Source organism: Halichoeres trimaculatus, unplaced genomic scaffold (genome assembly GCF_033239565.1).
Source record: "Halichoeres trimaculatus isolate MK-OKI-2021-1 unplaced genomic scaffold, fHalTri1.1 fHalTri1_scaffold_1, whole genome shotgun sequence".
In the NCBI taxonomy this organism is placed as follows: Eukaryota; Metazoa; Chordata; class Actinopteri; order Labriformes; family Labridae; genus Halichoeres; species Halichoeres trimaculatus.
The window spans coordinates 36,616,496-37,758,626 of NW_027437179.1; the positions used below are offsets into that span (position 1 = coordinate 36,616,496).

General features: G+C 39.7%; 27 protein-coding genes, 1 long non-coding RNA gene, 1 other non-coding gene and 1 pseudogene across 38 annotated transcripts; 20 read left to right on the forward strand and 10 right to left on the reverse strand.

The window, feature by feature from the left end:
- The first annotated feature begins 8,932 nt into the window (after positions 1-8,932).
- On the forward strand, positions 8,933-10,600 carry LOC141791099 (adenosine receptor A1-like). The gene is made up of 2 exons (XM_074671323.1): positions 8,933-9,406; positions 9,656-10,600. The coding sequence occupies exons 1-2, from the start codon at positions 9,078-9,080 to the stop codon at positions 10,317-10,319; spliced, it is 993 nt and encodes a 330-aa protein (XP_074527424.1). The 5' UTR covers positions 8,933-9,077; the 3' UTR covers positions 10,320-10,600.
- Positions 10,601-15,460: 4,860 nt separating this feature from the next.
- LOC141796708 (putative N-acetyltransferase camello) lies at positions 15,461-16,132 on the forward strand. Its single transcript, XM_074677995.1, has one exon. The coding sequence runs from the start codon at positions 15,461-15,463 to the stop codon at positions 16,130-16,132; it is 672 nt and encodes a 223-aa protein (XP_074534096.1).
- Positions 16,133-21,134: 5,002 nt separating this feature from the next.
- LOC141789487 (adenosine receptor A1-like) lies at positions 21,135-22,627 on the forward strand (annotated as a pseudogene).
- Positions 22,628-25,094: 2,467 nt separating this feature from the next.
- On the forward strand, positions 25,095-27,987 carry LOC141789495 (adenosine receptor A1-like; the record flags this gene model as incomplete). Its single annotated transcript, XM_074668917.1, has 3 exons — positions 25,095-25,122; positions 26,859-27,159; positions 27,324-27,987. Coding segments are annotated over 3 exons (993 nt in total), but the record flags the coding sequence as incomplete, so codon positions are not given.
- Positions 27,988-36,511: 8,524 nt separating this feature from the next.
- LOC141789502 (adenosine receptor A1-like) lies at positions 36,512-38,751 on the forward strand. Its single transcript, XM_074668930.1, has 3 exons — positions 36,512-36,840; positions 37,027-37,661; positions 38,747-38,751. The coding sequence occupies exons 1-3, from the start codon at positions 36,512-36,514 to the stop codon at positions 38,749-38,751; spliced, it is 969 nt and encodes a 322-aa protein (XP_074525031.1).
- Positions 38,752-39,821: 1,070 nt separating this feature from the next.
- LOC141789513 (adenosine receptor A1-like) lies at positions 39,822-41,004 on the forward strand. Its single transcript, XM_074668941.1, has 2 exons — positions 39,822-40,150; positions 40,341-41,004. Exons 1-2 carry the CDS (start codon positions 39,822-39,824, stop codon positions 41,002-41,004), a joined length of 993 nt encoding a protein of 330 aa, XP_074525042.1.
- Positions 41,005-46,293: 5,289 nt separating this feature from the next.
- Positions 46,294-54,152, forward strand: LOC141794836 (putative N-acetyltransferase family 8 member 5). Its single transcript, XM_074675386.1, has 2 exons — positions 46,294-46,376; positions 51,580-54,152. The coding sequence occupies exon 2, from the start codon at positions 51,593-51,595 to the stop codon at positions 52,262-52,264; it is 672 nt and encodes a 223-aa protein (XP_074531487.1). The 5' UTR covers positions 46,294-46,376; positions 51,580-51,592; the 3' UTR covers positions 52,265-54,152.
- Positions 54,153-93,085: 38,933 nt separating this feature from the next.
- Positions 93,086-111,216, reverse strand: LOC141791177 (uncharacterized). 2 transcript variants are annotated; one of them, XR_012598307.1, is made up of 5 exons: positions 111,159-111,216; positions 110,159-110,258; positions 106,332-106,431; positions 104,671-104,791; positions 93,086-93,157 (listed from the first exon to the last, which is right to left on the reverse strand). It is a non-coding gene; the product is annotated as an uncharacterized LOC141791177 (long non-coding RNA). The 2 variants fall into 2 exon arrangements; XR_012598303.1 differs by lacking the exon at positions 93,086-93,157 and adding an exon at positions 100,547-100,743.
- On the forward strand, positions 98,535-106,563 carry cyp24a1 (cytochrome P450, family 24, subfamily A, polypeptide 1). Its single transcript, XM_074671312.1, has 12 exons — positions 98,535-98,792; positions 98,943-99,133; positions 99,265-99,358; positions 99,441-99,534; positions 99,909-100,000; positions 100,295-100,406; positions 101,861-102,006; positions 102,682-102,848; positions 104,265-104,343; positions 104,598-104,795; positions 105,127-105,238; positions 106,353-106,563. The coding sequence occupies exons 1-11, from the start codon at positions 98,535-98,537 to the stop codon at positions 105,235-105,237; spliced, it is 1,542 nt and encodes a 513-aa protein (XP_074527413.1). The 3' UTR covers position 105,238; positions 106,353-106,563.
- A 1,072-nt stretch (positions 111,217-112,288) lies between the features above and the next one.
- On the forward strand, positions 112,289-131,203 carry LOC141796670 (nuclear factor of activated T-cells, cytoplasmic 2-like). Its single transcript, XM_074677911.1, has 10 exons — positions 112,289-112,585; positions 115,240-116,224; positions 117,711-117,882; positions 120,355-120,557; positions 120,939-121,111; positions 121,368-121,508; positions 123,905-123,960; positions 126,506-126,638; positions 127,449-128,075; positions 130,963-131,203. The coding sequence occupies exons 1-10, from the start codon at positions 112,474-112,476 to the stop codon at positions 131,007-131,009; spliced, it is 2,649 nt and encodes an 882-aa protein (XP_074534012.1). The 5' UTR covers positions 112,289-112,473; the 3' UTR covers positions 131,010-131,203.
- Positions 131,204-132,269: 1,066 nt separating this feature from the next.
- Positions 132,270-134,801, forward strand: manbal (mannosidase beta like). The gene is made up of 3 exons (XM_074677954.1): positions 132,270-132,433; positions 133,403-133,583; positions 134,431-134,801. Exons 2-3 carry the CDS (start codon positions 133,434-133,436, stop codon positions 134,539-134,541), a joined length of 261 nt encoding a protein of 86 aa, XP_074534055.1. The 5' UTR covers positions 132,270-132,433; positions 133,403-133,433; the 3' UTR covers positions 134,542-134,801.
- Positions 134,802-135,579: 778 nt separating this feature from the next.
- Positions 135,580-173,844, forward strand: LOC141796679 (proto-oncogene tyrosine-protein kinase Src-like). Of its 2 annotated transcripts, XM_074677922.1 has the most exons (13): positions 135,582-136,005; positions 151,238-151,519; positions 153,577-153,676; positions 156,290-156,307; positions 160,047-160,145; positions 160,369-160,472; positions 166,577-166,726; positions 166,813-166,968; positions 167,169-167,348; positions 169,099-169,175; positions 169,269-169,422; positions 169,572-169,703; positions 171,102-173,844. In XM_074677922.1, the coding sequence occupies exons 2-13, from the start codon at positions 151,246-151,248 to the stop codon at positions 171,308-171,310; spliced, it is 1,653 nt and encodes a 550-aa protein (XP_074534023.1). In that variant the 5' UTR covers positions 135,582-136,005; positions 151,238-151,245; the 3' UTR covers positions 171,311-173,844. The 2 variants fall into 2 exon arrangements, with proteins under 2 accessions (XP_074534031.1, XP_074534023.1); XM_074677930.1 differs by lacking the exon at positions 156,290-156,307 and having other exon boundaries at positions 135,580-136,005.
- A 49,634-nt stretch (positions 173,845-223,478) lies between these two features.
- Positions 223,479-246,352, forward strand: apcdd1l (adenomatosis polyposis coli down-regulated 1-like). The gene is made up of 4 exons (XM_074677942.1): positions 223,479-223,954; positions 239,767-239,950; positions 242,263-242,782; positions 244,989-246,352. The coding sequence occupies exons 1-4, from the start codon at positions 223,870-223,872 to the stop codon at positions 245,745-245,747; spliced, it is 1,548 nt and encodes a 515-aa protein (XP_074534043.1). The 5' UTR covers positions 223,479-223,869; the 3' UTR covers positions 245,748-246,352.
- A 20,581-nt stretch (positions 246,353-266,933) lies between these two features.
- vapb (VAMP (vesicle-associated membrane protein)-associated protein B and C) lies at positions 266,934-299,954 on the reverse strand. The gene is made up of 6 exons (XM_074674955.1): positions 299,690-299,954; positions 287,911-288,063; positions 276,273-276,376; positions 273,808-273,888; positions 273,081-273,260; positions 266,934-269,528 (listed from the first exon to the last, which is right to left on the reverse strand). Exons 1-6 carry the CDS (start codon positions 299,745-299,747, stop codon positions 269,373-269,375), a joined length of 732 nt encoding a protein of 243 aa, XP_074531056.1. The 5' UTR covers positions 299,748-299,954; the 3' UTR covers positions 266,934-269,372.
- A 1,721-nt stretch (positions 299,955-301,675) lies between these two features.
- rab22a (RAB22A, member RAS oncogene family) lies at positions 301,676-320,535 on the reverse strand. Its single transcript, XM_074676090.1, has 7 exons — positions 320,175-320,535; positions 318,869-318,948; positions 316,455-316,536; positions 311,312-311,383; positions 308,953-309,059; positions 308,295-308,404; positions 301,676-305,193 (listed from the first exon to the last, which is right to left on the reverse strand). The coding sequence occupies exons 1-7, from the start codon at positions 320,208-320,210 to the stop codon at positions 305,099-305,101; spliced, it is 582 nt and encodes a 193-aa protein (XP_074532191.1). The 5' UTR covers positions 320,211-320,535; the 3' UTR covers positions 301,676-305,098.
- A 737-nt stretch (positions 320,536-321,272) lies between these two features.
- Positions 321,273-347,712, forward strand: ppp4r1l (protein phosphatase 4, regulatory subunit 1-like). The gene is made up of 20 exons (XM_074676645.1): positions 321,273-321,518; positions 324,223-324,267; positions 324,752-324,881; positions 327,567-327,673; positions 327,855-327,997; positions 329,630-329,776; positions 330,166-330,273; positions 332,919-332,984; positions 333,328-333,486; positions 335,511-335,635; positions 336,113-336,651; positions 336,745-337,070; positions 338,095-338,181; positions 338,317-338,502; positions 341,874-342,035; positions 342,142-342,242; positions 342,355-342,475; positions 343,200-343,334; positions 343,652-343,793; positions 345,748-347,712. The coding sequence occupies exons 1-20, from the start codon at positions 321,512-321,514 to the stop codon at positions 345,891-345,893; spliced, it is 2,982 nt and encodes a 993-aa protein (XP_074532746.1). The 5' UTR covers positions 321,273-321,511; the 3' UTR covers positions 345,894-347,712.
- Positions 347,713-349,485: 1,773 nt separating this feature from the next.
- Positions 349,486-351,262, reverse strand: bcdin3d (BCDIN3 domain containing). Its single transcript, XM_074674895.1, has 2 exons — positions 351,016-351,262; positions 349,486-350,826 (listed from the first exon to the last, which is right to left on the reverse strand). The coding sequence occupies exons 1-2, from the start codon at positions 351,223-351,225 to the stop codon at positions 350,293-350,295; spliced, it is 744 nt and encodes a 247-aa protein (XP_074530996.1). The 5' UTR covers positions 351,226-351,262; the 3' UTR covers positions 349,486-350,292.
- Positions 351,263-351,666: 404 nt separating this feature from the next.
- On the forward strand, positions 351,667-353,770 carry cox14 (cytochrome c oxidase assembly factor COX14). The gene is made up of 2 exons (XM_074679779.1): positions 351,667-351,816; positions 353,305-353,770. Exon 2 carries the CDS (start codon positions 353,315-353,317, stop codon positions 353,489-353,491), a length of 177 nt encoding a protein of 58 aa, XP_074535880.1. The 5' UTR covers positions 351,667-351,816; positions 353,305-353,314; the 3' UTR covers positions 353,492-353,770.
- Positions 353,771-353,906: 136 nt separating this feature from the next.
- Positions 353,907-399,119, reverse strand: cers5 (ceramide synthase 5). Of its 2 annotated transcripts, XR_012599120.1 has the most exons (11): positions 398,795-399,119; positions 375,697-375,802; positions 374,930-375,060; positions 374,780-374,837; positions 374,616-374,666; positions 370,560-370,652; positions 362,806-362,934; positions 362,313-362,419; positions 361,523-361,679; positions 357,690-357,855; positions 354,619-354,750 (listed from the first exon to the last, which is right to left on the reverse strand). XR_012599120.1 is itself a non-coding variant. In XM_074679763.1 (10 exons), the coding sequence occupies exons 1-10, from the start codon at positions 398,965-398,967 to the stop codon at positions 354,580-354,582; spliced, it is 1,176 nt and encodes a 391-aa protein (XP_074535864.1). In that variant the 5' UTR covers positions 398,968-399,119; the 3' UTR covers positions 353,907-354,579. The 2 variants fall into 2 exon arrangements, 1 of the variants encoding a protein (XP_074535864.1); XM_074679763.1 differs by lacking the exon at positions 357,690-357,855 and having other exon boundaries at positions 353,907-354,750.
- A 2,138-nt stretch (positions 399,120-401,257) lies between these two features.
- On the reverse strand, positions 401,258-410,741 carry LOC141791362 (glycerol-3-phosphate dehydrogenase [NAD(+)], cytoplasmic-like). The gene is made up of 8 exons (XM_074671760.1): positions 410,656-410,741; positions 407,771-407,948; positions 407,542-407,682; positions 407,300-407,438; positions 404,850-404,962; positions 404,444-404,680; positions 404,236-404,342; positions 401,258-401,794 (listed from the first exon to the last, which is right to left on the reverse strand). Exons 1-8 carry the CDS (start codon positions 410,697-410,699, stop codon positions 401,698-401,700), a joined length of 1,056 nt encoding a protein of 351 aa, XP_074527861.1. The 5' UTR covers positions 410,700-410,741; the 3' UTR covers positions 401,258-401,697.
- Positions 410,742-413,168: 2,427 nt separating this feature from the next.
- smarcd1 (SWI/SNF related BAF chromatin remodeling complex subunit D1) lies at positions 413,169-434,399 on the reverse strand. The gene is made up of 13 exons (XM_074677560.1): positions 434,168-434,399; positions 427,915-428,090; positions 427,477-427,519; positions 426,253-426,375; positions 425,716-425,838; positions 425,420-425,536; positions 424,706-424,807; positions 424,427-424,588; positions 422,326-422,423; positions 422,090-422,225; positions 418,180-418,302; positions 416,892-416,993; positions 413,169-414,488 (listed from the first exon to the last, which is right to left on the reverse strand). The coding sequence occupies exons 1-13, from the start codon at positions 434,351-434,353 to the stop codon at positions 414,435-414,437; spliced, it is 1,545 nt and encodes a 514-aa protein (XP_074533661.1). The 5' UTR covers positions 434,354-434,399; the 3' UTR covers positions 413,169-414,434.
- An 11,087-nt stretch (positions 434,400-445,486) lies between these two features.
- On the reverse strand, positions 445,487-819,716 carry asic1b (acid-sensing (proton-gated) ion channel 1b). 2 transcript variants are annotated; one of them, XM_074676109.1, is made up of 11 exons: positions 819,195-819,716; positions 798,110-798,305; positions 489,111-489,261; positions 480,376-480,503; positions 469,871-470,021; positions 468,943-468,999; positions 465,517-465,670; positions 453,802-453,893; positions 451,711-451,790; positions 451,030-451,131; positions 445,487-446,962 (listed from the first exon to the last, which is right to left on the reverse strand). In XM_074676109.1, the coding sequence occupies exons 1-11, from the start codon at positions 819,554-819,556 to the stop codon at positions 446,867-446,869; spliced, it is 1,569 nt and encodes a 522-aa protein (XP_074532210.1). In that variant the 5' UTR covers positions 819,557-819,716; the 3' UTR covers positions 445,487-446,866. The 2 variants fall into 2 exon arrangements, with proteins under 2 accessions (XP_074532210.1, XP_074532205.1); XM_074676104.1 differs by lacking the exons at positions 798,110-798,305; positions 819,195-819,716 and adding an exon at positions 510,896-511,687.
- Positions 819,717-819,792: 76 nt separating this feature from the next.
- LOC141795288 (elastase-1-like) lies at positions 819,793-861,102 on the forward strand. Of its 4 annotated transcripts, XM_074676135.1 has the most exons (9): positions 832,987-833,220; positions 843,219-843,503; positions 857,369-857,466; positions 857,568-857,668; positions 857,946-858,071; positions 859,479-859,615; positions 859,698-859,840; positions 860,747-860,896; positions 861,001-861,102. In XM_074676135.1, the coding sequence occupies exons 2-9, from the start codon at positions 843,431-843,433 to the stop codon at positions 861,010-861,012; spliced, it is 840 nt and encodes a 279-aa protein (XP_074532236.1). In that variant the 5' UTR covers positions 832,987-833,220; positions 843,219-843,430; the 3' UTR covers positions 861,013-861,102. The 4 variants fall into 4 exon arrangements, with proteins under 4 accessions (XP_074532227.1, XP_074532236.1, XP_074532221.1 ...); XM_074676126.1 differs by lacking the exons at positions 832,987-833,220; positions 861,001-861,102 and adding an exon at positions 819,793-821,592 and having other exon boundaries at positions 860,747-860,914; XM_074676120.1 differs by lacking the exon at positions 861,001-861,102 and having other exon boundaries at positions 860,747-860,914.
- Positions 861,103-869,349: 8,247 nt separating this feature from the next.
- LOC141789520 (elastase-1-like) lies at positions 869,350-878,043 on the forward strand. The gene is made up of 7 exons (XM_074668953.1): positions 869,350-869,401; positions 869,515-869,618; positions 871,961-872,061; positions 872,380-872,505; positions 874,886-875,022; positions 875,113-875,255; positions 877,852-878,043. The coding sequence occupies exons 1-7, from the start codon at positions 869,362-869,364 to the stop codon at positions 878,041-878,043; spliced, it is 843 nt and encodes a 280-aa protein (XP_074525054.1). The 5' UTR covers positions 869,350-869,361.
- Positions 878,044-881,263: 3,220 nt separating this feature from the next.
- lactbl1b (lactamase, beta-like 1b) lies at positions 881,264-973,394 on the forward strand. Its single transcript, XM_074677170.1, has 8 exons — positions 881,264-881,319; positions 920,152-920,227; positions 931,124-931,289; positions 940,642-940,748; positions 952,813-952,970; positions 966,604-966,851; positions 969,102-969,207; positions 971,444-973,394. The coding sequence occupies exons 1-8, from the start codon at positions 881,273-881,275 to the stop codon at positions 972,420-972,422; spliced, it is 1,887 nt and encodes a 628-aa protein (XP_074533271.1). The 5' UTR covers positions 881,264-881,272; the 3' UTR covers positions 972,423-973,394.
- A 6,245-nt stretch (positions 973,395-979,639) lies between these two features.
- nmur3 (neuromedin U receptor 3) lies at positions 979,640-1,001,690 on the reverse strand. Of its 2 annotated transcripts, XM_074678451.1 has the most exons (3): positions 1,001,499-1,001,690; positions 992,082-993,005; positions 979,640-980,456 (listed from the first exon to the last, which is right to left on the reverse strand). In XM_074678451.1, exons 2-3 carry the CDS (start codon positions 992,923-992,925, stop codon positions 980,026-980,028), a joined length of 1,275 nt encoding a protein of 424 aa, XP_074534552.1. In that variant the 5' UTR covers positions 992,926-993,005; positions 1,001,499-1,001,690; the 3' UTR covers positions 979,640-980,025. The 2 variants fall into 2 exon arrangements, with proteins under 2 accessions (XP_074534552.1, XP_074534544.1); XM_074678443.1 differs by lacking the exon at positions 1,001,499-1,001,690 and having other exon boundaries at positions 992,082-993,082.
- On the forward strand, positions 993,187-1,059,059 carry LOC141797070 (guanylin-like). Of its 2 annotated transcripts, XM_074678477.1 has the most exons (5): positions 993,187-993,257; positions 1,008,615-1,008,695; positions 1,058,010-1,058,235; positions 1,058,441-1,058,633; positions 1,058,759-1,059,059. In XM_074678477.1, exons 3-5 carry the CDS (start codon positions 1,058,161-1,058,163, stop codon positions 1,058,815-1,058,817), a joined length of 327 nt encoding a protein of 108 aa, XP_074534578.1. In that variant the 5' UTR covers positions 993,187-993,257; positions 1,008,615-1,008,695; positions 1,058,010-1,058,160; the 3' UTR covers positions 1,058,818-1,059,059. The 2 variants fall into 2 exon arrangements, with proteins under 2 accessions (XP_074534578.1, XP_074534586.1); XM_074678485.1 differs by lacking the exon at positions 1,008,615-1,008,695 and having other exon boundaries at positions 993,206-993,257.
- Positions 1,059,060-1,068,514: 9,455 nt separating this feature from the next.
- On the forward strand, positions 1,068,515-1,075,172 carry LOC141797062 (guanylin-like). Its single transcript, XM_074678464.1, has 3 exons — positions 1,068,515-1,068,646; positions 1,071,724-1,071,913; positions 1,074,842-1,075,172. Exons 1-3 carry the CDS (start codon positions 1,068,575-1,068,577, stop codon positions 1,074,910-1,074,912), a joined length of 333 nt encoding a protein of 110 aa, XP_074534565.1. The 5' UTR covers positions 1,068,515-1,068,574; the 3' UTR covers positions 1,074,913-1,075,172.
- A 1,476-nt stretch (positions 1,075,173-1,076,648) lies between these two features.
- trnap-agg (transfer RNA proline (anticodon AGG)) lies at positions 1,076,649-1,076,720 on the forward strand. The gene has a single exon. It is a non-coding gene; the product is annotated as a tRNA-Pro (tRNA).
- Positions 1,076,721-1,105,535: 28,815 nt separating this feature from the next.
- On the reverse strand, positions 1,105,536-1,134,742 carry alpl (alkaline phosphatase, biomineralization associated). Its single transcript, XM_074675886.1, has 12 exons — positions 1,134,569-1,134,742; positions 1,126,561-1,126,710; positions 1,123,934-1,124,053; positions 1,122,043-1,122,158; positions 1,117,192-1,117,366; positions 1,115,831-1,116,006; positions 1,113,739-1,113,879; positions 1,113,526-1,113,595; positions 1,113,260-1,113,394; positions 1,107,123-1,107,314; positions 1,106,903-1,107,022; positions 1,105,536-1,106,387 (listed from the first exon to the last, which is right to left on the reverse strand). The coding sequence occupies exons 2-12, from the start codon at positions 1,126,631-1,126,633 to the stop codon at positions 1,106,104-1,106,106; spliced, it is 1,602 nt and encodes a 533-aa protein (XP_074531987.1). The 5' UTR covers positions 1,126,634-1,126,710; positions 1,134,569-1,134,742; the 3' UTR covers positions 1,105,536-1,106,103.
- Positions 1,134,743-1,142,131: the final 7,389 nt, after the last annotated feature.

Sequence of the window (1,142,131 nt, forward strand, 5' to 3'; positions counted from 1 at the left end):
TTGACACTGACTGTTTTGCATCATTACAACAAAACATACTCAGATTTACTTTCTTCTTTAACTATGGTGGCCGGTGGGTGTCAAAGCTAAGTAAAAACACAAATGTAAAAAGCGACTTTCACATAAATGCAAACGCTACAGCGCAAATATAGCCACAACCAAGGATGGGTACCTTTCACTTTTGAAACAATATGATGCCCAGCTGTTAGTAGCCTGTAGCATGTCAATGCTAAGTGGTGCAAGGCCTGATGTTTCCCCACAAGGTGAGGAGAAGAAGGTGAAGAAGACGTGCTGGTTCTCAGGTGTGAGCTAAGAAGTGATGACATGGACCTGTCCTTCCATCCATCGTTATTGGGAACATAAGATCTATCTCCAGTAAGATAGACAAGCTAGCTGTGCTAACCCAGCAACAGAGAGAATACCAGAAGGTGGGGTAGCATCATGCTTTATATATATATATATAAATATGTATATATGGTTCAGTAAAATAAATAAACCAGATAAATAAATGAACACACAATAAATCACAATAAAAACCTAAAAAAGTTAACTATACAAACATAAAAGTAATAAAAGTAATGATAAAGGATAGAGCAGATAAATAGGATAAAATGAGATAATTAAATAAAGTGCTATGTTACCGTATCCTATTGAGCTGTTTTTATAACACTGTGTCCTGCACCTTAGGACTAAAAACCTCCGTCCAGAGGAAAGGAGCAGAATTCACCCCATAGAGGTTGGGAATCATTGTTAAGGATTGCCAAAGCCATCCTCTGTACTTGTTTAGTAGACAGGAAGGTGAGACAAGACTGGGGTTCACCTATCAGGCAACTGGACCATTTCACTAGGTGATTCAATTAATTTTTCTCTGCCACTTGAGGTCCCTTCATAATACTTATATGTTATTATTCACCAGAAAAATATGTGATCTTATTTTTAGCTTTATGACTATTTTATGCTTTATGATTAATGGTATTAGCATTAGAGCTATAGGTGTCATAGAAGGTAAAAAAGAATACAATTATTTACTTATTTTCACAATTTTTCTGTTCCCTTTACTTCCGTCATGGCGGCACTTCTGTTGTGTTGTGGCTTATACATTCCTGTTATGGCGTTTGCATTTGTGTTGTAGCTTTTGCATTGGTGTTGTTGCTTTTGAAAATCCTCTGACACCTACAGGCCACCATATTTAAAGAAGAAAGTAAATCTGAGTATGTTCTGTTGTAATGACGCAAAACAGTCAGTGTCAAAAGTCACAGATCTGGCTCCAAAGACTGAATTTCACTAAGTCAAAAGTCTGTTTCCTTTTCCACAGAATTATAACTTAAAGTTATAGAAATTCTGAGTTCTTCTATGAGCTCAGTGAAATAAGTGCGAATTGTAACTTCAGTGAGATTTCTGCTGTTTTGGTAATTTCTCGACACGACAAACTATCCAGGTCTTTGTCTCGTCTTTATTTACTTGCAAGATGGAGCATGCAAAACAGAGTGATACACAGCCTGCAACAAAGGTCAACGAAGGTTAACCCTTTGCTTGCTTGTAATTATAAAACAAAATACAAGAAGATGTCCTACAGTTCCTTTGAAGGTCAACAGTAAAGCAAGTTTTACTGTTATATGTCTCAACTTCTAGCCAAGTGCAGTTGAGCACTTCCTCTTTTAAATCAGTGTTATGAGTCAGATGTGAGGAGATGTCTGCTAGCCACTTCCTCTGTGATACAAAGTATTAACAGAATGAATGTTTAAGTTTCCATTACACCATTTTTCTATGACTTCTTTTTTCTTTGAATTCATGCTTTGAACCCAGGATTCTGAGAAAAATTACAAAATTTCACTTTGGTCTCTTAATGCTGACTAAAAAGACTGCCAAGTTGCACCAAAGCATCAAATCTTGGGTTGGCAAGGGTTTGAAAAATATAAGACATAAATCAGCCAAAATAAGACGTATCTTTCTTAATTCTATTATTTCCTTACTCAAAAACATGTAGATGATGTGAATTACAGAGCTGATGTGTAAGAACATCTAGAAAAGTGGTGCCCTGGTGCTATGCTCTCATTGAAAACATAAAAACATGAATCCAGTCAAAGGTGTCCTCCGAAAAATATGGGAGTCTCCCTCGAGCACACTCTGTGAATGTGTTTTTTAATGTTTCAATATTCGAGGGTGATAATCCCAGAGTTGTGATGTCGGGCCAAGGCTCATGCTGTGTGCAATTTTCAAAGTCTGTAAAGGGGGTAAAAATGAAAGTATTAGAGGAGAAACTGACTTTAACTGATTAGTATGAGGTAAACAGGTAGTAAATTAGAATCCTTTATGTTGTAGTGACTTTAATTTAGACAGTGGCACAGTGTAAGTGTGGGCCTACTGAATGTGAAGTGATCCCTCTACACAGACAAGATATTTTGTGGAAGTCTCACCATAATCTGAGTCCATGGCATGATGGGGAGACGCTGCCTGTGTACCAAACTCCTCAAGCTGAGCAGAAGTGATGTTCTTACTCTTACCTGGGAAGAAGTAACACATTTGAGCCGACAAATATGCAACAGTTTTCAATCCTGCGGAGACATTTCCAAGGGTTGCATTTAAATATGCTTTTTGAGACAATTAACCCTATTAAACCCTGGTTATTAACTCTACTACCACTCAATTTTTCCAGCTCTTTTTAAATGGTAAATAGACCTGTACTTACGGCACTTTTCTGTTCTTGTTGACCACTCAAAGTGTTCCACCATCAGTTATAAACTAACAAATCCACAAACTTTTGACCAACAGTGGGAGCAATTGGGATTCAGTGTCTTGCTCAAGGACACTACCACTGAGCCACATCCACCCCAAGCTGCACCAACTTTTATTCATCTTGATCTTTTCTGTTAAACTTTTCTGATTATCACAACTGTTTGGGTTTAATTTGTTTCTTTATTTTCGTAGTAAGTTCTTAAAGATGCTGAGAAAGATTGTACTTCATCGCCACCTTGTGGCCCAGAGCCTCATGCACACTGTCGTAAAAATGTGACTTTTAACCAGGCGTGCTTTGTTCAAGTCAACTTTTTACTGAATACAACGTGACAAGGTAAGGTATTTATCAGTACCGTTACGTAGCGCTTTTGTTTGAAGCGTAACAACAAGCAAACGTTGCAAGTGTGTACTGTAACTTGAACTTTATTTAATTTATATGGCACTTTTCATGCATTCTGCAACACAAAGTGCCTCACAGAGGATAAAAACAAAAACAAAACAAAAACAAAAACAAGACAAAAAAGAAACAAAGGAAAAGCATAAAAACCCCAAACCTCCTACCCCCACAAATATATCCATGGCTACACAGTTACATACACACCCACGCATAAACATAGACATTCGCACAAACATACATACCCACACACAAAAACATACACACACACAGGCTGTTGCTGAGGAGACATGGCTGGGCACCAAGATCTGAGGTGAGGAAAAAGCCACCTTTGGGGGCCGCGCAGACCGGCATGAGCCATGGCCCATGGCTGAAGAGGGCGCCACCACAGGGACCACCCCAGCCCAGGCAGACAGGAGGCTCCACACCAAGGTGTAGAGCTCTCTAGCCAGCAGGGCTGGAGCCATCCACGGGACAGCGCCCCAATCAGTGGACCAGAACCAGCTTCCGGTGTGGCAGGCCCCCCAGGGGGAAACACTGGAAAACCGAGGGACTAAAATAGCAGAATGTGATGATAGGTATAGACGCTTAAACTGAGGAAAATAAAACAGTATTCTTTAGATGGATTAAATAGATACTGTGAAATAAAATAATTCTGTCTCCTGACTAAAACATCAAAATAAAACATTGAAATAAAACAATAACATAATAAAACAGGATAGACTAAGGTAAATAAATAAATAAATAAAATAATAATGATAATAGTATAGAATAGAGTAATGATAATAAAGTGTAAAAATAGGGATAAGCATAAAAATGATAGGAAGGAGTTAAACTAGTCAGTTAAAAGCCTGAATAAAGCAGTCGTGAGTAGCCAGCTATATGCAGGGCTACTAGCAGCCTGGTGCTACGACGTATCTGTAGGTTAACATGACAACAAGTAAACACTGTCAGTTTGTAAGTAGTTTGGTAGCTGTCTATATTTAGCGCAGCTGACAGCACGGTGCTCTAAGACATGTCTGTAATGTGTAACGTTAGTGAATCCTGGTCATATCCTGCCAGTCATCTACCAAGCAGAGCTAACATAACCTCACTCTTCATTTTATTGATAGACTCTCAAGTTTGAACAGACCACTGCAGAATAACTGCTGACTGTGGGTTGGAATGGACATTTTCACAAACAGTTTAGCCCTTTTAGCCTTTAGCTTGGGCTGTATCACTCTCCTGTTTATCTTTCTTCTGCTCTTCTGTCCTTTGTCTGTCCTTCTAAACTTTGTCAGCTGGTGTGGTGTTGTCATAGAGACTTCAATCAATCCTGTCATGCTCGACCTGATGGGAAAGCTATGAAGTAGCATTTCGAAACAACCTCTATTAGCACTGTTACCATCAAGATAGCATTCAACCTAAAGTATTGCTGCTCATAAATCAGACCTGAAAGAGATGACCCCTGCTAATTTTGGATTGTGGATAGCTGTCACCAGACGAAAACTTCAAACTGTAAAAGTTAGCATAAATTTCAGAGGACATGCAATGACAACTAGAACACAGTTTGCAGTGAGGAGGAATAAAAACATTAAAGGATCTTTAATAAACTCAGTTTTTCTTACTGAGGAGAAAGAAATCTTTAGTGAGGAGGCCTTCCCTCTCTAGAATGATGCAGTCAGGGCAGCCACTTTGCAACAGGATGGATGATCTAGGCCATCTAGATGGGACATCTGTTGGAAAAATACAGTATTATACGTGGTCAAAAGAGCAGTTGTATAGGTAAAAGTGAAAAATTAATTTTACAAATTCACTTAAGATTCATTGATATCCAAGCGCTACAAAAAGAGAGCATCGTAACTTTCACATCCGATGGAGCTATTTAGGGAAACAGGTAGTGGAAGCTAAGGAAATGAAACACAAAAGCTTAACTCAAAGAAACTCTTACTGTTGCTGTCTACTTCAAAAGTTTTGTTGTTTCTGTAAAAAAAGGTTCCTGAAATGTTGAGGCAATGTCCGTTCCTGGAGAGAACATAAAACAATGTTAAAATGATTGTGATGGTTGCAAATGAGCCTCAACAGGCACAAACTTACACTTTAAGCTTGAAGTTGCCGTCATAGAGGCGTGGTGAGTCTTTCGAAGTGATGTCCAGTTTAGCACTTGATAAAGAAAAAACACTCGTGTATGCTGTAAACCAGCAGGCCTCTGTAGAAATAGCAACAACGTGCCAACTGCCAGACACCTAAAATCACCAAAAGTAACGATTTTTTTGATTTGTTTACTTTGGTTGGGAAATTTGTTGAGAACATCTATTTTTTTCTTGCCGAAGAAACATTTCAGTAACAAGAAAAAAAAAACAGGATTGACTAAGTTTGTCGATCAAAACACTTCATGTGTGTTAATGTGGAAAGACTTACATTTGGACTTTTGTACTTTGGCTTCTTGCCTGCTAACGGTGCAGACTGCCACACTGCGAACAGGCTCAGCCCAACAAATGTAGCAAACAGAGTCTTCATCATGGTTTGAATGCTTCTTTCCACTTCTCTGGTCTAACTTATATTACTCCTCCAGTTGCTTACGTGGCTCATCCTCCCACCCACTCTGCGTTGGTATGATGTCAGCTAAACTCACTGCTAAACCCAGATTTTAATCATTTCTGGTCAGCATTAGTGTTTACTCATTAAACAAAGTTGAGGGTTTCGTAAGAGTTCAGTGTCTGTGTTGTCCAAATTTTATTGAGAGCAAAGTTTATCCTACACATTGTTTTAAATGTGAGTTTGTGTTCATACTGAGTGAGTGCTGAAGTGGAGTACATTTATATCACAAAGAGTAAATGCTAAAAACAGCTCACTTCTAAGAGTTGCTGCTGCAACACAACACTAAAGGAAGAAGGAAGGAAATCAGCTCACACCAATTTCTAAAACATTTAGTTGGAAACAGTCATACGAGTTAAGATTGACGTGAGCAAGTAAGACATTTAAGGGAAATGGTTCCTGTTTTGGAGGTTTATACAGCTATGATACCAGATGGCAGCAAGTTTTGGGCTGTGTACAAGAGTTCAAATAAATTTAGTCTGAAATAAGCCGATGGTTTCAGCATTAAAGCCTACAGTTGTACAGGTCTGGTGTGACATAGAGAGCAGCTGCAGTTTGAATAATAGCCTGACACAGTCTCACCGGCTACTTTATCAGGCACGCCTATTCAGTTGCTAGTTAACACAACTATCTCATCAGCGAATCATATACCAGAAGTGGATTGAAGCATGTAGACAGGGTTGAAAACAAGCTGCTAGATTTCAAAACTGAGCATCAGAATGGAGAAGAAAGCTGATAAATATGAATAAATTAAAGATTTTATATATTTTTCCACTTTTTGCTCCTGTGTTTGTCTGGAGATCCTACATGTAACCATGGCCCCATTTTTTACATGTAAATATCAGCTGCTAGCAGCCTGTAGCATGTCAATGCTAACTGGTGCAAGGCCTGATGTTCCCCACAAGATGAAGAGACCGAGGTGAGGACAATGTGCTGGTTCTCAGGTGTGAGTTAAGAAGTGACGACATGGACCTGTCCTTCCATCCATCGTTATTGGGAACGTGAGATCTATATCCAATAAGATGGACAAGCTAGCCGTGCTAACCCAGCAACAGAGGGAATACCAGAAGGCAGAGTAGCATCATGCTACTCACAGACATGGCTAATGGAGCTAACACTAGACACCAACACCACATTGGAATAACTTCACCTGCTGTTAGCAGACAGGATCTAGGAGACAGAGACTGAACAGACTGCCGAAGAAGCTCAGTCCTGGACCCTGTGGAGGTGGAGGCTGGCTGACTGGAGAATGATGGACAAGCTGTCAGCATCTATGTTCTTATGGACCTTTTTTGCAATTTTCTGTACACTTTCTTTCTTTTGTTTTCTTGATTGCTGCTGTGACTCTTCCCGAACTTTCCCTCAGGGAGTAATAAAGTATTTTTTTACTCTATTCTATTTTGATTGTATTTTTTGTGACAGTGGCTGAAACTGATCAAAATAATCAATGTCACGCAGCCTATCTGGTCTGTTATGCTTAGAGGTTAGCTACATGGTGCAAGGGGAAGCTGTGGCTCAGAAAAGTGGGTCGTCTCTCACTCAGTCATTTTACCATCTGCGAGACCGGCTGAAGTAAACCCTGTGGTCCTGATGTCTTTGCTATCATATCGGAGACATACAGCAGGTGACCGAGCAGATGAGTCCCATGACTGGCCGTGTCTGGTAACATACATAATTTAATAAGCTACCAGTGCTAAAAATTAATGAGACATTTGTAACGGTCTGTGAAGCAACCCATTAGGAGTTCAGACTTTAATGTCAGATGGGTTTTAATCATAAAAACGTTTTTCAGAAAATAAAGTTTTCAAACTACCAACTTTTGAGGACTTCCTGTTGATTTCAAGGCCTGACAAAGAAGACAAAACAAGGGCTGATATTTTCAATCAATCAAACAAACTTTATTTTTGTAGCACTTTTCATATAGGACTTTGTAATACAAAGTCCTTTATATGGGGAAAAAATCAATAAAATTAATAAACAAGAAGTGTAATAAAAAGCAGAAAACTGCATAATTGCATAAAATAAAAACACAAGACCCCACAATCCCCCCTCCCCCAAACCATATTCAATATACACACTCGATTATTCAAACACAAAAAGACATATAAAGGAAATTCTGACAGAAAACAGAATTAGAGGGCTGAGGAAACACCATCTTGAATTAAAATGAGGAAACACGGGAGCTAAAAATAATATAATAATCAATTAGTTAAAATAAATAAATATATGTATAAATAAATAAATGAATAGAAAGATTAATAAATAAATAAAAAGATAAATAAATAAATAAAAATAAAAAATACTCAAAAATACTGGAGGGTAAGATAAGTAAATGTGTACATAAAACACATAAATAAATGAAATAATTTAACAATATGAAATAAAAGTTGGATAAATAATTTGGTAAATTGAGAAAGTGTAACAACAAGTGCATAATAAAATCAGCTAAAATAGGATAGTAAAAGGTAAAGCATTAAAAAAAGAATAAAATCCCAATTAAAGAATCTGAACTAAAATGTAGAAATAAAACAAATAAGGGTTAAAATAAGTTAAAATTTAACATAAAATAGAAATAAATAAAATCATGTAAAAGCCAGATTAAAAAAGTAGGTCTTGAGTTTTCTTTTAAAAATATGAACAGTAGGTGCTGCTTTCAGGTCTTCAGGTAGACTGTTTTTACAGCTCTGAAAAAAAAGTTATACTGTATGTATCTTGGGTTTGTAATGATTTGATTACCCCTTTTGACATAGTTGTAAGCACTCGCTCTGCATTCTTTCTCATGAGAACTGTTCACATATGTGTGAAATGCTCTTCCTGACACTGACCTGATGAAGCTTTGACACATTTTAATGAATAAACACAAAGAGTCGGGCTCAATCCTGCTGGAAACATTTGGTGTTATATGTTTTATAGATGCATCTTAAGTAGTTTCAGACAGAGTACTGAACCTGAACAGCTCAAAAAGACAATACCACAGGTTTTACCTAAGAGTAGTTCACAGACCTGAACTGTCCAACATTATACCACGACACAGGGCACCAACCACCTTCACCATAATAAGTTTAATTTAGAGTAGAAGCACTATGTTTTTGAGGATGTGGCTTTGAGGTTTCCTCTGTACTGACCAGCTCTCAGCTTTTGTATTAGGCCTGTTGAGGTGTGTGCGTGTGTGTGTGTGTGTGTGTGTGTGTGTGTGTGTGTGTGTGTGTGTGTGTGTGTGTGTGTGTGTGTGTGTGTGTGTGTGTGTGTGTGAGACAGATGTAGTCTAAAAAGTGTTGCAAGGCAGAGGACTTCCTCAAAGTTTTCATACTCAAGCTGAGAGTACCTAAAAGGCACACAACAGAAGTGATCTGTCTGAATTAGAGGCACGATGGACCCAGCAGTATTGGCAGGTGTGGTGGTGGAGGTGTTCATAGCTGTTTGCTGCTGTTTTGGTAACATGTTTGTGATTGTGGCTCTGTGGATGAGCAAGAGCTTCAGGCAGCCTACCTTCTGCCTGATTGGGTCTCTGGCTGTAGCCGACTTCATGGTGGGCTGCGTGACCATACCAGTGGCTTTGTTGGTGGACGGACGAGTGAAGACTTCTTTCTACGGCTGTCTCTTCCTCAGCTGTTTGGACATCCTGTTTACTGTGGTGTCAACTCTGTCTTTGGTGGCCATAGCAGTGGATCGATTCCTCCGGGTGTACATCCCTCTCAGGTAAAGTTGTTCTGATCCGTCTCGACTCCTGATTTTACAAAGACAAATGGATGGAAGCAAAGCCAGGGTCAAGATTTTGTGTAAATTCATTATGATGATCATGAAACAAACTTTTTGTTACACCTGCAACCAATAAATGTCAGTTACATTAGTTTTTTTAAAGTTTCCCCAGCTGACTTTATTTTATTTTTGTCATCAAACCATGTAAATACATAAACCTTTGTAACAATAATTACCTCTTCTCTTTAGGTACAAAACATCAGTGACTCACAGACACACTCGAGTTGTGGTTGCAGCGTGTTGGCTTGTTGCTGTACCGCTGACTTTTGCTCCCATGCTTGGATGGCACAACCCGAAACCCCCACCAAGCCCAGACAACTCCCCGTTTGTTTGTCATTTCATAGGAGTGGTCCCTGTGCCCTATCTGTTTTACTGCTACTGCATCTTCTGCACCGTGATACCACTGTTGATCATGATTATTCTCTACGGCTACATCTTTTATGCAACTCGAAGAAACCTCAGAGAGAAACCAGGCAACTGTACCCAACGACAGTCCCAGAATGACCAGAAGAAAGAGAAAGAGCTGGCTGGATCTTTGTCCCTGGTCCTGGCTCTGTACGCCCTGTCCTGGCTCCCTCTCCAAATCATGAATTTCGTCGACCACTTCAGTGGGGCGAGCGTTGTACCAGTCATAGCTGTTGATATCGGCATCTTGCTCACTCATTTAAACTCAGCAGTGAATCCTATTGTGTATGCCTTCAAAATCCAAAAGATTAGGTTGGCGTACTTAAAGATCTGGAGACGGTTTACTGAACGCAGAAAGGAGGATCAAGGACTTCAGACAAACCAGACAAACCAGACATCGGAGATTAATCTGAGCAGTAATGTTAACAGTGTGGCCAAAATTGAATGAAAGAGAAATGTCAAAACCTGTTCATATGTGTGTCTAAAAAACAAAGGTTCATGTAATATCTCTGACCCAGTGACATGTATGTTTGAGACATGTTTTTGAAAAGTTTGTGGGTTTGATGAGTCACTTGCAAAACGGATGTCAAGTTTCGATTTTGTTCTCTTTGTATATATCGTGACCACTGACCGCCTGTTTGTCATCAACACCCATGCCTGCACTTTGCACTGCTGTTTGTTTACTTGAAATATGTTTCGTAGAAACCTTTTGCACTCTGTTGTGAAACATCATCAATCCCTTTTCTGTAAAATTGCAAAAAAAAAAAAAAAGTACTTCCCTTAATGTGCGATTAAAGATAAAATGCTGAAGCTTGAAGGAAGTGAGAACTGAACTTTTTTTGCTTGACACTTACAGGTGACAGATAAGATAAGGTACTCCTTCAGTCGTCCCACATTGGGGAAATTTACAGAGTTACAGCAGCAAACAAGGGAGTGTCTAGTTGAAAACATTATGATAAGAATATATCAAATGGAAAAAAAGACTAACTTTAACCTAAAAAAATACATGTCAATATTTAGCACAACATGCTAGAGGTAGGTAAAAGGTAAAAAGTCTTCTGAAAGGGGTGAGACATGTCTATCAGAGGCAACAGCTTGGCCATTCTTCTTTCAACCACCACCTATAGCAAGAAGGCCTGTTAGTCAGAAAATCTGTGTGGACCAGTATCTCAAAGAAATTTGCATCCCTTTAAATTTGTACAAATCTGTGCTGTCTTAAAGCATCAGCAAAAAAAAAGTTTCTTTTTTTTATATCTATTTTTGGGGTGTTGATAAAAGTCAGCATGAAAGGAGCCCCAATGTACTGATTGGCCCAGGGGCCCATGATGTTTTTTAAGACAGCCCTGGTACATGTAACATGAATGTTCAAATAATAATGTCATCTTATTATAGTGGAAAAAAACTCAGAATAATAGCTATAGAAATTGATATCTTTAACTTTATTTAAATAAAATATCATAAATCAATAGCATAATAATAATAAAGAATATAGACTAAATCAAAACAAATTTTCTGACTAACAGGCCTTCTGAGGACAGGGCAAGCCCAAGTGTTGGAGTGGCAAGAATTGATGGTGCTGGAAAAATACTATTTATTTAGAAGAATGTGGGAAACATAGACAGCTCTTTAACTTTTTGTTAGGGAAGGGAGGGAAAAAGAAATCCAACATGATCTGAACTTCTTATTTTTTCATATATTTATTGAAATGAGGTCTTCCAAAGTAAGCTAGTATATTGCTCCTGGTAAAAGAAAAAAAAATGCTGCTGGTGAATATTTAAAATGTTCTTTTAAACCTTTAAAGAGTCAGGATAGGAGCAGAAATTTCCAAAAAGGAGTATTGTGGGTTAATGTGGGAAATTGCAAAGTAAGTATGTTTTTAAGAATATAGTGAAATAAAGTAATTTTTGCATATGAATATTTCAGTTGAATGTCTGTTTCATTCAGTAAATTCTTTTAATTGTATAACTTCGTTGAAATTGGCTGAAAAACTGGTTCCAATCATTTTAATGCACTCTGGGGGAGAGCAGGGTTGGTTGTCAAACTCATTATTTCTTGCCACCAGAGGGCACTGTCTCTCAAATTATGGTATGGTAGTACTTCAGAAACAACATACGATCCTTTATTGTGCCAGGGACATGTCAACGCATTTTGACTCATCTGAGTCTTCATCAGAACATGAGTAGTAACACCAAACAGGTGTTTAAAATATCCAGGAAATATTATATGATTGTGTCATGGGACGCTGTCACATGACATCAGATGTTCAGAAAAAAACTATTAAGAAAACACACTCATGGAAAAAGCACAAGAGGCCTAGCTGCACAGTTATAAACAGCCTGCACCAAACACTGTTAGGCAAAATACATGATAAAAACAGGGAATAGTCCTTTTCTTCATTTAGACCTGGGAAGGAGGTGGCTTTTAGAGTATAGATCCAAGATGTTTGAGTCTGTCCCCTCCCTACAAAGATCTGGGAATTACTTCAATATCCATGGTTTTGAGAGAATTCGGATTAGTATGTACTGCAGAACTGTAATGTTGTGCCCTTGGGTAGTTCGGGCTAAGAGTTTTTATGGCATAGGCCTACTTGTGTTCTCATGTGACACCGTCCCATGACACAATCACACGACATTTCCTTGGTATTTTAACACCTGTTTCGTGCTGCTAATTATGTCCTGATGAAGACTTGGATAAGTTGAAACGACACAATAAAGGATTTTAACTACATCAGAGTGCCTTGGATTGTTTGTATTTTATAAGTACTGCAGTCCTTGGATCTTTGAAGGGCACCCGATCTTACCTTTGTTTCATATGTTTTGACACAGTACAGCACTCACTCCTACCTTATCTTCAGTTTTTGTGGTATGGTAATTTATGGCATCGAATCCTTCTAGGCTTGTTGGCTATGGCTGCCTTTTGCAGCAGCTCTCTCTTCTTTGTCAATTTTTTGTAATTTTTTTCGTCTCTTTTTCGTAATTTTTGTATTTGGAGTGGATCATTACTTTGTATGGCTCATTTGTTGGTCATGGACACCAAACTTTTTGTGGCTTCAGTGATATTTTTACTACTTTTTCTCCTGTGTTTGTCTGGAGATCCTACATGTAACCGTGGCTGCATTGTTTACATGTGAACTCTGCTGTTAGCAGCCTGTAGAATGTGAATGCTAAATGGTGTGAGGCCTGATGTGAGGTGGGGACGGCGTGCTGGTTCTCAGGTGTGAGCTAAGAAGTGATGACATCGACCTGTCCTTTTATCTATCGTTACTGGGAACGTAAGATCTATATCCAGTAAGATGGACAAGCTAGCTATGCTAACCCAGCAACAGAGGGAATACCAGAGGGCAGTGTAGCATCACGCTATTCACAGACATGGCTAACGGAGCTAACACTAGACACCAACGCCACATTGGAAGAGTTTCACCTGTTGTGAGCAGACAGGATCCAGGAGACAGAGACTGAACAGATCGAAGAAGAAGAAGCTTAGTCCTGGACCTTGTGGAGGTGGAGGCTGGCTGACTGGACAATGATGGACAAGCTGTCATCATCTATTTTCTTATGGACCTTTAAGCACTTTCTCTACACTTTCTTACTTTTGTGTTCTTGATTGCTGCTGTTACTTCAATTTTGTTGTACTTGTTACAATGACAATAAAGTTCTATCTTATATATATTTGGCAGGTTGGTCTATAGATGTGTTTCCTGTTTATGGTCCTTGTTCATTTTGTGTTAAGATATATTAAGTTTTGCATTTGCCAAAGTTTCAGTGCAATTAAACTTTTAAATTTCATTCTGCTTTCTTACATTTTTTAAAAGACTTTTCCACTTAAGATAACATTGTGACCAACAACATCAAACTGTGTGACAACCATCCCCAGAATGGGGATCCTTACAATGTGTAAGAGTGTCCTTGATAGTTAATACCTCTTTGTTAACATGGTTTGGAAAATGAGAGGAATACACATTTCAAGCCATTCCTTAATCTTTGATTTAATATAGGAATGACTATTAAAAGTTGTTTTGGATGATGAGTAATTCACACTTGAGTAAAAAGTGTGACAACTAACCCGGTTCTCACCTATACACAAAAAGCTGTTTCATAGTTTGTGTCACAGCATAATGACTCACAATTTAACCTGCACTAACACACCATCGCTTTAGAGTTTTATACTTACTTTTTAATAGAAGTCATAAATTATAACTGTTCTAAGACCAGGATGTAATGAGAATGTCTGGTTCATCAAGCTGGAGCATATTTAAAAAACCAGCAGGGGGTTCTGGTTATTTTCTGATCAGTGCAGCTACTATCTTCCCTTACATCAGCGTTGGAGGGAGAGACACTAAGATGAACCCAGTCCAAAACAGGGGGGTTGACTCAGATAAAGACTTTTTAGGTCAAAGAACTGTAATTCCACATAGCTGCATGCTTTCATCTGACTTTTTAAATCTCTTTAGAGTAGGTGTCAGGCTTAACAAGAAGAATATTTATAGTTAAGTGCTTGACACATTTGACTTCCTTCTTCTTGCAAGGAAATGACATTCAGCTGTGGTTGGCATAGTAACTAGGTTAGAGTGTTCTTACATTTTTTTAATATTCAACAGATATGCAAACAAGTTTAAAGAAGTATGTTTACCTTATCTTTTACAAGCACCTATAATACCCTCACCGCCCATATCTATAGTAAGACAAAGGTGATTGTGGTTTTACTGGTTGATTCTGATTGTTGAGCAACCTGAATATATAGAACAACTCTGAAGTTTCCATCTTACTCGATGCTTCCCATTCAGCAGTAAGAAGGGAGGTTGTGAAATGAAACATGGTCCTGATCTGAAACCGCTAAACACAGACATGTCAAAGTTTAAAAACACAACCTAAGAAACTTCTATTCACAAAATGCAAAATGCAAGAAAAAAAAATAGTCACAATGAAGTCTCTCTTTCCATTTTCAGCAATGAAATAAGGCTTTCACAAATCTTTGTTAAAGAGAGACAAAATAACAATTTCTTCTCTTTCTAAGAATGAATAAGGTCAGATCTGGGAAGTCTAGGACTTGAGGCTCTGGATCAGAACTTGGTCTAAACACAAAAAAGCCCTAAAATTGCCAATTTTTCACATTATTCCTTATTTAACAATAATTTCACTGATCTTAAACTGTGTTTAAGCTGTCTGTAGAATTTTATTCAAATCTGGCCTGTAAAGAACGTTTTTTCAATCAGGAACCGGTTTTGAATCTTGACTAACTGCCAAAGTTAGAGGCATGGAATAAGAAACTAACTTCAGTGCATCATGCTTTGCCTGATTCAGCTCCAGGTGACAGCCATTCAGGGAGGTGTCTGAGTAGCGAAAAGGTAAGAGACTGTCAGTTTCTACAAAATGTGGTGATAAAATCTACATTTACATAAATTAGACACCTAATAATTCAATAGAAGCGTTCAGATGTATTAGTGTCTTCACTGAGTAATGCAAATAGTGTGTAAAGTTTCTTGTTAACATAACTATCAGCAGGTGGTAACCTGTGGTGAACACTAAGTTAACTAAGTTAAGACAATGAAGGTTAACGCTGATTTTTTTTTCTTCCAGTTCTTTGTAGACCATGCAGCTGGTGATTCGTCCGTTCCGTCCCTCAGACAAGGACGCGGCTCATAGTCTGTTCAGCTTTGGCAATAACGAGTTCATTATTCCAGCCTTCAACAATGCCATGACCAGCCCCCTCTACCTCGCCATCACCCTGGCTCTGTGCATCACAGGCTTCCTCCTGGGCTCTGTGCTGGGGGCTCTGGTGTTAACTGGTGTCTGGGTGGGCCTCGTCTACTACAGCTGTCATGATCTTTTTGCGGGCTACGTGAAGGAAAAACTCAAGACGGACATGCAGGACATCCCTGGGTATTACCAGAGCAGACTGGACGACTCTTTCTGGGTGGCTGAAGCTGAAGTTGATGGGAGACCTCAAATCCTGGGTACTGTGGCTGTAGTGACCAAGGACAGTGGGAAGGAAAAGTATGGGGAACTCTGCAGATTGAATGTGTCTCCTTCTTGTAGACGGATGGGCCTGGGCACTAAACTGGCTTGGACTGTGATCAACTTTTGTAAAGAACGGGGCTTCTCCAAGGTGGTGCTGGAGACAAGTTCCATTCAGACTTCAGCTGTGGCTCTGTACCTGAGACTGGGCTTTAGAGAGTTCCTCAGACACACTGAATTAACTTGTTACTGCTGGGTTTTAACACTGTCTAAGGTCAAGATTGTGAACTTGGAAAAACACCTGTAAATAGTAGTAGTTATCCCTGATCACACAATGTGACAGGTCTTCAGTTGTCAGAGCTGTATCATCAATAATCTTTATCTGATACCAAGCTTTGTTCAAGTTCTATCAATATTTGAGCTTTAAATAAATAATTAAAAAAAAACATATAAAACAGGTGGCCATAGCTATTGGATTCTCAATTCAAAGTCAGAGCAACACAAGAACACTCAACAAGGTCAAGGTATGTTTTCAATCTGCTGTACTGAGGTGAGAAATAATGTATTCAGAGGTAGCTGTTCTATTCTTACAACAAATTTTAACACATTTTTTGAAGCTATAGACCATAGCTTTTGATATTACCAGTGTGACAAACGTATACCATGCCTTCTGTCATGTTTGTACTTGACCCTTGATCATTTATTGTGCTGTTTGCAGTGTTTTTAAGTATCTTTCACTTATTGTTGGCATGGAAGGGAGCTTTTATAATCAGGGCATTGCGACTGAGATTCACTCTATCACATGGGGAGCGTTTTTGTTCACCACTGAGTGGTGCCAAATGTCTAAAATCCTTCCTTACTGAAGTCAGTGCCAGGTTGTAAATGACGCTATCAGTAGGTGTTGACTGCACATGAGGCTCTCCTGTAATTCCTGTTTCTTTTTTTCTTCTTTTTTTTTCTAATTTACTGTGATAGATTCCTCCAGGGACTTTCTTCTTTTAAATCTGTCAAAATAAATCTTTCAAAGCTCAGCTCACCTGCTCCGACTTGCCTTAATTCTTTTTACTTTCTGATTATGAGGCTACAGCCTGCTGTGCAGTGCTTCAGAAAGAGATGTGTTCATTATCATTATTATTATTATTATTATTATTATTATTATTATTATTATTATGTCTCATCTGAAAAGCTTATATTTATGTATAAAATACATTTATGTAGTATAGTGCTTTTCAAAGTACTCAAAGACATTAATAGAATGCAAAACAAACATTAAAAGACACATTTAATGCTCCTTTTTTGCAGTTTAATTTGGATCATTGATGTCTTCATGAAACGGTAGTAACATGTTTTGGTCTAAAAAGCCAATAAATCAAGAACAGCAGCATTGTTTCCAGGCTCTCATAGCCCCTCTGTTCAGAACGCTCTGATTTAGTGGGCGTGACCTTCATATGTAAATGAGCCACCGCTGATACCACCCCGCTCTTCTACGTCACTGAGAGCGGTGCCACGAGCTCCAAGTGCACAATGTTAAGAAAACAGTGAAGCTTGTTTACCGTATCATTACAGGCTAAAATAACAGGCTGACCGCAGCTAAAGTTAGCATCCTGAAGCTAACACAGAGGCAGGGGGGACACTGAGGAAAAAGCTCTTACATCTGCTTCACAGCACACAGCATTTAAAATACTCACATTTCCAGGGTCTGAAGCTTGTTAGCGGATGGTTGGTAAAGCGCCTGGATTCAGGACCTGTCTATTAGCTAGCCCTCTGTTGTACTGTCCAAAGTTGGACAAGCAGTCGGCCGTGAAGTGACTAGCACACACATGCATGGTTTTACTGAGTGTAGCTGGAACATTTCCTTGATAAATGAACTTGAGCCACTTAGTCTTGTCTTCTTCAGAGATTGGAATGAAGTAGAGCCAAAGGACATGGGGTTGGGCGTGCCCATCACTGTGGCTAAAGTCACTGAGGCAGTTAAACAACTCTGCAGCAGCAAAGCCCAGGGGTGGGCAAGAGCTGTCCTGAGTTCTTCAAAGCTCTGGATGTTGAAGGAGTGTTCTGGCTGACATGTTTTTGCAAAATTGCTTGGACATCGGCAGACTGGGGTGGTGGTTTCCCTTTTTAAGAAGGGAGATAAGAGGGTGTGCTCCAACAACTACTAGCTCAGCCCTCTTCGGTAAGGTGTACTCCAGGGTGCTGGAGACCTCAGGTTAAGGAGGAACAATGCGTTTTTAGTCCTGATCGTGGAATATGGGACCAGCTCTACACCCTTGCAAGGCTGCTAGAGGGTGTATGTGAGTATGCTGATCAGTCCACATGTGTTCTGTGGACCTGGGAAAGGCTTTTAACAGTGTCCCCCAAGGTATCTTGTGGGGGGATTTCCGGGAATATGGATTTAATGGCACCTTGTTGTGTAGTTGTTTATTGGGTTTGCTTTGTGCCTGTATGATCCCTGATTCTCTTCCAACTCTCCACAACGAGAAACAAAGGCAACATGTTTTTAAGTTTCACTCTCATTTTTCTGTGCACTTTGCCCCCCCTGCACTGCTCGAAACATGACAGCAGATGAGTTTGATGCTATTTTACAGCTGAATACCAAAATACTGCACACTGGGATATCTTCAGAAGACAAACCCAAATGCAATACAATTCAGCCAGACCCCAGGCTCAAAGACAGAAGTCACTAGAGTCCTTATCCAGGTAGCTGATTTATGGAATATTTTAAAGTGTAATATAATACAGTATAATATCATATCATAAAATCAGCAAGTTGAATAAATCTGAATTATTTATTTTACTGGAACTAAAAATATGTAACTACATAAAGTTTGGTTTAAATTAAAAGTTTGCTAAACTTCACCTGATTGAGATTTCCCCGTTTTACATTCAAATTTTAAAAACCCAAATAAAACGTCTGCTCAGATCATTATACTGATGTCATTTTATGCTTGAAAGGGTTTGATTTAACATTAATGTCGTGACTTAGAGGAGAAATCAGAATATCGAGATATATATCGTGTATCGAGATATAGTCTACAAATATCGAGATACTGGATTTGGGCCATATCCTGCAACCCTTCTCCATTATAGTAAATCTTTAACCAATTGGGCTTCTGAGTTCACCTTTGGTTTTTAATGTGTAAAATGCTCTGACATTGACCTGACGGAATCAAGACACACTTCAATGAATAAACAAAGAGCCTGGCTTGATCCTGCTGGAAACATTTGGTCTTATTTGTTTTATAGATGCACCAGGCAATGCTTAAGTCAGAGAATCAAAGGTTTTATATCATTTAGTATTTCATGGACTTTTCATGCTTCATGAAACAAGATATTTACCACATTCACCACAGATAGTTCTGTATAGAGTAGATTCACTATGTGCCTTCTTTGATGTGGCTTTGACATTTCCTCTATCACGACCAGTTGACCTGTGTGTTCACAGCCATTGCTCACCACTGTAGCTCCACATTTAGTTTTCACTGTGAAAGTGCTGCAAGCCTGAGGAGTTCCTTTAAAGTTTTACACTCAAACTCAGAATAATTCACCTGTTAACATACACAGGACGTTAACTTAGAGTTATGGTCTACGATCTGAAACCCAGTTTGGCTGGTCGTACATTTCTCCAATATTCAGTCTCTGTTGGCACTTGTATCACTCATAATTCTTCCTTGCTTCAGCCTTTTCCTTGAAACTTTTCTTCCTTTCCCTGTGGAGGGTAACAGTAACAGCTTCCTGGTTTCGGTCTTCTCTGGCTTCATGACGCTTCGGTAGCTGAACAGCTAGCTGACATGAGAGGGGTAGTGGGGAAGGATGAGGTGGGACCATGGGCATGATGGTGCGAAGCGAGGGAGACAGGGGATTGGATGGACTCACGTACCAGTCCGAACCGCGCATGCAAAGTACGGTTTGGATTGGTCAACTAGTATGCAGCTTTGCAGCGGATATACTGAGTGGATTTTTTTCATTCTTTTTGGTCTTTATATTGTGTAGATTGGACGATAGGACCATAACAGCCCTATAAATGGTGTTTTTAAGATGTACAAAGCTTCAAATCGTAGAACATAGCTTTAATGCATGGCAAATGCATGTGAATCTTGGAGTAATCCTGGAGTCCTTGATTTAGGGCAAACCTACTCATGCCTTATTTGTCATCACAGATAGAATAGAAGAATAGAAAATACTTTATATATCGCCGAGGGAAAATTCAGGAGTCACAGCAGCAATCAAGAAAACAAAAGTAAGAAAGTGTTTAGAAAGTGCAAAAAGGTCCACAAGAAAATAGATGACAACAGCCCGTCCACCACTCTCAAGCCCAGCCAGTCTTCACCTCCACAGGGTCCAGGACTGAGCTTCTTCAGCAGTCTGTTCAGTCTCTGTCTCCTGGATCCTGTCTACTCACAGCAGGCGAAGCTCCTCCAATGTGGCGCCGGCGTCAGATGTCAGCTCCGTCAGCCACGTCCGTGAACAGCACGATGCCACTCTGCCCTCCGGCAGCCCCTCTGCTGCTGGGCTAGCATAGCTAGCTCATCCATCCCACCGGAGATAGATCCCGCGTTCCCAACAACGATGGATGGAAGAACAGGTCCACGTCGTCACCTCCCAGCTCACACCCAAGAACCAGCACGTCATCCTCACCTCCTCCTCTTCACCTTGAGGGAAATCATCAAGCCCTACACTAGTTAGCACTGACCTGCTACTGGCTGCTAACAGCTAATTTCACATGTAAACAATCCAGCCATGGTTACATGCAGGATCTCCAGACAAACACAGGAGAAAAATTAATAAAAATATTGCTGAAGCCACAAAAAGATTGGTGTCCACGACCAACAAATGAACCATACAAAGTGATGATCCACTCCAAATACAAAGATGGCGGAAAAGAGTCGAAAAAAATTACAAGAAACGAACAAAGAAGAGAGAGCTGCTGCAACAGGCAGCTGCTTGGGCAGTGCCTAGCAACGTATACTGAAATTTTTGTAAGATTTTGTATCATTAAGCATTTCACAGACTTCTCATGCAGCTGAACTGTATTAAGACACCATAACACAAGATATAGACCAAATTCACCATATAAAGCTCTTTTTGGAGCAGACACGCTATGTTCTTTTGAGGGTGGGATTTTGAGGTTTCCTCTGTCCCAACCAGTCAGCTCAACTGTTCATCTGTTCACGGCCACTGCTATAATGCGAGATTCCACACCAGATTTCATAAGGCTGAGTACTTCCTCAAAGTCTTTACACGCAACTTAAGAGTGCCTTAAAGACATGCAACAGGGGTGATCATCAAAGACTTTCAGAATTAGAGGCACGATGGAAGAAACAGCAGTGATAGTGGTGGAGGTGTTCACAGCTGTTTGCTGCTGTTTTGGTAATATGTTGGTGATTGTGGCTCTGTGGATCACCAAGAGCTTTAAGCAGCCTACCTTCTGCCTGATTGCATCTCTGGCTGTGGCTGACTTCATGGTGGGCTGCGTGACCATACCAGTGGCTTTTTTATTGGCCGGACGAGTGAAGACTTCTTTCTACGGCTGTCTCTTCCTCAGCTGTTTGGACATCCTGTTTACTGTGGTGTCAACTCTGTCTTTCGTGGCTATAGCAGTGGACCGATTCCTCCGGGTGTACATCCCTTTCGGGTGAGGTTATTTTTATCTTTCTTCTTGACTCCTGTTTTGACAAAGACAAATGGACAGAAGCAAAGCCAGGGTCAAGATTCAGTGTAAATTCATTATGATGGTCATGAAAGAAACTTTGTTACACCTGCAGTTAATGAATGTCAGTTAAATTAGTTTTTCTAAAATTTTTTAGGCGGCTTTGATATTTTTTTTTGTCATCAGACCATGTTAATTCATAAACCTTTGTACCAATCATTACCTCTCATCTTCAGGTACAAAACATTGGTGACTCACAGACACACTAGGCTTGTGGTTGCAGCATGTTGGCTTGTTGCAGTACTGCTGACTTTTGCTCCCATGCTTGGATGGCACAACCCAAAACCCCCACCAAACACAGAATTTTTCTGACAAATTTTTCTGATTGTTTTCTTGATCTTTTTTTTTTTGGCTTCTTTGAATTTTTATTTTGACATGAAACCATGTGAATACATAAACCTAATTATCAATCATTACCTCTTGTCTTTAGGTACAAAACATCAGTAGCACAGAGACACACTCGGCTTGTGGTTGCAGCATGTTGGCTTGTTGCAGTACTGCTGACTTTTGCTCCCATGCTTGGATGGCACAACCCAAAACCCCCACCAAACACAGACAACTCTTCTTCTTTTTGCGAGTTCATAGCTGTGATCCCCTTGTCTTATCTGTTTTACTGCTCCTGCATCGTCTGCACCGTGATACCGCTGTTGGTCATGACTGTGCTCTATGTCTTCATCTTTTGTAAAACTCGAAAAAAACCTCAGAGAGAAACCAGGTTGTGGTGCCCATCGACAGTCCCAGAGCGATCTGAAGAAAGAGAAAGAGCTGGCTGGATCTCTGTCTCTGGTCGTGGCTTTGTACGCCCTGTCCTGGCTCCCTCTCCAAATCATGAATTTCATCTACCATTTCAGTGGGGCAGGTGTGGTACCAGTCCTAGCTGTCGATATCAGTATCATTCTCACTCATGTAAACTCAGCTGTGAATCCTGTTGTGTATGCCTTCAAAATCCAAAAGATTAGGTTGGCGTACCTAAAAATCTGGAGACGGTTAACTGCATGCAGAGGAGAGAATCAAGGGCCTCAGACAGACCAGACAAATGAGACATCAGAGATCAATCTCAGCAGTAACATTAACAGTGTGACCAAAACTGAATAAAAGAGAAATCTGGAAACTTGTTTATATGAGTATTTACTTGAGGCAGTCTTAATAACAATAGTTAATCTAATATTTTTGACTTAGTGAGATATATTTAGAAAAATGTAATGTTTTCAAGTATATCTTTAAAGGTCTGTGGTTTGAATTTGTGGAACAGATCTAAGTCTTCTATTGTGATCACTGACGGCCTGTTGGCCATTAGCATCATCCCTGCACTCCCCTGCTGTTTGTCTTTGAGCTATGTTTGTTCAAAAAAAACAAAAAACAAAAAATGTTTTTCCTCTTTCTGTCATCTATCCCTCCCTGTAAAACTGCAGAAAAAAGTATTCTAGTAATGTGTATGATTAAAGATAAAGTGTTGAAACTTGGAGGAAGTGGGGACTGAACTTTTGCAGGCAAAGCATTGGCAAGAATTCACAGTACTGAAAAAATACAGTAAAGAGGAATGTGAGAATCATACACAGCTCTTTATGGGTTTGTGGTCTGACAAGTCATAGTTCACTTGCAAAACAGATGTGAAGTTTAGTTTTGTTCTGTGTGTATAGTGTTATCACTAACTGTTTGCCATCAACATCTAAGCCTACACTTTCCTTTTGTTTTTGAGCTGCTTTGAGAAATGTCTTTGCTCTGACTGTTGTGAAACATTTTCTGTAAAACTGCAAAAAAGTACCTCGCTTAATACTTCCAATTAAAGAAAGTGTTGAAGCTTGAATTTGAGTGAGAATTTAATTTTTGCAGCTTGACACATGCAGGTGCCAATGCATGTACAATAGGAATCACAATACTTGGGTTACATCACAATATGATTGTACCATGATGTATCACAATATCACCATGTTGTGATATATTGCAATATTCCACACAGTTAAGTAAGAAAAAATAAAGATGATATGTAAATCAAAATATTACTAAAATTCAAAAGGACCAAGAAAATATTGATGTCCATGGCATACTGACTTGCTCAGTACAACAAAAACCCAAATTATCAAGTTTAGAAATTAGATATTTTAAATATACTTTGCAATTTTATTTATTATACAATCTATTGGCAACATATGGGCTAGTAGCTTTTTGGCGCCCTCTACCGTAGTGGAAGTGCAGAAGTCAATTTTATCTCCAACTCAGCTAAAATGTGAGTTTACATTTTTTTTTAAATATCAATATTAAGAGTCAAAATATGGATATTGAATCAGAGGTTAAAGTGTCACATTATATTGCTGTATCAATTTTTTTTCACATCTAAAATAGCGCACCCACCAGTCATGTGAGCTGAGCTGTGCCTCTGATTGGGTGAATTTGTGGCTAAGGAGAGGGAAGTCTGGGCTTCCCTTCGTAGGCTGCTGCCCCCGCGACCCGACCTCGGATAAGCGGAAGAAGATGGATGGATGGATGGAAATCTTCTAAACTACCAAGTTAGAAGAAATTCCCCTGTACCTCTGTACAGTGAAAATGGCTTTTTTTGGCTTGGTGTGTATGTGATTTCCGTTACTTCTGGAGTCAGCCTCAAGCAGACACTTTTAGCACTCTTGCATTGTCTCATATTTTTAGACCAGGAGTTGCAGCTTGGCTTTGACCCAACATCCAGTCGTGTCACATAACCTTTGACCTTAGATGACCTTACATTGTCCAAATTAACACATTTTTATGGCAGCACATTTTTTTATACATGTTAAAGCTTATTTATGCTTTTTCTTACATTTTAATGTTCCCAATAACCCTTTGGTCAATATAAAACAGTGTTAAACAATATTTTTCCAAACTAATTTATAATAGCCTTATTTTATCCCAGAGACAGTTAAAGCTCTTTTATGCTGGTCTTCTATCAGCTCCTGATGTGGTTGCATGCTTTTGTCTTGCCTTTTAACATTTCTAAAAGTTGCAAGTGTCAGGCATAACAAGAAACTAATTTATAGTAAAGGGCATGACACATTTGACTTCCTTCTCGCAAGGAAATGACATACTTAACAAGCTGCTGTTGGCATAGTAGCTGGCTTTGAGTGTTTCTAACTTTTTCGATTTTCAACATACTTGCAAAGAAATTTGTAGAAGTATTTGTAACGTTTTCTTTATCTTTGGCAAGCAAATATAAGTATCCTCACCACTCACATCTGTAGTGCAGCAAAGGTGATAGTGATTTTACCGGTTGATTTAGATTGTTGAACAATCTGAATATACAGAACAGCTCTACTTGATGCTTCCCGTTCAGCTGTAAGGGGAGAGATTATGAAACATGGTCTTGACAAAAAACCACTAAACCCAGACATGTCAGAGCTCAAACCACGAACCTAAAAAACCTTTTGTCTATTTGTAGAACGCAAAAAACATCAAAATGTAGACACAATGATCACCATTTACTGAGAGAAGGCAGGGCACTGAAATCTGTCTTAACATTTTCAAATATGAACTAAGGCTTTCACAAATCTGTGATATCATTGTTATAATAATAATAATAATAATAATAATAATAATAATAATAATAATAATAATAATAATATGTCTTCTTTGAGAAACAAACAAACTAAAAAACACCATACATATGTGCAGCTAAAGTGAACAACAACTTAACACTGAATTATGGGCAGATAACTGTAATATATCTGTGTATACCATGAATGAGTTTTTGTTTCCAGAACATTGGAAATAATTGGAACGATGCTTCAAACAAACGTTTTGCAGGGTTTCCAATGCAAACGGATATAAAAGTACTACAGCTGTTCCCACTATTTCAAAAACTTACTTCAACTACTGCTGCTGCTTTTTCTAACAGTGAAATCAACAACAGCAACATTATTTGCACAGCAGTAGTAATACTTTTAGTGATCATAGATAAAATTTCTGGTATTGTGTTTGTTCTCACCTTTAAAAAACAAATGTTTTCAAAGACTGTTTACAAAGCAAATGCAAATGCACTCAAGAGAATAAGCAGTTTTAACCACATGAATCAAAAGATGAGAAGAGTATAGTATGCCAAAAGTCAAATGGTCAAAATAACTGGAACTGCAACTAAAAGGGAAAGTTATAAAACAGACTGAATTACAAATAAATTTCTGAGATACAACCGATTAATTAATTATGTTATTAATTAATTAATTAATTAATTAGAAGAAGAGATAAAGGAATAAATCTAAAGACAAAATCAGTTAATATGCCATTCACTGTAAAAAGTTATGGCTGTGATTGCATTTTTGGAACAGAAGTTCTGCAGTGTACAATCTTTTGTCAAGCTATGTGAAGGGGCAAACAGTTTTTTTAATTACTGTAACTTCCCAATCATTTGATTCCTAACCCCAAAAATTTAGTGCGTTTCTTGAACCTTTTAAGTACATACATAAGTTTGGTCTCTCTGTAAAAGAAACACTCTTACTTAACCTCAGCAGTCAGAACTATTGTAACTCAAAACCAATTTGTATTGACTGATGTAAGAACAAACAGTTTGTCTGACCAGAGTATGTTGCCGTCGCTGTTATTATTTGTTGCTGCATTTGTGAAAATGAAGGTATGGACTGGAAACTCAAAAGAGAAATTACATTTTATCTATTCCAGGCGAAATGTGATAACAATAGTACAAAAATTACTATTCTGAAGGTTTTTTTTCTGTGATTTTGTGTTTGTGTTATCCAATGCAATTTTAAAAAATTGATAAACTGCTTATTTCCTTACTTTTTCAAACACGTTTACATTCAAACAATGTATACACCATCTGAAGCTGTACGTAAAAGTTTCTCCTGAACTGCCAATGAGAACATTCTCGCTTTTTCAGAAACAGATCTTCTTCCACTGAGGCAACACTACTCTATTGGTCAGACTGAACCCTGGAGTATTCCTGGAGTCCTTGATTTAGGGCAAACCTAATCATGCCTTATATGTCATCACAGATTTTGTATCATTTAGCATTTCATATACTTCCCATGCAGCTGAACTGTATTAAGATGCCATTACACAAGATATAGACCACATCATTCACCATATATTGCTCTCTTTAGAGTAGACAAACTGTCTTCTTTTGAGGATGTGGTTTTGAGGTTTCCTCTGTCCCAACCAGTCAGCTCATCTTTTCATCTGTTCACGGCCACTGCTATAACGTGAGATTCCATATCAGATTTCATAAGGCTGAGTACTTCCTCAAAGTCTTTACACTCAAGCTAAGAGTGCCTTAAAGACATGCAACAGGGGTGATCATCAGACATTTACTCAATCAAAAGCAAGATGGAAGCAGCCGCAGTGATAGCAGTGGAGGTGTTAATAGCTGTTTGCTGCTGTTTCGGTAACATGTCAGTGATTGTGGCTCTGTGGATCAGCAAGTGCTTCAAGCAGCCTACCTTCTGCCTGATTGCGTCTCTGGCTGTGGCCGACTTCATGGTGGGCTGCGTGACCATACCATTAGCTTTGGTGGTGGAAGGACAACGAATGAAGACTTCTTTCGACAGCTGTCTTTTCTTCAGCTGTGTGGTCATCCTGTTCACCGTGGTGTCAACTTTGTCTCTGGTGGTTATCGCAGTGGATCGATTCCTCCGGGTCTACATCCCTCTCAGGTAAGGTTATTCTACGGAGCAAAGCCAGGGTCAACATTGAGTTTATTCACTATAATCCTCAGGAAAAAAAAAACTGTTTTAGTTTCACCAGCTTTTAATTTTTTTTGTCATCAAACCATATGAATACATAAACCTTTTTACCAATCATTGTCTCTTCTCTTTAGGTACAAAACTTCACTGATTCACAGACACACTCGGCTTGTGGTTGCAGCGTGTTGGCTTGTTGCTGTACCGCTGAGCTTCACACCCATGCTTGGATGGCACAACCCGAAACCCCCACCAAACACAGACAACTCTTCTTCTTTCTGTGATTTTATGGTAGTTATCCCCATGTCCTATCTGGTTTACTTCAACTGCTTCGTCTGCACCGTGATACCTCTGTTGATCATGGCTGTTCTCTACGGCTACATCTTTTGTACATTTCGAGTAAACCTCAGAGAGAAACCAGGCTGTGGTGCCCATCGCCAGTCCCAGAGCGATCTGAAGAAAGAGAAAGAGCTGGCTGGATCTTTGTCCCTGGTCGTGGCTCTGTACGCCCTGACCTGGCTTCCTCTGCAAATCATGAACTGCATCGATTACTTCATTGGGTCAAGTGTTGTACCACTCCCAGCTGTCTGTATCGGCGTCTTTCTCACTCATGCAAACTCAGCTGTGAATCCTATTGTGTATGCCTTCAAAATCCAAAAGATTAGGTCAGCATACGTAAAGATCTGGAGACGGTTTACTGAACGCAGAGGGGAGAATCGAGGGCTTCAGACAAACCAGACAAACCAGACATCAAGGATCAATCTCAGCAGTAACATTAACAGTGTGACCAAAACTGAATGAGAGAGATGTTGAAACTTTTTTATGAGTGCTGACTTGAAGCACAGTCCAAAAAACAACGGTTCATCTAACATCTTTGACTTGGTGAGATGTATTTTGGAGAAATGTAATGTTTCTATCTTTATCTTTAAAGGTTGTGGTTTGATTAGTTACGTTTAGTTTTTTTAGATCCTTATCAACATGACAGCAGCTTTTCTTCCTATAGGTGCTACTCAATTTAAATGTGACAAGACATAAATAAACAGAAAACAAACACAAAGAAGTCCATGGCATGATTAATCCCATCATCATAATTAGTTTGATTAAAAATTTTTACACAATGAACTAGTTTGCTGCACAGAATGACTCAATATCCCTGAAATGTCAGTAGCAATGTTTTTTGAGCAGTTTGTCCAAGAAGATTTGAGATGGAAAAAAAGCAGAAGAGTCAACCAACATGAAGTATTATGCATAATCTGCAAAAAAAGTTTTTATTGTCTGCTTGCACTTGGCTAATGTGTCACCCTCTTTGCAACAAACCACTGTCATGGAACACTGGGGCCTCAATAGGTCTACCTTGGACTTTGCAAGTTGAACAATAATCTATATGTTAAAGATCCAAAGCTTTGATTACTTGTTTCACCACTTTTTGTGTTATATATTGTGCATCTCTTTTGACCACAAATAAAGTATTTCCAATTTTAGTTACCACTCTCTGTATGTGCTTATCCCATGATAATGTTTTATCTATTGTAACTTTAAAAAGTTTGACTTCCTCCACTTGTTCTCTTATTGTGCTTCTCATATTAGGGTCAAGCCTGGGAGTCAACCATAGTGTACAACTTATTATCTCACAACATAACTCAAATGCTAATGGACGGATCTTGATGATATTTTCAGGAAATCTTCAAAATAGAATATGGAAGAAGTGATTGAATTTTGGAGGTGATCTGGCTCACCGTCTGGATCAAGAACTTTTTTAAAGGATTCTTTATCATTGTGAGATAGGGCCGTTTTCACCATATGTGTATACAACTCCACCATAAATGGTCGGACTGCTTTGCAATTAAGGTCACCATAATTTCTGACAGATGTAAAAGTACAATCCAGATCCTGGCAATATTCTGGATACAAAGATCCAGAACATGAAATATGTACTGGGTCATCATAATTTTCAACACTGTCAGGTAACAAATGATCCTACAAACCTGCAACTAACACCAAAATGTAGCAGGCAGTCTGCTGAAAGGGAGTATAACATTAAAGTAGGACTAAAGTGTTGTGTGACAATCACAATATGCTTGGCAGAAATTTGCGCACTCTGAGTGCTTTTCTAGTTCCAAATACCATACTTGTAGTTTTTGATACATTCAATATAAAGTTATTACTGCACATCCAGCCATTAACTGGTTTCATTTCTGAAGCCAAGTGGCCATTGAAAGCTTCATTTGATGATTCAGCCAGATAAATAGTGAAATCATCAGCATACATTGCATTACAAGCATTTGTTTTTTAGTACGAAAGAAAAATCATGGGTAAAAACTAAATATAGAAGTGGCCCAAGGCAGGCTCCTTGAGGCACCTTGGTTTTACCCTGTGTCATGAATATGCATGGAAACAGATTAGTCAGACCGAGATTGAACTAAGCATATCTTAAAAGACACACCTAGATACTGTGATTGCTATCAGACTATGTTTGGGTTCAGCAGGACTCGGCAGGTCTCGGTACATCTTGGCATTTAGTCATAAGAGGAAGTAGATCATTACGATGAATAGGGTCACTTCGCACTTACAGTCCCTATACAACAAACAACACTTACTTAAAATCAGAGAGAACTTCAGCTGCAACCATCTCAGCAATTGTAGTTGGAATGTTGCTTCCTCTTCGGGTGAACCAAAACAAGTTCAACACGCCAGCAACTTCACTTATCAAAAAAAGACACAGCGCCGCCTATAAAAACAAAGTGAGATGTTCTCAACCAGATGTCCGATTGTCTTTTCTGCATGTATGTATGTGCCGACAAGACTAGACCCACCGCTGTAACTTCTCGATTGGGCCATGACCTTAGTCAGACCGCTGCGTGCATGTAAATGTACCGACTGCCTGCTTGCCATCAACACCTATGCCTATTCTACTGCTGTTTGTTTTTAAGCTATGTTGGGGGAAAACGCTTTGCTCTCTCTGTTATGAAACATTATGAACCGTCTTTCTGTAAAACTTCAAATGATGGACTTCCCTTGCAGCTTGACGCTTGGAGGTGAATATGCAGCTTGACACTTGGAGGTGTAAGATAAGATACGCCTTTGATCGTCCCACAGTGGGGAAATTCATAGAGCTACAGCAGCAAACATTTAGTGTCTAGTTGGAAACATTACGATAAGGATATATCAAATAGAATCACATAGAGAAACCAAGAAAAAATCTGTCATCTAACATAAAGGTAAAAAGTCTTCTGAAAGGGATGGGACATGTTGTTCATTAGAGACAATAGATAGACCATCGTCTTTCTGTCAACCACCACCATATTGCCATAAAGTCTGTTAGTCAGAAAATCAGTTTGGATACAACAAGATGAGGTAAGGTATTTATCAGTGCAGCTACATAGCGTTGTTGTTTGAAACGTGACAACAAGTAGATGTTGTAAGTTTGTACCATACATCTGTAGCCGGCTAAATATAGTGCAAATAGCAGCCCGGTGCTACGTTGTATCCGTAGGCTAACGTCACAACAAGCAAACTGTTAGTTTGAACAGTAGTTTAGTGGCTGTCCATATGTAGCGCTACTGACAGCCGATGCTGGCAATGTGTAACATCAGTGAATCCTGGTTTTGTCCTGCTAGTCATCTACCAAGCAGAGCTAACGTAACCTCACTCTTCATTTTATTGATAGACTCTCAAGTTTGAACAGACCACTGCAGAATAACTGCTGCATGTGGGTTGGAATAAACATTAACATTAATGCTTAGCTCAGTCCTTTTAGCTATTAGCTTGTGCTGTATCACTGTCCTGTTTATCTTTCCTCTGCTCTTCTGTCCTTTTTCTGTCAGACAGTTAGGCTCCAGTGTCCACTATCACTACAAAATCAATCACAGAAATCGTTTTCAGCAGAGAAAAACGCAGATCTGTCTTCTCACTTCTAACCTTGTCAGCTGTCGTGATGTTGTCTTAGAGACTTTGACGAAATAACCTGTAATATTGGCACAGATGGGACTCAGTGTTTGGGGAAATAACTGAAAAAATGTTAGTAGTGAAAATTACTTTCCCCAAAAAAAGTACATAAAGTAGTAAGAGTTATAACTTTGTTAATGTGATAACAATGAAAGTAATTGTTGGGTTTACTAAGAAGTGCTGGTGCCTTCAACAGCATTATCTATGTTTTTGGCCACAAGCTTTGTAGTGATGTGTGTTTTTGAGAAATGTTTCTTCTTCACTTGTCTGGCTGGTTGCAGCACGTCCAGGTATGTAACACTAACAGCCGCCTACCTGAACTCTGGCTCTGATTGGCTTTCCAAGAAATGGTACTCCACCTCTACCTCTGTTGTGGGTTATGTTTGTGTTAGACTTTGAATAACATCATTGTTGCTGTTAAGTTATTGGTTTAGCTCACTCAAAGAACCAGTGTGGATATTTTTTAAAACAGTTTTTGGCACTTGTACACTCACTGGTTCAGTGTACTTAAAGACCACGCTTCATACAAACCTCTTTTGGTAGATTTAATCTATCACCCTTCCTTGAACATTGTAAAAAGCTGCAAATACAGAACATAAAATGACTCAAGTGCTCTGCCCTTCACTTATGAAGTATTAAAAAAATACTATACAATAGAAGACGAAACACAACTTCCATGTGCGGCTGTCAAACAATGTGTTGAACCAGAGTCCTGTTCTGAAGCTGTCATGCTTTGACCCGACATCCAGTCAGTTAACAAAACCTTAGATGACTTCACATTGTCCACATTAACAATTTTTTATGGCAGCACATTTTCTTTAAAAATGTAACAACTATTTATACTTTTCTCTGCATTTAATGTTTTTAATAACCTCTTAATGTATATGAGCCATTTTAAAATAAAACATTTGTAAACTCGTATACAACAACTGTAACTTGACTGTAAGACAGTGATAGCACTTCTGTGCCTTCTGTGGTTGGCACAAGATTTTTTTTTCAGTTCTTTAAGGTGTAGGTGTTGGGCATTAGAAGAAAAATATTTATAGTAGAGTACATGACACATTTTTACTTCCTTATCTTGCAAGGAAATGGCAAATTTAACAAGTCTCTGTTGGTGTGATCGCTATCGTGGTTCCAGTTTTTCTAACTTTTTAAAATATTTAACAGATGTGCAAATAAATTTGTTCAAGTATTTGTTGTTTACTTTATCTCTGGCAACCAAATACCAGGACCCTCACCACTCATACAAGTAGTGAGGCAAAGGCGATGATGGTGTCACTGGTTGATTCAGACTGTTGAGCAACCTGAATTTATAGAACAACTCTTAAGTTTGCCTTCTGTTCTGTCCTTCCTACAGACTTCAGCTGAGGTACTGTACCAGAAACTGGGCTCTCACTTCTGGGGCCAGTTGTTCAGAGAATTTAATCCGGATCAAAAAGAGACAGATTTGGAAATCCCATTTCTTGCCATCCAGGATCAGGTAATCTGTCTCAGTTTTGTGCTTGTTTTTCAAGGCAACATTGGATTGGCTCACCATGATCTGGATACACAGGTTTTAAGATGACTAAATCAGGATTATAGTGCTCTAAATGGGACAATATATCATAGTGTGGGCTACCAGCTTTGTAAAGAACAACAGGTAGAAAAGCCAAAATGGGGTCATTGTAGATGTTTGTTTTTTTTATTTTAAGAGACAAACAAAAATAACATAAACATCTACTTACATGTTTGATTTCTTTTATGACCCCTCATCTGAGCCACAACAAATAACAAATATACATAAAAATACAAAGTGGATATTTTAAGAATGTGTGCAATTTAAAAGAGGCAACATGTCCAATAATTAGCAAAAAGAAATAAAGGTTAAGGGTTCCTCTTCATCTGTGAAGGAGAGTCCAGCATTTCTAAGCTCTGCTTTAGAAAGTTTTAGAAGTTTTTCTCTGTTTTTTTTTTTTGCAGTTTGGTCAGCTTGATTTGTTCCTCTGCCAGGAGTATCTGTACTTCTACTCATTCAGTTTCTCTTTGTTTTTACCTCACCATACTGAAAGGCTCCATTGGTAGCCTAAGTTTACTGTATCTACTTTATCAGTCTAAAGGTTAAATAATTCAAGTTCAAATTAAAATCAAAGTATGGAAACTAAAATTGGTCAAATAAAACAAAATTTGCACAATTTAAAGTTTAACTACATTTTCTTCCTGAAATCCACCTTAAAATCCTACCCCCTGTTAGGATCAGGATAATCCTGTTTTTTGGATCGAAGTGATCCAAATTCTACTGAAAAGTTCTGAACAACACAAACTGAATGTTAGATCCAGATTAAAACTAGGATTAGATTACAGGATCTAATCCAATTTTGAAATTCTTCTTTCCCTTTGAAAGAACCCATTTATCAGAATTTACCCTAATTCAATGACCAAAATCCGATTGGATTACTTTTGAACAACTGGCCTCTGGGTTTTTACACTGTCTGAGGTCAAGATTGCAAACATTGAAAAACACTTGTAGCCCTGACTTATCATTGATCACACAATATGATACTTGTTGGAGCTCTGTCAAAAATATTTTTTATGTGATACCAATTTTTGTTGAACCACAATCACTGTTTTAACTTTAAAGCAAAAGAAAAAACAAGTGGCAAGAACTATTAGGTTCTCAATTCAAAGTTGGAGAAAATAAAAGCACTCAACAAGGTCAAGGTGTGTTTTCTATCTACTGTACTGAGGAGGGAAATACTGCATTCAGAGGTACAGGGTTTCTTGTTGTAAAAAAGTATATTAACACAGTTTATTTTTCAAGCCGCAGACCTCTCCTAGCTTTTTATATTACCAGGGTGATATATGGTTTCTGTCATGTTTGCACTTTGTGTATCATTTATTCTGCTGCTTCCAGTGTCTTAGATCGTCTTTCACTGATTGTTGGCAGGTAAAGAAGATTGTATAATCAGGACATCGTGATAACTAAACCCAGGTTACATGTGAAACAATTACACTCAATCACATAGAGTGTGTTTCTTTTTCTTCACCACTGGATGGCGCCAAATGTCTACAATCCCTCTTCACTGAAGTCGGTGTCAGGTTGTTACTTTACCAGTAGGAGGTGACTGCATATGAGGCTCTCCGTTTCTGTTCCTGTTCCTTTCTATTTTTTTTTTTTTTTACTTCATTAGATCTCTCCAGGTGCTTTCTGCTTTTATATCTGCTCTCAACACCAACCTGTTCAGACTTGCTATACCTGGCTAGTTCATTTTTCTCTCTGATTCCCAAGCTTTAGTCTGCTTTACTGCCTCTTTGAGTATTTAGAAAAGCACTTAAATAAAAATGTTCATCCATACATACAGCGAAGGTGAATATCAGCCTGACAGTGAATCATGTAGATGAGGGAGTTTATGGGAAGACTTCTGAAATATAAGTGGCTGCGTTTGGCATAAAACCTTTTTTTTATGGTACTGCATGTTACAAATACTTTCATTGTGTTTGTTGGATGCCAAAATAAACAGATCAATCATCCTCATGTGACTGAAATTCAGTGAATTTTGCATTTTTCCAAGTGAAATAAAAGCTTGCCTGTTCTGAAACTGTGTTAAAGAGACAGTATAGGCTCTCTAAAACAATTCAGTTTAGATCTGGGAAACTGGATCAGGGCCTGATCCAAAGTGGTCTACATGTAAAACAAAACTGTGTATTAGTTATTCTTTGGATTTTCAGAACTAGAATTAATGTTCCAAAAATATCCACACCAGTTCTGACTGGCCTCAGCATTGTGGTTGTGGAGCAAAACCTGGTCCAAAGTGATCTGGGCAGGTTGAACCAGTATGCCGTTTTCACCATCACTCATTTAACATAAAGTTGTCTCCTGGGAGTTGTCTCCTGGGAGGCATGAAAGCATTTTAGACCAGCTCCATCCTTCAGTGTCTTACCATACCTCCCAAAAAAAATCTACAAATGATACGGAGAAGACCCTACTTGCCTGCTCTGCCCATCTCCAGCAAACCTGACAAGCCTGACACAAGGCCGTTTCACCTGGCACTACAATCAGGCGCTCAAGTGTCCAGCAGCCTCCCCAGAAACCAAATGGTTAAACATCAATGCCCTTCCTGCAAGGGGGCCAAGGTCAGGGTAAGGTCCGACTATGGCCAGCGGGGAGGGGTACAAGACTAGGGGTTGGCGACAGATCTAAACCAAAGGCTCTGCTTCTCTGCAGAGATAGCCATTATGAACCTCAAACCAGACCTTGAGCCCTGGTCCATATTACTCCACACTGCATTCATCATAGAGCTCACAATGTTTTGACAGGATGCAATGAGGAGGCCTATGAATGCAAGAGCCTTAGATACACTGAGCTGGCAGCTGATGCTCTGCTGCACGACTGGAAAGCTAAAAGATGCCCGGTGGAAGTTGGCTGCAGAGGCTTTGTAGACAGGTCAACCACCACACTGCTAAAGGACCTGGGAATTCAGAGCCAAGGCTCAAGGCCAGCCATCAAAGCTCTCTCAGGTGCAGCTGAACAGGTCAGTGGCTCTGGGTGAAGAGGAGAGACACTTCCTTACACAGGCCTGAAATAGCCTCCAGACCAGCAGGGAGGTCAGCCCCCACCTCCAAAACCTCAGAATTCCCCCAAACACCACACTCACTACCCACTGGTCTGTCGAAGAGTATATCTAGACGTCAGAGCAACATGCAAAATGGATACCAATTTTGACATCTAAATCTGACCATTTTTGGACATTGCATTCGGACATCATTTTCAGACCAAATCTAGATGTCATTGAGATGATCAAAATGGATCCAAACATTCAGACGTCCTTAGTAGACCTTTTTAGACATTAATCTGACCTCCATACAACGTCTGAAAACGATGTTATATAAACTTTCATTCTGCACCTTCAGGAGACCTGATTTGGACGTCAAAAATTACATTGAATATATGTCATTTCAATGTCACATGGCGCAGTGGAAGGGGGCTTCACCTACATGGCACCACAGTCACTACTGTACTACCGGTACTTGAATTACAGGTAAACATACTAACCAAGGGATTTATCACCCAGTCCTAGACTGAACCATTCACTTGAACTGCATTAACAAGACAACACCTTCACCATGGATAATTCTGTTTAGAAGTAAAGCATTGTGTTCTTTTAAGGATGTGGTTTTGAGGTTTCCTCTGTCCCATCCAATTAACTCATCTGTTCACAGCCATTGCTAACCACCGCAGCTATACGGTTTGATTTTATATGATGCCTGCAGAGGTGTTGGTGTACTCTTGTCTAAAAAGTGCTGTCAGGCTGAGGACTTCCTGATAATTGTACACTTGAGCTCAGAGTTATTTAAGGACACACAACAAGAGTGATCTCCGAACATTCACTGGATTAAAAGAACGATGGAAGCAGCAGCAGTGACGTACACCGTGCTCGAGGTGTTCATAGCTATTTGCTGCTGTTTTGGTAATGTGTTGGTGATTGTGGCACTGTGGATCAGCAAGAGCTTCAGGCAGCCTACCTTCTGCCTGATTGGATCTCTGGCTGTGGCTGACTTCATGGTGGGCTGCGTGGCCATACCAGTGGCTTTGTTGGTGGACAGACGAGTGAAGACTTCTTTCTACGGCTGTCTCTTCCTCAGCTGTTTGGACATCCTGTTCACTGTGGTGTCAACTCTGTCTTTGGTGGCCATAGCAGTGGATCGATTCCTCCGGGTCTACATCCCTCTCAGGTGAGGTTATTCTTTCTCTATTCCTATTTTTGCAGAAAAAATGAAGCAAATCCAGGGTGAAATTTTTCTGATTGTTTTCTTTTCTTCTTCTTCTTCTTTTTTTTTTTGGCTTTTTTGTATTTCATTTTGGCATGAAACCATGTGAATACATAAACCTAGTTATCAGTCATTACCTCTTGTCTTTAGGTTCAAAACATCAGTAGCACAGAGACACACTCGGCTTGTGGTTGCAGCATGTTGGCTTGTTGCAGTTCCCCTCAGTTTTGCTCCCATGCTTGGATGGCACAACCCAAAACCCTCATCAGACAAAGACAACTTCTCTGCTGTTTGCGAGTTTATAGCAGTGATCCCCATGTCCTATCTGGTTTACTTCAACTTCTTTGTCTGCACCCTGATACCTCTGCTGATCATGTCTGTTCTCTACGGCTTCATCTTTTGTAAAACTCGAAGAAACCTCAGAGAAAAACCAGGTTGTGGTGCCCATCGACAGTCCCGGAGCCATCTGAAGAAAGAGAAAGAGCTGGCTAGATCTCTGTCTCTGGTCGTGGCTCTGTACGCCCTGTCCTGGCTGCCTCTCCACATCATGAACTGCATTGACCACTTCAGTGGGTCGAGTGGTGTACCACTCATAGCTGTCTATATCGGCATCATGCTAACTCATGTAAGCTCAGCTGTGAACCCTGTTGTGTATGCCTTCAAAATCCAAAAGATTAGGTCGGCCTACCTAAAGATCTGGAGACGGTTTTCTGCACACAAGGGAGAGAATCAAGGATCTCAGACAAACCAGACAAACCAGACAACAGAGATCAATTTGAGATCAAGCAACATGCTATTCACAGACATGGCTAATGGAGCTAACACTGGACACCAACGCCACATTGGAAGAACTTCGCCTGCTGTGAGCAGACAGGATCCAGGAGACAGAGACTGAACAGACTGCTGAAGAAACTCAGTCCTGGACCCTGTGGAGGTGGAGACTGGCTGACTGGACAATGATGGACAAGCTGTCATCATCTATTTTCTCATGGACCTTTAAGCACTTTCTTTACACTTTCTTACTTTTGTTTTCTTGATTGCTGCTGTTACTTCAATTTCGTTGTACTTGTTACAATGACAATAAAGTTCTATTCTATATATATTTAGTCGGTTGGTCTATAGATGTGTTTCCTGTTAATGGTCCTTGTTCATTTTGTGTTAAGATGTATTAAGTTTTGCAATTGTCAACATTTCAGTGCAATTAAACTTTCTAATTTCATTCTGCTTGCCTACCTTTTTCATAAAATTTTCCAATTAAGATAACACTGTGACCAACAACCTCAAACTCTGTGACAACCATCCCCACATTCAATGTATAAGAGTGTATTTGATAGTTTATTACCTTCTTGTTAACATGGGTTGGAAAATGAGAGGAATATACATTTCAAGCCAATTCCTTAATCTTTGATTAAATGTAGGAATGACTATTAGTTGTTTTGGATGATAAGTAATTCCCACCCAAGTAAAAAGTGTGACAGCTAACCCGGTTCTCACCTATACACAAAAAGCTGTTTCATAGTTTGTGTCACAGCTTAATGACTCACAATTTAACCTGCACTAACACACCATCACTTTAGAGTTTTATACTTTCTTTTTAATAGAAGTCATAAATTATAACTGTTCTAAGACCAGGATGTAATGAGAATGTCTGGTTCATCAAGCTGGAGCATATTTAAAAAACCAGCAGGGGGTTCTGGTTATTTTCTGATCAAATGCATCTACTATCTTCCCTTACATCAGCGTTGGAGGGAGAGACACTAAGATGAACCCAGTCCAAAACAGGGGGGTTGACTCAGTTCTTTGACTCAGGTCAAAGAACTGTAGTTCCACATAGCTGCATGCTTTCATCTGTCTTTTTTCATCTCTTTAGAGTAGGTGTCAGGCTTAACAAGAAGAATATTTATAGTTGAGTGCTTGACACATTTGACTTCCTTCTTCTTGCAAGGAAATGACATACAGCTGTGGTTGGCATAGTAACTAGGTTAAAGTGTTCTTACATTTTTTTAATACTCAACAGACGTGTAAACAAGTTTGAAGAAGTATGTTTACCTTATCTTTGACAAGCACCTATCAATACCCTCACCGCTCATATCATACATCAGTAGCCGGCTAAATATAAAGCTAATAGCAGCCCGGTGCTACAATGTATCCGTAGGCTAACGTCACAACAAGCAAACTGTCAGTTCGTACAGTAGTTCAGTGGCCGTCCATATGTAGCACTACTGACAGCCCGATGCTGGCAATATATAACATCAGTGAATCCTGGTTATGTCCTGCAAGTCATCTACCAAGCAGAGCTAACGTAAGAGCTAACTCAGGGTAGACATCAATCAGACGTTCAAAATAGATCCAAACATTCAAATGTCATTAGTAGACCTTTTTAGACGTTAATCTGACCTCCATACAACATCCGAAAAAGATGTATTAAAAACTTTCATTCTGCACCTTCAGGAGACCTGATTTGGATGTAAAAAATTATATTAAAAATATTTCATTTCAATGTCACATTGCGCAGTGGAAGGGGGCTTCACCTACATGGCACCACAGTCACTACTGTACTACTGGTACTTGAATTACAGGTAAACATACTAGCCAAGGGATTGTATCACCCAGTCCTAGACTGAACCATTCACTTGAACTTCATTAACAAGACAACACCTTCACCATGGATAATTCTGTTTAGAAGTAAGGCAGTGTGTTCTTTTAAGGATGTGGTTTTGAGGTTTCCTCTGTCCCATCCAATTAACTCATCTGTTCACAGCCATTGCTAACCACCGCAGCTATACGGTTAGATTGTATATGATGCCTGCAGAGGTGTTGGTGTACTCTTGTCTAAAAAGTGCTGTCAGGCTGAGGACTTCCTGATAATTGTACACTTGAGCTCAGAGTTATTTAAGGACATACAACAAGAGCGATCTCCGAACATTTACTGGATTAAAAGAACGATGGAAGCAGCAGCAGTGACGTACACCGTGCTCGAGGTGTTCATAGCTGTTTGCTGCTGTTTTGGTAATGTTTTGGTGATTGTGGCTCTGTGGATCAGCAAGATCTTCAGGCAGCCTACTTTCTGCCTGATTGGATCTCTGGCTGTGGCTGACTTCATGGTGGGCTGCGTGACCATACCAGTGGCTTTGTTGGTGGACAGACGAGTGAAGACTTCTTTCTACGGCTGTCTCTTCCTCAGCTGTTTGGTCATCCTGTTCACTGTGGTGTCAGCTTTGTCTCTAGTGGCCATAGCAGTGGATCGATTCCTCCGGGTCTACATCCCTCTCAGGTGAGGATATTCTTTCTCTACTCCTATTTTTGCAAAAAAAAAAAAGAAAAAAAAAAAAGGAGGAAATCCAAGGTCAAATTTTTCTGATTGTTTTCTTGGTCTTTTTTTTGGGCTTCTTTGAATTTTTATTTTGACATGAAACCATGTGAATACATAAACCTTATTATAAATCATTACCTCTTGTCTTTAGGTACAAAACATCAGTAGCACAGAGACACACTCGGCTTGTGGTTGCAGCATGTTGGCTTGTTGCAGTTCCCCTCAGTTTTGCTCCCATGCTTGGATGGCACAACCCAAAACCTTCAACAGACAAAGGCAACTTTTCTGCTCTTTGCGAGTTCATAGCAGTGATCCCCATGTCCTATCTGGTTTACTTCAGCTTCTTTGTCTGCACCCTGATACCTCTGCTGATCATGTCTGTTCTCTACGGCTTCATCTTTTGTAAAACTCAAAGAAACCTCAGAGAAAAACCAGGCAAAAGTCTCAAACGACAGTCCCAGAATGACCAGAAGAAAGAGAAAGAGCTGGCTGGATCTTTGTCTCTGGTCGTGGCTCTGTACGCCCTGTCCTGGCTTCCTCTCCACATCATGAACTGCATCGACCACTTCAGTGGGTCGAGTGTTGTACCAGCCATAGCTGTCTATATCGGCATTATGTTAACTCATGTAAACTCAGCTGTGAACCCTGTTGTGTATGCCTTCAAAATCCAAAAGATTAGGTTGGCGTACCTTAAGATCTGGAGCCGGTTTACTACACGCACAGGAGAGAATCAAGGATCTCAGACAAATCAGACAAACCAGACATCAGAGATCAATTTGAGCAGCAACATTAACAGTGTGATCAAAACCGAATGAGAGAGAAATGTCGAAACTTGTTTATATGAATGCTGAATTGAAGCACAGTCTAAAAATCAAAGGTTCATCTAATATATTTCACTCAGTGAGATGTATTTGGGAGAAATTTAATGTTTCTATCTGCATCTTAAAAGGTTTGTGGTTTGATGAGTCAGTTGCAAACGGTTGTTAAGTTTCGATTTTGTTTTCTTTGTGTATATTGTAATCCCTGACTGTTTGCCACAAACACCTATGCCTACACTTTCCATTGCTGTTTGTTTTTGAGCTATGTTGGGTAGAAATGCTTTGTACTCTCTGCTATGACACATTATCAATCCCTTTTCTGTAAAATTGCAAAACTATTGTGTCCAATCAAAAATAAAGTGCCTTTTTCTTATTTTCTGTATTGATTCAAATGAGGTCTGAAAAAGTAAGCTGGTACGCAACAACCCACTGTGATTATTTCTGAAACAGCCGCTCTCCTGTGCAGGTCTTCTGTCAGCTCCTGTGGTTGCTTCATGCTGTCATCTGGCCTTTTTTCCCCCGTACTTTGCTCTTTAATAAGGTTTTAGTGTCACGCATAACAAGAAAAAGTTGTTTAACCACAGAAAACAGGAACTCTCAAACCAAGTTATCGTGCCCACCACAGCTGGTATTAGCAAGAACAAGGAAGCCTAGATGTGACATGCACTAACTTTTTTTTTTCAATCTTTAACAGACATGCAAACAAGTTTCTATTTCTTTGGCACGCAAATATCAGTATCCTCACCACTCACATGTGTAGTGAAGCAAAGGTGTCACTGGTTATACATGTTGATAGAGCAACACCTAAGTTTGTATCCTATTTGATGCTTTCCCATTCAGCTGTAAGGGAGAAGTTTGGTGACAAAGTCCAGGTCACAAACCAAGAAACCCAGACATGTCAGAATTCAAATCTACAATCGGAGACACTTTTTTTCTGTAAAACGAAAAAAAAAAAAAAAAAAAGACGGTCGCCATCAAAACTGCTCCCCCTGGTGACTGGTTGTGGAATAGGTCAAAAAAATCCTCCAAATCTGAAAACTTTCCTTTTCCTTAGTTATAAGAGGTTAAAAATGAGGCTGAACATCTAGTTTAACGATGAGTAATAGTTGATATTCTTGTGTATTTTTTTTCTGGTGATTGTAAAATATGTTGGGAGGAAGAGCTAAGATGAGATAACACTCTGGAAAAAAAATAAAAATAATTTTGTCACTGATCTCTACCAAGATTCTCTCTTACCCCTTTTCCACCAAGCTGGTTCCAGGGCTGGTTCGGAGCTGGAGCCAGACTTAGCACCGGTTCTTTTGTTTTCGGCAGACTAAGCACTGATTGCTGGCTCTCAAAACTGGTGCTTGGCAAGCACCAACTCTGTGCTGGGCCAGCAGAAAGAACCAAGTTCCCATCGGGGGCTATGGGCTTATGTCAGGGGGTGGGGGCGGGATTATTGACCAACCAAAGCAGAGTGAAAACATGGAAGAGCGTCATTTTTAAAAAGATGAGTTAGGGGTAAGCAAAACAACAGAAGAAAAGTTTATAAGCCAGCACCCGTTTGTGGAAAAGCAAACGGTTCTTAACTGGTTCGCACTTGAACCAACTGCGAACCGGCTCTAGCACCAGCACTAGCACCAGCCCTGAAACCAGCTTGGTAGAAAAGGGGTATCTGAGTCCCTCACAGTCTCTACTGTTGGCACCTCTGACGGGGTAGTTTGGCTTTAAAACTGTACAATGGTAAAAGGCAGAGCCATGCTGCCCACTCTATATACAGTCTATGGTCGGATCTGGGAAGTCTAGACATTGTGGTTACAGATCAGAACTCAGTCCAAACACAAAAAAAAACAGTATAATTAACGACTTTTTCCACATTATCACCAATTTAATGATAGTTTCACAGACCTGAAACTGTGTTTCAAGAGGTCTGTGAAGATAATTTAATCCAAATCTGGCCTGTCAAGAAAGTGTTTTTAATCAGGAACCTGTTGTCTCACTCTTGACCGGCTGCCCAAGTTAGAAGCATCAAGTGAGAAACTAACTTCAGTGCATCATGGTTTGCCTGATTCAGCTCCAGGTGACAGCCATTCAGGGAGGTGTCTGACCAACGAAACGGTAAGAGACTGTCAGTTTCTACGAAATTTTAAGATAAAATCTACATCTAGATGAATTAGACACAAAGTATTTCAATAGAAGTGTTCAAATGTATCAATATTGTCAATTAGTAATGCAAGTTGTGAGTAAAGTTTCTTATCAACATAACTATCAGCAGGTGGTAGCCTAGACAATGAAGGTTAATTCTGAATTTTATTTTCTTTCAGTTCTTTGTAGACCATGCAGCTGGTGATTCTTCTGTTCTGTCCCTCAGACAAGGGCGCGGCTCAAACTCTGTTCAGCTTTGGCATCAACGAGCACATTGGCTCATGCTTTGGGAACGCCATGACCAACCCTCGCCATCACCCTGGCTCTGTGCATCATAAGCTTCTTCCTGGGCTCTGTGCTGGGGGCTGTGGTGTTAACCGGTGTCTGGGTGTGCCTCGTCTACTACTACTGTCATGATCTTTTTGCGGGCTATTTGAAAGAAAAACTCAAGACGGACATGCAGGACCAAGGTTAAAATAGTTTTGGATTTGTCATTATAGTTAACTTTTAGTTAGTTTTGACTTTTTTCCCCCCCATTATAGTTTAGTTTTAGTTAGTTTTTACATTTTTTTCCATTACAGTTTAGTTTTAATTCGTTTTGGAGCAGGCATTCTAGTTTTTATTTAATTTTATTTTTTGCAACAAGGCTTAGTTTTGGTTTAGTTTTAGTTTAGTTCAAGTTTAGTTCAAGTTTAGTTTAGTTTTAGTTTTTTCATACCTTATTAACCAGGTGCAGGATTCAAAAAGGTCAGAGTAAATATTTTGTAATACAGTTTATTTTCCAGTTCAACATAGTGCTCACTGCTCAGTCACTGCTGATACTGAACTGTTGGCTGCCGCCTTAAACACAAGAAAATAATATAAACTTAATATAAAAATATAAACATAAATTATATAAAAGTAATGTTAACATCAATTAAATAAAAATAATAAAAACATAAATTATATAAAATAATATGATGGTGCTGTATGGCACTGACAACTGCCAAAAACTGTCGCAAAATTGGTTGGGAAAATGTGTCGGATTAATTTAAATCCTAAAGGCTATTAATATTGTCAAAAACGATAACTAAGGACATTTTGTCTTTAATTTTGGTTAGTTTCAGTTAGTTTTGTGAACACAAGATACAGTTTTTGTTTTCTTTTCTAGTTTTTATTAGTTTGAGTTAACTGCAATGTATTTTAAATATTAGTTTTCCTTTTTAGTTTCGTTTTAGTTAATTATTATAACCTTGTGCAGGACATCCCTGGGTTTTACCAGAGCAGACCGGACGACTCTTTCTGGGTGGCTGAAGCTGAGGTTGATGGGATACCTCAGATCCTGGGTACAGTGGCTGTAGTGGCCAAAGACAATAGGAAGGAAAAGTATGGAGAACGGTCCAATTTTTTGAGGCTGCAGACCTCTTCTTGTTTTCGATATTACCAGTGTGATATATGCATACAATGCTTTGTCATGTTTGCACTTCAGGCATCGTTGGTTATTTGTTGTGCTGCTTGCATTGTCTTAATTTGCTGATTGTTGGCAGGTAAAGGAGGATGTACAATCAGGGCATTGTGTTGACTTAACCCAGGTTACATACAGTTATGTAAGTAAGTTTCCCTCAATCATAAGGGGTGTGTTTCTTTTTGTTTACCACTGGATGGCGCCAAATGTCTAAAATCCCTCTTCACTGAAGTCAGTGTCATCTTGTTACTTACTCTAGCAGTAGGTGTTAATGCATACAAGTCCCTCCTGTTGTTCCTGTTTTTTTTTTCCCATAATTACTGGATTACATTTCTCCGAGTGCTTTTGTCTTTTAAATCTGCCCTCAAAGCCCACCTGTTTAGACTCGCCTTCCCCAACCAGTTCTTTTTGCTCTCTGATTACCAGGCTTTGGCCTGCTGTTCAGTCTCTTTGAGTATTTGGAAAAGCTCTTTATAAACATGAAAAATGTAACTATTTTGTCACAGTAATCCCCATCTGTCTGAAATCAATGGCTTTTGCAATTTTGCAAGTGGAATTAACGCTTCACTATTCTGAACTAATGTTTAAAAGACACTATAGCCTTTCTCAAACAATCCAGTTCAGACCTGAAAAGCTTGGGTATCATGGTTAGAGATCAAGACCAGATCCAAAGTGGTCTACTAGTTAAAAAAAAAAAAGAAGAAGAAGAAGAAGAAGAAAGACAGTGAGAGTTTTCAGAACCAGAATGAATGTTTTGTAGTTTTAAAACTGCATTGTAAACATTTCACTAAAATGGTCAATCAATCTTTGTTTATATCATAACAAACATTATCTGAAGATACTTTCTGCAAACCTTTTCACCTTAATAAAATTTTATTAGCAGAAACCTAACATGAAGACAAGATAAGAAGCCTTATCTCATCTCGAAAAAAACAACAAAAAGAACTACGAAATAGCCAGATTTGTGTTGTTAATTTACATTTTCACCATTCAGCATTATGACAGTTTTTACAAAATTGAAACAGGTTTTTAAGATATCTGTGTTGAGAATGTAGTCTGGTTTAGACATACATAAAATGTTTATAATGTTTCATCATAAGCTTCCCTGTCATTCCCAAGATGGAATCATCGAATAAGATACCAACTTCAGCACCAGTTTTATAGGCCACAATCATGGGAAGTTAGACTCCTTTTAGAGAGCTGGTTCTTTTTGCACAGCTCCCAAGCATCTCTCAATCTGGTATCATTTGTAGCATCATATTTAAGCCTGACCCAGCAAATATTAATGAATTAAGTATTGATAGTGATATTAATAAACCCTTTTCATTCAGTATTCTTATGAGAATCCTCTTTTTTGTGCATTTGTTCTTATATAGAAGCAGACATTTTTGCTTTTGTTTAATATTAACCAAACTTTTTTTTTGCATGAATATAAAGTAATTAATAAATCAATTAATAAAAATTATGTTGATCCAGATGCTGCTTCATTTGAGGTTGTCATGTTTTTGTTGCGGCACTCTTCTCACAATGAAAGAGTGGCCCTCTCCCTGTTATCACATAATGATATGATTTAATATCCTCGCATGTGATTGGCTGCACGTCTGTCAGCAGAGCTGGGCGACTGAGACAGAAAAACGTTGAGAGCCGATTCAATGGGAGTCTGCTCTTCTGATTCACTACGAAGCATCGGCTCTTAGAGCCGCATCTTCTGCACATGCCACATCACCACGGACCACAGGTTTTTAGATCACGATTCATTTCCAGCCAAAATCAGATCAGGAGAAAAACTTTGGTAAAGGTAAGGAAAACTAGAAGTTAAGTCAGCAATAACGCTACACTGCAAATAGCGATGCCTTAGTAAAACATTAATGCAGGTTCGTAAGATAAGTTATCCGCAAAGGTTGCTTCTTCTTGTTTGAACGGCATGGTTATGTCACTTTACACTGGTTAACATTTAAACAGAAGAGGCTGTATACAGCACTATACTATAGTAGTTACAGTGCACAGTTCATTTACGCCGTTTTTGTAGCTGACTTCCTACAGGACCATTACTGCTGAGTGCCGGAGACGACGACGTAAGAAACAGCCTTTTATTACTTGACATGTGTCGATAAATCGTACATTATGATAAGTTTGACGACAAATCTGTTTTATAGTAACGCTAAGGCTTTGGTAAGACATCGAGGACAGGGAAACACTTGGCAACAACACACAACGATTCCTATCATTCAGCTAATAACCTGCATTTAACACAAGAGTTAACTTTCGATAACATTCAGCTTATGAAATAGACGTTTCTAGATAGGCGGAAATGACGTAGAACGACTATTGAACGAACGTGCTATTTGGTTACCGATGGAATCAGATATAGCCTACATCTGCTATAACTGTAACCACTATGTCAGGTGGCCATACTACTTCTACTGTTGATGCTGTTTTTCACTACCACTGATAATACTAATAAAGCTATTTAACAGCAACATCATGAGCAGTAGTAATATTGTATTTACAATGCAATAACAGATAGATAGATAGATAGATAGATAGATAGATAGATAGATAGATAGATAGATAGATAGATAGACAAAATACTTTATTAATCCTCGAAGGGAAATTCATGTAGTTATAGGTTACTGCTATTCTCTGTTTTCACCTTTGAAACAAATTTTCACTGAAACACTCGATGGACAAAGCAAATTCAGGGACTCAGGAAGCAGTTTTAATGAAATGAATTTAAAGATGACAACAGTATGGTTTACAAATGAAGTCAATGACAAGACAAAGAAATTAAATAAAAGACTAAAACTTAAGACAATAAAAGATTACTCAGTTTACAGGACTTTCACTGTGTTTAAAATGTTATGGTGGCATTCCACCAAAAAATTCAGTCTGTACCAAGGTTATAATAGTTAACTAAAACGAAACTAAAAAGGAAAACTAAAATTTAAAATACATTGCAGTTAACTCAAAGTAATAAAAACTAGAAAAGAAAACAAAAATGATAAGTAAACTAAAACTGTATCTTGTGTTCACAAAACTAACTGAAACTAACTAAAATTAAAGACAAAATTTCCTTAGTTATAGTTTTTGACAATATTAATAGCCTTTAGAATTTAAATTAATCTGACACGTTTTCCCAACCAATTTTACGACAGTTTTCAGCAGTTGTCAGCGCCGTACGGCACCATCATTGTGACTTACTGGGACGCTCTTGTTTACTGCACTGACTGGCTGTGCTCTGTGCTGCGACAAAACGTAGAGGAGCAATGAATCAGAGCTTCTGTAATAGTTTAATTTCATGTGTGTCTGACTTTATTGTTACAGAGTCCAAGTTTCTAATTATTAAAGCTCATATTGTTTTATATAATTTATGTTTTTATTATTTTTATTTAATTCATGTTAACGTTATTTTTATATAATTCATTTTTATATAATTCATTTTTATATTTTTATATAAGTTTATATTATTTTCTTGTGTTTAAGGCAGCAGCCAACAGTTCAGTATCAGCATTGACTGAGCAGTGAGCTCTATGTTGGACTGGAAAATAAACTGTTTTACAAAATATTTACTCTGACCTTTTTGAATCCTGCACCTGGTTAATAAGGTATGAAAAAACTAAAACTAAACTAAAACTAAGCCTTGTTGCAAAAATTAAAACTAAATAAAAACTAGAATGCCCGCTCCAAAACTAATTAAAACTAAACTGTAATGAAAAAAATGTCAAAACTAAACTATAATGGAAAAAAAAAGTCAAAACTAACTAAAACTAAACTATACTGACAAATCCAAAACTATTTTAACCTTGGTCTGTACCTGGACAACATCACCTTGACAGCAAAAACTCCTAGCTTCAGCAAGAGGACAGTCATTCTGTGGATTTATATACACAAGTCACCCAAAGCTCATGTCTGCATTATCTGTTGACATTTACTGACTGTCATGTATTACTGTTTTTCTCATTTGGTTTGGCTCATTTCTTGACACAGAAATTACATTCCTCAAAATAACATGGACAAACCTCCAAACTGCTTGGCAGTTGTTCACAATATAATTGAATTTCTCACTAATTTCATCAAATTGCAAATTCTTTTGTTTAGTTTTGCAAAATACTAAGTACAGGTAGCCCATAGTTAGCACAGTTAGCTTAGATTTAGCTCAATTTTCAAGTGAATACATCTCGTTGATCCAAACGGATTGTTGATTCTCAGTTCAATGGTCAGTCTCTACAAAATACATCAGCATCATTTCGTTGTATGAGTCACCTCAAAGTACAATGGTCGGTTTAATTGTCAAAATTAGTCAGCAACACACAATACCATGAATACCATGTATGAATCTCTTGGAACATTTGATAAATTGATAAATCAAAAGTCAGGTTAAACTAAAACTTGAAGGAGTTGTTTTTTGTTCATGTGTTTATATTACAGTATTTTTTGGCTTTTTACATTTTGTTTATCTAATGCAGGGAAGTTACTTTATGTGTGTGAATAATAAAGGTCAAAATTTCCTTAGCAGTTTGAGTGCAATGTGTGATGTCAAACCTTGGAGGCTGCTCTTACTGCAAAATTTCTTTTCTTTTTCTTTTTTTTTTTTTAAATCCAGCTTTATGTATAATTGTATTCTGTTAGCTAGACAAAAAATTAGTCCAGTAACAGAAATGAAGGACCAGGCTCAGATTGAGAGGTGGAAATGAGGGATATTTCAATGGTCCTCTGTCATAGTGACAAAACATCTTAACGTCTCGACAAAGGGACAATGTGTTTTGGAGACACTGACTATTTGTATGAGACAGATATTTGGTTTTGACACATAACTGAACTGATTTGGGAGAGATATGAGCTTTTTGCAGGTGATCCATGGTGTTACGCTGATCAATCCAGGTTTTTTTTTAACAAAATCACCAAGAGTGTTAAGAAGGTCCGGTCCGTTTCAGGAAATGAGCCAACAATTGAGAAGGATCATTGCATTTTTGATGGCTGACTTTTTGTATGGGGAAAGGAACTTAGTTTTGAAGCATGAGTGAATAGTTTTGGGAGAGATATGCGCTTTTGCAGGTGAACCATGGTGTTGTGCTGAACTGTAAGACTGTTTTGCCAAATCATTTTAGAGTTTTAAGAATATAATTTCTGTTTCAAGAAATGAGCCAAACTAATGGAAAAAAAACTGTAAGAGAAATACTTGTGTCACAAAAAGAAAGAAAGAAAGAAAGAAACAGAAAACCTCCAAAGTCAAAGTGGAGTGCACAAGAGACCTGAGTCCTGTTAAATGAGCCTGAAAAATACATCCAGACAGAGAACTGCGCTTAACATGTCATAATAATGATAACAATTTTGTATTCAAGAACTGCTTTTTGGAAAAGTTATTGGTCTAATAATATACCATTGTTTTAATTTGAACATGTAGTCTGTTTCCGTTAATAAGAACTGAAGTGTTCACTTATTATTTACTCTCCATGTTGAGTCCTAAGTGTCATATTTGGTCATAACCTCAGTCCAAAAACAACTTTTTTGATAACTAGATGAAGTAAAATCTACTCCAAATGTCAACAGTTATTGTTAGTCATTTGTGATGCAGAAAATGCATCTTTTGACTTGCAGCCACCGACATCCTTGGCGTTTCAGTGTGAAGTGTGACCCTGTTAATTGGTAACTGTCAGCTGGCAATCACTGACAGGTTTTGCTGAAGTTGCCAGTTACCATGCTCACTCTTTACTCCAAAACACCGGTTGCTCTGTATCAGTTGTGACCCTGTAAGAACGCGACTTCACTGTAAAGTGTTTTTTCAAAGCTAAACCGTGCATCTGTTTACAAAATGCATGGGAATCTTTATGATGACAAAGGTTGTAAAGGGGTCTATAGGAAGATGATTTTACATCAGATAAAGTAACGTGATTTTCAAGAATTAAAAGATGCAGGCATCTATAGCCACGTTTACATGGACCTAAATATTCTGCTTGCATTCGGTTTATTTGCTCAAATGGAAAGAATTGAACCTTTGTATACACCTCATTCCGAAAGAAAAGTGCCAGACCGAATGGACATTTAACCAGTTTCACAGGGGTGGAATATTCCTTTCCCCAAACCGATTGAGGTATCATGTATCCACTCAAATGGAGTGCGTTCTTTCAGCGCATGCTCAGAAAAAATGTAAGACGCAAATAGAGACGTTCCTCAATTTTAAAAATGGCTGCGAGCCGTCAGCACTGGACTGCTGTGGAAAGTTTGTTTTTGATCCAAACTTTGAAAGAAATGAACATAATTTCAAGACTGGATGGACGACAAACTCGCAATACAGAGTATTGCAACACCGTGATAAATAAACTGTCGTCCTCCAGCTTTGATAAATCGCGTATCCCATTGACTATTCTGTTTGATTACAGTGGCGCATGTAGACCAGTGATTGGAATATTCCTTTCCATGTATACTATTGTTTTTGGAAAAGTCATTCGGAAAGATTCTATTCAGAAAAGACAAAAAATGTAACCGTGGCTATTGTTATGCAAATATCTTGGAGACAGGTCAAATAAATCAAGTTCTGTGAATTAGGAAGGGCATATTTATTAACTCTCTAGCTGTCATAGCATATGCAACTAGGGATGGGTACCTTATTAGGTACTTTTATAGGTGCCAACCGAATTCTATCAAAAGCACCGGGTACCGATTCACTTAAAATCAAAAGGTACCATGTTTTGGTACCTAAATACATCCTTGTGACAGTCGGGGAGTGGAAGAATAGGCGATTTTCCATTCTGGACTTGAACACAGCATTGCAAGGTTATATATTGAAGTATTAATATGTTAAATTGAAAAAAAAGTTATATTTTAATATTAAACAAATTGATATTTTTTACCACATTAACACAGAAAAGTACCGAAAATTAGTACCGTTGAGTACTGGAACCGATTGCCAGGTACCGCGTATCGGTACCATATCGTTTCAAATGTGAAAGGTACCCATCCCTATATGCAACATGTTAATTCTTCATTTCTTCTTCCTCTAGTTTGTTGGAGACCATGCAGCTGGTGATTCGCTCGTTCCGTCCCTCAGATAAGGACATTGTTTGTACTCTGTTCAGCATCGGCATCAACGAACACATCGGCCCATGCTTCAGGAATGCTATGATCAACCCTCCCCACGTCGCTGCCACCCTGGCTCTGTGCATCACAGGCTTCCTCCTGGGCTCTGTGCTGGGGGCTCTGGTGTTTACTGGTGTCTGGGTGGGCCTCGTCTACTACTGCTGTCATGAGCTTTATGACAGCTATGTTAAGGAAAAACTCAAGACGGACATGCAGGACATCCCTGGGTATTACCAGAGCAAACCGGACGACTCTTTCTGGGTGGCTGAAGCTGAGGTTGATGGGAGACCTCAAATCCTGGGTACGGTGGCTGTCGTGGCCAAAGGCAGTGGGAAGGAAAAGCATGGGGAGCTGTTCAGAATGATAATCTCTCAGTCATGTAGACGGATGGGCCTGGGCACTAGATTGACTCAGACTGTGATCGACTTTTGTAAAGAACGGGGCTTCTCCAAGGTGGTCCTAGAGACAAGTTCCACTCAGGCTTCAGCTGTGGCGCTGTACGAGAAACTGGGCTTCAGAGAAACCCACAGACACACTGAAACACATGCTCCCTTCTGGCTGTTACCACTGACCAACGTCAAGATTTTAAGGATGGAAAAACACCTTTAACCCTGACTTGTCCCTGATCTAACACTGAGAAAATAGAGTGTTTCTAACCTGTTTGCAGTAAATGTGTTTATAGTGTTAAACTTCGTCCACTGGGTCATAGCGTTTTGTACCCTAAGATGAAAAAATAATGAAGGCTTTGAATACATGAAGGTTAAAAAGTATTTTAATTATCAGTCATGAGGAGCAATTTATAGGTTGGCAAAAAAGCAAAAAAAAAACAAAACAAGAAATAACATATCATGGATCCCTAGTGATCATGTAGTTTGATAACAGTGGTGGCTGCTGGTCAGTCAAGGAGGGGAAGCTCATTTTTTTCTGGCCCGCATCATAATTTTGTTTATTTAATTAGACGTAAATTCTACCCTCCGTACCTTTTCAAGAAAATCATCTGTGACCCTGTCGTACCAATCAGGTGTTTTTTTTTCAGGGAGTTACCGGTGTTCTCTCAATGGCCAGCAGAGGTAGACTGCTTTAACGGCCTTGGCCCATTGTGTTGCGGGCGTAAGACTTGAGCCACTTTAAACAGGAGAAGCTCCTCTCTACACCTGCAGGCTGTAAGTGTGAGTGACAGGGGGAGGAGCTCAGCAGCTGTAGCTGCTTATTGGTGAAAAGAGAGAGAATCTTTAAATACAACGCTTGTCGTTTTTAAGAAAAGTAAACTTGCTGGGGATCAATAAAGCCTCCGGATCAGTCCAGAACAACTAACTGTAAAACTCAGAAGATGCTCTGGTGGAGGATTATACTTCAAGATCCCTGACTGGCTCATTTCACTGTCAATCAAAAAGGGATTCAGCCTCAGACAGATCATCATGCAGAAGCCCAGCGTCCAGGCCAGCCCACTGCCTCATAGACCCCCAGAGACGCTGAGCGTCCGATGGGCGGGACAAAGCCCAGCGTTTATCCAATGACCATCCAGTTTCCACAGTGGAACAACCCACTCTATGCCTCTCTGCTGAAGTCAGAAGACGCTCAGCGTCCGACTGTGTTAAAGCGCTGAGACGCTGCGTGGATGAATAAGAAGGAGGTGGAGCCAGTTACCTGTGATAGGAGCTGATTCTGAACAAAAGATGAACGAATTCTAGCGCATATTTTGTCAATGAAATGTACACACAGCAGTACATAACACCACTTTTTTTGGGGAACAATTTAGGGAAAGCTGAGCTTCCTTTGCAGTCTTTGAGCAATCGCCACTGTTAGATAACTAGTTCAATTTTTTTTACCAGGGCATGGTGGTAAAAACAGCACTCTGCTATTTTAGTCAGTTCAGTTTGTTCTAACTTTTAATTTCTGAATCAGGACCAAGACTAAAAATCATTAACAAAGTTGTCTTAAATAATCAATCTCTTAATGATTGACTTGTTTTATAAACGCTCATTCGGGGTCACATTTCTACCTGCACCGGCCCTTTTTAACGGTCATAAAACCAGAAAGCCAAAATCAAAGACTCCCTACCTCAGTTAAAGAACCTCATCCCTCAAATGTAGAAAATATATTCACTGCCATTCACTACTTTTAATATCAGATCATTATACAACATTTTGTTAAACGTATGCACAAAACTGCTCTGTAACTGTCATCAGTCTTATTTTAAGCTAGCTTTCTTTTTTGTTTGTCCTGACTTTGATTTTAATCATTCTCAATAATTTTGCTTTTTTAATGTGATTGTGTTGACCATTGTACTCACTCCTCTACTGTCTTTGAATTGCCTTGTTGACAAAATGTGCTTTATTGATTAACTTTTCTTAAGTAACACATGACAAAGTACATGAAAGCAGCCAGAGATTACTAAACTGATGACTCACTGTTGCTCTTAAACTGAGATTCCCTGATTTTTTATTGTACTTTAAGCTGTGATTTATTCATGAAGGGTTGATGTTTTAATCTTAAATGCACCAAATAAAACCAATCTTAGATGTGATGGCTCACTTATTCTGCTGTATCACATCCTCTTCTTTCAAACACTTCGGTGCACATCAAACAGGAGTGTCCACAAACTGATTGTCACACAGGAGATCATTAAACTTAGAACAAGGCTAATGACAGATAGGTAACAGATTCTGTCCTAACAGGTACAATAAACTCTTTCACCTATCTAATTCCTTCAGAATTCTCACAAATTAAAACACATTTGACAAAGATTTCTGACAATAATCACCCTGCACTGCAACACGAAGCCAACACTGAGTCAAAGAATTGCCTGTGATGTCTATAGAAGATGGTCAGTTTATTGTTTTATTGTGAGCAGCAACACATGAAAAAAATAAGTTAGACACTACTTTAATGAAAAATGGCTTTGGGGTGTAGAGAAATATAGAGTTAACAGTTTTAAACATTCCCATGGTCCTAAGATTGACAGGAGGTGTCTTAGTAGCTTAAAAGGTTGGGTAAACATTTGTTTGTGGCCTAACCTTTTTTTTTATTTCATTAAAAGTCCCCATTTACAAGATGATGGGTGAAGAATATCTGTAGTGTCTTAAAGGCAAACCTTTTTTTTGTAATTTGACACAGGGGGAAGCAAAAGCTAAATTTATAGGTCAGAGTTCAGGGAACTTTGTGATCATGGAGCAATTTAGTGTCACAACATTCAACACTCAACATGTCAGTGACAACAGATTTGTAGTAAAATAAATAGATTTACTCAACTGAAAAGAACAAATATGTAAAAGTTCTTAAAAGAGCTGCTTCAGCATTTTGTAGTCTGATAGCAGAGGGGAAACAAGAAGCAACATGTCTGTTTGTTCAGCTGGAGTGGTACAGTAGCGCCACCCTCAGGGTGTTCAAGAGATTTCTTAGATAAAAAGTGCTGAAGTCAACCTAAAACCCGTTTGGGGTCTTTTTTGTCAGTGTGGTTCCTCTGCTGGGCTCCAATTATTGTGGAGAAGGTACAATTTACAATTACTGGACATGAGTATGCTGATCATGATAATAGGTGGCAAAAAAAAAAGTATTTTTGCAATTTTCATATTGTGCTTGGGAAAACCGTATCTGTTCAGTAGTTCAAAATCAATCCTGAAAAATTCCTATTTGTCAGTACAACAGTGGTCAGGGCTGCAGACAGTGGATATTCATTATGAATAATAAACACCAGGGGGCATCAATTGACAACAACTGCACAGCGTAAGAAAATAATAAATATTTCACATTATTATTATTATTATTATTATTATTATTATTATTATTATTATTATTATTTATTTATTTATTTATTTTATTCAATTTTTATTTATTTATTTATTTATTTTTTCAAAAATTATTTGACATACTGTGATGGCCAAAGTTATTAGAACACCTGACAGATCATTTTATGTTATTTTATTTTATTTCATTTATTCTTTTTTTTTTTTTAGCCTTTATTTAAGCAGGAGATAAAACCTCATTGAGATTGAAAAACATCTTTTTCAAGAGTGTCCTGGCCAAGACAGCAAGCAGCAGCAAGCAGAGTTTCAGACACACGCTAAAACATTCATACAACACAAAACAAGGTAGTCCTTTACAGACATCCATGACTTAAAGCAGCAGCTATTTGCAAGAAACAGGAAATTTAATTAAAATATGTCGCCAAAAGTGTCAGTTCATTGAGGTTCAACTTTTGTTGTAAAGTATTGCAGACAGAGGGAACAGCAAATTTGAATGCCTTTTCCCAGTTCCGACCTTTGGGACGGACAGCAAATAAAAATCCTGGGAACAAAGACTGTAAGTTCCTGTAGGATCTGAAAGTACTGACCTTTTTGTGCCTCCAAGTCCTGATCATGAAACATGATGGTCGCTCTGAGCTCAACAAATATCAGATGAAGTGAGTTCTTCTGTTTTTATCTACTTTGAACTTTAATATTTGGTTTGTCCACCTTTTGCAACGGCTACAGCAGAACATGTCTCTGGCATAGTGTCAGTACTTTTCATAAGAACTTCATCACTCATGATCTGATCTGGAGTTGAGGGGGCCAGTCCATCATTTTTATATGTACATATATATATATATATATATATATATATATATATATATATATATATATATATATATATATATATATATATATATATATATATATATATATAAAAACTTCTTCCGTATTAATCATTTTTGAAAGGTAATGTTCCAGATTATATGATGCATTGTTTACTTTGCAGATGTAGTATTTCCACTTTCACTTTCACAGATGGATCACTTTGGAAACTTTTACTTGTTAAACTTTAAGTATGTTTCAATAAAGATTCTTTGGTTTTTATTGGTGCGGATTACCTTTTTTGCTTTTCAAACTTTATTTACAGCCACAGACCTCTTCTAGTTTTCAACACTGACACCATGATGAGCAGCGTTTTGTTAAAGGAGCGTTCAGCTTCTTGTGAACAAAACGTTGAGTCTTTTTTTTTCGCCACTAGGTGGTGCCACATGTCTTCTAAAATTCATTTTCAGGTGGCACCCTCTATTTCTTTTATTACTTTATGATAGGTTTTGACTAAAGATAAAGCTTTCTTGTTTTTCCTGTTTATTCATTGCAGAAAATTCCCCTAGTTGCCTCAGGTCTACTCCGGAAAGAACATAATGTACATGTGAGCGGCTAAGGTGAAAAAATGTGGGAGGAAGCATGGGTTTAAAATCTCCACCACTGTATCCAGTATGGGTGAAAGAATGTATGACCAGGGCAGTGGGGTTTTTTTATAATTCATCTTAAGATATCTAGACGAAGCTTTAATACTTGTATTAATGGATGTCTACATTCACTTATGTTTAATTTATTTTCTATGCTCTGTCTCATCTGAGGCAAACAGGAAGAAATTTTCCCCCTGATAAAGTTTTGTTGATTCTCTTAATGTCATTTTCTTTCAGTGCATCTAAAGTTCATCTCTCTGATCTCCAAAAGCCCCCAGCTTCACAACCCTGTACCCACAAAACCAACACCACTCTTGTTTTGAGTTCATCTTTACACACATTTCAGGTGAATGACACCTGGCAGCTCTCCAAAGCAAAGAGTGCGATTGAGAAACCCGAGGTGAAGTTACTCCTGCTGGTGTTATAACACTTGGCAGTGTTTTTGTGTGCTCTCCCTCTCTCTGCCTGTCAGTGGCTCTGAGTTCAACCCTCGTGAAAAAAGCCAAACAGGATGGCAATGTTGAATGTGTGTCAGTTGTTTGAGAGGCTGAGGGGACAAACATGAGGGTTTGTTCTTTTAAAGGCTCCGGGGAAGTCGACGCATGGCTGGTGTTCATAGTGAGATTATAACACAAGCAGAGAAAACTGTTTTCATAACAAATACTCAGACACAGGCTTGAGTGGCATCTCTGAAAACTAAAAAAGGTAGCTGCATGATTGAAAATAGAAACAAAAAGTGTCTGAAAAACTAAGAGCAGTGAGCAGGGGCAGGTCCAGAGGGGTGGTCAAGGGTGGCACTGCCCCAGGTGCAACCCCTGAATTCTGAACTGTGATTGGCTTTTTTATAGTTATATTGACTTAAACGTTCTTTAAATTTTAGTGCAGCACACTTATCTCACCTTTAATAATTTCACTGTGAAAAAAATATCTGCTTTACTTCTAAAAGAATTTAGCTGTGAAGCTACATGTGTCATCACAATTTTCCTTTCTTTCTTTCTTTCTTTCTTTCTTTCTTTTTTTTTTTTTTTTTTGAAGTTAAAATTCTAAAATGCTCAAAAATATACAGCAGAATTCCCAGAGGGGTGAACAAGTAAATATTAATACTGTAGAGGGCATTTTACCCATGTTGTTTTTGTTTTTTTGTCATCTGAACAATCACCACAAGGGGCGCTTTAAGTAAACAGGCAGGTGAAGGCCACAAAAGGGCACACATGACGCAGGGGTCTTGGCAACAGGAAGGACACAGGGGTTTTATCAGTTATCATAAACACCACTTTTATTTTTTACCACATCACCCTTTTTTAATTTAGATAAATGAATAAATAAATAAATAAATAAATAAATAAATAAATAAATAAATAAATAAATAAATACAAAACAGGCTAAGAAAGTTGGTACCAAAACAAACACTGAAAAAAAAATGAAATGTTAGAGTGTTTTTGTCTTATTTTCATTAGATATTGTATTGTTTTACTCAATAAGAGCCACATTTAACTGGTCAGTCCAGAAAAATACTTGTTCTAAGTTATTTAAAGACAAAAATGAGGTCTGAGTTGCTTTTAACAAGTAAAAAAAAAAAATCTACCAATGGAACAAGAAAAAGTTACTTGTATCAAGAATTTTTTCTATTTCCAAGCAAATTTTTCTTGTTCCATCGGTAGATTTTTTTACTCATTGCAAGCAATTTGTACCTAGTTTTTGTCTTTAGATAACTGAAAAAAAAACATCTTTTTTTTCTGGACTGACCAGTTATATGCTGCTCATATCGAGTAAAAAATACATTTTTTACTTAAAATAGGACAAACAAAAACTTGCTAAGATTTAAGTTTTTTGCAGTGAAAATACTATTTTTTTCCCTTGTTTGTGTCATGGCAAGTTATCAACATTTTTCTTCTTCTTGTTAAGACCAAAGTCACAAAATAACATCATGAAACACAGCCTTTTGTGAAATTAATAATATATCCAGAGCTAAATATCCAGACGACACAGAGTTATACATTACAGTGTCACCATGGGATCATGGGTAATTGAACATCTCAATGAGTGGGTGCGCCTGAACAAAGATCAAACTGAGGTTCTTGTTTTTGGAGCCAAAGCAGAGAGATTTAAAAGTTAAAGCTAAGTTAAAACCACGAACCATACTAAAAATCTGGGTGTGATCATGAACTCAAATCTGAATTTTAACAAACATATTAAGACAGTTAAAAAGTCTGTCTACTAGAACGCTGCTGCTCAAGTCCTGGCAACCAAGAAAGTGGTCTTTACAACTCTGAATGGTTTATAACAAAATACATTAGGGATCTTCCAGTCCATCAAGACTACTCAGATCATCCAGACTAGGTCTGCTTTCACTTTCAAGAGGCAGCATTCAGCTTCTATGCTCCAAATATCTGCAACAAACTTCCAGAAAATATCAGTTCTACTAAAATTCTCAGTTGCTTTAAAACGGGGTCGTAGACTCACCTTTTAAAAGCTTCTTTTTGTCAGAATATTTTAACAAATCACTTTAATATCTATTTTATTGCACAACTCTGCAAAGTGGCTTATGTGCTCATATTTTGAAACCTGTTAAAGAATTAACTTTTTTTTTGCTGTTTTATTTTTTAAAATTTTGTCTTTCAATTTTTATTTTTTATTTTTAATAATTATTTTCATAACTTTGTGAAACATTTTGAGTTGCCTCGTTGCCAAAATGCACTGTATATAATAATATAGATGATAATAATAATAGTAATAGTAATAAAAATAATAATATTAATAATGATAATAATAATAAACAAATTCAATCAAATAAACTTGCTTTGCCTCGTGTAAAACCCACAAAACATTTTGTGACATGATAGAGGAATCATAGAGTTGGCATGTGTTTCAAAAACACTTCAGAACAGCTAAAGACCCATGAAGATGAAGTTAGAAAAAAAGACCCAATAATATTAAAATAAACAAAACAGATGCTTTAATTTCAATAACTCTTACTGAAAATGTTCCCTCTCCATTTGGTCGAAAACATAGCGACTCAATCACCAACATGAGTTTAATCCTGCTTGATAATTCTTGGAGTTTTGTCAAACAACATCCTAAAAAGGTGGAATAAGAGGTGAATTAATCCTTTAATTCTGAGGAAGTGGTTGAGACAATTTTCAGTTGAAACGCTACGTCAAGGCCTCTGACATTACAGAAAAATAAAAACAGTTGAAAGGATGACCCCTGATGTGGTAAGAAGCACTTTAAATGAAAAAGAAGCAGAAACTCTAACTCCAGGGTCCTTGTTGGATTGGGTGTGGATCAATGACAATGACCTCGCTCATGTCCTTACATCAGAAAGGATGTTTTATCAGTCTCAGAGGTTCATCAGAGGTTTTGTGTTTGGAGGAAGTGCTGTAACATACCGCCGCGTCTTTGAGATATTTGTGAAAAATCTTTAGAGCCCTCTCACTGCGGATCTATTTGCAGACACTGTCAGATATTGACGCTTGATGACCTAAAAAGATGCAGACACCAAAGACAAACGTGAAGAACAGACAAATATTTTCTTTCAGTCTCTGTCTGAGATTATATAACATACACTGATGGTTGCTTTGCCCCCCATTTTCCTTTTCATCAAGTTTGACCACAAACAGCATTTGATATTGCAATCAGACAATTTGAGTTTATGCAGAGGTGATTTTTAGTTGCATTCTGCAGGAATATCAGCAGAGGGCTCCACTTGAGAAAATAATGTAATTTGTTACTTGATAAAGAGGCCTTATTTGTCATTTAACTTTGGTTAAGAGATTCCTGTCTTCAGGGACTTGTGCTGCTTGGGCTTTAATGCTTGTGACTCCATAATGGTGCCTTGAGGGACTCCTAAAGGTTTAGGTCATGTAGTTTAGTTTAATTTAGTTTAGTTTAAAAAATGAGCAAATATGATAATATGAGAACCAAAAATGGTGAAAAAAGATGTGGTTCAGCTAATCAATTTCTTGCCATTTCACGTGTTGAGACCCAGTGATCATGCACAAACATGCGTGCACGTGTCCATGCAATGGAACAGCACGTATGGTTTCACAACAAGACAACCATCTGCCCGGGCACAAATCCTCCTGTTGCACAAAATGAGCAGACAAATGCCCATTTCAACACACACCCACACACACATCTCACAGCTGCCAATATGTGTAAGAGTGATTTGATCGGGTCATGTTGACAGACTGACCCTCTGACGGTAAACAGACTCACATCTCTGCGCTCCACAGGAGGCCGCCAGCCGCAGGGCCTCGGCTTCCTCTGCCGGCCGTTAACAGAGAACACGGCTCGGGTCAAACAAATAAACACTCTGCCGACAACACACAGAGGCCTGCCATCATCAAGTTTACCGCTTGTGTTTTTACCGTAAATGGTCACAAGAACAAAATGTTTTTCTGACCCTGTGACCCTCTGAACCAAAAACTTGATAAGGGATGAGTCAGCTGAAAAAAAGGGACAGTCCGTAAAATTGACTCTTCTGCAGAGATGAGTAACACCAATATACTGTAAATATTTATTCATATTTATGACACTCTAAGTAAAGCATGTAAACCTGAATAAAAAATGATTAAAAAATGGATAAATTTAAGGATGCAGTTTTAATACTTTGGCAAAAAATGGTTAAAATGTGTTTACATGTCTTTTGAAGATTCAGGATAATTAATCATTTTATGATAAATTTTAAAACATTAACATCGCAACTGATTTTTATTGATTGACTGTTTTTATATTAATATTTTGTGCTTTTTTGTGTTGTATCTTGTATTTGTCGTAGATCACTTTTGGTCAACAAAGGTTGTATTTTAAATGGATAACATGAACAATATTGACCTGAAATTTTATCTGAAAAAGTCTGAATTTTTTTTTAAAACCACTACCTTCTTGATCCAAATACCACCTTTAATAGCTCTAAATATAAGGGAGAAAAACAAATGCCAAAAGTCAGAGTTAAAGAAAGAAAAGTTTATTTATTCGCACTTTGAAGGGCATCTCAAGATTGCTTGGTTGCAAGTTGCCATCCTGTTGGCTATGGCTGCCTTTTGCAGCAGCGCTCTCTTTTTTGTCTGTTTCTTGTAAAAAAAAAATTGTGTCTTTTTCCTAATCTTTGTATTTGGAGTGGATCATTACTTTGTATGATGCATTTGTTGGTCATAGACAGCAAACTTTTTGTGTCTTCAGCGATATTTTTACCACTTTTTCTCCTGTGTTTGTCTGGAGATCCTACATGTAACCATGGCTGCATTGTTTACATGTGAACTCAGCTGTTAGCAGTCTGTAGCATGTCAATGCTAACTGGTGCAAGGCCTGATGTCTTCCCACAAAGTGAGGAGAAGGAGGTGAGGACGACGTGCTGGTTCTCAGGTGTGAGCTAAGAAGTGACAACATCGACCTGTCGGACGAGCTAGCTGTGCTAACCCAGCAACAGAGGGAATACCAGAAGGCAGAGTAGCATCATGCTATTCACAGACATGGCTAACATCAAACACCAATGCCACATTGGAAGAGCTTCACCTGCTGTGAGCAGACAGGATCCAGGAGACAGAGACTGAACAGACTGTTGAAGAAGCTCAGTCCTGGACCCTGTGGAGGTGGAGGCTGGCTGAACTGGAGAATGATGGACAAGCTGTCATCATCTATTTTCTTATGGACATTTTTGCACTTTCTCCACACTTTCTTACTTTTGTTTTCTTGATTGCTGCTGTGACTTCAATTTCATTGTACTTGTTACAATGACAATAAAGTTCTATGCTATTCTATTCTATTCTATTCTATTCTATTCTATTCTATTCTATTCAAGTTCCCCTTTTCACATTGACCATTTTTGCTCTATGTGCTTTGTTTTGTGATGACGCCATGCAGCTTTCAGATTCATGCGGCAACGTAAATTAAAAATGAGAAACTAAACCCTTGGATCTCGCTCATTTTTCTTCCAGCCTATCTGGCAAACATCTCTCTTCTTCTTAGCCACTTGGTGACTGTTCGGGTTCAAAGTGTCGCCTTATATACTTCAAGAATATCGTGTTTTACTAGTTTGCTTTTTATTCTATGTTATTGTAAAAACATTATGTTTATATGTCTTTTTGTCTCTATTGTTTACACATGTATGTGTTCCTGTTGGCACCTCTTGGCCAGGTCAAGTTTATAAATGAGAACTGGTTCTCCAACATTTTCACCAGGTAAAATAAAGGTCAAATAAATAGATAAATCAATAGTGTCAGTTTATTGGCGTCTGTAGTAAAAAAGAAAAGAAGCTGGCATTCTTTCTTAAACCTTATCAAGTGTTTTTGTCTTATTTTCAGTAAAAAAATGTCTTATTAGACTCAATATGAGCCACACTAGTCCAGAAAAATGTCATACTTAAAGTTAAATAAAGACAAAAATGAGGTCTGAAATGCTGAAAACAAATACAAGAATTTGCCAATGGAACAAGAAAAGTGGGATCAAAATTTTGCTTGAAACTAGAGTAATGTCTTAATACAAGTATCATTTTTTCTTGTTCCATTGGCAGATTTTTTTTTTACTTATTGCAAGCAATTCAGACCTCATTTGTGTCTTTAGAGAACTTGAAACAAGACATTCAAGACTGGTCAGGTGAATGTGGCTCATATTTAGTCTTAAAAGTCATTTTCTTCTGAAAATAAGACAAAAAAAAACACTTGATAAGATTTCTTTTTTTTTTTTTGATTATATTTTTACAAGGTACTATACAGGAGAGTGTATAGTGAGCAGGCAGCTATACGGATTAGAACTCATTGGTAACTCTGTCAACAAATCACTATGGGTTATCAGTTCCTCACTTAGCATTGCATTGCTCATAGCCATGTTTATGTTGCTAAACATAGGCATGTTTACTCTACACACAACACATTAAAGTGGACAAAGACATAGGGAAGAGGTCTATTAGTATAAAAAGTTTGTTTTTCAAGCCAGGATGGAGGTTGTTGGTCAGAAATAAAACCGGAGGATGGTAAGAAGTAGAAGAAGTTAAAAAAGGCCCTGCAGGCCTGGACTCATTCATAAACTGGTGGATTAGATGGTTAAACCCAGTGTTTTCCTCTAAACGTGATGCCGTGTGTGGTGGTAGCTAACCAGAGTAGTTTAAATCTAAAAAGCAGAAAAACAACCTGAAGTTCTGGACACATCTCGTGTGAATGCAGGCGAACAAAACAAACCCTGTAGCTCAGAATTGCTAATTTCTCTTCATCAACACAGCCGAATGTTTTTTCTGAGCAAGACGTAAACAACAATCCAGACTCTGGTTCACAACCCCACAAAAATGTAATCTTCTAACCGAGTTTTTAACTCGACTTCCTTCTGCCTGCCACATATGGTGACCGAAGAAGAATGACTGAAGGGGCAGCAGGCCCCATCGAGGCTTAACATAATGCTGAACAGAGGCAGTTTGAGTTTTACTGCACTCTCTTTTAGAGAAAATGACTTCCGCTCCAGTGAAATGATATTTACCACCCAATAAAGTCTCACTGATTTATTATTAAGAGTAACTACGCCACACAACTTTTACGAGAAACCATTACCAGCAGTTAAACCCCTTTAAATATTCTCCTTATTCCTGAAATCTAGGCCACAGAGACGTGAAACGCCTCCCTCACACTAACAACTTGTTCTGTACACAGTCTGAAAGTGAACACAACAAGTTTACAGCGACACAGAGCAGATCAGAGTCCTCCACATGGACCTTGAGGAGGTGGTTCACAGAGAAATCGATGCGGTAAAATGAAATACAGTAGCAGAAAAACAGAGTTTGGATGGAGGGGGGGCATGGAGACAGAGAGAGGGTCGTTTAAACACACACACACACACGCACGCAGATATGTCCGTGTGATTACACACCAAGGGGTTAATGATCAGATGGACAGTCTCATCGACATGTAATAACATCTGCTTAGAGGTCAGTCACTCTGTGGCCCTGCTGGCCCCCACTAATCATCAGACATGGACACAGAGTGCCTGAACACACACTCTCTCAAACACACACTGTTCACATGTCTTTTTTAATCAATATTTTTTTAGTTTATTTATCATCAAACAATTTTGATAATAAAAATCTATTTGTAACTGAGGTCCATCACATCAGATTTGTTGATAAAAAGTACTCACAGGTTAACCAACTGCAAAACCATATCAAAAGCATTAAGGCTGGGATGGTATGCTTTTCTCCCAATTCAATTCTTTTATGATTTTTTTGGGTGCTGATTCAATTTAAATTGCGATTCTTTGATATTTCTGATATTTTTATGATTTTTTTTTAGTTTACTTTTATGACACCAGACCACCTTTTAAAATCCATAAATAAAAAATCCAAAACCTATGATGCTATGTTTTTTTTTTTTTTATCCCACCTAGGGATGGGTACCAAATTAGGTACTTTAACAGATTCTGTAGAATTTGACAGAATTTTACAAATTCTGTTTAAAGTGCCGGGTTGATTCACGTAAAATCAAAAGGTACCATGTTCAGGTACCTGAATGCATCCTTGTGACTGTGAGGTAGTGAAAGAGTAGGCAATTTTACATGCTGGACATGAACACAGCATTGCAAGGTTTTAAATTAATAATAGATATGTTATATGGAAAAAATATATTATCCTTATTATTATTATTAAACAAACTGATATTTTTTATCACATAAACACAAAAAAGTGCCAAAAATTGGTACCATTGAGTACCAGTACTGATTGCTAGGTACCGAAAATTAGTACCGAATTGTGAAATGTGAAAGGTACCCATCCCTACTCCCACCTCTAAAAAATATCCAAGATGTCTCAACAGCCCCCTCACTACAATCTGTTCGTTGTCATTGAGAAGATTGTTTACGATTTCACTTTGAATGCATCGCAGTGTTTTCAATAGCAGCCCAAACACATGCAACACATGCTCTTTTTAGGAAACAAGGTTTAAGGTTGGTAATTTTTTTCAGAGTGTTGACATACTACCCATACTAATACTACTCCATAATTACTAAAAATGTTCAACAAGTCTGCTGCAACTTTCAAGAAACAAAAAAAATCACTGAGAGGCTGAGGTTGAGCCTGGTAAAATGTTCAACTCATTGATGTAAAAAAAAGTCACTCAAATCCAAAGATAAACACAGGATCTTTTATTGCTTAAGATAATCAAATTATAACCAAATGATTGTAAGGGGGAAAAAAGGGTATTAACAATGGTTTAAAGGAAACAATGGTCAACAAAAAATACGACGACCCAGCTCACCCCCTCTCCCTAATCCACGCCACCTAAACCATGACAGGTGACTTGAAAAAAAAGGAAAATCACCTCATATCTCTGCCTCGTACCAACAAGTAACCACACACTAATTAACATGCTTTCCTTCACAAATCAACAAATTATCACAAAACAAACTCACACCAAAAACAAACTATAAATGTATTCATGGCTCCTACAAAGTCAGTCCTCAGCTTAAGAGATGTGGGCAGTAGGATGTCAAAGAAATTGTTATTTGGATGCAATAAGATCATTTTTGCGGACTGGTTCTGTTCTTGGAACTCTTTAATCCAGAGCCTGAGGAGGGTAGAACACACCTCCTTTCTCTCATGTGCAAACAAGAAATGCTAAGGCGGGAAGAGCAGCAGCAAAGATCCCCCTGGAGTACAGAATAGAGTGTACATCTTGAACAAGAATACATATGACACTGATAAAATCAGACACAGCGTTAAATCATACACCACTTTGCTATTGATGAATAGTTATGATCAGCTGGGCTGTGAACTTATAACAGCTATTATTAGGCACGGCTGATGTTCTGTTGGCCTACCTGTATTGTAAACCCCATTATCTACTTTTCCCTCAATTTTGTTGATTTCATCTGTTAAATTTCCTTTAATTTTCAATTAAGTTAGTAAATACTCTCATGACCTACTCTTAATATCTTGCATGAGTTGTTGCTCATTATATCAGATACAAGATTCCTACAGGAGGGGTGGTAGGAACTATGAAAACTGCACATTTGCAGGTTCTTAATGAAATATTCTTGTGGTTACGACAGCATGGTTATATGACTTTTTATTGTCAGATATTGTAGATGTACATCATCAAGTAGTTTCTGTCAAAATTAAATGAAAATTTAGTCACTGTAAAGGAAATATTCCATCCTCTCAGTGGTGGTCTCATTTGTTTTATAGGTTCCATTCTGGGAGCCTTCACCCTTCACTGGGCCTATAAATAATGCCAAAACCTGAGAAGGGAAGGAAACACCACCCTTGTCTCTCATACATAAAAAGTCAAGGCAGGGGGAGCAGCAGCAAAGATCATCAGAGGTAGAGAACAGAGTGAGAATCAGTGACAATATGTATGACACTGATAAAATCGGACACAGCTCTAAATAAAGCCTGTTTTGCTATTTGTTTGCCAGTTAGATGAGTAGAAATAATATGAGCTGACTGAGCTGATGTTCTGTTGGCCAAAAACTGCCTAAATGTTTACACATTATTTAAAGTCTAAGATGCCTAAGGGACAAGCAGTAGGAACCAGAAAAAACTGAGCATTTGCAGGTTTATAATGTAATACTTTGACTTATTATAAAAGCACAACTTTATTTTTTTACTGACAGAATTTATTGGCTGATGTGCACTTACAAATGTTTCAAAATTAAATAAAAAGTTGGTCACTGTAAAATAAATAGTCTGTCCTCTCAGTGGTGGTCTCATTTATTTTTATAGCTCATAAAGAGGCATCAAGATTAGCTTCAGTCTGCTTCATAAAAAGCTATAAACTTCTCACAGGAGCTCCAACACGATGTTGTTATTTCGGCTTAGCTTTGGTCGTATGTTTTGTGTTTCACTGCCAGAAACGGGCCTCCATACATACCAAACCTTTTCCAGTAAAGGTAAAAACATCGAGGATCATTAACGGCCTGACTGGGTTTCCACCGAACTAGAAAACAGCAACACGTCTGAGAATGACTCATTTATGTGTTCAAGGGAAACAGGAGATAAAAGTGAGTTTAAAAAGGTCTGTTAAGAGGAACTCTGTCTGAACCTGAAAACACTATTTAAAAGATCAGATTGATGGATTTAAAAAAACATCATTACAGGTGTGAAGTGATGGTAGGTGTCCAAACCAAACCATTACTCTGTGTGATTTACAACCAGCTGTAGCACTTAGGCTAATCCTTTTTTATAGCTCAGTTTTAATGATGGAATAAAGAACATTTTTTAGAGCCTGTAATCCACCAAGTTCTGCAAGAAGTAATATATAAGGTCTCATGTAAGCTTTTCACTTCCTGCACTTAAAGACGGCTTTCTGACCTCTGATCCCTCATCACAGCTTGAAGTGTAGTCAGCGAACTGATGTTGTGGAGAGGATTGTGATTTCATTGTGTTGCATGTTTTGAATTTAAGAGAAGTGGTGAGCAGGGTTTAGTGGCATCTGGTGGTTTGCATGCAGACTGCAATAATCACAAAACGGCTCCCCTCTCCCACCCAAACTAGTGTTGGCTTCAAACTTACTTAAAATGCAGGGAGTCCGCATTTTGTTTGTCCTTTTCAGGCTTCTGTAGGAAGATGACTGTGCAACACGGGGTAGAAACTGCTTGTTAAAAGCTTCATGAAGGCAATTCTTAGGAAATGATAGCAGCTGCTAGTTGCTTGTATGTGTGGGGTGTAGACAGCTTCATCCCAGAGTTATTATTATAAAATAACTGTGTCATCAAGTAATATTAAAAGACTTTATGTTCTTGTTTAAAAAATATTTTGCTGTGGTTAAAGTACCAGCAACTCTCCTGCTTCAGATTATTTCAAAATAACTTGTTTAATGTATGCAGGCATCACTGGTGTAAAGCAACATTATTTATCTGCAGTCTGTGGAGCATTTAACCCAGGAGCGGCATCATGGGTGGGCCTTAAGGTCCCTGGCCCACCTTAAACTTTTCTTTTGGTTTATATATCTATATTTAAATCTGTTTTAATAAGTTACTATTTAATAATCTGTTTTGTAAAATTTTGTCACTTCATGTTCGTTTTGTTGTTTTAGTGTTACATGCTCTAAATTATTATTATTATTATTATTATTATTATTATTATTATTATTATTATTATTATTATTATTATTATTATTATTATCAATAATAATAATAACTATAATAATAATAATAATAATGATAAAAATAATAATAATAATAATAATAATAATAATAATAATAATAATAATAATAATAATAATAATTATTATTATTATTATATAATAATAATAATAATAATAATAATAATAATAATAATAATAATAATAATAATTATTATTATTATTATTATTATTATTATTATTATTATTATTATAAAAAAAGATACTCTGTTTTTGTAAATAAGCCATTTTTTTAAAATCTATTTGGGAAAAAAAGCAGTTATGAAACATTCATCTTCAAGACTATAGATTTGTATTTATTTCATCTAACTGTGGTCAATGTTCTTGCTCTTACAGCTTATAATAAACCATAGCAGTGCAGCCTACTGGTGCATCAGAGGGCCACTCTTTGGTCAGTACCATGGAAAGCAATTGCAGTTAGATCTGTCTGATGCAGAAAGGGGTTATAGAAATTTATTTAAAGGTGAGTAAAGGTGAAAAATGCAACCAAATCTGTTTTAGAACCACACATAGTAGCGTCATTGTCAGTGGTTTTTTATTGATTGGATTAATGATCTACAAACTTTTGTAACTTAAGGCACAGCCAAAAGTTGTCTGTCCCGCCATAAACTGAAATCCTGGCTCCGTCCCTGATTCAACCCTCTGCTTGTTGAAATGTTTTTGGATTATAATCAAAATCAGATTTATCACTATTTACAATACAAGGGATTTGTTTTGTTCTGTTTGTGCAAACAGTAAAAAGCAGATATAGAATTTCTGTTTGTGCCAGATGCTGGAGCAACAACACATCAAAATGGACTGAGCAGATGGGACAGGGCAGGAAGTAGAGGACTAAAAAACATTAAAACTTCCCATGGTTTTTTAAAACTGTTAACTCCTGGCTTGGCTGTGCTCATTATGTTGGTTTGTTGTTGTAGTCAAGCTAAATAAGATCTGGTTTTAACACACTTTGTCTTATTTTGAAAGTCTTTGGCTGTTTCTAGGTGGTTTCATGCATGACTTCCTGTCTCAATTAATCTGCTTTTTGTAAAATGACATGTCACAGCTCTGACATCCAGGAAAATTAGGAAGCTTGCGTATCTGATGCATCCAGCTCTGACTTGCTCTGACTTGGACTATAATGCAACAGATGGTGTGTGAGTTGACGCAGTCAGCACGTTTAAATGCATGCAGCGGTCTGACTTGATCGTATAGTCCCAGTGGGGAATCGAGTCATGTCTGTGTATATAGGCAGAAAAGAGAGTTGGACTTCTGGCTGAAGCGTCTTACTCCACTTCAACAGGCAGCACTGTGTCCTTTAAGCAAAGCTGTATGAGTATCGAACTAGTTGTAATTCACCTGAAGAGGAAGCAACATGCAACACTGCCAAAAAAACTGAAATCCTATCAAGTGCTTTTGGCTTATTTTAAGTAAAATTGTCTTACTATACTTGATATGAGCCACATCAAACTGGTCAGTCCAGAAAAATGTCTTGTTTTAAGTTATTAAAAGACAAAAATGAGGTCTGAATTGATGTAGCAAGTAAAATAAATCTGCCTGAGGAACAAGAAAAATTTGCTTGAAATTTGCTTAAAACTGGAATAATGTCTTAATACAAGTATTTTTCTGGACTGGTCAGATGACTGTGGCTCATATTAAGTCTAAAAAGACATTTTCTTCTGAAAATGGGACAAAAACACTTGATAAGGTTTCAGTTTTTTTTTCAGTGTACAGACGATGGCCGGGATGGATACAGCTTTAGCTCTTTATGTTAGTATACATGTATGTGCCATGGTGTTTGTTGTGTTAGTGTACAGTAACCCATTTGTCATGGTCAAATACCTCCTCTTCCAGTTGGAACGTGCTCAGGCTAAACGCCAAGGCATATCGAGTCCTGCCAAATCTGACCACGGTCCAATCGTAATTCCAATACCTAGGTGCGCATTCGAGTCATGTTCAGTCTGATCTTAAGCAGACTAAGCTCATAGTCTGAATTCTGAGACTGTGTAAAGGCATACTAATTGACTTCACCCCGCCGGACTATTGCGTTAATAACAATTGCTGTTGATCCACCACAAAGACTGACTTTATGATACTAGACATGAAGTATACAGCTAGAACCAGTCTGTTGAGTCATTTTCAGACTGATCTTAAGCAGACTAAGCTCATAGTCTGATTTCTAAAGCTGTGTGAAAGCATACTAATTGACTTTACCCCACCAGACTACTGTGTTAATGATTGCTGTCGATCCACCACAAAGACTGACATTATGGCACAAGACATAAAGTATACTGCTCAAACCAGTCGATTGAGTCATGTTCAGACTGATGTTGAGCTCACTAAGCTCATAGTCTGATTTCTGAAGCTGTGTGAAAGCATACTGATTGACTTCACACCACCAGATTACTGCGTTAATAATGATCGCCGTTGATCCACCACAAAGATTGACTTTATGATACTAGACATGAAGTATACTGCTAAAACTACCATACATCAGACATTTCGACAAAAAGATCTTAACATTCACTGTTTTATCACTCCAAACAGATGCTTTCAGGAGTTTTGTAAAAAAAAATATTTGATTCCTTTTTTTAGGTCGAGTGAAAGACACTTAGGGTTTCCATGGTTCACAGTTCCAGTGTGAGCAATAAAAACATCAGAAATAAGCTCTTTGAAGTATGAAACTCCACCTGTGTGATCATGTAACACACAGACAAGATGCTGCTGCCGTCACACCTCAGAGACTTCTCCAGAAAACAGGATAACTCCCTCATACAGGATGTGCTCACTGCTGCTGCTGGGTTGACTGAGGGTAAGAGGTGATTCAAAGTGGGAGGTACTGCATGTTATCACTGTCACATCCATGCAAATACATGTTGAGGCCACCATGGGCAAAGTGTGTACATGTGTGTGTATGTGTGTGTGTGTTTGTGTGTGTGTGTGTGTGTGTGTGTGTGTGTGTGTGTGTGTGCGTGGGTGGGGATCACTTTCCACCCTGTTGGCACAGGCGAGGTCGACCGGTGCATGTTTTTTAGCTCATTCACTCATTTACTTACCACCACCCCTTTCACCCTTCACACACACACATATATAGACACACACACGCTGAGGTTGTAAGAGTTCAGAGCAGGCTACACAAGGACCCCTCTGAACCCAGCAAGTCGACTCCTTTCCAACGAATATCTCACCTCAGTTGCACAGCTCATAACACAGCAGAGTCTCCGTGCCCTCCTTATCCTGATCACACACACTCACACACACACACATAAAAACACATGTTAATGTACTTCCCTTCTTTCCAAAACAACCGTGTAAGCCCAGCCCAGGCGTACTAAAAAAGTGTTTTAAAACCCTCTTTTGATCAGGCTGGATGACCTCAGGGCTCCGTTTCTCTGCGACATCAACACGCGGCGTCAGCTCGGCCTGCGTCCTGGCACCAAAGCCAGACAGATGTTGTAACAGCCAGGGTGAGTGATGAGCTGGTTGAAACCACATCAGACTTTGTAAACACGGACGAAGATGATTGAAAAATGGGGACATGGAAAAAACAAGAGGAGGAAGTCAGGGAATGGTGCATAATCACATAAACCGTCACGCACGGATGATCTGCACACGTTAACATGAACATGTGTGGTACAAGTTTCCATACACACCTTTAGCTGGCTGCAGAACACATAAATATATACTGTCAGACTTTGATCCTATGTAACTCTCAAACAAGATGCTATATGATGTTGAAAGGCACCAGATTTTGAAGTTCAGATGCAAAAAGTTTTTTTTTCTCAGCACCTTTTGGGCCACATTTGATTTTGAGACAATGACCAAGGTCCTGCAGCTCTTACTGATACATTTATCTACCTTTTTTTTTTTTTTCGTTGCTAGGCGCTGCCCAAGTAGCTGCCTGTTGCAGTAGCTCTCTCTTCTTTGTCCGTTTCTTGTAATTTTTTTCGTTTCTTTTTCGTAATCTTTGTATTTGGAGTGGATCATTACTTTGTATGGTTCATTGTTGGTCATGGACACCAAACTTTTTGTGGCTTCAGTGATATTTATACTACTTTTCTCCTGTGTTTGTCTGGAGATCCTACATGTAACCATGGCTGCATTATTTGCATGTGAAATTAGCTGTTAGCAGTCTGTAGCATGTCCATGCTAACTGGTGCAAGGCCTGATGTTTCCCACAAGGTGAGGAGGAGGTGGTGAGGACGACATGGTTTCTCAGGTGTGAGCTAAGAAGTGACGACATGGACCTGTCCTTCCATCCATCTTTATTGGGAACGTAAGATCTATCTCCAGTAAGATGGACAAGCTAGCTGTGCTAACCCAGCAACAGAGGGAATACCAGAAAGCAGAGACTGAACAGACTGCTGAAGAAGCTCAGTCCTGGACCCTGTGGAGGTGGAGGCTGGTTGACTGGAGAATGATGGACAAGCTGTCATCATCATTTTTTATGGACCTTTTCACACTTTCTATACACTTTGTTACTTTTGTTTTCTCAATTGCTGCTGCGACTCCTCCCGACCCCTTGGGGATATCTAAAGTTTTTTTTTTTATTCCATTTTACCCTATTTAACTTTTTCTATATTCTATCTTGCATTTTCATTATTTTCTTGTTAACTGTTAGCACCAACACACCATGAAAAAATCCTTGTATGTGCAAATGTTCTTGGCAATTAAACTTGATTCTGATTCTGATTTCATGAATTTAATGAGGTCTGATGAGTCTAGATTTCTGCTCCACATTCAGATGGTAGGGTCAGAATTTGGCCTCAACAACATGAAAGCATGGATCCATCCTGCCTTGTATCAACGGTTCAGGCTGCTGCTGCTGGTGGTGTAATGGTGTGGGAGATATTTTCTTGGCTCACTTTGGGCCCCTTGGTACCAACTGAGCATGGTTTAAAGTCCACAGCCTACCTGAGTATTGTTGCTGACCATGTCCATCCCTTTATGAGCACAGTGTACCCATCTTCTGATGGCTACTTCCAGCAGGATAACGCTCCATGTCATAAAGCTGGAATCATCTCAGACTGCTTTCTTCAACATGACAATGAGTTCCCTGTACTCAAATGTCCTCCACAGTCCCCAGATCTCAATCCAATAGAGCACCTTTGGGATGTGGTGGAACGGGAGATTCTCATCATGGATGTTCAGACGACAAATCTGCAGCAACTGTGTGATGCTATCATGTCAATATGGACCAAACTCTCTGAGGGATGTTTCCAGTACCTTGTTGAATCTATGCCACAAAGGATTAAGGCAGTTCTGAAGGAAAAAGGGGGTCCAACCCGGTACTAGCAAAGTGTACTACCGAATAAAGTGGCCGGTGAGTATAATTTACAACATGTTTAACTTCAGTTTAAGCAATTTATTAACATTTAAATCAATAGGATTCCAGATCCTGCTAGTCTACATCTATAAACCTAAATGAAATGAGTTGAACACTGCTGTGGACTGATAATGAGCTCTCTGAATGCAGGCCCTTTGTTTGTTGTTGTGTTTATCTCACCGAACAGGTGTTCTGCAGAAGCACACAAAAACATCTGCTTAATGAACTGTGAGCACGTTATACGCTCCACATTGTCAACGCCCGGATGATAAAAAGCTTGTTTTTGAGGATTAAAGCCGATTTGTTACAACAGAAAGGTTTCTGTTTAGTGTTTGTAACGTTTCTGTTCCTAGCTGGAGGGTAAAACGTTTTTCAAAGGATGCAGCTTTTCACATCACAGACTCTTTCATTCTCAAGACTCTCTCTGAAATTAGAGGAAGTTGAGGATTACATGATTGGTTTTATGAATTATTGGAGTCATGGTAATGATTATGAAGCGAAAAAATGAGTATGCAACACATGATTGGGAAATAGTGTGGTTAAACTTCCCACAAACACTCATGGCCAAGTGAGCAGTACAAAAGTTACACAACAAGATTTTTTTCCTTCAAACCTGACCTGGACACAAATCCACGATCTGATCCGAACTTTAATATTTACGATCTGTTACACCCCGACTAGAGTCAATAGAGCTCCTTTTCCAGATGAACTGAGAGCGAAAAGAGAACAACACCGGTTAAAAAAAAAATTGATGGCTTCAGCACACTTACCCAGAGAAACAAAAATTTAAGGTCTGACCCGCAGAAAAACACAGCAGAGAACATAAAACACTCTGAAAGCTCTCTTTAATGTGTTGTATTAAGAGGATATTAAGGAACATTGAGGAACATTGGACCCTGGGTAGTAATGCTTCCATTATGGTCAGAATAATAGAGGAGCTCTCCAACATCTGGAAATGTAGATCAAACACACTCACTCACACACACATTCCTGCTGCTGAGGGTTACAAGAGTTCAAGTTCTTCTCGTAAACTGTTGTTTCTGATATCATATAACAGAATCAGGTCTTCAGAGGTGATGCAGCAATCATGATGCAATTAAGATATAAATTTGGTGTCAGTTTTATGATTGAATGTTATTATTTTTCCTTTTGGCTCAGTGTCTGGGTCTTTCTGCTCTTCCTGGGGCTGTTAAGCAACACTGTCATTTTTTTGAATGCCGCATTCATTTCTCAACTGTTCCATATGGCACAGCTGAGAAGTGAACAGAAACATGTTTTTTGTGTCATGCAGAACTGACCTTAAACATATTTAAGTCTGAGCTTTTACACAAGAGTGAAGCATGCAGGCGCAGGTAGTCAGACTGATGTTAGTAAACAACTGCATCACAAAAACCCAGCCAAGCACTATTTCAGAGAGCTATTCTCCAAAGATCTGAGGATGAAACTCAGTCAAAGAAGTTCATTACAGGGACACATTAATGAAACCTGCATGTAACAGAGACAGAAAGCAAAGTGAAACTCCTGAAAAGTGCAAATGCTTTCACATTAACTGGGTATCACTGGATGTCACTCAGTAATCATTATCATTTTGGAATTAGATTGGATATGTAGTGCTTGGACTCCTGCATATTTACCTCCGCCAAACGGATCTTGATGACATTTTCTGGAAATGTTCAAAATGGGATAAGAAAGAAGTGATTAAATTTTGGAGGTGATCCGGACCACCATCTGGATCCAGGATTTTTTTAAAGGATTGTTTATCATTGTGAGATAGGGCCGTTTTCACCATATGTGTATATAACTCCACGATACCAAATGGTCCGATTGCTTTGCAAAACAATACAAGACAAGGTCACCATAATTTCTGACAGATGTTAAAGTACGATCCAGATCCTGGCAATATTCTGGATACTAAGATCTGGAATATGAAATATGTACTGGGTCATTATAATTTTCAACACTGTCAGGAAACAAATAATTGTACAAACCTGCAACTAACACCAAATTGTAGCAGACAGTCTGCTGAAAGGGAGTATAACATTAAAGTTGGACTAAAGTCTACCTAGTAACGTCTCACTAAACTACATTTGGACTGTGCATAGGCTGCTTGTATGAGGCTAAAGCTCTGTTCATTCTGCAGAAACTCAACAACTCTGACAGTTGACGTCTTTAAAGGCCGCATATAATGCTCCTTTTCTGCAGTTAAATATGGATCATTGATGTTTTCATGAAATGGTAGTAACAATAAATCAAGTACAACAGCATTGTTTCCAGGCTCTCAAAGCCTCTCTGTTCAGAACGTTCTGATTTAGTGGGCGTGACCTTCATATGTAAATGAGCCACCGCTGATACCGCCCCGCTCTTCCACGTCACTGAGAGCGGAGCCACGAGCTCCGAGTGCACAATGTTTAGAAAACAGCGAAGCTCATTTACTGTAACATTGCAAGCTAAAACAACAGGCTAACTGCAGCTAAAGTAAGCATCCTGAAGCTAACACAGAGACAGGGGGGACACTGAGGAGAAGCTCTTACATCTGCTCCACAGCGCACAGCATTTAAAATACTCACATTTCCAGGGTCTGAGGTTTGTTGGTGGATGGTTGGTAATGCGCCTGAATTCAGGACCAGTCTATTCGCTAGCCCTCTGTTGTACTGTCCAAAGTTGGAAAAGCAGTCGGCCATGAAGTGGCTAGCACACACATGCGCAGTTTTACTGAGTGTAGTTGGCACATTTTCTTGATAAATGAACTCTAGCCACTTCGTCTTGTCTCCTTCTGTGCTGGGAAGCTTGAGCATGGAACCATGTGGCTGTTTACAGCCAAAAAAAAGAGCAGTGATGGCTTTTAAACTTTGGCATTTTCCTCCCTGCTGCTGGAGAGATTTCTCTCCAGCAGCAGGGAGGGGGCTCAGGGGTATCTGCTTCGGTGGACCAATAAGGTCAGACTTGCTCCTGATCGGTCAAAAAAGGGAATTGCTGACATCGGCAAATCCCCAAATTCCAAACAGCTCATTTTAGGTCAGGATTTTACATTCACAAGCACTACTAAGTACAGGTTTTGTCATTAAATATCACATTTTGTGGGCTGGGAGGAAAGACAAAGACCCACAAATTTAACTAAAAGACTTAATAAAGTGATTTTTGCACAGTACGGGACCTTTAAATGAATGGATTTATCATGGTGTGAAAAGGTGAGAGTTCAAAAAACACATCAGAGGACACAAGACAAGATTGAATTTATGAAATGTAGCGGAAGTTACAATAATTTGTGCATAAAAGTAGTTTCTAAAAAATATCGGTGGTTAAAAATGTTGTTTGAGGTCAGAGTAGTGTGGGTATGCAAAAATAATCTGATCAAACCCAGATCCTGATCCTGGCATAAAAACATCCTGACATATTATCCCCATATCGCCCCCTAATGGTGAACATTCCCCTTGGTCAGAAGCAGAGTTTTCTGATGTTTTGCAGCACGTAACACTGCAGTTCCCAGAAAATCAAGTGTGGCCCTCTTTGAAAAAAGTTTTTAAATGAAAATATGGGTCTGAGTTACGGTAAAAAGTGTGATTAACCTTCATGAAAGAATGAATCACTTGATTGCTCAGAGGGGACTAAACAGGGAAATGTGTTTTTCGTCTGTGATTTAGATAACAGAGAACCGACCTGGGAACACAGAGTGTTCTTTAAAGTCGCTCACTGGGTGTTCTCAGCAGCGGAAACACACACGCACAAAACAATCGTCTGTCCACAACCCAGAGGGCTCGTTTGCCTACATAACCAGAAAGTTCGGCGGGGCTGATTTATTTTCTTATCCCTCCGTCTCTGTTTCAAACCATTTGCTCTAATGGGTCCAATAACTGAGATGTAACGTCCCCTCAGGGATCAATAAAGTATTTACTGATTCTGATTCTGATAAATCTGTCGGAACAGAGATCAAAACACAACCTTGCACAACTCTTCCTTTTTACTACCAAAGTTAAAGTATTTGCAATAACATGTTCTGCCTTTATCTCTGTCCACAAGTGAACTCCCACACCCAGAAAACAAAACACGACACACTTTCCCACTAAGAGGAGGGTTAGTGTGAGCTTCTGCACTGTCTCAACACGCTTGTTTTGATGGTTTTTATCCTCATTTCCGAGCCCCTCTCCTTGTGTTTACTACGTCACTGACGATGTGGTTCTCTTCCCCGTGAAACTGGATATTGTTACTGTACGCTCAGGAATGTTTTTCAGCCAGTGAGCGGCAGGGTGTGTTCACATCTCTCTGCTTTGCTCTTTGCGTGTTCCTGAAAAGACTCCTTTTGGGGCCCTGCTGTTTTTACTCACTCTCTCTTTCTGAATGAGACGTAACACAGGCCGTAAGTCATGCAAGAGTGGGGGGCATTGCTTTTCCTGGAAATGTGCTTTAGAGCTTTTTCTGTGCAGCCAGGGGTCTCTGGTTGTTATTGACGCAGATGTTAAACGAGTTCAGAAGTTTCCGTCATTCTGTAGTAAACAACACTTTACTCCAAAAAGACGGTGTTATGCTCGTCTCTCTGACACTATTTCATCTCCTCCCTCCCACTCTCACACACACACACGTACTCTATATAGAGAAACGAATCCAGAGAGGTTATATGGAGGTGAGTCAGAGCTGAAGTGTTCCCATCAGTTTATCCAGTCCCAGAGTGTACAGACCCATATATATATACGAACACTATGTACAGACAAGTCGTTTGGCATACACTGACGCTGTAAACATGCAGTGGGAAGAGATTGGGAAGTGATGACATTCCTCTAAACCAAAATTACATCAGTTACAGGACTGGATGTGTCAGAGTTTGTTCTTTTCCTTTTACCTTGATTCAACCCCGATCAGACACTCAAACTCAAATGTTAAAGGTGGAGATGGGAACAGCTGGCAGTGAGGAACATTTGGTGGCATTCTTCCAAAGCAGAGTTGTTAAAGCCAAAAGAAATGTAAAAAGTTTTCTGACTTGCTGGGACGCTGTCTGAATGAAGGAGATACAATACCTCGGATGCACTGTATGGAAGGAAATCATATATTTCGAACACGTTTGGAACGTTGTTTCTTAAAGGTAGGGTCCGCAGGAATTTGTTGTTAGTACAGACAACATTCAAACCGGCCTCCTCCTGGATCAGTGCCAGCGGCAGCACACTCCTACCTCTCACACTACCTCTGACCACGACTACGAGAACACATTCACTAGCCCAGTAACCATCTGTAGTGTCCCGTTTCTACATGGGACAGACTCGAGAGCCATGCGCCTGACTTGGCATGTTAGCATAAGCTAATCACGAGTCTTTGACACATACCCAGTTAACATAAGGCCAAATTGCGTTGCTTTATGTCCCATTCTGCCCTCCGAGTCGAACCAGTCCGTACCCTTACTTAGGAAAAAGCTTCATCTGTTTGGTGTTTCCTTGACCTTTGTTTTTCTTCCAGCGTGCTACGTCAACTACCGTAGCTGCTCTGAATAGTTACTCCCACTATCGCTATCGTCAACACGCAAAGTCACTTGCACACATGGCACCCTGTGACAGAGATGAATAGAGTTTGGGACTCTAACTTGAGTGGCACTTAAGTCATGCACACCAAGACTTTAGATTTGACTTGGACTCGTGCTCGAAAGATTTCAGTCTTGACTCTGATCCATGGTGGTGGTAACCATGGTAACCACTTTACACATCGGGTGTATGAGCGATATAAATACAGTAAATGCTTCAAATGCTTTTTATAGATATAGCTGGGCAGTATTCTCAGTAGATCGGATAGCAGCAGATAACAAAACTTCATAATATTTATTTTTAAGAGACTTGACTTAGACTCATGATTTAAGACTTGGGACTTTACTTGCACTTGCAAAAAAAGACTTGTGAATAGCTCTGCCTTGTGATTGGCTGATTTAACCACGTTCACTCTCCACCCTGAAACATCCAGAAACAACCAAAACATCAACATACAGGTAGAGGAAGGGGTTGAGGCTGACACAGACACTAACACGCATGTATAGAAGCCCAGAAGTGACAACTGAGAATTATTCCCACAAAAGCAGACATTCTATTTTTCTAGGAAAATTCTGCAGACTGTACCTTTAAGCCACCTTGAATGTGTTTTGGAGGCATCATCTTAAAGTCACAAAGCAGGCCACATCAGATGAACCTAGTGAGAAAGATTGAAACATCTTGTGGATCAAAAGAAGTTTTTAGATAAAAATCTGGAGAGACCTGATGCTCCATAGCAACTTTCACTAATTCAAACCTGCTCTGGCAGCTGTGTGAAGTCAGTCGTCTCTCAAAGTCAAAATCAGATGGCTAGTGAGTTGATCCGAGCTCTTGCAGTCACACGGCAAAGTGTCCTAAAGCAAGACAATGAACCCTGTAACACTCCTGCTGTTGTTCAGCAGTGTGTGAACGTGAATAAAGGAGATTAGCTGGTAGTGATGGTTCCTTAAGCCTGGTTCATTCTTCTGTGTCCAACCAACAACTTGGCCTACGTGGTAGGTCTACATATCCCCTGTACCTATGCAGAGGTCTATGTATGCAGCTGATGTGCAACTCCTCCAAAATGTCACATCGCATTAGGCATGCATTTCACCTCCTCTCTAAACCTCCTTGTAATAGTTGCTGTAATATGAACAGCAACATGTTTCCTCTTCAGTACAACAAAAACGAGCTCAAGATCAAAGAAGTATCAGGTAAACTGATGATTACACTGTACAGGTTGGATGGGTGCAGCAGAACGACGCAGACATGCTGATGCTGAAGTTTGTCCTGCTCATGACAACATCATCCAATACCATGAGGCAGCTTTAAAAATAAACAGTTGTGCTCAAGCATGCATTTGTACTTCCTGTAGTGGCCCAAGTGAGAGCATCCATGGGAAGAAGAGTGTGTGGGTTGTGCCAATAAAAGGACTTTTTCTCACGCGAATGCAACCCTCTTCTGTGTGTTTCATCTGGCATTTTGATGCCTCACTTTGCGATTAGAGCAAAATCTTTACATCTGAAATCTCAAATGATCCAGTCCTGCTACAAAATCAAATGCACAATCTTTTGAGCTATGCATTGTTTTTACATGAGTCATCTGTAGACACTTGCCACGACAAATTGTATTTTAGCATCAGATCTACAGTTTCATTTAGCAGATTCTTTTGTCCAAAGCGACGTACAACACAAGCAATAATTTTGAGAGGAAGGAGAACCTTAGTGCGACAAAAGCTGCATTTTCTCCAAGCAGACTGGTTCAGTTCATCTCGGTACAGCGCGCATTTTGTGGCATTTCCATTGACTTATCCCGGGACAGATCCCCATATAACCGAGACGAGCCGTCCCACTTTTTGGGACCCTTAAGCATCCGGCTTACACGCTGCCAACCACAAGAGGGCACAGTTTTGCTGTGGAAACGCAAACAGCATCAGGCTTAACTGTACCAAACCACGCCAAACCGCACTGAACCAAACCGTACTGCTTGGTGGACACGCAGCTAAAGTGCTACAAGTAATTTGGCTGCAGGTGCTGCCATTAAGTGCAAGAAGATTTTTTTCTTTCCATGTAGAATAATGTAGCCATAACTAACCGCAATTAATTGCTGCAACAATATAGTTCAACTTTCAACATTCAATGATCAGTGCAAATTATTGACTAAGAGCTGGGTCTGTGACCTTCTGACTCATTCTACTCCACCATTTGGAAACAACAGGGGAGAAGAGTCTGGCTAGAGATTCAGAGCCGCGCTGGGCTGGGAGCACCAGGCGTCTTTCAAAAGCAGAGCGTAGTGGGCTAGAAGGAGTGTGGACCTGGATGAAGGACCCCAGGTAGGAGGGAGCTGTTCTTGTCAATGTTTTGTAAGCCAGAAGAAGATCTTTGGATTTGGTTGGAGCTGCCACTGGAAGCCAGTGAAGAAAGATTACCAGTGCTGTTTTGGATTCGTTAAAGACCAGACGTGCTGTTGCATTCTGGATCATCTGCAGGGGTCTGCTAGTAGGGAGTTGCAGTAGTCGATGCGTGAAATCACAAGGGCGTGAACCAGAAGCTGTGTGGCCTGTTGAGTCAGGTAGGGTCTGATCCTCCTGATGTTACAGAGGGCAAATCGACAAGATCGAGCAATCAAGGTCACATGAACCTTAAAGGTTTGATGGGCTTCAATTCTGACACCCAGATTTCTGGCACAGTTTGTGGTGCATGTCGATTGAAATCAAGCAGGACATTGATCTGTAGTTGAACCAAGGGACACACTTAAAGGACCATGAGCTCAGTTTTGTGCAGATTTAGCTGAAGAAGGCGTTCCTTCATCATATCTAAGTCATGCACACCAAGACTTTAGATTTGACTTGGACTTGTACTCGAAAGACTTCAGACTTGACTCTGATCCATGGTGGTGGTAACCATGGTAACCACTTTACACATCAGGTGTATGAGTGATATAAATACAGTAAATGCTTTGAATGCTTTTTATAGATATAGCTGTGCAGTATTCCTAGAAGATCAGATAGCAGCAGATAACAAAAGCTTATAAGACTTATTTTTCAGAGACTTGACTTAGACTTGTGACCCAAGACTTGTGACTTTACTTGCACTTGCAAAAAAAGACTTGTGAACATCTCTGCCCTGTGATTGGCAGATGTAACCATGCTAACTCTCCGCCCAGTAACTTCCTGAAACAACCAAAACATCAACATACAGGTAGAGGACGGGGTTGAGTCTGACACAGACACGAACACACATGTATAGAAGCCCAGAGGTGACAATTGAGAATTATTCAAAGGTGGACATTCCATTTTTTTAGGAAAATTCTGCAGACTCTACCTTTAAGCCACCTTAAATGTGTTTTGGAGGCATCAACTTAAAGTCACAAAGCAGGCCACATCAGATGAACCTAGTGAGAAAGATTGAAACATCTTGTGGATCAAAAGAAGTTTTTAGATAAAAGACAATCTCTGCCCTGTGATTGGCAGATTTAGCTGAAGAAGGTGTTCCTTCATCATATTTTTCAATGTGATCACCTCATTCAGATCAAAGATTAAGAGTGCGTTGGCCAAGATTAGCTTCAACTTGCTCCAACACGATATAAACATACAGTATATCACACAATCTAAAAAGCATGTCAACATAATCTGGATTACATAACAGAGTGATCAATCAAAGCGTCTTCCTTCAATGCCCTTGATCTATTTTACAGAGCATGCAGAGAGACCGGGAGACCCCCACAGCAAATTCCAGACTGACAGATTCATGATCAACGTCTTACAGTAACAACAAGCAGTGTGGGAGAAGCCCCCGGACAGCCGCTGTGGAAGCTCAACAGGAACACACTGTGTGTCAGAACTGGAGGAGAGACTTGTTGAGTGTTTTCACCAGTGTGTGTGTTCTGTGTGAGCGACATTGCAGATCTCCTCCTGAAGGATGTTTTTCTCTGAAGCTCAAACTCGATGTCACTTTTGTTGAGCAAACCCTCTCTGTGTACCTTCCCGCTCGGCCTCCTTTGAATGCCCACCAGCAGGCGGGCTGACAGAACGCCGGTGCATGATGACATCCGCACTGAGCTTCTGTTTATAATGATAAGATAACAGAGGTAGGGCGATGAGTTTGTGGGGCCGTGGGGGTATACTGTATCAGAGGGTCAAAACTTTGGCAAATTTACCTCTGAGGCTCAGGTCAGCGGGGAGGTCAAAGTGTGCCCGAGTGTGCCAACGATGTAATCAACGAGTTGATGTGGGGCCATGAAGAGCACGGTGACATAACGCCTGAAGAATCTCACATCTTGACAACTGATATCCATTTCGATCACTTTGATGTAATGTACATAAGGTGCTAATTTCTACAACTTTTATTTCAATAACATTACACAAACCCAGATTAAGATGACATTACATCATCCTCATGGCCTCTCTCTTTGCTGGATTTGTTTACAGAACAAACAGAAACAAATAAGAAACAACACACCAAAGAGCTCCACTGCCCCCGCCGACCTCGTCAAATACAGCTGCACTGGATGCACTCTTCCACTACCCGGCCCTTAAATTCTACAGACGGACATACCTGTTAACTTATTGGCTCAGAGCGTGCAGAAAGTAGGGCAGCAAATACAGTAAGACTGTTTTTTTTTAGATTCACCTTTGGTCAGATATTCTCTGTTCTTACAAGACGTTGATGCAACCTGCAGAGTTTGAGACCATGAGCTAATCCCAGCTCCTCTTAAAAACTACACAGCACAAAAAGTAAGGCAGGCCGTTATAATTATAATGTTTTTAATTGACTTGATTTTCTTGTGAATTTTTAAGTTTGTAAACATGCTGCTCCCAGTCATAGTGGTGTCCACGTTGAGAGGATAGTGGTCCATAAACTTGGTGCAGATTTTGGGAGAGGTCCACTCCAAATGTCACCAAATGACTTCAAACCTGCTGCTCCAAGCGTTAAGAATATTGTTAAAGGTGAGGTTCTGGGTGCTGGTCGACCACCTGGACCCAGTTTGCCCACAGGTCTGGCAGGGTGTGTTTTTAAGTGTGAGATTATCTCACCGTTAGAATCTGTGGTGCAAAAACTGAAATTTTATGAAGTGTTTTTGTCTTATTTTAAGTAAAAATTGTCTTGTTATACCCAATATGAGCCACATTCAGGGGTTCATTTAAAACCTGCAGCTTTCTTTATGCGCATGTCATCCTCCATATCCTCCGAGTTTCCTGCTCCATCCTCTGCCAGCTTTTAGGGGCCGTTTACACAACAATGGTTTTCGGGTGAAACGCAACAGTTTTGTTGCGTTTCAGCCTTGCATTTACACCGAAACAGCGTTTCAGTCAACCTAAAACACAAACTTTTGACACACAAACTCCTGAGTGAGATTTTTCTGAAACGCTGCCGACACCGTTGCCGTGTAAACAGTAAGCTGGCGTTTTGAGTGGAAACGCTGACGTCACACTCCACTTCGCTCGAGGGCATTTAACTGTACAACAGTACCAATGTTACAATCGTCGCAAACTATCATGTTGTACTTGTGCTGCTCACTGAAGCAATGAATCTGCTGACTGTCTTTCAACAAAATGTGCATCTGTTGCTCCACTTCTGCTCTTAGCATTCACCAATACACCAGATGATCGGCTCAACTCTACATCAGCAGGGATCTCCCAAAAGCTGCTTCTGGACAAGACAGTTATAGCGCCAACTACAGGCCTGACATGCTTACTACAGCATTGTAAGTCCCTCTGCATTTCCGTGTAAACGCAGATTTTTTTCACTGTGATGAAACGATGTATAAACAGGGCCTTAGGCTAAGGCAGATAAAACCTAAAACTAGCATTTTTACCCCTTATTTGAAAGAATGTCAGCAAAAATGGGTATACAATTGCATTTGTCAACATTTGTCATACATATAATCAAATTGTATTGATGACTAACCCACCTATCTGGTTATCAAGGTATAACTTTCAAGGATGTGCAACTTATAACTAGTATACAATCATATTACAGATGTATATTTACAAAATAAAATGATATTTATCTAAAGAAGAAAAAATAAAAATAAAAAATGCAACATTATGATATATTTTATTATATAATATATATTTAAAAAAAGAATAATACTAGGCAATTAAAAGTATATATTAAAATTATAAAATAGATCAAATTAAAAAAGTGAAGATGCACAAACATAAAATCAGTTGTGTTTAGCATTCCTCTCATCCATACTGCAAGAAACTGAAATCTTATCAAGTGTTTTTGTCTTATTTTCAGTAGAATTGTCTTTTTAGACGAGAAATGACTCACACTCACCTGACAAGTCCAGAGAAAAGTCTTGTTGTAAGACATTTAATGACAAAAATGAGGTCTGAATTGCTTGTAACAAGTAAATAAAATCTGCCAACTGAACAAGAGGAAAGTTTCTTGTATTAAGACATTATTCTAGTTTTAAGCAATTTTTTGCAATTTTTTTTGTTCCATTGGCAGATTTTTTTTACTTGTTACAAGCAATTCAGACCTCATATTTGTCATTAAATAACTTGAAACAAGACATTTTTCTGGACAGATCAGGTAAATGTAGCTTATATCAGGTATAACAGGGCAATTTTCACTTTAAAAAAAATCAAAAACACTTGAGATTTTTTTTTTTTTTTTCCAGCGCAGAGATGTTTGTAAATACTCAAAATGGCTTAGAAAAGGGTCAAATGTTTCAAAGAATTCTAAACTAGTATTTTTATTGGTTATTATTACCACAACAATGCAAAAAGGGGTTCTACAATTACTGCAGGTTTCTGCTTGAATTAACTGGACTGCTAAATAGCCACACATCCACCGCAAAAAAAATGAAATCTTATCAAGTGTTTTTGTCTTATTTTCAGTAGAATTGTCTTTTTAGGCTTAAAATGAGCCATGTTCAACCAGTCTAGGAATAATGTCTTGTTTTAAGACATTTAAAGACAAAAATGAGGTCTGAATTGCTTGTTACAAGTTAATAAAAAAATCTGCCAGTGGAACAAGAGAAAAGTTACTTGTATTAAGGTGTAATTCTACTACTAGCAATTCAGTCCTCTTTTTTTGCCTTTAAATAACTGAAAATGAGACATTTATCTTAAGTGGTAAGTTGAATGTAGCTCATATAAAGTATAAATATTCAACTTTTGCTCAAAAAAAGACAAAAACTTGATAAGATTTCAGTTTTTTTTACAGTGTATGACAAATTTCAGCTTCAGAGGTGTTAAAAATCTGCACTTTAGAGGTGATTTCTCTTTGGCACACATATATTGAAACTCACGTCCTAATAACCTGTCGTTTACCCTGGTTGCACTTGGAAATTTGCAAATAAAACAACATCTGATTTCCTGCCAAGGCCCAGTTTGCTCTCTGTGAATGCCCTTACATTAACTATAGAGAGCTGCCATGAGTTTAGAGGACATGAGGTTCATTCAGCTCACAGAGCTTTAACTGTACTCTCTGAATGAACTCTGCATCAGGACCTCAACTTACAACACTTCACCTCAATCACCTCAGCCTCTGATAACCGGGCCTTTCAAAATAAAATCACAACTTTCTCAAAGAGTTTGAGCCATGATGCTGATTAATAAGAGGATTTTTTTAGATATCTGGTTTGATTTGCTGATTTGATGTCTGACATTTCACCCATTCCCAGTAAGAATCCTATGACCCTTCTTTTATCATGAGCGCTCCATTTCTTCAGCCTGTTGCTGTCAAAGAGGAGGGAGGAGGGCCCTTCTCCATCCAGGGAATCCTGACCCAGATACTGAGCCTCGGCCAGGAGGCAACAGCAACCGCAGTGTGTGTGAGGAGGTCATCAGGTTCACGGAGATCTCCTTCTCTGCAGCTCCAGCCCTTCCCCATCATATCTATCAATAGGAATGACCTACTTTCTGGCTCCAGTCAATAATGTATGGACTATTGTGAGAGCCATCAAATAAATTCATCCCTTGTTAGTTTAGCGTCACATATCTGGATGTTTAATGACATTTACATTGGCTCGGCATCAAGAATTTTAATCAAGGCCACAAAGGAATGTGTGCAACGAATCGAGACGCATTCAAGGACCATGAATGAGTGTAAAAAAGTTGTTCGACAGAAAGGCTGGATTTCTTTTGCTGGCACTGTCGGGACTGTTTAGGAACATCTCTGTCTGCTCTGTGAGAGCCGTGCTGCTGCACAGAGAGTCAGTGTGATGAAGAGCCAAAAACACTGCCAGGAGGCAGAGGAGGCGGAGGAAGTGGGGTGCTCCCTGCATTGCTTCACTCCTGGTCTGTTGTAAATATTTTCATTCTTAGTGTAAGGCCAGGCTTTGAGGAAAGGGGCACCACACATTCCAGGTCAGCGACGTTACATGACTGCTCAAGCTGATGTGACTGTACGAAGCATTTCAGTCTCAAGCATGCACGGACCCCAACTAATCTCCTCCTATGTGGCCTCTACATTATTTTTCCAGGCGCTTGGTGGTCCAGCTCCGTGCTTTCATGTATGAATGTGCATCTTTGTGCCGTCCCATGTGCCTGCAGCCCAGCTCACGGAGTCTAACCTCGGCTCCAAACCCTGATCACCGAACTCGCTGACCTGTCAGTCAATTTGGACAGTCATCAGGTTTGCCTGCCCTGTGCTGATGACTCCTGCTGCCCCTCTCCCCCCCTGCTATCTCAGTTCATCACTTATCAATTTGTCCTGACTGCAGAGCCCCTGCTGAGTGGAAGAAACAGAAAAGATTGAGTTGTAGGGTGATTAAAGTGAGATGTAAAAGAGGAGATGAGGAGACGACAGATGAAGGTTCAGTGGGTCAAAAATCAGGATTTCAATCAGAGGTGTTCAGTCAAATCAGGACGCTGCAGATTCATCCTCAACAAATAAACAAGGAGGGAAAGTGAGCATTTGAAACTTAAACAGAGAAAAGCAGGGCGACAGTCTTCTTATTTATTCTCACTTTTTTTTTTGTAAAATCAAAATCCATTTTCATTATGTCATATTTACAGGCTGGTTTGTCATATCACCACTGGAGGTGTTCTTTAGTGGCCTGAGTCACAGCATTCAGTGTCCTATGGGTGTTTTGCCCTGAATGCTTATCAAACTTAAAATAAAAAAAAATAAACATATGTTTAAAGCTCCAGTGAGGATTTTTTTTAACCTTATAATGAAAGATGCTGACTTTAATATTCTTGCCTCTATATGATCCAAAAAAAATGTAACAATCAATAAGTAGAATAAGGGATGATGTCTTTCTTTGATTTAAAAAAAAAAACTGTCAGGGATAGAAACAGAAACAACTTTCTTTCATTTTTCCATAGCAGCAATTCTTAATTAATGAGTGAGATTGTTGACCGTTAAAAGACAATTAAGTGACTTATATTTACATACTAAACACTACTTAAAGGTGCTGAATTGTCTACAGGGGGCGCCCAAACCAACTCAAACCCAAGTTCCTTACAGGAGCTTGAAAAAGTTATTATTACATGGATAAATTAAAATTCCAGGAGAAGAGATGTTTCCAAGTGACTTCTTTCCAAGTCATAAACAAATATTAAAATTGCGAATCACTGACTAGCCTAAAGATAAGGAAACACTCCTGTACTGTTTCTCGAGTGTCTGTTTGAGGCTGGCTCCAGAAGTACAGGAAGTCACATACACACCAAGCCAAAAAAAGCCGTTTCCAAAGCGAAGATTAACCTATTTACAGCCTGGTTCAAAATATTTCTCCTGTCTGAGTCGCTAATTTTACTATCAGCACACCCTGTATTGAGGTGAATTTTTTTTCTAACTCGGTCGCTCAGAGGATATTAAGAGTGCGAGCTCACCCAAGTAGAGGCACAACTCAGGGTCACGTGACCAACAGGCGCCCTGTAGCTGAACGCAAAGCCCTTGGCGCTACCAATTTGGCTGCTATAGCCGATATGCTTCATTTTATGTTTCAGAAAAAGACGAATAACGGGTGACTATGTCCATGTTTTATGCAGTCTATGGGAGCAACACAAAAGTATATTTTTGTTGTTTGTTTCAGCCTTTTGTTTTTATGGAAACTGCTTTAGATAACCCAAAACACAAACTTTTAAAAACAGCCTCCAGTGTGGAATTTTTCTGAAACGCTGCCAACACCGTTGCCGTATGAACAGTAAGCTGGCATTTTTTAGTGGAAACGCTGAGATCGCGCTCTGCTTTGCACAAGCGCGTACGACAGTACAACAGTACCGTTGTTACAGACTACCGTGTTGTGCTTGCGCTGCTGAATCTGCTGAATCTGCTGACTGTCTTTCAACAAAATGTGCATCTTTTGCTCCACTTCTGCTCTTAACATTCACCAATACACCAGATGATCGGCCCAACTCTACTTCGGTGGAGCTCTACCAAAAGATGCTTCTGGACAAGCCAGTTATAGTGCCAACTACAGGCCTGGCATGCTTACTACAGCATTGTAAGTCCCTCAGTGTTTTCGTGTAAATGCAGATTTTTTTTTTCACTGTGTTGTAGTGTTTCAGATGAAATGTTGTCGTGTAAACTGAGCCGGAGTGTGGCTAACATTAGCAGAGCTAGCACTATTAACCTTTGATTGTTTACAGGTTAATGTCCACAAGTCTTTGCTGGTTACACACTGCTGTGGTCAAGTTACAAACAGCTTACACACACCTTTGTCTTTTATCCCTAGATCAAAATACTTCCAAAGTATGTTTTATAAGATCTACCATCTGTGCTTGTTTACATCCAGGTAGTAGAGCATCATAGCATTACAGCAGCAACGGCCCCAGTTAGAGGAGAGTAGCTGTTAAGACTGCTCTGACAGAACATATGACTGACACTTCAGGTTTTCAGTTGTATAAGAAAAAACGTAACCAATTCATTACTGCGGTGCCAACTTTTGCAACCAGCTAAAACCCCATTACAGGAGCTTTAATCTCCTTAAAAACTGGATCTATACCTCACTCTGAGACAAGCAAGAGCGGAGCCGGTCCACTGGGGCTGATATTTCACTCAGGATTACAAAAAGCATCAAGTCACACACAAACTCAGTACCCTGACTGGGCAAACAGCTCCAACACACACGCTCTGTAACATATTTATTACGGTAAAAACACATGGCAGTCAAATATCCTACACAAGGCCACAGAGGAGAGTGTTGCGTCGCTCTGTTTGCCCACCGAGAACATCACGCGAAAACATGTTTTTTCATGACTTGCACTGTGCGTAGTGCCAGCTGTCAGTGACACTGCCAGTGTTACTGCGTTCAATATGGCAGCGCACAGCAAGACACCCAGAGGTGAAAGTCCTCAGGTAGAAACTTGCTCAATAACCCGTTCCTCTAACCTTTATGCTGTTTACACGGAGAGGATCTAAGTTTACTCGTCACAATATGACCTTCCCTGTTTGTCAATAACAGACCTTTAAAGTTTAAAACTTGCTCTAAATAAGCTTTACTCATTTTAAATACTTTGTTTGTCCTCGATTCCTCTGATTTGTAAGTGGTTTACTAACTTCTTAACATTCTCTCATCATTGTCTGTTCATTTTTTTCTCAAAATTAATCTCAAATTCAACCAACATTGTTTCTTTTCAGTCTGGCAATGAATGAATAGGTTTGTTTACACCAGTGTTAAAAAAATCAACTCAAAGCAACAAAAAAAAAAGATGCTGCACCCTTTATATAACAAGATTCATGTAAAAAAAAAAAAAAACCTCTTATATTTTTATCACCTTTGGTTTCTTTAAGTCAAATTTTATGTGCTTGAATAGTTTTAGAATTTTCTGCTTCTATTGTATATTTGAGGTTAAGATACTTTTTGTACATTTTGTACAAAATAAGCTGCAATATTTGTCATGTAAAGAATCCACCTATAAAAAAGAGGTATTCAGGTTACAGGGTTCTTGCAACATTTGAAAAGTCAAATTAAATGCTTTTTAAGACCAAAAAAAATAATTTAAGACCCCTAAATTTCATTCTGTTGACAAAAAAAAGTCAATTTATTTGCTGTTAACAATCACAATTCAAATTTGGTGTTTTTTTCCACCATTTTTTTCCATTGGGATGCAGAAAATAGCCAGCACATAATTCATAGCTATTATGCAGTTTTATTTTCACCACAAGTAAATGACTTGAAAGGCTGGGAGTGGGGTAACATGGCAGCAAAGACGTTACAGATGACTTCATTAGATTTGAAAGAGTTATGCCTCACAACCATATGGAGAACCCACATTACCTCTGCTTTTTGGGTCTCCGGCAGTGAAACAAAACTTTTTAGAGCCAACCGAGAGGTGGCGTCGGAGCCAACGTAAATTGTGTTGCTGGAATCAACCCAGGGATTAGCCTTGTCCCGCGAGCTACTGCCACATACCACTGGTGTTTTTCTGCCTTCAAGTGTGACACGACGGTTTTGACATCCATAGTCCCCAGGGAAAACAGGGTTTTTTTGCATAATTTGCACATGGCGTTGTTGCCATTTTCAGCAGGAGCCAACCAAATAAATAAATAAATCCTCGTCCATCCATTTTGGGTTGAATTTACATTTCCCTATGTCAGCATCCTTCCCTTTGACAACCGCAAATGGCATTACTCACGCAGACCGATGCTGACGGTATGTCGCTTATATCACTGATGTCGGCGTCATACCGTATAACATGTATTAATCACTAACTCTCCTATTTACTGAAATTTAATTGGTGAATCAAATTGCAACAAACACACACCACACATGTCATCGGCATTAAATGCACCATCCAGAAATGTAATACTGACAGCAAAATTACCGTAAATAAGACAATTTAGGACCTTTATTACCCGGATTTTAATTTAAGACATTTTAAGACTTTTTAAGGACCCACGGGAACCCTGGCTTATAAATGACTATATATAATGCTATCTGGAAAGAGTTTATAAGTTAAAGAGTTCAGATGTGTCTGAAATGTTTCCTCTAAATTTAAAGAATTTTCACTGATGTGATCAGTTGTGCAAACAATCATCCCACACTCAACATGTTTTACCGTTTTGAGAGCACCAACAAATCAGATGTGCTCTTTGTTTTTCCATTCTTTCAGTGTGAACACACTTAAACACAGAAGCATGCACTGTTGAAAGTGTTGCACAGGCTGCATCACACCTCACTGTGCAATGTTTAGTAATTAACAGCATGTAGAAAAACAGTCTTGGTAAAAATGGAATCTAATATTTATGTTTAAAATCAGAGAAAATCACCTCGATATGAACTCCCTTTCAATTTCAAAGAAATTCATTTTCTTACACTAAAAAGAAGAAATGTATGGTTACTGTGCACAAAATAAAATAAAGATAAATAAGTAAAAATGATTTATTGGATATTTTGATGGTTAAAAAAAAGACAAATTGTGGATCCTACTCATGCATCGCAGAAGCTTCTTGTCCTCAAACGCCATCGCCACTTTCCAGCCAGGAGATCCTAGAATATATAATTTATGTTAAGCTTCTCAAGCCCTTGACTTAAAATGCTAACAAGTTCTAATAATGGTAAGTCCATTCTTTTTAAACATAAACACCATTTATTTTTCTCTTCTTCATCAGTGTTTGCAGTATACACACCACATGAAAGCCAACACTCAATATAACAAAACGAGGCCATCTTTTTAGATTGACTGGATTGATTTTTCATTTATAAAGCTCCTGATTAACCTACTTTTTGTTGCGTAACTCTCTCAGTATGACGTTACCTAATGGGTTTATATCTCTAATCAGAGACTATCTGCAGGTCCACTCAACATTCTATCAGCTTTCAAAGCTGTTGAAGATATAATCAATTACCAAAAGACCAGTCAGAGTTTCTACGTGTCATCTTGATTTTTCACTCTGTAAAAATCCTTGTAAATCGAGGAGTTCTCCCAGATCAGCATTTCTCTGTTGTCTAATAAAAGTCAATGTCTTTGTTACCCCTAGGTTGGATTTCTGCAAACCCTGCTATAAGGCTATTCCAGTAATCCCCTAAGGAGTCTTTATTTATCTAAGAATAATCCAGAAAGCTCTAAATGGCCAGGCACCATCAGATCTTCTAGAGTAATGGTAATCAGCTTCAATCCCACCATTATTATTGGTATCACCTTCGAGTTTCATGATCTGTTTAATTTTTTCAACTTTTCCATCCCTGCTGGGTTGGTTTTGGTTGTATCAGTCCGTCTCTTTCTTTCCTTTTGTCACACCCACTTTCACACTCTAATGCAGCAGCAGCAGCAAGAGTTGATTCAACAACCAGTGTAACAGGGGCTGAAGCCTCTGTACATGAGGGGCCTGGTCCTAAAACTGGAGGTACCAAACAGTCAACAGAAATCAGAATGGTACTTTTTCAGTCTTGGGCAAAAAGGACAGAAACCTGGAAGCTTCTTTTTGGTCCATCTGTGAACTTGCAAGCAAAACCACTGAGGGGATGTTTTGGGTGCTTGTTGAAAGACCCTTTGGCATCTTGTAAACTTTGCACAAAAAGTAAGGAAATCTGTGAATGGAAGATTACTTCTTATTATTGTAACAATGCTTCATGGCAGTTAATCTTTTACTTCTGCAAAGTCTGTTTAAATGGAGCCACATTTGTGATGAACATGCATTTACAGGATGAGCAGCAGAGTTGGGTATGTGGGTTGCGCCCATAAAAGATTTGCCGAATCTTCTCTGCTGATGCCAAACAGCTTATTCTGTTTCCCTAACCCAGCACCACTGCTGCCAACTCCTTCCACTGATGGTAAAGCATCTTTAAAATACGTAAGCCTGCTGCCACCGGGGAAGGGCTGAATGCTGCTGATGCTGCTTGAATGACTAGAGGTGGGAATCTAAAACTGGTTCCAGCTAAGAAAAGATTAAAAATAGCTCAATCTGTCAATATCATTACCTTTTATACAACAAAGAAAACATAGCACTGGCTTGATGCTAACATAGGAAATCACATTTATATGCTAGTAGTTAGCATACATTGATATAGCTTGGGTTTTAAAACAGAATTTCAACCATCATCACAGAAACATATCAAAAATTCTCTTTGTTCACAATACTGGAAACTCCAAATGTCAAAATAGTCACAGGAAAATAAAAGATACGTTACTGCATGCTTGTGGCTGATTTCATAACTATGGAAAGGTTCCAAACAGCTTAAAGCATTGCTATAACCACCTGAGACATTAGAGCCGCGTTTCCACCAATCAGTCCAGGTCGGTTCAGTACGGTTTGGTACAGCTAAGCCTGATCCCATTTGCGTTTCCACAGCAAATCTGTGCCCTCTCATGGTAGGCGGCATGTAAGCCGGATGCCTAAAGCCGCAGCTGTTAAACAATAGTGTGACGCCGTAGCAGCGCGACACAGTTTACCCCGCTAATAAATCCAACAAAGAAGAAAAACGCAATACAGTAAACAAAAAGCATGGATGAAGACATGCAGCATTTCGTCCTCTCTGTGATTGGCATGTAGCTCTTTGATACAAAGATCAATCAAGCTTTGTTTCAGAGAAGTCTGTGTGCCGCCAGGAGAAATGCAGCCACTGTAGCTGTAAGTGACGATTCTTTTGACCAATCAACGGTCTGCAGTGTTGTCGCTCCACCTTCCGAGAGCTGATTGGTTCAGTCTGGCACCCATACCAAAGGGTCCCAAAAAGTGGGACGGCTTGTCTCGGTTATTTGGGGATCTGATCACAGAAAACCTGTTAAGCTACATTTTCTACAGGGAAAATTCGCAGGAGCTGAAGAGGGAATCAATTCGGATCAGTGAACAGTATCGACAAGGGCATTGGTATCAGTAAAATCTTATCAATACCCATCCCAATAAATGAACATTTGAATGTTCTTTTTTGTTTTCTTAAAAGTCAGAACAATATTTTTCTTAGATAAATCATGACAGAGATTTGTGATCTCAATTCTGAGCATTAAAAAACTACCACCAGTGCTGACAGTCAGATGCTTGATGTTTGTTGAATGGATAAATTATTGATATGTCTTGTTTCTTCTGACATCAATCATCTAATCCAGAGGTTTTCAAACTTTTTCAAACCATGGACCTCTTTCCAAGTTGGACCCCCTCGCTATCATAACAATGATTTGCTTCATATCAATACTTTGTATCCATGTACTATGTGGTATTTTGCAATGACAGAATTAGGCTACATTTATACTGGACAGAGTACGTGGAAAAGATAGCTGATTTTAAAAGTGCAAGAGATCCCAGTTTGTTAATACGCTTTTTTAATGATAAAGTACACTTTAACGATTGTTTTGACCCCCTAGCTGTGGTTTGCAGACCCCTCTGGGTCCTGGAACCCAACTTTGAGAAACACTCTAATCCACCAATCAAGAGGTAATGGCAGAATGAGATGTTTGGCACTGGCAGGGAAGATTCGGCAAAATTTCATGGGTTGCAACACACAAATTCAGCTCTGCTGTTCCTGAAAAAGTGGCTCCATTTAAAAGAGAAATAAAAGACTGTCCCAATGATACACAATTCATTGTGAAACACAAATTCCCTTATTTTTCTCCCTGAGATTACCGTAGTTTACAGATGAGAGTGGAAAATGGCTCGTAAATCTCTTAGAGGGGAAATGAAGGTAGCTGTTTCGGTCCTAGACTGTATAGCTGCGTTTACACCAAGCAGTCCGGGTCGGTTCGTCTCGGTACGGTGCGCTTTTAGCGGTGTTTCCACAGACTCATCCCAGGACGGATCCCTAAAAACCGAGACAAGCCGTCCCACTTTTTTGGGACCCTTTCGTATGGGTGCCAGACTGAACCGATCCGCTCTCGGGAGGTGGAGCAACACACTGCAGACGGTTGATTAGTCAAAAGAATCGTCACTCACAGCGGCTGCATTTCTCCTGGCGGCTCACAGACTTCTCTGAAACGAAGCTTGATTGCACTTTGTAACAGAGAGTTACATGAAAATCACAGAGAGGACGAAATGCTGCATGTCTTCCATCCGTGCTCTTTGTTTACTGTGTCGCGTTTTCTTCTTTGTTGGATTTAATCGCGGGGTAAGCTGCTACGGCGTCGCGCTATTGTTTACCAGCTGTGGCTTCCGGCACGCGGCTTACACGCCGCCCACCACAGTTTGCTGTGGAAACGCAAACGGGATGAGACTCTACTGTCCCAAACCGTCCCAAACCGTACTGAACCGACCCGTACTGCTTGGTGGAAACGCAGCTTATGTTGGAAGAGGTATTTATTCTATCATTGAACTCACCTAGGTACAAAAAAAAAAGTGTTTAAAGTAGGGATGTCCCGATCCGATCACGTGATCGGGATCAGATCGGGGCATTTTTTAAACGATCGGAGATGGGGGGAGACAGAATCGGAAAAAGCCTGGGGCCTTAGTTCTTGTTTTTAATGTTAAAAATTTGTTTAAAATGTGTATAATAGATCATCATTCATTTTAGAATGTAACTTTATTTGTCATTATAACAAGTACAACGATATTGCAAACAAGAAATTGCAACCTTATTGTCACGCACATACAAGGTTATCTTGTGGTGCACCACTGAGGAGCTTTATTTTTAATTTGTTGATCCAATGCTGCACTAAGTGGAGAAAAAAAGCTATATCCATGTTGGCTAGAATGATACCTTCATTTAAATCACATAAAAAAACTCGAAGGACAACTTTTAGGAGTTTTTTTCTTTTCTTTTTTCCTAATGCATTGCTGAAAGATCAGATCGGGAAATACCGGGATCGGCAGATACTCAAAATTTAAAAAATCGGAATCGGATCGGGATAAAAAAAAAGGTGATCGGGACATCCCTAGTTTAAAGGAAATATAGACAGCCTTTTCTAAGTGATACAAGATGAGTGACTGTACTAGCTACCAACTTTAACTGTCTAAAAATCAATAAATGTGATGCTTGTGTTGAGTTTTTACTGCGTTGTTTCCTTGGAGGTAAGCAGAGACGTTGCTGTAGGTGTGTGTTACACCTGAGGAAGCTCTTACTCCTCAATATGCTGCACACATGAGTCACAGTTGTTCTGATGCCACCTGAGAGTGTGTGAATGAACAGTTTTACTGGGTAACAACATGGGGGCCCCTGTGCTGGTTATTTGAGTCACGGGCTAGGGTGGGAGGTGTGTGTGTGTGTGTGTGCAGTTGGAAGCATGAGAGGAGGGAGAGTGAAATCCATGCAGGATTTCTCTGCAGGTAAACCCAACAAGTCATCTCAAGAAAAGTCTTACTGAAAACAGATACATTAAGATAATTAAATGGTAGATTTTAGTGATTGAGGTTTTTAAATAATCATTTTCATGGACTAAAAGAAAATGTTGATTTGGACTGAAATTGAGCATTAATGTGACAAATATTAAACCGGAGAACTACCAGTTACCCCCCTTCACCCCTCTAAAGAGAACACACACTCCAAAACACGAACAAAGCAAACACACACACGCAACCTGCAATCGGTCAAATATTTGCCCACGGTGCAGAAGTGTGACAGTAGTATTTGCTTTGCCAAAGTTTCGGTTCTTCTCGTCGCGGGTCACTCTGAAACGAACCGCGTCACCTCCGATGTGGCCCATGTTTATTTATAAAGCGGAGGGGGGGGGGAGTGGGGGCACTTCCTCCGACTTGCTGGGGTCATGCGATCCTCCCAACGTGCATCCGTAAATGAATAGTAGGCTCGACGGCCACACCATACGGGACCGGCCCCTGATTGGTTCGGTGCAGGCAGGAATAAACACTCTCAGGGTATATATAATGGCGTGAAGGTGTGACACTTCCAAGAAACTCCCAAGATAATAAAGAGGAGCAGCTGGGTGACACAACATCAATCCGTGTTTTTTTTTTTAATAATAAAATAATATTCAGATTTGAGGATGAGGGCGCAGATCCAAAAAGTTCCTCAGATCGTGGAGCTGCTGAAAAAAAAGACTGTGGGGCTGCAGCACTTCAAACCCACATCCTCAGTGTGCGTCCTGGAGGAGAAGGATGCTGTGGAGGCTGTGCGCTGCCCGCACGCTGCCTTCAGAGCGCACAGCCTGGACTCGATCCCGGGACCTACCAACTGGCCCCTGGTGGGCAGTCTGGTTGACATTCTGCGGAAAGGAGGTCTGACGAGGCAGCATGAGGCTCTGGTATGGAAAAACCACCAACACAAGTCGTTTTATTTCTGCATTAAGAATGTTTTTAATGCAAAATCCTGCAACTTAAGTGCGGTTTTTAACATTTTTTGATGTTTTTAATATTTTCTATTTTCCTATTTTTATGTGTCTGTGTTTTTCCAGGTTGATTATCATAAAAAATTCGGTAAGATTTTCCGCCTGAAGCTGGGCTCCTTTAAATCAGTGCACATTGGCGCACCTTGCTTGCTGGAGGCGCTCTACAGAGAGGAGGGAACCTACCCTCAGAGGCTGGAGATCAAACCCTGGACAGCGTACAGAGACATGAGAGACGAGGCGTACGGACTCCTCATCCTGTAAGCACGCTAGCTGTCCCATTCCTCCTGTGTTTTGACGGAAAATGCGCAAAACTCGCCAAGACTGAAATCCGAGGCTGTAAAAGTTTTCATTGAGCGCGCTCTGATCCAGCCTGTGTGTGTGTTTGCAGGGAGGGAGAGGACTGGCAGAGGGTGAGGAGCGCTTTTCAGCATAAACTCATGAAGCCCACAGAGGTTGTGAAGCTGGATCGCAAAATAAACCAGGTAAGCCTCATTTCACAGTCTTTAAATCAGCATTTTCTCCCATTTATGATGGATTTCTCACTGAGTTTTTCTGTGGATGTAGGTTTTGGTGGACTTTATTGACAGAGTTGGAAAAATAACCCTTGATGGAAAGATTGAGGACTTGTACTTCGAGTTGAATAAATGGTCGTTTGAGAGTAAGTTCAACTGCTTTCCTTCTCCTTCAGCATGCTTATACTCCATTTATTCATTAGATATCATGCAGTGATCATGCAGAAATCATCTTAATCTTTAAGTTTGGGTCTTAAATCTGTGTAATAAAAGAAAATGTTTCAGTATTTTTACTTGTGAGAAGACTCAAATTTGCTTTAAATGCATCAACCAGCTTATTTCCTCTATGTGTGACCCTAAATTAAGTCCGAATTGGACAGTCTGGTGTCAAAAGCCATGTCATTTGTGTGCCAGTTTTGTTTAAAACATATCATTGTATTAACTTTGAAATATCTACAAGTGGAAAATACAAAGATGACTCGAACTGAACTTTTATTCTGTGACTTTCTGTATCGTTCAGCCATCTGTCTCATCCTCTACGACAAGCGATTTGGTCTGCTGCAGGAAAAAGTCAACGAGGAAGCCATGAACTTCATCACAGCCGTGAAGACAGTGAGTCCCTCCTGTTATTCTGCTCAGATCTGCCCCGAGAAAGTGTGAGAGTTTTCAGAAAGTGATCACAGTTCATGGGGTTCATCAGTGTCACTCTGACACTCTCACTGTATTTACTAGGCCAAACCAATATCATCCACACACAGTCAGGACAAGATAAGTGGAGACCTCACAAAGGTCTCACAGGGCAGCGGGTGCAAGAAGAAAACTGTGACGAAGATTGCATCAAAGATGTTCAACAAAGAGGTGATAACGATGAGTTTTTGATCATCCCTCTTTGTCTTTCCTCTGCAGATGATGAGCACGTTTGGCATGATGATGGTCACACCGGTGAAGATGCACAAGAACTTCAACACCAAAACATGGCGGGACCACACTGCAGCATGGGACCGCATTTTCAGCACAGGTACAAAGACAAACACACATTTATTCTACGGTACACAAAGCTCTGGTTCAGTGTGTCTCCTCCTCTGCGTGACGTTTGGACCAGTTTGAGCTCAGTTCCAGTCAGAGAGGAGATAGAGGAGATAAAGAGGGAGGGTGGGTTTGAACTGGGTGCCTCTGTTTTTTCTCTGAGTGTGTGTGTGTGTGTGTACTTGGCACTCGGGGCAAGTGGCGCCAGAGTTGTAGTAAACCGCATGACCTAAGAGTGAGAACTCTGCCAAATATTTGTAGTAGGCTGGAGGTTGAGGGGAGGAAGACGATGATGCTGGTTGGGTTGTTTGAATACTACCCGTTACAACCTGTCGACAAACACACAAATCAACACAGTATTCAAGCCGCACGAGGATAGGTGATTGAGGATGCTTTTTGATAAGTTCATTTGTTGCTTTAAATGCGTATCACATCAACACTCCTCAGGTCACAACTCGTATCAACAGTCAGGGATCAAACGAGTGCATCTGGAGAAGCTGTACGGAAATAGTCTCACACTCTTATATAGACTCATGACTATCATATAGATGTCAAGTGAGGGCATTTGGGCATCAGACCAACAAATTTAGAAACACAAACTTACTTTAACATATTGTATCACCAGCATCTAGTGCTAATGGCCTGCTACATAAATGGCACAGGAGGTATTTGAAATACAAACACAAGTGCATACTGCAGGGAATATAAAAACAAAAAGTGCCCTCAAAATGATTCCTACCTGCTTCAGAACACTAAAAAAACGGACATTAATCGAAGCATATCGGCGGAAATTGAGCAAATTTCTTAACGGTTGACTGAAATTATTCATGTAACATCCAAAACAATGTAATATGACACTGAAAGTCAACAATAAACTTATTTATAAGGAATTTACCGTCAAATCTTTTCAAAACTTCATTTTGATGCCATGGGAAACTATGGTTTGATTTTGGCACCCCCTGTGGACAGATCAGGATGGTGCACTTGTTTGTGGACCTTTTTCTGAATATATTTATGTTTTTTTTTTAGTTTAATAGATAGGAAAGGTGAGACGGACAGAAATGTTGAGAGGGATTTGAGGAGTCAATCATCAAATGTTGTCGAGGACTGTAGCAGCCGTACATGGGGCGCCTGTTTTACCACCTAATATCCCAGATTACATCTGACTTTATTTTAAATGTCTAATCTAAAATTTAAACTTAGTTGTTGGAGATTCAAAAAAGAAACCTCTGAATTGAATACTTGCTGTTACTCCATAAACAGCTTACCAGCTGCAAAATCATATGTAATACGATATGACCAACCTTACCCCTGACGGTCTTGCTAGTTGTTGAGGCGTTCATGTAACTCTTGGTCTTAACCAGCCAAAAGACACAGACACCTAACAGAAACATGCTGACTCCATTGGCATTCCTTGTACACATACTCTGCCTTGTGTTTACACAGCCAAAGTCTACATCGACAAGAAGCTGAAGAGGAACGCCGTCACAGCCCCTGATGACTTAATCGGCGACATCTTACGCAACAGCTGTCTCTCCAAGAAGGAGCTGTACGCTGCCATCACGGAGCTGCAGATCGGAGGAGTGGAGACGGTATGAGACACTGCAGAGATATCTGCTCCTTAAAAACCAAAACAGGAAATTTTACAGTAACAGATTTTAGGTTTTGTTCGGACTAGTTTTTGGTCAGAAGGTTGAGTTGACGCTTGTTGTTAGAATATCTCTGGGTGATGATGTAGCTGCAACCTCGGCCTAATATTTTATTATTTATTCCTTCAGTGGTTTTGTAGAGAAGCAATAAAGCACATGATGTTTCAAGTCTGAGAGTAAGGCTAGCTGTTTTCCTAAGTGTTTATGCTAACAAATGATGTGTCTATTGATTATCACTTGTTCTATCACAGTTAAAACTATAAATAAGATATGAAATCATCCATATCTGAACAGCGCCAACACATGGCTAAAAGCACATGCTAACTTTTAAATGTTTTACCTCTGGCCCATTTCCCCTCGAGTAGTGAACAGGGAAGACAGCCTCTAGTGCAAACAGCTGCTGTAGTTACAGTGCTTCAAAGCAGAACATGAATGTGGTGTAGATGTAACTGAGGAGCCTTTCAGGAACCTCAAACATTCCTTAGCTCCTTTCAGGACCCCACTGAGGAATGCACTTAAAGTAGCTGCCCGAGTAAGTGACATCCCCTCTCTGACTCCTTTCTCCCCTCCTTCTCCCCCCTCTTTCGCTCTCTGGCGCGCTGTGTTTATGTTTCTCAGACTGCCAACAGTATGCTGTGGGCTATTTTCAACCTGTCACGTAACCCTGGAGCCCAGAGGAAGTTACTGCAGGAGATTAAAGAGGTGGTGCCTGCCGGCCAGGACCCGTGTGGAGAGCACATCAAGAGCATGCCCTACCTCAAAGCCTGCCTCAAGGAGTCTATGAGGTACAGTAACACAAGGTCATGGACGATGAATGAGCTACACAAAAACAGGCTGTAAACAGACTTTTATACCCTGAGTCCCCTGGTAAAAGCTGGTGACATGTTAAATTCCTTTTGGTTCCAGTAGTAACCAATTCGCTGGAATTTTGCTAATGCTAAGCTATCAGACTTTTACTGTTGCTACATTGATGCTTGAGGCCTTAAAAAACATAGCTGACCTATTTACAAGCTCATGGGAAAGTGTATTACAGGTCAATTTTCCAATGCAGTTGAAAGCAGCTTGCAGTTGAAATATCTGACCTGAGAGTCTAAGATCGTTAGCGATATGCAGCTAGCTTACCGATAAAGACCATTTTAAAAGAAAACAGCTTTATTTATACATGTCAGGCCATACTATAATATGCAATGCTGAATCTCATATAAAATTTAGTTAAAATAATATATGACAAAAATTGAACAAGCTAGCAATAATGAGGGCAAATGCCACAATGACGCGGCTAGCTAACAACTTAACAATCTTGACGTTTATCACACGGAAAAACTATCAGTCCCAATTTCCATGAAAGAATATAATATTTGTAGGCAACATACAAAGTTAAGCAACTGGAATTAACTGATGTGAAAGCAAACAAATAGACAGTAAGCTGCTAGCATGAGCTAAGCCCCCTTACTGTGATGAATATTAGCCTAAATGAAATTTCAGCCAGGTGAATTATGATTAAAACTTATCCTTAGTACTGTTGTCATGACTTTAGGAAGGAGGTTTTTTAATATCAGCCTGTAGATAACTTTATTTAAGATGTTGGTTGTTGGGAATTTAACATGGGAGTCTATGGTGATTGACTCACTATTGGAATCAGCCTCAAGTGGCCACCCAAAGAACTGCAGCTTTTGGCACTAAATCCACCTGGAATGCATTGACATGTAATGTTACATGATATAATACCACAAAGTCTACCAACAAAGACCAGTTAATTTTATAACAAACCCCCAGTTATGAAACAAAACCAACGGCCTCAGTTATTTCCCAGTTACCACAGTGATTAAGAGCCAAAACTCCCACACTCGACTGGCTTGAAAATAAGCTCCATGAGATAAAGAGGTATGACCAGTAACAACCAGTGATCCCAGCTTAAAATTACCTCCTGGTCACGTTCAGATTACTTCCTGACCCATATATGGTCCACTCTCCCCTGTCTTCTCATGTAGTCACAAGTTTTCTAACTTGTTATTTGAGGCTTTTGCCATAACTACCTCACCCAGGGAATGTAAATGACTGGAGATTATATCTCTCCTTATCTCAGACTGGGAAAAACACAGGAGTTTGGTTAGCTACAGTTAAAGAGCTTAGACATGTGTGTCATGCTACACTATAGCTTCTTTGAGACCGCAGTCGCATAACTATCTTATTTCTTACAGGGTATCACCGTCAGTCCCATTCACCAGCAGGACCCTGGACAAAGACACTGTGTTGGGAGATTATGCCATTCCCAAAGGAGTAAGTGGCTTAGTTCTCATTGCTATTTATCTGACATGAGCAGATTACTGTATTCATTTACATTTGACGAACGTCTGAAAGACGCATGTTAGAAAACAGGTTCATGTAACCTGCAGTCTAAATGGAGCAACTGTTGAACGCATGTAGAGCAACGCAAACTGCATTGAGGGATGAGACTTAGAAAAGTCAAGCAGTATTTGGCCCTTCTCTGAACTGAAAAACTCATAAATATTATTGTTTTCACCCTTTTACAGACAGTTCTGATGATAAACAGCCACGCACTGGGCTCAAATGAGGAGTACTTTGACGATGGAAAGCAGTTCAAACCTGAGCGCTGGCTGCGGGAGAACCTCACCATCAACCCCTTCGCCCATCTTCCGTTCGGTATCGGAAAGCGAATGTGCATCGGGCGGCGGCTGGCGGAGCTACAGCTGCAGTTGGCGATGTGCTGGGTAAGAGTGGACAAGAGCAAATCATCATCATCACTCATATACTATCATTGTTTTTTTGAGAAGAATAGAATACAATAGAATATTTTTTATTGATCCCTCATGGGGGAAATTTTCTTGTCACAGCAGCTCACAAAGTGCAAAAATTCAATAATAGCAATAAAAATGAATAATAAGAAAAGTAGAATAATGTTACAATTTACACAAGGAACAAAATAAGTATCAGGATCAGCTGAACAATGAACCATGAGCACTGAGATGATGTGTTGTATTATTTTTTCTGCCTTGTGTCCCTCTTGGCTGTTTTATTAATCTCTGCTTTCATCTGTTACAGTTGGTCAGAGACTATGAGATTGTGGCGACAGACAATGAGCCTCTCGACGTGATCCACTCAGGTCTTTTGGTCCCCAAACGAGAACTTCCTGTTGCTTTCATCAAGAGATAAGGTGAGAAGAACATTTGATCTCTTGCTCATGTTTTCTTTTTTCAGAAACAAAAGCCTGAGGAGAAGGTTGAGTTGCATGTTGTTTGGGTTTATACAATATAACACTTAAGCTAGGAAATTAGTTCAGAAAAAAGCCTGAAAAGGGTTTAAGAAAAATTCAAATGGTAAAAAAAAAATCCCCCAGCATCTTAAAAAGCCAAGTCATTTTTGCTCGGCTAGTTTTAACTCAAGCCAAACAGAGTTGTAGAAACAACTTCTTTGCCCTCAGGAGAATCAAGAGACTGATCACAGCACTCTGGAAGTCTTGACTATTATACTCATTTTAGTTTTCAGTCATAACGTTTATCAGTGACAAGAGAACTAGAAAGCAGCCTAACTTTTTACTAACTTTTGAGTAGGGATGGGTGAGTACCGACACCAGCCTTATTTCATGGTATGGGTACTCGTAAAGGCTGCCGATGCAGCAGCTGATATTCAAAGTGAAAAAAATCTTGCGCTGAGAAAGTCCTCCTCACCAGTAGTTGGCGCTTCATTGCCATGGTTTGACAACAGCAAATGTGTGCAAGGTCCTGCTCAGAAAATATGAATGAACCAGAATATAGAACAGTTAAACTGTTTTATTTTGCACTTCGATTTATTTGAATAGATACTAAAACTCTGAAAATTTTTAGATTTTTTCTTCTATTTTTTGGCACTTTTTAATTCATTAAAAAATATCTATAAATTCAAAGAATTTTTTGTGTTTTATTTCAAACTTAACAGCAGAGTGACTGTTCCGTCTTTGTTAGAAATTATCTGTCATGGTTAATTGAAATTATATGTATCAAAAGACCAAATGATATCGGTACCCGGTATCAGTGAGTACTCAAGAGGGAGTACTCATTCTAGTATCCGTCTGAAAAAAAAAAAAAAAGTGATATCATCCATCCCTACTTTTGAGAATTATTTTCGATAACCTTCACCTTGAATCATTGTTTACTAACAAAGACACTGACTTCTATCATCTTAAGCTACTTTAAGATGTCATAGTGAGTCAACAAAGCCTTAACTGTTACTAATAATAATATTAGGCGGTAGTATTCACTTTCTCATACCTTTCTCCTTCTCTCTTTCAGACACCGGTTTCAACTCTTCTGGATGTAGACCCAGAAGACGATGGCCCTGACGGGTCTTGTGACTCCTCATTTTGCTGCTCTGTAAATAGAAATAAGATACACCAATTAGTCCACATGTAATCATGCCATGAATACCTCAGACTTATTGTGAAAGTATGACTTTGGACTGTTGACGTCTGACTGAAATGCAGTCTGTATGTACAAAGTGAATGATGGACCAAGGCAGCTGTCCTCTGATCTTAATCTTACCTATTTGTCATATAGGTTGTGAGATATGTATGTCACGTATGTTTTTGTCATTGTGTATATAAAATGCAGTTAAAATATTTTAATATTGTATTGTTGTACATGTTTTTGTGTAGAGACATATTTTATTCACTGAAATAAACTCAGTCAAACATGTAAAGATGCTGTTTCAGCGTTATTCTTTCAAACTGGAGCACAGCCAAGACTCGGTATTAAAGTCTTAGGGAGCTTTAGAGGTTATACAGTTTAAGTTTTCCTTAGTATTATAAAGCTTATTTAACTAAACTCCGAGTGTATGTCTGTTTCTGTTTCTGTAATCAGATGAATAGAATACAGGATTTTTGTCATTAAAGGCTAATTCTAGATAAGCCGTGCATTTTTACATCAAATAAATTCCAATCCTCTTCAGATGATTTCATTTTGATTGAATGCTTTCAAACAAAGCCGAGCGCTCACACACTTGAGGTTAGCATAATGTATTTCTGTGCAGGAGCTCTCGACCGTGTCGGCTTGTGACCGCTTAAAATAAAGACACAACCACTTGTGACTTGTCACAGGATCTGGCACCTGAAGAAGGCGTTTCCTTCCTCAAAGGGCATTAGCCGTAAAGGGTCTATGTTTTTAAAGGGTCAGATTTTTTTCTTTTCATTCATTCAAACACTTTTTTTCTGCCCCAAATTCAGTAATTTCTGTCCCTCTCTGTTTACTTAAAAACCTGCTTCACTTAAAACATGGTAACTCTGCAAGACGAGCTGAGAATGGTATGGATATTAAATTGTTTACACTGCGAGAAAATGAAACTTATCAAGTGTTTTTGTCTTATTTTTTTAGTTGAAAATGTTTTTTAGACTTAATATGAGCCACATTCACCTGACCAGTCCATGAAAATGTCTTGTTTTAAGTTATTAAAGGACCACAATGAGGTTGGAATCATAAACTTTATATAGAGTGGACACAGTGGCTTCGCCATTTACTATTGTACGGTTTTGAAGCCAAAATACCCCCATCACAGGGGCCGCCATTGCAGCAGTTGTGCAGCCGGAGTCTGCACAGTAGAGGCTGTGAGAGAATCTGGGAGAATCTGAGTGGAGACGGGTGACAAAAATCATAGTTATTTTTTTCTTTCGAGAGTCTAATCACTTCTTGACTCTACCTCCCAACATGTTTTACCATCCCCGAAAAAAAAAACATGAGAACAGCAGCTGTCAATCATCGTTAAACGTGACGTAAAACATTGTACAACTAATGAAAATGAAACTTTTCCGAAAAAAGAGGACTTGAATACAAGTCAGCCAAATGATATCTTCAAATCACCACAACAATCAGATGTGAGAAACATTTCTACGAGATCTATTTTTTTTGTCTAAAGTTTGACCACAGCCTATCAGGAATAACTGGAGCTGGATTTTTTTGACCTATACTGCAGCCAGCCACCGGGGGGAGCAGTTTCTGATGCCCAGCAAGATGACATCCTTTTTTTTTTTTTCACAGTCTATGGTCTGAATTACTTGTAACCATATACTGTAAAAAAAAAAAAATGGATGTCTGCTTGCTTGGCTCGAAGTGGGGTCTCCACAAAAACTGCTCCCCCTGGTGGCTGGCTGCAGTATAGGTTAAAATATTCCGGCTTTCCAGCCATTCCAGATGGACTGTGGTCAAACTTTAAAAAATAAATGCTCCTCGTAGAAATGTTTCTCACGTCCGATTGTTGTGGTGACTTGAAAATACCATTTGGCCACCTTGTATTCAAGTCCTCTTTTTTCAGAGAATTTTCGTTTTTATTAGTTATAGGAGATTAAAAACTAATGGAGGATTGTAAAATATGTCGGGAGGTAGAGTCCGGAAGTGATTAGACTCCCGAAAGAAAAAAAATACATTTTTATTTTTGTCACCAAGCCTCACTCATATTCTCCCAGAATCCCTCATCATCTCTACTGCTCAGACTCTGGCTGCAATTGCTACCAATGGCTGCGTCTATGACGGGGTAATTTTGCTTCAAAATCGTTAAATGATAAATGGCGGGGCCACACTGTCCACTCTATATACACTCTATGGTTGTTACAAGTAAAAAAAAATCTGCCAATAGAACAATTGAATGTGGCACATATCAAGTATAACAAGACATTTTTTTTCTTAGAATAAGACAAAAACACTTCATAAGATTTCAGTTTTTCCCAGTGTATTAACCTACAAGTGAAAACTCATTAACTTTATTGATCATTTTATCTGTAAAAACGAGAAATAAGCAATCAATAAAAGAAGCTGAAGTGTGCCATCAGTAAAACAACAACTCAACTGGCCATACACTGATTTTTCTCAAACCAAAATACTAAGTTTAATCCAAATTTAATCCTTGATTCATAAGCGTTGATGCTTGTGTCTTTCATGATGCATTGCCAACTCATTCATATCATTTGGATACCATGTTATGTAGCTTTAATGTGAATTATCATAGTATACTGAATTAGAAGAGGTCTTTTATTAGTTCCACAGGTTTATATTTAGACAGAAAAAGTAACTGGATGATCAAAATGAAACAGACTCTCAGCAATTGGGGATGAGTCATTTTTTTTCAAAATATTCAAATGTCTAATAACAAATCATCAAATACTCAAATAGTGTTTTTTTTTTTTTTTTTTTTTTGGGGGGGGGGGGGGGGGGGGGGGGGTTGTTGGCCCCTTGGTTGTTGTGGGATATAACTGCCAGATGGTGGTTGCATCATAAAAATATTCTAAATAACTTGAGAAAGTTTCACTGTTAGTGTGTAAAAACAGAGACTTTAGTAGTGCCGAAGAGGTCTTAGTGGAAAGACAAAAAAAATGAACAAAAATGAGGTTAAGTGTAAATATTTCTTGGTAAAGTAGAAGATATCAGTCATATATAATACATAACTAGCCTAAAACAATTTTGCACAGTCATTTAATGGATCTTTTCACCCATTATCTCTGCATCTAAGGTTGGGAAATAATCAATTAACAGGTGAATATTTAGCAGTGACTATAACATATCTCAATGCAACATGGTGCATTTAGACTTCTATCCTGACACCCGCACCATCATGTTCCCTGACACAGAGAGATCAAAATCAAGCACAGCAAGCAGCCGACTTGTCTGTGACTCACTGAAGAGTTTAGGTAGATGTAGCTCAGATGTGTTTATTCCAGCCAAAGTGTTCAACTCTAGTTACTCGCTTTCAGTTTTTTCCAGTGCGCTATGACACTGAGGTCCCAGCTTTACAAGTACAAGAACTTTGCTGTCTTGGTTGATCAAGCAGACAATAAGAAGTTGATTTTTTCACTTGGCTACACTGACTCTCATCCTTCACTGGATACACTGAAAGTAGGCAACAGGTTGCTCTTTTGAAAACAAAGGTGTGCCAATGTGAGAGACGTGAGGCCTAATAGTTTTAAAGTGGCGACAAGCGATAAGTGACGCCCTCAATCAGCTTATCACGCTGCTTGTTCTGACAACGTCTCCTCGACAGTTTCACACCGATTAACACCTTGATTCATGCGACTTTGATGACTCTCACATGACTGCTGTTTGGCCTTAAGACTCACATGTGACCTCAGGTGACATCAGCACGTGAAGCAGTCAGAAGAGGTTAGAAAGGCCCTACAAAGGTCTCCAAGCTTCGGCGGTCAGCTGGAATGATGCAGCCTGTAGGGAAAGAAGAGAAAATCAATGTTGAGATGATTTTTTTTTTCTTTTTTTTCTTTCCTCTCCTTTTTATTATTTGTAAACACTTAACAACAGTCTAATCCAATCAAATCCACTTTATGTACAGAGCAAATCTTTAAAAAGAAGTTCACCAAAGCACTGCACATTGAAATAAAATGAGTGAGAATGAACAGAGCAGCAAATAACTAAAAATAACAACTGGAAAACCATAGAGTAACATACAGTTGGAAAAAAGTAGAAATGCTTCTCAAATTAAAGTAACTGAAATAGCACAAAGAAAGAGACCAAACAGCATCAAAATAGATAAAGGAAAACAGAAAAATGTTCAAAATTTTGATAATGTTCTAAAAAGAAATCTGTTGAGTCCCCTGAGCCAAAATAGTGTGGGATACAAATTCTGAAACCCAGATTTTTGTTGATGAAACCAATTAGGAGAATGGATTGATGCAAAAATAAAAAATAAAATAAATAAATAAAAAGTAACAGTAACAGAGCAGATCAGATGAGGAGTTGTACAATTCTGCCACCTAGTGATCAAGGGGTGCTGGTAAATGTAAGCCAGCTGCAGGCCATTTATATTTATATATATACATATACATATATATATATATATATATATATATATATATATATATATATATATATATATATATATATATATATATATATATATATTCCTTGCAACTGAAAAGGAAAAAAAATTTTTTAAACATTTTGTGAATGAAGGGGCAGATACAATAACACTATTGCCAGGAATCCCAGGAAAACAAAGGAGAGGAGGACCCAGTTGCAGATGAAACAAAATCTTTTATTTTAACTAAACTTAACATTCAAAAACTCAAATAAAAGGAAAAAAGATCAAAGTACTACGAAACTCACAGAAAGAAACCAAGGGGCACAGGAGACACAGGACATGACATACGGAGACAGCTACAATGAACCAACACAGAACAAAGGAAACACAGAGACTTTATACACAGGTGAGTGATCAACACAGGTGTGAAACAAGACACAGGTGAAACACATGAGGAGCAATCAACAAGGAGGGAAACACAAGGAGAACCAAACCAAACACAGGGAAACTGAAGACAGAGACACAGTACATTAAAGACACCAAAACACTGAAGACAACCACAAAAAGACATACACATGACAAGAACCAAATCAAAACCACAAGGAACACAAACTAAGGACAAAAGCAGAAAACACTCAAGAATAACTAAGATTAACACAAGACAATAATCACTAATATAAATACACAACTACAGAATGAGACAAAACCCAACTGAAAATCCAAACCATGACAACTATTTCTTTTTTCTGCTCATTTTCATTCATTTGAGATTTTTTTGAAAATTTTATATCATACTAAAATTTAGTAGGGTTTATGTTTTATTGGTTGATATAAATTTTAAGGAGACACATGAATCATCTGGTTTGGAGCTCTGAGAGTTGAAATGGTTAAGGAACATGGAAGTGATGTCAGTAAAACGCTGACTGTAGCCCCAATCAGATTCAAATACAGATTTGGAGATACAGTGGTAGGGCAGCTTCTTTAACCACTGCCAAAAGTTGCATAACTGTTAGGGTTATGTCATACTTTTATTCAAAACAGGTATTTTCTTTGGTATTTGTTTTTGTTTGTTTTGGTCTAAATGACTGAGGGGAGGAGATGTCGCTTAATGTGAATTTAAACACCCTGACTGTCTGTGAGCTTGACTTTTCATTACAGGTCTTTACACAACAGAAGGAAATGAGGCCTGTGTGTTCGGAGGTGGTGTGAAGTTGAGCTGCACTTTCATCACACACACACACACACACACACACACACACACACACACACACACACACACACACACACACACACACACACACACACACACACACACACACACACACACACACACTCACAAAGGCTGGGACACACCTCCTGTCGGCTCATGAGCAGCAGTGACAGGAAGCGTCTGTCGCCTCTCATTTTCTCATGTCGTGCTGTTGGATGTCATATTTGAGCAGCTGCACATGTTTAAAACAGAGAAAGAGAAGACGAACTACTGATTCCTGTGTTTGGATTTTTATTTATGTAATTTTTGCCGACAGACTAACTAACTTGGTGGGCTTGAAAGTTCTTCTACTTTTTTCTCTATTTTTTTTTTCTTGTGCGACATATCATTTGAGAAACTAAAAGCTGGAGATGACTTCTGGAGGTCTGGGTCTGGGTCAGGACATCAGTCAGGAGGAGCTGGACTTTTCAGACCTGTTCCTGTATAACACAGCTGGAGGAGACTTTCCTGGCAGTGACAATGGTGTGTATTCAGCAGCTTTTTTGATTCATATGTAACATAAAGATCCCTTCCTTGTATTATATAATCACTGAGAGATGTTGACCATGTGGTGTGTTTGTGTTGGACAGCAGTTAAGTGGCTTTGGGATTTCCATCAGGAAGCACTTAGCTGTCAGGTACTGATGTTCACTGGTTATCCTCCTCTTCAGAGTCAAAGAGTCAAAAGGGAAAGCAAGCACAGTCTGAGTTCATTCAGAAAATTAAAGCTGTGCTTTCATAAAGAAGAGTTTTCCCTCAAAACTCTGTTTTCATCAACTTTTACTGTTCAGAAAATTGATCTCTGAGCAAACCCAGTCACCAGTGGGTAGTTTTCACTTTCATCTGTTGAAGAAGTGAAGTTTTCTGTTCTCACACTATACTAGATGTTTGATGTTAACACGTGGGTGAACAAGATTGTAAGAACAGCCAGAATCAGATTTGTTTCTATGTTAAATGTATTTTCAGCTTTCATTTTTACTAATAATATGTTTGATGTGTGTTTGGGGAAATAAGAGGTAAGTGCAGAGATTGGAATATTTAAACTAATGAACGATGCTGCATGTGTTTTAGATATAAAGTGAGGAGAACTGCTCTCGAACAGACAGAACCAAAGAACCTAAAAAGGCGCCTTGATGCAGCACTGATGTGCAGAGCGTCACCAAACCCAACTTTGCGGTGTGCAGCCATGCAAATGCATCAAAGAGTCTCACTCTCTGCTCCCACGAGAACTGTGCACTGTTTTACATTTTGTTGCATGAAAAGTTACAAATTAGACGGAGTGATATGAATATTGGTAACGTCTATTGTAGGGCAGGACACCCAGACATTATCAAGAACAAACCAGCTCTAGAGGTCAGATGATTTGTACTTTAGAGAGCTTGTTTCCTTGCCCGGTACCTGGCCATCAGTATCTGTAGTCAATGGTACCAGCATTTTTGAGTGTGTTTATGTGGTAATAGATTTGAATTTGTTTACTAATTAAATCTCAAAGATTTTTTTAAGTCAACATATTTATTTTTCAATAACCTTGCAATTCTGTGTTCATATCCAGCATGAAGAATCACCTACTCTTTCTCTCCCTCACAGTCACAAGGATGCATTTAGGTACCTAAACGTGGTACCTTTTGGTTTTACGTGAATTAATACTCGGTACTACAGATGGGACTCTGTTGGGACCTATAAAAGTACCTTATTCGGTGCCCATCCCTAGCCTCACCTAGAGATGCACCAACCTGAATCCTGGCATCGGGTACCGACCCTATCCAGTACCTCATAACTGGATCAGGCATCAGTGGTAACGGGCTGTTTAATGGTGCCAATCTTGGTAACCAGCTCTATTCCTTTTTACCTGTGTTTTCTTTGAGTTTGTACCAGAATTTTTGTTGTCATTTAAAAGAACTTGACACAACAGCTAGGGGTGGGTACCGAATTAGGTACTTTTATAGGTACCGACCAAAAGTACCGAGTACCGATTCACGTAAAACCAAAAGGTACCATGTTTAGGTACCTAAATGTATCCTTGTGACTGTGAGGGAGAGGAAGAGTAGGCGATTTTCCGTGCTGGACATTAACACAGCACTGCAAGGTTAAATATTGAAAAATAAATATCTTAGATTGTGAAAAAAAATTCCAACAAATTGATATTTTTTACTACATTGACATGAAAAAAGTAACCAAAAAATTGGTACCGTTGAGTACCGGTACCAGGTACCAAGCATTAGTACTGTGTTGTTTCAAATGTGGAGGGTACCCAATCCCTAACTACAGCTAAGTTATAGTACAATCAAACAAGGCGTTTTGCGCTATTTTATCACAAAATTTTCACTTTGTTTACCGTATGTGGTTACAAACACTTGTGTAATACAATTTTGTACTTGAATGTTACTTCCAATGCACTGTCCTCGTGTTTTTGTCATATAACTAGTCTACAGGGTATACAAGTTTGAAATCCAATGGTAATTTCTAGAAGTTCTGAAGCATTGTTTTACCAAACTGCTTGTAGACATTTAAACACTTAACAGCTTCAATAAATAAATGTCAGCTGCAGTTATTCCATCTATACTCAGTCTTATCCTACAGCAGGGCATGCAGGTTTATATTTCAACACTAGTAACAGATCGGTATTGGTCAATACTCAACGCCCAGAAACGTTAGATTGATGAATCCCAAGCCTCAACGCTTCAGATGTAGAGAAAGCAAACCAAGAGAGTTCTCAAGTCTACTTGTTCAGTTTGTTCAAATTATGTTTGAGTGTTTGGCAACTGAAGTACTTCAAGGTGTGTGTACCCTTTACCCACCTATCGATGTCACATGGGGCTGTTGTCTCCAAAATTATCTAAGTGTATGTTAAAGTAGACTTGATACTTGCAGGTAACACAATAACCTCAAAGGAAATGGTTTACGTGAAAAAAACAAGAGGTGAGAAGTCTTTTTTTTGCCCGGTTTCAGAGACAAGAACTCTTGCAGCAAGCACAGGACTAGATCTTATCTTCTAAGAAGTATCCTGAGATAATATGACAGTGAATTTCAAAGAATTATAAGCATGAAAGGGGGTGTCTCCAGCTATCTAAGGGTAATTCAGGGGAAAAATAGTAAATGAGGGCATGGTTGCACTAAATATCTGCTTGTTTTTATCAGATGACACAGGCGCTCTCCTGCAGAATGAGCAGCAGCCTCCTCTGCTGGTGGTCGACCATCACGCCTCCTTCAACCAACCATCCTGCAGTTTCAACCCCTCTTCCTCCTCCCATGACCCCACCACAGAGCACCTGTCAGGGACAGTGCTGGACTCTCTTGGTCTGACATCAAGACCTGGGAACATTCCTGCTCCCAGCCCCAGGATTGAGATCACTCCATCAGGGGACTCCATCAGCTCTCAGACCCTGGAGCCAAGTCCTGGCAGCAAAGCTCTGGGGGCCTACAGAGAGTGTGTGAGCCCTGCCAGCAGTAACTCCTCCACAGGTTGGCCCGCTGATGCGTACTCGCCTGTGGTTTCACCCTGCCATTCTCCTTCTAATGGAGGCAACGGTGGTGGCATGACGTTATCTGCTTTAGACCTCCTTCCAGGCCTCCAGAGCATCAACACCTCCTCTGCTCACTCCTCTCCCGGAGCTTCGCCTAGAAATAGCATCACAGACGAGACCTATCTTCTGCCACAGCATCAACGCTCTGCCTCACCCCTTCCCCACCAGCGCTCCCGCTCCGCCTCCCCACATGGGAAACGCTCTTACGACCCAGCCGGCTCCTGTCAAGGAGGAACTCCAATCAAGCAGCGTTCCCGAAGCCCCAGCCCCATCCCATCGCCCCATGAGCAACAGGGCTCCTACTACGTCCACCAGTACCAGGCTCAAGCTGAGTTCCAGCCTCCAGCTCAGACTCTGACTCCAGGCTTGGAGGAGATGCTGAGCAGCCTCAGCTCCAGTCTACCTAGAGTGATGACGTCTGCAGGGGTGAGGGACACGTACGGACAGGTCCAGAGACAGGACTGTGCGTATGGGGATGGGCTAGAGTGGGCGTATGAGCAGGAGAGAGCAAGTCGGGCTCCAGAAGTCAAGTCTGAACCCTTGTATGTGATTCCTGCTGTGTGGCCTACTCCTCATCCAGTCCACCATGGAGCATACAGGTGTGCTATTACTCCTCAAAGAGGGTAAACCAAACATTTTACCACTGAACTTAACACAGGAAGTGAGAAAATTTGTGTTTGGTAGATTATTTCTTTGAGCTAACAACGCTTCTTGACAGAATATTTCAAGAAGCATTAGGCCATCAATTCACAAATGTACTGATTGTGTAGTTTGATTTTACAGTGTTGTAGCCTATGGTATTGATGCTAAGACTGGTGCTCTCTTGGTTAAGATGCTATAGGATGCAACACTCCCAGTATTCATATTGGAACAGCTTAAAGGTCCCATATTCTGCTCCTTTCTGCAGTTTAATACGGATCATTGATGTCTTCATGAAATGGTGGTAACATGTTTTGGTCCAAAAAGCCAATAAATCAAGCACAGCAGCATTGTTTCCAGGCTCTCATAGCCCCTCTGTTCAGAACACTCTGATTTAGTGGGCGTGACCTTCATATGTAAATGATCCACCGCCCCGCTCTTCAGCGTTACTGAGAGCGGCACCACGAGCTCTGAGTGCACAATGTTTAGAAAACAGCGAAGCATGTTTACCGTACCATTACAGGCTAAAACAACAGGCTAACTGCAGCTAAAGCTAGCATCCTGAAGCTAACACAGAGACAGGGGGGGACGCTGAGGAAAAGCTTTTACATCTGCTCCACAGCTCACAGCATTGAAAATACTCACATTTCCAGGGTTCGAGGTTTGTTGGTGGATGGTTGGTAATGCGCCTGGATTCAGGACCAGTCTATTCGCTAGCCCTCTGTTGTACTGTCCAAAGCTGGAAAAGCAGTCGGCCGTGAAGTGACTAGCACATACATGCACAGTTTTACTGAGTGTAGCTGGCACATTTCCCTCATAAATGAACTCTAGCCATTTAGTCTTGTCTTCTTCCGAGATGGAAAGCTTGAGCATGGAACTATGTGGCTGTTTACAGACAAAAACAGAGCAGTGATGGCTTTTAAACTTTGGCATTCTCCTCCCCGCTGCTTGAAGGATTTCCCTTCGACAGCGGGGAGAGGAGTGGGCAGGGAAGGGGTTCTGGGTATCTGCTCTGGTGGACCGATCAGATCAGACTTGCTCTTGATTGGTCAAAAAAGGGAATCGCTGATGTCGGCAAATCCCCAAAATCCAAACAGCTCCTTTTAGGTCAGGATTTTACATTCACAAGCACTACTAAGTACAGGTTTTGTCATTAAATATCACATTTTGTGGGCTGGGAGGAAAGCCAAAGACCCACAAATTTAACTAAAAGACTTAATAAAGTGATTTTTGCACAATATGGGACCTTTAAGTACATTTCAGCATCAAGAACCACATCACACTGCAAAAACTGAAATCTTATCAAGTGTTTTTGTCGTGTTTTGAGTAAAAAGTGTCTTATAATACTTGAAGTGAGCCAGATTCACCTGATCGGTCAAGAAAAAATTCCTGCTGTCTGACTTTACATTGTCCTGAATTTGCTCTCTGCCCTGTTTTTCCCCACAGTGGTCTCCCTTTGGCTCCACTTCCATCTTTAGAGTGGCCGCTCCCCAGCCAGTCTGGTCAGTACGAACTTCTCATCCAACAGCATCCCAAATCTTACCACAGAGCTCACTATGAGACTGAGGGCAGCCGTGGAGCCGTGAAGACCCCAAATGGAGGCCATCCACAAATTCAGGTGCTTTTACACTTTACTTTTTGACTTTCAACAAATAATCAATCCTCCCACCAGCACCACGAGGACTGAACATTTTTTGTCACTTTACGCTCGTTTTGTTACCGTTGGATGCCCTGTCTTTATAAAATAAGCCAAGTTTGGCCATTTTTAGCCTGTTGGGAAAGAAGTTATGAATCATTCAGCCTCATGTTATACCGGTAGGACTAGAGAATGACTTTGGGGTATACCGTAGATTTTTGTCTTTTATTTAACTGTGGTTATTGTTGCTGCTCTTACAGCCTATAACACTGGAGAGCACAATTTTCGTTGATTTAGGTCTGACAGCTGCTTTAAACTAATTTTTGGGTGCGGAATCCAAAACTGATCTCAGTTTTTCTCCATCACATCAAGTTTTTGAACTATTGGATCCTGTTTTCTTAAAACATATGAAAAACACTTTACTTAACATAAACACGCTTGTTTTATAAAAAATCTTCAAACATCTACATACAGTGAAATATGAAAGAAACCAAAATGACTGCAATGTTTATTTAATACTATTATGTTTTTACAAAGGATATGGCTATGGAAATAGTTACAAGCTTTGAAAGCTAAAAAAAAATCTGTGGAATTTTGCTGTGGAGAAAAAACTTGACGTGCTAGAAAAAAACTGACTGCAATTTTGGAGTCAGCACGCCAATTTTATTTCTAATCAGCATTAAAAACTAACTCAACAGAATTCAAATTAACAAAACAATAGTGTCCTTGGCCTGTGGCCAAGGACACCTTCTTGCTCTGCTAGAAGGTGTCCTCAGCTCAGGCCTCAGACCCTAATTACTGTAATGTAACAACTTTTTTGGGTAAAAAGCAGTGAAATATGTCACTACTGAAAATATGGTAACGAAGTGTAGTTCCTTTTTCAGTTGGGCACAACATTACTTTTCCCAGGGACTGATTTGACAGCCTTTACGTAGGCCTATACACGTTTAGGAATTGAGATTGGGTTCTGCCCAAAGTCGAGCACCATAAAAGTAAAAGTTAATCAATCAATCAATCAAAACCATGTTTATGAAGTGATTTTCAAACAAAAGAGGTAACGCAAAGTGCTTTATAGTGCAGTTAAAAACAATTAAAAACATGCCCACCCAACCTTGAAACCCAGGGTAAACAGTCGCACACAGTCACCTAGTGCAACATACACACACACACACACACACACACACACACACACACACACACACACACACACACACACACACACACACACACACACATATATAGATAAAGCTGATAAAGTTGAGTTGAGTACAGATGAACCGAAGGGGGAAGCACCATTAGAGGAGCCGTCTGCACCAGGAGCAGAGAGCCGGCCACAGCCACAGGAGCCCCAGCCCAGGCCCCAGAGGAGGGGGAGTAGTATGACAGGCCCCTGCAACCACAGCCGACCACCACTCCCAGTGGAGAGGGCTCCCCAGAGGAAACACTGGGGGTAGTTAAAAATACTTAAGGGATAAAAACATGTAAAAAAAAAACTAAGGTATGAATAAGACAAGACTAAAAAATAGTGAAGGTACTTGTAGATAAACATAAAATGAGAAACCTAGGCAACTTAAAAATAAATAAATGAATAAAATAAACAAATTCTAACCAAAGGCTAATCTAAAAAGGTGGGTCTTGAGCTTGTTCTTAAAAAACATGAATGCTCTCTATGGCCCTAAGATCCTATGTAACAAGTAATGAGTAACATAAAAAGTTTCTTTGCATAGACGGTAACTAAGTAAGGTAAGGGACTGCTTTTTGCAGAAGTAACGTGTAAAAAGCTAACACTACTTTTTAAAAGTAACTTCCCCAACACTGGTGCCCATTGAGGGCCGTTGCTGTATGATGCACTAAAATGTTATATTATTTTATCAAACATTTAAGGATCAAAGCAACAAATCTGCTTCAAAACATACACAGTAACAGTAATACATCTGTATATAGTAAAGGTTGTTTACTAAATTTTGCAATTTAAGGCCCACTCAGAGTTGAAATCCTGGCTTGGTCCCTGGTGTGGTGTATCACTCTCTCTTTACATCTGTGTCGATGCTAATTTTTCAGAACGGAAATGAAGCAGCAGGATAGAAAACACATGATTGTATCTCTTGGATGGTGTTGTCTTTATGTAAAGCAGACAGTCATGCAAATGAAGATGGAGCCTCGTGTCACTTCTCCCACAACACAAGGGCGTTTATTTGGATGTGTGTTTTAAACACTCCTGATGAAGACAGTTAGTTTTAATGCCATCCCATGAATGGTTTTACTCCTGTCGAGTCAATAAACCATGAGAGTGAGTTGTATGCCAAGCAGTGTTCTTGTTACACCACTTAGATAGTGACCTGTGAAATTACCCCCACAGGAGAATAGATTTAACACGCTGTTGTAAACATTAATTGTATTATAGTCAGTTTAATTCAGTGTGAAGCATTTAATCCCCTCTTTTGCCGTCACCAGCTTCAGGGATACCAAGGCACAGCTCCCCTGGCGCTGCAGGTCTTCATAGGGACAGCCGATGAGAGGCTCCTGAAGCCGCACGCCTTCTACCAAGTCCACCGCATCACAGGGAAGACGGTCACCACGCCCAGCATTGAGAGGATGATCAACGGGACCAAAGTGTTGGAGATACCTCTGGAGCCAAAGAACCACATGAGAGTGACGTGAGTAGCAGAAAACTACAAAAAAATTTTTTTTTTGATATCTACTGTTATTCTTGGCATTGTCGTCTTTTTGCTCATGAACAGTTGCTGTTGGTTGAAACAAAAACTAACACTTTGCCTGCCAAGACTTTTTAAGAAACTCCCGCTTACAGTAGCAAATAAACTTGGCGCAAGATGACTCACCAAATGAATATAGAAAGAAACAGATCTTCATAAAAAATGTCAAAGGTTTACAGTAAACCTTACGAACCAACGTCACAAATGAACAACAAGAGTAAAGAAAAAAAACAGTGCAAAAGCGAAAGATGAGGAAAATGTTAAGACACTTTTTGGACTAGTTTCATAAACTCAGAATCTTTACTGTCATTTTTATAACCGCAGGATCGACTGTGTGGGAATCCTGAAGCTGAGAAACGCTGACATTGAGCTGAGGAATGGCGAGACCGACATAGGGCGGAAAAACACACGAGTGCGTCTGGTGTTTCGTGTCCACGTTCCTCAACCTGGAGGCCAGCTCGTCTCTCTTCAAGTTGCATCTGATCCCATTGAATGCTGTAAGAAGAGTTTAATCCTGACCGTCTACATTTTCTTCCCTCTTATTATATCATACACTGTTTAAAATAACATTTCATCTATCTTAATTTGACTTTATTTGAACTTGAATCTGAGAGTGACTCCCTGATTTAACGACACTTATTCAGGTAGAACAATGAATATTAATTCTGCTTCATTACACGTTGACTTTATACCAGTTTTAGATTATTACTTGTGTGCAGTCTTTCAAACAGCTGTGTCTCCCTGTCTTCTCAGCCCAGCGCTCAGCTCAGGAGCTCCCTGCAGTTGAGAGGCAGGACCTGGACCGGTGCTCTGTACTTGGTGGTCAACAAATGGTCCTTACTGGGCAGAATTTTACCTCAGACTCCAAAGTGATTTTCTCAGAGAAGACACAAGGTGAGCACCCCAAGACTGATCACCTGTTACTTTCTGGTGATGGTCTGGTGTAACATTTCTTCAACAATCAGATGCCAACAGTTGGCAATGGTAAAACACAGCTATTTATTAACTTAACAAGACAGAAAAAAAAATATATATATATATATGTATATATATATATATATATATATATATATATATATATATATATATATATATATATATATAGATATATAGATATATAGATATTTGTCTGTTATTTAATTTGGCTTATTATTGTATTCTATGGAAGCCCGGTTGTGACAAGTGAAAAAAAAGACAAAACTTGGCCCAATTGAAGACAAATCCCATGCATCAAGTCATAAAAGTAGAAAAATAGAAAAAAAATGTTAGTCAGGCGATTAAAAAAATAATCTAATTAACTACAGGATTTGTAATTAATTAATCTAATTAATCACATTTTAATATCATATCTGCTTAAGGTCCCTAAATAAAGAATTTGAATTCTAGGACATTACAAAATTGTAGTGCATGACTAATCAAATAATACACGAAGAAGAGGAGATTTATAAATTCACATTTTTTAAACTAGCTGATGTTAAAATGTTCACTGCCATTGACGTCTAAAAACGTCAATTCGATTGCAACCATTAACTGCGTCTAAACAAGTAAATTATGTTTTTCAGTGAGGGGAGGCAGGGTCAAGTGGCGCTTATCAATCAAAATCGTGCTCATAAACTACTGTGGGTGAGAGCGGTGTGCTCTTGGGACGAGAGCTCAGCTTGGATATGAGGAGAAGATGTGAAATGACAGAGACATAGCGAGACGCTGCAAGTCAGAAGAGTTCAGGCAGCTCACGCTCCAACCGAGGATGTGTCCCGGTAGTTCAGAGAGAAAAAGCGGCGTGGTTGTGAGATCATGGAGAGGATCAAAGGATGGAGCGTCGAGATGAACATGATCAAAAAAAGAACATTCTGTCTGTTTTTTGGCTCGAAAACAGGAAGAGAGACATGAAAGAAGAGAGTCCACTCTTCTTAGGTAGTTTTGGTGTTTACATAGTCATAGAAAGCAATATTATTTGGATCTTAAACGATTGTGCAAGATACTCTGAAAATGGCTGGCAGCCACTGAGTTAAAGTCGAAATCATGACATATAAAGTCACAGTTAAGGGGAAAAAAAGTTGCAATTGTGAGTAATGAAGTCAAAGTCAAAAGATTAAAGTCATATCTATGAGGTAAATGCCAAAAATGTCAGATATGATTTATACAGAAAGTTGAAATAAAGAAAAAATGAGGTCAAATTTCGGGACTTTTTATCTCATACTCATCAAGGCCAAATCTTCCTCTTTTCTGTTAAGCCAAGCGGCTTCCAGATTAAGTTATCTTCTACTTGGAATCTGAATGCTGTTTAGATCACCTGATCAAAGCACCTTCATCAGCAGCTGTCTCACATCTTGATAATCACACTCTTTATGCTGCTGTCACAGTCAGCAGGCTACAGGAATGGCACATACTGTATGAGCTCAATACTGAATACACAAATGTCCACTGCATGTTTCAGTGTGTGTGTTTATGAGAAAGATATTGTTGTGTTTTGTCAAGGCGTGGTTGTTGCGTTTGTATATTTACTTTCTGTGATTAAAATAGACTCATATATAGTAGATCATCAGTGTGGCTGAGGCCCACATATATCCTGCTCTTGTGTATCCACCTGCTTGAACTGTGTGTTTCAGATTATTTGCATGTCGCCCAGGCAGCTTTTAGTGACGCACATCTTCCTCCAGCCCACACGTTTTACTTTGATTAACCAGCACATTAGATCAAATCTGCACAGTTTAACTGGAGGTGACAACTTTTATTTATTTCAGTATGGAAATGTCTCACCTTGTTACTGCTCCCTCTGCCCACACAGTGTCGTCGGGTTGTTTGGTTTGAGAGCAGGATGGGTACAGTCAAATGCATGTAAGGCCGCTCTGTTGCTTGGCGTGGGGTTTTCATGCAACAGGATGTGGTTAGACAGACTGATAAAGACTCAGACCCAGAACACCGGCTTTGTTTTTTTTTTTTTTTTTTTCAAAGCGTGGGTGGAAAAAAGGCGCAGCAGGTAAAAAAACGAGGTGGGAGTTATCGCTTCAAAAATAACGGGGAAACCTGTTTCCATTGTCTGTTAATCTTCTTAAACTTGCACTTGAAGTAAAGTTTTAACATTTTTGATATTTCAAGATTAATCTTTCTGGGTCTAAACTAGTACACACATATGCATCTTGTGCTTACACACCAACACCCACTGGGTGAAGTTCAAGGCCAATGATGTATCTGCATGACAAATGTAGCATTTAAGATTAAAAACAGCCTGTAAAAGTGACAAAATGTGTATCTCAAACACCTTCAAACTTTCATTTTTCTGATTCTAGATGGAAAGCAGCTCTGGGAGGTGGAGGCCACTGTCGACAGAGACAAGACACAAGCTGTGAGTTGATTTTAAGCTTCCTTTGCTGTCCCGTGACTACAGGAGGTTGACCTTTGTACCTTCTCTACCACTGTTTGAAATTCACAGGTGCAAACTGAAAACAAAAATGCAAAACCTCAGGCTGCACTTCCATTTTACAACCAGAGGTGTTAAGTAACAAAGTAAAAGTCCTTTGTTACGTTGCTTAAAGGGGCTGTGAGGAGTTTAAAGTGATCTTGATCTCCCTTCAAGATATATGCCTGATCATAATCCACACTTTGAAAAAGATTATCAGCACCAATATTGCAGGTTACAGGCTATTTTAAATAGCTATTTCTTAGCTTCCCGATCGTGTCGTCCAAGACCAGATTTATTCACGGCACGTCTAGGTCTCTATGACAACACCACACCGGCTGACGAAGTTTAGTAGTGAGAAGAGAGAAAACACATAGATCTGTGTTTTTCCCTGCTGAAAATGATTTCTATGATTAATTTTGTAGTCATGGTGGAAACTGGAGCCTAACTGTCAGACAGAAAAAGGACAAAAGAGCAGAAGAAAGATAAACAGGAGAGAGATAGAGCACGAGCTAAAGGCTAGTTAGCCTTTAGCTTGGGCTGTATCATTCTATAACACAGGAGCTAAACTGTTTGTGCTAATGTTCATTCCAACCCACAGTCAGCAGTTATTCTGCAGTGGTCTGTTCAAACTTGAGAGCCTATCAATAAAATGAAGAGTGAGGTTATGTTAGCTCTGATTGGTAGATGATTAGCAGGACATAGCTAACCAGGATTTGCTGACGTTGCACATTACAGACATGTCTTAAAGCACCTGGCTGCCAGCTGTGCTGAACATAAAAGGTTACTAAACTGCTTACAAACTGACAGTGTTAGCTTGTTGTCATATTAGCCTACAGATACGTCAGAGCACTGGGCTGCCAATGTTGCGTACATATAGGTGGCTACTAAAACATTTGTTTGATGTCATGTTTCAAACTGAAGCACTACGTAACTGTACTGATAAACTTGAACAAAGAAAATTTGTTACGATCTGATCTCCATTTAATTCCAAAACAAACACATGCTTCACTTAAAGTAATTTACTACAGTGTGTGTGAGACTCTGGGCCAGAAGGTGGCGAGGGAGTGCAATTAAAACAGATCATCCTCATAGCATCTTTAAGTTGAAATTTGGGGTATTTATGCTTTGCTGGAGCAGTTATTTTTTAGCTGACTTTTTACTTGTACTGTTTACATTTTCAGACTAATATCTGTTCTTTCTACTCCTTACATTTTAAAAATTGCCTTGTTACTCCTGATTCATTTTGGCTTTTTTATTCCAGCCTGTCATCCAAAAGAAAAAAACAACAACACAAACACACACAAAAAAAAAAGAACTTATCTAGATAAATTGCACCATTCGGATAGGGTAGACTGGATTGTGGTTGGATCAGAGGTATAAATGTAACACTGTCTAAGCATGAGCCAGAATAATAAGGCCGTTTAGGTTCTCACTCAAACCACCTACTGAGTACAGCGGCTCCCTTTAGGAAAAACATAACAATTATTCAGAAAATGATCTACAGAAACCTTAAATTACGTATACTTTGGTCTGACACTAAGTAGAAAATTATTTTGACTTACACGGTGGCAGTGCGCTCCCTCAGTAAAATCATAGGGGAAACACTGCAGGTGTTGTGTCTAAATAAAGTAATAAACATTTTTGCTAGCCTCGTTTACTTTAAAGCCACCCAGCCCATGTTTCACAAGACCCTATTGGTCAATATCCACATTTTAACACTTTATAGTCATTATGGCCTTTAAGAGTGCACTTTAACCCCCCTTCTACTTTTATACTTTAAGTAGTTTTGAAACCAGTACTTTTACACTTTTACTTATCATCCTGAGACCCAAGCTTTAGTCTGGAGTGCATTTTTTATTTCTCCTTGCTATTTGGGACAAGTAAGATCTAATAAATATAATAACTAAACTTAGGCTTTGTACAGCAAGTTTATTTAATTGTGTTATGAGTTTCCTATTAGTTATGTGTTATGTGTGTTATTGTACTTTGTGTCTGTTTTAACTGTGTGTGATATGTTGTATTGTAGGCCTTTTATAACCATACATGTAATGTTTTTTAAGTATTTTATTGTATTTGAAAACTTAATGTTTACATTTTAGGCTGCCTTTCTGACAACTAGCCAGGGACTAGAGCTAGAAACTAGCTGAAAAGGTAGTTTCTAAAGGCTAATGCTGCCTCTTGTACTGTATAGTAAATTAAAGGGACTGTCCACGAAACAATAAACAAATAAACTAAACTACTTAAATATGCTGTTATTTTCACTGAAGTGGGTGTGAGGTTGTGATGTCACCAAAAGATGACTCTAAATCTGGCTGATAAGGTCAAAGTTTAGGAGGGGAGGCAGAAATATTAAGTCCACATATGTGGACACAGGGTCTTAGGAGGTTAAGTAAAAAGCTCTGACTAACTGACTAGTTAATGACTTTTAGTTGCCTACTCTTCTGGTTGCCTTTTGATCTTTTTCTAATCTTTTACTATCCCTCTCCAGAACATGCTTTTTGTTGAGGTCCCACCTTATCATCAGCAGACCATCGCCCACCCCGCCAAAGTCAACTTCTACGTCGTCAACGGGAAGAAGAAACGCAGTCAGCCACAGCACTTCATCTACACACCTCTAATAGGTAAACACAGACACTTGCACGCTACAACTGAGAGCTACTTTACACTCATGCCAGTTGATCAAGACAGGGATAAACATAGATTAGAAACATAATGATGCTAGAGTGATGAATGTATTCAAAATCATCTTAATACAGGAAATAAGAACACTATTCATCTTCCACTCTTATTGCCGTACTCCATTCATCCTGACAACAAGTTTCAGTCTCTGTTCTCCGTTTACTGTTTCAGTTTTACAAGAAATGAGCCTGAAGCTCTTAGCAGTGAAATGCAGCCACACTGAGGGAAAGTACTTTCACCAGCTCTTATAATGGGAAATTTGTGATACTTTCACTAAATCTCTTAACTCCTACATGTAGTTCTCACAGTTCATAAGCAAACGTATTCTTTCATTCAAAATGAGTCATAATGTTTCATATTTCAGGAAAGAGACATGGTTAACTGGGTAAAACTAAACTGTGTTAGCTGAGGAGGGATAGAAAAACATAAATTACACTCTTATTTTACAACTTATGGCAATATTTTCCTTTAAATGACCCAATAAGACTATGCTTTATCGGTATTATTATAGTAAGGAATTGGTAAACTGGTAATTGATGAGAGCAAGTTAGGAGTGCAAATTAGCTCAAACCAGCGCTGCTAACTTTAGGACAACAACGTCTTCACATGGGGCACGCAACTTAACCACTTGACTGAACCAACACCCAAAAGTCCTTCTGTTTTGATAAAGTAGCACAGCTGTTTTCGACGGCATAAACGCCTACATTAATCTCTCACTTCCTGATCATCTCTGTGTGTTTTTTAAATTCCAGCAATCAAAACTGAACCTCTCGATGACTTCACTTTGAATTCATACGCCTATTCCGACAACCAGACCCTGTCCAGCCTCTCCGTGAAGTCCCTCTACCATCCCCTGGAACAGGACAGCAACCTGCAGACTCTGAATGTCTCGCCAACACTGTACCATCTAACCACTGTGGACCCCAGAGCTCACGTGTTGATCCCTGACCCACTGGACGACCATCCAGTCTACTACCAGTCCAGAGCTGGCACTCTGATCAACAGCTCCATGATGTACCAAACTCCAAACCAGCAACGTTACAGCAACTGTGGGACCCCCATGGCCCCTCACTCTTCCCCCACTTCCAGCCAGTGTGTCGCAGCCAGAGCTCCTGTGGGGAAACTGGGAGATCATCATCTGGCTGGTGATCTGTTTGAGGTCGGTTTGGTGTCGAGACATCAGTCAGTGCTACCGCTAGGAAAGTCCCCACCTTTAGGATACATCCAAAGCCAAGCTCCAGTGAAGGCTGGAAGCAGGGTGGATGCAGGGGGCCTCGGTCTGACCCAGATCAGCTCCAGTGGAGGAAACCATGAGGATCAAGGTCCAGAGAGGGTCACCATCAAACAAGAAATCAACCGCTATGCTTACCTAGAGGATGGTGAGAATAAATGACTTACTGTCTTTTTCTTCCTTTTTTTTTAAATACTTTATAGCTTTCCAAATATAATCACGTAAAATAGACAAACAAGACAACAAAAGAAACTGCCAACACCAACCATAGACTGTCAAAAAAATGGACGCCATCTTGCTCAGCTCGAAGTGAGGGCACCACGAACCAACTGCTCCCCCTGGTGACTGGCTGCAGTGTAGGTCAAAAAATATGACTCTCCAGTCATTCCAGATGGGCTGTGGTCAAACTTTTAAAAATTAATACACCTCGTAGAAAAGTTTCTCACGTCCAATTGCTGTGATGATTTGAAAATATCATTTGGCTACTTTGTATTCAAGTCCTCTTTTTCCTGAAGAGTTTTGCTTTTATTAGTTATAAGAGGTTAAAAACAAGGTTTTACGTCACGTTTAACAACGATTGACAGATGGGAGGTAGAGTCAAGAAGTGATAAAACTTTTGAAAGAAAAAAATACATAATATTTTTGTCACCTGGCTCCACTCAGATTCTCCTAGAATCCCTCACAGTCTCTACTGCACAGACTCTGGCTGCACAACTGCTACAATGGCTGCGCCTGTGACAGGGGAATTTTGGCTTCAAAACCATACAATAGGAAATGGCAGAGCCATGCTGTCCACTCTATATACAGTCTATGAAACCAACAAATGAAAGAATGTATACAGAAATATAAATAGGCATGTCAGTCCACACATTAACACAAGAGTCCAGAAAAGGGCCATGTAGTCAAAGATCGAGTCCATAAGGCCGAGATCAAGAGAGGTTGAAGCTTCACTGTTCAAAGCACCAGGTGTTGAGTATAACACAAGTTCAACACAGTTCAATGCAGTTAGTCCTGAGTTTGCTACCTGTCCCTCTGGATATAGTAAATAAAAGGGCCCCAAGTGTCCAGGCACCTGTAGCGAGTGTCCGACAGAGTTTACCAAATCTCGTCCAAATATATAGAAGAAACCATGTCATTCAACCATTGTTTCAAATATGGAGGAGAAACCGATTCCTAATCCCTTATAATAATCCGTTTTGCAACAACCATAGCAAACGTGAGGGCTTGTTTAAGTGTCGAGAGAAGGGTAAGAGAAACTTTGAACAGCCAATTTTTATTATAAGACTGTCAGGAATCATCTGCATAGCATATAAATCACTGTTCAGATGAAAAATGTCATCCCAACAATTCCTATGCTTAGGGCGGAACCAAAAAAGGTCAGCAGATCTATAATTATCACACATCTGAGAGACAGAGGGAAAAATCTTGTTCAGTTTGGTCTTTGAGAAGTGTAGCCTTTTTATTTGTTCTTTAACAGAGTGAGGATGCTTTTATTAAAGTGCTTGTCTGCATAAAAGATCAGCCTAACATCCATCTGTCTCTATAAATCTGATAACCAAGCCTATTGGGGATTTTTACAGATACTTTTGCTTGTGAATTACAGAATTTTTTTTTTTTTTTTTTTTTTTTTTTTTTTAATGGAATGAGTTTGGCAAATGGCTTTAGCCAGCAGCCACAGAACTATGTCTGATCCAAATACTTGCTCTAAAGGTTTTGGGGTGTTTTTTAAGGCATCAGTCAGGCAAAGAGTCTTTTTTGAGGGTGTGACAAGCTGTGCTGCACATCCTGCAACCAAAAATAACAATACTGTCCTCATGTAAAAAATATTTCTTTGGAAATTCTGAAAATTGTATCCCTATGGTCAAAGGAAAAAGGTTTTCTAAGCTTTAAACAAAAAGATAAATTTCTGTGGAGTTGAAAGCGGCAAGGCCTGAGCATTTTGCAAAGGTGTTGCTATCTCTCTTGCAGGGATATTCCTGTCTCTTTTTAAAAATGCTTATCTCATGCTTTATTTATTTTCTGACCATCTTAATAGTTTGGCTGATTGGGTGTTGTTATAGTTGATAAAACAACAAAATTGAAAGTTATTGTACAAATTGTACTTTCAGCATGCATGATAAAGCCAGGGAGTTGGGTAATTGTGGTCCAGTTTGCAAATGCATACAAGCATGCAGCAACTGTAGTTTGCAAATCCTGCCTTGTGGTTTTTTGATGGGCTTGTGGATTCACCTTCTTTTCTCTCTCAAAAATGCAAGCAAGCACAAAATGACTTTGAGGTTTTACAACTTTTTTTTTTTTTTCTCTTTATGAAGTTATATAAATTGCTAAACAACCTGAATGACAAAGTTCAAAAAGGCAACACTACAAACATTTGTTACACCCTGACCAAGTCTGTTACGAGGGCAGAGTTTCTAACACCTCTGACATCAAAGCTAGAAGCAGGAAGTGTACTGTATCGAAAAAGACACATTTCAGGGCTTCTGTGGTTTTAAAAGTGTCAGATACAAACAGGAGTAACAATGCCAGTTTAGGTAAATGAAGCAAAATGTTAGACTAAGCATCACAAGAAACCTAATTATAATAGTTTCACTTTGATGCAACTCCAAAGAACACATTCCTTTAGCCTAAAACACATGATTGTATGTAAAAGAAGAAGAAGAAAATAATCAATAACTTTAAAATTTCTTTTTGTTTTCAAATGTTTCATCCTGCAGCTTTTTGTAAGACAAAGAAATATTACATCAGCTCAGAAAACAAACTCAATGTGCATCTGTGTTCAGTAAAACGGTGACATCTAGAGGAAGATGAAAGGACTGCAATTTCTTAAAACCATAGTAGATATTTCAGGTCAGTCAAGTCATTTCAACTTTATATTTGTGTGTGGTGGGGTGAAATTTGTTTCTCCAGGATTGTAATACTAAAGTAGAATACAAGTTTTCTGAAACATTTTGTCGGTATGAATCCTCTTTGCCTCATTTTGCCTGTTACTTTTGTTCTTGATAACAAATTTGCTTACACCTGCTATTCTTTTTCAGTGAACGACATCATAAGAAGAGACCTCAAAGGACATAATGGAGATTGATACTGGACATCTACAGCTGCAATATTGTCCAAAAGTTTTTATCGACAATAAATGCAGAGGCTGTGTGCAGATGTTTGCAGAACGACATAAAAATATGTCTCTTGTAAAATTAGAATAATATTCATTTTGACCTTGTTTCTGTGGAACTATGTAGAGGATCTATTCACCCGGCAATATCCAGCTTTTAAATTCAGCTACAGCACTGTACATTTAAACCAGGTCAGCAGTGTAAGCCTTATTTTATATGTACTATAGCTTTGGCATCAGCTACTGTTTTACCTATGCTATGTGCCTCTTCTTTGTTTACAAATTTGTACCATTGCTCCTTGAAAACATGTATAATATATTTTATACTGAATAAACCTTTTTGTATGAATCAGTGTGAACACCTGACTGAAAATAATCAACCTCTGTAACTAGTTAAGTTAAGTGTTCAGTGACTTAATGGATACTGGCAGTTTTCTCTGAATGATGAATAACTCTGTAGAAAACATAATTTTAACCACTCAGTCAGATTTTAGGAAACTCCACAAAGCACTTCCCAACCAATTTAGGTTCCTAACAAAAATTAAAATGACACACCAAGGAAAAGCATCACAATTACACTAACTTTCCATTTGAGAACTGCCAGAAAATGCAGTAATAAATTGATAAGGAACATTATCAATGAAATATTATTCCCAGGTAGACAGAATAGGAATTATATTTTACACAAATTTGAGTTCAAATAAGATAAACAAAATTTAAAGGAATGCATAGAACATAACCTATGCTAACAATAACAAACAAGTAACACACTAACCTATAAATGGGGATGCTTTGTGCATATTTTAAATTTTAAGGCACTTACATGCTCCCTTTGCAAAATGAATCTGGGTCCATGGGTCATGTTTTTTTTCTCTCAAGACAGATTTTGAAACATTCTGGACTGATTTCCATGAATGCTTAAAAAAAAGAAAAAAACATTCCAGATTTATGTACAGTTAGCAAAATGACTTTAGGCATAATATTGAAGACATATTGGCATAACATTATTTTACACCTTGCATTTTTTTTAATGAAAACTAGACCATGAGATTCCATCCCAATTTTGTTGTTTTTCTAATTTTTTTTTTTATTATTATTTTAATCTACAATCATTGAAAATTGATCAAAGGTCAAAAAAGAATAAAAAAAGAATAAAAAAAAGCAACATTCATACAGTTAAAAAAATAAACACCAGAGGGCGTCATTATCAAACCAATCGTGTATCGTACCGGAAGTGAAAATGTTTCTGTGACGCCAGTTCCGCTAGACGGGAACAATTTTTTTTCCTCTGCTCTGCAGCTAAACAAGCCTTTTAATATATTGTCCTCCACATTTTGTTTTTTGATAAAATATTTATAATCTATAACAGGAAGAAGAGCGGAGTTTCCCCTCAGCTGGTAAGCTCTCTATTCAGTTATTTATTTATCTCAAGTCGATGCTTTGAAAAATGAAGCTAACCTCAGCGCTGCGCGTGCATACGTTGAATGTTTTCTCGCTGTGATGGAAAGGTGTATTAGCTTCATGTATTCTGCGTAAAATTATAACGGTACATTTACAGTAGGTAAAGTTAATTTATTTAGTAGTGAAAGGGGATCCTAGCATTTTACCCTCATCCATGGTGATGTCTTGTGTAGAAAGTAAATCTGTATAATATTCAAACCGCAGCTTTATGGAGTCAGACATGTTAATCTTCCAGCTATAGGCATTCCTGTTGTTTACACATACAGCTATGCTATTTCACTAATATTAAACCTGGTCATGATCTAATAATCGACCCGACTGTGCAATGTTCTGTGGTAAATCTAAACATTAATCTTTGTTTATCTTACTGTTCGTCGTACTGGTGTGTAAATATTGTGTATACGACTAAACTCTTATTTTCTTCTATTTTTATTTTGTGAATTAAGTCTTTTCTATTCCAAGCTACTCTATATTCTAATTCAACTTTATTTTGTTTTGTTTTTTTTCTATTTTTTTTTTTTTTGTTTAATTGTGCTCTTTTCTCTATTGTGTTCTTTTTTTATATATGCCTTTTGTACCGTAGCAAATCAAATTTCCCCCACGTGGAGATCAATAAAGTGTTCTCTAACCTTTATGTTTCCTGAAAATTACTTTTCTCCAGATATAATCTTTCTTGCATGTACTATTTATTAATTTATTTACATACTGGTACTTAATACATTTCATTTTTTTTCCTCAGCTTTCTCTTTTACCTCTTAACCTTCATGGAGTGTATTGTATATTTGTAACGTGACATACCTTACATTTCTGACTCATATCTTCCTCCAATTTTTCTCTGCTTATATTCTGTACAACAGCAGTTTCAATTTCCTCCAAATAACTATTGCTGGTTCTCATTCTGACAGGACGTAAAGTTTGGAATCACTAAGCAGCATAATGTCTGCAGAACTGGACCTGTCCACGCCAGAGGTCCCCGAGCCCACCTTTCTTGAGAGCCTGCTGCGCTATGGTCTGTTTCTGGGTGCCATCTTTCAGCTCATCTGTATCCTGGCTGTCATCATTCCAACATCTAAAGGACATGAACAGGTAAGGAGACACCAAAGGTTTAGGTTTAAATGAAGTCTTCACAAACTGTTGAAAGCATCCACTTGAAGATTTGTTCTGTGTAGAAATAAGTGAAGCAGAAACTGAACAATTAAACCAAGTAAAAGTAGGCCTATGTGAGCTGAAGGTCAAAGTTGATGATGTTATTTCCGTTTTTTCATCAGATTATGAACATCACTCCTTAAAAGACAATAAGATCTTGCTGAGAATAGCCCCTAATTGCTAACACTGAGTTATGAAACTGCACAATATTTCAAGAAACAATTCCAATAGCTGATAAAACTGGTGTAACCAAACACTTTAAACTCCATGAATGGATTTTTCCAGTAGTTGAAGCGCAGCAGAAATGTGTCTTGGCCTGCTGACCTATTTTGAGCTATTTATTTTCAGCTGGGAGTGAAATATACCATCTCAAGAAAGGAGGCCACTTCTTAATCTTTTCCACTGTCCATAAAGACAGAGCCACCAAAGGGCTACTCTCACAATCTCCATGCTAACAGTTCAATCAGGAGAGCATATTTATAGAGAAGAGAAATTATAATCACTGTCTAATTATTCTATTTTTAGACGTTGTCATCGAATGCACTAACTGCTCTCCATTCTTTATATAAGTCTACCATCTTTATTCCTGGCTGGTAAATGGTAACCCCCAGTTCCATGCCCAGCAGATTATATAAAACACTTTTGTTTTGACTTTGTTGCAAAGCAGTATCCAAACACATCCTCATAAAAAACTTGTGTCCTTCAAGCCAGTCATAAAATTAAAATGACTCAGAGTATTGGTTTCAAAATCACATGACACTGTATATTCCCTTTTTGTGCATTACAGGAGGAAACTGAGTCAACCGATGGAAAAGCTACTGAACAGATGAAGAAACCTAAAGGACCAGCACCACAGATCCGACAGAAACCAAAGAAAGAGAGCAAAAAGAAGCGATAGATTGTCCTAAGTGTCAGTGTGTTTGTGGGTGTGTGTGTGGTTGCTACCTGCTTGTCTGAAAACTTGTGTAGTCATCTGTGAGTCAGCATTGACATTTTCCAAAACTGTTATCACTACAGGTAGTTATAACACTAAAGTCATGGGAAGAACTTTGATAATTGTGTGCATTCGATTTGAGACGTGAGAATGAGGATGAACTGTATCCATACACGTTTAGTATCACACAGTATCACAAAGAATAAACTGTCATGGCTCTTATTTATACACAGGCACACTGTTTTGTATCTGTTTTTTTAATAAAATGAATTTAATTTGGGGTACAACAAACGAAAAAAGCACATTGAGTGGTCATTCACTCAGGAGTTTTCATTTATTTCTACATTTTTTGTTGATTTTAGGTGATTCAGGATGAGATCACTTCCTGTCCGTGCTTCTCCTTTCAAATTAAGGCAGGAAACATCATGTCCTTGTAAAGCTACACTTTTATGGAGCAAGCACAACCTGTTCCAGGGTCGTTTATTTTATCAGGATGATTTGCATTTAAATCATTTACGACTATAGATATCAATTCATATCACATTTTGTTCAGAAATAAATTTAATAAATCTTTTTTAAAACTACTTTTGCACCAAAAGGTGTTATACCAAGTATAAAAACAAGCCAACTTGAAGTCAGGATGAGTCATAGTCAAGACTGGAAATACTGTCAAAGATTTGTCTAAGGGATGAGGAGCAGTCTAGCAGTTGTGTTACATAAGTTTAGCAGAAAACGTCCGTATCTTTGCACCTTTGAGACATATAAAGTGATTTTGACCTATTCCTGGTTGAACTTGGCTATCTAAGCTAACAGAAACGTATAATTAATATGAAAGGTTATACTTCCTCTGTCTAGTCGCCCAATTTTAAAGAATACACTGAATCCTTCCAAGGTTAGCGTGAAATAGGCAAACGGGTATGTAGTCGTGATTGCTGCCAACGCCTCGGTGATTTCTCCCGTTACGGCGTCGAATTACGCAACGCAACGTGAATCCTCTCGACTCCGCCGCCGCTACGCAAAGGACGTAAAGTCCAGGCTCATCATATTTGCGCTCTCGTGTTTCGTCAGTGATGCACTATCCCGTGCCTTCCCCCCTACGAGGCATGTCTTCTCCACACCACACCACTCCTGCTTCCTCAGCGCCGTCGTCTCTCCCTAGCTGAGCTCAACGAGGCTCCTTCGCCGCACGTCTTGCGGTCCGGCCCCGGCAGCTGTGCCCTCTGCTCCTGAAGGCAGTCCTCGCCATGACCTCCCCTTCCTCTAGAGCAGCCCAAATTCGCTAAATGGGATTCGTGGCTGGCCCGAGGTTTCCACAGCAACTGGCCATCCGCTTCCATTATTCCTCTAATGAGGACAGCCATACGGATTTAACACGGTTCCTTTCTGCGCGTCTCTGATTTTTGGGCTGAATCTCCAGACGCGTCAAAGGTGAGTTAATCACGAAAATTCTGTTTATCTCGATTATAGCCTGCGAAAGCTTCTTGTTTGTTGTTATGTATTTTCCTCCCTCCTCACGTTGACTTGTATTTCATTGTTGCACAGGCCATTCAGTCAGTGTTGCTCCCACATTTCATTCGCTCAGTGCCACTCAGTGTGCGCCAGGGCTGCGTTTGTTGACGATTTACTACACCCCGCACAAAATGGGGAGCGCGTGTACAAATCTGATATTTTTCACTTTCCCATGACTAAAAATCCTCCGGGAAGGCACAGTTAATCGACTGCGCCTGGAAATTAGAGCCAACAATCCATCGAAATTCAAAATGGAGCTGTAACAGCACCTGTTTTGATTCATCAGGCCGCATATGCGCTGTATGGGAGCCGCTGCCAAAGAAAGCCACAGCAGCATTGTCGCCTTTTATCCCTTTTCCCATTCACAAATCCCTGTTTACGAGCCTAATGTGGACGAGTTTGGCTAACACGGACTGTGGATGTTTTTTGGGCTGCTGTGTTTTTTTTTTTTTATTCCCTCTCGTAGCAAAGACGTTATCATCTTGACAGCTGCTACTCCTGTAAGCAGCGACTACCCCACCCCTTGTTTCTTTGAAAGCAGCTTTACTGACAACTGGTGTTTAATCCCGTGGAAATAGAATTTTAATTATGTGGTTAATCTATTTACAGTCGGTTTTGGGATTTGGGCAAGATCCAGCTAATTTCCATAAGGAAGTGGATTCAGGTTTGCTTAAAATGAGAGAGATGAATCATGGGAAAGCTGGATATTGGATTCTAAACATGGGAACTGATATGTTGGCTTCATCTGATAAACATGCTGGCTTAACATGGGAAAAATGCACTATTGGCTGAGTTTAGCTTCAGTAACATCATATTTAGTTCAGGCCAGATCAGAAAATGTGAGTTTTTAATAGATAAACCTTTGAAGTTAGTTATTTTAGATGTTTTTTCCCATGCATTTTTATGATTGCTATTAGTCAGATTGGATCTACTTGTGTCATTTTGTGTCTTTAGGTTTTGAAATGCAAATCTAATCAAGATATTGTAATAAGAGACAAAGAAAATTGATTATTCCTATTTAGATAGCTGCTTTTATTGATTCATTAAATGAACTTGAACATATATGATCATTTTAAAGCAAAACTTAAAGCTTTATATGCATTTTCTTGTCTGTTAGACTTTTTTATTTATGTTTTTGTTCAGAAACATAAAAGATGTAGCTGTGTTTGTTTAGTTTAGTATCTTGTTAATACATAAAAAAAAAGCTGTCTGACCTTTAACCACAGATTACCAGCATAACCCTTTGATTTTTGTGGAGCAGTTAATAATTTACAGACGATTTCACACTCTATGGCCTCCTTTCCCCACCTTCATGTGCGTCTTCCAGTCACTCTTTCTGTGGCAGCTTCTCCCTGTAGCCTGATCACTGGCTGCAGCTGGAGCTGCCAGTTAAAGATGGACAGAAAACGGAAGTGGGTTTTATCAGCCAAATGCCACATGCCTCCTCTTGTTCCCTTATTTTCACGTTCTTCGTTTTCTTCTTCTTTTATGCACGTGTTTGAGGGGAGATGAGAAGGCAGGTGCAGAGTTTTGGAAAAGAGGGTGAGGTCATGAGCAGATTTTGGTTGAGATAGCAGAATATCTGATTGAAGGAGTGAAATGTTGATTGCGTTGTCATGTTTGTCTTTTTTTTAATCAACTAGCTGCTCTTTTTTATATAAAACAAGTAAAAACGCAGATACATGCATGTGTTATCACCCAGCACATTAAAGCAGGAGAGGACAGTGACACTAATGTGCACATTTCCTCTTGTTTTGATCTTCAGGAACCATCACTGCTCCCCCTCCTCCTCCTCCTCCTCCTCCTCTTCCTCCTCCTCTGCTTTCTTCCCCTCCCCAGGGCAAACTGTAATTTTCCCATTCGGCTGAAACATTGGCTGAAGCTCTTTTCTTTCTCTGCAGCACAGTGGCAACTGTTACCGTCTGTTGTGACTCAGTGAGGTTTGTCATGGCCAAATGTGCTTATGTGCCTGACCAGAAATGTACAGCGTGTGTGCTCAGCTTCAGATGGAGGATTACAAACGCTGATTAGACAGGAGAGAGTCTCAGTCTTTGTGAAGCTACTTTTTAGTGCTGGGAAGCAATTTGAAACGTAATCCTCTGTAGCAAATTGCTGAATTTACAGTGTGTAACTTTATTATCTAGCCTGATTGTTCATCCAATTAGTATTAAGTGATGAAATTAGATACAAGAAATTTAATTTTCACAACAAGACTACTGCATGCTGACAAATCAGCAGTTGGTCCATTATTTAGGTGCTGGGTTCTTTGTGCTGATGTGTAATGATCCTTGGTACCATGATCTTGATGTCAATAAGGAGTCCTCCTCCTGTGCAAAAGTGCATTTTTGAGTTCACTTTAAGCTAATTTAACCAATTTAAGTTTACTCAGTTATGTTGGCATCTTTAAAATTAGTCGTTTTAGTTCCATAATCTCTTTTAGGATCATTAAAGTTTTATTTTTTGCTGAGCTGTAATGGACTACTTTGAGGCTGTTTTTGTTTTGAACACATTTCCTACAGCAATAGCTGCAAACAGTTTCACAGTAAGAATGCTAACACCCTGTTTTTTAAAAATTATAACCTGCGCACCATCATAGTTCAGTGTCTTAGCATGCTATCATTTCAAAATTAGTTGGAGAGCTACGGGTCACGTTAAATTATCCATCACTTTAAATGTAATGTACTATTTTCACTTTGACTTGGGTTGTCATGAAACAAACAAAGGTAGGAGGATGTATATCTTTCTCCAAAACCTCAGTTGCCTGGATCTGGTTTTGTTAAGTCACAACAATTCGGAAACCTACAAGCGTCCGATGTGAAGTTCGTCTAACTCTTATTTGTCTTATTTGTCTGTGAAAGTCAACTAAAAAACTTAAACTCTTGTAGATTTCAGAGAGACTACATGACAGTTTGCTTGCTAAGCTAACACGGCGCTAACTAGCTCACAACCTTATCCTGCTACTCAGTTCTAGTGTTAATTGCAAATGAGTTTGTATGATTGACAAAGAACTTGTCTTTCAAGATTTAACACATTTGAATCTAAGTAATATTTTTCTGCAAAACTCATATTCATAATTAGGGATGTCCCGATCCACTACACTGATTGGTATCTGTGCTCGTTATGGCTATTTTTGGAGGATTCGATAGCATGGTATTTCGTTACGTGATCGGGACCGATCAGCACGGTCACTCTTTACGGCTGCTGTAAATCATCACGTTGCAAACACACCCACTGTGTGGGACTACTTCTCTTGGAGGTACCAACAGGGCTCACTTTAATACAACAAATATGATTCATAATTTACAACGGAATCACCCAACAGAGTACGGGATTTATCAGAGAAAGGTATCGGATCTGCAAAAGACATCATGAAAAAATCACATTGGATCAGAAGTCTAAAAATCTGTACCAGGACATCCCTATTTCTAATATGTGTACATGTCATTAACAGATTGTTTTGTCAGTTCCCATAGGCCTCTTCCCCATGACACAAGGCATCTGTAAAGAAACACAGTGTCATGCATTGGGTAATTTATTAATGTAGTTAAATTTCCTATAATTGGGTGTCATCATTGCTGGCGGACACCCATTTGAAACTGTGAAGTGGATCTGGTGTGAAACTTGTTGAGCTGCATACAAACATCTGTTTCTGCAAAGTTTGGTTGCTGTAAGAAAAAATGTTGATTGTAAGGGGAATGATACTCTAAAATAGAAAAGTGATGATAGCCAAAAGGTTTGAAGTTCATCCTCAGAGGAACATGAATGTCAGGGCCAAACGTTTGACAACAAGTCTTTTTTTTTTTCTTTGACAAATATCAGTCAAAGCTGCATATGCAGACTTGGTATGGCTAGAAAAGTAAGGGGATAACAGGTTAGATGCATCCTCTGGGGACCAGAAATGTGTAGACTGAATGACAAGGACATAAAAATGAAAGCTTTTTAGATATTGTTTTGTCTAAAGGCGGTGTAGTGGAGCCCCCCAACCATCTTACCAGCCAATATTCTCAAGTCATCCTCTGTAAAACTGTCAAACTAAGTGCTATTATTTATTAATAACACCCAAGGCATCAAAGTTAAACCTAAATCCTCTTAAACAAAATAAAAACTAATAAATGACTTTGAAACAGATCCAACTTGCAGGTTTGGACAGAAGCAACATTTCTGCCAACTGGGTCGGTTTGACAGCACATGTAGGTGTGGTATGCGATTGTTGCTTTGACTGGAATCAGTGAGAGCTTTTCCTTTAATCAATAAGTCAGATTTAAAATGACAGTGTGGGTTTCTGCACAAGCCCACATGACACATTATGCAAATACTGGTCCTGTCAGCTCTGGTTTGATGCAAGTGAAGAACCCAGCAGGTGCTCTGACTCACCTGCTTTTTAAACCTACATCCCTTTAAGTCATATGAACTCTATTTTCTTTATCATTCTCATACTGTTCCCTCTACCTCCCAATATTCACTTCATGTACACAGATGGTTTTATAGATACTGTGGGACTCGTTTGGCTTTGACACTGTGAGAAAAAAAAGAAAAAGGTTAGTGATAAATGTGCTGCGGAAATTGAAGTACTCTTGAACTCCAACAAGGCTCTGAGGTAAACACCACTCAGAGAGCAGTCATTGAACAAAACCTCTATTTGCAATGATTCATATCTAAGCCCTTAAATCACCTTTCCTGCAAAACAATCTGGCACATCTTATTTCACCCAGTCAGCATGGCGTTGCATTTCAGAAGTCAAGTTGTTCATTTTATCAGCATATGTCCTGCCAGAAATACAGCAGTATTTTTCTACACCGGGAGAAAAGGAAGCCATCTGCAGGTTATTGTCAGACTCAAGGCTCAAAAAAGTCTGAAAATAAAGTTTGTAAATCTGTTTTGAGTCAAGAAAAGTAATTATAGATGCCTGCAAAGATCCTGTTAAGCTGTTTGCAAGAACGAAAGCTTTCCTTAGGAATTACATTTTGATTTGTGTCCCAGGAAAGCAGGAAAATAAAGCTTCTTTTGTTATATTCCCTCTCCCCTCCAACCGCATCTCCCTCCTCACTTCCTTCCTCCCATCCTTCCCATCCCGGCCTCCCACTGCTCAGGTGCCTGTTCTTGTTGAAGTAGTTGGCAACGGTTGCGGTGCGTTACAATCTGGTTCCTACACATTCCTCTGTGCTCCTCTTAGAAAAGCCCAGGAGGGACTCTCCTCATCTCTACGTACTCTCAGTTTTTTTTAATTTTCACACCTCCTTCATCCATTTCTTTTTAAGACTTGTTTCCTTACTGGTCCCTGCTTTTATTCATCCATTTTTTTTGTTTTGCCCTCCATAATTCTGTTTTAAATCACAATGTTGGAAGAAGTCACCAGTTCCTCCACTCTGACACCATATTAGGGAAAGGCGTGAGGCTCAGTGCATGCTGTTGTTTACATGCACGGGCTCTGAAGGCTTTCAGGGGTACTCTGGTGTTTGCAGCATCCTGCAGAGAGTCTCTCAGAGGACATGTCTCTGTAATCAGCGTATCTGGATATCATTGCAGTATTGGTCGAGGATCATTACCCTCCATTATCTGTGCGCGCTTAAACCTGATGATTAGTCACTTTTCTGAATCGACTTGACTTTCCTTCAGGCAAGGATCGGGGTTAAAATATCCCTTTATTGTTACACTCTTGCTCTTGCTGAATCGTCCATGAGAGAAACTCCCCAGGCTTTAGTAATTAGATGGAAGTTTTCAGACATGTGACTATATTTTTAGTTCAAATTACATGTGGACTCAGTGAACCCTGCACAATCAAGACTGTACCAAATTACTCTCTATCTTTTTTTCCAGCATAAGCCGAAGAAGGAGACTTTTTAAAGGGATAAATGACACTTTGTAGGTACAATATCTGATATCAAATACAGCTGTTACATCATAAAAAAGTCAGCTCATCTAAAGACACATGACGAGAACAATTGAAACTGTCAGAGCTCCAAAATCTGTCACTTGAAGTAATATTACTGTATGAAAAAATACAATTTTACCAGATCAGTGACTCTCAAAACGTTAGTTGTTTTAGCTTTTTGGTGTCAGGACGTAATAATATATGTCAGAGCATCCAAACAAGGAGTTTATTGCAAGAGCAGAATTGGTGATACTTGTTGAATAAGGCTACATTGGAAAAAAACTGAAATCTTATCAAGTGTTTTTGTCTTATTTTCAGTAGAAAACGTCTTTTTAGACTTTAGAGTTATTTAAAGACAAAAATGAGGTCTGAATTGCTTGCAACAAGTTTTTTGTTCCATTGGCAGATTTTTTTTTACTTGTTACAAGCAATTCAGACCTTATTTTTGTCTTTAAATAACCTGGAAAAAAAGACATTTTTCTGGACTGGACTGGCAAATATGGCTCATATGAATATATGGCTATGAAGTCTAAAAATACATTTTCTTGTGAAAATTAGGTAAAAACACTTGATGAGATTCCATTTTTTTGCAGTGTAATAAGCAGGGTTAGGATATAACATGATTTCAAGATATCATGAGATACGGTATGATAGCATACGATACGATACAGTGTGATACAATAGGATGAGACACATGTGGTACAAAAAGAAAGGACATTAGTCACGCACTGATCAATAGGTGCCAATTTCCTTAATTTTGGGGGATCGGTGATCAGAGATCGTGATCGGCCCATCCTTACATATGAAACTGATCTTATATACCTCAGGAGGGTCTGACAGCCAGCCATTGTTGCCTTTTTTCTCTGAGACCTAAAACTCAGGATGCTTTATTGGTTGTTAAGGTTAAAACATAAAGATTTTATTGTTTCACAGGTATTGTTCAATGATTTTTAATAAATGAGATTGGAACAGTGAAGGTATATGCTGTCAGTTATAAAAAATAAAAAGTAAAAACCAGTATCAGCAGGTCAGGCCTTTTAAAGATCAGTGATCGACCAGAAAATTGTGATCGGTGCACCCCCAAAGGATAGGGTACAATATGATGTCATGTGATCAAGAAATCTTTTTCTAAGCCCTGTATCTTAAAATTAAAATATCTCTTTTGCTTTTATGAATGACAAAACGCAATATGTTTTTTTGTCTCATCCTTATTGTACCATGCATTATCTTTATCTTTCCTTTTGGGGTCACAGGTGGCTGGAGCTCGTCTCAGCTGCCATTAGGCAAGAGGTGGGCTACACCCTTGACAGATAACCAGCCTATCACAGGGTTAAAGTTTAGACTAGGGATGAGTATTAAGATTTAATTGGTATAAATGCCCTCATCAGTTCTGCTTATCGATCCAGTTCTTTACAGATTCCCTCATCAAACAAAAAGTAAAATAACAGGTTTTCTGTGTCAACAACATTTGATTGAGTTATGAGTGAATAAATATAAAATTGGTCACCTCTGGACTTAAATGTATAAGTACAAATTGCATGTCATGTGACCTTGATGTGCTGTTTTGTAATACTCTAATGACTCAAATAGGCCATAATGTTTCAGAGTGGTTACAGTAATATTTTAAGTTGTTTGGAACCTTGTCGTAGTTATGAAGCTAGCCACGAGCCTACACGTAACTTTACTTTTTGCCTGTTTCTGTGATGAAAGTTGAACTTCTATTCAGAAGCTGAAGTTTTACTGATGTATGAGAGCAGCTAGCATATCAGTGCAATTTCCCATATATGTTAGCATCCAGCTAGATCTGTTTTGGATGGTAAATGGACCAGTACTCATAAAGCGTTTCTCTAGTTTCTCAGACCACCCAAAGCACATAGAGGTTTTTCTATTACAGGAACCATCAGCCTATCTACCATATTCACACACCATTGACCAAAAGTGGGAGCAACTCGAGGTTCAGTGTCCTGTTCAAGAGCACCGAGTTTATATTGTACTTGGTAAATAAGGAGATGAATAACACGTTGAATGTCTTGAACAGGAACCTTTGGTGAAAGAGTAATATACATTTCTTTTTGTTCAGTTCTTCAGTAAAACTTTAAGCTGAAAATCCTGAATCAGAGTTTTCCTGAGAAATTGTCATCCATCTGCTAAGCCAAGATAGCTGCCGCAGACTAGTTGAGGTAAGGTCTGGCAGCTCTAGCATTGTGTAAAGAATCAACAAAGGAATCATTGAACACAAAGGCTAATGATTTGATGGATTGAAACATTTGTTATCGATCCGCAACAAAAAATGGTTTTCGATTCCCATCCTGAATGTAGACAGATCACCAAAGCATGTTTTTCAGTGTGAGAGGAGTAAGGAGTCCCCTGAGGGAACCCATCAAAGCATCAGAAAATGCAAACTTCACACAGAAAGACTCCAGCCAGGATTTGAAGCAGGTGTACACCGTCTTGCACCATCATGCACCATGCCGTGTTACAAAGAGGTAAAGGTGGTCAGAAATTTGAGAGCATTCAGTGCTGCGTCAGAGTACCCAGGAGGTCTTATGCAAATATATTCCATTAAATTCAGACAGGAGATCCTCCCCACCTTCTGTCAGTGTCTCCTGTCTCTTATTCCTGGAACGGTTCACTGGTGAAGAGGAGGTGTCACCTCTAATAAACTGAGGAAACACTAACTACATTTTGTCGCAAGAGAATGGTGGTGATAACAGTGGATGTGTTGGCAGCTTCCTCAGACACTGAGAAAAAACATACAGTAGACTATGGAACACAGCTATAAATGATCTATTAGCAGGTTTCAGTTTTAGCAGTCGTGTTTGTCGGCACTGGGACCGAGCTGTTACCAAAGTGTTCAGATTTGTTTTTTAATAGAGTACGCCTCATAAAGAGGGACACGAAAAATTACTAGTATAATAAAATCCAGCAGAGCACTACCCTAAAATATGAGCTTCGTCATAAATATGGTACAAAAACAGAACTAAAAATATGTTTGACCTCAGGTATCACATCTTACCTGCTCATTTAATGTTTAACGTGTGGCTGTATTTTATATCAATTTCAAACATGGTGACACATGTGGAAGTAGCTTCTTCTCTAACTGCATGGAAAGTTCCTTCTTATATCAGGTTATTGCAGATGTTCTGCTTTCAAGGCAAAATTTTCATGGGTGCGACCCTCATACTCAGCTCTGATGATCATCCCGAGGTTTGTTACAGATGTGACGCCATTTGGAAGGGATATAAACAGGTTTTACATAGGGATGCGTGATAATATCGGTAAGATATCGGTATCAGCCAGCATTGGCTTAAAAATAAAACAGCAGATATTGGCCAACACATCAAATTCTGCCTATATAACAAACTTATAAAATAATGGTCTGAAGCTGCAGATATTTTTTTAACTCATGTGAATTATGTGTATTTCTCGTATGTTTCCTGTAAACAGAGGTAACCTTAACTGACTGGCAATTTTGAAATTGCCCAAATTTTCCCTGGTTGTGGTTAATGTTCTGATTCTTTCAGGAATGGCACGATTCTGCTTTCAAGTAGGATTTATCTTTTGGAAATCTTTGAGTAATCATCATCAATAAACAGTTGAAAGCATATTTTTTTTCTTATTTTACACAAGAAATTAATATTACATAACAAATGTGATAAGAGTATGCACCTTAATACAGTATGCTACTTCCAATACAGACGAGACTTGATGATCTCTGCAATTAAGTGCATAACATCGGCAAAAAAATCCAATATCTTGCATTCCTAGTTTTACATTGCTTTACGATTTATTGACAAGAAATAGCGTTACAATCAAGAAATAATCAACCAAATAAGATTTTGATTACTTTTGTGCAAACAGTGCTATTTTTATAGATGCACTGAATTTTTGGTTTCTTCCCCACTATTTTTCCAGTACACACCAGCAGCTAATTTCATCCACATAGCCTCAAGTTTGGTTGCTTCCTTGTAACAGTTAAGGAAAGAATGGGTGAACCAAAGTGTATTTGCGGTCAGTATTAAGCTGCGTTTCCACCAAGCAGTCCGGTTCGGTTCAGTACGGTTTGGCACGGTTTGGTACAGTTAAGCCTGATCCCGTTTGTGTTTCCACAGCAAAACTGTGCCCTCTCATGGTAGGCGGTGTGTAAGCTGGATGCCAAAGGCGGCAGCTTTTAAACAATAGCATGACTTTGTAGCAGCGCGACACAGTTTACCCCGCTAATAAATCCAACAAAGAAGAAAAACGCAACACAGTAAAAAAAAGAGCATAGATGGAAGACATGCAGCATTTCGTCCTCTCTGTGATTGGCATGTAGCTCTTTGATACAAAGTGTAATCAAGCTTTGTTTCAGAGAAGTCTGTGTGCCCCCAGGAGAAATGCAGCCACTGTCGCGTGGTAAGTGACGATTCTTTCGACCTATCAACGGTCTGCAGTGTTGTAGCTCCCTCTTCCGGGAGCAGATCGGTCCAGTCTGGCACCCATACAAAAGGGTCCCAAAAAGTGGGATGGCCCTTGGTTATTAGGGGATCTGTCCCAGGATAAGTCAGTGGAAACACCACAAAATGCGCGCTGTACCGAGACGAACCGAACTGGTCTGCTTGGTGGAAACGCCACTTTAGATAGTCATAATATGATAATATCACGATATTGTGATATTCTAAACAGTTAACTATTTGATTGAAAACAACATTTCTATTTGACTGTGTTTGAAATAATAAAAGTCAGATGCAGTGTTTCATACACTTAACTTGAAAACATAAAGTGCGTCAAGTTTGACACTGCAAAAAAATTATTGGGGGAAAGCCGTGGTTAGTTGGTGAAACTGATACATGTCACTTGGTGTAACCAGTGTTACTCATAAAAAATCTAATATAGCATAGAACATGACTATGTTTATTATTTTATCAGTCTACTACACTGTGAAAATTAAACTTAAAATGATTTTAAACCAATTGACCCAAGAATAGAGAGAAAACACTGATGTTTATGGCATCAAAACCCACATCATCAAGTCTAGGAATAAAAAACATTTTGACTTTACTTTGAGATTATGTTTATTATGCAGTTTATGGGCAACATACAGCGGAGTCGCTCTTCAGCGCCATCTACCTTAAGACATATTGTGCTTCCAACTCATATCTAGAAATATTGATATTTAATCACAATATATTGCAATCAATCAATATTTATTTTCACACCTCTATTGCTAACCCTCAGTTTTGCTGCTCTGTTTTGCGATGTTAAGAAAAACCAATCACAGCTGCAGTGTTTTCCTCTCTTGTGTTAAACATCATCTGGTGGATTTTGAAGATTTCCCCATGTTTGCCCTCGTCAGCTGTATCGAACACTTCTCTTCATGCATCTCACACAGTGCAGCTTTCACATGGGTCTATCTCTGTGTGACTCAGTGTTGCACCATGGGATACGTTAACCCCCCCCAAGCGAGCCAGATTACATCCTGGCAGGAGTTGAATCAAAGCTTGCAAGACCGTACACGTGTGCCTCACTGTGCACGCTCTCATGCACATTCATGCTGCTCACATGCCCACACATCTCCCCAGTGGGAACCCACCACTTCTTTCAGATTTTCCCATACCTGCGTAATTATATTATGTTGCCACATTATATTTAAAAAACACCCACTAAGCCTCAGCTGTCCGTACAGTACACAACGACCACCTACGCGATCTTTTTACAGCTACAGCCAGTTCCTTCCTCCTCGCTGCTAATAACCCTCTCCGGCCTGTCTGTCACACTCACACGGATGCATGCATGTGTTGGAAAAAGGATGTGAAACGACACTGTGGCGGGGTGTTAGTGTGCGATATAGCCTTGTTTCCAGGAGACCCACGAACAGCTGCTCACGCACACACACACATGCACACACACACATACACCTACATACTTTGTCTGGAACTGAGAGTGCCTGTATCCACCAAGGAACGAGGCTGTTTCATGTGTGTATGACTGTCTCTGTTTCAGCTGGACTGAAATAGCCGGTCTCACTGTGAGTCACTCAGAAATGACTCGAGGGATGGTCGGACTCGATGTGTGAGCAGCTCTCAAACTTTCTGTTGGTGCTCTTCACTGTCTCAACATGTCTGTCCTTGTTTGATGACGACGTGCTTTTGTTGAAATTTCCAGCTCTTAATAGACGTATCCTCCACAAAGATGGAGAGAGGAGTGTGATTTCCTGCCTAAGGTGAAACCATCTCTGTCCTTGTCATCTTACCAGTGTTAGCACTCGGTTTCATTACACCGGCGTTCTGTTTGAAGCTGTGTTTTCCTTGTATATGTGTATTGATTCAGCGCAGATTGAATCAACAGATAGGGATGACCTTGAACGTGTGTGTTGACGGTTTGAAGGTGTCCTCTTTGCAGAGTATTTGCATGCTAAACGGTTCTAACTGAACTTGGAAGAGCTCCAAGGATGCTCTGTGGTGGATTAGGAGAGACAAGATGAATGCTCGCAGCGCGCACTGCGGAGAGGATTTAGTTGGAGAAAGGTGAATGAACAGAAAGTAAAACAGGGTCAGTTCCTGTTTCTGAATGAACAGCTTCTGTCTCCCGTCAGGATGGATTAAACCATTCGCACATTTACAGGATTTTTCAGTTTTCTTTGAGCTCAGTCGCACTGAAAAGACACTTACATTACATGTGCTGCTGTAAATTTAACTCCACTGCTGTAAATTTCCGTCTTATTTCCCTCTGAAATGGCATGAAGATATTCTTAAAAATACGGGTGGGTAAAAATATTGGTGAGTCGATGCATCTAAATAATTCCACGCCCAGTTCAATATCGATTCAGCAGATCCTCTGAATCGATTAATCTCCTGGCAAGTGAGGGGGACAGTGCATGTTATTTGCGTTTTATGGACGAGGGCCACCAGAGACCAAACAACAAAAAAATGGCAGCCAAAGCAGCAGCATAAAGCCAGATCCTTCAGCTTTAAAGTCTGACATTTGGGTGGTTTTATTGCTCCAAAACATGTGGTGACATACCACAAATGTTCACATGAGGGCATGAAAATCGATATTCGAAGCGTTTAAATCAATATTGAATCAAAATCAAAATCAAATCGCAACCTGAAGAATCAAAATCGACATCGAATCTTGAGGTTTTTGGCAACACCCAGCCCTACTTTAAAATCTGATCGATTGGGAAGTTAGGTGTCAGAACTAATAAACAAGATCACTTTTATCTCATTGGCAGAAATAAGACAAGATTTTTTACCTTGTTTCAGTTAAAGAAATTCTTATGAGACACATTATTTCAAGAAATTTGATCTAAATGGAAGCTATGATTACGCTACAACAGTTTTCCAAGAAATGAAATTACAACAGTTTGAAGTATTTGGTATTAAAGCTAACGTCTGTGACTCAGGAAATACAATTTGATACACTATGCAGTACTCATTTGGCCCATGACATAGCCATAATATAAGAAGATGGTGAAACTGTGATAATTAATATACATTTCAAGATGGTTAACGATATGAAATGGCTGTAAGATTAAGTGTTGGATTAGTGTATGTTCACTACACTTTGTTTTAGCTCTGAGATGAAGCAGTATTCATGTTTTTAGTCTGAAAATAAAATTTAAAGGGGCAGTGAGGAGTTTCTAAGTGATCTTGAAAAAGTCTTCATTTTAGATATATGCCTGATCAAAATCCACACTTTAACATGAGATTATCAGCACCAATATTGCTGGTTACAGGTTTTTTTTTAAATTGCTACTTCTTAGCTTCCTGATTGGGTCAAGCAGGACTGGACTGATTTACACAGAAGCCTAACTGTCAGACAGAAAAAGGACAGAAGAGCAGAAGAAAGCTGAACAGGGGAGTGATACAGCCCAAACTAAAGGCTAACACAGAAGCTAAACTGTTTGTGATAATGTCCATTCCAACCCACAGTCAGCAGTTATTCTGCAGTGGTCTGATCAAACCTGAGAGTATCAATAAAATGAAGAGTGTGGTTACGTGAGCTCTGCTTGGTAGATGACTGGCAGGACATAACCAGGATTTACTAACCTTACACATTGCAGACATGTCTTAGAGCACCAAGCTGTCAGCTACGCTAAATATAAACAGCTACTAAACTACTTACAAACTGACGGTGTTTTCTTGTTGTCACATTAGCCTACAGATACGTCGGAGCACCAGGCTGCCGATGACGCTAACACGTGGCCAGCTACTACAACGTTTGCTTGTCGTCATGTTTAAAACTGTATCGCTACGTAACTGTACTGATAATAACCTTACCTTATCGTGTTGTATCTAGTAAGTATCTCCCTTTAATTTCCCTTTAATTCCAAAACAAACACACACCTTGCTGAAGGTAGCTCCAGGCCAGAAGGTGGCGAGAGAGTGCAATTAAAACAGGTCCTCCTCATAGCATCTTTACACAGCAACAGAAAAGCTGTAAAAGTAAAGACACACATTTCATAAAAACAGATAAAAATACGGACACATTTCAGTGTGGGTGTAACCAACTTGTAAAACCTGTCAATATGTGTGTTTAAACTTTTGAACATAAACTTCTATGTTGACCTGTTTTCCGTGAAACTTCTGCTATAAGTGCGAGTCTTATGCATCATGCTAGTTTATGACATAACTGAATGTATTTTCCACCTTTTTTTGAGTCAGTAAGAGTCTTGTAAGCTTATGTGTGTCTTGAAAACCTCTTGTCGCAAAGTGGAGGGCATCCTTCACCTTCCTCTCATCTCAGGGTAAAGAGCTCCAGCAGCTGCTTCTCTTTCCTTTTGCCTTTCGGTTTAATAAGTGTTGAGTGCATCTCTTAACTATTTTCTCTGCAGCCTGACAGCCACGTTTTCTTCTGGTTTAATGCTGCTCTGTCAACCTCTACTCAATCCAGTTAGCTACCATGCACCTTGCACTGATTTGTGTCATTGAGGCCGCCACAAGGAGTCAAAATGGCAGGAAAATCTATTTTAGGGCGCCACATTTGTTCAATTAATTTCTTTTGTTTTGTCTGACCAACAGTCGTGGATGCAAAGATATCTCAAACACAGTAACATAAACTAGAGAGGGATAAAATCCTCTCATGATGTTATCCCTTTCTAAAAACAGAAGGACATTTAAGTGTTTCATCTTTAAATCTGTGTTTTAAGCACCTGTTATTATTTTTTCTGAGGTCAGCCTGACTGACAAACCCCTTCAGTCCCATTTTACTTAAAACAAGAAACACAGATTACAACCCGGAAATCCCTCTTGGGACATGAAGTGCTGCACTCTTACTCATCACTGGCTCTTTTCCCAGGTCTGCACATGGGGGCGGGAAAGAGCAAGCCCAAGGAGCCGGGCCAGCGCTCCATGAGCCTGGACGGCACCATCGGCACAGGCTCGGACAGCGGGCACTTCCACCACTTGGGCCCTGCACAGCAGACCCAAACCCCCAACAGGAGCCCTGCGGTGGGGACGGGCAGGAGTAGGCACCAAGGGCAGCACCAGCACGCCCCCACAAACACTCCTGAGCTGGCTCTGTTTGGAGGAGTGGACCACACAGGAACCATCACCTCACCTCAACGTGGACCTCTGTCAGGTCAGGACGAGTTATTGTGGTTTTCTTTACAGGAAACTAAAGGCTGGTACACATCACAGGATTCTTCAAACCTTCACACATTTAGAGAGCACACACTTGTTGATGACAAAAGACAAATCGCACAAGATCTCTCTCTTCTGATCTTAAAATGTGTGGTGTGCGCCCCCGAGGACACCACACACTAACAGATTCGTCAGCAGAGTATCAGCTTCTCCACGCTCAATATTCGAAATCTCACGAAATAAAACGTGACTTCGGTGTAGACAGACGTGACATACCAACCAGCTTTTATGCTTTTAAACACCCCGTGCATCGTCCATTGGTGTCTCTATTCCCAAACTGCAGGAGGCGGTGTGTCACAGCTACCACAGTACTAAACAAGAGTCGAAGAAGTTTTCCTGTGCTTGCAACATGACATTATCTGTCTTGGAGATTTTTCCAAGTTCTATTCTTAACTGATTTCTCTTCTCTGCCAAGAGTGACTGCAATTTTACACCATAAATTATATACCACTCAGTTACCATGGTGATCTCTGTGTGAAGAGTCATACAGGTGCCTGTTTTTCTGCACTTCGACCACTTCCGCCATCTTGTCCATGTGTCTCCGTCCGGCAGGTTAGAAATTTTCAATTGTACGAGGAAATTTTTCGCATCAAAAATTTGCGGTAGAAAGAAAACTTTGCCGTTTTAAGTTTGCTTTTTAACACCAGACCATGTGGAAAAGTTAAATGATGATGACTACGTCTTCAGGCTATATCAGGAGCCATATTTTCCCATAAAATGCACATCATGGGAGAAAAGTGGTAACTTTTTTTTTAATCTAGTTTATAAACAAAGACTGAAATGAAAAGTTTGAATTTGAAAAAAAAAAAATTTTTTTGACAAAGAATCCCTATTTTGGTATTGACAAGCAAAATATCTTGATTTATCGTACAGCGATTTTTTGTCTCACCCCTACTGCTTAGCAAAAGAAAAGGACAGCTTGGCTCTTAGAAAGTTAAAAAAAAAATCCACTTAGGAGTATGTGTGAAACTTATTTGTTACTGTTTAACTACTACTTGACTAACTACTGAATAGTTTCTGGGAGTAAAGCTGTTTCCTGCAGCCTTGTAGTCACAATACCTGGAAAACATCGCCCTGTACTCATTGTAACGATGATTTTAACGGTGCTGAGGAGAAGGTTGTGTTGTTGAACCTTGTTGTCAGTTTTTCTCATAAGCTAGGCAAAAACTATCCTGGCTTCTCATGTGTATTGGTCAGTAAGACACCAGACTAAGAATACTTCCCCTTATTTCCCAACGGTTGCTTTAAGTCACAAATAAAGCCACAGTCACCTTGCACGCTACTTACCAAAAGATTGCATTGACAAACTGAAAGCTCGGTGGTTATGGTTTTGTGGAAATAAAATTCTGAAGCTGAGAACCCCTCTACCGATCAGATTAAAGATCTGATGAGAGCTTTGACCTCAGTTTGAGGACAGGAAGAATCTGAAATACAAAAACTGATTCACAATGAGTCATGTTGTTCTGAAACAGTTTCCTAGCATCTTCGACTTCGCAGCCCGTCCCTCCTCACTGTCCAGATTTCACTTCACATCAAGCTGTAATGTGTCTAGACCGTCCAGATGGTTCAGTTAATGTTGCTCCATCCACAAAGCGGAGAGCCGGCGTGCCTACCGGCCGCCTCCACCCATGCATCTAACGAGCCGATCGATGATTGGCTGCAGAGTTCCCAGGTGTAGATTGCAGGTTCATTAAAAGGAAGGAGGAGAAAGCGACACAGAAAAAAGAAAGAGCTCAGTGTGACGGCTTTGTCCTTCACAGACGACCGGTCATGAGCAGCCGGGAAGTCGATATTTCTCATTAAGGCCGTGATAAATTGTTTTATTTGGATATGGAGCAGAGGTATCATAATAAGATTTATAGCTGCACAGAGGATGGAGCAAATTATCATCAAGGGAAGAATCATGATGGGGGTAAATGTGAATACGGCTTAAGAGGAAGTTTAATCACGTTGTTCCCTAAATGTGTGTATTTCTGTGTGTGACGTTTCTTGCAGGAGGTGTCACCACATTCGTAGCGCTGTATGACTATGAGTCACGAACAGCGTCTGATCTGACCTTTAGGAAAGGCGACAGGCTGCAGATTGTCAACAACACGTAAGAACCCACAGTCATCTTCCTCTCTTTCTCCCTCTAACCTCACCAAACACCCAGCTGAACAGATTTGTAGTCGCACCAACGTGTACATGAATGAACACAGACAGGGCTGGTAAGTGTGGAGCGAAGCAGACAACAGAGTCTGATCTGCTCCATCTGTTCTCTAAAACAGGGCAGAGCGGCTCTTTACCAAGGCAGTCTGCTCCTGTTGGGCGACTGTCATCTTCATCCTCTTTACAGCAGGACTGTCAGCAATGTCTTTGTTTAAATTTCCATATAACACCTTTAAAAAATCTGGTTGCAGTTTGACATTAGTGTTGTAGTGCAACTTTAAAAAGAAACAACCCAGAGTCTGATTCATTTTTGCACTCACGAAACTTCTGCAAATGAGCTGAAATGAAATTCACAAAGCATGCACTAAGAGTTAAGTTCTCCATACAAGGAGCAGGAAAGCTGCTTTTTGCAAACTTGCTCCTCAAAGTAAGCTGGTAAAACTGGGTGCTGAACAGGAGATTTTTGTCTGTGTTTTTGCACTTGAGTATCATCAGAGCAGTCTGCTTAGGGAATCAGACCTTTGGATGAAGCTAAAAAAAGGGAGCAAATGTTGCTACAGCAGTCACAATACATTCTTTACGGAAGACGATTTGGGCCCCTGAAAAAAAAAAAAAAAAAAAAACATCCAAAATTTTTTTTTTAGGGTCCTCACCCTAAGAGAGAGGACCCTCTTCTAGCAGACCTAGAAGAGGGTCCCCCCAAAATGTGCCCAAAAACACACCAAAATCGGCACGTACCTCACATGCGTCAAAATTTTTTATTTGATACCAAACTTGTCCCGCAACATCCTATAATGTTCTCTCTAGCCCTACTTAAGCACTTAAAAAAACACTAAAACGTCTCTAATGGGCAGTAGGAATGTCGTATAGAGATAAAACTTAAGTAACAAATTACCCAAAAGCCCTGTCCTGCACAGGAAGCGAGCAATTTGCCTTTCAAAATAAGGCTTCTCCACATTTTTGCCCTTTCTAAAAGGAATGATCTCCTTCAGAACCATAAGTGGTATCAGCTTGAAAATTTCTGTGACGAAAGATGTGACCCTGCTCTACAAAAAGTTGTTATGGGTTCTGACGTTTTGGACTTGGTTTTCGAATGACGAGCCCTCAAAGTTGGTGAACCCCAAAGGAGCCCTCTCAGTTCCCTCCATTAGAATGGATGGGAGTACAGCCTGCAGCTTCATGCAAGCTGCCACATTTGGGCCTCTAGATAAAAAAGTAAAAGTCGCACAGCTTTAAAAATGACATGGATAGATTCCTGATAAAATTTCCTTCAAATATATATTTATATTTACACAAATTTGGGTGAAATTGTAGCATGTATGAGGTGTTGTTTCCAAAACTTTTGTGAATGAATTTTTGCTCTGCAGCAGTTGATGATGTCACACACTCATTAAGAGTTCCGTGCAACTGGTCATGTGACTGAGCAGGGGAAATAATACATTGCATCAACTGTGATACCTTTAAGAGGGCAAGAAAGGGATGAAACCTTGACAGTGGAGGGAAAACAGGTATGACAGACCAGCAGAAGGGACGGGCAACGGTGCGAGAACCCGTTTTTTCTCAGAAAAACTGTGCTAAAACAGTTTTTGGAGGTATTATTTGTCTTTGTTTTCAGTGGCCCTAATCCTCTTCTGTAAAACTTATTGATTTTAACCATGTAATGTAAAATTGCTGTGAAAATTGGTACATTAATTTTGCATTTGTTGTGATAGAGTTAAAGGCTACACTGCAAAAAACTGAAGTCTGATTGAGTGATTTTGTCTCATTTTCAGAAGAAAATTACTTTTTAGACAAGAGAAAAGTTACCTGTATCAAGACATAATTCTAGTTTTAAGCAAATTTTTCTTGTTCCATTGGCAGATTTTTTTTACTGGTTACATGAAATTCAGGCCTCATTTTATTCTTAAATAACTTAAAACAAAACATTTTTCTGGACTGACCAGTTGAATGTGACTCATATCAAGTTTTAGATAACAATTTTTACTTAAAATAAGACAAAACCACTTGATAAGACTTCAGTTTTTTGCAGCGTATGCTACATTTAATTCAGCTGGAGGTGTTTTGTTTTTTCCTTTCCACATGAGCTCTTTTCATAACTTTATCTATAGTCAGGGGCTACACAGTTGGGCTGATGTTCATATTCTACTACTGTTACACAGGAAAATGCTCCCATTCAGTATCAAGACAGATTTCTGCAGTTAATTCAACATTTTGAAGCACATTCTGACTGAAAAGTAGTGAGATTAATCGAGAGTGAGTCCCTCTTTGCTGCTCTGATCATTCATCGATTTTATCTCCACGATCTTCTATCTCAGGGTTATAAAAACTCCAGCAAACTGCAGCTGGGTAGAAAGTGGAGCTTCAAACTTTAAAAACACAGCAGTTCATGCCAACCCTCCTGTGTAGTCCCTCAGCATTACCAGCTCCTCTGCTGTCTGACTGTCTGTCTGTGTTTCTTGCCTTGCTGCGTCTCCTCGCTGTGTTTTTGATGTGTCTGCTGTGTCTGTTATCTCTCCCCCTCTTTCTCTCTTTCCTCCTCATGCTTCATGGTTTCTCCTAGGAAAAAGTACAGCTTCAGGTCAGTAATACTTAATGCAATAAGAACCTCGCGCAACCTTTTGTTCGCAGTCCCTCAGCCGCCGCTCGGATTTGTTTGATCACGGTCGTAGTGTGAGCGTAATGAATTAGTTATTACTGGAGATGGAGCGATTTGGCGCTCTAATATGCTCTGAAGGCAACATAATGAATTTATCTGCGTACGGAGCAAAAGTTTGAGATGTAAAGCGAGGGTTCAAAAGTGGAACAAAAGGTTGCCTGTGTTTGCCTGTTTCCTTTCTTAACCGTGATTTTTTCCTCACTTTACCCTGAACTCTGGTGTGGGTGTGATGTGTATTTTTAAACCTCAACCTTTGGGCTTCCTCTTTGCTTCGTAAAGATAATCATAAGTCACATAATGGGGAAGTTTAACCTGCAAATGGGGAAGATTATTTAACCATGACACAATCTGTAGCTTCCTGTGGTGGAGATATTTTTCTATTTAAAGCGTAACTTAACCCCCAGAAAACTCCCACAGTGCTTTCAGAGGTGAGAGCTTATTTATGTGTGTAGTCGAACTGTTTATCAATTGCAGTGTGGATCCAGACAGGTGAGTATTAGGTATTAAAATATGCATATAGACTGCCCTCTAAAGGTAACTGCATTATTCCACTGGCTGATTTGGTGTTATGTGAAGTTTTTGGTTCACTCTCATCACCTAATCCTACGAAATGCATTTCATCCAGCTTCACAAACTGTAGGAAATAAAGTGGGCTTTGAGAATCACATGAACTGATGTTATCTGTGACTTTTGGTGATTACAAAATTGGATTTTTCTGTTACCAAAGGTTGTTCTAGTGCAGACTTTGGAGTTGCAGCATTTAGGAAGTTAGTCAGCAGTTTCTGGCAGCAGCTGTCAAGTGTTTTTCAAGACACATTCACCTGACCAGTCCAAAAAAATTTCTTGTTTCAAGTTATTAAAGACAAAAAATGGTTTCTGAATTGCTTGAAACAAGTAAAAAAATCTACCAATGAAACAAGAGAAATATTCTTTGTATTAAGAGATTATTAAAGTTTCAAGCAAATTTTCTTGTAAATTTTTCTAATTCCACTGGCAGATTCTTTTACTTGTTACAGCAATTCAGACCCCATTTTTGTCTTTAAATAAACTGTCACAAGACGTTTTTCTGGACTGATCAATTAAATGTGGCTCATATTAAGTATAACAAGACAATTTTTACTCAAAATAAGACAAACCCACTTGATAAGATTTCAGTTTTTTGCAGTGTAAGCAAGCTGGTCACTCTAATTGCAGGTTAGTTGTGCAATTAAAGCTCTTAGTGTATCCAGTGTGGGTCGGCACTGTTACTCTCCTGGCTTCAGGAGCACTTCCTTTGAAAGAGAAACACTGGGTGAAAGGAGCAAAGTATTGAAAAAATACATCGTACAGCATCATGGGGTGCTCTGATGAAGGTTTTCAACCCAGTAACCATCCCCTAAAAAAGACCAAAAATTAATTTTAGCTACAAGTTTTGTCTCTTTGGACTCCAAATGCTGTCAAAGGGCCATACTTAAACAAATATTTTGCATAATTATGTACAAAAGTACTTATTCTAATTTATGAAATTGTAGTACATAGGAATGTTGGCAGTGAAATGAAACCATCCACACAGATTTGAAATCTTAATTTTCTTTCAGATTTGTCTTTTAATAGATTCACATATTCTATCAGGGGTGTAAAACTTGAGGTTAGCCACATGTGCATGCAAAGTTGTCAGGCTGTTGATGTTGTAGGTGGTGAAGTAGAGCAGTGACAGGCTTTGTTGCAAGATGTGATGCAAATTTAGTTTAACAAAATGTCTAATAATGATTTTATTGAGTGGCAATGTCATTAATTGTCAATACCCTCTCTAAGAAAATTAAAAAAATGTTTATTTTATCATGTTTTTAAAGCTACAGGCAACCACTGCAGAGCCTCAGGTTGCAGACAAACAAAATGTATTCCTCCGCCTCTTTTAATAGTTCCTAAAAATTTTCAGGTGCTACCTTTGCTGTAAACTGCTGCACATCAAGGCTTAGCTAGACCTAACGGTTTAGGTCAGATCCTATAAAACAAGCCCTGGAGTGGATGGTTTGAGTTGATTCATTCCAAGCTTTCAAGCTGTTTTGCTCCACCCTAATGCAGCCCTGACATATGGTGACCGGTGGCTGTCAGACAATTTGCAAAAGCCACAACACGAATGGAAGAGTAAAAACACGAATTGCAAACTCCAAAGTACAAGGAACGTACAGCCAAAACAGAAGTTAAGAGGTTAGTTATCCCAACAGACACAGAAAAGTTGTGAAAGTAAGTCAATTATCATCTTTTTTCTTAACTTCATCTATGATAAATAAAGCTTTGTAGGGCCCAACCTTGTAATATCCTTCATAGCAGGGCTGGACGATTAGTTGAATTTTAATCTCGATTTCGATTTTGGTTACTCACGATCATAAAAACATTATACTCAACGAATGCACCTGTGTTGTGTGCAGCAGCAAGCGTTTGTCTATCAGCAACACGTAAAGAAAGCGGTTTACAAATATGTCAGAAAAGAAGCCTTTAGCTGATAAGAAAGGTAGGTCTATTTCAGTCATCTGGGAGCATTTTGGCTTCAAGTCATCGGACATCCACATGAAGGGCGTTACTTGCAAAATTCGTCACGCTGTCCTGTCCGCACCCCAAGGTAACACGACCAAATTATTTAACCACTTAAAGTTCAGCCACAAAGTGACCTATGACCAAGTTTTGAAGGACCAAAAAACTGAAAAAGTGCTAGCTTGTCAGCTTCAGCCAGCGCCACAATGACAGCACTGTCCTCCATTAAGGACACTCTTTACAGTGCTGCTCCACATCCCACCAACTTCTTCAAGAGACTACTTTATTTTGTTTTTTCTTTCAAGTTGTAGTTCAATAAATACTCAAGTTTTGAAATTATGAAAAATCGTGTTTATTAATCTTGATTTCAATATCTATCAAAATAATAGTGATTATTATTTTTGACATGACTTTCCAGCCCTACTTCATGGTACTTACATTTTTGTATTTACCTGGACAAATACATCATCTTCTATTTATCTTATGAATCAATGATGTTAGGATTAGACCTATATTTATCATAGCTGAAGGTAAAAAAGAAAACAATCATTTACTTAGAGGATAACTGTCCTCTTAACTTATGTTGTGTTGTTGCGTTTGCAAATCGTCTGACACCAACCGGCCACCGTACTGATGGAATCACAACAATCCACAATATGACCAATAAGAAATCACCTTATACACCTAACAACAGGGTTTATCCTTAAAGACACAAACAATGGAGCAATTAGGCAAGAGTCAATCAGATCTTAAGTGGAAAAAAACCCAAAAGCTTAAAACACCCTTGAAGACGAGGCAGAAACCCAGACTCCAAATGACTGTTTTAATAGTGTTAGGGTCAGGTGAATCTCAGCGTCTTAGCACTTTGATTATCCTGCAGCAAAAACAAGAGAAACATAGAGCTTTAACACTGGAGCTATATCCCTGAGACTTGTTTTTCAGATTTACATTTATATTACTTTACAGAGTAGATCTAAGCAATTCGAATTTGGTCTTTTTACTACTTTAGCCATGATTAGAGAAGTGTAGATCCACCACATCAAATATCATGATAATAAATAGAGACTATGCTGCTTGCCTCAGTCAGTTTTGGGTTTTGGTTGACTCCTCTGTCTCTGTCTCTTTCTGTCTCTGTTTCTGTCCACAGAGAAGGGGACTGGTGGCTCGCGCGCTCACTAACGACAGGAGAGAGCGGATACATCCCAAGCAACTACGTGGCTCCTTCTGACTCCATCCAAGCAGAAGAGTACATTAATCCTCTCTTTGTTTCACTCCAGTTTTCCTCAGTGCACTGTACTCAGTGCTGTTTCTATTTCTACCAGCTAACATAAAAAAGAGCAGAGACGGTATATTCTCATATACCTCCCAGTGCAGCTGTCTGTATTTCCAGTGAAAAAGTCTTCCTGTCTGCTCCAGACGCTCAGTTGGAGCTTCACACTGATCTCATTCTCCCTGGCCCACTTTGGCAGGTGGTATTTTGGGAAGATCACTCGGCGCGACTCAGAGAGGCTCCTTTTGAACTTGCAGAACAGACGAGGAACCTTCCTGGTGAGAGAAAGCGAGACCACGAAAGGTGAGAGCGAGCAGACGTCTGCGCCGCTTCAGAGGCTACGGTTGTTATCACCACAGGCCAATTAATGCTCCCTGTCTGCTCATAACGATGCTTTAAATCTGGGTCCCTCGGGTTATTCTGAGGTTATTCTCTCTCAGATACTTTTCTAACTTTGATTTCAACCTAGAAATATGTTGTCATGACAACATTTTTTTAGGTGACCTTGAATAAGTCTAAAGGTCTGTATGTTGTAGCTCATGTGAAATACTTTTTATTTTTGTCATTTCTTGGTGCCCCTAGTGGACAAAAGGGTCCACACGTGAGTACTGGTTCTTCACTGCAAAAAAAACCCCCTGAAATCTTATGAAGTCTTTTGTCTTATTTTGAGTAAAATTTGTCTTTTTATACTTAATATGAGCCACATTCAACTTATCAGTCTGGAAAAATGTCTTTTTTTAAGTTATTTAAAGACAAAACGAGGTCTGAACATGTACCAAGCTGAAAAATTTGCCAATGGAACAAGAGGAATTTGCTAGAAATTCTTCTTAAAACTAGAATAATGTCTTAATACAAGTAACATTTCTCTTGTTCCATTGGCAGATTGTTTTACTTGTTACAAGCTAGTAACAAGTAAAAAGTTTTGAGTCCAGCCCGCGGCCTGTTCCCCACATGACATTCTCTTCTCTCATCCTCTTTCTGTCTCTATCCACTGTCCTATACTTTCCGAATACAGGCATGAAAACCCCTTTTAAATAATAACTAAAAAAAACCTTGAAAAAGACATTTTTTCTGGCCTGATCAGGTGAATGCAGCTCATATTAAGTCTAAAAAGACATTTTTCTACTGAAAACAAGACAAAAACACTTGATAAGATTTCAGGTTTTTTTTCAGTGTTTCAAAAAGTCTTAACCAGCTTTCTTCAGATATTACAACCGACCAAAGGTTTTAGGTTTAAAGAGGCAAAATGAAATATTAAATACATTTTATTTAATCACCATATCCTGTATAAAACATGGATGTAGCCTCCGTCACGTCACCCGTCTGTTTCTGAAACCGTGAAATGAAGCTAATCCACGGACGCAGCCACATTCGCTATGTCACCAGCTGTGAGTTTTTCTGCGAGCAGCTACAGGGAGCCCGGCAGTCATGTGACCTGAGCTGTGCCTCTGATTGGAAAATCAAACGATCTTAAAAACTTCTAAACCGCAGAGATAGGAAAAAAATCACTCACCATACAGTGTGTGCTGGTAGTGAAATCAGCGTTTTAGACCCAAGCTGTTTTTTTAACCAGGCTGTAAATATGTTTTAAAATTCCGTAAAAGTCTGTTTTTACGGCTGGGTGTGTACGTGACTTCTGGTCTTTCTGCAGTCAGCCTCAAGCAGATTGTCAGTGGACAGCGACTTTTAGCACTTCCGCATAGGTTTCATTTTTACTAACCAGATGTTGCCCCTTGTTTATAACCAGGTAAAACTCCTAACAAGAGCCTCAAGCTCAAATTATTTACAGATCAACAGAAATTTGAAACCTTCCTGAAGCCTCTTTACCGTTCAGCGCTCAACCAAGATAGCGTCTCTACTCCACACTCACTCAATGCGCGCTCTAAAAATATGTGCCTGCACATTAAGCTTATCTTTATTGAAGCCTCAGACCCCAAATAGGTGGGAGGTAATAAAATATTTGTACTTGGGTACTGTACTTAAATTGATTTTTTTCCCAGATTTGGGCATTCATCAGACATCGGAAACAAGTTAAAATTGAGTAGGACGGCATCCCACTCTGTCACTCCATTAAGGATGGGTACTGAATTAGGTACTTTAGGTACTTAGGTACAAAAGTACCAAGTACAGATTCACATAAAATCAAAAGGTACCATGTTTAGGTACCTAAACACATCCTTGTGACTGTGAAGAAGTGGATGATTAGGCGATTTTCCATGCTGAACTTGAATGCAGCATTGCAAAGTTTAGTATTGAAGAATAAATATGTTAAATTGAAAAAAATTACATTTTATTATTAAACAAATTGATATTTTTTTAAACCACATAAAGACAAACACCAAAAATTGGTTCTGTTGAGTACTGGTACAGGTTGCCAGGTACCGGGCATTTGATGCAAAGAGCATCACAGAAAAGACTGACCTTTTCTGCAAATCTATATTTAAACTTCTGAATTTCCCAAAGCGTAAAACCACATAAAGTCACATGTCTGTTCAGAAATAGATGTTTTTCATTAGAAAACATTTCCTACAGATGGGACTTTTTCACCTTTATTCAAAAGAGTTCCTGGAAAGAGACAGGAAACAAGCTTGACTGCAAAGCAGAAAAGGTGCTTTATCTCTAGAATATATTTTGAAAATCGTCGGAAATTACTCAAAATATTTAAATCCCAGAGCGCTTGTGTAGGCCCCACATATGGAGGCTGTAGTCCTCAATGCAGGTTCAGCCATAACCTGACGTCCCTCGCTCCCATGTTGCTCCACACTCTTGTACCCTGTTTCTTGTTTTATGTATTGTCTTCTCTTCTACTTGTTAAGGCATAAAAGCACTAGAAAATGTGCATCCCAGTTTCTCAAGTGTAAAAACTTTTTCTGTTTTATCCCTAATGACAAAACAAGCAGTTTGAAATTGTTGGTCGTTAAACAACAACTTCTCATAAGTCAGTAATGTTTTTGTACCTGTTCAAGTGAGACTGAAATCTAGGTTGTGTTTATGACGGTAAATTGAGGAGCGGTAAAAAGAGAAGCTAAAAGTAGCAGAGTTGCATCCAAATATTTTGTACCCACTGCGACAAACAAAGCTCAAAATAAGCCAATATTATAATCTGATAGACAGGGAGTGACAGAGCTGTCGAGCTGCGCCTCCTAAAAGTTCACCGTCATGTCAGGAGCTGCGTGTTTTCTAGTCAGAAGAAATCCTGACAAGAAAACACGATACATAAAAGCTTTTTATTTTTCACTTGCTGGGTTTCTAAAATGTGTGAAAAAAGGAGGTGATGACGCCTCCGACGTGTCCCTGGAGTCTTCTCCGCACAGAAAGTACCAACTTACTTTGAGTTAAGTCGACCTTCAGGGACTGAGGCTGAAAGAGGAAGGAGCTCGTAATTAAGTCATTTGTTAACTTTTACGCAGGCCCATGGCTCTGTATCTAGATCTCTGAAACTCTCCTGTCTGATCTGGTCCCTGTGACGTAGGTGGGCTCTTCAGGGGGTTGTTTTGGAGGAAGTGGGGGGAGAAATGGGAAAAGAGCTCAGTGGAGTGGAGTGGAGCTGGTGAATGGATAGGGGTGAATCACTCTGCCAGAACTAGGTCAACTTAGGAGGGTGCTGGATTTCCCTGTGGCTATAAGTCTCTGTTCTCCACTCACACACACATCCACATCCACACACACACTCTGAGAGAAGCATGAGGAGGGGGAGACTTGTAGGAAAGGGGGAGGATCAGGGAGAGTGGGAGGAGCTCTGGCAGGAGGTGTATAGGCCTCTGGCTGCGTTTGTATTAGATGTCAGAGTTTGACACAGAGGAGCAAAGGCATGCTGCTCATATGATGCAGGGAGAGTAAATCATGTTGGACTGTTCATGATACTTTTAATTATTTTTGCACAGCTTGGAATAGGAGACGACGAATTTCAAACGTCTTTAGATGCATATTTTATCGTATTTATCAACATAATATGCAGAGATCTTAAATCCTGCACTGACTTAGAGATGCACAGGAAAAACAGAAGTTAAAGATGTATTATGTGACATTTAAAAGATGTTTCAAGACTGAATGTTGGGAGAGATTCAAAGTTAGAAACTTCTTCGTCCAGGTCTTCTCAGGTCAATCACTAAAAAGTTTTTTCTTCAAAAGGGCTGTGAGGAGTTTCTAACTGATTTTGAAACAGGCACCCTTCTAGATATATGCCTGATCATAATCCACACTTTGAAATGAGATTAGCAGCACCAATATTACAGGTTTCTGGTTATTTTAAATTGCTACTTCTTAGCTTCCCGATCAGGGTTGAACAGGACCAGATTGATTTACTGCATGTCTAGGTCTTTATGACAACACCACACTGGCTGATGAAGTTTAGAAGTGAGAAGAGAGATCAGTGTTTTTCTCTGCTGAAAATGATTTATGTAATTTATTTTGTAGTGATGGTGGACACAGGAGCTAAACTGTCAGATAGAAAAAGGACAGAAGAGGAGAAGAAAGCAAAGCGGGGGCTAAACTGTTTGTGCTAATGTTGATTCCAACCCACAGTCAGCAGTTATTCTGCAGTGGTCTGTTCAAACTTGAGAGTCTATCAATGAAATGAAGAGTGAGGTTACGTTAGCTCTGATTGGTAGATGACTGACAGGACATAGCTAACCAGGATTTACCACTATTACACATTGCAGACATGTCTTAGAGCACCAGGCTGTACATACACACTGACAGTGTTTACTTGTTGTCACATTAGCCTACAGATACGTTGGAGCATCGGGCTGCCGATAGCACTACATATAGCCGGCAACTACAACGTTGGCTTGACGGCACATTTCAAATTGTACGAAACTGTACCAATAACTCCCTTACCTCCGGGTGTTGTCTTGAACAAAGGAAATTTGTTTTGATCCGATCTCCATTTAATTCCAAAACAAACACGCACCTTACGAAAAGTAATTTACGACAGTGTACGGTTACTCCGGACCAGAAGGTGGCAAGGGTTTGCAATTAAAACAGATCCCCCTCATAGCATCTTTAATAAATACTCTGCAAGAAACTTAAATGTTATCATGTGTTTTTGTCTTATTTCAGCTTAAGTTGTCTTTTTAGACTTAATAATAGCTACATTCACTCGACCAGTCCAGAAAGTGTCTCATTTCAAGTTATTTAAATACAAAAATGAAATCTGAATTACTTGTAAAAAGTAAAAAAAATCTGCCAGTGGTGAATAGGGATGGGTACTTTTATAGGTACTTTTATAGGTACTTTTATAGGTACTGACGAATTCTGTCAAAAGTACCGGGTATCGATTCATGTAAAACCAAAAGTTACCATGTTTAGGTACCTAAATGTGACTGTGAGGGAGTGGAAGAGTAGGTGATTTTCCATACTGGACATGAACACAGCATTGCAAGGTTATATATTGAATAATAAATTTGTTAAATTCAAATTTTTTTATATTTCATTATTAAACAAATTTATATTTTTTACCACATAAACACAAAAAGTACCAAAACTTGGTGCTGTTGAGTACCGGTAACGATTGCCAGGTACCGGGCATCGGTACCATATCGTTTCAAATGTGAAAGGTGGCAGATTTTTTAACACGTTACAAGCAATTCATACCTCATTTTTGTCTTTAAATTATTTAAAACAAGATGTTTTTCTGGACTGATCAAGTGAATGTGGCTCATATCACGTTATTTTTTACTAAAAATAAGACAAAAACACTTGGTAAGATTTCATTTTTTGCAGTGTAATCCTGTTTCAGGGCATGATGGCTTAAAAGTTTAAGTACGCCTTCCATATAGAGAGGCAGAGTCTCTGTGTTTGCTATTTCAACTCCTGACCTCGACCATTTGCCACACGTCTCTCCCTTCTCTTCTTCCTCTCCTTCTTCAGCTGTCCGACCCAATAAAGCCAAAAATGTAACTTTAAAAAGAAAAGGTTTTCTGTCTGAGGAGTGAAGACCGGTCAGCAAAACTCCAGATCAAAGGGATTGATTTTTAATTTTCCTCCTCTGCGTTACATCCTCCCCATGGAGCTAAGGACTGCAGAGTCAGCTCAGTCCTTTGAATCAAACTTTAAGCGTCTTAAATGCGTAATTTCTGTTGTTACTTTCCACCCCGTAATCATTTTCTGTTCCTTATCCTTTGTTTCCTGCCTCACTGTTGTTTTCTCTAAGATAGCTGAAGAAAACCAACCTGAAATGATTCGTGTTTGTCTCAGTAAGATCAAACCGCACTCAGCTGTGGGCCAGAGGCAAGGACAGAAAGGCACAGTTGCATTTCAAGGGCCCTTTGAGGGGCCAACAGGGACTCGCCCGGCACAGCTGCAGTGTTAGGAAACTCCACAGAGCAGCTGTCACACAGGCCCAGATCTGCCTGCTTGTTTTTACTGCTCTAACCTGTCTGTCTGCGGCTCTGTCTCACTCACAGGGGCATACTGCCTGTCAGTGCTGGATTACGACAACACCAAAGGCCTGAATGTGAAACATTACAAGATCAGGAAGCTGGACAGCGGAGGTTTCTACATCACCTCCCGCACCCAGTTCACCAGCCTGCAGCAGCTCGTCTTCCACTACCGCAGTGAGTGCAGCTGCCCTCTAATGGTGGAGAAAACACAGCAGGCGTGATAGAAACGCTGTCCTCAGACTGATCCTCTTGTCTTTCAGAGCACTCGGATGGTCTGTGCCACGCTCTCACAGACGTGTGTCCTGTGGCCAAACCTCAGACCCAGGGACTGGCCAGAGACGCCTGGGAGATTCCCAGAGAGTCCCTTCGCCTCGACCTTAAACTAGGACAGGGCTGCTTTGGAGAAGTCTGGATGGGTAAGAGCTGCACTCTGAAGATTTTTACTTTCCCAACATACCTCAAGACACCTTGAAAAACAGCACGTGAATCAGTTTACCTTCTATAAGTCATATCTTTGATGGGATATCTTGTTTTCTGATTGGGCCAATAGGCTGTTGTCTACCCTTTATCCCACCATAGCATGTTAAGTGACACAATTCTGTTATTTTTCCAACAGGTACGTGGAACGGTACGACACGGGTAGCCATCAAGACCCTGAAGCCAGGGACCATGTCTCCAGAAGCATTTCTACAGGAAGCTCAGGTCATGAAGAAGCTGAGGCACGAGAAGCTGGTGCAGCTGTACGCCGTCGTGTCGGAGGAGCCGATCTACATCGTGACTGAATACATGAGCCAAGGTAACACAGGAAACACTAGAGGTGTAAAAAAAATCTTGACCTGTGATAAAATATCAATATTTCAACTCTTAATATTAATATTTTGTGATAATTAAAAGTCATATTTTAGGTGAGTTGGAATTACAATATGTCTTCCACACCTCCACTGCAGTAGATGGCGCCAAAGAGCAACTCTACTGTATGTCGCCCATAAACTGTATAATAAATATAATCTCAAAGTATACTCAAAATATTTTATTCCTTGATGATGTGAGTTTTGATGCCGCAAACATCAATGTTTTCTTTCTGTTCTTGGGTCAGTTAGTTTGTTTTCTTTCTGTTCTTGGGTCAGTTAGTTTGAAATAATTTTAAGTTAAATCTTGACAGTAGGGCTGAACAATTTATCGAATTTAAACCAACATTGCAATGTAATAAAATGCAATTTTTAAATCCCAAAGGCTGCAATTTGAAAAAAAAAAAGTTTTAAAGTGCATTTAATAAGTAAAATCCACGCGTTTACATATTTCGTTAGTTGAGGCCAGACTTTATTGATATTTCAGAGCTTTAGATTGTGTTTTGTTCCTGATGAGAGATCAGTGAGATTTTTATATGTTTGATGTTTTGTCAGAGATTTGGTCTAATTTAAATTTCTGAACTTTATTTAGTGTGAGATTCATCAAAGAGGGGATTCACATATATTTTTCATATTACTATTGGCCTGTTGTCCTGTAGTGTATCGAAGGTAATTAATGATAATTATATTACATGTCTACAAGACTTAAAGCTAAATCAGTCAGTATTCTACTGTGACTGTAATAGTTAGATAAAGAAACGTTATCCAGATCAATTCATCTTATTTCATCATCACATGTAGGCCTGGCCCATGGGGAAGGAGAGTTTCTATGTTAACAGTACTTTTTGTCACATTGGTCGTACTATAGCACGAGTTTTTGCTTGCGTTTAGTGAATAAGATACCCCCCACCACCACAAAAAAAAATGTATGTTTTATCGCAATTGCAATATTGGTCCCAAAAAATCGCTATAAGATTATTTTCTGAAATCATTGAGCCCTACTTTACAGTGTAGTAGACTGATAAAATAACAATCATAGTCATGTTTTGCAAAATGTTAGATTTTTCATGAGTAACATTGGTTACACCAAGTGACATTTATAAGTTTCACCAACGACCATGTCTTTCACTTAATAATTTTTTTTTGCGATATTAGTTTGTCACAGTAGTTTAAGCTGCAAATTTGACAAACTTTATGTTTTCAAGTTAAGTGTATGTATGAAACACTGCATCTGACTTTCATTATTTCAAACACAACACTAGAAAGGCACTGAGAGCGCAGACCTCTGCCAAATATATTGTGATTGTCACCAACACTTTAGTCCTACTTTAATGTTATACTCCTTTTCAGCAGACTGTCTGCTGCAAGGACAATTTGTTAGCTGACAGTGTTAAAAATTATAATGACCCAGTACATATTTCATATTCCAGATCTTAGTATCCAGAATATTGCCAGGATCTAGATCGTACTTTTACATCTTTCAGAAATTAAGCTGACCTTGTCTTGTATTGTTTTGCAAAGCAATCCAGTTATTTATCATGGAGTTATATACACATATAGTGAAAACGTCCCTATCTTACAATTCTAAAAAGAATCCTTTAAAAAAAACCCTGGATCCAAACAGTGATTCAGATCACCTCCAAAATGTAATCACTTTGCTTTAAATATTGACATATCATGTTAATCTTGCACTCACAGGTAGTCTACTGGACTTCCTCAAAGGAGACGCAGGAAAGATGCTGCGTCTCCCTCAGCTTGTGGACATGGCCGCTCAGGTAACATTACTCACAGCTCACCCACACTCATACTAAATCGCTTGCTGCTGTATTTCTTATAAATCCCTGTCCTCTCTTCCTCCCTCTCTGCAGATTGCAGCAGGCATGGCCTACGTGGAGAGGATGAACTACGTCCACAGAGACCTGCGTGCTGCAAACATCTTGGTGGGAGACAGTCTGGTGTGTAAAGTGGCTGATTTTGGTCTGGCAAGACTCATCGAAGACAACGAGTACACAGCGAGGCAGGGTGAGCCCACACTTCCTCTTTCCACGATGGATTGTTGTTCTTTTATCCTTTTTTGTAACTGACCTCAACATGATGTCAACATTTCCAAACCTTTGTATTATTCTGTTACAAAGTTTGAGTTTATAAACCTTACTTGCTTGTTTTTTTAGGAGCTAAGTTCCCAATCAAGTGGACGGCACCAGAGGCCGCTCTGTATGGTCGATTCACCATCAAGTCTGACGTCTGGTCCTTTGGTGTGCTGCTCACAGAGCTGGCAACTAAAGGCAGAGTCCCCTATCCAGGTAAGACTGAAGGTCAATCTGTGCCTTGGTAGCATGGTCATAATAAAGTCATAGTAACTTCATTCATATAGTGCCAGTCAAATGTGCCAAATTGCCTCACAATCGGAAAAAGAAATGAGGTAATAAATGCCAATACCCAATGATAAACAGTTACAATCAGGGCTGTCACTTTAACGTGTTGATAAGATTAGTTAATTGCAGCGCCAATTAACGCAAGATTAACTCATTGGCTTCCTGTATCTTGAACGATCCTTCAAGACCCAAATAATCTTTTTTTCTATGGCTATATAAACAATAAAACTACCTAAGCAGAGTGGACGCTCTTCTTTCATGTCTCCCTTCCTGTTTTGATCCCAAAAGAAAATCAGAGAAAACTGAAACTGAAAACTGAACTTTTCTGACTTGCAGCGTCTTTCTATGTCTCTGTCATCTCACATCTTCTCCTCATATCCATGCTGAGTTCTCATCCAAAGAGCACACTGCTCTCACCCACAGTAAATCACACGCATGATTTTAATTTACAAGCTCCACCAGACCCCGTCTCCCCCTCACTGAAAAACATGATTTACATCTATAGACGCAGTCAACTTTTGCAACTGAAATGATGTCTATAGACGTGGCACAGCAGTGGCACAGGACAGTCAACAAAAACACAGTTATTTGTAGCTTATAATGTAAAAAAGAATTTTCATATCACTGAAGCTGCTACAGCTTGACGTATCATTATAGAATATAGTATTTTTGGATAAGATGCCCTGACTTTGGTTTTATTCAATTACCAAAAAGATGTGGATTTTCAAATCTTTTCTTCTTCGTGTTTTCATTTGATTAGTCATGCTCTACAATTTTGTAATGTCCTGATATTCATATTCTTTATTTGGGGACCTTAAGCAGGTATTAGACTAAAATGCAATTAATTAGATTGATAAGATTAATTAATTACAATTCCTGTAATTAATACGATTATTTTTTTAATCGCCTGACAACACTAGTTGAAATGTTTAAATGACACAAAAAGGGTTATACTTCAAGATCGCTGACTGGCTCATTTCACTGTCAATCAAAAAGGGATTCGGCCTCAGACAGATCATCCAATCATCACGTCTTCTCATGTCTGTTTTTAGCTTTTTCTGCGGAAAACTTACACTGCTTATCAGACGATCTCGAGCAACAAGCAGGAGAGTTGTGATTTTAAAGCAACAAGTCAGCATTTTATAAATATTAAAACTTTCAGCAACTCTCACAGACATAAACCTGAGCTATGGGTTTGTGACATTTTAGGAAAATAAATAAAAATGTGGCATCAACAGCAACAAGAAGTGATATAAAATCAAATGTTCATCATAAAAATGTTGATTTCTTCTCTGCCCGAATCTAACGTCCTGTGTCTCTTACCAGGTATGGTTAACCGTGAGGTGCTGGACCAGGTGGAGCGCGGCTACAGGATGCCCTGCCCCTCCGAGTGCCCCAGCTCCTTACACGAGCTCATGCTCTCCTGCTGGAGGAAAGACCCAGAGGAGAGGCCAACGTTTGAGTACCTGCAGGGCTTCCTAGAGGACTACTTCACCTCCACAGAACCCCAGTATCAGCCTGGGGAGAACCTATAGAACCACACTGAACCAAACCTGGGGAGGGGGGAACCTCTACACAGAACAATCTGCACTAAATGACCTCAGAGGAGAACCTGTGGGGGGATCTGAGCCTGTGAAACTCTCCTGAGGAGAACTCCAGGTTCTTCTGTAGGAGTAAAACCCTGAACTGTAGAAGCTATCATGTGCCATAAAGAAACTGCTACAGAAGAACTTGGAGGTCCTCCTTTTCTGCAAGCACTCACTGTTTACCCACAGATCCCTGCAGGAGTGAGACTCCAGGCTGTGAAGGGGGACTCCTGCTGGACTGACTCTGGCTCTGACTCGACTGGGGGAATTATACATTTGCGGGTAAATGTTCCTGAGAGGTGTGACTGCTGTGGGAGGAACTCAATCAGGATTTTCAGACGGAGGAAGAGGAAAAGAATAAACCTGCAGATGAAGAGAGAAGGTCAGGGGAGGAGATTTCAGTCAGACATTTATGAAACCCTCCCTCTTTCTCTCTTCTGTCGTGTCTCTTCGCCCTCGTCTGGTACCTTTCTCCGCCCACAGAGGAGCACCGCTAGAAATCATATCTGTCTCCTCTCCAAACGTCCTTTCTGTCCCTTCTGCCTCTCGTCCGACTTTCAGTAAACTCTCCCTCAGTTTTTTCTCAAGTGCTGCTTCTTCAAAGTGTCTCCAAAAACTCAGCTTAGGAACTTTGCATCTTGATTTATGTTGACTTGGACAAAGTGTAATTGAAGGTTTTTGTTTGGTAGCAGAGGCCCCCAGTTTCTCCTAAAGGAACCAGGATCAAGGTAGAGCTGAGGTAAAACAGGTAAATGAATTAAAACTACTTTATTCTTCTCTTTCTGTATTTCTTCACACAATCAGACAAATCCATCCTCGACTATTAGAAATATCGATGCAGGTGACTTGTCGTCGATGACCCTGATTCTAACTGGAAACCGGCACACTAACATCAGAGCGATTTAACGGTTTCCTCCTCAGAGGCATAACGTCCATCAAACATTCATGTGACCCACTAAGAGGCAACCAAACTGATCTCACATCCAAGTCTGCTCAAGACTGGAGCGTGTAAAAGCCTTCGTTGTTGTGTGCCAAATAAATCAGATTCTTCACTGCTGTCCATGTATATAATGTTTTATCGCTAAAGGGGGCTAACTGCAGGGTTTCCAAGCTTAAAAAACCTGCGTCATCTCCCTGGAAACTTCTCATAAGTAGGTAAACAGGACACGTTAACCTGTTGCAGATTTCATCCATGTGTCCGTAAAATTATGCAACCAGGCGGCCCTAACTAAACTGTTCACCTCTGATCAGGTAACCCTTCTAAAACTGTGTTTATGACTGTACTATGAGAGTTCATTTGAGACCAGTTAGCATGCTTTTGTGCCGTTCTTCTCTTGACCATTGGCTGGGTTTGTATTTATGCTGTACTGTACATCTACACGTGTATGTTTACTTTACTCAAGGTTCAGGCAAGTAGAAGGGCATCATAACCGGACTTTTATACCATCAACATATACTGAATTTTTTTAATCTCTATCTCTTACCCACTGCTGTCATACTGTACATACTGTAGCTCTTTAGAGTTGGTTTTTGTATCATGTACGCCACTTTGAAATGGCAGGTTATTTATGTTGGGTGTCACACATATCACGCTGGTTTAGTTTATGAAGTAGTCGATGCAGCAACAGTAGATCTAGATTGTTACCTATGAACACAATAAGACCAGTAATAAAAGGTATGAGCCATGCAGCCGTTAGAGAAATGATCTTTTCCCCGAAAACGCTGAAAAATAAAACCCTAATGTGAACTCTGGTGGCTGATTTAATCACTGATGTGGACGATTCGAAGACCTGAATAAAAAGGAGTTTGGGTTGTGATGTGGAAGGAAAAGTGAGGACAAAGATGTAAATAGTATCAGATGACTGTGACGATCATGTACTTTTGTTTTCGTGTAGCTTTTCTTTTATGGCTCCTCCACGTTGAGGTTTTTTCTAAATGACGCACGCCTGACTCCAAAAAGTTTGATCAAAAAGACGCTCCTGTAAACGGGCTGTGAGTTTTAATTTGAGTATTGGACTCATAAAGAAGTTTGAATCATTTCTGCAGAAGACAATTTTAAAAAATCGGACTCGACGTTTGAATATTTCCAGGAACTTCTTTTGACGCTTTCCTTTTTTTAGAATGAGAATTACCCTGTTTGTGGTGATGCACCGAGCCGTCTGTGACTCACCGGGACAAAGTGGAAGTTTGACGGGCTCATGACAGTCTGAGTAACGCCAAGGTCTGATTGGATTTCCTGTGCCATATAAACAAAGTGTCTCAGTCTTTTTTTTTTTCATGTTATTTTTTTATGAATCTATGCAGTTTGGGTCTGGCATTCCTGCAACTTCACGGCCATTTTGTTCTAAAGTCAGAATCATAAACAGAAGGTGTGAGCGTTTTTTGTAAGGACTTCTTTTATTTCAAATGTAACAGGATTGGAATGGGTATCGTGCCACTTTATGTTGATCTTTAAATGTGCAATAAATTATATTTCAAATGTGTTTTGATAAGAGTGTGTGCTGGTGTGTGCTGTCCTTTGACCTCTGAATGTACTACTGTGTGCCTCGCTAACGTCAAGTGTTCAGTGTTTGGAGGAGTGAGTATTTGATGCAAAAATCATACATAAAGGTCACCAGAATTTCTGGGATATGTCAGCCAAGTGGAGGAAAAAGAGACGATTATTACATAAATAACATTTCTGAATAAGAGTGGGTTTAAGGTAAAGTAGAGTGAAGAGTTGAATTATATAATAGAAGTGCTAAATGAAGGTAGAGGGTCAGCAAAGATCTGTTTATGCTTGAACAAGTATGTACAAGGATAAGGGCCCCTGGGAGAGGACAAAAAAAAACAAAAACTACAAAACATCCAAATTCTTTTCTTTTGATATTATTTTTTCGAAGGAGTTATCTGAATTAAATCTCAAAATTCTGACATAAAAGAAATCTTTGAGTAGAAAAAAAAAACAAATTCATAGCTATTTTTCCAGAATTCTGAGAAAAAAAAATCACAATTCTGCTATTTTAATTAATTTTAATATTAAAGTCAGAATTCTAATTAAATATTGAAATTCTGACAAAAGGTTAAAAATTCGACAACAATAGTCTGAATTCTCACTTTCTTTTCCCAGAGAGAATAAATATATTAAGAATTCTGACATTTTTTAAACTTCAGACTCTATCTCAGAATTCTGAGGAAAAAAAAGTGAGAAAATTGTCTCTTTTTTTTCAGAAATCTGAGACTAAAGTCTGAATTCTGAATTAAATCTTGAAATTCTGACACAAACGTCAAAATTCAACAATAAGAGTCAGAAATCTAACATTTTTTCCCCAGGATTCTGAGGAAAATATCATAATTCTTTGGAAAAAGTCAGAAATTTGACATTTTTTTCTCAGTATTTTGACTTTTTTCTCTGAATTTTAAGAGTCATAACTCTGGGATTAAAATTAGAGTTTTAAGAAAAAGTGAGAATTCTAAGAAAAAAAGTCAAAATATTGATTTTAATCTCAGAATTCTGAGATGGAGGTCAGATGAAGGTTAAGACAGAAACCTTATCTTATCAAAATACAAAAAAAAAAACAGAATTCTGAGATGAAAGTCAGAATTCTGACCCCCCCCCCCCCCCCCCCCCCCCCATTCCAGCTATAATCTTAAAATTTCTAATATATGTTATTACTCTGAGATTGAAATCAGAATTTTAAGAAGAAAAAAAAAGTCAGAATTCTAAGAATAAAGTTAGAATTCTGACTTTTTTCTTCGAAAAGAAAAATTGTAAAAAAAAAAAAAAAAATAGACATAGTTTCTATTGGCACTAGTCCTATGTATGAGTTATGAAAGTGATTCAAAATTTAATGAATTTGCATGCACTGAATCATGGGGAATGAAGTGAAATAGAAGATCAAATCCTTGAAAAAAAATAAGCCTCATGTCAAGTTACAAACTTAGTTTTTTCACCACATTCAAACACTGATGACAGAGACTGCTGAGTGATGAGGTCATCAGTCATCTCATTCACACACTGATGAGCAGTTCAGGTTTAAGTGTGTTCACGAAGGACGCTTCAACATGCAAACAGCTCGGCTAAAGATTGGACCCCCTAAACTTCAAACCCCAGACTTCTAATCAAGAAACAGCCCACTGTGCCCCACGTAGTCCCAAATATCTCCATGTGTTGATGTAAATCATATAAAAGAAGCATTAAGCACATCCCAGTATCATCTATTCATTCATCATCTTTGCTGCTTTCCTATTTCAGGTCATGGGGGGTGGAGCTTATGGGCTCGATGTCCCAATGTGAAGAGTCAAATTACTAAAAGTACCAGGAAAACAGAGCTTCAGACGATGTAAATGCAAATTAGTCAAATTTAAACATCACTGACTAAGACAAGAACCAGCTTTCATACTGGATCCCACCTTGCCTCATCCAGCTGAGGTGTCTCTGTCCACAAGGGGGCAGTATTTATTTGTCCAGAGGATCGAGGACACAGGCTGCAGACTTGAAACAGATGAAGCAGCTGCAGAATCACAGCAGCAGCAGCAGATTGAAACCCACCTGCTGTGTTAGCTTCATTTAAACAACATTAACCTTTAATTCTCATTTATAGACAACAAGATCAACGATGACCCTATGCATATTTCAGGAAATCTCACAGATTCTGAACTGTTGTTGAAATCTCTAACTTTTAATGATCTCTCTTTGGATTTCTGCATTTTTATACTCTCATTAATGAAGACCTCACCCTAAAAGTTTACACCTGAGATCTACAAATGATGAGAGGAAAAAATAAGTGGGATCAAAAGCAAAATATATCAAATCAGAGCATACTTTTTTTTCACAGTATATATATGTGTGTGTGTGTAAGTGTGTGTGTCTGGGTGTTTTTCCCATCTGCTGAGCCGCAGTGCGAGTCATTTATCTCAGTTATCCAGACAGTGTCAGAGCTCCATCTGTGAAAACAGTAAACACACTGACTCACACTCTCTAAGTGACTGCCACTGATAGCAGACAAGAGAGTGCTGCAGATTCACACAAGCTTATAGTTTGTCTGTTCACACAAAGAATCCCTCTTTCTCTTTCTCTCTCTCTCTCTCTCTCACACACACACATACACACACATGGGGATACAGTTACTGTTTGTTTTCTTCTCATTACAGTGACAGCAGCATGGCAACCCCTGAGACGAGTTGGGTAATCGCTGTGTTTTGCTTTTTTCTCTGCTAATAGACGGGGCTGCTCCTCGCCTTTAAGTGCTGCCAGGTTTGTCTGCTTACAGTGAGTATTACTGAAGACATCAGAGACCTTTGGGTTACTGTTACATGATGCATCCATTTGACGTGGTGAAAGCTTTGTTTTTGTTTTTACCTGTCAGTTACTTCACACACACACAGAAATAATCAGGTTTTACTGCTCTATAAATAGTAAATGAATGCAGTTCTTTTCTTTTCCTAGCTCTTTGACACAGATTAAAGATTACAGATAGGTTTCAATAACAACAGTATTAACTTTTTAACCCTCTAACTTTCACTTTTTGAATGCAAGAGATACAAAGTTGATTTATTTTTTATCCTCAGAATAATTATTTCAAGCAACTCGATCAGGTTTTACTCATTTCAACATATTTTCAATGAGATATGGCAACTCAAAAAAAAGACACGCTCCACGACAGAGCAACAAGTTGGGGTTAAAGTTTTCTTGGACTTCTGCACAATATTTGGTTCATATGCAATCTAATTAGTAATTTGAATCCTTTTGTTTAAACATTGGCGTTTGCAACAACTTTTATGTGTTATCTTAAACTTTGGAGAAAACCTTCATGCTAATAAAGCTTATTTTGAATTTGAATTTATTTGATGTGCCTCAAAAGGATGAAAAAAATATTGTTTTTAAAATATGATGTCAAGATTTTTATTTTCAGACTTGTAAGGCATATAGTCTTATCAGTTCAGTCTGAATCATGATAGATTGGGCTGATTGTGATAATGTGTTTGTAGGTGTGGGCATTGGCTATGGTTAGTACTTGTGTGTCAAGAAAATTGCACCCAATAAGTAAATTGCGAGCAACCCTGCAGGCAGTGTTTTCCTTTAGTTTTTGACTAGCCCACCAGCAACGCTGATGAACACAAAAATATTTATCCCAGGCACAATTTTTTGGTGGAGGGTTTCTCTAGAGACTTGAATGATTAGATAATTATAAATATGTTTGGGGGGAAAATCATAAGAATTTTTTATTAAATTTGTCCCTTTTCCGGAGCAGGAAGCAGATGGTGTCATGTGACAGAAACCACTTGGAAACTATTTTAAATAAACCTAAATCTTTGTCTAAGTTGTCTACTAGCATATGAGTGGAAAAAGTTGCATTAGTAATGTTGAGATGTTTTATTGTAAGTAGAAAACGATGTTAATACACTTGGGCAACAGTTGTTGCCGGTGGGGCAAAATGGGTTAATACCCCGTGGTATTAGTGTGTTTTTTCTTAAAACCAGGGGCGATTTAGTTAAATTTGTTAAAAGGAGTTTGGCCTGGGTACTCCGGCTTCCTCCTACAGTCTGAAAACATGCTCACCAGGTTAATTGAGCGCTCTAAATTGTCCGTAGGTGTGAGTGTGAGTGAATGGTTGTCTGTCTCTGTGTCAGCCCTGTGATTGACTGGTGACCAGTCCAGGGTGTACCCCGCCTCTCGCCCAATGACAGCTGGGATAGGCTCCAGACACCTGCAACCCTGAACAGGATAAGCGGTTAAGAAAAGGAATGAGTGAATGAATGAAAAGGAGTTTACCATGTTTCACCTCTGCCTGTTGACACTGTGGCAATAAGACTACAGCTTCTTGTAGCATGCTAAATTAGCATTTTGAGCTGTGTCTTAATCCAGGGCTGCAGTCTTTGAGTGGGTTTTATTCAAGTGGTTTCCATCAACAACAGTTCTTACCTGTACACTAGAGCTGACTCAGTCATTGATAACTGCCTAGCATAGCTAGCATCACAGAAGTAATACCAGAACTCATTAAGAGCTGTCCCAAGCCTCCACGGGGCCCTAAGTGAAATTTGATTTGGGGCCCCCTATCTTTATCTAAAGTGTTACACAAATACAAACAGGTTAGCATATTAAAATATCATTTTCTCTTTTTAACCAGCTGGCTAATTGGCTAATTAATGGCTACACAAATCTCTTTGATACATTCCATCACAAAACATGCAAACATGTCTTTATCTTGGCATTGTTTTCCCCTCTTTCTGCTTCTTCCTCTTTCTTTTTTCTGCCCCTGAAGGATGGGTCCCTTTTTTTGCAACATTGCTTTGTCTCTAACTACCTACACTTTGGATGCACAGTGAAAACTGAACTAAAACTATCACTCATTCCTTCCAAAAAAAAAGAAACTTTAATTTTTATTTTGTTAATTGTTTTTAGGGAGCCTCATAATAGCCGTGGGGCCCTGAGCGGGCACTTGGTTTGCTTATGCCTTGGGCCAGCTGTGTACTTACTGCGCTCACACGTAATATAATCCTAGCTCTGTTTTCTAATCCTGTAATCATTCATTGTTTTATTTCTGTTTTGGTTGCATGTTGCAGAAGTACATTCAGTTTTGTTTTTTTTTTACTGCAAAGGTGTCCATGGTATTTTAAAGTGGAAATAATAAGTTTGCAGTTATTTTGTTTGCTTTTTTTTTTATTTCCCAGTTTGGCTTGCTATTGGGTCGAAATCAAGTAAAACACTTGGACAAAATTCAGCTTTAATTGGGGCACACAAAAAAAGGGTTTAACTGAAACTGTGTTTTTTGCCACATGCCAACAGGAAGAGATGAAGTCACAAAGTTTGAGATCATATCAGACTCTTTCTCTATGACATCAAATGTGTTTTTAGGATGTCCGTTGCTGTGCTCTTGGTATTCAGGAATAATGAATGTTCTTAGAGGTCGGACCAATCAGGTGAAGTGTCAGACCTTAACAGTAAATATAGACATAACACTGATATGATGTTGATGACTTTTGGTACCTTTTTCAGCTCCTTCAAGGGAATTTTTTGAATGGTATTGAAGTAGGTTAAATTTGATACCAAAAGACCAACAGAAGAAAGGGGCATGTAAAACAAAAGAGGTGATATCACTCAGAGTAGACAGTAGACAGTACCAAGAAAGCAGGATATTTTTTTTAGTTTAAGAAAAAGCTGCACCACTTTGTAAAATACTTTGTCTTTTAGTTTGGTAAAGTCTGGTGATAAGTGAGTCCATTGCTGCTGCCTCTAAACCCTAAAAGATGCCATCTATCTTGGCGGTGTGTTAGTGCAGACAGAAGTTATAAAACATTCTTTTTTTTGGATATATTTTTACCTCTGACGTCATCTGTTTTGTTATGATTCCTCCACCTCCTCACTCCAGTGTCTCCTCTTCCTCTCTTGCCTCTTCATCTCCCTCCTTGCTCCTCCTCCTCTGTCTCCCTGCGCCGGCTCACAGATTCTGTTTGAAGGTAAGACTTGAAACTCCAGGAGGTGGAAACTGACCCACATGTTCTCCATCAGCTCACTTCAAACAGCGGGAAAGATCACTCAGCTGTGTGTACGAAGCATCCATTCAGCTTCCTTCTAATGACTCCCACAGACTCTGAAAGACGTCGGGCCTGTGAAAGGAAACAGGAGATTCTTTTTGATATCAGAGCATGAACAGGTGTGCAGACAGCCCACTAACTTTAATCAGTCTTCCTTTGTTGTGCAGTGTTGACAGAGCTGTTTGGAGAGCAACCTGCATGACTGCCTTACAAGTTGCCTGCCAAGTTGCCACAGGTTATGGAGCCCTTTGTGGCATGAAGTTGCACCCTGTAGCTGTTACTGATATCAGTCGTCTTGGCAGCAGACTTTACACCAGCGGCTTAGTTCTGACTTGCCAGCGACGGCTGCATCGGGACGGTTTTGATTCGCATGAAAACGTGTGCACACATCTTCAAGAGACCTGAAAATATGCCCCGTCTCCTCTGGTGTTTTGATGTTGAGACGGGACGAGGATTTAATCTCCCATCAAGAGTTCTTTTCACATTATCATCTCACACTTTTTCATCGCCTTTCATTGATTTGTTTACAATTTGAGTCCCAGAGGAAAGAAAGAAAAATGGTCTTTTTGTGTTTGTGATAATGTGTTTGCAGGGTTGCCAGGTGAGTTTGTCTGCTTTGGTTTGTTATTTTTCTTTGCAGCATGTTTGTGTTACAGTGATACAAGGATTCAAAAACACAATCTTGAATAAAACACACAATGCATCTTCTTTTCAGCTATCCCTCCTTTCTTTTTAGTCCATTTGTTGTTTTCAGTTGAATATGTTGATTCATTCCCTAACAGTTTATTATTTTCACATCTTTTTATAAACTTCAGTCCCTCAGTTTACAACATGAGATGGATTCAGTCCCATAATGTCACCAGAACTATGTCATACAGGTATGTTTTGAACTTATTCACACACCTGATGCAGTTACCTGGAGACTGACTGACATGTATTTGAAAAAACAAAGCTCCACTTTCTATTTTTTAAGTTATTTTATACCCAAACATGTAGCGTGGCCTAATGTTTTCTGCAGAAATAAAATCAAATGTGTCTCGATGTGTTACAAAATGTGATTCAGTAATTTTTGGTCTAAATCCTTGACAGTACCAAGCCTTCATGTGCGTCTAGATAAATGCATTTGTTACTGTTGGCTGTGCTTTTGTTGCACTGTGCTGTGATTGTGTTTACATTCTATCACCTACTCCACAGTTCTGATCTCAAACAGTGTTTGGAGCTGCTGCTGCTCTAGAACGGGAAGCTGTTCAACAAATTCACAAGAGAAGTTGAATTATTGTGACCAGACACACGTTGAATATTTCAATTCATAACGTTCTCAGATTTAGCTATAAATTTCACAATCTTCTCAAGAGTTGTATTCTAGAGGTCAGCTTAGCGCTCTATTTCAGAATTCTACTCTGGTGTTCTATTTTAAACTTCTATTCCAGAGTTTCAATCTGGAGCTCTATTCTTTTGCGCCAGACGATTCTTAAGTTCTTTTCCCTATTTCATTCTGAAATTGTATTCTTGAATTTTCTTCCAAAATTCTAGTCAAGAACTCTTTTCCAGACTTTTATTCTAAAGTTATATTCCAGAGAACTAATCCAGTGTGTTTCTCTGGAGTTCCATGATAGAGTTATGTTACAGACTTTAATTTCAGAATTCCCTCTGGGCTTGTATTCTAAAGTAACTATCTTGAATTGCATTCTATGGTTCATTTTCTGGAGTTCTATTTCAGAGTTCTATTCTAGAGTTCTATTCCAGAACTCTTCTAAAGTTCTATTCCAGAGCTCTTTTAGAGTTCTTTTCTGGAGTTCTCCCCAGTGAACTCTGCTAGAGCTCTCTTTCAAAACTCTTCATGTGATCTATTCTGGAGTTCTATTCTGGAATTCTATTCCAGCATTTTATCCTTAGGTTACATTCCAGAGTACTACTCTCGCATGTTTTTTCCCTGAAGTGTCATCTGGAGTTCTGCTCTTAGGGTAATTTTCTGAATCTCTTTTCCAGTTCTCAAGTTCTATTCCAGAAGTTTTTTAGAGCTCTATTCTGGAGTTCTATTCCAGAACTCATCTGGAACTCTGTCCTGAAGCTTTATCCTGAAATTCTATTCCAGAGCTCTTCTTAAGTTCTTTTCTGGAGTTCTCCCCGGAGAACTCTGCTGGAGCTCTCTTTCAAAACTCTTCAAGTGATGTATTCTGGAGTTATATGCCAGAATTTTTTGGGGGGGGTTCCATTCCAAAGTACGAATCTAGTGTTCTTTTTTTTCCTGAAGTGTCATCTGGAGTTCTGTTCTTGGGGTAATTTTCTGAATCTTTTGTTCCAGTTCTTTCCTTAGATATATTCTAGAATTCTACATCAGAGTTCTACTCTAGAACCCTTTTTTCTAGAGGTTTATTCTAACTGAAGTCACACATGCATGCCCCCTACAGAGTACCTGTTCTTTTGGCTACATACACTCCATATATTTGACACCTCAAGAAGCATCTAAGCTAAATAGCGAGTGTTAGCATACTAACACAGGGAAGCAGACAGTGTAAACATCTTTGCCACCCTCTAGCTTCTCTGTGTGGTTATTCTGAGCCAATATTAGCATTTAGCCCCAACAAGCCCCGCGCTGCAGTTAGCGTAGCTTCAGACAGTTAATCTTCTTTCCTTTATTTTCTTAGCCTCTGTCTTTATTTCTCTCCTCTCTCTGTGTCCACTCTTCCCTAGCCCATAAATCCTCCCTCCCTCTGTCAGCTCTCCTCACCTCTCTAACACTTTGTCACGTTTCTCTCCCCCACTCTCACTCCTTTCCCCCTCACTTATCACTTCACACACTCTCTCTCCACCTGTATCTTCTATCTTTCTCTATCACTCTCTCGTTTTTCCTCCCCTTCTCTCCCTTCATTTTAACATCTTGTTGCTAAATTCATGTTTCGTGCCTCTCTGAGACCGTCCACCTCTCCCCTCTTTCTCCCCCTCTCCCCCCTCTCTTGCTCCCTCTGCTGTTATCCATCATCCTCTATTGGTCCATTCATCACTTAGCCTGGATGCTATTGGTTCATTTATCAACCAGCCAGCAGCCCCACAGCTGCAGACAGCAACCAGCACACAGGCCCAGGAATGTACAGGCTCAGTTTGGTCCCTAATGTTTCACGGTCCTGGAAACTTTGCAGCGAGTATCCGGGGAAATAATCCCAGAGGAGAGACTACTTTAACTGCACTTAGTGTAAAGTACTCTGTATGGAAATATAATAGTCTGGGTGGTGTGACATTTTTGGTATTTCTTCCTTAACTGCCCAGCGAGGATTTGCTACCAGCAATGTTTAGTTGTAAGAGTGGTTCGTTGATGAGCAGACGATCAAAGTGTCATTTATATGGTTAGGGTTAGCAAATCACAACAGGCAGTATTCCTAAACAGATTAAAAACATATACATAAAGACAAATCAAATGGGCTATAAAAATTATTCATAGTACTGTTAACACACTCAATACCACAATGCTCTTCATTTTGATACCAATAAAGGGATCCTTTAGAATGTGCCACTTTTGGCGCCCCCTGTGGACAAAGCGGTCTCTCCTGATTTTGTCCTTTTCAGTGCAATTATTCTTTCTTCCTGAAGGTCAGATGCAATAGTTATTCAAAGATCTTTGAAGGGGGAAACATGATGAAAAATGGCATAATCATCACAAGTTTCAGACCATAACATATCAAAATGTACTTTTCAACCAGAAGTACTTGGAACAAAAAGTTCCTGGAACTACTCTTCAGAGAAATACATGGTCCTTGTAGCAGATTGCAATTTGCCTTTCAGCCTCAACATGAAGTCTCATTAAGATTATAAAAATCAGGCCAGTCATGTATGAAGAAACAATAAAAACAATTGCATTACACTGCCAGACCAGTAGGGGGCACTAGGAAAGAAGCAAAGGCCATATCACAGATGATGCAATAGAAGGCAAAAGAAAGACTGCTATCTTCATCTTATGCTGTATTTTAATATATTTAATGGTATTTCCAGTGGATTTGTTGAATTGAGCCTCGGAAGGGGGAAACACCAGGGACAAAGTGCCTGAGATGCTAAACCTAAAGCAAGAAGATGGAAGTGGAAAGCCTTGGCAGAGATCAACCTGTGGTTTGGTTTAGAGAGTGACTGTTGACCTGTGACTGCCAGCCTTCAAACAGCTGTAGATTATTAATAAATAAACTTATCTGATGAGGATATTTTGACATAATATAACACAAATTAGCATTTAATTACAGGACTCCTTAAAGCTATGGTCTACTATTTGGAAGCTTCGTAATTATTAATTATACCATTTATGAGGCCGTTATGGTCCGATTTACGCAATATTAAAGCAAAAAGAATGAAACTAATACAATCAGTACATCAGCTGCAAAACGGCATAATAATTGACCAATCCAAACCGCCGTCCCCCTCATTTCGGGGTTTGTGCGTAAGTCCGTCCAATGCCCTGCTCCGCAACCCGCCCATGGTCCCGCCTCGTCTTTCCCCACTACCCCTCTCACGTCAGCTGCAGGTACTGAGGTGTCATGGAGCCGGAGAAGACCGAAACCAGGAAGCTGTTACTGTTACCCTCCACAGGGAAGGGAAGAAAACAAAAAGTTTCAAGGAAAAGACTGAAGCAAGGAAGAATTATGGGTGACACAGGTGCCAATGGAGACTGAATATTGGAGAAATGTACGACTGGTGGAAAAAGCTGCAGAGGGATTCAGGAGTGAAGACTGAGACAGACGAATTTCTGTTGAACAGGTTATTACTTTGTTTACTACAGAGGGAGATGTCAGCTGAATAACTCTGGTTAGTCTGTGCCTGTACTGGCTAATGACTGAACGCGGCTGGTCGGAACAGGTCGGCTCTGTCAATAGATTTCAGCATAAGTTAGCCACACATCTTTAGCATTGTAAACTGAGCTGGTGAAGACACGCCAAGAAAGGTAAAGCCTCGCCCACAGTCAGCTCTGCTCTGATCAGCTGGCATTGGCAACGCCAGACCTGCTTCACTGGCTAATTCATGGTTTTGATCGCACCGGTCCAATTGAAAAAGCTACCACTGTGTGTTACAAGGAGGATGACTGTCGTGTTTGTTATATTTTCTGCTGGCCAGCTTCTTGCTCTGTCGGAGGGGGCGTGTTGTTAGGAGGCGAGGTAGGGCGATACGAGCTGGGGGGCCAGACTGTGTTTTTCAAATGTGTCTCATTAGCCAAACTGAGTTTAGATCGTAGACCATGGCTGTAAGCGTTTAAGCAGCCAATTTAAACTTAACAACTACAAATATTCTTAGATATAAGTCAAATCGCCAAGTTTAACTGGTTTAGTCTTGGTGCTTACTTTAACCGACAACTCTTGCTGGTGAAACTGAGACACTGTGGTTTAGCATGACAACATATTTAGTGAATGACCCCCATAGATACTGATCTAGTAACTGTTTCACTGTTGAATCACCACTACACACACACAGAAAGCCATCAACTGACACATGTGAAATTGGCGCACAGAGGGTTTCTATTCCTGACTCAGTTTCACATGCTAAGCACACAGAAACAGAAAGCAAATGACTGCAGCAAATCCATATGATATAAATTAAAGTGTGTACATTTTTTATGCCTCTATTAACACGTCTGCTCTCAAAGGACACGGCTGTCAGAGCCTCTGACGGATCGGCTCATTTACAGGTTTGCTGTCCTCTCCTCGTTCTCACCGGCTCAACCCCCTCAGCCCTGAGAGCCTGAACGACAGACGGATGGAGAAATATACACTCACACATGTGGAGGAAAAGTTTAAGGATCTGTCAGCGGAAAAGTTCACAACCCCATCTCGACCTTGTTCTGAAGATTTTTCATTATTTACCTTCAGTTAAAGCTTGTGCTTAATGATCTTCCACGACTGTTGCCAACTTCTTTTATCCCCTGGTTTGTGTAACATTTTCATACCTAATTAGCTTTTAATAAAATGTGTGGATGTAAAGCAGAGAAACACTTTAAATTTCATCTGTTGAAATTGTTGAGTACAATGACAAAAAGAGGGGCCCCAGAGTACATTTACTGAGTACATTTCAGAGCTAAAAGTGGAATCACTGTCTCTACTTTAGTTTTTACACATGTTTCTTGAGCTTCTTTAAATGAAGACTCTGCTAACACACTCTGCTTATTCTTTGGTTTGCCCTCTAAGTGACCTCACTTGTGCATAAATGAGTAAGTCTGCCACATACGCAGAGGATGTCTAATGCCTCGGTGGTCCTTCATCGTGGGTCATGAAACATTCACGCACAGGATGCTAAAAGAATGTGGACATGTGTGACCCAGACCACATCTGAATGTGGATCTCAGTGTGTCATTGTCTCTTATGAATCTCTAATTTACTGTGGTGCACTCAGACTGTACTCAGAGTTTTCCAGCTGTTAATAAATCACCGGAGACACTCATGAATGCTCGCTGTAAACAGGGAATAAATATGAAAACCTGTGCTGAGATCGTTTTGTTGACTGATGTCTGAAATTAGCAAAGCTCTTTCCTTCTACTGCTTCTCAAACTACAGCGCACCTGACAAGGACAAGTAAACAACAACAAGAACGTGAGGTTGTCACTTCCTCTTTCATTCTCACACTTTGGCAAGTTTTCAGACCCCTCTAGAGACTCTTTATCACAAAAGCGACGAGTGACAAATCTAGATTTTGTTTAGCGTTTGGAGTCTCTGGCATGACAGCACGTATTGCTCTTACTCTTCTCAACGAGCAATGAGTGCTGCCATGGATACCTTTTGCTACATGTTGATAGTACCCAGCTCAAGAAATCAGACTATGAGCTTCGTCAACACAAGATCACACTATTAAGATGCATGTAAACAGCTCAGTCAGACCAGAAATTGACTGAGCATAGCTTGATCAACACTCTGTAGATGATGGAATTACTCTTTTTTTTTTTTCTCAAATTATTAAATGAAAAGTATTTTGTATTAAAGAAAGTAGAGCTGCAACAACAATGTTTTTCCATAATCGATGCACTGTGCTACGCCATTACTATATTAGTTTTTCTACAGTTTATTTGTCTTCTTCTTTTTTGTTGGATCACTTAGCGTTTGCCAACTAGTTGTAGGTACATTACCGCCACCTATTTGACTGGAGTGTAATTACCTGGGCTGTGGGGCTTTATGCGTCACATGTAAACAGATCAGCATGGTGGGGAGAAGCTGGGCCGGCAGGTGAGGGAAACAAGTAAACACACAAATAATGGCAGAGCCAGAAAAGCCGTTCATCCAAAAAATTCCAGAGTTTGGGAGTATTTCACGCTGAGTAAAAGCACATAGCATGCTAATTGACAAAAATGACCATGAATGGCACGGCAGTAGGACTGCAATGATCCAGCACTTAAAACACAGACATGTTGGGCTCATCGATGACGAGCCAGGGAGCTCAACAGGGAGGTGAGGACCTACAAATTCCCACGTTCACTCCTTTCATATGTTGTGAAATGCACAGTATGTCTTTTAAGACTCGTTTTGTCTTTTTAATAAATCATCACCCCGTTTGAAAACCACCAGGAGTTCATTAAACTAACGTTAGCATTAGCATTAGCTGCTACAGACAGTAGTAGGGCAGAGGGGGTGAACTGTTTGACCTGCAGGTGAAAAGATTGAGGACACATTTTTATTTATTTGCCTTTTTGGCCTACTAAGCTCTTAATCTTATGACATAACAATATATTTTCTTCTATTTTGCTCAAACTGTTGATTTTGTAAGTGACAAAACATTCATGACATTTATTATACTTTATAAATTTAGCATCTGGTCAGCTTAAACTATGTTTGAATATGTTTCTTTGTATATATCTTTAAGCAAACAATAGTCATTAACTAAAATAACAATGCATGTTTGGTTTTGCAAATTTTACTGTTATGCATTCTCATCCTTCTTTTCCCTGATTCATCGATTAATCGTAAATATAATCGTCAGAGTAATCGATTACTAAAATAATCTTTAGTTTCAGCCCTAAAAAAAATCAAGCACCGCTACACTGCACCGCAAGCTCTGACAGGTTGGTCCTCCTCAAGAGACGAAGACAATGAGTTTGGGAATAATTGTTTAGTGAGGGGAAGTTCAGCAGTTTTTTCCTGATGCACTTGCATTCAGAAATCTCTTCCTAGCAATAAAAAAGTTGTCAAGTTACTGGTGATAAGAGCCACAATATGGGTGTGACGTATCCTGTTCCACCTGCTTTGGCTCTCAACACTGATTGTTTTTCCCTGCACCATTCAAAGCCTGTAGATACACAGTAGGTTGATATCACTCAGACACTTCTCATACCAACTTCCCTGATTCTGTATCTAAACACAGAATTCAGAAAGCTTAAAGTTTAACATCCATCAAAAACTACTGAACTGGTTTGATATAACTGTGACCCCTGTGCACACTGAACACTGTTTTTGGATATGAAGTGGGTTAAATATTCAGAGCGTGGTGACATATTGAGGTCAGAACTTTCTCCTGACACTTGTACAGAGTACAGAGTGAGTCTGCGCTCACTCTCACACAGTTACGCCGTAATGACTGAATGTGATGGCGTGTCTGTTCCCATACAGCAGCTCATACATCAGCCGGTGACCACACAGCCTCCAGTGGTGCGACAGGGCACAGCTGAGAGCCCGCTGCCAACGATAACAAGGGCCTCCTTCAGTGCCATGCTCCCTCCTGCAGCGTCGCACCTGTCGCCATGTGTGTGTGCATCTGTGAGCGTGTGTATGTGTGTGTGTGTGTGGAAAACATGTAACTGAAAAGACATGTGGTGCTCATACACATTCCTCATGAATCACTCTTCCCCTTCTTCTGCAGCCACGGGCCCGGAGAGGAAGAGGAGGAAGAGGAGGAGGGATGGGAGGGCGAATGAGGAGAAGTGTGAGAGTATGTGGCATGTAACAGCCATGCTTCATGTATGTAAAGCATGTTTACTATCTACACATCTAGCTGGAGGCTTAACTGCTTTGATACTAGGAACACGTGTGATTTTACAGATTGTATTAAAGGATTTATCAGCGAGGAATCGAGGAAGAACAAGCTGTGAAAAAAAAACACACACATACATACCTACAGCATGTTTGAGGCTTTAACTGTGTGTTTCCTGTGGACAGATAAACTCCAGCTGGCTGTTACTCCGCCTCAGAGAGTTATGAAAGCAGATAGCATGTTACAATCTGCCAACAATTTTTACATTTCATAAACCCTTACAATCTACTTTCCTGAGGGAAACACTCAAACACAACATTCTCACAGTTTCCTTTAGCATTGAACGTAAATATTTCACATCAGACAGTCTGCAGCCAAATTTAAAACCTATAAATAAACCAGGGCCTACTTATTCTTACATATTACACTTCAAATTTAACTGGGAAACATCAAGTCATCTTCAATATGTAAATTTAATTTACTCTCAAATAAAACTCATTGGCCTGTGGCAGAGCAGTACTTTAAATGGTGTTTTGCATGTTTTTTGTGATTTATTTTGAAAATATTGCGCCAGAAAAATACCTGGCATGCGCTCTGAATTTTTGGGTTCTCTGGCTGGATCCGATGATTTTTGTGTATCTACAGTGTGGGACTACTTTACCCATAATACAGCTTGCTGCAATGTGTCATGCATGTTGTTCATGAGGTCTCAAAGCAGGACTTGTTACTTCTGACTTGGATGTGCTTGTACTATCCAAAGACGAAAGTGACACCAGTTCAAAGTTTCCAAAAAAAAAAGGGAACATTTTTATTCCTCAAAAAAGGAAGTAAAGCCGTGGGTTACAAATGATATTGCATTGGCTATCTGTCTTGAACTACCCTTAACATCCTAACAGTGTCAGAAAAACGTTGCTCCTCGTCCTGCTTGAACACATTTCTTACTAGAGCTTAACTCCTCCTCTGGCTCAGCTAGCTGTTTACGATATTAGTTGACACTGTACAGTGGCCTAACTTAAAGAGCAAGACACACACAGAGAAATGCCGCCACAAAGACTACTAAAACACAATATTTCAATATTAAACGTAAAAACATGAAAAAAAAACTTTCAAAATTAAGCAAATTATGAAGTTATATTGCATTCTGTCATTACTGGCTTCAACAGCGCTGCTCCATAATTGAAAATATTGAGGCTGATGTACCGAACAATCCTGACTACTAAAGAGGACAAGGGCAGTTAGTAAGATTTTGATGAGTTGCGGCAGTAAAAGAATAATGTTTAAACAAATTCCGTCAGTTCTGACTTTAATGACAGAACTCTTAACCCCAACTTGCTCCCAATGGTGGTCACTGTTTGTATGAATCTGTTTAAGACGCTTTCAGGAGGATCTGTTTTAATTGGACTGCTTCGCCACCTTTTGGCCCAGAGTCTCACGCACACTGTCCTAAAGATGTGACTTTTGATCAAACGAGTTTGTTTTGGAACAAATTTTCTTTGATCAAGACAACTATTTACCTGATATAACAAGATGAGCGAGGTATTTATCAGTTCAATTACATAGCGCTGTTGTTTGAAACATAACCAAAGAGTTTGTACCATACGTCAGTAACTGGCTTTATGTAGCGCTACTAGCAGCCCGGTGCTAGGACGTATCTGTAGGCTAATGTGACAAGAAGTAAACTGTCAGTCCATACAGTGGTTTAGTAGCCATCCATATACAGCCCTACTGACAGCTCGATGTTGGCATTAACAGTATAAAACATGGGTGTAGTCTCCCCGACGTCACCTGTCTGTTTTTGAAATGGAAAATGAAGCACATCAGCTATCGCGGCCATATTGGTAGTGGGAAAGGTTTTGCGTACAGCTATAAGACGCCTGACGGTCATGTGACCTGAGGTGTACCACTGATTGGGCAAGTTCCCGATCTTAAAATCCTCTGAACTACTGAGTTAGAAAAAAATCAACCCCTGTACAGTGTGTGCGGATAGTGAATTAGTGTTTCTGACAGGAGACGTTTTTTGAACCAGGCTGTAAATAGGTTAATTTCTGCATTGTCTCATATTCTTAGACCGGAGGTTGCCGCTTGATTTGATTTCAACAACTGACCCCTGTCAAAAATGTCCCACCCAACTATCTGTCCTTGTTTTCTGCTCATATAACTGTTCTACCTTTTCAAAATTAAGACATAACAGGGCAAAAGTGTAAGAAAGAAAGAAAGAAAAGTTTTCAAATCCAATTTGACAAAAAATACAAAATTCAAAATAAACTTTATTGGAGCAACATCAGGACCTTAAAACGGCCTTCATTATCTCATCACGAGGAAGGCCAGAATTGAGTGTATTTCCAGAACTGCTAATAATAATATTTATATAATTTTATAAATTAATATTTTATTGTTTTATTCACAACGAGCCAACATCGAGACACGATAAGGAGTCTGATCTCAGAGACAGAAATCTTGATCAGAAACCAACTCGTGTTACAGACATCTGCTGAGACTGTGAGAGGGATGGAGGCAGATACACAACGAGATGCAGGGTTTGCTGTAAGTTTTCATTCATATCAATTAACCGCCACGAGAAACAAAAGCAAGAGGTGCATCAATCCCGACTGAATTCTTTATAAAATGGTTTCTTTACGTATTCTTGTTACATGAAACTGGATTTTCTGTCATAGATTACTAAGGGTTGGAATTTGTTCCAAAGATTTAAAGATATTTAAAGGATTTTAACTGTTTTTAATCTTGACTGAAACTTGACAATCAGATCACCTCCTCAGAACCCAGCTCCAAACAATGGGACCTCTATGCTTTAACCTCATACATACTGTGCTCTGAAAAACCCTGACACTGGCTGTCTCCCGTCCTCTCACGCTCTCCCATCGGGGGCCCAACATGCCCTCGGTACATAATGTCAAATTCCACATGGCTGAGCTACCTGGCCGAGCTATTATTGGACCACATGCCTGACAGGAGTGCAGGAGCGAGGGGCCGTCAGGAGACAAAAAGCAACTGTAAAGAAACTGATTAGGAAGGTGCTGGAGACAGACAGGAGGACAGGAAGCATCCTGACAGAGGAGACGGGGAATATTACCCAGAGAGAAAACACAGATAGAGAAACAGAAAAAGAATCTGGAGTAATGAGATGGTGGGTTAGTTTTTCAGGAAAGATTAAAGGAAAGAAGTTTGGTGTCAGGTCTCTGAAGTCTTGACAGACAGTTCTTGAGCCGACCACAAACTGTCAGTGTTTCACCTCAGCAGCGTTTTCATGAAGCTCTACTTCTGCTCCTTAAAGATGTTTTCACTGGACTGACAGTAAATTCTTCTCCGCTCCTCGTGTCCATAAAAACAAGAACCTGAGATGCTGTTTAGGACGAGGGGAAGATAATTTGGTGCCAGAGGAGCATGAGATCATCTCTGAATCAGCAAAGCTCTGACCCATAATAACCACACATTACAGCCAGACGCTGTTGTGTTTGGAGAAAAATGTGACGATCCAGAGCTCCGGTTTCCGCAGGGCAGCAGCTTCTCACAGACAAACTCCAACATTTGTAAAACCTCTTTCTGGTGTTCAGCCTCGGGCCTCCTCTTCACCTCCTCCCAGGTCAAGGATAAAAAGTTGAGATGGATCAAAGTTTTCTTCAGAGAGAGATTCAGAGTGTTTGTCAGGAGGTCGGCTGAGGAGGAGAGGAGGAAAAGAGGAGCAGTGGGAAAGGAGCGGCGTCCAAACACAACAGATGTTCCTCTGCAGAGGTTCAGGGTGTGAAACAGAGATATGAAGAGATTTACATCCAGCACTCCTCTTCACATCTTTTCATGTCCTCCTCTCATCTGTTTTTCCTGTACCTGTCCTGAATTCATCCTTCTCTCCTTCTTCCCTCCCTTTAACACCTTTCCCTCTAATCATCTCTTCATCTCCTTTCCTTATTTTTACATCTCTCCTCTCCTTCCCCTCATATAACCTTTATATCCTTTCTTCCCTTATCATGCTCTTCTCCCCTTGTTTATGTGCTTTCTTTGGTACCTTTTCTGTCTTTTTCTACCCCTTCTGATCCTTTCTTCTCCTTTTTCCTGTGCTTCTTTTCCTCCTCTTCCTCTTCCTTGACTTCCTCAGCTCATATCATCAGTATAGTATATTAATCTCTCTTCCTCCTTTAATCTCTTCTTGTCAACCCCCTGAACCTCTTTCCTTTATATGTCTACTCCTCTTTTCTTTATCTTTCTCCACCTAACTTGTTCAATCTCATCCTCTTCCTGCTCCTTTAAGCTCCTGCTGTCCTCCTCTCATCCCATCCTCCCCACTTTTGTTCATCTCTTCTTTTCTTGTTTTTTACTCCTCTACTTATTTGCTTTTCTCTGTTTTTTTTGTCTTTTATTTCCCATTTCACCCACTTTCCCTTTCTTGTTTGCTTCCTTTCCTTTTTCCTTTCTTCTTCTTGTTTCTTTTCCTTCCTTCTAACCTCTTTCCTACAGTGGCCTGTTGGTGTCAGACAATTTGCAAAAGCAAAAACATGAACGCAAATGTCACTTGAGTTGTATGGTTGTATGTTTTTAACTCCTGTTGCAAATCAAATTGTCCTTAGGAGGCATTAAAGATTTTCAATTCAATTCAACACAAACACAAATGCCACAACACAACAGAAGTTATAAGAGGTTACTGTTTCAAACGAACACAGAAAAGTTGTAAAAGAAGGTAAATGATTAACTTCATCCATGACAGAAAAAAAAAACTTTGTAGGGGTCTCAACTTGTGATTTCCTTCATCGTACTTATATTTCTTCATTTACAGTAGTATTAGAGCTATATTTATCATAGCTTAAGTTATGAAGGAAAACAACTGTTTACTTAGTTTCACAACTTTTCTGTGTCTGTTAGAGAAACTGTCCTCTTAACTTCTGTTGTGTTGTGGCTTTTGCAAATCAACTGACACCTACTGGCCACCGTACTTTCCTTTCCTTTCTCCCTTTTCTTCTTTCGTGTCCTTTTTTTTACAACATCTTTCATCTTTCCTTGTCTTCCCTTTTTACCCATTTCCCTTTTTTGTCTTTACCCATATTTTTTCCTTTAAAGCTCTGTACCTCTTCATATTTCATGTACTTTTATTTGACCTCTTTCCTTGTCTTGGCTCATTCTTTGTTTTTACCTTTTTTGTTGTCTTGTCAAGTTTCTTTCCTGTTTCTCTTTTTCCCCACTCATTTTCTAACCTTCTTTCCCCTTACCTCTTCCTTTGTCTTGTTTTTTTCTTATTCACCTCTACATCTACCCCTTGACCTTTTTCCTCTCCTTTCTCATTCTTCCTGTAACTTCTTTTCTCTTCTTGTTTCTTTCCTTTCTCTTTTCTGTTTTTCCTCTTCTTCTTGTTTATTTTCCTTCCTTCTAACCTCTTTCTCATGGTGGCTGGTGGGTGTCAGACGGTTTGCAAAAGCCACAACACAGCAGAAGTTAAAAGAGGTCACTTATCCAAACAGACACAGAAAAGTTGTGAAAGTAAATAAATGATAAACTTAATCGAGGATAAATATAGTTCCACGGGGTGTCACCTTGTGATATTCTTCATAGTACTTATTTTTTTTTTTATTATGTTAACATGACAGCCCTATCAGCCACCATACTTTCCTTTCTTTTTTACCTTCTCTTGTTTCATGTCCTTTTTTACAACGTCTTTCATCTTTCCTTTATCTTCTCTCTTTCCCATTTTTCTCTTTAAGATTTTTTTTTCCTTTTCAGCTCTTTACCTCTTCATGTTTCGAGGACTTTTTTGACCTCATTCCTATTCTGGACTCATTCTTTCTTTTTTACCTCTTTCATTGTCTTGTCAACTTTTTTCCTGTTTCTCTTTTCCTTTTTTTTCCTTCTTCCCTTTTTCTTGTCTTGTTTCTTTCTTTTTTACCGCTTTCCTTGACCTCTTTCCTCTTCTGTCTCAATCTTGTTGTCTTGTTTAGTTTCTTTTCCTTTCCCTTTTTCCCTCCTCTTCTTGTTTCTTTCCTTTCCTCTGACTTCTTTTTTCTTTGTGGAGTTCTCCTTTACCTCTTGACCATGTTTACTCTTGTTTCTTCCCCTTTAACCTTTTCTTTTTCACATCTCACGTAATTTCTTCGCTACCTTTTTCTTCCTCTTCTTCCACTCTTCCCTTTTGACTTCCCTCTCCTCTTTTTCCCACCTCCTCTGATCTTGCGTCTGTGGCTTCAGAAACCATCAGGCTTCATGTATTTTCTGATCTAGTTTTCACTTTTTAGTAAACCTTCAGTCTGTGCTCTGACAGATTCATGTTTTTATATTCCAGAGATGTAACCGGGCCACAAACTTTTCTTTCCTCTGGCTCGGAGAGGAGCAGCGGAGAGCAGTTATCGCTGAATTTAGGGCTGAAAGGTTTTTTCAGTCTGAGTCTGGGGAGATGATTTGTGTTCAGACGGACAGGAACGCTCCCTCCAATCCGCCTGCAGCTCACAAATGGAAATCATTATGTGTGATTGGAGGGTTTGGCTGACTGTCTGTGGGATGGACACGCTGGACTAAGCAGGAGCTCTCAGATTGAATTTGTGATAAAAGAAATCCTCCAGCGAGAATTTAAAAGCCTCTTTACTCTCTGCATCGAGCTGAATCACTGTTTAGAGTCTTTATTTGAGTCTGTAAGAGATTTATCTGAAACGTAACCCCTCTGACTGAAGATCCCCGTCCAGCAGACGGTGAAGTCCACATGCCAGACGGTGATAAGGTCTTAAACAGGATAATTAGCTCGGAGCGGTTGTTTTCTTGTCATGCTCTGACTGCAGAGCAGCTCCTGACCTGTACTTTCTCTCCTCCTCCTCCATCGCCCTGATCTCTGTCCTCTCCTTACCCTTCCTCCTCCCTCCTCCTCTTCACTTTGATGTTCTTCATCAGCATCACTCCGCTCTGTGGGACACTGACCTCCCCCCTCCTTACCTCCAGACACACTGTTAGTCCAGATTACAGAGTCCAGGAGAGAAGCAGACACAAAAATAAGTCCTTTAACCCAAACTATCAGTCTGATTCAGTTTCCTTTTTTTTTTATTGTTTACATCAGATTTGTTTCCTCTTGCCTTTTGATATTTTGTTTGTTCCTCTGCATTTTTGCAGCTTAGACAAAACATCAGTTTTGGCTCCTGAATTTGCCTTAAACTCTCCTGAAAACATTACTGAGAACAACAGAAGATGTTGACTGTGTCACATTTCCTCCAAACATGTTTCAACAAAGAAACCGTTCTTTCACTAAAGATGATCGATGGGGTTGATGATTTCAGCGGGTGTTTCTGAGCTCTTTACAGAGAGTCATTGGTTCAAGGGTCAAAGGTCACACACAGTGAGCTCGGAGAAACATGTCAGACAGAGCAGAGGAAAGCTGACCCACCTGACGGCCAAAATACACCACATGCGTCTGTGGTCTGCTTCTTTGGGGGATCAAAAGTGCCGGAATTAAAAATAAATAAAAGTGAAAATAAAAACAAAAAATAAAAATAAAAAAATGAAAAATAAATAAATAAATAAATAGATGTTAATAAATAAAAGTTAAAAATAAATAAAATAATAAACAATAAATAATTAAAATTAAAAATAAATACAAAAATAAATTGGGAAAAAGAATCAAATACCATCGATTAAGTTGATAAAAGCGATGTGCTATATTCATTTATTTTATGTTGTTAACACTGCCACCATGAATACAGAAGAAAATAACATTAAAATGAGGGGGCAGTCCTTTGAGTGTAAAATATTTCTATCTACTTATTTATTGATATATATATTTCTATTTCCACATATATTTTTTATCTATTTTTACTTTTATTTATTTATTTACTTATGCATATATTGTTTAATTTTGTTTTATTTTCACTGTCATTTTTTTTTTTGGGGGGGGGGGGGGGGGGGGGGGGGGGGAATTTGGCAGTTTTTGTCCTCCATGTAGTCCATCAGGGGACTGGATCAAATATGTTTCCATTTAAGTCACTCACACTGGATCTGCTCCATTGCGACCCGGCTGCATCCCTGCTCTGGCAGGTTGCAGCAGATGCACAAGCCTCTTAAATTTGCCAGAGTGGAGCTATGATGCAACAACTCTACAAAAAGCGTATCGAGCTGGAAAGATGTCTTGCAAGAAAAATGCACAGTGACTTTCAAGTAAAACAAACCATGTCAAAACCAGATCTTATTTATTTTGACCTAGACAACAAACCCAACAAACTGCAGCTGAGCCCGGAGTCAACAGGTTTGCAATCAACAAGTAACAGATCGGAGACACATCTGTTGTATCCCCAGCGTGAGAGTGTCTGAAGCGATGGGATGGATGTTATTTTTAGATTGACATTAAGTTTAAGTTGTTAAATTATCAACCTAACAGAATACCACCAACAGCTCAAACTAATCAATGACCGATTCCACTCAGATGTTTGTAAAATCTGTTTGAAAGCACAAGCCATCTTCCTTGCACCTAAAAACTACATCACCATAAAACCCCAACAGGAAGAGTTTCCATTAAATTCAGTAGAAGCTCAGCAAAGACAAAGACAAAGACAGCACGTCTCTCCTGCCACAAGGGACTACTTAGACTAATCTTCTAACAAAATGTTAGAAGAATGTGCCTTTACGGTAAAAATTAAAGTATTAATTGTCCGTGGCAGCAAATGCACTTCAAACAGAAGTCAAGTCAACTTTATCGATCAAAAAACTAAAGTTTATCCAAGCACTTTACAAGAAGGAAAAAGTAGAAAAATCAACACAAAACAAAACCATATTGATATAAAACTGTCAGGATATTCATGTTTTCATCAGAAAGAGAAGAGAAGAGAAGAGAAGAGAAGAGAAGAGAAGAGAAGAGAAGAGAAGAGAAGAGAAGAGAAGAGAAGAGAAGAGAAGAGTCGAGTCGAGTCGAGTCTTCTGGTACAATAGAAAGATGCATTTCCTTCGTATTGGTTTCAGTCTTTAACTCCTCTACAAAATTAGGCGATAAGAAGATGTCAAATATTTCCAGTAACAGTCTAACAAACATAAGTTCAGTCATACTCATTAGATATAAAATGGCTTTTCAATCAACACTTTGTGTCCTTGTTGGGAGCATTTTTAGATAAAACATCTGAAGAAAAGACTGAAGGATGTCACGTAGCAACTTCTTCATTTACCTGCCTTCTCCATCTTCTTAGGCCTGCTTTAGTTAAACTGTGAGTTCATCCATGTATTTTTAAATTTTACATGCCTAAATTTTATAGATTTATCTGTCTTTGGTGTGTTGCAATCAAGTATTTCTGCATGACTTTGCTGGATAGTTACACATTTTACTGCTGATCCGTGCGAGCATGTGACAAATACAAATCTTAAAACTCCAACCTTAGAGACGGCTGAGGAGGTTTAATGATGTGTTATCATGTTACAGCTTTAGTTTTTTTTCAAACGGGGGATTTCACAGGGAGTTTCTTGACTGTGAGAAGAAAAAATGGTGTAGGCTCGGCAGCACTTTTCAGACATGAGGTGATTAAGCAATCAGAAGCTTTTTTCTTTTATTGAAATCCAAGAAACATTTAACAGGAGGAAAGTTTCGTTTGTCCATTTTTAAGTCTGAACATTAAAGATCATCTGTGAAAAAGAAGGAAACTGTGTGAAGAGTTTTAATCTTCTTAAACTTTGTGGAGCAGGTGCAGCTAACAGCATTCAGGTGGATAAGGTCTTCATGTTAAAAAATGTAAGCAGTGATGGTGAAGTTACGTAAAGACCTGAAGTGTTAACCTCATTTAGTCTCCTCCTGAATGCCGTTTTGTTAATGAAATTCCTGAAGTGTGGCCCCCTGCATCATCCCCATAAACCCAGCTCCCCTAATCCTCTTGTAATAACGTAAAGACTCGTAAAAGAACAAGTGAGATTTTCTTTAGCTGCTAGACTGCTGCCATGGAGCCTTATCCCCTTAAAACCGCACAAAGATCTGCTTATCTTAAACCCACCTCGTCCCCACCGTCCACTCTGCTCCAACACCCTAATCTTGACCCCAGCCTCACTCGGCCTTACTCTCCTAATCCTGACCTCCCCCCTCCTCCTCCTCCTCCTCCTCCTCAGGTCCCCCCAGGCCGTGTCAGTATAACGAATGCACCCCTCTCCTAAATCCCAGCATGCCGCCGGGCTGTGATGGATGTGCACATCACAGGCGCGGTTTACAAAGCCTGGGTGAATACAGCGCAGCCACCCCAGACGCTGTCAGCTCAAGTCCCTGCGCTCGAACCCTTAACGCTGCACGCAGAGGGGCTCCACGCTTGAAACAACTTCTAAAAAAACCTGAGAGTGGAGACGGTGGAGAGCCTCATCCATAAACGTCAAGTCTTTCCCTCTTTCTGTAACGCCAACAGCAACCACGGAGAGTTTGAGCCCACTCAGGCACTTTATGGGGGTCTTAAACAGGAACGCTGTGGTGTGAAATCGAAGATGAATTGTCGTCACTTAAGAATGCGGTGGAGAGAGTGATGGCTCAGTTTGTTTGCGCTATAAAATCTTTTTTTTTGCCACTTTTTCTTCTATAATGGCGTTTTTTTTCCCCCTGCAGCAATGAGCCGTTAAAGTGTAAATCAAACAGGAATCCTGGTGCAGTCGTTCAAACGCCAAAGCCTCCATCAATAACCCCTCACCTCCACACGAACTGGCAGAATATTACATCGACTATCTATTTCATCCCCATCCTATAACTCTGCACAACCTGGAGCTGTGCGCCCGGGCCGAAACCTGAGCCCCCCGGCCTGATATTGCAACTCCCAGCACAGGAATTGTGTTTGTGTAGCTGTGTGTGTACATGGGAGGAAGTGGTGGAATGAGGGACAGCGTCAGACCCTAAGCCCCTGGAGATCCGCCACCTGTGTGTTATCAAGGGCAGCCTGATAATCCAGCCTGCCCTGTAGCTGCCCTCACACTGAAAACACACCGCCTGCTCTAACACCGCTCCTCCTGCACAGAATATCAGCGTAAAAACACTCTCAGATGATAAATATGATAATCTCATAGTCCGGAGTGCTTCAGTCTGTGTTTGTGATCTATTTTTAATGCAGGGTGTTATTATCAAATTCAATCAAAACACCCCTCGAGTGAATTCAAAGCTCAAAAACCTCCAGGCTGCAGAGAAAATAAACCCCGATGCACTTCTGATGATGACGGGGGAATTTCTGCCACCGCATAATTCAGACTTTCAGCGAAGCAGGTGAAGACGCCGGGATGCAAATTAAGGGAATACGAGTTTGACTCTAGACTATAATTTCCTCATCAAGAAGAAAGACAAACTGTCACAAGAGATGCTTCAATCCAAACCACATCTCAACAGGTAATTAGACATCACCAGGGTCTTTTTGAGCCCAGGGCCAACACATCAGCCGCAGAACAACATCGACACCCAATTTGGAGTTTGCAGCCTTCGACCTGTTTTTGCGATTTACTCCTCTCTTTCCAAACCGGGGGGAAACTCCATCGCAGAAACATGGGTAAACCTATCCAACAAGGGAGCCCATTCTTTTAAAGGATCACTAAATTTCAGGTGTAATTCAATTCCCCACATGCCTCCTGTCCCGTATCGTGGCTGCGTGTCTCTGAGGTACAACACCACAGTAAATAATGTCCAGGTACTTGGTCTCCACTCGTTGGGCTGTTCGTTCTTTACAGTGGAGGAATCATAGAGGGACTGCAGCCATAAATACACATCCTCCAACAGCTCTGTTAAGACTGCAGATGGGAATTCTGGGTGCACAGAGGCGTTTGTACTCATTACATATCACAAAACTTTGAAATAGGACGTCTATTGTTACAAAGAAGGATAGTGTTTTGCTGTGACGGCTGAAACAAAAACCGAAAGAGCAGAGCTGAAGAAAACATTACAGGACAAAAAGTCAACGATGTGATCTCTTCAAAGTGGCACCTGTCAGCGGCTGAAAGATGGACAGGAAGTGAACATTTTGTGCTCAAAGTTAAGAATTGAAAGCAGACAAAAAATGGATGTTTAAGAATGTGAGCAACTTTGACAGGAGACAAACTCTGATGCTCAAACACTTCACTCAGAGCATCTCCAAACAATCCACCAATCCAACAGAAACACAAGAGGAGTCAGATCAGAGATGTTCACAAGTCTTTTTTTGCCAGTCCAAGTCAAGTCTAAAATCTCTGTGTGCGCGACTTAAGTGCAACTTGGGTTCAAGGTGCAAACTTGAGTCCCTATCTCTGGCTTAGATCACTGAAAATGTGAAGCTGGTTCAGAGAGAAAGGTATCAGAAGATACAGCAGACCCTTTTTGTTGTGTACAGGGTGTCAGAGTTCTAGACCAGATGGTGGCCTGAAGGGACACATTAAGTTCAAGGTGTTATAAAAGTGACACAGCATAAAGAGATAGCTGGTCACAGTGTAAGGAAAGTAGCTATTAGCTGTCCTAGGAGTCGCTAAATGGTGTTTCATAACTGGCCATTTGCATGTAATTATCATGGATGCTGTAGGAGAGAGGAATAACATCATAAGAGCAACAAAAAGTGAGTAAAAAACACAGTAAATATGTTTTAAACTACAAACGAACTTTCTACAGTTGAATCTTGTTTTTTGTTGTTTTAGCAAAATAACTCTCCTCCTTATCCAGCTAAAGTCTAAACTAAGGTCAATCATTAAGTCACAGCAGGGGATCTTGTCTTGTCTGCATCTACATGCAGAAAAGAGAATCAGACTTCTTGCAGAGAACATCTCACTCCGCTTCGATAGGAGGCGCTAACCACGATGGCCAAGGTGGATACAGCTGCAGCTCTTTGCTTTAATGAAATATTATGCATGATAATTATATAATAATTATAACACATAACACAGTGTTTGAAGCACAGCTAGGCTATTTATCATCATCATCTACTTCCTCTTCTGGGTGAAATTTTCTTGCCCCGAACGCCAAGGCGTACTGAGATCTGCTGAATCCACCCACAGACTGATAGCAATCACATTTTGTGTTGATAGAGCTATGTTCAGTCCATTCTCAGTCTGACTAAGCTGTTTACATTCATCTTAAAAGTCCAATCTCATGCTAAGCTCATGGTCTGATTTCTTGTAGCATGCATGTAAATGTAATGTAAACACATGTTAAGCATACCAATAGTGTGTGTTGTAGCTTTTGCAATTGTGCTGTAGTTTTTGCATTAGTGTTTTTCGTCCATACTTTCATTCATGTTGTAGCTTTTGCATTCATATTGTGGCTTTTGCATTCATTTGGTAGCTTTTCGATAGGTGTTATTGCTCTGGCATTCGTTTTGTAGCTTTTGCATTGGTGTTAAGGCTCTTGCATTCAAGTTGTGGATTTTGCATTCGTGTTGAAGCTTTTGCATCAGTGTTTTTTGCTCTTGCATGTGTAATGTAGCTTTTGCATTCCTGTGAGAGCTTTGCCATTATTTTTTGGGGTTTTGCATTCCTGTTGTAGCTTTTGCATTGGTGTTTTTGCCCTTGCATTCATTTTGTAGCTTTTGCATTGGTGTTTTTGCCTTGCATTCATTTTGTAACTTTTGCATTGGTTTTTGCTCTTGTGTTGGAGCTTTTGCATCAGTGTTTTTGCTCTTGCATTTGTGTTGTAGCTTTTGCATTAGTGTTTTTGCTCTTGCATTCATGTTGTGTCTTTTGAATTGGTGTAAGAGCTTTTGCATCAGTGTTTTTTGCTCTTGCATGTGTTATGTAGCTTTTGCATTCCTGTGAGAGCTTTGGCATTATTTTTTTGCTTTTGCATTCATGTTGTAGCTTTTGCATTGGTGTTTTTGCCCTTGCTTTTATTTTGTAGCTTTTGCATTGGTGTTGGAGCTCTTGCATGAGCGTTTTTGCTCTCCTGTTGGAGCTTTTGCATCAGTGTTTTTTGCCCTTGCATGTGTTTTGTAGCTTTTGCATTTCTGTGAGAGCTTTGGCATTATTTTTTTGCTTTTGCATCCATGTTGTAGCTTTTGCATTCGTGTTTTTGCCCTTGCATTCATTTTGTAGCTTTTGCATTGGTGTTGGAGCTCTTGCATTCGTGCTGTGGCTTTTGCAAATCGTCATCCACCCACTGGTCACTGTACTTAAAGCTCCCGGTAAACTTTCTTTAACGACATGTTCCTGTGTTCATGACGACGCCCACCTCACCAGCGTGTCTGTGCATGTCGAGATGCAGTATGAAAACGAACAGTAGGGGCAGTGTTGAGAGTTGAGCGCTGCACAAACTCAAAAGCCCACGTGTAAAACTCAATCAACATCATCAGGGTTTAGTGATGAACAGTAAAAAAGTGAGGATGAATCTGTCCTTGCAAATGTGACACAACTCACTTTTCTTCATCATGAAAGTTGTTGTGAGTCCAGACAGGTCCTGCATCTTGGTCTTAGTTCCACATCACGTCCCCCGGCTCCGCCCTGTAACCCGACACCTCTTCTCCTCCTCAGCAGCGAAAGCAGGAATGAAATCTATCGTTTCCAGATCAGTGGAGGAGGAAGAGCATGAAGAGGGGAGGAAGAGCGTGACCTTCTTTGATCCCCTCTGAAGGTCTTCCTCATTCCCACCCTCCCTTCTCCTCCTCCTCCTCCTCTCATGAGCATGTTGTGCCCTGCCAACCACCTGTCTGCAGGTATGAAATTAGAGAGCCGGAGCTTTGGCCTCCACACAATGTCCTCCATGGTCTCACCTGCCTGTCCTCGTCCTCCCCTCTGCTTATCGCTCCATCCTCAGCAGCTCTCAACATGTCTGTCAGCAGCAACATGTCTGAAGAAATTACAGAGTCTGAGCGGCACAAAATGGAAGCAATGATGATTACAATCACAAGACAAGAGGATCTGCCAGTCAGAGGTGCTTTACACTCCTTTTCTCCTCCACTCTGAGGCTTAAAAGACTACGAGGAATGAGAGCATACACGATGGAGAGCGCTCTTTCTGCAGCTCCTTATCACCTGCTGAGTTTGTGGGAAACCCAGAGGAAGCAGAGGCTTAGTTTTGGAGTAACAGTATCATAAGCTGCAGGATACACTCATCAGAGGATGAGTCAGTGAGATCCAAACTGGAGCAGGAGCGTCTGATGGTGTAAAAGAAAACGCCTGAGACATATCAGAAACGTTTCATCAGAGACATTTCATCAAAACAGGCGGAACATCAACGATAAGAATCTCCTGTTCCACCTGTTCCCAAAGATGATCTATTGGATTGAGATCTGGTGACTTTAGAGGCCACTGGCATCTAGGGAACTCATTGTAATCCTTAAGAAACCAGTTTGACATGATTTGAGCTTTGAGACATGGAGCGTTATCCTGCTGGAAGTCTCCATCAGAAGATGGGTACACTGTGCTTATAAAGAGATGGACGTTTTTCCAATCCTCTATTGTCCAGTTTTGGTGAGCCTGTGTGAATTGCAGCCTCAGTTTCCTTTTCTTAGCTGACAGAAGGGTGACCTAGCGTGGCCTTCTGCTGCTGTAGCCCATCTGCCTCAAGGCTGGATGTGTTGGCATCATTCTCTTTAAACCCTAGAAATGGTTGTGGGTTAAAGGTCCCATATTCTGCTCCTTTTCTGCAGTTTAATATGGATCATTGATGTCTTCATGAAATGGTAGTAACATGTTTTGGTCCAAAAAGCCAATAAATCAAGCACAGCAGCATTGTTTCCAGGCTCTCATAGCCCCTCTGTTCAGAACGCTCTGATTTAGTGGGCGTGGCCTTCATATGTAAATGAGCCACCGCTGATACCGCCCTGCTCTTCCACGTCACTGAGAGCAGCGCCACGGGCTCCGAGTGCACAATGTTGAGAAAACAGCGAAGCTTGTTTACCGTAACATTACAGGCTAAAACAACAGGCTAACTGCAGCTAAAGTTAGCATCCTGAAGCTAACACAGAGACAAGGGGGACGCTAAGGAAAAGCTCTTACATCTGCTCCACAGCACACAGCATTTAAAATACTCATATTTCCAGGGTCTGAGGTTTGTTGGCGGATGGTTGGTAATGCGCCTGGATTCAGGACCAGTCTATTCGCTAGCCCTCTGTTGTACTGGCCAAAGTTGGAAAAGCAGTCGGCCATGAAGTGACTAGTACACACATGAACTCTAGCCACTTAGTCTTGTCTTCTTCGGAGATGGGAAGCTTGTGCATGGGACGATGTGGCTGTTTACAGCCAACAACAAAGCAGTGATGGCTGCTGGAGCAGCAGCAGGGAGGGGATTGGGCGAGGAAGGGGGGTGGGGGTATCTGCTCCGGTGGAACAATCAGGACAGACTTGCTCCTGATTGGTCAAAAAGGGAATCACTGACGTCGGCGAATCCCCAAAATCCAAACAGCTCATTTTAGGTCAGGATTTTACATTCACAAGCTCTACTAAGTACAGGTTTTGTCATTAAACATCACATTTTGTGGGCTGGGAGGAAAGCCAAAGACCCACAAATTTCACTACAAGCATAATATGGGACCTTAAAGTGACTGAACCAGTGTTAAGATATTGCTCAAAGGGGCTGTTCACACAACAACAGTTTTAGGGTGAAACACCAAAGTTTTGTTGCGTTTTGGCCTCACATTTACATGGAAATTGCATTTACACCTAAAACACAAACTTTTAAAGACAACCTCCAATGGAAAATTTTTCTGAAACCCTGCCAACACCGTTGCCATGTAAACAGTAAGCCAGCGTTTTCAGCGAGTACATACAAGAGTACAACAGTAACAATGTTACGATCGTCATGGTCTACCATGTTGTGCTTGTGCTGCTCAATCTGCTGAATCTGCTGACTGTCTTTATACAAAATGTTCATCTGTTGCTCCACTTCTGCTCTTAGTATTCACCAATACACCAGATTATCGGCTCAACTCTACTTCAGTAAAGATCTCCCAAAAGCCGCTTCTGGACAAGACAGTTATAGCGGCCTGGCATGCTCACTACAGCATTTTTAGTCCCTCCGTGTTTCTGTGTAAATGTTGATTTTTTTCACTGCATTTCAGCGTTTTCGGATGAAATGTTGTCGTGTAAATGGGGCCAAAGCAAGCGCACAAACTTCAAGTTTCTCTCCATAGAGATGGATATATACCACACAAGCTTATGTGATAGACATAGATGTTTCTGTAATGAAAAACTAAAAGGAAGGTTTATCAGTTAAAGAGACCACCATCGTGGGACATGAAGCTGCCGGCGTCTCCTCAGAGGTGTTATCTGTGGTCAGCATCACGTCTCACCTCTGAAGGCCTCCTTGTGTCTGTCTCTAATCTTTAATTCTGGGACCAGAAGCCTCCTGCAGAAACCTCTGGAGGAATGCGACAAGTCATGAGACCGCCACCGCGATATCACTCCCACCTCCTCCTCCTCCTCCTCCGCTTCTCCCTTTTTCTTTCTTTAATGCACAGACGGCAGAGCTCGGCTATAAACTGGAGGATATGAGACACAAAAGCGGCTGACCTGGGTCACTTGAAATACTGGAGGTGTGTTTGATTTACTGCACAAAGTGTAGCAGCGTCGCTGTAAAACCAGAGAGCCAGGGTGCCAGGTTAGATAAATCAGGCTGTGAGAAGAAACACGGGTTCGTAACAGGGATGAGTATTTTCAATGTTTAGAGATCTTCACGTTACATAATCTGAGATTCCACCGTGAAAAATGTGATGATAACGTGTTACGTCTCTCTTAAATCATGGCAGCAGTGGGTGGGTGGTGCCGACATTTCATCCAGACGCTGTCAAAGGTCTCTCTCGCCCCGTGGATTTAATCCAACATGACTTTTGCATGTCAGGATCCCATTTGCAGCCCGGGGACCAAATCTCCTCTGCCGGCTGAGGTCGAGTAAAATAATACGTGGGCATATTTGGAGAGGCAACTGATACGGATCCAAATGGCAGATGACAGCAGCAGAAGAAGAGAGCGCTAATGTGTGTGTCCAAAAAGAGAGTGTGTTTGTTCAAGTGTTTCCTTTAAGGGATCCATCATCTGGGTCAGATTACAAAGCGGCGGGGATCCTCGCTCAATTCCGGCTGAGGGATGAAAAGAAGAGCAGAGATGGCAGCTATGTCAATAACAGGAGTGGCCTCTGCTGACATCTGCCAGCCTCAGAGCCTCACCCTCTCACCCCATTAGCTCCGTTTCAAACGCCACGGCGACCAGATGTGACGGCTGCCCGCACCTGTCGCTGAAAATGACCCTTCACCTTCTCGATCCTCTATTAGTTCCTCGGTTTAATTTTAAAACAGCGGCGTTTAGCTGCTAAGAGACGGCATCATTCCTCTCTTACACACGCCTCATTTTTCTCCCCGCTAGATTAGCTCCAAAAATAGCAGCAGTGATCGTTTATAATGTCACCATAATTCAGTTACTCTGGCTAAAATGCTCTCTGTAAATTGAAGTCTGGATGATTTTCATGCGCGTGTTTGCACACAACTCAACTTCGTTTTCCATTTCTGGAGACAGTGATATCGCAAAGTGGCATAAATCAAGAAACGCTCACAAACCATAAACTGAAACACATGTCCGATGCAGCCACACGCTCATTTACGCTAACAAGAAACACTTGTCTTCAGTTACAGAGGCTACATGATGATGCATCTGCAGCTTGAGATATGATGATGATGGTGGTGGTGATGATGCATCAACGTGAGAGGCTCTTCAGAGACGCTGAAGAGGAGGGTGGTCAAATATTTCAGGCAGCACATTCCTGCATCAGAGGAGGACTTTGTTATCTGTCAGCTGTCCTCCAACTGAGGAGATACAGGAAGTTAAAGCAGAGATATGTCACATGACACGATATGATCCAGCTCTCGAGGAGAAAGATAGTGATATGACGAGTAAATTTTCCACCTCTTCATCCTCTCTGTAGTGTCACTACATGCTGCCACACATTAACTCCTCTGATAGATACGGTAAGCTGTGAAGTCTGAGTGTCACAGTTAGAGTATATCGGTAAACGTCAAAGTGAAATAGAGCTTTTTAAGGCCAACTCAGGACTTTATGAGGGATCTTAAAATAGTCTGACCGTTTTGTCTGTTTCTTGAAATTGTTTCATCTCTTTTTTGTAATCTTTGTATTTGGAGTGGATTATTACTTTGGTTCATTTGTTGGTCATGGACACCAAACTGGTTGTGTCTTTAGTGATATTTTTACTACTTTTCTCCTGTGTTTGTCTGGAGATCCTAAATGTAACCATGGTCGCATTGTGTACATGTGAAATAAGCTGTTAGCAGCCTTTAGCATGTCAATGCTAACTGGTGCAAGGCCTGATGTTTCCCCACAAGGTGAGGAGAAGGAGGTGAGGATGACATGCTGGTTCTCAGGTGTGAGCTAAGAAGTGTTGACATGGACCTGTCCTTCCATCCATCGTTATTGGGAACGTAAGATCTATCTCCAGAAGATGGACGAGCTAGCCGTGCTAACCCAGCAACAGAGGGAATACCAAAGGGCAGAGCATCATGCTATTCACAGACATGGCTAACAGAGATAACATCAGGCACCAACGCCACATTGGAAGAGCTTCACCTGCTGTGAGCAGACAGGATACAGGAGACAGAGACTGAACAGACTGCTGAAGAAGCTCAGTCCTGGACCCTGTGGAGGTGGAGACTGGCTGACTGGACAATGATGGACAAGCTGTCATCTATTTTGCACTTTCAATACACTTTGTTGATTGCTGCTGGGACACGTCCTGAATTTCCCCTCAGGGATAAATAAAGTATATTCTCTTCTATTCTATATATCTACCTGTTCACAGCCCACAATTTAGAATCAGATTATCAGCACCAAAATCAGTTATTTCTAAATGCAGTTTCTCAGTATCTGTAGTCATATCTGCCCTTTTTCTTAAAGAAAAGGATTTCTTAGATTAATTTTGTAGGAATGGTGAACACTGGAGCTGGACTATGAAAAAGAAAAAGGAAGTCAGAGCAGAAGAAAGCTAAACAGGAGAGTGATAGAGCACGGGCTAAAACATGGGTTTAAACTGTTTGTGCAAATGTTGATTCCAACCCACAGTCAATAGTTATTCTGTCGTGGTCTGTTCAAACTTAAGAGTCTATAAATAAAATGAAGAGTGAGGTTACGTTAGCTCTGCTTGGTGAAGTTGGAGTTGGTAGGTGAGCTCTGGTAGGACATAACCAGGATTCACCAACGTTACAGACATGTAGAGCACCAGCTGTGGTTAACACTTAACAGATAGTCTGCTCACCTTCTGGACACTAAACTACAAACTTAATTTACAAAGTTTGATTGTTTTCACCTTTAAAACGATAGCACTGCGTAACTAAAAAACTACATTACCATGTCTTTTTACATCCTGGGAATAGTTGTCTTGAGCAAAGAAAAGTGTTGATAAAGAAGATTTTGATCTCCAAAGCAAATCCAGACCTTGGTAAGAGTCATGCCTTTGCAACAGTGGGTTCTGGTGCTCATGGGAAATGGAGTCTTTATCCCAGAAAAACACAACTTATTACAGATCCATTTATCCTCTTTATGTACAAAAATGTAAACATCCTTTTTAAACGATGATACCATCACTGCTCACATACTCCAATGCATCCTTTTCTTAGGCATTGCTGTTAACCAATACATCCACCAGGGGGAGCAGCCCAGAGTCCAAAGTTTATGACCACAACAAACTCAACAAATAAACATGGGAACTGTGGAGGAGGTGTTGCTAATGTACCCTTGCATAAAAGACAAAAATGAAGGCAGCGTTGTAGGAGGAGGTTAATGAGGCTGTTATAAAGATTTTCTTCAAAAAGTGCCCTTGTTATTTCTTCTTCGTGTCTCACTAGAGCTACGTATCAGGTAGTAACAGCAACACTTCCCCCATGGTGTCTGGTGGAGCCACTCCATTTTGCCTGTATACGAATGTTTTATGAAAACAGAGCACAGACAGAAGGCTCAATCAGTATCCAGATATAGCGTAAAAGCGCCTTGAGCGGCACATATTGATCATACATGAACTCATACAGCCCAGAAAATCTGATTATACTAATCCTCTCAACAACTTAATCTATTCAGGAGGTGTTTCTTGAAGGTATATTTGGGGATTTCCAGCCTGGTCTCAAGACTCTGATGCATAGTTTATGAAAGCAGGGTTGTTTTTATTCTTTGTAGAGCATAAAAAATGTTTTTTAATTTCTTAAATATTCATTTTTTTCATTGTCCATTGACTATGCATGCCGAAGCATTGGACATAAAACAATCTGAACCTGATGCAAAAATTAATCAAACTGTGTTTTTGTTTTTTTTTTGTTGTTTTTGTTTGTTTGATTTTTTTTGTTTTTGTTTGTTTTTATTTTTTTTATTTTTTTGTTTTTGTTTTTTTGTCTGATTTTTGTTTGTTTGTTTATTTTGTTTTTGTTTTGTTTTTTTCTTATTTTGTTTTTTATTTTGTTATTCCATGAATATATATTTTTAATGCCTTTACAAAACATTCAAACATATTTTCACACATACTTTGTTTAATATATGGAAGACCATTTTCAACCCTCTATATGTCTGAAACTTTATGAAAAAAAAACAAAAACAAACAAAAAATTTTTTGGAGGAAAAAAAAGTGAAACTTTTTAAGTTTAAGAATAATAAGAACACTTAAGGAAAAGGCAAAATATTCTTCCTCAAAAGTCTAAAAAGAGGGATAATTAAGCTTTGTGGTTATATAATTGTCACAGTATACAGTTTAAGGCCGTCAGAGAAGAGTTTTAGAAAATAATCCACCGCCATTGTAGACTAATGAGACTAAATCACCTTGCAGAAAATGTTAAAAACAGTCTGTTGACTTGTGAATCGTGCAGATCCACTCTCACACCTTGCATTTCACTAATGAAGATTGAAACCCTGCAGACTTGAAGTGACAGTTGTGTCAACCTGCAGCCTGGGGGTAAATAATCCCTCAGCTGATGATCATCTGTTAGCTATCAGTGCTTCTGAATATTTGGTCAACTTTTCCCGGGGTGTAAAAGATCTGCCAGAGAGCCTCCATCTGGCTCACACTGTCAGTGTCATGAGACACTTTGCTCCAACATGCAGACACTTAACCTCCCTATCTGTGTCTCAGCTGCCAGCAGGCTCCTCTTTGGATCACTGTGTGTGTGAAGCTGTCCTGTGTTTGGGCTCAGGTCTGAATGCATGCCTGTATGTTTGAGACGCTCACAGTGAGGTATACTGTGGGTAAACCTCTGAGGAAGCTGGCCACTGAGGTTGACAGTGAAACTATTAATCTATGTGATGACAGACAGAGTATAAAACCAACACGCAGCTCAAACTGTAGCTCTAACTGTCGCTCCAGACGCTGCTTCAGGAGCTGCAGTGGTTTGACTGTGTGGGTGAAGAGTGTCTGTTTGGTAAAGCTTATAGTTTGGTTTTAATTCCTATTTATTTAGACTGAAAATGTGAGTAACAGCTCCCTGTGATGTGTGTGAAGGATGGAGGAGTTCTGAATGATTGTTTCTTTAACCAGGACGTGTCTGAGTTCTGCAGAGACGAGCCACTTGACACAAAATACAACCACAGCACAAATCAGTAACAGAGGCTGGCGACTTCTGCTACAAAACCACATTTTATCAACAGATCAGTTGATATTATATCACAACTGCACTGTTAGAGTATGAGGAGTGCAGGGAGGTTGGCAGCACCCAGGTTGGAAGTAACATAGAGAGTTACTGAAAGTATCTAAATCCAACAAGGACAACGGTCAGCGTTGATAGATGAGCTGAAGAATCACAATCACTGTCTGCTTCAAGACTTGTGTGAGTGCTGCTGGGCTGGCATGTGATTTCATAACAGTAGAGCCTGGTTTAAGCTAATGCAGACAAAAAAAACTGTATACTTTCAGGGGTGGCTCAGGTGGCTACCCCTGGAGTCTGGTTGGCCAACCTGCCTGGCCAACCCCAGCAGAGCTGTAAGGCAGTTTGCCAGTGTGAAGTTTCAAAACCTGAACCTGGCACAAGAGGCATGCAGAGAAATATTACAATGAGGCAGGAGAAAAAATAAATAATAATAATAATACTATTGTGTTGTAGTTGATTTAACCCTTTCCAAAAAAAAGAGCACACTACAAATGTTTTTGCATAAAAAATTAACAAATAACATTAAAAAATAAGTTTAAATTATGATGTTACAAGTGTGTCACTGTGTCTTGCAAGTGCGTCACTGAAAATCTCTTAGGAGGTCAGCCTGTCAACTCCCAATTGCATCCATTAAGGGGCGTCATTTAGGAAAACAAACAGAGTTCTGGTCATTCTTTCCAACTCAGCTGAACATGGGAGTATGGATTAATTGCTAGAGATGGCCGTAGATCGAGCGATATGCACCTTCTGAGACCAAACACGAAAACAGTGTCAGCAAAGTATGGGAAACAGAGCAACACATTTATAACTTTCTGTATCGATATCAACAGGCAACAGAGGGAAGTTAGATATCACTTCTCACTGCATAGCTAAACATGGAAAACCATTTAAGAAGAGTTTCCTATTGACCATTGATGATTTTAAGAAAGAAGTAAGTGTTGGCACTTTGGGTATGGATGTATTTTAAAGTGGCGCGAGTCATGTAAAAGATTGCCTACCCCTGTTGTAGACTATTGGAAGATCAACTATTTGGACGATTAAAGAGAAAACAAGCGTGAGTAAACAATAGAGGTGGGAAGAAAAGTCGATGCATTGTAGGTTGGGTTTTTTTTTTTTTTCCAGCTTAAGTCCTTAATTTTAGTCTTTATTTTTAAGCTGGGTTGAAAAAAGTTGAGTTGTCAGATCCCCTAAATAAATCCTAAAAACTGACTCACATGGGATGTGCAGTTTTGGGGAAAATATGGCTCCAGATATAGTCTATAGACATCATCCTAATTCAACTTTTTCACTTGGTCTGGTGTTCAAAAAGCATATTGGTATAAAAGCAGAAAAGCATATTGTCCCTGCCTTAGTAAACAGTAATGTGCATTGTGTAGTATGTAATTAAAGGGGCTGTGAGGACTATCTGGTAAAGCTAGTGTTTTTCTGGAATTAAGACTCCATTTCCCATGAGCACTTGCACCCAGTGTCGTGTACAGTGGTCGGTAGGTGTCAGACGATTTGCAAAAGCAACAACATGAAATCAAATGTAACAACACAACAAAAGTACAGCCACAACTTAAGCTGAGAGGTCAGTTGTCTCAATGGACACAGAAAAATTGCAACAGTAAGTGAATTATTGTTTTGTTGATAAATAATGCTATAATGCTAATGTTTTGACATGCCTGTTTGTAGGCAATTTCAAGTTGATTGTTACAGTTCATATGATTTATTCTAAGGACCAAATTCATTTAAATATATCAACTTTAGGATAATTAAGTAGGTAGTTCAAGTTAATTCATAGATTTATTTAGATCTTTTGAGGGTGCTTGATTGCGGGTGGAGTTTTTATTTATTAGGGCAGTCGGTGCACGTGTGGGGGTCAGTTTTCTTTCACACAGGTTGAGTGGAGCTTGAGCCAAACTTTTATTATGACTGTGATAGACAAAGGTTTTGGGGATTTTTGCGTTGAGTTGGACTAATGAGGTTCCTAAGAAACGAACGATAAAAAATGTAACATGCACCTGTAAAACAAATGTACCATGGACCAGATTTGTGAGTGATTTAATCTTTGAAAAGTTGAAAAGCAGCTAAGGCTCCTCTCATTCAGGTGGCTTTTTAAACACATAAGGATGTGCCACAACAATGCTTCATCAAGCTAATTTTAAGATGACACATTACCGGTAATATATCGAAATATAAGTACCATGAAGGACATCATAAGGTTGAATTTCATAGATGTGTCTACGTTGTTCTACATCTTTATCCAAAACATATGATGATGGTCAGATCTCCCATTTCAGTCCGATTTCCGCTGACTTCTGATATTGGGTTATAGAATTTTTATGTGTTGCCGTTTATCATACAACAACCATAACAAGGAAGGATCAAGGGGAGATAAAATGTACGGCCAATGTTAGGGCAGAACGATTTGGGAAAATAATCTAAAGTGTGATTTTTTGGGACCAATATTGAAATTGCAATTAAGCATACTATTCATTAATCTATCTTTTTAAAATTTATTTATTTATTTATTTTACTATTTTTTATTTATTTTATTTATTTTATTTCATTTATTTATTTATTTATTTTATTTTATTTTGTTTTTTTATTTTATTTATTTTATTTATTTTATTTATTTATTTATTTATTTATTTATTTATTTATTTGGGGGGGGGGGGGTATCTTTTGCATTATTTACTTAACACAACCATTAACAACTCTAAAGTATAACCAACACAACAACGGATAATTTCTACATATAAGCAATTCTGTTGACCAGGCCGACATGTTATGATGAAATGAGATGAATTGATGTGTGAATTTATACAAATGACATATACTTATTTAACTATTACCAGCACAGTAGAATATTAACTGATTTATTTAACTTCAAGCCTTGTAGACGTGCAATATTTTTGCCAGAAAAAACAGCATTTTATTGTTCAGCCTGAGCTGAAGTGTAGGGCATCTTGAAGAGTTGTCATCCATGTGCCTTGGTTTGTGTGTGGCTGTCATATGCCATCAGTTTGACGCAGTAGTATGAACCAGGTTTATAAACTACCACCATATAAAGCAACATAAAGAAGCATTCAGATTTTGTTGCATCACAAAAAGGTGAGGCTATAGATAGATTTCCAACATTTCTTGGAGTAAAACTTCTTTATTACTGATAATTCATTGTCTGTTATTGTGAATAAGACTAGGTTTATTGCCTACTCTCTCTTGTGTTTGTGGGTGTTAAACTTCAGCTTCCTCAGAGTATTTTTGCTCTCTAAAGTCGAGGTTACGATCTCAGTAATGATGGCATTCCTCCTGCGGCTGCACTGTAACATGTTTAGACATCTGCAGCAGGGTGTGATCACAACACTGCACCTATCTTATCATCAGCACATTAGAGAAACATCAAAACATCACAGTATCTCAGACCTCACCTGGGTACACCACCCAGAGCCCCTGAAAGATCTGAGCCCTGTGTGACGGCTGGAGCAAACCCCGACACCAGTGAACTCTGCTTTGCTCTCCTCAGCCGAGTGAAAACGGCAAAGACGATTGTGAAAACCATGAGGGTGTCTTCCCTTTCTCTGGCCGTGTGTTTGGAGTTATGCAGGGTGCAGATAAGACTCAGGGATGTGAATGTGTGATGATTAAAGAGCCGGGCGCTGTCTGAAAGAGGCTTAGCGTGTGTGTGGCTGTGTGTCGGAAAGGCGGGCATATATCCTGTCTGCAAGACCCTGCACACACATACACATATATACACACACACACACACACACACACAGATTTTATTCAACTTGTTTTCTTTTTTTCTGTCTTCTGGATATTGATGCATGTTAACATTCAGCCCACTGGGGGCGCTATCCTCTCATAGTGAGACCTGGAATCACCCTGAAGCCAAACTCGCAGTGACCAGCGTGAATGAACCCAGCTCTGTGTTAATATTCAGTCCATGTGTACATATACATTTGATTTCTTCAAGTTATGAGTGTGTGTGTGTGTCTGTGTGTGCGTGGGATGTGTAGGATACGTGCCCAAGCAAACACGCGCCGCACACGTAGGCCACCGTGGTCGATCGGTGGAGGAGTATTGGTTTCAGGATTGAGAAATTATTTGATTATAAAATAGCGTCGACTGTGTGTTCTCTGGCAGCTCGTACCAGCTCCCGTGTGTGTGTGCCAACAGGCCGGGCCCAGTATGCGTAGGAGTGTGTGTGTGTGTGTGCATGAGTGTGTGCTTACGGTGTGGATGTATGGCTCTGTGTATTAGAAACAGGAAATGGAAAAAAGGTGGTAAAGGTGAGATTAAGAAATTGTGTATGCATACATTTTAAGAACACATCTGAGGGAATTTTAGATGTGTGTGTGTTGGTGTGTGTGTTAGTGTGTGTGTGCATTCCTGAGAGGACCCTGAGTGGATCAAAGCTCCTGACACCCCAGGCAGTGTCGTCCTGAGGGAGCCAGCTGTCAGATCAGGGATCAGAGATCAGCAGCGTCTGTCCTCCCTCCTCTGCGCTCTCTGTGGGGTCTGTCACAGCAAGTTAGCACTTAGCCTGAGGCTAGGATCAACAATTAGATTAGCCTCACCCAGAATAATGGCTGCTGAAGAGGAGTCGGTGTGTCCTAAGAAGGAGACACCGGGACACCGAGACACAGACAGGAGTGTGGCTGATATTCAGCCCAGCATTGCCTTTTCCATCATCAATATCAGCAACATAATTACAGCATCTACACAGCATGTAGTTTATTTATTATTTATTTTTTCATCTATTTATTTATTCAATTTTTTCAATAATTTTTCAAATTTAGACATAATTCTCCAAACCAAGTGCATGTGCCACTAAATTGTGACAATAACTCCGTTCAAAAGGACTCACTGCCAGGTGAAATAGGAGGCCGAACTGTTTCTCTAATCACTGGATCAATGTGAATATCATCTGAGCCAGAACTTCCAGACTTCATGTAACTTCCATTTTATGTAATGGTCTAAGCTGAAAAAGATAATGTCTTTTATCTCCATAATGAGAAACATGTAAAATATAGTCTAAACTCTGACATGAATTTATATGGGAAAACCACACACTTGATTTATATTTATTTGGCTTTTAATAAAAATTGACTGGACATCTGGAATAAATTTTGATTAATATTAATTTATCTTATTCTATTGTATTTTATTTTTATCTGCTCTGTTTTTATGTTTTTATGTATCTTGTTATTTCTGCTGATTTTAATCTGTACAGCACTTCTGTTAACTACGGTTCTTTAAAATTTGCTCAGTAAATAAAGTTCAAGTTGAGTTGAGTTGAACCTTGCATTAAAACCTGTTCACTAACAAAAGACAAGCTGATACCAAGAGTTGATTTAGAGATGAAGCATATAGAAATGGGTATAACTGGTAATATTATCCACTCCTCTAGTCCATATAGCTCCAGTGACTGCCAAAAGCAAATAAAAAAAATAAAAGGGCAAAACAACAATACTATTACCACTTAGATCAAGTAAGAGTTTCTTTTGGTTCTTTTTTTCTTTTGTTGATGTACTTCTGCACTCACGTTGCACTTTTGATTTTACAATTACGGGTTGCCTTGCTTGTCATCATTCTGTACAATAAATATAGAAATTATTATTGTTTTTACTGTTATTTTACTCTATTTTTGGCAAAGCTAAAGGCATGCTGGCCTTATTTTTGGTTGTCTGATCAATTTAATCATTGTGTGAGTGAAGGGGAAGATACTATAAGACTTTATCTTCTTTCTGCTCCTTTTCATTCATTTTGAGACTAATTCTGTTTTGTATTGTACTTATTTTTTCATGTTATCAAAAATGAAATAAAGACAAAGTAAAACTAAACAAAAAGTTTGTACAATTGAAAACAACTTTTAGTGCCAGGTGTTTTGATTACAACAACAATCACTTGCTATTCTTAATCCTTCTCTTATAACTGGTCCCTCCTTGACTTGATAGAGAAAGAAAGAAAGAAAGAAAGAAAGAAAGAAAGAAAGAAAGAAAGAAAGAAAGAAAGAAAGAAAGAAAGAAAGAAAGAAAGAAAGAACTTAAGGCATATAGTTTGTCAGTTCTGCATAAATACAGGTGAAAGCTGAAGGTGTCCATGATAGTAAAACTGATTGCTCGAGTAGAAATAGAAGGCTCATCCTGAGTTAACAAAAAAAAAAATTAATGATTTTAACCAATTTGATGTGTGTAATCAGGTTGTCTTAGAAATCTACAGTTCTCTTCATTTAGCAGACTCTTATGTCCAAAGCAACATACAACACAAGCAAGAATTTAGACAGATGGAAAAACCTAGTTAGTACGACAACAGTGCTACAAGTTATTCAGCAGCAGTTGCTGCCATTAAGTGCAAGATTTTATTTTATTTTTTTCAAATAATGTAGAATAATCTAGCCAACTAACCACAATTAATTGCTGCAATACTATACCTCAACCTTCAACAACGTTCAGTAAAAGTGCTAAAAAATCAACAAAATCTGGGTCCAAGACTTTCTGACTCATTCTACCCCTGAGGACAAAGAGGAGAAGGGTCAGATTAGGTGTTCCCTGAAAAGATGAGTCTTCAGACATCTCTTAAAGTAGAAAGGGACTCTGTGGATCATATAGAGTTGGGCAATTCATTCATTCCACCATTTGGGAACAATAGAGAAGAAGAGTCTGGCTAGAGATTTAGAGCCACGCTGGGCTGGGAGCACCAGGCGTCTTTCACAAGCAGAGCGTAGTGGGCGAGAAGGAGTGTAGACCTGGATGAGGGACCCTAGGTAGGATGGAGCTATTCCTGTCAATGTTTTGTAAGCCAGAAGAAGAGCTTTGAATTTGATTTGAGCCGCGACATTTTGGCAATTTCAAGGTTGATGAATAATATGAAGGGGTTTTGACCAATCAGAATCAAGCTTTTTTGTCCAGTGTTCACACTACTCCAAAGTGAACCAGACTCCAACACGCATGGCCTACCTACGTCATTCTGAAGTGACTGTTTACATGAAGTGTGATCACACTAGAGTCAGCACAATGACACACAGAGAGCACTGCTGCAACTTTGGTGACTTTTTGACTTTTGCTAGGTCGTATTGGTCCCACACAGTCCTCTAACACCTTCACTATTGCTTAAAATGACTGACGAGATGAGGGCAATCATACGTCACGGATCAAACGCACATGCTTGTACTCATGCATGAAGTGACCTCGTGGAAGTGTGCCAAGGCAGAGAAGTGAATCGTGCTTAAGTACGGCACACTTGCAGTCACACTGGCCAATTGAGTATAGTACGGTTTGCCAGTGTGACGCCATCTTTAGAAAGCTGGGTAACAATGGTAATTTATTCCTACATGCTGCAAAAGTTTACAACACATGTATCTTAGACTCATGGCATTGAGTCAGATATGTATGGACTAAATTCATAAAAAGTGCACCATACATCATTAGAGGAAAAAGTCAGTTAAACAGAGTTATATACAAAATGATTATTTGCCCTTATAATTAACCTGAGCAACTTTAACACCCGCTCAGTCTGACACACTTTCCTTTGTCCCTAAAACTCCCAAATAATGTCATGTAAAAACTATTCCCCAGAAAGTTGGCAGTTATATTTGAGAAGCAGTCATTTAAATTAAATCAGTAAAGAAAGAGTGTTAACAGTTTGAAGAGATGTGAACGTTTGATGTGGTGAAATGTGATTGAGAAATCTCAAGTAAAGAATAGATGAACAGCACTGTTTCCCTGACCTTAAAGAAATGGAAGTAGGTCGTTTAACTTTTTTCTCTGAGGCAAACGAACCCAGAGAGTCTGTTAGAATTCCTTTAGCAGGAGGCTCGTCTGTAAACAGTTTCAGTCTCAAAATTGCAACAGCTTCTTCCTCCGAAGAAGTTTAAATCACTCAGGTGCTGTTTTCAGATTTCAACATTTTACTGTAGGCAATGAAACGTTGTTAGTCCAGATGGGAAAACTGCATCAATAAAACAGGATGATCCATCTTGTGTTTCGTGACCTTAAGAACACGGCACAGAGACTGTGAGAAACCGTACGTTTGGTGCTTTGAACATACACAGCTTCGGGCAAACGGACAACTGGCAGAGAAATGTTATTACAAGCAAGATGATGCATGACAGATCGGCCATATAAAACACAACACTGGTGGTAAAATTACTCAGCCCGATTGCTCGGCCATCGGCTGTGAGTAATGGTGTCAGGAGCCTACGCGCCCCTGAGTGCGTGCCAGGCCTCCGGTCAGCCCACCCGACCCGCGTGTGCTGCCAACTCTCACTTGGCAGGAGCTTTGAAACCGTCTCTACCTCTGCAGCGGTCAGCAGTGTCAACAGCTCCGTCAGACCACATGTAGCTGATGAATCAGGGGCCGCAGAGCCTGTGTGTGTACACGGGAGTTTCTAATGGGCTGTGATACAGGTTTGAGCAAACTGTGTGTGTGCAGCTGCTGCAGATATGAGATCAGTCACGTCTTCTGCTAAAACGTCCACTCAAACTATAAAAAACCCACTTTCCCACTAACCTTGAGTAGTATTAGGTCATGTGGATAACTTAAGTCGACTGTGTAAAAGTTTTTATACGTCTAAGTATAATATTCCTGCCTTCTCTCCAATAATTTTGAGGAAAAAGTAGTTTTATTTGCGGCTCTCGCAGCATTTAAAGTCAACGGTGGAATCTTCTCCCTGACAGAGTTTTCCCATTACTCTCAATAAGCCACAGAGCTCACTGTCAACAGTTTTTACTGGGACTATTTCTTTGCTAGAAGCCGCTTCCAATGAAAACTCTGCACAGTGGAGTCTGTGAAACATCCAGAGTTACTGTACGCTGACTTTCAGACATGCTGCGATTGACTTCTTTAAACAATATTCAATCCCAGTGCGTATCCAGCTCAACCAGGCGTATCTCTACACTTTGTTTCAGCTCTGCAGCAAAGCTGGAAAATGTGAGTGAAGCGGTTTGATTCTGCTCGAAAGTTAAGAAAAGTTCCACAATTATCTTTGGCAGCGCAGGATGGAAGTACAGTGCTTTAATAAAGTAGCGTCTGGAGGGATGAAGTCTTGGTGGAACAGATAATGAAGCAAGCCCCAGTTTTTAAGTGGCTTAATGCTTTAAATCAGAGGTTCTCAACTAGACCAGCCTCAAAACCCAAAACCACCATTTTCATGATTATCACCCAAAATCATAAAATGGTCTTTTAATGGCTAATGGAGCCCAGAATTATGGTGTTTGACTCTCACTTTCTGTGATCTACAGTTTCATGTAGCAGCCGCTTTTATCCAAAGCAACATACAACACAAGCAAGATTTCTTTCTTTGTAGCTGTAGAGTAATGTTACCATAACTAACCACAATTAACCGATGCAAAAATATACTTAAACTTTCAACAACATTCAATTATTAGTCCTTAATATTCACTAAGAGCTGGGTCTAAGACCTTCTGACTCATTGTATCCCTGAGGAAAAAGAGGACAAGGGTCAGCTTGAGTGCGTAAGTGTTCCCTGAACAGATGAGTCTTCATTAGTGCTGTCAGGCAATTGAAAAAATAATCTAATACCTTTATTTAACCGGGAAAAATTCTCATTGGGATTAAAAATCTCTTTTACAAGAGAGTTCTGGCCAAGACAGGCAGCAGCACAAACACAGAGTTGCAAAAAACACACAACACAGTCAAAAATAAAGCAGAAAGAACAAGTACACAGTATAGAAACAAAATCAGTGGTCAAAACATCTACAGCCTAATGTACTTGCTCCCAAGTCTTTCAGAAGAGCCTTAAAAGCATCAAGTGACACCAGATCCTGTAACTTTAAGATTTTTTGCAGCTCATTCCACGCAGAAGGGGCAGCATAGCTGAAAGCCCTGCTACCTAGTGCAGTGTGGACCCTCGGTACAGTCAATAGAAACAAGTCCTGGGACCGAAGGTTCCCACTCCCAGTGCTTTTTTGAGTAAGATAGTTCCCCAAGTATGATGGAAGCAGGCCAAGAATGGCCTTATAAACAAAGACATGCCAATAATTAAGTCTACGGGTGGACAGTGCAGACCATCCAACCCTGGCATACAAAGAGCAGTGGTGAGTAAAAGATCTGAGGTTTGTAATAAATCCCAGTGCTCCACGGTAGACAGTATCCAACGCATGAAGACAATGAGCAGATTAATGTAAATAAAGGACATCGCCATAGTCAAGTACAGACATAAAAGTTGATTCAACTAGCCTCATTTTGGAATCAAAGGAAAAACAGGCCTTGTTTCTAAAATAAAACCCAATTTCAGCTTCAACTTTTTGACCAAATGCTGAATATGAGGCTTAAATGACAGTGAATCATTGATTTTAAATCCAAGATACCTAAATTATGAAACTGTCTCAATTTCAGTACCTTGAACAGTTGCAATTGATGGGAGATTCACAGGCTTGGATTTTGCCTTTGTAAATGTCATGAGTTTGGTTTTGGCAGCATTTAGGAGAAGCTTCAGGTTAAAAAGGGTACACTGTACAGTATTAAAAGCAAGCTGTAACTGGCAGAGAGCCTGATTTAGATTAGGTGCAGAACAATAAATTACTGTGTCATCTGCATACGAGTGAAAATTTGCCTCAGCAGCATTTTGGTGAAGACAATCGATGTAGATAATAAAAAGTAAAGGCCCAAGGACTGAGCCCTGAGGCACACCATTTTTAATTTTGTTTTTGTTTATTTTTGTTTGATTTGTAATTAATTGATCTAATTAATCCCATTTTATTCTCATATCTGCCTAAGGTCCCTAAATACAGAATCTGAATTCTAGGACATTACAAAATTGTTGTGTATGACTAACTGATGTTTTTCAGCGAGGGGAAGTTGGGTCTGGCGGAGCTTGTCAATCAAAACCATGCTCGAGAACTACTGTGGGTGAGAGCGGTGTGCTCTTTGGATGAGAGCTCAGCATGGATATTAGGAGAAGATGTGGGATGAAATAGGCATAGCGAGACGCTGCAAGTCAGAAAAGTTCAGGCAGCTCACGCTCCAACTGAGGATGTGTCGTGGTAGTTCAGAGAGATAGAGTGGCGCCATCGTGAGAAAAGACAACGGACATCATGGAGAGGATCAAAGATGAACGCGATCAAAAAAGTATGTTTTCTCATTTTTTTGTTTGTTTTTTAATCAAAAACAGGATGAGAGACATATAAGAAGAGAGTCCACTCTTCTCCGGTAGTTTTGGTGTTTGAATAGTCATAGTAAACAATTTTATTTGGGTCTTGAAAGATCGTCCAAGATGTTTTGAAAATGGCTAGAAGCCAATGGGTTAATTTAATTGACAGGTTAAAGTGACAGCCCTAGTCTTCAGACATCTCTTAAAAGTAGACAAGCACTGCAGATCGGATAGTAAGGTAATTCATTCCAGCATTTGGGCACAACAGAGGAAAAGAGTCTGGCTAGTGATTTGGAGCCGCGCTGGGCTGGGAGCACCAGGCATCTTTCACAAGCAGAGCGTAGTGGGCGAGAAGGAGGGTAGACCTGGTTGAGGGACCCCAGGTAGACAGGAGCTGTTCTTGACAATGTTTTAAGCCAGAAGAAGAGCTTTGAATTTGATTGGAGCTGCCACTGGAAGCTAGTGAAGAGAGATTAAGAGCAGGGTGACATGTGCTGTTTTGGGGCTGGTTAAAGACCAGATGTGCTGCTGCATTCTGGATCAACTGCAGGGGTTTAAATGTACCTGTACAGTGGGAAAAGCCAAGGAATCCCATTAGAATACCAAAATTTACAGTTTGGACTTTTAAACTCTGGATCTACAAAACAAAATGAAGAGCAAAGTTGTCCGTTGGGGTCGTGTAGAGGTTTCCATGTAGATTTGGGGTTTGCTTTAGAACAAAAAACAACATCTACAAAGACGGATACTCTCTTTGTGTTTTAAACTCTTCTTCTCTTCTCTTCTCTTCTACAACCATGAGATGAATGAGGAGTGACTGTTTGTGGCTGAAGAGCTGCCTCCTATTCATCACTGCCCTTTTGCACCTTGCTCTAAAAGCTCCCGAGAGCATTCACTTTCGGAAGTTTGAGGCTCAGGCCCCCTCCTCCACAGTCCACACACACACACTCACACATTCACACACACACACCCAAACTTTCTCTCTCCCTCCTCCTCCTCCTCTCCTTCTCTTACTCCCTCCCCTCAGCTCAAAACTATAAGAGCCAGGCAGGAGTGAGCACACACACACAAAAGCACTTCTCCTCTCATGCACGCACACACTCGCTGCACATGCATGGAGTGGAACTGATCCACAGAGCTGCACAGTAGTCAGGAAACAGTGGGTGAGAAAGCACTGAGTCTCCCTTTTGCAAACTTCAGGAGAGCTGCAGAGTGGAGAAGTTGCATGAAGCGTGCAGGACTTCCTTCTGAGGACTTTCCTGTCAGACCATGGAGACCCAGAAGTGGAGGTAGAGGAAGAAGAAGAAGAAGAGAAGAAAGAAAAACTTCCTCCAGGCTCTTCAGGAGGAGGTTCACTGAAGGATTACTGGACTCTTCATTCACGACATGTTGATCTCCCACATGAGCGTCTCTCGTTGACAGGAGCTCCTCTGTGTTTTGGATTTCTCGGGGATCAAAGTTTGTTTTTCTGAGCAGACTGTGTGAATGAAGCGTGAGGCAGCAGGAAACATGTCAAACGGACGTCTCGGTCACCTGTTGAGGGGAGTTTGGCTGCTGGGGCTGTGGCAAGGTGAGTCTAAAGACTGTCTGCAGGACCACAGGGTCTTCTTTTTACTCTCTCAGCTTTTCAAACAACTTTTTAAAGAAATGAAGCCTGTGCAAATTTTATCCCAGATACTGGAGCAGCTTTAAAAAAATAGTTTTTGAAGGATTCAATTGATGCTTTTTGAGGTCTTTAATTCCAAGAAGTGACCGTAAAATCATGATCTTCTTTCAGATTGTTCCTTCATTTCTCGCATTTGTTTTGCGCTTTTTGATGTGACTGATTTAAAGTTGAACGTATAGAGTGACGGACACGGATCTTTCCACAAAAACCTGCATTTGAAATTGTGTTTTCATGAGCTATACCTCATTAAAACTAAAGTACCAAAAAGATTAAAGCGATCAATCAGAGAAAAACTTCTTGCATTAAAAGTTGTATTTCTAATCCTGAGGATTGCTGCAGATTTGCCTCTTTAATCCTCCGATGTGTTAAAAAAAATGTGAGAAATCAGCTGCAGATTTAGCTCAAAGAACACACAGTGGGACACTAGGACAGGAAAAAAAGAGGAAGGGATTATCAAGGACAAAAAGGCGTAACTACCAGGAAGTTATTAAATCATTTGTCCTGATTTGAACGGTCTGTAAAGTTCAACGTGTGGATCAGCGCTTTTGAAAACAAAAACACAGCCTCTGTCGAGGTCGTATGAATAGCCGGTCTGTGTTCCTCCTCTTCTCCTCTGAGTGTCTTCAAAGCGGGAGTGGGATCTGTAGCCGCTGGAGGAGTCTTGAAAGGAGCTCCGGCTGGTGCCGTCAAACAATGGTTCCCTCGGAGCAGCGGAGCGTGGCCCTGGAACTAATGTTGCCATTATGTTAATGGTTAGAATAACAGGAGACAGTCATTACTGACCTTACCTCGGGCTGCTGCGCTGAGACGGTTGTCCAGCAGCCACAGCCAGGATCGCGGAAGCGCAGCATTTTGGCCTTCAGGGTTTGTTAGTGTGACGCGCGGCCGGAGACAGACAGGAGGAGGCATCTGCCCGGCTCTAATCATCATCCAGAGAGCTCAGCCAAGCCCTCCAAGCCCCCCCTCCACTCCTGGAGCTCCAGCAGCAGACTGGTACGCTGGTATCTGTGAGTCTTCTTTCACAGCTGGAGTCTAGTTAGAAGAGACAGGCGAGGTCGAGCTGTTGGACCTCAGCAGATGCTGCACAAACAGCCCAAAACTCGACGTAATATGAAATTAACCTCGACAATTAAACTCATTTTCCCGTCATTTCTGACAGGTGTACGATAATTTCTCTGTGTTTCACTCTGAAGAGTCTCAATTTCTCACGTCTTGGCCCTTTTTGAACCCAAACCTCGTCTCTGAAGCTACAAACACTCAGCTGCTGGAGTTGTGCCTCTCTTGATGAAGTGTTCGAGGAAGATAAAAGACGCCGCTCAGCTGAACAGAGGAGACGTCAGCGAGCATTTGGTGGATCTTCCTATGAAAGAATTTCCTGTTTTGTCCCAGGTTTCCTGAATTGAACTGGACAGGAATGTTTCGCAATCCAAGACTCAAATCTCTCGACGTTTCACTAAACTGACAAAACCCCCTAATCACATTAAAAACTGATTCTTGGATGCCGTGTCCACGTTCTGGCCTTTGGGAGTCTCAATCCAATTTGAAAACTCTACAATGGTGCGAATCAGGCGCTGACCGGATCTCCTGAAACGTCTCCAGACCAAGATTTTGGATTAAGGTGAAACTGGTGTAATCTCATCTTGACAGCATCAGCGGACCATCAACTCGTCTTGCACATTATCTTCATCTCGACTGCCTTGTCTCTCCATCATGAAGAAACACTACGAAGCACGTCAGGGGCTATTACAATCAGGATCATCTCCAGTGTCTACCAAAGCAGATCCACTGTGGATTCATCACACTGAAACTACAGAGACGAGTGAGAAAATCTGAGACCTGACGCTGCAGTTGGATGTGTTTCCCAGCTCTTTTCTCCAGGTGTGAACAGCAGTCGGTTGCTTGCTTTGAGAACAGAAGCTGAGGTTCCCTAACCACAGCGTCCGCCGGGCAAACCCCAGCAGATCCCCTGTCTAAATAAACGAGGCCTCCAGATTAAGCAGCTTATTCTGTGATGAAAAGACAACAGAAGTCGTGCATGCACTGCCCCGGGGACAGAGGGGGGACCCCTGGTCGTGGGGATCTCTGTGCAACGCTGGGAGAAGAGGAAGGAGGGACTCGGGGTTAGAATAACACAACAAAACCTCATGTTCTTTGAAAAACCTCGAAATCAATCTGACCTCCGCCTGACTTTGGAGACCAGAGCGGAGGGGACGGGAAAGAGCGAGGGGAGTGGAGAGGTGGCCGTGAACTGAAGCTCAAACATGTCACATGATTTCTATGAGCTGCTGTGGGTCCATGAAAGAGAAAGTAGAGGAAAATGATGTGAAAATACAACACAGGATCCTGGCCACGCGGCTAAATATTCTTATTTTATCGAATCAAAAGTGAATCTTGAAGAGGAGTTCAACGTTTGGCACAGAAAACCTTTGTTTTAAGATGAAAACAGATAAAGAAGAAAGACTTCACCTCTATTTTGTCATTCAGGAACATTTAAAGGTTACAAAAATGAAGAAATCCTGGCTGATTATTTAACAGGGGTTTTGGTTTGGGTGTGTCGGCACAAAATGTATTTTTCTCTGACGTCAATTAAGGAGTGGCGCTTAGAAAAATAAAGCACCTTCAGAGGTGAAGTTTATGATCTGTCTGCAGATCTTCTGTACGTAATTTGGATCTGATGAAGAGTCAGAAACGAGAATAAGAACAGAGGAAGATTGAACTCCGTGTTGACCAAGATATAAAACAGGTTTTATCCTCAAAAAGTGCCCAAAAAAGATTAATGGTGACGGAGACCAGCTGCCATTCACAACAGGAACAGACGTGAAGCGACACAGGGAACAAAGTTGCTATTATAGGAAAAGGTATGATGGCTATTTAATGTAGCAGGAACATAAAACAACCCTTAAATAGCAGAGACTATAGCCGCGTTTCCACCAAGCAGACCGGTTTGGTTCGTCTTGGTACGGCGCACATTTTGTGCCGCTTCTAATAACTTGAGACGAGCCCACTTTCTGGGATCCTTTCGTATGGGTGCCAGACTGAACCGATCCGCTCTCGGAAGGTGGAGCTACAACACTGCAGACCGTTGATTGGTCAAAAGAATCGTCACTTACCGTGCGACAGCGGCTGTATTTCTCCTGACGGCATACAGACTTCTCTGAAACAAAGCTTGATTGTACTTTGTATCAAAGAGCTACATGCCAATCACAGAGAGGACGAAATGCTGTTTGTCTTCCATCTATGCTCTTTGTTTACTGTGTCACATTTTTCTTCTTCGTTGGATTTATTAGCGGGGTAAACTGTGTCGTGCTGCTACGGCGTCACACTATTGTTTAACAGCTGCGGTTTTCAGCATCCGGCTAACACGCCGCCTGCCACGAGAGAGCACAGTTTGCTGTGGAAATGCAAACGGGATCAGGCTTTACTCTACCAAACCGAACCAGACTGCTTGGTGGAAACATGGCTACATGATATGAAAGAGTATAATGTATGTACAAAGTGATGGGAAAACCTTTCCTGTACGTCACCAATCTAAATGAAGGTATGTCCTCTCTGAATGAAGGTATAGAAAGACAGAAAAAATAACTACAGCTGTCACTTTAGCACTTTAGATTAATTAATTACGCCGCAAAATTAACTCATTGGCTCCCAGCCGTGTTTAGAGCATCTTGACCAATCTTTCAAGACCCAAATAATATTGTTTTCTCTGACTAGGTAAACACCAAAACTACCTAACCTAACCTAACCTTTTGTCTGTTTTTGATTGCGTTCATCTCGGGCGCCCCATCCTTTGAGCCTCTCCACGATCCCCATCATCTTTTCTCATGCTTGCACTGCTCCTTCTCTCTGAACTTGTGAGCTGCCTGAACTTTTCTGACTTGCAGCGTCTCGCTATGCCTCTGTCACCTCACATCTTCTCCTCAAATCCATGCTGAGCTCTCATCCAAAGAGCACACCGCTCTCACCCACAGTAGTTCTAGGCATGATTTTGATTGAGGAGCTCCCCCTGACCCCGCCTCCCCTGCTGAAAAACACAATTTACTTCTATAGACAAAGTAAACAGCGTCAATGGCAGCGCCTACGGACATTTTAATATTAGCCAGTTGTGTATTGATTTAAGTTTTGTAATGTCCTAGAATTCAAATTCTTTATTTGGGGACCTTAGACAGATATGAGACTAAAATTTGATTAATTAGATTGATTAATTACCAATCCTGCAATTAATTTGATTAAGTTTTGTAATCCCCTAACAGCACTTTAAATAACCTAAAACAAAAATGAAATACAATTAGTATGTGAGACTGTAACTTGGGGGAAATTAACAATTATGGTCTGAAAATACTGACGACATTACACATTTGATCACATTTTATCCCATTTAAATGTGGCAGCTTAATTTTAAAAAGAATGTGTGGATAAATGCTACACCCAATAAAACAGTTTTACTTGAGAAGATTCTTGAAATTTAAAAGTTTTTTTTTCTATTATTAAGTCTTCATCTGAGAGCACTTTTAATCAGAATCAGGGTCATCTTAAGTTAAGACCTATAAAAGGATAATTTTAATATTTGATACAGAGTGCTAGTGTTAGTGTTACAAGAAACAAAATAATTTCTGTTTTGTGAAAGAAAAACCCCAAAAAGTTGTTTCCTGCTGTGGTCAGACTGGTATTTTTATTCTGTGTTTGTGTGAATGACTATCGCTCCAGAGGAAAAAACAAACTGAATCACTAAAACTAAAATCTGCGGGACGCAAGCCCCTCCAACATTACTAAAAAATATGGATAAATCTGATTAAATAAAGATGATTTAAAGGAAATGAGTTCAAGATTTTTCTCTTCATCCTCAGTTCAACCTCAGAGGAAGGAAACTCCAGGGAGAAACAATATAAATGTGAAGAGTTATGACACAATAAAAGAGATAAGAGGGATGAAAAGTTCATTTTTTCAGCAGAAAATCCAAAAATCCACTTTTTTTTCTACCAAATTGTCGTATTATTTTCTATCTTTTGGCTTTTGCAGTGAAAGAAATCACAGAAACATGTACAGATCCTCCAATATCTGATGTTCACTGCACATATGATACGCGTGTTGGGAGGTAAAAGCTGGACAGTCTTTGGATAGAAGAGGTAACAAGCCAAAAAACAAAAGTTGGGAATCATGGACTTATAACACCTTTCCAAGATCTGGAGGACAGCTCAGAGACTCGAGCGTGCCTGAAAAAGCAGCTGTGAACCGTGATTAATGTGCAGCACTCAACTAAATATGTGGAATGAGCAGAATCTCAGAGCTACTGTATCATCGCACACGGACACAAACACGCTCTCACACACATGAACCTCACTAATCTTGTCATGAAGACGCTTTATCCCATCCTCCTCCAAACCCTAAACTTCATTCACCTCATCAACCATCCACAGACACAAAGACGCAGAGAGAAAAGTAACGAGAGGGAGGAATCTGAAATCCATCCACATGAAATGAGCCGTAAACATCGTGGCTTTTTCATCAGGACGGGAGGGAGAAGTAATCAGGAGAGGGGGAAGAGGGGTCAGGAGGGTACAAGCCCTTCAGGGACACTTTGGAAGGGTCTGTCCTGCAGCGCTGAGGCACAGAGGGACGAGAAAGTGGCTTTACGGGGCACTGGGGGTGACCACACTGAGAGAAAAGTAGTAAAAAAGAAAGAAACACATGAGGAAGCAGTTAAAATACTTGAACATGGAGGAATAGGTCCTAGTTTGCCATTTTCAGCACACCAGCAACATCTATTTCAATTTCACTGCCTCCAGTTTGGCAGCTTTAATAAGTCTCGGTTTGAACCCTCAGTAGACGCAGCTACAGAGCGCACCAAGCCGTCCTTCTCTAATGTGAAACTCTGAAAGTCTAGCCGTCTGTTCCCCTCGCAGAGTCTGAATCAAACCTTCCTGGATGCGGTTCTTGTTTTTATGGGACAGCTCCAAATAAAGAAGTACATAAAGCATATTTTGACTCTGGCTCTGTGGATGAGACATGCGAGAGGTGGGCGAAGGCTGCCAAACCGTAATCATAAATGCAAACAAACAAACAGAGAGCAGCCTGGAGGTCTTTGCTAAATGCTGTCCCTCTGTGCTGTAAATCATCAATGTGTGCACTGTGCTTTTGTAGACGTGCGTGCGTGCATGTGTGGGTCGTATAATACTGGAGCTCAAAGACAGGTAGATTACTTTGGCTGTTCATCAGTCGGACGAAGTGAAGGCCGGTGGCAGCGGCGGTGGTGTTAGTGGTGATGACAGAGTGTCAGTGCAGACCACACGCAGGACACAGACTGCTGCACTGACCCCCTGTGGGAGAACAGTGACACTGCAGGAGGAGACATGGAGTGCTGTCCTAAGACAAGATGTGCTGTTCAGGCTGGAGCTAAAGCGCAGGAAGAGAGTCAGAAGTCAGCTTTGGCCCTTAACTTCCAACCCTTAATTTTCTAAAAGTGCCTTTGAACATAGCTGTTGATTTATATAACTCTTAAGATTGAGATAGCCTGAACCTAAACAATTAAAATCGCCTCTTGGCGATTGAGTAACCTTTCATGTTGTATGGGCAAAATAAAAGCTGGTTATGTCTCATTCTGCTCTCATGATTCAGATTTCCAGCCACGTTTCCCTGTGATCACTGAATAGATCTTTTGCCGTCTCTGCCCCAACTCTCTGACCCACTTATCTCTACTAACTCAAAACCTACCATTTCCAAAAAAAAGTTTACAAAACATGACTTTAATTCCCTTGGTTACCTGTCTTGCACTTTATGTGACGTGTTTTAGAATAGTTAGTACGCGAGGAAGTCCTCCTTGCCAGTAACTGGCGCTACACTGACATGACTTGACACTACAGCAAATGTGCATCAGGTCCTGTTCAGACAATATAAATGAACCAGGGAGTGTTACCAGTGAAACTGTTTTTTTTGCACTAAAGTTTTTTTTTTTTAATACTCAAACTCTGACAGCATTCTTATTTTGCACTTTTGTTAATTTATTGAAAACAAACAGTAAATTCAGAAAAAGTTGTTTGTGTTTTATTTTGGACTTAATGGCAGAGTGACTGTGCTGTCTTTGTTCAAAATGGTCTATTAATGTAAACTGAAATCTTGTGAATCAAAGTACTAGTGGTATCAGTATCGGTAGTACTCAAGAGGGAGTACTTGTACTAGTATCCATCTGAAAAAAGTGGTATCAAACATCCCTATTATTTAGAAAGGTGCCAAATAAGTGATTTTCAATTATTATGGTCATTATTATAAATGGAAAAGATAATAATCCAGCCTACCCTTACACCCCATGACAATCCTAAACTAATTTTGCGTCCACTTTAGCTGACCCAAGACCAGATTCATGGTCCCATTTTTGCTCATAAACGTGTGTAAAGGTTCATTCAAAACTAGCGAACAGGGACCGTATGCATGTCCAGCCAACAGCGAGAAAAATTGTACTAATGGCGATTTTCATATTATGGTCACTATTATAAATGGAAAAGGTTTTGTCTGGATAATAATCCAGCCTACCCTTACACCCCATGACAATCCTAAACTAATTTTGCATCCACTTTAGCTGACCCAAGACCAGATTCATGGTCCCATTTTTGCTCATAAACGTGTATAAAGGTTCATTCAAAACTAGCGAACGGGGACTGTATGTATGTCCAGCCAACAGCGAGAAAAATTGTACTAATGGCGATAAACGGTATGCATGACCCAGGTTAACAGGTCAAAAAGCATTAAATTCAATGGAGGCAGACCCCATCATTACAGGCGCTAACAGCAGGATTTCGGCACCTGTTAAGCTGTTTAAAGGCAGACATTGCACAATTCATTATTATTTGAGACAAAATATACAAAGACAATGGATAATCCTTTAAAAAGGTGGTGATGTTTAGCCATACAGCAAATTTAGATTTAGGAGTCACAACATTTTTTTAGTGAAAAGATGAGATAAGGCAGACAATCGAAGTCTCAAACCAACGAGGAAGATGTGTGTGGTAAAATATTGAAAGTTCATAAACTGCTTTAAGTGTTATTCATTGAGGTACTGGGGCGTTGCTGTGGCAGCACTTGTTCCCCACAGCAGCTTTCATATTACTGATTTTATTATTGAGGTTCTGATCAAGGTCACCAAACTTTCTCTTTCTCTTTGTTTACCTGATTGACTAATTGATAACAGCTGTTTCTGTATTCTTGTAAAGAAATCTCCATTTCTTCCTCTGAAAAATGTTTTTCTTGATCTTCTCTCATTCACACTGTTACTACTCGTCAGGTTTGTTGTTTATGAGTGGTAGACATGCACAGTTCGAAGTTGTTTGATGGTTCCAGGAGGTTCCCCTTAATTATGCCGTAATCTGCACCTGCGTCACTTTCATGGTGTAATTAGTTAACTGTCCTATTATTTGCAGTTGTGCATGTGGCTGATGCTGCAGCCGAACAGGCCGTTCCATCGCAGAACGTTAGGACTAATGGTTCCGTTTGTTAAATGACTGAACGTGCATTCAGGCCCTGACATATAAAATAAGTATTGATTAACTTGCAAAATCGACAGCAGATTACACACTTATACACGTTTGTTCAGCTTAAACAGGAACAAAAATTTGGGAACAAATCTTTTAATACTGCAAAAGCAAAAGGTAAAATATCTGAATGGGTACCTGAGTTTTGTTTTGAACGAAGACTTGAAAATTCTCTTTTCCTAACAGTGGGAGAAATCTGTGATCAATCCACCAGATGTTTTCATATTTTCTTCTACGCTTCACTGAAACTTCCACATTCTTCCATATTGATCCTGGATCTCATTACGTTGCTGATTTTCTGACATGAGTCAAAGCTGATTTGAGTAAATGTTTGTTGTTATGTCTGATAAAGTGAGGAGCTGCTGTCAGTTTCGGCCGAACCTCCCAGATGGTCGTGATTGTGCAGATTATTGCTGTGCAACGAGCCCTCACAGTGATATAGATATACGTTCACAGTCGTACAGGTACATCTGCTTTTAAATTCATCCTCGTTTTAGACAAGAAAAGTCAAGTTGTTGTTCTGTTTCTGTCTTTTTACCAACTCTTGTGATTGTTCTTCCTCTACTTTGAATTATCAGCGCAGTGGAAGAACAATCATGCCTTTGGAAACTGAAATAATTCAACATAAACCACAAAAGTTACTAAAGGCATTGAGTCTGAATTAATCTGACAGTGAGTTTTATGATAAAAATACATGATGTCTCTTTCTGAAAGATGCTCTAAACTGTGAGGCTGAGGTGCCGACTGCATCAGGGGGAGTTTCAGGCCTCATGGTGGAAAAATAAATCAGTGAGAACAATTTCAGGGTTAAACTAATCATATCTGACTGCATGTGTAGGAAGTGAGTGAAGTAAAATGGTCCCCCTTCTCCTCATAATTGAGCTGGGGGTTGAATATTTTCATATGTATTACAACATCTCCTCACTTGTGGTTGGAATAGGCTCTTTTGTAGAAGAAAACCACGATGAGCAATTTTGTTTTACTAAGCTCTGCTTTTATGAGCACTGTTTTAGTAAATGCAACCATATGCCCAATTGGAACGAGATCCAAGAGCAGAAGAGGGGGCTAGATGACAAGTGACCTCAAGACACACTATAGAAATAATCTGGCAAAAACAGGAATGGGAATATGGCAGCCCAAATGTCTCCACGACACTCTGACTTTCCCTCATTGTTCATTCATTGTTCTGAGTGGGAGGAACTCTCCACCGACATGTTGCATGCAGATACGATGTTAGATAACAGAAAACAGGCCCACTGGAGGACTCAAAAGATACAGTGGAAATTAATTAATCCTGATTAGTGTTGTGCAGCGAGAGCTCCCGTGGGAGCACAGCTGGTTCCAACTGACCGGGGTTCCTCCGCCAGCTGCGGTGACGTGGAGCATAAACAAACACCGTGTGGAGAAAATTGCAAACATGTTTCATTCGCTGTGACAGGAAGAGGAACGAATCAAATGAAAAGATTGACAGACTCCTGGAAGAAGGAGGAGAAATGTGCCTCAAGCTTCAGTCCGGTTTGGTGGTCTGCGTCCAGTCCAAACCATCAAAGGGAGACACATGCTTGTTTGTGCGTGTGTAAGGTGAATGCTGATGCTTGGAAAAATATCCACATCTGAGGCTGTGGTCAACATACGGGAGGAACTCCAAGAGTCACAGGAACAAAAAACATCCTTTCTCTCTAACACGGACAGAGCTAATAAACACACATCAGTCAGACACCAGATTGGAGCTGTTTACAGAAGAAAAGCATCCAAAAAATACAACCAAACTTTCCTTTTCAAACATCCCTAAATGACATCCAGCCAAACCAGCTAATCTGGACACTCAACAGGTGATGTTCTCCCAGAGTGCAGCTAAACTCAACTGAGAGGAACGTGGAGTGAGAGTCGGCTTGTAAAAGTGTCAAACCACAGATGACGGAGGGAAAGTGAGACCCCTGAGGATGAGGAAGGAATAAGCTGGACACCCTGACGGAGCAGGGTTTCAACATTTTCTGAAACACTCTTGGCAGAAACCTCGATCAGAAGATTTAAGCTCCTCTTGTATTTGTGTTGTAATATAACGCTACAGGAGAGATGATTGGTCGAGATTAGCATAAGAACTCACTCAATCCGAAGGTAACCAAATCCAGCTACCAGTAGAGGTGGAAAAGTGCACACGTTTCTCTTTAAGAAGAGGAAACTTCTGTGAAATAAGATTTTTGGAAGAGTAGAACAGCTGATTGAGCAGTTTTGCTAGGCTGAAAAAGTACAAGCTGAATTGTTCCAATGGTGTTAAAGTTACAAACCAGATTGATCAGAGAGTGTTTTGCTCTAGATCTGGACTGCAACATGAAAAACAACAGTGTGAAGAGCTCCTCTGTAGTGATTTAAAAAAAGGAGAAGGTGTTTTTCAACCACAGGAAGTTTCTGCAATAACTGTGCTTGGGTCTAAATTTAGTTATAATACATACATTTACCCTAGAAAACAGCCCTGGCTTGGGGGGGGGGGGGGGGGGGGGGGGGGTAGTAATTTGAAGGTGTTCAGAGATTTTGGTCATCAATCAAGCCCAGTTTACACCACAATGTTTCATCCGAAAATGCTAAAACACAGTGAAACAAAATCTGCATTTACAAGGAAATGCAGAAGGACTGAAAAAGCTGTAGTAAGCATATCAGGACTGTAGTTGGCGCTATAACTGTCTTGTCCAGAAGCCACTTTTGGTAGATCTCAACCCAAGTAGAGTTGGGCCGATTATCTGGTGTATTGGTGAATGCTAAGAGCAGAAGTGGAGCAACAGATGCTCATTTTGTTGAAAGACAGTCATCAGATTTAGCAGATTGATCAGCACAAGCACAACATGGTAGTCTGCGGTATTGGAACAATGGTACTGTTGTATGTGTGAAGCAGGGAAGGAGTGTGACGTCAAAACACCGGTTTACTGTTTACACAGCTACAATGTCGTCAGGGTTTCAGAAAAACGTAATAAAATTTTTGCGTTTCACCATGAAACCGTAGTCGTGTAAACAGCCCCTCGGATGACACCCAGCTGTAATGGACTTGGTTTAATACCTCTTAAACAATGGGCTTCTTAGAGCCTGATAGTGAAAATGTGTCCCTGTAAGCCCCTGGTGTTCCAGTTTAAAGAGTGACCCTGTAAACTGGCGACCTTAACCTGAAAGTAAACAAATGTGTCAAAATCTCATCTCCTCAGATTGGTATTTAATGATGATCTAAAACTCTTTGAGAAGGATGCATCCCACTGACAGTCATCAACGATTAGGCTGGATTTGTCAGCCAAAACACCAGTCGATGACTCCTGTCTTCATGACTAATGGCTGAAAAACACCTTTATGGTCTGGCTCCGCCCCATTGCAGACTGACTGCATTTGTACACTTACACTGGCTGCGTATTCAATCCAGCAAGCTTGACTGACAGACAGTTGGAGTCACAGACTGGAGGGTTCCTGGACTTCCCACTCCATGGATAAACCTGTTAACTTCTGGTCTGGCTCTGCTTATTACGTCAAATTGTTGTTGTTGTAGTCAAGCTTGATATAATCTAGTTGCTTTATTTTGAAAGGCACTGGACATTTTTAGGTAGTTCCCATGCACAATTTCTAGACCCGCTTGATCTTCTTGTACGATTGATTGACCCATCACAGCTCTGGCATCCAGCAAAAACAGGATGAATGGATGGTAGCTGCAACCTGCCGGACCAGGCACGCAGTCGGACCACGGATCCAGTGTGTTATCGATAGGTTGACTTAAATAGAAACTGATCTGATGTGATGCCGTAACAGTGGAGCCAGACTACAGATGCATCTGGTGTATTTCAGCTGTTAGATGACAGAGATGTTTGGTGTTTCACCAGTCAAAGCACTTTCAAGCTTATTTTAGAGAATCCAACTAGCGATAGCTTTGTCACAAGCCTCAAGTGTCAACAAATCCATCTGCAGTGCCATAAAGCACAATGAAAACCAGCACAGCCTGAATATCCTCCATGCTAACAGGCTAACAATGGCGGTCTGTTTTCTCCTTCTAGGGTATCATTTTTACCGAACAGCCTTTGTTATTGTCTTACTGCCCTCTAGTCGTGTAGTGGTTGTTGCCATTACCTTTATTTTTTCACCTGAGTCACTGTTCTAATTTGTATTTGTCTTCAGCCCCGCGGTGGAAATGCAGACCAATAATGGACACTAGTTCTGGGAATGTCACACTAGGAACTTAAAGCTGAGAAGTGGACCCTTGTTGACAAAAGGAAAAGAGCGAAAACTCATCACCTTTGCTTTTTGACAACACGTCTGTAAAGACGATACTGAAACATCATTTAACCTCTGAAAAAACAGCAAACACTTCCAGGTAGACAGAGTCCATTTCGTTCCCTCACCTTACAACCATTAGGGTGTAATCAGGAAAACATTCTCCTTTCTTTGAACCAAAACCAGGACAAAGCGCTTTGCTTCACTGTATTGACAACACACGCACCTCTGTACAGCAACACGGGACGGAGCAGAGTCCAGTTATGACCATAGACAGGGAGACAGATTGCAGATGTGTACGTGTCAAATCAATAAACATTATGGAGTGAAAAATGCTCTCGCTGAGATTAACTTAAATGCAATAGTTTGGGAAAACCCAAGCGAGAACATTAATCATTATAAGTGTTTTTTAAATATGATCAACAGATGTGCTTGGCTCAGCCGGCCGGCTGCTGTCAGTGACCCGCTGTTTTCCATACCTTGATGATGATGTAGCAGGGCTTTCATACAACATCGGTTCTTTCAGAGCTGGAGCAGTAAGGGGGACGTTGATAAAACAAAAGTTGATGGTTTTCCAATCATTTCAAACCAAAAATCTTATTAAAAAAGTGCTGAGAACAAATCAAATTTTGAAAAAAAAAAGCTTTTCCAATTTAAAAAGATGCTTTTTTTTAATTTGAAGCCAGCAACATGTTCCTAAAAAGTTGGGACAGATACAACTTTTGTTGTGCCAAATAAAAAAATGGCATTACTCTTAAGAGGCTCATTTCTCTTTCAAAGACTCGATCAGGGATCCACAAATCCTACCCTGGAGGGCCGAGAGGCTGCAGGTTTTCTTTCCAACCGAAAATTCCACCAGCTGATTTCACTGATTAGCCCCTGCTCTCTGCTTGAAGGTGATGTAATCAGTGAAATCAGCTGGTGGAGTTTTTGGATGGAAAAAAAACCCTGCAGGCCCTCCAGGGTAGGAGTTGGAGAACCCTGGAATAGATGATGAGTAAATTTGCTATTCCAGAATGGTATTCTTTTACATAAAATGGCAAAGATTCAAGGATTATATCTACTATAGGACTTAAAACCATTAAGAGATTTAAAAAATCTAAAGAAATCTCTTTACAAAACAGACAAGAAAGAGAACTAATACTAGATGGCTGTGATGTTGAAGCACGGCATCAAAAACAGATACAACTCTGTAGTGGAAGTCATGGCATGGACTCCAAAAATCACATCCAAAAACCACCACCGTGTTATAATATCTAAATGGGTATTAATTAGTGATGTTTCGAGATGTGCCAAGGCTTTGAAGCGTGTACCGAGTAATGGAGAGGGCTTTTCCGCAAAGCGTGTATCAAGGCTTGCTTCAGTAGGGGCAGGAGGCAAAAATGATGCTCGACTGCACCACATGACTGCTTTGAAAAGTGGTTCAGAGTTTATCACAAAGTTTGACAGCAACATAAGCCTCTCAGGCTCCATCCAAAATGCAGGCTTTTGATAGAGAGTTGCAGTCACTGATCGTCTGGATACTAGAGTTTGGATAGAATTTATAGTTTGAAAATAGTGTGAAACAGTTGAGGAACTGTTATTTCTGAATGAAAATGAGTAAAATATCCCCTGTACTGTATATTGCCCATATAAGCATACGCAGTGCTAACCTGACACGCCAGATGAACAGTTTCATATATCCACCACAGAAATATTTCACTAGTCCATCTGGGTAGCAGCTCTTCTGATTTGTTTTCAGAGGCGGGACTTTAAAAAAAAATTTCAGATGGTGATTGGACGACCGTTCTGATTAACACACTCACTGCAGACCAATCCACATCAAGCCACGGTATGACATAGCTTATGTGAGCCGATGCTTCTAAGAAACAATAGATGAACAACTACTGAATCACGAGAAACAGTTGTGAAAAAGGAGTTAGACGACAGCTTCTGTTTTTATAAATTTAACTTAAGAATCAAGGAACACTGACAAGTACGAAAGTCTGCTGACGTCACGTCTGCTCCCACAGCTTCCGCCTCTCTTCCCTGATTGGGCGGATTAGAATTTAGCCGAGTGAAATCATTGGTCATTGGAGCCTGACAAGATGGACCTGCAGGAGTTCAGAAACTGAATAAGGCAGGTCCGTCTGCTCTGCAAGGTTAACGCAGTTCCTCCAGCACTTTCACTGTGCTCTGCCTGTTCAAGCTCATGCAATTTTTCTGAAGCAACAGAAAAACATTATGATACAACCTGCCATTTCATTGATACTACCATTTTTGGGAAATTTACACACACACAGAATACTCAAAAATATTGTAATATATCAATATGTGATCAATTATGTAGAAAAATTATTTGGTTGTACATGGTTAAATAAAAGTAATTAACAGTTGCTCCCAAGAACCAAAACAGACACAAAAGTTCAACAAATCACACAGTATGTGGTTAATATATAACTGCCTGCAATTATGCACCTGTCCAGCAGGTGGTTTCATGTGCAAATGAAGCTTCAAGAGATTAAACTTTTTTTTTTAACCACTCGGTTCATGAGGCTTTGTCTCACCATCACTAGTATAAATGTCCTCAAATTATCTAAACCACAAACATGAACTGTATCACCTGATTCAAAGACTGCCGGCTCTGTCACCAACATCCTGATCTACAGCTCTGTATGGTCTCTGTAGCTCCCAAACTCCTCATGATAGAGAACGTATGACAAAATTACAGCCCTGAAACAACTCTTAGACAAACAGAATTATAATGTCTAAAGGTAACCAGAGAAGATGAGGATATATCACAATTGTCTGTTCCTCTTACTTTCTGACAGCAAGGAGATAATCAACTCTGAGCAGTCACATTGGTGTTCCCACTTCCTGAGTCAAGGAAGTCTAAATGAAGTGTGATGTTGTTCTGGTTGGATAACTGTGATAATTTACTCACTGCGTGTTTCCTGACTTTCCTTTCCTCTGTAGCTGTGTTTGTGGCTGGAACTGGAAGTAAACTGTGGGAGATACCCACAACTTCCTTCTCCTCCTCTTCAAACCACAGTGAGAGCCAGCAGTGGGAGCAGGACTGTCAGTACCGCCACCTACAGGACAGAGTGAGAATCACAGCTGACATCCCACCAAGACTGGATGGCACATGGGTGTCCACAAGGTGAGTTTGAAAAGTTTAGATTGTTTTAGAGGAATCTTGAATGTTTGAAGCAGCTTAATTCAATATCATTTATGTGCCTGTGCATACTTAGTTTTTAAAAGAAGCTACATCTAGGAGTCAACATCAAAGATAAGAAATGTTTTGAAATTAGGTCAAAGTAAAGAGAATCTTGGTGCATTTTCCCATCTGAATCTTCAAGAGGAGTTGTTTTCTTACTGGGGGGTGTTTCTCATTGTGCTACATTTGCACTCTGAATCAGGACAACACTAGCAGGCCAAGATTAAAGAGAGGTTTGCTTCCAGTCTCCAGTCCAACTGGATGCTTTGCAGTGAGAATGCAATCAACCAAGTGAGCAGAACTAAAACAGAAATTACTGCCTGACTCATCACGCTCCAGAAACGGGTGAGGTAGTTTGAATAAAAATAGCTGAAGGCTAACATTAATCACTCTCTCCATCTAATTCAGTATTAGGAGAGGAGCTGGTTCCAGGTTTAGCAATATCACAAGACTTAACAACATTTAATGGTTCAACAAATGGTTTAGTGTTGATGATATCGTCCAAACCACGGATAGATTTTGTCCGCATCACTGGAACTACTCTGATTGCCAAGATGGTCTGAGACCAGCACATCGGTAAAATCCCCTGTTATACCTGCTATTAGAATAGAAAATACTTAATTTATCTCTGATGGGAAATTCAGAGGAAGTTACAGCAGTAATCAAGAAAAGAAAAGTAAGAAAGTGTATAGAAAGTGCAAAAAGGTTCATAAGAAAATAGATGATGACAGCTTGTCCATCATTGTCCAGTTCAGCCAGCCTCCACCTCCACAGGGTCAAGGACTGAGCTTTTTCAGTTGTTCAGTCTCAGTCTCCTGGATCCTGTCTGCTCACAGCAGGTGAAGTTCTTCCAATGTGGCGCTAGTGTCTGGTATTAGCTCTGTTAGCCATGTCTGTGAATAGCATGATGCTACTCTGCCTTCTGATATTCCCTCTGTTAATGGGTAAACAAGGCTAGTTTGTCCATCTTATTGGAGATAGATTCTACGTTCCCAATAACCAGGTCAATGTGACTTCACTCACACCTGAGAACCAGCACGTCGTCCTCACCTCCTTCTCCTCACCTTGTGGGGAAACATCAGGCCCTGCACCAGTTAGCATTGAAATGCTACAGGCTGCTAATAGCTGATCTCATATGTAAACAATGCGGCCATGGTTACATGTAAGATCTCCAGACAAACACAGGAGCAAAAACAGTAAAAATGTCACTGAAGACAAAACCAGTTTGGTGTCCACAACCAATAAATGAACCACACAAAGTAATAATCCACTCGGAAAAATCACAAGAAAAGGACAAAGAAGAGAGAGGTGGTACCTAGCAACGATAAGTTGGTGCCTTGAGACCATCTTCCTCGAAAGCAAAGTGCAACCAACACTGGGAATACACCAGATCCGTGTCCGTTCTGCATCCTGTCTCTGCTCCATTGCAATTTGACTGCCTGCATCTTTTAGCTTACACTAGCAGTGTGTTCAGTCTAGGACAGCCAGATAGGTGGAATCATGAGACCAAGGAGTGAGCCTCTCCTCATTCATGTTGGGCTATAAAACCTCAAACCTGTTGACATGATTTTGCTCATTATATCACATATTTTATATAATAATTTTGAAAGTCACCTCATATTTTAATGTGGTTTCGACTTCCTGTCACACACGATCTGCTTTGTGCAAATTGGTTGTTGTCCGGCATCCGACAAAAAGAGAAGCCTTGTGTATCAGATCTAGTGTGAGGTAACACATTGACTTAAATAGAAACAGACTGAGATGCATCTGGTTTAATTTGGCCCTAACAAGCATGAAATTTGTTTATGTTTATGATGGTAAAAGGGGATTTTCTTAATGGAGTAAGGACAAACCTGCAACTGTTTGAGCATTTGCCCAGTTACAGTGAGAACAACAAGAGTGAAAGGGAAAAACACAGCATAACACTGTGTTATTTGGACATCTGAATCGGAGCAAAGCAAACAAGCTCCAAAGCTCCTTAATTATTAACAATAAAAAAGCTCAGTGGTGTCCTGTTTATTCACTGCACCTGACCTGCTCAGTCTGGGGCTGGATTTGAGTATGAATCTTAACAAGAACAGTACATGACACACTGGAGAGCAAATAAATATATTCAGTTGTTGCCAAATGTCTGTTTATGCCGGTTCAGTTATTCAGCCAAAAGCATAAAAAAGGATTTGGATTCAGTTAAGTAAATAATGTTTGAGCTTTGAAAGAAAAAAGACTCAAGGAGCTGAACTTCTTGTCGTTTTCAGATGTGAGGTCCGGCCCGGTCCAGAGTTCCTGACCCGTTCCTACACCTTCCACCCTAGCCGTCACTTCCAGGCCCTGCAGCACTACTACTCAGACAGCAGCTGTGAGGACCCGGCCTACTCCTTGATGATCAAGGGGAAGCTCCGTCTACGCCAGGCCTCCTGGATCACACAGGGGGCCACAGAAGCTGAACACCACCTGAGCAAGGTGGGCATCGTAGTCCACAGTCTCACAGCCAAACAGAGGCTGACCTCCAGGCTGCCTCCGGCCTGCGTGGGTACGACTCTGGGTCGAGCAGTGCCGGGGAAGCTGTACGAGCTGTACAACACGCGGTCAGGGAGAGCGTGTCTGGTGGCGCTGGGTTTCTCCATGCTGGAGATGGAGCTGATTCGGGTGGAGACGCAGTACTACAGCCATGGAGGGAAGGTCCAGGAGTTGTTTTTGGGGGACGTTCACACTGACTGGACCCAGAGGACTCTGTACAGACCTACAGGATATCAGCATCCACTGCAGCACGTCATGGTGAGACATCTAGTTTTTAGCTTTGGTCAAACAAATTAAAAAATTCATAACAACTGCAAAAATTACATTGGCACTTTTGTTGCTTGTACACAAATCTTTTCTCACAAATCTCTTACTTGAATCATTGGGGCCTAAAAGGATGTGAGCTTCCTATGAAGTCAGTGTAAGACAAAAAAATTCAAGGTTTAAACTTCTACTATAGTCCATTAATTTAAAGTCCTATTAATGATTTTTCCTTTAGTTGGGTCAAGATATCAAAGATGTATTAGTGCTGGATGTTGACAGACTTAGACAACTTCATTGACCTCAAGAAGAGCAATTCATTCACAGCTTACCACAGCAACATTTACAACACATCTATGTGCACTGTGTCAAGCACCAGGGTCTCCGCACACATCCATCCATTAGTGATGAAACGGCGGTAAACTCCCCCATTAAAAGCCAAAAGGCAGGATTGCTGCACCTATTTGGCTGTTTTAAAGATGGCAGATGTTGCGCTCATGGGTTACAATTTCAGACAAAATATGTGAAGAGGATGGATATTTAGGGATCCTATGAATTCTTTGGAAAAGTACAATGATGTTGTGACAAACAGCAAATTTAGACATTCTACCCCGCTTGCATGGTGCCATTAGTTAAAGGGTCAGTTTTTGTTTGTCCTGCATGCAGCTAACACAACAGCCAAATGGGCCATTCCCAAGCAATACATTATGACTAATGGCTCTGTTTGTGTAACAACTGGACATGGACACAGGCCCAAATCTGTAGATCAGACTTCAGGGTCAATAAAGGACAGCAAAAGTTGTGTTAGATGAAAATGTAATAAATGGCAGTAAGATAAGCCAGAAACTAAAAGATTAAAGACCTAAAGTAGTCTTCATTTTACTTCAAACAACCCAAGATTTTGGGTCCCAGATGTGCATGTTTTATTTCTCCTTGCAGTTAAGGTATAATAGTCTGAGGTCTTTGTACAGAAAGTTAGGTCATTTATGTCATGAGTTTGCTTTTAGTTGTTAAATATTCGGGTTATTGTACTTAAATACGCAGTTTTTTTTCACTGCTTTGGGAGTAATGTTGTGATATCACCACAAAATGACATGGACAGTATCCTTAAAATGTAGCTAATAGGCCAAAGTTTTACAAAACGAAGTATCATGGGTCTGAGGAATGTAAACATATGTGGGCACTGTGTCTTAGGAGGTCAAAAGTCTGATAGAAGAGGAAATAAAAGATTTGGAGTAATATTTAGTTCTCCCTAAAGGTGCATAGTAGCGGGATGACAAATATTTAACAAACTAGGCGAAGAAAAAAAATGTACGTTTGATTGTTGTGAAGCAGAGGAGCATGGTATCAAACTATTAGGGCTGGGACGATATGCTATTCTCGTGGTTCAATTCTATTACGATTTTTAGTTTAATTTTTAAACAACAGACCATGTGAAAAATTTAAATGATTATATTGCTACAGACTATAACAGGAGCCACATTTTCCCATAAAATGCACATCACATGAGTCAGAGAGAAACATTTCACCCTCTGCTGGAGAAAAGTGGCAACTTCTTTCCAATCAAGTTTATAAACAAAGACTAAAATGAAGAATATGAATGTGAAAAAAAAACTTCTTGACAAAGAATCCTAATGTATTCTATAACGATTTTTCCTCCTGCCCCTACAAACTACAGAGTAAAACTATGAAACATTAAACATTTTTCCTTTTGGAAAAAGAAAGAAATCAGTTGTAAAAGTTATTGCAGATTTTCTAGAGGCGGTAATTTGTAAATATGGAATTGGTAATTTGACTGAAGCCTGGTCTAAATGTATTTGTTGATTCAACTTGGTAGGTCCACAGAGCTCTTTTCTACAAGCAAGCACTCTGATTGGTCTGTTAGACACGTTGTTTTTTGCCGTACATTTCCTCAGACGTCTTCCTACTACTCTACTTTGAAATATTGGTTGATGATCAACAGCAACATGTATTAGCTCCACCTAAACATTATTCACCAGGAGTTGTTGGAAGAGGCAAGAAAGGACCATAAACAATGCAGGAGTATTCAGTGCTCATGACCGTGTCAGCCACTAGGGGTACGGAGTAAACATAGAAGTGTAAACCAGCGTGAACAACTTGACGGTCACACTCTTGTTCAGGTGATTAATTGACTCGCTTTGTTAAAATCCTTCATTACATTGTCTCTACCTTTCCTCCACAGCATCACATCCACCCCTGCCCTGTGTGTGCCCTGGTATACCGCTCCTCAGAGCAGCGCCCCCCAGTGTTGCACCGCAGCCCTGCAGCCCCTCTGTCCCTGTCAGGCCACTGGGTCAGCCAGCGCTGTGAAACCCGTCCCAACATCCTCTTCCTCACCCGAGACTTCACCTTTGACACCGACCATCACGCCTGGGAGGGCGTCTACCGGCATTACTCAGACCCGCTCTGCTCCCAGCCCACATTCACCCTGAGAGCCTCGGGCCACTACGCTCAGGGAAACCCCTCTGCGAAGATCTCAGGGGCCACTGAGTTCGTCTTTAAGGTCACACAGGTGAAAGTCACAGCTGAAGAGGAGTCCACGGCTAAGTTACTGAACGGAACCAGGCCTGGAAAGTGTGGTCGATCAGGAGGCTGGGAGGTCGGGGTGGAGCAGGACGTGACCCCCACAGCTGGGTGCAACCTGCTGGGCATCAAACTGCCGCACAAAGAGTACGAGCTCTTCAAGACTGAGCTGGACCACAGGAAACACCTGCTGCTGTTCACCGGGGAGAGACCAACAGACGGCTCCAGTCCGGACCGACCACAGAAGAGGCAAACGTCTTTTCAGGCTCCCATGATGCTTTGCAGTGTTGGGGAGACACATCCCTCACATGGATTTAACAGGCAGGTTCAGCCAGCAGCCAGCGGGACGGACAGGCTGGTACAGTTTTTTCTACTGATGCTGGGGAGCGTGCTGTTCAGCTGGATGTGCCGTTTTTAGAGACAAAGCCAGTAAAAGGAGTGTGTTAGACAGCTGTCGCCATCGATGGACAAAGTTTTCTGGCAGCGCTCACTCTTCTTTCATAAGATGTTGACCATGTGTGAGGGTCAAACAGAGACAGACAGACCTGGATCACCTCTGAAATCTGCCTGTAGCTTCACTTTAATGACGTCTAACTTCAACTGTATTTCTACCTAAAACGAATTTGTATATAAACCAACAATTTATCCACGTGTCGTCATTTCAGCATGTAAAAATATACAATTTCGAACCACATTTCTTTTGTATGATGATCAGATGTTCTCATTTAACAGAGTGATTGCTTTGGTCTATTCTGGGCTCATTACTTTGTCATCATCAGACTTCAGAGCTCCTTTTTACCCATGATGCAGTATAACTAATGCACTTTGTACAGATTTCTGTCTCCTAATAAACTGGAAAAAGAACAAACTTTAAGTCTTCTAATAGCTGAGATCTTCTCCGGTCTGATGCCACTGTGGTTAAAAGTTGCCTTATCTCTATCCTCTGTGGAAGCTTGTAAGATTTTCTATCAGCAGTCAATCAAATGAATATTTATTTTAATCATTTATAACTCACATTTTTAATAAGAGGAAGTTTTGTTCGAATGTTTTACTTTTTGTTTTCCAGATAAGCAGTGAACTTTTTCTATGTTTATTAAAAATGGCTTTGATAACATCTTGTGTCCTACGAGTTATTACTAACCACTGAGTGCAGAGGGTTGCTAGCAGCTCTCCAGGGCTTATGCCAATAGTCTTAAGCCCTGTTTCCACCAAGCGGTTCAGTTTGGTTCATCTCAGCATGTATTTTTTGGCATTTTCTTTGGCTAAAACCGGGACTGGTCTCCAAATTACCGAGAAGAGCCATCCCGATCTTTGGTACCCTTCTGTTGGGACACCAGAAATACCTATCTGACCCCAGAGGGTGGAGCTAGAAACACTGCAGTCCATTGATTGGTCAAAAGACACGTCACTTACCATCCAACAGCAGCGGCTGTATTTCTCCTGGCGGCAAACAGCCTTCTCTGAAACAAAGCTTGATTGCACTTTGTAACAAAGAGCCACACGAAAATCACAAAGAAGACAAATTACTGAATATCCTCTATGATTGCTGACACAGCAATCGAAATCCAGATTACACGCCAGCTACCAAGGAGGGCACAGTTACCGTGGCAACCAAGCGCCAACTTCTGGTCTAAGAATGTGATACAATGCTGAAGTGCTAAAACCTGCTGTTTCTCAAGTGTTCGCTTGAGGCTGGCTTGGGAAGTACCAGAAGTCTCAAACACACAGCGCCAAAAAAAAAGCCGTTTAGACTGCAGAAATTAATCAATTTACAGCCTGGTACAAAAATCATATCCTGCCTGAATCGTTAATCTCACTATCAGCACACACTGTACGGTGGGTGAATTTGTTTTCACATGACCAAGGGCCACATAATGGCTGTACTCAAAGCCCCCATCACTTCCAATATGGCCGCAATAGCCAATCTGCTTCAAAAATCCATTTCGAAAACAGGCAGCTGACATCAGAGAAACAACGTCCGTGGAAACCCAAACAGGATCAGACTTTACCAACCTAACCCATATCAAACTAGCTCCTCTTCAATCAAGAAGCTCAGTTATTGTTAGTCAACCAAACATGCTTCTATTGAAGCCCAGTTATGCAAAATTATTAGCCAAAATAAAGTCAAAATAGAGACATTTATAGAGAAAATAAAGAAGCCAAAGAGGTATGAGGTGCTTTCCACCAGGTGGTTTAAGTTTTGGTTACCATACTGACAGTGGGACAGCCTATCTGGCCTCTTGGAGACACTGCAAAAATACCTCGAGGTACTCAAAGATGACAAACTTATTTATAAACAATACATTGATTTTATTCCTTTTCTGTCTGAAGTGAAAATTTTCTATAACGTAAACATTAAAATGCTTGTGGAAAAAAAAAAAAAAAAAACTTATCAGTGGCATTTCCAGAACCCTTGTTTGATACAGGCTTAAAGCTGAAAGCTTTGCAGACAGTAAACAGTGCTTCCTAATAGTCACGACCAAAAAAGAAAATATGGGCACACTATTCCCGCAGCTCAAGAGTAAAAGTGCATTTACAGCTTTCTGTCTTTGAGCCCAGCGCAAGCAATCAAAGCATCTTTTTTATTTTGTTATGAGAAAAGGGGTGGCCTGGGTCTTTTGTGTCACAACCAAGGGGCAACATCCGGTTAGTAAAAATGAGACCGATGCAGAAGTGTTAAAAGTTGCTCGAGAATCTGCTTGAGGCTGCCTACAGAAAGACCTGAAGTCAGGTACACACCCAGCCAAAGCCATCGGACTCTAAAAGGATGTTTACAGCCAGGTCCAAAAAACGGCTTGGGTCAAAAACACAGATTTTGCTATCAAACAGGTTTAGAAGTTATTAGGATTGTTTGATCGTCCAATCAGAGACACAACATCTTGACAGGTACGCCACATCAAATTAGTGCTAGTGGCCCAGTGCAGCACTGGTATATAAATTTTAATGGTTTAAAAAACAAGCTGAGCAAATCCCAAAATTTTGGGGACATTTTTGACACAATTTTACAAACAAAATGGACATGTCCAAGCAAAAGAGGAAGTATGGTCACTCTAGTGTGCGCCCCATGTATGGAGACTGTAGTCCCTGTAACAGTGGTCTCTAATTCCTCTCTATGCTCACCCCATTTCCTATTTCTCATCAGCAATCAGATCAGACTGTAAGGGACATTGACTTTGTTCACCATAGTTACTAGCTGACTTGTACAATTTGTTTTGCCATTAAATTTCACAACAACAAGCCACTTTCCAAGCGTTGTTGAGATATTCCAATATAAACATGTCATACTCATGGTGGCGCTAATGGTAAAATCAGATCATCACTTAAGTTGGTCAGATCTGTCTTCTGAGAATCATGAACGTCTTCACAAATTATCACCACATTCTGTTTGATCATTATATTGATATTTCAGTCCAGCTGAAGTGGTTGACCAACTGACCGACCAGATGACAAGAAGAAAAACAGTAACGTTTACATGTGCTGTGTCCCAAAGCTACCATTTCTGTTTGAAGACCCACACAGAAATTTGGGATTGTAGCATCAGCTGGATTTTATCCTCCCCCTGTGCTCACACTGTGGTCTGATCCAAAGCCCAGATAGCGAGGGAGCGAACAGCCGTATGATAAATAACTGTCATATGGCTCGCACATTACACAAGTACACCAACACACCAGAGCACGTCCAACTGCTGAAAGCACACAGAGGGATATCAGATTGAACACACAGAGTACCCCCACCAACAGAAAAAAAAAACAGCTGTCAGCCAATAAATAGATTCTGCAGTTGCTTCGACAATAAATGAGCCGAGTGGAGCAGCAGTTAAGAGACAACAGAGGAATATATTTATATCTTCAGATTCTCAGAGTTATGACTGAAGTTAGTGAAGCATTTTGTTCCACAGGGAGAAACTCTCCATTTGTTAAATCCTGACACCTGTTTCTACACGTCAACAGCAGGCAGTTTAACCTGATTTAGTGCTGGTATCAAAATAAATAAATAAATAAATAAACAAAATCCTAACTTTTTTACTTTTTACTGATGTGAAGATCCGTACCTCACAACACTCAAAGTTACTGTTTGCTGAGCTCAAGTATGGTACCAGGGGAAGAGATTGCTAACATAACGGGCAAAAATAGATGGTAGCAAAGTACACAGCTACATAGGAACTGCTCATTGTTGGAATTGTGATGCTAAAAGTACTAAAAAACAAGATATAACCTCAAAATCCATAATGGAACATGACAGTAAATGTTTAACATTGCCACAATCAAGCAAAGCTGCACCCCAAGCTAGCTAGTTAATTAGCTAATAGCCTATGAGAAATGAAAGAGGATGCCATTAGCTAGTTATTTTTCCTTTTAAAGTCAAATATTTGGGCTTTTTTCCACTATCTGGTTAGAAAATTGGTGAGAGAAAGGAAATGTGGGGAGAAAAGAGTGAAAAATGACATGTCAAACAAGCAGCTACTGCAACAAGGGCCTATGTATGTGGTGCACTGATAACGCTGGGCTAACCAGAGCTACCAAGCTAAAGGAACATGTTAAGTTTGCTGTAGGAGCAGATTGTAAATGTTTGGGTTTTAAAAAAAAAAAAAAAAAAAACATGGTTTCTGTATTAAAGTTTGTACAAGGTATTTATAGGTAAATTGTGTTACTTACATAAGGATGGAGCCTCCTTCACCAGGAAGAGTTTCTGGCTGCTGAAGTAGCATGGTGCTGCCAGAGCTGCTGTTGGTGTTTTGACACAGAAAGCTCCTGTTTCCCTTTCTCCTCTATCTGTTCAACAATAAGTCTCATTAAAATGATCAACCATAGATGTTTTTGGGTGTTTCTAAACTCTTAACTTGTAGGTTCCTCTGTATTTTTGCTGTAGCTAGCCTGCTTCTGTTGTCTACCAGACTCTAACTGCCACAGCTGTTCATCATCATCATCACCACATCCCAGAAGCACCTGCATTTACTCCATTACTCTTTCTAACCCCAACACAGCCTCAGCAGATGTTTGTCCAGCATGAGCCTGGTTCTGTTTAAGGTTTCTGTCTGTTAAAGCAAGTTTTTTCTTACCTATGTAACTTGGAAACTCCCTTAAAGGTTTCTACCATAGACTGTTTAATAAAAAACAGATAAGAGGAGGGCTTTGAGCCTCTCTACTAACAGCTACAGAGCGTCCACCTTTCAGTCACGTGAGCTGGGCTTCTGATTGGACAAACTTGGTTTCTTAATTGGTTGCTTATGTGGGCTGATAGTGAAATTAAAATTAGGGATTCAGACCCGGGCTGTTAATAGTTTTTTTAATGCCGTAAAAAAAAAAATGTTTTCTTTATTTGTTTGGGGTTTTTTTTGCTGGGATTAACAGTGGTTTGTGGTCTTGCTGCAGCCAGCTTTAAAGATGCTATGAGAAGGATCTGTTTGAATTGCACTCCCTCGCCACCTTGTGGCCAGGAGTCTTCACACTCTGTTGTAAATTACTTTCAGTGAGGCATGTGTTTGTTTTGGAATTAAACTGAGATTGGATGGAAAAAAAGTTTTCTTCGTTCGAGACATTTTTTTTACTGGATACAACACCGAGGTAAGGGATTAACAGTACAGTTATATAGCACTACCGTTTGGAACTTGACATCAAGCAAATGTTGTAGCAGCCAGCTATATGTTAGCAACATAGTCAGCCCGGTGCTCCAACATAGGCTAAGGTGACAACAAGTTAACACTGTCAGTTTGTATGTAGTTTAGTAGCGGTCTATATTTAGCACAGCTGGCAGTCTGGTGCTCCAAGGCATATCCTTAATGTGTAACGTTAGTAAATCCTGGTTAGCTATGTCCTGCCAGTCATCTTCCAATCAGAGCTAACATAACCTCAATCTTCATTTTATTGATAGACTCTCAAGTTTGAACAGACCACTGCAGAATAACTGCTGCATGAGTTAAGGGGCTAAAGGCTAATTAGCCTTTAGCTCAGGCTGTATCACCCTCCTGTTTATCTTTCTTCTGCTCTTCTGTCCTTTTTCTGTCTGACAGTTAGGCTCCGGCGTCTACTATTACTACAAAATTTGTCACAGGATTTTTTTTTTAGCAGAGAAAAACACAAATCTCTGTGTTTTATCTCTTCTTAGTACTAAACTTAATGAGCCAGGTCCTGGTCGACCTAAACTGGAAGCTAAGAATTAGCACTTCAAAAAAAAAACCTGTAACCAGCCATATTGGTGCTGATAATCTAATTTTAAAGTGTGGATTATGATCAGGCATATAATTTCAAGGGAGACTTTTTCAAGATCACTGTCAAACAGCTCACAGCCCCTTTAATTGGATGGTTAATGAAATGCAACTTTTAGCACTCCCACATAGTCTTAACTTTTCTCAACTGGATGTTACCCCTTCGTCTCTCCTTATGGGGAGTTTAAGATTACATCAGACTGATTGTCTTGATGTTGGGTCTTTGTTAATAGAATATCATGTTTTGGGGAGCGTCTTGCATTAACAAGTGTGATTTGATGTTATATAAATAAAAACTAATGGACTGAGTGATTGTTTTGTTGTGGAAAAGGTGGTTTCTTGGAGACTTCAAGAGCGTTGTGTGAAAAATAAATGTGTTTAACAGGTGAAAATAACTGTCTTTAATTCATCTAACACAGTGTGAATTAGCTTTCCTTAACATTAGCTTTGGCATGTGATCCCAGTTAACTAAGACAAGAGCTGACTTTTGTTTCTGAGAAATGAAATATTAATGATGGTGAAAGAGTTTCAGTTCTCCATAGTTCTCAAACAGAGGGGACACAAAAAAGGAAAGAGTTAGAAAGAAAGTGGCAGTCCTTTCCAGAGGCTGCATATTGTTCCTATTAACTCCTGCGAGAATGGTGATGGCAGCTGTTAGACCCATGAGGTCATCCTTCAGACGTGGTTTCAGAATATAGGTCTGTTACCCCCTCGAGCCATGCAAAAGGAACACAGCTCGATACAAAGAAGATCCCAGAGTGAATGACTGACATTTATTTGCACATTGATGAGAATAGTCTGGCTAAATTGATCCTGAACCTGGATAAACCCTGGTGTCTACCACAGGATCCAGCAGCAGCCACACAGACCCAAACAGACCCACACTGGTTGTTGTTTGCAGGCTGGGTGTGGATGATTACTGAGTTCAGGGCTCAGGGCAGCACAGTTTTTCATCGTCAATTTGTGGTTTTCTGTTGTGAGCCACAAAATTGGGAAACTGTAAAGCAGAGGGGAGTGCAGGGCCATCCTGTGAGTAATAAGGCCCGGCGGCTGATTGAATGCATCCACTGAACAACAAAAACAAAACAGGACAAAACCAAAACCTCATTTATTTAGGAGAAATAAAAAACTGGCATGGATGCATTATGGAGGGGTTTGTTTCCTCCAGGCTTTAAGGCTGGGATTTTGCACCACCACTAAAAATAAAATGTTTCTCTGCAGAGCACAGCAGAGACAATAATCAGAATTTCTCTTGTTCTTAAATTTTGCTTGATAAATTGAACATTCATAAATAAAATACATCATTGGGGGTATGCTCAAACTTCCTCTGACAAGAGAAAAGTATAAAGTCCAGTGCCACCACCTTTTTTTTTTTTTAACAGGAAAAGCTTTCTCTGCCGATCAGGGATGTACATTTTCAACATTTATACTCATCGATAGCTGTTTCAATAGCTCTTCCTGCTGGATACTCTACTCTCCATGCATTGTTGTCATATGCTTATATCATGTATTAGAATATATAGCCTATGTATGCATGGTTTTCCAACAATTTCCTGCACCTATGTATACATGTTTTTCTAACAATTTCCTGCACCTATGTATACATGTTTTTCTAACAATTTCCTGCACCTATGTATGCATGCTTTACTAACAATTACCTGCACCTATAGTCGTTGTAGCATTAAAAAAACAGTGGAAGGGAAGTTGGAGATAAGAAGTGATTACGGTCTTGAGTAATTATTAACAAAAGTTACCAGTGTAGCCCCAAGAACAAAGGAATAGTTACTTTTTAGAGTCTGGGTGAAGGAGGTAAATGGTCAGAGGAGGGAGAGAGAAGTGTGTCCCCTAACAGTTCCTCCTACAGATAAGCCATCTTGCTGAGAAATGGGGCTCTCAGATTGCAGAGAACCAAGGACGGCTGGCAGCCAATGAGAGGAGAGGCAACACCCGAAGATGACTCAACCTACATTTCCTTAGACTGTTTGTTAGGTATATAAGGGTTCAAGGGACAGGAGAGGGGGTTCAGATTTTGGAACTGATCCCCTCTCTACTTTGTAGTAGTGAGGGCTGTGTAAATCTGAACCCAGAGATCTCTGTGAATCTATATTTTTGACCTATTGTTAATAAACTTGTGTTCAACTGAGAACCGAGACGCCTCCTGATCCTTCCCCATCAACGAACTACGTGGAAAGAGGTGAGAAGAGATTGGAGTCAGATTAACAATTTTAGTGTATTTTGGTCAGATTGATAGAGTCACATTTCCAGCAAAAAGTAGTTTAAGTATTTGTGGAATTTAGAACAAAGACATCATTTGAGAGTGACAAACTATCTGTGAGGTACCCTGTCAGGATCGCAGTATGGGAAACTAACCGAGGTGAACAGTAAAAAGTACCCTGTAAGGCAGCGTAGAAAAAGTAGCTCTGTCAGGATAGCAGTGTGGGAAGATACTGAGCACCCAGTTAGAGGTACCCTGCAAGGCAGTTTGGGAAAGCAGGGTAGGAGTGACACTTAGATGTATGTCATACAACTCACCTCTTTTCCAACACATGCTAGTTTGGCCTCCCAAAGTTAGGCCCTTAGTTGACCTTAGTTTTGTTTATTGTGTCAAAGAAATTCTTTACAGCACTTTTTGAAAACCTGCAGTCATAGATATGTAGACTGCCATCCCACAGAACCACACCAGTATTAATTGAAACTTGGTGTTAACTTGGCAGTTAGCACTTAGCTTTCAGCGAGGTTACAGTCGCAGTCATGATGGTTGTATTGCCAGACCGCTGAAAAAATAAATAAAATATATCCAGAAAGCAGGAAAGTCACATGAAGTATTTATTTATTTATATGACTTTAATGACTATTTGAATGACTGAAAGTGACTCATCCCAACTAAATACTATCCATAAGTTACTTAAAACTATTTGTTAATTGAATTTACTTAACCCTATTTTTGTAAACTATTCCTATGAATTTTCATCAGGGATGCAGTCCTGATAGTAATACCAATACCTGACCTTTGGTATCAGCCAGTACTGATACTGATCCCGTATGATACCATTATCAATTAAACATTTTCTATGTCGTAATCTGAGGTTGAGATTGAGGAACTTGCACAATTATATATTGCACATATTGCAAGTTACCGTCAGAGTTGTTGGTGGAGCATGAGGGTTGTAGCCGCCCTCGTTATCTTCCTTCCTGTTATTTTAACTTTGCCTAAGCACTAACCTACTGGTGTTGATGACACAACACATGCACATGGTTGTTGGAAACATATAAGGGCTAGGGCTAGGGTGATATACTTTTTTCCCGATTCAATTCTTTACGAGTTTTGGAGTGCAGATTCAATTTAAATTGCAGGTCTTTGACATTTCCGATTCTTCCAATTCTTCCGGTTTTAGTTCACTTTTTGAACACAAGACCAAGTAAAGAAGTTGAATAATGATGATGATGTCTACAGAGCCATATTTTCCTGAAAAATTAACATCACATGTGGGTCAGTTTTTATGATTTATTCAGGAGATCTAACATCTCAACTTATGAACATAGACTAAAATGAAGGACTTAAATTTGAAAAAAAAAAAAACAAACGAAAAAAATCACAATTTAAAATTGATAAACAAAAAAATCACAATAATACAATACATCGATTTTTTCTCCCACCCCGAATAAGGGCATAGAGCTGAGTTTAATAGATCTGACATATGGATCCACCCTTCGTTACCAAGCTGTAACCTCCAGTCTAAAACTATCGAGTCCAAGCAGAGGTGCTAAATGCTGCAGTTCATCAAGTGTCTGCTTGAGGCTGACTGCAGAAAGACTGGAAACCACATACACACCAACCCAAAAGAACAGACAACTACAGCTTAAAAAAACATACAAACATTCTGGTTCAAAAAACCATCTTGGTTCTAAATAGCTCATTTATTTCTGTATCAGAACCTAGAGGGGTGAATTTTCTTCTAAGATGTTGAAATCAGGAGTTTGGCAGATCAGAAGCATAGCTCACCTGACTAATGGGTCTGGCCCCTTGGAGATACTAATCAGGATTCTAAGACCCTTCCTCTTGAGAATCCAATATGGCCTCCGCCAACAAAAGGCTTCATTACTCTGTACCAGGAACAGATGGGTGCACAGAGACTACGCACAGAACAATCTGCTGAAGTTCCTGCTGTTTTATCATGTACCAGATCTTACCATGAGATTATTTTGCCTGAAATAATTGATTTTATTTATTTATTTATTTTTTTCAATAAATGAACAACTTTTGAATTAGGAACACTCCTGGAGAAACTTATTTCCTATTTATGTGAATTGTGTCAATGCTGTGAAGTCATGTAACTAGGACCTCAACACTCCAATACTTTTACTCGAGTTATAGCTTGTTTTTTGATCACAACCAAACCTCACCATGGCACAAAATAGAGTTGAACTCCTTCAGTTAAATATGACAAAATAATGGCTAACAAACCAGCAGCCAGTTAACAGCAAGTCATTTTAGCAAGGAAAACAGTAAATTCATCTGAAAAATAATCAGTCTGGCAGCATTTCTGAACCCATTAACACATTTTCTTTGCCTTATCTTCTCAATGCCAAACACAGACAAGATAATCAATAATGGATCCTCTTCTATCTGCCACAGAAGAGGCAGTGTCAAAGATGAAAATGCTTCCCCTGCACATGAAAGCTGCAGTCAGTATCCTATCAGCTCAGCAAAGCATTAGGGCTGGTTCACTTTGAAGCTTGTAGAGATTAACAAAATTTATCTCTGAGACATGTTAGTAGCTGCTGAGAGTTTTATTTTCTGGTGTCCGATTTTTAATGAATGTACAGATCATGGTATCATAGTGAGCAATTGGTCAAAATTATTGTGCTGGGACACCAAGGTTAAACAATGAGACGTTAAGTTTTGTATGAAACAACATTAGTACAGAAACAAAAAAAGCAGAGAACTCTCAGGAAAGAGCCAAAAGTTGACCATGGACCAACCCAACATGTAAAACTTACAGTTTTATTCCCTTGTAATAAATCTCCAGAGTTTGTTCTGTGACTCTCCGTATCCTGCTCTTAAACAGGACCATAAAAAATTCAACTTTGTCATACGACTTTTGGAAAAATGTTCCTGCACACCACGAAAAAAAAGGAAACCAAACAAGCCTTAAGGAGTTTCCTTTCAGCTTAACCAAGTTTCCAAACCACAAACGGTTTGGTGGTTTAGTCTGACAAATGTTCGGGTAAAAAGACAGAAACAGGGCTGCTGTCGGACAGAGGATCTCTTGCTTCACTGTAAAAGCCCTGCATGCAGCTAATGCACACACACACACAAACACTGACATGTTGAGATGACATCACTGCAGTAAGACGGGTAACTTTCAACCTCTCGCTCCTTCAAATTTCAGGCTCTGTTAAGAAATTCCATTATTTCCATGAGAATATGAGCTGCAGCTGCCTCATAAAAGATAACATCAGCCTTCAGCGGGCTGGCCGAGCTGAAACAAATGAGTTTCTATAGAGAAATGTGTCCACTTGGCTCTGGGACAAATGAACAAAGTGCTGTGTTTTGCCCACAGAGCTGCAGCTCGGGGCAGCGGCTGCACTTTCCTGCTTGATCCGAGGCCAAACAGAAAGCGGGCTCCTTTCTGTCATGACCTCATGCTCATATGCTTAACCAACTACTGAACAGATCCCACCACATCCAGAACCACATACCAGCACGTAATTCTTTTTTTATTTAGATCAGCTCTTCATCCATCAAGAGGGGAACAAAACAGGAAGAAGTATACATAAATTTACATGAATAAGTCACATATATAATCAAACTGAAGCAGATTTTAACTTATTATAATCCTTCTTTAACTTCTTCAGGTTTCTTCACAGAACTTACTTTGTATCCTCAGAAGGAAACAACAAACAGCATAGATATGAATGAGCTTATGTTCCTTGTAGGGCTATGATTAAAGACGAGAAATAATGATAACACCAAGCTGCAGCTTCTGGTTTTGAAAACAAAAGGAGTTACAACCAACTGTAGTACCTCAAATGTCCACTAGAGGCTGGCTCCAAAAGCCCAGTAGTCTCCATTAACACTCATGTTACAGTTACCATCTTAACAGCAGCATTAAACATGTTTACAAGCTTGTTCAGTAACTCTTCCAGTGAGTGTCTTATTTAGTCATTCATACTCTGTACGTGGGGTGAAGGTTTTTGTAACTCATCCATTTTAAAGACTCAGTGTTGGGCGTAGATTTGTGTAAACATGATATGGTCGTGTTAACTCAACAGTGGGAGTAATGTTGTTGATGCCAGGTAGTTTACGACCCACCTAAGCGCCAACTCTTCATCTGTTTTAAGGAGGACTGAGAGTGAGGATGAGTCAGCATCTCCAATATGTTGCCCAGTATCGTTTGGCTTTAGGACGCCTCTTCAGAAACTAATGGGCGACATCATCGCTGAGACTATTATGAGGCTTTTACACAGGCTATGGCTCAGTGTGATAGATGTAAAACAGGTGACAGGAGAGAGTGGAAATCAGCTATTCCTCCCTATTTTAAAGTCTGGCTAAATGACTTGGTTTCTTGCTTACACTCAGAGGAGATCTGATGCACTCTGTCAATTTCACAACTCAAGCGCTGAAAGCCTGGGGATCCAACAGTGAAAAAATAAAACGGGAAAATAAACAAACTGTTAACCAAGTAACTGCACCAACTTGTGTGCTGTACATTGTGTAATTCTAATACTGTTTTAAAATTGGTGTTGACTCTTTGTTCCTAACGTGAGGCTATCTATACATGGACCCTGCACTTGGACCTTCAATCCAGTCTTGGACTGGACCAGAATAGAGATAGATAGATAGATAGATAGATAGATAGATAGATAGATAGATAGATAGATAGATAGATAGATAGATAGATAGATAGATAGATAGATAGATAGATAGATAGATAGATAGATAGATAGATAGATAGATAGATAGATAGATTTTTCGGAACTGTCTCTTTACAAAACAATGCTAACTGTAAAGAAGTTGTCAACCTAGATAATTTTGTTAAAGGAACAATGCAACATTTTTTAATAGACCATGATTAAGGGTTATGGAAATGTCACTTAAAACATTATCAAAATGCACTTCAGGATATCAGAGTATTTATGACACTAATATTAATGTTTTTAAAAATAAAGCCTATTATAGAATCTTAAATACACATATATTTATTTATTCAGATATTACAGTTGGCCAAGGTAAACAGTGTCAGAACAGATCTTTTCCCTGTTAATAGGTGTTTTAAATTACAGACATTCTTGCTCTCATTTTGTGCGGTTTATGAACATTTCATTTTTATTTTCATTAAAATATTGAAAATGGACATGTGGGAGGGGAGGAATCAGGCCTTGGGGTTAGATGTAACTATATATTTAATGTCATGTTTGTCTTTGAGCTGCTACACAATGCCTTGAGTTTCCCTTGGGATAAATAAAGTATCTATCTATCTTGGTTAAACATCATAAACTGTGGGTAATTTTACAGAAGTGGCAAAAATCATTTGAACACTTGGCACATTTTAGAGTTTTCAGTTGTGTTTATTGAATTTGCCATTAAAATACTTATAAAAGGGGCTGCACGGTGGCGCAACAGTAAGTGCTGCAGCCTCACAGCAAGAAGGTCGCCGGTTTGATTCCCAGCTTGGCTGGTGGGCCTTTCTGTGTGGAGTTTTCATGTTGTCATGTTGTTCAGTCGTGGGTTCTCTCTATGTTCTCCAGCTTCCTCCCACAGTTTAAAAGCATGCTCATCAGGTTAATTGATCACTCTAAATTGTTGGTAGGTGTGAGTGAATGGTTGTCTGTCTCTGTGTCAGCCCTGTGATCGACTGGCGACCAGTCCAGGGTGTACCCCGCCTCTCGCCCAATGACAGCTGGGATAGGCTACAGCCACCCGTGACCCTGAACAGGATAAGCTGTTCAGAAAATGAATGATGCTTGTAAAAACAATGCTAAGTTATCACTTTGTAATGATGCTGTATATACTGTACGATACAGCATCATAAGGAACACTGAAACTGATGGACTGGGCCCCTCAAGTCCAGACCTTAACCCCATCCAAATTTGGCCAAGTTGTTAGATAAAGTGGACAGGTCCATTGTTCATTCAAAGGAAAACCTTTGTTTTGAGTTGCAGAAGTCATGTGATAACATTAGTGTTGAAGTTCCCTAGAAATATTGAGACTTTGACATAGACAGGGACGGAGCCATGATTTCAATTTTGGGTGGGCTAAACCAGCTTTGGATGGGCCTTTCCAAATAGTTATTTACTGTTCCAATATAGATATAGATATATTTCTGTCACTATGCGTGTTTTAAAGCAGATTTGGTTGCTTTTTGATCCTTTAATGTTGGATAAAATTTCAGTGCATCAGCAGTGGCCCTCAATGATATCAGCCAAAGAGTGGCGCTCTAACTCACTTATGGGCTGCGCCGCCTCAACATTTCATGTATTATAGCTGTAAGAGCAGCAACATTAACCACAGTTAAATAAAAGACAAAATCTACAGTCTTTCCCAAAATCATTGTCTAGTCCTCCTGGTATAACATGAAGCTGAATGATTGATAACTTTTTTACCAACAAACTAAAAATGGCCAAACTTGGCTCATTTTATAAAGACAGGGCATCTAACGAGCATAGAGTGATGAAAATTTATAATTTTTCTCTTTACAACTGTTTAAAAAAAGTTGGACAAACCAAATATTAAAGTTTAAAGTAGATAAAAGCAGGAGGCTCATAGCAGCCATCTGCATGCTCTTGATCAGTATTTATCAGCAAAAACAGGTGTTCTAATAATTTTGGCCACCTCTGTAAATCTAATGAAAGTTGAAGTGTAGTTTGAAATAGTATGACAGTATTTGACGGTACTGTTACCAAGATTTACAGCATGACGCAAAAAAAGCCTTTTTTTATGATTTTAAAATGAGATTTACAGCGAGTAGAGAACAGAGGAGTTCCCTTCTTTAGTTATTAATAATGTACTTCATCAAATTTTACTTCTTTTTAAACAGTTTAATAGATAAGTCTGTAAGCTCTCACTGTAGACACATACAGGTCAAGTCATCCCAATAGAACAATAAAAACGTAACAGATGAACATTGATGTGTATCCTTCAGCACGTGGGACGATCTCTTTCACGTATTTGTTGCCTTTGGGGCTTATTTTGACAGCGTTTATCCCCCGGTGAGTGATCCGTCAGTTGTGGTGGCTTTTAAAATCAGGTCATGTTTCTCTTCCAGGGTTAAGATCACACTAATGATTGAAAAGGTTTTTGCTGGAGCGCTCAGACACAGGTCAGTTCTTCCAGACTGCCTCCGTCGCTGCCAGTTGTCCCGCCTCCAACCCTCTCTGGCAAGCTTTGACGTATTTTTTCAAACGGCTACAGCCCCTGAAGCTCTTACAGGGACCTCTTGTAAGTTGAAAATCTGCAAACAAGTATGCCGTGCAGAGGATTTGGTTTCAGTGTGTGCAACTTTGAGGGGGAAAATTAATCATAAGTATACATAAACATGCCAGATTTGTAAAAACTTGTAGATAAAGCCGGAGATGGATTGTTTACTTAGAGTAATTTAACAATTCTGTAAAATGAGACCCAATATGTTGCCAAAAGTAATTACAGCAGGCCGTTAACACCAAGAGCTGAAGTATGACAGACTGACTCGTAATTAAATATTTTATACTTTTTATGATGTTGAAGCTCCGCCAGACATAAGGTTTATTGTAAAGACCTCATTAAAGAGTGAAATTACAAAAACAGGGAGGGAATGAGGCAGACGGAGAAGACTGAAACAAATTCTGTAAAGGGGTCAGAGGTCGCTGTCTCAAGTGGTTTTCTTGTGGACACTCATACTCCGATTATTAAATTTGATACTTTCCCGATTTGGGATCAATTCATTCAAAAAGTCATCTATTCTCCCAATTATCTTCAGAATCAGAATCAGAAAACTTTATTGATCCCCGGGGGAAATTTCCTCTCAGTTACATCCCTTTCAAGACATATAAGAAAACAAACATGGGGAAACACAGAAATGGGATGAACCTAAGAGCTGCCAGCTACCCCGCACCCCTTTGCAATAGATATAAAAAAAAACAACATTGGGAGAAGAGAGGGGGAAAAAAAGTAGATTCCAGACTATTCCCAACAGGGGGCGCAGTTTGAGATCGAGAAAAAAAACACCTCAGCACATTAGCACATGATAATAACAAAAAAAAACTCGTAGACTTGAACAGCCTTACTCGGGCATGTGCGCCTCAACCCTCTGTAGCTGAACTAACGGAGCCATTGAGTCCAAGGTAGTGTGTGTGCCATGTGACCTCATGTGTGTGTATAGCTGCGTTTCCGCCAAGCAGACCAATTCGGTGCGTCTCGGTACGGCGCGTATTTTGTGGCGTTTCCACTGACTTATCCTGGGACAGATCTCTACAAACTGAGAAGAGCCGACCTACTTTTTTGGGACCCTTCCGTAAGGGTGCCAGACTGAACCGATCTGCTCTCGGAAGATGGAGCAACACACTGCAGACCCTTGATTGGTCTAAATAATCATCACTTACCCCGACAGCGGCTGCATTTCTCCTGGCGGCACACAGACTTTCCTGAAAAAAAGCTTGATTGTTCTTTGTATCAAAGAGCTACATGCCAATCACAGAGAGGACAAAATGCTGCATGTCTTACATCTACGCTCTTTGTTTACTGTGTCGCGTTTTTCTTCTTTGTTGGATTTATTAGCGGGGTAAACGGTGTCGTGCTGCTACGGCGTCACGCTATTGTTTAACACCTGCAGCTTTGTGCATCAGACTTACACGCCCCCTACCATGAGAGAGCACAGTTTGCTGTGGAAACACAAATGGGATCAGGCTTAACTGTACCAAACCGTGCCAAACCGTACTGAACCGTCACTGCTCAGTGGAAACGCAGCTTTTGTGTAAGCCCATTGACTTCATCCTCGCCCAGACTCAACAATGTTCATGCCGTCTGATGGTGATAAGGTTACGGCTTTTGCGGTTGAGACAGTCTTGAAGAGTTCTGACCCAAAGACAAGTTCACAGGAGAAAGGTGGGGGATGGGAGGGGGTAGAGCATCTGTCTACATACCATTCAGGAGAGTAGAGCATTAGCTTACGTGGAGGAGCCGTAAGAGTGATAAAATTGTTTGGGTCAGACACATTAAAATTTTCCATCTGCCTCAAAGTCCCAACTGGTCAACTCTGTGACGTGCCAAATGACCCAATATGGTGGCCCATTACATTAGCCGAACTGAGCTGACAACTTCTCGAAGTTGTTATCAATCCTGCGAAGAAGTCCAGGATCACATCCTGCCAGTGATTAAGTCTGAGTGTTGACAGCCCTGCACAATCCCTCAGTGACTGGCAGCTTATAACCCAAAAGTACTGCCTGCGTCTTCAGAAGTTTGCGATAAATCAAGAAACCACCAGCTCCAAACAGCAGAAAGCCTGTTATCATAAATCCAAATATGTAGAAATCTTCAACATCCTCGAGGGAACGGATCGACAGGCATACGGTCCTCAAGGTATCCCAGGAGTCGATCGTATACCTGGCTGCAACCGTTCCACCCGGGCAGGCGGACTCCCCTTTGCCCAGTTTCCTCATTGAGAAAATTTAAACAATTGCATTTAGAGACCAGCCAATCAAATCCATGGTTTTGGGTTTTGGATAGGATACAATGAGAGGCTCTGATAGTTTAGACAGAGACAGACCAAGAGCAAGCAAGGCAGATAGGGAGGAGGGAGCTAGAAGAAAAGCATCCGCCTTCGTTGAGAGCAGAAAAGAAAAAAAGAATAAAGCTACATTTTCATCAACAGGCAGAATAAAAGTGCATCACACAAGATGACAACGATGACCTTTTCTTCAGGTGAGCAGCAAACCTCAGGACCTCGAGTCATTTTCACCTTTCTCAGTATTTTCAAACATTCCTCCATGATTTACCCTGGAAATGGATTATTTCCCAGCAGAATGTAAAAATGTAAATTAATATTGGTCTGTTTCCACCATTGAGTTCGCAGCTGTCTTTTGCTGTGGCCAACTCAAACAGCGAAGGAGCTACCGAGCCCAGGTGCACAGCGGGGGGTTCCTGACGCCAACGCCGCTCTACCCGCCTGTGACGACGAGGTGCAGACAGAAACATGGACAGGTTGTTTCTGATACAATAACACCAGATTAATCACCAGATTTTTATTGCATTCAGCACCACAAGCGCAGAAACAGAAGCCCAAGGGGCGAGGGTTTTTTCTCGCAGCTATTTATTTCAACACTCTTCTCCCACTGCAAACTCTGCTACTGCCAAATCAAGCAAAGCGGAAGCAATTAAGAGAGCAGCATAAGTTTGGATGTGGGAAGCAGCAGGTCTGGATGTGATGAGAGTAACAGGAGTAGAAAGTGGAGTCTCCAAGTCTGTTTGTGCTTTTCTTACAGTGTTTTTCAAAGTCTTTTTTAAGCCTAACACTTTGAAGAGCTAAGGAAAACAAACCTTGAGTTCATAAAGTTTCACACTGAATAGCAACTTTTCTATGTAAAACAGTAATGTCTATATTCATAGCAGGAAACACAATAACTAGAGGCAGGTGAAAGTTGGTGAGCTTAATTAATACAAAGGATTGATTACGTTAGGTGCCAGTTTCTAATTTTAAGGCCATAATAACAAAAAAAACATCACTTCTAAGAACTCAACTCATCTACCCTGGGTAAATACATGAAATCTAATGCAAGGCATTGATATACAAATACACACTGAAAACTCAGCAAAACATATTAAAAGAAATTAATTACAAAGCAATTAGAAAAGCAAACAATAAAATAAAAAAATGGCAAAAAAGAAGATTAAAACTGATTTTAAGATCTAAGCATGAAAAGGTGAGTCTTTAACCTGGATTTAAAGGAGCGGAGAGTTTCAGCAGACATGATATTCTCTAGGAGTTTGTTCCAGATATTTAGAGCATAGAAGCTGAACGCTGCTTCTTCATGTTTGTGTGTAACTCTAGGGACTGAAAGCAGACCTCTTCCAGATGTCCTGAGTGGTCTTCATGGTTTGTACTGGATTAGAAAATCACTGATATATTTTGGCCGTAATCCATTCAGAGCTTTAAAAACTATTAGGAGTATTTTAAAATCTATCCTCTGACAAACAGGGGGTCCGTGTTAAGACCTCAGAACTGTACTGATCTATACCACTAAATGCAAAGCACACACAGTTTTCACATTATGCCCTATGTCTTTGAGTATTTTGAAAAATGTTATTGAAGTTTATTTAAGTCCAATAACTGTTTTATATATTCACTTAGTGCAAGAATAGTTCATCTTGCCTTGTCTGTTTTTGATGTACTTTTTGCTTATGTGGTACTTACTGATAATTAATGGCTTATTTATTGTTTATCTCACACTTATTTTATTCTATGACCCTGACTACATCTTATTTCCAACTGCTTCATCATGCAAAGAGCAATGTTAAGACCAAATTCCTCCCCTGAGATTAATAAAGTATTCCTGATTCCTGAAGTCCTATCAGTTATATTATAGAATAGAATAGAATAGAATAGAATAGAATAGAATAGAATAGAACAGAATAGAATAGAATAGAAAATACTTTATTTATCCCTGAGGGGAAATTCAGGAGTCACAGCAGCAATCAATAAAACAAAAGTAAGAAAGGTCCACAAGAAAATAGATGACGACATCCCGTCCACCACTCGTCCACCACTCTCTACTCTCCATCATTAATTTAGAGCCAAACAAGGAGGAAGTGGTCAGGAGACCATGAAATACTTGTATTTGGAGGTTGTGCCTGCAAAAAATTAGACTGGGAATTTCTTGATTTCAATAAAAGTTGAAGTTTTAGAATTTAAAGAAAAAAGTTAGCTTTTTCTAACAATTCCTTTTATTTCATTTTCTCCTCCAGCTGTCCTTTCGTCCAACACAGGGATCACCAACCTTTTTGAGGCTCAGGGCTACCTCATATTAAATAAATGGCAAGAAGAGCTACTTGTCTGCTAAAAACTTTCCGAAGAAAATTACACTGATCACTTTTTAATATCATTAATCATAGTAGAAGTGGTAATATTATGTTACCCATTATGACTAGTGCTGTTTTTTGGAACATGCCTTGTGGGCACCTTGAGTGGCTCCTATGGGCACCGGGTGGTGGCCCCTGGTCCAACATTAATATATATATATATATGTACTATATGTTGGATTGTTGGAAGAAAAACATAGAAACAACCACAAAAAAAATTAAAATCCTAATTTAAGTCTCTATAAAGTGTACCTGTTGATTTCCAGGACGCTTCTACAGCTAGAAGCAAAAAATTCTGTAGCTAATATTAACCCGGGTAGAACAGGTCATAAAGTTTACTTACAGAGTTGGTGTGTCTCATTCAGCCTCTTCTTTGTGTTCAGCATCAGTGTGTCCTCCACCACGCTTGCAGTTAGCATCTTCATTGCTAGAAGTGGCAGTGCAGGATCCTTGAAGTAACTTCGTTGAAAATTAACTGGTCAGACAGCGCGCACTAACAAACTGACTGTTACAGTAATTTATTTTTTATTTTTCCATGTCCACGCATTTACACAGGTAGACTCAAGATAGAAGAAACAAACCATCGCAAGTCGCACAGAAGGAAGGCCAAGCAAACTTGGGATGTTAAATTTGCTACTTGAAATATACATATATACATATATATTTTTCTAATTTACATAAACAGTCCAGATATATGTCTCATAACAAAACAATATTTTCTAGTCTGTTAATTTAATTTAAAGACCTTAAGCAGAAGCTGAAGCTCAGTCTTTGGTGAGGTGAACACTTTCACATTGACTAAAATTTTGATTCAAAGCTTTCTAGTTCATTTTTGTTTGCTGTATATACACAGGTTCAAATAAATTACCATCTTCATGTCCATTGGAAGTTTAAATATCAGACAAAATAATCCAGTCCAGCTGCTGAAACTTCACTTTGACCACAAACCAGCGACTTCACAAAAAATAAAAACACAGTAGACTTTCTCATGTTTGATTGTGATAGAAATACCACTGAATGACTCAGCTATGTAATCAATTGTTGGTTGGTGAAATATTTTGTTGTTTTAGAGGCTCTTAAGTGTGTGCCGGGAAAACTCTCGAACCAAACCTCGAAAATACAAGTTCTGAGTGAACTTTCCAGAAGAATTTCCACCAGATTGAAATGTTGGACATCATTTGAAGGCAGAAACAAAGCCGACCTCAGTCTCTGCATCACTGTGTGTAACAGGAAATGACTTGACACAGTTTGGTAGGGGCTTTATTCATTTAATTTATTAAGATGCTACATAGTCCAACCAGGTTGGGTAGTTTTTATACACCAGAGAGACTACTTGACTAGGAATATTAATCTTCTCAGATAGACTTATTTATTTATTTATTTATATACATACAAAACAGTTTCCCGACTGCTTACATTGATCACGGTGATGGTCAGAGACTCCAGAACAGGTCAGTGTAGTGTGATTTTACATCCGTGCCTGGATCAGCTAGTATTTACATGTTATCATGGTTGTTTGGACAGCGGTCAATTCATCGTCACAGAGCGCTTTGCTCTGCTGCTTTTGGGATATTCGCCTCCTCTTACTCTTCTTCATCTTAACAAGATGAGCTTTTTTTTGCAAGTACTATGTGACCCAGGTCTGATAGCTTGATAAGTGAAGCCGGGACTGAAGCTCAGGGTCAGCTCTGCCCTCCCTCTAAGCAGCAAGTCATCCTCAACCCAACAACTTTACAGAGATACAGTTCAAACACAAGCTCATGTTTATTTAAATCTTTAACCCAACACTCAGATCCATTGTGTTCCATTCCACTTTACATGAAAACACAGCGACACTCCGTCATTTTTCTCCGTTGAAGCAAAGGGGAATACACTTTTTACCTTCTGAGGAAAGAACGGGGTAAATATACGAACAGTTGTTTTTTTGTCAAGTATTGCAAAGTAAAATGATGCTCTCCATTTCTTTTTCTCTCATGCAAATCAGAATGAGAAACAGTTTAAAAGTTTGCTTTTTTTCTTGCTTCGTAGGTTTGTTTATTCGGACATGGAAATAACCACTGGCTCTTAAACAGTACAATGTCATAATGTGGTCCCCTCAAGGCTTTAAGCTTTAGGCTGCTGTACGCTTTTTTTTTCTCCTTTCACCCTCCCCTTTTCGCTCTTTCTTGCTTTAAAAAAAAGTGGTATGCAGCAGGAAGATCAAAGAAGTGACGCTCATAATCTTGGTGCATTAAAAATGAACACGACTTTAAATGTAGTGAGGATATAACATTAACAAGCAACGGATAAATGCTGAACAAACACCCAAAAACGGAACCGCAGTGGAGTGGATAAAACAAAAGCTAACTTTGCTGCAGTGGAGAACAGGCGGCTCGAATCACTCAGCTGATGTCTGACATACATTTGCTTCAAACAGAACAGGATGTCAACAAATGTATGGCTCAGTAGGGAACAAAAAAGAGCTGGAAAAGACCAAGGTCCCCTTTAAGTGTACTATAACAGGACCTCGGTGCTGCTGATGCCATAAAGGAAACACAAAACCATTCATCTCAACATGCATCATCCGTCTGTTTGTGGTTTCTCACTATATATGTATGCATGCTTTCTCTGTCTGTGCGTGTGTGTTTATATATTAATGTACTGTGTATATGCAAATGTATCTATAAACCTCCATCTTGGCCTGAGAATAACTTGCCCAAACAGGTCACAAGGCAAGGCTTTCATCTGGAGAACATGAAGAGAAATGATCTAATCCTACAAATCTGGAGCTCATTTCCGGTTAGCTGCGATATTCTTAAATGCTTCAACCCTAAACGACAACAAAAATTTTTTACTTAAATCATAAAAATGCAACAAAACACAAAGAGGAGAGAAAAAAATCAGAAAATGTAGTTGTGCAAACCTACAGCCAAATTACATATTATTATCACCATTGAAAAAAAGCAATTAAATAAGATTCAAAGTCCGGATGCAACGCGCTGTGGTGTGAACGCATGCAATCAAACGCCCCCCCCTCTGAAGACAGGGGGGTGTGGTGAGCACTGAGTGATGTGTGAGCGCGGTAAGGTAGAGTGAAATAAAAACACAAGGAAAAAAAACACCTGTGGTATAGTGTTTCATACACTGATGGAGGTCGCTTTACAATCAAAGACGAGCCGATTTTACAAAGCCTCTGATTGGACGAGTCAGTTTGATAGCCCTGTGTGTAACCCCGACTGCGTGGATCACCTCTCTGGTTAATCCCTTCCTTAAAGGGGGTTTAGCTGGAAGGAACACCTGGATGTACTGTACAGTGGGGGGAGGAAGGGAGTTACTTTTACATGTACACAGGCTCTGGCCTCTGTCTTTTAGAAAAAGAAACAACATTACACTAAAATGACATTCGCACAACTGCAAACTGACTCAATCGCACCAACACTACCTCGCCAGTGTTAGAAAATCCATTGGTCTGAATCACGAGCATTAATCATGTTTCCATCAACCCCCCCGCCCACGTTACCATTCATCTTTGTACAAGAAACTTTGGGAAGAGATCCAGAATGATTATGTGATGATTACGCAGAGGCAAGACCTGTAACAGTAGGTTTTGTTCATAAGATCATAAATCTTTTTTTCTCATACATTACTTTTGAATTTTTTTACATAAATGAGACTGAATCAAAACTAGTACCACCCCCCCCACCCTTTCGGCTCTAATGGCGTTTCTGATCCAAAAATCCCAGATCCCGTGTTTGTTTTTCTTCCCCCGAGAAAGCATGCTGCGGCCGACCAAACTGCGCTGCCGTCTACAAGACCAACTTGCCCACGATGACGCCCACCACGAAGAAGAGCATGATGAGGGCCACCGAGCGGGCGCTCAGGCCCTCCTCTCGCTTCATGCCAACCGAGGAGTGCTGAGATGACATCATGTTGCTCTTCCTCATCCGCAGACCATCATCCTCCTACAGGGAAAAAGACAGTGAGTTAAAAGATAAACTAAGACGTGGTGAAGGTTTTAGAAAGAAGACGCTGAGTGGCGGCGGTTCTGGGAGAGTGAAATCGAGGAAGTGATTGTTGAATAGAAAAGAATCAGTTTGTCAATCGTTAAGATAAGACAGTTTTTATTTACTAGCTCAAAGAAACAGGATCTGGTTAAATCTTCATCTGACCAAATCCCCGGAGGACTGCAGAAGGCGCCAGGCTTTAACACACTTCATTTCCCAGCAGCGGGTGGGGGGGCTCTCTGTTAGTTTAATCTCAGCCGCAGGAGCAGCCAACAGTCGTTCTGCCTCTGGCAAGAGCTGAGAGCGGAGGGGGAGGAGGTGTGTGAGGGGAGACCTGATTTCTCCACGCCGTTGTCGTCGTCTGCGGTGTGTGTGTGTTCACCTAACGTCCAGCCAAACCTTAACAAAACCCTAATTTTAAACCTGACTTCATGGATTGTTGTGATTGATGTCGCCCTCATTGATTTTTCAAACCCTGAGGTCTGCCGCTGATTACAGAAACGAGCACTCGTACTTAATATAAACCTCGGCGTTGACCTACTATCTACTTTCACGTACAGAAAAGGGAGGAGGACGCTGCAAAGTCTTGAACCAAATATTCTCTTTAATTTGCTTATCTTGATTGTTAACATCGCTCAGGATGAAAAATGACCGAGAAACACAACAGCGACTGTGAACGCTCAGTGACGTAATCTGCTCATTTTAAAGATTGAGATTAAGCTTTACTGTTTCAGGGGAGAAGAAGGTTGTTCCTTTTTCTGATTAAACCCTGAAGACGGATGGGTTTCAAACTTTATCAAGCGTTACAAGATTTAAAACACAGAGCGTGGATGAGTTCATGGAAGAGACTCATCAACAACAAGAACACGATTTAAATCCAAGGGGCAGCAGTGTCGGTTAGCATAGTTGCCTCATAGCAAGAAGGTGCTCAGTTTGATTCCAAAAAAACAGAGCAGTACCACCTGAAACTGTGGCGGCAGTGTTGCTGTGACTACCTGATGTGTAGCTTTAGTGACACACAAAGAAGAAACAACAATGGCAGAACTTTAACAATGTATTTCACTGCCTCATTGACTACCTTCTCCTACAACCTTGCCTCCGTCTTTGTATTTTATGCAAGAGGTACATTAGCAAACCCCCACCCCCCCATGTATTGGTTAACAACAATGCCAACATAAAGGATGTACAGAAGTATGTAAATATCGCTCAAAAAGGACAGATACATTTTCGTTCGTAGAGGGAGGATAAATGGGCCTTATGGCTGATTGGGGGCAGAGTCCTGCACTGGGTCGGGTACCCACAAAAACAGCTGATTTGCGGGTGGTTTTTAAAAACTTTTTTTTCCCGGGTTCGGATCTGGGTGGAAAAAATAACATGCGGGTCGGGTTGCGGGTTTTAGTTCGACACATCAAAATTAATATAAAATAATAATAAATACATGAAAACAAAAACGTAATTTGTAAGCTGGTTGTAAGGCTGTGACCATAAAGACTGTAAAAAACCATGGACCTCATCCGTAAATCTGTAACATGGTGGAAGGCTGAGCCCCGCTACCCAGTTGTTATAATACATCCATGGTTGTGACATGATCACGGCTCGTACCTGCCGAGCGTCACTTAAGTCTGGACAGAAAGTAAGTCTACTATTACACATGTAAAGGTCCTTTTAAGAGATTAAAAGTTTAAAAGCATTAAACGTAAAAAAACGAGTGATTTTACAGTTGTATGTGAGAAGATCACAGAGGGTTGATGATGGAGCTGAAGTCAGGCTTTTATTGGAAGAGTTGCTTCATTCAGGCGCGTTGTTTACTCACTGGCATTTGAACTATGGCGATATACCGTTCAATTTTCAGACAATATAACCCAAAATGATTACTTTAAATAAGGTTAAGGGTCGAGCTGCGGGTCGTGTTTCAATGGGTCGGATCGGGTTGCGGTACTAATTGGGCTGATGCGCGGTTTGCGGTTCGGGAGCGGGTTTGTACATCCCGGGGTTGGGGCGGGGCGGATCTTGAAAATTGGACCCGTGCAGGACTCTGATTGGGGGCTCTAAATTGCCCAAAGGTGTACATGTCAGCTCTGTGGTGGGCTGGGGACCTGTACAGGATTTACCCACCTCTCACTAAAAGACAGCCTGGACAGGCTAAACCCCCCACAACAACCCCAAGTGTAACAGATGGAAAGATATAGTTTGAAAATTGTTCACGTTTTTTTTTAACAGCAAAACTTTCAATCTCAATCTTTATTTATTCAATCAATCTTTATTCATATAGAGCCAAATCACAACAAATGTTATCTTATGACTAGAGATAGACCGATATGAATTTTTCAGGAACGATACCAATTGTTTGCAGTCGAGGAGGCCGATATTTGAAGCTGATATTAATTTGCAGTCAAAGTGCAAATATTGAACAATACAAACTCCAACACTTAACTTTATTCAAATACCTTTAAGCATGAGTTTATTAAACAGCTTTCAGGCTTACAGGCATGTTTTATAAAATCAAATGAAAACATAAAAAAATAAATGGTTAAAGTTTCTACAGTAAATAAAGTTTTCCAAAATTTCTATGTAACTACAATAACTGTAATAACTACACTGCTGATTGGCTGTTTCCAAAGCCATGGCTCTGCTTGTAACCAATCAGATGGTGCTGTGGGTGGGACAGTGCTGGGGACTGAGTAGTGACTGCAGACAGCGGAGCAGCTGCATCAGAGCTGCAACAACACAGTTTTAAATTTGTTTCTTGTCCGCAGTCGGATTAAAAAAAAAAGGGTTGATGTCAATATGCCTCAAAATGCCAAATAATAGGCCCAGCCGATAATCGCTCTATCCCTACTCATGACACTTTCCAAAGTGAAATTTTACAGTAACCTTAAAGGCTCAGTGAAGTCAATATGGAATCTGTAGTATTTATCTGCACAAAGACTCTGTTCCCCATGAGCACAATCACACACTGTCATAAAGACATTCGTTTTGGGAGCAAATTAATGTCGGGTAAATCTTATATCACCCTACTTTTCTTTGTTCAGCACAACTTTTCTCAATGCGACAAGGTAACATATTAATTTGCAGTTACGTAGCGCTAATATTAGTGAATCCTGGTCCAACCATTAACCTCACTCTTCATTTTATTGATGGACTCTAAAGTTTGAACAGACCACTGCAGAATAACTGCTGCATGTTTAGCTTTCTTCTGCTCTGTTCTTTTTTCTTTAGAAAGAAATCAGATCCTGTTATTAAACTTCACTGGCCAGCATAGTATCATCAAAGGGTTTTTTGGTTGTTGTAAATACATTTGTGAAATAACCAATATCTGAATAATTATGTCATTTGAAGTGGTGGCTTATGAACAGGCAAATATCTAAAAGTGAGACTATTTCATGATCACTCATAAAGTCCCAGCAGAGCCTTCAAACTTTGTAATCCATAGCTGGAATTAAAAGCGGAATATTTTTGTCAGACATGATTTCTGTCTCTTTTCTTGGAGCAGATTAATAAAATACTCACCCTGATCTGTTTGTTTTCTTCCCTTAGCCTCTGGGCCTCCATCTGCAGCCTCTTGCACTCCTCCATAATCTTCTTCACCTCCCCGTCGTCCAGGGTGGAGCTCAGTGACTTCTGAGGCAGTGAGGAGGACTCGGACTTCAGCAAGCTGGACGACATCATCTTGTTGGACTCCATGTCGTGCTGTAAAAGGAAGTTACAAAGCAGTGTGTTATTTTTAATGCAGGTAGAGTGCTTCCTGTGGCTGGCAGAGGCTTGCTTTATAATATTTACAAACTTTCATATACACAGAGCCTCTATCTGTATGTCGGTAGAGTTCACCCAGGGGTGCCTTTCATAAGTGGAACAAGCTGCTTTCCATCTCCACTGTCACTGTGTAACAAACTCCACGCTGCACAGTCACAACTGGGAGCCATGTGCATGTGTCGTACAGTGCAGAATTGAATAAATTGAAAGCAGCCACCATGGGTCCTTTCCCCGCTCTGTGTGATAATGAAGCCGGCAGAAGCAGCTCGTATCATGAAGAGGCAGTGTTTGTAAAGCTGCAGGGGGTCTGAGATGAATCACAAACATAACAAAGTGCATCTGAGGGCAAGAAGAGAGGCTGTAAAAGGGAGGGTGAGTTCTGTGAGGGATGCTGAGAGACGTGGAAAAACAATGAGAGGAGGAGGTAACGAGCTGGGTAGAAGAAAAGAGTGAGAATTTAAGACACAACAGAATTAAAACTTACCGTTTTCTCATTCTCCACCGGCATCTCAAAAACACACCTCAGCTTCGAGTCCATCAGCTCCTCTGGCTTAGCCTCCTTCCACTGATCAACACAGAGACACAAGAAAACAAGAAGAAAAACATCAAAACATGATAAACTTTTTATCTCACAAAGACTCAGGAGCCAGAGCTACTTTCTGACTGAGTAAAAACTCAACAGAAGAGCATCATTTGTCTGTGCATTTTTCTGTATATTGCACTCAGATTGATTGTTTTTATGTTGCAATCAGTCTTCTACGATATATGCTGAGAGCAAAGACAAAGCAGAAGAAAAGCAGCAAACAGAGCGATGAAGCTGCAGAAAAATGTAGAAAAAAAAAGACCAGACTGCTGAAGGGTCTAAACCTAAAAACTCTGAGCAGAAACACAAGATAAGAGAAAAAAACAGTCTATTATCATTATCTTATTCATATCACAAATCTGTTGTCATGTTCATCTAATTTGCTCATTTTTCTCTGAAAACATTTCTTTGATCCCTAGTTAGGATGATATTAAGAAATGAAAATGTTGGATTAATAATTTGCTTTATCAGATTTATTTTACTCTTGCAGACGTCTTTTCAAAGAGAGGCTGTGTAAGAAGCACTGATAAAGTAAATTTAGAAACAAGTTTCTGCATGTCTGGCTCGAACTAGTTCAAAAGATTATTTCTGTTTATTACCATTAAGAGACCATTCGTCTTTTCTCTCCGTATTAGTACAAGTTAAAAGAATTACGAACCAAGCTCTGATTTTTTGTGTATTTTTTAAAATATCTGTTATCTTTATGTTTACACCAAATTTTTGAAGCCACACTCTTCATTCTGTTGTAAGAAGACCTTAATCAACACTCGGGCTGGGACAATATGCTTTTCTCCTGATATGATTCTTTCACGATTTTGAGGCGCCGATTCAGTTAATATTGCAGTTCTTCAATATTATCGATCATTAGTTGTCTTTTACCACCAGACCAAGTGAAAAAGTTGAATGATGATGATGATGATGTTTAAAGACTATCTCATATTTACCCCAAAATTCACATCACGTGAGTCTGTTTGTTGGGATTTGTTTAGGGGATCTGACATCTCAACTTTTTTCCTACCCAGCTTATAAACAAAGGCTGAGATGAAGGATTGAAATATGAAAAAAAAAAATTTTTTGAACAAAAATCCTGATACTAAGATACATCATTTTTTTTTCTACCACCTTGAATGAACACTGATCTTCAGTTCCATCTTTAGTTTCAGTTTAAGTATGATTTCTGTAAAAGCTTACTCTGACATCTGTATCTTTGGTAGAATTAGAAACACTAAAATCTAAAATATTTTACATCAGAGAGCCTGAAGACTTTCAGACATACTGCATACTGAAGTTTTCCATTACTTAATTTCACACACAGCTTAAAATGGGATTATAGTCCATCTATTATATGTGTATAGCAATCAGGTGTCAGCACAAAGTCGTCTAGAGCAGTGGTTCCCAAGATGGGGGTCTAAACATTTTTTACAACTGCATATGTCATCTATTACTGTATAAATATTAACAAAAATTTGAGTTAAATTTGATAAATCCATGAAAGCAAAAAATGTTTGATCTGTTTTAACATTTCTTCGTTGAAGAACCCTGAAGTGGAGTTAGGCCGATCATCTGGTGTATTGGCGAATGCTAAGTGAAGAAGTGGAGCAACAGATGCACTTTTTTTTGAAAAGTTTGCGTTTTAGGTTGGCTAAAATGCCGTTTCCGTGTAAACGGGAGGCCGAAACGCTACAAAACTCTTGTGTTTCCAACCTTTGTTGTGCAAACAGCCCCTAATACAGCAGGGGATTTCCAGCTTCTGACGCCTCTATTTTGGGGGGGTAAGGGCTGAAAAGTCTGGAGAATTACCCTCAAGGTGCAGTTTGGCTGTACTACTCTCAGCTTGCCTTTAAGTAAACCTTCTATACTTTTTTTTTAACTGTTACAGTTTGTGAGATTGCACACCTCTGAGATCTTTTTAAGATCAAAGAGATTTAATCTCAAGAATTGTTCTTCTTCTTCTGTGCTCTTTTCACAACCCCACCTCAAAAAGCTGCTTTAAATCTGTGACGGTCACAGACACAGATGTGAACAATAACACAGCAGGATTCATGCTCTGCCTCAGAGCCGTGTCTCTTCTGTTATCATCGCTCAGGTTGATTCAGTGCGTGTAAAGGCATTTTAATATCACTGTGAGTCATAACATCAAACCAAATCCTGGAAACATGTGCTGTCAGGTGGAGAATATTTTACTGTAAGTATGCTCGCTGGTGATCTCAAAGAGGAGACCACACATGTTGGTATGATTTAACGCTCTCATCTTTGTTTTTTTTCTTTCTAAGTGTGTCAGGACTGTTACAGGACCTCTCACCCTGACTCATCGACCTCCTCTTTCCTTACAGTCAAAGTAATTAAATCTGATGTGAAACACTCACCACTCCCTCCATGTCGGTCATGTCAGGAGGTGCTAACATGGACTGGACCATGAACTTGTGTTTGCTCTTCTCGTTGGGGTCGTAGTCAAAAGGCTGCAGCATAACTGGAAGAAAAGAGACACAGTCAGTGTCACTTTAAGTAGGAAAACAACACATTGGAAGAAATTACAAGTTAACGCTTTGTACTTTGAATACAGCAACCAGTAATGGGCACACAGACAGGCACACATTTTGATTCGTGGGTAAAAATCTGCCCCAAATAAAAAACTAAACACTCCAGTGATTAAACCGTTACTCCTCTCTGTCAGCATCTTTCCACCACTCTCCCTTTCTCAGCTCTGTGTCCACTCCTCTGGATTAAACTTGAATTAGTGAGTATCAAATACCCATGAATTTGTCAAACACCAAACTAGGGGCCTCCACGTCTTCGAGGCTCCGAGCTGCACGGAAAAAGTGCTGGAGATGATTTATGTCCAAGTTTGTGTTACCATGACGGCGAAACACTGACGGATCTACAAATACCCCAGGGGGTAATCTTTCCAACAGCTTCCAGCTCTGTCGTTTTCTCTCTGAACGTTACATATCGCTCTAACAGAAAGCAGGTGTGGGGCTGGAAGACGACGTTGAGCATCATCACATCAGGCCGCTCAGTCACTGCTGTGTTATTTGATGTCATTCCAATAAGTGGGAAGGTATTTCAAAGCTGTAACGATGATTTACAATGATCACTTTCTTATGTCCGTGTTCAAAGAGGGTGGAAGGGCAGAGAAGATGAAAATAGTAAATGATTGGTCATCTTTTTCCTCCTTTGACTTCACTTTTTAATGAGCGTGTAACTAAAAAGCAGACTCTGACATCAGTGCCACTTTATCTGCTATAGACGTGCGACTCTTTGGCCTTTGCTTGAAACAAATGACCTCCTAATTTCAAAGCTGACCCAGCGATCAGGATGGTTTTCATATATGGCACATGCCAATACTCTCCGGAGTGGAAAAACCTCGGAGACGTAGTGCACCATTATAGCAATCAGAGCGAGTCAATGGACCAAACCAGAAACAGACGGCACGAACAGATTGAGAACGTCCTGTTTGAGTCAGACCCAATTTGCACGGCCATCCACCTTAAGTCCAAGGGGACAATACCAGAGAGCCGAGGCAGGAAAGCGTGTAAGTTCATCGAGAAACAGTGAATAACGTGAAAAAATAAAGATCCCGAGCCAAAGCCTGAGAAGGAAAACACACATCCACAGCTGGGGAGAAATGATTTAAAGCTTCTTTGATCTATGGCCTTTGAACACAAAAAGCTACGTCTGCTAATGGCGTGATTTAGTACTCCTTCTCCACGCAGTGCAATCATTTATAACACTCAAAGAGGCTAATTGTAGTCAACACGCTACAGCAGGATGGTAATCGCCTGCTGGCGTGTTGATGATGAATGGATCCATTACAGGGGTTAGGGCGGGAGGCAAGAAAACTTTCCTTTCCTGTCACTAATTAATTGTGTCCCACGAGAAAAGACGCACAAAACAGTTACTGCTAACTATTTACCTTGAAGTGCTTACAGAGGTCCACCCAGGGTTCACATTACCTCACAGCAACAAACACATGGAGCCGCTCTTATCATAAATCCAACAACAAGGCAGAAAATGAGAAACTAGGAATGTTTTGTTTCCCTAAAAACACCACAGATGTAAATTTTGACAGTCAGTTTTCTCTTTAATAGCGCTGCCACTCCTGCAACACATCATCAAATGAAATACAATTAAACCCAGATTAAAAAGCATTTATTTCACAGGAAAAATGTTTGGGAAAGCAAACTTGGTTGGATCCTTTTAGATCTAAGTGTTAGTTTCTGTGCTGATATAGAGAGCTGCAAAGTCCTATTTCTAAAAGAATAACTCAGTTACTAATCATATGCAGGATTACTGATTATAGTTAGCTGCCACTGCTTAAGAAACCATGATTTTTTAATGTAGATCATCCACAGATCTGTGGTGATTCACCCTCTTAGACAGCGCCCTGTCAGCTTTTGTGTTGCAGTTATTTACTTTTTAGCAGCACCTGTTTAACCTGCTTGGCTCATAAATGGTAGCAAAAACTTTGAAAACATTAGTGATATTTTATTTCTATTCAACATACAAATTACTTTTAACTTGTCGACTGTGCTATCTCAGAATTGTTTTTGAGTGAAATGCACTAATCAAAAGTTCAGCGATGTCTTTATTTTCAAATATAATTGGCTTAAAGAGTAGAAAGAAAGTGGTGGCTTAACCTGGGAATGCCAAGAAGGCAAAATCACACAATTAATAGTTTTAACGTCAATCATGAATTGCATTGCAATTAACACTCGCCAATTATGATCAATAGGAAAGACAATTAAATTTCCAACACTTTTTTTTTTTTGTCACAGTGTAACTTCATTGTCCAGCTTCTAAATGAAATACAAATCCCATGATCCATCAAGGAACACACAACTTTAACGAGACATAAACTAATGCAGCTATTTCATTTATTTACATTTTAAATGTAGATATGAAACTGTTTTGAAATACAGAACTACAAAATCTTCAGAATTCAACCAAAGGTGTTTATGATATAACATAATCATATGAAATGATCAAAAAAGTTACTGACAGCCAGTGTTGGGCAAATTACTTGAAAAAATATTCATAGTTCATAGTTACTCGTAACATTCCCTCCAAAAAATACTTGAATTAGTAACAGAATTACTCATAAATAAATGTAATTAGTTACCAGGGAATGTAATTCTTGGGTAATTTTTTTTAACCATTGATTTTGCAAAAGAAGTCTGTCCAGATTTTAAGAGCTATACGCTTTATAATTTAATAAACTCTCCCTGGAGAGAGCTCAAGACTGGAATGGCGGTGGACACAACTAATTTCTTTTCTTTTCTATGTTTATTTATAATTTATAACGCAATTTTTTTATTTTATTTTATTTTGCCTATTGTGATTTTATTTTATTTGAGCTGTAAAGCACTCTGAATTGCCTTGTGTATGTATTGTGCGCTACAGTATAAACTTGCTTTGCCTTGCCTTATAGATTAATAACAAATGGTGAAAGCCCCGCCCACCTCATGCATGCAGTACGTGATAAATGAATGTTAATTAAATGAATATCCAAGACTTAGGAAAGTTATACAAAGTCAGTTTTTGAGCAGGTTTTACACTGGGACATGTTAACATGTATGTTTTTGCCTTTTACATCTATGACATTGAAGTGGTGTCTTTTCACTTCCATCCTGAAAATGATTTTAATGTAGAGCCTGTATGCACTTGAAAAGCCATGAAAAGCATCCACCCCTCTCCCTGGAGTTGGTTTGATCCAAAGACGCTGCATGAGATCCTCTCTGACTGCAGGTTACACAGACACACACAGGTAGCTGTGTGATATTTGTTGATGAAAAGTTTATCTTAGCATCAGCTCTTTGTTAAAGACATGTCAACATGATTGTTCTCATCATTACTTGTGCGTCTGACGCTTTCCCCACATTTTATTTGCAACTCCTCTCTTGGGCCTGGCTGAACAAGCCAGGTGATACATGACGGTAACCTCATTAAAATGTTTGAAATAGTAATTTATTAGTTTATTCGTTACTGGAAAAGTGACCCTGTTAGTTTTAACGCCGTTATTCCCAACACTGCTGACGGCAAAATAATGGCCAAGCTGTCATCTCTGATGGACAACATGTCCCACCCCTTTCAGAAGACTTTTTACCTTCATGTTGAAAGTCTGTGCACATTTCCTACTTGTTAATTGATTCTTTAAATATTTTGTGTGGAGAAATAGTCCTGTGCATATTCTTTTCTAGCTTACACTTGTTAGATTATTCTTTTTCATATGTTATTGCAGTGGTGTTTGCACGATACACTTCCTTCTGTATTTCCATAATTTATTTCTATAAACTCCCTGCTGTGGGAAGAATTAAGATTATTTTATCTTAATAGAGGATCTATATTCAGGGTTCATTTTGACAGCCCTAATAATCATCAATTCAAATTCACATATGCAAATCAGCATTAGAGTCTCCAATTTTTCCTTCAAAAATGAAGTAAAACCAAGAAAACATCCAAATGCATCTTCGGAAGTCTTGTTTTGTTGAAAAAAAGACCAGGATTCAACTCAGATCCTTCTATTTTTGTGATAAAATTAATAAAAAGCACAAATTCGATTGGTTTGATCAATAATTCCCTTTACAAACTGGTTTATAAATATACAAAAACTGCTGTAGTGTTTCTTCACAGCTTTCAGTGGAATCATGTCATAACTCACAGGTTAGTTTCTCAATTCATGGTGTCATGATGTGTCATTTCCTTGAAACAAGAAAACTTATCAGTATTCTGTCAGCCGGTTTCAATAAACGTCTCGAACTTCAGACTGCAGCACTTCTCTGACCTATTTAAACGGATTCTCAGCAGCACTGCAGAAAAAAAAAAAATCTGTGTTTGACAACTTCACAAAACTAAAGAAACACATGTGCCACAAACGATACATCTCAGTTTAATGACCAGCTGAATGAGATAGGACGTATATTTTCTCTGAGCCTCAAGACGTGATGTGACTGGGGAGGAGATCTGATTTGACACCTGACACCACATGGCTCATTGTGCAACACCCCTATCTATAACAGTAACCTTTTCACACACACTCACACACTCCTCTGTTGTCAAAGGCTTCCCCTCGTCTACTTTGCTTAATACTCTTCAACAGTAACGCTCGGTCGTGGATCAGCAAACCTACAGAGACGGTAAAGCGTGGGAGTGAGAGCGAGAGTGATGTCAACCCGAGCTGTGGAGAAACAGGCCTGGAGGGAAAACTCACCGGGATGTTTGAGCCAAGAATCATGAAACTTTCTCATATTCAGGCCTCTCGGGGTGGCAGAATCTCACACTTCTGACTGTGCTCTGCTGCGGCCGTATAATTCAATATCGTGCAAGAAGGATATACAGCAGATAACCTGTTCAGAGGTTAGAAATGGCAAACAGGTGTCAATCTACCACACTTCAGAGGGATCACCTCCCACCTGGAGGTCAGGTCTTGTTAAAGGAACCTAAAGCGAGTAGGTAGACATTTCAAGAGTGCTTTAGAAATAGTGGAGGCTGTTTGTGCAAAATATCAGAGGGAAAGTACAGCCACAAGGACGATAAATGATGTTGGTACGATGAGTCTGGATGATTTCAGCCTTTTGGCAGACATCAGCAGATAATGTGCCATGCACCAGCAGTATTAGCTGACATTCATCTGTTGTGTGCATCAATTTAGTGCTGGCAAGTTAGTGCACCTGACTGCTTAATGTCAGTGAAGAGGTTTTTAAAAGGCAAAATGAGTCACCTGCTAAAAACACTCAGGGAAGATCAGCAACATTCAGTTTTTAATACACACAATATCCAACATTTCTTTATTTTTGAGTCATATTTTTTAGTCTTTTATGCCTTTATTCAGGACAGTTGATTGGCCAATAAAAACTAGGGATGCTTGATCCAGATTTGTATGTCCTGATACCAACACCTATACCTGGGCTTTTATATTTGCCAATATCGATACTGGTGGTGAACAAATCTGATGAAAGACCACCTTTGTGCTGAAAGCTGTGCTGCTCCTTAAATCAAAACATGCATAATGCACTTCTCACTTCCCCCTTAACCATGACGGAATGCCATTTGCACCCATTACATACCGACCTCTGGCTGACTTCATTTTCTAAACCTTGATGCACTTTACCTCATGCTATTTTGCACCCATCCTGTTGGTCTCCATTACTCAGGTTTTTTAGTATTCAGTTAGAATATTGTTACTAAGTATTTCAGTATTTTTGATGTTTTAGTATCTAAGCATTTTTGATTTATTTATAGGTATTTTAGCATTTTAAACAGTAAACTAGAGATGTTCGATACCGTTTTTTTTTTTTTTTAGAACAAGCACTCCTTCATGAGTCCTCAATGGTATCCTGTACTGATACTACTAGTACTTTTGATACATAAAATCTCAATTCACAATGCCACAACCATGTAGAACAAAAACAACACAGTCTAACAACTGACAAAGTATTTTTAAAAATAAACTGAAGTGCAAAATTTAAAAAAAAGTGGTGTTTAACCGCAACAAGCAGCGGCAACGAGTGGCGAGGAGGACTTGCTCGGCGTAAGAGTTTTTTTTGCCTTGACTTTCGGCTGCTAGTCTCGGCAGCCTTCATGACCTTGATAAAAGGCTGGTATCAGCCCGTTACTAGGGATGGGTACCTTTTACATTTGAAGCGATATGGTACCGATGCCCGGTACCTGGCAATCGGTACAGGTACTCAATGGTACCAATTTTCAGTACTTTTTTGTGTTCATGTGGTAAAAAATATCAATTTCTTTAAAAATAAAACATATATCTTTTTTCAATTTGACACATTTATTCTTCAATATATAGCCTTGCAATGCTATGATTATGTCCAGCATGGAAAATCTCCTTCTCTTCCACTCCCCCATAGTCACAAGGATGTATTTAGGTACCTAAACATGGTACCTTTTGATGTTCCATGAATCAGTACCCAGTATTTTTGACAGAATTCGGTCGGTACCTGTAAAAGTACTAAAATTTGGTCCCCATCCCTACCCGTTACCCGATACCACTACCAGTACTTGCCCTTCCCTACAGTACACTAAATTTAATGTGCAATACTGAAGTCTAGGCTGCTTATTTTCTCCTCTTTGTCTACAGTTGTTTACATCGTTTACTGTTCTATGTGCTTTTATTTACATCTCCGGGATAAATTGAGTACTTTGGATTAAATTGAAGTGAACTGGTGTGTTAATTTAACATTGTCTATTCCTTAATATAAAGATAAGACTGAGAGTTATATTTTGGTAGCTTCAGGCTTTTTTAACTTTGTGAATCAAAATAAAACTAGAAAAGCACCCAGAGAGCACAGACCTCCACCAAGCATATTGTAATTGTTACGCACTTTAGTCCTACTTTAATGTTATACTTCATTCAGCAGACTGTCTGCTACAATTTGGTGTTAGTTGCAGGTTTGTGCGATAATTTGTTACCTGACAGTGTTGAAAATTATGATGACCCAGTACATATTTCATATTCTGGATCTTAGTATCCAGAATATTGCCAGGATCTGGATCGTACTTTTACATCTGTCAGAAATTATGGTGACCTTGTCTTGTATTGTTTTGCAAAGCAATCTGACCATTTATCGTGGAGTTATATACACATATGGTGAAAACGATCCTATCTCACAATGTTAAACAATACTTAAAAAAAAATCCAGGATCCAGACGGTGATCCAGATCACCTCCACAATGTAATCACTTCTTCCTTATCTCATTTTGAACATTTCCTGAAAATTTCATCAAGATCCATTTGTTACTTTTTGAGTTATGTTGTTCACAGACAAACAAACAGACCCTCCTTGGTGGAGGTAATATAAATATATTTCATGTGGTTGTATCATTATTTTATGGGATTATAAATGTGTAAATGGGTGGTGATTAAATCTTCAAATGCAACAGAAATTGCAGATTAACTGTAGAACTCAGCAGTGGATAAATGAGGAATTAAACCTGAGCTTGTTTTAAGCTATCATCAGAGTTACTGGCAAAACAACCGTGGTGAAACACCTCCAGATTGCTGAGCTGCTGTGGTTTTCTTCCTTCATGATATTTTAGCTCTGCCAAGCAAAATACAACCTACCAGTGCTTGTGTCAAGCACATGTTTGTTGTAAACATAGAGGAGCATAGAAATAAGTTGAACAGATCCATCTTATGAATTGTCCTTTTATTACAACATCTGATATAACTTTTTAAGTCTGTATCGGACCAATACTCAAACCCAGGATCGGATTGGTGGATCCCTGGATAAAACATCATTACTGGAGCTTCCTTTGTGAAATCAAAGTAATTGAAATAAACTTGATTTCTTTGTTAAACATATGTGTGTGATAAAACATGTGAAAACATTATTTTACATTATTTCTCCACACCCCCTGGACTTATAATCTTCATTATCTGTGCTGCATATCAGTATATTTGCAGTTGGCTTGCATAGCCTGTGGTATAACCTGATACTGGAATACCCCTTCTAGTTCTAGTCCTGCTGTAAAAAGGGGAACACTGAAACTGATTTAAGGTAAAACTTGTTCCCAAAAGTGCATTTCCATCTCTCTTTGTGGTGTCTTTTTTCGTTTCTTCTTCCCTTCGAGTGATAACATGCCCTGAATGTGTCAGACAAGCTTCTCACAGACTCAGAAAAAGCTCAATATTTGTGGACACAAGGATTTTTGAGACGTTTCACGCCACATATTTTCCCCTGACTGCTGCTACATAACACCAATCAAGCTCAGCAACATTCCTGTGGCCATGGCTACATTATACATATACAGTTACAGCCGGGTTATGCTTCAATAGCACTACGAGTATCCTCGGCTAAGCCACCAAATGACACTTCTCCAGTTTGTAGGTATCCTGTGGCAGAGCGCTCTCTTTCACCGGCGGGTGTTTCTAGAGTTTTTGTGCTGATTTGATTTAAATTACAGGAGGAAATATGAGACAAACTGGACTGCAACGTGTTACAGATCAATATAATCTTCTTTAACAGGGAGCAAAACTTGGTGAAACAGTACATCTGTATTTTTCTGCTTCAGAATATCTTCACACTACGCCCTTTTGGATGTTGGTAAGACGAGCAGGCAGTGTTTATTTCACTTAGCTGGGAGCAGTCTGGTATGTTCAGAGACTTTTATCAGTTCGCTGCAATGTAGGAAGGAAGAGATTTTAAAAGCGCCCGGTCACGTTTTCATGTAAACAAACTGAACTAATGTTTGTTTACATTCAGTGCAACAAAAAACACAATCAGTGTCTGTAGGGTCTCACAGATGTGTTGAAATAAAGAGAACAAGATTGCACAATATACTTTTTTCAACATTTCTGATAATGCACTTTCATGTTGATCTATTTATCTATTGCTGCTCATGTGTTCCTGCTGCTTTACTGCATATTCTGGGATATTTCCACCACTGTCATGTGGGTCACGTAGCATGAATCTGTTGGCAGGACGTGCACACACTCAGACCTCTGCTCAGATTGTAGGTGGTCAGACAAATTTGGCAGTGTGAAGATTTTTCACCCTGCAGCAAGGTTTGGGAAAGTCAGTGGAACAAAGGGCGTGCACACTGCACATTGTTAGACTTTGGATTTTTTCTGCAAAAGCCTTTTACTTCGGAAGATATCAGAAAATGGAAACTGCACACGACCAAAACATGCATCAACATTTAGAAACAGAAGAGTGAAGGTGTGTGGACATTAAAAGAGACCACAGCCACTTGTTAACCGGTTAAGCTCACTCTTCCTGACTTCTCCCTGAGGACCACCAAGCTACATATTTGCTCAAACTAACTACCCTCTCTGAAAAACAATCTCCTTTCAGGGCTCAAACCCCTGACCTTTCAGCCCAACAACTTTGAGAAATGACGGCAACTGACGGAGAGGACTGTGCAGATTTGTCACCCACTTGCTGACTGCGGGGCCCAGTGACACAGTTTGCAGTTGTTGACACCAGATAGCGGAGGTTGTAAGCTGAGTCTGTGGCTGTAAAAGGCAGAGGTGGCACAGAGTGGAAAAAGAAGCCTGTACCTGTCTGGACTGGGAATGAGGTCTGCCAGGAGAGGCTGTGGTGAGAGGACGAGAGGGGGGTACGCAGTAATGGGAGAGTGGGGTGTGAGTGTGTTATGTAAATGTGGAAACAAATTTATGATACTGCAGAGATTATGGTTTGGCTTCTCGAGTTTTACCAGCTGTCAGAGATCGACAGTGGTATATTTGAGTTATGTAATGCACATATACATCTGTACTTTCTTTTTTTTGTTTTAACTTACATAAAAGGTGTATTTTAGTTTCACAGTAAGGAGGATATGATTTTTAACTGCTGAGAAGAATTTCTGGGTGTTAATGTTTCATTATTTAAATATATTGTGAGTTTTTCCATGTCTGTTTATTTCTTTGGTGCTTTCGTGTGCTCCTGAAAAACCACAATCGACCAGTTTATGACAAATAAGACCACACCATCAGTTTTTCAGTCTTTCAATTTATCTGTTTATAAACCAAGGGGTCTTCAGGAAAAAAACAGAATACCCTCATCTTGTAGCAACCAACACATAATTTAAATTTCAGGAACTGAGTTTTAACTTTCCCTTTAGGTAAAAGCAGGGACAGAACCAGGGTTTCAATTTTGGGTGGGCCAAACCATATTTGGGTGGGCCTTCAATTAGAAAAGTTAGTAAATAACTATAACTATTGGGGATGGGTACAAAATTAGGTACTTTTAAAGGTACCGATCAAATTCTGTCAAAAGTACTGGGTAACGATTCATGTGTATCAAAAGGTACCATGTTTAGGTACCTAAAAAAATCCTTGTGACTATGAGTGAGTGGAAGAGTAGCTGATATTCCATGCTGGACATGAACACAGCATTGCAAGGTTATATATTAAAGAATAAATATGTTTAATTGAAAATAATTTTGATTTTCTTATTAAACAAATGAATATTTTTTTGACACATCAACACACAAAAGTACCCAAAATTGGTACCGTTTAGTACCGATACTGATTGCCAGGTACCGGGAATCAGAACCGTATCGTTTCAAATGTGAAAGGTAACCATCCCTAATTATTACATAGATATATATATATTACTGCAACTATGTATGTTTTAAAGCAGATTTGGTTGCTTTTTGATCCTTTAATATTTGATAAAATTTCAGTGCAGCAGAGCAATGGCTCTCAATGGTATCAGCCAAAGAGTAGCGTTCTAATGCACCAATGGGCTGCGCCACCTCAACTTTTCATGTATTACAGGCTGTAAGAGCAGCAACATTAATCACAGTTAAATAAAAGACAAAAATCTATAGTCTTTCCTAAGATTATTCTCTAGTCCTACTGGTATAACATGAAGCTGAACGAGTCATAACTTTTTTTTACCAACAAGCTAAATGGGCAAATTTGGCTTATTTTATAAAGACAGGGCATCTAACAATAACAAACCAAGCATTAAGTGACACAATTTTACAATGTTCTCTTTACAAAAAAAACAATTTAAAAAAAAAAAGAAGAAAAAAAAAGAAAAAAAAAAATTCTCCAAGAAAAGTTGGTGGGCCTGGGACTGTTGGTCCCACCCATGATGCCGCCCCTGGGTAAGAGGAACTTCTTTTTGCAACCCAACTGAACTCGCATCCAATCACTGATAATTGAGGAACATTTATCTTTGTTTTTCTGCCTCCACATTCTGAAATCTTTTTGTAAATTTAAAAGATGATTTTCAGCTGTTTTTTTTCTTACCTATCACATCTCTCTTCTTGTCCCCATAACTCTGCTATGATTGCCAAGTACTCATTTTCTAGAAGCACCCTTTCAAAATGTCAAGTGTCCAGACATCTCTAAAAATGATTCTTTCAGACTAATCAGAGGTCTGCAGCGTTTGACTCCTCTCAGCTAGATTGGATCCTCAACTCGTAGTAAAATCAAAGCACCAGAGACAATCTCCCTCTGTTCAGAAATCATGTTTCAAAGCTTGTAAATGAAAAAGCGCGAACCACTACGGAGTTCAGTCCTGCTTTCTCTATCCTCACCTGAAACGTTGATTGAGGTTCCTGCATCGATGATCCCGCTGTTTGGCCGCACACAGTACCGGCGCGGCGCTGTCGTCTTAACCTTGAAACACACATTCCTGTCTGTAGGGTTGGAGAGCTTAAGATTTGTGGTGACCACGTCTGAGAAGGGACCTGAGGAGAAGATAAGAGGCAGAAAATTAAAAATCCTGTGTATGAGAGGAAGCAGACAACATTAACAGACAACAGACAACATTATATGATATTTTTAAGTGATAGAAGTCAGCTAGGGATGTACTGAAGTGACGACTTCCTTGTTTGTTCAAACAGAAATTAAATTCCCATTAACTGACCCAACTAAAGTTAACACAAGTGTGTGGTTGACAAAAACAGAGATCACACTTTTAGTTCTTTAAGTTTAACCTTCACGTGTTTATGCTGGTTTCATACAGCGCCAGTTCCACCAAAAAAAAGCCTACACACATCTGGATCTCCATTATTGAAATAGAGCATTATAGCATAATTGTAATAAACACCGTAGCTACAGCACCCGCTAGTGGCAGTTGGCTGCATTGCAGCTTGGTTCCAACACATTAGTCATTTATTAGACTTAATGCCTCATTTTAACTGCATCAAAACATGAAGGATCAAAAACAAATGGAAACAAGATAACATCTGATAAATTAAATCTGGACAGAGGTCCTCTTTAATTGGATTTAAGCCGCAGACATTCTCGGGTTGATGATCCCAGTAACCATACAAATCAATTTTAAGATACTGTTTCTAAAATGTTGGATTCAAATGCCACATTGTTGAAGAAAAGGACACAGTAGCACAAACTTGTACTGAAGCTTTAGAAGGTGACATTATCAGAGCGAATAAGTGTCTCTAAATAATCTAATCTTAATAAATCAGGATGCAAATTCATCATCTGCTGCTGGAGGAAATAAAATCAACACATTTAATCTCCCCAAAATAAAGCGCATTAAGTCAATGATGTTCTGGAAAAACTGAGACAAAGTGACTTTACAGTGATTCATTATTGGAAAAGGTGGAGACATTTCAAATAGGGCTGCAACTAACAATTATTTTCATAATCGACTCATCGGGCGATTATTTAAATGATTAATCGATTAATCGGATAATGACACATTTTTGCACTTTCCTTTACAATTTAGCTTGAAATTGTGTTAGGTATTTTCTAAACAGCAATAAAGACAATTAAAGCATTTTTCCTTCATTAATATTTTATTACAGCTTTCTCTTTCTTGGAAGTAGAGCTGAATCTGCAAATATAATTTGCCACTGACTCATTTTCAGTGCGTGCACACCTCTTTCAGTAGCCCATGGCAAGAGAGCAGGCTCATCTCATCCGAACTAACGTACTGTAAGCTACAGTTTCATGCACCAAAACACCCACGATTAGTTGCCGATGAAAATTGATTATTAAATTAGTTGCCAACTAATTTAATAATCGATTTTGATTGATTTTAATCGATTTAATCCAGGGGTGGGCAAACTTTTTGATTCGTGGGCCACAATGGGTTCTAACATTTGACAAAGGGGCCGGACCAGGAGCAGATGGATGGAGTGCTTTGGTAACTATCAGGGTATCATCCGTTCATTCAATATCCGTTTTAGAATCCAAAATCGGAAAACAGATAACGACTTGTTATTCAATTTTTCGTTTTCAAATCAAAAATCAGAAAACAAATAATGGTCTATTCTTTAGCTGTTTTGATTTTGTTTTGAAATTAAAATTAGAATATGAGAGAATGGAATTATAATGGGTTTTTTAATCCGTGTATGGTTCGGTCTTTCGTTATTCTGTTTCAAAACAAAATAAAATAGATTTAAAAAAAACGAAAAAATTGACTTTTTTTTTTTTTTCTGTTTTAAAACAAAAACGGAAAAACGGAATAACAGAAAAACAGAAAAACATGTTTTTTTCTGTCCTGGTTTTGAAAATGGAAAAACGAAAAATAATAACAGATTGTGTCAAAATTGTTTGTGTGATATTTTGGTATTAAATGTGAAAGTCTATATAAAAATTAGACACATAACTCACATTGAAGGTTTATACAGACATGTTCCTGAGCTTTTTTTTTTTATATAAGTAACAGATCGCTGACGATCCACTCCATCTTATCCGCGCGCATGTGCGCACTTCCATTTGTTTCAATGAATTTTGTTTTGTCCACTTTCCTTTTCTTAGGTCCGTTCATCTTTACAGAAGGGCTGATGGTTCAGAGGGTAAAGTGCAAACGTGGAGTAATAGGCCTACACTTCACCTCAACAAAGCCAATGTATCTACAGTGTGCCATCTGGTGGGAAAACATCAGAATTGCAGGGAAAATAAAACATTAACAAGGTTTATTCATTTAATTTTTTCAAGTTCGGCGGGCCAGACTAAAACGCCCCCTGGGCCTTAGTTTGCCCATGCCTGATTTAATCGATTAGTTGTTGCAGCCCTAGTTTCAAACAATTCTGAAGAAGTCTTTGCTTTTGTAACTTTCATCAGTTGTACTTAAAAAGCAGTTTGACAAATATTCAACAGTCTTCTTGGAACATGTGGCAGTAGGAAATCATTGTATGTATGGTCATCAAGCATGGAAACCATGTCTGTGTTTTTATCATTCTCAAGGGACTGATTTTATGAGCAGCAAATACCAGTGATGTCTACTGTGTCTTATTTCATAAAACAGCTTTAGTATTGTTTCAACTTTCAACTGTCTTTAAAGATCTTCATGGAGTTGCACTTCAGTGTGACTGTTTTCTTCGGAGATGATGATGCAGTTTGGCTCCAATTAATAACAGCTGCCATTGTTGATTCAGGCCACATCTCTAGCGGCTTTCTCAAGGCTTGATGCCGAGCTGCAGAGATTTGTCAATAACGCAGAAAATCTTAAAGGTGAGAGAAGGTTAAATAAATTATCCATGCAGACTGCAGAATCAGATTATTTTCATGCTTTTAAAGAACAAGATGTATTATACATTCACTCCCAGCACCAGGCTTGCATCTGTGGACCGGATATGAGAAGACGAAACAATCAATTCAAATGAATTAACTATTTCAAGCTGACTTTACTCTTAATCCTTTCTCTAAGACGTCACCAGCTTGGCTGTATTTTGAGTCTCCACATCAGTCTTGCTGGAAATATTATAATACTTGGCCTGTGAATCAAACATCCAGAGGCACCAGACAGATTAATAAGTACAGTTATTACACTCATATTCAACACCAGCCAGAGAGCAAAGAGCACCTTTGATTCATCCTGAACAGACGAATGAAGTGACTGTATTTCCTCTGCAGAGGAAGGTTTTCTTTTCATGTCAGGAGTAATGACATGAGCAGAAATGTAAAGTCTGCTGGATATTACAGCTCCTAAAAATGTGCTAATCTAATCTGGCAAATGGATGAAGTGTGAAGTAAACCCAGAGTCTAATGAGTCTTATTTGATATTATCTGCATATTACACAGGGCCTGCACTCTCGCTTCTATCCCTTGTTTAATTCCAGCAAATCTTGTTCTATGATTTACTTGAGCGAGCCCTTACAAAACCACAGTGGTACATGTCATTAATCCATTCTCATTATTTCCGGCAACATCTTAATCACTGGCAGAGCTCCAGAAATAACTATGTGAAATGTGTCCAGATAGCTAACTGGCAATATTACTCACTCCTGTGTGTTTTTCCAGTACTTCTTGGGGGAAGCGGAGCTCATTTATAGTCAGCTGAGGGGCAATGACAGATGAAGGTGCGACAACTTCACAGAGCTGGCGCGTACAGAGCCATGTGATACATTTCACACCAATCAGACTTTGACTTCATCTGGGTTTTGAACTTTACAGTGTCGTTAAAAACCATACAAGTTTTTTATAATTCACACATTATTCCAGGAAGTGTGGGTTGTAAAGGTTTCAGGGAGGCTTGACACTGAGAAGACATAAATAGCTGCAGCTACAGAAGAGTACTTTCACAGTCCAGAAGTCTTCTGGTTATTAAATGATGAGTTGTTTGGTCAGTGAGATGTGAGACAACAGGGGAATTGTTTTCCTAAAGCCTAAAGGGGTTGTTTGCATGTCCTGCTCTTTCCACAACCCAAAGATTCTCAAGATACCGGGGTTTAAACTTCAAAACTATAGTGCTAAAATCACAGACCGTATAAAGAGTGGACAGCGTGGCTCCTCCATTAACCATGGTATGGTTTTGAAGCCAAAATACCGCTGTCACAGGCGTTGTGCAGCCGGAGAATGTGTAGTAGAGGCGACAAAAATAATGAGTAACAAAAATAATTGTTTCTTTCAAAACTCGAATCTTGGCACTCCCTCCACATATTTTACTATCCCAAGAAAAAAATACAAGCAGAACAGCAGCTGTCGATCATCATTATATGTGACGTAAAGCCTCATTTTTAACCTCTTATAACTAGAGCCCAACTGATATGGGATTTTTGGGGCTGATGCCGATACTGGGGGCAAAAAGAAGCCGATATCCGATAGATCGGCCAATATCCAATATATCGGCTGGCATATATAATAAATTCATTGATATACACAGTATATACACTGTATATTATCACAAATCATTATAATACCCATATGATTCAAGACAGAGACAGAACACTATTAAATTAAAACAAGGAACTTAAATTATAAAACCGTCAACATGAGAACTGTAGTTTAAACCAATGATAAATGAGAACAAGCTGTAAACACAATAAATAAATAAGTCAAACTTAAAACACAGTAAGTACAAAAAAAAAAAAAAGTGAACACAAAATGAGAAACTTACACGACGTTAAAACACTGTTCTATAGTCTTACATTAGATAATGGTAGATGTGTGAATTAACAGTAGCATTTATTTCTGTTTATCTCACAAAAAAAGCAACTAACAGGATGTTAAAACGTCGTTCTAAAGTCTTAAATTTCATAATGGTGGACGGTGGGGCCGGGCATTCGGGCAGCACAACACACAGACACACAGGAGAAAGAGCGACAGAATCTCCGTGGAGCAAATATTTTTATAACCGGCTACATTTTGGCCGATGTCGATTAATCTACGACAGGCATAATCCGGCCGATTAATCGGTCGGGCCAATTAATCGGTCGGGCCGATTAATTAATCGGTCGGGCCGATTAATCGGTCAGGCTCTACTTATAACTAATGAAAACCAAACTTATCAGAAAAAAAGAGGACTTGAATGCAAGGCAGCTTAATGACATCTTCAAAACATCACAAAAATTGGACGTAAGAAACATTTCTACAAGGTGTATTAATTTTTTAAAGTTTGACCACAGAACATCTGGAATGACTGTGGAGATGGATTTTTTTTTTACCTATACTGCAGCCAGCCACCAGAGGGAGCAGTTTTTGTGGCGACCTCACTTTGAGCCGAGCAAGATGATATCCATTTTCTTCTACAGTCAATGGGTAAAATCAAACAATATCAAATGTTTTGAAACCATGCTTGAAAATGTTTGATGTACAGATATAGGGCACAGATCAAAACACAACATACTGGTAAAAAGAAGGAAATAGAAATAAGATTCTTCTTGAAAGTGATGTGTAAACACTTCAAATATTTACTCTGATTTATCATTTATAATCCAGAGAAGGTGCAAGGTGGTGTTTGTATCTGCAGAGCATGTGCTCTCAGTCTGTATCGGCTAATTTTTTCACTTAATTGGCCATTTCATGGGCGCCAGTCATGGTGCAGCGGTTGGACGCTCCCTGACAACAGACAGCAGGTCAGTAAGAGGTGACATCACTGTCTCTCTCCTCTGCTCTGCGTCTGTCGTTTTCAGACACAAACACAACATGTGTGTCTTAATGAGATGTGAAAGGAGTGAAGAAAGTGTCGTGTTAGCTGACGTGTGGATGAAGAGAGTTAGCGGTGTAGTGGCGGTGATGGAGGGCAAAGCGGGGTCACATTTTCACCTCTTATTTTCCAGTTTTTCTGCTTTTGCACTACCTCTATGTTCTTTATCTCTGTGCTGATCAACTACTACCCTTGTGGTAGCTTCTGAGTAAAAATATGAGTTTGAATCCGCTAAGAGTAGGGCTGCAGCTATAGAATATTTTAGTATTTGAGTACTCGACTGAACACCCCACCGATTAATCGAGTAATCGGATAAAATACATTTTTGTTTAGTTAAAGAGCAGTTATTTTTCAAATGAAAATTTTTCTCTTTAAGAAATAGAATTTTCTGATACAGCATGTCAATAAGAGCACTTGCTTTGGTAGCTCCAAAATTTGTAAACACACTTTGACACATTTTTTGTGCTCCAGAAAAGAAGCTAGATTTGTTGCTAGTTGCTATTTTGTATAAGAGGTAGCTTGAGGGGTCTGAAAACTCTCTTAATATGGCCTTAGCTCTATTTGAAATACCACTCTTTGATCTTTTTTAAAATTAAACGATTCCTCGAGGCGGAGAAAATTACTTGAGTATTTTTTGTAATCGAGTACCTCGAATCATTCGAGGAATCGTTTCAGCTCTAGCTAAGAGCATGAGCTATTGAAAAGTACAGTATCAAACATTTTGACATCTTTACTTCACAGTGATAGAGGGAAAGAAGCCACAACAAACAAGAAAAACATTTTAGGTAACCAGACTTATGAATTGTGACTCTTTTTACTAAAAATTCCATTTAACGAGTTTCACAAACAACCAAAACAGAAAGCACTTTATCAATATTCCTGTATTGTTTCCACAATACAATTCCTGCATGAAGAAGGGCAGACTCCAGTGAGTTTAAAAAGCCCCAAACATAATTTCATTTTAATGTTTGCCAAGAAGCAGTCACAGAAGACATTCTTTCCCCCAGTCCTCTGCATTTAACTGAACCCATTTGTTTATCACTTTGCAGCTGCATATTAAGACATATGCATAATAACATTACTGGGCTGCCAATGTGTCAGCATTAGGCAGACATCTATATTGGTTATGACATTAAAACAGTCTTGTGATGTATTTCAAGCCATTACACAACATCCTAGAATATAAAACTCATGACTTCTAAGTGTTTACTGTGAACCCAGTATTTGATGACCAACTCCCAGTCCATCCAGAGAAGATATAACTTATATTTTGTGCTGAGAAAAACATAAATCTTAGCCCAGCCAAGCTTACCGATGAAGCACTTATTTCAAACAGAATAGCAAACTGGGTCACTACTGTTGCTATTACGGTGAGTAAAGCCTGTGCACTTGAAAGAGTCCCCCTCACTGTGCAAGAAAACATGCTGCTGTTTCAGAATTAGCACATACACCAGATTCAAGATAAAGTTTCAGCCCAGCAAACATCCCGAGCAACTGACACTTTCCTCCGCCTTTGAGCAAAGACAGAGAGGAAATTCAGACCCTCACAGGCTTGGCTCTACTTCTGACGGCCTTTAATGAAAGGGACTCACGCCACTGACTACTGTACACCTGATCTACTACTTCCTGAGAGTTTCTTAGGAGAACATCCAGCTCACGAAAACCACAAACGGCAGTTAAAAACTATTAAGAAGAGCCTGATATTTGGAGCTGTCGTATTTTCAAGGTTATATCTTATAAATAGGGGGTGAAAAGTAGATTGCTGTTAGTTTTTCTGGAGACTTGTTAATAGCACCCCTGACAAGGTTGAAAATAATTACAAAATGAAAAAGCTTGGCCATATTATTTGGCTCACAGAAAGTCTAAGCCTTGGGCTGACAGGTTTCTGCTACGGACCAACTATCTATCTTCTGAAATTTCACACCACATGCCTTCACATTACATGGAGCATGAGTATTAGCATGTGATTTGTGGGACTGTGTAACACACTGAGAAAGCACATACTTGTAGCTTCTCTTTTTGGTTAACAGCTGTGCATTATGAAACACATAGTGTAAGTGAAACACTGGTTTCTCATTGTCAAAACTGTGTCTTCTTAACAATATGAAACATATTTCAGTTACTGGTTTGAAACAGTTACAAAAAATGATTATAGGACATTTCACTAAGGTAAGCATAACCAAGAAAATATATACCAGGAGGTCTTTCTCCAATGCAGTGGTGTCTTGTTCAGTTAAAATGCTTTTAAAATACAGCAAATTAGCTTTCTTTAACACTAAATTATATGCTCCTTTGTTTCTTATCAGATATCTGCTATTTATCAGAATCAGAATACTTAATCGGTGCCCAAGAGGATATTGCCTTTAAGTTACAGTTACTCCCTCAAAAGTGTAAACAAAATGTACAAAATATAAATTAGACATAATAAAGAACAAAATATAAGTCATTTAACATTTTTTGAGTTATTTACCCATCGTCCTGATTAGCAACCACTAAGCACCAACTGTACATTAAAAATAACCCTAGCATCATGCAATGTGTGAGCCACTTTTCCCATTTAAAGTGATACTCCGGGATGGAACAAGTTGGGTCCTATCACATGGTTTAGGGCAGAAATTACCCCTACAGCAGTGTTTTTGTGCAGCAGAAGCCCAGGGCGCACTCACCAAACACCCCCTCCCTGCTCCTCTGCCGGTTTCCTCTGCACTCAGACGGGGCCAATTTTTACTTGATCAAAAACACAAATAAATGGACTCCCACCGAAAAAATCTGATATCAGTCTGCATTCACGCTTTATTTAGAGAATTTTCAGCACATTACTTTCACACAAAAACACCGCTACATAAGGCTCTAGTTCTCATCGTGTCGTAAAATGGCGCTACCTCCGCTGCGGAGCCACAGCTGGCTACGAGGCGCTCGCGGCTTAGTGTATCAGTCCACGCGCGTGGGGTGCCAGATATAAACAAACGCAGGTAGCCTGCCAGGACGAATTATGCAATGACAACGTAAAGATGAGTGATTATGAGAGCGTGGACGACCTGCTGTTCCCTTTGCATTCCATTCCCATATTGTTTATATCTGTTTGTTTATATCTGTCGTGTCTTTTTGGAAAAAAAAATCTGAAAATATAAGCTCAGGTTCTTTCACTCTCCTTGATTCAAGGAAGATGTCTTCTAATGTTTACCTTTGAGTTCTATTTTATTAATGGTCTTTCAACCAATATTTAAAGGAGATATGTCTTTTTATGTTGATGTTGCACTTTAAGTTGATTTTTGGTTCATTGTTAAATTTTAAAGGAAGGAGATATGCCTATATATTGCACTTTAAATTGTTTTTCATTAATAACTATGTTATAAAGAAGATATGCCTTGTGCACTACTTTTGTATATTTAATTTATTAATTAAAGTGTTTAATAAACGGACAAAACTTGTTTGTTTATTTATTTATTTTTATTTATTTGCTTTTTGCTGATCCGAAAAATGATCCGATCCGTGAGTTTACGTGAGTTTTCATGTACAAAATATAAATCATGAGACATAAGAAAGTACAAAATATAAGTCATTTAACATTTGTTTTCTCCTGAGCACCAACTGTACATTAAAAATAACCCTAACATCAAAAATGTGTGTGCCACTTTTCCCATTTAAGGTGGGCTTTCAAGAGGCAACAGAGCCTCAAAGTGAGCAGGAAAAGATGATAAACCAGTGACTTCTTGGGGGTAATTTCATGACAAATGCTATCAATATGAGTACAACAATGCCAAAAACAGTAAGTTGAATAATAGTGTTACATTTTGAGGTGAAATGGCCTTCAATGTGCTCTACACTGTGGGCTCAATGAGATATTTTTGTCCATTTTTCTACAAATCAGGCAACTGTGATGTTTATTACTGCTCATTGGAGTTGTTTACAAGCAAGAATGAAGTGATTCAGGGGTTATGCCCAACATATTTATAATTTATGACTATTAATGAGGAGGTAAATTGTAATTATCTTGTTGCCCTCCAAAGCACATCAACATTTCACACATGAAAATACTGCTATAAACTTCCTACTACTGCTATAGCAGTTTTTACATCATCATGGACTACTGTCAGCACATGTGGGGCTCATGTAGCTACGCCTTAATGTTTTTAACACACACATAAAATGTTGTTGCATGGTTGCCATGTAGGAGACAATATCACAGGTAGTAAACAAAACTCTTAGTGCACTTTGATACTCAGATCGCTAGACCTGATGCCAGCTGAACTTGGCATGAAGATAAAGCAGTGCAACCAACCTGCCATCAGTACTGGGATATATTAAATCAGCTTTGGTGTAAATATCTGCAGTTGGAGGGAAATGAGGTTTCACAGTTTGTAGAGCTGCTTGTTTCTTAAGTGTGATGTTAGTGATGCAAAGAGCATCATTAGCCACTGAAAAAACCCACTGTCCATAGAGTATTTATGAGGATTAGAGCTCAGACATTGCCTCACTAAGAGTCTCCTTGTTACTAATGTTACAACCTGAAATACAAACACACTTTTTGGTCTATTTAATGTTTAATAAACACAAAAGGAGCCCAAGACCCATTTGTTGGATGTCCAGGTTAGCAGACTTTCCATTGGTGTGTTACAAACCAGTAGTGTGTTTTGGTTGTAAGCAGTGTTGAGTTTCATGCTGTATCCATCCTGGATTTAAAAAATCTTACAAACTATTTAGATTACTATAGATTGCCCATTAAATGTGACTGAAAATAAAACCTTGTTTTTCTATGTGTTGTTTTAAAGAGGTAAAAAGTTGTAGCAACTTCATTGAGCAAAAAAGCCACAGAGAGGCTGAAGTTAGTAAAACACCACAGACGCACTAAGTCAGAAATCACTGAATCTGAAAAGGGGAGTTTAACTTTTTGTTTATGAGAATTATGATAAAGCAATGATAATTTGAACTAATAATGACTAATGTCAACAAAAACCCAGCTCATCCAAACCAAACAAAAAGGTAACAGGTGACTTCAAATGAATACTATATCCCCGATAAGCAGCCAATCACACAATCAATGTGTTCCCAATATAAGCCACATCCTCAACAAGCAACAAGAAAATAACTTCCCAAAAATTGCATGCCCAAACCCTTAAATAAAAATAAATTAATTGTTAGTTTTTACACTTGTACTAGGCACTGTGTCCTCACACTTCACTTCTGATTAGTATGAAAGTTTGAATGTGTTTACTGTGTTGAGAGGCAATCCTAAAAATGTTTGAAACAACTAAGCTCCTTGCCCCAGAGTTCAAGGTGCAATATCAAACTCTAGCAGGATCTCTGTAATCTGTTGCAAATCGGATACAATAGCACCATATGTGTTTATGTAACATTATTTGGGCCTAAAGCAACGTGGCATGTTGCAGCTAAATGCAGAGCTTCACTTACACGTCCATTAGTGATAATAAAGCGGTAGAGAGTAGTGGGCATGTTGTTGAGCCGTATATATAACATGAAACAGTAGAGGTTTGGCCGGCTATTTGTCCTGTGAGCTGTCAGGTTATTAAGTGACAGCTGGCTGGCCAACAGAGCGAGACAGCCAATCAGCGAGCGGGCTAATGTTAGCTAGCCAGACCTGCTAAGGATGTTACTCTTCATGTGCAATGCAACTGTTTGAAATTACGGAGTATTTGTGTTATCAAATATTGAAAATGGTTGCCGTTTCCCTGTGGAGATCCTTCACATACCCTGCACCCGCTACGGAGGCTGTGGCTGCAGCACAAATATGTGACAGGGCCCGGCTAGCTTAGCCCCAGAGAGCTAATCCAGCTAGCCGTCATGCTAGGTGACCTGCCGTCCTTTCAGGGCTTTTTATTGCTTATATTAATATTTTTAAACGTGTGCTGCAGCTTCTCCGCGGTTCGATGATCATATCACTTGCCCACTCCCTCCTCACCCCGCTGGCAGACCCAGCTCCCCCCTCCCGTCCTAACCGGGCCCTCCCCTCTTACCTCTGAATTTCAGTTCGTGCTGAGGCTCCAAGAGCAGAACCTGTTCCGGCCTGGCCATATCCCAACAGCTGGAGCGGGGTTATCGCGCTGCTACCAGTTCCTGTCGGTTACCCCCTGTGTACGGATGCTGTCGAGTGTTGAAACGCCAATAGAGATGTTCTATCAATGAATCAGCAGTGTGGATATCCTGTCCCCCCCGGTCACTGCTGCTACTCGAGCTACTAACGCCTGTTGTGATGCAGCAGGAAGGGACTAAGAGACAGCCCGGTGACGTCACTGCCTCTGCATAGCGAGCCGCCCGGCGGGGAGGGTGACACGGAGGGTGAGGATGGGTGATGCCAGGGTGCACACAGGGACGAGGGGGCTTTTACACCGTTTGTAGGAGAGGAAAGGGTTTTGAATCCAGGACACAAAGTTCTGAATCTTAGTTTACAAGCTGTCATCCTTCTGTCTGTGCAGCCTGTAAAAAATGATGGGTGATATCTGTCATGTAAGGTTGCTACGATTTTCTCATCTCTGCTGTTTCTAGGAGGAAAAATCACGGTAACACAAAATAATATTACTCATATTGGTGGTAATAAGTAGAATATGAGTTCTCAATAATATTTCATTTCTAAATGAAGAATTTTCTTGTCTCATTGATGAGATGCAGATTTTAAATATCAACTTTATTAAAATCTGTAATGTTGGATACATTTTACTGTCTTTTTAAAATAACATTGAAATTATACGGGTAGCACACATACTTTTGCATAATTATATCTCAAAGGGATTTTATTTTATTTATTTATTTATATATATATTTTTTAATTTTATCTTCAATTATTTTGTCATCTTTTTAGCTAGTTTTCGTTATTTTTCACCTATTTACTCATGCCAAGCCAGGCACTAATGCAAGGAAATGTCAGCATTTCATAGCTACAACATATTGCTAAAGTCACATTTAAATCAGAAATCATACCACTAATATTATATTATATTATATTATATAACATTATATTATATTATATTATATTATATTATATATTGATATTATAGTTGTTGTTCATGGTTATCATTGTTATGATTACTATTATTATTATTATTATTAATAATAATAATAATAATAATAATAATAATAATAATAATAATAATAATAATATTTCTTTTTATTTTTATTTTGTTTTTTTTTTATTCTTATTTATTTATTTTATTTTTTTTTCTTCTCTCTCTTCTTCTTAACTATTATTATAATTATCCATGTCACAGGAACAATGCAACTTTTTCTTATCATTCAATTAATATTGTCCTCTGTAATAACAAATATCTTCAATCACATTTTTAGCACACACAACCACAGTTTTGTTGTTCACACCTGGTATGTCCCTCTATTGTCTTATTGCACAGAAAAAAAAAATCTATAAATCACATTTCCCAAACATTCTATTTAAATCTGAGAGTCTTGTGTAAAAACAGCAGTGACTTTGAAACAATTTATTTCCCACACTGGACTATTTCATTGTAAACATACTAGAGTTTAGTGCTTACGCCATTGAGAGGTTGTTAAATAAGTGTTCTGCCCTCTCAGCACTATTAAAAGTGCAGTGAAAAGTCTACTGCCGGTCACACACACCTCTCAAGTGTCATATTCATATTTATAGCGGGGGTGGCTGGCTGCCAACTGAACAACACAGCCAATCACCAACAACATTGTCACTGTATCCTCCAGGGACGACTTGATGCACACATCTGTTAACACAAGGGAGCGAGGCACTTAACACATAGAGAAATCCACCTGGTCATTCTTTGTTGTCTTCTTTTAATAACCTCAACTGTTAATTATATTTAAAGTGTTTATGCACCAACACCCAGATTGTTATTGTGATTTGAGCCTGCTGTCCTCACACTGACTTTCACACTCAGTCATCCCCTCTCTTCTACACAAAAACAAGAGAAGCACAAGATTTATTTGTCAATCTTTTATTAGTAAACCAATTGACAGTTCCCTTTTTACACATTCTGGAAATACACTGCAAACAAGTGTTTTCAAGCATTTTTTTAATGATCAATATGAAACATAGTAGAAAAGCTAAATATGGTAACTACAATGCTGATGGAATCACTGCAGATGGCTATGGTGGTCACACAATGGGCTCAAAATAGGATTTAATCACTGATTTGTGTGAAATTTGATGGTACGTATTTACACTGAAAATATACATTATACAGATTAATCACATTCCCAGGGCCAGCCCAAGACTAATGATAGTTTTCAATGCAAAACTGTCCAACTGTTTCTATTCAGCCTGTTTTCAGTAAGGGAAAAAACATGTGTGACTTCAGCAAAGTTAAAATACTTTTTTTCTGTGATTAGAACTTTTAATCATAATGTTACTTCAGCATTAAAAGGTTGATTAAGTGAGGTGTAGTAAAGTGGTTTTGACATTATTTGGCACCATGTCCTTCATAGCACAAGAGTCGGGCAAACAGTCAAAACCTAAAATAACATCAGCGCACATTAAGGAGTCTGACACCTTCCTAAGTACGTTTCATCGAGTGATTTCACAGAGATAATAACAGGCTGCAGACAGAGTGTGAGTTACTAATAAAGGCCAATTAATACAAAGTGCAGCTCTTGAAGTACCAGAGCGATTCCCTTTTAAAGATAATAGCTGGAGCGATATTAAATACTTGCAAGAGTTAGTATCGCATCAAAGAGCAAGACAGCAGCATGGATCACTTAACCAATCTGAAGTTAAAGTTTTTGACCGAGAATGTTTTATAAGGCTTCAATTTGCTACATCACACTGCTCATATGATCTACTTTGTGCATAAAACTGCCATCAAACCAGCAGAAACTGAGGTCAGTACAAACCCATCATTATCACGCATTTCACTGAGGAAAGGCAGTGACATTTTTGCAAGAAAGCTAACTCTCACTCTGTTACTGATTGCTCGAGTTAGGTCACATTTTACAAAGCAAAAATATTGCACTCTTAAAGAAAAGAACAGGGCGGCACAACTGATCCAAAACAGGTCCGTTTAAGACGTTTAAAGGCATATAAAGTGGAGTGTACTGACAGAAGAACACACAATCCAAAATTTATAAACGTGGAAATGCGCAAGTCAAATTGAAGCCACATCTGTGTTTTTTGGCAACTATGTAAAGAGGATTTAGGGGTAAAAGCGACTCTCATGAGATACAGACGAGCACAAAATTACACAAAATTATCAAGTCCGTGGAGAGCTCATGATTCAACTTCAAGTGAAGTTTAATTAGGCCAGTATTAGAGGGAAATGACTCTACTCTAGCACAGCATAAGGATTTCAGAGTAGAAATAGCTTTCATGATTTTAAGAGGATGATAGAGCTCAGTGCACGCTGCCGCTGTAAAAATGCACCACATTTCTCTGAAAGCTGGACTTACAATAAGTGCCTGATATTTAAAGGAACGAGTCAAAAGAAGCTTGAAGGAGGGAAAACCAGAAAGCAGAGACTGGCACAAAGCACACACAGAAAGAAGGTGCATGAAAGGGTCAGCATGTCGACACACAGCTACGTTTAATTTGAAACCTTTAAGGTTATGCAAAAGGGAGATTTAAGCTCTTAAATCGAGTTTTCCTCGAAACCGTCTCAAGTTTCAAAACCTTGCTGCAAAGGTGGTGAGACAACGCTGCATGTGTGAGCCAGAGCTGATTGTGTGAGAAGAGGAAAAAACTGAAAAAAGGAAAAGTTTATGAGACAATTAAAGAATTTGGCGAGGCCTCACAAATGTTAGCCTCGCCTGTTAAATGTTTAAAGCTCAAGTGAAGGATTAAAGACGGGTGGGCTCAGCGGTGAACACATGAGAGCTTAAGTATTGTGAGACAAAAGGTAGTTTGCAGTATGCAATATGGGCAACTTCATATCCAGGATTCAGTTAACACCTTTTCAGTAATTAGAGGAGAATGTGTGGAACACGTGGAGCTGTTTTCATGAAATACTAAACTTTTAAACAGCAGCACAGTCAGCACTTTGCTCTCTAAGTGATGCTCTATTAACTGAAGATTGTGGAGTAAATCTGATTTATTACAGATGAGGTCTCATGATTAAATTTTGCTATTATCGAGGGCAAGTGAGGGTAAAAATGTCCTTAAAAAGCCGCAGACTGAAAGACAACAAGGTTGTTAATCAAAGGAACAGATTGTTTTCTGATAAATATGTGTATGTGTTTTCTGTCAGAGTTGGACGAGAATAAATAGCACTTCATTATTCGTGTGTTAGATGTGTGTAATTTCCTCAGTTTATTAGCCTATTTTTAGATAAAGACTTAAAATCTCATTTTTGTTATTCTATAGATTTGCAAATTTTTTTGCCCCTGAAGGTGTTGATAAAGTTTTCTAACCAGAAACAGACTGTTGCTCAATAAAAATGATCCATATGGCAAAAAGTAAATTGCAATTTCACAAATACTTATGGATCAGAATATTCCTTGACTGTAAAACGTAACCTCCTGAAATTTCGGGGCTCAGAATCAAGAAATAGTTTGGTGAAGTAATCCCTGAAAAATGGCCAATTTGTTTGGTTAATGCCCACACAAATTAACAGATTAGCAGATTTCTTACATTTCAACAGATTTTGCCTCATATTTTCAGTTTATATGCTAAGCTATGCTAACAGACTGAAGGCTCCAGAGCTGTATTTGCTGTAGAAATATGATAATAGTACAACTTTTCCCATGTCACCTTAACAGACGTACTTCCATGTTTCCTAAACCATTCCTTTTATGTAAAGGTGGCAGGCTCCCACATACCTTCCATTTCTGCAGTTTAACCTCATGATCACAGCATTCATTATATTAACACTTAAATCTCTCGTGCACATTCCCCCTGGCTTGACCATAAATCAGTAACATCTCTTGAAATATCCTTTAAAAGAGCAAAAAAAAAAATGAGAGGACAGAACAATGTTGATAAAAATCTTATCCTGTTTCATCAGAGTCTTATGATAAATAAGTGATTATACACATAAACTGTATAGATGAATCCTTCACTAAGCTGACAATAGGAAATAATTTAGGAAATTTCAAAATAATTTGGTGAAATGGAACAATTTTCAGTCCGTGTTTTGGTTTGAAAGACTGATTTGTACAAATTTACAAATACAAATGACCTCTGACCTCTCCAAAATCTCTGATCAGACACCAAACAGAGGTCCAAGTCCATAAAGGGAGCCGGTCTCCATTCGACAGGCTCTAGTATTTTCATATCAATGCTAGTGTCTGTAACCTTCCTGTCTGTTTTTGCTTTTGCATACAGACCATCAGTCTGGAATGCTGTGCCCACTGATGGCGAGGTGTGTGGTCGGACGGTGTGCGGTGCCTGTAATGTGGAGTAACAGGAGAAAGCTAAGATCAGGCTACAGGTGATGTGGGGACAGTCACCGGCATCATCAGCAGCAGGTCCTGCGAGACTCTGAGGCCTGACGTCCCAGTTTGAAAGCTTTTCCTGATGTTCCTGCTGACTCTGCAACCGGGATGCGCTTACCTGTGGAGACACACAGTGAATAAGAAAGTTTCTTTTTGAAAGTCTTCATTCCATCACAAACTCACTTTCCGTGGAACCATTATTTTGTTTTTAAAGCATTTTTGGACTTTTTGCCTTTGATTACTAGGCGCCGCCCTGTTGGCTATGGCTGCCTTTTGCAGCAGCTCTCAACCAGCTAATCATACATCTTATGGATTTCTCAGATCCCCTTTCCCTAACTATAGTTCCAGTCAACAAATTAAAATTGTCCAAGCCATTGCTATACAAAAAGACAGGAAGGCCATAAAACAGATTACATGTATTTATAAGTACTAGAAACAGAAATTGACAGAAGTAATGTTTATGTATTGCTGTCATTGTAGATATATACAATCTGATTACAACAATCCAAAAATGCATCGGTTTTTACTTGTATCAATGGCTCATTATTATCTCATCACAAAGGCATAATATACAGGCCCTTTGTGGTCGTTCAATATTAAAATGAGTAACATTTCATGTGAAATGTTTGTTTTGAATCTAGCATCCAAATTCTTAAAGAAATCATACTTAAAGGATGAATTCTGAACAAATCTTTAAAGGTTCCCTTATATACAAGATATGTATCCTGATTCTACCACAGTAACCCAACCTGTTAATTGAACAACTTAACCAGTCTTAGAATTTGATGATTTTTTTTCCCACTTTGAGAATATATATGTGGCCAAATAATATGTAAGTATTTTAGGTGTACAGCAACTATAAGTTGGTCAGACACATCTCTAAAGAATTGAATTTGTTGAAAAAAATCATGAAAAAAAACCTTTTTTTTCCAGTTAAAATTCAATAACTTCTTTCAATTGTAATACTTAGCTTTACATTTGATTTCAAAAGATGCACCAGACTTCAGTGAAGGTGATTTGACCCAATTTGATGATTTATTATTTGTGTTTGAGTAAGTTTTGGGATAAAGTGTGCACCCTGGCTCACACCTATGGCAATGATCATAAAATAGGTCATAGTACAGGCCCTGGATGACTTTTGGATTTTCTAAAGGTATATTCTTGGGAGTCTCTGGGTGTACTACAAATACCACACAATAAACAAAAAATTGGGCTGTGGGCAAAATTACATGTTTTGTGAAAGAGGTCATTTACAACACATCAATGAACAAAGTTTGCTAACTTCTTGTGTGAAAAGTTTCAAAGGGGCATACTCAGATGATTTAAACGTGACAGAATACTGTGCACACGGCTCTCCCTTAATTCCCAAGCTGTGTCTTGATGATATAAAACACAAGACATAAATTAAATAATTCATACAGTATTGAATTTAATTTAAGTTTATTGAAAATAGGCTGCAGTAAACAATTAACACATGTACGCAACTCCAAGTAACCCCCCCATTTTTGTCCTGTTTTTTCCAGATTTGCTCAGAACTTCCACTTCAGAATACTGTGTTTTTATGACATCATTCTCCTTTCCCATCTTAATTCATGCTTATATTGTTTTCTAGTCGGCAGTTGGGACCAAGCTGTTCAGCTTTATCTCCTTTTCATTCAGTTTATGTGTTGCTACAGAGAGCTGAATCAAGTGCACTCAAAACAAGTTATCAAAGAAAATTCATCATTTTTTAGGTGTCAATAGGTCGTTGTTGTGTGGGTTCTATGGGAATGTGTTCTATAGAACAAGTTAAAACAGAGCAGAAAAATTTGTCGTCATGAAATGTACAAAAAGTGGGAAAAGAAAAACTGTAGCATTGCACCACAGGAGAAAGTGTTTCACAACAAGTTAACTTTGGTTGCACAAAAAGCGTAAAAGGAAGAATATACACTCACCGGCCACTTTTTTTGGCACACCTGTCCAACTGTTCCTTAACCCAAATTTCTAATCAGCCAATCACATGACAGGACCTCACTGCATTGAGGCATGTAGACATGGTCAAGACGATCTGCTGTAGTTCAAATCGAGCATCAGAATGGGGAAGAAAGGTGATTTAAGTGACTTTGAACGTGGCATGGTTGTTGGTGCCAGACGGGCTGGACTGAGTATTTCAGAAACTGCTGATCTACTGGGATTTTAACCCACAACCATCTCTAGGGTTTACAGAGAATGGTCCCAAAAAGAGAAAATATCCAGTGAGCAGCAGTTCTGTGGGACAAAATGCCTTGTTGATGCCAAAGGTCAGAGGAGAATGGACAGACTGGTTGGAGCTGGTAGAAAGGCAACAGTAACTCAAATAACCACTGGTTACAACCGAGGTCTGCAGAAGAGCATCTCTGAACACACAACACGTCCAACCTTGAGGCAGATGGGCTACAGCAGCAGAAGACCACACCGGGTGACCCTCCTGTCAGCTAAGAACAGGAAACTGAGGCTCCAATCACACAGCAACACTAAAACTGGACAATAGAAGATTGGAAAAACGTTGCCTGGTCTGATGAGTCTGGATTTCTGCTCCACATTTGGATGATAGGGTCAGAATTTGGTGTCAACAACATGAAATCATGGATCCATCCTGCCTTGTATCAACGGTTCAGGCTGCTGCTGCTGGTGTAATGGTGTGGGGGATATTTTCTTGGCTCACTTTGGGCCCCTTAGTACCAACTGAGCATGGTTTAAAGTCCACAGCCTACCTGAGTATTGTTGCTGACCATGTCCATCCCTTTATGAGCACAGTGTACCCATCTTCTGATGGCTACTTCCAGCAGGATAACGCTCCATGTCATAAAGCTGGAATCATCTCAGACTGGTTTCTTCAACATGACAATGAGTTCCCTGTACTCAAATGTCCTCCACAGTCCCCAGATCTCAATCCAACATGGATGTTCAGCCAACAAATCTGCAGCAACTGCATAATACTAGCAAGGTGTGCCTAATACATTGGTCAGTGAGCGTATACGAAACAGGTAGAACAGAACTGCAGCTTTTTATCAATCATCTGATCCACACCTGTATAAAACAACTGATGAAACAGATTTCTATAGTTCTGGTCTAAACATTCTCCTCTTGCATGTAAAACACTACAGCAGATGAGATAATTATCTTAATGCGGCACAATAGTTAATTAGTCACAGCTCAATGGGAACCTGAGGATGAGCGGGCAGAGGAAAACACACTCACTTATCTCTATAAACACCTCGTTGATGTTAATGGCGTTCTTGGCGCTGGTTTCTACAAAGACGGCATGGATGGAGTCAGCGTAGTCCTTGGCATCCTTCTCTGGCACTTCCCTGTAAACATCATGTCTCAATAACTCTGCAATATGTAAACCAATTCTTCAATTTCATGCTCCATAGGATAATAATCAAACTGATTTTCAGATATTACATGAGAGATTTCCTGATTTCATGGATGGTCTAATAAATACGAGCATCTGGAGGATTTTTCAATTTGCGAAAGAAAACAACAACAATATCTTTGGCTACTCCTGGAATATCATAACAAGGTGTCTACAACACATCTACATAATCTGAAAATCAGTCATCTCTTAAATCAAAGCAAGGGGAGGTTAGGCTCTGTTTACCTTATATTTCACATCAGACTGTTTACACAGAGAACCAAACAGTAAGGGAGCCAATTATCCTCACTGCAGAGGTACGTGTAAGCCAAACATAAAATATTATTCCATTTTAAAAGGTCAGAACATTTCTGTACAAGAAGTTTTCCATCCAATCTAGTCATGTGAAATCACTCCAAGGCTATAAATAAAAACAAACCCTCACACTGAAAGCAAAAACTGTGTGTGACCTGAACAGTTTTATCTCTTATTCTGGCTCACCTGGCGTCTGAAAGGTCACATTTGTTGCCTGCGATGGCGACCACAATATTAGGAGGGCCGTGCTGTCGCAGCTCCTTCACCCAGTTTTTCAATGTCTGGAAGGATTCCTGATGATGGTACAAGTAAACATGATACGGAGATTAAGTAGACACACAGGCAGCTTTTCCAACCTGATGTAAGTCAAAATGGAGCACATCCAAACTGACAACAAAGTTCCCACAACTGAAAACACAGCAAGACAATGTAAGAATTAATAAAACTTGCATTACCCCAATTAACAAGACAAAATGCAAGAGTCTGGAAAAAACATAAATATACAATAAATGAAACAAAATAAACAAAAACACATTGTAAACTTGTACAAAAAATAAACAAAAAAGCAAAGATGTTCTCTCCTATTATGTCTAAGTTTGTTATTACACTCTTGTTTGTTGGCTTCATTGGTAAAACTAAGGTAATCAGGCAGATACCATTACTCATAGCAGGGGTGGCCAACACGCGGCTTGCGAGCCACATTTGGCTCTTTGCCTTTCAGTGTTCGATCCATTCATAAAAATATATATAAAGCTATGAGTAGCGGTGTGCAGATCAATCTAGAATATTGATATACTGATGCAAGCATTGGGTTCAGCGTTGATCAATGTTTGGGTGTACACATTGATACTTAAGTTTCAGTTTCTCTTCTCTAGTACGAAGTCAAACACACTAACAAACATAGTAAATCTTGTTTTGAAAATTGGAAATGTATTGATTTTCATTTTATGTCATTCCATTTATGTGTGAGAGGAAGAGTGTCTGTAAGACCCTGTGCGTGACGTGGCTCTCCGTAGTACCATGGTCATTTTTGTGGCTCTTGGCCTCTGACTGGTTACCAAGATACCATCTCTTTAAAAAAAATACAAAGCTAGAGTTGGAGTCGGCCAACAAGAAAGACTCAAAAAGGGAAGGAAAAAAATAGCCTGGCTCTGATTTGAGACGAGAAAAAAAGAAAAAATTGATACAAACCGATTACTAAAAATTAGAGGTGTGAGCGTTATGTTGAGAGAATGACTGAACGTCTTTGTCCGTGCTAATCAGCACCAGTGTTATTAGTTATTTAGAGGATTTATTGATATTTTATTATAGAACACTAATAACTAGAAAAGCACTCAGAGAGCACAGACCTCCGCCAAGCTAATGTGATTGTCACCAACACTTTAGTCCTACTTTAATGTTATACTCCCTTTCAGCAGACTATCTGCTACAATTTGGTGTTAGTTGCAGGTTTGTATGATAATTTGGGACCTGACAGTGTTGAAAATGATGATGACCCAGAACATATTTCATAGTCCAGATCTTAGTATCCAGAAAATTGCCAGGATCTGGATCGTACTTTTACATGTCAGAAATTATGGTGAACTTGTCTTGTATTGTTTTCCAAAGCAATCCGACCATTTATGGTGGAGTTATATACACATATGGTGAAAACAGCCCTATCTCACAATGATAACGAATCCTTTAAAAAAGTCCTGGATCCAGATGGTGATCCAGATCACCTCCAAAATGTAATCACTTATTCCTTATCCCATTTTGAACATTTCCTGAAAATTTCATCAAGATCTGTTTGTTAGTTTTTGAGTTATGTTGTATTGCAGCCATCTGCCACTAGCAGGGGCTGTAGCTCTGGCAACCACATCACTATAATGCGCTATACCTGGATGTAGACAAGCAAAGATGAAAAATCTTATCTTGTCATGATTTGTCAGTAAATTGTTCCAGAAAATTGAGATTGAGTGAGATTTAGCTGTATGTAGAAAGACTGAGGGCTGGTGGTGCTTAGTCTGCCAATGGAGGTCATGTCTCAGCTTTGTTGACCTGAAGACTCAGACGGGATCTTGAGTTCAGTCGTGTTCATGAAATTAGCTTAATTTTTTTAACTCTTGTTGCTTTGCCCGCTGATCAGTAGACCATTTGGCTATTCAGAATATGAATTCCATTACAAGCACTGGGAAATTGGACACTTTGGAAACTCCCTATAAAAAATGTGACTTGTACACAGAGACATAAAATCTCTAGACACTCCAGACAGATTAGAAAACAAGATATAAAGTGATGACTGGTTCACTTAAGAGGGTCTAACTTACTTGAACTCAGAGCCATGTGAGCTATTTCTGCCTGTTTCCAGGCTTTATGCTAAGCAGAGTAAACTTCATATTTACTAAACAGACATTTGAACAGTAAGAAAGCAAACAAGCATGTTTGTAAAGTACAGTGGAATTTCTGCAATTCTCATTCATCCAAAATTACATGAAACAAAACAATGAAACTATACAGTAATACTCAGTGGATTATGCTGCAGGAGGATTAAAGTAAATAATACCTCTTTTGTGATGTCATAAACAATGATGGCGGCTGCTGAACCTCTGTAATACATGGGAGCCAGGGCACGAAACTGTAGGAAGACAAAGAGGAGAAAGAAAACTGAGTGAGAAAAGGATGACGCTCCTGATTGTCTGCTCATAATGTGATTACAGAGTTATTTATTATCATATATTTTCACACTGCTAGGCAGCAGTGTTGAGGCTTACATGGACAGAGCTAATCCATTACATAGTCACCACCCATGCTGATTACATGACTGACTCTTATTAGACCGGCTGAGTAGTGCTGACTTTGGCAAACTCAAATTAGAGTTTAAATATAAGGAAGAACAACAACCTGGTATCGTTTCATTAAACTGAAGTTCTGAGTGGTTTTCTTTCAAATGTGAGGATGGCGATTCTTTCCACTCAGTCCTCCTCACACATGTGTTAGCGATCAACAGAAAGATGAGCAGAACGTGTCAAAAGCTGTTAGCGATTTTGTATTTATGAGGACTGTTTCATCTTAACCCAGTAGATCACAAAGCGGGATCAAAACAACATGTGAGATTCTAAAAGTAGCTGCCCGGGACGCTTAGGGTGTTTTGGGGTAAAACTCTTTCCAAAGATGACTGAATCATGGCTTCAGTACTTAGTCTGAGCACTTACTTCAAAAAAAGAAGTGAAGCGTTATTAGCAAATGAATGACAATGTTTCTAAGTCTGTGCATATCCATTCCAGGCTGAATCAATCTGTCAGTACAAATCAGTTATGACAATGATTACACCCAAGTGTATGCAGAACTTTTAGCCTAATTAAAATCTAAGTGGATGGATTGTGGGAAAAAATTCTTCTCCATGTGGTCTTACAATAAAAGGAGCCACAGAGTTCAAACCTCATATTTCTATCAGGCCATAAACAGTTTTACTTAAAATCAGAGTTTATTATGGAGCTCGACTGGTATTACCTCACTTCAAGAGCCAACCTCAAGTGGACACTTGAGGAACTGCATTTTCTGTCAGCAAATTCTAGGCCATGTCCACACATAGCTGGGTATTTGGGAAACCGCATATATTTTTATATGTTTAGGCCTGTCACCCACACGAAACCGCAGCTTTGTGTCACTAAAAACTACGTTTTCTGAAAACCCCAAGGGCTCATTCTGATTGGCTGGCACAGGTTTTACGTCTGGAAAACGCGGACAAATATGGGTTTGGCATGCCTCAAGGATGGGGTATTCGTTTTTGAAAAAAAACCTGGCTACGTGTGGACACGGAGAGGCAGCTTTTAGCTTCTATGCTGCAAATATCTGGAACAAACTACCAAAAAAGAAACAGGTCTGCTGAAACTCTCTGCTCCTTTAAATCCAGGTTAAAGACTCACCTTTTTACAGCTGCCTTATATTAGAGCATTTTAATGATTCATTTAATAACATTTTTTTGTAATCGCACAATTTCGCAACTCTGCACTGTGACTCTTATCTTAAAATCTGTTTTAAAATCAGTTTTCAACTTCTTTTTTCTTTTATTATTGTTGTTCTTTTATTATTATATTTCTTTTATTAATTATTTTATTATTTATTATTTATTGTATCTTACTATTTTTAATCTGCTTTTTAATTTCATTTTAATTGTTTTCTTAAAATATTTTTTCTCTGTAAAGCACTTCGAATTGCCTTTCTGTGCTATATAAATAAACTAGGGGCGCACAAATCACAATTTTCTAGCCATTCACCGATCAATTTGCCGATACCGATTTTTTTATTTTCTATTTTTTATAACTGACAGAATATACCTTCAACGTTCCAATCTTATTTAATAAAAAATCATTAAACAATTCCTGCGAAGCAATAAAATATTTATGTTTTGAGTTAAACAACCAAAAGTTAATTTGATGTACTGTTAAGAAAATTCAGGGGACAAAAACATTTGGCTGCACCCATAAACATCAGAGCAGCTTTTATCCTCAACTTCGACAACTGTTTTTTTTTTCAGCTGTGACTTATTTAACAACCCAATTTCATTTAAATCTACTCTTATTCTTACTTAGCAACACTACTTTTTTAACAGATCTTTTTACAGCTCTTGAAGAGTTCTTTAACTGCAAGGCCTTGCATCAAGCCAGTGGATTTCACTACTCACTTATCTGAGCGTTGACAAATACAAACCTTGAATCACTTTAAACGTGGTCCCTTTGAGATTTCTGACTGTATATAGTCAAAAAAGTTTTTTTGAAAAAAGGCACATAACATATTTAATCTGATCACAGTTGATTACAAGTATTTTCCCCTGTATGCCTGCTTACATTATATAGGCTAGTCTGAGGCATTTTAACATACTAATAAAGCCATGTGTCATGTATTAACTAATGATATTTATTCTAAAAGAAACAACCCATGACTGAAAAAGACCTTCACTTGAAATGACCCGGGCTTTCCCGCCAATTCTATTTTCCTTTTACAGAATGATGGAATAAACTATCCATCTTGGAGTGACAGCGTTACCTCAGGAAAGCACACATTCCACATAATTATAGTTGTTACTGGCCCCAAGTCCGCCAACGGGAATCCAGCTTTGGCAGAGGCAGTGTGCAGAGCGCTGTCTGTTTCATGGCTGGGTTTGCACCACCAACAGTCCTGTGTGGTCTATCTCTGCCTCAACCCAAAGAGTAATCACAGCTAGACCAGACGTCTGACCACACAGCAGCCCAGAAAACAGCCTCAGTGATGCCCTGTGAGTGCTGACTAATTACTCAAACCACAAGCTGGGTGCTTAATGAAAGACGCCCTGCTTTTCCTGCAGGACACGTGGTTCCTCTTGCTTGTTTTTATGTGAGGTATAGTCGGTGAGGACAAATCTGATGGGCTGTTGACAGCTGAGCTTAGATGTACTCATGACGCCTCATCTGGTCTTGAGATATGGATTTCAGAAAAAAAAAAGGAGCATTTTTGCCCCAGTCTCCCCTTCCAAGTGCCCTGGCTGCCTTCATGTTCCCCGGATATCACATCAACAACTTCTGATCGGCCAAGACTCAGCAGAAGTTGAAGAAACAAGCTCAAAAAGACCCCATGATACCACAACGCAAAACCAACTGAGAGGGATTTTATTCCTTCTTCCCATACGATTGAGAACCTCGAGGGCGGCTACAGGCCACACAGGAGTGAGAAAGTGGGTTTGTGGGAATAAAAAGGTGGAGAAGAACAAAAAGCAATGACAGAAAATTGATTCCCGCCAAGAAGAGGAATGAAAAGAAACAGTCCACAGGAGAAAACACAATAGACAGAGAGAAAGAGCAAAGCCTGACGTGGAGCTGCGGCGACTTGCAGATAAGACACAGTAGCAGGCAGCACACGCTGCTGAGCCGAGACGGCTTGGGTTTCATCCTCAGGTCTTATCTTAAACGAGGGCCGCATTGATGTCCCCCTCAAGGGTCTCAAAGAAGCCGAGGCCTCCAGGGAAAAATATTGGATAAAAGACAAACAGCATCTTATCTCACCTCTCTGGAAAGGACAGCAGCAGGGATAAGGCCTTACAGCAGCAGGGGAAGGAGAAGGGCATGCATAGAAAGAGGAAGAGCTCACACAGGGAGTGTGTCATGAGAGAAAGTAGTTCCCTAAGCTACAAATGTCTGGATTTGTTGACGCTGTGCTGAGAGGGACTTGAATGCAACATTTTAGCACAAATACAGAGTTGTAAACGTTTCTTATAACACCTGTGAAGGGTAACAGACCCATACTTTTTAGGAGTAAAAGTAAGGTACATAAAAACATGAATCTTATTGGTAGAAACCTATTTACTTCTGATTGTTACTTATAAACTCCTAATGTAACTTTTCCCTTAGTCATTTTTCAGTACTTTGGTCTGAATTTTTGATCATAGTTTAGAAGAGGTAAATGTGTATTTTTAACTTAAAAATATATATACATATATTTCCCTGGAAAATAGGTGTTAAAAATTAAAACTAAGTTTGAATTAAATATAAAATAAAAAAGTAAATTAAAAAATAAAATAATATAACTAAAAAATAGTTTTAAAAAGTGGAAAAAAAATTAATAATACATAAAATTTTAAATAAATGAAATAAAAAGCATGACCAGAAAATGCTCAGAATACAATAAAATTAAATAAATTTGGTAAATTAATTTCAATATGGTGAATTGAAATGTTAAAAAAAAAAAGCAAAAATGCCAAAAAATATATTATATTTGGGTAAGTAAAATGAAATAATATACTGAAACAGAGTGGAAAAAAAACTGAATTAAATAAAAACACTAGATTGAACTATGATATAATAAATCAAACAATAAGATTAAATAAATTTGGTAAATTAATTCTAATATAGTGAATTGAAATGTAAAAAATAGACCAAAAATGCCATAAAATTAATATATTTGGGTAAGTAAAATGAAATAATATAATGACACAAAGTGGAAAAAAAAGCAACATCAAATAATATACTAGATTGAACTACAATATAATAAATAAAATACAAAAAATAGAATAAAATAAAGTTAGCTAAAATAAAGTTTAATAGAAACAAAATAAGGCATAATAAATTTAAATAAAGTTAAATCAAATACAGTTGAATAAATAATGCATAAATAAGTGATAAAAATAGTATATAATTTAAAAAAGAACTAAATTAGGCCTTGAAAATTAATAGATTTAATCATAATTATTTTAAAAAATAAATGGCAGATAGTCCATGATTCTCCTTAAATCTTGATAATGAGTTTAATGAGGAGGGAGAGTGAGATTGAAGAGAGATGTAGGATGAATAAGAACATGACACATTATTAAATGTCATAACGTATGAAAACACTACATAGTGTAAGTGTGGAAAAAAGATAGACTTCTTTAAAACAAGAGCACTAAAAAGAGGAGCACAGATCACCCACTATGAAGGTAAATGTTGCCCCCTGTCAGACGTCCTGGGTAACTGCACCCTTAGGGAGTGGTATGTGTAACTTTCTCACTTCCCTTTAAAACCACAAGGGAGGAATCAGTAGATTTTCAAATCAGCCAAGTCAAACCGATTGATTACAGAGTCATAACTGTGTGCTGTTGTGGTTTGGCCGCACAGAACTAAAACACTCAGATCTACAACCCGGCAGTCTATTTGAAAACAACATCTAGGGCCAAAACCTCAGTGGATATTACTCACCCGCTCCTGTCCTGCAGTGTCCCAGATCAGGAACTTGTGCAGCTCATTCTGGTATTGCACAGTCTTGGTCATGAAAGAAGCCCTGGATAAAAGAAAAGATAACAGTACAGATATTTATTCTGTCACTTTATAAGAGTGTTGGACTGAATGTTTTACACAACATGGAAAACTTAAAAAGCTGCAGCTTAAGTTAACAACTTTCAAGCCAACATATGTCACAAGTTTGAGATCTTCATCTACATCATCTGGGCTGTTATGTTCTAAAATATGTACCAGCTTTAGTAATCAACAGAGCACCAAGTAAGTCTTTTTTCAATTACAGATCAACAAAAAATAGACTTTTGAGGCTGTAAACAATATAAAACTTCATTTTGAGTCTGAAATAAGCTGCTGATTTGGTTAAAACAAACCCCTGACAGTAACTCTGCAAATATTACATAAAAAAGTTGTGTGTGTGTTTGTGCAATTCTGAGGCTGTTTATATTTACCTCAGGCTCTGCTCAGCAGTTACCTGTTATTGATTAGAGCAACATGCTGACAAGACGTATCCGACTGTGTTGATCAATGCTGGTGTATTGATCCAGCTCTACCTCTTGTGCTTAACGTAGATCGAATGTCTTGAAGTGTATTCTATTATTAGTGCTACTATTTATCTTCAACTTTTATCCTTACTTGTGTTATCTATTGGGATGTTTTGAGTTTTTATTTTGACTTTTTCTTCTTTTTGTTGAATTTCAATCATTGTAAAACACTTATAGTTAAATTTTATACAAATGCACTGAAAATAAAGCTTGATTGGGTGAATGAAAAAACTTTCTGAAGTTGATCCACATCCACAAAATCAAAATTCAAACTGTTACAGGCGCTCAATTTTCTGGTTTTGCTGGTGTTCATAAGTGCTACATTGCGAGACATGCTAACTGCATGTCTGTGCATACTCAGCGCTCCAATCCTGGTCACTATCAGGGACATCATTTATTTGAGGTTTTTAGTGTATTGAGAAATGCTTCACCTGAAATCTGAAATAAAAAGTATCATCTTATGGTGCCATAACATGCTTGTGCTGGTCTTATACAGGGTGTATGCTAAAATCCTGAGGATGATTTCAATACCTTTTCAAGACTTTTAAAAAACCTTTCAAAAAGTTTTAAGAGTTGTTGTTGGCAACCCATCTTTAACAGTTGTAGTCTGCATTTTTACATAAGGAACAAAGCTTGAAAGAATAAATGAAACTAAAAGCAGGTTTATTGACACTCCAACAGCAAGTAACAACAGTTATTCAAGGCCAACTTGCTGAAAAAACAAGAACTTATTTCATTATTACCAAAATTTAGGACATGTGCCTGAGATTGGGTGATTTGCGTCTCATTAGCTTCTCTGTGTCCATCAGCATGTCATTGATGACATGTCAGTGGGTGCCCCAGAGGCGATCAAGATGGACTTGCATGGTTCATTGATGAAATCCTGCATGTCAATTTTGCCAAGCTCCAATAACTTACAACTTTAACTTTTACACAAAGTTAAGTTAATGTTGTATTTAATTTATCTTTTTAAAGCTAGTAGTGTTGTTAATTCATAGCTGGTGTATATACCTCTCACGAGCTTTATTATTGTATTTTATTGTAACTAGAGTCTTTATAGATATATTTTATTTTATTTTTATTTTTTTTGTATTTTTCTACTGACTCCGTCAATTACTGCTGTTAACACAACAATTTTCCAGTTCATGATCAATAAAGTTATTCTATTCAATTCTATTTGATTCTATAACTTCACTGGTCGACTCTTTAACGCCCCACTTTGGGGACAGTCGCAAGGAGGAAAACACATCTTCATGGATATTTTTGGAGTCAAAGCTTGAATACCTCTAAAATGTAATACCTCATAAAACCACAATTAAGACTTTTTAACACTTTTTAAGGGCTTTCATTTTCCCCAAATTGATTTGTCAACTTTTAATACTTTTTAAGACCCTGTTGTAGTATATCCACCTCGTATGAGGTCAGAACTCAAACATGAATAGCACTTATCAATAGGTTTATAGCAGCATTAATAGACCATTTTTAAAACTCAGGAGGACACCAACAGTTTTCAGAAACCCCTTGTTTGTGCCCACCAGGAAGTATTTGAATTATTTTATAGTCTGAAACTGAAAGACTGACACTGTATTATCATGTAGGACTACTTCATATCTAACCAGACTAGAGGTAGAAAACGTTGGGCTTTTTTAGCATGCTACACGAGCGAAACTGTTGATTGAAAATCTAGGTGCTGTCTTTATATCTTTTTTAAGCTCTGGACATGCAGACAGAAACTAACTGACAACATCATAATGCCCCACCACAAACCTAAACACAACCTTCTGAAAGAGAGAAGTAGCACGACTTGTAGCGTGGGAGACAGCAGAAACTCACCCGATCGTTGGGTTAATGTTTGGGTCAAAGCTGTCCTCCACAAATCTCCAAACAATACTCGACTTTCCAACTCCGGTGTCCTGCACAGACAAAATAAAGAGGGCTGCTTACTAAACATGGTCAGAAACTATTAATACAAGAGTAATCACAACAGTAAAAACACTCCTCTGGCTAAGTGCCCAGACGTTATTGCTTTTTCATGGCAGCGTCTTCCTTCCTGCTTCCCGTGTAGGTCTGCTACTTTGTGATAGTGAAACAGGGAAGACGTATTTCAGGTCACATTGTTTGTTTTATGTTTCTGTAGACAAGGAGAGAATGTATCGAGGATATTTTCTTTGACATAAATTGTACAGAAAACGGAGGCTTTGTTTCAGTTTTAATCAGTCCACTCCTGACATGCACAAATGCTGTAGCTGACACTATGATAAAAAGTGAGCAAAGCAAAGACCAGTGATGCTATTTTATCAAGTGAAAATAATTCAGGGCTGTAACATACATGTATTTGCTCTTTTTTGTCCTCCATCTGCCATTTTTCTTGCAAATCATTCAAATAATTTTGACAAGAATGCAGAAAATCAAAATAAATTAACTTAGAAATCCCAGCATATCTCCTGCCATCATATTTTTTTCCTGTTTAGATGTTTTTCCATGTGACAAGCATTACAAAAACCTCACAATACTCTACTCTACTCTACTCTACTCTACTCTACTTAAGAGATATATTAGAATCTGTAAAAATATGACGATGAGATGGATTACAATCTCGCAAAGTATGAGGTGGTTTCTGGAATTAAACAGGAGAGTCTACTTGACAAAGGCTGCCTATTAATAACACATACATGCATGTTCATCCGGTTTTTAATTTCTGAGTAATTAATGCAGCAAAGACCAGTGATGATTAAATAAAAGTAAGACACGTTGTCTTAGTACTCATTTTGCTACTGATTTTTTTACCCCTTAAAATTAAGAAAAATAAATCAAAAGAATTGAAGAAGTGACATTAAAGGACGTTTTAAGAGTTATTTCTGGGGGAAATAACACTTTTTAATTCTGTACTGCTGCAGAAGTGCATAAATGCTGCGTCTGTGGCTACTCAGAAGATTTTAAGGTTGAGAACTGAGAGTAACATTAAGTTAAATTAGTTAAATAACAGTAGCTTAGTGTTTTAGACATATGTAACTCCTGTAAACAGACCTATCCATCATCGTCATCAGTCTGATCATGGAGCATTTGATGCCACAGGTACAGTCAGATGTACAGTCTGGATTATATGTACATGTTTAACCAAAAATCGAAGCACACTCACCCCCAGGAGGCAAACCTTTAACTCTCTCAGTGCCATATCGATCTCCTCTCTTTCAAAACGAGTTTGTGATGACCATTGACAGTTTTCTGTCCTCTGGCTACCTCTGATGTGGAAAAATTCTTCAGGTAGTCTTGTGTCTACAGGAAAAAAAAACTTTACCACATCGTGGTCAAGAGCTGCCAAAAGCACATCTCAGACTATTTGGTTTCACTATTATCGTTACAATGTCTGTTAACCCGCCTTATTTGTCATATTGAGATATTTGTAAACAGCTAGCTAGCTAATAGTAAAGCCATCAAAACGCTCAGGCTCCATCTTGAACTACAGCGTATAGTCACGTGACTTTCCGGTGTTCTGTCGAATTGTGCTACCGTCCGGATTGTGCTACTTGCTTGTTTGCTCATGCGCGTAGCCACTATCCCGAGGGTTTGTCACCTCTGGGAGTATTAACAAGCAATTGAACTGAGATTTATTTATTTTTTTAATGTAAAACTAAAATTTTCTCCCCGTAATTATAATTGGAGATAAAGCCTGGTCTTTTTTAATTTGATTTTTCACAGAGTACATGATAAGAATAATAGAGACTACCAAAGGATACTTGAAAATAAAATGTCATCACAACACAGGAGATGATGATAATGATATAATGATGTGACAGTTGTCGTAAACTCTTCAGTGTACAAACTTAAACCAGTTTCATGTCAAGTAAATTCAAGTTGATACAGCCAAGAAGCAGAAACACATTGCAACAAGAGCAGTGAGATCATAAGAAATTTTTTCCTTAAAGGGGAATGTAGACACATACAACTCAAAGTACACAAGTATCTAACCAAACATTTTTTTAACCCTTCCTTTTTTTTTAATATCACTGGCGAAAATGGGCTTCCATACAACGGCCACAGTTATACCAACTTAAATATAATGAAATCTTAAATTTAAAGTTCAGTAATACTGCACCAAAATATTCTTATAGTATGCATATCAATTTGTGGGAAATTTAAAAACACATAAAGCAAATTGGTGGCAATATCCATCGATACGCACAACGGTAGCATTTTTGACAAAGCAGCACAACTTGTCATAACACCAGCTCTTTTTTTGTTTGGAGATACACAAAGCCCAAAGGCTGTATTTATGCTCAGGTATGTCGAGTTTGAGCCTCAGTCGTGGAGCGCTTATCGGTTAAAGGTCGTAGTATTACATGTTTTATCAACCGGTTTATTCTAGTGTCAGGAAGTAGTCCGAGGAAGTAGTTAGCAGCCTTGTTTGAGTGACAGCTGAGCGGTGGTGACAGCCCACACGGGACGGCAGCCCGCAGAGCCGAGCCGATACTCAAGATGGCAGGTAATGACACTTTTTATTACTATATTTTCCAATACTTTCGGCGCTTGTTTGCATTTTCAAAGCGATATTTGATTTTTCACGCATTCAATACTCGCAATAGCGACTGTAGCTATTCATATTTCGTGGTGTTCTAGTACAAAGTGCCGCTAAGGCGAGCCAAGTCAAGCGAAAGGGCTGGACAAGCCATGTTAGCAAACTTAGCACCACTAGCCAGCTGGCTAACGGAGGCTACTCCGGGGTATCGAAATGTGTGATTGTAGGAAATCATCTAACCGTTCAAACTACCAGTTAATGTTAAAGATTCAAAATAACCACTCTCTATTGAAGTTAGGCACCACAGCGTACCTCCACTCGCCTTTATTATCGAACTGTTGCCATAGCAAAGGCTAGCGAGTTGACCTAGCTAACGTTAGCCGACTTGCTAAAGTCATTTTCAGCCATAAGCTGACCAAATCCTCCTTTATACCATAACAAAGGGGAGATGTTGTTCTTGGTTAACATGCTATTGGGGACATTCTTCGACAACCAGCAGTTACATTTACTCAGCATCTTACACCGCGTTTAACATGCCGTTTTAAAGTGTGCATTGTTTTTTATATATCGTGCACATTCCCTTGCTTGCCCAGCTGTAAACACTGGCTTCTAGCCGTCCCACCACATGCTTCTCCTTCTGGGATCTCCTTCTAGGCTCTTCTTTGGACTACTCAGTTATGCTTTTGTGGTCTTATCCTGTCCGCTTCTTAAGATGTGTCACAAAAACATATGACTCAATACTTTAAAAAGTGTTTAAGAAGATAACAGCTCTCCTTTAGTAGTTTAATACGCGCCTTGTTTATTTATCTTTTAGTACACCGTAGTCCTATGTGATAGTTCTCTTGTCTCCTATTCTGGGAGTTTATCCAGAATCTAGGGTGTCTTTAACAGGTAAGAGGAGCCCTGTGGTCACTCTGACTGAGCACAGAGAAAAAAATCAGACAAATGGGTTTTAGAGTTGGGAAGACATAGTTAAGGCACATTTTAAAAAGATGTGCTTATTTATGTTTATTAAAAATGTGTGTCCAAATGGGACATATTAAGATACACTGGCACGAAAAACACAAAACTAAATGTGCTGCGGGTACTCATTGTTGAGGACTGAATTAGTGTTTACAGCACATTTCAAGTGTGGTTGGCATTGAGAAGTAGTAGTTTTAAAAAATGTGAGTACTTCTCTTTGCAAGATCTCTTTAATGGCCGTGTGTGATGCAGGAACCTTAGATAAAAGATAAAATCAACCAAAACAGAGTGTAAGTTCAGAATCCCACTGTGACTCAACTCAGATTCTTTGTGACCCTTTCCACAATCACTTTGATAAACCTTTAAGCTTTTATCCTTCGAGAGAATGTGTCTGATTTATTTTGTCATTCTGGTTTGAATGTAAGGCTTTCAAAAACTCACCACAGTATTTTGGATTTAGTTATTTCATTGCTTAATCTACGGAAGTCTTTCGGAATAACCCCTGTAAATGTCCAGTTCATGTTTACCACATAAGTCTTGGCGGACATGACATAACACACAGAGGTTAGACAACATGGTACCTGCTTTTGTAATCTCTAAATGTCTTTGTGAAAATATTGGTCATGTTCTAAGTACCTAAGAGAGCTTTAATAGATACATTTTCTTCTAGATATTGGATAAAACCCCAGAGAAGACAGCAGAAATATCACATAGGACTATATCTGTTGAAGAATAAATAAACAAGATGTCCATTAAGTTACTCAAGAGAAATGTGATTTTGCACCTGATTTCTCTGCTACTTTAGTTTTAAACAATTTAAATTATACACGTTTTAGAGTCTTAAGACACATTTCTTTACAATACAACCAAAAAACACACAGGATGAGACTGATTTAAATGTTGAGAAGAGAAATCTAGGTGTCACAAATGCAGAAATGAAAAATAGATGCATACCATGGAATACCGTAGGAGGTATTCTATTCAGATTGGGACAAGAGGCAGAAATTTCAAGTACTTTAAAGCCAGAACACATCATACATACATTTCAGTTACTATAAGAAGCATAGGATCAGAAAAATAAACATAAATCAGAGGTTAGACACAAACATCGTGCCTGAGGGGATGTGTCAGGTGTTGAATAAAGTGTCTTGTGACCAGAAAAAGTGTTTACATGATAGAAAAAAATGCACAGCGGAAACATACCACACTGCTTTGAAATCAGAGCTTCATGATGTTTGAACAGCAGTGTTTCCAATAAATGCCAGTTTCGTCCAGGTGAGTGTCCATAGAGAGAATATAAAAGATGTTTGCTCATCTAATAAAATGACTTCTGGCATCCATGACTCTAGGATCCAGCGCAGCTACCAGGGAGGTTTTGTAAATGTTTTCATGTATTAAAGACCTGAGACTGTTGAATCCAGTGGAAGTGTCAAGTCAAGTTTGTAGTTTTGGCTTGTTTTGATTCCTTCCGTTTATGCGTCACTTCACGGATGATGTCATGTGGGCGCTCTGCGTTTCAGTGTGACCACAGTGATTTATTGTCTGATTGAAGCAGACTTTGTCCTCTCTTAGTAATTGTCAGCCTGTAAACCTGCCAACCCACAGCTCTTTTCATTTTGTTGGGGGAGTGGTCGTGAATAGACTGATGGTATGTTGATGACATGTCTGTCGTAATGGATTCCCCTCTCTAATTGTCTTATCCTTGCAGGTCTATCTTTATACTTTGAAGATGGCCACGACGATTTGGATGACTGTGAGTATTCTGGTTTTTCTTGTTGTGAAGAAACTCATCAAATATGTGAACACAGCATGTGACAATTTAACTTGCTGCAAATATGCGGGGCTATGTTTGCTACGTTCGTGGAAGTGTCATCTTTCTCGGCAACCCTGTTTGCCCATGAGAAATGTAGAGCTGTCAACAGCGTTTCAGGGTTTTACGCTATGCTATTATTAGCATTTATATGGACCAACAGTCCCTGTTGTCTGCATTTGCTGGGGTGATGAAACAGCATTTAGCTCCAACTGCACAGCCAGAGAGTATTTATGGCTGGAAAATTAAATAAAATAAACCATTAGACTGGAGCGTTTCTGCTTTGTTCACACATTTTAGTCTGAGTCAGTATCTTCAGCATGGCACAGTGATTACCGCGCTGCATCTGCCAGTTCCCATTCAAGGAGCATTAGCTGTGTGTTTCCACTTTGAATGCTTGTAAAATAATCTCCTCTCCTTTCTGTAGTTGGATTTGACGACTATGGTTCAGAGTGCGACGGCATCCGCATCACAGCCTTCCTCGATGCGGGACAGGACAACCTCACTCCTCTTGGGAGGCTAGAAAAATATGCCTTCAGTGAGAATGTCTTCAACAGGTAAGAGGAGCCCTGTGGTCACTCTGTTGACTCAGCACTGTGAGAAAAACAGACAAACAAAGGCTTTTTTTTATTAGTAGCAGAAATATAATGAGGGTGTGGAGGTCATGTTTTGAGCTCATTTTACAAATGATGTGCTCGCAGCTCAACGTTGAAGACTAACCCAGTGTTTATCAACACTTCAAGTGTGCTAGACTTAAAATAATGGTAGTCTTGTAGTATTTAAGGTGTATTTTTTAGCTTTTTGGGCAAGCCATTTCTAGGGATTTCTGATCTGATACACTGATCGAATCAGGAGGATCGTTACATGATCGGGACCAATCCAGCTTTCACGTGTTTTCAGCACCGTCACGCTTTACAGCTGCTGTAAATCAAACCATGTTGCATACATGTCCACTGTGTGGGACTACCTTTCTTTGGAAAGCAATGATAGTAAAACATGGGCTTACAACATTTGTGAAGTGAGTGTTCCTCAAGGAGGTACCAACGGGGCTCACTTAGGGGCCGTTTACACAACAACGGTTTCAGGGTGACATGCAAAAGTTTTACACCGCGTTTACACGGAAACAGCGTTTCAGCCGACCTAAAACGCAAACTTTTTAAAACGGCCTCCAGGGTGGGATTTTTCTGAAACGCTCCCAACATTAGCCACGTTTACATGGACCCAAATATTCCGCTTGCATTCGGTTTATTTGCTCAAACGGAAAGAATTTAACCTTCGTATACACCTCATTCCGAAAAAAAAGTGCCAATCCAAATGGAAATTTAATCGGTTTCACAGGGGTGGAATATTCCTTTCCCCAAACTGATTGAGGTATCATGTGTCCACTCAAACGGAAAGTTGTCAGGGTACGTTCTTTCAGCGCATGCTCAGATATGACTTAAGACGCAACTAGAGATGTTCCTCAACTTTAAAAATGGCGGCGAGCCGTCAGCACTGGACTGCCGCGGAAAGATTGTTTTTGATCCAAACTTTGGAAGAACTGAACATGATTTCAAGACTGGACGGACGACAAACTCCTAATACAGAGTATTGCAACACCGCGATAAACAAACTGTCATCCTCCATATTTGATAAATCTGGCGACGTTTACGTTTTTCTGCGCATGCCCCATTGACTATTCTGTTGGATTACAGCGGCACATGTAGACCAGAGATTGGAATATTCCTTTCCATGTTTACTATTGTTTTCGGAAAAGTCATTCGGAAAGTTTCCATTCGGAAAGACGAAAAACTCCTCATGTAACCGTGGCTATTGATAGTAAAACATGGGCTTGCAACATTTGCAAAGTGAGTGTTCCTCAAGGAGGTACCAACAGGGCTCACTTTAATACAACGTAATCACCCAACAGAGTACAGGATTTATCAGAGAAAGGCATCGGATCAGTATCGGCAAACATATTGTGAAAAAATGGATCGGAATTCAAAAACCTGTATCAGGACAACTCTAGCCATTTCTCTTCAATACCTTTCTTGAAAAGATGAATCTAAGTGCTTTTTAAAGTGGACATATTTCTTGAAAAATCAAGCTTTAGAAGCTTCAAACACAGACTTAACAACACTAGCATGAAGCTGTAACTCTACCCCTAAATCTTCAGAACTGTGTCATTGAAAACTCTTAAAGCAGTATTTGTCTTTTAAGGGGATGAATACCTCACCATAACCTTCATTGCTGTGTCAGATCAGCGTTGATTAATACGTCATCTTGATGATTTGTGTTGAAAGCATTTTGCCATCTCTAGTGGATCCTACCATGAAGGAAACATCTGCAACCGAGTGGAAATTAGAATCAAGGAAACATCTGGGAAGCGACACAGAAATGTCACTTCTTGTAGAGAAAGGGGATGAAAAGATGGAGCCATATTCAAACCATGTCTAAACTAAGTTATGTTATTTTGACTTGTGCACACAAAAGAAAGTTTGCACATTTTCCTGTGACTGTAAATTCAGACGGAAAAGCTTGTGTTTGGACTGTTTAGAAAGTTTCCTGATAGCAAAGAAATACTGTGATGCAATATCAAGGTCTCTAAAAAGTTCTGCATTTTCAATTTTTGACTTTTTTGCTTCACATCTATGATGTAAATGGGACTGAATTATATCTTCAGCCTCTGCATGGAAATATTCAGAACACTTTGTTCCATCTCCAGTTGTCGAGATGTGTTTTTGTCATAGTCATCTGGATAACGTCTGCATTCCTGTGTATCTACTAATCACATACCTGCTTTAACTCTCTACTGCAAGAATGCCAAAGTCGACTTAAAGTTGAGCCAGCGGTAGATGCTGTCTGTCTGAACAGAGCATTTATCTAACAATGCAAGTCTGACATATTCAGACATACCTCTTCAATTTTGCACATTTTATCTGAGATTTATGGTGTTATTGTTGATTTGATGCTTCATATACAGCGAGCGGTGAACGAGAGGCAGATAGCCTCTCTAACACCGCTCTGTCGCCCCCACACCAACACATTTCGTGCCTGTCTTCATGCTTTTCATGCTCAGCTTTGCAGGGTTCAAGCCCTCCTGTCATTTCTAAGCACATGCGTGTGTGTGTGTGTTTGTAATCTACTTGACAGCTTTGTCAGTGCTGTGTTATGTTGTGTGTGTGTGTGTGTACATGTGTGCTCTCAGCACTCGTAGGTATTGGCAGGCGTTCTACTAACTTGACGCTTCTGTTGCTTTCTAGGCAGATCGTGGCTCGCGGCCTGCTTGATGTGCTTCGAGAGTTCAGTGACAATGAAAATGACTTTATCAGTGTCATGGAGACAGTTGCCAGAATGTCAGAAGATGGAGGTAGATGCTTTTTTTATTTCATCCAATAGTCATGGTGTCTGGATAAACTTGTGCCTGTTGACCGTGTGATTTTTCTTTTCCATTTAAGATGCTTTTAAACACATTAATGGCATGGAAATAACACCTGAATGCACATATCTCATGTTTGTACAATGACTTCTTCTTTAATGTGTTCACACAGAGCCCACAGTACGAGCTGAACTCATGGAGCAAGTCCCTAACATTGCCATGTTCTTGCACGAAAGTCGGCCCAACTTCCCCGCTGCTTTTTCAAGATACTTGGTTCCCATTGTAGTGCGATATCTCACTGATCCCAATAACCAGGTACGTTCACTCCGATGAGAGCTCAAGCAGAACTTTTTCAACCAACAACTTCTCTCAGAGTAAATAATTGTTACGACTAGGGATGTCCCGATCTGGATCCCTAGCATCGGATTGGGCCGATTTTGGCATTTTTTTAAGTGTCGGGAATCCTAGTTGGTCCTCTCAACTGATCGTTCACGTTACCTGTCATAAAGCCAAAGCGTCAGTAAAACCGCTATGAGTGCGCCCAACCTCACAAAGTTAAAGAGAGAATGATAAAATAAGGTTTGTTACAGTGACGTAGAACAGCAGCTACACTTAGCTTTATTACCGAGCACATGTGCACAACCAGATACGTTACAGCAATAGCATCTGCTTTACAGCACCCTACGGTAACTTGACAGGGACAAACAGCTCAAAGGGCAAAAACAAACAAGGTATAGTCTGTTAGTTTTGCACTGACAACTCCATGGCTTCAGTACCATCAGTGTGGAAATACATCAAAATAGAAAGTGAAGACAGTCCAACAGCCACATCTATGCTCTGCGATCTTTTCAAGAGGTTTTCAGCTCGACCAGAACATCCCAAAACAACACACAAGATAGTTCACTAACAGAGGAAATGCTGCTCTGCTGTCTCTGGACTTTATAAGAGTTGATAAATATCCATGGAGAGGGGACGACAGCGCCCAAAAAGGTCTGAGAAGAAGGTGGGACACGGGTTTATGTCATCTCAGTTACCCACAGTATGTCATTAAACAGCCTGCTTCACTGAAGCTGTACAGCGCAGTCTGTAGTAATATGTGAGGATGTGATGATGGTAAGATCAGTTAGGCAATGGAAGTTTGTCTGGTGTTTCTACTGAGCCTCGCAGCACAAAGCATAGTTCAGGTCAGTTAAAGTTATTATCTAGTTTGTTGCAAAATAAATATTTCCATGAAAGGGGAAAAACACATGATATTCCCGTTGGTGTCTTATGAGTACATTCGAGGTCTCCCACCATCTTCGGAGAATTGCGTTCAGGTCAGCCTCTGAATTAGGCGTGCTATATTACATGCTGAAAGTTTTCCACCATTCAGGGTTTGCTGAAAGCCGTAAGAGGCATAGAATTTTTTTTTCATCTACATTCAGCGAGCACACAGGTTATTTTCTGCAAAATGTTCTGAGGAGACATGAAATTCAAAGCGATGTTGATGAAATTCTCCTGTCTTCTGCGTCATGTTAAGACATGTTTCCAGCTTCGTATGTGATACATTCAGGTACCCTCGGAAACTTGAGAATCTGATGATTACCCCAGTGTTTTCAGTTTTTAGATTGGACCAATGGCTTGTTAATGCCAGTCATTTAAAAATAAGTGGTATTTTGATCCCGCCGGCGGGTTTGGGATCCAGAGGGTTTTAACTTCAAAACTAGCTGGACTAAGTTAATTGGACTTAATAAGCTTCAGCTATTATTTTTTTCAATTCAGTGCTGCTTCACTTTCTCATTTCTTCAGCAAAGTTTATCCCAAAACCCAAAAATCGGATTGGGACTTGTTATCGGCTGATACTTAATATTAAATAATCGGGATCAGGGGCAAAAAATGCTGATTGGGACATCCCTAGTTACAACAGGAGTGTCATCTATTCTTTAAAAACCTGTCTGTCTTCCCCAGGTGAGGAAGACCAGCCAGGCGGCGCTGCTTGTTCTCCTGGAGCAGGGTCTGATCTCTAAAGCTGATATGGAGACCAAAGTTTGTCCAGTTCTTCTTGAACTCACAGAACCCAGCAGTGACGATGACTACAAAATCGAGGCAGTTGCGGTAAGATTTAAGAGAGACCCAATAAAACTTGTTGGTTATTTAATTTGAGGGTGGAAAGCTGCAATTGAATTAGACTGAAAACCACAAAACACAAGACAAGATAAACTTCTGGCACAGCAGGAACCCTTTATTTACTTTAATGTGATTAGTTGATGCCTTTATGTAACCCAGCCAACAGTTAAAATAAGAATTAACAGTGTGATCGATCCAGGGTGAAATGGTGTTTTTATATCTAATTATCTGTAATAAATCATCCCGTCATAGCGTTTTATTAAGATTTATACTCAGCTGCACTTAACTTGTATCTGTGTTAATTGGTCTCATTTGTCTAACTCATCCACGCACACAAACACCTCCTTATCACCCTCTCCATGCTTCCTCTCTGACAGATCATGTGTAAAGTCGTCACCATGTTGAGCAAAGACACAGTGGAGCATCTGTTGCTGCCACGCTTCTGTGACCTGTGCAGTGATGTCAGACTCTTTCAAGTCCGCAAGGTAACGGTCTGAAAACCATTTTTTCACTAAAAGGTGGAGAAAGTGTAAAAGCCTCCCAGGCTGCTGTCACTCATATCGACCTGGAGGTTAACTGAGCCTCATCAGGGACAAACTCAGTAACTCCGTGCAGCAGCTTTAACTCTATTTCACGCGTCACTTCAGCTGAGACGACACCGTTTGTTTTCTGTGAGGAATGTTAATTCTGAACAGTTTTCCTCTGTAATTGTTTGACTCTTTCTTGCTTTCGTGTAATCCTCTAGAGCGGCTCTTTGAAGCTCATTTCTGTTTTTGCTGTTGTCGCCCAGGGCAGCAGCCGCAATGAGCACATAAATCCCTGTTTCATTGAGTGAGTCATCAGAGATAATACGTGTCTGAAAGTTGTACAATAGGATTACAACTTCACATATGAATGCATTTAGACTGTCTATTGTAATTGTTGTACTGAGAAAGTAAGATGAACAATTTTTCTGAAGGGATTGGGATTTTAATTTTCTGAGAAACACAAATGAAAGATGATGGGTTGTTGGATGTTTAGGGTGATCTCAGTTTGGTTAAACCAAATTCTGCCGAAAATGCCAGAAAGTTTTGGGTTTTCCGTTCACGGCCTGTATCCACAAAGCTTCTCAGAGTCCTCTCAAAGAGCTTTTAACTTAACCTAAAAATTCCTAGAAAGGATTTCTAACTAAAGAGTGATTCAGAAAGCTTCTGAGAGCAACTCTGAGCAAGGAGGAGACGGAAACTTTGATCTTAGTGAGAAGGTGTGGTTGACCCTGTTGCGAGGTATGATGCAGTCTTGCAGAGGATAACATAACTTTGATAACTTCTGACTGAATTAAGAAATGTCTAATCATGACATTAATTTTATATCATGCTAATGAAACTCTGCTACATTTAATTAATAGTGACTCCGCTTCAAAATGTTTGAACGTACCACATTCACACACTGATTATATTGATTTGCTTATTGATCTGTTTACTGTCCATGCTGCCCATGTTACTACTCAATGCATTTGATTTTAATGGTGGACGCAGACTCAGCTGTCAGCACTTCCTGTGATTACTTGCGTCTTAAAAGAGGTTTGATTTGGCAGAACGACCAAAACAACAAAGGTATGGATTAAAAAGAATTGGACAGAGGAGCCTGCTGTTGACTCAGCTCATGGAGGAGAATAAAGAGTGTTCAGAGGGAACTTGGGTCTCGAGATCACGGCACAAGGGAAGAGGCAGACTTAGGAGCTCATCAGCCAACAAATGAATGCGTTGCTCCTGCTCCTTGTGCGCACATTGCGCAAGTGTGAGAAGCACTGGAACGTGCTGGGATCCCAAGCTAGAGCAGAGATTACAGCACAAAGTAAAGTTGTTCTTAAACTTTAGGTGCCCGAGTCTGATATTAATATCGGATATTGGTCCGATATCAGCAAAAAAACAAGTATCGGTATCGTATCGGAATGCATCTAAAATCTCCGATATAAGCAGTTTCTGTTACCCATTGGTTAATAATAAATGGGTCAGTTTTTCCTCATAACTTCTGTTGCTGACTACTGTTCTTTGTTTGAATAATATCACTTAATCAAGCCTTTTCTAACATGACAGACATACTACAAAATAAGTAATAAAAGTATGCATGATTAATGCTGATATCATATCAGATTAATATCGGTATCGACCAATACTCAATGCTGCAGTATCGGTATTGTATCGGAAGTGAAAATGTAATATCATCATGTAACATCCCTATCTTAAACAGTTTTGTGGGCTACCACTTAGGGTATAACATTGGTTTCTTGACATAAATAACTGTATGAATGTTTTAGAATTTCATCTGCTTATTAACTGGACTGTTCAGGGGATGGATCAGCAGCTAACAGCTGTCTCAGGTGGCAGATATTGTGTTTAGCGTGTTGGGAAAGTCCGACACCAGTATCAGTGTTCACTCTTATGCCGCGGCCACACCGAACGCAAACTTGCGAATGTATTCACGTGAATCGCCTGAGTCTGGACGCTGGACTATTTTAACGCGGAAACGCCCCAAACGCGCCGCGCCAAACGCCCCAAACGTGCTGTCCAGGGGGAATTGGCGTCTAAACGCGTCTGCATTGACTTTGTATGTAATCTCGCTGCAAATTCGCGTTTGGTATGGCCGTACCATTAGGCTTCTTAAAAGTCTTCCTCCCTCCTCCTAACAGTTTTTCACCTTAGGAGCTCTTTTTAGGCTTAAGACACTTTGTGAATAACTTTTATCTCACCGAGGAAAAATTCTATGAAAAATCGTAGAATCCGAGGAATTCTACGATTTTTCCAAGAATAACGTCACGAAGAGCTACTTTAAGCCTTAGGATGCTTTGTGAATACAGCCCAGAAGTTCATGTAAATCCTGCAGAAAAGATGCAAACTAACCCCATGATGTTAGGCAGATTATATGGTTTTCAAAGAAAGTTAAGATGACAATGAAGCTGGGGGACATTATATAACTTGAAATGTCTTTTTTTTCAACTCTTGCTTCTATTATTGTTGTTGTTTTAAGTTCTCATGAAACTCTGTAACATTTTGTGGTTGTTGCTCGATGGTTAAAAACAAACATCTATTGTTTTTTACGCCTTGAACTTTTGCTTTCTTCATCCTTTTATTTGTCTTGTGTGTTTCAGGTCTGTGCCGCTAACTTCGGAGAGTTTTGTTCGATTGTGGGTCAGGAGGCCACTGAAAAACTACTGGTGAGACGCTTTAAGACTTTTTTTCTTTCTCTGAATTAAACACCACAACTAAATGCTGTGTGTGAGGTTTGAGCTGCTTTTAAAATAGTCCTGGTTAAACCGTTCAGACTATTGAAACAAAGACTCTCATCTACAATGTTACTGTAATTAAACCTGTCACAGCAGCTTTCACACGTGTCAACATCATGATTATGTAACTTTAATGTTCTGCTTCGTGTGGTTAAAGTGCCGTCATGTAACTTCTCATCACATTATGCTTTCCTTTAACAGTTTCCTTGTGCACCTGCTGTTGTCAGAGTTCAGAAGTTCAATGCTTATCTCTGCCCTGTGTCTTTTTCTGTAGATGCCTAAGTTCTTTGACCTGTGCTCAGACAGCCTGTGGGGCATCAGGAAAGCCTGTGCCGAGTGCTTCATGATGGTTTCTAATTCCACCTCTCCAGAGGTGCGACGTGCAAAACTGTCCCCACTGTTTATCAGCCTCATCAGTGACCAGTCCCGCTGGGTACGACACAAACACACACGCTTACTAAAAACACAGAAGGAAATTGTAATTCACTCTGTTGCATAACATTAAGAGCACATTTATGTCTTGTAACTTCCTCTGAACATTGATGATGAGTTTGGTAGCGGTTACTTTTCCTGGACTTCTTATTCTTTGTTCCTAAATTTAAACCTCATCTCTACTAACTGTGAAGCTCTGTTTTTTTTTTACTGATTTTAATTTGGACGTTAAAATAATAAACTTGAACGTGTTCTGTGTACCTAACCAGCTCAAATTCACGTTGAATGAAAATAAACAAAAGAAGATAAGTGCCTATAAGGGGAAAAAATAGAACAAAATTCAAAACAAGAGTCTCAATGTTACAACAATTAAGATTTTTGAGGTTAAATTGTATGAGAAAGACCTTGTAATTTCTATATGAAGGCTGTAATACCTTAAAGGAGGGTTGACGGATGTGAATCGTCTTGTTAAAGGAGCTGTGAAGAGTTTCTAACTGATCTTTCAAAAGTCTCCCTTCTAGATATATTCCTGATTGTAATCCACACTTTAAAATGAGATTATCAGCACCAATATTACAGGTTACAGGCTATTTCTAAATGCTACTTCTTGGCTTCCTGATTGGGTCGAGCAGGACCGGATTGATTTATGGCATGTCTAAGCCTTTATAACAACACCACGCCGGCTGTTGAAGTTTAGTAGTGAGAAGAGAGATTCATGTTTTCTCTGCTGAAAACGATTTCTGTGATGGTGGACACAGGAGCCTAATTGTCAAACAGAAAAAGGACAGAAAAGCAGAAGAAAGCTAAATGAGAGAGAGATAGAGCATGAGCTAAAGGCTAACGCAGGAGCTAATCTGTTTGTGCTAATGTCCATTCAAACTACATACAAACTGACAGTGTTTACTAGTTGTCACGTTAGCTTTTAGATACGTCAGAGCACCGGGCTGCCGATAGCACTACATATAGCCGGCTACTATAATGTTTGCTTGATATCTCGTTTCAAACTGTAGGGCTACGTATCTGTACTGATAAATACCTTACCTCGGCGCGTTGTATCCTGTAAAAAGTTGTCTTGAACAAAGAATTTTTTTTTCGATCCGATCTCCATTTAATTCCAAAACAAACACACGCCTCACTAAAAGTCATTTAAGACAGTGTGCAGACACTCCAGGCCACAAAGTGGTGAGGAAGTCCAATTAAAACAGATCAAAAGAAGAAAAACTAGTGGCTGCAGGAGTCAGCACAATCAGTTTGTTTCCCTAGCTCCATAACAGACTTAGTTTGTTGTACTTTGGATTCAGAATCCTAAAACTTACGACACCATGGTGCTGATCTGCTGAAATAATTCGTATTTAATGAAATTTATATTAAAACAATATATCACAAGATGCTCTACATCCCTTATTTAAGGTCCAGGCTGCAGGCTGCTTTTCCGGTCCCTTCAGTTTAGTGTAGGCCAGCCATAGCATTTTTATTCTTTAATATTATTTTTTTTTCCCTCTGGTATAACTTTATCCATGTGATCTTATATTTTTGTTCTAATTGTAAAACTTTATGATTGTAATTGTCATATTTTGTTATCTTACTGTCTCCCAGATCCTCTATCGTAGCATCAGAGAAAGTGATCCCTCTATTAAACGTCGTACTTTAGAGTAGTGTTCAGATATGAATGTCAGTGTGGCATAAAGCTTGAGGGATATCAGTGTTGGGTCTTAACAGTCTGCAGAGGGAAGTGTGATACATATTTTGGTCCATGTGTTGTACATTTGGCATCTCACCAAGTCCATGAGGGTCCATATTTAGCTTCCCCAATGGCTTGAGACAATGAACAAGTTTGATCATGTCTGCATAAACAGACACTAACACACTATAAACAGAACTGCACTGTCTGTGACTGTGTGGACTGTGTCCTGGTGTCAAATGGCTCCACAAAGCGAATAATTCATCCCTGAAAAACAGATCATTTTTGGTTTTGAGTGATGAAAAATCTTTTAAGTGACAGTTTCCTCTCTGCTCTTCTTTTAGGTTCGACAGGCGGCCTTTCAGTCTCTGGGACGCTTCATCTCCACCTTTGCCAATCCATCCAGCACAGGCCTTCACTTCAGAGAGGACGGGGCGCTATTAGAGGTCCCCAGGTGTACATTAGACAGGTAAGTTCAGTCTCCTCAGTCATATAAAGCTGCTGTTCTCCTTTGTTTGTGTTAAAATATGTTAGTTGTCTGAATCATATTAGGCCTGAAGGTAATGTTGCTCAATAAAGTGAGCTCTTCCAGTAATCACAGCAACGCTCTGTATCAGTGAATGGTTATGAGTAAGTGTTGGCACAAACAGCGGATTATGTGTTGCATCACTGGTCCCAGTTGCCTGGGTGTGATCAGGTCGGACCAGTTTTTCTCTCTGAAAGGGTTCATCTGCAAGTCGGGGATGTGAAAAGACTTGAAGATGACACTGATGTGGTTTTCCTGGAGGTTTTAGACTAGACATGTTGAAGAATTTTTAATTTACTAAATGATGCTTTATCTAAAGAGTATCATTTTCACTCGTCTAAAAAGTTAATTTTTTTATTTTGTTTTTCAAAAAAAGTAAGAGAGTTGATTAATGGATGGTTTTTGTTGCTCTCCTTTCAGCGACTGCTCCCTAAACTCTCTGAACTGCTCCGACATCAGCAGCTGCCACACAGAAAGGACCATCACCCACACACCTCCCAACCAGGACGGTCGCGCCACACCTTCCCCGGAGCACGTGTCGACAGCTGACAACGATGACATGCACAACTATGACGACAACCACGCTTCAGCTCCCAGAGAGATGCACAGCAGCTTCACCCACACAATCTCGAACTGCAACACCAGCCCGATTACGACAAACAACTCAAGGAACACGAAAGAAACAGAGCAGACCGATGAGAACTTTAACTCTTTTCACTACTGGAGATCGCCTTTACCAGACATCAGCGGAGAACTCGAGATGCTCAGCTGTCAAACATCAGCAGAAGTGGTAGAGAAGGAGGAAAAGAAAGAGGAAAAGAAGAAGGAGGAAGAAGAGGAGGAGAGCTATGAAGACAGTTGTTTTGATTCTAAACCCAGCCCAGGTCAAGCTACCAGCGACCAGATCCAGAAAGTCCTGGACTGTCTGCAGCCTCACATGGACGACCCTGATGTGCAAGGTGGGGATGCTGGAGAGAATTTGTGCTCAAGATGTAAAACTTTAAAATTTTAATGTCACAAAGATTGATCTGTGTTTATTCGTCTTCCCTCAGCTCAAGTCCAGGTGTTGTCAGCAGCTCTGAAAGCAGCGCAGCTCGACAGTCCTTCAGACGACAGCCCCACAGAGCCCACAGAGCCCACAGACCAGACCGAACCCCAGCCCAAAGAGCAGCCAGAGAGCGACGAGGAGAGCCCGTCTGTGGAGAGCAAGTCAGTGGAGGTCCAGTCTGAATGTGAGGACAGTCCCACAGAGGAGGAACAGAGGATGGAAACTTCTCTGTCCTCAGAGTCCAGCCCCGTTCAGGAGCAGGGTGACGAAGAGACGCAGACAGAGCCGCTGGAGGACCAGGAAGAGTCTCCTCCTGACTCCCCTGTCCCGGTAAGAGACTGTCACATCCTTTCAGGCTGAGGAGATATATTTAAAAGCTACTGGAGAAAGTCTCCAGCTTGCAGGTTTTGCAGAAATGTGAAGCAAAATAACTGTTCTGCTATAAACCCCAGAAGTTGGTGATCATTCAAGATAATTTGACTGTCAAACTGTAAAATCTCACAATCTCAAGCCTGAGTGGGTGTATTTCAGTCCGATTTGGCTGCGATTGGGTTAGCAACACGAGGAAAAACTCCACAACTGTCATAAGATTTTGATTCTGATCCACAATTTCTGATTTCTGCTTCTTCACAGTTCTTGTTGGCATCTCAAAGAAAATAGTAGCAGCTCTTGTGATTGGGATTTGGCATCCATCTAGATATTTAAAGGCTGCACAAAACTCCTTAAATCAAACATTTTTGCAGAATTGTGTTGGAAAATTGCAGCCTCAAAGCTATAGATGAGCTTTTAATTGATCATAACTAAATTTGTTTTATTCCTCCAGACTATAACCTGAGGCACACTAGAGCTCCTAAGAAATAGTGATAAGAAATGTTTGATGTATTTATTCTCTATCAAGGTGCAATTTTATTGTATCTTACTTTTGCTAAAACTTTGCCACAAGCAGCCGTATTTATTTCCAAGGTTTTATTTATTATATTTTACTATCTGATAATTTTCACTAGATTTTTTAATGTAAAAGATGTATTTTATCTTTTTTTGTCATACTGTTAATGTGAAACAAATTCCAATCGACAGTATTGACATGGCAATAAAGTATTGAATCTTTTTTTTTCTTTTTTTTCTTTTTTTCCTTTTTTGTCTTTTTTTTCTTTAGGAAAAAAAGGGGAAAAAAGGAAAACAAGAAAAGGAAAAGGAAAATAGGGAAAAAAAAGGAGAAAAAAAGGGAAAAAAAGATTTTTAAAAAAGATTTTAAAAAATGGTGTATTGAATCTTGAATCTTCTACTCAGAGCGTCCTTAATTCGCCTTCTCTTTCTTGTTTCCTTATTCTGCGTTTGGTTTGATTTTTCCCAGGAGTCTGAGCTAATTGAGAGTGTGGAGGAGGAAGGAAAAGACGACTCGGCCCACAGCCCGGTCTCCGAGGACAGGCCCAAAATCCAGGTCAGTCAGCAACTTCCCTCAAACATCCTGCAGCTATCGATCACACCCTCTCTGTTTCTCCTGATCAGCTCACACGTGGATTATGAAACGCCTCCTCCCTCTTTGATCATCCATCTTTAATCTCCCCGTCTGCAGAATGTCATCCCCCAGCAGCTTCTGGATCAGTACCTCTCCATGACGGACCCCGCCCGCGCTCAGACCGTGGACACAGAGATAGCCAAACACTGTGCCTTCAGCCTGCCAGGGGTGGCGCTCACTCTGGGACGACAGAACTGGCACTGCCTCAAAGACACGTATGAAACGCTGGCTACTGATGTGCAGGTAGGCTGTGAGTCTGAATCAGAGAGTCGGGGGGATTAAATGTGCTGTTTCACTGAAAAGATGAGCACTAATGCTGTCATAGACGCAGATATTTAAGCAACACTTTGATGTAAAGCCCAGTTTAGTGATATCATTTAGCTTCAGGAGGAGTTGTGTGGATTTTTAAGCTTAAATCAAAGACAAACCTTAAACGGTAAACAGCTGAGGTTGAATAATTTCTGCTGTGAGCTTATCTAATTGAGCTCTTAGGCTTCCTTTGAGTCATGAGAAGTATTTTTCATGACTAATGGGTGAATATTTATTCAGTCCTCTTGGAAAATAATGCATAATGTGAGTGTCAAAGCCAGTTCACTCTAAAATACTTTGATTCTGTTTTACAGAAGTAAATACCACAGATAATGTAAATGTGACAAACTAAAATGTCTAGAACCTGCGAGTTTAAAAACTCTTGATGCTTTGTTGTTGTGGATTCGATTGAATCAGCGTCAGAAAGTCTACTCTGGTTGTTTGTGGAAAATAGGTTTAAATTCAGTTCAGTCTGGAAATAATGGACTCTGCAGATTGATATGAACACCGAGGAAAGAATGCAAAGTGAGCTAAAGAAGTAGTCATGTAAACTGGGCCTGCTGTCCTGCTGTAACGGACGCAAGGCAGGCAGTTAAGAAGAAGGGGTGTCCAAATTCTCCATGATATCAATAGAAAGAGAAGAAGAAGAAAGCGTATCCACAGGGTCCAGGACTGAGCTTCTTCAGTAGTCTGTTCAGTCTCTGTCTCCTGGATCCTGTCTGCTCACAGCAGGTGAAGCTCTTCCAATGTGGTGTTGGTGTCTGGTGTTAGCTCCTTTAGCCATGTCTGTGAATAGCATGATGCTACTCTACCTTCTGGTATCCCCTCTGTTGCTGGGTTAGCATGGCTAGCTTGTCCATCTTATTGGAGATAGATCTTACGTTCCCAATAACGATGGAAGGAAGGACAGGTCCATGTCGTCACTTCTTAGCTCACACCTGAGAAACAGCACGTCATCCTCACCTCCTTCACCTCACCTTGTTGGGAAACATCAGGCCTTGCACCAGTTAGCACTGACATGCTAAAGGCTGGGAACAGCTGATTTCACATGTAAACAATGCGGTCATGGTTACATGTAGGATCTCCAGACAAACAGGAGAAAAAGTAGTAAAAATATCGCCGAAGCCACAAAAAGTTTGGTGTCCATGACCAACAACTGAGCCATACAAAGTAATGGCCCACTCCAAATGCAAAGATTACGAAAAAGAGATAGAAAAAAATTACAAGAAACTGCTACTTTGCTACTTCACGCTAATATTAGACAAGTTTTGAATTGTTGGTTGTATTTTGAAATTGTTTGTCATAACGATGTACCAAAGCTGCTACAGTTTATGATAGCTACACCGACATCAGACCAGGGTGATGGGTTTGCAGTGGACAGACTTCACTGCTGTGGGCTGCGGTTTATGAGTGATTGGACAAATAAGCTGCATTCAGGAGCTGCATCAGCTACACAAGCTATGAAAGGCAAATGTTACGGTATCAGAAGGTACATAATATAGCTTTGAAATACCGTAACGTTTGCTTAACGTTCACTTTTCATGGTTTAGCTGTCTTGCTACACATATGATGCGGTGCATCGCGGTGGTGCCTGTTTGCTGTGAGTTTGTCGCCCTAATCTGACATAAATTTAGCAAGCGTCTAGGGGAGATGACATAGCAGAGATCGAGTGGCGTCTCATTTCTAAGAGATGTTTTTTTGCCCGTTCCCCTTGGCTTTTAACACAGAGGGGGAAGGGGAGGACAAAGGGGTAGGAATTAATACTGCCATCAGGTGGATTAGTATCAATATCTGTCGATACCAAAGCTCAGGAATCTGTTAGGGTGTCTGGACTTAAAGGTCTGATCGTGCATCCCTGGTTGACATCCTTCTGCTCCTCACAGTTAAAGCAGAATGAAGGATTTCTGTGTCCTCTCATTGTGATGCTGCGATTCCTCTGTAACGTCCTCCTCTTGCTTTCAGCAACACTTGTTGTGTTAACGTGTTGCTGGAGGACGTGTGAAAGAGCTGGAAATGTGTGAGGGGAAATGTTTCTTCACTTCACAGCAGCAGAGAGTGTGTGTGTGTGTGTGTGTGTGTGTGTGTGTGTGTGTGTGTGTGTGTGTGTGTGTGTGTGTGTGTGTGTGTGTGTGTGTGTGTGTGTGTGTGTGTGTGTGTGTGTGTGTGTGTGACAGCTCTCAGTCACACTGCTGCTCATTACTTCATCACAGCACTGAGGGTCACTGTGAGCATGACAACGCTGCTCTGTTCAGCTGTTTACTCAGACCACCGATCCCTGAGAGGGTTCAGAGAAATGTCAGGGTGTGTTTGTATCATAACGGCATTTTATTTACTGTTTTCTGTTTTTGTCCTTTTTTCACTGAGAGCTAAAAATGTTTGATGATTTATCAGTTAAATTCCTGATTCTGGGTTTCAATAATAAAAATACTTGTTAGTAGCCGCCAAAAAAATACATCAATGTGTTTTCTTCTTTTAGAAAGTAACATTTTCCTCCAAGTTTTCTTTTCTGTTATGAAGTCTCTAATTTCTTTATGGTCCATAGTGCAATGAGTTTTTTTTTTCTGTTGTGGTTGTTTTACTTATATCATTATTTTATTTTATTTTATTTTATGATTTCGTTTTTTATTTTATTTTATTTTATTTTATATTTTAATTTAATTTAATTTAATTGTATTATTTTATTTTATTTTTTGTTTGATTATTTTATTTTATTTTATTTATTTTATTTATTTTTTATTTTATTTTATTTTACTTTTCCCTACCAAAATTACACTTTAATTCATCAGTTTTCAGTATACTTCATAATAACCACAAACTTGGACTTATGTCTACACAGAAAAATATTTGGTTTGGACTTGTTTGCACTCTCTCATTCTTTCATTTTGTGTGGGAAGGGGCATAGACATGCATGTAAATGTAAATGCAAATTTCTTATTGTTTTACTACCCCTGACTTTCTAATTCTTGATACAAAATTTGTTTTTTAAATTTTTTTTATTTTATTTTATTTTTCTTTTAAATTGTTTAGTTAGTTTAGTTATGTATTTATTTTATTTCTACCACATTTTATAACAATGGTCTGAAAATAACTTGTCATACTTGTTTTACTGTTTTTCTTTATTCCTGAAAAACTAATGTAACTTTGTCTAGCTGCAAAACATATTTTAATTTTGCATTGAATAAAAACTTAAATATATATATTAAAAAAAAGGAAGTGACATTTTCCTCCTGTTAGAACACGTTTATGATTAAAGCTGTTAATTTAATCCTTTTGTGTGTCTTTCCCTCTGTTCTTCACACTCTCAGTGGAAGGTGCGACGCACGCTGGCTTTCTCCATCCACGAGCTGGCAGTCATCCTCGGGGACCAGCTGACAGCAGCAGATCTGGTGCCCATCTTCAACGGTTTTCTCAAAGACTTGGACGAGGTCCGGATCGGGGTGCTCAAACACCTCTACGACTTCCTCAAGGTGGGAAACTGTTCTCCAGGCTGTTTTGAAGCTGTTTGAGTGATAATTGAAGGGATATCTGAGAAGTGGTGCAGGGTAATTGAGCTCATTGCGTTTTCTCTTTCAGCTTCTCCACGCAGACAAGAGGAGAGAATATCTGTACCAGCTGCAGGAGTTCATGGTGACGGACAACAGCCGCAACTGGAGATTCAGATACGAGCTGGCAGAGTGCGTCTCCTCTTCATCTTCCAATCCTGAACCAATAACTTCTCATGTTGACAGAATTACTCCTCTTTACTGACGTCTGATGGATTCTCCCTCCGTCTTTGTCCTCCTGCAGGCAGCTGATCCTGATCATAGAGTTGTACAGCCACTACGACGTGTATGACTACCTCAGACAGATAGCGCTCACTCTGTGCTCCGATAAGGTGTCAGAGGTCAGGTGGATCTCGTACAAACTGGTACGTTAGTGTCGTTGAATTTAAGGTTATTTACTTGTTTTGGGAACATCTGTGAAGGGAGAACTCTGGGCTATGTGTGGCAGATGGTTTGGTCAGCAGAAACACTGGAAAAACTTAGACAAACAGGAAGTGACTCACTCTGATGAATTGTATTCAGTTTGTTTTATATCCCCTTAAAAAAGAAATGCCCTGACAGTTTCTGAAAAACTTTTATTTTCTTTCTTACCAGGAAAAATATTTTACTGCAGTTTTCAGACACCAGCATTTCTGTTTCAATGCAAAATGAGGACATGAGATTTCTAAGCCTTGCTGCAGTTTTAGAAGTGACTTTAGACAATTTATTTTTGTTTGTGTTTCTGAATCTGTTCCTTTTATTATTTGCAACTTGAAGTAGCTTCTCATTTCCTTTTATTTCCTTACTCTTTTATTTAGTTTTTGGTTTTGAATTCTGAGGCGTACATATGTATACATAGATGAATAAAAAGGACATACAAAAAAATAAATAAATGAAATAGATTAGTGAAAAGCTAACGAACTAATATGGAGAAAAACAAGCAAATTATTAACCATTAATAATAATATTAATTATAATTAAAATAATACTAGAAATTAAGATATGTAAATAAATTAAGAATATATATTAAAAAAAAATAGATTCTGGTTTTCACATAAACTACATGTTCAGTCTCATGATTAAGCATGTCCTCTCCTCCTGTGTCCTCAGGTTGTAGAGATCCTCCAGAAGCTGTATGCATCCGGGGCCGATGATCTGGGCCAGAACTTTATCAATGAACTCACTGTCAGGTTCTGCCACTGTCCTAAGTGGGTGGGACGGCAGGCCTTCGCCTTCATCTGCCAGGTCTGTAACCGTTAGCCTGTTTTTTTTAGCTCCAGAGAAAAGGTGAAGGTTGAGGATGAATTCATGTAGAAGTAATACTTGTTGTACCTTCTTGACACTGTTGTGAAAGTATAAAGAGCATTCGTTCATGTTTAGCATGTTTGTCAGAGTGTTAAACTTGTATTTCGTCAGCCTCTCTCTGTGATTACATACCCTGTCTCTGTGGTATGTGTCCGCTGCCTCTGGGAACAAAGCTGTTCCCCTCCTGTTTCCCGTGTTTGACTTGTTGTTGGTGTGAACGAGTGTTTTAATGTTTCCTCGTATTGTCTGCTCTGCAGGCCATCGTGGAGGAGGACTGTATGCCCATGGACCAGTTCAGCCAGCACCTCTTACCCAGCCTGCTCAGCCTCTCCTCAGACCCGGTGGCCAACGTGCGAGTGCTGGTGGCCAAGGCGCTGCGACAGAGCGTCATGGAGAAAGGTGAATACAGACACTCCTCCTTTAATCCATCAGGCTTCTTCGTCTGTAGAATCATTTCTTGTTTAATTTGTTCTTTGGGTTATTTTCTGAGCGATGCATCTGTAAATCTCACCAAAACAGAATTAACCTTTGCTTGTGTTGGGGATGTTTTTCTCTGTTTCTCAGCTTGATGTCAAAACAAACCTCACTAATCAGTTTGTTTACAATGTTTGGCATTAATTAACCTCTCCAGAGGTTGCTCTTAAGTTTTATGCATTATGCTGTCAGTATGTTCTGAAAACAACCACTATTTGGTTTCCAAACAACAATCCTTTATTGTGCCAGTAGTTGAACCCTTTTGAGTGATCTTTAATGTGGGATATTAACTCAAACTCAACTTTAATTATCAAGCACCTTTCAGATTTAGCATGCAGCGCAGAGTGCCTCACAAACAAACACACAGAAATACACACACACAGGTAAAATTTGAAGGACAAAAATCAGGAGGAAAGAAGAGAGAAGTCATTAAATTAAAAAAAAAATCAAAATAAAATTCATACAGGAAACCAATAAAATACAAGCAAAAACAATTAAATAAATGAATATGATTCAAATAGGAAATTTTTATCAGAACAGTAATAATTACAAATAAAATGAAAAAGAAGAGTTAAATAATTATGTGGTAATGTTAGCAAAAAATTCATTTATTGTACGGTTCTCATTTGGTGCAGTGACTGTAGCTGCTGCCCCCTTGTGGCCCTTTAGTGCTACTACAAAATACAGCCATTTACAGTATGAAATTTACAAATTAGGTATTTTTTGCTAAATTTACTCAACCTCACTAAAATATAAAAAGTAGAGTTTGTTTGCCTCCTCCCTCCACATTTGTCCTTAGATTTGACAGTTTTTAATTTTTGAGGAGTTAAAAAACATTCAGCTGTTACTGGAGATCAGCTTCAAATGTTGCTGCATACTAAAGCCCCATTTCCACGAAGCGCTTGAGTTCATGTTATGCGGCGTTTCCAGTGACTAATCCTGAGACAGATCCCCAAATAACCGACACGAGCCATCCCACTTTTTGGGACCCTTCCATAAGGGTGCCAAAATAAACCGATCCAATCCCGGAAAGTGGAGCTACAACACTGCAGACTGTTGATGGGCAAAAGAATCGTCATTTACTGTGCAACAGCATCTGTATTTCTCACATTTTTCTTCTTCGTTGGATTTATTAGTCGGTAGAGTTACGCTACTATGGCGTCGTGCTAATAGACTGTATATGGAGTGGACAGCGTGGCTCCGCCATTTACCATTGTTCGGTTTTGAAGCCAAAATACCCCCATTACAGGCACCGCCAAAAAAAATACACGAGAACAGCAGCTGTCAGTCATCGTTAAATGTGACGTAAAGCCTCGTTTTTAACCTTGTATAACTAATAAAAAAGAAACTTTTCAGAAAAAAAGAGGACTTGAATACAAAGCAGCCAAATGATATCTTCAAATCACCACAACAATCTGACGTGAGAAACATTTCTATGAGGTGCATTAATTTTTTTAAGTTTGGCCCATCCGGATTTTTTGACCTATACTGCAGCCAGTCACCAGGGGAAGCAGTTTTTAAGGAGACCTCACTTCGAGCTGAGCAAGATGACGTCCATTTTTTTTACAGTCTATAGTCGTGCTATTATGTAACTGATGCGGCTATCAGCATCCAGCTTACACGCTGCCTACCACAAGGGGGCATGGTTGGCTGTGGAAATGCAAACAAGAACAGACTTAACTGAGCCAACCCGTACCAAACAGTACTGATTTAAACCAGACTGCTTGGTGGAGACAGGGCTTGATATTAAGGAATCGTTGTGCTTTGAAAAATTCACTTGGTGTTGTGGTTTCTTTACAGGATTATCTCTGAGTAATAACAAATGCTCCCCAGTCCTGTTTTCTTGTAACTAACTGAGTCTGATGTTTTGGTCTCACAGCGTACTTCAAAGAGCCGGGCTGTGCCTACTCAGACGAGCTGGAAGAGACCGTGATGGCCCTGCAGTCCGACAAAGACCGGGACGTCCGCTTCTTCGCCAGCCTGGACCCCAACAAAGGCCTGATGGAGACGGCTCCTCTGATTTAGCCTCAGCTCCACCTGAACCCTGATCCAGCCCGCCTGCCTGTCTACCTACCTGTCTGTCTGACTGACTCACAGTCAGCAAAACCTGCAACACCAGCACCCAACCAGATCCCCCGACCCCCTCGCCTGCTGGGCAGACCTGCACCAAGAATCATGTCCGACGTTCCGATTCCAGCTGAAAGTATGAAAACGCTCAAAACAACACGACCCAGTCTCTGGTTGGGCTCTACGACGCGCACATTCTCAACACAAAATGCAAACTTGTCAGAGTTTCCGAAAATGAGCAGGACTCAGAAATTATTGTTACACCTGAACTGATTCCCTCCTCCTCCGTCATCCTCCTCCACACTAACTCATCACAAACTTGTACAAACCACGACAGGCTCTTTCTCTTTTTCTCCAAAGCTAATTGTAAGCTTGATTATAAAGTTGATTTTTTTCTTAGTGCTTCTTTTTGCGGATTACTTAACGAACAAGCAGGCTCGGCCTGCCTGACTCTGACGTGTGCACTAACTCAGGGGGACTCATCTGAACCTAAACAGCATTACTAGCTAACAGCAGCAGCAGCAGCAGCAGCTCCTCTCCTCTCTGAACTCTCCAGCTGTCTGAGCGACACACCAGCCACACCAAGTAGCTCCGCTGGTCTCCGTCGCCTCCTTTTCCTCCTTAGATAAATGCCTCTGTTGTCTTCTGAGATGTCCTCTGGGTTATCCTCCGTTCCCCTCCTCTCACTCCTTTTCTCTGCTCTTCTCCATCCGGTCTTCATGGGTCAGCGAAACCACTACTGCACAGAAGGAACCGTGATTCTGCCACTCAGCCTGACTCTTAATTCAAACCATATCTGGGACTTTTTTAAAAAAATGAACTGTTAATCCCTTCCCCTCTTGTGTCTGTTTACCAAAAATGTGACACAACACGTCTCCCAAACAGCCGGAGACGACTGAAATACCTCTGTGTGGACCTGACTGGCCAGTGTGTGGAGCACATGGAGGATGGCTGCGGTCCAAACTGGCTCTGTGTGTGTCCTCGATGGGTGAATCTTTGTGGCTTAAACATCTTAACAAGGGCTCGTGGTGACGTGACACAGGGTGAATCTGAGAACGAAGAGGAAGAAAGCAAGCACACTGTTGGAATATGCATGTCTCCCCCTCCTCCTCCTCTTCCTCCTCCTCTTCTTCCTCCTCTCTTGTGTATAGTCTAATTCCTGATGTTGAATTCTGTGACCATGGTAGCTTTCAGTGGATCTGACTGACCAGTTGTACAGTAGGATTTAGGAATGGCTGTGTGATGACACTGAAAGCCGGCTGATCGTTGTTTCCCTGTCTTGGTGGGATGAATTTTAAGTATGAGGTTTCTCAAACTCTTTGTACAGCTTAAACCTGTGGAAAAACAGTGTGTGTTTATGGAACCAAGGCCAGTTTAGTCGAGATGTGTGTGAATATTGGGAGCAGCCACCAAGTCACTTTTTGTAGTCTTTGGAGCTTGTTGGTTTTCTTCCGTTGTAAATCCACCCCTCTTGTTTTTTTCTTTTGTTTATTTTCTTTTTTTTTGAACATTGACATAACTTGAGACCTGAAGCTGATTGTGGTGTGTGCTGTGCATCTCAAGTCTTTCTTCCTTGGAAAGGAGAGCTCACTGCGGTAATGGCGGTGTCCACTCATCTCGTCTGTCTGCGATTTGTGTCCATCTCATTTTTTATGTAGTAGAACAGTTAATATATACATTTTATGAAAATTATTTTTCTTTTCAATTATGCACCACTGTTCAAAGATTTTATATCCTAACTTTACAAAATTTACAACCTTTGTAATATTCAATGGTTTCTTTTAAAAAGACATTTTATGTAATGTTATTTTTAGTATTCTGTAATTAAAATGATGAAAATTAACACGTTCGGCTCAAGTCTTGTTTTTATAGTTTTGCATTGTGGTCATTGAAGTTTTATCCTTCTAATTTTAATAGTGCTCCTTAATTTGAAAATATTTGAAAGATATTATATCAGATTTCACTGCTGTTGACAGACAAACACAGGACTAAAGGGTTTTGAAATTTAGAGCCTCAGGTTCAAACCGTTTCCTTGTTATTACTCTTTTACAAGTATCAGAATTTTACGCTAAGTCATGTCATTTTTATGACTTTTTCTTCAATTTAACCAAAATCCAGGATCTTTACAGCATCAAGATCTCATTAACCCAAAATTTTACTCGACGATGGAGACAGAAATGCCTGAAATCACTACCTTTAGATATTAAAATGTCGAGCAATCAGCATCTTTATGTCAAACCTATTTCTAGCAAATGCAATCTGACTGAAAATTCCCTTCATTTTCAGAAGCTATGAATCAATAATTGCTGTTTCCTTGAATTTATCTCCTTAAAAATACACTGCCTGGCAAAAAAAAAGTCACCACCAAAAAATAAAGGCCACACACTTTAGCTTTGTTTACCACACATTTGCTGTTGCATTAATTTTCACCCAAGATCTTGCCACTGGCCAGACAGTGTATTTCTGTCCATATTTTTCCTAAAATTAAAGGGAACCATACAGCACTTTAGGGAAACTCCAAGATGTTTGAAATTTTGTGAAAAATAAATAAAGGTACAAGATACTGTTAGGCAGACTATAGAAAAGGAGGCCATGAAAGTCAGCTGTTCGTAGAATTTTTTATGAATATGTCGATGTTTGAGTTGATTTTTAAATGAGTGAAGTCAGAACTAACAGTTTGAGTGGAAACCGCTAGGCTCTGTCCTTTGGTAAAAAGTAAATGTACCAGTACTGACATAGTGCTTTTCTAGTCTTTCTCACCTCTCAAAGTACTCTACACTCCTGGTCTTATTCACCCATTCACACACTGATGGCAGAGGTTTCTATTGGGAACCATCAGTTTTTTAACTAACACATTCACACCCATCCACACACCACTGACCAACAGCGGGAGCAATTGTCACGTGAATGCAGGAGCTGGAATCGAGTCCCCAACTTTCTGATTGAGAGGCGACTCTGCCACTGAGCCACAGCCGCACCCTGAAAAATGTGGAAACGCTTCAGGGATTTGAAACTCCGCTAAGGCAGAGTTTCTCAAACTGTGGTCCATGAACCATAGCTAGGGGGTCTGCAAAATAATTTAAAAACAAATGTAAAGTTGTGCTGTATCATTGCAAAAGCATATCAACAAACTGGGATCTTTTGCACCAATAAAATCTGCCATTTTCTTCTGATACACCCACCCAGTTTAGTTTGGTGCCATGATACCCACTCTCATGTAATCGTGACATGTTCATCACTTCATGATGCGAAACAACAACAACAAAAAAAAACTCCCAGGCTTAGTGGTGTGCACATACTTTTTAGAGGGCAGGGGCAAAAAAGGCACAAACAATGTGTATTATTGCACCCCAGGAAGGCAGTTTATCATATTTTAACCATCTAAGAAAGTAGTTAAGAGTGTTTTGCAAACCAGGTGGGCACTTTCACACACATTTTGGCTCCTGAGAGGTCACTTCAGAGGGTGTTTTTCAACAACTGAGCCACAAAGGCCTGTCCCTTTTCTGTGCACACAACTGCAATTGGAAACCCCGGTGTAGTTTGGAAATGATTTACTCTCTGTTCTTTCTTTTGTTTCTTCAAACATCCATCAGCAAATCCTCCTTTTGTTTTTGGTTCAATATTTTATTAGTAACAATCTTTCATTCATAAATACTTTCCCAAAAGATAATTATTTTACATTTTAAATCCTGTATGGAAAACTTTTTCAAAATTTTCAAAAAGTCCAAACTGCTGTGTTAACTTTATCCAACCAAATTTTGATCCAGATTCAGTGAAACCACTTTGAATCCAGTCCAGTGCAGGGCACAGGATACATCACACTCCTTGACAATTTAGCCTCAGATTTTAAGAGTCTGACGATTTCAGATCAAGACATTTTCATCAGTAAAAGTATTTCAAATTGTGAGGAAATGTTTATTTTCTCTTTCATGTTTGAGTAAAATCAACAGCCTGAATGAAACTTTGAGACATTTCACTTTAAAATATGCATGAAATTTCTGCAGCCAAAAGTGCTTTTTTCTTCTGGCACTTGAAAAAAGAATTTTCAGAAAAATTAAACTGATGTTTTAAAACAATTTATTCACAAAACATCTCTGGAATTTGAACTGTGGATGGGTAATACAAAATATGCGAAGACCACTCCTCATGGTCTGGGAGTCTGTGATGAATGGATTTTCCTTTTTAGCAATTTTCACATTCACATCTTAAGTAAAAACAAGACTGAAGAATTGAATTCTCCCCAGGGTAAAGATGAGCACTTATTACTTTAAAAAGCTATGAACATTAAATATTCAGATTTGTATAAAAGGTGACTTCAGTGTTGGTCTGCAGCTCCTCCGCACACTCCTTCAGTCTCTCATCTCTTTTTAAAAAGCATCGGTTTACGGCTCCACGTCGTTTTTCCAAAGATCTGGACCAGCTCCATGCCACAGTTTTTCTCCAGATGCTCCTTAACGTGTGTCTCTACGTCTCCGTGGATCTTTAGAGTCTTAAAATGTTCAAAGTCAGAGCGGCCAGCCTTCCTGAGGCGCCGAGCTGCATTGCGATAACACTTCCACGGCTGAACCTCCAGCAGCAGATGCTGGCTGATGGAGGCCAGACGAGAGAGCAGCTGCAGCAGGCCGGCGTCTCCGTGGTTCAGATGGACCCACATGGTGACAGCAAAGCACGCACACAGGTGGAAGTGGGAGCTGCCACGCTGGGTGAGGTAGTCCTGCAGCTGCTGTGTGTCCTGGGTGATGTCCAGAGGGATGAAGGAGATGTTGTTGGGGAGGGGGTTGGCCTGCTGAGCCCGCTGGATGAGCTTCTCATCGAGGTCGAAGCCCAGGAGATGAACTTTACTTTTCTCTGACTCCTGGACCAGGTGTCTGTATAAAGCCACACTCAGATCCTGGAACAGCAGATGACTCATTATACCACACAAAAAGGGTTGTAACTCAAGCTAGACTGTTGATTTTGAACTAAAAGTAGCAACCAAAATAATTGGCTAGCTTTACTTCATTATTATTTTCCATGCTGTGTTAAATTATCTTAAGAATGGCAGGTTCACATAGAATGTGGATGTATTTTCTTCACATACCCCTGAATTGCAGCCAACGTCCAGTATCAGCGTCTCTCTCTGTCCATCATTGTGACACAAGTCCTGGAGCAGAGTCTCTGGAATCAGACTCAGACGGTTTTCAGGAGGATTAAAGGTGTAATAATTTATAAAGTTTCCATAACGGGCAGTTCCTGGATCATTGTTTAAATCGTCTTCATCAGCTGTGGGATTTATCACGCATGTTGCCATTGTAGAAGAGCAGTAAGCCCGCCTCCTACCATCCACTTCCGGGTTAACGGCTTGCTGTGGTCGTGGTGAACAAAGCGCAAAAGTTTGGTTTAATAGATAATAATATATATTTTAGAGATAGTGTAGCAATTGAAAATAAAAGAGTGAAAGTAAAAAAAAAATTAAAGGAAAAAAAATGTTTCGAAGGTTAATTTTCATATTTGTAAAACTAAAACCAAAACACGTCGTTGGATAAAAAAAAAAAACGTTTCAAATGTTAATCTGAGTTTTGGTTGAAATAAATTAATTAATAAAATCAGGTCAATTTAATAATTTAAACATAAAAATCCACGCGCAGTTACTAAAATAGAATGAACTGTAGTGTAATTTGGAAATACGAACAGTACGTACTCCCATCCAGCAGGGCGCGCGCTATACATTATTTCAGCAGTTTCACTCAGAACAACAGATAATACCCTTACAGGCTGCCGTACCTTACGAAAGCGAAGGTTAGTTAGCTTGTGTGCTAATTTCTCATGTTGGCGTGCTGCTGACATTGAAGAGGAATAACCCATAAGAACCTGTTTTTGTGTACGTCTGGTTAAAATAAAGGTAAGAAAGACAATATAATAGTTATGGTCGGACGCTGTGAGGAAAACGTGAGCTTTAAACTGTACAAATCTGAGTGTAAATGGTTTCCTGGAGTGCAGTACTGACCGACAAGATGACAGATATGAATGGTCCTAAATAAGAGTAATGTGTTGCAGTCATAAAGATCACACACGGCTCTTTCAACCTCTACGTTGAGCCAGTGTCCTATGTCCTTATTCTTTGTTTGAGACTTGACGGAAGGAGGAAAACGTAGTTAACATTGTACATGTTCCTGACAGCATGAGGATTGATCTCTCCTCAACAGAGTAGTCAAATAAATACTTAAAATACTACAACGCATGTATTTTATTTATGCTCATGATTGATGATTATTAATACCGTTAGTGGTCTCTGTGATGAATGCTACATGTAATCAAGGTGTTTACTGCCACTTATGCCATCTTTACAAGTTTGTTCAAAACCAGGTCTTTAAAAGTTAGAATAAAGACAAATATGACATTTCAGCTTTGTTTTTCAGTCTGTATTAAGTTCTACGTTTCAGGAATTTGATTAATTTTTACCATGTAAATTCTGAGTTTAAGTATCAAAAATACTTACTTCTAAAAAGTGGTTAGTCATAGTTTAAAGATAATAAAAAGCTGCAGCAGATCCACAAGGAAAACTTGCAGTGACTGTAAAAGGTTATTCTGCAGATAATCTTTTACTCAGAACCACTTTTGTAAAATCACTTAAGACTTAATGCAAACTCCACCAACTTTGAGAGAGCCACCAACTGCAATAAGACTCCATAACACATCATAACAAACCAAACTCTTACCTTATGCCATCCAGTATTAAAAAACTATACTGGCTTTTTGTTGCACATCATCCCAGTACTGTGATGTATTTGTGTACATTTATATAAAAATGTAAATAATATTTTTCTACTTTCTATATTTCTTCGAATTTGTAATTTCATATTCCTATTCTTTTGCTATTCTATTTTATTGTTGTTGCATTTGTTGCACTTTTTCTGTGAGCTGCTGTGGCAAAAAAAATTCCCATATGGGGAATCAATACAACAATATTCTATTCAATTCAATTCTAAATCCTGGCTGATGAGCAACAGACCTGCACTCATATCTAATTTATTTTTCTGTACTTCACACACCACAATTATGTCCTTAAAGTTTCTTAATTTTAATGGCTGAAAAACCTTAGTAGGGATTAGTGTTGTGAACTGTAGTCCCTGTGGAAAACACTATTTTAAAGCCTTGATCTTCTCAGGAATTACAAGTTGTGTCTCAAACTGCTCTTTTTGTTTGGTGTAAAAACATTGATTGATATTGCTGAGAAACTGTTCAGTGGTAAATTATGACCAAATGCTAGCAGGCAAACCAAGCACAACGTAAAATCCCACGAAAACCTAACTGGTCTTTCTCCATCTGTTCTGCTTGGTATCTATTTCCTGTTAAACCTGCGCTGACTTCTTGTTTTTTCTTCACTCAGGATCGTCATCATGGTCACTGGAAAGCGCCTGGCTGACATCGGCTACAGGGCGTTCTCCGCTTCGATGATGCTGCTGACGGTCTACGGGGGCTACCTCTGCGCAATGCGAGGCTACCGCTACATGCAGAGGCAAAAACAGCTGCAGCTGGCCGCAGAGAACCAGGATCCTGAAGTCATCAAAGACTGACGCTTCACATGGACTGCTCTTCTTTCTTTGCACAAATGTGGACGTTTCCCATTCCTCCCCTCGCTTTTTGTCCACCACTAAATCATGAAGATGTTGAATCTTCTGTGGATATTTGTCCAATTTCTGTAAGGCTCACACAGAAAAGTGTGTCATCATCAGAGCTTTACCGAGCAAATTCACTGAGAACATATTTGCTTCATTCACCTGCTTGAAATCGATGTTGATGTCGGAGACGGCTGTAATTGTTTGTATTATATTAAATTAAATGCCTTTAAATGAGCTGAACTCTGTAATCTTTACAAACTGCACAGAGAAAGATGTGTTTTTACAACAGAATATATTTGGAAATATATCTTTTACAAGGCACTCAAGTGAGAACGTGATACCAAACATTTGGTACGGTCCTCATACCTGGATTCCTCTATAGGCAGTGACATCAAACAGTTCAAACACATTTGGTCTCAGAAGTCGTAAAAAACAGTAAAACAAATAGTCACAAACAAAGCGTCTGAAGGTAAAACCAACCTAAATCAAAAAGGGCAGAAACACTGCTGGTTAAGCTTAAGCGTGTGTACTTTTAACACACACACTCTCACAGCAGGTGCCCTTCTTTAAGAGCTGATAAAACCGCAGCGTTAACATTTATTTTTATGATCAGAACCTGCTGTTTAACAGAAAACGCTTCAATGTTTGAGCCCCTGGAGCAGCACTTTTCTGCCCTTTATGACTCAGTGTGAAATAACCCTCAACACAAAAATAATCAAGTTCATCTGACCAATAAAACTGGGAGAGAACGTTGAAACCAGCAAACATCTGGCAGCAAATAAATCCCATCGTTTGAAAACACAAGGCAAATCACTAGATTTCCATCTCATTTGTTGCCTCCAGGAGCTGTCACTGCTCCTTCAGGCAGACGTCAGCGTCTTTATACACCTTTGGTTCATCACAAAGAGGATCTGTGTGCACTCACTGTCAGTGTATAGCAGGGTGTGTGTGTGAGTGTGTGTGTGTGTGTGTGTTGGGGGAATGTCATAAACAGCATGGTGTGAGGGACGGACTGCAGGGGGCTCCCAGCGTTGGGCTGCGTGTCACCAGCTGCTGTTGTGGTTCTGCACCCGGGCTTTGGCAGCGGTGGCACAGTGGCCGTTGGTGCCGTTCTCTCCTTTGTTGGCGTGAGGCGAGGCTTTAAAGTCGCCAGAGGGCGAGTCGAGCTCTTCCTCTGAGCTGCTCTCTATGTCACTGCGGACGTCGTTACACACCTGGAGAGATGATGAAACAGGAAACATCAGTGAAACCGGCAGGATGTGAGGAGAGCTGCACTAGTGAAACAATAAATGATTAACAGAGGAATCTCAGGCACCAATCACATGATGCAGGTCATTTTAAAAACTTATTTTTATAAGCCGCTATCAAACTTATTGGGTTTTAAGGCCCATGCTGAAGAAATATTAAATATTAAACCAAAAACAGAGAAGTTATTGACCTGAAATTTGAGCAAAAACTGGTCGATTGTTGTATGTATTGTAAATAAATAATTGTAGAAGTCATGAAAGACTTGTCAAAGTTTGCAGAACATTTCTTGAGGCTTATACAAGGGTTCACTAATTTTGTATATTTTGTGGCATTATTGTTTCGTCAGGCCAAAAATCTCTGCATTTTCAGCAGCTTTGGGCTCCATTAAGTTTCTACAAAATACCAAAAATAATGAATTAAGGACAGAATTATATGTTCTTTTTTCACAGAATATCATTTTTTGAAATGACATGTTGAATTTTTTTTTTTTTTTTCAAAATTTCAGACACGTCCAACATCACCTTCAATGTCCTTCCAACATTTACATCCCTGCTCCAAACACCTTTAATCAAAATGGCAGCTTTCAGCTGTTGAGGCTCAGACCTTTGTTTGATTTTGTTTTGTTTTCAATGTATTTTGTATGTTTTTATTTATTTATTTATTTATAAGGTGTCTTAGTATCTTGAAAAGCACTATTTAAATAAAATAAAATATTATCAGTATTGTATCTCAAATGGAAAAAATAGCATCAAACATTTCACTGTTTTAATGCAACAGTTCTGCATTCGTGAAAACATGTCCCCTCAACCTTTCTGAGTAATATTTTAGGGTTCACTATTCTTTGTATATTTTGTGGCGTCATGGTCAGGCCAAAAATCTCAGCATTTCTAGCAGCTTTGGGCTCCATTAAGTTTCTACAAAATACCCCCCCAAAAAACTAAAGACAGGATTGTGATTTCTTTTTTCCCACAAAATGCCATTTTTGATGACATGGTGAAATTTTGTTAGTTTTTTTTTTCTCAAATTTTTAAAGAGAAATCTAACATCATCACCTTCAACGGCTTTCTAACATTACATCCATTTACATGTTTAATCAGAGCAGCAGCTTTCAGCTGTTGAAGCTCAGACCTTTGTTTTATTCTGTTTTGTGTTTTTAAAAAAAATTTTTTTAAAGTGTCTTAGTATCTTGAAAAGCGCTATTTAAATAAAATACCACTTTTATCAGTTTAATCTTAAATAGACAAAATAGCATCAAAAAATTCACTGTTTCAATACAACAGTTCCTTCATTTGTGAAAACACATCCCCTCAACCTATCTGAGTAATATTTTAAAAGGGACTATTAAAGTTTTTTTTATTGCTAGTAAACCTGAATGTAAAAAAATATAAAATTCTTATTTTAAACAGTGTCCAAAATCACTGTGATGTAAAATCCAAGGTTGAAGACTGAATCTATTTGATTTTATCTTTTCTTAGAACTATTTTATTTTGAAATAAAACTGAAAATTATTACGCAGATACAATAAAAAAAAAGGATATAATATTTTTTTCATTAAGCATTTGATGTGATTTAAATTCCCTTTTCTTGAAGGTTTTTCAGCTGAATAGTTTAAAACAAAAAAATTGTGATAGTTGAATACTACGAAAGGGGATTAGGGCAACTGAAAAAAAAATATATATTTTTTTTAAAACATCCAAATTTGTGTTTTTTTAATAACTTTTTTTTCTGAGAAAAGGGTGAGAATTCTGACTGTAATCTCTGAACTCTGACTTTTTTTCTCAGAAAAAATAACAATAAAAAAAAAGAAAAAGAAAATGGGAGTTTTTGTTTTATTTTTTTCCAGTGTCCCCGATTCCCTTCTGCAGAACACAGATACAGAAAATGAAATAAAAAAGTGGAGCACTCCATCAAAATAAAAGTTAATTTTTTTAGCTACTAACAGGGGTAAACAAACTTTTTGAGGTCAAAGCTTTCAAAAAATAAAAATTTCCTTTAATCTGAAATACAAACACACACATGGTGTGACCCAGAATCAGTACAGTTCACATGGAGCTCAGTCGTTTATAGAAACCCTGCTTTCTTTCTGCTTTAATTCCAAAATGATGACGGAGTTTGATTTTATGAGTGTCCAGAGTCCATGGAGCTCCCCCGTGGCTCTTACAGAGACAGAAAAAGGTTCAATAAAGAAATATAAGAGTGAAACTATACGAGCAGGGTCGGCGTAATCGCTGTTTCCTTGACTTATAGTTCAGTTCCCAACACGAGGGTCAGGATGTGCAGAACGGGTCGCAGGAGGAATGTGGAGGTCACAGATGATTTCCCATGTGTGTGAATACAACCAGAAATAACACACTGTGTATTTTCTGAATTCATTCCAATTTCTTTTTTATTTTCCAGGAATTATTTATTATAAATAAACCTATGTTTTTAATCCATCCTCGTTTTCCTCTGCCTTTTCTTTACATGTTAGTCTTTTCTGGTGATTTTATGATTGTTTTTTTGTCAGCGTTGGTTTCAGACCATTTAGGTTGAGAGAAAAGTTAAGGGTTTATTTAGTAAAGATGCATCATTATTCTGAAAAGTTAGACTCTTGTTTGAAAAAGCAGATCTGTAATACTTCTTGAAATGACTGATGTTGTGTGTAGCCACAGGGTGGAGGTGCAGCCCAATCCAAACACACTCCTCTCTAATGAGAAACAGTTCAACATACCTGACATTCATAACACCATTACCTCACTGCTCATCATCTACAGCTCTGACTGCTCTCAGCTCTGTGTCAGCGAGTTAATCTGAGCTCATCAGAGACAGAAACACCAGATTAAACTCTCTGAAACTGCACCGACCATTCACCAGAAGGGAACTCAAACAGGTGACAGTGATTAAATCAAAACCACAGGAAACTTACAGCAGTGACAGAGGAGGTTAGAGGTCTCAGGAGGACAAAGCAAACAGAAAGTGAGAGCGGCAGAGGAGGAAGGAGAAGAGGAGGAGGAGGAGGCTCAGTGGACAAAGATAGACAGAAAGACAGGATCTCCCTGTCTCATTCCAGAGGGAGAGGAAACAAACAGCGTCTGCAGAGAGAAAAGAGAAAGTCAGGGACAGAGTCAGGGATAGAAAAAGTGTGGAAGCAGCAAAAACAGCTGAGAGGTGATAATGTCTGAAGACGTTCAGCTCAGAGACGAACGAGGCGGATACTTCTTAAAAACAACAGTTATTAAATCCGTTGTAGTGGAGTGTAGCTCTGATATGGCATATTTAAATAAAAGTGCAGAAATCAAACCAGAAAATGACTTTAGTAGAAGATAAAGTTTCCTGATTTTACTTAAGCACTTATGGAAACAGTAAAATTAAAAGTTGATGAAGTTTAACACTAATTAGGAACTTTGTTTTTCTCGGGCAAAGACCTTGGTGAGCTAGTGGACAAAAATGTTTTGCGTCGTCTCTTTTAAGTAAACAAAGAAACAGAGCTACAGGACGCAGAGCCTCAGGGGGGATTTTAAATAAACACAAACATTTCAAGCAGCACCTGCTCATCACCTCTCTGAAGAGTGACACCATCACTCAAAGTGACACGCCAGTAAGTTTCACATGTCTCAGGGCTACATGTAACTCAGTAAAACACTCGAAGTAATACACTGTCGCTCGTAAAGTTCAAAGAAAACAGTTTTTACCTCTTCTCATGAAATGATTGACGATGTGATTTATCCTTTATTAAAATAGTTTATCTCAAAACTTTTTTTTAATCACTTCCAAACATATCAGTGGAAATTTAACTATAATAAACCTTTGCAAATCACAATCATCTCATGAGACGAGGGAGGAAAAGTTTATCACAACTTTATGGGTAAATGTTTAGATGTAATCTGATGATGAGTTATTCTTAAAGAAATAAATTAATCAGCAAATAAACAGATCGATCAGTAACAGCCTCTAAAAGCTGGGGAGAGATCTTTAAGTGTTTTGTAATGATTGCCAGAAGTACAAAATTGACTACAAAATCCATGAACCACTTGTGTATTTATTAACTCTTATTGTACATTGTATGTGTCTGTGTGGACATATGTGTGTATATTTACATGTATATGTGTATTATGGGTGGGCGATATGGCCCAAAATTTAAATCACCGTATTTTTCCTTCATATTGCGATAACAGTATTATATTAAACATGTAAAAAAGTAAAGTCTTTCAAAACATGATTCTGACTCTGTTCTGTGTTATAAGTGTACCTAGCAGGTGGAAAATGTCTAATACTGGGTTAGAAAAAGGCGTTTGCCCACAATGTGCTTTTGGAAGAGAAAAACTAAACTGGGTCTGAGTAATGAAGAATACTTGCAGAAAAAAACAACTTTTTGCATTTTAATTAAAAGGGTGAGCAATTAACTAGTAACATTTTGGATGCCAATTTGTAAAAAATTAACATTATTCCTGAATTTCCCTTTGGGACAAATAAAGTATTTTTCATTTCATTTCATTATTAGTTTTTCGTTCCCCAAGTTTTCCCAAACGTATGTTCTGTGTTTTTTCGGAAGCCTGTAAAGGTTTCTGAGCTTTTATTCCAACTTTTACTCAAAGCCTGTGAAAAATGTAGCGGCTCACAGTCCACTTACTACGGTTTCAGTTTGCTTCAAAACGTTTATTTTAATACCATTACTTTTGTTAAAAAATAGTTGTATCACATTTTAGGTTTTGAGGTTTGACCATAGACACTTCCCTATAGTGATGTACAGCCTGTGTCCAAAACAGGGCAGCCGTCATTACACACACATCAGCTGTTTCGCTTTCTGCACGCGGTAATGTTCACTCCGTCACGTCACTGACTCGGTGCTACTGGCCTTAAGGGTGTATTTTCAGAATGCCTGTGGCAGAGAAGTGTCTCACGTCAGGAGAAATAAATCGCCCACATAGATTAACTACTACTTGGACTAAATTATGTGTAACAGTGCTTACTGTGCTAATTATGGTATAGTAAAATTCATTTCTTGACAACTTTTGATACCAGTGACGGTGATGAAACGGGTATACCGCCAACCCCTAATGTGTATGTATGCTTATTCATATATATGTACATGCATATATTTGTCTTTTTTATTTCATTTATGTCATTTTTTGTATTTACTTCAATTTAACAATCTGTTTTCTTGATGTTCCTTTTATTTTTCTTTGTGTAAGGTAAATTAAGGAAAGGGGCTCTGTTGGAGCTTTGTTTTTCAGTTTAAAATGAAACATTATTGATGCATACATGTTGTTTTTTGTATAATTGTTAAAAAAAAAAAAACAATAAAAAAAAGATTTGGCCCTCAAAAAAATATCCATGAATGAGAAATTTAAACTAAAAACAGCAAAGTTTTGTTTTGAAAAGACCAGAATGAGCTCCTATTGAAACTTCTGTCTTTGGAAACTAAGAACTTCTCCACTCTGATGTCTGCATTTCTATTATGAGATGTTTATAAGAGACATTTTAATCTAGAGACTTCTCTGTACTTCATTTGGTTACTTATTTTACCTCAAAATGAACTTTTTGGACTTCTATGCAGTAAAAAACGTACCCATGAGTTTTTGTTTGTCCTAGATTAATAGGACTTATTTGGGTCCTTTTTTTGTGTTTGTGCTCTTCGTGTTGTTTTCTTTGTTCTTACACTGCAAAAAAACAAACTTATCAAATGTTTTTGTCTTGTTTTAAGCAAAAATTGTCTTATTATACTTGTTTTGAGCCATATTCACCTGACCAGTCCAAAAAAATGTCTTGTTTCAAGTAGTTTGTGTTTCCACAGCAAACTGTGCACTCTCATGGTAGGCGGCATGTAAGCCGGATGCTGAAAGCCGCAGCTGTTAAACAAAAACGTGACGACGTAGCAGTTCGACACAGTTTACCTCCGAAATAAATCCAACAAAGAAGAAAAATGTGACACAGTAAACAAAGAGCATAGATGGAAGACATGCAGCATTTTGTCCTCTCTGTGATTGGCATTTAGCTCTTTGATACAAAGTACAATTAAGCTTTGTTCCGGAGAAGTCTGTGTGCCGCCAGAAGAAATACAGCCGCTGTTGGTTTAAGTGACGATTCTTTTGACCAATCAACGGTCTGCAGTGTTGTAGCTCCACCTTCCAAGAACAGATCGGTTCAGTCTGGCACCCATTCGAAAGGGTCCCAAAAAGTGGGACGGCTTTTTCTGTTATTTGGGGATCTGTCCCGGGATAAGTCAGTGGAAACGCCACAAAATGCGCACCGTAACGAGACAAACTGAACCGGTCAGCTTAGTGGAAACACGGCTCAAGTTCGAGACAAAAATGAGCTCTGAATTGCTTGTAACAAGTGAAAAAAAATCTACCTATGGACAAAGAAAAAATTGCTCAAGAATTTGCTTAAAACTAGAATGTCTTTTCTCTCGTTGCATTGGAAGGTTTTATGTAACAAGAAATTCAGACCTCATTATTGTCTTTAAAAACTTGAAATAAGACATTTTTTCTGGACTGGTTAGTTGAATGTGGCTCATATTAAGTCTAAAACAGCATTTCCTACTGAAAATAAGACAAAAACACTTGATAAGATTTCCGTTTTTTGCAGGTATTTGTGCTCTGCTACTTGCTAAAACACTTTTCAAATCCTCATTTTTTAAAGTTGCTACATAAAAAATCATTATGAACTTATTAAAGGCTTGACAAGAGATGTGCACCCTTCCTTCTTTAAACTGGGATTCTACGACTGGGGTGAGCTGTAACTTCTGCTCTGACCCACCTTTCCTCGTAGGACAGCTTTGAGAGCTATTCGAGCTATGAGGTAGGACCAGAAGATGTGCAGCACTTGGAGCACCAGCAGTAAGGAGTTAAAGAGCCACCAGGACGGGTACGGCCCCACTATGGCCCAGCTCTCAAACATAGTGGAGTTCAGGATCCTGGAAAACAAGAGAGAAGGAACATATGTGATCATTTACTTATAATCATGACAAACTCATTCTGATGTGCATAATTTATCCCAGTGAGAGGGAAAAGCAGAGAGGAGCCGTGTTTTCATCTCATTAATCAGCACTCCTCCAATGAGGCCAATTATATCAGACTGTAAGTCCCATCAGGACAATGACAGCCCAGCAGGGGAGTTACATGAACGGCGGAGTGTAGGTGAGGTCACGGCTTCCTTTAAATCCAGCTGAGTGACAGCGGGTTGTCAGCAGACCCACCTCCCCCAGCAGAGGTTTGGATTTCAGTCCAGATCGCTGCAGCGGCAACCCTAGCTTTATCACTCATCCAGACCAAGACACTGAATATAGCTGCTCAGGTTACTTTCACCAATGATCGGCTGCCTTTTGTCTGGCTCTCTGGAGGCTGAGCTTCCACATTCAGGTCCTTGTCGAGGATGAGTCGGTTCCAGATGGATCCCTGGACCCGAAACATGAGCGAGGATCTCCACAGGGTGAAACAATGTGAGGCAGTGAGGGGTGCTGCGAGGTTCCTCTGATTTACAAACTGGTGGCTGAACCAAGATATAACTGATATTTACTCACTGACTGCAGGTCTCTCAGGGAACTCACCATATTGGATATATAACAAGTCGTGTGATGAAGAATGCCACGCTAAACACAATGAAAAGGAAGTCACACAAGCGCTGGTACTTGGCGTAGTTGGCCAGCTTCGCAGCCTGGAAGAAACAAGAAAAACAGATGCAACAGAGCATTTTTTTTTTACCTTGAATCAACACGTCAAATTTGAGAGCAAATAATCCTAAAAAAAAGCTAAACATGCTTTAAAATAATATAGTGAAGAATAATAAAGTTCACAGCACACTCTCAGGACACACATTTCTGCATATAATCCTTCATTTTAACCCAAAAGGTACTTTTTATGTAAAAAGTTTAAGGAGCAGGTGGAAAGGTTTTTGTTATAGTTTGACAGCCTGTCACATCAGATTATGTGTGTTACCCTAAACATAAAAATGGAGTGTAGTATTTTTAATGTATTTTATTGTTTTAAACATTGAACAGTTATTTCAGAATGGTTTGAATAAGATCCACCGTTGGCGCTCACCTCCAGCAGGAAGTCAGAGGCATCGTGCACACACATCACCAGGCTCCCCACTCGCGCCATGTTGTTGACGTACGAGAAGCTGATCAGGCTGACTGTCGCCAGGTGATGGATGAACATGATCAGAAAGTCCTGGGATCAAAACAAAAGAAAAAAGGAGGATATGAAACAGGTTGATATTTTACTTTTTGAAATCTTTGTAGTTTGAAATCCAGAGTTTCAGCGTCACAAAGGAAAATTTAATCTTTTTTCTATTAGGAAAAGCACAGTTTGTTTTCCATTACACATAGATTTCAGTATCAATTAGACAAGTAAATAAAGTCTTAGTGACTTATTCCATAATGCTTTCCCAGATTATTATCATTTTTTCTAGGGATGTCCCGATCCGATCACGTGATCGGAATCAGGGCTGATCACGTCATTTTTTAAAAAGCCTGGGGCCTTAGTTCTTGTTTTTAATTAAAATGTGTATACTAGCACATCATCATTCATTTCAAAACTTTATTTGTAATTATAACAAGTACAACGAAATTGCAAACAAGAAATTGCAACCGTATTGTCACACACATACGAGGTAATCTTGTGGTGCACCACTGAGAAGTTTTATTTTTATTTTGTTGATCCAATGCTGCACTAAGTGGAGAAAAAAGGCTATATCCATGTTGGATAGAATGATACCTTCATTTAAATAAAATAAAATAAAAACTCAAAGGACAACTTATAGGAGTTTTTTTCTTTTCTTTTTTTCTTAATGCATTGCTGAAAGATCAAATCGGGAAATATCAGGGTCGGCAGCTACTCAAAATAAAAAAATCGGAATCGGATCGGGAGCAAAAAAACGTGATCGGGACATCCCTAATTTTTTCCCTTATAAGTCATTTCAGTATTCACTACAACATGAACCACAGAATGGGGCAGCTCACCACTACTAGATCAAAAAATAAAAATAAAAACAATGCATAGGGGGTTTATCTTAACAATTCATGGAAAATTAAATCTTAAGTAAAATTTAATGCTGACATAGGAGCATCCTGGTACAACTGTGGATCACACTAATGCATTTAACCTCACAGCTCTTTCTTTCTACACGTCCATAAGGTAAACAGCCTTTAATAATAATAATGATAATAATAATAATAGTAATAATAAACACTTTAACGTGGAAGAAAACTGTTTTTAAGACAAGAAAATAAACACCGAGCACTCAGCTGAGCTTGAGTCCAGATTAAAATGTAAGTGTATTAAACAACAAATGCAGCAGATTTGACATAACATGAGTCTGGTTCTGTTTGAGGTTTCTGCCCGTTAAAGGGAAGTTTTTCCTTGCCATTGTAACTTGCTAAATGCTGCAAAGTCCTGTACTCATGGTGGATTAAGATGAGATAAAACTCCTTATCTTGTCTTGATGTTGATATTCTGCTAATAAAATTTCATTAACATTTACGGGTCTAGGCCTGTGAATGTTTTTGTAAAGTGTCTTGAGATAACGCTTGTTATGATTTGGCGCTACACAAATAAAGATTGATTGATTGACTGGTCTTAGAGCAGCCCAAAGCTAGCTTGAAGTTAGCAGATGTATTGGGGATACAATTTTATCAAACTCTTAAGACCCGAGCTTTTGTCTGGTGTGCCATTTTTATTTCACCTTGCTATTTGGGATAAGTGAGGAGGTATAACACCTAAACTCGGTCTTTGTACAGGAAGTTTGATTATTTGTGTTATGAGTTCTCCACTAGTTGTTTCTTAGTAGTGTTATTATATTTGGGTGTAATGTTGTGATTTTACCAAAAGATGACGTGGGCAGTGTCCCTAAATGTGGCTAATCAGTCAAAGTTTAAAGAAATGAAGTATCATGGGTCTAAGAAGCAGAAATTTAGTCTCTACATATGTAGACGCTGGGTCTTAAGAGGTTAAAATAAATGTTTAATCAACTAGAAGTGTGAAAGAAGTCAAAGCCGAGGGAAACCAAGTATCTGGGTAAACAGCTCATATTGTTATACATCTTTTATACCCCCGTCATCCACACAAGTTTGCAGCTTTACGTCACAAACAATGTTTTCTGAAAACTCCGGCCAAAATGAAGATTTTGGAAAACTCTGGTTTCATGCTTTCATGTAGACGCTGGTAAACAGAGTTTTCAGATCTCAAACGTCACAACACAACATCATTCTGATTGGATGGCATGGGGTGTAGGTCTGGAAAACACTACCAAATATGGGTTTGGCATACTTTGAGCCACAATTATCAGCGGCTTTGCCCACAGTGTGTGAATGAAAGTATTTATTAACAAATGAGAAGGGTATTCGTCTTTTGCCTCAGTCATTGCTGTCATGGCACAATAAGCTTCATTTATCCAACCAATAAAAGGCAAGACAATACTTAGATTAGACTCATGTTATTTCTTTTTTCTGTATCAAAGGTCTGATATACAACAAGTGTGAGAGGTCATCATTAGCAGCATCATAAAACATATCCTGGGACTATGACTTAAACTTCAGCACAGAATATCAAATACATTTGATTAAACTTTAATCAGACTCGTAACTTTGAATCTCAGTCAGAGAGCAAATTAATGTGAGGTGTTGATGGTGAAGAGCAGCGAGAGACAATCACAGAAAGGGTAAAGACGGTGCTAAAGGTAAAGATAAAGGTAAGAGATGTGTGCAACTGACAGCCGAGTCATCTGGACTGACAGCAGCTGAGTGAAGAGTAGATACAAAGACAGACTGACGGAGGTCTGAAACAAACACACCCAAAGGAAACAAAAATTATTCTAAATAACTCTACCATACCATTTTTCAGCCTTTTACTTGTTAGAGTTAACCATTTATGAACAAAAACTTTTTGCACAAGACTTTTATGCAACTATTACTCAAGAAAAGAGAAACATCATCACTGAAGTGCTTTAGAAAGATCCAGTCAAACTTGCTGCATGTTAGGTCATTTGCATTGTTTTAAAATAAAAATAATGCAAATGACCTGAAAGTTTTTATTTCCCTAAACCTCTTTCATGCAACACTGGTATTTTTTTTAGATAACAATGAGAAGGAACATGAAGTTATTATTCAGACCTTTCTTTATTTTAATTATACTATTATTTTCAAGGTATGAAGCCTCCAAGGACACAACAACTGAAATCAAAAAGATTTTTCATTGAGCTCTTTAGAGACTTTTTAGAAACCTGGTTTGGATTTTGCTTTGTTGGCACATTTGCATGCGCCAAGAGTGAGCCCTGACCTTGAAGATTTAATATGCAAAATAAAAGGCGGAATAGTACGCAGCAAGACGCATGCAAAACAAGGGCAGAAGATGTAAAGCCTGCAGGTTTTCTTCCATGTTTTGAATCACAGAATTAGAAAGAATTAGAAAAACTTTGTTTACCCCAGGAGGACATTTGGTTAGTACATTTCCTCTCAGACATTTTAACAAGAATACTGTAGTAGTATTGCAATATCTTTTTTCATAAACTTTGTTTTTTAAATTGAATGTCCTTTGCCAGGGAAAGCTTGACTTCCTTATATTGAGACATGTTTTTTATTCTGTCATCTTTTGTACAGTTTAAAAGGGGAACCAGAAGTTTTTTGTGATTAAAACAGAACATTAATCATTTACAATCCAAAAGTTAGCTTGTTTACAGTTGTAGCTTGTTTTCCCTCCCCTTTACAGGTGTACACGTCATTAAATCTGGAAACAACATTGAAAACTTAAAACTTAACTTCAATTGAGCTTTGTATCTATGTATGTGTGTGTATATCTGTGTATTTCTGTGTGTGTGTGTGTATAGGTGGGTTATTGAAGGTCAACTTGTGAGAATGTCAATCCTCTGTCACCAGGCGCACCCTGCATTTCATATGAAAAAAGACCTTTTTTTGTTTTATTGGATAAACTCCAACTAATCATATATCAGTGGAAACCCCAGGATGTCCTCTAAAACAGGTGTTCTCAAACTTTTCTAGACCAGGGACCCCTTTCAGGTTGGACATTTTCTCGATGGCTCCCTTGTTTTCTTAATGATTAGCTCAATATTAATATTTTGTCACAATGTAATATGTAGCACTTTGCAATTATAGAATCAGGCTACATTTATACTTCCCAAGTAATTAATTTTGTAAATTTTGAGAAAATGTTACCTCTGAGGCAGTGGGGGATAGTCACTAGCCCTCCTAGACGGTATAACACACTGAACCGCCTTCTTGGGTGGCAAAAACTAGAGATAGACCGATATGGATTTTTCTTGGCCAATACCGATACCGATTATTTGTTGCCAAGGAGACCGATGACGTATATTTGAAGCTGATATTTATTTGCAGTCAAAGTGCAAATATTGGTGTCAAAATTTTGAACAATACAAACTCCAACACTTAGCTTCATTCAAATACCTTTGCAGAGCTGCAAGGGTATTTGCAGCACAGCACAGTTTTAAATTTATTTCTTATTGGCCGTCGGTTTTAAAAAAAAAGCCAATGCCGATTTGACTCAAAATGTGAAATATCAGCCCGATATTCGGCCCGGCTGATAATCGGTCTATCCCTAACAAAAACGCACACTTAATGTGTCTTTTTAAAAATTTTTTTGGTTTGTTTTTTTATCCCTGCCCTCTAAAAAGTGTGTGCATGCTGTTGCACCAAGGTGTTTTCTTTTTTGTTTTGAGGGATTTTTTCCTGATGTTGTTCATTATGAAGTGATAGACATGTCTTGATCAGAGAACTGATCTCATGGCACCAAACTAAATTAGGCAGGAGTACATGGAAAAAAAATGGCTGACTTTACTGGTGCAGGAGAACCCAGTTTGTTAATATGCTTTTCCAATGATACAGCACACTTTTACAATTGTTTTTTAATTATTCCAAAGATCCCCTAGCTATGGTTCACTGACCCCTGGGGGTCCTGGGACTCCACTTTGAGAAACTGTTTTAGGTCATTTGCGTTCTTTTAAGTTGATACAAATGACCTCAAAGTTTTATTCCCCTCAACCTCTTTCATTCAACATTAATTACTTTTTGTAAATAACAATGGAAAGGAACATGGTTATCATTCAGACCTGTTATTATTTCAATCATACGATTACTTTCAAGGTATGAAGCCTCCAAGGACGTAACAACTGAAATCAGAAAGATTTTTCGTTGAGCTTTGCAGCTCGAGGGTTTATCTGACAGAAGTGCTAAGATTTCTCTCATCATGGTGGACTAAGCCTTTTTGGATTTTGCTTTGTTGGCACATTTGCATGCGCCGAGAGTGAGCCCTGACCTTGAAGATTTAATATGCAAAATAAAAGACAGAATAGTACGCTGCAAAGATGCATGCAAAACAAGGACAGAAGATGTAAAGCCTGAAGGCTTTCTTGCATGTTTTGAATCACAGAATTAGAAAGAATTAAAAAAACTTTGTTTACCCCAGGAGGACATTTGGTTAGTACATTTCCTCTCAGACTCGTAAACAAGAGTACTGAAGTGTTAACATAAAACATGATTAAAAATCAATTTTTATCTGGGACCCAGAAGAAGAAAAAGCGCATCACATATTAGTCTTAGTTTAAAGTAGTATGCTGAGATATTTTTTGTCTGAACCTTTTTTTTTATCGGATAAACGTCAACAAATCAGATTTCACTGGAAAGCCCAGGATGCCCAGGCTTTTTATTTGCAGACTATTTTCCTCTCTGGTTGCACTTAAATAAATCAAAAATTTCAGATCCCGGCTCACCCCACTCACCACTGGCGTTCCCCAGGGCTCTTTCCTGGGCCCCCTTCTCTTTATTATTTACCTCCTACCAATTGGTCTCATCTTTCAGAAATTTGGAACTCACTTTTACAGCTATGCCGATGATACCCAGCCTGCCATCTTATCCTTCTCTAACTGCATCACTGGAGTTAAATCCTGGTTCACTCACAACTTTCTAAAACTCAACAGCGCCAAAACCTAAGTCCTCCTTGTTGGCTCCAAACAAATTCTGACAAAGTCCCCCAACTTGTTATTAACCATTGACAACTTAAAAGTCTCTTTCCCCCTTAACAATAAAGAGCCCAGGTATCATCTTTGACAGGACTCAGTCCTTTGAAACTCAAATCAATAACATCCCTCCTCCGGTTAAGACTTCTGCAAGTCTCTTCTTTGTGGTCTACCACTCAAGCTTCTCAATAAACTCCAACTGGTTGTTTTAATGTAATTTATTGTTGTTTTTATATTTTGTTATGTAAGGAGAACTTGAGAATCATGAAAGGCACCCACAAATAAATTATTATTATTATTATTATTATTATTATTATTATTATTATTATTATTATTATTATTATAAGTAATAATATTAATTTAAATATAATTACCAATAATAAAAAAATAAAAAGTAATAATAATAATAATAATAATAATAACAATAACAATAATAATAATAATAATAATAATAATAATAATAATAATAATAATAATAATAATAATAAATTAATTGATACTTTTATTATTATCATTATTATTATTTTGTTTTTTAAATAAAGATCTTAAAGTGATGTCCTCTATAGAGAACAAAATCGCATTGCTGGATTTCAGGAGGTTAGGGATGGGTACCAAATTAGGGATGGGTACCAAATTAGCTACTAGTACCAACCGTCTGTAGTACCACGTACCAATTTACGTAAAATCAAAAAGTACCATATTTAGGTACCTAAACACTTCCTTGTGACTGTGAGAAAGTGGAAGACTAGGTGATTTTCCATGCTGGACATGAACACAGCAGTGCAGGGTTATATGTTAGTATGTTAAGTTGAAAAACTTTGGGAATTTATTATTCAACAAATTGATATTTTTGCCACATAAACACACAAAAGTACCGTTTCATTTCAAATGTGAAAGATACCCATCCCTACAGAAGGGTATAAATACTAAATTGAGATAAAATGAAACTTAAAAATGATAAACCGCTGAATACTCAACAGAGTTAACCAGTTAACAATCACATTACATAACACTGTTGTAATGGAGAAACAAGTTTGTGCCAGACTCTGTTATACTCAGCCAAAACAATCTCAGTCACAGCTTGCAGGATTTAGCAAGCAGGCTGCAAACTCTGAGGTAAACATTGTTTTACTTTCAGAATGTTGTACTTAGATTACATAAATACTCAATTTCCAGCATGAAAATTTAAAAATGAATTAATCAAAGGAGAATCTCCCCAAATCTCATAACTTAATTTATTCCTCAGTGAACAAACGAATGCACTCGATGAAGCCGCATGTAGTGAAACCATCAGCTGATCACACAGAGTTCAGCTCCACGGTCTAGGTGTAGCTCTGGCCTCCTCTCCCGGTGTCACAGTCCAATTATTAGCTGAATTAAACATTAAAGCCTGAGTGTCTGTGGCTGTAACTAACTCCAGCTCCAACAGGCGGCTGCTGTTCACAGGAATTTCTGTAATTGAGTTAGGCCCGCTCCGTCCTGCACTCACATGACACCGGGAGCCCTCGTGCTGAAAATCCAAAGCATTCACAGACTGCGCAGCACCAAGCCCTGCTCCCGCCTTTCCCCAAATAACACATGACCATGTGACTCTCCAAAACGATTACAAACGTAAGGGCTGGTGACAAAGCATGCAGCTGAAAATGCGATGCGTCTGCAATACACACAACACACACACACACACACACACACACAACTCCAACTCTATGCCATCGTTGAATGAGGAACAATGGATGTATTATCAAACGTTTCTCTGGGAGTGGCAGCTGTGGTGTTCACCAACAGAATCAGTCACTGTGGTTCCCCTTACCTTCCTTTTAATGTCTGTGAACTGGGAGAACATGAGCGACCAGTAGAAAGCCAGCTCTGTCACGTAGTAGTGGTAAAGCCCCGGGGTCATGACCTGAAGAGAAAGATGAACAGATCGGTTCAGGGCGGCATCTGATGTTTTTAAATTCAATGATTACATAAAGAAACAAAGATACACACAACCACCACTGGGAATAAAGTAATTCCCAGTCAAGTCAGTAAGGTGTGACATGTTTTGCTTTCTAGTGATTCTTGTAACACCTTTAAATGAGACTGAAGCTACAGAAAGTAAGTTTAACATCCTCAACAGCAAGTCAAAAACAGCACTCTGTCTTTTTTTCTAACATAACCTTTGTCATAAACTTTTAGCTCATGTATAAAGCAAAAAGGGATATATCTCAAAGCCAAAATTAAAAACTGTAACTCAGGTTAAGCAAGCCGTCTGTCACTCTTATATGTTTTCCTTACACCACTAAATGAAATTGTGATGTGTTTTTGTTTGAAAGTAATAACATTGAGACAGATTTGACTGTTCAAAAGATCCAGCAGATCTGTACACTGTGATTAACTCAGTGATACAAAACAGGAATTAAAATCCCACAACATATTCTGTAAAAGTGTAGTACTACCAGAAATATTAAAACAGAAAGGAGGCATGCATGTTGACACTAATAAATGTTTCTGGTGGTCTACGAGAGGTGTGAAAAAATATAGATACAGCATCATATTGCGATACTTTGACCTGTGATAAAATATTGATCTATCAACTCTTATCAACGTCTTCCACCTCCACTGGGGTAGATATCACTGAAGAGCTATTCCGCTGTATGTTACCCATAAACTGTAGAATAAATATAATCTCAAAGTTTATTCAAAATATTTTTTTCTAAACTTGATGATGTGTGTTTTGATGTAAACCTCAATGTTTTCTCTCTTTTCTTGGGTCAGTTAGTTAAAATCATTTGAAGTTTAATTTTGACAGTGTAGTATACTGATAAAATAATAATCATAGTCATGTTTTGTGCAATATTTGATTTTTTATCAGTAACATTGGTTACAACAAGTGACATTTATTAGTGTCATCGACCGACCACGTTTTTCCTAAATAATTTCTTTCCTACATTAGTTTAATGTCACAGTAGTTTAAGTGACAAACCTGACACACTTTATGTTTTCAAGTGAAGTGTTTGTATGAAACACAGCATCTGTTTTGGTTTTTTTTAACCACAATAAAAAAGAAAAAGTTGTTTTCAGTCAAACAGTTGACTGGGTAGAACAAGGGTGGCCAACGAGTCAGGGACCAAGAGCCGCAAAAAACGTGGTCTTGCAAATGCACTTCCTCTCACACATGAACGAAATGACATAAAATTAAAATATAATTATTTTGCAATTTCAAAGCGAGATCTATTGTGTTTGTAAGTGCATTTAAATTTGTACTTGGAGAAGAGACAAAGTTCCATCTATGTATGTATGTATGTATGTATGTATGTATGTATGTATGTATGTATGTATGTATGTATGTATGTATGTATCCATCTATCTATCTATCTATCTATCTATCTATCTATCTATCTATCTATCTATCTATCTATCTATCTATCTATCCATCCATCTATCTATCTATCTATCTATCCATCCATCTACGAGTACATGAACGATTGAGAGGAGCATATGTAGAGAAAAGAAACTGAAACTTAAGTATCAATCACATCACCCAAGTATAGATCAATACTGGTCCCAACTTTTGCAACAATATATCAGTTTTATGTGTGGATCAAAGAGCCACATGCGGCTCGCGAGCCACAGGTTGGCCACCCCTGGGGTAGAATATCGCAATATATCACAATATTGTGATATATTGTGATATTATCGTAAAGTGGTGCGTATAGTGGTGCGTATCGTGATGCGTGTCATATCATGAGGTTCTTTCCAATACTCACCCCATCTACAACCTCCCACTGCCCTATCCTAATAACTGGTCTTAAAGGCGCTGTGATGAGTTTTTATGTTGTGTTGACTTTGGTGACCTGTTTATCATAACGCAACTCTTGCCAAAGCATTTGATGTAAAAATGAATGCAGATCTTCTTTAACACTATTTTTCTTCTTTAGCACTACTTTTTTTCTTGATGTGAAGGAAAGATGCTGCAGGTTGGATTTAAACTATGGCCATCCCTTTGAGAGCCAACCTTATAGGGCGCAACCTAAACTGCTTGGCCATATTTGCATCTGTTACACTACTTTGTTTTGTCCAAAACAACTTTTTTTTTTTTTTGCAACATCCAAATTGATGAGATTTCTTTTTTTATTTGTAGCTACAAATAATTAACTGCAGCACTATGATGACAGAACTTAAGAACTATTAGTTAGCATTCAAAAAGTGTACAGACAAACCAGTCTAACGTCAGCCCCAATGTCAGTATGTGTGCCTTGGTATGCTCTGAAAAACGTCACCTTTGCAAAAAAAATGCACATGATTTAACTTTTCTTTCCACAACAGTTTAAATACTAAGTCCTGGGCCCTGTTCTACGAAGCAAGTTTAGTCTAGCGAGATAGCCTTGGAGCTACCTCGCTGAACTGAGCGCGGTAGCTGGCGGTCTCGCTACACGGTTTTACGACGCTGGTTATCAACCTCACAAGTGGATCCAGCTAGGAAATGAGCGCGTGCACACATATAAGGCGGAGCCCGCTGCATCTGACCAATCGCGAACATGGAGCAGTCTGGAGCGTCAGAGCAGGCGGAGAGAGAAGGACCGCGTACTTCATACAGGAGGAGCAGATGGTGATCATGAGGAAGTATGACGAGGTGAAACATGTTTTTAACGTTAAAAGCAGCACTGTCGCCGCTGCTAAAGCACGGAAGGAGTGCTGGCAGAAAATTGCTGACAGTCTAAATGCGTAAGTGTAGTGGTGTAGTGCAAATAAAATATTTTGTGCCATTATCATCCTGAAATAGCACTGTTCCCCATGCACTTTTACTGTAACATGCAACATATTTGATTTAGTTCTTACGTGAATTTATTCATTTGTTCATTCCTATCGTGTTTACATTTTTTGTGTGATATGTAGCCCACATGAGTCCTACATGAATTCCTGTTACAATTTTAATACGGGCAATAAAATATTGTCATGGAACAGAAGTGTTGGCACTGAAGATCTTATTACGGCAATGAGAGTTCATTCCCTTTAACTACCTGTAGAAAGTGTCATGTACTACCAACCCCTCCCTAGAAAACCGGTAACTTTCATAAAGGTGGTCATCAGAAAAAGAGAGTGGGTTGGGCTCCGATGTCCACGGGATCCTCTAAGAACGGACGAGCCATTTTTTCGTGAGGGCTCATTGGTCAGTGGGCGGGGTTTTTATAGTCCGCGAGTTCAATCTGGAACCTAACCTGCCCCGGAGCAGGTTAGCCGTCCAGTGTACGTTGCCATGGAGACTCGCCTCGCTGAGGAGTGATCCCGTGTCGTAGAACAGGGAATCCGAAACCTATCCTCAAAGCTACCTCGCTAGGCAGTAATCCTGCTTCGTAGAACAGGGCCCTGTGTAAGGTCATTTAGCTATGTTAGCTTGCAGAGCCCTGGCTGAAAAGGAATATCTTTTTGCAAATTTGCTCCAATATCAGCCATGAGGGCAAAACACTATGTCAATCAGAAATAATCTCATTTTACTATGAATTTCCTGAAAAGGCATTAGTATAAGAGTGAGATTAATGTTAGTATCTGTTCAACCAGTCAGACTCAAGGATCAGAGAAGCCCCTTGTTAAAAGCTAAACAAAGTACACCTTCCTCATTTTACCTGTCTAACTGTTTTTGCAACATTCTTTATCTTTATAAGAACAGTAAAAAGGGAGTGAGGTGAAAGTAAACATGTGCTAACAATGTCTCTAATGTTCACTGAAGGTAAGAGGACAGGAAAAGTCAACACGAGCTACTTTTCTGCCTCTCATGGTTTATAAGAGGGTCAAAGTCCTCCAATTAAATCCAGCAGCACTGTGATGCATGTTAACGTCCTGAAACCTGAGGCTACATGTACACAGAGGTTAAACTGCTTCATACCTGATAGGGGTAATTGTACCAGCAATGCCGAGTATCCCACATCCAGGGGCACTAAACACAAACACACATTAGTTTAACAAAGTAGTGATCATGTTTTTGTTTACAGAAAAACTCTCAAACAATCAAACAGTATCAGTCAATGCTATCAGTAAATGTGTGCCCACCTGCCACAGAAATTGGAACCCATACGTAAATATGCACAAATAAAATGTAAACCTCCACCTGAAAGTGAGATATGAAGAATATAAGACAAAGTTGATGACAGAGACACAAAAAACAACCTTACACAATCTAAAGCGTGTGCATTAACCTACATGCTCTCACAGAACTTAGTGTGTGTGCTGGGTTTGTCCTGGTTCCTGCGGTGTCTGAACCAACGCTGGACCTTTCGGACCTCCCAGTCCAGCTGCTTTGAGAGGCCATTCAGGTGGCGGGAGTCTGGATTCTGTGCGGGGAGAGAAAGGAAACAGGAAACGACTCAGGCCGGATCAAAGAGCTTCCCTCAGATGAAAGAAAAGTTTTTTACTACATGGATCATGCATCAGCATACTGCGGTTCTGCTGATGAGACACTATTTGGGCTTTAATCTCTGAAAATCTACAGAGCATGTGAAGTCAGCAGTAAACCGACCAGGGTGAAGTCTGCATTTAAAGTTTCAGTGAAAACTTAAAGTTGCCAAAACTGCAGTAAGACATTTCTGCATGAAAGTTACAATCAGGGAAGAAATGTGCTCTTACGTAACAGTTTCATCACATATTGGCTGAGTTCCTTCCAACAAACAAATCAGTTTCTTCTTCTTTTATGCAGAAAACTGATTTAGTTTTAAGAAATTACCCTTTAACCCTGACTTGAGTTGTTAAAGCCCTTTGTGCTGCTCATTATACCCATGGCTCAACAACAAAGCTCCCTGAAAATGAAGCCGTACTGATCATGTCAGTAAAGAAGTGTTTTAATCCAATCTAATCTGGCGAGAGTTTAAACCTTAAAGGAACTCAAACTTTTCACCATTGTGCAGCTCTGAGTTCATGCTCACTGTGAATAATGTGGCTATAAGAAGGAGCACGTAAGAATGAAAGCAAACCTGTGTGATGGATGTAAACACTTTCTCCAGGACTGCGTTAGGCTGAGCTCGTCGTCCAGTTCCAGGATGAATGTGGAGACTCCGGGCACAGGTACTTGCAATAAATCTGTGTCAAAAGAAAAAAAAGGAAAAATGAAAACTCACATGATGTTTTTAGAACTTACATAAGAACTCTGAAAAAAACCCCACAGAGCTGGTCTGGCCAAGGATTTACATGGTATTTAATCTACAATCAGATAGCAGAGAATCGTTTCTTTGCACCTTTGACACAGTGGAAAGTGTGTCAGATAGTTAAAATTCAAGAAAATAAGTTTTTAGGGACGGTTTGAATTAGTGAGATTTTCAGTATAAATAAAATGAGGCTGAGATATGAGATCCAGATGGGAACTCTGAGAAAGGAGGGGAGTAAACAAACAAAAAGAGCTGCAGCGTGGAGCTTCTGTGCTGTGGCATTAATACTAACCTGTGCAGCTTTGGACTGTTATTTCAATAGATGATTGTTACTTTGTGTTTGGATGCTCATGCTCACACATATGCATGCTAGTTGCCAGTGCTTTTTTAAAGATAGAGCTGTTTGGAGTGCAGATCTTTTTTACACTATGTTCCTTTTTCTCAAAAACTTTTCCCAGGATGCAACGTGATGATGTCATGCATGTACTTGTAGTTATTGTTTGAAACGCAGGGTTGGGAGAGTTACTTTATAAAATTATAAAATGTAATCAGTAACTTACTCTAAGTATCACAATATTTAAGTAATGTACCAGATTACTTTCAGTTACTTTTGGATTACTTCAATACCAAACATGCACATTAAGGCGTGAGAGTATAAAAGATGTGTCATCTGCTCGGTGTATTTTTTAGAGAAACATCCGACTATAAAATCTCCTTTTACACTTTTAATGAATCAGGTGTCCATATACTGAATTTTAAAGTCAGAGCATTCTGAACAGAGGGGCTATGAGAGCCTGGAAACAATGCTGCTGTGCTTGATTTATTGGCTTGTTGGACCAAAACATGTTACTACCATTTCATGAAGACATCAATGATCCATATTTAACTGCAGAAAAGGAGCAGAATATGGGACCTTTAATCCACTATGCTAATAAAGCTTGCTTAACACTGGCTGGGTGGGGCAATAACACACATCCATCACAACCATCCCCTTATAAACTTAATTACTTAATTTGATTAAATTAATTAATTGGATAAAAGTTTTCTGTTGCAATGTCCAAGCATTAAACAAGGGTGCGTGGACATAGTTGACTTTGTTTGAGTGCATAACATCTGCATCTGTTTATAAATAATTGTTTGGTAAAGGGGTGGGAATTAATAAGTTTATACTTCATCCCACTCCTTTTCGAATATGTGATTAGAAAATGTCTGTTTGTTTGTATTTGTTTCTGTCTTTGACAGAAATTTCACTTTGACCTCATGTTCGAAATAAATTGAATAAAAAAAAAAAAATAAAAAAAAATAAATAAATAAATAAATAAATAAACAACTGAGAACATTTTCTTGATTTAAATAATGTTACAGAACGCCTAGGCAGTGAAAGAGAAAGACCGACAGAAGTGTGCCTGCAAATGTTTTTAAAAAGCATCTGTTGAAGTCATAAAGAACGGTACATCAGTCAGAGCATACATACTTCTAAGGATGAATTTTTGAGTCAAACAGGAAGTGAGTTATGGTCAGTCACAGAGAGAGACATTGTTCTGGATAGTTCTGTTTCAATAAACCTCTTCTTGCGGGGCGTAATCTCTGTTTTTTTCCTTTTCTTGTCTAACTGTTACAGCCCTGCAGGTTAACCCCAGCAGGTGTTATAACCTACCCCAGTGGTGGGGATGGTTGTAACAAAGGACCACCGTGTATTTGACATCACCTGGTGAGGTCTGTGATATTCTTGCTGAGGTTTGAATTGGTGAACAGATGTGGGAACTTTGCATCAAAGTTTGAGAACTCTGACTCAAAAATTCAGTGAGCTTAAGGTGCTGAAGCAAAAAATGTTACAACCATAACCTGTCTCCCCTATATCCGGTTTGATTTTAAAATGTAATTCCGCTAAAAAAAATCCCTGTTTTTATCAAATATACCAGTAATCTGATTACATATATTTTTCTGGCATGAGATGTCTAATGTCCTACCAGTGTCCATTGACCAACTCCAACCTCACCAATCAGAGCTAACGTAACCTCACTCTTCATTTTATTGATAGACTCTCAAGTTTGAACAGACCACTGCAGAATAACTGCTGACTGTGGGTTGGAATGAACATTAGCAAAAACAGCTTAGTCCGTGTTTTAGCCTTTAGGCCGTGCTCTATCACCCTCCAGTTTAGCTTTCTTCTGCTCTGACGTCCTTTTTCTTTTCGACAGTCCAGCTCCAGTGTTCATCATTACAACAACAAAAAAATCCAAGAAATCCTTTTCTACAGGAAACAGATGTTGTTTCTCAGCCTGCATAGTGTCATCAAAGGGACTTTCTATCCACGTGCTGTAAATGGATTAGCGTTTTCCACCAACACAGAGAAACAGCATTTAGAAATAACCAGTTTTGACACTAAAAGCCTCATTTTGAATCTTGAATATGTCAAAGTGTGTGACTATTTCAAGATCACTCACAAATTCCTGACTCCCTTATAACTTTTTTTTTTTTTTTTTTAAGTAATCACATAAATATTTAAATCAATATGCACGGTTTTGTTTTTTTCACTGGAACAGAAAAAAAGTCTTGCTAATGACACAATGAACTGCTTTGATACTACAGAGCTATCAACACTCCTACAACTCCATTACTCTAATGTAGTTTCTTATCAGCTGTTTAAAAAGCAAATACCACGCTTCAAATGCAATTAACAAACACAGAGTCTTTCTGTTATCTCTGTCTCCCTGCGCTAATATTTCCGGTAACCCCGCGCTCCTGTTTCCAGGGAGAAAACATCCACACAGGGAGCGGTTAATGTGTCGCATTAGTCTGAGTGAGTGAAGAGTGAATAAAACAAAAGTTTTCTCAAGGGGGGCTTCCTAAAATCCCAAGTGATTCTGAGATTCCTGCTGCATTATGGGAACATTAAGACCTCGTGTGACCTCAGACTGTAGGTCTGTTCTGCATTATGACTCAACCGTCCCAATCAGCTGGGAAACAAAGTCAACACGAGAGAAAGTTTTGATGATGCTGTATCACTGACAGGCAAATGATTTATTGTCATCCAGGTTCTTTAAATTGAGAAAGACGATTAACTATCACATAGGATCCCACGCTCTGACTTATAAAATATAGGTTTCATGTTCCTGAGTGTTATTTTTAAGGGTTTTTCAAAGTCCCAACAGCCATTAATCCTTCTTTGAAAGAAAGGCTCAATGCTCAAATATGAGAGGTTAATTTTCCTCAAAGAACCTGTGAATCAGGTTCAGCCAGGTTGGATCCCACTCATTTGTGTTCGGGTCAGATTTTGTACAGATTGTTTCGCTGCAACAAAGAGTCTTTGTGCGTAGTAGTACCCTGAAAAACAATTTGCTCAAAAGCATTAGAGAGGAATTCAAAAACAGGAGGAAAAACTTAGCAGCTGGAGTTATAGTTTGACTTCTCAAAACTACGATAGCTTTCATTTCAAAGTATCAGGAATGATAACTCTGAATTGTTCTAATAATCTAAAGCCAAAAAAATGAAATCTCAATCAATCATTTACACGGCAGCACAGTGTCACGGGGGTTTCTGCAGAAATGTACACAGAAACTGCTGAAGGAAACATTCCTGTGGTGTCGCTTTTTAAAATAAAGGAAAGCCATAAGTTTCTTTTGTCAGGAAAAATGCGGAGCTGCTGCACTGAGACTGACATCACACACACACACACAAACACACACACACACGGACAGCAGTGCTGCTGAGCGAGTAACCACAGTGACAGTGTAAAGAGCTTGCTCTGTCAGGCTGGAGGAAGCTGCAATAAAAAAAAATATTTAGACTCAACGAGCTCCAAGTTCACAAGGTCAACCCTGCTGCTGTTTCTAAGAGGCTTCTAATGGTTTGGTTTGTTTTTGACTGAAAGAAAGATGTCCAAACTTCATCATTAACAGGAGTTTAATCAGTCAGTCAAAGAATAAAGTCAGAATATATCGGTTAAGGTAACTTTTTTATTATCTCCTGTCATAGAAGAAGTACCATGAAATTTTTTCAAGGGAATCATTTCAACCAAATATTTAAAAACAAATTAAAGACAACGCATGTTAACATTAGCCATGATCAGTCAACACTAAATCTTACAAGAGATTAACCCTTGACCTCAGAAATCAAAATAAAAATCCCACAGCCTCAGTTTTAAGTGGTGATGGAGATTTTTTTTTTTAATCTTAAAGAAAAAAAATGTTATTCTTGGTAGTATTAACATAACAGATACGCAAGATACCAGGCCAGTACCAGCCTTATTTCAAGGTATTAGCACTTGTGAAGGCTGTCGATACCAGTAGCCTATACTCAAGGCAAAAAAAAAAAATCTTACATCCAGTAAGTCCTCCTTGTCAATAGTTGGGGCTACATCGCTGCGGTTTGACACCAGGGCAAATATGTGTCAGCTCCTGGTCAGACAAAATTAATGAACCAGGGAGAGTTAACAGTTAAACTGTTTTATTTTGTACGTCAGTTTATTTTAAAAAGTCCCTTAAAGTCTAAAAAAAATTTTAGACTGAGAGAGTAGTTTGTGTTTCATTTTGGACTTAATGGCAGAGTGACTGTGCTGTCTGTAGCTGTGTTTCCATTACACCTAGAATTGCAAAAAATGCAAAAATCTTGAAAAAAATGGTAATGGAAACGCCACATTTTCGAAAAACCTCTCAAAATTCGAAAAAGAGTTTTTACGCTCTCATGAGGTGGTTTTACAGAAGTTTGATATTGAAGTTTCTCACAAAAGTGCAATGGAAACACCTTTTTCTCAAAACGTCACGTTGTCGCAACAACGCACCTCCCTCACCTCCTTGTACATGTCCACTGCCACACAAACGGACTCTGGCAGGACGGCTGTGAGCGGGTTAGAGAGCAGCAAGAGGGAGGGGTGGAGGTCTGTGTGTGTGAGTGAGAGTATGTGAGCTGGAGATGATGATTGTCATATAGTGTTTTTTTCGTGCATGTTTTGAGTTGGCGTGATCACGTCCGACAGTTTGAGCAATGTAAAAACACTAATGTTCAAGAATCGGCATCATCATGAGTGCAGCGTCTGGACGGACATTATGTTTTACTTTACTCAATTTGTGCGCAAATCTGGTCGTAATGGAAACATCGACACGGCATAATTGTTCTTTATCAAAATTTCAGAAATATCGCTTTTTTTTGTGAAAAAGTGTAAGTGAAACGCAACTTGTGTTCGAAATGATCTGTCACTGTTAATTGCAATTTGATGTATCAAAAGTACTGGTGGTATGGGTACTCAGTATCAGTGAGTGCTCAAAAAGGAGGACCGGTCTGAAAAGAAGAGGTATCAAACATCCCTAGTTACAGTAATGCCATAGCTGTCAGTAGTCATTTACGGATCCATACGTATCAAATTTTAAATGTATCAAACTTGGAATGTTATCAGTAGGGCTCCACAATACTTCTTTAAATCATATTTTATTTTCTTTATTTTGTACAGATTATCTGATCTAGACAATTCAAACTTCATATAGGGATTACACCTATTGCTACATCCCAATTCGTATCCCTGGTAAGGCTTTTAGGACACTAAAAGAGGAAAAGAGGGGACGTTATAATAAAAGAGTGACCATTTGCCGCTTATACTCCTAAAAGCCTGAGATTTAGAATGTGTTTCATGTAAACAAACATTCTCACTTAGCAAACACTCATCTTAACTACTGCAGAGAGGTCTGAGTATAATGGTCACTAAGGATGACTGATGTGAGATGTAACATCATTACGGGTCAATTTTTCCCCTAATGCCCAGACATTTGCCCATCTGCAAGTAATGTGCCATGCACTGATGTCAGACTGTCGCCGGTGTTTACATGTTGTTTTTCATTATTTCAGAGCTCACAGGTCACGCTGTGTAACTGCTGATTCAGTTCAGAGGAGGGTTTTTTTTATTTTGTAGAAGAAGTAACCTGTTGGACAACATCTGATTTGTTTTCATGGTCAAACATAAAGGAATATGTCTGCATTTTTTTCAATACTGATTGTTCAGGGCTGACAACAATATAGTTTTACAGTGAGGATGATAACTGATACTGATAACACCACATATAGCAATCAACAGCTTACTAGTTACACCAGTAGTACAAGTACATCAAAGTCTTGTGACTAGCCAACCAGATAGTGTAGTGGGCGGGACATTGGAGTAGACAAGGTGGTGAGTGAAATAGACCAAAACAGAGAGACACACTAGCAACGAAGCAAAGTAGCACACTCTTTGGTCACAGATACAGATCAGCCATCAGCCTCGTCAGAGCGAGTGTTGCATCTTCACATCTTCACAGAGAAGGCGCTGGAAGATGTTTCTTGTGGTGGTTTTCCCTGCTCTCTGTCCACAATACTGAATGTGCTTGTCTTTGTGTGTAAATGAGCGCACGTGTTTGTGTGTCTGTCAACGCGTTGGAACGGAACCTCACAATGACACAATGTGCTGTCATTTCAATTAGTTAAGCTACGCTAATTTGTTAAAAACAGGGACAATGCATATTCATGCATAATTAAATATCAACAATTGCAATTTTATAATACTGGCGGTACCCATTTATAAGAATATAAAGTTTGTCTTACCGTGATGAATAACATAAGGTTATTAAGTCTTTTAAATTAAAATAACAGTATCCGTAAAAGTGCCTTATTCAGTACCTATCCCTAGTCACTATCTCTGGAAATCTGGGAAGATTTAAGGCATGTGAATTAGGGATGGGAATTGATAAGATTTTGTGAATACCGATGCCCTTATAAATTCTGCTTATTGATCTGATATCGATTCCCTTATCAATTCCTGTTGTGAATTTTCTTTATACAAAAAGTAGCTTTACAGGTTCTCTGTGTCATCAACATGTAACTGAGTTTATACTGTAAGTGGATAAAATGTAATTGGTCCCTGAGTCTGGATATTTCTGGGCATAATTATACAGAAACGGGTAAAAATTGCACACAATGTGACGTTGATGTACTGTGTTGCAATATGTTAATAATTCAAGTAGGCCATGTAGTGTCTCAAAGTGGTTATAGCAATCATTTAAGTTGTTTGGAAGCCTTCCATAGTTATGAAGTCAGCCATGAGCCTTTCAATTGCTTGTTAGCTTTTGACATTTGAAATTCTCAGTATTTTTACAAAGAGTTGATGTGATATGTTTCTGTGATGAAAGTTGAAATTCTATTCTAAAGCTGAAGTTATACTGATGTATGTGAACTGCTAGCATATCAGTGCAGTTTCCCATATACGTTAGCATCAAGCTTGCGCTATTTTGTTATTTTGGTAAATAAGGTGATTTGTACCAATTCAAATGTACTGAATATGAATCTCTTGAAAGAGAGTAATGTACATTTCTTTGTGAGGTCAGTTTAGTTAAACGTCAAGCTGAAAATCCTAAATCATAGTTTTCTTGGGAAACATTATCTAACTGCTAAGCTGATTCCCATCTCTAATGTGAATGCATCGAAGAGGAGAGTCTACTGGTAACACTTCAGATTGATCAAAACTATAAATTAATTTGAAAAACAGGAAGGATGCAAAAAAATTATAAGTTCAGCATCTGTAATCAGCTGACACGCTGGTATCTGTATCAGCCCTGATTTTTACAACCCCTTCATCTCTAATAGCCGTGCTTTCACACCATTAGATGTGGTGAGAAGATGTTGAGGTTATCATCTGAGAAAATGGAATCAAGTCAGAGGTAAAGAAACAGACCATTCATGGATGGATGAACTGTTCCCTAAGGATAACGTCTACTTATTTTCTCCATACATGCCTGGTTATTCTAAATTTGACAGAGTCATACAGGAGAAAAAATAATCAACAGCAGCCAATCTTTAAACTGGTGGCCTACCAGGAAACTATAATTGTCCTGTTGTAATATCAGTCTTCAAACATACACACTCAGGCGTCAAGCTTAACACACACCTCCTGATGCTCCTACATGTCTGTCACCATGTTTAAAATCTGCATAAACACACACATACTTTGGATTCTCTGTAAGTTTCACTCTCCAGTTGTGTGTCTTGCAGACACGTTGGCCTGTCTGAACGGAAAAGTAAAGAAAATGAAGAAAAACAACAACTGTCACCCTGAAGACTGCGTTTAAGATGTTTATCTGCACTGAACTCTCAACCTTTAAACTTGACACCTCTCACTGTACACTTGAGATCTACAGAAGAATCCAGACTATGCTCTTGTCTCAGACTAGAGAGTAAACTCACTGAGGAGAGAACTGTGATGAATGAGTCGGCGAGTGGACAAAAAAAAAAAAACCCACGGGTTAAAATGTCACAGTGTCGCTTGATCATGTGATCGTGCAGCTCTGAGAATGTAGCAGTGCAGCTCAAAGCATTCATGCCCAAAAGCCTAAAAATAAAGTCTTTTACAGATTAAATCATCCTAATTTGATCAATGAGACGGTTTGATATGACCACAAAGTGAAGAGTCATTCAAAGAGTCATGGATTTCAAGCTTACTTTAGTCTGTGTAAAACAGCTTCTTAAACTGTTTCATGTGTTGATGGAATATTTCTGATTCAAAATAAGGGGAGGAGAGTTGATTCTTTGGGGTTGATGACATTTGAAGTACAAGAGTTTCACAAACTGTGTTATGCCGTTTTAAGGATGTCCCAAACCCTGATTGCAGATTGAGTATCAGATTAAGGTGATCTGGGCATTTTTTTTTAGTTTATCATCAACATTATCAGCATCATTCACGTTGGCTGTCACTCAGCTGAACACTAATGCATCAGTGTAACGAAGTTCAGCAAACCTCGTAAAGTTGGTGATAAAATAATAAAATAACAAATGGTTCATTAATGTGGAGCAGCAAACAAACTTTGCTTTATTACAGGACAAACGTGCACAGCCAGACGTATCACAACAATAACATCTGCAGCATCCAGGGACATATGGTTAACATATGTGAAAACAAACACTAGAGATAGCTTTATGCTAGCGCTTGTACATCTGTATTCAACACTGAAAATTTGGATCATGAACAGAGGAAAAAAATGCTGATCTGTACTACCCCCATTGTGTTTACACCAAATGCAAATACATTTTCATGGCCAAAATACAGGAGTTCCTGTTATATGATGCAAATGGTGCAAATTTAGCCCCCCAAATTATGCAAAATCTGCATGCTACATGTACAAACTGCAGCATATGAATAGCAGCATGGGGATGACAGCATTTGTTTGCATGAGGACATTCAAATAACATGTTCAACACCTTACTTGCCTTAAACTGTGTTGATGTGACACATGGAAATGGGCAGGATCAGCATGAGGAACTTGTGTGGTTTTTGTACTTTTTAACACTCTACGCAGTGTCTGTTCCCAAACTGCAGGGGGCAGTGTATCGGAAATACACGTCTACCACAGTCCCGAACTTGAGTAGAAGAAGTTTCTTACACTGTTTTCAACATTTATTCTGCCAGTTTCTCATTTCTACCGAGTTTGGCTGCAATTACACACCAGGAATTGTTCATCACACTGGTATCATGGTGATCTCTGTTTGCTGTGACACTCAGAGCTCCATTTCGTCTACCTGTCTGCACAGAATTTAAAAAGTTACAGAGGTGCGCAACCATAGACTGTATGATTAATGGACGTAGTCTCCCTGACGTCACCTGTCTTGTTTCTGAAACGGATTTGAAGCAGATCAGCCATCGTGGCCATATTGGAAGTGGTGGGAGCTTTGAGTACAGCCATAGGCTGCCTGTCAGTCACATGAGCTGAGCTGTGCCTCTGATTGCCAAGTTAGAAAAAAATTAACCCCTGTACAGTGTGTGCCCATAGTGAAATTAGCGATTCAGACAGGAAACGTTTTTTGAACCAGGCTGTAAATCTGGTAATTTCTGCTTTAAAAACAGCTTTTTTTGGCTTGGTGTGTATGTGACTACAGGTACTTTTGGAGCCAGCCTCAAGCGGACACTCAAGAAACAGCAGATTTTAGCACTTTGGCATCGTCGCTTGTGCGCAACGCAGAAATTTTCCATTTGTAAAGGACTGCGCAAGAGGGCAAGGCTGCTAATATAACGTCAACTGTCCACACGTAGCCGTGCGGATCTCAAAGATGCGTCAGGCACAAACCAAGCTTTGCTGAGAAGAGTTCAAAATTGTAATCTTAAGACATGCACCGATCAATCGGTTAACCCATCCGTATATATGAAACTGTTTATACCTCTGGGAAGGTCCGACTGACAGCCATTGTTGCTTTTTGCTCTGAGACCTAAAACTCGGGACACTTTATTGGTTGTTTTAGTTTAAACATAAAGATTTTGTTGTTTTGAAGGTTTTGTTCAATGATTTTCAATAACATAAGATTGGAACATTGAAGGTATATGCTGTCAGTTGTCACAAACAAGAAATAAAAATTGGTATCCACAGGTCAGGCTTGGTGATCGGCCAGAAAATTGTGATCCGTGCACCCCTAGTGATCTTTAGCTACTTATTTTTACGATGGCCAAACAGCATTTAGACCCTAGGTGAGGTATGACTTTTCATTTACCATGAAAATATGGGACAAATTGATTGTATCAATCCGTGGCTTCCCCAAAGACTTTGACTGTACCTGTTCATTTACGAGAACAGGGATTAAAAAGAAACGTTCTTTGAGGAAAGTGACTCAGGAGGTAGCCTTATCTGGTAAATTTTGAAAACCTCCGTCTGCCACTTGATTCATGAAGTAAAAGATGACAGAGATGTGATTTTGGAGAGTCAAGCCCCAGTCGTAGTGCTCACATTCTGGTCTTTTGACTCTTTTTATAAACATCAAGAGTCCTTTGATGCAGAAGCAGTCGGGGAAGCAGATAAAAGTCGCTGAACACTCATTTAAGTCTCAACCAGGCAGGGCAGCTTTGCTTATTCATTTAAATAGTCTCATAGGGGCCAGAGGTGTGGCACTCACAGCCCGATCTCATCAGGTTCTCTGAATGTTTGCCCAACATCCCTGAACCAGAGTGAAATCCTCCAAATGATGAAACTTTAATTGTCTAAACAGAGGAGAAGGAGAGTCGAGGAATCTGACACTCACCACAAACAGCTGAGACTATTGAACCCCTTTACGTGGACGGACCTCTTCCCCTCCTTGTTTTTTATCGTCTCCCTGTTTAACTCAGGTCTCTAGCTCTTTGTTCTCCCTGTCCTGAAGTGACATTTAGCTCGGAGTAATGACAGGTATGTGGATCAAAGAGGCTGTGTTCGACAACCCTCGCTCCAGAGAGTTGTATGACAGAAACAGGTTCTTGAAATGGTTTTTTAAATAATGGATAATGATTTAGTTGGTTCAGCAACCAGGGGGAGAAGACGAAGATGCCCTTTACATGTCACATACATGTCCAGACAGTGATGAATAACAGGGCCAAGAAATGTTTCGCAGGGGAGAAAGACTGGATGGATCACTTTCAGGTTGCACAATGTTATCAAAGTTACTCAAGACTGTGTTAATTTCTTTTTCAGTTCACTGAAGAAGTAGAGGGAACATGAAGTGATTGCCTCAAAGTGTGAGAGTCACATGATTCTTATTTACTTAACCCAACAACATCTGCCTTTTTACCTGTCTGACTTCCACATGTGTGGGCTGATGTGTTCTGGGCTCCCTCATGGGCACAGATTTGTCACATGCATGACAAACAGGAGCAGAAATCGACTTAAGCAGCCCGTGCACGCCTGAGCCTGCAGAGCTAATTTTGTGAACAGGAGAGGGGGGAAAAACAGGAGACACAAACTAATCTATTTATGTGAAACGTCAAACATCCCTGATCCTTCTCAGAACCTGAAAACTAAAACACACACACATACACACACAGTCTGTTACCACAGGGACAGGCTAAAACTACAGCAGACCTTACGCTCTATTCATAGCACGCTACTTTACGTAATTGTGGCCTTCACTTGACTGGCGAGGTTATAGCATGTTTTGGACGAGAAGTGACAGTTCCTGGAGGGAACTTCGGGGAGAGACAATGCCAGAAATGTGTGAAGTAAACAGGAGAAAGAGGATGTTTAAATCTGGCTCAGAGTCCAGAAAATCAGACTGGCTTTTAAACCATGGTCTGACTAGAGATTCACAGAAGTTTAAGGAAAAATAAAAGTTTATGATTGTGTGTTTTTGCGAAGTAGATGTTCAGCAAAGCTTGTCTAACTGGATATCTATGATTCACTTGATGCAGATTTAGAGCGCTGGCCTGCCATGAAGAGGAAATAAAGTTACAGTGAAGTTTTTTTTAAGATTCACCAAATTATCAATGTGTTTATGTAGCTTCTTTAAAAGTCTACAAAAGGATTAAAAAGACAGCATACATATGAGTATAGTCTAAGAACGCAACAGCAAAAGAGCTTCAACATCAGTTTCAACTCAAACATCTGGAGGGCAAACACAGAAAGAAGCCAAACAACAATTTCACCAGTCGTCACAAGAACTTGACAATATGAAGTGAGATCAAACAGAAGAAGAAAGTAAGACAATTGAAGCAATGCAGTTCAGTGGAGATTGTTTTGTCTACATAAGATTTCATGGTTTCTGCAAATAATTGAAGAATTTACAGAAAAATGAGATTCTGAGCAATAAAAGCATTGAGATTTTAGGTGTCACTTACACGACAACTGTTTGAGGATGAAACACTCAAGGCATGCCAAACCCAAGCTTTCCAGATGTATAACCAGTGCCAGCCAATCAAAATGAGCTCCCGTCATTCGACTGTGACGTCTAAGGCCTGAACCACACGTATATGGATTTTTTTTGACCAGATATCTTTGTCCTCTTTTAAAAAATAATCTCTGTCCACATCACAGAAATGTCTCTGTCCATACGAGGAGGCAAAACTAAAAAACGATCACCTCTGAAGCCTGCAATACCATGCCTGGGCGATAAGTGGCAGGTTAGCAAAATACGAAAACCATAGAAGAAGAATGTTATGAGCATGCACAGTGAAAAACAGGAAGAAGACGCAGTCAACAGAGTAAGGAGATGGAGAAAAAAAAAATTGAGTCGTTCGTGTGGATGGACGATGAGTATGACTTGTTACTTCATGAACATCAACAACATTACATTCATCTGTAGAGCTGTAATGAGGGCAAAAGTACAAATAACACAGAAACAGCGCGGTTGGCGACCATCGTTCTTGTTGTTGGCGACCGTTTCTACAGTGACTTGTTGCTAGGCCCTTGATGTCATTGCGTCAACACCAGCTCCATATTCTTTTATTTCTTCACTTTTTTATCCGTTTTAAAAAATCTATGTCTATGTGGGTGAAATTGCTGTGTTCGTGTGGTTGACGCCAAACTGAACAGAAAAATGTGCGTTTAGGAATATATCCATATGCGGTGGTCCAGACCTGAGAACTGAAAACTCTTGCTGCGTTCCATTTGTACTCGGAACTGGGAAGTCGGGGAGTGAGAATCTCTAAGCGTTCCAATTGCAGAGTCAGAAAAACTTGCCATCACAGCAGTATCTCTGTATATAAACATCGAATAATACTATGTTTATAGCTGATTTACTGCAACAGACACTAGTAAGAAATAAGGTAAAAAGAATCTAACAGGAGCTTAATAACTGTTTACTCCTAAACTTGAATTTCTTACTGGGAACTCGGGCGTGGTGTGGGTGTTTCAACTTCCAAGTCAGAAATTCCAACCTTGGGGGGCGTTCCAGCTGGGCGCTCCCACTCAGAACTCGTAAATCTTGACATCTTTGGCCATGAAACCTGAGTTTTCCAAAATCTTCACTTCTCTGCGGTTTCGTGTGGATGAAAAGCGTAAATATATGAAAATATACGCAGTTTCCAAGATACCCGGCTACGTATGGACATGGCCTTAGCCAACCCAAAACACCAACTCTTGAAAACGGCCTCCAGAGTGGATATTTTCTGAAACGCTGCCGCTACCATTGCCATGTAAACGGTAAGCCAGCGTTCTCACTTGAAACGCGCATACAACAGTCCAACAGTACCGTTGTTACGATCGTCGCAGACTACCATGTTGTGCTTGCGCTGCTCAATCTGCTGAATTTGCTGACTGTCTTTCAACAAAATGTGCATCTGTTTCTCCACTTCTGCACTTAGCAATCACCAATACATCAGATGATCGGCTCAACTCTACTTCGGTGGAGATCTACTAAAAGCTGCTTCTGGACAAGACAGTTATAGTGCCAACTACAGGCCTGGCATGCAAGACAAAGTAGGTGTTAACTGATTTACAGGAAAACAATCACTGTGTAGATTGAGAAGATGTAGAAAATAGGCGTTAACTCTGGGAACACATCACATCCAAGTCTGCTCCATCATTGCTTTGTTGCATTTTGACTGCATGTATGAACTTCCTAAGTCAATGCTGAGCCTCTCCTCGATCATGTTGGGCGGTAGAACCTCAAACCTGCTGACTCCTGGCTCGGCCTCACTCGTTATGTTGGTTTGTTGTTGTAGTACAGCTAAATATGATCTGGTGTCAACACAGTTTGTTTTATTTAGACAGACATCAGGTGTTTCATGTGTTTTCAGTGCTGGAGCTGATGTGGATGGAACTCAACAGAATGGAACCAGTGTGAGTTGATGCATTGACGAGAAATGACACCTATCAGATCTGTAACGAAGCAGGGACAGATTCAGTGTACTTTAGCTGTAAAGCAATCCTGGATCTTATCAAGCAACAATGACTCAGCCTTTTTATCAAACAACACCAACATCTGCATACATGTATAAGTGCAGCTACATCAGCAAAGCCAGGAGTTGCAGCATATGAATCAGTTGCTACGATTAAAGTTATGGATGCTAAATGCTAAGTGTTAGCTTTGTGGCATTAGCTTGAGGTTTTTTCCTCACAAACCAAAACATTCAAGTTCCACAACTTAATTTCAACCACTCCCTGACATCAAAAACCATAAGAGTGAGTATTTAAAACCTGTGATTGTGACTTTTTTGTAGTAAATAATCAAAAAAATCATCCTGCCTACATCCATTTTTTTAGAGTCACCTCTCACCTCCTGCTCTGTCAGAGTGAATACCTGAGTGTTTTTAGAGGAAACAGCCAAAACGGCTATCACAGATTACAAAGCAAGTCTGGCCTCTCATAATCTGATACACACAGACAAGAAAAAAAAAAAAAAACAGTAACACATGACACAGCTTAGGAAGGCCGAGCCTCCAACACTCCTACAACCTGACTGCTCCCATCTACAGCGGCAGTGCCAGCAGCAAAACCACGATTAGGATCAGACAAGAAAGAACTGGTTCAGAAGAGGAGGAGCCGGCCACGAAGAGGAAGAAAGAGGAAGAAGGTAGAGGAGGAGTCCTGCATGAGAGGTAAAAGGCGGCTCTTAATGCAGAAAATCAAAACGTTGGGATGTGGCAGAAGTGTTGGGTATTACCACCATGTCTCCACCACACCTGTTGCTATCATAGGATTTATAAGACTAAATATCCCCTTGGCAGTATCAAGTGGTTGAATAAATACTAATAAAAAGCACAAAGAAACAGTCACACGCTGTCCGGAACAGTCAATGGCAAACTTGAAGTGACACAAATACTGAAAGAGGATTAAAAAAAGAAAATGTGAAAACTGAAGAAGTGCTATACTTTCTCTACTTTCGATTTGAGCCTCAAACTGAAAGTTGTGGTTTTGAAATGCGTGTGAACAACAGAGGCTGTTGGAGTGAAGTTCAAGAAACTTCAAGAAGTGTGACGACACCCTTAGGTTTACAAGTACAGATGCTTTTTTTGAATTTAAAAAAAATTGCTGGGTTTTATCAGCCCAGACCAAAGATGCACTCATAAAACTTGATGGAAACAAAAATAAAAACCCTCACTACTAAAAGCTGTATCATAGTTGGTGGTTTTGCATTTTATCCGGACACTTATTCACTCATTAATTATTAAAACAGTTGCTCTATAATGGTACATCCATGGGCTGGGGTTTGGTCGGAAGAGTCAAATTCAACCATCAAAAGACAACAATGATTGTTAATGTATCAGTCCACTCCTTCCTGTCTATTTAGGAACACTTAGCTGAACAGATGTGAGAGCAATTGGTTTTCATATTCAAAGGTAAAGTGAGTAAATAGAAAAACCACCTCAATATAAAACTCAAAAGAGACAAAACAGCAGCATTCCTCCATGTTTTTACATTTAGTGAGTGTCTGTTTGAAACATAGACTGTATAAAACATGAATGTAGTCTCGTCGACATCACCCATCTGTTTCTGATACTGTGAAATGAAGCCAATATGCAGACCCAGCCACACTAATCCATTATCTTGTGTTTTATTGACTGTGCTTTGTCTCTTTTTGAGCTTCCTGTCTGTAACTTTGTGTTTTTGCTGCTGCCTGTTTTGACCAGGTCTCTCTCCTGAAAAATAGGTTTTTAACCTCACTGGGACCAACCTGTTTAAATAAAGGTTAAATAATAAAAATAAAACAAAAATAATGACTCAGTTCTGATAGTGAAGTAAGTGTTTCAGACCCAAGCTGTTTTTGAACCAGGCTGTTAATATGCTCTTAAGTGCTGTAAGTCACTTAAGTGTGTTAATTAGATTAATTAACTACACCGCAAATGAATGCGTTAAGAAAATTAATGTGTTAAAAAAAAATTTAATGTGACTAACTCAGTCATCCAGCCATTTTCAGAGCATCTTGAACAATCTTTCAAGACCCAAATAATTTTGTTTTCTATGACTATGTAAACATCAAAACTACCTAAAAAGAGTGGACTCTCCTCTTTTATTCGGGTGCTTCATCCTTTAATCCTCTCAATAATCTCGATTCACTTTTTTTTCATGATGGCGCTACTCTTTCTCTCCGAACAACCGCGACACATCCTCAGTTGGAGCGTGAGCTGCCTGAACTTTTCTGACTTGCAGCGTCTCGCTATGTCTCTGTCATCTCACATCTTCTCCTCATATCCAAGCTGAGCTCTCGTCCAAAGAGCACACCGCTCTCACCCACAGTAGTATACGAGCATGATTCTGATTGACAAGCTCCGTCACACCTTGCCTTCCCCCACTAAAAAACAATTTACATCAATAGGTGCAGTAAATGGTTGCAATCAAATGGCAGCGAACACACACATTTTATCAGTGGCCAGTTGAAAAAAATGTGGATTTACAAATCTTCTCTTCTTCATGTTTTCATTTGATTAGTCATGCACCATAATTTTGTTATGTCCTAGAATCCAAATTCTTTATATGGGGACCTTAAGCAGATATGAGATTAAAATGTAAGTAATTCGATTAATTAATTACAAATCCTGTGATTAATTAAATTATTTTTCTAATCACCTGACAGCACTAGTTTGAAGATAACTAGGAAAGAAGTGGTAGTTATTGTGCACAGATGATCTTGTATTGATCAATATTTTTGATAGCAAAACTTGGTGAGTGGAAAATCAAAGTTGTGAATGCATCACAGAAGCTTCTTGTCCTCACAGGCCACCATCTCTAACAGGAGGGTTATAATGGTTTGATCTAGAGCAAGGGTCTGCAACCTGCGGCTCTGGAGCCTCATGCGGCTCTGTGACTCCTTTGCAGTGGCTCCTTGAAGATTTAACAAAATATTGTTAAATTAAAGAATTTTTATTTTCTTGCAGAGGGTATTGATGATTAAAGACAGTGACATTTATTCTTTATAAAAAATAAATACATTTTAATATTTTGAAAAAATAAATTGTCCCTAAATTTGAGAAAAAAATAATTTTTAGATTTCTACATATTTTTTCAAATTACTTAAATTCCATTTTTTTTTTAAGTTTTTGCCACTTTTTAAAATTTTACTTTTTTAAAGTTAGCAAATTTTTTAAATAACCTTTTTTTTATTTTTACTTTTTTCTGTGCATTTTGGTAAATTTTTGAAATTCAAAACTTTTGGAATTTTTGCACGTTTTACAATTGTATTTTGGATTTTTTATTTAAAATTTCCTAAATTATGCAAATTTATGACATGTATCACATGACACATTTTACATTTTTTTAATTATTTGCAAATTTATTAAAAATAATAAAACTAAGACAGCACATGCACCATTTAATAAACAAAGAACTCCTGGTTTGGATCATTATTCATTTGATTTTCACTTTGTTTAGAATTTCATACACTTTTTGTCTTTGTTGTGAAGATAAAGCCGATTTTGTGGCTTCTGAATAACTTTAATCTAAGTAAGCTAAGGCAAAATGGCTCATTAAGTAAAAGTTGCAGACCCCTGATCTAGAGTTTGCAGAATATCCCTTTTAGCTTGCAATATGTCAAAGAACTAACAGGATGAGGGCCCTGGTTGGCTCAGTGGTTAAAGTACGCCCACATATAGGCTGCAGTCTTTAGACCTGTGGTTGCTAATTCAATGTCATTCATGTCTTCCCTTTTTCTCCATCCACATTTCCTCTTTTATTTTTGTATAAAAAAGTCAAAAAATCCCCCAAATAACTTGAATTATGATACCTTAACTGCACTGACAAAGGAGTTTGAATCAAGCAACTTAACGTACACCTTACATAGCTTTTGTCAATGCTAATAACAGGAAATGCATGAGTGTGACAAAGTATTCTGACTTCATCAGGTCAACATACTGACAAAAAAATTAAATAATGAACTCATAATAGAGTTACTGTTTGAACAATAGTGAAGTGAGATCCATTATTTTCTCACCCTCTCTGCAGAGTCAATAAGAGGAAGTAAAGAGAGAGAAAGCACGAGTAAAACCAGGCCATGAATCAAACCTTCACACTGACAGCGTGCATCAGCGTCACCGCCACCCTACCACACTGAACTTCACCAACGCGTGCATATGAGTGTGTCGCTCTCATCCTCCTGCAGCAGGTGGGAGATCACAATGTGTGTTTAGTACGCTGTGTGTGAACAAACAGCAGAGCTTGTGCGTGTGTCCCACAGAGAAAACAAGCAGGAACTCAAGCTGCGGTGCACTGCTCCTCTTCTGATAAATGAATGAATGAGGCGGCGGGCCAGTCAGAGTGTCGGCAGTGACAGAGGAAACGCTCTCTGATAACATCGCTGTGAAGCAGTCTGTCCCCGAAGACGGCCTCACACCACAGAGGGACAGACGGTCGACTCTGGCACCTGAGACAGGCAGACACAGAGCTGTGTGCGTCTTATCAGACACCTCAAAGAGACAGCTGCAGTACCTGATCGCTCCTTATTTACAGCCACTTGATCTTGTCTGAATTAAACAGAGCAACCGTGACGCTGAGGCCGGGGCTGGTGTCAAGTCGGGAAATCATGCCAGAGTGACATCAAGCAGTCACTGGCTAACGACTCGGTTTGAAAGGAGAATTCAATCTCACCTTTTTTCAATTTATGCGACTTCTTGAGCTACGAAACCAACCTAATGCTATGTTCCCATTTAATCCTAATGATAATAATAACAGCTTAAGATTCATAGTTTCAAGGATGCAAAAAGGAACACATCTTTGTGTTAGTAAACCTCAAAGTTAGCGATGCTCAGGGGGCTACATTGCTCTGGCACAGAAGTTGCAGTTTGTCTCTTTCTCTTCATTTTTTAAAAATCAACAGAGGAGTTTTCCTCCAGCTTTTGTTGAACACACCTGAAAGCCTGTCAGCTTTCATACCACTGTTACCAATGCTACCATGTGTCTCTGTGCAGGGGCGTGTCCAGACTTTCAGAATGGGGTGTAACAATAAGGGCAGTGACATAAGTAGGGGTGGCCAAAGTGTGCATAATTACAAATTATCACCATTTATCTTCTTTAAATTCGCTCAGCTTTATTAGAAATGATTCTATAACTAGGGGAACATTTCAGGTATACAAAAAAGTGGAAAAAAATATGTGCTTTTTTGTTTCAAATTATATTGGTTTTCAAATGATGCACCTGAAATTAGGGATGGGTACCTTTTACTTTTGAAATGATACAGTATCGATGCCAAGTACCTGGCAATCAGTACCGGTACTCAACGGTATCAATTTTCGGTTCTTCTTTGTGTTTATGTGGTAAAAAATAACAATTTGTTTAATAATAAAGTATGTTTTTTTTTTCTATTTAACATATTCATTCTTCAATATTGAACCTTACAATGCAGTGTTTATATCCAGCATGGAAAAATCATCTACTCCTCCACTCCCTCACAGTCACAAGGATGCATTTAGGTACCCAAACATAGTACCTTTTGATTTTACGTGAATCGATACTTGGTGCTTTTGACAGAATTTGGTTGGTACTTATAAAAGTACCTAATTCAATACCCATCCCTACCTGGAATGTACTTAATTCGTTAGTTGGCAAGCTTAAGCACTAATGAATTTTTAAATATTTAAGTAACAAAAAATATTTTGGAGCATCATTTTGTCAGCCGTGTTATGGACAAAAGTTGTGACTATTTTTCGACATAAATCTATATTATTCTGAATTTAAAATAATTTAACATTTCTATGTCAGACTACGCTCAGCAGAAATATCCCTTATCATTTATATCACAGTTTAGACAAAACTTAAAAAAATTATGGTCCAAAAATCACATGTAACAAGGTTGACAGGATAACACAGTTGACAGAACAAACCTGTCTCTACACTATTAAAATTTGTGATAGGTAACACGGTTGACATTTTCTCCATTTTTTGGCTCTTGTGCTAGCTGCACCCACCAAAAAGGATGTGACTTTAAGTCATGTGACTTTGGAGCAAACCATTGCTGATTTACAGGGTTTTTTTGATGGGTAAAACGGTTGATGCTGATTTCTCGGACACACATAAAATGAATTATTTTATCCATATAAATTATTAAAATAGTTTTTTTTAACACCTTTGTTGTATTTCAATGATTCTTTTGAACAAATAATACTGAAAATAATATTCGGAAATGTGTACTCTAGTGTTAATTTTGAAGAGCAAACTTGGGGGGGAGGGCTGAGGGCCTCCCCGATAAGTTTCAAAAAATCCTGGAGGAAACCCTGAAACACATAATCCAGAAGTAAAAAGCCAGTCTTCCTTGTTGTCAAACTGCAACACAGTCACACAACTTTTCCTCCACAGAAGTGACAACCTGCCAGAGTTCAACACAATGACATTTTGTGTCCCAGACAACCTCTGTACACTCATCACGGCACTATGAAGCAATCACCTCTTAAAGGCAAGTTCAACTTCCTTCTTAGTTTGAAAACATTTTATGTCACAGACCAAAATGTGAAAAATCTTGATTTCAATTCATGCATCTTACTACATCCTGCTCACAAATGATCATGCAGACTTTAAGATAAGTGGCACTAGACTTATCCCTGCAGCAATCTATGTGAACCTTGACCAAATAACGTTTTATAACCATTCTGTTAGCTAACAATGTAAACGCCAATGTAAATCAATAACAACACCCATTATGTGATCATTTTATGGTACTTCTTTACACTAAAGCAGAAGAAACCCATGCATACACTGTAAAACTAACTCATACCTAACATTTTCTTCTTTGCGTCATAACACGATTAAGATCAACACCACACTTCTGCCACACCTCTACCTGCTGCTGCTCTCCTCCTGACCTCAAAATGTCATGAGGAAACCAGCGTATCAACACCATCGGGTGTTTATTGAATACATTAATCAACCCTCTTTAATCCTGTCAATGCTTTCATTATCGCAATTCATGAAATGATTTTTATCTGATGGTGGATTTGATTCAACAGTCTTCTATGTTAACACTAAACTGCAAAAAAAATGTTTCACAACAGGTGTGTTGAGATTACTATCCGGAAACTCGTGAGAGTTATGGGAAGGGGAAAACATCCATAAAACAAATACTTATTGAGATGAGTGAGACTTTTTATCAAGTAATTTGGGACACAAAAACAAGCTTTAATTTTGCAGAAAAAGACACATTTTTTATTATTAACATATTCTACTTTGTAAAAAGTAATTACACTGGTTTTTACAAAAGGAGGTAATCAGACCTTTTCAAAGAATCAGGATTTGCTGATTTCTTTTTGATAATTCCCTTTTCTCCCTCATACATGAATCAATTTTTGTGTCTGTTGTCATGTGCTTCAGATGTAAGTTGTATTGAGACAACTTTCTTTTTTCAACTGGGGTCTAGGGAGACTCTCAACCCATCTGACCAGACCTAACCACACACACCTACAATTGCATGCCATGCATGACCAAATATTGATTGACATGTAAATCCATCCTTTCCTCCCTTATCAGCCTTGAAGTAGTAGCTTATCTCTATTTTGGGAAAAGGGTCAAGTCAGATAACTCACACATCTGAGCACAACAACAGCTGTCAAAAAACTAACAGGAACCTTTGTTGTAGTTTGACAAAGTGAAATGCCCTCAGGACAACTCTGGCTGGGTGTATAGCAAGCCTTACAGCTGGATGTCATCCAAGACGGAGAAGGAGAACGTAAACCATGTGATCACATTATTGCTTGCCCAGTTTCCCAGCCTGGACAAATGCACAGCTTCACTTTTGCACTCTTCAGTTATACAGTATGTGTCGGTGTCACAGAGGCAGCTGGCTCTCGGGTTAAGGACACAATAAGTGGATAGGTCAGTGATTAGTAGTACAAACAAGTTTAAAGTTATCCAAACAGTAAAGGGAAGTTTGTGAGAGATGGATTTTCCCGGTAAAATTGATAAAGGTGTAGTTGTAACGGTGATGCGTTCACTTGACATAGGATTCGGGAGATGACACTTAATAGGGAAATCAGACAGCACGTGTCATTGCAAATAATAAATAAAAAAGACAAGTATGAAAATAAAAAATAGCGTATTTTTTACATCACTTTAAAGGTCAATTAACAAAAATAAGGAACAATATTAAAATTTTGGAACCCCTGTGTAAACATATCTTTAAGCATTTTTAAAATGTGAATCCTCCAATTGTGAGTAAACCCATCATTATGCTTAAGAAAAAAAAACGACCGTTAAGTAGTTTCTGGAAAGTTCCTACATGTCCCTAAAAAACACCAAACACATAAGAATCAAATACTCACCTTTCGAAAAGTATCCTGATCATAAAAATCCCCACAGCCAACGGTAAAGCGTTAAACAAGTGTCCAGCTTTGGGGTACTCCACCCCGGGAGCTGGGTCCGCCAGATCCGCCCAGGTTACATTGTGTGGCAGCCAAAACCTTTCGTTCCAGAACCAGGCTGAAAGGGCAGCCATGTTTCACGGTGCTCCTGTCCCCGGACGGGAACACGAAGTTAGTTTCTTATCCTAAAAGAAAAGAAAAGTGAGACTTCTGAGCTCCTCTGCTGCCCCAGGGCCACTTGTAGGATGATGGCTTACTACACTTAACTTTACTTCGGCAGAGTAAAGCGAATATGAGGCACGGTTACGACTTCCGGTATCAATTTTCAAAATAAAATTCCTAACGGTCGACGTATATTTTTTTTGTCAAGCAGCACAAAATAGATAAAAAGACGAAAAAGAAGAAAATGAAGATCCTTTGGTTTGTCAATTTTGTTTTTTTTTTTTACAAGTGTTTCATTAAAACCGGGACCCATAGGAATCAAATAAAACAAGCGTTTTCAAAAGACTGAATTTTATAATAGACAAGCAAACAAGATAAAGAAATTTTTGCTACATAAAGCGTTTTTTTTTAATTCATGAAAGAGTAAAGATAATCTCAAAAAAGCCTGCAATTGTGTCCACATAAGGTGTTGAATTGAATCGTCACCATCCTAAAAGTTCCTTACTAGAGCTTTACCTTAAAGCCTAAAGGTGAAACGCTTATATTAAACGACACGTGTCATGCAACTACATTTTTAGACTCTAACTATAATTTTTTTATTTTTTTTTTTAAATAAAAATTTAAAAAGAAAAAAAAGGGAGGCCGGGTGAATGGGGAGGGGCTGTCTTTTCATACAACAGATTAATTGGGGAAATTTAAAAAAAAATAAATAAATTAGAATTGGATAAGTAATAATAATGAGATGATACCAAGTCATTATTATGAGAGACTATATCATTGATAAAATATTCTCTTTTTTTACGACTTGATAATTTTCTATTATTATTATAACTATTCTTTTATTTGAACGTTCCCTTTTACTGGCATAAATTAGCGTTCCCTTTCTTTTCGTACAGCCGTTTCACTCTTTATTTTGAAAGTGTATGGTCCTGCATCCTGTGTTAAGAGGCTGCTGCCGGTGACTTTGACACATCTTGGCTGCCGCCCCAAGATGTGGACTGGAATTGAGGAAGTGAGGCGGGTCCCTGCTCTCTCTCGTAGAGAGGATGGGCGCTGTATATGCATGCCCGGCATCCAACCTTGTGTGTTTTTGTAAGTGCACAACAGATTTTTCTTTTTCTTCTTCTTTTTTTTTTAATTTGAGGTATTATGTGCTAATAAAGCATGGACATTTACTACAGACAGGTTAGCTCAACAAGTGTCCTCTTAGGTAGATAAATCTAAGTGCAGTGTGGGGATCGTGATTGATGTGATGGCACACCCAAGCGGTCAATCAGTGCACTACAACTACAAGTCATCATGGAATATTGTGTTACATACTGACCTTTACATTAAAACATATTTTTTGGAATAATAGATACACATTACACTCAGCTGAAAGTCTTCATGCACGCCTGTAATAATTCATTTAAAATCTGCAATCTTTAACGTGCAAAATGTCTGAATATGACACCTCTTCTTCAAAGGCAACACAATGGAGTCCCAAGTATTTGGAAACACCGCATCCCTCAATCCAGACTCATGTTGTTACACAGGGATAAGGCAGCTGCACTGCTGCTCTAAATCTAATTTTAGATGGACATTTGCCCCTTGGAGCGCGTTATTATTAGAAATCTCATAGGGCAGTTGACTCAATAACTATGCAAAGGATTTCAGAGAGGGAGTTTAAACAAGTGGTGAATGATGTAACTTCAGGGTATTTGACATAACTTAACAACACAGCTGAGAGAAAATAACACTTTTGTTGGATGAAAGTGCATATAAGCAAAGGACATTTTCACTTTCATCTTCCAGAAAACTGGCAGTGCGATGAATATGTATAACATTTTCGTGGCCAGAGGAAATAGGCTGCTGTCTGGTCCAGCTGGAATTTACCCCACAGTGATTAGAGTAACTGAGTGCTGATGGGATGCATTGGCATATGGTGACATGACAGATGGTTATTAATGAATACACATTGGCTTTTTGCATTTTGCAACAAAATCGAGGAAGAGAGTGCATCTCCAAAGATTTGTGAGGGGATATATTGTAAATTAAAGACGGCACCGTGAATAATCTATATTGTATAACACAGCTAGTCCCGAGGTGGGATGTCCCCCTAAAGAAAGGTTGAAGTCGACGGTAGAAAATGGTAAAGGTGAAGAGTTTAGAGTGGCAGCCTGGTAGAGCTTAGGTCAGGTTACAGGGAGGCTGAAGAGAGTGTGAGAGTGTTTCCTGCAGGCAGTGAGTGAAGAAGAAGCATTGAATATGAACACACAGTCAACAAGTCAATAATTTATTCCAAAATAAATCATTTTAAGTTTTGGCAGCATCTTAAGAAGACTCCAGAGGAGAAAAACTGTAAGATTCGTACCTGCTCAGTCGTTTGTTTAACACTGGGAAACATTCTTGAAAAGGCAAGTTAAGGCACTTTCTTTTATCAGGAAATATGTAACATTTCGTAACATTCAGGTTGGTTTGTGTTTTGTGTGAGGCAGAGTCATTCAAATTTAAGACTTGAGGGTTTTAAATAACATTTTAAAGTCTTATCTATAAAAACAAGAGTTGTTTTTGTCAGCGAAAGCAGCTTCAGTTTCTGTTCGAGGTTCAAACGTGAAAAGAGACAAGATCAGACATCCTTCACCTAACCTTCCCCCGTCATATCGCCTTCAGTCTGCAGTAGTGTAAAAATCAGCTCATTCGTCGCTCCTGTTCTCAGTCTTTTACATGTGCTCTGGGTGGTTCTGCAAACACTGGATGAACTCTGTGACTGGGTGGCCATTGAAGCAAATCTCGTACACGGCAGTGAAAAGAGGAAACCTGGAGACAAAAGGAGAACAGATTGAACGGAATGAAGAACATTATGTGACCAGTAGTTAGACGTACATACCCCAAAAACTTAAACTTTCATAGATTGTAGGTTCAGGGCCTACAATTTAAATGATTTCAAGTATTTATTTATTTATTTTTATGTAATTTGGGCTTCCAGCTTATAAAAGCCACGAAAACAGGAATTCAAAAAATTAGAATACTGTGAGGAAATCACCATTTACTTTCTTAGGATCACATCAAATCAATCAAAATATGGTACTATCAAAGGGATATGTCAATCTTCAATACTCGGTTGGGGACCCCTTTGCCTTAATCACTGCCTCAATGCACCGTGGCATTGCCTGGGAGTTATAGAAGCCCAGACTTCCTTGATGCTTGCTGTCAGCTCTTCTTTGTTTTGGGGTCTGGTGCCCCTCATTTTCCTCCTGATACTACCCCATAGATTCTTAATGGGGTTTAGTTCCAGCGAGTTGACCGGCCAGTCAAGCACTGTGATGGCCCCGGTATCAAACATGGTTTTGGTGCTTCTGGCGGTATCGGCAGGGGCCAGGTCCTGCCGGAAGATGAAATCTGCATCTCCATACAAATTCTCAGCAGAAGGAATCAAGAAGTCCTCTGAAAAGAGGTACCCAAACTTTACGACACCAAGGCCCCCCCAACAGTGTTTACTTCTAGCAGGGGACCCCCTTTGAGAACCAACAGACTATGCTTCAAAATATGTTAGAAATGATAACTTTAAGACTGTATTTTCTAACCTTTTTCACTTTTTGATAGTTATTACAGTTGTTTAAATCAGGAAATTAGTAACAAAAAAAAGCCAGACTCACACAAGTAGGTTGTAGCAAAAAGGAGGAGGCATTTCAGGGCACTGTCAGCCTCAAAGTTCAGTTTTTTGGATAGCTTCATAAAAAGCGCAAACCAGGTCTACACAGATCGTCACAACGTTATGCCGAAGTCGCAACTGTCAGAGCAGGTGCGGATAGGTACAATTGGAAACATGTCAACCCAGCACTTTATCAGGGATGGTACCTATCACATTTGAAACGATACGATGCCGATGCCCGGTACCTGGCAATTTATAGCTGTATTCAACTGTACCAATTTTCCATACTTTTTTGTGTTTGTGTGGTAAAAAAATATAAATTTGTTTAATAGTAAAGTTTTTTTTCTCAATTTAACATATTTATTCCTTAGAAAATAACCTTGTAATTCTGTGTTCATGTTAAGCATGGAAAATAATTTAATTATTATTAAATTAGGTACCTAAACATGGTACCTTTTGATTCTACGTGAATCGGTACCTGGTACTTTTGACAGAATTTGGTCAGTACCTAAAAAGTACCTAATTTGGTAGCTATCCTAACACTTTATGTTTCTTATGATCAGGACAGATGGTTACAAATAAAAAAAGAAAACCTAAATGTAAATGAAAAATAAATAAATAAGTAGATTCTATTTTTTTCACTTTCCTTCAAATTTCTGAGGCCCCCCTTGTGCTCCCTGGCAGCCCCCCAGGGGGCCACAGCCCCCACTTTGAAAACCACTGCTCTTAAACTCTCTGGTAGACTGCTGCGGTGACCTTGGATTTAAGAAAGCAGAGTTTACCAACACTTGCACCGGGCATTGCAGCCCAAATCATGACCTCAAGCAGCTTGGGTTCTGTTCCTCACCCGTCTTCCCCCAAACCGTTGGACCTTGATCCCCAAATGAAAGGCACACTTTACTTTCATCAGAAAAGAAGACCTTGGACCACTGGCCAACAGTCCAGTCCTTCTTCTCCTTGGCCCAGTTGACGCTTCCTGTGTTGGCTCAGGTTTAGAAAAGGCTTGACCCAAAGAGCCCATGTGGTGGTTTTTGAAGCTGTGACTCCGCTGAAGCCCACGGTCATCTCTTTGGCTGGTGCATCTTGTCCTGCCACATTCTGCCCTTCCTCTAGACTTTCCATTGATATGCTTGGACACAGCACTCTGTGAACAGCCCACGTCCTTAGCTATAAACTTCTGTGGCTTACCCATCCTATGGAGGGTATCAATAATGGTCTTCTGGCTAGTCGTCATGTCTACATTTCTTCACAGTATTCTAATTTTTTGAATTCCTGTTTCTGTGGGTTTTATGAGCTGAAAGCCCAAATTATGTAAAAATAAACAAGTACATGCAATTGTTTAAATTGTAGGCCCTGAATCTATAATCTATAGTAGTAAAAATTTTCCATGATATTCTAATTTTTTGGAAAGGGTCTGTAAATATAATTACTTAATTGCTGGGAGGGTTAGATGAACACATAGCTGTGTCTATATGTTCGAATGAATCTTCAAGCTCTGATAATGAAAAATGAAGTCAATGCAAAAATACTATAAATGGAAAAATAGCAGATTGTAGACACAAAGAAAAAGCCACACAGTTGAAAATCCTCTCAGAGCCAAACTTACTTCTCCACCATGCCTTTCTGTTTTAAGATAACGTGGACCTCAGACGCAGTGGCTGGACCTTGAAGCTTCTGTCCGTTCAGCAGTTCATTCTCCAGCTGCTCGATGGTCTGAAAACAGAGACATTAGATTTGTCAGTGTCACAGTTTCCATTTTAAAAAAAGGAGAAACAAAGGGGAATAAAGGGTGAGATCACATCCTTTTCTCTTACTTTTCCTGTTTTGGCAAAAGCTTCCCCAATCTTGCGGTTGCGTCCTCCGTAGCAGGTTGTGATGAGGTCAGCGATGCCGCAGCTCTCCAGAAAAGTGGCCGGGGAGACGGGACAGTCTGTGCAGAAGACTTTGGCGAAGGCGATCATCTCCATCAGTCCGAGACGGATCACGGCTGCTTTAGTGTTGTCTCCAAATCCCAGACCGTCGCAGAAACCTGCTCCCACCGCTACGATGTTCTGCAGGAACAACACAGAGGACGATGACGACACAGATTTCACCAAACTGCCCGTGGCAAACAGACATTTTATCATATCAAATTAAATTAAATTAAATTAGAGGAAATTACATATTATGCATAATAAATGACAATTTATTAGTAAATTTGTTACGAGAAGAAAAGCGAACCTTTAGTGCCCCACAGATCTCCACAACATCAGACTCCTCCACTACAGTCACACGGAAGTTGGTGGTCTGCATCAGCTCCTTCAGCATGGGCCCGTAAGCTTTGTCTTTGCATCCTGAGCAGATAAACAACAACAAAAAAATCATTAACTGTTCCTATTACACAGCACTAAACACATCCATTAAAGGAACAGTTATGGATGCACAGACCAGTTTATTTTCATAGTAAAAAGTATGCTATAGTATGCTTTTTGTGTTAAATACAGGGGATTTCATTCCAAATACAAGCAAAAAAAATGATAATTTTAATGAAAATGAAGGGCAACTATTAATGAAATTAAATACTTTCACCGTTTTTATGAATTTTATTTTTATGTATTATGTGAAAAATATATTTTAAAAAGAATTAACATTAGGATATATAGATAGAGATGAATACTTAATGTTAATGACCCAGAAAAGGATGTTAAAAGAAAAAGAAAAAAACACAAATATGGACAAACTAAAAGGGGGACATAAATAAAATCAACTTTAAGACCAAAACTGAAATCTTATCAAGTGTTTTATCTTATTTTAAGTTAAAATTGTCTTTTTATACTTGATATGAGCCATATTCAACTTATCAGTCCAGAAAAATGTCTTGATTCAAGTTATTTAGAGACAAAAATGAGCTCTGAATTGTTTGAAACAAGTAAAAAAAAATCTGCCAATGGAACAAGAGAAAATAGCAGCAACATTTGCCTGAAACTAGAATAATGTCTTAATACAGGAAACTTTTAGCTTGTTTTATTGACAGATTTTTTTACTTGATTCAAGCATTTCAGACCTAATTTTTGTCTTTAAATGACTTGAGACAAGACATTTTTCTGGACTTTTCAGGTGAATGTGGCTCGTATTAAGTCTAAAAAGACATTTTCTACTGAAAATAAGTCAAAAACACTTGATAAGATTTCAGTTTTTTTGCAGTCTCTTTTTTTGTGTTGACTTGTTTCATGAAGTTGTTTTTTTCTACTTTTACTATCACATTTTATTTCTATTTTGTTTATTTAACCTTTATTTAACCAGATAAATCTCATTGAGATCTGGATCTCTTTTACAAGGTTGACTTGGCCAACAGGTCTGCAGCACACATCATAATAAATAAATAGGTACAATGCGGTAATTAAAAGAACTATTAAAACATTATTTCAGACTAAAGTTAGAAATAAATTACAGTCAAAGCGCTGGAAGTGTGTCGAAACACAAGTTCAAAAACACATGCACTGGTCCATAGTTTCTTGTTTGTCATAAAGAATGTAACGGAAAGCTCTCAGAGAAATGAGTTTGGACAGGTTAAGATCTGTCTGGAGAGCATTCCACACATAATGGGCAACAAAGCTGAACACTTTTTTCTCCTATTTCAGTCCGGACACGAGGAACAAGTAGTCAAACGTTTTCTTGGGAACGCAAAGCATAAAAGCTTTCAGATCTTTAGAGGTGTGTAGATAAGTATAAAGGAACACAGCCAAGCAGAGCCTTGTAAATTAGAGTCAGCCAAATTACACATTTTTATTTTTGTTTTATTCTCAATTTCTATGTTTTTCATCCTAACTTACAAAAAAGAATGAAAAAAGTGCATTCATTTCTCATTGATTTTGTCTTATTTTAAGTAAAAACTGTCTTATTATACTTGAGATGAGTCACATTCACTTTATCAATCCAGAAAAATGTCTTCTTTCAAGTTGTTTTGATGCAAAAATGAGGTCTGAATTGCTTGTAACAAGTTATATATATATAAAAAAAAAAGTTTTTTCTTGTCCCATTGGCAGATTTTTTTAACTTGGTACAAGAAATTCAGACCTAATTTTTGTCTTTGAATAACTTCAAACAAAACATTTTTCTGGACTCATCAGGTGACTGTGTCCCATATTAATTAATTGCTAATTATTAATTATTTTCTCCTGAAAATAAGACAAAATCACTTGATAAGATTTCATTTTTTGCAGTGTGACACTGAGGATGATTATTCCGTGTTTAACCCCAAATATATGGGGTATCATATCAACTTGAGATAAATGCAAATGCAACTGGTTTTGTTTATGTTTTTTAACACAGAGGAACAGAAATCACCAAAATCTTAAACTGAACAATCTCAGTTTCAAATAGAGGGCTGTAAAAAGCCAGCAGACACTGATAAACTAATGTGTACGGACAGATATGATCCATGAGGACACGGTTTTATTGCTTCTCATTGTACGGTAAGATTATATTAATGATATCAAAATTAAATCAGTATTTGTATCAGTCTCATCTAAACCAAGGCTGAAACCTCTATTTACAGCTGTCTACACAGATTTATCCATCTGATAAATCTAAGCATTGCAATTGAATGCTGATAACAAGAATGTACTAAACAAAAAAAAAAGATTTTATCTTGAGAATTGGATGGTCAAAAATCCAATAGCACTACATACCAATAGTTGTTTCACAGAACTTCTCGTCAGCCACCTCGTTGGCGATGTTTGCTCCCATGAGTACAGTCATGGCGATGCCCAGCTTCCCTTTAATGACCTCTGAGATCAGCTTCAGACCCTCTGGACCCGCGTCTACACCCTACAGCAGTCAGCAAACCACAAAGTTCATAGAAATTAGTCCACCTCCTGAGATTTTGTTGTTCTTTAATGACTGTTACAATGTTTGGATGTTAAAAAGTCACCTTAATGAGAGACAGCCCCACAGCGTCCTTCTTGATGTGGTCTTTAATGGTGTCACACACTCTGATGATGAACTGATGAGGCACCACAAAGATGAGGACGTCTGCTCCTTTGACAGACTCTGCCAAGTCTGGAACGGCCAACTGAAGAAGAGAAGGAAGATAAAGAGTTGATCGCACAGCAAGTGAAGAAGATGGTGTCAGATAACAATGAGAGTTATTCTGTGCTCACCACGTTGGGGGGCAGCTTGTGTCCGGGCAGATATTTCACATTCTCATGGTCTGTGTTGATGATTTCTGTGAGTTTGCGCCCGTTCACCGTCTCTTCGAACACCCACATGTTCACCGTGGTGTCAAACTGCTCATACTTGGCTGCGTTGGCGCCCACGATCTTGGCAATGGCAGAGCCCCTGTGGAGACATGAGGACGCACAATGATCAGAGAGGAGCCAAGGAATTAGCTGGATGGACTCACTTCGTCTAAGAATACACCCCCTCTTTTTTTGTTTTTTCAACCTTGATGTGTTCAGGGTTTGTGGTTTCACACTAATTCATTTAATCTTGAAGTTAAGAGTGCATACGTGTTGATTTTTTGAGCTTTCTCTGGCTGACATTTCATTTTTTGTGCGGTGTTACATAACAAATGTTCTTTGCATCACCTCTCGCTGATAATGATGTGGTTTGACTCTCAGGGCAGCAGAGGTGGTGACTTCCTGAGTACATTTACTTGATGATACTTTGTTTAGGTACACATACTCTCTATTTTATGCCATGTTTTTCTCACATCTCTACATTTTGCAGGGAAATACTTTTTCCCTGCAGTTAACAGCTAACAGGAACAATAATTTAACAGATCCAGGTAGTAAATAAAACCTTATGAACAAACATAATAGCATGCATTTTAATACATTTGGCTCCGAGGTATTGAAGACAATTAAAATAACAAGAATCCAGATTCAAAGGTCAAATCTGTCTGTGCGAATTTTCATCTTCTAAATTTTGAAGGTGAATCTGTGGTACTGTTTTTGAGTAACATTTTTGAAGCAGGACTTGTACTGAAAACAGAGAATTTCAACTAGGGATGAGTATGATACGGTACCGACCATAGACTGTAAAAAAAAAATGGACGTCCGCTTGCTCGGCTCGAAGTGAGGTCTACACAAAAAACTGCTCCCCCTGGTGGCTGGCTGCAGCATAGGTTAAAAAATACGGCTTTCCGGTCATTCCAGATGGGCTGTGGTCAAACTTTAAAAAATGAATACACCTGGAAGAAATGTTTCTCATGTCTGATTGTTTTGGTGATTTGAAGATATCATTTGGCTGCCTTGTATTCAAGTCCTCTTTTTTCTGAAAAGTTTCGTTTTCATTAGTTATACGAGGTTAAAAACAAGGCTTTACGTACGTTCAACGATGATTGACAGCTGCCATTCTCATGTATTTTTTCGGGGATTGTAAAATATGTCGGGAGGTAAGGTCAAGAAGTGATTAGACTCTCGAAAGAAAAAAAAAATGTTTTTTTCATCCGGCTCCACTCAGATTCTCCCAGAATCCCTTACAGTCTCTACTGCACAGACTCTGGCTGCACAACTGCTACAATGGCTGCACCTGTGACGGGGGTATTTTGGTTTCAAAACCATACAATGGTAAATGGCTGAGCCACACTGTCCACTCTATAAACAGTCTGTTGTACCGACACTCAGTGGTACCAGTTTTCGGTACTTTTTTGTGTTTATGTGGAAAAAAATATCAATTTGTTTAACAATAAAATATGATTTTTCTTCAATGTATCGTATTTATTCTGCGATGTATGAGCTTTCAATGCTGCGTTCATGTCCAGCATGGAAAATCAACCACTCTTCCACTCCCTCACAGTCACAAGGATGCATTTAGGTACCTAAACATGGTAACTTTTAACTTTATGTGAATCGGTACCTGCTACTTTTGACAGAATTCTATGGGTATAAAAGTAACTAATTCGGAAACCATTCCAAATTACAACATTGAGTTATTGCTACTTCTTGCGATATCAGAAACACACAGTCAACATTTATTTAAAAAACATACATATTTCTTTTGTCACTAATCTCAGTGTTTCCATGACAGAACGATCAGATGTCAGAACAACCTGTGACTCTTTGGCTTTGTTTAGTCTGAGTTGTGGTGAAGAAATTCAGAGCCACATGGCTGACCTTGCTTTTGCAGCCAAGAATCACACCTCAGGTGATAACAGAGAAGAAGACGGAGCAAAAGTGGCGTCTCATTTGAAGAAAGCCTCCTCCAAAGTCAGAAAGCAGGGTATGAGAAGTGGCTTTTAAAGTTTAGAAGAGTACATGACACATTTTAGTCTTGTACATATGACATATTACAGTTTTTGTTCCTCTCCTGATATCTTATGGCACTTTGATGCAACTCAGAGCTCTCTTTATTCAATCAAGTAGCTTAACATTTAGCAATTTAGCTTAAATGGTAAAGTAAATAGCAAATAACTGATTCAGAAACACTTGAATGAAGTTCTCACAGTCTGCAGTAGCATAATATGCTACTTGTGTTTCAAAGAACTGCTTTAGGAGTAGTGATAATCCTATGCTATACATGCTAATTCTTCACCAAGGTTGACATTTTTTGTAGTTTTTCTTGAATATAGCCTTGAATGCCAAAGGCTAGCTTGTAGCACAGTTCCATTCACTTTGTGCTGCTGCTTTTCTACCAAAGGTAAATATGTCAGTCCTCTCCCTCTGCTCAGGCTAATGTAAATGTCACTGAGTATCAACAGCTCCTGAAGGCTGACTCAGCACAGCTACAGCTGATGAATAAGAGACAGGAACTGCTTCTTTGATCAAGATTTGCTGTGAGATTGTTTGGGCATCAAAAGCCAGTATTAACTTCAGCTCCCACTCCCTGCAGAGCTGAACCAGTTTGCAGTCTTTCACAACAAACTTTATCAGCTCTGAATTATTTATCAGCTGCTGACAGAAGCCTGAGTTGCCTGATTTCTTTAAAGTTAGAAAACTTTTAGGTAGCATTTATAAAAACACTCTTTAATTTGTGAGGAAACTAACCCTGGGAGCAGGACTGAAGATATGATGACTTCAAACTTCACAACAAACTCTTCACTCACCAGTTACCAGAGCCGACCACACAGACTTTCTTCGGTGCTGCCATCCTGTGTTTGTCCCCTCAGACGGAGCTGCTGCCGGCGTGAAGACAGCTTGAAGCCGGCAGGGAGAGTATTTATACCGGACACGCAGAAGAGGCTCCGGCAACACCCTCCACTGCTGGTTGGTCTGCTCCACCGGCCTCAGGGACACTTTCTCTCTTTCTTACACACACACACAGAGGACACACACTCTCTTTCTTAAACACACACATACAGGGACACACAAACTACACTAGGAGAGTTTTCACAGTGATTAATTCAACTATTAATTTCCTCAGTCATGGATGAAATATTGTGAAATTCACTTTGGTTAGTTAAAAAAATAAATTGTCTCCTGATAATTAAGCTCAAACAGTTTCATCAACATGAAGAAACGAAAATGACAACTTCAAGCTCCTGTAAGAAATTTTAGTTGCGTTGATTTTGGCGCCCCCTGTGGACAAAGTAATACTTCTCATATCTCCCTAATAAAACATTAATTAGATTTTCTTACAAAAATATCTAATCCTGACATAATAAGTAAAATGTATCACTATTTCTGACTATTTGCTGCTAAAAGGCAGATACGTTTTTTTTTTTTTTCCCAACTATTTTCTCCTGACCCCTTCACAGCGGTTGCGGGCATTTAAAATGCAATATGGAAAATTTACATGTAATTGGGTTTTTTTTCAACTTCCTTTTTACTTTTATTTTTTCTATATTATTTTAAAGGTTAATACTCATTTTATTTACATATCATTATTATTATTATTATTATTATTATTATTATTATTATTATTATTATTATTACTATTATTATTATTATTAATAATGATAATTATTTGTTTTTCTCCATTTTATTCTGTTGGCTTTTCACTTAGCTATTTATTATTTTTTGAATGTTTTTTATTTTTTTATTTCATCTATAAATGCATATGTATGCCTCTAGATTCAAAGCCAAGAATTAAATAAGTAGGGTGTGGAAAGAAAGAAAGAAAGAAAGAAAGAAAGAAAGAAAGAAAGAAAGAAAGAAAGAAAGAAATTTTACTTGTAGCTAATAGTAGTAATAGTCTATTTTTTTATAAGTCACACAAAGGTACCACTGTTCTTTTAAGTCTTTTGCTTGAGCAGTTAAAAATTTCTCACAGGAGCTTTAAACACCAAATGACAATATCTGTGTCTTTTAAATTTAGGGATACATGGCATTGTGGTTAAAGACATTTTTGGAGAATTCAAACTTGCTTTTTGTGTCTTTTCCAGTTTTTTTTTTTTCTGAAGAAGCATCTTCATATTTGAGAAGCTTTTGTAACCACCTTCAGCTGCAAGTTTCCTTTCTTTTTTTGGTTACATCAGATCAATATAAATTTAATTCCATCATCATTTTTTTTTTCAGATAAATTCTAGTAAGATCCATCTTTAAAGCTTCTCACAAAGCAACAGTAAAGTAAACCTAGAGGAAATAACCAATCTCCATTGAATACAGAACAGATTATTAACCCCTGAAAGGAAATTCAGGTGTCAGGCAGATGAAAATGTAAAAATTACAAAGAACACATATTAAAAAAAATAAAATCTAAAAATGAAATTAGAATAACAGAAATATTAGAATCATATAAATCACATAAATTCACATTAAGCAAATAAACTCTCAAATTCAGGTGTCTGGAATCACAGAAATTTGCTTCCCTAAAAATGAGTCAGCATCTGAGACTCACAATGACTCAACCAGTAATGTTTGCAATGAAAAACATAGTTTCAACAAGAGTCAGAAAACAGGATTCACAAAGAATAACAATATTGAGTCATGTGATTTTGAGCATCAATTACGGTTCGACTGCAACATCTCATGGTGCAGGGTTATCACCCTCTACTAGGTTTTCTAAGGGATCCAGATCTGGAGGAAGTGCAGGCAGCTGCATCTGAGGTACGCCTCCAGCAGCTGTTCCCTGTTGAGCCAGGGCATTGTTGCCCAAAAAGATATTCCTAACTTTTTTGTGTGAGGTCAGCTAAAAGAGACATTTTTGAAAGGATAACATTAAAACTTTGATGATACTTCTGGTGCACAGGAGGGAGCCTCAGTCAATCCGAGTCTGTTCATCCGTTTTAAAAAGTAATGTTCTCCTGTCAGTGCAAATTTAGTCACTTCTCTACTTTCATAATTCAGCTCTGAATCATTTTCAGTGCGTTCAAGGCATTTTCAAACTGCTGTTGGTTTATCTTTTAATAATGTGTTTTTTTCTTCAAATGCAAATTTATGTAAATTTGGTTTTTAAAGAGGTAAAAAAAAATCAGAAAAGCTCAATAGGAAAAAACAAGTTGGAACAATTAAGTCCATCTGTTGTGTTGGAAAAATGTAGATTTAAAAACAATGGCTGACACAGAAACTTATTTTACATATCCTTTATTATAACATAATAAGAACATACAGAAAAATAGGTTTGGTCCATGAAAAATTCTGCAGATTGAAATAAACTAAGGTCACCCTCCCCTCCCCTCCCCTCCCCTCCCATCCCAGTGTCGTGTTTTTACACCTCACAGGTTCCCGTCACTTCTTTTTTAATCCCACCCCCTCAATCCCAGATTAGTGTATTTTTGGAATCAGTTCATGAAATTCACACACGCTAAAGTTTCAGCCAGGACACTTGTCTTAAACTTCGACAGGGAAACAACCATCAAACTTAAAAAGGAGGTGTCAGGTTTTCAGTTAGTGTAGCAAAGAAGCTTCGACTCCACAGAGCTCGTTTTAAGTGTTTATGGCTTCTCTGCACACGTTGAAATACACAAAACTAAAAGCAGATTTTGCCCAGCTCACAGGTACATGAACGTCTGTAGATCAGCTGGTTTGTCAAATGTTGTGATGCAGAGATAAATCACTGTGCTCTGCAAAGCCGGCTGATTAATAATATAAATACTGCTTCAACTATCTGAGCATAGACAAAGAGTTAAGAAAACATCTGCCAGGATAAGAGATACAATTTCACTTCACATCCATCTTCACTTTATTTCTGCTCAGTATTTACAAAACTATATAGACTAGAGGTACTCAGACTAGCTACTTCCTTGATACTCTGTACTAGCTAACAAGACAAGTACTGATATAATACATGTTCAAAACAAGAATCATTAATAATAAAAAAAAGAAAGACCAAACTTCATACTAAATGCCACCGTTAAAAAGATGTCGTTTTTCATCTTGTACATCAGACTGTGGCACCAACAAACCAATGAGAACTTAAGACGAAGTGACGAGTTAACAGACAAAGAAAAGGGGGATAAAAAGGCCTGATTGAAAAACACTGAACAAATTCAGCGAGGGTTAGGAGTGTAAAATGGGAATTTACTTTCCAAAAAGAGAAACAAAAAGCTCAAGGCCAAATCAACACATTCCAGCTGATTTAAGAGTTGCCAGGTGCAATCTGGCCTTCGCTTTCCACTCATGTTCTATCTGCGTTTTAGTGTGGGCGCTCGTATCAAAACGACAGGAATGCTTTTCAGGTGAGGCTTTAATACATGCACAACAAAATACAAGACGCTGTGCAAACAAATCATACAAAAAAGTGGAAATAGCAACCAAACTGTAAGCACAGTGAGGCTGCAGGGAGAAAACAAAAAACAAAGACATCCTATAGAACAGTAAATCTGTCTCATATCCGTCTCTCTACATCTGTCAGAAAACTCTTTGAGGAATTCACTTTGAACATCCCGCACACGCACACACACATTAGTCGTCTTCTTGTTAGTCGCATGTGGACAGAAAAAGTTTAGGTGTTCCTGATGCCCAGCGCTTGCTCCAGCTCCTGTCGCCTCTGCTGGACCTGGAAAACGTTTACACAGGGAGAAGGTGAATCAATGAAGGAGAGTCAATCATGATTCTCTATCACATGTAGTTAGAAGATAAAATCACATTAAAAAGACTGGAAAAATGTTATCAACTCTCAAGTTAAGATAGGAATAAATCAACACAGAGAGCCCAGACTAGGCTCGTGAGCAGCTGTATTTGTGCTGTACTCCTAACCATAATGAGAAGATTGAATTGATGATGGTAACGTCCTGAATCTAAGATGCCTAGGCTGCATTCACTAAGCTCAGTGAGTTAGTATGCTGATATAAAAAAAAAATGGACCAATGCTGGAGAAATAAGTTGTTGTTCATTATTGGCTATTTACAAAAAAGCAGAAGCTGCACACTTTAAAGTAAGTAAAAGTTTGCAAAAACCCCGCACACTGACCAACTCACAAAATGTTTTAAAGCATCATTGCGGTAGTAGACTTCTTCCAGACAAGTTGGGGAGTATGCAGGATTTTAGAAAAATGAATTTAACATTGATTATTTACAAATGAATCTAAAAACTGCCTTTTTAACAGCAGCAAAGAGTCCAGCTGCTCAAACTAAATGTTTGTTTTGGGGGATAAAGGTTTGGACTACTTTCAGAAATGTGCACTTTCTATGCAGCTGTGTAGCTCTTTCCAGTACCATCTGTTTTCACCTGTACAGTATTTTAGCTTAGCCAACAGTTGTGGTGATAGTTACCTGCCAAGACAAGCGACGGCAACATCTGCTGCTAACTTATCTTAGAATAGAAGGGTGAAAACTGTCCTTGGTGTTTTGATGAATCGTACACCAGTGATTTCTTCGAGGGCAGGATGTCGTGTAATAAATGTGGAAATCATTTTAAAAAATGGTGTCATTTAAACAGACCGCCTCAGTGTATCAAACATGATTTGTGCACTGAATCAGTTGTTTGCGTGTTTTGAGTATCATCTCCTGGGTGAAATACCCCAATGCAATGTTTCACACTTGATACCTCTATGTCAGGAGTGGCCAAACTGTCAGAGAGCCACAAAAATTACCGTGGTCTTACAAATGCACTTCCTCTCACACATAAACCAAATGACATAAATTGAAAATCAATATATTTCCATTTTTCAAAGCGAGATTTATTGGGTTTGTAAATGTGAACTTGGAGCTGTGTCAAAGAAAAAATTCTGTTTTTACTGCGTAAGAGACAAAGTTTCATCCATCTATCTATCCATTTAGATAAGTAGCTACCTAGATGTTGCTCATAGCTATCTAGATAGATAGCTATGAGCAACATGAGTGATTGAGAGGAGCACATGTAGAGAAAGGAAACTGAAACTTAAGTATCAATGTCATCTCCCTCGTATAAGGCAGAACAATTAATCTATTTTAAACCGACATCGCAATGTAACAGAATGTAATTTTCAAATTGCAAAGGCTGCTATTAGAAAGAAAAAAATAGTTTCATCATCCACACAGACCTGGAAGGAATAAAGTAACTTGTACTTGTTGTCCCCTAAAACCAGCAAAAGTCAAAATGCTGTTTTTTTTCTGAGCAACAAAGATCCATCCAGTAGATCGCAGAGCCATAGCCCTTGTTCACTTTTTCTGTATGGTTTGTTACTCATACTGACAACTGAAGGTCAGTGAAATTTCCCAGTGTTCCTTTTTCTTTTTCAGTTCAGAAATGCAAAAAAGACTTGTTTAAATGTTATCAGTATCTTTTGTCATGTAAGTCATACTATGAAATTACTTAAAACTTGTGTAAAGTGAACAATGCAGAAGATAAACGTCCCCCCCAAAAAATTGTATGCTAAATCGCAATCGCAATACTGGTCTAAAAAAATCGCAGTTAGATTTTTTTTCCGAAATTGTTCAGCCCTACCCCCAGTATTGATCAATACTGATCCGAACGTGGGCATCAACACATCAATATTTTAGATTGATCAGCAAACCACTACTCATAACAATAAATATATATATTTTTATGAATTGATCGAAGAGCCGCACACAGAAAGGCAAAGAGTCACATGTGGCTCACAAGCTGCTCTTTGTTGTTTTGGGACATTTAGAAAAAATAGAATTCATCAATTTGATCTGAAAGAATCTGAAATAAAATTTTAAAGAATATTAATGTGAAAATATCTGCATTTCTTGCTACCTGGTCTAAAACCAATTCAACAAAACTTCGGAGACTTTTTATTGAAATAAGATGCTAACTGTAATCTTTTTCTGTTTGAGCTATCACATCTTGAAATCCATAATAAGACCACGAGAGAAACTCCAATTTTCTTGCTCCACTTTTTCGCCTGAATGTCCAAACTTCTTTTAATTTGTTTCATCACAGCCAAGCAAGCTTTAAGAACACGACTAAACACTGACTACACACAGAAAACAGGAGGGGGTAAAAAAAAGATTACCTTGGAGTAGAAGTAGCGGCACACGGCCTCCTGAGCCCACGGCTGGTAGTAAAACTCTGCTCTTCGCTCCTCTTCTGGGTTTCCGACCACATCGGTCATGGTCTGAAAACAGAAAAACATGACGCTGAGAAATGACACAGCACAGGACTCTGTAATGATTAAAAAACATCGGTCATAAGCCCTGAACCCAGCAGTGACAAACGGTGTTTTTGTTGATAAGGCTGACGGTGCTGTTGAAGCATTCGGCTTTGGACCGGATTAATTTAATTTCACAGCGACTCGACTGAGCGAACACTGCAGTTGGTGACAGCTGGTCAGCAGTTCATGGGCGAGGTTTGCAGCTGGTCAGACGTGTTTGTTAAATGTTTTACACATAACACTGTTTGTGCCCCTTCTGTGACACACTTCAGTGAGCAGCACGACAGGACGGCGCATGATGTTTTCTCTGGAGATGAAGTCTTTTCTAACAGCAGCTGACATGAAGTCACCTCTCCACCGCAGACTGAGGATAAACCTCAAACATGACCCCAACTAAAAAGTGATTTTGTTTCCTGAGACTTTTTATTTATATTAATACCTGTCAAGACACTGTCGGCAAGAGAGTTCTCTGACAAGAGTTATTTGACTTGTGTCTAACTCACCCAGACTCCCTTTTTTGTTTCCTTGTTTTAAAGTCTTTTTATAACTCCCACATTTTTCATTTTGAGAGTCTGCGTTGAAGTGAGTTCGATAGGCTATTAAGCTGTATTTAAAAACCCCAAACCACAAATCTGACAGACTTTTTATTAGTTTGAAAGAATAAAGAGGAATCACATTTTTGGGGTGGATATAAATAACTGTGAAATGCCTCAATAAAGACCGACAGTATGAGCCAGGTAATTTGGCAATCACTTACGGAAAAATGGTGGTAAAAGGAAATTGATGTTTTACAGTTCATCTAAAACACCACCACAGGGCATGTATTATTTAATGTTATGAAGACAAAATGATCCTTTTTCTGTCTTTTCTCCTTCTTTCCATGATGTTTTCCTCCAAAATGCTGCAGAATCACAGCGTGCTTCTCAAAAATCAAACTGCCTTTAATAAAAACACAATTGATTGAGACAGATCATCTTCGTTCAGAGCACACAACTTGTCTAAAAATGTGAAGAAGTGCACACACTCTTTCAGGCGATTACTTTCTGTTTTCAATCAGCAGAAGCACAGTATCTGTACAGATACAAGAGCAAAGATAAAAGTGTGTCAACTTCCTTGGAGATTGTTTCGAGGTCATGATGGATGGACTCACCTTGAGGTCTCTGCACTGGGACTGGAGCCAGTCGTTGATAAAGCCCTGAGGATCTCTGGCAAAGCTCAGCATGAACTCTCTCTGAGTCTTCAGCTGGTTGATGGTCTCGATGGTTTCATGGATCTGAGAATAATGGAGAACAAATGTGTGAGGGTTGTTTCGCTCTGCTCTATTTTGACATTTCTGTAAAATGTAAGAAAAGTGTAAAAACTGCAGTCAAAGCTCCCCATGTGACGGGGTTTTTGCTTGTATGGATCTGATTAAAATGAATTCTGTTACATCTAAGGGAGCTGCAAAAGCAAAGACCACAATCTGCAAAAAGATTAAGAAACTCTATTTTAGTATTTCTAATATTTTTAATCTCTGCTGCAGGCAGGTGTCAGATTAAGTAGCTAGCCGCTCTCCATCACAGCTGTTTTTCAACAATTACAATGAGTTGTGCATTTAAATGTTAAAGGATAAGTTTGGTTTATACAGCTTTTACATTGTTTATAGAATGAAGTAGAACAGCTGGGGCCAGGCCACAGACTCAACTACAAAACCTTTATTTTCACTTTATAAACAAGCTTTGAAAATCTTAGATCAGAAGCCACAAAAATGGCATCACTGCAAAGTTATTGAGAAATACAATTTGTTGACCTTTTCTAACTTTATATGGGCAGTCATTGCTCTCAGTGCAAGGCATACACCTGTGGAATTCCTTACCATCTGAAATTAAATCTCAACCAGAACTTAAAAAGTTTAGTGCACAAGTTAAACAGTGGCTTAAACAGCAGCAGAAATGCGAACACTAATTTCTCACAAGTAACTAATAGTAAACTATTTTAATAATCTTTGATGTTAAATGTAACCTGTGTTTTAGCTCTAATTCACTACAACTGTGTCTATTCATTTATGGTATTTATTGAGTGTATTCACTGTATTACTCGATTTGTAAAATTTTATCTGTATTTTGTATAACTCATTGTACTGTAAATCCTGACCAGGGACAAGGACTGCAAATTAGCTGAAGCTAGACATCTTATATATGTTCACATTTTCCCATTGTGGCAATGTGGTATGTATCGTCCCTGTCAAATAAACAAATAAAATTAAAAAATAAATAAAAATACCCCCCAAAATACTGATGCAGGAAATTTTCTTAGTATGCAACAGACCAGTCTACCTGGCATACCGTTTCCCACAATGCACAGCATTATTGCTGTTTGTCAACACGGGTTGCAGCTTTGGTGAATTACTGTAATCTACTGGAATGAGTCAGCATTACAACTACAATACAACAACACTAATGTTAGATGGTTGGTGAGATAGAAGTGAAGTGATGCGAAAAAAAAAAACACAAGTAAATCTTTTACTTCCAGTTATAAATAGGTGTTCACTTCTACAAACTCATTAAAGCCAATGTAAACAACTATTTACTTTTTAAACCATATGTGGATTATATAGAGGGTTTTTCTTCCATCAGCTGTAAAAACACAAATCCCTTCCAGATTTACTTTGAGTAAACAATATAACTTTTGGTGAATAAAAATCAAATATGATGATTCTGCTGTGATATGATTTATGAAATAACTAAAATCCTGAGATCTGCCCATAGATTAGTTTTTCATTTATAATGAAGGCAAAATGAAATCCATCACCTGTTGCTCCATTTTCTGAAACTTAAAACCAGAGTAGTATATCACAAAACAGACCCAACAGAAAACTCATACTACAAACTACATAGAGCAGTAGGCAGTGCGTAGTGCCTACATCAGTGTATTCAAATGTGGTATGCAGTAGGAGGTTTGGAAAACAGCCAGAGCCTCTGAAGTTGCATAGTTATAAAAAGTAGGGTCCTCATGTACACCAGATATCAACCAGTGTCTGACTGGCTATAATGTAATCTAAACTTTTCATAGTAGTAGTTAAACAGTTTAAGGAGCCAGATTTTATTAACGTTAACGGGTCTAGACTATGGGTGCACTGATGGCAATTTTCTGGCCGATCACCGATCTTAAAAAAGCCTGACCTGCTGATGCTGATTTGGGTCGATACCGATTCTTATTTTTCATAACTGAAAGTATATACCTTCAATGTTCCAATCTTATTTTATTAAAAATCATTGAAAAATACCTGGGAAAAAATAAAATCTTTATGTTTTCACTTAAACAACCAATTTAGTGTCCTGAGTTTTAGGTCTCAGAGCAAAAAGCAACAATGGCTGGCTGTCAGACCTTCCCAGAAGTATAAAATCAGTTTCATATGTAAGGATGGGCTGATCACTGATCACCCAAAATTAAAGAAAACCGGCACCAATCGATCGGCCAGCCAATCAATCCGTGCATGTCTACTCTAGACCTGCTAATTTTTTTGGAAAAGTGTCTTGAGATATTTTTTGTTATGATTTGGCACCATATTAATAAAGATTGATTGTGATGTGAACCATGTGCTTGTGTCTTAAAGCGCTAAGGCACTTGGAACAGTAGCACTACAACAGATTTTAAAAACCTGTAGGTTGTACAACTCTCAATGCTACAAGCATCTTAAACAAAACTGGCATTATATTTTTGCAGCAGCTTTATTCTCCAAGCTATGCATAATTTGTTGAAGCAGTTCATTGGTGCCGTGTGTTTGAGAAATCTTGTGCTGCCATTACTTGATTTCAGATTGTTTACGACTTCATGAGTGATGAAAAAGCAAAGAAACTCAACCTGCATTTAGATGAGACATGAACCTTGCTAACTTTGGTTCATTAATAAGAAATTACCAGGGACATTTGATGCTTTTCTAGTAGGATTAAAAACAAAGCACTCCTCACACGTTTAATTATTTTCTGTCAGTAAGATGAAAACAAAACAACACCGCAGAGTCGGATTTCTTTCCAATTAAAAAGAAAAGTAGAGATTAATCAAACCTTTACTGAAAGATGGCATGTTATAAAAACATTACAGCAGTAATTAGAGAGCCGTGGTGCTCAGTTGAGCCTCCTGAAGTGAAGCATCCTCCAGGCTGCCTGATGCCGTATCATTTGGGAATATAATAATATTAAAATGTGACACGACTGAGGTTGCATTGTTTTATCATCACCCTGTGACATGATGGGACTCCCCAGGTCATTGTGTCTGGGTTAAACACATAACTGTGATGAGTATCATGGGATTGTCTGACCTGTCCCTGGCCTACATACATGTGATCTGGTCCCTCCACGAGCGCTGATTCAAGCTGTGTCTAACATCAGACCAGCAGGAACTGAGTGTGTATCAGTAAATGTTCATAAAGTGACAAAATGAGTGACGCCCACTCCCTGTAAACAAGCCCTCTCTGCTTCATTGTTGACTTGTCTGAGAACAAAGAGTACACAGCAGGACGCCTCTGTGTCTTATCACTGAGATTACAGCCATCCAGGCCAAGGTGGCGTTTGTTCGCAGGAGGTCGAGCGAACCTCGCCGACATCAAAACTCAGAGGCGATCATTTTGAGAGCAGAAATGTGTGAAATGGCGCTCAGCGGGTGAACAAAATGAGGAAAGAAAATCTACGTGGTAACTCTACAGGGAAGGGTTTAACAAAACACACAGCGACAGTAAAAACTGAGTGTGCTCGCAGTGGCCTTCACAGCCACAGCAGATAAAGAGTCAAAGAATTGGGCGCCATTCAAAGCTACTCAATCTCACAAAATGAAAGACATTCCCTCTCTTTTTGTGACATTTGTTGAGCAGTTCAGCAAATTAAGTAAATCTTTCTGCATCAAATAATACTCTCGATGTGAGCTAGAAACCAGAGGCTGAGTTCTGTTATTTGATGAATACAAAGTCGAACAGAAAAACGCAACAATACAGCAGGAAACACAAGCCTCTCGTGACACAGATGGAGGGTGTGTCAACATCTAAAACTCTTTGGACAAAGATATCTGAGGGGGAAGGTTTGTACCTTGTTGTCCAGTCCTGCTATTTCCTGCTGACTGGCTGTGGAGAGCAGGAAAGAGTTCATCTGAGTCTTCAGTGTGTCATCCACCTCCACGTCAATGTCGTAGCATGCAGTCTTCTTTTGGTCATTAGGGTCCACACTGTAAAACCATGAAGTGTGTTTAGTTTTAGAAGTGCTGGGTACATTTTTATGAACTTCTACCACAGAAAGCAGGTTGTCCACTGTTAGAATGATGTTACCTGATCACATGGTTGATGATGATGGGCTCTGGGGGCATCAGGAGTGCGTGCAAACGCTGAGGGATCTCTGAGAACTTCATTCGCTGAGTCTCAAAGATCTGCAAGGCCCAAAAACACACACTTAACACTCTTTCTCCAAACAAGGGTACTCAAAGGTCCCATTTCCACCAAGCACCCCAGTTTGGTGTGGGTTGGCTCGGTTAAGCCTGGTCCTGTTTGCATTTCCACAGCCACACAGTTTACCCCACCAATAAATAAGACATCCAGCAATTCGTCTTCTTTGTGATTTACTCATGGCTCTTTGTTACAAAGCACAATTAAGCTTTGTTTCAGAGAAGATTGTGTGCCGCCAGGAGAAATACTGTTACACGTCAAATGACGATTCTTTTGACCAATCAACAAACTGCAGCTCCACCTTCTGGGATCAGATTGGTTTAGTCTGGCACCTCTACGGAAGGGTCCCAAAAAGTGGGTTGATGGGGATCTGTCCCAGGATTAGTCAGTGGAAACACTGTAAAATGCGTGCCATGCCAAGATGTACCCAACTGAACCGCTTGTTTGAAACAGGTCTGAAGTCTGCATGTTAGAGCTAAGGCACTGACCAAATAAGGCTTTATGCTGCTCCGAGCCTGGAAGCTTGGAGCAACTAAAATGGTAATGAGACACTACATTTATATTTTACTGTTAATTTGCATCAATTTCCCAAATTTGAATATGCTACCCATGTGTGGTCCATGAGTGGAAACAAAGTGACCATATGTTATTTGTACAAGCTAATATAAACAGCTTAAGTGGTAATTTACTGTACTTTAAAGCACCGCTAGTAACACAGCTAACACAGCTCGTCACTGTTAATCAAAAAACAACAGTATGTAGAGAGGTATGGTGTTTCATTTTAACCTGGATGTTCAGTGACTCCTTTAATTTTCTAAAGAAGCCAATAATATTTATTTTCATTTTTTTTTACCTCCGCCAAGGAGTTTATGTTTTTAGGAGAGTTTGTCTGTTTCTCTGTGAACAACATAACTCAAAAAGAAATGAACAGATCTTCATGAAATTTTCAGGAAATGTTCAAAATGAGATAAAGAAGAAGTGACTACACTTTGGAGGTGATCCGGATCATCGTCTGGATACAGGATTTTTTAAAGGATTCTTTGTTGTTGTGAGATAGAGCCATTTTCACCATATGTGTATATCACTCCAAGATAAATGATCAGATTGCTTTGCAAAACAACACAAGACAAGGTCACCATAATTTCTGACAGATGTAAAAGTATGATCCAGATCCTGGCAATATTCTGGATACTAAGATCTGGAATAAGAAATATGTACTGGGTCATCATAATTTTCAATTGACAGGAAACACATTATCGTTCAAACCTGCAACTAACACCAAATTGTAGCAGACAGTCTGCTGAGAGGGAGTATAACATTAAAGTTAGACTAATGTGTTGTGTGACAATCACAATATGCTTGGTGGAGGTCTGCGCTCTCTTAAGTTTGTTACTGATTCTTGGGTCGCCCCTTCAAGCATGTAAATCAGGAATTCTACTTATATCTACCAAATTCCTGGCCGTTATCATCTAAATTCAAATAACAGCTGTGGTCACAATTGTTAATGCTCAGTGACAGTTAAACAAATATCCACTTCTCTTTGATATTCAGTAAAGTGTTTCTTTTTAATTAAGCCCATAGCGTGAACCATCCATTCTGTTTTCCTTGGGCTGTGTTGATCTTTCTAATTTGTCTGTTCTGGCCTCTGATCTCATGCGGTTTCAAGAAAAAACAAAAACTACATTGAAGTTTCTGACTTTGCTCCAATACTACCAGAAGCTCACAGGGAGATTTATTTCACATGTTCACTTTGCAGGAACTTTCGACTATCCTGTTTATCTTGGCACAAAGTTAAAGGTAAAACACTTGGAGAGCAGTCGAAGACTCAGGGTGAGTGTGTCCTTACAAGGACAGCAGAAAGAATGGAAGGCTGGACTGTACACCATCAAAACCACCTGACTGCTGATCATCACAGTAACACGTGGAAACTTGGAAAAAAACGTCTGAACATCAGTTGTATGAGCTTCTTAAAGTGGACTGTACTCACTTGCTGCAGGTATTTGTCACAGTTGATGAACTCGCGCTCATGGGGGTCTTGGAGTTTGTGGGTCTTGACGTACTGCCACAGGGCCTGAATGATGACAGGTCTGGTCTGGGTGTGGATGCCCAGCATACGAGCCAGCCGGGGGTCCAGCTTGAACTGAGGGGGCTGGAATGAGAAGAGTCACAGAAACAGGAAGTTACAACAACAAGTGGTGAAATATGAACACTGTTTGATACCCTGATTAAAGAGGTAAACACCAAAGTGTGGCACTTCTTTACTCACCTGGTAGTCCAGCATCAGCAGGACAGTGCAGCGGACCCCCACATCCCCAGGCCTCTTCACCTGGAAGCCATCAGTCTCCTGGGTGGTGGCAGTTCTGTGCCACTGAAATGACATTAAAGGTATTTGAGTAACAACCACAGCAGTTACTCTGAAACATATAAACTAAGGGCTGGCAGCGTGCTGGTTACACATTTACTGATTGCATTTCAAGGTGTTGCAGCTTTTTCAGAGACATGTTAACCTCAGTAAAGCTTCTGTTCCAGTAATCCATGAAAGAGACTCACAGGGTAAGAAAAATCAATATTTAATCAACACCAAAGGACGATTAGTTGATTAAACTGTTTCTTTTGGTGTTTCATCAGTGCTTTCAAATTCTCAGAGAAATTGCAGCGCATGATTTTTCAGGTGCACAGAGATGTGAAACTCTTTGCCGTTTAACAGTTCAAGTAATTAGTTTTGGGTTGAGGCACGATGACCTGAGTAAGAAAGAAAAATCGATGTGCAAGATCACCTGAGAAAACACAACCAACATTTTATCAAACATAGGCTATTTGTTTGATACGACCAAATAATTTCAGCAAAAAAAGGAAAATTATCAGCAAGCACTGCTCACAGAAAAAAACACCACTTAATCACTTCGGTAACTCTTGAAAAAACAGCTTAGTTAATGACTACAGGTATTGATTTTCAGGTGCTTGAAATGTTTTGTCTTACCTCTACAAGGTGATTATCTGGTCCATAAAGGTCTTTGTCCAACTCGATGACCAGAGACTTGAAGAAAGAGGAGAACTTCCTCTTCTGTTTGGTGGCTTCGTACTTTGACACAGCCGTCTAGAAAAGAAATAATGCCATCATCAGAGAAACAAAAAATCTAACATAAGTATTTATAAATCCTTTAAACCTGAGTGCAGATACAACCTTCTAAGTTCAAAACAATAAAAACAAAAGATTTAGTTGGTAGTGTTTATTTTCTGCCTCTAAACAAGTGTGATTTTTTTCATGAAGCTTACATCTTCCAGCAGACGCCCCTCAACACGCAACTCCCATGATGCCACAGTGCCTTCTCCATCCTCAGCATCGGGCTTGGCGGGGTTGAAGGTGTTTGATATGAAGATCCGAAGCTTTCTCTTTTGCTGTTAAAGTAGGTCGAAAGAAACTTTAAATGTATGAGCCCAGGTTGGTTTCCGTTGGATAAATTGAATTTACTGAAGGGAGAAATCAGAAAGCTCCACTGTGACAGTTCGGAGCTGTTTATACTACCACATCAATTTCAATGTTTGGGTAATTTGAACACCGTGAAGATTAAATTTATATAAGATATGAAACATCAGATCTGCTGCCGTTTTCAGAAACGTCAGCACCCACTGATAATGAAACTTGTCTGTAAAAGAAACCATCAATATTGAATTTCTATAAAACAAACTTTGCTTTAGACTCAATATCTAACTTTAAAACCCAATAATCTAAAACTTTTAAGAAGCTGTCTTTAGATAAGATGTCTAAGACCCCAGGGGCAGAAACTGTTTTCAAGATGTTAACACACAAACCTTTATTGGCCTTTTGAGGGCTTCCTGAATGTCCAGCCTCTTACGCATGATGGTCTGGTCCAGCTTCCTCTCGAAAGCCAGCAGATCCATGTAAGCCTGAGACTCTGGGACCAGTTCCCTGATCTGGGACACAACCAAAGACACTGGTTAGACTGATGCTCCACATGTACCAGAAAGAACAGATTCCCTATAATGTCATTATATTAAAACTAGTGCTGTCAGGCGAAAAAAAAAAAAAATCTAATTAATTACAGGATTTGTAATTAATTAATCGAATTAATCGCATTTTAATCTCATATCTGCTTAAGATCCTCAAATACAGAATTTTAATTCTAAGACATTACAAAATTGTAGTGCATGACTAATCAAATGAATACATGAAGGAGAGAAGATTAGTAAATCCATATTTTTTTTAACTGGCCAATATTGAAATGTCAGTATTCGCTGCCATTCTATAGACGTCAGTTTGATTGCAACCGTTTACTGCGTCTATAGAAGTAAATTGTGTTTTTTAGCAGTTGGAGGCAGGGTCTGGCGGAGCATGTCAATCAAACTCATGCTCGAAACTACTGTGGGTGCGAGTGGTGCATTCTTTGGATGAGAGCTCAGTATGGATATGAGGAGAAGATGTGGGATGACAGAGGCATAGCGAGACGCTGCAAGTCAGAAAAGTTCAGGCAGGTCACGCTCAAGAAAAAAAAGTACATTTTGACCGTTTTTTGATCAAAAACAGGAAAAGACATATAGAAGCAGAGTCCACTCTTCTTAGGTACTTCTGGTGTTTACATAGTCATAGAAAACAGTATATATCAAAAATAATCAAAATGCAATCAAACAATGATTTTCATCACAAGTTAAGTTAAAATGTGTGTCATCTCGTACAGGATGAGATCGTTAATTCATGTAGTGATGGTCCAGCTTTAGAAAAGCTTCAACTGTTGTTAAATATTTCATTGATATGGACCAAATGTGGCTTAGGTAAGAGGAAACAGACAGCAGAGAGGGATAAGGAGGTGTTTGTGGTTGATTTAGTCAAACCCTCAGGTCGCCCTGAAAAAGTCAGGTAGGTAATCTCAAACACTCAGTCCGTGCACTTTTAATACTGATGAGCTTTGCTTTGTTTGCTGCCGTCTGCATTAAAATTCAAACGGTCGAGCAGCGTAATCACTTCAGTAGGATAGAGGCCTGAATTAATGGATTTCCTGCTGTTTGATTAATACTCACCCTCTGAGGTAGAATTTTATCAGCCATCTTCTTTTTCTTTGTGCTGGGAAAACAAATTAACAAAAACAAGATAAGTTTGAATGCAGGCCAGAGCGGAGTAATGCTGCATTTACATAATGACAATAATTCAGTCCCTGATGGACCTCACAGGTCCAAAACGGCTGCTGCATTTCTCTTGTTCATTAGCAAGCACTATCAATTCCTCTTCTGGGACTAACAGGCTAGTCTTTGACATGAATCCCATTTAATGTTAATTATTTAGCTATCAGTGAGTGAGCTGCCTTTGCTTTTTAATTAACCAAGGTTTTTAAATTGTGAGAAACTGATTAAATTATCACAATTTGCTTAAAGTCAGGGAAAACATGATTTTAGAGCAATTTCAACAAACTACAGAAAGAAGACTCAGTGATATTAAATGAATGATGACTGATGACTTACTGCTGGTTACGGTTCTGCTGCTGCACCTGCTGAATCTGTTGGGGGGCGGGTCTCTTGCGAGACGGGTCCATCACGCCAGGCATCACAGGGCGAGACACTGGGCTGTTGCCGTACCCTGGGGGGCCCATGGCTGGTCCCTGAGGTGTCATACGATTGGATGGAGGCATGCCAGGTCTCTGCGTGGAGAATAAACAAGATTTTATGAATACGAAAGTCGTGTAGAAAGATTGACAGGAAAAGAGAAGAAACAAACTTGTACTTGTACTTCATAAAAAAGTATTTATTTTATGATTTATGAAAAATACAGTTGAAGAACACTTGTTTATTGGTCGAACAAATGATGTAGTTTGAAGATCAGCTTTGAAAAACTACACTTGGCGTTAGGCCTGTCACAATAATCAATAAATCAATTAACCAAACGATAAATAAAAACGTCCTCGGTAATTGCCAGCCTCGATAAACTGACACGTGCAAGCATGTTTGTTTTCCTCCTCTCTTTCAACAGAAGAGGCTGAATGAGAAGATGGCTCACTACGTCTATCTTTCCTAACATCGGGGTGCATAGGTTCTATAGCGGATTTAGAGGATTTATAGCGGAGTGAGCATCAGTCAAAAATGTGATCTTTGTGGTGAAGACAGGGCTGCTCGCGCAGAGAGAGCTGAAGCGAGCGTCCTGAGGGGTAAGGAGGAAACGCACGCTAATATGAGTGATGCCACGAAAGATACGGTCCTTAAGCCGCCTGCCACAGTCCCAGTGTGGGAATATTTTGTTTTCCATCAGAATGAACGAAGTGTGAGCTCATGAACACCAACGAGCTGATATGTCGCATTTGTTTGAAAATAGTGGCGATGAAGAAGAAGAGGGGAGGTGCAGCGGAGCCTTGTTCTTTGACAATTCGCTCTTACTGAGGCTTTTGGTCGGCAAAGTAAATAGAAATAAAGGCGCCAAATGGTGGGTGCTCAAAGATAGATACATTGCCAAAGAAATGCAGCCCTTCAATACGGTTGAAAGCCAGAAATGTTAAAAATGTTTGACAGACAGTACGGATTGACTGGGAAAAAGAACATGTTACAAACAATTCAGGAACTGTATAAACTCCCTTTTATTTAGGCTATAGTTTTTATTGTTGGTTTTTTTTGGGAGTTTTGTTTTTTCTTTAGAGACAGGGTCTATGTTTTATTGTTTTTAATTAGTATTAATTATTTTCATTGACGTGTATTTTTTTTCTAAAAGATAGTCCATTTCATTTTCATTGTATTTTTTTCTCTTTCTTGTTTGTTCAATTTATTATATTTTTTGTTTAATTTATTTTATTTAAAAGATCCTGACCTTTTAATTACAGTTAAATACTCTTAAGAAAATTAAGTTTTTTGCTTTTGATATGGTGTACTCACTTTATTATCCCATTTATAATAATTACATCAATGAAAATGAAAAAAAATCAAAATAATATTGACAATCATATCGTTTATCAGCAATAATATTTTGGAAAATTATTGTCTAGCAAAATGTGTTATCGTGACAGGCCTATTTATACCTAATGTTTACTTGGAGGCTCTAAGCTTAGACTACTTAAGTCTCGATGATCAATCCACAGCATTCACACAGAGTGTTCAAGATCAACGCTTTGCAAGGTGAAGACAACTTTCAAAGTCAAGTTGGTCATCTTGTTATTAATTTTTATCAAAAACGAATACTGTCTCACATGGAAACAAAATATATTATCCTGACAAAAATGATCAAATCAGAATAAATGACATGTACTTATTTTTCCCGTTTTTTTCTAAACATGAGACACACCAGCTGCAAATCTCTCACCCTGAAAAGACTCTGTACAATTTCAAACAAATGGATCGGCTTGCATAATAATATCTGCATATATCAGTATGTACGTAAGAAACCCATCCCAGGAGAAAAGATAGCATCCACTCACACGATTCATTCAAGTTCATACAAAACATCTGACACTTTGAACTCACCAAGCCGAGCGCTAAGAACTCAAAGAGGCGGCTCCTGGTTTCTAACTGCATGAGGGCAGGTGAAAACAACACAGGACAAATTATTGATCGGCTTTCCCTCCAGCAGTCAGTCCAAAAACTGAGAGAGTACGGCGAGGCGGGCTCTCCTCTCTGCCTGTGCTGGGGGTGGAAGAGTGACAGACTTCGACTTGTCAACAACACAAGCCAGATGAATGCACTCTGCCTTTTCCGCGCGGTGCAGTGTGGGCAGTGAGCCGCTGCATGTTGATCATTAAGTGCTCTTCTTCCCATACATCAGAACAACCTTGCTTACCTGGAAACAATGGGAGTTCTGCAGCATTCCAAGTATGAAGCTCCTTTGACTATGCTGTGAAAAGCTGCCTGTGAGTGAAAGCTGTCAAGGACGCTGGGGAGAAAACAGATGTAACATCCTTTCACTCAGCTATGCTTCAGGTTGCCTGTAGCTAAGCAGCGAGCTTTACAACCACTGATAATTGACTTCTTCTTTTGATCGTGGTTTGAAATACAAAAATGTGAGATCCTTAGAAACTGCAAATTAGTTTCTGATGTGTCCATGATCATTTCATAAAAAAAATTAAACTAAAGGTGTGAGGATGAGAGACTGAGTTCAGGATTCAAGAGAGGGTATCACGTTACAAAGTGTCCTTCATGGGATCAGCATCATGTATGCATTAATAAAGTTAACTCTGTTCTCCACTGTGATCAAACACACACTCAGGATGTAAATAGTACACAATGGCCCTCATTTATCAAACGTGCGTACGCCTGAAAAATGGGTGTACGCTCCTTTCCACGCACAGATTGGCATTTATCAATCTGAACGTGGGCATCGTGTACGCTCAAATCCCACGCCAGGTCTGAGTTTGTGTACGCAAATTTCATGTCAGTGGAGAGTGGGGTGCGGCGAGGGAAATCCCTCTGTGGAGGAGAATTATTAGATCAAATGAACGCAAAACATTTTCAGAATTAAAAACTGAGAGATTAATGTTTAGATCCTTGAATTAGATATGACACCAAGAATGCTTTTAACTGTTCACTGTTATTCCGCCAATCTATAAAATACTTCGCTATGAAAGAGCAGCAGGAGCTGTCAGCTGATTTCTTCATTTAAAAAAATGTTTCCTCGATCGGTGTACCTAAAGAATGTGTAAATAGAGAGGCTGTTACAAGTTTTTAATGCACTCCCATGTTCATGATAAAGTCTCCGCAGAGAACATTCAGACGACACTGGACCAAACTTTTAGAACAGATTTTAATTTTAAGGAAGTGGTATTGATTACAGGATTTACCGTGAAGATGACTTATATGATAGTATTGTAAGGATAAATATATTGATCCTTACAATATCATCATATAAACGCGAACTGTGTGTGTAAAAGTTCAATTTCAATTTAATAACAAAGGACCTTCATTTACACGAGATTACAACCTATGTGCTCGTCTCGTGGTACGAATAATCATAAAACTTGAGTCTACCCGTGCGTAACTGCGCACAATCTACGGACTTCAGCTCCACTCTCTCCTCAGTCTGTGACCGGTTCAGGCTGGAGTCTGCAGCTTCTTTCAGAGCTCAAACACTTTTTTAAAAGACAACTTTCCACGTTTCTGGTCCTGAACGTAAACAATTAATAATATTGTGGCTTCTAACAGTCAGACAACACCAACTAATTAATCAAGATGTAAACGAGGGCTGTGTAAATTAAATGTTTCAAACTCAGATGTGTTTTAGTTTGTCACATCCACGCTGCTAATTTACTGCAGTGACTCCCTTGCAGGTGATTTTTTTCTGATTCGCTCTATTTTCCGACTGCCGAACAACGCGGTGTCGTTTCCTCTCTACCTGTTGCTATGGCGTTGTCGATTACCAGCATGGAGAAGTTCCTTTTCCCCCCGTAATGCGTCCCTCCATGTCGTGAATTCCGTTGGTTCGGCCAGCTGAACCTTGAATATTTAGGGGCGTGTCATGTAAATTACGGTTGTTATCAACAGCTGATCAGGCATACGCCGTGATTCGCCCTGGTAAGCACGTTTCATAAATCACATGTGAACGTTGCCGTAAACTGATTTTTACACCCAAATCTGCGTAAATTCCCACACAATATTGATAAATGAGGGCCAATGTGACGACACACATGAATGATTTGACAATGAGAGCTGGCTCAAAAAGGACGATAAAGCTTTAACCACATTGTACAAAAATTACCAGAGGAGAAAGAAGTCTTTGAGTTTAAACACTATGAATCCTCTTAGTGACCTGAAAACGTACCACCTCCACAAATATGCTATTAGAAACTATAGAGCAGCAGTGGCTGCAGCTAGCAACAGCATCAGGAAAAACTCAAGTGTCATCATGTGGGTACAAGAGGCTTTTGAAAAATGCAGTAAGTTTGCTACAGACTATCCACAAGTAAAAATCTATTGCACTTAATGATCAACCTTTCTTTACGGTAGAAAACCGAGTATTTCTTCAGCAAATATCACATATAGAACCTCTTACACTCCCTGAATCGCTGCAGGCATATTCCTGCCTACTCCACTTGATGTTTCCACTCACACACTACCCACATATACTCACTCTAATCAAAAATAATGCAAGTTACATAGGTACATATACACAGAGTTTGACAAGCCTGTGGCAGGATGAGGTCCTTGACATGCAAAAAACATTGAATGCATAGGAGTCCTCCATACTGTAACAGCGATTCCTGTTTGTGTAGCCTTTAAAACCATGAGCTATGGATCACTGCAAAGGGAGGGAGGATGTTGTGCTTGGAGACAGTGCACACAATATGGCCACGGCTATGAAGGAGTGTGGTGTTTAAAGCTTAGTCTGCATGGTACACATTTAAAGGCTCATATAAATTAAATAACAGTGATGCCCCACTCTCATCCTGTTTCCTGCTTTATCCAGTTTCTTCTCTACTAACCAGTTAAATGCAAAAAAAGTACAAAAAATATCGTAAAAAAAAAAAAGTTAAGGAGTAACAAGTGTTCCATCTATTTCTGTCAAAGCGACTGTGAGACATTAGTACTGGCTATAAAACAGATCAAAAACATAACTGATGCTTCTGAATAGCCAATAAAAGAAAACTACACTATGAAATATAGCATGTAATTTTTTAAAAGGCATGCAAAGGCTGCAAGACTTCTCCCACAACAAATATTTGAACAATTAAAGAAAGCAGGATTTCTTCTTGGGAAAAAGGGACAGGTAGCTTGGATTCGAAAGGCATCATTTTGTTCACAAGAGATGCAAAAGTCAAAATAAACAAAGTTACTCACAAGGGCTTTACTTACACTAGCCTTTCTCAACCCTCAGATGTGCATTATCTTCACACATTAGGTACTTAGAAATAGTGTGTGAAAGTCAAATCCTGCCACCAGGAGCGAGCTATCATCACTTTACAGTGTGAGCTCCATGCACCTCCAATTTGGGACCTTGGGGGTGGACCTAAATGCAATGGCACTAAAGGCAACAACAATGTACCTCAGCGTAGAAAGTATTCCATAAAATTGTAAAAAACCTGCATAACTGGCTATCAAGATCATTTCATTAAAACCACTCATCTGTGGTAGATTAGGATTAAGCAGCTATTCCTGTCTACAATTTCTTTAACTTTTACACCTGCCAGTTGGGGATTGGTGACCGTGAATACAGCTGATTCTGCGGCCAAAAGTATTTAATAACCAACATTCAGTCACTGCTGAAATAGTATCTTCATAGTAAGAGTTAAAAGTAAAGCAGTAACCATGGTAGCTCCGTGCAACAGCCAGTTCATTCAAAAGTGGAGCAGGCTGTTAGCGTTAGTTACCTACAGAGCTAACTTTGAGTTAAAATAATGCATGAACTTTTCTAAACAGGATACCTCACTCCCAAATACATCGTCCTAAGTATGTGTGATTGGTATTTAAAGCCACATTAATGCATTTCTTTAGCAGCCAACTAAATGAAACACAGCTAGCACCGTTAGCAGGCTAAGCTAATCGGCTACCGTGACTAACCAGCTAACCTGGACGTTAACGGGCGGGAGGATTTGGAAAATTCAAACAGAAAACAAACTCTGTTGGAACTTTGGTGTGAGCGTTTTGAGGGGTTCAAACTGGGGTGTTATTTTCGGATGGGAATGGCTCATATTTAGAATCGTGGCCCGCATCGTTGGCGGTGGTTACCGTTAGCCGCTGTGACAAAGCAGCGGTTAGAGGCTTTGTTCTTGGCTAACGCGTCAGCAGCAAAGATGGAGTGATATCTCACCGGGTACCCAGGCCCGGGCATCGGGGAGCGGTACATGTGGTTCTGCGCCGCCGCTGATGGTCCCATCCTTCCAGAGGGAGTCCCGGGGCCCATACCTGGTCCTGCGCCCGGTACCGGCGGTCCAGGTCCCATTCCTCCGCCACCACCTCCTGTTGGTGCCGACTGAAACCCCCCTCTGGCCGCCATGTCCTCTCTGAGTATCGCCGCCGGTGGAGGCACGGAGTTACCGCGAGAGCGAGAACAGAGGTTTGAGCGGCATGACGTCCCCTAGTGACCCCTGCTGTTTTCTAAGGGTACTGCAACTAAATGTAACCTGATCAAGAAAAAAAAGGTATAACCTGCATCAGAAAAAAACGATGGGAAATTAAAAAAAAGAAAAAGAAAGTAGCATGATTTTCATATCTGTATTTTACCTTTTAATACAGCGATTTAAGTGTTTTATAAATAAGTGGATAAAAAAGTCATTGGTACGGGACCAGCTGGTTTAATATTTTTGGTAAGATAAAAAAAAATTGTATAAATTATCACACCAGACACGTGTTTTTGAATTCTAGTTTAATCATAAATAATGTTTATTTTGGGGAAGGTGGCTATTGGTTGTGCAGTGGGCAGCACTGATGCCTCAGAGCAAGGTTGCCCATGCTTCATGCATGATTCTCTGACTGGATGTGTGAGTATGTAAACGGTTGTCTATCCTTTGGCATGGGCCCTGTGATAGACTGGCTTCATGTCTAGGGTGTACCCCACCTGTAGCCCAGAGACAGAAAGGGAAAAGCAGGAAAGATGACGGTGGATGGAAGATGGCTGGGGAAAAAAAGTGAATTATAAACTAAATCAGAGATTGCATAAAAATGTTTTTAAATGATCACACTTTATTTGTAAAGGATCAAGTAAAACGGAATAGAATATACCATTTCCATATTCATGCAATCAACAGAAGTAGTCAAGGTTTTTATGAACTTTTGATCCCAGTGTCCTAATTTTGGATATCTACAAATGATGTCATGAGTCACAGCAGTTCAGAGTTTGCCGCTGCAATATTACTTCACAAAATCTGTTTTTCTTTTGAAATATGGGGTTAAGCCTCCCTGGGTCCCTGGCTGCTAAAGAAATAGATTTTCAGATGTACTGCAAACCCAAACTAAACAGGGCTGTCTGGTTCAGCAGAGGGGCACCAGGGAGGTTAACTTCCTCTTGTTTGTAATGTCACTCGGCCAGCTGTCTGCAGGGAACTGAAAACTAGTTTCGGGCTAAAGCAAACGGATCCTGAGCCCTGAAGCAGAAGTGCAGAAGAGATGTGCACTTCAGATTTTATATACTTAGGATACACAGACTTCAAGATTGGCATGCATGAATCATGACTAAAAAGTGTTACAAACAGCTTTGAACATATTATTTATTAAATTAAGCATTTTTCTTTGCACATTTTCAGCTTTTATTTGACATTTTAGATAATTTGCTATCATCTTCAGACCTGTAAAACTCACATACATACAGATATTATCTTCACATACAGAAGATAATTAAAATCTGCTTCCACAGTTTAGCTCACAAACAACAACACCTCCACACTGAGCTGGCAATACTTAATTGAAATTCCTTAGATGGATGCTGTCACCATCATTATCATGTTTCATGTGGAGATTGACAGAGAGAGACTTCCAACGTGGCTCCTGTGTCAACAAGTAAACAACAAGTTAGCAGCGGAGCAGCTGGGGTCCTGCAAGTCACCCACACAATCTTGTTTCCAAACTTTGATGTCAATTCACTTTCCCCCAATTAGTATGGAGCTATGACTGAACAAAACATGGCAACCCATCTGTTTGCAGAGCTTGTTTGCATCGGATCAGAGTGTGCTTGTGTGAGTGTGTGCATAGAAGCCAGGAGGAGGGATGCGTTATTATTCTTTTTAAATAAAAGCTTCATTCATGGGGCAGAGGAAGTGTCTGAATCACTGTACTGTGCTCAAATCTCCAGAGAGGGTTTCCTCCCAGTAATTGTTGATTAGTGTCATCTCCGCAGACATCTCGACAGCCGGGATGAGAAACAAATGGGTTCATGCTTTACACAAATGAAAGGGCGAATCAGGTGGACTCAAGTCTGAAATCTAATAATGCGTCTTTGAGTGCTGGGAAACTTGACTGTGCTGTTATTATTAATCTTCTTAACAAGCAGAATGTGAAGTGGGGCCCAGAGGAGCCAAGCTGCAGCCTTATCTATGACAAACGGCTGAGCATCCTAATTGCACTGAGAGATCTGACAGGATAAATTTACACCAGAAATGTGACTCATCTGACATTCTGGCAGGAGCGAGAGCACAGAGACGAGCTGGAGCATCAATCCTGCTTAAAAATTCATCTCTGTGCAGTATAGATGCAGAGATTCGAAGTTGTCTATAGCGCAGTAAAAGTCAAAGTCTCATAAATGGACGCCCATTAGCTCATGGCATATGACTGTACGTTACCCAGCACCCAGGATCATCCAGGAGAAAATGGTTCTCATTTTTCTTTTTCTTGACTATCACTGTTTTGAAAAGCATATTTAAGTATGCTAAGTTTTCCCTTTAAGTTTTCCCACGGTGAAGCAAAGAGGCAAAATTTCCTATTCACTCACAGCTACGGAGTGCCCACCTGTCAGTCAAGTAAGCTGGGTCTCAAGTTATGCAAAAATAGTTTCTTTAAAGGTGGGGTCTGCAAGAGTATCCTTATAATGTCAATTTTAACAGGAATAATCCTGCTGAATCGTCTCATATGGGCCTCCTTACATGCATGTTTGTGTCTGTGTCTGCCCCAACCCCCTCCTCAGCCTGTTTGTTGATGTTTTGGTTGTATCTGGGATGTTTCTTGGCAGGGTGCCAATCACAGTGTGCAAGTGACTTGCATGTTGATGATGAAAGGAAATACCAAAGTGAAACAAAACACAGATACAGCTTTTTGCAAAATGAGGGTAAAGTTTGGCTTGACTTTCACCCCTTTTCGGGGGTTGAAGCAGCGCGGGATAAAGAGCGACTCAAGTTGGCTCTCTGCTAACCAGGTATGTGTCAAATACCAGTGGTGAGTAGGGGTGGGAGAACAAAATAATTATAAAAAATGATATATGTTGGGATTTTTTGTTTGGCAATATCAAAATTGAGATTCTCTGTCAAAAATATATATATACACTTTTTTTTTCAAATTCAAATTATTTGTTTCAGTCATTGTTTATAAACTGGATTGGAAAAAAAGATACAATTTTTCTCCAGCAGAGGGTGAAATGTTTCTCTCTGACTCAGGTGATGTGCATTTTATGGGAACATATGACTCCTGATAGAGTCTGTAGACATTATCATTATCAATTTTAATCGAATCAACACCCTTAAAATTGTAAAAGAATCAAATTGCGAAAATAGCATATCCTCCCAGCCCTAGTGGTTAGCTTGTGCTAAGTCGGGTGCACAGCTCTTGAGTCTCTCCCACAAAGAAACATGATGCTACAGGTGGTTGCTGGGCTAGTGAGTGTGTAGTCACAGTCAGAGGCAGTGGGTGTGCGCTGCTGCTGGCACTGAGCCCAGTTTGAGTGTTGTTTACTTACAAGTAACGAAAATTCCTGCAGACCCTACCTTTAATTTTGTCCAGTAAGTCATAGATAGATTAAATTTAGGTACAGAACTCAAACATATTTTTTTTTCCTTGCACCACATTGTAAAAATATTTAAGTGGGTGTTTATGTGGCCCCCGGTGCTTTTGCAGCCAGCCTCAAGTGGCCATTTAAGGAACTGCAGTTTTGTAGTATTTCTGCACTGACAGAATTCTCAGGCCTAGAGGCTGCTGCTTGGTATGTTAATATTCATAGACATATTAACAGAGCTGGGCACCATGCTGTTAATCTGTTAATCATTAATTGCTTCTTTTTAATTAACTTTTGACAGAGTGTTAATTTGAACAAAGATTAGTGAAACCTTTAACTTCATTTAATTCTGTTATTTTTTTCTAACACCATAATTTGCATGTTACTCAACAGTTGCGTGATTAAAAAGCAATTAAGTCACTGACACATCTGTACCAGCCATGAACACTTTCCAAACTTCTCCTCACTTTTACACCACTGATCGACTGGCTATAAAGGGATACTGGGTTTATCCATTAGTCAATTTATTGGCCCCAAAATAGACGAAGGATCCAAACCCTGCTTAACAGGATGGGATGGATGGTCAGATTTCCAAAGATATTAAAGATAAGAAAATATTTCGCTGGTGATTGCTTGTGGAAACTTGTAATCAGAATTTACTTTAACAGGTTTCAACATTAACTTTAACTTTATCTTCTGTTAACGTCATTGTTTTTAACACTTGATTGAAGTTTCACCTGTGCCTCCCGCTGCATGTTAAGTTTTTATATCCATTACTTGTATCAGATTATAAAACAAACTTGTACATTTAGATAATGTGTTTCATAGCTGATGGAACTGGAAGCTGAACTGATGATTTTATTAAAGCTGACTCACTGAATAAAGTCATCCTGACTTCATCATTAGTTAATAATGAGCACCAGGAATTGATGACACATCCTAAAATAGGTCATACATTACATAACCATGAGTCATGACTCAAACATTACAAACTTATTCGAGCGTTTCCTGAGTGCAAAATTTGTACTCTGTCTTATCAATAAGTTATATTCATTTGTGTGTGAATGTCGGCTCAAACTTCTCGCCAGCCCTTGTTAAAAGAAGTGTGAACATGCTCCCAGGTGTCATTAAAATTCAAAAGGTAGAAACGTGTCTGCATGAATTACACATTGAGAAAGGTGAACTTATTCATCACAAGAAATGAGCTCAGTTTAGAATTATGTTATTCAGTGATTAATGATACATTCATATGTAGATCATATTGAAATTCGAAGCTGGGGTCGAGGCTTTCATAGTTCTGCTATCAGAAAGAATTAATCATGATCCTATAATGATATTTAATCATATTCTTTACTTTAAAATTTATAGGTATCTCAAGTACAGGAACAAATCTATCTCTTTCAGTGTCGACAGAAATAAATTAGATAATATAGAACAGAGGTTTTCAAACATTTTTTTAGCCTTTTAAGTGAAACATTTTTCTAAGAGCCCCTTTGTTGTCGTAACAAAGATTGGCTTAATGTTTATACTTTGTACATAATGCACTATGTTTTATTTTACAATGATAGAATTAGGCTACATTTATACTTTCCAAGTAATTCATTTTGTAAACTTTGAGGAAATGAAATGTTACCTCTGGTGCAGTGGTGTGCGCAGAAGGGGGGCAGCTGCTGTGGCCTAGTTGTTGAAAAACACCCTCTGAAGTGACCTCTAGGGAGCAAAAACGTGTGTGAAAGTGTCCTCCTGGTTTGCAAAACACTCTTAACTACTTTCTTGGGTGGTTAAAATTAGAGGTAGACCGATATATCGGGCCGATATTTGGACATTTGTCTCTATCGGCTATCGGCCGTATTTTCTTTTAAAAAGCCGATTTTTGATCCGTTGTATAAAATGACGCAATTTTTGATCAGGCACAAAAAAGATGAGCACCTCAAACTTGTGGAACCACTTGGATACATTACATACTTTTGTTCAAATTATATTAATAAGTTTAAATTTCTTTTTTGACATTTTAAGAAGAGTGTGAATGTTTACTACTGCTTGTTACATTGTGTGTTTACTCAGACAAAACATTTCATTGTTTTGAAAGCTGACTAAATGTTCAGAGGACTGGACACAACTTGTTGTAATAGATTTCTTTTAGTTGCTCAGAAATTGCTGCGTTTCACAAAAATGTGATAAATATATATTTATTTAACAATCGGCCTGAATATCAAATTGGAAAAATCGGCTATGCATATCGGCATCGGCTGCCCAAATTTGGAAAGCATCGGCATCGGCATCGGCCCCCAAAAAACCCATATCGGTCGACCTCTAGTTAAAATATGACACACTGCCTTTTTGGGTGGAAAAAACACACACTGTTTGTGCCCTTTTTTTGCCCCTGCCCTTTAAAAAGTCTGTGCACACCACTGCACCCAGGATTTTTTTTTTTAGTTTTTTTTTCTGTTGTTGTAAATTATGAAGTGATAAATATGTCATGATCCTATGAGAGTTGATATCGTGGCACCAAACTTAACAGGCCTTATGCACAACCGAGCATGACGTGTATCCAGTTAAAAATCCAGTAGCATGTAAACTTTTGGTTACCACTGAGCGCAGCGCTCTGTCGTCGAATCATCTAAAACGGTGCATTATCATCGTGGCTGTATGGTTAATATTAATAGTTATTGTAGGTAATAGTTATTTTTACATGCTAGAGGAGATTACGTGTGATCATACATTGGAGCCCTTTTCAAAACAGGGATAACAACTCTTTCAGCCATCTCCAAACCACTGCTGTGTGCTGTAGGAGAGATATAACATGTTGAATGGACTGACTGAATCTCTTAAACTCTTATGAGGATGTTATGTACATATGTTGGTATGTTCATAATGAAAGTTGATATTCTGCTGGAAAAGTTTTATCGATGTATGCTAACCCCTAGCATATTGATGGAATTCCTGATGTATGTTAGCATCAAGCTAGCGCCAAGTGCTCTATATTGTTTTTGGTAGATTAAGAGCAGTGGTGGCTGCTGGTCAGTCAAGGAGGGGAAGCTCATTTTATATCATAAATTTTTTTATTAAATTAAACGTAAATTCTACCCTCCGTGTCAGCTTGCTGGCAGCTGGAGCTGCTACATGAGACTACGACAGGCTGTAAGTGTGAGTGACAGGGGGAGAAGCTCCTCAGCTGTAGCTGTAGCTGCTTATTGGTGAAAAGAGAGAGAACCTTTAAACACAACGCTCATCGTTTTTAAGAAAAGTAAACTTGCTGGGGATCAATAAAACCTCCGGTTCAGTCCAGAACAACTCAATGTAAAACTCAGAAGATGCTCCGGTGGAGGGTTACACTTCAAGATCTCTGACTGGCTCATTTCACTGTCAATCAAAAAGGGATTCGGCCTCAGACAGATCATCCAATCATCATGCAGAAGCCCAGCGTCCAGGCCAGCCCACTGCCTCATAGACCCCCAGAGACGCTGAGCATCAGAATGCGGGACAAAGCCTAGTGTTTATCCATGGACCGTCCAGTTTCCACAGTGGAACAACCCACTCTACGCTTCCCGCTGAAGTCAGAAGACGCTCAGCGTCCGACTGTGTTAAAGCGCTGAGACGCTGCGGGGATGAATAAGAAGGAGGTGGAGCCAGTTACCTGTGATAGGAGCTGATTCTGGACAAAAGATGAAGGAATTCTAGCGCAGATTTTATCAATGAAATGTACACACAGCAGAACATATCACCACTTTTTTGGAGGACATTTTAGGGGAAGCTGAGCTTCCTTTGCAGTCTTAGAGCAATCGCCCCTGCCTGGGGGGTCCTAGTACCGCACTTTGAGAAACACTGATATAGAAGAGTTTAAAGTGCAGATTTCTTCTCATTCTTCAAGACTTGCTTGTTCTTAAAATCTACTTTTTGAATATTTTTTTAAAACTTAGAATCGACTTAGAGGTTACACTGAGGTCAAAATATCTTCTCACAGCCAAAAATAAAACACAGCTGAGAAAGCCAACAATGGTGCGAAAAGAAGAGACCCTGACATGAGGTCAGAACAGTCACCTGGCATCACATACAGTAGATTCACAGCGAGCTGCGAGCACCACATCAAGAAACTGTGAAAAAAGCGTGTAATCTCCCTGATGGTGAAGATTATAAACTGTGATAATAGGATTAGGAGATATTACCTCTGATAGAGAAAGATCCTCCGCTCGAGTGCTGCTCGGCGACAGCAGAAGGCATGATTAAACTGACAGATGTGGCTGGAAACAGACGCACAACTCGTCTCATTAAAGTACTACACCACTCATTACAAGTCCCCCTGCATGAAAACAGCCCCCCTACCATCCCTGTCCTCCCTCTTCAAACGACATCCAGCTGCCTGGGGTGATTAGCTGAGGGTGTTATGACCATTTAAGAAGGGCAGGCAGTTTGGGTTAGAATCCATTAAGGGCCTCTCTCATTTATGGCGTCCAGAGATTGGCTAGGAGTCAACCAACAAGGTGAAACCAAGGAGGGAGCACGCCTCTCTGATCTTTTTATTGGGGGTCCGAATGAGGGCAAATAATCATTCAATCTCCTGCAGGGAGGAGAGATGAAGTTTGCCAAGATTTTAAGGATGTGCCAAGTGATCTGAAACTCCTGTAAAGCCACAAGCCTGCAGAAAATCCTGACTTATTCATCGTTTGGTGAATATTTACAGGTTGTGTGAACTCCCTCTGGTACCTCCCACGCTCTCCCACTCCACCTGTTTTGCCCCAGAGCCTGATCAGGATGCAGCGAGCATCTTCTCCAGGATCCCTGTCACCGGCAGGCAGGGAGGCATCTCTCCTGCATCCTGACCCTCCTCTGCAATCTTCAGAGACACAGGCCGCCGCTCACAGTGAAACACAAAATGCCAACAGGAAATGAACAGCATCGTCTTTTATTTTTGATTAATTTGTCTTCTTGGCAGGTACAAACAGAAAGTAATAAAACCATCAGGGGGCAAAATCATGTTTCAATCATTCAAGACAGGGAGGAAAAAAATCCTTCATCAGATGGTGGAGCTGCTTCCTGGCAGCGTTGACACTTGTACATTAATGCAGAGGAGATTTCTCCTCCAAATCATAAAATATGAATGCACTCTTAGAGCTGGTAAACAATGATGATGTTTGGTTTCACGCTTAAGGTGATCATGAAAAAAAGATTCAGCTGAAGAGAACTCATCCTGAAATCACCCCTCTGTGCTCAGCAGCAGCAGTGGATGGATGTGTGTATGGAGTTAATTTCCTGTATTAATTCAAGAGCATTTTCAATTGATTTGACAGCAATATTTTTATTGATTTCATGCTCAGATTTTGAGATATTATTGCTCATGCAGATTTCCTTAGTCACACTCGGGTTCTTCCTCTTGCGCTGAGCAAATTTCTGCTCACAGATCTCTGCTTGCTCTCAATTTTTTTGTGGATCAACCAATTGAAGGCCGACTAGTATTAACCATAGACTGTATATAGAGTGGACAGCATGGCTCCACCATTTACCATTGTATGGTTTTGAAGCCAAAATACCTCCGTCACAGGCGCAGCCATTGTAGCAGTTGTGCAGCCAGAGTCTGTGCAGTAGAGACTGTGAGGGATTCTGGGAGAATCTGATTGGAGCCGGGTGACAAAATAATGCTTTTTTCTTTCATTCGTCTAATCACACTGACTCTACTTCCCGACATATTTTACAGTCCCCAATACATTAAACATGACGTAAAACCTTGTTTTTAACCTCTTATAGCTACTGAAAACGAAACTTTTCCAAAAAAAGAGGACTTGAATACAAGGCAGCCAAATGGTATCTTCAAATCACAACAACAATCAGATGTGAGAAACATTTCTAGGTGGTGTACAATTTTTTTAAAGTTTAACCACAGCCCATCTGGGCTGGAAAGCCGGATTTTTCAACGTGTACTGCAGCCAGCCACCAGGGGGAGCGTTTTTTTTCTGGGGACCTTACTTCGAGCCGAGCAAGCGAACGTCCATTTTTTTTTACAGTCTATGATTTGAACCATAGACTGTATAAAACATGGACGTAGTCTCGCCGACGTCACCCGTCTGTTTCTGAAACGGAAAATGAAGCACATTGGCTATAGCGGCCATATTGGTAGTGGCAAGGGCTTCGACTACAGCCAAAGGGCGCCGGCCGTCGCGTGACCCTCAGCTGTGCCTCTTATTGGGGGAGCTCGCGATCTTAATATCCTCTGAACCGCTGTGTTCTAAAAAAATTCACCCCCCGTACAGTGGGAGCCCGTAGTAAAATTAGCGACTCAGACAGGAGACGTTTTTTGAACCAGGCTGTAAAAAGGTTAATTTCTGCTTTGAAAATGGCTTTTTTTGGCTTGATGTGTATGTGACTTCCGCTACTTCCGGAGCCAGTCTCAAGCGAACACTCCAGAAACAGCAGATTTTAGCACTTCTGCATTGTCTCATATTCTCAGACCAGAGGTTGCCGCTTGGTTTGAACTCAAAGGGCCCAGAATTTTGCATGAGATCTGTTGTCTCGCTAGCTTCATGATGGTGACATTGTTTCTCCACCAGCACACTGCAAAGAGCACTGTGTCATGCTGCTATGATTATACAATATAGCTATTGCAGTGCAAAAACGCAGGCGCTCGTATATTTTAAGAATGGTATTTGGTTTCAACAGTGGACCAAAAAATTAAAGGAATCACATGTATTACAGCCCCGGAGGTCAGGAGGTGATAAACCAGGTTTAAAGAGTGCCCATCCGTATGTGATGCTCTGTGAAGAGCGGTGCAACCTGTTTGTTTACAGGATAATCTGATTGGTCAATACTAGTCAGCCTTCTATTGGTTGATCCACAAAAGAGAGATCTGAGAGCAGATGTTTCTTCAGCGCAAGAGGGAGCAGCATTATAACTGAGCGCGAGGACACAGTTTGAGCACGCGCAGAGCAAATTTGAGCGCAAGAGCAGAGAGAGCAGTTTTGAGAGACAATATCACAAAATCTGAGCATGAAATCAATAAAATACTGCTCTCAAATCAATTAAAACTGCTCTTGAATTAAGCCAGGAAACTAATTCCGTTTGTATGAGTGGCCAAAACTCCAATTTAGAGGCGGACCCTGTTTAAGAAAGTACACCTGAATCCTAATATTCAGAGTCATGCATCACGGAGCTGCTTCTCTGATACCAGCGTGTCAGTCGGCAGCAGCAGCAGCAGATGTACAGTGGAAAACGAGAGGAGCAGAGTGTAATGCGTGTCTGCTCCCTGACTGACAATCTTGATAAAACTTGTGCAGGATATTTCTCATCCATCCTTTTTGTCAAACAGCAGCTGAAACTATAATTACATTTCAAGAGAGCTCCAAAACACCAATTTGGTTGGTTGGTTGGTTGGTTGTGTCTGCTGAACTGGAGGAAGTAGATAAATTATATCTATTTTAACACCAGGCTGCTCTTCTCAGCCTAATGCTGATTGAATTCAAAGAAAAATGTTGCAGAGGGGTGAAAAAAACCCAAAGATAGCATGTTGATTAGAAAATAAATGAGACTGAAATGAAGCGCAGACGGCTCGGTGAAATATTCTGAGAGCTACTCGTGATTAAAAATTTTGCATTTGCACAGTTTCTGCAGTTGAAAAATACAGTTGTTTGAATCTTTTTACCTTTTCAACCAAACGGAGAAATAAAGGCATCAGAGAGGAAACTCACTGATAAGAATAAAACCTCAGAAGAAGAATTTCCAAAATGGTATTTACATTTTATTTATGCTTTTGATAACTAAATAGACCAGCCTATTACCTGGAAGAAGGATCATCAGGCAATAATCGAGTATGTTTTCATATGAAAAGAAAGAAATCAACCTAAAAAACAGTCGGATCAACACGATATTAATAATATGACAATATATCAAGAAGAATAGTACGTTGTCTTTTACATCACCTCTACATACTGGCGATATTGTGCTTTGATAAGACGTTTGCAACTAGAACACAGATACAGAAAAAATCGTAACAGCCCCACAAAACACCCAAGGATTTCAGTAATCATCAACACTCCCGGAAAAGAAAAAGATCCTCCCGTCACCTCAGCTCGGAGTCGAGACAAGAGCGGATGAATGAAGACTCCTCGACTCATCGGGCACATGTGGAAATGTTAAAAAAAGGAACTGATGAGAAATGGAAATTAGCTGCAGCTTATCCATTCACACAATCAGGGCTCTTTTCTCTTCCTGCTTAGATGTAGGCACCCATGAACACACACACACACCCACACCCACACACCCACACTGCATAGCTACACACATACACAGAAATATATGGGATGTATCATCTTCCTTTTCCGTTACATCATTGAGGCAAACTTGGTACTTATAATTTTTGTATTATATTCATATATAAAAAGATCTAAATTATAAATGAAATGAAAAACATGCACTGGACACATACGAGCATGCATTTACATGATGAGACCTGAAATCTTCACCAGTACATTTCAAACGGTAGACGATGCACCTCTACCTCTACGACCCCTAAACGTCCCTGCACACCCGACTACACCCGTTGCAAACATGGATACATTCTCGTACAAACGACACAGAGTCCGGCTGTTGTTTCGTGGAGCGCTGCAACAGTTACAGATGTTGCTACATGTACAGTGGAGTAAGCAGGATGGATTTCTGTCCTGTGTGTTGCTGTGTTATATAAAGGCATGAGGCTCTTTTCTCTGATCTGCTGTCTATGGTGAGATAACTGTACATGATCTCGGTTATTTTTACACATTTTTTTCTTATGTTTTTGAAAGAGAGGTCCTTGTTGGCGAGGTTTCTCCTTGAGCATTCTTTGCGGCAGTGTTCCAGAGAAAAAACACAGATAGAAGAGTGCTGCTTGAAAAGTTTGCTGTAAAATTAAGAGATATTTTAATATTTGGGATTTCCTCTCAGCTGTGCCTCAGGTTTGAAAGTTCCTTCACCGTGTTTGATTTGTCTGCGTTACTCCCGTTTGTAAGTAAAAAGTGCCTCTGTCAGACTCTGTATCAGTTCCTCACGCTCCCTGTGTTGGATTAGTTCTTGTTGTGTTGTCAGCTTTGGTTGCATAACGCGCACTTTGTTGCTTCACCCCAGGTCTGCTCAGCAAGTGAAGTCTTCAAAGTTGCCCTGGGCCGGGTGATGAGGTAGCATGTTGCCGGGATATGTTGATGGCGTACGCAGGTTCTCACAAGGAGCCTGGAACAGAGAGAGAAGGCAGGTGAGGTGAAGAAGAGTCAACAGGAGGGAAAGTAATGAGAGATAAGGAGGCTCAGTCCCAGACTAACAGCTTTGAGGGGCGTCCTCTGTGAGACAGGGAGCTTTCTGCTTCATGGCAGTCTGAACAAGTGAGTTAGCTTTCAGGTTATGAGGAGGAATCAAAATCTCTCCAAATCTGCCCTCAGGCCAATACAGAGAGTGATATCTGACCCATGTCTAATCCTCCCTGCTGTGGTTGAGTTTTCACCAACAGAGTTCTTCAGTGTTAGCTGAACTTCTGCACACTGCAAAAACTGAAATCTTATCAAGTGTTTTTCTCTTAATTTCAGTAGAAAATATATTTTTAGACTTAACATTCATCTGACCAGTACAGAAAAATGTCTTGGTTCAAGTTATTTTAAGACAAAAATGAGGTCTGACTTGCTTGGAACAAGTAAAAAACATCTGCCAATGAAACAAGAGAAAAGTTACTTGTATTAAACATTATCCTAGTTTTGAGCAAATTTTTCTTATTCCATTTGCAGATTTTTTTCTCATCACATTTTTGTCTTTAAATAGCTTGAAACAAGACATTTTTCTGGACTGATCAGTTAAATGTAGCTTGTATCAAGTGTAATAAGACATTTTTTTCTTAATGTAAGACAAAACCCTTGATAAGATGCAAAAACCCATCGCAATCAAATCAAGGCTGAATGATAAATAATGTCATTTGCTGCTGCAGAAATCCTCCAATATCTTCATGATGAATTTATCTCTTCTGCTTATTTATGGCATACATAAGGCAAAACATGCAATATGGAAAATGTGCAAATTATGCTTCGACGGTGAATCGTTGCTTTGTAACCAAGGCAACATGAGAGCAGGAAACCAGTCAAAGACAAGTAAGTCTGTCAGCATCAGGTGTTAAAGACATGCAAAAATAGGCCATGGCCACGAGTCGAGGACTAAAGCTTTAACTGAAAGGCCAACAAAAGGCGCTCAAAAAAAACATGCGGACGGTACACAGCAGATTTTTTTTCTTGTTACGAGTAATTAAAACCCTTATTTTGTCTTTAAATAACTTGAAATAAGACATTTTTCAATGTGGCTCATATTTAGTCTAAAAAGACATTTTCTACTGAAAATAAATCAAAAACATTCAAAAAGATTTCAGTTTTTTCCATTGTAGTCTTTTTCCTGGATAAAGATATTGTTTCCCTTACATAACACATCCTGTACTTTATGACAATGTGGCAAACAGTGAAAGGATTTCTTGCATTTTTATTCTCCAAACTGTTGTCATTTTGTTTTTTGTATTCATTATAAGTACAGTATTTAACGGCCCTGTGAGGACTTCAGTGACACCTTTGGTTGCACTGCAAAAAACTGAAATCTTATCAAAGTGCTTTTGTCTTATTTTCGAAAGAAAATGCCTTTTTAGACTCTATATGAGCCACATTCACCTGACCAGTACAGAAAAATGTCTCATTTCAAGTTATTTAAAGACAAAAATGAGGTCTGAATTGCTTGTAACAAGTCAAAAAAAATCTGCCAATGGAACAAAACAAAAGTTACTTGTATTAAGACATTGTTCTAGTTTTAAGCAAATTTCTAGGAAATTGTTCTTGTTTCATTGGCAGATTTCTTGTTAAAAGCGATTCAGACCTCATTTTGTCTTAAAACAACTTGAAATGAGACATTTTTTCTGGACTGATAAGTTGGATGTGACTCATATCAAGTGTAACAAGACAATTTTTACTTAAAATAAAACAAAAATACTTGATAAGATTTCAGATTTTTGCAGCGTAGAATCAGTAATGTTTCTCTGGGATTAAGACTCTGTTTCCCATGAGCTCCATCAACAGCTGGAGTAAAGACTTAAGTCTTGCCAAGCTGTGCATTTGTTTTGGAGAGCAGATCTTCTCTTTAACTCTACTTTTCTTTGATTAAGACAACTTTCCCAGGGTGCAAAGTGATGACGTGATGGATTTATTTGTTGTTTGAAATGTGTCAACAATCAACTTTTGTAAACTCAGTTTGTAGATTGGTGTCAAGGGCCCGTATGTGTGTTCAGTTATTAAACACATGGAACCATTAGTTTGGCTGCAGTATTAGCCGCATGCACAACTGCAAACAATAGGACAGTTAACTAACTACACCATGAAAGAGACGTGGGTGCAGATATCATCATAATTAAGAGGAACCTCCTCATAAACAGCAATAAACCTGGTGAGCAATAACGCTATGACTGAGAGGAGATCAAGCAAAACATTTTTCAGAGGAAGAACTGAACATTTTATAATAACAATACACAAACAGCTGTTTTCAGTGAGTCAATCAGGTAAACAAAAAGAAAGAGAAAGTTTGGCGATCTTGATCAGAGTAAGTGCGTGTGGTGTTTCCAAGAACACAGTAGTAAACCTCACTAATAAAATCAGTAATATAAAAGCTGCTTTGAGGAACAAGCGCCACAGAAGTGCCCCAGTACCTCCATGATTAACTCTTAAAGCAGTTCATGAACTCCAACATTTACCCCAAACACATCTTGGAAGGAGCCAGACGTATAAAAGCAAAGAGTGAATCAAACTATGAAAACTGACAGCAGCAAGCCTCGCTGTTTTGAAACTCTGATTGTCTCCCTTATCTCATCTGTTCACTGAAAAAATGCTGTCTCCTTATCTAAATTTGCTGTATGGCAAATATTTTGTCTCAAACGGTAACGCATCACGTGATGCCTGTCTTCAATCAAGGGCGGACTGGCCATCGGGAGCACCGGGAGGTTTCCCGGTGGGCCGCTGCCTCAGTGGGCCGGTACGACCGGTGACCCCCCCCCCCCCCCCCCCCCCGACAGCGGCGGCCGTCGTCGGGCAGAAACATCCGTTGACATACAGACCTGCAGCACCTGCTGTCGTCGGTCTGAACCGATCGTTCAGTCGTTCATAGATCCACAGCATTTCCCCCCCCCCCCCCCCCCCCCCCCCCCCCCCCCGACAGCACACGTTCTGTCCGACAAGGGGGGGGGGGCTGTGGATCTATGAATCTATGAATGACTGGGTGTTACGCGTCCCGTTGTTATGGGCTGGACCGAGTTAAAGTCCAGGGCTGATTTTCAGTCCCAGTCCGCCACTGGTTGGAATGGACATTATCACAAACAGTTTAGCTCCTGTGTTAGCCTTTAGCTCGGGCTGTATTACGCTCATGTTTAGCTTTCTTCTTCTCTGACATCTTTTGTCTTTTTATCAGTCCAGCTCCAGTGTCCACCATCACTGCAAATAAATCAAGAAAACATTCTTTTCTTTAAGAAAAAGGACAGATCTTGTTTCTCAAGGCCAAACTTTGTGTAGCGTAATCAAAGGGACTTCAGCTGAGCATGTAGAAACAGGCAATAAGACAAACATATAAAAGTGGGACTGTTTCAAGGTCACTTATAAAGTCCTGACAGGGCTTTTAAGGATTAACAAGATTAACGTCATGGTATTTTGTCCCAGTCCTTGTTTGTATATATCACAACCTTCACCTCTAAAACCTTAGTCTAGAGACTGGGATGAAAAAAAGCTGAAAATCTGAGCTGTAAACTCAGACTCTTAAAACACCACTCCTTGAACAAGCTTGGCCAGGAGGCAGGAGGAAAGAAAATCATGAGAAAACTCTAAAAGTCAAAATAAAATGATGAAAATAATGAAGTTTTGTGGAAAGAGAAGACGGCGGAGTGAGTCAGGAGAGGAGATCAGAGGAGGAGCACATCTTTCCTTTTCTCTCCGCCGGGGCTCTGGCGCACAATTAAAGTGAACTGGCTTCATTTACACTGAGAGATAAGTGAGCTGTCACACCTTTTAAAGCTCTAACTCGGGCCTGTCCCTGCTGCTCCTGTCCCCCAGCTTTGATTCAACTCCTACTTCTCTCAGTTTCCTCTCTTTCACATTCCAATCACATTCCTCTCTCCTCTATCTCCATCCCTCCACTCTCATGTTTGCCCTGCGTGTTTACTCTGCACCGCTTTGACAGCGTGCCCCTGTCGAAGCGGTGCAGCCTAACACAGTCAAAGTGCTCAGCGGTGGCGTACTGACATGGCGTTTCACATCATCCAGGCTCAGCACGGCTCCCCGGTCGTTGTTCTTGCGGCCTTTGTGTTTCTTCTTCACGCATCGGCAGAGCTTGTACTTGATCACCTGAAAAAGGCAAAGACATCCATAACTGACCTTTTGGGAGCAAAACTGGCTATTTCAGTGAGGATATCAATAAACCTGAAATATCAGGGTGTGTTTTGTTGCCAGAGGGCAGCGAGAGGTTTGTTTGGTCTGTTGTGTTGACAAAGCTCAAACCCACATGCTGTGTAGTTTGACGGATGAGGCAAATATAGATTCATATGAAATTCTGTGTATATGTTTCCTCATCGATCCCTCACACACACTGAAGACAAACACAAAAACGCTCCTTTAAAACAACACAGTGCTTCTCTAATGAGAGGGGACACACACTTCCTGCCTAATTTAAAAATAATACATCCAAAATGTTAATGTATTCAGCAGTGCTGCTGCTGCTGCTGCTGGGATATGTGTGTTCGTCTCACACAGAGAGAGGTGTTAGGGGTTGTGAGGGACAAAGTGTTCGTCTCGCTTGCTCAGACTTGTCCTTGTGTGAATGCCAGCTTTGTACTGTAGATTGTAACTGTGCAGATTTCCTTCCTCAGTGCGTTTAATTCACAGGCGCCTGATGCTAATATGAGACACGATGAAGAAAAACGTTACCTCGTATAAATAGTCAAAAAGCTCCAGGATGGTGAGGATGCTGGCGCCGATGAACAGACCCATCTGACCTCCGATATCACCTGAAGAGAAGCACAAGGAGCATGAAAATGAGTCCTCAATACAAGACAGAGAGGAGTCAAAGAGAAAAGCTCTGGAACTTTCTTTACTTCATCTTTAGAAACTCTGAATGCTTTCTTTCTTACTTTCTGTCTTTTTATGGTTTTTTCTTTCTTTCTTCCTTCTCTTCTCCGACCAGCCTTCCTTTTTTATAACTTTCTCCCTGCATTCAATCTTAACTGTCTTCCTTACTTCCTTCCTCCCATCCTTCCTTCACTCATCTTTTCATGGTTTTCATCCTTCCTCCTATCCATCCTCTCTTCCTTCCCCATTCCTGTCTTCTTCCCTTTTTTCCTCCTTCCTCTCCTCCTTTTCTCTTCTTTCTTCTCTCCTCCTACCCTTTCATTCTTTCTTCCTACCTATGTTACTTTGTCCCTGTCTTTCTTCTTTCCTTGCATCATTCCTTCCTCCCATCCTTCCTTTCTCACCTGCCCCCATCCTTTCTTCCCTAATCTTTATTCTGGTTTGTATCATTCCTCCTCTCCTCTCCTCTCCTCTCTTTCCTCCCATCCTTCCTCTCTTACCTCCCCCATCCTTTCTTAACTGATTTTTTGTCTTTTATCATTCCCCTCTCCTTCCTTCCTTCCATCCTTTATTCCCGTCTTTCTTCCCTCCTTTATTTATTCCTCCTTTCATTCACTCTTCCTTCTTTCCTTCATCTATTACTATCTTTCTTCCTTCCCCATCCTTCTGTCCTTCCTCCCATCTCTTCTCTGTCCTCCCTCCTTTCTCTCCTTCCATCCTTCCTTCCTCTCTCTCCTCCCACCTTCCTCCCATCCTCCCTTCCTTCCTAAGTTCCTTTATTGCTGTCATTTGTCCTTCCTCCCATCATTTTTTCCTTCCTTTCTTCCCTCCTCTCCTGTTACTTTGTCCCTGTCTCTCTTCTCTCCTCCTCCATCATTCCTTCCTCCCATCCTTCCTTTCTTACCTCCCCGGTCCTTTCCTACCTTTTTTCTGTCTTCTATCATTCCTCCTTTGTTTCCATTTTTTCCTCATCCCATTCGACTCTCCCAATCTATTCCTCCTTCCATTCTCCCTTCCTTCCATGCTCTTTTTACTATCTTTCTTCCTTCCCCTATCCTCCCATCCTTCCTCCTATCTCTCCTCTAACCTTCTTCCCTCTGTTCCTTCCTCTCTCTCCTCCCACCTTCCTCCCATCCTCCTTCCTTCCTCAGTTACTTTATTGCTGACTTTTGTCCTTCCTCCCATCATTTTTTCTGCCTACCTTCCTCGCCTCCTCTCCTTACTATGTTTCCTTGCCCCTGTCTCTCTTCTTTCCTTGCATCATTCCTTCCTCCCATCCTTCCTTTCTTACCTCCCCGGTCCTTTCCTACCTTTTTTCTGTCTTTTATCACTCTTTCTCTTTTTTCTTTATCCATTCCCTTCGTCCATCCCCAATTTTTCCTCCTTTCATTCTCCCTGCCTTCCATGGTCTATTACTATCTTTCTTCCTTCCCCTATCCTCCCGTCCTTCCTCCTATCTCTCCTCTAACCTCCCTCCCTCCATTCCTTCCTCTCCCCCTCCCATCCTTTATTGCTCTCTTTTGTCCCTCCTATCCTTTTTTCTTCCTCACTTCTTTCCCTACTTCCTTCTTATGTTCCTTTATTCCTATCTTTCCTCCCTCCTTCCCTCCTTCATGCTTTTTTCCTTCCTTCCCCTTCTATGCTGTCTTTCTGTTGAGTCCTCTGTACAGGACGGAGTGAGGTAAAAGGGATAAGCTCGGGGATCTACTTTATTTTATCGTCATTGACTCTGAACTGTGACAATGTGACAGAAAACACAGACAACAAAGCAAAGATGGAGTTGAGGAGTCAGAGCAGATAAAAGAGGAAATCATGTGTCATCTGGGACCTGAACACTTATTATAAAAATGCAAGCACTTGACTTCCTGTCATTCAGATAAAAAGCTTCTGTCACGTCGAATACTGCGTTTCATTTTTCCCCATGCAAACACTTGACAGCCATTTCCTTACCCAGAAGGCCCGCCAATTCATAGGCTTTCTTTTGTTCGATGGTTTCGTAGTTCAGCGCTTCAAAGTAGATATCCAGAACCAGAATGTTATCACTGTAAACAGAGGGAGAAGAGGGGAGTCGTATGTTAGGATGTCTCACTTTATTTGTCATACTCTTTTTTTCTTTATCAGTGTGTCCTCAGGCAGAGGAGATGACGGGTGGGTCTGCCACTTCCTGCAGATACGGAGCAGATGTGTAAAGTCGAGTGAATAATTTGCTGTAAGGAGCTAATTTCCCCGAGGTGCGTGTGGTCATTTAGGAAAACAAGGGAAATGACGACATCTGTTTGATTTTCTATGATGTTAGAGTCAAAAACTCTCGGCCACAGCAGAAAATAAATGAAAGGGGATTAAATTGAAAGGCCTGGGGCAAGGTAGACTATTATTTTGATTCCTGAATATCCTCTCTGTGGGCCGCATCGGACTACAACCTCCCCCGCTGGAGCTGAGATAAAAACTCTGCTCTGTCGTACTTTTACACTTGCTGCTTTTTGAGTTGGAGAAGGAAAGTGATGATGTGTCAGTCTTGAGGAGAAACTCGATTTGCAGAGTTGTAGATGCACGGACATCTGTTCGCTCTATGCAGAGCGTTGATGTCCTTCCAGCTCCTGCAGTCGGACTTTACTAACTTCATTAAAAACACATGAAACATCCCTGGAAAACGACATGAAAACACTCATCTCAGGCCTGTTCACTCGTCTGCTAAGAAATAATCTCTGTTAGCAGTTTCCAACCTTTTTGTCAGGCGCACACCCACGGGCCTGTCGGATGAGCTCAAGCACCCCTCCACAGACCTTTTTCTCAGCAGACATTTTGGCTAATCACAGCAGGAACAGCACAGGTGGAAGAACAAACATTAGCCATGGCTCTGATCCAGAAAGTGCCCAAGGTTCCTCCAGCGAGCCGGCATTCAGAAAACAAGGACAGCTGGAGCTGGCTCAGCTTAATGGAATCCAGCCCACATTAATGCTAATTACATCTGTGCTCTGCTGCTTTGATACGTCAAAAAGGAACATGTTACCGACGTGTTTGTTTCAATTAACGCCACGCTGGATGATTTTTTTAGCACTTTTAATTGCATTAATCATGAAAATGAATGGGTTCAAAGAGATGCTTTGAGTGGGAAGTTAGCGCTGTTCCTTCAGGTTATCACCTGTTTTTCATCCCTCCTCCCACTCTTCCTTTATTCATTCATTCCTTCCTTCATCTTTCCCTCCTTCCCGTTTCTTCATTCCTCTATACCTGTTTTTTTTGCCTCCTCACATGCTTCCTTCATTTCTGTCCTCTCTCCTTTATTCCTCCCTTCTTCTTTCCTGATTGTGGGCATCCCATCCTTCCTTTTTAAAAACTTCTTCCCTGGATTCTCTTCTTCCCCTTTTCCCTTTTTTCATCTCATCCTTTCTTCATTAATCTTTTCCTTGATCTATCCTTCCTTATCCCCTCTCTTCTGTTCCTGTTTTTGCCTCCCACCCTTTCTCTATTCTCCTTCCACCCTTCCTTAATTTACTCCATTCAATCTTCCCTCCTTCCATCATTACTTTCTTTCTATATATTCTTCCTTCCTCCCTTCCTCCTTCCTTCCTTCAACCCTTCTTTCCTTCCTTGCTTCCTGTCTTACTTTTCCCATCCTAATATACCTTCCTCCAATCTATCCTTCCTTATCCCCTCTCCTCTGTTCCTGTTTTTGTCTCCTATCCTTTCTCTATTCTTCTCCCATCCTTCCTTCCTCCCTTTCTTTACTCCATTCTATCTTCCCTCCTACCATCATTACTTCTTCTTAATAATCCTTCCTTCCTTTAATCCATCCTTCCTTCCTTTTTTTAACCCATTCTATCTCCCCTCCTTTCATCATTACTTTCTTTCTATGTTTTCCTTCCTTCCTTCCTTCCTCCCTTTACTCCTTTCCTTTACTCCATTCTATCTTCCCTCCTACCATCATCACTTTCTTCCAGTATTCATCCCTCCCCACTCCCTTCCTTCCTTCCTCCCTTCCTTCCCATCTTCCTGTCTTACTTTCCCCATCCTAATATCCCTTCCTCCCATGTTTTATTCCTTTTTTCCCCCGATGTCTGATAAATCATCTATAATCTTAAGTGAACACTTGATTGTTTTGTCTTGAAATATGAGCTTAATGTGAAAGTTTGTGGACTAAAGTTCATCAAATTTTCACTTGAGGCTGACTGCAAAAAGAGTGAATCTTACAGCAAAAACTAACGCGTTCACAGCTTTAACTTATGGTTCTGGTATGGAAACCTGTTTCTCCATCAGCACACACTTTTCATCATTGACTGAGCGTTCAGAAAATACTTGCTGCTATCTTTACTTTAACTAAATATCTCCAGAAGATCTTCATCTTTCTGCTTAATATTTAAAACATAAATCAGTATCCCACTGAAACCTTCGTCTCATCCTCTTCACTGGACGTCAAACTTTCTGCTTAGGGTTCAGGTTTTCTTCCACCCATTCTTTTTTCTTTTCTGCATTTTTCTTTCTTCCCTTCTATTCTCCTTAAAACTTCCCTACCTTCTTTCCTTATCTATGTTACCTCTCTTTCCATTCCTACTCTTCTTTCCTTCTTTTTTCTCCCATTCTTCCTTCCTGCCTTTCTTTACTTTCATCCTTCCTCCAACCCTTCCTGCCTGACTTCACTCATCCCATCCTTCCTTTTAAGAACTTCCCTCCCTTCTTCCCTTATTGATCTTCCTTTCCTCCCTCCCTTAATGCTCTTTATTATTCCCCTCTTCCTTTATCTATCCCTCCTCCCAGGTTCCTTTCTTTCTTCTTCCCTCCCTCCCTCCTTCCGTTCTTCCTTTCTGTCCTCCAGTCCTTCCCGCCTCCTTTTGCCATTCTTCCTCCAGTTCTTCCTTCCTGAATTCAATTTCCTTTCCTCCCTCTCCTAACACTCTTTATCCTTCCTTATCCTTCCTTCTTTTCTTAATCCGTCCCATCCTCCCACCCTGCCTTCCATCTTCTATTCTTCCTCCAATCCTCTCCTTTATTCCTTCTTTCCTCTTTTCCTTTTCCACTCTCATTCTCCTATATTTCCTTCTTTCCTTATTCCTGTTTTTTGTCCCTTCTTCTGATCCTTTCTGTATAACTGTATCTTTTCCTTCCTTCCTTCCTTCCTTCCTTCCTTCCTTCCTTCCTTCCTTCCTTCCTTCCTTCCTTTTTTTCTATTTTTCCTCCTTCTGATATCCTTTCCTCCCATGCTTTCTTGATTCCTTCTATTCTTCTTTTCTTTATTCTGTTCTTCTCTTTTTTTCTTTCTCCTCTCCCCCTTTCCTTCCCCTTGTACCTTTTTTTTTCTTCCTCTCTTTCTTGCTTTCCTTCATTCCCTCTGGATTTTGTCTGAAAAGCACAGTTTGTTATTTTTATTTAAATTTACTCCTCACCCTCTCAGGTCTCTGTTTCTCTAACTCAGTTTGTTTCCGTCCTGGTTGATTGGAGACTTCAGGAAAAGGCTTGAACTGTATTTTGAACAGATCTTTATTACCTTTGTGGGTCATATGCACCAGCAGAGGACTTTGAAGCTGGGGACACCTGTGAGAGGTGTCAGCCTGCAGCGTGAACAGCTCAGAGAGAAACCTGTCTGATCAGAGCTGCTGACAAACAGAGCGGTGAGTCTCTGTGTGTCTCTGTGTGTCTCTGTGTGTCTCTCTGTGTCTCTGTGTGTCTCTGTGTGTCTCTCTGTGTTAGTGGCTCTCTGACAGACAGATACTCTGCTGTGACAGACTTCAGTTTCACACCACTGAACACACCATGCAGCTAATGCTCATCAGACTAACCCTGGAAAATAGCCAGATGGAAAACGAACAGGATGGACTTGAATCCATCCACAGGGAGTTAAAATCTAAAGGGAGAAGCAAAAGGTCTTTGCAGCACTCTGACTACATATGGTGTAATTATCTTGTCCTGAACAGCTCCGTCGGGGATGACAGATAAAAGATTCAACTGTTATTGCACCCTCTCCTCCTTTCCTTGAACTACTTCTGATCTTTCAGTAGTTTTGGAAGAGAAACACTTAATACCTGGTGATTAATCAAGTTAATCTCGCACTGAAAGCTTTTTCTTGTGCAACTTCAGCTCGATGAAAACAAAAGTGAACTCGTTGCAGAAGTTGTTGAGGAGTTAAGTGAGCTGCTTGGAGGGAAATTAACTTCAAAACACTTAAATCCTGTAATAAAGAAAGATGTGGAGAAACTAATTCGCTTGGAGGTATTTTATCTTATTCCCAATGGAAAACAACCTTGAAGATGCAACCTTGTACCTAAAGCTTTCCAGCAGAGCTCTCATGGTGTTTGTTTCTTTGTGTTTCTTTGTACCGCAGTACGTAACCGTAAACATCAGGTCTGAGTTGAATTTCTGCTCTCAAGGCCAAAACCACAAGCTGCCTTTGGGACTTGTCAGTACTGAACGCCACTAAAGTGAAGGATAAGCCAATGATATTACGAAGTGACATCTGATAATAAGGGTTATTTTTGTTCCTATTGTGAATAATCATAGCAAGAAAAATGCATCCTTACCTTTTTTGGTTAAAAAAAGGAGAATAGGATGATAAGCGTCTGATATTTTAAAACTAAACATGAAATCAATGAAATTTGTGTTTTGTACATTATTTCTTTAATGTACCAATGCTTTTTGTCAATAAATATTATGTCCATGAAAAGGCTGCTTATTTCTCTTTTAAATGGGCTTGAAGTGAGGCCACCACAAAAACTGCTCCCCCCGGTGGCTGACTGCAGTATAGGTCAAAATATCCATCTCCCCAGTCACTCCAGATGGGCTGTGGTCAAACTTTAAAAAATTAATACTCCTTGTAAAAATGTTTCTCACATCTGATTGCTATCTATCGCTGCACCTTCATTATGGAACAGGTTGCCCCCAGACATCCGCACCACCACAGACTTTGGTCTTTTTAGATCCAAACTCAAAACTCACTTTTTTAGAATGGCTTTTAACCCTGACTAAGGCTTTTAGGTATCGTTCTCTTATTAGTTTTTAACTTGTTTTATCTCTTCCAAATGGCTTTTATCCACCCTTATGCACACCTCCCCTTGCATTTATATGTATCTTTCCTTTTTTATGTATCGTTCCTACTTTATTGTATTATGTCGCTTTTATCTATAGTGTTCTTATTTATCCTAAGACACTACTGTAAAGCACTTTGGGGGCCTTTTTGGTTCTGTAAAGGGCTCTATGAATAAACCTTGATTGATTGTTGTGGTGATTTGAAAATATCATTTGGCTGTCTTTTATTCAAGTCCTCTTTTTTCTAAAGAGTTTCTTTTACAGTAGTTATTAGAGGTTAAAATATCAGGTTTTACATCATGTTTAACGATGATTGACAGCTGCCGTTCTTGTGTATTTTTTTCGGGTATTGTAAAATATGTTGGGAGGTAAAGTCAAGAAGTGATAAGACTCTTAAAAGAAAAAAAATATATATTATTTTCGTCAGCCTGCTCCACTCAGATTCTCCCAGAATCCCTCACAGTCTCTACTTTGCAGACTCTGGCTGCACAATGGTAAATGGCGGAGCCACGCTGGCCACTCTATATACAGTCTATGGTTGCGCCCATGAAAAATTTGCCAAATCTTCTCTGCCAATGCCAAACACATTTGACTTGTTTTCTTAACTATATAAAAATGTTGGTTTAGTTCAGTAAAAGAGGATTGGTGGCTGAAAAAAGAGAAAACATTGACTTTTTTGTATGTAAATATCACTGTTAATGGTCAACTGATGCTTTTATTTAGTTACTAATTTGGATAATTCAAGATTAAGCTGATCAAACACTGATGCATAACGCAGATGTAACCCTTTTTTCAACCCCATTTAACATTTAACCCTTACATTCTGTTACCCTTACAGCATTGTTTCCCTTGTCACACTGGTAGATCTAAGATTCATTTTCAGATAGCAGGTTAAACTTGACCCCAAACTGTAAGGATATGGTTTTTGGTCTATCTTAAGTACAGAGTTTCGTTTTTTCTTGTGTATCTTGAGTTGAGTTGAGATGGATGGATGGATCTTGAGTTTGCTCTTTGATTCTTGTTTCTTGTGTTTCTGATTTAGTCTATAGTTCTTGTTTCTTGTGGTTTTGGTTGGTTCATGTCATGTATAGGGGTTTTGTTAAGTTTATTCTTAGTGTTTCTGTGTTTTGGATTTATCTTGTCTCTGGCTGTGTCCACATGTAGCCAGGTATATGGGAAACAGCATATTTTTATATGTTAACCCTTGTCATCTTCCTTACAAAACCACAGTTTTTGTCACTAAAAATAAGGTTTTTAACTCTGGCCAAAGTGAAGATTTTGGAAAACTCAGATTTTGTGGTTTTGTGTAAATGGCAGGAAACAGAGTTTTTGGTTCTCAAATGTCACAGCTGATTGACGAAGGCTTATTCTAATTGGCTGACATGGGTTTTACATCTCCTAGTGTTTCCCTCCTGAGTTTGCTCCTCATGTCTTTCACTTGTGTCTTGATTGTCCATGTGTCTATTTAGTGCCTTTTAAAAAATGAATATCCCCCTTCATTCGTTTTTTAAAATACTTTTGTCCATACGCAGCAGGAAAATCCATTTTTGGTAGTGTTTTTCAGATGTAAAACCTGTGCCATCCAATCAGGACTCAGCTGTGATGTCTGAGAACTAAAAACTCTGTCTCCCGGCGTCTACACGAAACCCAGGAACCAGAGTTTTCCAAAATCTTCACTTCGAACATCGTTTTCAGTGACTTAAAATGCGGTTTAGTGTAGAAAGCAGACATAAACAACTTAAAATATAGGTGGTTTCCAAAACACCTGGCTACATGTGGACATGGCCTTAGTTTCAGTGTTTCTTGAGTTCCCTTTCAGTTCATTGTCAGCGTCTGTGTATCCTGCTGTGTGGTGTGCCTTCTAATGAGTTTTCCCATGTTTTTATGGTTTTATACGACTTTTAGATTCAAACTTTGGATTTTGAGTCTAGTTTAGTAAAGACATTTTTTTACATCTGCACTTGGGTCCACCTCTTGTTTCATGCTCCTTTTGATTGCTGACACCAAACAGTCTGTGAGGGGTAATAACCATCCATAACTCTGTGTATATTATCATCAAATGTGTTTAAATATCTCAGCCAGTATCATGTTTCAGATTGATTGTATTTCATGTCTTTAACCGGCCTCATTAGCGCTGACATCAGCTGATACAGATTATCTAAAAGTGCCAATTACCGCCTGATTAATCCATCTCTAATAACTGCAACATGGACACTTCTGCCTGACAGAGAGATCCATAGAAAACAAGGGGAATACTAAACAGGATAAAGCTGCATATTCCTGATTCAAAAGGTGTTTTTTTCACATTAATTTTAAAGCAGATTGATTTCTATGGGACACTGTTTTCCTTTGACCTGCTGAAGGATGAAGAACAGGATCTTCCTGCCCTTTGGAGGGTAAACTGACCTGCTGGTATGAATTCATAAAACATCAAACTCCTGAAAGCCGGTCTCTGTATGAAACTTTAACAGGAGGGATAAGAAAACAGGAAATCTAAAGGTCAGTTTATTGTAAGAATGGACCTTTTAGTGAAGTCTGAAGAATCCTGTGTTCAACGCTGAATACTTAAAATACTTACACACCTAATAAAAAATCAGAATTTACAGAGGAGGATGTTACTGATGAAAGTGTAGCAAAGGGCAAATTATTATTCAGAATATGTCTGAAAGGAGACTCGGATTAAAATATTTTGTACAGACTGAAAAATAAATTCAGCCAGTTTTCTTTTAAAAAGCTTTAAAATAGGTTATCAAAGTGTTTCTGAAAGAGAGTTTTTATGCTTCATTTCCCTTATTTTTTCACTCAGAGGTCTGGACTTGGAGTGTAATATTTTCTCTGTAATATTTTCTCTCAGAAAGTTGTGATAGTCTCACAGGCTTTTATTTTCTGTGTGTTAATGTTTGGATAACTTGGACATTTGTCTGTATAAAAAGAGGAGAAAAAGATTTTTATCAAATTCAGATTCAAACTGATGAGATCTGTCCTTTCAGAGCTTTTCTATTTAACTTTTCAAAGAGGTACGTAAAGTTTTTCTTCGCTTTTTTTCCTGATTTGAATGATTTTCCAATCAGTCTTTTGCTGCATATGTTCATATACCAACACTTAAACGATTTAAAAGTTATACTTCACCCATGTCAATCCATAAAACTGTTTTTTTTCCCATTGAGTTATTTTCTCAATAAAGATTTCCCCTGGCTGTAAACCTATTCATTTCTGGTGTGTAAATCTGCTCCTTTTTGCTCCTACGATGTGTACTAGTTTTTGACGCGTATGAATACACAGCTATGCAGTGCCACGCGGTTATCAGCATCATCCACTTTGTCTCGCGTCATAGTGTAAATTGTCTGTGTTTGTGATCTGTAATTTTCTCAGTATACTCATCTTTTTTTGCATCATGGAGACAAAAAGGAAAGCAGGATCTGTTTTCTCATGAATATAAAGTATTATACATGTATTGTGATAATTATTTTGAGATTTAGGGGGGGATGTAGAGATTTTGGGTTACGTGTCCTAGAAATGGAACTCATTTGTAACTCAAAGACCGTCTGTACATTTCTTCCCATGGGCTGAAAGTTTACACCTTTTTCTTTCGACCCTCTCTCTGTGCCCATGCCTCACACACACACACACAGCCCTCTGCTCTCCCCAACTCACTGACCTGACAACCACCACCCGCTTAGGGATGGGTACGGTATCAGGTGCTTTTATAGGTACCGAGTCTGAATTCTGTCAAAAGTACCAGGTACTGATTCATGTAAAATCAAAAGGTACCATGTTTACATACCTAAATGCATCTGTGAGGGAGTGGCAGAGTAGGAGATTTTCCATGCTGGACATGAACACAGCATTGCAAGGTTATATATTGAATAATATGTTAAATTGGAAAAAAAATCTATATTTTATTATTAAACAAATTGATATTTTTTACCACAAAAAAGTACTGAAAATTGGTACCGTTGAGTACTGGTACCGATTGCCAGGTACCAGGCACCGCATTGTATCGAATGTGAAAGGTACCATCCCTACACCCACCACAGTAAAAAGTGAAAACAATGGTTCAATAATTTGGAGATGGTTTGGATTCAAACTGTCAGATGGCCAGCAGCGAAATGTGTAAATCTGTAAAGAATGTTGAACACCTGTTGCCTCAATGCTTTACTGGCAAAAAAATAAAACAACAGAGAAACATGATGCTCCTTTCCTATTGGTTGAAAGTAAGTGTGTGACTTAAAACATGTTTGGGTTACGCTGCTGTGTGTTGTGTAGGGGCGGGTACCTTTCACATTTGAAACAATACGGTACCGATGCCTGATACCTGGTAATCGATACTGGTACTCAATGTTGCCAGTTTTCAGTACTTTTGTGAATGTTAAAGGGCAACTCCGGTTTTTTGACACCTGGACCTTATCTATAGGTGTGTGCATGCTCATATACTCACTGAGTCAAACATCATGCAGCTCGGAGTCCTTCAGAAGTTATTTAGATCCAACCGATTTTAGCCGCACTTAGCGGGGGCCACGGCAAGGGAGCTTCAGCACGGGACATAATTTCTGCTAAATCGCTCATTCCGGCTATATTTTTTCATCCGTCGCTATCCATCGTTATCACAAACACGCTCCTCTTCTGTTGCCATAGGCGAACACTGTCCACAAGCGCACCACCAGTTTGCATTGAGTCGTGGACGTGCTCCTGTTTGTTGTTCTTGAGCCAGCTCTTTGTCTCTCTCCCTCTGCATCCTTCTTTCATGGAGCTCCTCGTCCGTGTACTCAGGCTCAAACCGCTAAGGACAACCGTCGAACTCGAAGTCGTAGTCTGAAGACGGTAGACGAGCTGACTTTATGATAACTGGCGATGGATGAAAAAATATAGCTGAAATGAGCGATTTAGCAGAGATTATGTCCCGCGCTGAAGCCCCCTTGCCGTGGCCCCCGCTAAGTGCGGCTAAAATCAGTTGGATCTAAATAACTTCTGAAGGACTCCGAGCTGCACGATGTTTGTCTGAGTGAGTATATGAGCATGCACACACCTATAAAAAAGGTCCAGGTGTCAAAAAACCGGAGTTGTCCTTTAATGTGGTAATAAATATTAATATGTTAAATAATATAATCTTAAAGTTTTTCGATTTAACATGTTCACTTCTCAATATATAAACTTACAATGCTGTGTTCAGGTCCAGTATGGAAAAAGCACCAATTCCTCCACTCACTCACAGTCACAAGGATCTGTTTAGGAATTGAAACATGGTACCATTTGAGTTTATGTGAATTGGTACTCGGTACTGGGTACTACAGACTGAATTCTGTCTGTATATATAAAAGTACCTAATTCAGCACCCATTCCGAGTGTAGTGTGGTGTGTGCAGTGTAGTTTTTTCATTTTTTGGGGTATGAGCAATGAGGTAGTTCATGACAATTATTCTGTAAAACCAGAGTACTGCTATTCTGGTTTAACTGTATGCATCAAAAGCCCCGTTTCCACCAAGCGGTCCGATTTAGATCAGTACGGTTTAGTACAGGTTGGCTTGGTTAAGGCAGGACCTGTTAGTGTTTCCACAGCCAACTGTGCTCCCTTGTGGTAGGTGCCGTGTAAGCTGGATGCTGATAGCTGCATCAGTTAAATAATAGCGTGAAGTCATAGCAGCGCGTCATAGTGAACCACGCTAATAAATCCGACAAAGAAGAAACGCGACACAGTAAACAAAGAGCAACAAGGGAAGACATCCAGCAATTTGTCTTCTTTTTGATTTCCATGTGGCTCTTTGTTACAAAGTGCAATCAAGCTTTGTTTCAGAGTCAATAGACTACAGAGCTATAACTCTTCCTTCTGAGATCAGATCAGTTTAGTCTGGCACCCCTACAGAAGGGTCCCAAAAAGTGGGACGGCTCATTTCAGTTAGTTGGGGATTTGTCTCAGGATTAGTCTGTGGAAACGCTGTACAATGCGTGCCGTAAAGATATTGAGGTATAAATAAAATGCCATATCCTCCAGCCTTGTGTTGTAGTATGATAAGATACAACAAATGGTGTTTGATATGAGTCATAAATACTTTTCAGACGTGTGTCAGAGACAGAATTCATTCCACCTCTGCATTAGTCAGCAGAAAAAAAAAGTCTGGACACGGCTCTGTGTGGTTTTCATTTTTTCAAACATTCACTTTAAAAGTTAAGAATCGGGATAAGTTCATCTCCTGTGAGAGAGGGGGAGTGTGTGACTGGTTAGAAACCAGCAGAAACCTCTTCATGACCTACAGAAGTAAACAAAACCACCAACAACAAGAGTGAGAATATCTGTGTTAGCCACTGTGAGGAGGAAGGTGTCAGACGAGATGATTTCATACTATTTTCTCACAGTAAATATTTGCAGCGAGGGATGGATTTCACAGTTAAAAGAAAGCAGGAGGAGATTTTCTGTCAGGAATCACAACCTACACATGCTCACAAGAAAAAGAGCAAAGAGCAGCAGCGCTTTGTCCAACCAACACCGACAGAGAAACCCTCAGTGTGGTTTACATAACTGTGGTGAGGCAGAGGGTCAGAGCTGGAGAATGTGGTTTATATTAATATTAAACAGGTGAATAATCAGTGTTTGTGATGAAATGAAAGTGATTCTTTGTGGAGATGAATGAAAACTGCCTTGGCTGGGACTTACGCGATGTACTGCTCCGTTTTGTTGAATTTCTTTGCGAGGTACTTGGCTGAGGCTTTGCTGGGGATCTTGACAAAGGACAGCTCTTTGCCGTAGCGCGTCAGGTTGCAAGGTGTCTCGCACACACAGTAGTCATTGTCCCGCTCGACGAGAAAGTCTGAAAAATGGAGATGATAAAACCAGAGAGGAGACGGAGAAATTAAAAGAGCGGACGCACAAAGGCAGACGGGTGTATCACCTTCTTCTCATGACAAACAAAACACCAGAGGGTTATACGGGATCAGAGAAAGATTTGTGAAGAGGAGACTCCTCCAGAGGCTTTTATGGGGGATAGAAAAGTCTATACAAGCAGTGTTGTAGGAATGGGCGATATAGCCTCAGAATTATATCATGATATTTTAAGGAAATTTGGGATGATGATATTTATGAAAATATGAGGGAAAAAATGAACAACTTATTATTAGTGGTTGCTGCTTCTGAATAACAGCATTTTTATTGCACACACAGTATGGAAGCCACTTGAAATGTAGACATGTGAGAAGGTCAGAGCCAGAGGAAATCTGACGTTTTGGAGGAGGAAAAGTTAATCTTGCAGAAAAAAAAAATTATAATCCTATACAACACAACACACTCTTTCTATAGAGGGATTTTTTGCTTATCAACAACGCTGCTACTTGGGTTCAGAAGCACTGCTAATGGTTTGTCAAATGATGTTGAGGAGCAAAACAACCAACAGATTTTTAAACTAAATACCAGCACTTTCCTGTAGGGTCAACAACCCCCAGGTTTGTGAAATAGCAAGTTGACAAATATTAGGTGGACAGACGTTTTGGCGGAGGAATCCGGCGTGTACCCAAAGAGCAATTTAAACACACAACTCTCACTCGATGCTCATGACTGCATTATCCATGAACACTTACCAGACAGTGACAGACCAGGACGTAAACGTGTCAATAAATCACAAACCCTCCCAGACCAAAAAGAGCACACAGACTGCTGAGTCTGAGACCTGGTTCATAATAATAGAACCAGAAAACTACGTCCAGAGTTTATCATTCACCCGCAGACGTCGCTGTTGTTTCAATGTAAAGTGTGACCCTGTTAACTGGTGACTCTCGGCCGTTAATCACTGATGCTGTCGGCTGAGAGTCACCAGTTAGTGGTGGTTGCTATTAACTCCAAAACACCGGTTGCTCGGTGACGGTCAAAACTTGACAGACGTTGCCTCTAGGGTTGCCAACCGTCCCTTGAAAAACGGAATCGTCCCGTATTTGGACTCGAACATATGCGTCTCGTGCTGAACCAATAAGGGACGCACTTTGTCCCATATTTCTCTGAGGGTCAAACATAAACTGCTATATATTTATTTTTTCAATGAAAGGCAGGGCGATTTATACGAGAAATTACGGTAATTCCATCCCAGTCCCCTCTCCCGCTCTGTGGCTAATGAGCTGAACACTCACACGTTGCTATGACGCCACAGAATGCGGCTCGCCTCATTGGGCGAAGCGCTGTCACTTCGTGTTGTTTGGGAAGAAGATAACACTGCAGCATGGATGTCGCCGGCATGGAGGCACAGCTCTTGGATGCTCCAGGGTTGCCAACTGTCTCGTGATAGCTGGGACGTCCCGTATTTGAGCCAAAAGAGGCGCGTCAAGTAAGGGACATTGTTTGTCCCAGCCGCATAGGTAAAGGCAAGATGCATATATTTTTTCTCTCTGTGCGCCATGCATTGTGTGTCTGGCTGCCTTCCATGGCCGTGCTAACGGTCGTGTGACCCAGTCCCAGTGCACCCGTGCTGTACTGTGTAGTGAGCATAGAGCGTACGGTAGCAAGAGACTTGCTTTTATAAAAGTATAAACATATGAAGTCAAAGGTATATACACATGATTAAACTTACTTTAAAGTATGATCGACCTGAAGCTCTCAACTTTAAACCAAAGTAAGTATTCTAGCTCAGGCTAGCTATTGCAAGCAAATTACCTGCGAAGCGCCAAACAAATAAAAAAACTTTTGTTTTAAAGCCTTTATACAACTTGCTACATGGTGTTGTACTAGATACCTGAACGATTCTCTGTATCGTTCAACACCAGCAAACACCTTATTTATTTAATCTCTGCAATCATATCAACGTCTACTGTCACTTTCTACTGCTTCTTTCAGTAACCTGAAATGCCCATGCCACCGCACGCCAATGCGGAAGCGATCTGTGCATAGAGTTTATTACACGTTGGGTTGCCTCCCATCCCGTAAAATAAGAAACGTCCCGTATTACACACTTAAAGGTTGCGTCCTGTTTTAAATCAATATGGGATGCCATTTATCCCATATTTTCAGTTAGCCTTGAATGCAGCACCACTCTGCCTGAATTCAACATGCGTTCCCGTCAAGGGGCAACATCTGGTTAGTAAAAGTTGACTTAATTTCACAGTTTCAGGAACAGATTGGTGACGTCGCGGATGCTTCCACTATGTTTTATACAGTCTATGGTTCGCGTCTGCTCCTTAGAGACAGCAGTTGGTTGGTTGATTTTAAGCGTGGAATAAGTGCTCATCATTAATTGGGTGAGAGAAAGTCACAGGAAATCAGAAGTAAACATGTCTGTGGCTGTGGCTGCAAATGATACTTTGCCCCGTGCCCCATTGAAAAACAAAGGATGCAGAAACACAGACATGAGTGGGAAAGTTTAAATGAATGGCTTGACAGTGTGAGTGAAACAATTTTAAAGGACACAGTAAAATTGTCTTTTGATAACCAGTATCATTCATGATTATAGAAAAAAAACATCAAAAGGACAGACAGGACAGAACACATTTTGAAAAATGTTTTAAAATTCTTTCATATCGACATGCTGCTTAGGGTGCCCCTTATTTCTCTGCCTCAAAGGTGGTAACCCTAATTACACGTCAGTTGTTCACATGCTAGAAATGTGATGAGCATGCAACTCCAAGACGCAAGAAAAGAGCATATGCATTCTTTTTTTAAAAGAAAAATGAAAAGAAAAGTAATGCACAGTGATTTGGATGAGTAACTTTGATCTTATTACTGGTTTGGAAATAGTAACGCTTTCCCGGCATCACTGTATATGAGACATGCAGGCAGAGTCAGAGGGGCGGCTGCTGCCAGAGGCCAGCGCGCGTGTCATGCAGTGTCATGAAAGAAAGAAAGGCTGGAAGTCAATAAGAAAACAAACAGATGAAAGCCGTGAGAGGTATCAGCTGATGGAGAGTGTGGAAAGCAGCGCGGCTGTGGCAGATCTGAGGTTTTACTGTTTGAGAATAGCCACCATGAGGATGAAGGAACACTATTATCTGTTATCAGCTGGGATCAGGGGCTCTGAACAGCAGGGCACACACACTGGACAGTGTCCACACTCACACACTCACACACACACACACACACAGGCTGCATGCTGGCTTATCTTCTTACCCAAGGCTGGATCGGCACACTCCTTGTACTGCTCTGGGGTGCAGTATGGGGCATCTCCTGAGGATGAAGAAGAAACACAATGTTCTCAGTCCAAACAGAAAAGCGGAGGAAAAGAAAGAGGAGGCTTTTAAAGAGGAACAAAAGATGACGTGATGCAGGCTTTCATTTATCCTGTCTTACACTGTCATTACCCAACGCATTGTGACTGAGTATTTGGCTCAAATTGGTCTCATCTTGTAAGTGATTTCATTAACTTTCCCTCTTTGGCTCCTGTCATCCCCGTCTCCATCATCTTCTCTTCAGCCATGCCTCTCTCGGAGGATAAACAGCCGTGCGTATTTGTTTCACAGCTCTAATTCCTCGCCGCGTTTTGCTTCATCCTCTTTCACAAAAATCTCTCTAATGACAGGGAGATAGGAGAGATGAATGGACGGAGAGTTTCAATGAGGGACCTGTCTGTAGACTGGCATTAATCAACTGCACAATCGCTCAGAGATAGCAGCTAATCCTGGCTGTCTGGCTCTCAGTATGCAAACAGAGCTCAAAGTGACCCTGATTGAAGAGGGAGACATTAGCAATCCTTGGACAGGTGAGCTCAGGGTTAACAGCGGCCAAATCCTGACGCTCCGCTCCGTGCCAAACTCTCTTTCAATTTGCCGTCTGAGATGCCACACAGTGATTAAATGTAGGAGGTAGGCAGCACATGCCAGCTGTAATCACAGCACAAACACAGAGTGAAAACAGTTGAGTTTTCCGATCCACCGGAGCGTGGAGGGATCTGATTTTTCCACAGATGCCAGCAAAAAAAGCGGTTAAGGAAAGCTTCTCCACAACAACCCCCAACAGAAGGTTCAATTTCATCTCCTGCACATCTTTATTAAACCTGGATGTGTTTCGATCCAAGGATGCAACCCTCTCTGATTCCTACCCGGCATGTGCACCATCCTGCAGTTGCAATTCTCCACCAGGTACCGCGTCTCGCAGTCGATTCTGCACGCTGTGATGCTGTAGGTGCTGAAGAAGTCTGAGTCCATCGGCGTGGCCTTGCAGTCTCCCCACGGTGGAGGCAAGTATGTCAGCTAGGAGGGGGGAGAAATGAGAGAGCAGAACGGCGTCAGCCACAGCAGAACAGCCTCTCTGGTGCCCTCTTAATGCATTCATTTGACCCGTACTTTCTGTCAATATGATAATAAACTCGTTACTGTGTCCGTACGTGAAGCCATTACACATTTATCACATTTGGCACAGAAAATGAATCTCCTTCTTGAATGCATGTGCATAGTGGTGTCTGATACTTCTCTCTCCTACGCCTCTCCTGTTCCTATTCTCCCCGTGTGCTTTTCATTGTGCTGCCCACTCGTCCTGCAGGAGCTGAATAGTATCAGCTGTGTAGTACAGCTGCAGGTTGTACTCAGAATTGTGGTGCCATGTTCCCTTTATCTGAGCTCCAAAAATGTACATTTTCCACCTCTCCTGTGCAACTTTTGGTGATAGTGTATCGACTTCAGGTAGACACATGCACAGACACAAGGCCAGCGTCAGAGGAAAGCTCCTTTCCTCAGGCTATCAGAAAATGTGTGACCTCTAAAACTCGGTGCAGCCTGACACGAACTCTCTCCGAGCCCTCTGGCTTTTTTTTTTTTTTATTCTCCAGTAAAATCTGAGACATATTTGCTTTCTTATGCAAAACAACCCAATTACGCTCAAGGTCACCGCTTTACATTCTGTTGTTTCTTCATTTACATTCTTGTTTTCTAAATTATCCAAGTTGTAATACTACACTCACCCCGCAGCAGGTGAGCAGACAACCATACAATCATCATCCCCTCGCAGATATCTAGGCCAGCACACCAGCAAATGTATTAGTGTGTCTGTACTTCCAAATCAAGTCTATGAATAAAGATTAGATTAAAATGAGCAAACAGAGTACGGCATGTTTGGTTTATTTTTTCTGGAGCACCCAAAGGTTAACAGCTCTGACATTAATTTAAATTTTCTAACAGAATGAACCCTGTGGGGAAAAAATAATATGATTACTTAAAGTTTTGTCAATTTAAGAATAAATGCAGTCGCTTAAAAATCTAAACAAGTCTCATATGACACTTTAAGGTCGTTTACTTTGTTGCAGGATGACCTTTAAAACTCAGGTGAGGAGTTTTTAACTGGCTGTTAAACAGTGTGAAATTAATACTCATTCCTCCTTCGACTTAATAAGAGTCAAATTCACCTGACCAGTCCGGGTAAATGTGTTATTTAAAATAATTTAAAAACAAAAATGAGGTCTGAGTTGCTTGTGACAAGAAAAAAAATCTGCCAATGGAACAAGAGAAAGGTTACTTGTATTAATTAAGGCATTATTCTAGTTGCAAGCAAATTTGGGCATTTTCTTTTTCAGTTTTTGCACTTTATGACCTGAAAAACAAATGAGACTATCTGCAAAAACACAGACTTTTTCAATACCTCAGGTTTTTATGCTGGAAACTGTTCCTAGAGGGTCGGCTTTGCAGATGTTTTACCTTTCAGCCTTGCATTTACACGGACATGGCGTTTTAGCCGAGCTAAGGCCCTGTTTACACAACAACGTTTCATCTGAAAACCCTAAAACGCAGAGAGAAAAAAAAACTGCGTTTACACGGAAACGAGGGACTGAAAACGCTGTAGCAAGCATGTTAGGCCTGTAGGTGATGCTAGAACTGTCTTGTCTAGAAGCTGCTTTTAGTAGATCTCCACTGAAGTAGAGTTGAGCTGTGGTGAAACACTGTTTCTGTGTAAAAGCGAAGCTGAAACGCAACAAAACTTTTGCGATTCACTCTAAAACTGTTGCTGTGTTAACGGCCCCTGAAACGTAAACTTTTGAAAATGGCCTGAAACAATTCCATCATAATTGCCATGTAAACAGTAAGCCGACGTTTTCAGTGGTAACGCTGACGCCATGCTCCGCTTCACGCAAGGACACACAGCAGTCCTACAGTACCATTGTTACAATTGTCGCAGACCACCATGTTGTGCTTGCTATTCAATCTGCTGAATCTTCTAACTTTCTGTAAACAAAATGTGCATCTATTGCTCCACTTCTGCCTTTGGTATTTGCCAACATTGATATATATGAGAACGCTCTATGTCTTAAAGTGATACTCCGGGATGGAACAAGTTGGGTCCTATCACATGGTTTAGGGCAGAAATTACCCCTACAGCAGTGATTTTGTGCAGCAGAAGCCCAGAGCGCTCACACCAAACACCCCCTCCCTGCCTGTAGGCCGGTTTCCTCTGCACTCAGACGGGGCCATATGTACTTGACCAAACACACAAATAAACGGACTCCCATCGAAAAAATCTGATATCGGTCTGCATTCACGCTTTATTTAGAGAATTTTCAGCGCATTACTTTCACACAAAAACACCACTAAATAAGGCTCTAGTTCTCATCCTGTCGTAAAACAGCGCTACCTCCGCTGCAGAGCCACAGCTGGCTACGAGGTGCTCACCGCTTAGTGTATCAGTTTGCGCGCGCGGCGTGCCAGATATAAACAAACGTAGGTAGTCTGCCTGAACTACTGTTTTTGGTCAAGTAAAATATGGCCCCGTCTGAGTGCAGAGGAAACCGGCAGAGGAGCAGGGAGGGGGTGTTTGGTGCATGCGCTCTGGGCTTCTGCTGCACCAAAACACTGCTGTAGGGGTAATTTCTGCCCTAAACCTTGTGATAGGACCCAACTTGTTCCATCCCGGACTATCACTTTAAGGCAGAGCAGGCAGTACCGCCACCAGCGGCCTGCACTGTACTCTAGTAGGAGGCAAGGTGGATACTTAACTTACTTTTACTTGTAACAAGCAATTCAGGCCTCATTTTTTGTATTTAAATAACTTGAAATGAGACATTTTTATGGACTGGTCAGGTGAATGTGTCTCATATTAAGTTAAAAAAGACATTTTCTACTGAAAATAAGACAAAAACACTTGATAAGATTTCAGTTTTTTTGCAGTGTGAGGTTCATAACAAACCAAGTCATTGAAAAATCAGTTGAAAATTAAACAATCCATGCTTCACTGACTTCAATGCTACAAGTGATTGAGCAGCCCTGTCCCAAGATGGCCACCATTGTGATGACATTACTTCCCACTGACTCACAGCGTGCATGAATCATGTAGTATTTGTATATATCCATGCTCGCCAATACACCAGATGATTGTCTCTACTCTACTTTGGTGGAGATCTACCAAAAGCCGCTTCTGGACGAGACAGTTATAGCGCCAACTACAGGCCTGGCATGCTTACTACAGCGTTTTCAGCCACTCAGTGTTTCTGTCTAAACACAGATTTTTTTTTTCTACGTTTATGGATGGAACGTTGTGTAAATGGAGCCTCAGAATGCAACATTTAAGGCAATAAACAACCAAGAAGATAAATTTAAGGTACCAGGAGCTCTGTATCACATGACTAAAGAAATAACAAGCAGATGCACAACTACTCCCTGGTGTCTGCTCCATGAGGGTAAGAACATCATATATTCGAGATGGCAGGGAATATATATACAGCAGACAAAAAATTAATGTCCTGCTCTGAAACAAGCCCAAGTTGAAGCATGCTGCTTGTGTAATGAAAGCAGAGTGAGATCACTCCAGCAGGGAGCGTATTTGCACATCATACTAAAATATTATCTGCATCCATTTATGTTTCAGCTGCCTTCTGAAAGATGGGCCAAATTTGTTGCACTAAATGAGGTGGGAAGCTATAAAGCTGCCCCTCTGTGTTTCCATCTCATCAGTCCAAACAGTGCATCACTGAGTGCTCACACGGCAATAAATTAAAGGCCACTGTTATGATTTAGGGACCTGCACTTTAGAGTCTGTGCCAGAGGCAGCCATGTGTGCCACGCACTGGATCTGGTTACTAATAAGCCACGGTGATGTTAAACATGCGCGTACAGTGTTCACACACACATAGACGGAAAAGCAAACTCCTCAGAGTGAAAATCCAATCAGGAGACTTGTGTTGATTTGTCTGCTTATTTTCACATCAAGGACGATTTTCACAAAGTCAAACAGAACGTAAAACCCATCAGAGCTGTTGAAATGTGATGATCGATAAAAGGTGCTTGTATGTCTCTTCACCTCCTCACTTCAGCAGGGCCCAGAGAAGGAGCTGTATGAAAAGGAAATGACTCTTTTATGCTCCGCTTTTGGATTTCTCTTCTCCATTTTTAAAAGCTCCCCTCAGTCGTCCTGACGCAGCTTGTAGCGACATTACTTCCCTTTGGTTAAACTTCTAGCTGAAGCTTTAATTCTCCAAATGTGGAAGGAAGTGGGTCTGGCGTGAGAGTTTTTCGGGACACGCGAGCTGTGCTGTTAGCTGTTTAACAAGCATGAAGAAGTAAACACATCATATTAAGTTGGTGAACTCATTTCCCCTCTTTTAGCGGCTGAGTGCAAAAAAAAAAAACAGATCAGGAGCCGGCTAGATCCTGCTGTCAAAGAGCAAACATTTCAAAGTTGTTTGCTTTCATGTTAAGTAGGGGGAAATTGCTGATTTTTCTTTGGTGGGATCCCGATGAGTGACGGTTTGGCCGGCTGAAAAGACCCCAACAGTTTTACACTGCTGGAGAAAAGAGCTGAATGAATGTGAGAAAACTGCATTAGATTAATGAAGAGTGAGCCTGCCAGCCGGGGAGATAAATAAATAAATAAACAGAAACAGAGAGGGCGAATGGAAGTGTATTAGATGAGCTGAAACGCATGCAGAGGGAGGGAAAAGTGGAAGAGCTGAGGAGAAACAGAGAAAAACAAAGAGGGACAGTTTCCTGCAGACGCGACATCGGCAGCATGCAAAATCCTGCTGCAGCCCGCCGACACTGGATCACACTCAGTGAGTCGTACGGTGGACGTGGAGGGACTGAGATCACTCCAAAATCCATCCCCATCCCCGCTCCATTCATTATGCATGCTTCTGTAGCATATCAGGGGCAGGAGTGTACGATTTGTCTGGTTATAGCTCGCCATCACACCCGCAGAAGTCCCCCCAGCACGGTGCGGTAACCTACATACCTACACTTCACATAACTGAGTGAGAAACTCCTACGAGCAGACTGGAGGAAGTTTGTGTGTCTCTGTAATGACGTTAAGACTCAGAGTGTGTAACAATGAGAGCTGCACAAAGACCCAAGGCTGGACTGATATAAATGGCCTGAATCTGAAGGTTCAGTATTCAGTCCACAGCTTTTAAAAAATCACTTTTTCAACCTCAGAGACTTTGGAGGAGAATAAGAAGTAACTGTCCTTCCAGCTTTAAAGTTATAGATGAGCGTGTGGCAGCCTCTATGTGAAAAAAACGACTGAATCCAAGCCAACGTTATGTCTTTAGCCTCTTTTGTGCGAAAGCAGAGAAACTATTTGTCCTTCAAAACACGGTAAAGTGCTGATAGTGCAGAGCCCACCATGTGGGAACCCTCATCTCAGCTCCCCGTGGCTCCAGCAGAGCCCTGAATAAGGCCAGTAACAAAGTGGCTCTCCTGCATGGATTTATCACCGAGGGACACGAGCGTGGATGATTGAAGGAGGCAGGACTCGAGACGCACGTTGTTTACATGCTGCTTTGTTGTCGAAGATGCACAGAGATCCTTTAGGTAAACAGAAGTACCACTTGGAGAATATTGAAAGCAGAATTAAAACAGTCCCTGACAGGAATGAGTCAGACGCTCCGTTCTTCTGTGAGTGAAAGTAAAATCATCAAAGGTTGCTCCACAGGAAAAACGCAGCATGATTAAAAAGTAATTGAATTATTAATTTGTTTATTCTGATGCAACAATTTGAAAAGGATATTTTGCTGATATTTCTCATTGAAGCTATTTTCTTTTAACCACTTCAATTTTCAAGTGGTTTCAAACCCCTGCTTGGCACTCTGTAATAGGTATCATGGTACTCACAAGGGGTTGTAAATAAATTATTGGGGAAGAAAACATGCAAAAACAAAAACAGAGAGTTTCTGCTTTGCAGAAATACAGATCCCTTTACCTCTATGGGCCTGAAACAGTTCTTTTAGCTTTGATAAATGCACTGTAAAACCTGAAATTAAGGCTCCATTATGTCTTTTTTTAAGGGGCATAAGGAAAACAGTTTGGGGACATGAGGTCAATTTTTTTTAAATTAGAGTCAATGGCGGGGTAAGCTTTTCAGCACAATTTTCATGCCCCCAACCCACATACTCAGCTCTGCTGTTCATCTGCTGTTCATCCCACAAATCCCACAAAAAAGAGGTTTTTTAACTGTACTGATTTATTTACAATTTAAACCTCCAGTGAGGAGCTTCCTGTTTGTAAATGTTGGCGCTAGGGATGGGCAATCTGATACCTTTCTCTGATAAATCTTGTGCTACGTTGGGCGATTCTGTTGTAAATAAAGAATCATATTTGTTTTATTAAAGTGAGCTCTACTGGTACCTCCTCGAGGAAAACTCACTTTACAAATGCTGCAGGACGCTTTTTTAATGTCATTGTTTTCCAAAGAGAAGTAGTCCCACACATCGGACATGTTTGCAACCATAGACTGTATATAGAGTGGACATTGAAGCAGTTGTGCAGCCAGAGTCTGCGCAGTAGAGACTGTGAGGGATTCTGGGAGAATCTGAGTGGTGACAAAAATGAAAATATTTCTTTTTCTTTCAAGAGTCTAATCAATTCTTGGCTCTACCTCCTGACATATTATATTTACAATCCCTGAAAAAAATACACAAGAACGGCAGCTGTCAATCATCATTAAATGTTACGTAAAGCCTTGTTTTTAACCTCGTATAACTAATGAAAATGAATTTTTTCAGAAAAAGAAGGACTGGAATAGAAAGCAGCCAAATAATATCTTGAAATAACTACAACAATTGGATGTGAGAAACATTTCTAAGAGGTGTCTTAATTTTTTAAAGTTTGACCACAGCTCATCTGGAATGACTGGAAAGCTGTATTTTTAACCTATACTGCAGCCAGCCACCAGGGGGAGCAGTTTTTGTGGTGACCTCACTTTGAGCTGGGCAATAAGACGTCCATTTTTTTTACAGTCTATGTTTGCAGCATGGTTTGATTTACAGCATCTGTTAAGTGTGACGGTGCTGAAATCGTGAAAACTGGATCAGCCCCGATCACGTAACGAAATTTGATGCTATCAGAGCCTCCCAAAATAGCCATATTGGGCGCCAATACTGATCAGTCGATCAGATTGGGACATCTCTAGCACCTAGTACCTGTTCTCTTAAAATCAAAAAGTACCATGTTTGGGTACCCTAACACATCCTTGTGACTATGAGGGAGTATAAGAGAAGGTGATTTTCCATGCAGGACATGAATGCAGCATTGCAAGTTTATAAGTTGAGAAATAAATATTCTAAATTGAAAAAATCTATTTTATTTTAAAACATTAATATTCCTTATCAGATAAACACACACAAATACAGAAAATTGGTACCCTTGAGTACCGATACCGATACCGATTGCCAGGTACCAGGCATTGGTTCCGTATCATTTCAAATGTGAAAGGTACTCATCCTTAGTGGCGCCCCCTGTGGACTTAACAGTCCTAGCTTTGCCTTACTTTGTGGAAGCTCTGGCACAACATTTGTTGACTTGTCGACTAAACTGTCTTGGAGAATTTTAAAGTGAGATGTGATCCGTAAATGTTCAGCAGCATTATTATTTTCACGCAGGAAGCAAGAAAACACTACAGAGGATAGATACAGTGTGCAGAAAAGGACAAAACAGCATGTGGAAAAACAATAAAATGTGTTAATTTGAGGCCTTAGTTTTGTGGTGATTAATGCGCAAACACTGACAGCACCAATTCAAACAAAAGTGAAACAGCACCACAACCAAACAGCCTGTGTGGATGGGATGGTTAAAATCTGTGCAGAGCAGAAAGCTCCCCGACTGTTGAAGCCTTTTCAGATTCATGCGACTTAATTAATTCAATATTCATGTAAAACTATCACCCAGTGGAGCTGTAAATATCTAAAACGTCATTTAAAAAGTGTCTTTACGCTGAAAAAACCCACAAAGATGATCTCTGATGAGGCTGCTAACAGAACAGCTGGTGCTCACTGTTTGAATTTCTAATGATTTATATTCTGACTGCTCCGTTTCTGTGTGGCTCCCAGTCTGCTGGGAGCGCTGGGATCAGGGCAGAGCCGTCAGGAAGCTGCAGGGAGATCCTGCAGATGGTTGCAAACCAGGAGGAGCAAATGGTGAATGTGAGGGCCACTGGGACACGAGGTCGCCGCTTAGAAACCCTCCCACGGATCCCAGGACATATGAGATGAGATTATGTAAGACCGTGCCAGACATGTTTCTGCAGTTGTCTGCTTTGACTCATTTTCAGCTTGAGATGATTACCCAGGATGGAAAAAATTAAATTTGAAGCCCCTGAAGCAGAAACCAAATCTCACTATGAAGCATATTGAAGCAGCAATTAGCTCAAAGAAATTAAAAAATAAAAAGAGAAAAAGAGATAAATCATACTTTTCCTCTTGGGTAAAATAACAAAGACTGCTATTTTATCTTTATTATCTCCTTTAAACACTAGAACATTACTGATTTAATGAAAAATAAAACAACTTTCTGGATGATATTTTCATATTGTAGACCAAAACACCAACACATGAAGCATCTTACTTTCCATATCATCCATGCAGCTACATAAACATCGAGGCTGTTTGAGTGGTCAAGACACAGCTTGGTGGAGTAATTACAGATATCAATCTTGTTCATCGCTATGCAGACGACATTCAGCTTTATGTGTCAATAAAACCAGCAGTGTGGAGAAAAATCATTCCTATTTAATGAAACGTTTGATAACCTGAAACCCTCTATTAAGACTAATCTTTATTTCAAGCTCACTGATTAGTATCATGTTAATTAGCTGGTTCTGTCCTGCTTTTATTAAGTTAATCTATCACTTTTTAAAGCTTGGGTCAGTACACTCACCGGCCACTTTATTAGGCACACCTGTCCAACTGGAAGGGGGGTTTAAGTGACTTTGAACATGGCATGGTTGTTGGTCTGAGTATTTCAGAAACTGCTGATCTACTGGGATTTTAACCCACAACCATCTCTAGGGTTTACAGAGAATGGTCCCAAAAAAGAGAAAATATCCAGTGAGCAGCAGTTCTGTGGGACAAAATGCCTTGTTGATGCCAGAGGTCAGAGGAGAATGGACAGACTGGTTGGAGCTGATAGAAAGGCAACAGTAACTCAAATAACCACTGGTTACAACCGAGGTCTGCAGAAGAGCATCTCTGAACACACAACACGTCCAACCTTGAGGCAGATGGGCTACAGCAGCAGAAGACCACACCGGGTGACCCTCCTGTCAGCTATGAACAGGAAACTGAGGCTACAATTCACACAGCAACACCAAAACTGGACAATAGAAGATTGGAAAAACGTTGCCTGGTCTGATGAGTCTGGATTTCTGCTCCACATTCAGATGGTAGGGTCAGAATTTGGCGTCAACAACATGAAAGCATGGATCCATCCTGCTCGGATCAACGGTTCAGGCTGCTGCTGCTGGTGTAATGGTGTGGGGGATATTTTCTTGGCTCACTTTGGGCCCCTTAGTACCAACTGAGCATGGTTTAAAGTCCACAGCCTACCTGAGTATTGTTGCTGACCATGTCCATCCCTTTATGAGCACAGTGTACCCATCTTCTGATGGCTACTTCCAGCAGAATAACGCTCCATGTCATAAAGCTGGAATCATCTCAGACTGGTTTCTTCAACATGACAATGAGTTCCCTGTACTCAAATGTCCTCCACAGTCCCCAGATCTCAATCCAATAGAGCTCCTTTGGGATGTGGTGGAACGGGAGATTCTCATCATGGATGTTCAGCCGACAAATCTGCAGCAACTGTGTGATGCTATCATGTCAATATGGAGCAAACTCTCAGAGGAATGTTTCCAGTAACGGGGTGCAACCTGGTGCTAGCAAGGTCTACCTAATAAAGTGGCTCAGAAAGTGAGTGTATGTGCCTCCATGTTCCCTGAGATATTGGACTTGTACTCTTCCAGCCCTCTCTTAATCTTGACCTCAAACTAAAACAAAGGGACAAAGTGAGATTACTTTCAAGGCCACACTCAAGAACAACTTACTGCTGAATCCATTTCAAACTTTCTTTTTACAAATTGGATTTTTGTTCTGTCTATGAGCCCCAACTTCTATATTTCCTTTGCATTGTGCACTATAATACTTATCTTCCTCTTCTCTATAAATAAAGTTTATTATTGTTCTATTTAAAGCTTGAGTGAGTCAAATTATTTTTACACCCTGCAGACGATGCAGACATTATTTGCTCTGCTGAAGCTGTAATAAAAAGTCAAACTTCATTTACAGATCCTCCCCGATGTAATGAGCTGAGATATATATTTTAGGATTTCATTTCTGTCATCTTTCCAGAGACGTACCCGTTGTTCCTGACAGGAGACGAAGGTCTGAAACCCCGGCGCTACTCCAAATCCCAGTTGATCTATGAACGGCGGCTCATCCTGGGTGTGGATCTGGACTTTGATCCCGGCTTCAAATGACGTCTCGTCTGTTGACAAGAAGAGGTTAGGACATTTACAACAGGGATGATGATTTGTATGCACACATCAACCTGCTGGATCTACCCAGCAGCAGTTGCTACTAATCAAACCAGGAAGTGGCTTTGCTGCAGAGGAAAACACTCCAGCCGTGGAGGGGGAAAAACAAACCAGAAAGTAATTTAAAAGAACAATACGGTGAACGCAGGAGAAATGATCAAGCACCTTTCACCTGGCGTCTTATTCTGAAAGCAGCAGTCCTACGGAGCAGCGGCACATTCATTAGTTTCACCTATGGACTTGGAGAGTTGACAATCACTGTGTGGTCACAGGGGAGCGAACAAAAGCTGGAATGAGGAGTGAGAGGATAAAGAAGATAGACCTCCTAAGTGAGGAGGCTGGTGATGATGAGTATCCCAAAGAAGCCTTATTTACCGCTAGGGGGAATGAAAGTGAAAGGATAAATTAATAAATAAATGATGTGGAGGGTTAGAGGAAAATCAATACGGCTGACATTTCTCTGAGCTAAAGCACTCTGAGGTATAGATCTTAGATGAAGCAGATAGGCTTCTTTGATACTAAGACCAGGAAGGAGGGGGTATCACAATGACACGCTGGCTTGGGCCTGTTACGGTGCAAACATATTTCTGTCACATTAGCAAAGACCTGGAGCCGCGTGTCATGGTGACGGCAGACAAGATTCAACAGATTCAGTGAGAGCAGGCTCGGGGATAAACTGGGATGTCTGTTTCCTGACACCTCTCTTCCTCGCTTGTCATTCAGCGCTGTCTTTAAAGTGCCAGGCGTTCTCTTTATGTTTTCAATTAAAGAGCTCAGGGATGTGGCTGGATTTCAGCGCCAGAGCTGCGACAAAGAGCGGCAGGCTTTAACTGTTAAACATCGGCCTTCTGAGACTGGATTTGAAACGTTCTCGGCTGCTGCCAAGACAAACGCTCCGGGCTCAAAGCAGCAGATATACATAAGAAGCGCCCGAGCTTCTGATCGCTGGAGCTCACGTCATTTATAAGTCATGGCCATCTGTCACCCTTATGAACATGGGACAATAACTTGTGAGCTAAACTTTGATCAGACTCGACACTATACAAGCAGCTGCTCGACACTTCTTAGGCTGCTTAAGCTTTGGTGAAAATATGCCCAGAAAAGTTGATAAGACTTGGAGGCACACTGCAGCTTTAGTTAACAAATCATCATAAGCTTATTAGTAAGAGCAGAGACTTATTATCACATCTGCCCACTCAGGCTTTCTTAATTTTCTTCTTTTTATTTCATCATTAACTCTTGTGACGAGTTGTAGATGTACCTTTATCTTTTTATTCCATTATAGTTACACAAAATGAATGTAAGGATCCCTGTAAGCGTATATATGAGTCACTCCTTTTAGCTCAGTTAATACTCCAACCCCTCTCTCTATATTTTCTTTTTGTGTGTGCATATTTTTAGTTTCACATTGTTAAGGCATTTGCTGCTACCTCTTATCTTTATGAATCACTGAGCTGAAAAATGCTTGTTTAAATAAATGGTTGCAGCTAGCTTGGAGTTGGATCCGTTGAGTCCCTAAAGAATTCAGCTTACAGGATCTGAATGTTGCTACTCTGCAGATTTCTTCCCCAAAGAGACTGTGAGGACTATCCGTCTGAAGTGGATTGCAGTGACACCTTTGGCCTGGAGTTTCACGTACACTGTGGAGATGATGTGACTCAACAAGGTGTGTCTGTTTTAAAGGCAATGACTGGAGAACAGATTGACTTTTCTTTGTTTGAGACAGCCTTTCTTTTACTGGAATAAACGCAAGAGGTAAGCGCTACAGTTTGAAATGTGACAACAAGCTAGCTTAGTAAACTCAGTCTTTAGCTTAGTTCAGCACCCGTTTACATTTTGCACAACTGGCAGTCTGGTGCTCTGATACCTCTTGTCCACCTAACTGGTCCTGGTGCTAGTTCCGGGCCAGTTCCTGACTAAGCACCGGTTCTTTGTGTTTCCACATACAAAGAACGGGCTCTAGTTGCTCAAAACTGGAGCTTAGCAAGCACAAAACTCAGAGCTAACGCTGCGTTCAATTTTGTGCTCAGAACTGGGAAGTTGGGAGTAGGAATGACGTCATCTCAGAGTTCAGCGTTCCAGTTGCCACTGTAAGCGTTGTCTATTTGTCATCATTTATGTTTATAATTCATACAAAATATGTAATCCATGTTAAATAATTTCATGTGTTATAGATAAATAAGTTAAGTTATAAATGAGTTAAAACTGGAATGTTAAAAAACTATGTTTCACAGAGGAACTTAAGTTTGGCATTTTTTTGGTTCTGCTGCAGTGGTATTGTGAGTCGGACGCATGATATTCAATGTACACAATCTGTGAACCGTCAGACTTTCCAGAAGCAAGAAAAGAAGAGGATTCATCAAAGACTATCAAAGACTCTTTTTTCAATAAGCGGCCAACGAGTTCTCACGGCGTAAAGGTATCAACAGGAGAAGGAGCCGATCTGTGTCAATTGTTGTGAAAGTAGCTAGAGCCATGCTGGAAAAACTTGCCATAACAGCAATATTTCTAAATATAAACACTTTATGATACTTTGTATGAGGTTGATTTGTTGCAACAAAACTAGTCAGAAATTGTAAAATAAAAAGAATATAATAGGAGCCTTATTACTGTCTACCTCTGAACTTGGAATTTCCAACTGGGAATTGGGGGTGGTGTTCATGCTCCGACTTTCCAGTTGGAAATTCCGACCTTGGGGGCGGGGGGGGAGTTCCCACTTGGAAATGGGAAATTCTGACCTCTTAGTACAAATGAAACGCACCATAAGCACCGACTATGTGGGGGGGCTACAGTGACTGACAATCATCAGTGAAAAACAGTCATTCTTAAAAGGGAAAGCTGAGTCATGCCAAGTTGTACGTCGTCTGTTCTTTTATGTTAGGGTTACATTGTTCATGATTGAAATGGAGGCAAAATTAAATCACTAATGCCTTTCCTCTCTTCAGATCAGGTCTATACCTTATTATTTTATTAAACAGACTTAACAGCCTTTTGTTATTGATAATTCTTAAAAAGGAAAGCTGCTGGGAAAGTAGTCTGTTTTGTTGGCGTTTACTCATTCATAACTTGAACTTGAGGAGAAACTAAAGCAGCGGGGCTTTGTTTCTTAAAGATCAGGTCTCTTAACTTATTGTTTTATTGAACAGAGTAAACAGCCTTAAGTTATTTTTCTTATTTACAGAATGGGGGTCACCTCATGTTCACGCATTCACATTTCTCCCCTGCTCTGTATTGTACACGACAGACATCTGCTCTGTTTACAAATGTAAACATGCCCCATGTATCTGGCAAAGGGTTATGAGATGTGTCCGTAACTTGTAATCTCAGTAAATCCTGGTTATGTCCTGCTAGTCATCTACCAAGCAGAGCTAATGTAACCTCACTCTTCATTTTATTGATAGACTCTCAAGTTTGAACAGACCACTGCAGAATAACTGCTGACTGTGGGTTGGAATAGACATTATCACAAAGCTTAACTCATGTTTTGGCCTTTAGCCTCTGCTCTACCACTCTCTGGTTTAGCTTTCTTCTGCTCTCCTGTCCTTTTTCTGTCAGATAGTCTCGCTCCTGTGTCCACCATTGCTACAAAATCAATCCATGAAAGCATTTTAAGCAGAGAAAAACACAAGTTTCCCTCATCTCACTACTAAACTTTGATGTGCCGTAAATTGATCCGGTCCTGCCTAATCTGAGAGGAAAGCTTAGAGCTAAACACAACAAAACAACACACAGGGATGTTACATCCATAAACACCACAATCAGCTGTTTGGAATCAGCAGAGAAAATTCGGCAAAGTTTTTATACTCAAATACTCAAATACTCAAATTGTACTCTTGGGTTGGATGGCCTGCTTTGGCGACCTGGAGGCTCATAAAATGGTTCACTTTTATCTATAAGGCAGTTCATGGTCTGCTTCCCCACTGTTTATGTGTTTTTATCATGCAGAAAAGTACCAGACAGTATTCTCTGCATTCTTTGGACCTCATTATGCTCTCTGTCCCAAACACTTGGACAGGAATTGGGAAAAGGAACCAGCTGCAGAACGACTTAAAGCTCAAGGAGCTGGTTCCTTAAATGGTTTTAAACCTAAAATGAAAGGCACGGAGGCTGGTTCTAGATGCCAGAGTTTTAGCTCGGATGTTTGAACAGTTGTTTCCTAGAATGTGATTTTAATCCATTATCTTGTATTTTATTGACAGTGCTTTGTCTCTTTTCTGCTGCCTGTCTTGGCCAGGTCTCCCTTGAAAAAAAGTAGGAGTGGGAGAAAAAATTGTTACATGATATATATCGGGATTTTTGTTTGGCAATATCAAAATCGGGATTTGTTTTGACAAAAAAAACTTTTTTTTTTCAAATTTAAATTCTTCATTTCAGTTTTTGTCTAAAAAAATGGATTGGAAAAAAGTTACCACTCTTCTCCACTAGAGGGGGGAATGTTTCTCTCTGACTCACGTGATGTGCATTTTATGGGAAAATATGGCTCCTGATATAGTCTGTAGACATTATCATTATCATTTAACTGTTTTTCATGGTCTGGTGTTAAAAAAAGCAAACTATAAATTGGAAAAATTGTAAATATAGAGGAATCTCAATTTAAATCAAACCGGCACCCCAAAAAACTGTAATAGAGTCGAATTGTGAGAATAGCAAATTGTCCCAGCCCTAAAAAAGAGGTTTTTAATCTCAATGGGACCAACCTGGTTAAATAAAGGTTAAATAAATAAAATAAACATATTTCTTTCAAATGTGGCTCAGTTTAAAAGAGAAATAAACAGGCTTTCTAAAAGTATTGATAACAAAAAAGCACTGTTACTGTGATAAAGGGAGATTTAAATACTGCACATTTGTCCTTTTCCAAAAGTTTAAACACTGTGAGGTCTTTCTTTTCTTGAAGAGCAGCAGGCCACAGAATCAACAGGCTGTTGTTTTTCTCTCTATGTTTTTAAAAATAAACCTTAAAGAGAACTCCAGTATCACAGCATCATTACTCTGTCACCACCACCGCCCAGAAGTCCCCTGGTTACACTCTTGTGTTGCTGTCATTAAATCCAGACAGGGCTTCAGTGTTTGCGCTGATGCCTCTCAGCAGGAAGGATCTGATGTACCCCACAGTGTTGTTTCCATTAACAGTTCATGTGTTTTCTTTGTGCCAGTCTGAGTTTCCTCTGGCTGTTTCCTCCCACAGTCTAATGCCACACAGGTCAGGTGAAGTCCAAATTCAAGACTGCCTCAAAGTGATCGTCTGTGCGCGTCAGAGTGGCTCTTTTATCGATAAGCATCCTTATGCTGCTAACCTCCTTAACCTTGTGTACTCACAGCTTTGTGCCCCAAGCGTTCACACATTCATTTCTGCATAAAGACGCAGATTTATCTGAGATGTTTCTCACAATGAAACTCTTTGGTGTATACAAGTAAAATCATTCAAATGTAGAGAAACAAACTCAATGTCTGCTCTTAAAACATGTTCCGAAAGACGTTTTGTTCGGAAATCAAGGTCAGCTTTCCTTTAAGAGTGAAACTACACATTTTAAACTGCTTTCTCTGGCTCGGCATCACCCGGCAACTGTTGCTTCCAGAGATCTGAGGTATCTGTTGATGCTTTTCAATGGCACTTAAGCTGCATCTGCTGAAATGATGACATTTGGTTGCAACATTTTGCACAGTTTGTAAATCTTTGTCCAACAAAGTACCTCTAATTTCGCACTTAAAAAAATGCAGATGACCTTTTGCTTTTATGTAATTCTAGTTTGAATCTGAGGTGATCACATGTTCAGAAAGGGAAACAGCAGGTGTCGGGTGGTTTTGTTCTGCACACTTAGTCACTCACAGTCACACGGCATTATTATTATTACTGTACAATGAAATAAGTGTTATTAAACTCACTCACTGTGAGGAAAACAACAACACAGAGCTGGACTTTTAGAGAGGAAGTGATGACCATATAAGGCTGGATTAAGGTGTTTTAAGTACAGAGCCTGCACATTCAGGAGATTAATGAGTGTTTGAACGTCATTGTTGTGCTCTGTGTTAACATGTGTGTGTGCATGTTTGATAAATACCAATCTTCTTGTTCTTACAGACAGTTCCTACGCAAACACTTTGGACATGCACGGGCTGATGAATGAGGCCGCAGGTGTTTAAACCAGCACATTATGCATCACACGGCATTTAGCCAGATTGAACAAACTGCTGCATAATGCTGCTAATTAATGGCCAATCTGCAGGAAATTTCAGGATGAAAGCTTCAGGCCTCTGGAGAAACAATGAGGAGATGATATCTTTAGTAGTTCTGGTTGATGTTTAAGTAATTTAAGAGTATAACATCTCTTTTAGTCTGTTTGAACTGCTCTGTGGGGCTGCAGCAACAAGGTTCGTTGTTTGGATACTCAGCTGGACAGATGACTTTCTACGTAGAGGTAAAGGCCCTGTGAGGACTTTCTGTGTGAAAACAAAGGTGCCTGTTCATTTCAAGTGAGATTATCAGCGTTGAATCTGGTTGTTTCTTAATGCAATTTGACATTATCGTCCATTTACGAGACGTAGACTGGAAGTTCCTATGGCGACACTTCACCGATCCATCCACTTTCTTACGTATCGGTTTATTTATTTTGTAGTAATGGTGGACACTCTAGCCACTGTCCTATCCTCTCTGATTAAAGCATAAAAGCCGAACGAAGTAACTTTAAAACAATCATAATAAAATGTAGTTAATACTTATAAAAACAAACAGAGTGGTGACTGTGAATGTGTTTGTTACAAGGACCTGCCTCCTTTAGCTCTCTCTAGATTCCCTCTAAAACAGGGGTCTGCAACCTTTATTTAGAGCCATTTTACCTCAGCACACCTGGATTTAAGTCATTTGGGTTTGGGTACAGAATCTTCTTTATCGTCACAAAATACACAAAAAAATGTATGATTCCAATACATAATAGAAATGTAGTAAAAATTATCTAAACAAGTTTTTTTTCCGTTTATGAAATTGTACATGTGGTGTCTTAGTTTTTTAATTTTAATAAATTGGCAAAAAAAAAAGTTGAAAAATATTTCATGTCTGAATTCAAAAAGAAAAAATAAATAAATTTAATAATTTGCTTAATGTTTCCAAAAAAGATGAATAAAAAATGTGTCAAAATTTGTAAAGAATAAAAAAATTGAAATTTAAATAAATTGTCAAAATTTTAAAATTTTGCACATTTTTTTTTTCAAAATTAACATTTTTGAAAAAAAATGAATTTTTGCAAAATTTGCAAAATTTGGAACTTCAATACTTTTCTTAAATAAAAAAAAATGAAATCGGGAAATTTTTAAAGATTTTAAAAACCTTCAAAAAAATTTGGATTTTTTTCTACATTTGCGAAAAAGTAAAAAAATAAAATAAAATTTTTAAAAAAATTGGAAAAAGTTAAAAAGTTTGCAGGAACACATCATTACATTTAGTGTCAATGTCCTCAATCATGTACACACTTTGTAAGAAAACCAATAATCTTCATTTCAATATATATATTTTTTTAAGTTTTTAAAGTGACAAGGAGCCACTGCAAAGACGTCAAAGAGCAGCATGAAGCTCCAGAGCCACTGGCTGCAGACCTTTGCTTTAATAGAAGCTCTTATAAAAGCAGTGATTCATAAAGTATTCTTACATAAATGACATTATGCATTAAAGTAATAAATCATTCAGGCCTGGGGAAGATGTAGATTCATATTTAAGTATCACAGTCACTGAACAGTTTTCTGCTTCATGTTTAATCAGGATTTTGAGCCCAGAGTTTCTGTGACCACACTGCTCTGCCTGTACATTCACTTTCTGTGCACATAAAATATTGATATAAACACACAGCAGCATATGTCGCCACATTAAAATTAAGTAGCAGGGTCTCCTGGAGGAGCACAGAGGACACTCCATGGTGTTGATGAGGGCTCGACTCTGAATGGAGGATCCCGTGGCCTTAATTGATTTTATATCCAGCAAATGGGTCTGCTCTGCTTTGATTCATGCGGACTTGGAGCTTTTCTGACAAGTGATGCAATTACACTCGAATGAAATCAAATTTTCCTGATCAATATCCATCTGTCTTTATACAGTTTAGTCGATAATGTGTGCTGGACACAGCGGGTGCGTTTCAGAGGATCAGAGGGGGCATTTTTCAGCATCATTAGTCATAATTTATGAGAGCGGAGAGAAGAGGTTGAGTAGTTTTAAGAATTTTATCTTGCAGGTGCATACCTCAGCAAAAATCTGCTCCACATAAATCAGTTCTTTAACCTGTATGGTCCAAAATCTGCACGTTCTTACATCTAGTGTTGAGAACAGTTCAGACTCTATTTGAGGGATTAAAGAGGAACGCCTGCGATAGCGCCTCCCTGGAGATTTATCAAAGCGCTCGCTCTGAAAATAAACCAGCCACTTTGCTGTTTGGTTGATTAAAAAAGATCTCTCTTCAACTTTTAAAGTCTTTGCTTGGGGGCAAATGGAAACACCAATCTTCGGCTTTTTTGCTGAGGTCTTCAGAAGTGGGAAAAGGATGTTTGTGTGAGATGCATCCACCAGGAAAGCTTACCGGTCTCTCCCCACACAGGTAGATATTCATCCTGCTGGATGTCCAACATCAGCTCCAGGCCGTTCCCCATCCCACCCTTCATCGTCACCAGCAGGGGTCGTCCATCTTGGCCGGAATTAAAGGTGTAGCACTTCCCGTAACGGGTGAATATCTGTAAAAAGATGAATACAGGGATTTTAGTGACTTCGCAAAAGACTTAAGAGCTCTATCTCAGACTTTACCTCAATTTTTCTCTGTATTAATTCACAGATTCTGAGGTGGAGACAAAAAAAGTGTGCCGCAGTGGGAAAGCTCCTTCAGTCGCCACTTCTTGTTACGCTTTCATCCACAGACCTCAGAGGTCTTTGTGGTGAGAGGCTGTTGACAAACTGAGCCCCGTCTCACCCCTCTTAGTGCTGAATGATACAGCGAGTGCTTTAGTGAAGAGAAATGCCCGAGAAATCTCAGCTACAGCAACAACAGGACTGCTGGCGTCAGAGCCAGTCTTGCATGGCATGAAAGAAGTTCAGAGCGCAATCAATAAGTCAGTGGATAGAAAAACATATTTATAAAACGGTCATTTTTCTGTCAGCAAAACAGAAGATCTCCTCACAGTTCAGGAGAGTTATACAGGAAGCTCCCATCTTATGATCAACTTTTAAATCTGATAAAGTCGAGTCAAAGTCAAGTCCAATTTTTGTCGAGCACATCAGAAACCGAGCGAGCTTATCAAAGTGCTTCACAGACAGAAATATACAGCCGCTGGGGGCCACGGCCAACTTTACAGGACTTCTGCTGCAGGGAGCAGTCGGTGATAAAGAGCATCTGGCCGTGACTCTGCTTCCCATACATCGCCTCTTTGTTGCTTTGTTTGTTTACAATCTGACCACCGACATGAAAAGTGAGGCCAGAAAAGAGGAGCCACAGGGGACTCTGGGGTACACTTGCTCCCACATGTTTGTTAGAGGACATTAATCAAAGCTAAATCATGATTACACTGCAGCCCATGGGTTTCCTGATTAAATTAGGCCAAGTTTTGATTAACTCTGTTTATTCCCCACAAATATTGCTTCCCTGTCCACAAGAACAGTGGGCTACACTTCTCATACCACAAATGGGCAGCTATTTTTTTAGTGGACTAACACTTTGTCTAGTTTTGGTCAACATACATTTCATCTTTACTTAAAGTCTAAATGTTGCTCTTAAAAATCATTAAAGCTAAGTTTTGTCTGACGTACAATGCATAACAAAATTCAGCCTGTTATTGTCCTGTTTTGTCTTGGGAAAAACGATCACTGACTAAGATTTATTGTCATTATTTAACAAAGTTAATCCTGCAAATCAGAGATAGGCCTGAAACTGAAGACAAATAAAATGGACACAGATACTTCTTTTATCTGAATATGCTTGTAAATTTCTTTGTTTTTCATCAACACAACATGCTCTTTTTGACATCTGCAGCTCCACTCATCTTCCTCGGTCTATTCACTGAGGCTGTGGCTTCATTTCAGTCCAACCTTCAGGCCAACAATCTTTTTTTTTTTAAGGGAATTAATTTTCTCGTTCCAAAATAACCCAAGTCCAACCTTGGTCCAAAAATCAGGTTGCTCAGATTCCCTTCCAACTCAGGGCCCCTTTCCGACATGTCACCCCCTGCTCTCCCTCTCAGTTTCTGGCTTTGTCAACTGTCCTAACCTCTCCAAAAATAAAAACAAAAAAGTAATAATAATCTCAAGTCAAAAGTTGTTTCAATATTCCACAGTGCTGAAGTTATTCACCAGATGTGGACCTTGTCTCTCTACAGGCAGGCAGCGGGCTGCACACAGGCAGAGTATTCGTCTGTCATCACCTCATGTTAAGGAAGGAGGCACAGAAGCCACAGGTGCACTTACAGATTTCTTTAAAACACAAACTACACATCAGAACTATGTTTAGAAGTCTGGATTTTTAACAACATAAATGAATTCCCTTAACTTTTCATGCATAGAGTTGACTGCATTGGATATTTTTTGAATGTAATTTTCACCTAAATGCAATAGTCTCTATGGTTGAACTACAAAGAATGCTCTCTGCTGCTCTACTCCTTTTAGCTTTAGAAGCCGTTGACACGATGACGGGTGAAATGCAAAAGTTTTGTTGCGTTTCAGCCTCACATTAATACGGAAACAGCGTTTCAGCCGACTTAAAACGCAAACTTTTGGAAACAGCCTCCCGAGTGGGATTTTTCTGAAACGCTGCCGACACCGTTGCCGTGTAAACAGTAAGCCCAGTAGAAACCATGACGTCACACTCCGCTTCGCGCGATCACACACAACAGTCCAACAGTACTGTTGTTAGGACCGTTGTGATCTACCGTGTTGTGCTTGTGCTGCTGAATCTGCTGACTGTCTTTCAACAAAATGTTCATCTGTTGCTCCACTTTTGAACTTAGCATTCACCAATACACCAGATGATCGGCTCAACTCTACTTCAATGGGGATCTACCAAAAGCGGCTTCTGGACAAGACAGTTATAGCGCCAACTACAGGCCCTGGCATGCCCACTACAGCGTTTTCAGTCCATCAGCATTTCTGTGTAAACACAGATTTTTTTCACTGCGTTTCAGTGTTTTCAGATGAAACATTGTCGTGTAAACTGGGCCTTATTCTGTGGTAAGTCGCTGTTACTACCAGTCAGTTTTCTCTGACTCCAAGATGACCCCAGACAGCCACACTTGTGGACCCTTGCTGGCATATCCTGTCAGTACTTCTATTTCAAAAGAAACCTAAAGGAAAAACAAAACAACATAAAACAGTGGTACACGATACAACATACTTATCAAAGAAGATAAAGAATTATTGAGACGCATAAGAATTATTCCTTTCCTAATGGAGATGTTCCGAAACACAGACTTAGCTTTGGGCCTTTAAAACTATAGATGCTATGAGGAGGATCTGTTTAAACTGGACTGCCTCGCCACCTTGTGGCCTGGAGTCTCACACACAATGTCGTAAATTACTTTTGGTGAGGCGTGTTTGTTTTGGAATTAAATGGAGATCGAATCAAAACAAATTTTCTTTGTTCAAGACAACTTTTAACTGGATATGACGCACCTAGGTAAGGTATTTATCAGTACAGTTACGAAGTGATACAGATTGAAACGTGACAGCAATCAAGTGTTGTAGTACCCGGCTATATGTAGTGCTATCGGCAGCCCGGTGCTCTGACGTATCTTTAGGCTAACGTGACAACAAGTAAACACAGTCAGTTTGTAAGTAGTTTAGTAGACGTTTACTTAGTAAATTTAGTGAATCCTGGTTAGCTACGTCCTGCTAGTCATCTACCAATCAGAGCTAACCTCAGTCTTCATTTTATTGATAGACTCTCAAGTTTGAACAGATCACTGCAGAATAACTCCTGACTGTGGGTTGGGATGGACATTAGCACAAACAGTTTAGACCCAGAGTTAGCCTTTAGCTCGGACTCCGTCTCTCTCCTGTTTAGCTTTCTTCTGCTCTTCTGTCCTTTTTCTGTCTAACAGTTAAGCTCCAGTGTCCACCATCACTACAAAATTAATCACAAAAATTATTTTTAGCAGAGAAATCTCTTCTCACTATTCAACTTCATCAGCCGGCGTGGTGTTGCCATAGAGACCTAGATGTGCTGTAAATCAATCCTGTCCTGGTCGACCTGACCTGGAAGCTAAGAAGTAGCAATTTAGAATAAGATGTAACCAGCAATATTGGCACTGATTATCTCATTTTAATCTCAAGGTAAAGGACTGGAGGAGCTACTGCAGGCAGGAATTGGCAGATAAAACCCTGATGTGGCAGCTGATGACACCCTGTACCCCAGCCAGTTTTAAGATGTGAAGTCATCATGTTTCCTTAAATTCTGTCTTCATCCACTAACACCCCAGAAGTATTAATTTTTTGTTTTTAATGGAGGTTAAAGTGATTAGCAAAGCCTGCATCAACTTGACTCCTTTTAATCAAATGATGATTTGCAATTTGATTAGATTTTATCTGTAATGATAATTACAGAAACACTTCCAACCAGGATCTTCTGCTTCTGCATTTTAAGAGATTATCTTATGATTTACCAGTTGCTATTTTCAAATCCATAATATCAATTAAAGCAGCGTGTATCCATCCAAGCATCACATCTTGTGTAAATAAAGCCGTCTCTGACTTGTGGCTCTCTGTGCTTTCTGTTTTCAGTCTTCAGGCTTTAATTGGATGTTTGGGGGTTTTGTCTATCTATCAAACACAATAAGCAGTGTAAGTTACGACGATCATTGTTTGGAAAGACGAGGGGTTTTGCGTACTTCAATGGGAAGCCAGTGACACCCACTGTTTTCTCAAAGAAGCAGAAACTGGTGTATTCCTGTCATTCTTTGGTCAAAATGAATTCATTTCAAATCAAATGATCTCCTCCTCTCTGAAATCCGGATGGGAAGCTTCTTGAAGAGACGGAGGAGGACAGATCAAGGGAGCTCAGCGCGCTCCGGTTCCACTTTCATCTTCACAGCTCTGACACAAATCAGCCCAGTTCAATGAATATGGTTCACTCCAATCAAACCCAGCTCTCCATGAGCTTGGATTTCATTCCTGGAATTCGTGCTGCATGTTTGTGAATGCATACCTTGCAACAGACGAAATACTAGAAGGAAGAAACCAGGTCCTGCTTGGCAAGGGAGCGACCGCAGCTTAACTAATGGATTTATAATCGAATCATAGACATTAGGAAATGGGCAGCCATGGCTAGACTCCAAATAAAATGTTCTCCTGCTTTTCAGTAAGCAACAATGTATCTTGGCTCACAATTAATTTATAATTAACCTTCAACATTTTGACATTCATGGGAGGAAATGGGGGAAGGAAGAGCAGAGGCCGTGTGTGGAGAAGCAGTCACGATTTAGAAACGGAAAGTAATAAGTGAAATACACCCAAGTCCAGCTGTCTTTGTCTGACCTCAGCGAGAACAACATACAATAGAGATACAGCTTCATTATTTCAGCTTGGTAGAAATAGCTCCGTCAAAACACAGAGAGATGGCACAAAAGGCTATTTTCTGATGAGACTGCATTGGGAAGTTGAGGCTCCTGTGTTCAGAGGACCTTGGGAACATAAAGCAGCAGTGATTGCATTGGTGACGTATGAGTCAGACATTAGCACTTGATGACAAATCAGTAAAATGTCACAAACATCACTCTCACAGAGAGGAGGAAAAAACACGGCCATGTCTCCGGGAGGAAAAATTGAAGTTTAATATGGATCCTGTTCAGTGAAGTGTGTGGGAAAAATGCAGCATGAATCACGATGGATTGCTTCCCTGGATGTGGTTATATAGTGGGAGCTTTTAAGACACTGAGCGCTGAAATGTAATAAATAACCGTCTGGTATTCTGACGCGATATGAGATACGACCTTTCGAGTGCATAAGTGGCAAAACTGAGTCAAAAGCTGTGCCTGAAATGCCCGCAATATGTGCTGTGAATCCAGAGCAGGAAGCACAACATCAATAAAATTACCCTTGAAATCCATCTTGGTGCTGGAGTCTGCTTTCCCCCGTAATCAGATCGCTTTTTATCATAAGTCTTTGGAACATCAGGCGGGGAAATCTAAAGGTCTAACAGCACCACCTGTGCAAAAAATAAAGCTCTTTTCTAAGAGACTGAGACTTCAATGCACCTGAATTTTCCAAATGGGATGCCACGGGCCAAATGTGCAACAAACTTACCTTGAGATTTCAGAGAAAAATCTATTTGTCAGGGAAATCTTTTGAAGACTTTACCCTTTCATGGCTCAGAAAGGATTTATTTTCTTTTTCAAGAATTAAATCACTTTCTTTTAGAGGTCTCTGAAACATCAGGCAGGGGAATTTAGGGGTCTAGCAGCACCTGTGCAGACATTAAACCTCTTTTCCTAAAGTTTGAGGCTTTTTCGCTGCCAAGTTTTTCCTCAAACGATGCAATGAGCCAAGTGTGCACTGCAAAAATGCTGAAATCTAATCAAGTATTTGTCTAATTTTCAGTAAAAATTGTCTTATAACACTTGACAGGAGTCACATTTGACTTATCAGTGCAGAAAAATGCCTTGTGTTGTAAGTTATTTAAAGACAAAAATGAGGTCTGAATTGCCTCTAACTTTTGCTGTCAGGCGATTAAAAAAAAATCTAATTAATTACAGGATTCGTAATTAATCAGTAGAATTAATCGCAGGATAGGATATTACAAAACTGTAGTGCATGACTATTGAAATAAAAATAAAAAGGGAAGATTCGCTGCCATTAACATCTGTTGACGCCTATTCGGTTGCAACCGTTTACTGTGCCTATAGAAGTGAACAATGTTTTCAGCGGGGGGAGGCAGAGTCTGGTGGAGCTTGTCAATCAAAATCATGCTCATAAACTACTGTGGGTGAGAGCGGTGTGCTCTTTGGACGAGAGCTCAGCATGGATATGATGAGAAGATGAGAGATGACAGAGGCATAGCGAGACGCTGCAAGTCAGAAAAGTTCAGGCAGCTCAGGCACCAACTGAGGATGTGTTGGGGTAGTTCAGAGAGAAAAGGTCTTCGCACACTGAATTCATTTTTTTGGGATACATTTTTTTAATCCATGACCCGAAAAAATAACGTCACGCTCTGACACCTTGCACACTGTCTCTGATGTGTTTATTTCGTATTGTTTGCAAAAATTCGCGGTACGAGAAAAATAGAATCATCAAACAGTGATAATGTAATTGATCCTGAGTAGCAGCTGTCAGCATTTTTGAGGTATGTGGTGGAGATAGACTGATATGGATTTTTTGGGGCCGATACGGATATTGATTATCAGTAGGCAAAGAGGCCAATAACAGATATTTGAAGCCAATATTCATTTTCAGTCAAAGTGAAAACATTGGCGTAAAATTTTGAACAATACAAACTCCAACACTCAACTTCATTCAAATGCCTTTGAGCATATGTTTACTAAACAGCCCCCAGGCTCAGCAGCATGTCTTATAAATTTAAAATAAGTTAAATAAAAACTTAAAAAAATAAATGCTTACGTTTTCTACAGTAAATAAAGTTTTCCAAAATTTCTATGTAACTGCAATAAAACTGGGTAGAATTGAGTTTGTGCTGCCTTTTGCAGGCATGTAATGCAGTCAAATTAATTATCTGTTTGGTTTTACATGACTGATTTTAAATGTTTTGACCATCTAGGGCTTCCATAGAGTAGATGAAGAAATTCTGTGCAGAGAAGCATCAGAGCCAAATGGACACAGTTTTGAACGGGTTTCATATCGGCCGTCAGATTAAAAAAGGCTGATGCCGATATGTCCCAAAAATGCCAAATATCGGCCCCGATAATCGGCCTGGCCGACTGATCCTGAGCGGCTGTCAATTTGTTTCAGGTATGTGCGGCGTGCACAGGCACAGGCACGCACGCACACACACACACACACACACACAAGTCTTCATTCATCATCTAATCATCGCCTAAAATGTGTAGAGAAAATATGTCAGAAAATGTGGTGTTGCAAGAAGCCTATGGCGTCTCTGAAACTGGGTAGTCAAACTACCTAAGAAATGAGCAGTGCAGATGCCAAGAAAAAAAAAAAATCAAACCTGTTCCAAAAAAAATAATGACGGACTAAAGTTTTGGCTTGAGTGTGCAAACATGATTAACGTAACATGGGATGGAATTTTTATTTTTATGTGCACAAGTTTTGGACAAAAAAAAAACAGACTCATGGTGCAAAGACCTGAACAGCGGCGTGACATGAGAAAAGACGACAGAGATCATGAAGAGGTTCAAAGGATGGAGTGCCAAGACGAATGCAATCTAAAAAAAAAAGTGTTTTGTCTGTTTTTTGCATCAAAAACAGGAAGAGAGACATAAAAGAAGAGAGTCCACTCTTTTTGAGTAGTTTTGGAGTTCACATAGTCACAGAAAACAATATTATTTGGGTCTTTAAAGATTCAAACATTCAAGATGTGCTGAAAATGACGTCATGCATTAACTTTTACGACGAAAATGGATCCAGAAAAAAATCTTATTTCAAGTTGTTTCAAGACAAAAATGAGGTCTGAATTGCTCGTAACAAGTTAAAAAAATTGAACAAGAAAAATTTGCAATAAAATTTGCTTGAAAGTAAAAAACTGTCTTAATACAAGTAACTTCCTTCCGGTACATTGGCAGATATTTTTACTTGTTACAGCAATTCAGACTGAATTTATGTCTTTAAATGACTTGAAATAAGACATTTTTTCTGGACTGGTCAGGTAAATGTGCCTCATATTGAGTCTAAAAAGACATTTTCTACTGGAAATAAGACAAAAATACTTGATATGATTCATTTTTTCCCAGTGTGCAACAGTTGTCTAAAAATTTGAAAGAAAAATCAATTTGCCGGGACAATCTTTCAAAGATTTAACCTTCTTACGGTTCACAAGGACTGGTTTTCTTTTTCCATAATCAGATCTCTTCCTATCATAAGTCTTTGGAACATCAGGCAAAGAAACCTCGGGGTCTAACAGCATCAGCTGTGCGGAAAATAAAACTCTTTTCATGCTTTTATGCTCCAAAATTTTCCAAATGGGACGCTACGGGCCAAATGTGCAACAAACTAACCTCAAATTTATTTGTTAGGCAATTTCACCAGAAGGTCTCACTCTTCCTGAACTGAGAATCAGATCAGTTTGTTTCAAAGCTCTTTTGAACACCAGGCAGGGAAATCCAGCGGTCTAACAGCACCACCTGTGCAGAAAATAAAACTCTTTTTCAGAAAGTTTCAGACTTTTATGTACAGACTTTCTTCTTTGAAGATTTTCTCTCCTATGATGTCCTTTCTTTCTCTCTAATCAGATAATTCTCTGTTATAACTTTTTGGAGCATTAGGAAGGGAAATCTTTAAGTACCATGACACCACCTGTGCAGATGATAAAGTTATTATCTTGTATTGTGTTGCTTTTAGGTGCAAAAAAGTCTCTTTGAAAAGCAAACACATCCAAATATGCAACAAATGCACCCAAGAATCAGGTTTTATTGAGAGGTTTGAATTCAAATATTTTCCTTTCACAGCTCACAAAGGCTGATTTTCTTTCTCCTTTTATCAGATTTCTATGAAAAAACTCTTTGAAGCATCAGAAAAATCTCAGGCTAGCATTTCATCTCTTGAAAATCAACATCTTTTCTTTCAGTTCGTGACTTTTGCGCGCACAATTTTCCTCTTTTATGCCAAAACGGCCACAACAACATCCCAAGCTATGAATAATCCAGAAGAAATCATTGTTTCAGGCTATTTCTGTTCAGGTTGGAGCGGGTTGTAAGTATAATATTTTTAGGATAAGAGTTTGAAAAATCTGATACTTTAAAGAAAAAGCTCTGATTGAATGAATCGACCAAATGTTTCGAGTGGAAGCGAACGCTCACTTTTAAACTAGAATATGAATGAGCGTGTTAACACGGCAGACTGAGCGTGTACATCCTTCTGTGTGCGTGTGTCCAGCCACCCTTCTTTCCATCTGTGTGTGTGTGTGTGCTGATAATGTGGTGATTTACTCGAGCAGGCCTGAAGTCAGAGTTGCTGTGGTAACCAGGAGATTGTTGCTCCGACTGAAGAGCAGCAGCGGTGGGTGCCGGTGCTGGTGACCTTGGGGAGTCAGGATCTTCATTGTACTGTGTGGCTTTGAGGTTTTTGTGCTGAGTCTCAACACGATTCTTCACGTCTGTCTGTAGAGCAGCTCGTCTGTGTCCGCTGTCGCATTTTCCACATCCAACGTTTGACTGACACATGGATCGATTAATTTATGCATGGCTCTCTCTTCTACAATTAACCTTTGCACATGTGAGAACACTCAATCTGTGTATTTGCACACTGAAATATTTCCCTCTTTGTGCAAAGAGAAAAGGATTAGAGCAGGAATCACAGCCATCTGCATACAAACTGCACAGGTGGGATGAAAGAAACCCTGAGGGCTCGCAAAAAGGATCCCACCTCACGCCGAATTTAAAGCATCTGAAAATCCTGTCACGAACTGGAAGATAGAGGAGAGACACTGTAGCATACCTCCTCTAAACCAACCGTAGGATTCAATTTTAAGAAACAAAAAGAAGAAAAAATGCTCCAAATAACTGGATCTCTGTTTACCACTGAAGTCTCTGAGGGTCAACAGATCTGAAGGGTCTGCATCCGGACACAAAGTTCTGGGAATCAATTTCTGTTTTTGACCTACTCCTCTGAGAAATGTGTTGACAAAACAGTATAGTTAAATACCTTACATGATACTGCCTGAGAATAAAGCAAAACAATACAATAATAACAGAATAAAAACAATAGTTCAATGTGACAATGTGACATGAAATAAAATGAAAAAAAAAAAAAAAAAAAAAAAAAAAAAAATATATATATATATATATATATATATATATATATATATATATATATATATATATATATATATATATATATATATATATATATATAAATTTTGTTCTAACACAACATGAAATACAACCAGACAAACAATGTGGTTGAATTTGATTTAAAAAATGAAACAAACAAAAAAAAAAACTACAAGAAAAACATTTGATATGATAAGATACGATTCAAAATGCTACAAAATGAAACAAAAGGATTTTTCATGATTCGATTTGATACAAAATGAAACCAAATCAATCAAAACAAAATGATGGGATTTGATACAATTTGATGCCTCATGACAGGAAATGAAACCAACTTAACCAAATCAATTCGATACAATTTGACATGATGAGCCATTATTCTACACAATATGACTCAATACGACGAATAACACGGTACTTCCATACCTGGTACAAGGCCCAGTTTAATATAACACACAATAAAATATGTTTATCAAGGAGGCCCGCTTTCATCTCCCCATCAGTTAGAGGATCCTTGGTCTGAAAAACGTTACAGACCTCTACCTTAGGCTGTATTCAGACCAGAAAAGTCCTTTGGTCCACTTGTTTGGTCTAGACCAAAAGTGGACTAAATTTTTTTTCGTTTGGTTTTTCGTATTCAGATTGTACTTTTTGCAAGTGGACTATTCTGTAAACACATCCACGTGTGTGACGATCAGTGCTCTCATTGGACAGCACTGACAAAGGGCGGCACACAGAATACAGACCTGGAAATGGAGGTAAACATGGAAGTCGTACATGCCGCTCTCCTGGTCTGTGTGTTTGTGCTCTTATTAGAGCTGCAAAATCATTTTCAGTTTCAAGAGCAGCTCCTCCAGAGAAGGCTCAACAACACCGTTTCAAATTTTGGAACAGCGAAGACGAATGCGCAGCAAGGAGACGCTATGCTCTGCGTGTCCTGACCCACATCATGCTAGCAACAGCGTGGCTAAACAGAGGACGGAGGATCAGGTATGAACCAAAGATGGTTAGGTTACGGTGGCTTTATAGGCCAAAAAGGCGCATGTATCCTGTAGTTAGTTCGGATGGACCTTGGTTTGTATTCAGACCTGCACCAGAGAACCACGAACAGCACCAGAGTTCGTTTGGAAGCGGACCAAGACCACCTCAAAAAGTGGGTCTCTGTCCGGTTGTTTGGTCCGCACCAGGGTTCGTTTGTGTCTATTCACACCTGCATCGAAAGTCCGGACCAGCGTCGGAAACAAACCCTGGTCCATTTAAAGTGGACCAAACAGTCCAGGTCTTAATACCACCTTAGACTCTATGGAGGTATCATTTAGTCTTAAAACTTCTCTGTGACTTACCGTCCTTCATAAATTTAAAAAGGAGAAAAGGAAGAAAATGCTAAAAAGAAAGATTGATTTACACAGATAGTTTTAGGAACTAAGTGCTTTTATTACTTCCTCCTATAAATCTTTAATTGAGTTATTCCACTCTTTTTAAAGGCTGATGGCTTCAAATGGTGAAGTTAGTTCACATCTGAGTTAGATTTTGATTCATAATCTGTTTTTGCCAAACTTTAGGACATTATATTGTGAACATGCTGAGTATGTTTTTCTTTCCTCTTGTGTTCTCTTTGGGGTTATTTACTGTGTATTCATTCCTCTGATGCTTTCTCCGCTCTGATAACCTGCTGCTGTAACAACACAATCAATATAAAGTATACTCTGATATCCATCGTTTTCACTCAGAGGAGGAGGAGGATGAAGAAGCGAGGAGGAAAAGTGCAGAAAGCTTCATCAGGACACAAACCAAATATCAATCTTTTGAGAGAAATGAATTAATTATAAAACAGAGGGGAGCAATCAGAGCGGCATTAAATGACTGTTTTAACTTATTGCTATTAACCTTCTTGCTCACATACATTTAGCTCTAGCAGTGAGCATACATTTCAGCTCCCTAAAGGGCTTTTCTTGAGAGACGTTTCTCTTAAACAGCTCACATTAGATTTAAGGAGAGTGCATCTTCACGTGTAAACACGTTTATTAAATATTTAAGACAACCCCACTTAAGAGGAAAAGACTGCGGGAGACATCGCTCTCGTCAGTTCTTTTCGGGTGTAGAAATGTCAGCGTCTCTCTCTTCCATTAATAATTCACAGACAGACAGCCCGACGCTGTTGAGATGGCTCTCGGCTATCCTTCACAAGACAATGTGACAAGGATGCACAAGCTGTTCTCCAAAGTTGCCAAGGAACCACTTTCTTCCCCCTGTCCTCTTCATCAGGTCTTAACACAGAGGTGTGATGTGTTGTGACAGTTACATAAACACACACCTATAATAGATGGCTTGGGTTTTTACTCGGCTATGAATCAAATCGACTTGGAGGAGAAGTTGGTGAAATTTCCACAATGTTTGGAATTAATTTACGGTCAACACAAACAACAAATAATGCCGCGATAATGAAGCCAAGCAATCTACTTTCCTGCTGTATCCACTCTCTTTCATTAAACTCATCTATAATAACTCTGCTGTACAGACAGGGAGAGCTGCCAACACAAAGAACATCTTACAATACACCGGAGTAAAATTCAATACAGCTCCACATGAAAGAAATATACAACAGTATGAGCTCCTTAACGTTCTAAAAGTCAATCTCACCTCAAGGTAAAAAAAAAAAACACTGCAAGGAAAAACATTCAAGATTCAACATGAGGTGATTTAAAAACGTTGGCTGAAATAAAATACCCAACCCCCTCGAGGGCTTGAGAAAGTGCCGGCCTGTAAACAGAGACTCTTTGGGGGTGAAACAGTGATACCAAAGTGAAGTCCACGCTCCGTCTCTGAGGTCCAAATCAGACCAATACTGTCAGTCGGTACTGGTAGATAACCAAATGTTTTCCTGATCCTCCTTCAATGAGACTACTTTCAGTTTTCTTCTCAGATACTGTCGTCTACGGTAGCTGATAGTTTGCAAAAACAAAAACACCAATGCAAAAGCCACCACACAATTAAAGTGCAGCCACAACAGAAGACAAAGGGACGATTTTCCTAACAGACACAGAAAAGTTGTGAAAGTAACTAAATGATTGTTTTCTTTTTTACCTTCAGCTATGATGAATAAAGCTCTAAATCTAACGTAATTGATTCATAAAGCTAAACATGAAATGATGTATTTTTCCAGTAAATAAAAAAAAATGAAAGTACTATGAAGGAAATTACAAGGTGAGACCCCCACAAAGCTTTATCTATCATAATGAAGATTAAAAAAGATTATCATTTACTCAGTCTTGCAACTTTTCTGCGTCCCTTGGGAGAGTTAACTTCTTTAAACTTCTGTTGTGTCGTGGCGTTTGCATTCGTGTTGTAGCTTTTGCATTTGTTTCTTTTACTCTTGCATTTGTGTCATGTCTTATGCAAATCGTCTTATACCCAGTGGCCACCGTAGTTGCCTTTATTAGAACAGAATGCTAAAGGGAAATAGAAAACGTGAGGAGTAAGACATGCAGCAAAGTGTCAAGGTCAGGAGCCAAACCTGCAACCACTGCAACGAGGACTACAAATCTCTAGACTCAAACCTGAGCCACCGCACCAACTGGTTCTCCATGTACACTGGGAAATGAGGAGTGTCTTACTGGTATTAAAGTGATACTCCGGGATGGAACAAGTTGGGTCCTATCACAAGGTTTAGGGCAGAAATTACCCCTACAGCAGTGATTTTGTGCAGCAGAAGCCCAGAGCGCACGCACCAAACACCCCCTCCCTGCTCCTCTGCAGGTTTCCTCTGCACTCAGACAGGGCCATATTTTACTTGACCAAAAACACAAATAAACGGACTCCCACTGAAAAAATCTGATATCGGTCTGCATTCACGCTTTATTTAGAGAATTTTCAGCGTGTTACTTTCACACAAAAACATCGCTAAATAAGACTCTAGTTCTCATCGTGTCGTAAAACGGCGCTACCTCCGCAGCAGAGCCACAGCTGACTACGAGGCACTCGCTGCTTAGTGTATCAGTCCGTGTGCGTGGCGTGCCAGATAAAAACAAACGCAGGTAGTCTGCCAGGACGAAGAGACACGATGAGAACTAGAGCCTTATTTAGCGGTGTTTTTGTGTGAAAGTAACGCGCTGAAAATTCTCTAAATAAAGCGTGAATGCAGACTGATATCAGATCTTTTCAGTGGGAGTCCGTTTATTTGTGTTTTTGGTCAAGTGAAATATGGCCCCGTCTGAGTGCAGAGGAAACCGGCAGAGGAGCAGGGAGGGGGTGTTTGGTGCGAGCACTCTGGGCTTCTGCTGCACAATAACACTGCTGGAGGGGTAATTTCTGCCCTAAACCTTGATAGGACCCAACTTGTTCCATTCCGGAGTATCACTTTAAGGGTGTGGTCACACTGGCCATCTAAACCGTGCCGTACTCTTGCATAACTGCCTGCCTCCCAGCGCCCACGATCATACTGCTCCAATATGAACCAGATTTAAGGCACAAGCATGGTCCACCTATTAGGGATGGGCAATGATTTTCAAATATTGGAATAGATATTAACATTAAAAAATCAAATCGTTCATGTGACAATCGCTTTGTCCTAGGTTGAAGTTTTATGCTGGATGCCTGGGCTGTTATATGTCAATTTTGCATAAAAGCAGGTTGAGTTGGACAGGAAGTTGTGCACGGAAACCATCGAAAATGCCCAGTGACTTTCAAAATAAAACAAACCATGTCCAAACCAGATTGTAATTAGCCTGACTACAGCAACAAACTGACAACATGAACAGAGCCAGACCAGGAGTCAACAGGTTGGAGGAATTACAGCCAAAACAAGAACAAAGAGATGCTCAAATATGGATTGGGAAGTGCGGGAACTCCTTTGAAAAAACAAACGAAAATGAGGAGCAGTACAAACTCTGCAAGGTTAGGCTAGTATAAGTCATCAACAACTTTGCATGTAGCGGAAAGTGCAACTCTGTCCACAGATCAACAGTCAGTGGTGGGCTTCGTCACCCAAGAAGTAAGTTTGATGATGGACAGTCAAAATAATTTTCAAAGAGTCACAAGCAAATATCAAATAGCTCTTGCTTGAATTGCCCATCCCTACCACCTATGTCATGGTGAAGCGTCTGTATACAAGTAGCACAGTCTCATAAGAGTCCACACAATGTGGAACACAGAGAATATTGCTACAACTTTAGATACTTTTTGGTTTATGTTAAATGGTTTTGGTCTGGCAATCTTTAAAACGATTGGTCGCAACAATTGTCTGCGTGTGCTTGTGCTTGTGCATGAAGTGTACCGTGCTGAAGCTCAACTCTCTGAAGCATGCCAAAGCAGAGGAGTGAATTGTGCCTGAGTACAGTACACTTGGGTACGGTACAGATGGCCAGTGTAACCACATTCTAGGACACCATTTCCCATGAGCTCTACCACTCACTGCAGTAAAGACACAACTCTTTCCAAGGCATGCATTTGTTTTGTTTTGCAGAGCAGATACTTTTTTGTGTTTGAGACAACTTTTCCCAGAATGCAAAGCGACAAGATGATGTATTTATTTACAGTTTGACAACAATCAAACTTTGTAAACTCAGTTTGTAGTTCAGACAGATCTGTTTGGTGTTAACTCATAGCCCATTGCTCCGAGACCTGTCTGTGTATCGCTTTTTCATGCTTTATCACTTTACTGTTTAGCTTTGTTCTGCTCTTGTCCACAGGGGGCGCCAAAGTAGCCTCAAACAGAAAAGTCTTTGCGCAATTTGATGACAGAAATCTCTGCATATTCTACTTGGAGAGGATGACAGGAGTCTGAAAAAGTAAAAACCTCCGACTCTTGTTGAGAAACGGCTTTAGCCACGGCTCTGAATGCTGTTCCCAAATGTTTACCAAACCTGAACTCTCAACCTCTGGAAACGGCTGAGACATCTGAGAGCTGCTTCAGATCAGGGACAGTCGAGCAGATTGGCCGTCTCCTTTGCTGATGGAGCCCGAGAGCCACTTCAACGAGATGCAGAAAAGCTTTTACATGTATATTTATCACAGGACCTGGAGCTGTGGGAGATAATCTTGTCCACCTGTTGTACCTCATCCTCCAAGACGCCTCTTCTCCTCTGCGCTGTCAGGGAGCAGGTGTGGGTTAAATGAATGGAGAGTGATAGATCTTTCCAGTCAGATAAAGTGAAAGGAGTCACACCTGTTACATAAAGCGCTGCACTTCTGTTTGGGCTGATGATGCTGCAGCTGGGAGATAAAATGTACGAGCAGATTGTTTGCCTGCCTTGATGAACGGCTTCATAGTGAAATAAAAGAGGAACTCTCAGTCCTCCTGAGCTTTTTGCTTCTTTTATTTCCTCTTTTGGTTTCACTCTGCAGCAGCCTCACTGTTTTGTTTCACTCTTACAGCTCTTATCATTTTCTGAGTGAGCAGGAAGCTGTTTAACATAAAAAAGCTCTGATAAAACTACCAACAGGCACCGAGTGACGGAGCAGGTGACCAGGAACATGACTCAGACCGTGGTTGCTGTGGCTCTGTGTGTGTGTGTGTGCTGACGCAGTAAACAGGTGTCTGCTGCAAATGTTACTGTGGCATCTTTATAGGGCGGTAATATGTTAATGCTGTGTTTACAGCTTGTAGTTCAGCTCCCATATGGGCTCAACATTGATTACAAGTAATAAAGACAAAGGAAATGAAGTCTGTTTGCAAGTCAGAGGGAAACAATCCCTGTTTGTTTTTTATGTCAGGATCTGTATCTCCTGCTCCACGTTATTGCATATGGAGCGCACACACTACAAATAACACTTCCCCACATTTAGCTCTAACACATCACTTTTTTTGCAGATTTGACGAAATATTTGTGAAAAAAAATGTGTCAAATATCATATCTAAATTTGACAAATAAATGTCCTGATTCTAAATAGTTAGCTACATGTCTAAACATTTAGTTTAAATTCTAAATATTAAGCTCAGATTTCTAATTATTAGGCTAAGACTGCATGTTTATTCAAGATTTCTAATCTTAGACAAATATTTCTAAATACTTAATAAGGTTTTTAAATGTTGGGTCAGGATATTTTAATCTTTGGCAAAGATTTCCAAGTCTTTAAAAAGATTTCTAAATATTTAGTCAAGATTTCTTAATCTTAAACAAAGATTTTTTATATATTTGCTGAGATTTCTGAATATACAGCTAAGACTAAACATTTTTCTTAGATTTCCACTAAAGCAAATGTTTCTAAATATTTAGTCATGATTTCTTAATCTTGAATAAAAATTTTCAATTGTTTGCTAAGATTTTCTATTATTTTCTAATATTAAGTCAGGATTATCAAATCTTTAGCAAAGATTTAATACTTGCTAAAGTTTTTAAATATATAGTCAAGATTTCTAAATCATAAACAAAGATTTCTAAATTTTTGGTGAATTATAAATATTTAGATGGGATTTTTAATTCTTCAGCATTTTTTTAATCTTAAGCAAAGATTTCTACATATTTGCTTATATTTCTATATTTTGTCAGGTTTTTTTTAACAACTTTAGCAAAGATTTCTAAATATTTACCAATATTTCTGAATATACAGCTAATATTTGATATTTATCTAAGATTTCTCATCTTAAGCAATATTTCTGAATATTTGCTAAGGTTTCTTTATATTTAGTCACAATTTTTCTAAATTGTATACAAAAATTCTAAATATTTGACAAGATTTTTTTTATTATTTTCTTATAATCATCTAGTATTTATTCAGGATTGTTAAATCTTGAGCAAAGATTTCTTAATATTTGCTAAGTTTTCTAAATATCGAGTCAAGATTTCTCAATCTTAAAGATTTCTTAGTATTTGCTGAGTTGTGAAGATGTATATAGGATTTTTAAATCTTCAGCAGTTTTTTTTATCTCAAGCAAAGATTTCTACACATTTGCTAAGTTATCTGAATATGAAGTTCATTCATTCATTTTCTGAACGGCTTATCCTGTTCAGGGTCGCAGGTGGCTGGAGCCTATCCCAGACATCATAAGCGAGAAGCGGGGTACACCCTGGACTGATCGCCAGTCATCCACAGGGCTGATACATAAGCCACGGTTACATGAGGAGTTTTTCGTCTTTCCGAATTGAATCTTTCTAAATGACGTTTCTGAAAACAATAGTGTACATGGAAAGGAATATTCCAATCTTTGGTCTTCATGCGCTGCTATAATCAAACAAACTAGTCAATGGGGCATGCACAGAAAAACATAAACATCCCGTGATTTATCAATGAATGTCTCTAGTTGCGTCTTACGTTATATCTGAGCATGCGCTGAAAGAACGCACCCTGACAACTTTCTGTTGCAAACCGAATGCAAGTGGAATATTTGGGTCCATGTATACGTGGCTATAGACAGAAAACCATTCACACACACTCACACCTAGGGACAATTTAGTGTGTTCAATTAACCTGATGAACATGTTTTTGGACTGTGGGAGGAAGCTGGAGAACCTGGAGAGAACCCATGCACGCACAGGGAGAACATGCAAACTCCACACAGAGAGGCCCACCGGCCAAGCTGGGGATCGAACCGGTGACCTTCTTGCTACGAGGCTGCGGCGCTGAATATGAAGTTATGATTTCTAAATCTTAAGGTACTAAATATTTAGCTAACATGAAAATTTACACTCCCGTCCACTGGAGGCACCAAAATAAAAGTTGGAGAAAGCGACCCAGCCAAGCGAGATTTCGAGGATGTCAAACACAGTTGGCTAAATCAGCCGTTAGAAAAGTGCTGTGATGACACTGTTGATGATCCTGTGGCCGACAACGAAGAAGTAGAGCTTTACATTCTCAAAATCTTGCTTGACTGGGTCGCTTCCCCGAACTTTTATTTGGTGCTTCCAGCAGGCGGGAGTGTGAATTTGCATATTAGCTAAACATTTAGAAATCTTTGCTTAGGATTTAGAAATCTCAGGGCGCAGATGGCCTAGTGGTTTAGGTCACACCCCATGAGGTTTGGTATGAGAAGGTGGCCCGGGTTTGAGTCTAGCCCGTGGCCTGTTTCTGGCATCTTGCCCCCTTTCCTGAAGGGAAAGGGGACTTGAAAAAGATTAAGATCTTTGATTAATATTTAGTTTTTATTTCAAAAATTTAAAATCTTAACCAAATATCTAGAATGTAAACTAAATGTTTGGAAACGTAGCTAAATATTCAGAATCAGTACATTTATTTATAACATTTATATATAATATTTGAAGAGTTCATTTGCAAAAGCAGATAACTCCATTTCAAAAAAGAAAAGTTTTTAAAAGAAACAGCTGTGGCGTATAGCGGTTTCTGCAACAAAACATGAGCTTTGATCAGGTTTCCAACAGGAGATATCGGCATTGCACCAAAATGGATTTCAGCTTTGTAAACAATGCAATACAAAGAGTAAATCACAAGCTTCAGCTCATTTTTTTTCCAAAATGGCGTTTATCTGTTTTTGCAAATGAACTCTTCATATTGACAAATACAGTTCAGATATTTCTGTGAATCTTTATAAAAAGTGAGTTTTGAGCTGAATGTGGAGAAATGTTGTTGTTGTTTGTAGTGTGTCTAACTTCACAATTTTTTCATACTGAGGGGACTCATGCAAACACAGAAGTGTCTGTTTAAGCAAAGTTTAAAAGACTTCGAGTGGATGTTCCTTGCAACACTTCATCCATAGATCCACAGAGAAAAGCAGCGATTACTCTGATCCACACAGGAAATAAACCTCTGCTTAGACTGCCCAGTAAGACTTAAGCAACTTGAGTGGAAAGCTGTCAATCAATAGGGGTGCACAGGAGGGACAGAGGCTGACTGCGTGTCCTCGGATGGATTTTGTAACTAAAAAAATCAATGCCCGAGTGAGGAGAGGCCTGCCTGATGAGAACTGGGCATGTGTGAGTGTTGCTAAAGCCCCGATAAAGAAGGCTGGAGCGGCTGCACAGAGGGAGGGATGGATTGAGGAGGCCAGTGGACCATATTTAGAGAGTTTCCAGAGTGACTCTGCAACATGTGGCGGGCTTCCTGCGCCAAAGTCAATACATCCCGGACACCTATTGTATGTGCACGGACTCCTCTTCCTCCTGCACGCCTCAATCCTCCAGTGTGACAGACTCTATTGGTTTAAGTGGAGTGGACAGCTGGTCTCAACCTGCCTCAAGGCTGAGCAAGGCATTATCGATTATCTATGCCCCACACATGTCCCCAAAAACCAGACCCAGATTTATCTGTGAAATGACTTGATTTTGCTTTTGCTCAGTCGTCCTTTCTAAAGACTCTGCACAACACGAACCGACTCCTAAGATGTTGGTAAATGTGTTCGACTGTGATAACTTGTTTTGTGGTTCCAGCTGCATCGAGGGTTTGAAGTTGTGGAGACATAAAAGCTTCTGTTTGATGCATTACTGGTGGATGCGGTTTGATGACGAAGAGACCGAAGGGGCTGCCACCGAGGCAAGCGGTTTCCAAATTAAAATACTTCCCCTCAAAACATGAAACATCCCTCGGTCATGCCCGGTGCAAACGAAAACTGATTTCCCAACATCAAACTGCGCTCCCAACACCAGAGGAAAATCTACTTAAGAAAAAACAAATTTGGGTAATGAGGTGAGGGGGAGAATGGAGGCTTTCACGTTGGTCTCCAGGCGATGATGGAGTGCAATCAATGCGTTCGCAGTCTATCAGCGGGGCTAACTGTTTTCCATCACGGTTGCTGTAAAGCTTCGCTAAATGAATCAAAAGTCTTCATTAGGAGGCAGATTGGCCTCTGGTGAGCATGGGAGTGTACAACGCATTGATCCTGCGGTGATGGACGACAGGGGAGGGACCCACTCAGACCATCTGGTGAGTGGGGAAGACTGCTGGCTGTTTGCAATCATCTCTGATGTGATTATTCAACTTTTGATGTTGTTAGGTGTGGGAATTTCAATGGGAATACACATTTTTCATCATGTCTAGAGGGTGAGATACAAAGAGATGGATCTATTAAGAAGGTGAGTGATGAGAGGGAGGAAGAGGGAGGAAGAGGGAGGGAGGAATATGACAGCTGCTGATAAAATCACCGCCACACAGTGAGCTTTAAGAGCAGTCACTTTAGGTGCAATACAGGAATAAAACAGCAGCATAATAGTGATTTATGGTGAGCTTGGATTCAATTGTGCTCCATAAATCTGCACAAACTCACTACACAGCATAAGTCCATAGATCTACAGCAGCATGGTCGGATTTTACGAGCTATAGAGACGGATAATTGAACTGTTGAGGCGCATCAAGAAGCAACATTACAGAGGAATACAGCCTGAGTGTGCATTAATTACACGGCGCCTGACGCGAACAGGATACTGACAGGCAATTACGCACACGCCACCTTCTGACACAGCTCTTAATGATGGAGAAGAGCTGCATCAACCTGTTGGGGCGGGGGGGGAAGGAAAACAAAGAAACTGAACTTTGGAGACACACTCACGGTGCTGAAATTGCGCGGCCCGCACAGCTCTCCCTGGTAGCGGCAGTACAGCAGCATCTCCTCCAGCTGGTGTCCCAGTCGGTCCAGGAGCTGCCGCATGGACGGCTGGGACTCCCGCGGAGGAGGAAGAAAGTGGTTAAAGTCCAAAATCCGAGACAGGGGCGACCAGGGCGGCTCTCCTATCTCCCCTCCGTCCACCCGCAGAGGGGTGAGCGCCTCTCTGGCCGCGGGTGACACCTGCCAGTTCCTCCCAAAAAGTCCCAGCCACCTCCCCGCGCTGAATATGTCCGTCTTCTTCATGCGTCGGGGCAGCAGCAGGTTCTGGTTGCAGATGGTGACAGCAGGGAAGACCAGTCTCTTTGCGTACACCATGTGCGCTTTGGAGTACACGGGCGAGGAGAGCAGGTACCGGACTCTGTTCGAGGACCAGGTGAAGAGCAGCGCCAGAGCCGCGAGGAAAGCTAGAAGCCACGCGACCCTCCGCGGGTAGGAGCCGCTGAGGAAGATGTGCCTCAAGCCATGCAAGGTGGTGTGTTTCAGGAAGAGCTTCCCAGCTTCAGCGAGGGAGCCTGGTTTCGATTTCGCCTCGGAGGAGTCGCACTGGCACATCTTGGACGGAGGCTGCTGCTGCTGCTGCCGCTGCTGCTGCTCCTGCGCGCTTTCTACATGGGTCACATCTCCGTGCATGAGCCTGAACTCGCCTCTGCGCTCTCAGATGGCTGCTGTGTGCCAGAGACTTTGGAGAGAAGAGAAAAAGAGAGACAGAGAGGCGGAGAGGAGAGCGCACGCAGCTCTGCTCGTAACGCGCTCAGCACCAGCTTGTGGCTGAGATGGGGGACTATTTTTTTCGCGCCTTGAGCTTTTCCAGGGGGTTGGGCGAAGTTGTTTAGAATTATTGAGTGTTTTTCTGTGCAGCAACAGAAGTTAGGGGTATTATTCCATCACAAATACAAGCAATTCCGAAGAAAAGCTGCAGAGACGACGGATTTAGTTACATCCAATTATGCTGTAATATCAACTTCCTTCTGTTTGCCTCCATATCTTCCCTCTGACTCCCCCTCTTCCACTGTATATCTCTTCCCTCTTTCTCTTCCACTAGAAGCTGCAAAACAGAACATTTTTCATCCTCTCCAAGCCAATCACACAGACACACCTTACACCTTACACATGCACAGTAATCCCTCCAGGCTCAAGGTTTGTTCTCTTCCTCCAAATTGAAGCCAGCATCACAGAAGGTAATAGTGTAGAGACTGTAGTTGTTCTCATTGCTGCTCCACCAGTTGAATATTAAACACAGCAGCTCCAAACAAAGCGCTCACAGGGGTTAAGCACCCATTCTGGTGACGCACGAGTGTAAACAAACTGCTGGTTGACATTCCCAGCTGTCACTTTCTCTGATGTGTTTCGGTTAAAGATGTTTGAGGGGCTGAAACTAAAAGGTCAACACGCTGCAGGTAAATGGATGCAAATCATGTTGAGCGTCTTAAAGCGCTCCCCTCAAGTCCCAAAGAGCCTGAGTTAGATTAAATGGCTTCTCTGACCCTGTGGTGCCTCATTTCAGGGCTGTAATGAGAAGAGAAACAGAGGCTCCAATGCACTATGGAGAAGCAGCAGTTTGTGAACACCGTCTCTCCGGCTCTTTCTCCTCAGTGGGGTGGATGGTTAAGTGGTGGTTCATGCTTGGCTGGTCATCATCACAGAGTGCTCCAGTCCAAAGTAAAGACTGAGCAGCTCTGCTCCTACTTTTGGATGCAGTGTGTGTGCATACGAGCAGTTTAGTCGAGGTGAGGGGGTAAGGAGGATAGACATGGATGAAGTGCACTTAGTGATTCATTTTTTTCATATCTTGGATTTTTTTCTCTTGAGGACTACATCCTATTCCAAGTCACCACGAGTAAAAGACAAAAACGAAACACTTAATGGAACTTAATAGAAAAACTGGAGCCCTCAGACTTTATGACTAATTTACCCAAGGTCAAAGGTCAAGAAAACAATTGGTTTGTTCAGGACATGTACTTAAAGCTGCACTGCAAAAAACTGAAATCTTATCGAGTGTTTTTGTCTTTTTTTGAGTAAAAATTGTCTTAGTATACTCGGTATGAGCCACTTTCAACTTATCAATCCAGAAAAATGTCTTGTTTCAAGTTATCAGAGTACAAAAATGAGGTTTGAATCGCTTGTAACCAGTAAAAAAATCTACCAATGGAACAAGAAAAAATTGCTTGAAAATTTCCTTGAGACTAGAACAATGTCTTAATACAAGTAACTTTTCTCTTGTTCCATTGGCAGATTTTTTTTTACTGGTTACGAGCAATTCAGACCTCATTTTTGTCCTTAAATAACTTTAAACAAGACATTTTTCTGGATTGGTCGTGTGAATTTGGCTCATATTGAGTCTAAAAAGGAATTTTCTACTGAAAATAAGACAAAAACACTTGATAAGATTTCAGTTTTTGCAGTGTGTCATTTTACTTCCTGTATCTATAACAATGAGAAACATACAAGTGAGGCCAGATTAAAGGGACAAATGGAGTCTTTAACAGATCATATAGGACACAGAGCTGTGATGCACAGAGAAAAATCATAGAGAAAATCAAGGGGGACAGGAAGTTGTGACCAGGAACTACCTAAAAACATCCAGTGACTTCCAAAATAAAGTCAACAAACCATGTTAAAATCAGTTCGTATTCAGCTTGATTATGACCACAAATGGACATAATGAGCAGAGCCAGACCAGGAGTCAACAGGTTTGAGGTTTTACAGCCCAACATGAATGAGGAAAGACTTATCAATGGAGGGGGAAGAGTGGGAACTTCTCAGTCTGTGACTCCAGCTTTCTGTCAGTCATCCAGCTTGTTGGACTAAACACACAGCCGGTGTGAGTTGACAGTTGTCTGGTGCATTTGAGGTGTAAAGAAAATTTACATCCAGACTTTAAAATCATTTTGATTGAAGATCTCAGGTGAACTGTTTATGTGAAGTAATCTTTTCCGATCTGGCGTTAACATGTGCCACATTTTATCGGAGTAGCTGTTTTACAGACACGTGATCCATGCAGCTCTATTTAAACATCACATGATTGATCAAAGATGGAGGTATTTCATCTATTATGCAAAGTATTAGCAATTGTTTTTACACTTTAATTGAAGCAACAGCTTCCAACTAACGCGCTCTTCCTGGAAGCACTGAAGAGGAGAAGGTGCACAGAAGAGGGCCTTCTGCGTTCTGCCCATGTCTCCTCTGAAGACCAGAAAGCGGAGAATGGAGGTCCGCAGCAAAGACTGGTGGGAAAGAGTTGTACTTCTTGAGATTACCGACCTTGAATGGAAGCAAAACTTTTGAATGACGCGCTCTTCATTCACAAAGTTGTGTGGACAGGCCAGAGGGAGTCATCATCAGAGCACCCATTTCATGGATTATGCGTGTTGCTATTGTTTTGTATAGACTTGGTAGCTGTGCAGAATACTGCCTCATCTCCAACCAGTTCAGCATTCACAAAAGCACAATGAAAAAGTTTACATACATGTTTTGTCAGGGCATGTTTAAAAGGAATGAAGAGGGAGCCTTGACATTGCCAGGCGATCTGAGGCAGCGCATTTCATCCCTCAAATCATGGGACTGATCGATGTTTACGTCAAGACTGAGCATGAGCAGACAGAACCCAGTCTGACAACTTGCTGATTCACTGTTTACATGACAGGATTTTACTTTTAATCAGTTTGGGAAAAGGAATATACTACCCCATTTAAGGTGTTTATATGGAGCATTTTTATTCATATAAATATTTGGGCTTCTAACCGGATTCTAATCAGAATATTAGGCTCCATGTAAACCTGGCTTGTGTTGATCTTTTCCATGACAAACGCTGATCTCAAGTCAATTTTCACCTGTTGGAATTTTTCTTGTTTGGTTGCTCTGCATGTTACTTTTATTTTGAAAGTTTCTTGTCTTTTGTGTGTTTCACTCATTGCACTTCCTGTACTTTATGTTTTTTATCGATTAGTTTTATTAGTGTGTCGTTTTAGTCACTGTGAATTGTCTGTTAATGTCGTATCAAACTTGCCTGATGTTTTTTTCCTCATGGCTTTGCATTCTTTTAATTCCATTTTTAACTTATTTTATTTATTTCTTAGTAGAAGAGGTCTTTAAGGGCCTTTTGTTTGCTTGTTTTTTTTTTTTCTACTTCTAATGCAGTTTCTCCTTCCTGTGGACTGTGATTTTACATCTGACATCTGCATTTGAAATCAGATATTGGAAATTTGCTTCTTTTTTGAAATTCTATAATGAATGTAAGTCTTGATTTGGGTTGTTTTTCCTTGTGAAATACCAAACTGTGACAGCAGCTAGTGAAATCAAAGATCATTTTCAGACTTGATATTCATCTCCGAAGCCAAAGTGCTTGGAGGAAATTTGGGAAACTTGACATCAAAAGCAAAGTGCAGATCCTTAATTAAACAGTCTTCCTGGATTGGTACTTAGCCAGCCCACATTTGTTAGCTGCAGATCCAGGTTCACTTCTCTTAATGATCACAGTTTGTGGATTAACTCACAGAATTTCTTAAATTTGCACATTTGTGTTTCAACTTTGGTGCCCGTGCATTGCTGACCAACAGCCGTCTTTGTCAGCGCTGACCTTTATTCAACCTGCTTTGTGGGAGAACAAAGCGCCCGGCTAAAGATCAACGAGTTGTGAAACACGAGTCGATGTTTGAACTCTCTGTCCGCTCAACCTAATGGGCTTGCTAATGGTCAGAAGAGCTTTATTTTCCCTCCAGAACAACTTTCAATTAAACAAAATGATGTTTGGTAGTGAGCTGAAGGCCAGAGTTTGAAGTAAATAAAGCAGAAGTGAGGACAGAGAGGAGTGGTGAGAGCAGCTGGCAGGTCACAAACTCAGAGATCTCACACGACCATATTTGTTTTAAAGTTTGGCAGATTGATTTTGCTTCATCATTAAACTTTTACACTTTCACAACTGGTTGTTCTAAAACCAAATGAAGAACACAGGAAGTAACTCAGGAAGAGAAGTGTGAGGAAGGCTGGACTTGAAGACCGATTATGTCACAGCGGCACGTTGAAGGCTGTCTCATTTCAAAGGCTGCCACAAAATTTGCCGACAAATCCAACCTCCTTTACAGATGCCGCGAAGGAGCCTCACATATCCCAAGATTCATTGCACATGATGCCAAAGATAATGGACACGGCTGAACTCCAGAAGGACTCCTGTTTTATCTAGTTGTGAAGCATTTCTGGCAACAGCTGTGTGATTGTATTTCTAAAACACTGAAGAATATTTTTTTTAATGTAGAAAAATGTGTTGTTTGGGCTCTTTTTATGTTCATAAATGTAAATTCTGTGGAAAAAAAATTTACTTAAAGGTCCCATATTATGTTCCTTTTCTGCAGTTTAATATGGATCACTGACGTCTTCATGAAATGGTAGTAACATGTTTTGGTCCAAAAAGCCAATAAATCAAGCACAGCAGCATTGTTTCCAGGCTCTCATAGCCCCTCTGTTCAGAACGCTCTGATTTAGTGGGCGTGGCCTTCATATGTAAATGAGCCACCACTGATACCGCCCCACTCTTCCACGTCACTGAGAGCTGCGCCACGAGCTCTGAGTGCACAATGTTTAGAAAACAGCAAACAACAGGCTAACCACAGCTAAAGTTAGCATCCTAAAGCTCACACAGAGACAGGGGGGACACTGAGGAAAGCTCTTACATCTGCTCCACAGCACACAGCATTTAAAATACTCACATTTCCAGGGTCCCAGGTTTGTTGGAGGGTGGTTGGTAATGCGCCTGGATTCAGGACCAGTCTATTCGCTAGCCCTCTGTTGGACTGTCCAAAGTTGGAAAAGCAGTCGGCCGTGAAGTGACTAGCACACACATGCACAGTTTTACTGAGTGTAGCTGGCACATTTCCCTCATAGATGAACTCTAGCCACTTAGTCTTGTCTTCTTCTGAGATAGGAAGCTTGTGCATGGAACTATGTGGCTGTTTACAGCCAAAAACAAAGCAGCAGCGGGGAGTGGGTGCAGGGGTATCTGCTCTGGTGGACCAATCAGGTCATACTTGCTCCTGATTGGTCAAAAAAGGGAATCCCTGACATCGACAAATCCCCAAAATCCAAACAGCTTGTTTTAGGTCAGGATTTTACATTCACAAGCACTACTAAGTACAGGTTTTGTCATTAAATATCACATTTTGTAGGCTGGGAGGAAAGCCAAAGACCCACAAATTTCACTGAAAGACTTAATAAAGTGATTTTTGCATAATATGGGACCTTTAATGATTTTTCAAACTTTTTTTAACAGGGAATTCAAACAAAACATTCAATCAGTTAAGTCCTCAAGTAAAGCATTAAAAGTATAACAGCTTATATTTACTCATTTATTTATTTATTTTCAGATGTTGAAAATGTACACTTTTGCTTAACTCTTACATGTACATTGTGGTTTTATACTCTATAAATAAAGAAAATAATAATAATCAAGTAAAATATTACCAAAAAATCATAGTAAAAACATCCTGTTTTAAATGTAAGGTTTTTGTTTACATGTCTGAAAAGCAACATGAGTCTAACAGATGAGGGCGGTGCTGCGTGATGTCCAGAGTGACAAACAGGAAGTGCTCTGTAGACCAGACTGTCTCAATTAAGTTTGGCCTTTGGGGTCTACACAGCCCACTAAGGCTGCAGACCCTCAATTAGGACAGCTATTGGTATCAATCCAGCAGGGAAGGGGACAGATGGAACCAGGTGGAGGCTCAGAAAACAAACAGATCGGACGACATTCTGGAGCACGAGAGTCCCAGATTCACAGGAATCCACAGGTGGGTACGCAGGTAAACTTACACTGAACGCAAAACAGCAGAGGAGCAGATGGAAAGTGAAGATGCTTGGGCAGAGCTTGAGGGTCAGGAACAGAAAGTGGACACTTTTACCCGTTAGAGGGTGGGCAGAGCTGGAACGACAAGCTCAATTTCCAATCAAGGAGACAGCAATCTGGCTATGAAGAGAGGAACTGTTGGGAGCAGGTGTGAGCATAGTAACCTGAGCTGAATGATGAGGGGTCTGGCAGGTAAAGAGAAGACGCTTCGTCTTCTGATTTATAGGTTTAAAAGGGTCTAAAGTGGTTCCAGTTGTCTTTACTGGGAGCTCATGCTGCGTTTTGTCAGGTAGGTTTGGTCCGTCTAAAATTTAAATTGACTTTGAAGAAACTCCTTTGGGATATTTTTTTAAAATCAAGATAGTTTTCATTGATGAAAAACAGTCCAGATCCTCTTATTTACTCTGTAAAAACTTAAGACTAGTTCTCATTCTTTTAGAAGCAGCATTGGCAGGAAGTGTTGGTTGCTTCATAACCGTATCAACTACATTAGAACTATCAAACTGGCTTGGCAGCGTACTGCTACGCCATGTCTGGTCACTCTGTTGGTGGTGGCGTCCAAGGAAAGTTGGGCTGAGCCTGCTGATAGTGTCCCCTGGGAATTGGAGCCTTTTAGTCTTTTTTAAAAATTTATTCAAAATGATCTATGAGTGCCAGCGCTGGGTTTCTGCAGCCATGTGCAAGCTCAGAGGCAGCCTCATTCAAATGTAATTCATAATTTAGGAAAGGTTTTACACACAATACTTTAATAATTCAGGAGTGACAGTTACAATTGAAGCATAATCCTACACCTGAGTACATGTAGAGTTGTGTGATAACAGCATTTTTTCATTCCTGGAACTGAATGGTTCTTGTGGCGCGTTGTCTGTATTTCCACCACCGGCTGAAGACCAAGTAGATTATGCAAATCATGTCATGTTTGTAGGATGACTGTTCTGTTGGGTCTGTTTTGTAGTGTGCTAGTATGGTTTTCAGTTTCGGAGGCGGAGCTACAACTGATGGATTTTATTTTGCCTTTATTATAATGGAACAACATAAACTTTGATATGATCTTGGCATTTGAGTTATATTGTTAATTATATCATAGCAGAATCTCATATTTGATGATTAATCTTTCACCAAAATTTATATCCTTCACTGAAAATAAATCTGAAAGGGATTTTTATTTTTTACAGCTGATGGAAATCACGTCCATATAATCCATGTATGGTTTAAAAAAGAGAATTAGTGGTTTATATGGGCTTAAAAGAAATTTGTAGAAGTAAACACCTCTTGTATAACTGGAAGTTGCAACATTTACTTGTGTTTCTTTTGTGTCACTGCTAACGTTAGTGTTGTTATATTGAAGTTGTAATGCCAACTCATTCCAGTAGATGGCAGTAATTCACCAAAACTTGCCAACAAGCGGCAATCTCTGGTCTAAGAACGTGAGACAATGTGGAAGTGCTAAAATCTGCTGTTTCTCGAGTGTTCGCTTGAGGCTAGCTCCAGAAGTACCGTAAGTCACATACACACCAACCCAAAAAAGACGTTTTCAAAACAGAAATTAACCTATTTACAGCCTGGTTCAAAAAACGTCTCCTGCCTGAGTTGCTAATTTTACTACCGGCACCCACTGTACGGGGGGTGAATTTTTTTCTAACGCGACCGTTCAGAGGATGTTAAGATCACGAGCTACCTCAATAAGAGACACAGCTGAGGGTCACATGACCAATAGGCGCCCTATAGCTGTAGGCGAAGCCCTTGCCACTACCAATATGGCTGCTAAAGCCAATGTGCTTCATTTTCCGTTTTAGAAACAGAGGGGTGATTTCGGCGAGACTACGTCCATGTTTTATACAGTCTATACTTGCCACCTGCTTAGACAAACAGCATTAGTGCTGTGTATTGTGGGAAACAGTATTCCAGGTAGACTGGTCCGCTGCAAACTGAGAAAATTTTCTGGCTCAACAGGACATCTGGGGATTTTTGGCATACTGCAGATTTTGCAAGTTTTGGCACACAGTCTACTACATACTGAATTTTGTATAAACAATAGTGGTGGTTTGAAAAAAAAAAGCCATAGAGAAGAAATCAAGGTAATTGCACTTCACTAACACACCAGTAGATGGCAGTAAGACAAAGATGAAGCCAAAGAAGGTGAAAACAGGCTGGTATCAACAAACAACAACAAAGAAAAAAAGGTAGGACGCATTCCTGAGGACTTCTGTGTTTCAACAGCTATTGTAAACTGGATATCCACTGACATGTTCAGCTGAAGGTCTCCAGTTTACAGGGTCATTCTTTACACTGTAACACCAGGAGCTGACAGATACACATTCACACTATCAGGCTCAAAGAAGACCATTGTTTAGGAGTTGTTAAACCAAGTCCATCACAGCTGGGGGTCAACTTATTGTTAGCACAGGGGGAAATAAAAACACTGTTGGTGCTCCACCAATCAGAAAAGTTCAGCTTGCAGGCTCCACCCCTCAAAGTTCCTGAGCATCAGAGAAGTAGCATTCCCCTGCAGCGCTACCTCTTTTCACCTCTTCAGATTTTTACAATTACTTTCTTTGTGCTTCTGCTTCTGTTTCCATCAAGCACAGATAACTTCATCAGTATCATTACCAACATATGCTGCAGTCGACACTTTCCCCACTCCATCTCTCTGCTGTTATTCAACTCGAGCCGTAGATGACGGATTATGGCTTTAGTTCTCATCCAAACAAAACACTTTGTCACAAATTTGCATTGCTGTTGGATGATTAACAGGAGTTATTTTCAGTCATCGACTCCTGTTTGGAGGCAATCAGGCGTGAGAGAAACCGCAGCAACAAACGCCCTGTGTGGAAAAAGAGCTTTTACTGATTGGCCACAGGAAGATAGAACATCGTTTCTACAACTGTGTTGTGTTTAATTTGGGACAGTTTGCCCCACACTGCAAAAACTGAAATCGAAGCAAGCGTTAATGTCTTTTTAAAATTGTCTTTTTAGACTCAGTATTGGCCACATTTACCTGCAGTGCCTCACAGAGAGAGATACATGCCTTTTCGTCCTGCCGTGGTCAGACTACATAACCACCCATAAACACTTAAACTGACACAAGTGCAAAAGTCAACCCTGCTAATGCTGCAACCCTCTGTAACCTTCATGCACAATAATTGTTTTTATGTATAGGTGAAATGATCACTTTATATCACCTCTAAACATGAGCAATGCCTCTTTCCTGTTGACTAATTCTGTACATACTTTTTTTAAATCTCTGTTATTGGTCTGCATGTTTCTTACTTGTAAGTAATCATCTGTATGTGTTTTTCTTAGATTAAACTTAAAATTAGTTTGTTTTATAGATTCTTACTAAGACTGGGACTCAAGGCTTGAGTCCTAATATACAGCACTCATGATTCGACCTGGACTTGTGCACAGATGTCTTGGACTTAGACTTGTACTCAGCCTCTGGCTGCATAAGGACTCAAGGGACTCAGGCTTGTTTATCAATGAATGCTGTGTTAATTTTAACTCATAATTTCTTCTGGTGTAAGCTCCTAATTACAGATCAGATTTCAGGCTACAGCTGCCACTTGTGTGTGTTTACCTGCATATGCCTTCATGTGCTGTTCCTGTCAGCAACAGTGTGTCGTAGGATGTTAAGGAAGGTGCCACGGGTTGCTTTTGAAGATTTTACGGCTAACATTGGCAAATACAGAGCAACGTGTTTGCTCCGCAACAAAAAACATTGAGTAGAAGATTTAGACCAAAAAAAAAATTAAAAATTAAAAAAAAAAAAAAACAGAAAAAAGAATTGGTGGTGATGTTAATGTTACTCTGACTGTAGCTAATCTTGCTAGCTGCTAAATAACGACAATGTCAGCCCCTGAAATCACTCACACAAGGGTTTCACTATATTTGGTTCAGCTGTATTCTGTTTTAACATCACAAATGGGAATCCTTAAACAGATGAGTTCAGTAACATCAGATGAATAAACTCCAATTGCAGGTGTGGTCTGCATTTAAAGAATATTCTGTTAAGTTGGATGAATTGTTATATATAATTTATTGTATGCATTATACTTACAGTGTATGCAATCCAGCTAAGGTTCCAAATAGAGACTATTTAATTGTCACACTGTAAAATTCAGATCTGTAGACGCTAATGTGAATTCACTGAATGTTTTCTGCACTTCGACACTGTCCAACAGTCAGTCCACGTTTACACAGACAATGATCTGAAATCAAACAGCAGCATCTCTTATCCTGAACTCAATCTTTGCTTTATTCATCGCTATATTTTATATACTAAAAGATTGACACTTAAAGGTCCAACAGGTGAGTTTCCTGCCATGTGGACTTTTCTAGGACTTGGGTTAAGGTACTAAAGGACTTGGACAACATGGACTCAACTCATGTGAAGAAAACTGAGTTTTTCTTTTTTTGGTGACTTGAACGTCACTCAGACTTGAATACTGAGAATTCCAGACTGCACTATCACCTTTGCTGCTGTGACCCTGCAAATTCCCCCATTATTGGACAAATAAAGCATTATCTTCTCTTTTCTTGACCATCTGACAGGTCCAGAGAAATGTCTGGTTTCATGGAATTAGAAAAGAAAAAAGAGTCCTGAATTGTAAAGAGTCAAAAAAAAAAAGAAAAGCACTCAGAGAGCGCAGACCTCCGCCAAGCATATTGTGATTGTCACCAACACTTTAGTCCTACTTTAATGTTATACTTCCTTTCAGCAGACTGTCTGCTACAATTTGGTGTTAGTTGCAGGTTTGTACCATAATTTGTTACCTGTGTTGAAAATTATGATGACCCAGTACATATTTCATATTCTGGGACTTAGTACACAGAATATTGCCAGGATCTGGATCGTACTTTTACATCTGTTAGAAATTATGGTGATCTTGTCTTGTATTGTTTTACAAAGCAATCCAACCATTTATCGAGGAGTTATATACACATATGGTGAAAACAGCCCTATCTCATAATGATAAAGAATCCTTTAAAAACATCCTGGATCCAGAAAGTGATCCAGATCACCTCCAAAATTTAATCATTTCTTCCTTACCCCATTTTGAACATTTCCTGAAAATTTCATCAAGATCTGTTTGTTAATTTTTAAATTATGTTGTTTACAGGCAAACAGACAAACTCTCCGAAAACATAACCTACTTGATGGAAGAAAAAAAAGCAAGAAATTTAGGTCACATTTTTGTCTTTTAATATCTTGAAATGAGACATTTTTCTAGACTTGTCAGATGTTTTCACTATTATCAGGCTTAAACACTTGTTTAGATTTCAGTTTTTGCTGTGTATCAGTTAACAACAGGCCTATGCCACAGTGGTGCAGCCAAACAATGAGACAACTAAAGTTACAGTAGATAGTTTCAGTGTGTGATTTAGTTTGGTCTTTAAACTCAGACATACAGAGTTTCAGCAGCAGGCCACTGACCGAACCAGGCTGCAACATCTCATCAGGACAGCAGAAAGAAACAGACACTGGAAAAATACAGCTATTCACCAAAGGGGTCACAGTCGAAAAATACAATGAGGTGCAGGAAGACTTCTTTGAGCCACTGCCCAGCATGCAGGAATAATGAACAACAGTTTTATTCTTCCCCTGTCTCATGGTGATCCAGTGTCCTGCACTGTGAGTATGTTATGGTCCGATTGTGTGTAGTATTCTTAGTGTCTCTGGGTTTTATGATTTTCTTTTTTCATCCTGAGCACTGTGAAAAGTCTCCCATGTGGGATCATAAAGTTGATCTAACTCTGACTCTGCACGATGCTCATCCACAGCCCTGATCTCCACACTCCTACTTTTTTGCCTTGCAGCTTAAAGGTCGCATCACTTCCTACATAGGTGTTATTCTTAGTGGTACTGGGCTGCTTTTTAGTCCAGTCGATGCCTCACCCACCTACAGGCGGCATGACACCGCACACACAGCGTACATGATGTGAGAGCGGAGCATTACTAGGAGCAGATGAGATCACGCAACCATCAGGAGTTTAATCTCCGTCCAATGTACTCGGTTCACAGATACCGCCTCTGTACTCAGACTTCTCTGCTCTGCTGTGCATCCCCACACACACACACACACACACACACACACACACACACACACACACACACACACACACACACACACACACACACACACACACACACACACACACACACACGTCATGATGTCTCCTCTAAGGACGATTAGGTCATCTTCTCGGGTGATTACTCAGGGTTTAACGCGTGAGGCTGTCAGGGGGAAGAGTTCACAGGGAGATACTACCATCACCTAGTCAAGAGATGCATCATGGGAATGAAGACATGATTGATAGACGCAGTCATGTCCCATGTCATTGACTGTAAAAAAAATGGGCATCATCCTGCTCTGCTCGAAGTGAGGTCGCCAAAAAAACTGCTCCCCCCGGTGGCTGGCTGCAGTATAGAGAGATTATTTGTTTATCAACAACGCCAGATGTGGGAAGTGTAATGGTTTTCAACTAAAGTAGAGGAGTTAACCACCAAAAAATGCATGGTAAACTGCTCCCAGGTTTGTGAAATAGCAGTGATTGAAGAGATATGGACAAACTTTACATAGACAGATTTTTTAGTGGAGAAATCTGGCGTCTTCCCAGAGAGCAATTTAAACACACAACTGTCACTTGATGCTCATGGCTGCATTATCTGTGGACACTTACCAGACTGTGACAGACCAGGACGTAAACATGTGTCACTAAATTAGAAACCCTCCCAAACTCCCCAAAAAAGTACACAGAGTGCTGAGTGTGAGACCCGGTTCATAATAAAAGAACTAGAAACTATGTCCAGAGCTGTTTACTGATGCTATCAGTTGAGAGTCACCAGTTAGCATGGTCGCTATTAGCTCCAAAACACTGGTTGCTCTGTGACAGTCAAAACCTGATGGACGCTGTCTCTGTTGTATAGTACTGTTTCTAAAAACTGACCACAGAACAACCGTATATTTTATGCCAATAACAGGTTGAATTTAGTGTTTAAAAACCGCTAACTCTTCTGAATGAATAGAGCTAAACACTGCTTCTGCAGTCAAGATGCGTGCACATCTTTATAATGATGTAGACTGATAATCCCTCTATAGGTCAAAAAATCCATCTCCCCAGTCATTCCAGATGGGCTGTGGCCAACTTTAAAAAATGTATACACCTCGTAGAAATGTTTCCCTCGTCTGATTGTTGTGGTGATTTGAATATATTATTTGGCTGTCTTGTATTCAGGTCCTCTTTTTTCTGAAAAGTTTCATTTTTACAGTTATAAGAGGTTAAAAACGAGGTTTTACGTCACGTTTAACGATGATTGACAGCTGCTGTTCTTGTGTATTTTTTTCGGGGATTGTAAAATATATCGGGAGGTAGAGTCAAGAAGATATTAGACTCTCAAAAGAAAACAAATAAATATTATTTTTGTCACCTGGCTCCACTCAATTTCTCCCAGAATCTTCCACAATCTCTACAGTGCAGACTCTGGCTGCACAACTGCTACAATGGCGGCGTCTGTGACGGGGGAATTTTCTGGCCAATCACCTATCTTTAAAAAGCCTGACCTGCTGATACCGATTTGGGCCAATACCAATTTTAATTTTTTATTTTTTATTTTTTATAACTGACAGCATTTACCTTCAATGTTCCAATCTTAATTTATTGAAAATCATTGAATAATACCTGTGAAACAATATAGTCTTTGTGTTTTAACTCAAACAACCAATAAAGTGTCCTGAGTTTTAGGTCTCAGAGTAAAAAGCAACAAAGGCTGGCTGTCAGACCTTCCTGGAGGTATATAAAATTAGTTTCATATGTAAGGATGGGCGGATCACCTATCCTCCAAAATTAAGGAAATCGGCACCGATCAATCAGCTGGCTGATCGATACAATCGTACAATGGTAAATGGTGGAGCCACACTGTCCACTCTATATACAGTCTATGTGTCATGTATGGATAGCTTTATACCTGTGAGTGAGGCAGTTTGCTGGAGAGAACGTGGGTAGAGAAAATTAACCTCTTATTTCTAATGCTTAGCAAACCAGTGCCTGCAAAAGCTCAAACCTTTGGTGCATGTATGGATTATTTGTACCTTTTGTTAACAAACATGGTGGGTGGTATATCAGAACTCACCAGAGATGGATCCTGACACTTGTGGCATTTAGCAGCATTTGTTCTACCCCATTTCCCCGGTCGGCTAATCAAGAGAGAAAGACATATCGGAGGAGAGCCTCTGTGCAACAAAGCTAATCCGTCTGGGTGAAGGGATAATGATGCACTGGCTTGACAGAGAAACACAAGCCCACAGCAAGTGTACCAACAACAGAATAACAAATGCATGCTGCTGTGAAACGGCAGTTAAAGAGTTTCACTAATGAACCTGTTATGGAAGCAAACAGGGATATTTGTTATGGGACCGAGGGAACATACCTCAGGTCTATTAATACCAAAGCATCTGAGACGACTAACTACCCCGTGTTTGATTGACTGCTGAATAAATCATGGCGTTATTAAGGGATGAAGGCAGAGTCACTGTGGGAAACACACCTTTGCTGCGTTAATCAATAGTATGGAAAAATAAAAAGAAATCGCGCAACAAGAAGACGTTTTCTTGATTAGTACTACACGGAAAAATGTGGCTTATTGATTTCCAGTGCTTTGTGTACTCCCTGAGCATAACTTTTCACAATAATAACAATACACTTTCCTTGTGTTGCACCTTTTATAAGAGAAATGCAGCCCTGAGCGCTCCATTATAAGGAAATTAATTACAGAGTGTAGCGAATGAAGGCAGACAGAATAAACCCAGACTCAGAGAAAAGATGTTGAAGTTAATATAAATAATAATGAATGCAAAGCCACTCTAAAATGAAACAGGACAGATAAAATCAGAACAGCACACCAATCTGAGAGATCAGGACTGAAAGCAGCAAACTGCAGAGAGAGTTCCTTTATCACAACAGTCAAAGCTCCTTTAAGGCTCAAAGCGAAAAGATCAGCTTCAGCTTCTTTGTAGAAGTATTTAGTGAGCTGGCTTCCCTGATATCAAGGGGTGGAGTGCTCCGTACAGCTTTGGGGGCACAACCGAGAAAGGCTCAGTGCACAGTTTTCTTTGGGCTGTCGCTGGGAACCTCCAATAAAGCTGCAGCAAATGACTGCAGAGCTCCAAAGGCAAAAACCTGAAGGGATTGTTGCTGATTTAAACTTTCTCTTTGTACAAGTTTGGGATTAAATCTGTACGACGCCTGAAGATGTTGGTGGTTTTCTCTTCCTCTCCGGGAGGCTGCAGCAAAAATACTCATTTTTTAGCAGCAACATTTGACACAAACACCTTCACTGTAGGCACCAGAATCACTCATCTGTTGATCAAACCATTATAATTTTCACTAATATGTGTCAGAAATGCCTGTTTTGTGCTATGTTTTCACTGTCATGCAGACATCTCACTGCAAAAAAATGAAATCTTCTCAAGTGTTTTTGTCTTATTTTAAGTAAAAAAAAAAAAAGTCTTGTTTTACTCAATAGACACCACATTAAACTTATCAGTTAGGAAAAATGTCTTTTCCAAGTTATTTAAAGACAAAAATTAGGTCTGAATTGCTTGTAAAAAGTTCAAATAATAATTCAGACCTCATTTTGGTCTTTAAATGACTTGAAATAAGACAATTTTCTGGACTGGTCAGGTAGATCTGGCTCATGTTAAGTCTAAAAAGATATTTTCATTTTCAAAATAAGACAAAAACACTTGATAAGATTTTAGTTTTTGCAGTGCTTCCTGTAAATGTGTGCTCAAATACTGTAATGCTCTACTACACAAGTGTGTATAAGCCCCAACCACAGGTAGCTTCTAGCAGCCCAGTGCAGTAAATCAGTATGTTAATCAACAAAATGTAAATAAAGTTTGATGACATCTAAAAAGGAGGACCAGAAGTAGGGTGTTAGCTCTGCTAACCAAAGCCACGCTTGGGAAACCATTTCATTAAATTTACTCACAATCTGTTATTTAATCTCTAATCCCTGATGCTTTAAATCATAAACAATCAACAACAAAAAATGACGCCAAAATTCATGAAAAGAGTGATGAATGCAAACCAGATGGCCCCAGGGACGGAGCCAGGATTTCAGATTTGGGTGGGTCTTAAATCACAAAATTTAGTAAATAGCTATAACTGTATTAATTACATATAGTAATGTTACTTTGTGTGTTTTAAAGCAAATTTGGTTGCTTTGATCCTTTAATATTCTATATAATTTGAGTTATTCAGACAAACAATGGCTCTCAACGGTGTTGGCCAAAAAGGAGGGCTCAACCAATGGGCTGTGCCACCTAAACTTTTCATGTATTACAGGCTGTAAGAGCAGCTACATTAACCACAGTTAAATACAAGAAAAAAATCTACACTCTTTCCCAAAACCATTCTCTAGTCCTACCAGTATAACATGGAGCTGAATAAGTCATAACTATTTTACCAACAGGCTAAAAATGGACAAATGTTGCTCATTTTGTAAAGACAGAGCATTAAACAATCACAATATGGGCGTAAAGTGACAAAATTTTACAGTATTCCCCTTTAAAATAGATCAATAATTTAAAAAAAAAAAAAAGAAAGAAAAAATATTTTTTCAAAGAAAAGTTTGAGGTGGGCCTTGGCCTGTTGGGCTCACCCATGACACCGCCCCTGGACGGCACCATTCATCACAAATTTCATGACGGCAAAAGTCAAATAAAAAGTAATGAAGGTAAAAATTATAAAAAGTGATGATGCCAAAAAACATGGAAAAAGGGATTAATGTGGACCAGATGGCAACAACCATAACAAAAAATCATGATAGCAAATTTGAAGCGAAAACTTTAAGCTACAAAAATAATGAAATAAGTGAGGAAACCAATATTCATAAAATAAGTAATAGCCCCAAGAATGATTAGAAAATATCATCCAAAAATTGATAAAGCAAAAAAAAATAAAATAAAATAAAATCGTGATGAAGACTGTAGACATGCAACTAAAACCCTGAAAAAGTGATGACGCAAAAAGTGGTTGGAAAAGATTGACTTCAGTGGTCCTGCCACAAAAATAATGAAAAGAACGCTGACTCATAGAGAGATGAAAAAATTTATGACAGTGGACGAACATCAAAAAAGTGGTGACACCAAAAATAATAAAAAAAAAGAAATATGACTGCAGAGATGCCATTAAAAATCATATGATAAGTAATTACCAAGTCGTATAAAAGGCATTCAAATTTGACTTTCGCTTTCTCTTTGACCTTTAGACCAGTGGTTGAGTCAATTTAAATTTCTGTTTTAACAAAGTCACTTCTTAACATCTCATCTGACCCCAGTATCACTCACAAACAGCAGTAATACTGATTCAAATCTCTCAAAAAAGCGCAGATGATTTCACAAATGAGTTAACACCTGCAGGGGTTTTGTAGGAAATGAAGAAATGTGCTGACCATTCAGGAATTCTCTTTTAAAGTCAGGCAGGATTTCAGTTTGATCCTTTTTTCACCTGAAGGAATTCGTACCTATTTATCAATTTACCGCCTAGCGACAGGTTGAAATGGAGTGTTAAGTTGCAGCAGCAGCTGGTCAGCTGGGGTAGAGCTGTGTGTCATCTGGGTACAGAGTCACCTCATGGAAAGCTGGCAGAATAATAGTGAGAATAATAATGAACCTTATGCAACCTCAAGTCAGATTTCATTTTTCTCAAGCACATAATGCACAAAGGCTGTCCTTAAACCCTGCTAAACCCTGTCCCTTTGATGTATGTTTGAACCACGGTCTTAACTTTCCTCAATGATTAAATATTACAGGAAATTGTTTTCAACCCCGAGTCCAAGAGGACAGGAAGTGAGACCTCATTTTCACCTGTCTTTGGTGCCAGGTTGCTTATCATTCTCCGTCACCAGTCTCCGTGCTGAAGCATGTTCAAGACCCTGATTGAAATTCAGCCCGAGTAACTTCGGAGTCTACAAAAAGCGTGCAAACTTATTTCTTCAAAGACCAACGATTTCATGCATCCTAAGAGTGTTTCCTTGAAGGAAAACACACATTTCACTTAGCTGTAATCACAGGCAGCCCAATCTCCACGTTAAGAGTGCGAATCTGTCTCTTCCAAACTCATTTCAGTGATGTTATTGAGACAAATCTGTGAGCTTATGAGCGTAAATCTGATGGGGGGCTGAAGAGCATGCTTAAAGAGTGGGGGTACATTTATGGGCACATTTGGAGAGTAGACCTGTCAGCAGCTCTACACTGAAACAAAAAGGGATGTAATTATGGAAACATTCTCAGTCCACAAATGCCGGTATCCATTACAAATTGATGTTATGAATTTCGAGCCACAGGCCATTGAGCAGCACAGAGTATTAGCTGCTCGATCGCCGGGAGCTCATTTGAATAAGAGTAATCAGTAGATGGCTGTTTTTTTTTTTTTCCTTTTTTTTTTTTCGGGTGAATTTCTGCTTTGACAGTTCCGCTAAATGAGAAAAAGACTTCAATTTCAATCAGCAAAGCCAGTGAAGCAGCGCTCGCTTTAAAGCCAACTGGAGATAAATGAAACAGCAGCGACGGGCACAGAAATTTAACAGCAGCCACTTGACGTCATATCTTATCTGTCTTTTTGCAAACAAGCCAGGATTACACCTTTTGGCATGCTGTGTGCGACACGTTGGGGGCTAGATAACATGCTGTCTGTTTTACAATAAGTGTTACAACCAAAATGTTGCAGGCATCACAGAAATACCTCTCAGACAGTCCAGAAACAGTCACTGCATCTCTTTATTTTATCTGTCTTTTTCAATTCTGCTCCCTTTTCCAAAGCATAGTCTGTTATATACTCCTGCGTACAAAAGGTTACTCTGGCACACTCAGCATTTTCGTGTTTGGACCAACTGGTCACTGTCATTGTGGAGATGAAGCTGATGCAGATGTGCAAAAACCTCCAGTTCCCCAAGCGTCCTTCGACACTGGCTCCAACTGAAATCCCCATTAACACCGATGTTGAATGTCCATTTTTACAGCAGGATGAAACCTGTTTACAGCCTGCTGCAAAAAGGGTTTTTGGACCCAAAAGCTGATTTCGTATTTGGTATCTACAGAGGGTGATCTTTCTCTTAATACTTCTTTTTGGGAAAACATTGAGAATGATGAGTCCTTTTTTGGGGTGAGTTTTTGTCTCTAGTGACTCTTTTCAAAACAGCAACTAGCAACAAATTTAGCAATTTGTCAGGTGTTGTTGGAGATGCTTTGAGCCTTGTTTCCACCGAGCACGTCAGTTCAGCTTGTCTCGGTACGGCACACATTTTGTGGCGTTTCCTTTGACTAAAACTGGGACAGATCCCCAAATTACCAACCTGTAACGTACCACTTTTTGGTACCCTTCTGTTGGGGTGCCACATATACTGATCTGACCCCAGGAGGTGGAGCTAGAAACACTGCAGTCCATTGACCAGTCGAAAGAATTCACACTCCCTGTGTAACAGCTGAACTGGGGTGGCAGTGGCTCAGTCCGTAGTAGGGATGGGTACCAAAGTAGGTACTTTTATAGGTACCGGCCGAATTCTGCCAAAAGTACTGGGTACCGATTCACATAAAATCAAAAGATACTAAGTTTAGGTATCTAAATGTATCTTTGTGACTGTGAGGGAGTGGCAGAGCAGGTGATTTTCTATACTGGACATGAACACAGCATTGCAAGGTTATGTATCGAAGAATGAATATGTTAAATTGAAAAAAATACACATTTTATAATTAAACATATTGATATTTTTTACCACATAAACACAAAAAAGTACCGAAAATTGGTACTGATAAGTACCGGTACCAATTGCCAGGTACTGGGAATCGGCGCCAAATGTGAAGGGTGCCTATCCCTAGTCTGTAAGGACTTGGTTTGGTGATGGGGGATCGTTGGTTCAAGCCCAGGTGTGGACCGAGATTGGGAATTGGGCTGATAGCTCGGGAAGTGTTGGCTTACATTCATGGGCACTGTCAGGTGCCCTTGAGCAAGGCACCCAAAACCTCCAGCGCCATCACTCTGACCTCTCTAGTTGTTGCATGGTTCAGAGTGTAAAAAAACAGAACTTTCCCCCAAAGCAATTAATAAAGTAAATCTTCATCATCTTAAAGAAACAAATTTTGATTGAGCTTTGTAACAAAGAGACACATAAATCACAAAGAAGAAGAATTGCTGGATGTCTTCTTTTGTTGCTCTTTCATTACTGTGTCACATTTTTCTTCTTTGTTGGATTTGCAAGCGGGGCACACTGGGTCGCTCAAGCGGCAACCTCTGGTCTAAGAATATGAGACAATGCTGAAGTGCTAAAACCTGCTGTTTCACCAGTGTCCAACTGAGGCTGGCCCTGGAAGTACAGAAAGTCACATACAAACCAAGCTAATTGCTAATTTTACGATCAGCACACACTGTACAGAGGGTGAATTATTTTCTAACTCGGCAGTTTAGAGGATATTAAGATCGTGAGCTTGCCCAGCTCAGGTCACGTGACCAACAGACGACAGCCCTTGCCACTTCCAATATGGCTGCGATAGTTGATTTACTTAATTTTCCATTTCAGATACAGGCGGGTGACGTCGAGGAATATACGTCCATTAATTAAACAGTCCATGGTCGCTCTTCTATGCCATCATGCTATTATAGAATAGAATAGAATAGAATAGAATAGAAAATACTTTATTTATCCCCGAGGGGAAATTCAGGAGTCACCGCAGCATTTAAGAAAACAAAAGTAAGAAAGAGTATAGAAAGTGCAAAAAGGTCCATAAGAAATTAGATGACGACATCCCGTCCACCACTCGTCCACCACTCTCCAGCCCAGCCAGTCTCCACCTCCACAGGGTCCAGGACTGAGCCTCCCCAGCAGTCTGTTCAGTCTCTGTCTCCTGGATCCTGTCTGCTCACAGCAGGCGAAGCTCCTCCGATGTGTCGCGGCGTCCGATGTCAGCTCCGTCAGCAACGTCTGTGAACAGCATGATGCCGCTGGATTAGCACAGCTAGCTCGTCCATCCCCCGGAGCGAGATCCCACGTTCCAAACAACGATGGATGGAAGGACGGGTCCACGTCGTCACCTCCCAGCTCACATCCAAGAACAAGCACGTCGTCCTCACCTCCTCCTCCTCACCTCGAGGGAAATCATCAAGCCCTACACTAGTTAGCATTGACATGCTACAGGCTGCTAACAGCTAATTTCGCATGTAAACAATGCAGCCATGGTTACATGTAGGATCTCCAGACAAACACAGGAGAAAAGTAGTAAAAAATACCGCCAAAGCCACAAAAAGTTTGGTGTCCGTGACCGACAATGAACCATACAAAGTGATGATCCACTCCAAATACAAAGATGACGAAAAAGAGACGAAAAAATTACAAGAAACGGACAAAGACGAGAGAGCTGCTGCAACAGGCAGCTACTTGGGTAGCGCCTATTATGGGTGCAGTTGGCTGTGGAAACCCAAACAGGATTGGGCTTCACAATCCAATCCGTACCAAACCATACTGATCCAAACCAGATTGCTTGGTGGAAATGGGGCTTTGGAGACTCTTATGTAAAAGGGTCTCTTTCTGCTTCTCAATGAGCAACAGGTGCTGCAGTTGGCCCCTTCCTCTTCCAAAAGCACTCACAGACGGCCCAGGCCTCACACTGGGAATACACCAGATGCATCTCTGGTCTGACTCAGCTCCCTTGTGCATTGACTGTGTGCTCTCTCCTGGTTATTATGTCAGTTTGTTTTAGTATTTAAGCTAAATAAGAGCTGATTTTGAGATGTTTTGTTTGAATTTGAGAATACAAGACAATAAATATGCTGTCTTACATATTGTTTTATATTGTCTTTGGTGATTTTTCTTTGTGTGTGTACTTATGCCTCCTGTCCTGGAGTTGTCTCCTTTGGGAGTTTCACTACCTGTATCCCTGCTTCTTCAATTTCCTTACATCCAAACTGCTGGTACAAATATTATAAAAGTATTGTAAAATAAACTCCATGATAGTGTATCTGCTGCTCTGCTGTGTGTCTCCTCGCTGTTCCACGCATGAGTCTCTGATCTGCCCTGTGACATCCAGTGATTCAGACGGATTTGAAAGAACGCACAAAGTCTGAAAAAATAAAAGATGACAAACCAAAGTTTTGGCGTCTTTGTGCGATCACCACTGACAAAATATGAGATTTGTGCTGCACTTTCAGACAAAGTAAACTGACTCAGAGTGTAAAGGCCTTCAGAGTTGGGGATTTGCATAATTAGGGGGGTTGAGGTATCAAACAGGCAGGTGTAATGAAGCTGTTTTCATGAGGTGTACAGCCGCCTTGGCTCTGTATCTTTGTTCCTTTAACCACAATTTAGGTTGAGTCTGCCATTGTATTGCCAAAAAAAACCTTTCAGTCACTAATGTTTGCTACACTCAGTTAAATTAGATTCATTCATTAGGATTATGGGAAACGTTCCTATAGTAACCTCGGCACATTAGCTCAGATGGTGGTTATTTCTCTCCCACCAGCTCGGGTTGTTTTGAATAATTGCTAATATTTGCTTATGCTGCATATTTTTAAGTCTGTTATTTCTACCCACTGAGCTGTGGATAAACTCGGTGATTAAAGTGAATGAAGAAGTGAGCCACACCACCAGCCGAGTGAGTCACTGAAGCAGCAGCTCAGATCACAAAATCTATAAAGGTTTTTCAGGGACAGTTCTCTTTCTGAAAGCAGGTACTGACAGCGGCGATATGAGCATCATCTCCTGCGTGTGTGGACACTGAAGGGTAAATAGACCTTCAGTGTACACATTTGTCTGTGTCCGAGCGCAGAGCTGATGGCAGCGGTCTGTTTGTGAGAGCGCCCCGAAGTCGAGGCTCTCAGCAGTTAATCAAACTGTCACTACAGGGGAGGGGCGCGCCGGCCTGGACCTCGACATGTATCGAGTCAAACTGCATGACACGAGGTGAACGACCCGCCCAGCCCGTCTTTTCTTAAAAGTACTTCTTAAGTTGCCTCAGCTGTGCAAACTTTTCACCATCAGCACCTCTGCTACCTCCGTGTTTACAGTAACAAACCTGTTCATCTGCAGGGACGTACACGCAGAGCTATAACACTCTTTGGCCTGCCAATCAGTGGTGCAAAAAGTGGGTATGCACTATATGCGATGCATAGGGGCGCCGAGCTAGAGGGGGCGCCAAAGCGATAGGGGAGAAACTATTTTGAGTCTCCATCTTCTGTATTTGACAGCTTTTTGTGTTAAAGATACAATCCAAAACAGAGGCACAGAGCTATATCTCTATAGCTCTGGAGAGGCACGCCAGCACATCACTGATAAGATAAGATAAGATAAGATAAGATAAGATAAGATAAGACATACTTTATTAATCCCCGGAGGGAAATTCAAGTTGTTTGGGCACTCTTCCAAGCAAAGAATTGTACACTCTGATGGCTGCAGGGAGGAATGATCTTCGGTACCTCTCGGTCCTGCAGCGCACAGAGGTAAGACGTCCAAATCTGCTGATCCTCTGGACTATGATGTTGTGAAGTGGGTGATCAGAGTGACGGATGATGGCCTCCACTTTCTTCTGTGTATACCTTTCCACCACAGCCTCCAGTGAGTCCAAACTGGATCCAACCACGGAACTAGCTCTCTTCACCAGTTTTTCCAGTCGCCTCTTGTCCTTCTGCTTTAAACTATTTCCCCAGCAGACTGCACCATAAAACAAAGCACTGGCTACCACGGACTGATAAAACATCTGCAGCAGCTTTCCACAGACATCAATTGATCTAAGCTTCCTTAAGAAAAAGAGACGGCTCTGCCCCTTCTTAAAGAGTGCATCTGTATTAAGGGACCAGTCCAACTTGTTGTCCAGATGTACACCAAGATATTTGTAGGTTGACACCACCTCCACGTCCACCCCATGGATGTTAACTGGCTGATGGCAGAGCCCAGACTTTCGGAAATCCACAATCATTTCCTTTGTTTTTGAGGTGTTCAGTAGGAGACAATTTCTATGACTCCAGTCACAGAAAGCTTTTATCAGATCCCTGTATTCAGATTCCTGTCCATTTTGGATACACACCACAATAGCAGTGTCATCGGAGTATTTTTGGATGTGGCAGGACTCAGAGTTGTATTTGAAGTCTGCAGTATAAAGTGTGAATAGGAATGGAGCCAGAACAGTTCCTTGTGGAGCCCCCGTGCTGCTCATGACCGTCCCAGAGACGCAGTTTCCCAACCTGACAAACTGTGGCCTCTCTGTGAGATAGTCTGTGATCCAGGAGACAAAGGATGGGTTCACTCCTATGTCTTTGAGCTTATCTCTCAATATCATGGGCTGGATGGTGTTAAATGCACTTGAAAAATCAAAGAACATAATTCTTACATAGGTGCCAGGTTCTTCTAGATAGCACAGGGCACGGTGGAGCATGTATGTAACTGCATCATCCACTCCAATATGATTTCTATATGCAAACTGCAGAGGTTCTAGTGTGTCTTTGACCTCAAGTCTCAACAGACGTAAAAGCAGCCTCTCAAAGGTTTTCATAACATGTGAGGTGAGGGCAACTGGTCTGTAGTCGTTAAGTTCAGCTGGGCATTTGAGTTTTGGTACCGGTACAATACAAGATGTTTTCCACAGAGCCGGGACCTGACCCAACTGTAGACTCAGGTTGAAGATCCTCTGAAGGGGTTCACACAATTGGGCAGCACAGTCCTTAAGCAGTCTTGAACACACACCATCTGGACCAGCAGCCTTCCCTGAGCACAGTCTTCCTAACTCTAACCTCACTCCTAAAGCTGTGACAGACGGTGACGGTGGAAGAGGCACAGGTGTAAGAGGGGATGTAGCAGGGGTGGTGGAGAGACACAGATGTGTAGAAGGAGCAGCAGTAGAAGAGGAAGTGGTCGCTGTGTCAAACTTGTTGAAGAACTGGTTGAATTCATTAGCACGTTCAACATCACCCACAATTGGCTGCCTTGTCTTTGTGTTATAGCCAGAGATGTTGTTGATTCCTCTCCACACCTCGCGCATGTTATTATTTTGTAGTTTTCTCTCAATGTTCTTTTTATATTTCACCTTAGCCTCCCTTAATCTCCTCTTCAGCACTTTTTGCACCAGTTTGAGCCGTTCTTTGTCGCCATCTCTAAAGGCTTCCTTTTTCTGATTGAGGATATCCTTGATGTCACTTGTGATCCAGGGTTTGTTATTGGGGAAACGGAGTACAGTCTTTGATGGTATGATGTTGTCTTTACAGAAGTTGATGTATTCAGTAAAACAGTCAACCTGTTTATCAATATCTATACTATTTTCATCTGTTTCTAACAATACATTCCAGTCTGTGCACTCAAAGCAGTCTCTCAGAGCCTCACTGGCCTCAGGTGTCCATTTTCTAACTGTTACAGTAGTTGCGTGCTGCCTCAAAACGCAGGGTCTGTAACAAGACTGAAGTAAAACCAGATTGTGATCCGACCTGCCCAGTGGTGGTAATGCAGTGGCACTGTATGCATCTTTGACGTTGGCATATAGAAGATCAAGTGTTCTGTTCACTCTGGTTGGGCAATTAACAAACTGTTTAAATCCAGTGAGATGAGAGGAGAGGCTAACATGGTTAAAGTCTCCAGATATTATTATGAGAGCCTCAGGATGTTGAGTCTGTAGCCTGGCAACAGTTTCTTGGATAACATCACATGGAACTTCAGCAGTTGCTTTGGGTGGAATGTACACGAGGATTGTTATTATATGACTGAATTCTCTGGAAAGGTAATATGGCCTCATCCCAACTGCCAACAGTTCAACGTCCGGACAACACATCTTCACCTTGACTGTAGTATGATCAGGATTACACCATCTCTGATTGATGTATAAAGCAAGTCCACCTCCTTTTGTCTTGCCACTAGCTTTGGTGTCTCTGTCCAGACGTATCAGCGTGAAGCCAGGTATATCCACACAGGAATCAGAGATGTTTTGATTCAACCAGGTCTCAGTAAAGCACATGAGGCTGCACTCAAGGTATACATTTTGTGTCTTCACCAGTATCTCCAGTTCATCCTTTTTGTTGGGCAGAGAGTTGACATTCCCCATGATGACTGAAGGAAGAAAGGGCTTGTATCTCCATCTCCTGGCCTTTAACTTTGCACCAGCACGACATCCTCGGAAAGGCTTCTTTATCTCAGCAGGAATAGGGTGATATCCTCCAGATTTGCTCCATTGTAGTGCAAGAAGCTCCTCTCTTGAATAGACTCTCCTTCCAGCAGACATATCCATGAGTTGTTGTCAAAAAAGTCCAGTATTGAGCAAAAATTAGCAAAAGAAACAATTAAAGATAGAAATATTGCTAAAAAAGCAGAGTAATAACAGAGAGCTGCCAAACTTTGCTGCTACCGCTAGAAGCGCATCATTCGAGATTAGCGCCCCTCCGCTCCTTCAACCCCTCCCATCTGCCCCGTTCGTGCACGTGTGTGCAAAATCAAGCATGTGTCGGGGGACAGGACAATAGGCGTAAGCGTTTTCTTTTTTTAGGCAGTCAGAAATGAACGGACAGAGAAATGTGTGTGTTACGGTGAACAGCTGTTTGATCAGCTGATGCACATACCCGCAAATGCGCCCTGTGACGCGCTCAGCAGCGGGCCAAACCCCGTTCAAAAACTATTGTGTCTTTATTATTAGCACTTTGTAGACCACATCCCCTTCCGTCTACACTGAGGTGACAACAATATATATTTTTTAGATAATTCAGCACTATCTGAACAAAGCCAGTTTATTTAAGCGCCTGGCTCATCAGCTGACCAGGCACGCGTCATGATGATGCGTCTACTCGAGGACCTGAGTCACGTGACGCGTGCTTTGTTTTCAGCTCATACTAATTTTAATATACCCATTCCACAGAAAATACGTTACAGAGAGCAGGACAAACATGTCCAAGAGATAAAAACAGAATACACTGAAATCCAGCTAGCCTTTGGTGTAAACAGCTGATTTTTTTTTTTTTTTGTTTAAATGTTTTTTTGTTTGGAAACTGCTGATTTCACATGGTGTTAACCCGTCAATCTATTAACGCCGTTGAATATTTTATCGCACATTAGTGCATGTTGCTCACATTTTGTAAATGTCTGTTGCTGACCGCGGTGGAACCAGAAGTGAAATTGGCGGAAAAACACGATGAGTAACCAAAACAAGCATGGAGAAGAGGGGCAACGCCATGTAACTTAAAGGCGCTCGCCGCTTAGTATATCAGTCTGCGCACACGGCGTGCCAGATATAAACAAACGCAGGTAGTCTGCCAGGATGAAGAGACAGGATGAGAACTAGAGCCTTATTTAGTGGTGTTTTTGCATAGGAAACCGTCTGACGAGCAGAGAGGCAGTGGCGTTTTCTCCCGGAGGCCAAGGGAAGCCATGCGTCCTGTCTTTTTTCAGACTGCAGCTGTGTTTTAATGAAAACCCTCCTTTTTAACAGTTTTGATAATTCTTCTGTGTTCCATCACTATCATCTCTTCCTTATTTCTCTCCTCTCCTTATTGAGCATTTTACAATGTGTAAAACAGCGCCCTCCTAAATGTTCTGTGGCGAATGCGTGGTGAAAATACGATACTGCACGCTGTTGTCCGCAAGGAAGCCAAGCCGAGTTGGCGTCCCTTGGTGAAAAAAACAAAAATGATTGACCAATCAGATGAGGCTGGGGTCATGACACTGCTCACCTGTGATTGGCCAAGACTGTGTCAAGGGAAGCCATCCCGTCTTTGGCCTCAAACCAATCAAACCACAGTATCCTCATCATCATCATCGAGCCACTGAATGAAATCAGGGAGATTAGCATGTTAGCAGTGTGCACGAAGCGGCCGGTTGTGCGTTTGAGTGGGCGGCTGAATTAATTAATAAGATGCTTAAGATAAGTCAAGAGGATAATGTACATGTGTAAATGAGTGACTGAGGGTGGGAGAGCTAAAGGGCGTGTGTGGGTGCTCAAAGTAAGTAAAATGAGCGCTCTCTGGTCGCTCTACCCAGTCATTCCATTACATGAAATAACGATATACAAGCTGCAACATAGTGCTTTATGTACCCCACTCCCTAAAAAAAATACAGATTAGAGGCTTTGTCTCACTTGGCTTCCTCAAAAAAAATCCCCACGCCACGCCACTGCAGAGAGGGGGTGTTTGGCGCGAGCGCCCTGGGCTTCTGCTGTACAAAAACACTGCTGTAGGGGTAATTTCTGCCCTAAACCTTGTGATAGGACCCAACTTGTTCCATCCCAGAGTATCACTTTAATGCCCTGACAGTGGCAATAAGCTTTAATTTGTATTGACATTTTGTAGATTTGATTTGCAGTAAATATTTGATTTAACTATTACTGTATAACAAGTACTGATTGAGTGTTTGCATGACGCGTGACAGGCGATTCGCGCAAATAAATTTGCGTGTTCGCGTTTGGTGTGGCCGCGGCATAAATCCTTCTGTGGAAAAAAAAAAAGCTGTTTACATTTAAATGTTGCCTGGATACAGCCTGTGGAAAAAAAAAAAAAAAAAAGTTGTTTACGTTTAAATTCTGCCTACATCTCTTAGAGCCCTTGTGATGTCACAGAGGTTCCGAGAGATCAGGGGACACTCAGAGAGCACAGTTATACACTCTCACAGAATCTGACAGAATTCATTTCAAGTCTGAGCCAGAGAGGACAGAGTTGAGTTTTATCCTCACAGAAAGTGCAGCGTAGTGCTAGCTACATCGAAACAAAGACGTCAAACATGACATCAACAACAGTTAAAAAAACAGTGCAGACCTTTCCAATGGTCCCTGCAGAAATCCTCCGTCCGGTCATAGACACTTTCCTGGACAAGATCACAGTCAATCAGTGGCAGAGTCTAGAGAAAGGAGCTAGCGACCAGGAAACAAGAGAGATTATCACAGATATGTCCGTAGATATTGTAAACATCATATCGGGATATATTTTAACTGCTTTAGAGGAGAGAAACAAAACACCCTCTCCTATTAAATCCTCTTCTCCTGGCTCTGACAAAAGCGTCACTGCGAAACAAATCAGGAAGAGCCTCGGGGAGTCGATCTCAAAGACTCTCGCGAACAAGATGGGCATCCATGAGGACATGAGCTGCAGTTCATCACAGAAAGTGACCGGCCTCGTGGTCAGAGAAGTAACTGACAGGATTAATAATCAGAGCCCCAGCCAGGGAGAGGAACCAGAGGCCTCCAAGTCATTTTCAAAGAGACTAAAGGAGATTGTTGACAGGATGACCAACTTTATGGCTGAAATTGCCCAAAAGATGACGCTAGTCGAGGAGATCGAATTGAGTCAGAGTCCAGTACCCTACCTGATGGACTACGAAGAGGAGGGAACGGATGACGAGAAGGAGGAGAAATGGTTTGAGGCCATTAAGTTTAGTGACTGTCTAGATACCTCCCTGGAGGATATAGAGGATGAGGAGTATGAGGAGGAGAAATTATATGAAGTCATTAAATTTAGTGACTGTCCAGATACCTCCCTGGAGGATAAAGAGGATGAGGAGGATGAGGAGGAGAAATGGTTTGAGGTCATTAAATTTACTGACTGTCTAGATACCTCCCTGGAGGATATAGAGGATGAGGAGTATGAGGAGGAGAAATTATATGAAGTCATTAAATTTAGTGACTGTCCAGATACCTCCCTGGAGGATAAAGAGGATGAGGAGGATGAGGAGGAGAAATTATATGAAGTCATTAAATTTACTGACTGTCTAGATACCTCCCTGGAGGATATAGAGGATGAGGAGTATGAGGAGGAGAAATTATATGAAGTCATTAAATTTACTGACTGTCCAGATACCTCCCTGGAGGATAAAGAGGATGAGGAGGATGAGAAGGATGAGGAGGATGAGAAGGATGAGGAGGATGAGGAGGATGAGAAGGATGAGGAGGAGAAATCACATGAAGTCATTGAATTTAATGACTGTCCAGATACCTCCCTGGAGGATAAAGAGGATGAGGAGGATGAGAAGGATGAGGAGGAGAAATCACATGAAGTCATTAAATTTAGTGACTGTCCAGATACCTCCCTGGAGGATGAGAATGAAAAGGGAGAGAATGAGATGACAGAGGAGGAGAAATATGACAAACTTGTTGACTTTTGTCAGGTTAAATTCGACCCCCTGTTAAAGGAAGGACTGACGACTTGTGACGATGAGGGTCTGAAGTCAGAAAAGCTAGAGAAGATCTCATCAATCTTGAAGGAGGAGGCTCAGGATGCTGCTAGGTATCGCACAAAAACAGACTTTTCCAAAGAGGAGCATGACGCCTTAAAGTCCAGCTCAGACAAGGATGCTGACAGCGCAGCTCATGACTTAGTCGAAGCTGTCTGGAACATTCCTGAAGATGAGCACAGGACCAAGAGTGAACTACTGTTTGAAACACTGATTGAGACAAAAACACCCACCTGGAAAAAAATAATGAGGCGCACCAAGGAGTTCTTCATCAAGGCATTTGCAAAAGAGGCCATCATGGGTATTTTCAACAAGTTGAGGAAAATGTTTGCTAACTTGATCTGTAAGAAAGAAACGACACCCATGGAGTCGCTGGCTAAAGAGGTGGATGGCTTTGTAGATGAGATGCTGGTTAGATATGGACCTGAGAGGAAGAAAGTAGATGTAATGTGCCTTTACAGACAGATGGCCAGAGACATCACGCGTGGAAAGTTTGACTTGACAGAGGAGAGGCTGGCAGAGTTTATTTTCATGCATCTGAGTCTAGAGAAGAAGCAGAAGGTGCATGTGATGGGCTTTATCAAAACAGAGGTAGACACCTTCATGAAACTGATGTGGAACTGGCTCAACCTACAGGCCAAGAGACACAGCAAGGGCATAGACCACGCCTCTGATGCTATGTTCAGGATCCAAGAAGCCATTTTCTTTTCATCTCTCACACCAAGTGCAGCAGAGGGTGGAGCAGCCGCTGTCGAAGATGAGAACACAGAGCGGCCGGCCCCCCAGAAGGAGACAGAGCGGCCGGCCCCCAAGGAGGAGACAGAGAAATGGGACAAAATGACCTGTGAGATTATGGTGATAGAGCTGGTCAACAAGATCCTTAAGACCGATAGAGTGAATCAGCGCATCAACACTCATAAAGACGCTGTTATTAAAAGGCTGACGGAGTTACTCTGGGCAGAGCTGGAGGACACCCCAGTCACAATCAAACTCAACCCCAAAAACATGCACAAGACCCTGAAGGCAGCCAAAAACGAAATCGTCAAAGACCTCGGCAGAAACACACTCTGGAGGAAAATGATGCAAAGAGACTGCAGGGTCACTGAACACATCACTCAGACTCTGAAAAAACATCTGACGGAGCCAAAAAAGAGTGGTGTGAAGGTTTTCTTTAACTCCCTGCTCAAGACCATGGCCAAGCCGTTCACCTCCATCTTCAAACGGCACTAGGAGCACGGGGTCGGGGCCGGAGGTTCAGCTTTACATCCAGAAATGACACTCTGTGCTACCAGCCTTACTGTGAGTGGCTGCACGGAGAGTCAGAGCTGGATGTGAAGCAGGACTTTAGCTCCTTACACCCTTGGTTAACGCGGTGGTACATACTTTTGGTTTTCTCCGAGGACTTCGGTTTCCCAACATTTTACAAAAAATGAAAAAAAAACCCCAACAACAACAAAAACCACCACCAAAATTAACCTTCACCACCAACAAAAAACAACATCAATGACAACAAAATAAAAAAAACAAGAAACAAAACAACAACCGAATAAAAAAACAGATTTCTGATGAATTTTTTTTAATTCTGTCTCTATATTAGCCAACCAATGTTAAACTTTACTTTTTTTGTCTCACTTTGTTTTTCCTCTAAAAAGTCTACTTATTGTGTCGCGTTGTGTGAAAAACAAGAAACAAAGCAACGACCAAATAAAAAAACAGATTTCTGATGAATTTTTTTTTATTCTGTCTCTAAATTAGCCAACCAATGTTAAACTTTACTTTTTTTGTGTCTCACTTTGTTTTCCCTTTAAAAAGTCTATTTACTGTGTCGCGTGAATAACTTGACTCAATAAATCGGACATTAGTTACAACAGTGGTGCAGGTAAGAGAAACTTTTGATTACAGGCCTCTACGAAGAAACTTTTGCATTTGGAATAATTTGTGAAAGTGAAATCTATGTATGGAGTAGTGAGAGTGCCAAATCACAAAAATAAATCTATAAAACAATTAATAAATTAATTAATTAATAAATAAATTATATAAAAATCTAAAAAAGAATAAATAAATTAATAAAAAAAATAACTTAGAATCTTTGAATGAATAAAAAAATGAAGGAAAAATGAATTAATAAAGTATATAATAACCTATAAAAGAATAAAATGAATTAATAAAGTATATAATAACCTATAAAAGAATAATTAAAAAAAATATTATTCTTTGATTAATATCACTTCATATAGCTACTTTCTTTCTTTATTTATTTATTCATTTATTTATTTATTAAGCACTTTTCAATTTTTTTTTTGATTTTTCTTTATATTTCTGTTCTTATTAGCTTTTTTGTGGATTCTTATATAATTTATTTATTAATTCATTTTTTATTTATTCTTTTTTAGATGCTGATATAATTTATTTATTCATTCGTTAATTCATTAATCCTTTTATAGATTCTTATATTATTTATTTATTATTATTATTTTTATTCTTTTATAGATTTATTTTTGTAATTTGGCACTCTCACTACTTCATATCTATGGATCAAAGACACATAAGGATTTGAAAATAAAAGAAAAATAAGAAGTTGTTTAAAAATGCCTGTTTATCCACTTTTATCTTTATTAGAGTGTTCTGTATACAACTCAACAACAGGAACTTGTTTTAAAATGGCATTAAACATCCTTCAGTGAATCACATCACTTGTCCTTGGTAACGGAAATGTATTTGAAATTAATTAAATTTCAATAATTTTTTTTTGCATTTAAAAGTTAATCCCAACAAACATTTACTGCTTAGAAAACAACATAGCGGTCACAGTTTATGTAAGATATTTGGACATTTATACTGAAATGGATTTATTAGTACCCATTCATTCTACACTATTTAGTATCAAAAAGAGAAAAAAAGATGGAAATTATCTTAAAATGTTCAACAGGAAAGGTAAAAGGTTTGTTATTCTGTCCTCTCTCAAAAAACCTGATTGGCACTTTTTGCGCCAATGCTCCAGTATTTGTCTCAAAATCTTAAGTCAACCCTCACGCTTGCTCCCCTCCTTCCTCCCCCTCCTGTGATCTTCGTACTCTCTCTGCTGCTCCTTGTTGCTGCTGTCTGTGCTCCGGCTCCCACTGGGAATGTTTGGTGCCAAGACATCCACAAGGGAGCAAGCAAAGAGTGATAGAGGAAAGGGAGGAGGAGGGTGAAGAAAGCAGGGTAAAGGAATAAATATGAGGTGCTGCAGCAGTCAGTCAGGTTTCTGTAGCTGCAGGGGCTGACAGAGGAGCAGGTGGAGATTCACAGAGGCAATTCTGGGGATAATTGTGTACATGATCCGCTGAAGGCTGCTTTTCTAAATGTTTCTCAATCTTATGTGCTGTAGTTGTGAGTTAGGAACTGCAAATTAAAAACAGAGAGTTGTAAAAGAACAATGTGAGGAATGAGAGTCAGTGGAAGTAAACAAGAGATGTGAACACAGACAGCTTCTTCAGGAAGTGACACGGAGACAGAGCTGAGTATTATATGTTTATACTTTAACTGCCTTAAGAGCACGTCCCTGGTTTTTGTGCTGTAATAATCTGACTGCACTGAAGAGCAGTGAAGCCCGGAGCAAGCTGAACTACTTTGAACATCTCTGATTGATCTTGATTCTGAAAATCTTTAAAACTGTCACATAAAGAACACCGACAGTTACACATGAGGTTAAATGCACTCAAGTTGTACGACACTGTCTCATCTCTGAAGCATCAACATGACCATGACCTCACAAAGACACTTTAAATGCCCTCTGCAGTATCCTGGAGTCAAACCAGTCATCCCATAAGAGAGTGACCCAAGTAATCCATAATTAGGAGCACTTATCTATCTTTGAAAGGTTTCTTGATGTCTAAAATGATGTTTCAACTCCACTGCATTATGGGAAATGCAGTCCAAGTTGTGCCTGGAGCTTCACACATGAAAACAGACTAAATTTCTGGGCAGTAAGGCATCAGCTGCTTTGATTTTGACTCACCCTAAAATATCTGAGGCACTTTTAGGAAATATTCCCACAGAAATGATAAAAAAGTAGAAAGTGTTCATTTAAATTTAAAACACAAACTTTTAAAATCAGCCTCCAGAGTGGGATTTTTCTGAAACGCTGCCGGAACCATTGCTGTGTAAACAGTAAGCCGGCGTTTTCAATGGAAATGCTGACGTCACAATCTGCTTCGCGCTTTGCACATACAACAGGACAACAGTATCGCTGTTACAATCGTCACAAACTACCATGTTGTGCTTGTGCTGCTCAATCTGCTGTATCTGTTGACTGTCTTTCAACAAAATGTGCATCTGTTGCTCCACTTCTGCTCTTAGTGTTCCCAAATACACCAGATGATCAGCTCAACTTTACTTCAGGGGAGGTCTACCAAAAGTAGCTTCTGGACAAGACAGTTATAGCGCCAACTACAGGCCTGGCATGCTTACTACAGCATTTTCAGTCCCTCAGCGTTTCCTATTTATGCTTTTTTATCAGAAAAAAATAAAATAAAATAAAAATGCTCCTTTTGTATGATCTTGACTAAATAAAATGCCTTGGCACAAAAAAAATGGAAGCAACAGCTTTTCAAAATTTTAAATTGGCCAGTTTTGGTGATAAAGAAAAAAGTTCAAGTTGTGGATACAAACTATTTGTACCTTCACATCAATTTAAAAAAAATAAAATAAAAAAAACACTTCTATAATTTTTTTTTACAGGAAAAAATATGCCATCTTCTTTTATATTTATGAATCAATAATGTTAGCATTAGAGCTATATTCATCATAGCTGAAGGTAAAAATTAAAACAATCATTTATTTCTTTCACAACTTTTCTGTGTCTGTTTGGAAAACTGTCCTCTCAACTTTCATTGTGTTGTGGCTTTTGCATTTGTGTTGTTGCTTTTACAAGCTGGCTGACACCTACCAGCCACCGTATGTCTGTAATCATAACTGACTTTAAAAGAAAAAAATGCATCATCAAAAATATCTTTTGATAAAATAAAGCTGTTATCCAAATTCATCTCAATGTATTTTTGCTACTTAATGATTTATGACCTGTATGAGTGCTTCATTTCTTCATTGTTTTATTTTAAAAACTGTTAATGAAGGACAAAATACTTGAGCTAAAACATAAAGCGTCAGACAAGCAGTGTATTTAAAATAACAAACTTACCAACTAAGTAAATAAAAGGACATTTTTGCTTTTATCATGTATGATAACAGAATAAAGACAGAGGAAAGGAAATATAGAGGGATTATTTGTTTATCAACAACGGCGGATGCGCATGCAACTTGGGTGCAGAAGCACTGCTGAGTACAATGGTTTGTTAACCGATGTAGAGGAGTTAACCACCAAAAAACTGATTTTTAAACTAAATATCATCACATTTACGGATGGTAAAGTGGACAGATATTAGGTGGACAGACGTTTTTAGCAGAGAAACCTAGAGTGTACCCAGAAAGGAAACACAACTGTCACTCGATGCTCATGACTGCATTTCCTGTGGACACTTATCAGACTGTGACAGACCAGGATGTAAACATTGTTTCATGATGTTCCCTTATTTACTTTGGTCATAAAATGTGTTTCTGTTGATCATAATTTACAGGTTTACTCATTATTTACTGTCCATATTGAGTCCATGTTTGGTTAGAACCTCAGCCCCAAACCAACTATTTCATTAAATAAGCAAAGTCAATCTGTATTTTGAGTATCAGCAGTTATTATTGCTTGTTTGTAGTCAAACCTGGTTAGATGAGGTTGGATAAAGACAGCATATTTAATTACACACGCAGACGTCGCTAGTGTTTCAGTGTAAGGTGTGACCTTGTTAATCATGGCTGCCGTCGGCTGAAAGTCAACAGTGAGCATGGTCGCTATTAATGCTGAAACACTGGTTGCGCTGTAATGGTCGAAACTTGACAGAAGTTGCCTCTATTGTGTAGTATTGTTTTTGACAGCTGTCCACAGAACAACCGTACATTTTGATGCTGCTAACAGGCTGAATTTAGTGTTTAAAAACGCTAACTTGTCTGAATGAATGGAGCTAAATGCTGCTTCTGCGGTCGAGATGTGTGCGCATCTTCATGATGACGTAGACTGATATCCCTCTATAGAGAAATGGGGATGACGTGCAGCAAAGGATAAAGTCCGGGAGTTCAACCAGCAACCAATGCAGTGAGACCTCTGCGAATAGGATGAGTCCTTTAACGGTAGAGCTGAACCTGCACCAGAAGAAATTATTTCATAACATCACGTCTGGAGTTGAGGCTAAGTTTTATGTTGATTTCTGTATAAGATGTAACTGATGGATATTAAGTATCACTTAAAAAAAGTGACATTTAGATTCCTTTTTTTTTTATTATTATCGCTGTGTTGCTTTCAAAGTTTAATCCATACATTATCTGAATCTCTGTTCATTAGAGGATCCTGGAGGGACTGAGCCAATCCCAGCTGACATTGGGCAAGAGGCGTAGAAAGGTCAGCAGTCAATCACTGAGCTGACACACACACACCCACACACACACACTCACATCTCCAGTCACCAATAAACCTGTGGGGCATGTATTTGGATCGAGGGAGGATAATATGATACTCAGAGACTTCACAGCAGGCACGAGGAGAACATGTAAACTGGCACTGCAGAAGGAAAGGTCCCAGCTGGCTGGATCTTTAAAAGCTCATGTTGACCCATTTTTCAGTAATTGTACATTTAAAAACTTGAAATGGTTTTCAGGCACAGCATGAAGCCTTTGAGCCTTTAAAAACCAGCGGTTCAGACCCTGCTGTGTTGAAGACCTTTGGATAAACAGACTGCAGTAACAGAAGTACCATCTCTAAAAATGAGATCAGTCAGTTCACTAATAACTTTCACAGAGGCAAATAAAAACAAGAAGGGTTGCAGTAAGAGGAACTCTGATCCTTGTTTAATAATTTACAAAAACCTAGAATCAATCCATCTACGAGTGCACACTTTTCAGCAGAGACAATGAAACACTTCACTAACACAAACCCCTGATGGAGTCAGACACATTTGGTGGACAGGCTGTTGGAAATCAGCACACACAATGGATGATTCAAATTAGTGAGATGAGAAGTTAATTGTTTTATGAACAGCAGAAGCAGCTTTCTGCAGTCATCACTCTGTCTCTTCTGTCTCTTCTGTCTCTCAGCTGAATAAAAGCTTTTCTTTAGTCTGCAAACTCTCTACTCTCTACAGTCTTCCAGGCGGTGTCTTTACACATCAAACACTACATCAAAGATGTTTGATTGACGCCTTTTTTAACGCCTGCTTCATTAACTTCCTTTTCAATGTAAAGATCAAACTGATCTTTTGCATCCTTTCAAAATAAAAGCATGTAACCTAATCTAAACCAGTCCAAAAACCCGAAGCCTATGCAGAAGTGTTAAAAACATTAGCAGCAGAAACAACATACAAACTGAGCCAAAATAGACAAATTTTACTGCAAAAATAAATATTCAAAACCTAGTTCAAAAAATGCCTTGGGTCTGAATAGCTTATTTCTCCATCAGCACACACTGTACGGGGGGTGAGTTTTTCTATTACTTATTATTTTCTTATTCAACCCTCTGATGCATTAAATATAAAAGCCTGTGTCAAGATGTTTTGCATGAATATTACATTTTTTCCTGGAGTTACAGACATGTCTAGGCCAGTGGACCATATTTTCCTGAGCATTCAGCGTAAGACAGTAAAAACTTCACTTAAAAATCCATTTAACGTAGTTGATCGGCGATAAAAACTGAAAAACATTTTTTATGCCCTGAAAATGTAGAAAGAAAAAAGGATCTTGATACAGACTGATATGAAGTTCTACCACAGAAACCACTTCATTTAACTTTTACACAGCTGTTTACTGCAGTGAACACTATGCACCAGAGCAAGGGTCTGCAACCTGCGGCTCTGGAGCCTCATGTGGCTATTTGACTCTTTTGCAGTGACTCCTTGTACTTTCAAAAAATATAACTGAAATAAAGAATTATTATTTTTCTTACAGAGGGTATTGATGGGGAAAATACAGATTTTAATTCTGTGTGGATAGATTCATTCAACTGCCAACATGCTGGCTTAATACTGACCTTGGTAAATTGCAGGACATAGGCAAACAGCAACTAATAATTTTCAAGCAAAATTATAAATATGTGTTATCAAATTCAATTTTTCTTTCAAAAATTTAAAATTTTAAAAATTTAGTATATTTGAAAAATGTCTGTATTTTTTGCAAATTTTTCAGATTTCTTTTTTCTTTTTTTTTCAAATTTTTAAGATTCCCAATTTCTTTGAAATCTTTAATAATTTTGGAAATTTTTCAAAATTTTTGTGAGTTTTAGCAAATCATTGAAATGTCAATTTTTTCCTTTTTTCTAATTTTTTTTTTTTTTGACAGTTTTGCACATTCATTAAGTTCCTTTTTGTTACATTTTTTTCTTTTTTTTCTCTTTTTTTGGTTTTTTTTTTTGGCCATTTTTTTTCAGTTCTTTCTTTAAACGTTTTGAATATAATTTTTTTTCAAATATTTTAAATCTCAGCAAAATAGAAGCCAAGATATTACATGTTCAATTTTGTAACTTTCAAGACCTTCTTGTTCACTTAAGTTTAAGTATGCATAGAATTTAACACACTTTATAGTCTTTATCATGAAGATAAAGTAGATTTTGTGGCCCCGGTTTGACTTCAGTGGCTCCTATCAAAGTAAAGGTTGCAGACCTCTGCACCAGAGGGTAAAGTGATTATACCTCTGAGTTCTGCCCATTTAAGGGCATGGCTGACTTGACTGATGGTGTAGCTGTCTGTGAGGAGGCTAAAGGTCCCTGCTTCATTCTAACTTGAACAGAGCTAGAGTTGTTAATAATGGGCTTCAAAACTCTGTATTAGAAATGAATGGGTGATGTCACAGAGATGATGTGTATGTACACTTGATGGTCTTAAGCAGCAAAAAAAAGTCTCTTCTATTCAATTATTAACACATCAGGACACTTTCACTTTACAAATAGAATCTTGAGCCCAGCTCTGTGAGTCACATCCTGCTTTTCATCCCTTATTTAGAGTCACCAGCCTCCATCCTCAGATCAGGTAGCTTTAATATGGAAATAGTTCATCATATAGAAGGCTGCTTTGGACAGGAAGATCTCAAGAGTCTCTTTTCATGTTATGAAAGAAGTGAATTTGTCAGCAGCAGCAGTAGGTATGACACATCACTGCGTTAACCTGAAAAGGACTGAGGAGTTTAACTGTATAAGTACAGTGTTAGGATGCGTCAGATTTATATTTACAGCCCTGTGGGCAGTAGGAGTATCCCTGCCCACAGGGACACACTGGATGACACCACTTCTTCATCCTGGCAGCAACATGACAGCTGGGCTGGGGTGAGTTCGGGAAAGGGGAAATGGTTCTGATGAATGACTTTTAGAGAGCGGCCGCTAGATATAGCAAACAGGCTCCTGGTCCCCACAGGCCTGATAGCTCCTATTTGTCGCTCAGGGGGAAAAGAATGAATGGCTCTTTGTGGAAATAAATGCTCCCTCTCTGCCTGAAATTCACCAACGAATCCATCCAGAGGAGCTAAATCCATCCACGAGCTTTATCAGTGGTGTGGAGGTGAGTCTCTTGTGCAGGTGTCGTAATCCCACACAGCATCTGTGATTGAAGGAATGTTAAAACGTGGAGGCCAAGGCTACTTCAGTGGAGTTCAGAAATGTGTGCAGTTATGAATTCAAGTTGTATCACTCAGATAAAGAGAAAAAATATTTTTTCATGGGTAGAACGACATTTCTCGCAGATAGTCTGATTTACTTTCTTTGCAGGAGTAAGATGACTGCTTTCAATCTCACCCTCATCACAGCTGCAGCGAAGACATGGAGATAGATTCAGGACGTGCTTTTTTTGTGGAGTTTCTTGCTGTAGCTTTTTTTGGCACAAACACCCGAGACTGTGATCCCGGAGTCAAAGAAGGTTTGTCAAGTGTTGTCACTTCGAGGTTGTCAGGTCGGGGAACTACATCAAACCGCGAGCAGGACCGGGCACAGAGACAAGAGAAAGCTCCAAGAAGTAAAGCCTCCTAAAAATAAAATACTATTTTTTTTTTTTTTTAAAGAAATGTGTGTGCAAGGGTGGTGACATTTAATCTTTGAAAATATATACTGCCTCTTTTATCACCTGGGTACCTTCAGTGTGTTAAGACAAATCTTGTTCCAGTTCTTATACAATTTGTTTTGATGATTAGGATGTGTACGGTGGACTTTGAGATATCAGAGGAAATGTCAGTCAGCGTATACACACCTTAACGAGTTACAGACAATCAAGAGGTAAATAAAGCTGCAGTTCCAACAGTAACCTCTAGAGGTGAACTCAAAAACCAAAGGATTCCTTGTTAACACTCAGGTTGAAATTCCCTTTTTTCCAGCAGCTAAGCAGAGGTGTGGACTCAAGTCACAATTTTGATGACTTTGGATTTGACTTGACAGTATCATCAAGACTTGAAACTCGACTTTGACTTTGACATCGATGACTCGGGATTTGACTCAGACGTTGGTCTAGGGACTTGAAAATACTTGTGTTTTTTTTAGAGAGAGTGCCCTGAACTAAATGTGCCCCCACGTGTTAAACTAACGTGATGGTAAGTCTGTCATTTCAGGACAACAATTTTTCCCACAGAATTTGCCTCATTTAATGCATCTATTAATGTCCAATCAGGTGTGGACTGAGTGTCTGTGAGCACCACACTGCTCAAGAGTAGCAGTTACCCACGCTAGGAAGGTACTAAAGATAATTTCATTTATGTTCTCAAATTACGAGGTTGTAAACAAAAAACAAATTGCTTTGTACAAAACCTGCAATATGAAAACAACTGACAAAGAAACAACAACTTTGAACTTTGTTTTGCACCTAAGCATAAAGAATGGTAAGTACACCTAAGGATACCCGCTGTGGTGTAATGCTTTGGCTAGCTTTAGCTTAGCACCCATCTCATGCAACTGTACATTTTCCTGTCAAGTCATTAAAGCTGTAGCAGCGTGTGTCATGCTGTGTCTCATCTATGATGAGACCATAAAGACAAAATCCTGTCATGTTGGTATTACTTAAAAGAATGCATTCATTGTATTTTTTAAATTTAATAGACTTTTACATAATTTAGCATTTAATCTAGTAAACAGAGCTACTGACTTGTAAGGACTTGTAGATTTCAAGCCTTGGACTTGCACGTCTTTACTTGAGACTTGGAATTAAAGACTTTAGACTTACTTGGGACTAGCTCCCACCTCTGAAGTGAAGTATCTTTGGTCCCTACATACTGCCTCAGATCAAACTTTAACCTGGTATCCTAAATTACATTTTAGATCTACCATGGGTCAAGGAAAATGGTTGTTTTAGGGTATCTTGAAACTGTACAGGCCATTTTTGTGTGTGTGTTTTTGTGATACAGTGGACGGAGTTTAAGAGGAGCCTCAGCACTGTCATGAAAAACCAGGCTGTGAAGTATGTAACTGTATGAAAAGGTCTTTGCAGACTGCGTCCGTTTTTTTCGGATACGTTGTTTGGATCCGTAAAAAAAATGTCACGCACAAACACCTTGCACACTGTCTCTGATCCTTTATTTGTATTATTTGTGAAAATTTGCAGAACGAGAAAAATGGAATCATCAAGCAGTGAGCCAGCAAATGATCCTGAACAGCAGCTATCAGTATGTGCGGCATGCACACGTACAGGCACACAAACACACCGTCACACATACATTCTCAACATCAACTTAAATGTGTTGAGAAAATATGTCTGAAAATGTGAAAATGTGATGTTGCAAGTAGGGATGGGTACCTTTCACATTTGAAACCACACGATACCGATTCCCGGTACCTGACAATCGGTATCGGTGCTTGGCAGTACCGATTTTCGGTACTTTTGTGTGTTGATGTGGTAAAAAATATCAGTATGTTTGATAATAAAATGTCAATTATTTTCTATTCAACATATTTATTCTTTGATATGTAACCTTGCAATGCTGTGTTCATGTCCAGCACAGAAAATCTCCTACTCTTCCACTCCCTCACAGTCACAAGGATGCATTTAGGTACCTAAACATGGTACCTTTTGATTTTACGTGAATCGGTACCAGGTACTTTTGACAGAATTCGGTCAGTACCAATAAAAGCACCTAATTCGGTACCCATACCTAGTTGCAAGTAGCCTATGGTGTCTCTGAATAGTCAAACTACCCTGGAAATGAGCTGGGCAGATGCAAAAAAATGCAAAAACTGTTCAGAAAAAAATAGTGATGGACGCAAATTTTGAAGAGAGTGTGCAAACATGATTGACATAACATGGGATCAAAATTTATTTTTTAACGTGTGTAAGTTTCAGACGAAAACAACGGACACCGACAAAGGCCCTGTGAGGACTTTGTAAGGGATCTTGAAAAAGGTTCACTTTTATATATTTGCCTGTTCATAATCTACAATGAAAATGAGATTATCAGCACCAAAATGGGTCATTTCATAACATTATTTTTCCAAATCTACGGTCAGATCGAACACAAATTGATTGACAGCACATAGGCCAAAAGTCTTGTTGATGACTCTACATTGGCCGGCAAGTTTAGCAGTGAGAAGAGAGATTTGTCCTTTTTCTTTTTCGATTTACTGACATTACTCGTTACAGGCATATCTCAGAGCACCGGGCTGAAAGAAATACTAAACAAATAGTCTGCTCACTTTCTGGACACTAAACTACAAACCAAGTTTATAAAGTTTGATTGTTGTCATGTTTCAAACCATAGTGCTACATAACCATACATGAATACATTCTTCTGTCGCTTTGCATCCTTGGAAAAGTTGTCTTAAATGAAGAAAAGTAGTTAAAAAGATCTGCTCTCCAAAACAAATGCAGACCTTGGCTAGAGTCACATCTTTACATCAGTGGGTTATAGTGCTCATTGGAAATGGAGTCTTTATCTTGGAATAACACTTCTGATTCTGAATATTCCTCTCAGCCTTTTAAAGCCTGGAGCAAAACTGAGTTTTAGTTTATTTTTTGTTGGAATAAAATAAATTTGGATTAGAAACATGCACAGACATTATGACAAACTAGCGAATGCTTTAAACCACCTCTTTAGAAAAGATTGGGAGGCATCAGTGAGTACACGCCAGTGTTTTGCAGTCTGTGATAATAGCACATTTACATGCCTGAATGTGCCAGGAAAAAAAACACTAACTTTACTCTAATATGTGTTTAAAGATTCAAACCAACAATACAAAGTTTCCCCTCCTCCTCTGCAGACACACATCATTTCAGTCCTGTTGGTTTTAGGAGAAATAAACGCCTCCAGCACTAACTCCTCCCCACTCCAGAGACAAGTTATGCCATAAAAGTCTTACCATCCCTAAATATTACATCGAGTCAGCTTTTGATTTCTTATTCAGCATAAATATGATCAAGAACCTCTCAGCCAAGGAGATCCGCAGCAGATATCCTGTCACGCTTTATTAGTCGCAGTTCCTTCAGAGTTCAAGAGCAGCTCACAGTTTGAGGCTAATCAGCTGCTGTTAACCAGCGGCGTCGACAAACAGAGAAACACATATCAATAATAAAGACGCTTCTTGGATGTGGCGCTTTTTTATGAGATACTTCCAAAGAGTTTCTACATCAGCACACGCCATGTTTGCTCTGTTTATCCAGGAACTTGTTTTGCACAAATAAACTAGCAGCTTGTTAAAGTGATGGCGAAAAATGAGTGTGTTCAGGCCTGTGAGTGTGTGTGTGTGTTACACCTTATGTCAGGGGGCTGTCAGACATGCTGGGAAGGCAGGACTAACGAGGGAGGGTCGATGGTAGTCCAATTGGCTGACAACTCCTGGGGAAAACTGACATGCATACAAACTGACACACACACAAACACACACACACACATAGAGGAGGATGAGACTGCCAGAAAGGATGAAACCAGCAATCCAAAGCCAGCTGTACGGCAGTTCACACCTAAATGGATCTTTCATTTTGATTTCGTTTTTGGCTGCAGCGTGATAATCCCCTTAGAGATACATTTGCTGAAATAAATATGATAGATGAAGTCTTTCAGGAGTGTGTATGTGTGTGCCAAATGGAGCACAAGGTGTGTTAATTCCTGGCATGATTTATTTTTGTTATTCCCCTTGAATAACACGTAGTAATAAGAGGTGTTCCAGTTCGAACCTGAGCACAGAGAGGCTGAAATTTGGAGCTAATGTTTGTAATTCTCTCATCGTATGCTTCTTACACAGATGTTATTGGCGTAAAGATTAGCATCAGCTGTGGTTATTAGGTTGCAGCACTGAATAATATAATCAGCTCCTCCTCCACGATCGCCTGAAGCCAGCAGCAGCAGCAGCCACAGACCCGCTGAGATTGACTCAGAGATTCTGGGATGAAACAACAAGCGCTTAATCAATAAAGCCTCCGCTAACATTAGCTCAGGGACGGACTGTGTACAATTTTAAGCTCATTTACTACTTTTTTTTTTTTTTAAAGCTGGTGCTCTTACCCAGACGGTCAAACAGCGACAGAGCTGTTATGTGCTCAGAGTTTAAATTTCAATGTAAAAGAGGATGAAAACACTGATATTATAAAGTTTTTGAGGCACATACAGTGGGGAAAATAAGTATTGAATGCATCAACTTTTTTCAAATCACATTTATTTCCAAAGATGCAATTCTACCAGACATTGGTATCAACTCAAATAATCCACACATGAAAAGAAATCATGACATTCAAGTCCATAAATAATGATTATGTGGAATTAAGTACGATAACACAGGAAAAAGTGTTGAACACACCATGGAAAGGCTGTATACTTTGGCAAGGAAATGCACCATATCACCTGAAATCTGTCAGTAATTATTACTTCAACTTCCAATTAGTGCAAACCAACATCAGCTGGGCTAGAGCAAATTGATGGTCCTATAAAAAAGGTCTTTTTTTCACCAAGCAGTTAAATGCCACACACCTCATGATGGGTAAAGGCAAAGAGCTCTCTGAAGACATTCACAGTCAGCACCGTCGGGGCCATTATTCACAAGTGGAAGAAGCACTACCTTATCATCAACAGGCCACGCACAGGAGCTCCTTGAAGATTTCTGACCAGGGAGTCAGAAAGATAGTCAGAAGAGTACTCAACGAGCCAAGGACCACCCTGAAAGTGCTCCAGAAAGACTTGGAGGCAGCAGGTACAATTGTTACAGAGAAAACAATAGGCCATGCACTCCACCGCCATGGCCTCTATGGACGCTCAGCCCGCAAGACTCCATTCCTCAAGAAAAGGCATGTTGAAGCTGGTTTAAAGTTTGCTAAACAGCATCTTGATTAGCCTGTAGAATACTGGGAGAATGTTGTCTGGTCAGATGAGACCAAAACTGAACTTTTGGGCTGTCATACTACAGACCATGTTTGGAGGAGAAATGTCACTGCACATCACCCAAAAAACACTACACCAACAGTGAAGTTTGGAGGTGGAAGCATCATGGCATGGGGTTGTTTCTTGTCTCATGGTGTTGGCAAACTTCATATAACTGACGGAGCAATGAATGGAGCCATGTATGGGGAAATTCTTAATATGAATCTGCTGCCATCCACCAGGATGATGAAGATGAGACGTGGCTGGACCTTCCAGCAGGACAACCATCCAAAGCACACGGCAAAATTTGACTCTCAAATGGTTTCAAAAAAAGAAAATTAATCTGTTAGAACGGCCTAGTCAATCACCTGACTTAGATCCAACTGAACATTTGTGGAAAAAAATAAAGAAAAGGGTTCACCAGAGGGCACCAAAGAATATTCCAGATTTAAAGACAATCTGTGCAGAGGAATGGACCAAAATCACACCTGAGCAGTGTGGGCCATTAGTTCAAACATACAAGAAGCTTCTGGAAGCTGTCATTGCAAACAAAGGCTTCTCCACTAAGTATTAGATGAGTCTCAGTTAGTGTGTTCAATACTTTTTTTCCTGTGTTATCGTACTTAATTCCACATAATCATTATTCATGGACCTGAATGTTGTGATTTCTTTTCATGTGTGGATTATTTGAGTTGATACCAATGTCTGGCAGAAATTTTGTTTGAATTGCATCTTTGGAAATAAATGTGATGAGAAAAAAGTTGACGCGATTAATACTTATTTTCCCCACTGTATAGCTTTAAAAGTAACTCTATAAACTCTTGTTCAGAGCGTTGTTTAAAAGTTAGCATTCTCATCTACATTCTCTGTCAGGTCACGATTTAAGTATCCACGCAGCCACCATTAAATGCTTGATTTTAAAGATTACAACACGAGAGATAAAATCCAGAGAGCCACAGAGCAGAGCATCATGAATACGATATCCACACAGACAGGCTGTAAATGCATGCAGCTTATTATGACCCATAATTACATTTATAGTTATACAGTGACCTTTGGTGCTCGTATTAATAACAGTGGGAGACTTGGGGGTAGTCAAGTGATGAGGCATAAAATCTTTGCATTAAAAGCAGAACAGTGTGCATATGGAGGAGGTGAGGTGAAGGAACGGGTCACACTGAGAGAAAATTTCACCCAAGACACCAGCGAGTCTGTGAGCATGAAGGTAATGCTTGCTTTTCAACTTTAGCCTTGGAATTTTTAGAGATGCTATGAGGAGGATCTGTTTTAAATTGACTGCCTCGCCACCTTCTGGCTGTAAAAATGTGACTTTTAACGAGGGGTGTGTTTGTTTTGGAACTAACTTTCTTTGTTCAAGTCAACTTTTAACTGGATACAACCAAGGGGGCAACATGAGGTTGGTAAAAATGAAGCCTATACAGAAGTGCTAAAAGTCACAGTTCAATGAGGATCTGCTTGAGCCTGGCTGCAGAAAGACCGGATGTCACATACACACCCAGCTTCAAAAACAGACTTTTCCAGCATTAAAAAACATTTTTACAGCCTGGTTCAAAAAACGTCTTGGGTCTAAAACGCTAATTTCACTTTCGGCACACACTGTGCGGTGAGTGAATTTTTTTCTAACTCTGAGGTTTAGGGGGTATTAGGATTGTTAGATTTTATTATCAGAGGCACAGCTCTGGTCATGTGACCACTGGGAGCCCTGTAGCTGTTTGAAAAAAAATGAATAGCTAGCATCTTAGCCACTGTGGCTGCATCGGCAGATTGGTTTTATTTCACTGTTTCAGGAACAGACAGGCGCTGGGGGGATGATAGATACAAAAAAAGTATAAAATACAAGCTGCTGAAATGATTTAATGTCTTTTTTAACTTCCCTGTAAAAAATAATGAATAACAAAACACCAAGTTTACATTTAAGATTTTACATTTAAGAACATATTTTTTATATAATAATGACAAGATTTATAAAGAACTGTTTTTCCTTAGTATGTTACTTAAAAAGAGCCTAAACAGCACATTTTTAAACAGTAAATGAAAATATTCTTTGATGTTTTAGAAATACAATCACATAGATGTTGCCAGAAATCCCTCACATCTAGATTAATTTAAGTCTCCTTCTGGAGTTTGGATGTGTCCATCATTTTCGTAGCTGCGCAACGGGATACGTGAGGTTATGAAAGATTCACCGGATCCGTCCTTCGTGGTGCTCTTAAAGGAGGCTGGATTTGTCGGCAGCATTTGAAGGAGCCTTTGATATGGGACAGCCTTCGACGCATCGCTGTGAATTGGTCCACAAATTCAGCCTTCGTAGGCTGCAGCCCTTGAATTGGGACACAGTCTATGGATACAACGCAACAAGGTGAGGTGTTTATCAGTACAGTTACGTAGCATTGTTGTTTGAAATGTGACAACAAGCATATGTTGTGAGTGTGTACCGTATATCAGTAGCCAGCTAAATATAGCGCTACTAGCAGCCTGGTGCTAGGACGTATCTGTAGGCTAACGTGGCACCAAGCTAACTGTCAGTTCTTACAGTAGTTTAGAAGCCGTTCATATGTAGCGCTAGTGACAGCCCAATGCTGTGAGACATGTCTGTAATATGTAACATTAATAAATCATGGTTACGTCCTGCCAGTCATCTACCAATCAGAGCTAACGTAACCTCACTCTTCATTTTATGATAGACTCTCAAGTTTGAACAGACCACTACAGAATAACTGCTGACTCTGGGTTGGAATGAACATCAGAACAAATAGTTTAGCTACTATGTTAGCCTTTAGCCTGTGCGCTATCACTCTCCCATTTATCTTTCTTCTGCTCTTCTGTCCTTTTTCTGTCTGACATTAAGGCGCCAGTGTCCACCATCACTACAAAATTAATAACAGAAATTGTTTGTTGAAACTTAGTAAGCTGGCATGATGTCGTCATAGAGACTTTGATGCGCTGTGGCATTTTGAAATCACCTATACTGATTACCTATATGATAATGTAATTTAAAGTGTGGATTACGATCAGGAATATATCTAAAATGGAGACTTTATCAAGATCACTTTCAAACTCACAGCCCCTTAAAGAAAACTACAGCACTTTTGAGCCGTGACCTGTCCAAACTGTGCTCTCTGGGTTTGTCTGCTGGGATCATCACTGTTACTCTTGAATGGTCATACATGTTGTTTTGTTGAGCACTAACATGAACCACCTTCAGATTAGATTATTTTGATTTAAACAGGTCTTTTCCTCCTTGGCTTAGAGAGTTTGGTCATATTCCAATTCAGAAATTGCACCCTGATGCCAATACCTCTAAAATAGCGTTGCTGCAGACCAGCGACCCCCTGCAGTGCGATTCACTAACAGGCCAATCAAGAAACAGACAAAAAATGCACAACACCCCCAGGATGTTTAATTTAGCTGATCTGTAGAAAATTAGACAACCTTTGTGCACATAGAGCTGTGTCTTCTAAATTAATCCCCCTCCAATGATACCGCCGTCATCCTGGCTGAGTCACCTCAGGGGTTTTCAACAAAGAAAGAAATGTGGAAAACAGATCAAACATTTCTTGTTTGCATGGTTTTAAATCAACTTTAACCCCTATGTTAGGTTATATTTTTTGAAATAATGAATGATATATGCAATTTATTAGCCTCAGCACATAATTGTCTGAAATATAAATGATATAAAGGATATAATATAAACAATAACACTTATAAAAAGATAAACAGAGAATTTTGTTGTTCTTATTTTCTGAAAACCCTGAAATATGAGTAGGGATTTGTTTTGGTGCCTCTTATCCTCTATCTTTTATTTCTTCTTTTATTGAAATCCTGATTCAGTCCGTCTGACTTTTTAATCATGTCCAGTATCATTTCCTTCTTTATTATGTTTTTATCTTTTTAACTCCTTGTGTGGCTCTTTGCTACTTGTATGTTTAACCGTCTCTGATTTTGTTTCTTTTAAATGTGTACGAGCTGCTTCACACTTTTGATCCCCTCTTTGGGATCCAATGACCTAGAACAGGTGGTCTCGCCAAAAATAGAGCGATATCGTTTTTCAGGGTCAATGCCGATACCAATTATTAGTAGTCAAGGAGGCTGATAACTTATATTTTGAGCCAATATTCATTTGCAGTAAAAGTGAAATTTGAAAAATCTATGGTCAGGTCGAACACAAATCGATTTACAGTGTGTCTTGTTGATGACTCTACATTGGCCAGCAAGTTTAGCAGTGAGAAGAGACATCTGTCCTTTTTCAGGATTTACTGACATTTAAAAAAAAAAAAAAGGCCGATGCAGATATACATTAAAATGATCAACATAGGTCGGGGCGATAATAGACCAGTTATTGGTCCATCCCTAGTCCTGGCTGTGTCTAATCAAACCCAGTGGAGGTTGTTTACAGTGTTATTAAAGCCAATCCATACTTGTGACAATTGATGCAGCCATTGGGCAAATTTATCGACCAGGGACGAAGCCAGGATTTCAAATTTAGGTGGGCCTTAAATTACAAAAGTTAGTAAATAACTATTATTATATAGATCTAGATATAGTATTGCTACCATGTATGTTTTAAAGCAGATTTGGTTGCTTTTTGATCCTTCAATATTTGTTAAAATTTCAGTATATCAGACGGCAATGGCTTTCAACGGTATCAGCCAAAATGTAGTGCTCTAACGCACCAATGGGCTGTGCCGCCTTAACCTTCCATGTATTATAGGCTGTAAGAGCAGAATCATCACAGTTAAATTAAAGACAAAAATCTACACCCTTTCCTCAAATCGTTCTCTAGTCCTACCTGTATATCAGGTATAACATCATGACTTTTTTTTTTAAAGACAGGGCATCTGACAATAACAATAAGAATGTAAAGTGATACAATTTTATAACTTTCCTCTTTAAAACATTTGTTTAAAAAGTACAAATCAAGAAAAATATCTTTTTGGTTGATGGTTAGCATAAGAACAGAAACAGGCTGAGGATACTCATCGTCTCTATCTATGTTGCAGAAAAGCTTGGCTTTTGTGTTTTTAGAGAGTTGTGTCCAACATTGGACAAATATGCTCATTTCCCAAAATGTCGTCTCTTCCCTGCTGCTCGTCAACCTACAACTCAAATTCAGGCAACACGAAGCAAACACAGATCAGGAAATATAATTTTTCTGTGTCTCTAAACTGAGATTTTCTGGCTTGCAGAAAATATTGTTTTCCATTCTTAAGAATTTTGGTGTTGAGACACATGTGAGACTTGCCGACAATTAAAACAAAATGAATGCACTGTAAAAAAGTGAAATCTTATCAAGTGTTTTTGTCGGTTCTTTTTAAACTTAAGATAAGTAACATTCACCTGACCAGTCCTGAAAAGTGGCAGATTTTTTTTAACTTTTTACAAGCAATTCAGACCTTATTTTTGTCTTTAAATACCTTAAAACAAGACATTTTTCTGGACTGGTCATTTTAATGTGGCTCGTGTTAAGTGTGACAGGACAATTTTTTACTTAAAATGCTACAAAAATACTTTCTAAGATTTCAATTTTTGCAGTGTGGTCTAATCTTTCAAAATAGAAATGATGTGTTCCCTTAACATCACACAGTCAGAAACAGGGTTTATGGTACCAAACCACGCTGAACCAAACTGGACCAATGCAGAGTGTGCAAATGCAGAATCACGACGTAAAGACAGCCCCATGATAGTGTGAGCTCTGGCCTTCCAAGCTTTGCAGCATGGAAACAAAACGACTCTTGGAGAAGGTTCAACAGTGAATTAAGCAAATGTAGGGTGTGAAAACACTCCTATATAAAGAAAGCAGAAAAATCTGATCCTCCTCAAAGCTGTCTTTTTTCAGCACACACACACACACTCTCACACACGTCTCAGGTGAAGTGAAACATCCTGCTGATTCTTCGCTGTATTACAGAAAACTCCTCACTTGGTAAAGAAGTCCTGCTGACCAGAACAGGCGCAGTCATCTATGAAACTCTGGAGAGGAGAAAAACACGAGCTTGTCCGGGAACACATTCAGCTCTGCTCTGCACAGACACCGCTTTAAAGTGTCTATCCTGTGTGACTTCATGCACCTTAACAACAAAAAAGACAGATTTCTCCCTGCCCAGACTGTCAGATATGTATAATTAATCCAATAAAGAGCGGAGTACAACTCTTTGCACATTCAAACATGCGTAAAAACACAGTGAAGCATGGAGAGGAAGAGCTTTAAGAACGAAGCACATCCCTGTGAGAGCAAAAGCAGCACCCCTGAGCCCACCGCCCTTTAAAAAAAGACCACCTGTCCTCTAAGAGCCCCTCTGACAGCCTCTTCTGTCATCCTGCTAAATGTTTTATTTCAACTCTGATGTAAAGTATGTGGAAGCAGTCCTAGGAAGCCATTAAGACCCTCTCATCAGCCTAATTAGCTCCTAGTAAGTGGCTATTGGCCTTGTACTCTATAGGACACTTGTCATATGTCTTATTCATACATAATTGCTCCATCCAGACTGCAGTATCCCTCATTTCCACATCATTAAGCTTCATTTATCTTAGTCAGAGAGTTGAAGTGAAAGTTCCACCCTTTCATTTATGACACTCCAATGATTCATTAGCATTTGGGTTATGAAGCGTTGGCCGGTATTGGCGACAGGTAGCGATGTATTGAAGTGACTCAGGGTTTAAATTTCTCCTGACGGGGACTGAGAGCTGCTGCGACTCTCATCAGGAGGAGAGTAATGAGAGACTTGATGAAAAGGCTGCGTTTGAAAACAAAGATCTGCCAGTGATGGAGACAGATAGGACTGGTGTCGTGACTGGACCGAAGTTCTTAGAAAGCTGAGAGAAAGTTGGACGAGAAGAGGGAGGGAATGAGTGAGGGATGAGTTTCTACCGCAGCGAGCAAACCTCAGCTCTCTGTTTGATTTGTAATATTTATTCTTTAATCCCCACAACACACAAATAGCGCCTAATCCCTCAGGAAAACAAGCTCTTTCAACCACTGTTTTCCCCCGCTGGCAGCTGCTCTGCTCCTACACGAAGCCTTAACTGGATGCTGGTCACTGCAGCTCAAAGGGGTCTGATGTTGTTCTGTGTAGCGAGAACCAAAGGCTTCTTTAGAGATGGGATTTTCTGAGCTAAGAGAGAAAAAAAGGGAGAACAGCATGCTGCAGCGCAGTGCCAAGAACTCCATGAAAGCTGGTTCTGGTTCTGAGACATTGTAAAACACTGCCCCCTTGTGGTCACTCTTTGATATGAATAGCATTAAACATGCTGGCAAGCAGAAGAAGAAAGCCTTGGAATGAAATAAGATTAGTATCAGAGGCACCAATCTCACTAATTAGATCATCACACTGAGTTTAATGGAGATAAGAAGAAAAAAGCTTCCCTTTAATTCATGGATATATTATAATCTGAGGTAATGAAAGGAAAATGTAATCAAAATCTACTCATAAGCTCCACGCTCAAATAAGTTAATTGTTATCATCTATGGGTGGAAAAAAAAGAGAGGGCACCTTTGAAGTTCTCCTCCAAAAACAGCTAATAATGGGAGAGCAGGATGGGAGAAACCCAAAGACGGCGATCTGGATTTCAGTGTGACCATAAATATTTAACGACCCTGTGCTGTCACCTCTCAGAGGAGAGGAGGCACTGGAGCACTGCAAGCTTCAGGCTCACAGTTCATAATGATCGCTTTCTGACAAAGCCTATAGTTTAATCAAACTCATTTCCATAAGCTCATATTTTACACCTATTACTTTGGGAGAATCTGCACACACACTGTCAGAGCGAGCAGGGGGAGGAGGAGCAGCTGCTCTGTGTTTGATATGATGAAGCTGTTTGACCAAACTCTGTGTGCGTTCTGTCCTTGTTTCTGCACAATACTGATGCAGACTTAAAGCTGCAATACCACTGTAAGACATGGAGGCAGAGTTGAGCAGTGCCTTAAAGGTTCTTTGAGGACAATTTATACAGCTTTGATTGCAGTGACACCTGTGGCAGGAAGTGGTAGTGGAATAAAGATTGGCTGTTTTCCAAACAGCCCACTACACCAGCAGTGGCTACTATTTTGGCTGAAATTCAGTATGTAGTCAGTTTACAAAAACTTGCAAAATCTGCCAAAAATTCCCTGATGTCTGACTGATCCAGTAAAATTTCTCAATATGCAACCGATTAGTCCTGGCATGCTGTTTCCCACAATGCACGGCGCTAACACTGTTTGTCAATGCAGGTGGCAGGTTTTGGTGAATTACCGCCATCTAGTGGAATGAGTTGACGTTACAACTACAATACAACAACACTAACGTTAGATAGTGATATAGAAGTGAAATGATGCGAACAAAACATAGATAAATCTTGTGATTTCCAGTTAAGAAAGAGGTTTTTACTTCTACAAATTCATTAAATTCCATATTAACCAATAATTACTTTTTAAACCATATCTGGATTATATGTAATTGTTTTTTCCATCATCTGTAAAAATAAAAATCCCTATAATTTTAAATGATATACTTTTTGGTGTGAGATTAGAAATCAAGAATCTTGATTCTGCTATGATATGACTAACAAAATAACTAAATACTGAGATCTGCCCATATCTTCTTTTGTATATTTATATTAAAGGCAAATAAACAACAACATCATTTGTAGCTCTGCCTTCCGAGACTGGAATCCAGAGCAGTATACTACAAAACAGACCCAACAGTACATTCATACTACATACAAAAGCAGTAGGTAGTATGCAGTGCCTACTACAAAACATCCATTTTGTTTCCCATGAGCACAAGCACCAGCTGTCGTAAAGACATTTGTTTTGTATGGTAAATCTTTTTAACTCTACTTTTATTTGTTCAAGACAACTTTTACCAGGATGCAAAGTGATGAGGTAATAAATTTATTTATAGTTATGTCACGCTAATATTTGAAGCATGTCAACAATCAAACTTTGTAAACCCAGTTTGAGACTTGTGAATACTATCCCTACATAGACCGTATAAAGCATGCTCATAGTCTTTGAGACATCACCCATCTATTTTCTGATACCATGAAATGAAGCCAATCTGCGGACACAGCCACATTTGATATGACGTCGGCTGTGGCTGTTTTCGAATTCGCCTATTACATACTGCTTATTAAAGTAGTATGTAGCAGGCACTGCCTACAACATACTACTTTCATGAGCAGTATGTAGTATGACTGTTCAGTTGGGTGAATTTTTGTAGTATGCTACGCTGGTCTTCAGTTCGAAGAAAACGGAAGTTTGCTACGGCTGACTTTTTTTCCCCAAAAAACTTTATTGAAAATGTACAAAATAAACAAACCACAAGGAACTTATCTGCAAATATATTGCCAGAGAGAGCATTTTATATAAACTCAGTGGTGGAGATGATGAGGATTTAAAGATAAAAAAGGAGTGGCTCTTACATTTATATTCCTCTGCTACTCTGGTTGTTGTTGCTCTGTCCCTGCCATTTTCACTTCTGATATGGGACCAGGCACGTTGCATTGTGGGTAACAGTATGCGAAGCAGACTGGTCCGATGCATACTGTGGATTTCTCCCGAATCAGTACGTCATCCAGGTGTTTTTCTCATACTACAACTCTGACATTTGTTCGCAAACTGCATACTGCATACTGCATACTGCATTTTGGTTGAATCAGTAGGCACTGCAAGTATAGTATGCAAATTTGAAAACAGCCTGTGAGTTTCCTTTTGAACAGCTGCAGCGTCCATCAGTCATGTGATAAAGAGCTGTGTCTCTGATTGGACAATCAACAATCCTAATAACTTGTGAACCAGGGAGTTAGAAAAGAATTCACTCACGTACAGTGTGTGCTGGTAGCGTAATCAGCATTTTAGACCCAAGCTGTTTTTTGAACTAGGCTGTAAATATGCTTTTTAGTGCCATAAAGATTCGTTTTTTATGGCTGGGTGTGGAAGTGACTTCGAGTCTTTCTGCAGCCAGCCTCAAGAGGATTCTCGACAGCAACTTTTAGCTCTTCCGCATGGGTTTCATTTTTTACTAACCAGATGTTGCCCTTTGGTTTGAACACACCACTGCAGAATAACTGCTGTATGTGGGTTGGAATGGACATTATCAGAAACATTTTAACCCGTGTTTAAGCCTGTGCTCTATCATTCTCCTGTTTAGCTTTCTTCTGCTCTGACGTCCTTTTTCTGTCTGACAGTTAAGCTCCAGTGTCAAACATTAGTTGATCCAAGAAATACTTTTCTTTAAGGAAAAAGACAGATCTGTCTTCTCACTGCTAAACTTTGCCAGCCAGATTTGTGGCCTGACGATGGACCATGTGAAATATCACAAAGAAATAACCAAAATAACCAAATATGACACAAATGATGTCATTCCAAATTTTGGACACAAAATGTATGAAAATGAGACTATTTCAAGACTGCATATAAATTCTCTACAGAGCCTTTAAAGATTTTTTTTTTTTTGCTTAATTGCTAAGTTTGTTATATCACAATGATTTCCCATAAATGTTTTTCTTTTTTTTAATTTTAATGAAACCGTTTCATTATAGCTGGAGTTGAACAGCTTTGTTTTACAGTAAACAGTTTTTATCTGGTGGAGAATTTATAAACCAAACAAACATTTCTTTCATCAAAACAAGGGAATTCAACTCCAGTAAACAAATATGAGCAACTCTTCTTTTCCTGTTTTGACATCTTCTGTGGCTTCATGTAATTTAGAGGTTTAGGCTCCGCCCCTTCTTGCAGCCTGCAGAGAGAGCCTTTTCAAAATTTAAAGGAAAATTTCTGAGGTTGGAAAATGATAACATGCAAATGATGTGACCTTGCTTTTCTGATGCACTGTCTCTGATTTTGCCTCTATTATAACAGATCCATGACCAATACCTCACCGTGCCACCGTGTTTGTTTTCAGAAGCCTCTGATGTGACTTTTTCCTCTGAGCGGCGCCTTCTGACGGATGCATATTTTTCCATCCATCTTAATGTAAAGCACACATGGTGAAAGTGACACATTCAATGTCAAAAACCCATTTTCGTGTGTGCAGACGGTATAGATGGGTTTTCAGGGACGTGCTTGCACTCACCCTGACACTGTGACACTGCTTCTGTGCTGCTGCGTTTGATGGATCCCAACTTTAAACCGACTAATGAAACAGCAGGAGTCAAACATAGATCAAACTCTGCAGAAAGCGTTTCACATGCATGATGGAAAACAGCATAAATCACAAAAGGACTACATATTCCAAACAAAGGGAAACAAAATCAATTTCCATTTGAAGAAGTGACAGTTTAATTAGCCTAATTGCACAAGGTGTAGAGGAACGGTTGCTCGACAAAGTGACAGGAACAAATTGAGTTCAGCCTGCACTCCAACTTGGCAGAGCTGTGCTCATTTAGTCTTTGTTCTTTGTTGGTGAACGCATAGTGAGATCTACTGCGCTCCTTTTTTTAAGGGTAATTTGCCAACATCTAATTTATCATGGCATATGCTTGAAGATAATTACATTACACTTTCCCTGATACAATCTCTTCCCGATGGCTGCTTTGAATAAGTGCTGAACCATAACAAGTATTTACAGCTCAGAGCCAGATGGTGAGGCTTGTGCTGGCATTTCATTTTTCCTCCATCACAGCCTCGTACTGTCCGTCCATCCGTCCGTCTGCCTGTCCAGCGAGGAGTGTGCAGACTGCTGCTCTTGAGGACATAAGAGAAGGGCGTAACTGGATCCAGCAGCAGATTCTGTTGACGAAGCTGATCTCTGGAGAAAGGGAAGCTGTAGCTAATGGGCTGAGGATGGAGCAGGAAGCAGGGATTTGGATCACCGCTCTGAGGGGGGCTCACATTCTGCTCCGGGACAGAATCACTGCAACCTGAACTCTCTATCTGCAGGGGCGGTGGGCAGCACAGCTTCAACTATTGAACCCAAAACTTATCCAGAGATCATCTCAGTGCACACACACACACACACACACACAGACACAGACAGAGAGAGGAGGTATAGACAGAAAAGCCACAGAGATTGAGAGAGACAGAAAGCAATCAATCGGCTCACCTCTCCTCCCCGCCAACTCTTCAGTACTCCAACAATGGAGTCCTCGGGGCCATTAGTGGCTCTTTAGCAGATATAATAAACACGAACTAGCAGGACATCAGTGTTCTCCGCACTGGGACCAGTGCTACTGCCAACAACCACATTATATAAATAAATACCCTTTATTGATTTACAGCACAGAAGAAAACACAAAAATACTTAATGCATACTGTTAAATAAGTGAGTCTGCTCTTCAGATATCACAGTCTTCTCTTCTAGTGGTGAGAATACAAGTCTCTCTGAGTCGACGTGCTACCAATACAAATACCATCATTACCAAAGCTTTTTTTAAAAACTGTGTCTGCTTCAGTTAGTGATTTCCCAAAAATTCTGTTCAGATAAAAAGTTTTTCTTATTGTTTCCAATTTACTATAATATCACTTTCTGCGCCATCATCACCAAAGCGATTTCATGGATTTATACTGTAATAGTTTAGCTGTTTTTCCCCGTGTTGTTTCCTCTGGATGCTCGCTTGTGTTGCAGTCAATCTAAGACAAACGACACTTTCAACAAAAGTGCCGGCTAAATGAAACAGGAACATAATAACACTGTAACCTTCTCTCGTGTCTTTCTATTTGCTGTGTGGGGTTTTGTAGTGTGTATTTCTGTGTTTTACACAGCACCGCAAAACAAAACCACACTAACTGCATGAAATTAAACCACTAAAGCCAAACTAAGTTACATTTAAGCAAAACAAAACAAACTGACCCAAACTGAACTCAACCTTGATACACAAAACCAGAGCTAAAAACAAAACAAACTCAGCCAAGTTGGTCTAAAGTAATTCAACCACATTAAAAAAAAGCCAAACCAACCAATTAAAAGAAACCAAAATGGGAAAAAAAATAACCAAACAAGAAAAACAAACAAACTAAACTCAATCTAACTTATCTCAGCTTAAAATTACAAAAGCCAAATCAAACTCTTCTAAACTTGATCAGAGCAAATACAGCCACACCAAATGAAACCAAACTGGATATTATTAACTGAACCAACCAAATTGGACTGAACTTCTTTACACTTAGCTAACCTTAAACAAACCATCATTTACCAACAAAATCTATACAAGCCTCGTTTATTTACACTCAAACAACATAAAAAGACAAAAAGCGACGAATGACTTAACCTAACTTTTTCAACTGAATCAAACTAGATACAACTCAGCTCAAGAAAAAAAAAAATGTAACAAAACTTAAATCGAAACAAATGAAATATCTAACTTAAACAAAACTATCAAAAGTAAACTGGGAAAAAAACTAAACTAAACTTAACTAAACTTAACTAAACAAAACTAAACTAAACCATGAACCAAACTTATCTGAGCTGAACAGCACTAAACAAAACTAAACTAAACCAAAGCTACCTGAGTTCATGTGGCCAAAGTTAACTGAACGATATCGGATTAAAATCAATCTATCTAAGTTGAATCAAAAATACAATATAACAAAACAAAACTTGACTAAATTAACTAGACTAAACTAAATTGGTTAAGCTAAACTAAACCAAACCTTTGTGTACTTAGATTAACTTTACTTGAATTTACTTAACAAATTCAAACTAAATTTAACATATCTGAGTTACACTGGACTAAACCAGACTAAACTAGACTAAAGCGTACTAAATTGGACAAAACTGAACTAAACTAAACTGAACCTGAATAGAACTAGACAAAACCATGAACCAGACTTATCTGAGATGAACATTACTTGACAAAACTAAACTGAACAGACCAAATCTAAATTTAACTTAACCAAAGTTACCTCAGCTCAATGTAACCAAAGTTAACCAAACAATATCAGATTAAAATTAACTAATCTGAGTTGAGTTAAATCATAACTACACTACAACTAAACTAAACTAACTAAACTGATTTAACTTTACTAAACCTACTTTTACTTAAATTAACGACACTTGAATTTACCAAACAAAATCAAACTAAATTTAACATCTCTGAGTTAAACTAAACCAAACTAAACTAAACTAAACTAAACTAAACTAAACTAAACTAAACTAAACTAAACTAAACTAAACTAAACTTATCTGAGTTAAACTAAACTAAACTAAACTAAACTAAACTAAAGTTAACTAAAATAAACTAAACTTATCTGAGTTAAACTAAACTAAACTAAACTAAACTAAAATTAACTAAACTAAACTTATCTGAGTTAAACTAAACTAAACTAAAATTAACTAAACTATACTTATCTGAGTTAAACTAAACTAAACTAAACTAAAATTAACTAAACTAAACTTATCTGAGTTAAACTAAACTAAACTAAACTAAACTCAACTCAACTAAACCTATCTGAGTTAAACTAAACTAAACCAGACTTAACTTACCTTATCTGACTAAACTAGACTTACCTTAAACAAAACAAACAAACAAACAAAAACCTGAACTAATGTTATCTAATCTAATCCAATCCAAACTCAAATCCATACAACATCCCTCCCTGTGGGATTGATAAAGTCTTCCTGATTCTGATTCTGAAATCAACTTCTCTCATCTCACCCACTCCACACCAAACTAACTTACCTCGACTGTGTTTTCAAACATCTCAAAATCATTGTGACACCAGCTTGAATAGTTACACATTTGAAACAGATGGAGCAGTACAAAGTAATACATGAGTAGACAAAGGAGAACAAAAGGACAGAGTAATGAAAACTTGGTAAAATTATAAAATTGTAGGATCAAAAGAAGAGAAAAAAGCACAAAACCTTTAATAAAATCATGTCTGATTCTGTGCTGCACTGATAAGAAACATAAAAGTTTGTAGCTCTACAGAGACAAACCACTTAGCGTTTTTAAAGCAGGATTTAAAGCCTTCCAGGGCATGTTTTCATTTATTAGCCGGTTATCAAACATGTCCTGGACCATTTTCGAGGCATCATATAACACTTATTATATTTGCTCTGTATCAGTGAGACAGCTTGGGTTTATAATTACTGCATGAGCTGAAAGAACAATCAATGATTATATTAGTCTGAGGCTGTAATGCAGAAGAGCTCAAGTTAAACTGACATCAGCTGTAATTAGTCCTAATGGAGCTGATAGAGAAATGATTACTTGCCACCTGTATCTGTCAGATCTTTAGCTGCACTGCAGGAACAAATACACCTGATACACACACACATACACACACTTCCCTCAGAATAGCAGTCTAATCATGCGTAGATCGTTATATATATACTCAGTCACATGACTCCTGGAAGTCTAACTGGAGCTAACTCACTGCAGCGAAAACAATCTCTGATGACACTCTCACCTCGTAACCTTCTCTATAATTATCTCTGATGGACGTCTTGAAGTTAATTAGGTTTTCACCGAGGCTCTCGCTGCTAGTTTAAATGCAAGAAAATGCCACAGCCGCGCCAAGGTGTGCGAGGTGATAATGTGATCGACGGAGCGCCTCATCTAATTGAAAAGAAGACGTTTTTGAAAGGCAGGGTGAGTTCTGAAGTGCAGCGTGGCGGGAACGTCTGTCATCGAATGAAGCCTGGTCACTGCCTCGCTGGAGCACTAATAAAACGTCAGGCTGCACAGAGCTCAGTCTTTAAATATACACACATACACGGAGGATGACAGGCCTCTATTTCACCTCAAGGACGACGGCCATATACTGCATTTATTCATTTATGACGAATGATTGCGTGACCTGAGTATCTTTCAATTTGTGCCTGATTGAAAATGTATGGGATGAGATGAATAGACGCTGTCAGGACATTTAGTTCTCCATATTTGAGTTCATATTAAGTCTCCCAGCACAATGCGTCTGTGTTTGTCCTTCAATCTACAATGGCAAACATACAGCCATATAGGAGACAATAAATATATTATTTTTATTCTTTCTGCATCGTTTTTCTCTGCGTCACTGATTATGTTTCACCGCAGGATCATCACTTTCCTCCAGCAGGGACACACCCTACTCAGAAAATAAAGAGAGTCTGATTTGAAGTGTTTGCCCTTCCACTTAGAGATCTGCCCTGATGTGATAAAACATGTTCACAGCTCTAACATCACACACATCCAGGCTTTCCTCTTCCAAGTCCTTCATTTCACATTGCCCAGCCCATTTTCCTAAACTGTTTGCGTTGATATAAAACTGCTCTCAGTTTGTGAAACTCATAATGTGAGAGCTGCTTTTAGGGTCGATCAATTTTTGTAAAAGGTTTTCAATATCCAACATGTCACTCTGTTTGCTTGTGCTTGAGCCTTCTTGGGTTGTTTTTATGAGAAAGTTCAGGGAAATGTTTCTTTTAAGTCTCATCAACATTGATTTTGTCTTCTCATTCATACCACCAAACATTTTTCAGGGCTGCAACTAGGGATGGGCAAGTACCAATACTGGGTATCGGTATCAGGCTGATACCAGCCTTTTTTCAAGGTATTGGTACTCGTGAAGGCTGCAGATACCAGCAGCAGATACTCTAGGCAAGAAAATCTTACGTCGAGCAAGTCCTCCACACCACTACTTGCTGTTAATTGCTATGGTTTAACACCACGGCAAATGTACACCAGGTCCTGTTTAGAGATCGACGGATATGGATTTTTCTAGGTCATTTGTAGTCAAGGAGGCCGATAACTGATATTTGAAGCCGATATTAATTTGCAGTCAAAGTGCAAATATTGGTGTCAAAATTTTGAACAATACAAACTCCAACACTTAACTTAATTCAAATACCTCATATGTTTATTAAACAGCTCCCAGGCTCAGCAGCATGTTTAATAAAGTTAAATGAAAATATAAAATATAAATAGCTAAAGTTTTCTAAAGTAAATAAAGTTTTCCAAAATTTCAGTGTAACTGCAATAACTGTAATAACTGCACTGCTGATTGGCTGTTTCCGAAGCCATGGCTCTGCTTGTAACCAATCGGATGGTAGTGACTGCGAACAGCTGAGTGGCTGCATCAGAGCTGTAACAACGCAGTTTTAAATTTGTTGCTTATCAGTCGTCGGATTAAAAAAAGCAGATGCTGATATGTCTCAAAATGCCAAATATTGGCTCAATAATCTGTCAGGCCAATAATCGGTCTTTCCCTAGTCCTGTTCAGACAACATGAATGAACCAGGAAGAGTTAACAGTTAGACTGTTTTATTTGGCACTTTAGTTTAATTTAAAAAATTCTTAAACTCTGACAGTTGTTTGTTTTATTGTGCACTTTATATATGTATATATATAATATATATATAGATATTACATATTTCTCAAAACTATTCTGAACTCAGAGAGAGTTGTGTGTGTTTTTTGGGCTTAATGGCAGAGTGACTGTGCTGTCTTTGATCAAAATAATCTGTCGCTGTTAACCTTCTCCAGGCAGACGTTGCAGCTAATTGTTGTTATCCAATTACTCCAAACCTCCTTGGTTTCACCAAAACAGATTTTCAAGGCATAAATTTCATGTAAGTCTCACCATCAACCGCTATTAATTTGAAACCAAAACTGCATAAGATGAATCCTGAATATATACAGATACAGTACACACCAATTAGTAGATTTTATGTTCTCAGGGTTTTTCCCTAGGGATAGCTTTATTTCCATGTTGCAACATCTCAGAATGCATTGCATGTGAAGGTCTCTCAAAAAAGTCAGAATTGTATATAACTACCACATGTGATATTTTTCCCTAAATATCTTATTTTTTCTGTTACTAAAACTTAATTTGGGCCTGAAAGGGTTAATTGAAAATGTATGTATCAAAAGTGCTTGTAGTATCGGTGAGTACTAAGGAGGGGGTACTCGTACTGGTATCAGTCTGCATAAAAAGTGTTACTGAACATCCCTAGCTGCAACTCATTGTTTGTGCAAGTTACGGAATAACTTGTTGATGTTCAGCGCAATTCTCTACACTGCAGAAAACGGAAACCTTATCTAGTGTTTTTGCCTCATTTTAGGTGAAAAACGTCTTTTTATGCTTAATATGAGCCACATTCAACAGATCAGTCCAGAAAATGTCTTGTTTTAAGTTACTTTAGGAAAAAAATAGGTCTGAATTGCTTGGAACAAGTTGAAAAAAATCTGCCATTGGAACAAGATTTTTTTTTTTTAGAAAATTTGCTGAAAAGTAGAATAATGTCTTAATACAAGTAACTTTTCTCTTGTTCCATTGGCAGATTTTTTTACTCATTTCACTGCAAAAAACTGAAATCTTATTTAGTGTTTTTGTCTTATTTTCTGTAGAAAATATCTCTTTAGCCTTAATACCAGACACATAAACCTGACCAGTCCAGAAAAACGTCTTTTTCCAAGTTATTTAAAAAAAAAAAATGAGGTCTGAATTGTTTGTAACACACAAAAAAAAATTTGCCACTGAAACAAGTGAAATTCGCTTAAAACTAGAATAATGTCTTGTTACAAGTGGCTTTTCTCTTGTTCCAATGGCAGATTATTTTTTTACTTGTTACAAGCAATTCAGACCTCAATTTTGTCTTTAAATAACTTGGAATAAAACATTTTTCTGGACTGGTTGGGTGAATGTGTCTCATATTAGGTCAAAAAAGACATTTTCTACAAAAAGATTTCACACAAATTTAACCAAACACATCACTTTGTGAAACTTCATGAGCCAAAAAAGCTTCAAATTTCAGACTTTGGTAAAAAACTAAAGTCTGCTATGAATAACGGATCGTGATGACCACTTTTCTAATGGATTAAGACAGCGAACATGAAGCTGCCTTAAGCTATGATAAGACCTAAGTATAACTCCCACCTCCGTGATGAGCTGATGAAAATAAACAGCCTGCTACCAGAGGCCTCATGTCAACCCGTCAGTCCACATTAGAGTTCTGTGTCATGAACACGCTTTTACACACTGATGTAATCGAGGCTCATGTAACCTTAGCACATCCATTAGCAGTCGGCTCATATGATTCCATAACTGTGCAAAGGTCAGGCGAATCAATAAACCAATAGCTGCAGATCGTCAACACTTCTGGGTCATTAAGTATTCCACTCGTGTGCCGCCTGACGCTCACACTCGAGGGAACTTTGGGCAGCACGCACAAATTTGTTCATACCCAGGAAAAAATAAATAAAAAAGCAAGGACTGTGTCACCAGCTATCGACTGCTCTTTAGTTTCCTCAAGGCGACACGAAAGTTTCTTTAATGCCGTCAAACTCGACGCCAAGAACGCCACTTCAGCTAATGACAGCTGCTTTTAATGTGTCTGCTCATATTGAAAATTTACAGCGGTTTCAGTAAGTGGACGTGCTGACTCGGAGAAAAATAATTTACAGCTCTATCTCGAGATTCCAAGTCACTAAATAACTCCACAGTGAGGAACAAACTCTCCTCTCTGTTTCAATGATGTCCTGAAAAGTCCTCACACCTAAACTGACTTTTACTGACCTTGACGGTATTTTACCGTAATATCTGTAGTAAGTGGGAAAGGTGATTGTGGGGGACAAATACAGTAACGATCCTGTGAATGAGGATGGTAAATTACTGTTAAGTTTGCTTCAACAAGTTCTTTATTAAGAGTTCTGTACAAGCATTAGTTTTACAACAATGACGTGGATTTGTGAGTCAGTGTTTCTCCTTGAGTGAACTCTGCCTTCTGTGAACACTGTGCTCCTTTTTAAAGACTATTTAAGGCATTACTGATTTATTATATCACTATTTGATGAAATGAATCCAAACAGAAAATTTCCTTCAAGCTTCATTTAGTTTTAGATTCCCACATTATAAAACAGTCGTGAGATACAAATGTTTTATCTTTTGATAAATGAAGAGCAGACCTGCATGGTTGATTTTCTGATTTGTAGTTTCCTGCATCTTCTCTGTTGGAGTTTACAGTGGGAGTGGGGAGCAGTTTGTGGGGTGAAGAAACGTGATAAACTGCCTTCTTGGGTGGTCAAATGTGCACTAAATTCCCCATAACATGTTTTAAGGTGGTGGAGGTAAGTGCTCTCTTACCTCTTACCTGAATAACTGCAGCCAGTTATTCACTATACCTTTACAGTATCCTTACCGTAAAAAATAAACACAAGTCGTTTTTTTTTTTTTTTTTTTTTTTGTAATTGAATTGACACTATTTTATTGTATAAATTTAAAAAATAGTTTTTTTCTTTTTTCTTCTTTTTTTTTCACTGGCAGCAGCTCCACTAATCACATATATTTACAGTATGTGCGGCACTTATTGATATTTAAATGTTCTATAGTTTGCTGTAGATGCTCCAAGTACAATTTTTGTGTATGCCTCTGAATCTTGGCATGACATTTGTATACTGCCACAAATTTCCTGTGACCCCCTGTTTATATCAATATGATACTGTTAAATCAAAATACGGTACGTAAATGTTTGAATTCTGCTGTAGAGTCACATTAAAATGTCACAGAGTAGGAATTAATGATGATTTTGAGTCAACAAATCCAAAAGTTTCTTGTGTGCCACTCCCAATATTAACCCCTTACTGCCTTGATTAATTAAGAGCTATAAAAATATGTTGTTGTATGTGTTTTTTTTTCCATTCTTACAGATGTTAAATTAAGTGGAGATTGTAAATTTTATTATAGAACACACAATAGTTATAGCTAAGTTATATTATATTTAAATAGACATGAGAAGTTGATCCCCTGACCATTATATTGAGACATAGTGAATCAATAGGTAATAATGAGATACTAAGGTCATTTCAGCTGCCTCAAGACCTGACAGGGTAAAATGTAAATGTAAATGTAAATGGGCTCGTTTTATACAGCCCTTTACAACTGCCCACGAGCGAACCAAAGTGCTTTACAATAGATGATATAAAAACAAATGAATAAGGCAATAAAATGAAATAAAATAAAATAGAGTAGAATTAAAGGTATGGTAAGGCATCAAGGGGTTAATAATTTCATTTCTTACAGGAATGATTATTGACTGTCTTTTTTTTTTCCTAGTTGGCCCAAACATAAGACACCAAACCCTTTATTTCAGTGAATCTCAGATCCTCATTAGCTGCTCCATAAATCACCAAAACAATAAAAACTGCATGATATAAACACCTCCTGAATGTATGATAAGCGCTAACTCACATCATAACTTCAAATTTAGAGATTTGGACCCTGACTTATGCGTGAAAACTAAACATTTCCACTCCATCATGCTACAAAAAGCTTGTTTCTTCATCAAGGCAACATCTGTGTGTCTTGATTCATGGTCATAAACCCAAACAATACGAACCAGCCTCTGCCTCTCTCATGTTCTCATATGCATAAAGTCAAAACTCCCATGTCAACCTGAGGAAAATGAAAAACCTCCTGATGTACAAACTGCCACTGTGCTCCTGTGATTTCTAATTTAGTGTCTGCTGCTTCCAGGAAAGATCAAACACGGCTGAGTTCTTTGAAAGCTATTCTCTCCTCGGGGGTCTCGGTCAGTCTTACCTCCACGAAGTTCTCCGGTCCGCAGTCTAAGCCTCTGAAGTTGCACTCCAGCAGCATCTCCTCCATGCGGTGTTGAGTGCGAGTGTAGAACTCGTCAAGGCTGAAGCGGGAGCCCGGCGGGCGATCCGGCTCCGGCGCAAGAGGAAACCCCGGTGCCATTCCTTCCTCGAAGCCCAGCAGAGGGCCCATGAAAATCAGGTCGCTGTAGCTCATCTGAGACTTCCTGACGAAGTTGTAGTTACAGATGGTGACGGCGGGGAATGTCATGTTGGGGGCCACTTTTTCATCCAGCATGGTGATGCGATCGTACTGGAGGTAGTAAATGACTCTGTCAGCCACCTGGTACAAGAACGCAGAAAGAGCCAAGGTGAAAACCACCGCCCAGAGACCCTGGCGGATGCCGAACTTCTTCTCCTCCACGAATATGTGGTTGGCGCCATGGAGGGAGCAACCGCTGAAGAAAGCAGCCAGGTCGTCCACTTCTGTGACGTTGTCCTCCTCGTCATTGTAATCATCCACCTGGCTACACCCATCCAGGTACTCCTGAGAGCCGCTGTCATCGTAGTTCCTCTTCACACGCTTGTAGTGGTCATCAAATCCGTCGTTGCCATATCCTCTGGCGGGCTCGTCGTCCGCAGAGAAGGAGATGGTGCACATGATCCGGACCGGCATGGTTGAAGGATGAATGAGCCAAGGTTGCTTTAGAGAACCAGAGCGATCAAAGAGTCCAAAATCCAAGAAGGCTCAACCATCAGACAAGTCCTTCCACAAGCTGAGTTTGTCTTTAATTTGAGGTTTTAGATCCCAAAACTGTCCCTGCTGAACTCAAACTGTCACAAACAGCATGAAAACACCATCTGAAGCAAAGAGCATCAACGAGAAAGACCACACCTTCACCTCCCCACCATTCACGCCTCTTCTGAGCTGAACTGCCCGGCCCTGGGTTTGTCCTTGTGTCTCAGGGGCAGATCCATCCCTTGGAGCAGTTTCCAAAGAAAGGAGGAGAAGAAGACAAGGAGTAGGAGGAGGAGGGGGAAGGAGGTGAGGCAATGAGGAGCATAGGAGACACAAAATACTCCCACAGGGCCCAGCTACAGGTCACCGCGATGGGGCAGAGTTTCACCGTTTACAGGAAAAAAAAAGCCTCGGCTTGGCGCAGTGGGAGAGAGAAATGAGACAGAAGAGCAGCTGGTGTACAAAGCTGAGAAACGCAGTAAATAGGCTGTTTATTTCTGCTGATTTCACCGACTCGACGTGACCTCACTCCACCCCCGAAAACACAATGATCTCAGCAGAGTTGTGTAATCAAACGCAAATAATACCAAGGTGTTGGTGAAAGGACTAAAACATCCTCGAAAGGGTTTATTTTGTAATCTGCGACAAGAATGATACTGAGGTGTTAAGTCTGTGTGTGATACCTGAACCGCCGAAGGAAGACAGTCGAGGAATCCGACCAAGCTTTCCATTTGTTCAGCGTTACTTCAGTATAATGTCTCATTTTACAAACAGATCTCTTTAGCATTACAAACCCTCCACATAGCTGCAGGCAGCCGAGTGGAAACTGAATTAACTGACACCAAATATGTACAAGTAGTGAAGAGGAGGAGGAGAAAACACACACATCCTAAATGGATCCTCTTGTTATTGAATATGGAGATAGATGCAGATTCCCAGAGGTGGTGTTGGTTGTGATATGAAAAGGAAACGCACAAGACCGATCCATCTGTATCGATCCGGCTCCATTAGACTGCTGAGATTATTTTCAGAAACATGGCGGTGCCAGATAATGAAACGTTAGACGCGTTTAGGGAGCATGACAGCACTCTTTACAATAAAAAGCAACAGCTAATGATACCAACCTCTAAGGAAAAGCTACATTAAACTGGTAATGCCAATAGAAAACACATTACCCGGCCCGATCCATTGTGTCAGGCTTTTAAACTGTAACAAGCCGCCGGCGTGTTTTCAAGAAGGAGGGTGAGAAAGGCAGCAGACTTGGTCAATATGTGTCTAGCTGCAGCTGTGAAGATTATCCATCACAGAGAGGGGAAAAAAAACTCCTGATGATAAGAGAGCAAACAAGAGAGTTGAGTTGTGGCTTGGCCTTGATCTGCTTCTCTATCTTGGAGCGTGTTTAACAGCAGCGCCTGATAGCCTCTGGTTCCTGAATATGTATTAGTGATCACCAGATAGCCTCCGGCATCCAGCCTGACCTAACAAGAAGGTCACGAAGCTCCCTCGGCTGCTTTCTCCGGGCCCTCTGAGAGAGAAAACATGAATATTCACAAACATCCTGATGCCAAGTTGTGAAACTGTTGTGGAGGAAATTACACAGCAGCGAGAAGTGCACTGAACCCCTGAATAATATCACATGATTAGGTTAATGTACTGCGTGCGGAAATATCTTAATTACTCTGTCAAGGCAGATATATGGATACACACGAGGTTGTAATAAATCTGTGTTTGTTTTGGCAACGAGGCTCTCCTCAAAAGAGATAAATCCAAAACCAAACATGATTGTCCAACTCAATTCTGCTCCATTTATCTTTCTTTTTATGTCTTTCCATCCTTATCCTCTCAAAGTCATCCTTCATTGCCTTCAAATCGTGCTCACCCTGCTGCAGCATGCATATTATCCTCCACTAGGGGGCAGCAGCAGCACATCCACACCTGCAGTCTGTGTGCTGACGGCTGAAAGTGCCATGACAAAGCATCAGAGGAGTTGAAAGGCAAGATTTTGAGAGGGTCAAGAGGCCAAAGCGGGGAGAAAAGTTCGCCTGTCACTTTGATTTTTGCATTTTTGACGACTGCTGTTTTTGAAAGGGTTGTTTTTTGTTCTAGTCTGTCTTTGTAAGCACAGTGTTTTGACTAAAATACAAAATATTTTCACCATTAGGACTAAAATTCACCTTGAAAAAGCAGGATAAAGTAAGGTGAATATTAGTCAGAAAATATGCACAATTTGGGGCCTAATCTAACATTTTCTTCAGGATTTGAACTTCAAACAAAAAAGGACTTTTTTAATAAAACATTATTTGAATAAAGACTTTGCACTCTTATTCTCTGCCAATTTGCTGCACCTTTTTGCAGTGTCTTGATAGTCTTTGGGGCTAAAGGTGGCTGTTATTTTTCACCCAATTTAACAGCTTGAACCCAAAGACTTCTGTTACATCTTGTTCCCCATTTTCTTTCCAACTAATTTCCCCCCAACTCCCAAAAAGCCACTAAAGCCTCTCAGAACAGGATCTTTAAAAAAAGAAAAACCTATTACTGCTGCTTTTAGGAGAAATACTTTGTTTCACCAGATGAACCTCAAACTCAGCCAGAAGCCACAGGGAAGAAAAAAAAAATCAATATCAGAATATTTCTGGGGGTGAACAGTTTTGCATGGAGTCAAAAGGTGGCGCTGTTGTCATCTGTCGCTTTAACAATACGTTTCTATACATACCTCAGGGGCTGGGATTTCAACAAGGCCACGCGTTTGGCCATGGTCAGAGTTAGAAGAGTGCAGGGCAGATGAGAAGAGAGGTTTAACGCTCCCTTTCAAGTCCCTCTCACCAGCTCACAGCTAGGATCGACCTGGCGTTGCCATGGATACATCCTGGCCGTCAGCAAGAGAGGATGCACAAAGCCCATTACTCAGAGTGTGCATATAGTCACAGTCACACACACACACAGGCACACTCACAAACACTATAAACTGCAAAAACGGGGAAACAGACACTGCACTTTTTGTTTCACACATGCACACACACACATGTACATACACACACAATAAGGATGCTTGATGCTGTCTTGTAATTTGCACCTCACAAATCTAGTTCAGACTCAGAACGAGCACAAAAACTGAGTCGAAATATCTTAACAAAGATCTCACATTAATGGAACTGACACACTCTGGTATTACTCGCTCTGAGGCAGCGCTCAATCAATAGCCCAGCATTCATATTCTCAGGTTATTGTGAGATTCAATGGATCCGGCCTGCACGGAAAAAAAGAGAAAAACCAAAAACAAAGAGCAAGTAAACAAGCACCACACTTGGTCTTTTTCCCACAAGATGCTGTGTTACGAGACAGAGGCCAACGGCAGCGACGCTTCTCTCCAAAACACAATATTCTCCCCTCACCTTTCAGCAGAGGCCACAGCTATCTGATACACCGAGCATCAGACCCACCAGCTCCCCCGCTGGGAGGAAGTAATATACCGAGAACAATGACCCTGTTTTTTTTTTTTTTAACTGTGTAGCTGTAGCCAAACAACACATTTCTCATATAAAGCAGCACAGAGGTGATCCAGAACTTAATGAATCGTCTGTGATATGACTGAAGCAGAGCCAGCCTGGGTTTAGCTGGGAGAACACGACAGCCTGGATGAGATGACTGGAGTCTCTGGAGAGCAGCTCTCCGTGCTGGAGGCCAAACATCTGGAAACATGCCCAAGTTTTCATGATAATGACACCAAGAGTGGAAATGACTCAGATACAACTTATAATGAGTGAAGACTTCAGCAAGAGACAGGAATCTTCTGCTGCCTCAACATGTAGTAAAGGTGCAGTCTGCAGAATTGGGCAGAACAGATTTGGTGTAAAAGGAATAAAATATTCAGAAGTATGTTTGAATATGTGCATAATATCCTGATTACTTACATAATTTAGTTTTTTGGTCTTTAGGATAATCGTTTTATGATTATATCGATAAAATAGATGGAAAATATTGCAGACTTGGAGGAGGATAGTGTATATGAAACAACAGCACATATACATTAAAGTATACGTACTACATCACAAGATAAATAGAAATGATAAGAGAGCATATGGTATGTTCAATATAAACTGCACAGAAGCAACAGTTTCACTCCCTGGTCATATAGATGATAATAATAATTGAAGATGCACTGGTTGTAGGGGGAGAAGACAGCGGTTTTTGATGTGGATGGAAGACTTCTTATTGGGACACATTAATTATTGTGAAACCACAGAAAAACTGAGGATCATACTGCATCACAGAAGCTGCTATTCCTCAATTACCGCCATTGATTCGCCAACATGAGGGATGAGCAGTATCGTTGAATATTGTTGAGTATCGACTTCCTTTCTGAGATTTAAGTTTTCTTCTCTACTAAAAAAATGATAAAAAAAATTCTGGCAACTTGTTGAGCTGAAGAGCAAAAAAAAATTGCAGTTCCTTGAGTGTCCACTTGGGGCTGGTTCCAAAAGTCAATAAATCCACATTAGATTCCATGTTAAAATGTCTAAATTTACAGTCTTCTTATTTCTCTACCCGGGAACACACAAGACTGCGTGTCAGACACAGCAGACCAAGGATTCCCTTCCCCAAAGATGAGCCTCTCCTTTATGTTGGGCATTAAAACCTCAAACCTGTTGACTCCTGGCCTGACTTTGCTTACTATGCTGTTTGGTTCTGTAGTTAAGGTAAATACGATCTAGTTTTGACACATTTGTTTTATTTTGAAAGTCACTCCAAACAGCCTCCTACACTAGCAGTTGTCAGTATGAGAAAACTTGCAAATCTGCAGTATACTAAAAATCCCAGGATGTCCTAATGATCCAGGAAATTTTTTCAGTATGCAACAGATTAGTCTACCTGGCCTGTTTTCCCACAATGCACAGCGCTAATGCTGTTTGTCAATGCAGGTGGTAGGTTTCGGGGAATTACTGCCATCTACTGGGATGACTCAGCACTGTAACTACAACACAACAACATTAACATGGTCTGTGAGATAGAAGTGAAGTGATGAGAAAGAAACACCTTTAAATCTTGTCACTTCTGGTTGTAAAAGAGGTATTTACTTCTACAAATTCATTAAAGTCCATATAAAAGACTAATTACCCTTTTTATATTTATTTTATATACCCTTTGTATATTTATATTAAAGGCAAAAAACCCCAACATCATCTGTAACTCTGCCTTCTGAGACTGGAAACCAGAGTAGTATATTACAAAACAGACCCAACAGAACAGTCATACTACATACTACATGCAAAAGCAGTAGGTAGTATGCAGTGCCTATTACATACTACATTCACATGTAGTAGATGGTTTGGAAAACAACCATTGACTTGAAGAGAAAACCATCTGATATGGACCAGAGACACATTCAGGGTGTTTTGGACTTTGAGGAGGTGCACATAAATTTGCACAGCTTAGAGCAAGGTTGGGTAGCTGTTTACCAGGAGGCTAAAAACACACCTCAACTAGTTGACTAAAAGAAAGATGAGTTAATTTTTCCAATACTGCAGATCTAAGACGAATGTACTTTAAGTCATTCTTTACAACTACTGCTAAAACAAAAGTAGAAAAACTTGGGGCGTAACCATAGACTGTATAATTAATGGACACAGTCTCCCCGACGTCACCTGTCTGTTTCTGAAACTGACTTTTGAAGCAAAATTGGCTGTTGAGATCATTGGAAGTGACTGGGGCTTCAAGTACAGCTAGAGGGCACCCATCAGTCACGTGAGCTGAGCTGTGCCTCTGATTGGGTGAGCATGTGATCTTAATATCCTATAAACTGCCAAGTTAGAAAAAAAATCACCCCAAAAACAGCGTGTGCCGATTGTAAAATTAGTGATTCAGACAGGAGATGTTTTTTGGCTTGGTGTGTATGTGACTTCTGGTACTTCTGGAGCCAGTCTCAAGCCGCCACTGGAGAAACAGCAGATTTTAGCACTTCTACATCATCTCATACTTTTACAGCAGAGGTTGCTGCTTGGGCCTGACTGAATGAAAAGTGTTGCAGTAAGAGGTATTTTCCCAGCCCCTTGATGAACAGGACCAGGGAGGCTAAGAGCTGAGCTGCAGCCAGTAGCTTAGCTTGTTTCTTGGGGCTCTGCTTGTTTTATGCAGATAAGATATCTATAAACTGATTTCTAAATATTTTGACTGCTTCAAATCAGATTTTCTCTGCTCAACACTGTTCCAAAACAGGCCCCAACTCATGTCATCTTGTGTTAAACTGAATAAAGAAAGTACCTTTAAACCAGAGAAGCTGTCAGCTGAGCTGCAGCCATTGCTAGCTTAGCTTGTTTATGGACACTGTACAATGCGCCTGAGGAGACTGAATAATAGCTACAGTTTTATAATGAGGGAGGATGGATTCTTGAGTGCAACAGGCAGATTTCTTCACCGTCTCATATGTTATGGTTTCAGGTCAGTGCATGGACTTGTGGATATACAATCCTGCATCCACGGCTGTGTAGGAGGCATTTCCAGCATTAGTTTCCATTATGCAAACTAAAAACTCCATCCTGCTTTTAGAAAAACATCTCCTCTAAAGTGCAAGAGACCAGACTTTAACATCAGCCCTCTTTTATCTTGGTTAAACGGTGAATTTCTGCACATTTCTGTTCCACTTTGTCCGGATTAATCATGTATCTAGAGTTCACTGTAACACTGAAATAGTCTGCTCCTGTTGGCGCTGCTAAACATGTCTTGCATAAATGTTTGAGTCATAAAGCCGTTTCAAGCTCCAGCTTTTTTTTCAATCTGTGGATGAAAAAAAACTGAAAGAGCAGAGAGGAGAGCTCTGGTGTGATACAGCCGTCCCAGGTAAAATAAAAGTCAAAATAAACACACTAAAAGCTCTAACCGACAGCTTTAAAGCCAAGCTCCCCATGTGTTGTGAAGATATATGAGGTAAACACTCAGTGGCAGCGGAGCAGCTCCTTTAAACCTGACCTTGTGTTACAGCAGATTCAGGGGCAATGATAAAAAGAGCGACTCGCTGCAGTGGATTCATGTGTGCTGCCTGGTGAGCTTTCATCAGAGGCATAATGGGGAAAGTGCTGCTTTTCTGTCTGCTGTGATTTGGATGTGCATTCAAAATGAAGGCTGACGACCAATCTCAGATCTGCATAACCATGAAGAATGTGAAAGTCGATTTAGCAACAGCCAACTGATAAAACTCCTGAATATTTGGATGTTTTTTTTTTGTCACGCTGAAAGCTTCAATCCATCTCAGTCATAACAGTAAATGTTACAGCTGTAGAAACTGTTCAGTTTTTAAAACATCTTAACAATTTGCTGCCTTCTTTAACTGAGACGTGCACTGTAAGATTATTATTTACATCAATGATTATGTTCAAGCTATATCAACAAAAGGTCTGGGGTAAAACTTCACATTGTTCTAATACTGGGTTCCTGAAATGACGAAGAAATCTTGACTTTGCTGCCTCAGTGAAGCACTTCACACCTTACATGTGGAAAAGTGCTCTATATATGTAATTACCATTGTTATTAAATCTGTGCATAGAATGAAAAGTGAAGGCAGTGCTAGCAGTTCACAATCTGAAATGGGTCTGAATTACTGTCACATGATTGGTCAAACAAAGACCCTCAACTGGCATAATTAGGCTGGAGGTTCCTGGAGCTGAAAGGCATTTTTCTCAGCTTTTCTAAGTCAGCTTTAATGGAATGTGCTCTACATAGTCAAAGGTTTCAGTGCATGTTCTGCTCAAAAGAACAATCAGAGTATGTGACGAGCAGCAATCATGGATCTAGTAGTCTGAAAACTGTGCAGAATTATAAAAATGGCAGTACTTTAAGATTCTACTTGAAGCTGGCAAAAGAAAGCCTAGACACCACACACACGGATTGGAAAAAAAAATAATTTTTTAAGTATTGATAAACATATTTCCAGTGACAGGTGGGCGCCTTGTAGCTGTTAGCAAAGAGGCTAAAGCCCCACCTCTTCGCCTCATCCTAACCATAGACTGTAAAAAAAAAAAAAAAAAAAAAAAAAAATGGACGTCATCTTGCTCGGCTCATGCAAGGTCGCCACAAAAACTGCTCCCCCTGGTGGCTGGCTGCAGTACAGGTCAAAAAAATCCTTCTCCCCAGTCATTCCAGGTGGGCTGTGGTCAAACTTTAAAAAATTAATACACCCCGTAGAAATATTTCTCACAGCAGATTGTTGTGGTGAATTGAAGATATTATTGGTCTGCCCTGATTTCAAGTCCTCTTTTTTCTGAAAAGTTCCCTTTTCATTTGTTAAAAGAGGTTTAAAACGAAGCTTTACGTCACGTTTAACGAAATTTGTCTTCAAAACTGTCCGATGGTAAATGGCAGAACTACGCTGTCCACTCTACATACAGTCTATGATCCAAACTCAGACAAAGCTCAGTTTCAATTAAGCCACAGTCGACGATGGGCTTCAGAACTCTGTATCAGAAACAAATGTGTGATGTCACAGACACTACATTCATATATTATACAGTCGATGGCCTGTGAACTGTGAATTTTTGCAGCCCCTGACTTGTCAGATCAGATGAGTCATTCTTCAATTTTGGAGGTGATCTGGATCACCGTGTGGATCCAGGATTTTTTTAAAGGATTCTTTATCATTGTGAGATAGGGCTGTTTTCACCATATGTGTATATAACTTCACGATAAATGGTCGGATTGCTTTGCAAAACAATACAAGACAAGGTCACCATGATTTCTGACAGATGTAAAAGTACGATCCAGATCCAGGAAATATTCTGGGTCGTCATAATTTTCAACACTGTCAGGAAACAAATTATCATACAAACCTGCAAATAACACCAAAATTTAACAGACAGTCTGCTGAAAGGGAGTATAACATTAAAGTCGGACTAAAGTGTTGGTGACAATCACAGAATGCTTGGTGGAGGTCTACGCTCTTTGGGTGCTTTTCTAGTTTTGTCTTATTTTAAGTCAAAATTTGCTTGAAAATTTGCTGAAAGCTAGAATAATGTCTTAATTCCAGTATTTTTTTCTTTTTCCTTTTTTTAATATATTTTCTTGTTACAAACAATTAAGACCTCCCTTAAGTCTTTACATAACTTGAAATAAGACATTTTTCTGAACTGGTCATGTGAATGCGGCTCATATCAAGTCTAAAAAGACATTTTCTACTGAAAATAAGACAAAATCACTTGATAGGATTTCATTTTTTTTCCAGTGTAGTCATCATCATCCCCAGCACTTTTCAAAAGTCACATTCAAAAAGTGATTGCCCGCTCACACACACTTTTCCAAACAAACTGATGCCCTTGCCTGAAGCTATTTGTTCGCACACGTCCCTCTCAAAGTGAAGTCCTCTCTGTTAAACAATAGAAAGATGAGTCTCCTGACTTAAAAACCATTTAGAAAAAGTCTGTGTGCAACGGTTTTTCCATTACTTTTAATGATAATTCAAGTGCTTCTCCCTCTTCTGCCTCAGATGTTTTTGTTTACCCTGCAACATGTTAGTCTGCAGAGTTTTCACCCGCTGTACGATATAAATGTCATCACCCTCGCCTACTTGCATACAGTAAATATTTCCTGTTGCATTTTCACATCAACTCACCCAGAAATATGCAGAAATATCACCAGGTGGCTGGATAAAAATAGAGAGCAGGGTCAGGTTGAAAACCTTCAACATGTTCACACATGTAGCCTGAGTCAACACGTTGGAGTTTTGTGCATGTGTGATTGAATAAAACCTTGATAACCGAACAGTCGTGGTTCTTTTGTGCTGATAATTGCTTACCGCGGGATCACGGTCAGCAGAAAGCATGATGTCGAACTGAACGCGGCTGCTTCATTATGAACACCAACAGTCGAGAGAGAGAAGCATCTCCCTGCAGCAGCTGGCTGGTGTCACTGCCTGTTTAACACCGCAGAGCAGATCTGGCTTTCTTTGACACAATGACACAGCCAGCTAAAGCCCTCGGAAGAATCTATTGTAAATCAGAGCTCCCCATTGTTCTGCGGAGGTTTCTGCCCCGGCTCTGCAGCGTCTTGACCCAGGGCAGCGAAAGCAGCTCAGCGAGGGCAGGCGGAAGTCAAATATTTGTTCACACAAGAGCGAAACACAGAGGGACGTGCTGCTTCTCAAGTGGTGTTAGTATTTATGATGTGCTTGAAATTTACACCGCGTTGAGATGGGTATCTAATGATGATAGCAGCTGGCAGCAGTCAGGCTGCCAAAGTGCTTTTTAGTGTGAAAAAAAGCAGCTCGATGAGCTTGAAACAGAGATAGGATCAGAGCGATGTTGCTAAGGTCAGTGCAATTAGCGCTGCATTGAAGTTGTTGATGGCTGCCAGATGGACTTTACAGCAGAAGAAGCTGAATCAATGGAGATATCATATGTCTGCTTTTGAAATCAATGGAATCCACAGCTGGATCTGATGAGACTCACATCAGAGCCTCCGTACCCGCTCTCTGTTCTTGACTGACATGTCAGATGTGAACAGAGGTGAGGTCAGAGGTCAAAGAAAGCCGCCTTTTTGATTGGCTCTTTCTCCCGCGGCTTTACACACAGCAGCGGCGGCTCCTCTGAATGTGATTATCACTCAGTCCAGCCCATTACCCCTGCGGTGAGGTCCCCTCAGTCTCCTGCCTTCCTTTTCACCTTTTCCAAATCGGCTCTGTCTCTCTTTGATTCAGCCCGACTCCATCTCCCCGCCCTCCACCTCTTCTCCTCTCTGTCTCTCGATCTCTGTTCCTCAGACGAGTACCAGAGGGACAGCATGCTGCCTTTTAACACAAGAAGCATGAGCGACACAGTTATCAAGCTGAATGGTTTAAATATGTCACTTGGTGGCATTTTCATAAAGGCAATTCATCAGGGCAGGCCGGCAGTCACGCAGCTCGGGGATCTCTCGGCTAATATCAGCGATTACTGAGTCGACTTCAGACCTCCATCTGCAACACTTCATACATACCAATAAAATCTCAGAGTCCTTTGATATGCACGCAGCTCTTCAATCAAAACCAAAGGCAAAGACAAGAAAGCTTATTTTAGCATCTTAAACTGATTCAGTTTATGATTCACGGACATGCTCAGAGTCGTCTCCTGGTTTAGATGTAATGTGTTTCTGTCGCCGCCTCGCCATCATTCCTGTCTGACACAAGAGCAAATGATGCACAGGAAACACATGACGTTTATGACACTAGCTGCATTCGTCGTATTTCCTGCGCTACTTTCAAAGTCTGTCACAGCGGAAGAAACTCTCAGTGTATGATTTTCATTACTGCAAATGTGAAAAAGTGTCATTAATTTTGCACGGCCTCTAAAATAAGACTTGAGTCGCTCGAACTCAGCGTGGATCGTGACTCTGCCTCTCGTCACACAGCGTGAGACCTCTGGTTTCTCTGAGATTCAAAGACGACAGAGCCGACTGGAGCTCTCAAAGAAATCTAAAAAAAAAAAAAAAAGGGGGAGTTAACAAGCTTGCCATGTTTGTTCTTCAAACTCCAAATCTTGCAAAGATTCTTCCACAGATATTTTTACTCGTAAGAGAAACCTCCAGGTCTAAGTTTGTCACATTCAATATTTAAGGTTTTTCTAGATGGTGTCTGCGCAGAATGCAGCACAGCCTGGATATATGCATGTGGATCATCACAAAAACAAATTTACTTCTTATTTATATTCATGTCTTTCAGCCACGCCATCGTCTTCCAGACTTTTGCAGCAACAACCACAAAAAAAAAAACGAAAAAAAAAATCAGTCATGCCGTCCCATTCCTATCGCTGATTATGAACCAATGGTATAATTTCCGCTGTAAAATGATCCAGCCGTGGTGAGTCACAGCTTGGCAGTGGTCATCTCACACCGGCATTCAGTCTAATCAGTTATGAGCTGGAACACACTCTGCTGCTGCTCCTGAGGCCAGAGGGAAACAAGGCTGGGCTCTGCCTGCAGGACACATCACCATTATCAGTGTGGAATGGTACACAAGCATGTCAGGCCACATTTGGAGAGGAGTGTGTGCATCCTGTGAAAAGCAGTCAGCGCAGATGTGTGTGTGTGTATCCTCTACAGGTTTGACTAACAGCTTGGTCAAAGGATCTACCCTTTAAAAACAAGGGGATGGGTTCTGCTACAGCAACCTTTTCCACATACAGGGTTTTGGCTCAATGTAGCAAAGAAAAAAGTACTGTGTCTCAAAGATGTTTTTGCACTAAATAACTTTAAAGTTTGTGCTTTTTTACATTTCATATGTTTGCAAAGACCTGGTGAATAAAAATGATTCTGATTTTGACTCAAAGACTCACATTTGCTGACAGGGACTCTAGAGATACAACAGTATCAGACAAATGGGAAGGTTGGTAATGTGATTTCAGTTCTGGTTCATCGTCTGATCAGAGGTGCCAACTCCTGGCTGCTATTGGCTGTTCTACAAGTCCCTAAATGACATCATCTCACAACTTGCACTACAAAAAACTGAAATCTTATCGAGTGTTGTTGTCTTACTTTAAGTTAAATTTGTCTTGTTATACTTGATATGAGCCACATTCAACTGGTCAGTCCAGAAAAAAATGTCTTATTTCAAGTTATTTAAAGACAAAAATCAGGTCTGAGTTTCTTTTAACAATAAGAAAAATCTGCCAATGGAACAAGAGAAATTTTCTTGAAAATTTGCTTAAAACTAGAATAATGTCATAATACGAGTAACTTTTCTCTTGTTCCATTGGCAGATATATTTAACTTGCAAACAATTCAGACCTCATTTTTGTCTTTGAATAACTTGAAATAAGACATTTTTCTGGACTGGTCAGGTGAACATGGCTCGTATTAAGTCTAGAAAGACATTTTCCGCTGAAAATAAGACAAAAACACTTGATAAGGTTTCAGTTTTTTCAAGTGTGCATAATTGACAATCTACATATAATTGTCATGGACAATTCAGGAGGGGAAATCACATAGTGTGGAAACAAAAGTGAATATAAGACCCTGTGAATATGTTTAGAACCACAAATAAGCTTTCCTCTGATGACTTTTCCTTTTTAATGTTAAAATAAAACAACCCTCCTCCTTTGCCCAGGCTTGTGTGATTCGTTTGCATGCAGCTACTGCTCTAGGGACGGCTGCAAGTGAGGAGAACTTGTCCGCCTGTGAGCGTTTCATTTAGGGGAGGGGCCCATGGCAGCACCTAGTGCTGGTTGAGAAGCAGCTGGAGATAAATACATGCTTTCATGTCTGAGTCCACAAACTCCAGAAAAAAAAAACCCAAAACGCTAGACTTGTCGCATTTTTCAAAGAGTCGCTAGAGGTGTCTGAAAACTTGCTGAATAGAGTGGCGAAAAGACTGAGGCCACGTCATTTGACTCAATCAGAACAAATTGGTTGAGGTACAAAAAAATATCAACAGTAATTTAAAGATAAAAGGACGGGGTGCATATGGCCAAGAGGTCTAGGTTGCGCATCATGAGGTTTGCCCTCAAGTGAGTGGCCTGGGTCCAAATCCAGTCTGTGGCCTGTTTCCTGCACATCATTCCCCACTTTCACCTCTTTTCCTACTTTATCCACGGTCCTATCCCCTCTAATTTATGGAACCCCTAAGGGGACATGGAGATCTTTTGCAAGATCTCGGGATCTCGCAAAACTTTTGCAAGTTCTTGCAAAACATTTGTGAGACCGTCCAAAACTTTCTTGAGATCTCGCAAAACTTTTGCAAGTTCTTGCAAAACATTAGCCAGATTTCAAGAAAGTTTTGCGAGATCCCAAGAAAGTTTGGCAAGGTCTCAAGAAAATAAACTAATTAAAGGCATACCCCCCCAAGAACTTTTAAATGTGCGAGAACTACACTCTAGTTTCATCCCTTTAAAAAAGTTCCAGGGTCTGATTCTTAACCTTTCCTCAAACTGTGCCTTTCTTTAGTCGTGTAAAACTGTACGCTGATGATAGTGTGTTGTACATCACTGAGACATTAAAGCAAAAAGGTTGAGAAAATTCTACAGGGATACCTATTGGGGACTGAAACATCAAACCAGACACCTTTTAATAAACAGTGGGATTTATCCAAAGATTATTTTTGTTCAATTTTATCCCTCAACCCACTGCAAACACACTGCACTCAACTCAGGCTGAACATTATCAAATAAAACTGAAACTGAAAGTGATATTTTCATTTCTGCTTTTGTAAGGTTTGAGGAAATAGAACAATTCAAAGAAACAACACTGAAAGAAAACTCTCTGACAGACATCCATCCAGTTCGGCGCTCAGTTCTGTAGCAGCAGCGTTAAACAGCATCATCAAAAGTGCCGCCAGCGACTGGGAAACACAGGAATGATCGACCGTCTGCCTCCAGCTCGATGCCAGGGCTTCTGTGACGCAGCACAGTGATGCACGTTTACATCCAGCAGTCATGTTGGCTCAAACTCGATGCTACTGTTGTATTCCCAGCAACTGTTTTTACTGTGCAGCGAGGAATTCCACCAGACTGTGGCAAAAATAAAGGAAAGATTTGTTTTTCACACGAGACGACATCGCATGAACTTTTCTTTTATTGAACAAAACGGATGAAAATGAGAAAACCATGACCCAGCCTTAGTACATGGAGTGTCATATTACAAAACACAAGATGACGAAAAGAGATGCAGAATTGAAAAATGAGCGACAAGTGGAGAACAACAAAAAAAGATGGTGACACCAGGCTCTGACATGCCTGTATGACAGTCTACACTGAGGATGATGATTGTTTATCAAGGACACACACAAAAAAAGAAAACAAGCTCAGGATGGAAAATGGACTCCAGGGGAACTTCCAGATAAATAAAGAGCTGGGCCCCTGAACGAGAAGGAAAGAGTGAAAACACGCTGCTGTTTTTCAGTTATCCCCGCACACACACACACACATCTGTGTATGTACCACTCACACATGCTGGGGTGTTGACAACCACTCCATCACTGCCACAAATGGACGGGACCCCTATCAGGTGGCAAACAAATATTTTCTGGAGTCCCACAGCCATTTCTCCACGGATGATGGACGGCCAGCCAAGGCGAGAATTGCCCAACTCATCACAGCCAATCCCACGTGAGCGTTTGAGCGTTTGAGGGAAGCACACGGTTGCAAACTCTGCTCGTGTTTTAGTATTCAGCTGTGATACCTCCAAGGTATCCTCAGGAGAGCAGTGAAGAGGCGAAGGAAAGGGAGGAGAGTGAAGAAAGACAGAAAGTACAAGACGGGAGGAAAATTAGGGGTGGGAAAAAGGACTAGAGGGAGCAGAAAGGGTGGGAGAGAAGGGGAGGGGAAGCAGATGCCTGGGCTCAGATCTATTTGTCATGTCAGATAATATGACAAGCGCTTCAAGGGGGAGTTTATAACTAGATTATTGGGAGTACCTCAATTTATTTGCAGGACTAAGAGAGAAAACACTCGCTAGGGCCCGACACTCTCATCACTTTTTGGAATAAGATTAGATTTTGTTAATTTGCTAACCTGATTACACCGAGTCTTTGAATAAAACTAAAAATCTGTCAGAGACGTGGACAGTTTGGCAATAAGGAGGAGCAGCAGCCAGCTTTGTTGATCCCTTTAATTTCCCTGAGAGGGTTTCACAACCTCAGTCAGTCCTCAAGCTATCCAATCATGAATCTATCAGCTGATTGATGACCACTAATCAGTCCGCTTCAACCACACACTTCAAAAACAGCTTTTCCTCAGCTTAAAACACACTGCCCGGCCGAAAATTCAACCCAAAGCGAAGCAGTTTTCCACACAGCAGAGAAGGTGGGTGGAAAGTTGAAGTCACACTTCAGTCAGCAAAACCTGAGCCTCCAATAACTTTAGAATGAGTCTGTGCCCTGGTGACTGCTTGTTCCAGTTAATGTTACCAACAGTCCCAACACGGGCTCCGAACAGCGTTGTTAAAAAGAGCTGTGGAAGCTAAATCTCAGGAGTTATTATTGCTCATTCTTCCATTAACACAAAGCATTAAAAGACAAATGACAGTACCCTACGTAAGGACGAGGAAACAAACAAAGGACACGAAAAGAAGACCTGCTCCGACTCTGAGTCATCGTGATGGTCTCATCTCACACACTGTTATTAAGGGAATGAGTCATGATGTTATTGTGAGCACCTAGATGTCTCTCTGAAATGAAACTGAGCCCACACGTTGAGTTCTGCAGAGCTGTCATGTTCCTGTAGCTGTGATGCAGACATGGTGTTACCCTGGTTTCCATTCGCAGAACAACAATGAGACATTTTCTGCTTGATGTGGAAGAATTGTTAAAAAATAGTTGGATTTTAAACAAAATTTTGAACTTCAAGGTTTTCTTCAGCAAAATAATTTACCACCTTTGAGCTTTTATAATAAGCAGAACTACAGTGCTAACTTTAGCATTCCAGCTAGCTTTGGTATGTTTACATCTTTCTCTTCTGTACTGATGTTTATGAGCGTGCCATATCCTAATGAAATATGCAGAAATAAAATAAATTTTAAAAAGGGGATGTACGATCTGAAAGTAGATAAAGCTAGATAAGTAGTTAAGTGGACAAAAGGATTAAACATCATTACCAACAATCATTACCAAAATTATTGGTTAAATAAAATTAATTTTGATTAATGAGAGGAAAAGATTAAAATGAAAAATTAAAAAGGGAAAGTACAAGAGATATGATAAAACCCTTAATTGATAGTGACAAAAATGGAAGAAAATCAGACATCAGAGCAAGTTTTGTTGCACAATTAACCAGGATCTGATGGTGCTCTTCAAAGTATATATATATATATATATATATATATATATATAAGCACTTAAATGATCAATGTACAACAAAAACACACTGGTGTTATCAAGAGAGTTTAAAAATCCACCTGAACAGTGCAAGCTTGTCTAGACGTTTATCCACTGACATCTATAAGAATTATTATATTACTCACAGGTGCTTCTTATTCCCTGCTAATTTGGCAGTTGCTGTGTCGTAAATCATTGTCCAAATAAACGATACAAAGAGCTTAAACTGGGTTGCAGTCAAAGCCCATGATTAATGATTTCACCCGTAGCCAACATTTTCACCAGATTGGTAGAAACAAATCCATAAATTAACACAAACAACCAATTTGACTTATTTTAAAATCATTATGTTTCATGAATTGAAAGCTCACTACAAATTATCTCAACTGTGGGTTTTAATTTTCATCCATCTATCTATTATTTCTACCACCATTCCCTGGAGCCTATCCCAGCTTTCTTTTGGGCACAAGTCACAGCACATCCTGAGTTGCTAGCTTATCACAAGGCTAACACTCAGAGAGAGAGATCTATTCACACACACACACTCACACCTGTGGGTGATTTTGACCAGATGACTTGGTGATTTTGGACTGTGGGATGAAGCCAGAGTGCCTGAAGAAAACCCATGTATGCACAGGGAGAACATGCAAACTCTACATAGAAAAGCTAATGATCAGCTGAGAAATTGAACCAGGAACCTTGTTACTGTAAGGCAGTAGCGCTACTCACTACACCACACCACAGCTCAGCCTGAGTCTTAATTTATTCACTTAAAGATGCTATGAGGAGGATCTGTTTTGATTGCACTCCCTTGCCACCTTGTGGCCAGGAGTCTCACACACACTGTCGCAAATTACTTTTGGTGAGGTGTAAGTTTGTTTTGGAATTAAATAGAAATCAAATTAAAAAGAATTCTTTGTTCAAGAAAACTTTTTACCAGATACAATGTGCGCAGGTAAGGTATTTATTAGTACAGTTACATAGCGCTATGGTTTGAAATGTGACATCAAGCAAACGTTGTAGTAGCCAGCTGTATGTTAGCGACATCGTCAGCCCGGGATGCCAACGAATCTGTAGGCTAACGTGACAAAAAGTAAACACTGTCTGTTTGTAGGTAGCTTAGCCATTTATATTTAGCACAGCTGGGAGCCCGGTGCTCTAAGACATGTCTGTAATGTGTAACGTTAGTAAATCCTGGTTAGCTATTTCCTAACGGTCATCTACCAAGCAGAGCTAATGTAACCTCACTCTTCATTTATCGGAATACAGCCCAAGCTAAAGGCTAATTAGCCATTACTTTGGTCTGCATCACTCTCCTGTTTATCTTTCTTCTGCTCTTCTGTCCTTTTTCTGTCCGACAGTTAGACTCCAGTGTCCACCATCATGACAAAATTAATCACAGAAATCATTTTTAGCAGAGAAAAAACACTCTCTGTATTTAATCTCTTCTCACAACCAAACTTTGTCGGCCGGTGTGATCAATCTGGTCCTGGATGACCCAAACTGGAAGCTAAGAAGTAGCAATTAAAAAAAACCTGTAACCAGCAATTTTGATGCTGATAATCTCATTTTAAAGCATAGATTACGATCAGGCATATATCTAGAAGGGAGAGTTTTTAAAGATCACTTTCAATCTTCTCACAGCCCCTTTAACCAATAAAATCTTTTACAAAATCAAATGAAATTCAAACAACTTTATGGTGCTAGCTCTGCTAGTGTTAGCCCCACTTAGCAACCAGCTTGACATTTACTACCAGCAGACTGTGATTCTGTGATTAGCCAAATTATGATCACTTTGAAAATGTTCTGAAAGTTTTTTTTACTGCAGAAAAGTTACTAAAAAAAAATCTAATTTTCAATTTACAAGGATATAACTCTTGACATCCCTGCTCTGTTATTTCATTTAAGCAATACTCAGGGAACTACTTTCTTCAAGCCACATAATGTCTTTAAATGTCAGGAAAGGGCAAATTACTGACATATTTGGTTTAATAAGAAAAGTTAAGATCTCTCAAGCTTTGTTAACCAGACCTTATTCAAGTCATCAGACTAAAGCTCTGAGAGATCCAGTTTTCAGACTGTACCAGCAGCACTCTATCCGAGTTGGCTTACACTAATGTGTTTTATGCAAATCCTGATTAAAAACACTTCTCCTGTTGAGGTCCCAGAGATTGTCCTGAGAATTAATGTGAGGTTTAATTCTTTACATTTACCTCCTCAGCCTCAAATGAGCTGTAGATTAGAGAGCCATCAACCAGTGAAGATTAGGATCTCGACAGGGCTTGACAGGGGCTCAGTATATGAGATTTACCATTTCCCCATCCCAAATAAGGGCCCGGCTGCTGATGAGAAGGTGGCAAAATCAATACGCCCTCCTCGTTCCCATGCTCGCTCGGAGCACGAGGCACTAAAAGAGGGTCAATGATTTAGCGCATCTCTCGCTGAAGGAAATTAATAAACATGAGGGTGCCGGGCGGCGCTTTGGCATGTATGCCGTTCACATCAGAGAGGTGAGAATGATGGGGAAAGTTAATTCAGCCTGCTTAGATATCCAGCACAGAGAGACGGAAGGTCATTTCTATTTCAGCGCGGCAGGGTACACAGCTCTGCATCGCTTCTCTTTTTGTCTCTTTTTGTACAACATGATTCTGCGCTTTTCCTCGGGGAGGAGTTGGAAATTTTATGATGAATTCACAGACAGACATATTTGCTGCTTCTTCCTGCCAAGTCTGAGGCTGCTACTCGAAGCCATCCAAAACTTTCCACTTTACAGTTACAGACTCACTAACTTGCATCCTCTTGAGGAACATACACGGAAAAAGAGAAGGATGGCACGCTGGGATTTACATGAGCAAAGAGGGAAAAAATCAAATCTGTGTATTAGAAAATAGCAGCGGTTTCAGAGTAAACCCACATGGCTACTGCATCAACAAGAGGCAGTCATTAAACCATGTCCTGAGGAGGTACAGCAGCAGCTTCAAGTAGTTTGGTATAACAGCACCAAGCCCAATTTACAATCCAGATGATGTTTGCATCAGAGGCAAAGAAGTTCCTTGGTGAAAACACGGCTTAGGGAAGAAACACATCTACTGTTATCTGGCTGATAAGGACAGCGCTACCCACATCTTTGTTTCTCCCGTGTCTCTGGAGTAAGCTTCTTATACAGTATGTTTTCCCCCTCTTAAACACAGATCCAGGAGTTAAAAATGCCATTTGCTTTATCTCACAGAGTCAAGGCGCGTATAGGGCGCTGACTGTTAAGTTGCACACACTACAAATAACATTTCTTCATATTTAGCTCTAAAACATCACTTTTTATGCCGATTTAGAGATAAATAAGTGTTATATCTAATTGTTAAATGAAGTGCTGTCAGGCGATTAAAAAAAATAATCAAATTAATTACAGGGTTTGTAATTAATTCATCCAATTAATCGCATTTTAATCTCAAATTTGCTTAAGGTCCCCGAATAAAGAATTTGAATTCTAGGACATTACAAAACTGTAGGGCATGACTGATTAAATGAATACACAAAGAAGAGAGATTTGTAAATCCACTTTTGTTTTTTAACTTGCCAATATTAAAATGTCCGTGTTCGCTGCCATGGATGTTGTGCAACTGTTTACTGCATCTATAGAAGTAAATTATTATTTTCAATGGGTGGAGGCGGGGTCTGGAGGAGCTTGTCAATCAAAATCATGCTCATAAACTACTGTGGGTGAGAGCGGTGTGCTCTTTGGATGAGAGCTCAGCATGGATATGAGGAGAAGATGTGAGATGATGACAGAGGCATAACAAGACTGATACGGCTTCAGCCGTGCCCCGCATTGTGGGTGGGTGTCTAAGTGTGAGTGTGTGTGAGAGGGTGCTGCCCCCTACAGGCACGCCACCATTGGTTGAGGAGCAGGTATTGCAGGACCAATCAGAATAGAGCAGCAGACTCAAGAGGCTGCAGACGCAGACGCTCGGGGGGCAAACACTTCACTAGACTTGTTTTATGTTGCTTCCCTTTCCCCTCATGAGCCAGGTCGTATCAGAGATGCTACAAGTCAGAAAAGTTCAGGCAGCTCACGCTCCAAGTGAGGATGAGTTGTGATAGTTAATAGAGAAACAGCAATCGTGAGAAAAGACAATGGAGATCATGGAGAAGATCAAAGACCAGAGTGCTGGAGATAAACGCGATCAAAAAAAGTTTGCTTTGCCTGTTTTTTGGAAAAGAAGAGAGTCCATTCTTCTTATGGTGCGGCCCCACCAACGGCAAATTTGCGGCGCGATTCCACATAAAGTCAAAGCAAAGACCCGTTTAGCCGCCGATTCGCCTCAGGCAGCGCGTTTGGGGCGTTTGGGGCGTTTGGCGCGTTTGGGGCGTTTGGGGCGTTTGGCGCGTTTGGTGCGGCACGTTTGGGCGCTAGACGCAAATTCGCTCGAGTTCAAAATATTGAACTTCGACGCGAATTCGCTTGAAGGCTTGCCATGGCCGCCAATCAGCGATGACATTCCCCCACGATGTCATTGATTTGACGACGTTGGGGGGCAACTGCTGCTTGCTCCGAGTCCAACTCCGCCGGAAGATGGAGGAGAAAACAATCTGTGCGGTGTGTCATCACACAGAGTTATACGATATGACGTGTGTACTCTACAGAGACCGGGAAAAAAGGATCAGACCTGGTTGAAAGTCTCTGAGGAGACAGGTTTTGAATGTAAGTTCTGTAAACATTCGTTCCCAGCTGGATCTGCCTGCACGGGCTATCACTGAGTCCGACTGTGTTTTCCTCAGCGGAGTTTTGAGCCTGATAGAGAGGAGGAAAGAGTGGAGCAGGGGCAGAGCCAGGGAAAAGATGGAAGTTCTCTGTGCTCCTCTCTTTCCTCCACCCTTTCATTATCCCCAGGGAGACCTCCGAGAACATGGGTCGGAGGTTCGGGTGGTCGGGGGTTCGGGGTGTCGGAGGTTCAGGGGATCGAGGATGAGATCGTAGGGAACAGCCAAGCAAGGCTGGTGGATTACCAGGGAGAGGCAGCAGGCCTTGATTGTGATCTCCAAAGCTTTCACACACTCTCCTGTCATGCTTTTGAAACCACAGCTCATTGTTTTTCAGATGCTCTTATGGACTTTCGGTCTTTAAATGAACGGGCTCTCTGCATGCGCAATACCGCGCTGACGAGCGTTCGCCCCTCAGCTTGTCAAAAAAGTCCAGCGGGGAAACTCGGGCGTTCACGTGACTGGCCATTCGTGCGAGTAAATTCGCGTGTTCGCGTTTGGTGTGGCCGCAGCATTAGGTCGCTTAAGTGTTTACATAGTCATGGAAAACAATTGTATTTGGGCCTTGAAAGATCCTTCAAGATGCTCTGAAAAAAGCCAGCAGCCAATGAGTAAATCCCGTTAATTTTTATAAGACACATTAATTTGTGGTGTAATCGCATTAACACTTTAAAGTGACAGCCCTAGTTAATTGCTATATATAAAGTAAAATAAGAATGCACTGATTCTAAATATTTGGCTACATTTCTAAATATTTTGTTTACATTCTAAATATTTAGTTAAGATTTCTGAATATTTTATGTAAGATCTCCAAATATTTAACCTGACACACCAGACAGACACTTTCACATATCCACCACGAACATATTTCACTAGTCCATATGGGTAGCAGCTCTTCGAATTCATTTTTGAAGGCGGGACCTTCAAAAAAATCAGCAGCTGGTGATTGGACGACTGTTCTGATTGACACACTCACCACAGGCCAATCCACATCAAGCCTCGGTATGATGTAGCTTATGCTCGCTGCTACTGAGAAACAACAGACGAATAACTACAGGGTCACGAGAAACAGCTGTGATAATGGCGTTAGATGACTGTGGCTGTTTTTGCCGTTTTTTTTTTTTTTTAGTCAAGGGAATTTGTTGGTCAATGGAGCCTGGCAAGATGGATCTGCAGGATTTCAAAAACTGAATCAGGCGGGTCCATCTGCTCAGCAAGGTTATAAATATTTAGAGATTTTGAAATATTTTGCTAAGATTTCTACATATGAAGTCATGATTTCTAAAATTGAGGTACAATTCCTAAATATTAAGCTACAATTAATTATAGCTAAAGTGCTAAAGTGCACTCCAGCCAAGCCGGATTTTGAGAATGAATGTTTAGAAACGTAGCTAAATATTAAGAATCAGGACATTTATACATAACATTGAACATTTAGATAAAACATTCATCATTTATATGTAACATTTGAAAAATATGTTTCACAAATATTTCTCTAAATCTGCATAAAAAGTGATGTTTCAGAGCTAAATGTGGAGAAATGCTGTTATTCGTGGTGTGTGAAGCTTTACAACCATAGGCGTGTGTAGCCTCTCATTTAGCCCTTTAAAGAAGCTGTTCTGTTTGTACTTATATGCAAAGGAATGAACTGATTGCCCTTTTCTTCTCCGACTACCTTTAAGACACTTCACTTAAGGAATGGACTCCTGCTGTAAAGAGATGGTGCCTCAGTCCTCTTTGATAAATGCAGCAGGCGGGCTACCTGGCTGGGTGAGTTAAATTCAAAGAGAAAACAGCCCATCCTGCACACCGAGTCTGGCTTCATTAGGGCTCTGAGCTCAGAGATACTACGGAGGAGGAAAGTTAGCCGCTACTGCTGCTGCTGGATGAAATATTGGAAGTCGCCCAAATGAAAGCAAAGCATGTTTTTCATCAGGCGGAATAAAGCCGCTGCTAACCAGGAACTTTCATGTGAGTGACAGCGGGAGGCTTTGATGTTAGCTGACAAGAAGTCGGTAATGAGGAGGTTGACTTTGCTCATTGGAGCACCCCCTCATGCTGAACCTCTCCTCTCTCAATAGGAATGATTGCAAGTCAGTGAGCTGGCACAAGGAACGGCTATCTTTAGTATTTACTGAAACAGATATCCCTGCTGATATTCTGATTGATTACGATACTGATTGACGGTTGTTTTGATGCTACTGTCTATGATTTAGTGCTACAGGATGAAATTAAACCAGACGGATAAGGACGATTTATCTTTAATCTTTGGTTGGCAGCACTGAAAGAAACCCAACAAACACAGATCTGATGGTTTCTTCCTATATGATGAAAAAGGCATCTTAACGCCTGCAGGTGACACATGAAACGTGTTTGATAATAGCTGCAAGAACTGGAAAGGCCAAGCTACAGTTGAGGTTTATTAGCCTGGCATTGTCAGAGTGATTCACCTTGTTGAATGGATCAGGATCCCTTCAATTTAGTTCCTTTTCCAGGGGATATTAGCAGCAGCTGCAGAGAAGTGCCTCCAAAGCAACTGCAGTGTGGGAAGTCACAGCACAATTTTGGTCTGTGGATTCAACCTACCACCTGGGATGGGGGCTACAGCGCATTTCTTTTGTAAATTTCTCCAGAATTGAAGAAGGGAATGTTTTCCCGTCCTGGTCTGATGTTGCTGCTGAGCTGTTGGACTCTGCTTGGCTGATGAGCTGGGACTGCAGGCCAGTCTGTTAAGCACCTGGAGTCTGTTACAGCAGAGCCATGCTGTTGTGATGTGAACAGAATGTGGTGCATTATTGGTATTAAGCCTTCACAAATGTGCAGGTTGCCCATGCATTACACAATCCCAATGCTACCAGAGCTGCTGCTGCTGCTGCTGCTGCTGCTGGCTTTTTAACTACGCTCTTAAATAAAGCTACAGGAGCCCTCTTCTTTTCAGAGTGGGGGATGCAGGGTCCAGGATTTCGACCAGAAGTGGGGGGGTCACTAAATGCATCCCAAATCCAAAACAATTTGTAACAACAGATTTCATCCTCTGTTGTAAAAATGAACAAATAGAAGTAAGATATAAGGAGGTAGATTCTAAGAGGAACCATGCAAACAGAATGTTTGATCTATTTCCCTCATTTCTTCTTCCTACCACTGTCTTGAATGAAAACAATAAGTTACCTCCTGTGCAATATACTTATTTAATGACAATATTTGTGCAATAATACCCTATTAAAGTCACTATTTTTACACCATATTCTTAGTAAATCTTCATACTTATATTTTAAACTTGTGTTTAGTTTCAAATTACACCTATGCTTCCATTTTGTAGTTTCTTATATTTGTATGTTCTACTTTTTTATTTCTTATATTTTGTACTTTTTGTACTTTTTGTTTTAACACTTTTGAATGAGTAGCTGTAACTAAAAAGCAATTCCCCTCAGGGATTGTAACGCTACATTATGTAATAACACCCCAAAATGTAATAATGTAATAAATTTTCACTCCATAATGTAATAATGCTGCATTTCATAATAATCCCCCCCATATTGCAATCCTACATATTGCATCACTTATTACAAAATGTGGGTTCCTGCATTTAATAAGTAAGAACTTATTGTTTAATGCTGCAAAGTTTATGACATATTTCGTTCAAGAATTTTAAAACGAAATGCTGCGTTATAACATAATGAAGTGACAATTTATCACATTATTACATATTGGGACGTTATTACATGATGTGGCGTTACAGGGATCAATAAAGTATTCTGATTCTGACTCTGATGAGATCTGGCCCCCAAAGGGCAATGACTTTTTAGATTATGTAAATATACAGGGTGGGCCATAAGTTTCCATACATAGGAAAAATAAGAATTTTGTGTTGGACAGCTGTTTTCGTTTGTATGTGCTCTACATGATTACCATTTTAAGTACTACTACTACTACGACTAATAAAAATAATAATAATGAGAGGAAGAAGAAGAAGAAGAAGAGGAAGAAAAAGAATACATTAGTAATCATGTAGAGAACTTCATATAAACAAAAAGAGTCGTCCAAAATATATATATATATTTTTTTTTTTTTCCAATGTATAAAAACTTATGGCCCACCGTATTTTTTCCCCTTTGCTTGGTAGAGTTTCTTTTCTGAAGTGTCCCTGAGCTGAAACAGGAAAAAAAAACTTCTGTCTGATTTGAATGTAGGGCTAAACATCATGACCATCAAATGTCAGTTTTGGATGTTTTCCCTTCGTGTACAGAGATCTTTTTAGATTTTCAGCATGTTTTTTTATGACATTATGAGCTGTAAACCCTAAAATTGTCAAACTTTATACACTTTAGCATTTAGAAACATTATATTTACCACATCCAGTGTTGGGAAAATTACTTTAAAAAAGTGATGTTATAGTTACTTATTACTCTCCCAAAAAAGTAATTGAATTAGTAACAAAATTACTCCTTCATAAATGTAATCAGTTACTGGGAAAAGTAATTCTTGCATCACTTTTTTTTTTTTTGAAAAATCTTTAATTTTACATAAGAAGTCAGTTTTTGAGCAGGTTTTGCTCTGGGACATAATGTTCATGTGTATGTTCTTGCTTTGTACATCTATCACATTGAGGTATCTGCCAACTCTCCCGGTTTGGGAGGGGTTCCCCTGCTTTATAACTCTGTCTCCTGCTCCACTCCGGACTTGTAATTTCTCCTGATTAACCCCTAACTTTTAACTTTGATCCTGTCATGTCTTATATCTTTTCAAGTAAAAACAAGTTGGCTACTTGTGCCTTACATTCAAACCTCACAAAGCATCCACCCCTCTCTCTGGAGTTGGTTTGATCCAAAGACGCTGCAGGAGATCCTCTCTAACTGCAGGTTACACAGACACACACAGGTAGCTGTGATATTTCTTGCTGAAAAGTTTACTTCACCATCAGCTCTTTGTTGAAGACCAGTCAATATGATTGTTCTCATCTTTACTTGTGTGTCTGCTGCTTTTCACCACATTTTATTTGTGCCTGGCTGAACGAGCCAGGTCGGATAAATAGTAGCGCACCTCATTTCAACGTCAGTAACAGTAAAGGCATTATAACATTTTAAATAGTGATTGACTAGATTACTCATTACTGGAAAAAGTAACAGCGTTACAATCAGCTGATACATGGTGCTTTACATCTTTTACGGTCTCTTTTTCTTCCACGGTTGCATCTTTTTATAACCGCATTGTTGACATCAGATTTAAAAAGTGTGAACTATTTTTCAAAAGCAATAAATTTCTAAGTTTTATCAGTGGAGATGTTTTCTCTATGTCAGATTAAATTATATTTTATATATGTGTCAACTTCTATGGAGAGATCAGAAGAATGCTGGTAGCAGCTCTATTTTCAGGGGACATTATTAATATTTTTGGTACCAAGCAATTAAGCCCCAGCCCTGAATACCCATCCCTGGCTGATCCAGTGTGTGTCCATCTGTTGGTACTGCTTGTCTAACACCAACTGCCACTGTGTGAACTGGGGCTTCACATTAGCCTCCTGCTCATCACCGAATCCCCACACCAGCTGGGAGAATCTGGGCAGCCAAAGTAAACAAGACATCATGGAAGCCGACGCGTAGAACCCACTACACTACTGCTCTTGACCCTGTTCTTGAGCCAGGCACTTAACCTTGAGCTGCTTCAGGAGCGCCGCAGACAGTCACAGTCAGAGCATTCTTTCCTGTGAATTTTTTTTTTTAACATTTTCACACTCATGAGAGCTCAGCCGAGTCAGCTTCGGCGATAAAAAGAACGAGACAGCGACGTGAGGAAAACATCGTTAAAACCGCACACATGATTTCAGTTGTGATGCGACAGATCAGATCCCGAAGGAAGCACAAACTGTATCTGAAATGTGTTTGGATCAAGTGCAAGAGGCAGAAAGTGTAAGAAAACAGATTGTGATGTTGTTGTTTTTTTTAGTTTTGTTACAGCTGCTCTGCTTATTTTTACTTGACTTAGCTGTCAGTTTAGATGCTATCAGATATGGGTCACATCCTGAAATAGATACAATCGTTCATCCCCTCGAAAAGGAAACATGAGCGGAGAAGACAATAGCAGGAATGTAGCTTCAGTTCAAGAAGATATCATAACGCTGTTCGCTCGCGTTGCAATCCTTTCAGTAAACACTGCGAGGAATGCTAAACAGAAGCTATTAGAAACACTTACAGGCTAAAAAAGAGGTATTTTTATCTAATGAGAGCAAACTGCAGTAGCATTCGTACATGAAAAGGGTTTGAAAAGCTTTGGTCTTGGCTGGATAATAGAGGTTTTGACAGAGATAGAATAAAACAACAAACTTCTTTCTTGTTTGCTGTGAGAGGAAGTGGAAGACTGTGATTAAACAGGCACAAAGTAATTGATATTCCTCGCAGGACCCCGAGGCTCTGCCAAAAGAGAGATGGGGGAAGACGGAGAAGAAGGGAAAAACGGAAATGTATTACTCAACGTCAGTAATGACCATAAACATATAAATCACAGGGCACTGAGGCTGTTACCGGGAAAATGAATCAGGCACGGCTGTGAGGGGGAAGGTTGAAGGGAGAGCATGAGGGATGAAGGCAGGGACGGAGGAGCGGAAGGAGTGAGGAAATAAGGGGAAACTGGCAGGCTCCAACAACACTGCACTGCGGGGTGTCTGCTGGTGTTATATCACCGCTCACAAACCTACAAATTACCATTACTGACACGTCTCTGCAGAGGATTTCTTTTGATGCTCAATGCTTGATGCATGATTTATTAAACCCCAACTTAATTTTTGAGTAGTCATGCTATAATAAAACTCCACACTCATCTCTTTTATCGCCGTATAATGGTGTCATCGCAGGTGATTCGGCAGTTGTCAAAGCATTTAGGAGGCCGGTGACTAACCTTGTATGTCATTATGAAAAGAACAAGCAGCTGGACAGTTCACCCCACACACACGCCGATGGGGCCAATCAGCTGACGGGCAGCTAATCAATCATGATTACCTAGCCTCAAAAAAAGATCAATGCAGTTAATGACCAGTGTGACTTTGTCTTGATCCACAAGAGAAAACAAGGACACATACATGAGGGCCGGTGTTTTAACACAGCACCTCTGCTGCCCCGTCAGCAGATATCTGCACTGGAGCTGCACCAATAGTGGATTTTTCTAAATCCTATATGAAAACGATTGTTTGGAGCAGTAACAAGCTGAGAGCCGATTAATCGTCCAATACCCCATTTGAAGAGACTAATGGCTTCTTCTCTTTCATGTTTGCAGCAGTACAAAAACATGGAAGGATGATCTCAGCTGGAGGAGTTTACAGAAAACAGGACAGAGGTGGCAGTGACTCGTCAGGCTTGCTTCAATTTTTACCACAGGGCTGAAGCAGTTCAGCCGACATTATCACATCAGTGTTAAAGGCTTTCTGAAATGAAAGAAGTGTAAAGTGAAGAATTTTTATCAGGAGATAAAAGGACTCACAATCAGAAGTCTGGAGTTTGCATGTTCCCCTTTTTCTTCCCACAGCCCAAAAGCAGCTCTCTCTTCTTTGTCCATTTCTTGTATTTTTTTTCGTCTCTTTTCGTAATCTTTGTATTTGAGGTGGATCAATACTTTGTGTGGTTCATTTGTTGGTCGTGGACACCAAACTGAATTTGTCTTCAGTGATGTTTTTACTATTTTTGCTCCTGTGTTTGTCTGGAGATCCTACATGTGACCATAGCTGCATTGTTTACATGGGAAATCAGTTTTTAGCAGCCTGTAGCATGTCAGTGCTAACCGGTGCAAGGCCAGATGTTTCCCAGGAGGTGAGGACAACATGCTGGTTCTCAGGTGTGAGCTAAGAAGTGACAGCATCAACCTGTCCTTCCATCCATGGTTATTGGGAACACAAGATCTATCTTCAATAAGATGGACAAGCTAGCCATGCTAACCCAGCAACAGAAGGAATGCCAGAAGGCAGAGTAGCATCATGTTATTCACAGACATGGCTAACAGAGCTAACACTGGACATAAACGCCACATTGGAAGAACTTCACCTGCTGTGAGCAGACAGGATCCAGGAGACAGAGACTGAACAGACTGCTGAAGAAGCTCAGTCCTGGACCCTGTGGAGGTGGAGGCTGGCTGAACTGGAGGATGATGGACAAGCTGTCAGCATCTATTTTCTTCTGGACCTTTTTGCACTTTCTATACACTTTCTTAATTTTGTTTTTGTTGATTGCTACTGTGACTCCCCCTGCATTTCTCCTTGGGGATAAATTAAGTATTTTCTATTCTATTCTATTCTTTTCTATTCTATTCTATTCTATTCTATTCTATTCTATGTTAGTCGAGTGATAGGTTGGTGATCCATCCAGGGTAAACCTGCCTTGTGTCAAATGACAGCTGTCAGAGCTCACAGCTAAAACAGGAAACACAAGTAAAAACAGGTGCAGCAAGGGTTAAATCTTTTACATATAGAGAGAAAGTGGGATTTTTGAATATTTTGAATAGTCATAACATTGACACAAAACACAAAAATTGAATTGTTTATGTGATGATCGCTTTGATTTGTCAGCAGCAGGTCGCAGTTTTATGCAGGATGCTTTCATCCTGGAGCTGTTATGCATCAGTGACTTTCAGAATAACACAAACCGTGTCCAAACCAGATTGTATTTAACTTGACCACATCAACAAACTGAAATAATGAACGGAGCCAGACCATAAGTCAACAGGTTGGAGGATTTACAACCAAAACAAGAACACGGAGATGCTCAAAAACTGATCTTCGCATGATTTTCAAATTGTTAGGAGCAAATATCAAATACCTCTTTTGTTTGAATTCCCATTTCTACTGTAAACAAAATACTCATGTGAATGCAAGCCACTGTGTTCTAGGACTCTATAAGCTTTGTTCCTCTGATTCCCACTGATCAGATATTTGGGTCTGCTGCCTTCAGAAGATGGTTTTGGTGTTAAGCTGTTTACTTGTGTAAGCTAGCATGCACACACTTTCTGAAGGGCAGGGGCGTAAAAAAAGCCAAAGGAACACAACCACCACTTCTTGTGTCCATATTCTCATAACATACTCAGTGTCAAAATTATTCTTTTTAATTTGGTTGGATTTATTTGTCTTAGAGCCAAACTGATCTGTGCCTTTCTGGCAATGAAGCATATTTTAATCCGTCCAAATATTGTGCTTCAACAAAGCAGCTTTCTGACAGCAAAATAAAATACAGAAAGCTTTCCAAAAGAGTGCACACATACTCTGACATCTAGACACTCAAAAATTTAATCTATTTGGTTCTGACACTGTATATTATATATTATATGAAGACAAGTATTTTATAAACTTCCTGCAGTCTTCCTCAGAAGAGTCATGTGGTGATGCCGTTGTCCCCTGTTTAGCAGTCTGACTGTTGTTACTGCAAATCTGTTTGGTTTCTATTCAAGTTAATGCATTAACTCACATGTCACAGCTTCACCAGATATCAAAGCTGTGACATGCCGATTTACAAACAAACAAATTAAATGGGACAGGAAGTTGTGCACCGAAACCACCAAAAAAACGCCCAGTGACTTTCAAAATAAAACTAACCATCTCAAAACCAGATCGTGTTCAGCTTGACTACAACACTAAACTGATTTAATGGGCGCAACCAGCTCTGAAGTCAACAGGTTTGAGGTTTTACAGCCCAACATGAACAATGAAAGGCTCATTATTAAGGTGGGAAGTGTGGGAACTCCTTGAACTGAACACACAACTGTTTTTTTCCCATCTTAGGGAGGATGAGGTTGTCAGTACTTTGACCAAAGCTCAATAAACCAGCTAAACGACAAGTTTCAGCATCATATGACTCTTCTGAAGAAGACTGCAGGAAGTTTGTTGTCAAAAACAGTTCTACAGTTTCATTCAGCAGACACTTCTGTCCAAAGAGATGTACAACACAAGCAAGAATTTAGACAGAAGGGAAAACCTTCGTGCAACAAAGTGCTATAAGTTATATGGCTACAAGTGCTGCCATTAAGTGCATGAAGACTTTTTTTTAATTATGTAGAATAATTGAGCCAACTAACCACAATTAATTGCTGCAACAATATACTTCAACCTTCAACAATATTCAGTAATAAGGGCTGAAAATTCACTAAGATCTGGGTCTGAGACCTTCTGACTCATGTCAAAGAGACATGTAGATCACATCAGTATTGGGTCAGTCCGTTGAAGACTATATCTAGACGTCAGAGCCACGTGCCACAAATTTTGACAATTTTTGTCTAAATCTGACCATTTTTTTGACATTGATATGACGTTCAACATTTGGAGACCAAATCTAGACATCAATGAGACATTTGACAATGGATCCAAACATTCAGACGTCATTAGTACACCTTTTTTAGAAGTTAATCTGACCTCCATAAGACGTCTGAAAAAAAAGACTTGATAAAAACTTTCACTCTGCACCTTCAGGAGACCTGATTTGGACGTCAAAAACTATATCAAATATATATCATTTCGATGCCACATTGCGCAATGAGATTCTACACTTGAGGACAAAGAGGAGAAGGGTCACATTAAGGGCCTAAGTGTTCCCTAAACAGATGAGTTTTTAGACATCTCTTAGAGTAGAAAGGGACTCTGTGGATCATATAGAGTTAGGCAATTCATTCCACCATTTAGGCACAACAGAGGAGAAGAGTCTGGCTAGAAATTTGGAGCCGCACTGGGCTGGGAGCACCAGGCGTCTTTCACAAGCAGAGCGAAGTGGGCGAGAAGGAGTGAAGACTTGGATGAAGAACCCCAGGTAGGCAGGAGCCGAGTCATATTGAGTTAAAAAAAACAAAAAAAAAACAGTTGTAGTTACATGGATTGTCTTACTACTTCTAAATTTCACAAAGAGGAAGGAGCACAACTGGCTTTCTGACCCTCTACAAACCTCAACTGTCCTCCTCTCTCCAGCTCTTCTGTCTAATAAAGGCAAAAAATGAAGAGGTTGATAGCCTAGCTTCTGGCGTCTCGCTCTGATTCCCACCTGGATCCCCTGTGGTTTACAAGTACATCAAACACCACTTAGAAAAAAACTACAACTACCCCTTTAACATCATCTGATATGTCCGCTGGTCCACATTCCTGTTCAGCTAGCACTTACAGCTCACCAAATTTCAACAAGCATGCTGACATTTAACACACTTTCTCAGAGCAGAGACACTCCCCCACCTTGCTGCTCTGCTCTGAGGCAGTGAAGGCTGAACGGTGGTCCATATGTGCATTTGTGGATGCTGAAACTGCTGCTTAGATGTTGCTTCATCCTGGAATGCTTCTTGAAAACACTCGTGCCCTGGCAATGTTTGGGTCAGCGTATAGAAAGCAAATGTCAAGACTTCTCTCTCCAGAGTCATTACCATGTCTCTCTTCACATAAAGAAACAGCATACTTAAAGCAGAGCAGCAGAGTTTTCACTCTCATGCATTAATAATGCCTCGCTTTAATCAACAACCTTATCGTGGCGAGGATTTACGAGTCAAGCTATCCAACATAAGGGCAACTTTCATTTAAATATAAATGATCTCAGGTACACGGTGACATTTCGCTGCGTTCTTGTATGTAACCTCCATTCAAAGTGGTAATGTGGATGACCCTGGAAGTCATGTGAAGACTGAGGCGGGTTTTAGATGTATAAAATGTTCTTTGAGTGGAAAAATCAGCCAAACCAGTAAACCACACATAGACGAATATCTGCTGATCAACGTGAAATAACTTGTGATGTTTGCTGCCTTTAAAATACAAGTACTGAAACTCCCAGAGAAAGATTTGCCTCTAATGAATAATTTATACAAATAGTTAAGAGTTGTTTTGTTTTATGTCTTCTTTCCTCATTAATCAGCGTTGCAAAGCTTTTTAATTACCCTTCAATCTGACACGCACATTAATAAACCCCTTACATTTCCAGAAAGTGCATCTGCTGACAAGGTTAGTTCTGTTTTGTTTTATAGATGATACTGAAATCTCCTCTTATCATCCAGTTTATTAGCATTTAACACACCGTGTAATCAATTTCGAGGCCCCAAAGAGCAGGAAACATCTGCTGAGATGCTCTGAAAACAAAGGCAGATGAAAGAGCACCGTTAAAAGACAAACGGGAACCAGCCCAGACCTGAACTCTAGACGCTGCTGACACTTCAGGGCACACAACACCATCCAGACGGAGACTCATATTATGACATGTGTGTCTCTACAACCAGCAGATGTAGCTCTGTGGAGTGACACATCGTGATGTCCAGCATCTCAGAGGAGAGTGACCCTTCAGGGCAGAGCTGCCACGGTCCAGAAAGAGCCCACAGCAGGACAGAGGCAGTCTGCTCCTGCCTGGAGGACTGTGGGGGAACTAATGTGACACAAGGAGGTTTGTTGTTGCTGTTGGAGTCATGGAGAACAGACCTGTGGGCAGCTGAAGGGGCGTCACTGAAATCCTGTTGAAAAGGCTGCAACACGTTCTTTACATGCAGATTATTGTTGGTATACGTAGGGAAAGTAGCTCCCAGGCATCAGTCTATATATAAACAAAGCTCCATTTAATACCCTGAGGATAGGGTGATGCTGGATTCACAGTGACAGCACCATTTATCAACATTTACAGAATAAGTAGCTCTAAGTTAAGAAAAAAAATCATGTCTAGTTCACAGCAAAGAGCTGCGGTCCAAACATTTCTGGAATTCTCTGATCCGCTTTTATCTGAGACGACAAAAATGTGTCCTTCACATTCTTACATCTTTCTCCTCCTGTTCCTGTTCCAGCAGATTTTTCACATGCTCAGAGTAGAACAAATTGCCAGATGCAACTTTACTTTAGCGCTTCTTTAAAGGGGCTGTGCAGAGTTTCTAAGTGGTCTTGAAAAAGTCTTCCTTCCAGATATATGCCTGATCATAATCCACACTTTAAAATCAGATTATCAGCACCAATATTACAGGTTGTGCAAGTGACCAGATTGTCTCTGTGACAACTAGGGCTGGGACGATATGTTATTCTCTCGATTCGATTTTATTACGATTTTTGGGGTGCTGATCTGTGCACACCCCGATTCTTCGGTATGTATGATTTTTGCCATTTTTAGAGTGCTTTTTTTAACACCAGACCGTGAGAAAAGTTAAATGATGATGATAATGTCTACAGACTATATTAGGAGCCATATTTTCCCATTAAATGCACATCATGTGAGTCAGAGAGAAACATTTCACCCTCTGCTGGAGAAGAGTGGTACCTGTTTTTACAATCCAGTTTATAAATAAAGACTAAAATGAAGAATTTGAATGTGAAAAAGATTTTTTGACAAAGAATCCCGTCATATCAGTTTTCATTTTTTCCTTCACCCCTAATGACACAACGCTAGCTGACGAAGTTTCGTAGTGAGAAGAGAGATCTGTGTTTTTCTCTGCTGAAAGCGATTTCTGTGACTAATTTTGTAGTGATGGTGGACACAGGAGCCAAACTGTCAGACAGAAAAAGGACAAAACAGCAGAAGAAATCTAAACAGGAGAGTGATAGAGCACAAGCTAAAGGCTAACACAGAAGCTAAGCTGTTTGTGATAATGTTCATTCCAACCCACAGTCAGCAGTTATTCTGCAGTGGTCTGTTCAAACTTGAGAGTCTATCAATAAAATGAAGAGTGAGGTTACGTTAGCTCTGATTGGTAGATGACTAAAGCCTAAAGATACGTCTGAGCAACGGGCTGCCGATAGCACTACATATAGCCGGATACTACAACGCTTGCTTGTTGACATGTTTTAAACCATATCTTTAACTGTACTGATGAATACCTTACCTCGGCACGCTGTATCCAGTAAAAATTTGTCTTGAGGAACAAGGAAAATTGGTTTGATCCAATCTCCATTTAATTCCAAAACAAACACACGCCTTGCTTAAAGTAATTTATGACAGTTTGCGTAGTCTCCGGGCCACAAGGTGGCGAGGCAGTCCAATCAAAACAGATCCTCCTCATAGCATCTTAACATTAAAGCCGCCACTATCCTCAGTCAGATCCAAGCAGACACCTTTAATATGGTTAAAAGAGGAGCCCCCTCCAATTATACCACTGCACGACTTAACAATAGTCTTCTTCTGGTCTGATAGTGTGAATGTGTCTCTGCCACTTGGAGTAGTTTTAATTAAACCAGAGCTCCATCAGGTTTTTATCCTGTTTCAGCATTATAAAGACCTAATACTTAAGAAAAGCTGTTCTTAAGTGTCATCCATGTCCTTGTATCCCAGAATCCTTTGCACAGAAGACAAATTTTCAGTTGCATCAGGTTGCATGCAGCCAGTGATGGTGGAAAAATCAATTGAAGTATGAGCGTGCAGAATTCTGACCTTGATTTTAATCTTGAGCCAACCTTTTGAGACGCGCTTATGTGTCCCACCTAATTTCCTTTCACCTCAGAATAATCCAACATGTCTGCAGTTTAATCTCTCATCTCTGCCCGAGTCCAGTCCTAATAAAAAACAACACAAATATCAGGCACAGATATGAGATCCATTTTTTTCTGTGTTTTCACTCCCTGTGCCAGATTTCGCAGAGCATTACTGCAACATTCTCCAAAAAATTAGCCCACTGCTTCGCTTTTTGTCTCAGAGGAGTCGAGCAATCCTGCATTTATAAACAAAAACTCATTTCCCTGCCACCGGTTAGAGGGCAAACTGAAGTAAGACATTCAAGACACGATGGAGGAAAAATATGAGTGTTTTTCACAACACTGGCACCATAATTTTATCTGCCCTTGATATATTAAACCTGACAGCGAATCAGGATAGAGCTGTAAGTATATTTCTTCATCCTCGCCTTGAAGAGTTTCAGCCTGAGTGCAGCTCTTCCTGAAGGAAATCTTTTAAACATTTTCTTCAGGAGGAAATCTTATTCTTACATTTCAGTTCTCTTGTGGACTTTCATCCATTTTGCTCCGCACTTTGTGCCACTCTCCTGAGAGCCGATCTCTCTGCCTCTCACTACCACACCTTTACCACCAGCTGCTCCTCCTCACTCATTTCCTCTCCTCTTCACTCCTACCCCTGTTTTGAACCACACCCCAAGGGACGTAGCTGTCCAGTCTGATGGAGAGTCGGCCAGTCACAGCAGTTTTTTCTCTGGTAGAGACTGTGATTGGATCTGTTTTTCTCCCTCTCCACCTCTTGCGGTTGTTGTTCTTAATAGAAAGACCCCTGTGGCTGAACTTCCTCATTAGCCTTCCTGCGGAGGAGCACAGCAGAGCTTTACCTGCACCAATATGTCTCCATTTAGACCTCTCCCTGCCTGGAACCATCACAGCCAACGCTCAGCTCCGTCTCCGGTCACTAACCACAGGCACTGATGCACATCAATATTTAGTTAACTTGTGCAAACTCAGAGATTTACACACCGACACACACTCAGACATATAAAATAAACAGACCATTCAATCATTCTCAGCCAAAGTGGATACATATAAGAGGATTTATCACTTCCTTACATTGAAATGTCTTTCATCTTAAAGAGAGATAAGTCCCATGTGTTCACCACTTATCACTCAAGGATGTTAAAGCTAATTGTCAAAGATTTCAGCTTGATACAGGGTTGAAAGCACTTCTCATACCTTTGAGGATGAGGGCATGCTGTATAATTGATAGATAAAAGAAGCTGTGCATCACATTAAGAGTATCCACGTCTGATCACTTGTGATCTGTAGATATCATCAGTGTCGACATGTGCATCCACGTAGTTTGATCTATGAATAAACTGTACAGCCGGGTTTTTCAATCAGCGACCCCTGATGCCTGCAGGCAACCTGAGAGTAGCCCCGACTGGAGCTGCATACATGAATCAAGGCTAAGAAAAAAAAATAAAAATCAAAGAGCGCAAAATGCATGCTTTGAAAACGAGATGGAGTGAGTCATCTTATTTAATTTATATCTTTGTCAAGGGCTGAAAATGCACAGTGCAAATCACAACATAGGGAAGTAGTTTTATTCAAAACATAAGACTATATCAGAAACAGATTGAGGACAATAGGGTTGCAAAGAGGTGGAGAATTTCCAGTGAATTTCCGGAAACTTTATCAAAACATTTCATAGGAAGTTAAACCTGGGAAATGTGAAAACGCTCTGAATTACTCAGGTGGGGCTTTGGCAACACCTTACTTAAGAGGTCCGAAAATTTCATCACATCTAGGTAATAATTAGACAAAGTTTTTTCTTATTTCTTTAAAAAAATGTCCAAATTTATTGTCGTAAGTCATGATTGGTTGCTGTTTTTTCCAGTTTCTTTGTAATTTGCTCCAAGATGTAAGGTAAGAAGGTGACGATTAGTGAATAATTTATTTGAAAGTAAATCACAACCCACCACAAAATGTTTTTGGAAGTATCCCTGCGTTTCTGCCATTTCCAGAGAAGCAGGTGATAAACAGCTGCTTAGTTCTTTAATACAGAAGTTAGGTTCATTGTTTCTTCTGATAATTACCTTTAAGGGCTCTAATTTTGTGACGCAGCGCAGGGGGCGCAAGCCTGGGGCACCCTGTGCCGTGCGCTGCCAATTTGGTAGACCGTCTGCGCAGAGATGGGTGTGATGGCACGCCAGGGGGAGGTGTCGGCAGATTCATGTTGGCGCAGTGACAATTTCGTGCCAAAAACAGCACAGAAAGTGCGCTGAAAGCTCACCAGCTCCAACCTGGTCTATTCTCAGCACAAAGCGAAGCGCGCCTTTCGCAGCTGTAATTTGGTGACAGGCGCACATGTGCGCACATGTCAACAAAGCCTCAGAGGCAGGTTTCCAGAGTGTCCGGCACATTTTAATGCAATAAACAATCACAGCAATCGCTATTTAATGTAACCGTCTGAACCAGCATATACATTTATATCTATATTAACTGTCCCGTCACATCTGATGTCAGATTAAAGCCGTTTGTCATAATGGAAAGTTAACCTGACGGCAGCTGGAAGTTTGATGCACATCTTACAATTAAACAATAAACAGCCTTAACATCTAATACTGAGTATATATCTGGCTTCTCTCATTTCATTTGACTGCACCTCTCTTGGCACTGCAGGAAACTTGCAAAGTGGGCCAGTCACACCCTGTCCGCACGGCAAAGGTCGGCGCAGGGAAAGTGCGCCTGCGATTGCGCCTGGTCTATGAAATTAGAGCCCTAAATTTTAAGTGAATAATTCGATTTTTCAATAAGTAGTTGATAGTTAGCTACTTGTTATTTGATTTCACTAAGTTCCTTAGTACCCAGTTTGTTGATAAGCATAATTGAGATCACATGTAAAATGATAAACCTTTATGATCAGGCCTATAATGTTTTACATAATACAACTGAAGGCTTCAGATGTGATATTCACGAAGAGTAGGGTTGTTAATTGGCCTTGCCTGATTGTGATAGACACTGTAAGTACAGGCGCAACGCAAAACAGAATCTGGACAGAAGTTATGTGCTAATTTTCACCAAATTCTCATGAATTTTGGGGGGTAATTTCAAAATAATAAGAAAAAAACTTCAAATTATTACCTAGGTGCGGTGCAATTTGCGGACCTCTAAAGTAAAGTGTTACCGGTGCTTTTAATGATTGCACAGAAAGGTATTTTAATTAAGGCAGCTGCCAACTGAATGAATGACTGGATTATGTTGAATTTTTTCCCCCCGTGGTATAGCACATCGCCTCTCATTAGGCTGCTGACTGGCTGCCATAAGCTACACACAAATAAAACATTAACAAGCTCTAACAAATTCAAATTTTATGACATTTGTTTCTCCATTAGCAGACCAGCAGTAATTCATCATATGACAAGAGCAGACCAAACCAACACTTCACCAGCAGCGAATCATCCTCATTTCAAGCGCTGTCCTTGGTCCTGAAGATGCAGAAACAGTGAAGTGGGTCTATACTCCAAAACTTACCACCTATGACATATAAGGTAGTGGAGGTGGATTGAAAAATCATCAGCTGATGAACAAAAGTCTAGATCAACGTATCAAACAGCCAGCAGAAAGACAGAAGTCACACAAAGCGGCAGCACGCAAAGATCACCATGGCCAAAACTTCACATATTTGAAATAAAAATCAACACAGATAGCTGTTAGCAACATTCCCTTGATCATTCAAGAAAAGATGTCTTGTTTTAAGTTATCTAAAGACAAAAATTAGGTCTGAATTGCTTGTAAAAAGTAAAAACAAGACATTTTTTGGTCTGGTCTGGTGAATTTTGTTCATATTAAGTCTTAATAGACATTTTCTACAGAAAATAAGACAAAACCACTTGATAAGATTTCAGTTTTTTGCATGTTGTGATCAGGGTTGAGCCCTGTGAAGTGTACCGTTGAGCAGGGGGACCAAGCAGCCTCTCACCCACCTTAATCCTCACCCTCTACTATTAAAAAGTACCATCAGACCAGTGGTGACTGCTGGTCAGTCAGAGGGGAATCTTATTTCTTTCGGCCTACATCATAAATTTGTTTATTTATTTAAACATAAATTCCACCCTCCGTGTCAGCTTGCTATTAGCTGGAGCTGCTATGTGAGACTACGACAGGCTGTAAGTGTGAGTGACAGGGGGAGAAGCTCCACAGCTGTAGCTGTAGCTGCTCATTGGTGAAAAGAGAGAGAATCTTTGAACACAACGCTCGTCGTTTTTAAGAAAAGTAAAGTCACTGGGGATTGATAAAGCCTCCGGATCAGTCCAGAACAACTGAATGTAGAACTCAGAAGATGCTCCAGTGGAGGGTTATACTTCAAGATCGCTGACTGGCTCATTTCACTGTCAATCAAAAAGGGATTCGGCCTCAGACAGATCATCCAATCATCATGCAGAAGCCCAGCGTCCAGGCCAGCCCACTGCCTCATAGACCCCCAGAGACGCTGAGCGTCCGATGGGCGGGACAAAGCCCAGCGTTTATCCAATGCCCGTCCAGTTTCCACAGTGGAACAACCCACTCTACGCTTCTCCGCTGAAGTCAGAAGACGCTCAGCATCCGACTGTGTTAAAGCTCTGAGATGCTGCGGGGTTGAATGAGGAGGAGGTGGAGCCAGTTACCTGTGATAGGAGCTGATTCTGAACGAAAGATGAAGGAATTCTAGCGCATATTTTGTCAATGAAATGTACACATAGCAGTACATATCACCACTTTTTTGGGGACTTTTTAGGGGAAGCTGAGCTTCCCTTGCAGTCATAGAGCAATCGCCACTGCATCAGAAATTTAAACTCTTGCTTCAGATGGACTGAAAATGCAGACGTCATGCTTTAGCAGAAAATTAAGTTACTTACACACTTTATATGTGCTTGAAAGTCTAATTTTCTACCAAGTACTTTTAATGCATTCATTTGCATTTATTTAAAGATTGCATTAAGAAAAAGCAGACAAAAAAAGATTTTGAATACTGATGGAGATATCAGTGAGACTTTGTTGTCCTGGTCCTGAAAATGCAGTTAAGCAGCTCGCTGTAAAGTCTCACCTCCCCACAGAGAGGAAAGCGTAACTCCTCAGTAGTATCAGGATGACATTTGCTTGCAAGCAATAAAAGTCGACTAAGTCAGTGAAATATTGTCTGAGTGGTATTTGGATACCCTTTCTTAGTAATCCTTAGGAAGACTGACTTTCAGCTGTAGTGATAATTTAAACAGAAGAAGAAACAGTTTGCTTCATCATGTGAAAGACTTCATCCATGCACAGCCTGCAGCCTGCATGATGCTCAACATGTCACACATTCAGCTTCTGTAACAGAACGACTGATCTAAACTAACAGTGTTTCTCTCTGAACTGCTTTTCCAGGCTCAAAGAGCTTTAATACTTCATGCCAAACTCACACCTAAGAAACTATAAGTATCTATCGATCCCATGAAGAGCGATTTGGGGTTCAGCATCTTTCCACTTCAGCATGCAGCCTGTGGGAGCTGTTGTCTAACCGCCAACTGTACGATTAAAGGAGGCCGACTCTAGCAGCGAGCCACAGACGACCAGCTCCAGCTTTAATAGATAATCTAAAATCAATACAGGGAGAATTATTTTTTAAAGAAAGAAGTTCTGCTGAAAAGTAAGTCAAAGCAAAGGAGGATCCTTCCCTTCAGAAATTAAATGTACCCTCTGGATCATTCAATTTGGACTTTCATCCATCCACCGGTTATCATCCGCTTATCTGGAGCCAGGACACAGGGCTGCAGTCTGAGCAAGTCCACCCAGACGTCTCTCCCCCCAGCAAAGTTTTCTCTGGCTCCTCCTGGGGGATCCTGAGGCTTTCAGCTCAGATGAGATAAATACCTCTGGTCAGCTCTGGGTCTACTGAAAGACCTCTTCCCTGGTGGACACACCCAGGATGCGTCCAGGAAGCATCCTCATCAAATACTCGAACCACCATGACTGACTCCTCTTGATGTGAAGGAGCAGAGGCTCTGCTATGAGCTCTGTGCGGGTGTCCAAGCTCCTGACGTTATCTCTGAGGCTGTACCCAGCTCAGCCACCCTTAAGAGGGAACTTGTGTTGGCATTTTGTGTTGGGCAGATGAGTTAGAAATTCAGTGCCAATCCCAATTGTCATTTTTAAAAACGTCTCTTAGAAAAGGGATGTCACTTGATCCCCGCTACGTCACCACCCCTAGATGCTCACAAGCTTTCATGGGCAAAGCAACTGTTTGTTCGCTTGCAGACAAAACACATTTTTACAAACTGATGGTTAACTGATGTAAGATTAGGGAGACAAACTCACAGCAAACAGACACCGCCTGGTTGAACTGCAAGTGAAGTGAAGCTATATTATATAGCTTCTGAATAGCTTAACATTTGCCTTTCATAGCTTGTGTAGCTGATGCAGCTCCTGAATGCAGCTTATCTGTCCAATCACTCATGAAACTCAACCCACAGCTGCGAAGTCCACCCCATACAAACCCATCAGCCATGTCCGACATCGGTGTAGCTATTATTTGCTGTAGCTGTTGCTATACAAGCTTTAAGTAGGTCTTCATAACGCGCCATTTCAAAATAAAACCAACAGTTCAAAACACGACTTATATTAAGGAGAAGTAGCAAAGGATTGGATATCTGATTGGAAACATATCTGTATCATAAGAAACTTGTCAAACCCCTTGGTTTGAAGTAAGGTCTTGGTTTGTCTTCGTTTCAAGGCCTGTGTAGCTCGTCTCCTTGATCTTACAAAGAATCACACCCCTTCACTTCTCATGCACGCGCAAAGCCAAGGGCTAAGAGGTAGAATTGGGATTGGTCCTAAGACTCAACAGTCCAAGATTTTGCTCTTTTTTCAAACCCTATGGGCATAGCAGCATTTGAAAGTGACATAAATGAACAGGTTTTGTTTACATAATTGTCTCTAGAGATAGAACATTACACCACAGGGACTGAAAGTATTTGCTATAAGAGACTCACAGCTTTCTGGTAATAATCTCCATCCAGAGAACTTTCTATGCTTTAGAGAAAACTTATTTATATTTACAGAGTCTATCTGGACTTCATGTCTCCAAAAACAAAGGCAATATGTGATAATCTATTGATCAATTCAAGAAAAATATGACAGATCCTGTTAGAGAGTGCTAGTAGGAGGCTGCCATCTGTGTTTTGATCAGTCAACAAACCAGAGGCTGTACTTAGACCATTTGACCAATAAGACTTTTGGGTGATAAATTCCTGCACTTAGAGCATTACAGCACTTTTATAAATGGTCTGAGGGCTCCCCATGTAGACAAAAAAGTTACTGCAATTTTTTTTTTTTTTTTAAATAAACATTTTTTCAGAACTGTTCATCCATTTGTAACACGTAAAACACAATTTATAATAACAGGAAAGCCTTTCTACTTTCCTAGAATTGACTTTTACTCTTGATCCATGATACCTACAGGCTTTATTTTACTTCTTCCCATTTCCAAAGTCAAAGTAATAACAAATCCAGGATGTCAAATGTCTTGGGTAATATTAATTTTTTGCATTATTTTAATATATATTTGTAAAATTTTTATTTTACATAGTATTTTTTTCTATTACGATGACATGCCATTTGTTGACATACTCTGATTCCACTGGGCCCTCTAAAAAAAAGATTAATTACCCAGTCATGCTTTATTCCTGTGAGGTTAGATGTGACTTTTTTTTTTTTTTTTTTTTACAAAAGTAAACAAGGCGTTCAAAAACTAAAAAAAAAAAAAAGGGGACTGATAGTTTTTGCTTGGAACCTAATAGTCCTAAAATACTGGCGAGTGAATTTCTTAAACTCAAACTTTTACTGCTTCTTCTTGTTTTTCTGTAGTTTGACTCCTCACACTGAAGAAGTAACGTTTGAGTGACAGGCGGAGGTGGGAATCGCCAACACTTTCCCATAAAACAGTTACCTCCTCGGCGACAGCAGCCGTCAGTGTGTGTATATCAAACTAAACGCCTCCATTACACACCATGATGTAATGAAAGCACAAAAAGTAAACACACTCATTACCTTAACAAGCAGGAGACACCTCTCAGGCCTCTGTGATCATGATACGCTAATTTAATAACCCCTAACATGACACAGGCGTGTGATTCATTCACTCCTGTTTGGCATCATTAGACGTGTGACTTTGAGTCACGCTTCGTTGTGACTCACTGGGTTTGCTGGTTCAACAACGCGCGGCTCCTCCCCTGTGAGCTCATTTGAGTTGCAGATTATTTATTAATTTCCGAAGTTTCTGGCTGAGTGTCTGCTCTTTGGTGCGTTAACCTTATTATGCAGCTAACAAAGTAAAAATGAACTTCTTAATGAAGCTCTGGAATCAAACACCGACTGGTTCCCACCTTCGCACGGCTGTAATGTCAGCGGCTACGTCGCCTTGTGATGGACCGATTCTCCAGATTGCTTCAGAAGGGTATGGAAATGAGCCTCTGTGCTACTTTCTTTTACTCCTTCTTTGATGTGTGGTATCGCAAACGGCTCTGCTCCTGTTTTATTACATCTGGCACACACAAAGAGAGCAGAGGGGAGGGGGACGATCTCTGAGGGGAGAAGCCTTTCTTGTGCTGCTGAGCACAGTGTAACCTATCTGATGAGCATTATGCATTTATGAATTCTTTTATTCCTTCTCAGGGGGGGAGACTGCTAACATACTCCATCATGCATGCACTGAGGCAAGAATCACCTTTTCAGCAGGAAATATGTGACACGCAGGAAATTAATTGGGCTTAACCAACTTCGAGTCTCAATCTTTAATTCTCATGAAGCGAACTTTGTATTTGGATGCCTCTTTCAGGCCCACCCACTGCATCGGTGACAGATGTCTGCGGTAACACTCTGTGATTCAGAGAAGACAGACTCATTGTTAAGTGAAGGCCAATTAAGCAGCGTCGAGCGATGCCCCCTGCCTGGCCGCCGTACTACAACACTCGTCCTGAAGAGCTTCACATTGCACGTCCTTATCGACTGGATGCTCAGAGCAGACTGACTCTCCATGCCAGAGTACTTCATATTTGGAGAGGAGGGAAAAAAAAGTAAATGCTGATCCAGCACATGCCCTTGGTAACAAAACCTTGTGGGGAGATAGCATCAGAGTGAAAGAGGGAAGAAGGAGGAGGAGGAGGAGGCGGGGCAGAAATCATTAAAAGAGTCACTGGAAGAGGAAAGGGGTCAGAGAGGAACTCACGTTAATTTTTAAAGAATTTGTCAAATATCTGTTCAGATTTTCTATCAGTGAAACCAACAGAAAACAGACTAATGCACCAATTTGTGTCTCTTACATTTTGTTTCCTTCTTTGTTTGCTGTAATTGGGATGAGCACTCATTTTAACCAGGGGAAAGATAACTCACCCCTCATGTGTGTGTGTATGCAGACAAAAATACACCCTCTGGAGTATTCCCAGCCAGCCGCAGGAAGGCTCAATCCCCCTTTGCTTGTATAAGCTCCTCTAAAGCCCCAAACCTCCGTCTTGGGCCACAGCTTTCTGTGCGTGAAAGTGGCTTAGAGTCCTGTCAGGCTTGTAGGTTATGCAAACCACAGCACAGAATTATCTCTCTAAACACGGTGAGTGGAAATTCATTACCTTGACCGTCGGGCCTCGTAACAGCAACTTCACAACTCAATTAAAGAGTACAATGGGGAGGAAATGGTGTGATTTAAATGAGAAAGCTCACACAGGGGCCGACTGGACGAGGAGGAAACATCTTGGTTACTAACTTAGCGCAGAAGAGTGTCTGTGTGTAAAAAAGCAGAGGCATCATAATTCACACAAATGCAGAGTGTGTACATGAGAAGATAACGCCTCAGAGGCTTCTACTACAACTTCATATTGCCTGTTTGTTTGTTTGTGAGTCCTTTTGTCTTCAATCCTAAAACATTGAAAACTCAAAAAGTGAGTGCAGACCTCCACCAAGCATATTGTGATTGTCACACAACACTTTAGTCCGACTTTAATGTTATACTTTCAGCAGACTGTCTGCTACAAGTTGGTGTTAGTTGCAGGTTAATACGATAATTTTTTACCTAACAGTTTTGAAAATTATTATGACCCAGTACATATTTCATATTCTGGATCTTAGTATTCAGAATATTGCCAGGATCTGGATCGTACTTTTACATCTGTCAGAAATGATGGTGACCTTGTCTTGTATTGTTTTGCAAAGCAATCTGATCATCTATCGTGGAGTTATTTGCACATATGGGGAAAACAGCCCTATCTCACAATGATTAAGAATCCTTTAAAAAGAATCCTGGATCCAGACAGTGATCCAGATCACCTCCTAAATTTAATCACTTCTTCTTTATCCCATTTTGAACATTCCCTGAAAATTTCATCAAGATCCATTTGTAACTTTTTGAGTCATGTCGTTCACAAACAGAAAAACTTTCCCAAAGACATAACCTCCTTGTCGGAGGTAAAAAATCTTTTTTGACCACTACACCTTAATTTTTAGATTTGGAAGTAGCTGAACGTTAGCTTCAGCTTCATCAGACTGCACTTGAACCATGCAAAAGTGCAACTGCTAAACTTACACCTCCTTACATGTGACACTACTTAATGAGGAGCCTTGTTGGTATACATGTTACTGTTTTCTAATTGGATGTGATAAATTGAAACCTCCCAAAAGCAAAAAGCAAAGCAAACCATCAGTGACATGCCTGACAGTTTATTTATTGTAGTCACTGATGCATCCTACCACTGGGAGAAGTTTGGTGCCAGACGAGACAACTGCAGATGGCTTAACAGACAGTCATCGTCTAATGGTTCCCACGGTCAATATTCACAGTGAGTGACAAACTTTAATGTTTAAATGCAGCCAGAGGAGACACTTCTTTGGTAAAAAAAACAAACAAAAACAAAATAATTATCTTATATTTTGTAGATTATTTCATTCGAACCAACTGTTTTTCAATGCAGTCTTTCACACCAGCAAGGTTATTTTGCTGAGCCAAATTGCGACTTTTATTTTTTCGGACCGAGGTCCATTTTTCCGAAGTTTCGCTTGTGCAAGTACACATCCAACTATTTAAAACACTCTTTGACACGTCACCAAAACATTCAACATTGATTGTGTTTGTGTCCCAGCATCCAGTTCTTTACAACAAAAGACATAAAAACTACAAGGACAATGATTTGAGGATTTTCATCATTTTTGCATTCAGAATGGGTCATTACTTTGTATGGTTAATTTGTTGGTCATGGACACCAAACTTACTAATTTTGCTTCTGTGTTTGTCTGGAGATCCTACATGTAACCATGGCTGCATTGTTTACATGTGAAATCAGCTGTTAGCAGCCAGTAGCATGTCAATGCCAACTGGTGCTAGGCCTGATGTTTCCCACAAGGTGAGGAGAAGGAGGTGAGGATGACGTGCTGGTTCTCAGGTGTGAGCTAAGCAGTGATGACATCAACCTGTCCTTCCATCTATCATTATTGGGAACGTAAGATCTCTCTCCAATAAGATGGACAAGCTAGCCGTGCTAACCCAGCAATAGAGGGAATACCAGAAGGGCAGAGTAGCATCATGCTATTCAGAGCGTGGCTAACAGAGCTAACCACAGACACCAATGCTGGCTGACTGGAGAATCATGGACAAGCAGTCAGCATCTATTTTCTTTTGGACCTTTTTGCACTTTCTATACACTTTCTTAATTTTGTTTTCTTGATTGCTGCTGTGACTCCTGAATTTCCCCTCCGAGATAAAGTATTTTCTGTTTTATTCTGTTTCAAAGACATAGTTTAGAGGAGAATAGCTGCGGGGATTGAATATGATACCTCCAAATTTTTTGCAAATTTTTTTGCCGTTTATTAGCGTCGCTGTTGGTGTGCAAAGACCTTCAAGTGATACTCCAGGATGGAACAAGTTGGGTCCTATCACAAGGCTTGGGGCAGAAATTACCCCTACAGCAGTGTTTTTGTGCAGCAGAAGCCCAGAGCGCTCACACCAAACACCCCCTCCCTGCTCCTCTGCCGGTTTCCTCTGCACTCAGACGGGGCCAATTTTACTTGACCAAAAACACAAATAAATGGACTCCCACCAAAAAAATCTGATATCGGTCTGCATTCACACTTTCTTTAGAGAATTTTCAGCGCATTACTTTCACACAAAAACACAGCTAGCCTTCATATGCTGCAAACCCTGAATTGGTACACAGCCATAATCTGCCATGGACACAGGCTATTTTATCTTGAAAGTCCACTGTACGTTTTAGTTAAATTTTAGTGCACAACTTCCTGTTCTGCTCAATCTACTCTGTGCAATTTGATGCATCCATGCTCTGCTCTGGCTTCTGGCAAAAAACATCTGATCTGCAGGGCTTCGACCTGCCAGATCTGGGACCCAGCAGACTGATTCTGCGTGATTTACGGGCACAGAGATAATAAAAGAAAAGAAAAAACACTTTGTTTTTTTCCCCCAAATGGTATCAAGCTTTGATCACAGAACAATAAAGTAAAGAGATTTTAATCCACCACTTGTTAAAGTTTTCCTGCAGACAGGCATGTAACAAAGAACAATTACACGTGTCAATCTTTCTAAGGAGTGAACGCACAAATTATTATGCAGCATTATTTTGTTGGATCTTTTGTATGAGGATATAAAAGACTGTTAAATTCAACAGAAGTGCCCCCACTTGAAAATCTACAAAGGTCTCATTTGATCACAGGTCATATATTTGTGGTGACATCCTTTACGTCTTCATTTCATGGGCAATCTCACCCTCTCTGCATCATTTCAGAGTGTGTCCCTGGATGAGTCAGTTTTCACACATCATGTGAGTTCTTGTGTTTTTGTTGGAGTGTGTTTCTCCTCTCAGAGCTCAGTGATGCAGTCAGGCAGCAGGAGCTGCTGTGACATGGGATAAAAGTGAGGCGGCACATGAGAAGGAGGAGGGGCAGAGATGGTGGCTGATTCTGTGGGTGGCTCGTGCCGCACAGAGCTGCAGAGCGAGCGTCAGACAGACACCGCGCTCAGGCATACGCTGCTCTATCACGCCGTCAGACTGTGAGAACACACGGCTTTCACACAGCAACACGCTGCTTTGACTTTCTCTGCTCTGTAGCTGATCAAGACGCTGTCACACACATCGACTCACAGATGGAGAGAAACAGTGGAGCTGCTGTAAAATAGTATATAAATGGTAGATATAAAAAACGCTGAGTGCTATCGTAACTAAACTTCTAAATTCCCCTTGTTTAAGTTAAAACACTCCTAGAGTGCAAACGTTAAATAAGGAGCATTTCTTTTGTCAGGTTAAATGCTTTTCTAACAGCTTTGTGGCCAAATAATGAGCAAAAAACAACAAACTTCTCTTAAAAGCTTGGTGAAGACAATAGTTTGAGGCTACAAAGAGGCTTAGCAGAATGGAAAGGTCAATATCTACTTTGTAGCACACCTAAAGGGTAAATACGTGTGTTTTCTGTGTGTGTGTGTGTGTCTGAGTGTGGGTGTGTGATGGAAAGTAAATGCATGAAGAAAAAGGGAAAAGAGGATCAGATAAAGAAACAGAGAAGAGGAGGAGGAGGAGAGAGCGGATGGTTGATGGTTTGAGTCGTACACGTAACTGTGGGTGTGTGCGATGTCTTCGCGGATTACAAATAAAGCTCGTCTCTGTAATTCGCCGAGCGCTGCAGAGGAGATCAATGAAACGAGCAGTCGTAGCGTCCAGTCATGCAGCAGTGAACCTCCTCCAGTCTGGCCTGTGACGGGGGCCCCGTCTCCCCAGTCAGCCGTGATTGAAGGGCGCTGTGGCGGATATGCCGCTAAAGGTCATTTTACTCATCAACTGCCCACAGCCTCCCAGTTTGATGGAGTAGAGTCTAAAGATCAAATGTCTGCTTGTTCGGCCGGCTGGTCCAAACTCCTCAGCCTCACGGTTCTCATTGTGCTGGAAATGTAACAGAAAGGCGCCAAAGATGTGATGAGATGTTATTCAGCCACGGGAAATGAAAATGTTGACGTAGAATGAGAAATACTGAGGCTGTTTGTAGAAGAGTCAGTTCATCTCTGAGGTAAAAGGTGTACAGCTTAGTCTTGAGTGGTAAAGGTGAGTAAATAGTGCTGTTAGTTGTTAAAGTACATTTCTCTGTGGCTCTGTGGTCGTTGAGTGAAATCACGCTGCTACAGATCACTGAATGGCACCAGTCGATACGCAGACGTGTACTCATGGTCAATTTCTCCTTGCATCACTGACTAATCCTTTAGTTTTTGCTTCTGACATGTGAGACAGGTGAGGAAGAGCTCACTGCAGCTAACAGCTCACCTCAGATTTGACGAACATAACCATCTCTAAACGATTAACCATTACAGTTAGCATCAACCTGTGACTTCTTAGCAACTAGACAACATGAAGGGAGGAAGAAGTCAACACAAAGTGAGGTTAAAAAAAGAGAAGTGGAAACTGAGACTTGGGGACACAGTGGGACAAGTTGGACAAGTACCTCTTTTAAGGCTATTGTGTATTTTTCATGACTTCACAGGAGCCTTCATTGTTTTTTCCAGTTATAATAGTTCAGTGTAAAATAGTAATGTCTAATAATTAGGGGTGTAACGGTACATGTATCCTTACCGAACCACTCCATAAGGCCGTTCGGTTCAGTACAGTGCTGTATTCGAAGGAGTACAGTAAGTTTATGTTAGTCGCTGCACATGGCTCTTTAATAGTCACGTGAGTACTCGTCTATGATTGGCTGAGCAGGGAAGGCGTTTTAATATTCATGAGGAAAGTCTGTGATTCATGCTTTGCGATCATGTGCATATCATTTGGATGTGACGTCTCACGGTGAGCCAATCAGAAGATGAATATCAAAGAGCTTCCGTAGCCACAGGAGCTTGTGTCTGAATTGTGCATCATGGCTGCTGCTAACCACCAACCGGAGCTTGAAGAGCCTCCCCCCTCGCTGTATAATGGCAAGTTTTTGGTTTAATAAATATGCTAAACAAGCAAATGGTTTTGTGTTGTTCCATACTGTACCGAAAATGTACCGAACCGTGACCCTAAAACCAAGGTACGTACCGAACTGTGATTTTTGTGTACCATTACACCCCTACTAATAATATATGATATATGAGATCAAACTGATCTTGGTTAATGAAAACTAGGGGTTAACCTAACACAATTTTGTGGCCAATCCCTGACCTTAAAAAAAAAGCCTTTTATTAAAAAAAAAAAAAAAAACCTGACCTGCCAATACCGATTTGGGCCCAACAAATTCAGCGGCAGTCGGTAAAAAAAAACAATAAAAACAGTTTGAGGGTTTGCAAATCATCACTTTTCCTTAAAAGGAAAAACGTGCAGAAAACAAAATGTGAAATGTTGAAAATGGAGGATTTTATCCCCTTTTTGAAAGATATTTTTATGTCTGAAGTTTCATGCGAGCTACAGACGTCATAAATGTTTGGTCAAGCACTGCAAAACTGTAAAATTGTGTGCAATGCTAAAAATACATGCAGAGGAACACCTCTCAACTACCGCATTGACCTGAGTAGGGCAACCTCATTTATAAAAAAACACCCCTTTTCTCAAGACCAATCTTCAGAAAAAGACCAAAATTTACTTTGTCACTATTTTTCATTGAAATTCACTGGCCATTGAGTCAATCATTCAAATGAAAGAGACTGCATTCATTTTTGGTTTAAAATACAATCACTAAGATCTGCCTCTGGTAATGGTCATGCCTTTGTTACATTACTCCATAACAAACCCACACACCCTCCTGTCAGTCTCTTGGTAACAGCCTCTTTGATAAGCTCCTCTTTTGCAGTTCACATTTTTCCGACGGTCTTTATGGACACGTGATTTTGGACATTACACTTACTGACCAAATCCTTAAAAAGGGCCAACAGAGATTATACTTTCTTAAGAAACTGGTGTCCTTCCAGGTTGACAAAACCATGTTGAAGATGTTCTACAGTGCTTTCGTTGAGAGCGCTCTGACTTTTTGCATTGTTTGTTGGTATGGGGCTTTAACGGAGGCGCAAAAGAGCTCTCTTAGAAAATTGGTTACAGTTGCAAGCAAAATTCAAGGCATTCCTCTGAACAGCCTACATGATATCTATTTACCTCAGGCCCTGGACAAAGCTGAAAAAATACTTTCAGACTCAAAACATCCCTTGTTCAGAGAGTTTGAGCTGCTCCCCTCAGGTCGAAGATACCGGTGCCCAGCCCTCACCAAAAACAGGTCCAGGCAGTCATTTGTACCACAGGTGATTTTACAATTAAAGAAACGGAAATAATTTGTAAACATATTTTATTTTAGACTCTGGTTCAGCTGGTCTGACCACAGACATTAAGTATTAGACTATCTATTGAAGTACTTTTCTTTTTTAATGGGTAATGTACAATGAGTTGTATTTTCATATTGTCTGTATTGTCTTTCAGAGTTCAGTTTCTTCTAGTAGGACAGCGTATGTACAGCTGTTGTTTTTTGTGTTTTTTTTTTTTTTTTTACTCTACTGCAAGTGAATTTCCTCACAATAAATTCAACCTTCAACCTTCACTCCCTGACCCCATATTTTTTGGCTGCCTGACAATTGTTCAACGTCTGCTGTATTGACCATCATTATCCTGAAATTAGCATCACATCTTTGCCACACTTTTCTGTTAACTATCCCAACTTTTGGTCCACTTTGCTCCGGTCAATCACCACACCTCTCTATGTCTCACCTCCTGTCAGTGTGATTTTTCCTGTGATTGACAGATTGCTGAAGCCACCATGCGGTCACTGACTTTATATAAAATTAGCGCTCTCTGCTGAGGCTGTCCTCAAGAGCGCATACTATCAGCATGTCTCAATGGGTAGACCCCTCCTCCTACACATACGTACTTTTCAAATTATTTCAACAAAAAACACTGTCTTGTATTCATTTCAATATGGTAATAAGGTTTAACATGCAACAGGTTGGTAACAAGACCAGGTTAAAAAAAAGATGCTGCAGAGATGCTAAGTTTCTTAGAAGTAAAAGTGGAAACTGGTTCAGCACTCAATGAGAAACTACGCGAGTTGAACGGTTGAACAATTCCAGAAAAATGGTCCTCTGTGATATTAGTATCTACAGCACATAACTTCACCAAAGTTACAAGACAGTTTGAAAAAATGTCTTTAAAAAAAGAAAAAGGCTGAAAACTGATCATAAATAAAACTGACATGGGTTCAAAATTGCTCCCAAAAACAACTGTCTGTGAACTCACTTCGTAAACAAACATATGATGATAATCCACTATTGTAAAGGTAAAAGCCTCATTTAGATTAAAATCTCCTTTACAAAAGTGACCTGGCCCAGATGGCAGCATAAACTCAGTCACAGACTGTACGTTCGCACATGCTCAGTTTGCCTTTGCTATAAAACAGTTTGCTTCAAAACAAAAACAAAACCTTGATGTAGCGAGCTTCTTCTGCTTCCTCACTGTGGCTTAGCATGCTACGTTCCTCCCAGAGACAGATTTAGTGTAATGATGATCACCCAGCACAAGTAAGACTCCCACTACTGTACCAGTGAGAGTATTTTATATGTGACATTTTTCAGATAAGGTGGTCGGAACTGAAAACTAAAGCTTAATTTTTAATCTGAAAGACAAAGGAGCGTTATAGGGGGAGGGAAAATATGCGTAGGAGGAGGAAAGAGAGGAAAGACGACAGAAAGCAGAGAGAAGCAAATGCCAACAGGTCAGTAGTGGACAGCCTCGGGCTGAGAGCCACAGACGCAGAGCTCATTAAAAACAGACTGGCTTTTCCTGAGCAGGAGGACAATACCGAGCCAGAGAAACCCAGTGGCACTGCTGTTTTCTGTGAAGAACAAGGAGAGGGAAGGAAAAAAAAACAAGGGGGAGAAGAAGACAAACGGAGAATGTAGAGTGGGAACACAAGACTGGGGGATAAAGATCTCACAAGCGGGGAAAGGTGTTGAGGAGGGGAAATCCGTATGGGAAAGTTTGGTTATTACACCATTCTTTGAAGATATGAATCAGTGGGAGCAGGAGAGTGGATGACGATGTGTTTCACCGTCTAGATTCAATCTCACTCTTCAGCCAAAACGAGGAAACAATGGGGACATTTGTTGATAGAATTGCCACCTGTACATGACGGTAACTATAGCAGCTCTCTCCTCTTCTCACATCTGTTACGGGCTGAATGAAAAATACATTTTACAATTTTATTTGTTCCAAAAGAAGGAATGATCTGAAAATTTTCCCACAGGATGAGCATAGAAGTAGGGTCGCTGCAAAAACTGCTCCCCCTGGTGGCTGGCTGCAGTTAACATAAAAAAATCCATCTCCCCAGCCATTCCAGATGGGCTGTGGCCAAACTTTAATAAAATGATACACCTCGTAGAAATGTTTCTCACATCCAATTGTTATGTTGATTTGAAGGTATTATTTGGGTGCATTAGATTCAGGTCCTCTTTTATCTGAAAAGTTTTGTTTTCATTAGTTATAAGATGTTAAAAACGAGGTTTAACGTTACGTTTCACGATGATTGACAGCTGCCATTCTTGTGTATTTTTTTCAGGGATTGTAAAATATGTCAGGAGGGAGAGCAAAGAAGAGATTACTATTAATTATTAGGGCTGTCACTTTAATGTGTTAATTATATTCATTAATGTGTTATAAAAAGTAACGCAAGATTAACTCATTCACTGCCAGCCATTTCCACAGCATCTTGAACGATCTCCTTGAAGACCCATATAATATTGTTTTCTATGACTTTGTAAACACCAAAACTACCTATGAAGAGTGGGCTCTCTTCTTTTATGTCTCTCTTCATGTTTTTGATTCAAGAAAATGATCGTGTTCATCTCGGGGCTCACCATCCTTTGACCCTCTCGAGATGGCGCCGCTCTTTCTCTTTGAACTACCACGACTCGTCTTCGGTTGGAGAGTGAGCTGCCTGAACTTTTCTGACTTGCAGCGCCTCGCTCTGTCTCTGTCATCTCACATCCTCTCCTCATATCCATACTGATCTCTCATCCAAAGAGCACACCGCTCTCACCCACCGTAGTTAACAAGCAGGATTTTGATTGACAAGCTCCGCCAGACCCTGCCTCCACAGACATCAATGGCAGTGAACACAGACATTTTAATGAAACAGAAAATGAAGCACATTGGCTATCACAGCCATATTAATGGCAAGGGCTTCGCGTACAGCTATAGGGCCCCCGTCGGACACATGACCCTGAGCTGTGCCTCTAATTGGGCAAGCTCGCAATCTTAATATCCTCTGAACTGCTGAGTTAGAAAAAAATTCACCTCCGGCACAGTGTGTGCTGATAGTTAAATAAGCGACTCAGACAGGAGATGTTCTTTGAACCAGGCTGTAAATAGCTTAATTTCTGCTTTGAGAACAGCTTTTTTTGGCTTGGTGTGGAAGTGACTTCTGCTACTTCTGGAGCCATCCTGAAGTGGACACTCAAGACCGTAGGTTGCCACTCGTATTGGCCAGATGAAGGACCACATGGCAGTGGCACGTCACTTTATACATCTGCCGCTTATCAAACCAACCAAAGCAGAGTTGACAACAGGGATGGACATAATGATTGTGAGTGAGGCTAGCAAATTGTTGCTAGGGCCTTTGTACTGCATTTATTTCCAAAAAAATGAAGACAGGATAGTCTACAAAAAATTGTTATTTGTAGTTTATGTAAAAAAAGAATTTTCACACCACCGAAGCTGCTCCAGCCTGATGTATCACTGAAGAGTAGAGAGTATTTTGGACAAGACGGTCAATTACCAACAAAAATGTGGATTTACAAATCTTTTCATCTTCATGTTTTCATTTGATTAGTCATGCACTATAATATTTTAATCTCCCAGAACTCAAATTCTTTATTTGGGACCTTAAGCAGATATGAGATTAAATGTGATTAATTTGATTAATTAATTACAGATCCTGTAATTAATTAGATTGTTTATTTTGATCACCTGACTGCACTAATAATAATTAGTTTTGTCACCCAGCTCCACTCAGACTCTCTCTGAGTCCCTTATAGTCTCTACCGCACAGACTCTGGCTGCACAACTGCTACCAATGGCGGCGCCTGTGTTGAAGGTATTTTGCCTTCAAAACCATACGATGGTAAATGGTGAAGCCACGCTATCCACTCTATAAACAGTCAATAGTCTTGAGCCGGTTTAAAAAAAACAGTGTCTTGCTTGTATTTTTTTTTTGGCTTTACATTTCTCTACAGAGATTTTCTCCATGCAGTCTGCATCTTCTTACAGCCAAACGCGTCTAAAGATGTCTGTCTACAAAGCACCAAGACAAGCATACGGGATGGAGTCAGCAGCCCGCCAGGCGTGCAGGTGAGCCTGTCAGGCCTGCAGATATGCTGAAGGTTAAGACGGTGATTAGAGCGAGGAGATGACTCCTTGCCCTTTGGTCCTCAGCCTCGCTATTGATTGCAACACCCTTTAAGTCGCAACTGTTTAAATTAGGCTTCTTCTCTCGGTTACACGTGGGGAGAGGGTCTGGAGAAAACACGCACACACCTGCATCCCCTGGGTCTCCTTAGTTTTCTGATGACGTCTGTGTAGCAGAGCACCATGCCTAAATATAGCCGATGAAATAACTGAATGTCATCGCTTTCCCGACAGACCATCACTCTAATTGTCTGTTTTCTCTTCTGTCGTTTATTATTGTGTGCCAGAGCTCAACTGCTTCTAATGAGAATCGGGACAAATATTGCTTTTATCTCACGCCAGGAAGCGTGAGGAAATTTCTCAATAATGACAACTCACTTAGATAATGAGATGAGCATGAGAGACATAATTACCGTGGAAGACGAGAAACAGTCTGAGCACTCTGATAATCACTGTGTTCTTTAATGAAACACACAGAGGAGAGGAGCGAGGAAGAGAAAGACAGAAAACCAGCCAGAAAAGAGGAGAGGAAACGTGTGATAAAGAACAGGCAGACTAAGTGCCTCTTATTCCCTTCACGTCCAGGATTTTTACTCTGCTTTTTCAGAACAGCAACAAAGTTAGCATTGCCAGTGTGATTAAAGCAACATCTGATTAAAGCCCCACATGAAGGTCTTTCCAGAAGAGGCATGTCAGTGGTGCAGAAGTGCTTTGAAAGCATCCATCCGTCCAAATCACACCGACTCTGGACTCTGTTACAGCTGTCAGGAGCAGCTGTCCTGTCTGCAGCACATTCAGGCTCAGCTGTCCAACCTGTCTCCATGCCACAAAGTTGTAGAATAAGTCATTGTGAGGTTTTCTCTTTCTTTTATTCAGACACCAAGCAGATTTCACTGCAGTGCATAAATAAATTCCAGTACTTGGTGACCTTTTTGAAGAACTCTGTGAGTTTTAATTGGGTTTATTATAAGAGGAATACATGTGAGCAAAAGGTAAATAAAGGTTATGACATTAATGAAGTGACTGCTGAACCTCGGTGGCACAATTTAAACAAATTCTGACTGGGAAGCTGAGTGTATTAGTCAAAAAATGTTGAGTTTGTGCAATGTGTCATATCTGTGATCTATGTCTCTCTCTTAGCATTTGGAAGAAAAGTCCAGATGCCAAAATGCTCCCTTATGTAGTTTTATCATCCTGTGAGCAAAGCCTGCATTTCAGCATGAGAAATGTCCTGGCTCTGAGTCCACATGTAGCTCGAGTCGTGCTGATCAATCATTCATGTGCAGTCGCTGATGAAACAGTTGATACGGAGAGTAAAATCAGCCGTAACTTCAAATAAATCCTATGAAACATGGATGTGGTCTCTGTGATGTCACCCAGTAAATTATGAAGCAGAGGTCTGAAGTTTTTTGGTGACAGTTGTAATGCTGGAAACGCCAACTCAACCTGACTTTTGGATATCCTGTCAACAGGTAGAGAAGATGAGGGTGACTTTAGCTTCCAAGCTAACGGTGTGTCTGCCTGTCAGTCAAATCAGCTGTTCCTAATCTTACAAAACGCTTAATTTCAATGTGTTAAAATGATCAATTCGTAGGTAAATCCAAAAAACTAAGCTAAACCCTACATTTAGGATAATCTCAGACTCTAATGAATTCAAACCAGGTTAACAACTCCGCCCCCCTCCCTCCCTGGTGCCTCAAGCCCCGTTTCCAACAAGCAGTCTGGTTTAGATCAGTACAGTTTGGTACAGGTTGGGTCGGTTAAGCCTGAACCTGCTTGTGTTTCCACAGCCAACAGTGCCCCCTCATAGTAGGCAGCGTGTAAGCCAGTTGCCAATAGCCGTGTCAGTTATGTAATAGTGTGACACCATAGCAGTGCGACACAGTGTACCCAGCAGTGGCGATTGCTCTAAGACTGCAAGGGAAGCTCAGCTTCACCTAAAATGTCCCAAAAAAAGTGATAAGTACTGCTGTGTGTACATTTCATTCACAAAATCTGCGCTAGAATTCATTCTTTAGTTCAGAATCAGCTACCTGTCACAGGTAACTGGCTCCACCTCCTTCTCATTCATCCCCGCAGAGTCTCAGCGCTTTAACACAGTCGGACGCTGAGCGTCTTCTGACTTTAGCGGGGAAGTGTAGAGTGGGTTGTTCCACTGTGGAAACTGGATGGTCATTGGATAAACGCTGGGCTTTGTCCCGCCCATCGGACGCTCAGTGTCTCAGGGGGTCTATGGGGCAGTGGGCTGGCCTGGACGCTGGGCTTCTGCATGATGATTGGATGATCTGTCTGAGGCCGAATCCCTTTTTGATTGACAGTGAAATGAGCCAGTCAGTGATCTTGAAGTATAACCCTCCATCAAAACATCTTCTGAGTTCTACATTCAGTTGTTTTGGACTGATCCGGAGGCTTTATCGCTCCCCAGCAGGTTTACCTTTCTTAAAAACGACGAGCGTTGTGTTTAAAGATTCTCTCTCTTTTCACCAATAAGCAGCTACAGCTACAGCTGTGGAGCTTCTCCCCCTGTCACTCACACTTACAGCCTGTCGTAGTCTCACGTCACAGCTCCAGCTGCTAGCAAGCTGACACGTAGGGTAGAATTTACGTTTAATTAAATAAACAAATTTATGATGTAGGCCGGAAAAAAATGGATCTGTCCCGGGATTAGTCAGTGAAAATGAAAATGCATGTTGTACCGAGACAAACCCAACTGAACTGCTTGGTGGAAACAGGGCTTTACTGGCAGGCTGATGAGCCTCAAAAGCTTACAGCAAAAATACGCCAGATATGTCTCTGGTAGAGCTATGCTCAGACAAGACACCAATTCAGGTGGGTTTCTATTTAAGTCAATTTGCTAACTCTCACTGGATCTGCTTCATTGTGGTCTGCCGCGTCCCTGCTCCGGCAGGTAGCAGCAGATATGCAAGCTCTTAACCCCTTGATGCCCTGTCAGGTCTTGATGCAGCTGAAATGACCTTTGTATCTCATTATTAGCTATTGATTCATATTCTACACAAACCAAAGATCATATCAGATCCACTATGCCACTATATATTGGTCAAGGGATGAACTTCTCACGTCTAAATATAGAATATAACTTAGTTATAGCAACTGTGTGTACTATACTCAAATCTCCATTACAATTAGGGATGGGAACCGAATTAGGTACTTTTTTAGGTACCGACCAAATTATGTCAAAAGTACCAGGTATTGATTCATGTAACATCAAAAGGTACCATGTTTAGGTACCTAAACGCATCCTTGTGACTGTGAGGGAGTCGAAGAGTAGGCGATTTTCCATGCTGGACATGAACACAGCATTTCAAGGTTATATATTAAAGAATATATTTGTTAAATTGTAAAAAATATATTTTTATTTTTGAACAAATTGATTTTTTTTACCACATAAACACAAAAAGTACCGAAAATTGGTACCGTTGAGTACCGGTACCGATTGTCGGGTAGCGGGAATCGGTACCGTATCGTTTCAAACGTGAAAGGTACCCATCCCTAATTACAATATCCACTTAATTTAACATCTGAAAGAATGCAAAAAGATATAAAAACAAACTATTTCCATGATTAGTAAAGTCGATCAAGCTGGACAGGAAGTTGTGCACAAAAAAACATCTTGAAATGCCCTTTGACTTTCAAAATAATGCAAGACAGATCATATTTAGCTTGACCATAACAACATACTGATACAATGGCTGGAGCCAGATCAGGAGTCAACAGGTTGGAGGTTTCACAGCCCAACATGAAGGGGAAGAGGATCATAATTGGGTTGGAGAGTGTGGGAACCCCTAGGTCTTGTGACTTCAGCTGTCTGGTGTCCTGCAAGGTGCCGGACTAAACACACAGCTTTTCTGGCACTTTAGCACATCAGGTTAATTTCTCAAAATCTGAGGTTGTGCGTAGGTGAAGCTCGATCCACCGGAAGAAAAACTGTTCTTTTTTTTGTCGGTCACCCATCTGAATAAAGCCAAAGCAAAGCCTCTGTGTGACTTACTGTTAACAGTGAATATACTGGAAACAGATGAAAGGGGGGACTCTGGCGAAGTAATGAACCAAGAAATGTCTGGGTTACTTTGCAGACTGGAAGGGTGACTTTCTTTTGCTTTTGATCCTAACACACGCTTGTTTCTCCAGTTGCTGATTGTCTGTAAACAACACCACACAGAGGAGGAAAAGTCTCAGCTGCAAGTCGTTCATTACCAACCACCAGCAACACAGGAATGAGGAGTTAACCGTCACTCCAAGAGGTTAGATCATTATCAGCTAAAAGCCATTTGATTTTAAAATGACATGTAGTGGAGCTCAGGAAATAAACTCTGAAGTGCCATTTCCAGCCAGCACAGCTGTGTGTAGAATCATTGAAATAACAGAATTAAATCCTGCTGCCTGCTAAAGTAACCTGGACCCTGTGAAATCAAGCAGGTCATTTTTCAATCAGAGACAGTTAATTAAATGTATTGTTATGAAAAATGGGGCCAGCTCTCTGTGTTGGCTTTGATGAGTTAATTTGGGGGTTCTGTTTGACTTGTGGTCAAAAGGCCTAAAGGGATTTATTGCTGAAGGATCAAAACATGAAGCTTTGTGTGCTCACATAGGCAGAAAGTCAAATCCATACAGCCGTCACTCTGCCTGCTTTTTCTTTCACAGCGACCAATAATTGTGAGGCGGGGTGTAAGCGCAGGAGCCCTGCTGTTTGCATTGAATGTCTCTGTTTGCTCCACATCATTTTAAACCTGTCAATAAACAAAACTGCGGAGAGGAAGTGAGAATCAACGGATTGAGTTGCAGGGCAGTGTTTTCAGAGAAGGTCACTGATGCTGTTACATATAATTATCAAACACAGCTGTGGCTTTACAGCTCCGGTTCTGTCATCGATTCCTCTCGTGCACCTGAACTCTCACAGATGAAACATATTCAATAACATGTTTACTACAACAGCTTAAAATAGAGTTTTCATACAGGGTTATTTTATCACAAAGAGAGGCAAAGACTGCATTTACATGCTTGAGTGTAATGTTTCAGCACCCTATTGACCTGAATATAGGAAGAACTAGGGCTGAACAATTTATCGTTTTCAGATCGAAATCGCAATTTTAGACAATGCAATTTTGAGATCGCCAAAGCAACAATTTTTGACAGCGCTCCTGACTGACTCAGGATCTGTTGTGTCAAGTATTATGCACATTCTGTTTCACAAGTTTGTAGACAATCTATGTGTTAAAAGTGCTGGTAAGCAGGTCAACAACACCTCTGTTTAGGAGTAGAAGTTGATGAAAACAGATTATTTATCATCACTATTGATGATTAAAAAATCATGAATATCAATATCTGCCAGAAAAATTAGATCTTTTCCTAAAATCGTTCAGCCCTACATGTGAATATCCCAAAGCTTGATTTGAAGAAAATCGTGAATCGAATTGAAATCACAATATCTGCCAGAAAAATCGCAATTCAATCTTTTCCTAAAATCGTTCAGCCCTAGGACGAACACCCTTTTTCAAGACTAATATTCAGGGAAATATCAATAACTAAAATTTACTCTATTTTTTATTTAAATTCTGAGACAATCATTGGAATAATAGAGACTGCTTTCATTTTTGGCTCTAAAACCAATCAGTAAGATCCTCGCTTTTAGACCCGATCATAAGACGACACCCCGATTTTTCACATTGTTATCAACAACTAAAAAAAATAATCATCCCACATTTGGGTCAATACGGTATACACTTTCATTGTTTCTGTACATTAACATCACATCCCACTTTCAGAAACATGACTCTTCTATCTGAAGGACTCCCAAATAAAAAATAAAAGAGACACCTCACTCTAGTTTCAGACAGCTATCTATGCAAGCATGGCCACAACCAAGTGCTATATCAGCCAAACGAACATCGAGATGCCTACAAGAGAATCCAACTTCTGGAGCATAGAGGAAACAGTTTTTTCTTTTGGTAAAGGAAATTTAAAAATAATGGCAAGTCTAAGTGGTAAAAGTGATTGGAAAGCTGACCCATTACGGGCTTTGAAGCAAGTCAGATTACATCGGAATAATTATCTGAACCATATTTTTGAATTTATGTAATTGCATGTGTGAATTCTACTTCTTTTTATTAAATTAATTTGCAAAAATTCCTAAAAAAGAAACTGAAATTAAAAAAAAGCAAATATTTCAAAAACTTTTGAAATTTAATGAAATTGCAAAATTTTATTTTTTTTAAATAAAAAATGCAACAGATCAAAAATTTTGAAATTAAGAAAAAAGCAAAAAAAGGAAATAAAAATGAAATTTGATAAATTTAAAAAAGCAAAGAAGAAATAAAAAATGAGATTTAATAAATTTTAAAAAAGCAAAACACACAAAAAAAGACCAAAAAAATTTAATTGATAATATCAATGAACTAATCCTTTTTATGTTGTTTGCTAATGTCTTGCCACACATCAAGCATACATATTAAGCTAGCACGTTGGCAGTTACATTTATCTGTACACACAGAATTAAAATCTGTATTTTCTTCCAGATTTGTCTTCTTAGTTATCTTCCCAGGGCTGTAAAACTTGAGGTTAGCCACAGGTGCATGGAAAGTTGGTGGACTGTTGATGTTGCAGGAGTTGAAGTAAAGCGGTGGCAGGCTTTATTGACAGATGTGATGCATATTTAGTTCAACAAAATGTTAACGCATGATTTTATTTTGTGCCATTGGCTTTTATCATCAGTACCTTCTGTAAGAAAAATAAAAATTCTCTATTCAGTAATATTTTTTAAAAGCTACAAAGAGCCACTGCTGAAGGAGTCTAAGAGCCGCAGGTAGCAGACCCTTGCTTATGACCATGATACTAAAATCCAAATGCTCTAATCGTTTAAAAACACGTCTGAATGTAATTATACTTTTCAGATTCACTCTATAACTGATGACATTTAGCTGAGTGAAATCATGTCAGTTAAATGTTTTTCATGTAGGCTCCAGCACGTAGAAGAGCAGAGAAACATGATTAGTGTTGTTTTCACTGCATCAGTAATGTCCATAAACATACACTTCACTCAGCTGTTTATGAAGAAAGCAGCAAGCTGCCAGCAGGTGGCCGACTGCAGGTTAAGTGTGCAATTACCAGCACACACTTCGAGCTCAGATGTGAGGATTCAAATAAAAACTACAGGAAAAACAAACATCACCTGAAACCAAAGTTTGCTGCAGCATGGTGGTAAACATGGCGTCCTTGGTGTCTCATTACTACATGTTCTTGAAATCAGGCGCTGAGCAAAGCTTTCAGAGAGATAGAGATGTGAAAAGACATGACTGAGCAGTGTCAGGCTCGACCATTGAGCTTAATTGGAATTTACCGCACACAATTTCTGAGATGACATGCCCGCGTAATCTTATATCAACTCACATGTCCTTCAAATGTCCAGACAATCAGCCGTTACGATGCTCACTAATGTCCTGTGATGAAGCGGTGTGAGCACATCGTGATGGAAGACAGGAAATCAGAGCTCGAATTAGCAAACAGAGCAGCCACACAGAGAAACGTGAGTTCACTCCATGTCACAGGAAAGATGGATGTTTATCTTGAAGGTATTACAAGACTAAGAGTAGAAATCCTGTCCCCACATGAAGCTAGACGTCTACTATCAATCCCACAGTAGTAATAATAAGCTAACATTAGCTCTATCATCCTCACCTTCAACAGGTGACTAACACCGCTTTCTGAGTGCTGTAACAAGAGGTTATTGAACAAAAACCCATTTTTCTAATTAGTCAACTGATTTCTTGTTTCTAAAATCTAATTTGTGATTTTTTTGAGATGACACCAACTGGTTAGCCGCCACAGAAGAAAAGGCTTTTTGTCACCATCTCCTTTCACTGCTCTTGCACTTTTAATGGCTTTGCACTTCAGTGTGAAATATTCCAAGGCACTTTGGTTTGTAATGTTCTCACAAGGAGACAGACAAAAAGAGCTGAAGGAACTCTTTTCTCATTTATAAATAAATAATGAGCAGCTCTTGGATAGATAGTCAAAAGCGTAATTCTTTAATGAAGAAAAACATTTCAAACATGCTGGTTTCAGCTTCTGAAACAGGCTGAGTGGTGAGCAGTGAAGGCCGGTGGTTAACTGACAAAATGCAAAAATGTAAAGATGCTGTTGGTACCTGATATTTTGTTGCTGCACAGTGGAAAAAAACTGAAATCTTATCAAGTGTTTTGTCTTATTTGCAGTAGAAAATGTCTTTTTAGACTAAATATGAGACACATTCACCTGACCAGTCCAGAAAAGTGTCTTATTTCAGGCTATTTAAAGTAAAAAATGAGGTCTGAATCGCTTGTAACAAGTAAAAAACACAACATAACATTTTTTTTACTTGTTACCAACAATTCAGACTTCATTTTTGTCTTCAAATAACTTTAAAAAAAAGTCATTTTTCTGGACTGACCAGATGAATGTGGCTCATATTTAGCCTAACAAGATATTTTCTACTGAAATAAGACAAAAACACTTGATAAGATTTCAGTTTTTGCAGTGCAGGTTCTTAAGTTAATAAAAATAGTTCAACTTATGAAACTTCACACACATAATGTCAATGCTATTAATGCTACCTATGGGACCAACCAAAAGCATGAAGGGCGTGGCTTATAGTATCAGATTTATCAACAAGAAAGTGGCGAGGAAACTATGTACTTATTTCCTTTGAGGGTATCATTTTCAGGTTCTTTGGTTGGTGATAATGCTCAGACACAAATCCTGTTCATTGTTTTCACATAGTCCCCTCAAAGGCCCATTTATCTTCCCTTTAGGTATGAAAATGTATCCTGCCTTTTCAAACGATGTTTCCGCCACTGCTCATATACTTCTATGCGTATCCAGTAGTAACAGCAACACTGCTCTCACTGTTTCTTGTGGTGCTGCTCAGGGATGGATACCTTTCACATTTCTAACGGTAACAATACAGGACTGATGCTGGATCCCTGGGTATCGGTACTCAACGGTAGCAATTTTTGGTACTTTAATGTGTTGATGTGGTAAAACATATACATTTGTTTATATATATATATATATATATATATATATATATATATATATATATATATATATATATATATATATATATATATATATATATATATATATATATATTAAATCTAACATATTAATTCTTCAATATATAAACTTGTAATGCTGTTTTTATGTCCAGCATGAAAAATCTCCTACTCTTCCACTCCCTCACAGTCACAAGGATGCATTTAGGTACCTAAACATAATTACTTTTGGTTTTACATGAATCAGTATCCAGTACTTTTGACAGAATTCAGTTGGTACCTATAGTACCTAATTTGGTACCCATCCCTAGTGCTGCTTCATTTCGCCTGTATCTGAAAGCTTCATGGAAACGTGCAACGACATGAATGTTGAGCATAAATTGGCCTTGATGCTTCCTAGGGTAAAAGCAAATACTCAAACACACAAAGAGGTTGATTTAAAACAGGTGTAATGGGGTCTATGGAGAGAAGCTGTGAGACTACTTTTGTTACCACAGTGCTGGTGAAAAAAGTTGTGAAATTGGGGTCAAGGTAAGATTCATTCAGAATTAGAGATTGAATTTGTGAAGAAATCTAATACCGCCAGGAAACTTTTTTTCTTTTGGACTCTTAAACTCAATGACCACAAGCATTAGTCAAATAAATTACTTTGAATACTGAGTGTAGCTGCTGGGAAAGTAATCACAAGTAATAGTAAGGTATAATTGATGATATCACTGCAACTGAAAATGTACCCTTTCAATTCGACTTGAGGTAATTAAATTTGAGGGAAAAAATATAACTAGAGAAGACTGTATTGCTATTGTTGAATGATACTTAGTAAAGAAAAAATGGGGAAAATAAATAAATAAATAAGAAGGAGGAAATTGGGGTCATGGAGCTGACACCAAAATATAAAAAAAGTTCTTAATTCTCATTTTTATGTTAATAACAAACAAATAACAAATTTACAAAAAATCCAGACAGACTGATTGTCATGACTCACCTGTATAAAAACTGAACTGGTTTGAGCTTTCATAGACTTTGACTCTTATTCGTCTGAGAAATCTCAAGGATAAACAACATCTTCCCCTGAGTTTTGTCTCTGCATAACCCATTAACATCCTCACACTCACATTAAAATCGGTGTGTAGACTTTTGAAAACCCTGTAACCCGACCCACAGCCCAGCTCAAATTAAGGCTCAGCACTCAGAGTAGTTATCACCCGAAACATAAGTGTACCCAGTGCATCAATGCTGTCTAGACGGCCCATTAGAGTATAATGTACCGGTAATTACAACATACAGTAATGCATGTGTCTTATGTGGTGCACACATTAGAAGGGACCTGGCAAACCCGCTGATGGGTGGCAGGAAAAGGTCAGAGGGTGTAAGCTCTGCTCATGGAGTCAGACATATATAATGTAAACTGAAGCCCATTACTGCTCTGAGATGTTAGAAAGTTCTGTTCAGACTTTAAAATGACAAAGAAGAAAAAATCCACGGGGCTGGTTCAGGAAGACAGTTCAAGAAACTCTGAGTCTATCTCTACACTTCAAGTTGATTTACAGTCAGAGAGGAAACTTCAAGCCCCCAGACCTGGAACAGCTGAGCTGAGATAGTTCAACCAACTCTGACCAGGTCCAATCAGAGTTCAGTGCACTGATTCACCATGACAAGAAGCGGTCCGTCTACTTCACCCTGATTGAGCGGCGAGTGTGAGCAAAATGTTGGAAAGAAAAGCATCACTGCTGCAACAGAAAAGAAAACCATAATCTTATTATTCTGTGTTTAATCACACTGCTAATGTTACAAATGGAAGCTTGTGAATTTAAATACACTTGAAACACATTTATTCAACATTTAGATTCAGTCCAGACGTAGAAAAATGACCTTGAATCAGCTGAAAATGTAATATAAGGATGTAGTTGGTATATCTCTCAGAGGCACAAAAGGCTCATGAGTGGTACCTGACTTTATTACCAGACATATTAAACACAGGCCTATCATTCTGCGGCCATTTCAATATAAAACGCTGAGCATTGCTGGTATTGAAAGGAGAAAAATCCTCGCAGGAAAAAAAAAAAAAAATGAAGCAACACAAAGAATCTACTCGGGTGTAAGAGGCCGTCCACAATGGATGGGGGAGGCTTGATAAGATCACGCTGATACACAATAGATTGTGGGGGAAAGTAATGCTTCAGTATGTGGTTATCTGGGAATGATAAAACATCCCGCAGAGGTTTAAAAAAAATCTCTTCTCATGTAAATGTAACCCCCTACAGAGTAATGCAGCTCATCTTTATTCTCTGTCAAATAAAAGCAACGCTCAAAAGAACAGCATTAACACCCTATGAGAGGAGTATTAACTAATGCAAGAGGTGCAACCAGAGGTGGTTTTGGCAGTAAAGTGTCTTTCCCAGAGACACTGGCATGTAGACAGCAGAACCTGGCTGGTATCAAACCCCTGACCACCTGATGGAGAGTTGAATGACTCCACCTGAGCCACAGTCCACCTCTAAAATGAAGCTGCGTTCAAAGAAAAAAACGACAAAAAAAGTCAGAGTTCATTGTGGAAAGTCCGCTCTTGACCAGGTTTGTTTCCAAGACTTGGTTACAAGAACTTAAAGCCGGACTCAAACCAGACCCCTGTACATTCTGTCTGAACTGTTGCCTTTTTGGCTGTTTGCTCTGTCATTTGTTAGTTCAGCACATAGTTGGACCACCAGACATAGGAGCTGAGAGACCAAGAAGTTCCCATCTATCTATCTATCTATCTATCTATCTATCTATCTATCTATCTATCTATCTATCTATCTATCTATCTATCTATCTATCTATCTATCTATCTATCTATCTATCTATCTATCTATCTATCTATCATCTGAGTGGTTTTAGTGCCCAACTTCCAGTCCTGCTCAATCTACTCTCTGCACATTGATGTATTTTTACACCAGCATTCAGCAAAATGAAAGTCTTCTGATCTAAAGACCTTTAACCTTAGGAGTTGAGACACAGCCAGACGCAACGGTTGTGTGAGTTAACACCGTGACTTGAGTTGAACCCTATTAGACGGGGTGCTGTGATGGACCATTTGCTTTGTTCTGCTATGGGGCCAAATATTGTAAACAAATGCCACATGCAATCAAATTTTTCTTTCATTGGTCTGAAATCTTATCTGGTAGCCAAGGAGTTTCCTTCCTTCCTTCCTTCCTTCTTTCATTTATTCATCATGCTTCAAGCTATTAACAGGTGTTAACCTAGCAGTACAGAATCCAAGAAGATTAAAATGTGACGATGTGAATGTGTTTTGTTTTTCCTTTTTTTCCTCCATTTGTTGGAGGGCATGTACTTTTTTAGTAACGTGTGTTATACACATCAAAAGGTTTCTACGTCTTCTTGTGAAAAATCAAGGTTTGGCAATTGTATTTACTCTGTGTACAAGATAATTCTGGAGTATGCAATGATGTGATTCAGTAGGTAGGAGCAGCTTCCTGCTGTCCCTTCTCAATTATTGCAGGTATGTTTTTTTTTTTTTTTGTTTGTTTTTTTTTGTTTTTGGTTGCTTTTATTGTTAAAAGAGGCTGGATTATTCTAAGGGCGTTGCTTTGTAGGCGACAAATTGTGCAGTGTATTTATTTTTCTACTTCCCATTTTTAAATGTTAAATTTTAACAAGTGGTTGTTGAAAGGGCTCTTCTTCTACTCCGTCTTGTATTATTTTGACTGAATGGTTGGCAACCTGGTGCATTACTTCCCCCTTCCTTACTACAGTGCAAACCACAGTTAAGAGTCAGTATGACTGACAGTTGCTGAGGTGGTTGCGTTCTCACAGCAAAGGAACAGTTTAAACGCCAAGTACTAATCAGTAAGGTACAGCTTAGCTGACAAAAAGTACAGTGATCGTGAACCATACGTTTGGGAAATGCATACAAAATACACAGACCACCCTATCACAAATAGGCTCAGTGCCTCCAGTTGGACATAAGTAATGTTAATTTTATCTTTAGAGGCAAAATAATTTGCAGTTCACCTCAACAGGACGGGCACTGGAAAACTTTTCTAAATCCTTTAAAAACTGAATAAGCTTGCCTCGCTAAAACAACTGCTCACACATGACATAACATGTCGTGCCAGGAATTTTTCACATCCATGCTAAATGATAAAAAATAATTTAAACAAACATCCAAATCCATACGCTCACGCATAGTACAGTCTCTAAAATAGGGCTCTGGTAATTAGCTTCTTCGACTGGAGGCAAGCTGAGACCTCTCCTTTGTCTATCTTATCCCCCTTGTTTTGTTCAGTCTGTGCTGGACTTTAGGGGGTCACTCACTGTTTCCAAACAACTGCCCCAAATGATCCAGGTGTGAATACACCCTTAGTCACCTCTCTGTCTTAAACAGATTCCAGTTATCCCTCTTCTAGTGCGAGTTACCTCCCTTTCCAACAAAAAGAAGCCAAGAGTTTCCCTCATGTCTGAATGTGTGCAGCTGAGCTCTTCTTGTTTTGTCACTTTGCTGCACCCGCTCAGCTGTTCCAGTCCAGAGCAAACTTCCTGGATGATAAAAAGGCAGCTGAAAAGAGTTAAAGAGAATAAATTCATGCACTTCTCACTAATTGATTTAACTTATTTTTCTCAGTGATTAAGTGCACTTAGGTGTGCTTCAAGATCAGTAGACGAAGTATCTTTATGTTTGTGTCTCTCCCTTTTCACCTTGAGCGTACCATTAATTCCAAGATGTTAACCTTTAAACTTCAATTCATGCAAAGAACTTGCTTTTCAGGAAACCTCCGAAGCATTAAAGTAAAATTAATGCAGCCACTGTGCGCCAACAGCTCCATACATTTTCATTACACTGGAAAAATACCTTGAGAGTCGAGGCAAAGCAGAAGCGGTTGCAATGCCTTTCTCAAGTAATTTAATTAATCTTAAGGTAAGCTGGTGAAACAAATCAAACAGCATTAGTCACTGGCTATTAATTTGAAATTAAGTTTTGCTCTAAATCTTATCCATGCATGGAATAAACACCTGTGTCTCTCTTCAATTTTCAATTATCTTAAAAAGCAGAATGTCTCATTCATCAGTGGGGCTGACACGATTAATCACAGCCAGCTCTGTGGGGAATGACAAACCTGTTTTTCATCTACCGGGTGGGCGGTTTTATTTGACAAATTAAGATGCATCTCATCAGTTCAGTCTATTGATTGAACTGTAAATCGCTGCACTGATCCAACATTGACCTTTTCACTCACGCCGACATGTTCCAGTTTGGATAAGCATATGGATCTCAAATCTGGATCGAGGAGCCTCGGGATATTTAGGTGGCGTTAAGCAAACAGGGAGGATAATAAAGAGTGTACAGGTCAGGAAAGTTTCTGGAAACAAAAACTTACAGTCCTATAAGTGTAAGCAGTCCATCCATGAGGCGGTAACTTTATTAATAGAGAAACTTTAAAGGATCAGGGGATCAATAGAGTCAAGGATGATTGATAGTAATCTAAAACTGGAGAATTGGATCAACTTGGTTGATGGTTGCTAGGCGCCGCCCTGTTGGCTATGGCTGCCTTATGCAGCAGCTCTCTCTTCTTTGTCCGTTTCTTGTAATTTTTTTGTCTCTTTTTCGTAATCTTTGTATTTGGAGTGGATCATTACTTTGTATGGTTCATTTGTTGGTCATGGACACCAAACTGTTTGTGTCTTCAGTGATATTTTTACTACTTTTCTCCTGTGTTTGTCTGGAGATCCTGCACGTAACCATGGCTGCATTGTTTACATGTGAAGTCAGCTGTTAGCAGCCTGTAGCATGTCAATGCTAACTGGTGTAGGGCCTGATGTTTCCCCACAAGGTGAGGAGAAGGAGGTGAGGATGACGTGCTGGTTCTCAGGTGTGAGCTAAGAAGTGAGGACATCAGCCTGTCCTCCCATCCATGGTTATTGGGAACGTAAGATCTATCTCCAATAAGATGGATGAGCTAGCCATGCTAACCCAGCAACAGAGCGAAATCCAGAAGGCAGAGTAGCATTATGCTATTGTAACAAGGCGTTGTACTTGTTACAATGACAATAAAGTTCTATTCTATTCTATTCTATTCTAATCTATTCTAACTTGGTGATTTGTTAAACAAAAAAAGACATCCAACTCTGATCACTGGAATAACATTAAGGCCCCGTTTACAGGACAACGTTTCATCTGAAAATGCTAAAACGCAGTGAAAAAAAATCTGCATTTACTCAGAAACGCTGAGGGCCTGAAATGCTGTAGTAAGCATGCAATACCTTTAGATGGCGCTATAGCATATAAGTGCAGAAGTGGAGCAAAAGATGCACATTTAGTTGAAAGACAATCAGCAGATTTAGTAGATTGAGCAGCACAAGCACAACATGGTAGCTCGTAACAACATTGCTGATGTACTGTTGTATGCGTTTTTGCAAAGTGGAGCGTGAAAGTGTTTCCACTGAAAACGCTGGCTTGCTGTTTACACGGCAATGGTAGCTGTAGCGTTTCAGAAAAAAAATCCACTCTGGAGGTTTTTTAAACGCAGCAATACTTTTGCGTTTCATCCTAAAACCATTGTTGTGTAAACGGCCCCTAAGATTGGAAAACGTCTACCAAATTGGATCAGCAATTGCCAGAATGAAGGATGTTATAAACAGGAAGTAAGAGTGACATCAGAGAAAGTTTCTTCTCTGTTGACTAACTTAGACTTTTTCTGTCTGAGCTAATGTCTGATAACAACATATGCCCTTGGTAGCGACAGGTAACCTGTCTTGGCCCTTGTTGTAGCCAGTGTTTATCAATAAAGGGCTCTCAACCACAACTTCCTGTCCTTCAAACTTCTTTGCTCATAGTCTAACTTCAAACTGTAGAAGCTGGTACAGAGCTGGAGTCGGTAGGCAAATAACTATAGTGTGCAAATAAAATTCACATCACCGTTAGATACGTGTGTTTGGTGGGCCTGATTGGTGTTGGTGAAACACCCATCAGCATTAGAGGGTTCTGATTTTTCAAACAGGGATGGGATTAGATGAAGGGGACGAGAGGGGAGGGTCTAAAATGAGACTTTATGTATATATTTGTTGAATGTCCATTCAGGACCGATCAGATTAAACAGGGTTGGTCCATTTGTTGAAGTTGGTGAGGGGTCAGGTAGTGGAGTGGAGTGTGCTTTAAGTGAAAAGGTAAATGACTGTATGTATGCAGTGCTGTCAACTCGTCTGGAGTTGGAACGATACAAAAACAGGGCCTGAAACTGATGGTAAAATGTGTGCACCTGCTAGCTCACTGTAAAAAAATGAAATCTTATCAAGTGTTTTTGTCTTATTTTAAGTAAAAATTGTCTCATCATGAGCCACATTTAACTGATCAGGCCAGAAACAAGGTCATATTTCAAGTTATTTAAAGACAGAAATGAGGTCTGAATTGTTTGTAACAAGTAAAAAAAAACTGCAAATGGAAAAAGAGAAAATTGCTTAAAAAATTGCTTGAAACTAAAATCTCATCATACAAATAGCTTTTCTCTTGTTCCATTTGTCCGGTGAATGTGGCTCATATTTAGTCTGAAAAGTCATTTTCTTCTGAAAATAAGACAAAGCACTTGATAAGATTTCAAGTTTTTGCAGTGTAAACATCAATTTTGGGAGGATTTTGACTTAAATCTGATTCAAACCTTTTTTTTAACAGCCGACAGTGTTAACAGATGGCTTTTTGGATACTTTCTCTGAACTGCAACAATAATGTGTGATGGTTTGGCATAAAAAGAAAGCAAACATGAAAATTAATCTTGATAAGACTCGAGCAGCATAAGAGAGATTTTCTGTAATTGTTGGATTCTCTTCTCCTGGAATCCTCTCTTCTTCTTAGAAAACTATTACAAAAACATTTTATCTTTGGAGAATTTTGAGTGAGAGATAAACACATTATGTCTGTCCTAATGAGTCACCTCCTACCCAGAACCTCCAGATGGGCAGCAGGAGCCAGAGGATCACTGGGGTTACCAAGTGGGCTCCTCCTGTCACTGGTGTTTGGTTTAGTCAGAGGTTTAACTGTTAACTCTGGTGTCCTGGAGCAGTCCGCCTCCATCACCTCACTTAACCCAACTCAGAAAAAGTATCACACTCACAGAGACTGTATATTAAAAATGGAGCAATAAATGTCTACTGACTGTGAAGCCAAGAGGTTTAGAAGGTTAAGTTCATAAGCCCCGCCTCCCCATTCAAACACATGGAATCAGCTCCAAACTTTTAACTTAGAAAAAAATTTGGGTAAATAACAAATCATTTTGTTATATCAAAAATGAACCCTGTAGGTACCTCCTTCCAGGAACACTCGCTTTAAAAATGTTGCAAGACGCTGTTTTACTGTCATTGCTTTCCAAAGAGACGTACTCCCACACAGCGGACATGTTTGCAGCGTGGTTTGAGTTACAGCAGCTGTAAAGCGTGATGGTGCTGAAAACACATGAAAACTGGATCAGTCCCAATCACGAAACAAAATCCAAACTATTTGATCCTCCAAAAATAGCCATATACCAAACAGCGTATTAGATTGGGACATCCCTATTTGCAAGGGCTATTTTTCCTCAGGTGTGATTTTTTTCTTCTAGAAGATATTCAACGTCAAAGAGAGAAGAAGTGACATTATGACTGACAGCTCTGTAGACAAATTACCAGATTGGACACACAAAAAGATGCTTTAGCCTTTCATCTCCATTTGTCCAACAAGGTGCTGGGTGTCAAAGACGAACAGGAACATTTTATGACATTATACGCAGAGTGAGCTGTGGTACAAAAGGTAAGCAATAGCAGAGAAGAAAATTTCACATTTTTCTTTTCTAAAATTGTCCACGAAGCTTGATTTATCGTCCAGGCCTACATATAGCGGTAGCCTTGCTGCGCTCCCCCTGCAATACCTCAGCACCCCCCTGATGGCACCCCCCAGTTTGGGAACCACTGAGCTAGAGTAAGCCAGACTTTAGAGCGGTTGCTGTGGTCCAAGAGCATCTTCTCTTGTTTTTGGCATGCTGCATGACGTGGGAGCCTTTGAAGTTGAAAAAGACCTGACGTTCACGGCAGAATCCTCACTAGCCACGGTTACATGAGGAGTTTTTCGTCTTTCCGAATGACTTTTCCAAAAACAACAGTATACATGGAAAGGAATATTCCAATCTCTGGTCTACATGCGCTGCTGTAATCAAACAGAATAGTCAATGGGGCATGCGCAGAAAAACGTAAACATCACAAGATTTATCAAAGCTGGAGGACGACAGTTTGTTTATCACGGTGTTGCAATACTCTGTATTGCGAGTTTGTCGTCCGTCCAGTCTTGAAATTATGTTCATTTCTTTCAAAGTTTGGACCAAAAACAAACTTTCCGCGGCAGTCCAGTGCTGACGGCTCACCGCCATTTTTAAAGTTGAGGGACGTCTCTAGTTGCGTCTTACGTCATATCTGAGCATGTGCAGAAAGAACGCACCCTGACACCTTTCTGTTTGAGTGGACACATGATACCTCAATCGGTTTGGGGAAAGGAATATTCCACCCCTGTGAAACCGATTAAATGTCCATTGGGATTGACACTTTTCTTTAGGAATGAGGTGTATACGAAGGTTAAACTCTTTCTGTTTGGGCAAATAAACTGAATGCAAGCAGAATATTTGGGACCATGTAAACGTGGCTACTGTGATTTAATGCCAAAAGAGTTTGAAGTGTATCAGGAGCCAATAAGTGGAGCCAAAATACACGTGCCTCATCGATTTCATGGTTGTCAGAAATGTGATGGTTCAGAACCTGAACCAGTTCTAGATACTCAACCCTACAGCATGCACACAAATCTTTCCCTATAGTTATTCAGTTCATAGACAGTTTTAATTAAAATTTTAAGTTCAGCCTTGTCACATTGAAATATAACAGGTAATAGTTACTTTTGTATGCTGGAGAATGAATGAGTCAAATTTCTGAATATTTTCACTCAAAAACCAGAAGTGAGCACATCATGAACTCCACAGAGAGCTTAAGAAATGAGGCTTTAATGAAGTCCTTTGACTAAATCAAGTTGTCTGATTTAAAATCAGAATAAGATGTTCCACCTGGGGGATATGGACACAAAAAATAATAACCATTTATCAGCACAGATGCTGTGTATAGAACGCTGTGTTGGAGGTATTTTTCTAAATATGGAAAAATGGAAATGTCACGTCACCAACCTGCTACACGATCTGCATTTTTGTGCAGAATCTAAAAAAAGAGATGGAGAGTAAAAAGATATGAGCATCACGATCGTGTTGGCAGCTCTGGCGCTCTCCGCTCTGGTGTCTGTGAGGGAATCTGGCCAAACCGTTGTGAATCAGCCTGTGGTAATTTTACATCACAACCCCGTTCCCCTGCTGTTTATGGCGCCGTTGTGCTGCAGCGTTTTAAAGACTTCATCAGGATTTAACTGTCTTTCTACTTTCTCTTTGAAACTGATGTTGTCATAAAACTGATGACGAAAAAAAAGCTTAAAAAAGTTACCAGAAAAGAAAGACTTGAGACTCATATGAGCTGATACAGGAACAAGAGCCAGCGGCTAAGCTTTCCATCACAATGATTCAATAGAGGAGAGTTCTGTGAGGATGACAGTCAGAAACCAAACCTGAACAAAACTTTTTTGTCTTTTTTTTGAGAGTATATCTGACTTTCCTCGACCTGCTGAAAAGTCTCTCTCTTTGTGAAATAACCATGACCAGAGTTCCTGGTATGAAATATCAAAAAGCTTCAGTAGGCTGCATAAAAATAAGCAGAACAAAGGCTCTTGTCTTCCTTCATCAACAGCAAAGCCAGTAGGGAAAAGCCTTCTGTTGGGATTTTCTTTGACTTAAAGCTGATCTGACAGCCTGTGACTGTAAGTGTGGTAAGTCATCTGGTATCTGTGGCACCGCTGCGTCTCCAAGGTGTGACAGATATTGTTTTAGTTCAAAGCTTCGATGTTCTCCAGTGTCACTCATACCTACAACATTGCTACCTGCAGCACGCTCACTTAAGTCAGTAATTGTTGAGGACATTTTCCAGAGGAGGGTGGGCGCTCTGATGCAGTCTGTATACAGGAGGGAGAGAAACACACAGAGAGGGATTACACAGCTCAGAGTATCAAAAAGATTTTCTAAGGAATTGTATAATGAAAGGCTCTGCATCCTTCCAATTGAGGTTGGGAGTTCCCGGCGCCTTTTCAGCGGGGATTTAGACTCCTGTTATGGGAGGGAAACTATCAGAGCAAGAAGAGGGTTTTATCATGACTGTATACTCCGGCGTAAAGTTTATACAGCGTGCAAGCTGTTAAAAGGAAGAGTATGATTATAGCTTTAGAGCCGTACGGAGAATATTCAGATTTACAGCGAGGAGTGTATTTAAATGTGTTCAGCAAACAGGAAGGAGCTAAGGTCAGGATTACCCTGGAGATTAGAGACAGTTTGCAAGAGTTAGGCAGCTGCAGCACCTGAATGAAAGGGCAAATAAACACAGCCGCACCTGGCCGGACTGTTTCACACTGAGGCTGCAATTAAAAATTCAGTCGGGCTGGGTTTTCAGACCAAAGACATGAGCTGGGCCGCAAAGTTTAGCTCCTGTGGTCCTCTCCTCTGCTGTGCAAGTCTGCTTCACTGTTGTACAGCTCTGGTTGTAAGATGCAGCTTTAGCTTCCCCGTCATGAGATCCCTCAGGATCCCTCATGTTTTTCAGTGGGTACGTCTCAAATCGACAAAGTTCCATCCTTCCCTCCTCCACTTGCGTCGTTCACTTGCGTCTCAGTCCCTCCCGCCAGAGATGCATGGGAGAGATGTGAGGAAATGAAGAGAGGAGAGAGGATGGAGGAGATTTGTTTTTAGAGCAATGGGACGTCCCCTCCTTCGGAGTGTCACATGAAGCGACGTGTTTCAGTGACGATGGCTTCAGCTGATCATCTCTGGATCATCTGTCAGTCAGCTGTTTGTGTGTCTGCACACGTGTGCTGTAATAACTTTGATAAAACATAAACAGTAACAGAGCTGTGTACTGTAGAAGCACACAGATCACTTTACAGGTAAAATGCGTAATTCTTAAATCAGTTATGAAGTATTTAGCCTTTATCTTGAGCTCATCTGATCGTGAACTCTGAAACATATTCATATAACTCAGTTTATTGTCTCTCAGGAAGATATTATTAGATAGATTTCAGTATTAATCCTCTGTTATATTGATTTGATGATGGTTGTGTTCAGTGTTTTGTGCTTTAAACCCACAACAAAAACTTAATTACCAGATTTATGATCAGTGTCTGAATGATCCTCAGTGCCTGTTTCCAGCTCGTCTTTTCTCTCCTTAAACTCTGTTGTGTTTGTGTAGTTTCATGTAAAGTCTGAGCCGCTGTAGCGTCCAATTAGAGAGTGATATTCCATATGGGAGCGTGTCTGTCAGTGAAAAGACTTTGGCAAAGCCAGCTCTCATGTTTCCTCAATCAAAGCTCCTCCGATCAGTCTCCTCCATCCTCTCTCCTCCCTCCTCCGAGCACAATTATCAATTTGGGACAGTCTTCAAAATGGCGACTGGGAAAGTACCTCCGGTAATGCAGAGGAGATAGGACAGGGGAGGCATGAAATTTTCACTTTGAGACACACCCAGTGTGTTGTCTTCGGACATTATAACCGATAGGTGTTGCAGTCAATATTTGTAATAATTTTGTATTTTCTTTCAAGAACTTGTCAGTGTTAGTAAAAGATGTTTTTTCATGGACCTATTCGGTTCATGTTTTTCTTTTTTCTTCATTTTACTCAGTTTGAACTGAGCATGTAGCTCTGATCATATGCATACGCAACTCAAGGTGAAGGAGTACAGCAGGACACTCTGTACCTGTGGCGTTGTTACGTTCTGCTGTCTGGGAGCTCTTTAGATTCAGAGTGAGCTCTGATGACAGCGGTAAGAAAGTGAAGGATAAAACCACGACTGAGTGTTGTCTACTTAGAGACTTTGTCGCGACATTTAATGACTTTTCAGACCCCTCCGGCAAGTTCTTTTTTTTTTTTTTTTTTTTTTTAAACAACGTAAATTCTTGCTACTGGTTTTGTCTTCAGTGATATTTTTACTGTTTTTTCTCCTGTGTTTGTCTGGAGATCCTGCATGTAACCATGGCTGCATTGTTTACATGTGAAATCAGCTGTTAGCAGTCTGTAGCAGTCCTGGACCCTGTAGTGGTGGAGGCTGGCTGAACTGGAGAATGATGGACAAGCTGTCAGCATCTATCTTGTTATGGACCTTTTTGGAAACTTTATTTAACTTTTATTTTCTTGATTGCTGCTGTGAGTCCTCCTGAATTTCCCCTCGGGGATAAAAAAGTATTGTTTATTCTATTCTATTCTATTCTATTCTATTCTATTCTATTCTATTCTATTCTATTCTGCCAGTCCCCAGCCCAGATGAAGGAGAAGGGTTGATATTTAGATGTAAAAAAACAAGAATGAACAGAAAAAAGTTAATTTGTAGTTTAAACATATTTATGATGTTGTGTTTTACCTGTTTTCTGTCTCTACCAAGTTATTTCTCTCCTACAGAGTCCATGACAATTACATGCAAATGGATTATTCTGCAGATTAGACAGCAGCGTCATTTAGTGGCTTTTGGTGACTTCTGGGACAGACAATAGAGACTTTCCTTACTGAGGAGTTGAAACTAGCAATGTTTTACTCAGTTTTAATGATGTTTGAAATGGGAAACAGCCTCATTCTTTCAGATTTTTCATGACTACACATGACATAATTGATTAAAAATAATCTGTTAATAGTGGATTATTATGGGGGTGTATGGTAATCTGGGGTGTTAAAAACAACAACAAAGCACGCCAACCCTCATCAGAGTGTCATATAGTTTATAACCATCATAATTTAGGCAGGGCTCTGAGCGACGGGCCCACACTGCTCTGAAACACTGTGACTGAAATGAGGAGTGACAGGGATTGACACTGATAATGAGACATCTTAGCTCCAGCATTCAATGAAAGCCCCACTTTACATAATACACACATCCCCAATAATCTTTGGGAAGATTTTTTACACAAAAAGCCAAAAATGATCCATCCTCAAGTGTTCTGTATAAATCCTCCTTCACTTGAGTCGGGCTTTTTGATATTTCATATCAGAGCATGGACGTACCATCTGTGGATTCTGTGATTGCCAGCACGATTTGTGTCTTGTTGGAAAATCCAGATTGTGTCTTGATTCATTTAAGAAGGTCCAGGCTTTGGAATGATACATGAAATCGAGTTACGTACTTATTGAAATCCAAACTCAAAGTGTCGGACAGCTGCATTTTGGGACGGGAATGTGAGAGCTGGATTTATACGGGAGTGGCGATGACGCTCAAATCTGCAACAAAGTTGAACCCTCATGTGCAGAGTTTATGGTTCAACACGACTGTTTGCATCACCAGGTGATCAATCCCTGATGCAGATACTTTGAAAACGTCACATCAACAGGAATAAGCAGTTACCGGAGCTTACATCATCACTTACGCATGATATGTTGAATCCTGGACCCAAAGAAATGAGCCAACGACATGAAATAAACAGTCTGTGTTCAGTATTGACTTTGTAGTAAGAATCTGATCCTAACGCAGTGTGAGGAGCGAGGAAAGGCTCGTTATTTGTGTGTAAACAACATAGTTAATGGTGTCGTTCTTCAGAAGTAGTTTGCATTTTGTATATTCAAGGAAAGTAACACAAACAAAATGTTTTTTCTTCTAATTACTTCTTGGCAAAGTCCCTTAATCCACACATTGAATTAGTTTGCTCAGCACTAACTCTGAGGCTTCAGCGTGCTCAAAGGTGAATGCACAGGGCTTGTTTGGAATCATAATTACAGCAACAGTAGACAACAGATTTATCGTTGCATACATATTTATTTGAAAAAGTATTTGCCACCTTCCAGATTTCTGTGTTTTTTGCATATTTATCAAACACAAAGGTTTCAGATCATCAAACCGATTTTAATACCACACAGAGACAACCCAAGGAAATACAAGATGCAGTTTCTAAATGATGATTTGATTTATTAAGGCCAAAAAAAATCCAAACCTACCCACTCCTGGGATGGTTTGCCACTGTTCCCAGTTTCTCTGTTTGTGGATAGTGGCTCTGACAATGGTTTGCTGGAGCCCCACAGCCTTGGAAATGGCTTTGTAACCTTTTCCAGACTGATAGATTTCAATCACTTTTTTTTCCTCAATTCTTTGTTCTTGAGATTTTATACCCTACTTCACTTTGTCTAACAGATTCTATTTAAGTGGTTTCTTGATTCAACACAGGTGGTGGCAAACAGGTTGTGAAATCGAACTCAGCTATCCCAAAACTGTGGTTAGTCACAGTTACAGTTACTTTGTGATTTAAAAAGGGGGGCAATTACTTTTTCACATAGGGTCAGAAGGTTTGTAACCCCAGTAAATAAAACTATCATTTAGACACTGCATTTTTTTTATTTCCTTGGATTGTCTCTGTGTGATATTAAAATTGGTTTGATGTTGTACTTTATCCCAGACCCTTAGGTCCGTATAAATGTATTAGTATCAGAACAACAGATAATTGAGAAAAAGAAATTAAAAAAGGAAAAACACAGTTCATATGCTGACAGCAATTTAAAACACAAAAAGACATTTGTACCAATGTTTCCAGTAGCAGGATGTAAACCTTGTGTCGCCCATTGTGAGCTGAGAAAGTGACATTATTATTCCATTGTCTGAATCAACCAAATGAGCTATGAATTTGTGCATGTAGTTTCTAAGAACAGCATAAAATGTGGGCACATTGTTATGTACAAACATGTGACTTGCACTCGACCAATTGAGGTAATTAAAGTAATATTCTGAAAGCATCATTTTAAGCTACCTATACCTTTTTCATTTTAGCTTTACTGTAGTTGCGCTATAAATGAGCAGTGTACAGGGGGGTACAGTGAGCTCTAAAAAGTAGGGCTGTCATTTAACACGTTAATTAGATTAATTAATTACACCGCAAATTAACGCGTCATAAAAATTAACACAGATTGATCTGGATCCCAAACCCGCGAGGCGTTCAAAGACGCGCTTATTTTCAAATGTCTAGCATTTACAAACCGTTTGTCCTACATGAAAAAAGTGGTGTTCTCGTCAGATTTTCAAATTTCCCACGGTCCCTGAATTTATCACAACTAGCAACATGCTTAGAACCTGGGGGAAGAGAGAGCGCTGTTAAGGGGACTGCTGTCCACATCTCGTTTATTCACACGTCCTTTTTGAAAATCTACAGAAAATCAACCGTTTGCTCTAGCTCAATTCTGTAAAAAAACAGGTAATTTTACACTCTCTACTGCATCAAACAATGAAACGAAAAATGTCTTGTATTTAAATCTAAAGAATTCTTTGTAAATTTGCTTCCATCTTCCTGGTGTCATGTTTCAGCTTGGGGCTGCTCTGCACCAATCAGCAACAGTTTTTGTGTTCAGAGCATGTTAAACTGAAAATACTTCACTTTTCTTTGATCCAAGACTTGAAAAAAGTGTTTTTTACATAGTTCCTCACAGCTTTTAGCCTTTAGCCCTGGTTCTCCTGACCTCATAGAAGTATAGAAGTTCATATTGCAGTGAAAATTGAGTCCACATCGAGTAAAAATGTGAACAGAAGCAAAAAACATCCTAAAAATCAAATCAGCTTATCTTAGGTGCAGGACTGTGTAGATTTTGTAAAGATAGAACCATAACACTTTTTTCATGTGTTCCTTATGCCTCAGGGTTTTTAATGTCTTTTAATGTAATTTTAATGTCCTGGAATTCAAATTCTTTATTTTGGGACCTTAAGCAGATATGAGATTAAAATGCGATTAATCAGATTAATTAATTACAAATCCTGTAATTAATTAGATTATTTTTTTTAATCGCCTGACAGCACTACTAAAAAGCTTTATTTAAACATTTTCTGTACACATCTGAACGTAAGTGCTCACGTATGAGCTTGTGCATACAATTTACAGCACTGATGCTGAACATCATCATCATCATCATCACACAAATCACCACTTGATTGTAGAAAAGAAAATGATGGAAACTGCTGCTTCTGGTCATCTTTTGTTCTCACTATCATTATCACTCTCTTCTTACAGTTGTATTTAACGTCAAACTGTACACCATGGCTAGAACAGATTCTCAGGAGTTGCTGTAGGCCAGCACTGTAAGGTGAACGGATGACCAAGTCATCAGCATACATCAGATGGTTGATGAGCCTGTCACTCATCATGCATCCAGTCTTACAAGCTCTCAGTTGTTCCGAAAGATCATCCATGTATACATTAAATAAGAGACGCAAAAGTATACCACCTTGGCTGATACCATTTGTAACAGAGAAAGGTGTTGATACACTCCTGTCCCACTGAACTTGCATGGTTTGATTCAAGTACCAAAAATGTAGTATCCTTACCAGGTAGAACCCCCCCCCCCCGCTTTAGTAGTTTCACAAATAATTTTTGATGATTAATTCTATCAAAAGCAACAGAAATATTGTAGAGTTTTTCCTTCTATATGCACTTACAACTTCTTTTAAGGCATTTATACACATATGGTAGGATTAACTGAAACCTCTGTGTGTGATAAATATGCAAAAAACACAGAAATCTTGAAAGGGGCAAATACTTTTTCACAGCACTGTATGTGTTCTTTGAATGCAATCAAGAGCTTAAAGTAATGATTGCTCCTCAGCTTTGCAATGTAGGGACAAATCAGTGCACACAAGAAGCACCATTGTGTGGGAAATAAGTGTGAATCTAACACATTTTCTTGCCTCAGACTTGAATGTTTTCACTTTCTTTGACCTTCATGTGTCTGACTAAACGAAGTGACTCTGCTTTACTGTTCAGTTTGTCTCACAGGGTTCCATAAATTCATGTGAACTTTACGTAGGCTCAGACTTTTAATCTCCTGTTGTTGGTTTGTTAATATTTACACCGAGGAGATTTAGAGCTAATTGACTTACTCAAGGGCAACTTTGCACTAATTGCTTGGGGGAGGAGGAGAGTACGACTCATACACTTTTCCTGATGAGATCTCACACCCTCACATTCGCTTTACATACTTTTCAGTTCTTTAAGATGACTTCAAATCTTTAAGATTTCCCTGTAACATTTTAATATAAGTAAAAAAAAAAACCCCATGGTCAGGAGCAGGGGCTGTCCTGGCTCCCTTTGCACCTTGCACCTTTGCATCCCATGGCTCACCCCATACCCACCCTCCTACACACACACCCAAACTCTAAAAACCTGTCCATCAAGCTGACTAATGTAAAAAAAACAAACAACAAAAAAAAAAATTTCAGCCCCTTCCTCTTTCTTTTCCTCTAAGACTCACTCACACACAACCTTTGCAGTTGCAAATTGGTGATGGGAAAAACAATTCTTTTCAATGTCTTTTCAGCCTCTCTATGCCTCCCAATCAGTCAGTGAGTGATTCGTGTCCAAGCTCTCGTTCAGTATGTTTACTGAACTGACTGACAGAACATATATATAAGTCGTTGGCAAACTGAAAGCACCTTTAAAAAGCACACACATTTTGGGACACATGTATCAAATATTTGCTGTATGGAGACATGAGACTAAGATGTAGGGGCGGACCTGAACGACACAAGGCTCCCAACAGACTCTAGTTCAGTCAGTACATATCACTGGCAGGAAAGGGAGAGGGAGGGTAAGCTTGGGCAACTCTAAGGTTAAAGGGAGAGTGAGAGAGGAAAAAAGTCTGCGTTTACATGGAAACGCAGAGAGACTGAAAACGCTGTAGTGAGCATGCCAGGCCTGTAGTCTGCACTATAACTGTCTTGTCCAGAAGCAGCTTTTGGTAGATCTCCACTGAAGCAGAGTTGAGCCGATCATCTAAGGTATTGGTGAACGCTAAGTGCAAAAGTGGAGCAACAGATGCACATTTTGCAAGAAGACAGTCAGCAGATTGAGCAGCACAAGCACAACATGGTAGTTTGTGACGATTGTAACAACGATACTGTTGTCCTGTTGTATCAGTTGCTCAAAGCAGAGTGTGACGTCAGCGTTTCCACTGAAAACGCCGGCTTACTGTTTAAACAGCAACAGTGTCGGAAGCGTTTCAGAAAAATCCCACTCTGGAGGCTGATTTTAAAAGTTTGCATTTTAGGTCAGCTAAAACACTGTTTCCTTGTAAACGCGAGGCTGAAACGCAACAAAACTTTTGCATTTCACCCTAAAACCATTGTCATGTAAACAACCCCTTAGGCTCAGCAGCAAGATGGATTGATAATAGGGGTGCCACAGCTGTCAGTGTAGAAAACTTGCATTTTTAGGTCCCGAGCCCGCCAACCCCAAGTTGGGCGAGAACTCTATTGAAACCCTTACAATTATTATTATTCCACACTTTTTTTCTTTTTCATTATTATTTGTTTCCGCCAAAACAACCCCAAATTGCGTGCCTTTCACTTGGAAAAAAACACAAACACACTAAGCCCCAAAATTCACATGCCCCAAAAAATGTATGAATCTGCTACTTGCCCAAAAATGAATGCTCCATAGCGCCCCCTTGGTGCTAAAAACTGCAGCCCCTAGGGGTACTTTGAGCTACAGCCCTGTAATTAACAAGCATGGCCAGCCCTACTAAAAAGTCTCTGACTATAGTGATTTTCCGAACACAAACTTATCTGTTTTGACCTAAACATCGTAATTTTGCGATTTATAGGCTACGTATTTTAACGAACTAGTCCTATTTTTTTTCACTTATCAACTCCAAACTTGGCCTGAGTATACTACACACATTGAAGATCAACAATCTTAATTAAATTTTCAAAAATTTTTTGGTGTGGCTACGACATTGGGTTAAAAGTTCTGAATTTGTAACTTTGTCATATCTGCACGAAAACGTACAGACATATTCAGTGTTGCACACCGGACGCAGACATGTTATTACTTTCCCCAGAAAGTACAGCGCCCCCTAGTAGCAATGTGTTATAATGTTGTGGGGTGTGGCCACAAATGACCGCCAAAGTTCACCATTTTCCTGTTTTGTTAAATTCTTAATAGCTCTACTGTACAATGTGGGATCAGGACCAAAATGCACACACAAGTTCACTGTCACATCCTGAGCGCATTTCTATTGCTGGTTGCGTTATCATTGATGCTCCATCAGCGCCACCAAGGGGCTGAAAATTTCTTCCCCTCTGGCTACTTTAAGCAACAGGCCTAAAATGTTTTGGGCATAACTATCATGCTCAGACCTATGGCTTTTGGCCAATTTTTTCTTTTTCTTTCTGGGCGCTCATGTGCCTTGAAGTAGATCAAGCCCTGAGCGGTCGCTTACATTGCCCATAGCAAAAACTGTCCCTGATCAGGAGCTCAGTAGCTCCACCTGTGAGAATTCAGGTCGAACACAGCATCCTGACATGTACAGATGTGTTGTTAAATCATTACCAAGCAAACAGAGGAGCTGTTATTGCTGCTCTCTATCTGGCCTTTTAACAAACAAACAAAGATCACCGCCCCTCATTGACAAACGCGCTCCATAAGGTCAACCTTGGCTTGGCTTTGAAACGTGGGCCAAATCCCATCAATAATCTTAATTCAAGTGTAAACGTTCTCTTCAGCGGTAGAATATCACTAAACGTCTCTGAACAGCTCAGAGACTGGGACTGTTGATGAATGTAAAATCTGTTTAAACGGTGTAATCAGAGCAAAGGACCAAAGGTTAATAAAACATTACGTTGGTTTTATTCTAGTGTTGTGATTATTTGACTCAGACTGATGTTTGTAGTGAAGTCAATCGTTATTTAACTCAATTAATGACTGACTTATCTCAAAGGTCATTCACATAAACTCAAATTAAAATAATCATAATAAATATTGATGCCAATAATAAACTGAGAATACTATTCTGCTGCACAAGCCTGCATCCCAACAGAGACAAACTACTCAGTATTAACACAACCATCCTCTTCTGAAAGAATCAATGAACCCTAAAGAAAATTTGATACACATATGGTTTTCAGCCTTTACTGATGCAGCTTTAGATCCACTTTAGAGGTGTGATGCTGAGCAAACAAGGTATCTACAAATCATAAACAAAAACACAACAAAACAATAATTCTGTTATATCCAACCAAAACTCAATTTGTACAGAGGCAAGTTTCAAATTCCTCCCTCGTTGATGTCTAATAACTTTCCTTTAACACCAAATCTGTGTCTGTTCTGTCTCCACTCTGTTGACTTTGTGCTGGCTCATCCATCATCTCACACCAGCTGCATGTTCAGCCCAGGACCACCAGACAGCTGGAGTCCAGAGACCGAGGAGTTCCTGTGTTTTCCAGGATCCACAAACCTGTTGACACCTGGTCTGGCTCTGCTCATTTTGACAGTTTGTTTTCACGGTAAGGTCTAAGTAAGATCTGAGTTTGATGCAGTTTGTTTTATGCTGAAAGTCACCAGATGCTTTTACTTGGTTTCAGTGCACAACTTCCTGTCTGACTCAATCGATGTATTGCTGCTCTGACATCTGTCATAAAAAGGCTTGTGTTTCTGATCGGTAGGACTAGATCGGTGAGAGTTGACATAATAGCTGCGTTTCCGTTGCACCTTTCCACAAAATAAATGTGATATTTCAGAAGTTTCAATAACTTACAATTGCACTTTGCCGGTGTTTCCATTGCAACTAGAATTGGGCACAACTTGAGTAAAGTAAAGCGTAACCCCTGTCCGTACACTGCACTCATGAGGGTGCAGATTCTGCCAAACTGTCAGCCATGATCACGCCACCTTAAAACAGGTAGGAACAAAACACTGAATGAAAATCATCATCTCCAGCTCGTCTGCTCTCCCACACACACACACACACACACACACTGCTGCCCCTCCCTCCTGCTCCACTCTGACTGTGATCGACTCCCAGCCGTCCTGATGCCTCCACCACTGCAGTCAAAAACACAGACATCTGCACTGAGCACATAACTAACATCAGAACTGTTACAATATGAATGCCAGAGTTTGTCTGTGAGACAGTGGACATGAATGAGGAGGTGAGGATGGTGTGTTGTTATGACAACGCTTTGGGGAAAAAAGGTGTTTCCATTGCACTTTTGCAATAACTTCAAAACTTCTAAAAAACAAGAGAGCCATGAGAGCGTAAATACTTTCTATCAAAATTTGAGAGGTTCTTTTTAAATTGGCGTTTCCGTTACCATTTTTTATTGACATATTTAGCTTTTGTGCAATTTAAGGAGTAATGGATGAATGTCAGATCTGATGCCGTGATAGATAAGGATGGGTACCTTTCACATCTGAAACGTTACGGTACCAATGCCTGATACCTGGAAATTGGTACCGGTACTCAATGGTGCCAATTTTTGGTACTTTTGTGTGTTTCTGTGGTAAAAAGTATCAATTTGTTCAATTATATTTTTTTCAGATTCAACATATTTATTCTTCAATATATAATCTTGCAATGCTGTATTCATGTCCAGCATGGAAAATCTCCTACTCTTCCTCTCCCTCACAGTCACAAGGACGTGTTTAGGTACCTAAACATGGTACCTTTTGATCTTACATGAATCAGTACCCGGTACTTTTGACAGAATTCGGTCTATTAAAGTACCTAATTCTGAAACCATCCCTAGTGATAGAGCAGAGACAAACAGGGTCTCATCAGGTGTTTCGGGCTGTAAAAGACAAAGAAAGAAAGAAAGAAAGAAAGAAAGAATACATTTTAGTGACTTTTTTAATAGATTAAACTCAAAGTGGTGAAATATTTGCCTGCATGCCGTGGCTTTGATTCAGCCCAGAGACAGAGCCAGGATTTCAATTTTGGGTGAGCCTTGAATTACAAAAGTTAGTAAATAACTATTACTATATAAATCTAGATTTAATACTGTTACTATCAATATTTTGAAGCAGATTTGGTTTCTTTTTGATTCTTTAATATTTGATAAAATTTTAGTGAATCATACCGCAATAGCTTTTAATGCTATCGACCAAAGAATAGCACTCTAATGCACCAATGGGCTGCCCCGCCTCAATTTTCCATGCGTTATAGGCTGTACGTGCAGCAACATTAACCACAGTTAAATAAAAGCCAAAACTCACAGTTTTTCCACAAATCATTCCCTAGAATGATAGATAGAGCTAAAAAAATGGCCAAACTTGTCTCATTTTACAAAGATAGGGCATCCAAAAATAACAGGCGTAAAGTGACGAAATTTTTTTAAAACTCCTCCTCAAAATTGATTTAAAAAACAAATTAACAAAAGGGAAGAAAAAAAATCCAAAGAAAAGTTTCAGGCCTGTAAGAAAGTGTTTGGGCCTGGGACTGCACCCATGATGCCGCCCCTGAATCAGCCTTAACCAGTCTCCCTCAGAAACATCAAAGGAGATATTGATCAGCATATAAGCCCTGCAGCCTGAATTTACTTTGTAAGTATGAACTTAAACCATTTATGAAGTCTATTTTGTTTATTCTGCACCTACATACATATGACAAAGAGCTGTATTAATCCACCCTGCTGTGCAACAGGAAAAATAGTGCATGCCTGGTTTATTACCATGCATACTTGTGCACTTTGAATATGTTAAACACAATAACTGATGTAATGTAATATTACTTTTCTAGGCTATCAATGGTTAACTGATTTATTACTCTTAATAAGACCACATGAAACATCATTCCTCACTGTTACCGTGTACAGTTAATATGAGTATCATAAGCTGTCTCACATTCATCACCCAGTATAGTGTTATTCCACACCATCCCTCCACTGTGTTATTTGAGGCACTGATGCCTTTCATCGAATTCATCCTGCAGTCAGATTTAAAGAATGAAACAGCGCAGTGGAGGAGTAATGACTCTTGGCAGTGGGACCTTGTGTCCACAATGTGTGACACGAAGGTTGAGGGGACGTGGGGAGACTGACGGACCACTGCTCAGCCCAGCATGGAGAACAACTCAGAGCTGGTAGTCAGAGCTAACCAGCCATGAGAGGCTACAGTCTCTCCTCTGAAAGGACACTGACATTCACTACAAGCACATTTCTGCAGGGTCACCTGAGTCCCAGCTGGGTTAGCAGTTCTCCAGCTACAAAGTTTACAGTATAAGAGTGTGAGAGGGTGAGTCAGTCTGCAGCTACAGCCATCATGTTCATCACTGTTTATGTTTCTGTTGTCAGCGCTAAACATCCTGTTAACTCTGAACACAGCGCTGTAAATGGCAGGCCAATATGTTGCTTTTACTGCCACTGCAGTGCCTGTGAACGCTGGCTTATGCCAATGCATCAGCTGTTAGTGCGTGAGGTTTAATCCAGGACCATAGCCAAGTCTGTGTTGTACTAAATATAAACAGGTGTTAAAGCTGCTACCATGTTTGATGTATGCAACAGTCCACTGAGTCATCACGACTCAAACTTCCAACAGAAGCAGACGAGCTCAAACAGAGCAGGCTGCACTGACATCTGATGCCAGCGAGTGATTATGTACACAGAAAATCATTGAGTGTGTGGGTGGTCCTCTTTGAAATGACCCGAGGAGTTAAACAAAAAATAAATTCCCACGGAAATTCTCACACTGAGTTTTATTTTATATCCAGAAAGTTGGACAATATGCAGAGCTGTCAATTTATTCTCTGATGTTGTGAAGTTGTTTGTTTTTGTCGAGTGTGCTTGTGTATGTAGCAGAAGTGGTGTTAAAATGTGGGTGTGAACAGAAAGAGGGAACAGAGGACTTAAAAGGGGGGGGAGGGAAGCCTGGAGGGGAGGTTTTATTTACACCTACATAACGGTACTGTATACAGCAAGAGGATCCCGACAGGAAGTTCAGAGCAGTGCATGGGAAGGATGAAGATTTTCTGATGTTAATGTAAAAAACTTCAGTCATGCATATTCCCATAAGAATAATCTTCGAAGGGCGCGCAGAAATGTTTATTTGATGTGTGTTAAATATTTGATCAGTCTAAAATTGGATTACAGACGGAAAAATCAAATTTAATGTTCTCATGGTCCAAACATGACTGCAACATATGCAAGAAGACAGACTTCCCAGAGTTTGCTATTTTTGTGATGCTATCAGGTTCTGAAAGTCACTGCACAGGTCTGAAATTAACTCCTTTATCCCATCAAACTTCATGTTTACATGGGCAGCACCGTCTCCACCCATTGTGAGACTTGAGGCAAAGATACAGCTGTAATAGGTGCTGACATATCAGGGTGGTGGAGCCATGGGCCTGGTATCATAACCCCTCCACACTGACTCGACACACATTTTTCTCACTGATAAAACCTCAGTGGTCCCTCAGGGAGATGTAGTCCACAGGAAAAGTTCAATGACTCTTGTTTCAGTGTTTGTTGTGTTTTGTCCTTTTATTCCTCCCTCGACTCTGCTAATCCGACAAAGAATGCTGCAGGAGTCCAGAGAGCTGTCAATTTATTTTTGATATCAACCAATTAAAACTTAACTTCACCCCAAAAAATGAACACTGGCAGACAAACCAGTAGAATAGGAAGGAACTGACTCACTGGCTTCCAGTAGCAGATCCAACCAGATTTAAAGCTCTTCTTCTGGCTTACAAAACTTTGCCAAGAACAGCTCCTGTCTACCTGGGGTCCCTCATCCAGGTCTACACTCCTTCTAGCCCACTGAGCTCTGCTTGTGAAAGACGCCTGGTGCTCCCAGCCCAGAGCGGCTCCAAATCTCTAGCCAGACTCTTCTCCTATGTTGTGCCTAAATGGTGGAATGAATTACCTAACTCTAAATGCATGCATTAAAGTTCTCCATCGCTGCGACAGATTTCCGTCAACCGGGCGGAGAAAGTTTGTGTGTGAGGGGGGGGGCAAGGAGCTGTCACTGTTTGTGATATTAATGGTCTTTAATGGAGGACGAAGAGCGGCCTCATTTACTGTCTAAACTCCAGAACCGCATGCGGCTCTTTAGCTTTAGTTGCGGCTCCCTGCAGCCTGAGGTTCCAGAGCCGGATGCGGCTCTTTAGCTTGGTGTCGCTCCATGCCAGTGATGTAGCGGAGGGAGCGCCACGTTGTCTTAATTTGTTATTATCCATGATTATGTTACGAGCCTGCGGATGCCGGTTCTTTGCAGCGTAATGGCACGTAAAGCCCACTGTGACGATTGGCCAGGGCATAAATACCCATTCTCTGATGTTGGCTTACTCCCCCTGCCCCTGCACCCCAGAAGTTTGCGCCCATCACCGCTGCACCTGCGGCTCCACACGACGTCTCCACCGTGGAATAGAGTGCAAAATGGCTCTTTCCATACAAAAGTATGTCGACCCCTTGTCTAGCAGATTGGAGCAGTTAAGCAATAATTGGCAGCAGTGTTGAAGAGAGGGTGAGATTAAATAGTCTGTAAGGCCCTATTTTACAGGGCGTAAGCCTACACTAAGCCACTTCAGGTTGCATCATTAGTCTGCGTCATTGTGCTTTCCAGTTTTGCAAACATGGATGCACCACTGTTAGAGAAGGGCACTGACGTGTCAGTAATTGCCAAATCAGTAAAAAAAAAGTGGAGAGGGGTTTGGCTGAATGAAATGGGCGACAATGGTAAGCCATTTCACTCATGGTGCAGGAAAATGAATATAGCAGGTGCTGCACTATTGTTATTAAACCATTGTTACTCAAATACAAAAAAATTGAATTTTGGTGATTTATATCCAATGAATGAAATTTGTAAGGTCTATTGTTACATTATGAAAATTTATTACAAGTAGGGGCTTAGGAGGTAATGCAGCCCCTGACCCTCTACTACCACCACCAACACAAAAAATAACTTTCAGTCAAATTATTTTTTTTCACTTTAATCCATGTATACGATCCACAGAGTCCCTTTCTACTTTAAGAGATGTCTGAGGACTCATCTGTTCAGGGAACACTTCGACCCTAAATCTGACCCTTCCCCTCTTTGACCTCAAGGGTAGAATGAATTAGAAGGTTAAAGACACAGCTCTTAGTCTATATTCAGCACTGATCATTGAATATTGTTGACAGTTGTTGCAGCGATTAACTGAAACTGTCTTTTAAATATTTTCCCATTATTCTTTATTCAATACATTTTTGTTTTACTTTTTCCAATCTCTTTTAAGCATTTCGAAATGTGTGTACTTGTACAAAAGAGTGCAATGATAGTAAAAGTTGAATGATTTATTGGTGCCTTTTGATTTTTTAAAGGGTGGAGGCAGGATGTAAGACACTTAGTGCAGCTAGCCACCAGAGGGAGCTCTAGAAGTTCTGGCATCATTTTGGATGACTGTTGTTCTTTTAACCTCTGATACAATAGACATATTATTATCCTTTAAAATCTTCTAAACAAGTAGAGGGTAGTTGGAAGACAAATAAAATTTTACTTTTTGGCTGATTTACAGTAAAACCTGGTGTTTACATTAACTCTAAATACCTTTTATAATCTATGGAGTGAGCTGCATACTACACATTGGTGACACCAGCAAAGTAGAACAAAATTCAGGAGGCATTTGACTGTTTAGCATTGTTTTGCCCAGAAGATGGCGCTAAAAGAAGCAAGGGACTTTGTTTTGTTGTACAGAAAATATGCTGGATATAAAGAAAGGTAAACCAGTTTTTCCTCCTTACTCTTTGCAGTTTGTAGTAAAAAATTTTAAGGATATGGTTTGATTGAAAAGACTGGATTAAAACCAGCAAGTGACCAACAAAGAGGGGGTGGTGCATCCACACCCTACAAAGATCAATGCCACTGTTTGCTAGCAAAGTAGCATTAACACATGTAAGCATAGAGAGCTTCACATCTGCATAGAAACTGCACGTTTCTGATAACAACAGAAGTCTCAACACTAGAGCAGAGTTTGAAACTCCCTAGGCTCCCTGGGAGCCTCTCATAAATAGTGTGACCTATATTCCAGGTTTTATGGTGGCTGTATAATTGTTGTAGTAAAGCAGAGATTTACTGCATCTGGAGGAAGAAGACGATAAAAACTGTTTTGGTTTGTATATTGCCAAACTTCCTCACCTCACAACACCATCCGTCCATATTTAAGCCCCGTGTGGGAATCAGTTTTCACTTGAAGTCATGTGAAGAGGTTGCTTCTCCATGCAGGTTCACCTGTGCGTTTATCTGGTTCCCTCCTCACAGCGAGATCAGAGCAGAGCCAGAAGCAGTGGGTCCAACACCATCTGCCACAGACAGGCTGGAAGGACTGAGGGCATTTTGCTTGAGTGTACGTGTGTGTGTGTGAGTGTGTGTATGTATGTATGTGTGTGAGACCACCTCTGCTGTGAGTAATGAAACGGATGCAAAGTGTTGCTTCAGAAACTGGTTATATTGATGTACTGAATGTGATTTCCAGCTGGTATTAGAGAAGGAACTCAGGATGATGCAACACACAGTATAAAGAGTGTGTGTCTGTCTTTGTGTGTGTGAGTCTGTGTGTGTGTCTGTGTGAGCGTTTGAAAGACAGAGGGGCGGGGGAGGAGGAGGAGAGGAGAGGAGTGTGATGCTACTGCTGTGGCAGATTGATGTGAAAAGCAGTGGAGCATCTCTGCCTCTGCACAGGGTAAACAATGATGAGAGAACAGCTAATGAAGGCTTGCCAGTGTGTGTGTGTGTATGTAACTCTCTGTGTGTATAATGGTAGTGTTTAATGTATCACATGCATACATGACAGCATGTGTGTGTGTTAGTCCACATGTGTGTATACTGGAGTTCAGGGGGATGGTACATCCAGAGGAAGCTCAGATACCATCGTCCTCGACCATCTGGAGATCAGTAACATTATCTGAGATCATTTTACTGCCAAAAAGGAGACACACAAGTTTAGTCTCTTACTTTGGTCACACTCACGCAGGAACGAAGAGTGGGAAACAAAAGCTTTCTTTATGTAAAGTTAGTTTCATAATTGTTAAAATGAAACTTAAAGGAAAAACAGCTACACAGGAAAGTTTGTTTCCTGCTAATATATCAGTGTGACCAAAAGTTAACTATTAAACAATTCTGCATTTAGCCTGCTTAACTTGATTCTGATTGGACAAAACCCAAAATACATCTATTATCAACTTTGGATGACAAATGCTACTTTTAATTTTCTTGAAGAGCACACAACTTTACATTGAGGCTGACATCTTAACAAGCCCTGAGCTAGCTTAACATATAATAATCACGTTATTTAGCTGTTATATAGCTAAACATCTGATTACAATCTCTTGGTGTTCATAATACAAACCATAAATCTGACAAAAGAGAAAATTTGATAAAACTATTCATGAGTGAGCTTGAAAGAAAGAAACTCAGCTGCTTTCAGTTTCAGGACCACGTTCAGTCTTTAAACAAAGGGACCATTAGTCCTAACATACCTTTATGTAACGTAGCATTTTGGCTACAGCATTAGCAGTATGTACGACTGCAAATAACCCGACAGTTGATCCCTTGATGTCTGTTGTCGCAAATTTGCAACATACCTTGTCAGGTCTTGATGCAGCTGACATGACCTTTGTATCTCATTATAATATTGATTCATATTCAACACAAACCAAAGATCATATCATATCCACTATGTCACAATCATAGGCTGTAAAAAAAAATAAAAAAGGAAGCTATCTTGCTCGGCTCAAAGTGAGGCCTCCACAAAAACTGCTCCCCCTGGTGGCAGGCTGCAGTATAGGTTAAAAAAAAATCCATCTCCCCAGTCATTCCAGTTGGGTTGTGGTCAAACTTAAAAAAATTAATACACCTGGTAGAAATGTTTCTAACGTCCAATTGTTGTGGTGATTTGAGGATACTATTTGGCTGCCTTGTATTCAAGTCCTCTTTTTTCCTGAAAAGTTTCATATTCATTAGTTATAAGAGGTTAAAAACGAAGTTTTACGTCACATTTAACGATGATTGACAGCTGCCGCTCTAGTGTATTTTTTGGGGGGATTGTAAAATATGTCTGGAGGTAGAGTCAAGAAGTGATTAGACTCGCTAAAGGAAACAAATAATTATGATTTTGGTCACCCAGCTCCACTCAGATTCTCCCAGAATCCCTCACAGTCTCTACTGCACAGACTCTGGCTGCAATTGCTGCCCAATGGTAAATGGCGGAGCCACACTGCCCACTCTATAGACAGTCTATGGTCAAAATATATTGGTCAGGGGGTGAACTTCTCATGTCGTTATATATAATTTAACTTAGGTATAACTATTGTGTGTACTATACTCAAATTTCCACTTAATTTAGTATCTGTAAGAATGAAAAAACATTTGAAAACAATCTATTTTTATGATTGTGATTGAATTCAGGCAGTAAGGGGTTGACTAAAGCAAAAGCGACGCAGGTGCAGATTACATCATAATCAAGGGAAACCTCCTGGAAAACCCTGTTCAACAAACTGTGTATGCCAACACACAGAAACAGCAATAAACCTGACAATCGGTAACAATGTGACTGAGAGAAGATCAAGAAAAACATTTTTCAGCGGAAGAAATTGAGATTTTATTGCAGGAATACACCAACAGCTGTTATCAATGAGTCAATCATGTAGACAAAGAGAAAGAGAAAGTTTGGCGACCTTGAGTAATCGCGAGTGGTGTTTCTAAGCGCACAGTAGAAAACCTAAATATTAAAATCAGTCATATGAAAGCTGCTTTGTGGAAAAAGCGCTGCAGCAATACCCCAGTGCCTCGATGATGAACTCTTTTTTTAATAATTAGTCAACTTTTCCCTTTTTTTCTTCACAAAAAAGACAAACAACACAAAAGACGAACAAACGAAACAATACAAAACAAAAACAAAACATTTGGCAGGACGTGTGCATCTTACATTTGTTTGGACATACTTATGACAGTATCGTACATTTTAACGTATTTACGTTACCTGCTCCAGTCTCAAAATCACCAAAGCTGTCCCACTGTTTCCCTGTCGCATCATTTCTTGAGTCCAATCGATGATTAACTCTTAGAGCAGTTTATGATCTACAACATTTCACCTCACACATCTTGGAAGGACCCAGAAATATAAAAGTAAAGAGCAAATCAAACTTGTAAAACTGACGGAAGCGAGCCTCACTGGTTTGAGACTTAGATTGCCTTCCTTATCTCATCTTTTCACTGAAAAATGTTGTGTCTCTTAAATCTAAATTGGCTGCATGGCTACACATCACCACCTTTACAAAGGCTTGTCCACTACCTTTGCATAGTCTCAGACAGTAACGCATTGCACAATGTCTGCCTTTAAACAGCTGAAAAGGCCCTGTAATCCTCCCATTAGCACCTGTAATGGTGGGGTATACCTCCATTAAATGCATACCACTTATATGTTTTTGCCGTTAGTTTGCCGCGTTTGGCCCTGGACAACAAACCTAAGAAGGCACTGTGATGAACAGAGCGAGGTCAGCCTTTCAGTTAATTATGAGTCAAACATGGGAATCATGTTGGGGTTAAAGTGGAAAATTACTGGTTTGATTTAATTTATTCAAACTGGATTGACACAGTGACAGATTTAATAACACGTCACGTCTCGGAGGGCATCATTTGACAATCAGCTGGTTTAATAACTGTCTCATAATGACGGCACCAGTGGCTCTGTTCAGGCCCACAGAGATGCCCCACGGTCTTACAGTAACTGGTCTACCAGCAGTCCCCGCCTGTATTTCCTTTCTGCGTTTCTTTACAGATGAAATCAGAGTAAGCCGAGCTGAGCTGATGTGTGACCGACTTCCAAAGACTGATAAGACTCTGCATGTGTCTGTGTTTGTTAGATAAAACTCTGCTTGCTTCCTCTCCTTTCCTGGCAATGCTGTTCCCCCCTTAAGGAGGAAAAACCCGTCTTGTAAGCGAGTGGTCTCTAAATATCGGGAAACAAACAAATAAATTCCAGAGAAATCTAGATTTATGGGCAGACTGAGGGCTGCGGCTAAATGGCCTGCCTGGATCTGCCTGGGCTGAATCAAACGTAGAAATAAATTGCGTTTAAGGAGGCAGAGTAAAGTGGGAGCTATCCAGCAGCACTATCCTCTCCTCTCCTATCACTCAGATTGTCATTGCTACTCCAAACATGTCTCAGGCCGTCTCCCAGTGCTGCTGCCAGCACAGACTTTCTCATGGCGAACACGGTTTTTGAGGACACTTGCCAATGTCCTCTATAAATAACCACCTGATCCACACAGCTGCCACTCATCCATTTGAGGGCGTTCATACGTGAGGTGAGCCAAATGTCCCTCTATTGCAGCCGTTTGACATGATTCATAACGGCCTTTCAATTAAAATAAGTGCAATGAGTGAAGGTGTATGAGGGGATGAGTGGTGTAACATGAATGGAGGGAATAATAAATACAGCCATAGAGGCGGCTCGATGGCTTTAAGTGATGTTAAGCCTCACACAGAGAGGAGCTGGAGGCGCTTTGAGGTGAAACACAAAAATATGGAGCACCACTCCCCACGCTTCAGTATAATTCTGCACAAGCTTACACACATATACCACCGTGCGCCTAAAGATACAAAACCATCTCTTGTAAAATGTTTCCATCCCTCAGAAGCCTCTGAAACAAGCCGGCCAATCGGCTGATATGAGCGCAGCTGACAGCTTTGCTGAGTCCAGATTTTCCCCCAACATGAGCTTTCAAAGAGCTTGTTACAGTAAAGAGAGCGTCTCCCCTCTTTGATGAAAAGACTTGAGAAAATGCTTGTTTGCTTTAAAAGTCACTTTCATCCACATCCATCTCAGAATGCTGAAAAAGATTGGGATGGAAATGGATATGTCGCTGACTATAAAGGCAACACGAGAGATCAGGCTCAACCTTGGAATTGTTTGATGAATGCAAAACTCCTCCTTTGAAGCTTCTTTTCAAGGGATGAAAGTTTTTCAGCGTGATGGAGGATAATGTGATTGAGAACACTTGCATCACTTGAACTTATTTTACAGAAACACTTATTCAAAATGTACCAGTCGATGCACCCAGTGATGTATCAACAGCTAAGTCAACTGTTTCTGACAGACAAACTCAAAATGACTTATTCTTTACGCTCCCAAAGAGACGACGAACATCCCTGCTCTATTTCCTTTGTTTGTACGTTGAAACGGCATTTCCACAGTGGAGTTTCACGACGTGAGATTTATTATTTTGTTCTTTTAAAAACCAACACCACTGGGTCTAAAGTTTCACTAAGAATGTAAGGCTGCAAACAGGGGCAGCATCAAACTCTGAAAGTATGCTAAAGAAATAGAGGTTGGGGGAATTTTTACGGTCCCTAAAATTGTTTGGGCTCAAATGTCCTGGCACTGTCTGAAAGTCATCAGAGTTTAATATAAAAGGGCTTGCAAAAATATTTATGCAAGAGAAAGCGCTATGATGTCATATAAAATATCTGCTGAAGTTTAGCGCTACTAGCTAGCCACTCAGTGCGCACATAATTCTCCTCATTGAAAGTCAGAAAACCTTTCTTCCTCTCCTTACGCAGCTCTAGTTAAGCCATTTGCCTGCCGTCAGATTTTATTTCTATTTGTTGCTGTAGAGGTAGTTTAGTTAAATTGTTGTTTACTAAATACTCTAAATCTCCACCCTCCATTACTGCACTTGCTAATTTTGCCATTAAAATATCAACACAAACATCCTAATCTCTCTGATTTGATTTAGTGGCTTGATGATGACGATACTGTGATTTGATTGGTTTGAGGCCAAAGATGGGGTGGCTTCCCTTTGACACAGTCTTGGCCAATCACAGGTGAGCAGTGTCGTGACAGCAGCAGCATCTGATTGGTTAAACATTCTTGTTTTTTTTTCACCAAGGGACACCAACTCAGCTTGGCTTCCTTGCGGACAACAGTGTGTAATAACGTATTTTCACCACTCATTTGCCACATAACATTTAGGAGGGCGCTGTTTTACCCATCGTAAAATGCTCAATAAGTCGAGGAGAGAAATAAGGAAGAGATGACAGTGACGAAACACAGAAGAATTATAGAAACTGTTAAAAGGAGTATTTGTATTAAACCACAGCTACAGTCTGAAAAAAGAGAGGAAGCATGGCTTCCCTTGGCCTCCAGGAGAAAACACTACTGCCGGGTACCGATTCACATAAAATCAAAAGGTACCATGTTTAAGTACCTATACACAGTGGGAAGAGTAGGCGATTTTCCAAACTGGACATGAACACAGCATTGCAAGGTTATATATAGAAGAATGAATATGTTGAATTAAATAAATTTGAAATTTTATTATTATTACATTTCATTAAATTGATATTTTTCACCACATTAACACAAAAAATTGGTACCTTTGAGTACTGATACCGATTGCCAGGTACCAGGAATCGGTACCATATTGTTTCAAATGTGAAAGGTACCTATCCTTAATAATCAGAACCCTTCACTGTTTAAGGTTTTACAAGCTGCGCAATGTTTTCAATGTCCTGAATGTCTCTGTAAATTTGCAGGACTTGTTATAAGGCCCTGCATTAGAAGATTTCAACTCATTTCTATAGTTGTAGTCCCGACCCTATGTTTACAGAGGTTGGGAAGGATGACTTTTATGTTCTTTATCTAGCTAGCCTCACCTGAATGTCAGAATCACACGTGAAAGGTGTTGTAAAGAGAGATGTACAAGAGAAAGTTATGATTCATGCTTTGCTTCACCAGAAGAAGTCTCCCCTCGCTGATTTGTTTACTGATAATTGGCTCCTCACACTGTCATAGCTGGTTATGTTTTCATTATGAAGGGTCATCACCACAATGTTTACTGTAACCGGAAACATGTAACTTTTTTTCAAAAGTCTGAATCCATGAGCTGGCGCTTCTCAAACAACCAAACTAAACCAAACCAAACCACTGTATGTTTCCTACTCACACTCAGAGGAAAACGCTGTCACTGTGTCACCATCACACATTTGAAAGAGCTGACCCACTGATTACTTTGGTCGTTAGTTTCCAAAAGAAAGATATGAAGTTAGATTCAAACCCTTTTGAGTTTGAAAGTCCAAAGTCACTGCTGGATCTTTGACGGGCACCAGCTGCAGAAACGGGCAGTTACAGCTTGTTACAGCTGTGCAGTGACGTCACACTGAAAAAGAGGCACGGACGGATGCTGTTACCTTCATTCTGGACAAACATTGCATCTTAATATCTTGTTCTGAATATCACATGACTGGGATACAATTCTGAAAAGCAAGCAGGCTAACCCATATCGTAAAAATACAAGTATTTTCAGAGTGTAAGCCTAACAAAGCTGTTATGCATTTGTCAAATATGTCAGGAATGTTAGCTGGTACAATTGATTTACAGATGACATATTTTGGATTGGGTCACTGTGGCTTGTTTCCCCAAAAATGTGGGTCACCTGAAAAAAAGTTTGGGAAACACTGCTCTAATGTCACAGCCTTTGTTTTCAGAGGGAAAAGGATGAATTTTAGGAGCTGCACAATGTTTTTAATGTCCTGAATATGTCTGGACATTTCCTTGATTACATGTGTGAAACTCTGACTTGTTTTAACCATTTCTTTACAGTTTTTGTCTTGATGATTTTTTTTTACAGAAGTTGAGAAAGATTATCTGAATGCTCTCTATCTGGCCATTCTTACATAATCTGAGAACAAACAGCAAAACTGGAAAATGTCGGGTCCCATAAGTCCCGACTAAGGCTGGGGATCGTCAGATTTTTATGTGTTTGTAAAGAAATCTGTGCAAGAGAAAGCTGTGACGTCTTAAATTTGCTGGATGCCTACTGTTTCAGTTATTAGCCTTTGTTTCCTGGAGTTGAAAGGGTGATTTTTACGAGCTGTAGGATTTTTTATGTCTGGAAATTGTCAGGAGCTCATGTGTGAAAGGGGCGATGGTAAAGTCTTTGCTTGTAAGCTTTGATTGGATCATCCTGAAGGATCCTCTGCTGTTTGAATCCTCACTCTTTGTTTCCAGAAATGCGGAAGGGATAAACTTTGGGGTGTGCTGCTTTAAACCGGATGGCTAGAAGTGGAAGCTCTGAGGAGATGTACATCTGAGTGTGTGCATTGATCCACACTTGAAACATTATGCAGCCTGACTTCCCCCTGCCCATCTGTTCTCCACATGTTCCCCTCGCATCTCGGCAAGGCTTGTTTTGGGTTTCATGTCCCCCTGCAGGCAGCCATTTAAAGACAAGCATCCATGTGTCTCCGGCTCACCTCTGCTGGATTCGCTCACGGTGGTTCGGCGCTGTAAGTGAATTGACCTTTGAGCCCCCTCTGTGTGGGCGTATTTCCCAGAATGCTAGGTTTTAGAGGCAGTGTTCACTGGGCGCCTCATTATGTTGGAAGTGGAGACTCGAGGGAGGAAGACAGGTTTTTGGGAGCAACATCCCTTCTGGCTGTGCTTCATAGAATTTCCTTGGCAGCGAAAATTGTGTTTTTCCTGCTGTTTGTTTTTCTCTCCTCTCACTCTCGATTGCATTGTTCCATTACAATGAATGAAAGTGTTGCTCTGAATACAAATGGAGCGGCTTGTGCCTAAAAGGTCTGGTGCACCCAATTTTAACTGGTTTGTTAGGCAACCCCGAGGTCTGTGCTCAGTGTTAATTATCGGAAATTCAACAAACAATTAAAATACATGCACATCTGGTGCTGCGTGTGTAGAGCAGGGCGAGATGAGGACAAGGCTTGTAAAAAGAGTCTATCTGTCAGAGCCTTTGGATGAAATCACTGCACAGGATCACTCTGGTTCATCAGTGACGAAAAACCAACGTTAAAACCCTGTGATATAAGGAGTTGGCTCATGCCTACGTTCTTTTCCTGTCTAAGCTCACACCTAGACAACACCTGGGTGACTCACCGAGCCTTCTTTCACACTTCTTATTTTGGAGATGAGATTTCTACCCTCGATCAGAGAACTAGCAGGTTATCCCCCCTCGCTGTGTACCCTTGTGCACGTCCTGTGTGACTGACGCGTGCTCTGCAGGTGATCTGAGCTACAGAGATGCGCTGACCGAGATGTGCCTTCTTATTAACCTCACATCGCTGCGATAGCGTAGTGAAGCTGGTTGCTGCACATAAATATGCATGATCTTAGCTTTTGATCAATGCAACACTTTTTTTAGTTAATCAGCCCGGTCCACATGCAGATCACCTGATGAGAGGATTTCTTATGCGGGAAAACATTTCAGAACGGCTGTGAACGTGTTTTTCGGGCGTTTTTAAACAAGTGCGCCGCTGAAGTGATCTTCAGAAGATCAAACAGAGGTAGAAACTGGAAGAGGTGAAGCAGGACACCCTGCTGTGTGTGTGTGTGTATGTGTGTGTGTGTGTGTGTGTGTGTGGCATAGTTCCCAGGACTTTACGCAGACAGCACATTCTCACTTTAACTGCACAGGGCTGTTAGCTCCACTGTTAATAAATGAGGTGTTATTTGCAGTGAGCTTCATTTACATAGAAAGGGCCCTATTTTGCTCCAAATTAGTGCATAATATCCTATTTAAATGTATGCAAACAACACTGGCACACACTGATACTATTTTCTCTGCAGAGCTGATTGTGGTGCATTTAACCCTTTGTAAATCAGGCTGTTTTTTTGCTTTCTTTACAGCTGTGGATCCTTTCAGGGACTCGCAGTCTTAATACTTAGAGTTTCTCTATTGTGTCATAACCAAGGCAAAATTTGAAAAAACAAGCAATCAACAGGTCTAACTATGTTTTTAAGGTGGTATTCAGACCTGGACTGTTTGGTACACTTTAAACGGACCAGGGTTCGTTTCCCACACTGGTGCGGACTTTCCATGCAGGTTTGAATAGACACAAACGAACCAAACAACCGGACCAAGACCCACTTTTTGAGGTGGTCTCGGTCCGCTTCCAAACAAACTCTGGTGCAGTTTGTGGTTCTTCGGTGCAGGTCTGAATACAAACCAAGGTCCATCCGAACTAACTACAGGATACATGCGCCTTTTTGGCCTATAGAGCCACCGTAACCTAACCGTCTTTGGTTCATACCTGATCCTCCGTCAAATGTTTAGCCACGCTGTTGCTAGTATGTTGTGGGTCAGGACACGCAGAGCATAGCATCTCCTTGCTGCGATCATTCGTCTTCCCTGTTCAAAAATTTGAAGCGGTGTTGTTAAGCCTGCTTTGAAGGAGCTGCTCTTGAAACTGAAAATGCTTTTGCAGCTCTAATAAGAGCACAAACACACGTTTACCTCCATTTCTGGGTCTGTATTCTGTGTGCCGCCTTTGTCAGTGCTGTCCAATGAGAGCACTGATCGTCACACACGTGGATGTGTTTACAGAATATAGTCCACTTGCAAAAAGTACAATCTGAATACGAACCGCACCAAACGAAAAAAATAAAGTCCGCTTTTGGTCTGGACCAAACAAGTGGACCAAAGGACTTTTCTGGTCTGAATACAGCCTAAGATAACGGTAGACTTGCATTTCAGACAGTTAAACATCTGTCTTTAGCGCAATCTAAAAAAACATTAAACATTAAACAACAAAAATATGGTACCTATGTCCGGTACTTGGCAATTGGTACCGGTACTCAACTATACCAACTCTTGATACTTTTTTGTGTTTATGTGTTAAAAAAATAAACTTTTTTTTTTCAGAAAACAATCTTATAGTTTTTCAGTTCAACATATCCGTTCTTCAATATGTAACCTTGCAATGCTGTGTTCAAGTCCAGCATGGAAAATCACCTACTCTTCCAGTCCCTCCCAATCACAAGGATGCATTTAGGTACCTAAACATGGTACCTTTTGATTTCATGTGAATCGGTACCCTGTACTTTTGACTGAATTCAGTCGATACCTATAAAAGTACCTAATTCGGTACCTATCCCTAGGTGTATACACCTCTCACAATCTTTATTATTTTATCTTATTGTAACTAGAGTCTTAATGTATATATTTTATTTTACTCATTTTTATTTTTGTATTTTTCTACTGATTCTGTCACTTGCTGCTGTTAACACAACAATTTTCCAGTTTAGGATCAAAAAAGTAACTCCATTCTATTCTATTCTATTCTATTCTATTCTATTCTATTCTATTCTATTCTATTCTATGACACCATTGACTGATGTTTTAACACCACAATCACGGAAGAGTTGCAAGGAGGAAAATAAATATTTGTGGATATTTTTGGAGTCAAAGCTTGAATACCTATAAAATTTAATGTCTCATAAAACCCCATTTAAGACTTTTTAATGCTTTTTAAGGACCTTAATTATCCCAAAATTGATTCATCAACTTTTAATACTCTTTAAGACTTCACGGGCACCCTGCCGAGAGTCCCTTTTGTGACACACCTGTTGTAAAAAATTCAGCTGTGAAATGCAAGATCTGGATTTTCAAAAAGCAGCAAAAGCTAAACGTGTAATAAACAATAGCGCAATGTGACTACATTTAAATTCATCAACTCGGTGATGGCTAATCATGCTCATTGGAAACGGAGTTCTTTTTTTTTACTGGAAAACACTTCTGATTTTGGCCAAAGATGTTGATACTATTAATGCCAAATGAATGGTTTTCACAGCGACTTTAAGACTTGTGAGGCAATAGAGATCAGAAGAGTGCAGAAGCCTGTTTTCCTCCCTCTCAACATGTAAACATGTGAAAAACAGAGTGATCATCTCACAGTTTTTCTTTGGAGCTGAATCTTTTCAGAGGGTTAATAAGATACTTGATGGATTCACAGCATGTGTAAGAAAGATGTCTGATAAATACAGTTGGATAAATATAAAACCATTAAAACCACCGCTCCTCAGCCCAGCTCTGCAGATAATGTCACAAACCTGTTGAACAGCGCAGAAACTCCATTAGAGCTGAAGAAATTTCATTCACAGTGGCTGCAGCTTTGATTACTGTAAACCTTTTCAGTCTGTTCAGCTCCGCTCAGCGATGCGGGCCCTGCAGATCGACACTGTTTATGAGTCCTGCAGAGCGTCTGAGCTGGCCCGCTCTTCAGCTCTAATTCGTCATACCTATCGCGTCCTGTTCCAAGGATTTTAGAATTCAGAGAGCACCGCGGGGCTTTGTGAGGCACTGTGAAATGAAGAGTACCTGTTGCATAAACCCTCCTTTATGCCACCTGTTTTCACTGTACTTCCTTTTTGTGGCTACAAATACCTGGCACGAAGAGATGCATGTGTTTCCTTTTTGATTATTAAAGCTGCACACTCATGAGGTTGTGAGTCTGTTGTAATAACACTGTGATGTATTGCACCAGGCCAGGAAGACACTCTCTGCTGTTATAATTCATCGGCTTGAGCAGACACACTCCTCTGGTGTTGAGAGAGTGACAGGGCACTCGCTTGGTACCCACAAAGTGTTTGACTGTGGTGGGCACATGTGTCACTGAGAGGCAAATCAAAGATTAAAGATGTCACAATAAATAAAGGAAAGAGAAGCTAGGAGCGTCTTGAGGGCTCTCGCTTCTTCCTCCAGTGGTGTTTTCAATTTTGATCCAGTTTCAGAAACACACTGAAAAAGTGAAGCAGCCTGTTTTTGGCGCATAAATGTTCTGGTTTTGATGTTTATGTGTCTGAATGTTTACGTGTTGAGCGCGGCGTTGGCGCTGCTCTTACAGACATGCTGCTCTCATTCTCCCCAGCTGCTTCCATGACTTTTTTAAACTTCCCAGCATCCCTGCAGCGGTCTGAGATGACCTCCACGGGCCTCTCTGCTCACTCACTGAGCTCTCGGTGGCCTCTGGGTAAATATGACCTGCCTATGTAAACATATCCATAAAAACAACAACAGCAACACTCCCCTGCTTTCACCAGCACTTAAAGATTGTTTCAGGGCATTAACTCAGAATAAACTTTATCATTTTTTACATATCCTAAAGTTTGACTTTAATAGACGTGTGATATGTTAATACTTGAGAAAAACAAGGTTGCAGCTTTCAGCAGGCCTCAGGCTTTCAGACAGTTGCTATGACAGTCAACAGATCTGGTGTTAAAAGGTGTATTTGAGGAGTATATGCGGCTGTAAAGTGAAGTGCTGTGGAGAGATCTGAGCTTATTTGAAAGCTTCACCGCCTTTATAAGGCTCCTTTGAACTAACAGTATTATACCAACATGCAGGAGCAGGAGCAGGAGCTTGCATATCACTCACAGAAATCTCAGAGATGCACATCTTAGATTTTTCAAGCCAGTACCATAACTAATAATAACTTGCTTCTGATGACTGATACAGATTAGATTACTGTTATCTTTTTGGATTTTTGTTTATAGATGTGTAGTTTATCCACATGTGGATCAAAAAGGTGAAGATTGAGTGAGAGAAGATGCAAATACTTAAAGAGGCTGTGAGGAGTTTCTAAGCAATCTTTAAAAAGTCTCCCTTCTAGATATTTGCCTGATCGTAATCCACACTTTAAAATGAGATAACCAGCGCCAACATTACAAGTTACAGGTTATTTTGAAATTCTCCTCCCAATCAGGTCGGACATTGACTGATTATTTACGGCACGTCTAGGTCTCTATGAAAACACCACGCTGGTTGACGAAGTTTAGCAGTAGTGATGGTGAACACTGGAGCCAAACTGTCACACAGAAAAAGGACAGAAGAGCAGAAGAAGGATAAACAGGAGAGATAGAGCACAAGCTAAAGGCTAACACATAAATTAGGGATTTACTAACGTTACACACTGCAGACACGTCTTATGCCGCGGCCACACCAAACGCGAACTCGTGAATTTATTAGCATGTATCGCCTGTAACGCGCCACGTGAACGCCCAGGTCTTGACGCTGGACTATTTTGACAAGCTGAGGGGCGAACGCACGTTAGCGCGGTACTGCGCATGCGGAGTAGAGAGCCCGTTCATTTAAAGACCGAAAGCGCAAAAGAGCAGCTGAAATACAATGAGCTGTGGTTTCAACAGCATGACAGGAGAGTGTGTGAAAGCTTTGGAGATCACAATCAAGGCCTGCTGCCTCTCCCTGGTAATCCACCTCCACTGGCCCTGCCTGGCTGTTCCCTGCAATCTCATCCTCGACCCTATGGACCTCCGACCACCCGAACCCCCGACCCATGTTCCCGGAGGTCTCCCTGGGGATAATGAAGGGGTGGAGGAAAGAGAGAAGCACAGAGAACTTCCATCTTTTCCCTGGCTCTGCCCCTGCCCCGCTCCTTCCTCCTCTCTATCAGGCTCAAAACTCCACTGAGGAAAACACAGTCGGACTCAGTGATGACCAGTGCAGGCAAATCCAGCTGGGAACAAATGTTTACAGAACTTATCTTCAAAACCTGTCTCCTCAGAGACTTTCACCCAAGCCTGCTCCTTTTTTTCCGGTCTCTGTAGAGTACACACATCGTAACGTATTACTCTGGATGATGACACACCGCACAGATTATTTTCTCCTCCATCTCCCGGCGGGGTTGGAGTCAGAGCAGGTGGCAGTTACCCCTAATGTCATCAAATCAATGACGTTGTAGGGGAATGTCATCGTTGATTGGCTGCAAGCCTTCACGCGAATTTGTGTCGAAAGTTCAATATTTTCAACTCGAGTGAATTTGCGTCGACCGCCCAAACGCGGAACACTCCAAACGCGCTATCCAGGGCGAATCAGCATCTGAACGCGTCTTTGCATTGACTTTGTATGTAATCTCGCTGCAAATTCATGTTTGGTGTGGCCGTACCGATAGAGCCCCGAGCTGCCAGCTGAGCTCAACATAGACGGCTACTCAACAACTGACAAACTGACAGTGTTTACTTTTTGTCATGTTAGCCTACTGATACATCAGAGCACCGGGCTGCCGATAGCACTACATGAAGTCGGCTGCTACGTTTGATTGATGTTATGTTTCAAACCGTAGCACCATGTAACTGTACTGATAAACACCCTACCTCAGTGGGTTGTATCCAGTAAAAAGTTGTCTTGAACAAAGAGAATTTGTTTCCATCTGATCTTCATTTAATTCCAAAACAAACACACACCCCACTCAGTCATTTATGACAGTGTGTGTGAGACTCTGGGCCAGAAGGTGGCGAGGCAGCCCATTCAAAACAGATCCTCCTCACAGCATCTTTAAAACACTCAAAGGATAACTCCAACACCTACAATTCTGAATATTTTCCTATTTTGCACTAATGTCCCCTTCATGTTTGAGTCTTCATCCACTGTGCCGCCAAATTCATCATACTTACTGGATTATTGTCAGAAGTCTGTATGTTCACATAAATCTTTCTCACTGATGTTGTCAATCAGCCTGTGAATGTAAGAAGAGATCATACCACACAGAGCAGACAGGGATACGTCTGCAGAGCCGTGGCAGGGTACGGGTCTAAATACGCCATGGGCTGATGAAATCTTTGATCGTCTATGCTGGAAAAAGTGAGTCATAGGGATGTAAATTCACTGATTTTGGCGTTAATTGCTTCACCTTTGGGTCGTTGGAAAGCCATAAAACCAAGTCCCTGTCATTGTCTGATGATTTTCTGCATAAATGTAATGAATTTGACATTATTTTTTCAGCTTCTGTCGACTTATATAGAACCCTAAATACCAGGAGGGTTAAATAACTAGCTTTGGTGCACAAAGATGATGTTCTCACTCGGTTAGGTTTTTTTCCAGCCTGGGTAACAGCTGTCAGTGATTTCATCCTGAGACCAGTTTGATCACCTCAAAACCGTCTGAAACAAGGTTAAACTGGAATGAAACCAGACCTGGAAACAGCACAGCCCCCTCACATTTGAAACTGAAAGTAAAATCTTAAGAAAATCGAAAGGAACGAAAAGGAGCTCCAGTGTGTCAGCTGTCTCATCATCTCATTAGCCTTTAGCAGCTCGTAGCATCATTACCATGGCAACAGTGAAACAGACTTCAGGAGACTGATGAACAGCGGGTAGAGAAGAAGAAGCTCTGAAACATCGATGAAATTCACATTAGATGCTGGTTCTGATTCATGCTGGAAGAGAAGAATGAGGGTTACAGCCTCATCTGCTCATAGACGTGTTTGTACTCGGGAAACCTGGGAACATTCTGGGAAAATAAGAAGAATCTCACAACATGATATGAAGGGTGTAGCTCATCATGCTTTGTCATGAACCAATTTCTTTTTGTACCGTCACTCTGAGCTGGGAAAATCGCTTCATGTCAGGGACAGTGACAAATAAGGGATGGTATCAAAAATAGATTTTACATTTGTTCAAAGTACATGGTTTCATTTCTGTTGGTGTTTTAGTATTCAATATGATATTTCTACCTTTTTTAACTAATTAGAGGTTCAGTTTCAATAAATTGTCAAATGGTGTAAGCAAAAGCATGACGAATATAAAATAATTCACCTTCCAAGTGAACTAAAGAAATAAGTTCTTGGTCATGAAATATCTCAAAGTACATTCAAAACATTTCATTTTGTACAAAGCAACTCAGTATACTGTAGACATCAATGTTTCCCGCTGTTTTGTGGTCAGTTAGTTTAAAATCATTTAAAATTTTATTTTTTTCAGTGTAGGAGACTGATAAATTTGTATTCATAGCATTTTTCTTGTGCAATTTTAGATTTTTATATATTTTTCTATTTACAAAAATATTTTGTTTTTAAGTTGTTTCTTGTCTGTATAACACAGACCAATTAAGGGGGTTTCTTCTTAAACACAATAAAAGCATATAACAATTAAAAACAGAAGACACAAATACAAATAATCAAAGCAAATAGCCCCCTCATAGCCATACGGACATTAAATCAGTCACTTGAATAACTGTAAGCATATTTGTGTGTATCTGTATCTGTATTGTGTTGTGTGTGTGTTGTAATGTGACTGACACTGGAATGTCGAGCATGAAGTGCTGTACCGAAGACAAATTCCACCAACCCTGTTGTGTGGCCATTAATGAATGAATGAATGAATGAATGAATGAATGAATGAATGAATGAATGAATGAATATAAGACCTAATAAAAGTAACTATACTCCACCTGAGCCCAAAGCTAATAAATCCGTCTTGCGTAGTGTTTAAAAGTGGAGAGGCTATTTGCAGTCCACACAGTCAAAGTTAGTTCACAGCCTTAACTTCGAACACCCGATCTCTTATAAGATCTAGGAATATCTAAAACCACCTGGTTAGCTGACCTTGAGGCTCTTGAGGACTGATATAACTTAAAAGGTTCAGACAGGTATTTATCAGTTTCACCAACTGACCATCTACTTTACTTTCATCCCTCTACTTTATCATGGCTGACAAACAGCATAAAACCATTTAATTTACCATCACTATCAGCACCTTTTTGTCTATTAGATCAGGGGTTTTCAAAGTGTGAGACAGTGAGCCTCCCCCTATTTTAATAAAACAAATACTACTTCTAATAAATGAATAACACACTCTGGTTTTAACCACAAAACATACAAGTATTTATTTTAAACATTATGTTCTAATACAGTCTCCCAAATTTGAGTTGAAATTGATAAGAATTAGATGAATTTAGGCCAGTGCCTATTCGTTCATTTATTGTAATGGCTACATGAACTGAGAGAAAGTGTGGCCACTGTGGCAACAAAGGATAAAAGATTAATCAAAATGCAGGAATTAAAAAATCGTTCAATTACAGATCAATGATACACAGAGCTGCTTGTAGCATCTACAAAACTTGTTTAAGGAGACCGCTTAGAGCTGCTTTTCAAACGCTAAAAGATTACAAATTTACAGTAAACAAGGTACACACTGTAGCCTTGGAGAATCCGGTCTAAGAAAAACCCAACTTTAAATATCAATGGTTATCACTGTGCAGAATATGTGAGGTCAAGCGGGGTCTGAGACCCCGAAATTGAAATATGAGACCCGCTAAAAGGCTCAGCTGCAACGTTTCCAGAGGTCTCCTAAGAAGTACAGTTGCCACACATCATTTAGCTGAGTTCAGACATTTTATTATTATTTGTATTATTGTTATTATTATTAGTATTTTCTGTTGCTAGGCGCTACCTAAGTAGCTGCCTGTTGCAGCAGCTCTCTCATCTTTGTCCGTTTCTTGAAATTTTTTTGTCTCTTTTTCGTAATCTTTGTATTTGGAGTGGATCATCACTTTGTATGGTTCATTGTCGGTCACGGACACCAAACTTTTTGTGGCTTCGGCGATATTTTTTACTACTTTTCTCCTGTGTTTGTCTGGAGATCCTACATGTAACCATGGCTGCATTGTTCACATGTGAAATCAGCTGTTAGCAGCCTGTAGCATGTCAATGCTAACTAGTGTAAGGCCAGATGTTTCCCTACAAGGTGAGGAGGAGGTGAGGACGACGTGGTGGTTCTCAGGTGTGAGCTGGGAGGTAACGACTTGGACCTGTCCTTCCATCCATCGTTGTTGGGAACGTGGGATCTAGCCCCGGGGGATGGACGAGCTAGCTGTGCTAACCCAGCTGCATTGTGCTGTTCACGGACGTGGCTGAAGGAGCTGACATCGGACGCCGGCGCCACATTGGAGGAGCTTCACCTGCTGTGAGCAGACAGGATCCAGGAGACAGAGACTGAACAGACTGCTGGGGAGGCTCAGTCCTGGACCCTGTGGAGGTGGAGACTGGCTGGGCTGGAGAGTGGTGGACGAGTGGTGGACGGGATGTCGTCATCTAATTTCTTATGGACATTTTTGCACTTTCTATACTCTTTCTTACTTTTGTTTTCTTAAATGCTAGCGGTGACTCCTGAATTTCCCCTCGGGGATAAATAAAGTATTTTCTATTCTATTCTATTATTATTATTATTATTATTATTATTATTATTTTTATTATTATTATTATTATTTTGTGCCTTATTTTTTGTTCCTCCTGCCTCACACTTTGAAAACCACTGTATTAGATTAATTAGTCATTACTGTCGAGCACCAGTTTATAACAAATGTTTCTGTAATATGTCCAATCAAAGTGTTTCCCTATGACACAGGTCTATCATTAAAGGCTGGTCTCAAATAGAAACCTACCCACATTAACTGTTTTCAGCCAGTTTGTGCAATAACACACCTGTTTGATGTTTTATATCAACACTGAAACACCACACCGCATATTTACTTTCTGATGCCCAAATGAAGGCCAGGTGGGCTTACTTAGTGAAGCAGATACAAGCCTGTACAGCTACTCATCGAACTTTTATGGATGCCACTTAGCAAAAGAGCAAGTCTAGACCCTCCTCTTCATTTTATTACTTTCAAAGACCCCAAAACCATCCACCATGAAAAGAGCACTTAGCAGCATTAAGTGAGCAACAAAACTTCTTTTGACCAGCAGAAACCTCAAGTGGAACCAGGCTCATGTTGAAGAGACATCAGCTGTGACCCCCAAACGTACTGCAGCATTCTCTCAAGTAGTTATTGAGTTATTTCAGACATTCTTGATCCCCAGGGGATGAATCATGCTGGCTTTGTGCCCTTGCAGCATTGATTTTAATGTTGAAGGGGTTTTTATGGAACTATGACGAATTGCTGTGTCATCTGTAACAGATATTCATGCTGCTTGAGAATAAACTTTCATGGCTTTTGAGGATTCCCTGCACAACTAATGGATCCACTCATATTTGCTGTCCCCTGGGTGATTTATTTATCATTTTAGGCCTTTTTGTCACGCATCACAGAGTTGGCTTTGATATTTGGGGTGTGCAACCAAACAGTTAAGTCAACTGATGCGATGAATGTCTGTAAAGTCCTGTTTCCACCAAGCAGTCTGGTTTGGCTCAGTCCAGTTTGGTCCAGGTTGGAAAAGTTAAAGCTGGTCATGTTTCCACAGCCAACCATGCCCCCTCGTGGTAGGCGGCGTGAAAGCTAGGATGGCGATAGCCACATTAGTTACATAATAGTGTAACGCCATGGCAGAGCAACACAGTGTACCCTGCTAGTAAATCCAACAAAGTGGGAAGATGCAACACAATAAACAAAGAGCAACAATGGGAGACATCCAGCAATTTGTCTTCTTGTGGTTCTGTGATACAAAGCACAATCAGCCTTTATTTCAGAGAATGTTTTGTACCAAGGGGAGAACTACAGCAGCTGCTGTCGCACAGGAAGTGACGATTCTTTCAACCAATCAACAGTCTGTAGTGTTGTAGCTCCACGTTCTGGGGTTGGATCGGTTTAGTCTGGCTGGATAAGTCAGTAAAAACGCCACAAAATGTGTAAAAATATGTAATAAAATATATTTAAAACATATAAAATATGAAATATCAGGAATTAACTGGTAAGGAGTCTTAAAAAGTAAATTAAAGTCTTCTAAAGCTAGACTTTCTCACATATGTAGTCACAAAAATTACCTAAAAACTTTAAGATATTTCTGGCCTCAAACTTTCCAAACTTGGCTTTTACATGCCCCTCACAGGAGGAGATAGATTTCACTGTACATGCTTCTTCAACTAGGAAATACTTTGATAGGCTGGCTGCTTCTCATATGACGTTATTAAACATGTATAGAGTAGAAAATTGTTGCTAGGCGCCTGTTGGCTATGACTGCCTCCTGCAGCAGCTCTCCCTTCTTTGTCCGTTTCTTGCAATTTTTTCGTCTCTTTTTCGTCATATTTGTATTTGGAGTGGATCATTTGTTGGTCATGGACACCAAACTTTTTGTGTCTTCAGTTTTATTTTTACTACTTTTCTCCTGTGTTTGTCTGGAGATCCTACATGTAATCATGGCTGCATTGTTTACATGTGAAATCAGCTGTTAGCAGCCTGTAGCATGTCAATGCTAACTAGTGTAAGCCCAGATGTTTCCCTACAAGGGGAGGAGGAGGAGGTGAGGACGACGTGCTGGTTCTCAGGTGTGAGCTGGGAGGTGTCGACGTGGACCTGTTCTTCCATTCATCGTTGTTGGGAACGTGGGATCTATCTCCGGTAGGATGGATGAGCTAGCCGTGCTAACCCAGCGGCAGAGGGGCTGCTGGAGGGCAGAGTGGCATCGTGCTGTTCATGGATGTGGCTGACGGAGCTGACATCGGACGCTGGCGCCACATTGGAGGAGCTTCGCCTGCTGTGGGCAGACAGGATCCAGGAGACGGAGACTGAACAGACTTCTGGGGAGGATCAGTCCTGGACCCTGTGGAGGTGGAGACTGGCTGGGCTGGAGAGTGGTGGACGGGCTGTCGTCATCTATTTCCTTATGGACCTTTTTGCACTTTCTATACACTTTCTTACTTTTGTTTTCTTGATTGCTGCTGTCACTTCAATTTTGTTTTACTTGTTACAATGGCAATAAAGTTCTATTCTATTCAATTCAATTCAATTCTATTCAATTCAATTCTATTCTATTCTATTCTATAGAGAGGTTTTACTGTAACACATGTGAGTCCAAAGCAATGTATAACCAACTTAGGCAAGATGCTCCCACCAAAAACTCACAGGACGTATGTGCATTTTAGATTTGAAACTATATGGTATCCATGCCCGGTACCTGGCAATCGGTGCCGGTACTCAATGGTACCCATTTTCGGTACTGTTTTGTGTTTATGTGGTAAAAAATATCAATTTATTTAATGATGAAGTATAACATTTTTTCACTTTAACACATTTATTCTCTAATATATAGCCTTGCAATGCTGTGTTCATGTCCAGCATGAAAAATCACCTACTCTTCCACCCCATCACAGTCACAAGGATGCATTTAGGTACCTAAATATGGTACCTTTTGATTTTACGTGAATGGGTACCCGGTACTTTTGACAGAATTTGGTCGGTACCTATAAAAGTACCTAATTCGATACCCATCGATCAGTACTATGCCCTCTGAAGCTGATCTATGCCAGCTCCTGTCCCTGCTACAAGTATGTGCTGAGTCTGTCTGATCATGCCTGCTTCCAGCTTGTGTCAAGCTAACAAGAGTAGATTGATCCAGACTGGTTGTCATTATAAAAGCCCATGTGCAGTCCCCGAGGTTGTTTTTATCAGATTGTTTCAATAAGAAATACTCACTGTTGATGGTCATATTGTTAAACAACTGTTGGCTAAAAGGCAACAACAGAGCCATGATCCATGTCCGCTACATCAGGACTCCTGGCTGCAAAAGTTTTCTTCAAGTGAAAGCAAAATAAAGTAAAACACAGGTGCAGAGTTTTATGTTTTACCTACCACACTCATACATCAACTCACCCCAACATCACAGATTTCTTACGCTGGTGTTGGCAGGAAAATGTCCTAAATCAAGGTGAGCAGCCTTTTTACAGCCCTTTCTGTGCACACACACACACAGTCTTCCAGACAGTGTCAGGGTTTAGTTTCAGGAGTGCTGTGCATGTGTGAACGAGGCTGAAACTTTCTCCCACCAAACCCTCTTCAATCTTCTCTTTTATCCTCACTTCCTCCTCTGCTCCTCTTCGTTTTCATTCAACACCTCACTTCCACACTGATCTACCCCTCAACTTTCCTTCCTCCTAACTGTTCCTCTCCCCTCCTCTCTCCTCTTAAGTTCTCCACAGAGAGCGGATCATTCATTACTTTGGCAGGAAACCATCTACCAAGGGCCTCATCTAATGAATCTAGCAGAGAGGCACACACACACAAACATACTCATAAACACATGCATGCCAAGAAATCTGTTAGGGTCTAAGCTCATCAAACTAAAATTGCTCTTGATAAGCAATCGACAGTTGTAAAGCATGCTGCCTTCAGTTAAAACATGAGGATGTTTCACTGTTAGGGAGGCAGATTGTGAGCACAGCCGATATGGGCCTCATGAAGCCGCTCATAAAACTTAGCAAAAAGTAATTGCCACATCCCTCCTCCTCTCCTTCTCAAGATTTACCACACCATCAGCGTATGACAGCGCCTTTTCTCTTGAAATGTCAGTTTGGGCTCAGCAGATACAGACTTTCATGCTATTCAAAATGGCACAAGACATAGTGGGTCCTTAATCAAATGTTGTAGAAAAGCAATTCTCCCCAAGGTGACCTGCGCTGCTTTGCACCAAGTCACAATAATGAGCGTTTTTAAAGCCAAAGCGGAGACAGGTAACCCTCGTTTCTTCTCCATCACAAGCATCCATCTCAGCCTGAAAGCAAACAAACAATCCAATCTTAACAAATAAACTTTCACTAACGTCTAATTAAAGCGTGCACTCTGAGACGTATCTGTGTAAAATAACAAACTACTCATCTCCACTCAAAGTCAGCAGTTTTCTTTTTCTGTTTAATAGCGTTTGACAGGAAACGCCAAAACAGAAAAAAGAACTCAGATACTGGAGACGAGCCTGAGGTTGTTTACTGAATCAGACACAGTGTGAATCTCTTGTCATAAAGAATAATAGTCATTATTAGTTGGCCAAGAAAATAACCTAATCACACTGAGCTGCCTTCAAGCCTGTTTTGATGAATACAACAGCAGCACTAAACCGCTGCGCCGACGCCAATGCAATAATCATCGGGGAGCTCTTTCCCAGATAGCAGACGAACATGACCTGGAATCTTTGGTATCCATTTGTCTTGCCGCTCTCTCCCCTTCTCTTGCTGGCTGCTGAGTCCTTATTGAATAAATGTTAAGGCGACCTAGGCACAGATGACACATTGCAGTCTACAAAGCAGAGCCTTAATTGAAGCCTATTTATCACTGGGGATAGCTGTGCTGGCGATGTGGGGATGAGACGGGAGCTGAGGCAGGAGGGACACTGAATAAAACAGGAGTGAATGCTGTAATAACGCGCTTTACTGCTGGGATTAAAAAAAAAGATTAATGGTGATAATATGTTCATTAATGAGGATTAATTTCTTCTATGATTGCTTTTTTATTTACTACGATTATTCAGTGTGACAGCATCCAAAATAAAGCTTAGACTGTAAAGACACTGGCATCTGTATTTGCCATCCCTGACTCTTCTCAAAGATGGAAGATGTGTTTCCACAGTAGATCTTATGAAACATGAACGTAGATTCAGTGATTTATTTCTGAAGCTCACACATGATGGCCGCCATACTGGAAATGCTCACAGATGACACTGAGGTCATACAATACATACTGTATTTGTACCTGTAAGTTTTGCCCAGATTAATCTCTTAAATTTTCTGCAATGAGTTCCTAATCCTCCGCCGTACTTAAATTGGACTTTTTCTTTGATTTTCTTTCAGCTACATTTTGACTTTAACATCTTTCTTTGTTTACAGAGGACAGGGACGTGGATTGAGCAGGAAACTGGGAGAGAAAGTGGTGGGCCACATGCAAAAAAAGGGCAGCAGGTAGGGATGGACTCAAGGATTTATTGTGTTTGTAAGGGTGTTTTAATTTGTATTTGGAGCCGTGTTAAAGACAAATTTCTGTTTTTACTGCTGAAGAGACAAAGTTCTATCTATCTATCTATCTATCTATCTATCTATCTATCTATCTATCTATCTATCTATCTATCTATCTATCTATCTATCTATCCATCCATCCACCTATCTAGATAGATAGATAGATAGATAGATAGATAGATAGATAGATAGATAGATAGATAGATAGATAGATAGATAGATAGATAGATAGATAGATAGATAGATAGATAGATAGCTATGAGCACGGAGGCACATGTGGAGAAGAGAAAATGAAACTTAAGTATCAATCTCATCACCCAAGTTTATTACTAATACTAATACCATTGTTGGCATCACTACGTCAATATTTTAGATTGATCAGCACACCACTAATATATATATATGTGAATAGATCAAAGAGCCACACTCCGAAAGGCAAAGAGTCACATGCAGCTCATGAGCCACAGGTTTGCCACCCCTGCACTAGGCCAAAGTGGCACCCCTAAACTGGGGGTATCATTCTGGGCTTTAATTAAGTGGCGAGCTAAGCTTGTGAGCAAAAGCAGCAGTTCCTTGGGTGTCCACTTGAGGGTGGCCCCAAAAGTCTTGGAAGCCACACACACATCCATTATATGAAGATGATCTTTACAGCGAGATGAATGCATTTGCAGAGAAGCTCAAACATTTTTTTTCTCTACCCACAGGCAATGAACCAGGGTTATTTCACTCATTAATTCGTTTATCCAAATAAAATTGAAATATTTGTTTTAAGTGAAAATCTGTAAGATAATAGCTATGCATAATTAGGGACATGGCTCACTTGACTGACCCACCCATTGACTGTATATAGAGTGGACAGTGTGGTCTTGCCATTTACTGATGTACAGTTTTAAAGCCAGCCAGAGTCTGCGCAGTAGAGACTGTGAGGGATTCTGAGAGAATCTGAGTGGAGAGTCTAATCTCTTTTTGACTCTACCTTCTGACATATTTTACAATCCACAAAAAAAATACCCAAGAATGGCAGCTGTCAGTCATCGCTTAATGTGACGTAAAACCTTATTTTTAGTCTCTTATAACAAATGAAAATGAAACTTGTCAGAAGAACGAGGACTTGAATACAAGACAGTCAAATAATATCTTCAAATCACCACAACAATTGGTTGGGAGAAAAATTTCTACAAGGTGAATTCATTTTTTAAAGTTTGACCACAGCCCATATGGAATGACTGGGGAGATAGATTTTTTGACCTGTACAGCAGCCAGCCACCAGGGGGAGCAGCTTTGGTTTATCACTGGATCCAAAATACTCCTTGAGTTTTGGGCTAGAATTGTGCTGGCTATGTCATTTGGATTCAGTGCCTATGCTGTAGGGACCAAAAACAGATCTAACTCATTGAGAAAATGACAAAATCTCCCCAGGCGAACAAGGTGTATGGTATCAAAACTACTTGTTTTGCATTAAAAAACAACACTTGTGTGTTTCTCTCCTGTACTTTTTAATCTGGTTCACACAACACAGCAGGAGCTTTGTCAATTGAGCTGTCTTTTTCCTCTTTAAGGCTTTAAAATTAATTTCCCAGAAATGTAACACTTGACACCATGAGGCTAATCTTAATAACAAAAACTTTTTTTTTAAACTGTGTTGATGTGTATTTTGACTTAGCGGGTTTTATGACCAGTACAGCAGTGATGAAGAGGTTTTGGCCTCTTTCCAAGCAGTCTGCATATGTTACTGATTCAGTGTTTGAAAACTGGTCGACTGATGCTCTTCAGCTTTAGGAGGTGCTATAAATAAAGATGTCTGAGCTGAAAAAGTGAAACATATTTGTTTTTATCAGCCTGGAGGAGGATTTAATCACCCTGTGTCCATGGTTGGCAGCAGGCATGAGGCAACACGGCATGTTGATGTTTGTTTATCACGCATGTGTTTGCAGAGTAAGCATGTCCTAAGTCTACATCATGTGTGCGTCAGGCTGTGGGTGAGTAACGGTGTGTCTGTGTGTCTTCATATATGTATTCTGCAGGAGTGTGCCTCCTGACATCAACCTGGAGGGTAATTAATCAAGCTAGCCAGCTAGCACATCCATCATTGGTGTCTGTGACATGGTCATACACAGAGACACTCTCTCAAACACACACACACGCGGAGCCACATACACACGGTGGACAGAGTGGCTAGAGCACTATATCTCAGGCATACACGCCAACACCTCCCCGTGGGTTTAGGAGAACAGAACAGAACAGAACAGCAGACAGACAGCCTCACGGCCAAGTAGTCCAGGCAGAGAGTTACTGCCAGTCTAACAATCATCTGTGCTACACAAGTGTGTGGCAGGACTCACCAACATACCAGACGATGCAGAGGAAACACTCATTTTTCCACTCGTCAGGAGTGACTCTGCTTGTTTAAAATGTGCAAAAACCATAAAAACTCAATATGGTTGTGTTAAAGCAGACAGACATGAACACAGGAGACGTATATCTTTGGATTTCTCTTTCATTGAAACAAATCTACAATCACTGACTCATGCTTGTATTCCTCTGCCAAGCATTGCAGCTGCAGCCCATGAGTGTTTCTACCCAAAGGCTGTGATGGCAGACGAGGGATATATTTTTTAATTGAAAGTATTTTGAAAATTACCATAAAAACACATAAAACTGGAGCTGTATTTACCAGTTGCATTTACAGGTTAAACAAAAATCATTTACAGAGGGAAGAGGATGACTGTGTGTGTGTAGTTTCTCTGTGCAGGGTTTTTGTCAATAGAGATTTCCAACAAGCAAACGAAGAGACGGTCCAATGCAAAACCATGATCTCACCATTTCATGGGATAAAAATGGAAGCAAACTCAGCTCTGCAACCCATGTTTTCTGCGATTTCAGCTACTGAAATAGGGTTTTAAAACCAACTCGGCTAGTGTTTTATCTGCTTTTTTAGCCAGCTTCGAGTGGACGCTCCAGGATCTGCAGTTCTGGCTTCAGTTTTGAACACTGGAGCTTCTGCTTGGTTCTCATTTGGAAACAAAAGAGAAACTAAAAAGCTTTTCATGGCCTGACTGAAATGAAGGGTTCAGCTTGGGAACTGTGACTTTTGACCTCATCCAAGTGGATGTGAGCGTTTAATTGGATGATAATTCAATAGGATCCCCTGACATTTAATTAATAAGTATGATGATGAATAACCATAAGGTACGCATTGTTTCAGGTCATTGTGTTACACCAGAGAAGACTGTCATAGTATAGTTTAGTTTAGTTTTAGTTTAGTTTAGTCTGTTCTCATTTCATTCATTTGGACAGAAAAATAAAAGTACAATATAAAAATATAAACTCTTAAAGAATTAAAAGGAGCACAAAGAAGAAAAAGTCTTATTTTGTCTGCCTATTCACTTGCAAAATGTTAAATAAACAGGTGATTAGAATAAAAAAATACTGTCTGCCAGCATGCCTTCTAACTTCGCATTAATATATATATATATATATATTTTTTTTTTTTTTTACAAAAAGACAATATGCAAAGCAATCCACAAATGAAGTGCTAATTTACAACAATATTTTTGTTTATATGTATATATATATATATATATATATATATATATATATATATATATAATTTTTTTTTGTTTTTTTTTCAGTTGCAAAGTTAAGACTATCTTTCATCCCTGTATTTGTTTAATATACTGTTTTTATACTTTATCATTTGGGGTAAAAGCTAGGAGTGAGTTGTGATTCTCAAACGTTTGACAGTCCTTCATGTGACTAATATCGCATCTTCAAAATGTCTGTTCTCAGTTGTTTTCCCCAGCTCTTGGTTGTAATATGACGTAACTGCCAGTGATAGTGTATAGCATCTAAAAACTGTTCTGTTTTTGGGATTAAATAATAAGATTCTACCATAATAACATAAAAAAAAACTTTCCAAACAATATGAGAAAGTATCAGCGCCAGTTGCTGATAAAACAGGTGCAGAACTGTGAGGTTCACAATTGAGCAAAACTCGGAAAACAGTATCACTTTCTAAACTTGGACAAATTTGCACAGTAAATAAATTCATCTTTATCTTTCAATGTCTCCAAGTAAAAATCTTTAACTGGGCTTTTTTAAACATTTGCATAGTTGGACAAATTCCGTCCATCAATTCTGGAGATACAGCAATATATTTTTTGTAAGATTACAAAATCAACAACCAAAGCCCTCATAATTTATGTCTGCCTCTGAGAGCATGTATTTGGCAAATGTGAAGAAAGTCCCTCCAGGCATTTCCTGGAATTTCCGGTTGACAAAAATGGGACGGACAGACAGACAACTTGAAAACACAGCGCCTTCGGCTAAAGCTGTCACTGGTGCAGAGAAATAAAGCCAAAGTAGTTTCCTGATGCCGCTGGGCTCTGTGTAGATTCAGCAAACATCAAACAGCAGTAAATGCTGAACTATCTTCAGCTCTGGGTTAATACTGGAAAATTAGTTTAAACATAAAACCTAGGACGAGGTTCTAGTTTTGTTGAGAAAAGACAAAAAAAAAAAAAAAACAGTCTTGTGCAAAGGTTTAATCAAGGGGTAGAGTTAACAGGTTTCCTCACCTGTCTTTCTTGCTTGTATTGTTGAGGTTGGATACTAGTTTCTGATTAGCCCATGAAAAAAATATATTAAAGACCAAAGTGACACAAAAAAGAAAGAACTGGTCACACTTACCAGGGAGGATAAGGACTACTAAAAAAAACATATTTTGCACATTACAATTTTTATCTATGAAAAAAAAAAGCTAAATTATGAGAAAAAGAAAAATTAACAGAATTTTGACTGAAATCTCAAAATTATGAAAGGGGAATCAAAAATTTGATATCCATCTCAGAGTTCTGACTTTTTGTGCTTTGAATAAAGTCAGAATTCTGAGAAAAAGTCAGAATTCCCTCTTCAATCTGAAAATTCGGAGATAAGAGTCCAATTTTTGAGATTAAAGTCAGATTTCTGACTCTATAGTCAGAGATTTTACCCTTGTATTTTTGACTTTTCGATTCCTGAGTCAGAATTCTGAGGAAACGAAAAGTCAAAAATACAAGAGTAAAATCTCTGAGATTAGAGTCAGAATTCTGACTTTCATCTGGAAATTCCTGACTTTAATCTCAAAAATTAAGATAAAAGTCAGAATTCTGACTTAAATATGAGAATTCTGAGATTAGAGTCAGGATTCTTACATTAAAGTCAGAGTTCTGGGAAAAAGACGTCATAATCCTGACTTTAATCTAAGAATCCTGAGATTAAAGTCAGAATTCTGACTCTAAACTCAGGAGTTTATTCTTTTTTTTTTTTTACTTTTTGTTTTGTTAGAATTATGACTTTAATCTCAGAATTCTGAAATCAAAGTCAGAATTCTGAGATTAAAGTCAAGATTCTTGGGGAAAAAAAATCAAATCCTGACCTAATCTCAGAATTCTAGATTAAAATCAAAATTCTGACTCTAATTTCAGAATTTTTACTCCTTTTTTTCTGTTTGTTTCCTCAGAATTCTGACTTCAATCTCAAAATTCTGGGATTTAAGTCAGGGTTCTAGGGAAAGAAGTCATAATCCTGACTTCAATCAGAATTCTGAGAGGGAAGTCAGAACTCTGACTATAATCTTAGCATTTTTGCTTTTTTTTTTTTTTTTTATCTTTTTTTCTCCACAGAATTCTGACTTTAATCCTCGAAATAATAGAAAAGTAAGAAATTTGACTTCCACCCCAGAATTCTGACTTTCTCTCAAGTCAGAATTCTAACTTTAATCTCAGAGTTCAGGCTTTTTTCTCAATAAAAAAGTAATGAAAAAAACATCTGTATTTTTTTCAAGTGGCCTTAATTCTCTCCATCCACATTGGATTAATCCATGAGAAGGAGTTGAGCTTCACTTCACTTCTGCTTGTCGGGAATAGAAGCTTCTGTTGACACTTTGAACCTGTGAGCTTCTGTCTCAGGCTGGTCTTCAGGGACAGCAGATGATGTCAGTGACTTGGCACATGTGAGAGCTACCTCGAGCCCAGACCATCTCTGATCCTGTCCTTTAATCCAGGCAGCCGACAGATTGCAGCAGAAAGAAGAAGAAAACCAGCCATTCACGATCTGTCATCCATTACTTCAACAGCAAAGGAGGTGTATGACTGTGCAGAAAATACCTGTGAGCAGGATTGAGTCGTTGATTTGGTCTTTATGTGCAACAGGGAAACATATCTCATTGCAGGCCGCCTCCTTCAACAGCACATTTGTTGTTATACTCGTCTGAAATCCCTGCGATCCCTTGTGACATTAAAATGAGACAATGTTTTGAAAAATGAACCACAGCTCCACCAGCAGCTTTCAGAGGAACAGGCCCCCAGTGGTTCCCATGTTTATGTGTTAGCATCATGAGGAATGGTGTTTAAGGAGAGCTACTGTGCTGTGTCGTTTCTCTGCGCGCGGATGTGTCAGACGGAGAATGAGACGGATGCAGATAGATGACAGCTGTTTGCTTTGTCACCAGGCTGAGAGACGAGAGCGAGAAGACAAAAAGGGAGAGACGAGGAGGAAGGATATCAGGAAGAGGAGGACAAGGAAAGGAGGAAAAAAAAACAAGCAGACAGAGACAGAGCCAGAGCTGAGGCATATGGCAGTGAAGGAGACAGTGTTGAGCAGGAAACAGCCAGAGCAGTGTGACTGGAGGCGAGCAGGACAGCCAGCTCTGGGCGGGAAGTCAGAGGAGACACTGGACTGTATGTTGATGTTTGTGTGCAAGATGATGATTTCTGTGCACAGTGAGAAAACAGTTCATGCATTTGCTCTAAAATTATTTGCACGTGTTAAATTTCAGCTGCTTTGTTTCCATAATGTCCTATGCCTCCTTTTTTTTTCCACATAATTTTGCACATCTGATCGACAGCTTCCCCCGCCGTGGAGGGTTTTCCCTCTTATTATGTACAACAAACTGCTTATGCACCGGGGAGATCTAGCATTGGATTACAAGTGACAAAACGAATGTTTAACAAGGTAAAGCTGACAAATATCCTGCCTGCTCTTGTTTAGAAGTCCATGCCCTGTTTTAGTCTGACAACAGGGGAATAAGTGTTTATAAGACTGTGTAAATAACAGAGTTCTTCACCTTTTCCAAGAATTTACAGTCTGAACAGTTTACCATAAACTGTCAATCCTGGGGCTGCGTCCTTGAGAGGAAAAATGTTATTACTGTAAAGTCTCCTGCTTATCTACCACAAATGGGAATGTTTACAACTCGTGCACAGGGTTCATTTTTTACCACGTCTACCAACAACAACAACAACAACTCTTTCTTTGTAGCATGACCGACTGCTTCCACATTTATTAAAAAAAAAAGAAAAGAAAAATCAATGCAAAAAAATCTTTAAAAATAATAAATAATGATAGGAATAAATAATTCAAAAATAAAAAAAACAGGTCCTCTCCTTTGCCCTGCTTTCGTCAGACTAAACCACAACAACAAAATGATTTCTTAATGTTGCAGATATTTTGCCCAAATCCATCTGCCAGGTTGGTTTTTGCACTCTCAACTTTAACAAGCCAAAACTGTTTGGTCTCACAAAAATCAGCTGCATTCACACACGCCTCAAACTCAAGAGAGTCTCCTGCTACAGCTGCATGTGTCAAAACAAACTAAGAAAACATTTTTTTAAATTAACCCTCAAGTTTTCCTGACAGTCTTGGGTACACATGCTCTCAAAAAGTCAGGGTGAACTGCTGTAAAAAACTAGCCAGGTATGAACCAGAAAACTTAACATGAGTAAGACCGGTGTAAACAGGAGAGGGCATGTTACAAAACTTAAATCCTACCAAGTGTTTTTGTCTTATTTTCAGTATAAAATGTCTTTTTAGATTCAATATGAGCCACATTACCTGATCAGTCCAGAAACTTGTCTTGTTTCAAGTTATTTCAAGACAAAAATGAGGTTTGAATTGCTTGTAACAATTAAAAAAAAAACTGCCAATGGAACAAAAGAAAAGTTACTTATATTGAGCTATTATGCTACTTTTAGGCCATTTTTTAGCAAATTTTTCATGTTCCATCGGCTAATATCAAGCACAAAATGACATTTTCTTACTTAAAATAAGAAAAAAACACTTGATAAGATTTCATTCTTTTCCAGTGTAACAAAAACATCCACAGCTACAGAAGGAGAATCAATCTTTAGATAAATTCTGTCAAGACATTGCACAACTGTCCCTCTACATGTAACACTGATATTCATGCAAAAACCTGTTATCATGGTGTAAGTCTCTGTCGCGTTATCCTCCGACATGTTGTAAACATCACATGAGGCTTCTGCAGCATGTTTCTCATATCATGTCCTGCCTCCTGAGACTCATTTGTTGTCATACCTGTCACCACTCACATTTTCACTCCCGTTTCTCACATATTTCAAGGTCCTTTCCGTTTTGTTGTCTCTCCTGGGACACATATGGAGTTTTTATGGTCCAACCTCCTCACTATAAAAAATCTGTTTAACCTTTAGCTTGTCTACGATCAAGATTTATGATACATGAGTATGCAAAATTTAAATACTTTTTCCCTGTGACCTCTGAACCCACAGAGGGATTCAGGAAGTGTGTGTGTGTGGCTGTAACACTGTGCAAGCAGGAGTTTTGTAAACATCAGGAACCTTTGCTTCTTCCCAAAGAAAATGTTCTCCATTAGGGGGCGATGTGGGGAAAATTTGTTGAGATTTCTTTGGGTCATGATCAGAATCAAGATTTTATCAGCCCTGCTTTTTAGATTCAGACTATTTTGATCTGCAAACCACACTTCTAGCCTCAAATATTTCTGATTCTGCATTCTGAAATATTTTATGAAACTTTCTTTTTTTTTTTCTGCTCTATTTTGACGTCAGCTTAAAGAGTAGGGCTGGGTACCTTTCACATTTGAAATGATATGGTACGGATACCCGGTACCTGACAATCAGTACCGGTACTCAGTGGTACCAATTTTTGGTACTTTGTTGTGTTTATGTGGTAAAAAATACCAATGTGTTAAATAATAAAGTTTAAAGTTTTCAAATTTAACAAATTTATTCTTCAGTATATAACCTTTCAATGCTGTGTTCATGTCCAGCATGGAATGTCCTTCTCTCCCACTCCCTCACAGTCTCAAGGATGCATTTAGGTACCTAAACATGGAACCTTTATGATTTTACATGAATTGGTACTCGGTACATTTGACAGAATTTGGTCGGTACTTATAAAAGTACCTAATTCGGTACCCATCCCTATCTAAGAGTTGAGTTTCTACAGAATGAACAAAGATTTAGCTTCAGACAAGCAGCTTATGCACAGTCCAAATGGAGTTTGGTGAGATGTTAGGATAAAGTCTTTGGTTTTGTTTGTGCACTAGGCAGAAAATGTAAATGATTTTTAACATGATTAATACCATAGACTGTAAAAAAAAAAGAAAAAAAAAAAAAAGTGAGGTCTCCACAAAAGCTGCTCCCCCTGGTGGCTGGCTACAGTAGATGTCAAAAAGTCCATCTCCCCAGTCATTCCAGATGGGCTGTGGTCAAACTTTAAAAAATTAATACACCTGGTAGAAATGCTTCTCTGAACCGATTGTTCTGGTGAGTTGAAGATATCATTTAGCTGCCTTGTATTCAGGTCCTCTTTTTTCTGAAAAGTTTAGTAGGAATGCACAAATATGGAAATTTTGCCCAATACCGATATCTGACATCAGTATTGCTGTTATGGCCGGTAACCTATATTTACCAATATAAATATTGGTTTTAAAAAAAACAAAAAAAAAATCTGAGATGTTTAAACTGTAAACACAATGATAATCATGCAAAATAATTTTTTCAATGTCATCCCTTTTTTTCAAACTTGTTTTCCTTGTCTTCTTAGGTAGTTTTGGTGTTTACATATTCATAGAAAACAATATTATTTGGATCTTAAAGGATCGTTCAAGATGCTCTGAAAATGGCCGGCAGCTAATGAGTAAATACCAGCCCACTTTTACACATAGACCAATACTGATATTGAAACTTATATTACGTTCATCTCTTAAGTTTCATTTTCATTAGTTATTAGAGGTTAAAAAAAGGGCTTTACATCACGTTTAACGATGATTGACAGCTGCCGTTCTTGTGTATTTCTTTCGGGGATTGTTAAATATGTTGGAGGGAGAGCCAAGAAGAGATTAGACTCTTTTGAAAGGAAAAAAATATATATTGTTTTTGTCACCCGGCTCCAGTGATTAATACATGGTTAGATAAAAGCTCAGAGCCCAGGCCTGACTTTGGACATGCCTGTTGTAGAGGAAACCTTTTCACAGTTGCACATAAGCCAAGCAGAGAGATTCAGTTAAAGCCAAGAACATGAGAGGGAGGAAACTTGGCGCGGTTTGCTGTGATCAAACTGAGTTAAAATAACCACCACAGTGATCAGATGATGGGACCTGTAAGGTGAACACTGCGCTTCATTTTTCAAGTCAGGAGACAGAAAACAGTGAAAAGGATGTAACAAATAATACCTCTGCTGCTCTAACTCCCACATGTTTTCACTTCAGCTGACAAATTCGGTTAATTCTCGACTGGAATAAGTCTTCTCTCTGATTTTCTGCACCTGTCAGAGCGAGACAACTTACAGCTTCATCAGTGGTTTTATTACATGGATTCCTGATGTCCTCAGGTAACTCTCAGGATAAATCCATCTAACTTCAACCTGAGGTCTAATCAGCGGGAATGACTCCAAACACGGTTGTGGGCGTGCAGAGCCTCCAAAGTCCAGATTTCAGGAGAGTCAATAAAGACCATCCTTGGAGGTTTTCTCCAGCAGAGCTACTGGCATGCTGACATATTACTGCACAACTAACACAGTCTGGGGACAAGATTGGTGTTTCACAATAAGCCAGTAGTGGATTGTCGATAGCCTTGCTGTGGGGGAGCGTTTTCTTGTTGAGTGTTTTCTATTTCCAACCAGAACTACAAACATCCAAAGCCTTGAGCCAGGATAATGAAAGTGTTTAAACAGCAGACAATTTAAGAGGTAGCTCCTGTGCACTAGTTTCACACTGCTTCAAAACAAATACATCTAAACGGGGCAGGGAAACTGGATTAGAAGCTGTAGAAAATACCAAGCCTATAACATGGACCCTGTTCTGCTGTCTGTTTAAGGTGTCATGATTCGTCTCCTCACAGCGAGGCATACAGGCTTAAACTACAGAGATAACCAGTCATATAGTCACAATCAAACTCAGCACTGGCTGCTACTAAAATCATTTTCAAAGAGATAAAGGATCGGAGATCCCCAAATGCAAATCAGTAGAGGAAGAGGAACGGTTCAAGATGGGGATAAATATAGAAATGTGCTCTAAGCGGTGCAAATGAAGACCAAAATAAGTTCTTTAATTGGTCCGCTTCGGTGTGAAATTCGTCTGATCAAGTAAGTAATGAGTACAGAAAGTTAAATCACTGGAGAGCAGGGTCTTGTGAGCTGCCGGGCCTCGTTGAAGATGTTGAAGAAATGAGGTGTAAGTGGCTGAAAGTGAAGAAAAACATCTGTACATGCGGCTTTATCACCGGAGCGATCCTTATTTCTTTCGGCCAATTATTCCAGTGACCTTTGACAGATGTTTCTGCATCAGACTGTTCTGTGTGTTTACCAGCATGCACCACTTTAACCTCATTTAAAAGTTAAAATAAATAGGGATGCTTGTGCTGGTTTACAGAAGGTGTCAGTAGCAGGATTGGGTATCAAGAACCTGTACCTGAGTGGACCACATCCTGTGTAAAATCACAGCTGTTTGTTTTTAGTCATCACGGTCTGACATGAGGAAATAAGCAGCAGAGCTCATTCTTAAAGCTGGAGCATCGTTCTCAGTTTGGTAGAAAGGTTATTACGGTGGATGATTGTAGCAGATGTTACTATAAGCACCTTTCATTTCCTCTCAGCGCAGAGGCTTTTATTTTTTAACACGTAGCATGTTTGACATCTGGTGCACACAAACTCAGATATGCACACACGCTTGAGTGTTTCCCACAGGATGATACTGCACTTGTAGCAAAAGGTATCTGAATCTGAGTTTGATCAGTATTCATCTGCACGTCTCATAAAGTCGTCCAAAAAAAAACACGTCATGATTTGATTTGTAAGACCAGGTATGTTAAGAGTCAGGAGCAGGAGCGATTTGTGGTAGGAATGGGTACCTGGTTAGGTACCTTAACACACCCTTGTGACTGTGAAGGAGTGGAAGAGTAGGTGATTTTCCATACTGGACATAAACACAGCATTGCAAGACTAAATATGTTAAATTGAAAAACTTTTAGATTTTATTATCAAATAAATTAATATTTGTTAACACATTACACAAGTAACACAAAAGAACTGAAAATTAGTGACGCTGGGTACCAATACCAATCACCATGTACTGGGCATCGACAAAGTGTCGTTTCCAGTGTGAAAGGTACCCATTCCTAATTCTTAGGCTGAGGTCATTTTCATGCAGCTCCCAGCTTTCATCTTACCACATACTGATCATAATACTTAAATGAACTATGTTTTAAATCATGTTTATTTTTTGACAAGTACACAAAGAAAATCATATAAGTTACATCTCACTAAACTCTATTTGGACTGTGAGTAGGCTGTTCATTTAAAGCTAGAGGTCTGTATATTCTGCAGAAACCCAACAACTCTGACAGCTGACGTCTTTGAATAAATCTCAGTCAGGAGCACTCCCGTCATACCTAAACGCGAGCTGCGATTGGTTGAGTGGGGTTGGGAACAGTGATTTGAAAACATCAGGCTGTCAGCTGATAACAGCTGGGCGTATGACTTCCTGCATGAACTTACACAAACTTCATGTATTTCTCGGGATTGGAAAATGTGAGAGCTCAAGAAACACATTAAAGGACACAGGACAAGATTAAAGTAATGAAATGGAGCAAAAGAGGAAAAAAGATGTTGAATATAACAGGTCAGAATGCAAGAACCTCTCAATACGATATGCATGATGATAATATCACAATTTATTATAATATCACCAGTTTGTAATATATTGCAATATTCTACACAGTTAAAAAATAATAATAATAAAGATGATAAATATGAAAATTAAAATTTTACGCAAAACTAAAAGGACCTGGAAAAACATTGATGCCAATGGCAAACTGACCTGCTCAGTACAACAAACCCCAAATTATCGAGTTTAGAAATTAAATATTTTAAATAGACTTTGAGATTATATTTATTATACAATCTATTTGCAACATACAGGACAGTGGATCTTTGGTGCCCTCTACCACGTATTTTAATTCCAACTCAGTCAAAATGTGAGTTTTTAGTTTTATATCAATACTAAGAGCTGAAATATGAATATTGTATCAGAGGTCAAAGTATCACTATATATTGCCATATCAATATATTTTTCACACCTCTAATGCAGGATAAGAAATACTATGGCTAAAAATATTGTTTGCGGGAGAAATCAGCCTTAGAAACATCTTGAAAAACAATCCAGATCCTGATCCAGCCATAAAAAAAATCTTGATACATATTCTTCCTCATATCGCCCCCTAATGGAGAACATTTCCCCTGATTTTCCAGAGTTTGCAGATGTTCACCCAGCATGTAACGCAGCAGAAAAGTGACCACTGGTTATCTGATGTCAAAAAACAACAGACGAACAGGTGAGGTTTGATTTCATCAGCCTGTAATGATGTAACAAGGAAGTTTGACCACACTTAGTGACTGATTTTCTGAGTTGCAGACGGTGATGAGAGATTTTGTAACTCATTGATTTTGGAAGCAGAATAATGAAAAAGAAAAGAAGAATGGGAGAAAAAGTTGTCTGCGTTACACTTCGCAGCCAAAAACATACTCGGGCAGCCGGCCCAGGTATCGTCTTAGTGTGGTAAACACTGCAGCAGACAAACACAGACGCCAACACACTGCACTCAGAGAGACTGAGAGCTCAAACAAACAGCAAAACACAAACACAAGAAGAGATACATCCACACTAGATACAGGCCGTGGATAAACACACACACACACACACACACAGAAGAAGAAGAGGAAGAGGAGCCGTCCTTCATGGAGGACCTCAGCAGGTGGAACACTCCCGCCCCCCATGTGTGCCGACCGATCTTCCTGCAGTACCCAATCTGATTTCCCGTCTGCCCTGTTGGTCCGTCTTTTACTCTCTTGTCTGATTTGTTTCAACCCCTCCTTTCTCATCCGTCTCCTCTCCCTCGTCCCTCCTCTCTGTCTTCGTCTAAATCTGTTTGCCTCTTCGCTCAGATCTCTCTGCACACAGTCGAAGCCTGTACAATATTGGTCCCAGTGTTTTACCAAAGTTGACGGCAGAATAATCCTCGTTCTGTTGAGACAACATGAGATTGTTAATTGATAACCAGTTGTGGAAAAAGGTGAGATGAATTAGGACGCTTGGCGAAAGATTCAGCAGGACGACAGATTGACTGTCTGTGTGTCACCCTCGGTCTCCATCTGCCCGTTTATCCGTCCTTCTCTGCCTCCCATCCTTTCTCTTTGCAGTCATTAGTTGTCCCTCTTCCAGCCCACCTACCTGACTTCCCTATCTCTCTGTCTGTCTCTCCTACTGGCTAAATTACTGTAATTTCTGTCTGTCTGTCTGACTGTCTGTCTGCCACTTTGTTGCTCCCATGCTGGCCCCTGCTGCTCGTAAGACCATTAGTGCTCCGACGTGTTTTCTTGTTCAAAAGTCATCTGCCTCATCGTCAGACTTAAAAGCTCCTGTAGTGGAAAAGGTACGACACACACACAAACACACACACACAGAGTCACATCAAAGGCACAGACATGACAGAGAAACAAGCTCCCCGTCTGAACGCTTTTTAACTCGTCTTCACTTCCAAAGTCGTATTCAGTAGCTTCTGTTATCAACGCTACAAACCCAGATTACTCCTGTCCAACTGTTGGTCGGCTGATAAACAACCCGCCGCACTTTATTTTGAAACAACGGGGCAAGAAAATGTTTCCTGCCTCACAGGCACACGCTGATAACAAAGACAAAGTTGCTTTGGACGCCACAGAGAAGCCAGAAGCAACCGCTCTATGAAAAAGATAAGAGTCGCTGGTTACAGTTTGGTGTTTTTTGTTCACTGATGGGAAATGATAAATGTTTCTGTGTTGCTTATGACTGCTTGTGGAATAAGCCAGAGATCAATATCGTTAAAAAATACGAGGCTGCTTTAGCCAAATTTTGCTGGAAGTGAGCCAAGTGCTTATCTTGATGTCTGAGGAATGTTTAATCTCAAAACACGCCTCATCAGAGAATGATAAACGACTGCTTCACATTCACCTACTGCTTTATTTTCACGCTTTTTTAACCCACTTTTGTTCGGACTGCTCCTCATTTCAGTTGTTAAAAAATCACACACACACAGTGAGACTTATTTTTATCCTCTTGCTGAGAGTTTTGTGTCATATTTTTACCCTCCTCTGCTCCACAGGAACAGCGAATGTGTAAAGGGGAAATAAATAATGAATTTTTATAGGATAAAAATGGATTTATGATGAGTACAGACAAGCAAAAAAATCTTTCCAAAGCAACCTTTTCTATTCTTTTAAAAATCTGATTTGAATTATTCAAATCTCTATTTCATATTTTATTTATTCATAATCCAGCCTGTATGGAAATTTAAGTCCCAGCTAAGAGCAGCAGAAGTACAGCATATCTGAGCACATGTGAAGTAAAAGAATGAGATTTAAGTTTATTCACTGGAAATGAGGTTTTTATTTAACATTTATGAATAAAAGTATAAATAATAATAATAATCCCCACTTTAACCTTCCAGTGTCTTCCAGTGTCTGTTGATTTGAAGCAAACACACACGACAATTAAATTTTACGCTCTTGATGTGCTTCTTCTCTACTTAATTAGGCAGACCTATACAACTGCTCATTAACACAAACATCTAATCAGCCAATCACATTGCAGCAACTCATTCGAACAAGCATGTTTTAATGACAGCCTGCTGCTGCTGGTGTCATAAAAAGGGTTACTGTAGGGGAGATTTTCTTGGCACACTTTTGGTTTAAAGTCCACAGCCCACCTGAGTATTGTTGCTGACCATGTCCATCCCTTTATGAGCACAGTGTACCCATCTTCTGATGGCTACTTCCCGCAGGATAACGCTCCATGTCATAAAGCTGGAATCATCTCAGACTGGTTTCTTCAACATGACAATGAGTTCCCTGTACTCAAATGTCCTCCACAGTCCCCAGATCTCTATCAGTGTAACATTCGTTCATTCCATATCCGTTTTAGAATCCAAAATCAGAAAACAAATAGCCTGTTTTTGCTGTTTTGATTTTGTTTTGATATTAAAAATAGAGTATGAGAGAATGAAATTATCATGGGATTTTTGTTCTATTTGTTTTTGGTTTGAATCATTTTCGATGTGACCTGGAAGTTGTTGACTTTTTTCTCAGGGAAGTCGGTCTTTAACCGCGCTGATCTTGAAACCTGTTCACAGAGATAGAGAAGGCCATATATAAATAGTGAGTGACATATGAATGGACCACTATGGCCGCACTTGTCATGAATCCCAGGGAAAAACAAAGGAGGAGGACCCAAGTGCAGATTGAAACTAAAAAACTTCTATTTTAACTCTACTCCAAATTCAAAAACTCAAAACCAAAAACACTACAAAACCCTCAAAAATCCAAGAAGCACAGGTGACACGAGATACAAGGCAGGACGCATAAGGTGACAGCAAGGGAAACACAAGGTGAACAAAACCAAACACAGGGAAACTAAAGACAGAGACTAAATACATTAAAGACACTGAAGCACTAAAACCACCAAAAGACATCCACATGACGAGAACCAAATCAAAACCACAAGGAACACAAACTAAAGTCAAAAACAAAAGACATAGAACATTCAGTTTAACACAGGTGACACAGAAACACAGGACAAGATCAGAATTACAAAGAAACACAAGAAGACCAAAACACAAGAAAACCCAGAAACGCACAAACCCGAAAACCCATACCATGACTGCACTAGAACAATATGCCAATTTTATTAAGCAGTTGTTTGAAGCTGGTAAGACCCACACAGACATTTCAGAGACGTTGCAGGACACGAGTGTCCGGAGATGCTCTGCAATGAGTGTCAGACGTTTCTGCATCCAACACAAGCTCAGGCGGAAACGTCATGTTACTGATGCACGTACACGTCCTTCACCCTTCCTTGACAAAAAACGTTAACTAATGATAACTGTAAAACGTTAGCTATCGTGCTGCTCGATTCAACCATCAGTAGAATCACCCTGTACAGACTGACTGACCTTCCTGTGAAAAAAAATGTCAACAACTTCCCGGGTCACAACTTAGCGAAAATGATACAAACCAAAAACAAACAGAACAAAATTCTCATCATAATTTCATTCACTCAAATTGTATTTTTAATTCCAAAACAAAATCAAAACAGCGAAAAATAGGCTGTTATTTGTTTTCCGATTTCAGATTCTAAAACGTACATGGAATGAACCAAAGATACACTGATAGATCTCAATCCAATAGAGCTCCTTTGGGATGTGGTGGAACGGGAGATTCTCATCATGGATGTTCAGCCGACAAATCTGCAGCAACTGTGTGATGCTATCATGTCAATATGGACCAAACTCTCTGAGGAATGTTTCCAGGACCTTGTTGAATCTATGCCACAAAGGGTTAAGGCAGTTCTGAAGGAAAAAGGGGGTCCAACCTGGAACTGGAAGTGTTTTTGTCTTATTTTAAGTAAAACGTGTCTTATGATACTTGATAGCCGGAATCACCTGATCAGTCCAGAAAAATGTCCTGTTTCACGGTATTTTAAGACAAAAAAGAGGTCTGAATCGTTTGTCACAAGTAACAATATCTGCCAATGGAACAAGAGAGAAATGACTTGTATTATGAAACTATTCTAGCTTTAAGCAAATTAAGCAATTCAGACCTCACTTTGTCTTTATATAACTCTGAAAGAAGACAGGCCGATCTGGTGAATATGGCTCATAACAAGTATCATAAGTTAGGTTTCACTTTAAATAATCATGATGTCATTTCCTGTCTTGTTAACATTGAATAAACAACTTCAGACAATTTTTATCCATAAAACACTTTGACATAAATCAGCTTCATGAAACTAAAACTATAACAGTGAGCCACCAGGGGGAGCTCTACAAGTTTCTGGCTTCATTTGGCTAACATGTTTGCCATTTCTGACAGATTAGCATTTCCACAAATCGGAATAACCTAAATATTTTTTAAACTACTTTTCAATGGTAAAGTTTCAAAATTTTCTCTTTTTATTTAAAAAAAAGTGTAGAAAACCCAGAGTGTATGTTACTTCATATCCTTACGCTATTCTTTTGTTTTCTTTTTAATTATCATGGCTTTAAGCTCATGTTAAGGGTAAAACTCAAGATTTCACCATTCTTTGAATATTTCCAAAAATCAAACAAACAAAAAAAAAAGATTACAAATAAACTTCTGAAAAGTGCAACTTTTTATAGCCTCATAACTTTGACTGGTCTTTTTCTTTTCTTTTGTAGCTGCTGAGCTACGCTTGTATATTCAGGTTTTTCTGTGTTCGTGCAGTTTGTACTGGGTCACATGCATCCTGAGCGCTGGTACAAACATTTTAGGCCCTATTCTCCACATTTAGGTATTTGGGTCATGTTTTCATTCTGCACTAACATCAAACATCCCCAAAAACTGACAAACGTTAACCTGCCACTGAACCTTCAAGCTCCGTCTTCCGCTTGTCTGTCAGGCTTCCTCCTTTCATGCAGCCATCCTTCACTCCTTCCTCCCTTCCTTTTGTCTTCTCCTACATCCCTCTCTTTACACTCCATCACTGTTCTCCCTGTCCATCTGATCTCAGCCTCTTTCTTCCTTCCTTCCTTCCATTTCTCCTCTCTGTGTGTCTCTGCTGTCTGTCACCTCTGTTTTTCTTGTGACAGTGAATGAAAGATGGGGGTCAGCTTGTTGATGCTGGTGTCAGTAAAGTCTTATCACCTCTCTGCAGCTTTGGCGAGAAGAAGCTGCAGCAGAACACCTGTAATATTCCTCTGCAGACGTCTGGGAACAATACATGTGAAGGAGGTGAAGGATTGGAGTCAGGATGCCACATCTGTCTCTGAATATCATCCATCCAAATGTTCTTGTTCATCTTGAAACTTTGGCGAGAATTTCCTGATGTACAAACAAAAGGCTGCCTGTGAACGTTATCACTTAAACAACACTCCCGGCTTTGCTCCAGCACGGATCTTGCACAACATTTCCCGCAATGATGCTAAACAGGCGAACAAAAGAAGAGCAGGTTCCTCTTCTTTGAGTGTCTACAGAGATGACATATTTAGACTTGCCTTCAGCAGTCGATCACTGTCAAAGCTTTAAGAGAAATCACTCAAAATCTGCAGCTGAAGAAACAAAGCATCTCCCTGCAACAGGAAATAACAGAGTTGCTCTCTCTTATCGTAAACACTGTTACAGAAAGCAACCAGCACAACTACCTACAGGGGACTCACTCACTCACCGTATGCGGTGCGTGGGAGTGAACATCCACTGCATGCAGGAACCTATCTCCAGTGCCGCAAGACTTTGACAGCACAAATCTATTAGCTACAGCCACGGCGTGTAGTGTGGAGGATCACACATGTGCAGCGTTATTTTGCTGCGAGATGAAAACATGTACTCTGTGTGGCTTCACTTTATGAGGCTCATGTACAGAGTCTGTGTGTTACCATGGTAATCGAATGTTTAGGTTTTATCTTGTCAGGCAGAAGATCAGCAAGGACTTGTTGCAAAAAATACATTATCTAATTAATTAAAGATGATATTTGAGCCCAGAGTAAAAATTTTCTAGATTTATTCCTTATCTATTCCCAGAAAAGAAATATCTTATAAGATTAATAAATTAATAAATAAATACATTAAAAATAAACTAAATTGAATAAAAATATAATTTTAATAAAACAAATCAAAAATAACACAAAAATAGAAAATAAACTGTAAATAAATGAATGAAAAAATTAAATTAAATTAAATAAAATCAAACTAAATTAAATTAGTTTATTATATTAAATAGATAAACAAATATAATAAATTAAAATACATAAATTATGAATAATAATCATAATTGTAAATTAATGTATAAATAAATAGATAAACAAATAAAAATAAATTAAAGTATGTCAATCAAAAAATAATAATCATAATGGAAATTAATGAATATTCTAAATTAAATTAAATTAAATTAAATTAAATTACATTAAATTAAATTAAATTAAATTAAAGACAATAAAAAGAGGAAACAAATGAAAGAAAGCTAAATAGTGGCTAAATTTGAAAGCAGGGTCTTTCAGGTAGCTCCTTGTTGATGATCATGTGTGTTTTCTAAATATGATGCATGTTTTTATCATTTCATATTGCATTTGCTGCAGGAAATGTACACAAAACCTTAAAATGTGAGCTCTAACTTAAATTTCCTAAGTCCAGCTGTTTTTTTTCCCTGCATCTGCATGGCAACCTAACTACACTGCCAAATGCATCCAGAAAGCTGGTAGCTAGCCAGGGCTTCATTTTCCTGCATTAGAGCAGTATAATAACTTAAACTCATCTTTATTTATAAAGCACCATTCATACATTCAAGCACGCAAAGAGCTTCACAAAGGAACAGAGAGACAATAAATAACACCCACAGGTGAAAGGAGCCAGAGCTTAATCACCAGGGATTAATATGTAGTTGAATGAACACTTACATCTATGTGCCAGGGTTTTTACTCAGTTAAAAATAATCAATATTTTCATAATTAAGGAGCTAAATGACTGTATATGTTGTTTCTAGGCTGTAGCAGAGCCTTCTGTTACTAGCAGGACTGCAGCTCTAGGTAATGGTTTTCAGGTCCAGAATCAGAAATGCTACATTTATCTCAGGGGAAAATGTCTGTCATTACAGCTGCCTGTATGCACAATAAATTGGAAAACTGAAGTGGTTATAGATAGCACAAGTAAAACAAGGATGCATCATGAATAAAATAAAATAAGTAAGAACAACTGGAATAAGCTCGCTGAGAGCACTGAAAAGGAATTACATCCAAGTTATTATAACAGTGAAGATACTACACAGGGGCCATTATTCACAAGTGGAAGAAGCACCACCTTACCATCAACAGGCCACGCACACGAGCTCCTTGCAAGATTTCTGACCAGGGAGTCAGAAATATAGTCAGAAGAGTACTCAACAAGCCAAGAACCAACCTGGAAGTGCTCCAGAAAGACTTGGAGGCAGCAGGTACAATTGTTACAGAGAAAATTATAGGCAATGCACTTCACCGCCATGGCCTCTATGGACACTCAGCCAGCAAGACTCCATTCCTCAAGAAAAGGCATGTTGAAGCTGGTTTAAAGTTTGCTAAACAGCATCTTGACAAGCCTGTAGAATACTGGGAGAATGTTGTCTGGTCAGATGAGACCAAAACTGAACTTTTGGGCTGTCATACTACAGACCATGTTTGGAGGAGAAATGGCACTGCTCATCACACAAAAAACACTACACCAACAGTGAAGTTTGGAGGTGGAAGCATCATGGCATGGGGTTGTTTCTCATCTCATGGTATTGGCAAACTTCATATAATTACAAATTCTTGATATGAATCTGCTGCCATCCACCAGGATGATGAAGATAAGACGTGGCTGGACCTTCCAGCAGGACAACGATCCAAAGCACACGGCAAAGTTGACTCTCAAATGGTTTCAAAAATAGAAAATTAATCTGTTAGAATGGCCTTATCAATCACCTGACTTAGATCCAACTGAACATTTGTGGAAAGAACTAAAGAAAAGGGTTCACCAGAGGGCACCAAAGAATATATTTAAGATTTAAAGACGAGCAACAAAGGCTTCCCCACTAAGTATTAGATGAGTCTCAGTTAGTGTGTTCAATACTTTTTTCCTGTGTTATCGTACTTAATTCCACATAATCATTATTTATGGACCTGAACGTTGTGATTTCTTTTCATGTGTGGATTATTTGAGTTAATACCAATGTCTGGTAGAAATTGTTGACGGGTTCAATACTTATTTTACCCCACTGTATATTCTTATTGCAGGTTTTTTTAACTATACACAGCTCGTTTGCAACTCTAATTCTTTAAAACTCCTCATTGTTGGATGAATAAAAGATAATCTTATCTTATTTTGCTCAGCAGATCAATTTGACATTGTTTACCCACCAACCATGTGAACCCTTGTTCATCTGTTAAAATTTGCTTGATTTCATAATTCAGATGCTTCAAAGCATCCCTGGTAGGTAAATAAACAAATGCTTAAACAAAAAATGTTGAAAAAGGAAACAAAACATTGTTAAAGTAAAATGCAGGCTGGGTGAGAAAGAATATCTCCAATTTATTGCAACTGAATGTGAAATGATTGTAGCGCTGCGGATAGAATAGTAATGTCTGTACAGACCTGTTTTGGAGTGAGGTGACAGGTGCACACCTGGGTGTAGCGGCTGATAAAGAGACCACTGGTTGTAGATTATTAGCCTCCAAAGGTGGGGAGTCTATTTTTCTTGTCCACCTGTCCAGGGAGGGTCAGGGGTCACTGAAGCATCCCTGCAGCTCTAAAGGACTCGGTGTCGGTAGAGGACACCTCAGGACAAATGTTTATAATTACAGGGGCTTGAACTCACGGCAGCTCAACACTGTTTACTCTAAAGATTTCCATTCAGGATGAATAAAGTCTATCTGTGGATGAGGCTGACAGTCCGCAGAGAGACGAGCTGAGCAGGTTCAAACGGCCCTGCTGCTGTTCTGCTCTCGCTGTTATGACAGTGATACATTGTAATGGTGATACTTTACAGCCATTACCCTTTTTATCCTGTCTGTCCCCCAGCTGGGCGATCTTTATCAAAATACTCCCTTGTTCTCTATCTCTCTTTAAACATTCCCACGGTCTCAATCTGCTTTCTCTCCCTCCTCTCTTTGGGACATCTCTCTGCAGACACGAGACGGACTGTAATGGATTTTTTTTCTATCGTCAATCTCTGGGTGGGTGATGCATGGCTCCAATTTCCCCCGGCTGGAGCCACCTGAGCGGCTGAATCACCGTTGGGTACCAGGAATGGTGCAGGATGGCCTTAAGACCCAAGGGAGAGGTGGGGGAAAGGAGTCAATGTGGGAAGGAGGAGAAGTAAAGAGGAAAGAAAGAGTAAATTGAGAAGAGCGCGGGGAGGGAATGAAAGAGAGTCTGACGAAAACATAAAGAGAAAACTGGCTGTTTGCAGCGTCTGTTTCTCCCACACACTCACAGGAACATCAAGGCAGACACACACGGACGCAGGTAGAGACCATTTTTTCTCATCAAAGTGTAACCGACAAATGTTGGCTATTACTGGCCCCGCTGAGCCAGTGGCACATTTAGTTTATACCGCTCACTGTTTCTCACACTTTGTTTTCCACCGGGTTCACGATCACCTCCCTTTCCCTGGAACTTTGTATTCTCCCCACCTGGCATGAGAAATAGGGACAAATTTAATGGACCAGCAGCGGGTGAGCCGGGATCAGCGCTAAATTGGAGACTGAATTTAACAATAACGGGACAACTGCTTTAAAAGTACGAGAGTACGAGAGCAGGGGAAGAGCAGGAAGGTGAAGTAATGAAAGATTGGCCACCTGTGGATTACTATTCCCTCTTTACTAACAGAGAGTCCCTTTATTAGCCTGTCAGTATGACTGATAGGCCGACCCTGCTGAGGAGCTCACACCTCTCGCTGCAGCATTAACTGTTGTTCTCGGCGCACAGTGCAGAGAAGTCGAGGCTGAGCTCGCCAGAAATGGTCATAAACAAGGGAGTCACTTCTGAAGGGCACACCGTGACAGAGGCACCGTCTCTGGATTGTTTATCTCTTCATTTTTACTCCTTTGCTTCCTCTCCTCTGTGAGCCATTTCCTGCTGAGTTCATTTCGGCCGTAGGGTCGCCGGCGACGGGCTTCAAAAGACCGAGACCAGTGGCACGAGGCAACATCTGGAGGCTGTTAATGTCACAATAAGGGCGCTGAGGTTGGGAAGAAAGCTTAAACAGGAAGGTTTTGTTTGGGTTGAGATGGAAAAGGAGTATTTTTTTTTCATGAATAGAAAGAGCCTGAGGAGGAGACGCACAAACAGAGCAGGAGGGAACGAGAGTGCGCCTGTGAGGAGAGACGGCTTCACGAGCCCAAGGAAAACAAGGTGGAAATTATTCATGAATTAAACTGACACAAACTTAACTGGGGCATTCAGGATTTCAAATAAGCAATCCATTATGTATAGGGTTGTTGGAAAGACACCTCCCAGGGTGCTTACTGGATCTCCACACAAAGCACAAATTGAAATGAAACTCCCTGCAGTAAAATGTAGTGGACCGTTGTTTCCTCACGCTGAGGCATCCATCAAACACTCACAAATCTCTTCTGCATACCGTCTCCAACATCAACAGTTTGGCAGCGAGATGTCCTTCTTCATTTCCCAAGCATCAATTTATTACACGCAAGGTTAAGGAAGGTAGTCGGCCTGCTTGTTGCCAGACATTCAAGGAGAAAGAAGAAAGCCCGCTCGACGCTGATAACGTCGTCTGATTGGTCGTCTGTGTGAAAACAAAGCAGGCAGCACTTCCTCTGAATCTGCATCTGGAAATTTATCAAATTCTTCTTTGTTCGTCTCTCCTCTGACCGGGGAACACTTTGCATGTCTTATGCATGCTAACAAAAGCAGGAGAAAGATTACAAGAGCGAGTATTCGCTGTGGAGAGGGCCTCCTGTTCGCTCTGTGCTAAAGATTAAGTGCAGTGACGACATCTGCAAAGCACCTCTGGAGTTTCAGCTAAATGCTTCTGGTTGTCATAACAGAGTCACTCTAATTACCAGTTACACTGCCTCTACCATCAGTCGAAGATGAAGCTATAAGAGCTTTCAGAACCAAACGTAAACACAGGTCAGCTTATAGGACACACTCATCTGGCAGAGATGACCTTGGTGATACACATACTTCAGATTTCTCTCTGTGGTCTGGAAGTGCTTTGTCCTTGGTTGAAAAATGTAGCAGACAGCACATCAGTCCACCCTTACCTTGAAATACAAGTACGATTTAAAGACACTCTTTGACCATCAAAAAAAAGATGGTTTTTTTTTCCTTTTTTTTTTTTTTAATGGAACTGAGATGTCTATTAACCCTTTAAAGAAAGTCCACAAAAAATACTATATTATTTTGTTTAGGATATATTTTTTTATTTTTTTACAGTGCTACATTTGACACATTAAGCAGTTATTTTTGCAAATATGCATTATTTTAATGCAGAAAATATTTATCTTAAACGAGTAAGAATTTAGATGTCATTCTTACTGCACCTCCTTGAAAATTAGCGATAATCTTCCTGAAAAAATAAATAAATAAATAAATAAAAATGCATTTTCCCCAAAGGAGTAAAATATGTTTTATTTCTTTACATTTTTAACCCTTTTTAAGGAAATTATCATGTTGATGGGATGGAGGTCGTTGAAACTTGTGTTTTAAATTTGATCAGTTTGGCAACATGAGTAAAAGGCTTTTGTCCATTAGAGAAAGGAAACCCTGGATCCTACTACAAGAGTCTGTAACGCATCCTTCAGGTCTAGTAATAATGGACAAGAGAAGAAAGGAACACTTTTAGCCAACAGTTTTATCTTTTTCACACAATTACTGATATTCATATGATGCTTTCTATCATGATACTACTCCTGATAAGTCATAATTTAAGATTCAAAGATTATTTCATTGGTTTTAAGGCTAAACAGTCTAGTTGTTTCTTATTTATGAGATTTGCCTTTATTACATGAGCCCATGAGAGCCCTCAGGTCTTCAGATTGTGGACTTTGTGCTGTGCCAAAGGTCAGAACAAAGAGTCACCGTGAGGCAGCTTTCTAGATCAGCCCACGTGTGGAACAGCCTGAAGGACTATCTGAGGATTATCAAGGACACAGTTTAAACATTTTTAAATGAAAAATCAAGATCAACGTATTTAGTTTGGATTTTACCTAAGAATTATTCTATTCTATCTTCTCTGATAACTTATATTTATGGTTTCCATTGACAAATTCATTCAGTTTACACTTGAGTGGGTTTTATTTGGATTTATTCACTCGTGATTTGTATGACATATCATGTTTTTATACATTTATTTGAAAGGTTAATGCTCGACAAATCAACATTTATCTTATATTTATTGATCATTCAGAATTACCTGTATTACTTTATAATACATTACTGTGCCAATGCCTATGCTAATTTCCAGTGTTGAGAAAAACAGCGTGGTGGGTGTTTTCAAAACTATGCATCGCAAACAGCCACACAAGAGAAACAGAGGCAAGAATGGCAAGTCCAAAATGGTCCATAGAGTGAAAATGGCGTTTTCAGGGTGGAAGTTAAGGCACTAAATCAACGTCATTGATGTAAAAAAGGCAAAATCGTACAACATGTACGATTGTCCCAGAGCAAAACCTGCTCAAAAAGTTCTTTTACATAGTTGAGCAAGTTTTCAAAAAGATAACCCAAAAATTAGTTCCCCCTGGTAATTAAAAACATTTATGGAAGAGTAATTATGGTACAAATTCAATTAATTTTGGGGGGAAAGAAACAAGTAACTGTATCTTTTTTTTTCTTTCTTTTTGTAAGTAATTTGCCAAACACTGTTAATTCCTGAACAGCTCATCTCCGTGTAGGGATGCCCTGATGCAACTTTTTAAGTCCCTATTTAAAACCAATACCTGTGCTTGGGTTTCAAACATTGTTGATTCTGTTCAGATCTGATATCGTTATCAGTTTAAGAGATTTTATTCCTATATATAAAGATGACACTGAGAATTATTTCTGTCACTTCTCTGACTTTGTAAAAAAATATGAAACTCATGCTTCAAGAGTGCCTTGTAGACAGCAGTCAAATTGAGCCTTGATAAATTATACTTAAACTGATTGCATTATTGATTTATGGGATTGTAAATATGTGTTAAGTGAATTACCAACACTAATGTAAGCTAAAGTTTTAGTATAAACTTAAGCAGTAGATAAGAGAGAAAACTGACTTGTTAAGTGTGGAAGTTGTCGTCTGAATTGTTGATGAAACAAACGTGAATTAGCTGCAAACTGCTGAGTCATTATTAACCTTTATAATATTGTAGCTCTGCTGAGCAAAAATGCTGACTCAGTCTTGTTGACTGTGTATTTTTCTTTTTTTTTTGGTTTACTGATATTTCTGTTTTCATTCACCAAGGTGCCTCAACCTATCAGTGATAATTATGGTTCTGCTTTGTTTGTAAGTGCAGTCAAAACAATATCTGACATACATCACACTTCAGTAACTGTCATGGTTAAAACACAGTCATTGCAGCTGTCTGTCTCAGCTCCATGAACCGTGTGGCCCTGATGATCTCAAGATCAAAGCTTTTCTCCAGTCTCGTCCACATCAACCCTTCAAATAAGCCTCCAATCAAAGGTCAGCAGAATTTCTGTTTCATCCCCGTTACCCTTCGGTCTTTTCTAGTTATTAATGAGAAATATAATTACGAGAGATGGATTTCGTTAAAGATGATAAGACATCTGACGGGTGACCCTGCATTTGGCTTGTAATCATTCTTCAGACAGCGCCTCCGAGGATCAAGGCCTCTGCTGGGGCCAGAGTCCTTTGATGGACAGACACAGTGGAGAAATATAGAAACACATCAATCCTTTTCAGCCCAGTTCCTTCCAGTTTGGCTGCTCTATTTTTCTCTCTTCAGCTTACACACACATCAGCACACACACACTTTGTGCTTCCTCTACCTCGTCCACCACTCACCTTGCCTGACGGACACGCAACATAAAGAGGCGGAGGCGGAAAACAAACAGATATTGTAATTTATTCTCTTCCGTCATTCTCCCTTGTCATCTGTATTCTAATATCTGTCTGCGTTCAAGTTATAGAAAAAAGGATCCGACTGAAACCACCCACCTGATGCATATTTGATCCTCTCTGCTCTGTCCAGCTGCTGTTTATTCATGCCCTCTTCAGTCTCGCTGAGAGGAAAGCGCTCATTTGCATAAAAATATCAGATCCAGCCTGCTGCAGTGTGGACATGCTTTCACTCACAACACACACACTAACACACACCAACAGGTACACAGACACTAACAGGCAACAGATAGCTTCACACACTGAGGGTTTAATCTCAAAAAGTGGGAACAATCTCTGAGGTAATGAGCGCAAATCAATGAACTGAGAGAAGAGGAGATGCCTCATCACATTTCTTATATCTGTTAAATGCACAGAAATGAAATCTATCTCAAAATAATAAGGGGAATGAATAAATGGAATTATTTTTGAGCGCAGGTATTACAGAAACAGGAGCCATCAAATAAGGGTAAAGAGGCACTTCACGCCTCTCTTCCTCTGTTATTAGAAAACACCCCTGCCTGCCGAGTCCCAAAAGCAGCGTTATCATCAATAATTAACCATTCTCCCATAATATTTCTCTATTTAAACATACTTAACACAGCAATAAGGCCTCACATTGTAAACAATTCATAATATTTAGCTTGGAGAAATGTTGTAATTAAGGCTGTCAAACTATTTACTTTAAATCTCCAGTAATTAACGTATTTAAGTTAATCACACTTTTAATCACATGCTTAAAATTCAGTTCTTTGAACTCTACATGATTTTTTTCACATCGGTATAAACAATAAAAAGCAATTCCCACTACTGTCTAGACTTGCAAATTAAGCAAATGCAATAAAATGAGCATCATAACCCTAACTTTTAGATTTGTCGGCTAAACAAATGCTAAACTGCTACATCAAAACAATGTGAGCGATACACGTGTACACTGACATCTGTTTAATTAGTTGTGCCTGTACTTCTCAGTTAACCCTTCTAGATGTTTCAAGTGAAATCCACCATTAAGTGTTGTCATTATTCCCATCATGGAAGAGGAAGGAAGGAGAAAGATGCTGCAGTGTCTTTGTCTGGAACACTTTGTTTTAGCTGTTGTCTCTTTAAGGCTCCCCGCTCCGTCTGATTGGCCAGCCCTTTGGAAGGCCTGTCAGGGGCAGAGCTATGGGCAGACCTTGGTGTTTGAGGTCCATCCTTCCAACATGTCATTAACCAGGCAGGAGACCCTTATGTGACAACCTCATAATTTCAACAGGTTTTTTGAAGATCTATTTTTATAATGGACTGTTTAAGTAGCTCACAGATATATTTAGGGATTTCGACAAGATGAACATGCTGCTGTTTGGAAATCTGCATGTTTAGTATGAACATCGAGGATTGTTACTTTACGTGTTGAAAATATGCAAAAGCAGAATCCCCTCTCTCTTTAGTTTCATGGCGATTAAGATCAAGTGCTAAGGCTGCGCAGTGACACTTGTGCTAGTCTTTGATTTTTTGTCTGTTGTTATCATGTGCTTACATGCTGAGGTGTATTTTTCTTGATCTCTAACTATGCCCCCTGTTGGGGAATAACCTGGAATGGATGTTTGTTTCCCCCTAGGCTAGACCTAGGAGCTGGCGGCTCCTAGGTCTAGCCCATTCCTGTTTGTTTTTTCCCATGTCTAAGTTTTTTTTCTTTTATGTCTTGGAAGGGATGTAAATGAAATGAAATTTCTCCTCGGGGATCAATAATGTATTCTGATTCTGATAACAGCCCTGATGAAAATGGAGTTATTGCGTCCTTGAAGGATACATAAGTAATGTAAAGAATGGAAAGTGATAAGAAACAGACGGAACCTTTGTTTCTCTCACAAAAGTCAGTTGATAGCCTGAAAATCATAGCAACAACAGTATTGTTGGAGAGATTTTGATTGTGGTTAACTATGACTACATTATTTCACATGAAGAAGAAAAACTCTTTTTGCACTTGATGGCAGCACCCAAAGCCAAATACCTCAAAGCATTTTGGGAAACTTTTCCTTTCTGTCCAAATTCTTGCTTGTGTTGTACCCTACTTTGGACAGAAGTGTCTTTTTCTAAACTTGTATTCCTTTATGTGTTACAAGACACATCAGCGGGAGGTCTCCTTTAAACTTATTTTGATAATTTAATCAAATTTAAAAAAAAATCTCCAATTTTTCACTGGGCCACAAAAAAGCATTACTTACAGGACTTGCCTGAGGGGGCCGAAAACCAAGGGGAAGCTTGCTGTTGTGGCCCCAAACCTCTGGAATGAGTTTCCATGTTTATGCCTCTTTCCTGTCTGTTTTTAAATCTCTTAAAACCCACCAATTGTTGATTTTATTTATCTATTTATCTTTTTATTTATTGATTTATTTATTTTATTGCTCTTTTTGGCACATTTTAATTATGCTTTAATACTGCTTCATGTTTTAAAAATGTTTTGTATTTTACATGTAGTGTTCTTTTGTCTCAAGTTATCTGCTATGTGTTTTATTTTATTTTTTTCTGTACAGTATTTTGGTCAACAGGGTCTGTTTTTAAAGTGCTCAACAAATAAAGTTGGATTGGATTGGATTAGACTTACTTCATGTCCTTGTCCTTGGAGAAAGCTTCAAAGTAAGAACGGTGATATGATGGTGGCAGTGATATTCATGTTTGATTTACTCTCCCTGAAGAAATGGCTGAGAAAAGATTGCTTGATTTTGGGTTGTTGCTGGTTAGATAATGTCCAAGGGAAAACACGAACCTGGGAAGCTAACCCTGAACATTTACAGTGTGGAAACCAGGAAAGACCAAGTCTAAGGACTGGTTTCAAGAGCAAGAAATCCAGCTCATGTTGTTTTTTTGAAAGTTGAGGACACTAAGTAGTAGTTTAAGGTGTGGAAGTTGACTGTGGAGCCTTGATGTTTTAGCCCATCCAGTACTCAACAACCCCCTTCCTTCACAGCTGGAGCCACTTTTCAAGATTACAATGATGATCCTAAAGGTAAGCAAGATCTTTCTCCAGGAATGATGCATTCAGTGGCGCAAGATAACCCAGTGACTCTTCCACACCACTTCTCCCATCACTATTTTTCAAACCCCGCCAAAAAGGAAGTTATTATATAGGAACAAGACATAGAAATATGCCAAAGAGAAACATCAGGAGAAATTTGTGTTTAACCTATCATCCCTGAAAGTATCACTGCAAAAAAATGAAATCTTATCAAGTGTTTTTGTCTTATTTTATGTGAAAAATGTCTTGTTGTACTTGATATGAGCCACATTCAACTGGTCAGTCAAGAAATGTGTCTTCTTCCAAGTTGGTGTTGTTGCCAATGGAACAAGAAAAATTTGCTCGAAAATGTCCTAATACAACTTTTCTCTTGTTCCATTGGGAGGTTTTTTTTTTTTTATCCTATTACAAGCAATCCAGACCTCATTTTAGTCTTTAAATAACTTGACAAAAGATTTTTTCTGGACTGGTCAGGTGAATGTGGCTCATATTAAGTCTAAAAAGACATTTTCAATTGAAAACATGACAAAAACACTTGATGAGATTTCAGTCTTTTCCTGGTTAAAGTTGTATTTAAAGACAGAAACACCTGAAACGCACACTTCTTACTTGTTACGTGATATATACGTCTTATGTAAGTAAGAGGAAGAAGATGGGGAGACTTTTTGTTCAAAGAGATTGATTTATTTGTTGTTGATGTTTGGCTTCAGTAGAGCTAAAATAGCTTCCTGAGTCAGTTAGCAGGAGGATTTGACATACAGCCCCAGGCCACCATGACCACCACCTACCTGCACACACACACACACACACACACACACACATTCACACTCACACACACTCATGCAGACTCAGAGGCCATCTGGCCAACTCGTAGTTCAGCTGGAAATAGTCCTGTTCCAGTGTCCGGCCCCTCCTCCTCTTTTGCATCACTCTCTCAAGTTTTAATATGATAACTTTCACCATTCTCCCCGCTCACATCGTTTATTTATTTATTTTTCTTTTATATTTAATCTGGGCCGTTGGGACGCTGGCTCAGTCTGTCATGTGAAACTGAGTGAAGGAGAAAAAGAGACGGAGAGAAAGAGAGGCTCAGTGATCCCTGTCCGGTGCAATCTTCTGCGCTTTAATGAAGTCCAATCTGTGAACACGCTGTGGTCGCGTGCCCCGCGGCGATCATCGTCCGTCTATGACACGGAGGAACACATAATAAGCGAACGGCTCCACTGGTGGAGGGATTGAGAGGGCTTGATTCCTTTGAAATGTTTTCCACCCGTTCAGACATGAAAGAGAGACGATTTGTTTCATATTCTTTTGTGTGATCAAACACTTTGCTCTTTAAAGGTGAGAACGCGCTCTGTGGGGACACAAACGCAGACAGGTACTTTATCATTATCTCAAGGTTGATGTCGTTCAGGGATTTCACATGTGCTTTAACATTCATTGTAGCACAAAAACACACACATGCATAACCTCAGCTCACTTACAGTCTGTGCACGACTTGAGTTCATCCCCATCACGTCTACAGCGTCTGCTGGAGTCTGTAAACCCAAACAAACTCAGCGCAGGCTATGATGTCTTCATTTATTTATGTGTTTATTTACCCAAAGTTAGTGTCAAAACACCAATCCTATCATTGCCACCAAATAAAGAATGAAGCAAGTTATTTTTGCCTTAATTTCACACGTCCTTACAATAGAAGTTATTAAATTTGTTCAGGAAAACATTTCTCTTCACTGATACCACAGATCATGAGCTGGAGCTGATGCAAGTACATTGACATTTTAGAAATAAAAGGTCTGATACACAGAAAAACATCCTCATCTATAAGTACTTCAAGGTAGGATCTGCAGGATTTTCCTAAAAAAGTAATAATGATGGTAAATCTATACATGTGTGTCAGTGTCTGTGTCAGCCTCAACCCCCTCCTCTGCCTGTATGTTGATGTTATGGTTGTATTGAGACATTTCTGGGCAAAGTGGATGTGGTTACATCAGCTAATCACAGCGTGCTCAGTGCACAGGTGACTGCGTGTTGATGATGGTGAGAGGAAGAAGGTATTCAGAGAAGCTACAATAGTTGACGGAGCACAGAAGACAAAAAAAACAAAAGTGAAAAGAATAGATAGAATAGATGAAGCTTTTTACTAAAACTCACTGATTTTTGGCACCAAATTTTTGACACCCTTGCAGTGGTGCTTGATATGCCACTTGACCCTGATCCTCTTGTAGCCCTGTATAGTGTCCCTCCTATAACATCTAGTTTTCCATTAGCAAAGTGCAGTGCAATTGCTTTTTTCAACTTTACAGGCAAGATGACTTATGTTATATAAATGGAAACATCATTTTTTTTCCCTTTCTTTTTCTTTTTCCTCCATTTAGGTATATTTGATGGCCTGGTATTTTGTTTTCTTGCATTGTTTGAAATAATTAATTTTGGTTGTTCGTTAAGGGAGATAATGATGAGGGATGGGTGGGATCTGGTGCTATTAATGACATGCAGCTAAAGAGATTTCTATCACCATGTCCAGTCTTTATATATATATATATATATATATATATATATATATATATATATATATATATATATATATATATATATATATATATATATATACATATACATATATATATATATATATATATATATATATATATATATATATATATATATATATGGCAACGTTTGTGCCTTTCTATCTGGGAAAAAAAACAGCACACCTGGCTTTAATTCGCCTTATAATTCCTACGTTCAGCTTTATAAGAAAACTTACTTTAAAAAATTTTGAAAAAAAAAAGCTTTTTTCCTAAACAAGGGTGAATCTGGCTCGACTTTTACTCACTTTTGGGAACTTGCGATGAAGAGTGATGTGAGTTGGCTTTCTGCAAACCAGGTATGTGTCAAATACCTATGATTAGCTTGTACTAACATGTCAAGTCAGGTGCATGGCTCATAAGTCTCTCGCATGTAGAAGCGCAATGCTACAGGTGGTTGCTGGGCAAGCAAGTGTGTTCACAAAGTAGGGATGAACGATTCTGGAAAAAAATCTATTTGCAATTTTCTTGGACCAATATTGTAATTTATTTATTTATTTATCAATCTATTTTATTTGATTGATTTTTTTTTTCCACTCAACACATGCACTAAATCATTCCATAGTACGACCAACACAACAAAGGATACTTTCAACACATCAACAGTTCTTTCCTTCTCACACAGAAATACACAGCAGAAATGTAAATACGACCCACTCTCTAGCTCAACCTGAAATATGTCTACATTTGCTGTGTACAAAAAAATATTATGCTGATCTTCCATCAGTATGAAAACACAAACTAAAATGCAGAAATATAAATAAAAACAGAGGTTTTTTTTGTCAGTGAGAATAACAAATTATACAGAATGAAATTTACAAAGTCAAGTTTACAAAGGGTTCAGACAGCCAATCAAATCAGCCAAATGAAAACTTTGCTTAAAGGACAACTAGAACACGCTGTATAACCGTTAAGCAGAACTAACAACCTGCTCTTCTTACTTTTTCCTTTATTTCGCTTTTAATGAAAAAAGACACTAATTAGTTTCACATCTACCTTTTATATCCTCCAAGACCTCATCACTCTTTATCATCAGAACCATATTCAGTCATGATGCTCTGCAGATCGTTGTAAACACCCATTTTATCACTTTAAATACAGCACTGATTAAAACACAGTGAGTGTTTAATGTCTGTGCGTGTTCCCACTGATGAACCACGACTGTTAGAACAATAAGCAATCAACTAGCCGTCCTCATGAAAGCCATCCTTTTGAATTTATGAACAGATCTTTCAAACACATGTACACACAGCTTCATTTATTATAATCATAATTTAAAAAAAAACACTTCAATCCAATAAACCCTGACAAACTAGCTGGAGTTCAGCTCCTGTCAAATCTCTTAGTACTTAATCAAAAGATGAATTTAATCCACTAATAATGGAGACATGAAAGGGCTATTAAGACACTTCGTTTTATCATTTTACACATGTATTACACATGCGCTATTAAATATTTGAAAGCATGAACCCTGCCTGAATACTTCAACCTCCTGACATTGCTTTGTGAAATTTTAAAATCAGAATAAATTGAGAATCAGACTTCCTCACCATGAAGATGCTTTCTTTTACTATTTAAAGGATATGATCCAGTCTTTAAGACGAGAAGTGAACTGAGGAGAGCAGTGATATCAGAGTGACAACATCCTCCCTGAGAGAGAAAACAGTAGTCATACCCGTTTGCTGCAGTTACAACACATCATGTGTTTTAAATGTGTCATGAACAGGGGTCTGCAACCTTTACTTTCCCAAAAGCCATGTTCTGCCTCTGCTCATCTGGATTAAAGTCATTTGGGAGGCACGAAATCTACTTTATCATCCCATAAAGAGAAAAAAAAGTGTACAATATTCTATACATAGTAAAAATCAAGAGGAATAAGAAGTGTTTTGTGTTCATTAAATAGTAAATGTATGTCTTTTTTTTATTTGTAAATATAAAAAAATGGAAAAAAATGAAATGTCAACAATTTCATAAATTTGCTAAATTTATTAGATTTAAATTAGTTGCAAAGTTTTTATACATTATTTAAATTTCAAAAAAATTGCCAAATTTGAAAAAAAAGTGCCTAAATTTGCAAAACTTCCAAAAATGTTGAAATTTAAAAAAAAAATAATAAGATGTAATTAATTTGCTAAAAAAAGATACTTCAAAAATGTGTTAAATTTTAAGAAAAAATCATAAAAAACTAATAATTTGCAAAAACTTTTTAGAAAACAAAATTCAAATAATTAGCTTAATTTACAGAAATTTAAAAATATAAATTTTTCTAAGAAATCTTTTAAAAATTTGGATTTTTTTTCCTCGATTTGCAAAAATGACCAAAAATTGAAACTTAAAAAAATCTGCAAAAAAATAAAAAAATGCAAAAATCTAAAAATAATTAAAAACTTTATTACAGAGGTAATTCATATTTAGTTAATCATCAGTTGCCTTTGTAAGAATAACAACAAAAGAATTATTCTGTATTTCAATTTTATTTTTTCAAAGCTACAAGAAGCCACTGCAAAGGAGTAAAAGAGTTGCATGAGGCCCCTGAGCTGCAGGTTGCAGACCCTTGGTCAGGAAGTACAGCCTCTGTCAGAGGAGGTTTCACTGGCGTAAGGAACCAGAGAAAACACCCAACTCCCAGACTTCAGTAAAGTGTGTGGCTACAGCTCCAAAAAGTTTATGGAATCAAGCGAGAAAAAAGCCACCTGTTGATCTGAACATGGTACAAGATTTTGACTCATTTTGCTCATTTGGCTCTGAGGCAGGAAAAAGTTAGATCCGTGTCTTTCACTCTACTGCTACAATTTTTTCTCAAACTTTATTACAGCAGAGTAAATTTGATGTGCCGCAGACAGCGGGACACAACAGATGGAAAAGAAAAAACACATCAGAGATATAAACCAGGAACGTCCACAGCTTGAGTTACTCCCACCAAACTGAAAGCAACAAACTGAAGCAGATTGAAAGCAGCACAGAAAAGAAGTCAAACAGTCCTGTGTGCTGACAACTGGTAAAATAAATAGCAGTGAAGAGCGTTTTAAACTTGCCACTGGTGAAGGTAAAATAAGCTTTTGCAGGCCGTCTGTCGAGGTTGACGGCTCTGCTTTGAAATTCGTCAATGCTTATCTGAATGAGAAACATGTCTTTTAGCTCTGCCTTGTCCTTTCTCTCAAAGTGTGTTTTTCTCATTAGATATAATCGCCAGATGTGGATGCTGAGGATGGAACAAGACCTCATGAGACAGCCAGAAAGTTATACACACAACAGACGAAGTTTGTTGGGATGTAGCATGAATAACAACACAGTTTGAGACAACAGGGAGTGTGTTATGTGCATCTGTTCGAAACAATCAGCTTCATTTTGTCGAAAAAATAAAGCAGATAGTAGAGGATACACAAGGTTATCAACATCAAACTGATGAATTTAACTTTTTTGTTTTTTTATCTCAATAAGATTCAATTAACAATTTGCTCTTTTAGCTGTTTGTAATGTGGTGGGTTTTGTTTGTTTTATGTTTTTGTGTTTCTGGTTTTGTTTTGTTTACACCATGTCCACATATAGCCAGGTACCTGGGACACCACATGCATTTTTAAACGTTCAGGCCAAACCGCAGTTCTACATCGTTAAAAATGATGTTTTTACTGAAAACTCTGGCCAAAGTAGAGATTTTGGGAAACTCCAGGAAATACAGTTTTTGGATCTCAAACGTCAAAGCTGAATGACAAGGGTTCATTCTGATAGACTAAAAACTGCCAAATACAGGTTTTGTATGCTTTGGACAGCACTTTTTGGCAGATTTTCCCAGTTATGTGTGGACAAAAGTATTTTCGAAAACAACAACAACAACAACAACAGCAGCAGCAGCATGGCGGACTTCCTGTACTCAAAAGACCAAGATTCCTTGTGAACAGAACATGTGCAGAACACAAATCAATGTTCATTTAGATGGGGATATCCCGATTGGCCTATACTGGACCAAATCTTCAGGCTAGAAAAGGAGTAACCCAGCAGTGATTTTCAGGTTTTTAAAAAGCACAATATGGGCATATTTTGGTTTTTCAAAAGGGTTAGCGGTGTTACATGGCCGTGTGCAGACAGGTTATTGCTAATATTTCAAATATGAAAGAGTTACTGACTGTGTGTAGATGTAGCCACAGTGTCATGGGCTGTCAGTTTGTCATTGTGTGTCCATGTTGTGTCTCATCTTGTCTCCAAGTGTTTCCCCCTCCAGTGAATGTGCTTTTGGATATTAGTTTAACAGTTTGCTTAAGATTTTTGAATTTTGGTTTGTTATGTGTTTTTGAATCTTTCTGGTTTCTGAACTTTCTAGTTTTGTTAAATTGAGTATTTCTGTTTTAAATCTGCACCTGGGTCCACCTCTCTTGTTTCCTGCTAAACTGTGGTCGTTCATCCAAAACTCTTAAGCAAGCTGTTAAATGTTAAAGCCAAAAAGCACTTTCACTAGTGGACGAAATGAGAAGGGAGGACGCAACATGAACAACAACATATTTGGCAGTATTTGTCAGACATGAAACCCGTGCTATCCAATTAGGACGAGCCCCTGGTATTCAGCTGTGACGTTTAAGAACCAAAAACTCTGTTTACTGACATCTACACAAAACCACAAAACCAGAGATCTCTAAAATCTTCACTTTAGCCTGTGTTTTCAGAAAACACTGTTTAGAGTGGCGTAAAACTGTGGTTTCGAGTGGACAACAGGCCCAAACATTTGAAAATATATGCAGTTTATCAGATACCCAGCTTCTTTTTGGACATGGCTTAGGCCATGCGTTAGCTGGGTATTTTCAAAAACGAATGCCCCCCCCCCTCAGCAGGCAAATTTGCCGGTGAGTGCAGCTCGAGGCATGCCAAACCCATGATGGGCAGTGTTTTCCAGACGTAGAAGCCCTGTCAGCCAACCAGAATGAGCCCCTGTCATTCAGTTGTGATGTTTAAGAACCAAAAACTCTGTTTAACAGTGTCTGTATGAAACCATGAAACCAGAGTTTTCCGAAATCTTCACTTTGGCTGGAGTTTTCAGAAAATATCCTTTTTTAGTGACGTAAAGCTGCGGTTTTGTGTACAACAGGCACAAATGTATAGAAATATATGGGGTTTCCCAAATACACAGCTACGTGTGGACATGGCCTTATATAGATAAGGTAATCAAACCAGGCGTGTGAAGAGACACAGGTGAAACACCTGAGGGGTAATCAAGACTGGGAGGAAACACCATTACCTAAAACAAACAAAACCTACCATATTACACTGCTTTAATTCACTCCAGTAGCCTAAAACAAGAAAAATACTCTTTTCATCCTTTCAAAATAAAAGCATTTTTTTTAAATAAAACACCATCAATGTAAGACAATACAAAGGCAAAATAAAAGCAGCACAATCATGTGTGTTAAATGCTCTCTTAATGCTGAAAACAAACCAGACAGTAAGTTAGACATATGTGCTTAGTTAATGTGCTTAACTGCTTAATTTAAATAAAAAACATGATATTATTGTTTGCTGTTTCTACTATAATACATTCTTTCATTATTATACCTAATAATCTGTTTCTGTTTCACAAGTTTCTGTTAACATACTTCCTCACAGAGCAGCTAGCATCCTCTTAAACTATTTTGTTGTTTTCTGTTTTGTTTGCTGCGACTCTTTATTTATGAATTGATCTTAATTTAAAAAAATCTTTCATCTCTTCCTCTGTAAATGTTTATGAGGGCAGAGAGTTGAATCAAGTTTGAATATAAATCAATATGAAAACAGCCAAACTATTCAACAGATTTCATCAGCCAACCCAAATCATGTTTGTTCCTCCATTACAAACAGAATACACAAAGCAGAGCAGCAGCTGTCAATATTTGCCGTCTGTTGGAGGAGACTGGTCAATATTTGCTGTGTATTGATGTCTTTTAAATTAAGAATGAATTAGCATGAGTGTACACACAGGTATATTTGCACTGAGACCAAAATGGGTTTGCATGATATGATCCCAGCTTGTCACGTCAGAGGAAAAAAGTACAGCACACACAGCTGGTGGAGAATACAGGTAAGAGTAGAGGTGTGTGTGAGTAGGTGTGTGTGAGCTGCTTTTATGTCTGAATGCCAAAAAAAGTACAGTAGGCATCCACTGTGTGATCTCACTATAGTCTTCTCAGGTATTTTTGGCAGAGCACAAAGGCAGAGGAGGACACACTCACACACACACAAACACACACTCACCATCTGGAGAAATGCCTACAAGCATCCATCTATGCTGCATCAGTATCATGCACGGGATATTTTCCAGCGTCTATTTTCAGCCACCAGAGCGTGCAGTTGGATGTGATCGTTTTTTAATCTTTGAGATCTGATGGACTGAAATCGTCACATTTTTGGAGCCTTTGTTGGAGGGAAAAGCTCCCTTTAAGTGTCTCTTTTTGTTCAACAGAAAGCACCACTCAGCTCTTGAAGACTATTTGGAAAGATGAACAAATCCGAATCTTCCTGTCATTACATCTCTCATCATCTCTGGCTCATTCTACAGTCACTTAGTTCAGAATCTACCTCCTGCCCATTTCCACCCACTACCCTCCTTTTTTTTTTTTTTGCTTCGCCAAACCCTCATTGCACCAGCAGGCATGAAATAAAGATGTGAAAGCATATGAGATTTGATGTAATGCCCTTCTGCTTTTATCATTCTGGGTAAAAAAAAAGGTGCAGTGAAAGATGAAGAGAATGAAAAGGGGAAGATGTTACGTCCAGCTGGAGACAAAGGGGAAAGAAGAGGAGCTAATGACGACAGCAGCAGCAGCTTCTTGGCATTTCTGGAGTGTCCTCTCTGCTGCCCTCAGGCCTTAAAAAGCAGGAGGGGATGTTCTCGTGCTCAAGTAGAAGAGTCAGTTTCCCCACAATGATAGGACAGTTCACTTACAATCGCTGAAAGCCTCCCATCGAGACTCATTAATCTTGAAAGCGACGCATGAATGCTCTATTTGTTGACTCTTCCTTTGAGTGATCTCTGTGGTCAAACATCTTTGTTCCATCATCACAGACTGATGAAGTCAAACCTCACCTGTCCCTCAGATGTTTCTACATACCATCAGCAAACTCTGCTTCTGAATCAAGGAAAATATTCTCCATTAGGGAGTGGTATGAGGGAAATTTGTCAAGTTTTTTTATGGCATGATCAGGATCTGGATTTTATCAAGATAGTTTTTTCATGAGGACTATTTTGACCCATTTTGACGCCCTCGATCTCAAACCTGATTATTTGATATTGAATATCGGCCGATACTGAGTCCCGATCTAATTTTTGAGTTTGGAGATCAACTTCCCTAAAGAAGTGAGAAAGTGAAGCAGCACTGAATAGTAAAAAAAAAAATGGTTGAAGCTTGTTAAGGCCATTCAACTTAGTCCTTCTAGTTTTGAAGTTAAGAGTCTCTGGATCCCAAACCCGTCGGCGGGATCAAAATACCACTTATTTTTAAATGACAGGCATTTACAAGCCATTTGTCCATTCCACAAACTGAAAACATTGAGATAATTGTCAGATTTTCACGTTTCCGAGGGTACCTGAATGTATCACATACAAAGCTAGAAACATATCTTAACATGACGCAGAAGACGGGAAAATTTCAGCAACATTGCTGATCACACCATCATCATATCCTCACTTGACATCAGTGCATGACACTATGGTTTGTTTGTTTTCGCCCTTTGTGCCGTTTGTCCCTGTAGAGTTACTGTAGGGCACTGTAAAGCCGATGTTATTGCTGTAACGTATGCAAAAGCTAAGTGTGGCTGCTGTTCTACATCGGCCAATAGGGGCGTTAGTTTTACTGACGCGTTGATGTTCAGAAGCATTTTTGGCTTTGAGACGGCTAACGTGAATCATCAGTTGAAAGGATTGGCAAGAATTCCCGATCAATGATACTTCAAAAAATACCTAAATTAGCCTGATTCAATACTGGTCTGAATCAGAATTATTCTTCTCTGCACCATTTTATAACTTTAATCTACTCTTGTGTCCTCTAATGTGTTTATGTACCCTCAAATTTCATATCATGACAAATCCATCTATTCAAAGACGTCAGCTGTAAAACTTGTTGGGTTTCTGCAGAATGTACTGAGCTGTAGCTCCACAGTAGCAGTCTTTGCACTGTCCAAATGTAGATTTTAGAGACGTTATTGGACATATTTTGTTTTTCTTTGTGCACTTGAGAGACAATAAAGATGTACACATAATTAACAGCACGATTCATTTAAGAGCCATAATTAATACACTGTAATAGGAAAGCTGCACCTCAGGGCGCGATTGGCTACTAGGGCTGGGTATTGCTTAGAAAGTCAAGATTCGATTAGATTAGATTCAATTCGATTCAATGCGATTCGATTTGGATTCGGTTCAATGTTGATATTAATGCTTCGATTTTTGGTTTTCATGCCCAATAAAATGACTCAAACATCTGGCTTTAAAGCTGAAGAAGCTGGCTTTAAGTTGCTGCTGCTGCTTTGGCTGCCATTTTGTTGTTGTTTGGTCTCGTGTGGCCCTCATCCATACAACTCCAATAACACGCATAGCACCCCCCACATGCCAGAAGGTGAATCTATTCAGATGATTGGCTGAATTGATATTGAATTAGGTGAGGAAATATTGTGATGCATTAATTCAACGATATTTTCACCCACCTCTATTCGCCACCAGGCCAGACATTGGACAGTAGGGCTGAACGATCTTAAGAAAAGATTGAATTGCGATTTTTCTGACAGATATTGTGATTTCAATTCGATTCAAGTTTTTCTTCAAATCAAGCTTTGGGATATTCACATGTAGGGCTGAACAATTTTAGGAAAAGATCTAATTTTTCTGGCAGATATTGCAATTCACGATTTTTTAATCATCAATAGTGATGATAAATAATCTGTTTTCATCAACTTCTACTCCTAAACAGAGGTGTTGTTGACCTGCTTACCAGCACTTTTAACATATAGATTTTCTACAAATTTGAAAAACAGAATGTGTATAATATTTGACACAACAGATCCTGAGTCAGTCAGAAGCGCTGCAAAAAATTGTTGCTTTGGCGATCTCAAAATTGCATTGTCTAAAATTGCGATTTCAATCTGAAAACGATAAATTGTTCAGCCCTATTGGACAGTGGATGGCTGAAGAGGCAGTTGACCGGGCCATCAGCAGACTGATGCACAATGAGATTGTTGGCAGAACACAAGCAGGGAAAACTAGCCAGGGGTGAGGAACAGCTCCCAAGTTTTGGTTGAAAGCTCCCAAAAGAGAGGCAAGGCAGAGTAGTGGCAATATAAGAGCAAAACACTCAGCCAGCAGCAGCTAGGATGTTGGATAAACTGGGAAGGAGTAGTCCACTGGACCATCAAGTGACCTGACAAGTGGAAGATACCCCAAGCAAGGTTAAGCTTCCTTGTTGCCAACTCTGCAATCCCCCAAACCCAAGCCTCAAGCACATCCTGCCCAGCAGCAAAACAGTCTGGCTCAGGGTTAGTACAGGTAGTGTCAAGACCAATCCTTGCAGAAGCTGGCATGAAGGCTGGAAGAGGCCAAAGACCGTCCTTCAACATCTTAGAACGTCACCCAGAGGGAGAGAAGATTCCTGCTAACACCTGGTTGTGTTTGGAATCTAAGAGTGGACCTTGATCAACAGCTCAAGTTCCTGCCCGTCACGGCAGAGCTCACTGTCCACTGGGAGGGAGGAATGGAGACAGCTTAAGAAAAGAAAAGGGACAAATACATCCAGCTGGCATCTGAGTGTCCACTGGCGGTATGGTCAACCATGATGTGCCCTGTGGAGTTTGGCTGCAGAGGGTTTGTTGGAGCTTCCAACCAGCAGCTTCTGAGGAACCTGGAAGTGACTGGGCCAGAGCTTAAGTGGCATCCAGGACACGAGTGGTGAAAGCAAGGGTCCAAGACTTAGCTACAGGGGGCGGTAGGGAGACATCCCTACTGTGACGGTTTATAAATAGTGACTTTTCCTTTTGTTAATGTAGTTGGAAGGTTCTTTAGTCAAAGGGGAGCCAGCCAGAGATTATCTGACAAAAGTCTAGGTTAGTCTCTTTTTTTTAGTCAGCAGACTCATAATAACCCATACACAAAGGATGTAAAAGTATAAAACCTAAACAACCTCACACAGATACTGAAAACATGCCCAAGCAAAATCAAAAAAGGAAGATTCAGTTGACCATAGTACAAAAATTAGTTCATAAAGGAATAATTAGTTCATCACGCTCAGTTCAGTTCAGTTCAAAAGAAAAAGAGAGACAAAAAATAAAGTTTGTTCCTTGTTCAAAAAGAAAAAAACTGTTTAAATTTGAAGGCGAAAAAGGAGAAGAGAAAAAACAGCTCAACTCACAGCGGTAGATTACACCCAACTGATTGATTGTGGGTTTGTCGTGAATGCACGCAAGGGTCTAAACTACCCTGACTTTCGCATTTCGAAATTCCAACGATCATGCACAGCCTCCCGTTTCAAAAAGACCAACGTCATCAATAAAGGCCTCCACCCGCCCGTTCACAGTCTTTGGCCAATCGACACAGACATCCAGGAGCGGAACGAAGCGGCTCGTCACGCTACGTTTGCTCCACCACCATTATTATTTCTGGGACCCAAACATCAATGAAGGGTGGCTCCTGGACTTTGGTTTTGTTTTGCACTTGACAAAAAAATGTAAATGCTAACCTGAATAAGAGCATGATTAGTTTGAATGCCATAATTAATCCTTTGTAAGATGAAAGCTGAAGGCCGTATAGACTGAAGCCGACTTCCTCACACTCAGTCTGAGCATACTGTAGTGTTTTGACACTGACAGACATACATCTTTATCACGCCGGTATTAATTTGAAGTAGAATAAAGCACTGATAAAATATTCAGGAAAAACAAGTCACAACTTGTTATTCAAATGATGCCTTTCAAACACCATTTTATTAAAAACAACCTCAGAGAAAGTAGCTGACTGCAATTAAGTGACAACTCGGCTGTTGGTGGTTATTGAAAGCCTTGTCAGGGAGCGCTTGGTTTTAAATGCAGCACACAGCACATATTTTACATGTAGTAGTTGCTGTCAATCTTTCTTTATTAATCCCCAGAAAGCTAAAATCATGCGTCCAGACATTTCTTTCCCTTCTAAGGTCGCTGGAGCTGGAGCCTATCCTAGCTATCAGATGCGGGGTCAACCTTGGACAGGTCGCCAACACGTCCTTGTTTCTTTTCTGATTCTAACTGTATAGGTAAAAAGTCCTTTAAGCTCAGCCTGTTTTATTTTTACAGTTAAAGGTATGACTCAGTAGAAATCTGCAGGGGAACATGTATTTTAAAACGAGGCAGTTCTGGCTGAACGCAGTCCGTCACGATGATTGACACATTCTGCTTTTTATGGTTCATAATAACTCATTCCTGCTTTAAAATATGTAATTGAAAAGTGCTGACGGATGACGGCTCTTCCTGGCATTACCTGTTCAGCTCAAAGTGCTCTGTTTTTCTTTGAAGCTATAACAGTGGATGTCTGTGGCAGCCATAATTTATGTGACTGAGTGGGATTTTGCTTGGAAGAAACTATACTTGATGTCTGGGGGAGGTTTTCCACCGTGGTGTTGGATGGACACACAGTCTGCTTACGACCAAGGACATGTTTAAAGCAGGATTGGGGGCGTTTCAGAAACTTGAACCCTTTTCAAAAACTGTCTTCTGTTTCAAACATTGCAAACACTTTTCTACCTTTCTGTGTAGAGCATTAGATCATCTGCACAGCTCGACATAAACAGCTCACGTAATTAAACGTTATTTTACTGGAAATGTTCATTAGGGGCTTCTGCAAACACTCGACAACATCATAAATCCTGAGTTAATATCACAGAACCATCTTTAGAAGATAAAACAGTCTCTTTGCCTAGTTACAGAGACAACAAGCCTTTTATCACGCCACTCCATCAGCCCTTTAAACAGGAAAATGTACCAAAGTGTTTTACGTCAGCCATCCTCAGCTCCTGTTTTATGATGAGAGACAGCTGAAACCAAAACCATCCTGCAAATTAAAGCCAGAGATGAGCTTTTGAAGAGCTCTGAAGAGGATTCACTCAGAACTCAGAGAAAAAGGAGCAGAAATGAACTAATGCATGTTTTGTTTGTGACGCGTTTGAGGAAGGAAGTCTTCAGCAAACTTCTCTGATGGAAGACGAGAGATGAAAGGTGAATGAGCTGATGCAAGATGCTCTTTCTTTTTTACTTGGTTCCTTTTTATCTCAGGTCAGAGGGGCAAGCTATGGCTCAACTTCAGCACATTCACCAGAATAGATTCAGAGGAGAGCTGCAGCAGGTTGTTTTTATCTGACTGAAGAAAGGGAAATCTGACCATTGAGAGACAGTTTTTATAAAATGTGAAGTCTGTCTGATTGGCATTGTTTGCAGTGACACCTTTTTCCAGGATAAAGACACTGTTTCCAATGAGAAACATCACCCACTGCTATGGAGATGTCAGTCTTACCAAGGCATGCATTTGTTTTGGAGATCAGACATTCTTTTTAACCCTTTGTTTTTCATTTAGGCCACCTTTTCCCAGGATGCAAAGCTACAAGATAATGTAAGAGGAGTTCATAGCCTGACTAGGAAGGAGTCATGCCATAGTGAAGAAACTTGGGATTCATTAAATTCAACATTTTTGACTAATACGACGTGATAATACAATGTTTTCTTGGGTTGTTTTTGTGGCAGGACGTCCGGACCTTGGGTCATCTTCAAGGCTCTCCCTAACCCTCTTGAATTCAGCTGCCCACTTTTTCACAGTTAAAGCAACCATGTTAGCATGAATGTCCTTGGGGGTTGACCCCTTTTATCTGCAAATATTAAAAAAAAAACATGATGGTGCCAAATTTGATCCATATTCACAAAACGTTTCTGGTTTTACCTTTCAAAGTCCTCAAACACCACGTCAGCATCGGTTAATCTGAAAATAAACGATGCCATAAGTGTCAGAAAATGTTGAATTTATGCATAAAAGTTTTGTTTCTTATCAAGTGTTTTTGTCTTATTTTCAGAAGAAAATCCGAGACTCAAATTGAGCCACATTCACCTGACCAATCCAGAATAAATGTCTTGTTTTAAGTTATTTAAAGACAAAAATGAGGTCTGAATTGCTTGTAGCAAGTTAAAAAAATCTGCCAATGGAACAAGAGAAAAGTTACTTGTATCAAGATATTATTTTTGAGCTAACTTTTCTTCCATTGGCAGATTTTTTAAATTTGTTACAAGCAAACCAGACATCATTTTTGTCTTTTAACAACAAGAGTATTTAGACAATTCATACTCAAAATAAGACAAAAACACTTGATGCAATTCCAGTTTTTTACAGTGCAACTCCTTGCTAGTCAGGCTTCAACCTTTTCAGCCCTACCTCGTATTTTTTTTGTAGTTGCGCTATTGTTTAAAACATGTCAACGATCAAACTTTGTAAACTCAATTTGTAGTTAAGTGTCAAGAAGGTGAGCAGACTGTCTGCAACGTTAGTGAATCCTGGTTAAATCCTCATCTACCAACTCCAACCTCACCAAGTAGAGCTAACGTAACCTCACTCTTCATCTTAAAACTTATTTTTAATCTTTGGCTTTTAATTCACCATGAGAGTTGTGTGATCTCTGCCCTATTAGGTCTTTATGGTCTTAACCCCTTTGTTATTATGGCTCTTATTGGTTTCCATGTGTTATTTTAATTGATTTTCTTATTTGATTTTTATTGTGCAGCACTTTGGGAAACTTTTTAAAATGTCCTATATAAAGAAAGTGGATAGGATTGGAATGAACGTTATCACAAACAGCTTAACCTGTGCTTTAGCCTGTGCTCCGTCACTCTCCTGTTTTGCTTTCTTCTGCTCTTCTGTTCTTTTTCTTTTTCAAAGTCCAGCTCCAGTTTCCACCATTACAACAAAACAAATCAGAGAAATCCTTTTCTTAAGGAAAAAGGACAGATCTTACTTCTCACTGTTAAACTTTGCTGGCTGGTGTTGTGTAATCAAAGGGACTCTGTAGATAAGTTGGGTTTGACCTGACCACAGAAAATGAGAAATAGAGTTTACAAAATTGCATATTTTGGTACTGATAATCTCATTTTAAATTGTGGGAAAATACATAAAAGTGAGACTAGATCCAGATCACTTAAAAGTCCCCATAGTGCCGTTAAAATCAGCTGCTGATGTTGGTGTAGAAATTAGTATTCGAGTCTTATTTCAAACACATCCAACTTGTCACATTTCAAATTATGAGACTTAAATTCCCCTTAAACAAATTGTCAGAGAGAAATATCTCCAGACCCATCGCTGTTTATTTGCAGCTATAAATATTTATGTGTGAAGATAAACTCTAATCTGACTCATGTTCTGTATTTCTCATACTCATTTCTTATCTCCAAACACTGAAATGTGCTCACTGTGCACTACAGAAATGTGATGGCTGAGCACTTTCACAGCGAAGAATCAGTAATTACCTAACTATGTGATTTCAAACTTTTCACTTTAAAAAACACCTTTCAGATGTCGACGGCGATCATTACCGTTAGAAGTAATCACCAAAAGAGCGGAGGGAGGGCGTCTCCGTCGTCAAACAGATAGTGGATGACATCTCTGGAAATCAGAGCGCAGCAGATGACGGGCTTATATGAGATGACGCTGCACAGTCCGCTCTTGGAAAAACTTTGTGATACTTATCCAATATCAAAGAGTAGGAGTGTGTGGGAGGGATGCTCTCTCTCATGCTGACCTCTGAGAGTTTGCTGACACAACCCTCAGAGGGTGAATACCAAATGCTCTTGCTGCAGGCGAAGCTCTGTAGGTCCGTGCTGTCCAAAGCCCATTTCCAGCCTCCTCTGCCCCCTGCTTCTTTCTCCTGCCACTCCTATTTCGCAGGAGCACAGAGGCAGCAGAGTTTTAGCCCTGAAGACACGTCAAACACAAGCCGACTGACCACTATGCTGATTTCCTCATTGCCTGCTTTTAAGTGGCTCAGTCAATGTGTCTGGCCGTCCCCCAGAAGCCCCTAACGCTGAGCACGCCACAAGTAAAGCTGATCCTTGTCCTGTGTTGTTGTGTCTGTGGTGATTTTCCTCGCAGGGTGGGGATGTGACAGAGTCTGAGAGCTGATGAGGGGGGACATCCACAGCATCCCTGCGGGGCTCAGGCTGCAGCTTTATCTTTGCCTAAGGCAGAGAGGTTCAGCTGAGAGGATGTACTCGAGCAGCCAAATGAAATAAATCACTGGATATTGGCTTTGGCTTTACAGACGTGCCTGTCTGAAAAGGTCGGGAGTGCAAACGCACCGGCCGGGGGGGCCAACAGGCTTTTAGAGGTCCACACAACTTGTCCTGTAACCCCTCTCAAGACCTGGTGATCCGAAGGCCGTGCACTTTACGGCAGTATCCGAGTGTGAATGTGTGTGTGTCACAGATGTAATCCCAGCAGCGTGGGAGTAAACTAACAGTTTGAGACAGGAATTACAGCATATGTGTCAGAAACATGAGCGCGGACACATCAGCACCTTCTTGCTGTCAGGATAATGAAGAGGTGCAGAAAGATGTGTGACAAACCCAACACAAAGCGCCTTACAGAAGCTCCCCCCGTCCTCAGAGACACCATGAGGCAAAAGAGGGTGAGGGTTCAGTTTGGTTCAGTGTGCAGGAGGAAAATCACAAATCCACAGTAAAGCCGGATCAAGTGGCTTCGCCTGAATTCGTTCTCAAATGTGTTCTTTTCTCAGAGGGTCAGAACTTTCTTCAAGCCGAGCGCAAGTTTGAGAATTAGAAGTCGTTTTAACTCATCCTGGAGGCCAAATTATCACAACTTTACAGCCGATCAGCGGAGGCTGCAGGCTAATAGGCAGAACGCCATCCCCAACCTCACATTTGGCGAGGCTTACCTAACGGGAACTGACAGAGCGAGGATGCAAACGGATGGGATGTTGTTCAGAGCAGACTGTTACACTTACAGCATACAAAGAGTGCAGAGAGAGACGGATTGTCTCATCCTTCTCTTCTTCCCTCCACTGAGCTCCAGCTGACCTGAGAGCATGTCACGATGTGTGCTGTGGTTGAAATTGGTGTTTATTATGAGAATCACATAAAAAAAACGACGCTCCGAAGAGGGCACAGTCTCATCTACACGGCCTGAAAGAAGCAGCAGCAGCAGCAGAGGATGAACCAGAGAGAAAGGAGGATGACGAGGAGCAAAAGGTGAAAATGAAACAGAGGAGGAGAGACAGATGACCCGGGACCTTGTAACGATCTCTTTTGCATCTCAATCACGAGGCTCCATGAATATCAAAGCGCAGCTTCTGACGGACAAGCGAGACGAAACGAGGGAGCGATGCAGGAAGGTCTCTGAGGTAATGATGAGGCAGGAGAGAAGCAAAATAATTGCAGATGCATCTTTTTTTTTTTTTTTTTTCAAAAGCTCCAGGGAGAGAAAGGAGATGAGCAACCTTCTGACTGCTCCACCAGATCCATTGAAATGTGAAACACGGAGCTTCAGAGCCGTCTCTGTAAGCTGCCTGAGAACAGGCTCATGCAAATAAACGTTTGATCTTTCGCATGCTCTTTTTATGACGTCTCTTTATGCAGAACATGATCCAAAGACAATGAATCTCAATGGGCTCTAACTGCTCTGTGTTTCCAAAGTTTGTTTGCCTTTCCCTTGTTTTCCCGCACACAGTAAGACCTGGATGATGGATTCGGCAACTTGGTTTTTAAAGTGAACCCAGTGTGAACTCGCTGCTTTGCTGAACTCATGCTAATGCAAAGTTCTTCTTCTTTTATTAACAAGTGGCTGGAAAACTCTGCTGGCCTTTAGTTTGATATGTTCTGCTCTGTCTTCACAGCAGAGGAGATGGACTGATGGACAGTCTGATATCCTCACACTTATCACAAACAGGGGTTCAGTTTTGGCCTGTTTGCTTTAAGACGTATTAAAAAGAACTTTGGTCATTGTAATTTTACACAGACAGAAGGAAAACGTCAGAAAAGTAAACAGAGAGCAACACAAACTGTAATCAGCTGTTTCTACCTCCCCTGTTAGTTTTAAGTGACTGATAGAGTCACTTGAGAGAGTCTCATTTTCACTGTAAATAAGAAGTTTCACAGAGGTTTTGCTCTGGCTTACTTCTGTGATACGACCCACATACGTAAAGCATCTATAAAGTGATTCACCCATCTTACATTTGCAGATTTAACATCATCATGATACTGATTGATTCAAAGTAAAAATGCAAGCTTTGTCTTGACCAGGGGTTCCTAAACTTTTCCCACAAATTAGCAGTGCCAGAAACAAGCAACACACAACAGAGTTGCGCTACTTAAAGCTATGAGATATTTAGTAGAAAATTAGTTTTCCTTTGTAAACATATTGCTGTGTTTCCTAAATTAATCTGCCACTGGAAATTTTCATTTGGTCATTTTATCTTCTTACCCCGTTCAGGGTCGCACCAATTAAAGGCTGGTTCATGAATACTGTGTACAGGGTTGCCAACCGTCCCGTATTAGCCAGGATGTCCCATCTTTGAGCCAAAAGAGGCGCGTCCTGTATGGGACGTTGTTTGTCACGGTCGCATAGGTAAAGGCAAGATGCATATATTATTTCTCTCTGTGCGCCATGCATTGTGTGCAAGCGGAAACCTCAGGTCTAAGAATATGAGACAATGCGGAAGTGCTAAAATCTGCTGTTTCTCGAGAGTTTGCTTGAGGCTGGCTCCGGAAGTAGCGGAAGTCACATACACACCAAGCCAAAAAAAGCCATTTTTAAAGCAGAAATTAACCCATTTACTGCCTGGTTCAAAAAACGTCTCCTGTCTGAGTCGCTAATTTTACTACCAGCACACACTGTACGGGGGTGAATTTTTTTCTAACGCAACCATTCAGAGGATATAAAGATCGTGAGCTCCCCCAATCAGAGGCACAGCTGAGCTCAGTAACAGACGGGTGACGTCGGCGAGACTATGTCCATGATTTATACAGTCTATAATTGTGTGTCTGGCTGCATGCCTGTGTGGCCAGGTGTACACTACGGGCACTAGGACCGCTCAGTTGACAGGTAGGCAGCCACAAGCCCCTGGTACCCAGCTAACTGGAGACACCAGTTGCATGTGTGTTTCTCTGGTTTACAGGACATCCTTTTGGCTGTTTCCCAGATATGGATATTAATTAATTCACTGCTACTGTTGTTATCTGGCTGAGTCACCTGAGGAACTCCAGCAAAGAAATGTTGGAAACCGACCAAATAATTTCTGTTTGCATGGCTTTATATGAAATTTAACCCCTATTTCTTATTTTTAATTTTACGATCATGAATGTAATTGTCAATAGTTTCTGATTCTGGAAAGCACTCCGTGACCCCATGTCAGTACTTTGCAACCCCCCAGAGGTCCCAACCCCAACTTAGGAACCAGTGGTCTCTACTCCTTTCATCAGGAGGAGACTCTCACAATGTTAGTTTGATGGCTATCTGACTGATCATTTCTGAAGCACTCTGAGAAAATATAATATAATAACAAAACATAATGATAATAAGTGCTGTCAGGGGATTGAAAACATTAATCTAATTAATTACAGGATTTGTAATTAATTAATCAAATTAATCACACTTTATCTGCTTAAGGTTCCCAAATAAAGAATCTGAATTCTAGGACATTACAAAACTGTAGTGCGTGACTAATCAAATGAATACACAAAGAAGATTTGTAGATCCACATTTTTTTCAACTGGCCAGCACTACAATGTCTGTTTTTGCTGACATTGACGTCTATAGAAGTAAACTATGTTTTTTCAGCAGGGGGAGGCAGGGTCTGGTGGAGCTTGTTGATCAAAATCCTGCTTGTAAACTACTGTGGGTGAGAGCAGTGCGCTCTTTGGATGAGAGCTCAGCATGGATATGAGGAGAAGATGTGAGATGACAGAGACATAGAGAAAAAAAAGTAAGTTCTGTCTGTTTTTTGGATTAAAAACAGGAAGAGAGACATCAAAGAAGAAAGTCCACTCTTCTTTGGTAGTTTTTGTGTTCACACAGTCATGGAAGACAATATTATTTGGGTCTTGAAAGATTGTTCAAGTACAGATAAATGTTTGTCCAGAGGAACAAATCCTCATCAACTAGCTGGGCTCTTTTTCCTACATACATCAAGACATGCTGACACATGAATAGTCAATACAACTGGAGTTACTGGTCAACCTGGATTAAGATGTAGCAACATGTCTTCAGCTCCTAATCCAAATCTGGGAACTCATTGAAAATCAAAATGCAAACAGCAAGAAGTTGACCTTAAGGCTCAAAACAAAGTTCTCAAAATTCTGTTTGTTTTGGGTTGTAATTCAATGACACACATGCACACTCTGCTGGATTAATTAAGTTTAGTGCCTTGCTCTAAGGCCTCTCAGTGGTTGGTGCTCAGTTAATGGTATCTGCTCTCTTCTCTCCTGAACCAGGAGTTTCTCAGCCAGACCAAAGATCTCACTAGTGACCACAGGCTCATTATCTTTACCGCTCGGCCACATCTGCCTCATTTATTTTTTTAAATCCAATCCAAACGAACAGACTCTTCCTCTGGGAGCCTTTTCATCGAAGCACATCTAAAGTTAAATATCAATGAGTGGACGTCGAATGCAGATTGGAGATGGGAAATCCACCAACAGCAGTAATAAGAGCATTAAATTAGTGATGGTATGACAGAGATGCCATTTAGCTTCACCTCTCTCCACTCAGCCGTCCTTGCATGACCCGTCATTCCTTTAATAGTAAGAGCAGCCTCATCATTCGCCTTTTTTAAAGCAGAGGGTGAATAAAAACCAGAGCAGAGGAGCAGTAAATATTCTCATAAAGGAGATTTGATTTTCTCTCCCTTCCTTCTTTCTTCTCTCTTAATTAACATTAACTTCTTCTCCCTTTTCTTCCTCTCCCTATCTCGCAGTCTCAGCTCCGTCTGGCCCTGCGTGACACAAAAGGACACCATAAAAAGTCCGGAGTGTTCGCACCAGTGCGCCTGAAGATGATATCAGACCCGCACTATAAAGAAAGGCACTGGCACCGGGCTGTCGCTCTCGTAGCACCACAGCCCAATGCAATTATCAGTCGGCAGTGATAATAGAACTCATAGGGAGGTGTAATGGCTTTTAGATTTGCACCTCATCATCATCATCCCAGCCAGGGCTACAGGCAAGCCAACCACATTACCATAAACCAATGTATGTGCATACAGTACATGTACATCCATTGTTTTTTCACTCTCTGGCGTTTTCAATCTAATCCTCCTCTGCCTCTCTGACACACAGCTCCATCGCCGTACATGCAAGATCGCTGTGTGAATGTTGGTGGCACACAAATACTCACACGCTATCTGTCTCCTCTACTCTAATCCATACACAGTGAGTGGAGTGATACAATCATCTGGTCTGAATGCGAGAGCTTCAGCGTGGTCGGCTGATAAATGCTGAAAACATGGAAAATAAATTGTTCTGTTACAAATCTGACCTCAGTGCAGAGTAAAGAATTAACACGTCCTAACAATGGGCTTATTGTTTGGCTTGTTTTCATTATTTCTTCATTATTTTTCATTATTTGCTCGTTTGCAGCACAAATTATTAGCTGTAATTTGGAAAATAGAAGAAAAGTGTAATCCGTTCTTTCATCGAGGGATTATGATGAATGTTTGTCCTGTCTTTTATTTCAGATTCTTCCTCCAAACAAACATTGTAACCAAATGATTCTTTAACAATCATTCTTAATCGGCTGAATGGTAAACTAGGTTTGTAGCATATGTAATGTGACGCACAACTAGGGATGGGTACTGATTTAGGTACTTTTATAGGTACTGACCAACCAAAAAAGTACTGGGTACCGTTTCAGGTAAAATCAAAAGGTACCAAGTTTAGGTACCTAAATGCATCCTTGTGACTGCGAGGGAGTGGAACAGTAGGTGATTTTCCTTGCTGCACATGAACACAGCATTACAGGGTTATATATTGAAGAATAAATATGGTAAATCCAAAAGAATTTACATTTCATTATTAAAATAATTGATTTTTTTTTCACACAAAAACACGCAAAAGTACCGAAAATTGGTACCGTTGAGTACTGATACCGATTGCCAGCTACTGGGAATGGGTACCGTATCATTTCAAATGTGAAAGGTACCCATCCCTACGCACAATACTCTCAAAGAAGGCCAAAATACCCTTTTTTGGCCACCCCAGTTGGCATGAAATACTTTTTTAAAACAAGTGAAAAGACTTAAAGGAACCATTAACAGTGTTTGAATTTGCCATATGACCCTCAAAACTGTCCAATAACTTTTTTTATAGGGTCTCTCTCAGTCTAGAAAAACATGTTTATATTAATAGAGAAGTAAAGCTTAATCTCTAATAGTTTTATTTACTTTTTTTGCTAATTACTTCATGGAAACATCCAAAAATGCAAGTGCTGCCCTGAGGCAACACTGTATCATGAAGGATTCACCATGAAAACTTTTGGTTACTGTCTCTGGGTTTACAAACTGTTCAAAAACAAACTAGTCATTATTTATTTTTGTTTTTGGACATTTTCAGTTTTCACCTGGATCAATTTGATGTTAGTTTTAGTAAAGGTTACACTTACACTGTAGGCCACATGTGTCAAACTCAAGGCCAACATGTCAAATGTAGTCCACCACACCAAGAGGTTAAAAGGTCTGATTGTCTCACAATAGATAAGTCAAAAGGTACAATGACCATAAACTACATTTCCCATGATACCTACTGATTATGTTACCCTGTGAAGTGACCGCATCCCACCACTAGATTGCAGTATTTTCACATCAGTTCCATTTTCCAAACTATAGTGGCGTTAAGAAATAAAACAATGATCCCAAAATGTCCAGGAAGAGAAAAGTTGATGCAGATGGAAGGCTGTTTTGAGAAAGTTGGGAAGGACGTGGTTGTTGTCAAAGATTACAATCCACAACAGCATTTTGGCGCCAAACACAGAGCTAAGCACAGGAGGTCCTCGACTTACGTGGTTCTTGACTTTACGACGCCAATAAATATATGCACATAAGAAAGTAAAAAAGGTTTCAAAGCTGCGCCGCTCTGTTCATAAGCTTTTATGACAGATACTAGTTTTTGACGCATTGTAATACATAGCTACGCATGCTGGTCGTTAGCATCATCTGCTTTGTCTCGAGTTGCGTCATGGTGTAGATTGTCCGTGTTTGTGCTGCATGATTTTCTCAGTATCCTCACCTTTTTCGCATCATGGACACAGAGATTAAAGCAGGATCTGTTTTCCCATGAATCTGAAGTATAATACATGTATTTTGATAGTTATTTAGAGATTTAGGGGGTTTCGACTTGCACAGAATTGTGGGTTACGATGGGAAGGACCGCCTGTACGCCAAAGTGAACCTTCAAGAAAGACCACAAATAGTGCAAGATTTAAAATGCGAGCTACAATCGCATCACTATGTGTTCAAAAAAGTCAACCAAAGACAATGCGGCAGTGAAAGCTAGCTGCAAAGTCTTTTTCAGAGGGTGCCTTTTCAAAGCAGTACTTTCATTTATTGTAGTGTAGTAGTTACATTTAGCAACATTTTACACTGTCTTACAGTTACATCTGGCCCTTTGAGGGAAACCATTATAAGTGAACTAGCGTGAACTTTGTGAGCCTTCTTTACAGAGCACAGGCTCATATCCTCCACACATTTTTCCCATCATGAAAAGTCTGTCTCCTGAAAGCTACAGAAGTTAAGTCTTTTGTTAAGTAGTTCATGTAAAGTTGGATAAAACATGTTTAGACTCCTTTACATGTTCATACGAATCGGGTGTTCCTCAGTGGTGCAGTGTTGCCTTCAGGCAGCATTCAGACATTAAATCCTAAAAAAGAGTTTTTTTGTTTTGTTTTGTTTTTTAAGTTTTTATATTTGTTATGGCATGCATTGTTTACTGTTGAGGCCATAAAGTATTATCCATGTGTTTTTGAAAATAAAAAAGTGTTGAAATATGAATAAATGACTCCTTTTTCATTACTAACCATTATAGAGCATTGTTTCCTAAAGGAAACGAACCTCAAAATATATATATATATATATATATATATATATATATATATATATATAGAGAGAGAGAGAGAGAGAGATTGTGTTTAGATTATTTTTATTCGATCTATTTTGAGAAAAACAATCAAATCATTTTTTTCCTAATTGGTATCACTGCGTAACATAGAAGGTCATTATTGACATCATGTTAAAGAAAAACAGGACTCAATGCTTTAGTGAGACTGCTGTAAATTTGTGAGCATTCAAAGCTTCCTCTGTCTCGGTCCAGCAATGGTGCCACAATTCACAACATAGCCTTGAGAAACACTGTAACACAATACATCGTACTAAGATGACCAAATTTGAGGAGAATACTGTTCCCCTGTAAAAAAAAATGAGAGAAATAAAAAGGCGATAGAAGCAGAGAAAGAAAAAACCAAAACCAAAACCTGATAATAAAGAGGAGAGTGCACTTTCTGAAGAGATGCAGCATGATTGCTTTGAGCTGAGAGTCACCACTCAAGAATCTGTAAAACACGAAGCAGCTGAAGGCATTGGCACCACAGGACTGGTGGGAGGGAATCCAAAAGAAGGTAAAATGAACAAATTCAAGGAGGAAAGGTAAGAGAGAAAAAAAGAGACAAGCATTAAGACAGGGGAGAAAATGGAAATGCAGATGAGAAAGTGAAAAATTGGAAAGGAAAACCAGAAGCAGAGAAGTAATGTTCCATCTCAGGTTGTGCATGGGTGGGAGATAAAAAGAACAAAAGATAAGACAGAAGGACAGAGAGGACAGAGAAGAGGTATAAAAATAAAGCGTTGGCCTGTCAAAATGAGCTCTGAGTTGTAGCTGGGAGTTCAGTGATTTTCTATATAAGGCATTTCACTGTAGTGCTGTGCATAACACAGATCACAGGGGCAATACAAGAACATTCAGTGTGGAGTGGTGTATTACTGCAGGGAAGTCCGGTTAAAATAAGAACAGATCACATCAGGTGAAGGTATCACAACACTTTAACTCATCCACATCAGATAACAGCTGTGACGTGCAAGTTAAGTCAACTGACTGGTTATAACTGTCATGCAGTCACCTTACACCAAACTGGGCTGTGGGTCTCTTTTTTTTCTGAGATGACTCTCTCTTCCTCGTCCTTTTTATCACTATTTTTTTGTTCTCTTTGTATCTGGAGCTTTACATAACCTGTTATGGCTCGTTTGTTGGCCTTCAACACCAAACTGTTCAAATTTGCATAGGTGTTTTTATTTATTTTTTTGTCCCTGTGTATGATGTGATTATGTACAAGATCAGCTGTCAGCAGCCTGATGCTAACTGGTGCTAGGCCTGATGTTCTCCATAGGCTGAGGGGTACCTGGCACTGCAGTGTGAGCAAAGAAAAGATGACATAGACCTGTCTTTCCATTACATAAGATCCATCTAAGATAACTAACCCACCACCAGAGAGAATAGCAGAGGGTAGAGTAGCATCATGCTATTCACAGGGACACGGCTAATGCAGCTAACACCGGAAACAAATGCCACATGGCAGGGATTTCAACTTATGCAGATGGATAGAACAAAGGAACGCAAGACTCAACAGACTAGTGAAGAAAACCAGTTCTGTTTTGGGCAAGCAGCAACCTCCAGTCTAAGAGTATGGGACAATGCTGAAGTGCTAAAATCTGCTGTTTCTTGAGTGTCGGCTTGAGGCTGGCTCCGGAAGTACGAGGCACATACACACCAAGCCAAAAAAATATGTTTTCAAAGCAGAAATCAACCTATATACAGCTTGGTCCAGAAAATGTCTCCTGCCTGTGTTGCTAATTTTACTACCGGCACCCACTGTACGGGGGGTGAATTTTTTTCCAATGTGGCCGTTCAGAGGATATTAAGATCGTGAGCTCCCCCAATAAGAAGCACAGCTGGAGGTGAAGCCCTTGCCACTACCAATATGGCCGCTATAGCCGATGTGCTTCATTTTGCGTTTCAGAAACAGACGGGTAACATCGGCGAGACTACGTCCATGTTTTAAACAGTCTATAGTTTTGGGCTGTCCTCTAGATCCTCTGGACCCTGTGGACAGGACAGTGTCTGTGGTTGACACCTTTAAAAATAAATGACACAAAAGTCACAACTTTGAACTCTCCTGCTAGCATCACCACCACTCATGGTTCAAGTTTCTTGGTGTACCTGTACCGCTGACGTTGCCAGAATTAATGGACAGGAACCAGCATGATGATTGGCTCGACAAATTAGCGTGCTAATAGAAACTCATGTTGTAGCCACATTGTTTTCAAATAAGATGCTTAACAGTTTTACCTCACCTTAAGGTTTGAGGTTTTAAAAAGCACAAGATAAACTCTTTGAACTCTTTTCTGTGGATTAATTTGATTACGTGATCAGTCTGCCTCTGGGGTTTTAACCAATCAAAATCAAGAATCTGACATACCTGGAACAACAGTAAGAAAGTAAGGAACCCATTATCGCAAATAACAGATGATTTGGCAGAATATTCATGTGTAATAAAGTTGTGTGTGGGCTGTATCTGGTTAAAGCATGTGGACTTTTAAATGAAGGGAGGGACAATTGCTGATGGAGCCACTTCTCCGGGTGGTTACCACCTGTGATCCTGTGTGCAGCCATGTTGAACAAATTGATGATACTTTTGACAGTTCTCTGAGTCTTTTCTCACCTTTAGATGAGTCACTAAGTTAACACTTCTATCTTTGTTTAATTGACAAGGAATAAAGTTGCTAAGGAACAAGCCCTGAAAAAAAGGAGTGTGTGTGCTCATCTGGTTCCAAAGCCCTGATGAATAGCTCAGTGGTTTAACTTCAATGTGAGGTGACTACTTCCACAGTCACACTCCTCTTTCTTACTTAAAACACATGAACAAACATCTACGGTGGGGACTGGGTTGAATAGGTGTTTTGAGGACAAGGATTTAAGCTAAAATAAAAGTGTTTTTAGGTGCTGCAAGAAGTCCAAATGATTTGCTCAAATAAAGATCCAAATGACTAGAATAAACAGAGGAGAAAGTTAAAGGATGAAAATAACCAAATATACGAGAGAGGAGTGGGCATTTATAGCCTGGCGGGTTAGAGCACTCAGACTCAATAATTAAAGTCGCAGGATAATTTCTCTCAGCAGTCACAACATCAACAAAGATAAAAATAGAGCAGAGTGACTTTGGTTATTTAATACCTTCCTTGCACACTTTAACAGACAGGTGTAACTGTATGACCTATTTCTATATCAGCTTTAACACTGAGGCCTCCTGAGTGCTGAAGTACACTGAATCTAAGTGTGACTGAACATTTTCATTACCCTGAAAACATTACAGGTCCACACACCCATAGGAGAACCTGAATTAGATTTGCTTTTTGCTACATAATTGATGTCAAATGACCTTTGTGTGGTCTGGGGTTCAGTAAAGCTATAGTAACGCTGTTTCTGTTCTTTAAGGCTTTCTGGAGGTATTTGAGGCTGCACGTCCAGACCTGCACAACCTGTTCTTTTCCACCTCTCATCAGGGAAATAAAGAAAGACTACTCAACATATTGCAGGTGCATGTAAGAGCAACGTCTGCGCTTACAGCTGAGTGCATGCACTTAAGGAGCTGTATGGAGCTACATCAAGGACAAACATTTTGTAAATTTTAAAATAAAATCATTTGAAAAAAAAAAAAAAGTTATATTAAAATTTAAAGTTTGATCCTGGATAAAGAAATAAAAATAAAACACCAAACTGAAACAAAAAAAATCAGGCATTATCAATTATTTTTTGATCCAAAGATAGTTTTGATTCAGCCCTTTAATATTTTTTTTAATTATTTATTCACAGTTTTTGCTGATAAATTTATTTTAACATTTGAGGTGTTATTTTTTCAAGTAATTTTTTTTGTCCAGATTAATTTTTGTTTTCCCATTCAAATCTGCTTTTTTGGGTTTCAGATTTTTTTTCATGTTCATGTTCATATTGTTTAATTCTATTTTTCCAGATTTAAACTTTTGGTCCTGTTCTGGTGTGGGAGGGTGGTCTAGATTGGGAAGGGTTTGCAAAGAAGCAAAGAAAGCTCGGAGCCTTATCCAGTGATGTTGCCTTCAGGGAACGTAGGTACTTTGAGAGATAAGACTACCCTTCTTGTACAGTGTTTTCACCTGGTTAGCTGTAAAAACAGGGATGCTGGGGTCAACGTAAGCTTGTAAGGGCTGTTCAAGACTGCTCTTGCTCTTGGCATCTATCTATCCATAAATTCCATGTAACATTTCAGATTTTTTACCGTTTTTTACCGTTATCACCCATACCGATAAAAACAAGCTTTCTCACTTATGTATTGGACAGTGAACACAGCACAGAGTCAACACAGAGGACAGTGGTGTCTCTTTCACCAGGGCAACTTGTTGGTTCAGACATGCAGGAAAGAAATGCTATTTTTTAAAGAGGTTCTGTGAAAATTATCTTAAATATCATAATGTTGCATCTTTGAAAAGTAGAAACAGTCAGAAAGACATTTTATGTGCTAATGCATTAAGTAGGTGCATAGTTAGCATATACTAGCTCATTGCTATCAGAAGCTGTTAACATTGTAGCTCTTTTAGTGTACAGTTGTAACTTCAGTCTTCAGTTCTCACTGGTGATTTATTTCAACTGTGCCACATAAAAACATCTTTCTAACTGTTCCATTACACAAATAGCCTGTCTATTTGTATTCGCAAAATCATGTCTAATTTTTTCTTTTGCAAATTGCACAGTTCTTGACATCCTTTTTCAGTGCACTATTTTTAAATCTATTTTTTATTTTATTTTAAATTATGTATACATATTTATTTTATTATTCTCTGTACAAAGTTATTTATTATTATCATTTTTATTATTATTATTATTATTATTATTATTATTATTATTATTGTTGTTGTTGTTGTTGTTGTTGTTGTTATTATTATTATTATCATTAATTTGTTTGTTTATTTATTTATTTTTTCCTACTTAAGCTCAACAGGTGTCCCAATCCGATATGGATATTGGATATCGGTCCGATGTCAGCAGAAAAACAAGTATCGGTATCGTATCGGAATCTAAAATCTCCGATACAAGCAGTTTCTGTTACCCATTGGTTAATAATAAATGGGTCAGTTTTTCCTCATACCTACTGTTTCTGACTACTGTTCTTTGTTTGAATAATATCACTTAAACAAGCCTTTTCTAACATGACAGACATACTACAAAATAAGTAATAAAAGTATGTATGTTTAATGCAGATATCGTATCGGATTAATATCGGTATCGGCCAATACTTAAAGCTGCAGTATCGGTATCGTATCGGAAGTGAAAATGTAATATCGGGACATCCCTATTAAGCTCTATTTTTTCTATTTTTTGTAATATTTAGTGTATGTTAACAGTATTTGTACAGAGAGAGTGTGATTAACTGGAGTCAAACTTTGTATTCTTAAGCACTTGGTGAATGCAGGTGATTCTGAAATATAAACCAGAAAAGCCCATCTCAGCTGGAGAGGTTTGGTCGTAACTACAGGAGCAAATAATGCATCAGCACCTGGTTCAAGAGTCTTGACTGGAGGACAAATTGTGGAAAAGAAAACCCCAGGAAGAAGGTGTATACTTTAATATTTTCATGCACATGTAACCATAAGTGGGTATGAAGACTGCACGAGTTGTGTTATCAGCTGTACTTATGCAGTGAAGATGAGTCACTTGTTGACGTGGGCTGAAGTAAGTTTGTAGTTATATTTTAGGAGCTGAGTTCATGCATTTGTTCAGTAAACACAAAAAGGGTCAGGTCGTGTTATTACGAGTATGATTGTGATTAAATAGGCTGCATTTATCATGCTGTCATATACCCACGCCCTTTCAAAATATAGGGATCCAGACACGCACAAACACACGCTGTAATGTGCTTGCCTGTCGGCTTATTTGCTCTGACCTATAGGGAAACCTATTTCCCCCGGCAAAGTGAGGAACAATAACATGTAAAGCACACCAAGAAGACTATTATTAGGATGGATGAGTGCACTCTTCAGCCTCAGAAACTTCATTACCTGCTCAAACACAACATGATTAACAACAATTGTGAAAACAGCGCTCAATGGAATGTAACACAAGCCTCTTTTTCAAAGCTGCAATTTACCATCCATACAGCCTCTCATCAGCTGCCATAGTTCAATACACAGGGACGGGAAACATGGCACTGGCTCCTTTCCAGATCTCGAGTTAATTAGTCAACCTCTAAATGCTCCATTCCTTTTCATCAACCATGTTTGGCTCCTAGCGGATGAGCTGTTTAATTGCCTATTATGGTGTCTTTGCAGGGAAAGGGTGGACTTATATTTCCCCCAAGTGTATTGGGTGGAGTGCTATTGATGTGTGCGTTTGGGTGTGAGAGAGCTGGATCACACTTTCACTACCTGACGCTCGATAGTTCCAGCAGACACTGAGATATTAATGACACCCATGTGAGCGGTGCTGTCTAACACGAAGCATTCCTCAGGCGCTGTGGTCCCTGCTGTCCCAGAGCAGAGACGACTTCCATTTCAGCGTCTGTCTGCACACAGCTGTAGCTAAATGAAGCTGTGTTTTGTTTATTGGTTACAGAGCAGCAGAGGGAAGACGGTTTGAATCAGGAGAGGAAGGGCTCCAGAATGTTAAGGTGCAAAATATCAGCTCTTAGTAATTAAATGTCGGAGCACAAATAAAAGAAGTTCAATAAAGTTTGCATATCATTTGAAGCCAAGGAAGAAAATTCAATCACATTTCCCTCTGCTGTCTGACAGACCCATTCATTTCGCCTGCTTGGTTTGCAGGGTCCAAACAACACTACTTATTGCTTGCAAAGCATTAATAAGTTCTAAAAAACTCTGCAGATAGGAAAGTCTGTCTTTCCTTCTGGCTCTTTGCTTGTAAGCAAAAACAATAAAGAGGATAAGCAAAAAATGCTCTGTCTCAGAAGAGAATCATAAAAGTATTTGTATTAGCTAATGCATTCACTTAAGACAATGCAAGCCTGCATTCTGATTTCCTGTGTGGAAGATCTGTAAAATGTTTTTTCCTCTGGTTCTTAACTAGTTACAAACATTTATTCATTTTGCATTTATTATTATCAGTGCTTTCAGGCGATTAAAAATTTGACTAATTAATTTCAAGATTTGTGATTAATTAATCGAATTAATCACATTACAATCTCATATCTGCTTGAGGTTCCCAAATAAAGAATCTGAACTCTAGGAAATTAAAAAATTGTAGAGCATGACTGATCAAATGGAAACACAAAGAAGAGAAGATTTGTAAATCCACATTTTAATTTGAGATTGACTAAAATCTAAGTCAGGGCATCTTGTGAAAAAAAAATCTAAATTCTATAAAGATGTGTCAGGCAGGAGCAGCACTGATATGAAAATTATTTTTTACATAAACTACAAATAACCGTGTTTTTTTTTTTTTTGATTGTTCTAACTTCACTGATGTCCATAGAGGCGGGGTCTGGCGGAGCTTGTCAATCAAAATCCTGCCCATAAACTACTGTGGGTGAGAGCGGTGTGCTCTTTGGATGAGAGCCCAGCATGGATATGAGGAGAAGATGTGAGATGACAGAAACATAGCAAGACGCTGCAAGTCAGAAAAGTTCAGACAGCTCACCTTCATCTTCAACTGAGGATGTGTCGGGGTAGTTTTAGAGAAAAAGGGCAGCTCGTGAGAAAAGACAACGGAGATCATGGAGAGAATCAAAGGATGGAGTGCCCGAGATGAACGCCATCAAAAAAAGTTTGTTTTTTCTTGTTTTTTGGATCACTGGAAATGGCCGGCAGCGAATCAGTTAATTTCTGTGATGCATAAATTTGTGTCGTAATTAATCAATCTAACTAATGCATTAAAGTGACAGCCTTAATTATTATGCATATCGGAGTGGCCCGTTTAAAAGCTGTTTGATATTAGACTAAATTTAATACTGTAATATGTAGCTTCATGTTATATACCGTATATGGCAATGAAAAAAAAAACAAAAAAAACATAACAATCCACACTAGATAAATGCACTTTTCAATATTTAAGATTTTAAATCAAAAGCCACAACAGGAGCTCTGAAATTGGCATCAAGAAGTAGAAGAAGAACATGAGGGGGTACAGGTGGAGCGACCTGTTTCTCCTCTAACTTAACTAGTCAATGCAGTGGACTTACTTAGAAGTCATGATTGATCGAGGTTCTGGTGTGGTCCAGGGGTTAGGTCACGCTCCATGAGGCCAGCCCTGCATTGGTAAGCCTGGAATGACTCAAACCTGTGTTCCCTTTCCCTCATGTCACTCCCCACTCTCATCCTGCCTCCTGCTTTATCCACTGTCCTGTCTCTATATAAAGGTAGAAAAAAAAGCCTACAAATAACTAATACAAAGTTATCACTGATTCCTGGGGTTGGGTGTGGAAAACCAGTTCCAGTTTGGAACCATAAACCATTTTGGTTCTACTTATCGGTTCCTGACAGTGACATAAATTTTCCAGGGTTTAACTTCAGTGGGAAAACTGCCAGGACCAGAAAAGTCTTCTCTTCATCTTTCCTAATATTGTTTGATTAGTACCATTTAATAAAAAGAAATAATTCTAACAGTTGTCAGTTTATTTTGAGAGTCTTAATGGTCAAACAACAAGGGCAGGATAACTTATGTTCCTGTAACTTTTGATAGATGGTACCCCTCCTTTGAATGACAGTTATTCCTAGACCGTTTGCACAATGGAAAAAAACTCCAACGGTTTGTTAAAGCTGAGATGTTTTTTGGGTTTTTTCCTCTATGTTAAACTGTTCTACTCTAATTAAACTAACATGCAGTCAATTGTAAATAAATCCAAGATAACAAAAGTGCCAAGTATTACAGAAGAAAAATGGCCAAAGCATTTACTTCTGGGACATTTTCTGACCTTTGCATAATCTAAATAAGCAAAAACATCCAGGCAGATTCGGAGGCTCAGGTGTCAAAGGGTTACCCCTAATTCACACATAAAGTGCAAGGGACGTGCAATACGACATACATAAAAACCACTTTAGCCAATCATTGCATTCACACAGCACTGTGGAAACACATACCAAACAGGAAATCAATCAGACTCTTGCCCAGAAGAAAACGACAACAGTATATGGTCATTTCAAAACAAAGCACCATGTTCTGGCTCCCGATTGTAAATTTCATCCTTGCTCATGCTGTTTGTGTGAATAAGTGGTTAAAATCACCTTATTAGGTGTTTTCAGGTTTTACATTTTACAGTCATGTGACACACAGGTACAGTCTTTAAATGCACAAAGGGTCTGACATGCATGTCATAAGATGTTAATGTTGCACACAGGAAGTTAATGCCACTGGATGGCTTACTTGCTCATTACCGTGATAGAAGAACCTCCTTACTGGATCGTTTCCTTAGAAAATACAGTTCAAGACTGATTCTTGGTCAAGCCTTCAAGTTATTGACAAAAGAGTGCAGTCACAAACTAGAAAAAGCATTTTTACGTCATTAGTACATCTCTCACCAGTGGGATATGCAGATTAGTGCCAAATCTGGAGACGTTTTTACTCGAGCTTCAGACCAGAATCCCCACACAACAAACACTCGTCTACTTCTGAAGCAGGAAATTACACCTCCTTGCATAACGTTGCTTTATTGCTGAAACCAATATTGGCCTAATGACGGGCTAACTACTCATACTCGGGGCCGTTTCTGATGCAACAGTTGCTGTTATTAAAGCTTCTTGAAGACCATTATTTGCCCACTTCTCTGCAGTATTTTATGAGTCTGACCCAAAACACTCAGAGGGTTTTAGAGTACCTTAATTATCTCCCTGGGTGTTGTGTCACATCCACCGCCGCCGCTTCAGCTCAGCTAATTTCCTGTTGGCTCCTGCACGTACCTGCGCTGTTCTCTTCCCCATTCTGACTGCCTCATGTCTTACCATACCTGGGATTTAAGATTTAAGCTCCAGATTTCACGGTGCCCTCTATATACGCCAAACTCAGGGAGAAAGAAGCCCACATAATGAAACTTCCTCTCCAAACAAACACAGCCTGTGTGAGATTTGTATGTGAAAAGGTTAGCAGTCATTTCTCTGGTGAGTGGAGAACAACAATAGTCTGGCTCTGGAGCTATGCCTTCGTTTGGCAGCACAACTACATCTCTTTCCACTCTTTCATTTCACCACAGCGTCTCAGCTCCTCCCTGTGGAATCTCCTGCTTATTCTTTGTTTTCCTCCCCTGTGTCTGATCCGTGTCATCTCCTCAGAAGAGGAGAGCCGTGCCTCTTGTGCTATTGTTTATCCCGTTTCATTACACCGTCTCTCAAAGTCAGATCAAAGATGACCTGAAGAACGCAGGTGTTATTCATCAAGTGAAGGGATGGCGTGCTTTGTTTTATAGGTGTAGGACAGCTGAGTTTGTAGCCTTGGACAGCTCGTGAAGTCAACCACCACACAGTGAATGCAACCATGAAGGAGTGACTTCACTGAAGTGCCTTGTGCTTATGCTAAATCCTACGTTAAGCACTTTAGATCGCCTTGTTCTGAACAGCTCTGTGTAGACGGGACTGCATGGCTTGTTGGGGTTTCGCCTCCTCTGATGTAAAGCCAGGTCTTTCATGCACAGTGCAGCTTAAGGAGGTAAATCAACACTTGTCTCACTGCATATCTTATGCCTAAGTAGTCCTCAGAGGATTCTGTGTGAATTGCTCACTCATAGGTAACGGCATTACATATTCATATTTATCATTCATTTCTAATGCGCAGCCATTTCATTGCCAGTTTGGGCCTGGAGAGTATCGTAAGCTCTGGAGAGCGCTCCAAAGGGAGTGTTGTATAAGCTGGTTAGAGCTTTGGAAAATACTTGAGAACACCTCGGAATAAACATTGACTTACGCAACATTTGGATTTTCTTCACTGAGCCGCTCTGATAGAAAAAAAACAACAATCTTCAAGTTTTCCAAATTTAAGTAAAAATATACATTTAAAGTGGTTTGTTATCTTTGTAATAGGTCTAGTGAGAGTGAATGTTAAATACAGATGTGTTTTATTTTTGGAGTTAAATTATGAAACCGACTTACTTGATATTGTGCAAATCACTGTTGAGTTAAAAAAAATCTTGAAGAGTAAAATAATAAAAGGTTACAATGAAAAAGACTCAATGCAAAATGATTGAAAAGAATAATAAAAATCATGTCAATTTTTCTTCCCTTACTTGTGATTCGTGTCACTGATATTCTGGGTTATTTCATGAATTGGAGTTTGTTTATTTTTTATTTATTCATATTTTTTGAAAAAGAAGAAAAAACCTGTGCAAGTATGCATTTTTCATTTTTAAAAATTTTTTATAATAATAATAATAATAATAATAATAATAATAATAATTATTATTATTATTATTATTATTATTATTATTATTATTATTATTATTATTATATTTTTCAAAGTATTATTATTATTATTATTATTTTATTTCTTAAACTATTATTACTATTATTTCTATTTATTCACTTATTTACTATTATTGTTATTATTATTATTATTATTATTATTATTATTATTATTATTATTATTATTATTATTATTATTATTATTATTATTATTTATTTATTTATTCATTTATTTATTCATTCATTCATTTATTTATTTATTTATTTTTTGGGGGGGTTCTGTACTGAATAATGTAACCAAAGTATAATACTCATCTATTCACTCAACACCATGAACCTTAACAGTCATCCTGAAAATCTGTCTATACAAAAATGATAAGGAAGCTGCAGCTAGCATTAGCACCAAAATTAAAATTTGCAAACAGTTTACCTGAGACCATCAAGAGCTGAAGCAACCAATCACAAATCACTAAATTTGCTGCGTTTGAAGACCCAACATTTTTTTCCGAGGTAAAGATCAGAGATATTGGAGTTAATGAAGTTGATACAACAGCATCCAAAGTTGTGCCTGTCAGCAGATGAATCCTCATCTAGCCTTTATGATGGGATTTTTTTTTTTTTTTAACTCACAGTCTGAACACTTGTCTCACTGCATATCTTATGCCTAAGTAGTCCTCAGAGGATTCTGTGTGAATTGCTCGCTCATAGGTAAAGGCATTACATATTCATATTTATCATTCATTTCTAATGCGCAGTCATTTCATTGCCAGTTTGGGCCTGGAGAGTATCGTAAGCTCTGGAGAGCGCTCTAAAGGGAGTGTTGTATAAGCTGGTTAGAGCTTTGGAAAATACTTGAGAACACCTCGGAATAAACATTGACTTACGCAACATTTGAATTTTCTTCACTGAGCCGCTCAGAGCCACAAAGGTGATTACACACTGAGAGAATCCACCTGCTGTAAAGTGGCACAGTTGTGCTTACTTTCCAAAAGCATTCCCAAAAGCCTTGTCTCAAACATGAACAATATTTTTAACTTGAACAAATCTGTCTTTTCTAACAGTACAGTTATCCAGCTATACATCTTTTTCTCCCCTTTTCAGGCAGAGAGTTAAAGTGGGGTTGATAATTTGAGAGAAAACAAGCACATAATTTGAGATAAACTGCGGAAAGGTTGGCGTTAAATTGGCTCACTTGGGATTAGAGAGCTGGGTCTGCGGAGTGTCGAGGCCTCTGCTTAACCAGCTGAGCAGAAACTCAAAGAAATTAACTTCTAAGACCCGTGGAGCCTTTGTTACTTCTTGATGTGTACGAGAAAACACCCTCCCCTCCCTGAACGAAACAGTGCTCGGGTCGTGTACTTCTCTTAAGCTCTAAATTGTTTCAGCACCGAGCAGACAGACACAACATTCCCATTCAAATGTCCACTACTTCCATAATAACCAGATTAACTGTTCTGTTCGGCTGGACGGCTTCAGAATAATTTGATGGGGGTAACATAACGCAAGAAAATTAATTTCCATCCGAGCTCTTACTCCAGGCGAAAATATGTGCTTTAAAATAGTCCGAGGGTGATGACATCCCGTCATCACTGATGCCATACTTAATAGAAATGATAAAACCTTTTCGTCATCTCCAATCCATCAACTTGTCTCTTCTCCTTCTATTCTTCCCTCCATCGTACTCGCAGGCTTGCCAGTTTTTCACTTTTGGCTGCCGTGCAGGTTTTGGCTTCTCCTGTTCCCTGTGTCCCTCTTCAAGGACACTTTAATGGCTCAAGTGAAGAGAGCAGGGATTCCTTAGCCGTCATTTGCCCTAACCAAATTTTCGAAGCCAATCTTCTTCTTCTTCTTCTTCCTAACCTTCAGCCCGTCACCCCCCCTGGTTAAAGGCTTCACAGTGAGAGAACAGCCAACAGGAAAGACGTAACACGTTGTTCTGTATTCCTCAGTCGTGTCAGTGACATAACAAAGCCTCCGTGACTCTCAGCCGAAGACGGCTCATGAGGCAGAGCTCGGGGATCAGATGTTCACGTATGGATGAAACATGTAACACACCATGTGTTTCATCACCCTCTGAGCTGGAACAGCTTTCACAACCTTCACACTCAGGATGTGGTTTCTCTCCTCTGTTTCTCTGGAGTTTTAAACAAAAGTACCCACAGAGGAAAAGAAAAAGGCTTTTTTTTGTTTTGTTTTTTTTGTTTTGTATGATGTTTTGATCCTCTGTAAAGCATCTTTAAGTGTTTATAATGATGTTATTGGCTCTGGAGAGACCTCAGATTGAGTCAGTTGATTGACAACTCAATCAAAAGGATGACTATGCTGACAGTCGAGTATTGTGATCTGAAACACCTCTTAGAATCTTCAAGGCTCCCAAGTCAAATTACCCCGCAGGCAGACCACTGCTCGTTAAGAGGTAAACTGATTCATTTAGGGGTCAATAGATTCAACCTAGAAATGCACAACATCTGATGTTTTATCAGCCTGATGATGGGAGTACTTTAATAACATTAATTTTTCAGATTGTACAGTTTTATATGATAAAAATCCTTCACTTCATCCACTTATGACTAGCCTCAACACTCCAACACAGCAGGTGGTCATACATGATTATTTATTAAACTATAAGCAGTGCTGCATGAAGCTGTCAGAAGGGTAAATAATGTCACTCCTGGTTTTTGGATTTATAATTTTGGTTCCATGATTTCGGGGCAAAATGAGTATGAATAAACGTGATAATTACAAGATAAAAGGTGAGCCTGAAACTGACAACTGTGAGAATGTTTCTTTTCTGTTGTTTTCATCAAACATTTATCTTTCTTTTATTAGGACAGATGAAGGGAAATCACAATCCTAAATTATTTAAATGAGTTCAAGAAGAAAATAACAAAAACACATTAGAAGATGAATCAGAATCAAACTTCATTTTGCACATCTAAAGTCTGGGGGCCCACTAGGAAGATATGTGTAATTCCACAAGTTTGGGAAGTAAAAAGTTGTCAATACACACCCTTAGCTTTGCAGAACAACATAGTGCCATCATGAAACTGTAGTACTTCTGGAAAGAGAGACAATAATATTTAAGTTTTTCCAAATTAAGGGAAAAAATATACAATTTAAGGGGGTTTGTTGTCTTTGTAACAGGTGAAGTGAGAGTGAATGTTAAATAAAGATGTGTTTCATTTTGGGAGTTAAATTATGAACCAGACTTAGTGATCGCTTTAATTTGTGTAAATCACTGTTGAGTTTTAAAAAAAAAATCTTGAAAAGTAAAATAATGAAGGGTTACAATGAAAAAGACTAAATGTAAAATGATTACAAAGAATAATAAAAGTCGTGTTATTTTTTCACCATATTTGTGACTTGTGTCACTGATATTCTGGTTGATTTTTTTATGGATTACAGTTTCTTATTTTTTTGTTTATTTATTTGTTTGTTTATTTGTTTGTTTGTTTGTTTGTTTGGGGGGGGTATCGCGCAAGCATGCATTTTCTATTTTAATTTTAAATTATTTATTCATTTTTAGTTATTTATTTATCTTATTTTCATTTTTATTCATTTTTTATTTCAATTTAATTTTTAATTTATTCATTTATTTATTTATTTATGTATCTTTTCATTTTTTATTTTATTTTATTTATTTATTTATTTATTTATTTATTTGTTTGTTTATTTTTTTTTTGGGGGGGGGGCATGATTCATATTCTGCACTGAAGAATGTCATCAAAATAAAATACTCATCCATTCATTCGACACCATGAATCTTAACAGTTATCCTGCAAATCCATCAGTGCAAAGAATATGAAGAAATACGAAGCCACAGTAGCTGCAGCTAGCATTAGCACCAAAATTAAAATTTGCAAACAGTTTACCTGAGACTACCCAGAGCTGAAGCAACCAATGACAAATTACTTAATGTGCTGCGTTTGAAGACCCAATGTATCCTCATCTAGCCTTTATGATGTGGAAATCTGTTTACTCACAGTCTGAGCAGCAACATCACTGATTTAAGTTTTACCACAGATGTTAGCCCAGTGTCAGATCTATTTTTTTGTTTCTTTGAGTGTAGAAAGTGATTTCAGCTCGAGATGCTGAGTGTTCAAGTTGAATATTAATTGATGTTTATTTGCATCTCTGCTCTCTGAATCTCAGCCTTTCTTGCCCTCAGGTGTGCATAAACTTTACATTTTGAAATACCAAATGGAGTGAAATATACCAGGGGTAATTGATATCAAATCTTAGTATCAGCTCAAAGAGCCTACCACTGCCCCGTCACCTCCTTTAGTGCTCTGATTTAATCCCCAGACAGTTTGTGTAGAGTAACTGCTCTCTCTGTCTCCTTGCTCCGAGCTTGAAGCCGGTGGTGAGATGGTGTGGTAATGTTTGACAACAGTTGCTTTATTTACTCGGTTCATTCAGAGGTCTCAGACAGAAACTTAGGAATGCAGCAGGTCTAACAGACTCTCAGACAAAAGAAAGCTGCAGCTGAGAACTTGTCTGCCCAAGACTCTTTCATCTTGGTGGACTATTAGAGGCCGACTGTAGTCTCCACTCTCAGCAAGTGTAGGAGAGCAGCGTTTGATTTTCCCTCTCCAATCAAAAGACAAAAGTCATCACTGGTGCTGAAACACTGGATCTATTGAAGCTTTAAGAACAGAATAAATCCAGGTTAATGAGAACTTAGAGGAGAAGACACACTGTAAAATAAGTGTCTCTTGTCTATCCTCATATTGGAGTTATCCCTCTTGATTAGCTCCAGCAGACAGCTCGACAACAGCTTCAGCCCCACACATGGTGCAGTGTAGTTAATCGTTAGTCCCCCGTGATGATCATGGGATTGATTACTTGTCACAGCGTCAGTGTCTCACACTAACCAGAGAGCTTGGTGGATAAAAACGTATGGACAAAGGCACGTTTCCTCAACTTTTAGCCAGAGAAACCCCGATTTTTGTCCCTATCTCCTCCTTACAATCAAAGCCAGCAGAAGCCTGATTGTCTGATGTTTGCAGATGACGTGCATGATTTTCCTGTGGTGTGGAGTGTGTTAAGAGTGATTTTGTCTGGCTTGAGCCGCTCTGAAGGCCTCCGATTGAGAGATTGTAGATAATGAACATATTTTTAATAATTGCGACAAGAAATCTTGTTGTGTGTTGGGCTCTCTGAAAGAAGCTGCCACGTGTACTGGAGCAAAGCCAATCAAGACGCAAGCTGACTCAGCTGACTGACCAAAGAGGAAGTAAGAAATCCAGTTGTAAAACTTGTGATGGCCAAAAACAACCCTCATTGCTTTTTCCCTTCTGTCCGTCATGTTTGTTTACACTGAAATCACGTTTTACAATGCAAGATTTTGAATATTGAGCTTGAAGAAGCTGATTCTCTGCTGAAGAGCCAGTTAGTGTGTGGTGTCCTCCGGAGTGCACACCACTTATTTTACAAACAGAGGAGAGAAATCTTGTGCAATCTGTCTTTTGTTATCATTAAGAGTGTGCTCTCTAAGGCCCAGCTTACACCACAATGTTTCACCTGAAAAAGCTAAAACCCAGTGAAAACATCACACAGAAATGCTAAGAGACTAAAAAACGCTGTAGAAAGCATGCCAGGCCTGTAGTTGGTGCTATAACTGTCTTGTTCAGTAGCAGCTTTTGGGAGATCTCCACAGAAGTAGAGTTGGACCGATCATCTGGTGTATTGGTCAATAAGGCTGTGGCATATTATACCGTTGATACGATAATACAGTACAATTTTTTTAAATAAATTTGTCATTTTGCAGTGTTTACAGTGCAGAGACGCAATGACCTATGACGCTCCCTGCTGAAAAACAAACAATGTTATAGTATTTAATAGTTTATTGATGTTGTGTATTTTTGTTCTCAAGTAAGGTTTGTTTTATGAGATATTTTTTATACATTTGCGAAGGTTTGTCTGGCACCTCAGGGATGCAATCCTAGTGTTTCTGTGTTTGTTGTATTTTGCTTCCTAAGAAGGGGATCAGCCCATTCCCAAAGTGATGTCAGCGGTTAATGAAAAAAACTACATCTATCATATAAAGAGCCTCAAAGAGGTTTTTGTGATTGAAGCAAAACAACAATGGCCGAGAGTGAAAGTAGCACGGCAGCATCAACTTCATCCTCACATGTGGATTTGGTGCGTTACAGAGAAGCTACCTCAGTGATATGGAGATGGTTTGGCAGCAAATGTGCAGGAGAACTATTACCCTGAAGGGTGGCAACACCTCAAACATGTTCCACCACCTGAAGCCGAAACACAGGGCCGACTACAACCAGGCTATGAAGACATGAGAAGAGGACGTGAAAGCTATGTTATTATCGGTGGAGTTTTAGCCTGTACAATGAACATGTGGTCGAGCCCAACATCCAAACCTGATATAAGCCTTACCCCCTAACTCACACATAAAGCGTGAGCACTGCACAGCGAGGTTCCGTTTTTGATTTTGGCCGCGTGCCAATTCATTCTGGATGCATCTCTGGAGCGCTGCTCAGCACAGCCTATAGCAGCTGGACACCCGAGATCACATGACCACAGGAGAACCACATGTTCCTGCAAGAATCCCACCATGACAACATACTTTCATGGTAATTATTTAGCATGTTAAGCTCATCTGGCCCTCCCCAAACTTTAGCACCTTCAGTCCAGGCCTTCTCCTTTCTGTTGGTGTCCCTATAGGAAGATTGTGTTGTGTCATATAGAATTATAAAGTTTTCGCCTGCAAGATTAACTTTTCCTCCTTCAAAACATCAGATTTCCTCTGGATCCGACCTACTTACTATGTTTACATTTCAAGCTTGTGTAGTAGTAGGAAAAGATTGGAAAAGTGGGTTCCATACTGTGTGTGCAATAAAAATGCTGTTATTCAGAAGCAGCAACTAATAATACCATGTTGTTCAATTTTTTCCCCATATCTTCATTAATATCGTTATCACAAATTTCTTTAAAATATTGTGATATAATTTTGAGGCTATATCGCCTACTCCTATTGGTGAATGCTAAGTGCAGAAGTGGAGTAACAGATGCGCTTTTTTTGAAATACAGTCAGCAGATTTAGCAGATTAAGCAGCAAGCACAAGATGGTAGTCTGTGACGATCGTAGCAACATTACTGTTACACTGTTGCATGTGCTTGGGTGAAGCGTAGCATGACGTTAGAGTTTTCACTGAAAATGGCGGCTTAGGAACAGCAACGGTGTCAGCAGAATTTCAGAAAAATGGACACTGTTTTCAAAAGTTTGCGTTTTAGGTCGGGGACTACACCGTTCCTGTGTAAATGCAAGGCGGAAACACAACAATACTTTTGCGTTTCGTAAACCCATTGTTGTGTAAACGGCCTCTAAATGTGTGAAGGTTTGAAGAATCCTGTGATGTGTGCCAACCTTAACTGAGCAGAAGGAGGGATGTCAGGGATAAAACCACAGAATGAGCTGATTTTTTGATAACAGGCAAAGGCAGGCCGATGCCATGTTATCCATTGATCGTCTCTGCTGCCTCATTACCCAAACGCTCCATTAAAACCTGTTTAACTTCAAGAAATGATGCCTTTTTAGTAACCCACATTTTAATATATGACACTAATGGGTGAGCAGATCCTCTCGGACCAGCAGTCAGGCAGTAATTGCAATGCAGGCCCGGGCTGTGACGCTGCATAGTAATAGCTGTTTGCTGCTGCTCTCTTCACACCGGATAAATGCGTGAGGTCTTGCATCTCCTAGAAAATCTGAAGCACACTCCAGGTTAGAGAGCGCTGACCTGAGGATCTCTGCTGAAAGCTTTTGGGACACGCACACATGTAATCATGCATATGAGCACACACACACACACACACACACACACACACACATAATCACACACAGACATACATCCACACGCTGAGCTCTACTGGAGCGTACGCTGTGAGGGTGGCTGATTTGGCACGAGGAGAAGACAGGATAAGGACAGCTTTGTTTTTCATTTCATTATTTGAGCGCTATTAAACTGAACAACATAAGAGTGTGGTCTCTTTCTGTCTGCCTCCAGTTTGCTCCTCTGAATTCGTGTGATGAGGTCATGCACAATGGAGTTAAGTGGAAGCTTTTTATTTCTTTGACACGTGGAGATAAGATCAGCTCTCGGAGTTAACTAAGCTTTGAACCAGAAAATAAGGCTGTCTACATCTCACTTCTGAAAGGAAAAGAGGCTGTGAGACTCAGACAGAAAAGAGCAGGGCGATGAAGAATACAAATATACATATATATGAAAAGAGGGTCCTCACTCTTTTAGCACCAACCATCCATTTCTTATAACCTGCTGAAAAATATAATGACACTGTGCAGAGTCTGGGAATATAAAAATATGTTTTTTAAGCTCACAGAGTGGGAGATAAGTGTTAGTGGACAGGCTGGCAGGGCATCTCCTGGGGAAAACAATCCTTGTCTTCCATCAGAAATTATAAAAACTCTGAGATTTTAAGATGAGATAGATCAGAATCATCACAATCTTAATTATTCCAATAAAAAAATTAAAAAAAATGTAGAAGCATTGAGCTGTGGAAACATAGGCATGCTCCCCTTGCTGAAATTTGCACAATAGCCAGACATTACCAAACTGAATGGATCAGATTGTTTTGTCATAAATAAGAATAGACAGACGAGTCATCTCACTTACAGAACCACCGGGTAAGAGAAAATATCAATTTTCCAAAGATATAATAAATTATACTTAACATAATGTCATTAACACTTAACAGACGAGCATGTGTTAAGAATTCTATGAATCTAATGATTACTTTAATTGACACTGAGCTGAAATTTACTCACAAAGTAATCCCTGAAATACTGGCATCTTGAATTTAGGCCTTAGAAAAACTCTTGAGTATAATCTTAAGGTCCATTTCCACCAAGTGGTTCGGTACAGATCAGTAAGATTTGGTACGGGTTGGATCAGTAAAGCCTGATCCCGTTTGCGTTTCCACAGCCAGCCGTGCCCTTCTTGGTAGGAGGCGTGTGAGATGTAGACCTACAAAATAAACCTACAGCATAGCAGTGCAGTGCAAAAACTCCACCAGCTGATTTCACTGATAGTCCCTGCTCTCTGCTTGAAAGTGAGGTAATCAATGAAATCAGCTGGTGGAGTTTTTGGTTAGAAAGAAAACCTGCAGCCTCTTAGCCCTCCAGGGTAGGAGTTGGAGAACCATGCCGTAAACAAAGAGCAATGATGGAAGACATCCAGCAGTTTGTCTTCTTTGTGATTTCCATGTGGCTCTTTGTTACAAAGCGCCACGCTGTTGCACGAGAAGTGACAATTCTTTTCACAATAAACAGACTGCAATGTCTCCAGCTTCACCCTCTGGGGTTGGATCAGTATGTCTGGCACCCCAAACAACCAAACCAAAAAGTGGGACGGTACAGGTCACTAATTAGGGGACTTGTCTCGGTTTGAGTCAAAGGTAACGCCACAAAATGTGTGTCGTACAGAGATGAACTGAACTGAATCGCTTGGTGGGAACAGGGCTACAGTTATCTTAGGGCTTGTTAAAACCCAATGTGTAACAACAACGTAAAATGTAATGCTAACAATAAAGTCAAACATATGTTGATTAACCCAAATTGTAGTAACTGACTTAAAATGTAACAAGGTATTACGTTTTGGTATCAGTATCTTGTTAAATTTTGGGTGTTTTTAAAATGTGTTATTACATTTCTGGCTCAGCACATTTGATACATAGTCTACAAGTTATTACATTTTGGGCTTAATTACATTTCTTTTATCACATTTCAGGCCTTTACATATCCAGCTCTGACAAGGCCGACGACAGACATCAAAATGTTGGATTTTGGATCCTACAGGCGACTAAATTTGTCTTCCATCTGGACGTCTCACACTCACGCCGTTCTCCTCGGCTCCTTGCCTTTTTTTTTTAAGCAAATGAAACTTTTAATACAGATTTTTCGCCTTTATCTAGGATGCAGAAGAACACACAGTGGTTCTACAGCACTGTACTTAGCAGTATGTTTCCCCCCAGCATGACATGTGTGTGATGTTTATGGGATGGTGACTTTTTCTTTACAAGAATTCATATAAATATTTCTCACCTAGTTAAAGCCAGCATACTTTGATGACAGTTTGCCAAAAATCATGCAAAAGTGCCTCAAAAAGAGAAAAACTGTATATCTGTAGGCCAAGTTTCGATGAGTCAAGGATCAACAGAAATCAGGCATCTAGCACTTTTTCTATAACAAGTATTTAAGTAATATCAACAGTCATCATATTACATTTAACAGACAACTAAATCTGACTAAAATCAGGCAAATAGCCCAGGTGTTCACTCCCACTTTAACTATAAGATGTTGGAAAGCAGCCTGTCAGAGACCGAAAAGTGCAAAGAAATCACATTTTTCCAATTCAGATGTTTTTACATTTCATTTCAACTTGAGCAGCAAACACTTAGGAGGAAAATGCCTTTTATTGCATGTCTATTAGCGTACTTCAACTGTCTGTTGGTGAAAATCTAGCAGTCCATGTAAGACTTTGCAAAATATTGCAGCGAGGTTATGTGCTACGGTGGTTTTGAAATTCTAATTTGAAGGAAAGTGTCAAAGTGTGAAGAAAAAGTTTACTTTGCAGTGCAACCAGAGGAGTTTGACCCGCCAACATCTTTGTGTTATTTGTCTGCAAGATATCAACTCAGAATCCCAAGAGTTTCTGCAGTGATATTAAAGATACTATCACACTACTCATAAGTATTAATGTTTTATATCCTTAGGGCAACTAATATGTTTTTCTTTTTCTAATCCGACACAGAGAAGAGATGACATGTTCCAGAGGAAACGCTGGAGATGCTTAAATGTCAGAGGACGGCTGGTTGATGTGATCCAGGTGACCAGAATGAATCACAGGCCTGAAGTAATCAAATCAATATCCATGAAGGGAGGATGACAGATTGGCAAGAGGATGACACTTGAAAATGAGACGATTACAGTGGGTTATTTGGCTTCTCACATTTACTGAGACACGGGGTCAGACACACTGGCAACAGCAGCTATGACTAAGCCAAGAGAAACACACCCCAGGGTTGCATGAGTGGAGCCACTTGTCAGACCCGGTCTCTGTTGTTTAGGTTGTATATCAGGTTTCCCTAACACCACCACAACCTTTCGTCCTCCCTTCATAAACAATCATCTCTGTGCTCATCTGCCCAGCTGTTTCTCCTCGTGAGCGCAGGAGCATAAACTCAGTGACGGAGGAAGGGTGCGGCGGCGGCAGTATTTCAGCTGTGTCCACTCTGCCCCCACCTCCCGGCTTAAGATTTGTGACCCAGGCCTGGCACATCCATTTCAACCGACAGACTGGCATTAGGACAAAATTACTTTCCCATATTACAAGAGAAATGCTGCAGAGGCCCAAGCTGCGGCATTACACGAACGCCTTTTCTTTGCCGTTATGACAAATACGACCTGGAGAATTCTGCTGCCCTGAGTTGTTGATATTGTGAGTATAAATATATGATGTCAGACATCAGAAAAAGTATACGGCACATTTACGCACAAATTCATAACGGAAACAGCCAGGGAGGCAGTGCTTCTCCACTTCTGGGAAGTCTTTGATAACTCTACGCTCGAGGAGATAAAAAGAGCACAAACTTAGCTTTTCCGGGGTCCAACCTACAAAGTGTCAGGTCAGCATCTTACTGTAAAGAGCCACTCTTCGCTCTGGATATTTAATTTGAGATTTACTGAGTGTGGCCTGTTTGCATCCACGCGTGCATGCAAACACTTTCACCCCAAACCACCCACCATCATCCCACCCACGAGCACACTCATATTTAACACTGAATAGAGCCATAAATTAGACGCACTGCTTGAATATGCTGCTGCACCTTCCTGAGGTCTGCACACAGTGAACTAGGCCGGTGTGAACTGTACACTCAGCAATCTGTAAGTGATTTCTGATGCTTTAAATTCCCTTACCAACCCCCACAGCCAGGGAAAAAAGAATCCACCTCATGGGAATAGAGAGATAAAGAGAGCAGGAGCTGAGGAAACATTAAAAGATAATGACTGACAGTTGACTTCAGCACAGAGGGAAAGGTCGGAAAGGGAAAAACGTAGGATGCATCACAAGATGTAGTGGTTGGCATGTGTTTCATACATTACACAATACTTTTAATTAAACATTAAAAAGTGACATTCAGGCAGTGTTCAGGATGAGGATGAGAAGAAGAGCGCTGCTTTGGATCCTGCAGGCAGAGGTTGAATATTAAAACATTGCTGGAAGGCATGTGGGTTTAAACAGTTGGATCTCTGATCTGGCAGCTTCAGACTTTTATCCACAGCTCACAGAGGCACTGAGGAGTGTTTTAACTCAGGACACTCTAGATTTGTTGATGAAACAGTTTCCAGTTTTAAACACTTGAACTGGCAGCCATCTGCCAGTCCTAAAACACTACTTACTTCTCCAAGGTCCCCTGATTTAACACAAGGGGTGTTCTGGAGTGATGAGTCTCTAAGTATGACTAACTCACTGCCATCAAGTGTGAAAATACTCAGAGGATCCAAAAAGAAGCCGGGGCTTAAAGGGTTAAGGAAATTGGTTATTTGTCACATTTAAATAAAGTATATTCTTTTTTTTCACTAAACACTTTTTTGTTTGAAGATGCTAAGAGGAGGATCTGTTTTAATTGGACTGTTTCGCCACCTTCTGGCCTGGAATCTCACACACTGTTGTAAAAATGTGACTTTTAACCAGGCGTATGTTGTTTTGGAGCTGTTTTGGATACAAAGCGACAAGGTAAGAAATTTCCCGTAAAGTTGTGTAGCGCTGTTGTTTGAAGTGTGACCACAAGCATTCGTTTTAAGTTTGTACAGTATGTCAGTAGCTGGTAGCGCTGGCTAGCCTGGCTAACATGTCAACAAGCAAACTATCAGTTCGTACAGTAGCTTAGTAGCCGTCCGCATGTAGCGCTGACAGCTGGATCCTGTAAGACGTGTCAATAATGTGTAATATTAAAGAATCCTGATGCTAACTCTCAAATTTGAAAAGACCATTGCAGAATAACTGCTTAGTGGTTGAGCCATTTTAGCCTTTAGCTCGCACTCTATCATTCTCCCATTTAGCTTCCTTCTGCTCTTCTGTCCTTTTTCTGTCTGACAGTTAGGCTCCGGTGTCCACCATCACTACAAAATTAATCACAGAAATTGAAGAAAATAATAGATCTACCATTTTAACCATGGAGTTATATACACATATGGTGAAAACTTCCCTATCTCAGGATAAAGAATCCTTTAAAGAAATTCCGGATCAAGACGGTGATCTTGATCACCTCCAAAATTGAATCACCTTTTCCTTCTCCTATTTTGAAGATTTCCTGAAAATTTCATGACGATCAGTTTGTTACTTTAAAGTTTTGTGTGTGTACATATATATATATATATATATATATATATATATATATATATATATATATATATATATATATATATATATATATATATATATATATAATCTGCTCTTCATTTTGAAGAGCAGATTAGGATTGGGCATATATCGAGAAGGGAGACTTTTTCAAGATAACTTTCAAACACCCCACAGCCCCTTTGATCAGAATAGAATAGAATAGAATAGAATAGAATAGAATAGAATAGAATAGAATAGAATAGAATAGAAAAGAAAATAATAGACTTTATTTATCCACAATTTGGAAAAATATATTCATTGATTCTTTAAACATCTGTATCTCTTTTGCGTGGGGCAGCACTCATCCTATGAATTTATTTACAACAAGATTGTGTTGCAGCCAACACTTCAGGTTTTGACACAGTTAAAATGTTGAGGGTTGCCAGATCTCTCTTTCAAAGAATGGGTTGGCTTGGAAATATGAAACTTTTGGCCCTGTTTCTTGAAGATTTCTGATTCCTGTCTTCTCTTGAAACCTGTGTTTGCCCTCAGTCAGAGGTAGATGGATGAGATACTGATATTCCCACCATCCCATTTTCACAAGGCTGCTACCAAAGAATCTGACTTCAAAATGCTGGAAACAAATGCAGTAAACAACGGATGAGCTGTCGCCTCCAGGCCTTGGTGGGTAAACAGATGAGAGCAAGGACATAGAGAGGTTGTTGGAGCCTTGAGTGACAAGTCAGTACTTCCTTACGGAAGGAAGGAAGAAAGAAAGGAAAGAATCAAGAGGAGCTCTTTAAAATTCAGCAGACAGCTGCTGACTGGCCGACTGACTGACTGACTGACTGGCAGCTGCCCCAGTCAGTCAGTGAGAGATGTGTGAGAGCAGGTGCCTAGAAGACGTCAAAACTAGATTATCATATCACGTCTTGGAGAGGAAATCACATGTGTATCCAGAAAACAATGTGAGATAAGACTTATCAGCATTTGTACAGGGTTTCATACATCACTGCTCCATCACCTTTTCTCTGACACAGACAGGTTCTCACGATGAAGGCTGTGACGTACTGAGCACTGAGATATTTATTAGAGATGTTTCAAAGTGGCATGCCATTTCAATGGAAATTAAAAGTTTAACCAACAAGTGTACAGGTGAAAAACAGTCAAATGTAGCCTAATTTGTCTAACATGGCTTCACAGGGTTACAGATTTTGAAGGTAAAACACGTCAAACTGGTTTGCTAAGTGTAGCCAACACTAAAAGAGCTAGCATCAGATAAGTGGTAGTTTAAAAGTTCAACCAGACAGCCCACATACAACTTTATGTCGATTCCAGAGGTCAAAACACTGACAAACCACGCCATGAATTGAGATGTCATGAGTTGTCTGTGCTTGCTTACATCCAGGTAGTAGAGCGTAATAGAAGTAGCCATTTAATAATAGAGATACAGCCTTTGCTAGTTGCAGATTGGTTGAGCTTCTGATTGGAAACAACATATGGACATGAATTTGGAATATATTCAACTGGATAAACAGAAATCCTCATGCTGACTACTGAGGGTGACAATGTTTGATTCTTAATTTAACTCAACACTATAAATGCACAGATCTAGTTTTTTTATTTCCCCATATCACAACCAATATGTGGGCTTTAGTATCAGCCAAAACTGAAACTAATCTAAAATGATGCCAGTATTCAACATTCTAAGAGTTATGTTTCGCAAACTTCAGGATTCTCTAATGATATAAAGATATAGACAAACTGTGTTATCATTTTGGGGATTAAATGTGTAAGTGTAAACCACAGGGGCTGTTTCTTTCTTTATGGTGCCTCATTTACAGGTTCTGAACAGAGGTAAAGCATTCAGTTTTTACATTTAACAGAATTTTACTGTAATATCTAAAGTAACTTAGTAGAGCTCTACCGATATGGGATTTTGGGGCCGATACCGATACCGATACTGGGGCAAAAAAAAGCAGATATCCAATATATCAGCTGATATAATAAATATATAATATAATAAATTCATTCATATACACAGGATATATACTGTATATGAACACAAATTATTATAATACCCATATGCTTCAAGACAGAGACAGAACACTATTAGATTAAAACAAGGAACTTAAATTATAAAACTGTCAACATAAGAACTGTAGTTTAAACCAATGATAAATAAGAACACGCTGTAAACACAATAATTAATAAAGAGGTCAAACTTTAAACACAGTAAGTAGAAAAAAAAAGTCAAACTGTAAACACACAATGAGCACATACATGACTTTAAAACGCTGTTCTATGTCTTACATTACATAATGGTGGATGGAGGGGGCGGGCACTCTGGCAGTGTGCAGCCCAACACACAAACACACGGAACAGGAGCGACAGAATCTCTGTGGAGCAAAATTTTCTATAATCGGCTACATTTTGGCCGATGTTGATTAATCGGTGACAGGCATAATCGGCCCGATTAATCGGTCAGGCTCTATAACTTAGTGGGGAAGGCTTATTTGGTGTTTAGCTTTATCAGCAAAGGATTATGGGAAAAATTTGATACTCTCAATAGATCAACAAATTGCATTGTTAACATGTGAAATCAGCTGTTAGCAGCCTGTAGCATGTCAATGCTAACTGGTGCAAGGCCTGATGTTTCCCCACAAGGTGAGGAGAAGGAGGTGAGGACGACGTGCTGGTTCTCAGGTGTGAGCTAAGAAGAGACGACATGGACCTGTCCTTCCATCCATTGTTATTGGGAACATAAGAGCTATCTCCAACAAGATGGACGAGCTAGCCGTGCTAACCCAGCAACAGGGGGAATACCAGGAGGCAGAGTAGCATCATGCTATTCGCAGACTGCTGAAGAAGCTCAGTCCTGGACCCTGTGGAGGTGGAGGCTGGCTGACTGGACAATGATAGACAAGCTGTCAGCATCTTTTTCCTTACGAGTCTTTTAACACTTTCTGTTTTTTGTTTTCTTGTATTGCTGCTGTGGCTCCTCCTGAATTTCCCCTCTGGGATTAATGAATTCTATTCTATTCTGAACAAAAATACAATAAAGATACTGTAAGTTATCTAAGTGCCTGTAAGTTACTGTCAATTTTAGAGCAAAGAAAACTTGCTGTTGGGAACACAATGTGAAGCAGGTAACAATCAACCCCATCTGAAATACGGTGATTAACTTTTGTTTTGTCTCTGTCTGGAGCGGTCAGTAGCTAGTTTTAAAACTCTTTAGCATCTCCAGAGGCGGCGTCTATTTTTAGGTGTGATTTGAAGATAACCTCGACACCAGTCAGGAGAACACTGTAAGCAGATGCAGCATGGCCCCGGGCTCTGTGTTAGAGCTCTACTACATGCTGAGAAACATCAATTTATCTGTAATAACAATTAGACTTTAAAATATTTACAGTCGAGAGACTTTTTTTCCAAACTGTAACAAGGTCACAGGCAGCCGTTCATTAGCGCTCCTCATTTCAAACAGCTCTGCAGTCAAAAGGAAGTTGTCAGGGTTTTTTGAGGTACTGGGTGCTCCCAGGAGACGAGGAAAAGAAATAAATAATCACGACAATGGCTGGTGAGATGAAAACACGTCTTCCCATGGGGACCTTGTGGTGTTCCAACTGCTTTTATCGCTCCGTCTATCCCCTGACGCTGAAGCACAGGATGACAGCATGTGTACCCCATTGTCTTTAAAATACAGGGACATCTTCTCGACCTGTCTGTCGCTCACCTTCCCAAGTGTCATATTTAATAACACGGCTCAGACAAAAGCTACAACACGCAATCACAGGAAACAGTGCGCACTGCTCGTACTCGCCGTCATCAATCAGCTGCTGTAATTACCAGATTCAGCTTTAAATGTCAAAACCATTCATCACCATTTGTGGTCATTTATCTTTGAGGATTCAAAGGTGGTAATGAGCCACAGAGAGGAATAAAATCTAGCAGATGTAATGTACTGAGGGCAATGTGAGAAGTTCCTTATATAAACAAGTAAATTACTAAAATAATGGAATGAGGGGAAACAGAGGAAGGAAAAAATGACTCTGGTTGGTAATTAGCTGACTGAAGCAGCGGGGTGCCGCCTGCTAGACGTGTGTGAATAATCGCTAAGACTGTCGGCACAATCTGAGGCATACATCCTCTGTTTGTGCAGCAAACCAAGAGCTTTACAAACCCTGTAGCATGCAGGGAAGACCTCGACGCTGACAGCTCAGACCCTGCTTCTCATTCAGCCGGTGCACCACTGGCCTCCCCATCGTCCATCAATCCCCAGCCCTCTCCTCTTTCCTTCTGTTCCCACTGACTGCCCGGCACCACTAACCCAGAGCCAAACACAGGCTCCCACGCTGGCAGACACACATGTGCACACACACACACACCTCTATTCTTATTTCAGGACAGCTTCCTGGCCCTTCCGCCAGCTCTTCCCCTCTCCGTCTCACTCCAAAGCCCTGCACAGCCATCCATCGCCTCTGATCTCAACCAAAGTGTTTCTAATTGATTCTATGAGGGATAACTTCTCTCCTCCTCTTTCTTCTCTCATTCTCCCTCCCACTGCGCATCCCCCCCCCAACCCATTATTAAAAATCATTTTGGTTAGGGTCGGGGCAGAGAAGGGGTCACAGGAATAAATGGATTTTCAAATCTCTCCTGAATTTGCTTTAATCTGTGTTTCTCTCTCCTTTTTACTATTTTTCTGCCGCGCACACCACGCATCAGGAAACCTGTGAATAAAAATAAAACTGTTGCATCACACAATTAAAAACACAAAAAAGTGAAGCAACACACCTGGCTTTTAAAAAGTGATAGAAGAAAATCGTTTCTGTTTTCATTCTTTTTATATTCCCAAATTCATAATTTAACATAATTTTAATCAGGAAGTGACTAATCATGCAGTTGCAGAAAAACATTTCAATAATTCAACACGAATAAACTCAAAATTTAATAACTTTCAAAGAACTGAATGTAAGACAACACAACACTTTTTTTTAATCAGAGAAAGTGCCTCAAAAGTGATGAGATTTTAAATTCCATCCCCTTTCCTCCGTGTGCTAATCATTGAGAATTATTTTGCTTCAAATTCAGCCGCCTGTGTGGAAATAACTCGGTTTATGGTGCAGTTATAAACACATATTCAGTCGTAACCCAATCCTGGAGCTGTTTTTGCCTCAGCTGATTGGCTGTTAAAAGTGTCTAATGCTCTAAAAACAGAAACTCCAGGCTCAGTAAGCTGGAGAGTTGCTTTACTGCAGGAAACAGTGACAGCAACTCAAAAACATACAATAACAAACAGCTCCCTCGTGCAATCATGAGGAATGTTGATGAGAAGCCAGTACAATGTCTGATCCACTCAGTTTTTTATTGCCTCGGTCATCACCAGAAGTCTGTAGAACATTTTATCACAATTTTAGACCAACATTGCTGGTTTCATGCTGTGTTCAAGCTAAAGCGTAGCCACAAGCCCTAGTTTGGAGCATTGGGAGCGTATAATGCAATAATGCTCTACAACCCTGATGTAATCAAGCACAGGAGACGGATGAGAAATAACGTAGTTTCCTGGTATTTTAATTTAGAAAATTGAGATAAATTTGGATTTAAGTTGTATCTTCTTTCATTTAACCACTTGACTGAAGCAAAGGCATTTGGATAATCACAAGTAAGGAGGACCAAAGGCTAGTGGTGTTAGCCCCGCTACCGTAAGACACCGCTGACCAAACCAATCCGACATGTTTTATCTGCAGTTATTCTGCAAACCCCAAGTTAATTTAAACAGCTTTCTGAGTCTTTTTTTAACTTTAGGCTAAATTTCTGCTTAAAGAAGAGGCATTGTGCTTTTTCAGTCTTTATACTGTCCTTCTGGTGCACCCATAGTAGGGCTGGGCTATTTTATCTATTCTGCAATATACATTGATGTTTTCTTTTCGCAGAAAGTCTTGATTTTTTCGCTATAGGTATCAATACATTTAGTCATATTCAAATCCCCCTTGTTACACCCCGCACTCTTCTCGCTGCTCCTAATCCTGACCCTGTCTGCTTTGCAGGAAGAGCGGTTAGGTCAGCCAGCTGCTGGTATCGCCGTTAGGCATCTAGATACCATCTTTACACCAAAGACGTCAGTTTTAAGTTCAATTAAATCAATACAAGTCAAGGGAACAGTCACAGGATCTCACCAAAAATCACACTGTCCCTTCAAAATATTTCAGAAAATAATGCAAGTGTATGAAATCATATCAAATAATATTGAATCGTATCATTGGCTGAGTATCCTGATATATATATATATATCGTATCATGAGCTGAATATCGTGTATCGTATTGTATCATAAAATTAGTGTATTGCTACAGCCCTACCCTGTAGTAGCAGGGTGTTTAGAAAACTTCCATTCGAGCCCCTGTCTGAGAAGTTTTGTTGTAGTTGCTGTCTCTTTAAGGCTCCTGATCCATAAACCTCCTTCCTTCTGATTGGCCAGGCCTCTGGAAGCCTTTCAGAGGCGGAGCTATGGCCAGAAGTAGATGTTTGAGGCCCATCCCTCCAACATATTATAAACATGTTAGGATCATACTTATGAAATGACCTCATTATTTAATTCCCTATATTTTCCTTATCCTCTCTTTTACTTTTCTCTTATTGTTTTATTCTTTTTTTATTTCTGTTTTTATGCATATTGGATGTTTGGCTCATTGTAATTTTTTTTACTGTTTCAATTTTCACAACTGTTTTATTATCTTTACTAGGTTTTAAATATTAAGTGTATGAGAATTTTTTTGTACCCCTGTACTGCACTTTGGTCAACCAAGGTTGTTTTTTTTAAATGTGCTCTGCAAATAAACTTTGACTTGACTTGACTTGACATTGTTATAGCAAGTCTCGTGAAGACCTTGTTTTTTGTTTTAATTGGACTGTTTCAGGTATTTTCTACAATATATGGATATGTAGAGGTTTGATAATCTGTACACGTTTAGTATAAACATCCAGCATCACTCTATATCTAAGTTTAAAATATGGGAGCTTGTGATACCCCCTCTCTAAAGAACACCCCTAATCCATCCTAATACCGAGCTGGTATTTAGCTAATCTTATGTGTATCACCGATCAATAACCCCAGGCTGATACCAGAGAAGTCAAAGCTTAAATAATGGAATATCTCATCAAAGCATCCAGCCTCTGCCACACCCAGTAGCAGTCCTGTAAATGCTGTCTCAACTAAATCTCCTGCCTTTCATTCTTTGACCTGCCACGTGAAGAGAGACAAGCCTCTGTCAAGTACAGCCACTGGCCTTTTTCCACACAAAGAGACGGCCTGTTTTTTCATTAGGGATGCATTCATTACTCGGTAACAACCTAATTGATCCGTGTCTTTGAGTTCTACAGTAATAGCAAATTGATTGATTTATCCTCGAGAGGGAAAGTGGTGGGAATTGTCCGGCCAAAGAGAACAGCAGAATCATCGGCTTTGAGCTGATGGATGAGGGCGGAATAGCGATGAGTTAAACGGGTTGGAACAAAGGTGAGGTGTGTCAAAAACAGATGATGAGGGATAAGGTATAACAGGATGCTCAAAACTCTCAAACACATATGGCAGGCTCTTCTCATCACTCTTGGTCCTCAAGGTCGACATATTTTACTTGGATTACATAAAGAGGGATGCACGTTGAGGAGGTAGTTATAAGGGCAGAGGCTGTGTGCTTTTCTCCCGATTTGATGCTTTTACAATTTTTGGGGTGCTGATTCGTTTTAAATTGGGATTCTTCGATGTTTCTGATTTTTGTGATTTTTAATTTTTTTTATTTAACACCAGGCCAAGACAAAAAGTTGCATGATGTTATTTACAGACTATATCAGGAGCCATATTTTCCTAAAAATGTACATCACATATGATTCAGTTTCTTGGATTATCTGGGGGGATGTGAAATCTCAACTCTTTTCCAACCTAGCTTACAAACAAAAACTAAAACGAAGGACTGAAATCGTTGCACAAAAAATCCAGATACTTGAATACAATGATTTTTTTTCTCCCACCGAGTCGTTATGTAAACTAGAATCCTGACAGGGTGAGACTAAAGACCCTGACATGGGGCTAATCTACATTACATTAGCATGCAACATCCTGCTAGTTACCTGGCAACCAGCTTAAAGGATAAGTTCCGTTTATACAGTTTTTACATTGTTTATAGAATGAAGTAGAACAAAATACTCACCCAGAAGGCTTTCCTGATCCAAGCAGTGCTTCGGGAGATATTTAGATCCAATATCGTGCAGCGAACCATCCGGGCATAGACAGCGCCGCTCCTAAAACTGCATTAATCGTCCAAAACTCGTGTTTTTCACTAATACTCCATCATAGTCCGCTCCAAGTTAGTCCTCTGTTGCAGTCTGTGTCACTCCAGACAGCGCTGTGTGGCTGTACTGACCTCTGAACTGACCACGACTTTCTTTATGTTTGTGCCTCAAAGAAAGGAGTCGGCTCTCCAGAAGATACTGCGCATGCGTGAGTTCAGGAGTCATTACAGCCACACAGCACTGTCTGGAGTGACACAGACTTCAGCAGATCATGGATATCTAACCCGGAGCGGACCATGATGGAATTTTGGTGAAAAACATGAGTTTTTGGACGATTAATGCAGTTTTAGGAGCAGCGCTGTCTATGCCCCAATGGATCCCATTATACGGACGTCCGATGCATGATTTTGGATCTAAATATCTCCTGAAGCACTACTTGGATCAGGAAAGCCTTCTGGGTGAGTATTTTGTTCTACTTCATTCTATAGACAATGTAAAAACTGTATAAACCGAACTTATCCTTTAACTTATAAACAGATTGATACCAAATATCAATATCTCTGAGCTTTGCAGTTTGCAGTACACCTTCAAAATGAGGGAAAAGTCAAGACTGTGACACTAAGGTCTGGACCACAAGTATGTGGATATTTTTTCTTTGACCAGATATCTTTGTCCTAGTTTAAAAAAAAAAAAAAATCTGTCTACATTTCAGAAATATCTCTGTCCATACGAAGAGGCAAAACAGAAAACGAACGCCTCTAAAGCCTGCAATGCCATGCCTGGGCGATAAGTGGCAGGTTAGCAAAATGTGAAAACCATAGAAGAAGAACGTTATGAGCATGAGCTGTCAAAAACAGGAAGAAGATGCAGTCAACGTAGTAAGGAGATGGCAAAATAAATAAAAATAAAATAAAATTGAGTTGTTTGTGTGGACGGACAATAAGTTGGACTTGTAACTTCATGAACATCAACTACATTACATTCATCTGTTGAGCTGTAATGAGGGCAAAAAGTGCAAAGAACACAGATATAGCGTGGTAAATGTCGCCATCGTTCTTCACTTTTTTATCCGTTTTTAAATAAATCTCCGTTTATGCAGGTGAAATCGCTGTGTTTGTGTAGTTGAGAGACCCTAGTAGACACAAAAATGTGCGTTTAAGGAATATATCCATATTCATATAGTCCAGGCCTAAAACTGCTCCAATAACTCCTCATTGTTTCACTTCCGATGGCATTGCTCTTTAGCGCCACCAAGAAGATGTCAAAGGGTAATACCCAATCAAAACCAAGCTAGCCTTAATTACAAGATGGATTAACTGAATGAGAGATGTGAGACCTCAAACGAAATACACACTAGTACACTAGTATCCTTCCACCCTGGCTCAGTCAAGAAAACCATCTCTATTAAAGCAGAAGAAGGGCAAAGATCCATTTCTTCTCTTCACCAGGAATACGTCCCTATAAACAGTAAGTGTTTTCACCTAAATGTGAGCAAAGACTTGTATCTGAGTCTGACCTTTTCTGTAAATTGATCCAAAGGCTGTTTGTGCAACGTGATCCATGGGCAGGTGTCTTTGAAAGGCTTTCTCTATTGATCACATCTCATTAGCGCCACTCCTCCATACCACCAGGGGTAGGACTCCTTGAGCCAATGGGCTCCTGAAATGAAGCCAATGGCTCAATAGAATGATCATGGTAATTATGTAAGAGTCGGGGTTAAACAAAAGGTGGAGGTGGTGGTGGTGGTGGAGGATGGCTTGTCAAAGACATGACAGGAGGGCTGAATGGGCTGATGAAACTACTGAAGGTGAGAAAAAAAATGCTGATAATGTAAAAATAATCAGGTCTAACATTGGATTTTTTTCATCTTACAAATAATTCAAAGTTTGAGCCAAACTTTATTGCCTCATCTGCAGGAAGTGACATGGTAATCAATGATGTGAAGGAGTTTTTGTGTTCTTTGATTGTTTCTAGTGATTTGATAGATTTACTGTAAAGGCATCAAGGAAACAGGCAGTGGAAGCTCAAAACTGCATTATCTTGGATTGGAAATGATTTATAACTGCTCATTAACCTGTTAAAGAAAGCTTGGGAGCTGGTTTGGCCTAACGGTCAAAGCATCCTCGTATAAAGAGGCAATAAACCCAGTCCCATCAATCTACAAAGAGTAGAGGAAGTAGCTCTGCAACTGCCAACTCTGCACATTTCAGTCATTGGGTATGGATGTAATTAATGTCCTGATTTTGTTGCATGTTATGGTTTGAAACAACCCAAGATTCAGCAATGTCAAAGCTCCTTTGTGACTAAAATTTACCCCAAAACAGCTCCAATCAAAAGTCATTATCCTTTAACTGTAGTAAGGGATGCATCTGTTGATGTAACTTTGTATTAGAAAAACAAATGATCACAACACTCAGTATGGTTTCTTTTTTTAGAATGAGCAAGTTGAGTGTGAGCTATCACCAAACAGCTTAATTGTATCAGATGATGAAATCAGATGAAATCTTTAATAAACAATACTTGGAGATAATTTGGCTGCTTCTTAATTTATGGTGTATGAGTATTCAAATGGATGGGCCAAGCTAAAATACTGTGTGAAAGTCACTGACATCTCTTCATTGATTATTTGTAATCAGATCCTTTCAACCCCAAATTTCTCTGCTTCTCTAAAAAGATTAAGTTATTCTTCTTTTCTGTACTTAATGCAGTCAGAAAACAACTTTCAGATGTGCTGCTGCCACCTCTGGCGGATCAATCAAATTATAACAAGGGACTGTTAACCCATCTGCCATTTGTCAGAGCATCTTGAACGATCTTTCAAGACCAAATATTGTTTTTCATGACTATGTAAACACCAAAACTACCCAAGAAGGATGGACTCCCTTCTTTTGTGTTTCTCTTTCTGTTTTTGATCAAAAAAAACAAAAAAGATATACTTTTTTAGATCATGCTCATCTCGGGCGCTCCATCCTTTGATCCTCTCCATGATCTGTGTTGTCTTTTCTCATAATGGCGTCGCTCTTTCTCTCTGAACTACCACAACACATCCTCAGTTGGAGCGTGAGCTGCCTGAACTTTTCTGACTTGCAGCATCTCGCTATGTCTCTGTCATCTCACATCTTCTCCTCATATCCATATTGAGCTCTCGTCCAAAGAGCACACCGCTCTCACCCAGAATAATTCATGATTCTGATTGACAAGCTACGCTGCACCCCGCCTCTATAAACGTTAATGGCACTGAACACAGACATTTTAATATTGGCCACTTGAAGGACCCATACATGGCAGTGGCACATCACTTCACACATGCGTCGACAAGCTCCGCCAGACCCTACCTTCCCCCGCTGAAAAACATAATTTACTTCTACAGATGCAGTAAACAGTCGAAATTAAATTGACGTCTATAGCCGTCAACGTTGTCCAATGAGTCAGTGCAAAGGGGCCCTTTGATACCTGCATGTAGAGAAGATTGTATAGTGGACAGAACTGTAAACAGGACAAGAGTGGTGAATTACATTAACTCAAGCCACCAGCTTGGGGACTAACCTCATGGCATGTCCAACGTAAATACTGGGCAATACTAGCGCCCAGGAATGTGGTGTTTTCAATAAAAGATAAGATTCACACCTATACTTCAAGTCTGAATACTTGATAATTTGAAAAGCTTGACCTAGGAGCAGCAAACCTAAACTAATCTGGGGTTGAATAATGTACGTGTCTGTACTCTTCTGCCAGTGGATGGTTATTGGATAATACTGACACCAACCTCTAATTGGTTTTCATTAACTGAACATTTGAGAATTCAACAATAACGACCCATTAAAAGTTCAAATGTTTAGTTAAGTTTAGTTTTCAGTTTTGTTTAGCTTGTTTTGCACAGTGAAGTGAAAATGAACAAATGTTGCGTTAATGCTATTTCTGCATTAGCACCAAACAGTCAAAAACAACAAAATAAAATCAATAAAAAGAAATCAACATTACAAAAAACTAAACAGAACCAAATAGGTGTAGGCTGTAACCTTTGCTTATTTTATAAGCAAACTCATCTCCTGCTCAGCTTCCTTTAGATTTATATAGAACAATAAGATAACCATCGCTAAATACTCACTTATCATTCATAGACCCTTTGTCTATCCAAAATTTCCACAGGATATGATTTCACAACCCATTTCTGTACTTTGCTATTATCTTTTATTTAAATAATGCTATCTACATTTCTTTACTTTAACCCATACCAAACTACAGAAAAATCAAAGCTGTTTTCTAAATGTGACACTTTCTGATTTTGCTTGCAACTCTGAATTCTTTAGCTTTTCTTTTAAAATGCATCTGACTGCAAATAACCACAGAAAAGTCCAGAAAAAACTTGAAGATAAGTGTTTGAGTGTGTGGTCTGTATAGGGAGGCCTCACAGTCAATAACTGAGCTTCCCCCCCAACATAAAGGAAGAAGAAACCTAATGTAGTTGTGATAATCGATATCTCCACAAATACCCCTTTGACCTATAACATTTTAATTTCCCCATGCATGGAAAATAAGCTGACATTTAGTTAAGAACAAGAAGTAAAGAGTGTTGGGAAGAGACCTGTTGGGCTGACACACTTCATTATGTTAGGGAGAAACAAACGGGCGGCTGGAGGGGGGAGATACGGCGCAGCCTCTGAGAGGTTAAATGAGCTCAAACCTGTGTGTCTGCTGATAGTACTTCAGTGGCTGCTGCAGCAGTGGCAGCTGCCGTTGTGTGTCTTTGTGCCTCGCTGCAGCACTTGACCATTATGTTCAGTTTCATCCCAATGACTTAGTTGTTCCTGGGCTTCGGTCCCTGCGTCTCTCTCTGTCCATCCTTCTCCTTCTTCCTTCTCTCCTTCGCTCTTTCTGCCGTGCAGTCTGCCAAGCCCCATAGCTCCAGTTTTAAGTCGTGATAAGTCACTCTGAGTTTTCCCTGGTGATCAGACGTGGGTGTCTTGAAGTGTTTAAAATGGAATAACTTGAGAGGCTGTGACATCAATCGCATATCAGTGTATTATCTGCAAACGGCTCCTTAGGGATGAGCGTGTGTCAACTGTATGTGCTATAGTGTCTTCTGTGTCTCATTCTATACATACATGACTCCTCCGTGTATCAACACGTCTCTTTAAAGTACATGGTTAATATTCAAATAAAGGTCTTTGTATTTCACTCTCTTTTTACTGTTTTCTTATTATCTCCTGCAGCTGTGGTTCAGAAGCTGTGGGCTGCCTATTAATATTAATTGGGGCTAATTTTTCTATCCTGCTGTTTTGTAATATCAGAGCTAAAAGAGGAAAGTCTAACCTTCTACGAGCCTAATTATCAAAAATACCCTCTTTTAAAGGAGAAAGGGAAAGCAGGAACATGGTGGGTTTGATTGAAGTGGTCAGGCAAACACAGAGAGGCCACTTTATTAGAGACACCTCTTCAGCTGTTCGCTAACACAGAAGTCTGAGCAGCCAATCACAAGGCAGCAGCTGAGCACATTGAGACGTGTATATATGGCAAAGATGAGCTGAGTTCAAAGTGAGCATCAGAATATAGAAGAAAGGTGATTGAAGCAACTTTGAATGTGGCATGGTTGTTGGTCTGAGTGTTTCACAAACTGCTGATCTACTGGGATCTACAGAAGACCATTTCTGAACAAACCAGATGGTCTACAGCAGCAGAAGACCACACCGGGTGACCCTCCTGTCAGCTAAGAACAGGAAACTGAGGCTACAATTCACACAGCAACACCAAAACTGGACAATAGAAGATTGGAAAAACGTTGCCTGGTCTGATGAGTCTGGATTCCTGCTCCACAATCAGATGGTAGGCTCAGGGTTTGGAGTAAACAACATAAAAGCATCAGTCAATCCTACCTTGAATCAATGCTTTTTGCTGCTTTTGTTGCAGTGAATCATTACTTTGTATGGTTCATTTGTTGGTCGTGGACACCAAACTGGTTTTGTCTTCAATGATATTTTTACTCTTTTTGCCCCTGTATTTGTCTGGAGACCCTATTTTATATATGAAATCAGCAGCCTGTAGCATGTCAGTGCTAACTGGTGCAAGGCCAGATGTTTCCCACAAGGTGAGGAGAAGGAGGTCAGGATGACGTGCTGGTACTCAGGTGTGAGCTATGAAGTTACGACACCAACCTGTCCTCGCATCCATCGTTATTGGGAACATAAGATCTATCTCCAATAAGCTGGACAAGCTAGCCGTGCTAACCCAGCAACAGAGGGATTACCAGAAGGCAGAGTGGCATCATGCTATTTACAGACATGGCTAACAGAGCTAAAACTGGACGTCAATGCCACATTGGAAAAACTTCACCTGCTGTGAGCAGACAGGATGGAAAGCTGTCATCATCTATTTTCTTATGGACTTTTTTTGCACTTTCTATACACTTTCTTACTTTTGTTTTTCTTGATTGCTGCTATGACTCCTGAATTTCCCCTGGGGGATAAATAATTTTTTTTTTATTATTATCATATTCAATTCTATTCAATTATATTCTATTCTATTCACGCTGCTGCTGGCGATATGGCACACTTTAGGTATTGTTGCTGACCATCTTCTGATGGAGACCTCAGGCAGGATAACGCTCCATGTCTCCCAGCTCAAATAATTTCAAACTGGTTTCTCAAGGATGACAATGAGTTCCCCCGAGACCAATGGCCTCCACAGTCACCAGATCTCAATCCAATAGAGCTCCTTTGGGATGTGGTGGAGCAGGAGATTCTCATCATGGATGCTCAGACGACAGATGCTGCCATGTCACTATGGAGAAAAGTATCTGAGGAATGTTTCCAGAACCTTGTTGAATTTATGACACCAAGGTTTAAGGCAGTTTTGAAGACAAAAGGGGGTCCAAACGGAGCACAGATCGACCATTCAGCTGTGTTTCCAGCACTCACCACTGAAATCAGATACATGGCAACTTGTCCTAGTAGGTAATGGGACCAGTTATTATTAATTCATGACAAAACTGCCCTTCAGCAAGGACACACACTGTACGTCTTATGTGAAAATACCTGAACATGAACCTGGAGCAATGTGAAATCAATTCATACATGGGAAACGCAGCGAAGCATCACAGTGTATTCATCTATCAGAACGTCTAAAATTACCCAGCAGTTTCCCACTATCCCATTCGAGACCACCTGCGCTGAGTGCAGTCTGTTTTATTTTCCTCCCCTATCAGAGCGCTGATGAAAAGATGAGCAGCTATCGGACTCCCTGACGCCATATGTAGCAGAGACCATTTGTTTCTGGCTGTATTCTGCATCCAGGGAGTGGCGAGAGCAAACGAGGCACGCTGCCGACGCTGGGTGTAAACAGGCAGAAACTGCCGACAGTGTTAATCACAGTTTTCCTGTTTTCATGCTCTGGGCTCTGGAGGCAGAGGCTGGTGGGAGTGTTCACACAACTCTTTTTTTTTTTCTTATTGCAATCGCTCTGATAATTTTTTTTCTTTCCACACCATTAGTGCTCTCTGCTGAGCTGTTCCACCCAGGTCCACTACTGTTCTAATACAGCCGAGACCTGCGAAGCACCATCTGCCATAAGCACAACTAACTACAGTAAATGTGGACACATCAGCACATTAGGGGCGCTGCACCATGTGGGCCGTGTCGCAGCCACCGCTGTACAAAATGATTTTACAGAACAGGAGGAAAGAAAAAAATGCTCAGAGCGTGAGATATCCTACCTCAAAGGACCACTGAAGGACACAAGGTATGAGAGTGACACAGAGGAGCGGATTTAATATGGCTTTTATTGCCGTCTTTCAGACACACTCTCAGCCCACAGGCATGAATGTTGGGTATTAAACCTGTACAGTGGTGAAAGGAGAGAAGTTTGCTCTTCATCTGAAGCACATCTCAGAGTCAGAATCAGCTCGATGAGCCGGGTACTCTCAAAAAACCCAGGAATTCACTTCATGTTAGCTTCCTTCACACACAAACGGACAAACACTCCAAAGAAGGACAGTGAGGTTGACACAGATGGCGCCAACAGCTCAGTAAAGTATGAGACTTCAGTTAAAGAGAGTAGTGCAAAGGATGCTTGATATAAAAATATAAAATAGCTTATGTAATAGATTGCTTTATATAAAGAGGTAGATATTATATCCTCCTCTTCATGTTATCCTGCAGTGTGAGGAGCTTTTCTGACTTCTAAATCAAACATAAGCCTCATCTCAGCAAAGGATCAGCTTATAAACGCACACAAGACGGGATATTCAGTGATCTGCGGTGACTGAACTCCTTATGAGACAATCACAAAATGTTCTGTACTTTGGTCCCATCAGTAGAAATCTTACGGGACATCAACTGTATCAATATGTGCCATCATCCCTCGCCACCTGCTCCGCAGTGAGCATCTGTTTGATATTCTCCATCTGGATGAGCTCCCTGTCTCACAGCGGGGTGCCACTGGTTGAGAGGCGCATTATTTTATCACAAGGCCCTTTCTTTTTCTTTAGAGTGCGCGTTTTTAAATGTACAAGAAGAAGAAAAAGGGTTTTTTTGTAACTTCTAGAAAAATGAATATTTTGTCCCCTGATTCTGACTTTCAATGCACAACATTATGTGATAAATTTTCTAAATTTTTATATCTAAAATCACAGAATAGATTAAAAAATACAGCATTATAAGAAATATACCTCTAAAACAAATAAAAAAAATCACAGATTTTATGTTTAAATTGAAAAACTGAAGCTGGATATATAGAGGAGGGAGCGATAGAAGTCTGAAACCCAGACCCAGACCAGCTCATTCAGCATCTTACACCAAGTCCACAACTCAATATTAACCTGAGACTTTTTCCTCTGTCTCCTCTCTTGAGTTTGTGATTGGAATCTGCGACTCACTTCTTTTTATGTCTTTCTGTGAAAGTTAGAGGCTTCAGTTTTGGCACTAACATGGTTTTAATGATTTGATTTTTAAAAGTTTTGAGAAATGTTGGCCCAGAAAGATACAGATTTTTTTTTTTTTCTGTGAAGTGTGACATTGTGCAAAACTTACCAACCTAAAGCCTTGATTGTTTGGTTTTTCTTTCTACCTCTACTGATTTTTCTCTGTTAAGTCATAATGTTGACTAGTAATGACAGCACTGAGCGCTTTGTACATGCAAAAGTCACAAATGTGGAAAAAACAACAACAAAATGACCAAGTGAAAGAAGGATGGAGAAGTTGGTGCCACAGAATGACATGAAAAAGATGTCAGGATTAAGCGGTGTCACTATGTCACGGTTAGCCTCATCATTTCAATTCAATTCAATTCAATTCCTCTTGTAAATTTTCTCTATACAAAAAGGATCTTTGTAGGTTTTCCAGGTCAACAACATTAAATTGAGTTTATAAATTAATGAAAATGTAATTGCTTACCAGATCTGGAAATCTCTGGGTGTAAATATACAGACACCAGTAAAAATCACACGGTCATGTGATGTTGATGTACTGTTCTGCAATATACATTATTGACTCAAGTAGGCCATCTAGTGTTTCAAAGTGGTTATGGCAATATTCTAAGCTGTTTGGAACCTTGCCATAGTTATGAAGCCAGCCATGATCCTGCATGTAAGTTTTCGTCCTGCATTTATTTTGTAACTGTGATGTGTTTCTGTGAGGAAAGTTAAAATTCTATTCTGAAGCTAAAGTTATACTGATGTATGCTAACCGCTAGCATATCAATGCAATTTCCCTTTTACGTTAGCATCAAGCTAGCGCTTTTTTGTTTGTATCGTTTTGGGTAAATAAGGAGATTTATACCATGTTGAATTTACTGAATAATCTTTGTGAGTTCAGTTCTTCAGTAAAACTTTAAGCTGAAAATCCTGAATCAGAGTTTTCTTGGGAAAAGTTATCGAACTGCTAGGCTAAGATAGCTGCAGCAGCAACTCCAGCATAGTGTAAAGAATTGATTAGGGAATCCTTCAGCACAAAGGCTAAAAATATCGATGGATTTAAAGACTTCTTATAAATTCCCAACAGGAACCAGTTTTTGATTCCCATTCCTAGTCCAGTGAGAGTAATGTAAGGCATAGAAAACACAAAACAAAACAGTCTGACTATTATAGAAACGCCAAAGTCCCTGATCACTGCAGCCCGATACAACAGAAGGATAGTTTTGAAAAGAGCTTTGATAAAAAACACCCTTGCCTTTATGATACACCACTGGACTCCAGAAAAAGACCAAAATAAGAGAAATGTTGGTGTGAGAATGCTTTACAGAAATACGGTGAGTGCCCGTCAGTAACTTTCACCGTAAAATTCAGACAGAAAAGTGAGTGGAATCATTTAGCATTGTTAACAGTCTTCTCATCGATGTCATCACGTCAGTCATGAGGATTAGTCGAGCGTCATCATGAAGTCTGTCAAGTCACAGCTTGAATTTATGACTCTGAAATCACCTCTTCAGAAACAGCGACTATTATAAGAGGCAAAAAAGATCCATGCAGTCCAAGTACACCATGAGACAACGGTAAATGTCAGAAAAAAAGAGAAAAAAACCTATGAGCTGTATGCAAACATACACCTGTAATTTGTAAGATATATAAGAATATCAGCCAGCACCGCAGCTCAGGTTCCTGGAAATGTGTTGGAGCGTTAACATTTACTGTAATGCTCAGCATTACCACTCATCTAAACTCCATTTTCAGCAGCAGTTACCGGCAGACAAGCTCTGATAAACACACTTTATGCTCCTTTTCTGTTCAGCAAACAGCAGACAAACAAAGTTTGATAGCGAAGAAATTCAAACAAGGCAAGTCAAAGGAAATCAGATTACTTAATTCACAGCAAACACACCTGAAATCACCAAGAAACCTCCCTGCTGAGGATGTTACCTGCAGGATTAAAAACAAGTGTTTTGACAACCTCACAATGAGAGCAGAGAAAGCCCCTGCGCTCCGGACACTTCAGTATATGTGATGAATCCAGACACCGCACAGCAGATATAAAGGTCACATCGGTTCCAGGTAATAACTGGTTGTCTGTACTCATCCGATTGATGAGAAAAACAAACACACTCAGAAAATCCCCCTGTGGGACACAATTTTTAACTTCCTGCTCATAAAGCAAGTGTTGTGGCACTGACCCAGGGTTCAGTAAAAGTCCAACTTTCAGCTTTATGAGCGCGGTGCTGAAGATTTCTGATTGTTTACTGTAAACTACCACACAGCACTCGTTGCCTTACAGCAGATCCAGACATGGCGTGTTTCAGGATAATAGATGTACACTCTGCAGCCCTTGGCCTGTGAGTCAGCCACAGAGTACACAGCGACTCCCAGTCCCATCCTGAGGGGGAGCCGACAGATCAGCAAAGATGGAGCCACTCAGGCCGAAGTGAGAATGAAAACCCACCTCCACATATATCTCACCGAGTTATTTCACAAAGCAAACCTCAGCTATAATGAGCGACATCAACGCTGACCTTGTAACGTAAATATGCTCTGCTGACCCATGTCTTGGCAAAGCAAGCCAGCTCCACAGAGGACGTTAAACTACAGACACGCCTGACTCACCACTTTGAAGTCTTCAGCGCTGCACTCCATGCCCCGGTAGTAGCAGGACAGCAACATGTCCTTGATGTCGTGGCCTGTCCGGTCGTAGAATTCACGCATGTTGAAGGGGCGGGGCTTGTAGCTGTCAAAGTCGGCTCTTTCCTTCAGGATCTGCAGGACGTTTTCCTCCACCAGGTGCGGGTCCCGGATCTCGTACCTGAGGGAAGGAAGGTTCTGGACTTAGACAGTTTGCATACAAGGATACAAATAACTACAGAGAAGTATTGTCCTTACATGACTTGAAAGACACTGACTGCCACTGTTAAACCTTATCAGAGGGTTGGACTCGAGTCATATGACTTAGACTCGAGTCACAATTTTGATGACTTTGGACTTGACTTGACAATATCTAATGACTAGAAAACACCTTTTTTAACCTCTTAAGACCCAGCATCCACATATGGAGATTCTCAGACCCATGATACTTCATTTTTAAAACTTTGACCTATTAGCCAAATTTAGGGACACTGCCCGCATCTTTTGGTGAAATCACAACATTACATCCATTTTAGTGAATAAAACAACGTATTCAAGTACAATAACACTACTAACAAACAACTAATGTGGAACTAACAACAGAAATACTCAAACTTCCTGTACAATCCCAAATAGCAAGGTAGCGTTTCAGGAAGTTAAGAGAGAGTGTGCTGAATAAAATGTGCCCCCATTCAAAGTATTCGACTAATGTGACGGTAATTCTGTCATTTCAGGAACAAATTTTCCCACAGAATTTCCTTCATTGAATGCATCTATTAACAGATTATCAGATTCTGGAGACCTGTAAGCAGCAGGCGAGCCCACAACAAATTTCCTTAGGGGTAAATAAAGTATATCATATCGTATCGAATCATAATGACGGTACCCTACCGTACCGTACTGTACCGTACCGTACCGTACTGTACCGTACCGTACCGTACCGTACCACCAATCAGGTTTGAGAACAAACAACAAGGGTGTGGATTATGTTTCTGTGAGCACCAGACTGGTTAAGAGTCACAGTTACCCTCACTGGATGCTACCGAGTATAATTTCATTCACGCTCTCAAATAATGAGGTGGTAAACAAAAAAATAATTGCTGTGTGCAAAACCTGCAACACAAAAACAACCAATGGAGAAGCGACAACTTCAAACTTTGTTCGGCACCTAAGGTTGCACAAAGAACGGCAAGTATACCTGAGGATACCTGTTGAGATATACTTTACTTTATACCTTATTCCAGACCCTTAGGTCCATATAAATGTATGAGTAGCAGAACAACAGATAAGTATACAAATACTCATACAAAGATATTAAAAAGGAAAAACACAGTTCATATGCTGACAGCAATTTAAAACACAAAAAGACATTTGTACCAATGTTTCCAGTAACAGGATGTTAACCTTGTGTTGCTCATTGTGAGCTGAGTAAGTGACATAATTATTTCATTGTCTGAATCAACCAAAGGATCAATGAATTTGTGCATATAGTTTCCAAGAACAGCATAAAATGTGGGCACATTGTTATAAACAAATCGGTGACTTGCACTAGACCATCGAGGTATTTTGAGAAATACTCTAAGAGCATCATGATATAATGCTTTGGTTAGCTTTAGCTTAGCACCCATTTTATGCAACAGTACATGTTACAGTCAAGTTGTAGCAGCGCGTGTCTTGCTGTGTCTCAACTATGATTAGACCCAGAGGTATCAACTAAAATTTTTGGGTATCTATACTTTACTTGAGTAATTCATCTTAAAGCAGACTTTTTACTTCTACTCCTTAAACTTTCAGGCAAATATCTGCACTTTCTACTCTGCACGTTTAAAAAATAGCCACGCTACTCCTTTTTTGTAACCGCTTGTTACCGTTCAAGAAGACACACACCAAAAAAAGTAAAAACCTATCCAATTGGAAAGAGTGAATTTGATTGCGGATGGATGAGATGTGTAAACGTAACACCAATTCAACACCCACTTGGTTCGTCGGGGAGGTATGTAGCGTAATATGAAGATGTCTATGGCAGAGACTCAGCAGGGGGGATAAACTATTTGAAGTATAGGCCCCTGTGGCACAGCCTAAGCTATTGGCTTTAATGGTATTTCCCGCCCCTTTAAGTTACTTTTACTTTTATACTCTAAGTAGTTTTGAAACCAGTACTTTTACAGTTCTACTTGAGCTTAAAAACTTAAGTCGATAATTCAACTTTGACAGAATATTTTTAAACCCTAGTATCTATACTTCTACTTGAGTAATAAATGTGAATATTTTAAACACTTCAAATAAAACCACAAAGACAAAGTCTTGTCGTGTTGTTAAAAGTATTGGAAATGCATCCATTGTTTTTGTTACAGTGCCATTTTATTTGGTAAACAGTGCTTGTGACTTGTGAGGACTCAAAAATTCAGAGACTTTAACTTGGACTAGACCTCTCTTGTCTCTACTTGAGACTCAGGATTAAAGATTTGAGACTTACTTGAGTTTTGCTAAGCAATGACCTGCTCCCACCTCTGTATCTTATCGTCAGATACGGGTGGACGAATGTTTTTTCCATCGACCAGAGTTGTCTGTTGTTTTATTAATCATATTCAGACTCAAAGTTTGACCCTTCCACAAAGGGTAAGAATATTAAGCATGATGTTAAGGAATTCCCTTCAACACGACTACTTCAGTTCCATTTTAAAATATGCTTTTTAAAGAGTCTGGCAGGCAGACAAGCATTTTTTGGCAGAACAATAGGAAGCAACTTGTAAAAAATTAATAAAGCAGCAACAAAAAGAGCAGATTCGCCCTCTAACTGAACCAGAGGTACAAATGTAAATGCCAGCTCTTATGAATCTGCAGCCAGCCAGCTCTGACAGTCTCATCCATGTGAGGATGCTATTTGCAGCCCTGCAGCAGGGCCATGCCAGCTGCAGACCAGAGGTGCTCATTGTCTAAAAAATGGGACAAGTTCCCCTCACAATCATGTCAATTGTTCTGCCAAATAATTAGTGTTGGCAAAGTGTTTAAATGTAGTAAGGATAACAGTGTTTTAACTGCAGTGATTCTGGTTGAGGATCCTGAACACTGAGAGAATATGACACAGGCGATTTGGCAGCAAAATCCAAGCCCAACACTTCACATAGCATCTGCTGTGATTCTTCTTGAGTGGAAAATGAGGTGTATCATGAATGAAGAAGGGATGGAATGCATGTGCTTCGTTCAGTTCAGGTTTTTCTTTTTTCTTCATTTCACCCAGTTTGAAGCGAGTATGTAGCTCCAGTCATACGCATTTGCAACTTGAGATGAAGGAGTAGAGCAGGACACTTTGTGTGTGTGTGTGTGTTGTTTCCACAACGAGCAGAGAAGACAGTTAGAGGTTGAACATGTGGCGTTGTGGCGTTCTGCTGTCTGGGAGCACTTTAGAGTCAGTGTGAGCTCTGATGACGGTGGTAAGAAAGTGGAGGACAAAACTGCGACTGAGTGTGTAGAGGATTTTTGTCTAAAAAGTGAGGTGACCAGCTCCTGTCCACTAGGGACAAAACCATAAAATTCTCTTCCCTTTGGCCTCTTGTAGATTCAGCTAACATGCAGGACAGGAAATAACTTGAGGACAGCTGCGAACATTGAACCTGAGCTTGCAGTACAAGACTGCTGTGTAAAGAGAAAAGTTAAATAAGGTCCAGAAAACAAAAAGGATTAACTTAACAGTCTTGAATGTCCCCTAATGTCCCCGTAGCTCAGTCCGTAGAGACTTGGCTTAGAAATCGGAGGGTCGCTGGTTTGAGTCCAGGTGCAGACCAAGATTGGAATTGAGCTTAGAGCTTGGGAGGTGTTGGCTTACATTTCTGAGCACTGCCGGGTGCCCTTGAGCAAGGCATCAAAGCCCCCACCTGTGCTGAAGGTGCAGAACCATCACTCTGGCCTCTAATCAGTGCATGTTTCTGTGCAGAAGTGCTGTTTGTGCATGTGTGTGTATGCATAGCATGTTCAGAGTGTAAAAAACATGATTTTCCCCCAAGGAGACAAATAAAGTTTATCTTCTTCTTCTTCGTCTAAAGGTAATTTGGTGTGAAACAGAAGTGTAAATATACATTCATACTACCCTGACTAAACACAGTGAAAGCAGTTCGACAGATACAGCCCCCAAGGCCTGAACCAACATATTCACATAGGTATCCTTTACCTTTACCTGCACACTCAGAAGACTCAGAAACAGGAAACCATCATAAACCTTCCAAATATACACCCAAAGATAAAAGTGTCTGTTGCCCAAACTGTTGCCCAAAAATAGAGTAAGGTTTTGGACTCAAGCTGGCTGAACTCTCCTCCTTTTTGGACTCCATGTCTTCTTTTACTTCATCAAGATAGCATCAGGGCTTTAGACAACTAAGAAAACAGTTAGGCAGGGGGAAATCAGGATCTATCCAGACCACACCTGCAAGAGACGCTGGGCCAAGAATCCGCCTTCAAGAAAAAAAAATACTACAAGTGTTGCCGACTTAGAGACTTTGTCGCTACATTTAATGACTTTTCAGACCCCATCTGCTGAGTGTTTTTTAAAGAGGACAAATCTGGTGACTTTCCTGGAGTTTGTTTTGATCTCCTCAATAGTCAGTGTGTGTGAGCACCTCCTCTATCCAAAACACAGACAGTCCTCCTCACTCACAGCAGTCTCAGACAACTACATTCAAATGAATCAGGAAAGTGTGTGTCTTATTATGGTCACTTCTTTCAGTCCCCAGCCCAGATAAAGGAGGAGGGTTGATATTTAGACATAAAAAAACAAGAATGGACAGAAGAAAGTTGATTAGTAGTTCTTAACATATTTATGATGTTGTGTTTTACCTGCTTTCTGTCTCTCCCACGTAATTTCTCTCTCCTACAGAGTCCATCACAACTGCATGCAAATTGATTATTCTGCAGATTAGACAGCAGCGTCATTTAGTGGCTTTTGGCGACTTCTGGGACAGACAATAGTGACTTTCCTAACTGAGGAGTTGGCATGTTGAAACTACTCTGCAAAAAACTGAAATCTTATCAAGTGTTTATGTCTTATTTTCAGTAGAAAATGGAATGATTTTAAGACTTAATATGAGCCACATTCACCTGATTAGTCCAGAAAAATGTCTAATTTCAAGAGAAAAGACATTATTCTAGTTTCAAGCAAATTTTTGAGCAAATTTTTCTGGTTTCATTGGCAGATTTTTTTTACTTGTTACAAACAATTCAGACCTCATTTTTTTATTTAAATAACTTTAAAAAAAAGACATTTTTCTGGACTGATTAGTTGAATGTGGCTCATATCAAGTATAACAAGACAGTTTTTACTTAAAATTAGACAAAAACACTTGATGAGATTCCAGATTTTTGCAAGGTAGCAATGTTTCACTCAGCTTAAATGACGTTTTAAATGGGAAACAGCCTCATTCTTTCATGTTTTTCATGACTATACATGACACAATTGATTGAAGTAATAATGCTGGGTTATTAGGGTGTACAATGACCTCAAAACTGTGATCTGAAAAACTGAAATCTTATCGAGTGTTTCTGTTTCGTTATGAATAAAACTTGCCTTGTTTTACTTGATATGAGGCCACATTAAAATGGTCAGTCCAGAAAAATGTCTTGTTTTAAGTTATTTAAAGACTAACATGAGGTCAGAATTACTTGTAACAAGTAAAAAAAACATCTGCCAATGGAACAAGAAGTTCAAGTGCAAGAAACTTTTTTCTTGTTCCATTGGCAGATTTTTTTTAACCTGTTACAAGTAATTCAGAGCTAGTTTTTTATCTTTAAATAACTAGAAACAAGACATTTTTCTGGACTGGTCAGGTGAATGTGTCTCATATTAAGTCTAAAAAGACATTTCCTGCAGAAAATAAGACAAAAACACTTGATAAGATTCCAGTTTTTTGCAGTGTGAACCAATGGTTTTTGTGAACCATTCCTTCCTGCATACATACACAGCCGTTTGACTGATTTGCATGCACCAGAACTCATCTGCAATGGGAATACTGAGAAACACAACACTGGGAATGTCATTTCTGGAGTGCCTCAGCTTGACAGCCACCATCAACCTCCTGCACCTGCTCACAGCCATTCACAGATACAAATTAACCTCAATTAACAAGCATGGCCTCGCTCAGAGGAGAAAACGGCCCATTGATGACCCCCGCTGAGTGATGGGCCATCAGCGGAACAAGCTTCCAAATTATGGAGTGCTAAGATTAAGCACTACTGACAGACACTTATGAGAATAATTTGTTTGGACACACACGAAGAATGGCTTAATGGTTTTTGAATTCGGTTTGGAGTTAACGGAGAAACACGGCTGTCATTCTTTCTGTGTCATGAGGAAAGGTGAGGGGAATTGAATTCGAGTGTAATGTGAGAAAGCAGCAGCAGCCTTCTTATAATAAGGCTCATGTATTGTGTTACTAATAATTCAGAGCAGCTCGATTTAAATGAACAAACATGAATAACTCAGTCCCAAAGCTGAAGACGCCAGAATAAGAATTGGAAACACAAGAGACAGACGGAGACAAAGGCTCACACCCTTCTCCTCTGACAGTAAATCTGAGGATGACTTTGCGGATGCTGACAGCCGGGTTATTTCTCGTGGAAATGGGCATCATTTCAAACCATAATTGGTGGTAAATCTTCATGGGTTTATGTTTAAATTCTACAAGGTCAAGCTTCGTCTGTGCAAGATTTTGTCCCTCAGTGATAGGAGCAACGCAAGTTGATCCACGTCTCAAAATGAAATCTTTTATTTCTTTTGTGAGCTCTGCTTTAATATTCATCCAGCAGCGTGTTTTCAACTCATGTCCCAACCAAATTACAAGAAATGTAATATGTTCCACAGCAGCTCCATCGTTGTTTACCTGCTAGGAACAGAACAAAATAAAATATTCACCATGTGAGACAGCACGAGCTGTGATCTGAAATGACTGCTCCTCTCGACTGAACTCATAACGCTGATGAGAGAAGGGAATCCATCACGCTTCATGGTGGGAGAGGAGGTAAAGACGGTGTTAACAGTGCTGTGAGAAGAGGAGAAGACCGGGTCGATTAGTTGGAGTGGATGTCGGGCATTGTTGTCGTCAAATCCGACACAGAAGCATCGCAGCTCAGGTGGAACACAGCCGTGATGGATTAAACGACGGATACTTCTCAGTGTAATTACTACGACGATCCATCGTTTAACTGCTCCACAGCAAAGATTCCAGGAGAATCCCATAAAACAGTCACAAGGACACTCACTAAACGGTAATAGCCATGGTGTAAAATATCAGTATGTCCCTTAATCCTCATCTTGGGCTCCTTAAATGGTCTCTGGTGGTAATCATTTTCTTAAAGTCTTTAGTGGCAGCATAGAGCAGGTTAACGGCTCCCTGACAGACCTTTACCTCAGGGACATGATGGAGAAAGTGACCTCGTGTTACATCTGATTCTGTTTCCAGACATTTGAACAAATGTTCTGTAACAGTCTTCCAAGATTTGATACCCAAGATGGTTTTTGTTCCATGTAATCCAACAGTTTCTCTTCTCACTCTGTCAGAGCTAAGACTTTGTACAAGAGAGTGGACAAGGTGGCTCATTGTACAGTTTTGAAGTGTAATCTCTTCTTGGCTCTCCCTCCCGACATGTTTTATAACCACCAAAAAAAAGTACCCCACAAGAACGGCAGCTGTCAATCATCATTAAACGTGACGTAAAACTTTTTTTTAATCTCTTTCAACAAATGAAAACAAAACTTTCCAATAAAAAGAGGACCTGAATACAAGGCATCTAAATAATATCTTAAAATTTCAACAACAAACGGACGCCAGAAACATTTCTAAGAGGTTCTGCAAAGTGTGACCATAGCCCATCTGGAATGACCGGAGAGATGGATTTTTTGACCTAAACTGCAGCCAGCCACAAGGGGGAGCAGTTTTTCTGGTGACCTCATTTCAAGCTGAGCGAGATGACATTCCTTTGTTTTTCACAGTCTATGGTCACACTCAGTAAGTTGAAATGCAGCTTCAGAAATTAGACAATGAGCTTAGTCAGATCAAGATCAGACTATTAAGAAGTATGTAAACAGCTTAGCCAGACCAAGAATGGACTAACTGTAGCTTGACTGACATACATAGACAGTGTGTTTGCTATTGGACTGTGGTTGGATTCGTCAGGACTCTGCAGGTCTTCGTACACCTTGGTGTCTAGTTTAGTTTAGTTTAGTTTATTTCGTATCATATCATTATGTTTAAAAGTATACCAACCAAAGCGACACCACTGAAAACCATGTTGACCGAAAAGGTTTAGGCTGAAGCTACTTAGCTTATATGTGCCTAACCTTCTTACTGTACAACATTTATACCAGAGCAAAACAAAAAGTCAAACAACACAATCTCAACGACCAATGAATAGTTAATAATCCAAAAAAGAACTGAAAAGACATAGAACTGAAAAGAAAATATCCAAAAAAGAACAGCAGCAAATACAAAAGAATTCCTGAGGACTTTCCAATTATTCCCTTTTTTCCTTCTTTTCTTACTTCCTTCCTTCTCTTCTTTCCCTTTTCTTAATTTCTTTTTTTTATACCCCTTCTTTCTCCTCTTTTTTTTCTTTTTCCTTCCTTCCAAATAGTCCATTTGTATTACATAGAAAATTATGTACATTGGTTGTACATATTAAAATTGTAATTACGGCAAATTATTTTTATGCGTTCAATATGCTTGATTATTTTTCTTTGAAAAACAAAACTTTTTCATTTTTATTTGAAATGTTTCTTTAATGTATCAACTTTATGTTAAACCCACATTACTATATTTTGTTAACCCTATGCATTTTTTATATTCATTGTATACAACTAGAATGAGTTTTGGCAACTATCTACCTTATCTTCTAAAAAATATCTTGCATAATGAATTTAGAAAACTATTGCACTTTTTTAAAAACTCAATTTGTAGGATCACGCTGCTTTTGTTTACAGACTTTAGTTCAAATAAACCATTTTTATACAACCCAGTCTCTCCAACACAACAAACGCACCCCATGGCACCTGCATAAATAAAAACATAAAGAGCTACAGCTGCATCCGTCTCAGTCATCATCTTTAGAAAGTTGTTTCCTCTTCAGGTGAATTGAAACTATTGCAATACGCTCACCAAAAAAGGTTATCAAAAAAGGACACAGCGCCGCCAATCAAAGCCGAGGAAAACATTCTGGACTAGAAGCCTGATTCTTTTTTCTGCATGGAAACGCAGACAAGACAAGTTCCCCTGCTGTGACTTTACGATCGAGTTATGACCCATGTCCAAAGAAGTTAAAGGGTCGAGTTTCAACCAGCAGTTACAGTGACTTTTGGACCAATGTAGAAACTTCCTCTACAGAGTCATGTTTTTCTTTTGTTTAATGTAGCACATCCTGTTTTCAGCCTCAGAATTTTGGCATCATCTCTCTGTAATACAGAGATTTTTCCACAATTTCTAAATTTCTTAATAATTTCAACTATTTGATGAAATCCACACACTCCTGGAACTTTAACCCTGAGAAACACGATTCTGAAACAGTTTAACATTTTGCTCACGCGGTCTCTCACAGAGTGTCAACTTCTTCATCTTCATTTTTTAAAGCCTCAGTCCTTTTGAATGTTAATCTAATTAGTCAGAAGATCTTTTTCAAAGTTATTTCTTTCTAAATTCAGAATTCAGTACTTTTTTTCCTGTCTCTACTTTTTGTAAACCTGCTGCTTTAATTGAATGTAAAAAAAAAAATCACATATATTCCATTACCAATATATTACCTTTTCAGTTTTAATTTACTTTTGAGCTACTTCCAATTTAACTTGAGTTTCAGATCATTTGCAACCATCAAAATCTGTTTTTATTGACATTTCAATCTGCGTGAGAACTCTTCTGAAATTGGATTTGTTCCGTCATTGTAACTTGTGCATTTCCATCATGATCTCTGAGGCAGCAGCTGTCTTCGTTTTATTTATCTTCTTAATAAAGAAGAAGCCTGAGTAGATGTAACCATTATGTCACAACAAACTAAACGCAAGGCAGTGCAGATTACCACTTTGCTCATAGATTAAACTGGTGATAAACCCAGGAGAGGTAATTCATTACTGGCTGCTGTTTTCTTTTACACCCCTCACTTTTGTTGATAAAGGAAAATAAAGGTTATTAAGTGTTATTGCTTTGTAGGTGTTGTGCGTAATTGTGTGACCTGACTTTAGTGCATTACTGACATTAGTTTGAAGCAGGTGAAATAAATACTTGGCGTAAGACAGAGTGACAGCAGTTATAAAAGAACTCATCTAGATCTTCCACTTGCACCTGAAAATAGAGTACACTTTATCACAAATGACCTATATCCTTCAGGAATACACAAAGCGTTTAGTGTTACTTGCTTAATTAAAATTTCAAAGACTCCCCTTGGTATTTAGCGCTCACTGTTCTTCCAGTTGAGTGGAAGTGATGGGAAATGGTGCTTAACGTTTTCTTCCACCACCTTAACGCCATCCTATACGTTTGAGAGTCACACATTGAAAGGTGGCAGGGAATACAGAGAGGTTTAATTCAAAATGGAGTTGATGCTTTTTAAATTCACAATTAATGGTTCTTTACAGATTTTAAGTGCTAGTTTCTACACATTTTGCCATCTGTGATTGCTTTGATGCCTTGTAGCTTTTGCTGTATGTGAGCAGGAGACTTAAAGTGCATCCAACATGAAAACAGGTCACATACAGACAGGCTGATGGGGCCTGCAGCTACAAAATTACAGCAGTGACTCTTGACATACTTTTTATCTGTTCATTTAGCTCAAGTGGTGTGAAAATCATTAACACCGAAAGGGAAAACACTTTCCCCCCTTTTTCAAGTGGATCACAACCACTTTTCAGGAAATTCCACAACACATTAACAAGCCAAATAATTTGGTCTAAAATATGAAGCCCATTTTTTGAGTGCTAGGAAATGCAGTGCTAGAAGATTCCATTTAAGGTTTGCTGCAAAAACATTGAAAACCACATACACACCAAAGAAGCTGACTGAAGAGCAAAAAATGATATATTTGGTGAAATGCATGCAACTAATGAAAGTCAATGAGTGTAACCAATGTTTCTTATATCTGATAAAGGGGCTGCAACTAACAATTATTTTTAATGTCGACTGATCTATTGGTTATTTTTTGGATTAGTTGATTAATCGCGATTATTTTGTGTTTTAATCTGATTTGGCCTTCAAAATGTGCAGACCTTTGAAATTCAACCGGTGTGTAGCATTTTCCCTGCATTTACCCGGAATTCATGATGAAATAGAAATATAGGTATAATACAAAAAACAAAAGTAATTTTAAAATGAATGAAGCAGGTAACAAGGAAATCAAGCTGTTCGCAGTGTTAGTTGGCAAGACCGCTTATTTGAGACATTGAGCTTGTTTTCTAATGTTTATTTGAGACATTGGGGCTTGCTTTGCTCTCTATATCATCCCACCTGACTCCCTCCCAGGTTTCCATGACAACGCATTTAGTTTCGTTGCGCTATTTTCACTTCGCTCATGCGCACTCCGCCTTTCCACCTCCCCGCTGAGTGTTATCAGTGCAGTGCTCCTTCAGATAAATGTCCTCTCTTTTAAAAAGTTAGGGGAGTTTTGACACTAGTTTGTGACTCAGATCCTGAAAAACTGTTTGAAACAGAGAGCGAAGTAGACCCTCCAAATCACGTTATCCCTGGCACTAAACACCGGGAGCTGTCAGGCTGTCCAAGCCGGAGATGCAGAGCCTCAATCAGTGTGCATCGCCAGTGGGGCGCTGAGATTCTTCCTCATCAATTTTCCACGTGTATGAGCTTAGTGATCTTTTCCCATAAAAGTATCCAACAACCTGGAGCCTCATGCAGTGAATTTAAGTTACAGATGAGCATTTACCGCCTGGTATTTCTTTCACCATATGACAACAACAATAAAAACAATATGACGATGCGTCGACTGTTAAGATTTGCGCCGATGAATTTTTCTATAGCCAACGAGTTGATTATGTCGGCTAATCATTGCAGCCCTGTCTGATACCTGTGAACCTGTAAAAATAATTTCAAACCAACTGACTCAAAAATATAGAGAAAACATTGATGTCTATGAAATACTATCTTGTTCAATGTAGCAAAACCCATATTATCCAGTTTAGTAGGGATGGGTACCTTTCACATTTAAAATGATGCAGTACAGATCCCCGGTACCTGGCAATCTGTATCAGTACTCAACGGTACCAATTTTCTGTATTTTTCTGTGTTTATGTGGTTATAAAGATTAATTTGTTTAATAAAAAAATCTCAAAAATGTTTAATTTGACATATTTATTCTCAATATATGAACTTGCAATGCTGTGTTCATGTCCAGTATGGAAAATCACCTACTCTTCCACTCTCTTGTTGTCACAAGTATGGGTTTAGGTACCTTAACATGGTACCATTTGATTTTATGTGAATCGGTACTGGGTACTTCAGACGGGTTTCAGTCATTACCTGTAAAAGTACCTAACTTTGGGTTATATTTATATATTTATATTTGGGTTATATTTCACTAGAAAAATAAATATTTCATCTGTACACTTGCATAACTTCAGCTTTTGTAGTCACATCATTTAACAGTTTGATGGGATTTGGATGGGATGAATGGGATTGATTCTTCAATTGGATAAAAAATGATAAAATGTCACAAAATACTATAACACCAAAAGACATGCAAACCACGCATTTAATCAAACATCTAACATGTTGTTCTAACAAATTCAAAGCCTACTTTTGACACCAACCCTTATTTGTCACTGTCCCATTTCAAGCCTGGACAAAAAATAAATAAAATAAAAAAAATCTCATTGGGTCTATTTTTTCTGACTAGTTACTTTCAAAGTTGTTTGATTTTTGAGTTTTTCCCATAGAAGGACATGGCTGTTATAACGGACAGGCAGGATAAACTGTTTGGAATTGACAGAAAAGATTTGGAAATGTCTCATGGGCACAACCCTCAAACTCATCTCTGCTCATCCCACAAACACATGTTCATTTTAAATGTGGCTCCATTGAAAAACAAGATAAAGAAGACTTTCCAACGGGGTAAAATTTAGTGCCAAGAAACATTGTTAGACTTACTTTATGGGCTATGTTTATCATACAGTCAACAAGTGTTAACTGTTGTTTGTCAAAGTCAGTGATTGAGTCTGTTTCTACATCTGAAACCATACAACTACAGACCTGCTAAGGTATGGTGTCAGTTTTCGATGTCTAGCGAACATAACTCTGAGAGATCACTGGTCTGATCCCAGCTCAGGTTGATTAGAGGCTCAAACAGGAACAGCTCTGATAGAAGCACGTCTCAATACACTCATTGGGACAACATAACAACATTGCCATGCCTTCTTGTAATAAGAAGATACGGCCTGTTGTGGTAAAGTCTGGACTTAATTGAATTGTATTGTCAGCCTCTGTCTTATGAGCAACACTGAGCTGCCAGGAGAGCACTTAGGATGGCGTGCCCGGATCCCAGAGTCAGGAGGCTTTAGCTGAGGCGCATACAATCAAAATAATATGGGAAGAATTTTTAATATTGCCCTGCCACTGCTCCCTAAAGCAATCACGGCAAACTCACAGCACAGGGGCGGAGGGGGACTAAATTGGATTATGGGCCACAAGCACTTTAATTTTCTTGCCGGGACTAAAGCGAATGTAGGAGCATCTGCATCAGTTTGCCACCTCGGGAGAGGAGTTTGTGAATATGAGCATCTCTGATTTCAGAGCGAACGCTGCCACAGAGACCGGTCGGTCAACTTTCACAACTTCACAACCTGAGAGAAAAAGAAAGTTCATACTCCACTTGTTTCAAGTTTGTGTTAATGCCACAGTCTGTGTGACACAACAATGAACACATCTTGATCTAATCTCAGGTAATTATCCAATTAGTGCTAATTGAACTCCTCTCCTAATGAGGATGGGATTGTTTGTTCAGTGTCCTTGAAAATGAGGGACTGTAATGATTCCTGGCAGCAGAATTTGGATAATCGCATCTTAATTATCGTGCACCTGTGACAGTTATTATACCACTTTGGACAAGATCAAAGAGATTCAAACAAGGGCCACAGAGAGGTGAGATTTACCCAAACGCATCTTCATTTTACTGAAAACACACACACATGCATGAAGCAAAACACAGTGATTACATGCTTTTTGTTATGCCTCACTTTTGATCTTGAAAAAACATCTTCTGCCAAATAAGAGTCTCCCCAGTGTTAATCTCTTAAAGAAACAATCTATTATGCAAAAATCACTTTATTAAGTCTTTTAGTGAAATTTGTGGGTCTTTGGCTTTCCTCCCAGCCCACAAAATGTGATATTTAATGACAAAACCTGTACTTAGCAGTGCTTTTAAATGTAAAATCCTGACCTAAAATGAGCTGTTTGGATTTTGGGGATTTGACGACATCAGCAATTCCTTTTTTTTGACCAATCAGGAGCAAGTCTGACCTGATTGGTCCTGTGGAGCAGATACCCCCAAACCCCCTCCTCACCCACTCCTCTCAAGCCGCGGGGAGGAGAATGCCAAAGTTAAAGAGCCATTACCACTCTGTTTTTGGCTGTAAACAACCACATAGTTCCATGCACAACCTTCCCATCTCGGAAGAAGACAAGACTAAGTGTCTAGTGTTCATTTATCAAGGAAATGTTCCAGCAACACTCAGTAAAACTGTGCATGTGTGTGCTAGTCACTTCACGGCCGACTGCTTTTCCAACTTTGGACAGTACAACAGAGGGCTAGCGAATAGACTGGTCCTGAATCCAGGCGCATTACCAACCATCCTCCAACAAACCTCAGACCCTGGAAATGTGAGTATTTTAAATGCTGTGTGCTGTGGAGCAGATGTAAGAGCTTTTCCTCAGTGTCCCCCCTGTCTCTGTGTTAGCTTCAGGATGCAAACTTTAGCTGCAGTTAGCCTGTTGTTTTAGCCTGTAATGTTACGGTAAACGAGCTTCGCTGTTTTCTAGACATTATGCACTTGGAGCTCGTGGCACCGCTCTCAGTGACACGGAAGAGTGGGGCGGTATCAGCGGTGGCTCATTTACATATGAAGGTCACGCCCACTAAATCAGAACGTTCTGAACAGAGGGGCTATGAGAGCCTGGAAACAATGCTGCTGTGCTTGATTTATTGGCTTTTTGGACCAAAACATGTTACTACCATTTCATGAAGACATCAATGATCCATATTAAACTGCAGAAAAGGAGCAGAATATGGGACCTTTAAAAAAAAAAAAAAAGAAAGCTATGGAAGCATCTCTTTGATTTGTGCTCCCTTTGATGATCCGTCCACCTCCTTTCCTCTCCCATGCACTCCGTGACACAAGTCCAATCCTGTCAATGTGCTGAGACGGATGACACAGTCAAGGTTACAGAGCGTTAAATTTTGTGGCTACTTTATGAAAACGCTTGTGTGAACTCAAAGCATGTTTGCAAGCTCAGGGAACATGTGAAAGCGTGATAACCGTGTAAGCAGAAGACTCGCTTCTCTGCCTCTCCCGAGCTGATCCTGCACTCCTGCGCACCTTTTCTGAAATGACCTTTCTTTTGTTAATTATCGTGTAATTGCCTTTGCGACATAATAAAAATAAAATCAAGCAATTTATTTGTGGTGTTCTGCGCTGCTAAGTGTGACTTCAACCTGCACAAACACAATGAGAAAGTAATTGATTTTTGAGGGGAGTTAAAGAACTGCCGGAGCGCAGTAAGTTAAAGGGAAGTTACTCCAAGTTTGGCCATAAACTTCATAGCAGCTAAGACAGAGTGGCTTCACTGCGAGGACGGATATTGCCTGCTGGCTCCCCTCGAGACAGTGATAGACACAGACTCAGAGCCACATGACACTAAGGTTTTCTCCTACCTCCTCTTAGGAAACTCACAGCCTGATATCAAGAAGCTAACCACTGGAGTGTCTTCTGCCTAATCGGCTTTTAATTGGAAAGCAGTGTTGACAAAAACGCTGTTGAACACAGATTCAAGTTGTCCCCAATTATTTTGTTTTTCTCACAATGTCCCTACCCTACAGTACGCTTTGTACTACTGTAAGAGGGAGAATAACCTGGCAGCAACACTTACTCAGTGACATTTGAAGCAATTTGGCTTGAAATAGTATAAAAAACAGGTCCATTATCAAAGCAATTAGAATTATTAAGCATTATCTGAAAACTGACAGCGTGAATTGAAGATGGCATATTTCCCTCTTTTGGTCTCTGCTGTTGTAGTGTGTTGAGTCACAGCAGATCATGTCCTGATTGAAAATTTCAGTGTTTATACAACTCAAAAGGTAGAAAGAAGACATACACTTTAAATGTTTTCTACTGTTTACATCATTCGTCCTCACAACAAATCAAGGCTCACAAGCATCAGCTAGCTCTGTATTATCATCATTGCCTCAATATAAATGGCCCTTCCTGCATTAAAGTGAAGCCAAAATGCTGCCTTAATTGGCACTGACATATGGCACTGATGCCATCCTCCCTCTGCTAACCAAAACATGTTATCTTTAAAGGCACCCTAAGTACTATCCATTTGGTGTTGTTCGTCGTGACACTTTTGGCAAACTTTGTAAACTCAGTTTGTCGTTTAGTGTCCAGGATGTGAGCAGACTGTTTAGTGTTACTCAAAGCCCGACGCTGTGAGACATGTCCGTCATGCGTAATGTTAGTGAATCAGTCATCTACCAATCAGAGCTAACGTAACCTCACCTTTCATTTTATTGATAGACTCTCAAGTTCAAACAGACCACTGCAGAATAACTGCTACATGTCACTCTCCTGTTTAGCTTTCATCTACTCTGACCTCCTTTTCCTTTTTGACAGCCCAGCTCCAGTGTCCACCTGTACTACAAAATAAATTCAAGAAATCTTTTTCTTCAAGAAAAGGGACAAATTTTACCTTTTACTGCTAAACTTTGCAAGTTGGCATAGTTTTTTCATAGACTTTCTGTCTTTGTGCAATGAATGGAGGCTAGGTCTGCTTCCCCCTGGGATACTGCAAAATAGCCTTTAGAAATAACGTATAACCTCATTTTAATTTATGGATTAAGAAGAGGCGAATATATTAGAGTGAGAATATTTTGGGGTCATTTCTTGAGTCCTTGTAGAGCCTTAAAGAAAAGCAATAAAGATACCAACAGTTGGCTTTCCAATTGACAGTAGAAAAGGAATGTTCTCTTAAAAACTTCAATGTCGAGTGTTGTTTCCAACATTTTCCCCTTTCATACAAAAATGCTCAATGCCCTGACAAAAAAACACTGAAGCAAGAATCATCATGAAAAGAACAAGAAGTATGTTTGAGAAAGATGCTTTTTTGTAACCCATGTTTCTATCGTTATCATGGAAGACGCTGGCTTTATGACTTTGACTGCAGCCTGTCACCGGTAGGAGCTCTGAAAGTATGGCTTCACTTCAAGAGAGCTGTTGTCCTGTTCATATTTTCCAGTAACTGTTACAAAAATAAACTATTTTGGATCAGAAAAGACAAAAAAAGGGTGCACATTTTGGCGACGAAAGCACTGTTTAGCTTTAGAGACAGATCTTTTTTCTTTTTTTTTTCTCTGGGCCGATACCAATTATTAGTAGTCATGGAGGCTGATAGCCAATATTTGAAGCTGATATTCATTAGCAGTCGAAGTGATAATGTTGGCTTCAAGACTTGGCTTTAAGACTCAGCAGCATGTCTTACAAGCTGAATGAAAACATTAAAAGCATAAATAGCTCCTGAGAGTTTTCTACAGTGAGTAAAGTTTCTAAAAATAAAAAAGAACCTGTCTGTTCCCAATCAGACGACAGTGTGGGTGGGACAATGCCAGAGACAGAGTAGTGACGGCAGCCTGCATCAGAGCAAAAGTAACAGTTTTAAAGTGATTTCTTATCACTGTTGGATAATAAAAGGCCTCGAAATGCCAAAAACAGGTGCTGGTAATCAACTCTCTGTCCCTTAGACCAGTGGTTCTCAAATGGGGGTACCTGTACCCCTGGGGGTGTGCAAGGGTACTCCAGGGGGTACGCAAGATTCAAAGATGTATTCAAAATATATCAACCAAGCAAAATTCCTTTATCACCAATTACTTAATCAATGTTTGAATCCAATATAAGATTAAGTCCATACATTTAATACTATATCCAATAGACACTAAGAGTACGGTGCTTTGTTCTACTTTTTTTTTCCATCCAAAACTGCTTTGTGTTTGTTAGGGGGTACTTGGTGGAATAAAAAACACATCATAGGGGTACATCACTGAAAAAAGTTTGAGAACCACTGCCTTAGACAGAGTGTGCTTCCTGCTTGTCTGTATACATTATACTTACAGTATGCACAATTCAGCTGAGGTTTCCAATGGAGTCTTAGCTTAAGTTTCACTGTAAAATTCAGATCAAGGGATATTATTGTTAACTGATTGTCTTTTCTGCACATCAAACTGTCCAACGCAATTTATCTATTTATCTATTTATCATTATTTAAATATATTTAGATATATAGATGTTTTCTTTTTTCTTTTCTTCTTTTACTTTCCCTCGTCTAGTTTTGAATTGTTTTAGTCGGGAGGCTGTTCATTTATGTGTATCTAAATGTCTTTTCCTTTCTGTACCCACCTCATAAACAGAAAATCTAATAAAAATATTTGGCTGATAAAAAAAAAAAATTCCAACAATCAGTCCAGGTTTACACAGCGAATAATTTGTAGTCAAACAAGTGCATTCCTAATCCCGAACTCAATCTTGTCTGAATTCATCAGACTATTTTATGTAATCAAATTTAGATCCTTCAAGTTCCACCAAGCGAGTTTCCTGTGACCTGCTCTGGGGACTTGGGCCAAAGTTCTGAGGGCTTGACCTGGGCTCAAATTCAGGTGAGGAGGACTCGACTACAACACTGAGCCTAACTTATATCACATATCTAAAAGCCTACAAACACATAAACAACAATATTTCACATCTGATACTTTTCAATTTCTATCATTATGCAAAAAAGGCACTAAAAGATATAGTTGGATGGCTACTGTGTCTTCCAGAAGAATCCTGGACAGATCTCCGAGTTAGCAAAAAGTTATGGGATGGACACGCCTCCAAGGCCAAATGGATAAAGAGAGGGCAAAGAAACACTGGGAGAGATGAGAGAGTGTTAATCAAGGAGACAACTCTGTAGCCTAACAAACAGCCCTAATTACACAGGGATAAAGACTTGTTCATCACACAGCTTACGAGACACCAGTTAATTGCCTCGGCTTGCCGTTCCCTCCCTCCGTCTGAAATCAGCTCCTTCCAAAGTCACTGGGAGTAAGTGCCACTGCTTTCATTTCCTGGTTTCCTCTCAGTCGTTGTGATTCTCATTTCTTACAGCGAATCAGTCGGAGGCCGCACTAATATATCAAAGACGCCTTCAGTGATGTTTGGGGTTGTTTACCACTACAGCTCAGAGTGCAAATACCAGAGGAAGAGATGTGTGTAGGATGAAATCTATACCATGCAGAGCTCTGCACCCACAGCCCCCAGCAGCGGAGCCTATTCCTTTCCTGTGAGGCTTATCACCTGTGAAATGATGCATACACACAGCAGAGGTCACGGAGCAAGCACGCTCAGTCTGCAAGCAGAGAACTGGATTTATGTCATTGTACCTCGAACAGCAAAAGTGCTCTCCAGCTGTGCCTTTGGCTGCAGAGCTGCGTGGATCAATATGCGAAAAATACACGTGACTGTTCAAGATGGTATTTGGATGTGTTTGTGTATCACCTGCAGTGAGCTGTGCCTGTGTTGTGAGTGTGATTACAGCGTCAAGGACAGTTACCAGCACTGCTCTTGTGAATGTGCTTTCAGTGCACGGAGAAGTGAGGAGAAAGTAAACCGATCTAAAGTCAAAGTTTTAACAGTGAGCTTGTCACGGCTGCCTTAATGTCTGGGATGATCAAAGCACAGCGGTGAGCAACAAGTGTAAAGGGAGGAGGCCGCAGCTGTGAATCACACTCACATCTCTCCACACTTTGCCACCAGGGGGTTTCAAAGATCCACTCCACTACTTATGTTAGATATTCATACCACATGAACTGAGAAGTGATGAGGCAGGGGACGGCACCGGGGGCATTATCTCCTCCATCATTTTATATTAACCACTTAGAAAGAGCTCATCCATTATGTGTTACTGGCGGGAGGATTCATACCATGTGAGATAAAACGTGCCTTTTCTGTGTCAACATATTTCAAAAGATTGATGGAATATATTTCACGTCATCATGCGAGGTGTCATAAATACAGCCGCTGAGATGCAGTATGGATTTCAGCTGACATTATGCAACCATTAAGTGAACGCCACATTTAATAAGAAACTGCAGAAAACAGCTTTCTCACCTAGCCGCTTTTTTTTTTTTTTTTCCTCTAAATCACCTACGGCTGGGGTCAGTCCTCGGTCAGAGCAGCGAAAGCCTCTGTATGCTTTGGATATGATGTTTAAACATGTCTCAGAGCGCCTTACAGCGACAACCAGTGGGGCAGGTGTTGAAACATTGCTTTGCACTTCCCTGTGCCGTGTAGGATTTCTCCTCTCATGAAGATCAAACCTGCAGAAAAACATTTTTAAAAAGTTGATCTGCTAGGCCTCCTTCAGAGAGTATTCGAAAGAGTTTGGAGATTTGAATGTGTTGGTTCGGGGATGTTGTGCCACTTAATTAATTTTATTGGAACAGCAAATTGTTCAATTTCCTGATCACTGCAGCAGAATGTGTACCCGAATTAAAAATGTGCAGCTGGAGCCAAACGTTTAAATCTTTGGACTGTTATCTCCTGGTGTGCAGTGGACACAATCAATTCCAGAATCAAACACTACTAAATCCTCACAGATGGGTCTCCCTGAGGCAAAAACCTTATCATTCAAGCAGCCAGTGAGACTATTTGGGAGTCTGTGCTGATGATTTGTTTGTTTTCAGCCCACTAATGGAGAAACTGGCTGTTAAAGTTGGAGTGCAGAGACAGAAACACTCTTATGACATCATGCGCACCAACAGGTAGAAGTTAAGAGCACAGGTAAGCACACACCTGCCGTTGAGCAAGGCAAGGAGCTCCCCAGCGTGGTACAGGTCGTTGCGCGTCACCCGGCTGAAGCGGAAGGAGTTGAGGTTGCAGAAGGTGACTGAGGGGAACACCATCATCGGAGCAGCCACCTCGTCCAGCTTGGTGACGTGCGGGTACTGGAAGTAGAACTGCACCCGGTCCACACACACCAGCACCAGCACACTCAGGGAGCCCAGGAAGAATAAAATCCACAGAGTGCGCTTGATACACATCCGCTCATAAGTGAACATGTGAGAGATGCCGTGCAGCGTGGACCTGCTGGCGAAAACTTCAATAGGAGCCGGCTGCTTGTAGTCCATGTCGTCCGAGTCCGCTTTCAGATCCATTATGTCCTCAGATGAGTGACGCTGAATACAGAGAAGTGGGTTGAAGCTGGCTTTATATACAAGTAGATGTTTTGTTAACTGAAAGGAGGTTACTGTCTGCAAGTTCACGCCCTTCTACGCATGAATCCCTCATGCAGTCTGTGTGAGATGTTGCGTCACTGACAGTCGGTAAAATAACCCAACATTCACTGGTGTATCCTCAAAATACCCACGTCCGTACATGTGATCCAGCTGCGAGAGTAGGGATCTTTTATTTCACGAGCTGGACTTCGGCTGGGGTCACAGCTCCACAGTGAAAAACAGCCCGGCGTGGAGCGCGCATGGAGAGATGCCAACGCTGTCCTCCTCTCGCACACTTCAGTATGATGACCGAGTTGATGTTTTGCTTTTTACGCTCACAACAAAACGCCCCCGGGTTGGTTCGAGAGGAATCAGAAATAAAGCCAGCAGAGGAGAGAGGAATCAAACAAGCAGATAAATCAGCGCAGCAGCGGAATCAGACCCAGAAAATCAGAGCGGGGTTGAATTCTCTCCTGGAGCTCGGCGGGCGGAGAGTGCACTGGCTGCTCGGCTCCCCATACTCATCATATGCAATCCCCGCACGTGCTGAATAACAAATAGCCGCTGATTTCTCGCTCGTTAGCGTTTTAAAAAGCAGTCCTCGGGGTGTCCGTGGGTTTTCTCAGCCAGCGTAAACAGCTGCATCACAGAGGAGCTGGGTCTGTCAGGTAGCTGCCTCGGTGCGCCTCTGCTCGCTCGCTTGCATCCATTCCCTCCCCCGAGCTGCCTCCACACAACAATGCAGGGATAATTACTCCGGATTCATTTGGATTCCAGCTGCTTTATCCATCAATAAGAGAGTTAAGGGGAATATAATGAGTACCCAGCCTGAAGAGGTGTTTCTCAGCGGAGGGATGAGCGGTTAGGGAAGCCACCTCAGCTCCGCGGCAGTCGCGCTTTGCCCGGATCAATTAAATTCGCCCCAAACAGGAGTGAGCAAGGATAGGACAGCATGTGTTTTACACCGGGTGACGATGTCCAGCGTCGGTGTCACTCCAGCAGAGCCTGAACGTTATCCAGAGGATCCACTGTCAGTGTCATCTAACCACAATAACAGTCATGGTGATGAATATGACCAAATCTTACATTAACAGACTCCTCATCATCACTCATTTCTCCATCACTGACAGCCCTCAACACTGGCTAAACTTTAATAGATTAGACTTCAAAACCATCAACTTTCAGCAATGGGAATTTTCAAACTTTTATTCAGAAAGTAAAAACATGACATTCCTTGTAGGTGTGGTAAAAGGAGCTAGAATAACTGGTTTATCACCTTATAAATACAGGCTTTTTTACAGATTGAGCAAGCACAGAGGGAACTATCCCAAGTAATAATCTCTTTAAATTATGATAATCATGGTTCATTATTAAATCAGAGCCTTAAAAATGACTTTTTATACAGAAATCTTGAAATTATGAAAGAATATTCGATTAATACGTGGTTGGAGCTCATTATACATGATTTGTTGCTATCGGCCTCCAGCTTGTTTACATCACAAGGTCTGGTGTCTCTTATCTCCCTCTTGATGATACCTTATAGATACTTTCTTGGGGTCAAGTCTGGAAAGTTACTGACCAATCAAACAAAGTAATATCATGCTGATTGAACCAGCTTTTTAGAGTTTTGGCAGTGTCGGCAGGAGCCAAATCCTGCTAAAAATAAAATCAGTGTCTCCACAAAGTTAGTTGGCAGAAGGAAGCAGGAAGTGCTCTGGAGTTTTACGGTTAACGTCCGTGTTGACTGTAGGCTTAAGTGAACCAAAGGCAGCAGATGACATAGCACCCCAGAACCATCACAGATCATGGAAACTTCACTCTGGAGTTCAAGCAGCTTGGATCCTGAGCCTTTCCACTATTCCTTCAGACTCTGGGTTCTTGATTCCCAAACATAGAATTGACTTTCACCAGAAAAGAGGACTTTGGACCCCTGAGGACAATTCCAGTTCTTCTTCTTCTTCTTCTTCAAAGCCCAGGTAAGACTCTTCTGACGCTGTCTCTGAATCAAGAGTGACTTGGTGGAGTTCCATGTGAAGTTCACTCAAATTCATGAACAGGTTTTTCTTGGCAATCTGTGGTAAGCCTTGTGAAGTGACTGTTCCAACCAGATTTTAGTCAGTAGCCACGTTTACATGAGGAGTTTTTCGTCTTTCCGAATGACTTTTCCGAAAACAATAGTATACGTGGAAAGGAATATTCCAATCTCTGGTCTACATGCGCCGCTGTATTCAAACAGAATAGTCAATTGGGCATGCGTAGAAAAACGTAAACATCACGAGATTTATCAAAGCTGGAGGACGACAGTTTGTTTATCACGGTGTTGAAATACTCCGTATTGCGAGTTTGTCGTCCGTCCAGTCTTGAAATTATGTTCATTTCTTTCAAAGTTTGGATCAAAAACCAACTTTTTAAAGTTGAGGAACGTCTCTGGTTGCGTTTTACGTCGTATCTGAGCATGCGCTGAAAGAACGCACCCTGACAACTTTCCATTTGAGTGGATACGTGATACCTCAATTGGTTTGGGGAAAGGAACATTCCACCCCTGTGAAACCAATTAAATTTCCATTCGGATTGGCACTTTTCTTTCAGAATGAGGTGTATACAAAGGTTAAATTCTTTCCGTCTGAGCAAATAAACCGAATGCAAGCAGAATATTTGGGTCCATGTAAACGCGGCTAGTGTCTGGGGATGGGACTGAGGTGTTTTTGGCACACTTCTTCAATAATGTCCCATACCAAGTCATGGTGGCATCGTTTCTTCACTTTATTCATCCACAGGAAACACATACAGACAACTTACTTCATTTATAGGTTCAAACCGCGAGGACTACCAGCAAAAACCGTGTGCTCTTCCTGTTGCCCAAATCACTACACTGCAAAAAAGTGAAATCTCATCAAGTGTTTTGTCTTATTTGAAGTAAAAATGTTCTTGTTACATTTGATATGAGCCACATTCAACTGACCTCTCCAGCAAAATGTCTTGCTTCAAGTTATTTAAAGACAAAAATTAGATCTTAATTACTTGTAACAAGTAAAAAAATCTGCCAAAGCATCAAGAAAAATTTGCTTAAAGCTAGACTAATTTCTAAAAGATTTTCTTGTTCATTGGCTGTTTTTTTTAACTTGTTACAAGCAATTCAGACCTTATTTTTGTCTTTAAATAATTTGAAATTAGACATTTTGGTCAGGTGAATGCGGCTTAAGTCTTAAAATACATTTTCTTCTGCAAATAAGACAAAAACACTTGATAACATTTCATTTTTTCAGTGTACTTCACCTGTGCCCTTCTTGTCCACCTGTTGGTTTACCTACAGTGCCCCCTGTGGTGATTGTATGAGGTTTCCTCAAACCTATTAATTTCACTTTTTGAATTGAACAACTGAAATAAATCAAATTTACAGGAATATTTTAATTTATTGAAGTCCATGCTAATGTATGGTGGCCCTGAAGGCAAAAACAAACCAGCTTTCAGAAATGAAACAACAGTTAAAAGTAAAAGCATTAATACACAAACTTTAGAGACATGTTTTACAAATAAAACAGACATTTGCAGAACACGTTATGTTAACTAAATACTTAATCTGATTTTCAGTATTCTTAACAGCAATTTATTGTGTCCATTAGTGGCAAGAAGCGTAAGGATACTCAATTCCTCTACATTTTCACACAACATGCGGCTGTTGCAAGTGGGTAAAGTTTTTAGAAATGTGTTCACATGTTCTTTTTTGAGTGGAAAAAAGCTACTCTTTTGGCTTTTCATAAGTAGACTAGGATATCTTGTTCTAAATTCAGTCAATTAAACACTTAGACACTAATCTAATGAAACTGGGAGGGGAAATGGGCTGAATATTTAAAAACAGAGCAGGGTTACACACCAGTGCAGTAATTGAGCTGAGGAGAGGATACCAACCAGAGGAGCACTTTGCTGGCCTGAAGTAGGAGATTCCCATTAGTGAACAGACGGGCTAATTTGATAAAAAGTTCCCCAAAAGACTACTTAAGCTCTGAAAATCAAAAGGGGCAGAGGTCCTCATTAAGGACTTACAGCTCACAGGAAGTGTTACTCCGACACACAAACAACCCATAAGAAGTGCTGCATTAGCTACCAGCTGGGTGTCAAAAACAGATCAGATGATGGTTATTTAATATCTTTTAAAAGTGATTAACTGCAAAAAAGGAAAGTTTGAGAACATAAATCTGCTTTTTAAGATCTAATCTTACAAAGAATCATGGGTGTTGGTGTCAGAAGTGTTCTTATTGGAAATGGATGGCACTTAAATGACATTTTTTGGTTTTCTGGCCACTAATAGCGTTTAATCACAACAAATCACATTCAGACATTACGCTGAGTGCTCATCAGTATCAACTTATCCCTTCACATTCTGCAGTTTTAGGGTTCAGTCTCTTGTGTAAAAACATAAATACAAACCTCAGAGATAGCTCTGGATGTGTGGGTGCAAACACATTTACACAAGCACACTTTGAATGACTGTTATTCCTTCACAAGTTGTATCACAGAGGCATTTAAGGAAGTCCACTAGTAGACACAGAGTCCAGAGCAGATGAATACAAGGAAAGCAAAGAAAAACGGACCTGAGTTTGTCCAAAAATGCCAAAAAGAAGATCATCGTTATAAAACCCCCACTGAGGTTTCTGCATGATTTTGAGACTGAAGGAGCATCTGAAGGAGCAACTTCATGCAGAAAAAATAACGTTACTTGGTTTAAATTTCAGGGTAAACAAAGCTCTCTATCTAGTTTTTACTCTGTACACACAATTTTATACAACAGCACTTGTGTTGATTGGTGACTTTTAAAACAAGTGCACAAAGTGTTATTAATTATCTGAACAAAATGTGCATAATTCAATTTTCTTAATATGTAGCAGCGTTTTTCGAACAGAGCACCACTCTGCTTCTACTCTTTATGTGCAAGTGTGTGTGTTGTGCGCCACGTAATAAGGCACATGTATTGTTGTGCTTTTTCAAAATAGTGTACCAATAGTGTCTTCTTTGTACAGTATATAAATGATCTAAGGTTTGTATTGTGAGCTAACCTTTGTAGAACAATGTGCCATGCCTTGTTTGTACTGTACAGTGTGTGTGAGCAGACTTTGTCTTTGTCTTCTGATGAGGAGCAGCCATCCTCAAGTGGCTTGAGTGCAGAGACAGGGAGAGGCTGTGGAGATGCTGGAGGTTCTGGTGTTGCTGTTAGAAACCTTTTTTTCTTTTCTTTTTTCAAAATAAGAGAGAAAGACTCATAAATGTTTTTTTCATTTTATTTTGTTCAGATTTGAAGTGTAGTCTGTAAAATTTAACTATATTCAACTGAAATATTCTCCTTCACTTAACCTCTAACAACAAATTCAGTTTTTGTTTCTCTTCCCTTTAAAATGTTTTAGTAGTTGTCAGATTTATTCAGTCGTTATACATAATACAATATTTTCCACAAGAAAGACATTTTTAACAAACCAAAACTTAAGAACAAACTAAAGTTCTTGTATTACATATTGACTGATGCTTATCTTATGATCCTGTTTTGTTTTTGTTTTTATGTAAATATGGAAATACAAAGCTGTGGCTCAGTGGTACAGTAGTCACCCCTCGGGGGTTCGATTCCAGCTCCTGCAGTCACATGCCAAGGTGTCCTCGAGCAAGACACTGAACCCCAAATTGCTCTCACTGTTGGTCAGTGGTGTGTGGATGGGTCTGAATGTATCAAGCCGTGTTTCACCACCAAGCAGTCCGGTTCAGTTTGTCTCTGTACGGCGTGCAATTTGAGGTGTTTCCACTGACTTATCCCAGGACGGATACCCAAATAACGGAGACGAGCCGTCCCACTTTTTGGGACCCTTTCGTACGGGTGCCACAGTGAATTGATTGTACTTTGTATCAAAGAGCTACATGCCAATCACAGAGAGGACGAAATGCTGCATGGCTTCCATCTATGTTCTTTGTTTACTGTGTCACGTTTTTCTTCTTCGTTGGATTTATTAGCAGGGTAAACTGTGTCGCACTGCTACGGCGTTGCGCTATTGTTCAACAGCTGCAGCTTTTGGCATCCGGCTTACACGCCGCCTACCACGAGAGGGCACAGTTTGCTGTGGAAACACAAACAGGATCAGGCTTAACTGTACCAAACTGAGCCAAAGCGTACTGAACCGAACCGGACTGCTTGGTGGAAATGCAGCTATAGATAAAACTGACGGTTTCCAAAAGGAATTCCTCTACCATTAGTGTGTGAATGTGTTGTGAATGGGGGAATGAGACCAGCAGTGTAAAGCGCTTTGAGCGATCTGGAAGACTAGAAAAGCGCCATTTAAAAGCCTGTTCATGTACCATTTAATATTTTTTACTTCTCTATATTTCTTCAAATTTCTAATTTCATATTCTTATTCTTTTATTGTATTCTATCTCTTTCAGTTATTGCATTTATTGCACTTTTTTCTGTGAGCTGCTGTGGCAAAAAAAAATCCTCTATGGGAAAGAACATTATCTATTTTATTCTATTCTATCTGGGCCTAGCCTGCGTATTTAACGAAATTAACTAAATCAAGCTACCAAAAAATCAGATATAAGAAAAAATAAACTACATTATCAACATCTTCACATGATTAACACTTATTTTCAAAAATAACTTTACCAACCATTATTCTAAAAAATATAACGTAAACTACAGGTTTTTGAATTTATATTTGCATTATTCCACAGTTTAACTCCAACAACAGACAATGAGAGAGTGAATTGTGTTTTGCAGTAAACATTGTGAGCATCATTTTGTAATAAAACAAATTTTTAAAAATGTGTGAATTCAAAAAATTAAGGGCCAATATGAGCATAATAATCTGTCTTACTCTTTTGCACTCTCATATAACATGCAGTAAATTGTGAATAACTCCCAGATATTGAAAGTTTCACGTTTTTCAGAACAATGGGTCAAAGCACATAATTAAGGGATATTTCCAACCTTTTTGATTATCAAATTAAGCAAAACAAAAGTCCAGGCATTTATTTTGAGGCTCAGGAAGCTGTATTTTTTGGGGCAAGTTGCACGTTTCCTCTATAAAACTACAATGTGGAGGAGAAGAACTCATACAGTCAGACAGGCACTGTACACACATGCCACACACGCATTTCACTCGTTTATAAATGCATGCACGCGTACACAAGGTTGTACGCAGTGTCACACAAATCCCCGAACAAATCCATTTCCTCCCTTGACCAATTCTCTGTAGTCGACTGAATAGAACATCCAAATATGTCAGAGTGAGTGAGTGAGCCAGCCAAACACGAGCGATAAGGCAGATGTGTCGCAAGACTACTGGTGCCAAATCTATCACAGACACCGTATTGCCAAGAGGAGAGAGGAGCTCACCCATGAAATTGTTCATAATTCGTCCATAATTGCCATTTGCCACGGTATTGACTGTGACAATGTGGCATCTCATATTGATCTTCAGTGCTGGGAAGATGAGCCATGCTCCATACAGTGAAGTGATGTGAATTCTGGGTAGTGACTGTGCAGCAGTGACACACACACGCACAAGCACCAGTCTGATGTTACAGTAGATATTAAATTACTGGAGAACATACTGAAAGCAGATGCTAGCATTGAAGCTTACCCAATTTAGCTTTTGTTGTGGTTTCTGTTGCCACAGTGATGCAGGATTTTGTTATGGAGAGGAAACTTTTAACATGGCAGAATGTGACTGTATAATGCTCCTCAGAGGTCCTCGGCTGAAAAGAACTCTGACAAAGCTTCTTTTCAGCGCAGCTTTCTTTGCAGAGTGCTCTGTAGCCCTGTATACTTCCCGCAGTCTAGGGCTGGTTGTGAATACGTCTCCATTAGCAGGAGAAAGTTACTATTATATGACGACAACTTCGAGAACTCAGGAGCTGAAAAGAACATCAGTGGTAGAGCCAAAGAGGATCTTCCAAAGTAGTTATGAGATCTCACAAATAGACCTCTAGAAAGCTCTCAGTGCTGTGGTTATATACCACACATGGACTTACACAGATCCTTCTGAGGCTCCAGTTCCACTTTCATGCCCCATGACTATGTTTTCTTCAACATACATGTGCCTGTGAAATGTTGAGAGACTGATGGGGGTTTTCACCAAGCAGGAAAGCATTAAGAGGGACCAGGAACAAGAGGAAACAAATGCATCAAAGACATTTAAGCCCTCAGTGTTCACCTCTTCCCAAATATAATTATTAAAAGCATGCACATTAGAACTTACGAGTCCTTGAGCTCCCATTAAGCCGAACTGATTTCTTCTGCATGTCTGCCATTATGAGCAATGATGTCAGTAATGACGCTAGTTTCATTGAAGTGCTAATGTTAGTCACTGCCTCTCCATTTCTAAAAAGAAAAAGAGTTTTTTTTGTTTGTTTTTGAGAGTTAGAACAAAATAGGTTATCAGAAATAACCAAGAAAGACCAAATTTGGCAGATTTCAGAATTACTAATTTGCGAACACCAACCGAAATGATTATCTGTCAATAACAGAGCAGCTGAATCACACATTTATCTTCCGCTCCCAAACACAAGAGAGGAAGCTGCACTTTTATTAAGCCGCAGATTAATCAGGAATTCCTCCTGAAGCCAGGGAGAGTAAAATAAACAAAAGCTTTTATTTAATGTGACTGACAAAGTCTTAAGAGCACAGACTACAGAGAGCTTGAAATCACTTCTTAAAACACACTTTTTTTTTGCATTGGCTTTTAATACAGGTTAGACGAGACATCAAACTTTTATTTTTCTCTTATTTATTGTGTTTTTTTCTGCTATTTTTTTGTCTTTTTACTTGGCTTCTGTTTTAAATTATTTTTTTATTAACTATTTGTTAGTCTTGTTTTCAAGCTTTCACAGCACTTTTACAGCACTGTTTTTGGGAGAGTTTGTTTATGAACAGCATAACTCAAAAACTAACCAACGCATCTTGATGAAATTTTCAGGAAATGTTCAAAATGGAATAAGAAAATAGTGATTACATTTTGGAGGTGAACTGGATCACCATATGGATCCAGGACTTTTTTTAAGGATTCTTTATCATTGTGAGATAGGGCTCTTTTCACCATATGTGTATATAACTCCACCATAAATGGTTGGACTGCTTTGCAAAAAAATAAATGACAAGGTCACCATAATTTCTGACAGATGTAAAAGTACAATACAGATCCTGCCAATGTTCTGGATGCTAAGATCCGAAATATAAAATATGTACTGGCTCATCATAATTTTCAACACTGTCAGGAAACAAATTATCGTACAAACCTGCAACTAACACCAAATTGTAGCAGACAGTCTGCTGAAAGGAAGCATAACATTAAAGTGATACTCCAGGATGGAACAAGTTGGGTCCTATCACAAGGTTTAGGGCAGAAATTACCCATACATTAGTGTTTTTGTGCAGCAGAAGCCCAGGGCGCACACCCCCTCCCTGCTCCTCTGCAGGTTTCCTCTGCACTCAGACGGGGCCATATTTTACTTGACCAAAAACACAAATAAACAGGCTCCCACCGAAAAAATCTGATATTGGTCTGCAGTCACGCTTTATTTAGAGAATTTTCAGCATGTTACTTTCGCACAAAAACACCGCTAAATAAGGCTCTAGTTCTCATCGTGTCTCTTCGTCCTGGCAGACTACCTGCCTTTGTTTATATCAGGCACGCCGCGCGCGGACTGATACACTAAGCGGCGAGCGCCTCGTAGCCAGCTGTGGCTCTGCAGCGGAGGTTGCGCCGTTTTACGACACGATGAGAACTAGAGCCTTATTTAGCGGTGTTTTTGTGTGAAAGTAACGCACTGAAAATTCTCTAAATAAAGCGTGAATGCAGACTGATATCAGATTTTTTTGGTGGGAGTCCGTTTATTTGTGTTTTTGGTCAAGTAAAAAATGGCCCCGTCTGAGTGCAGAGGAAACCGTCTAACGAGCAGGGAGGGGGTGTTTGTTGCGAGCGCCCTGGGCTTCTGCTGCACAAAAACACAGCTGTAGGGGTAATTTCTGCCCTAAACCTTGTGATAGGACCCAACTTGTTCCATCCCAGAGTATCACTTTAAAGTAGGACTAAAGTGTTGGTGACAATCAAAATATGCTTGGCAGAAATCTGCGCTCTCTGAGTGCTTTTCTGGTTTAAAATGTGCCATATAAATAAGGTTTGACTTGACTTGACTAAATTAGCTTGCTTTCTGTTAAATATGAAAAAAAAATATCATGGAAGCCAGAGTTAAAGGTAACTACAGGAGCTCTTTCCTTCGAAAGAGTGGATTTGAGACCCTTCCAACCACACGCAGGAAATGCACGGAGTGAGTGAGCGATGACCCTTCCTGACCTTGTGTCCTTGTGCAGTGAAATGTGACAAAGAGAGCCGGTGGAGTGTGGCATGAACAGCGACAGAAGCTGGTAGTCAAAGCTAACTAGCCATTTGAAGTGAGCTGTCAGCCACTTCCTGCTGGAACCCAAGGACGCTTGGTGATGGGACAGTCAGTGGGAGCCAAGCTCAGGGTGGCCTTTGATTGAATGTAATAGATCTATTAGTTTTTATATCAGGAAAACACAAACTGTTCCAGCAATAAAAACAGTTTAACAGCTAATTATTTTTCTGCAGGATTGACATGTTAGTGTCAAAGTCTGTCAGTGTTGTAGCTGTTTCTCTTTTAACCCGTATGAAATTGTGGATTCATCTCAAGTCTGTACATGTGTCAATCTCTGCGTGCAGCTGCTGCTCAGCTCGCCCAGCTTATTTATCAAACCGGCAGGACCTGCAGTGTAATGTCAGATAGGCCAACCATCATGCTGATAAAAACTCAGCGTTTTCCAGAGGTTGCTTCAAAAAGTACAAAGTAACAAGGTAACAAGGTAAGCTGTGCTTTGCACATGCAGCTTGTGTCCTTATGCAGTCACCCACAGAGACAATGCTAGCTTTACAAAGCCATCCAAACACAAACACAATGATGGATGCAGCCTGGAAAAAAACTGAATTTTATCCTCTCACTGTAACTCTACATTGGATGAACTAATAGAAAATCTCATCGAACTGTATTAAACTGTCCTTTCTGGAAGTTTCAAAGAAAGGTTATCCTGTAATTGAAATATAAAAAATATAAATAAATATTGAAACAGCTTTCAGAAAAGTTAACTACAAAAAGAAAAGAAATCATAAAATTAATAATTTTAATAATTTCAGTGCCATTTGGTTTTTCTTTTTTTGATATGATGGTCTGAGTAAATACTTGATTCCAATAGTCTGTAGGATGTCCATTAAAAAGTGTTATTATGACACCTATAAAAAAAGTTCTAGTCAAATAGCCTCATTGCTCTAAGTTTGTAACCATGGCGACAGAAACTCAAAACATACATTAACATACATTATCTCAGTTAAATTTAAGGATCAGAGTGAATGGTAGGTAATATTTCTTGAAATAAAAAGGATTTAGGAAATCATCCATGGACTTTGATTCCTTGAAACAAAATATCCCATCATCCTCTGAACCACAGGCGTCAATTTATGTTCGCGCTGGTGGGTGCTCAAAATTTACATGATTGCCACTTTAATAAAGCTGCTAAAACAGGTGTTTAAGCACATTCAACAGCACCGTAAGAGCTAGCAAACAGACAGTACTATCATTTCTGATAATGGACACCTCGTCAGGCATTATCCACTTCATCCCCTATGAGTTGTTTACTGTTTTCAGCGCCAGAATCAGCATCAATAGGTTAATTTTTCCATTTTTATGTCCCGTTTTATGGCATTTCTTGTCCTTTGTCTTTTTTCACTTCCTGTTGGTGTTCCCTTCACTCCCAGACAGATTATCACTTGTGATTTTCCAGTGTGTTTCCAGTTTAATTTCCTTCAGTATTGACCTTATCTGTTTCCTCACTGTCGATCCCAGCTTGGCGGACTTGTGCCTCTGTCTCAGCAGACTGCCTACCCGAAAACTGAACCCGTCTGAGTAAATGACTCAGAATTTACTGGCACCTGGCATCTCGAGTCTTTCTGTCTGTCTCCCTGATAGTAAGTGTTTTGGTTTGAGCTTAGCTGACCTGACACAATCAATAAGTCACAGCCTAGATTTTAAGATACTAACTTATCGTTGTTGGTCTGAAATAAACTCAAAAACGATTCAAACCAAGAGTCTAAAAAATAACAACTGAGCTGACTGAACAGAATTTTTAATCAGCCAAAATTATCTCTGAAAAAAAAACCTGACAAGTAACAAACAATAAATGCTGAGCAAACACATGGACAAACCTGATTCTGAACTTTTGATCAGCCACCACTTTTTTGTTTCTGTATTAAAAGGAAACAAAGGGGAATACAAAAAAATGTCAACCTGCACCCTGTGGCTCTGGAGCCTCATGCAGCTCTTAAAAAAAAATTTAATTGTCACAAAATATATATAATAATTTATTAAATGTTAACTTTATTTATTTATTTTTTGCAACTTTTTTTAATTTTCCATTTTTTTCAGATTTTTGCAGGTTTTAAATTGGGAATATTTTTTAAGAATTTTGCCCGTTTTCAAAAATTATGCAAATATTTTTAATTTCAATTCTTCAACATTTTTGCCAATTAAAGAAAAAATCAATTTTTCAAGGTTTGGCAATTTTTTTTATTTTTTTTGCAAATCATCTTAATCCCTTTTTGGAAAAAAAAAACCTTTGAAATTTAATCTTAATTTAAATTTTTGCAAATTTTTGAAACTTCAATTATTTTGGTATTTTTCATCTTCTTGAAATGTCATAAATTTAGCAAATTTATGAGATTAATGACACTTAACATGTTTCATTTTTTTTTATTTGCAGATGTATAAAAAATAATAAAAAAATTTTGGACATCAGATGTACAATTTTATAAATACAAAAAACTTCATAAAATTATTTACTAGATTTTAATTCTTTGTAGAATTTTATACACCTTTTGTCTTTACTGTAAAGATAAAGTAGATTTTATGGCTCCTGAATAACTCTAATCCAGGTGAGCTGAGGCTAAATGGCTCCTGTGAAAGTAAAGGTTGCAGAGCCCTAATCCAGAAGAAGGAACAGCTAACAAAGCCACTTATAAAGGCTGAGCCCAAACCTTCACACAGGTGTCTTCATCAGTCATCAGTTAACTGCAGCGATTCACACACACACAGCAGACACACACATACTGTAACACCTCATAAAACATATCATACATAAAGCAGGCTCATGTTATCTGTCAGTTTTTGAGGCTGGGTCTCTTAATAATTCATTCTTTGATGCTGTCAGTGAGAGCAGGCTTTCGCACATGGAAAGATTATTCACCCCCCTCGATCCTCGTCTCTCATTTCCTCTCTCTTGTGCCCTCCTTTCCTTTCAGCTCCCTCCATGCTGATTGGCTCCCACTTTGGCCAAGGCGACATGCTATGCCAACCAGCTCAGTGGGAGTTGGCAGGGAACACGAATACACTCCGGGGTCCCATTGACAAGTCTCTTTACTTATCAGCAGTACAAGCGGGACACGGAGAGACCAAGAGACTCTTGACCCTGATGGTTCGAGTCTGTTTCCAGTCCACGCCCAGGGAATCCTTCTGAGCAACTGTTGCCTTGGCGCCGGTCCAGAGGAGGACATCCTCAGAAGGTGACAGACAAGGTCTTCATAGACAGATGGTCGTTAGATCTAATAATGAGTATCTGCAGATTCCAGCCCAGATAAATGCATACTACCCTAGTGGGCGATGATCATTATCACTCAAGGGCGCCTTTATCGGCAGCAAGGGAATCCATCAACGGAAAGCCTCGATACCCCCAATTGCCACAGCTCTTTGTGATGCAGTTCACAAAGAAGCTCTTTCTCTCTCGTGAGATGGTACAGCGTGTGTGTCTTCACACAGATTATGCTACCTCTTGTTATATTCCTCCTAGGTTAGAGAAAATGATGCTCCACTGAGCGACATGTTTACATCCCTTTAAACATGTTCTGTTTGTTAATGTTAGTAATCCACATTAATCATACAGCAGTGATATTTCTCCAAGATCTCAGTCAGTGGGGAGTTTAGATGTCGTTACAGCTGCTGTGTGTTCCAGGTTGTAAGCTTTATGGTAGCTGACAACTGTTGTCATTTCACCGTTTGCACAATTAATGAGGAGCTGAAAAGACAAATCATAAGAAAAATCCAGAGGGATGCACGGCCTATTTTCTCATAAAAGCAGCATATGTTATCGCCCCTTCAGGTAATCTACAACTCTACCACTATTGCACTCAAAGTAATGTCTGTTAGCAAGTGGTGAATGCTAACGTGTGCTCTCCTGACCGTTCCCAAAGCCCCCATAAAATATTCCAGACTTCTTCAGTCGCTGACCCTCAGCTGCTATATGACAGGCTAGGATGAATAATGCAGCATGGTGATCAAACTCTACTTCACATGCTTTGGCTGAACTCAAACCATACCCGTGTAGGAAAGTAGTATGACGGTTCTGTTCGATCTGTTTTGCAGAATCCTTGGCCAGGTTAGGCAAGTTCTCAGTTTTGGAAAGCAGAAGTAAACAATGGCTACGCCAAGCATCCACTTCGCATTTTAAAGGAATGTTAAAAATAGTATCACTGGAAGTGGTAAGACTTAACTGCATTTCTTTCATATTACAATACTTTAAGTAATAATGAATCACAACAACATCCAACTACTTCTGGCAACAGATTTTTGAAGCAGATCAGCTATCATGCCTATATATGGAAGTGACGGGGGCTTTGCGTACAGCTACAGGGCGCTGCTCAGTCACATGAACTGAGCTATGCCTCGCGATCTTAATATCCTCTAAACTGCTGAGTTAGAAAAAAATTTGCCAAACAGCGTGTGCCGATAGTAAAGTTAGCGATTCAGACCATAGACTGTAAAAAAAAATGGACGTCATCAGCTCGAAGTGAGGTCACCACAAAAACTGCTTCCCCTGGTGGCTAGCTGCAGTATAGGTCAAAAAATCTGGCTCTCCAGTCATTCCAGATGGGCTGTGGTAAAATTTTAAAAAAATTAATACACCTCGTAGAAATGTTTCTCATGTCCAATTGTTGTGGTGATTTGAGGATATTATTTGGCTGCCTTGTATTCAGGTCCTCTTTTTTTCTGAAATGTTACGTTTTCAGTAGTTAGAAGAGGTTAAATACAAGGTTTTACGTCACGTTTAACAATGACTGACAGTTAGCATTCTCGTGTATTTTTTATCAGGAGATTGTAAAATAAGGCAGGAGGTAGAGTCAAAAAGTGAATTTCAAAAGAAAAAAATATATATATTATTTTTGTCACCCTGGCTTCACTCAGATTCTCCCAGAATCCTGCACAATCTGTACGGCGCAGACCCTGGCTGCACAACTGCTTCAATGGCTTCTCCTGTGAAGGGGGTATTTTGTCCTTAAAACCTTACAATGGTAAATGGTGATGCCATGCTGTTCACTCTATATACAGTCTATGATTCAGTGAGGAGACCTTTTTTGAACCTGGCTGTAAATAGGTTAATTTCTGCTTTGAAAACGGCTTTTTTTTGGTTTGGTGTATGTGACTTCCGGTACTTCTGGAGTGAGCCTCAAGGGGACACTTGAGAAACAGCAGGTTTTAGCACTTCAGCATTGACTCATATTTTTAGACTGGAGGTTGCCACTTGCCGAAAACACCTTAATCTTAGAATGGGGATTTATTATTAAAGTCCCTGTGAGGGCTTTCGAAGTGATCTTGAAAAACTCTCACTTCAACACATGCCCGAGCATAATCAACAATTTAAAAAAAAGATTAACAGCACCAAAATAGGTGATTTCTAAATGCTATTTCATGGCTTCCCTGTTTTTCAGTTGTTTAGGAACAGACTGGTTTACAACACGTAGAAGTCTCTATGACAACAGCACCAACAAAGTTTGGCAGTGAGAAGACAGGTTTGTGTTTTTCTCTGCTGAAAACAATTTCTTGTATATATTTAGTAGTGATGGTGAACACTAGAGCTAGACTGACAAAAAGAAAAAGGACAGAAGAGTAGGAGAAAGCTAAATAGGGGAGTGACAGAGCATGAGCTCAAGGCTAAAACACGGGTTAAAACAATGTCCATTCCAACCCACAGTCAGCAGTTATTCTGCAGTGGTCTGTTCAAACTTGAGAGTCTATCAATAAATTGAAGAGTGAGGTTACGTTAGCTCTGCTTGGTGAGGTTGGAGTTGGCTGATGAGCACTGGTAAGACATAACCAGGATTCACAAATGCTACATGTTACGCCATTGGGCTGTGAATAACACTAAGCGCTAGCCTGGTACTAAACTAAGGTACAAACTGAGTTTACAAAGTTTGCTTGGTGTCACATTTGTTTTCAAGCTTGTTTTACGACAGAGAAGACAACACAAGCAAATAGTAAAATTACTGTTGTATTAATGTTTCTGACAGTCAATCAAATATGCTAATGGTGCATTCCAGATATCCCTCTTCAGTCTTGTCAGATGCTGAGCCCTTTGGAGGCAGAGATAGTAAAACAAGTTCCTGGCACCGTGGGTCTAACTCCCACAGCAGTTCAGTGTTTTTTAAGGTCCCATATTCTGCTCTTTTCTGCAGTTTGATATGGATCATTGATGTCTTCATAAAATGGTAGTAACATGTTTTGGTCCAAAAAGCCAATAAATCAAGCACAGCAGCATTGTTTCCAGGCTCTCATAGCCCCTCTGTTCAGAACGCTCTGATTTAGTGGGCGTGGCTTTCATATGTAAATGAGCCACTGCTGATACCGCCCCGCTCTTCCGCATCACTGAGAACGGCGCCACGAGCTCCAAGTGCACAATGTTAAGAAAACAGCGAAGTTTGTTTACCGTAACATTACAGGCTAAAACAACAGGCTAACCACAGCTACAGTTAGCATCCTGAAGGTAACACAGAGACAGGGGGGACACTGAGGAAAAGCTCTTACACCTGCTCCACAGCACACAGCATTTGAAATACTCACATTTCCAGGGTCTGAGGTTTGTTGGTGGATGGTTGGTAATGCGCCTGGATTCAGGACCAGTCTATTCGCTAGCCCTCTGTTGTACTGTCCAAAGTTGGAAAAGCAGTCGGCAGTGAAGTGACTAGCACACACATGCACAGTTTTACTGAGTGTAGCTGGAACATTTCCTTGATAAATGAACTCTAGCCACTTAGTCTTGTCTTCTTCCGAGATGGGAAGCTTGTGCATGGAACTATGTGGCTGTTTACAGCCAAAAACAAAGCAGTGATGGCAGCAGGGGGGGTTAGTATCTCCTCCGGTTGACCAATCAGGCCAGGCTTGCTCCTGATTGGTCAAAAAAGGAATCGCTGACATCAGCAAATCCCCCAAATCCAAACAGCTCATTTTAGGTCAGGATTTTACATTTACAAGCACTACAAAGTACAGGTTTTGTCATTAAATATTACATTTTGTGGGCTGGGAGGAAAGCCAAAGACCCACAAATTTCACCAAAAGACTTAATAAAGTGATTTTTGCATAATATGGGACCTTTAACAGCATTTTAGCTTCCTGTGCTTTAAGGAGTCTTCCACAATTAATGGCTTCCATGGGACTGCAGGAAACAGTGTTGACCAGCTCTGCTCCTCAGTTAAACAGGCATTCCTCTGATTCTTCTCAGTTTCACTGATGACACAGAGCATTTTAGTTTCTACTGTTGGCATTTGGTGCTATTTCTACAAAGTCATTACCGCCAAATGTCAGCGTCTGTTTGGCTCAGATGAAGAAATCTAGTTTGTGGGTAAGAAGTGGTGTCATCTCACCACTTCTATTCCTGCCCCTCTTAGAGAGGCTGATTGTGTCTGAACACAGGTTATTCATCTGAATCTCCAGCTCAATACGGCGTCACATCTCACTGCTGCTCGTCTGCTAATCTGCCCCGGGATGAAAAGTTCAAGAATCATTATCCGCAAACTTTGTGCACTCACGGCCTCCGGCTTGATCCAAGGTGAGCGTTATGAGATATTTGGAGAGCTGGTAATGTGGGACCTTCACACTTATATTACACTTACTGTTTTGACATTTTAACAAATGGAGACACCAGGCGAGAGCAGTTAATGTGCTTCTGAATGTGTTTTGGCCTGCAGGCAGATCCACTGTCACTGCTGACATCTGGAACAACACAGCTTTATATTTCAGAAGTTAATCCTTCAGCTACTTCTTCATTTTATACTTGAGTGGAACAAGCAGCTGAAGAGTGCTGCTAATTCTGAATCTGGTGATGACTTGTGAGGCTTTTTTTCTGCTGTTCAGTTTTGAGTGATTGACTATTGTCCACCGCTGAAGCCCCATTATGGGACAAGACGGCGGCTTCACGTCAGTCTTCCTCTCTCATGAGAAGAGCAAAGAACATTTAAATTAGCCCTAAGAAGGATTTAATCCTAATGACTTCTTTTCATTAACAACTAATTAAATATTCACATGCAGGTTTTCACTCCAGCCCACTCCAGCCCCATGCACCCACTCTTTGTATTGCTGATTGGTGGTCTGCTGCACAGTATTTGCCTTCACCTTGGTTGCACTGTCGCTGCATACATGAGATATGGGCTTAGCAAAATGGGCACCTAGTCTGTACTATGACATAAAAGGAATTAGTTTTCAGTGCAGAGATAATTGAAAATTAAATCGCCGGCAATTACTTTTAATAACTGACCATGAAGAGCACTTGTAGAGTTATGAACTGAGAGGAAGTTCTCAATTACTTCAGCTAAAAATGTGCAATAATTGCATGTAAATGAGCATTTCAGTTAGATTATTTGAAAATAACTTATTTTTTGCTGCCAAGGAGATATATTGTGGAAGCAGACATCCTATCTTATGATTTACCAAGCAGCTGTCTGGCCACATGGGGCCTAATCAATGGCTTTAACTCAAACTGTTAGCTCTGAACTGCAGAGTGAAATACTGAGGCTGAGCTGAGCAAAGCGCTCTTCCTCTCCCAAGAATGGATCAGCATCTATTTTCAGTGACACCAAATGAAATATCTGAGTCTGCCAGACCAGATCAGACATTAACATCCTGCTTTTTGCACCAACATCATAATGCAGTTTAGCATATGTAAGAGTGTATACATACGTCCAGGGGCGTATTTAGTTGTTTGGGGGCCCAAGGCAAACCCAGTCAATGGGGCCCTCCATGTCCTTGTAACTCATCTTCCTCAGAGCTAGACCGGCCTTCCCTGGGTCCACTGTCTCTTTCCCAGTATCAAGGCATGAGACAGTGCTAATCTTGTACATGGTAACTTAACACAACTAAATGCATTTCCTCAAGTTCGGTACTTTAGTTTGATTTTGAAAAAAGTGAATACATAATTTAGTCCACTTTGTTCTGGATTTGAAATCTTCTATGGTCAATTGACAGCTTATTTTTCCCACAGTGGGGAATTTACAGAGTAACAGTAACCAAAAAGAAAGTATGAAGTGAAAAAAACATTACAGTAGATAAATATTGAAGAAAATAATTTAGTAAAGGAAAAAATATGTAAATATCAAGCACAACACAAAAATTGGAAAAAAAATCTACTAAAAGAGGTGATATTTACAGTTACCATACTTTTTGGTACTATTATTTTCAAGTTTATTTTTATTTGACCCCCTGTCCAGTGAGTTATGTTTCCAAAAAAGAGATTTTGTAAATTAATGTTTATCATCAACTCAAAAAGTTTGATTTTGAGAAAATTATCTGAGCTGTTTCCTGGGCTAGATCAAGTCCTTAAAATCCTAAAAGTCTTATATGTTTATCTCAGATCTCAGAGCAACATTGTTTTTATTTCCGACTTGGTTGAAAATAAGAAAAAAATGGGGAAAAAAGTGTTTTTTACCACTTCCAATCAAATTTTCAGATGAGTTGTGACATGGAATAGCCCATTGAATAAGAAGGGAGGGGGAGTACCCAAAACGATCATTAAAGATTAAGCCTTTTGATGTATTTTGAAGCATGTTAAGTAAGATTTAGAAAAAAGAAATGCTTTCAATTGAAGAGAACTTCATAAATTAGTTTTTAAGAGATGCTTTGGGGGGCCCTGGGAATCTTGAGGCCCCAGGCAACTGCCTGTGCTTGCCTAATTGTAGCTATGCCCCTGCATACGTCAAACACTCTCAGAAGAGCTGGACTTGAAGGCTGTTCATTTCTAACTTAATTTCTCAATTATTTCACTCCCAGTTAATTTCTTCTTCTCCACCTCCCGCTCACGGTGATGACAGTAGTCATGCATAAAAGTAATATTTCACAGACCACTGAAGCTCTGAGATTGCACTGTCTGTCTCTCTGTACCTGCGATTGTCAGCGGAACGAAGTGATTGACAGAATACACAATAGATTTAGAAATCACAGGTTTGCTGAGTGTGTTGTCGAGCTCACATCTCCAGATATCAGACAGCTTAATTCCATCATATTAATACTTCTACTTCTGGTGCCTTCATTAAAAGAAAACTGAAGAGTGTGAAACAGTTTCACAATGCGTGCAGTGGCACATTCAAAGCTAAATGAACAGGTTGCTGTAATCACAGCTCACACGTTGGTACTGACTGACGGTCTCTTCGTTTAACTGTGCTAATTGACGTATAGCTATTTTCCCTCCTTTCCCTCAGGGAATAATTATGATGACAGCGAGTGACAAGTATAAATGTGCTGTGCTATAAAAACATGCTTTACAGAACAGCTGCACAAGCTCTGCTCTCTGCTGTATGCGCTTGTTTTAATTAGATTCCTGTGTAACAATCACCACTTAACATGCTTTTTACTCACAGGATCACCTTTTTCAAGATTCATCATCTGTTTCTTTCATATATGTTTGTTTATTTTGACATTTTTTACTGACTGGATTACTGAACAAAATCTTAAGATCAGAAATGGCAAGAATTTGCATTTGGCACCGGTGGATCAAAAGCAGGATGTAAGCAGAGCTTCAAATACAAAAAGAAGAAACAGGAGCAAGAGACAAAAAAGAGAGGGTTTAGAAAATATTCTAAAAAAAGACTTTAAAGTTTTAAACACAGGATACTTGAGATGCTATTGTTGATTTTCCAAAATCTGCTCATGGCTTCACAAAGAGCATCCACAATCTGGAACAGGAGTCTGATTTTGTAAAAATCCCCAAATGGTCCAAAGACCATCAGGCAGGCGTTGTCCTGTTGAAAGATCCAGTCCCTACTGCAAAAATGAAGACTCTCAGCCATGAAAGATGTCCACAGCAACAAGGAAAAAGGACTGCAGTGGGGAATGCCAGTTACGTTGGAAGCCATCAGGACAGCACAGGTGACATGTTTTCCCATCTGGGATCAAACTTACCTCGACCTTTCAGTGTCACATGTTAAGTGCTCTCTTGCATTGCCCATAGACAAATTTTTGATGTGGGAAGAGACAAGATATGGCGGCATTATACTGCCAAAATTCAAGAGCGTATATGAGATTCAAATATGACATTCCTATATGAGATCCGCGCACATGTCTAGCACATGCGCTTAAGTCTGGTGTCCATGCAAGCAGATTACTTTTGCTCATGCGCAAGCTTTTACAATCCTCCCATGCAGAGGCTCTTCTGCCTGCTCAGGCCCAGCAGTCATTATTGTATCCCCTGATATGATTGGCTTCAGTCCTCGTCTAACATGATCGGCTATGGTCTTTTGGCCGAAGAAAGTGAACAAGAAAGGGCAGTGAAACGTTAAATTCTTCTTGAAGACTCAAGAAAAATGGCAATGGCTTTTAAAAACGCCTCAGGTAAGTGATTTGATTTTACTAGTTTCCTCATGCAAACTTACCTTTATATATTGCAGAACTTAATTGTTTCTTTTAAATTTGAGCAGGAGAAAGCTTCGTTGGCAAAGAAGCCTGTGTGTGCAAGCATTGTTAAAGCTTGGTGTGAACAAAAGTAATTTGCTCTTGGATGCCAGACTTTCATGCGACCCTTAGCAGATGTGTGCATGGGTATCATATTCCTCATCTACAATCATATACAGATCTCATGTATGCTCATATATGGATTCTCATATACACTTAAATACAAATCTTATTTACACTAATACACAAATCTCATATATGAATCTCATATACATTGGTATACGAATCTCATATATTAATCTCATGTAGGAATCTCACATGCAAATCTCATATACACTCATTTACGAATCTCACATACGAATCTCACAAACACTCATACACCGATCTTATGTACGAATCTCATAAATTAATCTCATATACAAATCTCACATACACTTATATACCGGTCTCATATACGAGTCTCATATATGAATCTCATATACAATTCTCATATACTTATCTCATATACAGATCTCATTTACAAATCTCATACAAATCTCATATACCCTCATGTAGGATCTCCTAAACGCTTATATACAGATCTCAAATACCGATCTCATCTACAAATCTCTTATACAGATGTCATACCAACTTCAGATTCTCATATACGAATCTCGTTTATGCTTATTTACAAATTTCATATACACTTACATACAGATCTCATTTGCAAATCTTGTATAAGTCTCATATGATCTCATATACTAATCGCATATATGCTAATGTACAGATCTTTCATAAAAATACCATATACACCTATATTGGAATCTTATATACACTTATATGCCCATATATTAATCTTATATACGCTCATATACTAATCCTTTATACGCTTATATACGGATCTCATTTATGCCTGTGCAAATCTCATATTTGCTCTTGAATGTCATATTTGAATCACATAAATCAAATTTTGGCAGTACAATGCCGCCATAGCTCGACCTTTGAAGAGGTTTTTTGTTCTTGGAGCCTTTTCCTCACAGAGGCCGTCCGATGGTTACTGGTCTACAGTTGACACCAGTAACGACCATAATCTGGGTCACGGATTGGCCTGTGTCTTCACAGACAGCCGTCAGATCCTACGACTCAGCAGGTGAAATTATTTTGGGTCTACCACTTGACTTTTTGTCCCATGACCCTCAGGATCTTTTAAGAAATTTAAAACGACTCCCCTGCTGTGTGCAACCTCAGCTGCAATGACACATTGCGAGAGGCCTTGGTTATGCAGCTCAACAATCCGACCACGTTCAAAAAGAGAAAGCCTTTGTGCTTTCTCTCAGGAGGTCATGACACTGTGAATGTCTGAATGAAAATGACATGAAAGACAGACTCAGACTTTTCAAGGCTGTGGTTTAAACTTTTGATCAGCTGATGAACGACCTGTTTGAGTTTAGATACAGCTATGAGAAATTACCTGCTCTATTTTTGTCTCCTGTCCCTGGTAAGACTTTGTTCATAAGTGTTCAACACACTCGGTAAAAGCTGGTCTCATCTGTTCATGTCTTGTTAACAGACATGGTGTTTGTTTTGGGGGATTTTTGCTCCCTATCTGGGGGAGCAGACCGAAGGAGGGAACTTTAGCATCAGGAGAGGTCACCAGTTTAAAATGAACAAGCAATGCTGCAGTTATTTGGCATGACCTGTTACCACTATTACAGAGCTCCAGTTGTGAATATTAATGAGCATTTCCAGTTTAAGTGTGGGTATCGCTTCCAGAAGGCTCTCTAATGGCCTAACCGCTATCCCCCACAGTGTGACGAGGATGAGGCATCATGGTGTGCCAGTTTTTAATCACCTTCCTCTTCCCTCTATCACACAGCGAGGGAAGCTTGGAGCTGCGGACTTCTTTTCCACTCCAGTAGACCCCGTCACAGCTGCAACTCAGGGCCAGGACCTGGGAGCAGGGAGAGAGTCTATACCGAACTCAGCAGCTGAGACCAGGGCGGAAGGGGGAACAGCGGCGAGGGAACTGGCAAGCAACTAGAGGTGAAAGCACCAGCAGAAGCAGCCGCTGCAGGAGGACGGAGATGGATGAACAGTCCTCCACAGGATCAATCAGGCACTCGTAGCCACAGCAGATCATCTTTCCTAAGTTATCATGCTGGTACACCTTCTTGTCCCTTCCCCCTTCAGAACCGCATCATCCCACACCCTATAGGGCACCTTTCTGCTACATATATAGAGAAAGCAGAAACCAAGGGCAGAAACATGAGAGGGGAAAGTGAGCCGCTGAGGAGGCTCAGGAGAGGCAGAGGAGGGGTGTGTGGGTGCATGTATTGATTGTTTTCACTGTGGTATAATTGCAATTAAAGGTTGCAAACAGGCCAGTGGATCAGTTTCTCTGCTGTCACCCAGCAGGACGCATGACAGCACTGATGCATCCACATGCACATTTTTACACACTCCAACCAGCGGGGAAAGTGCTGATACACTGTCAGACGCTGTGTACAGAGTGGATTTGTGCCATATTGTGCAGTAGTTTGGCCCTCAGATTTCCTTCACTAGAAACTTCTTTTGAGGGAAGTAACACCACAGCTACACAAAGATATGAGCTGATTTAGCTGAGTTCAGAGGAAGACTGACTTCACATCAAGGGAAGAGCATTTCTTGTCCTTCGTTTAACATCTTTGTTTCCCTTTTGTACGGGCCATTATCTGTGATGTTGAATTTGTTAAATGCTGAACGCTAACCTCATATTGTCAGCGTGGTTTTGTTTGGAGAACTCTGCAATAAGAACAAACGAGAGCTGTAAACAAAGAGGTTTTTGTTAGATCTGTAAGTTTCAGTGGTTTTCTTAGAAAATGTAGGACTCTTATGCAAGCACGGCCCATGGAGAAAAGCAACAAGAGAGCAGACTTCCTTTGTTTGGGTTGAAACTAACAATGCAGGGGTTTCATGAAAAACAGCTGTCAGTATAAAATTATGTGATGTCCAGCTGAAATCTTTCAATCTGACTTCTGTATAACCTCTCCTTTTCAAAGTCTTTGAAGATTAAAGCAGTAGTCATGAATATCTTTGTATTAAGAGTTCATTAAACGACTGCATGGCTTGAATGGGGTCTTTCAGAGTGAACCACCCACAGATATTTACCATCGGACTTTGCGGTCCCCTCTGCTGCTTCTTCCTTTTGGTGAATGTCAGATCATTATTTCAGACATCACTGCGTCTGTCCTGTCTCACTGCTTTTGTCCGCACTGACTGCACGGCAATGAATGTGACATCTCACAGGTTGGAAGTCACGACAGTTATGGAAGGATTAGCATCCAGTTTGAATGCTGTAAACTTCACCACACTGACTTTTCAAATGGGGAACAAAGTTGTTGTGCAGTTGACTGAACTAACGGATTCAGCAAGAAGTTGAGATTATCTTTTTATGGATGACAAAAAAAACAAATGGAAGCAATTTGGTGAAACAACAATTCCTGGCACAGAAACAGAGATTTGCAGCTGACATTTTTGGTTCCAATTGTTTGGTTTTTAGGTGGTTGTTGGGTGCAAAATAACTGGTACTGATTCTAAAAACTTGGCAAATGGAGGATGATGCTTATCATGCATCACTGAAGCATCTGTAAAGACCACCATCTCTTCAGTCTAGCACCTGACTGTTGAGGCAATTGGATAATTTGCTTGATGTGCTTACCAAACGTTTTCCTAATTCCCAATTTCAGGCCAAATTTCTACTGTGAACAGACAGAAATCTCTGTTGACTCAAATTTTTATCGTTTTAAAAACCCAGTTTTCTGTTTAACTTCAATTCTTTTGTTTTTCCCCAGCTAAAGGCAGCAATTTCAGAGACAGGAAAATTTCTCAGTATGCAACGGACCAGTCTACCTGGCATACTGTTTCCCATGATGCATGGCAGTAACACTGTTTTGTATATGTGAGTGGCAGGTTTTGGTAAATTGCCGCCATCTACTGGAATGAGTCAGCATTACAACTACAATACAACAACACTAACGTTAGCCAGTCTGTGAAATAGAAGTGAAGTAATGTGAAAGAAACACAAGTAAGTCTCGTCACTTCCAGTTGTAAAAAGCGGTGTTTACTTTAACAAAGTCATAAAGCCAATGTAATAGGGATGCAAAATGTAGGTATCATTATTAGTATCGGCCAATGTTGGTCATTTTTTAACATATGGCATCAGCAGATTTTTACTCATTAGCTGCCAGCCATTTTCAGAGCATCTTGAACGATCTTTCAAGACCCAAATATCATTGTTTCCTATGACTATGTTAACACCAAAACTACCTAAGACTCTCTTCTTTTATGTCTCTCTTCCTGTTAATGATCAAAAAACAGACAAAACATCCTTTTTTTTGATTAAGTCCAACCCGGGCACTCCATCCTTTAATCCCTTCAATGGTCATCTTTGCGCCACTCTTTCTCTCTGAATGACCTCAACACAACATCTCAGATTGTTTTTGTTTTTTGTTTTGTTTGTTTGTTTTCCCAATATCAGTATTGGTAAATATTGGTTACTGGCCACAACAACAATAACAACAATATTAATATTGGATACTGGTATTTGCCAAAATTTTCATATTGTTGCGCCTAGGGATGGGCACCGAATTAGGTACTTTTATAGGTACTGACCAAATTCTGTCAAAAGTACTGGGTGCCGTACCAAAAGGTGCCATGTTTCGGTCCCTCAATGCATCTTTGTGACTGTGAGGGAGTGGAAGAATAGGCTATTACCATGCTGGACATGAACACAGCATTACAGGGTTATATAGTGAAGAATGAATACGTTAAAATTAAAATAAATATTTATACATTTTAACATTAAACTAATTAATATTTATTACCGCATAAATACAGAAAAGTACCGAAAATAGGTATCGTATCGTTTTCAAATGTGAAAGGTACCCATCCCTAGTTGCATCCCTACAATGTAAACAAGTTTTTACTTTTTAAAAGTATAGTTTGATTATATGGAAGTGGTTTTTCCATCAGCTGTAAAAATAAAAAGTCAGTCCCTCCAAGATTGAAAAAAAAATGGTATAACTTTTGGTGCAAGGTTAAAAATCAAATATGATGTTTCTGTTGTGATATGATAAATAAAATAACTAAAATTTCAAGGTTAAAAAAAATCATCCTGCAGCTCTGCTTTCCAAAACTAAAAGCAGAGAATTATACTACAAAACAGACCCAACAGAACAGTCACACTACACACTTCATGCAGAAGCAGTAGGCAGCATGCCGTGTCTAATACATACTGCATTTACATGTAGTATGTAGTAGGCGGTTTGGAAAACAGCCTGTTTCACTAAGAGAAGGACACATTTGATCTTGTGGAAATGACCAAGGGCCAGAGGCTCTTACTAAAGTTGCAGTGAAATGCCAAGCAGATAGTAACCAGTTCTTCCTGAAATTATGTTTGTGATAGTTTAAAACTGTCAGGTTTTTGGAACCAGAAACGCTGGCTGACCTGACCTGAGAATGATTTTTGAAAAAGTCCAAAAGATTTTTTTTTAAGGTTTCCTGGTGAGAAAGGGAAATCTGGAAGAACTTTCTCCAGCATGTTCCAGCCTGATGATTATGTTTGCATGAAGTTTGGTTTTAAGAGTGAAGTTTGAACGCTCATACTTTAGCATGTTTGGCAAAGTGTGATGACATTGTTGAAAGTCTATAAAAAGTGTGAAAGCGAGCTTGCTGGGGAGTCTGTCTGTCCGTCTGTTAAGAGATGTTCAAAGCTGTGTGTAATGCTGAACTTGTGATAAACCCGCAAAGGCTGCCAAGTTGATCCAGTTGTCTTGTCATTCATACATCTGTTTGCATCTGGGAAATCCTCTACACTGACATATTGATGTTGAAAGTTACATAGGGATGCTCCATTGGTCAACCATTTCTTTAGTAATTTCTGGTAAAACTCGATCTCTTATGGTACGGCCGCACCAAACGCAAATTTGCGGCAGATTACATACAAAATCAATGCAAAGACGCATTTAGACGCTGACTTGCCCCAGTCAGCGCGTTTGGGGCATTTGGCACGGCACATTTCTGGCGTTTTCAAATTTGCGTCAAAAGTTTAATATTTGCAGCCGCCAATCAGCGATGGCATTCCCCCACGACGTCATTGATTTGATGATGTAAAGGGGGGAACCGCCGCCTTCTCCGGCTCCAACTCTGCCGGAAGATGGAGGAGAAAACAATCAGTGCGGTGTGTCATCATCCAGAGTTATACGATACGACTATACAGAAACTGGGAAAAAATGAGCAGGCTTGGTTGAAAGTCGCTGAGGAGACAGGTTTTGAAGGTAAGTTCTGTAAATTTTCGTTCCCAGCTGGATTTGCCTGCACTGGTCATCACTGAGTCCGACTGTGTTTTCCTCAGTGGAGTTTTGAGTCTGATAGAGAGGAGGAAGGAGCGGGGCAGGAGCAGAGCCAGGGAAAAGATGGAAGTTCTCTGTGGTCCTCTCTTTCCTCGACCCCTTCATTACCCCCAGGGAGACCTCTAGGAACTAGGGATGCATGATATTGGATTTTTGCCGATATCCGATGTGCCGATATATCGAAACCCCTTTTGGCCGATACCGATAATCACAAGTTTGTTTGTTTTTTTCACTGTTAAGAAAGCTAAGTCTATCCTGTACTGGAATTTATGTTACTCTAATTGTGACGGTCTTATTTGTTTAAGAAACACACATAAAACAAGACAAAAAACATTTGATTTTACCATAAATAAGAAATGTATTATTTTTTCAATCTTGAGACATTCAGTATTGAAATACAGAAAAATAATTTCTTTAGATCACATGAACTTTAAATGTGTAATGCATTTTTAAACATAACCAAGTTGCATTTGATTATTTTAGCGTTACTGTAGCAACCTGGTGACAGACACAGAGCGGAACAAGTGTTACATTTCATTTAAGGAGCTTATTTTTCAGATGGAAAATAATAACACTAACCGAATAGCACCTTATCGGCTGTGCCTATCCGCAGAAATTTTCATATATGCTGATACCGATAAACATGTTTTTAAGCTTTTATCAGCCGATACCGATATTGTGCCGATAATATCGTGCATCCCTACTAGGAACATGGGTCGGGGGGTCGGAGGTTGGGGGGGGTCAAGAATGAGGTTGCAGGGAACAGCCAGGCAGGGCCAGTGGATTACCAGGGAGAGGCAGCAGGCCTTGATTGTGATCTCACAAAGCTTTCACACAATCTCCTGTCATGCTTTTGAAACCACAGCTCATTGTTTTTCAGCTGCTCTTTTGGGCTTTCGGTCTTTCAACGAACAGGTTCTCTACTCCACATGCACAGGAACGCGCTAACGCTTGTTCGCACCTCAGCTTGTCAAAATAGTCCAGCGTACTCGGGCGTTCATGCAGCGCGTTACAGGCGCAAATGAATTTGTGTGTTCGCGTTTGGTGTGGCCACGGCATTAGTGTACACAAACATTTATTTAACTTTTATTTAACCAAATAAAAACCTATTGAGATCTGGATCTCTTTTACAAGGGTGACCTGTCCACAGGTCTGCAGCACACATCATAATAAACAAATAGGTACAATGCAGTCTTTAAAATTAAAACGATACTTTAAAAAATAAATTAAAAAAAAGAAATTACAGATAAAGTGCTGGAAGTGAGTCAAAACAAAGAGTTCAAGGGCACAGGCACTGGTCCAAAGATTCTTCTTTGTCATTTGAGAAGGCTCTATGAGAAATGAGCTCGGACAGGTTGAGATCAGACAGATCAGACTGGAGCGCATTCCATGCAAAATGGGCAGCAAAACTGAACACTTTTTTCCCCCTTTCAGTCCTGACATGAGGAACAAGTGGTTGAAAGTTTTCTTGGAAACGCAAAGAATAAAGGCTTTCAGTTCTTTGGAGGAGTATACAAAGGTATGGAGGGACACAGCCAAGCAGAGCCTTGTAAAGAGCTGGTGAGTGTACCTGCAAGCATCTTTACAGACTGATGTACTTATACCTCACTTGTCCCTCAGGTTTCTCTTGATACCAGTTGATAAGTGGTCAGTTTTCTACTGTGTTACATGCTGCATAAACATCAGTAAACTCTGCTTCTGATCAAGGAAAATGTTCTCCAGTAGGGGGGCGATATTGGTGAAATATATCAGGATGTTTTTATGGCAAGATCAGAATTATTGTTTCTGTCTTTTCTGTGTCATATTACTTTAATCTAATCTTGTGTCCTCTTATGTGTTTTTTAACTCTCACATTTTAACATCATGATAAGTCCACTTATTCAAAGAAGTCAGCTGTAAAAGCTGTTGAGTTTTTGCAGAGCGTACCAAGCTTTAGCCTTATACAAGCAGTTTATGCACAGTCCACATGTGGTTTGACGAGATGTTGCGAGATGAACTTTGTTTTTGTTTGTGCACCTGACAAAAATGTAAATGCAAACTTAATTCAACATGATTCATTACAGTGCCATAATTAAAACATTGTAAGATGAGAGCAGGGGGCCATAGGAGAACGCTCAGCTCAAGGACTGGATGTTGATTCACACACTTCATATGTGATTGTTGCTTATTTTCGATTGGGCGTGTAGATTGGGACCGGATTGCAATCAAGGTTGCCTGATTGTATGTGATTAATGTGTTGTATAACATTCAGGGGCAATGCAGAGCTGCAAAAGCTGCAGGTTCTCGAGCGTTCACACAGAAACTGTTTGGTTCCATGTTAAAATGCCAACCTCACAGCAAAGTAAACACTTCTACAAGTTGGTTAAAAAGGTTTAGAGAGTGGAATTAACTTAGTTATTTGACAACACATCCATGAATGATATAAAGGTGACGGTAAATGAATTTGCACAGCCGAAAAAGGGTCAGGTGGGTTTACCAGGAGGCTTCAAGCTGCCTCACCTCTTAACCAGCAGTTGATGTTATGCTGAGTCAGCATCTCCAATGTGGTGACCACCATCCTTCGCCTCTAAAATGTCTTCCCACAAACCAATGGGTGATGTCACTGTCATTACCTCCATGTTTTATAGAGTTTATAGTTAAGAGTTTGCTCTGCTGCCCCCAAGTGGTCCCCAAAGGGATTCACTTGTAACTGATTTTAAGACAAACTCCTCTCTCCAGATTTGCAGTTCTCATGGTTACAGCACCATTTAGCCGCAGATGACAGAGTAAGCTCTAATAAATGTCTGTTTACTCAAAGACAGTTATTTTCTCCTTCTAATGGGGTCTTAAATCGTTTAGCTCCAGTTTGAGCTTTTTAAATAGTGTCACACTGACATAATCAACAGTTACTCTGTGATAACCCTGTCCGACTTTTCTATCTCAGACCCAATCAGTGCATCCCATTAATTTTTTTCAGAACCTCAATTTCCTCCCCGCATTCGTGAGACATCTTTATGGGAACCAAATCGACTATTCATTAACGAGGGGAGGCGGTATCAAGAGCAAACATCTTTAATTAACACATCCCAACACTTCCTGTCTTTGATCTCCTTGCCTGATTTATGCCTCTGTGAGGAGGCGTTGGCGTGGCGAAGGGGTACACGAGGAGTTTGGAGGGGACGAGGACGTCTGTGAGAAAATAGAAGAGAGTAGAGCCCCTGTTGATCAGGAGGTATTGCAGTATTAGGACCTTTTCCCTCTGTGTCATGGGGCAAGCTCAATTACCAGCCAGCGAGGCTATCTCTCTAATAGCCTGATAAGCAATAATCCTAAATCCACAGTTTTAATGACTTTCTGTCTAATTAAAGCTTGTTTAATAAAAGACGGGCACATCAGAGGCTCTACCATTGTTTAAAAATCTATTGTTGGAAATATCAGCGTGACCAGTTAGGAAGAAGAAATGGCCTTTCTAGGGTATTAATAAATATATTTTACTGAGAGATTAACTCCACAAAAAGCATCAAGTCGTCAATCTACAGTGGATCTGTTCAATGTTAAAGAGGTCAGAGGGAAGCAGAGGAGAGAAATCCTCCTCGGCTCTGTTCTCACACTGGATTTAACAGAGCTGGATTCTGACTTTGTCTCCAGATATCCCTTTAAAACCCCAGTTTAACACCAGAATCTATATTTAAACAGACTAAAGATTTGTGGCTTGCAAAGAAAACCCCAGGGCTGCATGTCATCTGATCGTCTCCTGTAAAACAGGATGTGTGTCCCCACATGGCACAGACTGTGTGAGTCTTAGGCTTTAGCACCATCTAGTGTTGGACTGCAATCCTGTTCTATGGATGATCAAAAAGCTTCACATTTTGACCTCTGTTGTGAATTAAAAACTGCTTCATGTCTCAACAACCAGGTTTAAATGTGTAGAGGCATCTTAAGGTTTTTCTTTTTATGAAAAGTTATCAGCAGCTGTGAAATAGTGACATGGATTTAGTTTATGTGTGTGCTTTTTTTTTCACCTCAGTAGTGAAGTTCATTCACTTAGCACTTTCTAAGACGAGAGATGACAAAGCACTTCATGATAAAACATAAAGAAGTGAATTAAGAAGAGTGCAACAGACATGACCAAGTTAAACAAAGACAAGTGTTGTTATAGGGGTTCCGGCCTTATAAGCACAGAGTTCCCAAGTTTAACATGTTTAATCCCACTGGTCGAAACAGAAGCTTCACTGTTTGTTTTTTTGTTTTGAGTCTTGAGTATCCTGAAGTGTTGGTTTGACTTTGGGTAGCTAGTGTAAAATTTAAAATGAGAATAAAAATAAAAAAAGAAATAAAAATAAAAAAAGAAATATAATTAAATTAAATTAAATTAAATTAAATTAAATTAAATTAAATTAAATTAAATTAAATTAAAATAAAATAAAATAAATCAATAATAATAATAATAATAATAATAATAATAATAATAATAATGAATAACCGAATAATAACAATAATAATGAATAACCGAATAACACACATTACATACTAGAGGTCTAAAGAAATAAATGCATGCACTTATTTTGCAGGTAAAAATATGGGATTAAACAGGTTAAGTGGAGGACAACTCCAAAGTTTGAGAGCAACAACCTCCTTGCAGTTTCAGGGGCAGCCCACACCCTTTCAACAGAAGCTATGTTAAGACACTCACTAGCCCAGCAACAACCTGTAGCATCGCACCAGACTTGGCATGTTAGCACAAGCTCATCACAGGTATATATTACATACTGGTTAGCAGAAAGCCAACTTGCGTTGCTCTTCATCCTGAGCTGTGCTCCAAGTGCCCAAAAGCGAGTAAAAGTCAAGCCAAGCTTCGCCCCTGGTGTTTCACTTTCACTTTGGTTGTGTTTTCCCTCATTTATGTTACGTCCACTATTGTAACTGCTTAGATTAGCTTCTTCCACTCACTACCATCAACACACACAGTTACTGGGTGTGCTGTGGTTGGCTGATATAGCCATGCCTAATCTCTGCCCAGAAACGCCCTGAGACAACCAAAACATCAACATACAGGCAAGGCAGGGGGTTGAGGCAGACACAGAAACTGACACACACGTATAGAGGCCCATAGAGCAGAAAAAATCTTGCAGACCCTACCTTTAAAAGCTAAAGCAGCTCTTGAAACAACACATTTCTCAACCATGCACTGCCCTGAACACACCAGGAGAGTTTTAAACGGAGTGCTGAATTTACTGGGAGTCTATGCAGTGAGCTGAAGATGAGTGTGACATGAGACACTGATTATTCGACACAAATTTAACAGCAACAACCACTTGAGACGGAGACAGGCATGTGAGGGAGTTTCAATAATTCATCTGAGATTAAACAAAACAATAACAACAATTATTACCAGCTCACTCTGGTCACAACAGGTTTATTTGTTTATTTTGTTTACTGATCCAATAATTTAAAATTGATCTCACCAGAAAAGTCTCATTGAGATTAAAAGTCTCTTTATGAGAGTGTCCTGACCAAGACAGCAGCAAGTCATAAGAGCATACTACAGACAAGCAACACAAAATAGTGACTAAAGCAGATCATCAAGCCATCAAAGCATGTTAATACATCCTGATAAGTCCACTTTAGTCCACTTTTTAAAAAGATTGAAAGAGACCTGCTCTCTCAGGTCCAACTTCTCCTGCAGCAGGTCGCACGCTGCAGGAGGCGCATTTCTAAAACTCCTTTTTTCTATTTTAGGATGTACTTAAGGAACAGACTGCAAAAAAGGTCCTCTGAATGAGACAGAGCTAAGACTGCAACTCTGAACATTTCTCAAGTGTATATATAATCACAGAAGTAAGAGGGAAGAAAATTCAGAATACTTTATAAATGAGAACATACCAATTATGTTGTCTTGGACAAGGCAGGCTAATCAACTGGAGAATACAAGTCATAATGATGAGTTAGAGCTTTAAGACTTGTAAAAAAGTTGTAAGAAAGTTGCAGCAACGTGTCTTTTTTTTCAGCAAATGAAAAACAGGACTTATTTCTGAAGTAAAAACCCAAACACAGCTTCAGCTTCCCCACAAGCTGCTGAATGTGAAGCTTAGAAGACAGGGTACCATCAATTCAGAATCCAAATATTTCTAAGACGAGACAAGCTCAATCACATCACCCTGAGACGCAACTATAGAAGCAATATCCTGTAGTTTAGTCTTTGAGTTACTAAATATTATAAGTTTTATTTGTCAGGATTTAAGAACAATTTAAACCCCAAAACTTGACTTGTATGTTATTAAAATTATCCTGTAAATGAGACAGGGCCTTATATTGCTTTGGGGCAGAACGGATTATAACAGCATCATCTGCATAGAAGTGAAAGTTCACATTTGGGACATTGTGCTCATGTTCGACATTCTAAACATTATAAACCATTTGAGTTGAAATCACAACACTTCTCTCAAAACTCTCCAGCCAAATACTGAATTTAGTTTCCAGGAATGAAAAATAATTTATTTGTATCCAGGTTTTGACGATGTGTTGATTCATCACAGTTTAATGCTTGAAATATTAATGTATTCTGACAGGAAACTCCACAGGGAAGACGTCCTCTACTTCAGATGTGCAGACGTCAGTGCTGCTTCTCAAGTCGCAGCTCAAGGCTGGATAATCAAGCTAATGATTATCTGACGTGTGTTTGTAGTGTGTGTGTGTGTGTGTGTGTGTGTGTGCTGCAAAGACTGTATGATGTTCTCACTGAAGGCAACAACATGAAGCAGTGCATCAGTCCATCCTCACCCCACCTCCTTTCCTACAGCCCCGTCCATATTGATGCATTGAGGCACTTTTTTACATTCCAAGGTCGATGTAATCCAGAGGAAACCTGGAGGTTTGGTAAGGTCAGAATTTCAGATTATTTTGTCTAGACGGAAGGATAAAAAACATCAGGAAGAGCAACAAACTGCTGAAACCCTTGGTCTTAAAAAATGAAGTTGATGTAGAACTGAAGTTCCTCAAGTTTCTACTCGAGGCTGTTCCAATAAGTCCGAGCTCATATCTACAGCAAAAATAGACAGGTTTGCTACCTGGTAGGAAAATTGTTTACAATCTGAATGGGTAGTATCTCTGATTGTACTTTCAAAGGTACAGGTGTCAAACATTTTGAATAACAAGGGGCACAACTGACTCGTAACTTCCTTTCTAGGTCACCTCTTAGTTCAGTTGAGGAAACATTTCCAACATGGCAACCGTCACCATCGGCTTCAAAGCCCCTCACCAGAAACCAAAGGGTGACATCAGAGAGGCTATGTCCATATTTTATAGTCTGTGGTCCAATCAGACGCAGGGGCTGACGGCAGAGCTAGGGTCAAAGCACACTTTTTAATGTCATTAGCATCTGTTGCGGCTGTCTTACAAAACTTTAGCTGCTGAATAAAGCTCTTCTTTTTTGATGTGACCCATCCAAAGATACAAAAGGGTCTAGTGATCAGTTCAAAGAGTCTATCGTTCCAAAAAATCCAAAATCTAAAATGAGCCAACATGTATTTTAGGCAAAAATAGGAAAATCATTCTGGATAAAAACGAATAAACTGATGGTGGTAAAACAAAGATGAAAATTACAGTAAAAGTGACAGTCAACAAAAAATACCTGAGCTCCATGCTCTGTGAGTCTGCTCTGCTTTGTTCTACTTCCTGCCACCATACCCAATAGAGGGTATGCGTTTACGTCACTGCCCATCCAGGACACGCACACTTCAGTTGGACTGAGTGGCAAAACAAACCTCACCTAGCATTGAAGAGAGTGTCAGTAAACACAGGACCAGAAAAAATGTGGAATACGACATGAGATTAAGGATAGTCGGACTGGACATTAATTTGTTAAAGCTACCAAAGGCCCAAGGGTCCAAGAACATGTGGCCAGAAATCTTATCCTTACAAATTATTTGCATTGCGTGTTTTTCTAGCATTGAAATCAGGGACTAAGCCTGAAAGCTATGAGAGCCTCTAAATGATTCAATTTACAGTATACAGTGTATTGACCCAAGTGAATACACTTGTTATGTATTTGTACTTTTGGTATTTAACATAAACTATATAATTGACAGACGTATAGGGTGAATTCCAATTAACCCTCCATTAACCCTCAATCTTAACCCTCAATTTCAAAAATGCGCGATCCCACGAAGTGCCAGTACTGTCCCGATTCTCAGATTGTTAAGTTCGTATTTTCCCCAGCTTCACCGCAACCAACATGGCGTCCAAAGCGGCGAAAAGAACGAGCTACAAATAAAGTATTTTTGTCAATGAGAAATAGAATATATATTACGAAAACCATTGTATCATCTTATTTAAGCCCTCTTCACGGATTATTGACCTCATTGTTGCATAACATTCATTTTATATGACGATGTTTGCCAGCCGGACTGGCGATCCCCGTTTCAGTGCACAGCTTCATTCATAACCTAAAGATACGGTACCTGAGATGGATGGAACATTTCCTCCGTATTTTGCATGAAAATACTGCACATCTAACGATTACCGACGGCTGACGGTCATCTAAGTACAACTTATCAAAGAAACATACTAAATACATTTTAGCTTCTACACCATCATCACACACAATGACATCGATTATGTTTAATGTAGAGGTGTGTCCCTAATTTTCCTCAAAAGTTGAAGGTGAGTCCACGTCCACACATCATTGGAATTAAAATAAAACAAACAATTTAGGATTATTGGCTCAATTTCCCCTTTAAGTATGTCAGTAAATTTGCATGCGCCCTTGATTTCTCGGACTTGGGCATATTTTCCAAACTTACTCCTGGTTCATGCTTGTTCAAAGGAAACTTACTAGTTCGAAAGATGTAAGTGACCACACAAGTTTGCACTTTATTGCATCACACAATTCAGTTTTTGAGCTGGAGAGAAAACAATCCTACTCAATAACTATTTTGCTAACTTCAGAAAATAAGGTAAAGAATGTTTTTGTCAAAGATTACATTTCTAAATCCTATATAATGTCTCATGCCATTTCCCAAAAGCCAAATATCTAGCAAAGGTTCCTTTTCCATTAAACTTGTCAAAAAAGATATGATTTGCCTAATCAAACTAGCTAAACACACCAACACTCCTCTGAGTGCTCTGACTCGCAGTGACTCATGCCGTCCAGTGATAAAGCTGTCATTCTTCCAGCTGGTCAAAGCAGGATGTGTGTGGTATCAGCCTGATAACAGTGACAGTGAGACAGAGCACAGGTGTGTACTTGGCTTCATCAGGGGAAAAGAAAAGCTTCACTTTTTCCACCACGGGAGAGGTCGAGTTGAGGTATAAAAGACGGAGGGAAGCATCGGCTGTTTCGCGAAAACGTCCTGACGCATTGCAGACATGCTTAGGTTTCTGCTGTTGACAAGTCTTGCAGCCTTGGGTAAGACAATGACCAAAAAAACATTGATCTGGTTTTTCTTCCTCTTCTGCTGTCAGTCTGTCAGTCTGTCTGCCATCCAGCCTGTCACTCATTTTTAGTTTAGTTTCAGGCTGACACTCCGCTCTGCAGTACACCCTCACACTTGGCTGCCCTTTTCTCTTATTTCCTCTTTATGTGGGTGGAAAGTTAATCAAATTATGATGCATCTCAAGAAAACTAAATCAAGTTCTCTACTTTCTTGTCTCTAACCAGTGCTGGCTCAGCTGGAGCCCCAGCCCAGGTACATGGAGGAGATCCATGAGAAGGTTGTTGGAGGAGAGGTGGCCAGACCCAACTCCTGGCCCTGGCAGGTAACTTCAAATCAGAGCACTTACACCTACACTTTGTAAAAATTCATCAACTCTAATGAGAACAGAAAGCAGTTTAACTAAACTCTTTTTCCTGCACTCAGATCTCCCTTCAGTACAGATCTGGCAGCAGGTACTACCACACCTGTGGGGGAACCCTGATCCAGAGAGGCTGGGTTATGACAGCTGCTCACTGTGTGGACAGGTAACATGACTATTCACTCTGTATTTTTTACCTGTGTGGGTTTCAGATGTATTACTGCTAATTTTAGAAGTGGACTGTCGATATCTGCTGACGGTATTTCTGTGTTTGCAAATGTCACCAGAATAAAGAAACTTCACACCCTTGTTTCTAACAAACCAAGAGGCTTCAGCTATAGGATCAGGGAGAAAAGAAGTCTGAAATGAAGAACAAATGAAGTACAGCAGGTGATCATTGATCATAAATAAAACTGTGTTTCTTCTTGTTTTGAACATTACAGTGGCAGGGTGCTGCGTGTTGTCATCGGAGAGCACGACCTCAACAGCAACAGTGGTAGAGAGCAGATCATCGCTGTTGACGAGATTTTCATCCACGAGGGATGGGACTCCAGCAGCGTAGCTAAGGGGTGAGGGTTGAACTTTTGTTTTTTAAAGTCTCCAGCCATAATGTTTTTTATTTGAAGTGGCAAGTAGTGACACAGGCCATTCCAAAGTCTGATACTCCACTTGATTGTCAGAAGCAGGACTAATGTTTACGCCAACCATTTGAGCAAAAGGCCGCTAGTTTCATGATCCATTTTCCAATAGTTAGCTCTTTTTTGGTCTTCACGCATTTTTTTTCCAGACTCCACAAAGAATTGAGTCAAGAACACTGATGCCTTGATACAAACAAAAAATAAGGTGCATGTTTATTTGCATTTGGGAGAACTTCATGCCACCCTCCTGCAAAAAATATGTGCCCCAGTTGAGCTATCAGAGTAAAGAAAAAGTCTGGACACACTCCATAAAGGAAGTTTGTAACTAGGGATGGCTACCGAATTAGTTACTTTTATAGGTACCAACTGAATTCTGTCAAAAGTAATGGGTATTGATGAAGAGTAGGTGATTTTCCATGCTGGACATGAACACAGCATTGCAAAGTTATATACTGCAGAACAAATAGGTTAAATTGAAAAGAATTGAGATTTTATTATCAAACAAATTGATATTTTCTACATCAAAACACAAAAGTACCAAAAATTGGTACTGTTGAGTACCGATACCGATTGCCAGGTATCAGGAATCGGTACTGTATCATTTTACCATATCGTAGTAGTCATAGTCAGTTTTTTTTTCTTTGGAATAAGCCGCCATATTCCTTAAATGAATGGAACAACTGTATTGAAAATAACAAAAGCAGCGCGTTTGCTGCATCCTACACACGAGTATCATTTTTGCAACTATAGATTTTGCATAGTTTAAAGAGAGATAACTTGTTTATTAACAATGCTGGATGCTCGCACAACTTAGCTGCAGAAGCACTGCGGAGTATAATGGTTTGTCAACTGGCTTGGAGGAGTTAACCACCAAAAAGCGCATTTTTAAACTGAATATCGTCACTTTTAAGGATGGTAAGCGGCTCCCAGGTTTGTGAAATAGTAGTGAGTGGACAAAAGAGATCAGCAAGTGGACAGACGTTTTTAGTGGCGTGTACCCAGAGAAAAAAAAACACACAACTGTCACTCGATGCTCGTGACTGCATTATCTGTGGACGCTTACCAGACTGTGACAGACCAGGACGTAATTGTGTGTCAATAAATCAGAAACCCTCCAAAACAAAAAAGAGCACACAGACTGCTGAGTCATGATACAAGAACCAGGAAACTATGTCCAGAGAACTGCACCAAATCAAATATAGACGGCATATTTAATTATTCACCCGCAGACGCTGCTGGTGTTTCAGTGTAAAGAGTGACCCTGTTAACTGGTGACTCTTTAAGTTGACCCTTATCTGCTTTTCTGTAAGAATTTGCTCCATCGATTTTTCTCTTCAGTTATGACATCGCTCTGCTGCGTCTGGCCTCTGAGGCCACCCTGAACTCCTACGCCCAGCTGGGCTCTCTGCCTCCTTCTGGTCAGACTCTCCCTCATAACAACCTCTGCTACATCACCGGATGGGGACGCACCTCCAGTGAGTTGTTTGCACAAACCCTCAATCTTAAGTTTCTATTTCTTCCTCAACACATAATAACTTTCCCACCTCACCTCTGCAGCTGGTGGCAGCCTCTCCGCCCAGCTGAAGCAGGCCTACCTGCCTCTGGTCGACCACAAGACCTGCTCCAGCAGCGGCTGGTGGGGCAGCACTGTGAAGCCCAGCATGGTGTGTGGTGGCGGTGGAGCTGAGTCTGGATGCAACGTGAGTTTCTCAGAGGGTCATTCATGCTGGGTGCCTCACATTTAAGCCTTGGTTAAAGGGACAGTTCAGTTTTTTTGAAGTTGGGTTGTATGAGCTCTATGTGACCACTAAGGACATTAGATACAGTAGAGAGTTGTCTCCTCTCCCTCAGTAAGACACAGACTTTAATCGATGGGTACGAGGAACAGACGGTACCAAATTCAAAGGCTATTTTCTCTGCCTACAAGAACTAAAATCAAAAAGTAATACCACAGTTTTAAGAGTGCTGCGCTACGCTACATAAAATAATTTATAAGTGCATTAAGTCTTCGGAAATATAAACATCTATTTACATCCGTGGATGTTTCCTCTGTATTCCTTTCAGTCGCCATCTGTAGCAGCTCTTCTTCTGTGTACTCCGGTTCATACAGGTATCCTTTTGCTGCCTCACAATCCTTAGAGTACAAACAAAAGAATTACGATACTTGATCAAACTTACACGAGGCTACAACCGGAAGCATAGCCTGTTTACAGTCCCTACAGCTAAAAGGAGGAGGGGGGACGGAGCGCACTAGCGCTGCACGGAAGGATACATGACCAGATAGTTAGATCCGGATAAATGTTTATATTTCCGAAGACTTAATGCACTTAAAAATTATTTTATGTAGCCCACTCTTAAACTGTGGCATTACTTTTTGATTCTACTTCTTGTAGGCAGAGAAAATAGCCTTTGAATCTGGTACGGTCTTTCCCTGTTAGCGCCTATTTCCTCGTCACCAGCGACACAGTTTGTGTCTTACTGAAGGAGAGGAGACAACTTTCTACTGTATCTAATGTCCTTAGTGGTCACATAGAGCTCATACAACCCCACTTCAAAAAAATTAAACTGTTCCTTTAATATCATCTTTTTACTCCTGATCCTTGCAGGGTGACTCTGGTGGCCCTCTGAACTGCCTTGTTAACGGAAAATACTACGTCCACGGCATTGCCAGCTTTGTGTCCGGTTACGGATGCAACTACCCCAAGAAGCCTACTGTCTTCACTCGTGTCTCCGCCTACATCGATTGGATGAATGCTGTTAGTATCTGCAATTAGCATTTTAAACAGATGCAACAGAGAATTTCACTACCATCTTTGTCGTATATGATGTTTCCTCATTATTTGTTTCTCCTGTTTTCCAGATCTTGAACTAAACAGCAGACTCATCCAGGCTGCAGCACAGAGACCTCACACCACCATGTTTTCATCTGCTGCACTTTCTCCATCGACCGGTCTCATTCAACAACAATAAAAAAAGAATAAACTTGATTAAACTTTGAGTTTTGAGTCATTTCTCTGCAGAAGTCCGTCCAGCAACACTTTTCAGTCAATACATATGAAGGTTATAAGATTCTCTCTGCTCTTTTCTTGGTGTCTTACAATCCTCTGACTTTGTAAAATGACATGTTATGAGGAGATCTTAGAATAACAAAACCTGTATGATGGATAACTCAAAGTGTGAAAACAAACTGTGAAAATTAGCTGTCAGCACTTTAAATTCCTGGGAACTCTTTTGAGTAATTTCAGTGAAATGTGGCAACACGCCGTCACACACTATCACACACGCTGATAAAGTATGAGAGGGAACACAGGTGACTTTCTGCCCAGCTCAGCACTGTGCACCTCAAACGAAGGTCATCAGAATATCAAAGGAGAGAGACATGAAGTAAGACACGTTAGCATGCTGCAGACATGTCAGCGTTTCTACTCTTTGACACACTCACAGCTCACCAGACTGGAATTTAAGTAATCTACTGCTGAAAAACACAGCGTCTCCTTTCCGGGACTCAGACAATAAATGGAATGAACAAAAAGAGAATCTCTGTTTGGAATCGCTGGAATAGTCTTCAGATTAATTTCCTCTGTGCTTTTGTGCAGCAGCTTCAGCCCAGGGACACAGAGTGCAAGCACTGCAGGGAGAGATGTGGGAGGCAGGTTCAGCATCACCAATGAGAAATATTAGGGCGAGGACAAATCTTAGTCACTAGTGCGAGAAAATTTGGAAGTTTTGTTAAAAGTAGAGCACAGATAGACTTTTTGTTACAGAGGGACAGTTTTTAATCTGTCGAAATACATGAACCCTTCTCTCTCCTGGGTTTTACTGCTGAATATAAAACTGTGTATTGGCTGATACTAACCTGATCTGATGGGGTGTGAAAAAAAACGTATCTTTTAACAATTCCAAATCATGTTTTTTTGTTGAGAATTTTTTTTTATTTTTTATTTTTTAATTTAAGTCCTTCCTTTAAGTCTTTCTTTATAAGCTTGGTTACAGATATATTGACATCAGTGGCGGCTACTGGTCAGTCAAGGCGGGGAAGCTCATTTTTTTTCTGGCCTACATCATAAATTTGTTTATTAAATTAAACGTAAATTCTACCCTCCGTGCCAGCTTGGCAGCAGCTGGAGCTGTGACGTGAGACTACGACAGGCTTTAAGTGTGAGTGACAGGGGGAGAAGCTCCACAGCTGTAGCTGTAGCTGCTTATTGGTCAAAAGAGAGAGAATCTTTAAACACAACGCTCGTCGTTTTTAAGAAAAGTAAACTCCCTGGTGATCAATAAAGCCTCTGGATCAGTCCAGAACAACTTACTGTAAAACTCAGAAGATGCTCTGGTGGAGGGTTATACTTCAAGATCGCTGACTGGCTCATTTCACTGTCAATCAAAAAGGGATTCAGCCTCAGACAGATCATCCAATCATCATGCAGAAGCCCAGCGTCCAGGCCAGCCCCCTGCCTCATAGACCCCCAGAGACGCTGAGTGTCCGATGGGCGGGACAAAGCCCAGCGTTTATCCAGTGACCGTCCAGTTTCCACAGTGGAACAACCCACTCTACACTTCCCCGCTGAAGTCAGAAGACGCTCAGCGTCCGACTGTGTGAAAGCGCTGAGACGCTGCGGGGATGAATGAGAAGGAGGTGGAGCCAGTTACCTGTGATAGGTAGCTGATTCTGAACTAAAGATGAAGGAATTCTAGCGCAGATTTTGTCAATGAAATGTATACACAGCAGAACATATCACCACTTTTTTGGGGACATTTTAGGGGAAGCTGAGCTTCCCTTGCAGTCTTACAGCAATCGCCACTGCTTGTGATGTCAGACACCCTGAATAAATCTGACAAACTGACTCACGTTATGTTTATTTTGGGGGCAAAATATGGCTCCAGATAAAGTCTGTAGACGTCATCATTCAACTTTTTAACTTGGTCTAGTGTTTAAAAAGGTGTTCAAAAATCGTAAAAGAATTGAATCAGGAGAAAAGCACACTGTCCCAGCCTCACGATCTGATACCAGTATTAATTTAACATACTTCATTGTTCCAACTTTGTAAACAAAAAGGAAATAAATGATACTTAGACTGCCTGTTTCACTATTTTATAGGATTATAAATGTGTTAATTTGTAGTGAGTTGATCTCCAATACTAACAGGAAATACAATTTATCTTTAAATAAAGAATTAAACGTGCACATACTGCAAGTTTCTGTCAGAGTTGTGAGCGAAAAAACAGTGAAATACCTCCAAACTGCTGAGCCGCTGTAGTTACACATGGTTGTCAAAAACACAGAGGAGCATAGAACTGAGTTAAATAGATCTGCCCAACCAATCAGCTCTTTGTCAGTGATACCCAATTCAACTTTCAGAGCATGTATGGCCCTCTTTCCACCAAAAAGTTCAGTTTGGTTCGTTTCAGCTTGGCATGACACTCATTTTACAGCGTTTCCACTGACTACCCCCAAATTACCCAGCCGAGCTGTCCCACTCTTTAGGACTCTTCCATAGGAGTGCCAGACTAAACCGATCAAATCCCAAAAAGTGGAGCTACAACACTTCAGACCGTTGGTTGGTTGAAACAATTGTCTCTTGCTGTGTGACAGCTGCTGTTTTCTTCCTTGGAACAAAACTTCGTTGTTCTTAAGCCGCGTTTTCACCAAGCAGTCTGGTTCGGTTAGTATCAGTACGGCGCGCATTTTGTGGCATTTCCACTGACTTATCCTGGGACAGATCCCCAAATAACCAAGACGAGCCGTCCCACTTTTTGAGACCCTTTTGTATAGGTGCCAAACTGAACCAATCTGCTCTCGGAAGGTGGAGCTACAACACTGCAGACTGTTGATTGGTCAAAAGATTTGTCATTTACCCCGACAGCGGCTGTATTTCTCCTGGCGGCACACAGACTTCTCTGAAACAAAGCTTGATTGTTCTTTGTATCAAAGAGCTACATGCTAATCACAGAGAGGACGAAATGCTGCATGTCTTCCATCGTTTCTCTTTGTTTGCTGTATTGCATTTTTCTTCTTTGTTGGATTTATTAGCGAGGTTAACTGTGTCATGCTGCTACAGCGTCAAGCTATTTTTTAACAGCTGCATCTTTCAGCATCCGGCTTACACGCCGCCAACTCTGAGAGGGCACAGTTATCTGTGGGAACGCAAACGGGATCAGGCTTAACTGTACCAAACCGTGACAAACTGTACTGAACCAAACCGGACTGCTTGGTGGAAACGCGGCTTTAGTAACAAAGAGCCACATGCCAATCAAAAAGAAGGTGAATTGCTGGATGTCTCCTACCATTGCTTTTTATTTATTTAGTGGCGTGTTTATTCTTTGTGGGATTTATTAGTGGGGTACACTGTGTTGCACTGCTATGGCGTCATGCTATTGATGAACTAATGGAGCTATCAGCATCCAGCTTACATGCGGCCTTCCTCGAGGGGTTGGCTATGGAAATGCATACAAAACCAGGCTTAACTGAGCCAACCAGTACCAAACCGTTCTGCTTGGTGGAAACGGGGCATCACAGCCCGATGTCTGGTACCAGGATTGGATCAGTGCTTCTCTACTTACAGAAAAGAAATGTATTGTTGTCATCACAGCAGAAGGGAAAAAATAAGTCACTCACCGAGTTCACTTACATATTTAAAAGCCAAAATTGTTTGTGCTTACTTGATCAACTTTTGAGATTAACTTGCTCCATTTGCACGTTAAACCACATGTAGGCAGGTTTTGCTTATTGGATCAGTGTTAATCTCCTAGAATTAAGTGACTTCCAAAGGTTTACACCTAACAGATGATCCAACCTCCTCACTTGCTTTCCTCCACTCAAGCTGCTTTTCATTTTTCTATTAAAGAAACAAAAATACAGATGGTATCATACAGTTTGGCCTATCAAACCTCCACCAATCTGTTCCTTATATCACGAATCCATCTCTGATTCTGGTCAGCGAAAACAGCAAAAAGATTCACTGAATTTTTTTAACCCATTTGATTCATTAGCAAGAAGGATGTTGAAAATGTCATGATTACACGTCACTGGCATGTGTAACTTGCCCCGTTTGCATTGCAACATACTACAAAAGCCCAAAATACAAAGGCTGACACTTTCTTTAATTATTGAACTTTATGATCATGTGATACTGTGTGGAGTCTGTGTAATTTTTCATGTCATGAACAGTACTTGATTCACCCTTAAGACATCCAGCTTTTCATCAAAAACAAATCAAATCAGTATAAACCGGTTTGATACAGCATTTGAAGCCTCACTTTAATCTGTAAGAAATCAGATAAATAAATAGCACCTAAACTATGATTAATCCTAAAATTCTAACTAAAGACCAACAAACCACTCCTTAATGAGCCCTAAAAAAGTGACATCCACCACACCCTTGTTCAAGGCAGCAGGAGAACACTCTCAGCACTCGGTGAGTTAACTCTGTGACAGAAATGGGGCAAACTGCACTGAGGGGCTTTACCACCAGAAATATTACTTATTTTTTGACAAAATGCAAGTCTAATCTTGTTCTCAGAGTCTAAAACAAGGGTCTGCAACCTGCGGCTCGGAAGCCTCATGCGGCTCTTTGACTCCTTTGCAGTGGCTCCTTGTAGCTTTGAAAAAATATTATTGAAATAGAGATTTTTTTTATTTTTCTTGTAGAGGATACTGATATTTAAATACAATGACATTAAATAGATGTATGCGTTAACATTTTTTGGAACTAAATATTTATCACATCTCGCAATAAAGCCTACAACACGCTCTGCTTCACCTCCTGCAACATCAACAGCCCACCAACTTTCCATGCACCTGTGGCTAACCTCAAGTTTTACAGCCCTGGAAAGAAAACTAAATCTACAATAAGACAAATCTGGAAGAAAATACAGATTTTAATTCTATGGTGGATGGATTCATTTAACTGCCAATGTGCTGGCTTGATATACATGATTGATGTGTGGCAAGACATTAGCAAACAACAAAAAATGATGGCTTGAGCCAATTATCAATAAATGCCATAAAGTTCAAATATTTTTTCAAAGTTTGGACGTTTATTTATTTATTTATTTTTTCAATTTCAATTCATTTTATTTTTGCAAATTTTGTGATTTTTTTTTTTCAATTTTGGGGATATTTTGTATTTTTTTAATTTAGTAAAAAAAAACATTTTCCATTTTTTATTTTTTTTGCAAACTTATTTCATTTTAATTCTTTTAAACAATTTTTGCAAATTTTTGACATTGCTTCATAATTTTTTTACACATTATTTTAATTTAAGAAGTTTTTGAAATTTTAAAAATGGGGAATTTTTTTTTTCTTTTTGGAAATATTTGTAAACTTATCAAACGTAGATGCCATAAAGTATTTTCAAAAAGTTTGGAATTTTTTTTTATTTGTAATTTTTTGTATATTTTTTAAATTATAATTCATTTTATTTTTGCAAACTTTGTAAAAAAATTTTCAATTTTGGGGATATTTTGCATTTTTTTTAATTAATTAAAAAAAACGTTTTTAATTTTTTAATTTTTTGCAAACTTATTACATTTTAATTCTAAAAAGCAATGTCATAAATTTTTGCAAATTTATGGCATTGCTTTTTATTTATTTTTTTTAGTTTTTTTATTTTAGAAGTTTTCAAAATTTTAAATATGGGGAAAATTCTTTTTTTTTTCTTTTTGGAAATATTTGTAAATTTATCAAATGTAAAAACAAAAGCTTAGACATCTCATGCACAGTTTTTTAAATTAAATAAAACTTCTTGTTGAGATAATTATTTACTAGACTCTATGTAGATACAGAATTTTATACACTTTATTGACTTTATTGTGAAGTTAAAGCAGATTGGCTCCTAATTGACTTTAACCCTAGTGAGCTGAGGCCAAATGGCTCCTATTAATGTAAAGGCTGCCGACCCCAGGTCTAAAACATGAAGTCCTGAGTAAAATCTGACATTCATTTATCAGCCTTCTTGTCTTCTGGTCAGTCCATCCTTTCATATTCATCAGAAACAGCCAGTAAACAGGTCTGAGTGGTGTTTCTCAAACAGCAGCTTTGTGTTGCCCTTTCTCTGGCCTCTCTGGTGGTTTAGTGACATTCAGAGGAAAAAAGATCAAAGCGCGGTGGCACCAATGGAGGGTATGTTAGATGCATGATAAGCTGGCCTATACAGTGGGAACTGTACATATGTGGCACTGTAATCAGAATGGAAATACTACAGATGGATAGAGTAAGATAGTGTCTTGTTCTGTCCTTTACCTTTCCTATGTTTGTGGTCTATTCATCCTGTTTTCCAGAATCTATATATCCCTGTATGTAGAAAAAGACTCCCTCAACAGGACTTCATAATTTATTTCAAAGGCTTTAAGAGGTAAACTGTAATGTACCTTTATATCGTGATCTTGAAATAACACCTTCTCACTGTATGTTTATCTCCACCCCCAGCTGAGCTGAAACTCAGGTATGAATCATATTAAAGTGGCTGCTGTTGCCTTAGAACAGCTCGGATGGGCTTAAGTGCTTTAATGATACTCTGTTTATAACTAAAAATAAAAAGCCATCCTGCCAGGCTGCCTGCTAAAGCAATACTTATTTCTTCTTTATTAGTCTTTTCTGCTGCTCACTTTCAAACACCTCTGAGGTATTGCTTCTCTACCTGTGGTGTCGTTTAACTTTTGCTTTTCCTGTGGGCCTAAAGTGTGACTTCGCAGCAGATATAAGCCTAACAGGGGCATTTCTCTGACTCTGAGGAGTAGGAAGAAATGTATGTCTCTACCTGTGGCGCAAGGAGTAGTTATCCGCAGGCTGCTTCCACGACCACGACGTCCTTAGACGACTTTAAGAGGGAGTTTCCAGACTTTGGCTTCTCATTTGTCCACATTTGAGCAAACAATGAAAAAAAAAACGCGAAAACTCCGGTAGGAAGTATTACATATTGCTTATGCAAGCATCAGCTAATTTTGTTCTTGATTGACAGGTGTCCATTTTTTCTTGCACGTGCACCTCTACAGCTTCGTGCTGCGACTTTCCGTAGCGCGTGAGCCCCCCCCCCCGTTAACGTTGTGTTGACGGTTAGTCTGTTTTTCCGTGTTGCATGGAGCTAAAATCCTGGCAAAACATTACAAAAATTGTTTTACAAAGACACTTTTATTAATTTGAAAGAATGTGCTTTACATACAAAACATATTTCCCTCAAAAAATATAAATGTAAAATAAAAATAAATTTAAATAGATAGGTAAATATATAAATAATAAATAAAATATGATAAATACATTTCAAAAACATCTTAACAGGACAAAAAACCTTTGTGTGAGTCTTAAGATATAAGTCCATCGAATTTTTCTTCCTACAAGTACAAAAGTGACATCAAGTCTGTACGCTTTCACATGAAGCCTGCTCTAAAAAAAAAAAAAAAAAAATTATATATATATATATATATATATATATATATATATATATATATATATATATATATATATATTCACCTGACAAGTCCTGAAGAAATGTATTGATTTTTTTATATATAAAAAAAGATTAAAAATGATGACTCAATTATTTGAAGTAAGTGAAAAAAATTGCTTGAAATGTTAGAAAAATTTATTGTTTAAGTTTCTTGAATGAAGACTTCGTTTTTTTGTTGTTTTTTTCAAAGAAGTGTCACAAAAAAAATTCTCGGTTTTTTGGTTTCTTTTTACCTTTTCATCAATTCCAGAGTGCAATCTTTCAGTATCTTAAAATAATACATTTTTCTGGGCTTGTTGGTTAAATGCTGCTTGGATTTCAGTTTTTGCAATGCAGCATGTGAACGCCTCTTGAGTAGCAAGTGGAAGGAAATAAAGTTAAGAAATTAAAAGTCTTAATTAGCAAGAAAAAAAAAGCTCTTACAGGTTTTGGTGTGCTTGCAAAATGAAGAGCATGAAGAATATATATATATCTACACTACAGACGGCTCTCTGTAAGTGTTAATGTAAAGGTTTTGTAAAAGGGAAATGACTAATTGGATCAGTCTTTTCTTTAAAAACTGAAGCAGGTTTTGGAGGGGAAAAAAAAAGAAATTTGACGCTGAGTCAGCTATTCCTCACCACACACTGATAACTGTGGGACAGACACAGGTGGACTAACCCTGAAATTGAACAGGTCTCTCTGTGGCACACACACTATACGCTGAGGTGGCCTGAGGGTATAAAAGAGCAGAGTGCAGACAAGTCCAGTGCAGAAAGTTTCAGGAGACTGCAAACATGCTCAGGTTTCTTTTGTTGACCTCTCTGGCAGCCCTTGGTAAGATCTGACTCACTCTTCCTTTCAGCTGTCATTCTGCACACACACACACAAACACACACATACAGCTCCTCACAGACTTCTCACTGTATATTATGGCTCTTGTGTTACAGTGCTGGCCGAGCTGGAGCCCCAGCCCAGGTACCTGGAGGATGACACTGTGGAGGAGAGAGTTGTGGGCGGTGAGGTGGCCAGACCTAACTCCTGGCCCTGGCAGGTAAGAAATATGCGCCCTGTGAAACCTCAGTGTAAGGCTTTTCTGTCTGAGGTCTTGAATACACCTCACATTTTTAATAACCTCAGCAGATGAAGTTAATCTTCAAATCTTCTTCTGGTTTAGCTTTTAATTCCTGCAACACTGAGGTCTCAGAAGATACAAGTTCTTCTTTAGATGGGTACAATGAAGCCTAACACCACTTTAACCTACAATTATGGAAATAAACACTTCTGAAAATTTAGTCCTTAACACCAAAATATCAACATATCAGAGCAGAACTGTTGATTTTGTACACCCGGTTCCAAAAGCCCTGACACTATCCAACTCTATCTCTTTCCTTCTCCATCACTTTAGCTCAACTTACAAAAAATACCAGCAGCATTAACACTCCTAAACTTTTAAAAGAAAGTTTTTCCTCTCTGAAGCAAGAACTGTGCTTCTTCAACAAGAACATCCATGTTTACTGGAGGCAGAAACAAATGAGCTGGAAGGCATGGCTGGGCAGAAGTTTTGTGTAGAATTTGAACAATTCGAAAAAGAAAAGAAAGAAGTGTTAAGATGAGAATGAAATAAAAAATAGTATAACCTTAAGGTGTTGCACTTGAACCTTTCAACAGGAGGGTCCTTTTTTTAGAGTTAAAAGTTTAGATTTCAGTCTTTGACTTTGAACACGGTATACAAGCTATATTTGCCTCAAGTGTGGAAACTACTTTTTTTATAGGCTGTGTAACACATAAACTTGTTTGGCTGTCAAGGCCCTGAAACTTATCTGTATCAAGCAGTTAAGTTAAAACCTTCTACACCACATTAGAAAAAGACATTTTGAGGGGACTTTAGGGCTTTCTCTTTTGGTTTTGTTGCTGCAAAAGTTACACTTTCAATACTTCTATGAGTGAAGTGTGAAATTGTGCAAACCCAAACATTTGAAATGGTACAGTACTAATGCTTACTGTACGGTACTGAGGTGTTTTTTTAATTGTAAAATCTCAAACATTTAACAATTTAACATGTTTATTCTCAATATAAAATTGCAATCCAGCAACCCATGTCCATGTCCAGCATGGAAAATCACCTACTCTTCTGCCCCCTCACAGTCACAAGGATGCATTTAGGTACCTAAACATGGTATCATTTGGATTTTACGTGAATTGGTACTCAGTACTACAGACAAAATTCAGTCAGTAAAGTACCTAATTTGGTACACATCCCTAGCTCTAATCACTTTTAAAGCTTATGCAACTAGTTACTGGTCACATTGTTTTCACGTTCCATCTAAATGAAGCACAGAATTGTATTTTTATTTTTTCATAATATTTTTTTGTGCTTCTACATCACTAACAGGCAAAAAATCAGTGTCCATGTCATAAAAAAGTAGCTTAGAACTAAATTTAGTTTTGTGCTCGTGGAGTTTGACTTTCTGAGTCCTTCAAAAGATAAGCTACAAAGATTTACATGTTACAATTTTAGTGAGATTACGTTTAAGTTTATTCATTTAGAACAGGGAAAATATATATTAATGAACATATACATGTAATAATGCAAGATTATTATAGCCAAAGGCTAATGTTGATCTTTAGTCCCTTCGGCAGGTTGATGTCAACAACATAAAATAATCAAATTTTATTTTTATTTATTTAACCTTTATTCAACCAGATAAAAACCCATTGAGATCTGGATCTATTTTGCAAGGGAGACCTGGCCAAGAGGGGTGCAGCACACGTCACAATTAATAAATAGATACAGTAAAAAGTTCACCAAAAGAACAGTTAAAGAATAGTAAAAGAACAATTAAAACAATACTTTGAAGTAAATCAAAAACAAATTACAGTATAACGTGCTAGAGGTAAGTAAAAACAACAAGATTATTTCGTTAGGAATGGAAGGCTCTCAGAGAAATGAGATCAGACAAATCAATTAAATTAGATTTGACTTTAACGTTGAAAAATCATGCCCAAGCAATTGTACAAATAAATGTATGTGTACACATACAATTTAAATCTCAATTGGGTCAAACCAGTCAAAAACCTGTGTGACAGTAGAAAAGTAGACCAGGTTATCCCAGAAAATAAAGTGTAAATAAAACAGCACGGCTAGATACTCTCAAATACAGTCGAAAATGCCCAAAAAAGCAACACTTGACTGAGTTCTTTTGTTTCTGAAATGTTAAACAGATGACTGCAGCTGTTATTTTTCTCCGAGCAAACATCCGCAGAGCTCATCAGGGGAATTTCAGTGACTTATTTCCTCACATAAGAATAGATTTGCGTTAGGCGTGCTGCCAAAACACGCTGCGATAATGTGGATGTCTCAAAGTGTGATGCTCTCTGTTCCCATTTCCTCAGATCTCCCTTCAGTACAAATCTGGCAGCAGCTTCTACCACACCTGTGGAGGAACCCTGATCAGGAGAGGATGGGTCATGACTGCTGCTCACTGCGTGGACCGGTATGATCTCAGAGCTAACGTGTGCCATACATGGAAGGAGGAGGAGGAGGATGGAGCTGAAAATAACACCTGTATTTCATAACCCACACCCTTTAGCTTGTATGCAAAAATGAGGGATCTGAGCTATAAAAAGCTGTGCAGTGTTTTTGTAATCCAGCCTGATTTGATGTAATATTAGGAATCCATCACACTCCTACATAAAATCACAGTTTCCATGTCAAATATTGATTTCCAGCAGCTGTCCTGGAAAAAGAGTGCTAACTGACAGTGAGGCTAAAAGGTGAGATGGAAATAAATATTAGATTGTTTTTCTTACAGTTCCAGGACCTGGCGTGTTGTTCTCGGAGATCACAACATCAACTCCCACGAGGGCAAAGAGCAGTACATGAGCGTGAGCCGCGTCTACCTCCACCCCAACTGGAACTCCAACAACGTTGCTGGAGGGTGAGTGCTTCTTTGTGGGTCAACTCAATTTTTTGGCACATTTCTGTGTTTAAGTTCAGCACAGATGGTTAAATATACATCAGAGGAAACTAGAGCAGAATGTGTTTGTTTGTTTTAAATGTAAAATAGACGTAAATGCTTTTTGTGGCCATGCATTCAACTTTTAATGCCTTCTTTAATCTGCACAAGAAAATGCCTCATGCTGAGAAAGTCTTTTGATTGACAACTCTGGAAATCAGCCCATTAAACTCAATCAGAGTCATGTAACACCAGGAAATTAATATGCAGCCAGTTACTGCAGTAATCAGCCTCCTGAACGCTGAGGTTTGTCAATTTGTTGTGTTGAGGAACAGTTGAATTGATCATGAATCATTAATTATTCAAGAATCACTCAGTGCTGTTTAAACCAACTGACAGAGAACAGCTAATTTATATCTAGACTGACAACAATCTGCAGATAAAACTATCTTTGTTGCATCTCTTTGCATAAGTAGTTACCAGGGATGTCCCGATGCAGAATTTTTGACTCCCAGTCCAATCAGATTTCTCAATGATATGTTTTGTCGGTACCAATCCAATACTGATACATTTCTCTGATAAGTCCCGTACTCTGTTGGGTGATTCAGGTGTAAATGACGAATCATATTTGTTGTATTAAAGTGAGCCCTGTTGGTTCCTCCTCCAGGAACACTCACTTTACCAATCTTGCAAGATGCTGTTTTACTATCATTGCTTTCCAAAGAGAAGTAGTCCCACACAGCGGACATGTTTTCAGAATCAGAACTGCCTTTATTCGCCAAGTATTTTCAAGAATACAAGGAATTTGACTCTGGTTTAAAATGCAATCTCTCAGTACGATTGCTGTAAATAGAAAATGCACCCCAAAAAACACTAAATATTACAAAAGTTAAAAAAAAGGGCTTAAGTAGTACATTTTTCACCACTAGAACAATTAACTTTGGAAAAATACGATCAGGGTTATATATTTCAAGAATTTTGGTCCCCACTGGTTTTGGGTATAGAGAAATTTTTTAAAGGAGACCATTAAGTGGGTGTCTGATCCCAAATCTATGTACCAAAAGGCCAGGTAGACCTTAACATTATGGGTATTTGTCGTCTGTATGTATATATGATGTACGGGTATCTGATATGTTAACACATGAGTACATGTGAGACCTTATGTGTATGTTTTACTATTAACCCACTGATTTCTGTGAAGTTATGTTACTACTTTTTCACTTATTTACTAAATTATTTTTTTCTTTGCTTTTATTTCTTTTTTATCCTCTTGGTTTTTTTATTCATTTATCTATTTTTTCTCATATTTTATTTGCATTTTGTCCTCCTTTTATTTTATTTTCCGACTTGTTCTTTTCTTTTCATTTGTCTTTTTTATTTAATTTATATTTATCTTTATCTTTATGTTTTTATTTTCATTTTATTTATTTATTTATTTATTTATTTATTTATTTATGTATAGATATTTTTTTTATCTTTTTTATTGTTTTAATTATTATTATTATTATTTCAATTTATTTATTTATTTATATATTTATAAATATATAAATAAAAAAATAGATAGATAAATAAATAAATAAATAAATAAATAAATGAAATAAAATAAAATAAAATAAAATAAAATAAAATAAAATAAAATATAATAAAATAAAATAAAAAAATAAAATAAAATAAAATAAAATAAAATTGAATAAGATTGAAAAGAAATAACAGCTTGGATCAGGAAATCACTTGTAGTTAACCAATGAAAAGTTGATTCGTTTCAAGTTACTGGCTACTTCCGTAAATTGTAACGGATTACTAGTTACTGCATTTGAAAAGTAACTTCACTACTAGTTTAGTTACCCAAATTTACCATGTAGATACAAGGTAAAACATCACTACCCTTTCCTCACTTTATTTTCAGTTTTGAATGAAGGGCATCTCTTTAGCCTTTCCACAAAGTGGGTTATTGTATAAATGTCAATAAGATAGCATTTAACACTCAGCCATTCACTTGAATAAACAGTATACCTGTCAGCACAAAGAAATATACCTCACTTTAAAATTCACAAACAACAGAATGAAAGAGGAGATGTGTGGTGACTCAACCAAATTTGGGCATAATCCTAAGAACAAACCAGCTTTCATGGAATCATGGCAAAAAAATCAAGAGGTTTAACAAAAATAAATTGCACTTTATCCCATAACGTTTATCATTTTTCTCTATTCTAAAAAATAGTGAGTAACTCGTTACCCCAAGACTGAAAATGATGATTGCCAACAAGAACCACTCTTGAAACAAAAACAAATGAATTTTTGCAGGTAGACCTAAAAAAAATGGAAAATGAAACAACTAAATTGTATTTTTTTCCCCCTTCAGATGGGACATTGCTCTCCTGCGTCTGTCTTCTGATGCTTCTCTCAACTCCAACGTGCAGCTCGGTGCCCTGCCCCCCTCTGGTCAGGTCCTGCCCCACAACAACCCCTGCTACATCACCGGCTGGGGCCGCACCCAGAGTGAGTCCCTCACAGTTAGATAATCCTTGATGAATAACTCAGCCTGCAGAGAAAAGAGTCGTTAATGATGTTTTCTCTGTCGTTCCTCAGCTGGCGGTCAGTTGTCTGCCCAGCTGAAGCAGGCCTACCTGCCCGTTGTTGACCACAAGACCTGCTCCAGCTACGGCTGGTGGGGCAGCACCGTGAAGGACTCCATGGTCTGTGGTGGAGGTGGCAGCGACTCTGGATGCCAGGTAAGTGAAGAAAAACATTGTTTACACCTTCTGAGTTTTTTTTTATTCAAATACATCAAACACAACTCCTCAGATTACCAACTTCACTTTGATAATATCATCAATGCGAAATTTTAGAGCTCTAAAAGAAGCATTATCACCTCACTTTTTTCAAACCTGAAGTCTCCTTTCAACAAATAAAACTATTTATTAGTTTTTGCCACAAATATAACATAGGAAGACTACAGGCAACATTTTATGTATCAAGTTATTGCAATATTTCTTGAATCAACCCCTCCAATCTTTTACTGCATAACAGATCTTTTCATTTTTGCAAACTGATGAATTAGTACTTAAAATGTTATCAATCAAAGCAAAAAAAATCCATAACAGTCGCTGATGTAAATGGCTTTTGGGTTGCCAGGTTGTGGCATAAGTCCAATTGAGTTATTGGATGTTTTTAACATCTTTTGAGGACATCAGGAATGAGCAGTTCACCAACTCTTTTCCAACACCAACATTTGACATTGTACTATGACCATTTTTTGTTTATCTAACCTTTATTTAACCAGTTTGGTTCCATGGAGAATAAAAACCTCTTTTTCAAGGGAGACCTGGCCAAGACAGGCAGCAGCAAAAACACAAAGTTACAGACAGGAAGCTCAAAAGAGACAAAGCACAGTCAGTAAAACAGGTGATAATGGATTAAAATCACATTCTAAGAAACAGCTGTTCAATCAACCAAGCCAAAACACTGACATCTTATAGAACCAGCCTCCACGTCTTTTTTAGATTATTTTAGTTTGTCTTTATTTCATTCTTAATAACATAAATCATAGCTAATATAGGTACAATACAAAAACAAAATAAGTCTTGAATGAAAAGGAGCAGAAAGGAGAAAAAGTCTTATGGTATCTTCCCCTTCACTCACACAATGATTAAATAGACACTTGATCAGACAACCAAAAATAAGGGCAGCATACCTTTAGCTTTGCAAAAAAATAAAGTAAAATAACAGTAACAACTATATTAATTATACTATATTTATTTTTTGTACAGAATGACTATAAGCAAGGCAACCCTTAATCGTAAAATTACAAGTGCTACTATTTTGCCTTTTATTTCTTTTCTTTTCTTTTTTATTTTATTTTTGTTTGTTTATTTTTTTGCTCATTTTAGGTGCAAGGTTAAGAGTATATTTCATCCCTGTATTTATTAAGTATTTTTTGTTTTTAATATGTCTTTCATTTTAGATTTAAGAACATTTAAGGAACCAGCTCCTTGAGCTGTAAGTCGTTCTGCAGCTGGTTCCTTTCCATATTTCTGTCCAAGCATTTGGGACAGGAAGCATAATGAGGTCCAGAGAACGCAGATGAATGTGTGGTACTTTTTTGCATGATAAAAACACATATAAAGTGGGGGAGCAGGCCAAGAGCTGCCTTATAGATAAAAGTGAACCAGTGTGTGAGCCTCTGGGTCGCCAAAGCAGGCCATCCAACTGAAGAGTACAACTCACAATGGAGAGTCAGAGGTTTATGGTTTGTTATGAACCTGAAGGAGGTATGGTAGGCAGTGTAGACCAAAAGATCTCCATAATCTAATACATGTTAAAGTGTTGCAGCAATAAGACACTTTTTTATATTAAAAGGAAAACACAACTTGTTTCTGAAATAAAATCCCAGCTTTAGCCTCAGCTTGTCACGAGACACAGCATATGTGATTTAAAATTCAACACGTCATCAGTCAATAAACCAAGGTATTTGTTACAGTGTACAACCTCAATCTGCTTTGCATCAACAGCACACAGCACAGAAAACATTATGAGCCTGGTTTTAGATCTGGTATAAAGCACAAGTTTGGTCTTTTCTGCATTTAAAACAAGTTACAACTCACACAGTGTATTCTGAAGGACCACAAAGGGGCTTTGCAAATGTTTAACAGCTTGCGCAAGAGATGCAGCACAGTAGTACACAATGGTGCCATCAGCAAAATAGAAAAGAAAAAATGAACTGAGTTTTTTCTAAATCTGGCAGCCCAAAATGTAATTTTTAGAATTGTTCTTTCACAGATTTGTAAAGCATGAAACACTGAAACACTTTTCAAAAGCTTTATTTTCGAATAAGGATCTTTGCTTTAGCAGAGCAGATTGTTCCCCAGCTTCATTCTTAACCCAGTTTCTCCAGCTCTCTCAGAGTTCAGTGTCAGGTCTTGATGAAAAAAGCTGGGAAATGTTTGCAGACTGCAGGAACACTGTATAGAACTCCTCTGAATTCAGTCCCACTCCACCATGACAAAGTGAATCCAGCTTCTCCCCCTCTGAGCTGAGGTCTGACCCCGGCCTGTCAGGAAAGATATTTTGGGGGACACATGCAGGATTAGTTGCTGCATCAGCAGGGGCAGAAGTCAGTTACAATGATCCAGACTCTGCTTGAACTGCAAAAAGTGTCAAAGTTTTTCAAGTCCACTGTGTGTCCAAACTCTTGAGGCTGTCTTGTGCTGGAGAGTGTTATGAGGAAAAGTTATGTGCAGTGGAAAATGTTGAAGTTTCTCCAAACTCTGCTGAGAGTACAATTGTCTGACTGAACGCTTGTTTGTGCTGTCTCTTCCCTTCACCCAGGGCGACTCTGGCGGCCCCCTGAACTGCAGCGTGAACGGTCAGTGGGTCGTCCACGGTGTGACCAGCTTTGTGTCCTCCTCCGGCTGCAACGCCTACAGGAAGCCTACCGTCTTCACCCGCGTGTCTGCCTACATCAGCTGGATGAACAACGTCAGTATGAGCAAACACAATCACGTGTCAGAAATTATCTGAGCTCTCTACGTGGGTTGTTTTTGAATTTGAGTCACAGCTCAGGAGTCGATTGAAGCAGAATTCAGTCATTTTATTCATACAGTACACCCTCACACAAACTTATCTATTTGTGCCTCAGTTTGATGTTTTTATAATCACATAATGACTCATGTGTCCTTGCTTTGCCAGATCATGGGTTGAGAAGACCATCTCTATGGAGACGAGTGAATACTCGGGATTCATCTCAGCTTCTGCCAAACTGTGTCAGAATAAAACCTCTGATAAATGTGTGTTTGGACTCTGGTGTCAGTGTTTGCGTTGTGCGGCGTGTGGGAGACAGAAGGCTATGTTCTCATTAGGATTTATTAAAGCATAAGTCAGTAGAGGTGAGGAGAAATGTGGTGCTCTGGGAAAAAGACAGGAAAGCAGTGGCAGCAGTGTTAGGAGGTTGTTTTTAACTTGGGTATTTTTATGAGGTAATCTTTGGGTATTAAATAGATTTAAAAGTAAAATAGTTTTCAGAGTCAGAGGAAAATAAGTTAAAAATAAAAGATAAAAAAAGACAGAAGCATCATCTTGGGGTCGCAGGAGATTGGAGCCACTCAGGGCTTATACTGTACATAAACAACCACTCACACTCAGCAATCATAACCCTAGTGACTACGTGTTTGGAAAGAGGAGCAGAGCATATTATGATGTTTTTCAATTAGACTTTAAATAATCATAAAACCTGAAGTGTTTTGAAGCAGGATGAATGAGAATCATAGCTACTTCTTTTCAATATTAGCATTCACATGAGGTAGTCCAACACATCCCCTTTTTTCCCCAAATGCATTAGCTCACAGCACCACCTTGTGGTGTAATACGGAATGAAACCCACAAACTTCTCAGCTGAAAACACTGAAAAGCGCAACTCTAGAGACCAGTGGCTCCCCCCTGCTCCAGGAGTTCACTTATAGGCCACTAAAGTGGAAAGTTAGACTACCTATGTGCATTTATCTTTGTTTTTTCCTACATAAATCTAATGCCGTCGTCATGGCCTAGTTGGGCTGAATGGTTTCGGAAAATAATCCAATTGCAATTTTTTTATTTTATTTTTTTATTTTTAACCAATATTGCAGTTTACCATTTATCATACTTTTTTGGGGGGAATAAATCACTCTATAGTTTGATCAGCACAATAAAGGATACTATCAACATATAAACAATTAATTCCTGTAGGTCAGACATATAATATTATTATCATTAATTACCTTAAATAATATCAGATGAAAGAACAAAGCACTGCAGTAAAACAGGCCTGGTATGAACAATAATATGAAAAATAAACATGAATCCTCGCTTCTATGAATGTCACACAAAATAAAAGCACAGAAATATGAATAAGACCAAATCTCTGGCTCTACCACTGAAATATGTCAACATTTGGAATGCACTTTTTATAAAATGAAAAAGAAACACAGTATAAACATAAAATAAATATTAAAGGTGTGAAAATCTTACAGATCTCTTGTCAGTGACAAAACACAAGCTAAAGTGCAGAAATATAAATAGAAAATAAATAAATAAATAAAAGTTTTGGCTCAACCAATGAAATAAATAAAAATGTGTGAATTATACTTTTAAAATAAAACAGAAAAGGGAACTCTGAAATTTTACTGACCTCCAGTTGTCATTAAGAGTGAACAAGGGGTATGGCTCTGCTAGCCACAATCATTCTATTCCTAGAAACACAGAATGTAAAGAGAACATTAGCTGTTGGTTGTCTTAAGGTTAGTTAGAACCAAATCAAGATCTTAGAGAGAGGCTTTAGAGCAGGGGTCCCCAAACTTTTCCCCATCAGGGCCAAAAAGCTTTTCCCTTCTCTGATGGGGGGCCTGGGTCACTTTGTAAAAAAAAAAAGTGTGACGATCGCAGAAGTGTCCAAACGTAAATATTCATTGGTTCCCAGAAAGCCACACATATTAATATATGTTAACCAAATATTAGTAACCCTTTCTGGGATCTTGACAAGAAAAAAATCAGAAAATAGATGCAACTAGTAATGAAATATATAACACTTTTTTTTAAGATAAATAATAACTAAATAACCCTTTTTGTTTTTTTTTTACAGAAAAAAAGTCCATGAATTATTAACTTCCTTGTAGACACCACTGTTTACAACTCTCTCTCATCAACTTCACTGTGAAAACCAGAAAGCAAGCAGGCTAAGAAACCGAACTAAGTGATACAACACCTACCAGCACAATACATTTTACTACCAGTATGGTTGTATATCAGGATTTTTTTTTTTTTTTTTTTTCCAAGGGAGGGGTTTCAGATAGGGCACAAACTGCAGAAGGGTGGGTTAGAAAGTTTTGTTTTATGCATGTGTAAGTCTTGATCACATGGCCAGACTGAAAAAAAAACAAAACATTATGCACCTCAGGTATTGTTCAGGGGCCGGGCAAAATGTGAAGACGGGCCATATCAGGCCCCCGGGCCTTAGTTTGGGGACCACTACTTTAGCGAATGTTCCCCCTTGGTTACACTGACACCCTACAAATCCTTCTTGGGTTTCATAACGTTCCCTAAACGTTAAGAGGACCAACCAACCAAAATATTTTCTTGTGGTTGCAGTCCTACCCTCACACAACATTCGGTTGGTTGTTTTTTGGTTGATCTGAGAATGATGAGTAACTGTGCTGACAAAAGGATCCTCTTCATTAATATTTTAGTTTTAGGCTTCTAACTTGCATGTAGCCTATGTAGAGTGGAAAATAATCCAATTGGACCAATAATGCAATTGTGCAAACATTTTCTTTTTGCATCATTGTTCATATGGAAATCAAAATTCACACATTGCCATGAATACTGTCAGAGTCTGGGCCATGTTTATTGCTTTTAGTTTTTAATTTCATTTGTTTTTAGCTTAAATGTGCTGAAAATGCACTGCATATTAACTGGCTTTAATATATGTTGAAAGCACAGTGTGCCTTTAACACTTTGTCATACTTCTGCACAAAGTCCACTAAAGGAAGGCAATAAAATAAAGTGTATGTCTTGGGAAAAACTGCTAAAAACATAATATATACATAGATATTCATTTTTCCTGTCAGAACGCTTCTTATTTAGGATTTAAGACCAACTGCTTGATACACAAGCACACACCAGTACAGTAGGTGGCGCTATTGCAACTTTCAGCTGATTTGCCATAAGGCAAAAAAATCCCAAGAAGAAGAGGGAGATGAATGGAGGATAGTTGGGTCAGATGTATGCGTTGTGTTTCTACTTCTGCCCACGTAGGACATCAAAATGGTAAGTGTTTGTCTTTCAATAGAAGTCCCTGAAGTCTTTTGTCTAGTTTGAAACGACCAACCAACAAACTGATTGGCCAGGTCTGATGTCAAAGCAGTTAGGAATCCTTGTCCTTTGAGGCATAGTGTTAATAGGTCTAAATATCAAGCACCAGTGCTGAATTTGGGCTTGGGACAGTAATTGTTGCTGGCCTGTAGGCCGTATACAACCCTCAAATTCTTATCTGCAGAAGAGTATTCCAAAATTTAATATAAAAATAGTAAAGAGATAATGCATCATGAGTGGTTGTTTATGTGGAAACATCAGAGTGAATTGAATTTATCAAATAATCAGTTTACTTATATCCAACATAAGTGAAGATTACTTTGTGCACATGCAAATTTAAACCTTCAGCGTCTTTTACAAGAGTGCTCTATACTTCTTATTCCTGTTCCTTCTCACTTATTATATGAAATCTATGCCAGGTGGTTGCTTTATTTTTTAAATGAGTGACACAGATTGTCAACCCATCTCAGAATCAAAGCTCTCAGGAATCCTCCAGGCGGAGTATAAAAGTGATTTTAAATCAATCTAAAGTTATAAAACATGTCAACTTTTACCTGTCTCAGAGGGAGAACCTGTCAACATTTTCATATTTACTTTAGATGACAAGAGAGTGCTCACACAAAGACATGATCATAACTGTTCACATAAAGAAACAGACGGAGCGGTGGGAGAAGACATGAACAGAGAAGAAACACCTTTTCACTTCCACTTATTAAACTTTTCCCCTTTAACTTTGTTTTACCCTGATTTTTTTTCTCTCTCTCTCTCCCTCTGTGTGTGTGTGTGTGTGTGTGTGTGTGTGTGTGTGTGTGTGTGTGTGTGTGTGTGTGTGTGTGTGTGTTTTGACTTATCCAAAATTGGAATTATTTATCAGAATACTGACTGGGGACAGTTTTCCAATAGGGGACAGAATTTAATCGTCCCCATTTGGATTTCACAATAATTGTTTTTCCTCAAACATTTCTGACTGAAAATGACCACTTTCCCAAAAAACTTTTTTTTACAGATTTTGTGTGCAAATGTGGATGTGTGTGGAACTACATCATACTCGTGTCACCAGTTTGACTGAAGGTTCCATGATAGAAGTGTCTTCTTCCTTTTAAAATATAACATAGCTGTTACTTTCAAGCCCGTCAGCCAAGAAAGTTAAATCCAATTTATAATTATTTATAATCAAAGTATACTACATAAATTTATTTTAAATTTCATAAATATTTAATTTAAAATAATAATAATAATAATAATAATAATAATAATAATAATAATAATAATAATAAATTAAATAATGATAAATTAAATAATAATAATAATAATGATACATTTCATAAATAAAAACATTAAAAGTTAAAATATATATTTATACACATATTTTTAAAAAATATTCAAAAAATATATTTTTATCTTTTTTTTGTCTTAATACTCTTTTAAACTTTTGTGAGTGGAATTACATCTCTTTACTTTTGTTTGTGTTATGAATGAGATTATGTTCCTCACGCCAAGCCTGAACTGAGACAACCTCACTGAGGTTAAACAGAAGGGCAACCATCAACGTACAAAAGACTTAGGATAAGGACAATAGTGTCATCCAAGAATTTTATGACAACTTTATTTTGATGACTACTTCTGCAGTTGTTAGTATTAAGAGTGATTAAGAGTTTTTAAATCTCTCCTTAAAACACACCTCTTTTCTATGGCTTGTAACACACAGTAAACGTTAGGGATGGGTACCTTTCACATTTGAAACGATACGGTACCAATGGACGGTACCTGGCATTCGGTACCGGTATTCAACGGTACCAATTTTTTAATTTTTAGGTGTTCATGTGGTAAAAAATATCAATTTGTTTACTCATAATTTTTTTAAATTTTTTTTAAACATTTTTATTCCTCAATATGTAACCTTGCAATGCTGTGTTCATGTCCAGCATGGAAAACCACCTACTCTTTCACTCCCTCACAATCACAAAGATGCATGTTTGTACCTAAACATGGTACCTTTTGATTTTACATGAATGGGTACCCGGTACTTTTGACAGAATTCGGTCGGTACCTTTAAAAGTACCTAACTCGGTACCCACCCCTAGTAAACGTTAATTTTATTTAGATATTTGATTATTTATTCCATTGTTCTTTTTTCCCAAATTTTTATTTTGTTTTTAATTTCTTCAATTATTTTTTAATTTTTTTTGTATTTTACATGCAGTGTCCTTTTGTCTCATGTTATCTGCTTTGTGTTTCATTTTGATTATTCATTTTTTCTCTACAGCACTTTGGTCAACAGGGTTTTTTTTTTTTTAAGTGTTTAACAAATTTGTTTAACAAAGTTGGATTGTACTGGATTTAATGGAAGCGAGTGTACTATTTACATTGAACCCATGTGCTAGCTAGATCAGTGATTTCCAACCAGTGGTGCATATTGCAGGAGGTATGTGAAAATATCTGATAATTAATTTCCAACTTTGTAGCTCTGAGATGAGTAAAATGGTACAGGTACACTACAACTAGTTACCTGGGGAGATAATAACCTGTGGCAAAGCTGCACCAAAATCAAAACAGATGCCTACCTAAAGCCAGGCAGATATGAAAGACAAGCAAGCCCAAGTGTCTCATTGAAGCTCAGATGACTGATGAAAAAAAGTAGAACTATTATAGTGTGTTAAAGTAGTATTTTATTAAGTGTTTTATTCCTGATTTTTTAAGTTCACATGCCTGGTTAAAAGGGGGCTTATTCAACAGAGCTCTTTTTTGTGGTAAATTTTACAAGAGTTGTATATAACAAATGTAGGTTGATTATTTTAGATTAAGGAAATAAAATTAAATGATTCTCATTTAATTATCAGTTGGGTTATCTTCTACTTTTGAAGAATCATCAACACACATGAGTGAAGGGGTACTCAGAGGGTACACAAGACCAAAAAAAGGTTGGGAACCACTGAACTAGAGAGACAGCATGTGTGGCACCCTGGGTATTTCAGTATCGAAGACTGTGCCTGTGACTATTATTTTCTGGTTAAATGTCATTTAGATAATTTCTGTGATTAAAGGATCTACCTGCTTAGGCCGTATGTACCTGAAGGGCAATATTCATTACAGCCAGTAGGTGTCAGTAGCAGCATGAGCATGTCAACAACTAATGCTGTTCCCCCACTTGAAGATTCCTCCAGGAACAAAGGTAGAGACACCGTAGATAAAGATTTTAAAACAAATGGCAAAGAGGGATGAAGAAGGAGAATAAAATATGGAGGAGAGGAGAGAGAAGGAGCAGCTGAGGAGAGAGGAAAAGAAGGAGGGAGTGTGTTTGTGTGATGCCTCCTTAGTGTCGTGTAGGGATTGATGGTAAATGTTAAATGGACCAGAGATTTACAGAACTTTTCCAGTCTTCCTAAAGCACTTCATTAGCCACATTCACCCGCTCACATACTGATGGCAGAAACTGGGAACCATCACATACACTCACCGGCCACTTTATTAGGCACACCTGTCCAACTGCTCGTTAATGCAAATTTCTAATCAGCCAATCACATGGCAGCAACTCATTAAGGCATGTGGACATGGTCAAGACGATCTGCTGCAGTTCAAAGCGAGCCTCAGAATGGGGAAGAAAGCTGATTTAAGGGACTTTGAACGTGGCATGGTTGTTGGTCTGAGTATTTCAGAAACTGCTGATCTACTGGGATTTTAACCCACAACCATCTCTAGGGTTTACAGAGAATGGTCCCAAAAAGAGAAAATATCCAGTGAGCATCAGTTCTGTGGGACAAAATGCCTTGTTGATGCCAGAGGTCAGAGGAGAATGGACAGACTGGTTGGAGCTGATAGAAAGGCAACAGTAACTCAAATAACCACTGGTTACAACCGAGGTCTGCAGAAGAGCATCTCTGAACACACAACACGTCCAACCTTGAGGCAGATGGGCTACAGCAGCAGAAGACCACACCGGGTGACCCTCCTGTCAGCTAAGAACAGGAAACTGAGGCTACAATTCACAAAGCAACACCAAAACTGGACAATAGAAGATTGGAAACACGTTGCCTGGTCTGATGAGTCTGGATTTCTGCTCCACATTCAGATGGTAGGGTCAGAATTTGGAGTCAACAACATGAAAGCATGGATCCATCCTGCCTTGTATCAACGGTTCAGGCTGCTGCTGCTGGTGTAATGGTGTGGGGGATATTTTCTTGGCTCACTTTGGGCCCCTTAGTACCAACTGAGCATGGTTTAAAGTCCACAGCCTACCTGAGTATTGTTGCTGACCATGTCCATCCCTTTATGAGCACAGTGTACCCATCTTCTGATGGCTACTTCCAGCAGGATAACGCTCCATGTCATAAAGCTGGAATCATCTCAGACTGGTTTCTTTAACATGACGATGAGTTCCCTGTACTCAAATGTCCTCCACAGTCCCCAGATCTCAATCCAATAGAGCACCTTTGGGATGTGGTGGAACGGGAGATTCTCATCGTGGATGTTCAGCCGGCAAATCTGCAGCAACTGTTATGAATCATGTCAATATGGAGCAAACTCTCTGAGGAATGTTTCCAGGATCTTGTTGAATCTATGCCACCAAGGATTAAGGCAGTTCTGAAGGCAAAAGGGGGGCCAACCGGTACTAGCAAGGTCTACCTAATAAAGTAAGGTAAGTGTACATCCTCATTTGCAACATACTAAATTAGCACACCAAAGCTGACTGAACAATGTGTTTTAATGAGGTTTAATGAGTAACCCTGCTGGTTAAGCATTTATCACAGTCTGGGTGTATTTTTTTTTTTAGTTTATTTCTATATCTTTGCATTTCAATGAAATCACTGCTTGGAAATGCAATTTCTCTAGTTTTGTATCAAAGCTTTGATGGTGATGATTTGTCCTTTGAGCACACAAGGATAAAGAGTTGAAAGAGAAGCACACAGGGAACCATAGATCAATCAGTCTGAGCAAAAACATGAGCAATTTCAAACACATTTACTTTGCTTGGTCCAAAATTCTCCTTTGAAGTCACACCAAGAACAATCATCGTGAAGGCTTTCTCACTTCAGTCACCCGTAAAAATGTTTCGAAACCAAAAATGTGGAATTAATCTGTAAGTATCAGCCCATGCAAACACGCAAATACAGTGTAACAACCAGCAAGTCCTCATAAAAAAGGATAGAGCACTGAAACACCTCTCCCATAGAGATGCAGTTTTCATTTTGTCCACTAGAGGACAGTATAAGCTTTGTGGAGCAGAGCCTTCGACCCATGCCTCCACCTGTACTCATCACAGAGTCATAACACTCCTCCGTTAATTACTAAACTAAATGCACACTAGACATCCTGCTGCTGGTGTCTGCAAATACTTACACGTAAACATCTGTACAAACTCCATCTGCATGGATTCATTCATGTTTTTGTTGTTGATTAGTCCGTCAACATTTAATTGACACAGCATCAAAGTAAAAAAAAGGAGAAATTATCATCTTTTGTATTCATGGGCATGCAGAGTGACATAAAAGAATGAACATGTTTATCAGCATGAAGAAGACATGCGGCATTAAGTGAATGGAAAAGAAGCTACGGCTGATTTATTGCCTCGTGTATGGTTTTTATGACAAATTAATGAGTCAGTTGCCTTGTTTCAACAGAGCCACTATGATTTATGATTATAGTCTGTTGTATGAATGGATGGCATGAAGTGTGAGCAGAAAAGATGTTCCAGCATGAGGAGCGTTGAATAAACTAAAACTCATTCAGAAATACAGAAGTACAGACCAGCCTGCTTTTACTACCACTAGCAGAGCTCCAAGGCACCATTAGCTTTTCTTTTAACCAACCATAACATCATGACCCCCTAACCTGTTGGTGTGCAGACCTCCTCCTCATTAGGCAGCCATGACATGACAATGTTTCATGCTTAGATACACCTCAGTGGTGAGGTGAGGCATATTGAGCAGTTAACTGCGTGGGACGATGTCAAACCAACTGTGAAACATTACTGTTTGTGACGAATGAGTCAGCCCCAAATAGATATTTGTTCTTTTTTTTTTTTTTGGTAGTTTTGTTAACCCTGTTTTTCTTCATTTACTTAAAAAGCAAAATGCTAACACACTTGGTTGTAATAGAGCCTCACAAATTTACTATGTCCAGTTAGTAACAATTTTTTTTCTTCCGTTTGTACATAACCCTCACCTTTTCTATCTAGATGTAACCACTAACTTGATTGTTGTTTATTCACAACGTTGTTTATCAGTGACCAATCAGCACTTAACTTTTTGTATATTCTGTTTGTACCTCAATAAAAAGATTTTGACTTTAAAAAGTAGTGAAACAAACAAGCAAAACAACACATTAGAAATCAATAAAAACAAGATGAGGTATATGTTATTACTTTTCTTTCATGGGAAGTATGTCTGGGTGTTAAAGTTGACTCGAAAACCTTGCATGAAAACCCAACATGTCAATTAATTGTAGTGTAAATAGGGTGCTCCTTTTTTTATTTATTTATCTATTTATTTATTTATTTATCAAACTTTTTTAAACGTTTGTTTCTCTGTAGGACATTTAAGGATGTAATTTTTGTAAAATATATTCTATTAACTGGAAAGGCATCCAGACTTACATGACAACATTTCATCTGAAAACGTGCTAGAAAAAATCTGCATTGATACAGAAACACTAATGAACTGAAAATGCTGCAGTAAGCATGCCAGGCCTGCAGGTGGTGCTATAACTGTCTTGTCCAGAAGCAGTTTTTGGTAGATCTCCCCCAAAGTAGAGTTGAGCAGATCATCTGGAGTATTGGGGAATACTTAAGCTGCATTTCCACCGAGCAGTACCGGTCGGTTCAGTACGGTTTAGGACAGTTTGGGAGAGTTAAGTCTCATCCCGTTTGCGTTTCCACAGCAAACTGTGCCCTCTCGTGGTGGGCGGCGTGTAAGCCGGATGCCGGAAGCCACAGCTGGTAAACAATAGCGCGACGCCGAAGCAGCTTACCCCGCGATTAAATCCAACAAAGAAGAAAACGCGACACAGTAAACAAAGAGCACGGATGGAAGACATGCAGCATTTCGTCCTCTCTGTGATTTTCATGTAACTCTGTTACAAAGTGCAATTGAGCTTTGTTTCAGAGAAGTCTGTGAGCTGCCAGGAAAAATGCAGCCGCTGTCGGGATAAGTGACGATTCTTTTGACCAATCAACCATCTGCAGTGTGTTGCTCCACCTCCCGAGAGCGGATCGGTTAAGTCTGGCACCCATACGAAAGGGTCCCAAAAAAGTGGGACGGCTCGTCTCGGTTGTTAGGGATCCGTACCGGGATGAGTCTATGGAAACGCCGCTAAAGGCACACCGTACCGAGACGAACCGACCCGGACTGCTTGGTGGAAACGCGGCTTAAGTTAAAAAGTGGAGCAACAGATGCACATTTTGTATAAAGACAGTCAGCAGATCCAGCAGATTGAGCAGCACAAGCACAACATTGTAGCTCGTGACGATTGTAACAACAGTACTGTTGTCCTGTTGTAAGCACTCGCGAGTGTGACGTCAGCATTTCTACTGAAAACACCAGCTTACTGTTCACGTGGCAATGGTGTCAGCAGTGTTTCAGAAAAATCCCACTCTGGAGGCCGTTTTCAAAAGTTTGCGTTTTAGGTCGGCTGAAACGCCTTTTCAGTGTAAACCCGAAGCTGAAACTCAACAAAACTGTTGCGTTTCACTCTAAAACTGTTGTCGTGTAAACAGCCCCTTAATTAACTGGAGATACACCCAGAGTTCACCCTTATAACAATTCATTAACTGGTGGGCATTCAGAGGGCACATTTCTACTTTCATCCCTCCCTTTTTGTCTACGTCAACATTTCTCTTTCTCCTTTCTCTGTAACTCCAACATAGTTGGGAAGGATGTCTGTCTATGAGTCTGGTTCTGCCTGATGTTTCTGCCCGTTCAAGGGAAGCAACATGCTGCACTCACAGTGGCTTAGGAGGAGAGAAGACCACTTATCTTGCCTTGATTTGATATTCTGCTAATAAAATTTTGATTTATTAATTAATTAATTTATTGATTGATTTTAAAGAGGGAACAGCGCATATTAGTGAACATTTTTACCAATCTAAATACGCCAGATTATAGCCTTGGGCTAATTTCCATCTGCAGACCCCCCTGGCAGGTTGGTGGTAACATATACAAGACTCTAAATACAGTAGGACAAACCTCAGGACAGTAGACAAGTTAAAAAGAAAGAGAAACATATATATTGCACATCCTCCCAACACAGAGTCCATCAAGCATTTAGCAAATGCAACATCTATTGCACCAGCCCCTATTGTACTGAATATTATTGCACCAGTTTGTATTGCACAAATCCCTATTGCACCAACATAAGCAACTTACAGGTCACACATGCTCACATGACTGTGTTTCTCTCAGCCACAGTTTTATCTCTTTCTTAAATGTTTGCAGACTTGAAAAGTCCCTCACTGATAGAGGAAGACTGTTCCAAAACTTTGCACCCTGGACATTTTGAGAGAACACTGTTCGTCTTAGTGGAAGTTCATAGTCTCCTCTGACCACGGCCCAGGTCACTCGTGTAGGACCACAGACAGAATTTAACTCATTCATTGTAGAAGGGGCCAAATGGTGTAAAACTTTGTAAACTAAGCAGGATGATTTAAATGATTTAAAATTTGAGAAATTTCATAGATCATATTCGTCAAGTATTTGGCGATGATGGTGAGAAAAAGGTTTCTTGTCTAAATTTTTCAGTGCCCTTATGTAGCATGATTCAGTGGGCTTAATGACAGAGAGGCCAGTGTAGGACCATTGACCGCATATAGAGTGGACAGCGCGGCTCCGCCATTTACCATCGCATGGTTTTGAAGCCAAAATACCCCCGTCACAGCCACAGCCATTGGCAGCAGTTGTGCAGCCAGTGTCTGCGCAGTAGAGACTGTGAGGGACTCTGGGAGAATCTGAGTGGCACAGGGGGACCAAAATAATAATATATTTTTCTTTTGAGGGTTTTAATCTCTTCTTGGCTGTCCCTCTCAAATTATTTTCCAATCCATGAGAATTATACACAAAAACAGCAGCTGACAATCATTGTTAAATGTGACATAAAGCCTTGTTTTTAACCTCTAAATCTAGTAAAAATAAAACTTCTCAGAAAAAAGAGGACTTGGATACAAGGCAGCCAAATAATATCTTCAATTCACCACAGCAATCAGACATGAGAAACATTTCTACGAGGTGTATTAATTTTTTAAAGTTTGACCACAGCCCATCTGGAATGACTGGGGAGATGGATTTTTTGACCTATACTTTAGCCAGCCACCAGGGGAAGCAGTTTTGGCAGCCTCACTTTGATTCAAGCAAGATATCTTTTTTTTTTTTTTCTTTTTTTTTTTTAAATTATCTTTTTTTAATTATACAGTCTATGGTCCAGAACTGTTCATGTTTTTGGAAAGTGTCCTGAGATAATGTTTTTTTTTTTTTTTTTTTTTTTCAAAGATCTGGCACTTAATAAATAAAGATTGACTCATTTATTGCTAATTTTGATCCCCTGTAAGGGAACTATTGTTTACTTTTCAGATTCAACACTTTATTAACCAGAAGGCCCCTCTGTTCTTAGACATCTGCACATTTATGGATCATTTTCACAGAAACCTTTTTCATACACCCTCTTTGACTTTATTGCACCTTGTGTTCAGGGAAATAATATCATTCTAAAAATCTTTGTTTTGATCCTTTTGTTCTGTAATATACAAGGGAGAGCTATTTATGTTTCACTTGTTTTGTGAAGCAATGTTTATTATTTAGCAGTTTTTGCACAAAAAGCCTGATGTGCAAACAAAACAGCTACTATACCATAAAAAACAAGGTGTTTTTCTAGCACCACAAAGGTTAATGAAGTATTTATTAATGCACATGAGCAGTGTGTCTGATTGTTGATGGAAAACAAAGGATTGGATTCCCATCTCCTGTCGCATTACTCAGTTAATGCTATAGTCTGAGGATTACTGCTGTCATTTTCAGCATGGATGTAATCATACACTATATATGTGAGTATAGATTTAATGAATGGAGATTTAATCAAATGGAGAGGAGATCAGACGGTGGGGAGTCTGTAAATATAAATCAGGGGAAGCCAAAGGAAAGAAATGAGAAATGACACAAGCTTTTTTTATTCAGCTTTATATTCATCTAGTTTTAAACTTCAAAGTATTGGAGCTTTTTTTGTAGGATTGGGTATAAGCCAGCAAGAGAAAGGACCCAAACACAGACAATCAGACAGAGTGGAACTGTTCGGTGATTTTAACTGTGAGATTAGGATTGAAAGGCTTTTTAGGAAAGGCAGCAAGTAAAAGAAGCTTAGAGTAAACAGGGTTTGGGATGGGGTTCAGTCAGAGTTCAGATGTCCTGATTTCCTGGAATGCATCACAAATGATCAATCCTGCTCCGAGTGAACAAACAAGCATTTTATAAGTGATTTTCTCTTTCTCTTGAGGACAGACAGAAACTGTACTTTAACTCTTTAAAAAACACCATGACTGTGTTATTTTAGGAGACTGGGACATATTTAGTGTCTACAGTGTGATGAAGAGGTTGTGAAAATCATTTTTGCACCTCAGCAGGCCTACAAGCCCCCACCAAGCTCCCCATGTACCATATGTACTTAAGTGAACCCTGTCACCGATTGTTCAACATCATTATGCTAAAGACTGATTCATTAGTGCTTGAAACAAACAAGTCTTGAATGTTCGGTGTCTACCTGATTGGAGGGACTGAGAACGTTCTGTGCTGCAGCTTTACAGCACGACTGTGGACCGCTCTCTGCACCGCCGTTGTCATGGACAGCGGTCCAGCTGGGGCTCTTATCTTTGATCATCAGATTGTATTAAAATGCATATGACCTACAAGTACACGTTTTCCTCTGGCCTATTCAGCTCTAATCAAGAACAGCCAGAGGGTTTGGTCAATCATCCTCTTAAAATTGGAGGACAAACCCCGAGCTAAAAAGTTTTTGGACTCAGACTTGGACATTTTATTTTTGTGTTTCCTGTTCTTGTCTTAAGTTTGTGTTCCTTGGAGTTGTTGTAATGTGTTGGCCTTTTTGTGATTATTTCTTAGTGTTTTTGTGTTTGGGATTCATATTGTGTGAGTCTTGAGTCTCCTTGTGTTTGGTTTAGGTCATGTCCACACGAAGCCAGGTATCTGGGAAACTTCATTTATTTTTATAGGCCTGTCTTCCACATGAAACCGCAGTATTATGTCACTAAAAACAATGTTTTCTGAAAACTCCGGCCAAAGTGAAGATTTTACGTCTGGAAAACACTGCCAAGTATGCTTCGAGCTGCACTTATTGGCAGATGCGTGTGGATGGAAGTATTTTTAAAAACGGACTGGGGGTATTGTTATAAATTTTACAGTAATTGACATTATTAGCATTTTAATATAGTCATATGCTGTGTTCAGGGTTGATATATATTAACTGACAAATAAAAGAATAGCTTCTGTCCCCAGCTTGTGAGGTCTCTTCGACCTTGTGTAAACTTTCACCCAGTCCCCCAGCTCCATGCTCTGATTCAACAGTCACACACTTTGATAGCACACCTCTCTGAAAACTGGCACCAGCTGTGGGTTGAGACAGTGGTGTCAGTCATGTTTTTTGGCCAATTACTCTCAGGTGTTTAGTTGAACTCAACCTCTGGATCGGTGTAGCAATGATAGTTATAAAAGTTGTATGGCTCCCAGATGTTGGGGCTCATTCTTTTGGGACCAGCGCTGTAAACTTTCACCTGTGACCAGAAATAAATGCTGAATAAATGTGATCTTTGGGAGTTGTTCGACTAAACAACCTGGTAGATTTTATTACACCATTCATTTCTGAAAATACCCCACTAAATGTGGACATGGCCTTAGTTCTCCTTGTGTTTCCCTCACTTTTGATTGTCCCTCATGTATTTAACCTGTGTCCTGATTACACATGTGCTTGATGACTCCCCTGTCTATATAGTCTCTGTGTTTCTTGTGTTCATTGTCCGCCCCTCGTCTCCTTGTGCTTCTGGTTTTCAGTTTGAGTTTTTTACTTAAAGGGGACATATCATGCTGATCCCTGATTTAATACTTACATATAATATAATAAATTTGAAAACAAGACCTTTCACCCCCTGAATTTTCAAAAAATGAGATATTGTATTTTTTCTGATATCGTAGAACGAGATTTGATGCCTCTGAAAATAGGTCATTGACATTTGGCCGCGAGATTTCAACCTTCGTGACGACATGAGGATCCTTTCTTTTTTTTGGAGTAATCTGATAAAGCAGCTCCTCCTCTGTGAAGTCAGATAGTCACACAACCGCCACCGAGGGATACACCCACCAAGAGCTGAGTATAAACGTATAAACTATACATGTTACAGTACCGGTTTAACTCACCACACTGAAGCATCCTGAGATGATCTGTGTCCAGGTGGATTTTCTTCCTCCTGAGCTGCAGAACCGTCCGGGTCTGACTCGGGGTCCAATACAAAAGGACGTATCCTACACTCTGCCATTTTATCAGTGCTATCAATGCCTTACGGTGAAGTTTTGGCAAACAGCAAACTCGCTCGGTCTGCCCCATCCAATATGGCGATTTTGTAAATACTGCCATGCTGCAAAAACCGCCCCCTGGCTCTCCCCCCTCCGCCCCTCTGATAGAACTGACCAATCACAGCACAAAGGGCTGTGATGTTGCGAGGTTACTGGAGGTCATTCTCCAAATGGAGCGTCTCAACCAGATCTTCAGAATGGCCTAAACTGAGGATATTGAGAACGCTATTGTTGGGCAATGAAGGAACTAAATGACTTGTACTGAGGGCAGAAATGCTTTACGGGCATCCTAGTCTGGCATAGTGAAAAGGAGAAACAAACATGATAAGTCCTCTTTAAACTCTGTGTTTTTTGGATTTTGTGTTTAGTTTTATTTAACATTTTTTGTTAGTTTTTCACTGTGGAACTTGACAGTGGCCTGATAAATATGAGTGATGGAATTTCAAAAAGGTTTCCAGAATCAGACCGGTTGGAGTAAAGCCAGGGTTATAAGTACTTATTTATAGTTTGAAGTTGTTTCAACTAAAAAAAAAAAAAAAAAAAAGAAAGAAAGAAAGATGCAAAAATTTCAAGCACTTGTGTAAAAAGTTAAATCAGCTGAGCATTTTGGGGGAAAAAAAACAAACTTTGATGGCAACAAGATAAGAAAAATAGGAATTGTCAAAACCACCCACACAGCCTGTGTAATGATGTCTGAAAACCCTCACATTATAATAGACTGAATGTTTGACTTTATTAGCCCCTGTAGTACTGCCGCAGTAGCTTTACATGATTTACAGGTCAAACAACCGATGTTTTAGATGTTCTTACTTCATTCTCTGTCTCTTTAAGGCTCCCAGCTCTGGCCCCCCTCCCCTCTGATTGGCCAGCCCTTTGTAGGCCTGTTGTGAATTTGTAGCAGTTTGAAAATCTGCACACATTTAACAGTGTTACTTCATATAAGCGATAGACCGATATGGATACCAATACTGATTATTAGTAGCCAAGGAGGCCGATAACCGATATTTGAAGCCGATATTCATTTGGACTCAAACTGAAAATATTGACGTAAAAAATTTTGAACAATACAAACTCCAACACTTAACTGCAATCAAATGACTTCAAGAATATGCTTATTAAACATCTCCCAGGCTTAGCAGCATGTTTTATAAAGTTAAATGAAAACTTAAAAAAAAAAAATGACTGAAGTTCTCTAAAGTAAATAAAGTTTTCCAAAATTTCAATGTAACTGCAATAAAACTGGACAGCATTGAGTTTGTGCTGCCTTTTTGCAGAGAAGCAGCAGAGCCAAAACCACACAGTTTTGAATGGATTGAATGGGCTGTCGAATTAAAAAAAAGTTTGATGCCTTTATGCCCCAAAAATGCCAAATATTGGCCCCGATAATCGGCCCGGCCAATAATTGGTTTATCCCTACTTCATATCCATGTTTACAATGTGGGAAAGCATAACACCAGCTTTTTAAACCTTGAAAGTCGAATTCGAAACCCAGTGAAAAAATAGATATTTGGTGTTTGAATTCTGCCAAGAGGTAAGGCACCAATTTCTGAATCACCCACCCAAAGCTCTGCTTGATAGCCTCTTAGGGGCCATTCCCATGACAAAGGTTTTGGGTGAATCACTAAAGTTGTGTTTTGGCCTCACGTTTACACGGAAACTGCATATTAGCCGACATAAAACGCCTTCGGAGTGGACTTTTTCTGAAATGCTGCCACCACTGTTGCCATGCAAACAATAAGCCGGCGTTTTCAGTGGAAACGCTGACGTCACGCAAGTGCATACTATAGTACAACAGAACTGCTGTATCTGTCTTTCAACAAAATGTGCATCTGTTGCTCTACTTCTGCTCTTAGCATTCACCAACACACCAGATGATCGGCCCAACTCAATTTCAGAGGAGATCTACCTAAAGCCACTTCAGAGCAAGACAGTTATAGCGCCAACTACAGGCCTGGCATGCTTAGTACAGAGTTTTCAGTCCCTCAATGCTTCCATGTAAACACAGATATTTTCCCTGCATTTTTGGATGAAACAGGGTCTTCGTTTTGGACCCTGATCAAAAGAAACCCATATCTGTATCACACAACTCTCTGGGGTCAGCTGCTTTAAAATCACTAAATCTCCCCTCTCATGGGAGAATGACCTCAACATGGATTTAGCCAATCAGCTATGGGACTTGTTTTTTAATCTGTGAGCCCATCATGGCCTAATCTGATGCAGAGTCCTCCCTGAGTTCATCACACAGATGCAAAACCAGCCAGAATACACTCTGCTGTCAGTGATGCCTGCCACATATGCAAACCACCCTCTGTTAATCTATTTAAATTGTTTTGGTGTTTTTGCTAAATTGATGATCTTTTGAGAGAGAGCTTTCGACACATTAAGCAAAGCTTAATACCAGACCATTTCTCCCAATCCATTATCGTCCATTTCTGGCACCCTTCCTGTCACTGACCTAACCTCTCCCCCTCTCTGGTGATAAACCAGGCTTTGGATTTTATGACCTTATTAGCCTGGTGACTGATCATGCTCTGTTGGAAGCTTGTCTCTTCTTTAACACATGACTGATGGATTGAGGAAGCTTCCTGCATTATAACACTTAAAAAACTCAGATTTTCACTTCAGGCTCTACCAAGATATTCAAGATTCATTGAACCCATTTCTGAAATTTATCAACTCCCTGAATCGGCACCACACTTTTCTTTCAAAGCAGCAGCCTACCCTCTTCCTCTGCCACACTCTAACCTTAAAAACTGAAATCTTATCAAGTGTTTTTGTTTTATTTTAAGTAAAAATTGTCTCTTCATACTTTTTTTTTATATTAGTGAAGCCACAACAATAAAGTACAGGAAATATATTAAAATTTAAGACAAACAAGACCTTCAAACCACAGAAGATGACTGACAAAACAAAGGCAAACGTGTGCAGGTACATGACCCGTGAAAAGGGAAACGGAGCAATGGAGACAGAAAAAAAGAGAGAGGAGGAAAAAGGTGGCACTCTGTAAGGGGCTCAGTTTGAGAGAAGTGAGCCTGCAGTCAGGCAATACATGATCCATAAATTAGTTTGTATAAGTATCCAGTAAACTGTATAAGAACCCATGGAGTAAATAGGGATGTGGCCAGAGCAGGCCACCAGGGAGGTAAGCGACTGGCAACATCCCCAAGCTGCCCAAGCCAAACCATCTGGGCCCCCAGGGAGAAGGTGAGGATAAGGCTGGTATGGCATAAAGAAAAAAATAAAAACCATTCAGCTGTGGCCTCATAAATTTGTCAAGAACCGCAGCCCAGAGGACAGCCTTAAGGATGAGAGGAGCTATGCCCTATCCTATTGTGGACAACTTCCAAACCAGAAGGAGGAAGTTTCACCACTGAGGAGTGGCGTTATGTGGTAAGCTCATTTTGGGTTTTATTATCCATCAGCTCAAGGCCAAAGACGCCACCTAGTCCCAGAGAACGACAGTCCCACACAGATAAATGACAAAGTATACACTGCAAAAAACTAAAATCTTATCAATTTTTTTTTTGTCTTATTGTAAGTAGAGATTGTCTTGTTTCACTCGATATGGTCAGTCCAGAAAAATGTCTTGTTTCAAGTTATTTAAATACAAAAATGAGTTATGAATTGCTTGTAATGAGTAAAAAAAATCTGACAATGGATCAAAGAAAAAATGCCTGAAATTTGCTTGAAATTGAAAATTTTTCTTGGTACAAGTAACTTCCTCTTGTTCCACTGGCAGATCTTTTTAGCTAGTTACAGCAATTCAGAGCTCATTTTTGTTTTTAAATAACTTGCAGCGAGACATTTTTCATGATTGGTCAGGTGAATGTGGCTCATATAAAGTCTAAAATGGCATTTTAGACTGAAATAAGACAAAAAAAAAACTTGATAAGATTTCAGTTTTTTTGCAGTGTACTGCCTCATACTCATTCACACAGACCCAAACATCCATCCACACAGCTGAGTTCATATGTACAGTAAAGATAAATGCAAATGTAATGTTTTATCAAGTATACTAGCATTCAAAACATAGGTAAGAGATATAACTAACAGATGAAAATAAATGACGAAACAAAGACAAAATGAGCACTGCAAAAACTGAAATCTTATCAAGTGTTTTTGTCTTATTTTCAGCAGAAAATTCCTTTTTAGACTCAATATGAGCCAAATTCACATGACCAATCCAGAAAAATGTCTTGTTTAAAGTTATTTAAGGACAAAAATGAGGTCTGAATTGCTCGTAACCAGTAAAAAAAATCTGCCAGTGGAACAAAAGAAAAGTTACTTGTATTAAGACATTGTTCTAGTCTCAAGGAAATTTTCAAGTAATTTTTTCTTGTTCCATTGGCAGATTTTTTTATTGGTTACAAGCGATTTAAACCTCATTTTTGTACTCTGATAACTTGAAACAAGACATTTTTCTGGATTGATAAGTTGAAAGTGGCTCATATCGAGTATAATAAGACAATATTTACTTTAAAAAAAAAACAAAAACACTTGATAAGATTTCAGTGTTTTGCAATGAGGTCTGAATTGCTTGTAACAAGTTAAAAAAAATCTTCCAATGAAACATCCATCCACCCATCTTCTGCCACTTATCCAATACGTTCCCAGGCCAGCCGAGAGATGTAGTCTCTCCAGCGTGTCCTGGGTCTGCCCCAGGGTCTCCTCCTGGTGGGACGTGCCCTGAACACCTCACCAGGGAGGCGTTCAGGAAGCATATTCATCAGATGCCCAAGCCACCTCATCTGGCTCCTCTCAACGCAGAGGAGCAGCAGCTCTACTCCGAGCTCCTCCCGGATAGCTGAGCTTCTCACCCTGTCTCCCCTACGGAGGAAGCTCATTTCAGCCGCTTGTACCCGCAATCTTGTTCTTTCGGTCACTACCCAAAGCTCATGACCATAGGTGAGGGTAGGAACCAAGATCGACCGGTAAACAGAGAGCTTTGCTTTCTGGCTCAGCTCCCTCTTCACCACGACAGACCTGTGCAGAGTCCACATTACTGCTGACGCTGCACCGATCCGCCTGTCGATCTCTTGCTCCATCCAATGACACAAGAGAAAAGTTACTTGTATGAAGACATTATTCTATTTTTAAGCAGATTTTTAAGCAAATTTCTTGTTCCATTGGCAGATTTTTCCCACTTGTTACAAACAATTCAAACCTCATTTTTGTCTTTCAAAAACTTGAAACAAGACGTTTTTTTGGACTGGTCAGGTGAATGTGGCTCATATCAAGTATAAAAAGACAATTTTTATTTAAAATAAGACAAAAACACTTGATAAGATTTCAGTTTTTCACAGTGTACAGATCCAACCTGTAAACCCTCAGCCCCATTTCTCCTGAAAACTATTTTCAGCCGATAACACCAGTTGGCTTTTAGTTTTCTGTGGAGCGAACTTGTCCTCATAAAACCACTTGTCCTCTTAAAACCACATGTCATGCAAATACACACAAAAAGAATCTCACATACACACACACACACACACACACACACACACACACACACACACACACACACACACACACACACACACACACACACACACACACACACACACACACACACACACACTAAACCCTGCACCGCACACACTGACAGGACTCCCATTTTTTTGTGGCATGGCAGATGTGGCCATTGGCTGTGATGGATAATCCAGAATGCTGGGTTTGATACAAGCAGGATTTAGTCATAACCATGATTCTAACATCTGTCAGGATCCTGCTACGAGCTCCCAAACACACACGGAACAAAAGTGGAATATTTTTTGTCCTGTCGTTTTGATTAAAAAGGAGGGGAAAGGCTGCGTATAGATTTCAGGAGCTGAGGTAAGTTTTTCCAAAGGATGAATCTATGGTGGATGTTTCACGGCCTAGAAAGGAGGTGTGAGATTTCTCAGTTTATGTAACATTTTTCCTTCTGTAGGTGTGATTCTGGATGGTGTGTGCAGATGGTGCAGCATTTAAAATTCAATGTAAAAACATTACATGATAATTTCACGCTTTAAATAGGTCATTGTTTTAGGGATCTGTTTGCAAAGACTGAATTAATAAACTCAGTTTCACAGCAGTTAATGCTCCTTGTTACATATGATTTATTCTATTGTCCCTGTGGTGGAATTAGCTGAGGGTACGAGTGCAAAGAAATACAGGGTTGTGCAAATTAGTGTAACTTGAAAACAAAACAAGATGCAAGATGGTCGTTTAAAATAAAAATCCAGTACAGGTAAAATATTAGCCAAAACAAGCTCCTTAAATATGCACAATAATGTAAAATCTAACAAGAAACGAAGAGACTAAAGGCTTAAAAACATTTTGTCATGACACGACAGGATCCAGCTGTTGACATGCTTCTGATGATGTTTCAGAAATCAGACTGTAACATGGGAATAGTCATCACCTGGACAAAAATGCAGTTTCTTTTTAACACATAATGCTTTTTTCTTGATTTTTATCACTGCAACAGACATTGCATACAAAAGCAACAGATAAAGTATTTAAGAGATGAGAACCAGGGTCAAACAAGACCTCGGTATTGGAGTGCTGATTATCCGACTACCAGTTGAATGAGCTTACACTACGTGATCTAAAATTTAATTTAATGATTAAATAATGACTCGTCTTCACAGATAAAATACTAATCTTGCAGTTCTTAAAGTTGATACTGCTTACATGGCTGTGGTGTTCTTGTCAGTCTCAACATTTTCATTTTTAACAGATACAGAAAACTTAAGGTCCTTTTCACTTTAAAGTTTCTGTTGGTGCCTTTTCTTCACCCAATCAGTCCTAAAACTCCACCAAAGCCCAGATTGCATCATGCCGTGTGGTTATTTCACAAGATTTTTTTTAGTTTTGGTCTGTGACTGTATTTTTGTCATAGCTCCGTCTGTGTATAGTCCATCCAAACATCTGGCTTTGGAGAGACATGCAGATCACGTCAGTATTGGGTCGGTCCGTTGAAGAACATACCTAGATATCACAGCAACGTGCAAAATGGGAACAAATTTTAGCATCTAAATCTCACCATTTTTGGATGTCGTAATGACGTTCAGCAATTTGACGTCATTTTCAGACCAAATCTAGATGTCAATGAGACGTTCAAAATGGATCCAAACATTTAGACGTCATTAGCAGACCCTTTTTTAGACGTTAATGTGACCTCCATACAACATAATAAAAACTTTCATTCTGCACCTTCAGGACGTCAAAAATTATGTTAAATATACATCAATTCGACGTCACATTGAGCAGTTGGCTTTTTTCTTCTTCTTCTCTTCTTTTCCTTGCTGATGATCAGTCAGCAGCCACAAATCAAAAATCTTAATTGAGTAAAAACTATTTAAAAAATTATTAGGGCTGTCACTTTATTGGGTTAATAATAATAGTAAAAATAATAATAATAAATCAGATTTAAATAGCGCTCTTTTTATAGATACTCAAAGACGCTTCACAGAAAAGAAACATATATTAAAAAAAAAAAGAAAACAGGGGGAAGAGAGACTATGTTGATGGGGGACTGGTCATGAATGCTGTCTTGAAGAGGTAGGTTTTGATTGTTTAATTTCACCATACATTTGATGCATCATAAAAATTAATGTAAGATTAACTCATTGGCTGCCAGCCATTTTCAAAGCATCTTGAATAATCTTTAAAGACCCAAATAATATTGTTTTCTATGACTATGTAAACACCAAAACTACCAAAAAAGAGTGAACTCTCTTTTATGTCTCACTTCCCGTATTTGATCCAAAAAATAACACAGACAAACAGCACTTTTTTTTGATCACATTAATCTCGGGCGCACCATCGTCCCCATCTCACGATGGCGCCGCGCTTTCTCTCTGAACTACCACGACACATCCTCAGTTGGAGCGTTGAGCTGCCTAAACTTTTCTGACTTGCAGCTTCTTGCTATGTCTCTGTCATTTCACATCTTCTCCTCATATCCATGCTGAGCTCTCATCCAAAGAGCACACCACTCTCACCCACAGTGGTTTACAAGCATGATTTTGATTGACAAGCTCCACCAGACCTTGGCTCTTTAGACGTCAATGGCAGCCAACACAGACATTTTGATATTGGCAAGTTGAAGGATCCGTACATGGCAGTGGCACGTCACTTCACACATGTGCTGGTTATCAAACCAAACAAAGCCGAGGTGACAACAGGAAAGGACATCACAAATTTTTGCTGGGGCCTTTGAATGGCATTTATTTACAAAAAAAAAAAAAAAGAAGTTGGGACAGTCAGCAAAAACATGGTTATATGTAGCTTATGTAAAAAAGAATTTTCATGTCACCGAAGCCACTCCATTGAATTTTGGACAAGATGCATTGACTTGGGTTTCATTCAACGACCAAAAACATGTAGATTTACAAATCTTCTCTTCTTCATGTATTCATTTGATTAATTTTTTAATGTCCTACAATTCAGATTCTTTATTAGGGCACTTTAAGATTAAAACGCAATTAATTAGATTAATTACAAATCCTGTAATTAATTAGATTATTTTTTTATATTAGATGTGAGGTGTATGTGGGATCAGGTTCTGTTGCCTCCGCTATTCAGAATTAAAAACCGTCATCAAAAGGTGTCAACCAATCAGAATCAAGTATTTAACACAGCTGGGTTATGAGTAAGAAAGCTGGGCAATACGGAGGTTTATTGTTAATTTATTTATCTTCTATGCCGCTTATCCTGTTCAGGGTCGAAGGTGACAGGAGCCTATCCCAGCTGTCTTATGGCAAGAGGCGGGGTACATCCATTGACTGTATATAGAGTGGACAGCGTGGCTCCGCCATTTATCATTGTACTGTTTTGAAGCCAAAATACCACGTCACAGGCCCAGCCATTGGCAGCAGTTGCAGCCAGAGTCTGCTCAGTAACCAGGATGAGGGATTCTGGGAGAATCTGGGTGGAGCCAGGTGACAAAAATATATATGTATTTTTTTCTTTCAAGAGTCTAATCACTTCTTGACTCTACCTCCAGACATTTTTTACAGTCCCTGGAAAAATACACGAGAACGGCAGCTGTCAATCATTGTAAAACGTGACATAAAGCCTCGTTTTTAATCTCGTATAACTAATGAAACAAGACTTTTCAGAATAAAGAGGACTTAAATACAACACAGCCAAAACATCTCTTCAAGTTACCACAACAATCAGACGTGAGAAACATTTCTACGAGGAGTATTAATTTTTAAAAGTTTGACCACAGCTCATCTGGAATGGCTGGAAAGCCGGATTTTTCAACCTAAACTGCAGCCAGCCACCAGGGGGAGCAGTTTTTGTGGAGACCTCACTTAGAGAGGAGCAAGCGGACGTCCATGTTTTTTACAGTCTATGGGTACACCCTGGACTGGTCGCTTGTCAATCACAGGGCTGACACAAAGAGACAGACAGGAAGTTTATTGAAATTTCAAAAATAAAAAGTAAAAACAACAAATAATAAAAAGAAACTTTGGATTCAATATATGGAGTCATGGTGTGAGTGAGGACAACTTCATTTGCACATTCTGAGTTCAATCAGTACAGCACTCTATACGCCGAGAGACCTTAAATGTTGATTTAGCAACAGACTGAAGGTCATCCAAGGCAGCAGTCTAATGAAATCACTCATAATCCCTCAAGTCTCATGTGACGGTCTCATTATGTTCACAATACACAAAGAACAGAATGTCTGACATTGAGATGTGCAAACACAAGCTAATGAACTCGTGAGTAAGGCAAGATTTTCAATGAGACTTTCACCACGGAGCACCACACTCCTCAGACTGTTGAAACTTCTCATTCAAACCTGGATGGTGACTGACAGGAGCTAAACTGAGGCTCTTTGTGAAATATGCGCTCAGTCTCTTTCTGTGAAACTGCCGTGGTTCCAGGCAGTAATAATAACGTAGAAGTAGTCAGACTTAAAGCTGATGGCCTTGTTTTTTAGGGTCATACTCGGGCATCAGTATTAACTTAAATCTGTTTCACAACCAGCTTTAAACTCCTCAGGGGGCTTGATCTCTTCATAAAACTCGTCAGGATGATCCGTCAAAAGAAAGTATCTTAAATCTGCCTTTCATACTTGACAGTCAAAGCAGCGAATGCAGTATGTAAGGACAAGTTTAAGTTTTTCATGAGTTGGTTCAGTATGACGAGTCGAATGAGGGAGAAAATAGCTGTGCATTAAGATTTAAGATTAATGAGATGAAAGTTTTATGATCTCCAACAAATATGGGTCACTGCATCAGGGGACATGTAGCGCAGAGCTATCAGCTATTAAAGACTTTCACAATTTCAACATGAAGCCAAAATAATCCAACTCTGGATGAATAATGTATGAGAATGATCAATATTACATTAACCTTAAAACAAAGCGGTCAGCAGACATCATGATCTGGGTTATTTATGAAATATTCAATGAAAGCTAGATGCTAGATCAAACAGAAAATAAGTTTATCAGTATTTTCATGTGACAATGTTGTTTCTGTAAACTTTCTTGATAGCAATCAACCATAAAAAAAGATTAGGAACTCATTCACTCTTCTTGAAAGTTCACTGACAGGAGCTACGACAGGTGTCAATGTAGGAGACATCTCACAGGATGCTATTAATGATTTTTAGAGACAAAGATCCCAAATGATCTAGAAGTAATTAAAAGGATCTTAACTACATATTGGAGGGATATGTGAACAGCCTTTTTAAGAGGGTTGGCAGAAAAAGTCAAAATATGACATACCGGGGATTTTTGTTTGACAATTTTGTTGTCAGTCTTTGTTTATAAACTGGACTGGAAAAAAGTTACCACTTTTCTCCAGCAGAGGGTGAAATATTTCTCTCTGACTCAAGTGATGCACATTTAATGGGAAAATATGGCTCCTGATATAGTCTGTAGATATAATCATCATCATTTAACTGTTTCCGATGGTGTGGTGTTAAAAAAGCAAACAAAAAATTGTAATTATCGAGGAATAGCAATTTAAATCAAATCAGCACCCCAAAAATTGTAATAGAATCAAATCATGAGAATAGAATATTGTCCCAGCCCTATTCACACTGAACAATGCAGCAATACATTTGCCAACTTTTGTTACCTCAGCTATTACTGATAAACAAACGAAGCTAAGCTCCAGAAGCTAGCTAGAAGTTAGCTTAACTAGAGCTCTTTGGACAACAGCTAACAATGATCTACGATCACAAAAGAACAAAAACTAGAACAAAACAGGCCAATGAGCTCCCAGCAAACAAAGAGGCATGATGAACAATGCAGCTATGAGCTAACGTCAGGCTAACTTTAGCTAACGTTAGAGAAAATCCAAAAGCGTCCGTCAGACTGCAGTGGTGGTTCTAGTGTTAAAGATAACTTTTTATTTCTTTACAGTACATTTACAACCTGCTGCCTCAGATATGATGTCAGCTGACCTTAGAGCAGATGGGAACATCCGTCTTCATTTTATTCATGTTGAGTTGATGTTGTGGTCTACAACACCACTTTATCCAAAGAAGACACTTTTCTCTGTTGAGATGTAGCTAAGAAAGGGGTTAAATTACACCCCATCACCCAGCGTCTCAGAATAGCCTCTGTCAGAGTTACATGTAGCTACTCCATGAACACTGTTTGATCAACTTGAAATCTCAGAAAAAAAAACTCAGAAAAACAAATAAAAAGGACTTGTGCAACACATCTCAAAGGACGTCTGGGCTGAGAATGTCAGAGTGTATAGGGAATGGCTAGACGTTCTGTGATTGGCTCATTGCATTTGAGGGTGGGACTTAGCTACAGGCTGAAGGTATTCAACTACCTTGACGCTCCTCTTCAGCTGCTTTTTGATTTGCAGATTCAGTGAATCCTTCTTAGCCTGAAGATGATGTACACTGCCGTACCCTAGAAACTGTTTTTATCCAGTTGTGAGGGATTTCTAGCAGCAACTATGCGATAGTATTTCTAAAACATTGAAGAAGATTTTGTTTTACTGGGGAAAAATGTGTTGTTTTAGCTCTTTTTAAGTAATAATGAGAAAAAACAGTAATTTTTTTTTCCTCTTTTCTTTTTTTTTTTTTTTTACAGGGAATTCAAACAATATATTCAAACAATTCACTACTCTAAAAAGGAAATTAATTCTATAACAGCATGCATTTTATACTTTTTTTTCTTTGCTCTAACATTCCCCTTAGCGCATGTTCAAATGTTCAAAACGTATGTTGTTGCTTAACTCTTATATGTACAAAGTAGTTCTATACTCTAACAATATAGAAAATAATAATATTTAAGTACAGTATTTCAAAAATTCATGGAAAAACATCCTGTTTGAAATGCAAGGTTTGGCTTCACGTGTGTTTGAAAAGTAATGTGAGCCTGACAGGTGAGGGCGGGGCTGTGTAACGGTTAGAGTGACAAACAGGAAATGCTCCATAGACCAGACTGTCTCAATTCATTTTGGCCTTTGTGGTCTACGCAGGCTATGACAGCTGGGTCCTTATGAAGGCTGTAAACCCTGAATTGTGACATGGCTAATGTGTCTGTGAGGAACTTCTGTTTGTGTTGACTTTGGTGCCCCCATGTGGACAAAGTGATACCTCTTAATTTGCTGACTGTTCTTGTGGAACACATTTGTCACTTCTTTTATAGATAAAGATAAAGAGATAAATGTGTCACTCTTCGAATATTCACTGAGGTAAAAGTGAAAGAGGATGTCTCTTTGACATGCTCTTCTCCTTCACAGAGGCTGAGAGGAATTAAAAATTAAAGTTTAGAAAGTGTCAGTCACATCACTTATGGTCGTTTGCTTATCTAGGTCAGAAAGAGGCGTCACCGTTAATCTCAATCTGTTTCATAACCTGTCAAAAACCTCTTCACAGGGGCCTGAACTGACAAACTAATTTGCTTCCCAGAACGATGCTCACAGTATTAATTTTGTTGTCTGCCCTTCTGAATATGTATCATAATACGCTGAAAAACAGCCTTTCAGCAACCCGGACATAACCTCTCATGACAAACTCTCACAGTGCTGACGGAATAATGTGGCAGTGTCAGCAGATCAGAAGCTGCTCTGTAAGCAAGAGCTAATTTTGGCTCATTAGCTCTGACTCTGTGAACGAGCGCTGAAATGCCAGGTCGAGTTAAAAGCTACGTGATGAATTTTCTATGAAAATTTATTCAGGTCAGGGTCCTAGAAATGTCAGCTTTTTATCCAGTGCATAGCATAAGCTCCTTTACATTAGAGTTGGAGAGAGATGTAATTATTATTGGTGTCAATCATCCTCTCTGAGCAAACAGTCCCATTAGAACAGGCTTAAGTCCACCTGAACCATTTCAGCCACTAAATGCTGTTTTCAAAGGGAAGAAATTATTGTATGCAGACTTGAAGGGACTTTGAGGAGTTTCTAAGTGATCTTGAAAAAGTCTCCTTTCTAGATATATGCCTGATTATAATCCATAACTTAAAATGAGATTATCAGCATCAATAAAGGTTAATCCTAAATGCTACTTCTTGGCTTCCTGATCGGGTCAAGCAGGACCGGATTGATTTACAGCACATCTAAGTCTCTATGACAACACCATGCTAGCTGATGAAGTTTAGCTGTGAGAAGAGAGATCTGTTATTTATCTCTGCTGAAAACTATTTCTGTGATTAATTTTGTGGTGATGGACACTGGAGCCCTAAGGCTGTGTTGAATGAGAAAAAACTATTTCCAGAGAATGAGTGAGGCTTATATGCCTTTTAACACCTTACTGTTGGTGTCCATTCCCAAACTGCAGGGGACAGTGTATTACAAATGTATGTCTACCAGAGTCCTAAACAAGATTCGAAGAAGTTTGTCTTTGTCTACAACATATTTGCATATCTGTCCCTGGGATTTTTCTAGGTTCTTTTAACTGATTCCTCTTCTCTGCCAAGAGTGGCTGCAATGTCCCGCCATGAATTATGTACCACTCCGTTATCACGGTGATCTCCCTCTGAAGACTCATACAGTTGCCTGTATTTCTGCACTTCGACCACTAGGACATTCTATTCTTCTATTATCTTGTCTGTGCATCTCTGTCAGACAGGCTAGGAATTTTTGAGTGTGTGCAGCCCCAAAGTTTTCCATGTGAAAAGGTTGAAAGGAGGGGCCGTAGGTACGAAAATGACACCATTTGCTTCCGCATGAAGGACCTTGTGGACATGTCAAGCATGAATCAGCCAAACAAGGCACAAAATAATAATAGAAATTTTAAGAATGTCTGAATTAGCACTGAGAGCAAAAAATATGGAAACAAGCGCGCCATGGTTTCATCATTATTTTCCCTGACTCTGTCTGCCATAGCGAGTGCTTGTTTCTGCAGAACTTTGTCATGCGCTTTGTAGAAAGCAGAGAGTTATCAACATGTGACCATGCACACTGCTAGAAGACTACGCAACAACTGCTCTGCTCTACAACCAAACAGGACACTCATGGATCCCTCAGGGGCATGTACCCACAAAAACACACGTGAACATATGAACTCAGCCAAACGATGTATGGCAAAATGTACTTCTTAGGAGACCTCTGGAAATGGTGTGGTTGAGCCTTTTAGCAGGTTTCATATATCAATTTAGGTGTCTCAGACCACGCCAGACCACACATATTCTGCACTGTGATAAATACAGAATTCAAAGTTTGGTTTTTCTTATTGTTATGCGAGAGGTCCTGGGTTCAAATCCCGGACAAGCCCCCAAATCATGTTATGCCCCACCTAGGGGAGACCAGAACACAACATGATGTCCCATTTCCCCCAAGTCCCAAGCAGCCACGAAAATCAAAACGAGTTTAAGGTGAAACAAGTTTAACTATTTATTTACAAAAAGAAATCAACCCAAAACATTTTCCAACAACGAAATTAACTCAGAAACAACTCAAAGAATGACAAAGGATAATTATAGAAATTAAGACAACTAAATTACAAACTAATTTAGATAAAACTACCAGAAAATAAGAGTAATCAAACTTAGACTTTAAACAAAGGAGCACAGCGTGGCGTGGTGGTTGGGAGAGGAGGGAGATGGGATTCCCCTGCCTGCTTGCTGACGTCATCGGTTTGCCTTTTATGACTGCCCAGCCAATCCGATCCCGATGATCAGCCAATCACATTGGCAGGCCTACCTGCAGACACTCAGGCACACTTTCAACACATGCAGACATACACACACACACACTCTACACACACTCTACAGCCGCGCTATGACAAACAAAGAAACAAACAAACAAACTAAACACATTACGACCTCAGTCGTAACACTTAGACTGGATTCTCCAAGGCCACAATGTGTACCTTGTTATCTGTGAATTTGTCATCTTTTTGCGTTTGAAAAGCTGCTCTAAACGGTCTCCATAAATGAGAGTTTTGTAGATGTTAAAAGCAGCTCTGTGTATCATTGATCTGTAATGGAACAATTTTTTAATTACTGCATTTTGACTGGTCTTTTATTCTTTGTTTCCATAGTGACCATGCATTCTCTATTGGCTCAAGAGCTGTCATCTTATTTTATATTGATGTTTGAATTTCATGTAGTCATTATAATAAAAGAACAAATAGGCATTGACCTAAATTCATCTAATTCTTACCAATTTCAACTTAAGTTTGGGAGACTGTATTAGAACAGAATGTTAAAAATAAATGCTTGCATGTTTTGTGGTTAAAACCAGAGTGGATTTTTCATTTCTTAGAAGTAGTGTTTGTTTTTATTAAGATAGAGGAGGCCCCAATGACTTCATGTTCTCTGAAAGGAGGCTATTCTGTTTGTGCTAATGTTCATTCCAACCCACAGTCAGCAGTTATTCTGCAGTGGTCTGTTCAAACTTGAGAGTCTATCAATAAAATGAAGAGTGAGGTTACGTTAGCTCTGCTTGGTAGATGACTGGCAGGACATAACCAAGATTTAGTTATATTACACTTTACAGCTTTATCCTAGAGCATCGGACTTATGACGTTAGCTTGTTTCAAATAACAGCGCCATGTCTTCCCCTTCTGCTTTGTATCCAGTAAAAACATGACTAGCAAAGAAAGCGTGTTCCGATCTGATCTTCATTTATTTCCCAAACAAACAGACGTCTGTCTAAAAGTCACATCTTCACGACAGTGTGCGTAAGACTCCGGGCCAGAAGGCGGCACTGCAATCCAATTAAAACAGATCCTTCTCACAGCACATTTAAACTTCAATCTGATGAGCGCCCTAAAGGAGGGGGTCCTTTCTCAGAGAGCTAACCCTTTTCAAAGTTGTCATGAGGCCACAAGCACTTTTATTTTAAATTAACATTTTGCTAAAAGGCAGGCAAATTTTGACAGTTAGAGTTTATCTGGAGACACCAAATGTCCATCCAATTAATTAATTTATTCATATTAAAGCCAAAGATCACCTAAAGCGCTGCTACAATCTTTCATCTAAGAAGTTGTAGCCATTTAGCTAATTAAACTAACCCTATTTTTACCACCTTTGCAATAATCAAAGGTCCCTACAACAAATTTGATTATCTTTCTTTCCCTGTGGGCCTTGAAACTAGAAGTATTGACCCCCTCAGGTCTGCATCCTTGTCACAACTTTTTATCCTCACCTGCACTCTGATTTTAATATCTTTGTAATGCTGCGTGATGAAGATTTATTGATTTCACTGCGAAGCAGAAAGCTGCTGAAACCAGTGTGACCTTTTCTTTATTCAGCCTCAATGCACCAACGTTTATCAGAGACTCTTAGAAGTGAATTCACTTTCATAACAACAACCGATCTTTATGAATGATATTAAATTCCAACATTCTGGTGCTGTATGTTGAATATTTTAGAAGATCAGAGGCTGAGGTCCAAACTTTCTGCCTACTGGAGGCTCTGTTATAAATGTGAGTCAGCATTTGTTTCAGAAAGTTTATTTTCGATTCTCGCTGCAGCGCCTGAAAAAACTTTCAGTCCTGTCTTACCATTCTTCCTTAAAAATAAACCAGGGCCTTTATATGCTGCGAACACATCTATCTTTTAAAAGACTTCTGTCTAAGAAGAGTCTTTGTTTCGTTTTTTTTATTACTGATTCACAAAAGAACTGTGTAGGTTTTACATCTGTTGGAAAATGAAGAAAAGATGAAGACTAATTCACACAACAGACACACTGGACTCCTATCTGTGGCCAAAACTCCCGGTTCACACTTGAAGAAGATGGTGCTAATGATGTGTGGGCTAAAAGTGATAGCAACAGTTCCACCTGCGACTGACCTTTGAATAAAACACCCGGACATTGAGTCTGGTAATATTGCTCCCATGTTAAGGGTTACATATGTCTGGGTTTAGCCGTGGCTCTTTCTTTCATCATCTCTGGAGTGGCTGTGGCTCAGTGGTAGGGTTGTCACCTCTCAACTAGGGTTGACTGATTATTGTGGCTGATATTTGGCACTTTGGGGCATATCGGCATTAGGGGTGTAAATCACCAGTTTCATGACGATACGATACGATATCAATTCTGTGGGCAACGATATGATATTTGCCGATATCACAAAGTCTGTCACGGTACGATTCGCTTCAGGGGCCTTCGATCGATTTAAGACAATATTATGTCCTCACTGAACACAATCAGCAACATTTCACCTGAGGCGAGAAAGAAATACAAAACAATTTTGATAGTTTTATTACTGAAATGTGGAATGATGTGCTGACCTTTGGGTATGATAGTTTGTGGAGGATTATAGCCATCTGAATGATCTAATTATGTTTTAAAATTAAAACTGGTTAATTTCAGGTAAGGTGCTTTTTTGCCCCCACAATGACCTTATGGGTCTTACTGTTATACTGTAATGTTTCTTTATTATATCAAGTAATGATGCAACACTATCATTAAAATTACTAATTACATAAACTTTATTATTGACCTCCAACATTTGACCATTTTCTATCAAACCAAAAATGTGAAGCTTTGATTTTAATTAAACCCGAACATTTCTATTGTTCAAAATTAGAACTATCAACTTAATTAACTTAACATTGATAGTTTTTTTTTTTTACTATGATGCCTGATAACTACAGTTTGTATGTCAGTGTGATCAGACTTTGTTTCACTGTGTAATAGTCGATGTGGAGGAGGAATAACACTAAGCTTTTGCCGTTTTACTTTTTAACTTAATGAAATTTCATGAATCAGTGGCTACAAAATCAAATTATGAGATAACTCACTGCAGTCGTGTGATGATGCACTCCAGTCGTCTGTGCAGCATGCATCCTCTGCAGTCTGGTCGACCGTATCTTACCCGGATACAGGAGAGCTATTTTATGATTGGCTTTATTTAGCGGTGTTTTTGTGTGAAAGTAACGCAATGAAAATTCTCCAAATAAAGTGTGAATGCAGACCGATATCAGATTTTTTTGGTGGGAGTCCGTTTATTTGTGTTTTTGGTCAAGTAAAATATGGCCCCGGCTGAGTGCAGAGGAAACCTGCAGAGGAGCAGGGAGTGGGTGTTTGGTGCGAGCGCTCTGGGCTTCTGCTGCACAAAAACACTGCTGTAGGGGTAATTTCTGCCCTAAACCTTGTGATAGGACCCAACTTGTTCCATCCTGGAGTATCACTTTAAGAAGCGTAGATTTTTTTTAACTGCATTCAGCAAGCAAACCAATCATTTTCTGCAAATGTTCTGAGTGGACATGAAATTCAAAGCGATGTTGATGAAATTCTCCCATCTTTGTGTCATGTTAAGACACGTTTCCAGCTTCGTATATGATACACTCAGGTACCCTTGGAAACGTGAGAATCTGACGATTACCCCAGTGTTTTTGGATTGGACAAATGGCTTTTAAATGCCAGTCATTTAAAAATAAGAGGTATTTTGATCCCACTGATTTGGGATCCAACGTCCAACATCAAATCTATCTGGACTAAGTTGAATAGACTTAATAAGCTTTAACTATTATTTTAACCAGTATTGTTAACACACAAAACAAAAAGACTGTGCTGCTTCACTTTCTCACTTCAGCAAAGATTATCTCCAAACCTAAAAATCGGAGCGGGACCCAGTATCGGCCGGTACTCAATATTAAATAATCAGGTTCTCATCTCACAGCTGGTCTATGATTTCTTACACAAAGAAAAAAAAGATTCAAGATTGCATTTTAACTTTAAATTGCAACTTTATAAACTTCCCGTGAAATGGAGCACTTTAGCTCACAGAATATTGCACAGAAGGGTCGCAAAATAACAGCTGTTCCAAACCTGTAATCGCTCTTTCTAAAGTCACATTAAGCTCTATGTGGAGTTTCACTCACTCACCCACTTCCTCCAACCCTTTTTTTCTTAAGATTACAGTTCAATCAACTCTTTAACATCAGTTTCTAAGGAAACACAGCCGACTCTTTCAGGTACATGATGTTTTTCTCAGAATTTCCCTGCTCTTGTTTGAAGATTAAATAGATCCACACGTCATTAAAATTCACAGACTGAAGGTTGAACTACATGTCACTTCCTACATATACTTCGAGTTTGTCAAAGGAAGCAGAACAAGCCTCGTGAACTTTTTATGTCTTAACAACTGTGGCAAAGAAATCTCTCAATGGTTCGATAAAAGTCTTGAAACAGAGTTAGAAATGCCAACACGACCCAAGACTCACCGTCATCTCAGACTGCAAAAGAAAACCCTCCTAAGAACAGACATGATTCGCCCTTTTCTTTCAAGGATTCTCACCCTTGAGTTTCACTTTCGATCTGAAGACAGTCCTCTATATATCATGGGTTTAATTTACTGTATGAGGCAGAGAGAAAACGTTTTACAAACACCAAGAAGTTTTTGATACTATAAACCGAGCTGTCATCTTTTCTTTCAAAGCTTTTCACTCAGCAGACAAAAGGCAAGGCCGAGCATGTTGAGGTTAATGGTTATCCTCTTGACACCTCTGTACGTAACAGGAGGACTGCTTTTATTTGGTCCTCATGAAGACACATCATCCATCAACACTGACAGCTTCTCCTTATTTCTCAATAAAGGCCAAACACACTGAGCGCTCTCTTCTGTTATCAGCTCTTACTTTCCACAGAGAGGCATACTCATGTTTGGGAGAGTCAGATATAATACCAAGTTTTTTTCTCACACAAGATTATATCCTGGAGTTTAGGGAGATTTTTTTTTTTTTTTTTAGAGGAAAAAAGTATAAAAAAGAGTGAAAGAAGAAGTGCAAACAGGCCTGGCTGTGAGGCCCGCCTGGAAGCCTTTTTATACCAGACATGCAGTCTGTTCTGAATTGTCAGGACAGAGTCATCAGCCATATCCTTCTGCACATTTTGACAGCAGATCTGTTAAAGAGACGGCCAACAGCTCCTAAGTGCTGACAGGAGTAAAGAAAAGGACGTTCAATTCACAGCCTGTCCCTGATATCCCCTGTGATATGGAGCATCAGCGTCAAGTTGCCCTTTCAAGATCAGTCAAATGTGGCACTCAGGCTGTTTTCCAAAACCCCTGCTTGAACTGCCTACTGATTCAGCTGAAATTAAATATGTGGTGGGCAGAATGCAAAAAAACGTATAAAATCCGAAGTACGCTATAAATTCCCAGATGTTCCTGGAAAAAATCCTCACTATGCAAAGGGCCAGTCAACTTTCTATAGTACCTTCCACAGCGCTAATGCTGTTTGTCTTACATTTCTGTTTACTGTATGTGGCACTCAGGTTTGGGTGCATTTCCACCATCTACTGAATAAGTTAGCATAACAACTACAATACAACAGCACTAACTTTAGACAGCCTGTGAGATAGGCATGTACTGCAGCAAAAGAAACTCTAGTAGATCTTGCAACTTCATGTTGTGAAATAGATGTTTACTTTGACGTAACTCTTTTCAAGACATATGTGGGTTATTAGAAAACATTTTTGTCACCAGCTGTACAAAATTAAAAGTCAACTTGCAGATTTATTTTCAATAAAGTATATAACTAACTAAATGAAAACTATGGGCTGCATGGTGGCGCATCGGGTAGCACTGCAGTCTCACAGAAGGAAGGTCACCGGTTCAATTCCCTGCTTGGCCGCTGGGCCTTTCTGTGTGGAGTTTGTATGTTTTCCCCATGCATACGTGGGTTCTCTCCGTGTCCTCCGGTTTTCTTTCTCCCACAGTCCAAAAACATGCTCACTAGGTTAATTGGTCACTCTAAATTGTCCGTAGGTGTGAGTGTGTGTCTGTGTGTGAATGGTTGTCTGTCTTTGTGTCAGCCTTGTGATTGACTGGCGACCAGTCCAGGGTGTACCCCGCCTCTTGCCCAGTGACAGTTGGGATAGGCTCAAGCCACCTGCAACCCTGAACAGGATGAGCAGTTCAGAAAATGAAATTAAATGAAATAAGAATCACAGGATGCAAATGGCCTAGCAGTCTGGGTCACACCCAGCCCACCTTAAATCCAGCCTGTGGCCTATATCCCACGTCATTCCCCTCACTCACCCTAATGCCTGCTCTATCCACTGCCCTCTGCCCTACCCTCTCAGATTTTTGTTGTAAAAAGCAGACAAAAATAATTAAAAAAGAAAAGAAAAAAATAATCAAAATCAAAAATAATATTCCACTGTAATTCAATTTAATGTCTTCTCAAATTTTTTTATTCATAAAATAGGTTCCTGAAATCTAAGGAGGGAACAAAGACAATAATGATAATACTAATACTAATCAAAATAATTGTAATAATAATATTTGCTTATGTGAAACTTTCTTGTACACACACAAAACTTTGTCATGCTCACATGAAAGTTTCTCACACACACGCAAGAGTTTCTCGTGCTCACGAAAATTTTCACATTTTTTTTAAATTTTCTTTCTCTATGTCCCAATAAGGGCTCCCCTTTTTGTACATTTTTAATAAAGTCAAACAGTAAAAACCAAAGCTAAAATCTGGATCCACTATTCGATTTACTAAAACTGAAAATTAGCGTGGCATACAACAAAACGGACCCAACAGAACAGTCACACTACATACTACTATCTAATGCGGTGTGCGGTATGCAGTGCCTTCTGTCTACTACTTTCACATTTAGTAGGTGTGCAGTGCCTTATTGTAGTTCAGAATAAGAGCCAACAGCAGAATAAGGTGTTTGGCATTGGCAGAAAAGATTTGGCAAATTTTATGGCAGCTTACATCCTTAGCTCTGCTGCTCATCTCACAAATGCACATTCCTTACAAATGTGGCTCCATTCAAAAGGGAATAATCAGGCGTTGCTACGACAAAGAAAAAATCCACCAAACACAGATTTTCTTACTTTTGTGTTCATTTTTGATACACTAGTGATAGGAAATAGGTAACTTAAAATAAGGCTCCTCACAAAACTGCTCATCTTGAATGTTCATTTCCCAAAACATCTCTGTCTTTAACTTAGAGACTTCATTAAAACCTGTTTATTTCAGTCATGTTCACTCAGATCTGTGGGTAGGGTGGGAACAAAGCTCCATCTGTGCAGTTTTCACAGCAACCAACAAGCCAACCACAGAGAGGGTGAAGTGAGTAAGAGTGCAAAGAAGCTCTAAATTTAAGGAGACATTTGGCTTTTTTTCCTGTTTAGCATCTCCACCTGGCGGACGGTTTCTCATCTCTCTGGTTTTCCCTGTAGCAGACAACAGCTTATCTGGGAGTGTCAAGTTTGTCTCATTTCAGTGTTTGTCTAAAAAACGCCAGCCTGAATCACTGCTCTGCTCTTCATGCTGCTGTGGGGGGACTTGTGGAGTCACCTTTCTATCAGGTCCACAATGTCAATCCTGTTTCTCAAATACCAAGCAAGAGAGAGGTTTTCAGAGGTGAAATGCCTCAGCCAAAAGGATAGAATGTGGATTTTCACTGCTTTTGTAACAAAGAAAGACTCACAGTCGGAGAGATCCCCCCTAAAGACTGCTCTCACCTCAGGTTCTGCTTTTGACTTCACAGTGGGTCATAAAGCTCTTAATGGTCTACCACACAGACCCTGTATCTTTTACTTGAGGCTGCTGTAAAACTTTCAGCATCTCTTTTGCACATTTTCCAACATGGAAAATCGCCTACTCTTCCACTCACTCGTAGTCACAAAGATGGTACCTTTTGGTTTTACTTGAACCGGTACTCGGTACTGTCATAAATTTTTGTAATAATTAACATAATTAAGCATTTTAATCTAGTCACATGCTGTGTTCAGGGTTGATGTATATTATATGACAGATAGAAGGTTGGCTTCTGTGTCCAGCTTGTGTCTGAGGTCTCTCTGACCTTGTGTAAACTTTCACCCAGTCTCCTAGCTCCATGCTCTGATCCAACAGTCACACACTTTGATAGCACATCTCTCTGAAAACTGACACCAGCTGTGGGTTGAGACAGTGGTGTCAGTCATGTTGTTGGCCAATTACTCCCGGGTGTTTAGTTTAACTCAACCTCTGTTTAGGCGTAACAATAATTGAGATAAAATTGCATGGCTCCCGAATATCAGGGCTCATTCTTACCAGTGCTGTAAACCTTACCTGGACCCTGTGTATTTCAGCCATAAGAGTTTCAGGATGTTGAGATACTGAAAATGACTCTTGCTCTCGCCCATCTTACAAACACAGAACTGTGACAGCTCTTACTCTCGAGTTAAGGTCAGAGTTGTTTGCCTTCCAACCTGGCAGTGTGGCATTAGATCTTATTGCATAAGATCTGACCTGTATTTGGTTTGAGCCACATCTGAAGGGGATTTAAATCTGATAAGAAAAGATCGGATTCAGGGGGCATCTGTTGGTCACACTGTCATAAAAGTATGGGTCACAAGTGCCTTAAAGATTTACGATTTCGCCAGTTTCTTTCAGACATGTTAGTTTACAGAACTTTATTTAATGCTAAGTTAGCTAGTTGTTCAGCTATTTGGTGTGAAAGGGGCAATTATGTGACACTAGTGTGGGAATCTCTCGTAGGATTCTGCCTCTAAGTGGAGCTTCAGCTTCTAATACTCTTAATAATACAGTGTTAGTCCATCTTTCTTTGTTTCCCATCATCCAGTGTGTTAAAATGAATGGCTAGCTAAATTGTTGGCATTTAAACATGCTCACTGAATGCTTGCTTTGTGTTCTGTTTATGATAGTTTAGTGTCATTTGGTGTTAGCATGTCGGTTAGCCTCTGTTTTAAAAAATTAATCAGGATGGCCGCAGCTGGGCTTTTATGATCAGTAATGTTTTATTGGTTATTTTTCCAGTAGTTTTTGCATTGTTATTATAGCACAAGTAGCAGTACATTTTGATCATTGACCACCCAAGCCCACCTAGTGCAGATTGCAGTGTGAATGGAGCAAAACGTATTAGCAGACATGGGGGCTAAAGCACCTTTAAAGTAATTAAAACATTAGATAAATAGATAAATAAATAAATTAGTTGATAGTTCATAAGTCAAATCAATCAAAAAGAAATCCCTCCAACCTCAATTTCACACCCTTTCTATGTCATGTCTCATTAGTTACGTAAGGTTACGCCATTTTTAAAAAAATGTCTTGTCTTTCATGTTTGGTGACGTCATTTCCTGCCCTGATCTGCGTCTTCCCTTGTCCTCTGCCAAATCGTCTTGTGATCTTCCAGTTATTGACCCAAATAAAGGACGACCCCCATCTTTCCAAGACCAACCTTTAGAAAAATACTGGAAACCAAAATTTACTTTGTAACTATTTTTTGTTAAAATTCTGACACAATCATTGAAATAAAAGAGACAAAACTAATCACTAAGATTTTTGATTTTAATATAATTCTAATGGCAGCTCTGATAATACTCGTGCCTTGGTTACATTTCTCAATAAACTCACACATCCACCCGTCAATCTCTTAAAAATTGCTGCTTTGAGGACCACAAAAAGCTTTTCTTCTACATTTCCCTTTTTTCCAGACAGTCTTAATGGACGTGCAATTTTTAGACATTACAATTACATGGGTGTTTTGTTTATTTATTTATTTATTTATTTTTAGCCCTTTGTTCTCCAGCCTTGCTGTGCAGCCTTTGTGTTGCTTAGTTATCCAGTTTTCTTTTTTTTATTTTCTTTTTTTTTCTTTCTTTCTTTTTACATTTTTCTATTTATTTATTTTTTAATTCTGTTGCCTAATAAATCCTACATTAAAGGGCCTTTGTTTGAAAAGTTGTGCATCTGGGTCTTTCCTGCCAGCCCCGTCACTCTGTATCTGCATCTGTAAATGCTTGTTGGCTGATTTTTCTAATATTACACTGGATATGATGTCATTGTTTTGTGTTGTTTGTCTGTAATTGTGCTCTACATTATGCCGCTATCTTGGCCAGGACACTCTTGTGAAAGAGATGTTTAATTTTAAGGAGGCTTTCATTGTTAATAATAATAATAATAATAATAATAATAATAATAATAATAATTATTATTATTATTATTATTATTATTATTATTATTATTATTATTATTATTATTATTATATAATGACAATTTTAATAAAATAATTACAATAATGATAATTATAACAATAATTACAATAATAATAATAATAAATAGTTATATAATAATAATTTTAATAAAAATAATTACAATAATAATAATTATAACAATAATAATAGTAACTATTATTATTATCATTATTGTGTTACAAAAGCACTTACTTTTACCTATTTATGAACACATTTATTAATACACAGTATGTTGTAGATAAGGCACAAGTGTTTTTAGAAGGACTCATAGAAGTCCTTAGTCGTGAACGTCAGACACATGCTCTGCAGTAGCTTTGTCCAACAAGTAATATTTCCCACAGTTGTGTTTTGGATGAAGTGTTGCCTCCAGTTGTTGATGAGCTGAAATGCTGCAAAGCTTCTCCTCTCCAACATGTTTTGAATTTTGTAACAGCTGTTGGGAAAAGAAGAAGCAAAAACCTAATGTATTTAGTGTTGTAAAGTGATACCAAATCTATAACTAAGCACATGTAGTTTGGAAAAACTTAATTTCCAGAGAATCAACTTTTGTCTACTGTTGATGAATATACTGCTCGAAACTTTGAGAACTTTCCATTCCTTGTTAGTTATGCAACCTTGATACACAGCATCTTATAACTATGCAAACTGCTGGAGCATTAAGAGAATCTGCCACAAAAATATTCTTTGCTTGAGTTGATCTCACGGCCGTCTGCTTCACTTCATTATCTGAGGATTCTCTGTAGAGATCGCATCGCTGAAATTGCAGGAAAAGTTTTCAGATTCTTGACTTGTAGTGCCACAAAAGTAAAGCAAAGTGAAACAGACGGAGTTTGTGCAGAATCTGTAACGACTTGTTTCATTTTTCAACAGCTGGAGCAGAGGAACAATGGGCAAGGCTGGGAGTAAAGTCCTCATACAGACCTCGGTGGACGGGGTCCAGGTGCCGGTAAGACCTCAACTCACATACAAGCAAACTAATACCTCAAAACACACACATACACACATGCTTACATACATAAATAAGCAGGGATTAAGTCTGCAAATAATGTATATTAAAGCAAAATCACACTTATGAATTGTGCTCAAATGGTCACATGGATCTGTGTGTGTTTTTGTGTGTGTGTGCATGTGGTGCGATGAGACAGCTGTTGAGCCCTGCAGCTGAATCCCAGGTTATGCAACCAGGATCATCTGCAGCGTGCAGATTTCACACTTCACGTTCCCACACCAACCTCCAGTATCATCATCAGAATACATGCCTGACCCTTTGACCCGCTGTTATATCCTGTGATTAAGCTGAGTGACAGAGTGACCATCACTGGATGTTCCCCATGGAAGAAAGACCTACAGTGTTTTTTCTTTGAACAGAGTAATCAAAAGATGCAGACAGGAACGAGTGAGAAATATGGAAATTTGATCAAAAAGTCATTTTCGGATCAGACGGCTCACATCTGCTCTATCTAAAGCGGTTTCTCAAAGGTCTGGAAGGAGCAATTTTTTGTTTGTGTCATAAACAAATAAAACTTTTCATGAGTTTGGGGACTCTGACGGTTTTGCCTATGACAGTTGTCGCAGAAACCTGTCAACTCAGGGGTGAAGATTGATGGAAAAAATAAAACCTTTTATTCATCGTTCTCACTTTTCCAGTCAGTTTTGAAGACCCGTTTTTACCGTCGCCAAGGAGGTTGTGTTTTTCACCGTCTGGATCCAGGATTTTTTTTAAAGGATTCTTTATCATTGTGAGATAGGGCTGTTTTCACCATATGTGTATATAACTCCACCATAAATGGTTGGACTGATTTGCAAAACAATACAAGACAATGTCACCATAATTTCTGACAGATGTAAAAGTATGATCCAGATTCTGGCAATATTCTGGATACTACTGAAATATATACTGGGTCATCATGATTTTTAACACTTTTAAGGAAACAAATTATCGTACAAACCTCCAGCTAACACCAAATTGAAGCAGACAGTCTGCTGAAAGGGAGTATAACATTAAAGTCGGACTAAAGTTTTTTGTTCACAATATGCTTGGTGGAGGTCTGCGCTCTCTGACTGCTTTTCTTTTTTTTCTGCTGGAAAATAAAATTGATCAGAATACAAGCACTGACTTATCTATTTGAACGCTAACGGCTAGTATACACCAGATCCGTCTGCAGTCCGTCTCTGCACTGTCATGGCAAAGGATCAGATAGGTTTCCATTCCAGTCATTTGGTCAACTTACGCTGGATCCATTCTGTTGCAGTACGTCTGCGGAACTGCTTCATCATGTTGCAGGTAGTACGCAGCCATCCTTTTTTTGCTGGACGTGGAGCTGTGACGCATAAATTCAGCAGAGGGAAGATTGAGCAGGACAGGAAGTTGTGACCGGAAACTGCCTATAAACGCCTAGAGACTTTCACAATAAAACAAATCGTGTTAAAATCAATTCATATTTAGCTTGACTTTGATAACAAATGGAAAATAATGAGCAGAGCCAGAGCAACAGGTTTGAGGTTTTACAGCCCAACATGAATGAAGAGAGACTTATCAATGGTATGGTACGCGCAGGAACTCCTCCCTCTGTCAGTCATGCCGATTGTCAGTATTACGTGGGTACTGCAACTAAAGTTCTTACCAATAGTCTGACTGCTTAACAAACACAACAAAAAACTTTTAGAATGACATTCTCTGAAATTGTGTGTTTAGCTTATTTGCATATTTTACTCAGAGACTAATAATCTGCAAGGCTGAAGCTTATCATTAAAACACACACCATCATTTTCCCTTTTTCTGTCTGTGCTCAACACTAGAAGTAGTCTGCAAGAAAATGAAGAAACCCTCAAAGATGGGCCAACAGAGCACACAGCAGTGAGAGCACTCACTCTGACACAATTTTTTGAAACCCTTCTGGAAGTGTTTTTTTTTAACTTTTTGATCCATTTTTTAGCCAACTTATTCGTCTTATTGATTTACTAATTCATTTAAACAGTTTTCCAGACTTAAGCACAGGCCGAGGACGCATTAAACACCCTTTAACCATTTGAAACAGTCCCTTGTAGTCTTGATGTGTGGTCTGTGTCATGCTTTGGTCAGAAGATGTTTGGATAAAGCACCAGTTTTGGACCCACTTCTGAACAGCTTCCTTCAGAATGCTGGTTTTCGTTTGTCTGTATAGTTGATCTTCTTCCCAAGGCACTGGTTTGGCCTCATGATCAAGTTGATCTCTCATGTGCAGGACTTAAGTCCTTAACTACTGTGGCCAGTGGGTGTCAGAGGATTTGCAAAAGCAACAACATGAATGCAAGAGGAACTAGAAAAGCACTCAAAGAGCACAAAAACTACCTGCTGCAATTTGGTGTTAGTTGCAGGTTTGAACGATAATTTGTTACCTGACAGTGTTGAAAATCAAAATGACCTAGTACATATTTCATATTCTTGATCTTAGTATCCAGAATTTACTTTTACATCTGTCAGAAATTATTGTGACCTTGTCTTGTATTGTTTTGCAAAGCACTCCGACCATTTATGGTGGCGTTATATACACATATGGTGAAAACAGCCCTATCTCACAATGATAAAGAATCCTTTAAAAAAGTCCTAGACCCAGACAGTGATCCAGACCACCTCCAAAATTTAATCACTTGGTCCTTGTCCTATTTTGAACATTTCCTGAAAATTTCATCAAAATGTGTTTGTTACTTTTTGAGTTATGTTGTTCACAGACAAACTCTCCATAACCTCCTTGGTGGAGGTTTTCCCTGCTTTCAACATCTGCTGTCCTCCCCTCTTTGACAGAAAGCCCCCCACCTTCTCCTTCTTAACCCTGCGGAAACAGAAGCGTTGACTAAAATGGGAATTGATCAACTTCATGGTGCGTGGTACTGACGAAACGTGCTCCACACACTTTTGTGGAAATCAGGGGTCAGTCCTACAGTTTGTTTCGCAGACAGCCTGAGAAGTGTGTAATTTGGCTCCACATCAGAGAGCAGGACAGCCCCAATAAGTGCCCACACACTATGTGGGAAAGCCATGGATTTCTAAGTCAGTGAGTGAAGAATTGCCTTCTACTGGAGAGTCTAGTTCAATGATTCACCTAAAGTGGCCTTATCATGTTGCATAAACTGTAACTCAGACACAATCGTCTGGGTTTGCACAGAATATTAACGTCCAGAAACCTTCTGGTAGCATCCAGAATTATTATCCTTTATGTCCACTGCACAAGTGATGACCATGACATTTAATTCCAAAGCTGTTTACAATCCACTCTCCTCCTTTCCCTCTCTTCGACAGTCACCACCTCCTCTTCTTTCCTGTAGCTGCTGCAGCATACGACTGTCCGCTCTCAGCTCTGGTTGATTCAGCCTCTCCCCTTCTCTTCCTGGACTGTGCTGAGCAACTGTAATGGTTTCTGATGCAGTGTGGGCATGCTGCACCATTTCTCTCCCACATTGCCTTACCTACACGCAACAGCTCAGACACTCTCCTGACAGCAGAAGCACCTGGGAGAAGAGCTGTCTGCAGCGCCTTTCACACAAATAATCAAGATACATTCTCCCTCAAGAGACCAGTACAATCCAGGAAGCACAAAGCCTGGGTATGGCTCATCTACTGGATGACCCTACAAACACTCTCTGCAACAAATAGACACTCTCAAACACACTGACAACAGTAGAGTCAGACAGGGATACACAGAGATGGTGGTCAGATAACTTTTAAGTGCCTCTACAGATGCCATGACTAATATATATAAAATGTTAGTTTAAAGGTATGGTGGGTATTTTAGTTGTGTTGTTCTTGAGTATCAAACAAATAAAATTCAGTCAGAAACCCTCTCATCATAGATTTGATCCATTTATTGCTGAGCCTCATTCAGTAATAAATGCATAGAAATGTTCTTACTCTGTGCACGAGTTCCATGTTTACAAAAAATCACCACCGACGTGTGCACACCAAACTGGAAAAAAACTAAAATCTTATCAAGTGTTTTAGTCTTATTTTTAGCAGAAAACATCTTTTCAGACTTAATATGAGCCACATTCACCTGACCAGTCCAGAAAAGTGATTTATTTCAAGTCATTTAATGACAATAACAAGGTCTGAATTGCTTGAAACAAATAAAAAAAAAAAATCTGCCACTGGAACAAGAGAAAAGTTACTTGTAGTTTTTAGCAAATTTTTCTTGTTCTATAGGCATATTTTTTTTACTTGTTATTGTCATTAAATGACTTAAAATAAGACACTTTTCTGGTGTATATTGAGTCTGGAAACATGCTTTTTACCCCAAATGAGACAAAAACACTTAATAAGAGTTCATTTTTTTGCAGTGCAGTCTTTTTTTGCAGTCTAAATTAAAGCTGCAAGTAGCGTAAGATTTTCCCTGCCTCGTACCTTTTTGTGCGTCTCAATGAGACTAACATTTTGGCATTGGTTTCATCTCTCTACGATATTCCTAGCACCCGTTTTTGTGTGTTTGTGAGTGCCTAGGTGGCACCAGAGAGCATATTATGGGATGTTGGTGGGTCATGTTTGGGATCATATGGAAATTTTGGGCGCTCATAATGTGTGTGCCAATTTATTTTAGTGAGTTTTTGAGCATGTTTAGGGGGTCTAATAAGTGATTTACTGGAGGAGGGAGAAATAATTGGACGGTCCCTTCTGCAGATCTGTCATACCTGTTTTCCCTTCATTGTCAAGGTTTTACCTCCACTGTATCCACCAAAATGAGACAAACATTTTGAGGTTGGTTTCACAGTTAGGACATTCCTACTGGCCGTTATAGCCGTTTTAGTGTGCCTAGGTGGCGCTACAAAGCACGTTATGGGATGTTGGGGGCTCATGTTTGGTATCATATGAAAGTTTATCGCAGTTGTGGGGTGTGTGACAATTTTGGTGAGTTTTTGACCGAGGACCCTAATTATCACGGTCAGCAGACTACCACACCCCAACTTAACCATATAAGGACTTTTTTTGGTTTGTGAGGCCCATTGTTAGTGTTAAAGCTCTGCTTTTCAGAGTACTCTTTGGAGTAAGCCAAGCAGCCTGGTTAGGCTTTCCAAGGAGTGCATTACAAAATCCCTCACATGGGTTAACATACAAAACATACATACAGACAGACTTGACAGGATACAAACATGAAGACTTAGGAGGCTGAGGTGGAATGTGGAATGGCGGAGGAGATGGATTTTTTTACCTATACTGCAGCCAGCCACCAGGGGGAGCACTTTTTGTGGCGACCTCATTTCAAGATGACATTCATTTTTTTTATGGTCTGTTTATAGTCTGTGGTATGACCCATGTCCTGCAAAATCTTGGTGCAAAATTGAGTTGCATTAAGATTAAATTAGTGAGCCTGCAAGAGGGACTTTTTTTTACTCACACATTGTTACAGCACACCATTTCAAAGTGCATGTTGCATTAAGTTATTGTTTCAGATTTCTGAACAGATACATACAAAGGTTAAAAAAAGGAAGTAAATCTCTCATAGCACTGTGAGCATGATAAATGTTGAAGTGTCAGTAATTCCAGAGTCCTTTCCAGGTCTCCTAACCTCTCAGAACACTTCATCCTCCATGTCAACGACCATCTATTTACAGCTGACAATGAAAACAAAAGCTATGAGGATATATTCCAGCAGACGTACACGCTCACTCTTCTGCTTCAGTGTCACGCTGGTCCCTTTGTCTTTGGCTCTGTGATTTCACAACAAGGTTATCATGAAGCTACGCTGCCTTTGTAATTTCACAGATAAACATCATGTAGCACAGGCATTTTGGTGCCCCATTGTGCTGAGGTAGCAGTGGTATAACATGAAAAGCACGAGCTTCATGTAAACACAATCATAGATCTGTTCTACCCTTTATTCTGTCTGATCCATGAAAATCCACAAGGCTAAGAAATCTGAAACAGATAAAGGCTCCAAAGCAAATCAGAAAAATACAAAGAGTTCAAGTGAAGCCCAGTTTGATGTTATTTCTCGTTTAGGTTAGAGTTAACACTCTGCTAATGATACACTCCTTGCACTCCTCACGAGTCAGGTTTGTATAAGCTGTCATGCTTATAAATTACCATAGATTGGCATTATATTAAATAGTTATATTTATATTATGTTTTATTAATTGATTTTCTAATTAATTTTATTTATTTATTTTTAGAGTCATTATTATTATTATTATTATTATTATTATTATTATTATTATTATTATTATTATTATTATTATTAATAATAATAATAATAATAATAATAATAATAATAATAATAATAATAATAATAATAATAATAATAGTTTATTTATGTATTTATATACTTATTTTTTATTTCCTCCAAGTACTGTTAGACAAATCAACTTTTATTTTTGCACAGCTCTTCCAAATGTCATGGTCTTATCTTGGATGCTCACATTATTTTACACAAAAACTTGCAGTTGAATTCATTAGCCCCCCTATGCTAGCAGTCAGCTGTGTTTCCTTCACAATGTGCAGTCTTTGGCTGTAGTTTGACACAAGTCTTTGTCACATCTCCAGTGCAATCCCAGCCCGTTTCTCATTGGCAAGTCCATCAAGCTCCTCCTGGTTTTATGCTCTTCTGGTGTGGACCCTGGGAAGGGATTACCTTACCAAAATTTCTTACCAAACAGCCCGTTATGCTTTGAAAAAAAAAAAACAACTTTTAGCTGATTGGACAGATTGAATGAAAACATTTCTGAAACAATATTTTGGTTGATTTGGACCAAGCAGCAACCCCAGTCCTGAAAATAAAATTCAGATTCAGGGTAAGGGTTGATAGAGCCTGATTTCATCTCTTATTTCAATGTGGGTTTATTGCATATTTTAATTACATTTCAGGTTTAGCATCTTTGTTAAATTTAAGGTCACTTTTTAAAACAAGGTTTTAATACACTTTAAAGAAAAATACATTTCAGGTTGTTGTCACAAATCGATCAATGCTGGCTGCAGACACATCAAAAATACGTTATCAAAAGTGTTAAACTCTGAGTTTTGTCCATATAAAGGCAAGGCTGTTGCTGCCAGCAAAGAAGGTAAAGGTCTCTCTTCTTACCTTACCCAAAGCTGGGTTAAGTTAAACATTTCCAGTTTGACTGCTGTTGACTATGAGCTTCTAAACTTTATATCACAAAACAAATGGATGATGTCACCAGCATACATTTCACAGTCTGTAGTTTTGATGTTATGGTGTGAGATGCATCTTCTGTGGTTCAACCAAACAGGGACACAGCTGAAAGCTACAAACCATGAAGTTTCAAATCAGAATATGATGTGGACTGTTCATCTGTACTTTAGACACAGCTTACACAGAGCTGGGGCAAAAGGCGACAGGTGGACGGAGAGAAACTTTCCCCACTAGGTTGTTACAAACTGTTTCACTGAGCCTGAACCACTGAGTTTTCTTCTTTCTAGATTAGCTGCATGTTTGCCGTCAGAGCAGCTGTTTTCTCTTTTTACATCTTTTTTTTTTTTCTCCCTATCTCTGTATGTGCTTCGGATGTTTAGGTCTCTGAATTTGCATCATGTCCGACTTTGCAGCATGTCTCTCCCAGGAACGTTCCTTCCACCACGACTAACTTTTCGTTGATGTTTCTTACTTCTTTTTTTTTCTTTTTTTCATTTTACTCTCTTGTCTCAGGTCTATGCTTTGCCTTCTTTGTCATTCTTTTACTTATATTTCTCAGTTTTGTTTGGAGTTTTTTATCATTTGTTTCATACACTGCAAAAAACTAAAATCTTAAGTGTTTTGCCTTACTTTAAGAAAAAAATGTCTTATTATACTTGATACAAGCTACATTTAACTGATCAGGCCAGAAAAATGTCTGTTTTCAAGTAATTTTAATTATTAATCTTATTTGTATTGCCCCAAATCATAAAAAAACATTACTTAAGGATGCTTTCCAAAAACATTAAAAGGTCTAGACCTGTTAATGTTAATACAATTTTATTAACAGAAACCCAACATCTAGACAAGATAAGGAGTCTTATCTCATCTTAACCCAGCATGAAAACAGCGCTTTGCAGCATTTAGCAAGTTACAATGACAAGGAAAAACTTCCCTTTAAGGGGCAGAAACCTCGGACAGAACCAGACTCATGTTAGACAGACATCTGCCTTAACCGTCTTGGCCATTGGCAGACTTTTTTTTACTTGTTCCAAGCAATTCCAACCCCATTTTTTTTCTTTAAATAAATTGAAACAAGACATTTTTCTGGACTGGTCTGGTGAATGTGTCCCATATTAAGTCTAAAACTACATTTACTGAAAAAAAGACAAAAACACTTGATGAGATTTCAGTTTTTTGTAGTATCATTTTTGCATTCCTTCCTGTTCCATGTGCTTCCTTCTTTACAACCCACCCTTGCTCGTTTCCAGGGGCGTAGCTACAATTGAGCAAACACAGGCAGTTGCCTGGGGCCCCAAGATTCCCAGGGGCCCCTAAAGCATCTCTTAAAAACTGATCTATGAAGTTCTCTTCAATTGAAAACATTTATTTTTTCTAAATCTTACTTCACATGCTTCAAAATACATCAAAAGACTTAATCTTTAATGATCGTGGGTACTCCCCCTCCCTTCTTATTCAATGGGCTATTCCATGTTACAACTCATCTGAAAATTTGATTCAGGAAGAAAGTGGTAAAAAACACGTTTCCCTCATTTTTTTCTTATTTCCAACCAAGTTGGAAATAAAACAATGTTGGTCTGAGATCTGAGATAAACATATACGACTTTTAGGATTTTAAGGACTTGATCTAGCCCAGGAAATAGGATAATTTTCTCAAAATCAAACTTTTTGAGTTGGTGATAAACATTATTGTACAAAATCTCTTTTTTTGAATACATAACTCACTGGACAGGGGGTCAAATAAAAATACATTAACTTTAAAAAAATAGTACCAAAAAGTATGGTAACTGTAAATATCACCTCTTTCATTACATTTTTTCCAGTTTTATGTTGTGCTTGATATTTACATATTTTTTCTTTACTAAATTATTTTTTTCAATATTTACCTATTGTAATGTTTTTCACTTCATACTTTCTTGTTTGTTACTGTTACTCTGTAAATTCCCCACTGTGGGACAAATAAGCTGTCAATTGACCATAAAAGATTTCAAATCCAGGACAAAGTGGACTAAATGTATTCACTTTTTTCAAAATCAAACTAAAGTACAGAACTTGAGGAAATGCATTTAGTTGTGTTAAGTTACCATGAACAAGATTGGCACCGTCTCATGCACAGTGGACCCAGGGATGGCCAGTCTAGCTCTGAGGAAGATGAGTTACAAGGACATGGAGGGCCCCAATGACTGGGTTTGCCTCGGGCCCCCAAATGACTAAATACGCCCCTGCTCGTTTCTGTCCTCTTCTGACTGAATTTCATTATTTCTATTCGAGTCCTGTGTTCACATCGGCTGCTTGTTACCTGCTCAATATAGCCTCTATGTTCCCTTTCTGGTGTATAGACTCATTTTGTCACCTTATGTGGTCCCTGCATCCATCCAGCTCACGTGTTCTCTGTGAAGTAGTTTCTCATGCTGTTCCCAGATGTACTACAAGACTTTGTCCTGGACGTTTGTCTGAACTTTTTGTGGTCAATACTTAATGTCTACATGTGAGCTTTCATTTGTCACCGTGTGTGACATGTTCAGGCCTGCTCTGCCTTCCTCTGCATTTCAGAGTCAGCGTGGTGTAACAGTCCTCTTAAACAGGCTGTAGACACAAAGACCAGTAAGTGGATGATCTGCTCCAGCCCTGGTGCCGTCTTGTACATGACACGAGAAGATGAGCTGGCTTATGGAACCACAGGCATTGCTTTTAGCATCTGTGGGACTAGCTGACACTTTTAGGCGCTGTATGAACATAGCAGTGTTATGTGAGACTGGATTATCAAAAAAACTGCCCTTTATTTACATCCCTGAAGCTCTTCTTTTCTGCCTCTTTGTCTTCATCTGTGCTGAATTAATGAATTTTGTTGATATTTCTGCCTCTGAGCCAAATGAAACATCCTTTTAAATCTTGTCTTTGTAATAGTCAGTTTGTCAGAGGAACAGTAGATGTTGAAACTCCGAGGTCATTGTCTGAATTCCCTTCAACGTCCCAAATCATCCATCAGTCCCTCATCCAGTTGATCCAAATTCTCTGCACCAAGCGACAGCCCTTTCCAGGTCATGCTCAGGCTACACGGAGCATCACATCGGCCCCGCTTCCTCTTGTTCCTGTCGGCTGATTGGATGCCATCTTACTCAGCTCGTGCAGCTCTCTGGTGGTCTTCACGAGGCGAGGCTGGACTGGAGTGAATTGATTCTCGGGGATTAGGGATTAAGACTTCCCCCCCGACCGCTTTGGTGGAGTAAATCTGGGGATTATGATGTCAACAGCCTGTGGCTGCAGGAGAGGAAATTGAATTGTGAGAGACGGGAGCGGTGATGGGCCTGGGATTACCGCACAGTCAAGTGAGAAATCAGAGATGGGAGTCCGGTGTCTGTGCCTTTCTCCTGGTCTGGAAAACCACCACGGGATACCATTTAGAAGATTTGGGATGCAGGGATCCTTTCCAAAGTAGATCTATCTCTGTCTAAATGTGCAGGATGTGGATTGTGTGATAAGAAGATTTCTGTTTTTACGGGTAATCCAGTCCTCCCAGCTCTGCTCTGTGAAGCATCAGGTGGTGAGTACAGTGAAGTGCAGCAGCTTCACTTCTAAGTGTGATGAGGATTTCTGCTCAGCTACGACAGATAGCATGAAGGAGAAAAACAGATATTAGTAGCTTCATGGGTGCATGACCTTCACTGAACACATCACAGACTCTTTGCTAACCTGTTGTTGTTTTCTTTTTGTTTGTTTTCAAGCCAACCCCTGCTGAGGCTGCTCCTGCTGCCACCGAGAAAGGACTGACAAAACCCAACAAGATGAAGGTGAAGTGGAGCCAGCTGGGTTTGGTGTTCTTCCTCGTCTTATCTCTGGTGATGACTGGATGCTTCTTCTGGCAGTATCAGCTGCCAAAACTCCCGCCAGGTGAGAACAATGGCGGTGACAACACCTCATGCTGCACATGAAACAGAAAGACAGAAACAGGGATGGAGAGAAACGACCTTTTTCCAAAGTTATCATTTTTAAATGGTCTCTTGAGTTGGGAGTGTTTCTGACTGCATATCTATTTAGGTTGATTTAAATGTAAATGCACAGCTTTAACAGCAGTTTGCAGTCTTTGGAAACAGTATTGAAGCAGTCAAAGCAAAAACCTTTATTCAAAACATTCACTGATGTGGAAGCTGTTTTCAAGTTGTGCTGTTATTTTATGCAATTTTATGCTCCAGATACTTGATTTTCATCTTTCGCTGACAAATGTACAACTTAGTTCAACTTGTGTGGAGCATGGACTGTATGATAAATAGACGTAGTCTTTGGACTTTACCTGTTTGTTCCTGAAACAAACTGAGTTTTGAAGCAAAAAGTTGACAGGAGCCTTATTGGAAATGAGGCAGGCTTTGGGCCTCCTCACCAACAGCTATTGGGTGCCTGTCTGTCAATCAGCTGAGCTGTGCTTCTAAATTGGACAAACTTGAAAAACTCAACCCCTGTACAGTGTGTGCATTTTGTAGAGATTCACACACTACAAAAAAAAAACAACATTTCTGCACATTCAGCTCTAAAACATCACTTTTTATGCAGATTTAGAGAGAAATGTGCGAAATATATTTTTTCAAATATCACATAAAAATATTGAACTTTTATCTAAATGTTAAATATTTTATCTAAATGTCATTAATAAATGTCCTGATTCTAAATCTTTAGCTATGTTTCGAAACATTTTGTTTTCATTCTCAATATTCAATTAAGATTTTGAAATATTTGTCGAAGACTAGTTATTTAGCTAAGATTTCTAAATCTTAATAGAATAGAATAAAAGGTAGCACTTTAGATTACAGCCCGCGTCTTACAGTGTAGTTTCCCGTCTCTTACAGTGTAGTTTCCTCAACTGTAGGGGTAACTCTCACACATGTACCTTGACATTTTGCGGTACCTATCGGGTAGTTACGCTCTCGTCTTACAGTGTAGTTTCCCGTCTCTTACAGTGTAGTTTCGTCAACTGTAGGGGTAACTCTCACACATGTACCTTGACATTTTGCGGTACCTATCGGGTAGTTACGCTCTCGTCTTACAGTGTAAGTCCTGGAGTCTTACAGTGTAGTTTCGTCAACTGTAGGGGTAACTCTCACACATGTACCTTGACATTTTGCGGTACCTATCGGGTAGTTACGCTCTCGTCTTACAGTGTAGTTTCCCCTCTCTTACCATGAACTTGTCAAAACAGTGTAATTTTCCTGGGCATATGCTTTTGCTGTTAATGTGCCACTTCCTCTTAACAATCAGTATTGTGAATAAAGTAGACCAATGATGAACCTAAACACTGTAATGTATTGATGAGTATGTGTTTCACACAATAATGATAAGACTTGCAGATGTAAAAAAAAAAAAAAACTTTATTTTTCTAAACACACAGAGACCCCACATAGTAATTCACCTTTTAAGTAACCCGGCCATTAAGTTAACACTAGCCACTGCTTACTGTCTAACTGTCCAGTACTTCCACTGCGACAACCCACTACTTTACCTGTAACTACTGGTCAACAACTGGAACCGAGCTGGATTTTAAAGTGCACACTTGTTGGCTTGACTTACTGTGTAACTACCCACTACTTTACTGTAACTACTGGTCAACAACTGGAACCAGGCTGGATTATAAAGTGCACACTTGTTGGCTTTACTTACTGTGTAACTACCCACTACTTTACTGTAACTACTGGTCAACAACTGGAACAGGGCTGGATTTTAAAGTGCACACTTGTTGGCTTTACTTACTGTGTAACTACCCACTACTTTACCTGTAACTACTGGTCAACAACTGGAACCGGGCTGGATTTTAAAGTGCACACTTGTTGGCTTTACTTACTGTGTAACTACCCACTACTTTACCTGTAACTACTGGTCAACAACTGGAACCGGGCTGGATTATAAAGTGCTCACATGTTGGCTTTACTTACTGTGTAACTACCCACTACTTTACTGTAACTACTGGTCAACAACTGGAACCGGGCTGGATTATAAAGTGCTCACATGTTGGCTTTACTTACTGTGTAACTACCCACTACTTTACTGTAACTACTGGTCAACAACTGGAACCGGTCTGGATTTTAAAGTGCACACTTGTTGGCTTTACTTACTGTGTAACTACCCACTACTTTACTGTAACTACTGGTCAACATCTGGAACCGGGCTGGATTATAAAGTGCACACTTGTTGGCTTTACTTACTGTGTAACTACCCACTACTTTACCTGTAACTACTGGTCAACAACTGGAACCGGGCTGGATTTTAAAGTGCACACTTGTTCGCTGTACTTAATGTTTAACTACTCTCTACTAGTGTGCATTTTATAATCTAGTCCAGTTCCAGGTGTTGACCAGTAGTTACAGGTAAAGTGCTGGGTTGTTGCAGTGGAACTGTTGAAGCTACTGACATCTGTGTTTCTATGATGAATAATGCTTGGACACTTTATCCACACAGATACTCCGGTCAGAGAGTAAAGGCAGATACACAGTTCACAGTTCAGTCTTTTATGTATCCTTTAAGAAACAGCATTACAGCAACGGCCGGATGCATGGATGAACGAAGAGGATGAATAATGTGTGTGACATCAACGTCCAACAGCCACTTATCAGTAGTGCATCTCAACAGGGCTGGCAGTGTATGGTATCTGAAACAATAAATAACAGAAGGTGAATCAAAGACAGTGTCTACCAGACGTAAATGATGCGCCCACTAGCTATTTAGCATTAGCAGTGCAACGTAAGGGAAACAAGAGCCAAAATTCCTGCCACATAATCAAACAAACTAAATGTTTATTCCCCTCTCAACACTCCTTAAAGATAACTTGTAAGCTATTAAAGTACTTACCTCCTCAAGAATGCATCACTGATAACTTATAAGATGTTTTGAAGATGCTTTTAAACAATCGCGGAATCTCCGTTCGGGGTATACAACTTTGAGGACCCCAGGCTGCCCGCATAAAGGCATGAACGCAAATACGCAAAATCCTAAGGACCCCGGTCTGCCCTCCAAGTTGCCTGAATAAAATTATATACAAAATGCTTACAACACATCAACGAAGAACAAAGGCAATTTATAACAGAAAATACTGGATAGTTAGCCAGTAAGCAAAGACAAGTGTGATCTTAATGGATCAGTAACTTAAAAGGAGAATTACAATGTGGGGTCTCTGTGTGTATAAAAAAATAAAGATATTTTATACGTCTGAATATCATTATTATGTGAAACCCATACTCATCAATACATTACAGCTTTTAACTTTATCTGTTTACGGTCTACATAATCTTTATCCATGCTGATTCTTAAGAGGAAGTGATACATCAAGGTTTGCATAGTTAGAGCATATGTCCAGGAAAATTACACTGTTTTGATAAGTTCATGGTAAGACACGGGAAACTACACTGTAAGACTCCAGGACTTACACTGTAAGACGCGAGCATAACTACCCGATAGGTACCGCAAAATGTCAAGGTACATGTGTGAGAGTTACCCCTACAGTTGACGAAACTACACTGTAAGAGACGGGAAACTACACTGTAAGACGCGGGCTGTAATCTAAAGTGCTACCGAATAAAATTGAATTGAAGTGAATAGAACTGTATTTGTCATTGCAACAAAAAACAATGAGATTGCACAACAAATAAAGCAAAGATTAAGCAAAGATTTCTAAATATGAAGTCAAGATTTCTTAATCTTAAGGTCCTTCATTCATTTATTTTCTGAACCGCTTATCCTGTTCAGGGTCTGAAGCCTTTCCCAGCTGTCATTGGGTGAGAGGCGGGGTTCACCCTGGACTGGTCGCCAGTCAATCACAGGGTTGACACAGAGACAGACAACCATTCATGCACTCACTCACACCTACGGACAATTTAGAGTGCTCAATTAACCTGCTGAGCATGATTTTGGACTGTGGGAGGAAGCCGGAGAACCCGGAGTGAACCCACGCATACACAGGGAGAATATGCAAACTCCACATAGAAAGGCCCACCAAGCTGGGAATCGAACAGGTGACCTTCTTGCTGCGGGGCTGCAGTGCTAACTGTTGCACCACCGTGCAGCCCAAGGTACATAATATTTAGCTAATATGCAAATTCACACTCTTGTCTGCCAGAAGCACCAAAATAAAAGTTTAAGGAAGCGACCCAGCCCAGGTGGATTTTGAGAATGTCAAACACAGTAAGCTAAAACAGCTGTTAGAAAGAAATGTACCAAGTGAGGCACTGTTGACATTTTTAAAATCTCAATATAGAAATCTATGCTTAAGATTTAGAAATGTAGCTTAATATTGAGAATTGAAACTATTTTTTTTAGAAATGTAGCTTAATATTTACAATCAGGACATTTATTTATAACATTTAGTTTTAACGTTCAACATTTATATATGATATTTGACAAATTTATTTCACAAATATTTCTCTAAATCTGCATAAAAAGTTATTTTCAGAGCTAAATGTGGAGAAATGTTGTTGTTATTCAAAGTGTGTGCTACTTTACAATTAGCGGCCCATATGCACAGACTGTACAGGAGTTGAGTTTTTAAACTTTTTGTGAATTTGTGAAATATATTTAATATACAGGACTTGGTACATTTTTTTCTTACAGCTCTTTTAGCCCAATGTGTTTGACTTTCTCAAAATCCACCTGGGCTGGGTCGCTTCCTTGAACTTTTATTTTGGTGCGGCTGGCAGACAGGAGTGTGAATTTGCATACGAGCTAAATATTTAGTACCCTTAGATTGGAAACCTTAACTTCATATTTAGAAATCTTTGCAAATATTTAGAAATCATTGCTTAAGATTTAGAAATCTTGAATAGATATTGAGTCTTAGATAAATATTTAGAAATCTAGCTTAATATTTAGAATCAGGACATTTATTTATAACATCGGTATATAACATTTTACATTAAGGTATGGCATTTTATGATTAGATCAAAAAATTCAAAATTTGTTTATGATATTTGACAAATTCATTTGACATATATTTTTTTCCAAATCTGCATATAAAGTGATGTTTAAGAGCTTAATGTGGAGAACTGTTGTATGTAAGTTGTGTGCAACTTTACAATCGGTACCCATGGAGGCTGTAAACGCTTATTTCTGCAGTGAGAATAACTTTTTCTGGCTTGGTGTGTCCGTGGTGTTCAGAACTTTAAGTCTCAAGCAGATACATGCCAATTTGTCAGAGCAGCTTTGCCAAATAACACTCAAAAACACAACTTCTTTAATACATCTTGGTGACGTCATTTTAGGAAAATGATCTGCAGTCTATCTGAGTCTATCTGACGCATTCGGTGTTGTTTTGTATCTAGCTGTGAGTCAAAGGTACTCTTAAAGCTTTTTTATCTGATGTGACGCAGAAACACAACTTCATTCCCCCAGCTACTATGATTTTGATTTGATAAAAGTCTCATCATTAAGAGATACTGATCTTGTAATTAAGAGATAGAACAATCTCCTAATGGTGCGATCTTAATCTTGTTATTATGAGACAAAGTTTGAACTTGCTGAAATGTTGCCCTGCAGTTGCAGAGACAGATGGTAACGTCACATTCAAAGACCAGATGTGAGAAGTGAACATTGCTGGTGGAGCATTTAAAACAGGATTATTTTAAAGAGCAGTCTGTAATTTAAAGCTAACAGCTAATGTGATTCTCACTTTGTGACAAATTTAATGCAAAACCAAAAACCAAGTAGAGCTTTTAGGACCTTTCTTCTTGAGATTACAACCTGTGTTGTGGCTCCTTCACCTGAAAAACTTTACTGAAGAATATTTTTATAAGAATACAAGCATGTTGGCATGAACTCAGCACAATGGTGCACAGAGGAAGCGTTAAAATGCTGTAAACAAATTACATTTTAGAAAATCTTTGAATCTTGCATTGGGTTGTTTAATTTTAGTTTCTAAGGAGCAAGAGTTAATTTAAGAAACAACATCTCAACAGCTGAAACCAGACTGTTGCAACCAGCTCTGGAGCCACAACCAAAAGGGAAATGTGCACACAGAAATAAAAGTTTTACCAAGCTTATATACATTTTTTTGATACTTTATTTATGGCTTTTCAAATATAATTATGTGAAACAAACAAACAAGAAAACAAAAGAAACTGCCAACACCAACAAATAAAGGAAGGTATACAGAAATATAAATAGGCATGTCAGTCCACACATTAACACAAGAGTCCAGAAGAGGGTCATGTAGTCAGAGATCAAGTCCATCTCAGTCAATAAAAAAGCCCCACATGTCCAGGAACCTGTGGAGAGTGTCCGACAGAGTTTACCATATCTCCTCCAAATATATTCAAGAAACCGTGTTGTTTGAAACATGGAGGAGAAACTGATTCCCACTCCTTCAAAATGACCCGTTTTGCAACAACCAAACCAAATGTGAGGGCTTGTTGAAGCGTCAAGGGAAGGGTAAGAGAAAACTTTGAGCAGCTTAGTTTTATAAGAAGACTGTCAGGAATCAGCTGCATAGCATATAAATCATTGTACAGATGAAAAATGTCATCCCAAAACTTCCTGAGCTTAGGGCAGGACCAGAAAGGGCGACCCAAAGTCCTGTCAGCAGATCTTCATTTATCACAAGTAGGAGAGACAGAGGGAAAAATCCTGTTCAGTTTGGTCTTGGAAAAGTATAGTCGGTGAATGACTTTGAACTAAATAAGTTGAGGTCTAGCACTGATTGAGCAGGTTTTGATCCCAGCCAGTCCCTAAGCCCATAACACATCTGAAATAGCATCACCCCTATTAGTTATCCAAGCGTCTATAATATGCAGAGAAGGGGTTGCCATGCTGTAGGGATAAATTTCTGACTTGCAAGTTCTTGAAAAAATGACTAGAAGAGAGTCCGAATTTTGTCTGTAGTTGAGCAAACAAAGCAAATTTGTTGTTAATATAGAGGTCTTTGATGGCACATAAACCTTTGTCTGACCATTGTGCCTGGTTTCAAACAAGGATTGTGACAAATAGGAGCACACTGCAAAAAAATAAAATCTTATCAAGCAATTTTGTCTTACTTTAAGTAGAAAAAATATTTTTAGACTTAATATGAGCCACATTCACCAGTCTGTATAAATGTGTTGTTTAATCTATTTAAAGACATAAATTAGATTTGAATTGCTTGTAACGAGTTTAAAAAAAATCTGCCAATGAAACAAGAGAAAAGTGACTTGTATTAAGACATTATTCTAGTTTCAAGCAATTTTTTTCTGTTCCATGGGCAGAATTTTTTTTTCACGTGTTAAAAGCAACACAGACCTCATTTTTGTCTTTTAATAACTTGAAGTAAGACTATTTTTTTTCTGGAGTGGCAAGTTGAATGTGGCTATTGAGTATAATAAGACAGTTTTTACTTAAAGGGGACATATCGTGCTGATCCCTGATTTAATACTTACATATAATATAATAAACTTGAAAACAAGACCTTTCACCCCCTGAATTTTCAAAAAATGAGATATTGTATTTTTTTGGATATCCTAGAACGAGATTTGATGCCTCTGAAAATAGGTCATTGCCATTTGGCTTTGAGATTTCAACCTTCATGACGACATGAGGTACCTTTCTTTTTATTGGAGTAATCTGATAAAGCAGCTCCTCCTCTGTGATGTCAGTTAGTCACGCAACCGCCACCGAGGGATACACCCACCAAGAGCCAACTGACTGAGTGCTGGATGCAGGGACTCTGCTCTGCTGAGCAGCTTGGCTTTACATGATGAATTAGCAGTTAAAACACTGTAGTTTTAGCAGACGTCGTGATACTTGTGAGACTGTGATATTTGCATTCTTTGTTCTGACATGCACTGTGAACCTGGACCACAATAATGCTGTGGTAGAGGCGATTTTTAGACTACACTTTCAGCATGATGGACAAAACAGACAGAGAAAAGTGAAGGAGCAGGATGGAGCCCTGTTATAGAAATAGTTTATTGGTGAAGTCTGCCTATATTTCCACGCATAAACTATACATGTTACAGTACCGGTTTGACTCACCACACTGAAGCGTCCTGAGATGATCTGTGTCCAGGTGGATTTTCTTCCTCCTGAGCTGCAGAACCGTCCGGGTCTGACTCGGGTCCAATACAAAAGGACGTATCCTACACTCTGCCATTTTATTAGTGCTATCAATGCCTTACGGTGAAGTTTTGGCAAACAGCAAACTCGCTCAGTCTGCTCCATTCAATGTGGCGATTTTGTAAATACTGCCATGCTGCAAAAACTGCCCCCTGGCTCTACCCCCTCCGCCCCTCTGATAGAACTGACCAATCAGAGCACAAAGGGCTGTGACGTTGCGAGGTTACTGGAGGTCATTCACCAAATGGAGCGTTTCAACGAGATTTTCAGAATGGCCTAAAATGAGGATATTGAGAACGCTATTGTGGGGAAATGAAGGAACTAAATGACTTGTACTGAGGGCAGAAATGCTTTGCTTTGTTTGTGAGAAAAAGAAAGAAAGAAAGAAAGAAAGAAAGAAAGAAAGAAAGAAAGAAAGAAAGAAAGAAAGAAAGAAAGAAAAAGTAGAGGAGCAGGTGCTGCGGTGGACGTCAGAGAAAGAGAAACCTGGAGCCAGAGTAGGTGGGCCTAAATAACCTGTGCACTGACCAGGTGCTCCTAGCTAATCAGCTGCTGGAAGAAACAAACACAGACAACCAGTAACCAGGGCAACAACAGAGCCAGACCCAAAGGCTATAACACAGACACATAAACTTCTAATGCAACTTTTCAACTAACGTTTATATTCACAAGTTTATTTAAAGCATGTTTCCTCTTGAGTATCTTTCCTCGGAGCAGAGCATTGAACTAAAGACTCTCCCAAACACAGCGCAGGTTGATAAATGGATTCTATATATGAGTACAGGAACATCAGGTGACATTATTGATGGTGAAAAGCACATCCCTGCAGGCGACTCTTCTCTTTTCCAGATGATTCAGTGATCTTTTATTCTCTGAAAAACTCATTTTTCACGTATGGATCTCCTCCACAATGAATCCATAAATGATGGCCTGAAAATGACAGGGTGAGGTGTTGAATTATCTCTGTTCATATAAATTTCACAGTGGGACAAGGATGCGTTTCTTTTCAGCCGTGTTTGTGTCATACGTCCTGTAAATTAGTCCATGATCAGGGAGTTAATGATGTGTTTTGAGCAGATATACGTTATGACAACATTGATCAAGTGGGTATTATAATAGCATGTCTCCATGTGCCTCCTCTTCTCTGTCTTTCTTCCCCTCCTTCCTCATCTCACATCCCGCCCAGAAGAAGAGAACGGCCGCAACGCCAAAGCAGAAATGATGTGTCCTCGTTTCCCCGAGCCGCTGCCGCTGGAACATCCCATCCCCAGCCTGAAGGAGGCTCTGGAAAAGGTGAGAGGAGTCATTCATCGCCCTTCTCTCTCAAAGATTTAAATCCTGAGGTCGTATTTCTCTCATGCTCACCCCGGAGTCTGAGGAAATTTACAGGCTGACCGCATTAATCCTTCACACCAAATGCTGCTGCCGTCGACAGAAGGAGATTAAAGATATGGCAGATGAAAAACTGAGTCCATACGAGCCAAAGGTTGAGTGTCTGTGCGCACAAGAGACTGGGAGCAAGAGGTTGTGAGGAGACAAAAGAGGACAAAATACAATCAGGACTCAATTCCTTAGATTCAACTTTGGTGGAAGTTTTTGGGACTAATTTCAGTTTGAGTAATAAAATATCCGCTGAACTGCTTTAACTCCAGAAAATGAAAACTCGGACATGACCTTGCTTTCATTTCATTATAATCTTCTAAACTGTGGCTCGTGCAACTTGAGAAAAACATTTAAGCAACTTTCAATTAGTTTTGGTGAATCATTCTGTTTTGCCTGCACATTTGTCTTCATGAGCAAAAGGCCAGGCACATATTCACAAAGCATCCTGAGGCTAAAAGTAGCTCTAAGTGATGTCACTCTTAGAAAAATCTTTGAATTAATAAGAATAGGTTATTCTTAAGCCTTAAGAGAGCTCCTAAGGTGAAAATCTGTTAAGAGGAGGGAGGAGGACTTCAAGAAGCCTAACAGTGAAGACTGATACTGATGTCAGACTTTCCCAACACGCTAACCACAATATCTGCCACCTGAGCAAGGTTATAATAGTTAACTAAAACGAAACTAAAAAGGAAAACTAAAATTTAAAATACATTTTAGTTAACTGAAACTAATAAAAACTAGAGAAGAAAACAAAAACGATAAGTAAACTAAAACTGTATCTTGTGTTCTCAAAAATAACTGAAACTAACTCAAATTATAGAGAAAATTCCCTTAGTTATAGTTTTAGACAATATAGATAGCCTTTAGGATTTAAATTAATCAGACACATTTTCCCAACCAATATTATGACAGTTTTCGGCAGTTGTCAGCGCCGTACGGCACCATCACAGTGACGTACTGGGACGTGCTTGTTTACTGCACTGACTGGCTGTGCGCTGTGCTGCGACGAAACGTAGAGGAGCAATGAATCAGAGCATCTGTAATAGTTTAATTTCATGTGTGTCTGACTTTATTGTTACAGGGTCCAAGTTTCTATTTATTAAAGCTCATATTATATTGTTTTCTATAATTTATGTTTTAATTATTTTTATTTAATTCACGTTAACACTATTTTATATTATCTATGTTTATATTTTTATATTAAGTTTATATTATTGTCTTGTGTTTAAGGCAGCAGCCAACAGTTCAGTATCAGCATTGACTGAGCAGTTTGTTGGATTTGAAAATAAACAGTATTACAAAATATTTACTCTGACCTTTTTGAATCCTGCACCTGGTTAATAAGGTATGAAAAAAAATAAAACTAAACTAAAACTAAGCCTTGTTGCAAAAATTAAAACTAAATAAAAACTAGAATGCCTACTCCAAAACTAATTAAAACTAAGCTATAATGGAAAAAAAAATGTCAAAACTAACTAAAACTAAACTATAATGACAAATCCAACACTATTTTAACCTTGCACTTGAGACGGCTATTAGCTGCTGAACCACCCCCTAAGCAGTCCGGTTAATGAGCAGATGAAATTCTACAACATTCATAAAGTTATTCATATCAAAGAAACCAGTGTCATACCCTAAACCAGAGGTCCCCAACCTGTCGATCGCGATCGACCGGGAGATCTTTGAAGCTTACCAGGTAGATCTCGAAAATAATAGAAAAATAAATCACTCATCAGGCATGATGGAGTTCTTCCCCGTAGCACACACATTATAGAAAATACAGACTATGGCTAGAAAAGTTGCTTAAAGGAATCAAATCTGCGCTTCATTGATCATATAGCAGTGTTTACAGACACGCTATCATGTGGCTCTTTGTTTTCTATTCTGCAATGATTCACGTCATATCCTAAATATCCTGTGAGTAACGGAGAAAACTTTCTCCACCTTGTCCAGTTTAATAATATTTAGAAGCAGAAGTTCTCTCTGTCACTCTGTGTGGTTTATTTTTGATTCAACCTTCATCTTCATCAGTTTGTGGATACTGTAATGATGAGTATTTAGCATCAGCTGATCATTAATCCTCCTCACGCTCATACAGGAAATAACTTTCTGCTCCCTGTTTAGGAAACAAGTTTTCGTTTTTCTGCCTTCCCTCTCATTCTTTAAAAATCAACAGAGGAGTTTTCCTCCAGCTTTTGGTGATCAAACCTGAAAGCCTGTCAGCTTTCATACCACACCATTACTGTGTGTCTCAGTGCAGGGGCGTGTCCAGACTTTCAGCCTGGGGTGGCTCAATGAGGGCAGGGGGATCCACACTTATAAATTGTCACCATTTATCTTATCTAACTTCACTCTCTACTTTAAGAATTATGAATAACTATAATTGTTTACGTATTAAATCCCAGTTTTTGGTTTTAGTATAAAAAATGTATCATACATTATATGTGTCAGCCAGTCTGTTATTTTAAAGCAGTACTATTAAGACAAAATTGATAAGATAAACCTTTGAATTACTACAAATGGGACATTTAAAGCAGTGATGGAAAGAACATAGACATAGACACACAGTCACATGCAGACAAATCAAAAAAACATGAGTCATCTTATTGTCAGCCACCCTATTGAGTGTCTCTGACTGACTGTTTGTAGCAATGAGCCAGTCTACAACACATGTTTAAGTTCCATCTTTTCATAATGTTAAAGTATAAGAGCGCAAAACCGCCTCAAACACTTCAATACAAGGGACTTAAGTATAATTCATACATCTAGACTCGTTAAAACTGGAAAAACATCATGTGTTTTCCATCCTTCTTCAAGTCTTCAACAGGCAGATCTTGCATTCACGCCTGTTGGGTTTAGAGATCTTGGGCTCAAAAAGGTTGGTGACCACTGGTCTTAACAGTCCACTTATTGAGCAGATGAAATTCTATAACATTCATACAGTTATCAATATCAAAGACACCGATGTTATACCCTTATACGCTGCGCGTTGATTTGTTGGGCGATGCCTTGATGAACCGAAGTTTCCTCTGAACACTCTTTAATTCTTCTCAACGAGCTGAGCCAGCAGCAGGCTCCTCTGTTTAGTTCTTTTTTTTTATATCCATGTCTTGTTTTGGTCGTTCTGCCAAATCAAACCTCTTTTAATAAGGACGCAAATGATCACAGGAAGTGCTGACAGCTGAGTCTGCATCCACCATTAAAACCAAACACATTGAGTAGTAACATGAGGGGCATGGACAGTGAACAGATCAATAAGCAAATCAATATAATCAGTGTGTGAATGAGGTACGTTCGGATGTTTTGAGGCTGTGTCACTATCAATTTAATTCAGCTGAGTTTCAACATCATGATATAAAATTAATGTCACGATGACACATTTCTGAATACAGTCTGAGTTATGTGATCTGTTGGTTTTACCGTCCATTCATTGTTAGGAGCATGGAGTATTCTTTTTCCTCATCTTTTCCTCGTTTCGTACCAACCAATCAAAGCTTTCAGGAGACTGCGTCACACCTAGCAACAGGGTCAACCACACCTCCTCACTAAGATCAAAGTTTCTGTCTCCTTTTTGCTCAGAGTTGCTCTCATAAGATTCCTGAATCACTCTTAAGCTAAGACCCCTAGCTAGGAATTTTTAGGCTGAGTTAAGGGTCCTAATTCCTCCTCCCAAAATAACTTACTACCTGGAACATGAAAGTCACAGCTACAGGGCCTCAACATGAAGTAAATAAAAGGCTTCTGCGTAAGAACAGTAAAAGAAGCTGACAGAAAATAGTAAAGAATACTGAGTTTAAATTAATACATCAAAATCGCAGATGGAAATGACACAAAGCCAAGGTTTAAAAATGCATGCAGTGTCAGAATACAGAGACATAACGGCAACTAAGAGGCGAACTTTTCACAAATGTCAAAAAAAACAAAACAGGAAACAGCTGCAAGAAAAGGTTTCAGAGGGATAAATGTTTAACAACTTGACTACAAGGCCCATGCTAATCAGAAAATCCTAAAACCAGGAACCGAAAACATCACCAAGGATGAACTAATACAGCGATCGCAGAGGAGAAACAGACAGGAAGTATGGAAACAGGACACAATCATCACCTTGAAAGCAACAAAAAAGAAACACAAAAACAAAACGTATCCAAACAAACTGGAGCGAGAGTCATAGAGGGGATAAACAGCTTTTTTACACCTGGGTTGAAAGTTGTCTGCTGGCCTGCGGCGCTTGTTTTCTATTTTCAGACCTCAGAAATTAAGCACAGGCTAAAGGCGGTCTATTTTTGACAGTGAGGTTGAGCGTAGGTGGAAGGAGTCTATTTCTGCACCAGTGTGGCTCTGAGCTCAGGTATAAGTCTCCAAAATTAAACCAATTATGAGCAGATTTGTTTGAGTTGATTGTTGTGTGCTGTGCAGCGTCAGGGGGATGAAGTGGAGCATGAGGGTTGTTCCCAGCTTGACCTGCCAACACTGACAGCGAGTCCTGATGTGTTGCAAACACTGTTTCATGCTTTAGGGCTGCTTTCTCAAGTGTATCTGCAAGAAATGGCTTACTTTGCCTTATGAAAACATCACCTTGACGTCTGGTTGACTACAGAAATACTTACACAAATACTGCCCAGTGAAATCACATGTGTTTCAAAGCAGCTCTGACACAAAATGCACTTTATAAGAGCTTCTATGTTGTAATCTTCTACAGCCCCCGTTTCCACCAAGTTGTTCAGTACAGTTTGTCTTAGCACGGCACACATTTTATGGCGTTACCACTGACTTATCCCAGGACAGATCCACAAATAATTGAGACAAGCCATCCCACTTTTTGGGACCCTACCGTAGGGGTGCCAGACTAAACGAATCTGATACCTGAAGGTGGAAGTACAATACTGCAGACTGTTGATTGGTTGAAACAATCGTCAGTTACCGTGCGACAGCAGCAGCTGTATTTCTCCTGGTGGCACACAGCCTTCTGTGAGATAAAGCTTCATTGTTCTTTGTAACGAAGAGCCACATGGAAATCACATGAAGACGAGTTGCTGGATGTTTCCCATTGTTGCTTTAAGTTGTTTTTCTGCTTAATAGGATTTATTAGCAGGGTACACTGTGTCACGCTGCTGTGGCTTCATGCTATTATTTAACAGATGGAACTATCGGCATTCAGTTTATATGCTGCCTACCACGAGGGGGCACGGTTTTGTTGCGTTTCAGCCTCGCGTTCACACAGAAACGTGGTTTCAGCTGACCTACGCAAACTTTTGAAAATGGCCTCCAGAGTGGAATTGTTCTGAAACACAGCCGACATCATTGCTTCGTAAACAGTAAGGCAACGTTTTCGGTGGAAACCCTCCGCTTTGCGCATACAACAGGACAACAGTACCGTTGTTACGATCGTAGCAGACTACCATGATGTGCTTGTGCTGCTCAATCTGCTGAATCTGCTGACTGTCTTTCAACAAAATGTGCATCTGTTGCTCTGCTTCTTCGCTTTGCATTCACCAATACACCAGATGATTGAATCAACCCTACTTTGGTTGAGATCATAAACTGTATATAGAGTGGACAGTGTGGCTCTGCCATTGACCATTGTACGGTTTTGAAGCCAAAATAACCCCATCACAGGCGCAGCCATTGGCAGGAATTGCAGCCAGAGTCTATGCAGTAGAGACTGTGAGGGATTCTGGGAGAATCTGAGTGGAGCTGGGTGACAAAAATAACATTTTTTTTTTCCTTCAAGAGTCTAAACACTTCATGACTCTACCTCCTGACATATTTTACAATCAACGTTAAACCTTACGTAAAGCCTCCTTTTTAACCTCGTATAACTAATGAAAACGAAACTTTTCAGAAAAAAGAAGACTTGAATACAAGGCAGCCAAATGATATCTTCAAATCACCACAACAATCAGACGCCAGAAACATTTATATGAGGAGTATTAATTTTTTAAAGTTTGACCACAGCCCATCTGGAATGACTGGACAGTCAGATTTTTTTACCCATACTGCAGCCAGCCACCAGGGGGAGCAGTTTTTGTGGAGACCTCACTTCGAGCTGAGCAAGATGACGTCCGTTTTTTTTTACAGTCTATGGGTGTGAGAGTGTGAAGCCAATTCAAATGTGTGTTTCACGGACAATGCTTTAGTGTTGGAAGCTATGGCTACACATTAGAAACTATTGACTTGTATGGTTAGATATAAATATTGGCCTTTTAGCTGATGCTGCTAACAGTGACACAGGAAGAAAAATCTGTTTTAATTAATCGTGTCTCTAAATGAAACAGATGATCATTGCACGCTGTTGCATTCACTTCTTGCTTCCTCCATCTTGTTTTTGTATAATTTCTAATTGGACTGAAACCTTTGGGTCCTCCAGTGCTAATCCTGCCAGGCAGATGTTTATCATAATGTTAATGATTGTTGGAGAAAGAGATGCAGAAAATCTGTTGTTTTGATGCAGATTTTTTAAAATATCTGCTCCCTCTCAGAAGTTAGAGATGCTCTCTGAGACTCTTGTCTTTGATACCATCTGTACAATTATATTTTTGGCCATCTGCCAGATTTGGAGTATCCAATCGCTTTACAGCACTGTCGTCCTACTAAAAACAACAGTGTAAGAAATTCTGACTTCAAGAAGTTTTTTAAACCATGAGCTTTATAAAAATGACTTTTGTTTCTGCTTGTTTGCCTTGAAGCACTGAGTCCCTGCTAGTAGCTCTGATTTACTTTTGGTTTATCAGTAATCCATCTGTCTGTCTGATAAAGTCAAATTTCCAGCATGAAGGCAGAGCATTTATTGAGAAATACGTTCAGATCCTGCAGGTGGATTCTGGGACTGATGGAGAGACAGAAATCCATCAGCTCAAAGAAAGTGCCAGGTTGTGGGCTGCAGTTTGAGTTGCCAGCGTGAATTAGCTCACAGGTGTTGCTTCATTAGAGAAGCTGGTGCCAGCACAGAAATGAAGCAGAAGAGTGTGTCTCACAGCCAAAGTATACCTGACCCTGACTTCAAAAATGTCATGATTTTATGACAAACCTGCTCTCTAAAGCTCCTGTAACTCAGTTTTGAAACCAACTGTATAGACAGAGTTTATTGTTACTTTTACTCACACTTTTCCATGCGAGATGAAAGGGGATATCAGAGTGATCATCTACAGAGCTTTTGAAAAGCTTCATGATGAAAGAAACATGTTCTTTGCAGCTTTGAAGGTCAATTTGCACAAACTTCACGAAAAATACATGATTAAAGGGTTTATTCTATGTTCTCCTCAGGAGGGTACTGAGTTCACTGATCTACTTTGAAATGTCATTTTACATAGAGTGTATGTGCTGTTACTCAGCTTTCCAGATAAAGAGAAAGAGCTCTAAGGAGAAAACTCGCTACAGCTCAGTTCAAGCAGCAAGTGAGACAGAAAATCACACATTTATCAGGCGGCGCACACTCCTTTTGATCTTTAAGTGAGTTGTATCACAGCAACTTCAATAATCACCATATAGGCTTTGGTATGTCATGTATCTCATACACAACTTTTTGATAAAGTGCAAGACTCATTAAGTTCAAAATAAGTAAGAGAGGATTTGGATATTTTGGAGAAGCCATGATGCTTTTGGAGCGTTTCTTTGCAGATGATGGGATTCTGTTCTCTTCATATGGAGCTATTATTATAGCAAAATTATTTCTGTGTGTGTAAATGCATCTGCAAATAAGCGAGCTGGTCCACAAATGTGTAAACAGATTTGCAAATTTGTAAAATAGAATAGAAGAGAAAATACTTTACTTATCCCAGAGGGGAAATTCAGGAGGAGTCACAGCAGCAATCAAGAAAAAAAAGTAAGAAAGTGTACAGAAAGTGCAAAAAGCTCCATAAGAAAATAGATGATGACAGCTTGTCCATCATTGTCCAGTCAGCCAGTCTCCACCTCCACAGGGTCCAGGACTGAGCTTCTTCAGCAGTCTGTTCAGTCTCTGTCTCCTGGATCCTGTCTGCTTGCAGCAGGTGAAGCTCTTCCAACATGGTGTTGGTGTCTGATGGTAGCTCTGTTAGCCATGTCTGTGAATAGCATGATGCTACTCTGCCCTCTGGTATTCTCTCTGTTGCTGGGTTAGCACAGCTAGCTCGTCCATCTTATTGGAGATAGATCTTACGTTCCCAATAACGATGGATGGAAGGACAGGTCCATGTCATCACTTCTTAGCTCACACCTGAGAACCAACACGTCATCCTCACCTCCTTCTCCTCACCTTGTGGGAAGACATCAGGCCTTGCACCAGTTAGCATTGACATGCTACAGGCTGCAAACAGCTGATTTCACATGTAGACAATGCAGCCATGGTAAGATGTAGGATCTCAAGACAAACACAAGATAAGAGAGGAAGAGAAAGCTGCCACAACAGGGCGGCATCTAGCAACAATATAAATACACTGTTAGCTCCATTAGCTATGTCTACAAATAGCTCGATGCTACTCTTTCCTCCTATATTCTCTCTGGTGCTGGGTTATTATGGCTAGCCATATCCATCTTATTGGAGATAGATCTTATGTTCCCCATAACGAGGGATAAAATGTCATCTCTCAGCTCGTGCTGAACATCCGGCCTAGCTCTGGTTAGCATTGACATGCTACAGGCTGCTAACAACAGTGTTAGGATATCTGGACACACACAGGAACAAAAATAGTAAAAACACTACTGCGGATGTAACTGGTTTGGTGTCAATGTCCAACAAATGACCCATAAAAATTAATGACTGGCTCTAAATACAAAAAATGACTAAAAGAGAAGAAAAAGTTGAAAAAAATGCCAAGGAAGAGGGAGCTGCAGCAGCGAGCAGCCACTTAAGCTGGCAACAATTATCTTTGATGTGACTAGGACGAGAGTCAGCGCCTCTTCGGCCTTGGTTCTCAATCTCAACTAAGTAGATTTCTCTGTGCAGGCGAGAAACGAGTCCATATTCTACTCATGTTCAAGACCACTTGAACTCCTTCACCTAAAGCGAAGTGGATCACGAGATCATGATGTGGAGTGGTGTAGCATAATGAAGCATGGTGGGGAGTGAGCTGAGCCTGGAGAGAAAGCTTTTAGCTGTCAAACCCTTAAAGCTGAGCTTTGTTTGGTGTAAGGAATATTATGTTGAGGACAAACGTGGCTCCTCTGACAAAAGAAGCTCAGACTAGCTTGAAGTCAAAACTTTAATCCTTTGCACTAAAAGGGAAATTAAAGGGGCTGTGAGGAGTTTCTAAGCGATCTTGAAAAAGTCTCCCTATATAAGTCTGATTGTGATCCACTAAAGAAGTTTAGCAGTAAGAAGAGAGATCTGTGTTTTTCTCAGCTGATCTCTGTGATTAATTTTGTAGTGATGATGACTGGCAGGACATAACCAGGATTTTCTAACATTGCACATTACTGACATGTCTTAAGCCGCGTTTCCACCAAGCAGACCGGTTTGGTTCATCTCAGTACGGTGCGCATTTTGTGGCGTTTCCACTGACTTTTCCCGGAAAAGATCCCCAAATAGCCAAGACGAGCCATCCCACTTTGTGGGATCCTTTCATATGGATGCCTGACTAAACCGATCCTGGAAGGTGGAGCTACAACACTGCAGACTGTTGATTGGTCAGAAGAATGGTCACTTATCCCGACAGCGGCTGCATTTCTCCTGGTGGCACACAGACTTCTCTGAAACAAAGCTTGATTGCACTTTGTATCAAAGACTTACATGCCAATCACAGAGAGAACATAATGCGGCATATCTTCCATTGTTGCTCTTTGTTTACTGTGTCATGTTTTTCTTCTTCAATAGATTTATTAGCTGGGTACACTGTGTTGCACTGCTACGGCGTCACGCTATTATTTAACAGCTGAGGCTTGCGGCATCCGGCTTACACGCCACCTATCACGAGAGGGCACAGTTTGCTGTGGAAACGCAAACGGGATCAGGCTTAACTGTATCAAACCAAGCCAAACCGTACTGAACCGACCCGGACTGCTTGGTGGAAACACGGCTTTAGTGCACCGAGGTGCCAGCTGTGCTAAATATAAACAGCTACTGGAACCAAACATGGAGAGGCAGCATTCAGCTTCTATGCCCCAAATATCTGGAACAAAATGCCAGAAAATATCAGGTCTGCTGAAACTCTGAGCTCCCTTAAATCCAAAGACTCACATTTTTACAGATGCCTTTTATTGGAGCATTTTAACAAATCATTTTAATATTTTTTCTTTAACAAAAAAAAAATCACACAGTTTTGCAACTCTGCACTGCAACTCTTATCTTAAAATCTGTTTAAAATCTTGTTTGTTTGTTTTTTTTTATCTTATTTTGTTTTATTGTAGCTTATCTTGTTTTTTGTTTTTGTTTTTTCTATCTTATTAATTGAATTTTAATTGTTTTCTTTTAATTTGTTCTGTCTGTAAAGCACTTTGAATTGCTTGCTGAAATGTACTATACAAATAGACTTGCCTACATACAAACTGAAATTGTTACTTGTTGTCACGTTAGCCTACAGATACATTGGACACCAGGCTGCCGGTAGCTCTACATATGTCTTGATGTCACGTTTGAAACTGTAGCGTGACACAACTGTACTGATAAATCACGTACCTCGGCGCATAGTATCTAGGAAAAAGTTGTCTTGAAAAAAGAAAATGTGTTTACATCATTTAATAACATTTAATCTTCATTTAATTCCAAAACAAACACACACCTCGCTAAACGTAATTTATGATAGTCTGTGTGAGACTCCTGGCCACAAGGTGACAAGGCCCTCTGACCTCCCTCATAGCGTCTTTATGGTTATGTCTGTTGATAACACCCTCAGGTAGGGTTAAGGTTCAGTTTTCAGGGTACGTCCTTACGTGAAGAGACTCAGCACATTCCCTCTGGTCTGTGAATTCCTCAGGTCTCTGCAGAAGGAGCTGAAATCTTTGCTTGGGAGAGATGATGTCTGGGTCAACTTGCTTAGCCTGCAGTCACTGTGACCTGACCCAGAAGAGGCAGAGAAAATGGGCGGATGGTACAGGGAACTCTGTAAAATGTGGTTTTGAGATAACTCTTCTTCTGCTCCATTATACATCCTTATCCTTAAGCAGGACTTTATATGAGAGTCAGTGATATCAGGGAGAAAATAACACAGCTGACAGTGAAATTGCTGGAACCTTGGAAACCACATCGCCTCGTATGCAGAATACAGAGTTGAACTGCTCTGCTGATAGCTCCCAGCAAAAACAATAATGTCACACTTTAATTTATTATTTATGTTCGGACATCTGCTGTGAGTCAAGGTTGAAGTACTTTGTTTGCTCCTGGAGCACGCAACGTGTCGCTTGTTTATCAAATTAGGCAAGGTCGTGATGTGACTAATGAGACCCTCGAGACAGAAAAACGCTGGGGTCGCATCTTTCAAGTTTCCAATACGGCTGACAAAGTTAACAACACAATCCATACTTCTCAAAGCTATTATATGATTCATCTGTGCTGTGTAAGTCTTTTTTTAACTGGTCTGAAAAACCTGAATACAGGAGCCAAAGTCGAGTATTTCTTAAAGATTCAATCATTCTGTGGACAAAGCCTTCTCGTGGGTGTGATGACGCACTTTGTAACTCTGATCGATGGCTGTATATTCTATAGACACAATTTGATTCATCACCCAGACTTTTTTTTTTCTTCTAACTTTGCAAAACGACAAAAAAAAAGACCTCCACAGCTTTTATTTTTTTTTTGGCTGGAGCTCTATTTGTAAAACTTCAAGAACACACATCTTTTCTTACTTTGGAAGAAAGAGACCAAATATTTCTAAAAGTCCTGAGTCCAAAGCCAGTCTGAACATCGTATCACTTATATTGAGTACGAAGAAATTTTGGCACCTTTTGCTGAAGTTCAATTACAGATTGAAGTTTTGCTTTTATGCTTGCATGCTAATCGTGCATCATGTAACTGGTTTGCAAAGCTTGGATAATGAACTCTCCTCTTCATGTTTTGTCTCTTCAGGTAGACGCTTTACTCCGGCAGACTATCAACCCCATCAGCCTCCCGTCCTTGTCAGCCATTGTGATTTTAAACGACACCGTCTTGTGGACAGGGAATTTTGGAAAAAGGAACATTAGTGATCCACTTTCTGGAGCTCCAAATGAATACACGATTTACAGGTGAGTGAGTTAAAGCACCGAAAAACTGCACTACCATCAGATCAGTGGTGTGTTTGGTTTATTTCGTGTTTACTGAGACATTTTGATTTGGAAATCTTAACAACTGTATTCATTTTAATTAAAATAACTCTTTCTTTTGTTATTAAAACCATGAAGTACTGCACCACAAAGTCTAATTCAGTACTTTAAGTTGAGGATTGTTTCCACTTGAAAATCAGAACATTTTTCAGAAAGTACAGATGTCTGTTGGCATAGAGACGAGGTATCGGCCATCAGTAGGGCTGCTAATTCAGGAAACTGACCTTTGAGATGGCATTGCTGGATGTAAACAACCTACCTTGTCTATAATGTCACATTCCACCTCATTGAATTGAACACAGTGAACAGAAACAGATCTTTCAAGTCAAGTTTTAACCCCAGACGTGGAAGTTGTTCTGGTGTTTTATCCTCCTCCATGCTTACTTAACTTAACAACAATCACTCCCCTCAAGGTGAAGAACATAAAGATTAAAGATGAAAGAAGCTCTGCTTTAGATTTATTGTATGTGGGAGTTAAAGGAAAGATCTTGATAAAATAGATCTTTCAGATTCTTAACTATGGTGCACATTGCCAGGCTGATGTAGTTTCAAGCAGTTACATCATTAGAAAATGTCTCTCAGAGGCTCTGGTACCAAGGAGTTGAAAAAGCGTAACAGGTCTTGTCACAAAGGTATACAAGAGCTTAAAAAGGTGACTGATTTCTCCTGACTTCATTGACAGGTTTTACTGAGCTTTATCTGCACAAAAACATAACTTTATGGAGTGTGTCCTCCAGATAATGTCCTTTTAGAACACGTGAATGAGGTGAAAAGAAGTGGTCCAAACAGTGAACCCTGTGGAACTCCATGATCAAGAGTTTTCTTTGGACTACAAAATAAGATTAATCTGATGAATATGAATGGAACCAGTTTAGAGTTGTTTTTTCTGAAGCTAATTAGTCGTCAGAATCTCTGTGACAGGATGTGACTGTAGCAGTCGCTACTGACAATATTTTTTGATTTTTTAAATTAGTCACCCTAGACAGTATTGATTTTTCTTCTCTTAAGTCAAGTTTCTACCAAGCAGACCAGTTCGGTTCGTCTCAGCACGGCACGCACTTTATGGCGTTTCCACTGACTGATCCTTGGACATATCCCCAAATCACTGAGACTGTCCCAGTTTTTGGGACACTTTCATATGAGTGCCAGACTAAACTGCTCTCAGAAGGTGGAGCTACAACACTGCAGACCGTTGATTGGTCAAAAAATTGTCACTTCCTGTGTGACAGTGGCTGTATTTCTCCTGGCAGCACACAGACTTCTCTGAAACAAAGCTTGATTGCACTTTGTATCAAAGAGCTACATGCCAATCACTGAGAGGACGAAATGCGGCATGTCTTCCATCTATGCTAGGGATGTCAAACTCATGCCATGGAGGGCCAATAGCCTGCAGATTTTCTTTCCAACCAAAAACTCCACCACCTGATTCCACTGATTACCTCACCTTCAAGCAGAGAGCAGGGACCAATCAGTGAAACCAGCTGGTGAAGTTTTTGATTGGAAAGAAAACCTACAACCTCTTGGCCCTCCATGGCACGAGTTTGACATCCCTGATCTATGCTCTTTGTTTACTGCGACACATTTTTTTCTTTGTTGGATTTATTATTTGGCTGCCTTGTATCGAATTCCTTTCTTTTCTGAAAAGTTTAGTTTTCAATAATTATTAGAAGGGAGGCACCGATATGAAAATTTTGGCCGATACTGATATCCAATATTAATACTGTTGTTGTGGCCAATAACTGATATTTACCAATATCAATATTTGTTTTAAAAAAACTGAGATGATGTGTCGAGGTAGTTCAGAGAAAAAGAGCAGCACAATCTGCGAAAAGACGACCATGAAGAGGATCAAAGAAAGGGGCGCCCAGGATGAATGTGATCAAAATTTTTGTCTGGTTTTTTTTAATCAAAAACAGGAAGAGAGACATAAAAGAAGAGAGTCCACTCTTCTTATGTAGTTTTTGTGTTTACATAGTCAAAGAAAAGAATATTATTTGGGTCTTGAAAGATCATTCAAGATGCTCTGAAAATGCCGGCAGCTATTGAGTAAATATCGGCAGATACTGATGTGTTAAAAAATGACCACTATTGGCCATACCAATACCAATATTGTTACCAATATATCGTGCATCCTTAGTTATGAGAGGTTAAAGCGAGGCTTTACGTCACGTTTAATGATTACTGACAGCTGCCGTTCTTGTGTATTTTTTCAGAAATTGTAAAAAAAAAAAAAAAAACATATGGCGGGAGGGAGGGAGAGCCAAGAAGGGATTGAACTCTGGAAAGAAAAAAAAATATCATTATTTTTTTTGTCCGGCTCCACTCAGATTCTCTTAAAGTGATACTCCAGGATGGAACAAGTTGGGTCCTATCACAAGGTTTAGGGCAGAAATTACCCCTGCAGCAGTGTTTTTGTGCAGCAGAAGCCCAGGGCGCACGCACCAAACACCCCCTCCCTGCTCGTCAGCCGGTTTCCTCTGCACTCAGACGGGGCCATATTTTACTTGACCAAAAACACGAATAAACGGACTCCCACCGAAAAAATCTGATATCAGTCTGCATTCACGTTTCATTTAGAGAATTTTCAGCACGTTACTTTTACACAAAAACACCGCTTAATAAGGCTCTAGTTCTTATAGTGCCGTTAAATGGCACTACCGCGCGGTGTGCCAGATATAAACAAACGCAGGTAGTCTGCCAGGACGAAGAGACACGAGAACTAGAGCCTTATTTAGTGGTGTTTCTGTGTGAAAGTAACGCGCTGAAAATTCTCTAAATAAAGCGTGAATGCAGACCGATATCAATTTTTTTTGGTGGGAGTTCGTTTATTTGTGTTTTTGGTCAAGTAAAATATTGCCCCGTCTGAGTGCAGAGGAAACCGGCAGAGGAGCAGGGAGGGGGTGTTTGGTGCGTGCGCCCTGGGCTTCTGCTGCACAAAAACACTGCTGTAGGGGTAATTTCTGCCCTAAACCTTGTGTTGGACCCAACTTGTTCCATCCCAGAGTATCACTTTTATAGCCTCTACTGCACAGACTCTGGGGTATTGTGGTTTCAAAACCATACAGTGGTAAATGATGGAGCCACACAGTCCACTCTATATACAGTCAATGGGTGGGACAGAGGATAGAGCAGGAAACCGGGTAAGAGTAAGGAGTGATATTTAAGAAAGGTACAGACATGGGGGTGTGGAACTTAAACCTTTATGCTATACACCTTAAACCTTATTTGAAAAAAGTGCCCATGAGAAGTCTTAAAAAACACCCTCAAAGCGTAGACTGAAAACTTTGATTTATAAGCTCAAACTTCTGCTAACAGTAAGCCCGGAGACAAGATTTAACTGAGGATTAAAAACACTCAGAGCAACTAAGTTCAGCTTTTTAAAACTGTCTGTAGGTTGATCCAAACAAAATGATAAAAACCTTAAAGCTCTCTTTACCAATAACTAAACCCCGAGTGAAGCCACAACTTTTAGAGCTCCCCCTACTGGCTGGCTGCAGTTTAACATTGTTCATTTACAGAGTGAATAGTCCTATAATAAGCACCAAATCCTGAGCTGAACCCTCTTTATGCTAAGTAAACAACTTTGTCCAGTATCCCAATGATGAAGGGGAGATGTGAAATTTGCTGTAGTTATTAAATATCCATATATCAAGGTTGTTTTCTTCAGCACGGTGTAATCACAGAGAGTCAGGGAAGATGCTGGTGTGTTGAGAGGGAATTATTAATGATGTTTACAGTGTCATTTATAAAGCAGTGAGAGACAGGCATGAACAGTTTGGTGAGGATCGGATTGAGAGAATTAATCACTGCCTCCTGATTCTGCAAATCAGTGTAAGAGGATGATCAGCTGTGGACTGCATCGACGTATGATCTTTGACAGCTCATCTGTAAGTTAAATAAAGAGGAGGGGTGACGTCAGTGTGGTCTCTCATCAGGCAGATATCTTCCTTTGGTCTGAATGTCACCAGACCACAAACTGTGCTGTGTGCAACAAAAGATGCTTGAACATTTTTTCCTTTAAGATCAAATGAAAGAAGGATGCAATTTTGCCTACCGTGGCTTTATGAAGAGGTTTATATTGACCTGTAGGCATGAACTTAAAGCAGTATGTAGCAGAGGACGTAAACAAAATAATGAAAAAGAAAACCGAGGTTTCTCTCAGTCACTCACTCTGCAGTTGCTCCCTGCTTAATCACAGGGAAGCGCTTCCTTGCATCATCCTCCGTCATTGTTATGGGTACATGAGCCACGGTTATTAATATTACTGGCCCAGTGTACATCTGCACACAGGCTCCTGTCTTTGATGTGTAATTGATGTTGCAGCATCAGAGATGGGGAACAGGTTTTTCCTGGATGTCTGATGAATCCGGGGAAACTGTAAATAGCTGGAGAGTGTCACAGCGTCGTTCATGGTCTCCATGGGAGCAGAAAGGTCAAAAACAGGTGGAGATTATGGTTGATTGAGTTTTCCACTAAAGCAGTTTTTAAAAGAAGAGGTTTGATATAAATCAACACAAAGTATGACCTTTACCTTTTCTTTAAGCAACTACAGGGACCACTTATTCTCTCCTAGGTGTCATTTAAAAGCCTGTGGTTGAAAACCAATGTTTAACTGAAATCGCACACAAGTCAAGAGAAAATGTACAGAGACGAGCTGTAGCAGCAGTAAAGTTTCCAACTCTTGTGTCTGCATAAAGTTTAAAGTCCCCAGTATTCTTATTAGCGTCACCAGAGAAGAAGCTAAGCTGAGTCAGAGTTTAGTCACCATCATTTGGGGATTTACAGGATTTCTGTTTCTCTCCAAATGATTTAATTTCTTTTCTTAATGAGGGACACACCAATTAATGCTGCAACAGTGGGATTTTCAAGACCTTTGTGTAGCCATCAATGGTGACGCGATCCTGGCTTGTACTGTTAGCTCATCCATCCTGTTTACCAGAGATTTCATGTAGCCCATAATGAGAGAAGGAAGACACCACTGATATATGGTGGGGGCCAGAAATATCAGAAAACTTGGCATGTTTAAAAGCAGGGGTGGGCAATTAATTTTTACCAGGGGCCACATGAAGAACCTGAATTGTGTCAGAGTGCAACCAACTTTCTTCCATCGTAAAACGCTCTAATTAAATATTTTGAATAGCTGGAACTGATAATCAGAAGAATAAAGCACTCTGTAAATGTTTATATTAGGTTATGTAAAATTGTGGTGTATAGGTCAAGTAGAAAAAAAAACAATTATTGAATCCTAAAATGAAAGAGAAAATGTCTTAAGTTTTTGTCTTTGTCAATATCTGTCATACATGAACTCACTTTTTTCAAGTCCCGTACTTGGGCGTTATATTGAAAACTCAGAAACCATCCACCCCTCTTTCTTAGTTGGTTTGATCCAGAGACGCTGCAGGACACCTCAGAGACAGAGACAGATAACGGTGCAGCACTTATTGATGAAGAGTTTATCAGAGCCTTAGCTGTTTCCTTTCTTTCTTTTTTGATGTTGACATGTCGTGAGTTAAACTAACATAGCTCTGCTCTAACGTAGCATCCTCTTCAGTCAGGAGAGTTTAGAGCAGCGTGAATTTTATAGTGAGGAGGCTAACTCTAAAATAGTGAAACGCGTATCGTTGTAAAGTTCTGTCCGTCTCTGGTGTGTGATGTGCATAAGCGCTGGGCGTGTACGCGACGGCACTCAGTCTTCAGAACAGGGGAGAGTTCAGGTGGAGGAGACAGACTGTGCCAGTGAAAGAGAGGGAGAATTCAATCCACAATGTCTTGTTCAGATGGAGTATTAAGACATATGCACCCGCACGAGTTTTATGTTTACAATTGGCCTCACGCGGGCCGGACGGGATGTACAAAGGGCCGGATGTGGCCCGCGGGCCGTAGTTTGCCCAGGTCTGTTTAAGAGGTTTCAGTTGTTGTTTTTTGTTGAATTAGCAAATAAAATACTCTTAAAATGAATAAAGTTGATCAGACTTTCAAAGTTACATGATGCTCTGTATACCATAGAATAGAGCCATCATAAGCAGATTTGGTTCATTTCCTTTACAAAAACGAACATTGAATATAGGGTTGCCACCTTTGAGGCAGAAAAATAAGGGACACCCTCAGCCGTGGGGTCTGGCCTGACTTCCAACAGTAGCTTAAACACCGTGGCAGCTTAATGATAATTTATACCTTTTTAAAATCTTATTCTGTTGATTTTTTTAGTAGGAGTGACTTTCCAAATTAATCACATTTTATTAGTTATTAATAAGATTCCTGTATCTGGAGATGCTTCAGGTATGAAGAGTTGTGAGTGACATTGGTTTGTCCTGATGTTGCAGTATCATTGCTCTCTAGCCGCATGCTGCCGGACATCCGACAGGCCACCATGTGCCACAGAAAGAACTCGGTGACAGATTTTACCGTGTCATTTGAAACCGTTTCTCTCACACTTACATCTGTGTTTCTGCCTCCTTTGCTTTTCGATGGGGCACGGAGTGGAGTACCAAATGCAGCCACAGGTTGTTTACTTCTGATTTCCTGTGACTTTCTCCCACCCATTCAATTATGAGCACTTATTCCAAGCTTAAAATCAACCAACCAACTGCCGCTTCTAGTGGGCGGAGCCTTGTTGAATTCAGGCAGATTGGTGCTGCGTTCAAGGCAAACTGAAAATATGGGACAAATTGCGTCTTGTATTGATTTGAAACAGGACACAACCGTTAAGTGTGAAATACGGGAATATTCCGTATTTTACAGGGTGGGTGGCACCTGTTGGAAAACAAGGTGCTTTTTCCCTCACCTCGTTTCCTGGTGTTCATTGATGATAAGAGATGACGAAGAACGACTCAGTTCTCAATTTGATACTGAGATTTGTTGATTACAAGCTGTAAAATGTGGACAGATCTGGGTTCTTTTTTACCTTTCCCTCTTCACAGACATTCACTGGGTAAAGGAACCCCCTCTCTTGTCCCTCGAACCCTTTTATTATTATTTTCAGCTCCTCCTAGTTTAGACAAGTCATTTCCCTAGACTGAGTCTTCTGATGTGCCACACATCAATGTCTCTGTGCTTGTTCACGTTGTTGTTCTCTTACAGGACACAGCGACATCGATAGGTTACCTAAAAAGGAATTATATCATACACATACAGACACTTGCAGACGCATACACTCATGGCCTTTGTAAAGACAGACCTTTGACTTCCTCCCTTCTGTGTCTGTTTTCCTTAAAACCACAGTTTCACTTTTTCAGCTGAACTTCCTGTTTTTGTCTGCAACTGCAAACCACACTCACTCATGTTAAAACTGAAAGCACATAATTTATCTGAAAAACTCACACACAAGATTTCTTTTTTTGTTACAGCTCTAAGCTAAATTCCTCATATTATGACTTTTATTTCTTTTTAGTTCTGGGTGATCTGTAGTCTCTCAGGAGCTTAAAACCATCTGTAAAGAAACGTATTAATTTATGTCCATGTATGAGCACATTTTGATAATATTTAAGCAAAGCACATATACACAAGCTAGATATTCTAACACAACCCTAATTGGATATGATGGACTAGCCCCCTTAAGTCTTGGGCCTGTATGCATGACCAGCCATTAGCGAGGAAAACGGACTGTGTGTGCCAACAGTGAAAAAACTTGATTAGTGGTATGCATGAGCCAAGTTAACGAGCCAAAAGAGCGTTAAGTTTAATGGAGGTAGACCCTACCATTACAGACGCTAACGGCAGGGTTACAGCACCTGTTCAGCTGTTTAAATGAGGACATCACCCAATGCGTTATTGTTTGTGATGAAATATGCAAAGACGGGCGACAATCCTTTGGAAAGGTGGTGATGTGTAGCCATACAGCAAATTTAGATTTGGGAGACACAACATTCTTTTAGTGAACAGATGAGATAAGGGAGGCAATAGAATTTTATCTTTGCTTTTATATGTCTGGGTACTCCTAAATTTTTGAGGTGAAATGTTGGAGTTCATAAACTGCTTTAAGAGTTAGTTACTGTGGCACTTGCTTCGCAAAGCATATTTCATATTGCTTATTTTATTATTGAGGTTTTCTACTGTGCACTTGGAAACACTGCACACATTTACTCTGTTCAAGGTCGCCAAACTTTCTCTTTCTCTTTGTTTACCTGATTGACTCACTGATAACAGCTGTTTGTGGTTTTTTTTGTAATAAAATCTCTATTTCTTCCTGAGTAGTACAATTTTGTTGGATGGGGTTTTTCTGGAGGTTCCCCTGGTCAAAGGAAACTCTTTGTCTTGAGTTGCAGAAGGTGTAGGCTTACGTTAGCGTTAAAGCTCTCTGGAAATATACTGACACTAGGGCTGAACGATTTTAAGAGAAGATTGAATTGCGATTTTTCTGGCAGATATTGTGATTTCAATTCCATTCATGATTTTCTTCAAATCAAGCTTTGGGATATTCACATGTAGGGCTGAACGATTTTAGGAAAAGATCTAATTTTTCTGGCAGATATTGCACGATTTTTTAATCATCAATAGTGATGATAAATAATCTGTTTTCATCAACTTCTACTCCTAAACAGAGGTGTTGTTGACCTGCTTACCAGCACTTCTAACACATAGATTTTCTACAAATTTGTAAAACAGAATGTTTATAATACTTGACACAACAGATCCTGAGTCAGTCAGGAGCACTGAAAAATTGTTGCTTCGGCGATCTCAAAATTGCAGTCTAAAATTGCGATTTAGATCTGAAAATGATAAATTGTTCAGCCCTAGACTGACACTATGCCAGAGAAATGTTCTGCTGTAACTGCTGCAAAAGGTGGACGAACAAAATATTAGAGTTAAAAACAGAAGGACTCACTTCATCTGATACTTTTTGTGCACAGAGGAATAATCTGCATGTTTCATGATCGGGATTTGGAGGCAAAAGCAGGATCTGTGTTCGACTATCACTTCACCCTCTCCAAAAGCCTCCTTTGTCTTGCACCAGCTCTCTTCTCTCATAGTTTTTGCCTCCTCTGCACCCTCTGTGTGTCTTAAATCTCCGGGGTGCCGCAGGAGTCTCCAGCAGTTTGACCGATGAGCCGGCTGGCCTCAGCGCTCCCGGCGTAGCAGGAGTGTAAACGCAGCAAGAATGGATAAGGAACAATGAACTCAATACTCACTATAACTCTGAATTTTAACCAACCAAACATCTTGCAGCCAGTGGTGGAGTCACTCTGGAGGCTTGTCCACATAACTTCAGCATCTCACGTACGGCTTCTGGCAGCTTACATGAACAGATGTCTGTTACAGTCAGGATTCATCCTCTTGGTTCAGACGTGACGCTCTGCTCTCGCTTGAATTTGCTGTAAAAGCTTCAAAAGCAAAAGTCGAGCCTCCTGTCAGGGACTATTGATGATTAATACAGCACATGTACCAGCCAACTACATGAAAAGAAGCTTAAACAAAGTAGACAAACCAAAACAATAAAAAGCCTGGGGTGCCAGTGTAGCTGAGCTGTTAAAGCTCACATCCCACTCACATAGGATGAATGACTCATTTCAGCCTTGGTCACTGCTTTATGATCTTTTTCTGAACTGCACCACGCTTTTTCCTCCCCACTTCTTCTCTCTTTAGCTCTCCTATCAATAAAAGTAAAGTTAAAAGCATCATTCAAAAACATGAATATCTTTCCCAAGAGACATTACGAGGCACTTCAGCAACCACTCCTGAAAGTTTAAGAGAGTTAAGAAAGACAAATAGTGTAAATCAGCTCAGAGAAGGTCAAGGGTTGACCTCTAAAGATGCATTTAGTTTGAGTCTGCAACAAGAAAAAGCATTGTTAAGCAAAGAGACACACAACACATGTATAACATCTAAGTTTATGTCCTTTTTAGGTGTAAAACTGTTGAAACTACCCTTTAAATTTCTGTTTATTACCTACTATAGCGAGCTGTTCTGCAAATAATCACACAAACCCAACCGCAAATCATCTACACATCCTCATTACACTCTCCAATTTGTCTAACGTGCTCGACAAATGCCATCTGACAAAATAAATGCATTGAGCAGCGCACAGCTCCAATCAATCTGTGGCTGAAAAGAGCTTCTAGCCAGCGTCTGCAGCAGCTCCAGGAGTGAAATTGTAACGTCCAGAGAAGAAGGAGGCACACAAAGACTTATCGAGCGCTCTCAGAGGCATGCTGTCAGCTCTGAAACATCCACAGCAGCTCTTCAGAGGTTGTTACCGCATGTTTTTACCAAAAGTCGTTATTTGTTCAGTTTTGTAAAAACAGTCAGTGTAGCATGCAGTGTCACATCCTTTTAAATCAGAAATATTTGAGCACAAAGATTTGCCTTTGCTGTTTTTTTTGTTTGTTTGTTTTTTTGTGGCGGAAAATTGAAAATCTTTCAGTCAGGGATGGTTTTTCAAATTTTTACTGTTAGAACATGCTTCACTGTTTGCTCCATGTCTGGAAAACTGCCTTTTTTAATGTTGGGAAAATGTTTTTTACTCACCATTTCTCACCACATGTAATATCTATGAGCTGAGCCAAGCAAGAGATTTCCTCATACCATATACAGGGGGGGAAAAAAGTATTTAGTCTGCCGCTGATTTTACAAGTTATCCCACTTAAAAAGATAAGAGAGGTCTGTAAATGTCATCAGAGGTTCACTTCAACTATGAGAGACAAAATGAGGAAAAAAAAATCCAGGAAATCACATTGTTGGATTCCTAAAGAACCTTTTTAGAACAGAACAGAATCGAATCAAATAGAAAATACTTTATTCATCCCCGATGTGAATAGAGTCAGTCTCTGTCTCCTAGATCCTGTGTGCTCACAGCAGGTGAAGTTCTCCCAATGTAGCGTTGGTGTCTGATGTTAGCTCCGTTAGCCATGTCAGTGAATAGCATGATGCTACTCTGCCTTCTGGTATTCCCTCTGTTGCTGGGTTAGCACAGCTAGCTCGTCCATCTTATTGGAGATAGATCTTACATTCCCAATAACGATGGATGGAAGGACAGGTCCATGTCATCACTTAGCTCACACTTGAGAACCAGCACGTCGTCCTCACCTCCTTCTCCTCACCTTGTGGGAAACATCAGGCCTTGCACCAGTTAGCATTGGCATGCTACAGACAGCTAACAGCTGATTTCACATGTTAACAATGCAGCCATGGTTACATGTCGGATGTCCAGTTTGGTGTCCAATGACCAACAAATGAACCATACAAAGTAATGGCCCACTCCAAATACAAAAATGATGATAAAGAGATTTTAAAAAAATTACAAGAAACAGACAAGGAAGACAGCTGCCACAACCAACAGGGCAGCGCCTAGCAACAATTTGTGAATTATGGTGGAAAATGAGTATTTGGTCACCCACAAACAAGCAAGATTTCTGGCTCTCACAGACGAGGAAGCTCTTCTGTCCTACACTTATTACCTGTATTGATAGCACCTGTTTGAAGACACCTGTCCACCGCCTTATAGTGATACTCCGGTATGGAACAAGTTGGGTCCTATCACAAGGTTTAGGGCAGAAATTACCCCTACAGCAGTGTTTTTGTGCAGCAGAAGCCCAGAGTGCCCGCACCAAACACCCCCTCCCTGCTCCTCTGCTGGTTTCCTCTGCACTCAGACGGGGCCAATTTTTACTTGACCAAAAACACAAATAAACGGACTCCCACCGAAAAAATCTGATATCAGTCTGCATTCACGCTTTATTTAGAGAATTTTCAGCGTGTTACTTTCACACAAAAACACCACTAAATAAGGCTCTAGTTCTTATCGTGTTTTAAAACAGCGCTACCTCCGCTGCAGAGCCACAGCTGGCTACCTTAGCTCGCCGCTTAGTGTATCAGTCCGCGCGCGGCGTGTCAGATATAAACAAACGCAGGTAGTCTGCCAGGATGAAGAGACACGATGAGAACTAGAGCCTTATTTAGCGGTGTTTTTGTGTGAAAGTAACACGCTGAAAATTCTCTAAATAAAGCGTGAATGCAGACTGATATCAGATTTTTTTGGTGGGAGTACGTTTATTTGTGTTTTTGGTCAAGTAAAATATGGCCCTGTCTGAGTGCAGAGAAAACCGGCAGAGGAGCAGGGAGGGGGTCTTTGGTGCGTGCTCCCTGGGCTTCTGCTGCACAAAAACACTGCTGTAGGGGTAATTTCTGCCCTAAACCTTGTGATAGGACCCAACTTGTTCCATCCTGGAGTATCACTTTAACTAGTCAGACTCTAGACTCAACCATGGCCAAGACCAAAGAGCTGTCAAAAGACACCAGGAAGAAAACTTTAGACCTGCTTCAGGGGGAGTGGATCTACAATAGGCGAGCAGGTTGGGGTGAACAAATCAACTATGGGGGCAATTGGAGGGAAATGGGAGACATAAAAGACCATTGGTAATCCCAATTGATTCGGGGTCCCATGCAAGATCTCATCCCAAGGGGTCAAAATAATCATGAGAACGGTGAGCAAAAATCCCAGCACTACACAGAGGGACCTGGTAAAGACCTGCAGAGAGCTAGAACCAAAGTAACATAGGCACCACGCCCAGAGGGACTCAAACCCTACAGCGCAGGATTGGAAGAATATTATGTAGTCAGAAAAAAACAAAATAGAACTTTTTTGGTAAAAACTCAAGTCATCTTATTTGGAGGAAGAAGAAGAAGAAGGGGTGGAAACCTTGCGCTTTGGGGCTGTTTTTCTCCAAAGGGAACAGGACTGATCCATGTTAAGGGAAGAATAAACGGGGCCATGTATGGTGAGATTTGAAGCCCAAACCTCCTTCCATCAGTGACAGCATTGAAGATGGGACATGGCTGGGTCTTCCAGAACGATAATGACCCCAAACACACCGCTTGGGCAATGAAGGAGTGGCTCCGTTAAAAGCTTTTCAAGGTCCAGGAGTGGCCTAGCCTATGTTGCCCAGCAACCGCCCCAAACCATCACTGCTCTAGAGGAGATTTACATGGAGGAATGGGCCAAAATACCAGCTACAGTGTGAGCCAACCTGGGGAAGACTTACAAGATTACCATGAACAGCAAAGGTTATGCTACAAAGTGTTGTTATTGACCAAATACTTATTTTCCACCATAGTTTACAAATAAATTCTTTAAAAATCCTACAATGTGATTTCCTGTATTTTCTTTCAAATGTTGCCTCTCATGGTTGAATGTACCTCTGATGAAAATTACAGACCTCTTTCATCTTTCTAAGTAGGAAATCTTGCAAAATCAGTAGCTAAATAAACACTTCTTTTTGCCCACTGTAACACATAATAGAGAGACACAAAACAGCAAATCATTAAAAAAAAAAAAAAAGAAATGTTTTTAAATCCAGGCTAGATGCGGAAAACCTTGTTTTTCTGCTCTGTTGAGGCTTGCTTTGAAACAATCAAAGTAGCTTCTTGGCATTCTGCACGTAGCAAACCAATAAACACTTCAGAGTCAAGCACTTCTCTTCAGATAACAGTGAGGCAGAAGATGAAATGAAAAAAGAAAGAGGTCAGAGTTCAGTTTGTAGTAAACAAAACTGCAAACACTCATGTTTATGTTTCTCCCAGATTATAAAACAATCCCGTCGCTCTTTCATCTGTCTTTCAGGATCGCCAGCATATCAAAAATCTTCCCTACGCTGATGCTCTACAAACTCTGGGAGGACGGAAAGATCGGCTCCCTGGATGACCCTCTGGAGAAGTACGTTGAAAACTTCACCATCAAAAACCCCCTGGGGAGGTCGAGGGACTCGGAGCTGAAGTATGTGACAGATGGTCTGATATTTCTGGACAGCGGGGAAGTTCAGATCCGCTCCTCTTCGGTCACCCTGCGCAGGATGGCGAGCCAGCTCTCAGGTACACACGGAGGATTACTCCGAGCAACTTTTTAATTCAGCTGTCGTGATGTGATACACAGATTTAAGATTTAATCTGACACAGTGTTTCCCTCAGGTCTGTAATCTTTGGAGCATCTGGGGACGTTTGCTTTGTTTAAACATAAAAGCTGCCAGTAAAAAAGTAATGAAATGGGGCAACCTTAAGAAATCAAAGGAACAGTGTGAATAAAAGGGAATATTTTCACTATATTTAGTGATCTGTTTAGAGATGTCCACTCTCCTTTTGGTCAAGGACAAAAGTGGTCAATTAAAATTTGTTATGAGGCATTTGATCTGTAACATCTAACCCAAGGGTCTGCAACCTGTGGCTCTGGAGCCCCATGTGGCTCTTCGACTCATTTGCAGTGGCTCCTTGTAGCTTTAAAAAAATATTAATGAAAAAAGATTTATTCATTTTTCTTGAAGAGGGTACTGATGATTAAAGACGTTGACTCTAAATAATTCATGCATATACAGTGTTGAAATAAATGTGCATCAATGTTTCCAATAAAGCTTCCAATTTTTTAAAGATTTTTGCATAGTTAAAAAACTTTTTGCAAACTTTTTACATTTTAGATTTTAAGACCTTCTTCCAGATTAAGAAAATTTTTTTTTTAAAGATTTCCAAATTTTTCTTTTCTTTTTCTTTTTTTTACATTGAAGTATATTTTGGAATTTCTGAAAATGTTAATTTTTGCTTAAATTCCATATTTTTAATTTTTTGCATTTTTTTTTAATATTTGCACGTTTTTGAAGATTTAGTTTTTGAAATTACTTTTTCTTTTCTTTTTTTTTTTTACAATTTTTTTAAATTTTGGTAAATTTTAGAAATTAAAAAAAAAATTGCAACTTAATGAATCTTTTTTTATTTTGCCAATTTATGAAATTTATGATTTTATACATATTTCCACTTTTTAAAATGTCAAATTAAAAAAAAACAACAACAACAAAAAAAAAGAAATCACATAAACAATTTTATAAACTCAAAAAAACTTCTTGTTTCGATATTTATTCACTATATTTTTACTATGTATAGAATTTACACTTCTTTGTCTTAATTGTGAAGATGGAAAAGATTTTGTGGCTCCTTATGACTTGAATTTTGCTGTGGCAAAATGGCTTTTATGAAAGTTAATGTTGCAGACCCCTGATTTAGTCGGAGATACAGTGCTCTAGATTGTTCTCTTAGCACTCAGATTAATATTGTTTCTATTACTGCTTCTTTAAATTTATATTTGTCTTGTATTAACACTGAACTGACCTACTGTCTCACATACATTAAGTTGATGTTGATGTAAGTATGATGAAATGTTTTGCCTTGAAGCACTGTAACGTTGTTTGTTAGATGTCATTATTCATTAAAATGACCAAGAGGTAGATATGCCTTTTACGGTATTTATCGACAAATATAAATCTATCAGGAGCTGCTCATCTTCTGTCCTGACACTCAACCAATCATAACTAAAGAAATGTGATGTGTCTCTAAATTGAACCATTAGAGGAAAGTGAAAAAAAAACACACTTTAAACAAATGAGATAGTCTGTCTTACCTCGTGTTACGGGTACGTTTCAAACGGACAATCAGAATGTGACTTCCTTGAAGTGACATAGCTTCTTCTGTAGTATTATTTTAGTTTATTTACCCCTGGGTTACATATATTAATCAAGTAATGAATTGGGGAGATGACTCACTGCATGATCAGGTAAACAAGATATCATCCTTAAATACCTGTCCATGTATCACAAACTGCTGAGGTCTGATAAATTAAAAAACAAAGATGAAAAAATGAACCTCTTGGTTTGCACTGAAAGATAAGAAAACTTTCATACAACATTCAACATCTGGGCTCATTTCAATAGATATCACTCTTGACTTACGCTGAAATATTGATGGAGCACAAAGAGTTGGTCATGCATGAACAATCATCCGTTTATCTGAAGAAGCTTTTTATTTTTCAATACTTGAGGAGCAAATATAACAGATGAGAGAAACGCCTGAGGCGAGAAGACTCATTAATCTTTAAACGTGGCACCCTGTCATCGCTGAGGTGAAGGCTGATCATAGTAATCATCACAAGGGGTGACAGAGGGTGTCATGCACTGACAAACAGAAACACAACCACTGGACTGAAAGGCATACTTACACACAGACTCACACATTTAAATGTCTGTTTTAGTTTCTGTTGAAGCTGTAGTGTTTATTCCTCTTTGTTGCTGTGCGCTGATCCAGGTTTACCGAGGAGACTCAGAGCCACTAACCTCCTCTGGAAAGGAAAAACACAAACTGCCATCAACCTGCTGCAGGACGATGTCCTCGTGGCTGATCCAGGCACCAAGTAAGAGATCTCAAACTGAGGTTTTTAAATATTTCTCTGACACCAGGAGCCCAGATTAAAAACCATCCATCTAAAACTACTTCTGGAGTTTTTAACTGATTCTGTGACTCTTACACTGATTCCCCTCAGTAAAATTAGATTAAACAGGTTTCTTGGCACTTACCCACCAAAGTGTTGACATTTGGAGCTCTGCTGGTTAAGTTTGACAGTGGGAAATGAATTTGCAGCCATGGAGGACTTTTTAGTCTTTTGATAACTTTTTTGAAACTAGCAAATGATTTGCAAAGATTCACACATCACACATCTGTTGAAATGTTGTTTTAGATGGAGAAACTCTACAACCAGGGCTCTGCTCAGTAAAAGAGAGTTTGGGTTAACCCCGATCTTGAAAAAATCTCCCTTCTAGATATTTACCTGATCGTAATCCATGCTTTAAAATGAGGTTATCAGCGCCAATAAAGCGTTATTTCGAAATGTTACTTCTTAGCTTCCTGATCAGGCCGAACAGGACCGGATTGATTCACGGCAAGTCTCTATGACAACGAGATCTGTGTTTTTCTCTGGACCCTGTCAGACAGAAAAAGGACAGAAGAGCAGAAAAAAAGATAAACAGGAGAGAGACAGAGCACGAGCTAAAGGCTAACACAGGAGCTAGTCTGATTGTGCTAATGTTCATTCCAACCAACAGTCAGCAGTTATTCTGCAGTGGTCTGTTCAAACTTAAGAGTCTATCTATAAAATGAAGAGTGAAGTTAGGTTAGCTCTGATTGGCAGATGACTGGCAGGCACCAGGCTGCCAGCTGTGCTAAATATAAGCAGCTACTAAAATACATACAAACTGACTGTGTTAACTTGTTGTCACGTTAGCCTACAGATACGTCGCAGTACGAGCTGCCAATAGCACTACATATAGCCGGCTGCTACATCGTTCGCTTGATGTCACGTTTCAAACCGTAAAGCTTTGTAACTGTACAAATAAATGCCTTTCCTTGGTGCGTCTTATCCAGTAAAAAGTTGTCTTGAACAAACATCTCCAATTAATTGCAAAACAAACACACGCCTCACTAAAAGTAATTTACATCAGTGTGTGTGAGACTCCGGGCCAGAAGGTGATGAGACAGTGCAATTAAAACAGATCCTCCTCATAGCATCTTTAAAGATTAAGGAGTTAAGTTGTGCATATTTACATTATTCAGATGTTTACAGGGATGTGAAATTAGCACATCACCTCATCACTCCGCATAAAGCTCAGTGAACAAAAACCAGGTGCGTTTAAAAAAAAAAGCCCCTGTCTCCCCTTCAGTTACTCCCAAAACATTGTCAACCTGTTTATTCCCACTGGCAACAATAGTTGCTCCACTTTTCTTTTTTTGTTTTCTTTTTAACCTCTTAAATTTTGGGTTGACTTTCGGTAGCGAAGTTAAGTCTTGAAATGAAAGAGTAGTTGATTTTTCATACTGGACATGAACATAGCATTGCAAGGTTGTACATTAAAGAATAAATGTGTTAAATTTAAAAAAAATATTTATATTTAGTTATAAAAAAAAATAGATATTTTTTACCACATAAACACAAAAAAATACTGAAAATTGTTACCGGGCATCAATACCATAACGTTTCAAATGTGAAAGGTACCCATCCCTATTTATAACACGGCTTTTTTCCCAACTAAAGGGAAAAACCCCTCATGGATTATTATTTTTCTAACTCCTAAATTTATTTCTTACATCAGTGAGGCTGAGTTTTTTTCAATTATCCAGCCTGTGAGCTTTCCCTGATGCCCTGAGGAGATCTGTGTGATTAAAAATCAGATTCTGTGAAGGTGCTGTGCTGTTATTAGTATCAGGGTGACTGACACAAACATGATTTACTCTGAAGTTAAAAAAAAAAAAAAAAAAGCATTTCATTTTACCTGGGCAGATTTTTTTTTAATTCTGAGTGTCAGGTCTAATAAGAAAATAAAGTTTAGACAATTTATCTGCCTTAGTCCATTCACACTAAATGAAAACAGGCTCTGAATCCCCAGGGTGCTGGCCCACATCCACTTCAGCTATTTAAAGCTGCTCCTGGTCTTAGGGTGTTTAAATCCTTCCCCAACCCTATCCTTCCTATAAACTTTGTTTTTTGGTATGGTTTAAAAGTTGGATGAGAATCTCTGCCATATAAGAATGCTAAGTTTAGGCTACGCATACTTAGCATATACTCATCGATCCCCTTCATCCTCTGTCTTTTCCAGATGTCACTACAGCAACCTGGCCTTCTCTCTGCTGGCTCATGTGATGGCTGAGCGGGTCGCCTCTGTTGACTACCAGCGTTGGATCACTGACAACATCCTGGACCGTCTGGGGATGGAGGACACCAGCTTTGACATCACACCGGGGCTGCAGACCCAGATGGCCGTGGGAGTTTACTCCAATGGGAAACCAGCTCCCCTCTATGACCTGGGCTGGTACCGGCCTTCAGGTCAGATGTACTCCACAGCGGCCGACCTCGCCAAGCTCGCCATGATGCTTCTGGGCGCTTACCATCGCAAGATGCTGGAGCCAGACTCACTGAAGATTATGCTTACACCAGTCTTTAAATGCGATAAGGACTACTTTGCAAACCGTACTGGGACGCCGTGGGAGGTGAATGAGCTAATGGGATACGAAATGGTGCGTAAAGATGGCGACCTTGATGGCTACTCTGCGACCTTCTCCCTCATCCCGAGATTGAAGCTGGGTCTGGTGGTGCTTATGGCCGGCAGTCGATCCCAGAACCAGGATGTGGTCACTAAAGCTTATGGCTACATCATCCCAGCTATCGAGAAAGCCTTCAGGGAAGCTAAAAAGGTCATCTCTCCTCCTCCAAATCCTGAGCCGTACGTCGGCTTTTACACCTACAGCAACATCACGTTCTACGAGATCAAAGCTGGGAAGGACGGCGTTCTGATCATGCAGCAGTTTGGGCCTCAAATTGAGGAGCTGATCCCTGAGAAGTTCCGGACGATAAAACTGAACTTCCTGGTGGACCGGGTGTTCAGGGTGGTGTTTGAGAAGGAGTACCCATGTGTTTTGAGAGTCGGCACAGCCTCAGTGTCTCTAGAAGCACAGGACGGACAATTATTCAACTTCTACACCTTTAATAAGCGCGGTTTGTCCCCTGGATTTGACGCACCAGGACTGAACACGTATAACGTCGTCAGGATAGCTCGCAAGCCGACTTTCTCAAGCTGATCTGCAGCCGTGCAGAGTCCAAGGACAAATGGAGTCACTTTGATTTCTCTGAAGAGCTGTAAAGAGAAAGGAGGCTGGGGGTTTCAGAGGACTGAATGGAAAAGAAAGGGTTGTTCCAGCTGTCACAGATTGATTTACAGAGAATGAAATGAGCAATGGATTATTGTCTGTGCTGAAAATGACCGTCATGCTGCTCCTTGATCATGCCTCCTAACTGATCACACACATTACAGTGAAACTGCACTTGTTTTTCTTCCCTGAACCACTCTCATGTTGTATCCTTTGTCCTTCAGTTGTTACATTAGAGAGCAGCTGAACCTCATGTTGTGGTCCGTCACATGAATATTTACACGCTTTTCATTTTCAATTCTCGGACCGCTAATGGCTTTCAGAGCGCCCGTCACTTCACAGCTATTTACCCTCCTTCTGCGGAAGACTGATTCAGTGTTTGTGCGACTGTAAACAATGAGACCAGAAGGTACGACCAGGACGTTTTTGTTCTAAACATGAACATACATCACCTCGTCCTCAGCGCAGATGTTTACACAGGGCTGCTGTCGAACGTCACAACCCTGAATCGAGGAGGCAGGACGCTCTAGCTCCCCAGAAAGAAGCGATTAAGGACAGAGAGGCTTTCTGGTGCCTCTGATGGGTAATCCCTAAAAATGGAATCCAAATACCCCGACCTCTCACACCATCCAGCTAAAGCACTGCCCGGGGCTGCTGCAGGAAGGCGACTAATTCAAGTGCACAATAATAACCTCCATACAGCAGGGATTACCCTTTATATGAGATTGCCTGTCTGGGGGTGTGATTGAATTGAAAATGGCCTGTCTTGAAGCATCTTGTGCGTCAGGAGGAGGAGGAAATGTGAATGAAATGCTGCCGAAAAACAATCCATCTGCTTCATCCTGCTACTAACTTATGCAACACTGAGAAGGCCATTCAGCCTCTCAATTCATTATCGTTAAAGCCCAGACATACATGGATGGATGATGAGGAGATAAAGTCATCCGGCTAATGCAGCTGTGTGTTCTGAGCTGAGGAAAAATGGAAATTATATATTGTGTCCATTCTGTGCTGTTGTTGTCAAAGCTTGTTAATAAAATGTCCGCAGGGACTCATTCAGCCCTGAGGAAACCAGAGCAATAATGAAAACACAATTTTCCAGCGTTATTACACCTGTTAGGATGTAGAAACAGACGCTCACATTATGACACCACTACATACAGTGGGGAAAATAATTGTATTGAACGCGTCAACTTTTTTCTCATCGCATTTATTTCCAAAGATGCAATTCAAACAAATTTTCTTCCAGACATTGGTATTAACTCAAATAATCCACACATGAAAAGAAATCACAATGTTCAGGTCCATAAATAATGATTATGTGGAATTAAGTGCGATAACACAGGAAAAAAGTATTGAACACACAAACTGAGACTCATCTAATACTTAGCGGAGAAGCCTTTGTTTGCAATGACAGCTTCCAGAAGCTTCTTGTATGTTTGAACTAATGGCCCACACTGCTCAGGTGTGATTTTGGCCCATTCCTCTGCACAGATTGTCTTTAAATCTGGAATATTCTTTTGTGCCCTCTGGTGAACCCTTTTCTTTAGTTCTTTCCACAAATGTTCAATTGGATTTAAGTCAGGTGATTGACTAGGCCATTCTAACAGATTGATTTTCTTTTTCTGAAACCATTTGAGAGTCAACTTTGTCGTGTGCTTTGGATCGTTGTCCTGCTGGAAGGTCCAGCCACGTCTCATCTTCATCATCCTGGTGGATGGCAGCAGATTCAGATCAAGAATTTCCCCATACATGGCTCCATTCATTGCTCCGTCAGTTACATGAAGTTTGCCAACACCATGAGATGAGAAACAACCCCATGCCATGATGCTTCCACCTCCAAACTTCACTGTTGGTGTAGTGTTTTTTGGGTGATGTGCAGTGCCATTTCTCCTCCAAACATGGTCGGTAGTATGACAGCCCAAAAGTTCAATTTTGGTCTCATCTGACCAGACAACATTCTCCCAGTATTCTACAGGCTTGTCAAGATGCTGTTTAGCAAACTTTAAACCAGCTTCAACATGCCTTTTCTTGAGGAATGGAGTCTTACGGGCTGAGCGTCCATAGAGGCCATGGCGGTGGAGTGCATTGCCTATTGTTTTCTCTGTAACAATTGTACCTGCTGCCTCCAAGTCTTTCTGGAGCACTTTCAGGGTGGTCCTTGGCTCGTTGAGTACTCTCTGACTATCTTTCTGACTCCCTGGTCAGAAATCTTCAAGGAGCTCCTGTGCGTGGCCTGTTGATGGTAAGGTGGTGCTTCTTCCACTTGTGAATAATGGCCCCAACGGTGCTGACTGGAATATTCAGGTGCTTTGATATAAGTCTGTAACCAGTTTCATCCTGATGCTGAGCAACAATAGGGTTGTGAATGTCTTCAGAGAGCTCTTTGCCTTTACCCATCATGAGGTGTGTGGTATTTAACTGCTTGGTTAAAAAACAACCTTTTTTATAGGGCCATCAATTTGCTCTAGCCCAGCTGATGTTGGTTTGCACTGATTGGAAGTTCAAGTAATAATTACTGATAGGTTTCAGGTGGTATGGTGCATTTCCTTGACAAAGTATACAGCCTTTCTATGGTGTGTTCAATACTTTTTTCCTGTGTTATCATACTTAATTCCACATAATCATTATTTATGGACCTGAACGTTGTGATTTCTTTTCATGTGTGGATTATTTGAGTTAATGCCAATGTCTGGTAGAAATTTTGTTTGAATTGCAGCTTTGGAAATAAATGTAATGAGAAAAAAGTTTACACGTTCAATACTTATTTTACCCACCTTATGAACATCTCTGACATTTATTTGTGTTGCATTTGAAATAGACATCAACTTTTATTCCATTTTAACAAAGATTTCACATCAGTTCATGGACAGGATGTTCACCGGCCATGCAACAAGAGACAAAAACAAGATCCGGAAAAGCTCACAGTACAGCATTACATTCTGATTTTATACAAAAGCCACCTAACAAGAGAAACACTTGATCTGATTTCACTGCCCAGCATCACATGACTTTTTTAAATATGAAAAGTAATCAAGTACGACGACTCTCACATCAGGCTCCTTTGTCACATTTCTCTCTGAGGCATTCAGCAGTTGCAGAATAAGACAGCAGGTGGGATATGCAGGCACTGATCAGCAGAATCATATAAAGAAAATTTAAAAAATCAAGTACAAGCATTTCAATGACATGTTTGAAGGAATAATCAGACTTTTTGTAAGGAAAGGTTCACTTCCTCTGCAAGAGTCAGACCAGAGGATCAGAGGAACTTCAGAGTCTTCAGGGACAGGTGTTTACAGCCCGGCTTTTGCAAGGATGAAGTACATATAATACAAGGGAGACTTGATCGATAGCACTTCTGCAGTGTTTACAGCCTGCAAAGTAAAGGGGCAAAGGGGATTGTCTGAATTTATCACTGCCGGGCTTCAGGTGTGATCTAAGTCAATAGACTTTAAGTGCCGTCCCCTATTCTCTGTGAAAGCCAGGTACATCACTTCTCTCTCTGAGGGAGAGCTTGTTGTATAGATAAACAAAAGTTGGTGTTATGAAGTCAGAAGACTGGAAACTAACAGACACAACCAACCTGGGGAATAGGATGATGCACCAAAATGGAAATTTCAACACAAAAGCAGAAACTGATGTACAATCCAGAGTCGGCAAACAGGATAGCAGTTCAGTGCAGAGAGTCAAACATACTCGCTAATGATATAACACCAGACAACTCACATACAGTAAACACACAGGAAGGCAGTATTTACACAGACAATAAGGGGATAACAGTAGTGATGAGTCATTTGCGAGTGTTTCAGTTGGAACGAATAAATCATCTGGGAGAACTGCTCCCCTTGGTGGCTGGCTGCAGTTTAGGCTAAAAAATCTGGCTCCCCAGTCATTCCAGATGGGCTGTGGTCAAACTTTAAAAAATTGATACACCTGGTAGAAATGTTTCTCATGTCTGATTGTTGTGGTGATTTGAAGAAAGTAGTTGTCTGCACTGTATTCAAGTCCTCTTTTTTTCTGAAAAGTTTGTTTTCATTTGTTATACGTGGTAAAAAACGAGGTTTCACGTCACGTTTAATGATGATTGACAGCTGCCGTTCCTCATGTATTCTTTTTAGGGATTGCAAAATATGTCAGGAGGTAGAGTCAAGAAGTGATTAGGCTCTCAAAAGAAAAAATATATATATTATTTTTGTCACCTGGCTCCACTCAGATTCTCACAGAATTCCTCATAGTCTTTACTGAGCAGGCTCTGGCTGCACAACTGCTGCCAATGGCGGCGCCTGTGACAGAGGTATTTTGGCTTTAAAATCATGCAATGGGAAATGGTCACGCTGTCCACCCCTACATCTCCCTCTCATGTCTCCAAATTCTAGGAAATCGTGAATATTTTATCAAACATTAGGTGTCACAAGATGCAAGTGAATTTTATATCTGCTTTCAGTTTGCAAACGGTTTATTTATCCAACATAATTTCACTCAGCTGACCGTTTTAACATCCATTATAGACGATCTCAACTGATCCTGTTTCAGTCAGCACAGTGTGTGTGGCTGATGCTAAGGACTCAGTCTCCCACTCAGTCAGTCAGTTCACTAAACATACTGCACAGTAAAGTAACTCACTGACTCATTAAACGACTGACTGAACTGAGGCTGGTGCAGTCTCACACTTTCACTTTCAGTCGTTCACTGAATGACTGTACTGAACGGGAGTTCTCTCCCTCTTTCTCAGTCAGTGAGTGATCTGTGTACTTAACGCAGTAAACAGATCAGTCGGGGAAAATAAATGTGAATGTTTTGGCAACTTTCAATTTGCAAACTGTAGCTTTATCCCACTAGATTCTCAGCTTCTTAGTCCAATCCGCGCAGAACTGAACGTTCGGTTGTGTTTCAGCTTCTTAAATTCTGATTCACAGGCAGGGCTGAGGATAATTACTGATCGAATTGATAAACAAATCTTTTGAAGGAATCATATTACTAAAGTGACCAATGATTCAGTTCACTAAGAAGAATTGTTTTTCTCATCACTAGATAACAGGCAGAAACAGGCTCAATCAGACAGAAACAAAAGAGGGCTTAAGATGAACAAAAAGTAGCTGCTTAGAGCATCATTTATATATCAGAAAAACCTCTCAGCATCCACACAAGTTTTTATGTGTAACACTGTTTTCAGCTGCCACAAATTAAGGATGCCACAGAAGTGCACAGATGGCTTTGAGCATTTTCTCCTAAACCTCCACGACGTGGGCTGTTGAGAAAATGAGAACTGAATTGTCTGGATGTAAGCGCCAGCAGCTGTTCTGCATCTTGTGCAGCTTTGCATCCTTTAAGACATTTGGCCTAATGTGTGAATTTCTTTCATTTCTCTTATGAGCCAGGCTTCATCTTTTCTCAGTTTCCAGAATTCTTGCTAAATTCCCCAAACTCAGCCAAACTCATCTAAACTTAGGTTTCAGGTTCATTTCAATGCTTCTGTCGAAAACTTATACAAACAATACAGTCATTCACTTTAGCAAGCCAGCTGGGCAATCACATCAATCACATACCCAAGTTTGCAATCAATTCTGGGTAAATCTCAGATTTAAGCCAAGGAAGTGGTTTATTGAGGGTTTTAAGTCGATATTGGAATATTCATGGGCTCAGTGTTTTGGCAGCAGGAAAGCATCAATCACTTGAGCAAGATGCCCACACATGGATGATTTCAGGCCAGATTTCTGTCTTTTCTGTCACCCTGGAGATCAGGGAGCGTGACCGACTTTGGGGCTTTTTGCAGCTCATTATTTGCTTAAATTATCGTCAAGCATGTTTGGTCAGTACAACTCTTTTATCATTCCCTGATCAATGTCAAGCTGCCTGTATGGGATGAGTAGAGCAGACTAAGGGCCAATCCCAATTCTACACCTTAGCCTCTTGTTTTGCACAATCAATGGGAAGGGCTACACATCCCTTGACATGAAGACAAACTAATACCTCACTTGAAACCAAGGGGTATGACAAATTTCCTCTGTGATATCGATTTATTTTTTTTAGCTCTCCAATCCTTTACTGCTTCATGTTAATATTAGCCATGTTTTAAACTGTTGGTTTTATTTTGAAATGGCTATTTATAACGATCTAGCTAACCCTGCTACAGTGACAGCTACAGCTATAGCTAATAATAGTTACACTGATGTCAGACTGGGGTGAAGGGTTTGCAGCAAACGGACTTCACTGCTGTGGGCTGTGTTTCATGAGTGATTGGGCAGATAAGCTGCATTCAGGAGCTGCATCAGCTACACAAGCAATGAAAAGTCAACATTATGGTATTCAGAAGCTGCATTATACACCTTTTGAATATCCTAATGTTTGCTTAACGTTCGCTTTTCATTGCTTAGCTGTCTCGTTACTTATATGATGCGGTTCATCGTGGTGATGTCTGTTTGCTGTGAGTTCATTGCCCTAATTTAACAGTCACTCCCTTCGATAGCCACCCAGCAAGCCAGCAAGCATCTAAGGGTGATAATGTAGTCAGGATTGAGTTGGGTCTCATTTTTAAGAGAGGTTTTTTTTTTTTTTTTTACCCCTTCCCCTTGGTTTTTAAAACAAAGCGCCCAGGGGAAGGGGTAAGACGAAGGGGAAAGGGGAAGAGTGTCAATTGGGTTTGGTCCTAAGAAGCACGACAAACTAACCAGATTTTGCAAATGTTAACACCACTGTTCCCCGGGCCAAATGGAATAAAGGAAAGAAAAGAAGGAATATTGAAAATAGGAAGAAAAGACCAGCTTGTAAAATTATTTACCCATGGTCTTTCCCTTGTTTTTTGGTTTTGCAGCAAAAGAGAACATAAGCCAGGCCAGCAGATCTTGTGTTTACATGCTCAAGGCGCCAACTATATAAATTAAATATTTAAAACTAAACTGAACTGTCAAACTAATATAACCAACTTTTAAAACTAAGCTGTGGGTTGCCAGGTTGGCTTAGCATTCAAATCTCACAACATAATGTACAAAAAGCTCAGCTACTAGATACTCCTACATATTTCCATCAGTTTCCTTTTTTTTTATACACACTCTTATCTCTTAATGAAAGCACAGAGCCCCCCCCCCAAAAAAATAAAAAAAAATAAAAAAACACAGAATTTGTAATAAATAAAAAAACATTGAGTGAATTATAATACATAATGAGAAGCTAGTTAAAGATAAAAAGTAAATTAAATCATCATAATCGATGAGCTACAAACAAATCACCCTTCTTATACAGTTGATGCTGCTAACTTTACTTATACTGGTCAGTAAACTTGTTATGTTCTTCTTTAAAAATTGGGGGTTTGCTCATGAAGCCTCAAGTGGACACTTGAGGAACTGCACTTTTTAGTATTGGCTTTATTTTTTGACACCAGCTGCAGTTTGAAAAAACTATCACCAGGTGTTTTAAACAAACCACACATCAATCCTCTCATCTGACTCTTTAGGATCGAGAAAATGAAAGTGTCTCCAGCTTTTCCCATAAAATCATTTTTCTGCGTTCGCTGCTTCTTGGCTTATTCAGATCTGAGTTAAAACACAGAAGTCCTGCAGCTTGCCTCCCTACACGCACATGTGAGGATACCAGAGTCCATGTTCAGAGTCATGTCAGGAGACAGCAGAGGGATGACGGCATGGGAGTGCTTCTCCTCAGTCTGGCACCTGGAGCTGGAGATGGAGGGATCCAGTAAGATCTTCGGAAACGGCGGGGAGTCTCTGACAGAGCTACTGTCCTCCGTACGGGAGCACACAAGCTCCCTGAAACACTCCCTGAAGCGGGTGGAGAGCAGGCTGTAGATGATGGGGTTAACGGCTGAGCTGAGGTAGAAGAAAACACCCGACAGGATGTGGACGTACTGATAGATGTTGTGCATCAGATCTGTCCACTGGCTGATGGAGCTCCACAGGAGCCGCTCGATGTGGAAGGGTGCCCAGCAGATCCCAAACACGGCCACCACAATCGCTGCGGGATCAAAGAGAAGGAAAATTATTTTTTCCCTTTGTATGTGTTTGATTTACGTATTTTTGATGTCAATTTCAACCTGGGAAGATAAATGAGACGGGGAGGATACGGCTGGAAGGACAGGGTGCCCTGGAGAACATCAGTCATGCTACACTGACTGAGCACACAGTTAAAGAGATTTACTTTGAAAACAAACCCTTTAAGATGTCATTTTCAAAGACATAAACACAGAAACCATAAAGAAAGAGACTCAGAAATGGCTGACATCCAAAGAAAAGGTAAAATATAGACAGATTATTATGAACAAACTCAATCCTGGCAGCACGGGGCTTAAAATCTTTCTGCGACAGAGCTTGCTTCCATCTGTTCGATGTGTCGTTCTTCACAATGAGTCAACCCAGTAAATAAAGGTTAGAACAGGCAATCTCAGGGACAAACACAGGATAACAAAGGGATAGACAGCCACGTGTCTCAGAGTGAAGAGGATGGTTGCTCATTTTTGTAAGCTGGACATTAATAAGTCAAAAGGACGTACAACACAAGCGAGAGTTTAAACAAGAGGGAAAACCTTGGTGCAACTTCAAATTATTTGGCTGCAGGTGCTGCAATAAAGTGCTGAAAGAAGTGCTTTCTTTAAAATAATGAAGCAACAGCTTTTATAAACAATATTGTTTCACCTTTAACATCATTTAATGATTGGTGCTGAATATTCAATATTCAAGAGCTGGGTCTGAAATAACTTATTCTACCCCTGAGGACAAAGAGAGGAAGGCTCAGATTAGGGCTGGGCGGTGTGGGAAAAAAATTTTATCAGTAGTTTGGTAGTTTCACTAAAACAAATAATTAGTTTTGCAGATTGGGATAACTTCTGCATGGGGACCTCTTGTAATTTGGTGTGGCACATTCCTATGCCTGTAAATTACTTGATGTTTCACATGTTTCTGACTGAAAACGCTGCCCATTTAATAATTTTAAAACTTAAAAGAGCTACGATGCAACAATTCAGATCCCGTTGAGTCCTACCCCCCTGTACTGAACCATCAAAAATATTGATTTTGGCGTGCAAGCGTGAGTGAGTCTGCAAAGCAACAATGACTTGGGAGCTGCAATCTTAGGGTGTATTCACACCTGAGGCTCGTTTGCTTTGTTCCGATTCAGGGGCAAAAATGACACAATTGTAGCAGTTGTCACTTGGTTCGTTTGTGTTCACAAGGCAAAAGTCTCTTGCGGTCCAAAGTTGTAAACAAAAGTCATGTGCGATCGATTTTTTCTCTCATTGGTCAGAAATCATACCTGGAAGGCGGGGAGTTTCCCTTATCTTCATTCATTCATTCATGTTCTTACTCTCCAGGGAGCATCAACAACGTGTGGCTAGTTTGCGTTATAGTGATTATCTGGCTCATGCACCAGTGTCCAGTATATGAACAACATGTACAGGTTTTTCAAGGCATTTTATTTTCTCGCTGTGCCACGTGAGCCTACGACTATTTTTTTCTGTTCTTCAGGCTCCTCCACTTCTTCTACTTCTCTACTTCTTCTTCTGCCATTGTTGACTCATCTACTCCTTCTTCTTCTACTGTTTTGACTGTACAGTTGTAAACCGGGCTCATTACTGCCTCCATCACTACAGTGTGAGCCACAGTTATAAGTCAGTTGTGCCGGTTGCTGGGGCGTTTGTGTTCTCACTGCACAGGAAACCGCTACAGGGCTCGAATGGAGGTGAGCCAAGACCACCTGTTTTTGGTGATCTCAACCCCCTTGTTTTGTCCCGCATCCAGGAGCGATTTCTGTGTTCACATATGCCCAAACGAACCAGACTTTGGTGGGGGCTGCCCATTAAAGAACAACTGCTCCAAACGATCCAGATGTGGATTAGGGCTGCACGATTATCGCAATCGCAATCGCAATGTCAGCACACGCAATTACGTAATCGCAAAAGAGGATATCGCAATCGCAATCGCAATGTCAGCACATGCAATTCAGATTTTTCTCCATGATAACCAAGCAAGCCTGTAGACTCATCATGACACAACTTTTTTTATTAAATCGCAAGCACAATCGCAATCGCAATATTGTCCACCTAATCGCAAATCGCACCTTTTCCCCAAATCGTGCAGCTCTAATGTGGATACACCCTTACTTTATTCTGAGGACTTCAAATGGAAAGGTAGTTCACCTTGTATTTAGCTGCTGACATAACCATGATGTGTGCACCCTGCAAATGCAACAAACTTGTTCTTTACTAACGCGTCTGCCTTGTAATGCAGGTAGAGACTCCGAGAGCAGAATAGATAAATACGCGTTTACAAGTTCAGGATCAAAAGTGATATTAGTGGGATGTATGAGTCTTCAGATATCTTTTAAAGTAAAAAGGGACTCTGTGGATCGTATAGAGTTAGTAATTCGTTCCACCATTTGGGCACAACAGAGGAGAAGAGTCTGGCTAGAGATTTGGAGCTGTGCTGAGCTGGGCTTTCAAGTGTAATGTATAAATTGAGCCTATCTTTTTCACATAAAATCAAAATAAAACTAATCTGTGCTTTAGGATGTGGTCACACTAGCAGACCATACTGTGCTCAACCCCTTACTGCCTGGAATTAACAGTTTTAATGCTGTTGTTGTTGTTGCTATGGATACAGCAAGACGAAGTGGAGATGACGCGCATTGCATCATGACGTTCTGACATCAAGTTGTTGTCCGTGCGTCACTGTTTTGATAGGTGTTCCATGTTAAAAAGGATTTGCTTTGATTGCTCACGCATGTAAATGGGTTCATATTGGAGTAATGTGGCCGCTGGCCGTACTCTCCATGGGGGGGCGATGACCAGTGAGACTGTCATGGAAACATTGTTACGCGACAAAATCATTAGTCTATCAAAAAAGCAAACAGGAAAATTACTCATTCGTTAAGTGATTGTTAAAGTACCGCTGCTTTTGTTCAGGCATCTGCCTGATTCAACACTGAGTATTGATTATTTTATTAAAACTGACTCAAAAAAACTTTTACTGACAAAAGAAGCAAACACAGTGATGTGCTGTTTAGATAGCCTCGGTTGAAAAGAAAAATCCAACAAACAAAGCCACAAAACTCATTAAATTAAAACCTTAAAGGCTGGAATTAAAATGTAGATTATATTGATTAGAAAGCATCTGGGTCCGTCTGCTTCTACATCTCTCATTAATACATACTCATTGCTCCCAGGGTTTCTCGCTGTTTGGCTGTTGAAGATAAAAAGCATATGGCATCAAAATTACAATGTGAGCTTTGTTTTACTCCTTTCTCTAAAAACAGAGATCTATTCTGTAAGTGGGAGCACAGAAACATCTGAGACCTATTTTCTCTCATTCCAAACAACACAGTTTGGGAGTTTCTCTCCATTTGAATCAGTAAAAAACACTGGTTTCATGATTGTAAGTCTGTAAAAACATCTTATTCCACGCTGTTAGACAGCACCGCGTTTGTATTCTGTATCATCTCGTCCCAGTGCCGCTCTGTTGTTCTGACAGTCCATTATGTCCAAATCCCAAAAGGCTGAAAAAATGTCAAAGGACTGAGGCCCATTTGCTGAGCAGCCTGTTGGAGCTTGTAAAAATAAAACTGCATATTATTCCCAAACCCCAATTGTCCTAAAAGTGAATGAAAGAAAAGAACACCCTCACCCTGCAGTTGCCAGTTCAGTAACTGTTGGCCCTCAGAGCCAGCGATCTACATCTTTCAGAGTCTATGTTTGTCCACTCCCTCTGAGTCCGCCATCACTCACTATTCATACTTTGTAAAGTAAAGCTCTGTGACTTATATATCCCTTTAAATCCTCTTTAATCCCTTGGCTATCGCATTCAGACACACAAAGTAACCTTTGGCATAAGAATGAGCCGCATGCTGTCATCTGAGATCCGAAGGGAGTCGGTGAATAATCTTCACATTTTCATACACAGTACAGCCACATAAGTTAGTGTCTGTCTTCTACATTCCCCTGCTCCAAAACAGATGGAATGCTGGGTAAAATAATGACTAAAAACAGATAGTGGCTCGCAGATCACAGAAACCCCTTGTTTACATTAATGCGAGAACTGCAGAGACACCAATTGGTGTGACTGGAAAAATCATGGATTAGAATAAAAACGTCTTATTTTTGCCTGTAAACAAGTATAATATAAATAATTGGGTAAGGGACAAAAGGCCCTGAAAAAGTTGCTTATTTCTTTAAAAAAAAGAACACACCTGACTAGTTTGGTTAATCTATGACAGGTTAGTTGAGAGACTGGTGTAAACAGACATTCCAGATAGGAAGAGGCTCACCATTTTCCAGATCTATAGAATAATACAAAAGCAAGAATTTGGGGATTTCATCATCTACAGAACAATATTGTTATACTAAAAGGGACAAAGGAAACAAACAAACAAAAAAGAATAATGTTTTAGCCTTTCAATTAAAGGGGCTGTGGGGAGTTTCTAAGTGACTCTGAAAAAGTATCCCTTCTGTATATGCCGGATCGTAATCCACACTTTAAAATGAGATTCTCAGTGCCAATATAGGTTATTTGGAAATGCTACTTAGTAGCTTCTTTATAGCTCCCCCATCAATTGATTTTTGGCATGTCCAAGTCTCTATAACAACACCACACCAGATGATAAAGTTTAGTGGCGAGAAGAGAGATCTGTGTTTTCTCTGCTAAAAACGATTTTTGTGATTAATTTTGTAGTGATGGTGGACACTGGAGCCGAACTGTCAGACAGAAAAAGGACAGAAGAGCAGAGGAAAGATAAACAGGAGAGTGAAAGCACACAGGCTAAAGGCTAACACAGTGGCTAATCTGTTTGTGCTAATGTTGATTCCAATTCACAGTCAGCAGTTATTCTGCAGTGGTCTGTTCAAACTTGAGAGTCTATGAATAAAATAAAGAGTGAGGTTATGTCAAGGGGAAACATCCGGTCAGTAAAAATGAAGCCTATGCGGAAGTGCTAAAACTCGCTGTTCCCGCTTGAGTCTGGTTGCAGAAAGACCGGAAGTCATGTACACACCCAGCCATAAAAACAGACTTTTACAGCATTAAAAAGTATATTTACAGCCTGGTTCAAAAAATGTCTTTGGATTGAAACGCTGATTTCACTATCAGCACACATTGTATGGTGAGTGAGCTTTTTTCTATCTCTGCAGTTTCAAAGTTGTCCAGATCGTTTGATTTTCCAGTCAAAGCCACACCTTAGGCCACGTAACCGTTGGGTTAACTGCTCATAGAAAACCTCACAGCTGGTGTCAAGGCAAATGTCGGCAGATTGGCTTCATTTCACGGTTTCAGGAACAGATGGGTGACGTTGCAGACGCTTCGTCCATGTTTTACACAGTCTATGGGTTGCATTAGCTGTGCTTGGTAGATGACTGGTAGGACATACCCAGGATTCACACATTACAGGGACGTCTGCTAGTAGCGCTACATCTAGACGGTTGCTAAACTACTGTATGAACTGACAGTTAGCTTGTTGTCACGTTAGCCTACAGATATGTCGTAGCACCTGGCTGCTAGTAGTGCTACGACGGTGGGCTGAAAAGTTCATAGCCTAACTAAGAAGGAGTTAAATTTTCTGTCACTTAAGGCATGATTTATTTTTCAACACGATTGATGTTTTCTTGGGTTGTTGCTGTGGCAGGACGTCCGGACCTTGGGTCATCTTTAAGGCTCTCCTTACCCCTCTTGAATTCAGCTGGTCACTTTTTCACAGTTGATAAAGCAACCATGTCGGCGTGAATGTCCTCGGGGGTTAACCCCTTTTTCTGCAGGTATTTAATAACATGTAGCCAAATTTGATCCATATTCACAAAATATGTCTGGTTCTACTTTTCAAAGTCCTCAAAGACTACATTGGCATCAGTTGATCTGGAAATAAACCATGGCATAAGTGTCAGAAAATGTTGAATTTAATGCATGCCAAGTTTCATCACTATGGCATAACTCTTTCCTAGTCAGGCTTTGAACTTTTCAGCCCATCCTCGCACATTTAGCCAGCTACTGACGTACAGTAAAACCTCACATTTGCACTGGGCTGCATGAGCCCATGTCGCACGTCAGGAAAGGACTATTTCAGGTTTTGGAGCAACGTGTGCTGCCACCCAGACAATGCCCTTTTTTTCAGAGAAGACCTTTCATATTCCAGCAACACAATGAGACAATGTCGAACCCCCAGTCTGCATGAATTATACCAGCATGGCTCCATAGAGGGACAAGAGTTAGTATGCCAAACTGCAGCCCAGGCTTGAAACCCAATGAAAACACTTGGCGCTCCATAAAACAGAAAATACAACAAAGGTGACCCCAAGCTGTGGAGCTGGGAAGCAGCTGACATCATGAGGCAACAACAGGACATTTCACTTTCAAGAAGTGATGCAACATAACGGTAAAAATGCCTGTGTCCCAAATTCTATCAAACTTTGGCATCAAATTTTCAACTAGGAATATATATATTATAAGTAGCAAAACTAGAAACACTAACAACATTTGGTAAATGTTGAACCGTTCATTTCTGTTTATTTCTGCACTTAGGGTGGAGTCAATACTCTTTTTGGCATTAGGGTTGTAGATACAAACTTTTTGCTTTGGTTCAAGAACAAGACAGTGCAGAAATTAGACTAATAGCTTAACATATTTGTTGTAATAACTCCATTGCCCAGGACCACCTGCTCTAGTGGACTTCCCCAGACTTCCTCAATGTTCCTTTGTATTTGTAACACCTGACAGTGTAATATTAATCTAACAGAGTGCAGCTGAAGTCTCCTTCACGCACGCAGTCCTGGCGAGATGAGAAATAGCAGGAACATTCACAGGAAGCAAGTCGGCAGAGTGATGACGTGGGTCAAGCTGAGCAGAGTTTTGTCAGCACTTGCGTTTTTATTGTTAGCTGCTGCTGCTGGGTTTGCATTGTGGGGACATGTGTATTCTTAGCAGGGTCACTACCCCTTTTCTCCATCACCACCTGAGCCGGACTGAGAGCTCTGAAAGAAAATCTGACCTCCTGGTGTGAAGTGCATGTGTGACATGGGTAGAAGTGGCCCATGACCATAAATATGAGGAAGCCAGAACAACGAACAACAGATTTGATTCAGTGTTAAACTGAACTTTAGGGCTGCAATGACGAATTCATAAAATCAATTAGTAAAAGTGTCGACAATGTTTTTCCATAATCGATTAATTGTGCTGTGTCATACTGTATTAATTTGTGTTCAGTTAAATTTGTCTTCTTCCTTTTTGTCAGATTATTTAGCGTTTGGCAACTAGCTGAAGGTGAATTACCGCCACCTACTGGACTGGAGTGTAATTACCTGGGCTGTGGGGCTGTATACATCACATGTAAACAGATCAGTGTGGCAGAGAAGAAGCTGAGCCGGCAGGTGAGGGAAACAAGTAAGCCATTCTTCCCCCCAAATCCTGGGGTTTGGGAGTATTTCACGCTGAGTATAAGCAGATAGCGTGCCAATTGACAAAAATGACCTTGCATGGCACGGCAGTACGACTGCAATGATCCAGCACTTGAAACGCAAACATGTTGGGCCCATCGATGACGAGCCGGGAGCTCAAGGCGAGTAGCTACAAAATCCCACATACACTCCTTTCATATGTTGTGAAATGCATGGTTTGTCTTTTAGGACTCGTTTTGTCTTTTTATTAAATCATCACCCTGTTTGAAAACCACAAGGCGTTCATTAAAATAGCATTAGCATTAGCTGCTACAGATAGTGGTAGGGCAGAGGGGGTGAACTGTTTGAAGACACATTTTTATTTACTAAGTTCTTAATCTGATGAGAAAACAATATATTTTATTTTATTTTGCCAAAACTGTTGATTCTTAAAGTGACAATACATTCATGTCATTTGTTCAATTTTATAAATTTAGCATCTAGTCATCTCAAACTATGATCAAATATATTGTTTCTTTTTATATATCTTTAAGCAAATAGTCATCAACTAAAAAAACGACACGTTTGGTTTTGCAAATTTTACTATTATGCATTCTCATCCTTTTTTTTCAGATTCATTGATTAATCGTCACAGTAATAAATTACTACAATAATCGTTAGTTGCAGCCCGAGTTACTTCACTGACTTCTAATCAATTCTAGTGTATGTGTTAAAAAGAGAGACACAGTGAGCCTGAGAGTCACAACAGGTGTCAAAATCACAAGTTTTGGAGTTGGCTTACTGCCTTGTTTGACTTTCAGTTCATCCTCTAAAGGAAGTTTTGTAAAGTAGTTTTTTATTAAAAACTCAAGGCCTCGTCTCTGTTCATTCTCTGACTTTCTTGCTACGTTGATGTGTGGTTCAGCTTGTCACAGTGAGCCATTTGCATAGAGTGTGGGCTGGGTTTCTTCTTGGTAACAGTTTTTGATTGGTTGGACGCCAGGTCTAATCTGGCTTCCCCAATGTTTTTTTAATGATGCATTAACCATTAAACAATGAGCCTTGCCTCAGTCTGATTGGCTAATATGGGCTGTTTTTTTTCTCTAGGGGATGCAAGGTGAAGCTGGCCTCTGAACTAACAGACAGCATGAGACAGTGTTATACACAATGAGCGCTTGGCAAGTGAGGCGCTGTTTCTCTCCTCACGCTCTGACACAGTGTTCTGATGTAGAGTTTCAACAACAAGGAAATAAAAATAAAATATATATATACTGTGGTGAAGCTTTTAAACATGTTTTTTCTTTTTTTGAAATATTTTATGGGGGGAAGCCAGGCTTCCCTTAGCATCTATAGCGGTACATCTCGGTACAGCATGCATTTTGGCTGGCCCACTTTTTGGGACCCTTTCTAATGGGTGCCAGACTGAACTGATCTGCTCTTGGAAGGTGGAGCTACAACACTGCAGACTGTTGATTGGTCAGTAGAATCGTCACTTACTGTGCGACAGCAGCTGTATTTCTCCTGGCGGCTCACAGACTGCTCTGAAACAAAGCTTGATTGTTCTCAAAGAGCTACATGGAAATCATGGAGTACAAATTGCTGGATGTCCTTCATCATTGCTCTTTGTTCACTGTGTCACGTTTTTCTTCTTCATTGGATATATCAGCAGGGTACACTGTGTCACACTGCTATGGCGTCACAATACATGCTGCTTTCGGCATCCAGCTTGTACACCGCCTACCATGAGGGGGCATGGTTGGCTGTGGAAACACAAACAAGACCAAGCTTAACAGAGCCAACCTGTACCAAACCGTGCTGATCCGAACCAGACTGCTTGGTGGAAACGGGGCTTATGAAAAACCTCAGACTGAAGAGAGGAAGTATAAAAATTGAGAAACTCTTAGTCATTCAACGGAAGAAGATTAGGGCCACAAAATAAACAAATACATCCAATATTTTTAATCACTTTTTTCTCAGAATTCTGACTTCAACCCAGAATTCTGGGAAAGAAAATCAGAATTCTATTTTTTCATCTCAGAACTCTGACTTTTTCTCAGAAAAAATAGTAATTACAAAAAAAAAAGAAAAGAAAAAACACGTATTTATTTTTTCCACTGGCCCTAATCCTTTTCAGTACCTGGTTACTGAGACTTTTCATAAAACACAGCTATAAAAAAACGGACGAAATACAATAGTGCCCTGGCTAGAGCTGAAACAATACCTCGAATAATTCGAGGTACTCGAGTACAAAAAATGCTCGAGGGATTTTCTCCGCCTCGAAGAATCATTAATTTTTAAAAAAAGATCAAAGAGTGAGAGAAAGAGCTCAAATAAAGCTGACGCTATATTTAGAGAGTTTTCATTCCCCTCAAGTTACCTTTTTTTCAAAATAGTGACTGACAACAAATCTAGCTTCTTTTCTGGAGTTTGGAGACTGATATAAAAGCATATATTGATCTGCATCAGCTGCTGAGCCCCTCCCCTACCCAAATCACTCACTCATCACAGACGGATGTCTCGCTCGCAGCAGTGTCTTGTCACAGTCACACTGGCTATCTGAACTGTTTTCATACACTCTTCACAGTCCATTTTATTTGATCAGTGTGACTCACTTCTCTTTGGCGCCTTAGGAGAGGTGGGCTTCAGCGCGGTCCACTTCATACACGCGCACAAATGTGGACACTCCATATGATCAATGACATACGATCTCTGTGACCGCTTCTCTCAACAGTTTTTTTAAACAATAGCGGGGGTGTCAGAGGGCTGTGTCGCACCTAAACGACCTGATATGAGCCTAAAAGTAACTGAAATCGTAGCAGTGTTCTCTGCGCCTCATTGTGCAGGCGGGTAGAGTATGGCACGGCTTGGATGGCCAGTGTGACTGAGCAGGATCGGCGTATGAATGAATAGTGCAGGAGGATAGATATTTTAACATCTCAAAAAGAGTCAACCAAACAAAAGTTATTTGTAGCTCTAAACACATTCACAGGTTGCAGTGTTTCCCCTAATCCGCCTCCCTGAATGTCGCGTTAATTTTAACGATATTATTTGCTTACTGTCCCTCACACGATGTTATTCCTCTCTCCTTCAATGTCCACAACCGTTACACACAAATGACTTGTTATGCAAATTAGTTGATTACTGATTTAGTGTTGTAGATAATCTACAAAACACAGCACTGAAGACACAGCAGGGATAATCATTTTAGTCTGAACACTGCAAAGACAAAATCTTTCAAAAATGTCTTATTCCTAGTTAAAATGTCACATATGCAGTCAGAATTTAAAAATTTATCACCCAAAGTGACTTGATTTTACACTTGCTTGAAACAAATTTCCATTTGAAAAATAATTGCTGTTTAAATACGCAAAAATGTGTTTTATCCGAGTACTCGAGTACTCGATGTAATTTTCAGTAGAGTACTCGAGTCCTTAAATAATCGATAGTTGCAGCCCTAGCCCTGGCCTTCGGTCTGAGCACCCAGGCTCAGGCCTCGGACCCTAATGATAAAATAGAGGGAAAGAAAGACTGACATTCCTGCAAAGACATTAAATATTTCATAGCGGACTGGGACTTTAGATCGATATACCAACTGACACACAAGAAGGGGCTAGAATCAGGGATTGTGTATTCTGATTTAAACTGCAGCCTACTTCAACAGTAAGTCATTCATGCATTTCAAGGTTTTCTTCAATGATTTAAAGAAATGAAATGAAAGTTATGACGCATTTCTGACATTTTGTTTCAAGATACATTTGAGCTCTTTCTTAAGAAACACCAGCTTTGTGCGAACATTGATTTATAAAACCAACTTGATGTCGAGTTCCAGCTCTTTCAGAGCTGAAACAGTTCATAAAAGATGGCATGTAATGAAGTTAAGAACCAGCAGTTATTTAGCTCCATATGGTGGAAAAATGTAGTGATGAATGATTTCGTCTGAATAAAGTGCCTCATTCAAAGTCTTCTGACAGCTGACAGCAGAACAAACCAATTGTCTACACAACTCCTCGTCAAACTCTAGGGCTGAGGAGATGGGATACAATAAGATGTTGTTCAGAATACTAATGATACAAAGACCCGCCAACCCTCCGTCATTATTTGCTTCATGTTTTCCTCCTGCTTTGTCTCTGCAAACATGTCTGAGCATCAATAACAGAGATTAGAGAGGATCTGTCTCCAGATCTTGGCAGACTTTCAAATCAACACAAGACAAAAAGAATACGAGAAAAACTCACACAGCATTTTGTTGACTTGACGTCTTCGTCCCATCACGCTGCCCTTCTTTCGGGGACAGCCGCTGCAGCTATTTCCAAAGTTCCTGCTCGGTAGCCGCCTCTCTCTGCACAGGTGTAGTCCCATCACCAGGTAGAGGATGCTGATCACCATCATGGGCGCAAAAAAGAAGCAAACAGTTGTGATCTGCATGAGCATGTTATAGATCCACAGCGGCTTCAGGACGGTGCAAATGGCCGACTCCTCCTTCTTCTCTGGTAGGTAGAAAATGCCGTGCAAAGAAGTGTTTGGGACGGCGCAGATCATCGACACAAGCCAGACGATGGTGATGACCCGCTTGGCGTGCCTGTTGGTGGACAGGTAGCGTGTTTTGAGAGGATGCACCACAGCGATGTACCTCTCCACGCTCAGAGCAGTGACGTTAAGAATGGAGGCGAAGCACACCGTCTCAAAGAGGAAGGTTTTGAAGTAGCAGCCGCCCTCGCCGAACGGGAATGGGTAGTTCTGCCACAGGTCGTAAATCTCCAACGGCATCCCGAACAAAAGCACCAAGAGGTCTGACATCGCCAGGCTCAGCAGGTAGAAGTTGGTGGGGTTTCGCATCTTTTTGTGCTTTGCTATCACGGCACATGTTAGCAGATTCCCAGACAAACCGGTGAGGAAGATGAGGAGGTAAACAATGGTCACAGGGAGGAAGAAGGGGGATCGTTTTGGACCCAGGATCTCGTAAAGGTTGACCTCAGTGAGTGGGTCGTTGGTGTAATTCCAGGTGGCATTGGTTGGCACGCTGTTGTTGTGGAGCAGATGGGATGAGTTCGAAGTGGAGCCCTGCAAAGAGAGCTCCATGTCTGGGAGAAGGTGGAGGAGACCGAGGGCGATGTCAACACATCCTGTTTGGATTTTTTGGTTTGTTCAACACGGAGGGCCTGATGGGAAAAGAAACAGAAATGGATGAATTAGAAAAAGTTTTGCTTGTTTTATTCTGTAGTTCTTCCATCCTCTGTGTCTGGTTTGCTCTTGTGTTTTTACCTCCTCTTTGATTGCACTGATTAGTCTCACCTGTGTGTTGTGCCACACCTGTGTCTGATTACCCTGTGCTTGTTTGTTCTTCCTTCTTTGTTGGATCATTGTGTCTCCTCAGTCCTGTCACTTGTGGATTTAATTTTCTGGACACTAAGGTAAGATTTTTATCAAGTTTGCCTTTTTTTTGTTGGTACATCTTTAAACTCTCTGCAAGTTGATCCTCCACGCAAGCTTTATTCCCTTAATGACACCTGTCTCTTTAACTTAAGGTTTAAATATTCAGATGGGTAGAGTGCTGATTTATTTATTTTGATTAATAAAAGGATAAAATAAATATATAATTAAGATTATTATAATATCTAAGATTAGTTGTGCATGAATGAGTAAGCACAAGCTCATTTTGGTGAACTGAACCGCTCAGTTTTTAATTCATGAAACAGAGTGAATGTGAGTGAAGTTCACTCCTGACAGCAACAGAAGTCAGATCTTCTACTACAGCAAGGCTCATCCATAGACTGTAACAAAAAATGGACGTCATTTTGCTCAGCTTGAGGTGAGGTCACCACAAAAACTGCTCCCCCTGGTGGTGACTGGCTACAGTATAGGTCAAAAAAATACATTTCCCCAGTCATTCCAGATGGGCTGTGGTTAAACTTTAAAAAAATTAGTACACCCCATAGAAACGTTTCTTGCGTCTGATTGTTGTGGTGATTTGAAGATATAATTTGGCTTCCTTTCACTTTTTTTTTCTGAAAAAAATTGTTTTTTGAGGTAAAGACAAAGCTTCCCGTCACGTTAACGATGATTGACAGCTGCCGTTCTTGTTTATTTTTGTCTGGGGTTGTAAAATATGTCTGGAGGGAGAGCCAAAAAGAGGTTTGACTCTTAAAAGAAAAAAAAAATATTTTTGTCACCTGGCTCCACTAAAATTCTCTACTAGCCTCCACTGTGCAGGCTATGGTTGCACAATGACTGCCAATGCCTGGGATGAGGGTATTTTGGCTTTAAAACCGTACAATGGTAAATGGCGGAGCCAAGCTGTCCACTCTATATACAGTCTATGAGCTTCTCTTACAGACCTTTCACACAATACGATACTGTTACGGTAACCATTTGTCTGTCTGCAGTGTTATAACAGCATACAGGGATTCATATATTTGGGGGATTAGCTCGAGAGATATGGATTAATGCATAGATGGCTCTACTGAAAAAGAGAACGTAGTGAAAAAGTGAACATGAACTAGTTCATTCAAATTGGTGAGAGCTGAACTTTGAGCTAGCTCACTTTTTGTGCGAAAACTTTTTCTCATCTGGTCTCAAACTGCAGTGTCTTCATAAAGACTCTGAACACAACCACCAAGCCAAAACTGCCCTCTTGTTTATCCATCTTCCTATGATAAAACTGTAAAACATTGCTTTAGCCACTTCCTTTTGACTGGTGTTGAGTTCTTCGGCTGGTCACAACATTTTGACGTTTTGGGTCAGATGTCGACTACGGTGGGTCTGAACAATCAAGAGACAGTCAGCAAAACCCCAAAAGGGGGGTATAATAACACAGAAGGAACTAAATTACCTTATGTTGTTGATCTTATTTACAAAATGGGGGATGTTATTACATTCACACAGACAAGCACACTGGGTAAAGCAGTCAGAGAGTCGGGAAAAATATTGTCACAACCACCACAAGAAAGAAGAAAGAAAAGAACTTTTTAAGCGCTCTCAGGCCTTCTTTGTAAAAATGGCAACATACGCTTTTCTGTGAGTAGCACAATGCCCATCTTCTTGTTTTTCTATTTGAGAAAAAAATGTCTAAACCACTTCTTAAAATTTAAGCATTGTTGCCGTCAATAAAAGAAACAAGAACACCATGAACCCGAGTGTGATTGTCTCAGTCCCTGCTGCCAGGAAAGCGCCTTTCTCAGCATTCACGGACACTTTACAGAGTGATTAAAAACACAATGAATAAAATGAGCCGAGTTAAAATGAAACGGTGAAATTAAAGAGAGACTGCAGCTTGGCACTGATGGGGTTTGAGTTTTGATTTGAAGAGGGTTAGTGAATCAATGATTCTGTGTTTGGTTGGAGTGAGTTCCAGGCTTGCTAAGACGGGCAGAGGCCACAGAGAAGACCTCAGAGAGAAAGAAAGGGTGGCAATGTAGAGGAGATGAGACAGATGAGCCAGTGAAGCTGCTGGAAACTGGGGGTGATGTGGTGACGATGCAGGCTGCAGAATCTGGTCCTGAAAAGGAATGAGTCACAACAGTCGATGCAGGAGGTGACGAAGCTGTGGCCCAGGAAAGCAGCGGTGTGAGGGGTCAGAAAGGAAAAGAGACAATTAATGTCAGAAAAATGGAAATAAACAGACCCGCTTATGTTATCTGAGCTGTGGAGGATGACACCGAGATGGTTTTCCTGAGGGGATGAGGACACTGTGGAGCTGTCTATGGTGAGGGAGAAACCGTCAGCCCTGGACAAACTGCTCATTACTGTCTGTTTGCTCAATGAAATGTCAGGGTAGGAATGAAAAGTGATGGTCTGTATTACAGAGTCCGAGAGGGCACCTCTATTTTCTCTGTGTGAGTTTAACCCGGTCATCACTCATCATGTGGAGGTGTGGAGTTAGACATGAGTCAGAAATGCTGCAAAGTCTCTTTTTTTTTAAAGAAGATGTACAAAATAATGTTATTTTTACATCATAAGAAGACTGAATAAAATATTCATATGTTCAAATCAACCATCAGTCCAACATTTATTTGATGGATGCTTCTTCTCTCATGTTTTAAGATAAAACACTAAAAACACCAAACCAGATTTACTAAGGGTCAGTCCCAATTGTCGCTCCTACTCCTTCCATCTACCCCTTGGGACGTCGTAGGCAGAGCGACTGTTTATCCACTTCCAAAGCGAACACATTTTCACAAAGTGATGATAAACCAATGTCAGACACATTTATAGCAAACAGGCTTGCTAAATGCTGCAAAGTCCTGTACTCATGGTGGATTACGATAAGATAAGACTCCTTCTCTTGTCTTGATGTTGGGTTTCTGCTGATAAAATTTTCTTAACATTTACAGGTCTAGACCTGTAGACCTAAACTATGAAAAGCAAATGTTATAGTATTCAGACGCTATATCTTGTAGCTTCTGGATACCATAATGTTAGCTTAATGTAGCTAATGCAGCTCCTGAATGGAGCTTATTGCAGTTCATTGTAGTGAAGTCTGTTTGCTGGTAATTTATCACCCTGATCTGACATCGGTGTTGCTATTATTAGCTAGGGATAAAACGATTACCAGCCCTGCCGATTACCAGCCGGGCCCATTACCGGGGCCGATATTTGGCATTTTGAGGCATATCGGCATCTGTCTTTTTCTTTTAATCCTACGTCCAATAAGTAACTAATTTAAAACTGCAATGTTGTGGCTCTGATGCAGCCGCTCGGCTGTCTGCAGTCACTGCTCAGTCCCCAGCACTGTCCCACCCACAGTACCATCTGATTGGTTACAAGCAGAGCCATAGCTTGGGAAACAGCCAATCAGCAGTGTAGTTATTACAGTTATTGCAGTTACATTGAAATTTTGAAAAATTTTATTTAGTGTAGAAAACTTAAGCTTTTTATTTCTTGAAGTTTTCATTTAGCTTCATGCTGCTGAGCCTGGGAGCTGTTTAATAAACTCATGCCTGAAGGCATTTGAATGAAGTTAAATGTTGAAGTTTGTGTTGTTCAAAATTTTGACACCAAGATTTTCATTTTGACTGCAAATCATTATCGGCTTTAAATATCAGATATCAGCCTCCTTGGCTACAAATAATCAGTATTGGTATCACCCCTGAAAAATCCATATCGGTCTATTTCTATTATTAGCTGTAGCTGCCGCTAAAGCAAGGTTTGGCAAGATCGTTATAATGAGCAATTTCAAAATATAACCAACAATTTGTGACATGGCTAATAATAACTTGAAGTTGCTACAGATTGGATATGGTTGGTTTTTCAGTTGTGTTTGTGTTTTTCAGGGTTTTGGATTTTCTTGTCTTAAGTTCTTGTCTTGTGTTTTGTCTTTAGTACTTGTTCGATGTGGTTCTGGTTTGGTTCTTGTCATGTAAAGGTCTTCGTGTTACGATTTTATTTAGCGTTTCTGTTTTGGATTTATGTAGTCTCTGTCTTTACTTTAGCTGTGTTGGTTTAGTTCTCTTTGTGTTTCCCTCCTGTTTGATTGCCCCTCATGTGTTTCACTTGTGTCTTGTTTCTCACCTGTGTTTGAACACTCACCTCTCTATATAGTCTCTGGCTGTTTCCCAAACCGCCTACACGAGTGGTGCCTACTATTTTGGCTCAATGTCAGTCTGTAGTAGTCAGTATGTGAAAACTTGCAAAATCTGCTGTATACTAAAAGTCCCAGATGTCCTACTGATCCAGGAAAATTTCTCAGTATGCAACAGACCAGTCTACCTGGCATACTGTTTCCCACAATACACAGCAGTAATGCTGTTAGTCAATGCGGGTGGCAGGTTTTGAAGAATTACCGCCATCTACTGGAATGAGTCAGCATTATAACTACAATACAACAACACTAACATTAGATGGTCTGTGAGATAGAAGTTAAATGATGCGAAAAAACGCCAGTAAATCTTGTCACTTTCCATTTTAAAAGAGGTGTTTACTTCTAAAAATTCATTAAGGCTCATATAAACCAATAATTCACTTATCAAACCATACGTGGATTATACAGAAGTGTTTTTTCCATCAGCTGTAAAAATAAGATTATTTTTTAATAAACAATATAACTTTTGTTGTAAGATTAGAAATCAAGGATGATGATTCCGCTGTGATATGATTAACAAAACAACTAAAATGCTGAGATGTAGTAGGCGGTTTGGAAAACAGCCTCTGTGTTACCTGAGTTTCGTTGTCAGTTTGTTATCTGCTGTCACTCTGTCTACATATCATGGTTCTTAGTGAGTTTTTTAGTGTTTATGATTTTTTTAAAGAGTTTTTGGGTGGTTTTGTTTATTTTGAGTTTAGTTTAATAAACCTTTTTGTTTTGATCTGCTATTGGGTCCTCCTCTCTTGATTCTCTCTGTGGAGCTTGTCAGGATATTTGATTTTAAAAAAAGATTGATCTAATGGGATTTGTCATACCCCTTGGTTTTAAGTTAGGTCTCAGTTTTTCTTTGTTTCAAGGGTTGTGAAGCTCTACCCTTTAGCCTTTCCCCTTCACCTTACAGACAGTTGGGACTAGACGTGCACTGATAAATCAGCCAGCCGATCGATCAGTGCCAATTTCCTTAATTTTAGGGGATCGGTGATCAGCCCTTCCTTGCATATAAATCTGATCTTGTATACCTCTGGGAAGGTCTGACAGCCAGCCATTGTTGCTTTATGCTCTGAGATTCAGGACACTTTATTGGTTGTTTAGGTTAAAACATAAAGATTTTATTGTTTCAAAGTTATTGTTCAATGATTTTCAATAAAAAAAGATTGGAACATTGAAAGGTAAAACATAAAAATCGCTGTCGGCCCAAATTGGTATCGGCAGGTAAGGCTTTTTAAAGATCGGTGATCGGCCAGAAAATTGTGATCGGTGCACTCCTAATTGAGACACCACTTTACAAAAGGCTAAGGGGTAGAATTGGTACTGGCTCTAAAGTTGCTGACACAAAGGATTGTACTTTTCAGCGTGAGTTCGGACTAAAAAATGTGGTTTCCTCAAAAGAATCTTTTGACAGTGTGGCCATGGGAAATTTTATGATATTTAACCTTCTTGGTGTTTAAAAATCTCTTTACTTTGAGCTCTTGTTACTCTTTCATTTTCATGCCTTTTGATCCTGATGATAAGAGGTTATTATTGTGCTGTGAAGAGTAAGTGGTACAAGTGGCATGCCTTTACCAGGTGGTGAAATGAGTAACGAAAAAATTTGTCTTAGAGATATTAAGAGCCACATTCTTACACAGTTTTTTAGATGAACAGGTCAGCTTTGGTTGCACACCTGACAGACTCACGCAAAGGTCACCTGAAGTTTGTTTACTTGGCCCTTCTCATCTCAGAATGTTGAACATTTACCCTTTGTTTCATCCCTGATCTGTTTCATGAAGATGCTCAAAGTGGTCATGTTTGATCAGGTTTAGTCAGAAAACATGCTGCCAGCCCTTTTTCTTTTCCTCTACATTCTGTCTTTGCAGTTCAGAAGAGCTTCAAGGAAACATAATCTATGGCATGCTGTGACTCGTTATGACTTCGCAACATTGCACGGTGCTTACTTCTTAACACAAACTTGCAAGCACGTGTGTTTGGTATAGAGAATAAAAACCTGAGTGAAAAGAAGAGAATGGTTACATTGATCTGGATCTAAGGGGACAAAGAGCATGAACCTAGCAGCACAAAATGCTGATGATTACTGGCTGCGTGATGCACACACCATCAGCAAGAAAACTGCAGCTTATTACTTTTCATTTCAATGAATGAGGGGATAAATAACACACTCTGACCCTTGCTGGTCTCCTGGTGATGGGTTTTGAGCCATTTGTTTCTCCCATTACAGCAGACCACCCTCATTTAGTGCATTTCATTATCCACCAGCTTCATCTCCTTCTCCTCCTCCTCGTGGGCTTACATTAGAGAGCCCGGACCTCTCCTGCAGACATCTCATGCATCTGTTAAAGGTACTTGGGAATGCAAGAAAGCGAGTTGAGTACAGAGGGATCCAGTTTTTGTTTTACTGTGAACTAACCATCCATTAGAGGGCAACATGCAAACTCTGTACTTTTTTAAAAACTGAAACTTCTGCTTTTTAGAGAAAATCCAAGTTTTGTAGTCGCCGTCATTTTTTTATACTAGAGTTGGACCAAGCTACTACACTGCAAAAAAAGTGAAATCTTATCAAGTGTTTTTGTCTTTTTTTAAGTAAAAATTGTCTTATTAGACTCGATATGAGCCACTTTCAACTTATCAATCCAGAAAAATGTCTTGTTTTAAGTTATCACAGTACAAAATGAGGTTTGAATCGCTTGTAACCAGTATAAAAATTACTTGAAAATTTCCTTGAGACTAGAACAATGTCTTAATACAAGTAACTTTTCTTTTGTTCCATTGGCAAATTTTTGTACTGGTTACGAGCAATTCAGACCTCATTTTTGTCCTTAAATAACTTTAAACAAGACATTTTTCTGGATTGGTCAGGTGAATTTGGCTCATATTGAGTCTAAAAAGTAATTTTCTACTGAAAATGAGACAAAAACACTTGATAAGATTTCAGTTTTTGCAGTGTAAACATGAAACAATGCAGCCCTTGAGAAGTCGAGTCTTAGACTGAATTTCTCCACACGTTTGTCTGCCTCCACCCTGGCACTAAATGACCTCACCGTGTCCCATCTTTAGACTTCTAACTTGTCAAAAGAAAAGATTACTCAGCTGCGGATCATTGAGAACCAGTTTCAATCAGGAACCCTGTCGTGTTCTTGATTGATTTGATCTCTGGAGTAGAAACACTCTCTCGGCTCCTCTTGCACATTTTGTTCTGGTCCTCTCTTCAATCACGCAAAAAACACACCACTGTCTCCTGATTTCTTAATTTCCTTTCAGCATGTTGATAACATTTAATTTGATAGCTGCTGTTAATTATTTTCTTGAGTGTTTCTCCTGTTAAAATGGGTAAGAACAGCCTCACTTATTAAAATCCTGCTGTTATCGTGTCAATCTAGTTTTATAACTGCTAGAGCAAACTTTAATCTGCTCTTGAATTTCTTGGTAAATTATTCTCCTACTTTTATAAAGTGCAATATGATTGCACTTCTTCATAGCTAATCAAAAAACTCCATAACCCAAATGGCTGCTCCCTGCTGTGAAGAATTGACATCTGATTGTGTTTAAATGATGTGGTTCTGCTTGAGAGAACTGCACACCCTTAGTGGCAAAAGGAATTTTCTGTTTGGTCATGGATGATGAAGAAACAATTTAGCAAGGGGGGGGAAACACATCTGTCATGCACTGAAACAGCAAATTCCCCCTGTGGGATGATGTATTATTGCTTTTACTCTCCCATTCATACGCTTCAAATCATCCTCATTCACTGATGCCTGTCGGGAATAATCGTCAGCACACACACTGCCCTGATAGATGCTAATGAGCCGCTAAAAGGTTAATTACGGTGCCATATTTGATATGAATGAAAAAGCAAGGTTAGGTGACAAATGAGGTGAAGCTGAGCTCAACATAATCTCTCTAATTTATTAAAACCTGCCTCTAATGTGATAATGATTATGAATTATACTTTTAATTAACTTGTCTTTTTCTCTTAAGCAGATTATCAAGAGTTTCAGGATTGGTTCAATCTTAAATTAATTTTCAAACACTCTGATTTTTGGTTAAACTTTCGCTATGAAAATGAAATTCAGCTCACCGGTACTTTGCTGGTGTTCAGTCTCTTTGCTAGTCCGTCTCTTTATGTGTCCTCATGATCAAATGTGAAGGGAAAAAAGGCGCGAGGATAAATCGATTCCAGGGAAGTTGCTTCACGCGCCGCGAAGGAACACAGGAACTGAGGAGCGCGTGAGGGGGTCCACTGGGGAGGATGATCTCTGCGCTGTAGCCACGTCCGCCTCCTGATTGTGACTGAGCTGCTGAGATGTGACGATGATGAGGAGAGAGAGAGAGAGAGGGACGCAGAGAGAAAAACAGAAAGATGGAGAGGAAGAAATTCAACAGCCGAAAAAAAAATGATGACAATGATAATTTGAAATATTAAATATTGTAGCTAATTGAACTCACAATTCGTTTGCGTAATTAAGTGCACTTACGCCACATCGTGCCCTCTGCTGTGGCCTGATGAGCATGAAACCGGATGTGACTTCGACCACCCTACATGGGAATGCACTGAAGCAGCGCAGTGCAGCCTGTTCTCACTGCTGGACAGTTGTTTGGAAATGTTTCAACAGAAACTCCTCAGCATTTGCATGAAGCTGGAGCCAATTTTGTATTTATTTATGTCCCGCTGGCTCCTGAAAGAGCCTGAGTCCACTGCTGCAGAGTCCTCTTTAGTGGTAACCTGTGGTTAATTGAGTACATTGTAATTATGTGTGTTAATAGTTTATGTTTATTGACTGCATTCATTAGGATAATTGGATTTCTCAATGCCTCTGCAAAGCCTGCAGCAAGTGAATAGTGAAAAACGTGAAAAGAGAATGAGCCTATGTTATTTTAATACCTTCAATTTTTTAAATTTATTTCTTTTTCTTATATTCATCTCTGTTTATCTCAGTAGGGGAGACTGGGGACAGTTGTAACATTCTGGATATTTCTGTCTCTAAACGCTGATTCATGCTTGACGTGGGCGAATGACATCATTTCGCACCTAACACCCCTCACATGGTCCCTTTCATGCAGAAAATTTCTGCGCCGTGCACACTTGGAAATCTCTAACTTGCCAGACAGAGACAGGCAGACTAGATAGCGGAAGAACAGGATGTCCTAGTGGTCGAAGAGCAGAAATACAGGCATCTGTATGATTCTCTACACAGAAATTACCGTGACAACTGAGTGGGAAATAATTCACGGTGTGAAATTGCAGCCTCTCTTGGCAGAGAAGTAACCTTGCAGAGCAGATGGACCTGCCTGATTCAGTTTCTGAAGTCCTGCAGATCCATCTTGCCAGGCTCCATTGACCTTAGATTTCACACAGCTTAATTCTGACCGGCCCAATCAGGGAAGAGAGGCGGGAGCAGCGCAAGTGACGAGCAGACGTGATGTCAGCAGACTTTTGTACTTGTCAGCGTTCCTTTGATTCTTAAGTTAACTTTACAAAATCAGCAGCAGTCGACTAGCGCCATTATCACAGCTGATGTGGATTGGTCTGTGGTGAGTGTGTCAATCAGAACGGTCGTCCAATCACCAGCTGCTGATTTTTTTGAAGGTCCCGCCTCTGAAAACAAACCCGAAGAGCTGCGACCCAGATGGACAAGTGAAATATTTCCGTGGCAGATATATGTAACTGTTCGTCTGGCATGTCAGGTTAGCAGAGAAGAGAAATTGGTGGAAAAATCTCAGGGACAGATATGTGATGTTGTAAACAGAGTCAAACTTCTTCGAGTCTTGTTTAGTACTCTGGTAGAATGGACAGTTTGGGAATGGACACCAACGGGCAACGCACGGGGTGTTAAAAAGTGTAAAAGACTCATGTGGATCTCATGCACCTGATTTTTGCGCATCAGGTTTGCATGAAAGGCAAAACACAGCCTTAACTTTAAGCTCTTTTAACCCAGTGTCCCACTATCTTCAACCGTCTGCAAACAAATGGCAACACAAACAGAAAATGCTAAAAATATGAACTTGAGCAATTTTTTAACAGGTCTAAAAATCTTTGTCAGATGTGTGTGAGAAAATGTGGAGTTTTTTGGTTGTGCACTAGAAGTAGTAGTGAAAGTCTGGACCTATCAATCCATCCATCCATCCGTTAGTGGGCATTATGCAAACTCTTTACTTTTTAAGAACTGAAACTTTTACTTTTTGAAGATAGTCTAAGTCCTGAAGTCCACATCATTTTTCCACACTACCTTTTGTGATCCTTAAGATGCTGAGTGAGACCAAACTACTTAACATGAAACCACACAGCACTGCTTTGTCCCCTTGAGGAGTCGAGTCATGAACTGAATTTCTCCACATGTTCATCTGCCTCCACTCTGGCACTAAATGACCTCATCAGGTCCCAGCTTTAGACTTCTGACTTGTCAAAAGAAAAGATTACTCAGCTGCGGATCATTGAGAACCAGTTTCAATCAGGAACCCTGTCGAGTTTTTGATTGATTCGATCCTTGTGTAAAAACTGTCTGCTCCTCTTGCACATTTTGTCCTGGTTTGGTGAAGAGTTAAAAGTACTGTCTTCAATCACGCAAAAGACTCCCCACGGTTTCCTGATTTCTTAATTTCTTTTCAGCATGATGATAACATTCAATTTGATAGCAGCTGTTAATTATTCTTTGAAGAGTTTCTTCTGTTGAAATTGGTAAGCACAGCCTCGCAATCTCAGGACCATCTGTGCAGAAACGACTTATTAAAATCCCGCTGTTATTGTGTTAATCTAGCAGGTGGGCTCTATAACTGCTACAGGAAAATCATATATTTGCTCTGAAAGTTTTTCTGTTAATTACTCCCCTTCTTTTTTATAGCGTGCATTATAACTGCACTCCTTAGAAAAAAAAAATTTTTTTTTTCCTTTCTTTTGAAAGTCCAATCTATTCTTAGCTCTCCCTCTTTGACTTTTATTACTATTCCCCTAAAGAATACACATCAAAGGCAGCTGTCAATTATTGCTAAAGATGACGTAAAACCTGTTTTTAACACCTCATTACTGATGAAAGAGAGGCTTTTCAGAAAAAAAGGACTTGAATACAACCCAGCCCAATAATATATTCATATAACCACAGCAAATGGATGTGGGGAACATTTCTATGTACTGTAATTAGTGTTTAAAGTTTGACCGCAGCCCATTTAAAATGAATAGAGGGATGGGGTTACTGCTACTGCAGCCAGCCACCAGGGGGAGCAGTTTTTTGGGAACGCCACATTGAGCCAAGTAAGATGACTTTGTTTATTTTTATTTTTTTGTTACAGTCTATTTTTCTTCTTCTCTTTGAATTCTCTGTTTGGTGACTGACTGATGCAGAAACAATTTAGCAAATTGATGATTTAATTTCGCTGTCCCATTAATGCGCAACAAATCCTCCTCATTCACTGAAGCATGTCAACAATAATCATCAGTACACACTGCCCTGATAGATGCTCATGAGCATCAATTTATCAGGCAAAGCAGAAATGCTAAAACCTGCAGTTCACTAGAGGCTGGCTCCACAAGCAGCAGAAACCACATCCACACAGAGATTATGTTCATTTATAAGACTGCCTATGGCTCTTTCCTTGAGGCTAAAGTTAGCTGTTTACATGTTTGATAAAGCTAAATCTAGTAAACACATCCACAGCAGGGTGTATGCAACAAAAAGGACCAAATATGACAAGAATGAGTCACTTCCAGCTCTTTCTGTCTCCTTCAAAGTGAAGAATGAAAGGCCCTCACATCCCCTCAGGTAGTGTCTGACTTTAGATCAGAACCTTTGGCAGACAGGAACTCAATAAAAAGTTTCATTATTGGACTGGATATGGCTGGAATTGGCTGATTTTAGCTTTGGTCCTCTGAGTTCGCCAAATGGAAACAGAAAACATGATCTGATAGAAGTCATTAGGAAAAGATGATTGGAAAAGTCACAATGATGTGGAGAATGGAGGCAATCACCCGTGAGCTGGCGGTAAGTAGCACCCTGGGGTCTGCAGGTTTCTGAGTCAGTGAGATAGAAAATTTTAAATCTGTCAGCTGCCTGTATGAGCACTGAAAAAACTCCCCGTCACTGTCATTCTTCCCCCACCGAGTGTTTTCAGGAAGTCTCCTCTGGTGCAAACCCAGAGGTCTGAGAGTTTATATGTTGATATAAAGCTCGGACAGTGGGTCATAAACCACTGTTTAAACCAGCTGTTCATTTGAAATGTAAATAATTTGCATAAAATTGTTTTAATTCTGTCAGTGTCAAAGCACTTTTTAAACAAATGTTTTTAAAAGTGCTATATAAATAAAGTTTATTATTAATTCAAGCAAAACTAGATCTAATATACTGATGCAAACACTGCATAGCCTTATGAATACATCATCATCATCATCATCATCATCTTCTGCTGCTTATCAGGGGTCAGGTCCCGGGGGCAGCAGCCTAAGCAGGGAAGCCCAGACTTCCCTCTCCCTAGCTACTTCGTCCAGCTCTTCCCGGGGGATCCTGAGACATTCCCATGCCAGCCGAGAGACGTAGTCTCCCCAGCGTGTCCTGGGTCTGCCCCGGGGTCTCCTCCAGGATAGCCGAGCTTCTCATTCTATCTCTAAGGGAGAGCCCGGCCACCCTATGGAGGAAGCTCATTTCAGCTACTTATACCCTCAATCTTGTTCTTTCGGTCACTACCCAAAGCTCATGACCATAGGTGAGGGTGGGAACGAAGATCGACCGGTAAACAGAGAGCTTTGCCTTCCAGCTCTACTCCCTCTTCGCCATTATTGCAGACCAGTGGCGATTGCTCCAAGACTGCAAGGGAAGCTCAGCTTCCCCTAAAATGTCCCCCAAAAAAAGTGGTGATACGTTCTGCTGTGTGTACATTTCATTGACAAAATATGCGCTACAATTCCTTCATCTTTTGTTCAGAATCAGCTACCTATCACAGGTAACTGGCTCCACCTCCTTCTCATTCATCCCCGCAGCATCTCAGCGCTTTAACACAGTCAGACGCTGGGCGTCTGACGACTTCAGGCGTAGAGTTGTTCCACAGTGGAAACTGGACGGTCATTGGATAAATGCTGGGCTTTGTCCCGCCCTAGGACGCTCAGCGTCTCTGGGGGTCTATGAGGCAGTGGGCTGGCCTGGACGCTGGGCTTCTGCATGATTATTGGATGATCTGTCTGAGGCTGAATCCCTTTTTGATTGACAGTGAAATGAGCCAGTCAGCGATGTTGAAGTATAACCCTCCACCGGAGCATCGGCTTTATCGATCCCAAGTGAGTTTACCTTTTCTTAAAAACGACGAGCGTTGAGAAAACACAGGCAAAATCCCTGGAAAAAACACCTGGTTGTTACGACAGGGTCACAGATCATTTTCTTGAACAACATCTTGAACATCTTGAACAAGAAACGGAGGGTAGATTTTACGTTTAAATAAATAAACAAATTTATGATGTAGGCCGGACAAAAATTAGCTTCCCCTCCTTGACTGACCAGCAGCCGCCACTGCTGCAGACGCTGCACCGATCCACCTGTCGATCTCTCGCTCCATCCTTCCCTCACTCATGAACAAGATTCCGAGATACTTAAACTCCTCCACTTGGGGCAGGATCTCATCCCTGCCCCAGAGAGGGCACTCCACCCTTTTCCGGCTGAGGACCATGGACTCGGATTTGGAGGTGCTGATTCTCATCCCAGCCGCTTCACGCTCGGCTGCGAACCGATCCAGAGAGATGAAGGTCTCGGCTTGATGAAGCCAACAGGACCACATCATCTGCGAAAAGCAGTGATCCAATCCTGAGGTCACCAAACCGGACCCTCTCGACACCCTGGCTGCGCCTAGAAATCCTGTCCATAAAAGTTATGAACAGAATCGGTGACAAAGGGCAGCCCTGGTGGAAACGAGTCCGACTTACTGCCAGCAATGCTTATGAATACTAATGGCGTTAAAAAAAAAAATGACAATGTCAAATTTTTATTTGTTGTCCCTTCTTAAACTCACTCAGTCCAACAGAAGTCTTGTTTGTAAACATCAATGTGAGGTTTCCTCTTTGCATCATTTAACTTGTATTTGCGGATTCAGCAACAAACTGTTTATAACAAATACTAGCAGCAAACTTGGGCACATGATTTCCACTACAGAGATTTTTTCTTTTCCCCCTTTTTTAAATTTATTTTACAGATACCTCCTTATTCTCTGAATCCTACAAGAATCTAAGAAAACAAACTCCCCAAATCCCTTACTTATGTTTTCTTCTGCAGCCTCTCACTGAGTGCTGAACCCAATTTTTCCATCTTAACTCCTAAGAGACTCAACCTCTTTGAAAAGCCTCTCTTGTTTACACATCTTTGTGACCAACCTTTTGCAAAAACAACCTGATTTATTGGCAGACATTCCTCTGAGTACTTTTTTTCTTTCGAGCATTCAATAGCTTTGTCAGGGTTGTGTTGTAAAAGTATTGCTCGCAAAAGAAAATTGAAGGTGAGAATATATTTTTCACATGAAAAGTTTTCACTTCAACGTTTGATAGAAAGTTGTCTTTTCAGCACTTTACATTAAGTTAAATTGTAAATAATTCGCAAACTATCAAATGTGTTTTTATTCAACATTTTTCAGAATGTGATGAAAACATCAAATATATATCTAATGTATGTGCAGTATGCAGTATGGAGTATTGTATTTTAAAAGATTTCTGCATCCACTGGCCGTTGTAAACTAGGAGACAGGGTGGCTTTGAGGACAAAACTCTTTGCATCCATCAGACATTCACAGTCAACATGTGTAATCTCTGTTCCTCACATGCAGTTCCCTCTCGCTGCCCGAGGACATTCATCTCAAGTGTATTTTGTTTCGTTTTTTCCAACAATTTTTCATCTTCCTCCCTTCTTTGAGTTACTGTGTCTGCTGCAGCTTATCAAAGGCACACAGGAATGAGAGGAATCCAGATTTTCTCTGGCATCTCTTACAGTGGAAGGACTTAAAAAGTGAGCTTATTCTTTTAAGTTTCAGCGCTCATTTAACATAAATTTGTTTGCCCTCCAGAAGGACATGCAGAGAATAAACCCTGAGAAAGAGAAAGGCCTCCAGAAAGGCTCTCCATGTGTGAGACCAATACACGCTGAGATTTAGCAGCCTCTAGTGGTCAGGTAGCAGATTGCAACCATAACTCTAAAAGGCCCTTCTTTGATTGAGAGTGTTTTGTCCTTTCTAGGCTTCTGTAAACAGAAGATGATGCAATATGGCTGATGCTACAGAAGATCTGAACATTTTGAGAGCTTAATACAAACTCAAGGTCAGTAAAATATTTGTTTTTTTTTAGCTGGCTGATCAAACACACACCCGGACATTCATATTCAGATGACTTTGCTAGTATTTCTGTGACTTTACCAGAGCTTTTGAGCACAACATCTAACAAGACATTGAAATATTTTCTACCTCAGCAGCCTCATGTTAACAGCTAGGGAAAAAACACCCAGTTTAAACACTCAATTTAAACATTGCGAGCAAAGTCATTATATGAAGATGATGGGCTTTTCAATGATGTTGCTACAATTAAACCTAACACAGCACAGTTAAAATGGTTCACAATCAGTTCTTTCCTAAATGAGCTCATCTGATTTTAAAGGTTTTGATCACGTGTTATGACTGCAGACTGCTTTATGATAAATGCGGGTCAGTCTTTTTGTTTCTAAAGACACAGAGACAAAGTTTTGAGAGTAACACCAAGATCCAAAAGTGGTTTACAAAATGCCATTGATCGTACAGTGCAACAACAAATGCTAATTGCCCAGTGCCAATCATTCAGCAACTCTTGCCAATCCCCCAGTACAATGTGCCGATTGCCCCACAACGTGTACCAATCATTCAGCAACACTTAAATAGTTTACAGTTTCATTTAGCAGACGCTTTTGTCCACACATGCTCATTTCTCAGTGCCAATTTTCCATTGTCAGTGGTCCAATCATGGAGCAACACGTGCAAATTCCTTTGCAACACATGCCAATCCCTCAGTGCCAAATGCCAATTTGTCAGCAAAATCTGTGAATTATTCAGGAACATGTGCCAATTCCTGAGCGACGTCTGCCAGTGTCTCAGTGACACATACCAATTCCTTTTGAAACACATGCCAATCCCTCAGGGCCATGTGGCAATTGCTCAGCAACACATGCCAATCCCTGAGTGACGCGTGCCTATAGCTCAGTGCCAATTACCTAGTGGCATGTGCCAATCATGCAACAACATGTGCCAATCCCTCAGTGCCATGTTCCAGTAGCTCAACACCATGTGTGAATTAAAACTAAAGGTGATCAAGCTTTCTCCACTAGAGCTCCTCGACTCTGGAACGACCTGCCAGAGGAGATGAGGCATGCAGAGTCTGTAGCTTTTTTTAAGTCACTTTTAAAAACTCACTTTTATGGAACTGCATTTATGTGATGTTGTCTTTTAAGTCTTTTTAGTCTTTCTTTTATTCTGTTTCCTTCTCTGTGTTTTTGTCTCCTTTTCTTTTATTTGTGTTTTGGCCTTTTTATACTCTTACTTGTGGGAATTTCTGCAATAATTTTAGTTTCTTCATCTTTTTCTGACTTCTTGTTATCTTAACAGACTGATGTCTTTTATAAGTTTTATTCAGATTGTTTATCTTTGCTGCATCTTTCGTCATTCTTTTAACCTTTAATTGAAGACTTTTAAGCTAATTGTGTCACTGTTCTGTCTCTGTTATTATTTGTTTTTGTTTTATTGCTGTCTCCTACTTTTATTCATTTATTAATTTGTTTTATTTATTAACTTTATTTATTTATTTATTTTTGTATTTTTAGCTTACTTTGGTCCTCACAGTCTCATTTTATGTAGCAGTGTTCCTGTATTGTCTGGGTTCCTAGGATTAATGGAGGTGGCCCTCCATCACTAGACATGGACCCGTCCTTGTTATTTAACACCATCAGGGTACGGTAGCACTTGTGTTTTGCTGTACCCTGGTGTGTTGTGTCTCCAGCCCTGTGAGGTCGGGGCCTCCTCTGTGTCTATGGTTAGTGACTGGGCCTGGTCTGTTGTGCCCACTTTTGGGGTTTGAGTTCTTTTTGAGTTATGATCTCTTTATATTTCATTTTGCAATTTGTGTTTGTCTTAAATGTTCTTTGATTTTATTTAACCTTCTTTGGTCGTTCTTCTTTCCTTGATGTTAAACTCTTGTGCTTTGTTGTCTTGTGTTCCTGCTGTCAAAAGTACTTTGTAAACCAATTTTTCTAAAAGTGCTATACAAATAAAGTTCATTATTGTTATTATTATTCAGCAACATGTGCCAATTCCTGGGTGACATCTGCCAGTCTCTCAGTGACACATACCAATTCCTCTTACAACCGGCAGTGCAATGTGGCAATTGTTCTGCGACATGTACCAATTGTTCAGCAACACGTGCCAAATGCTTGGTACCATGTGCCAATCCTTGAGCAACATCTGCCAGTTCCTCAGTGATTTGGCCAATGGCTCAGTGCTACATGCCTGTTGCTAAGGGATATCTGCCAATTGTCTAGTGACACACGCAATTCCTTTTGCAACACATGCCAATCCCTCAGTGCCATGTGGCAATTGCTTAGCAACATGAACCATTTGTTCAGCAACACGTGCTAAGAGATATATGCCAATCTCTTCCAGACACATCTTCATGTCAGACTACCTCAAGGTAGATCATGGCAAGAACATAGGAATACCCTGTTTTTTGTTCAAAATAATAATTTTAGTATTTCATTTCAAATTAAGAAAAAAAATCTCATTATCAGAGGAGTATTTTAGAAGACAGCAGTTAGACAAAAAAACACAGAACATAAGCAGATAAATAAGTGTCAAAGCTGTACTCGTGTTTATTCGTGTTGTGCAAAAGAACAGATGCTCCCTGCAGATCTTGTAGATTGCAGTAAAACATCCTCAGAGTGATTCATATCAGAAAGCTCTGACATCCACAAAGTTGAGTAAGCCTTGTACAAGAAAAACATTTCAACAATTTCTGTAACTGAAGAAACTCAGCGCTCAGAGAATGATTACACCTTGGATGTGTTGGCGATAGCAGCACTGTCGGTGACAAGGTAATGGATGAAGAATATATGAGAGTAAAAGCTGAAGTGATTGGGAACACTGGGAGAAAACCAGGACAGCTAATGATGAAAGAGCTGGTGTCACACAGCTGGCTGGTTTTTCACTCAGAGGATAAATTGCTGTTAGAGTTAGAGTGGGAGGTGATGTGACCCCTGACACAAAACTTTTTCAGTAGATGCTTAAAAAAGAGCAAAAAAGATTATTCAAAAGTGATGATGACAAGCTGTGTCTGTGTTTTAAATGATTATATAGCACCAAGCCCTGCATATAATTTAACCCTGTGAGTCATGAAGCATGTTGCCCTGATATTTGCCAGCAAAAACACCCTGAAAGTTTTGCAGCTCTGACAATTTGCTCCTGCAGTGCTTCTTTTTAAAATTTACATTTCATTCAGAGAGGCCAGGACAGTACATGGAGCAGGAAACTGTGAGACTGTGGGGAATGATTGAGGGCAGGTATGAATCATACCTCCTGCTTCAAGGGCCACTGCCTCCCTGTATGTGGCGCACAAGTTCAGCCATTTGGCACAAACCCTCACCGCCCCTGTTTCTCTTTAGACCGCTGCGTTTAGCTATCAGCATGTCCACCAGCTGCGCTGTGCCCCCTCATCCTCGTGAAGCTCAATTCTGCCAACATTTAATGAGCCAAATCTAGAGAGGGGACACCTTAGAGCTTTAATGTGGACTCAGTTTATAACAGATGGGACACATCTCCTCTTTTACACCCACCTGACCTGCTGCACAAGTGCTTTATGAATTAGGTGATGTCTTTTTTAGCTCATCCGTACAAGTTTAGTGTTTGCAAAAGTCTCCCAGCCCTGATATGAATCTGTTTTGACTGCAGGAACTTTCCCTCAGAACTACATTTGTCTCGACTGTCAGAGTCTAAATTTAGTCCTTCACCCGATTGAGATGCTGTGGCACGACCTCAAGAGAGCAATTCACACCCTACATCCAAAGAGTATTGCTTAAAGGGGCTGTGAGGAGTTTCTAAGTGATCTTGCAAAAGTCTCCCTTCTAGACATATGCCTGATTTTAATCCACACTTTAAAATGAGATTATCAGAGCTAACATTACAGGTTACAGGTCATTTAAAAAATGGTACTTCCTAGCTTCCCGACTGGATTGATTTACAGCACGTCTAAGTTCCCCTTGGCCCCCGGGAGAAAGCGCCACTGGTTGTTATGCTAGCCTACAGGTACTTAGGAGAGCAGACTGTTAGTAGCACTACATACAGCTGGCTACTGACGTATGGTTTTAGAATAGATTTTTAAGTATTATTGTTTGTTTTTAAAGCCCTGAATGGCCTAGCCACTAAGTACCTGACTGAACTTGGACTGAACTAAAGGTGACAGAGCTTTTGTGTCGGCTATGGAACAACTTGCCTTTGCATATCAAATCGGGTTTTTCAATTTTCTCTTGAGACTCACCTCTTCTTCCTGAATTTTAATCAAAGTTGACTGGACATATAGCACAATTTTTTATTTATTTATTTTACTCTATTTTATTTCATTTTTATTTGCTCTGATTTTATGTTTCCATGTCCTGTTATCTGTGCTGATTTTAATCTGTACAGCACTTTGGTCAACTTCAGTTGGTTTAAATGTGCTCTAGAAATAAAGTTTGAGTTGAGGTTGTTTGTTGTCACGTTTCAAACAACAGCCCTACGTAACTGTGCTGACCAATACCTTATTCCATTGTGTTGTATGTGGTAAAAAGTTGACATAAACAAAGAAAATTCATCTTGAACCAATCTTCATTTAATTCCAAAATTAACACACGTCTTCACAACGGTGTGCGTGAGACTCTGGGCCAAAAGGGGGCGAGGTAGTCCAGGCAGTTTCTCCTGACATTTGTGTAGGTCTGATCTGGGACTACTGAAAACATTTGGTTGAGGTTATGCTGCCATAAGAGGGTCAAGCAGTCATTGGATACAAGGGTTCACATGTTTACATGGTGATTTTGATCAAATATGAAAATATATCATTTTTATTTTTATTGTATAAGTTTGTCTGAGATCAGAACAATTTTATGACCATTTATGCAAAATTCGAGCTCTGTCCAAAGATCTCACAGACTATTTTTTTTTTGCAATTTTATGGAAAGTTCAGTTTCCCCTGAGGTATTAGGTCTGTCTTCTTCTTCCCTTTTCTTTTATGCTGTCTGCATCTAAAACCATTTCAAACTGCTTGGAGATACAGAAATAAATTTCAGAATCCTCTTTTGGAAATTTAAGCCTCTGAACAGAACAAAAAAATTGATGCTTTAATAAATGTATAAATTTTTATCATTTATTGCTGAGAACATTTCCCTTTTACTGAATCATATGTGAAAAAAATACACACACCCCTGCTTGCAGAGCTGGGTTTTAAAGTGACAGCAGTCTGTTTGGCTGCCTTTAAAATGTTTTTTTTTTTTTTTTTTTTTTTTTTTAAGAAATTTCGTTTTTGTATCATCTCTGTTTGGGTAGAGGAACAGAGGAGCGACTTCTTGCTGTTAGGAGCAGACAGGAAAGTTGAAGGGGGATGAAAAGTCCTCAGAGATAGTCTGCCTGTTGTTGTGCCGGATGACTGTGGAGGTCTGATAGCTGGGACTCAGTAGTTTCTGGGATTTTACATACTCGCTCAGCGTTTCTTGGAAGTGTTTTCTTACGTTTTCCCCCTTTGAGGAAGTTGTGTCAGGATGCAGTGTTGAATGCAGCCTCTGACTCAATGGGTAGACAGTATCCTGCTGTTTAAGAGTCTCAAACGCGCATTAGCTTCAGGCCAATATGTGTTAGACCCCCAGCATGCAGCGCTCAGCAGGTTGCTGCTCTTTTTAGCCAACGAAAGCGAAGTCCTAATGAAACCATTTTTCATTGAAGCTCCTTTTAAGTGTCTGTTCACAGCGAAGATGAACTGTGCAGTTTCCCAGTGGTCCCAGTATTTTGTCTAATCAGTTTAAAAGAAAAAGAAATCATCTGTAGAAAAGTTTACCTGTAAGACACCTGCTGATTTTCTCTGTGTAACATTCACCAGACCACAAAGAACAATCTGCTCAGTCTGTTTCTTGTTTCACAGCAGACGTGTGTATGATCTGTTTCAATCAACCCCTTGATGATTTCTCTGTCCTCTCTGTTAATAAGCCCTACTGGTGTTGAAATATCCTCTATCCTATAGGCTTTCATTTCGAGAAGAAAATATCTTTTGACAGCTCTTGGAGGCAGCTTTTGTTTGCATGGCTGTGCTGACGCTAAAAGCAGTTTCAGTTCAGTTTTGAAATAAGTGCCAGAGTGACTCCTCTGTCTTTGTTTATTTATTGGTTTTGTAAAGTTGCGTCATAGTGAGTGCTCTTAATGCACCATGTTCAATAGACAATCTCTGACCTTTCTGTTAGCCCTTTAGCTTGTGTTTTGTTTTGCTTCTTCCTACAAACACTGAGCTATTCCACGCATATTTCTGATCTGATTTCCTTTCTTGACGATTAAGTCTTGGAGACCCTCAGCAAGTGGAGCATGTAAGAACATTAGTTAATTTTATTTCATTTAATTTTCATCAGTGTTTAATACTGATGAAAATTAGGTTTATTCTTTGTAATGTTATAGTTTTACAGTTGTGGAATTAGCCTGAAGTAAAGTCCAGGAAAAGCAAGCCCTGTGTCTTTTTGAAAAGTGTGGATCCCTGTTAGCTAGCTGTCTAGTTGCACTCACGACAGGAGCTGCGAGGACAGCTTGAAGGGAACATATCATGCCTGTTTCTCCTTTTCACTATACCAGACTAGGATGCCTGTAAAGCATTTCTGCCCTCAGTACAAGTCATTTAGTTCCTTCATTGCCCCACAATAGCGTTCTCAATATCCTCATTTTAGGCCATTCTGAAGATCTCGTTGAAATGCTCCGTTTTGAGAATGACCTCCAGTAACCTCGCAACGTCACAGCCCTTTGTGCTCTGATTGGTCAGTTCTATCAGAGGGGCGGAGGGGGTAGAGCCAGGGGGCAGTTTTTGCAGCATGGCAGTATTTACAAAATCGCCACATTGAATGGAGCAGACCGAGCAAGTTTGCTGTTTGCCAAAACTTCACGGTAAGGCATTGATAGCACTAATAAAATGGCAGAGTATAGGATACGTCCTTTTGTATTGGACCCCAAGTCAGACCCGGACGGTTCTGCAGCTCAGGAGGAAGAAAATCCACCTCGACACAGATCATCTCAGGACGCTTCAGTGTGGTGAGTCAAACCGGTACTGTAACATGTATAGTTTATACGTGGAAATATAGGCAGACTTCACCAATAAACTATTTCTATAACAGGGCTCCATCCTGCTCCTTCACTTTTCTCTGTCTGTTTTATCCATTATGCTGAAAGTGTAGTCTAACAATCGCCTCTACCGCCAGTTCGTCACTATGTTATTACCGCAGCATTATTGTTGTCGAGCTTCACAGTGCATGTCAGAACAAGCATGCAAATATCACAGTCTCACAAGTATTAGGACGTCTGATTAAACTACAGTGTTTCAACTGCTAATTCACCATGTAAAGCTGAGCTGCTCAGCAGAGCAGAGTCCCTGCATCCAGCACTCAGTCAGTCGGCTCTTGGTGGGTGTATCCCTCGGTGGCGGTTGCGTGACTAACTGACATCACAGAGGAGGAGCTGCTTTATCAGATTACTCCAATAAAAAGAAAAGATCCTTGTGTCGTCACGACGGTCCAAATCTCAAAGCCAAATGGCAATGACCTATTTTCAGAGGCATCAAATCTTGTTCTAGGATATCAGAAAAAATACAATATCTCATTTTTTGAAAACTCAGGGGGTGAAAGGTCTTGTTTTCAAATTTATTAAATTATATGTAAGTATAAATCAGGGATCAGCATGATATGTCCCCTGTAATGGCAGAGTTTCAGAACCAGTTGTTTCTGAGATGCTCAAAATAAAGCAGGAGTGTCAGATAAACTTAGAAAGTGAACAGAACAAGATCATTTTAAAAGGATTGTCAAGATTCATTTAAACCCAGAGTTTATTTTTAGAAGCTTTTAGTGTTTGTTATATTTATTCGAGAGGTCATTAAATCAATTCACTGATAATAAAAAGATTTGACAACCAACTGTCCCCTCAGTAAATAAACTGTCCTGGCTTTAATGCCACTCTGTCTGGCTGAAAAAATCTTTTAAGAGCCATAAATAGATGCTGTCGTAGACCTTTTGTCTTTTTTTTTTCAAACCTTAAAAGTTGCCAGGATTCAGAAGCATCCATTCACCCGAAACACTCAGACATCTGAAATCTGCTCCATCAATGATTTTTTTGTGTCCAAAATAACCTAAATAATCTCAAAGTGCTGCCTTTCTTAGTGGTTTCTTTCCTTTTGTTTTAGGTAATTATTCATGCTGCGTTGTTATCCCGCTAAAGGGAATGACCCACTAACTTCAAATCCATTCTCTCTTCAAAGGCCGTTTCTCTTTTTTTAAAGTATGACGCAAGAAAATTGTGGTTCGTAGAATTCAGGCAGCTCTGTCCCTCCTCGTGCTGTGGGTTGAACACTCAACACTTTTATACAGAGAGAGCAAAAGCAGTCTGTTTTCTAACACGGGCCTTTTTGACCCACAACATCACCTGCTAAAGCCTCGCTTAAAGCTTATTTTATGATCATTATATAGCATAGTAGAGGGTAACTCATCAGTCTGTTTAATTAATTTTCAAGTTGTGTAGATTTATAAGTTACTGATGTTTGTACAGCTTTATCCCTGCTTAGGAGTCAGTGAAATAATGAGTACTTTACAATGCTCCTTCTTCTATTAATTCTCCATAACTACCCAACTGAACAGAAAATTGATTGTGAAGATCCAGGACCCATTGACTCCAAATTTCTCTTGGTATTTTTGATAACACAGAAGCATTACTGCGGTATAATCCAGAGAAGAAACAACAAGATTAGGGGAAAAAGTCTTTAAACATTTGTTTATTCTGTTACAGCCTTGGGGTGGCCTTTGGGTTCTGTTCAACTGTTTGTCTGTGTGTTTATTTCTTCAAGGTGCAAATTAGCAACCAGGTCCACCGCCAGGGTAGCCCACCTACCCTGGCGCCAGGTCTCTTTCTCCCTGGCGTCCACCGCAGCAAACTGTCTTTTTCTTTCTCACTTTTTGCACGGACAACATGCACCTCACATGACCCAGTGCAGCCTCTTTCTAACATTTTATTTCATAAAATATTCTAAGTAATACTTTGGTTTGTGCGTGTGGCTCTCGAACTGGTCGTAACAATTCGATAATTATTCTCACAGTCCAAAGTTAAGAAATCCCACCATAGATTGACTTTGATGGAAACGTGTCACCAAAATTTCTTGGAATTGATTAATTTGACTCCAAACTTCTCACACCTCTTTCTGCACCAATCTTTTGATGGGGAAGGAAGAGCACGAGGCGCCCTGGTTCTCAGATGAATTTAAATTTATAAACAATATGTCAAAAATGTGCATTTACAGAGTCTTCTGGGTTAAGAAACACAGCCCTGGCAGCAACATGTGCTGGGTCAGTTACCGAAGCCTGAGCCCTCTTTTCCTCCCCCTTGAATCCTTATAAAGCTGACAGAGTTAGTACTAAGAACGTCAGTAGAGTCATTTCTCTTTGTTTGCTGCAGGCCGTCCTCTGTCTCGTGCAATCTGAGAGGCCATTTACACGACAACAGTTTTAGGGTGAAACGCAAAAGTATTGTTGTGATTCAGCCTTGTGTTTACACGAAAATGTTTTAGCCGACCTAAAACGCCAACTTTTAAAAACAGCCTCCAGAGTGGAAACTTTCTGAAACAGAAAGCAGGTGTTTTCACTGGAAACGCTGATGTTACACTCCACTTTGTGCAAGCGTGTACAACAGTACAACAGCACCGTCGTTACGACCCTCGCAGACTACCGTGTTGTGCTTGTGCTGCTCAATCTGCTCAATCTACTGACTGTCTTCATACAAAATATGCATCTGTTTCTCCACTTCTGCTCTTAGCATTAGCCAATACACCAGATGATGAATGTATCTCTACGGGTGCATCCGAATAGTCATTTTTTGATAAGGAACCTTCCTAACTAAAGAGATGACCCGGAAGCATTCAAGCGTCGCCCATGATAAGTGCTGTTCGAATTCTCCAAAAGTTAAGGAGAGGAGGGTCGTTGCTTCCTTTAATATCTCCTTTAGCTTAGGAAACACCGGACCATCCTTTTCAAAAGGGAAGGAGAAGAAAACGCCCCATAATGCCTTGCGGCACCTGACATGTAGAAATACGGCTCCTGCCGAAAGTTTACGGAAACTTACGATGGAGAAGGGACGGAAATGATGTGAGTACTGTTGCTTTTCTAACATTAAGCATCGTGTGTCTGCCTGAATGTGTTTATTGTGTTCACCATGTATGAATGTCAAAAAGATTTATAACCCGAAACGTTTGGTTGCAATTCCGAACTGAAACAATGAATCACTAGTGATAGAAGTAATAACGTTTATTGAAATCACTAAAAGAAGGACAAATGAGTACTTTTACAATACTCCAAATATAATGAATTCAAACAATGTTCGTAATGACATATGTGAATGAAACAGGGAGTATAGTGTTTCTGGCAGTCTGCTGTATTATCCAAGACAGTCCTCTTGTGTTATCAGGCTTCAGACTGTCAACATTTATAGATGCTCTCACGAAGCTCACAGCTGTGAGCAGGAAACACACACTGCATGACCAAAGACAAAACACCTTCACAGGTAAATCCTCTGATCATGGATTGTTGATGTTAACCGCTGAAGACACGAAACAACCCTGTGAGATAAGGCAGAGGACAAATGCGCTTCTTGTAGTTCATTTTCGAAACATTGTAGTTTGTCGTGGCTTACCTACACCACAAGTTATTGTCGTCACATAAATATGACATCAAAGTAAAAGTGCAGTCGAATTCCTCTTTGGCCGCAGTTCTCATTTCCTGTCATCTTTTCCCTTCCTTCCCTTGACCCTGTGACGCTTTTTATCGAGGTTAAGGTTAAGTGGATAGGAAAGGACTTAGAAAGGACTATTCGGATCCACCCTACTTCAGTGGAGATCTACCAAAAGCTGCTTCAGGACAAGACAGTAATAGTGCCACCTACTGGCCTGGCATGCTTACGACAGCGTTTTCAGTCCTTCTGCGTTTCTGCGTAAACGCCGATTTTTTTTCAGCATTTTCAGATGAAACATTTTTGTGTAAACAGGGCCTGAGACTTGCATCCCTGATTGATGTTTATCGCTATCTGCAGGAGAAACTGATAGACTCACATCTGTCTCTCTCCTTTATTTATCTTCATTACTTTAAAGAGAACATACACCTAAACTCTCAAAAGTGAATTACTTAATTGAGTTACAAACAGTTAATACTTTTATTAGTGGGCAAAAGCATTAACTTCAACTGATCACTTCTCATCCTTAGTCTGGGCTTGAATAATAGTGTTAGTAAAGCATGGCTAAATAAGCTGTATACTCTAAGAACTTTGGGGAGACAGAGTTTTCAGTGTTTGAATCTGTCTGTAAAAAGATTAGCAGCTCTTTGTTCTCTTTGTGTTTAAATACTTTCTGAATTTCTTCAACGTCCATGCACGTTCCTCTTTCTGTTTAAAATTCACGGGCCCACCACCTTCCGATCGATTAATAATGGACATTCAGGTTGCAAAGAGATCCCCAAAGTCACTGGCGGCTCAAATGTGCAAAAGAGGCAGCAGGGAACCAACTCGTGTGCTGAATTAAGTAGTTGATGTTGTTTTCTTTCACAGCAAACTTTCAGAAACTAGACTGCAGAAGCTACCTAAAAACACCCAGTGACTTTGAAGTAAACAATTCTAACATCTCCAATGGGAGACGTATGAATCCTGAGCTACTAAACCTCTCTTATCTACACCAGCTTCGTCTCTGATATTGATAACTTTTTCTGCTTCCTATTAGTTGCACGGCAGGTTGCATACACCAGCTGTTCACATGCTCAGCAAAAAGCTGCGTGCTGTGGGTGAAAGTGATGCACTGAGTTATTTTAGCCAAGGGGCTGCATTCAATGAAGCAGCAGAGCTCAACAAAACAGGACGTGTTTTTTAATTAATCATCAGCTTAGCAACACTTTTGAAAATAAGTCAATTGAGAGCTGTTTCTGTGAATACTGATATTTTAACCTTATCAAATTTACTCTGCATTCATGCCAACCATGCCCATCACATGATGGACAAAGACAAGGGGCTCAGAGAAGACTGTTGCATTATTCATTCAGTTTAAACCAACTCTATGGTGACTCTCCATGGTGATGTGGAGGAAGATGCTGCATGAGTAAGTCGCAGCTGTTGCTCTTTCAGGGCCTGTGTCCACTAACTGCTGCAATGCAGCAGCAAAAATGCCCGTTGACCTCATTATCAGAGCTTTCTAAAAGTTAACCTCCTACACTACTTGTTTTTTTGTGTGAATTTGTGTCAGCAGCAGCTCTAGACCTGAAAACTGTTTATTTAGAAAAGTGTGCTTGGTTTCACCTCCATATAGAGGGATTATAAGTCTACGTCATAAAGATATGCATGCATCTCGACCCAGAAGCTTCAGTTAGCTCCATTCATTCAGACGAGTTAGCATTTTTTAAACACAACATTCAACCTGTTATCAGCATAAAAATATACAGTTTTTCTGTGGTCAGTTTTTAGAAACAATACTATACAACAGAGGCAACGTCTATCAAGTTTTGTCCGTCACAGAGCAACCAGTGTTTTGGAGTTAATAGCGACCATGCTAACTGGTGACTCTCAGTCGACAGTGTCAGTGATTAACGACCAAGAGTCACCAGTTAACAGGGTCACACTTTACACTGAAACACCAGCGACGTCTGCGGGTAAATTATTAACTCTGGACGTAGTTTTCTGGTTCTTTTATTATAAACCTGGTCTCAGACTCAGCAGTCTGTGTGCTCTTTTTGGTTTGGGAGGGTTTCTGATTTATTGGCACCTGTTTACATCCTGGCTTGTCACAGTCTGGTAAGTGTCCACGGCTAATGTGGTCATGAGCATCGAGTGACACGCCAGATTCCTCTCCTCTAAAAACTCCTCTAAAAACGTCTGTCCACCTAATATCTGACCACTTGCTGATCTCTTCTGTCCAGTCACTGCTATTTCACAAACCCGGGAGCCATTTACCATCCGTATAAGCGATAATATTTAGTTTAAAAATGTGTTTTTTGGTGGTTAACTCCTCTATGTCAGTTGACAAACAGTTATACTCTGCAGTGCTTCTGCACCCAAGTCGTGCGCGCATCCGGTGTAACCCCTCTTTATATACGAACTGTTGGAATTAGAATTGATGTCAGAAGCCTTCCCACTTCTTGATTTGTATTTGTTGTTTACAGAGAGTGCAGTAGTGTGCAATAAATTCAATTCCCTTGAACTGAGAGTGCTGAGAGTACACAGTCAAAAAAAGAAAAAGAAAAATCCAACAAAAACAGTGTTTCAGTGTTAGGGTGTAGAGGGCTCAATACATTATGCCAGTTGCAAAGAATATAGCTGTTAGTGGACACAGGCCCTAATTTTGCAACAACTGGTCCTTGAGATGCCAATAGACTCTCTTAAGCCCTGTTTCCACGGTTTCCTCTGGTTTAGATTAGTACGTTTGTTTTGGGTTGGCTCGGTTGGCTGTGTACACGACAACAGTTTTAGGGCGAAACACAAAAGTATAATTGGGTTTTGACCTTGGGTTTACACAAAAATGGCGTTTTAGCAGACCTCAAATGCAAACTTTTGAAAACTGCCGCCAGGGTGGAATTTTACAAAACACTGCCAACACCGTTGCCGTGTAGAGAGTAAGCCGGCATTTTCAGTGAAAATGCTGACGTCACGCTCTGCTTTGCACAAGCGCATACAACCATGGTCGTAGCCAATCGTAGGGAACTACCGTGTTGTGCTTGAGCTGCTGAATGTGCTGACTGTCTTTCAATAAAATGAGCAGCTGTTGCTCCACTTCTGCTCTTAGCATTCACCAATACACCAGATGATCTGCCCAACTCTACCTTAGTGGAGATCTACCTAAAGCTGCATCTGGACAAGACAGTTATAGCGCCAACTACAGGCCTGGCATGCTTACTACAACGTTTCTGTGTAAATGCAAATTGTTTTCACTGCATTTTACTTTAGATGAAATATTCTCGTGGAAATGAGGCCTAAGCCTGGTCCTGTTTGCGCTTCCATAGCCAACTGTGCCCCCTAGTGGTAGGGAGCATGTAAGCTGGATGCTGATAGCAGTATCTGTTAAATAATAGCGTGACACCATAGCAGCGCGATGCAGTGTACCCCGCAAATCCAACATAGTTGAAAAATGGGACACAGTAAACAAAGAGCAACAATGGTTTAGATCCAGCAATCGGTTTAGTCTTGCACCCCTATGGAAGGGTCCCAAAAAGTGGGATGGCTCGACTTGGTTATTTGAGGATCTGTCCCAGGATTAGTCAGTGGAAACGGAGTAAAATGTGTGCTTTACCGTGACAAACTGAACTGAATTGCTTGGTGGAAATTGGGCTAAAGTGGCATCTACTGATTTGTTCCTTCCATTAAAGTTTCTGAGAAAGTAACTTTTAGAAAGAACACTTTCCAGATATATAATGATATGTTTATAACTAAATAAATACCCAAGTACAAAAAAAAGCCTCACTTTGCTTTTCAGCCTGTTGCTAAAGACTGTAGGTTGGGGTCAGAGCCGATGAGGATTTGGGATTATTATTTTTTTGTATGCTTTAGGTTATTATTTTTATTCATATAAGATCCTGTAAAGATAGATGGCTATCTTGGATACTGGTGAAAGCTTGAGCTTTGAGGAACTTTGAAAAGAAGCTCAATTTTAACGCTTGATCAGGCTTGACAAGAGAGGAGACAGAGGGTGATATTTTTAGCTTTAATACAGCAGTGAGTCAGAAGGCTGGAGTGTTATGTTTGTTTGGCTTTTTGAAGCAACAAAAGAAAACCAAAGCCTTTTTTTTTGTCAAGCTAGAGGTTAGGTCTGCTAAACACCAAATGGATCAATATGTCCTCTCTGTCAGGGAATAAAAACTGAGGGCATCCAGCTCTGCTCACAGACTCTTCATCAAACTCTGACCTCCAAAAAAAAAAAAAAGGATGGATGTGTGTCTCTTCAAATGTTGAGTTTTCAGCCAAGTGGTGTCCTCTGCAGTTGCTGCCCTGTAGAGGTCACCAACAGAGGGCGCAATAAGTTCAAGCTTTAAAAGTACTCACACCTTGAGTGAGAAAAAAAAAAAAGTCAGGTGTGTTTTAGTTAGCGGGGCACTGTTAGTGTAAGTTATTAGTCATTAAATTTGTTTTATTTGGGCGGTAACTGGTGAAGCTGTTGAGGCAAAAAAGTTTAGAGACAGATAATTGTAAAGTTTTCTTTTCAATTTAAAGTAGAATAAAGACAAGGTTGAAAAACAGCATTCACAATCAAAGCAGAATCTCAAATGGAGGGTCAGGTCAATAAATTGATAAATAAACAAGTTCTTTTAAAAAATCTTAATTTTTAATTTGATGTCAGCAACACCGTTAAATAAAGTTGGGAACAGGTGGATTAATTTGTCATAGTTTAGTTTCATGACTCACCAGGTGAGGGGTGATTATCCCACCTGGGAGAGCTGGCACTGATTGAAGAGCTTCTGTCTGATTGGGTTGGTTCTCAGACCGCCTGCTTTAATAGAAAAAAAAAAAAAACACAGCCAACAGCTTTTTTTTGTGTCTGCTCTGTCACTGAAGGCTGTGTGAAGCATCTTATTTCCGTCTCTGATCGAGTTTTTGTCCCACGGGAGGCGACCAAATGACTTCTTGTGGTTTTGTGTGACTGGTTTTGGGGCCACACTGAATGAAAATTTAACCAACTGAGAAATCCAAACCCTGAAAGTGATTTTTTTCAATCATACTGCTTTTCATAATACAATATTAACAATTTCCAAGAAATCATCTTCAGCCTAAAATTTTTAAGACGTTTGGGGTTTCATAATCCACAGTATACTTTTAAAAGATTCAGAGGGCCTGTAAGCATAACACAAGTCTGCAAACCAATACCAGATGGCCCTGATCCTCAGGTCCTTTGATAAAATTACATTAAAACCCAGAAAGGTTGAAGGCATTTTTCTCCAGTTATAATGTCTGGTTTATCTTTGGAAAAAGTTGTGCTGAACCGCACAGAAGCAGAGCACAGCTATGAATGTGATTTTTTTTTTAGGAGGCCCATAGGAATCAGAATATTTTACCGAAAGAATATCAATCCAAGTCCTAAATAGTTTTACATCATGAATAAAAGAAAAGTACCAAGCAAAATAGCATGTTTTTAATTATAAAATGAAATAATTGTAAAGAAATAGTATCCAAGACATTTCACATCCGTGATTGGTTCGACTTTAACTCATAACTTAAAGTTGCTCTATATCAGTGTTTCTCAATTCCGGTCCTGGGGCCCCCTTGCCCTGCATGTTTTAGATGTTACCCGAATCCAACACACCTGATTCAAATGATCAGCTCGTCATCAAGCTCTGCTCGAGCCTGATAACGAGCCATTCATTTGAATCAGGTGTGCTGGAGTAGGGTAACATCTAAAACATGCAGGGCAAGGGGGCCCCAGGACCGGAATTGAGAAACACTGATATAGAGCAACTTTAAGTTATGAGTTAAAGTCGAACCAATCACGGATGTGAAATGTCTTGGATACTATTTCTTTACAATTATTTCATTTTATAATTAAAAACATGCTATTTTGCTTGGTACTTTTCTTTTATTCATGAAGTAAAACTATTTAGGACTTGGGGGGGCAAGGGGGCCCCAGGACCGGAATTGAGAAACACTGCTCTAATAACATTACATAAAATAAAGGACTGTACAAACTTGTTTAAAAATAAAATAATTGCAATAACTTAATTTACCGCTAGTGGAGCCCTTGAACATAAATTGTACAGAGATATCCCTTTCTGAACTAAACACTGTAGGATAACTTAATCCACAAATGCATTTTACAAATGTACTATTCAAAGAAACTGTAAAAATATCATCCAGAGAGTATTAGTCTGTGTTTGATGGACAGGAGCAAAAAATTGTCCTTGTGGTCCTGATCATTGACTGCATGTAGAGTGGACAGCATGGCTCCGCCATTTACTATTGTACAGTTTTGAAGCCAAGATACTTCTGTCACAGACGCTACTATTGGCAGCCGTTGTGCAGCCAGAGTCTTTTGGGAATCTATCACTTCACACTAATACCCTTCTTGGCACTACCTTCTGACATATTTCGCAGTCCCCCCCAAAATACACGAGAACGTCAGCTGTCAGTCATCATCAAACGTAACGTAAAACCTCGTTATTAACCTCGTACAACTAATGAAAACAACCACTTTTCTGAAAAAAAAAAAAAGACCTGAATACAAGGCAGCCAAAATATATCTTCAAATCACCACAACAATCGAACACGGGAAACATTTCTCCAAGGAGTATTAATTTTTTTAAGTTTTACCACAGCCCATCTGGAATGACTGGGGAGATTAATTTTTCGACCTATACTGCAGCCAGCCACCAGGGGGAGCAGTTTTTGTGGCAACCTCACTTCAGGCCGAGTAAGATTATTGTGTCAATAATAATTTAATATTGGAAATAAATCAAGCTACTGTGTTACTTTGTTTGACAGGGGGACGGCTGTGTCTGGCGACCGTGACCCGAACATCGTAAGTCATAAATAAGCCATAAATAAATTAAATAAATAATTCAATGATTAATATAATGAGTGATTTATTAAATACTCAAGTAATTAAATTTGGTTTTACATTAGACAAATAAACATTTTAAATGATAAATGACACATCTAATGAATTATTTAAGTACTTCATAACACTTTTATTCAATTAAAGAAATAATTAGATAATTATTTTATTATTTATTGATTTATTTCCAATATTAAATAAGTATTGACACAATTATTTAATTATTTATTTAATCAATTATTTGTTCAAATAATGATCTATTTATACATTTCATTTTGGCACCTTTAGTCATACAAGCCATACAAGACGTCCATTTTTTTTATTTTATTTTTTTTCCGGCAGTCTATAGTCGTAACAAATCAAGGTTTGACATTCTTTCTGGATATCTTGGATACTGTCTCCACAGCTTTAAGATAGTTTTAAAGAATTAATATTGATGATAAAAAGGGACCACCTAAATTGAAATTAGCACACGGTTTAAAAACTAGAATCCCAGGGATCAGCACAAGGATCCGGGGATCCTGAGCTCGCTAAACAATATATTCAAGTTTCTGGTCTCTGAGTTTTGTGCTGTGCAGTAGGGGGTTCCTCAGGAGCCCATCTCAAGCCCAATGTTGTTTTCACTGAACCTGGCACCATTAGGGTTAGATTCTTTGCTCTCTGGGGATTTAGTTCAATGTTATGCAGATGAGCTACTTTTATATGCCCCAGGGATAACTTTCAATATCAACAGGCTGGAGCAACCATCAAGACTGTTTCAAAAAATTAATAAAGATGTAAAAAGAAAAAATAAATCACCACATCTCCACCACAGATGAGGAAAAAATTAATGTCCACAAGATAACTTTTGATACTTTTTATATGTTTTATTGCAGATTTAGAAAGGGCATGAGGTCAAGATCAAAATTAATAATTAAAAATGTAATATAAACATAAATGCCAGATACAACAAGAAACAAATCTGTCACATGAACTCTGTGTGACTCCGTTTTCTGGCGGTACCCAAGTTATGTCATTTACCACCCACTTTAAGTCCAGGAAAGAGACATTGATTGAAAAAGTAAAACAGAAATGAAAGAGGCCAGACAAGACAAAATCCAAGGATTCTTACGTATGAGCAAAAAATAAATTGCACAACTGGGTACTGTGTGGATGAAGAGCAGCCAGACAAAACAATTCTTGCATACTGTTGCACAGAAAATAACATAATTAGAGAAATTTCATGTATCATCTGTCTGCAGCTTCCCTTTGGGTGAGAACAGCCTCTCACGGTTAATTGGGTTGATTTTCAGGCCAATGATTCTGCTGCTTTGGACTCTGTTCTGCATCCAGACAACACCTGTCCTCTGTGCACACAAAATATAGAATCAAAAAAAACACTCACTTTATATTCAGACGGCACACCCAGCCTATGCACACAATTAGTCATGAGCTTGTGAACATGTTGGAGCATTAAGCAGCTAATGTGCTGGGAACTTTCCCCAGCAGCATCACACGGCAAGACAGCAGAGGACATGTCGACTTTTTACATGTTGGTTTGCCCTCAAATGGGCATTTAAGCTTCCTTTAATACAACAAAGGCTCAGTTCCCTTTATATGTGACACTTTTCAGCCTCTGGAGACAAAACCAATAAGTGCAGTGCTTCTTGTTCACAGAGCTGTTCATTTATTTGCAGTTTATTTGCTGTATATGCAGAATAAAAACCCAAAAATGTTTCCTGTAGATGAGTTCCATGGTGGAGTCAGTGATTTTTAAGGTTTTATTCCTGTTTCTTTTGATTTATGTACTGCTTGGAAGATAATTTTGCTTTGCCCCAAATCCTGCTCAAACATGTTAACTGGAAAAAACTGAAATCTCATCGAGCGTTTTAGTCTTGCTTTCAGTGGGAAATGTCTTTTTAGACTTGATATGTGCCACATTCACCTAACTAGTACAGAAAAATGTCTGATTTCAAGTTATTTTAGGACAAAAATGAGGTCTGAATTGCTTGTAGAAAAAAAATCTGGCAATGAAACAAGAGAAAAGTTACTTTTATTAAGACAATATTTTAGTTTCAAGCAAATTTTTCTTGTTCCATTGGCAGATTTTTTTTTATTATTATTATTATTATTTTTTTAACTGGTTACAAGCAGTTCAGACCTAGTTTTTGTATTTGAACGACTTGGAACAAGACATTTTTCTGGACTGGTCAGGTGAATGTGGCTCATATCAAGTATAACAATATAATTTTTACTTAAAACAAGACAAAAACACTTTTTCCAGTTTAAAGAAAACCCTTCATGGGATGCAGGAAACCGAAAGCGAAATTTTTCATCTTATTGACAGATTTTGCTTGCACATTTTTATGGTTTTATGGTTCAAACTTTGTGGCAACAGTCAACAGATAATTTTGTTTTAGTCTGTATGTTTACGTGCACTACTGGGTAAATCGGTGAAGCCTGATCCTTTTTGGTTTTCCACAGCCAACCGTGCCCTTCTTGAAGGGCGGCGTGTAAGCCGGATGTGCCTGCTTCGTAATAGCATGACGCCATAGCAGCAAGACACAGTGCACCCCGCTAATAAATCCAACAAAGAAGAAAAACATGACACAACAGCAAATGCAGAGCAACAATGAAGACACCCAGCAGTTCGTCTTCTTTATGATTTTCATGAGGCTCTTTGTTGTGAAGTGCAAGTGTGTAAAAATATGGACGTCATCTTGCTCAGCTCAAAGTGAGGCCGCCACAAAAACTGCTCCCCCTGGTGGCTGGCTGCTGTATAGGTTAAAAAATCGAACTCTCCAGCCATTCCAGATGGGCTGTGGTTAAACTTTAAAAAATTAATACACCTCGTAGAAATGTTTCTCACGTCCGATTGTTCTAGTGATCTAAAGATATCATTTGACTGCCTTGTATTTAAGTCCCCTTTTTCTGAAAAGTTTCATTTTCATTAGTTATAAGACGTTAAAATGAGATACTACATCACATCTAACGATGACTGACAGCTGCTGTTCTTGGGTATTTTTTTCAGGGATTGTAAAATATGTTGGAAGGTAGAGTCAAGAAGTATTTAGACTCGCGAAAGAAAAAAAATGTTATTTTTGTCTCTTGGTTTCACTCAGATTCTCCCAGAATCCCTCACAGTCTCTACTGTGCAGACTCTGGCCGCACAGCTGCTACCAATGGCTGCACCTGGGACTGAGGTATTTTGGCTTCAAACTATACAATGGTAAATGGTGGAGCCACGCTGTCCACAATTTATACAGTCTATGGTGGGAAGAGAAATACAGCAACAGCTGTCGTATGGAAGTGATGATTCTTTCGACCAATCAGCTGGCTGAGGTGTTTCTAGCTCCACCTTCTGGGGTCAGACCGGTTTAGAATGGAACCCCAACAGAAAGGTACCAAAAAGTGGGATGGTACAGGTTGGTAATTTGGGGACCTGTTCCAGTTTTAGTAAAAGGAAATGCCACAAAATGTGTTCTGTATGTACCAAGACAAACCAAACTGAACTGCTTGAAGCCATGTCCACACGTAGCCTGGTATTTGAGAAACTGCGCATATTTTTATGTTTAGGCCTGTCATCCACATGAAACCACAATTTTAAGTCACTGAAAGCTTGATAAAAGGATCTACTAGGAAAACTCAAACATGTTCAGTATGCATCTGAATTTTCCCAAAGATAACATGGTTTATATATTCCTCCAATGCCTAGTTCAGACCTTTTTGGTGACTTCTACATGGCGTGTGATCTTTCTATCTTCAGAAATCATTAATGGCCTCCTGCGAAATGACTCCTGCTGTGACACCTGTTACTGAATGTTCATTATTTCTCTGACTGAGTGAGTGGGTGGGCATGGCTTAGCCATTAGTCAGTTGTGCAGCTCATACAAGACGCTGAAGTGCTGAAGGTGGGCAGCTTGGGTTGAGATTAGACCAGTGACTCAAACACCAATCACTCTCTACACAGTTTTCCAATATCTACTTTCTCTTCCTCTCGTTGAAAGGTATGAAGCCCAAAAAGTCATCCAAAAAAACCTCAAAATCTCCTCACCCACCATATTTGACTTAAAGGCATTTTCTTTTTCTTTTTTTCCTTTTCTTTTTTTTTTTTTTAATTTCCAGTTGAATGGAATCTGCCAGTGTGGGGTAAGCTGTGTTGGCATCAGTGGCATTTGCAAATTGCACCTTTTTACAGTGCACTATTTTATATATTTTAATTTTTTAATTTTATTTACTTTATATATTTTTATTTTTATTGTATTATTTTTTATTATTTTAGTTTATTATTATTATTATTATTATTATTATTATTATTATTATTATTATTATTATTATTATTATTATATTTAAAATAAATTATTATTATTATTAGTAGTAGTAGTAGTAGTAGTAGTTGTTGTTGTTGTTGTAATAATAATATTGTTCTTTGTACAGAGCTCTTTATTAATATTATTTAATTTTGACTACTAAAGCTTTTTTTTCTTTTCTATTTTAGTAATATTTAGTGTGTTTATAATAATTGTACAGACAGAGTGTGGTTAACCAAAGTCAAATTCCTTGTGTTCTTGAGATACTTGGCGAATAAAGGTGTTTCTGATTCTGATGTCACCACTACCAATCAGGTGAATCTACTCTGAGAGCAAAGCCCCTTCAGATAAAATTGATGTACTAAAAAAAGGATGTGGCATTTATGACAGCAGGGGGGCTATTCTGTTAGTGCCATTACTGCAGCCTCCTTGTATTCGCTGTCATGAGATTCAAGAATGAATCTCACTGCTGACCTTTGTGGTTATTCACGCCTCTCACCATAACCGCAGGGAGAGGGCTTTAATGTGTTCATCTGAAAACAGGGAGTGACAGAAATTCACTAAGGCTCTGTAACGAGCTGGAGGAGGAAATCAGGGCAGCGGACGAAGTGGTTAGATTTCATTTGCTGCACTTTATATTTGTGAAGGTATCTGTGAATAAAGAGTATCATTACTATAATATCAGAATTGAATTTTTTGAAAATTTGTGTTTATCATGATACTGTTTATATGAATTAATTTCTTTATCCCAACCAAAACGAAACTCTAAACTTCTGAGGTAACTGAAGAGTGTTGATGACATGACTGATAACATCGTGTCTATTTAGAAGCCAAGAGCAAAGTCTCTTGTGCTCTGGTATATTGATTAAATACATGTTTAAAACCAAAGCAGAGTTGTTATTGCTAAATAGTTTAGTTTTCATCCATAATAAATCCAAAAAATCAGGCTCATACCGCCACAGTTAGCCTGAGTGCAGCTTCTGTGAGACTTGGTATTTACAGCAAATCTGAGACCCACAACAAACAGGTGAAAGAGATTCTTTAAAGTAATGCTATAATTAACAAGTGTCCTGGTGGTATCCTGATCAAAATCTTAAGACCGGTTGAAAAATTGCTAGAATTTACATTTTGCACATTTGGACTTTAATGAGGTTTTAAGTAGAGCTACAATATGCAAAATCAAGAAGGAGGAGTGCGACAAAAAACATTTAGAACTTGTAAATAAACAAAAAAAAGGCCTCTCTCAGCGTGCTATTGCTGCTGAGGTTGGACGCAGTAAGACAGTCATTCTGAATTTTTCTAAAGATCAAAAAAGGAACAAAAAAGTCAAGTGGTACACCCCCAAAAAATTACACCTGCGCTGAGCCGGAGGATCTGATTGGCTGTCCATCAAGACACAGGATGGTCCTCGACCTAAAATTAAGGCCCTAACTGGGTCAGACTGCAGCGCAATAACCATCAGACGACATCTGGAGGAAAGGGTTTCAAAAACAAATTCAAAAACCTCGTCTCCTTCAACGCCAAAAAACTGCCCATTTAGATTTTGCCAGGGAGCATTAAACATGGGACACTGAAAGGTGGAAAAAGTTTGATTCTCTGATGAAAAAATGTGACCTTGACGATCCAGATGGCTTCAAGTTACTGGCATGACAAGGAGATCACATTGTTTACATACAAGATCAGCTGTTAGCAGCCTGCAGCATGTCGATGCTAGCACAGTGCTAGGTCTGATGTTCCCTGTGATCTTTGGAGAAGGAGGCGAGGACAACATGCTAACACTGGGAGGATTTCGGCACAGTGGAGGGGGTCCATCATGATCTGGGGTTTTTTCATTCAGTGAACACTGGAGCTCCAGGTGGTGCAGGGTGGTCAAACGGCGGCTGGATACGTACAGATGTTGAAGTGGGCGTCCTTCATGACTGAGGGCCCTGGTCTGTGTGGTAACAGCTAGTCTTTCAACAGGACAACGCTGCAGGTCACACTGCTGGCTTGATGAAGGACTTCTTCAGGGAGAATAACATCACTCTTTGGACCATCCCGCATGTTCCCCTGATTTAAATCCAACAGAGAACAATTGGGGATGGATGGCGAGGGAAGTTGATAAAAATGGCCGTCAGTTCAGACAGTTGATGCCCTTCGTGAAGCAATGTTCACAAAAGCTTCATGGAAAAACTCACATCAAGCATGCCCAAACAATTTTTTAAGCAATTAACAAGGACAGTAGAGCTACTCATTACTGAGTCCTACTGAGAAAAACTTTTGTTCTGGTTTGGAGAGTTTTTTGTTATTTTTTGAGTGATGATCTTAAACTTTTGATCAGCTAATAAACAGCTTATTTCAGGGTAGTTTTTTTTTTTTTTTTTTCAATAAATTACTTTTTCAAAGTGCTCTTAGTCACACTCCCCCTTCTTGCTTTTGTATATTGTAGCTCTCCTTAAAACCTCATTAAGATCCAAACGTGTAAAAGGTAAATTCTAGCAATTTTTCAACTGGTCTCCAGGTTTTGATCAGGTCTGTATGTTCGCATCATCCTGCAAATAAAATGTCAAACCCCCCTTTAATTTAAATTCTTGAGATCCTCACACTTCTCTCATACTAAGGGAAGGTTTTAACACCCCTTTCCACATGTGACAGAGTGAGGAGATCAAATTTTCCAGCTACGGTTGTGTCTCAGAAAGTAAAGAACAGGTCGTTCGTCTCCATGCAGCGGGCACACAGCAGGGCCATTCATCTCCTGTAATGCATGGTTCACAGCAGCACTTCCTCTTATCTTTATCACACAAACATATTTGGCCTTTCACTACTCAACCGTTTCCACTGGTGGCCCCAAAGAGAGCATGAAATGTCAGTGTCTAGACATAAATCAAAGGTGCTGTGCTCTTTGCTTTGAGGTGGTGATTTATAGGAAAAACAAACAAATCATGAGCCAGAAAATAAAAAAAAAAACCCTTTCTGCACAGATCTACCTGACATCAGACAGGTGTTTTTCCCTCAATAAAACAATGCTTCAGATTGAATCATAAGAGGAGTGATTTCATGCAGAGCAGCCGAGCTATCAGCTCTGCCTCGACCTTGACATCAAAGTCTTAAACCTGCTTTCACCACACTTTATTTTTAAAGGCCGACAATCTGGAATGAATTTTAGCCCATGCAGCTGTTATTTTACAGTGTGTGCTCGGTTACTGGGGCAACAGAGGACACACAAAGCTTTTTATGGAGCCACATAACGACCATATAAAAATTAAAATCTATGCAGTACTCTTAACCTAGATTTGTAAAGACTGTCTGAACTGATTGAACAGTTTACTCAAATAGAAAGTGTGAGAATACGGGTTATGTAATCACTCACAAGCACCATACAGGAAGCTAAAAACATCCTCCAGTCAAAAATAAAGGCTCAAAAGTAGTTTAGTTTGTCTTCAACTTGAGATGTACATTTTTTTCAGTCATTTAAGAAGTAATCATCATGTTGGTTCCAAGGTTATAATAGTTAACTAAAACAAAACTAAAAACAAAAACTAAAATTTGAAATACATTGCAGTTAACTCAAACTAATAAAAACTAGGAAAGAAAACAAAAACGATAAGTAAACTAAAACTGTATCTTGTGTTCACAAAACTAACTGAAACTAACTAAAATTATAGAGAAAATGCCCTTAGTTATAGTTTTTGACGATGTTAATAGCCTTCAAGATTTAAATTAATCTGACACATTTTCCCAACCAATTTAACAACAGTTTTCGGCAGTTGTCAGTGCCGTACGGCACCATCACAGCGACGTACTGGGACGTGCTTGTTTACTGCACTGACTGGCTGTGCGCTGTGCTGCAACATAAAGTGGTGGAGCAATGAATTAGAGCATCTGTAATAGTTCAATTGCATGTGAGTCTGACTTTAGTTGTTTTTAAGTCTGTCTTTCTTGTTAGAGTCCAAGTTTCTAAATATTTAAGCTTATATTATATTGTTTTGTATAGTTTTTGTTTATATTAATTTTATGTAATTTAGGTGAACATTATTTTTATATAATTTATGTTTATATTTTTTATATTAAGTTTATATTATTTTCTTGTGTTTAAGGCAGCAGCCAACATTTTGGTATCAGCATTGACTGGGCAGTGAGCACTATGTTGGACTTGAAAATAAACAGTATGACAAAATATTTACTCTGACCTTTTTGAATCCTGCACCTGGTTAATAAGGTATGAAAAAACTAAAACTAAACTAAAAACTAAACTAAAATTAAGCCTTGTTGCAAAATCAAAACTAAATAAAAACTAGAATGCCTGCTCTAAAACTAATTAAAACTAAACTGTAATGGAAAAAATCCAAAACTAACTAAAACTAAACTATAATTACAAATCCAAAACTATTATAACCTTGGTTGGTTCATTTTTTCATCCAACACCTTTTTTTTAACTATTATTTTGGCACAGAGTTCAACAAATGTCATGAATAATTTGCATGGGGCTTGTCAACATTTGGTGCAACACCCACTCTGACCTTTTAAGATTTAAAAAAAAGTTATAATAAATAAACATCCAAGAAATGTTGAGACATTTCACTTCAGTTTTTGTTAAGACTGAAACAAGAACAGTGATTACAGTCAATTGAAACCGTACCGTAGCAGTCGGTCTGTTTCCAGCCTTGCAGACTTTTGTTTCTTATCTCTTTGCAAATGTGTTTTTACATCTTCTACATGCAAATACAAACTAACGTGATAATTCCCAAATACCTGTTCAGATAAAACCAAAAACCTGAGGGGCCTTGTCAACATCCTCCTCTCTTTCTGTTTTTTCCTCACTGCACTGCAAAAGTAATTAATTTGAGGTGGGCCTGAGGAAAAAAGATACCAATAAAGCATGTTGGATGAATTTAACTGTAGTCAATTTTAAATGGATGGATATAAATGTCAATACTGTGAAAACTGTACAATTCTTCTTTGCACCAATCACAAACACAAGGTCCTACCACTAATTAAACATTGCTGCCCTCATCCAGAATTTTAAGCCATTTTTTACAGATATAGTATTTTTTATATTATTTTTTATAAGTGCAAGATAAAAACTCCCTAGAGATCAACGCTTACAAATTTCTTATATACACCCACTTCTCCTCAAAACACTCAAATCACAAACCAAAAGAAACCAATTGAAGGTGTTAGCTCTTTGGTGTCACGCTCCTAACTGAGCGGAAAGAGCCTCCTTTTATAGACTCCCCAGGTTGATGAGCTCCAGCTGGGTGTAATGAGGACAGGTGAGATGAGTGAGAGCTTGTTAGGAGCGCTGGAGGTCACAAACTACCACGTCAACATGAAGGAAATCATATATACACTCACTGTCCACTTTATTAGGTAGACATGTAGACATGATCAAGAGGTTCTGCTGCAGTTCAAAGCGAGCATCAGAATGAGGAAGAAAGGTGATTTAAGAGACTTTGAACGTGGCATGGTTGTTGGTCTGAGTATTTCAGAAACTGCTGATCTACTGGGATTTTAACCCACAACCATCTCTAGGGTTTACAGAGAATGGTCCCAGAAACAGAAAATACCCAGTGAGCAGCAGTTCTGTGGGCCAAAATGCCTTGTTGATGCCAGAGGTCAGAGGAGAATGGACAGACTGGTTGGAGCTGATAGAAAGGCAACAGTAACTCAAATAACCACTGGTTACAACCGAGGTCTGCAGAAGAGCATCTCTGAACACACAACACGTCCAACCTTGAGGCAGATGGGCTACAGCAGCAGAAGACCACACCGGGTGACCCTCCTGTCAGCTAAGAACAGGAAACTGAGGCTACAATTGACACAGCAACACCAAAACTGAACAATAGAAGATTGGAAAAACGTTGCCTGGTCTGATGAGTCTGGATTTCTGCTCCACATTCAGATGGTAGGGTCAGAATTTGGCCTCAACAACATGAAAGCATGGATCCATCCTGCCTTGTATCAACGGTTCAGGCTGCTGCTGCTGGTGTAATGGTGTGGGGGATATTTTCTTGGCTCACTTTGGGCCCCTTAGTACCAACTGAGCATGGTTTAAAGTCCACAGCCTACCTGAGTATTGTTGCTGACCATGTCCATCCCTTTATGAGCACAGTGTACCCATCTTCTGATGGCTACTTCCAGCAGGATAACGCTCCATGTCATAAAGCTGGAATCATCTCAGACTGCTTTCTTCAACATGACAATGAGTTCCCTGTACTCAAATGTCCTCCACAGTCCCCAGATCTCAATCCAATAGAGCACCTTTGGGATGTGGTGGAACGGGAGGTTCTCATCATGGATGTTCAGCCGACAAATCTGCAGCAACTGTGTGATGCTATCATGTCAATATGGACCAAACTCTCTGAGGAATGTTTCCAGGACCTTGTTGAATCTATGCCACCAAGTTTTACGTCACTTAAAACGGTGTTTACAGAAAACTATGGGTTCATGGTTTCGTGTGGACGCTGGTAAAAAGAGTTTTGGGTTCTCAAACGTCACAGCTGAATGACGGGAGCTCATTCTAGTTGGCTGGCACAGGTTTTACGTCTAGAAAACACTGACAAATATGGGTTTGGCATGCCTCGAGCCGCAGTTATCAGAGCATTTCCCACTGCATGCAGACGAAAGTATTTTTAAAAACAAATGGGGGGGAAATATTTGTTTTTGAAAATATCTGGCTACAAGTGGATATGGTGTAAAACACTGGAAAACACATATAGAAAATGAAAAAGAAATGTTTTAAGTAGGCTGTGTCAGGTTGTTCACCTACAACATGTGAATGTTAACCTTCAGAAGGACTTAAAGCTGGTTTAGCCAGCTCTGCTATTGTAAGCTACACTCTGCTAACTAATTTGGCATCACTTGACTCAGACTTTGTGATACTGTGTTTAGCAGTGTCCAGAAAAAAGAGACCCTTAGCTTCAAGATTTTAGATAGATAATGGTTTAATATTTAAGATTTGTGTTGTTTGAGGCTTCTTTGGGGATGATATGGTTTGTGTCAGTTTGGGGTTTTATTTTCACCATCAGACATTGCTTGTTGTAAATCCTTGCTGTGGAGCCAAGAAACGACATGTCAGCATAGTACAGGTATCCTGCTGACCTCACTTTACCTCACATCAACCTCCTGAAAAACCTCTGGACGTTAAAATTAGAGTACAAATATTAAACCCTGTCAGTTTATATTCTATTTGCCTTTGTAGGTTATAAACGGGGAGAAAAAAAGCTCCACACAGAAGCTTTGTATATTTTTTCTGTGTATTCATTTCTCAGGAACTTTATCCTCTGATAACCCGCTGCTCTAACACCACAGCTCACACACGTTGGGAATGAACAAAGAGCTTTTTCTTCTTTCTGTCTGAGGAAAACAGGATGTTCATCTGTCACATTTTGCTGAAAACAAGACTGTAGGTTTTACAGCTTCTGACCCGTAACCCTGTGTGTGCAGCAGAAGTGAAGTGTCTACATTGAGCCGCAATACAGTTAAAGAAAATGTGTCACAGACAGGGACCAAAGCGATTGCAAGATCCAAGTTTGAGGTGTAACATTGTGACAAGTTGGTCTAAACTGCATGCTCAGAGCATAGTTTATGACAGGGGTCTGCAACCTTTACTGTCATAAGAGCCATTTTGCTTCAGCTCACCTGGATTAAAGTTGTTCAGGAGCAACAAAATCAACTTTATCTTTACTATCAAGACTAAAAAAGTGTCAAAAATTCTAAAAAAAATAGTGACAAAAAACGAGTGAATAACTAAACAAGAACTTTTTGTGTTTATAAAATTGTAACTGTGATGTCTTAATTTTTTAATTTTTGATACATTTGCAAATATTTTTTTTAAAAATAAAAAAAATTGCAAAATTAAAATCACTTCAATAATTTCCAAATTTTTCAAAAAATTGTGAAAATTAAAAAAAGAAATTGAAAAAATGTTAAAGGTTCCCAAAAAATTTGCCAAATTCTCATTAGTTTGCAAAAAATTGTAATTTCCAAAATTTGCAACATTTGAAAAAAAAACTTTTTTCTTAAAAATACAGAATCCTCAAGAAACTGATTTTTTCTAAATTGAAAACAGTCAAAAAATTGAAGCTCAAAAGTTTGCAAAAACTTCAAAAAAAATTGAAAGCTTTGTTGCAACAGGTGATTTATATTTGATTATACAAAATTATAACATGATTTTATTTAGTGTCAATATCTTTAATCATCAATACCTTCTGTGAAAAATTAAAAATCTTTATTTCAATATATTTTTTTAAAGCTATATGGAGCCACTGCAAAGGAGTCAAAGAGCCTCATGAGGCTCCAGGGCCGCAGGTTGAAGACCCTTGGTCTATGAGGACAGGGTTTTTCCCACACAAAGGCTGACTCAGAGCAAATTTTCTACCCGGAAAGAGAAGCACAAAATCAATATCTAGTCAGTTTATCTGTTTAAAATACTTAAAATGATTTACAATCTGCTCTGCACCTTCCTTGATAAGATTCAAACCTTCTCACAACTTCAGAGGCCAACTTGTCGTCTGTGGCTCATTGTCTCACTTTGTCCTGGCTGTTTTCCACCTCTAGTTTGTTACCAATGTCACCTCAGTGCACGGTGTTCTTTCCTTCAGACATTAAAGACCTTTTAACAACTTTTTACTGTTTAAAAAAAAAATGACTGCACCCCACCGCCTCATAAACTTTATCATGAACTACTCTCCCTATAAGGTACCCTATATGGTTGAAAACGTCATCCTGAGGCTTAATCTTTATGGTCTGTTTCAAATCTTGCTGATATTTTTTATGTTAACTGGTACTTTTTCTCCTTTGTTTTAAAAACCTCTTCCCGTCTTTTAACCATCCAGCTGGGAAACCAGCAGACTGATCTTTGGACCGACTAATCATTAGAGGCAATAAATGAGTGAAAACAACAAGCAGTTCAGGAAACGCCTCGGGTTTGGAGTTTGAACCATAACAGAGGACCACTTGAATGCATTTCTGATTCTTTATAGTCTTATTTTCATCTATAAACAGGACAAATATCGAAAGGATTTACAGGGAGTTACGATGCTGGGAGGCCCACGAAGATGAGGTCTTACCCAAGGCCTCAAGCCCATTATTACTGAAGTGTCTTACCTCATAATAACCCATAACTCTGCACAATGAGGGCTTCCATGCATATTTAAGAACTTAAATGAACAACATTATGTGGCTCAGTTCCAACATCATTCACGTGTAGTTTCACATCATCTGGAAACTTCTAATCAAAGCATCTGGACAATGAGTTACTTCACCTGATCAGATAAACACTGCCCCACTTGTTGGGTTCAAAGGCTTTCATTCAGTTAACTGGATCGTCTTTATCAATTATCATTAAGTGGTTGGATATAACTAACAGCACAAGCAGGAAAACAGAAGCCAGATCTGGCCTGAGTTCCAATCCAGCCTCTGGCTACAAGAAAAAAAAAAAAAAACTGCAGTTCCTCAAATGGCCACTTGGGGTGATTCCAAAAGTGAAGCATCCCCAGTGTATCTCATGTTAAAATGCCCCACCATTCGGCTCAAATATACCTTTTTGCTTAGTTCTGTGGTTAACATAAAAAGCAGACACTGTGAGAGATCTGTGCTTCAACTTTCTCTGTGGTTAGATGCTGGTGGTATTTATATCAATGTATTTATATCCATGTACTAATTAGAAGATGTTATTGTTGCTATACCTGGCTTAATCTTTGGCAGTGCATGTCACATTTTAACGTATTCATAGCTACTGCAATCTCAAGCCTCTTACAATTTGACACAGAAGTCAAGGCAATGAAGATGAATTATTGGTAAAAAGAAGCAAAAGAAGAAGATTAATACAAATATATTCTAGTATGATACAATTGTTGTTAAATATCTGCACGTTAAGTAAGGGATTATAAAGCTCTGCAAACCAAATTTCTCACAGTGGATATTAATCCTTCTCTCTGGTGTGTTTTGGTATTTTATGGTGTTCAGGTAGTCAGACACCATGATGGATCATTGGTTCAATGGTTATTTGCCATTTTAATTGTTGTTGTACCAATGGTCCCAAGACAGTCCAGTTGCAGACCTCCACTCTAAGCCAACTCTCTTGGAGGCTCTGCCAAAAGGAAGTCAGAAGTTATGTTGGGTTAACACTTCAGTTTTTACTGTGTTTTGATAACCTTGGTTATCCTGATTCCCCAATAGTGTAACATTAAGAAGACTAAATGTATAAAATGCATATCTTCAATAACACAACTAGGGATGAGTACCAAATTAGGTACTTTTACAGGTACCGACCAAATTATGTGAAAAGTACCGGGTTCCGATTCATGTAAAATCAAAAGGTACTATGTTTAGGTACTTAAATGCATCCTTGTGACTGTGAGGGAGAGGAAGAGTGGGTGATTTTCCATACTAGGAATGAGCACAGAATTGCAAGGTTATACACTGAAGAATAAATATGTTAAATTTAAAAAATATATAAATTTTAATATTTTAAAAAATGATAATTTTTACCACATATACACACAAAAGTACCAAAAATTGGTACCCTTGATAACCAGGTACCGGGTATTGGTACTATATCGTTTCAAATGTGAAAGGTACCCATTCCTAAAAACAACATGAATCGGTGGGCACCTTCGTTTGGTGTAATGATCACATTTTCCTTCCCTCATTTATTTCACACCCTAGTTATCTTAGCTTAGCAGATGGATAACAGTTTCCCCAAGAAAACTCTGATTCAAGATTTTCCTCTTAAAGTTTTACTAAAGAACTAAACACACAAAGAAATGTACATCAATCTCACACCAGATTCCCATTTAATGCATTCAACATGTTATACATCTCCAAATATGCCAAAAGCAAAATATAAAAAAAAAAAAAAAAGTGCTAGCTTGATGCTAGTATATATGGGAAATTGCATTTATAAGCTAGCGGTTAGCACTTGGTTTTAAAGCAGAATTTCAACCTTCTTTATGAATACACATGATTTTCAGAAGGAAAATAAAATAAAACTTACATGCAGGCTATGGCTCAAATTATTGCTATTACCACTTTAAGACACTAGATGGCCTACTGTAGTCAATAATGTATAACAAAACAATAAATTCACGTCAGGTGACTTGCGATTTTTTACTTATTTTTATCCAGTTATGTACAGAGATGTCCAGATACACTGACCAATTTCAAACATATTTAATTGAAAACTTTTTGATGGATCAATAAAATACAGTTTTGTCTTTTTTGTTTGTTTGTTTTTTGTTCTTTTGTTCGTTTTTATGTAACTTCATGGCCTTACGTCACTTCCTTCTGACAGTGGATGGGGGCTCAGAGAGAGTGCTGAGAGTGCCATGTATTTAGTATAATGTCATATTGCATTGTATCAAACGAACCATACTCAGAAAGTTTCTGTAGTCCCTTCCTTAGTCTTTTTCCCACCTTCTGTTTCAACAGCCAAATTGAACCCTTGAGTTCCCCGAGAGACGTCAGACAACATTAAACTGCTGGGAACAGCAGCACAGCGATAAGCAGGGTGACGTTCAGTCTGCAGGTAAACTAAACAGGCCTGATTTATTGTTGAGGATATATCCAGCAGAGCATAAATCAAACACCTCTAATAAATTTACACACATTTGGTTCTGGAGGGAACTGAGGCCTCCGTGGTCAATTTATGACTTGTGAATAAATCTGCCACAGTTGGTCTGATGTCTAATAAAAGGTGTAAACCTATTCGTTGAAACTCAAGGTGTGAGACTTTTCTTACCGTGAGGAAAAAGTCTGAGAAGAGGTAAAGTTAGGATAACATTCATAATCAGTTTGTAAAAATATCCGAGTGCACATGCATCTGTAAATTCAACTTCTTTGGATTTGACTTGAAAATGTTTAATTTCTGATGTCTTCTGGAGATCTTGACTTTTTACCCCCATTCTTCGGGATGATAACACTAGTTTTATCATTCACACTGTTTAGGATTTCAGCTAGTCCTTTGAATCGAAAAAATAAGAGCCAGTACTCAATTTGTTCATTTGATGACTTGAATGGGTCTGAAGGCCCAGGGAGAGAGGGGCCCAGAACTAGACCCTCATTAAACTAAGGAGGGGGCATTTAATATCATCTTGTCTCAGACCCAGGCAATACAGCTAAATTTAACAACTCATATTCACTGGACAAACTTCTTCATTGACTTACACTTTAGTGTGCAATGCAAAGATAATTCAGATATCCCTTGTTTATCAAACAAAGACACATGTTGGTGTTATTTTTATTGACACTATTCTCCAGTAAAAAAAATATATAAATATTTGACTTAATTAATTTTATTTATTTATTTATTTATTTATTTATTTATTTATTTATTTATTTATTTATTTAAATATGTATTCATTTATTAAATTAATATTATTTTATAATTATTATTATTTATTTTACAGCTACTTCCATTTGGAAAAAAAATGTTAATAATATACAAAGTACAAAATATATGAATATGCATATGTATGTATGCATATATGTTTATGTGTCATGTAAAAATTGAAAACAAGCATAAAATAAAGTATCTACATTTTACTATAATATATTGTATATAATGATGACATAAGTTATGGGTATCACACAGAGGTAATAGTTACACATTATTTGCTTACACTAGCAGGACAAACTGTAACAGGCCGCATGCACAGTGGCATATGTGCACAAGTGTTAAAGTCGTTTCCAAATTTAAACTATATTATCAGACTCAATTCGAGCCATATTCATCTGACATGTCGTTTCTTGAAATAAAAATAATATCTTCATTTAAAAAAGAAAAAAAAATATTACCAGTATTTTTCAAAACTCAGTTCAGGCCACTGAGGTCTCAAAACTTGAAGACAACACACAGAAAAATTAAAGTGTGGTACGACCGAAAAGCTTGTTCTTGTACTTTTGATGTCAGGGATCAGATTTTGATTTTGCTACTTCTTCTTTTTGTTGGATCTCCCCTTGAAGCTCGGTTTTCTGGACCTTTGACAATCCAAGAGAAGGTTGGAAACCTATAGTGTGTCCCAAATCGCATACTTCCATACTGTGTACTCAAAATTTTCAAATTGAGTGTACTAAGCATATTTTGAGGGTGTAGTGCTGTCTCAAATCGCATACTGCCGAGCGCCGTACTTACCGGGAATGACGACATGATGTTGAACTGTTCTTCTACATTTAATTGTGACCAGCTCGTCATCAAGCTCTGCTCGAGCCTGATAACGAGCCATTCATTTGAATCAGGTGTGCTGGAGTGGGGTAACATCTAAAACATGCAGGGCAGGGGGTCCCCAGGACCAGATTTGAGAAACACTGGCATAGCCTATCATTCGCGGAACAAAACAAACAAAAACAAGTTACACCACATACACAACGTCAACAGCTGATGGTGCTTGGTGGAAACAACACGTGTAAATAACAATATCAATAACTTACATTTATACATTGCTGGACAATTTGAGTACACCATCCTGGTACTTTTGCATACTCAATTTTCGCATACTATGCATACTGTTTTTCATTTTGACGCAGTATACTCAAAATTTTGAGTATTTGAGTATGGAAGTATGCGATTTGGGACGCACTACTAGATTACGTCGTCTCTACTCAGAGCGTGTTTTTTGTTGTTCTGAATGTAAACAGTTTCTTTCCTAACGGGTTATCTAGTATTTTTTGTACTAGCTGTTTGTATTTATGGTTGGAGTTAAATGACAGAGTCTGAAAGTAAATTTTGTGTTGAATTTGAAGTTTGTCTATGTCAACAAATTGGGGGTAGGTGTCACAGATGGAGGTGTTTTGTGATCTCCAGCACCCCTAACGAGCTCTCACTCAGCTCACCTGTCCTCAACGCACCCAGCTGGTGCTCATCAGCCTGGGGAGTCTATAAAAGGAGACCCGTTCCCTCAGTTAGGTGTGTGACACCGAAGAGCCAACACCTTCAGTTGGTTTATTTTGGTTTGTGGAATGAGTGTGTATGTGTGCATGTGTTGAGGGAAAGACGGTCTATGAGATTTGAGAGAGTTGATCTTTAAGGAGATTTTCTTTTTGCACAGTTGTTATCTCCCCACCAAGTGACTCCACTTTTGTTTGAGGCTTTATTCCTTTACTCTTTTAGTAGATTTAGTGGATAGCTGTGGTGAGTGAAACCTCCCCTCCACCTTTTAGACCCCAAAGGCCTTATTTTTGTTTTGTATTAAGGTGCAGATTTTCTTTGTTAGTTTCCCTGTCCGTGACCCCTGTTCTTCATGTCACTGAAGGACTGACGTTTCAACAAGTCAGTGACTTGTTGAAACGGAACATGTCTTAAACTCTGGTGAATTAAGAATTTTTTCTTGACTTGTCAGAGCAATGTGGCTTGTTGAGTGAAAAGGTGTTTTCACACCTGTGGCCTGTCTGCTTTGTTACGATTCAGGGGCAAAAATGATACAATTGTAGCGGCTGTCACTTGGTTTGTTTGTGTTCACATGGCAAAAGTCTCTTGCGGTCCAAAGTTGTAAACAAATGTCATGTGCAATTAATTTTTTTTTCCTCTCATTGGTCAGAAATCATACCCGGAAGACAGGGAGTTTCCTTATCTTCACTCACTCGTTCAGTCATGATCTTACCTGCTTTCCTCAGGGAAGAACAGCCATGGACTGTATGGATAGTTTGTGTTATTGCATTTACGATTTTTTCAAGAGTCCTGATTGGGTTAAGGCACTTCGATGAGGCACCTTTTTTCTTTCCTGCTCCTGCACGTGAGCCCACGACTCATTTTTTCTGTTCTTCAGTCTTTCTTCTTCTGCTGTCGTTGATTCTTCTTTTTCTTCTTCTTCTTCTACTGTTTTGACTGTATAGTTGTCAGCCAGGCCCATTACTGCCCCCATCACTACAGTGTGAGCCACAGTTATGAGTCACTTGTGCCAGTTGCTGGGGCTGTTGTGTTCTCACTGCACAGGAAACCGCTACAGGGCTCAAATGGAGGCGAGCCGGGACCACCCGTTTTTGGTGATCTTGACCCGCTTGTTTTGTCCCACATCAAAGCGTGATTGCTGTGTTCACATATGCCCAAAGGAACTGGAGTTTCAGGGAGGCTGCCCACTGTATCAGAACAACTGCCCAAAATGATCCAGGTGTGAAAATACCCTAAGATGTTTTCTCTTTTGTTAGTGTTTTTTTTTCTTCAAGTTATATTTTGGGGCTTTTATGTCTTTAAATTGATAGCAGAGAGGACAGTGGATAGAGCAGGAAACAGGGCAAGAGTGGGGAGTGACATGCAGGAAACAGGCCACCGGCTAAATTCGAATCCGAGCCACCTGCGAGGGCAAACCTCATGGATCACAACCTTAACCACTAAGCCATCTGTGCTCCATCTGCTTAGATCTTTAACTAGAACCAGGACATTAACACCTGCTTAGATGTCAGTTTTTGCAGTGTGACAATTTACAAAGTTGAGCCTGAAGCAGCTTATTAAAACTCCTGTGATGATCCAACAATAAGAGGAGATATCACAGGAACATTCTGTCTCTAATACGTATTCATGGCTTAAAATTAATGTGGTTTGAATTGAAAGTTATATGAGCAGGTAATGGATTCATTTACTTGGTATAAATGAAAGAAAACATTGAGCTAACTTACAGCAGAAGTATAGAACATAAATTGAAAGCACAGAGAGTCTTTGATATTTGTAATTTCCTCGTTTCCTTTGAGGTGATTGATAGTCTGATGGAGCCGTCCCTCACGGGCAGGTTATGAAATCCTTTTCATTTGACATTTCTTTTTCTAATTCAGAGGAAAACCCAACAGATTGAATGAAAAGCTCTGGTTTCTTAAGTGCTGTGACATTTAACGGAGTGGTTTTACTTATATGGGAACTTCATTATCTCTGCCCGTGCTGTGACATAACATGTTGGCGATGATGATGATGATGATGATGATGATGATGATGATGATGATTTGTCGGGTTTACAGCCTGGAATGAGATAGCTCTGTGTCTGTTTTACAAACCCAAGCGTCAGATAAGAAAAGGTTTCAACCTACGCCAAAACAGTGACACCTTGATAACTTGATGCAACTCACCTTTACGAGCCTGACACTCATCCAACACTCAGACATGAGAGTCATAAAATCAGAGTTGGACTTTTATATCTCTTAAATGTCACTTTCCCATGACAGTGAGTGTGTGTGTTTCCACTTTTGAGGAATAGGTCCACGTTATGTAATGAATATGGTTTGTTTGCTCATTTCTTAAATCAGGTGAGAAGATAAACAATAATCTTAATCCTGTGAGGCCCATAAATGTAAAACATCAGTGAGTACTGGTTAGCTTAGCATTGGGACTGGAAACAAGAGGACGTTTTTATCTCTTAAGCCACCAAACGTGATGTTATTCCAGGAAAAGTTGTTTCACTTGATCACATAATTCTGGGTAAAAGCTCTGTAAACGCCTGTTAAGATATCTGAAACGCAAGAAGGGAAGTTTTTTGTCAACAGCTTCTTTTGTCCGTTAATTTAGAATCTATATAATTTTAATATAAAAATAACAACATATTGATGAATTACTCTGTAATGGAATAAGACCTGCTTTCTAAAAGTATATAGAAAGTGCAAAAAGGTACACAAGAAAATGGATGCTGACAGCTTGTCCATCATTCTCCAGTTCAGTCAGCCTCCACCTCCACAGGGTCCAGGACTGAGCTTCTTCAGCAGTCTGTTCAGTCTCTGTCTCCTGGATCCTGTCTGCTCACAGCAGGTGAAGCTCTTCCAATGTGGCGTTGGTGTCCGGTGTTAGCTCTGTTAGCCATGTCTGTGAATAGCATGATGCTACTCTGCCTTCTGGTATTTCCTGTGTTGCTGGGTTAGCACAGCTAGCTCGTCCATCTTATTGGAGATAGATCCCACGTTCCCGATAATGATGGATGGAAGGACAGGTTGATGTCGTCACTTCTTAGCTCACACCTGAGAACCAGCACGCCGTCCTCACCTCCTTCTCCTCACCTTGTAGGAAGACATCAGGCCTTACACCAGTTAGCATTGACATGCTACAGGCTGCTAACAGCTGATCTCACATGTAAACAATGCAGCCATGGTTACGTGTAGGATCTCCAGACAAACACAGGAGAAAAAGTCGTAAAAATATCTCTGAAGCCACAAAAAGTTTGGTGTCCATGACCAACAATGAACCATATAAAGTAATGAGCCACTCCAAATACAAAGATTACGAAAAAGAGACGAAAAAATTACAAGAAACGGACAAAGAAGAGAGAGCTGCTGCAAAAGGCAGCCACAACAGGGTGGCACCTAGCAATTTTCAGGTATATGTGGCTCATATCCAAAAACTGAAAACTGAAGTGTTGAACTTTTAAATTTACAATTTTTTAAAAAACTCTCATTGCTTTACCAAACTACACCAAAAAATCACTTCAAAGGACCCTACCTTGGAAGAGGAACCCACTTGGGGTAGTTTTTAACAAAAGTTAATGTGAAGAAGCTGCTACATTCTCAAACCTCTTTTATTTTTTCCTCCAATCAGAATCTGTGGTCATACTTTTTAATCTTGTTTCTTATACAATCTTACACTTTTTGAAAAAATAAATAGTAAAACTTTGTGACATCTTCTCAAAGATTCTTAAATAAAATATCTCTGAAAGTTGTTTTACCAATGGTAAACTTTCTTCATGACATCACAAACTTGCAGACACCTGCTTCTTTGTTTTTATGTGTATACATTCGGGATGTGGCTGCACAGTGGCGCAACGGTTAGTGCTGCAGCCTCACAGCAGGAAGGTCACTGGTTCCCACCTCGGCCAACGGGCCTTTCTGTGTGGAGCTTGCGTGTTCTCTCTGGCTTCCTCCCACAGTCCAAAAACATGCTCACTAACATGCAGTTAACTGGTCACTCTAAATTGTCCATAGGTGTGAGTGTGTGAGTGAATGGTTGTCTATGTGTCAGCCCTGTGATTGACTGGCGACCAGTCCAGGGTGTACCCCGCCTCTTGCCCAATGACAGCTGGGATAGGCTCCAGCCACCCGAGACCGTGAACAGGATAAGCAGTTTAGAAAATAAATGAACATTCAGGATGTATGTGATTTATTTCGAGGACAGAAATATACAAGGACTTCACTTTCATACAGAAGAATCAGTCTAAATTTTAATTGGAGGGTTAAATCTAATCTAGAGGGGGGAGGGCGCATTTCAGAAGCAAATGATGAATGTTGAAATTCTGACACAGCAGCAGCTGCTATTTGCGCTACATGTAGCCAGCTACTGACGTACGGTACAAACTTACGTTTGCTTGTTGTCAAGTTGACACAACAGAGCTGCGTAACTGTACTGATAAATACCTTACCTCATCATGTTGTATCCAGTAAAAAGTTGTCTTGAACAAAGCCAATTAGCTCCAAAAAAACCACTTCTTTACGACAGTGTGCGGAGACTCTGGGCCAGAAAGTGGCGAGCCAGTCCAATTAAAACAGATCCTCCTCATAGCATCTTAAAAGTTAGCAATTCATTGTTTACTTTTTTAACTTTGGCTATGACAAATATAATCATAATGCTAACGTTATGGCATGACTGATGTAATCAAGCGGCAACCTCCAGTCAAGAATATGAGACAATGCTTACGTGCTAAAATCTGCTTTTTTCTTGAGTGTTCGCTTGAGGCTGGCTCCAGGAGTACCAGAAGTCACAAACACACCAAGCTAAAAAATGCTGTTCTCAAAGCAGAAATTAACCTATTTTCAGTCTGGTTCAAATAAATGTCTCCTGTCTGAGTCACTAGTTTAACTATCAGTCCACACTGTGCAGGGTGATTTTTTTTCTCACTCGGCCATTCAGAGGATATCAAGATCGCGAGCTCCCCCAATCAGAGGCACATCTCAGGATCACGGACCGACAGGCGCCCTATAGCTGTACTTGAAGCCCTTGTCACTACCAATATGGCCGCTATAGCCGATGTGCTTCATTTTCTGTTTCAGAAACAGACGGGTGATGTCGGCAAGACTACGTCCATGTTTTAAACAGTCGATGTCAACCCGGTTCTTTAGTTGAACCAATCCCAGAGATCACAAGAAGATGATGCATTTCCAGGCACTGATTTATAAAGCTAAATATAAGATAACATATTACACACAAATAAAAAATATAGGTACCGTAAAGGATTTCTCAAGGAGAGACCCCTACGAAGTAATACGTATCATAGCTGAATTTAAAAAAGTAAACAATGCTTTTATCTATTTTCATGTTTTTTCCATGTCCATTGGGATAACTGGTCTGTTTTGACTTTTGTTGTGCCTGTACTTCAGTTGCGGTGTGGCCTTTGCAAATCATCTGGCAGCCACCGTACACAGAGCTGAAATAACTTTATCATAAATTTTAAAAGAAACAAATCCAGGGATCTTCTGTAACAAGAAACATGACTATTATCTGCCTCTAGTGGCAAAAACAGAAATTGGAATTTGTGATTTTTTTGGTAGCTCAATTTGGTTAGGTTTAAAATTTAGCAATAGTCCTACAGGGGACAATTCCAAACTGTAGTCCCTTTACTGACTTCTGACTCCCATATGCCCACAGTGACTGAAAGACACATGCATTACCTTTGAACAACCTTATCAGCTTAGGTAGCATATCTAACCCTGTAGCACTGCACAAGAGAGAAACTCTAACTGAAACTTATGGAAACTGAAACTAATGACTCCTCCAGTTTTCAGATATTTTTATCTTATCAGCTCCTGAATTACTGATTGGAGCTTATTATTATTATTTAAAAATGTTAGAGCTTCTTAAAGGGAATCACAAATGTAAGTCAGATAACAGTCATGGAAGAGTTGGGTCGTAGTGTTTTGTAGAAACAAGACTCAGAAGCTGATTTAGACTTTTCTTTAGATTAAAGCAAAATGGGAAAGTGTCTGCTTCAGTCACACCCACTCTCAGAGTAAACTTTCATCTCTGTGGGAAAAAAAAGCCGTCACTACCGGTTTCATCATGGAGGAGGTATGACTCATTGTTTTCAGATATCTGGACCAGCAATCTGCACTTTCAACTCAGTCACATCCAACAGCTTTAAGCCTCATTTAGCTCAACACAGAAAGTATTTCAATAGTAGAGGTGCAGGAATTCTTAGAATAGCAACTTGTGAAGCACTGACTTTGTTAGCTAGCAAAAAAAAACATGTAGCATGATTTTTTTACAACATTTTCTTGATATTTAGCAAATCATGTACAAAAATAAGTCTCAGGGAAAGGATCACAACTTTTCAGAAGTTTACAGTGAGCCAAAAGATTCTTGACTCTTCTAAATGTCAATGCTGTTTTAGCTTTGTTGTCCTCTTCACAGACTCCTGAAGTAAATATTTGTCTGCCTTCAAAGAAATCTTTCAATAGCGTGTTGCCAACTCTGTGAGGCACAAACACTCAGAGGAGCTAAAGGCCTGTGTCTGCAACTCATTTTCTGCTCCATGGGTTAACTTCTCACATTTGTCAGGTCACAAGTTCACGTTTAGACACTCAAAGCTTGACGGAGTGCACTCATGAGCAACTCTGCCTGTTGACCGACTTGAGAGTGAGAAGTTAAATACTCCAGGATGGTCTTTTCACTCTCAGGCTGATGATTTACTCTCCTGCAGTCTAAACAGTCAACATCAGTCTCACCTGTCGGCTGAACCAAGACGTGAAGGATTATCAGGAAGTCACGGAGGTGATTTCTCAGAGAAACTTGGACAAGCTACAAATGTTGTTGACTTAAAAACCAATCACTCATCAGCTCCTAAGAGCAGCACAACTGTTTTATTTGAGGTGAACGGAGGTCACTTCAAGCAAAACAGAGCAGCAAAATGCAGCTTTGAATCTTCAAACAAAATTAAATCATTAAAAAGTTTCACCTCGCCCTGACTTTTTTTTGTTTTCTCTCTGCTGAACGTCATAATGTTCCACCCACACACTTCCTCTGGCTCACTGCTTTCAGGGCTTGTTGGCCTGATTTAAAAACATCTGATTAGGACCTTACCTGTCTGGAGGGGCGGTTATTGATTAACGAGTTACAATCAACAACGTCTGTGTCCCCTTACACGTCTGCATGGACTGTGTGATGCATGAGGTGTGACTAATGATGACTAATGCTTAAAATAAAGGATAACTTCAGATATTCAGTATTTATCAGCCTCTTTTACTTACTTGTTTAACCAGTGTTCGCCCATCCTTGAGACTATGCGCTGCTCAGTTGTCAGCTTGTTGCAGCAGCTGTTCTCTTTTTGATTATCTTCTTATTTGTAGCCTGTCATTACTTTTTATGTCTCATTTGTTGGCCACTGACACCAAACTTGTTGCATTTGCAGTGGTGTTTTTATTTTATTTTTATTCCTATGTGTGTCCGCAGACCTATGTGTAACCATATTTGTGTTGTTTACACACAAGATTTCAGATATGAGCAGCCTGTAGCATATTGATGCTAACTGGTGCTAGACCCAATGTTCCCTACAAGCTAAGGAGAAAGAGGTGAGGATGACGTGCTGGTGCAGTTGTGTGAGCTAAGAGGAGTCAACACTAACCTGTCCTTACATCTATTGTTGTAGGGATTATAAGAGCTATCTCCTGTAGAATAGACGAGTTAGTTTGGCAAACCTACCAGACGAAATAACAGGGAGCAGAGTAGCATCATGCTAAGCACAGACATGAACAACAGAGCATACACCGGACATGAATGCTACACTGGAAGGATTTCCCCTGCTGTGAGCAAACAGGATACAGGAGACAGAGACTGTCTGTGACTGTGGAGTTGGAGGCTGACTGGAGAATTATGGTCAAGCTGTCGTCAGTGATGAGCTTTTTTCTGTAGTCGTCACTTTAGATGTTAATCTATTAATATATTCTTGAATCTTTGCATTATAAACTCTCTTGTGTTGCTGCAGTGACTCTGCACTGCGAAAAAAAACTGAAGTCTTATCAAGTGTTTTTGTCTTATTTTAAGTAAAAACTGTCTTGTTATACTTGATATGAGCCACATTCAACAGATCAGTCAGAAAGTCAGAAAAATGTCTTGTTATAAGTTAGTTAAAAACAAAAATGAGGTCTGAATTGCTGCCAATGGCACAAGAAAAATGTGCTCAAAAATTTGCTTGAAACTAGAACAATGTATTGATATAAATAACTTTTCTCTTATTCCTTTGGCAGATTTTTTTTTACATGTTACAAGCAATTCAGACCTCATTTTTTGTCTTTACATAACTTAAAACAAGACAATTTTCTGGATTGGTGAGGCAAGTGTGGCACATATTAGGTCTAAAAAGACATTTTTTACTTAAAATAAGACAAAAAAAAATGATAAGATTTCATGTTTTTTGCAGTGTAAATTTCCCTTAGGGGATTCATAAAGACAATTCTAGTATATTCTATTCTATTCTAAAAGTGATTTTCAATTTCAAACATGAGTTTTAGCCCATTTTACCATCGCCTGTTGACACTGTGGCAAACTCACCAGTGTCAAACTCAGTGTGTCTTGAAAGTGGAGGAAATATTGACGTGTAATGGGCACAGATGTGAGACTTGCTAATGGGCCCTAGCTATCTCTGACAGCAAAAAGCAGAGCAACATCTTGTCCTGCAATCCAGGCAACTACAGTAGAGCCACTGAGGGCATGTGGAGGTTGCTGATTGCAACAAGATTTTTCCAACTATTGGCAGTAATGATAATATCATCTCTGTCCCAGTTAACACACTGATCTTATTCCTTTAAAAATATGTCTTACTCTTTCACCTTTTGCAACATCAGCAAAAATATGCATACTAATAACATTCATAACAAATAAGATGGGGAAAAAGCTCTGACCTTGCGGGTCAAGGGTTAATGACTTCTAGGAACTGTTTTATTCAGCTTCATGAATAAACAATTTCTTTGCCAATAAAATTATCTCTAAATCAATTCAGTTGGTAGCAGGATAACAAGGACAATGTTAAAGAAAACCAGCATAAAACTGTTGCTCATCACTTTGAAACCTAACAAGACATGGCATGTTTACCTTTTTACTCTCCATTGAATTGATGGACATGCTGGATTTACCCTGTTTTTTAATCCGCAATAGACTTACTTTGAAAAAGTTTGAAGACCACAGTAAATCTCTTCAGGTTACAAGCTAACAGTTGCAATTGGAAGGGGAAGTAGCAAGCGTTATCTTCAGAGAGCTAACAGAGAGGGTAACTTAGGGCGTATTCAGACCTGGACTGTTTGGTCCACTTTAAATGGACCAGGGTTCGTTTCCCACGCTGGTGCAGACTTTTCATGCAGGTGTGAATAGACACAAACGAACCCTGGTGCGGACCAAACAACCGGACCGAGACCCACTTTTTTGAAGTGGTCTCGGTCCGCTTCCAAACGAACTCTGGTGCGGTTCGTGGTTCTCCGGTGCAGGTCTGAATACAAACCAAGGTCCATCCGAACTAACTACAGGATACATGCGCCTTTTGGGCCTGTAAAGCCACCGTAACCTAACCATCTTTGGTTCATACCTGATCCTCCGTCTTCTGTTTAGCCACGCCGTTGCTGGCATGTTGTGGGTCAGGACACGCAGAGCATAGCGCCTCCTTGCTGCGCGCATTCGTCTTCACTGTTCCAAAATTGTAAACGGTGTTGTTAAGCTGCTTTGAAGGAGCTGCTCTTGAAACTGAAAATGATTTTGCAGCTCTAATAAGAGCACAAACACATGTTTACCTCCATTTCCAGGTCTGTACTCTGTGTGCCGCCCTTTGTCAGTGCTGTCCAATGAGAGCACCGATCGTCACACACGTGGATGTGTTTACAGAATATAGTCCACTTGCAAAAAGTACAATCTGAATACGAACCGCACCAAACGAAAGAAAAATAAAGTTCGCTTTTGGTCTGGACCAAACAAGTGGACCAAAGGACTTTTCTGGTCTGAATACAGCCTTAAGCTCATTAGCACCAACCCTAATCCCCCATTTGTTATTTAATATTTCATCAGTGTTCAACCAGCTCCCCCAGCTCATCCATACACAAACTGAATTTAGTCAGTAATTGGCACAAATAACCTCAAATATCCAAAATTCATGTTGCATTTTGGTCTTTATTAATATACGTCCGCTGAGACGTTGGCTTTGGGGTTCGATCTTGTTGGCAGGCCATAAACTCTATTAACTATTAAAGACAGCACCCCACCCTCATCCTCTATTAGCCGGAATCTCCTCATAAATGGCACAGACTGATGTTATCAAAGAAATAAAAGGTAATAAAGAAAAGCCAAACAGAAAGTGAAGTTGTGTGAAGATGCAGTGTGCCATCTCAGGTCTGCTGGGCAGATCGACGGGTCCTTCATGCTCCGTGTAAAGAATTGTATTTAATAAGCTCATTAAAAACCTCATTGATGTGTCGCCACCCTGCCATCTTTGCTCTGCCATGTATGCGAGCGTGCACGCTTGATGCCACTTAGAAGTGCACTGAATTGATTTCAGGTGTGGTGATTAGATAGTCAAGCTATTAACGGAAGGCCGTGGGTTTGATTCCTGCAGCCGTCGGAGCTTGAATCTGTGTTTTTGACCTCATTAGCAGAGCTGTTTGCAAGAAGGACAATTCTTTTACCTCAAGGGCAACACTTTTGTTGAGGATCATTTGCTGCATTCGAATCAACGGACGCCTTTTCTTTTGAGCATCTAGAAAAATGGAGCAACACCTTGAGCGTGGAGTTAAATCACATCTCCTGTTTGTTACTCATAATTAATTCAGATCTGACCAGACCCGCGAGGGAAGGTAATCAACTGAACTTTGCTTTTTTGCAGCAGAAGCAGAAAAAGCACTAATGCACTGCTGCTCAGTAAATACCACCTGATTATTCCACAACATGAGCTGATTAGAGGTCAGCAGGACTCTCACGGGGGATAAAACATTTGCTGATAGATCTGACGGTTTGTTTCAGTGTCAGTGGACGCAGATGGCTGCTTTTGCTCATGAGGCGCTAAGGCATGCAAGATTAATTCTTAGGCTTCATAAACTCTTCAGCAAAATGCACACTGCAAAACACAACATTGACTTTAATGAAAAATATTAAGTGAAGTCGTCGAAACGCTATAATCACTCATTTCAAACAAGTAATAGGAGCTAGAAAGTGATCAAGTTAAAAAAAATCATAGGGCGTATTTAGACCTGGACTGTTTGATCCACTTTAAATGGACCAGGGTTCGTTTCCCACGCTGGTGCGGACTTTCCATGCAGGTGTGAATAGACACAAACGAACCCTGGTGCGGACCAAACAACCGGACAGAGACCTACTTTTTGAGGTGGTCTTCCCAAATTTGAGACAGTGTTGTTAAGCTGCTTTGAAGGAGCTGCTCTTGAAACTGAAAATGATTTTGCAGCTCTAATAAGAGCACAAACACATATGTTTACCTCCATTTCCGGGTCTGTATTCTGTGTGCCGCCCTTTGTCAGTGCTGTCCAATGAGAGCACTGATCGTCACACACGTGGATGTGTTTACAGAATATAGTCCACTTGCAAAAAGTACAATCTGAATACGAACGGCACCAAACAAAAAAATAAAGTCCGCTTTTGGTCCGGACCAAACAAGTGGACCAAAGGACTTTTCTGGTCTGAATATAGCCTAAATTATTCTGAATTGGGTCAACATAGAAAAATGAAGTTATCAGCAACACATGCTGAAATAAGCCCTGATGTACTTGCTGCTTTATTCATTCGAGTAAAAAAAGAAAAGATCTGTTGGTCCAACTTATACAAAAAATAGTTCAAGTTTTTTCAAATATCTGTTTTAAGTTAGACTAATTTTAAAAAATATATAAAAGTCACATGTGCTTGAAATTCGATTCATTTCAAATCATCCTCTTGTATAAATCCAACTCAAAATATTCAGACAAACCTAAAGTTTCCAGGCTCTTTTTTGAAATATTCTATGTAACTAATCTTAAAAAAAACTGCTCCTTTACATTTTAAGAAAATAGTTTTAGCAAAGAAAATTTTTTCTGTGACAGCATTTTGTAATGGTGACTGAGGAGGGAACGCTGTGGACATGAGACCCTGCTGTACTTAGAAAATGTGCAGCTTAAGGTGGCACAGACTGTCTGTGCTTCACATGGCACAGACTGTTTGTCTGTGTGTTGCAGCATGGACCACCTGGTTGTGTTCCTCATGGCATGGACCGGCCGTCTATGCTCAACAGGGCATGGACTGGCTGTCTGTGCTTTAAACATTATCATAGTGATAATTTGAAGTTACCAAAAAAAAAAAAAAACTTTTATCCTTCATTTCAAAATTAGCCAAACTAGCATAGTCTTGTCAAACGTTTAATTTGATAATATGCAATTGATTAAAGACACTGCAGAAGTTAAAAAAGACAACACCCCCGTGCCATGCAGCACAGACTGCCAGTCAATGCTGTAGGGCACAGACAACTTGTGATATTGTGATGAACAATGTTGTACATCAGGGTCTCATATTTACTGCCTTTCCTCCTCACTCACGGTTTCAAAAGTTATGAAATTACAGCTGATTTTTGTTGTGATGGTGTTTTGTAACCATGAGTGAGGAGGGAACGCTGTGGATATGAGACCCAGCTCTACTTCAAAAATGTTATTTGATTTAGTTGTTCTGAGCTGCTCCATTTTTTTTTTCATCACATGTACATAAAGCAAATGTGATTATTTTACAGCTTTACTCAAGTGTAAAATGTGCAAAAGTGCAAAAAGGAAAATTGAGTTATCATGAAGCATGACCTTAATTATGTAAACTTTCATTCATTTATTCATTTTCTGAACCGCTTATCCTGTTCAGGGTCATGGGTGGCTGGAGCCTATCCCAGCTGTCATTGGGCGAGAGGGGGGGTACACCCTGGACTGGTTGCCAGTCAATCACAGGGCTGACATTATGTAAACTTGAAAAAAAACATATATGTAGGGAAGGTTTTGCATACTTAGACTAATCTAGTTGTATTCAATTGTTATAAGAGGGCAACGAGTTTCCTTTTTTTTTTTTTTTTTTTTTGAGTAAGGTCAACTTATTACTTTTTACAGTGCATACATCTGTATGGTGCTAATGCAATTTTATGCTAAAATACAAGTGTCAGGGTTTTAGGACACCCTCTGTTCTGCAAGCACTAGTTTGTCTTCCTGCATGTCTGCTGCACACATCTTCTGTATCTCTTCAGTTGTTTTATCAAAAAAGGAAAAAAAAAAAAGAGAGGAAAAAAAGAAAGAATTAAAGATAATAATAAACAAAAGCAAGTGTTTCTTGAAGTTCTGGTGTGATCTAGATTTGTCTAGAGCACAAGAACCAAAGTTTGATTATTTGCTCAAGCCTGACCAAGAGCACTTTCCAACAATGGGTTTGTGAGGTTTCTTTCTCACCAGTAGATCAAATAGTGACTGTTTAACTCATGAAAGGTGTGACCAGCCGTGACACACACAGCCAAGCCAAGTAAGCCAGAGATCCATAAACATAATTAGACAAGTGATGAGGTCAAAGTAGGATTTATGAATTCTCCTTTACAGCCCCGAATAACACCAACGACTACTCATTAACCCGTGAGAAAAACTTTGCTCCCATTTGCAGCACCTGTGGTCACATGACCGCCGGGCTGCAGGAAAGATTGGTTTAAAAGGAGGCGTGCAGGGTGAGGGAAGGCACACTCTGAGCTGAGCACTCGCTGAGCACAACAACAGCAAGAGACAAAGACGCTGCAAGACGAACTGTTGTCAACACCATGAAGGCCGCACTCGCAACCATCGCTGTCCTCGTCCTGGCTCTGGGCTGGACCTCTGACGCTGTGCAGGTTGAAGTAAGTAGCATGAATTCATTTTTGCTCTTTGCTATTGGAGTTAAAATGCAGGAGCATTGCATTGCTACATTGTTTACCCCCGGCGGATTTAACCTATGCAAAAAAAAGCTGCAAACCCCCAGCATGTAACAGTATTTTTTCTGTAGCTCCCTCAGGGTGTTTGTTGTCTTGCATTTCTCAACCTCATGATTGCTTTGTCCTTCAGGAGAATGGATTGTCTTTCTCACTGGAAGCCGTCAAGAGGCTTCAGGAGCTGTCAGGAGACAGCGCTGCACTGGAGCAGCAAAACCCCCGCCTCAGAGCAAGCACTGTGTCCTTGTGCGCTGACCCCATGCTCCCTCAGGAGTTCCTGCCCCTCTGCAGGCAAAGAGGGGCATCTGCGTCCCTCGTCAGACTAGGTGAGAAGATTAAATATTCACCCTCCTGACTCTGGTGGATGTATAGCGAAGCTGTCAGGTCATGAATATTGAGTTATATTATTTAACGGTGCAGCTTACACCTCTCCCTGTGTTGTTTCCATCAGCTGCTGTTCCCATGGACGTCTGTGAAATCTGCGCCTTCGCCGCCTGCACCGGCTGCTAAACAAAACCCAGCTCACCAGAAACATCTTGCCCAGCTTAAGACTTGTGATTCTTTTCCTCCCCCTCAAATCTGTTTCAGGGATTTCCAAAATTTCCCAGCGATGACTTTCTCCTCCCTGAATACAGAGGATGTAACTCCAGCCCACTAGAAAAACGAAACAAACCCCCAAATTTAAACAAAATCTAAACGGTGGTACATCTTTAAAAACTGTTACTTTGTTGAATACTAACCACCTAGCAATTCTTTATCATACATTCTATTTTGGGATTTGACATTCTTTGTTACATTTCTGTCTTACCAAGCTTTGTATATGTATTTAAAAGTTTCTTTCTCAGTTTTCCTTTTTTATTAACATTATTTTCAATAAAAAGCTTTCATTGAGAGATCCTGGTAGTAACGTGTTTCCCTGTAAACTAACACACTTCACTTCTTTGGGAAAAGTCTTGACTTCATTTAAATGAGTTTAAGGAGGGTTTATTGTTTATTGTTTATTGTTTAAAGCATCCACATTAGCTTCCACCAAGGTGACAAGCTAATCTTCCTGGGGTCCACAAAGAAAGACAATACAAAACACAGGAAACAATACATGATGCACAAAACAATCACAATTCATCTAAAAGTTTTGAACATTATAATCATCATTTTAACATAAACAACACCAGAAAATTGTGAGATTGTTTATTATGTACACAACTTGAAAGATGACGTAACATTCAGTTTACACATGCTCAGGGGACATTTATTTCAATGGTTGATGGCATGGCAACAAAACTGTCAACTTTAAGGCAATTGTACGGTGGCCCTGAGAGCTCACAGCAGTACAACTTAAGAAAACACATGCAGAAAGACAAGACACAGAATTAGGATTATGTATTTTTGTACGCATTTTCTTTCTTACTGTGAGCTCTCAGAGCCACCGTACATTTGACTTTGGATGGGGCAACATAATCCTGCTATCGTCAGCTGATCTGGTATAATGAGAATGAAGTTGACTGCACCTGAACATTTGTTTCCAGAGTAAAACAGGTTGAGTAGAAAGACAGTGTTACTGAAAAATGTAACTGTGTTGAAAACAAACCTGTGTCTGTAGTTAACCATGAAAGTTGTCGGTGCATACTGACAGCAGCTCTGCTCTGGACAGTTTGCAATTTCTTCAGTTGACCTTTAGGTGCAGAGGACCCCACAGGTGTAAAACCCAGGTGACACAAGATAATGATTCAGTCACCTGTTTTACAATGTGTGAAAGGACATATGAAAGTGTTTCCTCACCATGGAGATACCACTACCCATCTGTACTATGAATGTGGTCTGCCCAGATCAGCTGGCGATCAATTATTGTTCTCAGACAAACTCAAAGTCGTTGTTGGTCTAGATGACAGTTTGTGACTCCATATCAAGAAAACTGATTTGGTTTTGGAGACATTAAGTACCAATTAATCACGTGTTATCCTGTCAAACACCGTATTTAACTCTGCTGACAGTTTTTTTTTTTTTTTTTTTTTTTTTTTTTAAGTCTCATGTTCTTTGCTATGGGGCAACAATTGTAAAGTTGGGCACCCTACAAATAACATTTCTCTACATTTAGCTCTAAAACATCACTTTTATGCAGATTTAGAGAAATATTTGTGAAATATATTTGTCAAATATTATATGTAAATGTGGGATGCTTTATCTAAACGTTAAATGTTATATATAAATGTTATAAATAAATGTCTTCATTCTAAAAATTTAGTTTCTATTCTACATATTTAGCTAAGACTAAGAATTTACCTAAGATTTCTAAATATCAAGCAAAGATTTCTTAATATTTAGTTTCACACTGAATTTGCATATAGGCTAAATATATGGAAATCATACCTCAAGATTAAAAAATTTTAGCTAGATATTTAGAAATCTTAGCAAATTGACAGCAGATATAGCTATAGCTGATTCCCTAATATTTAGCTTGGACTAAATATATGTCTGAGATTTCAAAATCTCAAGCACAGATTACTTAAAAAGGTTTCTAAAAAACAAGTTATGTTTTAGAGCTAAATATGGACAAATGTTATTTGTAGTGAATGCAACTCTACAATCGATGTTCTATACTTTTTAGCCAGTAGGAGGCAGACAACACACCCAAGCTAAAGGACTGAAGCCACACTCATATGGTCTGTAATTCAAAGCCAAGAGCGATAACAGAGCTTTAACAAATAATTTCACATTAATCATGAAATAAGATGTATTTTTACTCTTTCACTCTTTCAGTGATGTTTTTGAAATATTAAAGCTAGCTGCATGCAGTCTTCAATGCAGCACAAAATTGTGTCATCTGCACATTAACATGTGTGACAATTTGTTAAAATGTGAATGATGATCTCAAAAAGTAGTGGACCTAAAATAGATCCATGTGGTACACCCCAAGTTACGGTCAAGATATCAGAATGGAGACATCCCAAAAATACTTCCTGTTGGCCCGTACACAACGAGTGATCTGGGACACCAGTACCAAGCAAACAACTCTCAAGCAGTGGGTCTGGGTTTGACTAAAGCCTGCAACCCTGACCCAGTAAAAATAAGGAGTGATACATGTGGTTAGGGCCTAGGAAAGACCAACAAACATGGCAGCTAAATGTTCCTTATACTAAAAAACTGTGGCAGAGACAGTGCATTTTTTATAACCTTGAAAATACATCTTAAGGTAGTTTCAGTTTTATCTGGTTCTTTGAAGTTTCCAGCAGACACAGACAAACATGTCTGTACATGTTTTTTTTTTTCACTCCGAGATTTTTGTCACCACCCAAGAGCCAACTTTTTCTCATTATGAGCTTTTTCTGTCATGGGCATCTAAGCCTGCTTAGAATAAATAACTGAGTAAAGGTCAACACAGAAAATTAAAGCAGGAGACCGAAATTATACTTAGAGCTGTCAAATTTGTTGTTGCCTCTGTAATATTAGTGTTATGATCCACACAGTTGAGACACAGAAGTTCATCGCTCTCAGTTTGTTATAACTGTGTGGGTGTTTTGAAGTTTGCAAAACATTAATCCCGATATCAAGTGGTTTAAATCATCATATAATTAAACTTTGTGTTACTTTAACCCTGACAACCTTGCTGTCTTTTTATTCTTCATACAGCATAAAAACTGTGTACATATATGCATGTGTAAAAACACATTATTAGACTTAATTTCCAAGCCTTATGTTTGGTTTAACAAGTACAGATGTGGGGTTTTAAATAATTTAATCCATGCATTTCATCTGAGTCAGCTTAAGTGCCTCATTAAACAGATACACAGCAAGTTCATGGTCCCAGTTGACCATCCACATTTCCCTTCTGACTCCTGCAACACACTCACAACCTTGAAGCCTGAAGGCAAAGATTAATATAACGATGAATGTGTTCATCTGAGGTTTATCATTTATGATACATGCTGTACATCTAGGTCTGTGTCTCTTCATCATCAAAACAGAAGCTAACTCCTGGTAATTAAAAAAAAAAACAAAAACAAAAAAACATTTTTTAATTTGATTATTATCTTTTATTTATTTATTTATTTATTTATTTATTTATTTATTTATTTATTTATTTATTTATTTATTTATAGTTAATTATGTTTTATTCATTTATTTATTCAATCATTTATTTATTTATTTATTTATTACTTAATTTTTAATCATTTATTTTATAATTTGTTTTTTATTTATCATTCTCAATTCATTATTTTTTATTTATTTATTTATATATTTATTATCTATTTTTAATATCTATTTTTTTACAATTTATTTTTTTATTTATTTGGTTTGTTGTGACCATGGATGAAGAGACTGTGTCATTTGATACAGCAGCCATACATGTCACACATCTTTGCTTTATGTTTCCTTCTGTGTCATTTAACCTAAGGTGATCTAAAAATGGACCCCATTAGTAGTGGCTGGTCAATATTCTTTTATGGTCGTGAACAAAAGTTTCTGAGCTGTACAAAAACAGGATGTTTGATTAGTTTGCCTCCCTGCTCTTTATTATAGACATCCCATCCAGCTGTATGCTGCTGACCCTGCTGTGATACCTCACTCTCCATTTACCGTTAAGCACTCTGGGTCACTGCAGGGTATAATTATAACTCTCACTGTAAGCAATCTATTTTAAAAATGGCTGGCTTCCCTGTTGGAGGGATAATAACAACAGATGCTCTTCATCTACAAGAGGCTTTGAGCTGAATTACTCTACTGTCCATCGCTCCCTGCTCATCTCTGCTAATATCAGATCATTATTGGAGGATGCGCCATACGCCGCTCCACCAGTAGGTTTGTTTTGTTTGAGGGGGTCACCAAACGTTCAAAACACACCTCAGTCATTTCTATGGTTTCCTCTGTTCTGTTTACTCTGTTCTTTTCAATATAAAGCTCAAATGAGGAGGTTATGAAACATAACTGATTGTTTTTTTCTGCAGGTAGCATCTGTAAACACTGGTATGTCCCATACTTTGTTCCATTAAGTGTTTGCTTCATGTACAATCTCCAGTTTTGTATTTCTCAATCATAACTTTTTTTTTGTTTAATTCAATTTAATTTATTTTTTTATTTATCTTTATTTTATTTTATTTTATTTTATTTATTTATTTATTTTTTTTGGGGGGGGGGTTTAAATCTATATATATATATATATATATATATATATATATATATATATATATATATATATATATATATATATATATATATATATATATATATATGTATATATATATATATATATATATATATATATATATATATATATATATATATATATATATATATATATATATATATATATATATATTTAAACCCCCCCCCCAAAAAAAATAAATAAATAAATATATATATATATATATATATATATATATATATATATATATATATATATATATATATATATATATATATATATATATATATATATATATATACGTATATATATATATATATATATATATATATATATATATATATATATATATATATATATATATATATATTATTTTTCCTTTCTTAGAGTCACACCTGCATCAAACAAGTACAAAAAAGAAAAAAAAAACCTATGTGATAAGTCATTGGTACGTCATAGCTAAGTCACAGAGTAATCAACCAGTTCTTAGCTAACTTAGCTAACAATTACAGTCCTTGATAAGTGATCAAATGTTACTTTAAGTCAAAAAAGTTTTCATTGTTTTTGCTCCTTGTTGTGTGGCTGCATCTGAAACTTCTCAAATCAATGTGTTTGACTCTGTTCGGGCCGTACTTCTGTTGGTTTGTTCCTTTTGCATTTGTATTATGTCCTTTGCAAATCTTATAACACCTACTGGTCACCCTAGACTGGTGACCAGTGGCGGTTGCTGTAAGACTGCAAGGGAAGCTCAGCTTTCCCCTAAAAAATGTCCCCAAAACAAGTGTTGATATGTTCTGCTGTGTGTACATTTCATTGACAAAATCTGGGCTAGAATATCTTCATCTTTTGTTCAGAATCAGCTCCTATCACAGGTAACTGGCTCCACCTCCTTCTCATTCATCCCCGCAGAGTCTCAGCGCTTTAACACAGTCTGACACTGAGCTTCTTCTGACTTCAGCGGGGAAGTGTAGAGTGGGTTGTTCCACTGTGGAAACTGGACGTTCATTGGATAAACGCTGGGCTTTGTCTCGCCCTCGGACGCTCAGCGTCTCTGGGGGTCTTTGAGGCAGGGGGCTGGCCTGGACGCTGGGCTTCTGCATGATGATTGGATGATCTGTCTGAGGCTGAATCCCTTATTGATTGACAGTGAAATGAGCCAGTCAGCGATCTTGAAGTATAATCCTCCACCAGAGCATCTTATGAGTTTTACAGTTAGTTGTTTTGAACTGATCCAGAGGTTTTATCGATTCCCAGTGAGTTTACTTTTCTTAAAAACGACAAGCGTTGTGTTTAAAGATTCACTCTCTTTTCACCAATAAGCAGCTACAGCTCCAGCTGTGGAGCTTCTCCCCCTGTCACTCACACTTACAGCCTGTCGTAGTCTCACGTCGCAGCTCCAGCTGCTAGCAAGCTGGCACGGAGGGTAGAATTTAGGTTTAAATTAATGAACAAATTTATGACGTAGGCTGGAAAAAAATGAGCTTCCCCTCCTTGACTGACCAGCAGCCGCAACTGCTGGTGACTTACCAGCATCAAGAGATCAGTTATCCTGACAGACAAAGAAAAGTTGTGAAAACAGGTAAAGCATTGTTTCTTTTCTTAACTACAACTCATGCCATGTTAGCATTATGGCTGTTATAGCTGCAGTTAAAAGAGAAAACAATTGTTTACTACTTTCAAGAACTTTTCTGTTTCCATGTGGATAACTAACCTCTTTTTGACGTCCACTGTGGCTGCACTTCCATTGTACTGTGGCTTTTGCAAATCATCTAACGCCTACCAGCCACCATACCAGGTGTTCTTGCTTCCTACAAGAAGCTTCAATTCAAAAAGTTATCTCTAGTTTATTCCCCTATTCTGTTTTAGTCATATTGCATTGCTTTAATATTTTGCTCTAGAAGTTCAGTTAAATTCATTTCTAACAGGAGCAGCTCACTTAGCGTCACAGTTGATTGAAGAACAAAAAGAACATAGAAGAAAAAGTGACACAATGTCAAAGAAACAAAAGTACAATCATGTAATTACCTGATTATAGACAAACTGGACACCTGCGTAGGCATCAACGTGGGCGCCACTTCACTTTAAGCAAAAGTATGACACATGCTCCTTCTCTTAGTGACATTAATATAATCGCTTATTGTTTTTTTACTTCTGTTCTTTCCTGCATGGTCTATTAAAACTTACCACATTTCCTGAAGACCCCCTGCCGTGCACATTATTTCTTTTTCTCTAAGCAAACCAAAGTGATATTAAAGTAGAAAAGCCTTGGCAGACCATGTACAATACATTCACCGCAGCTTTACCTTAACTTCTTCTCACCAGCCCCCCAGAAACATTTTCACAATACGTCAGGGTCGGCCAGTGTGTGAGCACAGCAGGCAGCGTCCAGGAAACTCACGAGCAGGAGGGTCAGGGTTCTGCATGAACTGTACACTCATACATATCACTCACTCTGAATGCACTGCAAAAAACTGAAATCTCATCAGGTGTTTTTGTCTTGTTTCCAGTAGAAAATGCCTTTTAGACTTAATATGAGCCACATCCACCTGACCAGTACAGACACATGTTTTATTTTAAATTATTTAAAGACAAAAATGAGGTCTGATTTTCTTATAACGAGTAAAAAAAATCTGCCAATGGAGCAAGAAAATTTTGTACAAAAATTTGCGGCTTTTTAGAAAGACGGTTCCTTTGGTTCCCAGGCCCTCATCAATTTTTTTTTTTTTTAATGGTTAAATTAATTTATTACCAACAATAATATGAATATGTATGCAAAATTAATAATTGACGTTATTTTTTTTATTTTTTTTTTTTACATTTATATACATTGCCTTTATTTACTTACTCTACTTACAGGGTGCTTAAAAAATAATTATAAAATACAAAAAACAAACGTGACTATTTACAATTTAACTTTTGGCTTTTTTCTATTAACAACTTAGATGAAACAACACAGAATCAGTGGCTCGATAAGAGATTTTGATCTTGCAAAATTTACTCCTTTTCTTGCTGTCACTCATTTTCCCAACTTTACCTTTACAGAGCATTTGTGTTGTCTCCTTCTTTCTTGTCTCCCTGACCCCCTCCCTCCTGTTCTCCTGTTTGTGTGTAACTGCTACTCCCTATCTGCTCAGCGCAGAGTCGTGAGGGGAATTTGTTGCTTTCAGCTCCCAAGTTACCCTATTACCTTTAGTACCACAACCAATGTAAAATGATTTACTGTGTATTAAGAGCTTTGTTTATTTTATTGCTCTAGCTTATTGTTTATCTTATTTCTTCATTCTTCATTCTTTCCAGAAAAAAAAAAAAAATTGTCTCCTATCACATGCAGCTCGAAAAAAAAACAAAAAAAACAGGAGCCTATAATAATAATGATAATAATAATAATAATAATAATAATAATAATAATAATAATAATAATAATAATAATAATAATAATAATAATAATAAACATATAAGCTCCAATCATGTGTGGCATTTAAAAAAAAAAATTGGCTCCCAATCAGGAGCTGGCTCCTGTCGTTCACTTTGAAGAGCCGTCCCATTCACATCCGCATCACATCACTAGCAGGAGTTGTGGGGGAGCTTCGAAAAGGAGACCACCATAGCTCATGGGAATGAGAGACCCCCCCTTTATTAAGACCTGTGGAGAAGAAAGCAGTAGGAGCCAAGGGTGTGTGTTAAACTCTGCTAAAAACTCCACTAAAGAAAGACAAGGCTTATATTTTAGATTCCGACACCCCTTCTTGTACAAAGCTCTTCCACCACCAAATTTTTTTTTTAATTATTGTGGCTCTGGAGGTCATCTTTTTTTGTGCAGCTCATATATGATTAAGTGTAAAACTGTCTTCCTCGTTCTTTTTATTCTAACTGATGAAGAGTTATGTAATTCACTTTGAATGAAAATCAATGAAAGCTCATTTATTTCATACTAACACACTCTGGTTACTGTGTAGTTTTTCATTAACAGACGTTTTATCTGTCCTCCCTTTCATCCTTTATTCTCAAGGAAGTGTGTGTGTAGAAAAAAAAACATATTGATTTTATTCTAACAAAGACAGTGCCATTGTTATCAGATCAGTCCAGACATAGCGGTGTAGGAGTATAAAAGGTGAAATGGAGGCCTAACTTTTTACTTTGGCACCGTAGGTGTTGTTTTTAATGGTTGCAAAAATCCCAAGGGAGAAAATAGACGAGCTTTAGACAGACATATGAGCCTGATTCAAGTGATCAACAAGAGAAGTTACCTGTATTAAGACATTTTTCTAGTTTTAAGCAACTTTTCTAGCAATTTTTTGCTTGTTTTACTGGCAGATTTTTTACTCTTTTTTTTCACGTTACAAGCAATTCAGACTTTATTTTTATCTTTAAATAACTTAAAAGAAGACATTTTTCTGGACTGACCAGTTGGCTGTGGCTAAAATTGAGTATAAAAGACAAATTTTACTTAAAATAAGACAAAAATACTTGTTAAGAAATTTTTTTTTCAGTGTAGGGAGAAATAAAGTCACAATTTTCCTATAAAAAACAAGGTCAAAGCAGAGTGAAACCTGCAAAAAAAATGTACTTTTTCCATCTTTGACAAAATTTTAGAAACAGTATCTCAGAGGTCTCGTGTTCAGATTGCAAAGATAGGGTACCTGATATCAGGAAAACCATATTTCTTTCATCCTGGCTTTAAGAATATATATTACTGGAATGGATGTCTCGTTTAAATTTATCAGTAGTACAAGCATCTGAAAAATGTCATCATAAGTATTGATCTCTTTCTTCAGTGACATCTCTTTACATAACGGCTGCTCTCTTATCAGACAGCTCTGCTGTGAATATCTGTGGGAAAGAGACAAGCGATGAGATTTACACACGTCGCTGAGGCTTCAGATGAGCTACCTAGAGTCAATAATGATGTGTGTCCCTGACAGAGAAGACAAATGTCCTAAAGTGATCATAAACAAGAAAAAGAGGATGTACTGCACTTTCAGGACAGTCCTTGACATGTCAGGATGTTTCTACCTCTGCATAGCAATAAATCACTCTCCCTGTTTGGACATAAAAGGCAGAGCACATCCACGGTAAACATGGAAAGATCACTTCTTTGAACTCAGAAGCGTCCTGCATCCTTTGAAAATGAGACAGCTTGGGGTTGTCCTTGTTTTGGCGCTGTGTGTGACCATGGGCGCTGCTGGCGTGCAGGTCAAGGTGAGTGTTCATTCATCTTAGAAAAATGGTTGACACGTTGATGCTGTCAAGCAGCTACTTTGGTTGTTTTTACCTCTATTTTTCATTCTCTTAATGGATCTAATTTACTGTTTCGAACAGAGATGTTAGTTTTCAATCAATCCAAAGTCAGTGTAAATGGATTGTTCAGCTGCAAAGATTTCACATTTTGATGTAGATGTGTTGCTTTGAGCAGATGGTAATTAGCAAAGCAACTGTTAAGAAGAAAAATCACTCAAGTTGGTGGTGCATTTTGAATATTCTGACAGTGACAGCTGCTGCAAACTGCTTTTTCTTTGTTTTCCTCAAGCCCACAGCTCTGCTCCTCTTCCAGGCACATAAGTAGTTAGTGCACCTGTTATGTACTTTGGAACGAGGCCATTTAAAGTGGTCAGTGCAATTTTAAAATCAATACAATAACAGACAGGTCGACAGCTGAAGCTGGCAGGAACTGGACTAATATGATTGTATTTTTTTAAGCCTATACAAATTTGAGCAGCAGCTGCACAATGAGACGCATGGAGGAAACTCTCAGTGATGCCAACACAAAGTGTGAGAAAGTGACAGAAAGAGAAAAACACGGTGTTGTTTGAGCAAGTTAATGTGTTAGCTCAAAAAAAAAAAAAAAACAAGACCATTACAAACAAGGGGGACAAAACAATGTTTATATAAATTGTGAGGTCTGAAAGAAGAAAAATGACAAGCACACAATAAAAACAGTTTGTTGTGTCTCACAAAAAAATACTTGAGCTGAGTGTTACACTTCAGTTTTTGCAGAAGTCGGGATGGAAATTTTGTCAGGAAACATTGCTTAAAAGAGAAACAGAATAAAAATGACAAACAGATAAAATGTACCACTTTGTCCACAGGGGGCGCCAAAACCACACACACTGGAAGTGGTTTTAACGTAAAATGCATGTAACAGAGACATACATCAGAAATCACAAAAGTTGTTTTTCGGTGTAATCTTAATGCTCAGAGAAGCTAGTCTACAGAAGCTAGATTTATCAGACAGTTCATGGAGTTTCGAGATATCCAGCCTTTAGTGAAACATTTTGCACTTAGGTAACACTTAGATAGATGAAAGAACATACAGTTGTGTGTCTTCTGCATCAATGGTCCAGTGAGAATTAAGCATATGAATAGAGAACAGATGAGGACCTAGGATTGACCCCTGAGGAACACCAAAGTTAAAACCAACACTACAGGTAACTTACCTTAGCATTAGCTCCAGCAGGCTCAAACTTAGAGGTTGGCATGTAACGTGGTTCATTCTTCATGAACGTTCTTTTAACTTTCTTTACGTTCTTAACCAAATTGTCTGCACTCAAAAATAAAAGATCAACATGGTTTCAGGACCAGGCCCTCTTGGGTATAACTGACTCTTTATGTAGTTGACGGCTACTTGTATTTTGTGTGTTGTTTTTGTGTATATTCTGTGTTGTATGTTGTTGTGTGTGGACCCCAGGAAGAGTAGCTGCTGGATTGGTAGCAGCTAGAATAGAAAAGAAAATACTTCATTTATATCCATAAGAAAATAGATGCTGACAGCTTGTCCATCATTGTCCAGTTCAGCCAGTCTCCACCTCCACAGGGTCCAGGACTGAGCTTCTTCAGCAGTCTGTTCAGTCTCTGTCTCCTGGATCCTGTCTGCTCACAGCAGGTGAAGCTCTTCACATGTGGCGTTGGTGTCTGGTGTTGGCGCCGTTAGCCATGTCTGTGAATAGCATGATGCTACTCTGCCTTCTGGTATTCCCTCTGTTGCTGGGTTAGCACGGCTAGCTCGTCCATCTTATTGGAGATAGATTTTACGTTCCCAGTAACGATGGATGGAAGGACAGGTCCATGTCGTCACTTCTTAGCTCACACCTGAGAACCAGCAAGTCGTCCTCACCTCCTTCTCCTCACCTTGTGGGGAAACATCAGGCCTTGCACCAGTTAGCATTGGCATGCTACAGGCTGCTAACAGCTGATTTAGAATGTAAACAATGCAGCTATGGTTACATGTAGGATCTCCAGACAAACACAGGAGCAAAAATAGTGAAAATATCACTGAAGAAAAAAGCAGTTTGGCATCCATGACCAATAAGAAAGAAAGAAGGAAAGAAAGAAACCTTAGTCAGTTTACAGCTCAGTCGATTATATTCTAGGCTTCCAATTGTGAATATCAAAATGAATGTTTTATTTAAACTGGTTTGTCTGCCAGCTCTGCTGCAAACTGATTCAAACCCTCCTTCTCCCTAGTTCCTCCTTTTAATTTGTTTCTTATTTTACCAGCATCATATTGTTATTTATTGATGCCTTCTCTGATCTGTGGCTTTGGCTTTTCTATTTATGCAAATGAAAAGAAAAGGTGATGCCCTTAGCTCCCCAGACCTTCCACATCGACAGATGCTCCAACAATGAAACTATACCATCAAATATAACAGTTGCTTACAACTAAGTTTTAAAAAATGGGCTGGATTTGCTCTGACTATTATGAAATCATGTATTTAAATTCTTGTCTTCACTTTTGCTGACCCAAACAGCTGCTTTTCACAAATGTGACACTAACAATGCAGCAATTAAACATGTTTTGATGGCTAAAAGGCAAAAAATGGCTGAAAATGAAAGGAAAAAAATGTCAACATCTTTCAAAGGAAATGTAACACTTCTTGCTTTCCATTGGAAAGAAACTTCCCAAAGCTGGAACCATGCTAACTGCAGGCGTTACACTGACTATTAATAGGTTAGCCCATTTTAACCCCACTTCATGAAATCTAAATGTAATATGAGGTAGGAAATTGATTTACGAGGACGCACAACACATGCATATGAAAACCCAAGTTTTCAGTCCAGTCATGTTCTGTCTGTCCTACAAAATAAAGTGGCTATCCAGACGTTTCTTCTGGCTCAAGTTCGTGAATACATTACTTTGATTTCAGCCCTTGCACCTACTTTTAATTTCCATCAGACTCAGACAGCACACCCTCTTCCTGAATAAAAAGCACTCGCTCTTTCAATGTTGGAAATATGTCAGATTCAGTCCCTCACATATCGTCTTTTTCTCTCCCCCCAAGGCTGGAAACAGAATCTTTCCTCTGGAGTCGGTGAAACAGCTGAAGGAGCTGATGGGTTTGGAAGATGACAATGTTCCTCTTCCCCTTCCTGAAACGAGTGTCGAGGCTGCTTGTGCCAACCCACTTCTGCCACGAATATTCCGGTCGGTGTGTCGTGGAGGAAGAACGGGAATTGTTTTCTCCACATTAGGTGAGAATAGGTGTAGAAGTGTAATAATAGTTGAAGCATGTACTTGTTTGGCAATGTCAGACTGCTCTGCTTCAGTTCAACCCTAACCCATTATTGTAATTTCACAGAGTGTTTCTCTTCAGTCCCCTTCTATTGTATTCTCTGATCTGCATGGGCACAATTCATCTCCGAACACTGAACAACAAAAGCTAATGCATTTTCTTATTGCGTATTCAAAGCATCAGAAAAAATTTAATAACACTGCCACAGTAATCTGCCAAAGCAAAACTCTCCAGGAGAAGAAAAGGGGAATGTCCTGACATCTCTGGAGGATAAGAACAGGACAAGCTTGGTGATATGGAAGACTGGTGTTATTGCCAACGGATTTCATGAAAATACCAACAACAGCAATAACTCTCACTATATTTCTGTGATCCAAATCTCATTATTTCTGTCCTGAGCTGAGCAAAGCTTCCTGCTGCTTTCTATTTAAAGTACATTTCATAAAAGGTATGCAGCAAATGAAGATGAACAACTCCTGACACTGCAAACCAAGAAAACACACCACAAGGCTTATAAAGCAATCCGTTGTTATAATGAGATAAAAACAAAAAGTGATTTTAAAAAAAGACATACACAGATTCAAACAACCAGAGGCCAGAGTTGTTTTATAGGACAATACTATTTAATGATTTAAAAATACAATTGTTAGAGTCGATTTTCAGCCATTTTTTTCAAAAGATGCATCCAAGATGATCCAGAAACTAATTTTTACAATACAATTCCAACAAACAAGGTTTACTCTAGTGTTTTTAAAAGAAATAGTACGTCAAAAGTACAAAACTGAGCAGGATCTGTTTCAATTGGCGCCACCCTGTGGCCCGGAGTCTCCGCACACTGTTGTAAAAACTTTAGTGAGGTGCGTCTTTGTTTTGGAATTAAATGGTGATCGGATCGAAACAAATTTTCTTCTTTTTTTATCAGTGCAGTGAAACTTGACATCAAGATGGCTATATGTTAGCGACATCGGCAGCCCGGTGCTACGACATATAGGCTAACGTGACAACTAGTAAACACTGTCAGTTTGTATGTAGCTTAGTAGCCGTTTATATTTAGTGCAGCTGGCAGCCCAGTGCTCTAAGACATGTCTGTAATGTGTAACGTTAGTGAATCCCATAGACTGTATATAGAGTGGTCAGCGTGGCTCCGCCATTTATCATTGTACGGTTTTGAAGCAAAAATTCCCACGCCAAAGGGGCAGCCATTGTAGCAGTTTGGAGCCAGAGTCTGTACAGTAGATACGATGAGGGATTCTGGGAGAATCTGAGTGGAGCTGGGTGACAAAAATGATAATTATTTTTTTTCTTTCGAGAGTCTAATCACTTCCTCTACTCTACTTCCCGGCACATTTTACGATCCCCGAAAGAAATACACGAGAACGGCAGCTGTCAATCATCATTAAATGTTACGTAAAGCCTCGTTTTTAAACTCTAATAACTAATGAAAACGAAACTTTTCAGAAAAAAGAGGACTTGGGTACAAGGCAGCCGAATAATATCTTCAAATCACCACAACAATCGGACGTAAGAAACATTTATGGTAAATCCTGGTTATGTCCTGCCAGTTATCTACCAATCAGAGCTAACGTGACCTCACTCTTCATTTTATTGATAGACTCTCAAGTTTGAACAGACCACTGCAGAATAACTGCTGACCGTGGGTTGGTATGAACATTATCACAAACAGATTAGCCCCTGTGTTAAAGAGTGATACCAAGGGTCGACATCCGATCAGTAAAAATAAAGCCTATGCTGAAGTGCTAAAAGTTGCTGTGCATCAAGAATCCGCTTGAGGCTAGCTGTAAAAACACTGGCAGACTGGAAGTCACGTATACACCCAGCCATAAAAACAGACTTTTACGGCTTTAAAAACATATCTACAGCCTGGTTCAAAAACAGCTTGGGTCTAAAATGTTGATTTCACTATCAGCACACACTGTACAGTGAGTGAATTTTTTCCTAACCCGGCAGTTTAGAAGTTATTAGGATCGTTTGATTGTCCAATCAGAGGCACAGCTTAGGTCACGTGACTGGTGGGCGCCCTGTAACTGTTCAAAGAAAAACTCATAGCCAGCATCATATCAAATGTGGCTGGTGTGCGGATTGGCTTCATTTCATGGTTTCAGGAACTAAGGCTAATTAGCCTTTAGCTCATGCTCTGTCACTCCTGCTTATCCTTTTTCTGCTCTTCTGTCCTTTTTCTGTCTGACAGTTAGGCTCGTGTGTCCACCATCACTACAAAATTAATCACAAAGTTTTTAGCAGCAAAAAACATAGATCCCTGTGTTTCATCTCTTTTCACTACAAAACTTCGTCAGCCTATGTGTCGTAAATCAATCAGCTAAGAAGTAGCAATTTAAAATAACCTGTAACCAGCAATATCGGCGCTGATAATCTTATTTAAAAGTGTGGATTACGATCAGGCATATATCTAGAAAGGGACTGGTCCTTTAATTTCACCTTATACAGAGCTAGAAATTATGCTCACAAAGGCTCTTAGAAGAACTGTTCAAACGACAATTATACGACTCAGACACACTCTTCAAACCGAGACAAAGACGATGATAACAGGCTTTGGTTTGTTCACTTGAATTGATAGCACACTCTGTTTGCTCTAATCTAATCATCTACATCCTGCTACTGCTGCTCCATAAAGTGGCTCTGAAATGGTAATGCCAGATGAGAGGCCTGTGAAAGCTGAGCAAATATTCTTCAGGGGCCATTAAAGCTCATTAGACACAGATGACAGCCTTGTTGCATGTTTAAGAATCTCATTACATGTATTAGCAATGTTTGATAAAATTAAAGAGCAGAGCCCCCCAGGGTGTCTCAGAGAATATCTTTTCGGTCAGATGAATAATTGTGTTTTTATTTTCATTTTTCTTCACAGTTCAGATCATCTCACCCTTAGATCTTTGTGAAATTTGTGCCAACCCCTCCTGTGCTGGGTGTCTGGAGTGAAGCTGCCATCTGCTTAACACACAAACATGTTGGCTGAGAGTCTCTGGGGCTTCATCGTTTGTAATTCCTCCACAAGATCGCAATGCATGAAAGATCCTTGAATACTGGCAAAACACACGGTGTCACTGAGGAATCATGCCTGATGGGCCTCTCAGGTCAATAGAATACTGGACTGTTTCTTGTGTACAAATATTTTCATAGATCCTCCTCTTCCTCAGCTTCATAACAGGTGTATTGCAACATAAATAAAAGATAATCAGAGTGACACGTCCATGAACTGAGTTGGATTTTCTCTCTTACTTCATGACCTTCACATAGAGGAGCTTTTCTTTGTCAAACCTACTAAACATAGTACAAAATCAATTAATTCTACATAAATAGGTAAACACATCATGCTGCCATACAGATCCCCACACTCCTTTGTATTCAGAGATCTACCTGTATGTTTACATCCAATGTCAGTAGTTTCTTTCTCGTTTTTATTGGCAGTACCTTGAATCATTGCAGTTCCTAAGGTAAACAACGTCTAATCTTTAAGGCCACTGATATCAGGTTTCTACATTTACCAATAAAACAGCTCTTATGCTACATTTGCAGAATTTTAAAGCTGATTTACCCCTGCCCACATTTTTCTTCCCTCTTTTTTTTCTAAACAAATTTTTAGGAAAAATATATTTAACATAAATCGTTTCCTTTCAACAGTCATTTTTGCAAGAATAGAAAGAGTATGCAAAATTATATTAACATATTGAACCTGTAATCTCATTTTTTTTCTTTCTTTCTTATTTTTGATTTAGTATTTACTTGGATTTGAAGGATTTGCAAAATTACAAAACAAAATAAAATTAAGGCAGGGAAAAAGAACACACCAAAGAGGAACAAAATTAATCACAAAGCAAACAAAGAAAATAAGTCAGAGACAAAATAGATCAAGCAAAAAAAAAAAAAAAGTGGTTAAAAATTAAGAAAGAAATATTGTAATATTGACTGAACTGATCCGAATTTGTGTGATCAAGAGCATAAACTCATTATTTACTGTTTTTTTTTTTTTTTTTTTTTATTTCAGTACTTTTATCATGCCCATGCCAGATTCGATTGCTGGGGGAAATTAGCAATAGGTCCATAAAAGTACTTTTTTTTTACTTTTTGTAATGCCTGAAGTGATTATCTACAATCAAATTCAGGATTATTTGTCTCGGGCTGTGGAAGCCAAATCTGCCCATCAGCATCTCAACGAAGCCGGAAGAAGAGAGGAGAGAGACCTCTTTCTGTGTTTGGACTCTCCGCTGCTTATCTCCGTAGGCGGCAAATGTCGACCTCTGGCGGTTTTCTGTAACGTCACATCTTTCAGTTCTGAAGTCAATGAAAGTTACGTTGGTTAGCTTGTTCGAGTGGCAAATTTGACTTTTTTTCGCTTCCTGTCACCAGAGGTATATCGATAAAAGAGGTACGTACGTGGGATATCGATAAAAGCTACTTATTGTACCATATACGTGTTGCTTTGGTCTTCTCAGAGGTTTCCAAAGTTTTGCTTCGCTAATAGCTTAGTGACGCTATCAGTGAACGCTAAGTGCATCATGCAATGCATTGCGTTGATAGCTTGCCAAATAGCTGTAACAGAAATGTATGTTTAACGAAGATACAAACGACAGGATAAATGCACATAGAGAACAGTTACCGAGCCATGAAACAGTTGTGTTTAGTATATAAATCGTATATATCGCCTCGCATCACGTGGCTCGTTGGTCTAGGGGTATGATTCTCGCTTAGGGTGCGAGAGGTCCCGGGTTCAAATCCCGGACGAGCCCATCTTTTTCTTCTCAACGTTTTATGCGTTGATAAAGTTCTCTATAGGAGCATCTTCAGAAAATGAATGGAAATAATAAGTAAATGCAGACGTAGAAGTAATAAGAGTCTTAGCCTCTTGGTGTCACAGCTTTCAAGTTTCCCTTAATTAAGTCACATTTGTCAACACTGAGGCTGCAAGACTAAACCATTAGTTCATCAATAGAAATCTCTGCTTAAATTGCCATATCTACAATGTGGGTGAAAAATTTTTATTACACTAATTGAAAAAAAAATCAAAATACATTTAAGTGTCTTAGCAGGCCATTTGGCCAGATATAAAGAAATGTTATCATACCCAGTCACGTTTATAACACCAACTATAAAAAATCATTACAAATATCATAAATAATGTTTCAAGAATAAGACTCATTCTTTTTAAACAAATACTCTGTCAAGTTCTTGTTCCAGTCAATTTTCACTAGAGGGCACTGTCGACCAAATCTTGTTTATCACACCTGGCAGACTTCATGAAGCATGTTGGTGGCAAATGAATATACCAGCTACAGAAATCTTTCAATTTCAAACATTTCTGGTTGGAAATTAACATTATTTTTTATCTTAAATTGAGATTAACTGCTTAGTACATTTAAATTAGTCTTGGAAAAAGCATATTTATTTATGACGGAAAAAAATTTCCAGATACATACAATTTAAAAGACAACTTGTTCTTGTACAGTGCTCTTAGCAAACACTGTTTCTCTCTTAATGTGAAAAGTGCTCTGAGAACCTAGCAGACAAACTCAAGGAGCACATTACTGCTTGACGTGCTCACATCGTTCATGATAACCCCTGTCTGACTCCCAGCAACAGGGGGCCATGAGAAGGGAGTGAGATTTCCATTACTTACGTTACTTTACCTTGTCTCCTCCAGAGGATGGTTTATTTCCACACAACTTGCTTTAAAGAAAAAAAAACTTTCATCATTCCTCCTGTACTACTTATTCTACTCAGGGTGGAGCTGTTGGAGCTCACCCCATTACACATTTACAATAGGGAGAAGTAAACTGCCAGGTCATGTAAGGGCCAAGAGATATAAAGACAGAAAAGCACAATTACTCTTGGTTTCCTTTCATCCACCATTAATGTGAGAGAATGTGCTAAGACTGCAGACATATGGTCTAACACAATGTGGGGAAACTGCAAACATATGTGTTCGATTTAGAGGGCTGTTTGGTTTACACAACACTGGACCCCATCTCCCCATTCCCCGCATTTCATTTGAATGACCCGTCTATTTGTAGTCTTTTGTCTGTGACTTTGGTCCCAAACTGAAATCAAACATTGTTCTGTCTGTTTTGATGTGGGTTTTTTTCACATCTCAAAAACATTTGTTGACTTTTACACGCTTAAAGTTCAAAAGGCTGACTTTGAAGTATTGGCGAACAAAAAAAGAATAAAACTGACTGTCAAAATCATGCATCATTATTACTTATACATCATTAGGGCCTGTGAGGAGTTTCTAAGTGATCTTGAAAAAGTCTCTCTTCTAGCCTGATCGTAATCCACACTTTAAAATGAGATTATCAGTGCCAATATCACAGGTTACAGGTTATTTTGCTATGCTACTTCTTATGACATGACCACACCAGACGCGAATTCCCAAAGACGCACGTCGAGATTACATACAAAGGGTGTCAGACGCCTCCAAGCTCGAGTTAAAAATATTAAACTTTCGATGCAAATTCGCATGACGCTGTGCCGCGGCACCCAATCAGCGATGACCCCCCCCCCCCCAAAGTCGTTGATTTAATGACGTGTAATGATCCTACCACCTGCTCCGGCTCCAACCCCGCCGAAAGATGGAGAAGTTGATTTGTGCGGTGTGTCATCATCCACAGTTATACGATACAACGTGTGTACTCTACAGAGACCGTAACAAAAAAGAGCAGGCTTGGGTGAAAGTCTCTGAGGAGACAGGTTTTGAAGGTAAGATCTGTAAATATTTGTGTCCAGCTGGATTTGCCTGCACGGGTCATCACTGAGTTCGCCTGTGTTTTCCTCAGTGGAGTTTCGCCGTAAAAGATGGAAGAGCCTCAGGGACACCTACCTGAAAGAGAGGAGGAAGGAGCAGGAAAAGCGCTTCGCCCCTCAGCCTGTCAAAATAGTCCAGTGTCCAGCCTCGGGCATGATGTGCGTTTAAATTTGACAATTCACAACCGGGTTGAGCAACGACAACACCGCTCCGGCTGATGAAGTTTAGAAGTAGAAAGATAGGTCTGTGATTTTCTCTGCTAAAAACAGTTTCTGTGATTAATTTTGTAGTGATGGTGGACACAGGAGCCCAACTGTCAGGCAGAAAAAGGACAGAAGAGCTGAAGAACGCTAAACAGAAGGGTGACGGTGCACGTGCTAAAGGCTAGGAATCAAGCTAAAGGTAAAAACTGTTTGTGATAATGTTTTTTCCAACTCACATGGAGCAGTTATTCTGTTCAAACTTGAGAGTCTATCAATGAAATGAGGAGTGAGGTTACGTTAGCGCTGATTGGTAGATATCTGGCGTGACATAACATGTAAGCACTGGGCTGCCATAGCACTACATATAGCCAGCTACTACAACGTTTGCTTGATGTCACGCTTTAAACCGTATCGTTACGTAACTGCACTGATAAATATCTTACCTCGGTGCCTTATATCCGGTAAAAAGTTGTCTTGAACAAAGAAAATTTGTTTCCATCACACCTCCTTTTAACAGATCCTCCTCATAGTATCTTTAAAATGCTTAAATCCATATGTTGTTTTTCCCACCCACTGAGTCATTGTCTTATACTTCCACATCCTTTCTGCTGCAAGCAATCTTTTGATATTTTAATGGGTTACAGACAGCGCCAACAGATGTGTCAATAACACTTCAACAAATCCCTCCCCATCTTGTCACTTTAACTGTTACTGTCACTACACCTGTCAAACAAACTGACCTTTCAGTTCACCTCTTACATATCATGTTTGAAGCCTGCAGCAATAACAGTCACAAAGGACCACTAGTTCAAACTGACTCAAAATGAAAATTAAAAAATATACACATTACACCTGCCTGACAAAGGACTTCTCCCAGGAGAGTAACGTCACTCTTTTGGACCCCTGATCTAGATCCCAGTGAATCCTATCCTCACATTTTGGGGAAGAGTAGTAACTGCAGTATACAAAACCAACATCAGTTCCTGAGCATAGATACTCTTACTGAAACCATCGTTATCACATAGAGCAACATTCCCACCAGCCTCCTGGGAACACTCACATCAGGCATATCTGAACACATTTTTGAAGGGGTCAGCATGAACGTTGGGACTGTTCATTACAGAGTCTCCTTTTTTAGTTCTTTCTTTTCTTGTTTTGTTTTTTGGGCTATGGTCTTAAACTTTTGATGATCGGCTGAACAGTCTGTTTAGCTTAAAATACAGTTTTTAATAGATTACCTTCTCTCTACTTTTTGGTCTCTTGCTCCTGTTTCTTTTCACACTTCTGTGCTTTGCTTTCAACCTGTTTACAATCCACCAATGTCAAATGCAAATTCTTGTAATTTTTCCTCTGGGCTTAAGATTTTGTTCATGAGTGGATCTAGCCTACAACAACTTTGCACAGTCATTGGAGATGGGGTATTCAATTAGCGAATAGTTAGCAGCGACTATCAAATAGTATTTTTGCTTGAAATGCCCATCCCTAATATCTTCTCTATTTATTGGCATAACTTATTCATTCTTCAAAAATATGTGAATACTCCATCAGTGCTTCTGAAAACCTCTCAAAGCCCAACTATTTAAAGTTGTATGATGGCAACAAAAGATTACATTGAAGAACAGTGACCGTAGAATGATTGGCAATCTGCTTCAAAACTACCAAACAACCGCTCGTCCATGATATTTATCCAGCTCAGCTCTGTACAGTCTGAACAAGTCTCATTTAAATTTGAAAATAAAGAAGCTGTTTGAAACCCTAATTTCCTGAGTTTCATCACTGGTCGGCCTGGTTAGGGAATTCAAATGGACAATCCCTTTGTGGAGCAATGAAAGCTTTCTGTTTCTTTTCAGTATCACTATGTATTCAAAGCACACCTGCTGCAGATCATCGTTCACCTTGGATGAGAGTTTGACTAATTAACACTCTGACGACCTGGTTGTCTATCTCTTTGCCGCTGTCTTTGACAGTCATTCTTATCCACGCTCACTGTAGCCATGAGGGAACTAGCTTGACATGCGTCATTTAATTAGATTTTGCAATAGCTGATGCTGTCTTTGAATTAGATGTTTCATGACCTTACTGACTGAGTGTACCTCTGAAGGTGCTCTCATTGCTTTTTGTTTCTGTTTTCTAAATGAAATTACCAATAATAATTCACTTTATATCTTCAAAAGGCAGTTTTTTTTTACTGTTGACAAATTTTTGTGTGCTGAAGGTAGAGAGACACATTTTCATCTAAATTCTCAACACATACATTCCTGTTGGCTTCAGTATGTATCTAAACAAACTTAATATATCCTACAGGAGGGTAAGAGATATAGAATACTTGTACCAAAAATGAGTAAATTTGACATGCAGACTGTCTGGATGTGTAAAATCGTAACATTTGCTTACCAAGGTTATAAGAAACTTATGTTGCACAGCCTGATGGTGGATTGTTTGTCTCCTGAATACAAAGAGCACCACTCCTACAAACTGCCATCAGATGTTTATGTATTGACTTCTGTTGAAAAAGTGAAGTGGTAGGGTCTGCAGGATTTTTCTAAAATAAAAAGTCAACTTTTACAGGAATAACCCTGCTCAATCGTTTCAATCTACTCTATACATGTGTGTCAGTATCTGTGTCTGCCTCAACCTCCTCTTCAGCCTGTAGGCTGATGTTTTGGTTGTATCAGGACGTTTCTGGGCGAAGATTAAGCATGGTTTCATCAGTCTATCACAGAGCACAAGTGACTTTGCATGTTGATGATCGCATGTGGAAGCTAATCAGAGCAGCTAGCTACGATAACAGACTTGGTATAGTATGGAGGAAGAAAGACGCAACCTAAGGACGCGGTCACACCAGCCCTCCAAAACGTGCTGTGCCTAAGCACGATTGCCCCCCTGCAGCGCTGTTCCCCAGCTGGAGAGTACGGCCGGCGGTCACACTACCCCAATATGAACCAGACTTTAGCGGGTATCAGACACGCGCACAGCCCGCCTTCGTCATCGTGAAGCATTCGTTTACATGAAGTGTGATCTCATCAGAGTCAGCACAATGAGACACAGAGAGCACTGCGACAACTTTAGAGACTTTTGGACTTATATTAAGTCGTTTTCGCCCGACACAGCCCTCTAACACCCCCGCTTCGTTTAAAATGATGGTGATAGATGCGATCGCGGTGATTATACGTAATGGATTGCACACGCTGTCCGCGTGCTTGTGCTTGTGCATGAAGTAAACCTTGCCGAAGCCCACCTCTTCGAAGCGTGCCGAAGCACGGAAGGGAATCGTGCTTGAGCACAGCACAGTTGCGGTCATACTGGCCTTTCCAAACGTGCTTTACGGCTGAAGCGTGCTTAGGCACGGCACGATTGGCCAGTGTGATCGCGTCCTAAGAAACAAAACGCCTAACACACTTTTTACTTAACACAAGTGGAGCTTGGTTGGACTTTCACTTGCTTTGGGCGCATGGAGGGCAGCATAGGGTGAAGAGCGGCACAAGTTGGTATGTGTCAAATACCTGTGATTAGCTTGTGCTAACATGCCAAGTCTGGTGCTGGTCCATGTAGAAATGCAATGCTATTGGTAGCTGCTGAGCTACTGAAAGAGTTCGCGTAGTCATGGTCGGAGGAAGTGGAGGTGCCCTGCACTGATCCAAGGAGGAGGGGTCTGAGGGGTCGTTTACATGACAACAGTTTTGGGGTGAGACGCAACTAAAGCGTTTCAGCCTCGTGTTTACACAGCATTTCAGCCGACCTAAACCGCAAACTTTTGAAAACGGCGTCCAGAGTGGGATTGTTCTGAAATGCTGCAGATGCCGGTGCGGTGTCAACTGTAAGCCGGCGTTTTTAGTGGAAATGCTGACGTCACACATTGCTTTGCGCGAGCGCATACAACAGAAAAACAGTACAGTTGTTACAATTGTCGCGAACTACCGTGTTGTGCTTGTGCTGCTCAATCTACTCTATCTGCTGATTGTTTCATACAAAATGTGCATCTTTTGCTTCACTTAGTATTCCCCAATACACCAGATGATCGGCCCAACTCTACTTCAGTGGAGATCTCCCAAAAGCAGCTTCTGGACAAGACAGTTGTAGTGCCAACTACAGGCCTGGCATGCTCATTACAGCGTTTTCAGTCCTCCGTTGTTTCCATGTAAATGCAAATTTTTTCACTGGGTTTCAGCATTTTCAGATGAAACATTGTGTAAACGGGGCCTGAATGTTGTGTTCACTAGCAAGAAACAAAATTTCTGCATCCGGCATTTCTTTAGCTCACTTAAAATGGACTAATTTTAACTGCACAGTCATGTTGATCATAAAAACACATTTCTACGAGGTTTGTCACCGAGCCTTCACTGGGAGGTCAAACAGATGGAAGAAAGCAATCTGCTGTCCAATTGGAAAAGTTGCAACTGGGAAACTTGATTTTTTAAAATATAACAATTAAATCAAGAAGTTTTTTTCTCTCCAAATTCAAAAATAAAGGCAAATGTAAATTGTGGTTGCATTTTTCCTGTTGGATATTGATCAAACAGCAACTGGACTTGGTTCAAGATTTTGGCGAGTGCCTTGACAGACATTCAGATCAACATGAGAATTGGAGGCATGTTTGAAAATCAAAGCCAGGTTTCTTTTGTTTGAATCACTTAAGAACTTTGAGTTCTTTGTTTGGTTTACTTTCAGATCTTTTAATTGTGTCGTCTTCTTCTTATTTCTCTTAAATCATTGTCAGGAGGAATTTCACGTACTACTTTCTCTGATACCAAGGGAACAAAAAGCCTATCATGTGGTTTGATTTTCTTTAACAGGAAGCAGTCAGCTTTGAATGAAAAAGTTTGCCAGTCTTCCAAGATGACTGGATCAGAAAAAATCTTTCTTCAGTTGAATTCAATTCAAACAAAGAGAGAACTGCGTGGAAGGTCCTTCTTGTCCCGAGCCACTAAATTGAATTCTTTGATGTTGACAAAAGACTTATTGACAGAAATGCAACCCAGTTAACAAATAACAAATTTCAAATTTCACCTTTCACTTATGCAATGTCTGGCCACCTTTCAACGCTTGTGTTGTGTGGCCTGCCGAGACGTCCTGCCCCAGGATTTCACAACCATTACACCACAAAGGAACACGTAGGCATTTGCGTAGACCAGAGCCTTAACAATCAAACTGTCTCTTCCTGAACAGTTTTTCTCTCCTCCTGCAGAGTTCTCAGGAAGAGTGTGAGACTCCAAGAACACAATGTAGCTGGAAGGAAACCTGAGATGACATAAGAAAACATGCTTATCCAATAAAGTGAGCAAGAAAGAGAGCTTTACTTACGTAAGACAAACATGGTTCAGTTTTCAGGCAAAGTGAGGTCAGACTTGTTGGACTGTTTTCGACCCCTAAATCACTGACATTCAAACATGTACAATATAATCAATAATAGCGGTGAAAGGCTTTATAAATTCAAATTGGTTACTGATGGTGTTGTTGTAGGGCTATGTCTTTGGCCCACTGTGCCATGGAGGGGTACAAATGTCATACCAACAGGTCCGAGGCCTGTTCTTAACTTTGTGATGTACTCAGTGTTTCCAATCCTGTGTATTGACCTTTATACTACCACATGAGTGCAGTTAGCTAGTTATTAGTTGTTTTTGGCTCACAGTAAGAAAACATCAACTGCCCAGATCAGCAAAGTGATTTAGTGTCCCTTCTTAAGAAAGTCATGTAGAGTTAGTATGAAGAAAACCTAAGAACAGTCTGCCAGTTTGTATGCTCTGAAGCATAACTGGGGGATTAGGTATCTCATCTGCTGAACTAATTTCACATTACAGGACCCTTTGATGGAGTCTGTGCAATGACGCTAGCATTAGCAAGTAGTACGAGCAGTTATCGAATACTTTTCCAGTGAGGGCGTAGTAATTGTTATGGTTATCTGAATGTCTTTATCACTAAAGTCCACAGTGACGTTCAGAAAGATAACTTTGTGATGATTAGTGCAATAAAAACAAGACATCAAGCAGACTGTACTAAAAGAAGTGTGACAAAAATATGCCTCCCGTAAAGGATGAAGCCAAAGAACTTCTAAAAGACAAAAACAAGGGCAATTATAACATGGGTCAGAATTCAAGAGGGGGGAAATGACTTCTTGGTTTGTTTTCAATATTACAATTATGGCGATCATATCTTTCCACAAACACACAAGCTTTGTCATGGTTTTTGTCACCCGGAAAAAATGATTTCTTCCCAGGTCTTTGAGAAACATGTAGAGGTAGATTTGCCCAAACAGATCAGTGTTAGTTGTACCAAGATGCAAAACTTAGGGGCAACAATGGTTTTAGGGTGAAATGCAAAAGTACTGTCACATTGCGGCCTTGCGTTAACACACACAGCGTTTCACCAGACCTTTAACTTTTGTGGAATTTTTCTGACATGCTGCTGCAACCATTGCTGTGCTAACAGGAAGCCGGTGTTGTCAGTAGAAAAGCTTTGCGCAAGTGCATGTAGCGGTACCGTTGTTACGATCGTTGTAAACTACTGTTGTGCTTGTGCTGCTCAATCTGCTGAATCTGCTGACTGTCTTTCAACGAAATGTGCATCTGTTGCTCCACTTCTGCTCTTAGTATTCACCAATACACCAGGGCTGTTTTCCAAACCACCTACTACACTAGCAGTGTGTACTATTTTGGCAGAAATTTAGTACATAGTAGTCAGTATGCGAAAACTTGCAAAATCTGCAGTATGCCAAAAATATATTGGCAGGTTTCGGTGAATTACCGCTATCTTGTGGAATGAGTCAGCACTACAACTACAATACAACAACACTAATGTTAGATGGTCTGTGAGATAGAAGTGAAGTGATGAGAAAGAAACACCTGTAAATCTTGTCACTTCTGGTTGTAAAAGAGGCGTTTACTTCAAAAAATTCATTAAAACCCATATAAAAGACTAATTACCCCCTTTTTAACCATACGTGGATTATATAAGAGTGTTTTTCCCCATCAGCTGTAAAAATAAAAATCCCTTCCAGATTTATTTTCAGTAAACAATATAACTTTTAGTTTAAGATTAGAAATTAAGATTGATGAAACAAAACAAAATAACCAGATGCCGAGATCTGTCCATCGCTTGTTTTGTATATTTATATTGAAGGCCAGAAAAACCAACATCATCTGTAGCTCCGCCTTCCAAGACTGGAAACCAGAGTAGTAGACCACAAAACAGACCCAGCAGAAAAGTCATACTACATACTACATGCAAAAGCAGTTAGCAGTATGCAGTGCCTACTACATCCACTACATACTACATGTAAATGTAGTATGTAGTGGGCGGTTTGGAAAACAGCCCAGATGATCGGCCCAACTCTACTTCAGTAGAGATCTACCAAAAGCTGCTTCTGGACGAGACAGTTGTAGTGCCAACTACAGGCCTGGAATGGTTACAACAGTGTTTTCAATCCCCCAGCGTTTTTTTTTTTCACTGCGTTTTAGTGTTTTCGGGTGAAACCTGGAACAACTTGCCTTTGCATATCCGCTTGCCAGGTTCATTCGAGTATTTTAAATCTTCCCGTAACTCACCTCTTCTCCCTGGCTTTTAATCAAAGTTTGAATGAACAGCTAGCATTTATTTAAATCAAATTTATTTACTTTTATTCTATTTCGCTCTGGTTTTATGTTTTTATGTATTTTGGTATTTGTGCTGCTTTTAATCTGTACAGTACTTTGGTTGTTTTAAATGTGCTCTATACATTAAGCTATGGTTGAGTTGAGGAGATGAAGTCATTTTTTCCTCCCTCTTAGATAAGTAATCAACCCAGTGTCTTTATAAATGTTAGGAAAAATTGTTCTCTCAGGGAATTACAAAATGTGAGTGTATGATGCTCATATCTGTAATTTCCTCTTGCTAACTCCAGCAGCAGTGTTGAGTTACATCACAGACATCAAGCATCATTTATATCTCATTCCCCATCATCCCCTGTGATGTTAATCCCATGTGATCACAGCTTTAGCCTTGTCCAGTAATTGTCCTGTGCATATACTCGACATAAATTAAGACTTTAAAATGAACCGCTGCGATACCAGAGTATGAAACTATAACCCAGCGACAGGAAATCAATTGTTCTTCAGGCTTCTGTCTGTGTGTTTGATATCATCGCATCCCAGATGCAGCCAGATGGACGGATAGAGCTCTTGGCGCCGGGATTATGAGATAGACTTCGGATAACTGACTGATTGTAAACATCCATTGTGATGGCCTTTTACCATTCAGAAAACTCAAGAAAGAGAAAAAGAAACAACAAACTTTAGGAAATGTGAGTCACAGAAGATTAAAGTCCACTGCTCGCTTGCAGAGCCCTCACAAAAAATACCTCAGAGAGCCACAGTGTGAAACACAAGACCTGTATAGATAATGTATGTGCGCTTTCACTGCTGGGGTTACAAAGTTAAAGAATGTACATCTAATGATTAACTCTCGAGGATGGTTTAGTACTGAATGGACCCCAACAGTCACTCATTGCCGCGCATGAAAGAGTCTTCTGTTTCAGCAGAGCCACAAGCAGCCATTCATATGGAGCCGTCCTGAATTAGTGAATGGGAGATATCTGTCTAACGAAGAGCAACTGGACCTGCTGGTAATTACAATGTAATGAGGCAAAGGCCTCCAATATTGTGCTTTAATTGGGGGCATTATCAACAGCAGCAGCCTGTGGGAGAAGAGATTCAGGTTCAGCAGTCGGGTTAATTGGATATTAACTGTACTTGACAAATAATTGTCTTATGATGAACATGGCATTTTTGGGATATTGCCCAAAAACGTTGTTGCTAGGCTGCCTATTACAGGAGCTCTCTCTTCCTTGTCCGTCTCTTGCAATTTTAGTCTCTTTTTCATCATTTTTGCATTTGGAGTGGATCATCACTTTGTATGGTTCGTTTGTTGGTCATGGACACCAAATTGGTTTTGTCTTCAGTGATATTTGTGTTTGTCTGGAGATCCTACATGTAACCATGGCTGCATTGCTTACATGTGAAATTAGCTGTTAGCAGCCTGTAGCATATCAATGCTAACTGGTGCAAGGCCTGATGTTTCCCACAAGGTGAGGAGAAGGAGGTGAGGATGACGTGCTGGTTCTCAGGTGTGAGCCAAGAAGTGACGACATGGACCTGTCCTTCCATCCATTGTTATTGGGAATGTAAGATCTATCTCCAAGCTACTCATGCTAACCCAGCAACAGAGGGAATACCAGAAGGCAGAGTAGCATCATGCTATTCACAGACATGGCTAACAAAGCTAACACTGGACACCAGCACATTGGAAGAGCTTCACCTGCTGTGAGCAGACAGGATCCAGGAGACAGAGACTGAACAGACTGCTGAAGAAGCTCAGTCCTGGACCCTGTGGAGGTGGAGGCTGGCTGACTGGACAATGATGGACAAGCTGTCATCTATCTTGTTTTCTTGATTGCTGCTGTGACTCCTCCTGAATTTCCCTCTGGGATAAATAAAGTATTTTCTATTCTGTTCTTAAACTGGAACTCTAGATCGTAGAACATGATTGCTTGAGAGGAAAACAGAGATGTTGATGCAGCACTAGATTGTTTTTTGTGTTTGTTGGCCTTTTTGGGATTTGCTGCATTTTATCAGTGCATCACATAGATCAATTCTGAGTCATGATGAAAACAAGTAACTGTTAAAACCACCAGACCACCAGGGAGCACCTTGGCATGCTTGTTAAAAACAGATTCAGAGATTTATATCTGACCAACGCCTACAAAATGTCATGTGCAAGATTAAAAAAAAGATGTTGTCCTGTTTCAGTTTATCCTCTCTAGAAAGCCCCCCCAAAGGATTGTTGCAGTAAAGCTGGATGAGACCAAAAGGTCACTTCATCCATACCAGATAAAACCTTTAATCCACAACCTACGGTATGTTCGCTTGATTGGTTTTAAGTCATACAAGAGCAGAAAAGCAAACAGTGGTATTGTTTTGCCAGCAGACTTTGACTTCATGCAGGCATCTAAGTTTGCATTTTAATATTGTTTTGATCAGTAAATTCGAAACAATAAAGCATGTTGCTTTTGCTCTCATCTTTCTGCAGATTTTTGGCATTTAGCCATTTGGGTGTGAATCATGCCGACTTAATCAAATGTTGGAGCAACACATCTCCACAGTAATCATCTCGAATGAAGCAGAAATTTTCCTTCTTGCCCCGTAACGTGAACTCCCTTTGAAAGGAAGTCCTTCTCATGTGATGCTTAATGTTCCCTGAGCTCAGATACAGAAACTCTGTGCAGACTCTCAAAAGTCTCATTAGGTGTATCTCTGCTCCGGTTAATCTTAAAGAGCTCATTAAAGGCTACGTCTCTGTCCTTTCGCCCACAGGGTTTCAAATGAAGAAGTGAAGCGAAATGGAGCTACATTCACTGACTTTTCAGGACGGTCTTATGCGTGCAGCTGTGTAGGAGTGTCAAGATACTGGGTGGGGGAGGTTAGGGAGGGCCAGAAGGAGAGGGCATAGGGAGTATGTGGGAGTCAGGAGACTACAAAAGAGATAAGCTTGGCCTCATTTCAAAGCTCTGCTCTCAGGAAATGTGAAATGGAAAGAGTTCTGTCACAGAAATAAGGCATACAACCCAAACAGTTTGATTTCAACAAACTGTTGCAGAAGACGACCAGCATCTAAAAGCTGTTGAATAAAGAAAAGTCATCTGAATGCTTTTCGTGTCCCACAGAGTCTGCCGGTTTGTCACATCTTACAAGGATGAATGCTCCAGGAGCAGGATGTTCTTTTTCGAGCTCTGTTGTCACTTGATTTTTGTTTTGGATTGAACAATTACTTTCTCACATGTAACCAGCCGGCTGAAGCAACACGTTTTTTTCTGTCATAAGCTGCTCTTACAAGGAAATTTCTAAATTCACTAGATTATAACACTGGTGCCTTTAAATGGAAAAAAAGCTCAACTAAAGTGAGAAATGGCACCAACTTGAATAACACAAAAAGTAAGGCAGTTCATCTTTTCTAGATTATTTCTTGTAATAATGCTTAATGACAATAAACCTAATGCTAGTGACGTAGCCAGGATTTCATTTTTGGTTGGGTCAAACCAATTTTGGGTGGGTCTTAAATTACAAAAGTTAGTGAATAACTATTACTACAAAAATATAGATATATTACTGCCATTATGTATGTTTTAAAGCAGATTTGGTTGCTTTTTGATCCTTTAATATTTGATAAAAAAATTTGGAACATTTTCGAGCATCAGATGGCATCTGGCCGGTAACCCCCTTTGGAAACCAATGAACAGTGTTTCAAAATATTTAAAGAAATGTCAGCTTTAAGATTATTTTTTTTAAACTTTTTTTCACTTTTCAATTATTATTACATTTGTCTGGAATAGGAAATTATTAACAAATGAAAGCCAGTTTCACACAAGTAGCTTGTTGCAAAAGGGAGAAGGTATTTCAGGCCTCTGTCAGCCAAGATGGGATTCTCCTTTCTTACATGTAGCCAGTAGTAAGACAGGGGAAGAGCCTGAAAGTTCAGGATAGTTTTTTAGATAGCTTTACATTAGGCGCAAACCCCCAGGTTGAGACAGATCATGACATCATCATACCAAAGTTGCAGCTGTCACATGAGGTTTGGTTTGGTACAATCAGAAACTTGAGAATCCGATGATTATGGCAGTGAATGGGTTGTATGTTCAGGACAAATGATTATAAAAATAAAAAAAAAATAAATGAATAAATAAAATTAATGATAATAATAGGATCCCATTTTTCCTCTTATATCCAATTTTCCAAGCCCCCCCCTTGGTGCTCGCTGGCAGCCCCCACTTTGAAAACCACTGCTCTAATGCAGTGGTCCCAAACCCCCGGGCTGTGGACCGGTACCGGTCAGTGAGTCAATTGTATACTCAACTTACATTATTTCAGTTTGATTTATTATCTGATACTGAATGATGTTTTATTTTGAAAAATAACCAGATTCTCTCTGTCATACCTTTCTATGACACAATCTTGACGCCAAACCCTCCAAGCTAGCAAAATGGACAAAAAAAAAACATCTTTGGAAAGGCAGGGTAAAAGAGCCAATGAGGACACAGAAGAATAGCCAGTCTGTGAAAATATTGTCTGACATTAAAACGGTCCATGGCGTAAAAAAGGTTGGGGACTGCTGCTCTAATACACCAATGAGCTGCACGACCTCAACATTCGATGTATTACAGGCTGTAAAAGCAGCAACATTAACCACAGTTAAATAGAAGACAAAAATCTTCAGTCTTTCCCAAAATCATTCTCTAGTCTTACCGGTATAACACAAGGCTGAATGAGTCATTACTATTCTACCAACAGGCTAAAAATGGCCAAACTTGGCTCGTTTTATAAAGACAGGGCATCTAACAATAACAAAACAAGCATGAAGTGACAAAATTTTGTAATATTCTTCTTTTAAACCATTTTTCTTTTTATTTCAGAAAAGTAGAAAAGAAAATTCAAAGAAAAGTTTGAGGTGGGCTTGTAAGAAAGTGAGTGGGCCTGAGACCGTTGGGGTCACCTATGGCGCCACCCCTACCTTGTAATGTTGAAAAGCCTGTTTATTTCCCTTTTTAATGGACCCACATTTATAGGCAGCATGGATTTGTGGGATGAGCAGCAGAGCTGTGGGTTGCACCAATAAGACATTTGCCAAGTCTACTCTGCCAATGCCAAACAGCTCATTCTGCCTTTGACTCTTGTTTGGTGTTTTTTGGTGGATTGGAGGATTGAAGTCTGAAAAAACAAGACAAATTGGCAATGTAACCATTTCAATTGCTAATATGTTTTATTTTATTTGACTTTAATTAGAACGGGCTGTTTGTCATTTGGCTTCACTAGACATCTTTCCAAATGTTTTTCTAATCAAACACAGCTGCACTAAAATGAAAAAAGAAAAACCTTGGTGTTCTTGTTGAATTACTGTTGTAATGTTTAGTACCTCATGCTTTAGTCAAGCCTCTGTCCTGTTCCCATAGAGATAAATGAGATGCTTTTGAACAGACTGGTGGAAATAAAAGCCTCTTTGGAACTGATTGAGGCAGAAGTCCATTTTTTCATGCACACCAGCCCAAACAAAGAGTCAGTTGATCAAGTAGTACACAATGTCAAGCCCTGTTTCCTTGAAAATTGCTGCACGTCATTCATTTTGGGTTATGTTGACCATCACAATCACAACTGGGCATGTTTGGCAAACAGTAGTTTCCTTTCATGTTTGTCTAACTCTTGTAGCCTGGGCTTTGAGTGAAGTTCAAGTACTCCAAACACAAAGAAACACTGCTGACAGACAAAAGCCCAGAGTTGAGTATTGCTCTTTGCCAGATGAGGGAAAAGTCAGTGCTGAATATGGATGTCTCGTAGAGGAACAAGGATAACTCATATCGACTAAAACCCGTTGTCCTCTCTCCTTATCTGGTTCTTTTTTTAAATTATGTTTTTGCCTTTATTTAAATAGGACTGCTTGGGAGGGATATGAAATGTGGAAAGAGAGGGGAAGATGACATGCACCAAATCATTCCAGGACCAGAAATCGATCCCATGGCCCCTCAAGGTTCACACCCACACATCGAATTCACTCTAATTTATACTCTGGCTGTGGAGCACAGCAGCACCCACAAAATGTTCCAAAACCTGCAAAAAGAAAATAAAATGTTTCCAGACTAACCTCAGCTCAGTTCGTACACCTGTTCTGTAACCGTAGGCGCTGTTTCTCATCATGAAGCAGCTTTTTGGGATCTGCAGTTTGCTAGCAGCTACAGAAACATGAAGGCTTTATGTAAATGGGAAGTGATCAACTGTTTACCTTCTGGCGTGTGTAAGGAATAACTCTGTGCCTCTTTCTTTCCCAGCCTGTGAATTATCCTGTGTGGCACAATCAAATTTAGTTTAACTATTAAACATTAAAGCCCTTGTTGATAGTGTTAGGATGAAGTGACTTTCACATTGGGTCAGGTGAAAGAAAACAAAAATAATGTGAAAGGATGGACATGTCATGGTCTTTGTTGGTGATTGTGTGTCAGAGATGTTCACAAGTGTTTTTTTGCAAGTCCAAGTCAAGTCCCAAGTCTTTGTGGGGTGACACTTGGTCAAGTCTCAAGTCTTAGGTCACAAGTCTAAGTCAAGTCCCAAGTCTCTAAAAAATAAGTCTTATGAGCTTTTGTCTACCAAGAATTCTGCACAGCTATGTCTACAATCTGCGATCACTTTAAACAGGCCATTGCAATGCAATAAAAAGAAAAAACAAAATGAATGCTTTCTTTTAAGATAGATTGATTAACATTACCCATCCGTCATTTCAACAAACCTCGATGTAAACAAGTGCGACAAGCAAGCTTTCACTTGTCTATTCAAACATTCAGTTACAAAGCTCGTAGAAAGCTAAGGCCATGTTCACACGTAACTGGTATCTGGGAAACCGCATATATTTTTATATGTTAACGCCAGTCATCCACACGAAACCCCAGATTTATGTAACCAAAAACTATGCTGTCAGAAAACTTCAACAGAAGTGAAGATTTTGGAAAACTCCGGTTTCATGGATTTTTCGGTTCTCAAATGTCACAGCTGAATGACGGGGGCTCATTCTGATTGGCTGGCAGGGATTTTACATCTAGAAAACACTGCCCATTATGGGTTTGGCATGCCTAGAGCCCCATTTATCAGCGGATTTGCCCACTCCATGTGGACAAAAGTATTTTTAAAAACTAATGAGTGGACATGGCCTTGGTGAACATTACAGAGCTAATGCTGAGCTAACTGTCCATATGCACCATAGACTGTATATAGAGTGGATAGCGTGGCTCCACCATTCACCATTGTACGGTTTTTTAGGCCAAATTCCCCTGACACAGGCGCAGCCGTTGAAGCAGTTGTGCAGCCAGAGTCTGCGCAGTAAATACTGAGGGATTCTGTGAGACAAAAATATATTTTTTTTCTTTTGAGATTCTAATCTCTTCCTGGCTCTGCCTCCCAACATATTTTGCAATCCCCAAAAATACACAAAAACGTCAGCTGTCAATCATCGTTAAACGTGACGTAAATCCTTGTTTTTAACCTCGTATAACTGATGAAAACAAAACTTTTCAGAAAAAAAGAGGACCTGAACACAAGAAAGCCAAACAATGTCTTCAAATCACCACAATAATTGGACGTTAGAAACATTTCTACCAGGTGTACTAATTTTTTTAAAGTTTGACCACAGCCTATCTGGAATGACTGGAGAGACAGACTTTTTGACCAGACTGCAGACAGCCACCAGGGGGAGTATTTTTTGTGGCGACCTTGCTTCAAGCAGAGCAAGATGACGTCCATTATTTTTTTTATGTACAGTCTATGATATGCACTAATGTGACTTAACTATTCAGGTGAGTTTTTAGGTGCCTGATAAAATTTGATGTGGCGGATCCAGTATCTTGATCCTGCAGACTCCTTTTTGTTGGTGCCGTCCTGTTTGAAGTTTTTATATTCAAAGGTCATGACAAATGGTACAGCAGCAGCTGCAGGTCTGCCACCAGCCGACATTGTCGTAATCTGATGTAGAATTGACACCGTGCTGCAAGGTACACACCAGATGCGTAAAGTGGTTACCATGAAAAAAAAGTAAGGAATCACATTAAGCTCGTCAGAGTTTCCTTAATATTGATATCCCAAAAAGTTAGAGTCGCAAACACAAGTCCCCTTCTCTCGACAGAAACCGTTCATCAGTATGGACAGAAAATGTAGATATGGCACCGTTGATTGTATCTCTCTGAAAGCTCATCCATCTACCACACTTTGGAGAGTGACTTTATGTACACTGTTTCAGTTCTGCCTCTGTAAATGCAGCTTTCAAGCCACCAACTACTCGCTTGTGTCCCCAAGCGTTAATGTTAGTCATCACGGGTAAACCTTTACCTCGACAGGGTTGTTTTTTTGTAGTGTGGTCGTTAAAACAGCTCTTACATGTTTCCACATGCTCTTAATTAGTACGTCCATCTCAATCCCTGACTTGATTGCAGTTTCTCCTTCTGTTGAGTAAACAACTGACTGGTCTTAATCTCCACTCCATTCGTTCACTGTGGTCTTCAGCCCTCTGTGCACTTTAGGGTCGTTTTAGGCTGTTACATTCATTACAGTGAGGCTGCATGCTGGAGAATTGGAGAAGCCAAATGAAAATGTGTGCAGAAGTCAGGGCCCAGGCCTGATTCTTTCTGCCCTCATTAGCTGCAGAGGGATTAGCTCTCATGCTGGCTGCCCCCAGAGGGGTGCTGAGAGCTGGGGGGGTGAAAAAGAAAAGGCGATTAGAGCATGTTCACCTCTTCCCAGCAGGAAATGATAAGAGACTGTGAGATTATGAAGAGTCCAGAAATGTGCAAAGGGGATACATCAACAGTTTGGTAACCTTGGCGAGACACATGATCCAAATTAATCACAATTAGGTGCACCGTCTCCTGAAGACTCTGTATTTGCATATTGCACCAGGTTGTGGCTCATCATATGTTTTATTAAAAGTGCACAGCTGAACCAGATTACCCACGAGAGGAGGGTCATTGACTCCATTTGTGCTCAGAGAAGGATCTCTGCTTTGAAAAAGGAAGAATTAGCATCTTCTTGCAGCCTCACTGCTCCTTTTATACAGCAGCCCCGAGCTGTCAGCCCTGCCTTGCTTTCTTAGTTTGATCTGTCTGAGGCTCAGAATCTCAACACGCTTCTTTTTTTTTTCACCCAATTATTCAACCATACCCACGGCGAATCAAAAGGCTGAAGATCATGACTCAGACTGGAGAGAGGATCCCTGATATAAAGACAGAGATTGATTGATACAGAACATCATCACTCAAAGTGAGACTGGCCGAGCCAAAGGGGGAGGAGGGGGGGGAGATAAGAGGCCTGGGAGAGTGAAAGGGAAAGCATCGAGCTGTCACAGCATGCTGCTGCAAAAGGTTGAGGTGATGTGTTTGATGAGTGACTTGATGTAAGTGGTGTCAGGGTAAGTGACACTTTGATGACACAGTCAGAACTTTTCAGGGTCAATCAGATCTGTGTCTGCGGAGCAGCAGCAGTTTTTCCATTACACCCCGACTCAGTAAAAGCTCAAACCGAGGTTCTGATCTGACAAGAAGACGTTTGAAAAAGATAAAACATGAGAATCGTTTAGTATGGAAGCAACCACGTCTGGAGGCACAGTTGGAGAGGAGACTCAACCTTCATGTTGAGTTTGTTTCTGGTTATGAAACGCTAAAATGATTACTGATGTTCAGTTTTAGCCTTTGAATGCTTTTAAAACCATCATTCGATAGACTGACTGTTTCTATGAATCCAAAGTAAACACAAATGTATCTTTTGGACGTTTTCATGACCATAACTCACAACTCAAAAGCGAGATCATCAGCGTCATAATCACCCATTTCTAAATGACTTCTCTGTATTATTTCAGTTTAAGGCTCGGTCACACTGGCCATTGAAACTGTGCCGTACTCAAGCATGATTGTCCCACTCAAGCACGGCACACTTGTGGTCACACTGGCCAAATGAACTGGACTTAAGGGTTGGAGCCTGCTTAAGCACGGTACTGTTTGCCAGTGTGACCACACCACTGTACTGAAAGACATATTGATGACACCAAGCCAGTGGTTGAAGTTTAGGGATGAGAAGCAAAATCTGTCCTCTCTCTTATGAAAACGATTTCTTGCACTAATAGTGGACACTGGAGTTGGACTAGTAAAACAAAAGGACAGAAGAGCAGAAGAAAGCTAAACAGAGTTTACGCAGTGTGCTTTTTGTCATGTTTAAAACAACTAAATAACTTCATTACTTCATCACTTTGCATCCTCTAAAAACTGTCTCGAACAAAGAAAAGGTTTGTTGAGAACACAGTATGATCTCCATTTGCTTTCAAAACTAACACACATCCAGTCAAAAGTCACGCTCTAAGGCCATGTCCGCACGTAGCTGGGTATTTGGGAAACCACATACATTTTTATACGTTTACGCCTGTCGTCCACAGGAAACCGCAGCTTTACGTCACTAAAAAAAATGTTTTCTGAAAACTCCGGTCAAAGTGAAGATTTAAGAAAACTACGGTTTCATGGTTTTGCGTGGACCCCGGAAAACAGAGTTTTTGGTTCTCAAACGTCACAGCTGAATGACGGGGGCTCATTCTGATTGGCTGGCATGGGTTTTACATCTGGAAAAAACTGCCCACTATGGGTTTGCCATGCCTTAGGACATGGCCTAACTGTCTGGCACAGAGTAAGGATTCAAACTAGGTATGCACCAAATATTTGGCCACTGAAAACTTGGGGCTACAAATAGCTCAAAAGTGCGTTTTCGGTTTTCTGCCGAAAGACTCTTATCATCGAAACAACACGGCTGGAACAGAATATTGTAATGGGGCAAGCAAAAACCACATGCAGCAGCCAAAAGATGGGCATTGTGGTGATTTGCCCTGAGAGCAATTAAAAATGATTTTCTCTGTTTCTTGTGGTGGTTGGGACATTGTTTTTCCTGACTCTCTGTCCGCTATAGCAGCATTTGTGAGTCTGTGTGCATCGGGGCGTAACTCTGCTGTGCACAATACAGAGAGGGGAGTGCCACTATGTAAATAAGACAAATATCATAAGGCTATTTAGTCCGTTCAGTAAAAGAACAAAGTAAAAAAACTGACGTATAAGAGGGACGACTTTAAAATTAACTTGACTAATGAGGAAGGGGTGCCACCGGGGCCCACTGAATGCAACGGTAGGGGAAACACTGGGTACCTCTGAACTAATAATTGGCAGAAGAGTTCTGGTAGTTTGGGGTTTTTTCAACCTTGGTCCCTTGCTTTTGGTTCTTGGTTTTGGTGAAGGATTTTCATTTTGGTGCATCTTTAATTTAAACTGTGGAGACAGATGATAGTTCCAAAAATGTGGTCGTTATTCAGGCAGGGTTTGGTACTCAGAAGTCAAAAAGCAAGGTAACAGAGATCCAATAGGTAAAAATCAGCGACGAGGTCAGGAAGAACTGGTCAAGGACAAGAAATTGAGGAAACACCAGGGCTTATGGAGGAAAAGGAAGTGAATGTAATAAGACACAGGTGCAGCAGGCAGACAGCTTGATGGGAACTGAAAAAGACAAGAGACAAGGGTTAACAAAATATGAGGAAATGCAGAAACAAGGTGTTGACTTGACATTTACAGTAGTAGGTGATAATGCTCAGGGTAAAATACAGTCTATACCCAAGAAAAACATCACTGATTCTCACATTCTCACCAAACTCTCATGCATACATATTATTTTCTGCTAATGTAACAAATGAAAGGTGTAACACAGTCGGCTTCTCTATTCAAAAGCCAACTGAAAAAACTGACTTAATGCTGATTCCAATGAATTTCACAATTGAACAGTAAATTTCTGTTCACACTGTCAGAGCATGATGGGTAATCAATGACTAGTTTCCTTCACGGCTAATCTGCCTCAAGAAAAAAAAGAGCAATTGTCTTATTTAACCCAGGGGCAAAGCTGTGAAGGTGAGTCTAATTAATGGAGCTGATACGTTTCGACCGTGCATCGACGAACTGACTGACAATTCCCACAGCAGAGATTTCACCTTTATTTTTCTTCCAGAGGAGTCTTAGTGACATTGTGTTGTTCAAACTAAAACTCTGACAACCAGTTATTGCAGGCAGGCGTCTTATCAGCTAACATGATGGGAACAGTGTGAGTGTGCGAGGTCTTTGAGTGTTGTTTTTGTCTGCGAAATAACTGAAAACAACTTGTACAGCTGGCTGGATGTCTATTTCTTTTTTTGTAGGAGATTCTATCAGATTTAATCCAAGAGTGTTTCACTCTGCTGGTAAATTGTTTCTTATTTCCAGGTACTGGCAGCTGAGGCTGAGCAGAAAGAGTAACTGTCCACTTAACTCAGGATTGATGTTTGGTTCTGTTTTAGGGTTTTCTTTTCATCTCCAGCTCCTCCTGATCACACAATATTCTTGGGTAAGATGACAGTGAACCTTGAATTGTGATGAATGCTTATACACACTAATAATAATAATAATACACTAATAATCATACTAAAATGTTTTCCCTAAAAAAGATGGATTTTATTAGTGTCTTGAATAGTGGAAGTCTTGAATGTTTAAGGAGAGCGTACAAGAGGAAAGGTGGACGGGGGCAATGATTGACAAGGCTTTCATTCAGCGTTACATCTTGAGTGATGGGGAGAAAAAGTACTGGGGTTATGGGGGTAAAGACTGCAGAGTGTGTGGTTGGAGCAGGTCAGTAAGGTGGGGGGGTCAGGAGAAGGAATTTGGATGGGATGTTGTGGAACCAGAGGTTTGCACAGGTTCTGAAAGACAGGTGATGTCGTCACGATAGCTCAAGTATGAGAATATGCAAGAAGCAGAGTTCTGGATGTCCTGTGGTTTGGTGAAGCTATTTACTTACAGAGCACAGCTCTTGAAAGGACTGCGAGGACACAATTTAAAATGAGATTATCAGGGCCAAAACAGCTTATTTCTAAATGTTATCTCTCAAGTCTTGGGTTCGGACAAGACCAGATTGATTTACAGCACTTCTCAGTCTTTATGACAACACCACGCCGGCCGACAAAGTTTAGTAACGAGAAGAGACAGCTGTGATTTTTTTCTGCTGAAAACAATTTTTTGGATCAATTTTATTGTAAATGTGGACACTGGAGCCTAATGGTCAGACAAGAGCAGAAGAAAGCGAAACAGGCTAAAACACGTGTTAAAGATTAAAACACAAACTTAACTGTTTGTGATAATGTTCATTCCAACCCACATGCAGCAGTTCTTCTGCAGTGGTCTGTTCAAAATCAAAGAGTCTATCAATAAAATGAAGAGTGAGCTTACCAGCCATCAGTAGCGTTAAATATAGCGTGCTGGTGACGTAAGGTACAAACTCAGAAAGTTTGCTTGTTTTTATATTTTGAACTTTAGCACTACGTAACTTTAGTGATAAATACCTTACCTTGTTGCGTTGTATCCATAGACTTTATAAAACATGGACGTAGTCTCCCTGACATCACCTGTCTTGTTTCTGAAACAGAAAATGAAGCATATCGGCTATAGCGGCCATAGTGATAGCGGCAAGGGTACAGCCATAGGGCGCCTGTCGGTCACGTGACCCTGAGCTGTGCCTCAAGTTAATTTCTGCTTTGAAAACAGCTTTTTTTTGCTTGGTGTGTACGTGACTTCCTGTGCTTCCGGAGCCAGCCTTAAGCGGACACTCAAGAAACAGCAGATTTTAGCACTTCATTATTGTCTCATATTCTTAGACCGGGATTTGCCGCTTGGTTGTATCCAGTACGAATTGTCTTGAACAAATAAGAATAGTGTTAAAAGATCTGCTCTCCTTTCATTTGCTCTAAAACAAACACACCTTGTAAAGGAGTGATATTAAGACAGCGTGCGCACGTCTTCAGGCCAAAGGTGTTGCTGCAAACCGCTTCAGAGTCCTCACAGTCCCTCTAAGTTTGCTCAAATAACACTGCTATGATAGAGATGTGTTTTATGTTCATATGGAAACTCTGTCAGGTCTGTCCTTTGAAAGAAAAGAAAATAACTTTTAAAAAAATAGTCCTTTAAAGTAGTGTCATGTTACTTTTAAAAGCTAGGATTTCATTTCAAGTGGTGTGATTTCATCTGCCTTTGCTCCCCTACATCTTATTGGTCAGTACTAGTCTGGCAATAACCATACACTGTACTTCCCTTCCTGAAAATACAAATTCTGAGAACAGAATAAAACGTTTTGTGGTAGAATCTGTAGAAAAAGAAAAAAATCAGTGTAGTGATGGAATTAATTGAGCAGAAAATCTGGATGTCGTCTGCATAACGATGAAACGCTGGAAGTAGTCTGATGATATAAACCACTCACTCTTGAAAAGACTGTTGAGCTGAATGTTTACTTGTGAGGTAAATAAAACTTAGTTGCTTTGTTATCAGAGAGGATATGAAGAAGCTACATCAATTTGAGAAAGTGGAATGAAAATGATACAAAGGGAGAATATTAGACATGTTAGGAATGAGAGAATAGTGAGGATGAAACACATTACAGCATTTCTGTCGTGGCTTTGTGACTCAAACTCAACAAATTAACAGCTTGCTTGAAATAACTGAGTCGTGAGGCTGTTTCTATAGAGATAACTTTCTTTAAGTCGAGTCAGAGTGGCGGTGGAGGACTTTTTAGACTATTGTTCTTCATCCTAAAGCTTGCTTTGACATTGATGGATTGAATAGCAAAGCTCTGACAGGTTGAACACCCTAAAAAACCACACACAGCACCACCAAGGCCTTTATCATGTCTCAAATTGAAAAGCACTTTGGAGCATTGAACACTGAATCAGAAAGTAATGAGAAGTCAAAGGTTGAGAGTCCACTTGAATATTCATGCCATACTGTCTGATACTCATCGTGGTCGCATCTCTAAATATGGAATAGAAAGATGAAACAGGATTACAGGCTGATTTTGAGCTGCCGAGCAGAACAGAGGGAAAATCCTAATCAGCACAGCAAGATTACAAAAAAGCATGAAGAAGCCCTCAGTGGACTCCCAGCAGCCGCTGTGCGCGCTGATACTGACAATGCCCCTCGCTGACAGCATGAGGACTTCATTTCATCCCCCTTGGAGCCCAACCTTCCCTCTTCATGCTTCAGCCAACATGAGTCCTCCTCTGTTTTCCCAGTAAGCACATGATGCCAAGGAATGAGTGGCTTCAGTCCATCACATTCCACATAAGCCACAGTCAAGCACATGGAAAAGTACAACATGAATCTCCTGTGACATCCGAAGAAAAACAGGAATGCTAACAGATGAAGGTTTTGGATGGCAGTAACCACTAAACTGTTTCTGAACTCATGTTTTTGAAATGTGTGATGTTTATGAGCTTGAGTGCTAAAAATACACATTTTCACGTCATGCTTGGGATTTCCTAGAGCAAAATATCGTCTCGTCATTCTGATTCAAGTTTTAACTTGACCAACCAGTTGTTGTTAGGTTGATGGTAGGAACAGATATGAAAAACACTGCATGGCATCTCCAGTTAGACCAATGGTTGGACTCATTAATTGGAGTATTTATGTCTTTATTTCTTTGAGTTGTGCACAAATTCAAAACACAAACTCACCATAACATAACCCAATCTATAAATACAAACTATAATACAACATGTACACAAGACAAGCTACAGATATATAAACTAAAAATGCACTCAGAGAGCGCAGAACTACGCCAAGCAAATTATGGTTGTCATGCAACACTTTAGTCCTACTTTAATGTTATACTTCCTTTCAGCAGACTGTCTGCTACAATTTGGTGTTAGTTGCAGGTTTGTACAATAATTTGTTACCTGACAGTGTTGAAAATATTATGACCCAGCACATTTCATATTCCAGATCTTAGTATCCTGGATATTGCCAGGATCTGGATTGTACTTTTTTTACATCTGTCAGAAATTATGGTGACCTCGTCTTGTATTGTTTTGCAAAGCGATCTGAACATTTATTGTGGAGTTATATACACATATGGTGAAAACAGCCCTATCTCACAATGATAACGAATCCTTTAAAAAAGTCCTGGATCCAGACAGTGATCTAGATCACCTCTGAAATTTAATAAGTACTTTTTGATCCCATTTTGAACATTTCCTGAAAATTTCATCAAGATCCGTCTGTTACTTTTTGAGTTAAGTTGATCACAGACAGGCAGACAAACTCCAAAATACATAACCCTCTTGGGGGAGGTAATTATAATTAAACAACTTGAGAAACTGCATCAACTGACTGAAAAATGATCCAAATTTTTACAGATTAAAGTATTGAAAAAATAAAAGTTAAGTAGACTTGGTAAGAGTTCTTGAAGACGTTGCACATCTCTTCTCAAAGGTTTCTTCAGAATTCAATAGACCGTTGGACGGAGCTAGAAAATCTAAACCTCTGACAGCCAAAATATAGCAGATGTGTACCTGGTCTGACTCCGCTCTGTCACTGCCTCCTAGATATGCCAGTACTGGAGCTGCGAAGTGTCAATTGACAAGAAGCAGATTAAGTGGGACAGGACATCCAGTGACTTTTGAAAAATGTTTCGACAAAACACTTGAAAAAATATTTAACACTCAAATAATACTGAATTTTGAAGGACTTTACCTTGGTAATATTGTTTCCATAAAAGACAGGAGTGAAAAATAAGTTATTGCAGGCCCTCCTGGCAGCTAGCAAAAAGTCCATCACTAGAAAATGGCTCAATCCTCTACCACCTACAAGAGACGAGTGGTTCGAAATAATCTTAGAAATCTTGAAAATGGAGAAGTTGACCTACAATCTAAGGATTCAGGAAGACAAATTTTATCTCATCTAGAATAAGTGGATTGATTTTGTTACCCCATTTAGAGCAGACTTTGTCTGACCCCACTATCAGTTATTCTCCTCCAACCTCCTAAGTGAGAGACAATGTAAATGTAAACTCCCTTTGTTCATTTGTACATAGTTATTCATTTATATGAGTGATGCAACATATGTGGATATCATATGGAGATTTACACACATTTAAAATGTAAACAGCAACAATGAGAATATGTCTAACGGTATATTTTTGAAGAAGACTCACAAGATTCTGCATAAGTGTAAATACAAAAGACTGGAAAAGGACTTTGTATAAGAAATGCTTAATTGTTTATCAATGAAAATGTCTTTTCCAACAAAGAATAAAGAATTATAAAAAAAGAAAAAATGTTTCGAAACTAGATTGTATTTAACTTGACTGAACAAACCAACACAATGATTGCAGCTGGGTCTGGGCTCAACAGGTTTGGGGTTTTACAGACCGAAGTGAACTCCTCAGTCTGTGACTCAAGTTGTCTGGTGTCCTGCAGGGTGCTAGCCTGAATACACCGTCGATGTGTTTTGATGTACACAGTTATGATGCATGTGGTGTATTCCTGACAGTCACTGTTGTCAGTCTGCCAGTGAGTCACATGAGGGCGTCAGCAGAGTCGCTAACCTTGTTCTGAAGTCTTTCCCCTTTTTGGAACCAGCAGTCTTGTCTGTAAGATTCCACTTGCAATCTCGTGTAATCATGTAAAGCTTAAGTTGTGTTTATGTTAGTATTTGTATCCATTGGTAGCTAATGTGGAGTCGGCGCCCTCTATTGGCGCCCGTGCAGACTTGGGTGGTGCAGCCCGTGTTTCTCTGCCAGTCTGTATGTAGCCGTCCTCGTAATAAGTTGCTGAGTTATTAGTTCTGTTTAATGTCTTTTATACGTAAGTAAATGTCATTTTTCTGTGTTTGAAATGCTTAAAGGGGACTCTGGTTTTGTTTTGGGGTGTTTTCGGTGGTTGTAATGCTGTGTTTACAATCGTTAGCCTCACCATCTGCTGTATTCTCCGGCTTGAATATGGACGAACTCTGTGGTGTAGCAATAAGCAGATAGCTCTTTTTTTATACATGTTGTTGTTCTGTTTTAGCTGCTAATGCTGACAACCACCAGAGACGTGAGACACCTCTATTTCCTCTGTGTTAATCAGGTACACCGCCACTACACTATGCTAGGATAGCCATTAACAATTGGGTCAGTAGCTAGAGCGGCTTCATCAAACAAATGAATTCTTCTAAATTTTTCAGTATTAAAGCATCAGATTTTTTTGGTGGGAGTCTGTTTATTTGTGTTTTTGGTCAAGTAAAATATGGCCCCGTCTGAGTGCAGAGGAAACCGGCAGAGGAGCAGGGAGGGGGTGTTTGGTGCGTGCGCCCTGGGCTTCTGCTGCACAAAAACACTGCTGTAGGGGTAATTTCTGCCCTAAACCTTGTGATAGGACCCAACTTGTTCCATCCTGGAGTATCACTTTAAATCATAAAAAAACGTCTAAAGAGGCAAACTTTTTAATTAGGTACTTGTTATCTTAAAGGGGTTGCTTACACTATGAGAACAGCTTATATATTGTACAGTGTAACTGTCAGTGAATAAACAAAGTCAGGTTATTTTGCAGAGAGTAGCTAGCACTGCTAAACTTTAGCCATCTCATGGATGTCCTCCAGGTTAACGTCTACATGCCTGCACTCTGGTCAATGGTTGTATCAAACGATAGTTAGTTCACAACGCGCTTTGGTCTTTCTTTGGAAAACCTAATTTATCTTTTGGCCACTGTGCAGGGGGTGTGGATTTTTTTCTAGCAATTTCTTTTCAAAGATATCAAATTAACGAGTTTTTCATGGTTAGGAGCATGGCTGACTTCACAGATAAGAGGGAACTCTGCAACTGTTCGTGAGGGCCACCTCACCTCACGAACACGTCAGCATTGCCAAGCAGACACATCATTCATACAACTTAAGCTCCATTTTCTATAACAAAATACTGCAAAACTGTACCATACGATAAGATGCAATCTGTGGCAGGCTTTTATGCTGGGATTAAAGTTCTTTTTGTATGAGACAGATTTCTGACTTCACATCCAGACTTCAACCGAAGTGTGAAATTAAGAGAGGAAGTCATCAAAAAAGGACTCGTAGGAAAGAGAAATGGTAAATCTGTATTCAGGGACAAAAATCACGCAATGATTGTGTACGGCTAAGTGTACAAATGAAAAACCAAAGTAAAAGATGACGACAGATTATCAGAAAACAAACATTTCTTTTATTGTTTTTTTATTCACGGGGCTTTACATCTTCTATCATTGGACACAAAAACAAAGAGTGGGCTTTTCAGTGCTTTCACAAGGATGCACGATGTCTACGACAAGAAACAAAGTTTACTTTTTGATGCTTTTGTACATTCATTTGCCTCAAGTTTCGGCATCAAATTTATCCATCCAAACGTTTCATGATGGATTTTTCCAGCAAATGAGGTAGATTCTGTTATCTGAACGTTTATGGTATGAAACATTAAAACATCTCTTGATCCAATCTAAATACTCAAACCTAGAGGGCTTACATTTAACAAAGTGGTCATTAATCCTTCATTAAAACTACTCTACTGACAAAAACATGAACTCAGCGTCTCAGGGTGGTTGATCATTTTGTATTTGCACAAATTTTTCCCACCAGACAATTCCTGATTCCTTTTGCTTTGATTATTACTCAAGGTGCCATGATAGTGGTCCCATAATCAGATAATGTAGAGTAAAAATTAAACATTTAAAATGAGCGACAGATTTAAAATAAATGACTGGTTAAAACAGAGTTACAGACATCGGGCAGTGTCAGCACAGTAGTCGAGTGACTGTGAATAAAGTTGCGATGCTGGAGATGACTGTGCTGAAAGTAGCCGTCCCGACCCTTGAAACGGCCGCGCTGCGAGTCAAACAGTGTTCCCTGTTCTGGCCGATACAGCCTGCGTACGCCATCACGTGAGGGATGTAGTTCTGCTCATGGACCCCGTGTAGCAGGTGAGCCAGGGGCCCTTTAGCAAACACAGCCACGTCCTCCCCTCCATGAGTCTCCATGCTCAGAGGGACAGCTGCCTGTGCCTGGTAGTTGTTTTCCTCTGGAAGGTGAAGACACAAACAGAAGTGAAGATAACTTTGTTTTGAGTCAAGTTAAAGGTTCACCGCTGAGTTACTGAACTTTAGAAACACTGTGGAGCTGTTTTTTCTGGAGTAGGTCCCGTTTTTTTTTTCTCTCTCTGCATGTGGGTGATGTGATAAAAAGTCCTGCCAACACTTTCACACCAGTTCACCAATAACATGGCAGTAAAACATCAAGATGTCCAGCATTGCACCAGTAGAAAGAGAATGCTGGCAAGAACACTTATCTGTTATTAATGCTGAAAAAAGGCTTAAAAATCCCCTGACCAAATGTTGTATTCTAAAAATAACAGCATATAATACATTTTTAGACCTAAAAAAATACACAAAACATTTTTTTTCTGAATCTGTCAATGAAAACAACAGATTGGAAATTACAACATCTACTCCTTTGGAGAATCTTAAAATAAAACAAAAAACACAGCTGAATGTTAACAGCATATTTTTTTTTTCCTTTACCGTACTTTATACTTACGGTAGTCAATAGTAGAGACATTTTCCCTCACACCATTAACAAGTTTGTAGCCTGGTCCGTTCCCGTATAAGATGGCGGTGAAGGGTTTCTGGTCCACATCGCTTATCATTGGTGCCAAACCTGTTGATGGAAATAAATCATTTAATCCCATTTCAAAAACAGAATCCAATCCATGCTTTAGCAAAGACAGTCATAGGTATATGTCATTTTTACTACACACCAAATATTGTGTTTCCTCTGGCTGTGTAGCCTCCAAAGTTGAACACGTGAGAGTGGTCGGCTGTCACTACTGTCAGAGTGTCGTGGATGCTGGTCATTAGATCCGCCCGGGTGATGGCTCTGTCCATCTCCACTGCTTCATGCAGAGCCTGTTTGGCTTTTCCTTCGTGGTGTCCGTGATCAATACGTCCTCCTGACATAAGCACAAATACCTTGAGTTAGGCATGATATTTTTTTAAGTTTTGATTATTTCTTTTGATGATCAAATACCAACACAGCAACCTATCATCACAAGTACTGAGCAATACAATAGTCAAATCGCTGGCACTAAGCATTGATGTATGAGCCCTTTAGTCTGAATGCCCTGCCAGCTTGACTCCCTGTGCCACTACATTGTGACTGGTAATTACTTTTGATGATAAATATGAACATGGCAACCTATAATCAAAAGTACTTGGCAACACAATAGTCATTAATGCTGGCACTTAGCATTGATGTTTGAACCCTTTAGACCAGGGGTCTGCAACCTTTACTTTCACAGGAGCCATTTGCCTCAATTCACCTGGATTAAAGTCATTCCCGAGCCATGAGGACTAAAATGGGGATTAAATCATATAAAATGTGAATAATAATCCAAATGAGAAGTTATTTGTATGAGATTGTAATTATGTCTTACAATTTTGATGATACTTTGACATTTCAAAAAACGCAATTATTTGAGAAATGAAAGTGTAAAAATTTTAAATTTTATAGATATGAAAAAAAGTGAAAATTTTTGAGGAATAAAAATTTAAAAAATGGCAAAAATGTAAAAAAAAAAGAAAAATTTCACAAAAAAAGAAATTTTAAAATTTGCAAAAGTCAAAAAGTTTTGAAAAACAAAAAAATTCAAACAATCTTAAAAAAAATGCATTTTTTTTTTAAATTGAACATTATTTAATTGCCAACAAATTTGAAAGAATACCTGAATTTGATAACATTTATTGAGAGTATCGCTTAACTCATATTTTATTGTATGCTAATGACTTGCCACATATCAACCATTTGTATTAAGCAGACACGTTGGCAGGTAAATTAATCACTCAACACAGAATTAAAATCTGTATTTTCTTTCAGATTTTTCTTTCTGTAGATTTAGGTATCAAACCAGGGGTTTAAAACTTGAGGTTAGCCACAACAGCATAGAAAGTTGTCAGGCTGTTGATGTTGCAGGAGGTGAAGAAGAGCAGTGGTTATTGTAAGATGTAATTCTTAGTTCAACAAAATGTAATGTTGTTTGTGTCAATGACTTTAATGATCAATATCCTCCGTAAGAAAAATAAAAAGTCTTTTTTCAGTCATATTTTTTTAAAGCTACAAGGAGCCACTGCAAAGGAGTCAAAGAGTCGCTGGTCGCAGACCCTTGCTTCAGACAGATTGTCCTTCCAGCTTGACTTTCTGTGCCCCTACATTATGATCCCTCAAAGTGGAACTAATGACGTTAAGGCCCTTTTAATGTTGACATGACAACGTTTCACCCAAAAACACAGAAAAAAAATCTACATTTACACGGAAATGCTGAGGGACTGAAAACACTGTAGTTAGTATGCCAGGCCTGTAGTTGGCGCAATAACTGTCTTGTCCAGAAGAGGCTTTTGGTAGATCTCCATTGAAGTAGAGTTGGGACAATTATCTGGTGTATTTGCGAAATGCAACAACGGCACTGTTGTATCGCCTATGCAAAGAGCGTGAAAATGCCAAAAGTTCAAAAGTTTTTTTTCATTTTAGGTCACCCAAATGCTTTTTCCGTGTGAATGAAAGGCTGAAAAGCAATATTACTTTTGCGTTTCATCTGAAAACCATTGTTGTATTAACAGCCCCTAAAACTGCTCCACTACCCTAATGTAAACAAGCACAGATGACTTTTTGTTGCGTGGCACAATTTAGCAGTTTTTTTGATTCAGAAAATGAATATAAAGTTCTTTGTGAGTGGGTTAAACTTGCATAAACCCACTTCACAGAGCAGTGCATAACCAGCACCAGCACTACATCATTAACCTGTGAGGAGGACTGAAGGTTGGGCACATGGCATTGGCTATTTTTAATGTTCAACAAAATTTGTGCTGTTATTTTTTAAACTCTTCCCCTGGGTGAAGACTGATCGGTTAGTCTGGATTGTAATTTCTGTTTCACAACTTGTTAATTTGTTGCTTCGTTCCCACCTGTGGAAGTTATGTCACAAAATAAAAGCTGGTGAAACTTTGGCTGCGATTTCACAGTCAGTGTAATGTCAGGGTTCACTTTCAACAAACTATATATCATGACATGATGTTTAGTCATGTCTCAGGGGCACTGAACTTGAAGGCAGGGCAAAAAAAGATAGAGGGAAGACTATAATTGTTCAAAATTGGTACTTTTAGACAGTCCAAGGACAATAACTGTGTTCCACTTGTTTCTGCTCACAAAAAGAGCCAGGCACGGCTCACTGAGAAACAGAAAAAAGAGACAGTTGAAGATAAAAAAAAAGGATCAAACCCAGCTCACTTTCTTCCCTCCACAGACATGCCCTTTTGCCATGCGAAGTGGTCATGCTCAAAATGTGACACAAAATTTGTCGGCAGCCACCCACATAAAGCCGTCATCAAAAAAGGAGCTGGGCCCTTGCTTCACCCTCTGCTGCTGAATGATCTGACAAACACTCTGTCCGAAAACACCCTGACCTCCTCTTCTCCGGCTCAGTCTGGCTGAACAATCGCCGTCATACTTGCAGGTGCTTGTCCTCGGCGCTGTTATCGTCTGTTATCTTGCTTCATTCAGCAGAGTTAGCCAAGGACTCAGAGCTATCAACACCAACCTTCCGGTGTCGGCTATATCCAGTTTTCTTTGTGGCATTGGCCATTCATGGGTTTATCTGAGTTTATTCTTCTCATAATGTCTATGAATTCATGTTTACTTCCTCTGTGACGTCTCAAACTGAACAGAAATTACAAAACAATCCTTTGCACCACATGCTTTTAGATTTTGTAGTTTTCCCAGTTGTTACTTTTTGTTTTTGTAATCTTGTCCCCCTTTCTTTCTCTTTGTCCTCGATATTTTAGGCTCTCATGTTCTTCCTACCTCATGAAACTGTATGTCGTATGCTTGGCTGCTACAAAAAGCTCCCTTTTAAGAGGTAATTATGTGAAGTTGGCAGCAAGGTAGGAGTCTTGAAAATAGTTTCATCTGAGCTGAATGTAAGAGCTAACGTTTAGTGAATCATAACTGTTTTCCTGTGACTTTTATTGCTGTGAAAATAGAACATGTAGATGTTTCTTGTTATGTGAACTAAACATGTACATTGGTTGCCAAGGCAAGACAAAGCCAAGCTCTCTCGCTAAGGGAAAACTCACGACCTAAAGGCCACCTACTGCTTTGAATCCCTTTCCCTAATACTCTTAATGCTGCCATGTATAAATATATCAACAAACAGAACTGAATTTGGCACCTTTTCGCAGAAATCTATGACAACGAATTAATCTCTGACCTATATTTTTCTGGAAGATGTTGAACCATGTAGGCATGAGTAGAGGCAGTCCCCAGTGTTCACTGGAGGAAAAGATTAGGGACATTTACAAACACAATGCAAACATGTAAAACGTATCAAGCATGTAGCTTTTTGATTAATAAGTCACGTTTTTACAACTCATGATAAGCGTTTGGGAACCAGTTTCTGGAGTTCTGAAAGGGAATTTTGTCCCATTCTTACCTAGAATTGGATTTCTACTGCTCAACAGTTTGGAGTTTCTTTAATAGAAATTGTTATTTCATGAAACGAAAGATGTTTTTTAGCAGGTGTCAATCCAGGCCACAGGAAGACCAGTTCAGCACCTGGACTCTTCTACTATAGAGCCATGCTGCTGTAGTGTGTGTGGACTGTTGGTCGAAAATACGGATAGACTGTTCAGCATTTATGGTGCCATGCCAGTGGGGATGAGTCATGGTTTTCAAAGATTCACATGTTCAAATAGTTCATAATTTATGAAGTATCTTAAGGTAAATGTGAAATCCTTCCTAGGGGGCCGCAGTAGCTTAGTCAATTGGTACTTGGCCTGGCAACTGGAAGGATATTGGTTTATGTCCTGGAATGGACCAAGATTGGTACTTGGGCTTATAGTTGGAGAGGTATTCCCTGAGGCACTGTGGAGATAGGGATGGGTACCTTTTACATTTTAAACGCTACGGTACCAGTGCCCGGTACCTGGCAATCGGTATCAGCACTCAAAAGCCACGCTTCCACCAAGCAGACCAGTTTGGTATGGCGCGCATTTTGTGGCGTTTCCACTGACTTATCTTGGGACAGATCCCTAAAAAACAAGACGAGCCGTCCCACTTTTTGGGACCCTTTCTCAGGAGTGCCAGGCTGAGCCGATCCGCTCGCGGAAGGTGGAGCTACAACACTGCAGACCTTTGATTGGTCGGTAGAATCATCATTTATCGTACACAGCCTTCTTTGAAACAAAGCTTGATTGCACTTTGTATCAAAGAGCTACATGCCAATCACAGAGAGGACAAACTGTTGGATGTCTTCCATCTATGCTCTTTGTTTACTGTGTCTTGTTTTTCTTCTTTTTTGGGTTTATCAGCGGGGTACACTGTGTCGCGCTGCTATGGCGTCACATACTACATGCTGCAGTCCACATCCAGCTTATACGCCGCCTACCACAAGGGGGCACGGTTGGCTGTGGAAACAGGACCAAGCTTAATCGAGCCAACCCGTACTAAACCGTACTGATCTGAACCGGACTGCTTGGTGGAAACAGGGCTAAAGCTACCAATTTTTGGTACTTTAATGTTTTTATGTATTAATAGTAGTTATTTTTCTTTTACAATAAAATCTTATAGTTTTTTAAAATTTAACTTGTTCTTTGATATATAACCCTGCAATGTTGTGTTTATGTCCAGCATGGAAAATCACTGACTCTTCCATTCCCTCACAGTCACATGGATGTTTTTAGGTACCTAAACATGGTACTTTTTGATTTTAAATGAATCGGTACTCTGTACTACAGACAGAGTACAATCGGTACCTGCTAAAGTACCTGATTCAGTACCAATCCCCATGTGGAGGTGCCTTTGAGAAAGACAACAAATCCCTAAGTGGTGAGGTGTGCATGCAGACGGCGCAGTTTCCTCAATCTGCACTCTCCATCAGTGCAAAGAGCTTTTTGTGCATGTGTGTGTATAGCATGATTCAGAGTGAAACAAACTGAATTACCTCCAAGGGGATTAAAGCGTATATATTATCTTCTTAGCACACTGTGACTAGAAGGAGAAGAGAGCATTGATGCCAGGTTCCAGTAAAGCTGGTGTGGTTATGTGAGTCTCAGGATCAGCAAAAATGCAATGATTATGGGTTCTGTGAAGAACATCTTTAAAACAAAACTAAGATAAAAGCCAAACTAGCACAACATAGTACACTACAACCACACATCAAGAGCAAAGCACCCATCAGAAGGAACAGTAACTGTATGAGTAATGGTTGAATGATTCCCAGTGACTCTGGAATAGTATAAAAGCTTGAAATGTCCATCAATATGGCCACAGGCACTTAGGCTTCCCAGTACTATGCTGGCTTTTGAACTGTGTGAATGGTTTCTCAGCACTTTAGATCAAAGGAAACAGTTCGTTGTTTAGAGTTTGTTTAAACTACTCACCCATAAGGCAAACACACTGACCAGAGGCAGCTTCACAAAACTGTCGTTTCTTTGCTAATACCATCAGTAAACCTGACACTGATGCTCACCACCACTGGTTTGTTGAGACAGCAACACCCTGCAACTCACTGTTTCTCAGACGTGGTGTTGCAGTGTTTCAAGATGCAGGGGAAGTTGGGAAATCCACAACTGTGCGCAAATGCTGATGCAACACAGCTATGACAGAGCTGATCACACTTGACATTACACGGCCCAATAACAGTGTTTGGTAACAACCTCAGGAAAAACTATGCAACATGTCATCAGTTCATGCAAGAGTTGGTGAAATCATATGCAGCTGATAACTATAATCGACCCAATTATCACATATGGTACAGGAGTTACGTGTTGGACCAGTCGAACAGATCTTCATGAAACTGCAAACCTAGAGCCAACAAGTCAGTGTTAATACGAGGCTTCAGCTCACCTTCCACGAGCAGGTAAAATCCATTGGGGTTCTTCTTTAGGACCTTAATGGCCACCTCCACCATCTCTGTCAGTGAGGGATCAGTGTCCGTGTTCCTCTCCAACTCATAGGTCATGTCTGCTGGTTCAAACAGACCTGGAGAAACACAAGGCAAGGAGAAAAAAAGATAATATACGCCTAAAAAAGCCTACAGCGAACACGTACACATACAGCTCTTCATTTACACTTCAATGAGTTTTATAATGACACCCAGAGCAAAAACTTACCCAATAAGTAATCCACGTTGTTAGGGTTCAGTGATAAGAGCTGCTTCTTGTTCCATACATAATGGCCTTTCTGCACGGTGAGAGGGAGAAGAGTCACAAATGTAGTGCAGAGTGAATCACAGCGCTGGCTTTGAACTCCCAAATATGTAAATGTAATTGGGAAGATAAAAGAAAGAGCAGTGGAAGATGAAGAGGAGAGGGGGGAGAACTTACTTTATCCTTCATTCTGTCGACCCACTCCTGCACCAGGTTTCTCCCGTCTTTTCTTGTGCCCATGTGCTTTAAAACCCCAGGGTACTCAACATCTGAAGTGTTTTTGGGGTACATGTACTTCCTTCCTCCACCCATGATCACCTGCAACACCAAAGGGCAGAATTCATTGAGTTACAAATGTAGTTTTAAAGCTGTCAAAACTACCTTAAAGGTGCTGATTGCTGTTTGGTGTTGATTGCAGTTTCCCTTTTGGCTGGAATCAGTAATGTTTGGACCAAGACTCTGTTTCCCATGAGCACTATTGATGCATCCCATTTGTTCTCGGGACAGGGGAGTCAGGAGTGTGAATGATGTTATCTCTGAGTTAAGCGTTCCAGTTGCCAAGTTGGAAAAACTTGCCATAACAGCAGCATTTCTGTTCAAAACATCAAATAATCCTATACTTACGGTTGATTTAGTGTGGCACACACTAATCAGAAATTCTAAAACAAACAGAATATAACATCTATATATCAAATCTTAATTACTGTTCACCCTTTAATTTGAAATTTTCTACTGGGAACTCAGGGGTTGGTGTGGATGCTCTGACTTCCCAGTTGGAAATTCTGACCTCAGGGGGCATTCCAGTTGGGCGTTTCCGCGCAGAACTCAGGAATTCCAACTTCCGAGGACAAATGCACTGTATCACCAACTGTGGCAAAATTATGATTCTCGCAAAGGCAAATAAACGGAGAGCATTTGTTATTCTTACCCCTCCTGTAACAATAGGAACTACTTTTCTAATGTAGGGCGCAACACGAACTGTTTTATGGTGTAACACACAGTGAGAGCCGCATGTCTGAGACCGTTTGAATGTACGTGTGTGCCGAGTTGAATTAGTTGGGTAAACAGATATTCTGTTGTTTTTTGAGCACTTAGAGATCAGAATATAACACCTTCCTCTCTGCCCTCTGATTTAAGTGCCAAGGGGACGAGGTGAAAACATATCTCTTAGAAACAAGACGCCACTTGATCCCCACTACATCATCACCCCTGGACACTCGCTGGCTGTTGTAGGCAGAGCAACTTTCTTTCCAAACAAAACACCTTTTTACAAACTGATGATAAACTGATGTCTAATTAGGGTGACAAACTCACAGAAAACAGACAACAGCAGGATGAACTGCATTACATGAGTAACGTGACAGCTAAACCATGAAAAGGGAATGTTAAGCTAACGTTACAGCACTCAGAGGCTATATTATTTAGCTTCTGAATTGAGGGTATGCACATGATGTCACAGCAAAGGGAAGTCACTGCTGTTATGCCCACTGAGTGGCAGAAAGAGGAAGATGAGTGGCAGTGTTAGCTTAAATACCGTCTAAACTTTCCACCAAATCAAAAAAAATGGGGAAGAGCTGTTGTACGATTGATTGAATGAACATGTTTGAAAAACAGACAGAGCTACCTTTTGACAGGCCACTAAAGAGAAGAGAAATACGACATCAGATGTGACGGGACAGTTAATATAGATACAAATGTATATGCAGGTTCAGACGGTTACATTAAATAGTGATTGCTGTGATTGTTTATTGCATCAAAATGTGCCTGACACTCTGGAAACCTGCCTCTGAGGCTTTGTTGACATGTGCGCCTGTCACCAAATTACAGCTGCAGAGGGTGCGCTCCGCTTTGCACCGAGAATACACCAGGTTGGAGCTCGCGAGCTTTCAGTGCGCTATCTGCACTGTTTTGGCACAAAATTGTCACTGCGCCAACATGAATCTGCCGACACCTCCCCCTGGTGCACTGTCACACCCATCTCTGCGCAGACGGTCTACCAAATTGTCAAATTGGCAGCGCACAGTGGTGCGCCGCACAAAATTAGCACTGCCCAGGGTGCGCCAGGCTTGCGCCCCCTGCGCTGAGCCACGAAATTAGAGCCCTCAGTGTTAAAAGTGAATCTAGGTGAAACTGCTAATGATTGTCAATGGACACACTGATGTTTAAGGCTTTGGGGTCTTTGGCTCTCCTCATATCCTTGAAATCAAAGTAACTCTAACATTACAGTAACTTCAAGGACTTTAGATAAAGACAAATGCTTTCGACTCACATCAATGTTGGGAATGTTTTCAATGAGTTGTCTGGCGATGTCTTTGCAGCCGTCCTGCAGAGCTTCAGGCGGCATCTCGTTGTCAGAGTACCAGTCTCTGTCCACGCTGTGAGCGTAAGCAGCACTGGGAGTTGCATGGTTCACACGTGTTGTTGTCACTATTCCCACTGACTTTCCTGCAGAGGACGGACAAACACAGAGATTACAGTCTAAACTGAGTCAGCTTTTAATTATGTGTCCATGGCACGTCATGTTTCCTTTGGCAGGTGTTTCTGCTGAGAGACCAAAAACAGGGTGAGTGTTTCTTCGACTCCTGTGTTCATTTCCCAGGCTCTTATGTCTGTTTTTATAAAGACCAATCCTCTATGTTGTTGTGTGGACGGAAAAATATTTAAAAACAGAAAGACACAGAATCTTGTTTCAGTTTTATCAGTTCCCGTGCAGACACAGTCAAAGTACAAGTCGTGCAGGATCAGGAAATGAAGACAGAAACATTGATGATTAATTTTCCACTTCTAAATCTTCTTGGAGTAAGACGTTAAACATTAGAGACAAAAACCAGCAAAGGGCAGTGCTGCAAAACGATCCGATGAGAAAAAGTTTCTGTGCATTGCTCCAAAGGTCTACTGCAGCCTGCTTTATCCTCCAAGGAATGATTGAATTTCTTATTATCCATGACCCCTGAACCCACACATATCTCCACCCTGACCCCAACTTGTCCCTTTATTGCACTCTGAAAATCCCAGGTGGACAATTCCTTCAAACATCTGTCTTCTTATGAGGAAACGGTCCAGCAGATTGCATAACACCGTGACGCAGGATGGAAGTCACAGGAAAAGAGGACATATTTTAAGCTTTTAATCAGAGCTGTTGCTTTACTGTGCTCTGAATACATGACTGAATCGATTACTGACTTCAGACCCTCGAGAAACTTCTTCCATTTGTACTGACTCTCTAAACCACAACCCAGATGTCTGATAATACTTCAGTGAAAAAACTGCAACAGTGATAGTTGTTGAAAAAAAAGGTGTTGAAGTGAAAGAACATCCAAAAATAACGATGTGGGTTAGGTCAAAGTCACTAACAATACGCTCTAAGGCTGAGAGGATGAACAGCTGAAAACAGGATTGAGCAGAGTGAAGAATTCGTTATTAAAAACATCATTTCAACAACACTTCAAAGTCTCCGCTCTGGGCGATCCTCTCTCTGTGTTTCCCGTTAACACAGCAGCACCTCCAACCACAGCCCGGCTTCCTCTGCATAATTTAGGACAAACAGCCGACAACTCTGCCACCGTGTTCATAACCAAACATCTGTGAGAAAAGCCAGTGTTACATCACCTCCAAATCATTTCACTCTACCTGCGTCTTTCGCCCATTTGAGGATGGACGTCACCTCGTTGCCCTTCGTGGTGTTGCACTGGGATCGAACAGCTGCGGCGCTCACTCCTACCGTGCCCTCGTTGGCTTTGACCCCGCAGAGGTAAGCCGTAGCTGTGCCAGCGCTGTCTGGCACCTGTGCGTTTGTGTTGTATGTCTGCAGGAGTACAAGAAGTTGGAACAACAGATAGCGTGAGGTGATTCTGATGTGGGTGTAACGGTTCATGACACTTCACTTGGCTGTTTCTTGCGATTGCGATTTAGCATGCGTTTTTTTTTTTTTTTTTTTTTTTTTGGGGGGGGGGGGGGGGGGGGGGGGGGTTATCTTCTTCATTATTAACTTAACACAAGCAATAAACTTTTCTGTAGTACGACCAACACAACAAAGGATACTGTCATCATATAAACAATTCTTTCCTGAAGGCCTGGCTTACATACATGAGATGAAATGATGCATAAATTGATACGAATAACATATCTTTAACTATTACAATCACAGTAGAATATTGACTGATTGATTTAACTTCAAGCCTTGTAGATGAGTGATAAAATGATCATTAATTTCCTTGAATTAAATCAGAGAAAGGATCAAAGCTCTATAGAACAAGAGGTCTGGTGAACAATTAACATGAACAATAATCTAAAAAATAAATATGTATAAATATGAATCCTCTCTTCTATCAATCTCACACAAAATAAAGAGCAGAAACGTAAATAAGACCAAGTCTCTGGCTCAACCACTGAAATGTGTCAACATGTGGATACACTGTTTTATGAAATGAAAAAGAAAAACCATGTGAACATACATTTCAGACGTATAAAAATCTTACTGAGCTCTCATCATCAACAAAACACAAACCAAATTGCAGAAACGTAAATAAGAACAAAGTTTTGGCTCAACCACTGAAATATGTAAAATCGTAGATTGCACTTTTTTAAATGTAGTACCGAATAAGGGACTTTTATAGGTACAGACCGAAGTCTGTCAAAAATACCGAGTACCAAGTCACGCAATGTCAAAAAGTACCATGTTAAGGTACCTAAACACATCCTTGAGACTGTGAGGGAAGGGAAGAGTAGGTGATTTTCCAAGCTGGACATAAACACAGCATTGCAAGTTTATATAGTGAGGAATAAATATATTTAATTGAATTTTTTTTTACTTTATTATTAAACAAATTGACATTTTCTTACTACATAAACACAAGAAAGTTCTGAAAACTGGTGCTGTTGAGTACCGGTACCAATTGCCAGGTACCTAGCATCTGTACCATACTGTTTCAAATGTGAAAGGTACCTATCCCTACCCCTTACCCTGTCTCTGGCGCTAAGCATTTAACTTTACGCTAATAGGACCTGACAGAAGATACCCATTTCCAAAAATGTGACGCAAATTATTAGCCTGGTCCTTATACAAGACTTTGTTACATTTTAATAAAAACATATTTTAGTTATAGTACATCAACATTTGTGTTTGTTCTATGCCTGATTTCACAGATGAGAGAAGTCAGTATTGCTAATCTTTTGTACCACTCATAAACTAAAATAAGTTTTCAATCAAGGAAATAAACGCCGGATGTACTGATTACAGAGATTATTGCTTGTTATGGCAGTATTTACACAAATAGAATAAGTATATTACCATTAGACACAGACTGTGAGCAGTTTTGTGCATTAAAACTAGAAAACATTTTTTACAACATGTTTGTAACTTTAACAGTTGGCCAAAGTGACCTGAATATAATTTTTGGCTTGACTGTGACTCATATCTTCTTGGTTTTAACAGTCTGAACAGCACAACCCACGCTGAATTTGAAATTTTCAAATCAGATTCAGGCCACTTTCCAATGTGGTACTGAATCAGACATGTATCACATTTTTTTAATGCAAGCATTAAAAAAACCTTAACAGCTGGGTCACATTTAACTACTTTGACGTTAGTCTTGAGCACAAGTCACGCTCAGTGGACACAGACATGGAAGCAAGTAGATATGAAGATAGAACGGGTGAAGAGAGGAGCAAATGGAGAAAAACAAAAGTGAAACTAAAGTGTGTTCTTGTTTTTTTGTTGTGGGAAACAGGCGGGGACACACATACAGCAAAGCAAGCCCAAATAAGCAGCTACACTTTATAAAAGAAACCTGCAAAAACCCCATAGCCATGTTCGTTTCCATAAACATCATTGGTGCGTGTCATCATTGATGTTCAACTGAGCTTGTGGGTCACATCAAGAGCGTGGGATGTTCACATTACAGTCCACAGACAGACCACATCCAAGTATGTAATGTGAACAGCCAAACAAAAAATCATAGCAGCGCATTAAGGCCTGCAGTGTGAACATAGCTTTATAGTATCATTACTTTTAATTTCCAAGCTGCTTATTGTTTTTCAATGAAACTAACACAGGCTTCCAGGCCAAAACTTCCAGTGGAAAAAATGAAGCCACAACAGGTGCACAAAAATGCAGTTCCTCCAGTGTCCACTTGAGGCAGACCCCAAAACTTAAGGATCTCCCATTAGAGTCCATTTTAAAATGCCCAGTTTAATAAAACAGAATTGGACAGATTTACAGCCTGATGGGGACAATGATTTTTTCTGACTGCACAGGGAATTTTCTTTAGAAATAATTTGTTGGTCTGTCTTATTTTTTTGTTGTTTTTATTTTTTATTTTTTTAATTTAGGCTAAAAGTTATTCATAAGTTTTGTTTTGTTTTTTCAACTTTTAGACTCATGTTAAGCTTGCGTCATAAACTGTATGTTAAAAATGGACATAGTCTCACTGATGTCACCAATCGGTTCCTGGTACAGAGTTTTGAAGCAGATCGTCAGTGGGGGCCATGTTGGAAACAAGGTTTTGAGCCTCCACTCACATTAACTATAATGTGCCTGCCTGTCAGTCAGTCAGCCGCTCTGTGCCTCTGATTGGGTAAACCTGAGATCTTAATGTCTACTAAACTGCCGATAATGAGAAAAAAAAATCATATATTTCATACAGTGTGTGTTGGAGAAATCAAATGAACATGTTTATTATGACTGTAAAAATGGCTCTTTTTTTGGCTCGGTGTGTACGCGCTTTCCTGTACTTTTGGAGCCAGCCTCAAGTGGACACCTTCAGACTACAGATCCTTTTTTAAACCAAAGGTTACTGCTTGGTTAGAGTGAACATTTCCAGCATGGTAACAATCAATAGCCACGGTTACATGAGGAGTTTTCCGTCTTTCCGAATCAATCTTTCTGAATGACTTTTCTGAAAACAATAGTATACATGGAAAGGAATATTCCAATCTCTGGTCTACGCCGCTGTAATCAAACATAATAGTCAATGGGGCATGCGCAGAAAAACGTAAACATTACGAGATTTATCAAAGCTGGAGGACGACAGTTTGTTTATCACTGTGTTGCAATACTCCGTATTGCGAGTTTGTCGTCCGTCCAGTCTTGAAATTATGTTCATTTCTTTCAAAGTTTGGATCAAAAACAAACTTTCCGCAGCAGTCCAGTGCTGACGGCTCGCCACCATTTTTAAAGTTGTGTCTAGTTGTGTCTTACGTCATATCTGAGCATGCGTTGAAAGAACGCACCCTGACAACTTTCTGTTTGAGTGGATACATGATACCTCAATCAGTTTGGGGAAAGGAATATTCCACCCCTGTGAAACCGATTAAATGTCCATTCGGATTGGCACTTTTCTTTTGAATGAGGTGTATAGGAAGGTTAAATTCTTTCTATTTGAGCAAATAAACCGAATGCAAGTGGAGTATTTGGGTCCATGTATACGTGGCTAATGACAGGGATGTCTAGACTTGTGTTTGCGAGGGCCACATCTGATTTTGTGTAAATGAACAAGGGCTGGCAGCTTTTACTGACACACTTATTGATGGTTTAAGTAACATATGAATTGTCCACCTTTTTATGAACTATTTCTTTCAGTGATTTCTCAAAATGAAGTCACTAAGTGTCGTCAAACTTACTTCTGCCATCATTACAACTTTAACATTTCTTATCCTGCAGTCAGAACAACTTTTCTTTAAGTTCACATTTTCTGCACCAATTCTCAACTTTAACCTAGTTTCATCCTCTTGTTTTTTTATTACAATTATTTCTCCATGAGATAAAGAAATTTATTTAAAGACATCAGCTGTAAGAGTTGCTGAGTTTCTGTATAATGTACGGAGCTTTATAAGCAGCCTATGCTCAGTCCAGCCTTGGTTCAGTCTTTGCACTTGATAAAAAATGTAAATATGCACTGTCATTTCTTTTATTCTGTACATTTTTTGCAAATATGACACTCAATTCATTCTTTATATTCAATTTCATGTACACTTGCGCTTCTTCTATTTGTATTCTTTGTAGTTTTGTAGTTTCTTATATTTTATCATCTTATATTTTGTACTTTCTATTTTTGACACCTTTTGAAGGAACTAGCTGTAACTACAAAGCAATTTCCTCCTCTGGGATCAATAAAGTATTTCTGATTCTGAACCATTTGTGGCTGCTAATAAATAGCTAAATAGTCGTGTGTGTTTAGTAGTTTACAGGCTCTTCCCACACAAGCTGGCACAGTCATGTCCTGTGTTAGTGGTGTAACAAATCAGCCAATAAACCAACATATAAAGCTTGTAATAGTATTAGTAAATCCTTTGTTTTATCTCTTTTCATGCAGTTTTTTTGGGAGTGAGACAAGTGTAAATGCAGGGTCTCAATGTAAAGGCTTCAGTATGACCCTGATCATGACTTCAGCTTTGTCATGAAGCCATTCAAGGCCAGAGAGAGTTCAGTACATTGAGTCATGCTGCACAACATATTTAATTACAATAATAACGGTGTCCAACCTTAGCCAGAGACACAAAAGGGAACTTGTCCATCTCCAGCTGCGTCTCTTCTCCGCTCTGTCCGTTCAGCTGACCCTTCAGTATCCGAGCAGCCGTCACTGTGGGAACTCCCATCCCTGCAACAAAACCCACATCCTCAGTGTTAGGTTTCCCCTCGGGGTGAGGAGCAGAGATCTCACTTGGCAAACATTTATTCCTCATACTCATGCTGCTCATGCTGGGTTGCATAAGACGTCGTTTCCTCTGATACCTCTGAACAAAGTCGACTGCTGCAAGGCAAACTATTGTCCCGCATCCATACTTGAAAGCAAAGAATGTATTTGACTTTACTCTTTATGTTCTGCAAAGTGAAAGCTGGAAATACAACATGATTACAGAGGAAAGGGGAAAGTGTGCTCATAGGTAACTGTTTTGTTGCATTGTTAGCAAAAAGAAAAGCAAATGTAGAAAATGTTTGCCCAAGGTGCAGCCTGATCATTTACAGCAATGTTCCAACCTGCCTTTCAAAAATAAAACTGAGAGCTTCAAAGAACCAGAGTCCAACAAGTAAACTGAGGAAATGTTTTCTCTGTGCAGCCGAGTGTTAGTTGAACCGATTCCTGTGATTTTCCTGGCAAAACGTACACAATGTCTGGGAAACAGTTTCCAGTCAGGCAATCATTACCTGTTATGTCTTATGAAGTGTTTTGAAATAAAACCTGTAAGATGCTGCCTGATTCCTCTAACTGCACTAACACGGCTGTGCACGCAGCAGTGGGCAAGAATGTCATGCTGTGCCGATAGTCCAAACAGAGAGCAGAGGCCCGCTGGAGGAGGGGGGCTATCGTCCAACGAATGAGCGACCCCACACAAACAGAAGCTCAGGGATCTGACAGGAGCACACTTTTTTTATTCTCTTCTTTTCGTTTAAGCTGCATGACCAAAAAAAGACAGTTTCTGCAATATAACTGGTTCCCCACAGAGCTGTACGCACACCTGGACTGTCAGTGAAAATAGCAAAGGGGAAGCAAGAGTTTTGCTGCAATTTAAGTCTTTCCACAGAGAAGTTAACTTCCACCTTTAAAGGGGCTGTGAAGAGTCTGACAGTGATCTTGAAAAAATCTCCCTTCTAGATATATGCCTGATAGTAGTCCACACTTTTAAATGAGATTACCAGCACCAACATTGCTGGTTACAGGTTATTTTAAATTGCGACTTCTTAGCTTCCAGGTCGGGTCAAACAGGACCGTATTTATTTACGTCATGCCAGCTGAAAAAGTTGAGTAGGGAGAAGAGATAAAACACAGAGATTTGTTTTTTTCTCTAGGAAAAATAATTTCTGTGATTAATTTTGTAGGGATGGTGGACACAGGAGCCTAACTGTCAGACAGAAAAAGGACAGAAAAAGGCTAATAAGCCTTAACGGTTACATCAGCTCTGCTTGGTAGATGACTGGCAGGACATAACTAACCAGGATTCACTAACGTTACACAGACATGTCTTAGTGCAACGGGCTGCCAGCTGTGCTTAATATAAACGGCTACTAAACTACACACAAACTGACAGTGTTTACTTGTTGTCACGTTAGCTAGCCCAGATACGTAGGAGCAGCGGGCTGCCGATAGCACTACATATAGCCGGCTGCTACAACTTTTGCTTGATGTCATGTTTCAAACCGAATCACTACGTAACTGTACTGATAAATACCTTACCACAGCAAAAAAACTTTGTCTTGAACAAAGAAAATTTGTCTCAGTCTGTTATCTATTTAATTCCAAAACAAGCACGCCTCATTAAAAGTAATTTACGACAGTGTGCAGAGACTAAAACAGATCCTCATAGCATCTTGGAGCGAATTTCCAAAATGTTTTGTTACAGATTAGGATGAGAATATTGTTGTGGCTTGACTTACCATCACCAAGGAAGAGGATGATATTCTTTGCCTGGTTCGTGTTGAGACTTTGCAGCATCAGAGCGTTCTTCAGGGTCCGCTGGGCCCATGCGTTCCAAAACTTAGGATCCTTCTCTTGTTCTGTGGACAGAGAGAAACACGTCTGGGTTTCAGCAACTGAAATGAGTCCACAGCACCTGGGTAGTGCAGTGCTTGTGACATTTTTGATTGATAAGGTAATGCTTCATATTTTAAAATAATTATTCCCAAAAGTTTCAATATTTTACCCATTTAATTGTCTTTAAACTCACATGAATGGATAAACAGAGGCCAAATATTTTATCTTTTCACCAGGAATGAACACTGGGGCTGGGACAACAGGCTTTTCTCTGATTCAATTCTTTTACGATTTTTAGGGTGCCGAATTGATTTTCAAGAGCGATTCTTCAATATTTCCAATTTTTGCGATCTATAGTTTACTTTTTAAACACCAGACCAAGTGAAAGAGTAGAAAGATGATGATAATGATGTCCATAGACTATATCTGGAGCCATGTTTTCCCAATAAATGAACATCACATGTGAGTCAGTTTTTATGATTTATTCAAGGGATAAAACATCTCAACTTTTTTGAACCCAGCTTATGAACAAAGAATAAAATGAAGTACTTCAATTTGAAAAAAAAAAAAAAAAAATTCAACAAAAAAGCACAATTTAAAATCGTTAAACAACAAAATCCTGAGACTACAATCCACTGATTTTTTTCTCCCATCCCCTACCAAATGCAAGCTTCTAGTGTTAGCTCTCTTTAAAAGACAAATCTGCAAAAGCGGCATCACAAATCCCCTCCATCACCACAACTTTTTACTTTTTTAACTTCTTTAAGTTTTTCCTCCTTTCAGTTGTGCTGGTTCCTTCTGATCCTTCTCGCTCTGCTGCTACCTCAGATGCAGACACAGCCATGGGACTGCACTGTTCCACCATGACGCCTCCATGACATTCATATAAAGGAGTGAGACGCTACAGTGAGATAAATATCGCTCCTTAAACTGGAAATATGAAAAGTACTCTCGGTTGTCGTTCCACACGCAATGAAGTTAAAATACGCAGATTTAAGGCCTGATGTTGTTCCTTTAAGATGTCCAAGTCTAAACCATCAGTGGCTGTTATCTCTAACAATGATGTACAGCAGTGATCCCCAACCCCCGGGCCGCGGTCCGGTATCGGTCTGTGGGTCAAATGGTACCGGGCCGCACATAAAAAATGCTCAACTTACATTATTTCAGTTTGATTCATTATCCGATTCTGAACAATGTTTTATTTTGGAAAATGACCAGATTCTTTTCGTCATACCCGGCTATGACTCATTCTTGATGCAGTCAAGATGCCGCTAATTTCTTAACAGAGCTGCTGCGGCAGGTAACACAACACATTTCCGCCAAACCCCCAAGCTAACAAAATGGACAAAAAACAACCATCTTTGGAGTTTCTTTGGACAGGGTAAAAGAGGCAGTGAGGAGACAAAAAAAAAGGTTTGTGACGATGGTGCAAAAGTGTTTGGGGATCACTGGTGTACAATACATGTTCCCAACTGATTTACCATGCTGCCCCCGTACTTAAAAACATCCTAAGTGCGTCCCTGATTTTTGATCACAGAGGGAGGTTAAATAGCTCTGTTATACAGTGGTCAGTGGTGCATTTAAGAGCAAAACCATGAAAGCAAAAGCCACAACACAACTGAAGTACAGCCACAACAGAAGTTAAACAAGTTTAGTGATCCCAACGGACACAGAAAAGTTGTGAAAGGAAGTAAATGATTATCTTTTTAAACTTCACCTTTGATAAATAAAGCTTTGTAGGGGTCTAACCTTGTAATATCCTTCATAGTACTTATATTTTTTTATTTACAGGACAAATACGTCATCTTATATATAGCTTTATTAATCAATAACATTAGCATTAAAGCTATACAAGGGAGGGCTGAAAAGTTCGAAGCATGACCAGGAAGGAGTTATGTCGTAGTGATAAAACTTGGTATGCATTAAATTCAACATTTTCTGACACTTAGGGCATGATATATTTTCAGATTTTGTTTGAGGACTCTGAAAAGTAGGACCAGAGACATTTTGTGACTATAGGTAAAATTTGGCACCGTGGTGTTTTTTTAGATATCTGCAGAAAAAAGGGTTACCCCCAAAGGATATTCATGCCGACATGGTTGCTACATCAGGGGATGATGCTCTAGCTTTATCAACTGTGAAAAAATGACCAGCTGAATTCAAGAGGGGTAGGGAGGGCCTTGAAGATGACCCAAGGTCTGGACGTCCTGCCACAGCAACAACCCACTGAAAGGGCCCGTGCAGCCATCCAACAGGGTGAACTAGATTCACCTTTTGTATCGGATGCTGTTAAAAAATATCCATCCTGCACTGAGGAGCAGGGTGTTTCTTCTCTGAGGAAAGGTAAGTCAACACGCGGTTCCTGTTATGTTCCTTGGCAGCAGCAAACTAGATACAGCAGCCCTCAACAGGAAACCCGTCGAGATAATTTAACTTCCTTCAAAAATCCAAATATCTCCCAATACGACAGAAACCTTCTGTTTATGCCAAACAGATCCTTCTGGTTCTGTTCCTGACTGAAAACACATACCTGGGAATTTGGGCTTCCCCGCGCTCTCCAGGACCAGACAGGAGCCGATGATGAGCAGAGCCGTCACCTTCATGTTGTCGTCTCCGTGCAGCTGACACGTAACATGCCACTTAAAGAAGCTGAGAGAGCCTGTCCGCGGTCGCCTCACAGCTGGAGGAGGAGAAAGAAGAAAACACACACAGCGCTCGTTAAGTCTGTGTCACTCTGTCACACACAGACTCTGACAAACTGGATTGTTATTTGTTCACTGGGTGATGACTGCACAAAGCACACGTGGTGAAGGTAAACATTACACTATTGACTTGTGTGTCAGTTCTTTAAATATTAAGTTTATCTTTAGGTTACAGCCGTAATCACGGGCGGATTATGATGAATCAGCAAACCTGATTAAGTCTTGACTCACATGTGTTTACACACACACCAGTTTCCATGTTATTTTTTCAACCTGACTTTTCTGTTTTTTTCTGTCTTTGCTCAACAAGACGGCCTCATAGAGATAGGAAATGTGTGAAGTAAAAAGCTGGGATGTGACCCAGAGCCCCGTATTAACCAGACCAACCACCCAGCAACCCAACCTGTTTCTTTATTCTGAGCCAGGTCCGAATTTTCACCTGCTTGTTCAGAAACCTCAGTGACATGTTTGCATGTTTGCATTCTCTCCAACATCAACTTCTCTGCACTGGCTTTCTATGAAGTCTGAAACGGAATCCCTCTTTCCAACCACAAACTTTTTTTTACAACCTTCTGCGTCATAATTCTGTTTTTCTCATTTGTGTTTTGTGTTCTGTATTAGTCATATGTCAACCTGCCCAGAGTCTGCAGTGTAAAACATCATTTGTCAGTAATTGAGGTTAAAGATGCTGTGATTACAATCCACAACTGGTTGCGTCTTCCCAGGATGAAGACTCAATTTCCCATGAGCACTTTCCCTCACTGTTGTAAAGATGACTCTTGCCAAGACGTGCATTTTTTTTGGTGAACATCTTCTTTTAAAACTGTTTCTTTGTTCAAGATAAATTTTCCTAGGATGCAAAGCGACTAGGTAATGTATTTATAGTAGTTACTGAATTGCTTAAAACATGAAAATGAACAAACTTTGTAAACCCAGTTTGTACCTGGGATGGCTACAAGTATCATGTACTCAGGTACTTGAACACATCCAGCGTTACATGTGTGATCCAGCTTTCTGTCTTCACCTAACTGAAGATACTAGGTAGGAAAATAGTTAATGAGATGCAAACTTATAACTCCAGCCACCACTTCAGCAAAAACAACTGTTGTACAGCAGCTACAGAAAGTCTCTAGACTACAAAAAAAATGTAATTTTATCAAGTGTTTTCGTCTTATTTTAAGAAAAAAATGTCTGGTTTTACTTAAAATGAGCCACATTCAACTGTCAGTCCAAAAAAATGTCTTGTTTTAAGTTATTTAAAGACAAAAATAAGGTCTGAATTACTTGTAAGAAGTAAAAAAAAAATCTGCAAATAGAACAAGAAAAGTGTGCTCAAAAATGTGCTTAATACAAGAAACTTTTCTCTTGTTCCATTGGCAGATTTTTTTTTTACTTTAATTAAGACATTTTTCTTGACTGGTCAGGTGAATCTGGCTCATATTAAGTCTAAAAAGATATTCTGTACTGAAAATAGGACAAATACACTTGATAGGATTTCAGGAACATCTTATTCCATCAAAAGCAAAAGTGTAACAAATGCAGAACCGTCTGCTACACCTACGACATGACAGTCGAGAAAAGTGAAGTTTGGAAGTACTTCGACAAAAACAATGAAGTTAATGTGTAGTGTAAGATATGTGGCGCTGAACTTGCATGCCACAGAATAACTAATTAAATGCTTAACCACATGGGCTCAAAGTACAAGGAGAAAACGGCAGAGACAGGCAACAGTCAGTCTCGCATCACGTCCATTGCCTTGTAAGCACATGTTGCTGTGACAAAACCAGAGCAAAGAAGATTAGCCTGCTAAAAACCAAAATGTTAACAGGGGATATGCTCCAATTAAGTAACATGGAAAGTTAAGGGTTCAGAGAGCTGATGGCGTTCGTCCAGCCAAAGTACAAGCCACTGCCATGGAGAACAACATATACAAGAGTGAAAAAGATCTAAGGTCTCAAGTACAGCCCATGAGGTCTGTGTCCAACAAAGCCTATTTTTGTTGTTGGCTAAAATAAAAATAATGATAATAATCAGCAAGTATTCTAATATTTGTTCATTAGATATTTAGGGCGCGGTCACACTGTTTGAAATGATTGTCGAGAGATGCGCTTGCGGTGATCATACGTCATGGATCGCATGACACCATGTGATCCATGGTGTCATGCGATCCATGCTTGTGCTCTTGCATTAAGTAAACCATGCCAAAGCCCACCTGTCCGAAGTGTGCCAAAGCAGAGAAGTGAATTGTGCTCCATCCCTAGTTTATAATACACAAGAGGCAACATCCAGTTAGTAAAAATATAGCCTATGTGGAAGTGCTAAAAGTTGTTGTTCATCAAGGATCCTCTTGAGGCTGGCTGCAGAAAGTCCAGAAGTCACGTACACACCCAGCCAAAAAAAACCCTGACCTTAAAGGAATTAAAAACATATTTACAGCCAGGTTCAAAAAACAGCTTCGGTCTAAAACGCTAATTTTGCTATTGGCAGACACTTTACGGGGGGTGAATTTTTTCTAACTCTGCAGTGTAGAGGATAATGGGATTGCCTGATTGTCCAATCAGAGGCACAGCTCAGTTCACGTGACTAACGGGTGCCCTGTAGCTGGTAGAAAGGAAGCTCAAAGCTAGCATCATATCAAATGTGGCTATGTCTGTGGATTGGCTTCATTGCACAGTATTAGAAACAGATGGGTAGCATCACAGACACTGTATCCACATTTTACAAAGTTTATGGTACCACAGTTTAGTAGCCAGCTATATTTTGCACTACCCTGCTCTACCAACTCCAACCTCACCAATCAGAGCTAACGTAACCTCACTCTTCATTTTATTGATAGACTCTCAAGTTTGAACAGACCACTGCAGAATAACTGCTGACTGTGGGTTGGAATAAACATTATCACAAACAGCTTAACCCATGTTTTAGCTTGTGCTCTATCACTCTCCTGGTTAGCTTTCTTCTGCTCTGACCTCCTATTTCTTCTTGAGTCCAACTTCAATGCCTGACATTACTACAAAATAAATATAAGAAATTGTTTCTTCAAGAAAAAGAACATATCTCTTAAAAACTGTTGGTTATGAACAGACAAACATTTAAAAGTAAAACTATTTCAGGATCACTTATAAAGTCTTCACAGGGCCTTTAGAGCTGAAGTGTTCCCTGATTTCGAACTCTCTCATCCTCCTCTCTTTACACCACCACTGCTAAAATCTCCAGCTTTAAGGAAGCTGGTTGATCAGTGAGCGTCGCATTTACCCCGTTTTATCTCTGCTTTCTTGCAGCATATGTTTACGTGACTAAGAAACGAAAACCCCAGAGCTTACTCTGCAGGATACTTTGGTAATCACACATCCTGGTTTGTAGCCCAGGCCTCCTGATAACGGCTTATCCAGATTTCTGACTCCATATTATGATGTTTACATGTGCGTACTTGTGCACATATACACATAATCTGCTCTGATTACAATATTTGCATTTTCCAAATAGAGAATCAAAGTGCAGCGGTGTGGGAAGTCAGGAAAGCAACCAACGCTTTGTTTCCATGCCGTCAGAGCTGTATTGGTGAATTACATTTCTTTTGAAGTTCAACCCTGTGTTAAAGTAAAAAAAAAAAAAAAGTCTTTCAGCCTACCATCAGGCTTTTTGCAACCGAAACAAAAGGCAGAGCTTGGTCAAGCTAAGCTGAAGGCCTTGCTGTGAATGTAAGCAGTCACAATAGGAGCTCTTATAGGCCCTGGCTACTCAAGCTTTCATCTGTAATTATCCACACCCTCCTTCCTTTCTTCTCCGTGCTTATAGTCAAGGTCATTTTAATGGGATTGAGCTCCATAGTGCTGAGAGGTTTAAGGGCCATAATAAAGCCGATTAGCGCTAAACGATTGGCTGGATGTGACCACCCTTGGAGTGAAAACACTCAAGACACAAACGCTTTGAACGGAAGAAGAAATCTTCCCCTGATGCATTTCTGCTACACATTGAGCTTGTATAAGGCTGTGTCCAAGCAACTACGAAACCAAATAATGCATGATGGGTGTAGCATTACAAAGAGCTGTCCAGATACTTTTGTGAATATCAATATCAGCCTCCAACATGGACTACAAAGCAGTGTTTGGCCTCAGAAAGCATTTCTCAAACTTTCTTCACAAGAATACTTTTGTTAAAGAAACAAGAAATTTACACCACTGAGTGACACAACTCACCCTACCCTCCTTGTTTTGTTTGTGTGTAGTAGTTATAGTGTGTTTGTGATCTGTTAGCACTTCTTTGATACTTCTGGTTTCTGCAATTTTAAGTTTGCTTTTTTACACTAGACCATGTGAAAAAGTTGAATGATGACAATGTCTACAGTAGGAATTAGTGCTGCACGATTTGGGGAAAAGGTGCGATTTGCGATTAGGTGGACAATATTGCGATTGCGATTGTGCTTGCTTTAACAAAAAAAGTTGTGTCATGATGAGTCTACAGACTTGCTTGGTTATCATAGAGAAAAATCTGAATTGCATGTGCTGACATTGCGATTGCGATTGCGATTGCGATTGCAATTGCGATTGCGATTGCGATTGCGATTGCAATTGCGATTGCGATTGCGATTGCGATAACCGTGCAGCCCCAGTAGGAATGGGTACCTTTCACATCTGGTACAGATGCCCGGTACCTGGCAATTGGTACCTGTACTCAACAGTACCAATTTTCTGTACTTTTTTGTGTTTATGTGGTAAAAAATATACATTTGTTCAAAAACAAAATATATATTTTTTCAATTTAGAATACTTATTCTATAATATAAAAACTTGCAATGCTGTGTTTATGTCCAGCATGGAAAATCCCCTACTCTTCCACTCCCTTACAGTCACAAGGATGCATTTAGGTACCTAAACATGGTACCTTTTGATTTTACATGAATCTGTACCCGCTACTTTTGACAGAAGGACGGTACCTATAAGTGTACCTAATTTGGTACCCATCCCTGAATGCCCAGTGCCTTGATATTGGTATCAGTACTCAAAAGCCGCGTTTCCACCAAGCAGTCTGGTTCAGTTCATCTCAGTATGGCGCGCATTTTGTGGCGTTTCCACTGACTTATTCCAGGACAAATCCCCAAATAACCGAGACGAGCTGTCCCACTTTTGGGACCCTTTCGTATGGGTGCTAGACTGAACCAATCCGCTCTCGAAAGGAACCTAATATAATACCCATCCCTAGTCTACAGATTAGGGGTGCACCAATCACAATTTTCTGGCTGATCACTGATCACTGATCTTTAAAAAGCCTGACCACCTGATACCAATTTGGGTCGGTACCAATTTATATTTTATTTTTTTATCACTGACAGCATATACCTTCAATGTTTCAATCTTATTTTATTGGAAATCATTGAACAATACCTGTGAAACAATACAGTTTTTATGTTTTAACTTAAATAACCAATAAAGTGTCCTAAGTTTTAGGTCTCAGAGCAAAAAAAATAAAAAACGGCTGGCTGTCAGACCTTCCTGGAGGTAAATAAGATCAGTTTCATATGTAAGGATGGGCAGATCACCGATCACCCAAAATTAAGGAAATTGGCACCGATCGGTCGGTGCATGTCTACTACAGAATATATCAGGAGGCATATTTTCCCAAAAAAGCACATCACATGTGAGTCAGTTTTTAGGATTTATTGAAGGGATCTGACGTCAGGCTAGTAGAAAGTCCAGCCCCCTGCTGGAGAAAAGGGTAACTTTTTTTCCAACCCAGCTTAAAAACAAAGACTAAAATGATGGATTCAAATTTGAAAAAAAAAAGTCCCCGTCTGTTTTAAGTTGTTTTGATTGTTTGTTGTATAATTGTAATAAAAAAAACAATGGATAAAGTCTAAAAAACACATGTTTCTGAACTTTTACCAGCAGATGTTAAAGTGAGTTGTTAAAAATCTGGGTTTTCAGGCCTATTATCATTTAAATCTGAGTTTTTTCTCTGTGACATTGGTATTTTGTATCCACCAGGGTCACTAGAGGGGAAAAACACACAAGTCTAGCTATTAGGATCCTTAAATGAAAGGAAAACATGGTTTTGGTCCAGGAGATCTCTGGTGTTATGCTTTTAATTTAGCTCATTCTGTTTCCAATCGATTTCATGAGCATGCAGCACTTCCTCGAAATGCATCTTTACTCAAAACGAAACTCCAACCAGCGTGCAAACCTCGTAAACAGCTTACTCAGACAGGAAACTGCGCCAAGCTCCGTGTGTCTGTAATAAGAACCAGGCAAGTCTGACCCAAACTCCAAAAAGGACAAATTGAAGGGAAGCACAAGTCCAGGGTTATGATGAAAAAGGTCTTAATTCAGGCGCTTTTACCGTTCCCAAGATGCAGCAGGGTTAGTCTCAGCCCTTTAAAAGGCGCCAGGTCCGCCCAGGGGCAGTGGACCTGCCAGTCTGCACATAAAGTAGCAGAGCAGGACCACCGCGGCCACTAACAGGAGTCCAGTCAAGGCCGTGGTCAGAATAACGTTGGATCCAACTTCCATCATGATTTCACGGCTGTTTCGAAATACCCGGCTGAGGTGAAACGGAGGGAAAATTCCCAGCAGTAAATCACTCAACCCCCCTTTGAGCTTCTTTTTCCCATGAACTAGCTGTCGAAGCCTGGAGCAAGTCACACTAACACCTGAACGTGTCAATCCGGCAGGTAGGCAGCAGCTCAAAACCGAGGATTAGGAGTTTAATCATGCAGGGGCTGATACACTGGGGGGCTTCAGGATACTCTAACAAAGCTGTACAGTTATTCTTCTCAGGCTGTTTTTAAGACAGGAACGATTGTGTTATCCTATGTCTCACTTCACTCTGATTGGCAACAGCTCTAAACACAGTTGCCAGGTTTTAGATCGGCAGCTTGGTTCGCTTCTTGCACCAGGCTGCCTCTTCCAACCTCTTGGATGCACGCAGAATCACTAAGTTTCAAGTGAATTTCACACTGCAGGGGATGTGTCTCACTAAGCCTGCTTGAAAGGCTCAGATCTATAACTGAATGTGTGAATTTAGAGCTAAAAAAAAACATAATAAATCTCATCTCCAACACTGATTGATCTCACAGAGGCTTCTATCAGTCATTTCTTGAAGTGAAATTGTTCTAAATTTGCAGAAAATTGAGCGTTTTCTGATGGATTGTTGCCTGGAAAGCAATTTGAAGACATCACTCTTGGATTCTAGTAAACACAATGATCAATTTGCATATTATTTGACTTAAAATGAGTTACTTTACTGCGAACTAATCCTCAAGAGTTGGCAGAAGCCCTGTATAAAGCGTAACCACTGTGTAAGAATGTGTGAAAAGTGGGTCCAGACTCTCACAGATGGCAGGTCTGTTATCAAAACCCCCAAAATACTATGAATAGAAAGCAATTTACACTTTACTGGGACCCCTTTTGCATTAAAGTGGGGAGGAAACAGGAGTGGGTGGAGGGAAACCACTGCAAGCTGTTCCACAATGCCCTCAAAGGAAATCCAGTTTAAAGTCTCATACCAAAGTAATGCATGTGTTAGAAATACATTAAAGCTAATTAAAGGATTGCTAACCCATGTGATGAGTTGTTAACAAGGCTGTTGTCGCTGCAACAGTTGATCAACACTCTGCAAACAACCCGAGTGGATTTTTCACCATCATCTCTAAGAACAAGAATAAAAGTGTGGAGCTTGAATCCAAACAGATGCTCAGAAAAAGGATGCAAACAGCACAAACAACCTGTCACAATAAATTTAAACCCAGACTCACACAGAGAACACCATTTCTCCAGGAGCAGCGTGTTATCTGTGCAAAATAAACCCCCCAAAAAGAAAAAGTTGTGCAGCTCTACTCACTGTAAGCGGCGTTTCCTCAGGACACAGATCTACATCCAAACGTGCCCGCAGATCATTAATCCTCCACCTTGAAGAGTGTGTCCTCCGTCGCTGTTCCTCGGAGCTTTTATAAGGCCACACTTGTTCGACTCCGGCTCTGGGGGTCTGAGAATAGCGGTCTGTATCCCACGAGGAGGGGGAAAAAAACAAAAACCCTTAGAAATAACGATGCCATGCCATGCCTGCTGGGAGAGGGGATGGACCGAGAGCTCCCCCTGCCGGACGACCGATGCGTTACTTCAATGACAGGGCAACACAAACTGTATCAAAGCGAGTGGTGGTTAAAAAAAAAGTTATTTAAAAAAATACAATGAAGGGAAATGTAAATAAATAAATAAATGAATAAGTAAAACAAACACTGAAGTTTTTTTTAAACTAATTTAAATTGATTACATTACTTCATTTATCTTTTAATTGAAGCTAATCATTTGTGACACTTTTAATTATTCCTAAATTGTTTTCATTAATGACAGCGTCCGAGATAAATATGCATCAAAGCCTGTTCTTCAAGTTTTATTGCCCAAGGTTTTCTTTCAGAATAAACAAAACAATTTAAAAAACTTTTTATTTCTGCTCCTTTTAAAACCCATTTTTATTCTTTGGCTTTTAACCCACCTTGAGACTCTGCTCATGTTTTAGTGTTTTTACGGTTTGTTTTAGTTTTTAACTAATTGTTTTATTGTTTTAATTATTTTTAGAACAATGTCACAATTTATTTTACTATGTGCACCTTTGTTTTAATGTTTTATTTGTTTTATTTACTCGTTTATGTCTGCACTACTTTTATGTACAGTACTTTGTTTCAGCTGAGGTTGTTTTAAAGTGCTCTATAAATAAAGTTGAGTTGAGTTGAGTTGAGTTTTCATATATATTAATTAATCCTATTTTTTATTAAATGTTTCATTTTCTTGTAAGAATAAAATAAAGGCAAATAAACACAAATTAACGAAAATTCTTAGAAACAAGGGGGCCAATAATAAATGAATAGATAAATGTACAACACTCAAAATTCAGCAGATCTATGAAAACACCAAAAATAACAAGCTACAAAAAAAAAAAAAACAACCACAAACAGAAAACTCAAAAAGAAAACGGATATAAATGGAGAAAGAAAAAACATCACAACTCCTGATGAAGATGCACGAAACAACCGAAACCCAGCAGAGCTTTGAATACAAACAAAAGAAAATGAAAATTGTTCATGCAGAATAACAAAATCATACAAAGCATGACAAAACAAAGGTCTTTCAAAACCTTTTTGGCAATGTTGTGTATATATTTCCATTAAAAAGAAGTATTTAAAAAAGATAATAATCATTGAAAAAAGTTGAGTTGATCTCCTACATACAGCAATATAGCTGTTTTAAAACTGACTATTATGTGATTATGTGGGACATGAATTTAAAAATTCAAACTATTTTAATGTACTTCAGTGATTTTGTTTGGTTTCCAGTCTTGAGTGAAAGGAGCCTGCTGTTCATTACTACTCCTCCAGGTGTCACTGTAGGACCTGTTTCTGCCTCCCACAGTTTTAAAGATTAAACTTTAAAACTTTTCAGGATGACTTTCTGAGTCATCCTGAAAAGTCTTACTTCTAGATATATACCTGATTGTAACCCACAATTTAAGATGAGTATCAACACCAAAATATGTTATTTCTTATTGTTTTTTTTCTCAGCTTTCTGGTCATGAGGTCATAAGAGATCAGAGCAGAAGAAGGCTAAAAGGGAGAGTGATAGGGCACATGCAAAAGGCTAACACACAGGGGCTAAGCTGTTTGTGCTAATGTCCATTCCAACCCACAGTCAGCAGTTATTCTGCAGTGGTCTGTTCAAACTTGAGAGTCTATCAATAAAATAAAGAGTGAGGTTAAGTTAGCTCTGCTTGGTGGGGTTGGAGTTGGTAGATGACCCCTGGTAGGACATAACCATGATTAATGTTGTATGATACATGTATATGTCTCAGAGCTGTGAGTAGCCCTAAATATAGCTGGCTATTAAACTATGGTACAAACTGGGCTCACAAAGTTTGCTTGTTGTCGTCTTTAAAACAGCAGCGCTACCAAGCTGTTGATAAATACCTTGTATCTGGTATAAAGATGTCCCATACAAAGAAAAGTAGAGTTAAAAAGATGACCTGATCCACATTCATTTTTCAAAATAAACACACCCCTTGTTAAGAGCATAGACTATATAAGTGATGGACTCTGACAGCATTCATGGCAATGTGTAAATTATAATTTCCATATATATAATGGTGCAAAAAGAAAATGGTTGTCCTTTCTCTAGTTTCTTTAGTCACACTTTAAGCTTATACTTAAATGTCTGGAATTTCCCATCTAGTCTTGTATAGCACTTCCAGGCTGTCATTGTCATGCAAACAGGCACTTTAAATACACTACATGCAAATTAGGAGCCTAAAAGTAAAATATCAATGAAGACGATCAGCACAGTTACTCACCGTTCCCAGATCAACCAAAAAACAACCAATCAACAAGCAACACAATGTTGTGTGAAGGTAGAACTGGAACCACAGGAGAACGTTTCGGTTCTCTTAAAGGGGACATATCACGCTTGTTTCTCCTTTTCACTATGCCAGACTAGGATGCCTGTAAAGCATTTCTGCCCTCAGTACAAGTCATTCAGTTCCTTCATTGCCCCACAATAGCGTTCTGAATATCCTCATTTTAGGCCATTCGGAAGATCTCGTTGAAACGCTCCGTTTTGAGAATGACCTCCAGTAACCTCGCAACGTCACAGCCCTTTGTGCTCTGATTGGTCAGTTCTATCAGAGGGGCGGAGGGGGTAGAGCCAGGGGGCGGTTTTTGCAGCATGGCAGTATTTACAAAATCGCCATATTGGATGGGGCAGACCGAGTGAGTTTGCTGTTTGCCAAAACTTCACAGTAAGGCATTGGTAGCACTAATAAAATGGCAGAGTGGAGGATACGTCCTTTTGTATTGGACCCCGAGTCAGACCCGGTCGGTTCTGCAGCTCAGGAGGAAGAAAATCCACCTCCACACAGATCATCTCAGGACGCTTCAGTGTGGTGAGTCAAACCGGTACTGTAACATGTATAGTTTATACGTTTATACTCGGCTCTTGGTGGGTGTATCCCTCGGTGGCGGTTGTGTGACTAACTGACATCACAGAGGAGGAGCTGCTTTATAAGATTACACCAATAAAAAGAAAGGATCCTCGTGTCGTCATGAAGGTCGAAATCTCGAAGCCAAATGTCAATGACCTATCTTCAGAGGCATCAAATCTTGTTCTAGGATATCAGAAAAAATACAATATCTCATTTTTTGAAAATTCAGGGGGTGAAAGGTCTTGTTTTCAAATTTATTATTTTATATGTAAGTATTAAATCACGGATCAGCATGATATGTCCCCTTTAAAGATTAGGAACGTTAGGGTTTGTAGTGTTTCTGTGTAACCAAGGGGGAACGTTCGCTAAACGTTAGATCTTGGTTTGGTTCTAGTTAGCCTTTAGACAACAAAAGCTAACGCTCTCTTTACGAACTGTGTTCCTAGGGATCACATTAAAAGTGGAAATTGAAAGACCTCACCAAAAGCAAAAAGAGTCTAATCTTTTTTTCTGAGTCAATTATTCCGGCTCACTAAACAGAACCGAACTGCTCTCCAGTGAGTTCCACGAGCTTCACAAGCTGGCAGCTCATCCATCCATCACTCCATGTCGACCGTTAAATTAGCTGAATGTTGCTTTAACACATGGCTCATGAGCTCACACTCTGCAGTCTGTAATAGCAAAAAGACTTAAGCTGGAAGATGATATTCAGCCAACATAACACCGCCTCTTTTTGCCTTTTACGAGTGTGAGAGCGTGGGATGATTTCCGGGGTAGCGTCGCAGCGGGGGACGTTTCAGAGGGATGTGAACTATCTTGACAGTGAAGCGTGTCTCTGTGGTGCTTTCAGCTGAGGCTCACTCACCGTCCCCGGTCAGAAAGTACAACCCGGAGTCACGTTGGTGGCAGCAGCGACGGTGGACCATCTGACAGCACGGTAAGAGCGGTTTAAAGTGCATTTCAATACAGCTTTGAGCGAAACTACATAAAAAAAGTGAATTTAGAAGTTTTTCTGTCAGAATAACAAAACAACGCACGTGTTTATTTCACGCAGGTTGGGTATTTCAGAGTATTTGTGGTGTTGACGTGAAAATAAGTGTTTTCCTGTGAAATTTCCTCGATTTCAACCTGTTTTTATACTAATTTTGAATAAAACGTGGGCTGTGTACGCGACTTTGTGTGGGGTTCAGTGACCTTACCCCCTCTTCTCTCTGACACAAATGTAATTTTACAACACAGACTTGTCGATAAACATTACAAAGCCCACATACTGATACTCCAGTTTTAACAATAGACTTTTTTTGCATCTTTATTTCACAATCCTTTGTCCGCTTTTACTTTAACTCAGCAGGAGTTGCAACACACTCTGTTTCCCCATCAGAGCTTCAGGAAACTTTTGGTGACTCATTCTGACAATTCAAGTCAACTTTCTATTATTTTAAGTGGCCTGTTTCACAGTTTAAATGCAACCAAACCCACAATGTAGCTTAAATTACCCTCTGCAACCACAATACAGCTGTGTGTTTGTTTTGCTTGATGTCACAGTAGTAATGTGCAGAAAATGAGTATTTACTTTGACTGTCTAAATGCTAGCTTGGATTGTCATGATTTCATTTAACATGAAAGAGAAAACACACAAACCACCTTAAAACATCAAGTGCGGTGATGAAGTTTCACTTTCTTTTGTTGTTTGATGAAAGATAACCTTCGTATTTAAACTCTCCAAAACACACATTTAAGTATTATCTTACCCAGCAGTTAAGAAAAGTTTAAAATAACCATGCATGCATCACATTATTTTTTTTTTACTTTAAGCTAGAAAAATGAAGATTTACTTTTGACAGAACTTGTTAAAGATGACTCATTCTTCAGTTATTGATTGACATTTCCTGTAAGCTTTCTCAATTTCACAGGAAAAACTTCTCACCCTCCTGCGTCATTGCTTCGTTTCCTTTAATTGCACACCAGTTCTGCTTTATCATGCTTTCACGATGCAGTCAAGATGCCAAAATCTTTTACTTAATAAAAAACATCGGTTGGTGTTATCAGAGGTCATGATTCAGTGATCTTTTCCCTCCAATAACAAGATGTACAAGCTGATGCCCCTGTGATTGATTGCTTTAATAATGTAACATGCCAGTGTGTGTGTGTGTGTGTGTGTGTGTGTGTGTGAGTGTGTGTATAGTGCTTCTGCAGCTCCATTTACTCTGCAGTTATTCATTACCTAGGTGTGATGGTGAGTGTGCAGCATGGTGCGACAACAACAGTAGGAACAGGTAATCTCCTGTTATCTGTCTGTGCCTGGACTGAAAATCTCTTTGTCAACAACCTCTCATTTAATCCTGACCTTATAATAGAAAAAAAAGTCAAACTCAGAGCTTTTAAATCACATAACAGCAGCATTATAATCCCATAATCTGCAGTAGTTTTTAAACACGTCATGAAATGTAAGCATTTAATGTAAATGGTGAAGATTATCAAGAGGTATGTCACTTGTTGTGCACACACAGCTGATTGTACAAGTGTAAACCTATGGCTGCTTGCCGTAGATGCAGGCACTGTGGTGACATAAGACCCTCCTGTGTGATATTTGATCATTGCACATACGTCAGAGTACCTGAAACGTGCACACAAGAATGGCTTGAAGTCTGCTGGCAACCAGGAATCTGAAGAATTTCAGAGCCTGCAGCCTGCAGCCCTGCAACCCTGCACATGCACGACTAAAAATAAACCAAAAGTGTAACGATTCTGCTTAACGTCCCTCGGCTTAGTTTAACAACCCCATACCAGAGCAAGGGGAAAGCTGCTTGCCTGGGAAAGTGAGTTTTTTTAAAACTTTATTATCAGGGTGTTTTCTCCAAAGGAAATGTCTCTGTGCTGCTAAAAGAAAGAACTTTCCAGTGTTGTTCTTACGTCAGGGATCAGGAGCTGAAGCCTGTGACAACTTTTGTCTTATCTGTTGCCTTCAGGCCGAAACAAAAACAAAAAGGACTGAACTTGAAAGATAAAGTTCAGGGGCAGAGCAGCTTTTGGATGTGTTTATGAATGTCTGCATGTTGAGTCGACGTCCAAGTTTGTTTGTTTGTTTATTCAGTGGATACCCAGCCACACACATGCAGACATGCACATAGGCACATACTGTACATAACATAGGGTCAGGACCTTGTTGTTAAGAAGTGTACGTGCTCCTGTGCACAATACTCTGCCTGTTAGAGACACAGAAGAAGTTCAGTGTGGTTTTACGCTTCAGTCTGAGCCGTGACGCTGAACTGGTAAAGTATAGAGTGATGTAAGCAATCTGTAACACATTTCCACTCCAGCATTTCTCGCAGGGTTGGTGTGAAAAATGCAGGTTTGTAATTCACAAGTCATCAGCAGAGCTCGGCAAACTGTTGCAAGATCTTTTGAGACCATGCCATCCAATGGAAACCTCCAGCTTTTAGTACGTTGTATGTAAAAAACAGCAAAATCTACTGGTGGCACGCAGGTTTAGGTGAATTACTGCCACCTTCTGGAGTGAGTCAGCATTTCAACTACACTACAACGACACAAACATCTCACAGTTTCTGAGATAGAAGTGATGCAAAAGAAACACTGGCCACTTCTGTTGTATTGTTGCATCTTTACAACTAATTGACTTATAAAATGCTCCACCTGGAAATCGCATACTGATAACCAGGATGTCAAGATGTAGCCATAGTTTGTTTTCGACATTTAGAATAATGTTAAAAAACACATCAGCTGTACTTCCACTGTCTGAAACTGAAAAACAGTGTAACATGCTAATACGTACATAAGACATAACAGAACAGTCAAACTACATACTACATTCAAAATCAGTTGGCAGTGTGCAGGGCCAAGTACACAGTTTGGACAAGAGATTTAGTTTTGCCCAATGGCTCATTTCTTTTCTTTGTTTATACATTTGATAAATACAAGGATTGTTTTTTGTATGGGAACGCGCCTATGTTCCCACAGCTCCATGTTCCCACAGTTTCATGTTCCCTCAGTGTTATGTTCCCAAAGCCCTTTGTTCCCACAGCTATGTGGTCCAACAGCTTTATGGTCCCATGTATCTATGGTCCCACAGATCTGTGTTCCCAAAGTTCTATGGTCCCACGTATCTATGTTCCCACAGCTCATATTCCCACAGCTCTATGTTACCTCAGATTTATGTTCCCACAGCTCCATGCTCCCATAGCTCTACGTTCCCACAGCCCTATAGTCTAACAGTTAAATCGCCCCACAGCTCTATGTTCCCAAAGGTCTACGGTCCCACAACTCCATGTTCCCACTGCTCTATGTTCCCACAGGTCTATGTTTCCAAAGCTCTATGTCCCCTTAGCTGTATGTTACCACAGCTCCTTGTTCCCACAGCTCTACGTTCCCTTAGCTTTATGTTCCCACTGCTCGCTGTTCTCTCAGTGTTATGTTCCC

Coding starts and splice junctions, on each gene's coding strand:
- LOC141789513 (XM_074668941.1), top strand. CDS start 39,822: ATGGAAGCAGCAGCAGTGACGTACACCGTGCTCGAGGTGTTCATAGCT. Junction 40,151..40,340: donor CGGGTCTACATCCCTCTCAG/GTGAGGATATTC, acceptor TCTTGTCTTTAG/GTACAAAACATCAGTAGCAC.
- LOC141796670 (XM_074677911.1), top strand. CDS start 112,474: ATGACTTCTGGAGGTCTGGGTCTGGGTCAGGACATCAGTCAGGAGGAG. Junction 121,112..121,367: donor ATCTGATCCCATTGAATGCT/GTAAGAAGAGTT, acceptor CTGTCTTCTCAG/CCCAGCGCTCAGCTCAGGAG. Junction 126,639..127,448: donor CATCTACACACCTCTAATAG/GTAAACACAGAC, acceptor TTTAAATTCCAG/CAATCAAAACTGAACCTCTC.
- nmur3 (XM_074678451.1), bottom strand. CDS start 992,925: ATGGAGCTCTCTTTGCAGGGCTCCACTTCGAACTCATCCCATCTGCTC. Junction 980,457..992,081: donor TCAAGTCAACAAAATGCTGT/GTGAGTTTTTCT, acceptor TTGATCCCGCAG/CGATTGTGGTGGCCGTGTTT.
- LOC141795288 (XM_074676126.1), top strand. CDS start 843,431: ATGAACAGTCCTCCACAGGATCAATCAGGCACTCGTAGCCACAGCAGA. Junction 843,504..857,368: donor TTTCCTAAGTTATCATGCTG/GTACACCTTCTT, acceptor GTCTCTAACCAG/TGCTGGCTCAGCTGGAGCCC. Junction 858,072..859,478: donor TCCAGCAGCGTAGCTAAGGG/GTGAGGGTTGAA, acceptor TTTTCTCTTCAG/TTATGACATCGCTCTGCTGC.
- manbal (XM_074677954.1), top strand. CDS start 133,434: ATGTCTGCAGAACTGGACCTGTCCACGCCAGAGGTCCCCGAGCCCACC. Junction 133,584..134,430: donor CATCTAAAGGACATGAACAG/GTAAGGAGACAC, acceptor TGTGCATTACAG/GAGGAAACTGAGTCAACCGA.
- ppp4r1l (XM_074676645.1), top strand. Junction 324,268..324,751: donor CCACGACGATTTGGATGACT/GTGAGTATTCTG, acceptor TCCTTTCTGTAG/TTGGATTTGACGACTATGGT. Junction 338,182..338,316: donor AGGACAGGCCCAAAATCCAG/GTCAGTCAGCAA, acceptor CCCCGTCTGCAG/AATGTCATCCCCCAGCAGCT.
- apcdd1l (XM_074677942.1), top strand. CDS start 223,870: ATGAAGCGTGAGGCAGCAGGAAACATGTCAAACGGACGTCTCGGTCAC. Junction 239,951..242,262: donor GGCACATGGGTGTCCACAAG/GTGAGTTTGAAA, acceptor TGTCGTTTTCAG/ATGTGAGGTCCGGCCCGGTC. Junction 242,783..244,988: donor ATCCACTGCAGCACGTCATG/GTGAGACATCTA, acceptor TTTCCTCCACAG/CATCACATCCACCCCTGCCC.
- LOC141789502 (XM_074668930.1), top strand. CDS start 36,512: ATGGAAGCAGCAGCAGTGACGTACACCGTGCTCGAGGTGTTCATAGCT. Junction 36,841..37,026: donor CGGGTCTACATCCCTCTCAG/GTGAGGTTATTC, acceptor TCTTGTCTTTAG/GTTCAAAACATCAGTAGCAC.
- smarcd1 (XM_074677560.1), bottom strand. CDS start 434,353: ATGGCGGCCAGAGGGGGGTTTCAGTCGGCACCAACAGGAGGTGGTGGC. Junction 427,520..427,914: donor CAGCAGAACCGTAACCAGCA/GTAAGTCATCAG, acceptor TTGTTTTCCCAG/CACAAAGAAAAAGAAGATGG. Junction 418,303..422,089: donor TAGCAGGACTGGACAACAAG/GTACAAACCTTC, acceptor CATTATTCTCAG/ATCCATGAAACCATCGAGAC.
- rab22a (XM_074676090.1), bottom strand. CDS start 320,210: ATGGCACTGAGAGAGTTAAAGGTTTGCCTCCTGGGG. Junction 316,537..318,868: donor AACATTAACCCAACGATCGG/GTGAGTTTCTGC, acceptor TCTTTTATCCAG/GGCTTCTTTCATGACCAAGA. Junction 305,194..308,294: donor CGAGGTGTTTATAGAGATAA/GTGAGTGTGTTT, acceptor GTGTCTCCACAG/GTAAGCGCATCCCGGTTGCA.
- lactbl1b (XM_074677170.1), top strand. CDS start 881,273: ATGTATGCGTTGTGTTTCTACTTCTGCCCACGTAGGACATCAAAATG. Junction 881,320..920,151: donor CCACGTAGGACATCAAAATG/GTAAGTGTTTGT, acceptor ATTTTTCAACAG/CTGGAGCAGAGGAACAATGG. Junction 969,208..971,443: donor GTGGCTGATCCAGGCACCAA/GTAAGAGATCTC, acceptor TGTCTTTTCCAG/ATGTCACTACAGCAACCTGG.
- asic1b (XM_074676104.1), bottom strand. CDS start 511,582: ATGCACGGAGATGTGACCCATGTAGAAAGCGCGCAGGAGCAGCAGCAG. Junction 470,022..480,375: donor TCTCCTGTCAGGAACAACGG/GTACGTCTCTGG, acceptor CCCCCCTCCTAG/CTGACATACTTGCCTCCACC. Junction 451,791..453,801: donor TGAATTGGCGGGCCTTCTGG/GTAAGGAAATGG, acceptor GCTTCTCTTCAG/GTGATATCGGAGGTCAGATG.
- LOC141797062 (XM_074678464.1), top strand. CDS start 1,068,575: ATGAGACAGCTTGGGGTTGTCCTTGTTTTGGCGCTGTGTGTGACCATG. Junction 1,068,647..1,071,723: donor CTGCTGGCGTGCAGGTCAAG/GTGAGTGTTCAT, acceptor TCTCCCCCCAAG/GCTGGAAACAGAATCTTTCC. Junction 1,071,914..1,074,841: donor AATTGTTTTCTCCACATTAG/GTGAGAATAGGT, acceptor TTTTCTTCACAG/TTCAGATCATCTCACCCTTA.
- cox14 (XM_074679779.1), top strand. CDS start 353,315: ATGGTCACTGGAAAGCGCCTGGCTGACATCGGCTACAGGGCGTTCTCC.
- bcdin3d (XM_074674895.1), bottom strand. CDS start 351,225: ATGGCAACATGCGTGATAAATCCCACAGCTGATGAAGACGATTTAAAC. Junction 350,827..351,015: donor ACGTTGGCTGCAATTCAGGG/GTATGTGAAGAA, acceptor CTGCTGTTCCAG/GATCTGAGTGTGGCTTTATA.
- LOC141794836 (XM_074675386.1), top strand. CDS start 51,593: ATGCAGCTGGTGATTCGCTCGTTCCGTCCCTCAGATAAGGACATTGTT.
- alpl (XM_074675886.1), bottom strand. CDS start 1,126,633: ATGAAGGTGACGGCTCTGCTCATCATCGGCTCCTGTCTGGTCCTGGAG. Junction 1,124,054..1,126,560: donor GGGGAAGCCCAAATTCCCAG/GTATGTGTTTTC, acceptor CTCTGTCCACAG/AACAAGAGAAGGATCCTAAG. Junction 1,113,880..1,115,830: donor AAAACATTCCCAACATTGAT/GTGAGTCGAAAG, acceptor TTGGTGTTGCAG/GTGATCATGGGTGGAGGAAG.
- cyp24a1 (XM_074671312.1), top strand. CDS start 98,535: ATGAGGGCGCAGATCCAAAAAGTTCCTCAGATCGTGGAGCTGCTGAAA. Junction 99,134..99,264: donor GCGTACGGACTCCTCATCCT/GTAAGCACGCTA, acceptor GTGTGTTTGCAG/GGAGGGAGAGGACTGGCAGA. Junction 102,849..104,264: donor TGCCTCAAGGAGTCTATGAG/GTACAGTAACAC, acceptor TATTTCTTACAG/GGTATCACCGTCAGTCCCAT.
- LOC141791099 (XM_074671323.1), top strand. CDS start 9,078: ATGGACCCAGCAGTATTGGCAGGTGTGGTGGTGGAGGTGTTCATAGCT. Junction 9,407..9,655: donor CGGGTGTACATCCCTCTCAG/GTAAAGTTGTTC, acceptor TCTTCTCTTTAG/GTACAAAACATCAGTGACTC.
- LOC141796708 (XM_074677995.1), top strand. CDS start 15,461: ATGCAGCTGGTGATTCGTCCGTTCCGTCCCTCAGACAAGGACGCGGCT.
- LOC141791362 (XM_074671760.1), bottom strand. CDS start 410,699: ATGGCAGCACCGAAGAAAGTCTGTGTGGTCGGCTCTGGTAACTG. Junction 404,963..407,299: donor GTTCTGTGAAACAACTATTG/GTATGTAGTGCT, acceptor TTATCTGCTCAG/GATGCAAAGACAAAGCTTAC. Junction 401,795..404,235: donor CAGAAAGGCATGGTGGAGAA/GTAAGTTTGGCT, acceptor TTTTGTCTCCAG/GTTTCCTCTTTTCACTGCCG.
- LOC141797070 (XM_074678477.1), top strand. CDS start 1,058,161: ATGAAGGCCGCACTCGCAACCATCGCTGTCCTCGTCCTGGCTCTGGGC. Junction 1,058,236..1,058,440: donor CTGACGCTGTGCAGGTTGAA/GTAAGTAGCATG, acceptor TTTGTCCTTCAG/GAGAATGGATTGTCTTTCTC. Junction 1,058,634..1,058,758: donor TGCGTCCCTCGTCAGACTAG/GTGAGAAGATTA, acceptor TGTTTCCATCAG/CTGCTGTTCCCATGGACGTC.
- vapb (XM_074674955.1), bottom strand. CDS start 299,747: ATGGCCAGGCCGGAACAGGTTCTGCTCTTGGAGCCTCAGCACGAACTG. Junction 276,377..287,910: donor AACCTCAATCAACGTTTCAG/GTGAGGATAGAG, acceptor CTTTTCTTCCAG/TTATGCTGCAGCCTTTTGAC. Junction 273,889..276,272: donor TGACCGACATGGAGGGAGTG/GTGAGTGTTTCA, acceptor TGTGTTGATCAG/TGGAAGGAGGCTAAGCCAGA.
- cers5 (XM_074679763.1), bottom strand. CDS start 398,967: ATGGCTGCCCTTTCAGCCTGGTTCTGGAACGAAAGGTTTTGGCTGCCA. Junction 370,653..374,615: donor GGTACAATTACCCCTATCAG/GTATGAAGCAGT, acceptor CTTTCTCTTCAG/GTCATGACCCCGGGGCTTTA. Junction 362,935..370,559: donor TCACAGACATTAAAAGGAAG/GTAAGGGGAACC, acceptor TTTTGATCCCAG/GACTTTCTGATCATGTTCAT.
- LOC141796679 (XM_074677922.1), top strand. CDS start 151,246: ATGGGGGCGGGAAAGAGCAAGCCCAAGGAGCCGGGCCAGCGCTCCATG. Junction 151,520..153,576: donor TCAACGTGGACCTCTGTCAG/GTCAGGACGAGT, acceptor CGTTTCTTGCAG/GAGGTGTCACCACATTCGTA. Junction 160,146..160,368: donor GACTCCATCCAAGCAGAAGA/GTACATTAATCC, acceptor CCACTTTGGCAG/GTGGTATTTTGGGAAGATCA.
- LOC141789520 (XM_074668953.1), top strand. CDS start 869,362: ATGCTCAGGTTTCTTTTGTTGACCTCTCTGGCAGCCCTTG. Junction 869,619..871,960: donor CTAACTCCTGGCCCTGGCAG/GTAAGAAATATG, acceptor CCATTTCCTCAG/ATCTCCCTTCAGTACAAATC. Junction 875,256..877,851: donor GCAGCGACTCTGGATGCCAG/GTAAGTGAAGAA, acceptor CCCTTCACCCAG/GGCGACTCTGGCGGCCCCCT.